Consider the following 1153433-nt stretch of genomic DNA (forward strand, 5'->3'; position numbering starts at 1 on the left):
AAAATATGTAGCAGCATGTTGCTTTCTAATTCATGTCTGGAATTCTCAGCGTTATTAACTACATGCTGGTAAATTGATTCAGGTTTGTGAAAAATCATTATATTTAATCAGACTTGCACATGAGATGCTTTAATTTCAGAACAGCACCAATCGCTAGGAGATCTGGGGTCTATGCCCAGATCTGTCACAGACATCCCATGGACTTTGGGCAAGCCACTTAGACTGGTATTTTTAAAGGATCATATTGGGAATCAGGCACCCAAATACCATTGAATGCTGATGATGGTTGGGTGCCTAACTCTCCTAGGTGCCTTTGAAAATCTCAGTATTAATCTTTGTACCTGAGTTCCCTATATGTAAAATAGGGATAACAATATTTTGCTCCCTCCCAAGGTTGCTGTGAGGATAAACTCATCAACATCTGTGAGGCATAGGTGCCGACTTGCCCTCTTTTCCACGAGTGCTCGACCTGCCTCCTCCCCGCCTCTTCCCTGCCTCCTCCCCTGAGCCTGCCACGTTCCTGTTCCTTCTCCCTCGCCCCTGAGCATGCGAACAGCTGTTTGGCAGTGGTCGGGCAGGAAACACTGCGAGGTAGGTGGAGGAGTGGGGACGTGGCATGCTCGGGGCGGGGGGGGAGGAGGAGGAGGAGCGGGGGCAGGAGGGGAAGGGAGCTTGGCTGCCGATGGGTGCAGAGCACCCACTAATTTTTCCCCGTGGGTGCTCCAGCCCCGGAGTCGGTGCATGCTGTGAAGTGCTGAGATACGATGATGATATGTGCGCCATCAAAAAGCCTATAAATAAAAATGTATTCCAATCTAAGTATTAACAATGCATTTTAGATGCCCTAGATACTTACAAATTTAAAAACACACATTATCACAGAACACAAAACACTCAATAAGTAGACTTGCCTACTCCATTGTCTGCCTTTTCCTTTAGAATAACTATCACCTACCAACTTATTTCTCATCCCAGTAATAACATCTATCAGTCAGAAATCATCAAGGCCCCAAAAGGAATTTGTATAAAATCAGTTTATTTACTCTGCTTCTAGTGTATACAATGTACCCCTCATGCTCTTGGCAATGTGAAGCATTGACAATGTTTCTGAGTACTGGTAAAGAGACGCTTCACAAGAGATGTGGATTTAAACAGTGATGACTGGGTACCACTGAATGTGGCATATTCAAGAGCCCACCAATAGGAAGGATATTTTGCTAAGCACAACCTACTTACTTATTTGCCTGAGAAACAGTTCTAGGAGAGGGCTAATCAGTCAGTGTGGTGATACATTGGGCCAGAGGGCATAGCTAAGGGAAGGCATGGTTGACATTTGCCCATTAGGCTACCCTGCCCTAATATGAACATAGGGTTGGGAGCATTGTTGAAGCCCTGCAGCCTTTTGCTCGTTCCCTGGCAGCCCAGTTTGGCTCCTCCGTTACTGCTTACTCTGGGCATCTTCTTTCTCCTTCCCTGTTATTGAGCCAGCTACTCTCCCTGCTCTGTCCAAACTCTTCTTCCTTCCTCCCTGACAGCAGGCTTGCACTGTGCATGGTCCAAAGTGGCCCACCAGTCCAAAGAAAAAATTCCCACCTCCCCTGTGTGTGTGGGTAGGGGAGAGAAAGAGAGAGCAGGGCAGAGAGTGTGTGTGTCAGTGAGGCGGGTGGGGTGGGGGAGTACTGGGATAGTGTGCATATATTTCTGTGTGTGGATGCTTGTGCATAACAACATGTGGGCAATATGTTTCCTGAAAATGCCTGGCTGTGTGTGTGTAGTGGTGGTGAAAGTGGTAGAATGAGTGTGCACTTGTGACAGAGTGGAATGGTGAGTGGCAAAGGCATTAGGCATAGAGAGATCTAAAGGTGAGAGAGTGGGAGAGTCAGTGCAGGAGGGAAGGAGAGAGAGAGAGAACTGATAGTAGAAGCCGCAAGGGAAGGGTGAAGGGAAGGAAGGAAGAGAGCAACTGAAAACACATGAAAGAGAGGACAGGCAACATAACACAGGGGACAGGATTGCAAGGTAAGAAAGTAAGTGGAGGGACAACTACAATATTAATTCTATAGGAAAATTAGACTGAAGAAAAACATTGAAAAGGGGGGCAAAGATTTGGCAAATTACAGAAGAAGGAAAGATATAAGGAAACTATCAAAAGAATGGAGGTCTAGTAAATTTATTATTTTGTATTCATTTCTACAAGGCCTAATGTCCAAATGCCCCATAGCTAACCTATTATAGTTATGCCCATAACTGTACACAAGAGTCTAGCAAACTAGAAGCAGTTGGATTTTGTGGTTGGCTCAAAGACTGCTAAATGTCCCCCTGTCCAGATGTGCTCTGTCTTCTCAACTCACAGCTTCCTTTCCAGCCTCTCTACCTTACTCCTCCTAATTTCTACCTCTCCACTACTTTGTTTTTCTACTCTGCAGGAGAGTACTTGGGCCTCCTAGTTCATATACTCCCACTGGTTTTGGTTCCTGAAGTCCACCTCTGATCTGGAGACTGTGGAGGCTGGCTAACGAGAAGGTAAAGAGATAGATCTAGCATGAAAAGAAACTAAAAAATTTTTTTAAAAATAAAAACAACTATTTCTTTTTTCCCCTTTCCTCTGGAGATCTCAGCTCATTCAGCTGAATGCTAGGTTTGTATAGTTATCTCTGTACATCTCTAATGCAAGGCAAAAAAACCCAACACCTCACAGTTATGGATCTCTTGTATCTACAGAGACTTCCATGCTGTTCCTCCTGTAACTGTTAAGATGGAGAATTTATGATGTTGTTAAGATGTCATCAGATATATATCCTTACATGGACTTTGGGATTTTCATGAGGATGACAAATATCTTAGCATTTGAACTTTGTATTTTAAAGTGTCAGCTGGATTTCATCTGCTTCTCTTTCAGACATGCTAATCCAGCAGCTCAGTTAGACACCCTGACAAACGTTGCTTTTCCAGAAATACACAAAAGATTGGTGTAAGGGGATGCATAAAAAACAACACCATTCAAAGGCTTTTTATCCATAATGTTCCTTGAATATGAGACAGTATAGGAATATAGTAAAAATCAGATATTCTTCTAGTGCCTGGCTGGGACTTGGACTACCTGCTTGTTGCAAAGGAATAAATGGGAGTAAGAAAACCTTGCAACTTTACATGGGCTACTTGGAAAACTCTACCTGGCTGCGCAGGGGTAAGTGGGACTTACTTCTTCCTGGAGAGCAGGTGGGCATGTAGTGAGGAGTGAACACAATCATGGCTCTTTCCCCAGTACATGCTGGCCAGCCTGGGAAGGGGAATGTAGTACTTTACAGCTAGTATACTCAAGTGGGGAATTTCCTTTCTGGGAATCCTACTCTGGGGTGTTCTGGAGCTGCACAGGTAGATGCTGTTCCTGGCTGTGGCCCCAGTCCAAAATCTAGCCAATAGTAACTGGTGTATTAGAAACTAACTATCTCATAATAGCCAGCTGCTGTTGGCATATTTTTAATAAAGCCCCAACTTTCCCATCCCCTCCCATTGCCCTTTGGCTTTGAGCTGTTTGCTCAATGACTGATTTTTCTTTAGTTATTTAGGTTTTAAATTTCTGCTCCTGTAATGAGTAATCCCTGCACAACCCTCCTCTTCATCCCTCCAGCTGTTTATTTTTGAATGTGTCAAATATTTCTTCTGCACATTTTTCTGAGACAGGCCAGGCTTTAAAACTGGAAAGGCAGACAGAGAGCTGTGAGCCAGCCTGACCATTGCACAAGCCATGTATTCTATATTTCAATGTTCATCAGGGCTATAGAGAAGGAATTGTTCCCAAGGTCCATGTGCTTTCATGAACATGAATAATAAATTGTTTAACCTTTTAGATGGGCCTTATATGCTGCCCTTGCTACCTGCAAGCCCCAAAGGCAGATCAGACAGCTTGCTTTGCTGCTCTAAGTCTGCTGGGCTTGCAATGGCTGGGACCTGAGGCCTTTGAAAATTCATTCTTATTCTCTTGCTTGGTACGCCCAAGTCTCTCTGGACCCTCCTCTTGGCTGATGTCTCAGTTACCTTCTGGTTCATTCCTAGCACTCAGGGCAGGGAACAGAGGGTGAGGCTGAGGACTATATGAATTGTGTAAGGGGGACTACTGGGCTACAGAACTGTGTAGATGAGCTGAATGCTTCTGGAACGAGAATGGCAAACCACAGCCAGTGGGAGCTGTGATCGGCCGAACCTGTGGACGCTGCAGGTAAACAAACTGTCCTGGCCCACCAGCGGATTTCCCTGACGGGCCGCGTGCCAAAGGGTGCCGATCCCTGCTTTACAACAATGCATTACAGCAATAATACATTCAATAACCAGCAGGAAAAAATGTGATCTAATAATTTCTAGTTTTACAAAATCAGGAAGCAAGTGTTAAAGACAGGAGAATGGCCATTATACAGGATAATGCTCAGGCTGCAAAGCCTGCTGCTAAATTTCTCCTACTCAGTAAAGTTTGTATCAACACTTTTAACAAGAGAGCAGTATGGTACTTTTTTTTTTTTTGTTTACTTCAGAATAATTCCTCAACATAGACAGGTGGTATTTAAGGAAGCTAACGAGAAGAACGACTTGGCCCAGAATGGCAGAATCATAGAATCATAGAATATCAGGGTTGGAAGGGACCCCAGAAGGTCATCTAGTCCAACCCCCTGCTCGAAGCAGGACCAATTCCCAGTTAAATCATCCCAGCCAGGGCTTTGTCAAGCCTGACCTTAAAAACCTCTAAGGAAGGAGATTCTACCACCTCCCTAGGTAACGCATTCCAGTGTTTCACCACCCTCTTAGTGAAAATTTTTTTCCTAATATCCAATCTAAACCTCCCCCACTGCAACTTGAGACCATTACTCCTCGTTCTGTCATCTGCTACCATTGAGAACAGTCTAGAGCCATCCTCTTTGGAACCCCCTTTCAGGTAGTTGAAAGCAGCTATCAAATCCCCCCTCATTCTTCTCTTCTGCAGGCTAAACAATCCCAGCTCCCTCAGCCACTCCTCATAAGTCATGTGTTCCAGACCCCTAATCATTTTTGTTGCCCTTCGCTGGACTCTCTCCAAATTATCCACATCCTTCTTGAAGTGTGGGGCCCAAAACTGGACACAGTACTCCAGATGAGGCCTCACCAATGTCGAATAGAGGGGAACGATCACGTCCCTCGATCTGCTCGCTATGCCCCTACTTATACATCCCAAAATGCCATTGGCCTTCTTGGCAACAAGGGCACACTGCTGACTCATATCCAGCTTCTCATCCACTGTCACCCCTAGGTCCTTTTCCGCAGAACTGCTGCCTAGCCATTCGGTCCCTAGTCTGTAGCTGTGCATTGGGTTCTTCCGTCCTAAGTGCAGGACCCTGCACTTATCCTTATTGAACCTCATCAGATTTCTTTTGGCCCAATCCTCCAATTTGTCTAGGTCCTTCTGTATCCTATCCCTCCCCTCCAGTGTATCTACCACTCCTCCCAGTTTAGTTTAGTAGAGTCAGAAGACACTTCACAGCTGGCCTGTCTCAAAGGGACAGAGAGTGAGACAGACATTTTCAATTACTGCCCAATGTTGAGACTCAAGTAATACCTTCTCACCAGCCACATGCCCTGAGCAATAATCATGTATACCCTTCATCTGTTCCAGTGGGTGCTTTAGCATGGAGAAGGCTAAGCTTTATCTTGTAAATACATCTTGTTTCAGTTGCTGGCGTTGGCACATTTTTTTGTTGTTGTTTCTGCTGAAACTCAGCTAATATGACAGGCTTTGATAAGAGTTCCTCAGTTTATTCTTGGTTTTTTTCTTCTTGATAATACCTATCGCATTTTGCACTTCTCTATAAAAATGAAGGCTGCTTGGTGATAGTAAGTGTAAGGTGTAAGAGAAACATGACAGAAACAGAAAATTTATATTGTGAATGCATTTGATAATGTTGGTTCAAATGTCCTGCACAAATAAGTCCCCCTTTTGATTTCTTTTGGTATCCATTCAGAATCAAAACCACTGTGAATGCTTTTGAAAAATCTGGCCTCAGGTCAGTGCTTAATTTGTAATGAAAGAGGTGCTGGGGCTCAAGCAAATTTTTTACATTCATAACTGATGCAGCAAGCCCGAAGGTGCAAGGGCTATGAACTGCCAAACCTAGAGGTTCCTGGGCTCAGCCATGGCAAACTCTGGCGCAAATTAAACACTGCCTCAGATAAATTATTAACATCATGGATTTAACCAAAACTTTTAAACTTGTAAAGAAAGTGCAAGAGATGTAATGCCTTGAGTTCCTCCAGAACAGGTTCAGTGGGGCCGAAAGAAATTGATGCCTCATTTTAAAGCAATATCATTGAACTCACAGCTTTATGCCTTATAATTTGGTACTTTTCTAAACTCAATTTTGTTGTTGTTCCCCACCTGGTCTGTTCTAGGAGAGAGGTTCTCAAACTTCATTGCACCGCGACCCCCTTCTGACAACAAAAATTATTACTTGACCCCAGGAGGGGGGACCGAAGCCTGGGCCCAGCTGCCCTGGGTGGCAGGGCCAAAGCCCGAGCCGCACTGTTCTGGGACTGGGGCGGGGGGGGGGGGGGGCAAAGCCAAAGCCCCAAGGGCTTAAGCCCCAGACAGGCAGTCTGTAACCTGAGCCCTGCCACCAGGGCTGAAGCCCTTGGGCTTTGGCTTTAGTCCCAGGTGGTGGGGCTCAGGCTTAGCCTTTGGCTCTGGCCCTGGCCCCAGGCGTCAACAAGTCTGAGCCAGCCTTAATGCCCCCTTTAGAATTGGGTTGCGACCCATGTTGGGGTCCCGACCCAGTTTGGGAACTGCTGTTCTAGGAGTATTAATGGTTTTTGTTGTCTGTACTAACTGGCTGAGGACCCCTGGCATAAGGTGCTATTAGCAACTTGCATCACCACAACCCTTCATTCGTTCTTACAACATCCCTGTGTTTAGTCAGTGAATATTACTGTTCTTACTCCATAGATGGGGAAATTAAGGCAGAGAAATGAAGGGATTTACCCAAGACCACACAATGAATCAGCACAGGACTCTCTGATTCCCAAGACTGTACTTGTTCCTCCAAACCTTGCTGCTTCCCATGCCTCAGTACAACATGTCCATAGAAACTGACATGTAGGGTGAAATTTACCCCAGTAGAGAGCCTGCAAGTGGCCTTATGCACTACCTAAGGTCAAAAAGTAATCCTGCTGCCAGTTATCATAAGAAATGCTTTTCTCAAAAAAATAACGGTGGTAGGTTGTGTAATAAGTGGTTTATGTCTGGAAGGCTCTTAATACTGCAAATCTTTTGTCTTTGCACAAATAATACATTTCATGACATTTTTCAGGTCTGTAGTGAGGGTCAACAAAAATGTGCTAGGTTAAGCTTTGATGCCCTGCCTACCTTCGGGACTTTACCCCTCAACACAACAGAGAATGTGAAGTCTATGTGTTTTGACAGATAAACCAGAAACTAGTATGAAAATAGCTCTGCCTATCATATGAGACAGCTATTCATGACATACTACTTTACTGATGAAGACAAAGAATGACCTGAGGCCCAACCCTGTAAATGCTTACTGCTGGGCATATGCTTACTGCCATGGCTTTGATGAGATTATTTACAGTAGTAAACACGATGCCCTGTAATAAGTGTTTGCCACATCTTGCTCCTGGTCTTTCTCTGTCTATGTCAGTAAAGTTGCATTTTTGCAGGAGCAGGTGGAATAGTTGCAGAAAATTGCACAACTAGCAAGCCAAACGGAAGAATACTTGGGGAATCCAGACATCATCATCTTATGTGGTGTTGGTTATTGGAGATTTCCCACCATGGGAGCCCACTCTATATGATCCTCTGCTAATCTCTTTGTGGATGAATAGTCACCAGGATACCAAATTGTCCATCCAAGATCTTTTTCTGCCCTGTGTTCTTATGCCATCTACTTTCCCTTCCAGTGCCCATAAACAGCATCGTCCACTGAACATCTTAAAATAAGCTCTGCAAATCAACTCTTTCTTTGTGTAATATCTCTGACTAGTGTTTGCTAAGTTCCAATCATCTCCAATACTTTTTCATTGGTTATGTGGGTGCCATGATTTTTTTTCAGAATTCTTCTATAACACTATAATTTAAAGGATTGTAGTTTCTTTATTATAATTTGTTTGAATATCCGTGTTTGACAACCATAATTTAACAGAGACCAAATGTAAGCTTTTAAGAATTGGAATTTAGTCTTCAGAGTTATGTCCCGTCTCATCAGATGGTTGTTCTTCAAGAATGCCTCTTTTGCTCTTAATATTCTGGTGCTGACTTTAGTATCCAATCTTTCATCTTCCATAATGATGCTTCCTAAGTAGCAATAATTTCTCACTTCCTGTATGACTGTGTCATTTGCTATAATCTTACATGTTTTCCAAGGATCCTTGCACATTAGCATCGTTTTTGTCTTGTCCACATTCAACTTTAGACCATGTTCTTTGCCATATTCATATATAATCTCCACTAAGTGAATCAGATCTCCTGAATCAGCCAATAACACTGTGATCCAGACTTAACTTTGAATAAAACACTAAATCTAGCTGTGAACTGAGAGAGAGGGTCAGGAATTGAGAGCTAGCAAACAGGAATCATGTGGGCAACATAAAATATCTGCAATGTAGGGGTGTCTGGCAACATGCAGAACATAAAGAGCTTGATCCGGCAAGGTGCTGAGCACCCTCAAGTCCTACTGCCTTCAATGGGAGAGTGAGGGCTCAGCACCTTGAAGAATCAATGGTCTGGAGGATGGCATGGATTGCACCCTCAGCAAGTTTGCAGATGACACTAAACTGGGAGAAGAGGTAGATACGCTGGAGGGTAGGGATAGGATACAGAGGGACCTAGACAAATTAGAGGATTGGGCCAAAAGAAATCTGATGAGGTTCAACAAAGACAAGTGCAGAGTCCTGCACTTAGGACGGAAGAATCACATGCACCGCTACAGACTAGGGACCAAATGGCTAGGCAGCAGTTCTGCAGAAAAGGACCTGGGGTTACAGTGGACGAGAAGCTGGATATGAGTCAACAGTGCGCCCTTGTTGCTAAGAAGGCCAATGGCATTTTGGGATGTATAAGTATGGGCATTGCCGGCAGATAGAGGGACGTGATCGTTCCCCTCTATTCGACATTGGTGAGGCCTCATCTGGAGTACTGTGTCCACTTTTGGGCCCCACACTACAAGAAGGATGTGGAAAAATTGGAAAATGTCCAGCGGAGGGAAACAAAAATGATTAAGGGACTGGAACACATGACTTATGAGGAGAGGCTGAGGGAACTGGGATTGTTTAGTCTGCAGAAGAGAAGAATAAGGGGGGATTTGATCGCTGCTTTCAATGACCTGAAAGGGGGTTCCAAAGAGGATGGATCTAGACTGTTCTCAGTGGTAGCAGATGACAGAATGAGGAGTAATGGTTTCAAGTTGCAATGGGGGAGGTTTAGGTTGGATATTAGGAAAAACTTTTTCACTAAGAGGGTGGTGAAACACTGGAATGCGTTACCTAGGGAGGTGTTGGAATCTCCTTCCTTGGAGGTTTTTAAGGTCAGGCTTGAGAAAGCCCTGGCTGGGATGATTTAGTTGGGGATTGGTCCTGCTTTGAGCAGGGGGTTGGACTAGATGACCTCCTGAGGTCCCTTCCAATCCTGATATTCTATGATTAAGCCTCTGGAAGAGTCAGTCTTCACTGGGGTACATTAAAGCTATCCAGGACTTTCCTCTTTATTATAACTAGAATTTCACTGTAACCAAATAATCCTGGGTACTTTTTTAAAGTATGTTTTAACAGTACTAAAATGTTATGTCTGTCTGATCATGTGATCTGACTGGTCTACCCAGAATTCACTCACACATGTGTTTTGTAATGCTGTCATTTGCATTACCTCAGTGAATCTTATGAGAGAGAGAATAACACATCTCTGAAATCCTGTTTTAAGCCCATATGGTAACACCAGGTCTGTAATGTATATCTCTGAAACTTGACATTATTAATATATTCAAGGATTTCAAACAGCCTGAACTCTTTTTCTGGGCCCACTGGTATAACATCTTTCTACAAAAATTATGGATCTTCCATTCCCTATGATCATTATTTTTATTGATTTACACAAAACACGACGGGAACCTACGCAAAGCCCTATGGACCCCAATGCAAGTGACAAGAACATAAATTATTAAATATCATCTTATCTCACAACAGCCAAGAAAACTCAACCCCCTTCAGAATTCCCACTGAATACACAACTCCAGTCCCCTACGTCATCCAACTTTGTGTTCTTCTTCATATGGCTGATGGAAATGTAGAGCAACAATTATAATTTTACATTTGGATGGTTAAGCCAGATAATTGAATCTGGAGTAGCAGGTGTATTGCTTTGATGCCTCCTTTGTATTTGTGAACTGGGCATTGAGTTGTTATATGTTCCATGGTCTGTTCTGGGTGACCACAGTCACACACTGGAGAGTCTTTAATTTTCCATTTGTGCAGCACGTATCTGCACTGGCCATGGTTTGTGTGGTTGTGGCTTGGGGTTGCCCAGGAGCTTCATGGAAAATCGAAGCCAGGGATCTTCTGCATTGGGTTTTTCGCAAGGTGTTTATTTGTGACTTTTTGTGAACTCCATTCAGTTTTCCAAGCTTCATCAGGGTTGAAGTTGCATTGTTGAAGGTTAAATGCATGGGTCCAAAAGGGCTTATTCAACTTCGAGTGGTGGTGAGGGGACATAGTTGAGGCCCTGGTGGGTGGGAAGATGTTCATTTTCCACAATCCTCTGGAATTTCTGAAGGGTTGTGGCATCACTGTGAATGGATGGGGGAACGATGTGCGACAGAACTGGCAGCCAAGGTGTTGGGGTCAACTTGAGGGTTCCAGTGATACACCACACTGAAGTGTTCAGCTGGACATCAACAAGTCGAGTATGGCTACTTCTGGTCCCTACCAGTGCACAGTACACTGATGCTGATGCTCCCCAGCCTATGCTTGCCAGTTTCTGGACCAGGTGGACCCTTGTCTTCGTCTTGGGAGCTACCTTCTTCAGGTGGTCGTGGAAGGTTAGTGTGTGATTCAGCTTCACTCTGAGATAGGTCGGAGTGGGATCATGTTGCACAGTGTTACTGCAGTTCATATTCAGGGTGTGCTTAGTATTCCTATTATCAAGATAGAATGCAGTGACTGTTTGTTTTGTGAGGATTTGGCTTGAGCCTCCATTTCTGGAAAGATTCCTCCGTGGTGTTTAGGTCCCTGTTCAAAGTGGAATCGATGTCGCTGAAGATGGCTGATGGATTGCCAGGGCAAGATCATCTACATATGCAAATTTGCGTGACTTCATTGGAGGCATGCTGCTCATGTAAACATTGAAAAGTGTTGCTGTGAGTACTGAGCCTTGTGGCAGTCCATTGTTGAGGAACTGGGGCAAACTGACTTTGTTGCCCAAGTGGACACATAGCTGCCTATTGCTCAGCATCGTCCACAGCAGGCGTAGCGTTTTGCAGTAGGGGATGATCCTTGCGAGCTTCAGCATCAGGCCTTTAATCCTGATGCTCTTGAAATTTGTGTTTTGAAGTTGGTGTTTTTGAAATCCCAGTAAACAGGTGGAATCCTAAAAATACAACTCTGAGTCATGGAATAACCTCTGAGAGTGGCAAGGCAGGGGAAACCTTATGAGCTTTAACTTACATTGTTCTTAGCTGGAATAACATGTGTTCCCCAGCATCTGCACATGTGTGGTCACTGTGGAATTGTGTTGCTACACGTGGCTTTTTTACATATCTGTCAGCTAAATCAGAGATCCATATGAAAAACAGCACCCAAGCACATCTGGGTAGATTTGTGGCACTATTATGTCATTGTAAAGCAATGAATGAATTGTGTGAAGACAAAAATGTCGTCTTTAGCAGATGTAACCTTGCTATAGTATTGTTTATTAGGTAAAAGCAAATTGTTCTAATTTCCTCTAGATCAGCACTTTGAAATTTCCAAAGTAAAAGAAGCATTTCTAAGGATGAATAGATGACAATTAATGTGGCATCATACTTTAAAACTTGAAACCTCATATTTGCTCCTCGTTTTATTTTGCAGTGCTGTTTATGATTGAATACACAATAATGAAAGTTGTTTACAGTGTTGGTCCCAGGATATTAGCAAGACAAGGTAGATGAGGTAACATCTTTTATTGGACCAACTATTGTTGGTGAGAGGGACAAGCTTTCAAGCTTATACAAAGCTGAAGCTATTGCATCACCCACTTTGTCTCTGTAATAATGAAAGTTCTTTATTCAAAAATGGGGTTGCAGGATTTATCAGACACCATGTCACACACACAATCTTTTTGAGTGTGCATACCAGGGTTGTGTCATGTCTTAGACTACTAGTGTTCTGACAGAGCCTAAGTAACCTATCACAACCAAATTCATGAGACAGATTCTCAGCTTGAAGTCAATGAAGCTATGACAATTGACACCAACTGAAAAACTGCCCCATGAGCATATGAAACCTACTGAAGTAAAAATCCTGTAACCTCTATATTGCATAAAGTTGTAGTGCATAACAATTATATACAGTGTTTTGTGAGGCTATATAACTCAGTGTTTGGAAGTAGTCTAATTATTACACTGCTGTTGTGGCAAAAGATCCTGCAATTCTTTTACAGATGTAGATACAAAACATTGTGATGACTCCAATATTATGCTACTTAGACTGCCTTCCCATTACTTATTATTACTTCTATATATGAGATGAGGCCTTTTTACTAAATGGAGATGATCCATTGTGAAATACTTTCAATTTATACATGAAGAAAAGGAAGACTTGTGGCACCTTAGAGACTAACCAATTTATTTGAGCATAAGCTTTCGTGAGCTACAGCTCACTTCATCGGATGAAGTGATGCATCCGATGAAGTGAGCTGTAGCTCACGAAAGCTCATGCTCAAATAAATTAGTTAGTCTCTAAGGTGCCACAAGTACTCCTTTTCTTTTTGCGAATACAGACTAACACGGCTGTTACTCTGAAATTTATACATGGAGACTCTGCTCTTTTAGCACAATCATAAGTATGTTTCAGATAATCATATTTCCTCTTAGGAAGATAAGCAGGCTTCCAGGTAACAGAATTACTAAGGAGCCTGCTGTGTGCTTTTAAGGTCAGACAACAAAGTATCTTGTATTTGCAAAATCTTAACTCAAAGGATAGGCTCCTGTATTAGCTATACACTGACTGTGTGTTTTTGAAGCATGGAGTTCCAAATCAGACTGTCAGCCAGCTCTTGACAGTGAAATCTATGTGTGTGGAAAGGGATAATCTGGGAGACTTTTGGCTACCTTCAAGCACAGATCTGCTGACACTTTTAGCTTAAACCCTTCACTTTTTAAAGGGTATAATATGACCCTTCTTTTACTTCCAGAACTTCATTTACTTCCACACTATACATGTGACAGGTTATGTCACTGCTGAGCTACTGTTTTAGCAGGTAAACTGGGTGATGAAAAGTAATTGAGTATTGATCATGAATTAGATCCTGTAGTATCCTGTTCTCCCTTGACAGCTGCACATGTACAGTTCTATTATTAACAACAGGTATATGCCAACGCACCAATGCACCTTTGTTAGTTGTAACTACCGGGTTGTTAGAATTGCCCTCTTGGTGACAGAAAAAGCTGCAATCAGCCCAATGTACACGGTACATCCAGAGTGAAAAACAATGGGAATAACTTGCACACATTGAAGGAAGAATAAACCTTTACATTACAAAACCAAACAAAACAAAGGTCTCTAAGCAAGTATCACCCACATATAGTTTAAACAAAACATCTATCCACACAGAGTGATTACATTTACTTTCATAAAAATATGTGCAGACAGGCACCCATATGATCTATCTCATTTCTCTTTCTCTCTCTCATCACTGTGATACCTGGACTCCTCGCACTGTGTTAAATGAATTACTCTCACTCTTTCATCTTTCTGCAACATTATTTTGCTGATTGGTGGTGGTATGTGGTTTTGATGGGATTCTGTGTGAAGGTGAGGTACAGAGGTTGAATAGAAAGCTGTGAGAATACCTGATTTCTCAATTTATGGACAATACTGAAAAATTGAAAAAAAATCATTTTGGGTCAAATGGAATATTTTACTCAATCAGAAACAAACCATTTAGTTTCATATTTGAACTGTTTTTAGAAACTCCTGGTGGAATTGTTTATTTTAAAAAGTAAAACTGAAGTAAAATTTGAAACAAAAAGTCATTTCAAATTGACAAGTTGAAATGTTGAATTTTGATAATGTCAAAACAAAATAGTTTGATTTTTTCTGAATTTTTCTTGAGGGGAAAGTGATTCATAACATGAATACGCAAAATGATTTGATTGACCCAAATCTCTATTTTACAGCTAAAAAAAAAAAGTTTTGTCTAAAATTTGTGCGCAGCTCTAACTGAAAGATCTTTTCCTTTGGAAGCCAGTTCCACAGGTTTGGGCCAGTTGCTAAGAAGGGATAAATGTTTCTAAATATCATCTGCTGTTTTTCTCTAGCTGGTGGCTATAGTAGCAATACAGTGTGTGGAGGAGGATAAAGGTGAGAAACCAGAGTGAAATGTGGCAAGCAGGGCTCTGGGAAGGGATGTTAAGTGAGAGCATAGAAAGGGGCGAGGAGACTGGGCATGGATCTGGATGGAGGGGGCTGAGATTATAGTTAAATAAAGAAGAAATATATGGTATGATTGAACTGGCTGTATCCCTTAACTTTTCATTTCCAACCTTCACATTGTGGAGGTAGAAGATTTATTCTCCTGTCCATTCGCAGTTGCTGGCTGTTAGGTAGACTCCACTGATATACACTTTGAACATTAACTAGTTCCTAATGATATTTTTTGTTTACTTATGTATGATTTCTTGCAAATGATTGTTTGAAAACAGTGTGGTAGGAATCATTTTGTCTTATTCATACTCAATGCAGAGATCATTATGGATTGTTGCTAGCACCTTCCTAACACCTTTAGTTACAAGCAAACAAACAAACAAAATCCCCTAACCTGCCACTGTTGAGAAGTTGCAAAGCATATCAGATATCAAAATGAGCCTGGTGAGCAATGTGATGGCCAGTTCAGTTTGCATTTCTTCTATTTTCTTACTACAGCTGGTGGAGCTGTTGGTTAACTCCTGTTCTCAATGTTGTTATCCCCTAAATGACGACTTATTTGCAGATAGTCATTCTACCTCACTTGGCTGACAGCTATTGGGGGCATCACCATAGTGAAGCCATATCCGAACCACTAGAGGTTATTAGAAGTACATAATGTAACCCAGAACTAAGAAGCAAACCCTGATGTTGTGTTGTGAGTGGTGCCTGCTATTTTCCTAAAGGATTTTGTGTGTGGTGTGGAAAGGAGGAAAACCGGCCTACATATTGAAACACTTTTGGTGTCATGAGAAATCATGTTGCTTAGTATCTCTCTTCTCCCAAGTGATGCATTGCCTTAGATTTGCAGTGTAATTTTTGTTTGTTTGTTTCAGATTATATCTATGATCAGCCCAGAGATTATGCACCTATCAGCCTCAGTAACTTTTTTAGGCTGATCACACACCCTGGTATCCCTGCCAGGCTCTCTCTGGCACCTCTTCCCCTGTATCTAGTTGTGGGCCACCTTTTCATCCTCTGTTTAGATCCTTTCAGCACAGCAGCAGACATGCTTCAGGTAGAAATTACCCCACTCAGATTCCACTGCATTCCATTATAGAGTAAGATTTCAATACTACACAGCCCATTGCACTAGGTTTTGAATAGAGGAGGTAGGGGCCGAACATTCAGGGCCAGCATTGACTCACTTGCTGGGGCAGCTGCAGGAGGGAGAAGGAAGGAAGAGGTTCATGCAGCACTAGCAGTTGTCCAGCAAGTTGTTAAAATAGAGGTGGGGGGACGGGAAGCTTGGGTGGGTAGCTATGGGGGTGGGGGGAAGGGTATGGCTAGCTTGGTGAGTGCTTAGGAAGTGGGAAGGGGCTTTGGTTTGCAGGCTAGGTTTTGAAAGAGTGGGTAAGTGTGGGTGCCTGTTGGCTGGAGGAGGAGGGAAGGTGGTGTGACTGGTAGGAAGAGGAGGATGTGTGGCTGGGTGGGTGCTGTAGGAGGGGGATGGAGGTCTATCTAGTTAGGCTAGTTGGGTGCTGGAAAAGGAGATGTTAGAGAGGTGGCTGGGTGCTAGGAGATAAGAAACTGGCAGCTTGGAAAAGAAGAGGAGTACACTGTTTGACTGTGAGTGACTGGAGAAGGAGAGAAGAGGAGTATGGCTGGCAGGGTGGGTAAGCAATGTGGGAGAGGGAGGATCGGCTGCCTAGTTGGATGATGGAGGAGCTGCAGGAGTGAGAGCTCGTAGCCCAGAGTGGAGGGGATAAATGAAATAGCTGCATTTGGCTTTGAACAGGGGTGAGGAGTGGGGGCACACCAGTACTTTTATTATCCTGTTTGAATACTGATGAAAGTTTGTTTTTTTGAAAGAAAAACAAGTTACTTTGGAGAGTAGACGCACAGAAGAGCCTAGTTTACTTATGCAGAAACTGGGTTTTACAAACATCTGTAAGATGAAGTTATGATGTACTATATATAGTCTCTTACACAAATATGAGCTGGTTTCTTGCTGCTAACTGAAACAGTACAAGGTTTAAAAGCAATGCTAATATTTCCATTCCAGCTGTGCTGAAATTTCACAAACTCCATGTGGTTCTATCATATTAGGATCTGAACAGAAAGGGACTGCATATAGTCTTCCTCTGGAAGGCTCAGCATTGACACAAATTTATATTCCAGTGAATGAGTATCTCACATGGCTAGTAATTCAGAAGCACAAAATCAGCCCAAAGTTGTGGTGACCACAGCATCATGATAAATCTCTAGTGAGAAACGGAAAAAGTTTAGTTTCAGCCCTAGGACTGTGTGCAGTGTTAGTAGAACCAGGTACATAAAAGGTAAATTAACATGTGCTCAGAATGATAAAGATTCTCATGAATTCTTTCCTAGTGATACTGTGAGGCCATTATACCATTGCAGTGTGCATGACCATCTTCCAAAAGGCACAGGGGCTAAATCCTTTTGAGGGAGGGGATTTGCTTTGGTCTTCTCGGACATTCTGAACAAAGGGTAAAAGAGCTGTTCCTCTGCAAAGCGGTATTATTGTATCATTAATACTTTCATCACTGGTCTGGAAATTAGAAATGGATGAACTTGCAAAGGTCTGGAGAGTGTAGAGAGGGGATGGCACAGGAACCGTACTGGGGTGAGCTTCCTGTACCAGTTATCATGGCTTTAAGGCCATAATCCACTGCTGTATGGTGTAGAACCACCACACTGGAACATCTGGGCCTTATAGTTTTTATCTTTTAGACATCTGCAAAACTGTGTCAGAAATATCACCAGAGTAGACTTACTTGTCAGGTTTCCCTGTGCTCTTTGTTCTGGACAAAGCCAGTATTTCTTCTAGAATTCCATTAGTTTTCAGTTGCTTCTGGCTCTGAGCTGGAAGTGCAGGAATATATAGGACAATGAAAAATATATATGTTTTTTAAAGTTAACGGATGTTTTTCAAATCTCACAGAAAGGTTCAGTTGAGTTTTAGGGAGAAAATTAGGGTCATTTATTTTACCCAAACTACTTAGTCCATCTTTACTATTTGCTAAATAGTGGACCTCTGCTGGCTAGATTGCTGGCTCTGCAACGGCAGAACAAAAAATAGTAGGGTCCTGTATTGCCGGTTTCTAATAAAACAAAGAAAAAGCATCTCTCTAGCATCCAGAATTATACAAAAATAGAATCTGGAGTACATGCACTGTCAGATTATGGGCAGGTCCATCTTTAGTAACACTACTTGACACTTTTATAGCTTCCAAGGTTCTCAAAACACTTCAAAGACATCAAGGAGTTAAGCATCACAATACCCATGTGAGGTATGCACCATCTTATCCTTATTGTGCAGACGGAAAAACTGAGGCACAAAACAGTTAACTTACCTAATATCTCATAGGAAATCTATGTGAGACTTGATGATAGGACCCAGATTTCCTGACTCCAGCATTGTGTTTTAGCTACAAGACTTCCCCTCTTAGGTCCCATTTAGGCTTAAACCATATGTCAATGGCCCTGTAATGTTTTGCAAATGATTCTTTGTGTGAGAGCTGGAATTAAGTTGGGAAGATGTTTCATGTTCTACTCTCTCATTCATAAAAGCTTAATTGACAAATAAAAATTCCCTTCTTCCATTTTATATTGCAGTTCTTAGATCTGAAAAAATGATTGCATTCTTTTCACATATAATATATTTCTATATATCTATATTTCCCACTTCCTTTGTGGTATTGGGGATCAGATAGTGTTATTATCAAAAGTTCCACTCTTTTTGATTCTTTCTTTGGTATTTTTGTCAGGATTCAATAACAATTTTATTGTGTCTGTCTTGACAATATTAAGGTAAAGGAATGAGGGAATTAATGTTTCTGTAAAGTCAGCAATAACTGCAATGCCCTTAATTAGTGGTACACTGAGTCGTTTAGTATTTGTGGCATGTACTAGTTTTTTAACCTGTTTAATGTTTCTATAAATTATAATGCCACCGCAGATCATATCTGTATTCAGGCCTAAAATATGATCAGTTAGTGTGTTGGTCTGACTCTGCCTTTCTACGTGGTACTAGATGCGTACCATATATCCATCTAGATAGTTCAGATTTGAGCTTTGCATTTTCTACACAGAAGATTCCTATATTAGTTATTTAATCATTTGCGAAATTGTCCAGTTTGGTCTTTTGAATTAATCTGCTTTAGGAGAAGAAACAGGATGGCCACTAAACATGTCAGAACATGAAATCAAAGAGTGGATGAGTTAAAATATGTTATGTGATTTCTCAATCAGGTTTATTATGGGCAGCGCCAGTAGCATCACCCGTAGTTAAGGTTGCCCCCACTTTCCATTATAACGTTTTTTTGTTTTCAATCACCTATTTGCCAACTTATCTGTTAGGACTGAAATTTTCCATGCTGGATGTCTGGCTCTGGGTTTTTCTGTTTGTTTGTTTGTTTTAAGACTTGGGAGGTTTGAAAGGTTTCAGTTAAAATTATTTAGCCATTTATGAGAACAGGGTGGAGTGAATGTTGTTTTATCTCTGTTTAAAAAAAACCCTCTTACAATCATTCCAGTGGGAAACTATAGTGCTTCTATACATTTGTAAAAGGACTTGAAATTTCACAGGAAGGTCACTGGTATCAGGAATGTGCCTTTTACCATCTCTCTGAAAATTTGCCCAAATTATAAACCTGGGGGAAAAATAAACCCAACAGTTTTCACATACTCAGTCCAGAGTTCATTAGTGTTTTGGAGCTAAATTATGTGAAGATTCTGTCTCAACTGAGCATGGTCCAACCCAGAGCTACAGGGACAGAGAAGGTCATTTCTCATTCTTACTGCCGGGGGCTGCTGTGGTGCCAAGCATTGGAACTGAAAGCAGGGATACTATTTCTCCTGAGCTCTCAGTAGTCCCCAGTTGGTACCCAGACAGCATGAAGGAGGCTAAAATTTAAAAGATTATTAAAGTTGTAAAATCAAGCACTCAAAAGTTATGAAATTCCAGAATTAAGGTTGCCTGTGCAACCTTACTTCAGTCGCCTTGTGTGAATTCATTCAATGCACCCTTTAGTTACCTGATTGTATACTGTTTTTTACACAGGACCCCTGCCTCATACAGTGCACAGGATGGGTTTCAGACCTACACGGGGCTCCAAGTGGGTCAGAGAGTGATGAAGGCAGCAGCAGCAGCCGGGCATCCTCAAGACCCAGGTCCCTTTTCAGCAGGGTGTCTTCGTGGCCTGGTTCCCTATTGATAGATTTGAAGCAGCGGGAGTTGGGGCTGAAAGTGAAGGAGCTTCAGCTAGAGCAACAGAGACTAGTGGACCAGGAGAAGCAGAGAAAGCATGAACTGGAGATGCAGAAGTGGAGGGACAAGAGGACCCCCAGAAAGCTAAGTGGGGAAAGACAGCGGTATGCCAATTCCTCAGGGAACCTACATACCAAATTGTTGCCCCAGTTTAAGGGAGGAAAGATATAGATGCCTGCCTCAGTGCCTTTGAGAAGGCTTGCGATTTGAACTAGGTTGACCCTGGGGACTGGCTTCATTGTATCACCCTCTTACTCAGTCCCAAAGTTATGGAGGTCTATGGCCAGATGGATGGAGGTGATACTGGGGACTGTGAACAGTTCAGAAAGACTCTACTGCTGAAGTTTGAGTTGACCCCTGAGGCTTATTGGAAAAGGTTTTGGGGTGTGTAGAAGATCCAGTGTGTGACCTACATGGAAGCCACCACCTTAATGGGAGAATATCTCTACAAATGGGGCAAGGGTGCCTGTATCACTAGGCTGGGGGATTTATAAAACCTGGTTGGGTTGGAACAACTCTGAGATCTGTCCCCACAAGTTTAAAATGTGTGTAGTGGACAGGAAGCCTAAAGATCTGTAGCGTGCAGGCCAGTTGGCAACTGAGTTTGTGGACACTAGGTCTGAGTATAAAGAGACCGAAAGTAGAGTGGCCTAAGCATGGGACCTGGAAAAGGGAACCAATGGAGGCACCCGAAAAGTGGGATTTGGGTAAACCCAAAGTGGGGGGAGCAGCCGATACAGGTTGACCTCCTGCAAGGGATCTCAGAGACATGAGAGGTAATATCTGCAGGCGGACAGGGTATATGGAGTCAAAATGCCCAAGGTTTGATGAAACAAGGTTTGCTCAGGACAGAGAGGTTATGTCATACTCTGTCCAACCAAGAAGGCAGCCTGTAGCTCAGGCTCAGAGAGTGACTCAACTTTCAGAGGAGAGCAGTCACACAGCCAGCTTCTCAGGAGCACATGGGGTGGTAACAGACAAGCTCCCACTCCAGGCACCAATATACATGTCCTATTGTACTCTCCTGGGCTCAAACTCATCTGATTCCCAGTGGGAGTGGAAGATGGTAGTAAATGAGAAGACATTCATTCTCTAGAGAGTTTCTGGGATGAGAACCTTTGTGAAACCATGTGTGGTACAACCCCATCAAATGCTGAAGGGCTGTGTAACCTGGTTAAGGTTCCAAATATGGAGTCATTTGCTCTACCTGTTGCTCAGATCCCTGTGCAGACATTGGAAGGATCAGAGTGGCTGGGAGCTGGAGTTCTCCAGGTTACCAACTTTGACCTCCTTTTGGGGAATCACTGTATCACCTTAAGACAAAAATAAGTCTCTGATTCTACACCAGCCAAGGATTTGAACTATGCGAGCCAGAAGGCTCAGACTGGAAAGTGCAAATAGGTTGGCTGGCAGGGTGAAGAAGGGGTTTTTCCTCCTTGTTTGCAACACAAAGGAAAGGCTGTAACAGACACCTGTCTCTGAATGGGGCAGAGGAATGAACCCCATCCATCCCTACAAGAGAGATGTGAACCACACTGGCTCAGATGCTGAGACTAAGGGAGCAAACTCATGACCTACCCTCACTGGGAAAGTAGAGGCAGGGCTGAGCCCTGCGGTAGCTGAAACCCCAGATGGACGTGGGAAGACACAGGCAGGGAAGGAGGACTGCCAAAAATGACTGACCTGTCCTGTTCCTGTTGAGAGAAGCCCCAGTGAAGGGTGAAGCAACTGGATGGCTAGTTCTGGTAACAGACACACCTGGTCAGAGTGTCCATGGCCATGGTGTGTTCTCTTAACTAAGAGACCCTGAATCACAGCCCACTGGGAGGGTGGGCCAAGAGAGGACTCTGTCTTGGGGGTGAGAGCAACAGATTAACCCCAAAAGGGGATATAGGATCCTTGCATATGCATAGTCCTGGGGTTGGGACACAACTCCAGAGAGGGCCTGCCAATGTGCAGGAGCACCTTGCTTCCCTGGGAGACCAGAGCCCCAGAGATATGGCTGGGCTAAGATCAAATGCTCAAGGGGTCACTTCCTACCCTCACTTACGGGTCAGGTGATCCAAGACGACTTGGAGGAATGTGAGTTCACGACCCTCCTCACTCCCTTGAAGATGCGGGGGACAGGGTAGTGGCAGGACCCCATCCCAGTTTCAAACCCAAAGGTTTTGGGGTGGCAAAAGGGTGCAGGGCCTCATGAAGACTCCTCATGTGCCCCCTGCTATTGTCATGTAACAGACCAGACCTAAGAGAGGATGCAAAACTGCTGTGAACTGTGCATTGGAAACTGTAAGTTTGCTTGATGAGCAACTGTGCTATAAGAATCTTGAGACTGCCTGGTAGGACAGCTACCAAGGTGATGGGAAAGATGCTGGGGCATCTATGAATAACATTTGTGGGTTCAAACTTCCCCAGGTCACTGGTTAAAGGTTCCTCTGCCCAGTTTGGTCTCAAAGGGGGAAGAGATGTAATGGAATGGGAATTTTTTGTAATATATCTAGTCCTGTTTGTGCCTCAGTTTCTCCTGTATGCTGCATTGTTACCTAGAGGGTGGAAAAGGGCTGTTTGCTCTCAGGGCAGGTGAAGAAACATAGATATGGGGGGTCGCCCAGCTGTTTGAGTTGTGGTCCCCATATCAATGGAGGCTCTCAGAAGACAATGACAAATCTAATTGACTGGACATTGATACATAGCAACTGATGACCCAGAGGGCTATAGATTCCCCACCTCTCGGCAGGGGGCAGAGCAACATTCCCTCAAGTTGAGATCAAAGGACTGGAGAAGTGTCAGGTGGGGGGGATAAGTGTTCTCTGCTGGAAGGCAGTCAGGGCTCTCACCTGGAGTTTGACAAAGGTCAGATGGATGGACTGACAGAGCTTGAACCAGGGGTTCACTACAGCTTGGCTGGGCTCTGGGCTAATCAGAATGGACTATGCTTTAGCCTTCAGTTTTCTATACTGTCCTAAGGGATTTCCTATGCTGTGTTCCAGTTAATGAATAAACTCTACTGTTTTGACAATGCCATGCAAGTGTTGCTGCAAATGCTGGGCGAGGTGCAATTAATCCATGAAGAGTGTACAAGTCTCCATCAGGGGTCTGTCTCAGTTGCACTTGCTGAATGGAGCTCATGGTGTGAAGCAGGAGTGCTGCAGGTCCAAAGGTCCATTCTAAGGAGGAGGTGAAGCCGTAAGTCTTACCCTGGAGAAAGAGCGAGAAAGACCCCTACAGGGTCTGGAACACTGCAGAGCAGTGGTGGTCAACCTGCGACCCACAGGCCGCATGCAGCCTGTCAGAGTAATCCACTGGTGGTCTGCAAGACAGTTTGTTGACATTGACCGTCCACAGGCACGGCCGCCCGCAGCTCCCAGTGGCTGCAGTTCATCATTCCTGGCCAATGGGAGCTGCACGAAGCGGTGGCCAGCATGTCCCTGCAGCGCTCGCTGCTTCTTGCAGCTCCCATTGGCCAGGAATGATGAACTGCGGCCACTGGGAGCTGCAGGCGGCCGTGCCTGCGGATTGTCTATGTAAACAAACTGTCTAGCGGCCCACCAGTGGATTATCCTGACGGGCCACGTGTAGCCCACAGGTTGCCCACCACTGCTGCAGAGGTTCCTCCTAGAGACCGTTCCGTGATGCTGGGCAGGTCACTTACAAAATGTTCACAGTTGATCATGAATTATGTGTTTCCAGCACGAGATACCTGGGGTCAGATCTGCAGATGTGTCGGGTGCTCACATCTGCAGCTGAAGTTTGTGAGAGCTATGCTTTGAACATATTCTGTGCTATTAAAATGCTAAATACTCTGAAAAACAGGCCCTAGGTTTCTCAAGTTGGGCCCCTGAAGTCACCGGTCATTTGACATTTTTGGCCTTAATCTCTTTGTGCCTCTGTTCCTCAGCTGTACAATGTGCATATTAGTCACCCCATCTCACAGGGGAGTTGTGAAGATAAATTCATTAGTGTTTGTGAAACACTCAGAAATGGTAGTGAATACCACAGAAATGGCCTGAGGGAAATCAGTTTTGAATTCAATGCAGGCTTTGGATGATGTGCATTTAAATAAGGCCTGGGGCAACACACTGAATGAAGAGGATAAAAAAGAAGTATTGAACTACTACTCACTCATTCACTGAATGAGGCAGTGGCCCTGTGAAAAAAGTAGTACACAATCATGTAATTAAAGACTGTCATAATGCATACACACAGAGGGCTGAATTAAGTTTGCATTGGCTACCTTAATTCTGGCATTTTCTAATTTGTGAGTGCTTGACTTTGCAACCTTAATATCCTTTTAACAAAGTTTTTTGAAATAAATAAGGGCTGTTAAAGAAGCTGCTCAGGGGTTTAAAGTGTCAGAATAAGTCTAGGGGAAGATGCATTAGGTGAGGCAGTGAAAGGGAGATTATAAATTAATTTATCCCGTGATTCCTCAGTTTCAGATCTATATAGAACCTCACATACCGTACACGTATACACACACCTACATCCCACACCATCTTTTATAACCTCTATGAATACAAAGGCTTTAATACATTAAAAAACAAAACAAACATCTGTCTTTATTTAAAGATTTGCATAATAACAACAAATAGAAACTGAAACTGACTAAACAGATCAGACTAGTTTCACTATCCAAAATATATATGAAGAATTAAAAGTAAATGAAGAAATGTTGACAGGCAAAACTAAAAACTGTAAGGCCCTTGTCCATTAGTGATACAGCACCACTTGTGGATTGTGGCCCAAAAGCAGCAGTAGTTGGCTGTGGGACACCCCACTAGTGGCATAGCTGGTAGTCTCCTAGTTAAAAATCAGGTTTGAAACTGGCATTGTAGAAAATGTTACTATATACTGTATAATAATAATAATAATTAATAATAAATAAAGTGTGGTATCTCCGCAGAGCTTGTGATTAGTTTTAATACAGTTTATGTGCTCCTTTTTCAGAGCTAAACACAAAGGTTTTTAACTATGAAACAGTCCTAATCTAATTCCTAACTGGGTTGGGGTGGCTGCTGTTAAACTGCACTTTATCCAATTAGCACACCAATGACTGTTTCACTTAGCATATTGTGTTATTTGCTCTACTTCACTTCCCAGCTTGACTTTCGTATAAAGAAATGTTGAGCAGTGTGTTACATCAATTACAATATGGCAGGCACTATAGTCTGGTGTATGGGATTTGTATATCTTTGTATTTTTTGATACTTCACCTTATGGCTCAAGAACCATTATGGTCCCAATTAACCTTGCTTTATGTGCTATGTGGGTTTTAAGACAGTTGAGCTATTTCACTCGAAAAATTACTTTCGCACAAAACTTGATCATTTCAGCCAATACAGACCAAACTGAGAACTAGTGGTTTATTACCTTATTATGCATTAAAAGAGAACACATATAGCTGCTGAATATAGGATTGAAAGGGGAGAGATGCGGTTACTAAATATAGTCATACTTTAGCTTCTTCCAGGACTGCTCTGTGATGGGTGGGATCACAGAAACCCCCCTGGGGCTGCCAACTGATGTGCCAAGACTACTCATGCCCCTGCCTTCCCTGGCAGCTTGGGACTCCAGAACCCTTCCTGGTTGTGCCAGACACGCTTGCCGGCTACAAACACAGACCCAGGTCTGAACCACATCCCACAAACTGCAGGCTTCACTGAAAACAGCTTAAGAAGTGTTCCTGTCTGTAACACTCAGATGCCCAACTTCCAATGGGCTCCAAACCACAAATAAATCCATTTTACCCTGTATAAAGCTGATACAGGGTAAACTCATAAATTGTTTGCCCTCTATAACACTGACAGAGAGATATGCACATCAATTCCCCCACCCCCAGGTATTAATATATACTATGGGTTAATTAATAAGTAAAAAGTGATTTTATTAAATACAAAAAGTAGGCTTTAAGTGGTTCCAAGTGATAACAGACAGAACAAAGTGAATTACCAAGTAAAATAAAACAAAACACACAAGTCTAAACCTAATCCAGTAAGAAGCTGAATACAGATAAAATCTCACCCTCAGAGATGTTTCAATAAGGTTCTATCACAGACTGGACACCTTCCTTTCCCCTGGTACAGCCCTTGTTCCAGCAGAGGTGGTAGCTCTGGAACAAGGTTTAAGATGGATTTCAGTACCAGGTGACCTGGTCACATGTCCTGTGAGACCCCAAGCCTTCATTCCTCCCAGCCTGACTCACAGGAAGGCCTGCAAACAAACAGAGCCATCCACAGTCAGTTGTCCTGGTTGATGGGAGCCATCAAGATTCCAAACCACCATTAATGGCCCACACTTTCCATAACTACAATAGGCCCTCAGAGTTATATTTCATATTTCTAGCTTCAGACACAAAAATGATACATACATACCAATCGGATGACCACACTCACTACATTATAAGCTTTGTAATGATACCTTACAAGAGACATTTTGCATGAAGCATATTCCAGTTACATTATATTCATACTCATTAGCATATTTTCATAAAATCATATAGAATGCAACATCACATGCTCCATACACTTGAATGCTATATGGGGACTTTTAAAAGATGAAGATTATCTATATTATTTTGGCATAGCAACCTGTAATAATTGAAACTATATTTTAAAGACCCTCAAGAAATTCATAAACTTGAATGCCACTAATTTCTTTTGGCAAAGAAACTGTTCAGAATACAGACTATGGAAAAGTGGCCAGCTGATAAACCTATCTGTTTTTTGTCTTCTTTGTTTTTTGAAAATGGCATTTCCTACAAAGTTGATGTGGCTTTTTAAGACAAACCCTCATAACATGATATGCTGATTTTTTTTAGGTTCTTGTATATGAAAACTATATCATCTAAGAATTATGATTTAAGCCAGGCAGTCAATATCTGGAAAACAAGTAAAATTCTTATACTTTAAGTGAAGTAAAACAGATATATATTTTTGATGGCTATACTGTCTGAATTTATTTATTTTGATTTATGGAAATGCTAAAAAGGGCTTTCATTCACCTAGACTGTAACATAAAAATACACCCGATATGCAGCAATGGAAGATAAACCCCCATAACACTTCTTACTCCTTACCCAGCCTTACGTTTCCAATCCCCCCTCCTCCCGTTTCAAATGCCTGGGAAAAAACTGAGCCATGGACTGTGTTGTGAGGGTCATCAGATTTCAGACTAAAGTGGGGGAGTGAATTCTAAAGCCATCGAGTTCTCACTAAAAATGTGCTGCTGGCAGCCCTGTCTCATTTACACCAATAGGGTTCCAACTTGAGGGCCTCTGTTGATTTCAGCTGTGGCAAATATGATACAGGGAGAGAGATGGTCTCTCAGGTACATGGATCCTAAACCATTTAGGGCCAGATTTTTTAAGGTATTTAGGTGCATAGTGGCATTTTCAAATGCATTTAGGTACCTAAAGCTCATTGGTTTCAAAGTAAGTTAGACATCTGGATGCTTCTGAAAATCCCACTAGGTGCCTAAATGCCTTTTAAAAATCTGGCCCTTAGGGCTTTCACAATCAAAATTGACACCTTAAATGATGTAATAGTTTGTCATGCTAAGAGAAATGTAGAAAATCAGAAAAGTGTCAGCCCCTATGCCCCACCTGATTTAACGCTGCTTCCAATAGGCCAGGGCTGGAGGAAGGGGAGTTCTTTGCAGTACAGCCCCAGTATGACCATGTTTACTGGGAGTCTGGAGAGAGCTGCAAGGGATACAAAGCCATAGGTGCTGACTTTTGTTTTTGCTGGTGGGTGCTTTTGAAGAGGTGTTTGTGTCTGGGGGGCAGGAGGGAGAGGGCTCTGAGTTTTGGGAGCGGGAGGCTATTTTCAGAATATTTACACACTTCTTTCATATTCTAGTTATTGAATGTGTCTGTCATTGGTATCTTTACTATTTTAATAATGATTACATTGTTGTGAATGACATAATTACATTATCATGAATTACAGTATATTAAAATCATTGCAATCACCTACAAGCTATTTTTAGTAATGTCCTAGTTTAAAGATATTATGTCTCACTGTAGCATTCTGGATGAAACTGTCCGCAATCTTATTTACATCTAGTTCCCTGGTATGGTCTAGATGTACGTTAAGGACAGTTACCTTATTCAGTTGCTTCTGTCCTATTGCTGACTGGAGATAATTTTTAAGTTGGAGAATGAGCATTCCACTGTTCAGGATGACACAGGCACATTGAAAAGGATTCTTATAAATCTGTAGTACTCTGGAAGCACTATACAAATGACTCCAAGATCTCTTTCTTGACAGGTAACAGCTAATTTAGGCCCTATCATTTTGTATGTATAGTTGGAGTTATGTTTTGCCATGCAGATTGCTTTGCGTTTAACGTTGAATTTCATCTGCCATTGTGTTGCCCATTCACCCAGTTTTGTGAGATCCCTTTGTAACTCTTTGTAACTCTATGGACTTTTCCTCATAGGTAAGGCCAATGTAGTCCTTGATGTGCTGCCTCCCTGGAAATGTGAAGACTCAGGCAGGAAAGCTGGCATTAAAGAAAAACTCAGTGATCTGAGTTGAATTTTGGAGATTGTTTGCAAATTGTTTCACATTTTAATTAAACACAGATATAGCTGTGAAGAAATTGTCTTATTCTAAACAAATATTCATTTTAGAACATGATGGATTAGCAAGTATTAAAAACCAATTAATAAATTGGTCTAAAATAAACAATTGTGAAGAAAGGAAAAGGAGGAGGTTTCATACTGTGATCAGCCTACAGAGCAAAGTTGGCTTATGGCTCCTCAAGGACTGATTAGTCATATAAAGACTTTCACGGTAGCAGAACACACATATATTAGATATAAATTTATTTGAAGCTCAGCTCTGTTCATGAAATGCATTTTCCCAGAATGACTTTTTTTTGTCTGCCAAAAATGTCTACAGGGTCTCCTTGCCCCAGCCCCAGCAGCTACTAAACAGAACTCTGGGCATGAAAGTGTCACGGCATTGGTCGTATAAATCAGAGACTCTTAGGTTCTCAACATCAAATTTCTGCCAAAGCTGAGGCAAAGGTACTCCCTTCTCATGCCCACATAAGAAGTTCAGTCCACTGTAATGACAGAAGAATTCAACTGGGCATGCTGAGATGAAGGCATTACCCATGATCGGAGTGAGGGAGGAGAGAAAAGAAAAGGGCTCTCTCAAGCTGCTGATCAGTAACTGTTTGGGCAGGTCCGCTTCAATGCAGCCTTAAAACTGCAGATGTTTAAAAACTAAAGTAAAAAATTCTAAACACTGATCATAGCCCTGCAGTGAGTCTATATTGTGGTAGCACCTAGAGGCCAGGCAGGTTCGGGGCCCCGTTGTGCTAGGAGCTGTACAAACATATAGAAAATGACTCAGAAAGAAGCTCTTCCCATACTGGAGGAACAAGACAGAAGGAAAAAAGGAATACTGAGAGATTTTAAGGCCAGACAAGACATTAGATCTTTTAGTCTGACCTTCTGCATAACACGGCCATAGAATATCATCCAGAAATTGCTACAAAACTGAATGTTTATCAAGCTCAGTAACTTTGGGTTGAACTACCACATATCTTTTAGGAAGTTATGGAGAAAGAAGGAGAAAGGCAGAATTTTCTGATAGCAAACCCATGGTTTTTTTTTAAGTGACTATCTTCATCTTCTAGTCAGCTGGCTCCTTTCTGCCCCTTTGGCTTGCTCTTTCTCTTTCACACTCTAGCTCTGAGCTGTAAGACGCCTTCTCTCCACTGTCTGGTCTGGTCATGTAGCTTGAGTGCTATTGTTACCCTTACTCTTCAGCCATGCTGAAAGGCATTGCTTCTTCCTGATTCCACACACAGCAGTGAATTGCGATTGCCTGGCTGTAGCACAACCTGTGATCCAGAGAACAGCTCAGACAGAGTTGGAAATTTGAAAAGTCTCCTTCTCTTAGAAACTTCCTAAAATAAAGTTATCTCATCCTTAAAGCTAGAGGGAATATTTTTTCAGCAATGTAATACAGATAATTAATCAAGTAGATAAAATAACAGCAATATAAAAGTGGGTGAAGAATATGTCGTAATGCAGGGAGGGCAGTGACATGGTGACATTATTCATAGAGACGGACACTAGAGCAGTGGTTCTCAAACTGTGGGTCGAGACCCCAAAGTGGGTTGCAACCCTGTTTTAATGTGGTCGCGAGGGCTGGCATTAGACTTGCTGGGGCCCGGGGCCAAAGCCAAAGACTGAACCCCAGCACCCGGGGCCAAAGCTGAAGCCTGAGGGCTTCAGCCCTGGGTGGTGGGGCTCAGGTTACAGGCTCTCCCACCTGGGGCTGAAGCCCTTGAGTTTTGGCTTTGGACCCCCTGCCACGGCGGTGGGGCTTGGGTGGGTGGACTCAGACTTCAGTCCCTGCTCCTGGGGTATGTCGTATTTTTGTTGTCAGAAGGGGGTCACAGTGCAATGAAGTTTGAGAACCCCTGCACTAGAGAGATAGAAGTTTTAAAACCTGTCTCTTGCCCTAGGCATGTTTTAGTTTGCTGTTCAGCACAGTTTTTCCAGTGGTTTTAGTTGTTGCTGAAAAACAACAACTATAATAATAATAATATAATATAATAAAATTATTAAAAATCCAGGGGAAAAAAAACAGTTTTTTTCCTGGAAGTCTCTGATACCTCAGATAAAAGAGAATCTTATGCTAGATGCCTGCTTGCCTGTCTAATCTGTCTTTCATCGTCACCATCATAGTGTTTTATTTGAGCAGCTACTGGTCAGCTTACTGTACAATTACCTGTTAGTGTGTGTGTGAAGGGACATAGTGGGTTAACATTTCTTTTATTCCTTCAGTTTCTTAAGTAATAATTGTGCTTTTGTTCTGGCAGAGCAGCTCTGCTGTCCTTGCCTCCTGTAGGAGTGACAGGTTTTCTAGCTCCTTTGTCCTCTCTGACAGTCAGGTTTCCATCAATGTTCAGTCTGCTACTTCCCCCCAAGGGGAGATTTTCCATTTGCTTCTGTAGTTTTCATTCTTGCTGTGTGACATATGTGATAAGATCAAGCAGGCCAAGGCTTGCAGGTCTGTTTCCTCTCCTTGGCTCAATCACCTACATTTATGTAGGTTTCAGAGTAGCAGCCATGTTAGTCTGTATTCGCAAAAAGAAAAGGAGTATTATTTGTTAGTCTCTAAGGTGCCACAAGTACTCCTTTTCTTTTTACATTTATGTAGTTGTAAATGCTCATGGCTGCTGGCCTGCCCTTCCCCCCACTCCTTTAGTTTTTCTTCCCTGTTGTTCTACTGGGTGAATAATGAGGCAGGGCCCCTGAACTCTCCTATTCCATCCCACTCAGAACCATGTTTTCACCCCAACTGCAAATTAGAACTGGGTTTATTTCCAAGTTTTTCAAAACTCCAGGTATAAATCTCCATGTTAACATTTCTACCATAATTCTTTAACCTTCTTTTAACTTTCCAGTTTCTCTGAGAAACCTGGAGGTTGTGCTCTAGTTTTAAATGCTTGTCCCCCAGACCTCTCCTTCCACTTTTGAGGATACTGAGTGGGTGGGAGGGAGGGGAGAACCAGAGAACAATACTTTTAAAGTTTTATGTGCCCTCCCGCTCCAAAAGGATCTGAGAGCCTGACAAGACAGCTGTATTATTTGTGTGGAGATTTGTTTTCCATTTGGGCACGGTGAACAAAAGGCGTTTGTAAGCTAAAACAAAAATGAAACCACATTTTTATGTGCACTTTTTTCCCTTATGGATTTATTTCCTTTTTCTTTATAAAGTACCTACAGTGCTGTTGGCTAAAAAGGATTTGGCTTGCTGCAGTGTGATGTGCCAGAGTTTAAGGGACTGGGCAAGGTATGATGAGATTTTTTTGTTTTTGACACATTTTAGCTTCATAAATTAATATAACTGACTTCCTACTCTAGGCCTGGGAGAGTCAGAGCTCCCACTGCACTCCTTCTCTGAGTGGAGTATCCAATCCTTCCTGTAGCCCATTCTTGTTTTCTGGCTGCTGATTTTAAGTTAAGTGATTCCCTCTAGAAGCAACATAGCCATAGTTGCTGCTTCTGTTGTGCAGCATACTGCAAAGCTGGAGGCAATTCCAACAACCAGTTATAATATTGAACACGCACACTGCATCCAATATAATCTTCTAAAGCCTGATCCTGCTTGGTGATGAGTGACTGAAGCAAGTTGCTGAGTGCCCTTAAATTCTATTAACTTCCATGGGATTTCAGGATCTTCATTACCTCTCTGGATGGGCCCTTATTTCCCACAGTGCATTTTCATACTTAGGATTTGTCTATGTAGAAATTTTTTTGATGTTATACTGATACAATTATACTGGTATAGATAAACCACTATACTTAAACTGGTATAACTCCTTGTGAGGACACTTTTATTCTTGAATAAGAGTGTCTGCGCAAGGAGTTATACCAGTTATTCTAGAATAAGAGTGGCATTTTTTTTATCTGAGATTAAACCACTTTCAGAGTGGCTTAAACTAAGCTGAATAAAGGCCATTTTATACTGGAATAAGAGTGTCCACACAGGGAGTTATACTGGTATAACTAAAGTGCTTTAAATTCACACCCTCCCTTATAGTTATATCAATTCCCTGTATAGACAAGATTTTCTAGTATAGCAATACAACACTTTTCTGTGTGCCCATAGAAAGAACCTGTCCTCTATTTTGAGACATCCTCTAATCCAGTGTTTCCCAAACTTGGGACGCCGCTTGTTCAGGGAAAGCCCCTGGTGGGCTGGGCCGGTTTGTTTACCTGCCGTGTCCACAGGTTTGGCCGATCGCAGCTCCCACTGGCCGCAGTTTGCCGCTCCAGGCCAATGGGGACTGCAGGAAGCGGCAGCCTGTACATTCCTCGGCCCACGCCGCTTCCTTCAACCCCCATTGGCCTGCAGCGGTGAACTGCAGCTAGTGGGAGCTGCGCTCGGCCGAACCTGCAGATGTGGCAGGTAAACAAACCGGCTCGGCCTGCCAGGGGCTTTCCCTGAACAAGCGGCGTTCCAAGTTTGGGAAACACTGCTCTAATCCTTTGTTCAGCTCCTAATGTCTCATGATGCATTTTCAGTGAGGAGCTACTAAGGCTACCCTATAGCTTATGTCGGCAGAACTTACGTCACTTGGGAGTGTGAATAAACGACCCCCCTGAGTGACATGAATTACACCAACGTAAGTGCTGGTGTTGGCACTCCGGCCATCATAGCTTCTCTCGCTTGTAGTGGTGGTTTTATTATGCCGACAAGAGAGCGCTCTTTTGTTGGTACAGAGTGTCTTCACTAAATGTACGTGTAGACGTGCCCGAAGAAACATCGGATTACATAACTCATATTGGGCCATATGAGTTAACTCTGGTGAGTGCACGAGTGAAGGGAGCTTTCAGGGAGACAGTTATGGATTCCTGATTCTCTGCCTAGCATAGGTTAGTGCAGCGAAATATAGAGGTAGATTGATAGATTTCAAGGCTGCAAGGGACCATTGTGATCATGTTGTCTGATGACTTGTTACTTTCCATTTCCCCATCGAACTTCCTCAAAATAATTCCAAGAGCATACCTTTTAGAAAAACTTCCAATCTTAATGTAAATATTGTCAGTGAGGGAGAATCCACCATGACCTTTGGTAAATTCTTCCAGTGGTTAATTAGCCTCAGAGTTAAAAATGTGTTCCTAATTTCCAGTCTGAATTTGTCTAGCGTCAACTTCAAGCCACTGGATTGTGTTAAATGTTCTCTGCTAAACAGAAGAGGGCATTATCAAATATTTGTTCTCCATGTAGGTACTAATAGATTGTAACTTTTTATTTCAACTTTTTTTTGTTAATCTAACTAGATTGAGCTCCTTCAGTTTATCACTATATGGCATGTTTTCTAATCCTTTAATCATTCTCTGAACCTCCTCTAATTTAGCACATCCTTCTAGACTTGTGGACACCAGAACTGAACCCAGCATTTTAGCAGCCGTCATACCAGTGCCAAAAATGGAGTGACAATAACTTCTCTACTCCTATTCATGATTTCCCTGTTTGCGCATCCAAAGACTGCATTAGCCCTTTTGGCCACAGCGCCTCTCTAGGAGCTCATGTTCAGCTGGTTATCTACCATAAAGAAAAGGAGGACTTGTGGCACCTTAGAGACCAACAAATTTATTTGAGCATAAGGTTTCGTGAGCTACAGCTCACTTCATCGGATGCATGAAGTGGAAAATACAGTAGGGAAATTTTATATACACAGAGAACATGAAACAATGGATGTTACCATACACACTTTAACAAGAGTGATCAGATAAGGTGAGCTATTACCAGCAGGACAGAAAAAAAAAACCTTTTGTAGTGATAATCAAGGTGGGCCATTTCCAGCAGTTGACAAGAACGTCTGAGGAACAGTATGGCGGGAAAATAAACATGGGGAAATAGTTTTACTTTGTGTAATGACACATCCACTCCCAGTCTTTATTCCAGTCTAAATTAATGGTGTCCAGTTTGCAAATTAATTCCAATTCAGCAGTCTCTCATTGGAGTCTGTTTTTGAAGTTCTTTTGTTGAAGAATTGCCACTTTTAGGTCTGTAATCGAGTGACCAAAGAGACTGAAGTGTTCTCCGACTGGTTTTTGAATGTTATAATTCTTGACGTCTGATTTGTGTCCATTTATTCTTTTACGTAGAGACTGTCCAGTTTGGCCAATGTACATGGCAGAGGGGCATTGCTGGCACATGATGGCATATATCACATTGGTAGATGTGCAGGTGAATGAGCCTCTGATAGTGTGGCTGATGTGATTAGGCCCTATGATGGTGTCCCTTGAATAAATATGTGGACAGAGTTGGCAACGGGCTTTGTTGCAAGGATAGGTTCCTGGGTTAGTGGTTCTGTTGTGTGGTGTGTGGTTGCTGGTGAGTATATGCTTCAGGTTGGGGGCTGTCTGTAAGCAAGGACTGGCCTCTCTCCCAAGATCTGTGAGAGTGATGGGTCGTCCTTCACTTTAGATCCTTGATGATGCGTTGGAGAGGTTTTAGTTGGGGGCTGAAGGTGACGGCTAGTGGCGTTCTGTTATTTTCTTTTTTGGGCCTGTCCTGTAGTAGGTACTACTTCTGGCTCTGTCAATCTGTTTTGTCACTTCAGCAGGTGGGTACTGTAGTTGTAAGAATGCTTGATAGAGATTTTGTAGGTGTTTGTCTCTGTCTGAGGGGTTGGAACAAATACACACTGTAATGAGAGTGATCAGGTAAGGTGAGCTGTTACGAGCAGGAGAGAAAAAAAAACACCTTGATAATCTTGATAAGCTTATCAAGGTGTTTTTTTTTCTCCCCTGCTGGTAATAGCTCACCTTACCTGATCACTCTCATTACAGTGTGTATGCTAACACCCATTGTTTCATGTTCTCTGTGTATATAAAATCTCCCCACTATATTTTCCACTGCATGCATCCAATGAAGTGAGCTGTAACTCACGAAAGCTTATGCTCAAATAAATTTATTGTCTCTAAGGTGCCACAAGTACTCCTTTTCTTTTTGCGGATACAAACTAACATGGCTGCTACTCTGAAACCTGGTTATCTACCATGACCCCCAAATCTTTTTCAGAGTAAGTGCTTCCCAGGGTAGCAGCCCTCATCCTGTAAGTGGAGCCCACTTCTTTGTACCTAGATGTATAGATTTACATTTAGCCATATTAAAATGCATATTGTTTGGTTGGCCCAGCTTTCTAAGTGACACAGAGTTCTTCATTATTTACCACTTCCCCAATTTTTGTGTCATGTGCAGACTTTATAAGTGATGATTCTGTGGTTTCTTCCAGGTTATTTATAAAAATGTCAAATAGTGAGGGGCCAAGAATTGATCCCTGCTAGACCCCATTAACGAAACAGTCCCTTGATGATGACCTTCCATTTACGATTACATTTTGAGACCTATCAGTTAGCCAGCTTTTAATCCACTTAATATATGCCATATTGATTTTATATCATTCTATCTTTTAAAACAAAAGTTCCCCAAGGGACCATTCCCCAGCTCGGTTTTTTTTTTTAACTGCATCAGTCTCTAATCTCTCCCCATTCTCGCCCTAACCTGTCCCCAGTATACCCCATTTGTGGGGAGGGAGGTGTAAGAACTGGTTCCATTGGCTCTACACCTGCTGAAGATTTTCCCACACTGCAGAATCCCCATCAAGGTGGTTACAGATTTCTGAACAAAGGGAGTAGGGTGAGACTCAGAATCTGACAACTTTGTCTGTGACAGTAATCATACAAAGGATCATATCCTGCAATACAAACATACTGTTTTGTACTGCACTGTTGGGAGGTGTGCCTTATAAACAACCTTTGTCTTGTGTGTTTCATGCATAGTCATTTATTTCTTTGAAATGCAAATGGTCTCCCGATATGGATCTACAAGGTTGCTGAATAACTTAATTTAATCTCACCAATATTTTTTTTAAAATCATGTCATAATAACATACAGATAATAACAATAACATAATAAGTCCTTGGTGCTTACGTAGCCATTTATAAATGTTCAGTAGTTGATGCCCAAAATTCCCCTGTGAGAGAAGGACACAAATATTACTATATTCATTGTACAGAGTGGAAACTGAGAATGACAGAAGTTCAATGAATCCCCAAGACCACCCAATGAATCAGTGACAGACTTGAGATTAGACTTCAGGCGCTCTAGTCTCCCAGCCCCATGCTCAATCTACTAGAGCAGGGGTCAGCAACCTATGGCACGCGTGCCAAAGGCAGCACATGAGATGATTTTGAGTGGCACTCACACTGCCTGGTCCCGGCCACCGGTCCTGGGGGCTGTGCTGCCGGCCTGGGGACCTACTGCCAGCCCCCTGCCACCTGGGGTCCCGTCTGCCAGCCCCCACTCAGCCCGCTGCTGGCCCCAGGTCCCAGCCACAAGTTCCGGGAGCTCTGCTGCCATCCTGGGGTCCCGGCCGCTGGCCTGGGGCTCTGAAGCCACCCCTAGCTGAGGCCCATTGGCCCCAGCCTGGGGCAGTGAAGGGTGCAGACAGGGGCAAGAGAGGGCACAGCTCAGCACCCCCACCTTAAAAATTGTTCCAATGCCACTGTACTGGGATATTTTTAAGTCTTGATTTGTTGCTTACATTACTATCATGTCACGTGGAACAGCACATTGCGTTTGACATTCTGCTTGCTGTCTGTCATGATTTTTCCCCCCACTGTCAGTTGAGGGGTACGTTTGACAAAATGTCAGCTCTTAAGAAAGCAAAGTTAGATGTCCATTCATCTCCCTTCACAGCAACATTTGGTGGCTAAGTCATGGCAAGGTTTTGGTGCACTTGGTAAACTGTTTTGATGCAATCAAGGCCTTTCTGTTGCAAAAAGGACAAAACTACCCTGAACTGGATGATGACAAATGGCTGTGTAATCTCATGTTTCATCACTGCTCACGTAAACGAACTCAACCTCCGTCTCCAGAGTGCAGGGCAAACAGTTCTAGATCTTTATGAAACCTGGACGGCATTTGTTGTAAAACCAGCAGTTTTTTCTCAGGATGTTTGAACTTCAACTTTCTGCTACTTCCAACACATAAAAGAGCTATCAACATGTTGCACTGTCAGTGTTGATGAGATTGTAATGTACATGCAACAACTGGAATCAGAATTTTCTGACAGATTTCAAGATTTCCAGTGATTTGGCCCAATGCTTTCTTTTCTAATTAAACCTGAAAAGTTCAATAAAAGCGAATTGGATTTGTCTGTATTTCAGTGGATGGGTGTTGAAGATTTCGAAATGCAGCTCATTCAGTTAAAAAGCTCAGAATTGTGGGCATCAAAGTTTGGAGATCCACGGAGTGCATTTAAAGCTACGAAGAGAGATCATGGGGACTCTATTCTGACCTGATGGACATCTCTGCCAGTGAAATTTAACTGTTTGAAGAAAATTGTGTTTGCAATGCTTTCAGCATTTGGATCCGCATACCTGTGTGAACAGGTATTTTCACACATGAAATCTGTCCTCTGTCCCTCTTAGAGCCAGTTAACAACTGATCACTTAGAAGCCTGTGTCCACCTTAAACTATCCAAATACGTGCCAGACATTGGACACCGGACATTGGAAAACTCAGCAAGGAAAAGCAAGGGCATTTTAATTTAATTTTAAATGAAGCTTCTTAAACATTTTAAAAACCTTATTTACTTTACATACAACAATAGTTTAGTTATATATTATACAGAGAGACCTTCTAAAAACATTAAAATGTGTTACTGCCACGCGTAACCTTAAATTAGAGTGAATAAATGAAGACTTGGCACACCACTTCTGAAAGGTTGCCTACCCATGTACTAGACCATTCTGCTTTTCCTGTACCCTTCATTGCAGTCCAGACAAGATTTTTTTATTTGCTTAATGTTTCACTCAATACATTGTAAGAACATGACTAATAATTTATTAATCTGTGAATACTATGCAAATATGTACAGCAAGAAATTAAATCACGTATGCCATTTGACATTTTGGTTTACTTGTTAATATCAATATAAACTTGACATTAACACTAGTTTACAGAATTGTACACATTAAGAAAGCACCGATTTACATTGGTGTGTGGATAAATCAAATCATATGGCCTGAACTGAGGTTTGGAAAACATTACATGCAATCCAGAATGTGTTTGGAAACTGGAGGACTCTGTTCCAAGCACTAATTTATACCTTAGGGTAGCTTCATTTATCATAGTGATATTTAAGACAGCAGATTATTCATAATTTACTTTTTATGTTTTGAAATGATTTGACCCAGAATCATTGGAGTTTGGCACCAAACTAAACTAGAGCCAGAATATTCAAAGGGTGGTAAGAATCAATTGCCATATAAAGCCCGCAAACTCTAGGGGAAAAAACCTTACTTATTTAAGATAAGATAGCTCCTCCATGCACAATCCTAATTGCTTGCCTTTCCAAAACCACAGTGAAAACTGACAAATGCCCAAACCATGCAGCCCCCTTATCCTGCAAGTTCTGCTTTGTCTTTAATGGGATTGAGGTTGCTTGTCACTTCTCAGGAGCTACTCAGGTACAGTAAGATCAAATCCTATTGCCTTGGTGAAGAAAGAGACTCTGGAATTCAGGGAGGGAAGGGAATGAAAGGTGGCTGCCCAAAGCCAGCAGGCAGATTTACTTAGGTAACTTACTGGCATGTGCAGTGAGGGAAAAAAACCAAAATCCTTTCCTTTGAGCTACAGTAAAAGGAAATTAGCCTTAGCAGAGTTGTAGTGAGAGGTGAGTGAACCCTGAACAGAGCTTTACTGATAAATGGAGGAAATTCACATGGTTCTACAAATCAAGGATGGCACAAAATAATAGGAATCCCTTTCCAGAAGGACAAGGTAGCCCTGGCACGCTACTAACAGTAGATTAAAAAATACTAAAGCATCCACAAGTGCATGCAGAGCTCATTAAGATGGGTGTGCCATGAGGAAAGTCTCTTCCGCATCTGGTCATCTGTGTGATTGCCATCCAAAGAAAAGAGCAATGGTAAGGTAAGTTAATGATGTCCTACCATTTCACCACATGCCTTTTTGTTGGTTGTTTAATTATTTAAAATTAATTTGTTTAAAATATTGTGGAGGCAAACTCACTGGGCTGGAGTCAAGTGAAGGAACTGGAATTAATAGTGTTTTCTGAATTGTTCTGGAACAGTGAAAAATGGATGTACCATATGGAAATTGGAAAATTGGTGAGGATAAATTGTGATCTGTTGACTTTGTGCTCAAACTGCCACACAAAACAAAAGCCAATTTAAAGAAAGTTTGGTTAATGTCCCCTGAGGAAAAGGGACCCATGTGTCCATGTGTTTTACATCCATGGGGCAATATCCCGCAGTCTCTACATGATCCTTACTCTGTCAAACTTCCACTGTGTTCAGCAAAAGTGTGCTAAGTAAGTGTGCTAAGTAAGGGTGGATGGACAAGTCATTCCTCTGGAGCCATGCATTAAGGGAACCCCCCTCATGGATTTATCCCCGGCTATGCAAGAATGGAGGTGCCTGTGTAGCACCAGCCCTCCTTTGTTAGTCTTTATGGGGGTTCCCCATGTGGAGAGGGTTGGGGAGGATGTGCATTATCCCTCCTCCCCACACATTCTCCAGGGAATCTGATCAAGAGTTAAATCAGCATGTCTCCAAAGGACCAGGAGGCACTATGGAGTAACAAGGCCTTGACAGATATTTCTGTGGTCTCTGGTGGATTCCCCCTAGGTTTGGGAACTCTTAAGCTTTGGCGGTGGCAGTAAATTATAGCTGCCAATGGAAGAATTTGTAGGAAATTCTGTGAAGGGATCCTTTCAGAATTTCCTTTCTTCTGCCCCAGGAAACTGTTCTCTCTCTTAAGATTCACTGACCCTGCTCATTACCATGGCATCTGAGTGCCTCATGATTTCTCAATGTAGGGTGGGATTATGGGATTAGTTTTCTGTGCCTGGGTGGGATCTTCACAATTTGATCAATAGTGATTATGCTATATATTTTGTTTATATGCATAAACAGATGTGTATGAAAATGGTCATTTAAATCTGAGTTTGTATTTAAGTCAACATATGATCATATTTATGTTCCATATGAGAAACCAAATGGTATTCTAGGCGTGTGATACAGAATGGTACTTCCCCTTTAATAAAGGTGTTTAGATATCACGGTGATGGAGACAGCATAAGGATGTGGGGAGATGGATAGTTACTTATACTGCATTTGTAATTAAGTTATATGTTATGTAATTAAGTTCTTAAACCTGTATTTTAAAAAAAAGTTTCCTTTTTTTACTGCCTCTGCACATTCTTATTCAAGCAAGATGCAGAAGTACTGAACAAGGGGCTGTGCTCTAGTTATTTCTAACACCAGTGAAAGCCAGAAGTGTCCCGGGAAAACCTGTTCCCATGAGATTTCCATCCCAGCTTTGTAGATTCCAACGGTTTGGATAAGCATCCAATGTGAACCTCTGCATGTTTTGAATTCCAGCCATCCCTAATGTTAGTGACCTCATTTTAACACAACTTGGTTGCCATACCTCAGTGGCTATGATTAATTTGAGATTCGATGCTTCCTGGAAGGAGTTCCAATTTTAAAATTCCTTCAAAAAAGTGATCAAACTGATGGATTTGCACTGACTTGTGGCAGAAATCTTGCATTGGCTTCCAGGAGCAAAGCACACCTAACATAATGCTTGATGTGCCTTCATGTGAAGCTCCAGGCTAAGAAGGAACTGCCCTTAATTTCTTAAATGTCAACAATACATCAAAGTAGTATAAGTGCTCCATGTACTTCTTACTATACTGGATAAGAGAAATTATTCAATATAAAATGTGACCATAGGTTTTTATTTAATTATGGATTGAAATAATGTTTCTGAATCTGTCTGATAACAAAGCTACATTGGTAAAGGAAATATCATGGTAATAAGTACCACTTGATTCTGCTGCCAATGGAGAAATGAGATGAAACTGACCAGAGTCTGGGAGAAGGGGATTCTGATTTGGAAATAAAAGTGAAACCAATTTGGAAACATAACATTTTTATGATACACTGATAATGCTATGAATAATATTTGTTTTAAATTTTGCCAATCTCTTGTTCCCTGAGATATTTGGAACCTATTGTATTTCAGGGCCATTTGATGTTACGTGAGTTACAGCACAATTTTCTTCCTGCTGGAAATGTTTTGTGTCAGCCAGAGAAAAGGAATAACAATCCACAGGTTTATATTGTCCTGATTTAACTACTTTGGAGAGCTAGAACGTGGGATGGAAACACACAAACAAGCACAAAGCACAGTTTGCTGATTGAAAGGTTTTCTAGAGGCTACAAGTCTTTAAAAAATGATTGAGAAAAAAACATGGTATATGCTCTCAAACAGACATACTATTCTGTCTGTTCCAAAAAAACTGGAGCTTAGATACATAATGTACCTTGCCTTTATTTCGTATTCAGTAACTCAGTGTTTGCACTGTTCCTTCATGAACAAACCCCCCAACACATGCTCTGTGTCCTTCCCTGTTTATATTCTCACAGCTCTCAATTAGCATTCATTAAGCTGCACACATGCGGTGGCTTTATCCTTGGCTACTTTCACGGAAGCTTTCAACCTCCTGCTAAACCTACTTTATGTCATCCCTCTCGTCCCCAAAATTAGCCTTTCAATTTGCCATGCTGTCAGTATTTACTTCTTAGCCTGCCAATAGCTTTAACACTTTTAATTGATTTACTACTGATTTTTCATTACCAGAGGAGTGATAAAAGAGCATGTGTGTGTATTGTACAAATGTGTTGTGCTACCCTTACAGTACAGCCTACAGGCACTGCAAAGTACCTCAGCGGTCTGCAGTGTGTCATGTTTGTACATTTAGTAATTAGGACAAGAATAATGGTGGTAATAAAACCTGGCGATATGACATGAAAGCATCAGTTTTTCCACCTTTCCTGGGGACTCCGCCTTGACATGGTGGGAAGCTGTGTGTTGCAATGACTCTGAGAGATATGCCAGTGAATGTTTTATCTCCTGGTAGGGTCACTCAAGCTGCAAGGTCAGAGAAAGAGAAAGAGAAAAAGAAATAGAGAAAGAGAAAAAGCAATTCACTGATCCTCCAGGTTGGAGATTGAGTGATCGGCTAACAACCTACCTTTGTCAAAAAGTTAAATTGTAGAAACACAACAAGGTGTAGCCATTTTAGCAAACAGCATGATTGACAGGCATGGCAGAGCCTTGTTCATGCCCTAAGTGACATGAGATGGCATAGGAAGGATTTAGATTCAGATTGATCAGTTTTCCAAGGTAGTTGTCAATTAGTTAGAATGTACTTATATCTTCAGTCTCAATTACACAAAATACATGGAGAAATAATTTACTGAAAAAAAAAATATTTTTTGAAAGACACATTTATCTTTCTAACTTTCCCCCACTGGTTTTCAGATTTCACCAGAATAGAGCATTCACAAAAATAACTGTATGGTTATTAATGAAAGAGCCTGTGTTTACTGCAAGAGAGGTGAGCACACAGTTCAAACCAATGCCCCTCAGAAGGGGCAGAGAGAGATGAGAGATATAGATGGTTTGATCCAGGGTTACTGTCATTATTCTATTATTATTACTTAATGAGCTTGTTCAGCACTGTTTCAAGGGCAGTTTTGTGTGTGATTTTGAACTTGACATGGAAATGTTATTAATTTTAATTTTGTGTGGAACTTAGAATTCAAAATAGGTACAGTAAAACTGAAACAAATAAAATGTGTTAACAAGACCCTTAGTCAGCTGTTGGGAAGAGATGGCCTATCACACTTTTCACTCTTTAGAATCTATGGCATATTCTGTGGCCTTGCTGTATTTGAATAATTTCACACCTCAGCTGCTAGAAGAGGGGCTCATCCTCCCTGATTGAACTAACCTCATTATCCCTAGCCTGATTCTTGCTTGCTATATTTATACCTGCCTCTGGAAATTTCTACTATATGCATCTGACAAAGTGGGTATTCACCCGCGAAAGCTTATGCTCCAATACGTCTGTTAGTCTATAAGGTGCCACAGGATTCTTTGGCCCTTGAATAACATAGTTACTTATTGAAAACTATTTCAGGGAGGGGCAAGCTAGTCTGTGAATTCTGTTTCTTACACCACAGGAACCAACCAGTCAATAACTCACCACTGAATCACCATAATAATTTAAGCATTGTATGTAATGACAGTCTCCCCCTGCTATCCACTGGTTCTTGATAGTATTGACAAACACATGCACTCACTCAAGACTGTGAAAAATATCCCACCAGAAACCACCTATTCCATGTGAACCTTAAGGGCATAGGAACAACCTCACCACAGGCCATAAACAGATGCAATCACATGGACTTCAAAGGTGCCATACTGGATAATTTTCAAGCAGTAAAAAAGGCACACACATGGGAACTCCATCGATTGTTAGCATAAGTAGTGTGAATTGGGACCAAAAATTGCTTCACACGTCACCAAGATCTGATAATTCAGAAAATTTCTTTTATAAACCAATAGTTTTTTATCGCTTGGTTAGTTGACATTTGTAAATAACAACAAAGCATACAAAATTACCCTTTCCCCCTGAATAATGCCTTTGGTATTAGAGCAGTTATTTCTTGATTTGTAACAGCACATGGAATATACATTAGTTTAACGTATCAGGTTCTGCAGCTTCCTCAGGCACCTGGTTGCAAACAAAATGTATTACTGTTCATATGATTAAAAAATTGCCAAAATGTGATGTTTTAGTGTAGAGAATCTTTTTGGTAGTTTGTTTTGTAGTTCTGTGTACCATGACTTAACCCCTTGTTGCTGCTGAAAGAAGCACATGTTCTAATAATAAGTGATTTGTTCCTTCAAATGAATAGAGCATTCAGATTTGTTAGGGACATTTGGCTTCACCATATGAACATGTTATATGGATATAGGTGGTAACTCATTCACAGGAAGCAGTTCAAGATGCTGTGAGATCTGCAGCATAGCCAATTACAATCTTTCTAAAAGAGGGGAATTTTGTTTACTTCTGATACCAATATTTAATCAAGATAAGATCAGAACTCTTCTGTCATTTAAGGAATCCCAGTTATCTAACTATTTACATCATCTTCTTTTCATCAGAATACACAGCTCTCAGAAGTGAAACTAGAGCTGCTCTCTTCTGTGAAACACATACTGCCATGCTATCCACAGGGAGAGTCAGTTTCCTCTGTGCCCTCCCATCTGAAGACTAGACGGGCAATTTGTTATCTATGTAACCAGTTGCCAGTAAAGGCAATACAACATTCTGCGGCATTGTTCATTAATAAGGTTGTTGGTAATGCTGTAGTGTGGAGGGGCCCTGAGAATGTGATTTAACTGGAAAAGGTGTATGTGTGCCTGGTTTACTGATATTCATTCAACTCCTGAAGAAAGTAACACAAATCTCTTTGTACAACACCTTGGCTTCTATGAAAAAGAAGCCCTAGATCAGCAAGGCCTCTACAATAAAACCTAGTAACTGTTATGTTCTAATTACCATTGGCTGTTTTACTTAGTGGTATTATAAAATGACATATCTAATTCTCTGGATAGTTATTGACTTCAAGTACTCAACTGTACACAGGGTATTTGGATTGTGAAATAATAAATTGTAACAAATCTTTTTGAACCTCGCAGCATGAGTCCACTGCATGAAGTAAGTATTGACGAATAGTTCTTACCAGAGTATTATCTTGCAAGTGTCTTAGGTTCCAGTTTTATTATATTTTCAAAGCTCTTAGGTTTTATTCTTAAAAACAAAATGGGGGCAGAGCTTTTGAGTTTAGTTTGAAATAAACTTTGTATAGCTCCTGGCCTGGATTTCCTCATGGATACAATATAAATATTTAATCACAGAGTGGCTTTTATTCTTCCTGGAAGAGAAACAAATGTTCTGCATCTTGGGACTGATTTAGTTCCTGCATTCTCATATCTTGATTCTTCATGCTAGGCAATACCAATGCCTGAGCAACAGAGACAGTGTGTGCAAAATTTTATCATTATCATCCCTCTTAAATCATAAAAGGTCAATTAATAATTATATGCCCAAATCCTGTTGTCCTTAGTGAATTTTTACTCCGTCTTTACTCAGGCAAACACCCATTGTCTTGATATTGGTCTCTTCTCCTGGGGAATTCTATGCTTTGGAAGATGTAGACACCTTTGTTCAAGCTGGCCTTTCGTGTGTGCGGGGTTTAGGACCTGTGTCCACATGCACACGCGCACAGTTTAGAGGGAACAGTGCTAATCACTCCATTGTTCTAGCCTCCTGATAGTAAAACTTTTTCTATTAAGAAGTTAATCTTTGCCAAGTTTCAACAAAATAGCATCTGCCTCCTTCTCATACCAGAGGATGAACACCTCTCAGTTGATTAGGAAATAATGTGTTGTCTCAACTACCATTGTGTGATAACTATTGGTAAACATAGTTATGGAGCTCACTGTAGAGTAATTGGCATATATTGCCTGTGTATTCAATGAAGTTTGTGGTGTTTTCTTCAGTTGCCAAGGAAATACCACAATGTGGTATTATAAGTGAGAAACGAAGCTATAGTACAAACAAAAATGTTAACAGTAATAGATACAAAGACCATATTAATGGAAAATATGTGTATCTCCAAACTGATGGTGAGAAAGTAGCCATCCTACATCCCATCCCCTGTGTACAATGGATGACTTCAGAGGGCCAGATTGTGCCATCCATATACTGATTTCAGTGGCACTGCTCACAGAGTAAGGTACTACTCAACATTAGTTAAGGGTGACAGACTTGACCATAAAATCATTTAGCTTATGAAACTATTAGTTAATTTCACATCTTTAAGGGAGCTATTCTCCATTCAAGAGAGGGTGATTTTTGAATTATCTTTGGGATTTATTTACGTTTAGTCTTCAAATAAAACAGCAGGTTTGCAATGAACTGTTTATTTTTTAAAAATACCGTGGGAGTATCAATGAACAATCTGGCAGACAGAACAACCAATTTAAAATAAGGAGAATACTGTGAATAAAGAGGAGGAGAAATTAATACAGCATTTTAGCAACTTCTAAAATGAAATTAAATGCAATTTTAAGGAGCTGGTTGCTAATTGTAATGGAATGCTAAACTATTGTCCTGTTCATCCACTAGGTGGAACTATATATAAAATACTTTATTTAAATGAACTTCAGCCCTAGTTTGCGTAATATTAAAGGATATTGTGATGAATATATTTAGTGTAGAAGCAACCACTGTAGCCAGTCCATATCTTGTACTTAAGAACATGACATGGTGTCAATGGTGGGATTAAGAACAGAAGCAGAAGGAAAACAGCAACAAAAGTTGCAAACAGAAGGAACACAGCAACAAAGGTTGCAGAATCTCCACATGCCACTCTTCAATGGCCCAGAGAACTTCAGCTTTGACAAATCTTCAGGATGGACAGACTGGAAACAATATTTTGCAATACTTTTTATTGCCACCAAGCTGTACAAAGAAATTATAGATATACTGGTAAAGTCTTTAATTTAAGATGTGGGGAAGAAAGCAGAGCATATATTTTAATCCTTTGACTTTACTGAAGACAGTCACAAAGATGACTAACCTAACCTAGTGAGGAGGACTTTAAACTAGGTTCACCGGAGGAAGGAGACCAAAGCCCTGAGGTAAGTGGGGAAGTGGGATACTGGGAGGAAGCACGAGCAGGAGTGTGTGAGAGGGGAGGGCTCCTGCCTCATACTGAGAACGAGGGGGCAATCAGTGGGTTATCTCAAGTGCCTATATACAAATGCACAAACCCTGGGAAACAAGGAGGGAGAACTGGAGGTCCTGGCAAAGTCAAGGAATTATGATGTGATTGGAATAACAGGGACTTGGTGGGATAACTCACATGACTGGAGTACTGTCATGGATGCGTATAAATTGTTCAGGAAGGACAGGGAGGCCAGAAAAGGTGGGGGAGTTGCACTGTATGTAAGGGAGCAGTATGACTGCTCAGAGCTCAAGTATGAAACTGCAGAAAAACCTGAGAGTCTCTGGATTAAGTTTAGAAGCATGAGCAACAAGGGTAATGTCGTGGTGGGAGTCTGCTATAGACCACTGGACCAGGGGAATGAGGTGGATGAGGCTTTTTTCCGGCAACTCGCAGAAGCTACTAGATCGCACGACCTGGTTCTCATGGGCGACTTCAATCATCCTGATATCTGCTGGGAGAGCAATACAGCGGTGCACAGACAAACCAGGAAGTTTTTGGAAACTGTAGGGGACAATTTCCTGGTGCAAGTGCTGGAGGAACCAACTAGGGGCGGAGCTCTTCTTGACCTGCTGCTCACAAACTGGGAAGAATTAGTAGAGGAAGCAAAAGTGGATGGGAACCTGGGAGGCAGTGACCATGAGATGGTCGAGTTCAGGATCCTGACACAAGGAAGAAAGGGAAGCAGCAGAATACAGACCCTGGACTTCAGAAAAGCAGACTCTGACTCCCTAAGGGAACTGATGGGCAGGATCCCCTGGGAGAATAACATGAGGGGGAAAGGAGTCCAGGAGAGCTGGCTGTATTTTAAAGAATCCTTATTGAAGTTACAGGGACAAACCATCCCGATGTGTCGAAAGAATAGTAAATATGGCAGGCAACCAGCTTGGCTTAACAGTGAAATCCTTGATGATCTTAAACACAAAAAAGAGGCTTACAAGAAGTGGAAGATTGGACAAATGACCAGGGATGAGTATATAAATATTGCTCGGGCATGTAGGAATGAAATCAGGAGGGCTAAATCACACCTGGAGTTGCAGCTAGCAAGGGATGTTAAGAGTAACAAGAAGGGTTTCTTCAGGTATGTTGGCAACAAGAAGAAAGTGAAGGAAAGTGTGGGCCCCTTCCTGAATGAGGGAGGCAACCTAGTGACAGAGGATGTGGAAAAAGCTAATGTACTCAATGCTTTTTTTGCCTCTGTCTTCACGAACAAGGTCAGCTCCCAGACTACTGCACTTGGCAGCACAGCACGGGGAGGAGGTGGCCAGCCCTCTGTGAAGGAAGAAGTGGTTCGGGACTATTTAGAAAAACTGGACGTGCACAAGTCCATGGGGCCGGATGCATTGCATCCGAGAGTGCTAAAGGAGTTGGTGGATGTGATTGCAGACCCATTGGCCGTTATCTTTGAAAACTCATGGCGATTGGGGGAAGTCCCGGATGGCTGGAAAAAGGCTAATGTAGTGCCAATCTTTAAAAAAGGGAAGAAGAAGGATCCTGGGAACTACAGACCAATCAGCCTCACCTCAGTCCCTGGAAAAATCATGGAGCATGTCCTCAAGGAATCAATTCTGGAAGCACTTAGAGGAGAGGAAAGTGATCAGCAACAGTCAGCATGGATTCACCAAGGGAAAATCATGCCTGACTAATCTAATTGCCTTCTATGATGAGATAACTGGTTCTGTGGATGAAGGGAAGGCAGTGGATGTGATATTGCTCGACTTTAGCAAAGCTTTTGACATGGTCTCCCACAGTATTCTTGTCAGCAAGTTAAAGAAGTATGGGCTGGATGGATGCACTACAAGGTGGATAGAAAGTTGGCTAGATTGTCGGGCTCAACGGGTAGTGATCAATGGCTCCATGTCTAGTTGGCAGCCGGTATCTAGTGGAGTGTCCCAAGGGTCAGTCCTGGGGCCAGTTTTGTTCAATATCTTCATTAATGATCTGGAGGATGGTGTGGATTGCACCCTCAGCAAGTTTGCGGATGACACTAAACTGGGAGGAGTGGTAGATACACTGGAGGGTAGGGATAGGATACAGAAAGACCTAGACAAATTGGAGGATTGGGCCAAAAGAAATCTGATGAGGTTCAACAAGGACAAGTGCAGAGTCCTGCACTTAGGACGGAAGAATCCAATGCACCGCTACAGACTAGGGACTGAATGGCTAGGCAGCAGTTCTGCAGAGAAGGACCTAGGGGTGACCGTGGATGAGAAGCTGGATATGAGTCAACAGTGTGCCCTTGTTTCCAGGAAGGCCAATGGCATTGTGGGATGTATAAGTAGGGGCATTGCCATCAGATTGAGGGATATGCTTCTACGGGCACAAAGCTCTAAAGATTTAGAGCAGGTTGCACAGCGGAGCCAAGAGGCCAGTGAAGAAGCTTGGCAACATGTGACCTCCAGAAGAAGAAGGGGGAATGTCCAGGTTCCAGCAACGCGGACACAGGTAACTAACTGCTTTCATGTTCTCTCCACAGGTACCGTTGCGGAGAGTGGACCAGATGATATGTCTGGGGGGAGAAAGCAGAAGGAGACTCCGCTGGTTGGAAGGCATGAGATGCACTGTCCTGAGATGGGGGATTCCACGACCACCACTCCCAAGAGAAGGAGGCGGGTGGTGGTGGTTGGGGACTCTCTACTCCGGGGGACTGAGTCATCTATCTGCCGCCCTGACCGGGAAAACCGAGAAGTCTGCTGCTTGCCGGGGGCTAAGATTCGCGATGTGACGGAGAGACTGCCGAGACTCATCAAGCCCTTGGATCGCTACCCCTTCCTGCTTCTCCACGTGGGCACCAATGATACTGCCAAGAATGACCTTGACCAGATCACTGCGGACTACGTGGCTCTGGGAAGAAGGACAAAGGAGTTTGAGGCGCAAGTGGTGTTCTCGTCCATCCTCCCCGTGGAAGGAAAAGGCCTGGGTAGGGACCGTTGAATCGTGGAAGTCAACGAATGGCTACGCAGGTGGTGTCGGAGAGAAGGCTTTGGATTCTTTGACCATGGGATGGTGTTCCATGAAGGAGGAGTGCTAGGCAGAGACAGGCTCCACCTTACAAAGAGAGGGAAGAGCATCTTCACAAGGAGGCTGGCTAACCTAGTGAGGAGGGCTTTAAACTAGGTTCACTGGGGGAAGGAGACCAAAGCCCTGAGGTAAGTGGGAAAGCAGGATACCGGGAGGAAGCACAGGCAGGAATGTCTGTGAGGGGAGGGCTCCTGCCTCATACTGAGAATGAGGGGCGATCAGCAGGTTATCTCAAGTGCTTATATACGAATGCACAAAGCCTTGAAAACAAGCAGGGAGAACTGGAGGTCCTGGTGATGTCAAGGAATTATGACGTGATTGGAATAACAGAGACTTGGTGGGATAACTCACATGACTGGAGTACTGTCATGGATGGTTATAAACTGTTCAGGAAGGACAGGCAGGGCAGAAAAGGTGGGGGAGTAGCACTGTATGTAAGGGAGCAGTATGACTGCTCAGAGCTCCGGTACGAAACTGCAGAAAAACCTGAGTGTCTCTGGATTAAGTTTAGAAGTGTGAGCAACAAGAGTGATGTAGTGGTGGGAGTCTGCTATAGACCACCGGACCAGGGGAATGAGGTGGATGAGGCTTTCTTCCGGCAGCTCGCAGAAGCTACAAGATCGCACGCCCTGGTTCTCATGGGTGACTTTAATTTTCCTGATATCTGCTGGGAGAGCAATACAGCGGTGCACAGACAATCCAGGAAGTTTTTGGAAAGCGTAGGGGACAATTTCCTGGTGCAAGTGCTAGAGGAGCCAACTAGGGGGGGAGCTTTTCTTGACCTGCTGCTCACAAACCGGGAAGAATTAGTAGGCGAAGCAAAAGTGGATGGGAATCTGGGAGGCAGTGACCATGAGTTGGTTGAGTTCAGGATCCTGACACAGGGAAGAAAGATAAGCAGCAGGATACGGACCCTGGACTTCAGGAAAGCAGACTTCGACTCCCTCAGGGAATGGAGGGGTAGGATCCCCTGGGGGACTAACATGAAGGGGAAAGGAGTCCAGGAGAGCTGGCTGTATTTCAAGGAATCCCTGTTGAGGTTACAAGAACATACCATCCCGATGTGTCGAAAGAATAGTAAATATGGCAGGCGACCAGCTTGGCTTAACGGTGAAATCCTAGCGGATCTTAAACATAAAAAAGAAGCTTACAAGAAGTGGAAGGTTGGACATATGACCAGGGAAGAGTATAAAAATATTGCTTGGGCATGTAGGAATGAAATCAGGAGGGCCAAATCGTACCTGGAGCTGCAGCTAGCGAGAGATGTTAAGAGTAACAAGAAAGGTTTCTTCAGGTATGTTGGCAACAAGAAGAAAGCGAAGGAAAGTGTGGGCCCCTTACTGAATGAGGGAGGCAACCTAGTGACAGAGGATGTGGAAAAAGCTAATGTACTCAATGCTTTTTTTGCCTCTGTCTTCACGAACAAGGTCAGCTCCCAGACTGCTGCGCTGGGCATCACAACATGGGGAATAGATGGCCAGCCCTCTGTGGAGAAAGAGGTGGTTAGGGACTATTTAGAAAAGCTGGACGTGCACAAGTCCATGGGGCCGGTAGAGTTGCATCCGAGAGTGCTAAAGGAACTGGCAGCTGTGATTGCAGAGCCATTGGCCATTATCTTTGAAAACTCGTGGCGAACGGGGGAAGTCCCGGATGACTGGAAAAAGGCTAATGTAGTGCCAATCTTTAAAAAAGAGAAGGAGGAGGATCCTGGGAACTACAGGCCAGTCAGCCTCACTTCAGTCCCCGGAAAAATCATGGAGCAGGTCCTCAAAGAATCAATCCTGAAGCACTTAGAGGAGAGGAAAGTGATCAGGAACAGTCAGCATGGATTCACCAAGGGAAGGTCATGCCTGACTAATCTAATCGCCTTCTATAATGAGATTACTGGTTCTGTGGATGAAGGGAAAGCAGTGGATGTATTGTTTCTTGACTTTAGCAAAGCTTTTGACACGGTCTCCCACAGTATTCTTGTCAGCAAGTTAAAGAAGTACGGGCTGGATGAATGCACTATAAGGTGGGTAGAAAGTTGGCTAGATTGTTGGGCTCAACGGGTAGTGATCTATGGCTCCATGTCTAGTTGGCAGCCGGTGTCAAGTGGAGTGCCCCAGGAATCGGTCCTGGGGCCGGTTTCGTTCAATATCTTCATAAATGATCTGGAGGATGGTGTGGATTGCACTCTCAGCAAATTTGCGAATGATACTAAACTGGGAGGAGTGGTAGATACGCTGGAGGGCAGGGATAGGATACAGAGGGACCTAGACAAATTGGAGGATTGGGCCAAAAGAAATCTGATGAGGTTCAATAAGGATAAGTGCAGGGTCCTGCACTTAGGACGGAAGAACCCAATTCATAGCTACAGACTAGGGACCGAATGGCTAGGCAGCAGTTCTGCAGAGAAGGACCTAGGGGTGACAGTGGACGAGAAGCTGGATATGAGTCAGCAGTGTGTCCTTGTTGCCAAGAAGGCCAATGGCATTTTGGGATGTATAAGTAGGGGCATAGCGAGCAGATCGAGGGACGTGATCGTCCCCCTCTATTCGACATTGGTGAGGCCTCATCTGGAGTACTGTGTCCAGTTTTGGGCCCCACACTACAAGAAGGATGTGGAGAAATTGGAGAGAGTCCAGCGAAGGTCAACAAAAATGATTAGGGGTCTGGAACACATGACTTATGAGGAGAGGCTGAGGGAAATGGGATTGTTTAGTCTATGGAAGGGAAGAATGAGGGGGGATTTGATAGCTGCTTTTAACTGTCTGAAAGGTGGATCCAAAGAGGATGGATCTAGACTATTCTCAGTGATTGCAGATGACAGGACAAGGAGTAATGGTCTCAAGTTGCAGTGGGGGAGATTTAGGTTGGATATTAGGAAAAACTTTTTCAGTAGGAGGGTGATGAAACACTGGAATGCGTTACCTAGGGAGGTGGTGGAATCCCCTTCCTTAGAAGTTTTTAAGGTCAGGCTTGACAAAGCCCTGGCTGGGATGATTTAGTTGGGATTGGTCCTGCTCTGGGCAGGGGGTTAGACTAGATGGCCTCCAGAGGTCCCTTCCAACTCTGTTATTCTATGATTCTATGACTATAAAAGGCTTCTGGCTATGTTTGATGCACACTTTATACCTCAGATAAATGTGTTTTATGAAAGAACGTGTTTTCACCAGAGAATTCAAGAACAGGTGCAAAATGTTGAATGTTTTATGACAGCTCTGCATACATTGGCTGAAAACTATGATTTTTTGTGGGGAATACAAAATATGAAAATATCAGAGACAGACTGGTTATTGGGCTAACAGATAAAAAACTTTCATAGAAGCTACAATTGAAGAGTTAACTCTAGCCCAAGGCACAGGCACCGGTTTCCTCTGGGCCCCAGGGGTGCTCAACCCGTTGCTCTGCTCATGGAGTCGGTGTCTATGGCCACAGGTATACATATAGTAAACCAGTCAGAATTAGTCAAAACAGAACAGAAGGCAGGAGCAACTTGAAAAACCAGAAATGAGCTTAGAAGCTATGAACAGACACTTGAGTGTTAAAAAGTCATTGCCATAAAATACCAGAGGCAAACAGAGAGAACTCCCAGGCTAAGAGGGACAAATTCCAGCTACATGCACAAGGTGTGGAAAATGTTATATCCCAAGAGATGATGCATGTCCAGCCAGAGGTGCACAGTATAATGGTTGCATGAAATGTGGGCATTTTGTTGCTGTTTGCCTTCCAAAGCAGTCAGGGAGTTGGCTCATATTACAGAAAATCAAGTGCCATTGTTTCTGGTATCTATCACTTGTGATAGCGTAGAGCCTATCTGGAGAGTGAAACTGAATATTCATGGTAAGACGATTGACTTTAGAATTGACTCAAGAGCGGATGTCATAATAAGAACATAAGAATGGCCATACTGGGTCAGACCAAAGGTCCATCCAGCCCGGTATCCTGTCTACCAACAGTGGCCAATGCCAGGTGCCCCAGAGGGAGTGAACCTAACGGGTAATGATCAAGTGATCTCTCTCCTGCCATCCTTCTCCACCCTCTGAAAAACAGAGGCTAGGGACATAGTAACCATAGTAATCTAGGAAGGGATTTACAGGAACCTTCAACCCCTCCCAGAGATGAAGTCACCTGATACAGTTCTGACAAGTCCTGGAGGTATTCTGAACTGCATGGGCCAGTTCATCATAGAAACAGATTACAAATACAAAAGCTATGGATTCAGAGTGCATGTGATCAAAGACGGACAATGTTGTCAGCATGATGGGCCTTGTGAGAAAAGTGGAAGAATTTGATGGAGGATTTGATGATATTGGATGTTTGAAGACATCTACTACAATTCAGCTTAAGAGACAATGCTAAACCATACAGTGTACAAACACCTCTACCAGAGAGAACTTGGAAGAGACTACCTACAGATTTATGCAGATTCAGAGGACATCATTACCTGTTCATCATGGACTATTTTTCCAGGTATATAGAAATAATGTACTTGAAAGACATAAATATTGCAGTGTTATCGAGAAACTGAAGTGCACTTTTGCTCACTTGGGCATTCCGAAACAACTAATGATGGACAACACACCACAATTCACTGCAGGAGAGTTTAAAGTAGTTTCAAATGAAATATGATGTTGATCATATTAATAGCAGTCCACATTACCCACAAGCAAATGGGGAGGCTGAGAGAGCTGAACAGACAGCCAAGAAAATCCTACAGCAGGAAGATCCATTCCTTGGTCTTCTGAATTACAGATCAACACCAATAGTAGGTACTGGATACAGTGCAGCATAACTCTTGATTGGAAAACAACTCAGAACTACTGTTCTAGCTTTGGGAAAAGAAACTAACTCCAAAGTGGCCAGGCATGAAGAGAACAGCGAAATTGGATAAAAGAATTATGAAAACTTTTACAACAGATGTCACTCAGAGAACTACAGGGTCTAGAACTTGGTGACTGTGTTCATGTCAAATTGGATGGAGAAAAAGGAAGGACAATTCCAGGTGTTGTAAAGAAAAAGAATTCAGCACCCGGAGCATATGTGATTGAGAGGGACATTGGAAAGTTCAACAGAAATCAACAACATTTACAGTTTGTTCCTCAGAAAGAAAAATCAACAGAGCAAACTCTACAGGTGGCAGATGCAGAACAAGAAAAAGAAGACTCATGGATTTCAAACTGACAGCCAGTCATTGCAACTAATGGAAAGCCAGACAGAGGCACTGACTTTCTGGTTTCCCCCAGGTGTACCCCCGCTCCACCCCAAGACACATCCCCACTCCACGCCTTCCTCTAGGGCCCCACCCTGCCCCTCCTCTTGTCACCCTTGCCCTGCCACCTCCTCACCTCTTCCCACCCCATTCCACCCTCCTTTCCCCAAACATGCCTCTCCCTCACTCTGCTTCTTCCTGCCCTCTCTCCTCCCCCTCCTATTCCCCCCAGCATCTCCTGCATGCCGCTGAACAGCTGATCACCAGTGGGTGGGAGGCACTGGAGGGAAGGGAAGGAGCTGATCAGTGGGGCTGCTGGTGGGGGCTAAGCACCCACTGTTTTTTTCTGGAGCACCCATGGAATCAGCACCTATGCAGCCAGAAGATCAAGTTGTTGGGCATTGAGATCATGTAATTAGAAAACCAGTATGATTCAGAGACACTCAACAGATGTACTGAACTTCAAAGACAATGTGATAGTGTAAATGTTATAAATGGTAGGAATGTAGAACTTAAAGAGGGAGATGTAATGGAATGTGAAACTGTAATTATACTGTTCAACCCATAGGTGGCAATGTGTGTAAAATACCTTAGGTCTGGTCTACACTGCGGGGGAGGGATCGATCTAAGATATGCAACTTCAGCTATGAGAATAGCATAGCTGAAGTCAACGTATCTTAGATCGACTTAGAGTCACTTACTTCGCATCCTTGCTGCACGGGATCGACGGCCGCTGCTCCCCCATCGAGTCCGCTTCCGCCTCTCACCCTGGTGGAGTTCTGGAGTCGACGGCAGAGCGATCGGGGATCAATTTTTCGTGTCTACACTAGACGCGATAAATCAATCCCCGATAGATCAATCACTACCCGCCAATCCGGTGGGTAGTGTAGACATGGCCTTATTTAAATGAACCCCAACCATACCTGGCAGTGTATTAAAACATCTTATGCTCTAATCAGAAGCAGGCTCTGTAGCCAGTCCATATCTAGTACAGAAGAACATGATACTAATAAAATTAAAATTACTCACATGAAATTAATATTCTGCAAAGGGAAATAAAGTAATTTAAGAGACCAGATCATTTCTGGTCACATTTATAGTGTCACATGGTCATGGACTGTTTCCTTATCTAATATAGTAATATTATTTTACCACAGAACACATTTGCCTCTTTAATTACTTAGCTGTTTAAAAAAATTACACTTTTATTCCCAGTGGATGGTTAACAATTTGTGATTTATGCTTTGCTTCATTAGAATTATGTAAACATGACCTTGACATAGTTCTTGCAGTCTCCTCAAATGCACTCATGGAAAAAGATAGGAGTTAAACACAACCGTGACCTGCTATGTGAATTCTCCAAAGTCTTCAGGAAGCTCATGAGAGGGAAATTAGTTTTTTTCCCTCAGCAGCTACTACTGTCAGTTTTTAATTCTCGCGCTTTTATTTCATGTGTAGCAATTTCAACACTTGTGAATGCTAAAGGAAAAGAAATCAGGAAAAGAAGCCAAGTACATTATCAAGACTCAAACCTCATTTCTCTTGTTAAAAGGCAAGATAAAATGGGAGCTTCTTTGAAAACTCCTACAATTATAAATTGTACCAACTGGCAAAATAAAACCCCAAATGGTTCAGGATTGTTTGGCATATGACTTTCACAGTCTATAAATCGATGCCCCTAGTAATTTGAAAGACAGTAGGAAAAACAGCAGTATTCCCATCGACAAGAGGAGTTTATGTACCTGGAAGGATCCAGTATATGTAATTAGGCATTTTAAAATGCTGTTAGGTGATGATGTGCTGCCCTCAATCTCAAAGGTGCTTTGAAATATTAGCTCAGAGTAAACCAAAACTAAGGTCAATTAGGTCGTCACTTCAAATGCTTCCACAGCAAATGATATGTGAAAGTGCACGTTATATACTTCATAACTAAAAGAGTATCATCACCGCAACATAAGGTTGATTTGAGACTGTAGCTGTTTAAAGATAAAAATAATATTTTCAGTGACGTACCCACTGAATTATCTTTAAATATGCCAGCTTGAGAGCTTTAAAATAGAAAACCCCATTCCTGGATCACTTATGATTTTTAGGTAATTCTTGCTGATGCAGGTTTATTCAAATCAGATAGAGCTATATTCTTTCTTTCCATCTTCCAGTAGTGACCCCAAAATTGGATAGGAATAAACAACATTAAATCTACTATTCTCCCTTGTACATTGCATTTGCTAGGATATACAGAAGGTGAAATATTGAAATGTCCTTGGTTGTTTTATGTGAAATGATACAAAGATATTTAATGCATCTTCTAAAATTATAGAACAGTTTACAATTTGTGGCAGTGTACTTCTTTAGAGATCTAATCTGGCAGCATTCTACCTTTTGAGTCACCGCTTTTGAGAATACAATCACCCATTCTGTAGATATGGCCTGCATTCCTTGTTCCTAGATGTATAACTTAGCATTTAGCTGAATGTAGTGCTCTATTTTGAAATTAGAGACCAACAGTTTATATGTGTAGTAGAGAACAATGAGGCAAACAGTTTTTTGAAGAGGAGTGATATAATACAGAGCTTGGCTTAAAAAGCTGGGCATTTCTATTACTTGGACTGGTTAGTAAAAGTAAAATGCTTATTCCGAGTACCAAAAATGAGCAGATGGAAGATGGCTGCTATTTCTAGATTTGAAGTTGTCACTTGTGTCTTATTATTGATAGTGTGGACTTAGCTGAAATGAAAGGGCAAGAAGTATAGACTGGTTTACACATTTGCATTTCTTTAATCCAAAAATAGAGCACAGAATAACATAAATTTTTAAACCTTAATACAGTAGAATCCTGGTTACATTAGTTGAATTTTATTTTACTTTGGCTGTTTTTTTGTGATGACCATCAAACCCTCATAGCAATGAAAAGTGCAGAGCAAAATGAAAATCTGAAATGAAAACATTAATTTGCCTGGAATACCTCAAAGGGAACACCCAGCTACTGAGGTTTGCAAAATATTATCCTCCAAATTATAATATCTGTGGAGTACGAAGTCCTATTTACCATCAAAAAAATTAAACAAACCTTGTTATTGGACATAGAGGTAAATATATCTAACATGGTGGTCACTGTCGTTCTCCTATATACTGTAATGTGTATTTATTGTTAAATGAACCTCGTCATATCTCATCTCTCTGGCTATGTCTGGAACTGCACAATCAATCATAAGCCTATACTTTAACTATGACATGGACTCGATCAAGAAATGTCCATGTTAACTTTCTGCAGGGGTGAAAGTAAGGGGGGTACAGGCTGGTAGGGCGTACCGGTAAAAGGTAGCTACCAGTACCGGCCCGTACCACTGACTTTAAAGTTCTGCCGTGGCAGCGCTTTAAGAACTCTGCCCCTTTTGTGCCCCTGATCGGTGGCTCTGCCGAGTGGGGGCGCAAAAGAAGTAGCTTCCCCGGGGCCGCGATTTAAAAGGGCCCGGGGCTCCGGCCCTTTAAATCACCGCTGGAGCCCCGGGTGGCACGGGCCAGGGAGTGTAGATGGACTGGCTGGGGGGCACTGACCCCCAGCCCCGGCCCTTCTGAGGTGGCCAGAAGTGATGAGAGCTGCATTTTACTTTCACCACTGACTTTCCGGCAACATGAAAAAGCCATAGGGTACGTCTACACTAGCCACTGGATCGGTGGGTAGTGATCGATCCCCGATTGCTCTGCCGTCGACTCCTGTACTCCACCGCAGCGAGAGGCGGAAGTGGAGTCGACGGGGGAGCGGTGGCAGTAGATCCCGCGCCGTGAGGACGCGAGGTAAGTTGACCTAAGATATGTAGACTTCAGCTAGACTATTCTCGTAGCTGAAGTTGCGTATCTTAGGTCGATCCTACCCCTACCCCCCCAGTGTAGACCAGGCCATATACTTAAATCTGGTAGTCTTTTTAATGGCCTTTTATGTTGTTTGCTCTGATTTGAAGTAGATGGGAAAGGAGAATGTTTTTTTTTGTGTCCAAATACATTAGAAACCTCGTTGTGTTAAGTAATGGCTCCTCAAGCACAGATGAATGAGGAAATCCAATTACTTTGAAACTCTAGGAATGTAGAAAAGCTGTTGTTTTTCCTTTTCTCACTAACAGATGCATCCATTCTACTCTGACATAGACCCAGTTCCTCTAGATCCTCCCCAGGCTCACACTACAGGATATGCACACAGATGGAAGAATTAAGATTATATTAAAATTATTACTAGGACATAAATATTGAGAGTGCCAAAAGAGGACTTGTGAGCACTTTGTTTTGTGGAAGCAATCTTTCATTGAGATATCACTACCAGCTTTTCCTTAAAGCTCATAAAGTCAGTGTCTTTTCCGGAAGAGGCAGACAGGGTTTTCAGGTTCCTAATCAGCAGATCGTTTATGTGGCTTTCTGGGTAGCATAAAGCCCCAGAAAGATGTATAAACTGAGTGTGCACCTGGCCAGCTGAGTCAGGGGATGTGTTCCCTCCCCTGATTAACAAGGAACCAAAACATATTGATGTTGTTGCAGAAATCCATAGAACTACATGGGTTGCAAGGAACTCATATAAATTAGATCCTCTAAGCAGAAGTATTCAAGATTCTTGGTTCATGTCTCCCGTTCCATCTGAGCAAATGTAAGTAATAGGAGTTACATGACTCCAACAAGAATGGAGGAGAAGGAGAATTATTTAAAATACATAAAGGAAGTTGGGATGGTGGTCAGCAAAAATGACCTGCTTAAAGCAGAACCAGTGCAGATTCTATTGAAAGAAGGGGCAGGAAACTTCAGGGTTCCAAGAAGTGCACCAGGTATTTGCAGCATCTTTTAATTTCAAGTTAGTGACAGACTAGAAGTCGCTTGTACCATTAGTAAACATTAAAGATCCAGCAAAAGAGTTCTTTGGATGCAAAACTTTCTCATGCATTTGAAGAGGCTTGCATTTATTGCACAATATGCACCAGGGAAGTGCCGAGTCATGATGCCATGTGGCCTAGTGGATAGAGCACTGGACTGGGACTCAGAGATTGGCCTGTGGGCTGACCTTACTCAAGTCACTTCACCTCTCTGTATCTCCATTACCCCATCTGTAAAATGGGGATAATGATGCTGACTCCTTTATGAAGTTCTTTGAGATCTGCTGATAAAAAGTCCTATTATAATAAAGGAGCCCAACTGAACATTCTGATTCTGCAGAATGTCAGTATAGTATTGAAGCATTCATGGGTGATGTTTTATTAGCCTGTCAGCCTTACTGCAGAATTATGAACTGATCACGATAGCCACCAGTACCAACAACCCTACTTGTAAAACTTCATCCTCAATGACCCCTATGACCTTGTTAAGGCTAATTCCCCACTTTGGCACTTTGAGTGCAGAAGGTGGGGCCCACAAGTTTTCTAAAAATTAATACTGGCCACTTCAGGCTTGTATTAAACTCCCAAGGTTATAGATTCTCTCTGACCTTGGATGGGTAGTTGCTGTCACCACCCAAGTGCAGAACCCCTTTGAGAACCAAGGAAGGTGCATTTGGGAATTCCTTCCTGTGGGGTACCCTCAAGTCCTTTCACCCGCCCCCTCCAGGGAAGAGCTGAGAAAGAAAAAAAAGAAATCAGCTGTTGCCGCCAGCTAATTAAACAACGTGCACAAGCCTCTTAAAACACAAAAATTCAATTCTGTTTTTTTAAAAAGATAAATGTTATTAATAACAAAAAAAAATAAGAAAGAAAATACATCTGGGAACTTAGGCATTTGCTAGATTTTAGAAAAAAACTACAAGGATTAAGCATCAAGAATAGCTTTCTTGAGGTCCAGTTTAAAGGTTGCAAGCAAAACAAAAAAGCACCTGGGGTTAGCACAGAGGGATCCACAAGCCATAAAGGAATAAAAGAGATAAACCTAATTGTGTCTTCCTAGACATTTCCCGATCTACTTACATATCTGGGGTTTTAAATGAGTTGTTTCTAGGTATGATACTGATGGGTTTTCATACCTGGCCCAAGCTCTTACAGCATAGCTGTTCTGTCTGCCTCTCCCCAGAGAACAACAACAGACAGACAAAAGGGGAGTCTTGTTTCAATTTTTAAAAGTTCTAGCCTTCCCATTGACTCTTTTGGCCAGGTGCCCACTCATTCCTTTTACCTATGCATAGCAGTGAGACTTTTTAATCCTTTACCATAGAGCAATTAGAGAACAGCTACTAAGAGAGATTTTATAGCTACTAGCTGGTTGGGTGTCCATAAAAGGGAGCCATCCCCTCCTTCATTTATCAGAGACCTAATGAAATGAGGTTACAAAATATCAAATCTAAGTGATTTTAGGGCATTCTTCTTGGAATGTACCTTGAAGCTTAAACTAGAAGATTCAGTCCTGATGAAACTGGACAAAGAAATATATCATACAGCACCAGCTGTTGTCACTGAATGTAATTGCATCCCCAAATCATCCATGTTTGAGACTTATGAAGGTACAGAAGAAACAGGTGGTATTTTCAAGGTGGTTCCAAACCTTGGTGAATTGTTATGTGCTGCTACTATTCACACTACAGCCTTAATGAAGGGAGGTTATTCTGTTCAGACAAGTCCTAAACCTATTGAATGAGAGTCCTGTCTCTTTGGGATTTCATAGTCCAAGTGAACCAACTGGGCAAAACTCTTCTAAACCAGATGACCAGATCCTTTCTCCCATAGATTTTCCATGGAAGATTTCACCTTAGTGCATTATTATTAGTTTTATTTAGTCTCCAGATGATGCTGTTAGTGAAACAAGCTCTGTTTAACTTTATGTAAAACAGTTAAGTGGAAAAATGCTTATTGTTGCACATATCTCTAGTAAAGGCTGTTCTCTCTGCCGAAGTTCTCCTACTAAAAATCGGTTGCTGCCTGATAAATCCATCTGAAAGAATAAAAACATTTCATGGTGTCCAAGTATTACAGTTAGTTATATCATGTGAATGTCCAGGCCTCACTGTTGTTACAACTGCATGGGCTGTACCTCAGTGCAAAATTTAGCTACAGGATTTCTGCAATGAAATGTATCCACAATCACAGGCTTATAAATACCACTACCTTAATAAAACATATACTAGAATGTGGGGTGGGGAGGTGAGGGGGTTCGGAGGATGTTGGGTGGGGGGAATAAATAAATTAGTTCAGCCATCTTCATTTAGCCTTTTCTTTTACTTTAGATGCTGTCTCTCCCAGGCTGTCTCTCATTTTATCCAGTGCCAGAGGAGTGACTTTTAGTTGGTACGGTGAGTAGACTTTTCACAAAGGCATTTCCACTGCATTGCCATACATCAGCCAGAAAAGGTGGCTGTGAAAGAAGCAAATCAGCATCCTGGGCTCTTCATTTCTCTCTCCTGCCTGAGGCTCCATCTGTTCCCAGCAACCATCCACATGAAAAGGTTTTTTAAATATGTTTTTTTTCCCCGCTTCTTAAAAATGTTAGGTAAATGTTGACACTGCCAGCACTTGGGTATTAAATACAGGAAAGCTGCAACAGGTAACAGATATTTGAAACAGTATTTCAAACACCACTGCAAATTGGGCAGAGGAGCATTTCTCATCCCAATTTTATACTAGATCTGAGGCCATCCAAACCTTTTACCCTTGACCTGAGGCTATGCCACACCCCATGTCAACACAGAATTTCACAGCAGCAGTGCGGTTAAAACTCTGATCTTCCTGCTTTAGCTTTGACACACAGCTGAGCAGTTTAATAGCTTTAAGAGTTACCTCCACTATACTTTTTGGTGAGCAATGGCTTATTTTAATGTACTTTCCTTAGCTTTTTTTCCCTTGGAAGTCTATCTTGTATAACTGTTCTTGTACTTGAAGAGATCTAAAGTGAAAGGGACAGTATAATGTATGCCGAGGATACATATAAGCTAGTTGTACATTTTAATTGCTCCAGCTTGCCCATTAAGATCAGGTTCAGGGACAAGCAGAGAATGATGTTTATCTTCCTCACACTTCATTCTTCCACACCTTGGTCCCCTGTCTCTTACTCCAGGAACTCCCTCCTTGTCCTTATACAGTACAGTGAGTATTCATCATATTGTTTGTTAATCCCTTCTCAAAATATGCTTCTTTTGCAGAACGATGCAGCCCAAGGAAGTGCTGAGCTTGATTTATAAAAGCAAACAAACACAACTGTGCACTGATCACAGAATCATAGAAGATTAGGGTTGGAAGAGGGGTAGGACCAACCCCAACTAAATCATCCCAGCCAGGGCTTTGTCAAGCTGGGCCTTAAAAGCCTCTAAGGATGGAGATTCCACCACCTCCGTAGGTAACCTCATTCCAGTGCTTCACCACCCTCCTAGTGAAGTAGTTTTTCCTAATATCCAACCTAGATCTCCCCCACTGCAACTTGAGACCATTGCTCCTTGTTCTGTCATCTGCCACCACTGAGAACAGCCTAGCTCCATCCTCTTTGGAACACCCCCCCCCCCCCCGCCATTCAGGTAGGAGGAATCAAACAGTTGGTTATCGAGGATGAAATTTACCCTGGTGCAGAAGGCCAGCATAAGGGTATCCAGCACTTACATCCTATTTTCATGGTTTAAGAGCACATAAGTGCTACAGCAGTGGATTTAAACTCTGGTGCTTTATGTATCTTAATAGTCAGCTGTCAACAAACAATAAGAGTACCTTAAAGTGTAAGTTGGTACTTACAATTACATAGCACCCTTTACAACTTCACACGGTGTGTCATAAATATAAAGGGAAGGGTAACCACCTTTCTGTATACAGTGCTATAAAATCCCTCCTCGCCAGAGGCAAAACCCTTTCACCTGTAAAGGGTTAAGAAGCTAAGATAACCTTGCTGGCACCTGACCCAAAATGACCAATGAGGGGACAAGATACTTTCAAAAGCTGGGAGGAGGGAGAAAAACAAAGGGTCTGTGTCTGTCTGTTGAGAATAGGCCACTTCCACCTTAAATGAATTGGCTTGTTAGCACTGACCCCCCCACTTGGTAAGGCAACTCTCATCTTTTCATGTGCTGTGTATTTATACCTGCCTGCTGTATTTTCCACTCCATGCATCTGATGAAGTGGGTATTAGCCCAAGCTTATGCCCAAATACATTTGTTAGTCACTAAGGTGCCACAAGGACTCCTCGTCATTCAAATCCATATGTAGGCCCACAAATAAGTGGTTTAATTTTCAGAGTACGTACAGACTCCCATCATATCTCATGACTTCTATTCACACCTTCACCAAAAATGCATCTTTCCTCCCCTTGAAGCCAGTGGGAATTTTACCTGTTTTAAGCCTGCAGGATCAAACTATACAAGTGGAGTCTTAGGACATAAAATTTCACTGAAGTCTTTGAAATACTGCAGAAAATCCTTGCATACATGGACCTTTCCAGATGTCAGATCTATGATGGCCTATTAAATTTCTAAATTGGAAATCTTTTGGTCCACTTATTTGCTTAAATGGTTCATGATTTCATTTTGGGAACATGGAAAGATGATAAAAAAAGGATAGATGACTGATAACACTTAGTCATCCAGCAACAATCCTTTTTTTATTTTTGGTTAATACTGAGTAAATATTATCTCTGCATTTAGCAGAGTCATCTGTTGCTGTTACAAAGGTTGCTTGCCTTAGCTGGAAGGTGTTTTCCCCCCTTTTGTTAATGAGCCAATACATTGCCAGCTTTTAATGGATTTAGAGTGAAATTAGGCTTTTGAGCACGAACACGGTGAAGCCAGCCAAAGGGAAGGTCAGGAAACGTGTTGATAAGGAAATAATCCTAAATCTCCTTCTTGCATTATTTCATTAGAAAAGGTTACTTTTGCAACAAGGTCAAATTTAAATTTGAATCACCATCTTCTCTCAGCATTAGGAAATTCAGTTCTGATGTAGAGCAGCAGCTTCATTGCTCTGCCTCCTTCCAGCTATTGATTTCTAGCAGAGCTCCAAATGAGCATTGTCTCTACCTGTACCTATCAGACATGAAGCTTGCCATGTTCATTCACACCTTTATTACCAGTAGGCATGATTATCACAACAAGCTTGCCCTGGACTAAATCTGAAATCCACTCTGAAATTCTGTCTCGGGCAGCATGGCCTGTCTTGTGAGAATGCATCATATCTATTCTTCTCTCTGTTCCACTGGATTAAATTCCTAGTGAAGTTCAAGTGTTAGTCACTGTCTACAAAGTCATGGTTCAAAGTCTCCACTGTGATGCAGCTGCTTAGCTCTACATCTAGGGTCCAAATAACCATGGGAAGATCATTCCAGTGATCCAGGGGATCCTCCAGTGGCATAGCACTGGCTTGCCACTGACCATGAACTATAACATTGTGGGGACTTTGCTGACTGGCAGTTTCCTCTCTTTAAAGCTATGGGCTAAGGAAAGGTGTGGGAACTTTTTCCTTTATCTGGGAAGGTTAACCTCATTGCTTTCAGACAGGTTTCTCAAGAGTAGGGATTCTGACTAATCCACACGTGCTCTCTGAACTGGGTAACCACATTTTTCCTACTGTATCTAACATTCCTCCTATATTTTAGTAGACTGTTATTCTTCACCTGTTATTATAAAATGTTGTACAGTATTGTGCACTGTTCAGCAGTACATAAGAACATAAGAATGGCCATACTGGGTTACACCAAAGGTCCATCTAGCCAAGTATCCTATCTTCCAACAGTGGCCAATGCCAGGTGCCCCAGAGGGAATGAACAGAACAGGTAACCATCACGTGATCCATCCCCTCTAGCCATTCCCAGCTTCTGGCAAACCAAGGCTAGGGACACCATCTCTTCCCATCCTGGATGATAGCCACTGACGGACCTATCTTCCATGAATTTAGTAGCTGCTTTTCTTGGTGGAGCTGGCTGCCTTTCTGTGGTGACTGAAATGATACTACTGTGTAAATGGCATTTAAATTTCATAGGTGCTTTAGGATTCTTTGGGATGAAATGTTTTATATAATGTAAGATATTATTTATGCACCAACACCATGGACAAAAAGACCACTTGATGGATTTAGAACATCATCTAGAATGGAACTATAAACAAGTGAGAAATATTTTCGAGATCAGGTTTTGTTAGGAAAATTAATTGCTTGCTACTCATGCAGGTTTGGATATATAACAGAAGAGGTTGATAATGGTGTGTGAACACAGTTGTGAACCTAACAAAAAAAAATGGCAACATGTAAGTGAAAGGAGAATGAAAGTGGTGTCATGGCAGATGTCTGCTATAGACTACCCACAAGTGGTATTAAATGCCTTTTTTGTTTCAGTTTTCACCAAAAATGTTGGCAGTGATTAGATAACTAATGTGAACATCAGTGTAAATGGGATAGGATCTGAGGCAATGTGGGAAGGATGAGTTAAGATATCTTCAGGTTGGCACAGCGTGACGAAATACAGCCTAGATGCTTAAGTAACTTATACAGACAAGATGAGGTAATATCTTTTATTGGACCAACTTCTGTTGGTAAGAGAGAGAAGCTTTCAAACTTACACAGAGCTCTTCTTCAGGTCCATGTAAGTTTGAAAGCTTCTCTCTCTTACCAACAGAAGTTGGTCCAATAAAAGATATTACCTCACCCACCTTGTCTTGCTAATATCCTGTGATCAACACAGCTACAGCAAACATTGCAGACTTAAGGAACTGGCAGAAGAGATCACTGAGCCATTAGTGATTATCTTGTGGAGGATGGGAGAGATCCCAAAGGACTAGGAAAGTGCAAATACAGTACCTAGCTATAAAAAAGGGGAATAAGGAAAACCCAGGGAATAATAGACCAGTCAGTCTAATTTCAGTACCCAGAAAGATAATGGAGCAAATAATTAAACAATTTGTAAACACTTAAAATATAATAAGGTGATAAGTACCAGTTAAGATTGATTTGTCAAGAACAAATTATGCAATCCAACCTAATAGCTTTCTTTGAAAGGGTAACAAATCTTGTTGATAGTGGAGGATGCAGTAGATGGGATATCTTGATTTTAGGAAGGCTTTTGATACTGTCTCACATGACCTTCTCATAAGCACACTGGGGAAATATAGTCTAGATGAACCTATTATATAGGTGGGCGCACAACTGGTTGGAAATCCATAGTCAGAGAGTAGTTATCAATGGTTCACAGTCAAGCTAGAAGAGCATATTGAGTGGGGTCCCGCTGGGATCTGTCCTGGGTCTGGTTCTATTCAGCATCTTCACAACTAATTTGAATAATGGCATAGAGAGTACACTTTTAAAGACTGTGGATGATTCCAAGCTGGGAGGGGTTTCAATTGCTTTGGAGGACAGGATTGGAATTCAAAATTATCTTGAAAAATTGGAGAAGTGGTCCAAATAGAATGAATAAATAGAATGAAATTCAATAAGGACAAATGCAAAGTACTACTCTTAGGAAGGAATAATCTATCCCTTTTCTAATGATTTCTAACATTGTTAGCTTTTTTGACTACTACTGCACATTGAGTAGATGTTTTAAGAGAATTATTTACAATGTCTGCAAGATCTCTTTCTTGAGTGATAACAGTTAATTTAGACCCCTTCATTGTGTTTGTATAGGGTTTTTAAAATTTTTTTTTCCAATGTGCATTACTTTTCACATATCAACATTGAATTTCATCTGCCGTTTTGTTGCCCAGTTTAACAATTTTAAGTAATTTTGTGCCAGCCACAAATTTTGTCACCTCATTATTCACCCCCTTCTTCCAGCTCATTGATGAACATGTGAAACAGTACAGGTCCCAGTATAGATCCTTGGAGGACCCTTATGTTTACCTCTTTACGTTATGAACATTTACCATTTATTCCTACCCTTTGTTTCCAATAATTTAACCGTTTACTTATTCATGAGAGGGAGTTACCTCTTATCCCATGACTACCTACTTTGCTTAAAAGCCTTTGTTGTGGGACCTTGTCAAAGACTTTCTGAAAGCCCAAGTGCACTATATCCACTGGATCACTTCTTTCCACAGGCTTGTCAACAACTTCAAAGAATTCTAACAGATTGGTGAGCCATAATTTCCCTTTACAAAAGCCATGTTGACTCTTCCCCAGTGTTGACTCTTTCTTGTGTTCATCTATGTCTCTGATACTTCTGTTCTTTGCTATAGTTTCAACCAGTTTACCTGGAACTGAAGTTGGGTTTACCTGGATTTAATTGCCAGGTCATTGCTAGAGCCTTAAAAAAAAATCTGCATTACATTAACTACCTTCCAGACATCTGTTACAGAGGCTGATGTTAGCAGTAGGTTATATACAACAGTTAGTTCTGCAGTTTCATATTTCAGTTCTATCAGAACTCTAATGTGAATACCATCTGCTCCTGGTGACATATTAGTGTTTAATTTATCAATTTGTTCCTTTGTTGACACCTGGGTCAAGGATAGTTTTCAGATTTGTCACCTAAAAACAATGGCTCAGGTGTGGGGATCTCCCTCACATCCTCTGCAATGAAGATTGATGCAAAGAATTCCTTTAGCTTCACCACAATGGCCTTGTCTTCCTTAAGTGTTCCTTTAATACCTCAACTTTCCAGTGGCTGCACTGGCTGTTTCATAAGCTTTCCGCATGTGATGTACTTAATTTTGTTTTTGTTGTTGTTTTCATGTGTTTAGCTAGTAGCTCTTCAAATTCTTTCTGGGTCTGCCTTATTATCTTTGCACACTTGACTTGCCAGAGTTTATGCTCCGGTCTATTTTCCTCACTAGGATTTGACTTCCAGTTTTGAAAGGACGCCTTTTTGCCTCTAATGGCTTCCATTATTCTGCTGTTAAGGCATGGCTGCATTTTTTTGTTCCTCTTACTATTTTTTTTTTTACTTTCTTTTTCAGTTCCCATACAAATCCACACACATGCAAATTATAGAGGAAAACTCTGTGCGGGAGATACTCTTGTCCATTCCACATCCTGGACAGTGGGAAAAAGGGCCTGAGTGGTGGAATGGGGCTCCAAAAGCCATGAGTTTGGCTGGGGGGGATAATTGGCTGGGTGCTGCCACTGAAGAAGTCAGTTGTAAGTCTGCCTTTTGCAAGCTTTGGCACAGGGGGCATGTTATTGCTGGTCTGCAGCACCCAGAATCTCTGCAGTGATTTCAGCCCATAACAGAGCTTGGAGATTGCATTGTAATTTAGATAAGCAACACAGGGGGCCTAAGTTATGCTGGAGGCCTCAGAGCGGACCAGGATCAGGCCACCTTAAAGAAGCACAGCACAGAATTTCACCCACTGATTCCACTTATAACTTTATAAAATCCCAGGAAATATAAAAGAACAGATGATTTATATCTTTTTGTAAATGTTAAGGGAATTTTCCACCAGATCTGGGTTGTTTCAAGGTCTTCTGTTGGGTTTGTGAATGCTGATGATGATGAAGGTTAGGCGTAAGTACTAATATAGTACCTTTCACTATCGCATGGGCGAGTGCTGCACAGAGCAGAATTTGAACTATTTGAACCTTTCACTATCAAAGACTGACCTTTCAGTTTCACTAATCAAAATTCAATTTTTACTGTATTGTGGGAGAATTTTCTTCTGTTTCTCTGTTTATGAAAGTTTTGAAACAGAACCAGGAAATTGATTTGTTTTGGATCCAGCAAAAGATTAACTTCTCTGGCATTTCTAAATTTATTTTTCATGCAGTGCTAGTTGAAAACAAGGTGCATGGATGGGGAGAGGGAAGAAACACAATCTTATTTTGTATTTTGGCAATTTGAAAACATATAGGTGTAGGCCTGAACCAGAATCCTAGACCCCAACACCTTTGAATTTTGTGTCAGCTGGGTTCCAGAGTCAGACATGAACACTTGCTCCTGTTTCTATAAATCTTTGAATCAGAACCACAGTTCTGAACACACTTGAGTTTTGAGAAAGTTCAGCTCTGGCTTCAAGGCTTGTCATCTGAGTCCATCTGACCATTTAGGAGGGAATAGATGACAATCCGAATACCAAACAGAGGCAAATTTTAAAAATTATTATTCTTGTACCAAGTGCATCCTGGGTGTCATTCATGATTTCAGTGGAGTTATACCAGGGATCATTTTGACCCAACATTTATTCCATTAAAAGGTTTCAGATATTGATTCATAAAATGTCATTAAAAGTGCTTCTTATTATTTAGCCTCTGCTTTTGTGCTAAAAGAAGTCAGATCACATGGGCACTATAATCAAAGCTGCGGCACATGGTGGAGAAAAATGAGTTTGGAAGAAACAGGCCCCTTTCCTTTTGTTTTCTTTTCTGCATAAAAAGATTTGCAGATACTTTGTAGATGAAACCTGAAATGTCAGACAGGAGCTGCTCCTTTGAGCTTCAACCTTGCTTTCAGCCAAAATCACTTAGCAGTTTTTGTTACATGCAAAGAAGAAAAAAGGTAACCACAGACAGTCATGGTAAATAGCACTAAATTTTGTTTCCCATTAAGGAATAGTAAATTCAATTAAACAGCACTGTGGAGAGACACTGTAAAGGGATAAGACTGGAGCTCTAACATGAAAACAAAGGCCTTGATTCGTTGCACAGTTCTCACTGGCTTAATTGGGTATTCCATCATATGTTGCTATCATTTTTTGTTATTTACAGTATTTCTTTTCTGTTGCAGTTTATGAGTCCTCACTGAAAATAAAGCATTGACTGTCCCATATATATCTTTAGACAAAATAAATTACTTGGATTTGGAGAATTTTATCAATTATCCTTATCCTCAGAAGTATTCAATACTTTAGAAAAAAAACAGTACATAATATTCTGTTTCCATTCTTCCCCAACAATCCTCCATTGTAGTGGACCCATTACAATTTTACTGTAGTATTTTATCACAAAATCACTCTCAGACACTAGCAGCATGAATTATTTTTGTTCATGCAAAGAGTCATACGCTCTACATTCTTATAGCTGCTAGCTATTAAATTAGCTCAACATAGTTTAACTACAGTTTTCATAGATTCAATTATTAATGAATATTTCATTCTATATACTGTGTTACTTTGCCTAATGGAACTGCTGGGAAGTTAATTAACTTTGCAGTTTTTTACATTGCAAATTAAAGAAATTGCTTTTACAGCAAAATTCTCTGGCAGAATCTGTGTGTCATTACACTATAATACCAACAGCTTAGTTTGAGAAACCAGCAAAGCAGGTCACAGTTGTTTCTTATTGTTAGGAGGGCTGATAAAACATTCATAAAGCTAAATTCTTGAAGAGTGTCAAACCTGCAGCTTTTTAAATTCAGGCTGCATTCAGTTACTTTCTTGGTAGACTTTCACATTCTTGGAAGAGATGAGAATTTTTTTATGTTTATATTTTGACCCACGAAGTTCCTAACATTTAGCTGACAATAAGTGCTTTCCAAAAATCGAGGTACTCCAGGCAGCACGGGTACACCACACACAAAGCTGAATGGGACTAGGTGCTCTGGTCCCTGGAGCACTTCAATAACTACAGTATGTGGTCAGCTGCTTTTTGTGAAACAATCAGTATGTGATATTATTTCAGATGTCTCTTTGTGGGATGGACTTTAAGTCTAGTCAAATATAAAACACATTTTGTGGCCATTAAAAATAACAAAGGTTTTGTTTTAGATTGTAAAGCAGAATGGTACATTAATAGTCCTCCAGTGTTATTACAGGGCCTTGTGCACTCTTCCCCTGCACAATAGTATGCTGGGTTATACAAACCCTATAGTGGGCAACACAGGGTTAATGAGCTAGTGTGGGTTCAGCTGGCCCCACCATGCAACACTTGTGAGAGATGTCAGACTTGGAGGGAAGAGCTTAAAAGGGGGAAAGCCAGCACAGTTGGTGGCAGACCAGAGAGGAGAGCAGGCCTTCAGACTTCAGCACCTGGTGAGAGGGCTGACTGAAAGCCAAGAGCTCCTTGGATGACCACTACCAGGCAACTCCTCCCTGAAGGGAGAGAGGGGGGGCTGATGCTGATCTACCTTTTGAGCTGACTATTTCTCCATATTTGCCTGTGAGCCTCATTGGAGGCCACAGCTTAATGGAGTACTCTGAAGACAGAACTGCAACACACTCCTGGGACAATTCGTTTGTGTTTGTCAACAACCCCACAAGGGGTGGACTGTCTGGGTCTTAGCCAGAGGGCTGAGTTCTTATGACTGGGCTGGAAGGTGTAACAACTGGACAGCAAAGAGCAAAGGCCCAGGCAAACGCAGAGGCCCAGCCCAGGGCCTGGGGGGTACCACAAAGAAGGAACTCAATGACAATGTGGTGGAGTATGTGGTCATGAACTTCCACATCTGGAGAAGGGGAAGGCTTGAGTGACCCAGACTGTCAAACACCCCAGGCTGAAGGACATGGGTTGGTAAGATGATGACAGTGTGGATCTGGAATGTCTTCTAAAATGGATGACCAAGAACCAGCTGCAGCTTCTGCAGCAGATGGCTGCTCAGCAGTAACAGCTGGTCCAGGACTTAGGGGGCACAGCTGGGACAACAGTGGCCTTGATGCAGCCTCAGGGACACCATGGGCATTTCACCCAGCGGTGGTTTCACCACAGCTGTGGTGACTGTGGCCATGGCAGTGAAAATGGGCTCTGTGGATGACTTGGAGGCTTTCTTTGTTATGTTTGAGAGAGTGGCAATGGCAGCCTCAAGTTCAGCTGAGCAGTGGGCCTTTTTGTTAGCACCTCACCTGACTTGGCCAGAATACCAGTGGCTAAAATGGAGAAGACTTTTTGCCAGTGGTTCCTTGAGGAGAAATACCCCCAGGGAGCCTGGCCCTACACAATGGCCCAGGAACTGAGGGACTTTTGTTGATGAAGGCTTAAGCCAGAGGCTCAGTCTGGAGTTCAGTTTGCTGAACTTGTCTTGGTGGAGCAGTTTGCCCCCTACTCCCAGAGGGGGGTAGGGACGGTGTGCTCAAATGTGGGGCAGAGACCCTAGATAATGTATTCTGACTTATGGAGAACTATCTGGCTCCTGAAATGGCTTTGATGACATTGCACGAGAGGATGCCTGTGGGAAAAGGGATCCCTCAAGTTGAAAGAGAACCTAGCTGGGAGAATCAGTGCCCTGATGGCCTGATTCAAGGACCACAGGGCCCCAGGCTGGTCCCTACTGGAAACCCCAGATGCCTTAGGTGCAGGACTGGACAAAGGACTCTGGGCCCTGCAGTCTCCTTACCAGGAAAATTAGGGAGTGGGCCATACAGGGAGAGGCTACTTTGAACATTAGACCCAGGGCCAGAGCCCACCCAACAAATAGGGGAGTTTGCTTTTCATGTGGCACCAAGGACATCTGTATCTGAAATGCCTCAATATGGAATGTAGTTATGGATAGGTGTAGACCGCAGAAAGTCAACACCATAAGATAACCGTGGCTAAACCAGCTGTCTGCACATAGATAAACGGGACAGAGGTGACAGGCCTGGTGGATTCTGGGTGTGAGGAAATTATTTTCTTACAATATACTTTCCCAGGGACATTAAACCCTACCCAAGCGTGCAGGTGCAATTGACTGTAGGGAAACACATGAGGCCCCTGGGTCTGACCTCAATGCTGGCCTACTTTATTATAATGGGACAGGATTTGGTATATTTTTAGGAGGTACTTGGTGGAGTTAAAATGGTCCAAGAGCCTCCAGAGGGGAGAACTTAGGAGTCCATGGGAGGTAGGGCTCAAACTCCTGGCCACTGGCAGGTGTGGATAAGGAGCTGGAATCTGGAAAGGGGGTGTCTGGCCAAGGCAAAGATCCCCCAGAAGTTCCACCTAATGATGAAATGTTGCTGGCACTCCTTCAGGAAGCGGACATCCTAACTAGAGGGACCAATTTTGCGGAGGTCAGAGGGAAGATGAAACCCTGAGCTGATCCTATGACCAACTGTCAGTGGTCAACAGAGTGGTGATACATGCACATCAAGCAAAAAGTATGCTTGATTTGAGCTAAGGGCAGAGCAACCATAGTGGCAGGCAAAAGATTGACAGACAGGTGAAATTTGATCACAGCTCCTCATTATTTGGTCTCACTGTGTAGCAAAGGGAGATTCCTTCCCTTGGAGATTGACAATAAGGGAGGGCCAGACGCCCACAATGGAGAGAACCAGGAAAGCCATGGCTGCCATGCCGGAAGCAGAGGGGTGGGACAGAAACAGGAAGTGTAAAAGGTGGGCCCTGTAGCTCAGTTGGACTGAAGCTGCTGAGGGAGGCAGATGTTTCTACCCTGCTGCTGGAGCCAGAGCCTGCTGAGGGCTTCTGCTGTTCCTAGGACTCATCCGAGTTACCAGACACACCCATCCTGAGGAGTGGTTGGGATTACTGCTTGCAGTGTACCAAGGGGAGACAGAAGACAAGCCCGAGACCCAGGTACACCCTGAGGGGAAGGGAGGAAGTGGCCCAGGAACAGCTGACTATAGTCCAGCTGGGTTGCTGCCTGAGTCCAGTTCAGCGTGTTGTGGCTGGATACCTGCTGACCCAGTGGCAGACCACTCTGTTAGGGCCCTGGGCTGGGACGTGGTGCAGTTGGATGGGCCCATGTCTCCCTATCCCTGGCACCCCATCCCTGGGGTGGCAGCTTCCCCACCTTCAGCCAAGAGGCCTGTGTGAGTGTACCATCCACTGAGCTAGGATGCTAGACTTTGGTGGGCGCTCACCCCTTGCTGGAATCCCCTAGACTGTGTTGGGTGCCCCCTACTGCCTGAGGGCTGGAGTCCCCAGATAATTCACTGCTCTACCCTGCCTGATGGGTGGGGCCCTAGATGGTGCTTGATACCCCATCCTTTCTGGGGCCTGGGTTCCCAGACTACGCTTGGGCCTACTCTGCCTGAGGGTAGACTTTCGACTGCTTGGTACCCTGTCCTGCTGGAGGGCTTGGGTCCCTGAACCACTCACAGCTTTACCCCACTGGAGGGATCGATCCACGAAACTGCTAACTTCCCCTTGTGTTACTGTTACTCCAGGGGCGTGACAGCAAAGAGGCATGGCCTCCCTCAGAGATTGACAGTGAGGGAGGGCCACTCACACCTGCACACTAGCACAAGGTCATGTGATTGGCTCATGCTGATCCCTCTGCAGGCCATCTTAGCCATGAGAAGACACTGGCTCAAATTCTGGACTGCTTCTACTAGCCTGGGATTTACTTCTGCAGCTCCTGTCATAAGTGCCAACTTGTTGGCCATAAAAGGGTTGCTAAAGCCCATCCATCCATTCCCCCTCCCTTGGTGGGCATTCTATTTGACAGAATCAGGATGCATCTGATTGCACCCTTAGAAAAGAGTGCAGCCACGTATAGATACATATTGTCTCTAAATTTGATGTTTAGCCTATGCTCTGAGTTGATGAACTATTTGACTGACTGGGTGAAACCTTACATTAGATCTTACAAATGGATACTGGCAGATCTCATTGATGCTAGAATCATGCAAGAAAACTGCCTTTGCCACTCTGTTCAGTTTATACTATTTTAGGACTATGCTCTTTGGTCTCCATGATGTACCATGGTGTATTAGTGGCTCATAGACCAAGACTTCTGACTGCATGGCTCATATGCTGCAGTCTATTTACATGATGTGGCCATCTACAATTGGGAGTGGGAAGCCCATCTGGAACAGGTCACCATAGCCCTTCGGTCCCTTCACGAGGCTGGCTTAACCGCAAACCTGGTGAAATGTCAAATAGGAAAGGAAGGGACCACTTAGCGGGGTAGACTTTGGGGAGGGGCCAGCTTCAGCCCCCGTACACAAAGTCCCAGGCCCTAAAAAAGGCTGCCCAACCCCAATAACAAAACACAGGCTTGGAGGTTCTTGGGGCTCAAGGTTATCAGTGTTTTGTGCCTGGATTTTCTATGATAGCATCCCCCCTCAGGGATCTGATTCAGCATAACAGTCCCAGGAAAGTTCGCTGGTCTCAAGCCTGTGAAAAGACATACCAGACATTGACAGACCACCCATGCAGTGAACCTGTCCTGTTCAGCCCCGACTTTTCAGTTTATGGCCCCTTTGTGCTGCCAGAGCGACGTGAGAAAGTGATAGCTCACTAGAGAATCAGGTCATTCCTGTTGATTTCTAATATGTTCTTTTTTAACTGTAGAAATTCACCAAAAAAATTCAATAACAAAAAAAATGTTGAGATCAGCTCATGACTAAACTGAGACCAGAAAATATATTTGTGGAATAAACTATTCATTGTAAATTATTTATTCATCTTCACCTGTCACTGTGTGAGAAGATTTTTCCAGAGTTGTCCTATTGTAGTTTTTCTAGGGAAAGTGAAAACAAAAACAGGCCTATCTGTACTTGCGTTTCTGGCCATGTCTACACTACAGACTTCTGCTGGCATAGCTATATTGGTCAGGGGTGTGATGAGATCTGATCCCTGACCGATACAGTTGTGCCAGCTGAAGCCCCTAGTATAGACATTGCTTGTCTTCTCTCAGGTAACTGGAAAGAGAGGGTTTAAAAATGTTTGTATTAATATGTGTGTGTGTAGACCCTGCTGGTCTGGGCAGTCCTTATTAGTTAATTTATCCTAGTGGGGTTGAAGGGATTGTACAGGGTCATCTGTACTCAGCTAATAGGTAGAGGCACTGGTTGTCAGGAGCCTATTGGTTCCCAAAGAATGGAGAGGTCAAATAGTACCTGAGGAGGAAGGAACCAGGGCTTCCATTATCTTTAGGGATCGGGTGCTCCAGAAGGGGGCTGTACTTGTTATTGAATGTGCACACACTGACTAGCCTATAGAACTGACTGTGAAGGTGAATACTATTAAAATCTTGCTTCGTCTTTCAGCTGAGGTAGAGAGCTATCAGTTAAATCAGCAGGGCTCTTTCTTCTATTTCACTGCCCCAACGCAAATCCGTAGCATCCTTCCTCCTTCTCCTGTCTTACTTGTAAGCAAGGGTGTCTTGCTGTTTCTCCACTGCCCTGTCCACACCAAGTTCTGACAACATTCCCTGCTCCTCCACTTCACCTGTTCTCCTTGAGAAGCAAAGGCCATTACTTCTCTAATTCTGCCTCTCCCATATTGTCCTTGAGGGCCTCTGTCCCCTTTTTATAGCCTTACTCTTTTTGCTGCTGTGGGATGGTGGTGGCCCTCTGCTTCATATAGTTGGGAGACTGGCAGAGGTTTGTCATGGTGGTAGAGAGGAGGGACAATTAGGCATGGACAGCAGCTCCTACACATGCTGTGACAGACATACCCCTATCTGCAATATATATGTTGGACGGCTGCAAGGCTGAGGTTAGGGGAAAGCTACATAGGCTGCTGCTATAGGCACCTAATGTCTTGGAATGGCTACTGTCCAGCTGACTTGCACCCTTACCATCTCCCTTGTCCTCCACTCCCCAGCATGCTGATGTGAGTTGTGTAGCAGCAGTGGTCAGGGCCAGAGATGCCATCCGAGTGCAGCTCCAGCCTGGCCATGCCATTCTGACAAGCAAGAACAACTTTGAGAGAGTCTGCCCTGCCAGGTAGCAGCTGCCCATTGTGCTTAAGTATCTAGTGCCAGTGCTGGATGACTGCTTCTTAGTGCATCCCCTCTTCCCACAAGCCACCTGGGTCACTAAGAAATTTTTTCTCAGCCTCACCTGAATGGGGCACCAACAGTTAGATGAAGTCAGGAGCTCCTTGTCTAGCATGACTGGCCAACAGATCTGAATGGCATGTTCTTTTGGGCTAGGAATGGAGATAATGGGAATAACGAAGTTACTCCCTCTTCTATATGCCAGCTCACAGAGAAACTGCTGCTGACTGGCTTTGGAGCAGATGGAGACAAAGTCAACTGGGAGAAGAAACTGAGAAGTGGGTTGTGGTGAGTAATTAGCTGCTTGGCCATTGCTCTGACAGTGTTACCTCCTGATAACCATTTCCCATGGAGGACTTCCAGCATTATCTGGTGAGGCGTCCCACATGAAGATCATTGTATTTGCAATCCGTTAGATGTGGGATTCTAGACATGTGCCCCTTCTCACCCCAACAGTAGATCCATAGATCTTTGGATCCTGCATTAATTCATCTCTGAGAGCTGGGTAGTAGCTGTCTTACATGATATGCCCTAAGGCAAAATGGCCCTGATTTTCTTAGTGAATTGCTGCATAGATTAATCTGTTTCTGTATTTGTTTTCAAAGCCTAGCAGAAGCGGCTGGAGTGCAAAAGTTTGGAGGGGGCAGCCAATGGCATGTAAAATAAGCAATATCATCATGATTCAATTTTACCATTTCCACCTATCCTCTTAGTATTGGACACACACAGTATAGCTGAACATTCCTTGCATGAGGGTAGCGTGTGGATAGGGTGGAGATTTATTAGCACTGTATCAACTTAAAAATCAAACTGATACGGACTCATGTTTCCTAGATGATCATTCAACTTGCCTGATTCTTTATATTACAAACTGGGCAGCCAGTGGCATTTAATAAAAGTCCTGAAATGGAATAGGTTTTGAAAAATACTCAGATAATCCCTGATGAGCTGCCCCTGTGCCTGCTCGTCTGAGGTGATGATCAGTACTGAGTATCTGCCATTTCCACTGAGTCAATTAATTCTGGTACCCAAGCAAAATTGATAGAATTTTTTCAGCGAAGAGATAAGTTTACACATGCAATTGGCAGCATCACAAATATGAAAGTCAAATATGTTCACTTCAACTTTCCTTCCATTTAAAAGATCTCTTCATCAATGACTTGGAGACCTGAATATGTGTTTTATTTTAATAGGTAGCTTGCAAAAAAGAAAATAAGCTTAATGTCTTGAATTGAAAGGTGCATCCCAGTAAAACAAAAAATACCAGAGGCCAGATTCTCTATTGTATTACAGCCCCTTTATACCAGCAAAAGATTCTGTAAACCAAGAGGCTATGTTCACCAGAGAAGTCTCTCAGTATACAGAACATCCTGAGGGGTGTAGAGATGGTATAAAGGCTGTTCACTACTCACACCTTGCAGCTCTTGGTGTAGGAAGTTGTGATGCAGAGGCCCATTGGTGGTTCACTTGTCAGCAACTTAGCAAGCCTGACGTTCATTACACCTCACACACTGGTGTCATTATATTTATTTAAAAGGTGAAATGCGATATATTGTTTGAAATCTAAGAACACACTGCTCATTAATGTCACTGAGAAATTTTTGTAACTATGCTGTAGGTGAAATTGGTTCTTGTGGGTGATTGTAAAGAGACAAAGATGAAATGAGGTTTCATCCGTATGAAGGGGAAAGAAAATATGGTGGCAGCTGCCTTGCCCAGGAAAGGGAGCTCTGAACTGCTGCCTCCAGGCCAGCTAATGGTTAATCTTCCTGCAGCTTTGTAAGCAGGAATGTAAGAGCATCCCAGTGCCAGACGGCAAGGGGCTTGCTGGTATCAGGTAAGGCGTTTCAGCTGGCCTGACCAATTCAGTGTACCCCGACTCACTATGGTTATAATCTGTACCTAAAAGATGTTTAGCTTAGTGGTTTGATCATTGACCTGCTAAACCTAGGGTTGTGAGTTCAATCCTTAAGAGGGCCATTTAGGGATCTCAGGCAAAAATTGGGGATTGGTCTTGCTTTGAGCAGGGGGTTGGACTAGATGACCTCTTGAGGTCCCTTCCAACCCTGATATTCTATGATGTTATGTTATATGTCATTGGAAAAAATAACTCATTTATCATTAATGTTCTTGTATGATGTACATACACATTTTTTATTAACCATATATGGTTCTGTGCTGAAATTATGATTAAAGTGTGTTTAAACCAGGCATGTCAGAGGGAGTTGGTAAACAGGTCTCTCCTAGGCAAAGGAATGTGTTTGCTTCTCTGACCAGCCTGGTCGTCTGGCAGAGACAATGAAGGGCCATTTACATATTAGGTAAACAAAGCCATCAAGCTAACATGTGGGGGAGGAGGCAGCTCGTCTACATCCCAGCAGGGAAGATAGACTTTATCTGGGCTATAAAGACGGGGGGGGGGTCTTACCCTCATGTGACAAGCAATTGAATGAACTGTTGTATACAGTATATCTGTATTTTAAAAGTATAAAAAGTGAGGTGTTTTACTAAAGCCTACGACACACTGTTGATTAATATTGTGAATTGTATGTATTAACACTACATAAAGAATTATGGATTTTCATTAATATTATGCCTCACCACATGTGACCAAAAAATGGAAACCCCATTTACATTCAAATGAGCAGGCAGATGGGAAGCCCACAGTAAGGGAAGAACACCATGAGGTCATCCTGTCTCTTGAAACCAGGTCATTGAATTTTGACAGATATAAACAGAGGCAGAAAGCCATTTTGGCATCTATCACTAGACTGATACAAGAGGCTGGATCTCATGCAAGCTGAGAAGGATGGGTCTTTCAACCAAGGAGGGGACCCACCTACACATAGATCTTTCATCTATAAGTTAAGGTAAGCCAGCACCTTGTACTTCTGTGGAAGATTCTGACTGAGAAAAAGTCAGCCATGGCTGGGAAGAGGGAAGAATGGCTAGAAAAAACATCTTGAACAAAGCCTGCAATTTGTTAGATTAAGGTTTAGACTTTTAGAGATGTGTTTTCATTTTTATTTGCTTGTAACCATCTTTATTTTTATTTCTTTTACGTGGCATCAATTAACCTATGTCCTGTTGTAATAAAGTTGTTTTATATTTACTATAAACCAACTCAGTGCTGTGGTTGAAGGGAAGGGTGTATTGACCACAGTTAAGTTAATAAGCTGTAATGTGCTTTTGTCTCTGTATAAGAGCAAAAAAAAACTATTATTTCTCAGAGGTCCAGGAGAGGGCTGGACATTTCAGGGGACAGGGCATTGAGGAAACTCAGGACTAGGGGTGTGTTAGGGTTACCCTGCAACTAGTAACTGAGGCTGGTGGAAGCCAGGGTGAGGCTGTTGTGCTGGAGTCAAGAGTTGCTGATCCAGGGATCCATAGACACTCAGGGTGAGACCTGCTTGTCTATTGGCTGCTGGTGTCCAGGTTGTGAGCTACAGCTGCAAGGCATTTCAGGCACGTAGGGTTACAGAATAGGTGGTGACAACCTCTCCCAATACAACCTCTGAATTGCACCCCAGAACCTGAGAGAAGTCTATAAGAGGGCATGGCTGAATCTTCTCTAAACTCTACTTTGGCTATTCCTGGCTGCCAATGGCCTCTTGTGGCTATAGGGATCAGGGAGCAAGTTGCTGTCTGCAGCTGCTCTAGTTTATTCTGGAGTGTGACACAAGAACAGGGTAAAAACAATCTCCCCTCTAATCCTGTTCCTATGTTGTGCATAGCTCACCTGGAAAAGAGAATCAAGCCAAAGGTATTCCAAAGGTAAGAATAATGACAGAGTATAATGACAGGATTTAAATGTACTTAGCCAACACTGCTCTTAATCATGAATCATGCGTCAATGTCAGTCCTAAATTAGAAATTATGTGCCTTCAGTCTAGACTATGAAGAGCTAATAGACCTTCTTCTAATGATCTCAGACAAATGCTTGGCTCAGACTGGGACAGAATCACAGATAAATGTCTTCAGTTGTGTACTCCATTATAACTTTTCAATTCATCTTTAACCTCTTGGTGCCAGCATTTACTGCTCACATTTGATTGCAGCATGGAGTTTTGTGCTGATAAATCCTGTTTCCTGCTGTAAAGATGTTAAATATAATTAGAAAGCAGTGGAGGCAGCCAACAACCCAAATCCATTTCAGATACTGGAACTTACACATCAATGCTGGTAAACTTTTTTTTATATAAAAGGTAGGAACAATTTCTTACATCTTTGAAAGTAGCTTATTATTAGCCTTTTACTAGTGAGCCTTAGTTCTGTCTCCGCAATCTTTGTCTAATTATATCAAACTTTTAAGTCTCCATTTTGAATTCTAAAAAGATGAACAATTATGAAAAAGAGATATGAAGAAAAATCAGTTGAGAACATTTGCTGATCACCCTTCACACCTCCTCCCTGTGTTCTGGCTGCATCACATGGAGACAGAGAAAGTACTGCTATATTAGAGCAATGCAAATAGGATTTTCAAATTATTAATAAATGCTTGCAATCTTTTCCAATGTTTTAAAATATAGATTCTATCAGTAATTGGTCCCCATATACAGATAGATCTGTAATGATCTATTTTAGTGATTACAGCAGTAAGTTCTGCACCAGACTGAGGCACGGGCAGCTTTAGTTATATGTAGTTACCATAACTTAAGTATCGCTCCCCCATATTTTTGGTCAATGCACCAAATAGATAAGGCAGGTCTCCAACTATCCTGAAACTTGCCAAATGGTCCCAGTTCTTGAAGTTTTGTCCTGCCTCCTGCAAGCTCAAGAATTGAAGATTCCCAAACTGTTTCTGGCATTGTGTTTTGGCTGCAGGTGATAGCTCTGTTTGGGTGCCATTTTGTATATTGGGTGGAGGCGGTAAATTATGTGCAACTCTTTTACTTTCTCTTTTTCAGCATCTCATCTTATCTCTTTTCTGAAACATAGACCAGAATTTGAGCTTTCCAGGACTTTTCAGAAAACATCACACAGAGTTAAATCCCAGGGCTAGTGTATGTAAAGCTTTGAATGTAAGTGTTAGGATATTCTATGTGGGAAAGTTGTTCTGGAATAAAGTAGGGCTTGTTCTGCAATAGCTAGTCTGGTCAATTACTCTTTGTAGATAATCCCTTAGTAACAGTTCCATGTCAGCCTCAAAATGAGAATACTACACCCCCCCCCAGTTCTTCATAAACAAACATTTAATACAAAACATTGTATAAACAGGATTTGGAGTACTTATGAGTAACTTTTAAACATAAACTATTACACATTAAACCTACCAGTGTTCTTTATGTAGACTTTTACCACTTTGCTGCTCTTAGATTACACTTACTCTTGAAGCTGGGGTGTAATTCCCAGATCACATAGATGGACCTGTACTAGCTATTACTGAGCTAGCATGCTAAAAATAGCAGTGTAACTGGGGTAGCATGGGTGATAGCTTGGGCTAGCCATCTGAGTACATACCCAGTGGGTCTGGGCAGGTACACGCTTGGGTGGTTAGGTAGAGCCACTGCTTATGCTACCCCGCTTTCACTGCCATTCTTACCATGCTAGCTCTGCTTGAGCTAGCACATGTACATCTACATGAGCTGGGAATCACATTTCCGAGCTCAAATGTAGATGTATCGTTATATATACATATATTTCAGTTTTCAGAGTGGTAGCCGTGTTAGTCTGTATCAGCAAAAACAACGTGGAGTCCTTGTGGCACCTTAGAGACTTAACACATTTATTTGGGCATAAGCTTTTGTGGGCTAGAACCCACTTCATCAGATGCATGGAGTGGAAAATACAGTATCAGGTATAGCTATACATAGTACATGAAAAGTGTAAGTATTTCAGTGTAAATTTTCAGTATAACATGGATACTTCTACACTTCAGTAGGCACATATAAACACATCCCCCTCTGATGATCTGTCAGAGATGATTTCTCAATCTCAGTAGTTTGTCCAGAGATATAGTATGTGTCACCTGAAATCTTCAGAGCTTGAGAAGAATGGCATCTTCTAAATTTCTTTCCAAACTTTTCAGAACCTTGTCAGCAGACAAAAGTCTGAGATTCCTGATAGCCAGCAGCATTCCTTGACTGATCTCATTTTCTGGTGAAAAAGGAAATCTGCAGACTGACACAAAGTGGTACAGACAGTAGTACAGCATATAAAAGATCCATTCCCTGGTTCTCTCTTGGGTTTTGTCTCTGCCCCTCCCCATCCCCTGCCTGCAAGCCCAGTCAAGTCAGTTAATGATTTACAAAATCTCACCTCATTGAGCTCTGCCCCTGTTCTCTCTCTAACTGAGACAGAATCCCAATTTAAAGCACTTTTTAGTAGTTAAATGTAATTTCTAAAGGCACTATACCCTTTAGGGGTGATAAACCCTCCCCTCCCAGCTCACCCTCTTGATTCATAAAACACATCATAGTGGACCATACATTAGTTTAACTGAGGGCTTCCATGGCGAGTACATTTGAGATATCACTCACCTGTATCCAAAATGTACAGATATTAGGATCTAGCTTTCACAGCAGGCACATCTTTTGGTCCTGTGTTGATCAGCTGCTAAGTCCACAGGGATATATTTAACTCCTATATTTATAACCTCTTCTTCACTGAGCTCTGATTGGCTCTTCTCTCAAATGGTAAATATGTATGGGGCTGCAAATCTGCTTGCCCTTAATGGAAATTTTCTATAGAACTCCAGAAACAGCTATTGAGCATGTCTAGTATCTGCCACACCCTACTTCTGGATGTTTCTGGGTCCTTCTAGCTGAACTGGTCTGCCCTGCATTCTGCATGTCTGCAAATATGCAGACAATTCAAAGAAAGAAACGTGTCTCATCCCCACCGTGTGTCTCCCTTTGTTTGGACTTAAAACATTCAAATTCTGCAGTATAAAGCACAGAGGTTATATCTTCACATTGTGATATTGCATCACAAATGGCTGGATCCTCAGCTCAACACCCAGCACATGTAGCTGGGCTAGGTAGTGGGCTGATCCACAGAGAGAAGGAACCTTTCTCCCACCAAGTCTGAGATAAACTTTTGAAGTCTTCTTGGATGTCTCTTCAACTCAATGGCTGAAATAGTGCTCAGTGGCTCCAGCATAGGGCTGTGTCTTTGTGCTACAGTTTAGACTAAAAGGAACATTGTACATATATCTTGAATACATACCTACAAGGGGGCTGAAAGCATGACTACATCCTCAGATCAGGAGATCACATCCTCTTTGGGCTGCAGAGCATTGTTACGATTGTTAACTGGACCCCTCTCCTAGCTCTCAAGTGCACAAGAGGATAAGTTTCTCTGTTGCTGTGGAAGTGCCTTGAAAGATGCTTCTGTACCAGCAAACCCATGCAATATGGAACAGGATATGTTGCATGTCCATATAGAAAATGAAGAAAAATTCAACATGCAAGTGAAATGGCTTAAGGCTCGGTGTGTTAACTGTTCATACAACTGAGTACCAGAAGAGTATAAGGACATTGTCACCCTAAACAATTGCAATATGAAATTGCTTCCTAAAGAAATCTTTGCCTTTTTGTTTTGTTTTTTAACTTCTGCAACACACTGAAACAACAGGAGAAAAAACATGACTTCAGAGTAAAATTGTAGCAATAAATCTATCGAAGTTACCTAAATTATTTTGAAGCTAATTATGACTGTGTGCAAAGCAAATGAAGTGAGAACTGAATTAATGAAGACTGGCTACCTCCCACAAGCTAATGAGGCATTCTTTATACCAATAGCTCTTCAAATTGAAAAAAATTTTTTTGTTGCAGAGTAGTTTAATAGTGCTGGAAGTTTGTTAAGAACAGCATAGAAGCTAGGAGAATCTGACACTGTAGGATTTGTACTACCTGGTATTTTAATGCTTCTGCATGGGATATCTGCTTTTTTCCAATATGCTTTCCTGAGAATTTGATTACCTTTTGTGAGCAGTGTCAGAATGAGCTCCACCCTGACATCTGGTGGTGAGGTGTGGCAAGTTGTGGAAAAGAACTTCAGGGGCCAATCTCATTTGCATAGGCACACCCACCACGCCTAGAATGAGACCATAGCTGCCCAAATGGTCACTTTGGCTGCTGTGGGATTCCCAGTGTCTCTGTTATTGGGGCAGGAAGAATAAATTGTTATTACCCTGATTATGGGAACTGTGCTTGGAACTGTACGTGGCCTTTTGTTATGATGGAGGGATTCACCATCAACTAAGTAGCACTCGCTAGGCAAGGGTCATGGGTTCCAAAACTGTGTGAATGGAGAGAGGCTGGGGGCAAGTATTAATACTTGGTGGTATGGGCCCCTTGGTGAGGGCCTTACATGCTAATTGCACTTCCTCCTCTCTCCACTGTGGAATATCAGAACTAATTTTGATTTCATTAGAAGTCTAGTTATAGGCTGCTGAGCTCATTTTGGGCTGACAGTGCACCAGCACTGGGGCTCCCCTACTACAAGCTGAATTCACCTAAGAGCTGAAATCACTGAGTGTTGTATTAAGTAGTGGGGGAGCCTGAAGATATATTGTGGAGCAGTTTGCAGGACGGCTGGAGTGCCTTGCGGACCGGCTGGTGAAGCAGTTCGATGCGGAGCAGTTTGTGGATGTCAGGAGCTGCTTGTGGGCTGTGGAGCTGAGCGAAGGAGTTCGTGGGGCGGCTGGCGGAGCGGAGCGCAGCTGAGCGAAGGAGTTTGTGGGGCGACTGGCGGAGCGGAGCGCAGCTGTGCGAAGGCGTTCATGGGGCAGCTGGCGGAGCGGAGCGCTGCTATGGAGCTATGGGGCGGTCATCTTCAGATCATGTAAGGTGTCTCTTACCCCCGTCCTATTTCCACCCAGGTTGGGAGGTAAAGCTCCGCAGATAAACTTTCGAACTCTGGGGCTGCCCTGACCAGGGACAGAGACTTTTGGGGCATTGGACTTTTGGGACTTTGGGTGATTTGGGGTTGCTGGACTCAAGAACCAAAGGGAAAAGGGCATGCCCCAATTTGCTTGGGGTGGGTTTTTTTTGCTCATGGGTTGTGTTATGAATCCTGTTGGTGGTGTTTCCCCAACATAATGCCACATTGTTTCTCTCTGTTATTAAAAGGCTTTTGCTACACTCAGGCTATGTGCTTGCGAGAGGGGAAGTATTGCCTCTTGGAGGCGCCCAGCGGGGGTGGTATATATTTGTCCCAGGTCACTGGGTGGGGGCTCGAGCCGGTTTGCATTGTGTTATTGGAATGGATCCCCTAGATACTGAACCCGGCCCTTGTTGCTGCCAACTCTGACGGGCAGAAGGGTTACACTTTCATTTTTTCTCCCTCCCTTGTTAGGTACTTTTAGTGCCACAAGGCTAAAGAAAACAACAAAACCCTGTGGCTGTTGGCTTGTTTTACTGAAGTCTTCCTTGGACATTTTCCCATTGAAGAGGGAGCCTAGTGTATGCTGCACATTTTCAGCTCTCAGTACTGTGTCTGATTTCATGCATTCAGACATTCAGCTGAGTTTGCAGCCGTTAATTCCATCCCTTCTAGTGTGATATGTAAGGGTTATTTTCAGCTGGCTCTCTGTTGTCCATTCCACATGCTCCCTTTCTCACTCCCCATTAACCTTTATTTCCCCCCTTTTGTAATCTTTTACTTTCATTTTCTCTGTCTGTTTCACTCTTTTACTTTCATAAATCAAAATCCCTCTCTTACAGTTATTGAGCCTAGTTGGTTTTCCCTATCACTGTACACTCACAGCCATGTTTTTCTCCTATATAAAAGCCCTCTTTGTGTCTTACTAAGGGGGTTACAAATTAAATATTGCTTGTTTCATGGAAATATCAAGTCTGTTTGTTAGGAATTTATAAATTAAGGGGATGTAATTTCATTGTCTGTTGTTTAGCTCAAAAAGCTATTTCTTCATAACATTGTATTAGCATTGCAAAATGTAATTTCAAAAGTGATACCAATATTACATAATATCACTTCGGCATTGCCACAGTTTAAACCTGGAAACATAATGTGTCAACAAGGAAGGGCACAATAATATTTTTGATCACATGGTGCCTAGAAAGATGCTGGAGCTGTCAAAATCCCTTCATTTTGTACATATTTAGTAGCTATTTGAGATTTGCTTAGTAAAGACTTTCTTAGCAACAGGAATTTTACTCCACCTCTGGTAATCAGTTACACAAATTATAACTCAAGGTGCTGTGATATTGGTTATTTTACCACTTTCACCCAATAGCTGCTGGAAATGAGGAAAAGCCAATGGGCAAAATACTCTTGTCAGCACCTTGTGTGGGCAAAGCCCCATTTGTGTGTCAATCTTTGCAGATGGATAGGACAGTAGATATCACTTTGAATCCCTATCTCTCAAGCAATTAGGGCTGTGGAGGTGTGGGGATGGGGAGGAGAGGGATTTGAAGTTCTTCTCATAAAGATAGGGTCAATGAAAAAACAATAATTAGTTCTATGTCTGAGCCTAGATTTAGTATATGGTCCTGATATAATGCGCTGTGTTTTGGCTGCTGATGCAAACAGATCTTTTTTCTTAGTTTCCTCAGTTTCCCTCCTCATGTGGGCATTCACATGATCACTTATAAGTAGAACAGACCTCCAGCAAGGGTGGTCGGAGACCCTCCTATAATTATCTCCCTCTCTCTCCTGCCATTATTTTATTTATTGGTGATATGAACAGCCACAGATATGATGGGTAGATCTGGCTATGGCTTGGTTGAGGAATTGTCCATTGCAGCAGAAAGCAAGGTAGGCAAAGATGGTAGTGCAGGCTGGAGTGGATTGCTGCTGCCGTTAGTAGCTATAAAGCATAGGCAACACTAGGTTTTGCGCCTGTGAGCAGTTGAATGGGGTTGCCTCTTCAGTTGCCTCTTCAACTGTAAATTGTTCTATGTTTCAGAGTAACAGCCGTGTTAGTCTGTATTCGCAAAAAGAAAAGGAGTACTTGTGGCACCTTAGAGACTAACCAATTTATTTGAGCATGAGCTTTCGTGAGCTACATCTGATGAAGTGAGCTGTAGCTCACGAAAGCTCATGCTCAAATAAATTGGTTAGTCTCTAAGGTGCCACAAGTACTCCTTTTCTTTTTGTTCTATGTTTGTTAACATGAATAGTAGCCAAGCATGCTAGTGTATCAGAAAGCAGTACTTACAGACAGGCTTCCTATGACACCTTGGGCATGTATCTGGGTATATGGTATACCTGTGTACTGTGAGCAGAATAAATGTGGACAATTTATAAATTTAATACAAATGTGATTTTGTACATTCCTTGTAATTCATTCCTCCAGATTTTGTTCAGTAGAGGTTCTGGGCAGTTGTTTGCCTTGGGCTCTTAATATTAGTATTTATGTGTATTAGGATACATATAACCATCCATCCCTCTGAGGGCTCTTTATCAATAGAAGTGGTTGCGTATCAGCTGCTCCATTTCTGGAATGAATATCTTTTGTGTTTGAACATGCATTCAGCAAAGAATCATAGAATCATAGAATATCAGGGTTGGAAGGGACCCCAGAAGGTCATCTAGTCCAACCCCCTGCTTAAAGCAGGACCAATTCCCAGTTAAATCATCCCAGCCAGGGCTTTGTCAAGCCTGACCTTAAAAACCTCTAAGGAAGGAGATTCTACCACCTCCCTAGGTAACGCATTCCAGTGTTTCACCACCCTCTTAGTGAAAAAGTTTTTCCTAATATCCAATCTAAACCTCCCCCACTGCAACTTGAAGGCTCCTGAAATAGAGGTGCATTGGTGTAAAACCTAAAGATATGTGTATTGGCTCAGAAAAAGTAAGAATTGCCCCCTCCTGCCTTAGCCTTCACTCAGAACTCTCGGCAAACCTGAATCAGATCTGAAATACCTCAGTTAATTTTTTTTATGTATTATTTTAATTGTTTCCATTCTCTTGCATGTCTGTGTCCACCATCAGCTATTCTTGTGATATTGGTGACCCAATCAAAACCACAAAGTGTTTACTTACATGGGAGAGCTTGGTCAGCATTTCACCTAGTTTTGCAGTCCCCAAAATTTTGGAAACTCTGAACAAGCATCTAAATTTGGAACAGCTGATCTGAAATAAACCAACTCTTTGGAAGTATTTCACTAACAAATAATGCCTATTTTGGGCCTGACCATGTTTCCTTTAGTGATCCGTAAATAAAAAACTACCTGGGTGAACGAGGACTTGAAGAAACATTTCTGCTTTGCAGGTGAGTTGAACCTTCATTTGTGTCACTTCTCCAGATACACAAGCTGGATTAAAGTGGAGGATTTTATTTATTTAACATTTCTTTTGATTTATATGGACAAACGTTTTGCCCCAAATGTTTGATTTTTTTAATCGTCACAATTTAGGCACTCCAGCCAAAAGAAAAACCAAACACTGAGTTGTGAGTTACTTGGAATACATTGGTGACAGTTATGGGAATAGTTTAAGGACAAAGTAGTTACCTATGCAGTTCTGGTCTGTTTCAGTTTTATCCTTTCAAAAACATTTTAGGGTCTTCTTGAGACATCAATGTAAAGATTTAATTTATCCATTAAAAGGTGTGCAAATGGCTGTACTGTTTGTGTTTCCAGATGTTTGTGAGAGATGAATGCTTGTAATTGAATCATGTCATTGCATGGTCCATGATTACATTACTTCTGCTGAATCCCTGCATAATGACATTACTTTCAATATAGTGCACAACTAACATTTATTTCACCCCCCCCCCCACATTTCATCTCCTTTGGAATATTTCATGCCATGCTACAATGACATCTATTGTGAAGAAAAGGCTATAGCCAGCTAATCTCTCTGGCCTTTCCGACAGCAGCTTTGCTGGTTTTGCCTCTGACTCCAAAATAGGTCTGTATTAGCCTGGCTGAAATAAAGTATGTTTCTTTCTTTTCATGTTCAAGTTGTTCAAGCTGTCAGCTTGAGCGATTTCTCTATTGGTAACCTTAGCTCAGCAGAAAGACTTTGACCTCATCTATTATCTTGAGTGCTGAGAAAATCAGTGTTGGATTAAGACAACCTGATTGAGAGAAAAAGGAATGGCTATACACAAATGACTTTGAAATTAATTAAAGGGAGGCTGTATGCCACTCCATAATAGGGATGGTTCTGGCTGTGCATTTTCTTACCAAATTCTTAAGACTCAAATCCTACAGTATAAATGCACATGCAGAACTTCAAGATGAATTTGAAAGTCAACATGACACTTTCAGATGCATAGCTTTACATAAGAAAGAGCAAAGCAATTATATTTAATAGTCAATACAGAATAGTCTTCAAATTATACCTGAATAATGCACATATTTACTTACTGTAAGAATGATCTTATTCTGCTTTCTCAGCACTGATTCCAAAGCTATTGTATATGGGTGTACTGTGTGTGTTTGTGTATATGTGTGTGCATTCATATATATATATATATATATATATATACATATATATATATATATATATATTTGCACAATACGATATTTCCTGAACTCTTCCCCCAGATGACAAATAGTCTGAAAATATTCTGTCACCGTGATGGATAAGTGTGATCCAATATATCCAGTCACTGGGATCTGCTTCATTTTCCCATCTGCTTTAAATGTCCTTTACAGTATTTCAAAACTAGGGTCTTGTAAACGCTGGAATTTCAGTTGCCAGTTTAACTCTGAGTGTAGACAGGATTTATACCTTTTAAAAACGATTGTTGATCATCTAACTGATTGACAGTTGTCCCTCCTCCCCTAAGGAGGAAGAGTTCCCTTATTTCTCTCCTCTTTGGGCATTTGATCCTAAGCTTCTTCTCCAGGGAAAGAAGTAATAATGGGCTCCAGGACCACTCTGAAGATATTTCAGGTGATTAGGGCTCTCCCTGCCCTCAGAAAGGCTGGGCTTGATGTCTCTCAGTGGACTTTGGGGTCTCTCAAAGAGTGGGCTGGGATTTGAAAATAGACATTCTAGAAGTAAGATGTCCTGGACTGGCTTACCCAGAACAGGATAGGCTAAAGCTCTATCCATTTCTCTCACACACAGTTCATATGGGCCAAACAGCTGGGAACCCCTGATAGGCCTACTCTGAAGCAGACTGCCAGAGGAGGGGAATGAGGGAAGGACTAGTACCTGGAGCCCCTAACTGCATTTGGCATCCACACAGTCTATGTTGTGTCTGAAGCCTAGATGTGTCCCACGAGCAGGAATAGAGGGAGGAGGAATTGGTTGAGCTCTGTAGTCTATTGTGAGCACTGAGGACTTAGGTGTGGCATTTCATTATTGCTGCCTTTCTGCCATCACTCCTGTCATGGAGAATGAGGGTGAGGAGCCAATTACCACTGGAACTGTTTTTTCCAATCTTGCCTTCCTCCACTTCTGCTCAGAGTACAGGGACCAAGGACCCCTGCCCAGACTTGGCTGCTGAGATGGTGACCTGTATCTTGCCCTTAAAGCTGGCCTGTCCAATCCTGTAGCACTGATCACCACAGCACCTCAGGGAGGGCAGTGGAGCTGAGGGAAAAACACTCCCAAAGAAGCAACTGTAACCCTTGGATACAGCTGATACTTGGATGGCCAAATTTTTGAGTCAAAGTGTTAGTCAGAAATTTGAAATAGGGTTTGTTGTGTTATTGTTGATGTAATAAGCAGGCCCAGAGAGTCAAAGGTATTAACATGACCCTGTTATTGCACACCATTAAACAGCTAAAGACAGTTCAGGGTTTTGTGTACAGAGACCTTGGCTTGCTTAGTTCCATGGCAAACATGTTAGAAAATTCATGCCAGAATTTGGACATTCATTGAGTAGGCCATACAGATGAAGAAGAATGCAAAACAAAACATTTTGAAATAGAAACTGAGTGGTTGTACAAAAAAAGTTCCTCTTTTGAGAGGAAGGATATTGGTTAGAGTCTCTTGTTTTATCATACAGTCCTTAGGGTGAAGAAAGGCTCAGTTCTTTTGTTGGATCTTTAACTCAGCTGTGAGCTTTGTGGTTACTTTTGCTTTTGACAAAAGCGACAGACACTAAAGGATGGGGGAGAGATGCACTAGTAAAAGGTGGAGGAAATGTGGCTTTTTGTTGAAGTTCTCAGGACTTGAGGTTACTGGTCAGTTGCAGACAGAAACTCTGGGCTGGTAGGTTGGCCTCAAGAACTGTTGCTCTGGATGCTGTTTCACTCATCTGGAATGTCATCTGGCTAATCTTGGTAGGCCCTACTGTTTCAGCTGGGTGGGTGGTCTCATTTCATTGTGCTGGTGCCATGTGATGCAGTTGTTCTCCGATCAGATCAAAAGATGAGAAAGATAGAAGGAAGATAGCAGGGCATGGAAAGGAACACACAAGGAAAGGGAAGACAAAGCAAGATCCCATATTTTATAAACCTGGGGTTCTTGCTGATTCAGGGATAATGGCCTTATATCCTCACTAGTGTTTTGAGGTCTGGGAATCTCAGTGATCCTCAAGTATCATTTTCCTTCAAAAGGCAGGAAGGCATCCACAGTACCTGTTTTAATATGATGTAAATGGAAAATTTCTGAGAACTTCTTACTCCTCTGTCAAATGTCAGAGCCCATTCCATAAGAATATTTCCAGTCTAATGGGTAGAGAAGTCATATGTCTTTGTAGGCGATTTACAAGGAGGTCACATGGCCATTAATAAATAAATTCACCAAATTCTACAAATTGGCCATCCAGTCACAATTTTTGGGAGAGGTCTTTTCCATATTATAGTGCCCCCGTAAAGAGAAGATGAAGTGGCTGTGTATATGATTTATCTCATCTTTGGATTTAATTGGGGATGGGTCCTGCTTTTGAGCAGGGGGTTGGACTAGATGACCTCCTGAGGTCCCTTCCAACCCTGATATTCTATGATTCTATGATTCTCATAGTTAAAAGGTTGCAGAGTAGCAGCCGTGTTAGTCTGTATTCGCAAAAAGAAAAGGAGCACTTGTGGCACCTTAGAGACTAACAAATGTATTTGAGCATAAGCTTTCGTGAGCTACAGCTCACTTCGAAAAGCTTATGCTCAAATAAATTTGTTAGTCTCTAAGGTGCCACAAGTACCCCTTTTCTCATAGTTAAAAGACATTCCTGGGAATTTGACGGCTGTGAAATGGCTTGTCATGAATCTGTGGACCTTTACACAATGGAAGATAAGAATATTTGTCTAAACTTACCTGAATATTTCCTTTCTTGAAGTGACAAGGGCCACAGATGCAGCCCACCCTGGAAACTAAAGGATCATCAAGATTGAGAAAGAGATGAAAACTGAACATCCAAAACTTTGCGTTGATTTCATTAGGGGAAATTACTTTCATGTTCAGCAGGAGGAAAGACTGTTTATGTTTTTCAAAATATAGTTAATACAATCTCTAAATTGTGAAAGTAGGATGGAATTATATTGGCTATGAAAGTTGTATCCTCTTTCAGGAACTTCAGGGAGTGGGGCATTCCCAGGCTGCCAACGATTAAAAGTTCTGGTTCTGCTCCCAAGCAGTAGTGCCCCAGTAACAGATCACTAGACCTCATTATTTGAACAAAAAAAATTACAGGTGAGCTCATAGTGTTTCCCATGTTGTTTCCTTTGGTTGAACAACCTTTAAAGTAATATTTATTCTTGCTTGTATTTTGACCTTAATATATTTGTGGTTCCCTAATTTTGGAAGGCCTGCTTCCTGAAGAAAGCTCAATATTGATAGCTATTGTAAAATTTATCTATGTTTTGTGTCTCAAAAAAGAACCAGTCCCCCAAAGTCCAGACTCACACTGGTGTAAATCTAGAGTTACCCCACTGAAACTGAGAGCAAAGTCTGAGTTCTATACTTTTTTTGTTATTTGTTGACATTTATTGCAGCATTTTTAGAGTTTTGGCAACTGAACTGTCTCATTCCAACGTCAATCAGTTTAAAACTGTCACTTTCAAACTAGTTTGGGGCAGTGGCTCCAGGGGCTTGAAACACCTAGGTTCCAGAGTGGCAGAGGCTTGGATTCCCACTCACTGCAGTCCTAGTAGCCAGGAGGGGGCGCTCACTGAGTCACAAGGATTCAGTAGTTGCATTGGTGGTTGGTGCCTTTTAGGTCAGCAATTACTTTATTTATAAAAAAGTATGGTAATACAAGTAGTATATATCTGATTATCTCTCTTCTCCAGCACTTTGTACATCACTTGTGTTCTTAGGTCCCAGTCCTCTAAGCTCTTACACATATAAGTAATTTCATACACATAAGGACCCCCCATGGAGCTCAGATGTCTGAGCCTAGCTCTGAAAGCCAGAACTTCCTGAGTGTCAGGAATCAGGGCCTGCAGCAGAACCAGTCTTCAGATAACCTCATGAGTACATCTGGCCAGTAGTAGGCTGCCTGATTGGCTATGCGCCTGATTGGTTGGAAGAAACAGCAGACTGGCTCTCAGCAGCAGCAGTTCATTCACTGCTCGAAGGTTTCACCACAGTTGTGATCACTTCTACTCCTGCCTTGTTCCCAGTCTTCCTCCTGCCTTGGACCCAGCCCTGTTCCTACCTTGGACCAGCCTCAACTCTGTCTTGTCTCACTCCAGGTAATCTGGTGCTGACCCTTGGCTCCAATTCATGACATCTGACTTCGGATCTGACCTGTGGTTCTGGCATCTGCCATCTGATTCCAGTTCTGACCCTGGATTCCAGCTCCTGACTCCTGTTCTGACCCTTGACTCTGGCATCTGGCCTCTGGTTCTCATCCTAGGCTCTGGCTCCTGATTCTGGCTGTAACCCTTGGCACTGGCACCTGGCATCTGACTTCCGCTCTGATCCTGGGATCCAATTCCTGGCTACCACCTCCTGCTCTGACCATTGGGCATGACTTTGCTCCAACCTAGGAACAACTGCCCATGTCCTAGTCATGTGACACCTTCAGCAGTCCCAACACAAACAAGAAGGGAACTAGAACTGATAGGATGAACATGGATTCTACAAAGGCCAATATCTCTCTGATAGAGATAATAGGAGCCCTACAGCTCGAGCAGCTGCAAGTTGCACACTTTCAGCTCTGAGCCCCACTCCCTGGCAGAAAACACTCCTCCTGCCTGACAAGTTAAATGACGATGATGACAAATTTTGTGGGTTCCTAAATCAGTGTTGGCTCCTATGTCTGCTACACCCATACTAGTGGCAGGCAGAACTGCACGGTCTCAATGTGTGGATGAGATGGTAGTGTAAGGAGGGGGGATTTAAACTGATTAGGAACTGGGGAAACTTTTGGTGGAGGAGTGGCCTTTACAGGGGTGATGAACTCCACCTAAACGAAAATGGAACCAGACAGCCAGCACCTGAATTTGAAAAGGCTGTAGAGAGGATGTTTTAAACTAAGGGCTGGGGTAAAGCCAACAGGTGCAGAAGAGCACACAGTATATGGGGAGATATCCCTTAGGGATGAATTTATTAAAGGGGGAACTTTATACCTTACTAAGGAGGATAGGGAAGAAGTTGGTAAAGTACAGGTGGGAGCGAATGAGGAGTAATCAAATGAAACAGAGTTCCATTTAAATATAACACATGAAGGCAAGCAACTGAATACTGACAAAGTGAACAAGTCCTTATATACAAATGTTAGAAGTCTAAATACTAAGATGGGTAAACATGGCATTAAATGAGGATATTGATAAAATGGGCATCATGGAAACTTGGTGGAATAAAGATAATCAATAGGACACTGTAATACTAGGGTATAAAATGTATAGGAATGACCGAGTTTATCACACCTGTGGAGATATGTTATATGATAAAGAAAGCATTGAGTCAAATAAAGTAAAAATATTGTATGAAACCAACCATACCATAGCATCTCTATGGATAGATATTCCATGCTTGAATAAAAATAATATAGCACAAGGAATTATACTACTGACCACCTGACCAGGATGGTGACCGTGATTGTGAAATGCTAAGGGAGATTACAGAGGCTACAAAAGCAGAAAGTGCAATAATAATGGATTATTTCAACTTCCTTGTATTGACTGGGTACCTGTCACCTCAGGATGGGATGCAGAGATACAATTCTAGACACCATAAATGACTGCTTTTCGGAGCAGCTAGTCCTGGAACCCACAAGGGGATTTAGTTCTAAATGGAGCATAGGATTTGGTCCAAGAGGTGAATATAGGTGCACCACTTGGTAATAGTGACCATCATGTAATTACATTTAACTCTTTGTAGGGAGGATTAAACAAAAACAAAAAAAAAACCAACAAAAAAACCCCACCACAGTAGCATTTAATTTTAAAAAGGGGAACTATACAAGAATGAGCATGCTTGTTAGAGGAAAATTAAAAGGAGCTGTCACAAGGGTTAAATGCCTGTAAGTAGCACGGGGACTACTTAAAAACACCATAAGAGAGACTCAGACTAAATGTGTACTCCAAATCAGAACAGACAATAACGGGACCCAAAGAATACCACCATGGCTAAATAGCAGAATAATGGAGGCAAAAAGCCATCCTTTAAAATTTGGACATCATATTCTAGTGAGGATAATAGGAAGGTGCACAAATTCTGGCAGGTTAACTATAAAAAGCATAACAAGGCATGCCAAGAAAGAATATGAGAAGCAACTTGCTGAAGACACAAAAACTAACAGTGAGAATTTTAAAAGAAGTACATCAGAAGCGGGAAGTCTGTCAAAGTGGCAGTTGGGTCACTAGGCGCCCACGGTGTTAAAGGAGCACTCAAGGAAGACAAGGCCATTGCACAGAAACTGAATGAATTATTTGTATTAGTCTTCATTGCAGAGGATGTGGGACAGATACTCACATCAGACTTATCCTTTTTGGGTGTCCCACATTGATGTGTCATTATAAGAGGTTTTAGAACAAATTGATAAATTAAATAGTAATAAGTGACCAGAATCAGATGGCATTCACACTAGAGTCCTGAAGGAACTTAAATATGAAATTGCAGAACTACTAACTGTAGTATGTAATCTAGCTCTGAAACATGCCTCTGTACCAGATGACTGGAAGGTACCTAATGCAATGATGATTTTTTAAAAAGGCTCCAGAGGCGATCATTGCAATTACAGGTTGGTGAGTCTAACTTCAGTACCAAGCAAATTGGTAGAAACTATAGTAGAGCACAGAATAATCAGACACATAGGTGAACTCGCTATGTTGGGGAAGAGTCAACACAGCTTTTGTAAGGGGAAGTTATGCCTCACCAATCTCTTAGAGTTCTTTGAGGCTGTCAGCAACCATGTCATCACATACACCCTGTTGTGGAGACACTTCTGCCAGAACCATCTTTACGCAAAGCTGGAGAAATGCAAGTTTGATAAGGACACAGTGGAATTCTCGGGACATATCATCTTGCCCTAAAGGTGATGGCAATCCAATTGGGTCACACTCAAGGATGTATTTGGGCTGAAGCATCTCTGGGCTCTGCCAATTTCTACAGGCAATTTATTAAAGGATTCTTTAGCGTGGTTGCACCCATAATGGCACTCCTGCAAAATGGAACCTAGTTTACCTGGTCCATGGAAGCTTAGTCAGCTTTTGACTGACTGAAGAGGACATTCACTTCAGGACCTGTCCTGATGCATCTAGATCTTACTAAACTATTTTCAGTTGAGGCCACCTCGAACTTTGCCATAGGTGCAGTATTATTTCAATATGCAGGCCCCTACAGCCAATTCTGCCCTGAGTCTTTTATTCTTGGAAGCTAACCAGCAGGAAAAATGGGTAATGGGTACTTAGGTGGCTTTTTAGGAGGGTCACCACTTGCTAGAAGGATCCTGGTTCCTATCCAAGTCCTGATGGACCACAAGAACCTGGAGTATGTATGGACTGCTAGACACCTTAACCAATGCCAGAGCCACTCATCTCTCTTCTTTGCTTACTTTGACTTTCTTGTAACTTCTCACCTGGGTCAAGAAATGGGAAGGCAGATGTCCTATCCCACAAAGATGAATATCTCAAAGCTGGAGAAGAGTCCTCTGCCATCATGCTCAACATGTTCAGCTTTGTCAACAGGATGATTGACAGAAGGCTGATGTCCTCCATCTGCTTCATGCTCCCTGATGATCTGTTCATAACCCAGATGCACCAGACCCTGAACAGTGCAGGTACCTGACCTCCAAGCTCCAAGTACAAAATGACCTCCTCTATCACAAGGATTGTATTTATATCCTGGAAAGACAAACTAGGCTTCAGATATTGAAACTATGCCATGATTTGCTGCTTGTGGACCATTTTGGCCAATTTTGGCTGGTCTCTGGGAGCTTCTGGTGGCCAGGCCTGTGAGTTTACATCAAGAATTATATCATCATAGAATAATAGAATATCAGGGTTGGAAGGGACCTCAGGAGGTCATCTGGTCCAACCCCCTGCTCAAAGCAGGACCAATCCCCAACTAAATCATCCCAGCCAGGGCTTTGTCAAGCCGGACCTTAAAAACTTCTAAGGAAGGAGATTCCACCACCTACCTAGGTAACACATTCTGGTGCTTCACCACCCTCCTAGTGAAAAAGTTTTCCTAATATCCAACCTAAAACTCCCCCACTGCAACCTGAGACCAATACTCTTGTTCTGTCATCTGCTACCACTGAGAATAGTCTAGATCTTTGGAACCCCCTTTTAGGTAGTTGAAAGCAGCTATCAAATCCCCCCTCATTCTTCTCTTCTGCAGACTAAACAATCCCAGTTCCCTCAGCCTCTCCTCATAAGTCATGTGTTCCAGTCCCCTAATCATTTTTCTTGCCCTCCGCTGGACGTTTTCCAATTTTTCCACATCCTTCTTGTAGTGTGGGGCCCAAAACTGGACACACTACCCCAGATGAGACCTCACCAATGTCGAATAGAGGGGAACGATCACGTCCCTCGATCTGCTGGCAATGCCCCTACTTATACAGCCCAAAATGCCGTTAGCCTTCTTGGCAACAAGGGCACACTGTTGACTCATATCCAGCTTCTCGTCCACTGTAACCCCTAGGTCCTTTACTGCAGAACTGCTGCCTAGCCATTCGGTCCCTAGTCTGTAGCGGTGCATGGGATTCTTCCATCCTAAGTGCAGGACTCCGCATTTGTCCTTGTTGAATCTCATCAGATTTCTTTTGGCCCAATCCTCTAATTTGTCTAGGTCCTTCTGTATCCTATCCCTACCCTCCAGCGTATCTACCACTCCTCCCAGTTTAGTGTCAAATTGTGTCAAATATAAAGTCCTGTGACCTCTGAACCCATATTAAGAACCCATAATCAAGACCCCAGGTCTCCTCTATCCTCTGCCCATGCCTCTGAAGCCTTGTTCTACTATATTAATGGACTTTATTGTAGAATTGCCATGCACCCAGGGACACTTGGTAATTTTGGTTATCGTCAACCTCCTAACAAATATGGCATACTTCATCCCAGGCAATACTGTTCCTACTGGAGAGGAGATGGCTTGGTTCTTCATGGAAAATGTCCTCTGCTACCACACGTTACCAAGGGGCACTCTATTGAACAAGGGTCTCCAGTTCATCTCCCAGATGAATTTCTCAGACTCCTTGGCATCAGGTCCTTCACCTTGTTTCCCTATCAGATGAAGATTAATAGGCAAACTGAGACGATCAATCAGACATTGAAGCAGTATCTTTGCTGCTTTTTGAATTATCACCAGGCATTATTGGCTTCACCTGCTGTGCTATTCCAAATTTGCATATAACAATGCAATCCATGCCTTGACCCAACATAGCCCATTCTTTGGAAACTATGATTTTCATCCCCACTTCCACCCAGACTTGCTCATGAATTCTCCAGTATTGGCCAGCATGGATCCAACCTAAACCAAGAACCCATACCCAAACTGTCATGGTCTTTTTAATGTTCTGATGAAGAAATCCAAAGCCAGTGTATGTGAAAGATGATTCTTTATTCAAGTAAAACACCCTGCCTGTTACAGCATGTCTAACTAGATGGGAGGGCTGCTAAAAACAAAACTGAAACCTCTGAATGTAAATGTATTAACTTCTTAGAGCTGCTAAGATGAGAGAGAGAGTTGAGTCACAGGCTAGCTCCTAAAGAGACATGATCCTAACATCTCTCCTTCTCAAGTAATGACAGTCAGTAATGACATGAACCACAATTAACAATCAGTAACAGTACAAAGAAGCTCCGTCAGCTAACAGTTTTCAATAAGCCCTCCAACATCTTGCAGATCTGTGAGACATCACATTAGTATCTGCATTGTTTTGTTTCTTCCGTATCCTCCTCCCATTCAGACATTGTAGAATTGAACACTGTCTCCTTGTCCTCCTTTGCTTCTGTGATGTACTGAAATGCTCCTATTCCATCTGTAAATCTGACCTTTATTAGTAACAACTTCATATGACTTAAGAGCTACCTCACAAGAGACCATTGCTATTTGCATCCATGTTTTACCATCACATAAACATATCCTTTCATGTGTAGCAAAGGCTCTAGTTTCCATGACCCCTTCTCATAATAATGTTTCTGTTTCTATTTGTCATTTAAATCAGTGGCCTTTAAATCAGTGCCTTTTTTTGCCTTTAAATCAGTGGCTCTCAACCTTTCCAGATTACTGTATCCCTTTCAGGAGTCCAATTTGTCTTTTGTACCCCCAAGTTACACCTCACTTAAAAACTACTTGCTTACAAAATCAGACATAAAAGTACAAAAACTCCATAGCACACTATTCCTGAAAAATTGCTTACTTTCTCATTTTTACCATAAAATTATAAAATAATCAATTGGAATATAAATATTGTACTTACATTTCAGTGTATAGTACAGTGTTGGGCAACCTGCAACCCGCGGGCCAGCATGTCCCTGTAGCCCACTGCTTCCTGCAATCAGATAGCACACCACTGGTATAGTGTATAGAGCAGTAGAAACAAGTCATTGTGTGAAATTTTAGTTTGTATTGACTTTGCCAGTGCTTTTTATGTAGCCTGTTGTAAAACTAGGCAAATATCTAGATGAGCTGATGTACTCACTGGGAGACCTCTGTGTACCCGCAGAGGTACACCTACCCCTGGTTGAGAACCACTACTTTAAGTATTCACATCTTTATTATATTTATCATCAGTTGCTACAAAATTAGATAATCTTGTTTTGAGCTTCCCGTTAAATAAAAGCTCCACTGGTGAAAATCCATGTTTCAAATGAGCTGTCCTATAATTTAGTTACTCCAGATAAGGGTCTCTGTTAGACTCCTATGCCTTATTCAGTAGTCTTTTTATTATCTTAACATCATTTTCCATAAGTCCACTAGATTGTGGATATCTTAGACTAGATGTAATATGCTTAAACTCGTATTCTCTTGCAAAACATTTGAACTCATAACCACCAAATTGTGGTCTGTTGTCTGATATGACCACATCTGGTATGCCACGCCTGGTGAAGACAGATCTGATACTCAGAATAACATGTTTTGCAGTAGTGTTCTGAAGTCTTGTTATTTCTGGAAAGTGAGGATAATAATTCAGAACCAATATATAATTCTTACCATCATAAATAAACAGATACATGCCTACTTTGGACCAGGATGACAAAATTTCTTCATTTGCCATCATAGGCCATTTTGTTTGGAGATCTCTGTATTTTTGGCATGTTTCACAGCCTTAATAGATTTTTTTATATCTGTATGAATTTGTGTCTAGTACAGAAAATTTCTAGCCCTTCTTTTGCATTTTTCAGTACCCATGTGCCCTATGTAACATATCCTGATGTACCATTTTGGGAACTACAAGTCTGGTGCCCCCAAACAAGATCCCCTCCATTACTAACAACTCTCCTTCAAATTGGTGACGAGGAATGGGCGTGTACTTTATAGGCCACCCTGCATTAATTACTTATATCACTTTTTGTAAAATTTCATCTTGTGCTGTAGTGTCAGCAATTACAGTCCACATTTTATCTGAAACTGGGGACACATTTTCTTTAACAGGTTCACATTCACAGTGTCTGACTCTGGGTTTGATTCTATTACTATTCTATCATAAGCTCTAGACAGACTAGCTGCCACCACTAAATTTTTCCTATTTTTTCAATTCTAATTTTACATCATACAGCTGCGACTGAAAGAATAATCTCTAATCGAAAAGGAGTGTCAGCTAATTCTTTTTTTTGTGTGTGCTATTGGCACCAGTAGCTTTTGATCTATTTCTGCTAACATTGGTCTCCCATATAGGAAAACTTGGAACTTCTTTCATCCATGCACCAGAACCAAAGCTTCTTTTTAAACTTGTGCATACTGACATTCAGTTTTAGTTAAAACTCTGGCAGCACATGCTACAGGCCTTCAGTGCTCATCATATTTTTGAAGACAGTTTGGTCTGATTTTTCCTGCTGTAGAATTAAGTGCTAAAGTCCCTTGTATTAATTATTTTAGTTTCTCAAACGCCTTCTTCTGATGTGCCACCTATGTCCATTGATTATTTTTCTGCAGTCATGTTCTTAGGTTGCTGGTTTTAGAAGCCAAATTTGGTACAAACTTCCCCACAGAGTTTATTATGCCCATGAATATTTGTATTCCTTTTTCTGTGGGAGATGGCTTATTGGTAACTGCCTGTACGCTGTTGTAATCTATCTGTACCCCTTGCACTATTAATTTTTCATCAAAATGTTATATCTCTGACTTTGAATTTACACTTGTGTTTATTTAATTTTAACCCCCTAAGCGAGCGTTTTCCAGAGCTCTCTTTAGTCTCTGGTCATTTTCCTCCCTTGTTTAAATATGGGGGATGTACGTCATCAATATATACTTTGATGCCTTCAATGCCATCAAATATTTGTTTTACAATTCTGTGAAACACTTCTTGTGGTGAACTCAATCCAAAAGATCATAAATAAAGATTCTCTGTGAAAGCAGAATCTCCCATATAGTGTGTTAAACATGCACAAATATGTGCTAGTTTTCTCTGGTGGAACCTGCAAACACCCAGCTGATGCATCTAACATAGAGAAATATTTAGCCTGTGCCATTTCTCAAAAAATGTCCTCCCTTGTGGGAAAATGTTCCTTGTTGATATATTTATTGAGTTCCTTTGGGTCTATGCATAGGAGAAAGGACCCATGCTGTGAGTTCCTCCACTCTCTCTATAATGCCTCTAGCAACCACATTATCTAATTCCTCTTTAAGTTTTTTTCTTAGAGCCAGAGAAACATTCCTAGGAGCATGTATCATGGGACTATTGGGCTCTGACAGCCCAATTTTATACTCTGTGATCAGTTTCCCAAGCCCCTCAAAGACATCCTAACATTTATCTTTAATTTTTATTTGCTCCTGTCTCTGTACAGCATATTCTCTCTGAACAAGACCTAATGCCTCACACATCTTTAACCCGAGGATAGATACACATATCCTTGGAACTATCACAAAATTTATCTTTTCACTGTATTTTTTTACCTTTACCTCCAGCTCACATTCACCAACAGTAGGAATTAGCTCCCCACTGTAAACTCTAAGATTAATCTGCTTGCTGTGTGTGGTTTTTTTCCCCCTTTTTTCTCAAGGCCTTGTCTACACTACACAGTTTTGTCGACAAAAGTCAGGTTTCGTTGACAAAATAACGGAGGTGTACACATAATCAATTTAACTCTCCTGCTATGCGACATAATAAAACCACGTCGACAAGTGGCATAAAGCTTTTTGTGACAAAGTTAGAGCAATGCAATGTCAGTGTAGACAGTGTGTTTGCTTACATTGCCCTAAGAGGCCTCCAGGAGGTGTCCCACAATGCACATCATAATTGCTCTGGTAAGCAGTTTCTACTTTACTGTCCTGCTGCTAGGTTCACAGTCATGCACCCCTCCCTCTTTAAAGCACCGGGAAATTTTGAAATTCCACTTCCTCTCTGCTCAGCCTGGACAGCTCATATCACATCTTCCCAGATGACCATGCTGGCCTTCTGAGCAAATGCGCTCCCGCCTGGAGTACACTGAAGTTGCTGGATCTGGTGAGTCTATGGAGAGAGAGCGAGCTGTGCAGTCGCAGCTCAAATCCAGCTGTAGGAACTTTTACACCTACGATTGCTCATGGCATGGATGAGAAGGGGCATGAAAGGGACACATAGTAGTGCCAAGCTAAGATCAAAGAGCTGAGGCAGGCATACCAGAAGGCAAGGGAGGCCAACCATCGCTCTAGTGCTGGGCCAAAAACATGCCACTTTTACTAGTACCTTCATGCCATCCTCAACAGTGACCCCACCTCCACCACCAAGAGACCCAGGGATACTTCAGGGGGACTGGAGGCAGCACTCAGTGATGTCAACACTGAGAATGAAGTGGTGGATGAGGTGATCAAGATGGACAGGGATGTGGGGCAGGCAACATCTTTTTGACTCCAGAGGGATCTAGCCAGTCCCAGCAGTCTGGCTCTGGTGTGCCTGAAACAGAAGAGGGCAGGTCTGGTATGTACTTCTTTTGCTTTGATACTGGACGGTTACATGAGATAGAGGTGTCCTTTATTTTGTTACATGGTGCACATGGGAGAAGGGATTGAAATTACCACCACCAGGTACTGTTAGCATCTGCTTCTCGTTCCCATGTGCTACCAGGCACTGGGGGCCCTGTGGAAAAGTTTGTTAATGCACACCAAGCTCTCCCAGGAATCGTCCATAGGGGAAACTTTCCTGCAGAAACTCTGCTATCCTCTGCCGAAGTTTCCTTGGCAGAGCTCCTTTGATTTTCCCCTCCCCTCTTCCCCCATTGTAGGAAACTTTGCTCTTCCAATCGGCACTTACTTCTGCAGCACCCAAAGTAGCACATAGTCAAACAGCAAAGGGACCTGGTCTGAGGCCACACGCATGCAGGAGATGCACCCTTGCATCTTCAGAAACCCTCAGTAGTGTGAGTTCAGCTTTGATTACCCCCACCTGTGCAAAACTGTGCCAACATTCTGAATAGTGTCCCTAGGCACTTGTACTGATCTCCTTCTTAAATCACCCAGACCCTTTATCCCATCTTGCATCTCTCCTGCCCTGCCACGGCCAAACTCACCATGTTTAGTGCTCTGGTCATGGTGTGTGCTTGCCAAGGGAAAGTGAGAAAGGGGTGTATATAACTTTTATGATTCAGGACTGTGAGCACACACACAGTGCTGACTTTGTGTATTGTTTCTTTTGTTTCTGCAGATTGGCCCTTGAGGGCCAGCCCCTACACACTGGCGGAGTGCCTCCATCAGATAAGGAGACAAACGAGGAGGAGTAAGGAGGACATGTTTCACAAAGTGCTGCAATCGTCAGATCAGGCTGTTAGTGAGCATAGAGAGATGCAATAAACAAAAAACTAGAAACGGATAGCCAGGAGAGGAGACAGAGGGTTAGGAGGGGATGACAAAGCTCATGGAGGACTAGTCAGAGTTACTCAGGTTCCTGATTGCACTGCAGTCAGAACACATGCGTGCTCGACTCCCCTGGTAGCCTATATAGAACTACCTTCCATGCCCTTCCCAAACTCTCCACACACATTCTTCTCATATTCCTGTCCTGTCACAGTATCCCTTGCACTTGACTCCAGGGATATTTTCCATAACGACAGCTAGACTTACACACAGCTGTGAGATCCTCATTTCACAAAGTGCTGCTCACTGTCATGTGCCTTGTAAGAAATGTTAATCTGTGTGGTTCTGTTTAATATACATTTAGTCTCACAAAGACAATGATTCTTTATTTGTGATCTACACTTGGTGGATGCATCAGAAATTAATACCCAATGGCAATCGGCACATTTGCAAACTATAATTAAATCTCAGCCAGGGATCACTACAGGGGTATTCAAGGTGGGAAGTAAACAATGCGTGGGTGAATGCATTACAGAAAGACATTACTGGGGCTCATTGTCAGAATGATGCTTCAAAGCCTCCCGGATTTGAATAGCTCCCTGTTGAGCTCCTCTAATAGCCCTGGTGTCTGGCTTCTCAAAATCAGCTGCCAGGCAATCCACCTCAGTGCTCCATCCCTGGGGAAACTTTTCCCCCTTAGCTTCACAGATGTTATGCAGAGCACAGCAGGGTGCTATGACCATGGGAATATTTTACTCATTGGGGTCTAACCTGCCAAAAAGGCAGTGCCAACAACCCTTTAATTTGCCACACACATATTCTACGGTCATTCTGCACCTGATGAGCCTATTGTTGAAGTGCTCCTTGCTGTTGTCAAGGTTTCTGGTGTAAGGCTTTATGAGCCATGGGAGTAAGGGGTAGGCTGGGTCTCCCTGGATCACTATGGGCATTTCCATATTCCCCATTGGAATCTTCTGGTCTGCAAAGAAAGTCCCTGCATGCAGCTTTCTATACAGGCCAGCATTCCTGAAGATGTATGTGTCATGCACCTTCCCTGAGCATCCTGCGCTGATGTCAGTGAAAAGAGCCTGGTAATCCACCAGTGCCTGCAATACCATAGAGAAGTAGCCTTTTCTATTTATATACTCCATCACAAGATAGTCTGGGGCCAAAATTGGGATATGCGTGCCATCTATTGCCCCATCACAGTTAGGGAATCCCATTGCCACAAAGCCATCCACTATTTCCTACACATTGCCCTGAGTCACAGTCCTTCATAGTAGGAAGTGATTAATAGCCCTGCACACTTGCCTCACCGCATCCCCCATGGTAGACTTCCCAACTCCAAACTGATTCACGACTGACTGGTAGCAGTCTGGAGTTACCAGCTTCCACACAACGATTGCCACGTGCTTTTCCACCATTAGGGCAGCTCTTGTTTTGGTGTCCTTATGCTGCAGGCAGGGGAAAGCTCCATACATAGGTCGAGGAAGGTGGCTTTGTGCATATGAAAGTTCTGCAGCCACTGCTTGTCATCCCATACTTACATCACAATCTGATCCTACTACTTGGTGGTTGTTTCCCAAGCCCAATAGCAATGGGATACTGTTTGCAGCTGCTCCGTGAATGCCATCATCAATCTTGAATTGTTTCTTTCCATGGCACACAGCAGGACAGGCAGCATGGATTCCTGTTCAGATTTTCAGCTCATGAAATACTTCAGGATCAGCCATGTTGTGTTCAAAATGCTAATCACAGGACTGGTAAGCAGTGCAGGATCCATGATTTCAGGCAGAGATGGTGGGCATAAAATTTACAGGGGCAGTTGAAAAACAGCACACAACATAGTCAGAAGCACTTGGAATTATAGTATGAAGAAAACTGCATCATGGGGTAGTGATCCTGACCCCCATGATGCACTGCAATCCATTCCCAGAACTTTTAGTGGGAGAAGGTGGTGATTTGCACAGTGGGATAGCTATCCACAGTGCATTGCTCTCTTTGTTGGTGGTAGAGCACTAGTAGTGGATGTGCTCTGCTGACACGAGGACTGTTGTGTGAACATGCACAGGTGATGTAATTACAACAGTTTCTGATTGTCAGCATAACTTAAGGTGACTCAACTCTATAGTGTAGACATGGCCCAAGTCTTTTATAATAAAGTCTGGTATAACATTGACTTATGCACCAGGGTCCAATTTAAAAGTCTAAAGGTGTTATATTTGTTTCCGGAGTAACAGTCCAGTAATTTGATGCTGTTACTCCTTGCAAAATTTTTATGAAAAGTTCTTCATTGTTGCTTCCACTGTTCTGATCCTTCTCTCTGTGCAGAAAATGTACTATACTTTTTTTCTTTCTGGGCCCATGCACCTGTTTGCAAACTCTTGCATACTGATGTAACTTCTTGCACCCTTTGGGAGATTAGCCAAAGGCAGGACACTGCTGTGGTCTAGGTCTTGTACCATAATGTGCACAGCAATTTTTGTATGGTCTTTCGCAGACTCTTTTGGATTGTATTTCTCAGACTTCTCCCAGGGTTTTCTATTCTGTCTCTGCTTTTTTCTCTGAGGACTTATTATCCTGTCCACAATTTCATCATCTTGCTTTCCCTCCATAAGCTTTAGCCTGGCCTGGGTAGTCTCTGTTGCTTGGCAGATGTGGATTGGTTTCTCTAGCTTGAGATCAGGATGCTCCAGCAATCTTTTTCTGAGCTGTGATTATCTGATCCCCATCACTACCTAGTCTCTAATTAGGGAGTATGTGAATCCTCTGAAATTACAGGATTGACTCAGTCTGATGATTCATCAAATGATTCTCCCTCTTTTTGTGACCTCATATGAAACGGATATCTGTGAAAAGTCTCATTTTTTATTGGTGTGCAGCACTCAGACTTTCAGATCACCGTCTCACAACCAGTATGCTCTGCTCTTTTATAGACTGCAGACTTTTATAGACGTCTAGAGTCTCGGCCTCTGCTATATTTAGAAAGATAGCTACCTTTTCCTCACTTGGCTTCGCAGTGGCACTCCCATGTATTCACTCCCATGTAAAATGCTGAACTGCTGCTTAAATCTCCTCCAGTTGTCCACAGCTTGACTGGAGAGTTTCAGCTCCACTGGAGCCCTTAGTTGCTCTACTTTCTTCCTCTCAGTTTTCACTCCACATGATCCAACCACTCCTGATACCATATTGTGTTGTGATGAAGAAGTCCACAGACAGTATATGAGAAAGCGGATTCTTTACTGAAGTAAACACCCAGCCTATTCCAGCATGTCTTACTAGGAGGGAGGGCGATATCATGGGGCAAGTACACCCCGTCACCCTGGGGGTGGGGCAAGGGTGTGGTAGCCTTGTGGTTAAAGTCTATATGGTTGCCCTCAGCCTCAGAGCTACATGGCCCAAGGACTGGCATCAATAGAACTCCCCTTGGCTGCAAGGAAGCATGGCCAGAGTCAGTAGGATTTCCCTGGACTGCAGGGAAACAAGGCCCAATGGCCAGAGTCAATAGGAGGGGGTTTGATGGGCTGCTCCCCAAAGGGGAAGGCTGGGATAGGGTGACCTGGGCCTCCACTGCTCCACCAGGTCCAAGCCCAGGGTCCTGGTAGTGGCGACTGGGTTCACCACTACGTTGGCAGGGAAACCGCCTGCAACATGCGGACTGCTGCAGGGACACTGGCTAGTCCCTCCGTGGGCTACTTCCTACCGTGACTCCTGCAGTTGAAGTTGGGGTGTCTTCAAAGTCTCTGGGCTCCTCAGGCAAGGACCTCAATCTCCCTTGGGGGTCCGCAGATACCTGGGTGCTTGCTTGGGTCTTGGCATCTCCTGCTCCCATGGTCTGGGATCCCAGCTGTTCCTCGGTTGGAGCTGGAAAGGTGCATCCTTCCTCATCAGCGGTCAGCCCAGATTGAGCTGGGCTGCTCAGTTTTATACTGCAGCAGCAGTTGGAGCACGCCCAGCAGGGTCGAAGGGCATTGCTTTCACTGCGAAGAGTGCTGCCTTAACCCCTTCTGCTCCAGTGCGGGGCAAGTACACTCCGTCAAAGGCAGCTAAAAACAAAACTGAAACCTCTCCTGGTACATGTATGAACTTCTTAGAGCTGAAAAGGAGAGAGAGCTGAGTCACAGACTAGTTCTTAAAGAGACATGATCCTCACACAAATTACTCCGGTAATCATCAAGTGATCCATCCCCTGTTGCTCATTCCCAGCTTCTGGCAAAAGAGTCTAGGGACACCATTCGTGCCCAACCTGGCTAAAGCCATTGATGGATCTATCCTGCATGAGTTTATCTAGTTCTTTTTTGAAACCGGTTATGGTCTTGGCCTTCACAACATCCTCTGGCAAGGAGTTCCACAGGTTGACTGTGCATTGTGTGAAGAAATACTTCCTTCTATTTGTTTTAAACCTGCTGCCTATTAATTTCATTTGGTGACCCCATTGTTCTTGCATCCGATGAAGTGAGCTGTAGCTCACGAAAGCTTATGCTCAAATAAATTGGTTAGTCTCTAAGGTGCCACAAGTACTCCTTTTCTTTTTGCGAATACAGACTAACACGGCTGTTACTCTGAAACCCGTTCTTGTGTTATGAGAAGTAGTAAACAACACTTCCTTATCTACTTTCTCTAAACCAGTCGTGATTTTATAAACCTCAATCATATCTCCCCTTAGCCATCTCTTTTCCAAGCTGAAAAGTCCCAGTCTTATTAGTCTTCCCTTATACAGAAGCCATTCCATACCTGTAATCATTTTTGTTGCACTTTTCTGTACCAATTCCAATATATCTTTTTTAGAGCTGGGCAACCACATCTGCACACAGTATTCAAGATGTGGGTGTACCATGGATTTATATAGCAGCAACATGATATTTTCTGTCCTATTATCTATCCCTTTCTTAATTATTCCCAGCATTCTGTTTGCTTTTTTGACTACTGCTGCACAGTGAGTGGATGTTTTCAGAGAACTATCCACAATGACTCCACGATCTTTCTTGAGTGGTAACAGCTAATATAGACCCTATCATTTTATATGTATAGTTGGGATTATGCTTTCCAATGTGCATTACTTTGTATTTATCAATATTAAATTTCATCTGTGATTTTGTTGCCCAGTTTTGCAAACTGGGTGCAGTTTTGAGAGATCCTTTTGTAGCTCTTCGCGGTCTGCCTGGGTCTTCACAATTTTTAGTAATTTTGTATCATCTGCAAAGTTTGCCATCTCACTGTTTACCCCTTTTTCCAGATCACTTATGAATATGTTGAATAGGACTGGTCCCAGAACAGACCCTGGGGGACACCACTATTTACCTCTCTCCATTCTGAAATCTGACCATTTATACCTATCCTTTGTTTCCTTTCTTTTAACCAGTTACCAATCCATGAGAGCACTTTCCCTCTTATCCCGTGGCAGCTTACTTTGCATAAGAGCCTTTGGTGAGGGACCTTGTCAAAAACTTTCTGAAAATCTAAGTACACTATATCCACTGGATCCCCTTGGTCCACATGCTTGTTGACCCACTCAAATAATTCTAGTATATTGGGGAGGCATGATTTCCCTTTACAAAAACCATGTTGATTCTTCCTCAACAAATTATGTTCATCTATATGTCTGACAATATTATTCTTTGTTATAGTTTCAACCAGTTTGCCCGGTACTGAAGTCAGGCTTACAGATCTGTAATTGGCGTGATCACCTCTGGAGCCCTTTTTAAAAATTGGTGTCACATCAGCTGTCCTCCAGTCATTTGATACAGAAGCTGATTTAAATGATAGGTTACAGACTACAGTTAGTAGTTCTGCAATTTCACATTCAGAACTGTAGGGTGAATACCATTTAGTCCTGGTGACTTATTGCTGTTTAATTTATCAAATTGTTCCAAAACCTCCTCTAATGATATGTCAATCTGGGTGTAGTGGGGTGACTACTCACCGGCATGGCATCTCCTGGTAGTCTTGGGAATTAGCTCTTTCCAGTCTTCGGAGCACCCTCTGCAGGCCAGTGTCTCACTTGTCACTGGCCCCGTGTCCCTCCCGGGACCCAGTGCCCTTTACCCTGGGGTTCTGCCCTAGCAGTAACCCACAATCTGGGTCTCCCCACCCAGGGGAACCCCCAATCCTCTATCCCCACCTTGCCTCAGTGGCTCTGCCAGTCACCATCTAGCCCCTGCTCACTGGGGCAGGCTGCAGTCTGTATACCTTGGCAAGTGGGGTTGGACCAGCTGCCTCTGCCTGTTCCCAGGCTATCCCTCTTTAGCCACAGTACCTTTCCTGGCCTTTATCAAGGCCTGCATCCTTGGAGTTTTCCAGGCTGGAGCTTCCCAGCTCCTCCAGCCTTCCCCCCAGCCCTGCTCCACTCCAGGTACCCTTTTCTCCCAGGCAGCCAGTCCTTCTCTCTCAGAAGCTAGAGAGAGAGTCTTTCTAAGCTCCTGGCTCACAGCCCTTTTAAAGGGCTAGCTGTGGCCTGATTGGGGCGTGGCCCCAGCTGTGGCTGCCTTCCCAATCAGCCTAGCCTTTTCTCTCAGCCCCAGCCCTCTGTTAACCCTTCCCGAGAAGGAGCGGGGTGACTGCCCCACTACACTGGGACAGTCCCTCAGATCTGTCACCTAAAAAGAATGGCTCAGGTTTGGGAATCTCCTACACATCCTCAGCCATGAAGACTGATGCAAAGAATTCATTTAGTTTCTCCACAATGGCCTTATTGTCCTTGAGTGCTCCTTTAGCACCTCGATTGTCCTGTGGCCCCACTGGTAGTTTAGCAGGCTTCCTGCTTCTGATGTACTTAAAAAAAATGCTATTACTTTTTGAGTCTTTGGCTAACTGTTCCTTGATTTTTTTTTTTTTTGGCCGTGCTAATTGTATTTTTATACTTCATTTGCCAGAGTTTATGCTCCTTTCTATTTTCCTCACTAGGATTTAACTACCACCTTTTAAAGTATGCCTTTTTGCCTCTCACTGCTGCTTTTACTTTGTTGTTTAGCCATGGTGGCTCTTTTTTGGTTCTCTTACTATGTTTTTTAATTTGGGGCATACATTTAAGTTCAGCCTCTATTATGGTGTCTTTGAAAAGTTTCCATGCAGCTTGCAGATATTTCACTTTTGGCATAGTACCCTTTAATTTCTGTTTAACTAACCTCCTCATTTTTGTGTAGTTCCCCTTTCTGAGTTTAAATGCTACAATGTTGGGCCACTGTGGTATTTTTCCTGCCACAGGGATATTAAATTTAGTTATATTATGGTCACTATTACCAAGCGGTCAAGTTATATTCACCTCTTGGACCAGATCCTGTGCTCTACTTAGGACTAGATCAAGAATTGCCTCTCCTCTGGTGGGTACCAGGACCAGCTGCTCCAAGAAACAGTCATTTAAGGTGTCAAGAAACTTTATCTCTGCATCCTGTCCTGAGGTGACATGTACCCAGTTAAAATGGGGATTATTGAAATCCCTTCTTATTTTCCTTACTCCCTCCTTATTTTCTGGGTGTGGCAAATTTGCTATAGCTTGTATTCTGCTAGGATCAAGACATACCCCATGTTCAGTTAACCTTTCTCCTAAATAGTTAATTTCTCCAAGTCTGAATGTACACTGTTGTTGATATAGCTTCAGGCCTATTTCTCTAGCCCAGTTCAATGCTCTCTTTAACTTGTAATTATGTTCCTCTGTTGTGCTGCCCCAGTTGAGAATGTAATCTATATATACTTCTGTGCCTTTGGTTCCCACAAATATTTGCTGCATTGGCCTACAAAAGACTTCTTGAGCAGATTTTAGACCAAACAGTAACCTGAGAAAGCAATATCTTCCATATGGTATAACAAAAGTACATAATTTGGAACTCCTCTCATCTAAGGGAATCTACCAGAATCAGACGATGCATCTAAAGTAGTAAAATACTTTGCACAAGTCATATCCCCCCAAAATGTCTTCTCTGAAAGTGTGTTCCCCTTGGAGATATTTATTAAGCTCCTTAGGATATAGACATAATCTTTGTGTTTCATCCTTTTTTACCTACTATTACTAATGAGTATACCCATTCTGTAGGATCTGCTATTCTTCTGATTTATATCTGTTACTAAACGATTAAGTTCTTTTTTGAGCTTTTTTTTGTAGTTAGAGGAATATTTCTAGGGGTATTTATGATAGTTCAATTTGGTTCTGTTAGTTCAATTTTACATCCAGTTGCTAGTTTTTCTAGGCCCTCAGAAACACCCTGATACTGTTCCTCTATGCCTGTGTCCATTATCACCTCTATAGTATGCACCCTTTGTATTAGCCCAAGGGCTTGGCTTGTTTTTAAACCCAATATAGGTGCTTTATTTCCTTTAACTAACACAAAATTTATCAGATCTATTTGATCTTTTACCTTCACTTGTAGTACACATGTACTTCTAGTAGGAATGAGTTTTCCCCTACAAGCTTTCAGTGTAACCTGTTTGCTCACCATGATCCCAGGTTTTTTCCCCCAATCTTTTAACACAGGCCATAGAACTTCCCCAAAATAATCATGGAATATTAGGGTTGGAAGAGACATCAGGAGGTCATCTAGTCCAATCCCCTGCTCAAAGCAGGACCAATGCCAACTAAATCATCCCAGCCAAGGCTTTGTCAAGCCAGACCTTAAAAACTTCTAAGGATGGAAATTCCACCACCTCCCTAGGTAACCCATTCCAGTGTTTCACCACCCTCCTAGTGAAAGAGTTTATCCTAATATTCAACCTAGACCTCCCCCACTGCAACTTGAGACCATTGCTCCTTGTTCTGTCATCTGCCACCGTTGAGAACAGCCGAGCTCCATCCTCTTTGGAACCCCACTTCAGGTAGTTGAAGGCTGCTATCAAATCCCCCCTTCTCTTCTGCAGACTAAATAACCCCAGTTCCCTCAGCCTCTCCTCATAAGTCATGTGCCCCAGTCCCCTAATCATTTTTGCCCTCTGTTGGACTCTCTCCAATTTGGCCAAATCCTTTCTGTAGTGGGGGGACCAAAACTGGATGCAATACTCCAGGTGTGGCCTCACCAGTTGCGAATAGAGGGGAATAATCACTTCCCTCAATCTTCTGGCAATGCTCCTACTAATACAGCCCAATATGCTGTTGGCCGTCTTGGCAATGAGTGCACACTGCTGACTCATATCCAGCTTCTCGTCCACTGTAATCCCCAGGTCCTTTTCTGAAGAACTACTGCCTAGGTGCTCGGTCCCCAACCTGTAATGGTGTATGGGATTCTTCCTTCCTAAGTGCAGGAGTCTGCACTTGTCCTTGTTGAACCTAATCAGATTTCTTTTGACCCAATCCTCCAATTTGTCTAGGTCACTCTGGACCCTATCCCTACCCTCCAGCATATTTACTTCTCTCCCCAGCTTAGTGTCATCTGCGAACTTGCTGAGGGTGCAATTAATCCCATCATCCAGATCATTGATAAAGATGTTGAACAAAACCAGTCCCAGGACTGACCCCTGGAGCACTCTGCTTGATACAGGCTGCCAACTAGACACTGAGCCACTGATCACCACCCGTGGAGCCCAACAATCTAGACAGCTTTCTATCCACCTTATAGTCCATTCATCCAATCCATATTTTTTTTACTTGCTGGCAAGAATACTGTGGGAGACCATGTTAGAGAGCTTATTCCTTCACTCTCCCACTTCCCTGGTCCTTCTTGCATGAACAGAGAGCAACAATACCCAAATTCCAAAGGTGCAAACAATTTGATGTTTATTGGGGTGAACTTCCAGCGAGCTTAAATCCAAGTTCCTTTTTCCTTATTTTCGAATCCCAACTTACTTCCTGTTTGCCCCTAATTTATATAGTAATATTCTTATTCTAAACCAATCATTCTACTGAAATTTACCTAACCAATCCTAACATATTGTAACATGATTAGCTAACCAATTATATCCCACCACCTTAATTAGTTTACACCCAGCAAAATTGTTATACAGCACACAGAAACAATCACAGAACCAGACAAAGACCATGCAAATAAACAATAGCAAAGTGGGAACTATAATGACAAAACAATACAGAAGTGAGGATTTCACAACTACATCTATAAAGACATAAGAGTTTCCCAGCTGTGTCTATTGATAAGTGAGTTCTTACCAGACAGAAAACTATCAACCTAAATTTCCTTTTACATCTTCTAGGCTTTTCCCTTTCTCTGGAGGTGATAAATTGGATCACCTTCCTAACAGCCCCATATTGACTAGTTTGGAATGTGAGGATGTGACCGTACGCTTCCCAGCTTATGGCTGCCTCTGCTGCTTAAACCAAAGGCATTGGCCTAAGAACAGGGCCTCAGACTGTCACAGTGAGAGAAGGCCCTTACACAGATTCTTTCTTGTATAACTCTATTACTAGCTAAATGATAAACATATACCTACATTCTTAAAGTATAGACCTTTACAGGCAGGCCTGAATATCTATATCCTAACAGACCATATCAAAAGCTTTGCTAAAGTCAAGATATATCACATCCACTGCTTTCCCCATATCCACAGAGTCAGTTATCTCATCATAGAAGGCAAACAGGTTGGTCAGGCATGACTTGCCCTTGATGAATCCATGTTGACTGCTCCTGATCACCTTCCTCTCCTCCAAGTGCTTCAAAATGGATTCCTTGAAGACCTGCTCCATGACTTTGCTGGGGACTGAAGTGAGGCTGACTGGTCTGTAGTTCCCTGGATTCTCTTTTTTCCGTTTTTAAAATATGGGCAGTATATTTGCCTTTTTCCAATCATCTGGGACCTCCCCCGATCACCACAAATTTTCAAAGATAATGGCCAATGGCTCTGCAATCACATCAGCCAACTCCCTCAACATCCGTGGATGCACTAGATCTGGATCCATGGACTTGTGCACGTCCAGCTTTTCTAAATAGTCCTTAACCTGTTCTTTCACCGCTGAGGGCTGCTCACCTCCTCCCCATACTGTGTTGCCCAGTGCAGCAGAGTGGGAGCTTACCTGGTCTGTGAAGACTGAGGCTAAAAAAGCATTGAGTATGCCTACAGCATATCTTTTAAAATACACATCCAGTTTTGATTTAAAAATTGTCAGTGGAGAATCCACCAAGACTCTTGGTAAGTTGTTCCAATTGTTAATTACTCTCAATGTTAAAAATATATGCTTTATTTACTGTCTGAATTGGTCTAGCTTCAAGTTCCTGCCATTGGATCTTGTTATGCCTTTCTCTGCTAGACTGAAGAGCCTATTATTAAATATTTTTTTCCTCCATGTAGGTTCTTATAAATTGTAATCAAGTCATCCCTTAACTTTCTCTTTGTGAAGCTAGCTAGATTGGGCTCCTTGAGTCTATCACCCTAAAACATGTTGTCTAATCATTTAATCATTCTCATGCCTCTTGTCTGAACTCTGTCCAATTTATCAACACCTTCTTGACTATGGATACCAGAATTGGACACAGTACATGGTCTCACCAGTTCCAAATAAGAGATAAAATAACATCTCTTCTCCTACTTGAGTAGAGTGTGCTGTTTGTGTTGTTGTGTGGGTGGTTTTGAAGAATTGTGGCAGTTGGGTCAAGTAATCCGTCATCTCTGCAGTCTCCCTCAGACAACCAATGACATTGTTGCATGCAAATTAGTGTAGATTAGGAGTGGTTAGTGGTTGAATTACCTCTGATATTATAATGGGCTAGGACTCTTGGCATGGCAAATATACATGTCACTTGGGTGTAATTCAAATTGGCTGAGAATTTACAAATTAGATAGTAACCGCCTAACAATTCCGCTCATGATTGAACCTGGTGATATTCTGAACAAAAGCTGGAAGTACTTCTATGGCTAGAAGTACAGTTCTATTTTTATCTAGTATAGATATGGTTTTATTGGGAACAATGGGCATTATATAGATAAACAAAAAGGGGGTAAAATGTTTTCACATTCTCTGAAGTTATAAAGCCTGCATCAGATTATCCAGCCACAAAGAATTGCTGTCATGTTTATGCTACGGCATATACTAATATTTGCCACAAAAGTCTCTTACCTTAGCAGCAAACATTGACATTGAAAGACAGTATAATTTTAGGGACTCAGAATGTAACAAAAATCATTAACAGTAATGATGGCACAGAAGTAAAACACAATTGTTAACACTAGAATAATTTATTTTGTATCATTCTGAAGATGCCTACCATAGTTTTCTGTACAGCAATGTCTCCATCTCAGCCCTGCATCATTTGAGAATGTACTTGACAGCTAGTGAACTGTTAATTTGCTATGAACAATGAAAAACCATGTAACAAAAAACTAGTTCAAGGATGATAGTCTCCAGTCTTGAATTATATCCAAAACTCAGGTTATTTTCTACCCTATTATTTTGAATGTGGCTGATGATTATTATTCAGTGAACTAAAACAACTATAAACTGCTGTTTTTAAACATCAGAGAGAAACCATGAATGTATTTTTATAAGAGTCTAAAGGTTAATTCAAACCTGTCATTTGAGAGATGCTGTCAGTTTGTATTTAACACAGGATTGTCTGGCAGCTTTCCCTATTTTCTGTGCTTGTTAAATAATTCACTCCACCTGCTAAACATTCCATCAAACGCACACACCCAAATGAATGAGGGAAAAAATCTTGTTTTATTAGTGAATCCTGGAGAGTTGTATCTTTTGTTATTTTTACCAGTAAAAGCCAAACCATAAAAGATTCCAAGTCTGGTGTCAGTTCAGATCCACAGTCTGGGATGGAACCCAGAAGCAGTGTGGCCCAGAGGACAGAGTAATACCTGGGTTCTGTTGACCTATTGAGTGACCTTAGGCAAATCGCTTCACCACTCTATGTCTCAGTTTCCCCATTTGTAAAATACTTTGAGATCTACTGATGAAAAGCAGTAAATAAGAGCTATGAAAATATTATTAAATGTAAAGATGTGGGGATAGGAGAGGGGAACTATCTGTTAGAATATTTTAGAGTTTTGGTCCTATTAGCCCTTGTGCAAACAGGCATTGATCCCACGGGGAAGTGCATGACATTATGCCAGTTTGGGATTTGGTTTTGGTTGAGTTTGCTTCTGTAAAAGGGTGAAGATTTCAGGATCTATTTTTTTTTCCAGATTGTTTAACCCACGCGCAATTTCCCTGCTGGAACATTGTAATTTTGCTGTAAATATCTGCGAGAGAATGGAGGTACACAGTAGCGGGTTCTCTCTGAGATTCAACTCCATAGACCCAGAAAAAGACCTATATACTACTCAAATCCTACTTGAGCCCTTCAAATAGGGTGTAAGTGGGACTTAGGCAATGTGCAGCGCTGTGTGGGCTTTCTGCACAGAAGTGAGTTTCACTTGAAGAGAATAAGATAATGCTGCAGGTTTTTGAATAATGGTATTTTTACTGATAGTTATGTATTTATACTGCTGTAGTGTCTAGAGGCCTTAGTAAGGGATTGTAGCCTCATTGTGCTAGACACTGTACACACACATATTGAAAAAAGGATCTTCCCCAAAGAGTTTGTGATCTATTTACAATAGTTCAATGAGAGGGAGGATTGTCCAGTGGTTAAGACCCTAACTTAGGAGATCTGGATTGCATTCCATGCTCCTCCACAGATGTCCTGTGTGCCCTTGGCCAAGTCACTTACAGCAGTGTTTCTCAATGACTAGCCTGTGGACCAGCACTGGTCCTTGAGGCAGTTTAGGAAGGCAGCAAGCCAGTCCCTGGTATCAAAAAGGTTGAGAAATAGTAACTTCGGGTATGTCTGGAGGGCAGTCACTGGTTGCAGCTAAAGCCACCATACCTGAGCTAGCTTTAATCTAGCTAGCTCAGGTCCTGGAACAGTAAAACCACGGAAGTGTGAATTTAAGTGTGGGCTAGCTCTACAAGCAATTACCCGGGGTTCCAAGTGGTTTGGTACAGCCTGTGCTGAAGCTCATGCTGCTGCAGCGTCACTGATCCAGGACCTGAGCTAGCAAGATTAAAACTGTCCCTGGCATGATGGTTCAAGCTGCAGTCACACCCAGTGACTGTAGTCTAGACATATCCTTAGTCTCTCTAGGTAGGTCTACACTGCAATGAAAGACGTCATATTAGACTGTTGGGACAGTTCTGGGACAATTCTGGTTTATAGCAGTGGGACTTTCTTTGGTAATAAATTAAGCCTGTAAACAGGGCTATGGGCTATTTATGAATTCTGAAGGCTGTACTGAGTTTATGTGAGGAATTGAGAGCAACTTGCAGGGTTGCCTTGAGGCTATCAGGGGTTGCCAAAGAGGAGGTCACGTGTTTACAAGTTTCTTGTACCTGACAGTCTTCTTAATAAAAGCTCTTCCATCAAGTTTCTGCCAAGAAAAACTCCCACATGAACAAATTCCCTTTATACTGAGGCAAATGGTTGCCATTTTCATGTATGGCCACTAATGTGGGGGAAGAGAGACTCTTATCTTTATATAATTGTTCTCATTTTCTTTTACCCCACACAATTCTCTCCTTGGGCCTCATTTTCAGATCAGTCTTCATTCCTGCATTGTAGTTATTTTCCAGTGCCATTATATCACCTTAATATTACCAGATATGCAGGTGAATATGGTATTTAAATGTCTAAATGACACAATTTGTTCCCCCACGTGTAATTATATGTCAGAGTTTCATCCAGGCTTTTGTTAATTAGAATGAATTCAGAACCCTTATCCCACGTCCCTTTTCCATGCTAACTTAAAGAGCATTAGAGAGGCAGTTCTCAATAAAAGTGCTTTTATTCAGCTCCTGCCAGTAATCTTGTGACTCTGAAGTTTCTTATTCTAATTTGGCTCTCCTTAGCTTCTAAATGCTAACTCTCTGCTTTATTTCCTTTAATCAGTTCTGCTGCCGCAGATGGGATAGTTAGGGGAAATGATGTATGACTGCTACCTGCCTCTTCTTGCAGCTCAGCCTACTGCTTTGCTGCAGCACTCCCCAGACCTCTAATGTCATTTCAAGACATTGCAAAAGAGTCCCACCCAGGGCTATAGCATTTAGATGCTGAACTTTAAATTTTATCACTAGCTCCCAGTCACCTTCAAAGAGAGTTTTGGTATATAAGTAAATACACAGAAAGACACAATTATCACAGCATTTTAAACATTCTTAGACACATTTTAACCAAATCTGTAGGTAGTTAAGCTGTCTGTAAGGACCCATGGAAACTCTTCTTGCTGCCTATATATTCAGATTTCTGGGATAAAAGTATAAATTATAACAAGAACACAACAGCTAAAGAGTCTTCAGCAAAATATTCATCCTTCTTGATTTCAGTATCACACAAAACACCTTATTCTTCCTCTGATCTTCTTCAGAGACGATCTGCAACCTAAGATGAAGCAGATATGTGTGTCATCTGAGTTCTTCCATAGTCTATGTAGAATTGGAATTAAAACTATGTTCAGCACCTCTTATTTCATTTTAAAATGCCTCTGCTTAAGTAGTAACAAATAAAAAGCCAGATCTGAACCTTGCTATGATTGCTCTGCATTGCCTTGTGGCATAAAACACCCATAATGCTATTTTAGATGTCTAGAGGAAGAGTCCCTTGCTGTGGAGGAATCCTCATATAAGATAGGTCTGTTGGAGATGGTGGCATACAAACCACTACTTGTCACCAGCACAGCGGTCACAAGGGGACAACCAAAAGGGGACATAGTTGGGAAGATCTACACTGTGGCAAATCCCAGCTGCTGGGACAACCTTTTAGGGTGAATGCAACTGTGCAAAAGTTCGAGCAAACCAGCTCTAACTTATTTTGGGAACCAGACCATTTCTTGACCAATATTAATATTGGGGGAGTGCATAAGTGGTTTAAAACCAACTTGTGGAGTCCTACAGGACTCAGTTCCCTCTAAGGTACTATTCAACCCATTCAGCCACTGGGTCGACTGGTCAGATGCCATGGGTTCAAGTGCCAGCAATACGTAAATAACACACAGCTCTGTCTGTCCTTCACCACGTGCTACTATCATCAAGGTGACCTGGTACGTGGATGAAATCAGCTCATGAATGAAGAACAGCTGGTGGAGCAAAATAGAAGTGATGCTGTGTAGCCCATAGGACTAGCTAAGCCTTTACTATATTCAGTTGTAATGCAAGGAACCTGAAGGCCTGTATCCTGTATGACATTAGCTTAAGCAAGTTAGCATAAGTTAGTATAAGTATAGTAGGTCTGCAACTTTGGCAGAGATAAATGGTCTGATGGTTACCCTCAGATTTTGGGGAACTCGGATGAGCTTGCTCAATGGTAGGAGTTGGAACTTAACAGTAAATGTAAACAGTAAAAACAGGAACACTGCAAGTACATGGAAGTTAACTATAAATAGGCTTTAGCAATATAATAATAGCTATGATAATAAGCTAAATAACATTGATATGTATTAATATGTTAACCTATAGAATAAATGCACCTCAATGTTACGTGAGTGAGGAAGTTAGATTTGGGCATGGAAGGTGGAGCATTAGCATGAATATTCATTATGGTGCAGTGCTCAGGCCTTATAATAGGGCAAACGACCATGTGGAGTTAGCCTAGCTAAGCTATCCTTTCTCAGTCATTTGACTCTTTAGCTCTACTATCAATCATGGGCATGCTGGGGGGAGGGATAGCTCAGTGGTTTGAGCATTGGCCTGCTAAACCCAGGGTTGTGAGTTCAATCCTTGAGGGGGCCATTTGGGATCAGGGCAAAAATTGGGGATTGGTCCTGCTCTGAGCAGGGGGTTGGACTAGATGACCTCCTGAGGTCCCTTCCAACCCTGGTATTCTATGATTCATTGAGGAATCTGGACTATCAGACCCAGAGGTGGGGCAGTCCTTTGTTTCTTACTAGCAGGTCCTCAAGGAAGGGTGTTAGTATGCAAATCTAAGAACTTGTGCAAAGAATGACACCACAGATATCCCCAATTCTGTATTATTCCTATCTGTTCATGAAGCTTGCAGCTTTTCTGGCTTTATTCATTATTTTAATGCAGATTTCTAAGGCTTTACTTTGTCCCCAGTGTGAGTGGCCTTGTCATACCCCGAGGCTCCCGACAAGATATTGAACTAATTGGTTTTAATTCTGTGCAGTTGTGATGCTGTAGGATTGAAATATGACCATTTATATCATTAATATTGCCACTGTTAGACAATTGCAACAAATCTTTTACAAAGTATGTCATGTAAGATATCAGTGGAAAAGTTACAATCTATCAAATATGATTATTCTGTTTGTATGCATGTATCATCTTTGTGTCTAAAGTAACGAATATTGTCTATGTATCAGTATTTCAAATGTGTTTCTGCTGGGGGTAACACTCATAAGGTAATTTACATTCAGACTAGCCAGTCCATGGTGAATGGACCATTCAAGTTGATGGTTCATTAAATTATACAATAGGCCATAGAAGAAGTTTGTCCCTGACTGGTGAGCCTTCCTGTTGATGCTTTAGCCAAAATATGGGTAATGGCCTCTCCTATGAGTCAGTAAAGCATGCAGCTGACTTGCTCTTGTGACCCTGGACTCCATCTTGTGCCTGTAATTTTCCACCAAGACTGAAAGCAGTCCCTCCACATGGGAGAATGTATAAAAGACCCTGGAAGCATCTCCATTTTGCCTCTTTCCTGCTCTGATCTCTGGACTTTGGATTTACTCTAAAAGGAGCATTCCAACCAATGAACTGAGGACTTTCCAATATTTTGGAAGTTACCAGAGACTTTACAAGCCAGCAGTTTATTCCATCAGAGCTACAAACCTGATACAAGAACTCTGCAATGAGTGAATGTGTATGATTTCACATTTCAACTCTCTCCTTATTCTTTTCTCTTATAAATAGATACTAGATATTAAAGGATTGGCAAAAGCATAATTATTGGGTAAGATCTGAGTTACATATTGACCTGGCTATGTGGCTGATCTCTTGGGATTAAAAGGACCCTTTGTTTGATTACACTGGTTTTAAATAACCATTCGTTGTAAAGTCTAGGATCTGGGTGGTGAATCAAGGGTTAGGATGCCTAAGGAGACTGCTGTTTGGACTTCTTGTTTACCAGTATGGTAAGACAGAAGTTGACTTTTGTTTCTTGCTTGGTATATTTAATAATAGAATAACCACCAGTTTGGGGTGAGCCTACCCTATTTCTCAGCAGTTTGTCCTGAATTTGCTATGCTCAGCTATGACCCACTGAGGTGACAGTACCCTGATTCTGGGACAAGAATCATATCACAGTAAGATCAATACAAATATTATTCACCTTTAAAAAGGCCAGGCAACAGCTGGTGGAAAGAATTTTGAAAAGTTTGCAGCCACAGTGCAGTCTTCTTTGTTGAAGGTACACAGCCACAGTTGGCCAATTCAATCCTTAGCTTAGGAGTGCTCCTGGATTCCTTATTAATGTTAAACTTACATATATAGCAGTATACAGCAACAAATCAGCCAGAGACCCCTTCTGAATGCAATCAACAGTGCTTTTTATTTTCAGTGTCAGCTCCCACCACCTTCTATTTACAGTCTGCTCCAAACCAGCAACCTGAGGGACAGCTAGCTTCTCCAGCCCCAGCCCCAGCCCCAGCCCCTCCTTCCTGCCTGGCTGGCTGCCTGCCTGCCTGCCTGCCAGCCCTATATAGCCCCCTGGCTAATGAGGCCTGCAGGTGCTTCCCTTCTAACAATTAGGGATGGCATACTCAGCCAGTCCCAATTAATGCTTCTTAATTGGAGCTGGGCTAACAGGGGCATGGCTCAGGACCTCCTGGCCACCACCCTGTTACAATCAGCTTCCATGAGTAACATCATTTATCATCTGTGGTTGGCTAGGAGAATCCATCCCATGTTGGCAGATGATGACTGGCCTCAGTTATTCATGCTTTCATCACCTCTCTGCTGGACTACAATAATAGGATGTATCTTGGCATGAAACCGTCAATTCTTAGGAAACTCCAGCTAGTTCAGAAGCTGCAGGCCATCTCTTCAGCAACAATGGCTATTCTGAGCACATCTGACACTGGTTTTATGTACAATATTGAATCAAGTTCAAGATCTCTGTCCTTGTCTTCAAGGCATTCAGTGGCATGGGACCAAGGCATTTAAAAGAATGACTAAAGTTCTGGACTGATAACTATCAGGACTGGGCCGTAGGCAGCATGTGTGCACCAGTCAGTTACCATGTTGCAGTCAGGAGATGAGTTGCAGTGTTGGGGCAGAGCCAGGTCAGGATACCAGGTAGTCAGGGACAGGTACTAGGTTACAGACAGCAGGCAAGTAGCAGAGTCAGGAATGAACAAGGTTCAGAAGTCAGAGCCTAGTGTCCACAGCAAGGCACAGTCTGGAGCGGAAGCAAGCAGGTGTCTATGTCATTGCTGAGACAGGTCCCCATGCTGGCCTCCCATTTTACGCAGCATCATGAGCCAATCAGTGGCCTGCCGGGGGCCACCATTCAGGTCCTGCTGGGTGGTACGTTCTACCGCGTCCAGTTTCACAGAGTCCTCCAGTCAGAAACCCAGCCTAAGCTTTCAATGGTGATGTGAATGGCAGCACAGAGCCCCCACAGTCCCAGGTTCTCGTCCTCTAGTCTCTTGCAGTGAGGGTTGTTGACAGCTTTGCTCCTCTGGCAAAATGTGGTCTTCTACAATAAGGGTAAAGTTTTTGAGTGAATGAGACAAAACTTTCTCAGGGGCTGGCCCAAGACTCTGGAATGAACTCCCTCAGGAACTCCGGACCATCACAAATGTCACCACCTTCCATTGCAAGTACAAGGTGCATTTCTTTTACCTTGTCTTCTCTAATATAAACATATAGCATTGTGTCACGTATCAGGGCGTAGCCATGTTAGTCTGTATCCACAAAAACAACAAGGAGTCTGGTGGCACCTTAAAGACTAATATTGTGTTTGTGTATGTGTGTGTGATGGTACTTTGCAATATGTTATGACTGGTAAGTATGTTCTCCATAACACACATCAGCATGACTGTGATTGGTTTTATTCCCCACTTCCAGTAGGACAGGAATTTGAAAGTTCTTGTTCAAGAAAAGGACAGGTTGAAGAATGTACTGCTGTCACAATTACCCTCACTTGTTCTTGTTCTTGTTGAAGGATCTATCCTAAAGCAAAACTACTGGGATTGCTTGGGATCCAGGCACTTGACAACCATCAACATTATTTCATGGAGTATGTTATGAAATCATTCAGTGAAACTTGTTCTTTATCATCTCTCTTATTTTCATAGTTAGATGTGCAAAAAGTGCTCACAATAAATATTAAAAAGCTTGTCATATGGTTCAAGAACAGGTAATCCTTGTCATAATATTTACTCTGCTAAAGTCAGTGTCTGGATGGAACAAACCTATTTCCTGTATCATATGAGTGTCCAGGCTGAGTGATGAGTAACTCACCTAGATGAATACTAATTTTGTTATACTACAGTCCTGGAGAGTCACATCATTTTTTTAAAAAGGGATCTTATGTGAAAATCACCCTGATAAAGAACATAAGAACTTTGTGAAGAGAGATCCGGAAGGGCTCTTCCAGTATGTGTGTAACACACACTAGAGTCTGTCATTCTTGTTACTGTACACTAACATTACAGTTTGAGCCTGCCAACAGGAAGCCTAAAACGGGTGTACTCCAGCACAAGCATGAGCTGAGGCTAGATGTAGGAGCAAGTATGATTAAGTGCTAGGAATTGTCCTCTATCCTGAAGGGTAGGTGGTAATTACCAGGGCTTTGGAGCTGTGCTCTGGCTCTGCTCCAGCTCCAGGCAAAAACCTGCAGCTCCACTGCTCCAGAGCTGCTCCGCATTCCAGCTCCGGGCTCCGCTCCAAAGCCCTGGTAATTCCTCTACCCTGCATTTGCCTGCTTCCTTACTCTCAAGAGCACAGACTATATTGTTACCAAATATGCCCGTTACTTTGGGGTATGCTCATTTATTAGGGTTACTCTTCTGGGGGGGGAGGAGGGGTTCTGTAATTCTATTAATGTACTGCTTATGTCACTTGTATGTTCATATGGAGCTCTACTCCTTCCTTCTGGAAGTCCCCTCCCAATGGAGCTATCCTGCAGTACCTAGGTTCCCCAGGACTGAGTTCCTCCAGCCCTGGAACTAGATGAAGATGCTCACACACACACTAAAAGAGCAAATCTGAGTGGAACAGGTCAATCAGGACTCTCAAGCTGAGACCCTCATATGTCCCTGTACTCAATGGGCTGGGTTAAGCAGCACCTTCAAGCTGTCACCCTTATGTGTCCGTGGTCTCAATAGGCTGGGCTGAGCAGCACTTTCAGCTGCCCCCTTCCCCCACATATGCCACAGGTTTAACATGTCCCTATCCCACTTTCATGTTACAATTGTACTGGTAGTAACCCACTTGATGAGCAAACCCCACGGTATTTTTGGGCACTACAGGGATCTTTAGCTTAGGTAAAAGTAGTGTTGCTGCAGAGTAAATGGGGGAAGCTAAAGACACAAAACAGTAAAGTTCAGACAGAGAGAGAAGCAACCAGCATAACCATAAAAGTTATTTATTGAATAATAGTGATAACTACACAAGAAGGGCTAAATCAACATAGCATACAGTATTAAAGGTTAATACCTAAGGTAGAAAGGAAAACAGAGAGAGAGAAAGAGAGGGGGATCTCACCCACTCCAGGAGGCTTGAACTGGCCAGGGTTCCCAGGTGATGGTGGTAGCTCAGGGTCCTGAGGGCTGGAGACAGGCAGAGCCCCCAGCACGAGCAGTCAGGAGAAGATGGATTCCCAGTGGAACCGCTGCATAGTTTGGATCTAAGCATAAGAACACTTCCTTGGCATAGGTAGGGGTTTTTGTAGAGAAAATACAATGGTTCAAGGGAGAACACTAGATTTGTTTATGGGTAAACGGATGACTTAAGGGTTTTTTTAGGCTAGACACTCTTGGCTATGGGTGGGGTTTTCTTCCAGGGAGCTCACAATGCAACTAGGCTGCTTCAGTATTTTGGGATATCAGTCAAGGATTTATTACTAAAATTGGTCTGATAATTGCTGAGCTGGGTGTGTGCAGATGTAGGTTCATTAACATCTGGAGCAGAGATTCCTATGATGCAATGCGTCCCTGCTTTTCTGATCCCAGAGTTCAGTGTAGTTCTCTGGTCTCCATTCTGTATGCAAATTGAGATGTCTCCCTGTCCCATCTTTCATGCAGATGAGGCTAGGGGAGTTGTCTCTGTTTTCCATTCTGTATGCTAATGGAGATGTCTTAATCTTGTCACCCTTGTCAGGAGGGGTCTAGGTGTGTCTCCCATCCACCCTTCATTGCTCTCTGCAAGCCTTTTCTCTGATCGATTTTGGTTCAAGAAGAGACTGGTGGTGTGTGTGTGTGGGGGTGTCTTTCAGAGTCAGACAGGCTAGATACTGCGCCCTGGTTCCCCCAAAACACAGAGCTGACTGGGATCAATATAGGGTCCATGCCAGAGAATAGGGGTGACCGAAGAGAAATGGGCTTAATGATACTCATCATGTGAGCAAGCTGCTTGCCTGTGCCCTCCTCTTTTAGGCTTTACTCCTGTTACTAGGCAAAGATAATTTAGGATCCATGCAACAGCAATCGTATTAATACAGGATCAGATAACTCTGCACTTCCTGTCCTCCTCACTTTTCACAGCACTCACATCTGTATTGAGACTGCACCGAATCAATGCACCAGTGTAGTTCCCAAATTATCTGTCTCATCAGTGCCACAGAACTGAGTCAATACCTAGTAAATTTCAGTTTGCATAGTATGTTAAACAGAGACCCTTATCATTTGTGATCATTAAATTTCCCAGGAAAATATTTTCAAGAAGTGTGATGTTTGACTTGTTTTGTGGTAGGATTCCAACTTGGGTAATTACATTCAGTCTGCTTAGGAATCCTTCTCTAGTTTCAAGTGGAGAAGTTTATTATTGTTTTCTGCCCTAAACTGTTTGTGCAATTGCTAGTGAAAATGGATGCCATGTTTCATCCCAGAAAGAAATGGATTTAGGTGATGGATCCTTGTATGGACTGAAAAGCTCTTTGACATCCTTCTGGATGAACATATCTGTATAAATATGAAGTTATCATTATTGATTTCCTGTTTATCTCAAGTTTGTCAACAAATGAAGCAGATATCTTGGAAGTATAATTTCTTACTCTTTAAATGTACCGGGCCAGTTTGTTTACCTGCCGCACCCCCAGGTTCGGCCAATCGCGGCTCCCTCTGGCTGCGGTTCTCTGCTCCAGGCCAACGGGGGCTGCAGAAAGGGCGGCCAGCACGTCCCTTGGCCCGCGCCGCTTCCCGCAGGCCCTGTTGGCCTGGAGTGGCGAACTGCGGCCAGTGGGAGCTGCGATGAGCCAAACCTGCGGATGCGGCAGGTAGACAAACCAGCCCGGCTCACCAGGGGCTTTCCCTGAACAAGCGGCGGACTGGCTTTGAGAACCACTGCTATAGTAGATCTTAGTTCAGAAAGGTTTAAACATGTAGATAGTCCCATTAACTTTAAAGTTACAAATGTAACTTGTATTCTAGTTTGTATTCTATATTGTGGGAAGTTATTTTATCTCCTTTCTCTGAAGCAGTGGTTTTTGAACTGGGATACACGTACATAGTGTGACCACCTGTGCCAAGTTGGGTGGGACAGTCCTGAAATGCACAGTTCAAGTCCCAGTCCTGGATTGACTGATTGCAGGACAGTATTTTGTCCTGGATTCCCTGCGGTGCCACTCTGTATCTGCCTGAAGCTCAGGGGCAGCACCAGCCTCTTCCCAGGAGGGATGGCTGAGGTGGGCCTTAGCTCCTTCTCGTCATGAAGCCCCACACTGGTTCTCCTTTTCCCTCCCAAGGCCCTGCCCTCTGGCCAGACCAGAAGCTGGAGCAGGGCTGTGGTAACAGCTACCTAGGGAGCCCTGGCCACTGTGAGGAGCCCTGAACCCTCTACCTGCCCTGGGCTGCAAGCCCCAGGGGTGAAGACATGAGCTGGGGGCTACTCTTGGGCACCCCACTCAGAGGAGGTGGAATCCCTCGGTGGCTCTTACCATGAGTGGCTTCCAGCCTGGCCCGGGGGTGGGGCCTTGGAGGAAGAAGAGAGGTGGGGCGAGGCCACAGAAAGCGTGGGGCTCCTGCATGTGTCCTGCTTGTGCCTTTGGAAAAGGTGGTCATCCTGCGTGTACCACTAGGAGTATATGAGCTATAGACAGAGGGAATGCAAGAAAAATCCTGTAATGGCGGGCAACACATTTTATTTGGTAAGACTTGGCAATGTAATCATAGAGTCATAATATACTTATCTCAGATGGGGATATGCGGTAGACTAGATTATTTGGAAAGGGATACACAGCTTAAAAAATTTGAAAACTACTGCTCTGTAGAATGGCCACAGCTAGAGATGGGACACTCAGGCCAGGGCTCTGAGGTGGTGCCAAGCATGCTTTCTCTCTCAGGTGCTCACTTCCCAGGATTATCTGGGTATTTCTTACTTAACTGTTTCTCTGCCATGTGGGGGCTTCAAGAACTGGTGCACTTTGGTCCTTCCTGTTCTCTGCTTGTGGCACATAATAGTGTAGTCTCCTCTGGGCTGTAATACTTTGGTCTCATTTCCATTGTTAGGTTTAGTGTGCAGGTGTAGGATGGTGTTGGTGCCTGTGATATACAGGAGGTCAGAGTAGATATTTTGTGGTTACTTGTAGCCATGTGCTCTATGATTCCATGTGCTTAAGTACGTTTCAGAATTGAGACCACAGTGGAATTTGGACAATCATGTTTCATGTATAAGAAGTGGTATCTTTAAATATTTACTTTATATAAAACTAATACAACTAGTTATTGTCATTGACTATTAAATATTAGGTTAAATAAAAGGAGCTGGCCAGAATCCTCACCCAAAACGTGAACCAAAAGGACAACAAATATCTGGAGTTCAAAAAGTTTCTGATAATTTTCCTCCCATTAATTTTTCATTTTGAAAATGCCTCTGAATTTCCTGGTTATTGTCAGGACTGGAAGCAGAAATGCCACAGTGCAGTGAGAATGGCTAATTTGAAGAAAAGATTTCAGATCCAGTTTATCAGACACAAGAGGTTCAGGTAGTTTGTATCCAGTTTTGGGTGCTGCAATTTATCGATTTCCCTACCTTTAATTGTTAAGCTTAACATTTTACTTCTGAAATACAAACAAGGCCCAGTTCCTGCAAATGGATCTGCAGAGATGTAAGGATTAGCTCACCAAGTCTAACTGAAGAATCAAGACATAATTCTAAACCTTGGGTGCACCGGCACTGATATAGAAACATACTTCTCTAAACATTCAAATGGCTTGGTCTGAACAGATTGCGCCTCTACAGTTAAGATGATTCCGTTAATATATTTTATTGATTACTAAATTTTTACATGAATTGTATGGATTGGGAAATATTGTTGAATTGGGAACGGTTACCAGAATTCAGAAATAATTAACCTTAGCCCTGGAATTTGCATTTCTGTGGCCGGGATCAGCCTATTCTTAGCATACCTTGTTTGAAAAGCCTTCTGGTGCTCTATGCTTCATTATATGTACTTTAATATATCAGCTGACCATTTTAAATATTGCTGTAGGTGAATTCACTACATCTTTGTAAGCTATCACAACTTTAAATTAGGCCTTAAAGACCTAATAGTGCTTATTACTTTAAATAAAGCTGATAGGATCAGGCTATTTCCAGTGTAATTTTATTTTAAGTGCATGTAGGCAGTTATCCACAGTTGACAAGGACAAATGAGCTCTGCTCATGGCACTCTTTCATCTGCATTGATTCATGCTAAACAGACCTAAAAGACTTCTGTTGTAGATCTGAAAAACAATGAAAAATTTAAAAAAAGTAGGTTAGCTGGGAACTGTAGCCATTGTTATTGTTTAAACTTTTTGCAAAACAAACAGCAACAAACAAACAAACAAATACTAAAATGACTAATGGCATAGCTGGTAGAATTACTATAATTTTCTCCACTAAGAGAGATTTTGTATCACAGAGTTTTGAAATGCCAGTAGCCAGTTTGGATGGAGAGATAACAAGCAAACAAACCAAATTAATTTAACTTCCTTAGGTCTAGCAGGAAAAGGGAGAAACATTAGGAATAATTGATAGTGACAGGATGAGAGAGATAAAGAGATGGACTGGGAAGTATTTAATGACTCTTTGTGGTATTACATCTGTCACACTTTTTGTGCTACATTAAAGTTTCATTATTTTCATATTTCTTGTTTTCATATTTTCCCATCCCCTTCTTTCTGCTAAATTTACCAAGTAATATAATGTAGATAATGGAGAGCTATTGCTGAAAATGTCATTGAATCTGTTACAGGAACTGAATAAAGCGTCTCAGCCATGCATTCCTTTTCATAATACATTTTCAATTAGTGGCTTAGGAATTGTATACAATATAGACTCACTTTCTTTTTTTTTAAAATCATCATGTAGAGAGCAGTGCATCCAAAGAAGAAATAGTGAATCTTTCATTATACAACTATTAATAACTTAGATCCGTTTAATTTCATCAAAGAAAATGATCGCAGAAGTCAGTTTACGGAAGATATCTATTCTTCTAAGGGCTTATGGTCTTCAGGCTGTTAAAACAATAGATTAATTTTGTTCTTCTGAGACAACTGTGGTAAGCTTCTCCCTAGACATACATTGTAGGATTTAATTTTTGTATGCCTGCTCCAGCCTTCTGGTCTCCAAGTCATCTATTCGTATATATTTGTATATTGGTGGTCTCTAGGGCCCCAACTGGTGGTCAGAAACCTGGTATGCTAGGTTCTGTATAAATCCATCACAAAAAGACTATCTCTCCCCCAAAGAACTTATGGTTTTCCATTTTATTACTGCAGCCTACCAGTACATGTTCCATAATTTTGAGGTGGTAACTCTTGGGTCACTGGGTCAGTGATGTAAATGTACTGCTCATGCTCTCCTGGCTCTCTCTGCTTTCAGGTAGAGTCAATTGAAAGATGTTCAAAGAAATCCCGCCTTGCATTGTATCAGATATTGCAGCCCCTATTTACTAAATGGAATGAAAAGACATGGGGACATTGGAGTTGTTAGGCCTTCTTCCCTTTCCCCCACCTTGTGAGGGGAAGAGAAATGGTCCTAATCACAGAAACACCGCAAGCAAGTTTCTCATACTTCCCACAATCTATATTGCTTTTTCCCTGTTGCCACCAATTTTGTAACTGGAAAAGACTAGGAAACAGTGAGCTCCTAGAGCTGGCAGGGTGAGAAAACACACATCAGGTCATTTCTGGTTCAGTTTCATCCAGTTTTGCTTTTTGAGTGAGCTGCAACTGGTGAGTCCGAGCTTCATGGATGTATACGATAGTTTTTTTTTTTTAATGAGCAAGGGTGTATTGAGCTCCTGTCTGGCAGATATGATCACCTCCTGATGCAAAGGCAAAGTGGCAATTTCCCTCAAATTAGATCTTAGATCCTTGCTCAAGAAACCCTCTCTTGATGTTGTCACACAGACTGTCACACAGTCTTGCCAACTGTTACAGTCTCCAAGCTAATTCAGAAAGGCAACTGAACAAAATTGGGACAAGGAGTCTTTGGTGGTCTCTGGAATCCTGTTTCTTTACTGTGTTCTATATGGATTTTGGTCTGGTGATAGCACAGAGACTGCATTTGTTTCATTATTTTATTACCACTTATGGGTGACAGAAATGGGCCAGGTGTCTAGGCTGATTCTTTTAGCCCTGTCAGCAGCCTTCAATCTGGTTGGCCATTAGAGATTGGTGACCCATCTATATACTGCAATAGGTGGGATTGTGCTTTCATCACTCTGTTGTTTCTATTGGAGAAGTCCCAGAAGATGGTAGACACACTAAACTGGGAGGAGAGGTAGATTCGCTGGAGGGTAGGGATAGGATACAGAGGGACCTAGACAAATTAGAGGATTGGGCCAAAAGAAATCTGATGAGGTTCAACAAGGACAAGTGCAGAGTCCTGCACTTAGGACAGAAGAATCCCATGCACTGCTACAGACTAGGGACCAAATGGCTAGGCAGCAGTTCTGCAGAAAAGGACCTGGGGTTACAGTGGATGAGAAGCTGGATATGAGTCAACAGTGTGCCCTTGTTGCCAAGAAGGCCAATGGCATTTTGGGATGTATAAGTAGGGGCATTGCTAGCAGATAGAGGGACGTGATCGTTCCCCTCTATTCGACATTGGTGAGGCCTCATCTGGAGTAGTGTGTCCACTTTTGGGCCCCACACTACAAGAAGGATGTGGAAAAATTGGAGAGAGTCCAGCGGAGGGCAACAAAAATGATTAGGGGACTGGAACACATGACTTATGAGAAGAGGGTGAGAGAATTGAGATTGTTTAGTCTGCGGAAGAGAAGAATAAGGGGGGATTTGATCGCTGTTTTCAACTACCTGAAAAGGGGTTCCAAAGAGGATGGATCTAGACTGTTCTCAGTGGTAGCAGATGACAGAACAAGGAGTAATGGTCTCAAGTTGCAGGGGGGAGGTTTAAGTTGGATATTAGGAAAAACTTTTTCACTAGGAGAGTGGTGAAACACTGGAATGCGTTACCTGGGGAGGTGGTGGAATCTCCTTCCTTAGAAGTTTTTAAGGTCAGGCCTGACAAAGCCCTGGCTGGGATGATTTAGTTGGGGATTGGTCCTGCTTTGAGCAGGGGGTTGGACTAGATGACCTCCTGAGGTCCCTTCCAACCCTGATATTCTAGGATTCTATTCTATGATGATTCTATGGTTTTAGGCATTTGCTCATTCGTTGAAAGAGCTCTCTAGTGAAGAGTATAGCAAAGCTTCAGTCTGCCATTCTCCTGTTTAATGTGTGACTACATATGAAGCCAGTAAATGAAACACTTTGGGCTGCAATGCCACCATTATACTGATTACACTTAGCTCTTGGTATAATCTGTCTGTGTTCCATTGCTTGGCTGGGCTTGAGCTGTGGATGAGAGTCAGTTAGAACATAACAATGGCCATACTGGGTCAGACCAATGGTCCATCTAGCTCAGTATCCTGTCTCCAACAGTGGCCAGTATCAGAGTTTCAGGGGGAGTGTACAGAACAGGGTTGACTGAAGCTATGTCCAGATGAGCCTTTGATGATGCTGGTGGGTAGAGGGAAGCACCTGGGGATGGCTTTGCCTTTGGTATTGAGGGATTTTCCCACCGGCAGGGTATGTCTACTTGGAGCTGGAGGTGTAGATTCCAGCTTGAGGGGATGTTCCTGCACTAACTCTGAGCAAGTCAGCATGCTAAAAATGGAGTGTAGCCAAGGTGACATGAGTGGCAGGAGGAGCTAGCTCCCCTGAGTATGTATATAATGTCTTGGAGGGTATTTACTCAGGACAGCAAGTACCTCCCACTGCTCATGCCACCATGACTATTCTCTATTTTTAGTGTGCTAGCTTCATCAGAGCTGGCATGGCTATATCTTCTGGAGCTGGAATGTACACTTCTAGCTTGAAGTGTAGACACACCCTTACACCGATGAGATTGGGGGCTTTTCCACCCACTGGCCTTAGAAAAGGAGAACGAATCAATCCCCAACTTTGCTTATTTGTTAGTCTTATCTATTTTATATGGGTTTTTATAGCACCCTCTTTGTCACAATATCTGAGTGCCTTCAGTGCTGGTGTTGATTTTAAGCAACTTTTTCCCTCCGCTTTTAACCTGTAATTTGGGGAAATTTTCTCTTAGATGCTTACGTTGCCACAGTTATCCATGTCTTTGCAATCATTTAAGTGCAGCAAATTGTTCTACATGGGACAATTCAAAGCAGCAGTTACTACAGAAAGTGGTTGTTCACTTCCTTGGCTGTGCTAGCATTGTGGTGCATATTAATGCAATTCTCAGAAGTCATAGGTAGGTATACTAGAATTCATCTCTACTCTCTTACAGAGATTCATAGATTTCTAAGGCTAGAAAATACCATTGTAATCATCTAGCATGATCTTCGGGCATAACACAGACAATTTAATTTCCCTGAATTCATTTCTGTTGGAACTAGAACATATCTTTCAGAAAAATATCTAATTGTGATTTTAAAATTGCCAGTGTTGGAGAATCCATCACAAACCTTGGTAAATTGATCCAATGGTTAATTACTTCACTGTTAAAATTTTGCACACTGAATTTGTCTAGCTTCAACTTCCAGCCATTGGATCTTATTATACCCTTTTCTGCTAGACTGAAGGGCCCTCTTTTATCAATTTTTTGTTTCCTGTGTAGGTACTTATAGACTGATCAAGTCACCCCTCAACTTTCCCCTTGACAAGCTAGAGATTGACCTCCTTGTGTTTCTCATTGTAAGGCAAGTTGTTTTAAAATCCCTTAATCATTCTTCTGTTCTTCTCTGAATTCTCTTCAATTTATCAACATCCTTCTTGAAGTTTGTGGAAAGGAACACAATATTCCAGTAGCAGGTGCACCAATGCCAAATACAAAGGTAATATAAACTTACTACTTGATATTCCCCTGTTTACACATCCAAAGATTTCATTAAGCCTTTTTAGCATTGCACTAGAAGTTCATGTTTAACTGGATATTCACCATGACCGCCAAGTCTTTTTCAGTCACTGCTTCCCAGTTCTTTTTACCTTATACAACACCTCTTTCCTTGTGTAGTCTCATGGCAATTGAGACCTTCTGATAACATTCCCTAAAACCGAACTTTGGAGGTTGTAGACAGGGTGTTATCAGTGAAGGGTCCTTGGCTCTGGATCTCACGTCTATTGGTTTGACAGGGCGTACATTTGTGGATCGTCAGGGCACAATGTAAGGCTGACTTATTCACTAAGGATTTTGCCTAAAGGGCGATTGCAAAGGATTTACTGAGGCTGTGGTATGGGGAAAATGTTCTGGCTAACATTTGTCAGTACCTCAAGTTTCATTATGTTTGTTATAGATGTGCCCAGGGATTTAATGATGGGCAATTTTTAAATAAAACATAAAATAAATAAAATTTAGCTTTTATCTGAGGCAGCAGTTGATGAGACTTGTGGATCCTTGTTACTGTTCATGATATTCTCCTCTTAGACTGTACACTTTTATGAGTAGAGTTAGCCAAAGTGCACTCTGGGACTTTCAGTGGGCTGTAGCAATGTTCACTGCTATAGCGATCTACAGGGGATGTCACTGCACAGCGAGCTAGTGTGCTGAGGATTCACACCCTGTCTTGCCATGCAGTAACATCCCTTGTAGATAAGCCCTTAGATTTTAAATTCCTTGGGCAGCAGGTTATGTCTTTCTTGTATTTTTGTGCCATGTCTATCACAACAGAATCCTGGTCTTGGCTGAGGCCTCTAGGCACTACAGTAATACTAATCATAGTAAGAATTAATTATTGTATGCTTTCAGATGGGAAAGCAACTATCTGATTTGTAAAATTAACAACTTTATGTGTGACTTATTGTTACAGCAACATTTGAAGTTGAGCTGGAATGTGTGTTAAATATGTGTTAGAAAAATTAATGAAACTTAATACCCCATCAACAGCTCCATCAAAAATAACCCAGCCTCGCAGGAACCTGTCCTGATGAAGAAATGTTGTCAACTTAGGTGCTTTACAAGCCTCAACCCCTTCCCACAATGTACAGCCAATGCAAGCATGCTGGACATCACCAAAAACAAATGATCCTTTCATATTTATAAATGGATTTGAACTAGGAATTGTCTGTGATTAATGCAGGGCTTCCTTCTAACAACTCTCTCCAGCTAAAGAGAAAGGGAGCAAGGGATGTTGTTAAAATGAAAGCTTCAGTACTTAATATTTTATATTGCAAATGCTTTAACTGTTTCCTTCTTTCTCTGTATCTTTAATAAAAGGTTAAAAGGTATGTAATGGTATTTGCTATGGTACTAAGCAGGCTGAAGTCTCTGCATTCCAAACTCTGAACCTCATTTAACACTGTTTAAATGTTGGACAGTGACTTGCTCAAGTTAACATTTTTGACTCTTTGGGTCCCTATAGTCCATCTAAGTACATCTAATAAACAGGCCCCAATGGGAGCCCCAGTGACTGAATAATAACTCTTAACAACTGGGAAGCCAAAGCAGACTGAATATGTGAACACAACACATGGTTACAGCAGGAGACAAACAGGTGTGTAAACAGACTTTTTTGAAGGCTGATGCTGAGAACACAGGAGGCTCTCTCTCTCTCACACACACACACACACACAGATTGGGAGCCAAAATGGATCTTGGAAGAGCGTGGCATCTTGGGGCCATGGCTCTTTCCAATATGGACTCTGACTTGAGCGAAGTTTACCATGCTAACCTAAGAACTTTCTCATGCTGTGACTAAGCAGTGCCTGGTTTTGAAAAGGCTGTCCAGTATTACTGAAAATACTTACTGGATGGTCAAGTCTCTCTCAGGAGTCTGAATTTAGTTGGAATTGCTGCACAGAGCCCTGGTGAGAAATAGGGGCACTGGAGCGCAAAGGCTCAGTCTCAGAGTTGTGGGCTTGTGTGACTCACCTCAGAAAAAATGTGGACCTTCGGGGCTTGACACACTAACAGGATTATTCCCAGGTAGGGGTGCCAACTATGAGGACATCTGGACAATTTCATGCAAAGTAAGAAACAATAAATGAGGTGAGGCAGCATCTGTTGCCCTGGGCATCATGCTGGGTCTGGAAGCTGCCACCTTCTCACTTTATCCTCCTCATCTCCATCAGGTTGTGGCCTCAGACATTGCCAGAAGGAGCTGCTCATCCCCATTATGTGGTGGTCTGGCTTCGTGCTACACAGGAAGAAGCTGCGTGGCAGCTGCAAGACTGTCAAGCCAGAAATAGGGGAGGAGTTTTGGACAGAAAAGGCCCCAAAGCAACAGTTCCCCTCTCTTGCCCTCCTGAGGCACCAGTGCTGCCCCACCCTGGCAGCCCTCTGCCCCTTTTTCTCCAATGGCTCTGCTTACCTGGCTCTGGCAGTGGACCTGTGAGCCTGGCCACTGTGCTACTGTTGCCATCCTGTTGCTTCTCGAAGTGGCCCCAGGTGCTGGAGATACCTTGGCAGAGCAGGGGCACAGAGGAGCCTGGCTGCTGCTGTGGCAGTTCAGCCCCCTCCTCTCCATCCAAGTTGTTAGAGGCCTGACAGGTCCCCAATGGGGGCAGCAGAGCATGGAGAGCCTCATATAGCAGCAGTGGTGGTGGAACCATGTGGGGGACCCAGACAGACACACACACAGCACAGCCGGTAAGGTGACCATGTGGGGAGGGGCTGGGCTCAGAGAGAAGGACATGGGAGTTCTGGGCTGGGGCCAGGGACAGTGAAAAAGAACCACGAGAGGTGCCCACCCTGGGTGAGCAGGAGCAACAAGCTGATTATGGAACTGACAAAAACTGGGAATTTTGGTGTCCCGGGGAGATGTACAGATTTCCTGGGACAGCTGCCTCAAAAATGGGATGATCCTGGGAAAACTGTGGAGACTGTCTAAAGGCCAAGGCATAGCACAGACCCTATAACTCTGTGACACTGTCCATCCTGTCATAGCTCCAATTAAGTACAGTCGTGCTGTGTTCAGTCATTAGAGATACTAATACAAGGTTCTGGTTTCTCTCTCGTGAGACTAGCTAGGGCAACAGGGTTGTTTTAGTGGACTAAAGTCTAGCCAATTAAAGAACAATGAAAAATGGATACCCGCATAACAATATTAACTCATAGTGCTTTGGGTTGGGTTTGCAATACTGATCTTGTAAGGCTGGAGAAGGCTCAGTGAGCTGTGCTCTATGTATCCTGTCCTACTTCCAGATTTAAGAAACTAGGCTCTGGATATGCAAAATGAGTCAAGAGAATGGGGTTAAACTATGCACCAGATTTGAAGGAGAAATACAGGGTTTATCATTAAACAAAATGCCTCTCTTTGTCATTACCTCAATGCCACCCTCCAAATAAAGCATTGGTGATATGCTACAGTCCTGAAGTTTCACCTTACACTCTTTACTTACATGAGTGGTCCAGCTTCTGAAGTCATGTTGAAAAGGTTGCAAGACTGAGTGCATTGTTAAAATTCTGTAGCTAAAATGTCCTACCTTGGGTGATGAAACCGCTGAAGCTGATATGGTCTTTGAATGTGTGTGTGTGTCAAGGTGGAAGTGTGAGTGTATGTGTGTGTGAGATCCCTTCAGCAAGAGAGGGGGAATTTTAAGGCTTCAGATTGCGGTCTGTATGACTGACACCTTTTGAAATAAAAACTGGGTTGTAATATGGATACATCAACATTTTTGTTTTTTACTTATCTTACATAAATATGACCGGTGTATTCATTTGATATTCCCAAATACTTGTGCCTGAGAATGCCAGCATACTTGTTTAGATGTTGTACTGGGGACTGTTTCTTTTGGAAATCCCAATTTCTAGATGGTGTGTTTCTGAGAATAAGGGAAAGAAACAAAGTGTGATGTTTGTGATTTAGTGAAGGCGTGAGTATCAAAAACACCAGTGGTCAGTGGGAATATCTGTGTTGAGCATCTCTGATTTATAACTTCAGGAATCCATATTTTCACTTTATGTGTGGCTTCTTTGATTTTACTCTTTTGTTGTGTATGTACAGTTGCGGGGGGGAGGGGAGTTTCGGTGAAACAGCTTGAGGCTTACAGGTGCAGAGAAATAAGTAAATTTGAAACACATTTTAATACAGTGGACAGTGGAGAAAAAAAGTATGTTTCCTTAAATTCACATAAATATGTAATGTATAAATAGTTTGCTCATCCTTATTTAATTTCTCATAAAAATTAACCTGACCTATTTCTATCTCTGTGATTCACCTGTGGTCAGGCTGAAGATTAAAATCTAGAAGCCTTTCAATACCCATGATTCTCAAAGTGATTATAATTTCATTTCTCATAGTAATCACTTTTTTAGCGACTCCAGCCTATTTATAACAACTATGGATGGAAATAAAATGGATCTGAAGAAGAGACATTCATTAGCAAGTATGGTTTCAGAGGAACAGCCGTGTTAGTCTGTATTCGCAAAAAGAAAAGGAGTACTTGTGGCACCTTAGAGACTAACCAATTTATTTGAGAAGTGAGCTGTAGCTCACGAAAGCTCATGCTCAAATAAATTGGTTAGTCTCTAAGGTGCCACAAGTACTCCTTTTCTATTAGCAAGTATGTATATGGGGAGTGGAAAAGTCTGACTCACAAAGCAGAAATGGCATTTAGTATCCAAATCCCCTTCCAGATAAAATTAACAAAGGCTGCAGTGAAGTTAAAGCCTGCTGGTTGCAAAATTGGAAATTGGTTTCCTGGGGCTCTCTGTAAACTCTTCATTACTTTACTCAATCATGGTTCATTAGTAAGTTAACAGACAGAAGACCAGTGCACGTTGGGGTATGTTCAGAGCCAGCCCTTTCATCTCCTTGAACATCACTTAAACCTGAATGTCACAGAAGATTAGACATGGTGTCAAACTGCATCTTTTTGTCAGGATGCAGCATGGACAGCTCACACATCATAGCCACTTAATCTCTTGAAATTGTGAGGTGCTTTTTATCATGCATTTCAGGGGGTAACACAGAGGTTTTAATTCAAAGTGACTCTGATGGAACAAACAAACGATCTCAAAAGGCATCTGAGAAAGAAACAAGTTAAAGAAACCCAGTTACTAGATTAATCTAAAATGGATTTAATGTCTCCCATTAACTTAAACCTAATTTACCGGAAGAAAACATCCACAGGTGATATTAAAGCTGTTAACCATTAAGCTAAAAATAGTTGTTAGTCTGTCAGAATTGTTCACATCTCAGCTACAATATAATTTTAAATTACAGCCAAATACAATTATCCAGGTCCCAGTCCAACTATGTGAATCTCCCTTTCTTACGACCTTCCAGTGTGCCTGGCTTGCTGATTCCTGATTTTACTGAAAACCATTTGCTGTCACCCAAGCAGTTCAAATATCTAAGATTTTATTGTACACAGAAATACTGAAGGAATAAGGTATTGTGTACAGTAGATATTCAGGCATGTTCTTCATTTTAGAATTTTTATGACTTCTGAAAGGAAATGGTAAGTTAAATATAACTAGAGACAAATTACTTGAAACTAGATATAGGCTACAGACTCCCCTTAATGCAAGAAACTTGTAACTTCCAGAACTAATTGGGATAACTGATGGCCAGATATTCTTACTTTAGTTCCACCACAAATGATTCATACAATCACTGTGTGCACTACACATTACTGCAGCTAGGATCTGAACCATATCTTTAGTGGTGTGTAGACAGGAACTCTATCAAGTGGACCTAAAGGTCGAAGCAGGAGTCAGAAGCTTCTCTTAACCGGAGGTTACTGTTTGTGTAGCTTCCATTTTCCTTTCCTTCTGGAACTGCACTTTAGAACTGGGCCCTCCCTTGTTATCTGTTAAGTTTGCTGACTATTTCTAGGAGCTAGATAATGCAGTTTGTGGAGTCTCAAACTGGTGGCTGGGCTTGCTGTGTCTGCTTTCTGCTCATTACCATAAGGGGGACTTTAAGTGAGCTTCTGGTAAAGTGAACTTTTCTGAGTAAAGTGAACCCCCATGTAGGTGTAGGAAGAGGCCTTGGATAATTAAGACCTGGACCAGAACCATATTTGAGCTCTGAAAAGGTCTGGTCATGGCCTCGTCCTATTGCCCTTACCAATCTCCAGAATGAAGCCATTATTTTTTTAAGTTTGCCTTTATAAATGTTGTGCACAGCCGTGCATTGCCTGATTAAATCTGGGTCCAGAAACAGAAATTAAATACCACAGCAGCTGAAATACTATGATTTACAGGTCAAAGACATGAAGATAAATGTAGGTGAGCATCCAAAACATTTGGGTATTAATCCAAATGGAACAGAACATCTGAATCATTAACTATGTAATGGTGGGACCAATCTTATTTCAGCTCAAAGTGATTCCTTGTGTATATTAGAGGATTAATATGTACATATATATATGCCTCTATAGCATCTCTCTAGAGGAGTCACAGACCACTTTGGTTTCCTATCCACTTTTAGTTTAGTTGTTTTATATGCATGTTATAAAACCTCAGTAATATTTACCCTTTCTTGACAGTAATTAGTGACAGAATTGTTGCCATCTTGGACAATTGCAAAAAAAAACAAAAAAAACCCAAAACCAAAAAAACAAAGACACAAATTTCTGACAGAAAAACAATTCTAATGACAATATAATATACACATTACCTATTTATTAATACTCAAATGCACACACATAGGCACAGCCTAGGATAACTAGAATTTTTTTAAAAATATCAAACAGACCTATGAACAACTCAACTTAAACCAAGTTAACTACATAAAATAATTTCCAAACAATAAGGAAATGGAGGGAAAGAGTCCCACTTGATAAAGATAAAATTCACTATTGATAGTATCATTTTCTCTTCAGGAGTTTTCATTACTATTCCGTTGGAGAAGTTTATTAGACTGCTGTTGAAGCTATCCTTCCAAACTGTATTGTAAGAATGTACTGTGATCAGTCCTTCGCATAATCCCAACTGTTTCTATTAATTCCCTCCCATAACCTTGATAGTCCCTGAGCTCATGTTCAATTCTTCAGATATAAGATGCAATTCAATCATCTTTTTCTATTTTCAAAAAAAACATATGACAGAATCTTGTCTGTATTTCACCTCTGGCCAAAACATCTCAATTCCTTATGTAATTTATTTTCTTTCTTTTTCTTAGGTAGATCGTGATCTTATTATTGCTAGTAAATGCACTGCACTTTTATGGCCAACAGTGTACCATTTCTGGATGACAGTTAGTTATTATCTCTCAAATTCAATAAAGTTTGGTGAAATGCAGTTACTGGTCTACTGTTCAGAAAAATCTGACCTTCCAGGTCTACCTGCTGCCTAAAGGAACCATATTCTCATACCATTGATCATATGATTTTGACATAATGAATTTGTCAAAGTACCTATATGCTTGTATATTTGCAGAGTTCTGACCCTGATTTGATGGATTCTGGCCTAATTTAGTCTAAAGACAACTAACCTGCTGAGGGTGGTTCTATTGTTATATAACTTAATAAAACCAATTAATCACTCTCTAAATCATTAGCAGAACACTCAGTTAACAAATTTGAAGTAAAGAAGGTTATAGTAATGCACCCCAGAAATTAGAAGAATGACTTGAGATAATTACTAAATCGTTTAGAGAGATGTTGTCATAGTGTTCTGTGGGAATCATCATATGGTTAAAGGCCCAGCAGAATGCTATGAAAATGCACTCCATAGTATTTCCAAGTACAATCGCTATTATTTATAAGGTTCATTTTCAGCATGTTAAGTGGAGAGTTAGATGTATGACTTCTATTATGATAAATGATTTTTATGTAGCTAAATCCCATGCAATGTACTGAAAATGTACTTCTATGCATATTTCAAATGTGAACACACAAATCAGATTTTCAATGTGCAATTCAGACTATCATAGATTTTTGTCTCTTTCTCTTGAAATTTGGTTCCTTCACTACCACTTATATTGATTCTGGTAGTACAATACTACACTATTACTGTAAAGAATATGGCATCTTCAGCTAATTGTGAATTTTCCTAAATTAGGACGAAAACTCATCCACCAGGGAATCCACATTTAGAAGACATTATTATATTGGATTAGATGTAGTCATTTCATTTAGTTTTTTCTCTTGAAACAGTATGTGAGCATTTATCAGTGCTTCTCCTGTCAACTTTAAAGGGAGTCAAACAATTATAATCCCATGTGCCATCTGAAAATATAATAGTTAAGCAGGAATCATGGAACCCATGGTACGCTGTAATGACTACAACAGCTTGGTCTTCAAGAAGGAAGACTAAATTACCACTAAGAATTTAAAACCATATTTCATTAGTAAATATTGTTGATATTATAATATGGCTGTCCCCATAAAATTTTACGCAGTGTAGTTGTAGCCATGTTGATCCTGGGATATTAGAGAGATGGGGGGGGGGTGAGGTAATATCTTTTATTCTGTTGGTGAAGAAGAGCTCTCTGTGGCTTAAAAATTTGTCTCTCTCGCCAACAGAAGTTGGTCCAATAAAACATATTACCTTCTCCAACTGGGGAGGCATAGGTAATAGGGTAAATTTCTGACAGTGTTATACAGTACTGTACCTTATGTGTCAGTTGCATTCTGTTTCATGAAGATATTGATGGGTCATGAAACCCTTTTGTGTGAGCCCAAGAATTTACTAGCGGATAACCAGGCAATGTGGGATTGGAATGTTGCTAGGGGAGGTGGCTCCCTGACAATGTATGTATTGTGTCTCCCTGAACGGGCTGATCTGCACAAAGGAGAACAGCATATGTTCTCCCTACCCAAACAAAGTTATTCCTACTGATGAAGTGGAAGCAGTCTGTGCTGTGAATTGAAAAGTTGTGAGTTCAATCTTTGCTAATTACTTTAGGGGTATGGAGGGGGAAAGATATAGGTGCAAAATTTAGTGCAATGACACCTCTGGTGGTGGAATCATTTTACAATGCAAAACATTGTCCTTAGAAGTGAGTGTAGATGATATGTTAATATGTGTTTTACTGTTGCATTTTTTAGTGTTTGTAATTATTTAATGACAGTAGAGTTTTAGGTTCAAAAAGTTAAAGCTTTATAAGTTACAACACAAATTGACAAAATATACAAAGTTATAGCCTTAAATCAATCTCCAATAAGTTCTCAAGAAGAATTTTTCTTACTTTGCCTAGATGGGAATTTTGATACTCTCTGGAAAAATTTTTTCATCAATTTGTGTGTGTGCAGTAAAATTGATGCTTATTGACATTTACCGATAAAAATCTAATCCTTCTGAACCTGATTACAAGTACAGTACCACATGGCTTGTCTGGTTGGGATTTTGATTAGTAGCCTACACAGATATTCTTACAAAAGGATTTGAATGTTTTTGGGGAGGAGTTAAGACACAGAGAAAAATGCAGTCTGGCAGTTAACTTGAGGATAGAGCTGTTTTGCCGAAGTTCTTAAAGTAGTACTACAGTTTTGAAAGCATTTGCTGCTGATTTTGTTGTTTTCATCTGTCTTTGTCCAAAGTAATAGCAAAAGTTATGTACATTCTGTAAGTAAAAACAGACTAGAAAATTATATCCTGAGTCAGTGGGTTGTCACAGAGGAATTAACCTACTCTTGGAGACTGTTCCTATCTGCCAAAAAGGCAGAAGGAATTGGGCAGAGCTATTGCAAATTGAGACGCTGTGCTTTTGAAATTGCAGAATGTTACTTTTTACTCCGGAGTTTTATAAAAACAAATAGAGTTATTTTAAGATCCTGATTTGCGGTTTCAATAATGAAACCATTTCTCAAAAATGTCCCTTTCCCAAATCTGTAGATGGGGCCACTGAACAATATATAGAAGACCTTGCTATACTTTAATACAGGAAATATCAACACTATTTTTCAGATTCCAAAGAGAGTTTCATTGCCTAGAATATCACATGTTAGAGAGGAATGTGATCAGAATGCTTGCAAAATTTTGGAAACAAGAGAAACCTGTATAATACCTCAAATATTGTGACACTGATGGTTAGTTAGGGATTTAAAAGCCATATAGTTATAGGAATGAATTTATATTAAAGCTACATAAAACATTTGCCAAAAATTCTCTCCAAAAAAGAAACCACGATTTATGTATACAACAGGCAAAGGTTGATTAGAAGAGTTTAACACAAATTTCTGAAGGCTCATATTATTTCCATAATAATTTCTCATTGCAAATGCTATTGTTTGTTCATTGTTCACACATAAAATACATGCTTGACTGCAGATAAACGGACATAGATGAGTGGAAAACATTCACTTTATTTTTGAATCACAATGCAAACTAAGTGCAGAAGCAATCCCTGCCTTGATCTAACAGGCAGTTAATCTCACTAATACACACCTTTATTCTGGAAGACATAAGGAGGGTGAAATGGTGGGAATGCAGACTTTATCTAACAGAGGTATCTCAAGGGCTTTGTGCAATAACTCTTTTGATGAGGAAGGAGTTGAAGATATCTTGGTTACAGGCCTGTTCAGCAGGGGGAGGATTTGTTCAATGGTAGCAGAGAATGGAAGGAATGAAAAGGGTTTTGGAGGAAAGACCAGGAATTTTAAGATCTAAATTATGTCTCTCTGCCTAGGTGTGCTATCGTGGAAAGGATTCAATGAACTCCTGAACTCTTCCTAGGCAGGCCCATGTCTTCACATCCCAGTGCATTGCCATAGCAGTGGTGGGGAGACTGGTTGTTACATCTATTCCTTCCAAAGGCATAATGCTTCCTTGCACTAGTGCTTTGGCAGTGTACCTCTTCAGCTGCAGGAAAGACATAAAGGAGTCCTCTAGTGTTTGAGTTTAATTTTCTTTCTGTGGCTACTGGGAAAATTGTAAGTGTGTGTGTGTTTGTGTGTGCACACGTGGGGGGGGGGGGGTTGGCAGGTTATGGGAGGTTTAAGAGCAAAAAAAGGAGGACAACCTCACTGCCCACAGTTCTGATGCTACTGTAGTTCCTAGATGGCTGAAAAGAGTTGCAGGAAAAAAACATGTTCAGCCCTGAATCGCTGCTGAATGCATGAGAGATTGTGTGTATATATATAGATATAGTGGCAAATTGCTGGTACGATTATGATGGATCCCATGCTTCCTCTTCTTGGGGGGGGGGGGGAAGGGGAGTTCAGGGCACAGTTTCCTGCCCCTGAACTAGGGTATCTACCGTCCCACTAGTAACCCAGAGAAGGGCAGTGGAGAGGGAGGGACCCGGGCCAGCCCTCTACTCCAGGTCCCAGCCCAGGGGCCCTAGGGATAGTGGTAAACCACTTGAACTAGTGCTTCCTGCCCCTGGGCTACTTCCCTCTCCTGCCCTTCAGCTTGTGGGGCTTCCTGCCCTCTCTCTCGCTACACAAGCCAGGTGTCTCTTTACCTAGGGTCTTGGTCTTCTAGCCAGCCACGGCACTTCTCCAAACTCTCCTCTACTCCAACTCCTTCAAACTGCTTCTGCTCCAACTCCTTCCCCTGGCTGATTGAAGCAGGTGGTTTTTATCAGGTGACTAGCTTCAGGTGCTCTAATTGGCTTCAGGTGCTTTTAATTAATCTATAGAAACCTTTCTTCCCTCTACAAGGAATAAGGCTTCTCCTCATCCTGAGACTTACATATCTCTCCTATATCACTCTCCTGCTGCCTTCTGGCCATGCTGTATCACAATATATATATTGTATAAATATAATCAATTTCAGGTCCCAACTAGACATTGCATAGGCCCCATAGTTGGAAAGAGCTTGGTTTGACGGATGCTACAAAATTTACCAGTTATCTGAGGTTTATTGGGAAAGAAGTATGCTCTTCACTCCATATATATTATTCCTACATGAATCTATGATTTGGTGACCCCCTACCAATAAATATAATGGTTTGTTGTAGCCACCACTCAGGGCAGTGATTGAACAGATACACTTACTTGTCACCATGAAAAAGAGCATGCGCTACCTCTACAATGATGAAAGACCTTGTCGGAAACTCGTTTGTGGATCTGTGTCATGAGAACTTCCAATACTACTATCAGACCCCTGGACTAATGCCTGACTATCCCATATGTTAAAGATAGCCTAGCATTCTATTTTCTAAAACGTGAACTTTCTTGAAAGAACTTTTTCTGTAATTTAATATGGAGTTCATTTTTATCAGCCCTGATTCTGAACAATTGGATATTTTTTGTTTTCCAGTTGACAATCTGCACTGAAGTACGTTATTAATGTATTTTGTCAGGAATTAAGTGTGCAGTTGTCAATGGAAATAATCCAAATGATTTGTCTAAATGCCTAACTGCAATGCTAAAATGCATCCCATTTGGTCTTGCACCTCAATCTAGGGATGACTCTCTCCCACTGAGTATTTTAACCTGTGTCCAATTTCTTTTCTTTTATGGAGAAGAAGTTGTAAATGCATCACATATGCACAAAAAAGGTATATGCTGAACCTGAGACACATGAAAAATGTTCTCAGTGTCCATTTTTCTATGAGTAAACAATGGGCATACATATTGGCAATAAATCCATTTCCCTCAGATAATTAGGGAAAACAAGCTCTCCTTGAATTTTACAGTTTAACTGATAAGTCTATATTTATAATAATTAATAGAAAGTTGACATGTGAAGGTTGAGTTCTTTGTTCAAGTATGTACTGAAAAGAATGTCTGGTTTTTACAAGGGTTAGAATGCTTACAATACAATAAGAAACCTCTCCTGACTCTTCCTTAAGTGGATTTTATATCCTGACTAAGGGCATGCACAAATTGATAGTGACATATGAAAATTTTAAAAACTGAATTACATAGGCAAGTAGCTCTAGCTTTCTGGAGGGAAGAGTTAATTAGAAAACAATGTTTTGGACTGTATTAGAGTTATAAAAGAATTGCTATTTATAAATTATAAAGCAATAACAAGTATTGTACTGAATCAGTATCCAAATGTTGATCAGTGTTCTAATGTTTGTCAGTAGCAAAGGAAGAGAAAGAATTAAGAAACCTTATTTCTAAAAAATACTGTATTCTGTATGTTAAGTGAAATCCTCTCCCTTGGTCTCAGCTGTCCAATAACACAAGAGACTATAAATATGAAGTGAGAAGCAAGAAGGTGCTGGACTCCTGAATATAACTTCAGACTCAATTATTATTTCTGCAGAACAGCTTCCTCCTGAGTATGAAATATCTATCCTCATGGTCACCATAATCAGTTGTTCTTCATGTCAATCATAATGCTAAGCGATCCCTGTCTGGCCTTTTTGCTTTTTCTATTCAGAGAAATAGATTATCTTTCTGTTTAGATACTGGGAGCTCAGATGAAAATCAAGCTGAAAGAACAAAGGCTTTAACAATCTTATTCTCAGAATTGGAATTGCTGTCTAAAGGAGTTGAAAGGATGGCATTACACCAATCAGATCCTGCTCTTGCCATTGTTAGCAATGGAAAGGCATTGAGGTGAAATCACCAGATAAAAGCATTCACAAAAATACTCAAGTTTCATCAGCTAACAATAAGAATGGGTGCACTAGGGACTATCATTAGGACTTGAAAGGAGATCAATTTATGACCAGATAAAAATAAATCTGAGTAGGAATCATTTTAAAGAGCAATGAATATGTAATTACTAGACCTATGGGATAGTGAATGCTCACTAACTAGTCAAACTAGTGGGAACTAAGTCTGAAATTCAGTGCCTGACTCAGTAGAGTCAGGAATATAACTGAATCCTGAATAATTTACAAGGAAGAAGTTGCATTAGATGAACTCAGACATGGATGGAACATTACTGCTGTCTGAAGATAAGGAGTGATGTATCCAGGCATAAGCCAACAATAAGTCGATTTCTACAACCCACCCATTCAGTCTGGAGGATAAAGCTGCAGGGTAGCCAAAACCTCCAATTATAATCATGTTTCAGTTACATCAAGCCAATCAACACCTTTGTCAGTAGCCAAGTTATGATGAGACAGGGCTTGTTGGCTACTAGACTGGCATACTGTAAGAGGCAATTAATAGTAGAATAATAGGTGGAGCTGGTAGACAAGACATATATTGATTAGACTTTTGCTATCCCTGTTCCAGTGCCACAGCTGGAGATTTATATGTTTAACCTAGTTTTTGGTCACTCTAATTCCACTGGAATGTTGTCTCTTCAGTGAAGACTATTGAAGTGGTTTCATTAGGAAGGCTTGAGCCTTGTTTTCAAACTAGCGATGTTCAACTGTGAGTCTAGATTGGAACTCTGCTTGCTCTGGCTAAGACCAGGCAGAGTTAGTGGAGAGCCAACAATAGGGTTGTTTCTCATGCTGGCTGTCACACACTTGAGGACTACAGAGCTGAGCCAATGGATTGGATATAGTGGGAATCCTCCTAACAGCCAGGGATGACAGAAGATGTGGGAGAGAGAACAGAAAATACCCTTCTTTACTGTCCTCCCTACAACCAGGAATAAGGGCAATGCATATTTTTAAAACTAGCCATAGCTGCTAATTTTTATTTCCTTCTCTCAGGAGTCTGTTTCTTCCCTTCTATATTTTTTCTGACTTTTAAAAATTGCTGCTAATTTATATGTAACTCTGTTTTCCAGACTCATCTGATTATTATTATAGTGTATAACATACAATATTATATGGTATTCTGCAATTCTCTTTTTACCTTTAATTGTTTCTTTCCCTCTTTCCTTCACTGTTTTTCCAATTCATTATTTTACTTTAGCTTTTTAAATTTTATTTATTGTTCTTTTTTTGTTTCTTTCCCTTCCATTCTTCTGTGTGCTCGTTTCTACTGTGCAATTCCCATCTATTATTTTCCCTAAATGCTTTCCTTTCCTCCCTCACAAACCCTTAATATTCCATCTGTAACCCCTACCCCGTCTTTCCTGCCACCCATCTCTTTTTTCTTTTCTCCTTCAAGCCCCAGTCTCTCCCTTCTCTTCTTTATCTGCCCCTTCTGCTTCCCCCCACCAATGTCAGATGACTCTTTACTCAGGCAGGCTTGGGTGGGGACATCCCAGTCCCTTCCCTCAGCCAGATTTTGTCTCCCTGGCTCCTTGCAGCCAGATTTCCCCTTCAGTGCACCAGAGCAGGAAATTCCTGAGATCTCGCAATCTCCCTCGCCGGGCTTCTTCCAACTTCCCCAAGATCATCTTCTCTGCTCTTCAGCCTAATAAGGGTTTTCCTCACAAAGTCCCACCGCTTGTGCCACTCCCCATATCCAAGCAAGCACTGCACAATGCGTTTCCCTGTACTTGCTTCACAAGGCAAAATTATGAGGGGCAAATATATTGGCATACATACATATGGGCACCTCCCCCAACTTTTAGCTTGGCAGTGAGAACATAATGCATTTCCTCCCTGAATTTTGACTAGCTAGGATAAAAGAGAGGAAAGCTGCAGAGTGGGTAGGGAACTTCTGCTCAGCAGACTCGACTCTGTGACAGGTACCCAACAGCTGTTTAGGTGCTGGGCTGAGCAGCAATCCCACTCACTGCAGTTTCCTGCCAGACAGACTATTGTATCTGCTGAGGTTTGCCTCTGCACGTCCTTTTCAGCTCCCCGCCTATTCCCATCCTGCCTCCTCCTGTTTCAGGGCCTGTCTACACGTACAACTTGCAATGGTAAAGGATTATCGGTAAAGTGTAATTGAAAAAAAATATTTCATTTGAAATCAGGGAGTGGGAGAGAGGCAGGTGTCTGGCTGAGCAGGAAGGGAGCTGAGGAAGAGTCACAGTGATGATCCTCCAAACCAGCACTAGCAGCAGTTGGCGCTTCTCCTCGCTAGAAGAGAAGTGTATCTGGGCGAGGAACCTTGGTGGGAGAACCTTGGTGGGAAAGGACCCTTGATGGAGTGAAGAGAGAAAAGGAGCTTTGGGGTTGACAGGGGAGATTAGAACCTTGTAAGTAGCAGGGAATAATCTTTTTGGAAAGGGGAACCTGGAGGAAGAATAGAGGCAACATGGTGTGGAGCTGCAGGAAAGAACAGGTGGAATTGGGTGGCAGGGGGGAAATCTGGGAGAGTACAAGGTGGGGTTTTGGGCAGGAATGGTGGACTTGTCTACAACAGTTGCCAGCTCTCACAATAGTGGTTTTTTTCCTTAAAGCCCCAGAGTCTGGATTTATGTGATTATCTGAAAAATCTCAATTTAACAAAATGTTTAGCTTTGTGGTTGTGCAGAAAAGCTGGAAAATGTGAACCGTGATAGATCAACCACCAGAGGCAAATAACTACCTCACCAACATATATGTTATTTTATAAAATCTCATTTGGATTTTTATTCCAGTGTCATGATTTATTATTGAACAATAGAGGTTGACTACTGTTATAAGTCCAGGATGAGTTTGGGAGGATGAAGGAGGAGAGCAAGTACCTTGGAGAGGGAAAAAACCTGGGTGGAGCACAGAGGGGAGAACCTTTCAGACAGAGAAGGTAGGAGCAGGGAAGAGATAAGGGTAGACCTATTGGGGAGAGGTGTAGGCGGATCTCGGAACCTTGGAGAGACAGAACAAGGAAGTGGGGGGTAGGGATGTAGGAGAGGAGGAGAGAGAAGAAGAGTGAAGATGGTGAAGCAGGAGGGATGGGAGGGGATATCTATGACAGGCAGAGGGGAAGAGGGAGGATGGAGGACCTTGAGTTGGAGAGAGCTTTGTAAGTGGTGTCATGAGACGTCAGAGTGAAGGGGGTTGTTATGGGTTTCAGTTTCTGAGACACCTTAGGTACAAAAAGCTATTAGAAGAGACAAAGATGAGCAGAGGCACCATGGAGGGGCAAATATCTCAGGAGCAATGATGTAATATGTTCAGGGAAAGGAGGAGAAACTGGGTTTCAGAGAGCAGGAAGAGAGAATTAGAGGTCTGGAGGAACAAGGGAAGAGAAAGAGCAAATCATACCCATACCAACTTAATGCTCTGAAAGGCATGGTGAAAATGTATGTGGATACTCACACCATAAAAAAGCAACTGGACTAAGACTATGAGTACATGTATGTTTGTGCAGTCATCCAAGTTGCTTTATGTAGGTCCCCAGCTACATGGAGGCAGTATCAGCTCAATGATGAGATTTTACAAACATGTCTTTATAGTCAAAATCCTTTTGAGTGGCGTTCCAAGCAGAGAATGTGCAAAGATGCAGGGTGAAAAAAGTATGGCCAGATACCATTGGGAATGTGTTCATTAATAATAAATAATAATAATAATATAATTAATAATTAATAAAAAACCCTGCACCAAAAAACATACAGTTGAAAGCTCTGTTTTGTTCTCTTGTAGCTGGATAGAAATTGCTCCAACAGGCAAAGTTTAATGCAAATGTATATTTTCTCTCTGCCTTTTGGCTAAGATCAAGTCATTAGTTCAGTATCAGATATCTCCTCTGTCAGAGGAATGTATCCTTCTTTTGAAGGGGGACAGACTTGGCAAAATAATAGGGTTTTCCACTTTCTAGCTAAAATAATCCTCTCTTGTGACTATTTCTATAAACTTTACTCCAGCAAATTCACATAATTAAAACATAATCAACTTAGATTTGATATTATCAGTGGCTTTACATTTTTAAGCCCAAACTCAATATGGTTCCTTGTCATTTACATACAGACCTGCATCAGTTTCACGTTCTCTGCCATTGTCAGATATATAGTTAACTAACCATTCTATTTTGGGCTTTAGAGCATGCCCATCACTGTGGTATTTGGAATGCCTGTTCAAAAGATTCAGTCTACTATAGTATAGAGCTGAAAACTGTGTGTGAATGTTTTAAATATTATTGTTTTCTGAAGTTGTGGTATCAATGTGCTGTGCATTCTGCATCTGTCTTGTGTGGAAAACCCTTGGAAATAAGATGTTTGATCTCAGTGGGAATTTCCCTGTAAAATATTGAAAGAGAGAAGAAAGGAAAGATAAAACACAAGAGAAATTCACCCACCTACCTAACTGGCTGTCCCAGGGTTGGTTAAATGACATCTAGCCTTTCATATGTATGTTGCTAGGTTGAATTCAGGTTGCTATTGACTAAAAGTTGTCACTGCTTGGTTATCTATGTGAAATGACTTAAGGCTGTATTCGTCTGAAGAAAGAAGTAAGTTGCTCCCATTTAGCATTGCACCAAACCTATCTCCTACACAGACAAGCATTACCCTTATTATAGAGACTTCCATTGTGCCAGAAGAGTGAAGTTGTTGACCACAATCTTCATCCTGGAGCTTTAGGTGATCTTTTAGATATTCTGGATCCAGTACATTGAGGGCCTTGAAGATAAGGACTGAGACCTTGAACTTTGATTCAATAATATATGGGAAACCGATACAGAAAGCAGAGGAAATAGTTGATGTGTTCGTGGCAGACTGTGTTGCTCCAACATTATTAGTACTAGTTTCCTAAACACTGAAGGCTTCATGCCCAAGTATATCACACTGATGTAGTCCAGCCAAGAGGTGACAAAGGTGTGAATAATTGAGGCCAAATCATCGTTCACCAGGATCGGATACTGTCTTTTAGCCAACCAGAAATGATAGAAAGTGTTACTAGTTCATTATATGAGAGCCTTGTATCAGTGACAAATCCAAGAGCACTCCTAAATGATGGACTGAACTGACCAATTATGGGTGTGTACCTTCAACCAACGGAGTCTGCACCATGGATGCAAACTCTTCAAAATGTTTTCCTTTGCCCACCAGCAACCTCTCTCTTTCTCCAGTTCAGCTTCAACCATTTGCTCTGCCATCCCTCAGATGATTTTGTCCAAGCACTTGGCCATGTCGGAGTTAATGGTATGGTCTTATGTGGTGAAGAACAGGGAGAGCTGGCAGGTGCTGCTGTGACTTCAGTCCATATTGTCTGACCAGTCCACCTAGCGGCTGCATGCACATGTTGAATAGGACCTCAGAGAGAATTGATCATTGTGAGACTTCACAAGTCAGGAATCTAGAAGTGGAGGTCCAATGTACAATCACTATTCATTGGATAGGAACGATTCAAACCATTTTAGCTCATTACCCTGAACTCCTCCTATCTCTCTCAGATGAGTCAACAGTATCTTATATATTGTGGTGTCGAATGCTACAGAGGGGTCCAGAAGAATAAGAATAGATGTCTTCTCTCTATATATTGACAGCAAGAGCCCACTCATCAGTGACTGAGACTGAATTCAGATTGTGCTGGGTCTAGGATATTAGCTTAGTTTGAAATTGGCTTTGGCTAGCTTCTCTATGAGATTGCTCAGTAATGGAAGGTTTGACATGTGGTGGTAGTTAGCAAGACTCCAACCCTAACATGTTCCTGTATTTACCTCCCATCCCTCTCAGATACCATTCCCTGACTTCTGACGTAGGACCTCTCCAGCAAACAGGATTCCCCACTTCTCCCCCAACACACTTTATTTCTCTTATTTCCAGACCAGAAAAATGTAGTGCGTTCCAGTATGCCAATGTGGGGCGGAGGGTGTAGAGGGAGAACTGGGATGTTTTTCTATGGAGGCCTAGTCCATAGAACTATTAGTTCATAGATTCATAGATTATTAGGCCAGAAGGGACTATTGGGATCATCTGGTTTGACCTCCTGTAATACACCAGCCATAGGACTTCCCTGAATTAATTCTGTTTGAACTGCAGCATATGTTTTAAAAAAACATCCAATCCTGATTAAAAGTTTTCAGTGGTGGAGAATCCACCACAGCCCTTGGTAGGTTGTTCCAATGGTTAATTATCCTCACTGTTAAAATTTTGCACCTTATTTCTAGTCTGAATTTGTCTAGCTTTAGCTTCCAGTGACTGGATCTTGTTATACTTTTTGTCTGCTAGAGAGAAGAACCCATTATCAAATTTATTTTCCCCATGTAGGAACTAAAGTCACCACTATAACCTTCTCCTTGTTAAGCTAAACAGATTGAACTCCTCAAGTCTATCCCTATAAGGCATGTTTTCCAATCCTTGAATCATTCTTGTGGTTCTTCTCTCAACCCTCTCCAATTTATTACTATCTTCCTTGAATTGTGGACACCAGAACTAGACACACTATTCTACACATGTTCACACCAGTGCCAAATGTGGCTGTAATATAACCTCCCTACTCCTGCTTCATATTCCCATGTTTTTACATCCAAGGGATGGCATTAGCCCTTTTGGCCACAGCTTTGCACCAGGAGCTCACATTCTGCTGATTATCCATTATTACCCCCAAATCTTTTCCACAGTTACTGCTTCCCAGGATAGAGTCCTCCATCCTATAAGCATCACCTATATTCTTTGTTTCCAGATAACTTCCATTTGGCTGTCTTAAAATGCAAATCACTTGCTTCAGCTTAGCTTACCAAGCGATTTAGTTTGCTCTGTATCAGTGACCTGTCGTCTTCATTATTTACCACTCCCTCCAACTTTGTGCCAGTAAAAATGTTATGTTTTCTTCCAGGTCATAGATAACAATGTTAAATAGTATATGACCAAGAATCAATCCCTCTGGGAATTCAACAGAAACACACCCACTCAGAAATGATTCCCTGTTTACAATTACATTTTGAGACTGGACAGTTACCCAGTTTTTAATCCCTTTAATGTGTGCCATATTAATGTTTTATTGTTCTATTTTTTTAATCAAAATATCATGTGGTACCAAGTCAAATACCTTTTAGAAGCTTAAGTGTAATGCATTAACACTATTACTTGTATTAACTAAACCTGTAATCCCATCAAAAAATGTCATGTTAGATTGACAGTATTTATTGTCCTTAAATTCATGTTGAATAAAATTAATTTTATTACCCTCTTTTAATTCTTTATTAATCAAATCCTGTATCAGCAGCTCCATATTTTGCTTGGGATCTATGTCAGGCCAATATTCCTATAATTACCCACATCATTCCAGTTACCCTTTTCAAATATTGGCACAACTTTACTTTTCTTTCACTCCTCTGAAACTTCCTTAGTGTTCCATGACATATTAAAATCATCCTTAATGGTCCAGTGATCTCCTCAGCCATTTCTTTGAAAACTCTTGGATGCAAATTATCCAGGTTTGCTGATTTTAAAATGTCTATCTTTAATTGCTGTGGTTTAACATCCTCCTGAGTAGCTATTAGAATGGAAAATGTTTCCTCGATCATCATCAAATGACTCCTGTACTTTCATCCAGAATGGAAAACTGGATCATTTCTTTATTTCTATTCTACTAGGGGAACAGTTCCGCTGTTGGGTGGTGGTGGTGAAAAAGGAATTGGATCCTCCCTCTACATAGACTTACTGGAGGAACTTGAGCCCTTTTTTGTACTCTGTGGCATAGCAGTTCTTTTTTACCCTGCTTATCTCAGCAGTATCAGTGGAGGGCTGTTCATTTGAAGTGACAGACTTGCCTCACCAGCTCTCTCTCTCCTCCCCAGAAGGAGTGTCAGCTGTTTCAGGTTGCTCTCAAAACTGGATACTCTTATAAAAAAACAACCTTCCACACAAACTTCCTCATGGATACATTTTACAAAAACTAGACAAGTCATTTACAACACAAACTTTGCTTCTCTACAAAGGAAAAAGGACACTAAACTATCTAAACTGCTATGTGCCACAAGGAGCCACAACAGTAGTTCCCTTAACCCACCCAACAATATTAATCTTTCCAGCTATACTCTTAGCCCGGCAGAAGAGTCTGTCCTATCTCACGGCCTCTCCTTTTCTCCCTCCAGGCCCACGAACATGGTACAGTTCTGCGGTGACCTAGAGTCCTACTTTTGACATCTCCGACTCAAAGAATATTTCCAACACGCCTCTGAACAACATACTAACCCACAGAATCCTTTCTACCAACACTACAAAAAGAAGGATTCTGCATGGACTCCTCCTGAAGGTCGAAACAACCGACTGGACTTCTACATAGATTGCTTCCATCAACCTGCACTGGCTGAAATTGTGGAAAAGCAGCATCACTTTCCCCATAACCTCAGTCATGCTGAACACAGTGCCATCAACAGCTTCAGAAACAACTCTGACATCATAATCAAAAAGGCTGACAAAGGAGGTGATGTCATCATCATGAATAAGTTGGAATATGAACAAGAGGCTGCTAGGCAGCTGTCTAACTCCACATTCTACAGGCCATTATCCTCTGATCCAACTGAGGATTACCAAAAGAAACTACACCATCTGCTCAAGAAACTCCCTGAAAAAGCACAAGAACAAATCTGCACAGACACATGCCTAGAACCCCAACCAGGGGTATTCTATTTGCTATCCAAGATCCATAAACCTGGAAATCCTGAATGCCCCATCATCTCAGGCATTGGCACCCTGACAGCAGGATTGTCTGGCTATGTGGACTCTCTCCTCAGGCCCTACACTCCCAGCACTCCCAGCTATCTTCGAGACACCACTGACTTCCTGAGGAAACTACAATCCATCGGTGATCTTCCAGAAAACACCCTCCTGGCCACTATGGATGCAGAAGCCCTCTATACCAACATTACACACAAATATGGACTACAAGCTATCAGGAACAGTATCCCCAATAATGTCATGGCAAACCTGGTGGCTGAACTTTGTGACTTTGTCCTCACCCACAACTATTTCACTTTTGGGGACAATATATACCTTCAAGTCAGCGGCACTGCTATGGGTACCCGCATGGCCCCACAGTATGCCAACATTTTTATAGCTGACTTAGAACAACGCTTCCTCAGCTCTCATCCCCTTACGCCCCTACTCTACTTGTGCTACATTGATGACATCTTCATTGTCTGGAACCGTGGAAAAGAAGCCCTCGAGGAATTCCACCATGATTTCAACAATTTCCATCCCACCATCAACCTCAGCCTAGACCAATCCACTCAAGCGGTCCATTTCCTGGACACTACTGTGCTAATAAGCAATGGTCACATAAACATCACCCTATTCCGGAAACCTACTGACTGCTATACTTACCTACATGCCTCCAGCTTCCATCCTGGACACACCATGTGATCCATTGTCTACGGCCAAGCTCTAAGATACAACTGCATTTGCTCTAATCCCTCAGACAAACACCTACAAGATCTCTATCAAGCATTCTTAAAACTACAGTACCCACCTGCTGAAGTGAAAAAATGAACTGACAGAGCCAGAAGAGTACCCAGAAGTCACCTACTACAAGACAGGCCAACAAAGAAAATAGCAGAATGCCACTAGCTGTCACCTTCAGCCCCCAACTAAAACCTCTCCAGCACATCATCAAAGATCTACAACCTATCCTGAAAAATGATCCCTCACACTCACAGATCTTGGGAGACAGATCAGTCCTTGCTTACAGACAGTCCCCCAACCTGAAGCAAATACTCTCCAGCAACCACACACCACACTACAAAAACACTAACCCAGGAACCTATCTTTGCAACAAAGCCCAATGCCAACTCTGTCCACATATTTATTCAAGTGACACCATCATAGGACCTAATCACATTAGCCACACCATCAGGGGCTCATTCACCTGCACATCTACCAATGTGATATATGCCATCATGTGCCAGCAATGCCCCTCTGCCATGTACATTGGCCAAACTGGACAGTCTCTACGCAAAAGAATAAATGGACACAAATCTGATATCAGGAATCATAACATTCAAAAACCAGTAGGAGAACACTTCAACCTCTCTGGCCACTCAGTAACAGATTTAAAAGTGGCAATTTTGCAACAGAAAGTCTTCAAAAACAGACTCCAGGGAGAAACTGCTGAGCTTGAATTAATATGCAAACTAGATACCATTAACTTGGGTTTTAATAGAGACTGGGAGTGGCTGGGTCATTACACATATTGAATCTATTTCCCCATGTTAAGTATCCTCACACCTTCTTGTCAACTGTCTAAATGGACCATCTTGATTATCACTACAAAAGTTTTTTTCTCCTGCTGATAACAGCTCATCTTAATTAATTAGCTTTTTACTCCACCTTTTCATGTTCTCTGTATGTATATGTGTATATACATATCTATCTTCTTACTATATGTTCCATTCTATACATCCGATGACGTGGGCTGTAGCCCACAAAAGCTTATGCACAAATAAATTTGTTAGTCTCTAAGGTGCCACAAGTATTCCTGTTCTTTCAGCTGTTTCAGAATGCCCACATGGTGGCATTAGTGTGCATGCAGACCTTTCAAAATTAGGGGGGCCCAATGCTGGGTCTCATTGAAGCTGACAAGTTACTTCTAAGTATCTGAGAGCTAAATTGGGCCCTAGGTGTGTTTCATTCCCATGGTGTGTTACATGTTGTGTGAAATGTGGGTGGCGGAAAGCCTCAACTCAGGCTTTAGCCAGTACCACCCTCCATAGACTGAAATAGCATGGAGACTACCAAATTACCATATGAGTGTTATCCTTTCAGGTCAAGGTTGAAGCAAATTTCAGAATAATGTGGGGGAAACTTCCATTCTCTCTGCTTGGCCTAGTGGCAGACCCTGATTTTGAAACCAGGAGTGGGCAATGGGTCATTTGTGGTGTCTCCCTATTCAATGGGTGCACTCTCCTCCACTGCTGTAGCCTCCTCCTTGCCCTGCTGAGGGGGCCCCCACTGCCCCCGCACTGCAACCCTAATCCCAGCTGGGTGGTCATGATGGAAGTGTGGCCGGGCCAAATTTGAGTGAGTGGCATTGTGACCTGGTGCAGAGAGTTCAGTGTCGTGTGATTCTGTGTGCTGTGTTGCAACACCCGGAGTGGAGAACCAGGCCCATCTCTGTGGGACAGAAGCCACCACTGCTGGGTAAGTGCAGGGCAGGCTTCCTTTCCAGCCCTGTGTGCAAAGGCACCACACATACACATGAAGGCCACAGGGGGGAAGGGAAGGGGGCAGTTGTCCCCTGTTTTCCCCCAATTGGCTCCACTACTGTGCTGTACCTCAGCCTGTACCTTTCCTGTAGGTAAATGGAGGACCGTAGGCTCCAATGCTGCCAGTTCAACATTTTTTCAAGAGCACTGAATTCACTAAAAATAAAATATTTCTTGCCTTTGTGATGCAAATATTGGCCATGTGATTTATTTTTATACAGTAGAAGCACCACTAGACCAGCTTCAGTGGCAGAGCTGAAAATCCCCAAACATTCTTATTACTGCAAAAAGTTTCATAGCACTTGCAGGGACTCTGGAATATCAATTTCCTCTCTCTCTCTCTCTGATCCCTGATAAAGCATTAAAACAGTTGCCTCTGTCACAGAATCTTATGTCACTGAAGTGCTGTGCATCACTGTACAGTGTGTGTGTGACAGAAAAACTGATGTGGAAGAAGTATCACAAATATAAAATCATCTTCCATGTAGCCATTGTTAAAGTACCAAGATCTGATGCTCTGCACAGGCGCCAGCAGTTCAGAGACTAATTAGGATTGAGAAGAATTGAATCGTCTTTTTGAGACCAGAAAGTCCTACGCTTCAGGTCCATAGCATGCCTAGTTATAGTTCCTGCTAGCAATAAATTGTGCCTCAGTATTTGGGCATATTTTCTATTGTGTGCACAGGTAGCTTACCACCTGGGCATTGTAATTGTGGTTTCCTACAAATACTGTGAAAATAGATTCACCTGAAATTTGAGTAGCTTCTCAACTAAAAAGGATAAGGATTAGTAATTAAGCCATAAACTTTCTTTGAGCAATATCCGAGTATACAGTGTATTTGGTGGTTTTACATTCCTTCAGTATCTTAGTTTATCCAGTTTTGGTCTATCCACAAATGGATTCTATTCCAGAAAAAATGGATTGCAATGGTATTATATATTTGGTAAAATGTTTTCTTTTTTTTCCACATCCTTTAGCTGAAAAGGGAAGTCTTGTTTAATTTATAATCAGTCAGATGATATCAGGTTAGTCACAAAGAGTAGAAATAATGCAGGCCCAGTGGGCTCATCCCAAGCCATTGTTCACAAGACATCTCTCAAGGGCCCTGCAGGTTCCTTTTCACAAGTGTTTTTTCCTTACATCCAATCAGTTCAAAAGGACCTGTACGATGCTATGACTGAGCAATGGAATACAAAATGCCAATGTTTGCTTCTCTATTGTTGGCATCCTTTCGTCTGTGAGAGACGTTGGGAATTGCAGCCTATGATGTCAATAGTTTGCAAAGTCTCATGTGACTGAATGTGAGATTTGCATGATCTTTGGCAGTTGTTGCAAATGTATGTATCTTGATTGGGAGCTGCTTGCTTCCTATGGGCTCTTTTCTCTTCAAGCTGTAGAAGCCAGCTTCTCTCATGGACTTTGATGCCCTGATGCAGACGATGGTGCCACTTGTTACGATCACTTGCCAAGATTTCCCATTGGTCAGGATCAATTCCAAATTCCTTCATATCTTGCTTGCATGTGTCTTTATAGTGAAGCTTGGGACATCTTGTTATTCTCATTCCCTCAGATAGCTCCCCATATAGCATGTCCTTGGGCATGCATACATCATCTTCCAACCTATTCAGATGGCCCAGCCAGTGAAGTTGTCTTTGCTTGAGCAGGGCTGTCGCACTTGGTAAATTTTCCCTTAGAAGAACTTCTGCATTGGTGACTTTACCCTGCCATTTGGTGTTGAGTATATTGTGTAACCAACATGGGTGGAAACTGTTTAACCTTTTCTCCTGATGAGCATAAGTTGTCCATGTTTCCGCACCAAACATGAGAGTGCTGAGGACGCAAGCTTGGTACATTACCATTTTGGTCTTGTATGGTAAGCTTTGAGTTGTTCCATGCTCTTTGAGTTAGTCTGCTACAGGTACACGCAGCATTTCCAATGCAAACATTTAGATTTTTATCCAGTGAGAGGTTGGTGGTCACTGTAGAACCTAAATAGGTGAACTTTTGGTCTACTTCTAGGTGGTTTGCATTAAAGGTAATTGAAGGATCTTGTGGAACCCTCTGTCCTAATACAGTGGTTTTCAAACTAGGGCCGCTGCTTGTTCAGGGAAAGCCCCTGGAGGGCTGGGCCAGTTTGTTTACCTGCCGCGTCTGCATGTTCAGCCGATCGCGGTTCCCACTGGCTGTGGTTCACCACTCCAGGCCAATGGGGGCTGCAAGAAGGGTGGCCAGCACATCCCTCGGCCCGTGCCACTTCCCGCAACCCCCATGTGAAAAGTGTTTGTCCATATATTTGTTTCCTTTCCTCCATCTTACTTCTCCTAGGTGATATAGCAGAAATCAATTTATCAATTTACTGCCCATTTGCCATAGAGGTGTGTGTTAGAAAAGTTCGAGAGGCTTTGTTGTTGCTGTTGCTCTGATGTGAGAACCTGATAAGAATCTACATGTAGAAACACAGCAAATAGCAGAAGCATAATTATTAATTGGTTAGTCTCTAAGGTGCCACAAGTACTCCTTTTTATTTTACCCTTGTTGTAACACCTGCCTGCCTTTCTACTGGTTCTGGCAACTGAGCACTCTCCCTACCAGCTAGACTAATTCACTCAGGACATGGTTACACAGACCACTGGGTCAAAAGGCACTTGGGAACAGCTGCAATGTTGTTTGCGTGTGTACCTGCAGGCTGGTACTACATTAGTGTCACTTAATTTTAACTGTAGTTTTCAACTGCAGCTGCAGCTGGGAACACAACCTGACAGTAGCACAGAAACATCGATCAATCAGTGTGACAGCCTAAGTTCTAACTAACTTTCTTGATCAGAGGCAAGAAGATACTCATGTACAGAACATTTTTACCTTGGCTGGAACTCGGAACACATTCTAAGGCATAGGTATGAAATGTATGTTTATTTGGCACTTGGAGTGTACATAGGTCTAATTTGTATTTGAGGTGTCAAGTATTTGTATTTTATTTGTGTTCATTTCCATTTGTTTTTTTAATGTATCAAAGAGACATCTGTGAGCTGAAATCTATTTAGGGTTTTATACTTCATTTATGACGGAAGTATTTGAGTGTGAAATAGCATAAGGTCTGATCTTCACATTGTTTTTGGATGATGAAAATACTGAGAGACCAAAGATTATATTGCATTGATTAAAAAAAAGACATGTGGGCAATGATGCTTTTAGTATGCTGAGGACACCTATGCATGTATATATGAGGCAGAGGGAGACATGTATTAAGTCATAGAATCATAGAATATCAGAGTTGGAAGGGACCTCAGGAGGTCATCTAGTCCAACCCCCTGCTCAAAGCAGGACCAATCCCCACCTAAATCATCCCAGCCAGGGCTTTGTCAAGCCTGACCGTAAAAACTTCTAAGGAAGGAGATTCCACCACCTCCCTAGGTAAGTCTGCTGAACACTTCCTATTATACAATCCTATTTTCAGTTGCTAATAACTTTGTCAAACTTTAACTGTTTGGGTTGAGATTTTCCACTCTTAATGTCTGCTTCAGGCTGATCTTTCTTTCTTTCTTTCTTTCTTTCTTTCTTTCTTTCTTTCTTTCTTTCTTTCTTTCCAGCCAAAAAAACTTGGTTAGCCCTGAGAACAAGAATAGGGAAAAATTCATTGTTTTGCACAGGTTAAAACATTCTGGTGACCTTTGCTTTGAAAGCCTGTGTTACCTGAGATGGACTTTCCTTGCAATTACAGCTCTAGTCTACTGCGGCTGTGCCCAGTTCAGATCTGGCACCTGAATTGAGAGCAGGGTGCCAGTCGCTTCTGTGCTTTCAGTGACCCCGCTGATGGGCCAAAAGAGCAGAGAAAGAAGCTACCTAATACATCTGGGGATTTTAGCAGGAATGTTGTAAGCAAGACATGAGAAGTAATTCTTCCTCTCAACTTTGCGCTGATTAGGCTTCAGCTTCAGTATTGGGTCCAGTTCTGGGTGCCACATTTCAGAAAGGGTGTGGACAAATTGGAGAGAGTCCACAGAAGAGCAACAAAAATGATTAAAGGTCTAGAAAATATGACCTATGAGAGAAGATGGAAAAAATTGGGTTTGTTTAGTCTGGAAAAGAGAAGACTGAGAGGGGACATGGTAGCAGTTTTCAAGTATGTAAAAGGTTGTTACAAGGAGGAGAAAGAAAAATTGTTTTTCTTAACCTCTGAGGATAGGACAAGGGAGGTTTAGGTTGGACATGAGGAAAACATCCTAACTGCCAGAGTGGTTAAGCACTGGAATAAATTGCCTAGGGAGGTTGTGGAATCTCCATTTTTGGAGACTTTAAAGAGCAAGTTAGACAAACACCTGTCAGGGTTGGTCTAGATAATACTTAGTCTTGCCTTGATGCAGGGGACAGGACTAGATGACCTCTCAAGGTCCCTTCCAGTTCTATGATTCAAATGTAGTGTATACAAGAGCTGGACCTGCAGGAAGTGGGTGGAGTAGAGTCATCAAGCTTGGGGTGTGGTGGCAGAAACTGGGTTTGGAGGCTGGGAGGTAAGGGAGAGAGAAACTGAGACTAGGTATTGAGATTGTTGGGAGCCTGGGCTAGGCAAGGAAACTGGGGGCCGGGACAGAGAATGGGATTGGGGGCTGGGGAAGACTGAAACTGCTGGGCAAGGGGACTGGGAGTTGGGGATGGGAATGAAAGGATTTGTACCCTATAGGTAGGGGCTAGACTGAGATCAGATAAGGTGCTGAGGGAGAAGACTGGGATTGGGTAGGCCAAAAGACAGGGACAAAGTTCTGGAGGTGGCGGTACATACTGAAATTGGACAAGGAACCCAGGGAGGAAGATTGGTACTGGAAGCTAGCAATAATGGGAAATGTGTTTGGGGTGTGTGTGTGAGACTGTAGACCAGGTAGGGAAGGGAGACAAATTGGATGATGAGCTGGACAGGGGGAAGTGGGACTGGCTGGGAAATGGACTGGTAGGGACATGAAGCTGGGGGAGTCGTGGGAGAGCTGGGAACAGCTGGGCAAACAGTCTGGGACTAGGATGACAAACCTGAGGAGTGGCCACTGCCACTGGGTTGAGATTCCTGAGGAGTGGATACTGGGACTGTTGGTGATAAGAATGGGACTAGGATGAGGAGCCAGTGGTGGGGAGAGATAGGACTGCCTGAGGGACATATTGGAGGTGATGGAGCAGAAGGGGTCAAGCTAGAGGGAAATGGGCAGAAGAGTCTGTGCCCTCCAGAGATTAAAATGGAACCCAAGATTCTTGAATCCCATCATTCCTTTGCTGTCCGCAGATATTTGTGAAACCCAAAAGCGAAGTGTCCAATCGCTCTTTAGTGATGGTCCATTTCTAGGATGACAATCTACTACTGCTATCAATTACCCTGATGATCCATGTGGATGTCAATATAATGCCACATGATGGAATTCCTGGGTTTTTTTCAGTTTGTTTTAAAAAAAAAACTAGGAAATTTCACACACACAAAAACTACATTAAAAGAACATTTGCACAGACAATCTTAATTCTGGCATTTCCTAACTTTGAGTGCTTGACTTTGCAACCTTAATAATATTCTTTTAACATAGTTTTGGGTATGTGAAATACAGAATTTTACAGCTGATCAGCTGTTGGAATGAAATGGATAAACCACTAACTGCAAGAGCTGGGGACTTAGTTGAGAGCTAGCTGGCTGAGACTTAGTCCAGATAAAATGGAGTTGTTTTGATTGGAGAAGGCAACCACACACATTCCTTTGCTGGTGGGAATGAAATCGCCATTGGGAACACATACTGAGAACGAAGTGTTTTATTAAAAAATGATTCTGTTGGAAGCTCATAGAGCAGACATGGCTCAAAAAACTTTGTTCCCTCTGTGACTGGTATGGTAATTGCACTTTTTATTTCATGTGTGCTCCTTGCTACATTTATCCATGTCTTTATCACCTCCAGACCTGATCACTGCAATACACTCCATTTGGGACTCCATCTCGAGACCATTCAAAAAATTAAGCGAGTGTAGAAGCAGCAGCTTATTTATTGGACTGATTTTCTCACTGAGAGTACAGAACACCAGTGCTCTGAGGGCTATACTGCCTGCCAGTGGGTTGTTTAGTGGACTTCACGATGCTGGTTTTAATTTTTAAAGCTCTGCCTTAGCTGTCATCAGCTTTTCTCCCAAGTATTTGGGGATAAGTTGTCCTGGGGGATTGCAGGTTATTATTTATTATTTTTATTATGTATGTGTTGTGAGGCAGTTATTTACTGAGGCAGAGGAGAAGTTTCGTTGTGGGTATGTTGCTGTATGATTTTTTTTGTGGGTTTGCCTTTTCTATACTACATTTATGTTTACTCCATCACTGGTCTATTGCTTCCTGCCTCTGTCTCCCTGTCTCCTGATGTACTGGAAAGAATGTTTACTTAACTGATTGTGGGATGCAGCTTCAGGAGGAACACTGGACTTTCTCTCTTGAGTAGCTCCATTAAATTCTGGCAGGATTTGGCCCTTAGAGAAAGTAAAGGGCAGTAATAACAGCCTGTATTACATGGGAAGTCTTTTCATTTTGACTTTTTGGGGGGAGAATTGTGAGGAATCAGGGCCTGCAGCAGACCCAGTGTCTGGGCATCCTAATGAGCACAGCTGGCCTATAGTAGCCTGCCTGTTTGGCTATGCTGCCTGATTGGTGGGATGAGTCAAAAGACTAGTTCTTAACACCACCAGCAGCAATAATGCATTACCTGGCAGACTGGACTGGACTGGACTGGGGTGGTGGTGGCTGGGCTGGAGGGAGTTGGAGGATATTCAGACCCCAGATGAAGTCACTCTGGAAACTGAAAAAGAGTCTATTAGAGAGGGAGAATGACTATAAAGTAGGGAAAAAAGACAAGAGCAGAAGCAGATGATAATGATATCAGCAAAAAAGCAAAGTTGAATAAGAAAATAAATCAAAATGTTATAACTGTAAGATCCCTAGCCAAAGATATAAGATTAGGTGACGATAACCTTGTGAAAGTAGCTTGCTTGATTAAAAAAAGCATAGGGGACATTGTAAGAGACAAGAGGCTGTGAGATCTTTTAGTGGAATGTAAAAACAAAGAGTGAGATGATAAACTGCTAAAAACTAAAATGCTAGGGAAAGTCATAGTAAATTGCCAGCTACCAAAGCATTTGGCTGAAATGAAGGGTATAATGTATGGAGTGTCATTACAGCTGACCAATGATGAGATAACCAAAAGCATAAGAGAAAATAAAGCATTCGTTAGTAAGTGACTAATTAGTAAATGAAGAGGAGAAAGCAAGAGATCAATAGTTGTACTGATTATATTTAAGGGAAAGTAACACAGGGTTTCAGATATTCAGAACTAAGCCATATATCCCCCCTCCCCTAAGGTGTTATAAGTGCCAGTGGCATGGAAATGTAGCAACCATTTGTAAATGTGGGGGAGAGCATTCCTATGAAAATTGAAATGAAAATGAAAATTGACAGAGGTCAAAAGTAGTAACTGCAGTGATAATCACAGTCTGGCATATATAGATGGTATATTTTGGCAAGACAAGCTAAAGAGATACAAAAGACAAAAATGGTTAATTAACATATCTTATGAGGAAGCTGTAAGGAGACTCTCAAAGCATCAGGAGGAGAAGGAAGAGACAAGCACACAGGAAAAGGGGAACTGCAGACATAGCCTCATTCTAGAAAGAATATGATAAACACTGTGGAAGGAATAGGTGATGATGTACTAGCAGTGAAAACCGGCTTATTGCGTTTATGATAGAAATGATAAATTGTACATCACAAACTGGGGAAAAATCAGAAAAAAATTAAAATTATACCAAGGACAGCAGAAAAATACTTGTATGTTAGCAATCTGTCAATGGACTCTATTGATGCAATTTTAAATGAGGTCAATGGTGAAATATGACTAGAATGGGGGTCTCAATCTTTTATTGGAATGTGCAGTCTGATAGTACATGGTCAAGAACTAAAACAAAATATCCTAGAAATGAAAGCTAAACCAGCTCTCATATGTATCCAGGAAATATCGTTGGTTGAAAAGCTTGCTTTTAAAATTCCAGGGTACATTGCCTTTAGGAAGAGGAGGAGGTGACTATACTTTCATAAGGGAAAGATTAAACTACATAGCAGTAGAGAACAAAGAAGTAAGCCTAGAATATAATGCTGTTGTGATCCCAGTGGAGAAGAGACATATTTCTCTAAGGCTTTATAATATCTATAACCCATCTGGGAAATGAAAAGTGCAGGATTATAAGAAATAATGAAGAATATTAAAATACCACATATTATGTGCTATGGCCTAAATAGTCATAATAAATTTTGGGGAAGTAAAACAACTGATAAAAATGGTGCATGCTTAGAAAAGTTCATTGATGAACAATCAAGTGGTTTTAAATGATAGCGCCCCACCTAGATTTAATGCAGAAGATGGTAGTTTTTCCTGCTTAGATGTTGGAATTATAATAGCAGATTTGCAAGTAAATGCAACTGTGGAAATATATAAGGAAGAAGGAATAGGGAGTGATCATTTCGCTATACTTATTACTTTTTGAGGACAAGGTAAGGCTGAAGGTAGTGGAAAATTACTCACCTGGCATTTTAAGAAAGTAAATTTGCAAATAATCACTGTGTGAGTGATGACAGAGAATTTCAATGTTAATGCAATAAAGGGATTAATAGCAGCAGCTACTGTAGCCATACATAGGAGATTGAAGTGACCCAAAACTAAAAACTCACTTCCATGGCAGAATGAGGCATGCAAAATGGCACAAAGAATTATAAATAAAAATCAAAGAAAAAGAGTTGGAGGAAGTAGTGTGGGCTGATAAATAGAGATTCCAAGGCATCAGAAATATACAGGCAAATTAGAAGAATGAATGGAATTCAGAGTAGGAGTAATCACATCCCAGGTATTATTGGGACTGACAACATAAAAATTCTGATAATGAGGCAACATAGGTATGAGCAGAAGGTTTCTGAGGGGTGAGTAATGATGAAACTGAAAGTGAAGTTTTCAACCAGATGAAAAGACAATTCATTGAAGAGAGTCATGTAGTTCAGGGAACACGTTAAGATACAATATTGAATAAATGATTTTGTATGTTGGAACTTGAGAAAGCTATTGAAATCAGCAAGAATACATCCCCATGTAAAGATAATATATGTAACATAATGTTTAAATATCACTCTGAAAGCAGTCTGAGGGTTCTCTTGGAGTTATATAATACTATATGCGGAAAAGGAGTGATACCGGTACAGTTGAAACATGCAGTAGCAATTCCAATCCAAAAACCAGGCAAAGTATCCTAAAAGTGCATGCCGATATGCCAATTGCCCTTACATCCTGTGTGGGTAAAATTATAGAGAGAATGGGGAAGGAAAGATTGGTTTCCTATTTGGAAAACAATGGCATTATAGAAAAGGTGCGGAATGGTTTTAGGAGAGGAAGATACACCATTGATCACATTGTTTAAGTAGAAACTGAAATACAAAAAAGAATGAGGCACAAGAGTTTGATGATAGCTTTCTTTCTAGACACCAAAAAGACATATGACATGGTATGAAGGGAAGGCTTGTTGTACAAAATAGATGCCATAAGGATAAAGGGAAGAATGTACAAGGTGGACTAGAGAATTTTTGAGTAAAAGGACCAGCCAAGTCAGAGTTGGGAAAGTTATGTTGAATATATAAAATATTAATACTTTCCTGTGCTGTATCACCTTATTTGATATTATGATAAATGACCTCCCAAACAAATAAGTGCCACTCTATTCACAGATGATTGTGCTTTATGGGATATTTGCAGGAATATTGAGGTGGCAGAAGAGAGAATCAACAAAGTATCATGAGAGACCTCTGACTGGGGAAGTGCATGGGCTTTCAAGTTCTCCATTGCTAAAACCACAGGAGTGATCTTTACAAAAATGAAAGTTACAAAGGAATGTAAATTGTATCTGTGTGGAGAACAAATAGATATAGTTAAAAGGTTCCAATTCTTTGGGGTAATATTTGATACTAAATTACTTTGGAAAGATCATATAAACTATGTTCAAGATAAATTTGCTGCTTAACAGTCTTGCTGTGATTAATTGGGGGGCAGATAAGATGGCATACAGAGTCTTAATCAGACCACTGATTGACTATGGCTGCCACGCTTTTGGTCAACATCAAAATCAGAACATAAACATCTAGCCTTAATGCAAGCCGAGGCACTACAAATTGCGTGTGGTGCATTACAAGACCTCTGTACACACTACAGATAGCTTCTAGTAAAAATGCCAGGTACACTAATGAAACTACGGGGCCTAACTTTCTGGGCCAAACAAATACAGGAGGATTGTTGCGAATTTGACAGGCGAACTATAGCACATAATGTTGGGACTCCACATACCATTTGAGTTAAAGTGTGGATGCAGGAGTTCAAACCAGAAGAGTAGGGATGGTATATTGCATACAAAAATTGGGAATTAATACATCTAAAAGAATATCCGATGATATAGCTGTCATGACAGCTGAACTAGTCGCAATAATGCTAACATTAAATAGGATCTGGGATGTATGCCTAGCAGCAGTGGTCATTTTTTAAATTCAATCTCAAGCTTTATAAAAAAGGATGTTTTGTGTAGAAGTGATTTAATCAATGAAATTATATTTCTAATCGCAAGGATAGTACAGATGGAAATACACACAGTATTAGTTTGGATCCCAGTGTGTACTGGGGTAATGGAATGAAATGGTGGACAAAAGAGCTAAAAATGCTGAAAGAAATGGAAGGATTGACATAGAAATACCCTTTAACAAACAGGAATTCAAAAGCCTAGTATAGAAAAATTTAAAAGGGGAATGGCAAAAAAACCTGGATTATTTAAAAAAAGACAAAGAAGAATTTTTTGAATTGTGCCCTAGAGCTGAGAATAATGACATACCTCAGGGCATGGACAGGACTAATGAAGGGTTTTTAAGAGTACTAACTGGCCATTGTGGCTTCAACAAAAATCTTTTTTGAATAAATAGATACCAAGATGGACTATGTGCGATCTGTAAGGTGGAAGAAATAATTGATCACCCTTTATGTGTATGTAAGGGCTGTGATAAAGAAAGGGAAAAGCTTTCTGAGGAATATAGATGTTCTGAGATTAAAAAAATACATTTTGTTATTTAGTAAAAGCATCGGGGAAATGGAGCATAATTAAAAAGACATTGTTACATTACCTGAAAGACACAGGGCAGAGCGAGAGAACATGAACCACTAAGTATTGAGGAAATATAGTTGATGTTGGCTATAATCTATTCAGTTAGGCTTGCTTGGCCATAAAAGGAGAGAGAGAGAGGAAGAAAAGAATTAAGTGGGTGCTTAAAGCTGTTGTCAACTCATAGAATCATAGAATATCAGGGTTGGAAGGGACCTCAGGAGGTCATCTAGTCCAACCCCCTGCTCAAAAGCAGGACCCATACCCAATTAAATCATCCCAGCCAGGGCTTTGTCAAGCCTGACCTTAAAAACGTCTAAGGAAGGAGATTCCACCACCTCCCTAGGCAACGCATTCCAGTGTTTCACCACCCTCCTAGTGAAAAAGTTTTTCCTAATATCTAACCTGAACCTCCCCCACTGCAACTTGAGACCATTACTCCTTGTCCTGTCCTCTTCCACCACTGAGAATAGTCTAGAACCATCCTCTCTGGAACTACCTCTCAGGTAGTTGAAAGCAGCTATCAAATCCCCCCTCATTCTTCTTTTCTGCAGACTAAACAATCCCAGTTCCCTCAGCCTCTCCTCATAACTCATGTGTTCCAGACCCCTAATCATTTTTGTTGCCCTTTGCTGGACTCTCTCCAGTTTATCCACATCCTTCTTGTAGTGTGGGGCCCAAAACTGGACACAGTACTCCAGATGAGGCCTCACCAATGTCGAATAGAGGGGGACGATCACGTCCCTCGATCTGCTCGCTATGCCCCTACTTATGCATCCCAAAACGCCATTGGCCTTCTTGGCAACAAGGGCACACTGCTGGCTCATATCCAGCTTCCCGTCCACTGTCACCCCCAGGTCCTTTTCCGCAGAACTGCTGCCTAGCCATTCGGTCCCTAGTCTGTAGCTGTGCATTGGGTTCTTCTGTCCTAAGTGCAGGACCCTGCACTTATCCTTATTGAACCTCATCAGATTTCTTTTGGCCCAATCCTCCAATTTGTCTAGGTCCCTCTGTATCCTATATCTGCCCTCCAGCGTATCTACCACTCCTCCCAGTTTAGTATCATCCGCAAATTTGCTGAGAGTGCAATCCACACCATCCTCCAGATCATTTATGAAGATATTGAACAAAACCGGCCCCAGGACCGACCCCTGGGGCACTCCACTTGACACCGGCTGCCAACTAGACATGGAGCCATTGATCACTACCCGTTGAGCCCGACAATCTAGCCAACTTTATACCCACCTTATGGTGCATTCATCCAGCCCATACTTCCTTAACTTGCTGACAAGAATACTGTGGGAGACCGTGTCAAAAGCTTTGCTAAAGTCAAGATACAATACATCCACTGCTTTCCCTTCATCCACAGAACCAGTAATCTCATCATAGAAGGCGATTAGATTAGTCAGGCATGACCTTCCCTTGGTGAATCCATGCTGACTGTTCCTGATCACTTTCCTCTCATGTAAGTGCTTCAGGATTGATTCTTTGAGGACCTGTTCCATGATTTTTCCAGGGACTGAAGTGAGGCTGACTGGCCTGTAGTTCCCAGGATCCTCCTTCTTCCCTTTTTTAAAGATTGGCACTACATTAGCCTTTTTCCAGTCATCCGGGACTTCCCCCGTTCGCCACGAGTTTTCAAAGATAATGGCCAATGGCTCTGCAATCAGAGCCGCCAGTTCCTTTAGCACTCTCGGATGCAACTCATCTGGCCCCATGGACTTGTGCACGTCCAGTTTTTCTAAGTAGTCCCTAACCACCTCTTTCTCCACAGAGGGCTGGCCATCTATTCCCCATGTTGTGATGCCCAGCACAGCAGTCTGGGAGCTGACCTTGTTCGTGAAGACAGAGGCAAAAAAATCATTGAGTACATTAGCTTTTTCCACATCCTCCGTCACTAGGTTGCCTCCCTCATTCAGTAAGGGGCCCACACTTTCCTTGGCTTTCTTCTTGTTGCCAACATACCTGAAGAAACCCTTCTTGTTACTCTTAACATCTCTCGCTAGCTGCAGCTCCAGGTGCGATTTGGCCCTCCTAATTTCATTCCTACATGCCCGAGCAATATTTTTATACTCTTCCCTAGTCATATGTCCAACCTTCCACTTCTTGTAAGCTTCTTTTTTATGCTTAAGATCTGCTAGGATTTCACCGTTAAAAATCTGCTGTGTTAAAAAACTGCTGTGTTAGTTCCTGTGCCTGTTTGTTCCTAGTCCTTCTCCTGCCCTGTCCCAGTCCTGCTCCTTCCCTGGACCTAGCCTTGCCCTGGCCTTGCCTCAGTCTAGCTAACCAGGCTCTGACCCTCGGCTCCAATTCCTGACTTCTGACTTTGGCTCTGACCCTTGGCTCTGGCCTCTCACCCTGGGCTCCTCTTCCTGGCTACTGACTCCTGCTCTAAACACTGTGCACGACCACCATGTCCCAGTCTGTAACAGGAATGGGACTGGAGGCAGAACCAAAGTGGAAATATTATTTCTTATTTGGATTTCAGCAGTGCCTAGGAACCTCAGTCATGAATCAGGACCCCATTTTTCTAGGTGCTGTACAAACACAAAACAAAGTTATGGTTCCTGTTCCAGATTTCTTATACTTGCATTGAAAGCTAAGAGACAACTGGGAAAAGAAAGATGGAGGAGCACATGGAAACAATTATGCAATATTGGTCTGTGCGATAGGATGTGGTCTCAGCACACCAGCTGCTTAACCATTGGCAAGTTTCTTGTAGGCATCACAGAAAAAAAAAGGCGTTTCAAGAAAGGATTTGAAGAGGAAAATAAGGAAGTTTTGTGGATGGGGAGCTCCTGCCATGTGTGAGGGTTAGTTTTGGAGAAAACACAAAGGTGCTTGTTAAAATATTTACATGTGGGTGAGTGAGGTTGATGTCAATGACAGAGTGGAGGTTGGAGTAGACATTTCAACAGGATATGAGAGATGATAGGTAAGGTGGGGCTAGGTTGTGAAAGGTCTTGAAAGCAAAGTGAAGTAGTCTGTATTTGATACAGTGAAGAAAAGGGAGTCAGTGGAAGGATGCAAAGAGAGGGGTGATATGGTTCAAGAAATGGGCTAGAAAAGTGATCCTGGCAGAACATTTTCAAATAAAAGCAAAAGAAATGGAAGCAAAGAAGAAGAATGGGAAAGATGGGGTAATTTAAAGGGGGAAAAGAAGAAAAAAATAGATAATAGGGAGGAAAAAAGGAAAATGAAGATGTCTAGAGAAGAGAACGTAGACTGATAAGAAGGGAAAGAATAGTAGAGAGAGAAAATAGGACATTTAGGGCATGTCTACACTAGAAATATAGGTCGACCTATGTTAGATCGACTTACAACCACCACAATAATTACTGAGGAGGTTCATGTCCACACTACCCTCCTTCTGTTGGTGGTGCACATCCCCATCAGGAGTGCTGCCACTGACGTAAGAGGGGCATTGTGGGAGGCTGAGAGCTTGGCTTTCAGCTCCACATGCAACTTCCCACTAGGAAACTGGCTGCCCCCTGGGCTCTTTGCTCCCTGCTCCTGGGATCCCGGCTGACCCCCAGCTCTCCACTCCCAGTCGCAGGAGTGGAGAGCGGGGAGCCAACAGCTCGGGGTGCAGCCTGGCTCCTGGCAGCAGGGAGGCAGGAGCCTCCGGACAGTACCAGTGGGGAGCTGGAAGCCTCCAGGCAACAGCCCGGCTGGCAGTGGGGAGCAGGGGTGGGGCAACTGGGCTCTAGCAGGAGCCCCCCACCTGCCCTGGTGATAGTTTGTCTTTGTTGTTAATTGGAGCCATGAAACTGACAAGAATGACAGCCAACAGCTAATGTATGTAATGCAGGGTTTACAGGGACACAGTATTTCCCTAACTTCACTGACATAAGCGCTACACTTCTCATGGGGGTGGAGTTATGTCGATATAGTAGGGCACTTACATTGGCAGGACAAGGGTGTAGTGTGTACACTGATATAATTAGGTCAACCTAAGCTGCCTTACATCGACCTAACTCTGAAGTGTAGACCTGCTTTAGTCTGAAGGGAATAATTTGACCCTATTACTTTTGAACTCATCTTTTTACTGCTTGACCCTGTATAGTATCATGGGGAGTGTTGTGCCCATAAACTCAAGGAAAGAGATTAGTAGAATTGGGAGTGTAGTGGAAACAGATCTTGCACTCACTGAATCTCTTCTACCTTATAATAATAGATGTATCCAGTAATTGAACATGAAGGGAAGAACCTATCCAGAATGATGAGCATCATGCTTATGTCCCTGTCTCGTCAGCAAACTCTCATTGGAAGGAAGGGATGATCTTACAAATCAGATGATCTTACAAATTGCATGCCTCAGTTACTCCATCTGTAAAGTGGAGATAATAATACTTCCCCCATGACAGGAATGTTGTATGAGTTAATTTGTTAGTTTTTGTGAGGGTCTAAAAACCCTACAAATAAACTGTCCACCCATACTTCCACACTTTTTACCTTACATATTTGTGAGACTGATAACAGGATTGAAATCTATTAGCACTCTGCTGGAAGAAGTATGTTTAGTCCTTTATTTTACTGATGCTCACACCTTGCCTTCACTCACATTTATGGTGGAGTCTTACAATCTTGTGTACCTGGCTGAGCCAGACACAAGGACTCACAGTATCAAGGTCATGCCAAGTGAAATATTTACCCGTCCTGCTTTTATGACTCAGCAACCTTGCCTGTGTGCAAACCCAGTAAATGGGCCTTAAACTGGGTGAGTGGGGCAGTCACTTCTGACATAATCAATTAACTGAACTATCCCCAGAAAACTTTGAGGGTAGTGGGTGAAATTCATCTCAGTCCTTTCTTCTACTTAGTTGTTGTTATCATCAATATAAGCCTTGCTGTGCAGGCAGTTTCACAAACATTAGTCTTGGACAATTTTAGCTGCAATAGAGGATTTCACTGAATGTCAAAATTGACCTGCACTAGATAAGTCAATTTTTTTACTTTAACAGAATAGATTTCCTACTAATAAGGAAAATAATATAGCTAAGGTGGGATTTTTTAAAGGTCTATTTAAGATAAAGCCTAGCAATGATCTTAAAGTCAATTGAAGTAAAGTTTGATATTTTTACTTCATCCTTAAGAAAAAAATAATTTGACAGCAACTCAATAAGGTGTTTAAACTCACTAAAATGTACATATAATGGGGCCTAAAAGTGAAGCAGATTTGTTCAGATTTGAGAAACAGAAGACATTGAGAAATAGTACAGAAATCTGCCAAGAAGGTGGCTCAGTGCTTTCCCTTAACCAATGCACTGACCCACCATATATAAATAGAAGCCAATTAAATTGACATCACTATTGCATAGGGTATGGATCTAATGATAGAGAAACTAGTGGTTCTGTCATGTTTTTCCTTAAAAGCAGTTTAATTTCTCAAATATTGAGTCAAGTGAGGGCAAAATGTGCAGAGTTACTTTGTGTAGACTTCCTAGTTTAATTATCATAATTTTAATTCTTTTCAGGGCTCTGAGAGCCCTTACTTTGCAGGTTAACGTTAGGTGCACCCTAATCCCTCAGCCTCCTTAACTAATTTCCCTAGTGTCCAGTCCTTAGCCACTGAACGCTCAAGGAAATTACCAGGCAAGCTGTCCCTACAGGATCAGTGCACACACCAGCTTGTTTGGTTCAAGTATCTAGCAGCTTCAAAACATCACAGAATTTTCACTGTAAATATATCACAATCATAGGTTTATTATCACAGGCCTAGATTTGAGAGACGACGAGTAAGGATAACAAATGGAAACAGAAGTGGTTACCTAGCAAGCAAAAGAATAACATACTTCCTAGAGTCTAAACTTAACTTTAACAGGGGAAAATCCTTGTCGATAGTAGTTCATCTCAATCTCCCAGCATCTCCAATCAGTATGGCAGGGATACCCCTTTCATGAATGCAAAAAGCACTGTCCCTTTTGCTCCTTCAATGAAAGATGAAGAGGTGACTTTCTGCATTCTTGTCTTCCCCAAAGTCATGGTATTTGTATACAGCCAGGCTAACCCTCATGGCTCCCCTCTTCCCCTGTTCTCCTTTCCTGTTGACTCCATTTATAAATGGGGCTTCCACTGGGTTGGCTTACATCTTGATTTACATGATGGACAGAGAGACCAGTGAATATACATCCCTTTGTCTGGCAACACCTGTTTGTCAACCCTGCTGGGAACATAGTCTCTCAAATATATTTTTAGTACATCCATGCAACTCCGTAAGTATCATCTTTACATATGTGTTGCAATGATTAAGAGTCCCGATGACATAAGCTTTTATTAGAGACCTTGCATGACATCATTTATGGATAAATACTATGAAAATGGGGTGCTAGGTGTAGTGAGTTTGTCAGGCCTGTCAGGAGTTGCTGGTACAGAGTAGTGAACTTTTTGCCCACTGGCACCAATGGACCTCTGTGTCACACCTTTCCCATGACCCTGACACAGTAGGATTAGCCACTGGCTACTCCGCAGGCATCGGTTTAAGGTCCCTCTATCTGGACAGGGCATCAGCTGTTATTCTGAAAGTCATATATTCTTTCAGTCAGTAAACAATTCCAATGATCATATCAAAATACAGTTTCATGAGAATGTCATAGGTTAGTTCCCTATACTCATCCCTCCACCCCTCAGGGGAGAGGTCAGATGTGTTTCCTTCCTCCATCCTCCTCAGGTTTAATTACTTCTCAGATGACCACCCTAAAACCATAGATTAAGGAGCACCTTTCCCCTTCCTTAATATTTATGCTTTCCCCAGCAGTAGCTTCAGACCCATCTGGGCTTTTCCCACCCTTTACCAGGGTCTCACAGTCCTGGGCACCCTGAGAAAGCATCACAGTGGTATAGTCATGGCAGGGTTTAAAGATAGTTTGCTGGTTAGCTAAAGATCACACTCTAAGCACAAGCAAATCTTCCTTTTGCTGGAGGCAGGGGGGTAACAAGGTGATGCACAATACTGGGCAACCTGAGAGAGCATCACAGTCACATTCTTGGTTGGCCTGTAAGCACTATCATAATAAACATGATTAATAGTTGTAACAACCCTTGGTTGTTGTTGCACATTCCTGGTATGCCTTAAAAATATGGTTTGTGAGCTGTCTAATACTCCAGCTATGCTGTAAAAATCCCATATGGAACAGGTTTCAAAGTAACAGCCGTGTTAGTTTGTATTCGCAAAAAGAAAAGGAGTACTTGTGGCACCTTAGAGACTAACCAATTTATTTGAGCATGAGCTTTCGTGAGCTACAGCATCCGATGAAGTGAGCTGTAGCTCACGAAAGCTTATGCTCAAATAAATTTGTTAGTCTCTAAGGTGCCACAAGTACTCCTTTTCTTTTTCCATATGGAACAGTAACAGAAGTATTATTATTTATATTAGAATAACACCTAGGGGCCACAACTGAGATCAAAGTTTCATTGTGTTAGGCACTATACATAGTATAAGAAAGGCGGTATGATTATTACTATTTCACAGAGTGGGATCTGGAGACACAGCAAGATTAAGTGACTTGCCCAAGGTCACATAGGAAGTCTATGGCTGAGTAAGGAAGTGAACCCAGTTTTCTTAAGTTCCAATCTAGTGCTTTAACCAAGATTTTCCATCTTCTCTGTATGTCTTGGAGACACATTGTGTACTGTTATGCTAAATGGATTTTTTCCCCCAGGAGTATGTCAGTTACATAATGGAAAAAGTTAGGAAAATTAATGATGGTAGCACAGCAGATAACCCAGAAAAAAAAAACGCTTTGAATAGGTTAACTATTGAAATAAACTACATCATTATGAAACAGAAAACATCACAAAGAACATAAGCACTTATAAAGAAATATTTACCTTTGTATCCAGTGATAATTTTTAGCAATACATTAATATATCTTGTGAGCATTTTGAGATGAACGATGTTATTGAAGTTCAGAGTATTATTTCTAACTTATTGATAACAATCATAAATAATTTCAGATGATCACCAAATAGAGTAGCTCAATGTGATGGGGGTGTACCAGGCCCAGAGATCCTGCTGATGGCCTCATGGTTGTACCAGGAAAGAGCAGGACAAGTGAATCCTCCAAGCTGCCTAGACAGGCTGTGGGGAAGCAATCAATTGAGAGAGGCTGCAGGGAGCAGCCAGTCAGAAACCAGCAGGTGCACATTAAAAGGAGCTGCTGAACAGAGCTGTTCAGTTGCTGGTTGGAGCCACGGTAGCAAGTACAGTGCTCCTGAGTGGCTGCAAGGATCTGCAAGGTTAGACAGATCAGTGCTGGGTGCAGCCAGACTGCAAGGAAGGCACAGGGGCTAAGAAGAGGAGTGGCCTAGGGAAATGCAGTAACAAATAGTTTTTTGTTTTTTTTTTGAAGCAGCTGACTGCTACTTATAGGGTTCCTGGGTTGGGAACCGGAGTATTGGGTGGGCCCAGGTTGTGTGTGTGTGTGTGTCGTTTCTCCCCCTCCCCGCCCCGCCATCATTGGAGTGGCTAAAATCCTGAGTAAGGGAGTAGCCTAGAGAAGGGAGGCTGAAGACCTGGAGGAGGGTCAGTAAATGTTGAACTTTGTTACTATAAACAGTGACTCAGCTGGAGAGCTGGGAGCATGAGGTGAAGAGTCCCCAGGGAGGAAGTCCTGGAGCAGACATGCCAAACCCATGGAAAAAAATGCAGAAATTGGGCTTGTTTTTGGCTTAATTGGCTTGTGAGTTGCTCGTTGCTTCTTTTTTTTTTATCATCTCCCGCAAGCAGGGGCAAAGGGGTCTAAGCAGGGCAAGTGGTGGGAGAAAGTCAGGGGTGCACAGTGGGCCCAGATTGCATGCCTGGGGGGATCTAGTAACAGAGTGTTGGGGTTCTTAGGGACTGGGTTGTTCTGGCCTTATTTTGAAATGGGATTAGCTTGACTTTTGGCTTATTGTGAAAGTTGGGGTGCTTATTTACTCTGAAAGTTGGCAACTGTGTCCTGGAGGTGCTGCTCCATATCAGAGCAAAGGACAATACCTGAGTGAGCCCAGGAGGGTCTAAGAGACACTGTGAAGGCTAGCTCAGGAGGGGCAATAACCAGGGCACTGTGATAGGCCCTGTTGGACTAGAACTGAGCTCAAGGAGGGCTGCAGGTAGAGAACAACAGAGGGTACTGAGATGGGTCCTGGTGGACTGTTTACCCTGATAGGGGTCTATTTTGTATCTGTTTCACATATGGCCCGTGTGTGACTTGGCTGGACGGCTGAGTCACTGGAAAACCTAGCTGAGAAGTTAACTGCCAATAGGGGTCACCACAAGCAGCAATGCAGAGGGAGTGCAGGTGCAGACACGCACCCGGCCGACAGGGGCACTCGCGAGAGGTGAGTCAGCCCCATCATGCTTAGTCTTAACACCTTTATTGCTCTCTGGCACTGTAAAGAGTCCTGGGAATACAGGAAGGTAATTGTACAGAAGTCTATTGTGGCTATGTAGTTTTTGAAGAAAAAAAATAGAAAAAAGCATTTACTGTTCTTAAACATGGATTATCACTTTGTGCAGAATTTTAAAATAATAAATCTATTCTGATGCATGATAGTAATTTTTAATATGCTCAAGCTCTTCCAATATTGAAGAAAATAAAATAGTGAAATGAATATGGACCCGATATGGGACTTGTCAGCAAAGGTAAACTAGACTTCAGCTAGTTGCACCTTCAAAAAAATTATGTATGTAGCTATACTCTATACTTAGGATTCAATTACTGAACACATTAATTTAGATTTTTGATAAATAGCAGCATTCTGACAATTACTTTCATGGGAAATCTGCAGAGGTTTGGAAAACATAGACCTGGTTGTGTAGATTTCATGACATTTAACATTTTGTGAGAAGTTTCTCTAACCTCGTGTTTGCATTTCCTCTACTTGTTAGATCCAAATTTGATTATTGGGTGTTTTACTTAAAACATCTGCATATTCATATTCAGCTCTTTAATCGTTAATTATTTTTAAAAATCAAAGGACAAGTATAGAGCTATTTAATAGACTTGAACACTGATTCCATGCATTAATTTCCTCTGTTTGAATGCACTGGCCATCTGCTGTCTGGTACTCAGTGTTCCCGTAGGGGATTCAAATATAGGACAAAACCACAGTGCATTTTCAGGTCTATAACACTGGCAGTGTCAGCCATGGTTATGAGTGATTGTGGGGACAACAGGTCATACGGAAGGAGAGAAGAAGTAGAACATGAATAATCCCTCTATGGTAGAGGAATCCTCATATGTCCAGTACAGTGGTCTAATGGAGTGTTCTGCTGAGGTTATTTTTTTATACAGTGCAAGTTACATTTCTGTGTTACTCTGTATTTGCTGAACAGGAGGTAGGTCAGTTTTCATGGCTTTGTGGGGGAAAGGATTGTCTTGTGGCTAATGTACAGGAATGAGGGTCAGGAAATCAGAGTTCTGTTCCTGGCTATGGACAGAGCTGCAGTAAGTTACCATAGTGCCTGAACAGAAGAGCTCTGCACCTCTGAGAAAGCATGAGTGGACAGAGATGCCACCAAGAATTGCTCTGTGTTTTAGGAACTCATCCTTGGAGGGTAGAAAGGAAGAGATAGACAATAGCTGCTCAGGAGATGTATTCCCAGAGGCATGGTGCTTGCCTATATCTCTTCCTTTCTACTGTAGAAACAAGATTCCGCATCAATACAAAAGGACTATTTAACACAATATGTACCATTGGGCCTCCTACCTAGAGGCACATGAGGGGGGGGGGGGGGGCCCTAAGGATTTTTCAGAGTCCTTCAAGTAGGAGTGCTTGTCAGCAGCCTGAGAACTGTGACACTAATATAAACATTCATCTCTACAAGGAGGAGGTCAGATATTTAGGTAAATTTCTCTGTGTATTTTTGTGTTTAGCTTGTTGTACAAATAATTGCTTTTAACTAATAGCTTTATTCTTTCTAGTGAAAATCTAGTTTGGTAGTTGAATATTTTGGAGCTTGGAGTCTCTGCTAACTTGTATTAGAGCATCTATTAACTGCAAGGCTTTCAAGTGTGATGTCTGAGTACTTTAATTGTCACTGTAATTGATTTTACCTTTGACTTGGCATGGTGATTGATTTGTAATTTGCTGATGATTAATGGCCGTCCTCTGGTTATCTCTGCTTGGCTAGGCCTGAGGCAGAGATCAAACACCTGTTTTTTTTCCTGACTCTCACTTTTCCTATAAGCCTTCAAAAACTATTTAGATCAAATTTATCAAAGGGGTGGGGGGAAGAAAGACACTGTACAGTCAACACACCCTTAACTCTTGAACTGGCAGAGGGACAGGGCTGCCCTAGGATCTGCAAGGCCTTTTGTGAAGTCATATGTGTGGGGCCTCGGGCAGATTTCTGGACCCTGCTCTTCTAAAGAAGAGTTTTACTGCTGGCTGGGTAAATAAGCATCACATTTACACTTTCTCGGTGAGGATTCACATTTCCCACATTACTTTTCTTGTTCCTTGACTGACCTCAGAACTGCTTGTGTGGTATCTCCCCATGAGTCCAGAAGGCCCTGGTGAACCGCCTAGCAGATTTAGGCTATGTCTACGCTACAGCTTACGTCAGCAGAACTTATGTTGCTCAGGTGTGTGAATAAACCACCCCCAGAATGACATAAGTTAGCGCTGTCTACACTAGTGCTTATGTCAGGGTATGGAGTACTGTGTCCAGTTTTGGGCCCCACACTACAAGAAGGATGTGGATAAATTGGAGAGAGTCCAGCGAAGGGCAACAAAAATGATTAGGGGTCTAGAACACGTGACTTATGAGGAGAGGCTGAGGGAGCTGGGATTGTTTAGCCTGCAGAAGAGAAGAATGAGGGGGGATTTGATAGCTGCTTTCAACTACCTGAAAGGGGGTTCCAAAGAGGATGGCTCTAGACTGTTCTCAATGGTAGCAGATGACAGAACGAGGAGTAATGGTCTCAAGTTGCAGTGGGGGAGGTTTAGATTGGATATTAGGAAAAACTTTTTCACTAAGAGGGTGGTGAAACACTGGAATGCGTTACCTAGGGAGGTGGTAGAATCTCCTTCCTTAGAGGTTTTTAAGGTCAGGCTTGACAAAGCCCTGGCTGGGATGATTTAACTGGGAATTGGTCCTGCTTCAAGCAGGGGGTTGGACTAGATGACCTTCTGGGGTCCCTTCCAACCCTGATATTCTATGTCTGCAGGAGAGCGTCTACTGCCGGCATAGCTTCTGCTGCTTGTGGAGTTAGATTTATTATGCCGATGGGAGAGCTCTCTCCCATCGGCATACAGTGACTTCATCAGCAGTGTAGCTGCCTCGATGCAGCTGTGCTGCTGCCGTGCTGTATGTGTAGACATGCCCCCCAGTCTGTGCTCTGCTTTGAGAGTTAGGAATCACTCCTCCCGTGATAAGTGGTTTGTCTCCAGGCAGAAGGAGTAGGGTGCCTTTCACAGGCAGAAACTTTCTGTAATACGCTCAGAATGGGGGAAGCACTTACAAACAGAGCTCTGCTACCTGTCCTGAGTGAGCCAAACTGGAATCATGCTAGGTGAGGGGGCTATCCACATCTGAGCACACAGCTGTGCCTGTCTATCTGGGGGAACAGGGACAGGAGGAAATCTGAACTTTTAAACCAGCCGGATGGCGAAGATTGGTTCCATCTCTATCTCTTATCTGACCCAAGAGATGATCTTCTAGAGTGCATGGCCTTCCCAGTGTGTGGCCCTTTTTAACTACACACTCCACACTTGCCTAAGTCCTGGGTCAAAGTTAAGGAACACTGACTAATTTCTTCTTGTGTATAGAAAGGTGCAATTATATTCTTAGAATATAAAGGCTTAGAATAAATTAAGGCTATGATCATGTTGAGGCACAGTGGTCTGATCAGTAATTTACTTTCAGAAATGGGAAGAGTTATGCAGTTGGCAAAAGATTTTGAGTGGGTGATTATTGTGACAGAGTGAACTTCCATCTCACTATTCGGTGAACTTTTCTTGTATCATATACTTATTAGAACTGGTGTTTCATGGTCTAAGATGACAGTCCAGTGAAGTCTTTGCCGGTCGTCTTCACCATCGTGAATATTTATTATTTTATAGTGTTATAATATAGATACACTTCAAAAGAGAAGACCTGGGTTACATATGGATAACAACTTAGACAAATGCATCTCTTGGAGATTCTGGTTCCCACACCCCAAGATTCCTAATGAGACAGTCTATTTCCAAGTGGCCCTGAAAGCAAGGGCTTCTTTGGGTGAGATGCAGAAGCCCCCATTTTTCCTGCTCCAGAGAACGATAAATACCCCAGGAGAGGAGTTAGCACTTCCTGTGTTTCTGCAAGAAACTCACATGTATCAGCAGATGCCACAATTTTAGATTTTTCTTCCTTCCTCACTAAAAACAATGAGGAGTCCCTGTGGCACCTTAGAGACTAACAAATTTATTTGGGCATAAGCTTTCATGGGCTAGAACCCACTTCATCAGATGCATGGAGTGGAAAATACAGGAGCAGGTATAAATACATGAAAAGATGGGAGTTGCCTTACCAAGTGTAAGGTCAGTCTAATGAGACAATTCACTTAACAGCAGGATACCAAGGGAATGCATCCGATGAAGTGAGCTGTAGCTCACGAAAGCTTATGCTCAAATACATTTGTTAGTCTCTAAGGTGCCACAAGTCCTCCTTTTCTTCTTAAGGGAGGAAAAATAACTTTTGTAGTGGTAATGAGAGTGGCCCATTTAAAACGGTTGACTCATTGGGGGGGGGGTAGGGGCAGAAGTGGTCTATGGCCTCTTACTCTTTGTCCTATTTCCTTTCTGCAAGTTCAAGTCAGTTAGAATGGGCAGTAGAGGTGCCTGTGGCTGCAGTTGTCAAAGAAGTGAATGACCAGTGTCAAGGTTCCTTCCTTACTCTGAACTCTAGGGTACAGATGTGGGGACCTGCATGAAAGACCCCCTAAGCTTATTCTTACCAGCTTAGGTTAAAAATTTTCCCAAGGCACAAACTTCACCTTGTCCTTGAACTCTATGCTGCCACCACCAAGTGTGTTAAACAAGAACAGGGAAAGAGCCCACTTGGAGACGCCTTCCCCCCAAAATATCCCCCCCAAGCCCTACACCCCGTTTCCTGGGGAAGGCTTGATAAAAATCCTCACCAATTTGCATAGGTGAACACAGACCCAAACCCTTAGATCTCAAGAACAATGAAAAAGCAATCAGGTTCTTAAAAGAAGAATTTTAATGAAAGAAAAGGTAAAAGAATCACCTCTGTAAAATCAGGATGGTAAATACCTTACAGGGTAATCAGATTCAAAACATAGAGAATCCCTCTAGGCAAAACCTTAAGTTACAAAAACAGGAATATACATTCCATTCAGCACAACCTATTTTACCAGCCATTTAACCAAAGGAAATCTCTCTCATTTCTAGCTAGATTACTTACTAACTTAACAGAAATTCCAAAGAGCATTCCTGATCTGTCCCTGGCAAAAGCATTACACAGACAGGCAGACCCTTTGTCCCCATCCATCCCCCTCCCCCGCAGATTTGAAAGTATCTTGTCTCCTCATTGATCATTTTGTTCAGGTGCCAGTGAGGTTATCTTAGCTTCTTAACCCTTTACAGGTGAAAGGGTTTTGCCTCTGGCCAGGAGGGATTTTATAGTTCTGTATAGGTGGTTACCCTTCCCTTTATATTTATGACAACCGGGGAGATAACTATTCCACTCTGTAGTGTGTAGGGTACCTAAAACTGAACTGTCTTAATCTAAATCAGAGCACTTGCCAGTTTTATTAAGATACTGTTGGAATGTTCATGCAATAGTATGTGCAGTAGATTTTCTTCCTGTCTTTCTTTTGGCAGAATGGACTGGATGCCTAAGTGTAACTTAAACAGTAGGTGTGAATGGCTTCCAGTGTTCCACCACATTTAATATGCAGTTGGATTTTCCACTTTGCAACTTGGCTTGTATGCTGCGTGCGCTCTCTCTCCCTTGCTCTTTCAAGCATAGAGAGGCATAGGCAAGCATTGTGCAGGTGCCTTTGGATTTATTTGGAAGCAATCCCAAATATTTTTTGTCAAGTTGGCATAGTGAGGCCTTGAAAATAAAATCCCATTAGAGAGTCAGACATTGTAAAAACAAGAAATCACCAGGAAAAATATTTTTTATTCAGTTAAAGCCTTTGATCTGATTTAGTCTAAATATGACCCCCACATTAGGTCGTAGGCACTGACTAAACACAAATAAGAACACATATGGGTTTTTAGTCCTAAACTATTTTGGGGGGGGGTTAGGGGGAGAGAAACAATTCTGTAGCACAAATATTTACCAAGTACAGCCATCATGTACAACCCCCTCCCCACCACAAAAAAAAAGGATAGCTGAACTTTCATAGAATATCAGGGTTGGAAGGGACCTCAGGAGGTCATCTAGTCCAACCCCCTGCTCAAAGCAGGACCGATCCCCAATTAAATCATCCCAGCCAGGGCTTTGTCAAGCCTGACCTTAAAAACTTCTAAGGAAGGAGATTCCACCACCTCCCTAGGTAATGCATTCCAGTGTTTCACCACCCTCCTAGTGAAAAAGTTTTTCCTAACATCCAACCTAAATCTCCCCCACTGCAACTTGAGACCATTACTCCTTGTTCTGTCATCTGCTACCACTGAGAACAGTCTAGAGCCATCCTCTTTGGAACCCCTTTTCAGGTAGTTGAAAGCAGCTATCAAATCCCCCCCTTATTCTTCTCTTCCGTAGACTAAACATCCCCAGTTCCCTCAGCCTCTCCTCATAACTCATGTGTTCCAGTCCCCTAATCATTTTTGTTGCCCTCCACTGGACTTTTGCCAATTTTTCCACATCCTTCTTGTAGTGTGGGGCCCAAAACTGGACACAGTACTCCAGATGAGGCCTCACCAATGTCAAATAGAGGGGAATGATCACATCCCTCGATCTGCTCGCTATGCCCCTACTTATACATCCCAAAATGCCATTGGCCTTCTTGGCAACAAGGGCACACTGACTCATATCAGCTTCTCATCCACTGTAACCCCTAGGTCCTTTTCTGCAGAACTGCTGCCGAGCCATTTGGTCCCTAGTCTGTAGCGGTGCATGGGATTCTTCCATCCTAAGTGCAGGACTCTGCACTTGTCCTTGTTGACCTCATCAGATTTCTTTTGGCCCAATCCTCCAATTTGTCTAGGTCCCTCTGTATCCTGTCCTTACCCTCCAGCGTATCTACCTCTCCTCCCAGTTTAGTGTCATCTGCAAACTTGCTGAGGGTGCAATCCACACCATCCTCCAGATCATTTTTGAAGATATTGAACAAAACCGGCCCCAGGACCGACCCTTGGGGCACTCCACTTGATACCGGCTGCCAACTAGACATGGAGCCATTGATCACTACCCGTTGAGCCTGACAATCTAGCCAGCTTTCTATCCACCTTATCGTCCATTCATCCAGCCCATACTTCTTTAACTTGCTGGCAAGAATACTGTGGGAGACAGTGTCAAAAGTTTTGCTAAAGTCAAGGAACAACACGTCCACTGCTTTCCCTTCATCCACAGAACCAGTTATCTCATCATAGAAGGCAATTAGATTAGTCAGGCATGACTTGCCCTTGGTGAATCCATGCTGACTGTTCCTGATCACTTTCCTTTCCTCTAAGTGCTTCAGAATTGATTCCTTGAGGACCTGCTCCATGATTTTTCCAGGGACTGAGGTGAGGCTGACTGGCCTGTAGTTCCCAGGATACTCCTTCTTCCCTTTTTTAAAGATGGGCACTACATTAGCCTTTTTCCAGTCGTCCGGGACTTCCGCCATCGCCATGCATTTTCAAAGATAATGGCCAATGGCTCTGCAATCACATCTGCCATCTCCTTTAGCACTCTAGAAAGCCACCATCTTGATCAACACAAGGCATTGAACTAAGGACCTCCAGAGGTAAAGGGATGAGCTGACTGAAACAGCCAAAACTCTCTAGGTAGGGCTGTTACAGATTAATACTCTGTGGATTGGGCTCAGTGGGAGGAGCTGGGACACACTCAACAGTGCATTACAAAGGCACTAAAACAGTTCCCTCACCCTCATGTAGGCATGGTTGTGAATGTGTTTGATTTGATCATCAACCTGAAGTGTAAGCTGAGGATGTTGACTGCAACTTCTTTTTAAGTAGGCATATTTGACTTGGTAGATCACCATGGGATTGATTCATTGGAGTCAATGGGATTACTCATAAAGTAAGACACCACTCTGTGTAGGGAAGATTGGCAGAACTGGGCCTTAAACCAGATTGAGAACTTCTCTTGGAATTGTTTGAGGTAGTCAACAAAATAGTAGACCGAGGAGAATCAATAGACCTCTATTCAATCCAATGTTCAGTTCCTTTGCACCCACTTTCATATCCAAAAGAACTTCAAAAAGTCTTTGAGGAAGTCTCTCACAGGTTATTAGAGTAACTAAACTGTAGGAGGAAAAGTTCTGTTGTGGATTAGAAATGGGATAAGAGAGCCAAGGTAAAGAAAAGGGAAGTAATTTACCTTATGGTAAATGGAGTCCTTCAATATGTATGGTCCCTATCTGGATTCCATTGTGGTCATGCATAAGCTTCATGTACCTGAGTCCAGTGCATTCTTGCAAGCAGTTTCTATTGGTACATGCTTATACCTCTGCTTTCCTTTTGCTCCGTACCGAGGTTATAAGGGGTGAAATGGATTGATTGCCTCTCCAGGTCCTTCTTTACCATGAATACAGTCGTGATCCAAAGTAGAGGGGAAGGAGCATGGATAGTGGAATACACATAGGGAGTGCACGTCTCAAAGAACTTCAGTTACAACAAGGTAAGTAACTTCCCTTTTCTTCTTCAAGTGCTGGTCCCTATATGTATTCCACAGTGAGTGCCTGACAAGTGGTACTGAGAGAGGAAGAGGAGGATATGAGGATTCAGGTATGATAACTGCTTATTAGAACCATTACCCCAAAGGACGTGCCAGTGGAGGAGTTCTCATGAACGGAACTCCATCTAGCTGCCCTGCAAATGTCAAACAAGGGTAACTTTTCAAGTGATGCCACTGTAGCCCCTTGTGCCCTCGTAGAGTGAGCCCTTGCCCTGTGCAGGGGAGGGACCTTTGCCAACTGGTAGGATAGGATACAGCAGAGATCCACTGAGAAGACACAGCAGGAAAAAATCTGAGGTAAATTATGGCAATGAACAGTCTAGGTGACTTTCTGATCTGTTTCATTCTCTGCAGGTAGAATGGTAATGCTTATTGCAGGTTGTCTGTCCATTGGGACATAAGCCCTTGTCTTGACTGAGCCTAAGGTTGCTCCTATAAATTCTGTAGTCTGCAGGATAGACTTTTTCAAATTCACAGACTCTTTGGGATGATAGAAGCTGAAGCAGCAAAGAGCTTGATGCAAGGGCTTCTAGGTGTGTCCTGCCAATGAGAAGCCAGTCATCTAAATACAGAAAGACAATGTAGCTGCTTCATCTGAACTATGCTGCTACTACTAGAAACTCTTGGGAGAAGATCTTGGGTGGGGTAGCTAGAACAAATGGAAGCACCCTTTGACAGTGCTCAAGATCCACCATAAACCTGAGGACTCTTTTGTGGGAGGGGTGAATGTCCACATGAAAGTATACATCTTTCATATCAAGAGCTGTGAACCATGTGTTCTTTCCCATGGATGGTATTGTCAAAACCAGTGTAACCATATGGGATTTGTGAATAAAAACAGAGTTGACACAGATCAAGAATGGGTCTCCACCCTCCCTTCTTTTTGGGAACTAGGAAATACTTAAAATTTAATCTGAGTGGTAGTCTTTGTACTCACAGTTCTCGGTCTTTTGACCTGGGTAGTATTGCTGGTGATGATGTTGGTATGGAGTCTGATACTAATGGAGCTCTGCTCTTGTTAACCTTTTTGTCATGGCCTTGGGACTTAGGACAATCTGTCTTTGGAAGCCGGACACAAAGGGTGGTCTGATTTGGTCAGGGTTGGATCTTTAGAGTGGACTTAGAGGGGGATCTCCTATTGTGTTTGTGAGAGCATTCCATGTCTGGGACCATGAACTTTTCTAATGAGAAATAAAATGTAGGTGCCTGACGCCTAACTCCATACATAGGGCCTGATTTTTGTAGACTCTGGGCATTCTAGCTCCCATCTCAGCGCTAATCAACTATAAACTGGAGCAATTCACATTAGTAACTTGTCAGCAAAGGGCTTGAAATGTGCTTTTATTGCCTGCTTGTGTTATCCTGGGTAGTTTTTGCTAACATTTGTAAGACTAGATATATTGGGCCTGATTCTCTTCTTGCTTACAATAGTGTAAATCAGAAATAGCTCTATTAAAGTCAATTGACTGGTGTAAAACCTCAGGTTTACACTGTTGTAAAACCTCAGAGTGGAGGTCTGTGGAGGTCAGGCGAGTGACTCAGTGAGTAAATTAGATTTTTAGAAAACTAATTCTACTAATAAAGTTTCCTCTTCTGAAATAAGAAAATTTAGCACATATTAAAACCCATACTTTTTTGCTTGTGTATTATCTACCCTGAGATCATTAATACCTCAGAACATCAATGTAATTGGTAAATTTCACGATCTATTGGAAACCTAGGGGACACTTACTTTTGAAATGACAGTCTTCAACTCTTAATAGATTAGCAGGAGTTCAAGGCTGACTGGATGCTAAATTCTGTATATGATGCTGGTTTGTACTTTTTTAAATAACGAAAACAAATTTTTGAAACTAAACCCAAATCCTTTTTAATACCATGATTTGGAGAGGTCAAAAGCCTTCACTGGTAGAGGCAAGAGAAATGTTTAATGAAAATATTTTATTTCTCTGCCCAGCACACCCAACTTCATTTGTTGTATCTTTAAGGGGAGAATTAAGTGAGGCTGCAATAAAGTCCAAGATTAAACTTTAATAAAATGACTTATTGGGGAAAAAAGAGCCCAGTAGGTGGATTAAATCTCCCAGTTAAATGACTCCACAGAACTGTGCAATCTTTTTTGAATGTGGACTTGTATAGCTAGGCTCCAAATACCAGGAGTCTGCTTTTTTAAAATAGCTTGAGACATTTATGGTTTCAGCAGAATCAGACTCCTTTAAAAGCTGTTACATTTCTTTGTACTTCATGTCTCCCATAGATAAGCTTATAAAATGAGCATGCAGCTATTCACTGTGATAAGAGCTTTTCTTGGTTTTATCATCTGAAAGCATCTTTAGGCCCAGAAATGTACTTGTTAAATTAGGATACCTACATTTTTAGATTGACCTTACCCTAAGGCTTAGGCTCCAGAAAATAGCTATTCAAGAATCAAAAGATCAAAAACCCTCAGCACTGGATCTCATGTGTATGTGAAATGAATACAACATAAATATTCTTTTGTACTTACTACTTTTTTTAGAAAACTTTCAAAGACAAGTGACCCCAAAATGGTGACTTCATCTTAACACGGATAATTATTGTATTAGTCAACCCAAATTCTGCTCAAGACCAAGCTCTAACTCTCCATATTTACCATCCTGAAATGATGAATTAATGCATCTCCATACTCTTGACTTTTCTTAAAGTTAAGAAGGTGTCAGGGTTCCTTCCCCACCCTGAACTCTAGGGTACAGATGTGGGGACCCACATGAAAGACCCCCCAAGCTTATTTTTACCAGCTTAGGTTAAAACATTTCCCAAGGCACAAACTTTGCCTTGTCTTTGAACAGTCTGATGCCACCACCAAGTGATTTAGACAAAGAACAGGGAAAGGACCACTTGAAGTTCCTATTTCCCCCAAGCCCTTATACCCCCTATCCGGGGGAGGTCTGAGAATAAACAAGATGAGCATAGACCAGCCTTGGATTTTTAATACTCAAAAAAACCCAATCAGATTCTTAAACAGAACTTTATTAGAACAAAAAAAGATAAGAGAACAACTCTGTAAAATCAGAATGGAAGATAATCTTACAGGCAGTCAGATTCAAAACAGAGAATCCCTCTAGGCAAAACCTTAAATTACAAAAAGACACAAACAGGACAGCGAATTTCACAAGCCAAAACAAAGAAAATTTAATACATTTTCTAGCTAGATTACTTACTAACTTTACAGGAGTTGGAGGGCTTGCATCCTTGATCTGTTCCCAGCAAAGGTATCACACACAGACAGAAACCTTTTCCCCTCCTCTAGATTTGAAAGTATCTTGTCCCCTCATTAGTCATTTTGGGTCAGGTGCCAGCCAGGTTACCTAAGCTTCTTAACCCTTTACAGGTAAAAAGACTTTTTGCCTCTGGCCAGGAGGGATTTTATAGCCCCTTATACAGAAAGGTGGTTACCCTTCCCTTTATATTTGACACGCCCCCCCAAATCACAGATAGTGTCAGACAGCTGGTTCCACACTGGCTGTGATTTTCTTTCTGGAGCTCTAGGAGAAAACAGTGTTAATAAGACACACATACCTTTAGATATACTACTGACTATATAAAAACTAACTATTTCCCACATTTCAAGGACGATTTTAACCAGTTGATTCTGGGAAACTTTCACAGGAGAGTGCATTAGCCACTTTGTTAGAAGCTCCTGAAATGTGTTGTATTCAAAATCAAAATCTTGGAGAGCTAAACTGCATCAAAGAAGTTTTTTGTTATTGTCCTTGATGGTGTGAAGCCACTTCAGCGCAGCATAGTCGTTTTATAGTTGGAAATACCCTCCCTGAACGTATGGGCGTAGCTTTTCCAGCGCGTACACAATGGCGTAGCATTCCTTTTTGCTGATCGACCAGTGGCTTTCCGTCTCAGACAGCTTCTTGCTGAGAAACACGACAGGATGGAACTCTTGATCCAGTCCTTCCTGCATTAAAACTGCTCCCATACCACGCTCGGACGCATCTGTGGTTACTAGGAATGGATTGTCAAAGTCTGGGGCCCTTAGCACAGGGTCAGACATGAGTGTCACTTTAAGCTGGTTAAAGGCCTTCTGACACTTTTCGGTCCACTGAACAGCATTTGGCTGTTTCGTTTTTGGTTAGGTCTGTCAGTGGGAAGGCAATTTGTCTGTATTGCAGTACAAATCGCCTGTAGTATCCGGCCAAGCCTAAGAAGGATTGGACCTGTTTCTTTCACTTTGGGACAGGCCACTTTTGGATAGCATCCACTTTGGCCTGTACAGGGTTGGTAGTTCCTTCATCTATCTGATGTCCAAGGTAAGTCACTCTGTTTAGGCCTATTTGACACTTCTTAGCCTTAACAGTCTTACCTCTTATGTGCTTAAAGACTTTTCATAAATGTTCCAGGTGTTCTGCCCAGGAATCTGAAAATATGGCTACATCGCCAAGGTAGGCGACTGCATATTCTCCTAATCTCACTAGGAGACTACGTACAAGTTTTTGGAAGGTGGCGGGTGCATTTCGCAGCCCGAAAGGGAGCATATTAAATTCATACAGCCTGACATGTGTGATGAAGGCTGACCTTTCCTTGGCAGATTCATCTAGCGGTACCTGCCAGTACCCCTTGGTTAAGTCCAAGGTAGAGATGAACTGGGCCCATCCCAGTTTCTCCAATAGTTCATCTGTGCATGGCATTGGATAGTTGTCTGGGCGAGTTACAGCATTTAGCTTACGGTAGTCCACGCAAAAACATATTTCCCCATCTGGTTTGGGAACTAGAACCACTGGAGATGCCCATGCACATTCAGAGGGGCGGATTACACCCATCTGTAGCATATCCTGGATCTCCTGTTCTATAGCAGTTTTAGCTTGGAGACACCCAATAAGCTTGGACTCTAATTGGGTGAGCATTACCTGTGTAAATGGAGTGGTATGCCCGTTCAGTCAGTCCTGGGGTGACTGAGAACATCGGCGCTTAGCTAGTGGACAGCTCCTTGATCTGCTGTCGCTGCATATGCCCAAGGGTCATGAAGAGGTTCACCTCTTCCACACCACCATCACTTTTCCCTTCGTAGTAGACACCTTCAGGCCACTCAATGTCATCTCCTCCCTGGGCTGTAAACTGGCAAACCTTTAATTCTCTGGAATTAGAGAATTAATATGGTACACCTTAAGTTTTCAGTTTGAGGTGGGGAATGCTATGAGATAATTAACAGCTCCCAGGCGCTCTTGGACCGTGAATGGCCCTTCCCACGATGCTTCCATTTTATGGGCCTGGAGCACCTTCAAGACCATGACCTGGTCTCCTACTTTGAAGGAACGCTCTCTGGCATGTTTATCATACCAGGCTTTTTGCTCTTTTTGAGCATCCTGTAGGTTTTCTTTAGCAAGGCCTAAGAGGTTTGGAGGGTGTTTTGTAGGTTGTTTACAAAGTCCAGAATGTTAGTTCCTGGAGAAGGTGTAAAAGCCTCCCATTGCTGCTTCACCAACTGTAATGGCCCCTTAACCTCATGGCCGTATACAAGTTCAAATGGTGAAAACCCTAAACTGGGATGTGGTACAGCTCTGTAGGCAAAGAGCAACTGCTGCAACACTAGGTCCCAATCATTGGAGTGCTCATTTACGAATTTTCGTATCATGGCCCCCAAAGTTCCATTAAACTTCTCCACCAGGCCATTTGTTTGATGGTGGTAAGGGATAGCAACCACGTGATTCACCCCATGAGCTTCCCAAAGACTTTCCATGGTTCCTGACATCTGAAATTAGTTCCTGAAATTAGTTCCTGCATCTGTAAGGATGTCAGAGGGCCAACCTACCCTGGCAAAAATGTCTGCTAGTGCCTGGCACACACTTTTAGCCCTGGTTGCTTAGAGCTACTGCTTCCGGCCATCGGGTGGCAAAATCCATGAAAGTCAGTATGTACTGCTTTCCTCTGGGTGTCTTTTCTGGAAAAGGACCCAGAATATCCACAGTCAGTCGCTGAAATGGAACCTCAATGATGGGGAGTGTCTGGAGAGGGGCTTTGACCTGGTCTTGGGGTTTTCCCACATTTTGGCACACCTCACAAGTCCAGACATAGGTAGAAACATCCTTGCCCATTCTCTCCCAGGGGAACGACTTTCCCAAATGGTCTTTGGTTCTGTTCACCCCCGCATAGCCACTAGGATGATCATGGGCTAAGCTTAAGAGCTTTACCTGGTACTTAGTTGGAACTACCAACTGTCTCTGAGGATGCCAGTTTTCCTGGTGTCCACCAGAGAGTTTCCTTGTATAAAAGTCTTCTTTCTACAACAAACCATTTTCAGTCTGGAACTGTTCCCTTGATGCTGGAGACATCAGTTCCTCATTGGATTGTGGACCTGGGCTTGGTCCCTCTGGAAGCGATGTAGGGGATGGGGCTGTTTCCGTTGACTGTGAACCGCTCTCCGCTGGTGCACTATGCTGGGGTTCAGGCTCCGGCTGAGCCTCTTGTGTAGGGTTATCGGCTGCTGCTGGTTCAGGTTCGGTGGGGCCCTCTGGCGTTGAGGTTGCAAGCACTGGATTCAGTGCTGGCAATGCTTCTGGTGCTGGTTGTTCCCCCGGTTCCAGTTCTGGGACTGTCTCTGTCTGGGTTTCTGTGACTGGATCCACTACTGCTGTTGCAGATGTTGGCATAGGGTCCGGTTCCATCACCTCTGACTGGGTCCTGGTAGAAGTCTCCCGAACAGAGCTAGGTGTGACAGCTTGCTTAGCCTGGCTGCAGGTGACCATTCCCACCCTCTTGGCTAGCTTCACATGACTGGCCAGGTCTTCCCCAGTAGCATGGGGATGGGATAATCATCATAGACTGCAAAAGTCCATGTTCCTGACCAGCCCTTGTACTGGACAGGCAACTTGGCTGTAGGTAAGTCAAAAGAGTTTGACTTGAAGGGTAGAATCATCACTTGGACCTCTGGGTTGATGAATTTGGGGTCCACTAAGGATTGGTGGATAGCCAATATTTGTGCTCCGGTGTCCCTCCACGTGATAACCTTCTTCCCGCCCACACTCAGTTTCCCTCCGCTCTGAGGTATCTAGGAGGCATCTGGGCCTGAGGACCTCTGGTGTCATTACACAATGAACTGTAATCTGTTGGGGTTCTTGCGGCAGTTGACCTTTACATACCCTGGCTTGTTACATTTAAAACATCACCCAGCTGACTGGTCACTAGGGTGAAGTGGGTTGCTGGAGAACAGTGTGGTGGGACAGTAAGGTGTCTGGATTGTCCCTTGGGGTGTAGTTGGGGGGGCCTTGGGCTGCCCCCGGTAGTAGGGTGTGGTCTCAGGGTGTCCCTTCTGGTATCGGCTCAAACTGCAACCAGGGTTGTTCCTGTCTCCTCCCTCCACCTGTTTTGTTCCAGTTTGCCCCACCTCTCTGGCAGACTGGGACTGATCATGTTGATCAGCATTAGAAGTAAGATTTTCTGCTGAGTCCGTTTTCTTCTCCCATAAACACTGTTTTATATCATCCTTGGACATATTCAGGAATTGCTCCTGTATCATCAAATTCCACCAAAGCTAGTTACATCCTGTTCTTTGAGCCATTTATGAAACAGATCCTTCATCTGATTTACATAAGCCACATTACTTAGTCCAGGCCCTCTCTTAAGGGTTTGAAATTTTACTCTGTAAGTTTCAGGTGTAACTTGAAATTGTTTTAAAATCAAATCCTTAAATTTATCATAGTTGGAAGTCTCCTCAATAGGCATCTTGTTGAATATGTCCAGAGCTCTTCCAGTCAATTTTGTGACCAATGCGCTCATCTTTTGAGCATCAGGAATTTTATGGCATGTGGACAGTCTCTCAAAGGTGAGAAAATATTCAGCAATATCACTGGATTCATCATTCTGTGGACAGAGTCACATCCATTTGTGGATTGTTAGGGTTATTTGGTATATTCTGCTGAGCCCTTGTCTTCTCTATCTCCAGTGCATGCTTCCTCCCTTTTTCCCTCACCTCAATTGCTTTTTCTTCTGGCTCCCTAGTTCTCCTGTGGGCAGCTTCTTCTGCCTCCACCCTGGCTTTTTCTTTGGCCGCTTGTGCATCAATCTCCATCTAAGTTCCACCCATCTTTCTTGTTCCTTCTTCTCTCCTCAGCTTCCAGTCTGGCAGATTCCAGTTTCTGTTGGACATTGCTTTCTGTCATCCTAGCCCCTCTGTTTTTAACCTAGCTATACCTGAGAGTGAGTTGGGGCGGGGGGGACGGGACTGCCTATGAATTCCCAATTTGCTGTGCTGTAACCTGATACTTTTGCCTCTGGTAGCTGTTCTCAGCCTACAGAAAAATCCTTTTGTTAAAAAACTAACACCTCTGCCTCCAGACAAAGAGACAGAAAACCCTCTCAAAAGAAAAGGAGTACTTGTGGCACCTTAGCACATAATAAATTTGTTAGTCTCTAAGGTGCCACAAATACTCCTTTTCTTTTTACAGATACAGACTAATACAGCTGCTACTCTAAAACCCTCTAGCTGCTCTCAGTGTAAAAAATAAAAACTCTTCAGGTCTGTGCTTTTGGTTCAAAATGATCTCTGGTTCAAAATGATCCCACCACACTGCCACCATGTTAAGGTTCCTTCCCCACTTTAAGCTCTAGGGTACAGATGTGGGGACCCGTATGAAAGACCCCCAAGCTTATTTTTACTAGCTTAGGTTAAAAATTTTCCCAAGGCACAAACTTCACCTTGTCTTTGAACAGTATGCTGCCACCACCAAGTGATTTAGACAAAGAACAGGGAAAGGACCACTTGGAGTTCCTATTTCCCCAAAATATCCCCCTAAGCCCTTACACCCCCTTTCCTGGGGAGGCTTGAGAATAAACAAGATGAGCACAGACCAGCCTTGGATTTTTAACACCCAAAAAACCCAATCAGATTCTTAAAAAAAGCCTCTTCTCTTCCCCCCCCCCCCGGGGTCATTTTGGGTCAGGTGTCAGCTAGGTTACCTGAGTTTCTCAACCCTTCACACGTAAAAGGACTTTGCCTCTGGCCAGGAGGGATTTTATAGCACTGTATAGAGAAAGGTGGTTACCCTTCCCTTTATATTTATGACAGAAGGTTTAGTCAAATAGTAAATGCAAGTGACTTTTACTGTTTTAAAATAGAAAATTTACCCTCTTTATTATTTTATATTGTGTTTTAATATTGTTTGGGTTTGACTTGGAGGATCACAAAGGCCCTAGTTCTATTGTTCCTCCCATGCACCCTCAAGGGGCTATTCTTATGGAGGAACTTGCTGAATTGGAGCCAAAAAAACCCCAACAATAAATGTTTTACTATTCTCCCTACATTATGAGTAGTACGGTCTTCCCCAACCACCCAAGAATTATTGCAAACTACAGTGTAAGTATACTAATAGTGTGATTCTGGATGCACTCTGAGAAGCAGGACATACCAATAAATGGAAGGGTTGGATAAGGTGGGTAGAAAGCACTATAAGGTGGGTAGAAAGCTGGCTAGATTGTCGGGCTCAACGGGTAGTGATCAATGGCTCCATGTCTAGTTGGCAGCCGGTATCAAGTGGAGTGCCCCAAGGGTCGGTCCTGGGGCTGGTTTTGTTCAATATCTTCATCAATGATCTGGAGGATGGTGTGGATTGCACTCTCAGCAAATTTGCGGATGATACTAAACTGGGAGGAGTGGTAGATACGCGGGAGGGGAGGGATAGGATACAGAAGGACCTAGACAAATGGAGGATTGGGCCAAAAGAAATCTGATGAGGTCAACAAGGACAAGTGCAGGGTCCTGCACTTAGGATGGAAGAATCCAATGCACCGCTACAGACTAGGGACCGAATGGCTAGGCAGCAGTTCTGCGGAAAAGGACCTAGGGGTGACAGTGGACGAGAAGCTGGATATGAGTCAGCAGTGTGCCCTTGTTGCCAAGGCCAATGGCATTTTGGGATGTATAAGTAGGGGCATAGCGAGCAGATCGAGGGACGTGATCGTTCCCCTCTATTCGACATTGGTGAGGCCTCATCTGGAGTACTGTGTCCAGTTTTGGGCCCCACACTACAAGAAGGATGTGGATAAATTGGAGAGAGTCCAGCGAAGGGCAACAAAAATGATTAGGGGTCTAGAACACATGACTTATGAGGAGAGGCTGAGGGAGCTGGGATTGTTTAGCCTGCAGAAGAGAAGAATGAGGGGGGATTTGATAGCTGCTTTCAACTACCTGAAAGGGGGTTCCAAAGAGGATGGCTCTAGACTGTTCTTAATGGTAGCAGATGACAGAACGAGGAGTAATGGTCTCAAGTTGCAGTGGGGGAGGTTTAGATTGGATATTAGGAAAAACTTTTTCACTAAGAGGGTGGTGAAACACTGGAATGTGTTACCTAGGGAGGTGGTAGAATCTCCTTCCTTTGAGGTTTTTAAGGTCAGGCTTGACAAAGCCCTGGCTGGGATGATTTAACTGGGAATTGGTCCTGCTTCAAGCAGGGGGTTGGACTAGATGACCTTCTGGGGTCCCTTCCAACCCTGATATTCTATGATTCTAAGTCTGAAGAAAATTGATTCAGTCATAGTATTTTTCAGTGTATCTGAGACACAATTTAACACCCAGCCAATCATAACTCATGATTATACTACATACACAGTGTCAGCTTACATGTTTTGGGGAGGGTTAGTAAGATGATTCTAACTAAAACTGCCGCCCAGCTAGAAAGGAGCCATTGTCCAAGTAAGCTGGAGACTCCATAAGCTTTTGTGCATGCTGGTGAATTGTAACAATTTGCAAATACTTTAACCTGAGAAAACTAAGATGGAAAGGTTAAATGATTTGAGTATAGTCCCTTTCCGGATGGTGGCTCAAGCCTCCTCCCAGGGGTTTGTGACTTGGAATGGCTTCTCTCCTATCTCACATGGGTTGGAGCCTGGGTTCTTTTTTGTGACACCTGGTGCCTCCACTCCTCACTGTGCTCAAGGTACAAAGAGTGCTGCCTCTTGGGGAAAATGAATCATGCTACCACTGCTGGCAGCAGGATAAAGCCCAGTACACAAGAAACCAAGTACATCAACACAAACCCCATCAAAGAAATGACACACCCCAATATAACAAAGTGGGACTTTATTGGGAGCAGGAAACTAGGATCTGGAGAAGGAAAAGGTGATTAACTAATAAGTACTAAAAATTAATAAATCAAATTTCCCACCTCCCCCTCTCCATTTCCCTCCCTGGCACCTTCCCAGGCCGATGGTATACAGAGGATGAGTCTGGATGTTACACTAATAAAAATGATGCCAACAGGATCTTGTAAGAGGGACAAGGCAAATTGCCATGTTTATTGTAAATACAACAAAATATTCCTATATGCAATTTCTATATAGATCTAGTCACATACACAGACGTTCACACACAGGTTCTACATAAAGGTTGTTATGGTTACCAGCCTTGTTTCCTCAAAGTTCTTATTACTTTCCAGCACAGACTTTGTCCTGTACCAGCCTGAAATAATTAGCACTTTGGCCTTGCATTTGTTACAGAGTGAAATTCAACAGCATGGAACTGATGTTCATATCTTTTTACAATACCTATATACTCTTTTGTCTATCTTTATTTCTACTACTACATAATTATAATTATATCATACTTATATAACTTTGAGGGCGACCCACCATGGAAATCCAGCACTGTGAATGCTGGCCAGCTTAAACAGCAACAAAAGGGTCCCCTGACAGCATCTTCCCTCTTGTGTGGGGGAGGGTTCTCTCCTATCTAGCTGGTTCAGAGTCCTGTGGAAGTCTTGGCTGGCTCTCAGTAGATGGTGCTATGTCTGATCTCTGTCACTGTGAGTGCTGATCGCTGCAGGTTTGAACTGCCTGGCCCATGCATTAGATTCCACAGCAATGCAAAGACTCCTTGTGTGGGGAGGAAGAGTTCATCAGAGACTCCCTGCACTGTTCTACTTCCTTCCCAGTGAGTCCCAGCTCAAAGCTCAAAACTGAAACTAGTCTTAGTCAGTCTGGCCCATCCCACTGAGGGCCTCAGGACCCCTAGCTCATTACCGGTTCAGCACACTGCCTGTCCATGTCGACTCCTGCAGAAGACTCCCTAATGGGCTCAGCAGGAGTTTCTAGTCCCTTCTGCCACCACCAATGGCTCCAAGCATGTGAGTAAAAATGTATCGGAGGGCTCTGGTAGCCATTACTGCTGTAGTCCAAAGGGAAGGACTTTCTGAAGTCCAGAGTTCCAGGAGCTGAACAGAGAGTTAATATCAAAGCTCCTATCACAGTGGAAGAGAAAAGGGGGGAGGGATAGCTCAGTGGTTTCAGCATTAGCCTGCTAAACCCAGCATTGTGAGTTCAATCATTGAGGGGGCCATTTAGGGATCTGGGGCAAAAATTGGGGATTGGTCCTGCTTTGAGCAGGGGGTTGGACTAGATGACCTCCTGAGGTCCCTTCCAACCCTGATATTCTATGAAAGATTACTTGGTATAGAGGACCAGATAATTCATTCCAGGCATAGCGGAGAAAAGCATGATGGTGGGAGAAAGATCCAGAGAAAGTGTAAAGGGGAGCAAACTTGAAAGCATGCAGGGCCCAACTGCAGTATTGGAAGGCAGTGACAGCCAAGATTTGTGTTTGTGTTATTTATATAGCACCAACAAAGTTCTTGGTGCTTTTGTAGGCTAGGGCAGAGCTGTGTAAAGCTTTGATAATGACAACAGGAATCTGACTTTGGTGCAGAAGGAGATATGAAGCCAGACCACATGAAATTTAAATGGAATAACTAGTTCAGAGCCAGGTGGAGAGATTTCCAGAGTTGGTGTTGGGATTATTAGAATAGACTGATTCTTGTGTAGCTTCTGTTTAAACCATTCAGCTCAGTTGCATACTTTGTGTTACTCTGACAGAGCAAAAGGGACTTTTTAACCCTAACCCTGTGTGGGCACCTGAAAATTCTTCCAGTGTTAGGGAACTGCTGAATTGTTTCTTGCCAGTGTAGCTAGATTGACCCCACCCTGTCCTGGACCTGCATGGTATGGGGTGGGGGGTTGGAGGGAGGGGAGAGAGGCCAGGGCATAAAAGAGTTTGTCTGGAGTGTGCTGCGCTCTGCCAATCCCCTCTGGTGTAAAGACTCCTAAGGGGTATTTACAAGATGAACCTCTGCTGCTCTAAATGTCAGGTGGGGATGTCAGTAATCTGCCCAGGCAGGTTGGTCCATAGGGAGCTGTGGAATGAGGCTGTGACACCGAGCCAGTGAGGGTTAACCAACCAGAAGGTAAGTGACCCAAAATCAACCTTTAAGGACATATTAGAAAAGTACTGAAATGGTAATCAGGGCCATTCCTTGTAGAGAGTTATCAAAGCCATGTTAAATGGATGAGAGTTCTGTACTGTTAGAGAATTAAAGGTAAATACTAATTGTATTTGTCTGTGTTTACTTATATCTTGTTAGATTAACAATGTGAGCTAATTAGTAGATGCTAAACTTCTTTCCTGCCTGCAATGTTTCATTACTACTTACTAGGTCTATCAATTAACTGCAGTTAACTCATGATTAACTCAAAAAAATATTTGTGATTAAAAAAATTAATCACAATTAATTGCACTTTTAATCGCACTGTTAAACAATAGGATACCAACTGCAATTTATTAAATATTTTGGAGATTTTTCTACATTTTCATATATATAAAATATTTATTTATTTACAGTGAAAGTGTTCTTAAAATGAACAACGTGCTGGGTGGGTCATCATCTGAGATTGCTATAACATTAAATATATGGCAGAATGTGGGTAAAACAGAGCAGGAGACATACAGTTCTTCCCCAAGGAGTTCAGTCGCTAAATAATTAATGCATTATTTTTTTAATGAGCAGCATCAGCATGGAAGCATGTCCTCTGGAATGGTGGCTGAAGCATGAAAGGGCATATGAATGTTTAGCATATCTGGTATGTAAATACCTAGTGATGCTGGCTACAAAACTGCCATGCAAATGCCTGTTCTCACTTTCTTGTGACATTGTAAATAAGAAGAGTGCGGTATTATCTCCTGTAAATGCAAACAAACTTGTTTGTCTTGGTGATTGGCTGAACAAGAAGTAGGACTGAGTGGACTTGTAGGTTCTAAAATTTTACATTGTTTTTGTTTTGAATGCAGTTTTTTTGCACATAATTCTACATTTGTAAGTTCAACTTTCATGATAAAGATTGCAGTACAGTACTTGAATGAGGTGAATTGAAAAATATTTCTTTTGTTTTTTACAGTGCAAATACTTGTAATGTGTGAAATGAGCACTGTACACTTTTTATTCTGTGTAGTAATTGAAATCAATAATTTGAAAATGTAGAAAACATCCAAAAAATGCTATTCTATTGCTTTAAAAAAATTAATCATGATTAATTGTGTGATTAATCGCTTGACAGCCCTAGTGATTACATTTGAGTAATTCATTATTTTAATTATTTATACTCCATTTTAGAAGTAGAAACATATGCAGTGCCTTCTTATTCTCTTTTTAGCTGAGAGCTGCCAAAATGATTCACCTAATCACAAAAAATGAAAGGAGAAAAAAATCATTATTTGTCATATGAAAACAAAATTGTTTACATAGTGTCATTAGAGGCTTTAAGGACAGGGTCACCCATCAACTAGAGATAAAGGAAGAAAGGTTTAACATGTGACTTTAAATAGGAGTGGGGAAAATGAAATAGATGGGACAGAATAAAGGAAAGCACAATCCCTTTTTGAATTGTGAGGAGTGGACAGAAACGAATCAGACTGAAGTAATTGGGAGATTAGATGGAGCTGAGGTGACTGGAGAGAAAACAGAAAATTTTGAAAGCCAGTAGGGCAGCTTTGAAGTGGACCTGGAGATAGATCAAAAGCTGCTAAAGAGTGGTGGAGAATGGAGACAAATGAAAAACATTTAGGCCTGGTCTACACTTGAAAGTTATACCAGTATAACTGTTAGTTAGAAGTGTGATTTTTTTTTTAAGTGATACTGTTAAACAATACAAACCATAGACTGCTGGATGCAGTTATACTAGTTTAAAGGTGACTTCCCCATGGGAATAATTACATCCGAATAAAGCACCTTCATACCATTAGAACTGCTTCCAGACTAGGGAGGATATATCACTTTCACTATAAGTACAACTTTCTAGTGTAGATAAAGCTTTAGACAAGGTAAATAATTATTTTTGAAAGAGGCTGTTGCATATATATGTATAGTTACCGGATTTTATCAGTAAGAATTGGCAAACTAACAACATTTTAACTTGAGAACTTCTTTAACTAAAATCTCTTTCTCTGAAGGGCATCCATCCTCATAATATATAAGCATTAATGTTTGAGAGAATTTTGCAAACTAGCAGTTTGCAAACCATTGGTCTAATACAAACACAGCTTCACCAGTTGTAGCAATGGAGGTAGTGTAGACTGGGCATCACATTTTTAACACTCTTTGGCCTGCTCAAGTTTCAGCAATCTTGCCCTGATCTCAGTTTGTTGACAAGTTAGTAAAAATGTCCATGCCCTGTACACAATAGTGCTATCACCAGTGATTCTGCAGCAGTGCTAGATCAATAGTGGGAGAAGGGCTGAGAAGTCCAGTGTAGAAAACTCTAGGAATATTTTTGTTAGGCTGTCAGCAGATTCTTTGGTGCTTCTTAACCTGTCAACTGGGAAAAAAGAAAAGGAGTACTTGTGGCACCTTAGACTAACAAATTTATTTGAGGATAAGCTTTCCTGAGCTACAGCTCACTTCACAAAAGCTCATGCTCAAATAAATTTGTTAGTCTCTAAGGTGCCACAAGTCCTCCTTTTCTTTTTGCAGATACAGACTAACACGGCTGTTACTCTGAAATCTGTCAACTGGGAGTAGAGCTCTTTTCCTGCAGCTTATAAATACCATATGTGACACATACACAAACAGATGAAAAAATTGTACTAATCCAGCTGCTTCCTAGCACTGATTAGGTCTCTTAAACAATGACAAACTCCTTCCTTCACAGACAGCTTCAGTTGATACATTTTGAAAACTGACTTTGCCATCAAATGTAGATTGTGTTTATAATCAGTTTTTGAACGCCATGCAAAATTGTTTCAGCAAATCAAAATTAACCAGGAAAAGCGACATGTGACCTTTCATGAACAATAGCTTTCACAGTTCAATACATCCACCCATCCAAGTTTCTCCTCCCCCATGTGTGGATTAAAGCATTCATATTCTCTTGGGAGATAGTATTTATCACCTCTGATGGGCATCTACAATCACTAGGAAAGCAGCAGAGAGCACTCACAACAGGAATGATAATGAGGAGCTTTTGTAGCCTAACAAAAGTCAGTACCATGCAATTTACTCCAGTCGTGTACTGCTCATGGCTTTTGATGTCTGTAAACCACAGTAGACCTGCCTTTAATCTCTACACATGTAGCTTTAGCTGCACTTCTTAGAGGAACATAAATTGAAAGGGCAGAAATGCAATACAGGAAAAGAAAATTCAATCCATGGTTTACAGGGTCTCAGGAGTCTCGGGGTACTAAACAGATTGTTTTTACGTGAAGAAACAGACCATGAAAGCGGAGATCCCATTAAGGGGGGTTTCAAAATAAGAATTACAACATGGGCATAAACTTGCTCTCTTAACATGGTAAAGTGATACTGTCAAGACATTACAGAATGAGAAACAATCGCTTTCAATTATTGCATATGCAATCTACTATGTCGAAAACTTGAGTGCACAATCCACCTAATGACTATTTAAAATCTAGTCAGAATCCTGACTGCATTTCTGTTCAATCTTGTGGCAGCAAGTAGATTGGGCTTTAGTTTGTATTTGCAGAGCAAAGGGTTCCTTTCAGTACCAATGAGATTCAGCATCTAGTATAGTATAATTCCTGTTATACTATCTATTATATACAGGAAAATCTAGTATAACAGGAAAATGGGAAGTTAGCATCTGCTAGAGCAAAGGAAAACCTGGAATTTCTGTACCATGGGAATCTGATTTTTCAACTTTTTTTTTTTTTGTCCTGAGTCAGGACAAAAGATTGAAATATACTATTTTTTTTGTGGCACAAAAAATGATGGATTTTTTCAATTAAAATGATTTCAGAGTTTGTTTGTTGGCCTCATTTAGGCCAACAAAAATGTTGAAAAATCAGATATTTCAGCACTATGGAAATTCTAGTTTTCCCTCATGTCTAACTGCATTTCCTTGTGGTGCTATATGGCCTTATGGGAGATGTAGTTTGGGTGCCTGATGTCTCCATTCTCCCCTAAAAACTGAGTTGTCTGGCCAGACTACATCTCCCATGATGCACTTGCAGACACACTGTACCAAGTGGCTGTGACATATCCAGGGTACAATTTGGACTGATGAACAGTTGTCAGCTCTCTAACCTGGGGTGCCTTTTACACTGCTTTGCTGTGAGAGCTACCACTCCTGGTCTGTTCTCAGACAGCCCCCAGTATGTAATAATATAACTCCCAGTTATGTTGTGTGAGTGCTGCAGCCAGCCACTCTTTAATTGCACTACAGAGCAACACCAGCAAACTCCCAGTCCCAGACTTTCCCCAGAAATTTATGTCCTGTACTGCCCAGCTCTCTCCTGGACAATACAAGCTCATATAAAGTCCGTCATTTTATTATCGGAAAATGATATACACAAATCCTATTATTCTAAACAGAGTTTCCCAAACATTTCAGTTCAAACACAATGGTTTAGATAAAACAATAAAACAAGTTTATGAACTACAAAAGGATAGGTTTTAAGTGAATATAAGTAATGGGGCATAAAAGTCAGAATTGGTTACAAGAAAAACAAAAGTAAAACACAACTAATGCCCAACTCTACAAAGTAGAATTGTAGGGTATAAATTCAAAGCAAGGTCTCTCTCACCACATGTTTCAGCAGTCCTACTGGCTGAACTTCTTTCAGTCAGGATCCAGCCATGTCCCAGTCACTGATGCTATGAATCAATGCAGCCTCCTAGGGAAATGCAGCCTAATATTGAACTGACTTGAACCAAAACATTTTGGATGAGTTTAACAAACTGAAATGTTATGATTTGGGTCAAAGTGACCCAAAATGAAATATTTCATTTTGGTTTTCCTGATGGAAAATTAAAAAAATTCTGGCGAAACTGAGTTTTCCAGTGGAAAACTTAGATTTTTGCCGAAACTGCATTTTCTGCTGAAAAAATCCTTCTGATGGAAAATGCCTGACCACCTCTCCCACCCCAGAACTTGCACTTTGGCTATTCTCAAGAAGGAGATGATATGAGGTCTAGGATCTATGCTGGTCACCTGCAGTATGTGTTGCTTTCTTTTTTATCAACAACCATAAAAATAAAGACAAGTATATTTTAATTTTGGACTGAAATGTTATCTGAATATTGGTAATTAACTCTGAAATGTTTAGAGGTCTGTGGTCCAGCTGAATATTTTCCCCATCCAGCCTACTCAGAAACAATGAATGTTAACTTTTTGATATAACTTTTGATACTTGTTGCAAGTATATCACAGCAGCAGGTTATGTTGATCAACTGATATTTTGATATCATTCATGGGAGTACAGGGAGAGATTCTTTTTTTCAGTAGTGGTATAAATCTGATGTAACTGAAATTAATGGAGTATAGTGATTTATACTGATGCAGCTGAGAGCAGAATTTAGCCCTGTGTCTTACAGAACCATACTTGCAGCAATGAGATAAATGTATGGTAGTCTGCAGTAGTGCAGAGTGCCTATTGAGAGGGTAAATACAGTGAAAACTATTCTAAATAAACCTGTCAGAACATTTTAATGAATATTTTTTTCTGAAAAATAAACACATTTTTTTGGAAAATGTTCATGACCTTCTTTTCTGTTCTCTGAGCAGCTCTATTCTATGCAATCACCCAAGAGACCAATAGTAAAATCATCTGTTAGTAATGGCCTTTAATAAATAATTGAACAAAATTATAAGGGAAACTGGGCTTGTATATTAGAGATTGTCAGTAGTTGGGGTTTCACTTTTATGAAGGGTAGCCAGGGGAACAGAGGACATTGATTTCAAACTGGTTATGCCAATTTACACCATCTGAGAATCTGACCTTGGGCTTTTCCAATTTAGTGGATCTCATCTAGCATGGTTTAGAACAAGATAAACAGCATTTGGACACACGGTGTTCTCATCTGTGTAAAATATCCGTTAATAGCTTTTCAGTTACCTGCATAACTCCAGATTGCGTGGATCACTCCAACTATTGGTTTAGGCTATATGGGTCGGATCCTTCTTTCACTCACACCACTGTAAATCAAGAGTAATTCCAGTGACGTACATGGAGTACAGATACGAGGGTAAAACTAGTGTAAATGAAGAGAGACTCAAGCCTACTATTCTTCCAGAAATTATAGGAGAAGGAAAAAAAAATTATTTTCATACCAAATTATAGTAGTAATCTTGATGTTTGTGACCACTGTATTATACATGGTTATTAACATATATTGTTTAGAAAGTTGTAGGATATATGTTTTCCCTACTAAAATATCAGTCACACTTCAAATAGAAAGCTTAGGAGACACATTGCTTTTATTCTATTTGCTTTGCTTGCATTCTGGATATTTCAGTGTGTCACTTTGGCAAATCAGCAGATTAAAAGAATGGTTAATTACATTGGTTGTTATGCAGGTAATTCGTTTTACTTCAGAATGAAATTGATTTTCAAAAAAGTTGTTGTTATTTGGAATCATATATTTTAATTTATTCAAATGACATTGGTAGAGCGTTTGCATTAGAAATTTCCCAGAGGTTATCTACCAATCAGATTTCAGAGTAGCTCACACTACAGTAAACAAATGTATAGAGTGGGTGTTTAGTTGCAAAGATGTAAGTGTTTCTGGGGATTATTTATTTCCCTGGAGGAGAGGTTTGACTACATTATGATGCTATCAGCAATATAGGCCTGAATGCTAAATTTTGATATTTCTGTATTTTCAAGTAGCTGCAAATATCCACATAAATTTTTCTTGCATCTGCAGACTCAGAGGTTTTTAGTTAAAATGCTTTGCTTTAATGCTTCATTCTGGTCATCTTAACCTGAAGGAGAAACTACACTAGCTTTATTGTTAAGAAAAATCCCCTTGAAAGAAATCTTCATGTTTATTGATACTACTAATGTTTCTTACTGGTATACAGGACACAAAAGAAAGTCAGCTAAAAGGATGAAAATAATATTGAAAACTATAGTCAGAAAACATGACAGTGCATGGTGCAAACTCAAAAAGCTGTGATGGCTACATTTAGGCTGACTTTTTTTGAAGGGCAATTATCAGATTGTTGAAGGGCCAAATCCTAAGAGGTGCCTAACACCTGAAAATTCAATGAGAGTTGCAACTGTTCAGTACTCCTCAGGAGGTCTTTAAACCAGAGCTCTCACCTGGTCTTTAAACCTGTTTTAAAACTCTTAGGCCAAACACTACCAGGAGTAGAACACCTGCTGGGAAGTTTGCATTAGGAGTTGCAGCTGCTCAGTATCTGACCATCTTTGATATAATGGAGAATATCATCTGTATTTTTAAATTATTTTAATCCACTATTCTCCTCAGTTTTACTAATCCACTCTCCATTAAGATAATCTTGGCATGAAAGAAAGGTGTGGGGTCGGGGGGGGGGGATAAATAACAAACATTATTCCCAGAGCTGGGCTCATTCCTATTGACTAACACAATCAGTGATGCTATTGGACCAACAAATAAGGAAACAAATGGAAACACTAAACTGCTGTTAGATGGACTTCTGTTTTCGTAGTTGCAAATCCATTGCCATTGCAGTTTTACACCCACATTCATTTGAGTTCACAAATGTTGAGATCCATATCTAAAAAGTCCCTTTCTCAGTGCAGCATGAGCAACACTGCAATATACAAAGTTTTTGTCAAATCGAAAAAGAAAAATCAACTTTGTGAACACATTCCATAGTCAAATTTCTAAGATGGAATTACAAGCAATGATCCTGAGATGCAGTAAGCATGCATGCTCACAATCATTTCAGTGGGAAATGCAGATGCACAGCACAAATAATGATTAAGTTCAGTGGAGAGTATGTGTTATATATGCAGACCCCAAAAAACTGTGGGTCTGATTCTGCAAGTTTGAGCCTTGAAGGCCTATCTGTTTATGTTACGTATTTCTATGACTTCCTAACTATCAGGGTGGTTAAGCACTGGAATAAACTGCCTATGGAGGTTGTGGAATCTCCATCACTGGGGATTTTTAAGAGCAGGTTGGACAAACACCGGTCAGGAATTGTCTAGATAATACTTAATCTTGCCTTGATGCAGGGGACTGGACTAGATGACCTCTCAACATGCCTTCCAGTTCTATGATTTAATGTATTTATTCTCACGATATTCCTGTTACATAGGAAAGTTCTATGTATCCTGATTTGATAGAGGGAACTGAGACACAGAGGGGTTAAGTGACTTGCTCAAGGTCATAAAGGAAGTCTATGGAGGAGCAGGGACTTCTGAGGTTAATGGATACTTAAAGTGCTCCATTTCTCACAAGAACTGGTCAGCATATTTCAGGACTGGACACTTTATTTTTTCTCTGTATTTGATTGTATGGCCTGATGATGTCATACCCATATAGCACACTAACACATGGATATGACATCACCAAAAAGACTTAACCAGCCAATCAAATAATTTTTTAGGAAGTCAGTGGCAAGCCCAATAAAGCCCCAAATTCCATTAATATAGTAAACACAGTGAACAAAGAGATGAGATATTGGTGATGTAGGCACTTATAAATAGGCTGCTGACTAGCATTCCTTTGACAATTGCCTAATTAGCACCAGTGTAATGCAGTGCAAATAACTGAGTTTTCAGTACACTGGCAGATCCAAGAAATAAATAAATAAAAACATTTTAATTTTGGGTCAACCCAAAAGGAAGGTTTAATTTTTTTTTTCAGTAAACTGAAAAGTAATAAAAAAAGTATTGGATCAAACACCCCACTTGATCCCAGCAAAAATAAAGATTTCATTTCAATTTTGAGCTTTTAAAAATACTTTAAAATGAAGGAAATTTTAGAAGTTATTTTTGAATTAAAATATCCAGCCAAACCGTTTTGTCAAAATATACACTAATTTGCAAAATGTTTCAGTGTTGCAAAATTTTTATTTGCCTACAAAAAGTTTCTCAAAAGTCTCTGAGATTTTCTATGCAGCATTAGCATTTCCTTTGTGTGCTTAGTGAAATTCCCAGTAGAGAAGTCCACAGCATGCTTTCTGCATCTCTGCAACTAGTTTCCAACTAACCAGTTACTTCGCTCCTTCCCATCTGCTTGATATGGAATTTTTCATTGCAGCACCAAAACCTGTGTGCTGAGATGCTCAGCCTGGTAGGTTTCAGAGTAGCAGCCGTGTTAGTCTGTACTTGCAAAAAGAAAAGGAGTACTTGTGGCACCTTAGAGACTAACAAATCTATTTGAACATAAGCTTTCGTGAGCTACAGCTCACTTCATTGGATGCATTCAGTGGAAAATACAGTGGGGAGATTTATATACATAGAGAACATGAAACAATGGGTGTTACCATACACACTGTAAGGAGAGCAATCACTTAAGGTGAGCTATTACCAGCAGGAGAGCAGGGGGAAGGGTGGGGGGAACCTTTTGTAATGATGATCAAGGTGGGCCATTTCCAGCAGTTGACAAGAACGTCTGAGGAACAGTGGGGGGGTGGTGGTGGGGGAATAAACATGGGGAAATAGTTTTACTTTGTGTAATGACCCATCCACTCCCAGTCTTTATTCAAGCCTAAGTTAATTGTATCCAGTTTGCAAATTAATTCCAATTCAGCAGTCTCTCATTGGAGTCTGTTTTTGAGTTGAAGAATTGCCACTTTTAGGTTTGTAATCGAGTGACCAAAGAGATTGAAGTGTTCTCCAACTGGTTTTTGAATGTTATAATTCCTGATGTCTGATTTGTGTCCATTTATTCTTTTACATAGAGACTGTCCAGTTTGGCCAATGTACATGGCAGAGGGGCACTGCTGGCACGTGATGGCATATATCACATTGGTAGATGTGCAGGTGAACAAGCCTCTGATAGTGTGGCTACAAACAGAAGGATTCTGGGTGGACTCCTCCTGAAGGTCGAAACAACAGACTGGACTTCTACATCGAGTGATTCTTCTGATGTGCACGGGCTGAAATTGTGGAAAAGCAGCATCACTTACCCCATAACCTCAGCCCTGCAGAACACAATGCCATCCACAGCCTCAGAAACAACTCTGACATCATAATCAAAAAGGCTGGCAAAGGAGGTGCTGTCGTCATCATGAATAGGTTGGAATATGAACAAGAGGCTGCTAGGCAGCTCTCCAACACCACTTTCTACAAGCCATTACCCTCTGATCCCACTGAGGGTTACCAAAAGAAACTACACCATTTGCTCAAGAAACTCCCTGAAAAAGCACAAGAACAAATCTGCACAGACACACCCCTGGAACCCCGACCAGGGGTATTCTATCTGCTACCCAAGATCCATAAACCTGGAAATCCTGGATGCCCCATCATCTCAGGCATTGGCACCCTGACAGCAGGATTGTCTGGCTATGTAGACTCCCTCCTCAGGGCCTATGCTACCAGCACTCCCAGCTATCTTCGAGACACCACTGACTTCCTGAGGAAACTACAATCCATCGGTGATCTTCCTGAAAACACCGTCCTGGCCACTATGGATGTAGAAGCCCTCTACACCAACATTCCACACAAAGAGGGAACACAAGCCGTCAGGAACAGTATCCCCGATAATGTCATGGCAAACCTAGTGACTTTATGACTTTGTCCTCACCCATAACTATTTCACATTTGGGGACAGTGTATACCTTCAAATCAGCAGCACTGCTATGGGTACCCGCATGGCCCCACAGCATGCCAACATTTTTATGGCTGATTTAGAACAACGCTTCCTCAGCTCTCGCCCCTAATGCCCCTACTATACTTGCTCTACATTGATGACATCTTCATCATCTGGACCCATGGAAAAGAAGCCCTTGAGGAATTCCACCATGATTTCAACAATTTCCATCCCACCATCAACTTCAGCCTGGACCAGTCCACGGAAGAGATCCACTTTCTGGACACTACAATGCTAATAAGTGATGGTTACATAAACACCACCCTATATCGGAAACCTACTGACCCTTATTCCTACCTACATGCCTCCAACTTTCATCCAGACCACACCACAGGATCCATTGTCTACAAGCAAGCTCCACGATACAACTACATTTGCTCCAACCTCTCAGACAAAGACAAACACTTACAAGATCTCTATCAAGCATTCTTACAACTACAATACCCACCTGCTGAAGTGAAGAAACAGATTGACAGAGCCAGAAGAGTACCGAGAAGTCACCTACTACAGGACAGGCCCAACAAAGAAAATAACAGAACGCCACTCGCCATCACCTTCAGCCCCCAACTAAAACCTCTCCAACGCATCATCAAGGATCTACAACCTATCCTGAAGGACGACCCATCACTCTCACAGATCTTGGGAGACAGGCCAGTCCTTGCTTACAGACAGCCCCACAACCTGAAGCAAATACTCACCAGCAACCACACAACAAAACCACTAACCCAGGAACCTATCCTTGCAACAAAGCCCATTGCCAACTGTATCCACATATCTATTCAGGGGACACCATCATAGGGCCTAATCACATCAGCCACACTATCAGAGGCTCATTCACCTGCACATCTACCAATGTGATATATGCCATCACGTGCCAGCAGTGCCCCTCTGCCATGTACATTGGCCAAACTGGACAGTCTCTATGTAAAAGAATAAATGGACACAAATCTGACATCAAGAATTATAACATTCAAAAACCAGTTGGAGAACACTTCAATCTCTCTGGTCACTCGATTACAGACCTAAAAGTGGCAATTCTTCAACAAAGTAAGTTCAAAAACAGACTCCAATGAGAGACTGCTGAATTGGAATTTGGATACAATTAACTTAGGCTTGAATAAAGACTGGGAGTGGATGGGTCATTACACAAAGTAAAACTATTTCCCCATGTTTATTCCCCCCCACCACACTCCACTGTTCCTCAGACGTTCTTGTCAACTGCTGGAAATGGCCCACCTTGATCATCACTATAAAAGGTTTCTCCCCCCCACCCCCCGCTCTCCTGCTGGTAATAGCTCATCTTAAGTGAGCTTTTACCTTACATCTCCTTGCAGTGTGCATGATAAACACCCATTTTTTTTATGTTCTGTGTGTATATAAATCTCCTCACTGTATTTTCCACTGAATGCATCCTATGAAGTGAGCTGTAGCTCATGAAAGCTTATGTTCAAATAAATGTGTTAGTCTCTAAGGTGCCACAAGTACTCCTTTTCTTTCAGCCTGGTAGATAACTGATAGATTGCTTTCTGACAATGTTGATTTGAATCTGTATGTGTTGATAGAATGGTTTAGAAGCTTTTACAATGCTTGGCTACCAAGTCTTATCTCTGTGCCACAGAAGCAGGCACAAAATCTGAAGTTTTGGCTCATGGCAGGGAAGTGACTTTTACGGATGAAACATTGATCAGTATGGCTAGATTCTTTTTAGCCAAAGGTTATGTCAATATTGTCGTATAAACTGGAATAATTTTACTTTTTTTACCCCAGGGCAGTTTTGTCAGAGTTCTACAATGAAAACAAGGACTAATACAAAGAGAAAGGATAAAAATCACAAAAGGGCAGGACTTTCACCTATGCTTATACAGGGGAGGAAGGGCTGCAGCATCAGTAGCCAGAGCAAGCTGTGCAGGGCTGTTGCTCCCCACTGCAAGCATCTGGGCATGGAGTGAATGGAGCCAAAGCTCCATTTCTGCTTCCTCTCTGTGCTGACAGGTATGCTGGCTAGAGCATTGATGTGGGTTAATCTGCTACTGATATAGAAAAATTCCACACTATTTGCCCCTAGAGCAAAGAGGGAAACCAAGGGAGGACTTTGTGCATCTGTATTACAATTCCTTCTTAGAACTACTCTCGGAGGGGTGAAGCTATGCCCTGCCCCCTTACTTAGGGGAGATTGAAAAAATACAATCTAGTCTGAAGTGAAGAATAATTTTGGCTTGCAAAAGTTTTCTTGGAACTGCATTTGTTTCTCCTGTGTTCCCAACTCTAAGCCTTCCAGGACATTTCTGTAACAGCAATTTAAAGGAAAGTTTAAGAAACTGATTTTGTCAGGAGAGGACAGCAATTGGCAGGTGCATTGCTTACTCTGCTCTGCGTACTGACCTCTGCCTTGTGGTGCTCTGAGTTCTAATTTCAGCAGGAGACTTGAATTCATTATGAAATAGATTTCTCTTTCCAGACCTTGCTGCCATATGTCCTCCTCGGTGACATTTACATCCAAGGAAAATACATAAATCAAACAGTTCTTCTGCTGATGCTCAAGGGAGGCATTTACAGCTGTCTTAAACTCAAACACTGACAGGTAGTATCCACGGGGATCATGAAGGTTTTCACACGTCTGCTCCCTCCAGAAGGTATAATTGTAAAGCAAACCCACTATGGAATTTTGTAGGGTATATCTGTCAAAGGGGCAAAGGAAACGGCAGGAGCTGCTTTATTTTTCCTTTTGTCCTAATTGTTCATAAAACTATCCAGTAGCCAGGACTCCATGTGTCACTTTTTGCATTGTTGCTGACTCACACGCAGTGAAATTTTATTGTAGAAATTGGTGTTTTGTTCTTGCTCTATTCTTAGCCCCAGAATTTGAATATCCACTTGAATCAATGGAAGGTTGGAGAGAAATCAAGCATGAATAGCCCAAGGTCTTCAGTGTTCGCTCAGTCCACTGATGCTACCTATTATAACAACATATTAGATTCCTGTAGAACCATCAGGAAAAAATAGGGAGAATGGGTCACAGTAGGTGCCTGGTAGTCTGTTAACTCAGATGCAATTGTTTAAACCCTCACAATAATTTCACTTATTGTGTGGTACTTAATAAATGGATTGTCATTAAAACACTAAGTACATATTTTGGATATTTTAGGGTCGCAGTACCTGCCCTCATTCTGTTTGGTGTTCACCAGTGCAATTAGTGCCTTACTTTCATAAATTCTAAATTGATCAACAAAATTATAGAGAAAAGAGTCATTACTGTGTCCATCATCCAACTGAAGTTTACACATCATACTCGTGGATTTCAGTGAGGGGAAACTTAAATGTCTAAGGAGGAGAATATATACTATAATTGAAAGTTGTACCAAACATTTGGAGACTTTCATCTTTTTATATTTATTAGGAAGTATGGCCAAATTCTGCACTTATATGTATCAGTGCAAGTCTTTGACTTCATTCAGGTTGCACTGGTGTAAATGAGAGATGATTTTACCCATGTTCTCTCTTCTTGTGTTCTCTGATTCAATGCTTCTTCCTTAGGCACTTCTGAAAATTGTACCCATTATCTAAGTCCCATTTTCAAGAATGACTTAGGCACTGAGGTCCAGATCCTCAAAGGTATTTAGGCACCTAACTCTCGTTGATTTCAATGGGAGTTAGCGGTCTAAATACCTTTGAGGGTTAGGGTCTAAATCTCATTGACAGTCAATAGGACTGAGGCTTCTAAGTAGTGTAGGTGCTTTTGAAATTTTACTCAATGCATTCATCAGATGCCTGTATATGTCTTGGTGCTTATGTAGATGCTACTTCTGTATAACTCATTGGTAGATAAATTGAAGAGGAGTTCATACTTTAGAGAGAGTGGACTAAAGAGCTGGATAAAGAAAACTGAAAGGCAGCCAAGAGACCATAAGGGAACCCAGAATCAGGCTACAGTATATGTTCTGTGATAACAAGAAGCCTTGGGGAAATAGTCCTCCAAGATTCTATCTCTTAGAGGGGATGGATGGGAAGCTTGCAGCTGCCTCTTGTTTCCTTGGTGAGCCACTCAGCAGAGTTCCTGGTCTGTATGGTGACTGTGGTGGGAGAGGAGCCACAAATCATGTTGGGTGGGTGGCCAGGAGAAGGTGAGGAGGAGTCCTAGCTGGCCCAGAAGCACCAAATGGCAATGCTATAACACAGCAAGAAAAACAGAAGACAGCCAGAGCATCAGAGGTACAGTCAAACTGCAGCTTGTGAGGCTCCAAAGCCTTTCTTATCTTCAGAAGAGGGATGAGCTTATAGGGCTGTCACACATGCCACAAACCTCAGATTTGTCCTTGCAGCCTTTTACTGCCCTTTACCTTAATGGCATTGAGTCTGGCTTCTACAGCAGTACCACTGGAAGCACCTGCAGGGCTTGCATTCAGGCTCCAGGGACACCTGGCACATTCACAGGTTTTCAAAAACCTGTGATGTACCATAATATTCATTTGGGTGCAAAATGGGTGGTGAGTAGCAATGACAATAAAATCAGTGCCATATTTTATTTATATAAGACCTCTGGCATAAGTCTATTTGCTTATTGCCAAGCATCCTATAGGTCAAGAGACTAGTTTTCAGACATGGGTGCTACATTGCCCCTTTTAAAGTTCCTAAATTTGGGCAGTCATTGCCACATTTAGGCAGTCAGAAGGCCATTAGACTTTGGGAGCCTAAATTGAATACAAGAGAACTCAAGTGATGATCTGAGCACTCAGATATGGAATTAGTGTTGGTACCCTGACATGAAATGAGACCAACAGTGTTCTTATTGTAAGGTGTGAATCCTATATAAAGCTAAAGTGGACTGACTGAAAAATGAAGTTTGAGTGAATGTTTCTGAATGTAACAGCTCCTTGTAAAAGAAAATAAGAACAGGCTGCATATTATGCAATAGGATGTGAATATATTTGTCAGAAGAAATGCTTCACAGTCTGTACTTATAATGCAGTAATAAATGGAAAAAAATGTCCCTTAAACATAGTCATTACTTTCCCTGTCAGAGAGAATGGAAAGTAACCTGTTTAACATTCTTTGTGTGAAATGCTTTCATGCAACAGCAGAACATGATTGCTGATAGGAGCTGGGGCCACAGGGAATTCCGTTATGTACAAGCTGCATTCAATGAGATAAACAAAGGCATTCAATCGAACAGATAAAACAATAGTCATTTGAAACAGCATTGCCCTGCTCTGATCAGGTTTGGAAATTTGCAGTACGAGCTTTACTCATTATCCAGCCAAGCTCCATAGTCACAAGAGACACTGTGAGAGCAGGGAGACCCCTTAGAAACATCCTCATCACTTTAGCTGTCTTGACTTCTTGCCAGTCCTCACTGTCTTCCTGTCTAGTTTTATAAAGGGTTTCTTGCTGTTCCTTGACATCTCATACTCCTCCCAGTTTACTGTAATCTCTCAGAGGGCAAATTTGTTCTACGGACAAGGAAATGTTGAAAACCAGCTGTGTCCACAATGTTTCCTTTCTCTCCCCCTTAAACCAAATTAATGACCTTAATGTTTATCTTCTATTTACAGAGTAACACTTCCCTTGGTTGCAGTGTTTCCACCTAACACACTTGAAGTATAATCAGCACTTCGGTACAGATATTACAGACTCTGTCCAATTAAGAATAGAGGCTATTAACATTGAGCCTACTACATTGTTGAACTACTTCCTTGATTGTGCACAAGTTATTTCCATGTTCAGTTGTAACAAAGGTGAAGGGAACATTTGATAAGCTTTGCACACTCTGTAGAGGAATCCCACCCTTCCAGTCTCTCACATTTTAGTGCGATGAAGGTGATATAAGGTCCCAAACCCACAAACTTCCATACAAAGGGTTCTATTAACACAGCACCAGTTTTATAGAGATTATAAAGAAGCTGGGAATGATCAGTAGAATTCGTTGAAGTTATTTGTTTAAAATAAAGCTCTGTTAAAACTTTATGAATGAAAAAGTATATCATTTATTTTTAAATATGGTTTTAGGAACAACTATGGACCAAAAGAACCAGAAATGACACTGACTAAAAGAGCGTTAGAACAACGAATCAATAATAGTTTGACAATCTGCTTCATCTTGTTTTTGGTTACTCTGTATATCTGTCTTGTTTGTATCTACATAAGCATAATAGGATGTAGTATCTCAAGAAATCCCTTTTCTAATACTACTTATGGAAATGACATTGTAGCTGACACCTTGTTAAAGTCTAAATTCAAATTGGATTATTATTCTTAAATACACGATAGGGCTGCAGATCAGGGTACCCATAGGAACTTACATTAGTATTTCACCCTAATCAGCTAATAATTCTACCCATTCCCCCGTGCCACAAAATTATATAAAATGCTATTTGCTTAGTAGCAAAGTCTCTTAATCGAAGCCATTTAGCTGAAAAGATGCAAATGACTTTTTAAAAATTTCATGTTATATGATTGGTAGCAATATTTTAAGAAAGTGATAATTCCAAAGTATTTCATATACTTCTGAATGGGATTTTTACTTTGATAAAAAACCAAACCTATGTGACTTAAAGAAAAAAGACTTTCTGCACAGTACATGTATTTGAATGCTTTTCAACTGTACAATAAATGAGTAAAATTTTGGAGTAAATATGAATGATTAGGAATGTTCACTATTAAATTAGATTCTAGAAACAAAACTTTACACAAATTTGATTAAATATGGACATATTCCTACTCAGATTTTTATTTAAGAAAGTCATGACAACACTATTTAGAAACAGCCCGTGTGCCTTTAGCTTTAGACTCTGATTTTTATATTCAAACAATTGTTTTCCTTGATCTGGAAACCCATTCAGCCCAAAGCATAATTTTAAGTATGCTAGGGACTGTTCTAAATTACACCAGCCAAAACAGCTACCATTTAGGGGCATCTCCACTAGCCAGAGATTACTAGTGTGCAGTGCACTCTGGCTGGGCCACTTCTGCTCCCTGCCTGTCCTGGAAACCATCCCCCACATACTGGAAAGAGGAGGAACAGGTGGTATAGAGATGTCTATACTACCTTTAATTCACTTGGGGATTCCTCTACATCAGGGGTTCCCAAACTTGGTTAATGGCTTGTTCAGGATAAGTCCCTGGCAGGCTGTGAGATGCTTTGTTTACCTGAGTGTCCGCAGGTGTGGCCGCTCGCAGCGCTCAATTCCTGGCCACTGGGAACTGCAAACAGCTGTATCTGTGGACGCTAAGGTAATCAAAGCGTCTTGCGGCCTGCCAGGGGCTTGCCCTGAACGAGCCATGAACCAAGTTTGGGGAACCTTTGATCTACATCAATGGAATCCTGCTGTCTGTATGTTTGAACTGCTTAAGTGATGTAAGAGGATGAAGCTGTGGGCTAGGATTTGGGTTAGTATTGTAATGCTTCATAACCACTGTAAGCATGTAGGTGGGTGTGGCTCTCCCTCACTGTCAGTCTCTGAGGGAGACCATGCCCCTTTGCTGCAATGCTCCTGAAACAACAGTCTAAGTAAAGGGGGAAATTAGCAGTCTCTGGCTCCAACTCTTAGGTAGGGTAGAGCCATGAATAACTCAGGGGCACAGGCCCTCAGCCACGGCAGGGCACCAAACAGTCTCTGGGGCATCAGCAGGGGTTAGGCACCCAGCAAACAGTTATCTTGGCTCTGGTAGGTGCCAGACAAATGCAGGCCTCTTGGCCTAAGAAGGGGGAGTACTGCCACCCCAGGGGTGAAGTGGCAGCAGTAGGGGAATGCAGGCCCACCCGACTCAACTGCGTCCCAATCCAGAGCCCTAACTGTGGCAGAGTGGGCTGCCACTGGGTAAGCGAGGAATCCAGCTGCAACACGCTGACTGTGTTTTGGGTGACACTGCAGCCAGACTACAGTCTGCTATCCCTGGGCTCCTTCCTTCCCTCCCCTCAGAGTGTCCTGACCCCCAGGGTCATCCTCCGTCTCCCCGGCATATATTGCCAGTGGCAATCCTAGCAGCTCCTCTGCATCAGGTGTATCTGGTAGTTCTGGCACCTGGGAGGTGTCCTCAGGACAGGAAAAGTCTTCCGCGAGTTCCAGCAGCAGGCTAGAAACATCTGCCTCCCTCAATGGCTCCTGCCTAACTGAGCTGCAGGGCCCGCCTCTTATACTTCCTGTTCCTGTCCCACCTTTCTGCTTCCAGCTTGGTGGCCTAGGCCTTCTGGGTTCTGCCCACCCCACTGGCTTTTCCTCGCATCTGGCTCTCCCTCGCTGTCAGTCTCTGGGGAGGCCACGCCCCATTGCTACACCCACCTTTATTTCCCCTTTGAAAATATCTTCTGACTCCAGCACCGGTCTAGTGTCTGATGTCACAGGTATTGCCTTTGTCACAGGTATAAAGCTACAGAGATGTGAACCTCCCATTTCTGTTATCCTCTGTTAAGAGAATGAAGCTTGCCAGGTATTATGCTTCAGCAGAATTGTATAATGTGTAGGAGCAGCTGCAAGTCATTTCTGCTGACTCCATGAGTTGATTTATACTAGGGACTTTTGAATAGCACGTTGTGGGCCAAATATTTACAGGGGTGTTGACCTGGCCTCTAAATTTGAGTCCCCAGATATTTTGTATGTGAGTGTTTTTGCACACTTGAAAGTGGGCATTTTCATATGCAAACAGCTTTGTATGTCAAAAGTGAGTAACTTAGTGCCCAACTACTGATTTGGTGCATGGAAATGTCAGATTTTACACATGGAAAAACTCCTGAGCACAGAGACTGCTTTTGAAATCTGGCCCTGTATGTCACCACAAGAGGCTTGTCTACATGGTGCATTAGTTCACAATAGAGGAATGTAAATTCTAGTGCACACTAGAGTGCTGTGCACTAATTGGCCTGTGTGAATTCTGTTGGCATGCACTGAATATTCCCTAGTGCCCATTAGTGTAATACTGTTTGAAATGGGAGTGCACTAACAGATACTGGGGAACTTTTAGTGTGTGTCAGCAGGATCTACATGGACCAGTTAGTGCACAGCATGCTAGTGTGCACTAGAATGTACACTTCTATTGTGTGGAATAACGTGTTGCATAGACAAGCCCAAAGTGTATGACTCTCCCGTCATTATGCACGTGCAGCGCCACTGACATTCACAGAAGTTATACTGATGGTATCTCTCATAAAAAAAATACAGTATTTTTCTGTAAATGTTCAAAACACTGAAATAAACCATTTTTAGGTAATTATTTTTTAATATTATATTTTTTAGGGGATGGATCCAAGAGTCTTCCCAGCATAATGGCATCTCCTTATATTTGGTTTATATTCTTAAAACGTAGCAAAAGACAAACAATATTACAAATCCTCTTTCAATATACCATGTCAAGGTTCCTTCCCCACTCTGAACGCTAGGGTACTGATGTGGGGACCTGCATGAAAACCTCCTAAACTTGCTTTTACTAGCTTAGATTAAAACTTCCCCAAGGTACAAACTATTTTACCTTTTGCCGTTGGACTTTTGCTGCCACCACCAAACATCTAACTGGTATATTATTAGGAAAGAGTCTGTTTGGAAACATCTTTCCCCCCAAAATCCTCCCAAAAGTTACCCCCCTTTCCTGGGGAAGGTCTAATAAAAAATCCTCACCAATTTGCATAGGTGACCACAGACCCAAACCCTTGGATCTTAAGGACAATGAAAAAGCATTCAGTTTCTTAAAAGAAGAATTTTAATAGAAGAAAAAATAAAAAGAATCACCTCTGTAAAATCAGGATGGTAAATACCTTACAGGGTAATTAGATTCAAAACATAGAGAATCCCTCTAGGCAAAACCTTAAGTTACAAAAAGACACAAAAACAGGAATATCCATTCCATTCAGCACAGCTTATTTTCTCAGCCATTTAAAGAAATCAGAATCTAACGCATATCTAGCTAGATTACTTAGTAAGTTCTAAGACTCCATTTCTGTTCTGTCCCCGGCAAAGGCATCACATAGACAGAGAGAGAGAGAGGCTTTGTTTCTCCCTCCCCCCAGCTTTTGAAAGTATCTTGTCTCCTCACTGGTCATTTTGGTCAGGTGCCAGTGAGGTTCTCCTAGCTTCTTAACCCTTTACAGGTGAAAGGGTTTTTCCTCTGGCCAGGAGGGATTTTAAAGGTGTTTACCCTTTCCTTTATATTTATGACATACCAATTTTAAGTTATTTTGTCCTTGTAAACAGATTGGTTCCATGTGATGTACAGTAGTTAACTGCTTTGTTTAAAACTTTCATAGCAAGCCTTAGAGACTTTCTCTTTCTTCTTTGGTGTCTTAGAACATATGATATAGATTCAAAAAATATGCACTCTGTAGTACTTTTAATGTGTGTTGTATTATGTCCCCTTTCAAAGAAATCCTAGCTAAGCCTTTTTAAAGTAAGCTGACACTTGGGATGTATGTGATGTGATAAAGCAAGACAGATTGAGCTAGTTAGTATGTGCATTTGATGCTTATAAAATTTATATTTATTAGGTGTGACTTAAATGTACTATGCTTCTGAGTGCTGTAATATCAGTGTTTGCTGTAACATGGGGCAGTATATATGCCACACATATTTTATGTGTAATATTTTAAAATGCAAAATGCCCATAGGTTAACAAAATACACTTGTGTAGGAAATGGACCATGCAGAGACCTATGTAAGTAAGTGCATATCAGTTTTAAATTTCAAGCAGAAGTTATGCTACTACTCAAACAGAAGTTGTGTTGATATAAGATGATAAGTAACAGTCAATATGGATTTGTCAAGAACATATCATGTCAAGACAATTTAATAGCTTTCTTTGGCAGGGTAACAAGCTTTGTGAATGGGGAGAAGTGGTAGCTGTGGTATATCTTGATTTTAGGAAGGCTTTTGATACTGTCCCGCATGACCTTCTCATAAACAAAATAGGGAAATGCAACCTAGATGGAGCTACTATAAGGTGGGTGAATAATTGGTTGGAAAATCATTCCAGGAGAGTAGTTGTCAGTTCAAAATCATGCTGGAAGGGCATAATGAGTAGGGTGCTGCAGGAACCAGCTCTGGGTCTGGTTCTGTTCAGTATCTTCATCAATGGTTTAGATAATGGCATAGAGAGTACACTTATAAAGTTTGCAGATGATACTGAGCTGGGAGGGGATACAAGTGCTTTGGGGGATAGGATTCAAATTCAAAATGATCTGGACAAACTGGAGAAATGGTCTGAAGTAAAGAGGATGAAATTCAATACGGACAAATGCAAAGTACACCATTTAGGAAGGAACAATCAGTTGCACACATACAAAATGGGAAATGACTGCCTCGGAAAGATGAGGAATGGGATCTAGGGATTATAAGATGAATACGAGTCAACAGTGTAACACTGTTGCAGCAGAAAAAACCAAACATCCCAGAATGTTGTTTGGTTTTTCTGCATCAGCAGGAGTATTGTAAGCAAGACATGAGAAGTAATTTTTTACGCTACTTTGTGCTGATAAGGTCTCAACTGAAGTACTGTGTCCAGATATGTGTGCCACATTTCAGGAAAGATGTGGACAGACTGGAGAAAGTCGAGAGAACAACAAAAATGATTAAAGATCTAGAAAGCATGACCTAAGAGGAAAGTTAGAAAAAACTGGGTTTGTTTAGTCTTGGGAAGAGAAGACTGAGGGAGGAAATGAAGATTGAGGAGGGTGAAAATTTTTCCTCATTAACCTCTGAGAATAGGACAAGAAACAATAGTCTTAAATTGCATCAAGAAAGGTTTAAGTTGGACATTAGGAAGGGCTTCCTATCAGGGTAGTTATGCACTGGAATCAATTGCCTAGGGAGGTTGTGGAATCTCTGTCATTGGAGGTTTTTAAGGTTAGAGAAACACCTGTCCGGAATGGTTTAGTTATTACTTAGTCCAGCCTTGAGTGTAGGGGACTGGACTGGATGACCTGCTGAGGTCCCTTCCAGTCCTACACTTTTAAAATTCTATGGGCTTGATGTAGAAATTACAAGGTGAGTTTCTATGGTCTATGTTATGCAATGGGTCAGGCTGGATGATCACGATGGTCTTTTCTGGCCTTAAACTTCATGGATTTATGAAAATCTATGAATCTGGTCATAGATGTTCCTCATAGAAAGACCTTCCTTTTTTAAAAAAAAAAATAAGTAAGATTGAGATAATACCAGGGTAGATGGAGTTTACTCACTTAATTATGCATATATGCATTTTTGATAAAATAATTTTGTAGCAATTTGTGGAAATTTGCTTAGATGAGTAGTTGTCCTAACAGAACTAGTTAAATGAGGTATGCTTATCAAATGTGTTAGCTAATGTGTTACTTAGCACGTTTTAAACACCACTTAATGTATAGTGTAGATAAAGACAGTGGTATTTAAAACCATGACTCTAGTAGGTTTGACTGGGACCAGGTAAAACATATTAACACCACTAGCTTTGTCTTTACTAGGTGATAAGTGGTGTTAAAAACATTCAATTAACTTGTGTCAACCAACACATTTACTAAACACACCTTAGTTTCTTAGTCTTAGGGCAGGTCTACACTTAAAATGCTGCATCTGTGCTGCTGTAGCGCTTAAGTGAAGACGCTCCCACACCAACGGGAAAACTTCTCCCATTGGTGTAGTTAATCCACCTTCACAAGAGGTGGTAGCTATGCAGGTGGCGTGTCAGGGTTCCCTCCCCACTCTGAACTCTGGGGTACAGATGTGGGGACCCGCATGAAAGACCCCCTAAGCTTATTTCTACCAGCTTAGGTTAAAAACTTCCCCAAGGCACAAATCCTTCCTTGTCCTTGGATGATACTGCTGCCACCACCAAGTGAGTTAGACAAAGATTCAGGAAAAGGACCACTTGGAGTTCCTGTTTCCCCAAAAGATCCCCCCAAACCCCTTCACCCCCTTTCCTGGGGAGGCTTGAGAATAATATACCAACCAAATAGGTAAACAAGGTGTCACAGACCAGACTCTTGGGATTTTAGGACACTAAAAACCAATCAGGTTCTTAAAAGCAGAACTTTATTATAAAGAAAAAGTAAAAGAAGCACCTCTGTAAAATCAGGATGGAATGTAATTTTACAGGGTAATAAGATTTAAAACACAGAGTATTCCCCTCTAAGCAAAATTTCAAAGTTACAAAAAACAGGAATAAACCTCCCTCTTAGCATAGGGAAAATTCGCAAGCTAAAACAAAAGATAATCTAACGTATTTCCGTGCTATTACTTACAATTTCTGTAATTTTAGATGTATCATTTCAGTAGAAGCTGGATTACTTGCTTGGTCTCTCTCTTTGTCTCAAGAGGGAACACATAGAGAGCAAAAACACCCACCCCATTTGAAAGTATCTTCTTTCCCCATTGGTCCTTCTGGTCAGGTGCCAACTAGGTTAATGGAACTGATTAACCCCTTACAGGAAAGTGATTCTGTACCTCCGGCCAGGAGGGATTTGATGTTACTACATATATAAATATTGTTACCCTTCCCTATATATGTATGACATGGAGAACTTCTCCCGCCAACATAGCACTGTGTACACCAGGGGTTAGGTCAGTATAACTAGATCACTGAGAGGTGTGGATTTTGCACACCTCTGAGAGATGTAGCCATACCAAAGTAAATTCCTATGTAGACCAGGCCTGAAAGAGGCCAATGTCTCTTTGCCTAGTCACCTTAGGAGTACTCTACACACAATCAATAGTTTTTGTACCACTGTAATTGTCTGTTAGTGATGTGATTTTTCTTTTTCTTTTTTTCTTTCCTGATATGTACCAGTACAAGTCCTAGTGTGGTCACAATTATACTACATAAAGTGACTTATACCAGTACAGCTCATTCTTCTTCTCATATGGAAATAGCTATCCCGGTATAAAACCCCTTTATACCAATGTAACTCTGGCAACAGAAGGGGGTGGTATGCTGCTTTAACTATAATGGTGTAGTTAAAGTGGTACAATTTCTAATGTAGGCTGCACCTTTTATAGATCTAATTTGAATTACTGTTCCACCTATTAGAGCACATGATAGAGACGTGTATGTTGTTAAGCTTCTTCTTAGCATATGTGCAATGTGCCTCGAGTGGCACGTGACCAGGATTCGTCACTGAATTTGGTCCACTGGTTGGATCATTAGCTTCCTGGGCCCGGGCTGGGTACTGATGGGGACTGTGACATGGACACTGAGCCATGTCCCCTGTTGTTAAGCTAGAAAGGCATTATCATAGGCACTTCAAGAGCATCAAATACAGAGGACTTTTGTAAGGACCAAACTAATCTCTGATTTTGTGCAAATGTGTGGTGAGTTTCCAGTATGGTGCAAAATCCTTGGTGTTTCAATACAAATGAATCCTAATTATCTTGGAAACTTGCTGAACAAAAGAGTTTTTCTACTCATGCCATTGCAGTTATGTGTATACGGACAGCAAGATACTTTGTGGAAAGTTCTCATTAGGGCAGTGGAGAAGACCGGTGCTCACAGAAGACCGTGTCTGTTAAATTCCTACAAAACAAAACAGTACGGCTCCTCTGTACGTTTTTTTCTACAGAGAACCTGACTCACTTCAGATGTCTGATGGAAAAGTCCAAACTAACTGAACAACTCTAGTAATAAAGCTCAAAAGAAACAAAACAGACCCTCCGAGGGTTCTCCTCCCAGGTGTTTCTGTTGGGGTCCCAGACATTCCTCAGAGGCCTGGTAGCTAAAGTAGACAGGCAGAGTTCTCCCAGCAACTCCGGCTCCCTCCACAGTCCTCTCTGTTATGAGGGAGGAGGCTGCTTATATCTTTCTTCCTTCCCAGTATGCCTTGTTGTGGAGAACAACCAATTCCAGCTACCCTGGACTACATTTTCCATGATGCCTTCTGGCTGAGAGAAGAGTGGACATTTAACCAGCCTATCCTTTAAGCCTCTAGTGCCAAGCTGTCATAAATATAAAGGGAAGGGTAAACCCCTTTGAAATCCCTCCTGGCCAGGGGAAAGCTCCTCTCACCTGTAAAGGGTTAAGAAGCTAAAGGTAACCTCGCTGGCACCTGACCAAAATGACCAATGAGGAGACAAGATACTTTCAAAAGCTGGGAGGAGGGAGAGAAACAAAGGGTCTGTGTGTCTGTCTATATGCTGGGTTTCTGCAGGGGATAGACCAGGAATGGAGTCTTAGAACTTTTAGTAAGTAATCTAGCTAGGTATGTGTTAGATTATGATTTCTTTAAATGGCTGAGAAAAGAATTGTGCTGAATAGAATAACTATTTCTGTCTGTGTATCTTTTTTGTAACTTAAGGTTTTGCCTAGAGGGATTCTCTATGTTTTTGAATCTAATTACCCTGTAAGATATCTACCATCCTGATTTTACAGGGGGGATTTCTTTATTTCTATTTACTTCTATTTTTATTAAAAGTCTTCTTGTAAGAAAACTGAATGCTTTTTCATTGTTCTCAGATCCAAGGGTTTGGGTCTGTGGTCACCTATGCAAATTGGTGAGGCTTTTTATCCAACATTTCCCAGGAAAGGGGGGGTGCAAGTGTTGGGAGGATTGTTCATTGTTCTTAAGATCCAAGGGTCTGGGTCTGTAGTCACCTAGGCAAATTGGTGAGCCTTTTTACCAAACCTTGTCCAGGAAATGGGGTGCAGGGTTTTGGGAAGTATTTTGGGGGGAAAGACGCGTCCAAACAGCTCTTCCCCAGTAACCAGTATTAGTTTGGTGGTGGTAGCGGCCAGTCCAAGGACAACGGGTGGAATATTTTGTACCTTGGGGAAGTTTTGACCTAAGCTGGTAAAGATAAGCTTAGGAGGTTTTTCATGCAGGTCCCCACATCTGTACCCTAGAGTTCAGAGTGGGGGAGGAACCTTGACATGGTGGCATAGTGGTGGGATTAACCTGAAATCATTTTGAGATCCAGTTTAGATTTTTTGAACTAGAAATACAGATTTTAAAAAGGAATTTTTTTTTCCTTTGGAAAGGAAGTCCAGAAAGCAGCTGAAACTGAAAGCAGCTTGTTTTTTCTCTGCTTTGTGGCCAAGCAGAGACAAAAGGGGATTATCTTTGTGAATTGCAGGTTTTCTTTGCCTGGAGGCAGGGTACTTAACTCCTGCAGGGAGATTCACAGTCTTCCAACCCAGAGTTTTTTTTTCTTTCTTTTCTTCCTAAAAGTAAATAGGGGGTGTGTGTTCTACCCATTTGCTTTTTCTTTGGGCTGGGTAAGCAGGTTTCCAAGTAGTTGGAGGTTTTTTGCTTTAATTTGGGCCCAGAGCAGAGACAAGGGAATTGTCTTTTTCTGTAGGCTGACAATCACTATCAGAGAATAGGTATTCTATTCCAGCACAGCAAAATTTTACAGCCAAGTTTTGTTTGTTTATTTCTAAACCTCGGGTGTAAAGTTAGTTAAAAACAGAGAGGTTAGAATGACAAAATCCGCAGCTCGACTACAGCTGGAATTAGCCAAATTTCAGGCTGAGGAAAAACAAAGGGAACATGAAAGACAGATAGAACTCATGCGGCTGGAGAAGGAGGTACAGGAGGCTGCCCACAAGAGGGAAATGGAGGCAAGGAAGCATGTGGAGGAGGAGAAGGAAAAAGAGAGGAAGCATGTGGAGGAGGTGGAGAGGATAAAGGCCCAGCAGAATATACCAACAAACCCTAGCAATCCTTCTCCAGGTACCACTTCCCATCCCAGAAAGTTCCCCACCTACAAGGCAGGTGATGATACTGAGGCCTTCTTAGAAAACTTCGAAAGGGCCTGCCTTGGGTACAACATCTCTACTGACCAATACATGGTAGAGCTGAGGCCGCAGCTCAGTGGACCCTTAGCTGAGGTGGCAGCTGAAATGCCTAAAGAACACATGAACAAGTATGAACTGTTTAAATCCAAGGTGAGAGTCAGAATGGGGATAACACCCGAGCAGTCTCGTCGGAGGTTCAGAGCCCTAAGGTGGAAACCAGACATGTCATTTACCCGACATGCCTACCACATTGTGAAACATTGGGATGCCTGGATATCAGGAGCAAGTGTTGAATCTCCAGAAAATTTGCCCTTCCTAATGCAAATGGAACAATTCTTAGAGGGTGTTCCTGAGGAAATAGAAAGATACGTCCTAGACGGGAAACCCAAAACTGTAATCGAGGCAGGAGAGATTGGAGCCAGATGGGTGGAGGTGGCAGAGAAGAAGAAAACTGGTCGCAGTTGGAGCGGAGACCAGAAGGGACCACCCCAGACCACACCCTATTACCGGGGGCCGCCCAAAGCCCCACCTACCTCCCAAAGAACCCTCCAGAGCCCTTATCGTCCCACCACTCCGTTCTCCAGCAACCCTCCTCGCCCCAGTGACCCATCAGCTGGACGATGTTTTAAATGTAACGAGCTGGGGCATGTAAAGGCCAACTGCCCCAAGAACCCCAGCAGATTACAGTTCATTGCACCGGAATCACACCAGAGGTCCAAAGGCCCAGATACCTCCCAGATACCCTTGGAGCGGAGGGAAACTGTGAGTGTGGGCGGGAAGAAGGTCACCGCATGGAGGGACACCGGAGCACAAGTGTCAGCTATCCATGCTTCCTTAGTGGACCCCAATTTAATCAACCCAGAGATCCAAGTGACGATTCAACCCTTCAAGTCCAACTCTTTCAATTTGCCTACAGCCAAGTTGCCTGTCCAGTACAAGGGCTGGTCAGGAATGTGGACTTTTGCAGTCTATGATGATTATCCCATCCCCATGCTGTTGGGGGAAGACTTGGCCAATCATGTGAAGCAGGCCAAGAGGGTGGGAACGGTCACCCACAGCCAGGCTAAACAAGCCGTGAGGCCTAGCTCTGTTCCGGAAACTTCTATCAGGACCCGGTCAGAGGTGATGGACCCGGACCCCAGGCCAATGTCTGCAACAGCAGTAGTGGATCCAGTCCCAGAGACCCAGACGGAACCAGTCCCAGAACCGGAACCAGCCGAACAGCCAACACCAGACCCAGTGTCAGCACTGAATCCAGTACTTGCAACCTCAACACCAGAGGGCCCCACCGAACCTGAACTGGCAGCAGCCGATAACCCGACACAAGAGGCTCAGCTGGAGCCTGAATCACAACATAGTGCACCAGCGGAGAGCGGTTCACAGTCAAGAGAAACAGCTCCATCCCCTATATCGCTTCCAGAGGGACCAAGCCTAGGTCCACAATCCAATGAGGGACTGATGTCTCCAGCATCAAGGGAACAGTTCCAGACCGAACAGGAAGCAGATGAAAGCCTCCAGAGAGCTTGGACGGCGGCACAGAGCAACCCACCGCCTCTCAGCTCTTCTAATCGATCCAGGTTTGTTGTAGAAAGAGGACTTTTATACAAGGAAACTCTTTCTGGTGGACACCAGGAAGACTGGCATCCTCAGAGACAGTTGGTAGTTCCAACTAAATACCGGGCCAAGCTCTTGAGCTTAGCCCACGATCACCCTAGTGGCCATGCTGGGGTGAACAGGACCAAAGACCGTTTGGGGGGGTCATTCCATTGGGAGGGAATGGGCAAGGATGTTTCTACCTATGTCCAGTCTTGTGAGGTGTGCCAAAGAGTGGGAAAACCCCAAGACCAGGTCAAAGCCCCTCTCCAGCCACTCCCCATCATTGAAGTTCCATTTCAGCGAGTAGCTGTGGATATTCTGGGTCCTTTTCCGAAAAAGACAGCCAGAGGAAAGCAGTACATACTGACTTTCATGGATTTTGCCACCCGATGGCCGGAAGCAGTAGCTCTAAGCAACACCAGGGCTAAAAGTGTGTGCCAGGCACTAGCAGACATTTTTGCCAGGGTAGGTTGGCCCTCCGACATCCTCACAGATGCGGGGACTAATTTCCTGGCAGGAACTATGAAAAATCTTTGGGAAGCTCATGGGGTAAATCACTTGGTTGCCACTCCTTACCACCATCAAACAAATGGCATGGTGGAGAAGTTTAATGGAACTTTGGGGGCCATGATACATAAATTCATAAATGAGCACTCCAATGATTGGGACCTAGTGTTGCAGCAGTTGCTCTTTGCCTACAGAGCTGTACCACATCCCAGTTTAGGGTTTTCCCCATTTGAACTTGTATATGGCCGTGAGGTTAAGGGGCCATTGCAGTTGGTCAAGCAGCAATGGGAGGGATTTACACCTTCTCCAGGAGCTAACATTCTGGACTTTGTAACCAACCTACAAAATACCCTCCGAACCTCTTTAGCCCTTGCTAGAGAAAACTTACAGGATGCTCAAAAAGAGCAAAAAGCCTGGTATGATAAACATGCCAGAGAGCGTTCCTTCAAAGTAGGAGACCAGGTCATGGTCTTAAAGGCGCTCCAGGCCCATAAAATGGAAGCATCGTGGGAAGGGCCATTCACGGTCCAGGAGCGCCTGGGAGCTGTTAATTATCTCATAGCATTCCCCACCTCCAACCGAAAGCCTAAGGTGTACCATATTAATTCTCTAAAGCCCTTTTATTCCAGAGAATTAAAGGTTTGTCAGTTTACAGCCCAGGGGGGAGACGACACTGAGTGGCCCGAAGGTGTCTACTACGAAGGGAAATGTGGTGGTGGTGTGGAAGAGGTGAACCTCTCCATGACCCTTGGGCGTATGCAGCGACAGCAGATCAAGGAGCTGTGCACTAGCTACATGCCAACGTTCTCCGCCACCCCAGGACTGACTGAACTTGCATACCACTTCATTGACACAGGTAATGCTCACCCAATTAGGGTCCAACCTTACCGGGTGTCTCCTCAAGCTAAAACTGCTATAGAACGGGAGATCCAGGATATGTTACAGATGGGTGTAATCCGCCCCTCTGAAAGTGCATGGGCATCTCCAGTGGTTCTAGTTCCCAAACCAGATGGGGAAATACGTTTTTGCGTGGACTACCGTAAGCTAAATGCTGTAACTCGCCCGGACAACTATCCAATGCCACGCACAGATGAACTATTAGAGAAACTGGGACGGACCCAGTTCATCTCTACCTTGGACTTAACCAAGGGGTACTGGCAGGTACCGCTAGATGAATCTGCCAAGGAAAGGTCAGCCTTCATCACACATCTCGGGCTGTATGAATTTAATGTACTCCCTTTCGGGCTGCGAAATGCACCCGCCACTTTCCAAAGACTTGTAGATGGTCTCCTAGCGGGATTAGGAGAATATGCAGTCGCCTACCTTGACGATGTGGCCATATTTTCGGATTCCTGGGCAGACCACCTGGAACATCTACAAAAAGTCCTTGAGCGCATAAGGGAGGCAGGACTAACTGTTAAGGCTAAGAAGTGTCAAATAGGCCTAAACAGAGTGACTTACCTTGGACACCAGGTGGGTCAAGGAACTATCAGCCCCCTACAGGCCAAAGTGGATGCTATCCAAAAGTGGCCTGTCCCAAAGTCAAAGAAACAGGTTCAATCCTTCTTAGGCTTGGCCGGTTATTACAGACGATTTGTACCGCACTACAGCCAAATCGCCGCCCCACTGACAGACCTAACCAAAAAGAAACAGCCAAATGCTGTTCAGTGGACCGAAAAGTGTCAGAAGGCCTTTAACAAGCTTAAAGCGACACTCATGTCTGACCCTGTACTAAGGGCCCCAGACTTTGACAAACCGTTCCTAGTAACCACAGATGCGTCCGAGCGTGGTGTGGGAGCAGTTTTAATGCAGAAAGGATCTGATCAAGAATTCCACCCTGTAGTGTTTCTCAGTAAAAAACTGTCTGAGAGGGAAAGCAACTGGTCAGTCACTGAAAAAGAATGTTATGCCATTGTCTACGCTCTGGAAAAGCTACGCCCATATGTTTGGGGACGGCGTTTCCACCTGCAAACCGACCATGCTGCACTGAAGTGGCTTCACACCGTCAAGGAAACTAACAAAAAACTTCTTTGGTGGAGTTTAGCTCTCCAAGATTTTGATTTCGACGTCCAACACATCTCAGGAGCTTCTAACAAAGTGGCTGATGCACTCTCCCGTGAAAGTTTCCCAGAATCAACTGGTTAAAATCGTCCTTGAGATGTGGAAAAAATTGTTAGTCTTTATGTACTTGGTAGTATATTTAGAGATGCATGTGTCTTATTAACTCTGTTTTTCCTCGAGCTCCAGGAAGAAATCCCAGCCAGTGTTTCACCCTAGCTGAGATTTGGGGGGCGTGCCATAAATATAAAGGGAAGGGTAAACCCCTTTGAAATCCCTCCTGGCCAGGGGAAAGCTCCTCTCACCTGTAAAGGGTTAAGAAGCTAAAGGTAACCTCGCTGGCACCTGACCAAAATGACCAATGAGGAGACAAGATACTTTCAAAAGCTGGGAGGAGGGAGAGAAACAAAGGGTCTGTGTCTGTCTGTTGCTGGGTCTTGGCCGGGGATAGACCAGGAATGGAGTCTTAGAACTTTTAGTAAGTAATCTAGCTAGGTATGTGTTAGATTATGATTTCTTTAAATGGCTGAGAAAAGAATTGTGCTGAATAGAATAACTATTTCTGTCTGTGTATCTTTTTTGTAACTTAAGGTTTTGCCTAGAGGGATTCTCTATGTTTTTGAATCTAATTACCCTGTAAGATATCTACCATCCTGATTTTACAGGGGGGATTTCTTTATTTCTATTTACTTCTATTTTTATTAAAAGTCTTCTTGTAAGAAAACTGAATGCTTTTTCATTGTTCTCAGATCCAAGGGTTTGGGTCTGTGGTCACCTATGCAAATTGGTGAGGCTTTTTATCCAACATTTCCCAGGAAAGGGGGGTGCAAGTGTTGGGAGGATTGTTCATTGTTCTTAAGATCCAAGGGTCTGGGTCTGTAGTCACCTAGGCAAATTGGTGAGCCTTTTTATCAAACCTTGTCCAGGAAGTGGGGTGCAAGGTTTTGGGAAGTATTTTGGGGGGAAAGACGCGTCCAAACAGCTCTTCCCCAGTAACCAGTATTAGTTTGGTGGTGGTAGCGGCCAGTCCAAGGACAACGGGTGGAATATTTTGTACCTTGGGGAAGTTTTGACCTAAGCTGGTAAAGATAAGCTTAGGAGGTTTTTCATGCAGGTCCCCACATCTGTACCCTAGAGTTCAGAGTAGGGGAGGAACCTTGACACAAGCCTTGGGGAGATTCATCCACCCAAGTTTCTCTCCCATAGCACAAACTGTCAGCCCGTTGCCACTTGCTCTCTCTGTGGTTTAATTGTTTGTTCCATGGGGCTCTGCTTGTTGTATAATCTCTGTAACAGAGTAGACTAGGACTAGAGACTTCCCACTTCTCTTTTACAGGACCATATTTACAGGAATAATGAGACAGTCTATAACTCCTAGATTTAACAGCCATTTTATCCAAGGTACACATTACTCACGGTTGATACTGAGAATGAAAGTTAGTACATTAACCATGTTTTTCTGCAAATACCCTCCAGAAACTGATCTCTTGAATGAACTAATATCCTTCTGTGATCTTAAGAAAATTCATGACCTTGAAATCTAAGGAAGCAATCATTTTAATCACAATGTATAATGGGCAGCATTTTTTATTGGTCTAATTCAGTGGTTCTTAACCTGGGGTGCACGCACCCCCTGGGGGTGCAAGATGTCCTTTCTGGGGGTGCGAGACATGCCAGATTTTTTTAGAAGGTAAATCATCGAAAACACAAATTAAGCACAGGCACATAAGTACAACTACTTTGTTTCATCAAACCTGTGTATTTATTAACATTGTACATTTTTTAACTATTACTGTAAAATACAAACAAAAAATATATCTAGGTTTAAAGAACTGGCCTACTTCAACGATTTTTGAAAAGGGGTGCGAGAACATATTTTGAGAACCAAAGGGGTGCAGGCTGCAGTAAAAGTTAACAACCACTGGTCTAATTCCTTCTTTAGCTGTATAAAAAATTCGAGATTTTCTGGATGAAAACATACTGGCACTGCTGCAATAAAGCAACACTTGAAAGTTCAATCATGCATGTATTACATATTTATCAGCTGCCCAACAATTATGAATGAGCTTAGGTGGAGACATTTCCATTTGGACAAACCATTTTAAGGGCATGTTGCTTTCCATGATATTCAGTTACTATTGAATCCTCTTTATAAAGGGACAAATGCATGAACAAATCTTGGTGAACATCTCCAATATGAAATTCTAGCTTTGTATTTGTGTTGTGCAGCAATATTTTCCACCCAAGTGTGAACAATTAGGTTAAAGGGTAAGCATATTATTAGAGTGATATTCAAATGGAGGGTGTGATTAATAAAGTGTTTCTGTACTCGTATAGCTATTATTCATAAGAACATAAAGATGGCCATACTGGGTAGACCAAAGGTCCAGCTAGCCTAGTATCCTTTCTTCCAACAATGGCCCATGCCAGGTGCCCCAGAGGGAATGAACAGAACAGGTAATCATCAAGTGATCCATCCCCTGTCACCCATTCCCAGCTTCTGGCAAAGAGAGGCTAGACACACCATCCCTGCCCATCCTGGCTAATAGCCCTTGATGGACCTATCCTCCATGAATTTATCTAGTTCTTTTTTTAACCCTGTTATAGTCTTGACCTTCACAACACCCTCTGGCAAGTTCTACAGGTTGACTGTATGTTGTGTGAAAAAATGCATCTTTTTGTTTGTTTTAAACCTGCTGCCTATTAATTTCATTTCAGTCACTATTCATCAGCAGTACACAGTATTATCATGTTATCTTTGCCTTGCAGAACAGAAATCTGTGTGTAAGTGTATTGTATGAACTGTATAATTTATTTTTCTCTTCTTTGTCAATCTAATTACAAATATGAAAACCTCAAAATAGAATTCTCTTGTAATACTTCCTTTCCAGAGGAATAAGAAAACACAGCTGGAATCTATGACTGGCACTATGTTTATACCTTTGTGACACCTGTAACCGGGATCTCCCTGTCACCAATAAGTCTTGTGCCAGAGTAATATAAATAGCTGTCATGGGAGACACTGTCTTTGTCCAAAGTACAAAGGCCTAGTTGAACTATGTTACTGAATGAATTCCAGAAATAGTTAATTCCCTGTGGACTGCTGCCGCAGCAAACTAACATGAGAGACAGAGGAGATGCACATCATCTGAAGAAAGAGAGCCATAAACACAGAGGTGAATTGAAACAGATTAATCTAGGATAAAAAATTACTACAGTTTATAACAGTGAAACGGAAAAAGGGCACAAGACTTTTCCAAAGAAATACATAAGTAATAGAACGTGGTCACAACGTGTTCCAGATCAATAGCTGACTAGTGTAACACAAATACATGACAAGAACTGGAGAGAAATGTACAAGGAGAATGAGAGATAGCTAACAATATCCACCTATTGCTATTCTTTTTCTAACCTTGTTTTACTTAGTCAGTTTAGCCGTTTGCAGGTTATGGTCAAATGCCTTGAGACCAGTAAAAGAAAAGGTCATTCTTTGTTTCTTATGATAATAGTTACCAAAGGCTTTAACCTTTTTGATTTCTGCTGATAGAAGAAGACAGCTGGAAACTGAATAGTTAGGAAACAATCACAATATTACACTCAAACAGACTGACACCCCATGATGTTGGGCCAGAGATCATGTGACCATGAGTTTTTTAAATCTTGTATGGGAGTGAGGGAGCTGTTGCACAACTCACATGCACATGTGCGAGTGTTCAGGGCAATTCCATACAAATTTGTTAGTCACACTCAAGCCCTGCTGTGTGCTCTAGGGGAATATGTGTAGCAAGTGGACAGTTCCAGCACACATTTAAGGAGCTGAATGCCAAGCCTCTCCATGAGATAATTTCATGGCGGATAGGTCAATCAATGGCTATTAGTCAAAATGGTCAGGGACGCAACCCCATGCTCTGGGTGCCAGATGCTGGGACTGGATGACAGGCAATGGATCCCTCGATAGTTGCCCTGTTCTGTTCTTTCCCTTTGAAGCATCTGGCATTGGCCACAGTTGGAAGACAGGATACTGGGCTAGATGGGCCATTGGTCTGAACCAGCATGGCCGTTCTTATGTTATGTTGACTGTCCACTTGCTGCAGTCCAAATGTGGGATGCAGTACACGATGCTGACCTCAGAAAGTAGGCAGGCAGGAAGCCTAAAGTTCTGTGCTGCAATTCAATTTCATGATTCTCTATTTGTAATTTAAATATTTTTTCAGCTATTAAAAGTGAGAGGATACCTCTTTTTGTGACTATAATGAGCGCGGGACATTTCAGATTGGGCTGGCTGCTCAACCGAGACTTTCAGAAGTGCTCATAGCCCTCCCCATGAGCCTTTGTGAAGTGCTGCTTGGTTTGTCACAAAAGACTGCCAAGGTAGTCCTTTGTCTGGAGTACATTCCTTTTCTGCAACAATTCTCCTGAGTCCTGCTTAAGGGATATTAAGCAAGGAGAAAGGATTTTTCCACACCAACCTGAGCACTTGATCTGGCTATTGCTTTCAACCAGTTTGGGTTCTTACTGAATGCTGTGAATCTGGAGCAGTGCACTGAGGTCAATTGAGCACATGTGACAGGTGCCTTCTGAAAGTCCCAGTGGCTAAACTTGCTGCTGAAACTAGAGCCCAAGGCAGCCTGACTACCCAGAAGGACAGCTGAGTATTCAAACTTCTGTTACTAGTCATAATCAGCTTTGAAAATTCCAAAAGTTTCAAGACCACCAAATAATGAGTGTTTGAGCATCCTACTGTGTATTCCAGAACCCACTTTGAAAATCTTTCTTCATGTATGCTGCTTTACATTGCGACTTTAAATAAAGCAATGGTAAAATAATTGCCAGCAAGTCACTATTTCTTTTGTAGTACAAGGTGCTTCCTAGCAACAGCTCAGGGTGACTATTATACATCTTTAGTTGTGGCCTTGAGGAGTTAACCTTCATGGTGATTGGACTGTCACAAGCAGTTTTACATACAGTTGTTGTGCTGAAGTAATCCATTGTAGGGAGTGCTCCTGCTTTTCCATGGTCTTGGTTACTTCTATGATAGAAGAAGATTTATAATTCTGGGGCAAATTGTGAGGTCTTTAGTCAGTCTTTACTCAGGCAAATCTACCAGTGATTTTGGATAGGGTTGCCAACTTTCTAATCACACAAAACCGAACACCCTAGCCCCGCCCCTTCCCCAAGGCTCTGCCCACCACTCTCTACATTCCCCCTCCTTCAGTGGGTCTCCCTCTTCCACCCACACTCACTTTCATTGGACTGGGGCAAGGGGCATGGATTTCCTGAGCACTTGTAGTTATACTGATGTAAGTTTGTAGTGTAGATCTGGCCTGAGGCTCTTCTCCTGTTTCTACTCAGGCATTTTCCCACTGTTTCATTTCTCACACAATCTCTGCTGAATTTGAGGCTCTGAACAATGTAATAATCCCTCAGTCAGTCAAGACAAAATATTTTCAGGACACCTTTCAAATAAAACACTATAACTCAGCTGAGAGGGTCAAGCTCTACACCACTACCTGCAAAAACAGACTGTAAAATAAACACAAAAAATAAGGAGCTCAGGGATAAAAAATACAAGATACTACACACCTAAATAAGAAGAAAGTCAGACACGTTCCAAAGAAATACAATAGGGAGCTTGGAGTCTGCAGATATTTTTTGGATTAGCCATCAGTCTTTTTAGCATGACTGTATCTGTGACATTTCTCTTCATCTGACCAACCACAGGGTGTGGGCTTTTAATCAAACTGCATTTTAAGAAGTTTGTTCATTCCATTTTCTTTATGGTGAGGATATAGAAGGACGCAAAGGTGATAAAAGAAGAGCAAAAATACCAATTTAGAAGCAGTGTGGGAAAGTAAGAAACAAGTTTAGGAGTGAATCTTGGATTGATGTGTCTCAGGTTTAGGAATATTGGGTATGTGGAATGTCAAGGGGGGCCTCTGGGTGACAGTTGTGCCACTGGCAGTAAAGCAAATGCTGACTATAGTTATCTTGTGAAAGCAGAGTTTGTGGATGTCTTTGTAGCCATGTCACACCTGCTCACATCTCTGTTCCTGTGTGCACTGGAGTACTTTGGCTTATGCAGGTGATTCCCTACATTCCTGTGGGCCTTCCATGATCACCTTGAGTCATAAACCTGAATTCTTTCCTGAACCTATTCTGAGCATGGTGTAGGAACCAAGGGGGAAACAATGTTCCTACCCTGTTTGGGGCTGCCAAGGGCCAATTTGCCCCCTGTTCTCCAACTCAGGCTAGGACAGCCCACTGGACAAGATAGATTTGCAGTCTTCATCATGCTTTGAAGTCTCTGACATTTCAGTGGGACTGATACCTTTCCCACTTGTGCCAAGATAAAGGAATATGTAGCACCTGTTCCAGCAGCAGCCAGCACAGGCCTGATTTCTGGTAACAATTCCATGTTAATGCAGATCCAGTGACCCACTCCCTATGCTGTCATCTCCTCAAAATCTTTGGATTCCTTCCTCATGTTATGCAGTGGGTGGAGCTATCACAAAGTTAATCCTTCTCTACCCCTTCTGGTATCATGGCTAGCTTAGTGGTGCATGACTACCATACATCACTTGCTTGGTTCACTGTCATTTCATCATTTTGCCCTTGTTCCTGGCCCCCATCTGTCTCCTATCTTTCTTGTGTCCTGACATCAGAGGATAACTCATGGTAACTCATTATATTTATTTAATTTTCTTTCTTGATATAGGCATTAGATACAGTGCTCCTGTCAGACATTTCTACGTTACCTGCAAAAACACTAGAGTTTCAGTTGCCTAAGTAGCCCCTGGAATCATGGTTAAAGTTGCACCCCCCTCAATCTGAAATGGCACCCCTGTGGGCAGGCACAGAATTTGTGTCCCCCACCATGTGCATCCCCATTGGCCTGACTGGAGCTGCCCCCCGCAAATATATAGAAGTCAAACTACACCTATGCAAACAAGTATCCTAGAATTCAGGGAATATTCTTTCTGTATATGGTACAGGACACCCCAAAGGGGGCAGGAAGAGGCAGGGAGAAGGTGGGGCCTGGCTAGATATGGAAATGTAAGAATGAGGTACTCCCTGAAGGGACTGTTCCTCCCACATACAAGAACTCAGGGAGGAATGGTTCTGTGAACTACTGGTGGAAAACAACTTTCCAAATACAATATAATTTTGATGGAATTAGCTTGTGAAACCTTCCATAAAACTTAAACAAGACTTGGAAATATATCTAAATCTGGAGAAGTCTGGTAAGAAATGGACTGAAGAGTGCAAGTATATTTTGAAGTATCAAAGAATGTTAAATGTAGGTTGCTACAGTAAAATACTCTCCACCATATGTATCTATTCCCCAGAGGGTTAACTTTGTTCAGTTAAGGTTATTCTTTTTTTGATTGTCCAAAATGTAAAAAACAAACAAAAAACCAAAAACCAAGATGACTCCATGCATGTTTTGAATCTTTCTTAAACTCTGAATGTATTTGTCTCAAGTGATTCATATCACAAGTAGAATAACTAATGTGAAAATTCCTTTATATCCCAGTTTTTGTTCACATAAATGAAAGTACCAGACTAGACAAATACAAAGGGATTTTTGTACAAATAACTTTATTGATTGCCAAAAAAGCAAATAAACTCGAGAATAGAACTCCCTGTACAAAAAGACAAAAGCATTAAAAGTTTCAAAGACATTTTTTCACTTGAAAAATGTAACTCCTGGAAATGATCAGAACTTTGTCCGGACATAGTTTCTTATCCAGTAATGTGTTTATTGAGCACTGACTAGATTCTGATCTGTAATGTATGTTAAAATAATCCATTTTGTGATAGTCTATAATTCTCCTTTCCTTCTGCTGTCTTTCCCTTTGGTTCTAGTTAAGCCTTCTTGGTGTCTCAGGAATAGTCACCCTCCTCTTTCTCCATGGAGTTCAATCTGCTTGTCCATAGTTCTCTTTGTGTTACAGGTTGTAAAATCTTCCTTGAAGAAGAGAAGTCAGTTGAAAGTAAAGTTGGTACAATAAATAAATAAAGGGAGGGAGATGAACTTTTAATGAAAAAATCCCTTCATTAAAGTCAAAATGTTGATAAAAAAAATTCATTGAAATTTCAAAACATTTCATGCTGTCTTATCTGACGTTTTTTTAAATATGAGTCCACCCATCAAATTGTGTTACTGGAGCAGCTAGTTTATTTAGCTACTTCACCTAAGAAGATCTTCCAAAAGTGAAGAAGGAGGGAAACAATGTTGTCAGTGCTCCTATTTTATTGCCATCATCACAGCTAGATTGAAGTTTTGAAGTTGTACATTTTTCACAGAAAATAAATGTCTTACTGTTTCAAAGAGCAGGCCTTAAAGGGGCCATCTAGTCTTTTTTTGTGGCCACTAATGTGCCTTGAGAAATGTACGTGCTGAACATGGAGAAGTCTTTTGTTGACTTTCTATTTTTATTTCCTCCGTTAGTTGTCTGATTACATGAAACTCAGCTGCTTGCATAGCTGTGTTTAGCATGCATACAAATGAAACTTTTTCCTATCTTGAACAGACACTGATTGGTACAGATGGCTCACAGAATCAGTTTAGAAATTCAAGCCTGAGGTGTTTGCTTCATGAGTTTCAAATACAGGTTTTCAGTTCCACATAGGGCATGCATTAAGAGTGTCTTCGTCAAAGCACCTTTTTCGGGAAAATAAACCCCTAGTGCTGCAACTGACTGTGCTCACAAACCCATTGAAGTCCATGCCGTACTGTGAAAATGTAGGGTTCTTTCTAGGTAGAACCAGTTGCAGTACAAGGACTTTAATCTATATATTAAGGACCTGATGCAGCATTCTCTGCACACCTAAAATTTCCAGTGAAGTAAATGGGAGCTATTAATTCTACATATACTGAGTTCTACTCATCCATATATTTATAGATGATAAAATTTCATTAACAGTGTAGGGGGACCAATTAAGGGATTGCAGCTGCGGTTCAGACTTGATAACTCACAAGTAAAGCAGAAGTCCGACCAATTGCCATGTGACAAAATAACTAAGTTATAAGTATGAGACTCTGAAATCCTTACTCATGCTGAGTAGTAGTTCACTCACTGAGTTGTCCCACTGATTTCAGAAGGACTGCTTGTGGAGTAAGACAGTTCTCAGAATGAATAAGGGTTTCAGAATCTGGTCCTATAAGTCTACTCCACCTTCCATTTGTTAACTAGGAACTATGGATTCTATTGTTTGATTATGAAACCTGCCCTTTGTTGTTATTGGAACTGGTTCTGGAAAAAAAATGGATGCTAGAAATTATTAATGATGAGCTATGTCTAAAACTATTTTCTGCTTTGCCAATTTTATTCAAAATGTGCCTGGAGTAAAGAGGAATTATTTTGAAAATGTTGAAAATCTGTAAGTAGATTACTACTGTCTCAAAAATGTATGTGGTCTATTATACTTACATGATATTGTGCAATCCAGAAAGTGCCATCAACTTCTATTTTCACATTTAAAGGGGCTCTTCCACCAATATTTTTCACCAGATCTGAAGTGTTAAAAATGTATGCTGATTAAAACAAACTCTAGTGGACTGTTGAAAAATTAAAAGCCAGATAGAGTTTCTCATGTAGGGTTTATGTGTTGCCACTGACTGTAACACTCCAAGAGCTTTATATGTAGTGAAAACATTGTCCGTATTCTCTGTAAGTCTGATACCAAATATCTGACCTTATTTAAGCTAGTCTCTGAGGAGTAACAAAATCCTGGGGAAATTCTAAATAAACCTTGTAATTTTTAGTATGATCCAAAATATTTCACATGGCCAAAAAAGCAGAGTTAAACAAATTATCAAAGTCATAACAATGTGAAAAATCTGCTGTTTGTATTCAAGACATAGGGCCAGATCAACTCCTCCTGAGGAAAAACTCATCTGAGGAAGCTAAAGAGGGGCAAGATCTCCACAGGGTTCTCCTCAGGCATATTTCTCCTCAAATCATTCCATGTGCCCCTCTGTGGAACAGGGTAGAGAACAAGCTTGCAACCCCCCAGTCCAGGAGATCAGCACAGGGTCTCCATGCTGGCTTTGGGTTCAGTGATGCCATAGTGACAGGGAACTATGAAGGAGCAATTTGTAAATATTTTATTGGTATTTCTTCTAGCATATCCTTGAAATATTTCTCTCTCTTTCCCCACTTTACCTTCTATTTCACTTTTTCAGACAGTGCATCATGTTTTCCTTGTTCAAGATCTTTTTTAAAATTCAGCCGCTCGCAGGAATGCCAGATCCCCAGCAATTTGCCATTCCTTTGGCGCAGTATCCTTTCTTGCTTCATTGCTGACCACTTTCCCCTTTGTCAGTGTTGTAGCTAGCTGTGACTCCATAACACTTCCTTGGCCTACTTCTTTCTATTATGTTGTGTAACCTACCCAATGCATTTCATTCTCTTCCTTTTTCTCACGCCTTAATCACACAAATCTCTTTGTCTCTGTGTGGAAATGTCCTGTCTTTCACTCCCTCCTTCTCTCCCTTTAGCACTGAACTACCTTTATATCTATCTCCATCATATTAATTACCTTCCTTTATACGTTATCCTTCAACTTCGTTCTTCTCTGTCTCAGTCTCTTACTTTTTTCTTCCCCCATTACACCTATCCCTTTCACTTAATCTCTTTGTTTTACCAATATCATGTCATCCAACCTTTATTTCTCCTTACTGCAGCCTAGGGTTTTTTTCCTTAGTACATTGTACTTTTTTTTTGCTATCCTTCCCCCTCTACATGCATTTTTGCACTGCCCTTTGTCTGCCTTTTTCTGTCACATTATCCTGCTTCTACTTTCCCTTACTCTCTGGAGTGTCATTTTGGTATAAAAGAAATTGTATCTCACATTATTTATTCCCTGCAATTTTTGGTAAATGGACCTTCTGTTATATATAGACACATTTACACACAGAATCCTTCAATTACCTTTAAATTATCACTATAATTTCAAGTGTACATGATGTTTATAGTAGTCAAATTCTCCTGTGGTTAATGCAATATAAATCACTCACTTTTATTTATTCATACTCTATCATAAAGAGGTATGCTTAGAATCTTCTATTTCTCATGTGTATTCCTTTAACATTACAGGGCCTGATTGTGTGTGGCTAAAGGCACACGCAGGTGTGTATGTTGGGGGACCAGCTCCTTGAGTGCTGGAACTGGGAGAGGGCTAGGTTAGGGATACTAGTACAGGGTGAGGTACAGTTGGGGTCACTGTCCTTCTGTACAGGCTGGCAGACTACATCTGGCACAGAGGAAGTGTGTGCTATACTTCCAAAAGGTGATGTAGGAGCTACCTCTGAGCACACTTGCCCAATATACCTGGAGACATTCTGCCTACCTTATGCTCTACAGACTAGGCACAATCACTGTCCCTAATTTTAGGGGAGTACAAGGGTTACACCTTCCTTGTGCCCCAGAGGGTACACATTTACTGAAAGGGAATGGGTAGGTGGTAAGGCTGTGGCCCTGCCCCTGACCCCCACTTCCATATCAGCTGCAAAGCAGCGCATGTGTAATGGAGTGGGAGAGCAGGCTACAAGAGAGTAGTCCATTCTGCCTCCTTCTCTTTGATTTAGACTACTTGGAGATGGATTGTGCATACAGGGTGATGCAGCTCCTAATCAATCCTAATCACAGGGCTTAAATAGCACAGTTTGGTCCCATGGAATTACATCAGAGTTGAGACCTGTGAGTTCAAGTTTCATCTTAGTTGACTTGATGTTTTGACAAAACAATCTGCATTGCAATGCACAAAAGCAACACTGTGTTTAGCACAATCCCTTTCCTTTTATATCTTAGGCATTTTTGGCTGTTCACTTTGAATTCTATAAAAATGTGTGAATGGAGTTTTAGGAAATGTTACACCATATGTACTAGATTTGTAAGCAGCCTAACAGCTTGGATGAAAGTGCATTATCCTGCAATGTGAGAAAGAGTGTGGAGCAATTTCAGACTCTATTGCTTATGCTTTGCAATTCCGTGAAGGTGATCCTCATAAGGTTTTATTCTCAGACACTTGCGTTATACAGTCATAGCTTCATTTTTACTTGATTTCTCCCTAAGAGAGGAGAGGTAAGTTAGCTTGTAGGTAAAATACAAGATCATTTGAAATAAACAAACTAGGGAAATGCAGCCTAGATGGAGCTACTATCAGGTGGGTGCAAAACTGGTTGGAAAACCATTCCCAGAGAGTAGTTATCAGTGGTTTACAGTCATGCTGGAAGGGCATAATGAGTCGGGTGCCCCAGAGACCGGTTCTGGGTCTGGTTCTGTTCAATATCTTCATCAGTGATTTAGATAATGGCATAGAGAGTACACTTATAAAGTTTGCAGATGATACCAAGCTGGGAGGGGTTGCAAGTGCTTTGTGGGATAGGATTCAAATCCAAAATGATCTGGACAAACTGGAGAAATGGTCTGAAGTAAACAGGATGAAATTCAATAAGGACAAATGCAAAGTACTCCATTTAGGAAGGAACAATCAGTTGTACACATACAAAATGAGAAATGACTGCCTAGGAAGGAGTACTGTGGAAAGGGATCTGGGGGTCATAGTGGACCACAAGCTAAATATAAGTCAACAGCGTAATACTTGCAAAAAAAAAAAGCAAACATAATTCTGGGATGTATTAGCAGGAGTCTTGTAAGCAAGACATGAGAAGTAATTCTTCCGCTCCAATCCCCTCTGATTAGGCCTCAACAGGAGTATTGTGTCCAGTTCTGGACACCACATTTCAGGAAAGATGTGGACAAATTAGAGAAAGTCAAGAGGAGAGCAACAAAAATGATTAAAGGTCTAGAAAACATGACCTATGAGGGAAGATTGAAAAAAATGGGTTTGTTTAGTCTTGAAAAGAGAAGACTGAGAGGGGACATAACTGTTTTCAAGTACATAAAAGGGTTGCTACAAGGAGGAGGGAGAAATATTGTTCTTCTTAACCTCTGAGGCTACGACAAGAAGCAATAGGCTTAAATTGCAGCAAGGGAGATTTAGGATGGACCTTAGGAAAAACTTCCTAACTGTCAGGGTCGTTAAGTACTGGAATAAATTGCCTAAGGAGGTTGTGAATTCTCCATCTCTGGAGATTTTTAAGATCAGGTTAGACAAGCTCCTGTCAGGAATGGTCTAGATAATACTTAGTTCTTCCATGAGTGCAGGGGACTGGACTAGATGACCTTACAATGTCCCTTCCAGTTCTATGATTCTATGTGACTTCTAAATTGAGGTTAATTGAATTAATTCTGTATTGAGGATTTGAAATATGGGGGAAAGAATTAAGAGATGTTCCTGATGCTATAAAGGAATGGTTAAATTCTGTATGGCATCTTCGGAGAGATGCACACCAGATAGTGTAGCCTAAGATGATGGGGGAGGGCAAAAGTGGCGTTATACCACCTTTGTGCCACTCAGATCCTTGGCTGTTGTGGGGGCCAAAATTGCTCTGAGTATAAGTTGGCATAGTCGCTTAGGCTGCTGTAATTTACTACAGACTTAGCTTGGTGGTTATAGGCTGCTCTACAGTCCAGTACCATCATAGCACTGACAACTGCAATCTCCTTTCAGCCACCACCTTTGGCATAATACCTATGACAGGATCTGTCAAGAGAGTGCAGTACAGAGTGCTTAAATCATTAGCCCTATGCTCCTGTGTCTTGGGAAAATGCTCTCCTGGCCTTTTGTGGTTGTTTCTGGCTTCTATATGCTACTTGAATGGGAGCCAGAGTCTGGATCAAAGTTCTTAATGCAACAGACTAAACACTATATGGGAAATTGTTGCATCCTGGACTTCCTCACATTTGTGGTTGGCTATAGATCTCTATCTGTAATTATGGAAGCTTTGCTTTTACCACTATTTTTCCTTCCACAGAGATACATCCAACCCCACCCCAGGTGTGGGGATCTGGCCTGGAGAATTGTTTCCTAAACCACTTCTCGGAAACACCCATTTATGGTTCAACCTAAATTTAAACTAAATTTAAACCTTCTATTAAGCCTTACTCTGGTTCCTTCCAGAGTTTGTCAGTTTAGATTGTATGCTCTTTGGGACAGGGATTTGCATGCTCTTTCTGTGTTAGGAGAGTGCCTGGTGTGTTTGTACTAAAAAACAGTACCATGGCACTGCTAGTTTGTGATATATGCCAGGCCTAAAACAGAGTTATAAAATGCTTTTCAGTTCAATGTCATGTGAGACACATAGCTCACGATGTTGCCTACAACTCCTCCTCCCAATTCACTTTTTGGATAAGCAATTATTTTCTTTTGTACTCTCATGTGTGGCTCTCACATATTGCTTAAAGAAAACTCTCATCGCTAAAATCTGATGCGTCAAAACTTGGTGAAAAAAGATATTTAATGTACAGTAGGAATTTATTCCAAGGGAGAACACAGATTCTATTGCCGTGTGTGCATATTTGTATTCAAGTTACTGGTAGCAATTACACCAGGTTTGGTTTGCAATTACACCAGGCTGGTGATATGATCTTGTGCTGAACTATTCATGTATTTCCGATTGGAGGTGGGGTAGTAGAATTCTAAACAGAGAAAAGCAGAGGTAGAAGAAAGTGGAAGGTGTAAATTAGCCAAATCTACTTTGTCTATATCCTCTTTGGAATCTGTTCGCTTGGAAGATATGAAAAAGAACCCCCTTGCAGATATGTTGCAGATGCTCAAATGTCTGGAACTTTCAAAGCAAAATGAGACCATATCGGGTACATTTTAAAGGACCATATAAAAGTGCTAAGTGCAATTGCATAAAAGTGTTAATGCACTCACATCCCTTTCTGTAATCCCAGGATTTTTCATGTACATGAGCTAGTGTATGTTTAGTTCTTTATTTTTATGTTTCATATTTTTTGAGACTTATAAAACCTTCTATTTTCTGATTTCTACCTCTGACAAAGTTTTTTTTTTCTTTTTCTTTTTTAAAGATATAATAAATAGAAACTCTGGACTACTTATATTAGCAATTTGTGACAGATTCAATATGTAGTGAGACTCAGAAATAGTCTTCAGTCTCTGAATTGGTGTAGAGTGATCTCAAAAGGCTTGATCATCTTATTTATAATACTACTACCTACCATACCACCACAAACAGGGACAAATCCCAAGACCCTTACACGGTGTTTACTCAAGTTTTATCCATTCCTTACTCAGACAAACTTGTACTGATTCACAAGCATGAGTGATATGTGATAATGGACTCAAACCCACCATCCAGTACCAGGCTCGCAGCATATTGTCTCCTGTTGCACAGGATCCAGGTCAGTATGCTATCGTATATGTTATTATGAAACCTCAGATTTTGTAACCTGAAATGTTCTTTGATTTAAAAGTCAGGAACACAGTTATGTAACATCTGAAATGGCTAACTCACAATATTGTGCTAACAGCGTCTATGAAGAGCTAAATACAAAGCAATCTACTGTATATTAAATTTATTTAACCAAAATACAACTTACATTAGACAGCTGCAAGTTTGAATTGTTTGCCCAAGTTGATCTGCAGAAAATGACAAAGCTCAGTAGTCTGAATATTTTCTTTTCTTTTCTTTTTTTTTAAAAAGGTGTGCAAAATTTGAACTACAGCCCTTTAAATTAAAACTTTCATGAGGCTGAGTTGCTTGTACATGTACAGCAGCTCCAAGGAGGATTGAAAGATCATAATCTATCTGGAGAAACAATGATTTTTGTGGAGTTTTTTGTTTGCTTGTTTTACCAATTCCTGATTTAATCATCATACAGGATACATCCTTGTTAGGGGGCTTATTCCTTACTTCCCTGGTCCTTCTCGCATGAACAGAGAGCAACAATACCCGAAGTCCAAAGGTGCAAACAATTTGATGTTTACTGGGGTGAACTTCCAGCAAGCCTGATTCCAGTTTCCTTCCTTAGTGTCCCCCTTCCCAGCTCTGACACCACAGAGCCTTACACCTGTGTCCCAGTTCCCATTCCTGCCCTTAGCCAAACATAATTCCAATTTTCCCACCCCCATTCCCTGTTCCCATATCCCCCCCACACTTCCTGATTGACTGCAGACTATATAGTAAAGCTTGAGTTCTGCTTAGCTATACCTTAACCAATCATTTTACTGAAATTTAACTAACCAATCCTAACATATTGTAACATGATTATTTAACCAATTATATCCCACCACCTTAATTAGTTTACACCCAGCAAAATTAATTATAGAGCAGACAGGAACAATCACAGAACCAGACAGAGATTATGCAGACAAACAATAGGGAAATGGGGACTACAGTGAGAGAACAACAAAGAAATGAGGATTTCATATCCCAGCTATTGATAAGTGAGTTCTTGCCAGACAGGATGCTATCGAACTAAGTTTCCTTTTACATCTTCTAGGCACTTCCCTTTCTCTGGAGGCGATAGGCATTATCAGGACAGGAATGTATTCCTAACAGCCCAATAGCACCTTATTTCAATGTGACTAGGTTGGAATGTGAGGAGGTGACCGGTTGCTTCCCAGCTTATGGCTTCCTCTGCTGCTTAGCCAAAGGCCTTAGCCTAAGAACAGGGCCTCAGACTGTCACAGTAAGAGAAGGCCCTTGCACCAGCAGACAGTGATTTTGATTCTTTCTTTTATACCTCTATAACTAGCTAAGTGATAAGAATACACCTAAATTCTTAGAGTATAGACCTTTACAGACAGGCCTGACTATCTATATCCTAACAATCCTGAGCCATTGTGTTGTCATAGCATGAAGCTATTTTTATGATACTGCATTAATTCATGTTACTTTCTGCTGTCATTTGCTGACTCTGTGCCTTTGTCACCATAAGGAGAGTGAGACTATTCAATGAGAATATATTATATATGAAAATGTGGTGATAATCTATTGTGATAAAGCTTACAGCAGGAACAGGAAAATGTCACTCAATCCAGACCCGTAAAGATCTCAGGACTTCAAAATGCGCAAATACATTGCATCTCTCTCTGCATCTACCCCAAGATCATTTATATCTTTTCTTGTCAGTGACTGTAAGGATAGTGGGAAATAGTAAAAAAATAGCTAATTCTTGTAACATTCTTAGGAGTGTAATTTCATGCCCCTTTTTGGAAGTCTTATTGCCCTATTCATACTCTAAAAATGACATTCACTTTCACCCTTTCAAACTTTCAGTCTAATTCCAACATTGTTTGGCCCTCACCAGTGAATTGGAAATTTTAAATATATCATGTATAGCTTCTTTCCCGCATGTTTTCATGCGAGAAGCAGAGTTTCCTGCTCCATTGCTCTGAGGATAGGGACTACAGGTGCCCACTTTCATTTTTCCAGGTGCGTACTCCATGCCACTCCGGCCCTTTCCCCAAGGCCTCACCCTCGCTCTGACTCTTCTTGCCCCTGCTCTGCCCCCTCCTCTGAGGTCCCACCCTCCTTCCACCTCTTCCCATCCCTGCTCTGCCCCTCTCTCCAGCGCCTCCTGCCCACTGCTGAACGGCTGATCGGCGGGTGACTGGTGGGTGCTGAGCACCCACTTTTTTTTTTCTGTGAATGCTCCAGCACTGGAGCAACCATGGAGTGGGTGCCTATCATTCAGTAATTGCTAGAATTCTGTAAGATTTTACAGGTTTTTTTCTAAACTTATTCTTGTTTGGCTTGTTTAAAAGTAGTTGCTCCTGGAGTGATAGCGGTACCTGTTGTCTTTGTTACTGTGTTTGCATTCTTCCCACCTTGGTTTTGATAAAACTGTTATATTTCAAAAACTCATCTGGGCTGTTCTAACATGAGGCAATCCTGAAAGAGATGTCAAGACTATGTTGCCTTTAGCTCCCAACATAGTTTTTGAGCTATTTTCTGTGTCTTCTCTATTAGCCTAGACTCGAGTTAAGTGGATATTTGCTGTAAGATGAAAAGTATAGACCAGTCTGTAGCAAAAGTCCCTTGCATAGTAAGTTGTACAATCAGGAGGAGGGTCCAGTGAAAACAAGCAATGCTCCCTGATAGTGCTCTATTGCATTAGGTGCTGCATAAACATAGAGTACTTGATGATCCAAAGCACTGGGAATCTAAGGCCCTAATTGAGGAAAGGTCTTAAGACAGTGAGTGTGCTTAAGTTCCCATTGCTTTCAGCTTAAGTAAGTGCTTCCAGAACAGGAATGTTTTTCCTGAACTGGGCTAGATAAATAGAGTGGCCACTGGATACAAAATACAAGAAAAATAGTCCATGTGTTCTCAATTCCTTTTTTTTGGTCCCAAGACAAGCAACATACAGAGAAATAGTCAAAATATAGACAACTTTGATATATCTTCGTAATATATAAATAATATATAGTAGTTTTGCCACTGACTTCAAGAGGGCCAGGATTTCACCCACTGTATATACAATAAATACCTTTTGTTTGGAGCTTGTAAAGTGATTGATGATCTAATGAACAACACTTAACCTGTGACTGATAAATAACTTGTTCCAAAAAGTCATAAACATTTCTAAAAACAGAAAACAGGTTTTTTAAAGTCAAACAGAGGTTTCAAATCCATCATATTTCTGTGTTATTTGCAGGCGGTTTCCTTACCAACAACTAGAAGCCATTTTCTAGTCAGAAAAAAAGTATATTTTTCTCAAATAATATTTAATTTCCTTATCTAATTGTTTTGGCATAAACAAAATGCAGAGGCTTTTGCTTTCTAAAAAACTCCTAACAATTTCAGTTTTACATCAATTATAGTAGCTTTGAAAGGAAATAATGCATCTGCAGATGGTGCTGAATTGCATGAAATTAATTACTACATGTGCAAGTTCTCAGTAATTAATTCCATTGAGGCCCGTAAAATCCATTGCAAGCTGAATTACATGGCTTTTAGTCTTTTCTCCATTAAAATTGCTTTATCATATTTTAAGCCAAGTTAAAGTGACAAGGAAAATATTCTAAGGTCATCCTGGAAAATGCATTAGGTTTCTTTGTCGTGCCCAGGGGATAAAGAAATCAAGCTGTTATTATGGTGAGTTACTGCAGTGACCACACACTTCTCAATTTTGTTCTGAAAAATCATTATCTGCTGTTGAGGTAGTGAGAGAGTTAAGGCTGGAAGAGGCAGCATTCTTTCCTTGCACAGGTTATAATATATTAACTGCAATGCTGTTATCTTTCAATTTAATCAGTCTTTTGTCTCATGAGTGTGCATTACCTTTGTTATGTTCTTCACATTTAGCCTTCTCACTATAATCACTGTTCTTGACTGATGAGTCCAAACGAAGCAGCTGGATTTTTCAAGCCCGTGTTGGGTGAATTATGGATATGGCATAAGAAATGGGGAAAAAATGAGAGTTGCATTGGAAACACACTGTTAGGCATATATACTGCTAAAAAAACACTTTCGACCAAATCCTGTTACTAAGGTCAGGGACCTTAAACCAGCTTCAAAGGGCTGATGAGGAATTGCCCAGCACAGGGGAATTTGGAGAGTTGGCTTTAAGCCAACTAACTCAGCATAGAAGGCATGTCGGGTCTGACAGGAAAGGAGATTTCTAGGAGTGGAATATAATGGAGATCAGAAGGGATGAGGCCAGAACATGATCCCTGACTGGTAAAATGGGCAGGTTTTAATAATTTGCATGCATCCGATGAAGTGAGCTGTAGCTCACGAAAGCTTATGCTCAAATAAATTTGTTAGTCTCTAAGGTGCCACAAGTACTCCTTTTCTTTTTGCGAATTCAGACTAACACGGCTGCTACTCTGAAAAGGGACTATAGGTGGCTTCAAGCTACATTTGCCTTCCCATTTCTGATCTATGATCTCCGTGCACCTGGAAATTATAGCCACTAAGTGAGTCATAGAATCATAGAATTTCAGGGTTGGAAGTGACCTCAGGAGGTCATCTAGTCCAACCCCCTGCTCAAAGCAGGACCGATCCCCAATTAAATCATCCCAGCCAGGGTTTTGTCAAGCCTGACCTTAAAAACTTCTAAGAAGGAGATTCCACCACCTCCCTAGGTAACGCATTCCAGTGTTTCACCACCCTCCTAGTGAAAAAGTTTTTCCTAATATCCAACCTAAATCTCCCCCACTGCAACTTGAGACCATTACTCGTTGTTCTGTCATCTGCTACCACTGAGAACAGTCTAGAGCCATCCTCTTTGGAACCCCTTTTCAGGTAGTTGAAAGCAGCTATCAAATCCCCCCCTTATTCTTCTCTTCCGTAGACTAAACATCCCCAGTTCCCTCAGCCTCTCCTCATAACTCATGTGTTCCAGTCCCCTAATCATTTTTGTTGCCCTCCACTGGACTTTTGCCAATTTTTCCACATCCTTCTTGTAGTGTGGGGCCCAAAACTGGACACAGTACTCCAGATGAGGCCTCACCAATGTCAAATAGAGGGGAATGATCACATCCCTCGATCTGCTCGCTATGCCCCTACTTATACATCCCACAATGCCATTGGCCTTTCTGGCAACAAGGGCACACTGTTGACTCATATCCAGCTTCTCGTCCACTGTAACCCCTAGGTCCTTTTCTGCAGAACTGCTGAGCCATTTGGTCCCTAGTCTGTAGCGGTGCATGGGATTCTTCCGTCCTAAGTGCAGGACTCTGCACTTGTCCTTGTTGAACCTCAACAGATTTCTTTTGGCCCAATCCTCCAATTTGTCTAGGTCCCTCTGTATCCTATCCCTACCTTCCAGCGTATCTACCTCTCCTCCCAGTTTAGTGTCATCTGCAAACTTGCTGAGGGTGCAATCCACACCATCCTCCAGATCATTTATGAAGATATTGAACAAAACCGGCCCCAGGACCGACCCTTGGGGCACTCCACTTGATACCAGCTGCCAACTAGACATGGAGCCATTGATCACTACCCGTTGAGCCCAACAATCCAGCCAGCTTTCTATCCACCTTATCGTCCATTCATCCAGCCCATACTTCTTTAACTTGCTGACAAGAATACTGTGGGAGACCGTGTCAAAAGCTTTGCTAAAGTCAAGGAACAACACGTCCACTGCTTTCCCTTCATCCACAGAACCAGTTATCTCATCATAGAAGGCAATTAGATTAGTGAGGCATGACTTTACCTTGGTGAATCCATGCTGACTGTTCCTGATCACTTTCCTTTCCTCTAAGTGCTTCAGAACTGATTCCTTGAGGAATTCCTCCATGATTTTTCCAGGGACTAAGGTGAGGCTGACTGGCCTGTAGTTCCCAGGATCCTCCTTCTTCCCTCAGGTGACCAATGACTTTACAACATCTAAGCTAAAGACAATTATAGACCAATACAAGTGTTATTGTGGTCACCATACCTTTTGGCTTCATGGCCTGAACCTAGTGAGCCACATTCTGCTCTGATTTACATCCCTTGCAACATGCAGGTTTCCACTGGGGCTGCAGAAGAAAGGGATAATTTGATTTATCTTGTTCATTGTATATTGAACCCATACGTTATTGCTTTCACATCTATTGAAAAATCACATATTTCTAATGTCTTTACAAATATCAAAATATTGGACTGATGCCAACTGTGTATAAAGTAGAACAATACTGAATGTAGGAATAGTGTGGCACTCTTATTCACAAGTATCTAATGTTAAGGGCAGTAAAACAAATGTTTTTCCCAGTAGTTGGATAAGTTTGGAGACTGTACAGCTTGTAGTTTTATAGCAAACTTGACCATCCTGGGCCACCTACTGAAGACTGGAGGTGTTTTGTCGCAACCCTTACTTTGGATAATCTCTCAGTAAGTGATGAGACTTACTGAAGATTATTCAAAGTAAGGGTTGTGAGAAAACACCAAACATTTCAGTGAGACTTCTGGCTGAGTAAAGAGAGACTAAGGATTGAGCATGGACCCTGTGGTGTGATGCGTGAAAAAATAATGCAGTAGGCCTGAACTGAAGACCTGGTTCATGGTTATGGCTTTGAGTTCCATTAAGACAATTGCCAGGTTCTTTTAACAGCTGCAACCTATTGTGATCTGAAAAAGTAAAACATCTGTCCATTTCAAAAGACTGTCAAAATGGTTAGTACCATTTAGATGTCAAGAACTGAAATAAGTTGTACATTTGTAACAGTGAAAGTAATTAACCATTAGGATAGTTCATGAAGGGGTGTGGTAAATTCTCTAGCACTTGGAGTCTTTCAGTGAAACCTGGGTGTTTTTCTAAAATATATGCTCTAGTTCAGTAGTTCTCAAAGCCGGTCTGCTGCTTGTTCAGGGAAAGCCCCTGGCGGGCTGGACTGGTTTGTTTACCTGCCGTGTCCGCAGGTTCAGCTGATCATGGCTCCCACTGGTCGTGGTTCGCCGCTCCAGGCCAATGGGGGCTGCGGGAAGTGGCGCGGGCCAAGGGACTTGCTGGCCGCCCTTCCCGCAGCCCCCATTGGCCTGAAGTGGTGAACCACGGCCAGTGGGAGCCACGATCGGCCGAACCTGCGGACGCAGGTAAACAAACCGGTCCGGCACGCCAGGGGTTTTCCCTGAACAAGCGGCGGACCGGCTTTGAGAACCACTGCGCTAGTTCCACCACAAGTTACTGAGGTAGGTGCAGGAACAAGTGGGTGACATTCTCTGGCCTGTGATATGCAGGAGATCAGATTAGATCAGTGGTAGGGTGATCAGATGTCCCGTTTTTAATGGAACAGTCCCATTTTTGGGGAGTTTTTCTTATATTGGCACCTATTACCCCCCACCCCCTGTCCCTTTTTTCACAGTTGCTATCTGGTCTCCCTAATCAGTGGTCCCCAAACTATGGAGGGTGCCCCCCTTGGGGGGGTCACAGAGGAACATTCGGGGGGGATGGCAGGGCCCAGGCCAGCCCCTACAGAGGGCGGGGAGGGAGCACCACCCAGATCTGCTCTGACTCCAGCTCCACTCTGGCCCTGCCCCCAGCCCAAACCACAGCCTCAACCTCACCCTGCTCCTGACCATGGTGCCTGTGGGGGGGGGGGGGGGCATGGACCAGGTAAAAGGAGTGGGGGGGGTACTGAAAAAAAAGTTTAGGGATCACTGGATTAGATGAACATAATGGTCCCTTTTAGTCTTAAAATGCAAGAATTTATGGAAATAAATGGCTGATACCTTTAATGTTATAAATCAGAGATTTGCAAAATGTACAAATGAAAGTGAGGCCTGCAGAATCTCTTCTTAAATGGTTTCTTATTGGGAGTAAGGAGAATTGTTGGACACATCATGGCCAATCATATTGAAACTAGAGAGGGGTGAATTGGTGTGGCTAAAATAAGAACCAACCCAAAACGTTACCCAAAGTTTTAGATTTGCAAAAGTTTTGAAACCTTTATTTTTAAAATGTATTTTTCATTTTTGTGACAATTCTCCTCTTCATGCGTCTAGATAGAACTGGGATTGCTGCAATTCTTTGGAAAAGGCTAGTTGTCGCTGAGCTTGAAATAAGATGCAACCAGGGAGCTCCCAAACATCATATAAAAAAAGGTTCCAAAATAAGGCCAATCAGTTTCCAGCATGAAGATTAGATTGTGCATTGAAGGCACAGGACATGACTGGGGATGGTGGAGAACCTCTGTAAATGAAAGGGGTTGCCCAATCCCTCCCAGAGCTTTATGGAGAGCAAATGACATGAGCTGGACCATCTCTTAGGATGGTGCGGCAGGCTATCCTCTCAGAGGACACTGCCAGCCAGCTCTGAAGAGTATGTGGGCTCATGTCCGTACCTCTTTCTTAGCCCCTTCTCTTTATTTAAGGTACAAAGCACCCCTGAGGGGGCTAGGAGGGAGGAGCCCCAAATTGGGAGAGGGGGAACAGATGGCATGCAGGAATATAGACTGTGATTGGGGCCACAAAGGGGAGAAAAAATCCACCTCCCAGCACCTCCACAAAGGCCAGTCACAATCTGTCCCTTATTCTGTAACCTCAGAGAGCTAGAATAGTTTGAGTTAAATGAGGATCTGGTCACAATATTCACCGCATCCTGCAGTCCTTATGCAAGACCTGTTGAAGTCAGTGGGAGCTTTGGTTGTATAAAGATGACTAAGCAGGCTCTAGGTTTGGATTAAGTTCTATACAAACTTTCTGGTGCTTATTTGGACAAAATCCATCCTTTGAGCCTTTTGAGATTCACCTTCCGCCTCCCAATTAAAATAGGAGATTTGTGTAGAGTGTGATTAAAAATAAAATAAGGACAGCAACAGAAACCTATTGCTAATCGAGCAATAATGTTTTCAGCACATTTGTTAGGTGCTTATTGTGCTGTTTAATGATGGAATTTCCTGTGAATCAGAACATTTGAGATCAATATTGGCAAAAGAATGGATGGCATTCTTGGAAAACCACTAGCCGAAACAATTGTCCTCTTTATCAGCTTTATTTGAATCCAAGGCCTCGTCTCAGCCCATGCTTCTTTTCATATTTATGCAAATGAGCTGGGACTGGGTCCTAGTCTTCCAGGTGGCACTTCTGGTGTACACAGTAGGTGAGAGGTAATAAAAAACGGATTCAGAGACATCTGTCTTCATATGCTGTCTGCAATACTGCACTTAAGCACCTGACAATGAATAAAACTGTCAGTCTTCCCCCTCACTAATACAAGTTGATACCTTAAGTCCAGCATTCCCACAGAACAGAATAGATGGAAAGTAACCAGAAGAAGAAGAGAACAGCATTTTTTGTGCCTCGGGCACTCAAGATATGTGATTCACTGGCCTTTCTACTTTTGCAGAGGTAGGGAATATGTGCTTTTTTTACCCTTTCATACCAGACAGCCACTGGATAAATGCCAAGGAAAGCATGATCTGGTTTCTAATCAGTGGACAGGGTAGTTCATGAACTCAGTCAGCCAAACACAGAAAGCAATTCTTACTTCTATAATCCCAAAGTTGTGCTTATGACAACAGACTGTATATTGATTCAAGTCTGAGAGATTTTCTCTGTACATCAAGTACAGATACTGCTTGATTCACATTTAGCCTTTCTTGATTGAATTAAAAAGTAAATAGTGATGTGGTTAATGTAAATTAGAATCCTATTATAAGCCTCTCCTAGTATTTTAATAATCTATCATGGTATACAGTTTAGATAGTTGGAATTCATAGGAACTTTCAGATCTGAAAGTTCCTATCTAGCTGATATAGGATGAGTTTTCTCATAAATACAGTAGCAAGTGCACTGGGGTTTCTTTACACTAAGCACAGATGCTTAGAGAATATTCTCTCTAAGCATCATGCAGCATTGTGAAAATGTTCTGTCATTTCCACGTGTACTATATGTACATTTTCAAGTGTTTAAAGGGTTAAATCAAGATTTCCCAGTTAATTATTAAAATATTCTTAATAGTAAAAATAAATTGTAAGGAACTTTTTTGTAAGCTTTTTGGCAAGCTTTCTGAGTCAGTCAATCAGATTAGTTTGGAAGAAAGAAGGGCCTAGTCATTAAAGTACAGGATGGGCCGTTAGGAGAGCTGAGGTTTATTTGTGGGTCTGCTGTTTCTTGCTGGATGACCTTGGGCCAGTCATTTAACCTTTCTGTGCTTCAGTTTTCCCATTTGTAAAATGTTGATAGTGGTATTTACCTTGCAGACTTATTTGGCTTAATTAGTTAATGTTTGAAAAGTGCTTTGAGATCCACAGATGAAAGCTGTGATAGTATTTTGCACTGCTATCTGCTGTTCTCTACCTAATCTGTTTTAGCAGAATCACAAAGATGCAAGAGAGAGATGGATGCAGGTACATGTCTGTGTAACAACTAGTCTGCTCTCTTGGGAGCAAGGTAACATTCTTTCCTGAGAGGACTGATCTGCTCATAGATTAGATAATCAAACACAGATACACATTATGCTGGCAAGGTGTTTTAAAGGAGAACCTTGACTAAAAATAAAGATACATCTTGGTCAGCCTGTAAACATTAGGCTTGCATGTGGAGGGACTGATAAAATTGAAGATTAAAAGTAAAGGCATTTTTAAAAATAGCAAAAGGGAAAATACAATGGGCCACATTCTGATCTTAGTTACACTGGTGTAACTGCATTGAGAACAAGATGGTTAGCACAGGAGGCCCTTTAGCTTTCACTCGAAAGCACTTTTCACAGATAGATTCTTTGGATTTACACCACTGGACCTGAGATCAGACTCCTGCCCTTATAGAGCAGCTACTTGGATTCTGTCCTTGAAAGACAGTTAATGCTTTCCATAATGGTGCAGTAATAAGGCCACAGCTATTCTTTTGCCTACAGTTAATAGTTTTCTGCGGGTGAAAGCTGGCAGTGTAGACAAACACCCAAACAAAACATTTTCAAATGTGATCATAAAACCACCATCATCCATTTCCTTACATCAACCTTTTTTGTAGTATTCATAATGTAGCTGTCATAGTGAGAGAGGCTGGAATTCTCCGATGTTTTGGTGTGTGTTCTAGTGTGCCAATCACTGTGATATCTGAGCCCCTCTAAAATAAAAATAACGAGATCCTTAGTCCCTGGTGTGGACAAACTGTTTTTTGTGTTTTCTTCGTATCATGCTGAGCTGAAGAGTTATTTCTTTCTAAAGAGACGTGTCAGTGGACTTGTGGCGATTCCTATTTGCTCCCAAGGTGTTTGGTCCTATATTCTTTTTGAGGAAAATCTCCCACTGAAGCCAGTGGATGTTTTGCCTGAGTAAACACTGCAGGAGCAGAGCCAAAGTTGTTAATGCAGGCCTGGAGCTGTCCTGACTTCAAGGTGCTGCAATAGCATGGTGATGGATTTGAGCTGTTCTGTCTTTGCTCTCTACACAACACTAAGAATGTGAAGAAACTACACATAGATACAGATGTGTTCCAAATAACCATGTTTACTAACTAGAAAAGGACATACAAGGCCTTGAATCGTATATACGTCACTGCTCTATTAGGGTCTGGTGGCTTCTGCAAAAGAAGACAGGAAGGAGCAATAGAAGGCTCCCAAACTATTTAAAAGGATATTACTCAATTCCTATACACTACAGGAACCAAAATAAGAACCTAAAAAAAAAAAAAATACAGGCCAGTTGTATCATGCCCTTATTGCACAGCAGTGAAATGTGCTTTAGTTTGGAAGCCAAGGGTTCTGTGTTAATCTTCTGGCTGCTTGAACATGTAGAGTATCACACACGTATCTGCATACAGTTATTTACTGTTTGTGTTATAGTATTGTTTAGAGGCCCGATCCCTAGTATGCTATACAGCCTAGGTCTACATAAATAGTTAGATGTTTAATGTGCCTGGTACTCTCCATTTCAGCTCCTGAAATAATCTGACAGGGCGCAGTCAAGACCTGAGCCCTGCTCAGAAGGGCAAGTTCTGTGTCACCATGCAGATGTAGGGGGGTAAGCAAGAAGTTTCCCTGCTGCCTCCCCACACTTGTAAGCTTGTGCAAGGATGCACCCAAAAGTAGTGTCAGCTCTCTCTATGCTCTGGGAAGTGCAAGGATTATGTGAGCCTCTCATAGAGTTGCTACTGCTGGGGCTGTTTTTAGGCAAGACTGTTTGTCCATGTCTCCACCCTCAACTTTCCCAGGCTCCATATGTCATGTAACATACCAAATATTGGATCTGTGCAAGTAAAAGATTCCTGAAGTCCTTGTGGCTGCCCAGCATTCTAATGGATGACATCTTTTTGGCTTTCAATTGGCAATAGTCTGTCTATTGGGGAATGGCTTTGAGATGACAGGAGGGGAGCTTTGAAAAGGGTTGTGTGGGAGAGGAAATCTGTTAGTTCTGCTTTCCCAGAGGTAGGTACAGTTGGGAGGGGGACAGATATCTCTTATTGGGAAGACTGGACCCAAAGGGTGAGAAGAAAGAGAGCACGGGGATAATGGGTGACACAGTGATCTGAGAAGGAACACAGTGCAAGGGGATGACAGAGCACATGGACAACAGAGGGCCAAAGAACAATGGGAGGGGACACATGGAATGCTACATACCCAAGTGCATGAACTGGCATTGCCATGCACGCACACACGTGGATGCATATCCATGTAGACACCAGTGTTGCCATAAGTACTGATAAAAAAAGATTTAAGTATAAGTGGTAAGTACACCATTACAGAACTGCTTATATAAACAAAACTATAACTATGTTTTAGAAATAGTACTTATGTATTTATAAGTAAAAGTACAAGTGGAAGTACAGTACTTTCAACTCCTTTTTCCCTGCACTTGTCTAGTCAATATATGGACAGCTAACTAAACAATATAAGCATATAGGGAAAGAGAAAGAAAAAGAGCAATAATGACATTTATATTCACATATAACCATATACACATGTATATATTCACATATAACCATATATACACATATAACCATAAAAACCTCTTATAAATATAAATAAATTTATACATTTCATTTCCATTATATATATCTATATATCTATAAAACAATATTATGTACAGACAGCATATCATTCCATGAGATGGGCATTTATTTTAATAACAGCATCATCTTCACCATATCGTCCTGAAGATTGTTCCTTCTTGGCAGAGGCAATGCCAGTTCATGCACTTGTGTATGTAGCATTCCATGTGTCCCCTCCCACTGGGGAGCGAGCTTCTCCAGGGCTGTTTTCAGTGACCAATCAGAAGTGAAGGCAATGGGGTCACCTTCCTCCCTTGATGGGGCAACAGCAGGGCCAAGAGAAAAAATCCTTGGCAACCAGAACTGAGGGTTTGAAGCTCCCAAGCTGGTAAAGTGGGTTCTGGGGCCAGCCAAAATCTGGGACAGATGGGAGGGATGTGGTTGTTTCAAAAAACTATTTTGAAAAAGGTACTTGCAGATAAAAAGCAATACATATACTTTAAGTATCTTTAAAATGTACTTAAATATAAGTACTAAGTACATAATATTTAAAGGATTTAAGTAACGGTATGTAGAGTGCTTTAAAATGCTTGTATACTAGTATAAATGTACTTAAGTGACGGGGAACGCTGGCCGATGATAGTGATATAATTAAGCTCCTTGTCCCCCACACCTTTTGGATTAAAAACAAAAGAAGAGAACCTACATTTTGTTCATCTATAGTCCCATCCCCACCTCTGCTCTCCATACCAGCTGTGGAGTGGTGCTGGTGTACCAAGGGGAGCAATCTGAATCCCATTTACTCCCTGTGTGCAAGAAGCAGCATCAGTGGTAAATGTACCTCTTCTCCAAGACACATTTCTCCTGCAGTCTGTCCAGTGCTAATACGGGGGCATGTGGCTCCACACCATCCCATATACTGCTTTATCTCTTAAAAGCCACAGTCTAGCTCTCCCTATAAGAAAATAAATGCACCCATTTAATGAGGAGAAATGACTACTTCTCCTCTTGTTCCAAACACTGAGAAGCAACTTAAAGTAAATCTGCCACTTCACAGGTGGTCAATGTAAAGAAGGCAGGGACAGTATACTAAGTGCATGTTTGCATTACAAAATCAGTTTCATTTTCTAATCATTGACACAAGCTTACCATAAAAACATATTATTCTAAGTATAGGGAAAGCTCTGGTAAATGCAGATATCACTGTGGTAGCTGTGGAAATTGTTGACTTTTCCATGGTAACTACTAGAGCTGAGCTGGAAATGGTTTTCCATCCATGAGAATTTTTGAGATTTTGAAAAAATTACCCATCCCGAATCAGAACAAAGAGTCAAAATCTTGAAAAAAATTGCACACTGAAAATCCCCCCTGAAAAAAGAAATCAAATTGGGTGAATGAAACATTTTGTTTTGATAATTTTTAAATGGTTTATTTTGATTTTGAACTTTTTAATTTTTAACCATTTTTTACTAAAAATTAACTTACATTTCTAAGCGAAAAGTCATTTTGACTTGAAAAATGAAAAATTTTCATTCAGAAAATGTCAAAACTCACTATACATCAATTTCAAAACTTTTTTGTTTTTTAATTTTTCTTTGGAAATTTGCTGGCGCCAATCCTTTCCTGGGAACAGTTGCAGTTTCAACAAATTGGCATTTTGTGATGGGAAAGAAAAATGTTTCCTGTAAAATTTTCCAATCAGCTCTAGTCACTACTGTAGCTGATAGTTTAATAATATTTAAATGGTTCCATTTTCAAATTTGCACTGATCATCCTCAATTATATTAGGTAATTACTTAAATCCTGTCTCAAGTACTGTAGTAGCCTTCTTTATACAATGTCTAACAAAGATTGTTCAAAACAAATTGTCCTCAATCTGTTTTAATCCCCTCCCATGAATTGATAAGAGACTTCCACCAAATTGTACCTTTGTACAAACATAGCTGTCATTCTGTGGATCTGGCTGTTGGAGGGAATAATAGATACAAACTTCAGGACCACACACTCAACCTGGCACACAGTTGGCACAAGGGTGACGACATTAGCCATGGCATTTTAGCTTTGGGTTCCCCAAGTGTGGGAAGGCATAGAGCCAGCTTCTACCTCACTGTCCCTTCACTCCTCAGCACAGGGCAGGCTTATCAAAGACGGGAGCTGTGTTTGTGGATGTGAAGGGCATTTTGAACATGTGGGGAGGAGGAAAGCATATATGTTCTGAGCCTGCTGTGCTCCTGTTATATTCAGTTGGCAGATGGAGCTGTTGGCACTGTTTCTGGCTGACACATCTCAGAGCAGCTGTGTGGCTGTTCTAATTTGCGACCAGGGCCAGGGTCAGGGCCATGCACAGAATCGGGGAAACTTAGCTAGTCCCTGACAGACTCCCATAAGAACATACAAATAGCCATACTGGGTCAGACCAATGGTCCACCCAGCCCAGTAGCCTATATTTTGACAGTGGCCAATGCCAAATGCTTCAAAGGGAATAAATCTCTGCTGTAACCTACAAAACTGGGAAGCGGGAGAGAATCTGGCCTAGAATGTTCAGCCAACGCTTTCCCTGTATTTGGGGCTACATTTAAAGGTTTTTTCCCATTCTGCATTTTAAAAAAAGTATCTTCAGTCATTTTCAAGGGACCTGCACAGATAATGCCACAAAACAGTCTTGGGTACTACACCTGGGAATCCAGGAGCAGGTGAAGATCAGAAAGGGGATTCCTCTGTGTGCAAACATTACTAACAAAAGATAGGCATGCCCCTCTCAAACAAGGGAACAGCTAATTGCTGTGATGTTCCCTGGATATTTCCTCCCCAATCTCCCATCATCACTTCCATCAGATCTAGATTGAGTGTCAGTCAGTTTGTTCCTCTCAAAGCCCTTTTCTGTGTCCGGAAAGTAAATACATGGCTCCACTGTGGTTTGAGGACAGGGTGACACAGGGATGAGTCTCTTCAGTATATTTTTGACACTGCAATTCAGTACATCTCATCTCTTTCCATCCCTACCCATCATCCTCGCATATACTGTGAACAGAAGGGATGTTAGGTGAGAACTTTCCAGAACCCTTTAGACAGAGGGCAACTGTTCAAAATCACAATCTATAAGTTCTCTGAGAGAAAATGACAATTTTACCATTTTAGAGTGACATTTTTGGCTATCCCAACAAGTTCTGCAGATGTAGTAATTCAGCAATACTCCAGTATTTCTCCAGCCGTAACTCCACCATACCATCATTACGCATGCAGTGATTTAGAAATCAGCCCCCGTGGCTGCATTTGATATTCAGTGACTGAACTATGGCATTCACTTTCATTACTCACAGCAGGTTGTTTTGGAAATATATCCTATCAAGCTATAAATTATGTAACCATTGTTTTAAATGTATGAAACAACAATGCAGGAAGTTTTCAATTAAAACAAGTTTATATTCTCTTTAGATAAATTAAAATATGAATGAGTTTCATTGCATCACAGTCTTTGGTTGACTGAAAGATTAAAATGGGAAAACAGTATTATATAGTATATGGAGCAACTGTATGATTCAGAGACCATATGCAACTGTCACTTTGACAGATGCATTTCCCCAGGCTATTTTAATGGTAATTTCATTGTGAAAGTAAAGATCCCAGATTTAGCCCCTTGTGAGTTATCCAATTTCTCCGATGTGACTTACGGGTTTTGTTTTTTGCAAGATGGAATTTTGAGCAATGTTCTCTGTGTGCATAGTTCTGGGATCCTAGTCTTAAAATGTGTGATGGAGCTTTTGGCCAACATTTTCTCAAGCCTCTTTTAGCAGCTTGCCAATTATGCTCAATGTCCCCTGACATTTCCATTTACCATAATGGTTATAAATATGCCTGCTGGATGTGTACGCAGAGCATTCTTTGCTCTCAAGCTTTATTGATAGAACCTTCCCAGAAACAAGAAGTGTATCTCATCAGGCTATCCCTGCAAGTTAAATTTAAAGTGAAATAAATGCATAAATAACTAAATAAAAGTAAACTGTCTGTGTTTCCAGAGCTATTGCTTTTCACAGGCTCCTGAGACTCTACTTCCTGTTATGCGTCTCATTTCCTTCCTTCCAGGAATAAGTGTTGGCACAATCAAATTCCTCAAAGATACAGCCAAAGGTCACCAGTCACTGATGCCAATCAATGGTGCCAGGCAGCTAAACAGATGATCTGAACACATGATGGTCACTGAGGACTTGTCTACACTGGCACTTTACAGCACTGCAACTTTCTCGCTCTACCTCCCTGAGTGCAGCAAGTTTCAGTGCTGTGAAGCACCCGTGTAGAGAGTGCACCAGCGCTGGGAGGTGGAGGGGGCTTTCTTCTTGTGCTCTGCTGCAACTACAAAAGCCACATTAAAGCGCTGTACTTGTAATTCACTGGTACTTCGTTCATTCATGTCTAGTGTCTCTTGCTCCACTATCAATCTCTAATTCAGTCTGCTGTTTGGAAATAGCATTACCCTATATAGCAGAATCTTTCTTCACAGGGCCCCCTATCACAGCTTGTTTCAAATGAGTAAATCTGGGGAAAACTAAGAAATCTAACTGTGTATGATGAACTGGAAGGACATCATAAAACCCATGGATTTGGAAGCAAGCTGTGGCATCTGATGTGTGGCAGCACATCAGAATTAGGGCACAAGTGTTAACATTCTTCTGCAAAAGAAGAGTCTAATGCACAATTGGTCAATGTGACATCAAAGGAACGCCTTGTGTATCTGGGAACCTGTGCTGGAAATAAGAGGTGGGGGGACCAACCAAGAAAGGGAGTCAGTTATGACTTTCAGGGAGAAGATGACATCAGCAGAAAATCAGATTGAGTTAATGGTAGTCAAAGGGGAAGGGGGAATGAGAAAGGGTTTTACACATTTAACAAGGGGCAAAGAAACACTAATATGCTCCTTAATACACCCAGGAGGGAGATGCAATCAGTGAATTATAAATTGTCTTTTTAATGCTGGTCTTTAACAAGAAAAATAAAAGAAAGGGGTATGGCTACAGCTGTAAAATACCTGTAGGGTTTAGGTTGTGTGGGTTACATGACCAGACACTTAGGGTTCTTTTAGAAAACAAAATCCATCTGCTTTGACATGAATTTGTCTGCTGGAGCATGTGAGTCTTCAAGTGGAATCCCACCACCCTTTGCCAATAGGATCCAACTAGCCACCTACTTTTGCTGCTTCATTTTGGTTGTCTCCTGGCAATCTAACTACATATGAGTCGGGATGCCCCATAGCCCCTGGTACTGGATATAGTTGCTACTAGCTACTGTGAAAAAGTTTATACACTTGCTTTCGATTAAGAGACTTTTCCAGTAATATTATGGGTATTTTGCCCACTCATGCAGTTCTAGGAGCTGGAAGCAAGTCAGGCAGCTTCCTCCTGTGAAAGGCTTGCACAGATTTGGGGAGCTATTGTCCATAAGGCATATAGATATGACAATGATGGGCACCAATATAAGAACCTGGAGAGACAGACAGAGAGACACAGAAGAAGACTCTCCGGAAGGTGAAAAGAGCTGCCACTTGATGAACTGTAAGTATGGGGAAACTCAGCTGCAGGAAGTAGCTGTAATGGCCCCAGTTTTCCTCAGAGACATGCAAGATAACATTGGGGATTGCTGCTAGGTTGGATTCCCTTCAGGACAACTTTTATTTCTTTCTATAGGGGAGTCAGACTTCATAAGATTTTATCAACAAGAGGGACCTGGGTCCATTTCATATGCAGTAGAATGGACCTTTCTTAGTGCCTTTTCATTTAGGAAAAGTGGTGTAACTTCTCCCTTTTGCTGTGTCTCTGCATTGGCAGGACCTGCGATACTATTACCATGTTGTCAGCCACTGTTGGAAAAGCCTGACCTGCAAGGTGCTGAGTGCCCTGAATTCTCATGGGGAAGTAAAGGTGCTCAACATCTCACTAAACCTTAAAGGCCTGATTTTTTAAAATAGTTACGTGCCCCATGGATTGGGATTTTCAAAAGTACCTAGGTTTCAATCTCCTATTGAAATCAATGGGAGCTAGATGCTAAATCCCTTTGAGGATCTGGGCCTAGGTGCCTATGGAAATCCCAGTAGGTACTTATCTGCATCTTTAGGCACCTAAATACATTTTAAAAGTCTGCCCTTAGCACCTTGCGCAATCTGGCATACAACGAGGCATTTCACTCATCTGCCATCATAAGGAGCGGTGTAGGTGGCTAAAACTATATCAAATGGAATTTAGTACATGGCTTTTCAAACAAAGTACCAGTGACAGATAAATTAAGAGGAAATGAAGTCCACAGAACTTACTTATCCTGCGTGGGGTGTGAAAAGAACAGTGATGGCATTAGAATATTTGAGGCTCCTTGTGAACTTATTTTTTAGGTCTTCAGTCACCTTCCATCAATCTCTTTTCCTAAATCTTTCGCATTCTTTCGCCATAGTAGGGAAGCTTGTGTATGGGGTGTGACTCCTCTCTTCCTTGGTCCCAGCTGTCTAGGAAACTGTCCACTGTTCTTCACCCTGCTAGCTCAGCAGATTCTACAGTAAATTCAGCTGTCAAGGGCTTTAAATATAAGTCAGCTCCATGTCAATACACTGTTACTTTCACAGGTTCCAAAAGAGCACATTGGTAAGGAATAATTTTGATGGGGAGTATTAAATTCAGGAAGGTGAATTGAACTGACTTAACTTTCGTTCAAGGATACCTGCTCCTGACTCTTTATTACAAATGTACTGACAGGTCGACATAATATTCTTTCTTGGTTGTTTTTGTTTGTTTTACACAGAATGCCTGCTGACCTAAAATTGTTGTCTTTTCCTTTGTAATAAAATAATGTACATTTTTTTCATTAGGATCTGCTTTTTTTATTTGTTTTACTGTTTTCTGGAGGATAGATTCCCAATAGTCTCTGAATGCAGAGGTAAATGCATCTTAACAAAGGCCACTCATTTTAATACCAACTTTCTGCAGCACTGCACAGTGTGTTTAATGATCCTTGAAAATTTCACTATTCTGTCTCATTAGTGTCTCTCCTAGGAGGAAGTGGTGGCAGTGGGGAAAAATTGTACATCTTGTAGATCTTGTACATCTTTGGTTGTACTATTGATTAAGCCAGTCATTGCAGTAACAGAAAACAGGACTGACATGAAAAAATATTTTTTTTCTTAAAGAATGTAAGGTCAATTGATATTAAATTTGTTTCCAGTAACCTCCTTCCCTCCCCCTCCCTTTACTAACATGTTGCAATATTGTTCTGACAATTAATATAAAGGATTCCTTTTTTTTTAACTGACTGAGGTTGGTTCTCCCCCAGAGTGATATTTTCCTTTAAAAAAAAAAAGCTCATCACCGTGTCCATGTATTTCATGACTCTCTGTAGTCACCATGAAAATCTCTGCAATTGTGCCTTTGAAAATAAATGTTACCATGCTATCTGCAATACAGCATTTACTGTACTTAGTAGGGGAAATTGCACAGATGCATCCTTGTTACTGTTACCAGGCTTATGTTGGGGCCAATTCTACGCTGTTGAAGTCAATGGTAGTTTTCTCATTGATTTTAATGTGAGTAGGCACAAGTCCTTTAGGAGTGAAGTAGTTGTACTGTTAACCACTTGAGGATCCAGTACTTTGCTGCTAGCATATAAGCAGTTATTGAAGTTGATTGAATCAGGATAGGGAGTTCTCTCTGAACAAGCCCAGGAGGAAGGAGGGGAGCTGCAGGGGAGGACTGCTTACCTAAACCAGGGAGAGGAGCTGCCCACCGTTTTTAGCAGAAGAGGAGGAGGAGCTGTGCTCCGCTCCCCATTCATCTAGCCCCTTCATTCAAGGGAATACATCATAACACTCTTTGTACTATTCCTTTCTAATCTCAAAGCCTAATTTCTAGATGCTGATAAACATTAGTCTTGCCTGCATTTCTGCAAAAATAATCATCTCATCTTTGCTTTTGGAAGGTGAGTGGACACCATCTGCCCGGAAGGAGCATCCTAGTCAAAGCAATGAGGTTCCATCTCTTCTGTTGCATGCTGTGAAATCATAGTGTGGAATTTCATCTTTCAAAAGACATTCAGATATCTGCAGGCAGGGGTGCTGGAACAATTAGTATAGTGGCAGTGCTGAGAGCCACTGAACCAAACTGTAAACCCTGTATATGATGGAAACCACTTCAAGCCAGGGGGTTCCAGCACCTATGTCTGCAGCAAATTTTTCTGTTTCCTAGAAATGCAAAATAATGAAGTGGAAGAGGCAATGGACCACATGGTTTGAAGAACATAATGTTTCTTACAAATTATAAGAATGCATTCTCATTTGTGCAACCTTTTAAGCCAATCCAATTATTCTTGCACTTGAAACTCCATTGGTTCCTTCCAAAATACCTGCAGCAGCTAGTAAAATTCTCTTTGTGTGTTCTGATTTCCATTTTGAAATATCTTTCTTAGGAGAAGACTGTTTATGAAGCTGGCTGAAGAAACTCAGTAGTACTATCATCTGGTTATCCAGCAGATGTGGCTGCAGCAGCATTATGAGGCCTGTTCCCATCCATTTCACTATTGCCACTAAACAAATGGTCTGTCTAGAATCAGAGTCACCAATGTCTCTTAGGGAAAGAGAATCAATTGATATCACTATATTACTCTTGGAACTCTATCAGAAATGGTCAATTTGCTTCTGATTGTGCAGAACACTGTAACTGTAGGCAATAAAATGCATAAGTTTCACCTAACTCATGGTAGACAGCAGATGGGACCAAGGAAATACTTCCTGATGAGATTTGTTTTTGAAAAAATGGAGAAAAAACTGACTGTTAATCTAGAGGTTCCTTTTCAAGACCAATTTAATATCCATTTAATAATAGTAAATCAGACTGGAAACAAGGTATAAATTTTTAACAGTGAGAATAATTAACCATTGGAATAACTTATGAAGACATGTGGTGGATTCTCCATCATTAACTATTTTTAAATCTTGGGATGATTTTCTAAAAGATATGATCTGGGAATTACTTTAGGGAAGTTCTCTGGCCTTTGTTACACAGGAGGTCAGACTAGATGATCATAATGTTCCCTTCTGGCCTTGGATCCTCTGAATCTATTGTTGCAATATCTTGATTAAATTTCAGGTTGTATCAATTATTCCTCAAACCAGTCTGAGCTAGTGAAATACTAATAATGCATAGGAAACAAAGACAGACAATGACCTCAAGCTAAAATTAGATAGTACTAGATCCGGAAAGACTTCAGTCTCATTTACATACTGAGTAAATAACACTGCATACTTAACACCATGTAACAGCTTTGCAGAAAATACTATATACCCTTGTGAATAAAAGCTGTACACCAACTACTTGGGGACCTGACAATCCACATTACACCATAATACACAGTATATCTGTGTATATACTTGTGTTTAACATTCCTGCACCACATACCACTAAAGAGACTTAAATGAAATTTCTTTTGTTGACGCACTTGCAGAAGACCCAATGAACTCCAGTGGAAATTCCAGTCCCCTCTGTTATGGCATCCACAGCATAGAGGCCCAGCTTCATGTTTATCTGTGTACGTTCTTAAGAAGAAGAATACTTCCGCATGTAGCTGTGTCCTTATCTGTCAATGCTGTCTGTTCCCTAGATTCAGCTAGTTGAGAAGTAGTTAACACAACTCAAGATTATATAATGGGATTCTTATTTTAAAAGTCATTATCACTGTAAATAGCAATGTCAGCATGGGTCACTGGGAATCAGTAAGCTCAATTTGGCTCGTTGGCAGCTGTAGAGTTACTGCTGGGAAACAGAAGAAACCAGCCATAGGAGACGTAGTTCTTTCCTTAGGTCTGAGGAGGAGAGTAGAGCATTTCCCAGTTCACTGCACCTATACACATTCCAGGACATGTCCCAAGGAAGAAAGATCAACTACTGCATATCTGTAGGCCTTTAGGGAGAGAACAAGATCCAAGGGAAAGAAATCATGGGGATGGGGGTGTTCCTCTCTTACTGTGGACCCCTGGAGGACAATAGAGGGGAAGAACCCACAAATATGTGGGTTCTCTCCACTATCCATTAGCCTTGGAGTCAAGAGGAAATAATCACCTCTGAATTTTACAAAGCTCATTGCGGCAAACCTTGAACTTTACCAGGCTTGCTAGCCCCGGTGATTTTGTGTTGATATATCCAATTCTGACTAGCCTATTTGGAATTGCAAGGATTGTGAAGAACCAATTATGGGTCATGGGTGGCCAAGGAGCCAGTGTGGTCCTTTCGGGATTCAGGATTTTATGTAGGATTGTTTGGGGCTGGAGACCCTACTTAGACCGAGGGCCATCATTAAGGCTGCATGGTTCCCAAATGAGCCTCCCTCCCTAAGGCTTGGGTTCAGTTGGGGCAGCTACATAGGAGAGTTTTCTGTGCTCAGGCTGATCAGGAACTGTAACTTTTGTAGCTCCCCAAAAAGCCGCTCAAACCTTTCAAGCAGATGTACTGGGGAGACAAAGGGGTAAGGATGGGAGCACTGAGGGGGCAGAGTTAAGGTAGTTTTGTTCTGGGTACATTAACTGCGAACTACCAGACTTGGAAATGTTCAGGTTTCTTGTAAGGCTCAAACTTCTGACTTTGTAAGGTGATTTTTTTATATCTAGATTTTTTGGGTAAGGACTTTTACCCTTCAGTTACTGGTATGTTTTTTCGGCATTAAATTCAGCTAGATGAAGCTTTTTGTCTGGGATATCAAACACTCTGCCTAAAACTCCATAACCACTTGTGTAATTTGCATATTTACTTACCTATAAAACACAAATAAACAGTACAGAAATAAAAGTTAAATACAAATTAGGATTTAAGCCCATAAGCAAAGCACATTTGGTTTACTTGCATGGACTTTAATGACGGTTTGCCTATTATAGCTGAGATAACTTGGCTACTTAAATATTTTCAGTAGTTTTAAAGTATAATATCTGCTTGTCCAAGAGAACAATACAAAGTCAAATGTGATAGTCTGAAACAGAGAAAATGCAGTCGTTAATCTACCTCAAACAGACCTAATGATACCTCTGCTGTTTCACGGGGAACACTTTTGTTACTGACAAAGGACACAGTTGAGAGACTTAGGAACTCATGTCTAACTGACAGCAGTTGTGAGACTTTTTCAATGAGATCACAGGAACACAGATTTAAATAGAATCTCCCAGCTCTTAAATTAAGAAAATTAACACTGGTTATTTCCTCTCTTGGATAGTGCTGTAATTCAATGACTCAAATGTTATTTCAGCCAGTTTTATTTTAAGCTATATCTTAAACATAGCAAGTTCTTGCTAATAACACTTCTGTTATACCTTGTATAAATAAAGTTAATTACTCTAAAAGCCTGATTCAGTTCTCATTGAAGTCAATAGGAGTTTTGTCACTAAAGAGGATTTGATCCTCAGGGTGAAATTCTGGCCCCAGTGAAATCAAAGGCAGAACTCCCATTGACTTGAAGAGGGCTAGGATTTCACCCTAACAGCATAGCCAGTTTTCTCTGATCCAGGAAGGATTTTTTTTCTTTTAAGGAATATTTTCAGTATAGAGTGAGCCCTATTAACTTGTAAACAATGCATAATTTCATTTTAGAAAGGGGTTACCAGGAGACCTAAAAGATCTAACTGGTTAAACCCAAATGCCTATTCACATTCAAATCCACATATGTTACATTTCAGGATTATCTTTGTTGTCTGCTGTAATGTGAGTCTCCATGCTGTCTTCTATGTTCCCTTTTTGAGTATGCAAACAACATTATCCTGCACGTCAGAAGAATGAAGTAAACTCGATTAGATTTGTTCTCCATCTGGGAGACGGAAATTAACTTTGAAAATGATTTAAATCTCTAGCCTGGGAAGGGACTTTTGCCACTCTGAGTTCAATAGTGCAATTTGACAGAGCCCTCTGTCAGATTTCTAATGCATAATGTTAGGTGAAAGGGATGAAAATGCAGTAGACACTTTAGATTAGATTAGTTGAATTCCTGTACTGAGCTCATTTCATGTCTTTTTACAGTTCTATCAGACAGAATGATGGGCTGGCTAAACTAGAAGAGCTGGAGTGGAACTGGGGCAAATGCATAGCCCACTTTCCTCCCACCACTCTACCCTGTATCGGGGTAGAGACACTTAAAGTCTCTGCACACCTGGAGTTCAAGAGCTTTTGTAAGATGGTACTGTAGGTGCCATTAGCCTCTTTTGGTGCTGGAAAGGCTGGAGGTCTCAGGAACTATGGGCCTGAATTCCCTCAGCTGAGCCTGAGGCTAGTTAATGAACCCAGCTGGGCTGCAGCAGAAACTGATTGGCTGACCCACCGGATTGACTGCATTTAAGTTTAGCAACAGCATCAGGTTGCTGGCTACTCAAAGCTTATGTCCCTAGCTGCAATCAGCCCTGTGCCTATTGCTGCTGTAGACCTGTTTCTGCCTTGGTCCTAGCAAGTTCTAGTGTGCTCCATCCCTGTGCCCTTGTTTGGTTCCTGACTCTGTCTCTGAACCTTGGCTCTGACTCCTGGTTCCTGATTCTGGCTCTGGCCCTTGGCTCTGATGCCTGGTTCCCATTCATGGCTTTACCCACTAAAACAAGCCCCAGTTCTAACGACTGGACCAGCCTCCAGCTCTAACCACTTGGTCCGATTGCTCACTCCCTGGCCCCTGACAGTAGGACATTATTCCATCCCACCCCTGGCCAGCAGATCTGAATCAGCATGAGAAAACAGGGGAGTGCATGTGTGATGCTAGCAGACCAGGTGCCAACTCTTGCCAAGGCTTTAGGCTTCAGTCAAGCACTGACAGATAATCGCTGGAAACTAGTCTGTTTCACCTGTGCGTTAGTATGGTTAAGATGGTTATTAGAATTGTAAGAATGTGTTTAGGGTTTAGACTTTATGAAATGCTTGTAAGTTGCTGCATGCACTAACTTATAGTATCACCACATGCTATAAGGTAATATTTAAATTTTTTACTTTGTAACTGTAACAAATGTTTGGTCTGAAACTGTGAACCTAGTCAAGAAGGATTGTCTCTTGCCCATCCAGAAGGCCAATTAAAACTAAATGGACCGTTCTGGGACATCACAGTACAAAGACTATTAATTGCTCCCCTCATACTGATAAAGCTACATACAAAAGGACTCATCCCATTAGTTTGAATTCCAAAAGAAGGAAATAAAAACAGCTGACAAGAAAATTTTTTATCTCTGTTTTGCTGTTTGGACTCTCACGGGGCTGGAGCTATGAAACAGGAGCAGAAATTCCCAGAGTCAACATGGGTTAGCACTAAAAGACATTCAGAACCGACAGATTATGACAAATCTGTCATCTTTTAAAATCATAGACTGTAACTCATATCTGTATATAAGTTTGCCTGCTTAAATCTTGTAATAACTCTCACATTTCTTTTCTTAGTTAATAAATCCTTAGCTGGTTTACTATAGGATTGAGTACAAGCATTGTCTTTGGTGTGAGATCTAAGGTACAGATTTGTCCTGGGAAAAGTGACTGGTCTCTTGGGATTGGGAGCAACTTGAATATCTTGTGATCTTTGGTGTATAGCAACCATCTATTACTAAGTCCATCTTGTCTGGATGGAATGCCCAAGGGGACTGTGACTCATGATAAGACTGTTAGTGCTTTAGGAGTTCATACTTGTTACTGGGTTGGTGCAATCTAATTCTAGAACACAACCAGTTTGGGTCTATGCTAGGGATGTCAACTGTCTAATCGCACAAACCCAAACACCATTGCCCCGCCCCTTCTCCAAGGCCCCACTGCCACTCACTCCAGCCCCCCACCCTCCCTCAGGCATTCACTCTCCCCCACCCTCACTCACTTTCTCCAGGCTGGGGCAGGGGATTGGAGTGTGGGAGGGGGTGAAGGCTCTGGGCTTGGAGGGTGGGGCTGAGGGGGTTTGGAGTGTGGGAAGGGGCTCTGGACTGAGCCTGGGGTAGGGGGTTGGGGTGCAGAAGGAGGTGTGGCTCTGGGAGGGAGTTTGGGTGCAGGAAGGGGCTCAGGGCTGGGGCAGGGGTTGTGGTGCACGAGAGGGTGGAGGGGTATATGCTTACCTCAGGCAGCTCCCAAAAGCACCAGCACATCCCTCTAGCAGGCAAGCTGGCAGGAAACATAAGAACGACCATAGTGGGTCAGACCAAAGGTCCATCTAGCCCAATAGCCTGTCTTCTGACAGTGGCCAATGCCAGGTGCCCCAGAGGGAGTGAACAGGTAATCAAGTGACCCATCCCCTGGCGCCCATTCCAAGCTTCTGGCAAACAGAGGCTAGGGACACCATCCCTGACCATCCTGGCTAATTTCTGTTGGAATTTTGTTGAAGTGGCCATGTTCCCACAGAACCTTTCAATTTTGACAAATCAGTGTTTTCCAATCTTTTGACCAGTTCTCGTTTGTGTATATGGAAATAGTTAGATGAGGTGCCAGTAGACACTGCTCAAGAATATGTAGCATAGTTTCTCGGATTTACAGGACGAGTAAAACTTGTAGTTGTGCATGGCAAATGGATTTCTTTGTGCAGTCCTTTACCACAGCTTTTAACATGGTGTCAGAAGTAAACCATTTTTACTACAGCAGTTTTTCATTGTGGCTGACCATATGTACTGAGTCACTTCAGTAATGGCCATAAAGTATGGTGGTATTCAGTATAGACACTCAGATTGCTATGCTTTCTTTGTCGGTCTTACAACTAGCTGATAGTTTATCCATGAAGTCCCGAAGAAGCTCAGTTTTCACACATATCCCCATGCATTTGCATTTCTTAGCATTTATAGCTAATAAAGGCAAGATGTAACTAAAATCTTAGATGCTTTATAAAACTACTTTATGCGTAAAAGAAACATAGTATATGACAGAGATTTTCAACGTCAGAGCAAACTAAAATAAACTATAGACTACTATGCAACCAGGCTGTACCAGTTCACATCATCATGCAATTTGGCATACTTACTGACTAACTTATTGGAGATCACATAGTTTTAGATACCAAAGATAATGAAGTCAGTTGTAGAGGGAAAGATACAGAACAAATTAAACATCAGTGACAGCAAGCCAAATACCACTGTGACAGAGATAATAAAAAGCTCCATAAACCCCAGATAGGAGAACCAGTAAGACTACAACCAACATCTAACAACAGAGACAAGACAGGGATTGCAGGGACATGTAGCCACAGAGAAGCACTAAACTCAGACATGATAGAAGTTTAAGGACAACTCTGCCATCAATTTCTAACAGCAGCAAAGAAGCAATTCATAGCATACCAGGGTTGGAAGGGACCTCAGGAGGTCATCTAGTCCAACCCCCTGCTTAAAGCAGGACCAATCCGCAATTTTTGCCCCAGATCCCAAATGGCCCCCTCAAGGATTGAACTCGCAACCCTGGGCACGCCAATGCTCAAACCACTGAGCTATCCCTCCCCACCAATTGTCCTCAAGGGATGATCTAGGTAAAGGCCTCCCATGTGGCGATAGATGTAGGGAGATGAGTGGTGACTGTGAGTGGGATTTCACCACGAGGCGACCCTCAGGAGTCTGCAAAATTAATGTCAGAAAATTGACTGGCACTGATATCTCCTGAGACCAAAAGACAGTAGGGGAAAGAGATTCAAAATGGAACCACATGAAGTAGAAGAGCTCTGAAGTTACCTGGTCATTTAAAGGTCTGTGTAGTTGTTTGAAATTATTCTATTTCCATGATGAGAGATTTTACAAGAGTGCTTTTCCTCTGCATAGATGTAAATGGTTATTAGATAAAGTGCCAGTAGATAGTGCTCAAGACTATGTAGTATAATTTCTGGGTTCTGTAGGAACACTAAAACAGGTAGTTGGACACAGAAAATGGTCTCTTATGTGCCACTCTGAACACTTTTCACCTCATAAAAGCCTCTTTCCTGGAAGACTCAGCCAGAATGCCTGTGGGTCTTGCATTGTTGTGCTGCTCACCACAGTCACAATGACAATGGATTTGTTCTGATTCTCACCAGGTGAGAATCTGTCCTTACATGGCTAATATGCTAATCAAATGATGCTGTAAATCAGGGATGGCTCACAAACACTTTAAAGGGTAGGATTGACATACAGTATGAACTTGGAGAAATGAAGCTGAAATAATTAAAATGAGCTTCAGTGAGTTGACTGAATACATAATGATGCCCCGGACCAGGTCATCTGAGGAGGGCTCACTGGATAGGCAGTAGTTTGAGAGAGAAGGATTTGGAATTATAGTGGATTCCAAATATGCAAAAAAGGCATGGAAAATAGACATGGTTGGACACACAGGAGCATTACAGATATAAAGACTCTCAGATGTAAGGTCCTGCTCTTGCAGAGAGAACCACATAGGCACTGGGATCCCCTGACACTCTTCTAATTGCATGATCAGAGCCTGAGTTGAGATACTTTTTCTCCTCCAATGGGTTAAGTCCCTATTTAGGTGCAGCAACATGGTAATAGATCATTCCACATCATTATGCCGCCAATGTGCAATCACTGTTTTGTAAAGTAGGATATAATGTAAAAGACTGAGGGTACATCTATACTGCAATAAGACCTCCCATGGTAGCGAGTCTCCGAGGCTGGGTCAACTGACTCAGGCTTTTGGGGTTCACACTAAATAGCAGTGTAGATGGTCCCACTTGGGCTGGAATTCTGGGCTCCGAGACCCTCCCCACCTCGTTGGGTCTCAGAGCCCGGGCTCCAGCCTGAGTAGGGATGTCTTTACACTGCTGTTTTTAACCACGTAGCATGAGTCCTGCAAGCCCAAGCCAGTTGATCAAGGCTCTGAGACATGCCACCATGCTTTGTTGTTTGTTTTAGCAAATTCAAAGCAGGAAATGGGATCATTTAAGGATAAGGAAATCCCTCTTGTCTCGATACACCATGATGGACCGGACGACTAGTTAGATGCTCCTTTCAATCCAAGTGATTCCTTGGTTCTGTGCTGAGAGAGATCTTCCTTTTTCCAACATTTTTCTTTAACTTCAGAAGTTCCATTTTGAAATGAAAACCTCTTTGTTCACATTAGCTCAAATCATGTATTCAATAATATCCCGCATTAATCCCTCGCATACTTTCAACCTTTTATTTTCATTCATAATCAGTTGAGGCACCTATTAAATATTTACTTTCCACGGTGAATTTTGAATAAAACAAAACTATTTCAGATAATATCATGTTAAATTAAGGACAGTTAATGTTTTCAAAAATTGTGGGCTGAACTTTAATAGCCACGTGATCCTGTAGATCTTCTTTCAGAGTAGCAGCCGTGTTAGTCTGTATTCGCAAAAAGAAAAGGAGTACTTGTGGCACCTTAGAGACTAACCGATTTATTTGAGCATAAGCTTTCGTGAGCTACAGCTCACTTCATCGGATGCATTCAGTGGAAAATACAGTGAGGAGATTTATATACACACAGAACATGAAAAAATGGGTGTTATCATACACATTGTAATGAGAGTAATCACTTAAGATGAGCTATTATCGGCGGGGGGGGGGGAGAAAACCCTTTGTAGTGATAATCAAGGTGGGCCATTGCCACCAGTTAACAGGAATGTCTGAGGAGCAGTGGGGGGTGGGTGTGGGGGGGAAATAAACATGGGGAAATAGTTTTACTTTGTGTAATGACACATTCCCCCCCGCCCCCCGCTCTCCTGCTGGTAATGTCTCATCTTAAGTGATTACTCTTCTTACAATGTGTATGATAACACCCATTTTTTCATGTTCTGTGTGTCTATAAATCTCCTCACTGTATTTTCCACTGAATGCATCCGATGAAGTGAGCTGTATCTCACGAAAGCTTATGCTCAAGTAGATTGGTTAGTCTCTAAGGTGCCACTAGTACTCCTTTTCTTTTTGTAGATCTTCTGAGACTGTCTGGTAATAGAGATGGGCCAGAACCAAAACCTTGATATGAAGATACCTGAACTTTGAGGAAATTTAGATCCACATCCAAAATTTCTTTTTGATTGTATTTAACACTAGATTGTATGCAGGATCAAAATGATGTTTATAGCATTAAGGACAATCTGTTATACTCAACTGTGGGATTTTTTTTTAACTGATTGACTTGATTTTGTTATCTTCTGCTAGATTTATTGATTGTTTGATTTAGAAATCTAAGTTTTCAAAATAAACCATTGTATGCACTAGAATCTTTTTGCTAAATTGAGAATGATTTACGAGTTTGCAACAATAAATTCTTTAAAGTGATCTGGGAGAATTGTACTGAAGGGCATTATAGAGTGATTGACGTCATCATTTTATGAATCAAAGGGTTGACCAGAAAGAAGGTTGTAGGAGAAAAGGATTTGAAGATGATATCATCAATATTACAACAGTTAAAAGATGCAATGGCAGTATCTTACTGACCTGCTGCATTCAAAACCCAGGGGACTGATTTGCTTGTTTCAACAGGATAAGGGAAAAGTTTGTGCGTATGTGCGTGTTCAGTGGTTAAGTGAATGTTCATATGCTCACACACACACACATGATTACGTGCACACAGAGAGAGAGCACAAATGACTTGGAGAATCAAGAAGATACTTTTATGGTGAAGAGGAAACTTAAGGCTTAACCACTCTGCCCTGAAGTTTGGACTGCAAGGGTGTGAACAGCAGTGCACATCAAACTGTTGTGCTGGAACTCCCCCATATGGATGCTGCTGGGGTGAAATAAAAAGGTTCCTGGTTTGCATTAATGTAGTCATCTTCAAGTACATTAATGAAAGCTAAGAACCTTTGTGTTTGGGCCTGATAACATCCACCGGGGTGTGGGGGGGAGGGGAAGGGAGGGGGCAGACACAGCACGGTGGTGCACGCTGCTATTCTTTTGTTGTCCAAACTGCAGAGCAATGTATACATGCTCTGAGTTTCAGAAATCAGGAATAAAAACACTTTTCGTCTACTCTCTGGGGCATCTCCTCTCAAGATTAGTCCCAATATTATTTTGCAAATAATATATTAAAGAAAATGTGAATTAAAATCTCTCTCAGGTATTTTGCTGGTCCCCTGCATTACAATAGTGTCTGAGCACTCCACAAGACCACTGTAGATAGAAAAGTACTAGTATCCCCATTTTACAGATGGGGGACTGAAGGCACTAAGTGACTTGCCCGCAGCCACAAAGGAAGTGTGGTAAAGAAGGAAATTGAACACATGTCTTTCAACTCCTAGGCTAGTGACCTACATACTGGACCATCCTTTCTCTCTTATTCATGTCTTCTGAAGAGGCATCCATAGCAACTCTGCAACCGTACCTTTGAGCTGTGTTGCACAGGGTGTTAAAATATGGTTGTGGTGATCAGTGTTCCTTCTAATTCTTGACAGGCCGTGTGCACAAAAAATTGCTTCTGTGCAAATTTTTGACAGGCCGTGTGCACAAAAAATTGCTTCTGTGCAAATTTTTGACAGGCCATGTGCGCAAAAAATTGCTTCTGTGCAAATTGTGCTTCTGTGCAAATTTTTGTGCTTGCGGTGTTTCGCCGTGTGCGCGGGGTTTAGGATCTGTGTGCATGCGCACAAGCGCACAGCTTAGAGGGAACAGTGGTGCTGATGCTGACTGTGTTCTGTCCCTTCATGCTGACTAATGCAATTGATAGCCTTCTCCACCTGGCCTGCATTTAATGTAGGTCTCACGTCAAGCAAGAAGTTACAGTGTATAGGAGTGGTGATCATTTGGAGGGACTATTGAGTAATAAACATGAGAATGCTTCAGCAATCAACCTCACCCTGAACTCTTTAACCCAGAAAAGTTCCCATAAATCCAAGGTGCCTGGTACTTTTCTTCAAATACCGAACACCAGAATCACTCGTCTCACAGGTTATTTCTTGCTTCATCTCATTAGCCCTTTCTCACTTTGCCTGCATATGGTTTCCATGGTCATTATTGCGCTGCATTTTTATTGCTTATTAAATGTTTAAAAACTTTATATTTTATTTTTCACATTTAAAAATAAAATACATTTTGCAATGGACAAATCGGATCATTTTAGATTTTCTAGCTCCGTGAATTGCTTCTGATGCAGGAAGGCACTTCACAGAATGCCTGGGTTATACAGAATCAGTGATACCACTAATAGGAATGTGACTGTAAGTTACACATTTTCAGGTTTGAAAATTTAATATCCAAGCAGAGAAGCAGAAGAGCAAAAGATTTGGAGGCACGAACCGTATAAATTGTGGTCTTTCTTTTCAGAAGAAACATGGAGGATAATCAAAATCTTCTGCTCTCATCAAGAAAAAGAGAAAATGGGTGATTTCCTCCCCCACCCTTTATGTGACTTGTATAGGGTACTGCTTATATTGCTACTGCACAGAAGGCAGATCTACATGCTTACGTGCACGTGCACACAAACCCACAGAGGGATGTCACTTTATATGTTGGCCTTTGCTTAAAAGAAGGAATTTTAACCAAATTTGCAGACTGGGCAGAGGGGAAAATATTAAAGACATGATAAAGGAATAATCACTTTATGGCTGATTTGAGTCTTGAATATTTACTATGCTGCTGGTAGCAGCTCCCTTTGGGTCACTTGTTTACCAAGCCTGTTGAATTTATATGCCCTGACAGGGCACGGCTGAAAGAGCTGTAAGCAGAACATCAAATATGGCTGGAATATTTGCAACGGGGATTGTCAAACTTCATCCCATTAAAGCTGTGTCTTCCTTAACAGAGATGACTTTGAGGTACCTTTTCTGCTGAAATTATGTAGCATAGATATTTCAAAAGAAAGACACAGAGGATAAAAAGGACTTCATATATTGATGGAAAGGTTGACCTTTGCTCTCCAGATCACGTAGGGGTTTATTTCAGAACCAATTTCACTAAGCAGGGCTGCCATGCTGACACCCTGTCAGACCTCTTGCCATATTCTGCCATTTTTCCTCTTAATTTAGGCACAAAGATAAAAAAGCAGCTGGTTGGCTTTGAGGAGTATTTCAAAAGTAGTTTTGTGTCAGTCATAATATAATTGACTACTAAGGGAAGGCAATATTTTACATGACATCTTATCCACTTAGATTTCCGAAACACTGAATACAAATTATTGCCATTGTTCTATTTCACGATTAATTGTGCATGCCATCATTTGTGGTTGCACTTGATTAGAGCTGAACTGGGACGTGTGTAATATCTTTGTTGTCTCAAAAGATGTACATAACCAGTTTCTCAAAACTACTCAGCACCCGTGGGACAATGGGAGCTGCTCATACTTAGCACTCTGGGTATCTGGCTTTGGGACCCAGTCTGCCTCCCATGAGGGTATAACATTTAATAGTGCCTAAATCTCAGATCCTTAAAGGTATGTAGTACATCTAAATACTGGTGAAGATCTGAGCCTAAGCGACTGAGGAGCCTAAATTTCATTGATTTTTAATGTGATCTAAGAGCCTCAGTCACTTGGTGCTTTTGAAAATTTTCTCTGAGTGCCCTCAATATGTTGGGAGTTGAGCACTTCTCTGGATTGAGTTCTTAAGTGCTACAGCAGCACAGTGAGGTGACCAAAGAAAGAGTGTTGTCAGCATCAATATCTATGATATTAACACGCTTCATATCACCAACAGATTGATTGTGCCTGGACTTCTCAGGTATACGAGGGCATAAGGGGAAGTAAGAACCTCCATGCAGAGTGTGGGTTATTTCAATCTCAGCAGGCACTGAGCAATTACTGCTTCCCTGCCCTGGAGGTCAGGGAGTGAATGGAATTGTGGCTCTGCCCACAACGTGCCAGCTGGCAGAACTGAGGGGAAGTTCACGGAAGCAAATTACTGCCCACTGGAAAATGTGTGTGTCTGTAGGGGAGGGAAATCAGGAAGGGAATTGGTTTCCTTAGCCACAGTTCTTTCCCTGGGATACTCCTGCTGCAACACAGCTACACATCATGCATTACTATTGCCTGTTTCCTTGTGGCAAAGTCTAGTCCCAGAATGAGTTGTTCCATTCAAGAGGATAACTGGTGTACAAATATATTATTTGCGGGGTAGACTTTGATTCTGGCTGGGGACCTGCACAGGGGCATAAGGGGCAGAAAGAACCCCTCTGTGGGGTACTCACACCTTTACTTCAGATGTACAAGGCTTAATAGGAGGTGTGCACCTGCTTGCTCTCCCCTGGAGAGGGTGGGTAGGGATGTCAGGGAATAGGGGTGAAGGATGTAATAGTTGGCAACTGGCTTAGATCGTCAATAGATTATTACTCTCCTAGAGCAAGGTGGGGAACAGGGAGGGAGTTGTGGCTACCTTGGGCACAATTCTTTCTCTGGCATGCTCCTGGAACAATACAGCAGTGTGTCTCCGTTTGCTATGAGCTGTGTCCTTGTGACAGAGAGAACAGCTACATGTTGAGCTATGTGTACTAGCTAACATAGTAAAAATAGAAGTGTAGCTGCAAGTGACCAGTCAGGCTAGTCATTCAAGTGTCTACCGAGGGTCATGGACAGGATCAAACTCAGCCGGGTAGGCACTCCTGCCACTTGCACAGTCACAGCTATACGTATACTTTTAGCACTCTAGCTCGAGCAGAGCTAGTGCGGGTATGTCTGCCAGACCTGGAAATCACATATCTAGCTCGAACTGCAGACCTACCCATAGTCTAGCCCAACATGGATATGGTGGCAGAATCAGGCCCTAAGTAAAGTACAGTACAGTATGTAATTTTACTAAAGAATAACAAATATTGATTGAAAAAACATTGATTTTCCTCCCTGTTTTCATATAGCCCTTCCAAGGCATGTATGAGTTTTTTTAATGCAGTCTTTAACTACAGTGCCCTGTCATTCAAGGTTTGTATGCTTTTGCTGTCAGTGTAACCAGCCCTTCAACTGAAACGAATGATAAATGCCCTATTATAACACTCAATTTTTCAAGGTTCTAAAAACTCTTGGTGAAATAATGAGATTTTAGAGACCCTTTATTTTTATGACCTTTTTTAAAAAACCAAATCTGACTCAAAAAGTAATGCCATCAGCATACTGGGGAGCAGCAGACACAGTCCTAGTCTTAGAGAAAGGTTCCCAGCTTGCAATCACAAATAGGAAATAATGCATTGCTTCACTGTGTGCTTGAAAGTCTGCACATTTCACTTCTGATTCACCAAGATAGCTCAGTATCCAACGATCTGATACACTAGGATTCAGGCTGGTCTAAACTTAGTATACTAGAAACACACATGCACAGGAGAAAAAAAGATGGATCATGAAAAGATTGCAGGCATTGTTAAAAATGATCCATAACAAAGAATAGTTACCCAGTGCTGATACGACATGAAAGTCTTATGGTATTAGCATTTTTCCTTTATGCTTTATTAATGTCACATCACATTTAAATTCTACTAAGCATAGTAAGTAAAGTAGTTTATATCTAATATGAATTCAGACTGACACATTTAAAGGATCAAGCTGGAAAAGAAAATCACCCTGAGATACAGTACGTTAGCTATATGGAGTGCTGTGCACTTCTCTGATTATCCTGACAATTGAATGTCACTATTGCTCTGCTCACATATGGCTGAGAATGCATCTCTGTGACAATAAAATCATAATGCTTCCAGAAGGCACTTTGGAAATAACTGGTTAGATCGTTCCGAGTTGTTGTAGCTGTGTTGGTCCCAGGATATGAGAGAGAAAAGGTAGGTGAGGTAATATCTTTTATTGGACTAACTTTGGTTGGTGAAAGAGTCAAGCTTTTCAGCTCCACAGAGTGACCGGAAGAAGAGTTCTATGGAGCTTGTCTCTTTCACCAACCAACGCTGGACCAATAAAAGGTATTACTTCACCCACATTGTCTCTCTAGATAGTTCAGTATATTTTTAACTTAAACTGCCTCACCCACACCCCTATATTATGTTTTTACAAGGGTACAAATACAAACAGAGGAGACAAAAAGAAGGAATAGAAGACAAAAGTGTATGGATCACTTCATGCACCAGTTGTAGAGAGGCAAACAGGAAATGATATGCTTCTTATCCTTAACACTCAGAACAAGGTTTCACAATTTCAGGGATAGAAGTATGAAAGGTATATGCTATTTCAGATTCTCCACATAGTAATGTACATTAATGGCAACAAAATGCCTGATCTTGGCTTCAATGAAAGCTCAAAGGGATCAGTGTTACTCAGGAACAGGAACAAAATCTTAGTTTTCAGAGGAACAGCCGTGTTAGTCTGTATCTTAGTGTTATCTTTTATTAAGTATTATTATTATTATATTTATTATTACTCTAGTGCATAGGGGCCCTAGTCAAGGCTCAGGACCCCATTGGTGTTGTACAAACAGAGAACAAAAAGACAATCCCTACATGATGGGGTGTATCAGGCCCTTTAAGGGCCCCTGCTGGAGGCCCAGGGAAAAGCGGGAGAGGTGGGTCCTCCAGGCTGTCTAGAGAGGCTGCAGAGAAGCAGCCAATCAGAGCCTAGCAGGCTCATATAAAATGAGCTGCTGGACAAAGTAGATCAGTTGCTGGCTGGAGGGTGAGGATGGCACTCCTGGCTAGGAGCAGTAGTCGTAATACGTGGCCAGAGCAGTTGCTGGCTGGAGCTAGAGGAGCAAGAAAGGTGCTCCTGGCAGATGACTGGGACTCAAGTGAGACTTCAGCTGTGAGGTGAGTGTGAAGCTAAAAGTGCTGGAGCTAATAAGGGAAGTGGCCCAGGGAAACACAGTAGCCAGTAGTTAAAGGGAAGCAGCTGCCACAGGTAGAAAGGCCTAAGCCCAGAGAAGGGAGCTTAACCAAGCCCAAAGAAGGGGGCAGAAGACCCTGAAGAGGTTTAATTGAACTGTGTTAACCGTAGAAGGGGGTTGAATTGAACTGAAGAGCTGGGGTCAGGAAGGTTCACTACAGACACAAAGAGTCACCAGGAAGGGGCCCTGTGGAACTGCACCATAACAGAGCAGGTACCATTGGAAGCTAGCCCTGGAGGGGCTGAGGCTAATCAGGGTACTGTGGTAGGCCCTGTGAGACCGACTGAGAATCAAGTCCGGAGACAGGGATACAAACTGAGAAGTTACAGAGGACATCATGAAAGGCCCTGTTGGACTTGTACCCTAGAAGGGGTCTACTTTGTTTGTACATCTGCAAACTGTGTGTGACTCAGCCTGAGGACCAAGTCACTGAAAACCCGCTCAAGAAGTTTATCTTTTAACAGGGGTCACCACAAGCAGAGTAAAGCTGAGAGTGCAGGTGCAGACACACTAGGCCAGCAGGGCGCTCATGTGAGGTCACACCCTACTCAAAGAGCTTGCAATCCAAGCACAAGACAAGAGACAACAGATGGATACAGACAGATCGACAGGGAAGTACAAAAAATGAGTACGGCTGGCTGGAAAAGAGCATTTCCATTTAATAAAAAATCCTGGGGTTTTGAAATGCGTTTTCATTCCGATGAAGAATGAAAATGAGACCTGTCAAAAAATTTTCACAAAAAATGAGAGGCCCACCCCACAATAGCCAAAAGCCTGGTGATTTGGGTACTCACTGGGGATGTGTTCAAGTCCCTGCTTTGAATCAGACAGAACTGGGACTTGAAGCTATGTCCAGCCCACATGGGTACCCTGACATATGGCTGCTGTAGGGAGTCTCCCTGAGGAACCTGTTGAAACTGATAAGCTCTAACAATGACACAGTATCAGCATGATAGACAGTGGTCTATGATACAATACTTTAGTTGTCATATATTATATTTACTTGAACAGAGTTAGATATTATACAATGTGGTCTAACTCCCCTAAAATATAAAGGGGGCCGGACTGGATGGTTTAGTGGATTTGGTAATGACCTATAGGATCTGAACTTTTTTGGTTTATAAACAGACAGTGTTGTAAATAGTCAATGTGTTGCTTAGTGACCTACATGAAATGAATAGGTGGTCCCAATGCAATTCATAATGGACAGATATCCACATTTCAAAAACCCCCATCAGAAGTGGCCCTCTGATGGATGGTCTTTGCTCAGATCCCCAGTATTAAATAGGCAAAGAACCTGAACTACCTTTTCACCCCCATGGTGATCCTTCAAGGTCAGGCTGAAGCATATTATCAGGACAGTGAGGGGAAGCTTGCATTATCTCTTGCCCTTACTGTAGCTGGTCGGGGAACTTCATTCTCTAACACTGTCCATCCAGCACCCCAGCACAAACACTAAACTCTCTTAATTACTCCACCACACACATGTGCCACCCCATCCATCTCTTTTTGTCTCTCACGGATACATACACCCCCCTCAAATAATATCACAGCTGCTACCATTACAACCAGAAGTGTTTCAGAGTAACAGCCATGTTAGTCTGTATTCGCAAAAAGAAAAGGAGTACTTGTGGCACCTTAGAGACTAACCAATTTATTTGAGCAATTCTGTTGAAGAATTTCAGATACTTTTAAAATTTAAACCACAGGACCAAATTTTCAAAATAGGTGCCTAAATTTAGGCATTCAAGTCCACTTAAGTGGTCAGATTTTTCAAAGCTGCTGAGCATGCAGTAGCCTCCAATAATTTATGTGGGAGTTGTGGTTGTTCAGGACTCATAATATGGGTGAGGAAACTAGGACACAATGGGTATAATGACTTTTTCATAAAACATTTGTTGCAGAGCCAGGAATAGAAACCAGATGTCCTGGCCCTCCCAGTCCTGCACTTTATCACTCGGGAAAGCAAGAAGGTATAAATAATTCCATGATATCAAGGGGTGGTTGTAAACATTCTAAAAAACCTATTTTTGATGAAAAATTAGCTTTTTTCAATTAAACAACATTTTTCATGAAAAGTGTTTGTTTTCTTGAGGAAACTTTCTTTCTTTTTTTTTTTTTTGGTTGAAAGAGTATCTTAAAAACAAAAATATTTTGATTTGGATATGCTGCCGTGATGTCTCATGGGAACTATAGTTCAGTTGCCTCATGTCACCATTCTCTTCTATGAGTGGGGCTCTCCAGGCAGAGAATCTCCCAGGATGCATTGTGGCCATGTGACTCCTATTATGTACCACCTCCCCTCCCCAAGAAGGGAGACTGTGGTGCATCATGGGAAATGTAATTGGCTCGGGGGGTGGCCTGTTGCAGAGAATTGGAACATGAGGCACCAGAGCAGCATGCTGGAATCAAAATATTTCCATTTTTGATTTTTCACTAAACATTTATTAAAATGTGTGTGTATATAAAATAAAGCAAAGCATGGCTGTTTTTAAGCACACACCATTCAAGTTCTGAATGGGAAGACACTTCATTTTTTTTTCCAATGGGAAAATAACTTCCAATGAACATGTGTGGCACAAGGTGGGAGTTAGACTGGATGGAGTCTCTAATGGCTGCATGCAATAAATAACCCTATTATCTATTGTGTATGATGCATTACCTACCCTAGACACAGTGTGATAAATTGATTGCTTTAACTGTGACAATCTTGTCTTTTGCATGTTTGTCAGACCCCTAAAATTACTGGAGTGTATTTTCTTTTAAAAATCAGGTCTAGGAACACAGTACAGAATTCCTGATGATTGTTTAACTGCATGCTATTCCAAATCAGGAAAAGTCACTGTTTTATGGAGAACCATTGGAAGGCAGTAGAAGACTTCAAAAAGCAGGTTCCCTTTCAATCAGTGAGGTATCTTCTAAAGGGAAATGCTTAAGCCATGATCACTCATATTTTAAATTAATCTGGCTTAAACTCCAAGATACTGTATGGAACAACCCTGTTCTTTCAGTAAGCAATAAGTAAATGAACTGTTTTTTTCCATTTTTAAATATTTGAATCTTTGATTTCTGTGTAACACCATCTTTTAACATCTGCACATTTCTAGCTGTTCCCACACTGACTAGAAATGTGAACACTCCTTGAGAAGGAGCAGAATTCAAAAAGAACCATAGAACTATGTATGTCTGAGTCTACATGCAGAGATATGAGAGCAATCGGCTGGGTAAGAATCCAGTCTGTGACAGACATTATGAAAAAAATACACTATAAAAACCCCAGAGTATTAGTAAGGAAAGTAGCAATAATCCTATATCACAAGGGTGCCGGAGCACATCAAGGCTTTCCATTCACTTTTGTGCTTGGTGCACATACAGAAAACATCTAGAGAGTGGCATTGTGATGCATGCTTTTTGCAGATGTATTGCCAATGGGGGAGAGCAAAGAGAAAGTGGAAGAAGATTTAAAGACCGAGGTGGACACCTGAAAGAAATGCACAAAAATCAGCAATGAAACTGTGCATAGGGTCTGTAGATTTGATACCTTGCAGGAAGACAAGACTGGAGATCTGGGAGGGAGGGTAACCACTACAAAAGGTGCAGAAGTTCAAGTACCTACGTAGGGTAGTACAGGATAGTTGCAAACTCAATGATGAACTTATAAGCAGAAGTGGAAAGACATCACTGGAGAATGCCTATCAAACTGAAAAGAAAGATCTGTAAGATGGTAATGAGGGCTATACTTTTGTATGGCTCTGAATGCTGGGCACTGATGAGTCAGGAGCTGATCTTGAATACAGTGGAAATGAAAATGTTAAGACTGATGCTTAGAATTACAAGGATGGACAATGTTCAAGATGAATTAATTAGAGGAAGTGTGAAGGTGATGCCTATTATTGAAAAGCTGAGGAAATCCAGGCTTAGATGGTTTAGGCATCTCAAAAAAAAAAAGGAAGAATATAAGGGAAACAGGGTGTTACCCCTCCCCCCACTTCTAAGATCAATAGAATGGTTGGAAGACTCAAAACTAGATGTTATACAAAGGATTTGATTGGTTGTGGTGTTTACAAGGAACTGATTCAAGTCCAACTGGAATAGAGTGGAATGGTCGACTTGAAGAGCCGACACCAAATAGATGGGACTAAAGCTAGAAGATGAAGACAGGGGTGTTGTGAAGATAAATGTTAAAGATTGCAAGCCACTTATATACTCCAGTAAGGGGGGCTGTGTAAGTATTAAATAGAACATCACAAGGAGATGATACAGTGGAATGAAGAGCAGTGAACTGTTAACGTGTCAGGGACTGCCAGCTAACAGAGAGAAACAAATTGGAGACGTGTGTAGAAACTAGTTATGTTTGCACTGCAATAGGGATGCTTGATTACATGAGGCTAAAGTCTTTGTTTTGCATTTAGGGGGAAATCCTGGTCCCTCACACAACCAGAACAAACCTACTGCATGAGGGACGAATATGTCTATGTGGTGGAGTCCTTCCCTTGAGCTAGAGCTAGGGGATGGTGAGCAGCACAGCAGGGTCACTGTTACTACAGCCTATGGCCTCCAGGGCTCTCCCTATCCAGGGCCACATGCAAGTCAAAAAATCTGCTCACCTCAATACCATTATTCATGGAGTGTGCTGCTGTGCTGTCTTGTCTGGTTTCTCAACATGCAGAGAGATGTGGTACCTCTTTGTATGGTTCCTTCAACATTCTTGGTGGTCGCAGTGAATTATGGATCTTCCATCTTCCAGAGGGGAACAAGCCACCCTCACATCACCCTGACACAGTGGTGCAGTGGGGAACATAGTTATACTGTGGAAGGGTATCTGGACCAATTTCTTGCTGCTTTTTACTAAGGTAGAATGCAGCAGCTATCGGAGTAATATTAGGCAGGTGAGACTCCATGTTTTTGAAACATAATTCCATTTCAAATAATACTTTACTGTTTGTTGCTTGACATTTCTAGCATCTTTCACTGAGATGCTTTAGTCAGAAGAGGGATTACATAAACCATGTGGTAAGCAGCTTGCTATTTAAAACATAAAAAAATTGTGTTTAATGTTGAAGATCACCAGATAGCCTTAGTGACTTTTCTTTTGTTAACATAATGAAAGTAAATTTAGCCATATCTTTTGGAGTGTTGGTAAAATTCTATTACAATCTATGAAAAATCAAACTTTGGAGAATATGGATTCTGTAGAACATAGCATTAGCCATTTATTTTACCTGAATTCACAGCTAAGATGAATCAAATTTATAATTCTATTTGATACCACAAGGTGTTTCGAATGCCACAGAGGAATGTGTGCAGAGGCCTGTTGAATTGTCTGGTGTGATGGTCTGGAGTTCACTCAGCCACCACCTCCAACCCGAACAGCAAAATTTTCCAATGTTTATGTTGAAAAAAATGAAAACACTTAAGTGGTAATGGAGACATGGTCTATGTAAGCAAAACTATGTCACTTGGGGAAAACCACACACCTCTGAGCGACTTACATTTCACTGGTATATGTGGTAGAGTGCACAGTGCTATGTTGGAGGGAACCTTCTTCCACTGACATAGCTACCATCGCTCGTTGGGTGCTGTTTAATTATGTCAATGGGAGAGCCGTCTCCTGTGGGAATAGAGCAGTTACACGAGAGATTGTACCGCAGCACAGCTACATCGGTATAGCTGTGCCACTGTAAGCTCTCTAGTGTAGCTATAGCCTTAGATAATGGTCTCAAGAAAATATCAACGGTGAATTCTTAAAACCAGAGTGACTAGCCCAGCCCACATGCGAAAATCTGAAGAAATGCCACAAAAAATGGGACTTGCAAATGTTTGGGATTAAGAGCAGAAGGAAACTGTAAAAGCTGAGAGCAGATAACGGACATTAATAAAGCCCCAGTGGCTTGGGACTTTTCTGCTTGAGAGATCGCCTCTCTCTGAGTGCCAGATTGAAAAGGGGCTGGAAGCAGAGCATGCCCTGTCAGGGACTCTCCATTCTGGAACAAACTCCACAAGCTATCCATAATAGCCCTGCTCTGTTGGCCTTCAGAGCATGCTGCAAGGCCCCTCTGTTTGCCCCAGCTGCTGTGGAGGTGAGGTTTAATAGAGGTTAGAGCTGCATGAGTGAGAGGCATTTGTATTTTATTGGAGGTGAGTTCTACAGGCTGTCAAGGGTAAGCTGCTATTTAATTTTATTTTCATTCTTGTAACTTGTGGTGGGAACACTTGGAACCATAGCTAGGTGCTCCTTTTATTGTGTTGTGTGTGTGTATATATATCCAAATAATAGAAATGGTTAAAAAAAGATTAGGAGGTTAAAAGCAATGGATACAGTAGACTAAAGAATGGGAGACCAGCAATCTCCACCCTCCATAATTATCTCAAGGACATTTGATTACCACATCTGATTGGCTAACAACCCTGCAAAGTTTTAAGTATAATTTCAGAGTATTGAGACTCTCTGTTGGAAACATGCTAGGAAATTGAATGTCACTGAAGTACCAACTCATAACAACTAAGGATGATTTCCTAATTGGTTGCTTTTTTTTGTCATGGTTTTATTGATTACAATTGTATTTTAACTGATGGCAGGTGTACATAAGGCTTTGCACAGACATGTTCCCTGTTTAACTGAAAAATATAATCACTTTCTAAGCATTAAAAATCAGTTGCTGGAAGTTGAAGTTTGTAAAAGTCAAGTTAGAAATAAGACACCTTTTTAACAATGAGGATAATTAACCACTTCAAGAGCTCAGCCAGGGAAGTAGTAAGTTCCTCATTGCTCTTTGGGGCAGATCCTCAGTTGATGGACAGTGTCATAGCTCCACTGGACAATTTCCAATAGCTGATTGGCCTCAAACTTTAAATAAATAGTTGTTGCCTTTTTTCAAAGGCATGTTTTAGTTCAACCACAGCTGGAGGGTTTTTTTAAATCAAATTTTCATAATTCTGAGGTTTGTTTTTCCTCGTTGTCCCCCTTTTCCCTTTTTTGTCCATAAAATCAATAGAATGATGACTTCCGTGATTTTCTCTTTTTCCTTTTGGGAAAAGAGTCGCAAAAGGAAACATGGAACTCAATTCTGCTGCTCAGTATTTTTTCAAAATGTACAGTGACAGAATTGCTGTTTCACTTTCCCTTTAGTCTCTGTAGTGTTGCTAGTGTTAGAAAAGATTTGAGAAGTCATAGTGGAAAAAGGAAAGTGAGCATCATTCATTCTATTGCATTCAGTGCCCTTCCCACCCCCCCCAAAAAAGAGCAAATCTGGTAGAAAAACTAAATCCATGGTTTTTTTTTTTTTACATTTCAGAATTATTTATGTAATTGAAATAAAAAATTCAATTCAATACAAAATGAAAACCTCCCTTTTGTTTCACTTAGAAATTTTCTACAGGAAAAAATGATTGAATGACATTTTCCAACATTCCCGCCCCTCCCCCCCCGAAAATTAATTAATTTTTAAAAATCCCTTTTAGGAGTCCCATTTTTTCAGCAGGAAAAGTTTTCTGTCAAATTTCAGCCATCTCTCGATACAGGAAATTTAAAAGCGGCACAGGGCTCTAAGCACCCTCATGGCAGTCAGGAACTCTCAAATTCTAATTTCTCTGCTTGATTCTCTTTGTGGGTAAGGGTAACTTCCTGGGGTAAGATGCTCAACTTCTGTGTGTCATTTTCCCTATCTGTAAAGTAGGGAAATTAATAATAATTAATTGCATAGAGAATGAATAACTGAGTGTGAGTAATATGCTATGAAGACACAAAGTTCTATCCATTTTAGGAGCCAACATTATTATTGACTCATACCAGCATCATGTTAATGTAGGCTTGATCCTGCACAATATTAACTGGGGGGTTGTTCTAAATTGTGTTGACTGTAACACCTTCCAAGAGCTGTTTCAACAGCCGGGAATCACTGGAATGCAAGAGCATCTAGCCACACTCCTTTTTCCTCAGTCCCCAGCCCCAGAGTAGTGCAAAGCAGACTTTGTGGGGCCAAAGTGTAGCAGGGAAAAGGAAAAATGGCCACAATACAAGGAGAGTATGTGGGATGCCTCTATACCACATCAATCCCTGACTGTATTTTCCACCCCTTTAAACCACTAGCAGCTGGTGTGAAATCAATCCCAAGTGCTAAGTTGGGGCACAGGGACCAGCCCTGCATACAGCCATAACAGGATCAGGGTGGGCATTGAGCTTTCAAGGCTTCTTATCATGCAGACTTCCCATTACTTTTGTGTGCAATTTGGGTTGGTTGAATACTGAGTCTGTCTGTTCATTGGTACCCATGGGGTTAGAATTAACGAGAGCTGAATTTCTTAACGGTGACATTTTTACAAGATGTTTGTAAGCAAATACTTCACACAGGTACATTCACAAGACAATTATATCTTCCAGAGTGGCTAACTTAGTGGTTAAATCAAAATGAGTTTAGTACCTAGTCCTCACAAACAGCTGAGGCAATGTGCCTATTTCAAAGCTTGTGGCATTAGAGTTTCTCTATACGAGAACCAAAATAAATGACTCATATATGAGCTGTTTTTTCAGCTTACAGTGGTCATGACAACTATTTAAAGAGACAAAATTTACCACACAGCATTAGCTGGGACTCCACACCAATTATTTCTTATTCAACAGAAAACTGCATTAGCCTGGAGACAAGGGGTGGGATCCAAAAATGGGACTAAATGCCACTTTGTCTTTGAGTCCACTCAGATTCCACTCTTGCACACAAGATCAGATTCTCTTGAATCTGCACCTACAGCCCTCACTCCCTCTTATTTACCATCAGGGATGATATAAGGGGTGGGGTTGATATCTGGTAAGATACAACCCACATTCTGTTCAGTTATGCTGTATGGAACTCATGGTGTCCACATTCCTTATTAGCAACTTGCTAATTTTGCTAGCTACCTTTTCACAATTTAAAAGTTTATTATAGCTAGTGTTTTGATAGGTTTTCTTTATTACTGTTAATTTAGTTAAGAATAATAAGGTTGCAACTCTCTTCAGGGTATTTCTTGTCTCCTACTGTACAAGGGGCATATAGTCCCTGCATGTCCATCCTTTGTATAAGCATGTATCCTTGTTCATGCCTAAAATGGAGTTCCTGGGCTTCAAAATCTGTCTACCATATGATGCTGCCATACCCATCAGTGATGGGCATACTCATTGCCCTGCTGTGCAGGTGATGGATATATTCTGGCTTGATGCTCAATCTGCTGTTCCTTTCCAAAGGACTTCAAGGACAATGAAGCACTGGGGGATACCACCTCCATGTTTTTTGTTGAAAAACAGCTGACTTGCGTTAGGCCTCTAACTCCAGAAGAGGGTTCACAGCTGTGACTCACAGAATGGGGGGGTGGAGGGGGAGGCTAGGGTAGGAAATGGGTGTCTCAGGCCCAGAGTTAGGTCCCTAACTCCCTTTGTTTGGTGGGGCATAGGCCATACCCATCTCTTCAGCATTTCCTGTTGCCTAGCTTAGATGGCTCCCAGCTCAGTGTGCTGGCTTCTGTCAATCTCTTCCCCCACCAACCTCCCCACCCCCATGCATTGTATAGAGAGCCTGGGCACCTAACCAGGGTTGTGAATTGCACTTGGTAGCAGGGTGAATAAAAGTAAATTGCTGCAATGATTAGCTGAAATCCCTCTTGTACATCCCATTCCAGCTTGGTAGCTGTTGTGGCATGATATCCCCAGTAAAAAGTTATTTTAGCCTCTTAAATTTAATAATGGTAATGAATATACAATAAGAAAAAAGTCAATTGTGACCAACCCTATCTTTAAGAAACAGTAACTCATATTTTTAAAGTGTTAAGTGGTGCTTTTACCATCGTATACCCATTATTAGTTTGCTTATTTATCTTTAGTAATAAATATCCAGGTAGAACTGCTGAATAACTAACCTAACAAATAAAACTTACAGTAACAATGATAACCAAGCAACAACATTAAATGGAGATATTTCACATCAGTCAGACAGGTGAAACTACAAAAGTCTCTCAGCTCCCTTTTTTTGCCCAAGAACATATCCTCATTCTCCCCCTTTCCCCCCTAAAAACACATCAACTAGACATTAATATTAGAAGCAGCTGTGTGGCTGAAACTTGATGCATCACTTCTATTTAGCTAGGTTCCTATGTTGCCCTCCGTTGCCACAGTATCTTTCATTCGTTAATTAATTTTTCTTCACAACCGTTCTGTAATGTAGGTAAGTATAATTATCCCCATTTTTACAGATGTAGAAGTTAATTAGAGAAAATTAATCAGTATGGACCAGCAAGGAAAATTTCACCAAAAATGTCATTTCCTACCTTGCAAGAGGTGTTTGCAAATATGCATCACAGAAGCAGAGCATAGATAACTGTCCAGGATGAACCCCAGCCTCTCATTTTATTATGAAGAGTAAGAAATGAAGATTCAGAATGAAAATTTCAAAAATGCCAAAGTCCCATTGACTGTCAATGGGCCGTAGGCTCCTAAGTCACTTAAGTACTTTAGAAAATATTGTCTTAATTGAAAGTACAATACATAATAATTAGGTAAATATGATTAGTGAAGTGTCATTGCACCTCATATTTGTTCATTTCCCAATTCTGTCATCCTTCACACAATATGGTGTAGTAAATCTTGATGTATTATTGAGTAATTGTGTCTGGCTCAAAAGTTGAAGGTGTTCGCAAAGCCATTATCTTACTGTTACAGTAATTAACAGTGATGTGTAGTCTATGGTTTCCATGAAGTTATGTTTGGTTTACTCCAATTGCAAACAGCCACACAACATACATTTTTATTGTTTAACACTCATAAAAATAGTTTTAAAGCATTTGAAACTTAAAAAGTAAAATTTCATGTTAGCCGTTCCCTTATTCCTTTTAGCTTACGACGTCTGTTTAAATTCTTTCCTGACAGCCTTTTAGATGGTATTTCCAGCGGTACTGAGAGAGCCATTTCAGGTGGTAGCACTTCAGTCTGATTCCGTTTCATAAGACGTGCACACAGGAAGAAAGAACAGCAAATGACAGAAAATGCATTTCTCTCGCTGAAGCTTTCTCACTTGCAGTATAGCTGCTGAAAAAAGTCACAGGTGCAGCACATGGGACATGCCCTTATTAGCCACTCTGGACCCAGGCAAACCTTTACTGGAACCAGACTAACTCATTGCTCTTAGCTTGCTTTTCCTAGCAATTACCGTGGCCAGTGGGAGCTGCAATCGGCCGAACCTGCAGACACTGCAGGTAAACAAACTGTCCTCGCCTGCCAGCTGATTTCCCTGATGGGCCGCGTGCCAAACATTGCCGATTCCTGCTCTAGAGACATCCAGTTTATTCTATTAATTTACTAAACATTGCTTTGGAAGCATGTGATTTCTCAGTCTGTTTTCTCAGCCACTCCACCCCTATGATCTATACCCCCAATGCTGCTGCAGTCAGTAGGGGTACTGTCACTCATTTCAGTGGCAGCAAAATTGATCCTTTATACTGTTATATCTCCCTGTCTCTTCCAGCTCTACTTAATGAGAATTCTTTTAGTTAAAGGCTAGAAGAAATTAGCTCAGTGTATATTTCTCTCACACGCGCGTGAGATCTCTCTCTATTAGACTAGAGAGAGAACATTTAACAATCTTCCTCCCTCCTTCCCATTAGGCTAACGATTACACATTTTTTCCAGGATGGCTTGGGGAACAGTCTTTCAGCTGGTGTTTTTTATTAACACTGAAGGTAGAAAAAGACTATAGGCTGATCTCAATTTCACATATATGGTGTAAATTAAAAAAAAATCTGTTCAAGTCATTGGTGTTACATTGGTATAAAACCAATGGAAGTGGATCAGAATCCAGCCCCATATATTTTTCAAGCCCTTGTAATTGTAAACTGGACACCACCAAATTAGGCCTGAATAAAGAGTGGGAGTGGATGGGTCATTACACACACTAAAAACTATTTCCCCATGCTAATTTTCCCCCCTACTGTTACTTACCTTCTTGTCAACTGTTTGAAATGGGCCATCCTGATTACCATTGTAAAAGTGATTTTTCCTCCTGCTGATAACAGCCCACTTTAATTGATTTGTCCCATTAGAGTTGGTAAGGCAGCCCCCATCTTTAGGGGTGTGGGGTGTGTGTGTGTATTCCTAATGTATTTTCCACTCCATGCCCATGCAAGCTTATGCCCAAATAAATGTGTTAGTCTCTAAGGTGTCACAAGTACTCCCCGTAATTGTACATGTAATCTCACAATCTCTAATAAGAGGTAAGCTTCAGATATAATGCTGGATGCACATAATCATCAGACTCATTACAATTTTTCAGCTCTTTATGATTTATAGTTGCCCTTTCAACACACTTTTCTGTCTATTTTTTAAACTTACGTTTCTCACTTTCTTGTATGCAAACATCATGTTCTTCAAGTTCAGAAGTTCTGGCCTTCAACACACAGAAGCAGAATGCCCCTGGTTTTCTCAAGTCTACATTTCATTACAGAATGTAGAAATAACAAGCCTCAGTAACTATTCTGTGCTCTAGCTGCTGAGGATAATTGCACTCAAATTTAACACCTATTTTAGTTCCTTTTATTCTTTTTTTAAATCCTAAAGTCAGACCTGGCTGATCTATGTTGTTTATCTGTTAGAATAGATATCTTTAAAAGTTAAATGATAAATAGAATAAGAGCAGTCTAGATTTCTGTATTCCAAAGGAAAATTAATTTTAAACACTGATTTGGACGATCTAAGGTTGTACAGAAATGGATAAAGCTAAATTAACTAAAATGGAGAGAGGTAAAACAGTTACTGCCTAAAATTCTATTAGTAGAAAGCACATGGCAGTGAGTTTAAGTTCACCTAACTAAGAAACTAGCAGTTTCATATATTGTAACAATACAGTCCTTTGAACTTTCATGTTGCATTCATCAAAGGATTTAAAGCAGTATGAAATCATTCATTAAGCCTCACAGTGACTCTGTGAGTTAGACAAATCATATGGCATTTTATGTTAGAGAAAGCACAGAATCAAATAAGGTAAAAAAATCTGACATGAAACAAACTGTACCATTGAATCTCTATGGCTAGAATTTCTATGCTTGATTAAAGAGTATAGCAGTAGGGATATCCTACTGACCTGACCAGGATGGTGACAGTGGTTGTGAAATGCTAAGGGAGGTTAGAGAGGCTACAGAAGTAGAAAATCAATGGGTGATTAAAACTACCCTACATTGACCAGGTAAATGTAATACCAGGTTGTGATACAGAGAGAGAATTTCTAGACACCATTAACAACTACTACTTGGAGCAGCTAGTCCTAGAATCCACAAGGGGAGAGACAATTCTTGATTTAGTCCTAAGTGGCACACAGGACCCGGTCCAAGAGGTAACTGTAGCTGAACCGTGGGGTAATAGTGACCATAATGTAATTAAATTTAACATCCTTGGGGGAGGGTTAAATGCCTGAAGCACAGGGATTATTCAAAAACATCAGACCAAATGTATATGGCAACTAAGAAAAGACCATAAGAGGCCCAAAAAATGCCACTATGGCTGAACAGCAGATTAATGGAGGCCATTAGAGGCAAAAAGGCATCCTTTAAAAATTGAAAGTCAAGTCCCAGTGAGAATAATACAAAGGTGCATAAACTCTAGCAGGTTAAGTGTAAAAAGGCAGGCCAAGAAAGAATTTGAGAAGCAACTTGCTAAACACAGAAGAACTAACAGTTAGAATTTTTTTAAGTACTCCAGAAGCAGGAATACTGCCAAACAGGCACTGGGCCCACTGGACAAGCAAGGTGTTAAGGAACATTCAAGAAAGACAAAGCCACTGCAGTAAAGCCAAGTGAATTATTTGCCTCCATCTTCACTGCAGAGGATGTGAGGGAGATGTCCACTTCACAGCTACCCTTGTGGGTGAGAAATCTGAAGAACTGTCCTATGATGATGTGTCTATAGAAGAGGTTTGGTTTTAGAACAAATCAATAAACAGAAATAAGTCACCAGGATCAGGTTGTATTCTCCCAAGAGGTTTGAAGGAACTTAAATATGAAACTGCAGAAATACTAGTTGTAGTATGCAATCTATCACTGACACACACTTCTGTACCAGACAGCGAATGTAACTAACTTCAGTAGTGGGCAAATTGGTAGAAACTATAGTAAACAATAGAATTATCATCTCCATAGATAAACATAGTTTGTTGGGGGGAAGAGTCAACTCAGCTTTTGTAAAGGGAAATCAGGTCTATGGACAAGGCTGATGCAGTGGCTATAGTGTATTTGGACTTTGAGCAAGCCTTTGACAAGGCCCTTCAGAAAAGGCTCTTAAGGAAACTAAGTAGTCATGGGGTTACAGGAAAGGTCCTCTCATGGATCAGTAACTGGTTAAAAGACAGGAAACAATGGGGTAGGAATAAATGGTCAGTTTTCACAATGGAGAGATACTGAAACAGCAGGGTCAACATAGTCATGAACGATCTGGAAAAGGGCATGAGCGGTGAAGTGGCAAAGTTTGCAGATAATACAAAAATTATTCAAGGTAGTTCAGTCCAAAGCTGACTGTAGAGTGTTACAGAGGACTCTCAAAAAAAAAAATGGGTGATGGGGCAACAAAATGGGAGATGAAGCTCAACATTGATAAGTGCAAAATAATGCACACTGGAAAAAAAATCCCAACTGCACATATAGAATGATGGGTTCTAAATTAGCTGTTAACCCCTCATGAAAAAGATCTTGGCATCAGTGGGGATAGTTCTCTGAAAATTTAAGCTCAATGTACACAGCAATCAAAAAGGCTAACAGAATTTTAGGAACTATTAGGAAAGGGATAGAAAACAATACAGAAAATATAATGCCACTACATAAAGCCATGGTTTGCCCACTCCATGAATACTGTGTGCAGTTCCGGTAATCTTTCTCAAAAAAGGATGTAGTGGAACTGGTAAAGATTCAGAGAGGGGCAACAAAAATCAAGGGTATGGCACAGCTTCCATACGAGGACAGACTATAAAGCATAGGGCTGGTCAGTTTAGAAAAGAGATAACTAGGGTGGATATGAGAGAGGGCTATAAAATCTTGAATGGGGTGGAAAAGGTAATGAGAAGTGTTATTTACCCTTTTCTACAATGCAAAAACCAGGGAGTCACCTGATTAAATGAATAGGCAGCAGGTTTAATATAGACAAGACACATGAATAGGCAGCAGGTTTGATACACACATTGCACAATTAAACCGTGGAACTCTTTGCTATGGGATATTATAGCGGCCAAGAGTAAAACTGGGTTTTAAAAAAGAACTAGATAAGTTCATGGAGGATAGGTCCATCAGTAGCTATTAGCCAAGATTGTCAGGGATGCAAGCCCATGCACAGGGCAACCCTAAAGCTCTGAGAAGCCAGGAGAAGAAGACTGGGTGGATCAGGCCACCTGCCCTGTGCCATAAACTCTCCCCTGTAGCTCTGGTACTGGCTACTATTGGTGGCAGGATTCTGGGCTAGATGAACCATTGGTCTGACCCAGTATGGCAGTTTGTAAACATTTGCTTGCTAAAAGCCACCCACACCAAGAGGCGAGTTGAGAAAAGAACTCAGGACTCTTGACTTTTCTTCTTTAACCACTAGAAAACATGTACTCTATTGACAAATAGGCCTTGTTTACACTTGCAATGGCATGTAGGGCATGTGTAGCTAGGTGCCGCAGGGAAAAGCAGGCTGTGTCCACACTCACTGTGGTGTATAGTGACATGTATCAGTGAAAGACTCCAGCAGCAGGACACTACAATACTCAAAATAGCAGTGTAGAAGTGAGAGACACTGCGTGGGGGTATAGCGAGCTGTGTAGGGTAGATTCTGGTATTGCTGTACTCTGCTCACGTTAGCAGTGCCTCACCATCTACGCTGCTAGGTAAACCCATGTTAGCTGGGCAGGCAGTGTCTGTACTCTACATGCCACCATAATTGCAGACATACCCACAGTTTGAAAGAAAAAATGAGCAACTCCTAGATAATAACCCTGTAGAGCATTGGTTTAAAATGGAATTTTTCCTTGCCTGCATAAAAAGTTGCTGTTTACCCCGATTACCACCTTATAAAAAATGTTGTTTAAAGAAATCCTCTCTTTTACTAGCTAAACCCGTCTGGTGCTCATGTTCTTTGGTACAAATGAATGACAGCAACTATTTAGCATTGTGGATTTTATTTATATCTTGTGCTTGCACAGCTTCAGTTGCTTTATGGTCTAACTCTACAAGGCAGGTCATCTAACCTGAATTTATTGGTGTGCAGAATAGTGATGTATAGGGGGGTGTCATAAATATAAAGGGAAGGGTAAACACCTTTAAAATCCCTTCTGGCCAGAGGCAAAACCCTTTCACCTGTAAAGGGTTAAGAAACTAAGATAACCTCGCTGGCACCTGACCAAAATGACCAATGGGGAGACAAGATACTTTCAAAAGCTGGAGGGAGGGAGAAACAAAGGGTCTGTCTGTGTGATGCTTTTGCCGGGGACAGAACAGGAATGGAGTCTTAGAACTTAATCTAGCTAGAGATGCGTTAGATTATGATTTCTTTAAATGGCTGAGAAAATAAGCTGTGCTGAATAGAATGGATATTCCTGTCTTTGTGTAACTTAAGGTTTTGCCTAGAGGGATTCTCTGTGTTTTGAATCTAATTACCCTGTAAGGTATTTACCATCCTGATTTTACAGAGGTGATTCTTTTTACTGTTTCTTCTATTAAAATTCTTCTTGTAAGAAACTGAATGTTTTTTTTCATTGTTCTTAAGATCCAAGGGTTTGGGTCTGTGGTCACCTATGCAAATTGGTGAGGATTTTTATCAAACCTTCCCCAGGAAGCGGGGTGCAAGGTTTTGGGGAGGATTTTGGGGGGAAAGACATTTCCAAACAATGCTTTCTCAAAAATAAACCTGGTTAGACGTTTGGTGGTGGCAGTGGAAGTCCAAGGGCAAAAGGTAAAATAGTTTGTACCTTGGGGAAGTTTTAACCTAAGCTGGTAAAAGTAAGCTTAGGAGGTTTTTCATGAAGGTCCCCACATCTGTACCCTAGAGTTCAGAGTGGGGAAGGAACCTTGACAGGGCGGTACCATGCAGCTCACTGAAAAGAGAAGCTATTGGGTTGACCTTTTTTTTTTTTGGCTAAATGATTTTCTGAATGAATTTAGTGCTCATGAAAGGTGATGGATTGTTAGGCCTGGAGACTGAAAGCTTCTATGCAGATATAACATGGACAATCACAGTGTGAACTGTCTTACATCAGACCTGTCAAATTCACAGGTTGGACTTTTCAGACACATCTGTGAAAGAAAACCCCTCTTATTGGCTGTCTTCCATAATATCCAGCCTCCTGGGGAAGGCAGCCAATCAGAGCTGCTGTAATGTAGTTAGGGCCATCTTAGTTCCTCAGCATGTGCACCAGCCCATTCTCATTTTCCCCCTCCCCCCTGCAAGTGTAGAGCTGGGAGTTGAGTCTGCAACTCCAGCTGTTGGTCTCCCCTTCCAGGCTTTGACTGGGGACATGGGAAGAAAACCTTCAGGCCAAAGCAACTTGAAAAGGGGTAAGATTATGAAGGGAGAGAGTACCCCTCCACCTCATCCAATGGCAGAGGAACTAACAACCCTGTCCTATTTTCACAGATCAGGATTAGGGTAATTGGTGACAGTGTTGGGCTTTTTCCAGGCATCCCAATGATGAGAGCAGTGGGAGAGGCTGCCATGCTCTCTGCACCTCATTGCTCACACCAAGGGAGAGGAGCTGGAAGCCCTGCACTGTCACCATGTGTTCTAATTCACCCATCATTCATTTATGCAAATTTAAATCTACTGGCTTTTTGTTGGCCAGTGTTGGCAGGTAAGTTATAGGGCCAAGAAGGTGCCTCAACTCTGATGTAATGTACAAGGCAAGTAAAAAGACAGTGGGCCCAATCCTATATCAATTGAAATATATTGCTGAACTGCCACTGATTTCAGTGAGATTCTCTCTCTTCAGTGGAGCTTGCAATTCAGTGTCCATGCTCATTCAGTCCCTGGCCTCTCTGCCAAGAATGTCAACAAATGTGCCAGTTAGTACTAGTTGGGGTGGTGATTTCTGTGATGTTGACACCTGTCCACTATGAACTGGACTGTGACCACCTTTGTATTTCCCATAGGATGCTGAACAGCTGGTAGTAATGGTGAAAGATACATTAACTGCTGTGTGCAAACTGGTAAATCAGACAGAATCTACTGTCGCTAAAAATGCCTTTCATGTCAAATTATTTTTACTTCTCTTTAATAATGCAACTGCTTTCCTTTCATGGATCGTTTGTGTATTTTCCAGTTTATAGTTTATTTATACATAAAATACTAAATAGCGGGTTGTGTGAGACAAAATTACAAAACAAATGCACGTACATCCAAAGCTAGATTTGTGCACACAAAAGAGTACATTTTCAGTGAGTCCCACTATGCAGCCTCTCCTTGTGTGGGTTTGCAAAACAGTCTATTGTAGATTGGTCCATTTATTTCAGAATCCATTAAAAAGAAACCCTCCTTGTTTTTAAAAAACTCAATGGTTTATCATTTTCTGCTCCCTTACCAAACACCCTCCACTCACACATCACCTTCCTCTTTCTTCTCCTCTACCTCAGTCTTGCTCCTATTTTAACAGGAGACTCCCCCCACCCATCTCTTGCCATCTATGTATAACTAAGGAGTTCTGCTCATAAGAAATCATGTGATCCTCTTCCTTGGGGACTGTGTCTATGGTGTACATGTGACTATTCTGAGTGTTTTCAAAATGTAAATGACCCTTTATAACTTCTCATATGCATGAGGTAACTACACAGTGATGCCTCTGGTAGTCACAGTATTTCCTAGGAATTTCCTATGCTAAGCATAGTGAACTTTGGGTAATGCTACATATGACAACAGTAATAATCTAATCACAAAGGCAAACATGAAAAGAGTATAACAACCACCAAAAGAGTTACCTGAGGTTCCATTCTGGTTTTGTTATAAATATTGCACTCCACTGTGTGACTATACAGCTAAATAATTTTTAAAATGCATAGTATGAAAAGTGTAAACACAGTGTCCTATCGACAGCTGAAATTCTCCATCTAATCATATGCTTTAATGTTGTTTTGTCCCTCTCAAGGAAAAAAGGTATACAATGAAAACTATGATGATTTCTTAGAAGCATGTTTAGATGCAGGCAGATATATTGGTACACATTTCAAATGCAAGGAGGATGTTAATGGATTTGTGTTATAAAGATTTAATAACTCCACAAACAAGATGTCATGCTATTTACTGTTTTGTATTGGCTGTATACCTGCATCCTCATATTAACAGTGGGCGCATAATAACAGAGGAGAGTTCAGTACAGCAATTTTAGTTTCATAACTAACAAGTTAGGTTAAGTTACAAAGAACCAGACATAATGCATTAAACTGCACTTTGCAGAATTGTTCTAGACACTAAGACAACAGTAATTTCTATAGGCACTAATGAAATGAAACAGCCATTAGGGATTTTTATGTGTAGTTTTGCAAAATCTTTGAAGTTTCAAAATACACTGCGGATTGTGAACACATTCAAAAACTATTCTACCTTATAGCTGAAAACAAAGGATGACAAATGCATTTGCAGTCTCTAATGGAAAAGGAAATCACCCAAAGAAAGGGGAAAAAATCACTTTTTCTACTCAAGGCCTGGAAATTGTTTTTGGATCAAGTCACCTGATCTCCCTGCTTTCTTATCACTGAACTATGGCAGGTCAATCAGAGAGGACAAAATAATGTGTATGACTAGGGTGAAGCTCAAGTACGAGTGCAGGGTTGTTCACTTAAAACCAAAACATGAGAAACCAAAAATCTCCTGGTGCTGTCATGTCCAAGCCACAAAACCTAACTGGCTTTCCTCAGCAAGATGTTGAACTTAAAAGTATCATGAAGATGGAACTTCTTCAGGCATATTTCCCTGAAAAATACATATACAAACATCACTTTGTCTTCTCTTAATTTCTACCTGACAGCTCTTGTGCAGGATCCACCCATACCAATAACACTAACAATATTTAAAAGCTAGTTATGGTTTGAAATAATTTAATGTTTTTGCATAACAGTTTTTAACATTGCTAACACCTCAACTGTAATTCTACACATTGTATCAAACTCCTCAAATATCGATCTGGATAAGCAAAGGGTTTTTTGGCTAGTCAGCAAGAGCGCTGCTTTTCAAATGCCCACCTTTAATTTTAATTACATCATTTGCTCAATAATTAGAAATAGTCTTGGCCAAAAGAACCTTAAAGTTGTATTTAGGTGTTGAAAAATGTAATATTTCAAATTCTTATAGTTTAGCTTTTGTTTCCTCAGACCTGTAGTCCTAGAAGAAGAGTCTTCATGTGTGTGATGACTAAACTTGACACATCAGATCATGAGAGTTTCATATGTTTAGCAGTTTGTTACTAAGCTACTGGATGCACTGTAAATTCCTTTGCCTTAAAATGTCCCCATATCTTGAGGAAGGAGCCAATGTAAAACAGATGCAATCTGTGAACTAAAATGGGCATTGTGTGATTTCAGAAGGAAAATGTTGAATTCTAAATGATATCTAGTGTACATAGCTATAGATACAGATAAAATGCATTATACGAGTATGAACTCTTTGGTATAGTTTAGGTCTTTGACATACAAGTAGGATCCACATTTGGAAAATTACAACAGGAAGAGCTTTATTTTACACCCTTGTTATAATCTTTGTCACAAAAAAGAAATAAAGTTGTTCCATTTTCAGCTCTTGATTAAAATCTTTTTTCACTGAAAAATAGTGCCATAGTATTACACTCATATATTCTTGGAATAATAAGGATGTAATGTCCCATTTTGACCTTTCAGAATGCTGCATTTTGATTTGCTTGTCATAACGTTTCTTCAATGTTACATTCTTATTAACCTGTGGAAAGAGAATGGAATGAGAGGCAGTTAAGATACAGAATACTGAGGAAGATCTAAGTAGTACAACACACTTGTGTAGTTCAAAGAACATAGCATACATTAATATTTTTGGTATTTCATCATTATTGCATCAGAGCCTAACAAGAATGCTGAAGTGGTACATATTTAAATCATCATGACAATTCAGAAACTGTAATCTTCATATCTTCAGAGCTTGTATCTGCCCGAAGTGGTAGCTACTACAATCCGAAAGACTACATATTTTCAGTGTCTTTAGAAATATTTTAGAAAAGGAGGAATTAAAGTATTTTATCACAATTCCAAAAATAGATATTTCAATAAAAGTTGATAGTGTATATGAGTGAGGGTCAGATTCTGCCAGCCTTACAAAACGTCATAAAGTCTTAGGCCGGGCTACACTAGAAAATTAGGTCTGTTTAACTTCATCAATCCAGGGTCTGAAAAATCCACACATTGTTAAGCTGAACTAAGTCCCCAGGTAGACAGACCTAGCTATCGCCTTTCGGGGAGGTAGATTACTTTTGCTGATGGTAGAATCCCTCCCATCTGTGTAGGTAGTGTCTACATGGAAGTGCTACAGCAACCAGCTGCAGTGGCCCAGCTGACCTGCTGTTGTATATTAAGTGTAGACAAACCCTTAGATTCATAGATTTTAAGACCAGAAGTGTCCATTAATTATCATCTAGTCTGACCTCCTGCATAACATAAACTAAAGGACTTCTTGATAATTTCTGGATTAAGCCCATAACTTGTATTTGAGCTATCGCATATCTTTTAGAAATCTTGACTTACAGCCTGCAAGTGATGGGGAGTTTGAATTGTTAATGGTTAATAACCCCTTTTGTGCTGTATTTCTAGTCTGAATTTGTCTAGCTTCAGCTTCTCACCATTGGTTCTCATTATGCCCTTTTTGGTTGGATTACAGAGCTGTCTGCTATCACAAATCTCTTCCACATCTAGGTACTTCCAGACTGTGATCAAGCTCTCAGCCTTCTCTTGGATAAACTAAATAGACTGAGCTTCTTTAGTCTCTCCATATAAGGCATGTTTTCCATGTAACTCTTTTCTGAAGCCTCTCCAATTATTCTACATCCTGTTTGAATTGTGGGCACCAGAACTGGAGATTGTATTCAGTAATGGTCTTACTAATGCCATACTTGGAATACCATCTCCCAATTCCTACTTGATATTCCCCCGCTTACACTTCCAAGAATTACATTTACCCTCTTTGCTAAAGCGTTGCACTCGGACCACATGTTCAATTTGTTATCTGCCATGATGCCTTATTCCTTTTCAGAGTCACTGGTTTCTAAGATACTATTGAAGAAGGTGGGGCTACTCACAAAATAAGATACTACTCAACATGAATAAAGTGGCAGAATCTGGCACTATTTATAATGCTTTCACCTCACCTGAGACTTTCTTAGTATAAATAAAAATGTCAGCATTCTTCCCAATGTCAGTGTGATACCAATTCAAGCTACACCATGATAAAAACTTTTATGAGGACAATATTATCTACCTTAGATAAATGGCTTGTAACTTTCAATATGTCTTGTTTGTTTGCCTTAGCTGCTTTGTCTTGCAATCTGTGAATACGTGGACGTTTTCTAACAGATGGGAAAACTAAACACTTTAAGCTGAAGTGCTCATCCTTTTTACTGGATTGCAAGCATAGTAGCAAAATATGGTTTCAAGTAATCTCTGACCTACAGAACCCACCATCTCTGGTTCTGACAATATACAATTAAATGTCCATTCAATAACACAATGCCCAGTTCAGCAATGGTCCTCTTGTGAGCAAAACCTACATCAATGTAATTTTAAGGATGATTGCTAAGAGCTTGTGGTGACTATTGGGCCAATTTGTTGCGGAGCTTTTAGCTTACAATTGTTTTGAAAGGTTACACTCACCAGTACAATGAAAAATTAACACTAAAAACAAAGAAGCATGACATATATCTAAGGTGTGAGTTATTAAAATTCATACATTATTTCAAGTTACAGAGTTGTGTGACTACTTCCTACCTTTGGAAAATGTAGTTTGAATGTCAAAATGTCCATTTAAAAATTCTCATGATTTTTACATATTGGTGGAAATACATTTTTACTGATTCTTCAGCAACAGAGATAATAGGCCAGCAGTCCACATTCCAAGATCTAGCATTAACACTTTCTCTCATATACGACTTACTACCGTTCACAGTTTTGTAGGTCAGTAAGGCTTAATTCATTATACGACTAAGGTGCCTAACTGTCACTTTTGGCATCTACATCAGGTCCCACTGGGGATTTACAAAACCCTTGTTGAGTTGCTGCTGAACACTGTAGGCACATACCACTGTAGCACCTACCTTTTGGGGGGGTAAAAGTTCCCATGGCGCCTGTGTTTCTGTCTCTGGGCATGCACACTGCAGCCCGGTGCCCAGATGCCTAAGCCCCAGATAGATGCATGAACAAGGGGAAATTGGAATTCTTCTGCCTAACTTGCCTATAGGGCCCACTCCAGTAACCATGCTCACACCTTGCCTTCCAGACTGGCCCCCCATAGATGAATTTACGCAAAACAGCCAGAGCAGAAGGATGATGTTGCTCAACATTTTTAGCCCACAGGTTAGGGTACTCACCTGGGATGTGGACAACACCCTCAGTCCACCAGAGGGGGAAGAAGGGATTTGATCTGGGATAAGCCACCACTCATGAGAATACTCTAACTATGGGATAAGAGATTTTCTGATACGGGGCCTCCTCAGTCTCGCCTGTTGAAGCAACAGGAGAGACTGAGAAGCCCCACTTCTGACTATCCCATAACCCAATGGTTAGAGCACTCACCTGAGAGGTGACAGATTCCTGTTAAAATCCTTTCTCCCCTTCAGCTGGAGGGGGTGCAGGTGACTTGAACTGGGGGGTCTCCCATGTTGCAAGTGAGTATCCTAATCACTGGGCTAAAAGTTCTGAGGGAGCCCCTGCCTGCCAAAATGGAATAGGCACCTGATTCCAAGAGTGGGTTTGCAGCTGAAACACCTGAACAGAGTGAGACTCCTATTTCCAAGAGAAGGGAGGGCTTAGCACACACCCTTCAGCTCAGCATCTCCAACTGGTTAGCTTAGCTGAGGTGCCACCTAGAATTCTGGGTTTCATTAATCCCATTCTGAGGCATCTCTCTCCCTCCATTCCATATAAGGAGTCCTGGTGTATACCAGTGATTTTCCAAGTGCATAAAAGTTAGGTGTGGCGATGCTGAGTGTCACAAGTTAACCTAAGTTACTTTGTGAATCTAGCCTGAAGTGTTTTAAAAGCATACAGTAAGAATCTTTTTTATTACCTCTTATCAAACCTAAACATACAACAGGAAACACTATATTGCTATAACACCATCTGCAAAACAATTGTGGACAATGAAAGAGGCAATTATGTAATTTCATTCATGTGATTTGCATCATATCCACAAGTAGCAAAGGATGAACACAGCAATAGAGTGACAGGCAAGGACTCTTGGATTCATCTTTAGACAAAGGATTAGGATCATCAAGAAAATCAATGAGTACAAGTTTTATGCAGAGTCCCTCTCAGATACATTCTCCTCTAGATGTACACATGTAGCTCCTGCTCCTACTGCAGCTTCAGCCCTAATGCTGTGTCTTGGGTGGTGGGAAGTCTAAGCACTCTACAGATATGATCTAAAGTAACCTAAGTCTTACCTCATTTTGTTCTTCAGACTGAATAGTGAAACTCTTCTGGTGTAACCCACACTGGCCATATAGATTCCTTGTATGAAAAAAACCCAGCTGATTTCTTTCCTCTCTTTTCACCTTGATCAATTGGAATCCTCCTTATGTGTCTCCTATGAGGAGATTAAGTGGAAAAGATTGACACTATGAAGCCATATGCATCTGCACTGCTACTTTTGCCCATCTACATAACTAATTTGCACAGACTTAAACATCAGAAATGTTTTGTTCTGAGCTACCATAAAAAACAGCCAATCACATAATGGGGCCATATGGCTTTTCTGATCGGAATGAGATTGCTGTCACTTAGTACAACTTCAAAGTGGTACACAGGGAGTTACGTGCACAAATTCTATTAACAACAGGGCTGGGCAAATCATTTTGTCTAATTTCAAACCCACTCAAACTTCAGAATTATTAGTTTTATGTTCTGTTTAGCAGGGACTGTGTGCAGGGAGAAAAAATATATATACATAGACTGATTCAAAAATGAAAGATGAGGCAGAGTAAAATCTAGTTGAAAATAATATGAACAGTATATGAACCCTATTTACCTGGCACTCATTAATGCCAGTTTACCTTTTTGGAAATGATAGTCTGCCCCTAAAACATAGTACAAGCTTCCTATGAACTAGAAAAATAATTTTCTTCTATGTCTCTTGAAAAAGAACATGGATTTAAATGACTAGAAAAAAAGTTTGTTAATTTTAATTAGTTTTGCGAACACCAAAATATTTTGAGCAATTCACAAAATCCCAAACTGCACTCAGGTTGGCCATTTCAATATATCAACAACAGTTGTGAAGCCAGTGATGCTGATTTAAATGTTGAAACAGGAAGGGTAGTATATATACAGTGATTGAGTTATTGGCATGTAAAACCTATTTTCTATTTAGATCCTTCACACACATATACACACACAAATCCCCTTCTCTTGAAATATTTAAAATGGGTCTGGGCAAAGTATTTGAAGATATGTACTATAGGGAATGATTCCACATTGCACGGGACTAAAATGTGTGACCCAACTGGTCTTTTCCATACCAGCTTTTTGTGATTGGATGATAAATGTCAAGCAGGTTTTTCCAGAAGTAATTGTTCTAAATACAGCTTACTGCTTGTCTTCAAATAAATTATTTTTCACTAGTCACTGAAGTCTAGTGGATAGTTTTATTCCATGCAAATTTCCTTTTTTTTTTCTTTTGGTAAGCAATAAAGTAGCACAATCCCAGTGCAATGCATTAAAAAATAGAAAGAGAGAAAGAGAGAGAGAGAGAGAGCCTTTCAATCCCTGCAGGTTATTATTTAACCTAGTTATGTCCGTCAAAGTTGTCTGTATGTATTTTCAAACAGATGAATTGTACAACAATGGCTTAGTAGACTTGGATGACTTTAAATATCTGAAGTAGATTAATGAATCTAATCAAACTCTCTACTCTGTGTCACTTTCCTTTCATAGATGCGGTCTTCATTTAATAATCACAATTTTCAATAAGTAAAAAGGAAAGCTGGCAATCCCTAAAAGACTCCCAAAGTTTATTTTAACAACAGTGGCTGGGATTCTCCATTGGCTGGATTTCAAAAGAATAGAAAGTTCTATGGAAAAAAGCAAACACTATTATTATACCATATACAACCAAACAGTCTTTGCTCTCACATCTATAGACATATGGCTATGAAGCCCAATCTGGTTGTTATTTTGTGACAACCTCTATCCCAGGGTTTATTTTCAGTTACCCCACTCACTGCTTATAATAACTGAGCTCTTGCCATTCAGACTGCAACACTCTTGGAACATGCTTAAGAAATCTCTATTCATTTTAATATGGGAATGGGGGCTTAAACAACTCATGGAATGTCAGTCAGCGAGGGTGATGGGTGAACATACTGAGGTATTTGTTCATGAGCTCGCCTTCTATGTCAGAGAAATATACAGAATAGTTGACTGGGTTGAATATTCACTTCTTATTAAAAAAAAAAGGGAGAACATCAGGGTCCAGATACCCCAAGTGGAGAAAAAGAAATCTAAACCCCACAGAATAAGCAATTGCATCGGTTGTATACAATGTTATTATGTATAAATCTATATCAAGTAAGGTCTTTAATGAAAACTTTTAATGGTCTGAACTTGAAGGTCATTAGGAGATATCGATCCATGTTATAGTTAGGAATGTATGTATATGTGCAGAGCATTGTAACTGTAACTAGGATGCAGCTGCATCATCACCTCACAATAGCGGGTGAAGTAATCAGGCAAGGAGGGACACCTCTCCAGCGAGTTGCTTACACAAAATTAATTGCAAGCACCTAGCATTCTAAAATCTAGTGAAAGACAATGGTGGACCATTAAAGTTAATGGAAAGACATTGAAACTGAAAAGAAAACCCCAGTCTTGGAAAACTAAGGAAGGAGGGAGTTTCCCCTGCTCTCTATAACCATGAATACCCATAGTCTGAGAGAGCAGGAAAAACCACCTCTAAAGTCTGTTAAAAGGGAAAAGGTGAAGTGAAGATGGTCCTGAAATTGAGGGCCAGCATTTAAGCAGGATGCTGTCTGTGAAATACTGGATCTCCTCCAGGACACAGGGCATGATGGGAAACTATACAGAGACAACAGGTAACTTGTATTAAATAAGGAAATTTAGTTAATATGGAAATGTAAAGCCTCAGATTGCATCTTTGTGTTTATTTTCTGTGTAACTTGTATGTGTTTGGTTTTCCTTACTATTTCATCTGTGAATCTATAATTTTCCTATTAAATAAACTTTGTTTATTTTTAGCCCAAGCAGGTCTCTGTTATGCAACTGTGTGAAGTGCATGTCACAAAGAAAACTGATAACTGGGGGCAGGTTTACTCCTTTAAGGATGACAAACCAGAGGGGAAAAGTCCAAGTGGCTGGTAGTTAAGAACTCAGGGAGATGGATTTGGGGGGACTTGGACCAGATGGGCTAATGGGGTGAACCTACAAGGAGTAACCTGGTGTACGGAAGCCAGGATTGAAACCTTTATGCTTGTAAACTGGCTACAGCTGTCAGAGCCATAGCAGCATAGCCATGGGCGGTGAGTGAACCATGGGCTCGGGGAGGCTAGCCCCCAGCCAGGCCCACCTCTTCCAACTGAGGCCGTGCCCCTTCTGCTCCCTTTACCCCCAAAGCCCAGAGGGGACCCCCCCCCAGCTGCCAGGCTCCCCAGCCCTGAGTCGCCCGAGCGCCTCCAGCCCCCTCTCCCCCAACTCTGGGCAATGCGGCCCCAGCGCCAGAACCCCCGCCCCAAAAACTAGGCGGCCTCAACTGCCCTAGCCCCAGCCTCAGCAGGATTCCCTTCTTGGAAGAGGAGCAGCCTGCCTGGGAAATGCCCAACTAGCTACAGGAGGGGGCCTGGAGTGGAGCGTGCCTGGGGCCACATGGGGCTGTTTGGGGAGGCACAGCCTTTCCCAGTCTATTATATGCGCCACCCATGAGCATAGCATTAAGGTACCCAAAGTTACAGTAACAGAACTCCTGACTGGTCTGGCTGATCCCAAAACATCACAGAGTGGCCTACTAGAACCTCCAGGAAGGGAAGAAACCTGTCTCTAGCACTCATCAGGGTTGGGGATGAAGGTGGAGAGTTAAAATCAGGAGCTTTTTTCTCCTGCCCATTCCTAGCTATGTTTATGTTCCTGGTTATGTAACTGGAGCCCACATTAATCATGCTCTGCACTTAAGGGCAAGTGATGAACTCCAGGGTAAGGGAGGGAGTAACTCCTGTGGCTGTGCAGCTAAGCTGCAGCGACTGGCTGGTCCACGGAAATGGGAGTACTAAACATGGGTTTTGATAAGCTCATTTACATTAAGAAAAAGAACAGAAGTACTTGTGGCATCTTAGAGACTAACACATTTATTAGAGCATAAGTCTCTAAGGTGCCACAAGTACTCCTGTTCTTTTTGCGGATACAGACTAACATGGCTGCTACTTTGAAATCTCTCATTTATATTGCTTTCCTTCTCACCTGAACAACACACCACCACCTTATGGCTATATTCTGTCAGATAAGATCATTAGTGACATTTTCTAAATTCTGAAATCACTTGACCGAGGACTTCGATAGTTTCTCTCTCTGTGTAATTATCTTATTTTGTTAACTCTTAATATGCCACATCCAATTAATAAGGAATGTAATAATCAGGCATGGACACACTAGACTTGTGTCTAGGACCACAGTGTCTGAAGTCAGGTAATTATGCCAAAATTTCTGCTTTCATTAAAAAACAAAAATTGTAAGCCTTCACTAAGGTGATAAAAAGCTTGAAAACTCATGCAGTGATGTCTGTCTGAGTCTGCAGACAGACTGAAACAGTCGCTCAGAGACAGACAAACTACCCATGAAGCTAAATGGGGTGTTAACTCCAAGATATGCTGCTAAGGGGAGCCCTGTCAATTCCACCCTAGGAAATGAACAAGGATTCTGTATGTGACAGGAGGAAAAAAGAGCAGCAGGCCTTGATTGCTCACATGCAGCTAAACCCTTTCTGTTAGGTCAATGATGGGGCCATCTCTGCTTCTCCAGAGTGGGGGAAGCAGGGATCCCTGCTCCACCACTGATGCTCTTCAGGGCATGGGGAGTCCTGCCACTATAATTCGAAATGCAGATGAGCCTTTGGCCCTAGGGCAGGACTATAGTGGCAGAGCCATAAGGGACCCTTGTTATGATGCATGTAGATCCCTGGCTTGCCTTAATTTGGCCCTGATAACTATGCAAAAATATAAAAGTCTTCATTTTCAGAAGTGCTAAAACATCTGCAGTCAAGGACAGTTGTGGAAGCTCATCAGCTCTGCAAATCAGGACTTAAATATATGGAAAAAATAATTTTAACTTATATCACAGTATTTAATGAATGAACTTTGCTAAGATAAAGACTTCATCTCTAAAATGCATTGAAAAGGAAAACTTTGTCATGGAAAAATGTATTCCGTTTCCCATTTGCCACAACACAATTCAATGTGCAGTGATGTGTATATATATACACACACATACACTGTCATATACTTTTACATCATTTCAGAGATACATTTTAAGAAGGTCAGCTTTTTTTATTTCTTCATGCAGTGGGAACAAAGTAACTTGCCATGACAAAAATCAGGCCACACATGAAATATTTGGAAGTGTAATCATACAATTGAGGGTCAAAATGTACCACGGTAGAAACTATAAATACAAAAGCAATGAACCAAGTCAGTTCTAGCCTCAAGGTTTGATTCATGATGAAATATGTTTTGTTATTATTTCCTAAGATCTTATAGGTTTGAATAAAAGTGCACAAAAACACTGGATTTCTCCTGAATGATAATAGTGTATGGATTACTTCAAATTATGAACATCAAAAATCATAACCACTGGAAACAGCTTTTTTCAGTGTTGAAAGCACCGCATACATGCCGAACAGATGAAATTTACACAGTTCATTATTTAACAATAGCAATAGCCATTTTACTTTATTGCTGGGTTAAACGGATGTCACATAAAATTGCACTGAATTTTGAAAATGGAAATTGGTGACTGTTAATGCTAGGACAGAAGGTATTTTTCACGCTGCCTAGGATTTCAGATTTCTTGGCCAGGAACAGAAAAGAAAAAAGCCAAAAATATATAGATTTTTGCATAGGTCAAATGTAATCATTGTTATAATTTGGGAACAACGTGGCTGTCCTACTAAACAGTTCTAGAGACTGAACATTCCCCCCCATCTTGGTATGTGTACTCGACTGAATAACAATGAATTACTTTTTGAACGACCCTTCCTTTCAACAGGACAGAAAGAATGGTTCCAGGACTCTATTTGTGCTTATGAATTGTCAGAACATGGAAATGAAAGTGTGAACAGGGTTTATGAACGTAATTAGCACATCAATGTTCATGTTTTCACTGCTTGATTTTTTTTTTTAATTTTAAATTTTTTTTTTCATTTTGAAACTTGATTTTTAGGGTTAATTTGATGCAAGTGGACAAATCCTCCCCTTGCTTATACCCGTGCAACCCAACAGAAACCTGGCCCTGGGCACATGCACTGTATTAGAATCGCATGTAAGAAGCTTATAGCACCAGAATGCAAGAACTGACTACATAACTAGTGTATGGTATCATGTCTAACAGCAGCTGTGAGTTTGGAGGACATAAATTCCAGGTCTGTGGGAAAAAAAGATATGGCAAAGTACTAAAGCCTGTTTATAACTTTATGTATATGAGTAGTCCTATTGACTTTACTGAGACTACTCACATACTCACAGTTATACATTGCTTAAGCACTTGGCTGGGTCAGTGCAATCTATGTATTTTAAAAAGAAAAACCCTTTTATTTATGGAAAATACTATGGTACTAGCCCTGGTAGTTTGCAGATTCAGGACCCTAGAGCCTGATGTTAAACCTTTGAAGTCCATAGCAATCTTTCTGTTGACTTCAATGAGTTCTGGATTAGGCTCTAGGGTCCTGAATCTGCAAACTATCAGGCATAATACTGACTCTTGTGAATAGCAGCATTGGCTTTCAGTACAGTGTAAAGAACATGAGCCCTGCAAATAATGTCAAAAACTGAGAAAATATGAATATAACAAGGCCATATGGGCTCAGATCAACCATCAATATTCTGTGTTTTTATGTTTAACACAACAGAATTTTAGACACAAATTTTATAATCCTTGCTGCTGTGAGCAGTCCCATTGAAGCAGTACTCAGGAGAGGAAAGGTCTGCCTAATTTTTTAAAAACACACTTTATTTTATTGTTCACATACATTAACCTCCAAAACAAGTATAAGCAAATCTTATCATAATCTATATTTGTTACCTTTAAGGATCCTGTGTGTTTCGTCAGCCTCTTATTATCTGTGATTTTTATGTTGTTCACGTTCCAAGAATGGTAACTATATATTATAATATGTACTTGATCCTGATACAAGGCTCCTTTTCATATTTTTTTCAAAGGATGTCTCGTATTTTATTTCTTCATGCCATTATTATGTTGGGGTCGGAAATCTGTCCTTTTCCAAAGACAAGCTTCCACTTTTCTGGGTTTGCATAACTGAGCTCTTATTGTACATTGTGTCACCCATAAACACTTTATTGGAAAGACTCATTGAGGTGGCAGAAATTGTAGAGGAGAAGATTCTTGTACCAGCTGTTGGGAGACTATAAAGGAATAGTTAGGGTTCACCCTAGGTGTTTGCCACCCAGGGCAGAAAACAGGTTTGGTGCTCACCCCCTCCACAATTTCCACAAATGGCTGACCAAAAATACACACCAAAACACAACTGAGTGGCTGAGAGATGTGTCCTACCTCCCCGATGATGATTTGGCATCCCCCAGAAATTGGTGGCCAGAGCGGGAACAGTAAGGCTGCCACTATTAGTTGAGGCAGTGGAGATGTTGATATACTATCTAGAAAATATTAGACCCTTGTAGTACATTGAACATTGACATTTCTTTCTGCGTTTTTAAAACATTTCTTCTTGTCACTTTTTCCAAACAGAGCAGGTGTGTTGTCTGCAGGCCTCTTGACCAATTCAATCTTCCTGGGAAGACTCAGCAAAAATAAGAGTCACCAAGATTTTTTAGTGGAGAAGTAGTGTAATTTTTTTGGTAGTGCTCCCAGAAGGAAAAGTACTCTTCATACAGGATGGTGCCATAATGATATTTGTAGTACAGCTGGTCAGACAAGTTGTAGGAGGACTAGAAAAATTAGTTGATAGGGGCATATTATATACATCACTGTGTGTTCACTTGTGGCATTCTGCATCACTGTCAGCAGGGTTTTCAAGGTCTCTGTCATAAATAAAAAGGGAAGGGTAAACACCTTTAAAATCCCTCCTGACCAGAGGGAAAATCCTTTCACCTGTAAAGGGTTAAGAAGCTAGGATAACCTCGCTGCACCTGACCAAAATGACCAATGAGGAGACAAGATACTTTCAAAAGCTGGGAGGAGGGAGAAAAACAAAGGGTCTGTGTCTGTCTGTGTGATGCTTTTGTCGGGGACAGAACAGGAATGGAGTCTTAGAACTTAGTAAGTAATCTAGCTAGAGATGCGTTAGATTATGATTTCTTTAAATGGCTGAGAAATTAAGCCGTGCTGAATAGAATGGATATTCCTGTCTGTGTGTCTTTTTGTAACTTAAGGTTTTGCTTAGAGGGATTCTCTATATTTTGAATCTAATTACCCTGTAAGGTATTTACCATCCTGATTTTACAGAGGTGATTCTTTTTTATTTTTTACTTCTATTAAAATCCTTCTTTTCAGAAACTGAGTGCTTTTTCATTGTTCTTAAGATCCAAGGGTTTGGGTCTGTGTTCACCTACGCAAATTGGTGAGGATTTTTACCAAACCTTCTCCAGGAAGTGGGGTACAAGGGTTGGGAGGATTTTGAGGGGAAAGACATTTCCAAATAACGCTTTCCTAATAAAAATAAACCCAGTTAGACGTTTGGTGGTGGCAGTGGAAGTCCAAGGGCACAGGGTAAAATAGTTTGTACCTTGGAGAAGTTTTAACCTAAGCTGGTAAAAGTAAGCTTAGGAGGTTTTCATGCAGGTCCCCACATCTGTACCCTAGAGTTCGGAGTGGGGAAGGAACCTTGACAGTCTCATTCTACAATGATCGTTCTTTCTCGATATTTGAATGGAGCAAGATTTGACCTCAAGTCGTCTCTGGTTCTGCCTATAAGACTTTCTGAAACTCATCAGAGGGAATTCTTCTACTCTACCTGGTAGTGTCTTGTGGCCATCATTAACAAATCAGCATGTACAAGCAAGTACTGACAGGGGCCTCCTAAGTCGTACAGATATTCCTCTCAGTATAGGGAACTATGGGGCATCTGAGAAACCATGTGAGATAACTGTCAGTAAATACTGACAATTCAATGACATCCACTGAGGATTATGGATAAATTGATCCTTTTTTGTTTCCATAAATTGTTTAAATCAGTTCCTTTTTTATTTGGATGGGTTCCCCATTTATTGCATGTATCATGTTTAATCTTCACTGACTTCAGTGAGGATCCTTGGAGACTTCAATGAGTATGTACAGAAGTATACTACTACTGCATTCTGAGCATGCAACCCTATTTTAGCATGTGTTCTCCTCTCTATGCACCTGCACCTCCTGAAATGGTGCCTGATCCTCAATAGAGTGCATCATTCACTCCAGCACTGTCACACTAGAGCTGGCTGACAAATGACTACACTAGAGCTGGCTGACAAATGACTACATTCTGCCCAACAGTTTCGTGTTCCATATCTATGGGAATGCTGCAAATGTGAGCTACGTTTTAAAACAAAAATCATTTCTGTGGCAGAGAGGGACAAAAACTGTGGAAAAAACCAAGAGCATAGGAACAAAGGATGTGACATACCATGTATCCAGCAAGTCCAGGATCTTGTCTCTCGAATAGTCGTTATCTGATGCGTTTAAGGAAGTTGAAAACTCCCATAATGCTTCTAGCCAATTGTGCAGTGCTGTGTGGGGAAGTGGGATAACCATGTGTAGGAGGAAGGATTCCTTCCTGATCTCTGTGGGTAATCAACATCTGACTTAAAAATTGAACTTTGCATGGTATCTTCCATTCAGCTAGTGGTCAAACAGCCAGTCACCTATGAAACAATTTGCTGTCCTCTGTCCTTACTGAAGTAGGCAACTGTGCAGTACAATGGTAGCTGAAACTCTGTTTTGACAAATAGTGAATAATGCACATTGATAGGATTAATACTCATGTACAATACTGGGTTCTAAATTCACTGTAACCTCCCATGGCAAGTACTTAGGGGGGACTGAGGGATCATTGTGAATAACCAATGGAAACATCTGCTCGATGCACAACAGAGGTTCAAGACACAAACAAAATATTAAGTAAATATAATGAGATAGTATTATAATCTTATTATTTTCTATTTTATTGATCAATGGTCTGCCCTCAGCTTGTTAGCAGAATCTGCACAAACTTCCACTGACCTCTAAGGAAGAAGTTATATCATTGCTGAGAGCTTTTGAAAGGCCTACACCTCATCTGAAAACAGACATAGCAAAAGTAGAAGGTAGTCTGTGACAGGCAACAAAAATCATAAAATATAATAGAATCCCACTGGCTGGGACACTCTATCGCGTATTCTGGGGAATTATAGAATTCATCACAGCCCACTACCCTGACAGTTCTTGTAGTCAGGGCATGAAGTTGTACTCCATTCAGGGAGTGTTAATCTTCCCACCATTACATTTGGATGGGCTTGTTATGTTAGTTTTGTCCATTAACCCTTCATGATTGCAGTACTGAGGTATGCTTTACATTTCTCATCTGCATAAGGCGTTGACCAATTTGGTTAACCAATTTGCTCTCTGTTGGTTTTCCGAAGAAAGATTTGGATATTCTACCACAGCCTTGGTTGTTTTTAACTTCTCCAACTAGGCTCTGTTCAGAGGCCCTAGCACCGGATTATCCATAGGCGTACATAATATAAAGTGGGAGCATATTTTAAATTGGGTCTGCAAGTAGTATTAATTAAAAATAGCCTTAACTGCCACTGTCATAAATATAAAGGGAAGGGTAACCACTTTTCTGTATACAGAACTATAAAATCCCTCCTAGCCAGAGGCAAAACCCTTTCACCTGTAAAGGGTTAAGAAGCTAAGATAACCTCGCTGGCATGTGACCAAAATGACCAATGAGGAGACAAGATACTTTAAAATCTGGGGTGGGGGAGGGGAGAAGGACAAAGGGTCTGTCTGTCTGTGTGATGCTTTTGCCGGGACCAGGTCAGGAATGCTCTTCAGAACTTCTGTTACATTAGTAAGTAATCTAGCTAGAAATGCGTTAGATTTTCTTTTGTTTAATGGCTGGTAAAATAGCTGTGCTGAATGGAATGTATATTCCTGTTTTTGTGTCTTTTTGTAACTTAAGGTTTTGCCTGGAGGGATTCTCTATGTTTTGAATCTGATCACCCTGTAAGGTACTTACCATCTTGATTTTACAGAGGTGATTCTTTTATTTTTTCTTTAATTAAAATTCTTCTTTTAAGATCCTGATTGCTTTTTCATTGTTCTTAAGATCCAAGGTTTGGGTCTGTGTTCACCTATGCAAATTGGTGAGGCTTTTTATCAAATCTTCCCCAGGAAAGGGGGTGTAGGGCTTGGGGGATATTTGGGGGGGAAGATGTTTCCAAGTGGGCTCTTTCCCTGTTCTTTGTTTAACATGCTTGGTGGTGGCAGCATCGGGTTCAAGGACAAGGTAAAGTTTGTACCTTGAGGAAGTTTTTGACCTAAGCTGGTAAGAATAAGCTTAGGGGGTCTTTCATGCAGGTCCCCACATCTGTACCCTCGAGTTCAGAGTGGGGAAGGAACCTTGACAGCCACTGTCTTTACTTTTTCTCCTAAAGTGCCTTCCAATCTTAGGGTTTGGAAAACTCTTTGACATATGCAGAGTCTTTAAGTAGGTATACAAGTTCTGCTATTTCAGGGTGATGCGTATTGTTTACTTGTCCATCCTTATTTCCTGATTAGGTCCTGATATTGGCATTCTCAGGAACAATAGGAAAATGTCACTATTTCACTGTCATGCTCTGGTCTGATCTAGCATCAGTAGAGGTTCCTGATTTGATAGCATTTTCTCCTGGGTGATTCCTATCTCAATACAATGTTAAGGCTGACCCACAGCTGCTAGTTTTTGCAAGAAGTTCATCTGGTCTTAAAGGCTATGAGTCTGCTCAGGTTTCAACTCATCAAATATTCCAAGGTCTTCACTGTGAGATAACTGTTAGTCCTGCAGCCTCCATCTGGGGAATTATGTGAGAGCGGCTGCCGCAGCAACTGGAAAAGTCAAAGCCAGCTTCCAAATACTGAGCTGAAGTTGCTGCCTCCTGTATTGCTTCCCTCTAGCTATCTAGAGGCACAACAGCTGCCCATTCCTCCTTGATCCCTTCCCCTGCTAGTCATTGCTCATTTGGAACTGGCAGTAAGATTTGCAGGATAGAACCCCTCGGGAATGTGGGTGGTGCAGATAAGCTGCCCACGGACTGTATAACTGAGAGTTCTGCATGGGGCCTGGGCAGACATTGTGTGGTAAAGGATGGGCATTCAGATGGGTGAAAGGAAAGATTCATGGAAAATGGAAAAGGCCCTTCTAAGATGGAGGAAAGTTGACAATTTTAATTGTGGGGGCCCATTCACATAAAGTTAAACCCTTCTGTGAGGAAACACCAAATGCAGTGCCCGTTTCTCCACTGGCCAGCTCCCACACTCTGGTCATCATTCCCAGAGAAACAGTATCATTTCACAAGCCTCACTTTATGAAATTTGGTATCTTGAGCTTTTTGAACATGACTGATGGAGCTCAGAGACTTTCAGAGGACACATAATATTTCAAGGAGTTTATGTAGGTAGATGGTTTCTAGGAGCAGTAATGGAGTCATCTTTATGCTCTGTTTTCAAATGGTCCCACTGGTTTATCAGCACTGCCCATGTTCCTCTCTGGTCTGTATGTGTACAATATTTTCACAGATGCAGTGTCAGTCCATAGTGCAGCTCAAAACAGATTCAGCACACAATGGAGAAGGGCCTGCTAAAGATGATGGACAATAGAGGGAAGGTAACCTCAGAAGGAAGGGGACAAAAGGGTGAAGGGGACTGCTGGAGGGCCAGGCACCCTCCTGAAAAGGAGATGGACTCAGCTGATCTGGGAAGTAGAAAAGAAGAGCTGATGAAGATGGACGCCTCTTGATAGTGAGGAACAAATTGAACAGTGGGGAAGGTATATGACACTTTTCTAATCGCTGGAGAGAGAGAGGCTGCAGGACTGTGAAGTTGCTTGCCAGGATAGATGGAGCAGCATCACCAGTGTGAAGCTGTTTGTCTGCATCATGGCACTAACAGAGGGCCTCTGTACATTGCTGCTCCTGTCACCACCAGCAAGGAGCCTGATATTCATGCAACCATTCCCTCCTGCCCCTCCCTCAGATGTTACTGAAAGAGTCCTCCAAGCATCCCCATCAGTGCTTCTCATGCTCCCATTATTTATCCACTTTGGTAACATCCTACAGCTCCTGAGCACACGCTTCTCCTGATTCACTCAAAGAAGCATCTCAAGGCCATTGAATTCCTCTCAGCCTATTAATTAATACTGACAAAGGTGCAGTTTTCACAGCTCATTGTAATACTCTCCTTATTCACAGCTTCAGTATAATTAACATTTTCTATCTGTAAGTGGGGGATTGGTCCGGCTGTTGTGGGGAACTTCCTGACTTCTATATTACCCCGGTGGAATCGGATAGCAAAAGGATCTGAGTCCTTGCTCCAACTCCCTTTACCCAGATGCCTGCCTGACTTCAAAGACTCCTCTTCCACTTTCCCATCCAGCAGAGTCATTGTAACCCTGATAAGGCTGGGCCCAGGATTCCTCTTAACTGCTCGTCTCGGCTGGGTTGCTCAGGACAGAGGCTAGGTTGTCCCCACTCTGGGATACACTTTCCTTACTGGTCATTTCCCTGACCCAGTGATCTCTACATTGAGTTTAAACCAAACTAAATTTATTAAACAGCAACTGTAATGACATAAGGGAAAAATGGAAGAGGTTAAAAGATCCAGGAACCCTGCCTTAAGGACCCAGGGACACCATACACAATAGTTTCTGGAACTTAAGAAACCATCACAGTCTATTCTTTACACCTCCCTGGCTTCCCTCCCAGGCCCTGGCTGTGCTGCATGGGTACTCACTGTACTCAGTTCCAGTATTACTTGCAGCATGGCAGGTTTCTGCTATGCCGGCTCCAGCCCCACGGCTCCCCACCGTAGCTCAGCCCTGGCTCACCATCAGCTTGGGTGGTATCCGCTGCTCTCTCTCTCCCTTATGCAGCCTTGGCAGCCCCAGCTCACATTGAGGATAGTCCCTGGGCTCTTGGCTCCCTCATTGGACTGCCTGCCATCTGTCTGACTTGGAGTGCTGGCCTCTCTCCACTGGTCCTGAAGACTGTCAGTCTCAGGAACCTGACTCCTATTTGGCCCTTCCTCTTTCTCCTGGTATTGGGAGGGGGCCAACCAAAAAATCCATTAAGTTCCATTAAACGGCCAACAGCCCCCTTACACATCATTCAGCCCTGTTATATGTTGGACTTTACCTAAACGGACCCTGGACTTCAGAAAAAGCAGACTTTGACTCCCTCAGGAAACTGATGGGCAGGATCCCCTGGGAGAATAACATGAGGGGGAAAGGGGTCCAGGAGAGCTGGCTGTATTTTAAAGAATTCTTACTGAGGTTACAGGAACAAACCATCCCGATGTGTAGAAAGAATAGTAAATATGGCAGGCGACCAGCTTGGCTTAACAGTGAAATCCTTGCTGATCTTAAACACAAAAAAGAAGCTTACAAGAAGTGGAAGATTGGACAAATGACCAGGGAAGAGTATAAAAAAATTGCTCAGGCATGCAGGAGTGAATTCAGGAAGGCCAAATCACACTTGGAGTTGCAGCTAGCAAGAGATGTTAAGAGTAACATGAAGGGTTTCTTCAGATATGTTAGCAACAAGAAGAAAGTCAAGGAAAGTGTGGGCCTCTTACTGAATGAGGGAGGCAACCTAGTGACAAAGGATGTGGAAAAAGCTAATGTACTCAATGCTTTTTTGCCTCTGTCTTCACGAACAAGGTCAGCTCTCGGACTACTGCACTGGGCAGCACAGCATGGGGAGGAGGTTACCAGCCCTCTGTGGAGAAAGAAGTAGTTCAGGACTATTTAGAAAAGCTGGATGAGCACAAGTCCATGGGGTTGGATGTGCTGCATCCGAGAGTGCTAAAGGAGTTGGCGGATGTGATTGCAGAGCCATTGACCATTATTTTTGAAAACTCATTGCGATGGGGAAAGGTCCCAGACAACTGGAAAAAGGCTAATGTAGGGTCCATCTTAAAAAAGGGAAGGAGGAGAATCGGGGGAACTACAGGCCAGTCAGCCATACCTCAGTCCCTGAATCATGGAGCAGGTCCTCAAGGAACCAATTCTGAAACACTTAGAGGAGAGGAAAGTGATCAGGAACAGTCAGCATGGATTCACCAAGGGCAAGTCATGCCTGACTAATCTAATTGCCTTCTATGATGAGAGAACTGGCTCTGTGGATGAGGGGAAAGCAGTGGACGTGTTGTTCCTTGACTTTAGCAAAGCTTTTGACATGGTCTCCCACAGTATTTGTGCCAGCAAGTTAAAGAACTATGGGCTGGATGAAAGGACGATAAGGTAGATAGAAAGCTGGCTAGATTGTTGGGCTCAACGGATAGTGATAAATGGCTCCATGTTTAGTTGGCAGCCGGTATCAAGTGGAGTGCCCCAAGGGTCAGTCCTAGGGCCGGTTTTGCTTCAATATCTTCCTTAATGATCTGGAGGATGGCGTGGATTGCACTCTCAGCAAGTTTGCAGATGACACGAAACTGGGAGGAGAGGTAGATATGCTGGAGGGTATGGAGAGGATACAGAGGGACCTAGACAAATTGGAGGATTGGGCCAAAAGAAATCTGATGAGGTTCAACAAGGACAAGTGCAGAGTCCTGCACTTAGGACGGAAGAATCCCACGCACTGCTACCGACTAGGGACCGAATGGCTCGGCAGCTGTTCTGCAGAAAAGGACCTAGGGGTTACAGTGAATGAGAAGCTGGATATGAGTCAACAGTGTGCCCTTGTTGCCAAGAAGACCAATGGCATTTTGGGCTGAATAAGCAGGGGCATTGCCAGCAGATCGAGGGACGTGATTGTTCCCCTCTATTCAACACTGATAAGGCTTCATCTGGAGTACTGTGTCCAGTTTTGGGCCCCACACTACAAGAAGGATGTGAAAAAATTGGAAAACGTTCAGCGGAGGGCAACAGAAATGATTTGGGGACTGGAACACATGAGTTATGAGGAGAGGCTGAGGGAACTGGGATTGTTTAGTCTGTGGAAGAGAAGAAGAGGGGGGATTTGATAGCTGCTTTCAACTACCTGAAAGGGAGTTCCAAAGAGGATGGATCTAGACTGTTCTCAGTGGTAGCAGATGACAGAACATAGAGCAATGGTCACAAGTTGCAGTGGGGGAGGTTTAGGTTGGATATTAGGAAAAACATTTTCACTAGGAGGTTGGTGAAGCACTGGAATGCATTACCTAGGGAGGTGGTGAAATCTCCTTCCTTAGAAGTTTTTAAGGTCCGGCTTGACAAAGCCCTGGCTAGGATGATTTAGTTGGGGATTGGTCCTACTTTGAGCAGGGCATTGGACTAGATGACCTCCTGACGTCCTTTCCAACCCTGATATTTTATGATTCTATGATTCTAAACATTAGACATATAGGGCTGTATCTCCCTGAAAGTACCAGCAGTCCTCCAGGCTGCACAGACAGCCTATGCAGGAGCCCAGCCTATCCAGGAGAGCAGCCAACCACCACTACAAGGTCAAAGAGGGAAAGCAAAAGCTCCACAGCAGGGATTTGCACAACATCCTGGAGAGAGAGGACAGCTCACATTTTAATGCCCCTTATACATCACAATGCTCTTCTCAGGGTCCTGTCCTCTGCTTCTATCTGGGGCAGTAGAGACTAAGGCCAAAGGTCATTTAGAGAGAGATATAACTCTCCTGTACAGTGAGGAGGATGTTGGCTCTCTAATTTCATAGTAATCAGGATTGGAGGGTATATGTGAAAGGGAAAGCTTTGCCTCGCCTTGGCATTCTAGTGCAGCTGTGTCTGCTGACATTGAGACTTCCTTAGTTGGTTTGAGATCTCTCTCATTGAAGAAAAGGAGTACTTGTGGCACCTTAGAGACTAACCAATTTATTTGAGCGTAAGCTTTCGTGAGCTACAGCTCACTTTGCTCAAATAAATTGGTTAGTCTTTAAGGTGCCACAAGTACTCCTTTTCTTTTTGCGAATACAGACTAACACGGCTGTTACTCTGAAACCTCTCATTGAAGGATTATGATAGGGAACCCCATGAAACAGAGTGTCCCCTCTTCCTAACCTGGTTACTAATATTTGAAGAGAGAGGGTGTGGATAGAAATCATGGCTGCATAGCCCTTCTGCATATCCTCGATGGATTCTGTTGTTTCTGAGCTGTAAGACAGAGATAAGTTCTTTGGCCTTTGAGGCCTTTTCAAATTACACAGATAACAATAGAGAAGAATCCACCCCCCATAGTATTCCCTGAGGCTGGTATACAACAGAACCTTCATGTGGCCATCAAGTGTATAATATATCTGTACTGTATTGCCTATTTCATATGAGATAGCATGGACAATGGAGGATAGGTCCATCAATGACTATTAGCCAGGATGGGAAATGATGGTGTCGCTAGCCTCTGTTTGCCAGAAGCTAGAAATGGGAGACAGGGAATGGCTCACTTGATGTTCATTTCCTCTGGTGCACCTAGCATTGACCACTGTTGGAAGACAGGATACCTTTGGCCTTACCCAGTATGGCTGTTCTTATGTTCTTATGATTTATATTCTATATGAAATGGTCAGTTCAACAGGAAATAATAATAAATAATATTATGTAAGAATGAGGGGATGCGGAGATCATGCTCAGCATGTCTCCTGATGTTAGTCTCAACTGGCAGCTGGGCTGGAGGAGTTAGTATTGGTGTCATGCTTTTGCAAGTAGTATCCATTAATAACATGATGTAGGCCCTTCAGCTGTGTAGCTGTGGAAACTACATGGAGTTTCTGCAGACCACGAGCCATGAAGGCTCTTTTAATCTAAGGAAAGCCCTTTTGGATGTAATGGTGATTTTTTTTTTTACTGTAAGATTCCCCTGCTGAAACACTTAAATTGCAGCTATATTTAGAAAAGGGGTTATATAAAAATTCACCATCTCACTCAAAAGTTCTATTCCCTCTGTGTATTCACCATCATATTTGATTCTTTAAATATTAGTGAGGTCTATAGTGGATTGTGGGGAGCCTTCTGCCCTTTGCTCTTCCTCAAGTGAATCAGAATTGAATCAAACTCACTCTCCCTTAGTTGTATTGCTTTGTGTTCCTCATAGCACTACTCAGCCATCACAGCCAAGAGACAGCGAGTTGGATTCTATTTTGGCTGACTTGGGGAAAAGCAAAGGGCAGAATATGCCTGGAAGACCATTGTAGACCTCACTATGCAGATGTATGCACTTAGAATCATAGAATCATAGAATCATAAAATATCAGGGTTGGAAGGGACCCCAGAAGGTCATCTAGTCCAACCCCCTGCTCAAAAGCAGGACCAATCCCCAATTAAATCATCCCAGCCAGGGCTTTGTCAAGCCTGACCTTAAAAACTTCTAAGGAAGGAGATTCCACCACCTCCTTAGGCAACACATTCCAGTGTTTCACCACCCTCCTAGTGAAAAAGTTTTTCCTAATATCCAACCTAAACCTCCCCCACTGCAACTTGAGACCATTACTCCTTGTCCTGTCATCTTCTACCACTGAGAATAGTCTAGAACCATCCTCTCTGGAACCACCTCTCAGGTCGTTGAAAGCAGCTATCAAATCCCCCCTCATTCTTCTCTTCTGCAGACTAAACAATCCCAGTTCCCTCAACCTCTCCTCATAAGTCATGTGTTCCAGACCCCTAATCATTTTTGTTGCCCTTTGCTGGACTCTTTCCAATTTATCCACATCCTTCTTGTAGTGTGGGGTCCAAAACTGGACACAGTACTCCAGATGGGGCCTCACCAATGTCAAATAGAGGGGAACGAACAGGTCCCTCAATCTGCTGGCAATGCCCCTACTTATACAGCCCACAATGCCATTGGCCTTCTTGGTGACAAGGGCACACTGCTGACTCATATCCAGCTTCTCGTCCACTGTAACCCCTAGGTCCTTTTCCGCAGAACTGCTGCCTAGCCATTCAGTCCCTAGTCTGTAGCTGTGCATTGGGTTCTTCCGTCCTAAGTGCAGGACCCTGCACTTATCCTTATACCTCATCAGATTTCTTTTGGCCCAATCCTCCAATTTGTCTAGGTCCCTCTGTATCCTATCACTGCTCTCCAGCGTATCTACCACTCCTCCCAGTTTAGTATCATCCGCAAATTTGCTGAGAGTGCAATCCACACCGTCCTCCAGATCATTAAGGAAGATATTGAACAAAACCGGCCCCAGGACCGACCCCTGGGGCACTCCACTTGACACCGGCTGCCAACTAGACATGGAGCCATTGATCACTACCCATTGAGCCCGACAATCTAGCCAACTTTCTACCCACCTTATAGTGCATTCATCTAGCCCATACTTCTTTAACTTGCTGACAAGAATACTGTGGGAGACCATGTCAAAAGCTTTGCTAAAGTCAAGAAACAATACATCCACTGCTTTCCCTTCATCCACAGAACCAGTAATCTCATCATAGAAGGCAATTAGATTAGTCAGGCATGACCTTCCCTTGGTGAATCCATGCTGACTGTTCCTGATCACTTTCCTCTCATGTAAGTGCTTCAGGATTGGATGCTATGGGCTAGGTTCCACCTCTTAGAATATGTCTACACTACAAGTGCTAGAGCAGCACAGCTGCCGCATTGCAGTTATGCTGCTGTACCACTGTAGTTTACACATTCTACAATCAGGGAAGGGGTTTTTCGTTGCTGTTGGTAATCCACCCCATCCTGAGGCAGTAGCTAGGTAAACATAAGAATTCATCTGTTGACCTAGTGGTGACTATACCAGAGCTTAGGTTAGTGTAGCTGTGTCTCTCAGGGGTGTGAACTTCTTACACCCTGAGTGACATAACTAGATTGACCTAAGTGTAGACCAGGTCAAAGACACAACTCATAGTAAGGGGTGGGGAGTAGCTGTCATCCCAGTAGCAGCCTAGGGAAAGAATCGTGATTCCTCCCTTGTTCCGTGGGTAGTATTTTGCTGCTGGCTTATAACAGCAGCAAATTACTATTCTCCACCATCCTACTATGGTTCAGTGCTTCTGGCCATTCTCTTACTTAATCTGTCCACTTGCTCCATAGGAGGAACAAGCAGGAGTGCAGCACCCAGTAACCCCTCCATGCTCATATACAACAAGGTCTAGCTAAACTGGTAGAGGTGCAAGAAGTTGGTTCTCTTTCTCCCTTTCAGGGTATATCTACGCTAGAAACACTACGGCACAGCTGCTCCTCAGCAGCTGTACTGCTGTCAAGCTCTAGACACTCACTACAGAAACAGAAAGGGTTCTTCTGTCACTCTAGTAAATCCACCTTTCCAAGAGGCAGTAGCTAGGTAGAGAGAAGAATTCTTTCATTGACCTATCGGTGTATACAGTGGGGCTTAAGTCAGCTTAATTACTTCACACAGGACATGAATTTTTTCAGAGCCCTGAGTGATGTAGGTAAACTGACCTAACTTTGTAGTTCAGACCAAGTACTAGACTACGTGCCTGTGCAGAGGAGTAAGCCATAATCCATTCCTTGGGGTACTGTGTAAAACCCTAATACACTGAGATACATAGATCATCAACAGAAGTGTCAACTCCATACTAGGTGACAGGTTTCAGAGTGGTAGCTGTGTTAGTCTGTATCAGCAAAAACAATGAGGAGTCCTTGAGACTAACAGATTTAGTTGGGCGTAAGCTTTCATGGGCTAGAACCCACTTCATCAGATGCATCAGATGAAGTAGGTTCTAGCCCACGAAAGCTTATGCCCAAATAAATATGTTAGTCTCTAAAGTGTCACAAGGACTCCTCGTTGTTTTAACTCCACACTAGTTGCACATCCAAATTCTGCCATCAGAGGACCAGTACAATTTACTGAAGAGGTGTAATCAAGGGCATAGGTGTAACTGAGGGCAAAATATGAAGGAGATGGGATTGCACAAGTGTAAGGGAAAGGATTTGCTGGCCTGCAGAAGCATCAGCAGTGGTGTTGAGACATAAGCCACAAAGAACACAGTTTAATATTCAGATTTCAGGTAGATGTTACAGAGCTGGCAATTAGAAAACCAGCTTTTCATTGCTAAATGGATTAAATCTGAATTGGAGACACTGAGAGATAATAAACCTGATGCCTTTTTTAGAGTCACTTTTCACAGTAGAATTGTACTTAAATAGAACATATTGCCGCTTTATAAACCACCACGTGGGAGAAATAATTGTATATCTTAGTAGTTTTGTATATTAGGAAGTCCTTGAATATACAAATACGGATTATTTATCCTTAATTATTATGATAGCAAGAGAAGGGTTTTCGTTTGTTTGTTTTATTGCTTTCAATATCCAGTGACCTACAAAGCTTGGATAAATGCTACTGTTCATTCACTAGAAGGCTTATAAACATCTGTGTTTGCTTCTGCAGGAGTGATAGCTGCCTGGAGATAACAAATCTGATGATTATTTCAGACATAGAGGACAAACAATACTCAAGATGATGCCTCTAAAGTGCCTGGCACACATTTACAAAAGATGTAGATGTTACCACTCTGTATCATATTCACTGTATAACCAGAACAGACTCCAGAATGTAAATTCCACTGGAATAATACAGTGAATGGGGAGCAATTGAGAAAAAATGGGGGAGTAATTTCCTTTGTGAATCAGATTAGGTCCACTGTATTGCGATGTGAGGCATAAAGCTTTGTTAAATGGCATGTGACTATTTTATAGTTTCCCCCTCCCACTTTCTCATGTGTATATTTAGAAATATTTACCTCTGTGGTTAACAGAGAAATCATCCAGCAGTGCACAATCTTATTCATTTATCTAATCAATTCATTAAAAAGTAAGATAATTATAGGGGCATAAATTTGTCTTGCATCATTACCATTAACATTTAGGGAAGGTATAGGGTGGTGTCCAGGGAGTGGAAAATACACTCGTGAAATATTGTATCCATTCACTGAAGATTAATAATAATAAAATCAGTTTACTCTCCATGTTTTAATTAATGCAGCATAATGTTAGGTTTTACTGCACAAGTTATTTTGAAATACTTGTACATGAAATATATTTTCGTACGTTTAGTCCTTCACCTGATATTCACTGATCTCTAACATCTGCATGTTCTGATACCACAAAGAAAAAAATTACTGTTATTTCCTCAGCTGAGTCACTTTCAGGATGTTTCGAGGATGTCTAATAGATAAAGACATTACTTCATTATATGAATATGAATCTCTGAGACTTATCTCCTACTTCGAGTGACAACAAAAACTGTTCAAGTGTTTCTTATACTAAAAAGATTTCAAATCAAATATTTTAAACAGAGTAAGATTAATACCAAACTGTACATAGAGCTACTATATAAGTATAGTATAATATTGATGAATAACAACAGTAACATACATAAAAGGAAGAAATTACATTTAATTACATTTACCGTGCTGTGTATTGTCTTAAAGACAGTGCCACTTTATCAAATCTTATCACAACTTATTCCCAATGTTACAAGATGACATTAATATATTCAAAAACTCACATTGGAACTATCTGCTTTTTTCGCTGATGACAAATCGCATACGACGTGTGGGAGAATACCTTGAGAAAGGTTTTCATGCTAAAATTCTCTGGAATTTAGCAACTTATTTAAAAATAAGTTGCCAATTGTTTACAAAACAACAACATAGATCGAGTCCATTTGTGCAATGCCAAATCATTGTCTATAGTCTGCATGAATATTTAGCAGAGGTGACATACATGTGCAGTCAGTCTAATAATATAGTGCCTGTTTCTGCTGCCCTAACTCAGTCTGGACTGAATTCTCTGCTCATTGAAATTGGTGCTGTTCCATTGACATTAATGCTATAGTGCCAATTTATATCAGTAGGGAATCTGGCTCACTGAGTAGTACTTTAGTCCACTGGAAGTCCCATCAAATGTAATGTACGAGTAAGAAGTTGGTAAGAATGGATCAACAGTAAAAACCATATGTTTAATGCCCATTATTTATATACCAAGGGTCAAACCATGATCTTTGCAGAAGAAACTCGGAGGGTGGAGTTTCCTGCAATCATCTTGTTGGACATTCAGGTGTTCCCTGTGTGGCAGGTAGTGCCTAGGGCTTTCCTAACCAATGGATGTTCTAAGATACATGGATAAATCTCCTCTAAGGATGGATGTGGTGGAATCTCCATCCTTAGAGGTTTTTAAGGCTTGGCTTGATAAAGCCTTGGCTGGGATGATTTAGTTGGTGCTGGTCCTGCTTTGAGCAGGGGGTTGGACGGACTAGATGACCTCCTGAGGTCTCTTCCAACCCCAATCTTCTATGATTTCGTAATTCTATGTGTATTCACCAATGCATTCATCATGACAGCAAGGCTGGCTCAGGAACTCTGTATGTCCTTCACTTATTCTGAGGATAGTGGCTTTCCTTTTGCACCCCCCTCAACCCTCCCACTCCCACAGCATAGAACCAAGTAGATCATACATAGGGATTCCCCTTTGCTCAAAGGACTGGGGATAGGGATGACACCACATTGTCTCAACACTCTTTTTACAAAAACTGGGCCATTTTTGTGGGTCTTCCACTGTTGTAATCCCCTCTGAAGAAAACGAAGGGGAAGGAATGATCTCACCCCATATAAACTGCAGACCTAAGGCATATTGTAAGCAGTCGTGTTATACAAGGAACAGCTCTTTTAAAACCAGTCAGTCACTAATATTCCTGGTGGACTACAGCATTTCTTAGGAGTGGCTTCCTCAATTATTAATGTATCTGCTGCTAATTTTATCATGCAGAGTGGGAATTTGTCCCATCACTAAATATAAGGCAAGTTTAGTAGAAATATAGAAGTTGTCAGCACATGAGAGTCAACACGTTATTGCTATACTGCAACCATTTATAACAAAACTAAAATGAGCACTCACTTGTTTGGCATTAATTTAATGTCCCACTTAGCTCCTATCAGATGCAAATAGCTGCTTCATCTGTTTAAGCATTTCTTTTCGTGCACATAATGAAGTACTCTGTACCTGTCAAGTAAGCAGAATTCATAACTGAAATAAGAAATGGATGAGGAAATTCAGTGTCCTTGTTAAAAAATATTAAGCCTCCAAAGGGACAGTGTCAGATTTATTCCAGCCATTGGTTTCCTTTTATGAAGTTTACCTACCTGCCACCTCCCCTCTCCCCCGCATAGAGCCTTTTGAAACACGGCATGCCAAAGACATTGCTGAAAAGGCTATTAATTCAATGTATGGCAAAGTTAACAACAGCTGTAGTTGTCAAACCTACTCAAAACAAAATAAATTAGCCAGCCAACCTCTTGTATTTAAGTGGTTTTTATATTCTGTGTTTTAGAAAAACAGTTTAATTTTAAACAGCATTCTAGTTATGATCAGCCTCTCTTGAGGAAGTTTTTTATGAGAATGAATGGAGATAATGACTACCATTAGTCTTTGCCATTAGCATAAAGCATGAGGAACTCTACAAAATTTATAACAGGCTATGACATGACTGTAAAAATATGACTTTCTAACACTTGCATATGCTTTTGACTACAGCTGGTTGCTATTTGGTGACGTTAAATCTAGTAATAGTATATTTGATAACATGTTCATCATCGGGTCTAATTGTTTCCACCACAGGATGTGAAGCTTTATGTCCTCTATCAACCAAAAACAAACAGTCATCCTGCTTAATGGCTGTTCAATTAATGTTTATGGTGCTACTTTTATACCCTGAGTTATCTGACAAATAAACTCCAAGAAGCAATTTAAGACCCTCTGAAGCTTAATGGGATCCCAACCAATATTAAAAATTACTACAAATTTCTATACAATCCCACACTTGCTGATGTGAAATGGGAGACATTTATCAGTTTTAGACATCTTTTCAAGGACAGCAGGATTAATTGTGAGAGGGAAAGGAAATCAGAATTGTAGAGACAGAAGGTCCGTGTAACTTCAATTTGGTTAGCTTGAAATTGCTGATCTGACCTGGGCTAAAATGGAGAAGACCTGGTCAGATAAAGGTCAGCCTCAGTTCATCCCATTGCAGAGGATAATCCTCTAAAGCTGATTTGCCCTCTATAATCTGGATGCTCTCCACCTATTCAGAACTCTGCCTCCTTTGTACAAGAAACTGGATTGATTAAAAAGAAAAGAACAGTTCAATAATGGGTTTCTCTCCTGCTGCTTTGGTGCATATTAATTCATCTCTCTCCCTTTTGTAAAAAGCCTGTAGAGAGCAGTGTAAAATTACCGTAAATATGTTTTCACTGGAGAGCTGCCATTGTTCTAAATTATGAAAGTAAATGATTTCTGGTTTGTGCTGTTAATTGTATAGAGCAGTAATATATTCATCCAGCGCTTCCCATTTTAATTCAGGCTCCCTGATCTCTGGCTTCTAATGATGTATTACAAGTGTTACTTCTCTGACACCTAGGTAATTAATCATTAATATTTCTCAGTCCCCCATAGTAGCTGGACACAATTAGACAAGAAAGAACAGACTTGAGGGGTGGTGAAAATTTATTTTCAGAAATCACACATATTTTCACACCATAAACTTTGCTCAACATCCACTGCTGCAAATATATTTTAATAGAACTGCTGTTATTGTGGCTCCCTTCCCAACCTCCCAGCAGTTTTAGTAGAGCAACATGAGGTTCATAAACAGGGAAAATGCAAGTTTAAAGGTTGTCAAGCCTTCTTGACAACTTCCCACCAGGAATGCAGCCGAGAAATGACAAACTTATCACCTGACTGGCTGATGTTTAAAGCTCACTGCTTTTGATTAAGCCGCAACGAGCCTTCCAGTTTGGAGTTCATTTTCCGTTTCATAAACACCACTTCACCAAAAATTATGCAGTTGATCTGATTTGAATCTGATTAGTTTAACACTACAGTTTTACTATTTGTAATAAATAAAGGTCACTTTCATGGTGTTACTGCACATTAAGAAACATTTTAGGAGGGTGGCAGACTTGTTTTTATTTCTCATGTATTATTGTTTGACACGTTTAAAAAACAATAGTGATATACTTTAACAATGTTGCTTGTATTTTACTTGCACAGTTGTTGTGTGTAACTATATATGTAGTCATATTCTGGTTCACCTCTGCTCTGGTGTGAGGACTAAGCAGTAAGCAATAGATCCATTTAAGGGTACAATGTTGTGACCTTGACAGGTGAGTTGACCTCATTGCTAGCAAGAAAGTCAGTGGTAAGCTTAGTAGCCAAGTTCTTAAAGGGAAAGCCCCTGTATTAAATTGTATCGTGTAGACTTTGTGACTGATTCTTTCAACAACTTGCCCTGTAAAAGTTCAGCCACCACAGTGGACTGCAAGAAACACTGCATTACTATTTCAATACCATCTTACTTCGCAAGAGCAAATTCAAATACTCTGGGAAGCCCGATGCACTTTTATCTTTTGACATCCTCTCAGTTTTGTGTCCTCTTATATAAAATTATAGCCTCCATTGATCTGCATTGCAGGCTTCAGTGGTAAAAAGCATTTCATGTCTTTGGGCCACAATTTTCTCTGATTGGTCAGTTTAGAGACAGTTGAGAGGAATTGCACTTAATCAGAAATAAATTTTGGGTGGTGTTAGCCTGCTTATAAAAGTGATGCACTCTCTCTATAAAGGCTAAAAATCACATAGGGCGAACATGCACATTCAGGACTCTGACCTGAATGAGAGTTGAGTGCACAGTCCAAAGGCCAAATATGATCCTTGCTACACTGACATTAATACTCTAAACCCCTTTTATAAGCAGGAGTGTCTGCCCATCCAAATCTACAGGATGTTACTGAGCTGCATACAGAACCCCACACTGAGATATATGGGTAGGGCCCTACCAAATTCACGGCTGTGAAAAACATGTCATGGACTGTGAAATCTGGTGCCCTGCCACAGGCTCCTACCCTGCACAGGGTTCCAGCTGCTAATCATGGATGGGGATGGGGAGGGATGAGACTCTGTCTTCCCCTGCAGGTGCTGCTCCTGGGTTGGATCAGACCCACCTCCGGGATCTCCCCCAGATGCAGGAAGCTCTGCGACTCCAGCTGTTTACTCCCCACAGGGGGAAGCTGCAGCTCCAGCTGTCAGCCCACCCACTCAGGCAGAAGACTACAGGGAAAACCAGACGTATGGTAACCCACTCCCCGTACCTTATAACCCTCACTTGTGCACTGCTGCTGATGGTGGCACTGGCTTTAGAGCCTGGTGCCCCATTAGAGGCCTTCCTCTCCAGCTTCCCAGCTCTGGAGGCAGCACCTCTGCCAGCAGCAGGGCAGAAGTAAGGGTGGCAATCCCACAACCTTCCCCCCCCCCCAACAATAGCCTCACAACCTCTCATTCTGACCCTTTTTTGTGTTGGGACCCCCATAGTTACAACACCATGAAATTTCAGATGTAAACAGCTGAAAACATGAAATTGACTAATTTAAAAAAAAATCCTGGCAGTGAAATTGACCAAAATGGAGGTGAATTTGGTAGGGCCCTATACATGGGGAATTCTGTGTAAAGACTGATGTGAAGATATTGCTCTCATTGTTTTACATCTATCTATCTGTCTGCTTCCATGGCCACCATCATCTTATACGTGACAGCAGAAGCAAATACCAGTAGATTCAGAGAAATCAAGAAAGTTCAGTGTTCAGCACCTGGGTCATTGCGCCCTTTGTGACTAAAATTTTCAGTTAATAGTGTTTCAAATTATGTTGCTGGAAACTAGTGACATTAAAAATAATCTACCTGATAAAATCTAAAGCATATACATATTTAGAGTTCTTTACTAGGTCAGAATTATAGGATTCTAGTTTGCAAAGAGACAAGTGCCTTACTTTTACTGGAGGGACTACTATGATTATTGCAAATACTGAGGTTAATTAACTGCAGATACTTATTTAGGGCCCAGGTCATTCTCCAGCGTATGCTGCTGTGCAGGAGGAGCAGGTGGGGGACTTAAGAACTGAAATGGAGGCTCTTGTGTTCACCCCAGACCTTGGGTCAAGGCATGTTGGAGTAATCAGGTGTTGTATGCCTTGCGCTCCACTCCTGGAGCCAGTTGTTAAAGATTGGACATAGAGGGGTGTGTAGTTGGCAGAACCTGGCTCCATGTCCCAGTATACTCACCATCAGTCACAGGCAATGTAGAGGACAAATTACCAGCCATTCAGGAGCAAAGTGGGCATAGGGATGAAATTGTGGCTTTTTGACAGATGCTGCACTCCACCCCATACAAAGGACAGATTATACATGCACATTCTAGTGCCTACTTACCTAAAACAGTTGGCAGTTTTTAAGGCTCACTGCCTGTCTCTACTTTGAAAACTATAGATAAACAAATGAAAAGGTAGAAATTACTATCAGGTAACTTGACCGTGACTGGGACCATTACATGTGTTAGGTGCTGTACAAATAAATAGGAAGATGCAGTCACTAGCCTGAAGAATTTATCATCTACGAGCTTCATGTATACCACTCAGAAATTATACTGGAACTATAAAAGTTTTCCATGCTCACATGTGTGTTTATATAACACAATGATATTGCTGTTTGTCTCCCCTTTCCTCTGATACAATTCTGAAATATATTTCATCAGGAAGAAATTGTGTAGAGTGTATCCAAAATATGGTGTCTGAAGTTAGATATATATATATAGGCATCCAAATAAGTGACTGTTGATTTTCAAAAGTGCTCAGCAATGAGCAGCTTCTACTGACTTCAGCTGGGACCCCAGCACTTTTGAAAATCTGACCACTTATTTAGGTGCCTTAATATGAACCTGAGAGCCTAACTTCAGGCACCTATTTTTGAAATTCCTCTCCCAGGTAATTATATTTCCCTACCTCACAGAGGTGTCGTGAGGATAAATCTATTAAAGATTGTGAGGCACTCAGATGCTATGATTGTGGGGGCCAGTTAAGTATCTAAGTATCTAAGATATATAAATTACCTAAAATATTTCATTAACATTTTTAATTACAGATGAAATGAACTTTCTTGATTTCTCTAAATCTACTGGTATGTGGCTTCTGCTGTCACATATAAGATGATGGTGGCCATGGAAGCAGGCAGATAGATAGATTTAAAACAATCAGAACAATATCTTCACATCAGTCTTTACATAGAATTCCCCACGTATAGGGCCCCAACAAATCCTGAATGTGCATGCTCGCCCTATTCAATTTTTAACCTTTATAGAGAGAGTGCATCTTTATAAGCAGTCTGACAGCCACTGAGGAATCTTTCCATAAATCCTGGGATCTTACCACATAACAGCTCCAATGTGGTGCACTGTACAAATGACCTTACCCTTACTGCCATGTAACAAAGGCAAAAATATTTTCTCTCAAATTTATTAAGAATTTCTTAAAATGTATTTTCTGTACTGGTCTTTTTGTCCATTAAATTGTAAAAACTATTTTGTTTTCCTATTTAAAAGCTTCCACAGGTCTATCATGCTAAAAGAAATCCAAATGCTCAATACCCAACAGGAGCGGGCTAATTCCCTTAAAGCTACAATAACTTTATTGTTAGATCGTTTAAGAAGCATAATAGATAGGACACTGGACTGGGAGTGAGCAGATCTGGATTCTATTCCCAGCTCCATCAATGACCTCTTGTATGATTTGGGGCAAATAACTTTACCTTTCTTTCTCAATTTCCCATCTGTAAAATGGGAATAATAATATTTAGCTTTCTTAGAAAAGCAAGTTGGTGTATATGTTGAAAATATAATATTGTAGAACTCCATATTATTAAGAGTTTGTTTGTAATAGTAACATAATTTGTTACAATATGGGTAAATTGCTCAAAAGACTTCCAGATTTTCTGCCTCTACTGGAAGAAGGAATTTTGCAAAACTCATTCTGAGTTTTCCCAGTTTTGGAGATGTGATAAGTCTGAATAGATGTGAGGGCTTCTCCATGCTATCTGGACCTCAGGCACCTCCAAAAAACAGTTGAGGAGATTTCTGGTATAATGGCTACCTTCAAACAGTCAACATTTGCAAGTGGTTATCAAAGGTATTTCACTTATCGTAAATATAGGGAACCACTCTATTTCCTTCTCCTGGTTTATGTGGGGATAATAAGAGAAGAGCATCTTGTTTTGTGCTTTGAGTCCTGGGTAAAGCCAGGAAATGCAGAGGTAAATGAATGTAAAAATAACTTTCTTCAGGATGTCATATTGGAGATGACTTCATAGGGCCAAAATCTGCCCTTGTATAGGCCACTTGACTCTGAATGTAGAATTTGGCCCAAATGTTGAGAAAACTAAAGGCCAGATCATTGTCCCCCAATTGCAGAGAACAAACCCAGAAACACAGTGGCAATGCAGGGTTTACACTGTACATGAGGGCTAACATACAGAAAGCCCATGGAGAGGGACTCTACACATTCCTATATCCCATGGAACTGAGCACCATGTCAATTTTCTATGCATGGACACAAGGGAAAGATTTGTGGTTAGACTAGGGGAGTGGAGAGGGTATGGGCAATAACTCCATGTACAAGGTATTTGTGCTACTTCCATCTTTGTCCAGCAACAGAAGCTGAAGGGTTGCTCCATGTTAGCTAGTTGAAGTTGAAAATGCTGTTCTTTGGCTCCATGCACAGTTCCCTGAGTGCACAGCCTGTTTCCTCAGAGGGTTTGGTCCTAAATGATTACAAATTCAAGTCTCAATGTCCCGTCTAGCCCTACATTTCAATGATTATATGAAAACCTTAGCACCTACATCTTTATACCACATATGATGTTAGATATGCATATTACATAGAAAAAATCTACAAGTTGAAAGGTCAAACACCGGGAAGTTAGGAAATACTGGATTTAAGGTTACCAGTACAACTTGGAGTGTGTTCCCTTTTGTGGATGCATTATGATACATTGTTTAGTTACAGGATCACTTATTTTTTCCACAAGATCCAACTCATCCAACTCCCTGAATGAGTTGGAGGTTCAGTATTGCTCTTTGTCCCCATCATTCAATGTGTGACTCCAACTCTTATTTAGTGTATTCCAAGCAAACCCTATACAGATTATGGCACAGGCGCCAGCTTCCAATTTTCCCAAGGGGTGCTCAACCCGTACTCAGCTTCAGGCCCTGCTCCCACCCCTGCCCTGCCTCTTCCTGCCCTTGCTCCGCCTCTTCTCCACCTCTTTCTGCCCCGTCCCCTGAATGCACCCCATCCCTGCTCCTCCTGCTCCCTCCCAGGGCCTCCTGCACACTGCAGAACAGCTGATTGCAGCAGGCAGGAGGCGCTTGGAGGGAGGAAGAAGAGTTGATTGGCGGGACAACTGGTGGGAGAGAGGTGCTGTGGGGTGGGAGGGAACTTGGCTGCTGGTGGGTGCTAGGAAACCTAATATTTTTCCTTGGGTGCTCCAGCTCAGAAGCACCCATGGAGTTAGCGCCTCTGGAATATGGAATTATTCACCTCCTCCTGTGTTTTTTTTATGGTACAGTGCTGTAGTAGGAGATCTCACAAATGTTAATAAATATATTTTCACAATACCCTGGTGAAGTAAGAAGTTTTGGTTTTTTTGTCTTTAATTCTTTATCCTCTTGCACCATCAGGTGGATAGGGCACAGTTTCTGTCATTTATTTTGGTCTTGTGATGGTCTGTTCAGGCTTCTAAGTGTCATATTAATGGATCCGGCTTCTTTCTCAATTGTTCTACATAATATTTATCTAGGGTGCCCTTTTTTACTCCTTGCAGATGGTATCCATGTTATCACTTGGCATGGCATGTTGGTAGCATCCTTAATGTGTGTCCTAAATATGTCATTTGTCATCTTCTTATCATATTTGATACTCTAGATTGGGTTGCTCTATTTAGAATTTCTCAGGCTGCAACAATCTCTTTCTAGTGACCTCTGAAGATCTTCTGCAGGCATTTACTTTGAAATAAACTGATCTTCTTATCAATTTCTGCTGTAGATTTTCATGACTCTGCTCCATAAAGGACAGAAGTGATGCTGTATTTTTATTTAGTATCGCGGGTGGCTGTGGTAGTCTGTTTGTCTGTATCTGTATTTGTATTTTTGTGGCAGTGACAATCATGTTAATTTTCTAAATCTTATCAATTTTAAATTTGTTTGCTGCTTTTGGTATTCGTTGCTTGACATCTAACATGGTGTCACTACCATTACACATCTCCCTCCCTAGATAAGTAAAACGAATTACTTCTTGTGTTTCTTCATCCACTCTAATGGTTACTTTTGGGACAGTGAAAGACATATTTTTTCTTCCCCTTGTGGATGAACAAACCAGCTTCTTTTTGTTGTATCTGCCAAAAGGCGGGTCTTTTCTTTTATTAGGTGATATATAGAACAGGACGATGTCATCAGCAAAAAATTAGGTCATCCAATTATACTTTATCATGTAACCATAAATTCCTCCATTGCCTTCTGTGATTACTTTCCTCATGACATACTCAATGGTCTGTGCAAACAACAGTGGGAACATAATACACCCTTGCCTTATTCCAATTGTCACTGCAAAACATTGGCTAATGTCATCATCTCTGACTGCACATTTGGTATTATGATACAGATCCTTGATGATTCTAATTATTTTTGCTGGTATTCCATAGTATGCCATAATTCTCCAAAGACTGTCTCTGTGTATGCTGTCAAAGGCCTTCTTACGAGATTACAGTCAACATTTGAAAAATTCTCCCCTAATTTTGGATATCTCAAAGTTATATAACTCAATGGGGGCCTGGTTTTTGAGTACCCAGCATTTTGAATAGCACCTTGTGTATTCAAAACACTACATAGATGCTATGTAATTAATTTTCACCACACTTCTATAAGCAGTGAGTAGTATTATCTCCATTGACTGCAGAAACTGAAAGATAAATAACTTGCCCAAGACCACACAGTGAGTCATTGGTACAGCCAGGATTAAAACTTTTCACGTCCCTACCCTGTGCTCATTCCTCCAGACCACACTGCCTTACTTCCAAAGGTGCTGATCATTCACAGCTCACACTTCAGTTGCAGAAGCGAGCACTCAAAAATTCTGAAAATCAGGCCACAAGTGTTTTGAGTTGGGTGCGCAGCAAATGACCACACAATTAGTGGACCCACGTGAACATTTTGGTTTAAATGACTCATCCAGCATCACTTCAAAGCTTATGATAGAGACAGGGCTAGAATTCAGTTCTTTTTTGGGGGGAATACAACTGTATAAATCATAAGACCATCCTTTTTCTTCCTGCAGTTCCTTGATTTATCCTCTACACACCTTCCAAATTCAGTAACAAATGAGGTAGGGAACCACAGACTACAACCTAATTTACTACACAACTCTGTTTCATTCCCTGTGCACTAGCCATCCTGTGCACTGAATGATACAGTGGTTCTGAGGCAAAATGGTAAGTGATCATGTAATTAAAGACTGTATCAAAATGAATGTGTATGAGAGGGCAAAATTAGGATTACACAAACAATTTTAATTTTCGTATTTACTGATTTCGGGTGTCTCACTTTACAACCTCAGTAATATTCTTTTAGCACAGTATTTTAATGCAATTTCTTAGGCTAAAAAAAACCAGTACAGTCTATTATGTGATACTTTAATACCTTCCCCTCCATCCACAATCAGGCAAGATTTTAGGCCTTTAACAGTGCACACAGAGCTCTACTGTTTGAGATAAAGGATTAAGTGTAATAGCTAGCAGGAGGAGTAGGCTATTATCTTCGGTGGAATGCCCAGTTGAGCAGGATGCATCACACTGAAACAGTGAGTTACGTAACCATGAGTATCCTCAGTTTATAGACAGGACAGCTTAGTACTTACATTTAGCAGATTTACTCTGAAGACAGTATGGTTAAGTGGTTGAGTTAAAGATTGGGTTGCAGTCGCAACTTGTGTAACCTCTCAGTATAATGTGATTCCTTTCATAATAGTAAGGTCTGTGAAGGGCTCACTCTTATTTATACCAATCAGTACAAGTAGTGAGACGCAAACTCATGGTCTTCTGGATCCTAACCTAGTGCTCCTTTCCATAGGTCAAAGGGAATTTGTATTGATGTGTGTGTGTGTGTGTGTGTGTGTGCGATTGGTGGTGTTCAGAGGTGGGGGAGGGTAGTGAAGAGGGAGGCAGAAGAGAATAAGATTTCTGGGCAGGGCATGCACAGTACTTATGACATATTCAGGCATTTTAGCAGTGAGCTACTAATGGTAATGGTGAGTTTTGACAGCTCATAATTTGCCCAAACCTGAACAGAGGTTCATGAAAAATGTGAAAGACACATCTGTGACACCAGGAAATCACCCTGAAAAACTGAAAGTTTCTGCTGCAAACCAGAGAGGTGTTACAGATTTGCTTAAAAAATGGTTGGAAAACTTTTATAATGGATTGTGTTAGGCAAACTAAATATAAATATCACACACACAAAACTAAGTTACAAGACCATTATGAAGATTGCAAAGTCAAGCGCTCGCAAGTTAGGAAATTCCACAATTAAGGTTGCGCATGTAACCTTAATTTTTTAACCTGTAATTTTTTTAATCCCAGGCTATTTTTTCCATAGGACCCTTGCCTCATTCAGTGCACATGATGGACAAGTCTCGGTTACCCAGTAGTTATTCAGTGTTTTGTTTTATCCTTATTGTTCAATGTGTGGTGGTAGGCTTTATTTACTGCATACTATTCAAATCCCACTCTGAAGACATAATTATTCATAGATTCATAGATTCATAGATATTTAGGCCAGAAGGGACCATTATGATCATCTAGTCTGACCTCCTGCACAATGCAGGCCACAGAATTTCACCCACCACTCCTAAAAAAGACCTCACATCTATATCTGTGCTATTGAAGTCCCCAAATTGTAGTTTGAAGACCTCAAGGAGCAGAGAATCCTCCAGCAAGTGACCCGTGCCCCATGCTACAGAGGAAGGCGAAAAACCTCCAGGGCCTTCCAATCTGCCCTGGAGGAAAATTCCTTCCCGACCCCAAATATGGCGATCAGCTAAACCCTGAGCATATGGGCAAGATTCATCAGCCAGATACTACAGAAAATTCCTTCCCGGGTAACTTGGATCTTACCCCATCTAAAAACCCATCACAGGCCATTGGGCCTATTTACCATGAATATTTAATTACCAAAACCATGTTATCCCATCATACCATCTCCTCCATAAACTTATCGAGTTTAATCTTAAAGCAAGATAGATCTTTTGTCCCCACTACTTCCCTCGGAAGGCTATTCCAAAACTTCACTCCTCTGATGGTTAGAAACCTTCGTCTAATTTCTAATCTAAATTTCCTAGTGGCCAGTTTATATCCATTTGTTCTTGTGTCCACATTGGTACTGAGTTTAAATAATTCCTCTCCCTCTCTGGTATTTATCCCTCTGATATATTTATAGAGAGCAATCATATCTCCCCTCAACCTTCTTTTAGTTAGGCTAAACAAGCCAAGCTCCCTGAGTCTCCTTTCATAAGACAAGTTTTCCATTCCTCGGATCATCCTAGTAGCCCTTCTCTGTACCTGTTCCAGTTTGAATTCATCCTTCTTAAACATGGGAGACCAGAACTGCACACAGTATTCCAGGTGAGGTCTCACCAGTGCCTTATATAATGGTACTAAAACCTCCTTATCCCTACTGGAAATACCTCTCCTGATGCATCCCAAGATGACATTAGCTTTTTTCACAGCCATATCACATTGGCAGCTCATAGTCATCCTATGATCAACCAATACTCCAAAGTCCTTTTCCTCCTCCGTTACTTCTAGTTGATGCGTCCCTAGCTTATAACTAAAATTCTTGTTATTAATCCCTAAATGCATGACCTTACACTTCTCACTATTAAATTTCATCCTATTCCTATTACTCCAGTTTACAAGGTCATCCAGATCCTCCTGTAGGGTATCCCTGTCCTTCTCTAAATTAGCAATACCTCCCAGCTTTGTATCATCTGCAAACTTTATTAGCACATTCCCACTTTTTGTGCCCAGGTCAGTAATAAAAAGATTAAATAAGATTGGTCCCAAAACCGATCCTTGAGGAACTCCACTGGTAACCTCCCTCCAACTTGACAGTTCACCTTTCAGTAGGACCCGTTGTAGTCTCCCCTTTAACCAATTCCCTATCCACCTTTCAATTTTCCTATTGATGCCCATCTTATCCAATTTAACTAATAATTCCCCATGTGGCACAGTATCAAACGCCTTACTAAAATCTAAGTAAATTAGATCCACTGCGTTTCCTTTATCTAAAAAATCTGTTACTCTCTCAAAGAAGGAGATCAGGTTGGTTTGGCACGATCTACCTTTTGTAAAACCATGTTGTAATTTGTCCCATTTACCATTGACTTCAATGTCCTTAACTACCTTCTCCTTCAAAATTTTTTCCAAGACCTTGCATACTACAGATGTCAAACTAACAGGCCTATAATTACTTGGATCACTTTTTTTCCCTTTCTTAAAAATAGGAACTATGTTAGCAATTCTCCAATCATACGGTACAACCCCTGAGTTTACAGATTCATTAAAAATTCTTGCTAATGGGCTTGCAATTTCTTGTGCCAATTCTTTTAATATTCTTGGATGAAGATTATCTGGGCCCCCCGATTTAGTCCCATTATTATTGGCCTCATGGTGTTTTCTATGGAGCTCACTCATGAGAGGATCTGAGTGCTTCACAAACATTCATTAATTTATTTTTATGAAACCTCCTCAGAAGTGAGGGGGCGGTGGTAGTCCATTTTGCAGATGGGGAGCTCAGGCACAGAGAGATTGAGGTCAAAATATCCACTAATTTTGGGTGCTCAATTTGTAACAACTGTTCTTCAGACGACTTAGCATTATATAGCACTTTGTATAATATGAACAGCACTTTATACAGCTCCTGCTCACTTCAGTTGCCATTGTGAATGCTCAGCACTTCTGCACCTCAGGATCTCAAGTTAGCATCCAGAAAATGAGGAACATACTATTAGTGACTGCCTGTGAAAAGTCTGATTTAAGTGACTTGGTTAACACCACACAGAAACTCGGTAGCAGAAGCAAGGATAGACTCCAATTTGGCAGGGTAGCAGTCAACTGCCTTAACTGGAGACAGTCCTTTCTCTTCCTGCAACCCTTTGCCTCCTTCACTACATCTTTTTCCATCCCCTGGAAAACTGCCCAAATTTGAGCAAGTTATAAGTCTTTGAAAAATTACAGTTCCCAGTCAGTGGATACTTTGATTTTAACATCTAACATTTCTGAAGATTCCAACTTTTGCAACTAACTTTTGAGTCTTTGACTTTGCAACCTTAATAATGTACTTTTAAACAGTTTTTATGTGTATAGTTTTCTAGGTTTTTAAAAAAGCCAACTGAAAAAAACAGAAAGTCTTTCACTTGGTATAACGTTGACACCTGTATGGGTCAGTAGCAGAGTTGGAACCTTTAGATCCATAACATGGACCTCTGCCACTTGAGTTATGGAGTAACTGATAACAGTAGTAGGTTGTCAGCTCTACGTGCACCAGTCATTATCAGTCTGGCTTCATAGATATTTGCTGACAGCAGAAGAATGGCGAATCTCAAGAATCTTGGGTTCCACTCCATGATCTAGAGGAGAGTGTTCTCTAGTGGGCACAGACTCTTCCACCTGTTTTCCTTGAGATTGACCCTTTCGGTCCCATCCCTTCCAAAGCATCTCAGGCCCAGTCTTATGTCTTCTCAACCCTGGGTCCTTTTTGCCAGGCGATTCTCCTTGCTGACCCAGTTCCAGTCTCCACTCTTCAGGCTTCTCATCCCAGCTCCATCCTCCTTGCCCAGCCAGTTTCAGTCCCCATTTTCCCCTAACTCTTTAACTCCAGTTTCTTTGTCCAGCCAGTCCCAGGTCACATGCACGGCTCCTCATGTGCTCTGCCCCTTCCTCCTGCTCACTGGCTCTTTGTCTCAGTCTCTTTATCCCAGACAGTCCCATTTCTTCCCCTGCACCCCAGCTCCTTGTCATGTCTGTCTCTTTTCCCCACCTTCCTCCCATTAATTCCTAGTCTCAGTCTCTCTGTTCAGGCAGCCCCCACCAGCTCCTTATCCGAGCTCAGTGTCCCTCTATGGCTCCCTGTCTCACTCTCCTTGCCAGACTAGTCCCAGTTTCTTCCTTCCAACTTCCAGTCGCAGTTTCACTCCCTTCACTCAAGTCCCGGTTGCACCAGATTCCTCGTCTCAGTCTGCTCCTTTCCCTCCCCCAGTCTGGTTTTGTCTCCTCTGCATTCAGATCAGATGACTTCCTCTTCCATGCTGCCTGGGTGAAAGTGCGGGTGGGGGTGGTCATTGACCTATGATTTATTTTCAGCAAGAGTGAGAGAAGAGAACATATGATAGTGCATGGCAGTATATACTTTGTCTGCAAGAGTTTTGGATGGGAGCTATATTCAAAATGGGAAAAGCCAGCAGTGGGTCGCCTCAGAAAAGTGCTAATGAAATTTTTATGCAGGCACTACACTACATAAAACTACTTTTACTCATTTGAAAGGTATTGGGACTATTTTTTGTAAACTATCTGTTGTAAAGCAAGGTGCCTCAGTTACCATAAATTCAACTTTACAGGTCTCTGAAGGAAGGAAAAAATAACTAATACATTTAAAAGTACCCCTAAAAATAACATTGCTAGATCTAAAATGGTCACATCTGTGAAGTCTCATATTTTGAAACTTTCCAGGGTCAGATCTCATTGGGAAATAAGCACTGGGTAGTGTTGGGAAAGCAGGAGTCTCCTGTCCTTTCCAAAGGTGTGGCACTCCCATTTCTTGCCTTCTAGGGTCATAAAGCATCAGACACATATCATGGGATTGGCAGTATAAAAGCCTAATTAAAATAGAATAGAAAAAAATATCAGTAAAAGCCTTTTGGTTATAATTATATATCCATGTGTAAGAGTTCAAGGTGCACATTTAAGCTCCAGTGTTACAAGCTGCTCTGCCTGGGTATATCCCTGTGCATACGCTTAGCTCCACTGAAATCCACGGGGTCTGTGTGGGTACAGCACACCTCCCTTTGTAGAACAGGCCTTAGCTGCCACAGTCAATTGCATTTCAAAGTTCATGCAGTGTTTCATTTTCTAAAACAGCTTCTCTGCCTGACCTCCACCTGCTGCGATGCAGTTAATTACATTCTATTCCATGCCATTGACCTGGTCAGTGGGCTTAGGTCAGTCATTTAATTTCTCTGCTCCTAAGATTACCCATTTCTAAGATGAGGATTCGAATACTTACCTCCTTTGAAAAAGACGTTGAGATCTATGGATGAAAAGAGCTTTGTAAGAAGGAAATGTTGCTGTATTGTTGTTTTTGTACCAGTCTTGCTCACATTCTAGCTGGTGACAAACTCCCTTACGTACACATCTTTTAGAAGCTTTCTTAATCTAACACTTCACCTCTTTCATGGTGGCAGGTGGGTTCAGAAATATCGCTCACTGTGTTGTGTACAATGATGGCATCCACATCTGGATTCAAATATTTGTCCCAATATAATTTGGACAATGACTTTATTAACTAAAGAGAAAGGTCTGAAGAAATGCTGTCTCATCTTATTAGCCCAAATTCTATACCAGTAAATTAAATCCTTATATAGTTTTAAATAATTCCACTGTTACTCTTATAAACAAGTAAAATTCACCTGTCCTTGGACAAAGGCTGAAAACGTAGGGTTTGGGAAGGGGACAGAATCCATTCCTCACTTCCATGGCCAAGCTGGGGATCATGGCTGTGGTACCTCCCCTCCATAGCTTCTGGTCCAGGTAGAATAGTGGTGTCTGCCTATCTACACCCCTAGGCTGGGTTTTGGGGCCATTACCACTCAGCTACGCCTTACACACTTGGGTAAATATCACCCATATTTAATATTTCTTGTGTATCTGAATGTGCTTTTTACAAGGTAAGAAGAAAAAGCATCACATAAGTGTCATTTCTCTTTTCTGGACAACAGCATAACTTCTCTGGGGTACAAATCTTGCAAAGCAATCTCTTGCAAAGCTGAGGCAAGTTGGGGACAGGGAACATAAGACATACTTACTATGGCGAACTTCTATGTCTTGTGCTATTCAGAAGGTCAGACTTGATGGTCACAATGATCCTTTCTGACCTTGGGAATCTAGGAATCTAAGTCAACTCATCTACTTGCATAGACTCTCAGAGACTACCCACAAGAGCAGTTTCTGACCGGGGAGCACAAGAATTGCTTCCCAGCCAGTGACTAAAAACATCGGAAAGACAACAGGGATGATCAGGGCAAGTTGTAGTCATAGTTGTTATCCCTCTCCACACACACACTGAACTGTGGAGTGGAGTTGGCACACTAGGGGATTTACCTGCCTCATCCTAACAGATGGCTCTGAGTGCACACTTCCCACGTGCAACTCTAGGCAACAGTGCAAGCTCTCCCAGTACCCCTCCTGGGGCAGTGCTGCTCCATACTGCCCATGACACAGGCCTGAGGTAAAAATGCCACCGTCTTGTCCAAAATAATATTTTGGGATAAATTCTGAACTCCTTACCCCTTTGTTACTCAGGCAAAACTTTCACTGAAGTCAGTGACCGAATAAAGATGTCAGCATTTGACCCTCCATCAACAAGGTAACTTTTACTAAATGGAAACCAAGCTGATAGAGCAGTGGTTCTGAAACTTTTTTTGATGGGCCCTCCTTTGAAAATATTTCAGGCTGTGATGATCGCCCCTGCCCTCCAAAAGTGATGATCCCTGCATACCAGGCCACCCTTACTTCCGGCTGCTGCTGGGGGCAGCGGCGGTGCTGCCTTCAGATTTGGGTGCCTGGCCAGCAGCTGCTGCTCTCCAGCTGCCCAGCTCTGAAGGCAGCGCAGAAGTAAGGGTGGCAATGCTGTGATCCCACTATTACAGCCTTGTGACCCCCTTTTGGGTCAGGACTCCCAGTTTGAGAAACACTCTGATAGAGCATTCTTCTCGCTTGTTTATAGCTTTACATCATGCAATCTAACACAGACATAAAAAAGATGTATAATATTCAAAATGTCGTACAGAATAAGCAATAAGCTGTCCATTTAAAACACTATTACCATACTCTGTCTAGGTCTATATTTTATCAGCACTTCATTTGAATGAGAATATCCTTGATTATCTTTTCTGGCTGCTGTAGGTATTCAAAGGAATATGTTCCTTTGGGAAGCACAATAGAGACAGGTCTGCATGTGACAGACCTTTCAACTAGATTTGATTGGTGGCAGCACAAAATTGTTATAAAGTCCAAGGAGAAATATAATGAATTAGTGGTTGGGCATCCAACACAGAATAGTAAGTGAATCCAGTGAACTCTGTTTTGTCTTTACAGTTTGGCCTGTTTACTCTACAGAAATAAAGGGAAAATCCCAGAATGCTAAGAAAACCAAAATGCACAGCTCAGCTGTTTTGCTTTCAGACTCTCTGATTGCTGTTGGGACACAATGTGTAATCCCCGAAATGTAAAGCAGAGTAATAAATGTAGCCACTGTTCTCCAGTAAATAAGCCATCTATCATCAGCTAACACATTCAGAACAGCATGCCAGCTATGATACAGTCAAGTAAGCTCATACTTGTAGGTTGTCTCCATTATTTGTCCTTAATGATAGCAATGTACTTTGATTAAGTTAGGAGTATTGTATAATGGTAATAGAATAATATATATAGCACTCATTTCAAAATAAAATTTGCTCTCATCGGGACGTTAAAACACTTTGAGGATTCTCTCTGCATCGTTGTAAATTTAAATATTTCTAAAGGAAATCAAAACATTCTGACAGTGCCTATACAGCATCTTGGCAAGCCCTTCATGAATAAACAAGACTTTGTTTGTTTAATCACCTTTTGCAGCCTCTTTACCTCCATTTTTTCCTCTTAACACATGAATGCCTGCCTCATCCAAAGATAGCTTGAGTCTGAAATTGACCTTTGTTCTATAAATGAGAGTTCTGATTTACAGATTGAAATATGAAAGCCTGAAATTTCTTTCATGCTTATTGAATTTTAAGAATGTTTGTTTTCTTTGATACAATGGAATTTATATTCAAAAGGTGATTCAGTTGTTCTAGAAAATGAAGCATTCATGATTTTTCATAAGTACCGAGTAACCCATTTACTAATATTTATATGATCAAAATGGTCCTTTAAATAGTGATATGTTCTAAGTGGGGTTCAAATAATTATTACTTCTCAATTTTAAATTCACATAGTCTCTTTATATTTCAGAAAGTGACTTTCGTCCCACCACATACATGTTTTTAATAGATTTAGGGTAATACAAGACACATATTTCATTGCTTTGGAAACTTTTAATAAAATTATAGTAAATCAGTTAGGCAGATAGGGATCATCTAGGGTTTAGAAAAAAATAATAAAATTGTAACTATGTCACTATGAATATCCTCAGTTCATCTATGCATTTCTGCCTTTAGAAACCAGTTACCCTATAGAGCAGGTCCTCATTACAAAATGTATATACATTCAAAACCAAACTATGTAAAGTACTTCTAATCATTATTCGCAAAAAGAAAAGGAGTACTTGTGGCACCTTAGAGACTAACCAATTTATTTGAGCATGAGCTTTCGTGAGCTACAGCTCACTTCATCAGATGTAGCTCACGAAAGCTCATGCTCAAATAAATTGGTTAGTCTCTAAGGTGCCACAAGTACTCCTTTTCTTTTTGCGAATACAGACTAACACGGCTGTTCCTCTGAAATCTAATCATTATTGTAATTTTTTCTGGACAGGAACCCTGACTTGTTTAATCTCTTTTGTGGTGCCAAGCCAAACATTACAGGGCCAGATCCAAAACCTATAGAAGAAGATGGAAAGCCTTCCATTGATTTCAAGAGGCTTTGGATCAGGTTCATAATTAATAACTACAATAGTGGTTCTACGAATGAAATAAGATAATAAACCAGTGAACAATAGTTTTGGTGATTATCTGTAAAGCCCTAACTGGTCTGAGATAGTTACCTGAGCAACTTTTCTAAATCCATGGCCCAAACTATGCAGATTGTCTGGGATGCTCTTGCTCACAGTACTTAGTTTCTAATTTCTTATGGCAAATTGCAGGGCATTCTCAGGTTTTCAATGAGCAGAGCAAACTTCAGAACACGTCAATCTCATCTTTCTATTTAGCATTCAAGTGATTGTCTTCTGGTTTTATTTTGGTTTGGCTTGTGAAAGGGGGCTGATATATACTTTGTCTAATATTGCTGGTGACAGTTTTGGTAATGTGGATCTTTGTTTTTTATGACAGCTTTTATAGCATATGTAATTTATATGTTTCTATTTTTTGTAATAAGTGTACCTAGTTGCTATGGCACGAGGCACTAAACAAATTAACAAACATATTGTGCCTCTCCCAAAAACAAATATTTTCACATCAAAAAAATTCAGATTTATGTTTTGATATAATGAAAAAGACACTACTAAAGATTACTGACCTGCATTTAAGATAAATTTACAAAACCCTATCTCAGAATTTGCCAAATCTTTCAACCTATTCCTATTTGGAACCCACAATTGTATCTCTACATCCTCTTTAAAGAAATCAGGTGACATGTATGAAAAAGTCCTAGAGACTTTACTATCCTTTTATAGAATTATTGAATAACCGAGAATTCTACTGTAGGCATATAATTCTCTGTTCCATTCCATGGAATGGTCTAAAAGTAGTATAGAAAGAATATAATTATCTATTAAACTCTGTAGGGTGGTTAAAGTAACTTCCATAGAACTCTGATGCCTTTATCCTTCTTACACTTTGTATGGGATTTTTCCAGAACAGTAGTGATGCTGGGAGGCAGTGCATTGCAAAAAAAGCCTAATCCTGGAATCCCTGTTTATATTTCACATAATCTTGACTTTACTGATGAACAATTTTTTTCCCTCTGCAGCAAAATCCAGACAGAAATACCCTCCAGAACGTCTGTGCCTTATTGATTTACATTCCCTTTTCAGATCTCAACAAAACATTTTCTCTCTCATGCTTTTACCTCTAAATTTCAGTCTCTCATCCTGCCATTAATTTTTTAACTTTGCAATTGTATTATTCAACTTATCCAAGCCTTTTGACTACTGTCTATTAGCAAGACAACATGCACAAGAAAATGATTCCATTATTGTACATGATTGATTGGTCCCTAGAAGCAAACTTCACTCACATGGCCCAAATTATTTTTTTCCACTGAATAAAACAAAACACTTCTTTCATTGTTCTTAACCTTATCGTTTATTTGGACTATAATTCTGAAAGTTAGTTAATGTGCTTTTGCTAAAATATCAAGTCATCTAATTGGATAGACCCATACAAACACAGTAGTCTTGATCTTCAATTATGGTAACTAAGTCGCTGTATTAAATCCCAGATCCTCAGCCCCATGCCCAGCCTAAATACTGGCTGGCTGGGCTTTGGGTTGCTGTATGGCTTTAAGAAGGGAAGGAATCTTTCGGCCCATGTTGCCAAGTCACTATTTAGTAGCTACTGCAGCTTTAAGGCTGCAACGGTCAACATGACTCTGACATGGCCCCTCTGCAGATAGGAAAATTTGCATAGTAGCAAATTCACAAGTCCAATCCTACTCCAGATGCTATGAAGCACAGTGCTTTGTCTCACATGGGGCATGAACCCGCTGTGTTGACCCTAGTCCTATCACTTTCAACTTAATGGATTCAAACATGTCCCATTGCAAGGACACACACTGTGTTAGTTTAGGAGGGGGTGGTATTTGATAAGGTGAAGTGGTTTGGGCAAGATCTGTGGGTGGACTTGGTATGAGGAGTTCATTTTATATGCAAGTCACTCATTTTTGCTCATTTCAACATTGCTGTATTAGCTTATATTCAAGTATATAGGGGTAATTGTCCCTGCATTATGGAATTAATTCGATCCAAACATTGAGAAATGTCTGATAGTGTAAGTGAAAGACCTGCTGATAGCATTATAGATATACTGTAATATTGTTTTCAGTGAAGCCTGGGAGCCCTCACAAACTAGCAGGAGGCCTGAGCTTCTTGAAGGTTCAGGCCCCATATACCATATTTCCCGAGTTACCGAATATATTAATATGAAGATCTAAAAGGTTCTCATTTTATTTCAGAATATAATGATGTAAGATGAGCTCTGATGGAACAGGTATCGTTACATGAACCTCGCGGATTTTCCATGTTAAAACTGTTGCTATTCTAGGGACATGACTCAATTTATCCCATCAGCTCCAACGGCACAAGTCTGCAGAACCCAGGCTCTTGAATGCCTGGCCACAGAAAGTCCACCAAAAAGGAGGGCACAGGAGTGCAACCTTCCTGCAACCTTTACTCTGCCAGAAATCTGTAGATGGTGGTGCAACTCTGAAAGTGGGTAGGTCCTGCCTTGGCAAGCCATAAGATACTCTGGTTCATCCCAGGAGCTTTTGCTGGCAGTGATCAGATAGCACCCTGAACTGATTTTTAAAGCTGCCTCCTACCTTTGAAATAATTCACCCCTCAAGGTCACCTGCTTCTGAATGCACAAGTAGCAGTGAATCTTCTCCCATTGTAGTCTTAAAATTCTGTGTGTAACACTTCCAGTAATCACAGTTTTGCACCAATCCCACTGAATCTGTTCAAAGCAATTAATACTTGGAATACATCTTGCTTATGTTTACATTACAATAGCCTACCCAAGGAATCCCTAATGGACGAAACAAAGGTTTTTAACCAGGTGAACATGTACTGGCTACTGCAAATCATGAAAGAAGAGCATTTTTACAAAGAAATCAACTGTATGTTAAAAGAGAAAGCTATAAAAACAATATTCAACTTTGTATCATTTTGGGAATATTTTTGTATAGTTTTGTAAAATAACAGTCTAGAGTGACCAGGCATTTTTCTTTTAACTAGTCAGAATAAAAATGCAGTAATGTCTTTTTAAGATGAAACAGTTTTGCACAATAAATCAATTTTAACAAATAGCTTTCTAATGATTTCAATGGAAATTCCAATTTTCAGCCCTTGCTTCTCTTCCTGTGTATTAAACACGCTTAGTTTAGATGAGCAAAACTAGCTTTTTTGACATTATGAAGAAAACTAATCAGGGTTTGAATCCTGCTAACTAAAACTTGCCTCTTTGCTAACTAGCATTTCACAATCGATAAAATTGAACAGCAAAGCATCTACATATTTTCTGGTGACGATGGTTGATTTCAGAGCTGTAGAATCATGGCTGACCATAACGTACACTGGATGTTTAATATGGAATGCAGAGTAGCTTGTCACATAAGCTTTCAAGATGGATGACAATTAGACTGAACATAGCCCCATGTAATGGTTTCATAAATTAGTTATAGGATGGATTCCTTATTACGAAGATAAAGTTTGCTGGCTGTAAAACACATTGGGAATGTGAGAAGAAACAGTCTGTGATAATGATGGGTAAGAATGGTATGTAAACCTGTGATCTCAAGGTATTTTTTCATATTTTCTTTTAAAGAAATAAACAACTATTTCACCTCCTTTGGGGGGAGGGATAGCTCAGGGGTTTGAGCATTGGCCTGCTAAACCTTGTTGGGGGAGGCATAGCTCAGTGATTTGAGCATTGGCCTGCTAAACCCAGGGTTGTGAGTTCAATCCTTGAGGGGGCCATTTAGGGATCTGGGGCAAAAATTGGGGATTGGTCCTGCTTTGAGCAGGGGGTTGGACTAGATGACTTCCTGAGGTCCCTTCCAACCCTGAAATTCTATGACCTATTTGCATAAATATTTACACACACTGAATTATGCTATATCCTTCCAAGTACTACACTGATTATTTTTGAACAAGTAGAATATTTTACAACAGAGCGTTGTCCTAAGGGCTCGATTCTGCAACCATTTTACTCAACACAAATAATGTTTGCAAAATTGGGCCCTGAGACAGTAATCTTAGGTGACACTATGCTTCTATCATACTGTATGTATTGGGCCACATACTCAAAGGAGCTACTCCAATTTGCCCCAAATAAAGATCTGACCTATTGGTGAGAAATTTAATTTACACTATTTGGGCCTGAATCTCAGTTACATTAAGGCCTGATCTATACACAGTTTTTGTATCAGTATAACTATTTTGGTGAGGAGTTTGATTTCTTTACCATAATAGTTATGTGGTACAACCCACAATATACACACAGTTGTACCAATATAAAGATGCTTTATACCAGTATAGCTTATTCCCTTTCTGGTAGGAGAATAAGCTAAACTGGTATAAAGCACCTTTTATACCAGTATATCTCCCTACACACCAAGGGGTTTGTATTGCTTTAACTATAACAGATAATTACAGCAATACAACTTTTGTGTGTAGACACGACCTAAGGTTGTGTTACACCACTCTGACACCAAAAAGAGGTCTTAAAATGGATGTACCTGTGTTTCATGCCAACTTCTAAAGGTAAATAAGTATACATAAGAATGAAGCACTTTATTTATTATAAGTATAGAAAACAACCCATGTGATGTACAATCTGGTAAAAAAGGCCAAATCTTGATTGATTTACTTTTATTTACATTAGGTTCAGGAAATGACTTTGCAGATATCCCATATGCTGCCACTCATTTTTTCAGCAATCAAACAATTCTCTCAACATACAGAAAAGTATCACACAAAACAACAGCAAATTCTTTGGTTGACATTATACCTTCACCAGCCTTTTATTTAAAATTGGAAAGAATTATTTATGTGAAGCCTCTACTTTAAAATGTTCATGAAAAGAAATACAGAAAAATATATACAATTATTGTCACAGAGGAAAAGAGACTCAATTAAAAACAATCAGGTATGGCATAGCTTACCTGAACACTTCTCAATACATCTGCTGCTTAGCTGTCCATTGCCTGTGCGTCCCTGAAATAGCGAGACAGAACAAACTCAATGTAATCAATAGGTAACCTACTGAATCCACTGTAACAACATTTCAGATTCAAATGGCAGGACATATGCTTCACAAACTATTCAAAAAAGTTAGCATGCAACTCCAGCTGCAAGAGATTTTGTTCACAAACCGAACAGCAATAAGCCTGTCTTTGTTCTCATCAAAAAAGTAAACCAATCACATTGACAAAAAGCCACCTTAAACAAAAAAACTGTATTTAAAGGATTAACAGTTTTGGCATCCCTACCATCAAGTCTTCAGGTTTTTTTCATCAAAATTTAGGTTATATATTTGTTGTTAGCAAGAGTTGCATTACTATTATTGTTAATTTTAGTTCTGTTTATTACCTTCAGGGTTATATCTTGTAAAATAATTTTGTTGCCACTAGTTAATGTTAATTAGTTGTTTTAATAGCCTATATACCTATTTGTTATGGTTTGGTAGGTTTACTTTTTTAACTATCAGTAACTTAATAACTGAGAATATTTAACATTACTGTTGCATACTCAAAATTACAGAGTTACTATTAGTGTTACCTGTTTAACGTTTAGTCATCCTTTGAGTCCTGCGACATATTTCCTTAATAATCATCAGCCATCAAGTCTGATAGTCTCAAAAGAAATATCAGCCCTCTAAACTGCCTTCAAGGGCGGTGATATTTAGCACTGAAAATTACAAATAAAGTTTTTGAAGTTGAATAGCAATAACTGGGCAGTGACACTGATGATTTGTTTGTCAAGACAGATTGTTATATACTATGCAAATGCAGTCAACGCACTCCTCTGAGTGAAAACAAGTATGTGAATCTATGCAATGCTTACATGTTGAATGGGATATTTAATGTGCGGGGAAACTCAAAGGTTGAAGAACTAGCATTTAGACAGTCTAACAGTGGTAAGTGGTAATCTTACCTCTTTAAACTCCATTACATTCTCACGAGAGACATGCTAATACAAACAAGTCAATCAGAGTTTGTGTTTAGCAAGATCAAGCTTAGAGGATAGTTTAAAATCCATTTATTGTTCTAAAGCAATTTTTTCCATTAACATGTTATACATTAGTGTTTACTAACCATGATTCATGTAACAGTTTAGTTTGTTAACTTTTAAATTATTTAACAACCATAAGTTATTAATACAACTTTTAAAGTCTTACACAAAATTCTTAAAACAAGCTTGGGTTCATTTTTGTAATTTTTATATATAAAACATTTTAGGCATCTCTTGAAAAAGAAATAAAACAGGCATTTAAAGCTAGAAAACAAGTAATTCCAAATTTAGTTTGTTACAAAAGGTTTCAGCTTTATTGACAAATTATGGCAAACATATTTGACAAAATTATGGTTTCCTATTTAGAGAAGCTTACACATGGAACTTTATGTGATTTTTTTAAACAAATACAGGTTAAAACACTGAACAAATTCAGTTAGCTACATACATACAGTAGCTGCTTGTTTTCAACCCCATTAAAACAGCATTTAAAATTAAATTTACAAACTTAATATCGAACATCTTAATCTAACTAACATATATTAAAAAAGACAGGTTAAAACATCTTATCTACATCTTGATTACTGTCTGGTTCAAAATAAAAAAACCCTCATATTACAGTCTTCTAGCAACCCTAAACAAAAACTCAGCCTTAGCTAGTATGTAGAGAGACTCAAGATCTGTAACAGCATCATGCTTTCTTTTTTTAAAGTTACACACAACAATGAATAACAACCAAGAGAACATCATCCTTCAAATGGTTTATAGACAATGCTTGCCAAAGATATTTTTTTAAGTCCGTGTTATAAAATAATACTAATGCCAATGCCACTCCAATGTTATAGGAAATACAAGTAGTACACGGGGTAATCATGAGCAGTAATCCCTAGGATAGAAAAGAAATGGACTATTACTTGTCTTGTTGCTGTTTATGTGGAGACCACAGGCTATTAATTGTCTTTGAGTTGAGGTCACAGATGAGGAGGACCTTCAATATCTACCATAGGGGTGTTCCCTGTAACCCCCTCGGGCTGACCTTGGAGGCGGTGCCTTTAGGCTGGAACGGGTTGTGGCCCATTCTTCTTGTGCTAAAAACAGAAGAAGAGAACATTTTTTGTAAAAGACTAAATCTGAAAGAGCAAAAAGATATCAGAGGCAGTGACTGTCAAAGATCCCAAGGATCCTGCTTGTGTGTTTAACAAACACAAACTGAGGGTGGCTTTATCATCCATTGCTTTGTCCTTCCTAGCATCTTAAGAAGGTTTGGTTGTCCGCTTACAGAATTTGTAGTAAAGATTAGCATATCTCATTCCTTCACTTTCAGCAGAGCGTGAATATCCAGTTTACTGGTAATGCAGTCAGCTCTGGAAAAAACACAGCATTAGCCTACCAGCTCAGAACATATTCTATACAGAGCTTCTGACATCTTACGATAAAGCACCAAAGGGAATAATATTTTATGCCGCTGATATGTTAACGAGATTAGGAGTTGAATCATAATTGAAATACATTTGATTTTCTACTTCCATTTTGGACCAAAAAGAGGGAAATGAAATAATGGAAGGAACAATACCCAGAAATGAGGCAAGTGCATTAAGCGAAGAAGCTCTACCTCCTAGCTGTTACTGTGGGTGGCAGCATTCCCATCAACTTCTGAATGAGTTTTGTTCTCATGACCGTGAAGTACACTCAGAAAGAACTAAGTTAATATGCTTAACCCTGGCAGACTGGAATGAGGATTGTGTTGGTCTATTATTATAAATCAGATGTGCACGAAAATTAGCTCTCCTATGGCAGCAGACATGAAAATGAGAGCCCAAGAGGATAAAAAAGAGGTATGTTCCAATGATTAAAGAACTAAGCTCAGACACAAGACGAGGAGCTCTAATCCCAAATCTCACACTCAGCAATTCAGCCAAGCTACATGCTAGTGCCTCTCTGTGGTGGATGTTCAGTGCAGGTACTCCATAGGGAATGGGTACAGTGGTTAAATAAAATGGATTGAAAAATGATTTAAAGGTGGCATTCTTTAAAGGAGTGGAAAAAGGGGGTTCAGGGCTCCCACGACTTGTCAACCCTTCTCTAGTATAGCCCCCCCCCCCTTAACCCTAAAATGGGGGGAAGTGTAGAGGTCTGAGCAACGGATTGGCTGGGACCTGAATGGGAAAGGGAGAGGGCTGACAGAGCCCTTGAGTATATGGAAATGGTGACAGAATTACCTGAACTGTAAAATTTTGTCTGCCAGGCATTCAAGGATGAAGTTGTGGCCTTCTTAAAACCACATCCAGTGCTCCTGTATTTCTTCTGATACAGCTGGAGAAAAGAGGGCTTTTTGCTGGCACAGCCCTAGGTATAAATACCCACCCTGCTCTTCCCATTACCTGTGGCAGAGGGGATAAGTCCTCCTGCCAACTGAGTTTGGCTGAACTGCTTCCTGCCTCTTCCATGAAGCAAATTCTCTCTCTAGGGAGGAAGGGGCCTTAAAGGGGGCAACAACCCCTTTTCTTCTAATCTGCTGGCCAAGCCACCCTTGCAACTCTCTTTTCCTGTCAATCTGGACAAAGGGTTCCACCAGCTCTAAAACCTTAACATTTACAACACTGTGCTATCTAAGATACTACATCTGTGACCTGTAAGGAAATATAGCAGTATCCTTGAAACCACAGGGTGGCTAATGTAGACTTTTTACTGATGATTATTGTGTTGATATTACATGTACATCGTGAAGATTAATATTTGTACTATTATAAGTGCTAGGAATTCTTGTGTCTGTTTTGGGGGAAAATTTGCATATTTGGACTTGCATAAGAAAATGGGCACCTGGAAAGAAAAGGCTGGAAAGAAGTTTGAAAGGAGAGTCTACGGTGGCTAAAAGGAAGCCAAAGGAAAAGACGGGTTGACATAATCAAGAAAAAGCCTTGAGAGCACAATAAAAAGCAGGGGAAAGGTAAATTGCAAAGAGTGGAGAAGTCTGGTATAGTTGTCTTAAAATAATTAATCGAGTGGTATCTCAAAATATATGCCCTTTACCCTAGCCTAAAGTGAGAGTATCTTTCTTCACTTACAAGACAGGCAATGTAATGATACAAATTGGACTATTCAATTCCATAAATTTTGACAGGGATCAGAAAATTATTTCATCTGCTCAGGTTTAAAATTTAACTACTTCCATCTTTACAAATGTACATGCTTTATTTTTCATATATTTAGTATTATGCAAAATGTGTCTCCCTAAGAAGGCAGCCACTTAAAATGGATTTCCCTGGTCAAGACTGACAAAGTAATAGGATGATTCCCTGATTCTTCTCTTTATCTGCCCTGTTATGTGGAATTGGAGACATGTAGAGCACTGCTGAGTTCTCCAGACTCAATGTGGCAGGTGATGCTCACTTTCCCAGGATATAAGTGAGGTGGGAATGGCTCCTTTAGGCACACAAATCTAGTGTGTGGTGCTGAGCAATACTAAGAGGGGGACCCTAGCACCAGCAAAGCCTGGAGGAAAGGCTTGGGCTTGTGTTTCCTTTTTCTGTGTTAACTTGTAAAAAAAAGCCAACCTCCCCCCCCCCCCCAAAAAAAACAAAACAAAACAACAAGAAGGGGGTGAGTTGTGAAGCAACATATAATTTGTTAGCTGTTTTGGGTCAGGATAGAAACCCTACTTGTTCATGGATGATATGTACATAATTTTACTCTGTCGTGTAATATTCTAATTTAATTCCTAACAAGCTCAGTGGGGCCATTCTTAAGCTTTGTGGGACCCAAGATGGAGCTTTGAGGGGAATCTAACCATTTCTTTTTTGCCCACTTTCCCCCACTTCTAGAAGGGGGAGATGGGGATATGAGATGTCTAGTCAGTGCCTGGCCACAGAACTCACCAAAGCATGAGTTGCCATGTTGAGCATGTATTCTTTGTGCCTTAGGTCCACCGTGAGCATTAAAAAATATGTAGTCATTTTGTTTCATTTTTTTAAAAATCACCAAAACATGAGACTAAAACTTTCTGTAGCAAGGAAGATATGTACAAACACTATAAAAGAAGATTAAAAAATCAAGAGGATATTAATAATAATTTTCCAGAAAGATAGCCATATTGTCTGAAATTTAGCGTGCTGTTTGATTTATAGAATGATACTCTTGAATTAAATATAAAGTAAAACTTTAAAATCTTCATTTCCATTTAGAAATGTCGCAATTTTTCTTTTTTTAAACCAGGATGATTATAGTGGAAGGGAAAGAACTTTCTAGAACAGTCGGAGTGTTGAGGTAATGGTCCTGTATTTCAACTGGCTTCAGTTACTGTAGAATACTTGCTGAAGCTGTCTCCTCCATTCTTTCCTTTGATAGTTTATTCATGCACTTTATTTATGAAGGCGATAAAGTGACAAACGATCGAGTGAAACTAACATGTACAGAGAGTTCCATTCTGCCCTATGTCTTAAAAAACCCTGCATCAATAAAAAAACAAATAACTGGGAAAAGTAGTTGTATCTTTGCCTGCTTCCCAGGCCAGCAACATTTACACTATAAAACGCCCTTTTTCTTTGAAAAATCTTTTTTGCACATCTGGTGAGTCCAAGACGATGGTCAGATATGGTCAGTGTTCCAACCATACATAAAACCCTATATAGGATTGGATCTAGTGTGATTATGTCTACTCTTCACAGTACAGTACCTCCTTCTGTCTGCTGAATCCATAATATGCTTCCTAGTCATTTCCTTACATTGCATAACATAGTAATCACAGTGAGGAAGGTGAGAGAAGTAATTTTGAACTGAAACTGTGTGGTCAACATACATATGATATGCGTATGTGTGTTGCTAAACTGTGACTTGGCCTCCACTCCTACACAGGCAAAAAAGGGCCCACTTTACATCTCTAGATGGGTAATACCTGGTCCTTAGGCATGGGTGTGCAGGACAAGAGGGATGGTACAAGCCCACTTTACTGCCTAGTCAATTAATAGTTAATTGGCTAGAGCTGTGGGTATTGTAATTTACTGCGGATTAGAGCTGTGCAGGAACCAGAAGGGCCATTTTGCAGGAAATTATGCAATTTTGAAATATGTTTTCATTTTGAACTGGAACAAAAACAAGGAATTTTGAAACTGCCTGAAAAATGAATCAAAATATTTTGTTCCAATAAAATTGAAACACTTTGTTCCAGTTTCAATTTTAATATAAAACACAATAAAATTCTAAAATGCCATTTAGAACCAAAAATTGAAACATTCCATTCTGATAAAGTCAAAACAAAACATTTTATGAAATGCTTCATTTCAATTTGCTTTTGAAAATGAAATTTTATTGAAATTGACAAGTTGATATGGAAAGTTTTGATTTTGATGAGAGCATTTTCTGACAGAATAACATTCAATCAACTCTACTGTTGGGCAGGCCAGCAGCAAATTACCACCCCTCGGGAATAAGGAGGAAGCAAAGGAGGAATTGTGCCTCAGAGGGGTGTGAATTAATCAAAATGCCTCCCGGGACTACTTCTTGGTTGGTGCTTGAAGTCTCAGTCTAGTTCTTATGATTTTAAAATGTGTCTGAAACCAGCAAAGCTACTTGCATGATTTGTCCGCACATTGTCCCACTTTGTATGTGGATGAGAGCAGAATCAAGACCTACAAGTTTATTCTACCTGAAAACTATATCAGCTATAGAAAATTAGGAAAGTGTGATAAGAAAAGTGTAATACAATGTTTCTTTTTTAACAAGCACACAAATGGAAGGAAATTATAAAAGGGAAGAATTATAATTATTTCTGTTAAGTGATATTTTCAGTATTAACAAGTCAACACATTAACTGCTTATTCATGTAACGTAAAATGCAATTCTCTAAAGAGGGCAACTCCATTGAAGTCAAATGGGTTGTCCTACTTTCACCAGGGATGATTCACCAGGGATAATAGAATGTAGATGTGGAAAAATCTAATAGATCTTCAACTTCATTCCTCTGCAAGGTCAGTTTACAGTCCTCTGGATGAGGAAATTTCTTCCTGTTTTAAAGATCACCTTGTATCAAAAAAAGATCAGCTTTAGGAAATGTACATGATCTAATTCTAATGTAAATGAACTACCACATATCTTATAGACTATAAATTGTTCTAACTTCTGTTTTAAAAAGAAAAACAATTCCTGAAGTTCAGAAAAGAATGCTTTGTAGTCATTTGTCTTTGAAGTTTGGCATGCAGAGCCTATTGTAGAGATCACTTGGTATCTTTTTAAAATTCCAAAAATATGAAAATGATATTTCATAAAATATTCCACTCAGAACACATATGACAACTATTATTACGCTTTTATTTTGCTAGGGACTACAAGCATTTCTGAAACATGAATCCAGTCTCTCATAAAAAGTCAGGTCACTCATCATTTTCACAGCTGATTAATCGGAACATCTAATCATAGCAGGATACTGCAATCACAAAGGTAAATTATATTTCAAAGGACCCAGAAGGAGCAATAATATGTAAAACTATTTAGCTTGACCTAACTAAGTGATCACATTTTTATTTTTAAAACATCACTGATGTTTGTGGTTAGTAAGTGAATAATTGGATAGCTCTAGAGTAAACACATAGGCAACAGAATTTGTAACGAAAATACATTTTCTGAATAAGGAAACACAAAAGGTATGGAAACAAAAGTGAAGATATAAATGATGCCTTCTTATGAAAAAGAAATATAACGTTAGCATGACTTTTGCTTTTGAAAAATACAGTACTAAAGTATATCACATAGTCTACTATTCTTTCAGAAGGAATGACTTAGGGTTCTGTTGCACTTCCCATCCCTTCCTCCCCCTGAGATGTTCAGAATGTTCTTTTGTGGATTATCAAGGTTTTTATGGTCACACAATACCAAAGTTTACTGTGGAAAGCTATTACCTGGAGGGCTGAAGAAGTGGCAGACAATATGATATAAACCTAAATCCTCAGGTCTCTTACACCCGAAGGGGAATAGTTTCCCATATACTGAATTTAAAAGTACAGACTCTGCATTTTGTTTCATTATACCCTTTGAAAATGGTATTTTGCTCTAAATGTGCTGCGGCTTCAATTACCCTTTGCTGAAGTGTGAGTGCATTTCCAGGGAAGCCTTGGGGAGATGTAAGTTTTAGATGAAAAAAAGGAGAAGCAATTTATTTATATAAATAAAAATGACTAAAATAACAACAGGCACACTAGGTGCACAATACAAAGACAAAATAATAACATTTGCCCACCTCAGGGTTCCTCCAATACAGTAGAGAAATCTGCAGTCCTTTAGCCAGAGTTCACATAGTATTAAAATGACATTGCATCACCCAGATGACTAGCTTATTTTTACTGGCAAACATTGTTCCTAAAGCAACTCTCTGCTGCTTTCTGTACCCACATCTGATTTTGGGAAAAGAGGAAAGTCCTAATTTGCAGCCCATGGCTCCCTGCTCCATCCCAGGTCACATCTTCTCATGGCAATTAAGAGTTATTCCCTAGCCTTCTACCTCCTTAAGGGAGTATAACTGATTTTTACCAGCCCACATAGAGGGAAAAGTCATCTTTACCCTAACATAGAGGAGGAACTCAGCTAGGGCCTATATATCATTAAAATGAATGACACCAATTTTTCTTGTTTGCTAGACCAAAATAATGAAATGTGCAGGCCGCATCTTAGTTGCACCCTATTGATAGCAATATCAAGTAGCAGGCTCAGAGTTGTAGGTGTTAAGAGAGCATGTCCTCGGGAAAAAGTAACTAGCAACTGCTCTTGGTATGCCACCAGAAGCTTCCCTGTTGTACCTAGAGGGTCAGATTGTAGCCATTCCTGATGCTATAGACAACATTTCTATGCAAATCACACAAGGGATCTGGAACTAGAAGCCTAAACCTTCAGCTTGGAAACCACTTGAGCTCCAGTAGCAGTTAGTAGTTTCTTTCTTGCGGAAAGAGCCAGACACTGGGGGGGACATTACACACACTCACTGATCAACATTATGCCCATACATTACAAAGTGACATTCTCAGCCACTAGTTGAGCTTTAGCAGCAATACTGGCAGTCATCTTGGAGACAAACAAATGAATGAACCTCTCAGTTTAATTCTGGACCTGAAAACCTAGAGGGGGAGAAGAGCAGGCAAACCATCTAATCAAAGGTCTTGCCAGCGCAGAGCTGTTCTCTGTTGTAGATTGTATGGTCTGTGCGGCAATGACTGTCATTTTCCATATAGTTGTGCAGCACGTGGCATAACAGAGCTCCTCTCTGGTTGGCCTCTGTGTGCTATTACAATAAAAATGAAATAAATTTTCCAGTGTTTTGTGCATTGGAGATTATTTTGCAGCTGCCTACATCTGAGGATCAGGAAGAGTTTCCCGATGTGCAGCCTAAATTTTACCTTTGTTAATTTCATCCCATAACTATAAGCTTTACCCTTTTTTACTTTCAACAGGACTTCTCACACTAGAAAGCACTATGTGTGGTAGTATCTCTAAGATGGAACCAAAACAGACTATTCCAGTACTTCCTTTAGGTAACAATCCCATCCCAACTTTGCTGTGTATCAGCCATTTATTTATTTATTTACTTATTTATTTTCACAATCAGGGAGAATCACCCTAAGTGTTTTGTTCCTCTATATCAGAGGTGGGCAACCTGCAGCCCACGGGCTGCACACAGCCCGTCGGGGTAATCTGCTCTTGGGCCACGAGACAGTTTGTTTACATTGACTGTCTACAGGCATGGCCACTCACAGCTCCCAGTGGCTGCGGTTTGCTATTCCTGGCCAATGGGAGCTGAGGGAAGTGGCGCGGGACGGGGGGACATGCTGGCCACCTCTTCCCCGCAGCTCCCATTGGACAGGAACGGTGAACCATGGCCACTGGGAGCTGTGAGTGGCCGTGCCGGTGGATGGTAAGCGTAAACAAACTGCTTCGCGGCCCGCCAGCGGATTACCCTGATGGGCTGCATGCGGCCCTTCGGCCACAGGTTGCCCACCAGTGCTCTATATGAATGTGTCCTTCCCCTCCGTATTTCATTCTAGGGTTTTTTTTCTCTCCCCCCTCCCTTTACTCCAGTCCAAATGCCTTTCTCTTTCTGCCCTTCAGAGACACAACAGGTAAATCCCACTGCAGGGAGAGCAGCACCTTTTCTCTCAATCAAGTTAATCCACCTAACACACCACAAGATATGCATTATCTCCAGTTTAAAGATGGGGAATAGGAAACAGAGAGGTGATATGCCTTGCTGTAAATCACACAGTGAGTTAAAGGAGATTTAGCATTAAAACTCACTCATTCCTGACTCCTGGTTCACTAGACAATATTTCCTCTTGCAATGTTGCCCAAGTGTTATACTAAATCCTGAACACATTTTAATATCACACCTACATGAGCACTAAATGTGTTTCAGCATCAGAGTTAATGCAATGAGGTTTCTTTATCATAGGTCACCGTGACTGTCTCATTTAATGGCTAGCAAGTCAATAGCTTTGTGTTTGCCATCTAGGAAGGCAATAGGCATAAGATCTGGTGTCAGTGAAATAGATTGTGATCAGCAATCTAAGGATGTGAAACACACACACAATTATGACAGAGCAATGGTACAAAGGTACTAGCTCAGTCTCAAATGAATCAAACCAGTGATCTAATTTCAGCGTCTGGTTCAAAAACTGGCAACCAGCCAAAGGTGGAAACACCAGTTAGTCAACAAGCAAGTATGCAGTGCTCTTTCATGTGGGTCAGTGGCAAAATAAACATGGTATGTTCAGTATGAAAAGCACAGCATACTGTGCAGGTCACATAGGAAGGTAAGAGCACACAAAATAAATCAGTTATCTTCTATCTACACTAAAGTTCTTACAGCATTTCAATTAGGCTGAGTCCATATTATTTCGCCAGTTGCATACTGTGAGTTTTGCCTTTCTTTCCTTTCTGGTTTACACTCACCCCTATACGCAATGTCCTACATTTCCATGACCTTCCTTCAGGCCCAGTAACCACTGCTCTCAAATTAGATGGGGCCTCTTCCTTTCACCTCGGGTCTCTGCAGTACTAACAGTTTTCATTTTATTTTTAAATGTAGTTTATCTTTTAAATCCATATAAAGGGAAGTTATTAACAGCCGAGGTTCACACTACTGTTATATCTACGTTTTGAGGAGTGTGGAGCTACCCTGCTTGAGGTACTATCGGGCAATTCTGTATAATGGAGCAATTCTCATCCACCCTTCTTTATGATAGTAAGTGATTTTAAAGCAACAAAATGTTTCTGGGTGTTAAGAAAAACAAGCTGACCACCATGTTGCCATTTCTCAAGGTCCCACAAGGAACCTCAAATTTAAATTATGGGTTTCACTATCAAAAATAAAAATAATGCCTGTGAAATGCCAGTAAAATCTGCATATTTCCATGTGCTAGTAGCTTGAAATATTTGAGCAATCTTGGTAAAATATTCTACTTTGATTACATTGATTCATCCAGACCCAGCCAGGGTCAAAGATTTTCTTCTGATGGGCTCCGTACCAACCATGTTGTTTTATGTACATGATACTACATCACCTACTGCACAGAACTGCACAGCTTCCTGAACCCCAACTGATAGATTCTGTAACTGACAACAGCCTGGTGTTGGGTAGCTCAGGTAGGGATTGTGCCTCAAAAGACAGTGTGCTGGGGGAGCATGCATAGTGTCTCTCTGGAGGGTGCAGCCAACCCTGTGCACCCAAGCTAGCTCTGCTGGCCATAGCATGGCCATGGTATCTCACCCACCTTGTCTCATTTAGGGTAGATCAGGCACTAAGGCATCAGTTCCTACATTCTCTGGGGCACAGGGATTGTAACTGTCCCTGATATTTGCATGGTTGGATGCATTTGGGGGAAATGCTTTTGCATTCTTGCCAACTCTGTGCATCTGCACAAGGGCCAGGGTGCATCTAGCCCCAGTGGGGAGTCTTCCTGAATGGATCATTCTGATTCATAAAGGTCAGTTTTTATTATTACAATTGCATGGTAGTACAACTGAAAATGAGATCCTTTTTGTGATTTCCTTACTGTAATAAAAAGACATTCCCTAACAATGTGGCCTTTTCTAGTTAATTTTATGTTCATATTTATTAAAAAAGAATACTAAAAAAATTACTTTATCTAACAGGGAGCTCAGAAGCAGAATACTGAAGTGACTTATTTCTCCCACAGCTTTCACATACACACCTACTTAGCTGCATCTCTGATATGTTCTCTTTCTAATATCTTCTTTTCCATGGGAGCCCACAAATGCGGCTACTTCTGGGAAGGAACAAGTTGCAGTTACCACTACAGGACATGAAATCTGGATTTGAAGCCAGATCTACTGGAATCTAGGGTTTTGATTCTGAGCCTTTCACATGTGTTCTGACACATAGTACATTCCAGAGTGAGGGGTAATTTGACTTGAAGGCCATATGGCACTCAGAAAAGAGGCTAGTATGATCTCCGTGACAGAATCACAAAGATAGGGGTCTGAAAAGGGAATGTGAGACAGTGGAGGTAGAAAACTTGTGGAAATGTTTTGACGATCACAAGGAGAGAGAGGCTATTAAAGGACAGTGTGGAAGTATATACTGGAGGGGGTGAATAGAAAACTTACAGAATCGAGATTATGGAACAGAAGAATAGAGCTTGTCAGAGACGTTGCGTCGGAAAGGAAGGGACAGGAGAAGAGAAGAGTGAGCCTGAAATCTTTCTACAGTACAGATAAACTATGGAGATGTATCCAAACTTCTGAGCACTCATGTGAACCTTAGACCTAGGTGCTCTAAAATTTTTGAGGTTTGCACATCAACAAACTGCCTAAAAACAGAGAGAGTTTGCCTGACAAGACATTATTACTTCCTAAATGTATCACTTGTCTCTTGTGATTAAGATAGAGGAGTCAGTTGTAACTCTACTGTTAAGGTTGCTTAGAGATTTGCAGCTAAAGCAGAATTTTCATTTGCTGCTCTGCAGTGAATTTTCCAACGTTAACACCCGTACAAAAGAGATTATAACTGAATTTGTGATATACGTTTCATGCAGTGCGGAGGAAGAATCTGCCCATTCAGAATATTGAAAATCCATCATTTTTTAAATCTCATGTTTCTTTCAATCTCTTGAACATAGCTTAAGTGTGACACTGTAAATGAACTGAGGCTGAGGCACACAAGATTACCAAACTGCTTAGACTGTCTGATGCTGCTCCCTCTGTATCTTATGCCCAGCCTAGCTTCCCTTCGGACAGACATAGTAATCCTCATGCTCTGTCTGCCTCCTTGGTTACCTAGCTACAGCCTGCGAGCCCCCATCCTTAACTATCTCTGTGCCTTGCCTTCTCCATGGCTCACCACTCCAGCCTTCCTGAGACAAGTTAAGCTACAGCAGTGTGAGTCCCAGTCTGATGGACCTGGTAAGAGTTGTTGGACCAGGCCTTCCTCGTGGTGGTTTGAAGGAGAATTGTCCTGCATAACAGAGTAACAAGATTCATTTTTCAGGTGACTTTGCCTGGAAGCCTTCCCTATTCCCTGCCCAGGTGAAGGGCTGGGAAAGGCTGAGAGAGTGGAGAAACAGAGGAAGACTTCTGGGCAATATTTCCTGACAAGGGAAGCTTGTCGCTAAGCTACAAAGGCAACTTCTCCATTTGAGGAACCTCAAGGTTCATCAGACGACCCAACAGATTGTAAAAGTTCAATCAAAGAGGAGCTTCAGCTGCTACAGGTTTAGATGTCCAAGGGAGGCTTGGGCAGAGGGAAGAGCATGGAGAAATGGAAACAGAAAAAGAATGAGGGGCTGCCAAGAGCTGTAGCCAGAGAACCAAAAAAGGAGGCAGGGGAGCATGGCTAGTGGTGTGGTACATGCACAGGCTGAAGAGCTGAACTGTGGGGCCAGACTATTAGCAGGGAGTCCTGGGCAGCCCTTGCTCCCCTTGGTTGTTGGCAACTCCTGTCCATCCTGACTCCATAACTTCCTGCAACATTGCCCAGCCTTTCTCCTCAGTCTCATCACTCTAGTCAATTCCTCCATCCTTGGCCCCTAATCCCCATCCTGTTCTAATTTTCAGCTGTGATATTATCAATGCTACCAAAAGTCAGTGTTTAAAAGTTGAATGGAGGAAAGGAGTCAGAGAGCATAAATGGAAGATATTGATAGGTCCAGGGGGAAAGGGCATGGAAGAGGGGTTGCAGAAGACAGAGGGAATGGAGACCACAAGGGCAACAAAAGAATGGGATGAGAGCTTGAGGAGGTTTGGAAAGGGTCAAAGGAGGAAGCATAGAGGGGAATGCAGGATTTAGGGGATAAGGCCATGGGCTACAGAAGAAGAGTAGGATTTCAGAATGTGGGGGGCATGCTGCAGGGCTAAGAGGGAAATAAATTTCATTTTATTGATTATGAAAAAAAATAAGGAAATTTCCCCACATACAACTTTGTTAACTGAGAATTGAGGTTGTTGAAGGAATTTCTTATTAACAAAATTATTAAAAATCACCAGACGAGATCATCTTAATAGCCACACCTCCCAACTCACATACATTACCAACCACGCATCCCAATATCCAGCAAGATTCCTCACCCCTACACAATCCCCTTTGCACTTCAGGTCTATAATAGGTCATTACTACCTAGAGGAAAATATGAGGTGAGACTTAAGGTTGTGTATCTGATTGTGTGTGGTTTTCAGAAACTGAATATGCATACTGTAGGTAGCATGATGGAAATGTAAGAGAATTTGTTACAGTGCTGAGGAGTCTGAGTGTATTTTGGTATAAGGCATGTGTATTGCATTGGGTGTGGTTATTAATATTGTCTTGACTAGTGATTTTCTTGATTTTTAGTGATTACATTGATGGGAAATGCATTTGATCAATTATATGAATGAGTTAATGATGTTTTCCTGTGGGAATATGTATGAATTCATGAGCAGAGCCCTTTTAATTAAACTGGATACTTCTTTTAGTTTGCTGTAAGTTTAGTGTGAGTCAATATTTGGAACCCACTATTAAATGGGAAACTCAAGTTAATTGTCATTATCACTAGCTGCCACCATCCTTGGTTTTTGATCAATTGACAATTAAGTACAATTTTAGTATTTCAGCACTGTTAGTGAAAATTCACATTGCCTCTTACCCATTATGTTAATTGGTTTTTGAATAAGCTTCCTGTATCTACTAGAGACATTGCTTCATTTATATATCGGCTCAGACACATGGTTAGGGATGATTTTGTGGTTAGTTGCTAGTATACTAAGCAGGAGAGGTATATTTTAGATCTATTGTTTCATTGCATGACTTATATTCAGAAATTTGATTTTAGTCTTGTTGGACAGTCTACCTGAAAAGAAACCTTAGTTTCTCTAAATGAACCCTTAGGATTTTATGACTCAAGCTCCCATTATTAGCTGCTAAGATGCAATCCTCCTATGTATCTACGTGCCTAAGTACCTCTGAGGAATTCAGGCTAAGTATGTACTCCCATAGCAAAGGGAAAATTATTTAAATAAAATTGTTGTTTTTATTTTGCTATTTAGTACCAAAGCAAGCTTAGGAGCATAGGATTTGCCATAGTAAATTAAATACGTGGTCCATCTAGTCCAGTATCCGGAAGATTCAGGGTCTTAGATATTTATTGTTGTGAGTCTCTGATACTGTACATATTGGAGACATTCTTTTCTATTTTTCACTCAGCATTTCAAATCTTTGTAATGGAATTTTCCAGGATCATGGCTAATCCTTCCGCAAATGCAAACAGTCAACAAATATAAGTGATTCAAAGGCAGATTTTTTTAAGACATAGAGTAAAACTGTGTTACAATAAAAGAAACATGTATTAACTGCATCTAATTTGCATATGAAGATGTTATTTTCTAATTCAAATTTCAATTCTATTCATTGCTAATTACCAGCAATAATGGAGACATGAGCTGGCAATTTATTTAACTTCTCAATATTGCTTGCACAGTTTTCTATTCTGTTTTATTCTTCCAGGGTCAATTTCTGCAGGACAGGTGGCTAGGAAGAGATAAAATTGAGCTCTGGTGTTTAGACAGTTAAAAAGTATATGATAGTAATTAAGATCATGGTTTAATTTGATTGCGTGCAGTATTATTGTAGCCATGTTGGTCCCAGGATATTAGAATGACATAGCAGGTGTGGTAATATCTTTTGTTGATGAGAGAGACAAACTTTTGAACTTACACAGAGCTCCATCCAAATATCCCAAGAGAACCTGCTTCAATAGAGAAATAAAACCTGTTCCGACTAAACACCCCTAGATGTTCCCTCCCACCCAACATTTGAACCCACAAGGGGCATCATGAAACAACTACAACCCAACAATGGGGATCCCATCCTGAAAGAAATGTTTCCTGAACCCCATCTTCTGGCCTTCCAACAACCCCCCAGTCTCTCCAAGCTCATCATCAGAAGCAAGATCCCCACAGACCAGGACACACCAACTCAAAGCGGCCCCAGACTCTGCCAGAACAACAGATGCAAACCTTGAAGACATATCTCCACTGCTAAATGATGAACACCCCCACAACACACCTTTCAAGATCCAAGGGTCCTACACATGTGGTGTACCTCATAGTAGCAAATATTATTCATCACCATTTTTGACAATCCTCGTCAAACATCTCAGAACAAGAAATATTTTTGTAAAAATCAAAGTTTGTCTGTGGATAACTTGCAAACAGAAAAAAGGGTGAAATACATCAAATAAATTATTCTCTACAAATACTTCACTCAGTTACAGTATGGAGCAGAGAAAATACTGAGAAAAGGCTGGATTTGGGTGATGTTATATGATTGAGGCTCCAGTTTTTATCTGTAAGTGACAGAACTTTCTTTGTTGTGTTAAAACTTCTATAGTAATTATACAGATTCTGTTACCTAAGTATGGTTTATTAAAACATAAAATTAGATTAGTTTGTCATATATAACTTGTAAAGGTTTCAGACCTTTATAAATAGCAGGAAATCTGTCATTAACAATGTGACACATCTGTTAAACTAAACTAAAATGTGTTGAGATGAGATTTAATTGTAGCATCTTGTTACCATAGTTTAATTACAATAATCATAATTTTCCTACAGTATGCTACAATGATGAGACATGCCATTAGCTGTGTTATTGTGAGATAAGTATGGACACAACAGCATGGGATTGATGTAGGAATGATATCAGGAGGGCCAAATCGCACCTGGAGCTGCAGCTAGCCAGAGATGTCAAGAGTAACAAGAAGGGTTTCTTCAGGTATGTTGGCAACAAGAAGAAAGCCAAGGAAAGTGTGGGCCCCTTACTGAATGAGGGAGGCAACCTAGTGACAGAGGATGTGGAAAAAGCTAATGTACTCAATGCTTTTTCTGCCTCTGTTTTCACTAACAAGGTCAGCTCCCAGACTGCTGCGCTGGGCATCACAAAATGGGGAAGAGATGGCCAGCCCTCTGTGGAGATAGAGGTGGTTAGGGACTATTTAGAAAAGCTGGACGTGCACAAGTCCATGGGACCGGACGAGTTGCATCCGAGAGTGCTGAAGGAATTGGCGGCTGTGATTGCAGAGCCATTGGCCATTATCTTTAAAAACTCGTGGCGAACGGGGGAAGTCCCGGATGACTGGAAAAAGGCTAATGTAGTGCCAATCTTTAAAAAAGGGAAGAAGGAGGATCCTGGGAACTACAGGCCAGTCAGCCTCACCTCAGTCCCTGGAAAAATCATGGAGCAGGTCCTCAAAGAATCAATCCTGAAGCACTTGCATGAGAGGAAAGTGATCAGGAACAGCCAGCATGGATTCACCAAGGGAAGGTCATGCCTGACTAATCTAATCGCCTTTTATGATGAGATTACTGGTTCTGTGGATGAAGGGAAAGCAGTGGATGTATTGTTTCTTGACTTTAGCAAAGCTTTTGACACGATCTCCCACAGTATTCTTGTCAGCAAGTTAAGGAAGTATGGGCTGGATGAATGCACTATAAGGTGGGTAGAAAGCTGGCTAGATTGTCGGGCTCAACGGGTAGTGATCAATGGCTCCATGTCTAGTTGGCAGCCGGTATCAAGTGGAGTGCCCCAAGGGTCGGTCCTGGGGCCGGTTTTGTTCAATATCTTCATAAATGATCTGGAGGATGGTGTGGATTGCACTCTCAGCAAATTTGCGGATGATACTAAACTGGGAGGAGTGGTAGATACGCTGGAGGGGAGGGATAGGATACAGAAGGACCTAGACAAATTGGAGGATTGGGCCAAAAGAAATCTGATGAGGTTCAATAAGGATAAGTGCAGGGTCCTGCACTTAGGACGGAAGAACCCAATGCACAGCTACAGACTAGGGACCGAATGGCTAGGCAGCAGTTCTGCGGAAAAGGACCTAGGGGTGACAGTGGACGAGAAGCTGGATATGAGTCAGCAGTGTGCCCTTGTTGCCAAGAAGGCCAATGGCATTTTGGGATGTATAAGTAGGGGCATAGCGAGCAGATCGAGGGACGTGATCCTTCCCCTCTATTCGACATTGGTGAGGAGTACTGTGTCCAGTTTTGGGCCCCACACTTCAAGAAGGATGTGGATAAATTGGAGAGAGTCCAGCGAAGGGCAACAAAAATGATTAGGGGTCTGGAACACATGAGTTATGAGGAGAGGCTGAGGGAGCTGGGATTGTTTAGCCTGCAGAAGAGAAGAATGAGGGGGGATTTGATAGCTGCTTTCAACTACCTGAAAGGGGGTTCCAAAGAGGATGGCTCTAGACTGTTCTCAATGGTAGCAGATGACAGAACGAGGAGTAATGGTCTCAAGTTGCAGTGGGGGAGGTTTAGATTGGATATTAGGAAAAACTTTTTCACTAAGAGGGTGGTGAAACACTGGAATGCGTTACCTAGGGAGGTGGTAGAATCTCCTTCCTTAGAGGTTTTTAAGGTCAGGCTTGACAAAGCCCTGGCTGGGATGATTTAACTGGGAATTGGTCCTGCTTCGAGCAGGGGGTTGGACTAGATGACCTTCTGGGGTCCCTTCCAACCCTGATATTCTATGATTCTATGATTTCCCCTTCACCTTATTTCCAGAAGAAATGAGCTTTCTATTAATGTGAGATTGTTCAATGTGATATGTTCAGTGACACTGTTGTCATGCCTGAAATAATGCAGATGTGTTATCACTATATACACCACCATATTACAGGAATATTTTTCTTAGTTTCTCAAAATGTACAATTCTTAGAGTGAAAGGCAGTAAAATACTTGGTGTGAAATACAACATATGATAAGAATGGTTGGCATGATTAACTTATTCTTATACTGTCATATAAAAGTGATGTATAATTCAGGAATAATAGGAGAAATGGAAAGAGCCTCTTTCAATAAAAATTATTCTCTTTTCTTGTTATACATATTTTTATGCTGTACTATCATAATATATGTAAGTGCAAGTGGTTTTGGATATACACTAAGTTCAAAGAATATGACAGGTTTAAACATAGAACTTTTCAAAGAATTATAACTTAATTAAAACAGGGATTTGACATTATGACATTAACTTTAATATCATCCCCACAGTAGCCATCATATCTGAATTTAAAATGCTCTCACATTTCTTACAGAGTTTAAAAATCATAACCTTACAATGTAACTGTGCAGACCACAATGCCATCCACAGCCTCAAAAACAACTCTGACATCATAATCAAAAAGGCTGACAAAGGAGGTGCTGTCGTCATCATGAATAGGTCGGAATATGAACAAGAGGCTGCTAGGCAGCTCTCCAACACCACTTTCTACAAGCCATTACCCTCTGATCCCACTGAGAGTTACCAAAAGAAACTACACCATTTGCTCAAGAAACTCCCTGAAAAAGCACAAGAACAAATCTGCACAGACACCCCCCTGGACCCCCGACCTGGGGTATTCTATCTGCTACCCAAGATCCATAAACCTGGAAATCCTGGACGCCCCATCATCTCAGGCATTGGCACCCTGACAGCAGGATTGTCTGGCTATGTAGACTCCCTCCTCAGGCCCTATGCTACCAGCACTCCCAGCTATCTTCGAGACACCACTGACTTCCTGAGGAAACTACAATCCATCGGTGATCTTCCTGAAAACACCATCCTGGCCACTATGGATGTAGAAACCCTCTACACCAACATTCCACACAAAGATGGACTACAAGCCGTCAGGAACAGTATCCCCGATAATGTCACAACAAACCTGGTGGCTGAACTTTGTGACTTTGTCCTCACCCATAACTATTTCACATTTGGGGACAATGTATACCTTCAAACCAGCGGCACTGCTATGGGTACCCACACTATGCCAACATTTTTATGGCTGACTTAGAACAACGCTTCCTCAGCTCTCGTCCCCTAATGCCCCTACTCTACTTGCACTATATTGATGACATCTTCATCATCTGGACCCATGGAAAAGAAGCCCTTGAGGAATTCCACCATGATTTCAACAATTTCCATCCCACCATCAACCTCAGCCTGGACCAGTCCACACAAGAGATCCACTTCCTGGACACTATGGTGCTAATAAGCGATGGTCACATAAACACCACCCTATATCGGAAACCTACTGACCGCTATTCCTACCTACATGCCTCCAGCTTTCACCCAGATCACACCACATGATCCATCGTCTACAGCCAAGCTCTACGATACAACCGCATTTGCTCCAACCCCTCAGACAGAGACAAACACCTACAAGGTCTCTATCAAGCATTCTTACAACTACATTACCCACCTGCTGAAGTGAAGAAACAGATTGACAGAGCCAGAAGAGTATCCAGAAGTCACCTACTACAGAAAATAACAGAACGCCACTAGCCATCACCTTCAGCCCCCAACTAAAACCTCTCCAATGCATCATCAAGGATCTACAACCTATCCTGAAGGACGACTCATCACTCTCACAGATCTTGGGAGACAGGCCAGTCCTTGCTTACAGACAGCCCCCCAAGCAAATACTCACCAGCAACCACACACCACACAACAGAACCACTAACCCAGGAACCTATCCTTGCAAAAAAGCCCGTTGCCAACTGTGTCCACATATCTATTCAGGGGACACCATCATAGGGCCTAATCACATCAGCCACACTATCAGAGGCTCGTTCACCTGCACATCTACCAATGTGATATATGCCATCATGTGCCAGCAATGCCCATCTGCCATGCACATTGGTCAAACTGGACAGTCTCTACGTAAAAGAATAAATGGACACAAATCAGATGTCAAGAATTATAACATTCCAAAACCAGTCGGAGAACACTTCAATCTCTCTGGTCACTCGATTACAGACCTAAAAGTCGCAATATTACAACAAAAAGACTTCAAAAACAGACTCCAATGAGAGACTGCTGAATTGGAATTAATTTGCAAACTGGACACAATTAACTTAGGCTTGAATTGAGACTGGGAGTGGATGGGTCATTACACAAAGTAAAACTATTTCCCCATGTTTATTTCCCCCTCCCCCACACTGTTCCTCAGGCGTTCTTGTCAGCTGCTGGAAATGGCCCACCTTGATTATCACTACAAAAGGTTTTCTTTCTCCCCCTCCTCGCCCCGCTCTCCTGCTGGTATTAGCTCATCTTAAGTGATCACTCTCCTTACAGTGTGTATGATAACACCCATTATTTCATATTCTCTATGTATATAAATCTCCCCACTGTATTTTCCACTGAATGCATCGGATGAAGTGAGCTGTAGCTCACGAAAGCTGATGCTCAAATAAATTTGTTAGTCTCTAAGGTGCCACTAGTACTCCTTTTCTTTTTGCGAATACAGACTAACACGGCTGCTGTTCTGAAACCTGTTAATAATAAATGTTTTCGAAGGGATATTAAACTGCATGTCTTAGGCTTAAATCAATCTTTAAATATTAGAGACCAGGACAAGACCTAATGTAGGAGTCAAGTTATCCAACGTTTCCCTACTTACACCTTCATCTGAGGCTTACGGTAATGGCCCCTGGCAGAGAGAGGATATCAGATTAGATGGACCTTGAGTCCACTCCACTATGGTTGTTTCTATGTCTCTCCCTCAAGTTCAGTATAGCATTTTTTCTAGATTTATGTTGTATATGTACAGTGGAGGTAGCAAACAAAAGTTACTTTCCTCCATTCTTTTCTACTCTGCTTCAGGTTTTTATACTCTACCAATCACCATAATATCTGACATCCTATGTTCTTATTTATTATTAATTATAATTCTGGATATTCTTGATTTCCATATCAATGTTCAATCACATTTCAAATCTTGCCAAGTTCTTGGCCTCAATGACTTCCTGTGACAATGAATCCTCCACACTCTACTTACGTGCTTTTGAAAAAATATTTCTTCTTGTTGTTTTTGAATTTTCTACCTTTAAATCCCATTCAATATCTCATGTTATGAGGCAGACAAAACAGAAGTTGCTAACCTGCCTTCTCTAAATCATTCATTATTTTGTATTCTTTTATCATGTTCCCTTTTAGTCATCTCCTTTCTAAGCACAGCTTAATGGTCTGCACAGGAGATTGGAAGCCAGGAACTCCTGCATTCTCATATTAACTCTAATACTGACACAGTCTGTCATCTTACACATGTCATTTAACCTCACTTCCTCAATTTCTAGCCAGCCATCAAGGGAGTCCAAGAAACAGGGCATCCAGGAGTCTTAAGGCTTGTGTATATGACAAATTAGTGCATGACAAGGTGGGGGCAGTGCTCCAGCATGCAGAACACTAAATGGCTGTGTGGACTCTGCTGCTGCGCACTAAAAGTTCACTAGTGCGCTTTCTGTATGCTCAAAAAGAAAAGGAGTACTTGTGGCACCTTAGAGACTAACCAATTTATTTGAGCATGAGCTTTCGTGAGCTACAGCTCACTTCATCAGATGCATACCGTAGCAGACTTTATATATACACAGAGAATATGAAACAATACGTCCTCCCACCCCACGGTCCTGCTGGTAATAGCTTATCTAAAGTGATCATCAGGTGGGCCATTTCCAGCACAAATCCAGGTTTTCTCACCCTCCACCCCCCCCACACAAATTCACTCTCCTGCTGGTGCTAGCCCATCCAAAGTGACAACTCTTTACATAATCAAGTCGGGCTATTTCCTGCACAAATCCAGGTTTTCTCACATCCCCCCCACCCCCATACACACACAAACTCACTCTCCTGCTGGTAATAGCTCATCCAAACTGACCACTCTCCAAGTTTAAATCCAAGTTAAACCAGAACATCTGGGGGGGGGAGGTTAGAAAAAAACAAGAGGAAACAGGCTACCTTGCATAATGACTTAGCCACTCCCAGTCTCTATTTAAGCCTAAATTAATAGTATCCAATTTGCAAATGAATTCCAATTCAGCAGTTTCTCGCTGGAGTCTGGATTTGAAGTTTTTTTGTTTTAAGATAGCGACCTTCAGGTCTGTAATTGCGTGACCAGAGAGATTGAAGTGTTCTCCGACTGGTTTATGAATGTTATAATTCTTGACATCTGATTTGTGTCCATTTATTCTTTTACGTAGAGACTGTCCAGTTTGACCAATGTACATGGCAGAGGGGCATTGCTGGCACATGATGGCATATATCACATTGGTGGATGTGCAGGTGAACAAGCCTCTGATAGTGTGGCTGATGTTATTAGGCCCTGTGATGGTGTCCCCTGAATAGATATGTGGGCACAATTGGCAACGGGCTTTGTTGTTTCAAAGATCAGTATGTAAAAGGGCATTAGAGAATCTTTAGCACACAGCAATAGGGTCCACATTGACAGCAAGTGCGCTGCACACTGAAGCTCTGTAGATTTATGCCCCAGCTTGCTTCACAGTAACTTATCCTATAGATATGCGCTGAGTGGAATTAGGTACTGAACACTAAATCTATCAGCAGAAGTGGCAGTTAATAAATATACTGTAGCATATTCAAAAATATTGACCTACAAGTATACAGGATATTGCAAACAGTGGAGTTCTTGTGATATCAGGGTTTCTTAACCATAGTATGCTCCAGATAAAGAAAACCCATAGAAAGAAGCAAGAACTGATACAAAGAATGTCTTTTCAACATGCAAATTTCCCCCCAGAGCAGAGGGCTTGCTCAATAGCCTATATATTTTCCTTGCGTAAGTAGGATGCATGGCCATGGCAGGACCCTCCCTACTGGGCTGAACATCGGTGTGTAAGAACAAGGCACTAGAAATTAAGATTTAATTGTGATCCTATACTGGCTTGTGTAAGCGTAGGCAGAGGCTGGCTGGTATACCTGTTTTAAGTATGCCCAGTTAACAATGAGTGTCCCAAGAACTCAAAATCAGATAAAAATGTTTTCTTTGATATACGGCTGTTTGCCATTCTAAAGATAATAAATTACTTAAGCAATGTTCGGTTTGTAAACTAGGCAATGTTCTAAATAATTAGGGCAAGATACTAGTGAAAATCAGCACAGCTCTATTGACTCCAAGAGAGCTACACTGAATTACATCAGATGAGTCTCTTGCTTTTAGTCACCATCTAAGTTACAGTAATGAAGGGAAAGATCCCTGTGTTCCAACTACTTGCATTATCATATCTGCAACTTTCTAAAAAGATTATCATATTAGTTTGTTTGATTTCCTGCATTTGAACGCTTAAATGGAGATAGATTGGTAAAACACAGTGGCAAAACCCTCAGCACCACAAGCTAATTGAATTTCAGGATCAATGAATGACAATATCTGCATTACTGATGGAACTAAGCAGTGAATTTGGACTTGACTACAGTTATTAGAACAAACTCATTATCTTTACAAAACAAATGCTAACAATTGATATTTTCTTTCAAAATTTACAAAATGTTTGCCTCTGTACCGTGAAACATGAGGTCAGCATGATTTCTATGTGGCTTCATTTTGCTTTGATAATGCGATAGATTAATCAATTGTGGGCTTTGGTTTCACACTGGGATAGTGTGAAAGCATCTTAATACATCTCAATGCAAATAGGAATGCTTATGTTCTCTAATGGAGTTGAAGGGAGATATCCAAATAGCATGATTTAAGGTACGGAATTCCTATTTTTCCTTATCCCACACACTTTCATTTCACCTTATATTTCAGATCTATATATTCATTTTTTACTCTTCCTTGTTCAGCACAAGCTGTCGCCTTTACTCCAAATAAAGAATAAACGTAATTAACTGTTTCTGTATCCTGCAAGTGCTGATTTGGTATATAAACAATGACTTTGCATGGGAATTGTCAAGGTTCCTCCCCCACTCTGAACTCTAGGGTACAGATGTGGGGACCTGCATGAAAACCTCCTAAGCTTACTTTTACCAGCTTAGGTTAAAACTTCCCCAAGGTACAAATTAATTTTATCCTTTATCCTTGGAATAACCACTGCCACCACCAAACTCTAACTGGGTTTACTGGGAAACGTAGTTTCGACACGTCTTTCCCCCCAAAATCCTCCCAACCCTTGCACCCCAGTTCCTGGGAAAGGTTTGGTAAAAATCCTCACCAATTTGCATAGGTGACCACGGACCCAAACCCTTGGATCTGAGAACAATGAAAAAGCATTCAGTTTTCTTACAAGAAGACTTTTAATATAAATAGAAGTAAATAGGAGTAAAGGAATCACCCCTGTAAAATCAGGATGGTAGGTACCTTACAGGGTAATTAGATTCAAAACATAGAGAATCCCTCTAGGCAAAACCTTAAGTTATAAAAAAGACACACAGACAGAAATAGTCATTCTATTCAGCACAATGCTTTTCTCAGCCATTTAAAGAAATCATAATCTAACGCATACCTAGCTAGATTATTTACTAAAAGTTCTAAGACTCCATTCCTGTTCTATCCCCAGCAAAGCAGCATACTGACAGACACAGACCCTTTGTTTCTCTCCCTCCTCCCAGCTTTTGAAAGTATCTTGTCTCCTCATTGGTCATTTTGGTAATGTGCCAGCGAGGTTACCTTTAGCTTCTTCACCCTTTACAGGTGAGAGGATTTTTCCTCTGGCCAGGAGGGATTTTAAAGGGGTTTACCCTTCCCTTTACATTTATGACAGGAATAGAATATTGCTGTCTATTTTAGCTGTCAGCCCTATAAACATTTGGTTACACAGTGTTGCCTCTACAGAACTTCGCTTAGCCAAACTAATCACACTTTAAAGCTCTCTTAATGAACTGTTGGCTGGGTAATCTTTACAAAAATAGACAATCAAATCATTTTGGCAGTATTTTGGAACCTTGATGTCTTCCATCCAAAAGAATTATATTAAATATTTACATTTGTATTGTTTAATTAAAGACGGAATTATCCTAAAATTAAACAACCAATTCTTTACATGTGAACACTTAAAGCTAAATTGCAGTGGAAACAAAGCAGAATTATATGGCAACATGAGCAAATATGCACACACAAAAATACAAAAACCCTGAATAATTTTATTGTAATGAATACCTAAGTAGTTTTCATTTACTCTGATGTGTTCCTATGCCAAGAAAGTGTCTTTGGTACTTGGTCCAAAATGAATGCGAGCCCAAGTGACAAAGATGTTAAGGGCTAGGTGGCGAGCAGCCCTGTGCAGATGTGTAGCAGGATGCATGGGGAGGCAATACACTTCTCCCTTACTCCCTAGTACTCCTACAAAGAGGGCAATCACCATTATAATGTCCTGGGGACTTTCCTTCTAGATTCCTATCCAGGACTGTCAAACAACTAAAGATGAAACTACCCCCAGAGAATGCACCCCAGGTTTTCTGATTAGTCCAGCTCGAGGGACAGGATTCTGGGCTATAAGTCAGTGCTTATGCAGTTTGGACATGATCAGTAAGCTTCACAGGTATAGGATGTACCTACATATCATGTCTCAGTGCCTTGATTGATTTAAGTGGCTACCTTTAGGGCAAAATAACAAGACTTGGAGAGAGAGGAGGAGCACAGGCTGCAGTAGGGGCTCTTCCCAGTGCATCATGACTGTCTCTGCTATAGTTATTCTGATTATGCTACTTCATTTTAAACCATACATTTTACTTTACTATGCTTATAATAAAACAAGTCATTAACTTCATGTTTTTGCCAGACACTTTGCTGAAGGGCAACAGCACTAGAGGAGAAAATGCAAAATTATGTAATTATGGAAAACAATGGGTACACATGGAAATAGCATGTATTAATAAATTAATCCATTTGCATGAAGTTCATTATAAAATATGAGCATCTGTATACAGTTAAAAAGACACCATCACCCTGGTTTATGCTCCCAAATTTAGATCCAATCCTGCAAGTGCTGAGCACCTCTAGCTGGGTAATGAGTGCCTTAAACACTTACGGGAATTAGTGGGAGGTGAAAGCACTCAGCATCTTGTGAAATGCATTCAGTAATTTGGGGGACTGAGCTCTTAGTTTTTTAAATGGTGTTTCTCCAAAAAGCTTTGCTTAGTCTTATGGCAAGGTCCAATATATTTAAGTGAAAGGATTTCATCTGCATCAACTCCACAGTCAATCCAAAGAAGAGGAAGGGTACCTAAACTAAGACTACCATCATCTATGTGCAGAAAGAATAGCAAATATGGCAGGCGACCAGCTTGGCTTAACAGAGAAATCTTCGGTGAGCTTAAACACAAAAAGGAAGCTTACAAGAAGTGGAAACTTGGACAGATGATTAGGGAGGAGTATAAAAATATTGCTTGAGAATGCAGGGGTGTAAACAGGAAGGCCAAAACACAACCGGAGTTGCAGCTAGCAAGGGATATGAAGGGTAACAAGAAGGGTTTCTACAGGTATGTTAGCAACGAGAAAAAAGGTCAGTGAAAGCGTGGGACCTTTAATGAATGGGGGAGGCAACCTAGTGACAGATGATGTGGAAAAAGCTGAAGTACTCAATGCCTTTTTTGCCGCGGTCTTCACAGACAAGGTCGCTCCCACACTGCTGTCCTGGACAACACAGTATGGGGAGGAGGTGAGCAGCCCCCAGTGGTGAAAGAACAGGTTAAAGACTATTTAGAAAAGTTGGACATGCACAAGTCCATGAGTCCAGATCTAATGAAGCTGAGGGAGCTGAGGGAATTGGCTGATGTGATTGCTGAGCCATTGGCCATTATCTTGGAAAACTCGTGGTGATCGGGGGAGGTCCCGGATGACTGGAAAAAGGCATATATAGTGCCCATCTTTAAAAAAGGGAACTACAGCCTCACCCCAGGCCCTGGAAAAATCATGGAGCAGGTCCTCAAAGCAACCATTCTGAAGCACTTGGAGGAGAGAAAGGTGATCAGGAATAGTCAACATGGATTCACCAAGGGCAAGTCATGCCTGTCCAACCTGATTGCTTTCTATGATGAGATAACTGGCTCTGTGGATATGGGGAAAACAGTGGATGTGATATATCTTGATTTTAGCAAAGCTTTTGGTATGGTCTCCCACAGTATTCTTGCCACCAAGATAAAAAAGTATGGATTGGATGAATGGACTATAAAGTGGATAGAAAGCTGGCTAGATTGTCAGGCTCAATGGATGGATTGCACCTGCAACAAGTTCACAGATGACACTAAGATGAGGGGAGAAGTAGATACACTGTAGGGTCGGGATAGGATCCAGAGTGACCTCGACAAATTGGAGGATTGGGCCAAAAGAAATCTGATGAGGTTCAACAAGGACAAGTTCAGAGTCCTGCACTTAGGATGAAAGAATCCCATGCACTGCTACAGGCTGGGGACTGACTGGCTAAGCAGCAGTTCTGCAGAAAAGGACCTGGGGGTTACAGTGGACAAGAAGCTGGATATGAGTCAACAGTGTGCCCATGTTGCCAAGAAGGCTAATGGTATATTGGGCTGCATTATTAGGAGCATTGCCAGCAAATTGAGGGAAGTGATTATTCCCCTATATTTGGCACTGGTGAGACCACATCTGGCGCACTGTGTCTAGTTTTGGGCCCCCCACTACAGAAGGGATGTGGACAAATTGGAGAGAGTCCAGCAGAGGGCAATGAAAATGATCAGGGGGCTGGGGCATATGATTTATGAGGAGAGGCTGAGGGAACTGGGCTTGTGCTGTCTGCAGAAGAGAAGAGTGAGGACGGATTTGATAGCGGCCTTCAACTACCTGAAAAGGGGTTCCAAAGAGGATGGAGCTCAGCTGTTCTCAGTGGTGGCAGATGACAGAACAAGGAGCAATGGTCTCAAGTTGCAGTGAGGGAGGTCGAGGTTGGATATTAGGAAACACTATTTCACTAGGAGGGTTGTGAAACACTGGAATGGGTTACCTAGGGAGATGGTGCAATCTCCTTCCTTAGTGGTTTTTAAGGTCAGGCTTGACAAAGCCCTGGCTGGGATGATTTAGTTGGTGTTGGTCCTGCTTTGAGCAGGGGGTTAGACTAGATGACTGTCAAGGTTCCTCCCCCACTCTGAACTCTAGGGTACAGATGTGGGGACCTGCATGAAAAAACCTCCTAAGCTTATCTTTACCAGCTTAGGTCAAAACTTCCCCAAGGTACAAAATATTCCCCCCGTTGTCCTTGGACTGGCCGCTACCACCACCAAACTAATACTGGTTACTGGGGAAGAGCTGTTTGGACGCGTCCTTCCCCCAAAATACTTCCCAAAACCCTGCACCCCACTTCCTGGACAAGGTTTGGTAAAAAGCCTCACCAATTTGCCTAGGTGACTACAGACCCAGACCCTTGGATCTTAAGAACAATGAACAATCCTCCCAACACTTGCACCCCCCCTTTCCTGGGAAATGTTGGATAAAAAGCCTCACCAATTTGCATAGGTGACCACAGACCCAAACCCTTGGATCTGAGAACAATGAAAAAGCATTCAGTTTTTTACAAGAAGACTTTTAATAAAAAATAGAAGTAAATAGAAATAAAGAAATCCCCCCTGTAAAATCAGGATGGTAGATATCTTACAGGGTAATTAGATTCAAAAACATAGAGAACCCCTCTAGGCAAAACCTTAAGTTACAAAAAAGATACACAGACAGAAATAGTTATTCTATTCAGCACAATTCTTTTCTCAGCCATTTAAAGAAATCATAATCTAACACATACCTAGCTAGATTACTTACTAAAAGTTCTAAGACTCCATTCCTGGTCTATCCCCGGCCAAGACAACTACAGACAGACACAGACCCTTTGTTTTTCTCCCTCCTCCCAGCTTTTGAAAGTATCTTGTCTCCTCATTGGTCATTTTAGTCAGGTGCCAGTGAGGTTACCTTTAGCTTCTTAACCCTTTACAGGTGAGAGGAGCTTTCCCCTGGCCAGGAGGGATTTCAAAGGGGTTTACCCTTCCCTTTATATTTATGACAATGACCTCCTGAGGTCTCTTCCAACCCTAATCTTCTATGATTCTATTCAAGTCTATAGTTTAAAGTGATTTCTGTAAAACCTGATTGGTTCTATTCCTGCTCAGTTTCATAGGACTTTTAGATAGAGGCACATACTCTTTTCTATTTCAGTATTTTGATTAAACATGCTCCCTTAATGCAAGGAACCCAAACAGGGAGTGCTGAATAAATTGAAAGAAGGAGCCACAGTCAGCCTCCACCACAGGTTCTTCTAGAGGGCATAGAAGAACCTATATTAGCCTACTCCAGGAGGAAGGAAAGGGTTCTGCTGTGCAGGAGCCCAGCTGGAAAGTTAAGAAGTCCATGCTAAGAGCTCTTATCTGGGGGACAAAGTGGTGCTGTAATGTTTTTACAGTACTTTGAAAATCTAGAGAGCCCTATAGTACATATAAGTGCTATATAGTAATATTGTTATTATTTGCTGGAGTTTACATAGTGAGACTGAAGAATGAGAGGATTCTCACATTTTGAGGCTCATCAGCCATCCCCTGGAAAATTGACTAGGAAATGAGATTGTAAAATGCTGTGTGGGAGCAAGTATAGAGTGGAGGAAATGGCTGATAGGGAAAACTTAAGAAATCAGGAATCTCATGGGAAGGGATGGGTAATCTAGGGGAAAAGACATATCTTGTGATGTTTACAAGGGATGACAAGGAAAGTGGGATGGGCTGTGAAGGGGCAAGGAAATGGAGATTTTCTAGGGGTTTTGAAGGGAGAAAAGGAATTAGGCATTATGGCTGGTGATCATGATTTGTCTATGTGGTGGTCTTAATCAGGGTGGGGGAATTTAGTGTTACAGAAGAGTGGGCTAGAGAGAATGGAATAGATATGTTTTTGGAGGCACAAGAAGACATGAAGCTATCACTAGTTCCTGAGCTGGGGTGAAAGAGAGAGAGAGAGAAAAAAAATAGTCTTGACTTGTGTGAGGTGCTACAAATATAGGGGAGGCTGAATTCACACAGTGTTGGGGATTAGGAAATTTCATGGAAGATTACACAAACAGGGGTAGAGAATTGAGATCTACTGGACTATGAAGGGTATATGTTATGTAAGGATAGAGAATGAGGTGGAGCCTGACTGCTTGTGGATGGGGTGGGAAGTGTTTGAAATAATTGGGAGAGGAGAAGAGATATAGGGTGTGCACAAGAGAACAGTAATAAAAAAGATAAATGCAGAATACACATACATTGAGATTAACACAATCCATTTAAATCCTTGTTTCTTTAGGAAGAAGAAGAAAAGAGCGCACACAGAGGCTAACAGAGTGGTGCATGAGCAACATTATGAATGTACTAGTGCATGTGAACCAGCAGGAACCAGGATATAGATTAAAATGCTCTCCATTTTTAGGGGAAAAAAGTTGAAAAATGATTTCTCTATTTTAAGTTTCTAGCATGTTGTTAATAAAACAGGCATAATAAGTAAAAGAGACTGGAGCAGGACTAGGAGCAGGGAAGCAGCAAGAGGAGGGCTGGAGCCCAGCTAGGAACAGGGCTGGAGCAGGAGCAGGAGCAGGGCTAGGAACAGGGCTGGAGCAGGCTAAGGCCTGGGGAGTCTATGGCCACCGCTGGGCAGGAGAGAGTTCCAAGTTCTGGAGTGACATTGAGCACACTGAGCAGCTGTTCCTCCTGTGGGGCTTATACACCTGATCTGGGAGTCACACGACCTGCTCCTGCCTTGTGGATTGGCTGGAGCCTAACACTGGAGTGACTCATAATCTTACAATAGTGATCTTATATGAGCAAGTTATGAACCTTAAGTAATTAGCCTTTTCAACAACCTGGATAGGAAAACAAGTACTATCATCCTCATTTTACAGACAAAGGAATGGCAGTAGAGTGGTGTCACTTGACCAAATCTACAGAGTCAGTGTCAGGAACAGGTTAAGAACTCAGGAGTAGCGGGCTCTCAATCCTGGGCTCACATCATTCTTCTCTGGGTTACTCAACCCTTTAGCACAGTGGTACCCAAACTTTTCCTGTTGTGCCCTCCCCTTACCAGTAAAGGTATCTGTCCACACACCCCTCCATTACTACACAGTTGGCTCAGCAGAGGAGCTTGGGCTGAATGCTGAGGTGGGGGCAAAACTGGGGAGGGGGGTGGAGCTGGGACCAGAGGCATAGTTGGCCTGGGGACAGAGAGGGAACGAGGGCAGAGCTGGGCTGGGAGCAAATCATGGAGTGGAGCGGAGCTGGGGCTGGGGCCAGAGCTGGACTGAGGGCAGTGCAGGAGGCAGAGCAAGGCTGGAGCTGGGGCTGGAGCTGGGCTGGGGGCAGAGTGGGGCTGGGTGGCGCTTCCTCCCTGCCCACCATGGGGGCTGGCCTGGCAACGCACCCTCCCGAACATTCCTCCATGCCCCCCATTGTTAGGGGACACTGCTTTTGCAGCATTTTTGGAAGAGAATGCTTATATTCTTTTTACTCAAGGTGAGAACAGCAAATAAATACAGAAAAGAAACAAAACCAAGGGTAACTGACGTGCACACATCCATATGAATACACTAATATTATTACTTGTTTAGCACTGAAAATGTGCTTGACTGCACATTGTATAAAGCACATGTATCACAAATACTGATCACATACAAAAATAAGTTATTTCCGATTATGCAATGCAATTATTTTGACAATGTCCCTTAAGAAACCATGATTTCAGTTCAAATACAAAGGAAACTGCAACTTTGCATTGCCCTAAAATTTGCTTCACAGCTGCATGAATAAAATTACCATGTGCTTGGAATTTTCATTTCCAGCATCATTCTCTTGTCTTGTTGTGTGTTTTGGAAAACACCATACACATTACTATAGTTAATAACTAATAATACATCAAATGTTATACTTTGAACATATTGGGCCACACCCTCATCTGGTGAGAATCAGCATGGCTCTGTTGACTTAATTCAGATTATGCTGATATACAACGGCTGAGATCAGGCTCATGTCTTCCAACTGAGTGTAAAAAACTACTGCAAAACATTCAAGAGAAATAGAAGGAATGGATTTCAATGCACCATCTAAAGTAATATTTTAATGCCTGATTCTGGACCAGGAACCCATTTACCCAAGTAAATGGACCATGCACTGTGGAGTTCATTGGGCAACGTGGGAATTAATCCTTCTTCTAGGTCACAATGCTACAGCGAAGCTGCTGTGGCACTGGTACTGTAGTCTGAGAGAGGCTGCAGCAAACCCTGTGGCTATGCCCTGTCCATCTCTCTGGGGAGCTTTTCTCATCATCTGTGCAGCCATGGAGCCAACAGAACTACCACTAACTTCCCAGGTGCACTGGGGAAGAGGGAACCCTTTTGGAGCAAAGGTGTCCTTTCTCCTCACATCCTCTTCCCCCCCGTTCCAGTATGTTCAGGCATTCTGTGACTGGGAAGTTTGGAGCAAGATTTGATCCATAGAAAGTTAAAAATTACATGGCATTTTGCAGTGAAGTATTTTAGAACTCTGGACTTGAATTGGAGTTGTTGGTACTATCATTCCAAGAATAAAAAAATCTTTTTGACTATGTTATACTTGTTGCTTGAGATAATGGATATGACAGCAGGAGAGACACAGTATTGTTGTCACATCAATAAGACTGACAACTGACACTGTGAAATATACTCAGGCGCTAATCAGAAAGCTCACTGTTGCTGTTAAAATTGATCTATGTGATTAATTCCGTTTGAAATTTTGATCAAAATTGATCTGTCCAATTTTCTGGTCCCAGTTCCATAAGTCAAATCTTACCACAGAATTACACAAATCAATTTAGTTTGGGCTTCTGTAAAAGCAGAGCAAAAAAGAAGGTAGAAGTAATTTTGGAGCTGTCAGTGACTGATTGGTTTTTTGATTTCACACTTTTACTTAAAATAGAACAGGCCTTACCGTAGCTGTCATAAGCATCTTCACTTGTTCCATGACCATAATCATAATATTCAGGCACACTGCAATAGATTCAGACAGCAAGAAATGTTACTATAATCAGAAGGAATCAACACAAAAGCTTAAATGGTAAACAAAAGTTAAAATATTATTACCTTTATATGCAAGCATAACACAGTCAAATGACACTGTGCAAATATAACCTAGAGGGGACATATTATATTTCTTATTTTCATTTATCTACTAATTTTAAAATAAAATCATTCCAAAAATATGTAAACGTAAGAATTATTTTTCAAAGATGTGGCAGAAGATTAGGGATATAAATTCAATTCACAAGAACAAGGTGCAGTCTTATAATATCCTGCCCTAGGGTTTCCTTTTGGTTTAAAAGTTCATCAGAGCTTCAGCTCAGAAGAAGCACACTGTCCTCTGGAACCTTAGTAGGCCTTCTCCTTTCAATCCTTCCCTAAAGATTGAGGCCCTCCATTGACCAGGAGCCCTGTTCGTTTGCTAGATCCAAAAGGAAGCTTTAGGTTAGACTAAACTCAGGATTTTTAATCAAAAAATCTTTTCTTTGTCCTCTGGAGAATCCAGTTTGAATTAGTATATGCATTTCTCTCCAAGGCTGATAACTGAGGAAGTTTATTAGCATCCTTCCTCCTTAATAGAGAAGTACATACAACACACATACACAACTGCATTTTTAGTACTGTGTACCTAAAAGGTGTTAACCTAATTCAGTAAGGTTTAACTTAACTCAATAAAGCTTATCTTAATTCTACAAGGTTTGTTCAGGATATTACAGGATATTGTCAGTCTGTCACAGCCTTTTGTACTGAACCTTAAGATGCTTGCTTTTACTGAGGACTTTGGCTGTTTTTTCCATTTTTCAATTACACTTCCTGCAAAGTTGGTCTGCCTACATTCCATACAAAGGGAAGGCCTGATTATCCACAGCCTTATGGGTTTCTATGACTTTCTGTGACCTCCGTGAATTTTGCAGCCCTGGTGTGGCTGACCCCAGGACTGCCCCGCAGCTGATCCCTGGTGCTGCCCTGGAGCAGTGGTCTGGGACCAGCGGCGGTGGCAATAGGGCCCCGGGCTGCTCCCACCCCCCGCCCAGACCTGTGGTGGTGGCAGCTGCGTGGCCCCGGGCCATCCCCTGCCTGGATCAGTGGTGGCAGCAACAGGACCCTGGGTTACCCCCCCGCCCGGACCAGTGACAGGGGGGCCCGGCTGCCCCCAGCCCGGACCAGCAGCAGTCTTCAGGAGTATCTTCCTCCCAGCAGCTAAGATTTAGTCACAGATATTTTTAGCATAAGTCATGGACAGGTCACGGGGCTGTGACTTTTTGTTTACTTCCCATGACCTGTCCATGACTTTTACTAAAAATACCCATGACTAAAATGTAGTCTTAACGTTGACAGTGATTTGCACCCACTGCAAAGTAAGTGTAATAAGTTAATAAATGAATAGTAGATTTGTTTTTAGACCTAGTTTGCACAGACCTAGTATACAAAGTGCAAGGATGTGGAAAATCAGAGCTAGTTTCAAAACTACTGCTTGCCAGTTATTTGTTTGTTGATCAACAATGATCACGTATGGTCATAACAGGTTATCAAAAAATGAAGAGGCCATTTTAGACCATTGTTGCATGCTGCTAATTAATGATCTGCAGCTATTGTCTGTAATGGGCACCAGCATATCTGTGAAGCAAAAATGGTAAACCATAGTAACATGGAGATTGAATTAGTCACATTTTAGCTTTACAATTATTATTATTATTTATAATTTGTTTTCCAGTAACACCTTATGTGCCCCCAAATCAGGATCAATTCCCAGTTTGCTAGGCACTGCTAATGAAAGCCTACAATCTATCTATATTACTGAATTGTATTTCCCCCACCCTCAGTGAACTAAATACAAATTATCACATTTGCTGGTAAGTTTTTGGTTTGTTTGTTTTATTTGACCTTTTTTTTATTAAAGGCTCCATCTGATAGGCTCTCACAAAGATACCAAAACCTCAATGGTCACCTCAACATTATGATGACATTGCACCCCATAATGCTTTATGGAAATATGCTTATGAATGTATATATGACATAACTGGAATATGTTATATGCTACATATGCTGTGTAACATATCTCTGCAAAGGTTACAATCTACTGAATATATTCATCCTATTTGTATGCATGAATCATTTTTGTATTCAAAGTTACGAATATTGGCTGTGTACTTGTTTGATTTTAAGCAGCCTTAGTAAAGCATTTGGTCAGCTTCTTTAGAAAGGAATTTGCAAGTCAAGTGCCCATTAACTGACAATGGATCTTGGAAGACTCTAATCCACATAAGAAGTCTTCCTAGAGATGTTCAAGTTAGCATGTGGGCAATGGCTGCTGCCTGTAAAAACTGAGTCATGTATGGACATGTGACTTGCCTATGTGACTCCAAAACTCCATCTTGGAGCTCAATTTTGCATAGGAGAGAGGAGGGGGTCTCCACCCACAAGAGAAAGTCCATTTAAGCCCCTGGGAGACCCCTCCCTTTTTCTTCAGCTGGCTCAAGAGATAGCCTCTCCACCCCCAAAGGATACCCGAAAGAAACTGGAACAAAGGCCAGCACTCACAAGGGTGTGAGTGATTGTTGGACCCAGACTAGAAGGAGACTAGTCTGTAAAATAAGCTTACTGGAACATCTCTGAGGGTGAGATTTCATCTGTAATCACTTTCTCACTGTATTGGGCATAGACTTGCATGTTTTATTTTATTTTGTTTGGTAATTTACTTTGTTCTGTCTGTTATTACTTGGAACCACTTAAATCCTACTTTTTTGTATTTAATAAAATCACTTTTTACTTATTAATTAACCCAGAGTATGTATTGATACTTGGGGGTAGGGGGAACAGCTGTGCATATACGCTTTATCCAGGGTAAAATGGATTTATTTAGAGTTTGGACCCCATTGGGAGCTGGGCATCTGAGTGTTGGAGACAGGAACACTTCTTAAGCTGTTTTCAGTTAAGCCTGCAGCTGTTGGGGGAAGTGGTTTAAACCTGGGTCTGGGTTTGTAGCAGGCTAGAGTGTCTGGCTCAAACTGGCAAAGTTCTGAAGTCCCAAGCTGGCAAGGAAAACAGGTTAGAAGTAGTCTCAGCACATCAGTTGGCAGTTCCCAAAGGGTTTTCTGTGATCCAACCTGTCACAATTGCATTATTACTTTGGCTATTTTCCAGGAGATTTAAAAAAAAAAATATTGGTTAACATTTGAATCAGACACATATTTAACACTGCAGAAAAAAAATCCTATAAAGATAATAGAGTTGGGCAAATAATTTTTAACAATTATTTGCTCAGACACAATTTGACCATTGCTGTAGACAAAATGCCCATAATCGGATTTTGAATTTGTTGAATGCAATTCTTATTTATAATTGTTCCTGGAATAATTCTTAAGAAAAATTCATGTACTATAGTTCTCTTGAGAACATTCATTGCAAGTATTTGATATTTGATATTGAAGCAGTTTCGAACAAACATGTTTGTTCCCTGACTGGCTAGGTAACATTTTTATAATCAGAATAGTGAATAGGGAATAGTGATGGAGTAGCAGAGTTAGGAAATAACAAAACAAACAAAAACAAAAAAATCACCTCTTGCAATCTCCAGCTAATTGAAATAAATCATTTCCCTCCAATTGACTGTATAAAACAAGTGACTCTAATCTATACACTTGGGGGACCTAATCCAAAAGCCATTGAAGTTAGTGGAAAGACACCCACTGATTTCAAAGCTCATTGGATCAGGCCCTTGAATAGAAAATAGACAAACAAATATGAAGCCCGGCAAAATGTAACACCTGCAAGAACAGTTAAAATATCTTGCTTCTATACAATTATTTTACTCTGATTAATGGACAATACCCACTTCATCATACACACTAATAAGAGAGTAAAGTCCTATTATAGTGAACATATGGAACTTCAATGGCTAATGAACAGAATTCAAAATGTTATTGTACAAACCAGTAATACAGGAAGCAAGCTGTATTATATTCTGTAGAGGAGGAGCAGTTTGTGATATAGTAAATATTTTATGTTTGTGAACACAATACTTGTTAACATAGCTCACTGAAAATGTCTAAATGGTATTTCAAATTCCATATTAACTCACATTTAGACGGTATTTTGAGCAGTAGCTAAGTGAAGTAAATTCATTTCTTGAAATGAACCCGACTTAAACTCTCATCTCCTGAGACAGGCTGCTGATTCATTAATCCACTCTATTGTAAACCGTGTTGAGTATACATTGCAGTCCATTAAATACATTGTTGACCATTGGCCCCTGACCTGATCTTGGAGGGTTTATAGTCTGGGGTAAAATATAATTTATTTGCTAAGCATGCTTATAGGAATAATAATGGAAGTTATTGAAGCTGTAACAGTAAGTATGAAATCATTAATAATAGGGTTGTTAGGATAATATTAGCAATGCAAGAATTATAGGAAGTTGCTTGTGGTTAGCATAACTGATGAAAAGCAGGAGTTAGTTGGTGACCCATAGTTGGGTCAACTATTTTTTGCCTTCCAGTGATAAGAGAACAGGCAACTGACCATGAACAGGTACACCACAAACTTTTAACATTTGCATAAAGAGTTTCAGGACTTTTTGCAGTTTTGTTACAAGGCAGACCACATTGATGCAAATTACTTAGGTATTGGAAGCATAAATATAGTTAGCTAGAAAGACCTGTATGTAATAAGATGGGCTGATATTGCTGATGCATATGGAAAAGGTGAGCTGATGTTGCCTGTGTCCCTGTGGACTGAATAACCTATGGTTATACATGATTTGGAACTTTCCTTGCTTTCTTGGGTATGTCCATTTCTAGAACAGCATGTTGCCTGACCTGGGACCAGTCTCCTGATGTGCTCCACTTACTTTTTCTTCTCCCCTTGTTTCTAATTGTCTCCGTAAAATTGTAAGTATGCACAATGTAAGACAGCCAGTATGAACAGTACAGGAAACCACTCTACTGTATTTATCTTATTCTTATACTTATGTATATTGATTTTTCTATTATTTTAATTATATTTCTTTGAATTAACAAAAGCTTATAAAGTTTGTGTGTGTGCTTCACCAATTTTATCATCTTGATTAACTCCAACTAGTCACCTGAGAAAGGACCTTGTATTTGTGACAAGTGCATGTTATCCCAATAAAAAAATTATAATTCTAATAATTGATCAGGCTACAACATATATTTGTAAAAAATCATTTTCTAGTAACAATATTGAGAAAACCTGGACCGTAAAAAAGTGGCTGTCAAGGTTCCTTCCCCACTCTGAACTCTAGGGTACAGATGTGGGGACCTGCATGAAAACCTCCTAAGCTTACTTTTACCAGCTTAGGTTAAAACTTCCACAAGGTACAAACTATTTTACCTTTTGCCCTTGGACTTTCGCTGCCACCACCAAATGTCTAACCGGTATATTACTAGGAAAGAGTCCGTTTGGAAATGTCTTTCCCCCCAAAATCCTCCCAAACATTACATCCCCTTTCCTGGGGAAGGTTTGATAAAAATCCTCACCAATTTGCATAGGTGACCAAAGAACCAACTTGGATCTTAAGAACAATGAAAAAACATTCAGTTTCTGAAAAGAAGGATTCACAAGAACTGAAATCTAAGGAGGAAGCTTTTAATTGGCTCTGAGGCTGTGGTTCAGACATTAAATAATATTTTGTTTCAGTAACAATACATTAAACTAGTTCTAAATTATAGTTTTGATTGACATGGGTGATCTTTAGTTGGGATTTATAACCAAACAGACAGTGACCTCTTTAGATCCCTTTTTAAGATTTATAAGGGTTGATTATTTGTTGTATTAATCAGATGTTTTAACTAAATTGGTAATTTAATTTCAATCCAGCACTTAGACTAACTTGTTGCTTTGACCCTGTTGCTCTTAATTTGATGGCTGCATTGTTTTAGTTCTCATGAATCCATTCTTTATTGATAATATGGGTCAGCCACTCCAAGACAGAATCCCCGCCATGCTCAATCAGCTAAGTAGCATGGCCATTGTTTAGCATACAGGCTGCACTTCGTACCTCCTCAACAGTGACATCCTCTACATTATATGGAGGTGTGGTCACTGGACTCTTTGCATCCTCCTGGTGCTGCAATTAAGAAGGTCCTGAAAGTGTTCTTTCCATCTTCTCTGACATCCTGCCTTGGTGTTCAGCATGCTTTCTAGTGCTTTGTGGGTTCACCCATCATTCCCATATCAAGTCCATGCCTGTATGTTCTTCCTTTGAAATCAGTGTCAGAAAAAGGAGTCTGGTTGCAGCACAAAGCTCGAGCAGTTGCTCACAATTCTTGTTTGTGGTTGCATCCATAAAAAATGGCCAACACTTTCCAGCCAAGCTGTTTGAGCATACCAGTGTGGCATTGGTCCGCATCAGTTAACTAACACTGAGACACACTTGTATTCTTCCTGCTTCCTGGTATGGCCAGGCAAGAACCTTTGGTATAACTGCATTGGAATCTCCTATGGCTGAGTGTATTGCCACCATTCCTGTACCATCAAAAGGCTTGGTATATCAGTGCTTCCAGCTACCCAGTAAAGGGGGTTAAATCCCAGTGGCTCTTGAGGCTTTAGCTTCTTATTGAGGCTCAGTGTAATGACACACTGAATATATCAGCAACTTAGCACCTGGGAGTCTTTCCTGGGAATCCCAAAGATTTGCACTTTGACACAAAGAAACAAAGCCTCAGCTTGACACATTAGTGCTGGTAGAACATTTGCTGTATGGAAATGCTCCCTGCACCCCTTCACACTCAGTGTAAAAATGCTCATCGAATTGTTCGGTGTCTGTACCCTCCCCTTTGCATCCTAAGACTTGAAACATCATCACTGACGGAATGATGTTAGTTATTACACTGTCTATTGGTACATCCCTTGAACTATTTATTGTCCATTAGCAAGATTTGAAGTTCCTTTAAAATTCTACTTTTATATAAATATCGTTATGTAGGACTTTCATCTCCACCCACCAACCGCAGCTCAGTGTTTTGTGATAAAAATGATTTTGGGATAAAAATGATGAGATGATAAATTCGGAATCTACCTTTTGGAGACTCATTTCTCTATTGTCCATTCTCTTTTCTGGAACAGCTGACCCTCTTTTACATTTAGTGGGGGGGGGGAAGAGAATTTTTGTATATCTATATAATAAGAGGTATGGGAGGTCATGCTTTCTGCTATTTTAAGAACTAGTTGGAAAATAGAGCTTGTTGAAAATGACAATGATTTTTTTGCAAAAACAAAAAAATGAAAAAAAAAGTGCTTTCCACAAGTTTTGAGAATGAGCAACTTTTCATGAAGATATATATTTTAAAATGTTTGCTTTAGAATTGCGGGGGGCGGGGGCTGTTGTTCCTTTCTCCTTTCCCTCCCTTTCTCTCTTTTTCATCTTTCCATTTTGCCACTAAAAAGAGTGCAAAAAGGTAAAACAAAGAAGTAAAGAGAGAAGGAAAAAAATGAAAGCCAAAAAACTAAATTAATATTCAATTTTTTTGCAAAATAATATTAAAAATATTTGTGAAAACTTCAATAAAAAGGTTTTCGTTCTGAAAATTTCAAGAGATCTGAGAGAATATGCTGGGGGCCACTGATGTACATTAAATTAGAGCATGCTTAGTGGGGCAGAGGCCTTGAGTCAGCTTACAGGTGCCTAAGAAGGTCAAAAAACTTACAATATAGTAGCGTTTCCAATAGGACTCAGGCTGGAGGCATGAGATGTGGGAGTGATTCTTGATTGAAAGTATCATCAGAGTAGGATTATTACTAGAGCAGAAGGAATAATTTATTTGACAAATCTAACCTCTTTTTCTGCTCCTGGAGTATCTCCCCATATATTATTTCTTTGAATATATTTGTTATTCAAATATATTTTATTATTAATCATTTGTTTTGCAGTTGGAACCAAAGGTTCCAATCAGGATCAGGGCCCCAAGGTGCTAGATCATGTACTATATTTTTACACTATAAATTGATTGCAAATGTTTCAGTCTGAGCAGTGAGTGCAGTACTCAATATTAATAATTTGGGGTGTGTTGCTTAATTGAGTGTTCTGATTAATCATTTAGCTCCAATCCTGCAAACTTGCTTAAAGCTAAACATGTGAGTAGTCTCAATAGAGCCAAAATGTCAATGAATTACTCACATTTTAAAGTTAAGCATGTGCATATGTGTTTGCAGGACATGGGCCCTCATATCATTCTGTTCACTGACTGGATGAATGTACATGAATCTAATGTTTGGTTTCTAATAAAACTTGGTTCCTGACTATTCCCAGAAAATGAACACAAAATGAACACAGCCTAAGAACATAAAAAAAAAAAAAATCAAGCAAATATCTATGGAAATTTTTTTGTCATTCATCTCGTTCTTACCCTATTTTATAGAAAGGAAAACAGAGGATCTGATTCTGAGAGCTCCAGTTTGATAGTGTTCACAAGTGTAACAGGGAGAAATAATTCTCTCCACTGTAGAAATCAGTGGGTTAAATTCTTTACCAGTAGTATACCTGAAGAGTACACAAGATAATCATCGTGGTCCATTCTGGCCCTCAAATCTATTAAATTCTGATCTTATGCTAACATAAATCAGGAGCAACTCAGTGGACTTAATGGAATTACACCAGTGTAAAAGTGGATGAGCTACAGAATTAGGTCCCAAGGTCACACAGTGAATCAGTGACATAGTCTGGAATAGAAACCTGTTTCCCATTTATATGCTATGACTACTGACACACTAATAACTGCTGCATCCCCCAAATATGCTCTCTCTCACATGCACACACACAAAACATGAGAGAAAATCACCATCAAGTTCTTTGGAGTTCTGTAGAAAATGATGGATTCTAACGATACAATTTGCCAGACAAATGGTCCATGATCGCTGTTCAATGATCCAGACAAGAGAGAGAGAGAGAGAGAGAATTTCTAGAACTGTACAATCTGCTCCAAAAATGTTATTAGTGGGACATCAGACGTAAGAGTGGAGATCTATGAGGAAAAAGTCTTCCAAGAATTTTAGAGGATGCAAGTGATTTAGAAGACAAACTTTTTTCTACTTCAAAGTAACTCAATTTGATTCCGTTTTGCTCATTGAATCAAATAAATGAGAAGTGGCATTTGAAAACAGTTTCTGATGATGAATGCTGTAAGTGGATTGCAGTGAAGATACATAAAATGTCATCTTTTAGGCTTGCTGCTATGATTGATTTCAATGGTTTGAAAATAAAATGCAGGGAAATCTTTATTTATGAACAGGTGAATATAAGCACAAAACCAACATAAAATACAGCATAGTATAAATACAATGCAGACTGGTTAAAATGGGGAGAGGGTTCAAGAGAGAAAAATTATAGAGAATATGGTATTTTACCAAGAACCATGCAACCACTCTCCCATCTGTTGCCTGGATTAGAGCTAGCTATATATTTTGTTATATTCTAATATTCAGAGATGGTGAGCCAAAAGTGATAGGCATATCTATGTGTCAGCAGGAGATATAAGAAAGAAGGACTCTGTTGCAGAAATTAGAGGTTATTCAAAGTACTATAGACCAGAATTGATACCTTTACTCCTGGATACCTTAATCTGCAACTAGTATGAAATAGAAAAGGAGTACTTGTGGCACCTTAGAGACTAACAAATTTATCTGAGCATAAGCTTTTGTGAGCTACAGCTCACTTCATCGGCATATCTATACAGTTTACTGCTGAATGCAGTCAGGACATATACATCTGAATGGAATTTACTGAGGCTCTACAGTATGCACGGGAGTAAGCACCTACAAATAATACTGAAAGTGTTTTGACAACAACTCTGTATCTTTTTCTTTTATGTCTTTTGAAAATATTTGCTCATCAATAATTTGGTAGGAAATTAAATCTGTTTGTGCTCTATTTCGTTTCTATACTTAGCATGTCTTCCACTTTAACAATAAAGAACTTGTGCAGAAACAAAACCAAGCCCAAGTTTTTCTTTTGTGGTCATTGTGTCCAGTACAGGTACACTGCTGGTTACTTGTATTAAATGAAGAGAGATTTCCCTCTGTAAGAGGGAGGGGGGCCCAGTGATGGAGTTTCTCAGTTCTGCTGTGTGGAGGTTGCCCTCAGAGTATTGCATCTGAGGATTGGAGAGGAAAAGGAAAAGGACAAGGACATCTGGTCACGGAGCGGAAAAGGACTTTTGGTCACAGAGCGGAAAAGGACATTTGGCCAAGGGAGTAAACATCTCATCACACCTGCAGAGGACTCTGCAACACCAGAACATGTAGCAGCCTTCCAGGCTTCCTCCACAAGACCACGTAAGTAGGTAGACAGGCAGCCAGGTGATGGTTTTCTGTTAAAATATCAGGGCAAGAGGAACTGATGGATTAGTGATGAGCTATGAGAAGATTTTCCCTCTATAGTGGACATCATTAAAAAGTCAAAATTTGCCAATAGCTACCTTCCAATGATACCTGTACTGTACTTTACATAGGGAAATACTGAGATATCTCCGCTACTACTGTGCCCTGTGATCTGCACTGGCTCCAAATCCATTTTTAGATATTTGGATTGTAAATTTTGGGGGGCAGGGATGGTCTTTTTGTTCTACGTGCACAGCACCTAGCACAGGGGGGTCCTGATCCGTGACTAGGGTTCCTAGCCATTATGGTAACATTGTTGTAATCATCTATATAGACATGGATGGCCTGTGACCTGGGTATTAATTACATAGATTTTCTCTACTATTGTGGCAGTTGTGATCAGCTGAATGGTCTTGGTGCTGCTCCAGGGGATTCAACTCCTGAGGAAGAAAAGCACTGGGACACTCTTGCTTCTGACATTCATTCCCTCTTGCAGTCTGCCAGAGCCTTGGCTTAGTGATGTGATGCAAGACACATTTTGTTCACTCTGTCCTTTCTGTCATTTTGGCCTGTGGTAGGGGAGTACCTACTTCATCCATGTATATGGATGCCAGAGGCAAGATTGACAATATAGTTTTTGGCAATAGTTTTCATTTAATTTTTGTAATATGCACCCAGATATTACAATGAGGGTCACAGGATATTGTTTAAGACTAAAAATAAAGCAATACTGACGGGCGTATTTCTTTAAGAAGGTGCTGTGTAGCTAGAACATAATCTAAGTCCCCTGTGATGTGGCGATTGCTGTTTCTTCCTGTTTTTTAATGATTAGTACAATAAGTAGACATGTGTAATTGTGTTTTTGCTCTCTTGACACTCTGTTAACTATTTTGTTTCTAATTTGGTTTGTATTTTTAGCTAATTCTGCCTCATTGCTACATACATGAGAAGAGAGCTATAAGAAAAAGTTAATTGTATGCAGTATTGTGTAGAATTATCGGATAGATTATAATCTGAAGGATATGCACACATTTCGGTGGCTGTATTAAAATATCTAAAAGAATAAGAGTTGATATCATCTCTATTATAAACTGTCCTGAAGGTAGAGACTTGGATCACTTAATATGATTTGATCACAATATGCAAAATATATGCAAACCAGCTGCTCAGCCCATTAATGATACATTCAAGAACATTCACTGTTCTAGGGCTGGAAATGTCAGATTCACTTGTAAATGTTCCTAATCAGGAGCAAGGAGAGCAGGGTGTGAAATAGTAGCCTGGTACGCTTGCTTTACACCCCCTGGGAAGATGTAGCTAGTGTCTAGCCCCTTCAACCTGTTTAATCCAACCCAGTATCTTTTTAATTTAATATTTCTTTAAAATTTCGTTGAAAACTACTCCAGCACAAAACAGATATTGGGCCAGATTCTTCTCCCACTTAAACCCGTGTTAACTGGGGTAATTCCTCAAAAGCCAATGGGGCTGAGTGATGCAAAAGAGTAGAAAGCAGTTGGATTTTCACAGCAGAGAACTCCTTGGTGTGTGGCAGCTCTCAACAGGTGCACAGGTAGTACGGCTGACTCGTGTGATGCACCCTCTGCTCAGCGGTGGTGCATGGTCATGGCCATAGCGACCCTTCAACCCTTCCTTACTAAAAATTAGCAAGTAACTGCAGGAGTATAGAATCATATTTGTATCTAGTGCCTCATTTTCCCATGGAAGGGTTATAGTTAATCTATATCTATGCTACTAGCATATGCAGCCACATTCTGCAGCTCTCATATGAATAGTCACACTGAAGTCACAGCTGGAGAACCGAGACTAGAATGTAAGGCAAAAGAACAGTGGAGATCCAATTCTACATCATTTAAATGAATGAGACTTTTGCCATGACTTCACTTCAGCAAGGTTGGGCCCTAAATGTATAGACTATTGAGTAAGAGACATATTTCTGTTCTAATGGATACATCTAAAAATGCTCTTTTGGTGTGACCACATACAGTACATATGATAGGTGGCATGAACATAATTACATGAAAAGAATAACCAGGAAAAAAATCCCTCCTCAAATTCAATAATGTTGTAAATTTAATCTCTGTGGCTGAATGCAGTCTTTAGATTTACAATAGGCCTGACTAATTAAGTGAACTTGAGTCAGTTCTGCAGAAACTATTGCTGCTTGAATGAATAGTGCAAGCTATTAATATAATATAGTTATTAATATAGTTATTAATATTGTATTATTATAACATTAGTGTGGAACTAGAAAACACTTGCATCTTCATGGCAGTATACTTAATGCCGCTGCAGGAGCATAGACATGGATATATAACTGCTGAAAAAACATCAGTTTTTGCGTTATATTTTTGTTATGAGTATTGATCAACAGAAGCCCAATGTGACTAGTCACATGAGACTACTGATAATTCAACTGCTGATATTAGGCAGAATTCTGTTAAATGAAAACTACAGCTGTCAATCTGAAGTTCTCTGATACTATACTTTTCATAGATACATTCATATTAGCAATAACCCTACTGGAATTTACGTAGGTTATCAGATCTCTCAAAAAGTTTACAAGTTCAGGCACTTTTACATCACCATCCTTCAAGTTATGGGTTAATTTTTGCAACCCTTACATTGTGTAGTGCTTCACACTGCTAGTGGTCCCACTGAAGTCAGTGGGACTATATGTGGTATACAGGGAACTTGGATTCCTGACACCTTTAGCTCTTCAGGGCAGCCTCTTGGCTTACAGTTTTTCAAATGGTGGCTGTGAGAAGTAAGGATGGCTACATGGCCATATATGACATACAAAACAGAAACAAACAAACAATGTATTTATTGCTTAGGAACATAATATGTATTTTGAATCCTTTGCTGCTAGTTCACTTTGTGAAAAATGTCTGCTAAACCTATGTTAATAAATATTAGTTTAGTTAACATAGTTATTTTGATTCCTTTTTAAGTCTTCTTTTTGATACAAGACATCTCTAGTGGTTGTAGCTTGAATATAATGCGTTTTTTCTCATTAGTTTAATGTCGGTGGGCCTGGGGGGTGTATTTGCCTATGAACATGCAGCAACTAATACACCACTACTTCTGAAGTGTGGTTAAAGTATACATGAAAGGGTAAGCATTCACATAGTACAAAACCCTTTTAACAGCTTCACTGGTTCTACAACAAATACTTACCAAAGGCATTGCCTTCTTATTCATCTCAAGTACCACTACAGCAGTTCTAGAGCTGAAGATGGTTCTAATGGGCATCTTCATCAGCGAAGTACTCAGCAGTGAACATGTTAATTTTAGGACCTGCAATCTCTGAAATGCATAACTCTCTTCAGGAAAATTTGTTTGTTTGTTTGCCTGCTGGGAACCCCACTAATTAAGTAAGATTTTTATCTTTCCCTTCTTACGCCTTTATTTGTAATTCTGTAATCTGACCTCTATCCTTCCCGCAGCTCCCATTGGCCAGGAACAGCGAACCGCGGCCATTGGAAGCTGTGGGTGGCCATACCTGCAGATGCTCAAGTAAACAAAATGTCTCGCGGCCCGACAGGGGCTTACCCTGAACAAGCTGCAAACTAAGTTTGGGAACCCCTGGGATAGAGGAAGGAAAGAGACCAGCTGGGTCACTGAGTCTAGTCCCCTGCTATCACAACCAACCTCATCATATAATCCTGTTAATAAGTTAATCAAACTGTCTTAAAAGTAGATGGGTTGTTTGCCCTCAAACCTAAGGTTACAGACATAAAGTATTGCAGTTGTCTTTGTTAGTGTATGTTGACTAATCACAAGTGTTTACCACCATCATTGTTATTTACTACTTGTTTCTGGTAGAGCTCATGATGTGCTATGAGCTGTACAAACAGGAAGGAAAGTATGATATCTGCCTTGAAGACTTTACACTCTAGAACAAAAACTCAGAGAAACACAAGGTAGAGGAAAGGTATAATCACTTGGATTTGTTTTTAAAATTAGGCTAAAATTTGAAATGATTCTAGAAATGTATTTTTTTCTGTATTCTTTCCTTAATTCTGGTAATCTTGTATGTTAACTCTGGTAGCCTTTTTTGATGATATTTGATTATAAGTATTTCAAAAAATTATGCAGATGTTTTGAGGAATTGTTTGCTGTCAGAAAGTAAGATTTGAAATGCACATTATACAAAACGCATAGGAGAACAAAGGCTCGGTCATTTGAAAACACAATTTATAATTATGATTGCTTACCTCTGTGTTTGGGTGGCATAACTGTTATCATATGCCTCGTAGCTTGGGTCATCATATTCACCCCCATATCCATCATCATATCCCTATGGGAAAAATAATATACCCTATTTAGAAGATTGATAAATAAGGAAGTATATTAGGCTGCAAAAATTATGTATTAATGTATAGATGCTATATTTGCATACAGGATTGTTTACATTATTATGCAGGCTATGAGACCAGAATTATACAACCAAACATGCTAACAATAAGCACATATGATGAAAGAGTAAAGAAATAAATTATTAATTTGAGAACTTAGTATATCCATTGATATAATGCAGTGCACTGTTGAAGGAACAGCTTTTCAACTGGGTTCATTTAGAACACTGACAGATGCTAATGAAGACAATTGTTTTCTCAGGAATTCGACATTACAAAAGTTTTTGTAATTATTTATAGGTGAATTATAACCATTGAAATGAACAAATGGTGAAAAAATATATTGATCTTAGAACACTGTTAAGAATGTTGTTATTGAGTATAAAACCATAACATTCAGTCCTTTTAAAAAAAAAAATATTTGTCTAGGTCTGGGCAAGAAGCCATGATAATGATCATTCTAAATAACCTTTATAACAAACACCTTTAGCTTTATTGAGCATTCCAGGCTTTGTCACAGTGTTGGCAATATGACTTTCTATTACAAGTTCAATTACCAAAGTGTGTTCAGTGAAGAAAGAAAGAAAGAAAGATTACTAGATTACTTAGCACTAAATGTGGACATTCACTCTTATGGGAATCACCCACAGGAGCTATTGAGCTTCAGAAACCTTCCAGAAAAACAGTGCACCTTGGGACTGCACAAGCTTCACCCCCACAAAGCACCAAATGTTCAGAACCAAGATTCTAATAGGCTGTGTGGTCCCCAAACATCTCAGTTCTTTCTGCTAAAGCCCAGAATCCTTTAAGAGTAGAACTCCAAAGGAGAGAGAGGAAGATGGACAAGAATTGTGAATATATGGAAGCAACACTCTCAAACAACTACATTTACTAGGAATTGACTGCATATTCTTTTTCTTATGTGGGATTCTAGCTATCAGTACAACACCTTGACTCCAGGAATGTGGGCTGATGAGTTGTAATTAATTTAGAAATGCGTTCTCAAATTGATTGTCAGATGTAGATATCACGTGAAGAGAGGAGCCCCGAGTGAAGGTGTATATAGAGCACTCGATAGCAACCATGCAGTTTTCTATAATGGAAACCTTACTGGGGTAAACCATCAAAGCCACCTTAGTTTTAGTAGAATGAGCCCTAAGACCTTCCAGTATGGGTAGACTAGCCAAAGTGCAATGTGTTTCAGTATGTATCATTCATTTTGAATGGCTCTGCATGGAACTAGTATTTCATTTACTCTGATCTCTAATAGATACAAAACATTTTGGTGACTTCCTAAATATCTTAGTATTATTCAAATAAAAAGAGAACTCTTCACTTTCCTAATATGCAGGTTATAGAACTAAATTTCCCAAGGTAAGAATGAAGTTTTGGAATGAAACCTGGGGTATTAATGGTCTGGTATAGGTGGAATACCAACTACATAAAATTACCCCAGAGAGCCTGAAAACTAAGCATTGGCTTCTAGTGAAGAATGTGAATCACCAAAGGCGCAGTTCCCTAGTCCTATGAACTGTCTAGGTAAATTTCTGAGCTGTCTTGGATGGTGCTGATGCTGAACCAGGCATCCTCAGAACACAAACTCTGAATCAGATGACTCAGATACATCTTCTAGACCAGAAGGAGACCTTCATTGGATCCCTCTGTTGAGCAATGGGTACTGTATAGAAGATGTTAGTTCATCACTGTTATGTTCATAGCCTACATGCAGACAAAATAGATAAAAGCATAAATTCCCTTGCTGGATGGCACACTACTTTATTTTTTAGAATTCAGAATGATAACACACAAGAATCCAAAACACACAGAGAGAAAACTGGCTGCTCCCTAAGTCAATGAAACTCAATTCACCCTACCTCACTTTAAGCTGGCTCTTTCATTACTGATTCTGATTGCACACTTTCCTACAGAGACCTCTTGCCTGCAAGCATAAGCAGGAAACCCGCTCCACAACCCTCAAAACACCACCGTCAACACCGAGGGACTTCCACAGTCACCAAAGCAGGGAGAACCTCATGGAATCAGAAGGACTGATATCACTAGAAGGGCCAAAAGCGCCTTAAGAACCAAGAAAGCCAGAATCAAGACCAACCTAGAATCATGGCAATGATTCTTATTTCTCCTTTGGGACAGCAGTGAGTCCCCTCTTACAGAGACCTTCTCTGAATTCTACTTCCTCTTACCCTTATGTTTGAGGGCAAAAGACCATAGAATGGAGGCTTCCACAAACATTGCTCCTGACCAAGCCCCCAGATATGAGGGAGGAAGCTCAGTACCAACAACAGTCTGCTAAACAAGAGGACTTCTTAGTGCTCTGACAGACTCCAGAACCAAAGAACCTGCAACTGCGGGACCAGCTGGTTCCTGCCTGGGAGGGACATCACTGGAGTCCCTGCAGTAAAGGTGTTCAAGCATTGGCAGACAAAAATGCAGAATGACTTGTGGCACTGAAGCAGCCCAGGAATCTGAATCAAAACGTTTCGCCAACTTGGAGGCAGATGAAAAGGCTGCTCCTGGCAATGAAGTCTTCTGTTTCCTCATTTGTAAGGGCTTTGAAACAAATGAAAGCCTAATCTGTCCTTGGACAGATATGGGGCTCTGACTAGGAGATGATTCTGAGGTGCTGACTTATAGGACCTCAGTCATGAAGAAGGCTAGAAACCAAGCATGGACAGTGATTCCTAGGTAATGGTGTTCCTCAAGGTAGCACACATGTTCATCCAAATCCAGCAATATGGAAAAGATATGAAACACGCTACTGAAGTGTGGCTGTTTGGAGTAGTTACGGTGGCCTGGAACTTAACTAGAGAAAATGTGGGAACCTAAATGGTGTAACAGCATAGAAATAATTTAAAATTCCTGGCACTACCTAAAAGCTCTCACTCTTTACCTAAAATGTCTAAACTATAACAAGATAACTGGAGATTTTTTGGTTAAAAAAACAAGAAACTTTTTCTAGGCATAGAGGAAAAGTTCCTACACCCACAGCTAGACATGAAAAGAAGGAACTGGATTAACTAGGGGAAACAGACAACAATGAGCAAAGCAAACTTGTCCTCTGCTCTCCATGCTGTCTTCCCATAGAATATTGAGTCAAGTTCAAGGTCTTGGTCGTCTCATCTTCAGATGCCCAGTGGTCTGGAAAAGCATATCTAAAAGATTACCTAAAACTCTGAGATTGAAGACTGTGGCTGACAACTCTACTCCTCAGGAGTTTCTACAGTAGGGGTAAAGCTTGTCTGTTCAGGAGACTGAATTTTCTCAGGGGAAAGTACAAGATTCTGGAATAAACTGACAGCAATTAAAGACTATAACAAACTTCACCACCTTGCACTTCAAGTGCAGACACACTTTTTTCGACCTGCCCTCTCTCATATAAACACAGAGCAACATGTACATTTAAATGCCCCCAGCAAAAATAAATTAAAAAATATGAAAAATGATCAAAACAAAACATTACATTGCACGCACAATTCTCCCTCTGAGAAGAGGATGAGAGAAAGAATGAACCACATGTGCTAGACATTAGTCACACTGCTTAATACATTACTGAAGACACTGAGATACTACAGTGATGACAGCAGTATAGGAACCTGTATAAAACAGAATAGATAAAGGAAAGCATCTCAGTGCACTTGCCCACTGTATTAGAGGAAAGGTAAGGGAACAAATTATCTTACTCTAATGCCTCAGGTGGATCAATGCTCAGCACAAGTAGAGCAAAGAACAGTTAATACTTGACACTTCTGCAAATTCAAGTTACAGATTTGAAGTCTCCCTAAAGGCTCAGAGTATATCAATATGGGGCTGGTGGTTCAAACAGAACAACTGGAAAATAGGGATAAAATGTGTAAAGCTCCAACAATTCAAAAATAATATTTCTGGTTCAAGATTCTCTCTCTACCTCATGCTATTTTTTTGGAAGTGAATTCTCACTTATTACCACACATGTAACACATTATTAGCACCATTTCAAATAATTAAGTATAATGTAATAATTTCTAGTTTCTAGAACTCGTAAGGAACAAACTATTAATATCAAAGATACATTATACTAAACAGGACAAAGCACCATGATATATATACACTGTAAAGCAGAAGCCTGCATTATTAGGGCAATAGAGTAAATGACTTAGGGGCTTTACAGAAAGATTCCCACTGATTTTGTAGTAACCTGTATATATCTTGGAGGCAGGAACACAGGTTGCAGGAGGGAACAGTCTGAATAAGGCACCAGAGAGCTAGTGTGGATGCACCTAGTTGGGATGTTAGCTGCACTTGCAATATCTCTGTAAATAGTTCTCTTAATAAAGAGCCAGTTTAGTTTTACAGGTATGGAATCCTTTCACGTGATTACCCAATGTGTGGTTACATGAAACAGATTTCAGTGGAATTTGGATCAGATATAATTATATTTATTTAACCAACTTTTCTTTCAGAAAATGCCTTTCACATTTCTGTTGCCTATATAAGTTCTCACAAACCATTTTAATTGATGTGTGTAATTGTCAGGTGGAATACTTCCCATACAAGGAGACACTGATGTCAAGGTTCCTCCCCCACTCTGAACTCTAGGGTACAGATGTGGGGACCTGCATGAAAAACCTCCTAAGCTTATCTTTACCAGCTTAGGTCAAAACTTCCCCAAGGTACAAAATATTCCACCCTTTGTCCTTGGATTGGCCGCTACCACCACCAAACTAATACTGGTTACTGGAGAAGAGCTGTTTGGACGCGTCTTTCCCCCCAAACTACTTCCCAAAACCTTGCACCCCACTTCCTGGACAAGGTTTGGTAAAAAGCCTCACCAATTTGCCTAGGTGACTACAGACCCAGACCCTTGGATCTTAAGAACAATGAACAATCCTCCCAACACTTGCACCCCCCCTTTCCTGGGAAATGTTGGATAAAAAGCCTCACCAATTTGCATAGGTGACCACAGACCCAAACCCTTGGATCTGAGAACAATAAAAAAGCATTCAGTTTTCTTACAAGAAGACTTTTAATAAAAAATAGAAATAAAGAAATCCCCCCTGTAAAATCAGGATGGTAGATATCTTACAGGGTAATTAGATTCAAAAACATAGAGAACCCCTCTAGGCAAAACCTTAAGTTACAAAAAAGATACACAGACAGAAATAGTTATTCTATTCAGCACAGTTCTTTTCTCAGCCATTTAAAGAAATCATAATCTAACACATACCTAGCTAGATTACTTACTAAAAGTTCTAAGACTCCATTCCTGGTCTATCCCCAGCAAAGACAGAATATAGACAGACACACAGACCCTTTGTTTCTCTCCCTCCTCCCAGCTTTTGAAAGTATCTTGTCTCCTCATTGGTCATTTTGGTCAGGTGCCAGCGAGGTTACCTTTAGCTTCTTAACCCTTTACAGGTGAGAGGAGCTTTCCCCTGGCCAGGAAGGATTTCAAAGGGGTTTACCCTTCCCTTTATATTTATGACAACTGAGCCAGATCAGGGGTAGGTCAATTTATACTAGCTGAACATTTATCCTCTGGTATAATCACAGAGTATTAAAACACCTGTACAATATCTATAAACTGATAGAGTCAAACTGCATGGCTTCTGTAAGGGAAAGAAGTCCTTCTCTGAACGATCAGAATTCTTTGAAAATGTTAATGAAATTGCAGGTAAGGAGGACCCAATAGACATAGTTCTTAGAATTCCAAAAGGCTTTAGATAAGGTTTGATTTTCAAGGCTCTCTATGGGACTAGTTCTGGTTGCCTGAGAAACCATCCCTCCCTCCCTCCATGATCAGGCTCTCTTATGACAGCTGCATTCCACTGGAAAGATGATGCTATCATCTGGTAGGGGTAGGCTTGTGACTGTGGGAAAAATAACTTTCACACAAAATGGACCACAACTAAGGAACTGATAGAACCAGCTGGAATAAGCATGACCACAAACTTCATCATATTCATAGCCAACTATAATAGTCACCTCTTCACCCTGGCTTTCCTACAACAGTACCCTCATTCTCACAGATTCACTCACTAAGTCTAAGCTTGCTTCTTGGGGACAGGGAAGAGAGAACATTTTCATTTATTAAAGTACTAGGATATGCTCTGACACTACAGTGATCAGGAATATATAGACAGATATGGATACATATGCAAAGAAGAGAACAGAAATACACTTCTGAGATGGTATTGGGACTAGCAATGTTATTTGTAGTTATTAATGACTTTGAAGAGGAAGTGGATCATAGTTAGGAGATTTAAATAAAAATCTGTTGCACTTAGTGAATTCTAAGGGGATGAGAAAATGCAGATGAATCTAAAGAAATTGAGTAATAATAACATTTTACTTACCAAACCTTCCCCCATCTCCAAACACGCACACAAATGTCTTTGAAGATTCTCAATACAACACATGAATTTAGTAACTGGGAATAATCAAACTTAACAACTAAGTATAGTGGAGCTATACCCATAAGTACTTTAAAAACAATAAAGATAATAAGCGTAAAATATGGATAAACATAAAAATGGGAAGACAATGTAAGAATTGCAAAATCAGAGTAATAAGTTGTGGCCTTCATATCACCTTTAAAGAATAATTCTAAGAGTTGGCGTCCAGGGCACTTAGATAACTAGGTGGTAGGTGAGTTAGAAATACATACCATAAGTAAGGGCTACCTCCCCCAAAGACATTTTGTCCTATTAACAGAATATTCCTTGTACTAGATTTTAGTTGATCCACCATGTACCATACCACTGAGAAGAATATGTCCAAATACTGGGAGAAAACAAAACCCCAGAAAGGGCTAAAATTGAAATTGCAAACTGGTGTACCAGAGTGTAGTTTTCTATAAAATACTTGTGTGTGTACTGAGCTAAAATATAAAAAGGGGAGATGATGGTGAGACATCTTTGGAAGAATGTAAGAACTCTCAATACATTTTGGAGTCAACAAGAAGAGGTTTGCATGCTGTTTTTAAAAGAACAGTATGTGAAGGGTATGGAAAGACAGTTTAGAAAACTTGAATTCTTAGTCAAACATGCTTCCAGATTTAAAAAGAATAATCTCTTTCTGCTGTATTTAATAGCATTTTAAGCACTTTTATACACACACACAGTATACATTTTAAACAAAGAATTTAATACTGTACACAGGAATGATGATTGTGAAGCTTGGTTGAGGTGGTGAAGTCAAAGGGTGGAAGAGCATGGGATATTTCCCAGGGAATGCCTTACTGCTAAATGATAAACTAGCACTTGGCTGAGCCCTCAAGGGTTAACACATTGTTGTTAATGTAGCCTCACACTCTATAAGGCAGCACGAATGGAGTGGGGGAGACAGCATGGCAGACAGAGACACACACTCTGTGTGTGAGAGAGAGTGAGATGTGCATTGTCCTTTTAAGTACGCTGACCGCACTCTAAATACATTGCCTTTTTAAGTAGATCAGCAAGTTGAGACAGCAGCTGCTGCCAGCAAGCTCCCTCCATCCTGAGCCCTGTCGTGTCCCCCCCCAGCTCTATGGAGATGGGGTAAGCGTGGGGCAGGACCAGGGGGGAGGGGGACACCCTGACATTAGCGCACCCCCTCCCCCCCGCCGGCAAAGCAAGCAGAAGGCTCCCGGGAGCAGCTCCAAGGCAGAGGGCAGGAGCAGCACATGGCAGTGGGAGGAGGGACAGCTGAACTGCCGGCAATTGATAGCCTGCTGGGTGGCTGCCCCGCAGGGAACTTAGGGGATCGGGAAGCTGATGGGGGGCTCCCAGTCCACCCTGGTTCCAAGCCCCCACCACCTAGCTGCAACGGGCTGCTCTTTCTACAAGCAGAAGACAAAGCAGGCGGCTGCCAAACATTATAAGGGAGCATTGCACAACTTTAAATGAGCATGTTCTCTAATTGATCAGTAATGTAACAACAAAACAAAGTTAACCGGGATGACTTTAAGTGAGGAGTTACTGTACCAACTTTTCTTTCAAATTTTCATCGAGTTTTTATGCTCTTTTTTAACCAAACAGAACAAAAAGTACGCAAAATGTGATTGATAGCATCATGCACATTTGTTTTGTATTTAACTGAAACTTTTCAATCAAGTTTTCAGAATCTTCATAGAATGGAGCCTACATTATTGAAAGTACATAAGTCTAACTCCAGTTATTGATATTCTTTATCATTGTTAGTGTTCTTGGACCACTCAATACTATATAACTCAATAACCATTGACATTCTTGAGCATCTTATGTTCTCTGCTTTGGGCAGAATCTTTACATCTGTAATTATATTGAAATATCAATGTTATTGCTGTTGATATGCAAATGATATCCAGCTATGAACTACTTGACTGTTGAGATACCAAGATGTTCCTTACTGTTCATATACCTGCTTATACAACATACCAACATTCCTTATTTAAAATCTAATTTCTTAAATCTTAAGGCTGATTTCTTTTTGGAAGAGGTTTCAAAGCACTTTTTAGAAGAAGATGTTGCAAAAAGAGAAGTTTCTTCCTTTACTACTGTTCCTGGATCAGCAGATATGTAGTATCTTTCATGTTATTTTCAAATACATGCAATAGGAGCAGTTTATTGAAACAATTATGTGTAACAGATGAAACCATATAAAAACTGTCTTTTATCCAAAACCACGTTATGAGAGGTTAGATTTGAAAATCTACCAAGAAAACACATGCACACGTAAGGGTTTCTTCTGTCAAAGCTGTGAATGAACTTAGTGTTCTTGAACATGAGGAACTAATGGCATGGGCTTGATCTAGGTACTGTGTGTGCTGGTGATGTGCAGTCTATCACACACAGGTCAGCCCGCTTCCTTACTTCAGCCCTTCGAGCTCCAGTTACAGTTGAGCAGAAATTATCAAGCATGCTGAATTATACCAAAATGTATGGCTGTTTTTGCAAAGTGAAAAATGGAGACTATCATGACTAAACATTTTCACTCAGAACATAAACTGGATTTTAGGCTCTGATTCAGCCAAATACTTAAGTAGGTGAATAACTTTAAATATGTAAGTTTTTCCATTGACGCCCACTGGACTACTCAGATGTTTAAAATTACTCATGGTGCCTAGGTCCCTGGCTGAACCATAAGGCAGATTTTCTGAAGATGAAAGATTTGTGCACTAACACAGTGTTATTGACATTATATCCTAGTTATTATTTTCCTAAGCTTTCATTTTTTTATCTTGAAATGTCTCTTTTCCAAAACATCTCTAAAGTAAGGCTCCAATCTTAACCCATGTGAGGTCCCATTGAAATGAGTTGGGCTGTGCATGGCTGCAGAACTCTACCCAAGTGGAGCCAATTGCAGGATTTGGGCCTAAGACATATTTTCAAACCCTGGGTAAGGATATCAGAGCTAATGAGGCCCAAGTGATTTTCTTAGCAAGCTCCAAAATAGTAAACAAATATTCCTATTATATATGGCTTATATATTCGTTGTTTATTAAGTTATTTGACATCAATCATATTTTATACTAACTACCAATGTAGTGCTTAAGCAGTAATTCAACTAGTGTTTTCTTCCAAGACACTGATTCAGTATATAGCACATTGTTGTTTGCTGCTAATAACAGCTGAGTAAAGAGGAACCACAAAATTCCAAATGGCGCTATCTACTGTACAGGAATAAAGAACAAAGCACCCATATATTATATTTCAATGGACACAGACAATAGAGTATTAGAAAAGATATTTCCAGTATGATACTCTCTTATTCTGTACTCAAGCATTAGATCCAGTATAAAATTTCTTCTTAGTTTTAAAAGCTATGCAAAAGGATTTAACTTACCAAAAATGATTTTCATTCTTTTAGAAGAATTACTGCTTAAAGGTCAAATCTAATTAAAAATAAACTATTTGTAATTATGATTGTAATGGAGTGACAAGCAAAATAGTGAAAATAATGGAATTTTATTGATTGAAAGTCATGACAGATAGCCTTGAAATTGATATTATTGCCTATAATTTTTGTATTTAGAGCATACAATCACAGATATTAGAGACAGAAGAGAATTATATTGCATATTCCAATCCTTTGCCAGGGTAAAATTGTTTCTTCCAGCTTATTTTCCAGGGCTTTGTCTAATCTAGTTTTAAATATTTCAAGCAGTAGGGATTCCACTATTTCACTATTCGACAGTCTAATAGATCTTGCTGTCAGGATACCTTTCCTAATTTCACCCCCTACTGCTAAATATGTCCCTTTGTGTCACCCTCAGGCCTTCACTTCCTTAGTGTTTACACCTTTCCAATACTTCTTATTTATTCATTTAGATGTATACAAATATTAAAATGAGGCACCTATCCAAAACCCTCTGCACCCTGGGCACAAACAAAAATATTAAGAAGCAGCTAAGCTCATAACAGACAAAAAAATTCAACCCTCTACAGAAGTCTCATAAAACTCCTCACTTCTACACAGACTGAACCCGGTCAAATCCCTCCCTTTTCATCAGGCTGAGTACACAGATGTATATGTCAGCAAGCCCAGAAGGTTATTAACCACAAGCTGTTTTGGACTGAGTTGGGGCAACATTCTATTCCCAGACCCTTAAATCAAGGGAGATCCAGCACAAGTGCTTCCACTGAGGTATGGCATGAGGAAGGAGGAAGATTTAAAGTGCCTTTTAGAGCTTTATTGGTCATAACCAACACATTAAACTCCACCTGGAAAGCACCAGGAAGCCTGTACAGATCACAGAGGTTTCACGTGATGTTGGCAAGATACTCTGCTTACAAAGTGAGCCACTGAAGTCTGCATGAGATTTAATTTTTGAATGTCTTTAAGGTGCTGCCTCAAGGTGTCAAAGTTATGGTTCACGGCAGCCAGTTTGGCATTCAGAGGAAACCATCATAATCTTGTAACTGGGTGTGGATGGTACTAAATTTTCATGATCATCTAGCAGCAGTGGAGGATCCTTCAAAACCCCCAGAGGTAGTCAATAGGCAGACCGCTGGCCAAATCCGGACGTCCAGACAGTTTTGAATGGACTCCAAAATCTTTTTATTTACTTATTATCAACATCACTGTGTTTTTTTATTATTATTTTCTTCTCTGGAGTCTGGACCTTGACTATACCTTGACCAAGACATTTGTACCTTGACAAAAAATAATTGACTACTCCTTTCCCAGATTGTGACAAGCCACAAATGGGAGATGCAAACATTCAATTAAAGGTGGAGAAATCATCATTGCTATTTCTTCCCCTTGCTTTCACAGCTGACCAACATCACCTCGGATTTATCTAGATTTAGCTTCAACTCCAGCTAGCTCTTATCTATTCCCCAAAATCTACCAGACACTGGACCAGGTGTTCAGTTGCATTAGCTGAGTTAAGTGCAATAGAAGTATGGAATTGTGTGAAAATTCTGCGGGCCATGCTTCCGAATTAACTCTCCTAATGTCCTCCAATGAGCAGGAAGGGGGAAAAATTAAACTTTTTAGACCACCACTGGAGAATACCCCTAAGAGAATATAAATAAGTGCCCCATCCCACACTCTTGGAATATTTAGCCAGGAGAGAATGGATCCACTCAACAGCAGTGCCGTCTTTTCCTTTCCACAGTCTGCAAGGAAGTTAACAACAGCTAATGATCAATGGTGAAGGATGCAAATTAGTCTAATAATATCAGCATGGAAGCCTGATCTTTATCCATCACCAGAAGGAGATCTTCTACCAATGCCACCTGTCCTGTAACCAGATTGACAAGGTTTAAGGATATATGGGGAAACTACGGACTCAGAGGGGTCTCTTGCCATATCCTCCTCTATAGTGTAGATCAAGTGTGGAAGAGGAGATAGATACTTGTCAGTAATTAACCACATTGTCCGGGTCAAGGGTTACTTACATAATTTGCCAATAATGCACAGCAGCTATCTGTAGATGTTTATTATGTCACATATTGTACAAGAACACAGAGGTGTTAAATATATAGAGCTGAGCAATTTTTTCAGACTAATAGTTTATTTGTTGACCCAAACTAGTTTTATTTGACCCAAAACTATTCATGAATTCAAGACAAATTCCCTGAATAGTTTCAAACAATATTTTTTTGGGGGGGGGATGGGGAACTTAGGTCCCATGCATAAGACAACTGGAGGATGAGCTGCCACCCTTAATAACCTTGATGAGGATACTCACAGGATGTGGGATACCTGGGTCATTTCCTCCTGCTAGCTGATGTGGTGAAGGGATTTGAACTTGCCTCTCTTACATTTCATGAAGCACTCAAATCACTGGGCTATGGGACATTCGAAGGCAGGGCTCCCTCAATCTCTACTATGGAAACTATTCCACTTTGTATAAAAAATTAGTCATTGGATTATTTGATTCACCAACATTTTTTGGAATTTTTATGTTTCAGTTTGATCCAATCTGTTTTTTTTTTCAGAACTCCGAGCAAACAAAAAAAAAATCAACCTTTTTCATCCAGCTCTAACTAAAAACTGTATTTCAAAATAAGAGGGTCAAACAGTTATGAGGATCTGCTTTGGACTGACTTCTCCCTAATTCCTTCTATTTATTTTGGCATATTTACCTGTTAGAAATTACCTAAATACTGTATATAAGAATATTTTGAGAGCCACCAATCCACTGATAATTATAGTCATACCAGCTTGCTCACTTTATCTTATACTCATTAATGCTATAGAACAAGTATCCTTTTAAATCAGCAGGATAGGGTTCTTTTCAGTGATATTAATATAGTAGAAAGAGAGCGAGAGAACTGTATTGGAATATAACAAATCGAAGCACAGCTGTGCCTATTACAGTAATCATACAGCCGATTTATTTGAAAGCATGGCATACACTGTTAAAATGAGTCAAGTTCTTATAGGAAACAGGTTTCTGACTTTCTTGCATCGTATGTAGTAGATTAATATATGTTTTTAACACCTTCAAAACTTACTCTTTTGTAATTGCAAAGCTTTTAGCCCTTTAGCTTACTCATATGAGTATGAGTGCAGAGGGTTTTGAGGCTGTTGTTAATGACAATGGATGCTACAAAGAGTGGAAGCCAGAAAGTGATGTTCATCATAATTCAAATCTCTGGATTTGAGCTCAATCTTTTGAGCTCTTCTTTTTAACAACCCTATTAGATAAACAGTGTCAAATGTGACAGCCTGACTGCCTTCTAAAAGAAAATGATGTTCAAAAATATTGTTCTTCAGCTATGTATGCTGAAGCGCAATTTAGACTGCAGAGATCATTCTTTTACTGACGCACTTGCAATGTCTTGTTTTTTTATATGAATGAGTTTTGCTGTCATTCCTCAGACCTTCTCACTAATCCCCAAACCCGTTTAGCTGTATACTTGACACTGAAAATGATTTTATGTGATTTCAGTCTTCAATAGTTTAATTTGTGAAGCACACATAGTAAGTCAATCCCCATTAATCGTTGAAGGAAAAAACATGCACACGCACACGAGCAGAAACTTGTAACATCATAAATTCCTAGACACAACACATTTCTGTTGTCTCTCTTAGCCAGTTGGGAAAAATATTCCTTCATAAGAAGCCTTCTACTATATCATCTGGTTGCACCCCCTGGTACTTTCGGTCATTATTTTTCTTTGTATACCGTGAAAGATTTTTAACTTTAGCCTTTGGTTATTTTCTGTTGATGCAATTTTCAGCCCTCCCTTTGTACAGAGGGCTATTTTTACACAAGGCAGCAATATGTTTCAGCTAAATCCACTTAAGAAAAGGAAACAAAGCTAATGGAGCTGAAAGAACAAAAGTGGTTTGCTAATGATTAATTTTTTTCTAAACCCTATTTCAACATTTTACATTTGTGTACTTTATATTACCATTGCTGGTTATTATTTGTTTAGCTCCAACAATGTGCTTATCACTGTACAAGACATAAAAATAAAAATAGTGCCTACCCTTCAGAACTGGCCTCCTTCAAAGCCCATTGAAGTCAATGGGAGTCTTTCCATTGACTTCAATGGGTTTTGGATCAGGCCCTCCAAGTCAAGCACAAAGAAGATACGATGTATGCTTTGGGGTGATGTTTATGTGAAGGGGGCTGGAGAGGAAGAAGTTGCAAAAATCAAGATGGGAGATATGGGTATGTACACACATTTTAGCCATCAACACAGAGAGGAAAGTTCAGTGAGCATTAGAACACTATCTGCAGAGCCGACCCGTGCCTGCCAATGGGGGAAGTGAGCATGCTCAGTACAAGCCAAGGAGCAAATCTGGGGGGGGGGGGTGAAATGACGTGCCCTGCATGCCCCCCGCCATGCATTACCTCTCACTGTCTGGATGTGAAGGGAGGAACTAAAGATGACCCCCTGGTTGCAAGCTTGAGTGGCAGAGGTTAAGGACATCACTAGCATTTTTAAAGCTTCCAAAGTGAACATTTTTAAAAGAAGTAGTTCTTCATTGCCAACTTCTTAGAAATAGCAACCAATGAATTTTACATGACACTCAGAGATACTGGCAGCTTATAGTAGAATCAAGCTCTTAGAGGGACTCAGTGGGAGTCTTTCTATTTATTTCAGCAGGCACCGGATCAGACCTAAAATCTACATACTGCATGGTTTTGTAAATTCAGTGCCAAAAAAGAAAAAGATAGGCAGAAGGAAGCTTGCCTATGAAAATGTATTGGCTGTCTCCAACAATCAGGCTACTTACTGGGATGTGAGCTGAAAGGCAATTGATGGTTTCATTCATTCCAACCAAAGCAGCCTTGAGGCTAGTGATTCTCTGTTATAAATTTTTACGTAAGTTTAAGAGAAACCAAATCCTACCAGGCTCATGATATCATTTGTCATCTTTCAGCTCCTATCAAGCTGAGTCTATTGTCCTACAAAGGGGCTGTTGTATCTTTATTTGGAAAATCTCGATCTGTTAATGCATCCAAGAAGGGAAAGGAAGAACGTTTAACTGTGATGATAATGGTCAACAGTACATTTATCATGTTTCCCTTTCCCATTAAAGATGGCAGGGTTGAGATTTCATCAAAAGTTCCCAGATTTCTAGATTCACTTCCTTACCCAGAAACTAATGATCAAGGTATATTTTTAACACGTTGCATGCATATTGAGCTGCATGTATACCATCAACATTAAATAGGTGCTATGCTCTGATCCTCAAAGGTATCTAGATGACTAATTCTCCTTGGTTTCAATGGGAGTTGGGTGTCTAAATACCTTTGGGAATTTGGGCTGAAGTGGTGAATGGGGATAACAATACTTACTTCCTTAGTAAAGTGCTTTGAGATCTCTGAATGAAAAGTGCTAGGTAAAAGGTAGGTATTATTATTAAACTCAGAATCAAACTGAACATTCTAAAAGACTAGAATCTTGCTAAGAATTATAACAAGTCATAAGCCCATCTGTAGCACTTTATATTGCAAAGAACTGTACAGACATCACCAAAATAATGCTAATGTGACTAATTAATTATTAGTGTTAGAATAAACATCATGAGTTGCATCAGTGGCCACAAAAGCTGAACAGTTGACTTTTAAAGTGTGGTCAGATTTGCCAATTGGATTATGCTTTTCCCCCACCGTGGTACCATTTCATTCTGAACTGAAAGTAGAAGTGATGTGTGCATTTATAAGCACAATTTAGTTAAAATTAGAGCAGACAGACAACGGAGACTGAAAAAATCACTGCAGCAATTAAAGGCATTATTGCCCCCTCTGCTTTGACCCTCACAGAGCCAGAGAGTCTTAGAACTGAGAGGATCAAAGGTCTCGCTACATACTGGGATGTGGAGGCCCAAAGCACACACTTTGGATATTAGGGTGGGCAACATAAAATTTACCTGCTGGATGGCAAGAAAGCTAATGGTTTAATCAAGAAGAGACCCACACATATGCCAAAATCATGTCAAATGGCACAAGAAACCCAATTTTCTTCTAGGAACAGGACTGAATTTAGTACCATATTCATTGCCTGGTACTTCAGTCTCTCCATGCTGTTGAAGCCATGTTACTGATCCAGGACTTTCTTTCTAGCAGGTGGTTCTAGAGTGGACTAGTTCAGGGACAAGGAAAACAGAAGATGAGAGGAGATGTTGTGCCAGATCCTCAGCTGGTATAAACTGTAGTCTGCGGAGCTACATTGATGTACATCAGCATAGGATGTATACCCTACTCTATGTCTGAGGAAAAAGCTGCTTTCTGTAGTGCTACTGATTCAAACTGGAATGGTGACCTGTTTATTTCCTTCCAAGAAGATTTGTTTCTCTATTGTAAGTAGTTACATGGCCCCCATCAGTGCAGTAACTGAGCACCTTACAGTTTTTAATGTATTCACCCTCACAACAGTCCTCATGTGAGGTAGGGAAGTTCTATTAACCCCATTTTACAGATAATAATATCTAGTTCTTACATAGCACTTTTAATCAATATGTCTCAAAGTGTTTTATAAATGAGATGAGTATAATTTTAAAGAGGGGAAACATGAAGCACAAAGAGGTGAAGTTCCTCGTGAGGAACTGAGGCACAGACACTGAATACATTTCCTGAGGTCACAGAGGAAGGCTGAGGCAGAGCAAGGAACTGAACTCACCTCTTTCAAGTCCCAGGCTAGCGCTCCAAGCTCTGAAACATTCTTTCCCTGCACCTCTTGCAAGATTAGGTCAGAAAACTCCTGCTCCCTTACATGGGTGTACAGAGGGGAGGAAATCCCAGGTCCTCCAATAAGCAGGCCAGGCACACTTGCTGCAGACTGTATAATCCCAAGCTAGTTTTGTGATGTTATGACTCCTACATGGCACAGTTTATCTCTATCTCTTTCCTTGGAAGCCATCTCCCAAACAGTGAAACCCTGCAACCCCTTGCTATCCGCCACTGGGTTTCACCGAAGACATCTGAGGTGATAACCAGGGCTGTCAATTAATCACAATTAACTCACGCGATTAACTCAAAAACATTAATTGCAATTAGTCACCCTTTTAATCACGCTGTTAAATAACAGAATACCAATTGAAATTTATTAAATATTTCTGGATGTTCTTCTATATTTTCAAATATATTGATTTCAATTACAACACAGAATACAAAGTGTACAGTGCTCATTTTATAATACTTTTATTACAAATATTTGCACTGTAAAAATGATAAATAAAAGAAATAGTATTTTTCAATACACAAGTGCTATAGTGCAATCTCTTTATCGTGAAAGTGCAACTTACAAATGTAGATTTTTTTTTGTTACATAACTGCACTCAAAACCAAAACAATGTAAAACTTTAGAGCCTACAAGTCCACTCAGCCCTACTTCTTGTTCAGCCACTCACTAAGACAAACAACAAGTTTGTTTACTTTTACAGGACATAATGCTGCCGGCTTCTTATTTACAATGTCACCGGAAAGTGAGAACAGGCATTTGCATGGCACTTTTGTAGCTGTCATTGCAAGGTATTTACGTGCCAGATATGCTGAACATTCGTATGCCCCTTCATGCTTCGGCCACCATTCTAGAGGACATGCTTCCATGCTGATGACGCTCATTTAAAAAATATGCGTTAATTAAATTTGTGATTGAACTCCTTGGGGGAGAATTGTATGTCTCCTGCTCTGTTTTACCCACATCTGCCATATATTTCATGTTATAGCAGTCTCGGATGATGTCCCAGCACATGTTGTTCATGTTAAGAATCTTTCACTGCAGATTTGAAAAAATCTGAGAGGGATGAGGTGTGAAGCATGCTTTCAGAAGTCTTAAAAGAGCAACACTCTGATGTGGAAACTACAGAACCCAAACCACCAAAAGAGAAAATCAACCTTCTGCTGGTTGCATCTGACTCAGATGATGAAAGTGAACGTGCATCGGTCTGCACTGCTTTGGATCATTATCAAGCAGAACTGCTCATTAGCATGGCTGCATGTCCTCTGGAATGGTGGTTGAAGCATGAAGGCATAAATTAATTTTAATGGATCTGACACATAAATATCTTGCGACGCCACCTACAACAGTGCCATGTGAACACCTGTTCTCACTTTCAGGTGACACTGTAAACAAGAAGCAGGCAGCATTATCTCCTGCAAATGTAAACAAACTTGTTTGTCTGAGTGACTGACGGAAGAAGAAGTAGGACTGAGTGGACATGCAGGTTCTGAAGTTTTACACTGTTTTATTTTTGAATGCAATTTTTGGGTACATAATTCTACATTGTAGGTTCAACGTTCATGATAAAGATATTGCACTACAGTACTTGTATTAGGTGAATTGAAAAATACTATTTATTTTGTTTTTATAGCACAAATATTTTTAATCAAAAATAAATAAAAAGTGAGCACTGTACACTTTCTGTTCTGTATTTTAATTGAAATCAATATATTTGAAAATGTAGAAAACATCCAAAAATATGTAAATAAATTGTATTCCATTATTGTTTAATGGTGCGATTAATCACGATTAATTTTTTTAATCGCTTGACAGCCCTAGTGAAAACTGGAAGTCCAAGCTCATTTGCTCAAGTTTATTAGAAGTTTGCAAACAATAAATAACACATTGTAACAAGAGCAAGTATCATGGGAAAGGACAAGAGTCTTGAGAAAAGACTTTAGAGGGAAACACTTTGGATGATCTCGAAAGAAATTGTTAGCTAAGATAACATTTGTTGGAACAGAAGAGGAAAAGATTTATTCTAAAAAGAGCATCTGGAAATAAAATAAAATTTAAAATGCATAATTTGGGAAGTCAAAGAGCTTTGACTTCCCAAAGGAGTTGGCGGATGTGATTGCAGAGCCATTGGCCATTATCTTTGAAAACTCATGGCGATCGGGGGAGATCCTGGATGACTGGAAAAAGGCTAATGTAGTGCCCATCTTTAAAAAAGGGAAGAAGGGGGATCCTGGGAACTACAGGCCAGTCAGCCTCACCTCTGTCCCTGGAAAAATCATGGAGCAGGTTCTCAAGGAATCAATTCTGAAGCACTTAGAGGAGAGGAAAGTGATCAGGAACAGTCAGCATGGATTCACCAAGGGCAAGTCATGCCTGACTAATCTAATTGCCTTCTATGATGAGATAACTGGCTCTGTGGATGAGGGGAAAGCTGTGGGCATGTTGTTCCTTGACTTTAGCAAAGCTTTTGACACAGTCTCCCACAGTATTCTTGCCAGCAAGAAGTATGGGCTGGATGAATGGACGATAAGGTGGATAGAAAGCTGGCTAGATTGTCAGGCTCAATGGGTAGTGATCAATGGCTCAATGTCTAGTTGGCAGCCGGTATCAAGTGGAGTGCCCCAAGGGTCGGTCTGGGGGCCGGTTTTGTTCAATATCTTCATTAATGATCTGGAGGATGGTGTGGATTGCACCCTCAGCAAGTTTGCAGATGACACTAAACTGGGAGGAGAGGTAGATACGCTGGAGGGTAGGAGTAGGATACAGAGGATTGGGCCAAAAGAAATCTGATGAGGTTCAACAAGGACAAATGCAGAGTCCTGCACTGAGGACGGAAGAATCCCATGCACCGCTACAGACTGGGGACCGAATGGCTAGGCAGCAGTTCTGCAGAAAAGGACCTAGGGGTTACAGTGGACGAGAAGCTGGATATGAGTCAACAGTGTGCCCTTGTTGCCAAGAAGGCCAATGGCATTTTGGGCTGAATAAGTAGGGACATTGCCAGTAGATCGAGGGACGTGATCGTTCCCCTCTATTCAACACTGATAAGGCCTCATCTGGAGTACTGTGTTCAGTTTTGGGCCCCACACTGCAAGAAGGATGTGGAAAAATTGGAAAACATCCAGTGGAGTACAACAAAAATGATTAGGGGACTGGAACACATGACTTATGAGGAGAGGCTGAGGGAACTAGGATTGTTTAGTCTGCGGATGAGAAGAATGAGGGGGGATTTGATAGCTGCTTTCAACTACCTGAAAGGGGGTTCCAAAGAGGATGGCTCTAGACTGTTCTCAGTGGTAGCAGATGACAGAACGAGGAGTAATGGTCTCAAGTTGCAGTGGGGGAGGTTTAGGTTGGATATTAGGAAAAACTTTTTCACTAGGAGGTTGGTGAAGCACTGGAATGAGTTACCTAGGGAGGTGGTGGAATCTCCTTCCTTTGAAGTTTTTAAGGTTAGGCTTGACAAAGCTCTGTCTGGGATGATTTAGTTGGGGATTGGTCCTGCTTTGAGCAGGGGGTTGGACGAGATGACCTCGTGAGGTCCCTTCCAACCCTGATATTCTATGATTCTATGATTCTTTTCATCCTCTGTTCATATTTTTATACATATATTGGGCCTTATACCTTACTCTAGATCCAGACTTAGTAATAAGTGCAGGACTGATCTGTTAATACTTTGTATTTTAGTTAACTATAATACTCTGATAAGACAGATTAGTGGTTTCTGTTATTTCCTGAAGCACATCCATACACCTGAATCAAAAAAGAAGTTGGAAACATTCTAGGCTCATACCATAACAAGAAAGTGGGAGTTCTTAAGCTTTCAGCCCTCTTGGTAGATTGTCGTTGTTATGCTGTCCGAGTTTTCTGATAAAACCTAAACCTAAACATCTTGCAATTGAAAGGATTAAAATCGCAATGCCTGAGACTAACAGCAAAAGTAGGAGAGGTAATTTTATATGTCCTGAATGGGGTTTCCCTCAGCATTTTAGAATTTTTTATTTTAATTTTTCATAAAATGTTCCCTCAGATGTTGCAATATGTTGTCGTCTCCCTTCAGCTGTTTCTTTCCAACATAAGATGCGCCTGAAGAATGCAGTTATATTAGTACAAGCTCTTACAGAGCTGCAAAATTTATCATATATAATAATTAGCAAGAAGTAGCCAGAGCTTTGCAATATGGTTTTAGAGGCATTAAAATTAAAGTATTTTATACTTGTTATAAATTATTGGAAATGGCTATTCTTTAACATTTCATAAAAGAGTTCCAGTCTGGAAAAAAGCTGTTCAAGCCAAAGAAAGGAAGTTAAGACTGTTTGCACACAATATTTGTATGAAGGGTTCATTCACCTTTCAAACTTTTCCTCTAATTGTTTTGCTAAATCTGAGTGTGGAATTGTTTAAATTAAAGAGACAACAGTCTTTCTCCACCATCCATTATTTTGCTTTCAAATTTTGTTTTTTCTCTTCTCTCTCTGGTACTGTCCTTTCCTCATGGACTGGGATTTATAGAGCAAACAATACCACAGTGGAAAGTAAGAAGAGATTTTTCTCTTTTAAAAATGTTGTTCCCGCCACCCCCAAACCAGTTACTATATATTCATTTCTTCCTGATGTGACAGGGTCAGGCCAGATGGCTACAGGAGAGTGGTGGAAGGTAGATACATTAGCCCCATATTAATCAGGTCCCTTTCTCTTGGGTAAGATAACAGAGACTATTCCAGAACAATCAGGAATCTGCTAGAACCAATTAAGGCAAGCAAGGTAATTAGGACACCTAGAGCCAATTAGGAAGCTACTAGAACCAATTAAGGCAGGTGGGCTAATCAGGGCACCTGGTTAAAAAGAAAGACCTCCTTTCAATTAGGGAGAGGAACGTAAGGAGCTGGGAGTGAGAGGATGTGCTGCTGGAGGACTGAGGAATACAAACCCAGCAGGCATGAGGAAGAAGGTCCTGTAGTGAGGACAAAGAAGGTGCTGGGGGGAAGTCATGGGGAAGTGGCCAAGGGAGTTGTAGCTGTCACTCAACTGTTACAGGAAACACTGTAGACAGCTGCGGTCCACAGGGCCCTGGGCTGGAACCTGGCATAGAGGGCGGGCCCGGATTCCCCCCATTTCCCCAACTCCCTATTTGACACAAGAGGAGTTACATCAGAGGGGAAGGTCTCTGGCCTGTCCCCGACCCACTAGGTGAGACAACAGATACTGCTCTCCTCCCTTTCCCTGAAGCTGGCCAGTGATGAGGTTAGCTGAATGAATGGCAAGTTTGAGCCAGTGGCAAAAGTGGCCAAATTGAGGGCTGCTGTGAACCTCTGATGCAAGCAAATCCACCAGAAAGCACAGGACCTGCCAAGGAGGAGGAGGAACTTTGTTACACTGAGTATATTTTCTCCATTTTCAGAAATTACCGCTGATTTTGTCCTTTTTGATCTCTTTGAGGGTTGTTCTATCCTTACTACTATGTCAGGGAGCTGGATGTATGAAAAGAGAAAGCAGTCTTATGCACGGCTCATATCTTTCTCTCCTGGATTATTCATACCATGAAATGAACATACCAGTGATGATAGAATCTCTGTATTTTTGTAATGTTAAAAGGAAACAACAAATAATGACATATTGGGTCTAATCCTGCTCCCACTGAAATCAATGGCAAACTAAGGAATCATAGAATCATTGGACTGGAAGGAACCTCAAGAAATCATTTAGTCCAGTCCCCTGCACTCATGGCAGGACTATTATCTAGACTAGTGGTGAGCAACCTGCAGCCCGTGGTCCACATGCAGCCCAACAGGTTAATCCACTGGCAGGCCATGAGACATTGACCGTCCACAGGCACGGCTGTCCACAGCTCCCAGTGGCTGAAGCTCGCCATTCCTGGCCAATGGGAGCTGCGGGAAGTAGCATGGGACACAGTGACATGCTGACCGCTGCTTCCTGCAGCTTCCATTGGCCAGGAACGCCGAACCGCAGCCACTGGGTGCTATGGGCAGCTGTGCCTGCAGATGGTCAATGTAAACAAACTGTCTCGTGACCCTCCAGGGGATTACCCTGATGGGCCGTGTGCGGCCCATGGGCCGCAGGTTGCCCACCACTGATCTAGACCATCCCTAACAGGAGTTTGTCTCTAACCCACTTGTAAATATCTCCAGTGATGGAAATTCCACAACCTCAGAGCATTTCTCTAGTTTGTCCAGATTGGCACTATATTTACCCTTTTCCAGCCCTCTGGAATTTCTCCTATCTTCCATGAGTTTTCGAATATACTCACTAATGACTCAGATATCTCCTCAGTCAGCTCCTTGAGTATTCTAGGATGTATTTCATCAGGCCCCACTGACTTGAAGACATCTATCTTTTCTAAGTAATGTTCCCTATTTTAGCCTCTGATCTAACCTCATTTTCATTAGCATTTACTAGACATCCAATTGCTACTAATCTTTTTAGTGAAAACTGAAACAAAAAAGTCATTTAACACTTCTGCCACTTCCACATTTTCTGTTACTGTTCCTCCCTGCCTCGTTGAGTAACAGGCCTATCCTGTCCTTGGTCTTCCTCTTGATTCCAATATATTTGAGGTGTTTTCTTGTTACCCTTTATGTCTCTAGCTAGTTTAATCTCTTTTTGTGCCTTGGCCTCTCTAATTTTGTCCCTACATACTTGTGTTATTTCATTTGTTTATATCCATCCTTTGTAATTTGGCCTAGTTTCCACTTTTTGTAGGACTATTTTTTGAGTTTCAGATAATTGAATATCTTCTGGTTAAGCTAGGGTGGTCTTTTGCCATACTTCCTATCTTTCCTACACATAGTGAAATGCTCTTGTGCCCTTAATAATGTCTCTTTGAAAAACTGCCAACTCTTCTGAACTGTTTTGCCACTTAGACTTGCATCCCATTGGGTTTTACCTCCCAGCTCCCTGAGTTTGCTAAAGTCTATCTTCTTGAAATCCTTTGTCTTTATTGTGCTGCTCTCCCTCCTAGCATTCCTTAGAATCATGAACTCTACCATTTCATGATCACTTTCACCAAGCTGCCTTCCATTTTCAAATTCTTAACCAATTCATCACTATTTGCAAAATCAAATCAAGAATAGCCTCTCCCATAGTAGATTTCTTCGCCTTCTGAAATAAAAAAATGTCTCCAATACATTCTAAGAATTTGTTGGATAACCTGTGCCCTGCTGTCTCATTTTCCCAACAGATGTCTGGGTAGCTGAACTCCCCCGTCACCACCAAGTTCTGTGCTTTGGATGATTTTGACTTCATTGACTTCAGTGGAAGCAGAATTTGGCTTATCAGATTAACAAGCAGAATAAGAAATACACAGAGGAAAAAAGATCTGGGAGACTGCAAATGTAGAAATACATTCTGAAAAAGAACAAGAAATGATTTCCCTCTGTTTAAAAATTACATTGATTTTAGCTATGATAATATAACAGCATCTTCCAATTGAGGATTTCAAAGGTGTTTTACAAACATTAATGAGTTAAGCTTTTTAACAAACCCATCAAATAGAAATATATCATTATCTCCAACATACAGATGGATAAAATGAAACAGAGGTTAAATAGTGTGCTTTAAATCATACAGGAAGTCTGTGTCAGAGCAGGGATTGAAACTCTGAGCTTCTTTGATCACAATACCAACATCTGCTCTAAATATTACTTCGGCTAGTTCTTGCTTTCATTAGCATCACTGGCAGTTTAGCTATTGATTTTAACAGGAGGAGTAGTCCTTTTGTGAATGTTTGACTAGGCATGCTATTCTATCATTAGGAAATCCTTCAACAATCCATGACTAGGAACTAGAGAATCATGATTTTTTTTAAAAAAAGTTTTAAAGTACCCTAGAACTTTACAAATAGTTCCAATATTTTGCAATGCAAGTTCTAAATTTGTTCAGAATACACTTTAACCATGTGGGGGAGGGGCTAAAAAGAGTGTGTTTTCAATCATGTTAGCTCGGTCAAGTTAACGTAATGTGACTGAAAAGCCCTGACAAGTTTCCCTCATAACCTACAACATGCCCAGCTATCACACCATCAAATGTGTTAGCCTGCACATTAACAGGGTTGCACATTCAACTGTGTTAAGCTACCTTGATTGAGCTGGGACAGCTGAAACACATCCCATTTTTGCCTGTTAGGACATACCCTTTTTGGATTCTATAAGTGTCTAACATTTCTTGTCTCCCCTTGAAACCCACACTTAATTTGCACTGACATTTATTGGCATTACACATTTATAATGAGAGAGGATAGAATTCTAAATACGATGACAAGAAGATGGAAAAAGTTAGTAGATACAACTAGTGATGCTTTTACTGTCTATCAATCTGTCTCCGAGACCTGAGTGAATATTTCACAACGAATAATTTATCAGAAACATTTAGTCTCTTTTTGCTTGTTGAAATTCGTGGGGAGACTGCAATGTTCACTATATGAAAATAGTTGCAACATTTAAAAAATTATTTCTGCCATATGGATTGATTATGAACAGTTCTCTGAGAGTCTTCAGTGTTCACTCTTTCATCTGTATTATTTAATTGTAATTAGTCAGACAAGTCACACGTTCTATACTGGATGAGTGAACATGTACTTCAGACAGGAATATTTGCATATATGTCTTTACAATTCATTTTCTTTGAATATATATGCCAGTTAGAGTTGTCTGGAAAATTCAGTTTTTTCTCCACAAATTTTTTATGTTAAAAAATAAATCCCCTTTCCAAAAAAATTCTATTTCCCAAATTTCAGGTTTCCAGCGCAAATATACAAAATGACAATCATCATTTCATTTCAAGAAAAGTATTTTAAAATTAAAACGATGGTTTCACTTCAATTTAAACTGTCATTTCATTTTGGTTTTTGGAAAAACATAGTTTTTTCACTTTTTCTGGATTAAGGGGCTGCTTTCCCCTCCACCTTTTTTAACATGGAAAATAGTATGGAAGAGTATAAAAGCAGGGTTTTCCCACTTTCAAAACACTTCCAAGCTTTTTCAGTGAAAAATCAGGTTCAAACTAATAAAGGGAAAGTGAGGACAAAACCACAAAAATCCCCAAGCCTAAAATGAAAAACTGAAACTTTTTGGTTTTGAAAAACTGAAACAAAATGGCATTTTAAGGTGAGACAGAACAAAAATTTTCATTTAGTTTAGATATGGTGATTCAAAATGAAATTTGTCTTTTAGCATTTTCCATTCAGAATATAGAGAAGTTTAATCAAAATCAGTTTTCTGTGGAAAATTATGACAGGAAAATTTTGGCCAGCTTTAATTAGTTTTAAGATAGCTCATGAAAAGTTAACTCAGGGGATGCAGATTACTTTGAAAATTGGAGCAAAGAAAAGCTTTTGAAGTATTCTCAGAACTTCACTTACTTACTAGTACCCATGGAATCTCTCATTTCTAAAATCAAAGGCAATATGAATGGAACATTCTAGTTTTAGAAGAGCTGTTGTGTCTCTCTCCATAATGAGAGACAATGAAATTACATTCAAAAGACTCTGGACTAGTTAGGTAACCTAAGTACATTCAGGATGCCACATGAATTCAGTTCAGTTCAGATCAACTATGTAAAACAGTGGATATGGTAGCCCAGAAAAGAAAGTAGAGATTATAAATGGGGAAGATATTTAACACATAGATTAGAAAAAAGAAGATCTAAAGAAATTTCTTAAAATGTCAGTTTGTTTTAAATTACACGGGATAAGAAACCCATGTTAGTTTACAACAAATATCACTTTTAAGCACTTGCCATCAAAATATTAGCTGCTTGGCTGCTTATAGCTCCCATTGGAAAAAAAAGAATACTAGTCCAACCACACAGGAATGTTTAAAAAAAAATAGGAGCCAATTACATACCCAGCAAAATAGATAGAGGACTTAGACATTTTGTTGCCTTTTTATTCAATACTCAAAGTACATTCACTTGCAAGAAAATCAGGACACATCCAATTTTTATTGAATATTAACATTTGATAAAAAGAAAAGGAGTACTTGTGGCACCTTAGAGACTAACCAATTTATTTGAGCATAAGCTTTTGTGAGCTACAGCTCAAGTGTAGCTCACGAAAGCTTATGCTCAAATAAATTGGTTAGTCTCTAAGGTGCCACAAGTACTCCTTTTCTTTTTGCGACTAACACAGGTGCTACTCTGAAATCTAACATTTGATAGACATGCCTGTCTATTAAATGTGTGCAATCAGAGATTTCATTCAATTTAATAAAATTGTTAAAACCAACATGTTAAAACCAACAAGAGGGGTTTTAAGATGGTCACTCTGTAATATAACAACCTGTTAAATAGAGAGATCTGATTATTCTGTTCTGGTATAATGTCTCTTTAATCAAACACTCACTATTGTAATGATTATTTTGTTTCTGACATTTACCTGGCAAGGATTTGTAAACTGTGTTCATACTTCCTAAATAAATCAATCAATCATAAACAAATAAAAAGTATCAGCACTTACACCTTCCACAATGTGGTACCTTAGATATGCCAGTGTTTCACTGTGAGATAGATATCTCAGAGACTGTGGTGTGGGGATTGTTATTGTTTTTAAAAGTTGAGTTTTTAGTGGGAATCCATGCGGGAGATTTCACATAACAATATGTATGGTAGTGGTAATAACTGTTAGTACTTACATCAGTCCTGATCCAAAGCCCACTGAAGTAACGGAGAAGTCTCCCACTGAGTTCAATGGGTTTTGGATCGGGCCCATAATGACTTCTGACTTCACCCGTTAATGTCTCTAAGCTATTTTGAATTCCCACAACATACATGGGAAGTAGGAATCTGACCCAAATATTTTAAAACTATATGTGATTTTTCAACACTAAGGAGTATAAGGTACGTAAACAACATCTGTAGTCAGTTGGAATTGATATATCAGAGACGGATTAGTTCAATTTATTTATTTCTCAGGATTTTAGGAAATGTATACATATTTTGTTGGGAACAATCCAATGTTCAATCTCTTTTGTCTTTGCCATTATGTACAATGAAAACATCTTTGACAGTACATAGTATGGAACCAACAAAAACTGTTAAATCCAATATAAACCTTGTCTCTTTGACATATATAGGGGACTAGAATCCTCTCGAAACTCAAGGATTATATGCATAATCCTTATCAGTGTTAATGTTATCCCAACTAAATCTCTGAAGATCAAGATTAAAATATATCTCTGAGTTCAGAAGTGCTTCATTTTTCAAAATCACCAAGGTTGGTAAGTGGGATTTCCTTCAGATCCAACACTGTTACAAATAATGCAGTCAGTTTGTGCAGTATCATGGATGCTAGACAGATCTGTTTCACTGAGTTGAATCTTTATAGTTTAGGAACTGACTGGGTCACAGAATCTATTAGGGGGAAGAGTTTTCCCTCTTTGAAAGACCCCAGAAAGTGGTGATGAGTAACTGCTCCTCTTCTTAAAGATACCTCAGCTATAGAGTTCCACAGGATTCAACTTTGTCACCTCTCTTGTGCAAATTTTGTGCAAGGTCACTATCAAATATTATCCATATGATACCATTACCCAGCTTTCTCCTTCTTGTCTAGGATTGATTATGTGATCTCCCTGCTATTCTTAGGAAATAGGCACTTCTGTGAAAAGCAGCTGGCTAAAGCTCAATCTCAGCAAGAGAGAGGATGATGACTAGTAGAAGGAAGCACTTTGAGGAACTGTCAGGAGCTGTGACTAGCCTCAAGGGCATCTACACTCACATTGTCAAGCTAGTCAAAAATCTCAGACTCATCTTTGCACCTGGGATTTCAGAAAGAAGTTTTAGCCAAAAATGCTCTCTCCCCTTTTTTGCTGGCTAAAAGTAAATCCTATCCTTTTGGATGAGGACTTACCTACAGTAAACAATGTGTTTCTCACATCCAAGTAAGATTACTGCAGCGTGTTTTTAAATGGGTTTGTACCTGCAACAAACAGTTCCTGCTTTTGTCTAGCCTGTTTTCTAACTGTGTATGATGGGGTGGACTAGGGCCAGAGACCCCCGGCTGGAGGCCTCAAGTCCTGCCACACCCGTCCCAGGTAAGGAGCATATCCTCCAAGCAGGTGAGAATGGCTGCAGGAGGGCCCTATAAAAAGGAGCTATAGAGCCAGAGACAGGGCAGTTGCTGCTTGGAGCTGGAGAAGAAAGGACTGCATGCCTGGCTGGCTGAGGGAACTTCAGCACAACGGACAGCTAAGTGTGGGCAGGGAGCTGGGGAGCGAGAGGCTCCTGGCTAGCTGCTAGAACTGAGCCAAAGACAGTTTGCTAGCAGGGACTGGGAGAGCAGTGAAGGAGCCCCTGCCTGGCTGCAGACCCTGAGTAGGGACTGAGCCTGGGGAGGGTTACAGGAAGATAGTGTCTTCAGGGAGGAAGTCCTGGGAAAACAGCCCCATACCACGGCTTGGACTGGTTTATAGACTGCAGACACATCTAACCCAAGGGGTGCTCCCGAGAGGTGGGTGCCAACCCTGTTACATTTGGTAACGGATGCAGGGATCCTTTGGACTGACCCCCTGATTAACACGGGGCACAATTCTGAAAGAGGTGATCCACCTGTTGGTGGCAGGCCAACAACAGCAAGAGCAGCAGCAGTGCACCCAGACCGTGCTGATGCAATTGATGGAAAACGTGCAGATGCAACAGGAGGCCCAGTTTGCAGCACAGCAATGGTGGCAGGAGATCCACTTCAACCAGCAGGAGTAGATACAGAGGTGGTTGGTCACACCACACCTGAGAACCCAGTTGGTGATGGAACTGGTGGCCATTTGGCTCTGCGTCTGGTGAAGCTCAGACCAGATGATGACCCTGAGGCCTTTCTCCAGACCTTTGAATGGGTAGCCAAGACAACAGGCTGAAAAGAGTTGACTTGGACAGCCCGCATAGCACCATTCCTGACGGGTGAGGCACAGGCGGCTTACCGAGTGATAAGCGATGAGCAGGCAAGTTCTGACCCTGTGGTGAAGGCAGCCATTTTGGATTGGCTAGGGCTGACTTCAGAGGTGTACGGGCACCAGTTCCAGATGGAATTGTTTGCATGAGGGGCACGACCTTGGGTATTGGCCCAGATGTTATGAGACCTGGTGACACTCTGGCTTCGCCCAGAGACCAGCTAGGTGGAGAAGCTCCTGTATCAGGTGGTCCTAGAGCAATTCCTGAAAGTCCTGGGAGGGGCACAGAGCTGGGTTAGGCGTTTCCAGCTGGCCTCAGTGGGAGAATCAGTCAAGTGAGCTGAAGCCTACTTTGAGGCTGGAGGAGAGGAACGGCCCAAGCTGTACAGTAAACTGAGAGGGATTCACCAGGGGGTGACCCCCAAGGCTTGCAAGGGGGAAAGACCCCAAAGGATTCTAGACTCAGGAAGTGCACTACAACAGCAAGGGGTTCAGAGAGCCTTGCAGCCTATGGGAAGTACTAGTGGGAAGGAGCTAGGAGACCTGGCAGTCTGCTACAGGTTTGGCCAGCCCAGGCATATTAAAAAGCACTGCCCAGTAATGGAATGTGACTACATGAACTGTTATTACAGTAGAACTAATCAGTGGGGGTCTACTTTGAAGGTCAGGGTGGTCCAACCATTGATAGTGACAATCAGACTGAGAGGAACTATGGTTAAGGGTGTGGTAGACTCAGGGTGTGGGTACACCTTGGTTTGGGAAGACCAGGTGAGGGCAACTGGCCTAGTCTGACCCCACCTAGTACATGTCTCCTGTGTACATAGGGAGACCTGAGTCTACCCTACAGCAGATGATGGGCTAGAGGTACAAGGTCAGGGAGCTTGACTCCGTGTTGTATGTTCAAGGATCTGCCTTGGCCTGTAATCTTGGGGAGAGACTGGGTCATCTAGTCAGACCTCATGTGGGAAGGACCTGGACAGTGACCCAGGACCGAGAGGGTCTAGGCCCAGATGGGAAAGAATGCAGAGGGGCTGGGAGCTATGGTAAGGAGACCTCAGAAAAGAGCCAGCAGTGAGACCAGAAAACCTCAAATGTGAGGGACCCACTCAGAAAGTGGCATCTCCAGAGAGAAAGTTATTAGCCAGATTGTCTGGGTAGAGAAGGAATTGGCCTGGGTACAGGTGGAAGCCAAGGGAGAGAGAGGAACAATGCTTAGCCTTAGAGGAAGCATTGGCCCTGGCCCAGAGGGAAAAGGATCAGAGGGCCCAGCAGGACACAATAGAGACCTAGGCCCAGCAGGGTACAGTAGGGACCCAGACAGAGTTCAGGGTCCAGCGGAATACTGTGGGAACTCAGGCTAAAATACCCAGTGTGCTAACAAAAGGCAAAAGAGAAGGGCTGTGATAGAGAACAGGACCCTAAAATAGGGAGGGGAATAGTGCAGGCCAGCTTTATAAGCTCCCTCCTAAGAGAGGATGACCTGCCGAAACACCTGGAAGCAGCAGAAAAGGAACTGGAGGATCTCAAGTTCAAGAATGAGCAGCTGACCAAAGAGCTCCAGTTCACCGTGGAGGAAAAAGAGTGCTTGCTCCACATGGTGTACAATTATGAGACACAATTAGAGGTTCGGTGTACAAAGACCCCAAAGCCCAGGAGGTGAAGGACCATGAACACACTCTCCAGGTAAGAAAGACCTGGGAGAGCAGACTCTGGACACCAGGGCAAATCCTGGTCAGAAGCTCTCCAGACAGTGAGGCCTGGGGGAGGGAACTCTGATTGAAAGGGACAAGGACTAATACAGACTCTCAAGGTGAAGAGGCCAGAGTGAAAAGGACCCTGCTAGATCAGAGCACCAGGAGACTATAACTAATAGCCCTCCAGACAGAGAATTCTGGGAGGAGGAAGACCTGCTAATGTGGGGCAAATCAGGGTAAAATGGGAGAGTACCCTCTATAGAACTACAACCACAATCTTGTTGGGGAGGGGAGGATTGTGATGTTGTGTACTAGATACAGAGGCCACTGGTTGGAGACCTCATGGTTCTGCCACACCCATCCCAGGTAAGGAGCAGTGTAGAGGTCCTCCATGCAAGCGAGAGTGGCTGCTGGGGAATCAGGCCCAGGAGAGCCCTATAAAAAGGAGCTACAGAGCCAGAGACAGGGCAGTTGCTGTTTGGAGCTGGAGAAGAAAGGACTGCATGCCTGGCTGGCTGAGAGAACTACAGCACAATGGGCAGCTAAGTGGGGGCAGAGACTGAGAGAGTGAGAGGCTCCTGGCTGGCTGCTAGGACTGAGCCAAAGACAGTTTGCTAGCAGAGACCAGGGGAGCAATGAAGGAGCTCCTGGCTGGCTGCGGACCCTGAATAGGGACTGATCCTGGGGAGGGCCACAGGAATATAGTGTCCCCAGGGAGGAGGCCCGGGATAAGGCCCCATACCAGGGCTGGAACGGGTTTAAAGACTGTGGACACACCCAACTGGAGGGGGCATTCACAAGAAGTGGGTGCCAACTGCATTACACTTGGGCAAACTTATGAGAAAACTTCTTACTAATGTTTTCTACCTTACATTGGCTATCAGTTAAATTAAAGACATAATTCAAGATCCTTATCCTTATCTTCAAACCCTAAAAAAAGGGATACCTGGCTATGACTAAGACCTCTTTTTCATATGGAGACCTTTTTTCATATGGAGACTTTCATATGGAGACATCTGAGGAAGCTATCCAGCTAGGAAGAACTACTGTCACACCAACGACGGAGGAGGATACGGCTCTGTGACAGGGAGGACACTGGTTGCTGTTTACTTCTGGCAGTTTTTCACCCCTACTGCCAACTGACCATAGTGATGAAGAACCATTATGCTGCCCTGGCAACAAGGGGTGAGGAATCACCCCCATAGGTGGAGAAGGAGAAGTTCTGTACTTCCAAGACTGGGAGACTTGAAGCCACCCCTCCTAGGAAAAAAACATAGGGTGGTGATGGTTGGTGACTCCCTTCTGAGGGGGACGGAGGCACCCATCTGTCAGCCTGACATTGAATCCCAGGAGGTGATGCTGCCTGCCAGGGGCCCATATCCGAGATGTTATGGAGGGATTGTCGAGGATCATGCAGCCCTCTGACTACTACCCTATGCTACTCATCCATGGGGGCACTAATAATACTTGAAGTATGACCCTTAGTAGATCAAAAGTGACTACAGGGCTCTGGGAGTAAGGTTGAAGGTCTTGGGAAACAGATGGTGTTCTCTTCAATCTTTCTGGCCAATGGTAGAGGCCCAGGCAAAGACAGATGCATCCTGGAGGTGGATGCCTGGCTGCCAGGAGGGTTTCGGCTTCATTGACCACACAATGCTGTTCTGGGAAGAAGGACTACTAAGCAGAGATGGAGTCCACCTATCAAGGAAGGGGAAGAGTATCTTTGGATACAATCTGGCTAATTAAGCAAGGAGGGCTTTCAACTAGGTTCAATGGGGAGAGGAGACAAAAACCCACAGGTAAGTGAAAAACATGGAAACTTGGGAGAAAGGTCAAAATTTGGGGGAGCATGGGCCATTATAGCAGGGACAAGAGAGAGAGATGAGGGGAAATAAAATCCATATCTTAGATGTCTGTATACTAGTGCGAGAAGTATGGGGAATAAACAGGAAAAATTAGAAGTGCTAATGAATAAACAAAATTATGACATAGTTGGTGTGATGGGTTTAGTCATAGAGACCCCCTTAGGACTGTCACCTGACGTGCTGAAGTTACCTCTGAGCCAGTTTTCCCTGCCAGCTTGGGACTCCAGAACCCTGCCTGGGTCCTGTTTTCTTTAATATCTTCATAAATAATTTAGATAATGGCAGAGAGTTTGAAGTTTGCAGATGATGCCACACAGGGACGGGCTGCAAGTGCTTTGGATGATAGGACTAATATTCAAAATGATCTGGACAAACTGGAGAAATGGTCTGAAGTAAACAGGATGAAATTCAATAAGGACAAATGCAAAGTGTTCCAACCTTAGTGGAGTAATCAGTTGCACATACACAAAATGGGAAATGACTAAGAAGGAGTACTGCAGAAAAGGATCTGGGGGGCTATAGTGGATCACAAGCTAAATATGAGTCAACAGTGCAACTCCATTGCAAAAAAAAAAGTGAACATCATTTTGAGATGTATTAGCAGGAGTGTTGTAAGCAAAACACGAGAAGTAATTTTTCTGCTCTACTCCACACTGATTAGGCCTCAGCTGGAGTATTGTGTCCAGTTCTGGGCTCCACATTTCAGGAAAGATGTGGACATATTGGAGGAAGTCCAAAGAAGAGCAACGAAAATGATTAAAGGTCTAGAAAACATGACCCCTGAAGAAAGATTGAAAAAGACGGGCTTTGTTTAGTCTGGAGGAGAGAAGACTGAGGGGCGACATGATTACAGTTTTCAAGTCCATAAAAGGTTATTAAAAGGAGGCGGGAGAAAAAATGTTCTTCTTAACCTCTGAGGATAGGACAAGAAGCAATGGGTATCAAGGTTGCTTTAGGTTGGACATTAGGAAAAACTTCCTAACTGTCAGGGTAGTTAATCATTGAAATAAATAGCCTAGAGAGGTTGTGGTATGTTCATCACTGGAAGATTTTAAGAGCAGGTTAGACAAACACCTGGAATGGTCTAGATATGACTTAGTCCTGAAATGAGTGCAGGGGACTGGACTTGAGAGGTCCAAAGACAATTCCAGCAGTCCATCTCCAGCATGGACGTCGTGGGAGCCAAGAGCAAAGCATCCATTGTAGATGGCCCTCAAGCTGTGGAATTTGCTTCTGCTGGATATCAGGCTGATCTCAGGTCTTGCCAACTTCAGGGAACATTACAAGACCTCACTTTGGTCATAAACACTTTAGAAATTCATGTAATATTACAATCAATAAATAATAAATGAATACTTTTACTACTCTATCTAGATTAATTGTAAAGAAACATTATGTTTATAGAATTTTCTTCAGAATAATTATTTTAAAATACATCTTTATAGTCAATACTAAATATATATATATTTATAGCAAGAAGGCATGGATATAGAAAACAGATGTTTGATTCTGTATAATAAAGGTTAGAAGAAATAGAAACATGGATTCAGATTGAACTGCCATTGCTATAATGAGAGTTTCAACAGAAACACCAAGCAATCAATTAGTCATGCAAGTGATACAGTGAAATGCATTGGGGGAGGGATACCAATATCACTGTTAGGAGAACCAAGATAATGGCCCTGCTACTATCTTCCTTATAGAAGTACAACTCCCATTCTAGTTACAAGGGCGGTCACAATCAGACTCAATGTGTTAATTGTGTAGGTTAGTAGGTCATTAAATCCAATTTCTTTTCTATATACTTTCTATAAATTTAGATGGCTTCCCCTTTTCAAATCTATGTATTTGGTGCCAAGCTGGTCCTTGAGGCATTTGTTGTTCTCAATTATTAATCTGGGAGATGTTATGCTCCTTAGTGACTGCAGAGTCTGTGAAAACAATCTGGTACTTTCCATTTTCAGTGCACGTTCAAATTGGGATTTTCCACATTGGGGATGGTGCTCAAAGGTGTCATAAATTAAGTCCAATTTCTTTCTGTAGAATTTAGGAAGGGAGTCTGAAATAACAGAGCCTGGAGGAAAGGAATTCTTTGGAATCCAGCAGTTCAGGTTTGCCACGTCAAAGTGTGGAAAATGTATCTGAGATGAAAATATTGGAATCTATAACTACAAGGAAAATAATAATGGAGTAAATTTTCTCTTGATACAAATGAAAAATGAAATAGAGAATGCCAAGAAAAATTGGGAAAACAACAAAAGACCAGTTCCTGATAATTATGCTCTCATTTGGAAAAGAACATAGTGATATTGTAAAGTTCTATGACAGTAAAAGCATCCAAGAGATTGGTGTGAAGCAGAAAAGGTAATGCAAGGTATCTATGTTTTCTGGTGATATAAATAAAAAAAAATGTTCTTAAATTTGGATAGAAGCATAGCAACCACATATGGCTGGTACTCTTTCAGAATCCCTATGCTATTATGTAAAGCCAAAGTGCTGATAATATCTTTGTAGCTGTCAAATGAACTGTATACATTTATATTTTGATGCCAACTGTCATTTTCTGTCACACCCACAGGCAGCATGCAGTAAAAATGTTTACTAGAACATGTCTTTGTAGCAGTGCAACTTGCTGATATGTAATAAAATACAAGGAAGAGCCTTTGGAACACCAAATTTGGAGACATCAATTAATTCATCAGTAGCATAGATGTGTGACAAATGACCACAAGCATTTCAATGATCAAGGAAGACTTGTTTAGGGTGGTACTAGGGATTATAAAGAATAGTTGGATAAAAATCAGTTAAGGTTAATTTAAGTTTAAATATTAAGAGAAACTTTTTAATAGTGAAATTTATTATACAGCAGAATGATTTTTCCAAAGGAAGTGTGGAGAAACCACAGTGTTGGGATATTTAGTGTCCTACTGAACAAAGAGGAAACAATTATGCACAAGAAGAAGGCTTGACATAATAAGCTTTTCTGTCTCTAACTACTGTGATACTAAGATTCATTTAATTAAGACATCCTAACAAAAACACTCTCAGATTTTTTTAAAGTCTAGCCAGACTTTTTTAAATTGCTCCATCATGATGCACTAGCCTAATGGTGCATTATACCTTGTTGTCATGCTAATTTATCTATATTAGTTTATGTTACAGAGAATATGCTGGCATTTAACTTTTTAAGGATTTTTTAACACGTTGGAAGGCATGAGTGTTTCAAAAGGGACCCTGGATAGAAGTATGTACTGTAGTATGTCGCATTATCCTTAATCTCTCCATGGTTTGTTTTTTCTTGTTATGAAAATATCTTTTTGCTGCTATACATAATTTAAATCAGCACTCCAGGAAGGCAACTGGACATGAGGCAGCTTGTGTAAGATATATTTTACTTATGTTACTCTGAATGCTTTTGTACAATTACCATCACATCTTTCACACAGATCATTCATTCTTGCTCTCTTCTCATATGCCTCACAGAAAGTGAAGAATGAAAATGGAAAATATTGCAAGAGAAGGTATTAACATTCTGCTGCTTGTGCATGTGCTCTCATAAAAGAAGATGTTGATGGGCAGGGCAGTGGCTTCACCCATACTCATGCTCTGTAATCTCAGGACATGTTTTATTGGGAATATAGTCACCTGATTTTAACAGATGATAAAGTTAATTTGATTCAGAGGACAGCAAAATAATAATAATAAAAAACCCTACATCCCAAAATTCTTGCTAATATACTCTGGGAGCAAATTCCTTCCTGATAACAAATTTGGCAGTCAATTTCACCCTGCACATGGAAACAAATATCAACATAATCTTCTAATCCTATTTATATACTTAAGTACCAGTGACTTGCCATTTTCTACTGAATGTGAGTTATGTGTATTCTAGCTACTGGAGAGAACCTTCACATATGGACCTCTCCTCTTCTGTGATGGCCAAACAAACATAAAACAATGAACAAAAAGTAAGGAAAGAAGGATGCTAAAATGAACCACAATTATTTGTTGCCAGAAAACAGGAAAAAAAGACCACATACCTTAATTACTGACAACAAATCTTCAATTGCAGAAAATAATAAATTACACCATAAAACCAGTACAAACATCTGCAAATGGCCTCTATTAAAATTGGCCTAAATTTTCAATCCATTCTAAGTTATCTTAAGTATTTTTATGCTGGAGGAGAATAAATCACTTGCTCCAGTGAAATCAGCAAAGACATATTTCCTGACTTCAAGTACAACATATAAGCTATGAGGTACACTTATGGGAAAAGCAGTTCCAATTTTAATCAGTTTCTCCGTAAAATGGCAAAATCTTTGTCTGCAGTCTTGTTTCTTTTACATTGTACAAAACTGAAGAATTCTAGAACTCAAAAAGAAGACCTCAAATTTAATAAGCTTTAAAGACAGAAGAATAATTTTTAATTTAAGAAAGGACAGTGATTCTTGGCAATCACAAATTGCATAGTGTGGTCTGATCACAAATCTATCTAATTTGTACTTCCTTTGATACTACCATTTCTTTAAAATTATGACCAATATTGGTTATGCTCTACTTAGAAGGTTAAAAAGGACAGCAACTTACAAATCTGATTCCTGAGTCAAAATGTTACCTACTAGTGGTAGAAGTAACATGTTAAGATTATTATAATTGAAGGAGATTACAGAACCCCCTTCCCCAGTTTATTTACTTGTACATCTGGCAGATGTTTGTGTAATGCCAGTCTTATGGTTTGCCTGTGTAGTCAGCTTACCCATTTGGGTGTGTAGATTTCTGACACTGCAAAACAGAAGAAAGCAATTTTTAAAAAAAATCAGGAAAAATGGTGACTGTAAAGGCACAAAAAATGGTAAGTGGACTGCAGGCCAAGTGTAGTTCCTGAAGTTGATTTTGAAATTATATTTTGAAAATGGCTAGATGTCAAGTTTATTGTGTCCCTTTAATAGAGATAGAGGAAGTCTAGTTTGCAACTTTTAGACAAAGTAATAAATTGTTAACATAGCACATGTCCCATTAACAACGTTTAATCACTTCACTGCAGTCCAAAAAAGTTGTTGCTTGGTTTCAAAAGAGTCAAGTGTTTAATACTTTTGAAATACAAAAAAAAAAAAAAGGCCCTTTACTGCTATTTCTTCTTCCCATCATCTAGGGTCAACTAATCATGCTAGCATCCACCATCTTTCTCTGTCTGAGTCAGCACTAAGCTCCACCTGTTTACCATCTTCTTTGATGCAATCCATTCATCATTTCCTTGCCTTCCTCTCTCTCTTACCACCCTCTCATGCCATGCTATCTTAATCAGGTCTTCTTGATTCATCCTCTATATGTGTCTGAACCAGCAAAGTCATATTTCCTGGAATTTGTCAGCCACATCATTGATTTTGAGTTCCATCCTAATGTATTTATTTTAAAATGTGACTCTTCTATAACTCTCTTTATAGTTTGAAGACATCTAATCTCAAACAACTGTAGGTGATGAACCCACCATCTCTTTATCATCCATACTTCAGCACCATACAGGATTGTGGCGTGGGCCATTATCCTACACAGCTGGACTTTCAGTCTCAGTGGCATACATTTATCATACATGACACCGGAGCTATTATTCCACACACTTTCACACACCCAAGTTGTGTTTGTATCTCACATTCAAAAGCTTGCTGTTTTCTACATCCTAGCTACCATGTTACCTGAACTTGTCAATGTGGTTTAATTAATTCCATTCATCTTGGTATCCAGTTCCCCATGGCACCTCTACTGACCCACAAGACCTCAGTCTTAGTTATATTCATTTTCATGCCATGCCTGATTAGCTGGTCATACTACTGGTTTACTGTTTCCTCTAGGCTTTCTTTTGAGGATGCCCTTATTGGTATGCGATACGCATATAGCAGCTTCTCACCTTTTCCCATTGAGATCTTCTTGCTAACATAATGCATCAATATGATAAGCAGCAAGCGGACTTAGGTTCAATGCCTGGTGCAATCACACTTTCACTTCACAGGGACTTGTTATTCTAAAACATGTTTCGATCATTATTTTAGGTGACCTACAAATTTCCTCAGCACTGGTGTGAGCATCATTCTGCCCACTTTATCATAGGTGTTTTCTAGGTTTATAAAAGCCAAGAAGCTATTCTTTTGGTAGTCTAGCCACTTCTCTATCACTTGTCAAATCACAAACATGGCATCTGTGGTTCCTGTCCTTTCCTAAAACCAAACGGGTCTTGTTCAAAGAGAACTTCCATCATTTGCCTAATCCTAGCATCCAAGATGTGTGCTAGTATCTTCATCCCATCTGATGGTAACTACACCTATCCATTGTTCCACCACTTAAGGGAAACCAGAAAGTGGTGTGAAAACAAATACAAAGAAGCAAAGCGAGCTGCTGAGTGGGCAGTGAAGAAGACCAAAGAATGTGCTACATGATCTGTACACTGAACTTACAAACTATCCACAGCTGGCTGGGAAAAAGATCTATAACACTACAAAAATGGGTTGCAAAGGGAAGAAGGATAATATTGCAACATTATTTGTAGATGGTGACCAGGGAAGACTGCTAGTAACACCCGAACAAACGAAGGAGAGGTGGAAACAATACTCTGAGCGTCTTTTAAATGGGGTAAACACCTTTTGGGTGCAGTTGCCCACATGTGAGCCAAATGTGGTGTCTGAGTCTGAAATAATGGAGGAACAGGTGAAAAATGCCATCCAGAAAATGAAGAACAGTAAGGCAGTGGGACCTGATGAAGTGACAGCAGACCTAGTGAAAGTTTTGGGTGAGAGAAGCATAAAATGGATGAGCAGAATGGTTAAAGTTGTATGGCGAGATAAGAGAATTCCCAAAGACTGGTGCAGGAACTTGTTTCCTGTTTTTTCCAGATCAGCTGACCATGTGCACTAGAATAACTCTATTCTAGATGGACAATTTTCTTTTGAGCTCTGAGTCCACCCAAGCAGATAAGTTAGATAAGAACTGAAACTAATTAATAATACTGACTCACATTATATCATGTATTACATATTTAAAAAAAAATTCAGTTCACTTCTGAATTTTACTTTGGAACTAAACAGACTAAACTAGAACACCACCACAGGTCAAAAACATTGCCCCTTGGCACACAGGAATGCTAGCATTTAACTTTCAGCCACATATTTGCATAAATCCAGCAGATGACAGACAACTGAAAAGGGAAAAAGAAAAAAAATCCTAGGGTCATGTACAGAAAATATTTTGTCTGTTTAAGCTCTTGCACTTCACCACCAGCAGCTTACTACACATTGCTTATGAAGTATGGATTTCTAAAGTGCTGTGTAATCCTGTCGAACTATGTAAGTAAGCATTGTAATGATATGTTGTGTTGCTTCAGTAACTTATTAACCATTGTACACTGAAGAAAACAATTCAACTTCTGTTTACAATGGTTAAGACGTTGCATTAGTTGGAGAGACAATTTTGCCCATGATCAGGGCTCAGCCAGGATGTGTTTAGGGAGCAGAACCACATTACTGTGCCTGTCCCAATGCTGACACCATCTCTGTCCCCATCCTGACCAGTAATTTGGGAAGGTGTGACCATGACCTTGTTAATCTACAGTGTCCAGAAAGGCTGGATGGGTGATAGTAGTTCATACTCCCATTCAAAGGGATCACAGTTGCCACTGTGGCATAACAAGTTACTTTGTACTTCCTTTTTTAAAGTTGTGTATCAGGTGGCTGGTGAAAGAAGAAATTTTTTTCCCAATTCAGGCACCTCTGGGTGGTCAAATGTGCCAAAGGATGCATTAAAGGAGTCCCCTGAGATGTTTCTCACAGATGATGGGAGAACCTGACCAAAACCAGTTACTTGAACTGGGTGGCTCCAGCACAGGCCATTCCTTACTTCATACGTGGGGACCCTGCCCCCGAGTGCCTTCTTAAGTCTCTCCCTGGGAGCTCACTGCAATACCTGTAGGGACAGGATGAAGATCTCTCCTGGGATGGCTCCAGGAGTCACTCCCGCAGTCTCCTGCTCTTCCCTCTCCACCCTCGCTGACTCCGGTTGTCTTCCTTTTAAAGGCCTCCTGTCTATCATACATGATGGACAAGGCTGGATGGGGGGGTCTAGCTCTGCCCCCAGGGCTTCTCTGGCACCTTCCTTATCAATGTGCAGTCTATACATCCCATCACAATACATTATTAAAAGTGAATATAAGATATCAATTTTGGGTCCTCTATGGATTAATGTATAATGTGCATTTGTAGCTGCCTAAATACGTACTAATCCAGACAGGTATGTTGAAAAAATGTTTGGACCAACAGCAAAAGAAGCAAATTTTGAACATTTTTTCAGTTTCAGTTTGGGTGCAATACTCTTTTTCATCTGCAACCCCCTTTTCTACCTCCCATGAAAAACAAAAACAAAAAAACTTGGTATGAATTGTGGGGATTATATGCCTCCTGGGACTGACCCCAAAAGAAATAATATAAATCTTCTCTGAGGGGCTAGAGATCCCATTGTGGGACAGATCCTCAGAAGGTGTAAGTTGGCAACAGTTCCATCGATTTCATAGAGATAGGATGATTTACACCAGATGAAGACCTGGCCCTGTGCCCTCTTTGTTTCCACCCTTGCGCCTCTCCATAGCGAGCCAGTGGGATGCTGCATGTTGCCCTCTCATCTGGTGGTCTGCCTGGAACAGAACTGCATCTGTTACAGACAGTCCTGACTGCTGTCAGTAGCTAGTGCTGTAGAATCTGGATTTGATGTCACAGACGAGCTGGTCGAAACTCAGAATCTTCATTCTATAGGAAATTCTGACATTTTGAGAATATTTTCATTCCATTTCAGAATGAAAACTAGAAATTTTGAAATTTCTGTAGAATGGAAATTTTGAAAACTTTCAGGTAGGAAAAATCAAACTGTTGCAGTTCAATTTTAACAAAATGAATCAAGCAGTTGGCTCCCTGACCCCCTAGGCAATACTTGGACTGCCCCAGACTATGGGGCATGGCCCTAGAATTGGGGGCAGCCTGGGGTGTCCCACAGAGTCAGCCCCCTACTCTCAGAGTCCAAGCTCTAGCTGGGAGCAAGGAGCTCAGGAGCATTGAAAGCTGTATCTCAAGCTGAGACTCTCAAGGCTTCCAGGGTGCCTGGCTCCCAGCTGGAAACCCTGAGAATCCTGGCTTCAGTCCCGGCCATGGCAGTCCACATGGTGAGGCTGTCGAGTCCGGATGCCCAGGCTTCCTAGCAGCCCACCAGGCGCACTGACAGGAAATCAGACAGGTGTCCAATGCAACCCTGCCTGACAGACTGGTTTCCAGTGGAATCTTGTATGAGTTTTGTAGGAAGTTGGTCGAACCTGGTACATTTCATGTAACATTTTGCGTTTGATGAATCAGCATTTTCTGATAACCCCTTGTTTTGTAGGAAACAAAGTGCTATTTTACACCTCTTTTTCAAACACAAGAAAGTCACTGAAGAACAGCATTTCAGACTTAACTCTGAATTTCCTGACTTATTTTCATTTAAAACTAGAACACTCTAAGTTTATTCTATGTTAATAGTATCTTTGTGCATATAAGTACCATTCAGCAAAGACCCCAATATTTCCTTAAAGCATAAGAAATCTAACTGTTCATATGCATGTTTGTTTGTATATAGCTGACGTCTAATTGTGAGATATTTATGTAGTATGTCAAAAATATCCCTATCTTGTTTCTGCAACTGCATATTTTATGCAAATTTAATGTCCTCTTGTTCTCAAAGATAGACAGCCTGAGATCTAATTATGTCAAATGTTCTTGTATAATAAAATCAGACAATTTTACAATCTGTCTACCAACACAAGTTTCTTCCTTACTCTAATATGCTCAAGTGCAGGGAATTTCCAACTACAACAAGCTTTCTGCAACCAAAGTCACTAGATTACTTTCTGGACAAATTTACCCAGAGGTTTCTGACCCTGCCATGAGTGCCAGGGAAGGGGAAGTTGAATGTGTGTACTCCCACAGAAGACTCCAAACATCAATATTTCAGACAAAAGCAGGGAAGTATTTAAAGAAAAGAAAATATTAGTCCTGGCATAAAAATGGCAACTGAGAAATTTACATTCTTGAGTTTGAAAATGGGCATTGTGATTAGTCAGAAAAAGGGCCTGATCTAGCAAAGTACTGACTTTTTCCCACGAGGAGTCGTGGTGAAGTCAATGGGAGCTGTTGGCATTCTGTACCTTGCAGGACTGAGCCTGAAAATGATCAGTGTCTCCTGGAGAGAAGTTTCGATTATATCTAATTGTTGTAAAACAGAGGACGCAGTTCCTGTCGCTCAGTGTTTTGTCCCATGTGTTTAAGATTAGGGAAACTGCCTGATGGGATTCGTTACAAGAAGATCTTAGAGGTTTGGATTCGAAAACTGTTACCTCTAAGGGGGTAGTGAAATCTTCCTGTTGTATCTGCATATAGTATGTATTGTAATCACCATTATATCAACCTAGCAAGGCCTGTAGTGCTACTGCCCACTAAACATTAAGTTCTGCTTAACTTTGCATCTAAAGGCCAAAAAAATATGCTAGTAGATTCCCAGGAAAAGTGGGAAGATGGTGGCGAACAGGGAGAGGACCCTTGTCTCTGCCCCTCTGGGCTCCCAACAACCCTGATGGTGGATCCTCTGGGAGGAGGGACAGAAAAAGAAAGCAAGGCCCCTGTCTGCCTCTCTGGGCTCCCAGCAGCCCAAGAGGTGGATTCTCCAGGATTAGGAAGGAAGAAGGAGGAGACAGGTCCTTGTCTCTACCTCTCTGGCCTCCCAGCAGACTGCTTCATATAGTGGCTTTTGATGTTTAAATTATATCAAAAGTTAATGAGAGAAAAACACCCTGTTAGTGTATTTCCCATTGATCGCAAGTCAGCTTTTGTGTCTCTGACAAATGTTTTTTGTTTCTTTTTTTAAAATAAAAAAAAACCCTACAGATTGTTGTCAAACAATCAATATTTTCTCCAATTCTGGGAATGAGTCAAAACAAAAATAGATGAACACTACAGGGAAATTAGTAATACAGAAATGGTTGAAACTTACAAAGCAGAAATTGGATAAAGGAAAAGCTGCTGCATCCTCTTTGTCTAAGAGCCTCAAGCCTTTCCTTATAGGGCACAAGAGCTAAGATTAAATACTTATTATCACTGTAAATGTGCCTAAACAAGGGAGCAAAACTAAATTTCTAGATGAGAGAAGTAGATGAAACATAATGCAGAGGAAATGTATGGAAATCACCTTCCAACAAATCTGCAATGAACACCCTCTCTTATCCTCTCTCTGCCCTCCACATATGGTAGGAAACTAGATATACTGTATAGAGAAATGTGTTATAAACTATTGTGTTGGCTCAAACAAAATCTCGCCTTTTCCTGAAATATCATGCTCATATATTCAAGCAAGCAGCATTAATCAGCTTTGTGAGAATACAGAAGAATTGCTCTTAAAACTCCTCAGCTAGTTCCAGTCATTAAACAGCAGAGTTTTTCTCAGTGTTTAAAGGTTATTTCAAATCTAACATGCTCACAGCTCTTCTAATTAGCCTGCTCAGTTATAGTACAGCTGTGAAAAAAACAAAACAAAACAAAAAACCCTTAAGTATCCCTGCTCAAATCCTTTTTGAGGGATTCATGAAAAGCAAAATATCAGGTATTTCCAAGCCAATTTTTTGTATCCATGTTTCCCATATTTCTTCCCAACTTGTTACTAATATTGGAGTTGTTCTTAACAAGCAAGCTTGATATCATTTGATAAGTCAGCTCTGTCCTTGCCAGTGATGCGAGATTGAACTGAAAGCTAAAGCCAGACCACCGGTGGCTACAACCTTCTCAGAAATAATAGACTAAAAATGGCCAGGGCAGATCAATACACATATCAATACATCAATATGTGTCCCTCTTAGGGAAAAAACCCATGCACTGCAGAAACGTATGTTGGCGATTCATTAGGTAGAGCTGAACTAAATGGAGTCAATGTCCAATATCATAGGGTTAGGAAACACTCTGATTTTGGGAGACTCTTGGTTTTTGATGAAATGGTCCTGACCACTACCTTTGTTTTGTCCCCACACTGACATCTTTACCACCATCTAGTCTCATGTCTTTCTTCAGAATGAAATTTATTATGATCTCTTACTACAGGACCTGAGATAATTCAGCTTTTCAAAAGGTTTGTAGTCTTCTTCTGTAAGTGGCCACCCAGCACTCCTATCTTCCCTGGCTTATGTACACATGAACAAAAACAAGTCAACATATTTAGGCAAGAGTGAAAAATACATTGCTTAATTGGAATGCAGCAATGACATCTGTGTGTAACATCCTGGAATCAGGGTACTTGTTAAGCTCTATTTTTATCCATAATAGCCAATCTGCTCCATGATTAACTGACTTTTTATTTTACTAGATGATGTTTTATAGATTTTCTGCAATTATTTTGATTATGTAAGGTAATGTTCCAAGGCATTAAAAATCAATACATACAACCATACAATTCCCCTATGAAAGCAAGCAATCCTAAACCTTATAAAATCACAAAAGGAAGATTACTAAAGTAGAAATACCCATGAAAGAAATACCCATACATTAGACAAATTTTTTCCATAAAAAAAGATGGCTAAAGGATTTTTTTCACTGACTGTTAATATATTTGGGACATCATGGGACTGTGGACACAAATGTAAAAGATTTAATTTCTTGTTAGTCTTGAATAAATTTCTATTATGCTTATGATTATTTAAGGCAGTTCAGCTGAGCTTTCTGCTTCTAGAAGGGAACATAAAAATTATGTGCATTTAAACCTACATCAGGTGGGCCTGATCCTACTGTATGACAAACAGAGCATATCAGCAGTAGTAACCTAGTTACATATCACTTCCATTGCATAGTCTGGCAATACAGTTATAATTTCACATGATACCTTGTGAAAAACAGGGCTTTGGATCTACCTTCACACACCCCCACCACTATGACCTGTGTTTATGTTGTTGCTACAAGAGCAGTAAAAGGAGGAAAGGGTGCATACGCAGAGAACCCTCGACACAGCACATACACGCAACTTCTCCCAACACAAATTTGAAGTCAGCATTTGGAATATTTATTTACAGCATCCTTGTACACTACCTCATCATATATTATTTATTTTTGAAGCCATGAACAGTCTCATCATTAGAATTGGTCAGAGAAACTTTTGATGGAACTATATTCCATTGGAATATGCAATTCTGTCAAAATCTAAATGCTCTGCAAAATCTGGTTGATCCCTGAAAATTCATTTCAGAAAAAAATGGGGGAAAGTATCCAAGAAATATCTTGTCATGACATTTTGGGAATACAACCTTTCAACTTTTTGTGTCAGAATGACTTTTTGTTTGGAAATGTTATTTATTTTGTATTGCCAGATATAGTATAATATAAAACAATATAAGAAAGTAAAAATTGAAACAAAATGAAATCAAGTTTGTCAAAACAGCATGTTTCAATCAACCTGAAACAATTATATATTGGAATTTTCCTTTGTGGAGAATCTTGAAATTTTTGGGGTTTTGTTCTGATTCAGAACAAAGCCACAATTTGAAATCTCAAAATACTTTGTGAAATGGAACTTCTGTCCTCTGTACAGCTCTATTCATTACCTTGCATCACATCTCTCAAATCACAGCAGCACCGGTACAAGCAAATCTGGGAATTAAGGCTAGTGAGGTCCATATAGACTTTTAAATAAGGGTGGTTCTAATGATTGGGGCCACACAGAAATCTGGATGTCTCCATCAGCATCCTCAATCCTCCCATACCCAGACTGCAAATATATATTTCAATTTTTAATATGAATGACTACTATGTTAGCTCCTTAGCATTCTTCAGGAGGAGAGTAATTCCCTACTGCTGTTAGTAAACCTTTAAAAGACTGTCTATAGTTGGAAGACTCCTAAAGCTCTAATTATAAGCAGGAGAATGCTCTAATTTTTAAAGAATGATTTATTTATCTCATTCTTATTCATTTTGTATTTGCTGAATAATTTCTGCGTTTAATGCTTGGGCTGTGGTAAGTTCAATGTAAGTATCTGATATTTAAATTTCAAGCTGTTTTGCCTAGAAACATGGTATGTTTCCATTCCATAACTCTGTGAGTAACTTTTAAAAATAAGTTCAGTTACAAATTTCAAATTCATTTTCAGTGACCACTCTCCAATATTGGCTTAAATTTTACTGTTTTTTATTTATTTGTTTGTTTTTTGACTATTCCTGCTAGCAAGCTCATTTGCTGGAGTCTTTGAAGGAAACAAGAACAAAATGGGGCTAAGCACTGTTGAAGGGAATTTGTTTAAAAAGTTTAAACATTCATGAATTTTTTCATAGTGTCCCCTCCGCTGTAGATGCAATTCTGTTGATTTACTACCAATAAAAGTTCCAAGCTGAAAGTTCTTTTGTCTGTTTCTCTTCTTTGCTGCATTGGCATACAACTTGTGTAACACAGCAGAGCATCAGGCCCAGAAAGTGGTTTGCAATATGATCAGAACCCTAAGACACAATACTCTTCTGTGCACTCTGTCAGAAAGCTGGAGTGCCAGTGGCAGAATACTTGCTGTGTGTTTGATGGATTGCATCCTACAGAATATTACCATTCCTATGTCGTGGCTGTGTGTCAAGGCCAAGAAATTCTACATCTGCTCAGTAATAGCATCTGCAAAACACAGACCAGTGGAATTGTTCTGAGCTCCGGGAATTCTAATTAATCTGTTCTGGCTCAGCATGATTCAGGTGTTCCTCAATGCATGAAAATATAAATTATTTCTAAGATAAAAACTTACAACTTCAGACAAAAACAATCCTATTACAACAGGTCTATGGAAATATTATTGAGGCAGAAAGGAGAAATAAATGATCACTATTGCTTGGTTTTCACCTAATTTTGCTTATTGGGTTTTGGGTGTACTTGGGGAGTTGTGATCAGTCACTTGTGGAAAGAACCTGTCTACTTCATAGCTGAGTCAAGTCAGCAGAGAGACCTTGCTTCAGTTATTGGGGAGGGCTGTCAATGCCTGTCTCTGGGAAGGCAAGCTAGAAGTCGTGCTTAAGGAAGTAGTAGTTAGGTCTTTGCTCTGAAAACTTACTTGTCTATTAACAACTGTATCAATCCCCACCCGGTCACAAACCTCCCATTTTTCCCAAAGGTGCTAAGGAGCCTGCTTCAGCCACAGTTAGATTCAACAGATTTATTTGATCCCTATGAATCTAGGTTCAAGTCTTAATATAGTAGAAGGAAAGGAGAATGGGCTGTCAGTTTCCAACAATCTCCTTCCAGTGACTGACAAGGGTAAAGGGCCTGTTTTGTTCCTATTCGACCAGTAGCTTTCAGTACCTCTGACTGATAAATTGCCTGTGGGATCATGGGTGGAATGGCTGGAATGATAGCTCTCTGGCTTTTCTCTTCCTCTCCAAAAGGTTGCACAGGACAGTGCTGTGTACTCGCTCTTACTTTCTGAAGTTCCTTGCATGTCTGGACTCCCCTTCTGTTCAATATGTATCTGAAGCCCCTAGAAAAGATTGCAAGACTTCAAGACAGCACTGATCAGAACAAGGGAGGCTGTGAGGATACTGCCATTTAAGAATGTTTTATCTTTAGCTTCTGTATGGCACTTAAATATCATAGTGATAGTCACTTTAAAAATACCACAGATAGATGATGTCATCAATGTGCTGATGATACTCAGCTCTGTCTTCTTTAAATTGGCTCCCAATTCTATAGTCTCAACATATCTCTACGTGTCTCACAAGGTCAGGGATCCAGCTGAGAATAAACTGGTTGATTAGACAGAAACGGTGTTTGATGGTAAGGGGAGGGAATTGGAGGAATGGTGGGTGTGGTGTCTGAACCATACACATGCCCCTACTGAATGGCAGCTTCAAACTTTCTTTCCTCATGGATTCTCAGATAACAACAGTGGTCAATAGTGCCTGTTATCATCTGTGGATCACCAAGAGAATTCTGTTGTTCCTATGTGGATCGATCAGTAGTCATTTGTGTCTCTGTCATCTCCATGCCTGATTACTACTCTGCCCATAAGGACCAGGCAGAAGCCCCCACTGAGTTTTTCAGGGCAACATGAAAACTTAATATCTGTTGTCAGGTTTCTGTATTAGCTTTCTGTTTACAGTTCACAATATTGGCCAGTGAGTCCTGAATGATCTGTGACCTATGTATTTAATAGGAATTCTGTATGAATTACATGCTAATGCCTTCTCTGCTGTCATGATGGGTAAGACTGTCTTGGAGACTCTTGCTGTAGCTTTCTACGTTTTAGCTGTTTAAGGCAACAAAGCAGAGCTTTCTCAGCTGACATCCCTCATCTTTCGAATTCACTCCACTTGGCAGCCCAAGTCTAGTGACCTTTAAGGACACTATATAAGACTCACTTATTTTGTTTACTATTTGAGTGACTGATAGATTTTGTTTTTACAATTTGTTCCTGCCATTTTGTGCTTTGACCTCTGCAACTGGAATGAGTAGCTGTCTTGGCAACTGGGACTGAAGAAATAAATAAAATAAATAAAGTGCACGTAATTATAATATACTGCATAGTGCTGTGACCTTAGTTTTTTCCCTTTAATTTTTTTTTAACTTCCATTTCTCTCCTCTTCCCTTCATCTTTCTGTTTGTTGCCACTCTTCTGGTACCTGCCTCTTCCTTTTACAAAGTTTTGGTACCAGGAAGTTAAGTTTAGATTCTAATGTTATCATACTGGGCTTTGGTACCAAATTCTTCAGGCACACATGGCCACTAATTGACTTTGATGGGAGCCACCTATTGGCACCTAAGGGCAGAATTTATTTCTTAGGAATAGGGGGAGAATCCATACTTTAATCTCAACTCACAAAAGTCAGATCTGGGTTCCACAGAAATTGTAGCCAGTCTACTTGACAGGATTAGTTGTTTTTCCTCTTATTACATCAGCTCTAGGATACTGCATGATTCTGAATCAATGCTAAATATCCCACAACAGGCATCTCATCAACTCAGCAGGTGTCCTATTCAAAGGAAATTTTGTCTCCCATAATGTAGTTTTTCACTGATTCTTTTTTTCTCCTACAAACCTGCAGCAAAAATGTTTTGTACAAATAATACTGTTAGATGGAGGGAAACAGCAAGTGGAAAGCTTAATTTAGAACTGAAAATATAAATGTGTATAGTGCTGCATCTGAATTTTGGGATGAAAACTTAACTGTTAGAATACAAGTCATCTATAATGTATAAGCAAAACAGCCCCCAGCATGCGATACTATACATTCTTTTCCATGCAGAGGGAAAATCTTTTCTCTCAGATCTGTACGATTGATCTCAGATCTGATAGTCTGCTTTCCCACTGATATCAGTGGAGTTCTGCACAGCTAGGGGGAGCAGAATATCAGAGATGAGATTCATCATGACCTAATTTAAGAATTTATCCAGTACCAATAAATGACTGGATGCAGGAGATGTAGGAAAGTGTGTGTGTCTACACATACGCACACAAGTCTAGGGGGGGGCATATGTTCGTTGGGTGCAGAGCTCTTAGAAGTTCTAGAAAATAGGGGTATATATAAAAAGAAAAGGAGTACTTGTGGCACCTTACAGACTAACCAATTTATTTGAGCATGAGCTTTCGTGAGCTACAGCTCACTTCATCGGATGCATACCGTGGAAACTGCAACAGACATTATATACACACAGAGATCATGAAACAATACCTCCTCCTACCCCACTGTCCTGCTGGTAATAGCTTATCTAAAGTGATCATCAAGTTGGGCCATTTCCAGCACAAATCCAGGTTTTCTCACCCTCCCCCCCCCACACACAAACTCACTCTCCTGCTGGTAATAGCCCATCCAAAGTGACAACTGTCTTCACAATGTGCATGATAATCAAGGTGGGCCATTTCCTGCACAAATCCAGGTTTTCTCACCCCCTCACCTCCCTCCAAAAACCACACACACAAACTCACTATCCTGCTGGTAATAGCTCATCCAAAGTGACCACTCTCCCTACAATGTGCATGGTAATCAAGGTGGGCCATGTCCAGCACAAATCCAGGCTTTCTCACCCCCCCCCCCTTTTTTTTTTCCCGGGGACACACACACACACACACACAAACTCACTCTCCTGCTGGCAATAGCTCATCCAAACTGACCACTCTCCAAGTTTAAATCCAAGTTTAACCAGTCTGGGGGGGGTGGGGTAGGAAAAAACAAGGGGAAATAGGCTACCTTGCATAATGACTTAGCCACTCCCAGTCTCTATTTAAGCCTAAATTAATAGTATCCAATTTGCGAATGAATTCCAATTCAGCAGTTTCTCGCTGGAGTCTGGATTTGAAGTTTTTTTTGTTTTAAGATAGCGACCTTCATGTCTGTGATTGCGTGACCAGAGAGATTGAAGTGTTCTCCGACTGGTTTATGAATGTTATAATTCTTGACATCTGATTTGTGTCCATTTATTCTTTTACGTAGAGACTGTCCAGTTTGACCAATGTAAATGGCAGAGGGGCACTGCTGGCACATGATGGCATATATCACATTGGTGGATGTGCAGGTGAACGAGCCTCTGATAGTGAGGCTGATGTTATTAGGCCCTGTGATGGTGTCCCCTGAATAGATATGTGGGCACAGTTGGCAACGGGCTTTGTTGCAAGGATTTGTTGCAAAGTTGTCACTTTGGATGGGCTATTACCAGCAGGAGAGTGAGTTTGTGTGTGGGGGGGTGGAGGGTGAGAAAACCTGGATTTGTGCTGGAAATGGCCCAACTTGATGATCACTTTAGATAAGCTATTACCAGCAGGACAGTGGGGTGGGAGGAGGTATTGTTTCATGATCTCTGTGTGTATATAATGTCTGCTGCAGTTTCCACGGTATGCATCCGATGAAGTGAGCTGTAGCTCACGAAAGCTCATGCTCAAATAAATTGGTTAGTCTGTAAGGTACCACAAGTACTCCTTTTCTTTTTGCGAATACAGACGAAAACGGCTGTTACTCTGAAACCTGTCATTATGCAAGGGGTATATATAGTCAGTGTAGACTTAATCAATTGCATTTGTTAATAATTAAATATATATTCAGCAGCTTTTCCCAAGAATTCAGTAATCTTAAATTCCAGAAAGTATTTTAAATTAGAAATTAACAAGACAAATTATTTAGGTCTAAATCCTGGCTCTAGAGTATGTGATAGTTAAGGATATGGTATCTCCTTACTACCACTTTATTCAGCTACACAATGATCTGATCAATCTGCATGGTGGAACTAGGGGTTGCAGGATTCTTTGAACTTGCAAAACCCTATCATAGCACACTGCCCATGGAAGCTGCAAATGGATTGTTATGTCTGACGCCAGCAGTTTCTATTCTATAGTTTTCTTGACAGCGTGGCGTGAATATATGAACAAATATATTCCATGTGCACACTATATGAGACGCATGTGAAAGTATAGATCAGGATTGAGTCTCAGATTGTATACTTCTGCCACAAAGCCTACAAGAAGTTAGCCAGCATATACTTGGCAGTTGAAGAAAGTTGATATTTATTCATTTATGTATTTGTAATATAAATTTGTATTTATGTATTTGTAATATAAAGGAAATGTATATAGATTTGACTATCTCCTTTTATCACATCCTGATTTGGACCACATAGTAATATTTATAACTTGTAGCTAAAAGCCCATGCTGTTGGATGAGTGCGGTAGTTGAGCCAAGTAATCTACCATCTTTGCAATCTCCCTCCGATAGCCATTGAAACTTTGCATACAAATAAGCTGTAAAGTAAGGGTAGTGATTGGTTGAGTCCCCTCTGATTTGTAAATTCAAAATGGCTGAGAATTAATTGGACAGTAACCTAGTGATGACTGAACCTGATACTCTGAACAGCTTGTAGCTGTTTTTATCTCTTCACACAGACTCAACAGACATTCTAGGCTTCAGAGTGACACACAGGGACAGCCCTGGAATCTTATTATATAGATAAATAACAATTTTAATGTACCACAATCCTTTAAATGAAAATATTATTATTACTAGATGATCCTTAAAGGACCCCAGGCATTCGCTCAACAACAAAAATAGTAGTTAACATCTATGAAATGGTATTAGCCGCAGGATCAATTTGGATTCAGTTTGAAAAATCAACTGACAATTTCAGTTATTGCAGCTAATAGATATCCCTTACCCAACTGAGAGAACGGCAGGCCCTTAGGCCTACACTAGGAAAATACTCACAGTTTAATTAATGCTCTCCCATTTACCACTCTGATGTACCACTTGTTTCTTTTCAGCACAGAAAGATCAAGTATTGTACCTGCAAGTTTGTGTATCAGTTGGCAGAGGGAGGCAGTGCAAAGCATGCTCTGATTTGCATTGTTGATTAATGCAGGAGCTAAGGGCTTATTCAGTTTCAGTTGGTGGTGATCCATTGTTTACAGGTTTAGGCAATTTGGGTACATTGTCTAATTCATTCATTATCTTCCTCAGCTAGAACTCATATAGTACTCATGGGAGTGGTTTCTGATCTAAACACCACTGCAGTATGCAAACAAATATTTGGTAAATCCACTTACATTCCTGGCACTGGTACAATCAGGGATTTGTCAGCAAATAGCATTGCTGTGTTGATTGGGAGCAGGACAGTGTGGTTATAGTTAGTAACTATTAGTGTCATTACTCCTAGTCCAACATATCACCTTAATCTACCCTTCTCTGATAGCCAGCAAAAGCACTGTGGGTTCTTAAATGACCTTTATCTGTGTATCATATACTACATGTCGGAGCCTTGACCCTTGAAGTATCAGATAGCTGTTGCTCCCTTGGTTGGCTGATGTAAATAGAGAGCTCGTGGGGGAGGTTATTAGATTTACTGGCCAGAAGAGATGGCAGAAAGTGAGCAACCACTCCATATGCAACCAGTGATGATTATGAGGTATTTACACACCACAACAAGCATCTGAGCATTGATGTGGCATGGAAGGTCAGGATAATGTCCCTCAATAGATCACCCACATTACAGAAAGATTCTGACTGAGGAACAAGAAGGTGCTCAGAATTAAGGGATTGAAGGACAAAGCCCTGCCTTTCTGACAGAGGCAGGTTTATATAAGACACACCATTTCACAGATTGCAGAGCTGTCTGAAAAAAGCCAGAGTCAATAGCTCACATTTCAGACTTGGGAATGCATGGAGCTGAAATTGGGCACTGTGGTATATGCTCACTACATGCTTCCAATGACATTGCTGACCAACTCTTTAGGTCAGGAACCCTCCCCCAAAGTCCAATGGCTGCTTCTTTTGTCTTCTCAGGTGCAAAGAATGAGATGAACCGGGAGAGGGAGGAGGGGTGTCTGCCCCTCCTTTTTATAGTTTCAGTCCCTCTTTGAAAAGCATTTCCAGCTGAGAACCCCAAGAGACAGGAAGTCAGGTGGAGGAAGGGGATGTTATAATGTTTCTTTGCTAAATGCAGATCTCCAATTATAAACAATATACACCCAACATACATTTAGATTAAAGTTAACACACCTTAATTTAACAACTTAAGGAAACATGGTATAACAGGCTGAGATTGAATGTCATTACTAATTTAAATCAGTGGGGAGCAGTTTTTGGTGGTTTTTGGTGCGTAGGGCACCAAAATGGCTAGGTACAGCCTTGGTTACATCCGCCTGCGAGGGAGGAGAAGGAGGAAGGAAGGCTGGTTATACTTTTTGAGACAGTACAGAGGTTTGGAACAAGAGTTTTCTGCTATAACTTTAAGAGGTAAGCACTTAAAGGAATAAGCAACATAAAAATAATTTTCTGTGGCAACACTGAGGTCCACTGTATCATTATAAATAATAATTAAACTGAAAGCTCCTGCTTTCCCAGTGACTGGCTACCATTCACCTCCTTAATCTCAAATTCCACTGCAAAGCCAGGCTTCCTAAGAACATCAGAGTCATGTCAGGTGCCTGGATACTGTTCCAAGACAACCAGGAACTGTTTTGCATCACAGATGACTGATGCATTGGTGGAAAGGACCCCTTCTATGCCCTGATGGCTGCCTCATTCCCTGATGGAACTCTGAGAAGAAACATGATAGTATCCAGGACTCTTCTATGTTAGAGAATTCTCATGATTTGCTGTTAATCCCAGAAAGTTCTTTAAGCAGGCAGAGATGGCTGACTGACTGACAGCTGTAGTCTTCCCAATGGTTTTCTGAAAAGATCTTGCTGCCAGGAGCCCAATGGTGCTGTCACATAAATCATCAAAGGTACAACATAACTGTACCATGTCTGACTCTCCAGGTGTCATGTAATTCCTCAGAGACTTAGTATCATTTGTGTATCATATCTGTGCATTTAAATGCTTGACTACTGACCTATACATCCTTTTCTGGAGCTATGGCTGGGCTCTGTCATCCAGATCTATGGGTCGCCTCCACCATGGTTCATCTTTTTCTCATCCTGAATTTGGCCTAAATGTGCACAGGAATTATACTGCTGATAAACGAACTGGTCAAAATCATGCTGTAAAGTGAAAGTCTGGTTTGAGGCTGCTCTTTGATAAACTGCTGGGGCAATGATATATATAGCAGCTGGTGCGGGCGGCTCCCCTTGGGCCTGATCCAAAGCCCAGAGAAGTCAATGGGAACTTTTCTGTTGATTTCAGTGGGCTTTGGGATCAGGGGCCTTGTGTGTACACATAAAGGACAATTTCTGGCACAAATTTTTGGTGCTCAGTTACCAATTGCACCTAAATTCCCTTGAAATTTAATTGCAGCTACATTGCCTTCACTGCCGCTCTTATCCCTTCCGCCAGATGCAATTTTGGGTGTTTTCATTTCACTCTAGCAACTTCTGAAGGCACCTCTTTTACAAATGAGCTGTTGCTACTAAAGGTACTTGAAACCTTTCATAGCATATGCCAGGCCCCAATTTGATGGCTCAATGCTTTCAAGATATAGCTGTGTATTTTACACCCCTTCTGGGCAAAAGTTATAAATATCTAGGGCCAAATTTTCAAAATGTTTCCTTCATTCCATTTGTACTGCATATACATCACATGCATAGTGCTGTGGAAATTATTATAAACATAGAAAAAATGTGTGCAATAACTTAACATCTTCTACAATATCATAACATATTGGTCAGGGTTATTATCTATAAAATGAAATTAGCCCCCTTTTACTACATTACTGACATATGTTTATGAAGAAACATTTTCTTAGATAATTCACAATGATTCTTTCAGTTAGCCTTTTGGGGGGGTGGGGAAAGAAAGACTGGGTAAAGAGCAAACACCAAGTCATGTTGTAAGTGAGCCTCTTATTGCTACCTTCACGGAGATAAGAAGTCAAAAAGCACTAATACCTGACAAATGTTTTGCAGTCCTTTCATGTAGGCAGCCGTAAAGCAGGCATAATAAATCAATAGAACAAATTGTCAGGCTAGTAATGTGGCTTGTGTTGTGCTGCTTCTCATTAAATGCAGTGGCAATTGAAGAAAAGCTATTACTGAATCCAGCATTCTTAATGAGATGTGCTACCACAATTAGTTTGCTGCCCAGGTGTATACTCTGACATTTAGTTAGCCAAAAGCTAGAACAATTTTTCATGTGACAGAATTTAACAAAACAAATCTCACAAGGTAAGGACACTACTAAGCCATGGCAATTTTCTTGAAATAATTACTGTGTTTTTAAGATAAAAATGACCTTCAAAATTTAGCTTTGTTTTGGACATGTCTAGGACTAATCAATAATAAAGTCCAAACCCAATGTTTTATTGATACTTAAACTAATGCATTTTGATAAATCCTTTCATTATCCCTTGCAAACCAACATCAAGTTCAAGTGGCATGCTGAGCAAATGTCAGTCTCTAAAAATTGGCTGACAAAATTTGATGAAGCTTATCTGACATACCACACTTAAGAATCTCTTATGACACACATCATCATCAAAGGTTGGGAGTAAATATAACAGGCTATCATCATCCCATAACTTGGCTTAGAATTACATGTAATAGAAAAAGGGTGATTGAGTCACACACTGCACATTTGAGGATTTTTCCTCTGTAATGCATGTGCCCAAGAACGTTTTTGTGAAACCATATGAACGAAAACATTTCATTGTTGTAATATTATTATTCATAGCCTGATGAAGATTTACTTTGGAAGTGTATAAAGCCTCTCATTCCTAGCTTATGTGAATTCTTCCCATCAGTCTGAACATTATGGGTGAATTGCTGGCCCCATTGAAGTCAGTGGTAATAGTCCCATTGATTTCAATGGGGTCAGGATTCTCCCCCATTTTTTAAAACAGCAGTAGACAGAAGGAAAGTCAATTCTCTACTTTACGAGAATTTTAAAAAATGTATGTAAAATAGCTTTAAAATATCCCTGTGGTTTGGAGTACAATTTTGGACAAAGTTTGACTTCTGAGTTAAAGATTCTCTGTACTAGACAGGCCCTGTCTCTTATTCTTTGCTTAGGGCTTATCTAGATGAATAGATGGCATACAGCAAGCTGGGCTGCAAATCTACATCACACTAGTCTGGGAGGACTCTGCCACTGCACACTAACAGTTCCATAATGCACTTTGACATTTTCCCATTTAAAGGTGGAATAGATCAAAGCACGTTAGAGAACTTTCAGTGCATAGTACCAGGATCCACACGAAGAGTTAGTGGATAATAAAGAGTTAGTGGATAATTAGTTAGCACGCTAATGAGCAATAGCTTTACACCCTAATTGGCCACACACTAACTGCTCATCTAGAGAGAAGCCCATAGAGAGCACATTGCAAACACTACCATGGCATAACAATAATTTAGTTTGCATGGTCCCTTGCTTGCACAAAAAGATTTCACTGTAAGTTTCACTTAAGAGTCTGTTCTCCCTGTAGGTTTATTTAAGTACTACTAAAGTCAATGGTAGTTACATACCTCTAGGAACAGAAGTAGCTTTAGGATTTTGTGTCATATAAGTCAATATATCTCCTTGGATTCTTATATCACCGAATACATAGTCCTTCTTATTGCCACCAACATGCCTCAATAGAGCCAAAATTGGTTAATTTGGTAGAATATATTATAGCAAAAGAGAAAAGCAACATAAGAGAGTAAGGAAAAATCACTTTCTATTTAGGGTTTAATCCTATGATGATGGAAGTTAATAGCAAAACTCCCATTGATTTCAACGGTGCGGCATTAGGCCTATAAAGAATTAGGAATATAGTTAATAAAAGGGAGAAGCACTGCAAATGTTTATTTTCCTTGACTCTGAATCACTCCAACTCCAAACCTCTACCACCATGTCTTGGATGAAGGGAAAATAAAAGTTAAATGGGTGAACAACTAAAAGGAAACATTTTTGCCCTGCATCCATTATTATCATGTTCAGGATGTCACAGAGAAAGGTAGAAAAGCTGGAGATGATGTTCAACACCAAAAGAAACCAGTACAGTTGGTACTGTGAGCCTCCGGCATAGTAAAAAACTGTGGTCACATTTACTGTAGCATAAAGGAGGATACTTCAGTTATGCTACTAAGAAGCAATTAACTTTACTACAGGCAAGCTTTGAATAATGGTATATCACTGTGCACACATTTTAGAAGCACCTTGAACCCTGCTGGTAAAATTATCTTTCTGTAGATATCACTAAAACCACAAAAATGATAAATATCCCTGCTTCCTGAAACAACAGAAGTGGAGACCTCCCTAAACTATTCGCTCTACTGTTATGTAATGATGAATCTCAAAATATATATTTAGAAACAATGAAAAATGGGGTTGCACATTGTGGTGGGTTTGGTGAACAACAACTGGGACATAGAATCATAGAATATCAGGGTTGGAAGGGAACTCAGGAGGTCATCTAGTCCAACCCCCTGCTCAAAGCAGGACCAATCCCCAACTAAATCATCCCAGCCAGGGCTTTGTCAAGCTGGACCTTAAAAACTTGAAAGGAAGGAGATTCCACCACCTCCCTAGGTAACGCATTCCAGTGCTTCACCACCCTCCTAGTGAAAAAGTTTTTCCTAACATCCAACCTAAACCTCCCCCACTGCAACTTGAGACCATTACCCCTTGTTCTGTCATCTGCTACCACTGAGAACAGACTACCTGCAGATACTACAGTGTAAGTGGGGAACTGCAAAATCTTAAAAATTCCCCTCAGTAGAGAGTGAGACAAAAGTCTCTGCCCAAGACAGATGAAGGCTGGGAACCAGAAGTCTAGAGTGGGTGTCTTTAAGAGACCATGAGGGGAGAATACAAGTGCAGTTGCCTTGAAACTGTGACAATCACAATGGGTAGAACTGGGATTACAAGAAAAAACAGTGTTATTTTTCCACTTTTTCAAAGCTGCATCCACAAACCAAGCTCCACTTGAGGTGCCATTCACTACTGATTGTACCTATGTTCAAATGCTTTAATGCATATTCTTGGTGAGCTTCACTGGGCTTGGCTTTCTATCTGTGTGGCTTAGATTAGGCTCTGTTGAACAGCTCTGGGTACAACCTTGATGCCCTATTGGGCTCTCTGGGATCACCTCCTATGATGGGAGTTGGATGCCTCACAGACCTGTTCCCTGTTCCCAAATCAAACACATTTGGTTTGATAACTTTTCAGGTCAGATTAGGGGGAAACTGAATGGTTGGATTCTTCCAAGGGACATCCGTTTGTGACACCACAATGAGATGCCACTATCAGTAAATTTATGAAGATCTCCACAGTAGAATTCTCCCTCTTCTTTCTCATGTACTTTGATCAGCAGTGAAATAGTTAACAATGCTGACATTTAAATTATCATTGAACACTTGAATCAACACCCCACTGAGAAAAATAAGAGTAGTTCATACTTCTGAGAATTACATTTCAGGCTATTTGCAAACTGAGGCAGGCATCACTACATCCATTTACACTCAGTTCACATTTTCAAGGTTTTCTTTGCAACCATAAGGAGCACAGACTTATTTTTAAAATGAAAGTTGAGATTCATAGAATCATAGAATCATAGAATATAAGGGTTGGAAGGGACCCCAGAAGGTCATCTAGTCCAACCCCCTGCTCGAAGCAGGACCAATTCCCAGTTAAATCATCCCAGCCAGGGCTTTGTCAAGCCTGACCTTAAAAACCTCTAAGGAAGGAGATTCTACCACCTCCCTAGGTAACGCATTCCAGTGTTTCACCACCCTCTTAGTGAAAAAGTTTTTCCTAATATCCAATCTAAACCTCCCCCACTGCAGCTTGAGACCATTACTCCTCGTTCTGTCATCTGCTACCATTGAGAACAGTCTAGAGCCATCCTCTTTGGAACCCCCTTTCAGGTAGTTGAAAACAGCTATCAAATCCCCCCTCATTCTTCTCTTCTGCAGGCTAAACAATCCCAGCTCCCTCAGCCTCTCCTCATAACTCATATGTTCCAGACCCCTAATCATTTTTGTTGCCCTTCGCTGGACTCTCTCCAATTTATCCACATCCTTCTTGAAGTGTGGGGCCCAAAACTGGACACAGTACTCCAGATGAGGCCTCACCAATGTCGAATAGAGGGGAACGATCACGTCCCTCGATCTGCTCGCTATGCCCCTACTTATACATCCCAAAATGCCATTGGCCTTCTTGGCAACAAGGGCACACTGCTGACTCATATCCAGCTTCTCGTCCACTGTCACCCCTAGGTCCTTTTCCGCAGAACTGCTGCCTAGCCATTCGGTCCCTAGTCTGTAGCTGTGCATTGGGTTCTTCCGTCCTAAGTGCAGGACCCTGCACTTATCCTTATTGAACCTCATCAGATTTCTTTTGGCCCAATCCTCCAATTTGTCTAGGTCCTTCTGTATCCTATCCCTCCCCTCCAGCGTATCTACCACTCCTCCCAGTTTAGTATCATCCGCAAATTTGCTGAGAGTGCAATCCACACCATCCTCCAGATCATTTATGAAGATATTGAACAAAACCGGCCCCAGGACCGACCCTTGGGGCACTCTGTAGCATTCTGTAGCACAGGAGTGAAACTTCAAAACTGTGCTCACTGTGGGCTGCTCTTCACTACGGGGAGATCAACGCTGCTGCAATCGATGCAGCAGGGGTCGTTTTAGCGGGTTTAGTGAAGTCATGCTAAATTGACAGCAGAATGCTCCCTGTTCAACCCCGCTACTCCAGCTCTCCAAGAAGAGTAAGGGAAGTCGACCAGAGAGCATCTCCCATTGAAGCAGCGCAGCGAAGACACCAGAGTAAGTCAACCTAAGCTACGTCAACTCCAGCTACATTATTCACATACTTGGAGTAGCATAACTTAGGTCGACTTACCCCCATAGTGAAGACAAGCCCTAAATTACCACAAGCTGGCCCACATTAAACCATGGTATCGACTATTTGGTAACATTTGGAAAATATCAACTTTTCAATGGCTTCTACAGTACACCACTGCTGCATAAATCAGCCTTATTCTGTTTTATGAAGTCTTTCTGAATAGAAATTAGCTGATTCATCCAAAAATGTTGAGTCTATTACTGCTGAACATTGGTTCAATGCAGTCATATTTGATTTTATGCATCTGTGCATCAGCTAAATATCTATACAAAAGAATTATTTCTGTGAACAGCTTATGAAGGTATTTCATAACAGTAATGAGACAATTTTCTGTGGCAGATAACAATTAGCTTGAGAATTTGACTTTTCCCAAAACATAGTGAGAACTGAAAACCAAATGAATCATTATTTTGCCATGAGAATTTAATGTTGGAGTCTTGGAAAGTAAGTGGAACTTGAAGTATTGCTTACTCTCACACAGTTTTCAAGAAGATTTACAAAATGTAAACTCCATGTTCAGATATCTTCTAAACCATGGGCCAAATTCATCTCTGATGTTACTCAATTTGCTTCAGTGAAATTACCAGAAGGATGATTTCCCACTGTATATACTTGCAAGTTTCATGTGGGTCTCGTCTTCTGTTTTATTTAAAAAAAACAGACAAACAAACAAAAATATTAAAAACTATAGAATATGATGCCTTTCAGGATTAAAAATAAAGAAAAAAACACTAGCTGTTCCAGAAAATTAGTAAGTAGCATGAAGTCATTCCTGACTATTCTTTGCTACCTGTGTAGAAATTCACAAACATCTCAATTCTTGTCAACTTTCTTTGTTTTCTGATTTGTAATTTACTGTATCAAACATCACATTAAGCAACAGAATGCTGATTATGGAAAAAATAAATATGATACACCACTAGCTTGCAAAGGTATTGCAGGAACCTGGACAGGATTTTTTAAGCTGAAGGAAAGCTCTAAATAAAACCTTTGCCCTACTTCATAAATAAAAGAAAATAAATTGGAATTGAACAGATAAATAGTAATTCTTTTAGAAGGGCTCAGATAATAGGTGATGAGCAGCACAGAAATGCTTACAACTAATTACAATATTAAATATATTTGCATTGGAGATATTTTTTCATCTCACACAACTTCCTCTTTCTCACAGAAAAAAAAGCAGCTGGGGGCAATTATCAGCTGTTAGCTATTATTTGTCAGCAAAAGAGACCAAGTCAAGGCTGTGGTTTTGTATGCAAAGCCCTGAAATCTCACCCCACTAACCTTTACATGGACTTACAACTCAGTGGTGCATAATAAGTACAGCCTCCACTTAATGAAGCTAGATCTTTATATTTTTTAACACTCCTTTGGAAAACCAATTAACTCTGGCTCTATTGAACAACCTGAACAGGAAATAAATCAAGTGTTAAATCATTGGTGAAGAGCCAGACTTCCTGTAATTAGAGTACTGATATGCCCAGGGCTGACTATGTGTTGCTCAGTATAATAGACTGACAACTTCTACTGTCCAAAGCAGTATTTGTTATGTTCCCCTTGTTATACAGGTTAAAATCCATCAAAAATCCCATACTGAATTTATCTTTTGATTTTTTTGTTCACTTCTTGGTGATTTAGAAGAAGTACAATATCAGTTTTTAATCTGAAAAACTGAAGTAGCTCCTTGGTTTTGAATTATATTCAATCTAAACATTTTACTGGCATACAGTCTGTTAGGTGGGAATCATCATACATTTCCTCAAGAAACATTAACAGGTTCATTAATCATCAATGCAGTATTTTCAAAGAAACTGGCATAATGTATTATGTCAGATGTTACAATGTGTTTGTTATGACGGATTGCTATTACATATTGCAATTATGCAAGTTTTTTCCACCTTGGGACTCAAATTCAGCTAGAATGTTCAACACTCTTTTCATTTTTTTCATATTTCAGATATTTTATATGTATTATTACCCAAAAGCCCAAAGCCCATTGCTACCCTCACTGACAAAGTTGAAATGGGAATACAGAATTGGATTTCTCTGCTTTGTTTCACTACAAAACCAGATTCAACTGTTTCAGTACACCCTTAAAAATAGATAGTCAATCAAGGCTGAGAGTGAGAGTTAGGTCGTAAGTTTTTCTGCTACTGCTTTGAGCAAAACTGTGAACTCTTTTGTGCTTCAATTTACCATCCTATAAAATGCACATACTGTAATAGTACCATAATACCTGCTGCATTGGGTCATTGTATGGCCTTGTGATTGTAACACACTTTGAGATACTCAAATAGAAGATCTCACCATCTAATATCTGAGTACTACCTTCTTGATCTTCTGACCTGTGTTCTCTATATGAAGGACAGCTCAGTCTTCTAGAGTTTGATTTTGAAAGATTAGCCATACTTTAGTCAATTATGATGAACATTTTTTACCCTATAAATCTTTCAGGGAGACACCACACTGCCCTGTCCCTTTTCCTTTCTCTCTCTCTGCCTCCCTGCTTTGCTTTCAGCATGTGGGGGTTGCTTCTTCTCTCTTCCCCTCCCCCTTCCTTCCTTCCTCATGGACATGCATGGGAAGGGGCACTCTCACAGGCTGAAACTGCGGCCTAGGTTCCAGGACTTTTCCCACCCATGCTGCCATGGGTGATGGGAGAGAGGTGCTGCAGTTGGTGTTTGGCTCCCATATGGTGATGGTGGGGGGCTTGATATAGTTTGCTGCCTAGGCAGGGTGACCAGTGTGGGCTCCCTATTTCAGGTCCACCCTGCCCACCTTTAATCTAATTGCTAGATCTCTGGTGATGCTAGGTGCTATGCTGATTGTCAGTTTTGGGTTCTGGAAGGGATTTTTCCCCATATGAAAAAATTGGCAAACTTCCAAGTCAATGTTTCTTGGCGGTCTTGAGGGTGCAGAGGAGGCTTCACACTTAATCTCAGATTTATGTAGAGCAGGGTGATTGGTGCACAGTTGAGATCTGCACTGAAGCAACCCTGCCAGATAGCTTGGGGAGGGTTACCCCAGTTAGGTAAGTTTTAAATAAAGCTGCAGCCTCTGAATTTAACCATACTATGGTGTCTGCCTCTCACTGCTTCTGTGTCCACATCAGTGTTTCTTGGTATACATATATTTCAACTTTAAAGCTAGCTGGAAACCTTAACTGGAGGGAATAAAGTTTTTTTGTGTTAATACATTCCCAGTCAGAGGCCACGGGACCCAGAAGCTGGGTTCTAGAGAACAGTACAAATTTAAATTCCTCTCGTAATGATGATATAGTACCTGCACTGAATATTTCAAGTATTAGAGCTAAAAGTTGGAGTGAATTAAATTTCATAAGAGCCAGCTGAACTATTCATTATGGATGATATTCATTACATATGCAGCATCCAATCTTGTAGACATGGCTGGGCATAAAGCTAAGTGTAAGAAATAGACTGCTGTCTATACACAGTAGTGGGAACTATGCTTGGTAGTAAGTGTTTATATATTATATATACCGTTACTCCCTGACCATTAATCCTACACTATGGGTTGGGGTTTAGGAACAGCTATGATGTGTTCACAACCTCTAGGGATTTCCTCACACTGGGTTCCAGCCCAGTTAAACTGGCGTTATGGCTGCTTTATATCGCTGAAGGAAGATTAAAGGAAACCAGGACCCAGGGCCCATCACGATATGGGGCATCTCACAGCTCTGTCCTTGTGTCTCACCCTCACTGGGAGAGGTGGTAGCAGCATGGTCTTCCTCTCTTCCCTGAGGCAGGAGGAGTAGCACGGGGAACCCTTCTCCTCTCATTCCACCCTAAGGAGTGGCAGCAGAGACTCTCTCAGGAATAGAAAGGGCTGAAGTAGGAGACCCCTTCCCTTTTCAGAGAGGCAGGGATAGCAGGAGAAAGGCCCTTTTAGTGCTCACCCCAGCAGAAAGTGGCATCTGCTTGGGTGTGCGGGTAAGGCTCTCTACACTCTTATTCTGGCACAAACACAGTTCTTGCTGGAGAGCAGTGGGTCTCAACATTAACATCTCAGTGAGAGTCCTGGAGCAGGTCACACTGCTTAGAGCCATTGTTTCAGGCTCTATGCAGACACAGGCAGATACCACTGCATCACTTAGGCTTGGGTTTCTGTTCTCAAGCTTTTCTTTGCAATCATGAGCAGTGGTGGATTAGGGGTTTGTGGGGCCCTGGGCCAGAGCAAGTGGTGACCCCACCCCACCCCTTCAGCCTGCAGCCCTCCCCAGCGCTCCTGCCATGGGCTTGCCCTGATCTGCCCACCCAGCATTCCTGCGAGGGAGCAGGGGTGGGGTGTAGGGGCTTCCCCTGGTGCCTGGCAGGAAAGCCGGGCAGTTGGAGTGGGGCAAGCCCCCACACCCCGACCCCACTCCCCAGCAGGAGCGCAGAGAAGGCGGAGCAGGACAGGGTATGGGGATGCCCATTTTTCCAGGGGCTCCCCAATTGGCCAGGCCCCTGGGTGTGGGGCACGTTGGCCCAGTGGCTAATCCAACACTGATCATGAGGGCTAGAAACTTAATTTTTCTTACTATTTTGGTATGATTCAGAGCAGCCATAGGATAGCTCTAACTTATGCCAGATGAAGATCGGTAAAGCAGAGCTTCTCCCTGCTCCCACTCTGTTGTTCTGAAGGTGGGATGTTGTAAAAAAGATTTTTTTTAAAACTATGATTAATACTTTTCCCCCTGTCCATTACATAAAAGCACCTTGTCTGAATAACCCCAAATCTGTTTTGAAAATAAAATATTTCTGGCTACAGACCACACATATAATGAGAATCTGAAAGTCTTTTCTTTTGTGTTTGCAAAGTAGAGGACCAAATCATGCTTTCAATGGAAAGCATGCCTTAAATGTCTGTAATTATTATTCCTTATACATATTTATATAGCACAGCGACTTAGCCTAGTACTTTAAAGGGATTAAAAAAAAAAAAAAACATGGTCCTTGCCCTAAAGAATTTACTATCTATACTTGGTCAAATATGGAAAAATGAGATAACACACAAAAGTAGTAGTACATAAGAACATAGGCATTGCCACACTGGATCAGCCCCAAGGTCAATCCAGTCCATCATGCTGTCTCTGACCATGGGTAGTACCAAATGCTTCAGAGTAAGGTGTAAAAACTCTGCAACAGGCAGCTGTGGGATGATTTGCCCCCACCAAATTAGGTCTTATCGTGCTCTCTAATAATTAGAGACTGACTTAAGTCCTGGAGCATGAGTTTCACTGTTACGGGGCTGCTTGCTACTCTGTCCCGTTCCATGTGTCCCCAGTGTATTCTTTCAGGTTTAGGCTTAATGCCCTTCTTTGTCCTGAGGTGGGATTTCACAATTCTTGGACTCTCAGCCTAGGATCTCGGTATAACACCCTATCTATGTCAATGGCTTATTGCTATGCAGGTCTGACTGAACACCTGGATTTTTGTCCTTTGGGAGCTTGTTACCAGTGCTGGATAGTGACAAAAAGCCTTCTTAAAACAAGTAGGTTTATTGACCAAGTGCAACAAAGCATTAGAGAAAATTATTTTAAGACAACAAAAGCCTGCACGTATGTTTAGACTTATCTAATATTATTCTTTACTAGAAGCAAATTTAGGACAAGTCTACAATAGTAGCACTGTACTCAGAAAAGTAGCAGAAGAAATTAGGACCCAGGCCCCACTACCCCTCATTTCACCCTGAGTGAAATAAGCTATGTCGGCAAAGTACAGTGTGGCTGATATAACCATGTCTACACTGGAAGCTTTTGTTGGTACTCTTATGTTGGCCAGGGATCCCACCTCACATCCCTGACCTACTTAGCTATACCAGCAAAAGTTTGTAGAGTAGATCTGGCCTGAGACAGCCTTCTCTCTTGAGTTACAGGAACTGAACAGACCCAATTTACTTTCTTTTACCAAGCCCTGGAGTTCCTGGGACTCAGCTTGGGGTCAGTTTATCTTCCAGAGACAGTTTCCTAGTCTGCTCCTCCTTTGCACGGAAACACCCCTTTCTATGTATACCTGAGACTAATTTCCATACTCCTTAAATGCCTGTACAGGTCCTTGGTGTAAAATCTTTTTACCACAGCCTGGTTATTCTCAGTTGACCAGCCAAGCCATCTAAGGTGATGCCCCCATGATGGTTGCTCCACTGGATAGCAATCAGATATTTTCATCAATCCCAAGCACAGAAGGGACCACTGTGACCAGTCTGATCTCTAGTATAACACATGCCACAGAACTTTTCCAAAATAATTCCAAGAGCCTATCTATTAGAAAACAAACTATCCAATCTTAATATAAAAATTGTCAGTGATATAAAAATTGTCAGGAGAATCCAGCGTGACTCTTGGTAAATTGTTCCAATGATCAGTCACTCTCACTCTGAATTTATCTAGCTTCAGTGTCCAGCCATTGGATCTTGTTATACCTTTCTCTTCAAGATTGAATAGGCCATTATTAAATATTTGTTCCTCATATAGATACTTACAGACTGTAGGATAAGTTCCACAGTCAACCTGTGGAACTCCTTGCCTGAGGAGGTTGTGAAGGCTAGGACTACAACAGAGTTTAAAAGAGAACTGGATATATTCATGGAGGTTAAGTCCATTAATGGATATTAGCCAGGATGCGTAAGGAATGGTGTCCCTAGCCTCTGTTTGTCAGAGGGTGGAGATGGATGGCAGGAGAGAGATCACTAGATAATTACCTGTTAGGTTCAGTCCCTCAGAGGCACCTGGCATTGGCCACTGTTGGTGGACAGGATACTGGGCTGGATGGACCTTTGGTCTGAACCAGTATGGCCTTTCTTATGTTCTTAATCAAGTCACCCCATAACTTTCTATTTGTTAAGATAAATAGATTGAGCTCCTTGAGTCTATCATTATAATGCATGGGGTACTTGTGGCACCTTAGAGACTAACAAATTTATTTCAGCATAAGCTTTTGTGAACTACAGCTCACTTCATCGGATGCATTCAGTGGAAAATACAGTGGGGAGATTTATATACACAGAGAACATGAAACAATGGGTGTTACCAAAAAACACTGTAACAAGAGTGATCAGGTAAGGTGAGCTATTACCAGCAGGAGAGCGGGGGGTGGGAGGGGGGACCTTTTGTAGTGATAATCAAGGTGTTGCAAGAACATGTGAGGAACAGTGTGTGTGTGTGTGGGGGGGGGGGAATAAACATGGGGAAATAGTTTTATTTTGTGTAATGACACATTCACTCCCAGTCTTTATTCAAGCCTAAGTTAATTGTATCCAGTTTGCAAATTAATTCCAATTCAGCAGTCTCTCGTTGGAGTCTGTTTTTGAAGTTTTTTTGTTGAAGAATTGCAACTTTTAGGTCTGTAATCGAGTGACCAAAGAGATTGAAGTGTTCTCCCACTGGTTTTTGAATGTTATAATTCTTGACGTCTGATTTGTGTCCATTTATTCTTTTACATAGAGACTGTCCAGTTTGGCCAATGTACATGGCAGAGGGGCATTGCTGGCATATGATGGCATATATCACATTGGTAGATGTGCAGGTGAACGAGCCTCTGATAGTGTGGCTGATGTGATTAGGCCCTATGATGGTGTCTCCTGAATAGATATGTGGACACAGTTGGCAACAGGCTTTGTTGCAAGGGTAGGTTCCTGGGTTAGTGGTTTTGTTGTGTGGTGTGTGGTTGCTGGTGAGTATTTGCTTCAGGTTCTCTGTGTATATAAATCTCCCCATTGTGTTTTCCACTGCATGCATCTGATGAAGTGGGCTTTACCCCATGAAAGCTTATGCTCAAATAAATTGGTTAGTCTCTAAGGTACCACAAGTCCTTCTTTTCTTTTTGCGGATACAGACTAACACGGCTGCTACTCTGAAACCTGTCATTATAATGCATGTTGTCTAATTCTTTAATCATTCTTGTGGCTCTTCTCTGAACCCTCTCCAATTTATCAATATTCTTCTTGAATTGTAGACACAAGAACTGGATGCAGCACTCCAGCAGCAGTTGTGCCAGTACCAAAACCAGAGGTAAAATAACCTCTCAACTCCTACTTGAGATTCTCCTTTTTCTGCATCCAAGGATCGCATTAGCCCTTTTTGCCACAGCATTGCACCGGGAGATCATGTTCAGCTGATTATCCATCATGACCCCCAAATCTTTTTCAGTCATTGTTTCCAAGGATACAGTCCCTGGTCATGGAAGTATGACCTACATTCTTCGTTCACATTCACATTTAGTCTTATTAAAATGCATATTGTTCGCTTGTGTCCAGCTTACCAAACAGCCCAGATAGTTCTGTACCAGTAACCTGTCCTCTTCGTTATTTACCATTCCCACAATTATTTTGTCATATGCAACCTTTATCGGTCATATTTTTTTCTTTTCTTCCAGATCATTAATAAAAATGTTAAATAGCATAGGACCACGGATGGGACCCCACTAGAAACACAACTGCTTGATGATAATTCCCTGTTCACAATTATATTTTGAGACCTATCAGTTAGCCATCTTTTAATCCATTGAATGTGTGCTATGTTAATATTATAGCTTTATATTTTTTAATCTTCGTGCCATGCAGTACCAATTCAAATGCCTTACAGAAGTCTAAACATATCACATCAACGCTATTACTGTTATCAACCAAATTTGTAATCTCATAAAACAAAAAGATATCAAGTGTGGTTGATAAGATCTATTTTCCATGAACCATGTTTACTTGCATTAATTATATTACCCTCTTTTAATTCTTTATCAATCAACTCTCATATTAGCTGCTCCATTATTTTGCCCAGGATCGATTCAGGCCTATCGTTACCTGGGTCATCCTGTAAATATGGGCATTAAATTAGCTTTGTTACAGTCTTCTGGAAGTTCCCTGGTGTTGCAAGATTTATTGTAAATCAACATTACTGGTCCAGAAAGCTTATCAGCATGCTCTTTTAAAACTCTTGGATGCAAGTTATGCATACCTGATCATTTCACAATGTCAAACTTTAGTAGCTGCTGTTTAACATTTTCCTGCGATACTAGTGGAGTGGAAAGGTATTACCATATGCTATGACTACATCATCGGTTTTTGCCCCAAATACAAAACAGAAATATTTATTGAACACTTTTGCCTTTTCTGCATTATTATTAATAATTCTACCTCTTTCATTTAGTAATGGACCAATCTGTTGTTAGGATTCTGTTTTGTTCCTAATATATTTTACTGCAAAGGATTTTTGGGGTCATCTTGTTAACAGCTGCCTGTTTGGAGCAGGATTTTTCTTTACATTAATACCTCAAGTGTTGAAGCCGATCATTCCTTATAATCCTCTACATGATGGTATGTCATTTATTTTCCTACATACAGCAACCTATTGCCTAATAGCCCTTGCTCATAGGAAATATTGTCTGTTGTTAAGCCTACACTTTGTATGCTTTAATGATTTTTTTTTACAAAATATTCTCATTACAATGCCATTCTCTTATGTCAGGAAGAAATTCATGCTCTAATTCAGGATGTGCTATATACTGCAAATTTCAGAAGAGATCAGACATTTCAAACATGGACCTGAACTTTTAGAATGATAAAAATAAGTATTAAATACATAAACTCTTCTTTTATAATCTTTTCTTCCATTTTTTCTCATCCCTTCACATTTTTCTTATCTCATGTTTCCATCCCTATCTCTTCATTTCCCTAAATTCATTAACATGACTCCAAGAAGATCTCTTCATCTCTTTCCCCCCCCCCCTTTTGTCATTCTGTAGGGATTGTGGTGTTTGTAAGTTTATTTTGTTGATAAGGTTGAGGGGGTTTTGTTATCTTTGTACCCCAGTCTCTTTGCTCTCTTGCAACATAAGAATAAAAAGTATAAGGTAACATAGGTAGGACCCAGTAATGGACACTAGAGCTGTGTCTGAACCATAAATGAAGATCCCAAATCCCTCAGGTTTGGGGGGACTTCAGCTCTAGATCCAAACTTTGTGGATCAGACTCCCTTTACTTAATAATGTTGGGAGGACCACTCTCCAGGTGTGTTAACAGATATACCTCCTGCAGTTGTATACAACCAAATGTTTTCACACATCTGGCCTCTTTCTACCACCTATGCTCCAATGATTTCTCAGAATGTGGATCCTTCATGAGCAGTCATTTCTTCTTGCACCTCTCTCACATTCCTAGGATGTACTTTCTGAAGGCAGGCTCCTCTAGGATGGTCTGGAGATGGCCTTTTATAGAATTCAGTGTTAGAACAAAATTTTCATTTTGAAAGAGAGGCCATTTTCTATTTAAAAAAAAAGTTTTGATGGGGATTTTCTGAGCCATCCCAAACAACTTGAATAAGGTGCCAAAATTGGGCCTAATGTAAATTTACAAGATGGAAACTAGAGGCTTTTTCATTGTTTATTAAAATTAACTTCCTCTGCTAGTATACTAAATATGGAATGGATTAATCATTTTCTGCATCACACATGGATAATATATTTTGATACATGGGTTTAATTAATTCATCTTAGCAATATACTCTACATATAAATTGGATTTAGTGAGTTAACCCTATTAATAAATATTCCATCAGTTTGAGCAGTATCCCAGTCCCTGAATCCCTTCACTATCTCCCTGCATATTTCCACATGGAGTCAAAATGCCTCATCGTCACTTTTTACTCTAGGCAGCTGTGCCTCTACCTTAATCCCTTCATAGCCCATTGCTATGAACCTCACAACTCTAGCCACCCTTGACAACTTGCTGCTTGCCTTGTCTCTTCCTCCACTCTTATACAGTATTTATTATTGTTCGTTACACCTGGAATTACATTCATTTTCTAGTGGCTCATTTCTAGGTCTTCTTTAAATCACTCCTGAAAAAACACTTCCACCTAGATTTTTACCCTTGACCTTTGCTTCTGTGTAGTCTACTCCTCACCTCTTACCCTACTTCATTCTCCATTAAGCACATGATCAGAATTTGTGAGATTCAATCATCACGATATTATATAACTGGTATTAGCATTATTTTTTAAATCCTCATACCTCCTTTCCCTGCCTTGGGGGAGTGTTTAAACTAAAAGCTGGGAGAAAGCCAATAGAAGCTGAGGACCACATAGCAAGAACAGATACAGCTATTAAAGATGTTGGTAATACAATAGTATCTGTGTATCTAACAACAGGTAGGATGGAAATTGCAACTTTCGAACTACAAGAGACGCAGGAGAAGAACACAGAGATATATTTTGTAAAATCAACAGGGTGTCAGATAAAGGAATTAAGTATAAAGAGGCATTTAGTAGAGAATAAAAAATATAAATGTCGATATGCAAATGCAAGAAATGTAAAAGCAAAAATAGGGAATTAGAAAGCTTTTCAGTGGACATGGATCTTAATATAATAGGAATTAAAGAAACACGATAGAATGACAAAAATAGGATAGTACCAAGTTAGAAAATATATATGAAAGAGAGAGTAGACCAAAAATATAAAAGCAGTAGCTCTATGTATTAGGAATTCCATACAATCTATCAAGAAAAAAAAATCTTAGTGGAGAGGTTCACAGATTGAATTTATAAGGATACAAATCCCAAACTGTAAGAATGTGAATGATAGTAGGACTATAATTCCTGTCTCCTGATCAAGAAACAGAAATTGAATTCACAACATTGAGAGATCAGACACAAAATCTAACAAAATGATAATAATGTGGGTCTTCAACTACCCACATATAAACTAATCTAATGACACAACGTAGCACAGGACAAAATTTAGAGAGAATTTCTTGACACTTCAAGTGATTACTTATTGGGACAGAAAGTTTCAGAGCACACAAGAACGGAATCGATTCTTGACTTAATTTTAAATTACACACACACACACTAATTCAAGATGTGACAATACCTGAACTCCTAAGTAATAATGGCCACAACATAATTAGGTTCAACATCCCAGGGGCAAATAGGGTTCCAAAAATTGTCAGAGTGACACTAAACTTTAGAAAGGCAGATTTCAATAAAATGAGAAATTTAATCAAAAATGTCCTAAAGTTAAAAGTTAAGGAAATAAAATCTTCAGAGGTGTCATGGATGCTACTTAAGAAAACCATGTACCATCAGTGGATGTGTACCACTGAACTAAAAGAGAACCAGGACAGCAAGGAGTAAACCAGTATGGTTCTCAGAAGCAAGAAGTCTGTAAAAGAATCCCTGGATCCAGGTATTAAAAGGAACAATTAAGGAAGAAAATAACATTTTTCAGAAGCTAAATGACTTCTTTATATCAGTATTTATCATCAAGAATGTTGGAGATACCAACCCCAGACCTGTTCATTTTTAGTAATAAAGATGAGGTACTTTCTTAGACTGAGGTATGAGAAGAAGAGGTGATGGAACACATTGATAATTTAAAAAGCAATAAAACACTGACTCCAAACAGTACATCCAAATGTTCTGAAAGATCTTAAGTATGAAGTTATTGAGCTATTTATAAAAAATATGCAGTCTCTCATTAAAATACATCTACTATTCCAGATGATTGGAGGATAGAAAATGTTATATGTACTGCTCTAAATGTAATCCAAGGAATTATAGGCAGTAAATCTTACATCTGGTAAACTGATTGAAATAACAATAAAAACAGAATAACAAAGCACCTGAAAGATCATGATATGAAAGATTCTAATCAGTATGTTGCATGCAAGGTAAAATCATGTCTCTCTAATCGCTTAAGAATTCCTTGAACATGTCAATAAAGTAGTGGATAAAGGACAACCAGCTGACCAATTTAGATTTCCAGAAGGCCTTTGACAAGGTCCCACACTAAAGGCTACAAAAGTAGCTAAGTAGTCATGGGGGAAGAGGCAAAATATTGTCATGGATCAAAAACTGGCTGAAGGAAGAAAGCAAAGAGTAGTATTAAATAATCATGGCAAAAGGTTAACAGCATGGTGCCACAAGAGTCCATACTAGGTCCTCTGTTGCTTAATATATTTATTAATGATCTGGAAAGGCAGGGGGTGGTGGTGAGTAGTGAAGTAGCAAAATCTGTTTATGACATGAGGTAATCTAGATTAGTGAAGACTAGAGTGGACTGTAAAGAAGTCAAGAGAGAACTAAACTAAGTAAGGCCTCATCTGCACCAAAAACATAGGTGAACTTAACTGCATTGCTCAGGGTTGTGAAAATTTTCACACCCTGTGTGGATATTGTTAGGTTGACCTAACCCCCATAGTAGACATAGCTAAGTCGATGGAAGAATTCTTCTGATGACCTAGCTACTACCTCTTCAGGGAGTAGGTTTACTACCGTGATAGAAAAAACTCTGTCAATGTAGTGTCTACTCTACACTACATTGCTACAGCAGTGTAGCTGTATCAGTAGCACCAGAGTGCTTGCAGTGTAGAAATACCTTAAGTGGATAGCCAACATGGCGGCAAATTAAATTCAGTGTTGACAAATGCAAAGAAGTGTACAGTGGAGAAAAAAAATTGAACTCATACACATTTCCAGTTTCTAAATAAACTGTAGCAACTCCAAAAAGTGACCTGGACATCACTGTAGACAGCTCGGTGAAGACCCCCTGTCTGATGTGCAGCTGCAGTCAAAAAAGCAAAGATGATGGTAGAATGAATAATATTATAATCCTTTATATAAATAAATAGTGCAGCCTCATCTGGAATACTTCATGCAGTACTGGTCACTCCATCTCAAAAAGAATATTGCACAACCAGAGGAGATTCATAGAATGGCAACAAAGAATAATCAAGGGCACGGAAAAATTCCAATATGAAGAGAGATTGAAAAGACTGGGCTTATTTACTTTAGAAAAGAGACAAATTTGAGGGCACTTGATGAAAGTATAAAGTTAAAGAATAGACTAGAGAAGAGAGATTGGGAACTTCTGATCTCCATCTCTCACAACATAAGAACCAGGTGACAATCAATGAAATTAAAATGTGGGAAAGTCAAAACCGATAAAAGGAAATACTTTTTTGCACAACATGTAATTAAACAATGGGATCTATTTCCACAGGAAGGAGTTGCGGCCAAGAACTTAACAAGGTTCACAAAGGGATTGGAAATGTATATGAATATCAGGATTACCACAAGTTCTCATAATTAATGGTAATAAAATGTTGTGGAAGGTCTATTAAACCTCATTGATACAGATGCAGGGGTGCCTGCTGGAGAATGTGGATCTGTACCCCAAACTATTTTATGTATTGGATTTCTGAGGTGGTGTATTGGAATGCCAGAGTGAGAAGGCAGTTTCATCACACCTCCCCTCATGCTCAGAGTCTGAGATTGCAAGCCATAAAAGCTGAATGATAACTTGGAATTGTTTGAGAACACTTTACTGAGAAAGAAGGTGGTATTGGTTAAAAAAAAACAAACAAACCTGATTTAGATGGGGAAGTAAATAAAAGAAATAAATACATAAATAAGTAATATATATATATATATATATAACAAATGGAAGAAAGAGGAACTGGATAGTAATGAACATATAACAGAAGGTAGGAACTATAGAAAATCAATAAGAAAAAAGGGACACAAGGAGAAATCTATGGCTTGCAGAGTTGAGGACAATGTGGAGTAATGTAATATTCAGATTGAGTAAAGGCATTAGGCCCAAATCCACAAGATGACGTACCTCATTGGACTACAGGATATTTTAGAGTGGCTCTCAATCTCCTCTGCTGAAGTTGTTCCACTGAAATTGGAATTCCAATATGTATTGGGCCAGAAGATGAATAGGAATAAATCTATAGTTCAGTGGTCTCGCCTGAGAGGTGGGAAACCCAGGTTTAAGCCTCTTCTCTTCATCAGACAAGGTGTGTTTGTGTGCATAGGAGGATTGAATCATGGACTCCCACATGTTTGGTGAGTTCTCTAATCACTGTGTTGAAGGTTATAATGAAGACCACTCCTGGGCTTTTTTGTATAGAGTTAGGTGAGCTTTATGAATTGTGAGATAGGCAGGGCAATGCCTATCTTCACCTGGTTTGAGGAGCACTCTTGGGTTTAGAGCACCTACATTGAGGCATTATGTGCAGACCCAGTGGCAGAAACTTAGGCAGCTAAGGGATTTTTACAGCAAAAATGTAGGTGCCAAGGGACTTTAGGCACTTCTAGAGTTAGATGGAGGCTGAGCAGGGGTTTTGAGACTCTCATTTTAGAATTAGGGGCTTAAGTCCTTTTGTGGTTCTGGGCCTTGGAACCTGGCTCTCAGTCTTAACTTGAAGTGTCATTTCCTTTATGGGTTTTAAGCCAATGATTTTTTTTAATGAAGTGTTTTTTTCCCTTTCTGCGCATTATTACAGTAATATACAAAATGTTTAAAATGTAATTACTGAATTTCCTACAGACCTTTTCTCAGCACAGACATCAGGATGTGCACCATTTGCTATTCAGCAGAGTCCTGACTTCTCCGTGTAAACACTATTGACACAACAGTCCATAAAAATGCTCTTGAAGAAATAATTGTTTATCATGTAATCATGTCATGTAATGATTGCCTATCATGGAGTTTTTAAATGAACATTTCATATTCAGTAGATCTTGTCAATTTTTTTCAAATACAAAACATTTCCACGAAAGTGTGGCCATTTTGAAAGAAACAAATGATTCACAAAAGCATGTTGATTTTTTTTAAAAAAAATTCTGCTTTTTAAAAAGCTGTGATAGAAATCTTAAAATGAAATAATTTGGCCTAGAACCTGCCAAAACTTCTAGAAAAGGCTTTTAATAACTTTCACTATGTACCTATAAATTATCCATCCAAAAATCTTTTGCATAGAAATTGCAAATGTGGAGACAGAATAAAGTAAATGGAATTTTCTAACAAAATAAGGAATGACTAGAGGTAATGTATTGATTGTATATTACAATTTCATAATTACTTCATTTACTACCTATGTTTTAAAATGTAATTGAAGCCATTGCAGAATTTCCAGTCTACTGCACCAGAACCTCACAGAAATGAGGCATCTTCACAGAATTTAGGTCCACCTTAAAAAAGTATCAGGGGCCAGGTAATCTCAATCATATACCCAAAAGTCTACAAATTGTAGAATGTATTAGCTTGAAAGCAGACTAGTGGGAATGCTGCAATTAGCAGCAACTGCTAGTCTGCGAAAAGTGTGCACTTTGCTGCTGCACTGGAGTTGAGACAGAGTGCATTGTAGGGATGGACAGTTTTTCCAAAGAAAATGAAAATCTGACTATATTTCGTTACAATGGGAGCTGCAGTGGTCCTGAGTACTTTTGAAAATCTCTCTTGGTGTCTCCCAACATTGCCATGATGAATCTTGCCTGAGCTGACTGATCCTTCCGTAGAGTATGTATATGCTAGAAGCTCTGCTCCTTCAGCCAGGGCAGCATTTACCTCTAATGAAAGAGAGGATTTATTTGCACAAACAGCCACATCCGTCCTCAGCTGCATGCATGGTGGGCTTACACCTCAGTGAGCTGATGAGCAAGATGAATATTGCATTATCATAGGCAGAAAAAAAAATTCCTCTCCAACTCAACTATTCTTTTAGAAAAAGTCTTAACAAGACAAATAACTTATGTGCACTGGGGGTAATAAAGAAAATTTTATACAATCATATTAATTCCTCCTTTCAATAAAGCAGATAATTTGAGTTTAGACTGTATCACTCTAGCTTTAAAGTCCTGAAAATCATTCATATGGCCATGCAGAGTTCAAGGAAATATAAGTGGAATCAGAGGCAGTTCACATGATAACACTTTCAGGGAAATGCTACCTCAGATTTTACATCAGAATGTAGGCTTCTTAAATGCTCCTAAAAAAATGTAGACATCATAGTTGAGCTACACAAGAAGACATTGTTAAAAAAGGTGTTTTTTTTAACCTTAAACATAGTTTGATTACAAGTAGATTCAGCAAGATTACAGTATTTATTTTTTGGGTAATGTCTTGCTAACAACATTATCATGGTAGTAATTTTATTAGTTAAATGGTTTTCAACATTGTCTCTGTGCAATGTACATTAACAGCAAACATGGAATGAAAATTAAAGTTAAGCGTCCTGATAAGCAGCCTGGAAAAGGAATACTATCTGCTTGTAAATAAACCCATTTTCCAATTCTACGTATCCTAAACTTCATAATTAACCTTTATCATGAGGCAGAAGTGTAACTCAAATGGGAATAAGCCCATTTTTATTAATCGGCAAAGTGACTTCACAAAGACATTTGTAAAAATGTAGCTAATAAGAATATATTTCACATAGAAATGAGCATATTAAAGATGATCATTCATGATTACAACTAATTTCTGTATTGTATTTTCATGTATTGTATTCAGTATTGAAAACTGTAGAATTTAGAAATGAATAGTTAGATAATTTCATTTATCATATGCAAGTATGGCACAACATGTGAAGTAATCTAATTTTATAACGTTTACCATAACATTTCAGAAGCACAACCCTGATCTTTCTAAACTGAGTGGCAGTATGGACCATACAATTAGGAATAACAAACAATTATACTAAGACAATTTATTAGCAGGCTACACCCCATAGATCATATTTGCATATCCAGGGAAATGTAGTAAAAAAGAGGACAATATTAAATATGCAAATCATTCAAAATACTTCTGGTAAAATATTACAAAAACGTATACTTTGTTCCCAATTTAAATGCTGATACACAGGAATGATTCCTACTGATTTTAGTGGTAGGTTTGCCTGCATGATAACTATAGTATAAGGCTCTTAAAGTGACAGTATAGGGATCTAAAGTCTAAACTACATGCAGCACACAGTTATGTTGAGTTTGTGTATTAGCATTAATCACAAGAGATCTTTTAGAATCTGTAGTGAAATTGGCTTTTGCATGACATATTTTAGGGTCAACAGGACCCTTGCTTAAAAAAGAAAATTAAATAAGATTAAATCCTATTACATAAACCGGCTTGCTTTATAATACTTTATTAAGATGGGGTAAATAGGATTTATGCTAATCCACAGTTTCATATCCGTAATCCCATTTCTACAGTGCTTTATTACATAGGCTTTACTATGAATTTGTGCAGTCTTTTCAACATTTTACTGAGTTTGTTAGACCTTTATGTAACAAAATAGCAAGGAAGATTGCTTGGATTAGGCATCTTTCAAGATCTGTAGAATTACAATTTGTATGGTCTTTACTTGACACCAGAATGAGTGATCACTATTTGACAAAGACATGACAATTTGTTAGCACTGCTTGCTGGCCTGAGTGACACTTTTCCATTACCCATATTCTTCATCTTGGAGTCTTTTGAAAGTTTTGGCTTCTGCTTAAATTCTAAAATGGGCAATTGCTGCAATCTCTATGTTTTAATATACAGGTATTAGAAATAGGTTTGAAGATGTTACTTCATCCTTGCATTTTGGAAGACTGTTTTTAATACTATATGTTCAACTTTTATCATATATCCCCTTATTCAGAAATCTGTCTAATGTCATGTGCATCAATCAATTACATGCTAATTTGCCTGACATTTGGTCAGAAGGCAACATACCATCCAAGTACAAATTCAACTAGACCCCAGCACATACTCTGCTTTCATTAATCATTCAAGGTTCTTGGACAAGACAGCTATTAAGAATACAAAAAGTCGCTACAAGGACAAACACAGCACCAGGCATCTTGGTATGAAAATTGCACTAAAGAAAATATCCTGTTTTGCTTTTGAAAACTCTGATAATCTCAGCAAACACCCTTCCTTATGCAACTGCATGCACCATCGACCTAATTTCCAGGAGAACTGTATACATTTTTTGAAGGGGGGAAGGAAGAATGATCCTACCTCAGGTATGCAAGAATTAATTCTCTTCCCTGTACCTAACCCAGATAAAGTGTACATATACACATACACTCACCCTCCCCCAAGGGCTTTTTTTACCTCAGTATTTCTTCTTTATCCACAGAGGTTTATGCACACGGTAAGCTACTGAACCTGCCACACAATGTAACATTACCCCACTTCTCTTGAAGACAGAAGGTCTGATTCTGATCACAATCAAAAACAACTTGCTTGAAGTCAATGAAGTTGCTTTGGTGTATGTATAACCAGTGTATGTGAAATTCCATTGACTTCCATGGAGTTACTCCTAATTCTCACTTGTGTAAGTCTGAAATTAGAATCAGGCACAGATTCTCATCTCTACAACTCTCCCAGTCTCTGCTATTCGAAAGGCATAAAAGTCCTAACGCTGCCTTCACACTAATGTCTTTGCACTTGCTTTCAGTGTAATCTCAAGATGTTTCTTCACCTGTCATCTTAAACTAGGCCTTGCTGTCTGTCATCCTGAAGCCTTGTCAACCTTTTGATGCAGAATACTGCCAATCTCAGAAACTGAACAGCACTGAGGCAGTACTTGTAGGGGTAAACTCCAAGGAAAATTGAGGTGTGATGAAGAAAATGATTATGGTGATTCAGGGAATGGGACATTTTAAGTAAAAAAGAAGCAATGTCTCAGAATAGTGGTAGGGAGCATTGTACTGCTACTGGTTCCTTCTGTTAGACAGACTTTGGGGTCCTGATTTGTAAAGGTATTTAGGTGCCTAAAGATGTAGATAGGCACCTAAGTCCCACTAGGCACCTATCTGCATCTTCAGACACCTACAATTATTTAAAAATCTGGTGTTTCATCATTAAAAAGCTCATGCATTTTCTGCAAATCTAGGGTTGTTAATCCTGGTGTCTGAACAAAATCGCAACTCTGTTATAAATTACCTAAATATCACCTAACTAAATTCCCCTTCAATTTCAGCTAGGTGTGGCAAGGGTTCTTAAACTTTTTCATAAAATGTGGACCATATTTTAACAGAGACCTTGTCTGATATAATGCTTCCCAATATCAGTGTGACAACTACAGCCAGAGCTGTCCCTAGGGTACGGCGAATCAGGGTGACCGCCCTGGGCCCCACGCTTTGGGGGCCCCTGTGCTTCGTGAGGAGGCGGGCGGGCGGGGGGGGGGAAGAAGGAGTCCCCCTACCAACATCCCCTTCCCCCCCCGTGTGTCTTGCCTGCCGGCAGGCCCCACCAATCAACACCTCTCCCTCCCTCACAGTGCCTACTGCCAATCAGCTGTTTCATGGCATCTGGAGGCGCTGAGGGGGGAGGGGAAAGGAGCGAGGGTGCAGCATGCTCAGGGGAGTGGGTGGAACTGGTTGGGGAAGAGGCAGGTTGGAGGTGGGAAGAGACTGGGGGGGGGCAGGGGGGGTAGGAACAGGTGGAGTGGGGTCGGGACCTGGGCGAAGCCAGGGGAAGCATCTCCCGGCAGATGGAAACTTAGTGCCTATGTCCCAGGCCCCAGACCCCCCTAGGGATGGCCCTGACTACAGCAATTGTTTACATGAGGAACTAATACTAGGAAAGTATATATTCTTAGCCTTTGACTTCCAGAAGCTGGGACTGGACAACAGGGGATGGATCACTCTGTAATTGCCATTTTCTATTCATTCTGAAGTATCTGGCACTGGCCACTATCAGAAGACAGGATACTGGGACAGATGAACCATTGGTCTCACCCAATATGGACATTCTTATGTTCTTTTAATTCAGTCTAGCAGCTAGAAATCAGAAGGAGGAATCATCACTATTTAACCAGTCATCTCTTCATGAACCATCAGAAAATGTTGCATGGGCCACTAAGAAACCCCGGAATATGGTATTTCTTTTGACATCCTACCCTAACCTAAAGTACTAATGCCGCTCTGTCAGGAAACAGGTACCTGTTCTAGAGAGCTAGTACAGAGGCCTTGCTCGCTGAGGATCCTGATGAACCTATAGGTTTTGGGAGCAGAACTGCATCCTGCTTAAATATTAATTCAACCCCCACATTCTCCATGGAATGATTTGGGAATAACTCCAGAACTGGGGCCTCATAGAGTTCTCCCTTCCCTGTCCCCACCCCTCTTAATTTTTACTTGGTCCTTACCTAAGAATATCCCTGGGATTTCACCTGAACAAGGGTCCAGTATTAGCTGCCTCCCTTTTATTTTTACATATTAAGATAGCAGCAGAATTTAAATTCTAGAACCACGAGTCACAAAGTTGGGAATAAACACAGGAACCTACAGTGATAATGTTATAGGGCCAGATTCTGACACCTTTACTCACAACGAGTAAGTAAATTCCAGCAGGGTAATCAGTTACCTATGTTCCTTACCCAATACCTAATACCGTACTAATATCTTACTCTCTGATTACATCATGAGTTCCGATGGGGTCATGCATGGAGTAAAATTTGATGCAAGGATGTCAGCATCTGGACCATAATCATGAAGTTACAAATAGTTAAAAATAAACAAACAAACCCTGTGATTTTACTGTCCTATCACTGCAAAATTTCTTTCTTTGTTTACTACACAAAATATATTTCCTGTATTAATTTTTCAGTTAATGATAAATGTAGTTAGAATGCTTTTCTTCCTGACTTTAAGAAAATAATTTTATACTTTGATTTCAATCCCAAATGTTATGATATTACTGTAAAGCATTACAGGAGATTAGCAATGAAGGAGAAAATCTTTTTCATAACAATTATTTACAGTGCTGATAAATGTACAATTATTAAATCAATCAAACAAATTCTGGTGGTCCAAATCAGGCACTTATGTTCCTAACCATAGATAAGATAGATACTGCAGAGGCACAAATTATATTCTTCCACTTATCCTCTATATTGGGATATGCAACTTTGCTTCATGCCACTTGCATTTATCTTTGACTAGCAATTCCAGACTACAGTTGGCTCCTTTTGTGTTTGTTTTGTTAAGAGAAATATACACGCTAAAAATAACTGCTTCAGCATTAGTTGTCTTCTATTTACAGTGGTGCTGTCTTCTTCTACAACCTTGTAGGTTCTCTTACTGAAAAGGCTATTACCATCATGACAGAATGCAACAAATGGCAACATCCAGGTATTACTACAAACTGTTCCACTATATTAGTGCTCCACCTAAAAACTAAAATCCATGAGATGGTGCAGATTTAAAATATATTACTTTATCACATACAGAGTGCTAAGAACGTAATTGATGTTTTACAGAATACATACAAAGGAGATCCTTACATCTGTGTCAGACAAATAGGATATACATGACAACAGTGAACATGCAAGGAATGGACACAGTGCTAGTGAGGAGTTTAATAAAGGAACGCATGTTTCACGAAAGAAATTTTAAAAAGAAAATTGAAATAAGGAAGGTTGGGCATTTGGTAAAAATCTTAAATTAATCCAGGGTAATTGTGGATAATAGACTTAGACAGTCCTTTCTACCAGAGATGCCCAACTACAACTAATCAAACTGTGAATGGGGCCCCTCTGTCCACAGAAGATAATGATGCAAATGCATTTTCCAGTTGTCTACAATACTTAAAATGGATATTCAGCACATCGCTACTTATTAGTAAACTGAACGATATTCCTTAGTACGTAAATGATATTAAAATTAATATGCACATGCAGCATGTACTCCGAACTCCTTTTAACCACTAACAAATACATCAGATGATGAGATGTTTACTTAAAAACACAGAGCCAACTTCTCATAAAATTTTAATTTTTTAATATCCACATGGAAGTTTATTTCCCCTCTACTGATTTTGTGTTTTTGATTTTGTAAGCATTTGGTTTATTATTCCAGTGTTTATAAACAAATTGAAATGAACAATTTTTTTCTTTTTAATACCACTAGCCCCAACAATACAGAATGAACACTCAAAATAAGAGGTCTGTGGAAAAACGCACCTGAAGATGGGAGGAATGTTTTCTATGCTTTTGGAGCCATGAAAAGCTCAAGACTCTAGAGGTTCATGGAGGATCACCTTCTCTCTGAGTGTAAGGGGCGCAATGTGTAACTACCTAATCACCCAGTACTCTATAGCTTATGGATAATTTGTATGTACCTGTACAAGACTTTGAAATTATTTTTTAATGAGCATTAATTGTTTTTACTACTGACCCATAGTTGTGAAAATGAAAAGCACAAAAATGTGAACATTTTCCTCATTTATATAGTTTACATATAAACATAGTCCCCTCCTGTCTTGCGGTATCTTACAGGGAATACAGTGCTATGCCATGTCTCCTTTACACCACTCCATCAGCACACAGGGGATTTAAAGCTACCATAAAGAGGCAGTTGGGGAATCTCACATAGGGAGATACCCATGTGTTGTGAAGCATGCATCTGGATGAGGAAAAAAAATCTTCAAATGGTCTCTGCTCTATTGTCTTACAGAGGTGTCTGGAGTAAAATTTAAGCAGAATTTAAGAAAGAATCAATCATGCCATGTCAGTAAACCAAAATTTTGTATCTGTTTGCAAAGTACACTCAATTCTTTAAAAAATCATTGTGATTTTTTTTTCTAATCAAAAGATCACTAAGGGATCCAAGAGGAACCCTAAGCAAAAACAGTGTATATTCACATGATGGAGGAAAAAATGTCAAATTTAGGTTTTAAACTGGAAAATATTTTAGGCCAGTGTCAGGGAGGGATTAGCTACCCGTAGATAAGAAGGTATGGCCCTCCCAACTCAAGGATGTTCTGACATCTATAAGGAAAATCCAGCAGATCTTGTAGGAGAAGGGAATCTGCAGATCTCATGGCATTGTAGATGCACCAGGAAATTTCAACTTCCTTCAACTGGGAAGGGCCTGAATTGCAACTTGGGTCTTTCCCAGTATGCCAGGCTAATTTCCTTCTTTGACAAGGTCACTCGCCTAGAGGATGGGGGAAGCAATAAATATGGTGCATCTTGATTTTAGTAAGTGCAATGTTGAATGTAAGACATGGGAGGTAATTATCACACTCTACTCGGCACTGGTGAAGCCTCAGTTGGACTACTCTGTCCAGTTCTGGGCACCCAACACTTTAGGAAAGATGTGGGCAAACTGGAGAGAGTCCAGATGAGAGCAATAAAAATGATAAAAAGTTTAGAAAACCTGACCTATGAAGAAAGGTTAAAAAAACTAGCCATGTTTAATCTTGAGAAAATAAGAGTGGAATGTGATAAGGGCTGTTATAAAGAGTACTGTGATCATGTGTTCTCCATGTCCACTGAAAGCAGGACAAGAGGTAATTGGCTTAATCCCCAGCAGTCAAGATTTAGGTTAGATATTAGTAAAAACTTTCTAACTACAAGGATAGTTATGCTCTGGAATAGGCTGCCAAGGCAGATTGTGGAATCTCCATCATTGGAGGTTTCTTAAAACTGGTTGGACAACACCTGCCAGGGATGGTCTAGATTTACTTGGTCCTGTCACGGTGCAGGGGGCTGGATTTGGTGACTTCCTGAGGTCCCTTTGAGCCCCACATTTCTATGATCTTATCCTTGGATTCTACATCCCTCAGGAATCATGCTGCCATGGCTTTCCTGCCTTTGCCCAGACCCCCTTGCCCCCGCACTCCCCACAAGGAATTTGAGGGCATGGCATAGGCAGCCACCTAAATTAATGCTTTCAGTGTCAGATTTCAGTTATGAAAGAAAATCTCAGTAGGTTTGGAAGGGATTAATGCTTGTTAGAGCATAACAAACTGGCCATGCCCTCTCCCCATCCAGTCATTATTTACACACTTCTGTCTGGGAACAGGGCTTTCAGAACAGCCTGAGGAAGGGAAAGGATGCCCGTGTGGCTGAACTCCCTTCCTCTGTCAAAACTTGGATCAAAGGAAAATGCTGATGCCTGATTCCTGTGTAGTCAAATCACTTTGTAGTCAAATCCTTTTCATGAATCTTGGGTTTCCCATTTGCTAAATTAGGATAATAACACCGATTTACCTTCCTCACTTACTTAAATCAATTACAGTTGTAACATGCTTGGAAAATATAAAACACTATAAAACTGCAGGTTTATTTCCAGCTCACAGGTGGGATGGAAGGACTAACCAGTTAATATCTGTAGAGTACTTTGAAAACGTTAATGTGCTCTCTGGGATTGACTACCTTTTTGTTTAAGGACGTTTTACAGTGCTAGAATGCCATTGATTTCAATGGAGTTATTCCTAATTTATACCTATGTAAGTAAGCCCAGAATCAGGCTTTATATGTAGTAATTTATAACTTTTTCTTTGTGTTTTACATCAGATTCAGTCAAAATGAATCATATTTGTCATACAACCGGTTGAATTCTCAACAGATTTGCACTACATTATATCCATGAACCAACACAACACACGGTTATAATTTATACACCATTAATGGGCAATGGGGCAAAAGGCAATGGAGTGAGAGGATACATATGACTGCAAACAGTGCCATAACTGTCCAAATCTCACTGGGATTTACAGATTTTGTTGTGAGTAGCTTCAAATTAAAGATAAAGAGAGTTTAGCAAAGATTGCAGTTGATATTAATATCTCAGAAGGGCATTAGCTGTGAATATATAAATATCAATACATTGATTGTTTGCCTGTGTCTATACTCTTGATTTGATTTATAACTGGTATTATTTGATCGGTGTCTTTTTGTATGGTTCCTTATTTTTTACATAGTTAAATACAGTGACTCTTGATCTTGTAAAACAAACTAATATAAAACAGTGATTTAGTTTCATTACTGACAGCATCTCAGAGCATATTTCCCAAGACACTACTATATCACACTGCACATTACCTCAGTTGACAGCTTTGGGGTTGTGTTTCATTAAAATGTTAAAATATCAGCAATTTATCTTTTAACCATAAAACATATTGTACATGTGGTCAAAAAGTGGTCTCTGTAGAAAATGTTTTCATTCTGGGGGAAAAACACAATTTAACAGTTCTTTGATAGCACTCTTCTCCCAGCTGTGGCCTTGTATTAAAAATCTAATAAAATCCAAAGTTTGAAGCTCTTTACTTCAAGGCTTAAGGACAATGTGGTCTGTCCAACCAAAAACAGATTTGTGGCTACTAGCCTGTAGAAGCTCAACAGTTTTCCTGGACTATGCAGTGGCTATTACTTTGTCTCAAGGGGCAGGCCACATGTCAATTTCTGTATTCCTACATTCTAAGGCCAGGAGAGACCACTGTTAAAATCTAGTTTGACCTCTTGTATAACACAAGCCATTGAACTTCCCCAAAATAATTCCTGTTTGAACTAGAGCATGTATTTTAGAAATACATCTAATACTGATTTTAAAATTGCCAGTGAAGAATTCACCACATGTCTTGGTAAGTTGTTTCAGTGGTTAATTATCCTCACTGTTAAAAAAATTGTAACTTATTTCCAGTTTGACTGTGTTTATCTTCAGCTTCCAGCCATAGGATCTTGTTGTACCTTTGTCTGCTGGACTGAAGAGCCACTGTCCAATATCTAAAAAAGAAAAGGAGTACTTGTGGCACCTTACAGACTAACCAATTTATTTGAGCATGAGCTTTCGTGAGCTACAGCTCACTTCATCGGATGCATACCGTGGAAACTGCAGAAGACATTATATACACACAGAGACCATGAAACAATACCTCCTCCCACCCCACTGTCCTGCTGGTAATAGCTTATCTAAAGTGATCATCAAGTTGGGCCATTTCCAGCACAAATCCAGGTTTTCTCACTCTCTGCCCCCCCCCCCACACACACACAAACTCACTCTCCTGCTGGTAATAGCCCATCCAAAGTGACCACTCTCTTCACAATGTGTATGATAATCAAGGTGGGCCATTTCCTGCACAAATACAGTTTCTCTAGTGATGCACCAATACACCTTGATTATCATACACATTGTGAAGAGAGTGGTCACTTTGGATGGGCTATTACCAGCAGGAGAGTGAGTTTGTGTGTGGGGGGGGGGCAGGGGGGGGCAGAGAGTGAGAAAACCTGGATTTGTGCTGGAAATGGCCCAACTTGATGATCACTTTAGATAAGCTGTTACCAGCAGGACAGTGGGGTGGGAGGAGGTATTGTTTCATGGTCTCTGTGTGTATATAATGTCTTCTGCAGTTTCCACGGTATGCATCCGATGAAGTGAGCTGTAGCTCACGAAAGCTTATGCTCAAATAAATTGGTTAGTCTCTAAGGTGCTACAAGTACTCCTTTTCTTTTTGCGAATACAGACTAACACAGCTGTTACTCTGAAACCTATCCAATATCTGTTCCCCATGTAATTACTTATAGACTGTGATCAAGAAACCCTTAAACCTTCTTTTTGTTAAACTACATAAATTGAGCTCCTTGAGTCTAGCACTATAAGGCATGTTTTCTAATCCTTTAATCATTTTTGTGGCTCTTCTCTGAATCCCTTCCAATTTATCCTTCTTCAGTTATGGATACCAGAACTAGACATGGTATTGCAGTAGTGGTTGCACCAATGCAAAATACAGAGGCAAAATAACCTCCGTATACCTGTGATGAACTGGGGCAATATTGGTTCAACTTTTGAATTCTGATGGATAATGTGAAGTTGTATAATGAAAAACTGCTGGATGATGAGTGCCTATTTGTATGTAGATACATCACTGCTGACAGGCCTGTAGCAGATATGCACCAGACAGGGACAATGGGAAACACTTAGAATTGAGGATGGTACTTAAACCTCACAACAGGTTATGCTAAAAAAAAACAAAAACAGAAAAAAAAAACCCAGCTGTGTCCTTAGGAAAAAACTGTTTAACTGATTCCTGTGAAGTGGGGGAGGGAAGGTAGGAGCCGTGGAAAGTTAGGACAAAGAAAACAAAAGAGGCTAGGTGATCAGGAGGGGTTTAAAATAAAGACACACATAGGAACAGGGGCCAGACAGGAAGAAGATGTGCAGAACAGGAAAGACCAAGGTCAAATAAGCTGGATAAGGAGCTCCATGAGGGAAAGAGACCAGCCCACATTCAAAAGTCTGCATGAGGAGGAGACACCATAGCTGCCTGCCTTCCTGGACAATGATGATCTCTAAAAGAAAAGATGCCAAAGGGAAAAGTGTGGTAGAAAGGGACATGCATGCAATGTTTATTGTTTTATATGATCTGTTCTCTTCTGTCAACCTTCTGCAATTGCCCAAGTAATTCCAACTTTAGGCTCAACTTTCTTTCATACCATTTCTACCATGATAAGCAGGTGACTTCAGTGGAGTTAACTCCAGATTTACCATGGTGATAGCAGAATCAGGCCCATGGCCTCCAGTCAACCCAGAAAACATTGATTTGATAGGGGGAAACTCCCAATCAAAACCACTAATCCACCATATCAGCCTTCTTAAAATTCCTTTTTTAGTCCCACCTCAGATGTTCAGGCTTCAGTACACTGCTCTCTGATAGTGACTCAGGTGGAAATAGGTAGTGAACTGAAACCACCAATACAGATTGGCTTAGTGCTCCTATGAACTGTTAACAAAACTAGTCTATACAAAATAAGCTAGTGTTAGCATTACCCTTTCCATCCTTTCCACAACCCCATTTATTTGTTTGGGTAGTCTTTAAATTTATAAACACTTTTGGGGCAGATTTTTTTAATGTGTATATGTATATCTATATGCAGCTTAATATTATAGATCTCCAGAGAGATTGGGGCCCTTAGATACTTCTCTAGTACAATTAAATTAATAATGAAACTTTATGACAGTTTGGCTCATGCTAATAATTGTGGTGAATGCCAGATTGATGTCAGCCATGAAAGAAAATGTAAAATGGCTGTGTGACGCAAAGCTGGAGACTCCCTGATTATTAATTTGATTACAAAGTTGTGAACCTTAGAGAAAGGGGTGCATCAGATTCCCTCCTACTTGCCACGCCCTATAACCAATTGTAATGGTGGAAATGGAGTTTCCTCACTTTGGTCATAGAGCCCTGAGTGGCTTCCCCTATAAACTGGTGCGGGCATGGGGTCCCACATCACATCTGGCAAATCCCCACCTATGTGAACTTCCCACTCCCTAGCATGCAGGTTTTTTTCTTTCTTTTCCAGGCTCTCTACAACAGATTTTTCTGTTGTGTGCGCTCTTAAGACCAAGGCCAAGTTTTAACAGTTTTTGGTACATGGTGTTAAATGTGGTTTGTCTTTGTCTACCCTTCTAGCTCATTCATGTTCAGCGGCACCAGTTGCTAACACTCATTGTTAGCAATGGGTCATTTCTCTAGTAAAGATCAGGCCATAGTGACAAGTAGACATCTAGAAATAACTAATTGTTACAATAATAGAGAAGTTACATGGTAAGTTCTTCAAGGTAGGGTCTGTTGTATGTTTATACAGGATAAAGTTTTCAGAAGGGCCTAAGTTATTTTGGCACCAAAATCCAATTCTCAAGGGCACCTAAATCATTTAGAATATGTAATCCCATCAGATTTCTTAGGTGACTTAGGGGCTTTTGAAAATGGAACTTAGGCTCTTACAGCTTCATAGGCATTCCCAGGAAATTTGGGACCAAAGTCACGTAGGCACTTTTGAAAATGTTACCACACTGCCTAGTGCAGTGATGGGCAACCTGCGGGCCGCACACGGCCTGTCAGAGTAATCCGCTGGCAGGCTGTGAGACAATGTTTACATTGACCATCCTGCAGATCCCACTGGCCAGGGTTCACCGTTCCCGGCCAATAGGAGCTGTGGGAAGCAGCATGGGCCACAGGGACATGCTGGCCGCCACTTCCCATAGCTTCCATTGGCCGGGAATGGTGAACCAGGGCCACTGGGAGCTGTGGGTATCCGTACTGTGGATGGTCAAAGTAAATATTGTCCTGTGGCCTGCCAGCGGATTACCTTGACGGGCTACATGTGGCCCGCAGGCTGCAGGGTGCCCACCACTGGCCTAGTGAAATCGAGCTGGGGCCTCTAGCCAGGACCCCAATAATAATAAATAACAGTGGTGATATCACAGTTTTAATATGCTTATATTGGGATTCAAGGTTTTAGTTATCAAGATATATAAATTAAGGTTTTACTTCTCATACTTCTCATAAACTGATTTTTGTCATAATCCTGACACTCGTTATTGCTTGATTGCATACCACAAATTGACACATATATTGGAATGTACATGTACATTTCTTGAAGTCAATATTTTTTTAAAATAGGAATTTGGTTACTTAGTAGTGTCTGCTTTTAGTTTTCAAGGTTGGGATTATTTCAAAATGACAAGTAAATGCAGTATTCAGTTCCCATTGCAGTTACATTTTCCCAGTTACATCATGAATCATTTACTACCATTGGCAATGAAATGCAGACTTAGTGTTGTGGTATTTATTCTAAAACATGCTCATTCGGAGCAGTAATTGTTCTGCTACCAGGGCACAACCCTGTATAACATCCCTTTAACAGTTTTTTTTTTATGAAGATGGAACTTTAATTTTTCCAGTAGCTACAAAGTGCAATGCATGAGTACCTTTCCTCATTTGTTTTTCCATCATGTATCACTACCCAGAGGCAATCATTAGCTAATTTGATGATTTATGGTTGCAGTTTATGAGTGTTAAACAATACTGAACCATTGCAGTTTCTTTCTTAGCTCTATGACTGAGGAAGAATGTCTGTCCTTTGTATTCTTAGTTATGTAAAGCAAATGTACCTCATCCTGTGTGTTCTTCATTTCTATGACATCTGAAATTGCTTTCTTATTACTTTCCTGTTTAATTTAACCTAAAGCATTGTTCACCTTGCTACCGTCTCCCAAAGCTGCTAGGACAAGCTATACTGTCACCTATCACTAAACAAGGTCAATATGTAATAGATATTACTTATGCAGTGTCCCAATAATACATGTGCTGAAAAGCAAATTGGTTACTGCCGGTTTTCTGATAGGACCCAGGATCCTAGCTGTTTGAGGCAGGTTTCAGTATACAATAAAGCACAAAAATCCATATTCAAAATCTGTTTAAAAAAATGAGAGTCTACATATTACCTTTGCTTATTTGCCCTGAATAGTAACTCTGGAAATCATGGATGATTCAGAGATGAACCTGTTAAATGTGTCATTTATTTACTTATACTTTTATATTATACAAATGTAAAACATCAAAAATTATCATTTCAGCTTAGGTTTCCAAACAAAGCCACATTAACCTTTTCAATTAAGATAGTTTTTTCTACTTTGGTTATTTTGGAGAAATTTCCAGGGCCTGGATTTAAAAATGTGGGACATTTCTGAATATGACCCTATGTATTCAACTACAGCAGAAGAGAAAAGCCCAAACTGAGTTTCTCTGTAATTTCACTAATTTTATTAGAAATGTGCTTCTTTATACTAAGCATAATTTAGTTTATTTATGGCTCTTTTAAAATCATTCTTAACCATTTTCACCCAGATCTTGATTATTCAGGGGTATTAGATACCTAACACCCACAAATTGATAACTGTTTGATTAAGCTAACTCAGGATCCAGTAATAATCTTGCAGAATTTCAGCATGTTTATTCATAGAATTTATAATTAGAATAGTTTATAATTAAAATTAATCATAGCACAGTGCAATGTAGTTCTCTGATTCAAATACTTTTCTTTACTTTCTTGAATCAGCTCCCTATTCAAATGTTCACTACAAAATTACTCCACAGAGAAAATCTTATTGTTTGAATCTAGAATGCTAGCAGAAGCATTAGTAATCTTTAGCACTAAGTTATTATCAAGCTATCACACTGTCGCAGAACATCTTCATTTTCAAAAATCTGGCAGTGGATGGATGTACTGCAGTTCTTATGAAAATCTAAAGGAAATAACTTTATATTGGTGACCAAGAGAAAAGCTACTGCTTTCAAGGTTTCTGATACAACTTCCAGCCCCATTACAGTGTTAGAAAAGGAGAATTGTTCAGTTTAGCCCTGCAATCAATAAGAAATTAAAACCCTAATTATTCTAATAGGGTATTTGAACATTTCTCTGGAATTCGTGCAAGCTAATACTCTGTAGTCTTCTCCTGGGAAAATTTCAGATTATAGGTGACCTGAATATGCCTTTTGTCATCCTGATTCTTTTTGGACCCAAGCCTGAACAGGAGTCTGTGCTGCCTGACTCTTATGTCGACACAGAGTCTTTTAAAGATTGAAACTCTGTCTGTGCGTGCACGCGAGAGAGGGGGCGGGGGGGGGAAGGAAAAGGGGAGAGAAGGGAAGAGGGGTTATGTTTGGCAGACTTCAATATAGTAATTTCGAAGTCAGCAGATATAGGGCTTTGTGTTACCACAGCTGGAATTTTAGCTGATTCTTTCTGGTGTCCATATACAAATAGCTACTAATCAAGAAATCAATCAGAGAGGACATGACTAAAAAGACTATAATTGTGTACAATATTTTTAATTTTAGAGTAAACAAAGTGAAAACTCATCTGGAGTTTTCATTTATTATTTAAAATATAAACATATTAGAAGATAGACACTGTAGCTTCTTCTGTTGCTTTCTTTGTATTCACAGCAAAAACTTGCATAACGGCAATCAGTGTTATAGATGACTAAATCATAAATCGAGGCTCTTCGAAGTACTTACTTGTATATAAAACAATATACTTTATATGCCTGCTGCCTACTTCACCTTTATCTCTCCAAAATTGCCGTTTTGGTATGAACTTTGTCTCTGATGTAGTAGGAAATACAAAGAACTGTGGAAAATGTGATGATGACTCAAGATGTTGTTGCATAGGGGCCTGTGTATACACTATAGATAATACAATTGTAACCTGTGAATAACATGAGGCATACTATTCATATCGTTAGTTTATTCATGTCTACCTCTCCAAACCTTAACCATTTCTAATGACGCATGTGGAACATGTGAGCATGAACATATATGGATTATAACTGTAAGTACCTAACGTTAATGCATTATTGTAGGAATTGTGGAATATATTGCACAAAATATGAATAGATCAAATACTCAGATGTGTTTACAAATATTTTAAAATCCTCCAAGCTAATCGTTAGCACAATATGTAATAGCTCAAGAGACACATGTTAAAGTATTATCTTAGGACTCTTGTACCCTCAAACGTTGAAGATGGGAGCAACATGACATTCTTAGTTTTTATAAAGGAAAAAAAACACAAAGATCAGCAGAATCACACTTATTTATATTAGAGTTGATTTTGGCCCAAAGCGTGCTTACTGTAAGTAATCACAACTGAAAAAACAAGAGAAGCAATGGAACTCATTTTCTCCAGTCATGATCCCCGCACTAGGAGCTGGAAGGGTCCGTAGAGTAGAACCACTAAGTCACCTCTACCCCAGCTGGGGATTCCTTCTATACTGGATAAATTCTCATAAAACCAATTAAACTGGCTTTCTGGCCCTTCTGCATTACCGAAATGATTCAAAGGTGCTGAAGGGGGACCAAGGATCTGGCCCACTTTCAGCATATTCATTAATATTGGATTTTAAATTCAAAAACAAATAACTACTATTCAAACATATGCCTCAGAGGATTGTCCAGAAAATTGGTGCCATTTTAAATAAAGGTGGCCTTCATCCTAGCAAAAGGGCACTATGCAGCAAGAATAACTTCCCAAACTTTCTGTGCTATAGTGCTGTATATTAAAATTATTGGGTCATGTTACCAAAGGTATGCACCAAAGCCACAGCTGTAAAACCGCAAATATGCATTTGCTATGCACACAAACAGCATGAAAAAAATAGTTAACTGTATAGACACAATTTGCATATCTAGAAACCTTTGCGTGATGTGTTCTGTATGCTCATACAGACATACAGTTTTAGTTACTGTAAAATGTTATGATAATTCATACAGAGCAATTGTATTGCTCATTAAACTGGGCTCATCTGAACATCATATGTTTTAATAGAGCCAAATGCTAGATAGCTTTCAGAGTAGCAGCCGTGTTAGTCCGTATTCGCAAAAAGAAAAGGAGTACTTGTGGCACCTTAGAGACTAACCAATTTATTTGAGCCTAAGCTTTTGTGAGCTACAGCTCACTTCATTGGATGCATTCAGTGGAATGCATCGGACAAAGTGAGCTGTAGCTCACGAAAGCTTAGGCTCCAATAAATTGGTTAGTCTCTAAGGTGCCACAAGTACTCCTTTTCTAAATGCTAGATAATACATCTAGGAGAAAAAGAATGTAGGATGGCTGACTGTATGCTGAGAAGCAGTGGCTCTGAAAAGGACTTAAGGGTCACTGTGGAAAACTGACTGAACATGAGCTCCGAGTGTGATGCTGTGGCTAGGGAAGATTATGTGATCCTTGAATGACTAAGCAGATAAGAATATTGTGTAGGAGAAGGGAAGTATGGTAGCAATTATGACTGTCAATGGCATTAGTGAGACCATTACCGCAATACCATGTCCAGTTCTGGTGCCCACTTCAAAAAGAATGTTGAAAAATAGTCTGTATTATACAGGAGGTCAGGCAAGACAATCACAATGATCTCTTTGTTCTGATGATTTTTTTAACTTCACCATAAAATAGATATTTAGATATCTGTGTGCCTCTGTACCATGTGATGGGGAATAGTGCCCATCTGGGTCCACGGAGGCCCTGGGGTGATTGTGCCTTGGAGATCAGTGCTCCCAACTCAAAACTCTGTTTCTCTGTATCATGTGATGGATTGTTATTGGGCTTAGCTGCATGTATCCCATACTCCAAATTTAAATTGAGAGTGCATATGTGGACCCACAGCCCAGCTACTTAGGGGTATTACAGATAGGGCATATTACACTAACCACTTTTGAAAAACAGAATAATGATCTGCAGGCTAAAAATGTGACAAGCTTCCAAAAGTTCTGACTTTCAAAGCCTTTAGGATCTGAAACACTGTAATATGCTTAGTATGTTGTCTTGAATGCTAATACATTCAAAATCCTCTATCAACTCACACCTGTTTCATAGCTTTGATGATGTCTAAGCAGTGTAAACTATGATGTTTTTAGTAAGGGCAGATTTCTCCATATTTTGCAAACACCTGGTATACAATTTAGGAACAGGAGTTGAAAAATTAAATGCTAAGATAAATTGATCACAAATGCACTTTAAACTTTGTCTGGAAATCCTATATTTAACTTACAGAATATAAGGAAAGAATACAAATGTTCTGTCTAAGACGGGGTAGGGGGGTAGGGGGAGACAGCCTGTAAATCTAGCCTATCATTAAGATAAGACACAGAGGTATAGTAAATAATTTGAGTCAATCTAACTTAGAAATTTTCACTTAAATTGACTTTAACTTAATATATGCTGGAAGCCTGAAATAAGAGTCATTTTTGCATATCCCTGAAAAATGACAGCTTTTTCTGACAAGAAAATGTATTTAATTTAATGATAACTCATGTGGGATGACATTGCATCGAGGAAGAAGAGATTTATTTTGAGGTTTTTAAATCTCACTGTAAAATTTGCATAAAAACTTTTTCTAAACAAATGCATTAGCTGTACTCATATAAAAAGAGAACAATCAACGTACTTAAAGAAAACACTATTTGATATCTTTCTGTAGAAGGAAATTTAATACAAATTACCACCTAAGTCCTGTTTCACTGAAGTCAGTGTTTTTTTCCCCACAATTTTCACACACACATGGTATTTTCAACAGTTCCTCCAAAATATAAACTATATAACATTGAAAACAAATGGAAAATTCACTAAGGGATACTCGGAAAAAAATGGGTATCTAACACAAATGCATCCTACTGTCCTTACAAGTAAATATTAAAGAAAATCACCAACAAGAATTCCATGAAATATGAATAACAAATCTTACCCAAAAGAAAGTTTAATAGCAAAATATTCCAATTCCTAGAATTTTAACCTTGTGTCAACCAACTTTTCATTCAATCCATAACTAAGTTTCATACTTAATATTAAACAAATATTTTTCATATATTAAAGTTATCCTAAAAACGACTTCATATACCCTTGCTTCGGATGACATACTTTGTCACTTAAAAGTAGGATGGCCACCCCAAACTCATGCTGATGAAACCTATATTCCATACTATTATGCATCAGGGATGGAGAAATTGCCCTGTTAGACAGATCAAAAGTCTGGTAGCTTCTTCTCTGAAAGTGGCAAGGACCAGATGCTTTAGAGGAAGATGCAAAGAACCCAACATGATTAATTATAGAAGTAAGGAGTGGTACAGAGAAGATAAATCAGGTGCTCAACCCTTGTAAGAAAAGAAAAAAGGGACATGCAATCAAATTGATTTTTAAAGAATATTTTTTCACATAACCGACAGCTTGCTAGCAAAAAAGAAAGAAAAAAAAAGGAATAGTTACTTATATGGATAACAAGAACATCCACAGTTACATTAGATAGAAAAGATTTATAAATGACATACACCCTTATTTGTTGGGGGCATGAACCAACTTAAGTAGTCTCCCTGTCCAGTCTAAATATTTTAATTCTCTCACTTTTGACTACAGTATCTTTTGGACTAGCTTCTTCATTAAAAACAAAAATATACTTTTCTAAAATTTACTGTAACAGTGCTAGTTTTTCAATGATTTTTCTCCTATAGAATACAGAACATGTTTCTATTGTGGGCACTATTAATAGTGGAGCTGAAATATTTTTTCATTAAAAAATTACTTTTTCTCAAAAAAATAGTGACATTGGGTCAGATATATAAAGCTATTCAGGTACGTAAAAATTAGATAGGTGCCTAGTGGAATTGACTCCCCCATCTCTACAGCCTAATCTGTCCTTCATGTATAGTTTCTTTTCAGAAAATGCAGTATCCCAGTGATTTTTGTTATACATCATGTTTCAGTAACAACTGGAAGTTCCTCTTCCATTGCTGCGCATGCTAGTTCACCTATTTTTGCTTTAAAGCTTTATCACATTGATCTTTTTTTTTATTATTATTATTGAGCATGTCCCTATTCCTACTTAACCCCTTTATGTTGCATCCCTGTTACTTTTCTGAAATCCACAATTCTGACCTTATCCTATCTCTATTCAGGTCCCATGCTTTCCCAGTCAATATTTTTGTATTACCGACCTCCCTATCAAATGTATCCCTCAAAATCTGTCACCTTTCCCTGAGATTTAAATAAAATTTAAACTTTAAATAATTGCCTTAAACATTGTCAATTGTTCACGCTAGTCATAGGTTGAACCCACCACTTCTCTATAGGCTCTCCCTTCTGCAGAAAGTTTCCCAATGCATAATAAAGGTTTTTTTCCCCTAATAAATCTAAATTTAGTTTCCAGAACCTCACTTCTATCTATTGCTATGCAACTGGTATCAATATGTCAATATGGCCTAGGAATATGGCAGCAGCAGCCTGCGCAGGGAATAATGCAGCTGTTGAGTTCCTTTTCTCTTCCTCTTCTCTGACTACACCTCCTGGTAGTGGGAGGAGATGAAGGCTGGCACTACAAGCAGAACAGCAGACATAAAATACAGTATTTTGGGGCTCCACACTGCTCTTATCTAAAAGCAGCCTACTCATCCTGTACTCCGGCAGGTGGGGTAGGGGGAGGAGAGGAATCAGCTTAGTGTAAATGTCCTATATAAGTCCCTGGGTACCATTAGCCCCTTGTTAAGAGTTTCAGTGGGACCAAATAGTGCTTAGGGTCATGTATAGACCCTTTGCACTGGTGTGGATTTTACCCCTTACATATCTGTGACTGCAAATTTTAGGGCTGTTCACATTTCACTTATTCTGAATGCTTTATGAGATTGTATATTAAGTTAAAATAATATAAGACAAATAGCATACCATAACGTACTGTAAATAATGTATAACTACATTCAGGACTCATATAGCTTTTTTTGGTGTGGTCAAATTTATTTAATTCACAGTCGGGCACTGAAATGTGTATCTTGTGATTTCGCATCATAATTGACCACAACAAACAGCAGGGGAGCTGCCCACTCCTGCCTCCAGAACTACAGCTAATCCCTCATATGTGTTGCTAGTTGCTGGTTTGCACTAATGACTGAAAACGAGTCGACATTAATAGGAGACAAATATTGTAGAAATAAATAATGCTACAGTGAAAAAATCAAAATGGCAACTACAGGAAACTGTTATGTAACTGAAAGATTAGAGAGTAAATATGATTCTCAACTGTCCAAAAATGTTTAGAGATTTTTTTGTGCTCATTACTGCTAAAATTAGTAACAGTTTCAGGACGAGAGAGAAATTTTTGCACCCTTTCCGAACATGTTCAGACACTTGCCAAATCAGGTTAGTTTCATCATGCAGATTCTCTGGTTGTGTTTTTTGTGTCAGCATTGCTCCCTAGCTGACACCGGAACTGCCTGAATAGTGCAGATGTGCCATTTCTTTAAAAACAAATAATTGTCTTGAAATCCAGTGAGTTTCTGGGAGTTGCTTTCCCTACCATAGAGCCAAAAGTTAATCTTATGCATTGGTATGAAGAACAAGTCAAAAATATTTTATTTCACAATGGCCAGAGTTGGAAGGGGAGAGGATGCCGTTCTTGATGAATGGAAAACCAAGCAGGCACAGAAGCTTTTTAAACTCCATGATAAACCAATAATAACCATCCATGATTATACAATATATATACTTAGAATTTCTTCAGGATTATAAGCCAAACAAATATGGTGAATTTGAATCACATGCTACAATAAGCAGATTTATTATTTGGTTCCTATAATATCCTTAAGAAAACTTTCTCGTTCCAACGTCTCATAAACTGGATCTTAAGTATTTGACTGAACTTTTTTATTGAACCTTTTAATCTAAGCAGTTTTAACATTTTCCTAGACAATGACAAATAGGCATTTTATTCAAGCTAATAACACAATGTTAGCATTTGTCAAAATACTGTATTGCATTACAAAGGCTATCAAAAGACTACAGGAAATGTTCCTGCATTTGTGAAATACTGTCCTATATATCTTCCTACTGTATTTTCCACTGCATGCATCCGATGAAGTGGATTTTAGCCCACGAAAGCTTGTGTCCAAATAAATTTGTTCGTCTCTAAGTGCCACAAGTACTCCTTATTTTTTTTTGTCCTAGAAATGTACTGGCGGACAAATCTATAACTATTTCATTTTCAAATAACCTGCTTTTATAGATTGCTGGTCAAATTCTGCCCTCAGTCATACCTGTGTAACCTGCCGAACTTGGGCCAGAGTTTGCCCATGTTTCTGGGCATTTAAAAAAATTAAATATCCTGGATAGTGTACTAAGATTTTTATCTTATCAAAGAACAATTTTCAGCTTTGTTCTATTTTTTTTTATGTTGTTAAAGCAAAGATGAAGGGGAAGGAAATTGGCAGCTGCATGGTGTACTTGTTCATATAAGACCTGACCCCGCAAAACACAGTGTGCCCAAACTGGCACTGAGTTTAAGTACACATCACCATATTGGGGCATATTCTTCATATACTTCAGAATGTAAAATGGAGATATACAGAATGAGGGATTGCACTAGAGGTCACCAGTTATGCTGATGACACCTAAAAACTTATTTATGCAAATAAAGTGACCAGTAGGTTCTGCTGGGAAAGGACAGAGGTGTCTTCAAAGATATAAAAACAGAACTGAAGGCACGTATCTTTTTAGTATAGTCAGAATGATGAATATGTCTCCCTTAGAGTCTAATGCTGTGCCATGCTGAGTGCTTTCAGCTCCCATTGAAATCACAAGGAGTTGACTATAGTCAATACTTTCTAGGATTAGGCCAATTCTTTCTGTTCACTGCTACCTTGCTTTTGTTGTTTCTCTCTATCCCCACCATTATCTTGTTTCTTCTCTCTTTGCACCATTATTCTTCCACACACTTTCTCTCATCTGGTGTCATGCACCTTCACCCTTGGTAGAGCTTGCCGTCTGACTGGACACTCCCCAGGCTATTGTGTTTGAAGCCCTTCAGTCCAACTGCCTGGTCCTTGGAACTACCCATGAGGCTTCCCCATAGCTTAAGTCCAGCCCTTCTTAGAACTCCAGAGGCACAGCACTCTGGGGTTACAGTTTAATTCTTCAGAATTAAATTGAATTCTTCCTGTGTGATTCTGTGAGTTCCATGAGTTTATATGTCCCTCTACCAACACCTGGTATCTTTGTTCTGCTGCTAGGGAATTTCCGCTCTACCTTCCTGTAGAGAAATTGGAGGGACTAACTTCTCTCAGCTTCAGCCAACCCATTTTATCCCAGGTATTCACTGATTAGGTGACGATCTAAGGTTTAATGACCAAATATTGTCCCTGGTCTGGCAAAGATGTGTTATAGCCCCTGTTAGCAAATGGTGTATTTCACATCCACATGTAGGCATTCCCTGATACAAAAATATCACAATAACCATTTTGTAACATCAACCAGAATGACAAGTTGGACACAGACAAATTCCCCATATCACACATGGGCTTTCAAATTATATCCCTGCCCTGCAATTTCATTTCTCCTTGAATTTCCCCACATCTGCGTGGCTCCCCTCTTTCTTTACTTTTGCCCATTTGCTTCCTCCTCTCTCGTAGCAATCCCTCTCAAAATGTGTCGGTCAACCTTCTCCTTCCCTTGCATACTTCCATCTTCTCCTACATTCTTTGTTCCCTTCATACTATTTCTCTCCCCCACCCCAAACAGTACCAAGTTATTACTATTTCTTAATCTGACTGAGCCCTTGAGAACAATTCTGTTCTGGGGAAAACGGTGTCCCAGTGCCTGCCCTGATATATATTCTTTGAATTGCCTTTAGGTGTCAGAAAACAGTACCATATGTAATTTTTGTACGGGTTTTTGGTACGTTTTCTTCCCAAAACATGCTAACTATCAATGAGTGCATAATTTCTAGGGATGCAAAAACTCTGGGTTCTGAATTTTTATTGTAAATGTTCACTCTGTATATTTGACATCTACAGCTTTCGTAATAACTAACCATTTACCTCAGAAAAATCAATATTGTCTCAAAAAGCTGAAACAGTATGATTTTCCAGCGTGTCATCACCTGTAAGACTCCAATACTGCCCTCCTGTAGATAATCCAATGCACAGCAGCTGTAGTTTTTCAGACTGATTACACTGCAGAAGTAGTTTAGGCGGTTGAACAAGATATACATTATAGGTCTGTATAGAATGCCAAAGTATATTTGGGAGCAAGGGTTGCTCATACAAATGACCTTTATTCTTTGTCTTCAGCACATAAAGACTTCAGAAGTCAGATAGGAGTTTATCCATCTTTTATCCTTTTGCTCCTTTTCTTTTATTATAGGTACTCATTTAGGGTCCGGTTTTTCTATTGACTGCAATATGAGCAGGATAAGGCATCTGGCAGTGATGCTGATGTCTGTGAATTGATCACCTTAACATACTAAATGTTTTCACACAAAATGGGAGTCAATGGAAGACAACCCAGAGACTAGAACCTAGCAGTTTTAAAATCCATTGCTTAATGTTTTGGGGATCATTTTAATCTTTTCCCCCACTTTCATTTGCTCTCCACATCAACATATATCTTCCAGAAATTGGCAGTTTAAAACCATCTAAAAATGAATCTGTTGTACAGATTAAAGATAAACTTACTTCTCTATTAGGATGCTACTGTTTAATTAGCTTAATTCTACATATGTTCCTCTATATGGTCTGGCGGTCAAGATGCCGGGGTCAGGCACAAGAATTCTGGGTTCAATTCTACAAACTTCGTGTGTCACCTGACATAAGACACTTATCCTCTCTAGCCTCGCTTCTACATCTGTAAAATGGGAATAATTAAACTGTTCAGGGCAGGAACTGTCTCTGACCATCAATGGCAGATTAGCCAATGGGCTTTGTGCCCAGGGGACCTGGCCAATTGAGGGGCCTTGGAAAAATTGGCAGCCCCCCCAGCAGAAATCTGCCGCAGGGCAGAGGAAGCCATCAAGCCCCAACCCCACTCCCCAACAGAAGCACCGGGTGGGGAAGGGCAAGCCCCTGTGCCCCAACCCTAGTCCCCGGCAGGAGCAGCATAGGAAGCCCTAGCGCCTGGATTGGCTGCAGCCCTGGGACTGGAGGAACTCTGGCTGCCTGCTGTGGCCTCCGGGTTGGGGGAGCTCTCACTCCCTGCTGTGGCCCCGGAGCCCCGGTGTGGGGGGACAGAGCTTCTCCGGTCCTTGGTCCACAGTGAAGGCGCAGAAAGGAGCAAATCAGTTCAGGGGACGCAGTATGGGGGTAGAATGGGGCGGAATTGTGGGTGGAACAGGGGCGAGACCACAGGCAGAAGGGGTGGGGAGGGGCCCCCCACTTGCTCTGGACCAGAGCCCCACGAAACCTTAATCCGCCTCTGCTGACCATGTATTTGCAAAGGACCTTGCTTCTCAGCTGGATCCTCAGGAAACTAACAAAATACAAATAATAACATCATCCTGCCCATCAGTGTGGTATTAGAATGCCTGACGAACACATGAAAGTGCAAAGAGAGGATAATAAGGTTAGGAATTTGTGCTTTTGTTGGAGAATTTATGTCTCCAGAACTTCCCTACATCTAAAATTTTACTTCAGTATAAATGACTTGCATAAATCTATAGGAATATTCTGATATTAAATCAGGGGTAACTCATTTCACTATAGATGTCTCTTTCTTATAAGAGAGCTTCACCATAACTGAGCTTCACAGAGCCTCCAAAAGATTCCGTTCAAGTTTGGATGTAAGAGCAAATGAAGGTTCAGGGAAAAAGGAACAGAACTGATCTGCCCATCCTTAGTGCAGACCAAAGATATGTCAAAAAATGTACATAAAATGCCTTTGGGCCTATTAAAGCCTATTGTTTCTTGAAGAAAAGCCATGTATTATTTGAATTTAATTAATGCCAGAAAACCTCATTTAAACTTCAAATAAAACTATGCGAACAAACTGGATTTATATACTGCCTTGATGAGGCTCATAGCCCCTTGGCTCCCTTTGTGTTGACTACACTGATAAAAACAAACCATATAGAAACAAGATACATATGAAATGGCATTGATCTTTCATTTGCTCTTTGTTGCATCCCATCCTCAATCACCAGCCTCTATGTTGTCCATTTAGAATATACTTTTTCAAGGCACAGATCTTGTCTTCAAATTTGTCTGTAAAACACATAGTACACACTAGGTGCTACATAAATAACATATTATAAAATTAATATAGCTCCTAGGGGGTTTCATAGGTGGGCAACAGAAAGTAAGATGAAAGTTCTGTTAGATTTTTTGGTGTTTTTTCTCTCTCAGTGTAAATTCCTTGCAAGCATTTTCAGTAGTCTCTCCTACATATTATGCTGAAAAGAGACTCTCTCCTAGGTGTTATGCTGAAAAGAGCAGAAGTATCTTTCTCATTCTACACTCATTCAGTGTCAAAGATGCCTGCAAACCACAACCTATGTACATTGCACTGAGATTCATAGGCGACTCCTGTATCTGAAAGGCTTCATCTCTCAAAGCTTTAGATACAATGCACCAAGACTAAATGAGCCGCAAAAGTCACTAACTCTAATTAGGATGACAGGTGAAAAATTCTAAGGGAGGATGGATGAGGTGAAGCAAAAGGTCAGTGAGATGGAGAATGTAGTATCCTGGCATGACAAAATTATTCTTACTAACAAAAATGGCTTTTCAGTATAGTCAACAAGATTGAAAATAAATCCAGGTCAAGTATCTCAAGATCATCAACATCCCAGAAAGGGCAGCAAGTTGGGTGAATCAGCAGCATTTATACAGTAAGTGACTTTTGGATTTAATGGAAAGTGAGAGAACCAACACTTACACTTTTATTTTTACTGCCAGAAAGTTCTAATGAATGAATAGTCCTGTGGCAGTAGTGACTCTTCTCTCTGTCTTAGTTGCATATTGGAAGCCTGAGTTTAAATATGCCAAACATGCTTCTTTGGTTTCTCTTGTGCATTTTCTCTATATGGATCATAAATACATGCTGATCATTATCCATATTTGGGATTATTTAACCAACAAGGTAAGTCTGTGCACTTAATGTAAATACACTATAAAACATAATCAACATGGTTTTCTTAGATAGCCTTCAGAAGAAGCACTGGTATGCAGAAGTACTTGAGGAACTGTAGAATTTGAAGATTTGAAGAAATTTGCAAGTAGAGAGAACTGGATATGCATTTATTGCACACACAACTGGTTATATATCTTATTACCTATTTGGCAATTAAAAAATAGACTAAAATATTCAGTGACAATGATCTATTAGATTATCTAGTCCAATGAGATATTTTTCCTATTGTAAATTTTTTTGTAATTTCGCTGAGCTGAATAATATATGTTACAACCTGCCCCCCACCCACACCCCCCGGATGAACTCTGACTCTGTTGGGAGTGGACTCAGTCAGTAGATCCCACATGCTTCTAGGCCCCCTGGATCTGTGTAGTGATTGTTCACTGTACCTAGCTCTAGGTCTCTCAGGCACATTGCCAGATACAGACATCATCTCTGACCACCTTCTTGGGCAGTTGGACCCCATAGTCAAGCTGCATTAGACTCCAAAACCCGTGTCTCAGTCCTCCCACATTCCTCATGTACGCCTCCTGGGAGTTCCACCTTGCTGTGGGCACTCTGAGCTTCTTAACGTGCCAGGCAAGCAAAGAATACAGGCTTAGCAAGTTTCAGAGTAGCAGCCGTGTTAGTCTGTATTCGCAAAAAGAAAAGGAGTACTTGTGGCACCTTAGAGACTAACACATTTATACGAGCATAAGCTTTCGTGAGCTACAGCTCACTTCATCGAATGTATTCATAGATTGGTTGGCCAGGGATTGAGAGACATTCTTCCACTGAATGCATCCGATGAAGTGAGCTGTAGCTCACGAAAGCTTATGCTCAAATAAATTTGTCAGGCTTAGCAAGGGAATTTTTAACCACAGGCCCTTTACACTTTAACAACACTAGAACAATACAGATCTTTGGAAAATAAAAGACAGTCCTGCATGCACTCCCCCCTGAGTCTGATCTTGCCCCTTCAGGGAATCCCAGGTCAGTGTTCTTAAATTGGACAGCCCTTCCAGACTCTTTAGCTGGGTCTTCTTGCATGTGGAGATGCTTGCCCTTCTTTTGCAGAGAGACACCCCCTCACTTTAAATACAGTCTCTGACCCTCTTTTCCCCTGTATCCAGACTGAAAAATTCCAGTCCCTACCCCCCAGTCCAGCTTCCATATATAGATGGGTTGGCCAGGGATTGAGAGACATTGGTTTAAGGCCATGGACTATTCTATACCAGCTTTTCAGACTCCGTCATTCAAATAAGTGTCAAGCCCCACTACAAAATGTATTGCAACCTCCACTGTGATGTAGAGCAGGAAGGTTACAATAGAAAGTGGAGCCCCTGAAAAGAAATGGAGTTCAGAAAACAAAATGGAGTTCACAGTCTGGCACTGACATACCCTCAATAGGTCACAGTATATAATACAAATAGATCGACAGCCTAATAAAAAAGTAGGTAATTCACAATATAATTTACTGAAAGACTAATGAAAAGTCTGCTCTTATTTCTAGATTAATAACCTCTACCAATTTTAACAGCACCCACCATTATTTTAAAAGACAAGAGTCACTCTACGCAGAGAATAAACTGGTTGAATATGGAACGTGCTAACGGACAGTGGCACTACACTCACAGGCTGAGTCGTCAAGAACCTGGTGACTTATTACTGTTGTACTATATGCCTCAATCATTGACACACTGGCCCACAAGCAGCCCCTCCCTTCCCATCTCCCATAAAGCTCTCATTGATTTTGTGACACCCTGCACCACATGAAACAGAAACACAAGTGCCATTACCAGAAAACAAAAGGTTGAAATAGACAGATTGAAACTCAATCTGTCTGTTTCCCCAAGGCTATGCTAAGGCCCTATTATAGGCAAAGAGAAGCTTCCTCTGAGCCTCCACAGAAGAAGCCAAATCCCACCCAAAGGAGTTGTCCCATGGTGGTAAACTGCTTCATTAACCATGATTGCCCAATTCATAGCAGATTGCTGCACCACAGTCTGTGAATAGCTGCCATCCTATTTAACTGTGAAGGCTTCTAAAACTTCATGGACCTGTTCCATTTATACTTGCCAACAAACTAACCAGCCTGCATCCCCGGAATTAAGTACATTTAATCCCCAAGAAATACTGGACAACATGAAGAATATTCAGCCCAAGACCTGCCTTTCCTGGCAGATGAAAGAGTTATGAATAACTAGTGCCACTCATTACTGAAATAACCAATGCCTTATTCATTGAAGGAATATTTCCTTCCTTCTTCAAACATATAATAATTCAAATAGCACTGAAGAAATCTACCTTGGATATATTAGTTCTAGCCAAATACCACCCAATATCAAACCTTCAGTACCTGAGCAAGCTTATAGATAACCTAGTCAGTGGCCAACTACAGTCACATCTAACCAAAGCAAATATGCTAGACTCAGTTCAACCTCTCTCACCTCTCAGCTGGACTACAACAAAGCAATATACCTGGGCACTAATTCATCAAATCTTAGAAAACTCCAACTAGTATGGAACATGCCTCTTCAGCAATATAGGCCATTGCGAGCACACCAAATCTGTCCTCCTCTCTTTAGACTGGCTTCAAGGTCTTTGTCCTTATCTTCAAGGTGCTCAATGGCCTAAAAGATCACCTGAAATTCTCAGATCAAAACCGTAGTAATAACCCCCATTTCTTAGGCACAGCGGAACTTTCTATCATAAGAGTAAAGCTTGTCTGTGCAGGAGACAACTGGGAGCCAGTCCCAGATTGTGGAATAAGCTGCTACAGGAAACCATCACAAACCTCACCACATGTGACCTAAATTGAAAGTGCACTTCTTCATCCTTTCTTTCTCTAATATGAACATATAGCGGTTTATAGGAATTAAGAATAAAACCTATGAAAACTAAACACCACACAGCCCATACAACTTTCCCTCTGAGGAAAGGATAACAGAAAGAATGAACCACATGTGACAGATGTTAGTCTAATTGTTTAAAGTATTACAGGAAGGAGCTCAGATACTGTGGGGATGATGGCATTATAAGAACCTCTATACAGCAGAATAGAGATAAGATAGGCTGTTACTTAGATTGTAAATTCTTTAGGATGGGGGAAACTTTTTGTTCTGTGTTTGTACAGCACCTAGCACAATAGGATCCTGGTCCATGACTAGGGTTCCTAGGTACTATGGTAATATAAATAAATAAATAAAATAATAAAATAATAATAATAGTTTACAGTGTAATCACTGAAGAGGAAGAAAGCTCTTTTGGTCTTCCCTGGGTAAATGATGATTTGGGCAGGATGTTGAGAAGTGTTTAAGTAATTTAGGCGCATAGTCCCATTTACTTTCAGTGTGGTCTACCTTCAACGAGCTCCTATATATTATACAGAAATAGGTTAATTCTTACAATATATTGTAGATGACTGATTATTGGGATTAGTGGGATTATTACTCATCCACACAAAGCATGACATGTGAAATCACATCATCTTATTATTGAGCGAAGAAATTATTGTCACATCCAGACACGATCATCATTGAAAGGCTGTCAGTTAGCTGTATAGGTTCACTTTATAACTTCTAGAATTGATAGAATATTATGTCATTAAATTCATGCAGTGCATGCTTCTTCAGCAGCAAAGCACAAGGGCAACTCATATGGTGACTGGCATGCTTTGAAATAATCTCTACATTCATGTTCTGTTCAACAAACTTCTTGCCTGAAAGATGTATGATGTGATTTCCCCTCCTTCCCGCCGTAATGAATATAACTCCTGAGTATTTGACCCCTTCAAGCTGCTTACACAAGTCTTGGTGTTGTACATTTATTTTCACTTGAACCTCTTCAAGGACTGTGAAGGATAAACAGCTGTAATCTTCTGAGTCAGTTTGTACTTTGGCTTGCTTTAGAGCAGCATTTCCCAAAGTTGGGATTCTGCTTGTTCAGGGAAAGCCCCTGGTGGGCCGAGCCCGTTTGTTTACCTGCCGCGTCCCCAGGTTCGGCTGATTGTGGCTCCCACTGGCTGCGGTTCGCCGCTGCAGGCCAATGGGGGCTGCGGGAAGCGGCGGCTGGTATGTCCCTCCGCCTGTGCTGCTTCCCGCAGCCCCCATTGGCCTGCAGCAGCGAACTGCGGCCAATGGGAGCTGCGATCGGCAGAACCTGCGGATGCAGCAGGTAAACAAACCGGCCGGGCCCTTTAGGGGCTTTCCCTGAACAAGCGGCATCCCAAGTTTGGGAAACACTGCTTTAGAGGTATTTCTCTTGCTAATTTAAACTCCCAGAAACATTATATCAACTATTATACATCAATTACAGCTGCATTGCATTAATATATAGGCAATAAAATATTTATCACTGGCAGATTTCAGTTGTCTAGTTTGTCTCACCAGAAGGGCACTTGCCCACACTAACAGGGTTCCTTAAGATAATAGAGCCACACTTGCAAGTTAAGGAAGCACCTGGATCCTGGGGGAACTCTCTCTAGGAGAGGTTGAAAAATTAGTGTGAAGGTTACATCTTATATTCCAGAGACATTCTGGGTACATTACACAGCAATTAAACACCTGCCGCTGGCCCAGGTCAGATGACTCAGGCTTGCAGGGCTTGGCCTGTGTAAAATTGCTGTGTAGATGGTTGGGCTCAGGGTTGGGCCTGAGATTTGGGGTTCTGGGGGTGGGGAGATCCCAGAGCCCAGGCTCCAGCCCGAGCTGGACAGCAATTTTTAGCCTCACAGCCCAAGCCCCACAAGCCTGAGTCAGTTGACCAAGGCGAGCTGCATCATAGACTCATAGAATATCAGGGTTGGAAGGGACCTCAGGAGGTCATCTAGTCCAACCCCCTGCTCAAAGCAGGGTCAATCCCCAACTATATCAATCCAGTCAGGGCTTTGTCAAAGGAAGGAGATTCCACCACCTCCCTAGGTAACGCATTCCAGTGTTTCACCACCCTTCTAGTGAAAAAGTTTTTCCTAATATCCAACCTAAACGTCCCCCACTGCAACTTGAGACCATTACTCCTTGTTCTGTCATCAGCTACCACTGAGAATAGTCTAGAACCATCCTCTCTGGAACCACCTCTCAGGTAGTTGAAAGCAGTTATCAAATCCCCCCTCATTCTTCTCTTCTGCAGACTAAACAATCCCAGTTCCCTCAGCCTCTCCTCATAAGTGATGTGTTCCAGACCCCTAATCATTTTTGTTGCCCTTCGATGGACTCTCTCCAATTTATCCACATCCTTCTTGTAGCGTGGGGCCCAAAACTGGACACAGTACTCCGGATGAGGCCTCACCAGTGTCGAATAGAGGGGAATGATCACGTCCCTCGATCTGCTGGCAATGCCCCTACTTATACATCCCAAAATGCCATTGGCCTTCTTGGCAACAACGGCACACTGTTGACTCATATCCAGCTTTTCGTCCACTGTAACCCCTAGGTCCTTTTCTGCAGAACTGCTGCCGAGCCATTCGGTCCCTAGTCTGTAGCGGTGCATGGGATTCTTCTGTCCTAAGTGCAGTACTCTGCACTTGTCCTTGTAGAACCTCATCAGATTTCTTTTGGCCCAATCCTCTACTTTGTCTAGGTCCCTCTGTATCCTATCCCTACCCTCCAGCATATCTACCTCTCCTCCCAGTTTAGTGTCATCTGCAAACTTGCTGAGGGTGCAATCCACACCATCCTCCAGATCATTAAGGAAGATATTGAACAAAACCGGCCCCAGGACCGACCCTGAGGGTCACTCCACTTGATACCAACTGCCAACTAGACATGGAGCCATTGATCAATACCCGTTGAGCCCGACAATCTAGCCAACTTTCTATCCACCTTATCGTCCATTCATCCAGCCCATACTTCTTTAACTTGCTGGCAAGAGTACTGTGGGAGACCGTGTCAAAAGCTTTGCTAAAGTCAAGGAACAACATGTCCACTGCTTTTCCTTCATCCACATAGCCAGTTATCTCGTCATAGAAGGCAATTAGATTAGTCAGGCATGACTTGCCCTTGGTGAATCCATGCTGACTGTTCCTGATCACTTTCCTCTCCTCTAAGTGCTTCAGAATTGATTCCTTGAGGACCTGCTCCATGATTTTTCCAGGGACTGAGGTGAGGCTGACTGGCCTGCAGTTCCCAGGATCCTCCTTCTTCCCTTTTTTAAAGATGGGCACTACATTAGCCTTTTTCCAGTCGTCCGGGACTTCCATGCTGCAGATCTTTTATTCCAGTGTAGATGTACACTCTGTGCACAGAACAAGCTGCTACGCATTGCCCCCCTAGGTCTCTATCATATATTTGGAAAGGGCACTGTGATGTGGTGCCTACCCCACACAGGAATAGAAGGGGTTAATCATGCCCTGCCCCAGAAGGGCAAGCAGGTCAGAGAGGCAGTGTGAAGCACAGCCAATCAGGGAGGAGTTGCAGGAAGCAACCAATTCAGGCCCAGCAGGCTCAGATAAAAGGGAGCTGAGGGTTGAGTAGGGGCAGTTGCTGCTGGGAGCCCAGTGGGTAAGGACTGCGCCCCTGGAGGGCTGAGAGAACTAAGCATCTTGGACAGAGCAGCTGCTAGCAGGGATCAGGGGAGTGAGAGGGAGCTCCTGGCTGGCTGCTTGGACTGAGCAGCTGAGTACCTTGAGGTAAGGGTGAAGAAGGTGCTAGGGCCATGGAAAAGTGGCCCAGGGAAATATAGCAGCATTGAAGGAGATTACAGAGGAGCAGCAGGAGGCTGCTATTTAAAGGGTCCCTGGGCTGAGCCCTGCAGTAGTGGGCGGGCCTGGGTCCCTCCCCAATCGCCAATGGGGAAGTGACTGGACTGTTGGACAGAGATTACCCCCCCACACACACATACCCCAGAAAGGGGAAACACAAATGATGACCTAGCCAGAGGGCTGAGTTGCAAAGAGGATACTGTGATTCTGGGAGCTGAAAGAGGAGCCGTAGGTGGGAGCAGAGATAGAGTGCCGGTTTGCAGACCGTGGACATGGGCATTGATCTCAAGCTAACTCCCAGCACGACCAGGAGGAGGCATCAGTCTAGCAATGAGGGCTGCAACCTGTGAGGGGCACATTGCCAATTCTCCCTTCCTCATAGCAATATCCAAGAGGAAATCTCTATCCATGGTTCTCCTGATTCTTTCATAAATATACACAATCTGTATATCATGAAAATCACGAAAGCTCATGCTCAAAAAAATTTGTTAGTCTCTAAGGTGCCACAAGTACTCCTTTTCTTTTTACAATCTGTACTATTCACTTTTTGTTTTTCACCGAGGGCTTGGAATCTGCCCCACCATTCCCAGCTACCAAAGGATTTTGAGACTATTGTAGGAAGGACTCAGAGATCACATTACGTTTTGGGCTGTGTGTGAGAGGCCCAACCAAAGGGTATCTCTGGAGCCAAGGTTTGACCCAGACCAGCAGAGTAATTTTCTTTGAAAAAGTAATTTGCTTACCTAGTCTCTAAGGTGCCACAAGTACTCCTTTTCTTTTTACCTAGAAGTGTAGCTGTTCACACTCACGTCTCCTCCTCATTTCTTAAAGTGCTGCTCTCGCTCTACAATGCTGTGTTCATGGATTTTCACCTCATTAAATTGCTTGTACCTCTAAATCCCTGCTCAGAAGATAGACTACAGACATGAGCAACATGCCAACTGTATACACACAATGTGTCGAATACCTAGGTTATACCTCTATAGTATTTGAGCATACAGCTCTACAGGGATAATGAGTACTGGGCAACTTATACATTGTCTGATCTTATGTGTCCTTTGAGATTTCAGCAGTTTTTTTAAAATATTTTTCTAAATTTTACTTGTCTCTTCTATGCTTTCTTTCCTTACCCAGTGTTTTTGATTACTGAAGCTACTGCCCTGTTATTTGCTAATGCATTTGATGTTATTGTGAAAATCCTTTTTGAGTAAGAAAATCATGAAGAAGTCATGTAATTCTGTGCTTGTATCAGGCATCCTAAAATATAGTAAGCACAATAGAAAAGACACTTGGAGTTTTAGAAATTTTGGTTAACAAAGGTATCCACAATTTTTTCATTCTCATTTTATAAGGACAAATAAGTCAGTATAATACAAGAAAAGTAAAATTCCTGTAGAAACACTTTCAATCTAACATTAAGTTTAACCAGAACTTTTAGTAAATCAAGACCATTCACAGAAAACCCCAACATTATTATATGTCAGAATGCATCATTTTGAAGAGAGGGAAAATACCTGTGCAAGAATTAAAGCTATGCTCCTGCCAAAGATAATTTTCTAGTTTCTAACTACACCCACTTAACATCTAATTAATTTAATATAAAGTATTCAAACACTCTCACAGTGGTAATAAGGATACATTGTGTGAAAGAACATCATGTCACCAAATACACACAACAAGATCTTCCCCCACTAGAGGAAGGAGTTAAGGAACATGTCAACAAAGTAGGGAAGTTATTACACACAATGACTCATTTTAGTCCTCGTTAGTTAGTTTTATTCGGCAGAATTTACTTTAAGCAGTTTCTTGGATAGTATCAAGTAATCTGTCTGCTTACCTCTGATGCCAGAATATATAATGAGTTATGATCAAAGAAGAATGAATTTTGATAATTAGAAAATGGAGGCTTCAGTTCCTTAGCACAATATTTTTTTTCAGAACACCACAGATTACTTGCAAAAAGAAAAGGAGTACTTGTGGCACCTTAGAGACTAACCAATTTATTTGAGCATGAGCTTTCGTGAGCCACAGCTCACTTCATCAGATGTGTACCGTGGAAACTGCAGCAGACTTTATATACACACAGAGAATATGAAACAATACCTCCTCCCACCCCACTGTCCTGCTGGTAATAGCTTATCTAAAGTGATCAACAGGTGGGCCATTTCCAGCACAAATCCAGGTTTTCTCACCCTCCACCCCCCCACACAAATTCACTCTCCTGCTGGTGCTAGCCCATCCAAAGTGACAACTCTTTACATAATCAAGTCGGGCTATTTCCTGCATAGATCCAGGTTTTATCACTTCCCCCCTGCTGGCAGGAGAGTGAGTTTGTGTGTGTATGGGGGTGGGGGGGAAGTGATAAAACCTGGATCTATGCAGGAAATAGCCCGACTTGATTATGTAAAGAGTTGTCACTTTGGATGGGCTAGCATCAGCAGGAGAGTGAATTTGTGTGGGGGGGTGGAGGGTGAGAAAACCTGGATTTGTGCTGGAAATGGCCCACCTGTTGATCACTTTAGATAAGCTATTACCAGCAGGACAGTGGGGTGGGAGGAGGTATTGTTTCATATTCTCTGTGTGTATATAAAGTCTGCTGCAGTTTCCACGGTACACATCTGATGAAGTGAGCTGTGGCTCACGAAAGCTCATGCTCAAATAAATTGGTTAGTCTCTAAGGTGCCACAAGTACTCCTTTTCTTTTTGCGAATACAGACTAACACGGCTGTTCCTCTGAAACAGATTACTTGCTCACCTCTGTGGCTGGGCTGAGATCTGGGAGAAACAACAGCTTGATCCCTTTAAAATCTATTTCTTTCCAAGCAGTATTTTGTCTCAAATCCCTCTGATCAGAAACAGTTATGATGGTACTTCCTACTTAGAAATTTTTATGAGCTTTCCTCCTAAGAACGTGGTAGGCTTTTCCAAGTAGATAGAATTTTCTTTTACATCTAGATTTAGAAATTTTGTCACAACATTTTCTATTAAAATAGGGGTAAAATTTGGAAAGAAAAGAACTCTACCTTTGGAGCACAAGGCTATGCCTACCTATATTGCCCAACAGTTTTGAGCATGGGGGTGTACATAGCAGTGAGCATCAAAGTGCTGAACTTTAACTCCCATGTGTGGATGCTGCAGGTGCGGACCAAAAGGTTCCAAGTTCACATTCATGTAGTCTTGTTTGAAGAGGAGTACATTAACATGAACTAGGAACCTTTTAATTTGTGCCCACAGCATCCACGCACAGGAGTTACAGTCCAGCACTTTGATGCACACTGCTGTTCACACTCACATAGCCTGAAATGCAGGGCAGTGTACATATGTCCTAAGTCCCATGTTCAATACTGACTTGGGCACTTAGGAGCCTAAATTCCATTGAGATTCAGTGAGACATGGGCTCCAAGTGCCCAAGTCACTTTTGTGCCCAATGTGGATTCTGAGGTTGCAAATTAAAAGGCTCCTAGTTTGCATTAATGTAAACCTATTCAAACAAGCCTACATTAATATGAACTAGGAACCTTTCAGTTTGCGCCTGCAGTGTCCACACAGGATTTACAGCACAGCACTTTAATGTGAACTGCTGTTCACACACCCCTAGTTTGAACTTCTGGGCAATGTAGACACAGCCTTAAGCTCCTAAATTACATGGGCTTTCCCCCCAAAATTTTACCTCTACTTTTATAGAAAGTTTTGAGACAAAAATTTTATATTTAGATGTAAAAAGATCCTAAGTCCCATGTCCAATACTGACTTGGGCACTTAGGAGCCTATGTCTCACTGCAAGTCAACAGAATTTGGCCTTCTAAGTCTCCAAGTCACTTTTAAAATGGGATTTAGGAGTTTAAATTACTTAGTTAGGTGCTTTTGAAAATTTTACTCTAGGTCTGGATCACATTTCCTCTGGAGATTAGAATACTTACATTTGTGGATTTCAGTTGACTTTCTATATATTTTAACTGATAGCCTAGAACTGTGCTGTCCTTTATTAGTAAAGATTTTGATGATGTATTTGTTTTACATCCACAATGTAAAATTGATTCCTGGATTAGCTCCTTCAACTCAGTCTGAAATTATCTGTCTGTTTCCTACAAGTGGCTCACAGTGACTGGATCCAGATCTTTAGGAATCATGTAGTGACTGATTATGTTGTTCTTAAAATGGAATTTGTGTTGCTTTTGTAATCCATTTTATCAATTACATGCATTGTATGAAATATATGAAAACTGAATATGTTTTATGTTTAAGATCTACATTAACAAGATTTTACATAAAATGCTGTTTCTGACAGATATTTTAGCCACACTCATAGCTTACAATTTGTAAACGTGCTTTAGATAGAAAGGAAATAATTAATTTGAACTTTATTCACAAGACACACACCAATTATTTGTAATGGCAATTTAAAATCCTTGACATTTGGCCAATTCATCCCTGGTATGACTCAATTGAAGTGAATTTGAAGTGAGATGAACATAGACCACCATGTTTCTTTGAACACATATACCTGTATTTTTCAAGCTATGTAAATGCATGTAGCCATGCATTTCTTATTAACTACAATAGAGAATCATGTGGGTAACATTTACTATCATTTATATTACAGTATCATCCAAAATAAGCCAGACACATAAAAAGTACAGACACATAAAAAGACAAAATTGTTTGTACCAAAGCTCTTAATTTTTTTTAGAAAACAGAGAAATATACAAAGGGTGTGTGTGTGTGGGGGGATATATACAAGAAAAAAGCAAAATATTGCATGCTGGCTGTTTGTTCTGTTTTGTATTAAATACAGATTTATGGTTTTATGACAAGTAAGAGGGATGGTTGGGAGGGTGTGCGTTGGACTGTGAGATTTGCATTGATTTGTGTGGGTGTGAATAAGACGTATGCTGTGGTGAGGGTTATTGTGTGTTTGGGATTACTGTGTGTGCTGGCTGTCTTGATTTGTGTGTGGGTTGTTCTTGTATTGAATTATACGGGTGTTGAATCGACCTTTGAAGAACTGTGGCAGCTGGGCCAAGTAATCTGCCATCTGTGCAGATGCCCTCATATCACTAGTCATTACGTCCAATGAAATCTTTGCACGCAAATAAGCTGTAGATTGAAGGTGGTGATTGGTGTCATTACCTCTGATATTACCATGGTCTAAGACAATTGGCATAGTTAGATACATATCTTACTGTTTTATTGTGTATGTATATATAAATATATTGTGTGCACACGCACGTGCGCGCACACACACACACACACACACACACACACACACACACTTGATCCCTTATTGACCCTCTAGCAAACCTTTTCCAGTTGGTTAATTTCTTATAGGCACCACAGTAGAAATGATTCTAGAGGAATCTGAATGGGGAACCGGTAGTGGTTTTACAGACCAACTCTGGGAAGGTGTTACTTGCACAGAAGGTGGCATCATTGCAGGGCTGGCCTTACCATGAGGCAAACTGAGGCGGCCACCTCAGGTGCCAGACTGTGCGGGGGTGCACCACTAGGACCCAGAGTGTAGAAAATTGTGTCTGCTGCTGGTGCATAGGTATTCTCTCTGCTCTAGATGCACAGAGATCGTGGAGTGCTGTGCTGGAAGAAGGAGGGCACAAGAGAAATAACAGGCAGGCAGGAGAAAAGGTGAGGGGGAATAACAGAAAGCAGCAGGAGCTGCAGGGAGAGAGAGGAGGAGGAGCCTCTTATGTACCTCTCTAGCACCCCCAGGAGCCTGGACTGATTAACACCAGCTTCTCAGGAGCTTCCCGTTTCCTGCTGCTTCCCTGAACCCACTTGAGGACAACAGGCAGTCAACTGAAGTAGTAGGAGCCAGTTAGGCCCTTAAGACACTGATATCTTCCCTCACTCAGGCCCTGCTACCAGCCTGCTCATTTGTCCCCTTCAATTGAGTATTGAGAGCCACTATAGCTGGCACAGAACAGCAGTCATGAGTGAAAAGAAAAAACGCCCCTCTGGGACAGCATTCAGAAAAAGAAAGAAAGCAAAGGAAGCTTTTCTATCTAAGCAGGAAGGAGTTCTCCTGAGATACATAGACACAAATGTTCACGGTGAGCCTTCTGGTCCTAGTGAGGATGTGATCAGGAGATGCCTGATCTTCCAGTTAGTCAGAGTGCAGGTGACCTGGCAGCTACTGCAGCAGCCATAGCTCCATCTCAAATGGATGTAACCATGCACATTCCTGAAGAAAAGTGTAGATCAGAGAAGAGTGTGGTGGAGGTGCAAGAAACAGCTGCTGCTGAGTTTAGTTCCTTAAGTCTCGATGATCCAGGACTGTGGACCCACTTGAGCAGTAGCCTGGGGGAATTCCTTGTACTGCATGGGCCACAGCAAGTGAAAAACTTCATGTTCCCCAAAGACAATGAAAATAGAAGTTTCCATCCAACACATTACTGGTGTGAAATCCCCAATGGTGACGAAGTGGAGAGACCATGGCTTATGTACTCAAAAACCCAGAATGTTGCATACTGGTTTTGTTGCAAACTCTTCCAGTCTAATGTTCCAGCCACATTGGGTTCTACAGGAACAAAGGACCGGAAAAATCTGGCATGCCATGAGAAGGCAGCAAATGACCAGAGAGCATTCCATAGGTGGAAAGAGCTTGAGATGAGACTAAGGTTAAAGGTCACCATAGATGATCAGCATCAAGACAAGATTGCATCAGAGTCTATTTACTGGCAAAATGTTCTGAAAAGGCTCATTGCCATTGTGAGAATACTTGCTACCCAAAACCTAGCACTGTGTGGCACTTCAGATCAGCTGTATGTGCCAAACAATGGAAATTTCCTTAAAATTGTGGCCCTGATGTCTGAGTTTGATGCTGTACTCCAGGAGCATGTAAGAAGAGTCACCACCAAAGGAATGTACACACACCACTACCTTGGAAAAACAATTCAAAATGAGATCATACACTTACTGGCAACAAAAGTCAAACAGAAGATTTTGGCAGATCTGAAGTCAGCAAGATATTACTCTGTTATTCTGGACTGCACACCTGACATCAGCCATACAGAACAAATTACTTTAATGGTGCGTTTTGTAACAACAACAGAACCTAGTGAAAATGTCCCTGCAATGGTGACTGTCAGAGAGCATTTTCTAGAATTTATTGACATTGATACTACAGGAGCTGGTATGACAAATGTGCTTCTTAAAAAGCTGGAAGATACAGGAATTGTGATAGCTGACATGAGAGGTCAGGGCTATAATAATGGTGCCAACATGAGAGGAAAGAACAGCGGAGTGCAGACACAGATCTGAGTTAAAACCTTGAGCTTTTTTGTCCCATGCAATTCTCATTCATTGAACTTGGTGGTCAGTGATGCAGCATCAGCTTCTAGTGAGGCTGCTGAATTTTTTAATGTAATTCAAAGCATCTATGTAATTTTCTCTGCATCAACTCATCAATGGTAAATTTTGAAGCAACATCTGGGAACATCCTCTCTGACACTGAAACCACTGAGTGCCACACAATGGGAAAGTCGAGTGGAGGCGATAAAGCCTATCAAAAACCAAATTGGGAAGATAGATGATGCCATAGTTGCCATTATGGAGGTTAATGTTATGAACTGTTCGTGGGAGAGGGAAATGGAATCACCAAAAACATACATAACTTCAAATTTCTGTGTGGCTTAGTGTTGTGGCATGACATACTGTTTGAAATAAATGTTGTAAGCAAGAGACTCCAAGGTGTTGACCTTGATATATCTGGAGCAATGGAACAATTGGACAAAGCAAAGTCATACCTATAGTCTTACTGGTCAGATGAGGGATTTCAAAACATTCTGAAGAGTTCACAGAAATTGGCAGAGAAACTTCGCACTGAAGCTATTTTCCCACCCATTCAAGAATACAAGAGTCACGGAAGAAGACGACATTTTGATTACGAGGCATGGGATAATTCCTAAGAGACCCCAAACAACATAAGATAAACCAAATTAAATCCACCTTAATTATGAATTACAGTATCTACACAGAGACTTGATGCAGTTTAATTAATCCACTTCAAATTCACACCTTTAGTTAATTCAGATTAATTTTACTGGATGTCCCTAAGAGACCCCAGCCCTGGCTGGGATGATTTAATTGGGGATTGGTCTTGCTTTGAGCAGGGGATTGGACTAGATGACCTCCTGAGGTCCCTTTCAACCCTGATATTCTATGATTCTCATTCAAAGTTGAATTCTTTAACCAGGTGCTAGATTGTGCAGTACGGTCAGTTGAATGTTTCATGCAACTCAAGGAACACACTAGTATATTTGGGATGTTGTATGATATTCCAAAAGTCCTCACTATAGCTGAAGAAGACCTACACCAGCAATACAGGGCACTAGAGACAGTGTTGACACATGATGATATTGATGCAAGTGATTTAGGTGATGAACTGAAAGCCCTTTCAAGGTACATTTCAGTGGGATCAATTCCACAGGCTGTTACGGAATATAAGTGCACGAATAAATCATAGAATCATAGAATCATAGAATATAAGGGTTGGAAGGGACCCCAGAAGGTCATCTAGTCCAACCCCCTGCTCAAAGCAGGACCAATTCCCAGTTAAATCATCCCAGCCAGGGCTTTGTCAAGCCTGACCTTAAAAACCTCTAAGGAAGGAGATTCTACCACCTCCCTAGGTAACGCATTCCAGTGTTTCACCACCCTCATAGTGAAAAAGTTTTTCCTAATATCCAATCTAAACCTCCCCCACTGTAACTTGAGACCATTACTCCTCGTTCTGTCTTCTGATGCCATTGAGAACAGTCTAGAGCCATCCTCTTTGGAACCCCCTTTCAGGTAGTTGAAAACAGCTATCAAATCCCCCCTCATTCTTCTCTTCTGCAGGCTAAACAATCCCAGCTCCCTCAGCCTCTCCTCATAACTCATATGTTCCAGACCCCTAATCATTTTTGTTGCCCTTCGCTGGACTCTCTCCAATTTATCCACATCCTTCTTGAAGTGTGGGGCCCAAAACTGGACACAGTACTCCAGATGAGGCCTCACCAATGTCGAATAGAGGGGAAGGATCACGTCCCTCGATCTGCTCGCTATGCCCCTACTTATACATCCCAAAATGCCATTGGCCTTCTTGGCAACAAGGGCACACTGCTGACTCATATCCAGCTTCTCGTCCACTGTCACCCCTAGGTCCTTTTCCGCAGAACTGCTGCCTAGCCATTCGGTCCCTAGTCTGTAGCTGTGCATTGGGTTCTTCCGTCCTAAGTGCAGGACCCTGCACTTATCCTTATTGAACCTCATCAGATTTCTTTTGGCCCAATCCTCCAATTTGTCTAGGTCCTTCTGTATCCTATCCCTCCCCTCCAGCGTATCTACCACTCCTCCCAGTTTAGTATCATCCGCAAATTTGCTGAGAGTGCAATCCACACCATCCTCCAGATCATTTATGAAGATATTGAACAAAACTGGCCCCAGGACCGACCCTTGGGGCACTCCACTTGATACCGGCTGCCAACTAGACATGGAGCCATTGATCACTACCCGTTGAGCCCGACAATCTAGCCAGCTTTCTACCCACCTTGTAGTGCATTCATCCAGCCCATACTTCCTTAACTTGCTGACAAGAATACTGTGGGAGACCGTGTCAAAAGCTTTGCTAAAGTCAAGAAACAATACATCCATTGCTTTCCCTTCATCCACAGAACCAGTAATCTCATCATAGAAGGCGATTAGATTAGTCAGGCATGACCTTCCCTTGGTGAATCCATGCTGGCTGTTCCTGATCACTTTCCTCTCATGCAAGTGCTTCAGGATTGATGACCATAATGATCATAATTGATGAGAATAAGATGACCACCCTCTTTCCAAATGCTGTTGTTGCTCTGCGCATACTTCTAACACTTGCTGTAACAGTTGCCAGTGGAGAACGCAGCTTCTCCAAGCTGAAGTTAATAAAAACACATCTACGCTCCACAATGACACAGGAGAGGCTGGTTAGCCTGGCAACCATCTCAATGGAGCATGAGCCTGCCTAGACTGTGGACCTTCAGCAGAAAGTAGTTCAAATCTTTGCAACAAGAAGGCGCAGAAAGCACCACTTTGATTATTCAAACAGATAAAAATGCCAGTGTTTACTATGCAGACGAGAAAAGTTACATATGCTGTTCAGGCATTTGAAAGTTAAATGTTCCTTAAAATTTTTGAGCAAGGCATTTTAAGTTGTTAGTTCTCCTTTATTGGGGTAGGTAGCAGAGCAGTACCGTGAGAGGAGTAGAACAGGAAGAAGGCAGAATTGAAACCTTTCAAAGTTTTGACCCAAGCGAGGGACATGAGGGCATCATTTGAGCTTCCTGCCTCAGGTGCCAAACTGTTGTGGGCCGGCCCTGAATGTCTACATACATGAACAAATGGATATATTTACCAAAAATAATGGTCCCATATTTGAACTCTAAGAAAAATGTCTTCAGTATAATGTTTGGAACTCTGAAGTGGAAAAGGATGTATGTGTGTGAACACCCTCATTCAGAATTAAAGTGACTTTAATTCAGTTTAGTTTAATTCACTTCGGAAGTAAATTAAGATAAACCAAATTAAATCCACCTTAATTATGAATTACAGTATCTACACAAAAAGAAAAGGAGTACTTGTGGCATCCGATGAAGTGAGCTGTAGCTCACGAAAGCTCATGCTCAAATAAATTGGTTAGTCTCTAAGGTGCCACAAGTACTCCTTTTCTTTTTGCGAATACAGACTAACACGGCTGTTACTCTGAAAAGTATCTACACAGAGACTTGATGCAGTTTAATTAATCCACTTCAAATTCACACCTTTAGTTAATTCAGATTAATTTTACTGGATGTCACTGTGTAGGCAAGTCCTAAAACACAAGGATCAGAGACTAGAGAGTTTAGAGGAGTGCTAATTTGATATGGAACCTTCTACTTCAAGGCACTGTGTTCTCAGTCAAATCATTAACATTTGACAGTCATTTGGTGAGAATTAGCTGATTTCCTAATGGATAAATGTTCTTATCACAGACCCTTATTGGACATTCTAGAAGAGTTCAAGGAGTGAATGAATGCAAAGATTAAAGATTGCCACTGAAGAACATTATTGGGAAAATAGGTCCAATTTTATGACCGATGAATATCCTTACCTCTTATTTATTTCAGTGCTCAGTACTTTGCAGGGTTGGGCCCAGACATTAGTAATAATGACATGAAATTATTTTTGCTATACCTCTTCTGGGAGATATAGAGAAAACTGTTTTCCATGGAGGTCAGTATGGCTCTATTCATCTGACAACATTCACTTACAAAATAAGAGAATTATCATCAAAATGCTATGTATTTTAAATGATATTAGCCATGTCTCAGCAATAGCAGCCATAGTGATGTTAGAATCTACTGAAATATTGGCCAACCATCTTCTCATCAGGTGAAAGAAATTCTGTGTGGAGGAAGAATGTTTTTCCTCTCCAATCTTCCACTTTATTGCCTCAGAACCATTACCCTGAATCTCCCTCTTTTACTGATTACTCATGTCACTAAGAGGCCTTAAGGTCAAATCTGAGGTGCTAAGGTTTATAACCAGATCAATTTTCAAAACATTTTTACTTCAATTCTAAAAGATACACTAAATCTGCAGCCCTTGTAAAATATAACAGCTCAGATTATTTTAGAAATGAACATACTTGAGAACCATATGAAACCAGCTATCTGACATTGGGTTTATAACATTTCCCGGAATGACACAAATACTTTAACACAAGCAATAAAGAGTGATGGAACTATGGAAGTTAAAGCTGAAAAAGACCCACCACATCATTCAGTCCTTCTCCTTGCAAATGCAGGATTGTTCTCTCCTGAACATTTTCTAGTGGTTTGCAGTCTAGTTTTAAAAGCCCCAGGTGATAGGACTTCTACCATTCTCTTTCAAAGTTATTATATTTATCCTAAATTCTCAGTCTTAATTCCATCCCATTGCTTCTATATAAAATATACAATACTAAGGCTACTCTATACGATTGAGTAAAATTAGATAGTACCAGCAAAAGTAGGTAGCTTTCTAAAGTGTTGGTAACATGAGATACACACTCAAATATTAGGAGCTGAGCTCATTAATCATTTAGCAAGATTCTCACCCTACATAGGGCCTCTGTCAACTACCATTGAACAGTTCCATTTGAAAAACAGACTTTTTTTGTTAGTATCCACCTGCAGCTATACTCAGTTTCACAGTGTGCTGAAGCACAGGCCTACCTTTCAATTAAAAAGGCAGGTGGGGTTTGAAATTAAAATAATCTGTTTCAACCCATCAAATTTAATCACAGGAGAATGGCAGAGCAGCTTAAACATTTAAGTTTAAAGAACAGCAAGAACTCTTAGTTCCTGCCATACTTGAGCATATGGGACATGCATAATCGAGATTATCTAACCTACTTTAATCAAACAGTTGTTCTTTCTCTCTATTTGTAAAGGACCAAGCACTTTCAGTAACCTCAGAAAATGACAACGTGCATCAATATCATTGGTACAAGGATGATACACAGAAAATATAAATAACTGCCAAAAAGCTGAAAAGGAGAGACAATAAAGTTGTCTTGCTGAAACCTTTTATTCCTTTAAAAACATTTTGTCTCCAACACTTTACATTTCTACTTTTTTCCAGACAGAGACAGACAGACACTATAGTCCTGAACCTGCAAGCATACCCCCGTGCCCATATAGTACCTCATTAACTTCAGTGGGGCTCCGGCGGGCATAAGGATCTTTCCAGATGGATTAGCTGGCAGGATCAGAGCATACATTTGACATAGATAAGACAGACAGGTGTGCATACATCTATGTCAACATATATGGATGTATTCTGAAATCTCGACCCACATAAACATTGTTACGTATGTGTGTGTTTGGGGGAGAGGTGGTGCATGTGTGTGTGAAAATTCAGACAATATTAGATTTTTCAGCTTGTTTTGTATGCCAGAAAATTTTTAGCATACTGTTAGTACAGAGAATGGGATTTCTGCAACCACAGTGGTAATACACTATACCCATCATTCTAAGTGCAAGGCTATCTTTTAAATGCAACTGAAACCCACAGCTGCAAATGCATTACATACACTCAGAGAGAAAATTGACTACAGAAAAAATGCTATACTTATCAGGCCTTTTATTGGACCAAATAGTCTTTCCTCTCTTTTGATTAGCCTGAATGACCATTATGTTCATTTCTAGAGGCAATTGGCTAAAAGGCCTGTCAGCACTTTCTTTCATCAAACAATGAAGTAAATGTGCATTCTATAACACCTTTGCCTTCCATATATACTGGTAATTGGTTAAAATGGGGTTTGTTTCATAAGAAGCTTTTCCAAAGTTGTTAGATGACAACAAATCATGAACAAAACCCAGTGCCGAAGATATATGATCCATAAATGATAAAGTCATTCCGTAAAAGGAAACAACCATCTATGTTTAAAACATCCACTTCTTCTTAGATTTCTATATACCTATAGTACTCTTTTGAACAGTCCATAAGTGCTCTAATTCAATAGGATTCCTGAACTATAATTTATTGTATTGGTGGTATTAGTTGTATTAGTGTAGTGTTTATGTTAATTTGCAGTAAATATTACTTATAAGTAAACATAAAACACAGAGCAGTAATACCCCATTAACTAGATGTGTAAGGAAGAACCGTGCATACTTATATAATCAGCAATGTGGTTGTATTATATACTAGAACCTCACTTAAACTGCAATTTAATGAACTGGAAACCTGCCCTGAACATGAACATTTGGTTTGCAGTTCACTGAAGCACACACCAGTAAGATTCTGTTGATGTCATGGTGTCAGGATTGGTGTGGGTGATGTCAAGCTTCAGTGATGGGCCTAGTCCCTTTTCTGGCTCTCTATAATGACCTGAAACAAGACTAAGGATCTCATAACTGTCTGGTGATGCTGGTACTCACTAGTCTGCAAGCATCAACAATCTACACAGGGTTTCCTTCATTATTGCAGATTAATGAGGTTCTACTGTGTGTGTCTATGTCCTTTTTGGTTTCATTAACTGGATAACCCTTAAGTCCAAAATTATGTTAACATTTTTAGTGACTCTGCATGATCTAGAACCAGACGAAACATTTCAAAATGTTGTAAGAAACACTATTTGTGTGATTTTTCATCCCTACTGAAATAATTTACAAAGGGATCTCTCTAAAGAAAGCCTGTTCACAATAGCCTTACAACTTTATTTCTTGAACGATGTTCAGATAAAGTTTGAAATGAACATCTTCATTTCTGGACCACCCAAGCTTTTGCAAGTAACCCTATCATAAAAAGCAGAAAACTGTCTGAGACAAAGTCGTGATAGTGTTTTGCCAATTAGTAGCCAAAAAATAGCTTTGTATACAGACTGTTTACTATCTGGGAAATTGCAAAGTGATCAGTTGTTTGACAACGAATGGATATTGGAAAACTATTTTTGTTCATAACATCCTTATTAGCTAGTTGGATTGTGTTTGGTCAACAAATGGTATATTATGTTACGTAGATGCATAGTATGTGTGTTTTTATACATGACTAAGTGAAGGCCAAATATTCTATTGAGATCTGCCCTTCATATAGATTTCTATACAAGATTATAAATATTTATTAGGCTGTTGCTGTATTAGCATTATTAGCCCTAAATTATGTCTGGCAGGGGGAAAAATGAAATCCTTGAGCTAGGAATTTGGCATCTAATGTCTCAGTGAGGAAGGGTATTCATTTTGAAAAATATGGGTGGAAATAGTTAGGATTTCACTTTTAAAAATATTTTGAGTTCTTGTGGCAGGGATGTAGACATAAGATTATTACCGTATATAATTTTGTGACTGAAGTTTTGCTTATGAACTACAAATAATCATTAGTCTCAGACGAAGAAATTCACTGAACAAGGTCTATTTTAAAAAGGATGTTAAGGCTGTGACAGTTTCATGAAGGTGAAGATTCAGGTATCTGTGCTCAAATTAATTGACACCTTATTCCATGAGCAGTCCCATTGGCTTGTATTGTTAGTATATAGGTCTGTTTGTTAGTCTGGATTAGAATTTTGGGGTTGACTTTTGATACTCTATTATCCTTACTAACATATGTGAACAAAGAAAAAAGACACAGTATATTACATCTGCCCACAAGCAGATGGGATGAAACGAGATAAGGAATAGAGCTAAAGTGTTACTGGCTATGGTGGGAGTATAATATATGAGCATACACTGGAAGGCTGCCTGACTCCTCTCTCAAATCCAGGTCAAGTAACCAGTTAGGAGGAGCAAGGGGGGATGGAGAGGAACGTATATGGAACACAAAAAGCCAAAGAAAACTCTGGCCTTGTCCAGAACACAACATCACTCCTTACCCTTCCCATGGGATACAAAAGAGGTGGTACCAAGCCCCCAAACTCATGACCCTCCAAAACCGAATATGACCAGAAGTTGTAAGGGCCCATGGACGTGCACTGTAGGTATATTTGGGCGCACTAAGAAAGAGGGGGTATAGAGAACGGGAACATTGGGAAAAGGCTCTGCGGTGTCAGAGCTATGGCTTGCTTGAAACTAACCCCAATAAACATTGCATTGCCTGCACTTTGGGCTTCGGGTCTTCTGTTTCTGTCTACATGAGAAGAACCACAGGAGGGGTGAAGGGAAAGCTCCTAACAGTCATTATTCTGTGTGATAAGGAAATTGGAATCTCAACCCAAACCAGGATATTACACAGTTCAGCATGAAACCTCTAATACTGCAGGTATTTAGACATCGATGGCTCACTGCTGAGCTGTAAAAAGAAAAGGAGTACTAGTGGCACCTTAGAGACGAACCAATTTATTACATTTTCTTTTTTTCTTAATTCTATTTTTATGTGTTTTTTTGTTTGTTTGTTTGAAGTGAATCTATCTGTTACATCTGTCGGCCAAATTCTCCTTTCGGTTACACTGGTGTGAGTACAACTAACAAAAGAATTTAGCTTGCTCTCTTTACATCCATGAAACTATCACTCATAATGTTCTTCTAAAGTCCAACATATAGTCTTCCCGATGATATCATCATCACACTGTTTATTGCTATTACAGTAAAAATACAATTTGATTTTTCAAGTCACAGAAGATATTAGTTGAACATAGCTTAGCTCTTTAAGTGCCTTGGACATAATAGCTAAACAACCATATTTAATCAATATGCTGGTCAGCCATGCAGATTCCCTTGTCTAAAATTTCAGCTTTATTCAGGTAATCTTTGGTCTCAGTAGATTTTTCATCATTTTTAACAGCCAGAATGGACACAGAAACAAATGGACTACAGAAAATGATAGTCTACAACTTGTAAAATAAATTCATATTTGTATATAACTGTGTTCAATCTTTTTCATTCTTTTAAATGTATTTGACTTGAAATATTTCTCCTTAACTGTCCTGACCCCACTTCCTATCAAAATCCATTGGGAATGTTGCAATTTACTTTAAAAATGGGCAAGATCAGGCATAAATATCTCCATTTAATGCATTGGTTAAGGCACTGAGTTGGATACAAATATTTAATGAAGTAAAGGTCTTTACACTCAGTTTCTATCCACATTCTAGGTTGTGGCAGATACATTGATTTCAATACCGTAAAGGTTTTAGCTTAAATGTTAAGCAAAAGCCTCCACAAGCACAGTTTGGGAATCATAGTCACATAAGAATATTAGCTGTTCTTTTCAAATAATGTTAAAAGGTGACAATGTGTCCCCTATTGTTAGGCTATTCATTGCTTGTGCTGCTAGTGAATAAACAGTAGTATATTTGTTCCAGTTTGTCTGAAAACTATTGAAATACATAATTAACCATTAAAGCCTAGAGTAAACAGTTGAATGTGACATTTGCTTTCTTTCATTTTAAATAGCATGAACTGTGCATCACAGCGGAAGAACAGCGTGACATTAAACGCATAATCTATCTCACTCCCTGTGGTTCTTTTTAGGGACTTTCTGAAAAGCATTGTTTTGCACTCACTCCAAAAGATAAACAAGCTATATCTTTTGTAGTTATAAAGAGATATGTTTACTTAGTTCTAAAGGTAAAAGGAAAGTAAGAATATTGACACCTAGGACATGTCTGCACCAGATTAAATTCAAGTAGGTGATCATGTTAAAGAATAAATTGCTTTCAGCCATTTGTTGGGTGTGCGGAAAGAACCTTACATGAGGCATATTTATTGTTTGGACAAGAGAACAGTTTATAGGGGAGTCGGATATTCCACCATCTGATCCTTAAGTAGAGTGGAAACTTGGTAGAGTAAATTAATTTTGTGCTTTCATTTCAGATGAAATGGTGCATTAAGGACGTGATCCAACATACACTAAAGGTAATGGAAAGATTTCCACTGACTTCAGTGGGCACTGGTTCTGGTCTGACATATTGCGGACTCCTCCCTGTTTAGTCTAAGAGTGGAAATTGAAATCAAACTTGGATATCTTAAGATAAATTTAAGCCATGGATTTATTTAGCTTTGAAACTGAAATTGGCCAGTGCTCCTAGCTTTTGGTGTGGGGGTGTGGGGGAAGTGATGAAGCAGGTCTAATCTCATTCTAGGTTTCAGTCAGAAATTGATTATAGCTCTTTACAAAACAAAAGGAAGAACTACCAGCATCTGCTGAGTGAAGGACAACTAATACCACAGCTCCTAAATGGCTTCTGAATCACGGGAGGTAAAAGGCAGATTCACAGTCAAATGCCTTTCACAACGTGACCTGAAGCCAACTATGAGTAGCCTCCAAAAGTCTCACCTTGTTTTTTAAATATTGTAAGATTGTTAATTTTACCACTATATTTCAGGCAGATGATAAAAACTGAAGGTTCAATCAAGCAATCTTAAGTGTCTTAATGAAAAAATGACAGGAATGCAATCCTGTCTCACAGGCTTCATCAGTAAAGGTGATGCAGAAAAACTGAAGTACTCTAAGAGCTCATTTTTATTTGCCATCTCCTACAGGGTCACACTAGGAGAAATGTTGTAAGAGGTTGAGACAGAGTGCTGGTCAACAGCAGCTGATCTGGCACTCTGATCACAGTAACTTCAGCTAATTGCCCCATGCATACCTAAATATGGGAACTATGACAAACTGATAGATTGAAGATGGGAGATGGACCTCTGCCAGGATAATGCTGTGTTCTGTGGCAAAGTACCATAGTTAGATAACCTCTTGACACAATAATAGCAATCTGTCCTCACCTCTAGCCTCCGCTCCCCTTGGCTGTTCAGGTAGAAGACTGACACCATATTATCTGATGTGGCCAGGATTGTCTGACTGCAAATATCCAGAAGAAAGGCCACACATGCCTTGTATACAGCCCTGAGCACTAGAACATTGGTTTTCAAAGCCCTCTGCATTATAGACCCTAAGACTTGCTCTGTGAGATTGCTTATATTGGCCCCCCACCTGAAGGTGGAGGTCTCTGTGATTATGGTCCTTGAAGGTGAATTGGGACTGTGTGGGTCTCTTTTTGCAGACATTGCTTTGGTACTTCCACCAATCCAGTGACTGGAAGACCACGAGAAGGAGATGCACCATCTTATCCAGGTGGCGTTTGCCTGGGCAGTAGACCAAGGACAGCCAGGCCTGAAGCCGGTGGAAGTGGAGCTTTGCCTGTTGGCTGATGAACCTGCTAGCTGCCATAAGACCCAGTGGCATGAGTCAGAATTGTGCTTGCATCAGAGGGTATGGCTATCTGTCATATCCAACAATGATATCATGGCATCTCCTGTGTTCTTGTGGCTGTATAGTCTGATCTGCGAAGAGAAAGGTCATGAACAGATGTCACATAGGCTACACTGTCACTTCACCATTTGCCCATTGTGTAGGACTTCCTATTGAATGATGCATGAATGCCTGTGTCTGAAGATTTTTAAATGCGAAGACCATTGCTCAGATGCAATCTCACACTCCCAGTTGCTGCAGTTGAAGACCAATGGCAAAAAAGGCCACAACAACTGGCAACTTCATTAGCTGCAGTGGATAGCCATTGATGTCTGCTGTGCCTTGCCATGCCTTACATATTTCACAATATGTTGTTGCAGTGCCTTTCCTGCCCTTCAACCTAGAGGTCTCTTTCATCTGGTTGGACAAAGTAGACTTAGTATGCTGGGGAAAGACATTTCCCCTCATAGTTACCTTCTAACTGGTTTAGCCCACCAGTAAAAGTGGTGTCCCAAGTTGTGGCTGCCGACAAAATAAGCAGCTACCTGGAGTCAGAGGTAAGAGCTGGATGGAAAGGGAAGACCAGTGAAAGTACTACTCAAAGAGTGCAATTGTTCTGACTTGGTACTACCTCTCTTTGTAGACCCCATACGCTGCCCTTTATATCCTCAGAATGCACGAGAAGAAGATGGGCTCATGCACTGCCCTATTAGATACTGCAGACTAAAATATTCTCCAATGTGTGCACTGGATGTTCTCTCACCAGCTGTGGAATATGTATATGTAGTAGCACACAAAGAACTGATCCTCATTTCTCACTTGCAATCAATAACATAGTCTTTCACCTTGACTGAAGGGGCTGTGGCTTATCTGGACTCTAAAAATGCATGAGATACTGGTAAACCGTTTTGACACTCTATTGATTTAGTGGGGGATTGGTCCTGCTTTGAGCAGGGGATTGGACTAGATGACCTTCTGAGGTCGCTTCCAACCCTGATATTCTGTAATTCTATGATTCTATGACACTGAATATCTTTTACCACATTTCCTTCCTCTGATTTCAGAGATTTTCTAATTTCTGAATTGTCTATAAACTATGTTCTTATTGATTTACCTACTGATAGTTCTATATCATGACTATTGGATGGGGAAGAAATGTTCATATTACATTTTTAATTACTGTAGTTTAAAAAATCAGACATTATATTTGATAATACTTTCCCTCTATTTGAGTGTTTGTTGTTATTGTGATAGTTTCAGGTGGGAACATTAACAAGGATTATTTGAAAGACCTTATGTTTACAACATAAATATTTTCAATACCTTATTAAATATGTATTATGGCCTCAGTTTTCCTGATGATGGTTTGAATTTGCATGTGTCCTCCTTGTACCCATGATACTCTTAATTTTGAATACAAATAGAGAAAACAATAAACTATAACATGAAAGAATAGTAATCCAAAGCATAAAAAGTATACACAAAAATTGCTATTTTTTCCACAAAGGTGCAGCCTTCTATTTTTTAAGAACTAACCTACAATAAATAATGTCTTTTATATGCTTTTTGGAATAAATATATTGCTCATTTGTTAGGCACCCACCTTTCTTGTGTTATTTCAAAAGCCCACTTTGAAAGTTTAGGATAACTTTTTTTAGAATTATAAAAACTAGGCCAGATATGTTTTCAACTGGATTTCTTTTTTATATTTCTGGAAATCAGCATACATATTTAGAGTGCTATATGCATGCTATATCACCACACATTTTAAAAACACCTTTTGTCAAGAATTCCTAAGTGTTTTATGTATGTAAAATCATATAAGGGGGTAGAAGCAGCTCAACAAGACAAGTGAATGCATCTTTTTCATAGCACAAATTAAATGATTAGACAACACTGAATATCAGTCTTCACAACACATGAGCCCAATCTTTTAAGAATATATTGATGAAATAACTTTGTGTGCTTTTCCCATCTCCATTCATTTATATTTAATTATTGCAAAGACATATGCCCATGAAAATATAAAGATAACTGGGATAACTCAGCCTATTCCTGTCCATAGCTAATACTTGTAAAATTAAAAGATACCATCAAATGATTTCCAGTCACTTAAATCACAGTTTTTCATGCACAGTGTATAACCACCAGTGAAGGGTATGTGATACAGAGTAGGCATTTATTGGACCTACCCAGTGTCCTCAAATACAGAGGTACCTGTAAGTTGCCAAAGCAGTTTGGCTCATATCAATTATCAAAATATACAGTTACTTACATATTCTTCATAGGCCTCATGTGCTGGAGGAGGGGGTGGTCTGTAGCCTGGGACCGTTGGAGTTCCCCTTGCTCGAGGGGTTGGAACGCCCCTAGCTACAGGAGGAACTGGGAGTGCTCCACGTGTCACTGGTGTCCCTCTAGGTGTTTGGGCACCTCGCCCAGGTGGGGGAGGAGGAATTGCACCCCCACGTCCTCTAAGAGAAACAAAGACGTGAAATTAATATATTGACATGTACTTGAGCTGAGAACATAATTGTTATCCAATCTTAAAGGCTCTTATTCTCTTATCACAGTTTAACACACCACATACCACAAGCTTTTAGCAGCACCTGAGAGTTACACTGCTAAGAGCTTTTAGGATACATCTGAAAATGCCTCAAAAAGGAATATGTCAGTAGGTTTCATGAAAAGGTAATAAGTTGCTAGGGCTGTGCAACCCTTGCACCTGATTCCCTTCTCGCTTGCCCTGGTGCAAATCAGAAGTAATTTCATTACATACAGTGGAGTTGCACTGATGTAAAAATAGTGTGAGGAAAGAATGAGGCCTTTCACTTGCAGATCTCAAAGCACTTTACAGTGGTGGGCCATAATTATGATGCTCATTTTACTGCTGGGAAACTTGGCAAACAGAGGTTTAAGCCACATTGGGTATGTCTACATTTCAATGTAAGCCTACAGTTAGAGGAACTCAAGACAGTGAGTCAACAGTGTGCCCCTGTTGCCAAGAAGGCTAACAGCATTTTGGGCTGTATAAGTAGCGACATTGCCAGCAGATCAAGGGACGTGATCATTCCTCTCTATTCGACATTGGTGAGGCCTCATCTGGAGTACTGTGTCCATCCACAAGAAGGATGTGGAAAAATTGGAAAGAGTCCAGCGGAGGGCAACAAAAATGATTAGAGCACTCGACTTATGAGGAGAGGCTGAGGGAACTGGGATTGTTTAGTCTGCAGAAGAGAAGAATGAGGGGGGATTTGATAGCTGCTTTCAACTACCTGAAAGAGTGTTCCAAAGAGGATGGATCTAGACTGCTCTCAGTCGTACCAGATGACAGAACAAGGAGTGATGGTTTCAAGTTGCAGTGGGGAGGTTTAGGTTGGATGTTAGGAAAAACTTTTTCACTAGGAGAGTGGTGAAGCACTGGAATGGGTTACCTAGGGAGGTGGTGGAATCTCCTTCCTTAGAGATTTTCAAGGTCAGGCTTGACAAAGCCCTGGCTGGGATGATTTAGTTGGGGATTTGCCCTGCTTTGAGCAGGGGGTTGGATTAGATGACCTCCTGAGGTCCCTTCCAACCCTGATATTCTATGATTCTGTGACCCTGGGTTAGAGAACCCAGGGCTTGAGCATCTGCACTGATTACCAACCCTAGGGTTAACAATTTTCTAACCTAGGCCCAGGGCTCCAGCGTCCACACTACAGTATGCATACCTGAGTCCAACCAACCATATCCCCGACTTCCTAGTGCCCTCCTGAAATGTGGCTGCTCCACCCTGTGCTTGTGGTGGAGTGTGGGAAATCTTGACTGTCCGCCAAACTTACCTTCTCAGTCTTCTCTTCTCCAGATTAAACAAACACAATTTTTTCAAACTTCTCTCATAGGTCATGACCTTCAATCATTTTTGTTACTCTTCTCTGGACTTTTTCCAGTTTGTCCACATGTTTCCTGAAATGTGGCACTCAGAACTGGACACAATAATTGAGTTGAGGCCTTGTCAGCATGGAGTAGAGTGGAAGATTTATGTCTCGTGTCTTGCTTACAACACTCCTAATGTAACCCAGAATGTGTTTGCTTTTTTTGCAATGATGTCACACTGTTGACTCATAGTTAACTGGTGATCCACCGGGACCCCCAGATCCCTTTCTGCAGTACTCCTTCCTAGGCAGTCATTTCTCATTTTGTATGTGTGTTACTGATTGCTCCATCCTAAGTGGAGCACTTTGCATTTGTCCCTATTGAATTTCATCCTTTTTACTTCAGACCATTTCTCTAGAAAGCTATTAGGTTGGTTTGCAAATGCTAAGTATCATTATTATAATACTTGGGTCTACACTTGAAAAATAATGGGGGGGTGGGTGCTCAGCACTTCTAAAAATTAGGCCATTACTATTTAGGTGTCTACAAGCCTGACCCAGCTCCAATGACGTCAACGGAGGCTTTTCCATTGACTTCACTGGGGGACTAGATTGAGCCCTAAATATGGATTTACATGTCTAACTCTAGGCATATACATTTGAAAATTTTGTCCTTAATCCCTGTGTAACTGTATATGAAGAATGTGTGATCCTAAAAAGTTACATCTCATGTGAGGCTCTATGTGTGATTCTAAATGTCTACATCTCATGTGAGCCTGTTTTTCTACAAGTTTCTGCTGCTGATACTGTAGATTCTGAGTAGGTGTGACCTTTCTGCAATGATTTTACATGTTCTAGTCTACTGTGCTTTGCCAAATGACTTGAAGTCCAGCTATTTCATTTGCTGAAATATTTTTTAGAGTTATTCATTGAAAAAACTACCTTACAAAATACAATAGGCATTTGTAGGATGTAAATTTGTTAAAGGAAGTCATGGGGCATTCATTGAAGTAAACAGAACTACACTAATTCATAGCAGTTGAGGATCTGGCCCCATATTTCAAATTTGCCATTTGTGTATTTTAATTTCTATTGCTGAAGGGATATTGCCCAAAATGTTATAATGTTTTTCATTTTTTAACTTGAATTCATTGTTTTCAATATTTTCTTCATAGTTTGAAAATGATTAAGCCATCCATGATGAATGGGTCGGAATTCTGGCCAAGGAGGAATAGAGAAGAACAATTACTTCACACCATTGAAATGAGATCGCTAAGGCAGAAGCTATGTAAGACAACTTATAGGCTATGCAGTAAAATGGTACAATATATCATCTAGGTAGCCCCCATCATGGAAAAGCTGTGGGAGTATCACCTGAGATGGTTGGGTCATGTGAGATGATGAGACATGGGATATGTTGGTCAGAGTACAAAATCTAGTAATCACGGGACGACGACTAGGAGGAAGACCAGAAAAAAGGTGGTTTGAGACACTGAAGGAGAATATGAACAAGGCCACTGATGGAAGACAGGATGCTGGGCTAGATGGATCATTGCCATTCTTATCTTCTTATATCTGTATGCTTGAAAGACAAAGAACATGAGTTGCCAACACCGACAAACAGGACATAGTGAAGGCAAAAAAGAAGAAGTTTGAAAATGTTCTTACCCTTTCTGTTAGAGTCCTTTTCAATTTATCAGACATTGACTTCCTCCCCGCCCCACTTCATATTTTATAAAGTAAAAGCCAATATGGGTCTGCTCTATTTACTTCCTTGTTTGTGAATCAACAGAATCAATTATGTCAGCACTGTCCTGGGAATGGGGTTTGGTAGTTAACTTTTGGTTTCCTTTGTGTGACTTTGCAGTAACAATGTAAAAAATATTGCATAGACAGTAACTATTGTATGTCCAAAAATTTATTGACAGGATGGTGGGCTTTTAAGCTGTATTTAAAGCCTGGAAAAATACCCCTCACCAGATTGCAGTAGTGGGGAAAGGTGAATTTTGCAAGTTAAACCATTTAACAATATCCTTTAAAATAACTGAAAATTCATGTCCTTTTTGCTGCCTCTTAGTCAAATCAAAGGAATACTATGAGAAGCAAGATCTTAATATGCTGATTTCACATTTTCAATGGCAGGGGCAAAAATCTGCAGAAAAAATGGTGGTGTTGTTTCCATATAATGCAGGACAGAGAAGAGATATTGGAACAGTATCTGGTCAGATGGGGCATTCACCCTCCTCAGCAGACACATTCGCCCTCCTTGTCAGACACACAGAAGAACATAAATTGTTGCACAAAAGTCAACATGGCTTCTGTAAAGGGAGATCATGTCTTACTAATCTATGAGAGTTAATAATCTATTAGGGGGTCAACAAACATGTGGACAAGGGGGATCCAGTGGACATAGTATACTTAGATTTCCAGAAAGCCTTTGTCCCTCATCAAAGGCTCTTCTGTAAATTAAGTTGTCATGGGATAAGAGGGAAGATCCTTTCATGGACTGAGAACTGGTTAAAAGACAGGGAACAAAGGGTAGGAATAAATGGTAAATTTTCAGAATGGAGAGTGGTAACTCGTGGTGTTCCCCAAGGGTCAGTCCTAGGGCAAATCCTATTGAACTTATTCATAAATGATCTGGAGAAAAGGGTAAACAGTGAGGTGGCAAAGTTTGCAGATGATACTAAACTGCTCAAGATAGTTAAGACCAAAGCAGACTGTGAAGAACTTCAAAAAGTTCTCACAAAACTAAGAGATTGGGCAAGAAAATGGCAAACAAAATTTAATGTGGATAAATGTGAAGTAATGCACATTGGAAAAAAATAACCCCAACTATACATACAATATGATGGGGGCTAATTTAGCTATAACTGATCAGGAGAAAGATCTTGCAGTCATCGTGGATAGTTCTCTAAAGACATCCACACAGTGCAGCTGCAGTCAAAAAAGAAAGCGGGATGTTAGGAATCATTAAAAAAGAGATATAGAATAAGAAGGAGAATATCTTATTGCCCTCATATAAATCCATGGTACACCCACATCTTGAATAGTGCATACAGATGTGGTCCCCTCATCTCTACAAAGATATACTGGCATTAGAAAAGGTTCAGAAAAGGGCAACTAAAATGATTAGGGGTTTGGAACGGGTCCCATATGAGGAGAGATTAAAGAGGCTAGGAATTTTCAGCTTGGAAAAGAGGAGACTAAGGGGGGATATGATAGAGGTATATAAAATCATGAGTGGTGTGGAGAAAGTGAATAAGGAAAAGTTATTTACTTGTTCCCATAATATAAGAACTAGGGGTCACCAAATGAAATTAATGTGTAGCAGGTTTAAAACAAATAAAAGGAAGTTCTTCTTCACTCAGGGCACAGTCAACCTGTGGAACTCCTTGCCAGAGGAGGTTGTGAAGGCTAGGACTATAACAAGGTTTAAAAGAGAACTGGATAAATTCATGGAGGTTAAGTCCATTAATGGCTCTTAGCCAGGATGGGTAAGGAATGGTGTCCCTAGCCTCTGTTTGTCAGAGAGTGGAGCTGGATGGCAGGAGAGAGATCACTAGATCATTACTTGTTAGGTTCACTCCCTCTGGGACACCTGGCATTGGCCACTGTTGGTAGACAGGATACTGGGCTGGATGGACCTTTGGTCTGACCAAGTATGGCCGTTCTTATGTTCTAAGAGGTCTGCTCTAATGGTACAGTATCCCAACTACAGTGATATGAGCTGGAGGAGGCAGACCTTAATAAATACAACACTTTGAGAAAAAAAATCAATATAATTTAGTATTTTATCATGTGTAAGAGTGTGCTAAGTGTCTCACAATATGGATATTTAAATGTGATACCTCCCCCTAATGAACTGAAGGGAGAGTAACAAACAGTATGGGGACCTTTGGGGAACAAAGGACATGGACAACATAAATCAAATAAATGGATTAATGAATATTAGTCAACAACATGATGGATGCAGGAGGTTGAAGTTTCTTTTCTTGCTTGCTTGTTTTTTAATTAAAAACAGACCTATATTAAGCTCCATCCAGAAATGAATTTATGTAGGTACAGGGGTCAACCTGGGTTAAAGTATTGCTTTAAATGGCTAATTTCCTGTGGGCTTAAGAGTGGAAGTGGGTCTTAAGGAGCAATACAAGTTAAAACATATAGTGGCCTTGTGAGCAAAGTCAGAGTGATATATAGTTACAGTGAAAACATGAAAATATCATAGAGAATCCGGTAATACTTGGAAGGATTGTGCAAGCCAGTGTAGGACACAAATTTTAGCTAATCCAATTAGAACTGATAATATATACTGTAAATAACATTATTTGTTTAATAATGTTATCCTTCATGGAATTAACAATGCCTAACAATGTAGCACAGAATGTATTCATTTAATCCATTAATGAATTTGCAGTGATAATGTCTCAGACCTTCCAATACAGATAAACAGCTCACACTCCAGTGTGTGTGTGTGTGTGTGTGTATGTGTGTGTCTCTGCACACGCGTGCAAAAAGAGTCCTTCATTTTGCTCAATCTGGAGCAGGCTGCATACTCTAGTAAGGCTGCTCTGAGTTATACCTGCTGTCAATACCCCAAGATGATTGTTAGTTGGGACTCAACAGGACTTAAGTTAGCTCCAGCCATGCTGCCTGTAATAGCGAAACTGACTCTGTCATTGGAGAAATCCCTTACCTTGGATGAAGAAAAGGAGTACTTGTGGCACCTTAGAGACTAACCAATTTATCTGAGCATAAGCTTTCATGAGCTACAGCTCACTTCATCCACAGTATGCATCCGATGAAGTGAGCTGTAGCTCACGAAAGCTTATACTCAAATAAATTGGTTAGTCTCTAAGGTGCCACAAGTACTCCTTTTCTTTTTGTGAACACAGACTAACACGGCTGTTACTCTGAAACTTACCTTGGATGATTCTTCCATAGCCAGATACACTGGCACAGCAAGGCTCTGGCAGCATTATGGCCCTAACATCTGTGAATTGTGGGTCATAGACTTGGGACTGAAACAACCACATACCAGTGTTGAGGAGAAATATATTTTGGCTTACTGACTATGTTAATAATCAGATTATAAAGAGCATGTGTGTTTCAACAGGCTGCATAAGAGAACAAAGTACCTTGATGGAGCTGCAGGTGGTACCCGGATTCCTCTTCCACGAATGCCCCGTCCACGTGCTGAATCTTCAGAACCATTCAAGTACGACAATTCTCTCAGCTGCTCCTGACGGATTTCATCATTGTAGTCCTGAAAGTTAGAAGACAGAACTGTCTGAGGTTTTGGTGTGTAGATTTGGCCTTCCTGTCAAACCATCCTAAACCTAAACTCTTTGTGGTCACATTCAACTTTGCACATGCAAATCACTTCTGTTGCAGTTTCCTGGCACTATCACATGTGCTGAAATGATAGAAATTATATGTGCAACAACTACCTGTCCCTGATTTGTGTATATATCTGGGGGCTGTGCATGTAGCTTCTAATACTTGGGAGCATTGATGTAAATGTGTTCACAAAGTTACTTACACATTACTTATCACGGATTGTAAATCTGTCTTTTGAGAGCTACCGCATATGAAGGACAAATGTAAAAGGGTGTTCACATACTATGGTGCTGATCTCAAATAGTGTAGTGGCATAAAAAATCTAGTAATATACATCATTTCTGGGGTATTTCTTAATTGCTTATTTTTAAAAATCCCTGTCTTCTACTATCTATTCCAAAACACAGACTCCATTTTGACATTATTCCCTGGCAAATTAAATTGGATCAACCTGACTGATAATTTAATCATGCCTACCAGTGAATGTAGGAGTATTAAGTTGAACCTCCACTTCCATACATCTTTACTTAATTTTTCTCCTGAGTAAAAACAGACTTTATGTTACTCCATATATCTTCTTAGCAGGAGAGCTAAATTGAGCTCTCTTTAGAGCACAGAAATGGCACTGCGAAGTAATAAACTCGTATCTCATGATACAAGAAAGACCCACTTAGCTGAAATCTTAGAGAACCAACTCCACAGCATTCCTAGCTTTTTCTGGATAGTAAGCAGATCAAATGAATTTCAGTTTTTACTGATACAATATTACATAACATGGCCATCACAGACATTTTTTATTTAGTCCACAGTATTTATTTTCTTAGTCTTAAGCAGAATTCCCTTTTTCTCTAACCTTGCTTTTGTAGCTAACTCTTGTGCTTGCTGCTAAGGGTATAAAATTCTAATGCAGTTGCTGGCTTTCTGACAATAGAGTGTGCAACAGTTAATTAGTATTTCAAAACAGAAAAGATTATTGAATTTCAACCCTCCAGTTTTTCCATCCTTGAGGAAGCAACTGATCTGACAAATAACAGCATTGACTGGCATATGAGGATCAGAAAACACAGCCTGGAGTATACCACAAGTGACACTTCTTTTTAGCAGAGGTTAAAAAAAAATCCTCTCAGTCATTTGTGTACATAATTAGTACTCCATTCACTGACTGAGATCCACAAGCCAGCCAATAGACACATGGAACCAGGACTCTGCTCCTTCCCTACCCTTCCCCACACTAGCCTTGCCTACCATCCAAGGAGGGAGTAAGTCATCCTGTAGCCCTCCTCTATTCCTGAGAGTTTGGAGCCAAGATCTAGGTAGTCTGCTTAGGGACATAAGGGGGATTCTTACTTCCTTGTAAGAGATTGTACCCCAGAACACAATCTAACACTAAATTTCCAGTGAGCAGCACTATAATAAAACATATTAATGGAATTTTAACTTTAAAGGAAAACATCCTTTTACTATTATTATTAAAATCAAGCCCAAATAATGGTTGGCAGGTGACACCATGCCCCAAATCTTATTGCACAGTGTTCCCTCATTATGTCATTAGTGATATTGCACCAAAGCATCCTGCTAGATCAACCTGCTGTGTAGTAGATGGTAGGAAAACTACACATAGCATCCAACAGGTAACATTTACAGATATAACCAGACATCTTCCACTGTCCATTGAGTAATGTTATGCTAACCACTTGTGATGATGACAGTTTATTTCAACATTAAGACATCAACATAGACTATTTGGTTTGCTCCTGAATTCCCAGAGAAATGCTGAGGGGTCTCAAGCACAAACATGAATTAACCTTATCCAAAATAAAAGGCAAGTTGGGATAGAAGGAATGGAAAAGACAGTGAGGCAGGGAAGCTGACACATTCTGGGATACTGCTTAAAAGTATCCCTACCAAGAGACATAGCTGTGCAAAAAGAAAGTTCCTCAACTCAACTGGTATCAAAACCTGTAGCTAATGTATTTGGAAGGATATCCTGAAAGAGAGTGATTTTAAAAGTTAGAAATTCTACAGAGATCATTTATCATGTGTGCCCTTTACAAAGCCTAATAAAAATGTAATCTTCTAAACCTGAAGTCTGAAATTTTAGACTGCGATGCTTACTTCAACTCCCTCATTAAATAGGAATTTAGCACTGAATTAATCTTTCATAACTACTACATGAGTCCAGCTAGCAATAGAGTATCTGCTGAATATTTAATTGTAGCTGAGTTCAGTGCCTAGCTTTTGAGGAAAAATTATGCTGCTGATGCATCAGATACACCTAATCCCAAGTGTATATACAAGAGTGAACACAAAATGTTGCACATAAGACATACCTGTACTGAGCAAAGAGTAATGAGGTATTTACATACTTTATATAGCATTTTAGAAAACCCTCACAACCACATGAAAATAGACTCCCGAGTGATAGGTATTTTGTCCGATACTAGTCTTTTTTTCACTAATTGTGAAATCTCTTCTCTGATAATCTAATTTAATCTATATCTTTTCCTGATAGATCCATGTTGTTTATATCCGTAAAATATTACGGATGTCCAGTCAGTCTGTCTCACTAAGAACGATAATAAGAGTACCATCTACTTTATGATAGAAATGATGGACATTTGCTTAAACACTAGAAACACTAGAAACCTGAATACTTAGGCTTCTACACGGGTACCTTGACTTTCAAAGGTGCTGAAAATTCCAGCACATTCAAAAGGACTCAGTATTTCTGTAAATCAGGCCACATAAATGTCTATATGTGGATTAATAGGAAAAATACATGAATGTTTGATCACTGACTTTAGCAATCACTCACTCATGAAGTGTATGAACACAGTTGTCTACAACTATCAAAATAATTTATTTGATAATCACATTACAGCTAAGAACATGTGAACCCATTTAAATTAAATAAGAACCAAACAAAGCACGTACCTAAAACTCAACCAAACCTCTTTGCAGATTTAAAAAAAAAATCTTAGTAGATCTTGAAACTTGCACACTGAGAGATTCCCCAAACCTCTCTTTTATTCAGTCTGCACCTAATAAGATACTATTACTCACATTCACTACACAGCTAAATTAGCCATGCATGCATGTGCAGTCTAGCCTACCTTTCACTATAAATATTGGTAAAACTAGACTAGCACGCAGAGCTCTTGATTCTGCAAACACCTATCTTCTAGTACTAGCAGCCAAGTCACTTGACCTCTCTTAGCCTTATACTATGTTGAAAAAAGTGTCTGAGAAATAATGCTTTGTACAGAGCTATTTCATCTTCAGATCTCAAAGACCTTTACAAAATTAAGCATCAGCAGCCTCATTTTACAGCTGGCCTAAATATGGAGATTTTAAACAATTTGTAAGAGAAGTATCGCAATCTAGTGTATTAGGTATAAGGGGAGCAAAATCATAAAGTCAGACTTAAATGTGAAGAGGCTGTCATTTCGCCACAATAAATTAAACACCTTTAGAGCCAGGAATAGAAATCTAGTCTTACATCTCCAAAAACACAGACCCCTATTGCACAAGCCAATAAAAAGCCCCTCTTAGCTACAGAATATTCTTTTGCAGCTTTATACAGCCAATAGAGAGCAACATGTTTACATACACATTTAGTGACCAATTCTGTGTTATTCCATTCTTGTGCTCAGCAGAGAAATAGGAGAAAAAGGGAAAGATGGATTTGCACTGCCTATATTCCTAGGCTATGATGGGGCCTGCCAGCTTCCAGAATAACTTATAACAGCTTCAGGGCTCCATTGCATATTCCATTCAGCTGTCTTAACCATTCCGTAGCTGAAGGAAGAGGGAACCAGCCCACCCTTGCCAATGGGTGCAGCCTGCATGTATGTGGCCTACATCTTCTAAATGGCCACAACAGCAAAGCAGGAAGTCACAAAGGCACCACATATAGTCATTAGCAGCACATCTGATCACTGCCCATCTGAAGTGATTGAGCTTTACATAAAGATGGTGTGGAAGGTAAAACCAGGAGGCTGTCACAAGATAGGCATTGGCTATGTTTGAAACTTATTCTTGACATCAAGTAGGCCACCAGGTAGAGATATTGAGATTCCTTAGTGCAGGGGTTCTCAATCAAGGGTGCGTGTACACAGAGGTCTGCCAGAGATACATCAATTCATCTAGATATTTGTCTAGTTTTACAACAGGCTGCATAAAAACCTCTAGCAAAGTCAGTACAAACTAAAATTTCATATAGACAATGACTTGTTTATGCTGCTCTATATACTATACACTGAAATGTAAGTACAATATTTATAATCCAATTGACTTATTTTATAATTATATGGTAAAAATGAGAAAGTAAGCATTATTTCAGTAATAGAGTGCTGTGACACTTCTGTATTTTTTTTGTCTGATTTTGTAAGCCAGTAGTTTTAAAGTGAGGTGAAACCTCGGGCACGCAAGACAAATCAGACTCCTGAAAGGGGTACAGTAGTCTGGAAAGGTTGAGAACCACTGGGGGAATTGTCCAAACAGGGTGTCTTGAGCAAAGATGGTGGCTCAGTGGATTAAACGCATCCTTAAACAGAGATAGATGTTGCATGTCTTGCTTTAAGTAACAAATTCTGCAGATAATAACTAACAAATTAGCTGACAGGAGCACTGTATCTAATTCCGACATAAAAGAAAGAAAATTTAATAAATATTAGATTTACTCAGCTCTAATACTAACATGTTCTGACATCTGTTGGCAGGTCACTTAACGGACACTGGTTAGGTTTAAAATTTTAATGTATATTCTTACTTTTTTTTTTTACTAACTCTGTGGAGAGAGAGACCCTGTTCTATCCCAGCTCTGGGAGGGGAGTGGGGTCTAGTGTGATATAGCGGGGGCAGATACATTTGGGTTATATATAAGATCAGAATGGCCATACTGGGCAAGGGTCCATCTAGCCCAGCATCCTGTCTTCCAACAGTGGCCAATGCCAGGGGCTTCAGAGGGAATGAACAGAACAGATAATCATCGAGTGATCCATCCCATCATCCACTCCCAGCTTCTGGCAATCAGAGGCTAGAGACACCCAGAACCTGGTGTTGCATCCCTGCCCGTCCAGGCTAATAGCCATTGATGGACCTATTTTCCATGAACGTATCTAGTTCTTTTTTGAACCCTGTTATAGTTTTGGTCTTCACAACATCCCCTGGCAAATAATTCCACAGGTTGACTGTGAAGAAAAACTTTCTTTTGTTTTAAATCTGCTGCCTATAAATTTCATTGGGTTACCCTAGTTCTTGTATTATGTGAAGGAGTAAATAACATTTCCTTTTTTCAATTTTTCCAGACCATTCATGATTTCATAGCCCTCCATCATATCCTCCCTTAGTCATCTGTTTTCTAAGCTGAAAAGTCCCAGTCTTTTTAATCTTTCCTCATACGGCAGCTGTTCCATACCCCTAATAATTTCTGTTGCCCTTCTCTGTATCTTTTCCAAATCCAATATAGATTTTTTCAGATGGGGTGACCAAATCTGCATGCAGTATTCAATATGTGGGCATACCATGGATTTATATAGAGACAATATGATATTTTCTGTCTTCTTATGTATCCCTTTCCTAATGATTCCCAATATTCTGTTACCCTTTTTGATTGCCACTTCACATTGAGTGGATGTTTTCAGAGAACTATCCACAACAACTCCAAGATCTCTTTCTTGACTGGTAACTGCTAATTTAGACCCCACCATTTTGTATGTATAGTTGGGATTATATTTTGCCATGTGCATTACTTTTGCATTTATCAACACTGAATTTCACCTGCCATTTTGTTGTTCAGTCACCGGTTTTGTTAGGTCCCTTTGTAACTCTTCGCAGTCTGCCTGGGACTTAACTATCTTGAGTAATTTTGAATCATCTGCAAATTTTGCCACCTCACTGTTTACCACTTTTTCTAGATCATTTATGAATATATTGAACAGCACTTGTTCTCGTACAGACCCCCGGAGGACACCACTATTTACCTCTCTCCATTGTGAAAACTGACCATTTTTTCCTCCCCTTTGTTTCCCATCTTTTAACTGGAGTGCCTGGCAATGCTTTCAGGATCATCTAAGGATCTTTAATTTAATGACAAGCCTTTTGTTATCTTAATCACCCTGCCCCTGTTTATAAAAAAAATCTCCCTGTCCCAAGGGGGAAGCTGGGAGCACAGAACTCATCACATATCACCCTCAAGCTGTGTTGCAGTTAAGAGCTCCATCTGAGGCTGAGGTGTGCACTGTAAGCAGACCTCTGGTATGAAATTCAGGGGGGCAAGAACCACACCCCCCATGGCAGTAAAGCAGGGGGAGTTGATGTTGGACAGAACCAGCAGTCAGGCCAGGTTGTTATGTCTTATGGTACCTGTTATACGCATGGTGTCAGTAGGCTGCATGTCTACTAGTCCCAGGTGAAGAGAGCTATGCCACACTGGAGGAGCACAATACCAAATAATTGCACAAGGTAAGCTCAGAATGTCTTAGACGCTGCACATTGGCTCCTCATGTGGAACTGGCTAGTTTGCTGATCAGGTTGTTCCTTGTCTTTATTTTCAGTGAGGTTTTAGTAGGTGTTCCTTGAAAGTTAGGGTACAGTCCAGTTTAACAAATAGATACACAGGTATTTGGTCATGGTCCAGCTGTGTCCATTCACAAAGATGTTAAGATGTTTGTAGGCCTTCATGTGGCATAGATGGAAGCAATGGGAAACTTTTTGGTATTAGGTTTAAGTCTCCATCTTTTACAATAATGGGCCATCTTCATGTCAGCATCAGGACTTCTTCTACATGACTGAAATCCTGCTCCTGTACTGTTGAACAGATGTCTGTGTAAATAAAACTCCTCACAGTGGTGCAGGGAAGGCCACTTGTAAAGAGGTTGACAAGTGTCAGTGCTAGAACTGAGCCCTGAGGCAGACCATTGGTCTTGGACTTCCAGGTGCTGTTTATTTGGAAGACAAAAACAAACAAACAAAATATGGAGCTGATGGCTTTTCAGCAATAGCTCCTACAAAGTGGATTGTCATGGCTGTGGACCAATGACAGTTTGTAGGCCAGATTGTGTCATATGCAGCAGTAAAATCTAGGATTTCTGCATCTATCTCTGCCTGGACGGGAAGCCATTCTTGATGTAGGTGGTGAGTGCCAGCAGTTATCACAGGTCTTATGGTTTTATCTAAAATCTGCTTGTTCTACTCTCAGAATATCATCAATTCAGTATATCAGTCCTACCTGTCCCACCATCTTTGGGTAAATCTCCTTCACTTCAGATGTGCAGTGATCAGACATCATGGGCAATTCTTTGAAGGATAAGCCTTTCAATTAATCTGTACATGCAGCTTAGCAAAGAATATTCCCTTTAACTCCCTCTGTGGCCTTGGGGCCTCCTGTAGATAAGAGCTACAAAATTTGGAGTGCTGGAGTAGCTGACACCTCATGTATCCTTTATGTGTCACATGAAAGCACTGTACTGTTCAATTAACTGCAGTGACAACTTAGAATTGGAGGAGAAGGTTAATTCATTTTACTTTGATTGCATTTACTTATTTTCTATAGTGCCCCAGCGGGGGACCCCACAACCACAGTCCAAAGTCCCAAATCTGGAAGGTACAGGTGTGTATTCTAACTTTACTAGACTTCTGAACCTTTGGAAGGTAATATATTACAAAAAAATTGTCGGCACTAGCTTTTTTATTACACGTTAAAGTTTTAAGCGTACACCATTGACAAACTAGCAATGTTAAATTCAACCCTGTCTTTACCTGAAGCATGAGATGAATGGACTTTTCATGTTGTAAAGAATCAATGTTTTGATAGAACGGGATTTCATTTTCACAGAGAAACAAAATGTAATAAAAGCTTTATAAGACTGAATCACCTTTATGCTTGATTTTTCCACATACAAATTTGCATCTGTTTCTTTTGCAATAGAGATCAATTACATCATTTGGAATCAGCATAGCTGCAATTGTTCAATACAACTTTACACTCCATGTCTTTAATAATAATTGAAGGCTCAAGATATAATATCCCATACCTCTGTGGTTGAGATATCTCATCCAGCCAAAAAATGAATACAAAGTTCAGCAGAACTGTGGGAGCTGGTTTTAGCCCAACTTGCATGGTATCCAAGTGGTAGCATATGACCTTAACAACACACAGAGAAGCTAAAAGTAGACAGCTGTTTTCATATCCCTAGAAAGACTCATGCTCTCTCAAGGCATATTTAATGTGTATGTCTGGTCTTTTGGTTACCTACACTCATGCCCATCTGTTAGGATGGCATTATGCCGATTCCCAGATTGGTCCAATTATTTTGCTAGAACATAGGTGCCAGGTAACGGTGGATTTAGATGGACAGCCTGCAGAGCACCACAAATGATGATCCTTCTGCCAAATGTCCTCTTCTCTGACTGTGGTATCACATTAGTGCCACATGCCTTTGTACAGTTGATCATATATGTCAGCACTTATGTAAAAGCAGTTGGAGTACATGCAGACAAGTACTCCAAAAAATAGTCAAAAACATGAATATAAGCTCCTGAGCTCAGGACAAAAACTGCATTTCAACTACTAGGTGAAAGGGGCCTGGTCCTACCAAAATCACAGTCCATTTTTTGTAAATTTCATGGTCATCGCATTTTAAAAATATTGAATTTCAAGCTTTCAGATATTTACATTTTAAATTTCGCAGTGTAGTAACAAACCATGAATATGTATCTAAAAACAACAAAATATAAACATGTAAACCCAATGATGACCCACTCCCCAAAAGTGACAATCTCCCATATCTCTGGCTATCCAGTTCTGAAGGCAGTGCAGAAGTAAGGGTGGCAATACCACAAGCACCATACAATAACCTTGTTACCCCCTTTTGAGTCACGAACCCCAGTTTGAGAAATGCTGCTCTAGGGTAAAAGTACACAAAACACCTGATTTCATGAGAGAGATCAGATTTCATGGTCAGTGACATGTTTTTCACGGCCATGAATTTGGTAGGGCCCTCGGCATAACCCACACTAATAAATATTGTGCCACTTCACACACAACACAAACAAAAAATAGTGAGTGTTTACCTGCTTACTGTCTGTCTGTGGGATAAAATTAAAGATCAAACCCACATAAAACAGACGATACACATCTCAGTCTCCATCAGAACGTGTTTTGATCAATGAGTTTGTGCCTATAAATGCCTATCGGCAGAATGCAAGCAGATATAAGCCAGAGTCATGTATGCTTCATTTTGACAGCTGGGGGATTTGTCAGCTTGCCACAGACTGCACTAACTCTAGTGTGGATGTCGTTTTTCTCTTTAAGCATGCACAATTAAATATGCCTGGCATCGTCAGCACAGGACACCATACTTTACAGGCATCAAGGAAGGGAGAGGTGACATCTTGCTTCTCAGCAGTGAGAGGGAAGTTGCCAATGTCTTGAATGCAAGTTCTGTGTGGGTATTTCCATGAAATTTGGTCCAGCAATATGAGATTAGTCATTGCTACAACAGAGCTAAAGGAGCCTCAAGTAGTACTGATATTCAAAATGATTAATTTTTAAACTAAATAATGCATTTAAATATCTGCTCAGAAGATTATTACAGTCAGGAAGTTTTTCCTAATGTCCAACCTAAACCTCCCTTGCTGTAATTAAAGCCCATTGCTTCTTGTGCTATCCTCAGAGGTTAAGGAGAACAATTTTTCACCCTCCTCCTTGTAAGAACCTTTTTATATACTTGAAAACTATGCCGCCCCCCCCACCCGCAGTCTTCTCTTCTCCAGACCAAACAAACCCAAGTTTTTCAATCTTTCCTCATAGGTCACATTTTCCAGATCTTTAATAATTTTTGTTGCTCTCCTCTGGACTTTCTCCAATTTGTCCACACCTTTCCTAAAATGTGGCACACAGAACTGGACACAATAATCCACTGACGTCTTATAAGTGTGAAGTACAGTGGAAGAATTACTTCTCGTGTCTTGCTTACAACTCTCCTGCTGACACTTCCCAGAATGATGTTCGCTTTTTTTGAAACAGTGTTTCACTGTAGACTCATATTTAGCTTGTGACTAGAACCCCCAGATCCCTTTACCATTTTGTATGTGTTCAATTGATTGTTCCTTCCTCAGTGGAATACTGTGCATTTGTCCTTATCATTTTTCATCTTATTTATTTCAGACCATTTCTCTAGTTTGTCCAGATCATTTTGAATTTTAATCCTATCCTCCAAAGCACTTGCAATCCCTCCCAACTCGGTATTGTCCACAAACTTTATGAGTGTTCTCTCTATATGGCATTATCTAAATCATAGATGAAGATATGGAACCAAACCGGACCCAGAACTGATCCCTGTGGGACTCCAATCAATATGCCCTTCCAGCTTGACTGTGAACTACTGATTACTTTCTGGGAACAGTTTTCCAACTAGTTATGCAACCACCTTATAGTAGCTCCATCTAGGCTATATTCCCCTAGTTTGTTTATGAGAAGGTCATGCAAAACAATATTAAAAGTCTTACTAAAGTCAAAATATACCACATCTACCACTTCACCACTATCCACAAAGTTTGTTACTCTGTCAAAGAAAGCTATTAGGTTGATCTGACATGACTGGTTCTTGACAAATGCATGTTGGCTCTTACTTTTCACCTTATCATCATCTAGGTAGTTGCAAATTGATTGCTATTCCCCTTTTTATAGACTGACACTGTATTTGCCCTCTTCCAGTCCTCTGGAATCTCTCCTGCCTTCCATGAGTTTTCAACGATCATTGCGAATGGCTCATTCATCTCCTCAGTGAGGTCCTTAAGTATTCTAAGATATATTTTAGCAGACCTGCCAACTTGAAGACATCTAACTTGTCTAAGTATTTTTTAACTTCTTTCCATTTTTAGCCTCAGATCCTACCTCATTTTCACTGCATTCACTATGTTAGATGTCTGATCACTACTAACCTTTTTGGTGAAAACTGAAACAAAAAAGTCATTTAGCACTTCCGCCATTTCCACATTTTCTGTTATTGTCTTTCCCCCTTATTGAGTAATGGGCCTTCTCTGGCCTTGGTCTTCCTCTTGCTTCTACTGTATTGGTAGACTATTTTCATGTTACCCTTTATGTCTCTCACTAGTTTAATCTCATATTACATTTGAAAACCTTTCTGCAATCAAAATCAAATTTCAGAGATTAACCTCAGCTTTGCTCCATTTTTCACCTTTGCCCTCTCCACTTACCCACAGGCCCAAAGACACACATTGCCTTAGAGCTGACTTCTGAAGCTGACTTCAGCTCCTCCTGCTGATGGTTATATTGTGCCATCTAAGTTAGCCAGCCTCCCCAGTCATATAGCGGTTCTGGATTAACCATTAGGAACAAGAGGCCCGTGCCTAGGTCTGCCAGCTGTGGGATCATGTAAGGGCATCAATGATATTAATACAGAGTATGCTTGAACGATGATGAGCCATCTACTCCTAAAGGGGTTTTCAAGGAGCCCCCCCTCACCCCAGGTGCTCAGATATCCACCTGGAGATAAGAGGCCCTATTATTCATCTTCCTGTGGCTATTGAGTGGGCCCAAGATGCTTCTGTTCCACAGATGGCTAGGGAGGGATGTGTGGCTACCACTGTTGCTCTTCAGATGGCTGATGAGAAGGGAGGTCCCAGATGCTGCAACTACTGTTAGATTAATATATCTTGAGGCCAGAAGTGGTCATCTAGTCTGACATCCTGCATAACAGAGGCCCCAGAACCTTAGTCATTAATTCCTGCATCAAGCCTCTTGTTGAACTACAGTGCATGTTTCAGAATGACATCCTGTCTCATTTTAAAGACTACAAGTGATGGAAAAAATATCATATCATTGGTAATCTATTCCAATGGTTAATTATCAAATGTGTACCTTATTTCTAGTCTGAATTTTCCTAACTTCAACTAACAGAGATACGAGACAAAAACGGCATTTGAGAGACAATGAAAATAGGAAGAGGAGGAGGGAGAAATTCATAAATGTTAGGCCAGGAGTGATCATTGTGATCTCCTAGTATGGCTTCCTGCATAATACACCACTGAATTTCACTCAGTAATTTCTGCCTTGATCTGAACAATTTGTGACTGAAACTATAGGATCTCTGAGAGTGGAGACCTTAAAGATTTAGCTGACGGAAGAGACAGGGGTAAGCAAGGAAACTGGGACACCAAACCAAGGGATGTAAATTGAGCAGAGCTGTGGCTAGAGGAGCAGTGAGGTGATGACAGCACCTTACAACTTAAAAATATGATGTATGCTAGTTTGTCTGTATGTAGTCAACTGACTGTACAAGTATTTGTGATTTGTTTTCAGAGCATGTTATTCCATTTTAAAAAAAAATATCAGTGCAGACCAGCTGGCTTCAACCAACTCTTTCTTCTTGTACTCCTACTCTCCATCTTTCATTTTTGACTCCTCACACAGAAGTCCCTTTCTTTATTCACATGCCTCCATTAGACACACTTCTGTGAAGTCTTTTCATGATAACCCAGTTATGACAGGAACTGAATTATTTTAAGTATGTAAAATATAAATCCCAAACCCAACAGCAGACATGGAACAAAAGCAACTGATATACAACACCTATGCACCTTTTGTTTATTGTGTATTATTCTCCTTTCTTTCTTTTAATGGGACTTAGGTGCCTAACTCACTTTGGCACTTTTGAAAATCCCACTAGGAATCTAATTGCATCTTTATGTGCTTAAATACCTTTTAAAATATGGTCCTAAGTCACTTGGGTGCTTTTGAAAATTTTACCCCTAGTATCTTATCTGCCAATTTTACTGCAGCATTTTTACTGTACTCTGAGCTGCTATTTCCAGAGCATTTCCCACAGTAATTCTATATCCCTTCTTTGTTCAGTACGTGCTTTTTCTCTCTCTCACACATACACACTTTAAATTAATTAAGTAGAGGTGCAGAGTTTACAGAAGAGAGGGAAATAACCAATCAGGAATTGAGGATGAGTAAGAAAAAGCAGTGTCAACAAACAGAAATATTGGTTCTGGCTGATGCAGCAAAGATTATTTGGACTGAAGTAAACAATTTAATAAGATAAAAGTGATTTTTGCATATTGAAATACACCACCCATACAGTATGAGAAGTCAGCCAAAGATTTCTTTTCCCTCTCCACAGATAATGCCTGTTAGAAAGGCCAATGAAACAATTCAGATTATTTCAGCTATCTACACACTAACTGAGAAAACTAAGGAAGGAAGTTGTGGTAGGCTGTATTAACACCATACTTATCTAGTGCAGGAAGGATTTAATAGTCTCTCCTTGAAAAGGACTGAGACCATCCCATCTCCACAAAACCTGTCAGTAATATCAAACCCAGGGAGAGGTTTCTCAAGGAGGGCACAGAAAAGGAGAAAGTGGTCTTCTGACATGGGCTGCCTTGATGGAGGCATTTATATTGAGGCAGAAAGGACCTGATGGTGGACTGAGACACTAAACCTGGGGAGAAAGCTTAGACTGGACTTTGTTTTGGTTGATTTATCGCATCTAGACTAGACCCCTGCTGGATCGATCACTGCCCGTTGATCCTGCGAGTAATGTGGACAAGCCCATAGAGTCTGGTGTATTCAAAGTGTAATTTGTTTTATTTACCCACACACCAGTTCTGAAACAAGATGGTCAAACAGCTTGCAGGACAATCCTTTCTTCCAAGAATCTCAGCCCAGCACCAGTGCCTGGTTCCCAGGGAGCAACTGTCTGAAGATTCACTCTAATCAGAGACCAAGCCAGAGGTCATAGCTCCTCAACACAGAACAGCAACCGAAACTAACAGCATCAGAGTCACATCTTCCCAAGAGCCAAAACATATTTGTATGCTAAGAAAAAGGACTTAGAAGACTATGTGTAACAATGGCAGCTGGTAACACCTGCCATAAGAATACACATGTAATCTACACCAGAAAAGTTAGAAGTATTTAAAAGCAGTTGGGTCAGATGCAGTCAGAATTAATTCCAGTAAAATTAAAAATGCAACAAACCAATGTAGTTCTATAGAAAAGTATGTGGAAGTATAAGCATGTCCCCTTATGTCCCAAGGTTCCATAGCCAAGGAATTTGCTGTGGAACCCAGCCCTTTGCAGAAAATTTTGCTCCATAGTATTTAAGCTTCCATTCATGGTGGTGAAGATAACTTTGAAAATGTGAACTACGATTACACTGATACAGTGATGACTCTGCAGATAGACAGAAACAACAGCTCTGAAAGGTGGAAAACGCTCCTATTCATTTCAATTGGGTGTTAATGCTGAAACCTAAAGAAACAAGGTAGGTGAGGTCATATTTTTATTGAACCATCTTCTGTTAGTGAAGAGACAAGCTTTCAGCTACCCCACAAGAACCTAAAGATGACAATTGAAGTGTCATCATGCTTAATTATTTCACTGCTGATCATTTTGTCATAAAAATTCGGCTAACATGCTTATCTAACAATCCTAAACTTTGTCTCAGGCACTCCCATGTGCAAAAAGCCCCAACTTCCATATCCTTCAGCTTTTCCCTGATAACTTTCATATGAATGGTTTATAAAAAAATCAGAAAGATGCAAAAACCCGAAAATCTAGGGACTAACTAAAATATGCTTTAAAATATTGTGCAGCTGTGAGGCTCACAGATTAATCATTTACCATCAGCTGTAAATTTGTTGCTATTTACTTTCAAGTACTCTTTATTCTGATACGATGTGAAAGCATTATAAATAAGAGGCCCAGCTAACCTTATCTATCATGTTTCCTCTTTCTTTTTTTCTCTTACATTCTAAGTGTCTATTTATTTGGTTTAAAATAAAGCAGCGTAAAATAATGTGTTGCGTAGGTTTTAGACACTCTTGCCATTAATTAAAAAAACAATTTTAAAAGTTATTATAAAACATAAACCCGGCACATTTCCTGCCTATCATCAACATACCAACTAACTATCAGAAAAACCTATTACAATTCAAAATATCTCAACCCCCTTATGGTACCACAAAACCCTATGCAGTTGCTTCAGTTTCTCTAAATACCTGCTCAGATTGACTTTACACAATGTCTTTGGGGTCAACAAATTAAAAGGATTTAACATCAAAAGGCAAAAGTGAAGTAAACTCCTAAATTGAGGAGCCCTTCTAGAGACCGTCTAATGGAGGACCAGTTCGAGCAACCCTGCTGATCCCTAGAGTGGTATTATAGCTTGGGGAGAGGGGTAGACTCTCAGCTGCCTGGCAATTAAGAGTTTTATGGGTCAACACCAAAATCTTAAATTTCAGAAACCAAAAAGCATCCTGTTCTGAGTCTGGAACACTTAAGTCACATGTTTGAATTCAGAAACTCCCTTAACAAGTGAACTACAGCATTCTGCACTAGATTGAGCTTCCAATTTAATTTATGGCAAGGTTGCCCAACCTAAAGCCTGCAGGCCATCCACAGCCCACCTGCCGGTTTAAACACAATATACTAACAGCTGATTCATAAGCATTTTGTCATGTTTAAATCATTTTAGTTTACACAAGTGTGTAAATAGGTTGTTTCTATGTACAGTATTGTCTATCTAAATGCATATGAAACAAGCTGCACTTAAAATATAAATCAATACAGTTGACTTTAAATCTTATAACAATATGTAGAATCTGTTTGACCCACACAAGGTTGTGCTTAGGTTTATGTGACCCTCCTGTGTAATAAGGTTGGGCCCCAGTGTCTTAAGGTATAACTCCACGTATAGTACATGGGACAATACTGCAGTCTACAGGCTGACAGAAGCATGGTTCACAGTAGCAAGGTTTGCTTCCTTGAGGAACAGCTCCAGCCCCTTGGAGAGATGCAGATTGAAATAAGTAGCCCTGGTCACCACTGACTCTCCAGTTTACTCAGGATGTGTCTGATTCAGCAGCATACATTTTCCTTTAAATTCATTCTTGTCTCCTCAGACCTCCAGTTTATTTTCTTATGAAGGGAGTTAATTATCCATTGCCTGGTATTTTTATATACACAGTAAGATAGAATATAAACAAAAGTGAAAAGAAATCATGATGATTTCAATATTGAATATTAAAGCTTCTATTTTGAAAGTAGATAAACAGGTTTCCCCTGAGTAAAAGGAATATAAATATTACTCAGTGTTTTGCAATAGCTTCTGAGCAACATGCTTTAGGAGTTATATACATACACTAGCAACTGCAAGGACCCAGCTCTTAGAAAAGAGAGGAAGGATGGTCCATTGGTTAGAGTGCTAGCCTGGGGCTTTATGGAAACCTGATCCTCCACAGATTTCCTGTATGATCTTTGGCAAGTCCCTTAGCATCTCTCTGTACCTTGATTCCCCATCTGTAAAATGAGAATAGCAGCTCTTCCCTACCTCACAGGGGGTTTGAGAGGATAAATACAGTATAGACTGTGGAGCACTCAGAAGCTATGGTAAGTGGGACCATATAAGTACTTAAGATAGAAAATCTGAAGGTCACAATTCTACTTACAAAATATATATTAAACAAGAACACACATTATTTGTGGAAGGTTTTACTACTATGCCTAGAGCACAGATCATGGTAATTTATAACTCAGCCTGGTTACTCAGCTATTGTAATATATACATTTCAACAGATTAATTTTTGAGACAGATGATTACTTGGTACATACAAAATATGAATTTTATTGTTCTTTTTTCTGGCAGCAAAGCAGACAAAGCTTATGTGACATCACAAAAAAGAAACAATAGCAGCTCTGTTTCTGGGACACAGATTTATTTCCTTTTCCCTTCTGCACTGATTGTAATTTGTTTCTAAATCACTTGACAGTTTGTATATTATAAAAGAAAAACCCCTCTCGCTTGTAAATTGTTCACTTTAATTAAAAACAAATATATCGGCTTAAAAGAAAGGTATACTTAGGTATTTTTAGAATACACAGTTCCCATCAAAACACAATTATGTAGATTATTATTTTGAACAGAACTTATGAACAAAATTAGTGCTACTCTAGCCACTGCTTCCCTTCTTCAAATCCATAATTAGAAAATAAAGAATGCTCAGAATGTAGTAAACAAATCAACAATGAGACTTAGAAAATAGACTGTTTATTTCTTTTCTAGTTAGAGTCACAAGGAATTTTAGCATGTGAGTACACAGGACTCCTCCTTGCATAAACTTGGGTACATGCTTAAGGACACAGCTGAACTGTGGCCCCAGTGACAATTTTGTACTAGAGTGCTCATCAACATTTGCAGCTAGCCCTTTAGTAACTTCTCAGAGAACACATCCATTGAGTTCAATAGTTTTCCCTGAATAAGGAATTCAGGACTGCATTGATGATTAGGTGCCAATGAATTATAGCTTGGTTGAGAAGCAATATTTGCACTGTGGCTGACTCCAAATACTACCTCTTCATATTTAAGTCAAAAATGGTAGTTAGTGCTACTTGGTTTCTGTTGTTCAGTCATATAAATATTCTCAAAAATTATCAGTGGCTCTAGATCTTCTTATGTGGTGACTCCATTGCTGGAAGTCTGAAGCCACGGTAGCTCATTCTATATGATCCTCTACTAATCTCTTTGTGGATGAACAGTCCTTTTGATCCATCCAGAATACCACATCATCCATCCAATATTGTCTTTTTTTCTGCCTTATGTTCTTCTGCCATCAACTTTCCCTTCCAGTACACATAAACATGCATCACCTGCTGAACCTCTTAAAATGTATCCTGTACATCATTTTTTTCTTTTAACAAAATCTCTAACTAGTGTTTGCTGAATTCCAATCATCTCCAATATTTTTTCATTGGTTACACAGTCTAGCCATGTTTTCAAAATTCTTCTATAACATGATAATTTGAAGGACTGAACATTCTTTATTATTTGAATTGTTTGAATGTCCATGTTTCACAGCTGTAATTTAACAGAGACCAAATGTAAGTTTCTAAGAGGTCCTCAGATTTGTGTCCCTTCTCATCAGATGTTTAACCTTCCAGAATATCTCTTTTGCTCTTGATATTCTGGTGCTGACTTCTGCATCTGATCTTCCATCTTGATGCTTCGTAAAGAACAATAATTTCCCACATGCTGTAAGGCTGTGTCATTCACTGGAATCTGGCATGTTTTCCTAGGATCCTTACATACCAACACAATTACTATCTTTTCCACAGGTTTCAGAGGAACAGCCGTGTTAGTCTGTATTCGCAAAAAGAAAAGGAGTACTTGTGGCACCTTAGAGACTAACCAATTTATTTGAGCATGAGCTTTCGTGAGCTACAGCTCACTTCATCAGATGCATACCGTGGAAACTGCAGCAGACTTTATATACACACAGAGAATATGAAACAATACCTCCTCCCACCCCACTGTCCTGCTGGTAATAGCTTATCTAAAGTGATCAACAGGTGGGCCATTTCCAGCACAAATCCAGGTTTTCTCACCCTCCACCCCCCCACACAAATTCACTCTCCTGCTGGTGCTAGCCCATCCAAAGTGACAACTCTTTACATAATCAAGTCGGGCTATTTCCTGCATAAATCCAGGTTTTCTCACATCCCCCCACCCCCATACACACACAAACTCACTCTCCTGCTGGTAATAGCTCATCTAAACTGACCACTCTCCAAGTTTAAATCCAAGTTAAACTCCCCCCCCCCCCAGATGTTCTGGTTTAACTTGGATTTAAACTTGGAGAGTGGTCAGTTTAGATGAGCTATTACCAGCAGGAGAGTGAGTTTGTTGCGGGGGGGTGAAGGGTGAGAAGTGGAGGGTGTTGGGTGGAGGGTGGAGGGTGTTGCTGGTAATGACTTTGTCCTCTAGATACTACAATTTTATTCTAACCTTCTATAAAGCCTGATCATGAAACTCCTAAATGTCAATGTGGAGTATATAGTAACTACTTTAAACTTTATGATTTCCAAGGATAATGTATTTCAGCCTTATAATATAAAATGTTTTAATACAAGAAACACAAATGTGACAAATCCTTAATTATTACAAGCTAGTAATTAACTCTAATTTATCCAATGTTTAGCCTGTTGATTTCTTGAATCAGGCGAGTCAGTATTGTTGGAGACTCTTCCCATTTCTCCAATAAATTCAAATAATTTACCCCTAAATTTAATTTTAAAAATAGATGCTGATTTCTCTAACTCTTCATCTCTAGCCTTTAAAGGCAAAGTTTGGTATTGCTCAGCTCTTCAAATCTTGACATTTATATTTCACAATCAGAAGAGAAAATTTAATTACACACTAAGAAGCAACAGTAATGTCATCTTCTTAGCTCTCCTACACAAATGAAAAGTTCTTTAAGTAGAATTTGACAGATTAAGTTGTTTGCCTTTTCCATAATTTAAATTCAATTATTTTAATGGCAATATAGTATGGTGCTGTCTATAGACCAGTTTATACACCAAAATCAGGATAGCTATATGTTATCAACATTACATTGTGCATTTAAATTCCATTTACTGAGCAAAGCTAAAAAGCATTTATTATTTACAATAAAGATTTTAGCAAAGATGAATAATAGCGAGAGATAAGATGAAAATGGTTAAAGGATTCATAGCACCTGTAAGGTACTGAGCGCTATCAATTTCTATTGGCGTCAACAAATCTTACCTATATTACCTATGAGCAAACATATATTTCACTGAGGTGCAACCCTCAGTGCCAGAACACTTACAGAGATAGAACATTCTGCTCCAATTCTTTTCCAGGGGAAAAGCCAGCTCTGGCCAGCCTAATTTATTGGAATTACAATGTTTCTTACCCAGAGTTCTACATACAGTGTTTTGTTGCTTGATTTGGAATTTGTTTATGGTTTTATTGTATGAATGGCAATAGATTGTTACTGTAACTATACTCATGAAAGGACATTCCAGGACATTCTATATCTTGTGTAGGGTAATCAGTGGGTCAACACAGAGTTTACAGGTAGTGGACTCTGTGGGATTCAAGTTGAACAAGAGATAGGGATTATGTCCCAGAGAAAAAAGACTCTGTCCAAGGATCCTGTTTTGCGCTAAATCCTTCAGATAGAGAATCTAAACCCTTTGTGAAGTGATTTTGTGGGGCTGGCTGAGCCAGGTGGGGGACTGGCAGTCACAGAGCTGACTTCACAGCAAGGACAGACCAGACCAGCAACTGCATAGCTGAAGTCACAGAATTGGATCAGGTAGTTGCATATAACAATGAGACTTGGAGGTTTAGACTTCTCTGGACTAGAGCGGACAAGTGTAAAAGACCACTCCTTGATTCTCCAAAATACCAGTGTAACTAGACCTAAGTTTTAGGTGAGTGGGGATTGTTGTGTGGCTAAGTTCTGAACCTTAACACACTGAATTAATACTTGGAATAGTACCGTTTAACATACTCCCAATATACTGTTTGGGTTTTGCTCATTTTCTTGTGTGCATGCACATCTATATTTACCTCTTTTGACCAATGAGGTTAGCCAATATTTGGCGTCTCGCAGGCTGTTTCCATTAGAAGCAGAAACTGATGATGAGTCAGATTTTTTTTTGATGCAATCTTGTTTTATTTACCCAGAATGTACATAAATTCCTGTTTCCCTGAACACAGTAGGGATCAAACAGTAGGACATAGTTAATTTGCTCATAGTTCCAAGCTTTTATAAAGCCAAAAACTCATTTTCTCTTTGCTCTTTTGAAGGGCAATGTTACAAGTGTTTCTGTGGCTGTCTCTGGGGCTTCCTTGCTGTGTTGTGTGCGCGCTTCTGTAGTGGTTCTGCTGCTTCTCTTTCACATGCAGCTCCATCAAACAATATCCAGCCCCCTACATTCTCATTCACACCCCAGAAAAAAAACCTTCAGAATGCAAGGTTCAGCTCCTACTTCAGCCTTTCACTTGGCCTGTCTTTTGGGCAGTAGTTCCAATTGTTCAGCTATCTATTCCATAAAGGATCTTAATTGTTCAACCTGGATGAAAAACAGAAGTTACGACCAACAGCTTCAACTAGGTTTCACCCTAACCCCAGCATAACAATACACGTATTGTGCTTCTTTTGTTTGGTTTCTTTCCCTTGAACCTCAAATAGAAAGATAATGTGGGGGCTCCATGCTCCCAAGGACTCCTCAGTGCTTGTGAGTGGAGAAGTATAACCTAGAAAGGTGACCAGGAAGGTTATATTTTAATTTTCCAGAAATAGGAATAAGGCTTTGGGTGGGAGTTTAAGTTATCTTCTTATTTATTTTATTAAAAGGACCGCTAGATAGACTGAATCCACACCTTGTTTTTGCTACTGGCACCTGATAGAAGGGTTACAGGGCAAATCCTAATTTTGCAGCTTGGATACAGCTCTACTTGTTACTGTGTTCTAGAAAAAGAGCAAATGTATGTAATGAAGCAGACAGACTACTTGACTCTAGGGGCAATGTTCTGGTGAGCCATTGCTGCCGCATGGATATTTATGGTACAATTACCAATGCAGTCATTTGTTAATGGATAGAAGTTGACTTGAAATCACATTAGAGTGCTCTTGTTTCAAAAAAGCACCCAGAATTTACGCTGAAATCTTATTTAAACTAATGAATGATATCACTACAATTGAAACCCATTTCCTCCAGTGTTAAAGGAAACCTTAAGTTTTAGAACATTAAAAACAAATTTTGGGCCATACGGATAATCACTATAAAAGCCTGAAATTGAAATGATTCATCCCTTGTGATGAATTAAGCACTGCCAAAATATGGGATGAAGTCAACTGATCCATACAACAGGATCTGTGCAACTATCATCACACTCTCCTGCATACATAAATTAATTCTTATCTACAACATCACATCCACCTCCTTAAACTTAAATTTAATCTTTATAGAATTCATGTTTCTTTCTGATTTAATATTTTCTTGCCATGAAAAGTTACATTTCAGAGTCAGATAGTAAAATACACTACACTAAGGATAGTTTGGTTTTTGACTCTGTCCTGCTTTTTAATAGAAAAGACAACACATATTTACAGCAATGTTTGCAAAGCAGAGTGCAGCAGATGTGCCTCCATAAGTGTGTGGCCACAAAAATCTGAAGACACACACATTTGCAGAGAAGTTTGCACTTATAAGACTGGTAATTTTATGTGCAATTGTGCAGCTCTGAATGAAATTATTCTTTTTATATCTGCAAATGCAGACTTTTCAGTATGCCTATTATTCCCCCCTTTGAAAATCTGTTACATTTCTAATCTTTTCTCTACATGCTATACCGTTTTCTTTGCAATAGTTTCTAATGCAAATAAATGAAAAGTATTTTTTTTTCAGTTACAAGTTTATACAAATACACACTTAAACAAAGTACAGAATTTTGATTTATTTTAATGTTCTTTCTAGTTACCTAAACTGCGTGAAAGGAGAGCCATGCAAAGCTATTTATGCAGTTCAAATGCAGGTACAAAATTGGTGGGTTCATATCAAAAAGCAAAGAAGTTGGTTAGTGTGTTGTTCTGAGCAAAACACTTTTTCTCTGAATATTGTGAAAAAAAATCACAAAACCGAATATGCTTAGGGCTGAGGAGAGAAAGGCAGATTGAAAGGTAGAGAGTCAGGGTCCTCAGTCTCAGAAGCCATCCTGGAAAGCTTCTGACAATTTCACGTGCAGAAAGTGAAACTGAAAAGAGCCTATCAGACAGCGGGAAAACTGTCACTTTGATTCTCCTCTTGGGGAAAAATCAAAATTTTCTGGCAAAATGGAAATTTTCCCACAGAAAACTTCAGTTTTGTGAAAAGGACTTTTTTGGTCAGAAAATTATTCTGACAAAATTTCAACCAGCTCTAATTGTAAATATTTTCAATACATAATATAGTCTGCCAGAAGTCGTCTATACAAAATTCAACAGGTAACTTGCTATCTAAGTATAAAGTTAACAAAGTAGATCCCATAGATTAGTACAATACCAGGAACATGAAGCATGTTTAGAAGTCTAATGATATAATCTGGTTTTCATAGTAACCTACAAAAATCATTAGGAAAAGGCTCTCTTTTTTTCATAAAGGAGGATAGTTGGCTTTGTTTTGCATTGCTGATAACTGATATGCTAGCTTAACTGCTCTATGTGCGAACCTGCTGCTTTGTCACATTATAATTCCCCCTCTCTGGATAGCTCCATGATTTGAATCGCTTGCTATTTAACAAGGAGTGCTGATGTGGAAAATTCAATATATTACTCTGGCGGAAACTATGGTAGAGTCATCACCACTGACATTGCAAGCTGCCTTCTAAAACAGATGTTGGATAATGAATTTCCTGGATTAGGATAAAGTACTGAAACACTTACTGAAAGTTAATATAACAGACTCAAAACTAGCAGAAAGACATTTCTCTATTTAAGACATGAATGTGACTAAAACAGCCTTTTAAAACCAAGGATGAAGATTTAAATCAGACAATACCAGTGCTTCATAATTTAATGCAAATAAAAGCCTGATATAGAAATATAACTAATACACTCCATGTTCATCTGCCACAGACCAGTAAAATATAACATTTTGCCAGTTTTAATTTACAAAACCTAATTGGTTTGGGGAGGTTCTGGACTAGTGGGTAGAGCCATGGATGCTGACTTCAGAGCCATGGGTTCTATTCTCAGCTCTGCCACTAGCCAGCTGGGTGACCTCGGGCAAATTACTTCATCCCTCAGTTTCCCCAGCTGTAAAATGGGGATAATAATGCTGTTCTCCTTTGTCAGGTGCTTTGCAATCTATTGATGAGAAGTGCTATATAAGAGCTAGGTACGATTACCTATGTCCTGTAGACTCATATGTGAAATGAGGGTCTTTAACATTGAGGAATAAACAAGTTCTGTATTTTCTCTTATTAAATCTTGATAGGTTTTCTTTAAAGTACTGTACTCCATTGTAACCTAGCAGGTTCAGATGCTTCAGTTCCTTACTATGGTGAACATGAACCACTACATTTAATTTGGTTGTCAAATAAAGGAAGCTTCAGGCAAATCTTGACAGGATCAAAGGTCCAGTCCAGATAACATTCAAAATAATGCACATGCTTACCTAAAGCACCTTAGCTTATTGGATAAGCAATACTGAGTAGGAAATCTTGCAAGAATGGATTCTCTCAAGTTTTGCTACTGTTCTTCCTACTTTTTGGTCTGGAAATACTGTGGCAACTACTTCTTGGGATTATCTTTGTAAAGTATGAACCATTATTACTATAACTCATTAGTGGTATTACTACTACACATCTACCACTTGCCTAAACTGAAACCAAAAGTACAGGAGCACTTGAAAAGTGAAAATTAGTGGTGATGAAAGAAGAGTTATTTACATACATTTGAACCTCAAATACAGTATGATTTAGGTTGCATTTGTGTTTTGGATAAAGGCAAAAGTCTTATTTATCCCATTTGGTTGGCTAATTGCTAGCTGAAGTATCTGTAGTTTCACTCATGCAGAATTCATTCTTTAAAAGACATGGATTGTGTAAGATGAAATGTCCTCTGGGGGTTCTAAGCTACATTTGCCTTTAATTTTATTATGTCAGGAGGGAAATTTGAATGCTAGATCATTTCTGAGATGTACCTGTGCTCTTATTTATTAAAGTACCACAGTTATAATTTATACATGCCTAGATATTGTCTTGTGTAGAATTAGAGTATTGTGTATTTACTTTTCTAAATACTTAGAACAAGAAAAGAAATAGCATTTTTACAGGTGTTCAGTACATCTCGGTCAAGATGGAAACAAAAAAGCTTGTTCTCCACAATATTACATTACAAAACAACATTAAAGGAACATGATTAAGGTTGCAAAGTCAAGCATTCAGAAGTTAGGAAATACCAGAATGAAGGTGCCTGGGTAACCTTAATTCAACCTCATTGTGTGTATGCATTATGACGCAATTTTTAATATTATTTTTTCCCACAGGGCCCCTACCTCATTCTGTGTAGAAAATGGACAATGCTCATTTAATGAGATGTTATTCAATGTTTTGTTTTCACCTCATTGTTCAATATGTGTCCCCAAGCCTTATTTACTGCCCACAATTTAATTTCCTCATGGGCTTTGCTATGGCACACATCACTAAAGTATCTGGATGCTTCACAAATATTAATGACTACCTTCCCAACACCACTGTGAGATCACTGGGTGGTCTGACCCCATTTTACAGATGGGGAACTAAAACAGAGAGAAATGAAAATCAAAAATATCCACTACTTTTGGCTACAGAATTTGAGATGCCCATGGCTTGTTTTTTTCTGAAAATTTTGCATTACATAGCACTTTCTATGTTCAAAGCGCAGCTCTGATTGACTTCAGTTACAGTCTTGAGGGTTCTAAACTTCTGGAAATCAGGTCCCAGAGTCTCAAGTCAGTCACGCAGAAAATGAGGAACACGCAATTAGTGACCACCTGTGAAAAATTTAAGTGGCTTAAATGAAAAGGTTTACGTGATTTGTTTAGCTTCACACAGGAACTCTGGCAGAAGCAATGACAGAATTCAGTTCTCTAAGGCAGCATTCAACTCCCTTAACCATGGGAATCCCCTGCTTCACTCACTACATTATTTCCAAATTTGGCCACAGATGAGACAGAGATCTGACAGACAAGTCTCTTTCATTACACAAACCAGATAAATCCTCAGACGAATCATCCTGTGCATTGAATGAGGCAGGTCGAAAAAGTTGTACGTGATCATGTAATTGAAGACTATCATAATGCACAAAGGAAGCCAAATTAAGGTTGCACAAGCAACCTTCATTCTGGTATTTCCTAACTTCTGAATGTTTGTACTTTGAAACATAATTAATGTTCTTTCAACATAGATTTGTGTGTGTAGTCTCTGAGGCCAGATTTTTTAGCGCAGTTCCTTGAATATTAATTTGACCCCGAATAAGTAATGTCTGATAATGTAGTATGTTAACATTTTATTGTAACTTTGCCTCAAAAATTTTTAAAAAATGAGTAAAATGATTAAAAAAATGGAAATTTCATTGTGTGACACCCACATGAGTCATCAGCAAGGTTCATGGCAATTGGACTTCTCTGAATTAATTCTTGCTTCATGTCCAATAACTGTAGTTGAACTAGAACATATAGTGTAGAAAAACATATGACTATTTAAAAATTTGCATTGATGAAGAAACCACTACAACCTTTCATAAATTGTTCCAATGGTTAATTATCCTCAATGTTAATTTGCACCTTATTTCTAACCTGATTTTGTCTAGCTTTAGCTTCTGACCACTGGATCTTGTTACACATGTGTCAGCTGGATTGAGGAGTCCTTTGTTATTAAATTTCTGTTCCCCATAGAGTTACAAATTAGTGGGCTCAGTAAAGGGGTAACCAGATGAAACTGAATGGCCTTGGGCATACAGAAGTAGTAGGTGATCATCCCTTAAGTAGACCAGCACTAGAGTGAGATGAGACACACACTTTGCCAGTGAGTTTCACGGTCATTTGCTGACAGCAGAGGAAAGGTGAGATTCAGGAGCCTTGAGTTCCATTCCTGGATCTGAAGCCATGCATGCACGAGTGAGCACAGATTCTTCTGTCCATTTCCTGCAAGTGTGACCCCTTCTGTCCCATCACTTTCAACCTGTCTTGTCTCTTCCCATCTCTGGCTTCTCATCCTAGTCCCATTCTCTTCCCTTAGCCAGTCCCAATATCTACTCCACAGGTTTCTCATCACAACCCCAGGCTCCTTGCCCATACGTCCTAGTCTCACTCTTCCAGAATATCCATCCCAGTCCCAGGCTCCATGCCCAGTTATTCCCAGTTCACCCTCCAACCCTCCAGTTCCTTGTACACAGTCTCCTTGCTCAGTCAGTCCCAGTTTTGCCCCTTTTCTATTTCTTTATCTAATCTGTCTCTCTTCTCCTTGGCCTCCAGCCATCTTGCCTTAACTAACATTTCCCATAACTAGTGGCTCCCAGTCCCAGACTCCTTCCTCAAGCTCCTCATTCAATTTCTGTGTCTTTGTATTCCCCCCTCAAGGATGTTTGTCCAGTATCCCCCTGCTCCAACTCCCACTTCCCGCTCCATCCTCTGCTAGCTTCCAATCCTAAGCCCAGCCACTCCTTTCCAAGATCCAGCTGTTGTCCCCTCTGTATTTGAATCAGGGCCAAGGGGAGGGTGGCAGAGTGTGTATGTGTGTGGGAAGGATGGCGTTGAGAGAACAAGAGAGACAATCTCCCTGCTCCCTATTCAGGTGCCCAAACTGGGACCCACATCTGGCATGGCCCACAGCAACCCAGAGCTGCAATTGGTTGGAAAGTCCTTTTCAGCCCCATTCTGGAGAAGGCCTAGTGTGAATGGCATCTCCAGGAATTTAGCTGTTAAAATCTAAAATATCTCTACTGAGCATGTGTGAACTCTGACTTTTGAAAATGGCTTTTAACTTGGCCAAGTTTGGGCAGTTTTTCAAAGGGATAGCAAAAGCATATTCCTGACACAAAGGCTTATCCCTGCCAAATTTCAAGTCCCTGCTACAAAGCATGACTTTTCAAAGAAAAGCTAGATGTTTCAAATAAAAGGTTGCCAGAATTTTTTAACATGGGATGTGCAAAAAAATGTATTTTCCCCTCGTCACTTTCTCAGAAACGGCCCAACTGTTTTGGCTGAAATGAAAACAAAAGAAAAGAAATAAAAGTCAGCATGAAGAAGACACCTGATATGGAAAATGTCAGCCTGAATGGTTAAGTTTTGGCAAAGTTATAAGCAACTTAAAAACAAGGTGTTATAATAGGAAGTGTTGGGGTGCTACCAGCTCTTACAAATTTTGAGTTTCCTAAGTAGTGGAATTACATTACGGGTCATGGAATCAGTAAATAAACTGGATTTCCAGTAATAACACCTTCATTCAGCTATAATGAGATCAAACCTAGAATACTATATTTAGTTCTGGGTACCTCAGTGCCAGTACATTAGACTAATTGGAAAGAATTAAAAGAAGAATAACAAAAAATACAAAACTGAAAAGAGAATGGAAGCAATAACGGACAAGAAAACATTAAAATAACCAATTATTTATTGGTTGGTTTGATGATTGGGACAACTGTTTATAGTATAGGAAGTTAGCATTTCTACCACACCAAGAGATCCCATATACCTACTATCTCAGATACAGCTTCCTGTATATCATGATATCACAGCTTTTGTTAAATGTTACCCTTGATGGAGTGACTAGTGTATATGAAGAATGCAATCAGAAATGAGGAACAAGAAATCATTTATAGTCGTACAAGGGGACATAATTAGAATTAAGAGTTTAAAACTGAGAAAACAATCACTTAGGTTGGTTAGTAAGAAAGCATTTCTAACCATGATATTATTTTATTTCTCAACCGTATTAGCACACAGAGAATGGAGTTCTGTTTTCCCAGTGGTTTCTTTTGCCTTTAACTACAAGAAAAAGGCAAGTTATGTAGACAGAAAAAAATATATCTGTGGTAAACAATCCAGCTTGAAGTATTCCAGCACATAGTAAGATGAATACTTTATTTTTATTTAGTTTTTTAAAATATCTTCACCTTTGAATTTGACATTTCCTAGCAGCTGGTTGCATTTAGGTCTTGAGGCAAAGATGTGGACTCGTAGCTCCTTCAGACAAACATTAACTTCCAGGAAAAGCCCTCCATGAGTTGGTATTGATTAATTATTATATACAATAGGAAAATAGTGTACATGATGGTTTATAATAGTAAAAGGTGCTAAACAAAGAACAAAATCTCTCCCTTAAACATTTTACCTCCAAAAGGCATGAGTGCACACAAAGTAATGCATTGCAATAAAATGTAGCACCAACCACTGGATGTTGTCTTGATCAGGCTTGAAGTGATATGAAATAGGTTTCTCTAGTTTTATTGGAATGATAGAACTATTAAATTGCAGTAGATTTTTAAAATAACTTGTATAGCACATGGTTTCCCAGGAACAGTGGACACAATTCTCCAAGCATATAGGAATGTTTTCAAAGGCAATGGGTTCTTCAAAGGAAAGCTGCAACTGGATGTAGACCCCACAGTGAAACCAGTGTGCTTACTATGAAGGAACTTTCCTGTGGCATTATGTGATCCACTATGCAAGTAGCTTGCAAGTCTGTGTTCTCATAGCACCTGTAGAGGCCAGTACAGTCTGGGTGAGCGGCATGACCAAAACAGTCCACTGCAGGTATTGATGAGATGAAGGACCAAAATCCAGCTACTAATGGGGAGAGACCTGATGCAGCCAGAAGATGGAGATCCTGCCAAAAGGAGATGGCCAACAATTGGAGAAAGCAAGCACTAGAGTACAACAAGTCAGTCAAGACCCTATTAGCCCTGGAGACAGACCTCCTGGGAGGAGCTAAGCATTAGAGAAACACCAGTAGTGGACTAAAGGAGTCATGAAGTTACAGTGGCACCCATGTCATATGAAGTGACTACCCAAGACGGTCAAATGATCTGAAGGAACAAGAGGCACTTACGAGGCAGCAGGCAACACCCAGAGATAGCCTACAGAGATACAGAGATCATCACAGAATGGAGAACCATCCAGAGGCCACTCCTACAAGGGGGAGTTTGCTAGATTCAGACACAGGTGACAGGAAGACAGAGAAAGGTCACTCCTGGTATGATTGTCTGTTGAAACTATCTCAAAGACTATGTAACCAACTGAGTCTGTGTGGTAAAGAAGAAACTCCAACTTGGCTATGTGCCAGCAACCTCTGGCTGAAGCTACAAAGGGTGGGGGTGGCAGAGTCTGGGTGTCAATTATTTGCTTTTAATATGTATATTGAAATGTTTGTAAAATAGGGGAAATGTATCATGATTTAGTGAAACTAGAATCAAAGGACTAATGTTCCCTGGAGGGACTGTAATTGACAAGACACCGGTGGAACAGGGAACACAGGGAGCTAGGCTGAAAGCAACTCAGACGCATGGACAGAGCAGTCCACAGGATTTAATAGTTTCACTTGTTCAACTTAAACCACATTCAGCTTCACTTTTTGTGAAAGAATCAGTCTACATACAGACATCCTGCAAAATTAGCTGTGAGACTGAAAACTGCATCATGTGATGTGCACCTCTGCTTAGGAGCCAGACTTGCTTCTGGCTGCTTCCGGGCCACAGTGTGGAGTCAGGACAGATAGGAAGCCTGCCTTAGCCCTCCCGCTGGGCCACTGACCGGGAGCCGCCTGAGGTTAGCCTGTACCCCAAACCTAAGCCTCAACCCTGCCCCAGCCCTGAGCCCCCCCAAACCCAGAGTCTCCTCTTGAACCCCAAACTCCTCATTCCCAGCCCCACCCCACCCCAGATCCTGCACTGCCAACCCAGATCCCATACCTCCTCCCACACTCCAGCCCCCTGCCTCAACCCAGATCCCCCTCCCACATTCAGAATCCCTTAGCCCACCCCTCAGCCTGGAGCCCCCTCCTGCACCCCAAACCCTTAATCCCTGGCCCCACCACAGAGCCTGCTCCCCCCAGATGGAGCACTCATCCCCCTGGACTCCAACCCCCCGCCCCAGGCTAGAGCCCCCTCCCACACCCTGAACTCCTCTGCCCCACTCCCTAGCCTGGAGCCCCCTCGTGTACCCCAAACCCCTCATCCCTGGCCCCACCCCAAAGCCCGCATCCCCAGCCAGAGCCCTCATCCCCTTGTGCATCCCAACCCCCTGCCCCAGCCTTGAACCCATCATTTCTAGCCCCACCCCAGGGCTCCCACTCCCAGTTACATCCCTCACCCACTCCCACATCCAAACCCCTACCCCAGCCCAGTGAGAGTGAGTGAGGGTGGGGGAAAGCGAGCCAACAAGGGAGGGGGGAATGTGGGGGGGGGCAGGGCCTCGGGAAAGGGGCAGGGCTAGGGTGTTCGGTTTTGTGCAATTTGAATGTTGGCAATCCTACTGGTGCATAATTAATACCCAGTCCTGGAATGATGCCATCATGACTACAAGAAGTGAGGGGGAGGAAGTATTTAAAGAGTAACAGGGGAGCCCAGATTATAGTGGCCTGAGTAACCATAGGAACTTATCACAGTCATTGTTGTATCCCCATTTTGTCCCCTTCATTTGTCTGTTTATGACACCCATTTGTGTCATGTCAGTTTTAGACAGTATGTTCTTCTGGTCAGGGATCTAACTGTAGGTGTTTCTTGGCGGCATTTAATAGATGCTCAGTTCATAATAATACATTAATAATAGATACTTAAATAATAAAGAATTCAATGATGATACCAAGACTGCAAGCGTGAGTGATAGAAAGCATATTGTTGTTATCAGGGATAGAAAATGGAGGGAGAGGAAAGGGTTCAGGAGCAAAGATAGTAAATTCAGATTTAGAAATATTGAACCAGATCCTCAACTGGTGTTACATCGGTTTTGTTCCTCTTAAGTCATGGCATTATATTGATTTACACCAACTGAGGATCCACTTGGTGGCAGCAGGAAACCCATGAAGAAATAGTGATAGGCAGAGATGTGAGAATGGAGAGTGTCAGATTAATTTTGGAATCATGGACAGGAAAGTGACAGTTGAACCCCCCAGGAATGAATCAAACATACAAGCATAGAATGTAGCGGGAGAAGGAGTGGAAGAACTGGGAAGAAGGCATGTGAGAGAAGTGGGAAAAACTGAACAGAGGAGCCAGCCAGAGACTCCAGCCATTAGGAACAGAAACAAATTCATTCAGATTCTAAAGCCAGAAGGTACAACTTTGATCATCTAATCTGAGCTGCTGGATTACATAGCCCATAGAACTTCCCTTAAAATAATTCTTAGGGCATATCTTTTATGAGAACATTATATCTTGTAAGTGATGGAGAATCCACCACGACACTTGGTGAGCTGTTCTAATAGTTAATGAGCCTCACTGTAAATATAAAAAGTCATTTCCTATATGAATTTGTCTAGCTTTGAATTCCAGCCACTGTATCTTGTTATACCCTTGTTTCTAGATTGAAGAGCCCATTATCAAGAATTAACACTTCAATCTCTCTGGTCACGCAATCACAGACATGAAGGTCGCTATCTTAAAACAAAAAAACTTCAAATCCAGACTCCAACGAGAAACTGCTGAATTGGAATTCATTTGCAAATTGGATACTATTAATTTAGGCTTAAATAGAGACTGGGAGTGGCTAAGTCATTATGCAAGGTAGCCTATTTCCCCTTGTTTTTTCCTACCCCCCCTCCCCGGATGTTCTGGTTTAACTTGGATTTGAACTTTGAGAGTGGTCAGTTTGGATGAGCTATTGCCAGCAGGAAAGTGAGTTTGTGTGTGTATGGAGGTGGGGGGGGGTGAGAAGGCCTGGATTTGTGCTGGGGGTGGCCCACCTTGATTATCATGCGCACTGTGGGGAGAGTGGTCACTTTGGATGAGCTATTGCCAGCGGGATAGTGAGTTTGTGTGTGTGGTTTTTGGGAGGGGGGTTGGGGGGTGAGAGAACCTGGATTTGTGCAGGAAATGGCCCAACTTGATTGTCATGCACATTGTGTGGAGAGTTGTCACTTTGGATGGGCTAGCACCAGCAGGAGAGTGAATTTGTGTGGGGGGGTGGAGGGCGAGAAAACCTGGATTTGTGCTGGAAATGACCCAACTTGATGATCACTTTAGATAAGCTATTACCAGCAGGACAGTGGGGTGGGAGGAGGTATTGTTTCATATTCTCTGTGTGTATATAAAGTCTGCTGCAGTTTCCACGGTATGCATCCGATGAAGTGAGCTGTAGCTCACGAAAGCTCATGCTCAAATAAATTGGTTAGTCTCTAAGGTGCCACAAGTACTCCTTTTCTTTTTGCGAATACAGACTAACACGGCTGTTACTCTGAAACCTGTTCTCCATTCAGTTATTTATAGGCTGTGATAACAGAACCCCTTAACCTTCTCTTTGTTAAGATATATAGATTAAGGTTTTTGAGTCTAACTATAAGGCATGTCTTTTTTTTCAATCCTTCAATCATTCTCATGGTTCTTCTTTGAACCCGCTCCAGTTTATCAACATCCTTTTTAACCGTGGACTTGAGAACTGGATGAAGTATTCCAGCAGTAGTCACACCAGTGCCAAATACAGAAGTAATATAACCTCTCTACTCCTACCTGAGCTTCCTCTTCTTATGCATTCAAGGACTGCCTGAGCCTTTTTGGCCAAAATGTTGCACTGAGAGCTCATGTTCAGCTGATTATCCATGGTGATTTCCAAGACTTTTTCAGAGTTACTGCTTGCCAGGATAGAGTTTCCCTTCCTGTAAGCATGGCTTGAATTCTTTGTTCCTAGATGTATTACTTTACATTTGGTCATATTAAAACACATATGGTTTGCTTGTGCTCAACTTACCAAGCAATCCAATCATCCTGTACCAGTGAACTTTCTTCTTCATTATTTACCACTCCAGAAATCTTTGTCTCATCTGCAGACTTTATCAGTGATGATTTTACAGTTTCTTCCAGATCATTGATAAAAATGTTAAATAATGTTGGGCAAAGAACTGATCCCTGTGGACCCCACTGGGAACACACACACACACACACACACACACACACACACACACACACACACACACAGAGTGATGATTCCCTATTTACAGTTACATTTTGAGACCTATCAGTAGACCAGTTTTTAATCCATTTAATGTGTGCCACGTAAATTGTATAGTGTGTGGTATCAAGTCAAAATATCTTATAGAAGACCAAGTATATTACAAAATGAAAAGGAGTACTTGTGGCACCTTAGAGACTAACAAATTTATTTTAGCATAAGTTTTCGTGAGCTACAGCTCACTTCAAGCAGCTATTGGAAGGAAAGGGTAAAATGGAGCCCTGCTGTGGCCACCCTTCCCCAGAACTCTTCTGGACCATACCAGCACAGGGGAGTTTCCCCCACATTCTGGGGGCACTAGGCTCCAGGTGATACCTCCCCTCTCACTGCCATCTGGCCTTAGGGGAAAACTGTAGAGAGGAACCAGTGAGAGACTCCTGCCAGTGAGAGCAGGGGCAGTAGCAATCAAACAGGGACTTTGGACTTTTAATTAGACTTTCTCTGCCTTGTTCTGATTGGCTGTTTGCTCCAACTCTGCCCCTTCCCCATCCTCACAGTTTCATCACAACAGGTTCACTCAACACCTGCCCTTGCATCATCTCCTTCCCTACATTGTCCTCCTACCCTCCCCTCTCTTTGGCTTTTCCCATCCATGAAAAACTAACATGACATTTGCTCACATCACATCGTTCACTGTGGTTGGGTGTTAGATCCCGTCTCCCATCCTGTGTCGGTCTTGCTTCGTTAAAATGTCAACTCTTCAGAGGAGGGGCCATTTACTATTCTGTCTGTATTCTGCCCAGCACAATGGGGCCCCATTCTTGGTTGGCTCTTACACACTACCATAATAAACATGATTAACAACACAGCTAGCACATTTTCCTAGGGAATGGGGAGATGGACAGGACAGAAGACAAAGAATTTAACATAAAATGTTAACTCTACTATCCTATAGAACTGAAGGAAGAATTATAACCCTGATGCTTCTATAGGCTAGTTCAAAACCATTTATATTGAAGATCAAACTATTCAATTCAATGGGCTCTCAAAAATAATCTGCACAGCATCCATATGTTTCATTACAATTAAATTTTAAGGAAATTTCTATAAGAGCGATTTAGACTGTGGAAAATCTTACTAGAATAATTTAGGCTGACCTGGAGGATATACTATAGGGAGTAACCCCACATTGTCAGAGAGATGGATTACATGACCTACTGTAAAAGGTCTTATTCACCTTTAGCTTCTAATAATTGTCTTGCTCCCTAGAATATTACAGTCCTATGTAAATCAGGTTAATATTTTTAGTATTTAGTAGTATGTTAGCAGTGCTTTTTTTTAAACATAGTAAAAGTGACTGGTTTACTCTGTGATATTATGGTCAGGGCTACTGTTGTACAAAATCCAGGCTCTCTAACATGACTTGATTGCTCATTCATCCAAATCTTTTAAATGTATTAGCCTGACAGGAAAGGTACTTTAAGGCTTTCAAAGGCAGAATTACTAAAATTCAGTACAGTGTAAATTACTGAACACTTTTATGTGATGTACATATCTACTGGGCACTGGTCATAAAGTGACCTTGGCAGAGATAGTTACAATCATTTAAAATGTACAATTTAACGTGAAGCAAACAAAAAGGTATTTATCACATCAGCTGCTGCACAAGTAATCACTCTCTTTTTGATTTTTTGGCACCTAGTCAGTAAAGTTCACAAAAGTATCACAAAGATTTTATAATTACAGTTATTATAGTCCAAATAGGTTAGCTACAGTGATGTAAAAACATTATCTCTACAACCACCCATGTACCATGTTCAATTGACAAAATAGTTTCCCATAAAGATTCCATATTATCCCATAGATGTCCCAGTGAGAATACTAGAGTGGGTGGCATCTTACAGGAAAAAAAATATTTTTATTGTAAGGATAGAGTTATACAGTATGTCCTATGATGCTAGAACATTGTCTGTTGCCCAGTTTATCTTTTAAAAAAGCCTCAGGAATTTAACACAATTTGGGAAGGGGGGTTATATGTTTTACTCCATGGGTCCCACTGGAATATTCAGAGTAATATAAAAGATGTTGAGATGATGTTTGCCTTGTATGTATTGTACAGTAAAGATCTAACTGCCATCTACATCAAAGATTCCACTGTTTCTACATGCAGAGCCTCCTCATACAGCGTAAACCTTGAGGAGGCCTATTGTATTGTCAAAATTAGTAGTGTATTTTGAACAAGAGGGCAACAAATACAGAAAAATTATGATTCATCCAGAAGTTAGAGTACATTGAGGTACAGTAGTGTAAATAGCAACTGAGCTAAATCCTTTTCTCATTTTTACCTGTGCAACCTTTGTGACCTCAATGCATTCACACAGTGTATAAGTATTTATACAGATTATTTTTGTCGTTGATGATTGAACTTGAAGTGAGTCTTGTGCTACTTGCTCTCTAGTCTCCTTTTTTCACATTTTATCTGGCAGGTCATTGGCAATCAAGGTGATCTCTGGGGCCAGAAAGTGTGTGTGTGTGTGTACATGCATTCATGTGTACATGCACAATATTTTGAGTCTAATCATGACTATAGCTGGTCAAAACAATTTGAATTTTGAAATTTTTGAGAAAAGGGACACACCTTTCACAATATTTTTTGTGAAAAAAATGTCCTTTTATTGACCTCCTACAAAAAAGTAGCAGATCAGAAGTAGCTGTGCTGCTTAATGAATTCTTCTATTGATTTGGTTGATGGGCATGTTTTGATGTCAAATATAAACAAAATCATATTGAACACATGTTTATTTGAATCCTCTCTGAATTTGTGTTGCTAAGGAATTTTATAACTTAAAACCTCACTGTTCTTCTGGTAGTTCATCGGAATGGTTGTTTTGAAATGTGTTGAAATAATCAAATGTGTGCATTACATTAAACAGCAAAATTCTTGTTATTTAACTTGTCACTAACCCTAGAGATGTTCAATTGTAATTGCTGTCATCTCTCTCTCTCCTTTTTACCAGTGTTTGGCAAAGAGAAATGTCAAAATGCAAAACCAAAAAACCAAAACCAATTTTAAAAAAAACCACCTAACACCTTAAAAGGCTACGATTCTGTGCCGATTTTAGTCTGGGGCAAAATATCCATGGACTTCAACATGAATAGAATCAAGCCCAAAATGACCAATTTATTTTCCAGAATTTCTCCAAATGCTTCCTTAGTCTAGAGCTGTGACAAAGCCAGATAATGTACCAACTGATTTCAAAAGACTATGCTGCTACAGTTGCTGATCCTCTGAAATAGTTTGTTTTTTTGTCCAGTGACACTGATGTCCTTCAGCATTTACGATATTTTAAAGAGCAAACTATTTATTAAACATTCATCTCAGCAAAATGCTTGTAAAGGTTCAATGTTCTTTCTTTTTCACAGAACTCATCATTTCTATTAACAAAGAGAAGAAAGCATATGACCCATGCATGGTGCAATAACAGAAACAACTTGCTGATGTTGCTTTTAAAGACACAGTTGTCATGACCTGTGACTATTTAGAGAACATAAGAACAGTCCAACATGTTGCACTCTTAAAAGCCATAACAAAATTAAGAGGTCCTGATCTTGAAGTTCTTTGTCAGTCAGAATACTGCTGTTCTCAAGCCTAGGTGGGTGGGTTTGCTTGAGAGCCTGAGCTCCAGCCCATGCCACAACGTCCACCCTGCTATTTTTAGTGTGCTAGCTCAACCCTTGCTAGTTCATGTCTGTCTACTCGGGCTGGGAGGCTCACTCCTAGTTGCAGTGTAGACATAGCCTAAGAGGATTTATGTGTTTTTGTGCGTACTGAGGTCAAAGAGAGTTCTGACCCTGTAGAGCAGTGGTTCTTAACCTGGGGTGCACGCACCCCCTGGGGGTGCAAGATGTCCTTTCTGGGGGTGCGAGACATGCCAGATTTTTTTAGAAGGTAAATCATCGAAAACACAAATTAAGCACAGGCACGTAAGTACAACTACTTTGTTTCATCAAACCTATGTATTTATTAACATTATACATTTTTTAAACGATTACTGTAATATACAAACAAAAAATATATCTAGGTTTAAAGAACTGACCTACTTCAATGATTTTTGAAAAGGGGTACGAGAACATATTTTGAGAACCAAAGGGGTGCAGGCTGCAGTAAAGGTTAAGAACCACTGCTGTAGAGCAATGCTGGATCCAGCCCTTAGAAACCATTGGCTAAATCAGTGGTCCTCAGACTGAGGTTCACAAGCTGCAAGTGGCTCTTTAATGTGTCTTCTGCAGCTCTTTGCAGCACATAATATTAAAATGCTGTCTGATTTAATTAACAACCAATCAGGATGCTTTTACTATCTTATTAACTAATTAAGTTATCAACTTGCACTGAGTTATTAATTTATTATATATCCTACTATAGTAAATAAAACAATGAATTCACACTACTGTGGCTCTTTTGCGTAATGTCGATTGCTAATCTGGCTCCTGAATCACAGGTCTCAGTATCACTGGGCTAAATTATACTGTCACTTACACTAATGCATATGCAGAAAAATTACATTAGTCAACAGAGTTACTTTGGATTTGCAATGGTGTAAGTCAGAGGGAAATTTGGTCCTTTGTCTGAAGGAGAGGGGAAGGGCAAAGCTTAAGCCTTAGCAATAATGAATCACGACTCAAGATCTAATTAAAATTTGGGGGGAAGAGAAAACCCTTTTAAGTTCAACAAGACTTAAGAAGAGTACTGTATATGAACAGAAGAAAAAGCAGAGAGAGAAGAAACCAATGGTGTTCAAAATATCACAAGTGAATAAGCAAGATAAGGAACAAAGTTGCCACAAAATCAAAATCTGTCAAATAAGTACCAAGAGTAACAAAGAGATACTCTGGCAGACTCAGACTTCACAGGCATCTCAGAGTGCCACCAGGCATATTACCGAGAAACACGCTTTGTTAGGGTGTCATTGTTTTATAATGACTCCAACAACACTTGCCAAGCTATCTGCACTCTCTCCAGTTGCTATTTCTTGTCATTACCATCATCTGTCTTTAGGTTTTGTGGGGTCCTGTATGAAATCAGATCTGCAAGCCCACAAACAGATGTCCATTCTGCACACATCTTGGAGTCAGGGAGGAGAGTATTTCATAGCCAGTGGCAGTAGTGGTATAACTGCTGAATTTTCATCTGATTGCAGATGAGAGCAGGGAATAGTGGAGGTCCAGAACCTCCATGCAGTCATTGCCACTGTACATCACAATTCAATAAAAATAGAATTTTAGCATCTAACACCTGATAAACTACTGGAAAAAAAAAACACTTGTCTACCTTGAGGTTTTTTGGTTACTTTTCTCCTTGCCCATTTCTTTATGCATGCTCTGCCTTTTTCTTTATATCTTGGCTTGTTTTTTTTGCAGAGTCCATGCTCTCCCATAGAGTAACTTTCCATGAAAACTAAGTGTTTATTTATGTATGTAAAGCTTTCCATTGCTCTGGCTATAGGACATCTTTTTTCTGGATTGATACCTCCTATCTTTTCCCCTACTTTTCTATTTTTTACCTATATAAAATGTGTGCTCCCTGCCTCTCATCCAGTATTACTTTTTACATTCTTTAACCCTTCATTCTTACTCTCTTCCTTTTCTTCAACCTCTCTCATTTGTTAAACCTCTTCCTCATCTTCCCTCCATTCCTTTGTCTCTGAGTCTCACACTATTCCCTTTTTCTTCACACATCTTCTCTTCATTCCCCTCCCCTCAGTCATTTTTCGCCAGTGTGTTATTCCCTGCTTATCTCTTCTCCATGTCATTCCTTTCCTTATGATGTATCTCCATTCCCTCATCCTTCCTTTCATTCTAATTCCACCTCCACCTTGGTCTAATACCTCCCTTCTACTCCATCCCTCGCTGACTTCAATCCCTCATTGAAGGGTTCATGCAGGGTTCATGCACCTTGAAACATTCAGGGCACACCCTGAGTGTTGTGTAGGAGCAGTGCACACACTGCTCCTTCCAAGGACATGGACCATGGGAAGTCGCCCAGAGGACATGAACCGTGGGAAGCTTCCTTGGACTGGGCTCAAGGCCTGAGAGCAAGGAATGTAGTAGATAGAAGCTGGTAAATAAGAATATTAATCAAAGTCATATTATTCCTTTTGTTGTTTCCTTTTGCAGTTGGAGTATGTAATGCGCATGAGTGGAGAAAGAATAAAAGAGAGGGTGGAAAGCCGACACGGCAGACCTTCCTGCTTGCTTGCTAAAAGCTTTGTTTGTCTTGCATTTGAACCACAACAACTGGCGCCCAAACGTGGGGCCCTCAGCACTCACCTCGCCCGTCAAGGGTTCCAGACACGTCACTCATCCGCTTCGCGGATCCCGGTGAGTACTTCTTCGTTGTGGTAAGTATGGGAAGTTCCCTCTCTGCTTTGCAAGTGCAACGCTGCAATGAGCTACAATATTTGCTGTGTAAGGCTCAGCATGATTGCCCCACTCGAGAACTCACTCTCCTGCTACAGGAGGTGAGTGCCCAATGCCTGTGGTACCCTGAGGCTGGAACCCTTAAGCTAGTGGACTGGGAGCGGTTGGGCCAGACATTGCACAAAGAGCCTCGGGTGCCCTTGCAGGCCTTACATGCCTGGCACCTCTGCCACGATGTGATACAGCGTGTCACCTCGGAAGGGCTCTCCCCCGCACCAATAGAGAGGCTGCTGATCGCGCCACTCCTGTCCGCTTCTGCAGCCATCCCTCCTCCTGCTTCGCCCCCAGTGCCTCAATTGCTACCGCCTCCCCTGTCTTCCCCTCTGGAGCCGGTGTGTGATCACCGTCCCCCCGCGGGGCCCCATGCTCCGGGGCCCCCCGGGGGGTCATCCGCGTCTGCTCAGGGGCTTTCGCTGGTGCAACAAATGGTTTACACAGCGAAGACTTGCTCAGATATTACAGCAGAGGAGCTAGCTGATCTGGTCTCAGTTTGTCCGGTGACCTGGCAGGATGATGGCCAGGGCAACCAGCTTGCAAACTGGGTCAGTTTGACTTACTCGGTGATCCGAGAGGTAAAGAAAGTGATTTGCGAGTTCGGCCTGACTAGCACGTATGTACGTGGTCTCACTGAAGGGCTAGGTACTGGGTACACCCTGGTCCCTGAAGACTGGAAAGCGCTGTTGCGCATGCTGCTGACGCCCAGTCAGTATGTTATTTGGCTTAGTGAGTATCGGCAGATGGCGGAACGCCAAGCCCAGGTATATAGAGAGCAAGGTGTCATCTATGAGCAGTTAGCAGGGGAGGGCCAGTTTGCTACCGTTCAGATGCAGTCTCAACTCCCTCAGGCTGTCTTCCCCGCCCAGCATGCCTTCCGGAAGGTCCCGGATTCAGGCAAGCCTACCAAAAGCTTTGCCAGTATCCATCAGGGTGCATCAGAGTCCTTTATGGATTTTACCAACAGATTGCAGGAGGCTATCCTCCGACAGGTGGATAACCCTGCGGCAGCTCAGGAGATCCTGTTAAAAATGGCAGTTGAAAATGCGAACGAGGATTGCCGCCGTGCTCTCCAGGCCGCACAAGCCTCTGGAATTCTAGAGCTGTCGGACATGCTGCGGGCGTGCCAAAACATCGGAACTCAAGCACATAAAGCTGGAGTTCTGGCTGCCGCCCTGCGGAAAAGCGGGAAGGAGGGGAAGCGTTGTTACCGTTGTGGTAAGGAGGGTCACTTTCAGCGGGAGTGCTGCTCATCGACGGCGCCCGCTCGCCCCTCAAAGAAGTGCCCCAAGTGTCGGAAGGGCTATCACTGGGCTAATCAGTGTCGTAGCGGATTGGGAAACCGCGCGGCGGGTCCCCCCCAAACCCAGGACCAAACGGGGGTGTTCCCCACTCAGATGACTGTCCCTCTGCCTTAAAATCCATAGGATCCATGAAGGCGGCGACTGCCGGAAGTGCTGGGCTTGATTTGATTATGCAGGAGGATGCTGATTTTCGGTTGTTGGGGGAGGCTTGCGCCATACCTACACAGGTGACGGGACCTCTCCCTGCTGAGTTTGTGGATCTGGTTCTCCCTTGCTCACATGCTGGGAAACAGGTTTTTTTTTGTCATCCCAAGGGTCATTGACGCCGATTACACCGGCGTTATTAAGGTTCAGGTATGGACCCATCTTCCGCAGTCGCTCCCGCGTGGACGATCAATTGCACAGTTGATTTTAGTCCCCTATCAGGTGCCAGCCGCAGAAGAACGGGCCCAGGGCGGGAACGGCTTTGGATCGACGCTGTCTCAGTTGCCGTCTCACAACATGTCCTCTCCACTTGTTGCTCTAACAATGTCGCTCCGCCCCTCGAAGCCTCAGTTAAAACTTCTCTTAAATAATGTTCCTTTCACAGAGCTGGTGGACACTGGAGCTGACGTTACGGTGATTCGTGATCAGGAGTGGCCGGTCAGTTGGCCAACAGTTCCTTCTAAAGGGTTGTGGGGGATCTGGGGTAGCAAACCCGGGTGCCAAAGCTTGTCTTGGATCACGGTCTCTAAAACAGGAGGCCGTGCCCTGGCTACAGTCCACCCTTTTGTGCTCCCTGTCCACCTCAATATTTGGGGCCGTGACTTACTTGTAAAGCTGGACACCACCCTCGATATTAATATATAATGGCCCAAAACAATCCCTCACCCACCTTGCTATCCGCATTGCCATTGGTATGGCAATCCTTAGAACCCGTGTGGATTGACCAGTGGCCTCTCCCCCTAGAAAAACTGAAAGCGCTTCATTCACTTGTGCAACAACATTTGCATGCACAGCGCTTGGAGAGCTCCACTAGTCCTTGGAACACCCCGGTGTTCGTTATTAAGAAAAAATCTGGTGCATGGAGGCTGTTACACGATTTAAGGGAAATAAATAAACGCATTCAACCCATGGGCCCCTTGCAATTTGGGTTGCCAAACCCGAATTTAATTCCTCAAACCGATCATCTTTGTGTGTTAGATTTAAAAGACTGTTTTTTCACAATCCCCCTGTGCCCACAAGATCGCGAAAAATTCGCGTTTACGATGCCACAATATAATAATCAGCGACCCTCTCAAAGGTATCAGTGGAAGGTCTTGCCCCAGGGAATGCAAAATAGTCCAACCTTGTGTCAACTTTTTGTGGATCGGGCCCTCGCCCCTTTTCATGCCCGATACCCCACACTAAAGGTCTACCATTATATGGATGATATTTTGCTTAGCGGTCCCCAGGTCACGGCACAACAGCTTGAATATTTGTCTCAGATTCTTGGCCAAAATGGCCTGTTAGTGGCACCAGAAAAAATCCAACGCTCTTATCCCTACCAATATCTCGGGCATAAGGTTTTACAAACCTATGCTGCCCCTGTTCGCCCGGAAGTGGTCCTACCCCAACCCCTAACCCTCGTTCAATTACAACAAATTTTGGGTAATTTAAATTGGATTCGACCCTACTTCCGTCTCCCCACATCGATGCTGCAGCTGTTGTTCGAGCTCCTACGTGGAGCTCGGGCACCGAGCGCAGTTATTGCCATCACTGAGGAGCACATTGCCTGCATTCGACAGATCAATGCAGTGTTGAGTCAGCAGTTTGTGGATAGACTCACTGAGGTTCGTCCCCTGCGGTTGGTTCTCCTTGCCAACCCTCATATGCCTACTGCAGCTCTGTCTGTACCTCGTACAGACATGGCTGTCTCTATCATAGAGTGGATATATTTGTCTTCCACTCCTCCTCGGAACATTTATCCTTATTTAGATGCCCTGTCCGACCTTGTTCGTAAAGCTCGCCACCGTGCAGTGCAACTCACGGGCACTGATTTAGTTGCCATTGTTTTCCCCTTATCACGTAGTGAATTTGATTCCCTGTATCACACCTCCTTGGCCTGGCAGGTTGCTCTTTGTGATTATGTGGGAGAGATCTCTTAGAATCCCCCAAAAGATCCTAGGTTGGTGATTACACAAAAGGTGCCACTAATCGTACATCGTCTTAGCCGCTCTCGACCTATTGTTTCAGCTATCACTCTTTTTACTGATGGCTCTCCACATCGCGGTGTTGTCACCTATCAATTAGGTGACCCCCCTTGTTGGCATTCTCGTTTTACGCTGCCTCAGCGTTCCGCGCAGCGCTCAGAACTGGCTGCTGTTATTTTGGCCTTTCAATTTTTTGCTGATTGTCCCTTTAATCTAATTGTGGACACACATTATGTTTATCAGGTAATCGATCATTTACCCCTTGCCCTCATTACCCCTCAGATCGATGCGGACCTCCTTCGCCTGTTTTTGTCCTTACAGTATCTCCTCACCACTCGTAATTTCCCTTATTTTGTTGTTCATATTCGCAGTCACACCCCTCTGCCTGGGCTGCTCACTGAAGGCAATGCACGCGCCGATCGCGCGTTATGTGGTCAGGTAAATTCCCTCTTTTCTGACCCCATTAAAAGCCATTCTTTTTTTCATCAGTCTGCCTCTGTTTTGGCCCGACAATTTCACATTCCTGCTGATCATGCACGTTCTATTGTTCGCTCCTGCCCCCACTGTGCCGCTGCTGCCCCTACCTTTTCTTATGCCGTTAACCCCAGAGGTATCGCAGCGAATCAGCTGTGGCAAATGGATGTCACTCACGTGCCACAATTCCGCCCCTATTCGTTTTTACATGTCTCCATTGATACCTATTCTGGATTTCTCTGGGCGACCCCACAGCTTGGGGAGGCCACTCCCCAAGTTATTCACCATTTGCTAGCCTGTTTTGCTGTTATGTCGCCCGAGCCAGATAAAAATGGATAATGCCCCAGCCTATTGCTCCACAGCCCTATCCACCTTTTGGGCCCAATGGGACGTCCGTCTAAAACACGGGATCCCTTATAATTCCACAGGCCAAGCTATTGTTGAACGTGTAAATCGCACGCTAAAAACCTTGCTCGACAAACAATTAAAACAAGGGGAGCTGCGTCTCCGAACCTTAGGAGACATTCAGCAACAATTGCATATCCTTTTGTTTACTTTAAATAATTTAACGCTGAATGCAGATCAGCAGACCCCCGCGGATCGGCATTTTCACAAATCCGAGGTACTGGAAAGACCGCGTGTCTATTACCGTCAGCTGCCCGATCCGCAATGGCTGGGCCCAGCGCCTTTAATCACTTGGGGTTGGGGATATGTCGCTGTGTCTCTCCCTGCAGGACCATTGTGGGTTCCGGCCTGGTGTGTGCAACCGGCACTGAAACAGCATGGCGTAGCACCAGGGGCTATCGAACCCCATACCGGAGTTTCAGCTGACCTTGGAGGAGAACGCGGTGCCTCCCGGGTCGACAATGGCGGGACGGAGACGGAGGAGGCGTAGCGTCCCAAACCAGCCTGTGACATGGGGAGCAGTAAAATCATTGGTTGCTGCGGCTCAACGAGGACTGGCAGCAAACCAACAGCCAGAGACTCCTGAGACTCTGTTTGTGGCAATTCTCGCCCAAATCACTGCTAATTCTGTATTGATTGTGTGCCTTTTGTGCCTGCTATTTCCTGTAGGGGTTGGTTCGGGAGCGCTTCCTCCGTTACGGGCCCGAATGACATATAACCTATGGGAAAGATTGGCTTCAATAGCAAATGTTACCCATTTTTGTTTATCTCAATGCTTTTTTTGCCTCTGTCTTCACTAACAAGGTCAGCTCCCAGACTGCTGCACTGGGCATCACAAAATGGGGAAGAGATGGCCAGCCCTCTGTGGAGATAGAGGTGGTTAGGGACTATTTAGAAAAGCTGGACGTGCACAAGTCCATGGGACCGGACGAGTTGCATCCGAGAGTGCTGAAGGAATTGGCGGCTGTGATTGCAGAGCCATTGGCCATTATTTGAAAAATCGTGGCGAACGGGGGAAGTCCCGGATGACTGGAAAAAGGCTAATGTAGTGCCAATCTTTAAAAAAGGGAAGAAGGAGGATCCAGAGAACTACAGGCCAGTCAGCCTCACCTCAGTCCCTGGAAAAATCATGGAGCAGGTCCTCAAAGAATCAATCCTGAAGCACTTGCATGAGAGGAAAGTGATCAGGAACAGCCAGCATGGATTCACCAAGGGAAGGTCATGCCTGACTAATCTAATTGCCTTTTATGATGAGATTACTGGTTCTGTGGATGAAGGGAAAGCAGTGGATGTATTGTATCTTGACTTTAGCAAAGCTTTTGACACGGTCTCCCACAGTATTCTTGTCAGCAAGTTAAGGAAGTATGGGCTGGATGAATGCACTACAAGGTGGGTAGAAAGCTGGCTAGATTGTCGGGCTCAACGGGTAGTGATCAATGGCTCCATGTCTAGTTGGCAGCCGGTATCAAGTGGAGTGCCCCAAGGGTCGGTCCTGGGGCCGGTTTTGTTCAATATCTTCATAAATGATCTGGAGGATGGTGTGGATTGCACTCTCAGCAAATTTGCGGATGATACTAAACTGGGAGGAGTGGTAGATACGCTGGAGGGGAGGGATAGGATACAGAAGGACCTAGACAAATTGGAGGATTGGGCCAAAAGAAATCTGATGAGGTTCAATAAGGATAAGTGCAGGGTCCTACACTTAGGATGGAAGAATCCAATGCACCGCTACAGACTAGGGACCGAATGGCTAGGCAGCAGTTCTGCGGAAAAGGACCTAGGGGTGACAGTGGACGAGAAGCTGGATATGAGTCAGCAGTGTGCCCTTGTTGCCAAGAAGGCCAATGGCATTTTGGGATGTATAAGTAGGGGCATAGCGAGCAGATCGAGGGACGTGATCGTTCCCCTCTATTCAACATTGGTGAGGCCTCATCTGGAGTACTGTGTCCAGTTTTGGGCCCCACACTACAAGAAGGATGTGGATAAATTGGAGAGAGTCCAGCGAAGGGCAACAAAAATGATTAGGGGTCTAGAACACATGACTTATGAGGAGAGGCTGAGGGAGCTGGGATTGTTTAGCCTGCAGAAGAGAAGAATGAGGGGGGATTTGATAGCTGCTTTCAACTACCTGAAAGGGGGTTCCAAAGAGGATGGCTCTAGACTGTTCTCAATGGTAGCAGATGACAGAACGAGGAGTAATGGTCTCAAGTTGCAGTGGGGGAGGTTTAGATTGGATATTAGGAAAAACTTTTTCACTAAGAGGGTGGTGAAACACTGGAATGCGTTACCTAGGGAGGTGGTAGAATCTCCTTCCTTAGAGGTTTTTAAGGTCAGGCTTGACAAAGCCCTGGCTGGGATGATTTAACTGGGAATTGGTCCTGCTTCGAACAGGGGGTTGGACTAGATGACCTTCAGGGGTCCCTTCCAACCCTGATATTCTATGATTCTATGATCTGATTCTGTAGCAGCCGGAGAACTGTTAGGTGCATGCCTTATTCCAGTATGTCATCACCCTGAGGAAATAGGGAATGAGACGATGCTCGCTGCTTACGCGAATCTCTCTTCCCAGTACTCTGGCATGGCTAATTGGGGCCTGGCCAACTATACTTTGCCTCAAGCGGCCATATCCCTCCACACACCGTATCCGGCCGGGGCCAACAATGTCACCTGTGCGCATGTGGTCAATTGCACTAGTGCAAAGGTGCCCTTAGGCTGTCGGCAAATTTCTCAACCTTTTTTAAACTGTTCCCATGCCGTGAATGTTTCGTACAATTATGGCCATATCATCCTACCATCAGGGTGGTTTTTTACCTGCGGCTCACGTTCCTTTAGTTATATTCCCGCAAATTTAAGCGATGGCACCCTTTGTTGCCTCAGATAATAGTCGTTCCATAGAAACTAGACTGGGCGAATTGGCCAATCTTACGGCACACATACGCCAAGATCTGGGATTTGAGGGCTTTTGGAATTGGCTTACAGGTTGGCTGCCCTCTCTAGGATGGCTGTGGCAGCTTTTCGGTTATGCTGTATTTGGGATTGTTGGGCTTATTTTTTGCTGCTGCTGTGTACAATGTATTCCCGCCTTGTTAAGGCTTTGTCGAGACCCGCCCTGGCAGGCTCCCCGAGTTATGTCCTTGTCTGTCTGGGAGTTAAATCGCTTGCAAAAGCAAATTGATGGCTACCATGAGATGGTCGAGCACAAATAAACAAAAAAAAAGGAGGGGATGAAGGGTTCATGCAGGGTTCATGCACCTTGAAACATTCAGGGCACACCCTGAGTGTTGTGTAGGAGCAGTGCACACACTGCTCCTTCCAAGGACATGGACCATGGGAAGTCGCCCAGAGGACATGAACCGTGGGAAGCTTCCTTGGACTGGGCTCAAGGCCTGAGAGCAAGGAATGTAGTAGATAGAAGCTGGTAAATAAGAATATTAATCAAAGTCATATTATTCCTCCTGTTGTTTCCTTTTGCGGTTGGAGTATGTAATGCGCATGAGTGGAGAAAGAATAAAAGAGAGGGTGGAAAGCAGACCTTCCCGCTTGCTTGCTAAAAGCTTTGTTTGTCTTGCATTTGAACCACAACACCTCATCACTGTTACCTCCTCTTTCCAAGCTCCATTGGCTCCTCTGCAGACCAGGGGAGGAGATTGGGAAAAGGAGCATTAAACTTCCTCTCCTGCTCACAGCACCTATGGCAGGGCAGGAAACTTTGAAGGAAAGTGTCCCAGGGTACGGATATTTTAAGGGTAGCCAGCGGAAACTGGTCCTAGGTCAGCCATGAGACCAAGTAAAGCAATACACATGACCAGGGCCAGCCTTAGCAGCCCTTCATTCAACAATTCATATTTAGAGTCATAGAGTTTAAGGCCAGAAGAGACCACCAGATTGTCTAGTCTGTTCTTCTGTATAACACAGGCCACACTCACCACCCAACACCTGCACACTAAACCCAGCAAGCAAAATTAGACCAAGATATTATAGCCCAGGGGGACTAGACAATTATGTGCTGCAGTCAGAGAATAAGAGGGATTGAGGTGCATCAGTGCTCAAGGCCCCTGCAACAGCATGGAAAATGATTACACGACATATACCCATTAATCCTGACAAGTGACCTGCACACACATGCTGCGAAGGAAGATGACAAAAATCAAAACAACCAGGTCATTGCCAATCTAATTTGGTGAAAAATTCCTTCCTGACCCCACATATAGCGATCAGGTAGACCCTGAGCATGTGATTAATATTATTTTAATCACCTGCTGCAGTATTGTGTCTAGTATTTTTAGAGAATCACTTATCCCCTCCTCCACTTTGCAAATACTACAGTCATTCCTTTTCTTTCAGTGTCTTCAGAACACTGTATTGTAATCAGATAATCTATTCAGTTTCTGCCCAGTGCTTTCTTCTGTACACTAAACAACAACTGTTTTCCCCATAATGACAGGTTTCAGAGTAACAGCCATGTTAGTCTGTATTCGCAAAAAGAAAAGGAGTACTTGTGGCACCTTAGAGACTAACCAATTTATTTGAGCATGAGCTTTCGTGAGCTACAGCTCACTTCATCGGATGCGTACTGTGGAAACTGCAGAAGACATTATATACACACAGAGAACATGAAACAATACCTCCTCCCACCCCACTGTCCTGCTGGTAATAGCTTATCTAAAGTGATCATCAAGTTGGGCCATTTGAAGCACAAATCCAGGTTTTCTCACCCTCCGCCCCCCCACCCACAAACTCACTCTCCTGCTGGTAATAGCCCATCCAAAGTGACCACTCTCTTCACAATGTGTATGATAATAAAGGTGGGCCATTTTCTCCACAGGATATTCTATCTACTACCCAAGATCCATAAACCTGGAAATCCTGGGCGCCCCATCATCTCAGGCATTGGCACCCTGATAGCAGGATTGTCTGGCTATGTAGACTCCCTCCTCAGGCCCTACGCTACCAGCACTCCCAGCTACATTCGAGACACCACTGACTTCCTGAGGAAACTTCAATCCATCGGTGATCTTCCTGATAACACCATCCTGGCCACTATGGATGTAGAAGCCCTCTACACCAACATTCCACACAAAGATGGACTACAAGCCGTCAAGAACACTATCCCCGATAATGTCATGGCTAACCTGGTGGCTGAACTTTGTGACTTTGTCCTTACCCATAACTATTTTACATTTGGGGACAATGTATACCTTCAGATCAGCGGCACTGCTATGGGTACCCGCATGGCCCCACAGTATGCCAACATTTTTATGGCTGATTTAGAACAACGCTTCCTCAGCTCTCGTCCCCTAAAGCCCCTACTCTACTTGCGCTATATTGATGACATCTTCATCATCTGGACCCATGGAAAAGAAGCCCTTGAGGAATTCCACCATGATTTCAACAGTTTCCATCCCACCATCAACCTCAGCCTGGTCCAGTCCACACAAGAGATCCACTTCCTGGACACTACAGTGCTAATAAACAATGGTCACATAAACACCACCCTATACCGGAAACCTACTGACCGGTATTCCTACCTGCATGCCTCCAGCTTTCACCCTGACCACACCACACGATCCATCGTCTACAGCCAAGCTCTGCGATACAACCGCATTTGCTCCAACCCCTCAGACAGAGACAAACACCTACAAGATCTCTGTCAAGCATTCTTACAACTACAATACCCACCTGCGGAAGTAAAGAAACAGATTGATAGAGCCAGAAGAGTTCCCAGAAGTTACCTACTACAGGACAGGCCTAACAAAGAAAATAACAGAACGCCACTAGCCGTCACCTTCAGCCCCCAACTAAAACCCCTCCAACGCATTATTAAGGAACTACAACCTATCCTGAAGGATGACCCAACACTCTCACAAATCTTGGGAGACAGGCCAGTCCTTGCCTACAGACAGCCCCCCAACCTGAAGCAAATACCAGCAACCACATACCACTCAACAGAACCACTAACCCAGGAACCTATCCTTGCAACAAAGCCCGTTGCCAACTGTGCCCACATATCTATTCAGGGGACACCATCACAGGGCCTAATAACATCAGCCACACTATCAGAGGCTCGTTCACCTGCACATCCACCAACGTGATATATGCCATCATGTGCCAGCAATGCCCCTCTGCCATTTACATTGGTCAAACTGGACAGTCTCTACGTAAAAGAATAAATGGACACAAATCAGATGTCAAGAATTATAACATTCATAAACCAGTTGGAGAACACTTCAATCTCTCTGGTCACGTGATTACAGACATGAAAGTTGCTATATTACAACCTGAAGTTGACAGAGCTGATTCTTTAAGACTAAACTAAGACATGTCTGGAGGTAGGAGAAAAACATTGGAAGTGGCAGGCATTCCCAACTTAGTAGGAAGTAAATCAGGCAGCAGAGACTATTACCCTCTCAGAATACAGGTCTAAGGGACAGGAGAGGACAATCACACTGACAGGAAATCATTCTCACCTTTTTGAAGACTGGACAACCATTATTTGAAGCAGCTTCTCCCTAATCAGACCGTGACAAGTGGAAACAAGTTGCTGAAAACAGTAATGTCCTCCAGGCACATGGGAAACTCCGTTCATGGAGTGAGTGCCCGAAGACAATGACCTTCATTCCATTCAAGCTGGTCAGATGAGAGAGTGCAGAGGTGGCCAGACACTTCTGTGGATCAGTGCTGTGGTTCTAGAAACCCAACACCAACCGTCAGCAGTGCATCAATACAGGTCTTGTAGGTACGCAAGTGTCTGATGGCATTGGTCTATTGATATTTACCTTTTAGGAGCCCCAGAACCACCCACTTCTGGTGAATCAGCACGTAGGCACACCAAGCACCCCAGCACTTATCACGCATCAATCAGTGCACTTATACTGAGTCTCCAAAGGTGACAGCACCAGCTGCCATTGGCCAATCACCAATGAGGCTTGTGAGCTCCCAAAGGAGCGGCAAACAATGCCTCAGCACTGAGCCTGTTTAATGTCAGCAGTAGTAAATAAATCGACACCAAGCTTCATTGTCACTAGCCATCTTTGATGCATTGTCAGAGACAGAGGCAAAGCTCATAAGTCTCTCTTGTGCTGAAGTATCAAATGGAACTGACATGATGCAATGCCATCTTAGTAATGCAGACAAATCTGTAGTAATTTTATATCTGTAAAGCTCTAATGATAATGCATGTTCAAAATTAGTGTTGAGAACAAGACACTGGGTTATTTTTATGATTGTTGTTCCTAATAAAAATTCTCATATTATCCATACTTTTTGTGCAATTAGAGGATATGTTGTAGGATAAAATGAGGTAGGCAAGAAGGTCCTGGACTTCATCCCTCTTTGGTGGTTACTACTGCTTAATCTCTGACAGAAGTAAATTTTATCCTTAGCTCAAAAATACATTGAAGAGAATACGCTGATGGCTTCAGAATGTACTAATTACATGAAATGGCATGGATTTACAGAAAATCTTTCTGAGGATACTTTGTTCTCAGGATCTTCCACAAGGGACTGCATCTATTTGCATATTAATTAATTCAAACATTGCATGAAATAAAACTACCTGTTAAGGTATTAAGCATATTTTATTTTGAGTGAGTGAATGCAGTGAACCCTGGACGGGTGAGAGCTCCATTCTGCTGGTGACTAGTGGCAAAAGAGACCTCAGAATGGGAATGTGCACTCTGGTGAAAGTAATTAAGCTAACTGCAATCAGTTAGGTACATTTAGAGGGAAATCTAAATTAATCCAATTGGTGTAATTTATACTTTCTTCCCGCCTCCTCAAAGTGCACTATATCCAGCATTGCCAACCCCAAACTTCAAAAATAAAAACCTAAGACCAAAAATAACCATGGCCTTGTTTTAAAAATCATGAGATTTAATTATATTATAATTGTGCCTTTATCCGTCTGTCTTCTGATGTTGTCCCCTTTTGGGGAAGCTCAATTTCCATGTGGTCATTTCAGTATGAGGCCCATCATCATCATCATAGTAATAGCAGAGAGTAGCAAGGCAGAAGATAGTAGCAAGGCAGTCTTTCTAATCAGGTTACTGAGTAGGTCATTGCTGTATGCCATCTGATTGGTTTTCTCATAAAATTCTGAACATACAGATTTATGTACAAGCCAACCACAGGTTAACCAGGTCTGATGTTAGTTAATAAAACCTGAAACTACTCTCTGTGCCAGATTTCTTTTGGCATGAACATGGAGAAAAAAAAATTACACTGCGTAATCTGTGCCAAGCTGCATAGCTTTGTAAACTAATTCTGAAAATGCAGTATGGCGTTTATGACAGCCATCTGTTGAGATCTCTTTCTTTCCTGCCCAAATGAAATTAAAATATTGGTAGACATTATTTCTACATGGAAATTGGAGACATTAATAGGATTGTTTAGGTTGCATAGGCTTTTATAATGTAATATATATACAGTTACTTTATAAAATTATAAAATAAGTGTTACACATAAGAAATCTGCCTTTATATTATCTAACATTCTTGAAAAATCAAGTAAAGAGCTCTGGTCAAAATTGTAAAAGTATATTGGGCTGCATTAGTAGAAGCATTGCCAGCAGATGGAGGGAAGTGATTATTCCCCTCTATTCGGCACTGGTGAGGCCACATCTGGGGTACTGCATCCAGTTTTGGGCCTCCTTTGGACTACAAAAAGGAGGTGGACAAATTGGAGAGAGTTCCAAAGAGGATGAAGCTCGGCTCTTCTCAGTGGTGGCTGATGACAGAACAAGGAGCAATGGTCTCAAGTTGCAGTGGGCGAGGACTAGGTTGGATATTAAGAAAAACTATTTCACTAGGAGGGTGGTGAAGCACTGCAATGCGTTACCTATGGAGGTGGTGGAATCTCCATCCTTAGAGGTTTTTAAGATCTGGTTTGACAAAGCCCTAGCTGGGATAATTTAGTTGGGCTTGGTCCTGCTTTGAGCAAGGGGTTGTACTAGATGACCTCCTGAGGTCTCTTCCAACCCTAATCTTATATGACTCTATTAAATGGTTAAAGACACATCATCCATCAAATTATTGGCAAACAAACTGTAGGAAAGAACCCTTCATTGACAGGGCAGACTAGGTACCCCTATAGCTCATTCCTATAAATAATTTCTATGATTCAAATTCTCACTGCAGTGTTCTGACAGCTACCAGCAACATTTTGAGAGGTACATAAATAGAAAATCATGGGGCAATTTCTGGGAACTTATAAGCCTTGCAGTCATTTTAAAGGGGACTCTCCAAAGTTTTCACAAATGTCTAAACGCGTACAAAAATGTGTACAGTTTAAGTAATGGTATATGTTCTTTTATTTTTTGCAAAATTCTTCAGTGGAACACCTTTTCAATAGTCTCAACATATGGCTTTAGAAGACTGTGATAGAAGGTCTTGGCATTCAAGACCTACCTAACCGAACTGTAACTGATGTGGTCTGAACAAACTCTTTGGGAAAATGGACCAAAGCACTCCAATTATCTTTAGAGGGCAATAACTTACTATAATGGGAAAACTTTAGCCCTCCAAAACTTGGAAATCATCCCAATGACAATACAGCTGACATTCTTTCTAAAAGTGCAAGATGTTAGTCTAGATACTGTTTCTGAATAGTATCAGAAAGTAGTGGATTAAATCTATTTCCCAACTACTTATCATTTAAAACAAACTGTTGAAGATATTCACAAAATATATTTCAAATATTTTTGCATCATTAAATATCTTTCTAGCATACACGGTAGAGGTAGCACTGCCATCCTAGACCCTCTCCAATATGGCTTCTGATTCTTGTGTTCAACTGGAAGTACTCTTGCAAAAGTCCAATGACTTCCTCTTATCCAAAATCTCAGCTAAAACTCCCACCTGGGCTCTCAACATCTCACATTTTGATCACTTCAACATCTTTTACACTGCCCTTGACAAATGTAATCTTGCCCTGCTGAGAACCATTCCGAATGCTGCTGAAAAGATCATTTTCCTAGTCAATTGCTTTGACCATGTAACCCCTCTTTGCACCAATCCACTGGCTTCCTCTCCTCTCTCATATCAAACATAAGCTACTTGTCTTCATCTTCAAGGCCGTTTCTAAGACAGCTCTATCATTTCATTCATACACTCATCCTTGTCAGAACCTCACATGGGAATTGCCATTACCTCCTACATAAATGGAAGATGAAGGACAGTCCAACATGCTAATGTGGAGAAGGCATCCAAACCATGGAACATCTAGTGAACTGCTGCTACTTATCATAGAATCATAGAATATTAGGGTTGGAAGAGACCTTAGGAGGTCATCTAGTTCAACCCCCTGCTCAAAGTAAGATTAACCCCAACTAAATCATACCAGTCAGGGTTTTGTCAAGCCGGGATTTAGAGAACTGGATTATATCCCTGCCTCTACCACTGAGTCCCCATGTGATGCTGTGCAAAATCACCTAAGCAAAACTTTTCAATAGTGGCCACTAACTGTATGCAACTCATTTTCTGGGTTCCCAACTTGAGACATCTAGGATTTGATTTGCAGAAGTGCCGAGTACTCACAATTGCACACTGAAGTCAATGGGAGCTGTGCTCTAAGTAAACAAAGTGCTATAAATGGTAAATTCTCTGAAGAATAAGGACATAGGTAAAATTGGGCCCCCAAAATTAATAGACACTTTTGACCTTAATCTCTGTGTCTCAGTCCCCACGCATTGCAGTCAAGAAAATACCATGTAAACTCAAAGGGAGTTCATAGAATATAAGGGTTGGAAGGGACCCCAGAAGGTCATCTAGTCCAACCCCCTGCTCGAAGCAGGACCAATTTCCAGTTAAATCATCCCAGCCAGGGCTTTGTCTGGGAGTTGTCTGAAGATTAATAAATTAATGTATATATATATATATATATATATATATATATATATATATGCTTCAGTGATGAAACCCTATAGGAAAGCCCATGAGTAAATTAATCATTCTGTACTCAGGAAGGGTTTGAATAATATGTAGTAAATAAGGGACAAGGCCACACCTGAACAATGAGGATAAAATATTCTTGGGGCCTGTAAATTTCAGCATCCTCCCAGCACTGCCCTATGAGCCACAGTACTGACAGGAATCTCTGCAGCATTACATATTTCAGCCTTGCCCCAACATGTCTCTATGCCAGAGTTTAAAGATAGGCTCTTGGAAGGAGCCTTACAGCTGTCTTCCACAGTACTTGTGCTGAGAAAAACCTCCACCAGCTGTAAATGGGGCTTTGATGGCTCCTCCACTCATGTTTCCATGTGGCGTACAGGGGCCAGAGCGGGAAGAAGGGAGTATCTCCACGTCCCCCAAGAGTGATTGTCATCATTTGGAATCATGGCAAATAAATCCTTGTTGAAATCTGAATGGTTTTACATCTTGACTATTTATGCTCATTCAAAAATAATAATGCTTAAAACTGAAATAAAATACGGCAACAATAATTTTTAATGCTGCTTAAAATGAATTATGACATCATAGACTACTGCCACGTCCCAGTACTCCACCTCTGCTCCTCCTACAAATGATTTCTCTAATTGCCTCTTTTAAAGGCACACAGATTTGTTTCACAGGAACAATCCAGCACTGACAGAGGGAGTGGAGATTACACCTCTACCCCGATATAACGCGGTCCTCGGGAGCCAAAAAATCTTACCGCGTTATATCAAACTTCCTTTGGCCTCAAGCATTTTCGTTATTAATAGTCACTTCCCACCCCCTGACTGACCCCTCAGAATCCCCGACCCATCCAACCCCCCCCCGCCACTCCCTGTCCCCTGACCACTATCCACACCCCCGTCCCCTAACAGGCCCCCTGGGACTCCCACGCCCTATCCAAAGCCCTGTTCCCTGTCCTCTGACCGCCCCGCCCTCAGAACCATCTGAACCATCCAAGCCCCCCTGCTCCCTATCCCCTGACCACCCCCCGAGACCCTCTGTGCTTATCCAACCCCTCGGTCCCGGCCCGGCACCCTTAACACGCCACTCAGAGCAGCGTGTCGGAGCCAGACACTCTGATGCGCTGATCCACTGGAGCGCACAGCCCCACCCCCCAGAGCACTGCTTTACCGTGTTATATACAAATTCGTGTTATGCTGGATTGCATTATGTCAGGGTAGAGGTGTACCACTATGGGTCTTTCCCATCTCTAATCCTATGAAGTTATAGTTTGTGTTCGTTTTCATGCTGATCAATTTTTTATCAGTCATATTGGTAAAAAACAACAATCTAATATCATACAAATCAGGAACAACTCTAGGTTTCTTCCAAGCTCTCCTTGGATGCTTGAACTCCTGTAACATGCTTTCATAACTTCCCATTTGGGCTATTATATTTTATTCTTCAAAGGGATTTTCTGCTATTTCCCTCAAGTGTTTGCAATTATCACAGAACTTGGCAGGTAGAACACTCACAGGAGCCAGACCTCTGAACACATCTTCCAGTAATGTTCTCTAGCTTCCAGGAAAGCAGTGAAGAAAGCCAATTTATATGAAATGTGTCTGAATAGGTAGCACCTCCTTACCAAATATATCTGATAACAATGGGACACATTTTCAATTGTTCTTGCTACAGCAAGTCACACACACATCAGTTTGAAAGGGTAACTTTTTTCATTTGTGTGCTAAGGTATTCACACACCTAATTGCAAAATTGAAATGCCTATTTACATGTACAAAAGCTAAAAATCTACACGTAAAGGGATGTATGTGCAATTTGTGTAAATTATTTTTGAAAATTTGGCTCCGGTTGTCTACTGTTTCATATCTTCTGGTATTTCCAACACCAGTTGTTACAATTATTAATGCTCCCGAACAAAGAAAGAAATGGGAGAATTAATTAAATTCTGTTTTGCCTCATGAATCACTAACAAAACTGTCAGCCAAGTTCTAAATGCAGAATCTATATTGCTGGGGATGGTGCAAGATGTACGAATACAGCTTGATTTTCTGTTTCCACTTAGATTTTGCAGTACTGGCAGTTTAAAAAAATGCTTTTGTCTTGTAAATTTAACAAGTTTGATATGTTGAGGGGGAATAAATAAGGAACTGATTTATTATTTACAGTGGAGCGTCAAATAACGTAATAAAAATAAGTATCAACCAGAGACCCTAGCCCAATCAGGCTTAAATTGTGCTAGGTTCTGTAGAAACAGATAGGGGCCTGAACCAGAGTCCACTAAAGTCAAGGGGAATCTTCCTGTTAATCTCAGGTGCCCTGGCACCAGTTCCTTAGTAAAAGGCATTCTTTGACCTGAAAAGCTTAAGACTGTTTTGCTCACCTAAGGGCCAGATTCCGCCACCCTTTCTAACATTGAGTATTATAGTATCTTACTCTGAGTAGTCCCACCGATATGAGTGGAACTATTTGTGGAGTGAGAGAGGTAATTCTTAGCATTAGTACAAGTAACATAATCTAGCCCTTATAGTGCATCTGTAAAACCTTGCTCCCTCTTTTTTGCTAGTGCTAATCAGAACATTTCAATGCAATTACATTTCAACGAAAAACAAATGTTCTAATTTTTACTTCCATTTACTGATTAGTTCTATTTGCAACATGAAAATGTAGCATGAAAAATGTAACATGAAAATGAAAAAAGTTAATTTTCATCATCAATGTAAAGTTTTAACAAATTTAGACAGGACACAAGTTGAAGCAAAATCTTTTATCCGATTATTATGATACTGCTTACACAAAGATTCTCACTTAAACTTTCTGTCTAAACCAACCAACACATAAGCTATAAAAACTCCTTAATAAGACTTTGCTGGTTCTTCATTAAGGTTTGTCCCTGTCATTCTGGGTTTGAATATGTATCAAGGTCAGTGGAACTGGAGCCAAAGGACCAATATTCCATAGAGGGTCTGCTATTGATGGACAAATGGAACAGGGAATTGCAGGGAGTTAGGCTGGAAGCAACTCAGCCACATGGACCGAGTAGGCCACAGGGTTTAATAATTTTGCTTGTTCAACGTAAATTGCATTCAGCTTTACGCTTTGTGAATGACACCAAATTAACTTGAAACTAAGTAAAACTTCAAAGGTGTGAAACCATATTAACCAAAAATCAATGAGTTTTATCAAAACCTGTACAAACTGAAACCAGCAAGGTTTATGCAGATCTAAAATTATCTTGCTGTGCTAAAGGATTCTCCATATACATTTTTTAAAACATTGTTTTGCCCAGTGTACTCCAAGTGAATCTGACATGGAAGTCACAGCATAAGAGACATAAAACCAAATTTCATTCTAAGCCCTGGTCTACACTAGGAGTTTAGGTCGAATTTAGCAGCGTTAAATCGATGTAAACCTGCACCCGTCCACACGATGAAGCCCTTTTTTTCGACTTAAAGGGCTCTTAAAATTGATTTCCTTAATCCACCTCTGACAAGTGGATTAGCGCTTAAATCGGCCTTGCCGGGTCGAATTTGGGGTACTGTGGACGCAATTCGACGGTATTGGCCTCCAGGAGCTATCCCAGAGTGCTCTATTGTGATTGCTCTGGACAGCACTCTCAACTTAGATGCACTGGCCAGGTAGACAGGAAAAGGCCCGCGAACTTTTGAATTTCAATTTCCTGTTTGCATGGTCACCTGCAGCTTGCCACGCTGGCCAGAGCTCATCAGCAGAGGTGACCATGCAGAGCTCATCAGCAGAGGTGACCATGATGGAGTCCCAGAATTGCAAAAGAGCTCCAGCATGGACCGAACGGGAGGTATGGGATCTGATCGCTGTATGGGGAGAGGAATCCGAGCTATCAGAACTCCGTTCCAGTTTTTGAAATGCCAAAACATTTGTCAAAATCTCCCAGGGCATGAAGGACAGAGGCCATAACAGGGACCCGAAGCAATGCCGCGTGAAACTTAAGGAGCTGAGGCAAGCCTACCAGAAAACCAGAGAGGCAAATGGCCGCTCCGGGTCAGAGCCCCAAACATGCCGTTTCTATGATGAGCTGCATGCCATTTTAGGGGGTTCAGCCACCACGACCCCAGCCGTGTTGTTTGACTAGTTTAATGGAGATGGAGGCAACACAGAAGCAGGTTTTGGGGACGAGGAAGATGATGATGATGAAGTTGTAGATAGCTCACAGCAAGCAAGCGGAGAAACCAGTTTTCCCGACAGCCAGGAACTGTTTCTCACCCTGGACCTGGAGGCAGTCCCCCCCGGACCCACCCAAGGCTGCCTTCCGGACCTGCCAGGTGGAGAAGGGACCTCTGGTGAGTGTACCTTTTAAAATACTATACATGGTTTAAAAGCAAGCATGTTTAATGATTAATTTGCCCTGGCATTTGCAGCTCTCCTGGATCTACTTCCAAAGCCCTTGCAAAAGGTTTCTGGGGAGGGCAGCCTTATTCCACCCACCATGGTAGGACACTTTACCACACCAGGCCAGTAGCACGTACTCGGGAATCATTGTAGAACAAAGCATTGCAGTGTATGTTTGCTGGGTTTCATCATAGAGAAACAAACAGAACTTTCACACCATAGCCTGTCCAGTCATGAAACTGGTTTTCAAAGCTTCTCTGATGCGCACCGCACCCTCCTGTGCTCTTCTAACCGCCTTGGTGTATGGCTGTGCGAAACCAGCAACCAGGCGATTTGCCTCAACCTCCCACCCCACCATAAACGTCTCCTTCTTACTCTCACAGATATTATGGAGCGCACAGCAAGCAGTACTAACAGTGGGAATATTGGTTTCGCTGAGGTCTAACCGAGTCAGTAAACTGCACCAGCACGCTTTTAAACATCCAAATGCACATTCTACCACCATTCTGCACTTGCTCAGCCTGTAGTTGAACAGCTCCTGACTACTGTCCAGGCTGCCTGTGTATGGCTTCATGAGCCATGGCATTAAGGGGTAGGCTGGGTCCCCAAGGATACATATAGGCATTTCAACGTCTCCAAAGGTTATTTTCTGGTCTGGGAATAAAGTCCCTTCTTGCAGCCTTTGAAACAGACCAGAGTTCCTGAAGATGTGAGCGTCATGTACCTTTCCCGGCCATCCCACATTGATGTTGGTGAAACGTCCCTTGTGATCCACCAGTGCTTGCAGCACTATTGAAAAGTACCCCTTGCGGTTTATGTACTCGGCGGCTTGGTGCTCCGGTGCCAAGATAGGGATATGGGTTCCGTCTATGGCCCCACCACAGTTAGGGAATCCCATTGCAGCAAAGCCATCCACTATGACCTGCACATTTCCCAGGGTCACTACCCTTGATATCAGCAGATCTTTGATTGCGCTGGCTACTTGCATCACAGCAGCCCCCACAGTAGATTTGCCCACTCCAAATTGATTCCCGACTGACCAGTAGCTGTCTGGCGTTGCAAGCTTCCACAGGGCTATCGCCACTTGCTTCTCAACTGTGAGGGCTGCTCTCATCTTGGTATTCTTGCGCCTCAGGGCAGGGGAAAGCAAGTCACAAAGTTCCATAAAAGTGCCCTTACGCATGCGAAAGTTTTGCAACCACTGGGAATCGTCCCAGACCTGCAACACTGTGCGGTCCCACCAGTCTGTGCTTGTTTCCCGAGCCCAGAATCGGCATTCCACCGCATGAACCTGGCCCATTAGCACCATTGCCAGGGCCCCTGCTTTGAGAGAAGTCTGTGTCCATGTCCTCATCACTCACGTTACCGTGCTGACGTCGCCTACTCACCCAGTATCACTTTGCCAGGTTCTGGTGCTGCATATACTGCTGGATAATGCGCGTGGTGTTTAATGTGCTCCTAATTGCCAAAGTGATCTGAGCAGGCTCCATGCTTGCCGTGGTATGGCGTCTTCACAGAAAAAAGGCGCGGAACGATTGTCTGCCGTTGCCCTGATGGAGGGAGGGGCAACTGACGACATGGCTTACAGGTTGGCTTACAGGGAATTAAAATCAACAAAGGGGGTGGCTTTGCGAGAAACTGAATGGCCCCCTCAAGGATAGAACTCAAAACCTCAAGGATGGAACTCAAAACTGGGTTTGGCAGGCCATTGATTTCAAAGAGGGAAGGAGGAGAAAATGAATACAAAACAAATCTGGTCTATTTCTTGTTTTGAGACACTTCATCTATCTTTATACATCTTGCTGGCAGCAGACTGTGCAGTACGACTGCTAGCCATCATCATCTCCTAGGTGCTCGGCAGAAGACGGTGCAGTATGACGACTAGCCATCATCTTCTGCTGGCTGGAGGTTAAAAGACAGTGCACTGCCAGTAGGACTGAATCACCACGAGATGAAACTTAAAAGGGAAATGACCTGGCTGAGTCACTCCCATGTTTGCCCAGGCGCCCGATTAAAAGAGCACCCAGGACTACGTCGATGACGGCTACCAGTCATACTGCACTGTCTGCTGCCAAAAGGCAATTAATTGCTGCTGTGCAGCAATGCAGTACCATGTCTGCCAGCACCCAGGAGACATACGGTGACGGTTTGCTGAGCGGGTTCCATGCTTGCCGTGGTATGGCGTCTGCACAGGTAACTCAAGAAAAAAGGCGCAAAACGATTGTCTGCCCCTGCTTTCACGGAGGGAGGGAGGGAACGGGGGCCTGACGATATGTACCCAGAACCACCCGCGACAATGTTTTAGCCCCATCAGGCATTGGGATTTCTACCCAGAATTCCAATGGGCAGCGGAGACTGCGGGAACTGTGGGATAGCTACTCACAGTGCAACACTCCAGAAGTTGACGCTTGCCTCGGTACTGTGGAAGAACTCCGCCGAGTTAATGCACTTAATGCACTTAGAGCATTTTCTGTGGGGACACACAAACACTCGAATATATAAAAACAATTTCTAAAAAAACGACTTCTATAAATTCGACCTAATTTCGTAGTGTAGACATACCCTGACAGAGGAATTTTTCAGTAAGGAAACACTTTCAACCTTTCATTTCCCAGCTGCTTGGAGATAATTATAATGTTATCAGAAGCTTTGTATGATAGAATCTATTGTTAATGTTTTAACATCTCCCACAGTAAAAATTATGAAAGCAATCATGCCAATGACATTCTCCTTCCTCTTCCACAACTTTTTTTATATCTGATTTAAAGCCTATATATAGATACATAAGCCACCCAGAAAAGACAGAATAAGCTATTATTCTTTCCTGCTTCTGTTTATTTTGTGACGGTTGAGAGTTGTTGGCTACCAGATTTACACAATAACCATCCCTTTGCTAAGTTTTAAAAGTGTAACATTTTAAGATGACAGGTCAAATCTTGATTCTGGGGGTAAAGGAATGTGTGGGCCTTTTTTTCTTGCAAATCAGGTCTATCCGGTTAGCCTGACTGATCTTGAATGTCCCCTAGAGCTTGGATATGTCAACAGTGCATGCTACAAGGCCCATTTTTCATAGTTTCACAGAGTTTAAGGACAGAAGGGACCATTAGTTCATCTAATTTGATCTCCTATATTTCACAGGCCATCCAGTTTCACCCAGAGCCCTCTGCATTCAGCCGAACGACTTTAGTTGGACTAAAGTATTTCAGTCCTCATGAGACTTAACTATTGTGTGCCATGGACAGAGACCAGGAAAGAGCAAGGTTCAACATTCAGGGCCCCTGCAATACCAGGAAACTGATTAGGTAAAATATGAACAGGTGGTCCAGGCACAGGAAGATACAGTCCCTTAGATCTGCCTTAGAGGAAAATTCCTGCCTGATTGCTGTTGGAAAATGTCAGAAGCATGGGTCACATATAGTGAATGAGTTTGGACGGGCCAGGATATGGCCTATGCTAAACGATCTGTCTGTGACCTAGTCTTTGCTTGACATGTTGCCTTGCTAATTTGTCCTTATGTGAACTTGCTTAATAATGCTTATAGCTGCTGTGTAAGACAAAGGTGATGTTTTGAACATAGCATGTATCCAAGTTGGAGGATACTACATAGATAAGAGGGAAGTTATCAGTACAATGGACATTCAAAATGTACTGCCAAAAGGAGATTAAGGAAAAACAGGAAATCCGCTAACAATGAGTAAGTGGTAGGTGGCCTGGTCAGCATGCATGATCAATGGTAATAAACCAATTAGAAAATAGATAACTACACTGAAATAGTGTGGACAGCAAAAGTTATATAAAAGAGAAGCTTGTGCATGCATATCGTTATGGTTATTATGCAAGTTATGGTTATATAATTGGATGGATATACATATGCCACAGTGGAAGAGGTTAGCTGGATCACCATAGGAGATATCCATCATGACCATTATCCTTTTGTATATCTGCCATTCATTGCTTTAATAGTAATTGTAATCACAAGGCATGCTTTTGGTTCAAATAAAGGTTTGAATTAATAAACCTGAATGTCTCATCACTGAGTGTGATAGTTTTCCCCCAACATCCCAAATCTGGGGATAAGTTTGGCCCTGAGCTTGTGAGCAAGATACACCATCCAAGCATCTAAGGAAGAAAATTATGTGTACCACCTCAGAGCACTGCTCCACTCGATCTGTTATCCCAGCTCCAGCTGTGGCCAATCTTTGGCCAAGCTTCAGAGGAAGGCGGAGATAAACTCAAAATATATCTAGACCAGTGTTTCCCAAACTTGGGACACCGCCTGTTCAGGGAAAGCCCCTGGTGGGCCGGGCTGGTTTGTTTATCTGCCGTGTCTGCAGGTTTGGCCGATCGTGGTTCCCACTGGCCGTGGTTCACCGCTGCGGGCCAATGGGGGCTGCGGGAAGTGGCACGGGCCGAGGGACGTACCGGCCACCACTTCCCACAGCCCCTATTGGCCTGGAACAGCGAAACGCAGCCAGTGGGAGCCGTAATCGGCCAAACCTGTGGACATGTCAGGTAAACAAACCGGCCTGGGCCGCCAGGGGCTTTCCCTGAACAAGAGGCATCCCAAGTTTGGGAAACACTGATCTAGACAATTGGGCATTAGGGGGAAGTCCTTCCTGACCCCTGATTACCCCAGATGTTATAGGGATAATAGAAACATGGTGGAATAGCGGTCATGACTGGAGCACAGCTCTTCTTCAGAGCTCTGTGTAAGCTCCAAAGCTTGTCTCTCTCACCAACAGAAGTTGGGCCAGTCAAAGATATTACCTCACCAACCTTGTCTCTCTAACATCCTGGAACCAACATGGCTACAGCAACACTGCATACTTGTGGAGTGTCATTTAGTGTTGTTTTGAATGTTGCCTTCACATCTGAAAGAGTGCCCAGAACATATGACAGTCAATCAATATGAGCTGAAATGAACTCCTCATCGCCGCCCCTCAGATTATTTCTCCTTGCAACCAGTACCTTAGTTTTCCCCTACAGAGGGACCACAGAAGCTGGGGAGGGCCTTTCCCCTCCACTCTCTGACGTCGTTTTGTGGTAGCACAAGACTGGCAGAGGCGTAGTCTCAGGCTTTGCAGTTACGTCTGAGGGATTTTCTCCTCAAGATTTTATTCAAGGGCCAATGGCTGACTATCAATATTGCTTGTGAAGCATTAGCCAGCTGTAGGCATGAAGCTCTTCATGCTCAAGATTTGGTTAGACATGATTCGTACTGTAAGCACTTTGAGATCATCTAATGAAAAGCACTATAAAAGGACAACTAGGGCAATCAGTAGTAACACACAGTGAATGCCAACTATACTGCTGTATCACACATGATAGATACAGATTTTTCATCTCTTCACCTCTGACTTTTTTCACCAAACAACAAATTTTATTTTCTTGTGTTATTTATGTGATGTGAACCATTAGGGTCAAACAGCACTAGACATCACAGCTGCATGTTCGTTCATAGGCTTCAGGTAGGGAAGCATCTCAGTAGTGCTTTGTCAATAAGCTAAATCATGCCTTCTTAAATCAGCACAATGATGGAGGGAAATCTGTACTGAATATGTTCCAATTGTATTTCACTTGACACTGTAGAACAGCAGCCAAATTTTCAAAGGTATTAGGTGCATGCAACTGCATAGCTCAACTGAAATCAAGACACTACAGTGATTTACATCAACTGCAGATCTAGCCTTGCCTTTGCATTACAATTGAAAAACCTTTAACTTTCCATCTGAAAAACAGGTAGAATGGAAACTCCTTTGATGAAAATAATCTACTAATGAGAACTCTTGGGCAAATCCTGCTTGAGTTACTTATGTGAATGATCCAACTGATTTCAGTGTAAGTACTCATTTAAAAAAACCAAGACAAAATGTGATCCATTTATTTGCTGAGAGCAGTAAACAGAAACAAAGTCTTTTGAAAGGTATTTAAACAAAAAACAAGTCTAATGAAAATAGTTTTCCATGTTAACGCAAATAGTACCAGTGCACATCACTTAATCAGGACACGGTAAATTAGGAAATTTGGTTAAATGGAATGTGTCCTAGGGAGCAGAATTAAACCAAATGAGATTTAACTGGCAAAGGACAAAGGTTAATTGGGATGATAATTCCACTTAATTGGTATGCCCACAAGCAGCTAAAGTGGTCAATGACGCTCTGACCTGAATATGTCCTTTTCTCTCCTCAAAAAAGTTGTGCCAGTGCGAGTTCAGTAAATAAAACTGCTTTAATTCCACATCTTGGCATTAAAACAATGTTTACAAGTTAACTCTCTTCAAATTGCCATCATCATACGGCACTTTTCAGAAACTAGGTGATGCTGGATTTTTCTAACCCAGTACATTTAATCTCAGAGTGAAAAAATATTACCATTAGTCTCCTATTAGTGGCAGAACTGTTTTACTTTTAATTCTTTACTAAGCCATCAGATTTGATGTTAACAAAGGAAAGAAATCTGATAAATTGTGAGAACCAGTTCTGGTACAAAATCCCCTTAATGTAAATCTTTACTTGGGATGATAAAACATCCCACAGGGAATCCTAATTCAGAGAAAGTATTATCATCAATTATTATTAGTCCTGTTTATTACTCCCTAATGGATACTTAAAACAAAAAATGTAGCCAACTGAGTATTGACAAGCCAATCAAGCTTTTGTAAGAGGTCTATACATTCCTGTCATGTGTGTTCTACCACTTCAAATGGAAAGGTATAAGGAGAAATAGCAAACCATTCACCAACTGTTTCCCAATTTAATAGGATGACATATGCATTTACTGAACTAAGGAAAAAGAACTGAATTGCATTCAACAACATGTAGTCCAAAATAATTCCTTTAAATTAGAAAGTAATTAATATTATGGCAGAAGGACCCAAGCAGGTGCTCAGCTAATCTGGACATGATTCAGAGACATTTGCCATTTGACACATGAAGTTACTTTTTAAAAAAGTGATGTTGGTATAGAACAGTCTGTGCCCTCAAATAACATAAGCCTCAGTGTTCTAGTAGAAATAAGATGTCTGACCATGGGAAGAGATGAGCTCCTTGGGATGACTGATTAGCCAAGTGAAAACAAAGATCTCTTTAAGCAAACTGTAACATATCCACAGTGATTGAGACACAGATGGAGATGGTTAAGCCAGGCTCTCATGTAGGTAGGCAACAGCATGACAGGGACTCATACAATTTAATAATGTGCATCATAGCAACACATTCAAAATACTGTATCAAAGCAGTCTGTCAAGCTTCCCATTGTACAAAACAAATTTCAGAGGCTTATACTGCCACTGTTTTAACTATACCTGGCTTCAATTGTAGCTCAGCACACAAGCTGTCACCTGGGATCCAGTTTTGTTTTATGGAATGGCATAAAGTTATTAACTGCCTTTCAAAACAAGGTATGAAGAGGAGTGTAAATGATCCAACACACTAGTGCTCTCTGTCTCTCATGTGTATACAGGGTGTAAACTTCAGTAATTTTAAAAAAATAGAACCAATTTCAGACATAGCACAAATCTCAATGAAAATCAGATTAAAAAAATATTGTAAATGTGGTTCCTTTCACTGATCTTAACAGATCATTTTGAGGATAATGTTTGGGCAAGACTATACCTGCCTTACCTCAAGAATTTATAGAGTTCTTAGGTCTGTCACCAAAATCTCAGGATTTTTGATGATGCCATGACAGCAGTGGTATGGATAGGATATCCACAAGTTTTGCAGCCATTAAAATGATGCTGAAATAGATTAAGGAACAAGAGAGATGGGTCTTGTCCAGGTATGCCCAAAGAAGACAGTCCACACTGTTGTCCGTACTATCATACGGAGAGGATGTATATGCTTTAAGACATCAAATTTTTAATATTTCAATTATTTTTCAAGTTGCAGAGAGAGAAAGAGAGAGAAACTGGGATGGAGTGGTGCAGGTGGTAATAGTGCTGAAGTCATTCAAAAGGGAAATCTGAAGCTTTTCACTTTCCCAGATGTGGCAGAAATTAGCAGAGAATGCAAGATCCAGCTGACACTTCCAATGACAGGTGCAGTCCCCACTTTTCTCCCACTGTATGAATTGTCTTCCATGTATCTTTTTCTTTTTTCTATCTACCTGTGACCTTAAAAGCCCCCTCACTTGAATCTGTGATTCTCTGTTCTTTGTTAATAAATTTATTCTCTTCTTACTTGAAATTCATCTCAGTGCTGTGATAGTAAGTAACATGCACCTTCTCAATTCAATCGAGTAAGCTGCTGTGCACATACTATCTCTTTGGAGGCATCACACGTGGTAATTAGTCTGAGTTTTCAGTGACAGGGGATGGACACTACAGGGGGATGCTTCTGGGAAGTTGCGGAATGGAGGTACACCAAGTGTTAATCTGCAAAGGCAAAGAAAGGGCTGGCAGAGTCCTGAGGTTTGTCTAGGGTGACTAACAGACTGGAGTGGGTGGGGGGAAGTGAACAGAGAGCTGCCACCCGGTTTAGCACCAGTATGTCTCTCTCCCCTACTAAAGGCAGGGGGATAACTCTGTCACCTCCTGTCCTGGAAGTTACCCTCTCACAATCAGTTTATTTCCTGGCCTATTGCTATATTTAGTCCTACTCTTTCTATAACGTATTTCCTTCCCAGTCATTTTTTTGTTCACTTCGGTTCCCCTCTCCTCTCAAATGTGGGCTGATTCCTCTGTGTGATTCCTACCATTCCTCTGTGCTGTCTTCCCATGCCTCTCTTTATCAACTTGTTCCCTTCTTCATTTATCACTATAATTCTATCCCCTCATTCCTCTCATTTCTATCTTCCCACACCAAGTTATATGGTTTTACTTCTCTTCCTTCCTTTGTCATAAGGGTCTCCAACCATGGCCAAATCATGAGTCAAAGATCATCATCAGCTTCCACCTCTCACCCCCAGCCAACAGTGCTAGCGACAAAGTGTTCTCTACAGTGTTTCGTGCTATTTCTCTAGAAGAAGGAAGCACTATACAGACCAAGAAACTTGTGCTATTCCAGCCACTAGAGAGTGAGTAAAGAGCTCCCTCTTGACACCTCTTGTCTCACTCAATTTTGTCACAGGACTTTATTTGTGAAATGAATGATGACTTCAGGTATACATGTGTGCTTGTTCAAATTCTCCACCATGAAAACAGTCAAATCTGAGTACTGTGCTTATTTATCTAAAACACCTGGGCAACTGTGTCATGGTGGTTTGAACTGTATCACAAATCTGAGAAATAGGCAGACAGTCTACATAGTGTCAGATTCATAGATTTTAAAACCAAAAGGGACCATTAGATCATCTAGTCTAACTTGTATGGAATCATAGAATATCAGAGTTGGAAAGGACCTCAGGAGGTCATCTAGTCCAACCCCCTGCTCAAACCAGGGCCAAATCCCATTTTTGCCTTAATCCCTAAACGGCCCCCTCAAGGATTGAACTCACAGCCCTGGGTTTAGCAGGTCAATGATCAAACCACTGAGCTACCCCTTGCTACCCCCCTAAGAGCTTCTAAATTTAGACAGCCACTAAATTTCATGTAGGCTATGAATATTACCTCCCTCCATTGTTAGAAACAAAGGCATTTCTTCTACTTCAGAAGCCTTCTAGACCTCTGCTGTTTACATACAAATTGTTGTACACTTCCCCTCATGAACATGAATCCTCCCCTCTGATAAGGGATATGAACAGATTCCAAATGTGTTCCCTCCCCTCCCCTTACACTACCCAGTTCAGTTGAAATAATTGGCTTACTTTTTCCCCACTGTGGAAATGTGTGGGTCCCAGCTGCTCCCTGCCCCCCTCATTGAAGCAGGTGTGCAGGGTTACTGCCCTGGGAACGGCAGGGCACCAGTGGATGTGGGGCCAGCTGCAGACAGGGGCACGGGACAGGGCTAGCTGGAGGCAGAGGGTGCAGGGCTGGCTGCGGGCAGGACAGGGGGTGCGGAGTTGGCTGTGGGCAGGACAGGGGAGTGCGGAGCTGGCTGGAGACAGGGGCTGGCTGCGGGCAGGGCAGGGGGTGCGGCAGAGGCTAGCTGCGGGCAGGGCATCCATAGCTATGGGAAAACCTCTCAAATCATGGTAGTGAGTGTCCACAATGAAGTGCTACAATGATGCAAGTGTATTCAGATGAACCTGGGATCATTCTCTCCTTGTATAACTAGATAAAAAAGTTATTTTTCAATATTGCCAACCCCCCACAATTTCGTCTTAGGTCTCAAACTGTTTGGTGTTTTTCTTAAAGCCACAACTCCTGGAGCCATGTGATAAATGAAAGTTAAAATTCTCTTGTAAAGAAAGTTTCCAGCTCTCATTATCTTGGAGAAAAAAATTGAAAATGTGACCCCTAACCTCCCCAGCAGCTCTTAAGTATTCCCCAGAACCCCTACAAAGGTGAGAGCCTGGTTTACAGTTTACTTCTTTAGGGACACATGATTGCAGAAGCCAATAGACACAGGCTGAGCAAAAGGTTTTTGACTCACATCCTCTATACTTAATAGACCATTTAGAAACACAACAAAACATCCTGAACACAATGCCCCAACCTTTATCGCACCCTTCCCTTGGGAGTCCTTAGGCAGGAGGGGTTCTGCTCTGCCCCATCAGGCTCCAGAAGCATCTCCCCTCAGCATAAGATGGTAAAAATGGCCAACAAAAAAACCCAGTGTAGAGCTGCTCCTGCCCTGTTATAACCTTCCAATCTCCTCTGTCATATGACCTCCTGGTCACCTGGCAGGTGAACTCTCCCCTGATAAATCAGTCCTCCTGGGTAGGAGCCAACTATTGTTTAATGCTGTTCCATTTTTATGAAGAACATTTAAATTAACAATCCATTATTGTTAGTCCTAGTTCACTCTGTATCCCAAGGGATTACAGTCCAATATGGAGGTAAAAGGACAGAGAAGGCAGAAAAACCCCACATTCAAAAATGGAGTTTGCAGTCTGACAGACACACATAAAGAGCCCCCAACATCAAAGAGTTAATAAGGTGTACATAGACAGATACTTCAAATTGTCACAGTTCCACAGCTGATCATGGCTCATCTGACCTCTCCCGTTTCCATTATATCTATATCTTATCACAGAGTGTACAAATCAAAACATAGTGGAACATATTCTCCCCTCAGTAATTGCACAGAGGACTTGTGCAGGCAGGTGGGAGTTCTGTGCAAAAACAGAGAGAACATAGTCCTGTGAGATCAATTGCAAAATAAGACTTATCTACCTGTTATTCAAGGTTTGGAGAAGGCCAGACCAGAACACCCAAATGAGGGTTTTCAGAGCCATATGCTGGCCTCAATTCATTGTAAAATAAATTTAATATACGGTCCTTGAATCAGGTCCACAGTTTTAAACCCTTGTCAATCAGTAAACTACTGAAGGTTGCAGACCTTTACGGTACAATGATTTGTTTAAAATTCCTGTTGGATGGAGACCCAAAACACCACCTGCTTGTTGGCTTCAACAGGAACTAGCTTTTGCAATATCCAGTACCAATACTCATTTTCTGTCTGCGAGTGTGGGGTGAAATCTTAGCTAGCAAAAGTTTTAATACTATAATTGGACAAGACTGAAGATGAAAATAAAGTGCCATTAAAGGAAAAACACACTTGTTTGTTAACTTTGAATCACGAAATATATAGATCATTTTAATGCTCTCTCTACTATCCCCACATCCAGTCTGTATTGTTTTGATTTCTCTATTTTTTTCTGCACTTATGTAAATATGAAGTCTCATTAAAAGCTTTTGACAAATTACCAAAACATCTTTTCATGTTACTGATGCAAACAGTCAATCATTCTGAGGACAATATTCCACTTAAATTTAAAGTAAAAAAATACCATAAGTGAGATGAAAGCTCATTTGTATTCTTTATCAGGTCACTGAATCACTATAAATAAATGGGGAAGGTTCTTCTTTAAATCTTGTAATGGAATAATAGCTATTTGGTGCCACAATTAATTATATTTTATAAACACAGTATCATAAAACAAATTAAACATATACAGTAAACAGGGAACAAAGAGGAAATTATCTAGTGCAAGCTTTTTGAGCACATACGTTGTAACCAACCAGTTAATAACTGCTTTGTTGGTTATTATAAATCTGAAATGAAGCAGAGACAGGATAAATCTAATAACCAAGTGATAAAGTGTAGTTGTTACTTGTTGGTGTGATTATTGCTACTGTAAACCAAGTTCTAAACCTTCTGACTAGTCTGTTTTTTATATCTCCCCCAATACAGCTTTTAGCAGTGCTCAAAAATGCATCACATTTCTTATAAACAAATAAGTGCAGCACACAATGTTAAGCTGTGCAGTATTTTAATATTTAAGACAGTATTTCACCAAAGTTTTATCTTATCATGACCACCCTCTACCACCCTACCTTGTTCTCCTAGGACAGAGATATTTTGCATGGAGGTAGAACATAGGATTGGTGATTGAAATATAGATATGTAAATCATCACAATAATTCAAGATTAAGATAGTAGTCACTTTTGTAAGTGGTATGTACAAGAAAAATAAGCAAGCTAAATAAGGCTCCTTTCAGGACTATTATTGCAGTAAATTCTCTGCTGCTTATTTGTATTGTTTCAATAGGACCACTCACAGAGTATGATACTACTCACCATGAACAGGGGCTGCAGAATCTGGCCCATAGTTAAGGAAGTATTACTATTTCCCTTCTTTACAGTAAATTTCTTTCTCTCACACCCCACCCCACACACCCTCATTATGTTAAACAAACATTAAGGTTGCAAAGTCAAGCACTGAAATTAGAAATGCCAGAATTAAGGTTGCTTGTGCATTATGATACTGTTTCTAATTACAAGATCACATACTAGTTTTTCCACAGTACTCCTGTCTCATCGGCTAGGTCTATACTATGAGCTAGTGGTGTGATTCCCAGCTCAGGCACATATTCTTGTGCTAGCTTGATGAGACCATGAGTTTGTATAATAGTGTGGCCACGGTAGCATGGGCAGCAGCAGGAGCACCACAATTTAGCCATGCCGAGTACATACTGCTGGAGTTCAGGCAGGTTTGTACTCAGCGCAGCTAAGCTGTGTGGCCACTGACTGTGCTAACAGCAGCTACGCTACTATTTATAGTCTCAGTAGCTGTAATGGAACTAGCATAAGTACATGTACGTGATCTGGAAATCACACCCCTTGCTCATCGTGTAGGCCTGTCCATTCGTTGCACAGAATAGACATGTTCGAGGGATGAATCAGTATTGTGTGGTAGAGGAAGCTATTGCCCATAGGACTCCTGCCTAATTGGTTGCAGAAGTTGGAAGGCGTGTAATGAATGAGGCAAGAGATTGTAGAATGAGAAAGCACGGTCTCATGGATAAAGGCATTTGAATGATGCCCTGGAGCCTTGTTCTCCGAAATGGCTTGCCTGTTTTGGTTAAAATTACAAACAAACAAACATACAAAATCAGCCTGAGACAGACACCCAGCATGGAAAAATTCAGTCCAAATGGTTATAGTTTTGCAAAGTTATAAGCAACTGAAAATAGAGTCTTGCAATAGAAAGTTTCAAGCAATCTTAATAGTAGGCAGTGCTATCAGCCACACCTACATTATAAACTCCTCCAAACCAGGGATTATTTTAACTATAAAAATTCACTCTCTGAAATTTGGCACATCTACATCATTTAGCTGCAGCTAAATTGTCATTCCAAGGTACATTGTCTATTTGTTGTTGCTGCATTGATATGCCCTGCAATATTTTATCATGACTGAATTGCCAACAGGCAAATCGGTTGAAACTATAGTAAAGACCAGAATGATCAGACACAGATGAACACGATCTCTTGGGGAAGAGTCAACATGGCTTTTCCAAAGGGAAATCATGCCTTGCCAATCTATTAAAATTCTTTGACAGTGTCAACAAGCGTGTGGACAAGGGTGAATTAGTATATATAGCGCTTAGAAAGACTGACAAGGTCCTACAACAAAAGCCCTTAAGCAAAGTAAGCAGTGATGGGTAAGATGGAGCGTCTTCTCATGGATTTGTGTCCTATCTTTTAACTAGTTACTAAGTGTAGCAATAAATGTTCAGTTTTCGGAATGGAGAGGTAAATAGCAAGGTTCCCCCATCAGTCTGTAATGTACCACTGTTCAACATATTAATAAAATTATCTGGAAACAGGGGGAAACAGTGAGCTGGCAAAATGTGCAGATTATACAAAGTTACTCAAGATAGTTAAGACCAAAGCTGACTGAAGAGTTACACAGTGATCTCACTAAACTGGATGACTGGGCAATAAAATGGCAGACAAAATTCAATGTTGATAACTGCAAAGTAATGCATATTGGCGAACACAATCCCAACTATACATACAAAATGATGGGGTCTAAATTAGCTGTTACCGCTAAAGAAAGATATAGGAGTCACTGTGCGTAGTTCTCTGAACATATGCGCTCAATGTGCAAAGGCAGTCAAAAAAGCCAACAGAATGTTAGGAACCATTAGGAAAGGGATAAGTAATAAGACAGAAAATATAATGGTACTATGTAAATCCATGGTACACCCACACCTTGAATATTGCATGCAGTTCTGGTCATCCCATCTCAAAAAAAGATGCATTAGAACTGGAAAAGACAGAGAAAGGCAACAAAAGTGATTAAGGGTATGGAACAGCTTCATATGAGATGAGATTAAAAAGACAGGAACTGTTCAGTTTAGAAAAGAGATAACAAGGGACAGATATGATAGAGGTCTATAAAACCACGAGTGATCTCAAGAAAGTGTTATTTACCCCTTCACATAAACACAAGAACTAAGGGTCACCCAATGAAGTTGATAGGCAACAGGTTTAAAACTAACACTTCTTCACACAACATACAGTCAGCCTGGGGAACTCATTGCCAGTGACTGTTGTAAAGGCCAAAAGTACAACTGGGTTAAAAAATAATTAGATATGTTTATGGAGGACAGGTCCATTTACGGCTATTAGCTAAGATGGTCAGGGGCACAACCCCATGCTTTGAGTCTCCCTTAACCGCTGTCTGCCAGAAAATGGGACTGGACAACAGGGGATAGATCACTCAATGATTGCTCTGTTCTGTTCATTCATCTGAAGCAACTAGCGCTAGCCACTGTCAGAAGACAGGATACTGAGCTAGATGGACCATTGGTCTGACCCATTATGACCGCACTTATATTCTTATTCAGTCCCCTTTATTGCATGATCAATCTGGAAACAAAATTTATGTTAATAAACTGTTTTCACTTCTCATTGAATTTGTACCAGTATAAGAGCATGTAAAAGGTCATTTGATTTCATCATTTATATTTCCAAACTGGAAATATAGTAGTGGGATGAAAAATGACAACTTAATGGCCTGTTTCAAACATGGTATATTTTGTTGTCACACTTAGTGTGAATTCTGATTATTTAAAGCAAAATGTCTCACAGTTTGCATGTAGCCATTTTCAAGTTACTCATTTAAAAAAACCCACCACGTTCAGTGGTTGTAAAATATAAGGTTTTAAATACTGTATCCAAAAAAAGAACAATTTAAAACAAAACAAAACAAAAAAAAAGGAAACAAGAAAATAAAGTCTCTAAATGATTAGCCTATGCTGTAATCAATTTGAGTATTTGAATGTTTTTTTTATTTGATTTGTATTATATGGGTTCAAAATATAGTAAATGCATTGTTGCATTCTTGTTGGAAGACAGAGCTTTTATTAGTATAATTTTGTATTCCTTTGCTGTTTATTGAAAAATTTGAATCAACTCTTACTCTGTATTCATTGGATTCAGAGTAGCAGCTGTGTTAGTCTGTATTCGCAAAAAGAAAAGGAGGACTTGTGGCACGTTAGAGACTAACAAATTTATTTGAGAATAAGCTTTCTTGAGCTACAGCTCACTTCATCGGATGCATTCAGTGGAAAATACAGTGTGGAGATTTATATACCTAGAGAACATGAAACAATGGGTGTTACCATACACACTGTAAGGAGAGTGATCACTTAAGATGAGCTGTTACCAGCAGGAGAGCGAGCGGGGGGGGAGGAGAGGGAGGAAACCTTTTGTAGTGGTAATCAAGGTGGGCCATTTCCAGCAGTTGACAAGAACATCTGAGGAATAGTGGGTGGTGGGTGGTGGGGAATAAACATGGGGAAATAGTTTTACTTTGTGTAATGACCCATCCACTCCCAGTCTCTATTCAAGCCAAAGTTAATTGTATCCAGTTTGCAAATTAATTCCAATTCAGCAGTCTCTCGTTGGCATCTGTTCTTGAATTTTTTTTTATGAAGAATTGCAACTTTTCGGTCTGTAATCGAGTGACCAAACTGGTCTGGTTTTTGAATGTTATAATTCTTGACGTCTGATTTGTGTCCATTTATTCTTTTACATAGAGACTGTCCAGTTTGGCCAAACTACATGGCAGAGGGGCATTGCTGGCACATGATGTCATATATCACATTGGTAGATGTGCAGGTGAACGAGCTTCTGATAGTGTGGTTGATGTATCAAAACTGGATACTCTCATAAAAAAACAACCTTCCACACAAACTTCCTCATGGCCGGACTTTACAAAAACTAGACAAGCCATTTACAACACACAGTTTGCTTCTCTACAAAAGAAAAAGGACACTAAACTATCTAAACTACTACATGCCACAAGGGGACACAACAGTGGTTCCCTTAACCCACCCAGCAATATTGTTAATCTATCCAACTATACTCTTAGCCCAGCAGAAGAATCTGTCCTATCTCGGGGCCTCTCCTTCTGCCCCTCCACCCCCATGAACATGATACAGTTCTGTGGTGACCTAGAATCCTATTTTCGACATCTCCGACTCAAGGAATATTTCCAACGCACCTCTGAACAACATACTAACCCACAGAGACCTTCCTACCAAGACTACAAAAAGGATTCTGGGTGGACTACTCCTGAAAGTCGAAACAACAGACTGGACTTCTACATAGAGTGCTTCCCCTTACGTGCACAGGCTGAAATTGTGGAAAATCAGCATCACTTGCCTCATAACCTCAGCCGTGCAGAACACAATGCCATCCACAGCCTCAGAAACAACTCTGACATCATAATCAAAAAGGCTGACAAAGGAGATGCTGTCGTCATCACGAATAGGTCGGAATATGAACAAGAGGCTGCTAGGCAGCTCTCCAACACCACTTTCTACAAGCCATTACCCTCTGATCCCACTGAGGGTTACCAAAAGAAACTACACCATTTGCTCAAGAAAATCCCTGAAAAAGCACAAGAACAAATCCGCACACACACACACCCCTGGAACCCCGACCTGGGGTATTCTATCTGCTACCCAAGATCCATAAACCTGGAAATCCTGGATGCCCCGTCATCACAGGTATTGGCACCCTGACAGCAGGATTGTCTGGCTATGTAGATTCCCTCCTCAGGCCTTACGCTACCAGCACTCTTAGCTATCTTCGAGACACCACTGACTTCCTGAGGAAACTACAATCCATCGGTGATCTTCCTGAAAACACCATCCTGGCCACTATGGAGAAGCCCTCTACACCAACGTTCCACACAAAGAGGGACTACAAGCCATCAAGAACACTATCCCCGATAATGTCATGGAAAACCTGGTGGCTGAACTTTGTGTCTGTGTCCTCACCCATAACTATTTCACATTTGGGGACAATGTATACCTTCAAATCAGCGGCACTACTGTGGGTACCCGCATGTCCCCACAGTATGCGAACATTTTTATGGCTGACTTAGAACAATGCTTCCTCAGCTCTCGTCCCCTAATGCCCCTACTCTACTTGCGCTACATTGATGACATCTTCATCATCTGGACCCACGGAAAAGAAGCCCTTGAGGAATTCCACCATGTTTTCAACAATTTCCATCAACCTCAGCCTGGTCTAGTCCACACACGAGATCCACTTCCTGGACACTACAGTGCTAATAAGCGATGGTCACATAAACACCACCCTATACCGGAAACCTACTGACCGCTATTCCTACGTATATGCCTCCAGCTTTCATCCAGACCACACCACACGATCCATTGTCTACAGCCAAGCTCTATGATACAACTGCATTTGCTCCAACCCCTCAGACAGAGACAAACACCTACAAGGTCTCTATCAAGCATTCTTACAACTACATTACCCTCCTGCTGAAGTGAAGAAACAGATTGACAGAGCCAGAAGAGTAACCAGAAGTCACCTACTACAGGACAGGCCCAACAAAGATAGTAACAGAACGCCACTAGCCATCACCTTCAGCCCCCAACTAAAACCTCTCCAACGCATCCGCAAGGATTTACAACCTATCCTGAAGAACGACCATCGCTCCCACAGATCTTTGGAGACAGACCAGTCCTTGCTTACAGACAGCCCCCCAACCTGAAGCAAATACTCACCAGCAACCACACACCACACACCAAAACCACGAACCAAGGAACCTATCCTTGCAACAAAGCCCGTTTCCAATTGTGTCCACATATCTATTCAGGGGACACCATCATAGGGCCCAGTCACATCAGCCACACTATCAGAGACTCGTTCACCTGCACATCTACCAATGTGATATATGCCATCATGTGCCAGCAATGCCCTTCTGCCATGTTGGTCAAACTGGACAGTCTCTATGTAAAAGAATAAATGGACACAAATCAGATGTCAAGAATTATAACATTCAAAAACCAGTCGGAGAACACTTCAATCTCTTTGGTCACTCGATTACAGACCGAAAAGTTGCAATTCTTCAGCAAAAAAACTTCAAAAACAGACTTCAATGAGAGACTGCTGAATTGAAATTCATTTGCAAACTGGATACAATTAACTTAGGCTTGAATAAAGACTGGGAGTGGATGGGTCATTACACAAAGTAAAACTATTTCCCCATGTTTATTCCCCCCACTGTTCCTCAGACATTCTGGTCAACTGCTGGAAATGGCCCACCTTGATTACCACTACAAAAGGTTTCCTTCCCCCTTCCCCCCCCCCCCCCGCTCTCCTGCTGGTAACAGCTCACCTTAAGTGATCACTCTCCTTACAGTGTGTATGGTAACACCCATTGTTTCATGTTCTCTATGTATATAAATGTCCACACTGTATTTTCCACTGAATGCATCCAATGAAGTAAGCTGTAGCTCAGAAAAGCTTATTCTCAAATACATTTGTTAGTCTCTAAACTGCCACAAGTACTCCTTTTCTTTCTTGTATTCATTGCATTCACAGTATCTATGCCCTCAGATCAGACTCGACAAAACCCAGCTTTTCTGGTATGTAGCTCATGCCACAACACTGTTGCAAAATCATCATTAATGCAGATTATATATAAAGTAAAACCTTGAATATCAAAATGTCATGCGGTACAGTGAATACATTTGGACAACTGAAATTTAAAATAGTTGCAAAGAAATTAATAGGCAAAAAGGGACATAATTCTGGTTCAGATTGCAAGGAGTTTGGGTTAGCTGAAGTAGTTCTGTATAATACAAATATAAAAGAAAAGTTAGTTTCCTCCATCCCTCATTTGTCCTGCTACATAGTATTCTAGAATTTTGGGCCCCCGTTTCAGAAAGCACTTAAGCACACACTGGAGTCCTTTTCTGAATAGCGATGGTTTCTGAAATTCAAGCCTGAGTTAGGATTAGTCTTCTGAACTGCAGTAATATTGGAGCTGATCAGAATTATTCATGTAAACACTGCCAAATAAAATGTTATTATTGTATTTTTAGTTTTGCATGTAAATTCAGAATCTTTTGTATAAAGACATTTATATAAAATGTAGCACATGCGAACAACGCCAGTACAAATATACAATACTCAAGGATCTTAGAGGCATATTTCTACACTGAGGTCCATGACCTATGATCATAAAAAAACACAACAACCACACACACAGAAGATACTTAAGGAACAATTAGTGGATTGTTGGGCATCTCATAGAATGAATCTTCAGGAGATCAAATTGTTTCCTGAACCAGGTAGGATTTAAAGAATGAATGATTTCAATGTAGCAGAACTAGAGATAATTAGAAAAAAAAATGTTATGAGCCACTTACTGGAACAAGGAATTTTTTAATCTCTTCCAAGGCATGACTCATACGTGAATAAGCTTCCCCAGGTGGAGCAAACACTTCAATTAGAACATGAAGCTCGTCGCTCAAGTGTGAATATTTGGCTTCCCCACTTTTCCTTAGTTCTTCTTCCTGTGAAAAAGGTTATTTTTAGAAATAAGAATCTATTCATTTTGCATTGATTTAGCATTTACAGCTAATGTGACAGAAGGGCATAATCTAAGCAGACTTTCAAACACTGAGAAATAAAAATCTGGAATGAGCCACTTGAAGGTTTAAAAATCACTTGAGTGTTTGAGTGATAAAAGCAGCATAATTATAATCTACAACGGATTGTAATCAGTACAGTGAAAAATGCTAAATACTTCAGAAATATTGAAATATCATTAACTCTAATGCAGAAACTGCATTAGGGAGACAGACAAGCTGTATGAACCTTCACTGTACAAAGGCTTTAAATCCACACATAGTTTTACTATGGCCAGAATATTTTAAGATATGGAGATCTGAGTAATTTACTGAGTTCTCATCAAAACAGTGCTATAACTTTTCTGAAAATTGCATGGTATCATTCTGGAGAAGGATGTTTCAGTTGTTAAAGCTCTAGATTTGAAGTCAGGAGATCTGGGTGCTGTTCCCAGTTCTCCCATAGACATCCTGTGCAATTCTGGGCAAGTCGCTTAACCTCTCTGTGCCTCATTTTCTCCATCTGTAACATGGGGATAATAATTCTTTCCTACATCAGAGCAGTGTTGTGCGTCATAATTCAGTAGTGTTTGCGAAGTGCTTTGAGGTCCTTAGCTAGAGAGTGCAATACAAGACCAAATATCGCTACAATGCGCTCCATATAATTCACTGAAAAGATGCAAATTAATGGGCAATTTGTGATAAGGTTACCGCTTATTATGACAACATGATGGATAAGTTTGTCACTACTATAAAAATGCACTGTAAACAAATATACTGATAAGCAATATTTCAGTTGGGAAAGCAGGGACTCAGAAGAAAGGAAATTAAGAGTTAAGGCTGAAAGCTCAACTTTTAAATATATTTTTAGACAAAATCCTACCTACTTCTGTGCTAGACAAGTATAACCCCTTTTATAGATGGAGAAACAATGATAGAAAGAGAAGTTAAGTAACGTCCCCAAAGTCACACATTAAGTCATGGTAGCACATGGGCTGAGGAAATTGTGCTTCACTTGAGTTAAAATGTTATATTGACATGTATGTTTTAGAAATCACATAGCAAAATTTTCTCTTTGAAGTCTGAGCACAGATCTACAAGCTCAATTCATGAAAATTAATATGAACTCAGCAGTATTTAGAAGAGTGAGTTTGTTCAATTGCTGCTGAAGAAATAAAAACAAAATCAAGTTATCAAGAGGTATATTGCTCTCATACTGGTGTTTTGGTAGGTGAAGATTATATGGCATGTTTTAATTTTTAAGGTGAGGCTCTTCTTTATTTGCATATTATTAAAAGTGAACAAAGTCTTACAGAAAGGTATGTGAGAGTCCATCATGTGATAGAATTTCTCTTACGCTAGATCAGAATTTTAGTGTCAGTGACATTAAAACTTTACCACTGAGATCCCATGTAAAAGTACATAGTCAATGAGAGTATATGAGACAGTCTGTTGTGAGATGTTACAATGAATTTCACCCATTAGAATAATTAGATATGAAGAATTTCAACAGAATTAGATTTTGCTATAACAAAACATTATGAAACCATGCAGTAATTGTTTCAAACTTCAGTCCTATTTCTCTTTGATTCACAACAAAACAAAACACAAAAATTAAGTTCTCAGACTCTTTTAGGGAAAGTTACCAACACTCTCTGGAGTTTTAAAAATGAACTGGATTCTTTTCTAATGAAGTAAAGGGAAAATGTGTCTGGATCACGAAGTTTATTATAGCTTTGCACAGGTAAAAAACAAAATGGACTAATGTATTAATAACGATTTACTGTTGCATACCTCACTCAGCAAGTTTGATATGTGTTGTAGCATGGTAACATTCAGTGCTGAGAAGGATGAAACAATGAGATAAACTCAGAAACGATCTGTTTGAACTCTTTATTTCAGACTCCTTCCCAGAAATTCAAAATTCACTGCCAGGCTGAGAGCCTTCTCCCAGCAGCAGCCTTTTCTCACTAGTGAATTCTCAGGAGCAGCAGGGAGAAGATAGTGCTGTGCATCTCCTCCAGTGGTATCATCATCAATATTTCTTGCAGGGGCATGCAGGCCAGGTTCCTGGGTTGGGGGAGAGGGAAAGTGGCTGAATTTTCAAACGCACATCCAATCCCACATCAGGGATGGACGGCAGAAGTTTATACTTCTTTGGCCGCAGGAGGAGAAATAAAAGGAGAGGAAGTCATACAGCTCAGGGAAAAACAAGGCAGATTAGGAAATCACAACTTCTGCGAGCACCACGGCAACCTTGCTTCCACATTCATTGCATGAGACTAAGTGATTCAGGATTGAGCATATCCATACATATAACCATGTAGGAGGGACACAAAAGATGCCAAGAACAGCAGCACCTCAAAGCCCAGCTGGGATAGAGGTCGTTGAATATTTTTTTGCTAGGTCTATCTCATCATGATCTAGAGCAGTGTTTCCCAAACTTGGGATGCCGCTTGTTCAGGGAAAGCCCCTGGCAGGCCGGGCTGGTTTGTTTATCTGCCGCATCCACAGATTCGGCCGATCATGGCTCCCACTGGCTGCGGTTTGCCGCTGCAGGCCAATGGGGGCTGTGGGACGTGGCAGCCGGTATGTCCCTCAGCCCGCGCCACTTCCCCCAGCCCCCATTGGCCTGCAGCGGCAAACTGCAGCCAGTGGGAGCTGCAACTGATTTAGTCCATTGTATTTCATCCAGGAATTGGTGTAGTGGAGGGAATTATTCTTCCCTATTTAAATGTATGCTGTTGAGCATAATAAACTCTAGTTCAGTCACAAGTTATCTTTTGAAAAGGTGTCCAATGTCAATTTAAAGACTTCAAGTGACAATGACTATCATTTCCCTTGATAAGCTGTTGCAATGATTAATTACTTTCACTGCTAGAAATTTGCCCCTTATTTCCAATTTAAATCTTTCTGGCTTCAATTTATGGTGCTGCAGAAGCAACTCCTAGTTAAGGTTAAAAACATTATCTAATTAATGAGTTGCAAAGTGCTTTGAAGATGAAAAGGACTATACAATTGCTACAGTAAGTAATAGTAACTAAGCCAAATACCAATCTTACTCTAAGGTTTTTTTTCTTTTCTTTGTTAAATGCCTCTTCCTGCCTGAAGTTTGTCATGTGGAGACAAATAAGATTCAGGGGGATTAATCTGAGGTTTATTGAGAAAGTCAGCTAACTTTTTTTTAAAGAGCTACATCAAAATGGTGTAGCTAGGAACTTCAGATATGGAAGAAACATAGAGCACAGGAGTAGTGTGATATGGTTGAGAATGTACCATGGGGCTTATATGCACCATGGAAATTTCAACATTTTGGAGTTTCATCAAGTCCCAAAGGAATTTATAAGTTTCTTCACCAGCTTTGTGGAGCTCATAAGTATTATGGAACTCACAGGTATCACCACCATTTTATACATGAGGAAACTCATACCAAAAGGTGGATTGACTTGTCAAAGCTATAAGAACCTACTGCACACACAAGACAGAGAAGAACATAATGAACTATGAAAATATGCTAAGGAATGCAACAAATTGAGAAGCTGATAGAATACTTAGAGACATATAATGGTGGAGGCCAAGTCAAGTTTTTTGTGGAATCTTAACTCTTTTTCTATGAAATATATGTAACAAAGTTCTCAAACATGTGTGCCAGAATTACAAGCCCAAATGCATACTTATGCATCTGCCTTTCAGAAGTCAGGGGAGCTCAGGGCACCTTATTTAAGTCACTACTGATTCATGTGGGGGTCCAACTTTGGCACCCAAGTCCAAGAATTTTGGCCTTGGATTTTTATTTTTTTAAGGTTTGATTTTGTTTATAAAATGTACTCAGTTACAAAAGTCTCAAGATTCCTGTGAACCATTTCCACAACAAATGACTTTAAAAACAAAGTTAAATTAAAAATCCTCACCGCAAACAATATTTTACACACACACCCCTCCACCCCCCAACCCAGGGGTGGTATAGAAGGGAAGTGAGCTTCCTGGACACAGATCACTGAGAACACCCAGCTATCAGCTCCTTGATATTTAAGTCTGGAGAACATAAGCTCAGGTACCCCAGATTACACCAATTGCCCTGTTAGTGTGCAGGAACTGAGAGCAAGGCAATCTCTCAGACATGCTTAGTTATTTAATTCACTTGGTTACCTTTCTCTTTAACTCCTGTTCACAAATAGAAAGGTCCATTTTCTGCATAGTATTCATCAAGGAATTATAAATAAATACATATTTCTTATTTATTTATTTATATACATATATCTATATATCTTTGTGGGGTTTGGATGAAAGCATAGTTGAGCCCACATTTCACATTGTGGCTGGCATCTATTAAAAAACAAAACAAAAAAACCCTCTTCCTGACTATATATCAGTGACGTCCAAGCTTTTCAGTCTGAAGCCTAAGCGTGTTATTTCCAAAAGGTCAAGGGGCCACAATCAATACTTTGGGGCAGATTCTGTGGCACCCTCCATTCCCTTCGTGTGAAGGCAGCACAGACAGCTCTTATACATCTATCTCTGTGGTCTGCAGCACAGGGGTCATGTCAGGGTAAAACTGGTTGAAAGTGTTCAAAATTGGAAATTTGTGTGATAAACATTTTCCCCTTTTAAAACCAGGTCCAGTCCAGGGCGGGAGGGAGAGTGGCTGGTGTGTGCTGCACTTGGCAGCTGACGTATGATCTCATGCAGGCCAGACAATTGGTGCAAGTTAACTCAACCTAGGCTAAATTAGGCTGAAGCAGGGAACTAGAGAGCCATAACTAGGGTGACCATATTTCCCTAAACTGAAAACGGGACATGCAGGGCTGGTGCGAGCCACCTCGTGTCACTGCTCGTCCACCATGAACATTTCTCCATGTCCCACAATTGAGCCAAGTAGCAGAGATGGGGGGTGTGGGCTGGGAAGAGGAATGGGTATCAGCTGGAATCTGGGCAGCAAAATACGGTGAGTACTTTGGAGCTCAGAGCCAGGTGGTGAAGCTATTGACTATGAGCCAGCTAGTGGGACATGCCAGAATAGCAAAGGGTCAGGAAGGAGATTCCAGGTAGCAGGAGGGACCAAGTTGACTGCAAAGAACAGCCCTGGAAGATGGGGGAAGGCCGCAATGCAGGGGCACCATTTCAGATTTTGGTATCGGGAGGGGGAAGAGGAGCGAGCAATAGGGGAGCATGGGTGGTCACTCTCGGCCAGTGGTACAAAACTCAGGGAGGGGGCAGGTGCCTCCCCACCACCCTCACCTAAATGGCACCCCTGCAGGGATTTGGCAGAAGCGGGTGACTAGAGCCAGACAGGTCTTGGTGGAGAGGGACTGGAAAGTGCTCCAGGGACTGGACCCAAAGGATGGTGGGTGGGGAGGACATGAGGCCAGGGTGGGGGCTCCGGGGCCTACTTGGAGTGGGAGGGAGCATGCTATGCTTGCTGCCCCAACACCAGCGGATTCTGTGGGACCCGGTCAGTCACTTACCAGCCGGGTGGCGCAGTAGGCTCCATGGCCCACGAGTCATGGCTCCATGGTCTGGCTGGAAAAGAGTTTGAATTAGGGCCTTGACTGCCCTGCCCTGTGATTGGGGTGTCACATGCTCACGCTGCAGCCCATCGCTCCCTGATTGGAGGGACATGGCATAGCAGAGACATCAGCCAGTCTCCTGTCCCGCCTCACCCCCCTCTCCCCAAATGTTGCTACTCACCCTCCCTGAATGTTCCTCTGTCCCGACCACCCCCCACTTTTTTAATCAGTTGGCAAGAGCTAATGGGACAAATGGCTAGTTTTGCCAAAAAAAGTTGGAACATCAGTGACAGGTCTTAAAAAGGGGACTGTCCCAGCCAAAACTGGATATTTGGTCAATGTAGCCATAACTGGTTGTTGGTTCTCCACATGTCCTCCTTTTACCAAGCTATCATAGGTGGCTATGTAGCAGAGGGGAGCTATTTTTCGTTAGGCGCTATCCCAGGCTCAGGCAGAGCCAATAAAGCTCCTATCCTGCTCTCCTTGGGGACCCTGTAGCTTAGCAAGTCAGTCTCCTCCTTCCTCCTCATACCAATGAGGCTGATTCAAGCACTTCAGTTTAAAAATGGCAGGGCAGGGAATAGCTCAAAGAACACATTTTCAATTCTTAAACAATTGCAAGTTCAATCACAATTTAGATCTTCAAGGACCACAAGTGGCCTGAGAGAGAAGATTGGACACCACTGCTACATTAGCTTTGCAAGATTCTTGTTTAAAAAATACAATTTACCCGACAAGTTCACCCAATATTATACTTCACATAGTAAACTAAAAGTTTCTGTTCCATTTTAGCTCCAGACAAACTTCTGTCTCAGTCACCACTGCAAAACATGTTCCATATAGATGAGGGCCCTCCAAGCATGGGAAGGTAAACGAAGTTTCAGTCCAACAGAATAAAGAACTGTGGAAGAGTATTGTTGCTGCACATTGCCAGTAGCTCTAAAACACTGGAACTTTTTAAAAAAAAGAGAGACCCTGAAAACAAAGAAACAGCTCTGTAACAAAGTCCTGCCCTCTGTCAATACATTGGAATTATATATGGAAAAGATTGAAGTATACGTACAAAAAAAGGAGAGTAGCATTTTCTTTGAATTTGGCAAATACACGTATTTAATTTCTATAGGAAAAATAAAATGTGGCAAGGGAAAAGACATCCCAGATATTAAAGATCATGCGTCTACTAATTTTGCATGTGAAATCATCTCACATTTTATTGGTGCTAATGAGGCCCATAAAACAGACAGACAAACAAAAAAAGACAAACTTCCCATAACCCCATTACTGAATGTATTGGGCTTCATTTGGTGTACAATAAAGGCAAAGTGATTTCTGGAAAATACAGGATGCAAGGTCCAGACTTAGTTGGTATCTCCACATTCAAATAATTCACCAGCTCATGCCAGATATTCAGTGACAAAACAGAAACAAACAAAAATCTATTAAAAGCTACGAAAGGACAAATTTAAGAAATTATTTTAAAAAACCAAAACAATACACTTAAGTGTCCTTTGGAAAGTTAAGGGTCCTAGACTAGAATGTTAAAAAGAACTAATTTATGCTTTCACTAGTGTAGTGCAGGACCCACAGATTCAGGTAACGTTAAATGTTAGGAATATGTTAACAACTTGTTCCACTTTTCTTAGACTCTGACCACTAAATTCACATTGACTTCAACTGACTTTGAATCAGGTCATACACTGTTTAACCTGATTTCAAACTTGTATTAAATGCACTCATCTCTCTCCAGCTATATTTACTTATATCAAGAATAGACAAGTTCTCTTGTCTTTAACAAACTTGTTAATACCTTTTTCAGATGTTTAAAAGCTAGTCTCCTGCTTGATTAGGACCACAAACAGTCCCACAGAAGGCTAGAACTTACTGCTAATAAGCTAGATAACAGTCCTAAAGCAATTAATGAAATTGCCAATTATTTATGATCAGAATTCATCTTGAAAATTAGTAGTAATAAACAGACATAATTTTACATTAGACATATTAGGAGACCCTGTAGATTAAAAAACAAAATAAAACAGAATCTTTCATTGTTGTCAAATGTAATTGTGATGGCTCTTGGGTACCCAAGGCTGAGTCATCTTGTTACCCCCTGCCTCCAGCATGAGGAAGACTTACATGTGCTTAACTGGGTGGCAGCTCCCTGACATCACCAGCCTGTTAGCCACCCAAGCACTCTCCTCTAGGCTATGCCAGCCCTTACTTTGCCTTTCAGGTTAACAGTAGGTATACCCCAGATCCCAAACCTTTTTGTACTGTTCCCCTATAGCAGTGTTTCCCAAACTTGGGATGCCACTTGTTCAGGGAAAGCCCCTGGCAGGCTGTGCCGGTTTGTTTACCTGCCGCAGCCGCTGGTTCGGCCGATCACGGCTCCCACTGGTTGCGGTTCGCTGCTGCAGGCCAATGGGGGCTGCGGGAAGCTGTGCGGGCGGAGGGAAATAATGCCCTATAGTGTTCAGAAGTTTGGGTCCACATATCTATTCAGGGGACACCATCATAGGGCTTAATCACATCAACCACACGATCAGAGGCTCGTTCACCTGCACATCTACCATCATGTGCCAGCAATGCCCCTCTGCCATGTACATTGGCCAAACTGGACAGTCTCTATGTAAAAGAATAAATGGACACAAATCAGACATCAGGAATTATAACATTCAAAAACCAGTCGAAGAACACTTCAATCTCTTTGGTCACTCAATTACACACCTAAAAGTGGCAATTCTTCAACAAACAAACTTCAAAAACAGACTCCAAAGAGAGACTGCTGAATTGGAATTAATTTGCAAACTGGATACAATTAACTTAGGCTTGAATAAAGACTGGGAGTGGATGTGTCATTACCCTCATTCACAAGTCTGAATGAATTCCCTTTGTTGCCAAAGGTGAGATATCTTCCAAGGTGGAATGTACAGCAGTCCCATATTTTAAAAAAGGCAGACCTTTGGCATTAAGCCACAGCCATGCATTGTAAACAGTGTGGAAGCTGCACCACTTCTGAGGGAATTGCAGAAGGAACAGTTCCTGTCCAGGCTTCTCTATGCACAATGGGACATGCATGAGCAGTATGATCCCTGCTCCAATTGTGTGGATTATGCTTCCAGGGCCCAATTCAGCAAGTTGATTAAGCTCATGCTTAACTATAGGCTTAACCAGTTTGAGGTTCTGATTCAGGAAAGCACCTATCCACATGCTTAAGTCCCATTATATGGAGAGAGATTTAAACATGATCTTTAAATTAAGTGAATGCTTAGCCACCCTTCCTTATTAAGGATGCTCTCCTGAATAAGGCCCAAATCAAAGGGATTTGGATGTTGCAACACTAAGCTTTGCAGCACCTAACTTACAGGTGCCTAGCCACTCAGTGGAATTTTTTTCAGAGTAGCAGCCGTGTTAGTCTGTATTCACAAAAAGAAAAGGAGTACTTGTGGCACCTTAGAGACTAACAAATTTATTTGAGCATAAGCTTTCATGAGATACAACTTACTTCATTGGATGCATTCAGTGGAAAATACAGTGGGGAGATTTATATACATAGAGAACATGAAACAATGGGTGTTACCATACACACTGTAACGAGAGTGATCACTTAAGGTGAGATATTACAAGCAGGAGAGCGGGGGGCAAAAAGCCTTTTGTAGTGATAATCAAGGTGGGCCATTTCCAGCAGTTGACCAGAATGTCTGAGGAACAGTGGGGGGAATAAACATGGGGAAATAGTTTTACTTTGTGTAATGACCCATCCACTCCCAGTCTTTATTCAAGCCTAAGTTAATTGTATCCAGTTTGCAAATTAATTCCAATTCAGCAGTCTCTCATTGAAGTCTGTTTTTGAAGTTTTTTTGTTGAAGAATTGCAACTTTTCGGTCTGTAATCAAGTGACCAAAGAGATTGAAGTGTTCTGCAACTGGTTTTTGAATGTTATAATTCTTGACGTCTGATTTGTGTCCATTAATGCAGCCCATCAAGCTCGCTTTGGCCAGAGTGGAACGCCCCTTCCTACCCCTCTGACTCCAGCCAAGAACCAAGCTGCTCAAGCCCTGCAGCTTCTTTTATCTGAGTCTGCTGTGCTGTGTTTGGGTGCTTCCCTGCAGCCTTTCCAGGCAGGCCTGCAGAACCCATGTTCACTGCTCCTTTCCTGCGGTGGGGTGCGGTAGAACTGCAAGTCCTCCAACAGGGGACCTCACCCCAAAGGGCCTCGATTGGTTAGGGACTATTTAGAAAAGCTGGACGTGCACAAGTCCATGGGGCCGGATGAGTTGCATCCGAGAGTGCTAAAGGAACTGGCGGCTGTGATTGCAGAGCCATTGGCCATTATCTTTGAAAACTCGTGGCGAACGGGGGAAGTCCCGGATGACTGGAAAAAGGCTAATGTAGTGCCAATCTTTAAAAAAGGGAAGAAGGAGGATCCTGGGAACTACAGGCCAGTCAGCCTCACTTCAGTCCCTGGAAAAATCATGGAGCAGGTCCTCAAAGAATCAATCCTGAAGCACTTGCATGAGAGGAAAGTGATCAGGAACAGCCAGCATGGATTCACCAAGGGAAGGTCATGCCTGACTAATCTAATCGCCTTCTATGATGAGATTACTGGTTCTGTGGATGAAGGGAAAGCAGTGGATGTATTGTTTCTTGACTTTAGCAAAGCTTTTGACACGGTCTCCCACAGTATTCTTGTCAGCAAGTTAAAGAAGTACGGGCTGGATGAATGCACTATAAGGTGGGTAGAAAGTTGGCTAGGTTGTCGGGCTCAACAGGTAGTGATCAATGGCTCCATGTCTAGTTGGCAGCCGGTGTCAAGTGGAGTGCCCCAGGGGTCGGTCCTGGGGCCGGTTTTGTTCAATATCTTCATAAATGATCTGGAGGATGGTGTGGATTGCACTCTCAGCAAATTTGCGGATGATACTAAACTGGGAGGAGTGGTAGATACGCTGGAGGGCAGGGATAGGATACAGAGGGACCTAGACAAATTGGAGGATTGGGCCAAAAGAAATCTGATGAGGTTCAATAAGGATAAGTGCAGGGTCCTACACTTAGGACGGAAGAACCCAATGCACAGCTACAGACTAGGGACCGAATGGCTAGGCAGCAATTCTGCGGAAAAGGACCTAGGGGTGACAGTGGATGAGAAGCTGGATATGAGTCAGCAGTGTGCCCTTGTTGCCAAGAAGGCCAATGGCATTTTGGGATGTATAAGTAGGGGCATAGCGAGCAGATCGAGGGACGTGATCGTCCCCCTCTATTCGACATTGGTGAGGCCTCATCTGGAGTACTGTGTCCAGTTTTGGGCCCCACACTACAAGAAGGATGTGGATAAATTGGAAAGAGTCCAGCGAAGGGCAACAAAAATGATTAGGAGTCTGGAAGACATGACTTATGAGGAGAGGCTGAGGGAACTGGGATTGTTTAGTCTGCAGAAGAGAAGAATGAGGGGGGATTTGATAGCTGCTTTCAACTACCTGAAAGGTGGTTCCAGAGAGGATGGTTCTAGACTATTCTCAGTGGTAGAAGAGGACAGGACAAGGAGTAATGGTCTCAAGTTGCAGTGGGGGAGGTTTAGGTTGGATATTAGGAAAATCTTTTTCACTAGGAGGGTGGTGAAACACTGGAATGCGTTGCATAGGAGGTGGTGGAATCTCCTTCCTTAGAAGTTTTTAAGGTCAGGCTTGACAAAGCCCTGGCTGGGATGATTTAATTGGGGATTGGTCCTGCTTTTGAGAAGGGGGTTGGACTAGATGACCTCCTGAGGTCCCTTCCAACCCTGATATTCTATGATTCTATGATTCTATGATTGCCCATCACATACACAAAGTGTAATAGACTTATGAAGGTTCAGGGCTCATGAAAATAGATGAGGAATCTTTAAACACCAAACTTGTTGTGCTCATTGACAAGAGGCTGAATTTTGATATTAGAAGCCTCTCTTTAAAGGAAGAGATTGTTGCTCTGAAGCAGCAACAAAGAAAGAGACATCTCTCCTAATTGTCTCACTTGCTGGTTAATTACAACTATTTAAGGATTAAAATAAAAAAATAGTGTGACCGTGGGAGACAGTCAGTATTTTCAACTCAGGAAACTGGAAAGTTTGAAACAATCCATTCTAAAAGCTGAATCCAGAGAACCACATTCCTCTACACAAAGTGCATCCTGCTTGCTGCAGACCCAGTGGTGTATACCTATAGGAACATCTAGCACTACAGAATGTTTTTTCCCTAAAGAAACTTTTAATATTGTTATAAGTTGAGTTAAATCTTGTTGAAGCTGGTGGGTGTAACTGCCACCCTTCATTTAAGATAACAGATACAGTTTAGCTGATTTATGAAATAATAATGGCTCCAAACCAAAGAAAAGGTCATACAGGGGCTTCTCTGGTATTGCATTGGGGAAGCGGGGGAGTAGGTATGAGGAGGCAAGCTGAGAGAAGCACACAAACAGAAGGAAGCTACACACACAGCCCTAGCCAAGCATGTGTAGCACTGGCTAAGAGAAGCTCAGAGGTTGTGAACAGAGAAACTGTCTCCTGTTGTTTCATTACTCTTGCGTTCAACAGGACTTTGTACATTCCTTGTAAATAAAAAAGATTGCACAAAGTCCCTGACTCCATAATCAATTTATCCTACTGACTGGAACAACATAAAAGACCTCAATTTTTGGCTAGCTGCTCAGATCAAAAGGGGTAACAGTATTTTCAGTTATCTGCTAATTCATTACTAGTACCTTTATTACAGAACAGCAGTCATAATATAACCACATAAAGTTAAGGCAGCTAGCTTTCAAATATAGAACTTATTTCTAATATTCTTGCCTGCTATGCTACACATTTGTTTAAAAAGGTACTTTTACTGATTAGTATTTAAATGAGCTGTATGTAGCATTTATAAGTGGCTCATCTAGCAAGAAGTGCAATACTTCAGCCACTTTGCTCATTATATTCCTGGATCAGTGTGGAGGCAATATATAAAACATTTCTCCAAAGGCTTATGTTTCCAATCATGAGCTCAGGAGTCACTTCGGCTGCAAAATATGGAGCTGCCCGACGGAGCAATATAGTCTATGCCTGTATTTGCAGCTTTATATCCTTCTGTGCCAGTGGTTCTTCTGTCCTTCATGCATGACTGAACAACAATATTGTTGCGTTTCTGATGAGCCATGTGAAAGTGGCAAGGCCTTCAATCAAGAATCCAGGACCAGAACAAGATGCAAAGCCTGGAACTGATCATCCTGTTTAACACAATTACTTTGCAACTGATCCATCCTTCTGTGATCAGATTCCCTCCATCCTGCCTTGTAGCCAAAGAGTGGGGAGGCTTTGTCTGGGTCAGCAGGAGAAAAAACACACTTGCCCCTTTAAGGATTGCCCACGCCTACCCTCTTGGGGGCACTCAGACTCCTCATGGGCTTGAGAAGGGGTGGTTTGTCTGTGGCTGTTTGGTTGTACAGAAGTGGGCAATGTAAGTCTGTCTGCTCCCACACACCCAAAGGGAGGGCATATAAATCCCTTCCTCTGCCCTAGGGCACCTTCTGCATTGGGAGAATACCTTCCCCCTTTCCCCACCTCGGTATTAGAATAGGACTAGGTCTTTTGGGCTTTGCTATGGACATCCTGAAAGTCCCCTTTTGGGACTAGGAAATATTTTTTTCTTCGTGGGCTGTTTTTTTCATTTTCCTCTCAGCACCCAGGGACACAGAGAGTAGGTTAGGTTGTAAACTTCATTGTCACAACTTTGCAGGTGCCTAGTACATTCAGAAAGGGGTCTGGTTCCATCAGAAACCTGAACTGGAAACAGATCAGGAGAAGGCATCCCCTAAAGAAGCTGGGAAATGGAATTGAGGCTCCTAATGAATGATACAGCAAGGATCCAGTGTCTTTTCCCCAGCCCATTAATCTTCAGATGACGGGACGGTAATGGGATCCCTACAACATATCTGAGACCATATTCATGAGGAAAGGGACTGACAGTAGTTCTCCACCAGGTGGAACAGATTACAAAGGAAGGATGACCTGCATTGGACATTGGCAGATAGCTCCCAAATGTACTACTTACAGTTGCAGCCTAGTTAAACCACATTCTGGATGTCTTATCTTCCTATGGTGTCAAAGCCAAGGCTTCCATGTCTTTGCAAATGCTGATTAATTTACATGTAACTGATCAAAATATCAGCTCTTAAACTTGGATTGACCCAAGCCTTAAGCAGCTGTCAGTACTCATTACCTCATTCTGTAAACAAATAGTGGTGGTACACTATCGCCTTGACTACCAGAATACAGGAAACAATGGCAAATTGAAATACTGCAAAGAAATCTCGTATTATCTCCTGAATATGTGAAGGAAAATGTTATTTTAAATAGTTAGAGATAAGTCAAATTCTTGAAATAGCTACTGATGGAGGGAACTCATCGTATAAAGAGTTCCTCCTTCTGGGATGTAGGGGAAGAGTTTTACTATCTTACAAACATTTTTTCCATTCAGCTAGGTTCTGCATACTATTTATGAAGAGTACAATATCACATACCAGTAGAAAGGTGTGAATTTTCTCTAAGTCCCTTCCCTACCTACCTACTTTTATGCTTATTTATGGAATAAATTCATAGAATATCAGGGCTGGAAGGGACCTCAGGAGGTCATCTAGTCCAACCCCCTGCTCAAAGCAGGACCAATCCCCAATTTTTGCCCCAGATCCCCTATATGGCCTCCTCAAGGATTGAACTCACAACCCTGGGTTTAGCAGGCCAATGCTCAAACCACTGAGCTATCCCTCCCCCCTCAGATTCAGATATCAGTGCCAGTACTGGATGTATCTTCATAAGTTGTCAGTATGCAGTATGGATTTATCAGACAAATATGTTGTAAAATGAGTTTAAGTTACTGTGTAATTTTATATCTGACTTCCACTTACCAAATGTGAATAGAATTGTTTGAAAAAACACATTTGTCAAAGATCTCAAATAAAAGTGGTAACTCACTTTTTTATGAGGGGAAAAATTGCAATTTGTTCATAGTTCACTATGATCTGTAAATGAGTCTAAATGCAAACTCTGTAGTATGCTTATGAAATTTCTAATGCGTGATGACTAGACCAATTATATCAATTCACTAGAAAGCTCATTCTCAGTGTGACATTCTATACCTTGGAGAAGCATCCTGTAATCCCCATATTCCTGATTTATATATAATGATGATATTGCATATAAAACAAGTCATGTGAAGTATAGGGGAAAGGTTATGATCTGCTGAAAGTCCCTGTTCTCTCTACATATGTATATCATTAATGCATATGAAGTTATGAGAATTGTGTTGTATGGTTGTCACTAAAATATGCTGTGGATTTGGGAAGTACCCAGATACTAGCTCTCCAGAGACAATGACAACGGAGGTAAACAATGCCTGGGTGGGTGCTGAACAGATTACTAGCCATTGTCCAGCAGAGGAGTTAAAATTCAATGACTCACTTAAGGGGACACAGGGGAAGTATTGCTTCACCTTGTGTCTCTGCAATGCCCACCAGACATGCCTGGACGTGTGGTCTCCAAGCACATGGGACTAAAGGTATAAAACAGAGTATAGGGGCCTGTCATAAATATAAAGGGAAGGGTAAACCCCCTTTACAATCTCTCCTGGCCAGGGAAAAGCTCCTCTCACCTGTAAAGGGTTAAGAAGCTAAAGGTAACCTCACTGGCACCTGACCAAAATGACCAATGAGGAAACAAGATACTTTCAAAAGCTGGGAGGAGAGAGAGAAACAAAGGGTCTGTGTGTCTGTCTATATACTGTCTTTGCCGGGGATAGACCAGGAATGGAGTCTTAGAACTTTTAGTAAGTAATCTAGCTAGGTACATGTTAGATTATGATTTCTTTATATGGCTGAGAAAAGAACTGTGCTGAATAGAATAACTATTTCTGTCTGTGTATCTTTTTGTAACTTAAGGTTTTGCCTAGAGGGGTTCTCTATGTTTTGAATTACCCTGTAAGGTATCTACCATCCTGATTTTACAGGGGGGATTTCTTTATTTCTATTTACTTCTATTTTTATTAAAAGTCTTCTTGTAAGAAAACTGAATGCTTTTTCATTGTTCTCAGATCCAAGGGTTTGGGTCTGTGGTCACCTATGCGAATTGGTGAGGCTTTTTATCCAACATTTCCCAGGAAAGGGGGGGGGTGCAAGTGTTGGGAGGATTGTTCATTGTTCTTAAGATCCAAGGGTCTGGGTCTGTAGTCACCTAGGCAAATTGGTGAGGCTTTTTACCAAACCTTGTCCAGGAAGTGGGATGCAAGGTTTTGGGAAGTATTTTGGGGGGAAAGACGCGTCCAAACAGCTCTTCCCCAGTAACCAGTATTAGTTTGGTGGTGGTAGCGGCCAATCCAAGGACAACGGGTGGAATATTTTGTACCTTGGGGAAGTTTTGACCTAAGCTGGTAAAGATAAGCTTAGGAGGTTTTTCATGCAGGTCCCCACATCTGTACCCTAGAGTTCAGAGTGGGGGAGGAACCTTGACAGGGCCCCATGCGGAGCCTTTCTCCCTCCCCCACCAATGCTGCAATTAGCAACAAGGACACTCAGAAGACTGAAAGCTCGAACAGAGGATACTGGCCTAGGTTTCAGGGGTGCAACCTGTGTACTATGAACAGCAATATCCTGTGGGGGGAGGAAAACTGCTTAATCTAGATGTTACTCAGTCTAATAGGGTTGAGAGTTTAGACTGAGTGCTCATATTTTATTTTATTTTATTTTGGTAACCACTCTGACTTTTGCCTACCACTTAAAATCTATCTTTTGTAGTCAATAAATTTGTTTAACTGTTTATCTTTGCCAGTGAGTTTGCCTCAAGTGTTTGGTAAGGGTGTTTGCTCAGGTTTACAAAGGCTGATGTACGTCCACTTCCCATTGATGAAGTGGTGAACAAATTAATAAATTTGCAATGCTGTATACTTCTGAGGTACAAGTCTGGGAGCTTGGGGGATTTGGCTGGTCCCTTTCTCTGAGATTCATGAGTGGCTCTGGGAGCATTCATGCACTCTAGCTGGGTGTGGGGCACCACATGTATCTGGAGGGGCTTGCTGCTTGTCACTAGTAAAGCATTATGAGAGACAGCCCAAGCTGTAGAGTTTAAGGGGGCACAGCAGTCCCACAGAACCAGACTGCACCCAGGGGATCCTATCACACTCGGGACCCATTGGAAAACTGTTCCCAGAGAGTAGTTATCAGCTGTTCACAGTCATGCTGGAAGGGCAGAATAAGTGGGGCCCTTCAGGGATCAGTTCTGTTCGATATCTTCATGAATGATTTAAATAATGGCATAAAGAGTACACTTATAACGTTTGTGAATGATACCAAGCTGGGAGGGGTTGCAAGCGCTTTGAGGACAGGATTATAATACAAAATGATCTGGACAAACTAGAGAAATGGTGTGAAGTAAATAGGATGAAATTCTATAAGGACAAATGCAAAGTACCGCACGTAGGAAGGAACAATCAATTGCACACATACAAAATGGGAAATGACTGCCTAGGAATGAGTACTGCGGAAAGGGATCTGGAAGTCAGAGTGGACCACAAGCTGAATATGCGTCAACAGTGTAACACTGTTGCAAAAAGAGCAAACATCATTCTGGGATGTATTAGAAGGAGCGTTGTAAGCAAGACACAAGAAGTAATTCTTCCGCTCTACTCCACACTGATTAGGCCTCAGCTGGAGTATTGTTTCCAGCTCTGGGCACCACATTTCAGGAAAGATGTGGACAAACTGGAGAAAGTCCAGAGAAGAGCAACAACAATGATTAAAGGTTTAGAAAACATGACCTATGAGGGCAGATTGAAAAAAATTGGGTTTGTTTAGTCTGGAAAAGAGAAGACTGAGAGGGGACATGATAAAAGGTTTCAAGTATGTAAAAGGTTGTTTCAAGGAGGAGGGAGAAAAGTTGTGTTTCTTAACCTCTGAGGGTAGGTCAAGAAGCAATAGGCTTAAACTGCAGCAAGGGAGGTTTAGGTTGGACATTAGGAAAAAATTCCTAACTGTCAGGGTAGTTAAGCACAGGAATAAATTGCCTAGGGAGGTTGTGAAATCTCCATCATTGTCTAACCTGCTCTTAAAAATCTCCAACCACCTGTCAGGGATGGCCTAGATAATACTTAGCCATGCCATGAATGCAGTGGACTGGACTAGATGACTTCTCGAGGTCCCTTCCAATCCTATGATTCTATGTCCAAGGACCAAAGATGTCATGGACAATTCAGGTAAATATGCATACTTCTGTTTTCTTATGTGAATGAAACCTGAGCTCTGAGCCATGCAAGGTATGTCTCTCAATATCTTCTAAAATAGCACTTTGCACAAAATGAGACTCAAATAAGATCCAGGTGTAATTATAGGGAAACACTGCCTCCCAACTTTTACCCTAGAAGCATGGGGGAGGGGAAGATAATTTCTTTTTCTCCTTAACTATTGACTGCTGTATACAGGAGGAGAAGGGAAGAAAAAGAAAGTTTGAGGCAGCTTGGGAAGCAGCGTTCAGCAGACTCTCTCTCTGCACTCTTTGTGTTGCTGGCTGAGTACCAGCTGTTTACCTGAGCTGCTCTTCAGGAAGCTGCCCTTTGAGAGCCTCCAGTTTTTAGGAGACGTTCTGTACTCCTGCAGCACTGTATGGAGGCTGTCACTGTGGCTGCTGAATAGTTCCCAAAAGGCATCTGGGTCATAGGAGCAGTTCTTTCCACATCCCCAGCTTAAAGGGGTGGGTGCTACAAAGGAGCGGGGCACCAGAGTGAGAACCGGTATGGAGGACAGATGCCAAGGGGGACTGGTATTGAGGGAAAGGCAGGAAGAGGCTAGATTAGTTCCGTACAGTCTATTTTATCTAAGAGAGGTGGGGGGAAAGTGTGTGGTATAGGACTGTGGGCAGGATTGGGTTGTCCGTGATGCTGAAGAGGAAAATCAAACACCCTCAACCCAAATTTTTAGGCAAAGTTATTCACTGATAAGGTCTAAGAAATATCAAGCAACTTTGCCCAAAGACAGATGATTGGGTTTTTGGCAAAATGCACAAAAACCCAACATGTATTGAGAACTACTCCATGTCAGGCTTCGTTGGACCCACCCGCCATATGGCCCAACAATGGAAGCAGGGAGAATTCACAGCAAAGAATGTACTGAGTACCAGTGTGCAAACAACTGATATAGGAAACATGAAAGCTAGGGATTTTCCTTGGAGAAAAAGCCATATCAGGCCTTTTTCCATGGCCTGCTATGTTCATGCCGCCAGTCAGTACATTCATACTGGTTGCAGGTCACTTTTCTTCTGAAGACTCCTTAATAAGAACGAATCAAAGTTAGATTGGAGGAAATGAAGAGGAGTCATGCCTGGAAAACCCCAAAATCCTTCATCTGATTGGTTATTTATGTTATCTCTCTGCTCCAGAGGAAAGGGAGAAACCTATTGGCTGGACTGTAGCAGACAGTCACAGAAAATTTTAAACTGTGACATTAAAATAATTTAATCAGTTCAAAACACAGAACATTATTCTCCATGAAAGGATAAGTATCAGCAATCTCCAAAAAAATCAGCTAATTTTACTGCACTAAGAATTAATATTCAATTTGTACTTGAGTTATCATCCAAATCATCCTTGGCAATTAAAAGCACTCTTCCAATTCCCTTTATGCTCCTAGATTTATGCAAAAAGACATAACCTTGTGCACAGACTCTGAGAATTGCAAAACTTTCATTATACAGTAGCCAAATCTTAGACAATCATAAAATATGCAGATTACATCAATTAAAGTGAAGGCCATGTAATGTTACCATCAGTCTGTCACAAATGTTTCTTCCATTGAAACGATTTCCCCAGTAAGCATTCTGACCTGCCTCCAGCTGAAAAGGAAATGATGTATTTGTTTTCTAAATGGTTAGTGCTTTAGTACCTCTGGTATCCCTTGTTGCTTATTTTCAGTACCAGTACAAATGAACATAAAACAAAACTGAATAGCAGCCCTTTCTATGTTAGACTTTCTATATTGCTTAGGGCCACAAGGCAAGATGATTTTTTTTTCTTTTGGTGTCCATAAATCCTGAAACATATTAATTGATATTAAGTACTGAGTCCCCCATTCCCCTCCCCCCCAAAAATACCCCTAAATCAGTCAGGCTCCTAAAATGATTCAGGAGACCTTTTGAAATTTTTACCCCAAATCTTCAAATCCTTCCCTGTAACAGCATGGCACCCACTTTTCACACGCATCCCTTCTGGTCGAGTACAACTGCAGTCTAAACAATCCTGGCCCTGGTATCAGGCCATAGCCCCTTGTTTTCCACTTGGAGGCAATGGTTTCACCCTCTCTGGGTCCTTCTGGCCCCAGCTCTCCAGCTGGGCCACTAAGTAGATCAAATCCCCTTCTGGGAGTTTATGGTTGTCCAATTGTAGGCCACTTCCCCAGTGGCCTATGGGAGGACCCAGACCCATCCACTGCTCCAGGTCCCAGCCCTGGGACTCTAAGAATAGCAGCCAAGCACCACAGTCTCCCTTTAACAAAACTGCAGCTCCCATTGACCAGGACCAGTGAACTGTGGCCACCGAGAGCTGTGGGGAGCTGTGCCTGCAGACAGTCAACGTAAAAAAAATGTCTCCTAGCCCTCCAGTTGATTACCCTGATGGGCCATGTGCTGAAGGTTGCCAACCCCTGGGCTAGCCCTGTGCAGCCTCCCTTCCTGATTAGCTGCTTCCAGTGCAGTCTCTCTAGGCAGTTCGATGGAATTAGCTCCACTGCTTCTCTTCTGGGACAGGTGTGGCAGGACCCTGAGGCCTCCAGCAGGGGGCATATGGGCCTAGTCCACCCAATCACACTCCCATTCTATGTATTCAAGGAATTAAGGGTTCAAGCCTTTAGCAGACACAATTGCACCAATAATGAATAAGACAAAAGGAACACACATTTGTAATACCAAAATTTAAAACTAAAAGGATAATTCTCATTGTCACATATATTGTGAGCCTGAGATGCACTCCATGGATGAATGAGCATTCACAGTGACTTTAAGGTATTAAGTGTTGGCATGATCATTCCCACTGAAATTATACAAACATGCTAAATTGCTAAAAAAAAATGCAGATTTTGCTATTCATCAAATCATGAAATAGATAATTCAATGTTTCATAATTCTTACTCATTTTGACCTCAGTCAGCTACCTCTATGTTTTGGCATGCACTTGATGTCGCTCATGCTGCAACCATTTGTGTCTGGCTGTTTTCAAATCCAAAACTGAACTGAGGTCTGCCTATTTGCTACACAGGACACAATAATTGCATGAAGTAAAAATGACCAAATGATTTTTTCAGGTGAGATAATGATTTTATATATCATTTAATAAACACATTACCTACAAGAACAAGAACTGGTTGTGTAATGCTTTTAAAACCTAATGCAACTGGAACATTTTTATTCAGAAATCCTAACACTGAGAAAAGATTGGAGCCATTGGAGCCATGCTTGGCAAATCAAAAGACTGCCTAAACACCATTTCTGAAATTGTATAAAGGATTATAGCTATTATTTTAACCATTATGAATAAAGGCAAAAGCAATGGCATGAATCCAATACATAGTATATATCAATTTTGTCCTTCAAATACTTATTTGTGTTAACTGCTTTTATCTCAGCAATCTTCATGAAAATTGAACCATTTTATGAGATGATACACTGCTGGTGCCACAGTCAGGAGACAATGAGAAGAAAAACTAAGCAATCAGACATACCGTTGAGATGGTGCTATCACCAGTTTCAGATATGCTTTTCTGCCATGCAAAGCAACCTCAACTTTTATTACACTCAGAAACAGTTAGTGATTTCAAAGCCAATGTTGGATGACAAGTTCTTATATGATTTAAGAGGGATGTGTCTAAACTATCAGCGACTCTACATCTGCTTACACTTGCTTTTTACATAAGTTACAGATGGTATAGCAAAGATCAGGCTTCCAAACAAAAAACAAAAATACACCACAGAGATGATTTGATGTTGCTACATAAGAATCAGTCCCCTTAATTAAAGTTCCCAGTGATCTGTGGTATCATCTACATCCTATTACTAGTAGGAGATAGAGGATATTGTTCTGTTTCATTTCGTTCTCTATTTTTTTTTCATAACATGTGCAGTATAAGCAACATATTTGGTGTAAAGTTATTTTCAATATTGGATTTTAGTTAGCTGTGCGTGCCATTATCATGTTGCCTTTCACAACAGCACCTTGAATATGATTCTGCCATAGGGCTTGTTACACTACAAAGACTTACTGGCAAAAGTCCTGCTATTATAGAGCGGCCAACAGCTATTTCAGCAGAGTACATTCACATTTGGCTGCCTTTGTTAATGCAATGCATCATAAGAACAGCTATATAGAATGACAGCAATGGACCACCGTACCCAGTATCCTGTCTTCTGACAGTGACCACTGCCAGATACTTCAGTGGGAATGAACAGAACAGGGCAATTATTATCTAGTCTCGACTTCTGGAAGTGAGAGGTTTCAGGATACCGAGAGTATGAAGTTGCATTTGCTAGAGACTGAGTCATAGGCAGTCTTGCCTAATGGTTGAGCAACAGTCTCGCCTACCAGTTAGAGCTGAATCCTGCCAGGATGGTGTCCTGGAGCAAAGGCAAAGGTCAGAGCCATACATCAGAAGCCAAAGTCATAGTCAGAAGGTGTAGCCAAGAGCTGGAACCAGGAGTCAGAAACCAAAGACAAAGGGCTAGCCAGAGTCACACTCAGGAGGCATAGCAAAGGGTCAGAGCTGAGAGTCATAAGACAGGACAGGTGGTGGGCAGGGGCAAGCTGGGGCTGGAGACAGACAGGAACAGGATCAAAAACGGCTGCAGGCAAGGAGCACATTGAACAGCGAGAAGACTGCTGCTGCTGTGACTGAGCTTACACATCAGCCTATTGACTCTGGCAGCCAATCAGGGTCAGCTTCCCTCATTGGGTTGCCAGAAAACTGGCTTTGCGGCAAGCTGGCCCCTGACAGGTTCCTGACATTCTTTTAGCTTTTTTGACTGCCTCTGCACATTGAGCAGATATTTTCAGAGACCGCATCCTTTGCATGGATAGTTGGGATTATTGTCTCCAATGTGCATTACTTTGCACTCATCAACATTGAATTTCATCTGTCATTTTGTTGCCCAGCCATCCAGTTTTGTGAGATCTTTTTTATAACTCTTTGCAGTCAGCTTTGGACTTAACAATCATTATTTTTATATTGTCTGCAAACTTTGTCACCTCACATTTTACTCTTTTTTTCCAGATCATTTATGAATATGTTGAACAACATCGGTATCAGTACAGATCCTTGGGGGACCCCACTACTTACCACTTTCCATTATGAAACCTGACCATTTATTCCTACACTTTGTTTCCTACCTTTTATGCAGCTACTGATCTATGAGAGGACCTTCCATCTTATCCACTGATTACTTAATTTTCTTAAGAGCCTTTGGTGAGGGACTTTCTCAAAGGCTTTCTGAAAGCCCATGTATGCTGCATCAACTGGTTACGCTTGTCCACCTGCTTAATGACACATTCAACAAATTCTAATAGCCTGATTAGGCATGATCTCCCTTTACAAAAGCCATGTTGACTCTTCCTTGACATATCGTATTCATGTCTGATAATTCTGTTTTTTACTACAGTTTCAACCAATTGAACTGGTACTGAAGTTAGGTTTACCAACCTGTAATTCTCAGGATTGCCTCTGGATCCATTTTTAAAAATTAGCATTACATTAGCAATCTTCCAGTCAATTGGTACAGAGGCTGCTTTAAGTAATAGGTGGCAGACCACAGTTAGTATTTCTGTAATTTCATATTTAAATTCCTTCAGAACCCTTGGTACTTATTACTGTTTAATTTATCAATTTGTTCCCAAATGTCCTCTGTTGACACCTCAATCTGGGACAGTTCTCAGATTTGTCACCTAAAAAGAATGGCTCAGGTTTGGAAATCTCCATTACATTCTCTGCAGTGAAGACTGATGCAGAGATTTAATTTAGCTTCTCTGCAATGGCCTTATCTTCTTTGAGTGCTCTTTTGGCACCTTGAATGCCCAGTGATCCCACTGACTGTCTGGTAGGCTTTCTATTTCTGATGTACTTAAAAAAAATCATTGTTAGTTTTTTGTGCCTTTTGCTAGTTGCTCTTCAAATTCTTGCTCCTTCTCCAACAGTGGCTCCAGCTGAAGCATGTTCTGCAGGGCAGGAGGGGCGGGGAAAGCTGGGTCCAGTACTGTACTTTAACCCCTTCGGGCCCAGTGTGGGGTTTGTATCACAGAGGATAGTTGAAAACCTGCATTATTATTAGTTTTTCTCTTTTTGTAGACTCTGTAATCTCACTGAGCATTTCAGTCACTGCCACCCTCCTGGTCAGTGGTTGGTAGTACATTCCTACTGCTATACTCTGATTATTCAAGCATGGAATTTCTATCCATAGACATTCTATGGTACAGATTAATTCATTTAAGATTTTTACTATATTTGACTCTATGTTTTCTTTCACATATAGTGCCCCTCCCCCAGCACAACCTATTCAGTCATTCCTATATATGTTGTACCCTGATATTACTGTGTCCTAATGATTACCATAATTCCACCAAGATTCTGTGATGCCTGTTATATTAATATCACCATTTAATACGAGGCACTCAAGTTTACCCATCTGAGTATTTAGACTTCTAGTATTTTTTATATATATCAGCAATTACAAAATGTATCAGTATTTAGTTGTGTGCCTTCCAGTGATGCAATTGAATGGGACTCTTCTTTGTTTGACTGTTTGTCTTCAGTTCCTACCTGTACTTTATCAACTTCTATTCTCTCCTCTTTACTAGGCTATTAAGGATCTCTATTAATTATTCCTCCTCTAAGGGATATGTCTGTCTGAACCATGTGCTCCTCCACACCTGTCAGCTTTCCCTCAGTCCTTAGTTTAAAAACTGTACAAACTTTTTAATTTTACATGCCAGCAATCTGGTTCTGTTTTGGTTTAGATGGAGCCCATCCTTCCTGGATAGGCTCCTCTTTTTCCAAAAGGTTCCTCAGTTCCTAATAAACCTAAACCCCTCCTCCCTATACCATTGTCTCATCAACACATTGAGACCCTGTAGTTTTGCCTGTCTAACTGGCCCTGCACATGGAACAGGAAGCATTTCAGAGAATATTACTATAGAGGTCCTGGACTTTAATCTGTGTTACCTAGCAGCCTATATTTGGCTGCAAGGTCCTCTCTCCTACCTATCCCTATGGTACTGGTATCTACATGTGCCATGATCAGTGGCTCCTCTCCAGCACTACACATAAGTCTATTTAGACATCTCGAGAGGTACACATCCTTTGCACCTGGCAGGCAATTCACCATCAGTTCTTCCCATGATCACAAATCCAACTTCCTATATTTCTAATAATTGAATCACCCATTAATGTTACCTGTCTCTTCCTAATAGCTGGGGACCCCTCCCCCAGAGGGGTATCCTCAGGGAGAGAGAATACACTGACATCATCTGGAAGGAGTGTTCCAACTATGGAACCACTTTCCTCTGCTCCAGTTTTATGTACTTCCCCATGATTTTCATCCTTTTCAACAGCATGGAGGATGTCAGACTGGGGGGTGGGTGGGAACACTCTATCATGTCCCTGAAAGTCACCTCTATGTACCTCTTGGTCTCCCTTAGCAACTCCAATTCAGCCATTCTGCTCTCAAGAACTTGTACTAGGTCTCTGAGGGCCAGGAGCTGCTTGCGCTGAATGTACACATATGCCACCTGCCCACATGGCAGGTAATTGTACATGATGCATTCAGTGCAATAAACTGGATAGTCCCCACAGTGTTGCTGAATTTCTGCCTGCATCATTTTCACTCTTGCAGAGGTTTTTGTTTGTTTGTTGTTTTGTTTGGTTACTGGCCAAAGTTTAGAACATGTTTGTTAGGTTGATCTGCTTCTCACACTTCCTTGCAAACCTCTCATTTGCTGCTCTTCGGTTGTTTAGGAGCTGGCTTCTTAAACTCCTGTTCTCTTTGAGCTAGCCCTGCCCCTTGTCAAGGGACCCTAAACAAACTAACTAACAGACAGCAAACTCATCTTTTTTTTTTTTAGATTTCTACTGTGCCAAAAAAAAAAAAGCCCAAAAATCTCTCAGCACCATGGGTGTCTGGTGGCATTTTATAGATAAATAGAAGATGTGGTGCCTGCCCTATAGAGCTTAAAAATCTAGGTTATTGTGTATTACATCCAGGAGGAGTATTACATGCAGCAGTTTCCTTTAAAACCTATTTAAATTGCTTTATTGTATTGTGCTAAAGGAAGAAGGGGGAGACCCCTTGATTTTGGAGGATTTCCAGCAACAACTTTTGAGAGCCCTGTTGTCTGCTGACTAGGAGGTCCTTAACTCACAGCACAGAGCCTTAAGAATGAGGTACAGAATGATTTGCTTTATTGATTATATCTGCACTGCGTGAGGATCTGTACAGTGCTCATTAATAGGATCATGTAGTCACTCATCCTTCACTTGGAAAACTCCCTTGCAAAACTCCCCTGTGCCGCTTCTGTTTGGTTACATCCCCACAGAGCGGGACTATGAGTAGGCATCCAAGTGTCTCCCATGCCACCATCCAGTGCACTACCTTATGGGAAAATTTTGCAGTGTTGTAGGACACCAGCACTCCTCTCAGGGAATTTTGTGAGTTTGGGGTCAAGTTCTAACAGTTACCCCTGTTCCATCCCATAATGTACTGTTTTTTGTGCTGCCTTTTAAAATTCCCACTGTTCCCTCTGGTCCCTAATATCAGCTATTTTTTTTTCTGAGTCTCTTGGCTCAGCTCATTGTCAGAAGCATGGATGCTGAACAGATCAGAGCAGCTCTCTTGTCTGTTTCCGAGACAGGGTGCCTGATTCTTTTGTATCTACAGAACCACGACACTACCACAGCAGCAGGGAAACTGAGAATACAACAGATGGGTGGATGATGCAGACTGTGCAAGAAACTGGCCAGCTGCTGCAGGTATTCTGTGACCAGCTGCACACTGTGGAGTAGCAGTACTGGGCCCACGAAATAAGCATCAAGTGGTAGGTTCACATTGTGGTGTAAACCTGGGATGACCCAGCAGTTGCTTCAGAATTTTGGGATGTGGAAAGCCACATTCCTGGACCTGTATGCTGAGCTCACCCCACCCCTCCAGCAGATGGATACCAAAATACATCGAACCAATTGTGCATTAGGGGAAAAATTCCCTCCTGACCCCAGCAGGTTACTGGCTAAAGTCATTGTCTTAATGCAGAACTGCAAGTGTTAGGAGCATATTAATGGCAATGCAGGCAATCCTGTCCTCCCCATGGAACAGAAAGGAAGGGATTCTTAGATTCACAGACTGCAAGGCAGGAGGAGCCACCATGCAGACCAATCCTCCTTCCCATCTCCCCAAGCAGTAGAATTTCTCCTGGATTAACGTATATGTTTTAGGAAGATATCTAACCTTGTTTTAAAGTCTCCAAGTGACGCTGAATCCACCACCTCCCAGGGAAGCTGTTACCCTCACTGCTGGGAAACGCCATCTTATTTCAAGGTTGAATTTGTTTCACTTCAACTACCAGCCACTGGATCTTGTTATGCCTTTGTCAGCACAGGTGAAAAACTCCTCGTCCCCTGCTCCCCTATCAAATCTCCTTTTCCAGGTGTGAGGCCCTATACACAGGGATCAAGTCACTTCCCAGCCTTCTCTTCCATAAGCTGATTGAATTGCTTACACCTTGTTTTCTAGCCTGTGGATCATTTGTGAACTCTCTCCAGTATTTTCACATCCTTTTTGGAGTGTGGACACCAGAACTGGACATAATATTCCAGTAATCATTTTACAAATCATAGTCATCGAGTCCAACCCCCTGCTCAAAGCAGGACCAATCCCCAATATAGGCTTAAGGTGTTGCATTGTTTCAATGAGAGGAAGTATTTCTTTTTTCCATTTTCAATGTGGTGAGTTACCTTTGATTTTTTAAAATTTTATTTTACTTTTTTCATGCAGAAAATATGTATTTTGAATGCATGAAAGGTATTTGCAACAATAGTGTTTGGGAATGCTTTTAGATTCTTTCCTGTTTCCTTCTGTTGGTTTTGCTTAGTACTTCCAGTGCATAATCTTAAAATAAACTACTTTAAAACAGAATTCCTTTGTTCCCTGCCTACATCTGTTTGGCTGCCACTTTGAGGGAGGAGATGAAGTTTCAGGAGTCATGGAGAAATCTTTTTAAAAAGGGGCATGCAGTAATGGAGATAACAAATTAGCCCTACTCAAGTCTCTTTCCCCTTCCTTGGTGAGTTTCCCCTCTGAGTTCAGCTGGGTCTCAAAGAGGTCTGGGCTGACCATTGGCCCTGAATCATCTATGTCCCCTTCCTCCATGAGCTCCTCATTAGTGTGCAGTAGTGGGGCACCGTCTTCCAGACATTGTGAGGTATCCACTGTCAGTGGCAGATGGTGGTGGGATCCATACTCCCTAGAATGTCATAGCTGCAGCTATTATGTGGAGCTCTCTGGTGGACAGCATCAGATATTTCTTGTTGACCATCTTTGCCTCTTGGTAAAACTTCTGTACTTCTCTCCTCTTTATTCAGCATTGGAACTCATCCCCATTATACCCCAGCATCTGCATCTCCTTTGAAATGTCCACAAAAACATCTTTATTCCTGTGGGAAATTCACAGCCTAACTGGAGCAGCAAACACTTTTTCTAATATCACTGTGATTTGATTTCCCCCAAAGGGCTAGTGGGTGGTATGAATACTGGTGGGGTAACCCTCAAGCACTGGAGACTGTGGTGCGATGATCTCCGCCCTGGTTTGATTTCTATATATCTCCAAAAATACATTGCCAGAATGTGCCAATTTTAAAAAAAAAAATCTGTTTTTTTCCCAAAGGGGCTGTATCTATGGGAACCCGTTGCTCAAACAGCCTCAAATTGGGGTCACTGACCAATCACTGCACTTCCATAAGGCACAAGGCCTTCCATTATCACAGCTTACATGGTGGGGGGAGTGTGGCTAAGTCCCCCCATTAAAGAATACTCCCCCAGAATCTGGCTCACACAGGGATTGTAGGGAATCATAGAATCATAGAATATAAGGGTTGGAAGGGACCCCTGAAGGTCATCTAATCCAACCCCCTGCTCGAAGCAGGACCAATTCCCAGTTAAATCATCCCAGCCAGGGCTTTGTCAAGCCTGACCTTAAAAACCTCTAAGGAAGGAGATTCTACCACCTCCCTAGGTAACACATTCCAGTGTTTCACCACCCTCTTAGTGAAAAAGTTTTTCCTAATATCCAATCTAAACCTCCCCCACTGCAACTTGAGACCATTACTCCTCGTTCTGTCATCTGCTACCATTGAGAACAGTCTAGAGCCATCCTCTTTGGAACCCCCTTTCAGGTAGTTGAAAGCAGCTATCAAATCCCCCCTCATTCTTCTCTTCTGCAGGCTAAACAATCCCAGCTCCCTCAGCCTCTTTTCATAAGTCATGTGTTCCAGACCCCTAATCATTTTTGTTGCCCTTCGCTGGACTCTCTCCAATTTATCCACATCCTTCGTGAAATGTGGGGCCCAAAACTGGACACAGTACTCCAGATGAGGCCTCACCAATGTCGAATAGAGGGGAACGATCACGTCCCTCGATCTGCTCGCTATGCCCCTACTTATACATCCCAAAATGCCATTGGCCTTCTTGGCAACAAGGGCACACTGCTGACTCATATCCAGCTTCTCGTCCACTGTCACCCCTAGGTCCTTTTCCGCAGAACTGCTGCCTAGCCATTCGGTCCCTAGTCTGTAGCTGTGCATTGGGTTCTTCCATCCTAAGTGCAGGACCCTGCACTTATCCTTATTGAACCTCATCAGATTTCTTTTGGCCCAATCCTCCAATTTGTCTAGGTCCTTCTGTATCCTATCCCTCCCCTCCAGCGTATCTACCACTCCTCCCAGTTTAGTATCATCCGCAAATTTGCTGAGAGTGCAATCCACACCATCCTCCAGATCATTTATGAAGATATTGAACAAAACTGGCCCCAGGACCGACCCTTGGGGCACTCCACTTGATACCGGCTGCCAACTAGACATGGAGCCATTGATCACTACCCGTTGAGCCTGACAATCTAGCCAGCTTTCTACCCACCTTATAGTGCATTCTTCCAGCCCATACTTCCTTAACTTGCTGACAAGAATACTGTGGGAGACCGTGTCAAAAGCTTTGCTAAAGTCAAGAAACAAGGGAAGGAGGGGTCAGACTTCCATAGATTGGTAGGGGCCCACCAGACTTTGGCACACACACAGGAGGGTAGGGTGCATAGTTTAGACACCCCGGGGGGGACAGAGATCCCTCTCATGGGGGGAGAGGCGCTCAACCTCTCCCCCATCCAGAAAGGCAAGCCTCCAAGAACCTGGTTGACAAGAGGGAGCACATGGTGGGTGTCAGACCTCATAGATTTTCAGGGATGCCCAGATCCTGGCAAACAGACACACGGGGAAGGGAGTGGGGCTTGGACATGCACAAAGAGGCAAGGCCCCATTACCCCAGATCACATGAGAGGTGGCAAGAAGGGGGGCTCAGATGACCCATAAAGGCAAACTCCCTCAGAACTGGCTCCCAAGGAAGGACCAGGTGGGGAGGTCAGACCTCCATAAATGGACAGGGGGCCTCAGATCCTGGCACACACACTGTGGGGCAGAAAGTGGGGCTTACATACCCCTGGGGCATTTTCAAATAACACTTTAAGTTGATTTCCCCAAAAGGGCTGGTGGGTGGTATTCACTCTGTTGGTGAAACCCTCAAGCACTGGAAATCCTGGGGCAATGACCTGAGCCCTGGTTTGATCTCTACCTGTGAGCAAAAAAAAAAAAAAAAAAGCCATCCCCCTGAGGACTGCATATGTTGGTAGCCCCTTGCTCAAATGGCTTCAAATTTGGATCACTGGCTGTACTCCATGCTTCCATGAGGCACACCAAATTTTAAGGCAATCCAATTAACTGTACAGATTTAAGAACACTTTGAAAAGTTGAGCTTCAAGCAGCAAGTGGGTCTGAAGTATAGCAGAGCTGTTGCTCTGCTATAATATTCTATCACGGTGCCAAAAGATATAACCAGCAGCTTTCCTTTGCTTTATTGAAAGTAGCTTCTATGTGCTCACAAGCTTCAGTTTTTTTTATGAAGCATATATAGATAAGATAGGAATTAACTCCCCCCCACCCCACTGTTTTCCACGTAATAGGCAAAATATCTCTGAAAAGGCACCTGTAAAAGAAGTCTGAAGCAGGAGCACTGGAGGTGTAAAATTGCAAGCACAATTTTAGAGCCTGCCTATGGAAGTTTGTTGGGTCTGACTTTTGATAATTTATAGTAAAGTCAGAGCCTCAGGATTGAAGTCTGGAAAAATGTATAATGCTTTATTAGTGATATCAAAATCATATTTTTTGACTTAGAACTAATGAGGCTCAGCAGAGAACAGTTATCTCTTTAAAATTAATCTTTTCATCTTTTATTCTGGATTTTTGGATACTGCTCCATACTGTGTTGAAGAGCAAATGTATACCTTATTATTAATGTTCATGATCCATGGCAGTTTTTATTGCCCCAAGCTCTAAAGGCTTGATTCATAAAGGCACTTTGGCATGGCAACGCTGAGGTACCTCTGACTGCTTGGTATTCTCAGCTGCAAACTCTCTCGAAATTAAGCACTGGCATCATTTTGTCAGGAAATGGGGGGGAGAGAAAGGTGGATGGCCAGGGGAGAAGAGAAGAGGGGAGGGGAGAGGAGGAGAGCGGCTATATATTGTTGGTAAGTAACTTTAATATTTTAAAAACAACAAGGAGTCCGGTGGCATCTTAAAGATGAACAGATTTATTCGGGAATAAGTTTTTGTGGATAAAAAAACCCACTTCTTCAGATGCATGGAGTGAAAATTACAGATGCAGCCATAAATATCGAGTTTTTTCATGAAGTTGATAGATTCCCACTTCATACGGCTAAATTCAGTGCCTTGCATGGTGCCAAGTATCAGAGGGGTAGCCGTGTTAGTCTTTTAGTTAGTTTTTGTGGATACAGACTAACACGGCTACCCCTCTGATACCTGGCACCATGCAAGGCACTGAATTTAGCCGTATGAAGTGGGAATTCATCAACTTCATGAAAAACTCTATATTTATGGCTGCATGTGTAATTTTCACTCCATGTATCTGAAGAAGAGGGTTTTTTTACCCACGAAAGCTTGTGCCCAAATAAATCTGTTCATCTTTAAGGTGCCACTGGACTCCTCATTGTTTTTGTGGATACAGACTAACACGGCTACCCCTCTGATATTTAATATTTTATTAACATGTACACTCCTTAAACTTTCACTGAAAGATAAATAGATGCCTGTGCTGTCAATTCATGTATTTTATTTGCCTTGTCCCCTCCAAAATTTAACAGAAATCAGGAATGTTCCTTTTAAATAAAAGTATTTACCATGTAACTTACTGTCCACTGAAAAAGAAAATATAGATGAATGATATAAAAAAGAAGCTTACAAGAAGTGGAAGGTTGGACATATGACCAGGGAAGAGTATAAAAATATTGCTCGGGCATGTAGGAATGATATCAGGAGGGCCAAATCGCACCTGGAGCTGCAGCTAGCGAGAGATGTTAAGAGTAACAAGAAGGGTTTCTTCAGGTATGTTGGCAACAAGAAGAAAGCCAAGGAAAGTGTGGGCCCCTTACTGAATGAGGGAGGCAACGTAGTGACAGAGAATGTGGAAAAAGCTAATGTACTCAATGCTTTTTTTGCCTCTGTTTTCACTAACAAGGTCAGCTCCCAGACTGCTGCGCTGGGCATCACAAAATGGGGAAGAGATGGCCAGCCCTCTGTGGAGATAGAGGTGGTTAGGGACTATTTAGAAAAGCTGGACGTGCACAAGTCCATGGGGCCGGACAAGTTGCATCCGAGAGTGCTGAAGGAACTGGCGGCTGTGACTGCAGAGCCATTGGCCATTATCTTTGAAAACTCGTGGCGAACGGGGGAAGTCCCGGATGACTGGAAAAAGGCTAATGTAGTGCCAATCTTTAAAAAAGGGAAGAAGGAGGATCCTGGGAACTACAGGCCAGTCAGCCTCACTTCAGTCCCTGGAAAAATCATGGAGCAGGTCCTCAAAGAATCAATCCTGAAGCATTTGCATGAGAGGAAAGTGATCAGGAACAGCCAGCATGGATTCACCAAGGGAAGGTCATGCCTGACTAATCTAATCGCCTTTTATGATGAGATTACTGGTTCTGTGGATGAAGGGAAAGCAGTGGATGTATTGTTTCTTGACTTTAGCAAAGCTTTTGACACGGTCTCCCACAGTATTCTTGTCAGCAAGTTAAGGAAGTATGGGCTGGATGAATGCACTATAAGGTGGGTAGAAAGCTGGCTAGATTGTCGGGCTCAACGGGTAGTGATCAATGGCTCCATGTCTAGTTGGCAGCCGGTATCAAGTGGAGTGCCCCAAGGGTCGGTCCTGGGGCCAGTTTTGTTCAATATCTTCATAAATGATCTGGAGGATGGTGTGGATTGCACTCTCAGCAAATTTGCGGATGATACTAAACTGGGAGGAGTGGTAGATACGCTGGAGGGGAGGGATAGGATACAGAAGGACCTAGACAAATTGGAGGATTGGGCCAAAAGAAATCTGATGAGGTTCAATAAGGATAAGTGCAGGGTCCTGCACTTAGGATGGAAGAATCCAATGCACCGCTACAGACTAGGGACCGAATGGCTAGGCAGCAGTTCTGCGGAAAAGGACCTAGGGGTGACAGTGGACGAGAAGCTGGATATGAGTCAGCAGTGTGCCCTTGTTGCCAAGAAGGCCAATGGCATTTTGGGATGTATAAGTAGGGGCATAGCGAGCAGATCGAGGGACGTGATCCTTCCCCTCTATTCAACATTGGTGAGGCCTCATCTGGAGTACTGTGTCCAGTTTTGGGCCCCACACTACAAGAAGGATGTGGATAAATTGGAGAGAGTCCAGCGAAGGGCAACAAAAATGATTAGGGGTCTGGAACACATGACTTATGAGGAGAGGCTGAGGGAGCTGGGATTGTTTAGCCTGCAGAAGAGAAGAATGAGGGGGGATTTGATAGCTGCTTTCAACTACCTGAAAGGGGGTTCCAAAGAAGATGGCTCTAGACTGTTCTCAATGGTAGCAGATGACAGAACGAGGAGTAATGGTCTCAAGTTGCAGTGGGGGAGGTTTAGATTGGATATTAGGAAAAACTTTTTCACTAAGAGGGTGGTGAAACACTGGAATGCGTTACCTAGGGAGGTGGTAGAATCTCCTTCCTTAGAGGTTTTTAAGGTCAGGCTTGACAAAGCCCTGACTGGGATGATTTAACTGGGAATTGGTCCTGCTTCAAGCAGGGGGTTGGACTAGATGACCTTCAGGGGTCCCTTCCAACCCTGATATTCTATGATTCTATGATTCTATGATATTACTATAATTTTATTAAAATGAACAAATGGAGAAAAAGCAGAGACCAAAGCTCTACCAGGTTCTATAATTCATGCCTACAGTATCTACAGTACAGTATATGTATTAAGCATTTTTTCTTGCCCTTAATTATGCATATTGCAGTTTCTTGTATGTACTTTTTGTACCCGAATTTCCTTCAATTAAGTATGTCAGATTTTTTTTAGTTTCACTACCTTGATGACTATTGTTTATTCAGATTGCTTAATGATCAGAAGCTAGACTTTCTGTCCCCAATTAGGCAAAATACTTTAAACATGTGCTTAATTGTAAGAAAATTTATAAGTTGCATTGTCTTCAGTGAGACTTGAGAACATGCTTAGGGGAACTTTGCTGAACTGTGCCAAGTATTTTGCTTTTTTTTTGGTTTTCAAATGTTTATCCTGAGTTGCCATATCTATCAGGGTAAAGTTGATGGTTTGCCTCAATTAAAGCAAAACAAACATTTTAATTAACACATTACAGATGACATATTAGTTTGAGTTTTATATGCTAGCTACATGAATATAAAATTCAATTATTCTGTATTACAAGGTATAGTGCATTGGTGTGTAATAGTATAGGTGAGTTTACCAATTATGGGTTATGTTAGTAGTCTTTTCTCATGTGTTCAGTCCCACAAAACTCACTCATGGGAGTTTATAGGATCCAGATTCTGTGAAACACAACCCAGTGCTTTCTCCCACCATACAGTCCTGTGACTGGGTTTATTATTGGCCTCATATAGGATATTCCATCAGACTATCCCAGGCCTCAATGTTTCGAACACTCTCCAAAGTGGTGCGGGACCCATGTTCAAATCCTTTCTCCCACTCAGTCAGAGGGAATAATTGAACCTTGGTCTCCCACATCCCTAATGAGTGCTCTAACCACTGGACTAAAAGTTACATGCTAATGATGGCAGATGCCACCACCTCCTTCTTCTCATGCCATTTGTGTGGCAAGAGGCACCTTACTCATTCTCCCAAGAAACATCTTAGGTGTCTGTCCTGGAAAGCTGTGGATTGCATGTAGAAATAGGTGCCTCCCTTCAGCCTGGACTTAGGCACCATCTGTAGTAGGAAGAGAGCCTGAAACATAAGCCCTTGTATCAGAGGCCTGATGCCTGGGCTAAAGAAGCGATCAGAATTTTGCTGATATAAAGCAAAATCAGGCTGTGAGCTAGAGGCAGGCCCTGCTCACAGAATCTGGCAAGAACAGGGTTGATATTGCAAAAACAATCCACATTCCTAAGAGGCGCTATGCACAGAGCAGTCACGCAAACACATTTCGGAAGGGTGGTACCAGAACACCTCAATACCAACACATTCCTTAAAGATAACAGGAACACGCTGACCTACCCTAAAGATAAGGTCAGGATGACAGTGTAATGGATAGAGATATATAAGGTGATGGGTGATAACCGGCTACGTCAGAGTGTGTCAACTAACTGTATCTGAGCGGAAGTATGTAACTTGTTTGTATTAATATATAAAATGGAGCCTCAAAGGAAATGTTTCTGTTTAGCCTAAGGAGAAAGGGAAAGTCCTGCTGTTCACTGAGCTTGTCCATTGTTACAGACATACATATATTAGGGTCTGATAGAGTCTGTGGGACACTAGTACTGTGCTTTGTCAACAATAAACCTGGCCTGGTACTTCTGTACCTTAATGGGTCTTGTGGTCATTGAGCGATTCACTCGAGGTCTACAGTGCCAACTATCTGTGCAGAGCTGGGACAGCACACCAGGAGACTACACACATGCAGCCAAATATCTGACCACACCATCTATGTGAGGGGGAGGGACTGAGAACACCCCTCTCTCACTGGCATCTCTCAGTGGCTAGTTTAGGTGGCTCCCTGCCGCGTATCCTGACTGTTGTGGATTACAGTCTTAGGTGCTTATTTCTCTCCATTAATAGTATGGAGAGCCGAGGCATCTAACTCAGGCTTTGTGGGTTGCATTGTTGTTCCTATGATTTTCTAGGTGCCTAACAGAGGTTAGGTGTTGCAGAACTGAGCATCATAATGCCTAATTCCCTTGGTGGATCCAGGCCTCAGCAATGGATCGTGGCTTTAGGCACAGCCCTGAACAATGAGTAGTTTATAAGCTGCTCCACTGCTGGAGTAGCCCTAAGAAGTACTGTAGCTCTGAGGCACCTTTTGAGGCACAGTCCCCTCCCCTACCTTCCCTTCCTTCACTTTGCTCCAGGGAGAAAGTAATTTAATGCTGTCCTATTCCAGCAGCTGTGACAGTCCCTGTCTGACTTAGCTGTGCTAGCCAGCATGTTGGAGAAGTAGAACCTCCCCATTCAAGGTGGAAGGAAGCAGGTGCACAGCACCCATTGTTTCCTGGTAGACCCTGCAGGGGTATCAGGACAGTTCTTACTCCCCTGCATAAGCACTGTAGTCCAAATCACAATATAATTTTAACCCTTCTCCCTTAGTTATCCCTTATCAATCTCATCACAGCATGAGGATAATGTTTTACAGTGGGGGTATGAGGAAAAAATGTTAATATCTATGTACACTTGAAAGAAGAACAGTATTTAAGTATTATGTGAGAAAACAAAGTTTCCTTTACACTCACCATTTCAAGGCTTCTCACTTAGTTTAGGGAATGCTTGTACTTGTACTGTTACTGATTTTGTAACAGCATCAGGAATTTATAAACAAAGGAATGTTCTATGGATCACTTAAATTGGATCAAATGTTTTTTTCCCAAGCCTGCACTACCACAGGCAGATCTAATTGGCCTGTTTACTTCCAAAAGTATACACCAAAGTTTATAACAAGGGGTTGCTTCAACTTGGAATTGAAGAACAATGACTGTCTGACTCTGCAGAACAATAGCAACCTGGAAACTGCCCAGAGAAAATATTACATTTTAGTTGAGAGTGGCACTTTCAACATCCATCTCCACTCTCCCTTGTGAATATGGTTAATGAATTGAATTTCAACATATGAAAACCAAGATCCAAAAGCTGGTAGTCTAATATTTCTGAATTCTCAGTGGAGTTAGCCTAGCTAAACCCACATACCTAATGAGAAGAAGCAGCAAGAAATCTGGAATGGTGGCTAGAAGACTTTGAACTGGAATAACTGATGCAACTGTTAATAACTTTTATATGCCACAGACTGGTGGGAAATGAAAACATGAATATTTTCTTTTTTAATTTTTAAAGTTAAATATTTGTTAAAATTAGTGGAAATATTAGCACAAGAATTAACAAGTCTTGATCCACCTAAACATTAATTAGAGTAGATTGTGAATGTACATGTCATTGTACAAAATGTTAATGTACTGAACAATTAACAGTTTCATTGAATCAAGGCATAAATTGGTACAATACACAATAAAATGGATACACTGATATACAATGTTGCAAAACTTTTTAATGCACCTGTAATGCTGTCTAGACAACACCCACCAATGCTATTCTTATATGAAAGAATTTTAATCCTAATAATAGAGATTGTGGGTTTTTTTCCATTTATTTTTATAACATGAAAGAAAAAGGCCACATAAATGGAAGTATTAATTATTTATTATTTTATTTGTATTATGGTAATATCTTAATTTGTTATCAGGATCCATTGTGCTGTGTAAACACAAGTCCTGATCCTGCAAAAGCTTATTCTAATGATTAATTTTTATCATTTGAGAAGTACTTTTGAAGTCAGGGAGGCTATTCATGTGCAAAGTAAAATCTGCCTGTAAACCTTTGCAGGATCAGAACCATACATTAAAAAAGAGCTTAAGCAAAAACAAACAAATAAAGAAACCCTTACACACATTTTATACTTCTTCACTACTTTGTTACCAGAAAACTCAGAAAAAGTACCAAATCACAGAAGAAAGAGAATCAAGGCAGACAATAGAGCATGCACCACACCCTTAACTCTGCCCTCTTTTCACCCTTTTGCCCATAGCTCATTCCCATATGTTTTTTCCCCATCATTAGCGATTGTGGATGTTTGGGGTAATGTTATTATTGGGACAGGATAGGTACGTAAAGGATTGTGTGCAGAAGGATAGTTAAAGGAGCTGATGGAAGGCTGGCATCCCGAGCAGAGGGCAGAGGTTGCATTATGTGATCTTTGACTTATGCTTGCTGTGGTAATGGCATGGTTTGTGCTTGTGGGGGTGAGGGGAGAAGCAGAGGATATGCGCTGATTTTATTTCCTTGCCTTTGTGTTAGGTGTGTTGTATGTGTGTGTAGCCACCCTAACTGCTCCACAACAAAATTTCTTTTTAACACATTGTTGGGGGTTGCATTAGTGGGCTGCAAGTGGATCTGTTTGGAAGGAGCACAGCTGCTGGCAGAGAACATTTTATTCAACACACAGAGGAAACCCTCATGTGACAGCAGGTGCACATTAGCCCTTCTGTATTGCAGAATAAAATCTGGCAGAAGAATATAGGTCCGGAGGTAGAATATTTTATGTTCAACTGGCTCCCTTCAATGAATGATGCTTCCATGTGACCAGGCCCCATATGCTTTGCACATAAACTTTCACTTACAATGTTAAAAATGGTGCCTAAATCCAACCTTAAAAAAAAACCTGTTGCATGAGATCTATTTAGAATCTACCTCTCTACCAAGTTTTACAATGTTTTTAAAGAGATATTCATTAACAATGAAAGTAGGAATGCCAAGGAAAAATTTCACCCAGAGCCTAAATCCAAATCCAATGACTTCCTATTATATATGTATGAAGAGAAACCAAATAAAAACTACAGTGAAAATTCAAAAAGCACCCAGAACAAACTGCGTGAAACCTAATCAAATTGGCTATCTAGTTTTAGAGGAAAAACCCCCATGAATGGATGCTTCAATTTAAACCTTTTTAAGATCAAAAGCCTAACTATAGATGAAATTGCCACCTGGTATCTCCATAATCAGTATTCTATAATTACCCATCAAAAGAACAAATCCCCAAATAAAAACCAAGCAGTATTTATATAGTAGAGTTCTTCCTTGTTATATAGTGTAGCCTTTTATTTTATTTAAAGTGAATTTTGTAATGTGGGTTCGACTCTGGCAGCTACAGTTTTCAGCTTAACTGAGTGAAAATCGCCTCTGCAGCTTGCTACGGATTTAGAGTCACTAGGAACACATAAAGACCAATGATAGTGACCACACATATATTTAAAAATACAAGTTCTAGTCTGTTTTACAAGTTTTATTAAAATTACAATTAAAGTTATGATTACCCAAGCACATAGAAAGTCTATACAGACCTATGCACAAGTTACAAGTATAGTTATACTTACATCCTTAACAACAATATTAGGGTCTGATGGGTTCCTTAGGGATGGTTTCTGTTGGAGTTTTCCATAGGGAGATTAATTTTCCTGCTTTGGGCACCCTTTTATATACAGTGATTTTGTCTAGACCTATATTCTGCGCATGTACATGAAAGTATTAACCCTTTCTTTCTTATTAGTTTGTGTTTCCTAGAAACATAAGAGACCCCAAATTCTATAGGCTGTGTAGGTTCTTATTAACATAGATGTACCACCTTTATCCGGTGGTTAAGACACATGTTGGAGATAATATTTGCTGTTACAGCATTTTATAATTTAAAATTTTATCTTTCTGTTAGACTTTTGCAATATTACCAGTTGATACCTCTTTTTCCATAATTTTAGGGCATTGGGTTATTTTTTGGTCATTGACTTATGTTATTATTTCTTGTCTTAAAGGCCTAAAATAGCTAAGCTAAAATTTTGCATGCCTTAGCCTACAGGTTCTTGTAAATTAGCTTGTCTTACGTATGTCTAATACTTGATTATTCTTTCTACCTACTGATCAGCCTTATACTTTGATAATCCTACAACTTAACTTTATTTAACATACAATGTTTATATATAACATAACATGTTAGTTAATTGTAATATCACACAATAAATGAGCAATAAACTAAAATCATTGGTTCAGTTTTCTGACCTGGAAGATCCAGATCAAATAACTTGGTTAGTCTCTAAGGTGCCACAAGTATTCCTTTTCTTTTTGCAAATACAGACTAACACGGCTGCTATTCTGAAACATGGTATTCTCAGACACTGAGACATTCTCTACAATGAGCCTTGTAGCAACGAGTATCCTTGTGACTCAGTAAGTGTCAGTTTTCAGGCCAACAAGAAATTGGGGAACAATTTGAAATGAATGATCTACTTTTCTCTGTTATGAACAGTCAGCAAACATTGAGGTTTTTACAAATATGTTTGCTTTTTGCAGTTGCTTGATGAATATTTTCTTACCAAGAAGAAAGAAAAGATAGATAAAGAGAAGGAGAAAAGAAGTATTATTTGTCCTCATTTTGCACATTTCAGTCTACGAATTAACTGCAAACATTTCATCTGAAGTATTCACTTTTCATAATTTGGAATTTGAGCTATGTGACTGGTACCCATGTCACATGATTTTGTATCAGGATGACACAAGCTTTATATCTTTATGCACTGAATAAGTAAGTCACTGGGGCTTTGGTTCTTTCAATAAGCAGGGATAGGGCATTTTCCTTTCTTACTTTTACAAGGCAAGCCATTAATATTGCCACTGCCACATTATTTTTGGAGAATGTTGTTGATGCACATACACTAGAAAACAGCTTCTCATTCCTCAGACTTTACACTGGCATCATTATAAGCTATGGGGCCCCAGCATTGCACTAGGTGATGGAAAAATTAAGAAGCATTCAAAAATGGTGTTATTTCTTTCCATTCCTCTGTGAACAGATGGGTATGAAGTTAAGAGTTTGTTAATATTGTCACATAATACTAGAGCAGTGGTTCCCAAACTGGGGTTTGTGAACCCCAGGGGGTTTGCAGAACATTACAGGGGGTTCGCCAGAAAAATTTCGCTAACGGCAGCCAGAGGACCCCAGGCATTGGAGGCAGCAGGTGGGACCCAGTTGCAGGGCGGACAGTCCAGGGCAGTGTAGTTTGGGCTGTCAGCCCGAACCCTGCCTCCGTCAGCGGGGTAGCTGGCAGCCCGAATCCCAGCGCTCCACACAGAGCTGGCAGCCCGAGCCCCAGGGGGAGTGGGGCCGGGCAGTTGAGGCCAGCAGCCTGAGCCCTGCCTCCATCAGCGGGGGAGCTGGCAGCCCGAACGTCAGCACTCTGTGCGGGGCTGGCAGCCTGAGCCACTGGGGGAGTGGGGCCAGGCAGTTTGGGCTGGCAGCCCGAGCCCTGCCCCCATCAGCAGGGGAGCCGGCAGCCCGAACTTCTGTGCTCCACGTGGGGCTGGCAGCCTGAGCCCCAGGGAGAGCGGGGTCGGGCAGTTGGGGCCAGCAGCCCGAGCCCCGGTGGTCAGAGGGACCTGCAGCCCAAGCTCAGTGGAGCTCAGTTGACCGGGGCGGTCAATGGGGTCCAGCAGCAGGAGCCCCATGGAGTGCAGAACCGTCAGCCCAGTCCCCGGCATGGGGCCAGTCGCCTGAGCCCTGTGGTGGGCAGGGCAGCAGCTGAGACCCCAGCTGCGCAGGTGGCAGTTCGGACTCCTGTCCCTGTCAGACAGGGGAAGTGGGCATCGAGGGCAGAGTGAGCAGGGGCCGCGCTGAACATGGGGGTGGTCCAAGCTAATTTGTCCCTTGCAGGGTACCCTCGTAGGGACAGACCTCGTGGCAGAAGAAAAGCTGTTTGCGAGCGAAACCAGCCAGAAGCACATTGTAGCCAGTGTAGCAGTGTTAAGGTGGTTCAGTAATTGTCATTCTCTCTGGAGTGTTGTTTTGCTTCAGTGAGACTTGAGTGAATCGTCTCATTTTCTAGTTTGTTGCTTGTTAGCAGTCTCTCTGTGTTATTTTTATTAGAAATTTTGTACACAAGTTCAATGGATAAGTGGCTGAAAAAGGAAAGTGTAAAGACACAAGAATCAGCTAGTGTTTCCTCAAGTCCACACTGTGGAAAATCTAAGTCTAATGATCATGACAGTCCTGGAAAGTCACTTACAAAGAAAAGAAAATATGACAATGATTTTATAAAATATGGCTTTACATGCATTGGTGATCGAGAACGTCCAAAACCACTTTGTGTGATTTGTGGTGATGTTCTAGCAAACAGCAGCCTCAAACCTTCTCTCCTTCAGTGCCATTTAGAAACTAGGCATCCTGCACAACTCAACAAGCCTGTTGATTTTTTCAAGTGAAAATTAGCTGAGAGGAAAGTGACATTACCAGATTTATATCCAAAGCAAGTACTGATAATGAAAATGCACTTGAAGTGTCATACCATGTGAGCTACCAAGAAGCAAAAGCATCAGAAGCCCATACCATAGCAGAGAGCTTGATTGGTCCATGTATAAAAGACGTAGTTCATTGCATGCTCGGAGAAAAGGCTGCAAAAAGGATTGACATGGTACCTTTGCACAATAATACGTTGTCACGAATAATTAATGACATGTCAAATAATGTAGAGACCACAACTGTACATAGAGTGAAAAATAGTCCATATTATGCTATACAGTTGGATGAATCAACTGATGTAGCTAATCTAGCTTTTTGCTACTGTTTGTCCATTATGTGAATGAAGGTATGGTTGAAGAAGTCTTGTTGTTTTGTCGATCATTGGAAGAATGTACAACTGGAGAAGATATCGTCAATCTGACTGTTAGGATATAGATATTCAGGCCTGTCTGTAAAGGCCTATACTCTAAGAATTTAGGTGTATTCTTATCACTTGGCTAGTGATAGAGGTATAAAAGAAAGAGAGAATCAAAACCACTGTCTGCCAGTGTAAGGGCCTTCTCTTACTGTGACAGTTTGTGGCCCTGTGCTTAGGCTCAGGCCTTTGGCTAAGCAGCAGAGGCAGCCATAAGCTGGGAAGCGAACGGTCACATCCTCACATTCCAAACTAGTCACATTGAAATAAGGTGCTATTGGGCTGTTAGGCACTATCAGGACAGGATTGTATTCCTATCACCTCCAGAGAAAGGGAAGTGCCTAGAAAATGTAAAAGGAAACTTAGTTTGATAGCATCCTGTCTGGCAAGAACTCACTTATCAATAGCTGGGATGTGAAATCCTCACTTCTGTATTGTTTTGTCATTATAGTTCCCACTTTGCTGTTGTTTGTCTGTATAATCTCTGTCTGGTTCTGTGATTGTTCCTGTCTGCTGTATAATTAATTTTGCTGGGTGTAAACTAATTGAGGTGGTGGGATATAATTGGTTACATAATCATGTTACAATATGTTAGGATTGGTTAGTTAAATTTCAGGAAAATGATTGGTTAAGGTATAGCTAAGCAGAACTCAAGTTTTACTATATAATCTGTAGTCAATGAGGAAGGGAATGGGGGTGTGGGTGGGGGTGGGCATGTGGGTGTGTGAGATGGGAACAGGGAATGGGGGTAAGAAAATTGGAATCATGTTTTGCTAAAGGGGGAAATGGGAACAGGGAATGGGAGTAAGGAAGTTGGAATCATGTTTTGCTAAAGGGGGAAATGGGAACAGGGAATGGGAGTAAGGAAGTTGGAATCATGTTTTGCTAAAGGGGGAAATGGGAACAGGGAATGGGAGTAAGGAAGTTGGAATCATGTTTGGCTAAGGGCAGGAATGGGAACAGGGACACAGGTGTAAGGCTCTGTGGTGTCAGAGCTGGGAAGGAGGATACTAAGGAAGGAAACTGGAATCATGCTTGCTGGAAGTTCACCCCAATAAACATCGAATTGTTTGCACCTTTGGACTTCGGGTATTGTTGCTCTCTGTTCATGCGAGAAGGACCAGGGAAGTAAGTGGGTGAAGGAATAAGCCCCCTAACACTGACTAAAGCATATTTTCAAGAAAAGGAAATAGATTGGTCTCATTGCCTAGGCATTGTCCACTGCATTTGTCCAGCACTTCCTTCAGTCCTCGTTGCCTAGGTATTGTCCATTGCATTGTCCAGCACTTCCTTCAGTCCCTCAGGCATGAATTTTGTTGCGAGGGCTTGCCTATGGATGCTGCAATGAGTTCAAGAGACTTTTGATGCAACCTTTTTTGTTGGAGCTACAAATCCAGCATACTTCCCCGTTATTGATGGCGGGGAAGTATACTGGATTTGTAGCTCCAACAAAAACGGTTGCATCAAAAGTCTCTTGAACTCATTGCAGCATCCATAGGCAAGCCCTCACAACAAAACTCATGCCTGAGGGACTGAAGGAAGTGCTGGGCAATGCAGTGAAAATGGTGAATTTCATAAAATCATGGCCAACAAATTCCAGAATATTTCACTTACTTTGTGAAGAAATGGGTAGTATACACAATTGTCTGTTGACCCCTACTGAAGTTAGATGGCTCTCATGGGGCAACATCCTTGTGTGCTTGTTTGAGCTTAGAACAGAAATCCTGGTTTTTTTCAACAGCCACCCTTTCCACCTTGCCAGCTGTATGGAAAATAATGTCTGGCTCCAGAGCCTAGCTTATTTAGCCGATATTTTCTCAAGAACTAATGACCTAAATTTATCTCTTCAAGGCCTCAATATAAGAGTTTGCAATGTGCAAGAGTCAGTTGAATCCATGATAAAAAATTTCTGGGAGTTCTGGGAAAGTTGTCTGGAAAACAATCAAACTGAGTGTTTTAGTAATCTTCATGACTTCCTGGCAGAACATAAACTTCAGTTGGATCAGTGCACTGAAACCAATATAACTGCACACCTAAAAGGACTTAGCACAACTTTCAGGGAATACTTTCCAGCTATGTCAGGCGATAATGACTGGATTCGCAACCCTTTTGATGATACCACTTTCACAACACAAATATTGAACAATGAGGAAAAAGAGAAATTGATTGAGATCTCCTCTGACTACGAACTGAAAAGGAGTTTCAGAAATCTGTCATTGATCAACTTTTGGCTGAGTTTAAGAAACGAGTACCCCCTTCTAGCAGAAAAAGCTGCTGCAGTTTTGTTACCCTTTTCAACAACATACTTATGTGAGAAAGCATTTCCTCGTACGCACATCTGAAAACCAAATACAGAAACAGACTTGATGCCAAACCAGACCTGAGACTCTATCTTTCTCCAGTGGTTCTGGACTTCCAAGAGCTATGCAGAGCAAAACAAGCGGATCCATCACACTGAGGAAATTTAAACTTAAATCCCTTGAAATATTCGTTTTTAGGAGGGGGTTCACGAGATTTCACAATTTAGTGAAAGGGGTTTGCGGGCTTGTCAAGGTTCCTCCCCCACTCTGAACTCTAGGGTACAGATGTGGGGACCTGCATGAAAAACCTCCTAAGCTTATCTTTACCAGCTTAGGTCAAAACTTCCCCAAGGTACAAAATATTCCCCCCGTTGTCCTTGGACTGGCCGCTACCACCACCAAACTAATACTGGTTACTGGGGAAGAGCTGTTTGGACGCGTCCTTCCCCCCAAAATACTTCCCGAAACCTTGCACCCCACTTCCTGGACAAGGTTTGGTAAAAAGCCTCACCAATTTGCCTAGGTGACTACAGACCCAGATCCTTGGATCTTCAGAACAATGAACAATCCTCCCAACACTTGCACCCCCCCTTTCCTGGGAAATGTTGGATAAAAAGCCTCACCAATTTGCATAAGTGACCACAGACCCAAACCCTTGGATCTGAGAACAATGAAAAAGCATTCAGTTTTCTTACAAGAAGACTTTTAATGAAAATAGAAGTAAATAGAAATAAAGAAATTCCCCCTGTAAAATCAGGATGGTAGATATCTTACAGGGTAATTAGATTCAAAAACATAGAGAACCCCTCTAGGCAAAACCTTAAGTTACAAAAAGGATACACAGACAGAAATAGTTATTCTATTCAGCACAATTCTTTTCTCAACCATTTAAAGAAATCATAATCTAACACATACCTAGCTAGATTACTTACTAAAAGTTCTAAGACTCCATTCCTGGTCTATCCCCGACAAAGACCAGCATATAGACAGACACACAGACCCTTTGGTTCTCTCCCTCCTCCCAGCTTTTGAAAGTATCTTGTCTCCTCATTGGTCATTTTGGTCAGGTGCCAGCGAGGTTACCTTTAGCTTCTTAACCCTTTACAGGTGAGAGGAGCTTTCCCCTGGCCAGGAGGGATTTCAAAGCGGTTTACCCTTCCCTTTATATTTATGACACGCCCCCCAAATCTCAGTTAGGGTGAAACACTGGCTGGGATTTCTTCCTGGAGCTCTAAGAAAAACAGAGTTAATAAGACACATGCATCTCTAAATATACTACCAAGTACATAAAGACTAACAATATTTTCCACATCTCAAGGACGATTTTAACCAGTTGATTCTGGGAAACTTTCACGGGAGAGTGCATCAGCCACTTCGTTAGAAGCTCCTGAGACGTGTTGGATGTCGAAATCAAAATCTTGGAGAGCTAAACTCCACCAAAGAAGTTTTTTGTTAGTTTCCTTGACGGTGTGAAGCCACTTCAGTGCAGCATGATCGGTTTGCAGGTGGAAACGCCGTCCCCAAACATATGGGCGTAGCTTTTCCAGAGCGTAGACAATGGCGTAACATTCTTTTTCAGTGACTGACCAGTTGCTTTCCCTCTCAGACAGTTTTTTGCTGAGAAACACTACAGGGTGGAATTCTTGATCAGGTCCTTTCTGCATTAAAACTGCTCCCACACCACGCTCACATCTGTGGTTACTAGGAACGGTTTGTCAAAGTCTGGGGCCCTTAGTACAGGGTCAGACATGAGTGTCGCTTTTAGCTTGTTAAAGGCCTTCTGACACTTTTCGGTCCACTGAACAGCATTTGGCTGTTTCTTTTTGGTTAGGTCTGTCAGTGGGGCGGCGATTTGGCTGTAGTGCGGTACAAATCGTCTGTAATAACCGGCCAAGCCTAAGAAGGATTGAACCTGTTTCTTTGACTTTGAGACAGGCCACTTTTGGATAGCATCCACTTTGGCCTGTAGGGGGCTGATAGTTCCTTGACCCACCTGGTGTCCAAGGTAAGTCACTCTGTTTAGGCCTATTTGACACTTCTTAGCCTTAACAGTTAGTCCTGCCTCCCTTATGCGCTCAAGGACTTTTTGTAGATGTTCCAGGTGGTCTGCCCAGGAATCCGAAAATATGGCCACATCGTCAAGGTAGGCGACTGCATATTCTCCTAATCCCGCTAGGAGACCATCTACAAGTCTTTGGAAAGTGGCGGGTGCATTTCGCAGCCCGAAAGGGAGTACATTAAATTCATACAGCCCGAGATGTGTGATGAAGGCTGACCTTTCCTTGGCAGATTCATCTAGCGGTACCTGCCAGTACCCCTTGGTTAAGTCCAAGGTAGAGATGAACTGGGCCCGTCCCAGTTTCTCTAATAGTTCATCTGTGCGTGGCATTGGATAGTTGTCTGGGCGAGTTACAGCATTTAGCTTACGGTAGTCCACGCAAAAACGTATTTCCCCATCTGGTTTGGGAACTAGAACCACTGGAGATGCCCATGCACTTTCAGAGGGGCGGATTACACCCATCTGTAACATATCCTGGATCTCCCGTTCTATAGCAGTTTTAGCTTGAGGAGACACCCGGTAAGGTTGGACCCTAACTGGGTGAGCATTACCTGTGTCAATGGAGTGGTATGCCCGTTCAGTCAGGCCTGGGGTGGCTGAGAACGTTGGCGCATAGCTAGTGCACAGCTCCTGGATCTGCTGTCGCTGCATACGCCCAAGGGTCATGGAGAGGTTCACCTCTTCCACACCACCAGCACATTTCCCTTCGTAGTAGACACCTTCAGGCCACTCAGCGTCGTCTCCTCCCTGGGCTGTAAACTGACAAACCTTTAATTCTCTGGAATAAAAGGGCTTTAGAGAATTAATATGGTACACCTTAGGCTTTCGGTTGGAGGTGGGGAATGCTATGAGATAATTAACAGCTCCCAGGCGCTCCTGGACCGTGAATGGCCCTTCCCACGATGCTTCCATTTTATGGGCCTGGAGCGCCCTTAAGACCATGACCTGGTCTCCTACTTTGAAGGAACGCTCTCTGGCATGTTTATCATACCAGGCTTTTTGCTCTTTTTGAGCATCCTATAAGTTTTCTCTAGCAAGGGCTAAAGAGGTTCGGAGGGTGTTTTGTAGGTTGGTTACAAAGTCCAGAATGTTAGTTCCTGGAGAAGGTGTAAATCCCTCCCATTGCTGCTTCACCAACTGCAATGGCCCCTTAACCTCATGGCCATATACAAGTTCAAATGGGGAAAACCCTAAACTGGGATGTGGTACAGCTCTGTAGGCAAAGAGCAACTGCTGCAACACTAGGTCCCAATCATTGGAGTGCTAATTTACGAATTTACGTATCATGGCCCCCAAAGTTCCATTAAACTTCTCCACCATGCCATTTGTTTGATGGTGGTAAGGACTGGCAACCAAGTGATTTACCCCATGAGCTTCCCAAAGGATTTTCATAGTTCCGGCCAGGAAATTAGTCCCTGCATCTGTGAGGAAGTCGGAGGGCCAACCTACCCTGGCAAAAAAGTCTGCTAGTGCCTGGCACACACTTTTAGCCCTGGTGTTGCTTAGAGCTACTGCTTCCGGCCATCGGGTGGCAAAATCCATGAAAATCAGTATGTACTGCTTTCCTCTGGCTGTCTTTTTCGGAAAAGGACCCAGAATATCCACAGCTACTCGCTGAAATGGAACTTCAATGATGGGGAGTGGCTGGAGAGGGGCTTTGACCTGGTCTTGGGGTTTTCCCACTCTTTGGCACACCTCACAAGACTGGACATAGGTAGAAACATCCTTGCCCATTCCCTCCCAGTGGAATGACCCCCCCAAACGGTCTTTGGTCCTGTTCACCCCAGCATGGCCACTAGGGTGATCATGGGCTAAGCTCAAGAGCTTGGCCCGGTATTTAGTTGGAACTACCAACTGTCTCTGAGGATGCCAGTCTTCCTGGTGTCCCCCAGAAAGAGTTTCCTTGTGTAAAAGTCCTCTTTCTACAACAAACCTGGATCGATTAGAAGAGCTGAGAGGCGGTGGGTGGCTCCGTGCCGCCGTCCAAGCTCTCTGGAGGCTTTCATCTGCTTCCTGTTCGGTCTGGAACTGTTCCCTTGATGCTGGAGACATCAGTTCCTCATTGGATTGGGGACCTAGGCTTGGTCCCTCGGGAAGCGATATAGGGGATGGAGCTGTTTCTGTTGACTGTGAACCGCTCTCCGCTGGTGCACTATGTTGGGATTCAGGCTCCGGCTGAGCCTCTTGTATAGGGTTATCGGCTGCTGCCAGTTCAGGTTCAGTGGGGCCCTCTGGTGTTGAGGTTGCAAGTACTGGATTCAGTGCTGACATGGGGTCTGGTGTTGGTTGTTCGGCTGGTTCCGGTTCTGGGACTGGTTCCGTCTGGGTCTCTGGGACTGGATCCACTACTGCTGTTGCAGACATTGGCCTGGGGTCCGGGTCCATCACCTCTGACTGGGTCCTGATAGAAGTTTCCGGAACAGAGCTAGGCCTCACGGCTTGTTTAGCCTGGCTGCGGGTGACCGTTCCCACCCTCTTGGCCCGCTTCACATGATTGGCCAAGTCTTCCCCCAACAGCATGGGGATGGGATAATCATCATAGACTGCAAAAGTCCACATTCCTGACCAGCCCTTGTACTGGACAGGCAACTTGGCTGTAGGCAAATTGAAAGAGTTGGACTTGAAGGGTTGAATCGTCACTTGGATCTCTGGGTTGATTAAATTGGGGTCCACTAAGGAAGCATGGATAGCTGACACTTGTGCTCCGGTGTCCCTCCACGCGGTGACCTTCTTCCCTCCCACACTCACAGTTTCCCTCCGCTCCAAGGGTATCTGGGAGGTATCTGGGCCTGTGGACCTCTGGTGTGATTCCGGTGCAATTAACTGTAATCTGTTGGGGTTCTTGGGGCAGTTGGCCTTTACATGCCCCAGCTCGTTACATTTAAAACATCGTCCAGCTGACGGGTCACTGGGGCGAGGAGGGTTGCTGGAGAACGGGGTGGCGGGATGATAAGGGGTCTGGAGGGTTCTTTGGGAGGTAGGTGGGGCCTTGGGCGGCCCCCGGTAATAGGGGGTGGTCTGGGGTGGTCCCTTCTGGTCTCCGCTCCAACTGCGACCAGTTTTCTTCTTCTCTGCCACCTCCACCCATCTGGCTCCAATCTCTCCTGCCTCGATTACAGTTTTGGGTTTCCCATCTAGGATGTATCTTTCTATTTCCTCAGGAACACCCTCTAAGAATTGTTCCATTTGCATTAGGAAGGGCAAATTTTCTGGAGATTCAACACTTGCTCCTGATATCCAGGCATCCCAATGTTTCACAATGTGGTAGGCATGTCAGGTAAATGACATGTCTGGTTTCCACCTTAGGGCTCTGAACCTCCGACGAGACTGCTCGGGTGTTATCCCCATTCTGACTCTCGCCTTGGATTTAAACAGTTCATACTTGTTCATGTATTCTTTAGGCATTTCAGCTGCCACCTCAGCTAAGGGTCCACTGAGCTGCGGCCTCAGCTCTACCATGTATTGGTCAGTAGAGATGTTGTACCCAAGGCAGGCCCTTTTGAAGTTTTCTAAGAAGGCCTCAGTATCATCGCCTGCCTTGTAGGTGGGGAACTTTCTGGGATGGGAAGTGGTACCTGGAGAAGGATTGCTAGGGTTTGTTGGTATAGTCTGCCGGTCCTTTATCCTCTCCACCTCCTCCACATGCTTCCTCTCTTTTTCCTTCTCCTCCTCCACATGCTTCCTCTCTTCTTCCTTCTCCTCCTTCTTCAGCCGCATGAGTTCTATCTGTCTTTCATGTTCCCTTTGTCTTTCCTCAGCCTGAAATTTGGCTAATTCCAGCTGTAGTCGAGCTGCGGATTTGGTCATTCTAACCTCTCTGTTTTTAACTAACTGTACACCCGAGGTTTAGAAATAAACAAACAAAACTTGGCTGTAAAATTTTGCTGTGCTGGAATAGAATACCTATTCTCTGATAGTGATTGTCAGCCTACAGAAAAAGACAATTCCCTTGTCTCTGCTCTGGGCCCAAATTAAAGCAAAAAACCTCCAACTACTTGGAAACCTGCTTACCCAGCCCAAAGAAAAAGCAAATGGGTAGAACATACACCCCCTATTTACTTTTAGGAAGAAAAGAAAAAAAACCTCTGGGTTGGAAGACTGTGAATTTCCCTGCAGGAGTTAAGTACCCTGCCTCCAGGCAAAGAAAACCTGCAATTCACAAAGATAATCCCCTTTTGTCTCTGCTTGGCCACAAAGCAGAGAAAAAACAAGCTGCTTTCAGTTTCAGCTGCCTTCTGGACTTCCTTTCCAAAGGAAAAAAAAATTCCTTTTTAAAATCTGTATTTCTAGTTCAAAAAATCTAAACTGGATCTCAAAATGATTTCAGGTTAATCCCACCACTATGCCACCATGTCAAGTTTCCTCCCCCACTCTGAACTCTAGGGTACAGATGTGGGGACCTGCATGAAAAACCTCCTAAGCTTATCTTTACCAGCTTAGGTCAAAACTTCCCCAAGGTACAAAATATTCCCCCTGTTGTCCTTGGACTGGCCGCTACCACCACCAAACTAATACTGGTTACTGGGGAAGTGCTGTTTGGATGCGTCCTTCCCCCCAAAATACTTCCCAAAACCTTGCACCCCACTTCCTGGACAAGGTTTGGTAAAAAGCCTCACCAATTTGCCTAGGTGACTACAGACCCAGATCCTTGGATCTTCAGAACAATGAACAATCCTCCCAACACTTGCACCCCCCCTTTCCTGGGAAATGTTGGATAAAAAGCCTCACCAATTTGCATAAGTGACCACAGACCCAAACCCTTGGATCTGAGAACAATGAAAAAGCATTCAGTTTTCTTACAAGAAGACTTTTAATGAAAATAGAAGTAAATAGAAATAAAGAAATCCCCCCTGTAAAATCAGGATGGTAGATATCTTACAGGGTAATTAGATTCAAAAACATAGAGAACCCCTCTAGGCAAAACCTTAAGTTACAAAAAGGATACACAGACAGAAATAGTTATTCTATTCAGCACAATTCTTTTCTCAGCCATTTAAAGAAATCATAATCTAACACATACCTAGCTAGATTACTTACTAAAAGTTCTAAGACTCCATTCCTGGTCTATCCCCGACAAAGACCAGCATATAGACAGACACACAGACCCTTTGTTTCTCTCCCTCCTCCCAGCTTTTGAAAGTATCTTGTCTCCTCATTGGTCATTTTGGTCAGGTGCCAGCGAGGTTACCTTTAGCTTCTTAACCCTTTACAGGTGAGAGGAGCTTTCCCCTGGCCAGGAGGGATTTCAAAGGGGTTTACCCTTCCCTTTATATTTATGACAGGGCTGTTAAAGTTTGGGAACCACTGCACTAGAGCAATCTTTAGGAGTCCATTGTAAGATTCAAAGGAAGTGATGTTAGGAAGGAATTTTTCCAGGTTTAACAAAGGCATTATGATATTAAATTTTTCCCAAAACTGAACCTGTTCAAAAATAAACTTTCACGGAAGATAAGATCAATAGAAAAAGTTACCATGAGTATTAAAAATATCCATTGAAACTTTTTTGAAAAAATAATAAAACTTCCCCATACTTTTTCCAACCTAATTATTGCAACATTGTGCTAATTCACGAAAGACTGAAAGTAAAACTCCCTGAAGACTAACCGCAACCAAAGTGAAACTGACTTGTCTAATCTCGCTACAATTTGAGAGCAAATAAGGAATACATTAGATTCTATCATGTTTAATGTATATTCAACCTGACAGTGAACCTTTAAGTACAAATTCCAGTTGATGAAAAGAGTCCAAATAAGAACACAAATAGAAAAAAGTCCAACCCAAAACAAACAAAACTAAAACAAAACAAAACCAAATCTTTTTAGCAACCCAAAGCATTGTTTCATTCTACAGGTTCCTCAAGAGTGATAGGACCAGCATCACTATAAATACAATATATTACTAACTAAATTTTCCTCAAAAAATGAAGGAGCCTATAGACACAATATTCTTTGATTGAACCTTGTTTACTGTCTCTTCCAATCAAATTTCTATTCCCATGCTTCTCATAGAGTGATCAGCACTGAAGTTGATACATCAATACAGCGCATAAAAAGGTCTTGCATGACATCACATGCTTAAACATATTTCATCTTTAAAAATAAAATAAAAATTAAGTAACTAGTAATTTGCTCATTCCATTATTCTGGATTAGAAAATTAGCAAAAAATAAATTGCAATTCTCAATGTCACCAATAGGGTCATACTAGCGATTTTTACAACAATGTATGTTACCTGTGTTGTAAAAAACAGTTTATCTCTTACAAAAAATCTTGACACTGAAAATATATAAACATTCTTTAATAACTGCAAATTTAGTCCTTTTCCTAATTAGCTATAAAAAGCTACAAAATGAAAGCATACAACCTACACAATAATAATGAAATGCATGTATGTGGCTTGGCTAGATAAGTCATTTCTATTTCAGCAATAATTAAAAAAAAACAGGTTCAAACCAAAAGACATGATTAATCTTGTTGGAAAGATAAAATCTGGATCCTCAAATTAACATAGAAAAACATATCTCTGCACTGAAAATTAATAAAAAGGCACAATTCTGAATACTTTTATTATTAATCCTAATAAAAAATTCATTATAAATTCCATTGTGCAATTACTTTCTCAGATCTAACTAATAAATGCATATATGCAAGTGAAGTTCCCATCCGGCTTAGAATCAAGTATATATTCTATGTAACGATACACTGTATAAATACGTAACACATTTCAGCCCAAAGTTTCTCCCCAGGAATGACAGACAGTTCCCTTTGCCCCTGAGTGAGTTTCCAAACATTTTTATAATTGAGTTAGAAATAACTGAATCCACCTTCTCATAGGATTAAGCAATAATTACACTGCACCTTCATTTAGAATTCAAAAACATGATGATAAAATAACAACAGAGCATCCCTGCATCCTCTGGAGTGATCGTATCTGACACTTTGACTCAGATTCTGGAAGTCATATATGTCTTTACTGGGATAAAAAATCTGTGGCATGGCCACAGCTTGCACACATCAGCTGACTTGAGCTTGTGGGGTTTGTGCTGCGGGGCTATAAAATTGCAGTGAAGATGTTCAGGCTTGGGATGGAGCCTGGACTCTGAGACCTCATGAAGGGGAGAGTTTCAGAACCTGGGCTCCAGCCCAAGCCTGAATGTCTAGGTTGAGTTTTTTAGTTTTGCAGCCTGAGCCCTATGAGCCTGAGTCAGCTGACCCAGGCTCTGAGACTCAGTACTATGGGGTTTTTTATTGCAGAGTAAACATACCTGGACTGACATATCATACTCTCTGTAGGACAGTTCCTGTAGTAAAGCAGATCTGCTAGGAGGAGGAACCAACCATAGTTGCAGAAGCCAGAATCTACAGTTGACAAATCCACAGATCATTAACCATCCCTATACAGGACTCGAACACTGTATCTTCCTAGCTCCAAACCTTATACTCTGACATAAAAACAACAGCCAGACCTTGGGTGTGAAGGCCACCTCCTGAGTGCAAATATGGACAGGGGGTTAGACATGGGTAGCAGCAGCAACTAGAAGTTAGCAGACACAACTTAAGACATTTACAGCACTGATCTCAATGGACTTCATGGAACACCTGTTAGTCTGTGTGCAACTGAGTTCTAATGCAGTAGCAACAGCAGAAAAGTTGCTGTGTGGAAAGAAGGCAAACATACCACATAACTAGTGGTTCTGATTCTCAGTTTTAACCAATAAACATCCATAACACACCCCAATACAAAAAAAGGATATTGGTGTTTATCCAATAAACACTGGAAAAATACCACAAATTGTTACTTGCATCTGAGGGCTTGTCCTTGAGCAGTAATGCAAACTACTGGGTATGATTTCTGAAGCACCCTAATGTGTTGCTCATTAATTGGTTTAGTCACCTCTGGTGTGCGCTATAGGTTTCCTAGTGCACTTTATTGTAGTGCTGTTTGAAACAGTACTCCATTAAAGCACACAGAGATACATTACAAAGAGATTATTCATTACAGTATATACTACTATAAAGAGTAATATATATAAACATACAATACTCATTATAATATATGCGGAAAAACCCCCTCAAAAACTGCAGATATTTGGACATCTCCATAAAACTCAAAAATTACAAAAAATAAAACCTGAAAAATGAAATTAACACAACCCCCAAACCAGAAGCCCCCCCACATAACCATTTTTCTCCCCAACACCTGCCCCAAACTGCCAACTCTCCTACCCAGTGTCTAGGTGGAGGGAAGCATACAGGTTTAAGCCATTTATAAACTGGTTATTTTCTGGCTTCTCCATGTATGTATGAAGTTTCAAAGTCTCATGGCTAAAATATTCCTCTGGCTTTCTAAAAAAGTGACTACACCAGTATTTGAGAGAGAGCAATTTGAAAATATTATATTTAAAATATTAGGACCAGGGCCGACTCCAGGCACCAGCTTTCCAAGCAGGTGCTTGGAGCAGCAATGAGAATGGGGTGGCAGTCTGTGACCTGCGGTGGCAATTCGGTGACAACTCCACCACTCGTTCCCCGCCATAGCTTTTGTGCGGCAGCCCTGCCGCTCTTCTGTGGGTGGCGGCAATTCAGCAGCAGCCCTGCCGCTGTTGCTGCGGTGGCAATTTGGTGGCGGCTGCTTGGGGCGGCAAAATTGGTAGAGCCGCCCCTCATTAGGACTGTCAAGTGATTAAAAAATTAATCATGATTAACCACCCGATTAAAAAAAATAATCGTGATTAATCGCGCTGTTAAACAATAATAGAATACCATTTATTTAAATATTTTTAGATGTTTTCTACATTTTCAAATATATTGATTTCTATTACAACACAGAATACAATGTGTACAGTGCTCACTTCATATTTATTTTTTATTACAAATATTTGCACAGTAAAAACAAAAGAAATAGTATTTTTCAATTCACCTAATACAAGTACTGTAATGCAATCTCTTTATCATGAATGTTGAACTTACAAATGTAGAATTATGTACAAAAATACCCTGCATTCAAAAATAAAACAATGTAAAACTTAAGAGCCTACAAGTCCACTCAGTCCTACTTCTTGGTCAGTTGATCACTCAGACAAACAAGTTTGGTTACAATTTGCAGGAGATAATGCTGCCCAATTATTTTTTACAATGTCACCTGAAAATGAGAACAGGCATTTGCATGGCACCGTTGTAGCCGGCATCACATAATATTTACGTGCCGGATGCACTAAAGATTCACATGTCCCTTCATGCTTCAACCACCATTCCAGAGGACATGAATCCATGCTGATGATGGGTTCTGCTCGATAATGATCCAAAGCAGAGCAGACCAATGCATGTTCACTTTCATCATCTGAGTCAGATGCCACCAGCAGATGGCTGATTTTCTTTTTTGGTGGTTTGGGTTCTGTAGTTTCCACATCAGAGTGTTGCTCTTTTAAAACTTCTGAAAGCATGCTCCACATCTCATCCCTCTCAGATTTTGGAAGGCACTTCAGATTCTTAAACCTTGGGTCAAGTGAGCTGTAGCTCACGAAAGCTTATGCTCAAATAAATTGGTTAGTCTCTAAGGTGCCACAAGTACTCCTTTTCTTTTTGCGAATACAGACTAACACAGCTGTTACTCTGAAACCAACTATTTTTAGAAATCTCATATTGGTACCTTCTTTGCGTTTTGTCAAATCTGCTGTGAAAGTATTCTTAAAATGAATGTGTGCTGGGTCATCATCCAAGACTGCTACATCATGAAATATATGGCAGGGTGCGGGTAAAATGGAGCAGGAGACATACAATTCTCCGCCAAGGAATTCAGTCACAAATTTAATTAACACATTATTTTTTTAACGAGCATCATCAGCACGGAAGCATGTCCTCTGGAATGGTGGCCGAAGCATGAAGGGGCATATGAATATTTAGCATATCTGGCACGTAAATACCTTGCAACACCAGCTATAAAAGTTCCATATGAACGCCTGGTCTCACTTCAAGGTGACATCGTAAATAAGAAACAGACAGAAGTATCTTTTAGGTAAATGTAAACAAATGTGTTTGACTTAGCGATTGGCTGAACAAGAAGCAGGACTGAGTGGACTTCTAGGCTCTAAAGTTTTAGTTTTTTTTGTTTTTGAATGCAGTTATGTAACCAAAAAAATTCTACATTTGTAAGTTACATTTCCACAATAAAGAGATTGCACTACAGTACTTGTATGAGGTGAATCGTAAAATACTATTTCTTTTATCATGTTTACAGTGCAAATATTTGTAATCCAAAATAATAATATAGAGTGAGCACTGCACACTTTGTATTATGTGTTGTAATATAAATCGATATGTTTGAAAATGTAGAAAAAATCCAAAAATACCCATTGAAATTTATTAAATATTCTATTGTTTAACAGTGTGATTAATTGTGATTAATTTTTTTTTAATCACGATTAATTTTTTGAGTTAATCGTGTGAGTTAACTGCGATTAATCAACAGCCCTATAAAATGTGTATATTTAAAAATATAAGTACTTTTTAAGCACTTGGAAAAGACCAGCACATTCACCAATGAGAAGCTCTTAGTAACATAAATGGTTTCTTAAATTGCCTAAAAAGGATTTGATCAGTCAATGTGGAAGAAAAAAGGAAACAACAAATTAAGCTGCATAAAAAATAATTAAGCAACACAATACCACAATACTCCTTTTCGCAGGTTATTATATGCCTGGGTTCATTGTGAGCACCTAAGACAAAAGAAAAACTGTCTTCAGTACTCTCAAGGGGGAGAGAGTAGTATTTTTTTAAAGTAAAATAAAAGTAAATGTATCTTATCCCTAGCTTGACATTACTGATATCCATGTGACAGAAAAGCACCAATAATCTACTACAAATACCATTTGACCCCAGACTTTTGGCCTAAAGATATTCCGTTACCTATTACATTTAAGTAGAACTGTGGGAATAATTTGTAATGAGTAATTAATTCACTGAGGTTAGGCTTTTTTTTTTCTTCTGCTCCCAGGTTAGCTTGGATTGTGATTTATTTGTTATTATTCATATTTGTTAGATTAATACAACAGCCTAAACCTGTAGGGAAGGCACAAGTCCCTCTCTCAGAGAAGTTGGTGTGAGCTGAGGTTAGGAATGAGCTGAAACCATAAAAGGGGTGGTGGTCCTGGGGATTAAGCAGTGGTATGTGAAGACCCCAGGACATTGTTACTTTAAGGACCTGGGATCAGGAGCTCTGTAGTATGAGCAGGGGGGCAGGGCTCCCTTATCTCTTAGCCAATCAGGCTGAGCTCTCAGATGAAGAGGAATATATACGCTGCCTTCCCTAGCAAAACAGGGTGTGTACTGACAGAAGAAGGAAGCCAGAACTGGTAGGGTCGGCATCTGCTGGGCAGAATAAAGGGTCTGTGGTCAGAAGGAGCATTGGAGATAGGTACAAACTATGGGGTTGCTATGATGGGCCTTGTGTTTGGAAGACTGAGGACTATCTTGAATTACTTTGGGCTACTGACCCAGTTTCAGGGAAGGGCTGATGATTATTCTGAGAAAAAAACTACATATACAGCACTCCTAAGAGGCCCAGAAGAGAGTGGGCAGATGGAGGGTGCTGAAGAAACACCTCTGGCCACAAGAGAGAGTCAGGCAAATGGCATACCTGCTATAATTAAAATCATTGCATATTTTATTTTGTGGGTTGATGGTGAATAGGTGAAATTTGAGCAGTATTGCTCAAAATCATAATGCATATTCTAGAGCTTACACCTAATTAACAAGATACTCTCATGTCTTTGTAGAATATTGCTCACTCAAAATCCTTGCAGCATTTTACAGCCAAGCTAGATGTGACCCTCCTTTCATAAACAAGCATGATGCCAGTTTGTCTTCTAGGTGAAGGATTCAGTGTGCTTCTTTGTTCCCTAAGATCTACCAGTCCCACCAGTCTTTATTCATAAGCAGGACAGCCCTTGCTGTTTGTTTCATCCTGTAGACTTCCTCTTTTGTCCATTTTGCAATCTCTTATTTAGTCTGTGGCTCAGTAGGTAAATAATGTGTGATCATGAGGAACTTCAGTTTGAGTAACATATACTGGACGTCTCATGCTACCAGTACTAAAACATCCTTGGAATTTCTACACCTTATAGATGACCATTTCCTAACTCAAAAAGTTGCAGCCAACATGGGGGAATTCCATCTTAGAATTTGCCCTAACAGATAAAGAGGAAGTTATCAGAGAACTAAAAACTAATGATAGCTTAGGTAAACATGAACATAACATGATCACATTTATAATAGGAAAGCAGAATAAAGTCCAGACCAGAAATACATACTTGGTGCTTTACTAGGGCCAATTTCACAGAGCTAAAAACAAATGAGCCAAATCAGTAGGGAGGAAGAATTGAATCAGAAAAATGCAAATGATCATTGGGAACCATTTAAGAAAACCTTACTAGATGCCCCAAAAGCCACAATCCCACAACTGAGGAAGAAAGCTGTGCTGGATAAAACAACCTTGTTTAGAGGGGAAGTGATGGCAGGTGTAAAATATATACATACATAATAATGGGGAAAAGGGGAAGTTGATAGGAATGAATATAAATCAGAAGTTAGGAACTGTAGAAAATTGATAAGAAAAGCCAAGGGACACAAGGAGAAAATTATGGCTGGCAGAGTTAAGGATAATAAGAAGGAGGTTTTAAACTATATTAGGAACAAAAAGAATGTGGGCAATGGTATTAATCCATTACTAGGTGGAAATGGTAGAATTATCAATAATAATGTAGAAAACACAGAAATTTTCAATGAATATTTCTGTTCTATATTTTGGGAAAAAACACATGATACAGTCTCATCATATGGTGATGATAACACTCTTCCCATCCCACAAGTATCACTGGAGGATGTTAAACATATGTTACTAAAGTCAGACATTTTTAAAATCAGGAGGTCCAGAAAACTTGCTGAGAAAGTCCTGGAGGACTGGGGAAGTTCCAGAAGATTGGAAAATGGCTAATATTGTGCCTATTTTTAAAAAGGGGAAATGGGATGACCAGGTTAATTATAGGCATATCAGCCCAATAAAGACCCCAACCAAGATAACGGAGTGGCTGATACGGTACTCAATTAATAAAGAACTGAGATGGTAATTTAATTAATACAAATTAATATGGGTTTATGTAACATAGATCCTGTCAAACTAACTTGATATATTCTTTGATGAGATTACAAGTTTGGCTGATAAAGGTAATGGTGTTGACGTAATGTACTTAGATTTCTGTAAGGCATTTGACTTGGTGCCGCACAACATTTTGATTAAAACTTGAAGGATATAACGTTAACCTGGCACACATTAAATGGATTGAAAACTGGCTAACTGATAGTTCTCAAAATGTAACTGTAAACAGGGAATCATCATCAAGTTGGCCTGTTTCCAGTGGGGTCCTGCAGTGATTGGTTCTTGGTCCTATGATATTTAAAATCTTTATCAGCGATCCGAAAGAAAACATAAAATAATCACTGATGAAGTTTGCCGATGACACAAAAACTGGGGTTGTGATAAATAATGAAGAGGACGGGTCACTGATTCAGAGAGATCTAATCGTTTCGTAAACTGGGTGCAAGCAAACAATATGCATTTTAATATGGCTAAATGTAAATATATCCATCTAAGAACAAAGAGCATAGGCCATGCTTACGGGATGGAGGATTCCATTCTGGGAAACAGTGACTGAAAAAGATTTGGGGATTGTGGTGGATAATCAGCTGAACATAAGCTCCTCCCAATGTGATGCTGTGGCCAAAGACCTAATCAATCCTGGGATGCATTAACAGGTAGATCTTGGTTATGAATAGATTCTACCTCTCTATTTGGCACTGTTGCAACTTCTGCTGCAATACTGTGCCCAGTTCCAGTGCCCACAATTCAAAAAGGATGTTGATAAAATGGAGAGCCAAGAGAATGGTGAAGGGATTAGAAAATATGCCTTATAGTGATAGTCTCCAGGAGCTCAATCTATTTTGCTTAACAAAGAGAAGGTTAAGGGGTGACTTAATTGCAGTCTATAAGTACCTGCACAGAGAACAAATATTTAATAATGGGCTCTTCAGTCTAGCAGAGAAAGATATAACAAGATCCAACGACTGGAAGTAGAAGGTAGACAAATTCAGACTAGAAACAAGGTATACATTTTTAATGCTGAGAGTAATTAAGTACTCCTGAGGACATTCTGTGCCAAAAAATTAAAAATCCTGCAAACAATATTAAATTTCTGCAAATTTTTTCAAATGAATGTGGAGGCTCCAGCATAGCACTGGGGAGCCGAGGCCACTGGCTGCACAGAGGTGGGAGATCACTGTGCAGTTTCCCCACCCCTGGCAACGAACTCAGCAGTGAGCCTGCACCCAAGCATGACATAGTGCAGGGTCCGGGCCTGCCCCAGAAACACCCCAGGGCCCTGCCCCTCCATGCCAGGTGCATCAGGCAGGCTCAGCAAGGCAAGATCCAAGTGTGGAGGGGCTTATTGTAGGGGGATCCAGGTGTGGGTTGAGAGGGTTCTGTGCAGGGCAATCTGTGGGCGGGTGGCTCAGTGGAGGATCTGGGTGCTGTGGGGGGATCTAGATGCACAGGAGCTTGTTGGGGGATTCTGGGTGCAATGGTAATGGGACTCTGCAGTATGGCCCAGGTGAAGGTGGTTGGGACTCAGCAGGGTGTGTGTGTCTGGGTGCGGGGGGAATAGAACTAGGCAAGTGGGGTCTGGGTGTGTTGGGGTTAGTGGGGGGTAAATATCCTGGGGGAGTGGGGCTCAGTGGGGCTCAGGTGCAGCTGGTTGGGGCTCGATGGGGTGGGGATCCGTGTGTGTGTGGCTCATTGGGATGGTTCAGTGTAGGTGTAGGGCAAGTGGGGCTCTTTGGGATGGGGGGGTGTGAGTGCAGGGGAGTGAGGTTTGGAGGAAGGGTCTGAGTATGAGGGGGTCTGGATGTATAGGGGTTGGGCAGATGGGGGAACAGCTCTATGTACAGCTGAGGAGTGATGGGTGCAGCAAGCGGGTGAGGGGAGTTCACAGAGTTTCCTGTAGCTGGGGGAGAAATCTGGGGGTGGGGCCGACTCATCCCTGGATGCCATGCAGGGGAAGAGGAAATCCCATCCTCCCCAGCTGAGCCGGGACTAGCAGCTGAGCCTGGTGCAGGGTAGGAGCCACCGGCCAGGTCTTCCCTAGTCCTGCCCCCTGCCCCACAGTGATTTACCTCTCTGCTGGCTGCCCTGGGCACCCAAAACATAGTGCTGGGGAGGGTCACATAACCGTTTTTGTGGTTTTCTTTTGCATCCTTGTCAGAAAGTCATTTTTTGTGGGGAAGCAAAGAAATCTGCAGGGGACATAAATTCTGCAGATGTGCAGAGACGCAGAAATCCACAAGGAATAATTAACTACTGGAACAATTTATTCTCCATCACTCACAATTATTTTTGGGGGAGTTCATTGGCCTATGCTATATGGAAGGTCAGACAAGATGATCAGAATGGTCTCTTTTGGCCTTAGCATCTATTGATCTAGTTGTGATTGGCCACATGGTATTGCTTCTGTTTCCTAGCTGGATGAACACACAAGCATTTTTGGCACATGCATGGGGAAACTTAAAAGTGGGTGTCTGTGAACATTGCTGGATGTGACTTAAATTTGTATTCTGTAAATCTTTTTTGCTAGTAAAAGTTGATTGCTCAAATATTACTGGCAAGCTAACACAGAAGAGGCATGATACAGCATGACAATTCATTCATTGTTTGCCTCTTCCCCATTAATTTTTGAGATATCCAATGCTATCCTCACCCTCTGCCCCTATGCAGCTCCCTGAAGCCTTACCCTCTTCGAAGGGAGGCATGAGTCAGAAACTCCTTACCCCTCTGTCCTTCTGCTACTAATCTTACTATAGCAAGGTGGGGTGTGCTCCCAAATGATTATTTTTTACAAAAGAGAAGATATGAGATGCATGCATGTACCATTTTAAAAGAAGTGCAACATTTAAAAGATTATAATGTGCATTTTTATTTTTATAATATTTAAATAGGTTTTGTATGTTAATTAATGGACCTGTGAATGCACCAATCCTCAGATTCTATGCTTCTCTTCTGTTCCTTTGCAATGGCCAGGTGATTTGAAATCATGACTCCCAAAGTGGGGGGAAAAACATGAATATGAGAAAATCTAAATGGTAAAATATGTGGAGTATTTATGTAAATAGTGAAATGACCTTATGTAGTGGGACTACACTCTAGCTGATAGGTGTGCATAAGCACAGTCAAGAAAATGCATGGACAGAGAGGAAAGCATGGAGTGGATATCTTCTGCCCCAAATTTGTCTCTGCCTAAAATCTGCAGGGAGGTTGTCAGCAAGTTCTCCATGAGAGCAATCTTAGAGAAGCACAGAAGAGTAGGGCCAAGAGTGCATGGCCAGAATATGTGTGCATCCTCATAATCAGTAACTATAATACCCAACAGATTATTCATGTGTACAACATTTTTGGGGACTTTAATGTGATAAGCCAGAATTTGGTTCAGACTCTTAATGTACATCTTATTTAAGAGAGAACACCAGAGACTGGAATCTTCAATAGCTAATCTAATTATAGTTTTCATTTAAACCAGGGAGATTCAAAGCACATTCACTGGAACATTAAAACTGTGTTCCCTCTGTTCATTTCAGGGGGAAAGGATGCAGTCAAATCTTTATTTAATTTAAAAAAATATTTGTATAGTTTTGGTTATAGTTATAATCTTCACCAGTGACTTACCCTGACAATTCCCCCATGCTACTGTGATTCTGTGTTTGATTCTTTTTAGGGCATGAATGCCATTGTGGAATTGTAGAATCATGTAAATGTGTGAAGGGTCTTTGTAGCAGATCTGCTAAATCCTATCATCATGACTTATTGTGGCAGCCTCTTGCTGCATTATAATAGTGTTATATAATCTTGATGCCTCAAGGAGGATTTCTTAAGGTGTTGACACCTTGGTTAATTAAGAGTGACTATGATATGGACTGTAACATAATTACAGGATATCTTGGCATGATGCTTTTTCACAAACAACAAAGAAGTTGAATATTTATGTATGCAAATTAACTTCTCTCTCCATCTCTTTTGAGAGGGAGGGAGAGACCTGGGTGTTAATGGGTACACAGGTAAAGGATCTGGTATAATAGTATACAGAATATATCTATTCCTATTCTGTTTCCTCAGCTGGATTGCATGTATGAATGTGTGTACTTTTCTACCCAGATTTAAAGAGGAGAACTGTTCAGAAGTAAAGCAGGTCAGTTTTTTTCTTTTGAATATTTGGATTTTTTTAAATTATTTTGAGGTTTCAAGAAAATTGGATGTTCTGTACTCAGAACTGAGTAGATGGTGCTGTGCCTGAATGCTTCTATGATTGCTGGCTATTGTTTTTTCCATGCTTAAAGCTGGGCAAAATATTCATATAATGAAATAGTTTGTTTAAAACAAAAATGTTAAATCTGCCAAAGGAGGCTGATAGTTTGGTGTCCAAATGACAGGGCTGGGAGCAGGAGGTCATGAATTCTCTTCTTATCTCTGTCACAGATTGGCCATAATATATGTAGCATTTTTACAGCACTTTACCAATATTATTTTGTAATGAATGTGCTCCAAAGAGACATTAGCTGTCCCAAATCACTAAGCAAATTAGTATTAGGATTTGAACTTAGGGCTGCTGGTTCCCATGCCTAGGCCCACTGCTTTGTGCCACCATTGCCCCACAAGCAACTTGCTTAATGTTTCTGAACCTCAGTTTTCTATTCCATGAAATGATGCTAATACATATGGCCGAGGACATCTCAAATCCTGTATATATTCAGATTGTACGTATAGTAAAAATCACTGTCTCCCATCCTACCTATAGGAAAATTGAGGCTTCAAGTACTTAAGTGCCTTTCCTGGGGTCAATGTTGCCCAACAGAATAGGCACAGGTGGAATCAGAAGATATGACTTCTCACACTGCTTCTGGAGCTACCTTGCCGTATTGCTTTGGTAGTCACTTAAATTCTCTGTGCTTAATCCAGCAGACCACATGCCTTCTGATCATCATCAGCACCACCCTCTTCTTCTCCAGCGTTTTCAACATTTACCAGTGTGAGGGTTTTTATGGAATGTTATAATCTTTCCTTAAAAGCCCTGATTGTTCATGAGTCTTTTTACATATAATAGTGAATTACAGCAATTGAGAAGTGATGCCCTCTTGACCAAACCAGATAACGCAACTTTGTATCTCTATATTTTAACGCATGAAATGCTTGAAGGAACCATTATGTGCCAATATGCAACATAGTTTTAAATGGCGATATTTCAAGTTCTTCAATGAAACTACAAGCTCTGTGAATTAAATTGGGCTTGCACAACCTTTGGCAGACAGCTTATTATGTGATTCTGACAGAGGAGTTCACAGAAGGATGACTCAGTGACTGCTATGAATCCTGAATAACTGCTGTGTCAGCTTTAATTGGAATGGCACTTAATTTTATGGGGTCTTGCTAACAAGACTACCATGGGCATGCAAAAAGTGTTTCTGAACACCGGCTGTGTGATCTACATTGCCCACTTTATCAGTCTTATTCTGGAAATGAACACTGACAGCTTATAAGAACTTGGCAAAATGCTTTCTCTTTTAAAGAACTAGGCTGCTAGAGCCAAGTAATCAGAGAACAGCAAAGGGGTTTCAATCTCAACCAGGAAGACATCCTACCAATTCATATCCACCATGTATCCTGTAGACACACAAGAGCTCATAACTGAATACCACTGAATATTTGGCAAAATATTTACCCACGCTCAAAAAGCTGGTAAACAACATTTTATGAAAATCAAAACAAAATAAAAAAAAACAACAGACTGAAAAGACTGGGAACACTACAGAATGGGATATTTAAGTCACACTGATGAAAGGACATGCAACACAGTCCATATGAATTCTAAACTCTGCAAGGAACTACAGTGGTCATTAATACTAAAAGGTCATAGCATAAGTTAAGGCTGTATCAGCTCCAGGTTACTTTGATTTTGGAGCCTCTTCTGAAGCAGGAAATAACAGGCTTGCAGAAGTTGATATATGTCCAGCAAGTCTACTGAGATAAAGAAATACATGTTTCTCTATTACAAAACATGCTGGTGAGCAATGAGAAATAGGAGAAATTGTATAGCAGGCTAAGCATCCTCACCGCTGACTGACTGCTTTATCCACACCAAAACCACAGGCATGTGCAATCATGACAGTTGAAAAGCACCCAGATTAGAGAACCCCATTTATCCGTATCAGTCTATACCAGTGAATTTCTGCATTTTCACAAACACGTACAGCAAAACCAAGTTGCCAGATTTAGCTAAGGTGACCAAAAAATTAGTTTGCTCACTAGATACCACAAACACTGGTTTACAGGTAGGAAAGAAGAGTGTGAACCAAAACCTTTAATCAGAACTCACCTGGACTTTGGGAAGTTTGGATTCAGTTCCAAACATCATGGCTCTAATCAGTCTAATCAGTAATCAGAGCACATATTTCTACTACCCATGTTATGAAACACAGCCAGAAACAGGAGCTGGCATTACATTAGAAGAAGAAATTCAAATTTTCATTCTTTTCTAACATAGGTTATATACTGCAATCATGTCAGTGATAGTGTTGGACCTTTTGTTAATCAGGCAGATTTGCTCATTGTTTATTTTATTATTGCTAGATCTGCTGTCAGTAACAATGCTACTTTATAAAGTTGTCTTTATGTCACCATTATTTTATTAAGAGGCTGATTATATGATATTTGCTAAAGAACAATTTCTGTTTAATAATTTATATGAAAATCCACAAGAAAGTAAACTATCCTTCATACACTTATCCCATACTATCCTGAATATCTTACACTAGCCTACAATCTCTATATTCTGCAGAAAGTTGTCTGTCTCAATTTGTTTTTTAGTGTTGCCCCACATTGTTCAAAATTCCTTGGCACTGTCATTGTTCAGAAAGACATATCAAACATCTCTGGTTATCTGTGTCAAGCCTAAGCTATTGAGAGCACAGTATTTAAATTATGTATGCCTGAATTGATATTCTGCCAGCAACATTCAGGTGAAGTAGCCTAAAAATAACACGCCTCTATATTATTCTTTAAATATGATATTCAAGTTCATGCTGCTTTGGAGGAACAGAGAACTAATAAAAAGGGACCTAGAACAATTAGGAATATGGGCAGAAAATAATAATGAGTTTCACTAGGTGCTGTAGTTCTCGTTTGTACATGAACTTAAATATTAAGTACAGTTAAGCAATTTACTTACTAGATTTTAAGATGAACTGTCTGAAAATTATAATTAAGAATCAATTTTTACAACCTATCATTTTTTTTCATTCATTTTGGTGACTCATTTCCTTATAAAATACTTTCTCATATCTAGCTACCATAAGTTGCAAATGAATGTTTTTTCCTCCTATTTAATTCTCCCCCTTTTTTCCTCATGAAAAAAGCTCACTCCTTTGAATAAGTAGTGACTCTGACTTGAGCTGTCAAAATACAGCCAAAGGCAAACACCTGGATGGCATGCGAGTACATTCATGAATAAATTGGGCAAGATATTAAGAGAATAAAAAGTAATACTGGAAATCTTGATAACAACCTCAAAACTTAAGCAAAATTGGAAATTGTTCCCAGTCTGAGTGAACGGAAGCACCTCATATCACTTGCTCTTCACTTTCAGCACTGTCTTGTGGCAAGGGCTCAGGACAATGATAATGGAGTTTGGAGTAAGAGGTATTCAGTTCTACTACCACAGACCCTGATCCTTAGCCACTGGAGAATGGGCCCATATTATAGGTCATATAAGGGTTGTGGTATGGAAAGAGGAAGCTTTCAAAAATGTGAGAAACTGCACTGACTTCCTTTTATAATATAAAAGAGCTTACCAGGGGGATGAGAATAAAGAATAGAAGCAAAAACCTTACAGTGAAATGCAAATTCAAACAATATAAATAATCCAAGAACCAAATTAATGACAGCAACAGTCCAGATATACCTTAATAAAGTAAACGCTAGCTTTAAGGAGAAGTGTTGGGGGAATTTCTGTCTGAAAGAGGGAGATACAGAGTGCTCTAAGGCAAGAGACAAAGGGACAGTTCAAAATCCACCCCAGCTGCTCCCAGAGAGCCTGGAAGCAGTTTCAAGGAAGCGCCTGAGTAACTGGCTAAGAAGAAGCCATGAGGAAGAACAAATTCAAGGTGGCTGTGATGGAATGTTCACCCTACACCAGCCTCAGAAGGGTAAATGAGATGGAGAGGGGGGGCAATTAACTTGATAAGCCATACCATACTGGAACTGGGCTGGATATGCAACCCCTGATTGGAGCCCAGGTAAGAAGGAAATGGTGGGGCTATGATAAAGCAAGGAAGTTGGCAGTGGAAGGAGGGACTGTGGTGTGGAGGTCCTACACTCACTTTCTAGCTATAGAGCAGTAAAGGAGGAAACCAGGGGAAGAACAGAAGCTTTGGTGTCCTGGCCTGGCATAAAGGGCATACCCAGAAAAGGGTGGAGAAAGAGCCATACAGATGTGAAGTAGGAGAAGCCTAGGGCAACAGTATCTAGTTTTGGGACACTGCAGACCTTGTCTGCTGATTCTAGGGTTGCCGCAGTCAGAACCTGGGGTAATGGGTGGGCCTGGGTTCCCTTGCCAACCACTGGGGAAGAGGCACAGACCAGATAGTGGAGAAGACTGCCTAAGATGATCATCCAGTAGGACTTTGATACCCAGGAAGGGAAGAATTATAGTGACCTGGCCAGAGGGCCAAGTCACAGTGAGAGAGAGAGAGGTGGCAAGGCAGATGAATGAGTGGCTGAAGCGGGTGTCAGACATGAGTGGAGTTATTCCCCAGAGCAGCCAGGAGGAGGTGCCCCTAACTGGTGACCGTACCCCATGACAGTGGGGGTGCAGGAGTCTGCAGGCTGGTGAAGACACTGACAAGCAGGGCAAAGATAGAAGCAGGCCAGGGAATCTGCAAAGAGATTGAGGCTGGGACAGCAGAACCAGGGGGACACAGGGGGCTGAGGCATGCACAATGGAAATATTGTGGGGGGTGATCTATGTCTGCCCCCCACCCTCCTCAACCCCTGCTGATGCTCGAGCTCCCCCTGTGCCACTGGCGCCTTGGCACACACACCTGTCTTCAAACCTCAGGCCCACGTTCAGGGCAATCCTTGCAGAAACCAGCAAGGGAACAGGGGAGCTGTGGTGTATTCTCCATCACTAGTAATTTTAAAATCCAGATTGGATGTTTTCTAAATGATATGCTCTAGGAGTTATTTTGGGGAAGTTCTGTGGCCTGTGTTATGCAGGATGTCAGACTAGATGATAACTATGGTCTCTTCTGGCCTTGAGAATCTATCAAGGTGAGCTTCTCCCACCTCTGGATTGAAGGAAAATCCTCAGCTGCTTAAAACAGGGCCCCAGAGCTGGAACCCGGAGGAGAGGATAGGCCTCGGTTTCCCTACCTCTTCCCAGATCAAGATGGGAAGCACAAGTGTCTAGAGTGAAAGAGGCCAAGAGCTATGTGTTCCAGACAGTGGCCTAGGGCCAGCTTGGTGGCCACTATACTTTGTGTTCTTTTATTTTGGACGTTTCTGTTAACTCTGCAAAAAGGGAAAGGAATGGACTGAGACGTGATCTGTCTGGAGGCCACAGAAGCAGCAAACCATTGTGGAATCAGGATGAACAAGGGGGCAACAGAGTGCTAGAACCCCACATCCCAACATAAGGGGCACTCTGATGGCAGTTGCACATCATAACAAGCATAGTAACTTCCCATTAAGGCCAAAATTCAGTGAGGCATGTGTTTAAAGTTAAGAACATGCTTAAGTTTCATTTAGGTGCTTTGTGAGATCAAGGTCTAGGTGTTGGGGGAAAATTAAGAGTCTTAATCCCAAACAATCTCAGCTAGTTAAATAGGATTCTTTCTAGTAGTGTTTTTTTTGGTGGGTGGGGGAGGGGTGGTGGGAAGAGGAGGGGAATGAGTAGATTGGCACCAGAGCAGGAAAAAAATAACTTAAAGGCAATACCAACTATGCCCCCAGGAACTGGGATTATATGGACATCAGCTGCACAAATACGGCACTGTGGCCATCAGGGGCTTTTCTTGCAGCCACAGCCTCCTGGCCTGTGACTTGGGGGGGCAGCACTCCCTCCCTGGTGCTCCTGGATGCACCATCTTGATGCTGGTTTCTGGGGCTGCCAGGAGGGGACATCTGGGGCACAACACTGGAGGAGCAGGCAACCGGTGAGTTCCCCATCTTCCCAGGGGTAGCAGGGCTCAGGCTTTTGGGCTTCAGTCCTGGGGTGGCTGGGCGACAGGTTCTGGCCGAGGGGCTTTGGGTGCCAGATCCTGGCTCTGGCTACGCGGCGGCAGGCCGCAGGCTTCAGCCATGCGGCTTCGGGCTCCATCCGCCAGCTGCAGGGCTTCAGGTTCCAGCCTCCTGCTGCTTCCCCCGGACTCTCACCCTCCACCCCCCACCCCCATCCATGGCTAAATTTGTCCCCAGGCTTGCCAGGGCTGAGTAAGTCAATTGTGAAAAGTTGTATGTTGATACTTGTATGTTTGTTAACATCACATTTCACAACAGACTTACTAGCCAGCAATAAATAAATTACAATGATTTGAATGTGTATATATGCATATTTATTTGCTTTTGCTAAAGTTAATTAAGTATTTTAGGGAAAAGTGTTAGGGCAGCAAACAGCGAGAGTTGGTAGCTGCACTTTGAGATCACCGAATAATTTGTCCTGAGAGCCCCTGCTTTAGGAAGACAGAATGCTCTAAGACAGAGGTATTAAATAGACAATGCACTGCCCCATGGTAGGATGTCTTTGGCATGCAGCTTTGACCTTCTTGCTCACATGCATTTCCAAATTGTAAATAAAGGCAGTGGATTTACACCAGCTGAGGAACTAGCCTTATGTGTGGATAAAATATTATGCCAATAAAAAAAGAAGGTTTGGAAAAAAAAAACTGATAAAAGTAGGATGAAAAATAAACATGGGCCCAAGTCTCAACACTGGGAACTAGATGTACATTTTGTTAAAGGCAGGGTGTCCTGCCCTGGGGTGATCAGCAATTTATGAAGAACAGGGCCAGCCACAACATTCCACTTGACCTGAGCTTCACAATTTTTTTGATTTAATAGTAGTACTAATATGTAGCTTTTGTAAAGCAGTTTGTAGGTATTAACTAATTAATGCTCACAACACCCTCAAAGGTATCAGGTAAGTATTCTTATAATCATTTTAACAATGGGAAATCCAAGGCCCAGGGAAATGAAGCCATTTTTCCAAAGCCATGAGGCAGGTCACCAACTGGATCAGGACTATAACTTGGGTTCCTACTGACTCCTATTTCTGAGTTCATACCAGACCTAAGGATTCAATTCAAGCCTATCTCCAGTAAAAATAATTGAAAAGAAAAAAACATATTTTCAAATATTGTCTGATTAGTGAAAAATATATTGCTTTTTTTGCTAAAGTCATATTCAAAAGAATGACTATCCAAAGCTGCACTTTTCTAACTACTTTCTAGAAAATAAAATTAAAGCTCATGCTCCTATTTCCTTGAAAAGATTCTCATGTCACAATGTATGTAAAAGTAATACTTCTCTTCTTCAGGGAAGATGCAAGGAAGTTATTTTTTTTTTCTAGTAATGTATGGCTACAAGCAGAAGTAAGAGACTGTGCACATTTTCTTTAAAACTGTTATTGAGAAACCACAAATTACTGCAGATTGCACCGTAACTGTGCCAAGATGAAGTTATAGCTATAAGTTATATTGATTCTGGTTGGATATATGAAGAAGGGACACTACAGTACAACAGTAATCAATCAGAAAAATAATCTAGAGGCTAATCAATGTCCCTGAATAAGAGAACATTAATCCCCGATGGAGATATTACGAACACAATAATATCTACCTTAGCTATCTAAATTCTACTCACCAGCTTCTCCTATTATGTTTATCAAGGAATCGAATTTCAGAGGGCTCCAAAGAGCTGTTGTTTCAAGTCTGATTTTTTTCATTATTCTATTTAATTGTGTGCACTGTAATTTAATTTAATGCTATCTCTATTGTGGCAGTGCAAAATTTCTTGTAACAGTAACCCATTAAAGAATATTAAAAGTATTTATCATGGTCCTCAGGAGTACAGATAACATTATGCATGGAAAACTGGGATTTAACATAATTGCTGCAAATAATTCAAAACAGTCCTTTCTGTGTTTATCTATATGTAAAACAGCAAGAACAATAATCGTAAAACAAAATGCAGCAAGTTCAAAACTAGTCTTTATGGAGCCCCGTGCAGATAAATAAAATATTTTGGAATATAAATCACTAGTCTGCAGAAGTACAGATGGGAAAAGCCATCAGCAAGAAAGATCTACAGTCCCAAAACTGCTCTAAGTCATCAAGTTCAGATACCTATGCTTTCTCTGTCTCTTGGGTTTTTTTTCCTCTCTCTCTCCCTCTGATACTGTTTCAGGCTTTTTAAAAAAAATAAAATAGAACTTATGACCTGCTCTAAAAACTCACATTGATTAGGCCTTTAGGGCTTGATCCTGCTCCTGTTCAAGTCAGTGGGAACAGTCACCACTGGATTGAATAGAGGTAAGAATTTAATGCTGGTAGGAGGAAACAGATTGACCATGGTAGACTTTAAAGCCAATGGTACGATGCTAGTTTACACCAGCTGAGAATCTGGCCCATCAGTTCCAAGTGGTCTGAAATTTGGAACAGCTTAGCACAGATCTGGATTTCAAAGCTCAAAATTCAGGAGAGTCTGAATCTGGCATTTTAATTCGCCCCACTGTGGGGCAAACTAGAGGAAAGTTGGATCTGGTTTATGCAGGGGCTCATCTTAGAATTATTTAGATTTAGAACTTATATGTCACTGTATATCAGATACATGTTGCTTTATTTATATATCTTGTGCTGTCAAACAAGGTTGACAACAAACAACAGAAGACCAGTGAAAATGCATGACTGTAAACATAGCCATGTGTTTCATGAAGCTCTTTTCAGGCCAACGTCTTACTGAGATGGAATTGTTACAGATAGGCAAAGCAAAAAATAAAGAGCATTTTACTCTCTAGAAAGCAACTATCACTTTCTCTCTCAAAAGAGCATCCTGACACTTCTTTGAGAACCTCCTTCTGCCCCACAAAATGCCTTCTTTGATGCTCCTTTAGAAACACTGTCTTGATAAGCACACACCATTCATTGAACCTAGCAGGACATTGCGTTAGTAAAGTCATGTTAGTAAAGAGTTGCATCACACTTATGCCTGCTGTTGGTTGACCCAATATGTTTTCCCTTCATTTCCTCTTTTTAAGAAGTCTAGACTCTCATGGAATAGACTTCTAGTGAAGCATGAATTCCTAACTCTTGCTCACTGGGCCAGGGATATCTAACATTATTATATCTTATTATCTGAATGTGACTGACCTGAGCTTTATCAAATATTGCCTCATCTGCACTGAGTACCACTATAATAACAAGAAAGGGAATGGTGGAGGAGACACAAAGGGTTTTAATAACAGAGAAAGAAATATGTGCACTAAGGGGGAAGAAAAAAAATAAGAAAATAAGATAGAACACTAAAGTACTCATGCCTTACTGTGATAGATGCAAGGAGTTCAACCTATTTAGCTGAACAAAGAGAAAGTTAAGGGGTGACTTGATTATGGGCTAGAAGTAGAATCATAGAATATAAGGGTTGGAAGGGACCCCAGAAGGTCATCTAGTCCAACCCCCTGCTCAAAGCAGGACCAATTCCCAGCCAGGGCTTTGTCAAGCCTGACCTTAAAAACCTCTAAGGAAGGAGATTCTACCACCTCCCTAGGTAACGCATTCCAGTGTTTCACCACCCTCATAGTGAAAAAGTTTTTCCTAATATCCAATCTAAACCTCCCCCACTGTAACTTGAGACCATTACTCCTCGTTCTGTCATCTGATATCATTGAGAACAGTCTAGAGCCATCCTCTTTGGAACCCCCTTTCAGGTAGTTGAAAGCAGCTATCAAATCCCCCCTCATTCTTCTCTTCTGCAGGCTAAACAATCCCAGCTCCCTCAGCCTCTCCTCATAACTCATATGTTCCAGACCCCTAATCATTTTTGTTGCCCTTCGCTGGACTCTCTCCAATTTATCCACATCCTTCTTGAAGTGTGGGGCCCAAAACTGGACACAGTACTCCAGATGAGGCCTCACCAATGTCGAATAGAGGGGAACGATCACGTCCCTCGATCTGCTCGCTATGCCCCTACTTATACATCCCAAAATGCCATTGGCCTTCTTGGCAACAAGGGCACACTGCTGACTCATATCCAGCTTCTCGTCCACTGTCACCCCTAGGTCCTTTTCCGCAGAACTGCTGCCTAGCCATTCGGTCCCTAGTCTGTAGCTGTGCATTGGGTTCTTCCGTCCTAAGTGCAGGACCCTGCACTTATCCTTATTGAACCTCATCAGATTTCTTTTGGCCCAATCCTCCAATTTGTCTAGGTCCTTCTGTATCCTATCCCTCCCCTCCAGCGTATCTACCACTCCTCCCAGTTTAGTATCATCCGCAAATTTGCTGAGAGTGCAATCCACACCATCCTCCAGATCATTTATGAAGATATTGAACAAAACCGGCCCCAGGACCGACCCTTGGGGCACTCCACTTGATACCGGCTGCCAACTAGACATGGAGCCATTGATCACTACCCGTTGAGCCCGACAATCTAGCCAGCTTTCTACCCACCTTGTAGTGCATTCATCCAGCCCATACTTCCTTAACTTGCTGACAAGAATACTGTGGGAGACCGTGTCAAAAGCTTTGCTAAAGTCAAGAAACAATACATCCACTGCTTTCCCTTCATCCACAGAACCAGTAATCTCATCATAGAAGGCGATTAGATTAGTCAGGCATGACTAATGGGGTAGCTACATGGGGAACAAATATTTGATGATGGGGTCTTCAGTCTAACAGAAAAAGGCATACAATGAGCCAATGGCTGGATACTAAAGCTAGACAAATTCAGACTGGAAATAAGAAGTCAATTTTTAATAGTGAGAGTAATTATCCACTGGAACAATTTACCAAGAGTCATAGTGAATTCTCCAGCACTCACAATTTTTAAATCAAGATTGGATTTTTTCCCTAAAAGCTACATTCTAGGAATCATTTTGTGGAAGTTCTGTGGCCTGTGTTATACAGGAGGTCAGACTAGATGATCACAATGGTTCCTTCTGGCCTTAGAATCTATGCATTCTATTTCTCACACTGGAAACTCCTTAGAGTTCCAGGAAAACCATAAAAGGCCATTCTTGAGGTATTTCATCAGTTTTTACTTAAAACAGAAAAAAACCCTGAAGAATCACCTCAGGACTTGGCCCCATGGAAGTAGTTTAATTTATCAGTATTAAAAAAGAAACCCAACAAGTAACCAGCCTTTTTTTGGAAACAGCAATATGAGTCTCACATCTATACTGACAGAGCTGTGAAATATGAGAGTCTGTTCTAACATCAGATGCGAGGGAGGAGATGAAGACTTTTAATATCACCACTGTGTTGCACCAGTAATAAAATAGGGATCTTTCAGTGTCTGTTCAACGTCTGATGTAATTCTTTGAAGAGTGTCCCCTTAGAACAATGTAATTTTCTAAAGTACCAGCCCTCGAGTGTGTAATTCTTCAGAGAAGGTTCAGTTGCCCTCTTTGTTATTCAGTTTTGAAAATGCCATCATTAATAACATGGAAATATTATACTACTTCATGAATCAATTTAGCAGAAAATGTTTATAAAGTGGTGCAGAGGGCTTAATCCCTATGACACATATAGTGTCTAGCACTGCTCTCTCTCTCCCTCTCTCTCCCTCTGTGATATCTCTGTTGTTGAGTTCCCCCTCTCTGACTGTCACCTTGGCTCTTCCAGCACCACCCATCAGTCCACCTCCACCCTCTATCACTCAGACTTTTTGTGACTTCCAGTCCATCAGTGCTTGAACTTCTGCACCTAAACCAGACTGGTCTCCTTGTGTCGAAGATAAATTGTCTCAACCTGTCTTTCTGACATCTCCTTATGGATGTTTAGTTGTTAGCTGAAGCTCAACATAGCTAAAACAGAGTTCCTAATCTCTTCTCCTCTCTCCCCCAAGTACTCCTTGCTACCTCCTTTCTTGATCATTGTGGACAACATCACCATCCTTGCCTGTCACTCAGGCCCTAAACCTGGGCATCATCTTAGACTCAGGTCTCTCTCTAGAATGTCATAGCCAGTCTGTTTATATCTTGTTGTTTTTTTATGCATGGCATCTCTAAGATATGGCCTTTCTATCTATTCTCTGGCCTTGACATTGAAAACCTAGCCCTGATCACATCCATTCAGAATGCTTCTGCAATGATCATTTTCCTAGCTGTTGCTTTGATCACGTCATCCCTCTCTTTGCATCTCTCCACTGCCCCCCTTCCCTAACACGTAGATAAACTGCTTATCTTCATTTTCTAGGCCCTTCATTAACTATTCCCACCCTATCATCTGTCATTTGCTTATAGAGATGTTGACTCTCACCTCTGATTGGGCCTATGATGTCAGCCTCAATAACTTATTAAATTTTCTCCCATGCTGTCCCTCCAGATACGGAAGAGCTCCCCGTAAACATCTACAGAATGAACTCAGCATCCTCCTTCAAAACCCTCCTCAAAACTTGTTTCCCATGATGCTTACAAAACACTTCATAATGGTTAGTCTTCTGGTGTGCTCACACCACTGCCTATCATGCCGGCCAATAAAGTCTCTTTGTTTCCTTGTAGTCCTCTTTCTGTTAGTATCCACCTGGTAGATCTTGTCTAGTACTTAGACTGTAAACTCTTTAGGGAAGGAACTGTCTTTTTGTTCTGTGTTTTTACAGTACCTAGCATAATATAGCCCTGGTCCATGACTAGGGCTCCTAGACACTGTGGTAATACAGATAATAAATAATAATGATAATACCTTACTATCTCAGAGTTAATAGGCAAAAATCTACATTTTTCTTCTGAACTTCATCCTCCCACACAGTAAAATATATGGGTGGAATTTTGTGTCCACTGAAGCAAATGGTAATCATAAGCAACCATAAGAACAGCTATACTGGGTCAGACCAATGGTCCATCTAGCACAGCATTCTGTCTTCCGACAGTGACCAATTCCAGGTGCTTCAAAGGCAGTAAACAGAACAGGGCAATTATCAGGTGATCCATCACCTGTTGGTCAATCCTTGCATTTGGCAGTCAGAGGCTTAGGGACACCCAGAGCATGGTGTTGCATCCCTGACCATCTTGGCTAATATTCACTGATGGACCTATCCTTCATGAACTTATCTAAATCTTTTTTGAACCAGTTATAATTTTGGCCTTCATAACATCCCCAGCAAAAAGTTCCATGGGTTTTCCACCAGTCCTTTCTGCTTGACAGGGAAAGATTAAAAAAAGTGAACATGGTTAGCCTTGAGAGAGGGGACCCGATAATATTCTACAAGTCTGATAAGGGCTGTTTATAAAGAGGACGGTGATCAATTGTTCTCCATGTCCACTGAAGGTAGAACAAGAAGTAATGGACTTAATCTGCAGCAAAAGAGATTTAGGTTAGATAGTAGGAAAAATCTTTCTAACTATAAGGGTAGATAAGCTTTAGCATAGGCATCCAAGCCAGGCTGTAGAATCCCCATATATGGAGGTTTTAAAGAACAGGTTGTACAAACACCTGTCAGGGGTGGTCTAGGTTTAGTTGGTCCTCCCTGAAGATGGGGGCCTGGCCTAGATGAACTCTCAAGGTCCCTGCCAGCTCTACATTTATGTGATTCTATGTTCAATCTGATAGCTTGGTGCCTAGCAACTGCACTGCCACGCTACTGCTCTGCTAGTGGTTCTTCTGTGTGTAGGGTCATCTCTATCCTTGGTGGAGTGGGAAGTATTTGATTCATTAGGTAAAATGAAATATTTTTACTCAGTTTGTCTCTTCTCTAATGAAAAGCCCCCATTTGTAATAAATTATTCAAACAGTACCTGAAACTGGAATAGGAAAGCAATTAAAAGTTAATTCAGTAACTGACAAAGACTTCACTCATGGACATGGAGCTTCCATAGTGAAATTCTATATTGCACTGCATGCTTATTCTCCAGTTTAAGAAAATAGTACTGGAGGGGGGGGAGGGGTTGGGGGAGCAGCTTCCAAACAACTTGAAGAAAAAAAATACATGAATATTTTTGAACACTGGGTGAAATGAATTAAAAAAAAAAATAAAGCGGACAAAATACAAATTAGAGCCAACAGAGTTTGTCTAATTAAAAGTAATTTATATTGAGGGGGCAATTAACCCAATGATATCCAGAGGATTTAACTCAAGTACTATAATTACCATTTAAACTAAAACGTATGAATGAGAGCTCACTGGCCTGCGTGACAAGTTCAATCTAAGTAATTACAGATTTACTTCCAAATCCTGTCCTTCTGAAGTAAAACTCATGGATCAAGTGAAAGATTTTGGAATATCTGTGAATACTACTAAGATGCTGGGAGCTGTTTTGTAATTTAACTTTTTGCCCTCTGTATTTTGGCTATTTATTTATTTAGATTTAAAATTCTTCACAAAAGAATGCCTACCCAGAGTTCTGAACACCCTTGACATATATTTAAACACACAGTAAAAGAGATTATGGTTGTAAAATAACTTTGTCCTTCTGCTCTGCCGCTCATGAAAACCTACCATAAATTGCATGTGGGTGCTGGGTGGTGTTGGTTGTTACCTGGGGTTCTTTCAACCCAAAGCTCTTGGTAACTTTTACTCTGTGCGAGGCGGTGTCAGGAAATAAATCAGGGGAGACACAGCTGTCTGACCGACAGATAGCTGGCACAAACAGGACAACATAAGAGTGCTTTCACTTAAAGCTAAACTTTACTTAGTCTCAAGCACTTATACACATGTCCGCAACAGATTAGCTAAGCCTGCTGACTTGGCTAATTTACAGCCTGCTGACTTGGCAGCTTTTAGCAATAAGCCATAGTGGTTTCAGGCACTTCACTGGTTTGCCAAAGTCTCTCCATACAGTTTCTCCTCCTTAAAGGTCACCTTTCACACAAGGGGGCCTTTACATGATCGCTGTCACACCTTTTCTGGATGCGCCGGAGTTGAGATCCAATGAAAGCTCAAGGCTCTCAGCCGAGACCGAGCAAATTATCTTCTTGTTGGCATCCCATACTTAGCATACCAGCATAGCAATTGACAAGCGATCACCTTAGCCTCCTTTCCCAGTTGAGGGAGGGGCAACAAGTTCAATATGTTCCTTACCCGGGGGTACAAGTGCCGGTGGCAGTAACCACTGACTCATCTGTCGGGGGACTTGCAATTGCCAGATTTTGCACCATATCCAGCATGTCATTAGGCTGGTAACAAAAACCACTACTATTTGGCACCCCAAGATTACTATGATGGGGTGTAGGGCCAAATTCAGGATACCTGTGCCAGTGGGGAACCATCCCAATAACACTTCCCACCAGTGGTGTGACAGGTTCTGGTCAATTCTTGCAAATACCAATTTAATTTCATTGGCATTATGATGCATGGTAACCATGACTCTGTACCCTTCCTGTTTTGCAGTATGTAATTGGTTCTGTAAATCAGGGTGTATAAGCAATGTTTGTAAAGCAGATAAATCCATTCCAAGGGGCACATGTTTTACAATAGAATACAAAGTATAAGATACTTTTAACTGACTATATTTAAATTTGGGTACATGAAATTCGAAATCACATCCCCTAATTGCTATGATATGACAGAAACATTTATAGCATAACTTCATTTGTCTGCCAATACCTCTATGTTAGTAGCATCCAGCACTCCAACTTCTAATCCACTTCCACCCAAAGCAGTTCAATACATTTCTTGGGAGCCTTTTCTTTAGGTTACCCACCCCTCCTGGCTGCCAGGCAAAATCCAATAGCTTTCAGTAGTTTACACTGAGACAGTATTAGGGCTGCTATACCGTCACTGGGCCTTTCTTTCCTTATATCCAATCTCATATAACACCCAGGTGCATTCAGCTGGGCTCGCATGCTGGAAGTTAACTAAGAAGTAAAAATTGGCAAGTCTTATTCTTTTAGTAACCCATATTTTTACATACCCTTTTTTCCCCTTGGTAATTTCACTTTGTGCTTTAAAAACTTTTTGTGTCCATCCTTTTATTCCCACCAACAGATACACCTTGTGTCTCATGCATATTTTGCTTTTAAATGTGCCTTTACCACCTAAGGATGTTTCCCTGTTAACAGACTGGCATTTCTGAAATACAGTTAAAATGCTTGTTAATTCTTTTCTGCCTAATGTAGTATTTCCTTTCACAAATATCCTTGCTGACTGAATCATAGAATTATAGACTTTAAGGTCAGAAGGGTCCATTATGATCGTGTAGTCTGACCTCTTGCACAACACAGGCCACAGAATCACACCCACCCACTCCTGTAACAAACCCCAACCTATGTCTGAGCTACTGAAGTTCTCAAATCATGGTTTAAAGACTTCAAGGTGCAGAGAATCCTCCAGCAAGTGACGCATGCCCCACACTGCAAAGGAAGGCGAAAAAACCCCCAGGGCCTCTGTCAATCTGCCCTGGAGGAAAATTCCTTCCCGACCCCATCATCCCATCACAGGCCATTGGGCATATTTACCGCTAATAGTCAAAGATCAATTAATTGCCAAAATTAGGCTATCCCATCATACCATCCCCTCCATAAAATGATCAAACTTAGTCTTGAAGCCAGATATGTCTTTTGCCTCCACTGCTCCCCTTGGAAGGCGGTTCCAGAATTTCATTCCTCTGATGGTTAGAAACCTTTGTCTAATTTCAAGTCTAAACTTCCTGATGGCCAGTTTATATCCATTTGTTCTTGTGTCCACATTGGTACTGAGCTTAAATAATTCGTCTCCCACCCTGGTATTTATCCCTCTGATATATTTATAGAGAGCAATCATATCTCCCCTCATCTTTCTTTTGGTTAGGCTAACCAAGCCAAGCTCTTTGAGTCTCCTTTCATAAGACAGGTTTTTCATTCCTTGGATCATCCTAGTAGCTCTTCTCTGTACCTGTTCTAGTTTGAATTCATCCTTCTTAAACATGGGAAACCAGAACTGCACACAATATTCCAGATGAGGTCTCACCAGTGCTTTGTATAACAGTACTAACACCTCCTTATCTCTACTGGCTTTCCTTTCTATAGGCAGGCCAGGTTTCAATGGCTCTTACCCTTTAAGGGTTTAGGGGAAATTATTCCACTATTCAGTTATTAAATTCATGAGGTGGTGTACCTCAGTTTTTCTTCTTATACAGCAGACCAAGTTTGTAATATTCTTTCTGCTGTGCTAAGCTTTAAGTGTATTCACAGGTAATAGCTGAGAAGTATCATTACCATATGACCTTAAAGGTTTGTTTTTTAAAAAAAATCATACACACTATCCATTGTTACAGGGGTACTTATTAACATTAAATGTATCCCAATATTTAATATTAACATCAAATCTATTAAAAACTTCAGATTTCAGCACTGCATACACACACAAAAAGAATATTTTTCCTACTTAGGGTTAACCTGTCCTTCTCTTATTTTTAGGTTTGACTTCTTTTTCCACCTTCCTCTATCAGTAAGGTAATTTGCATTTTCACAAACACTTTCTGGATTGCTTTTGGATCCAAAGCCATCAGCAGGTCAGAGACCCTTTCTTAAAAGGGGACACAATCAACTTCTACCTGAGTTTTGATTTCTTTTCACTTTCAACTTCTGCTTCCAAAACACACAGTGATCTGAAAAAGAAAACACAACCTACTCTGGCTCCCTTTAGAGCCCAAATAGGATTTTAGTTAAGTAGCATGTTTTGTTTGCCCCTTCTACAATATACACTGCACATGTCCTGGGAAAAATGCACATTCCTTTCATAGTTTAACTTCGATAACATTATATTAGCCATATCAGTTTTTACATAAGGTGTAACAGTTTCTTTTGTGCTCACACAGTTTTCATGTACCTTTATCAAAGTGACAGTCTGATTACTCAGAGACACCTTAACGCTCAGTGTTTCTAACATTGCTTCTTTTTTTTTGTGCACCTCACCCCTGCTGTTGCTCCAGAGGGGCAGTGTCTTTTTTAACTTCTTATACTACAGCTCTTATCTGCTATTTTGTTATCCCAAAAAAAAGATCCAGAATTTCTCCCCATTCTCCTGGGTTTGACAGCCCTGCTGCAGCCAGGACTTTGGTCTTTTAAAAATATATATTGAACTGTATAAAGCATTGAGGTACCTTAAGGGTTAAATGCTAAATACCAAAGCCAAACAACACTAGTCACCTTTGTCTGGCAAAAAAGTGTTTCTCAGTTTTGCAACTTTGAATGAAAGTTTCAGATGGCTTTTTAGTGGTGTTATTTAAAACCAAACCAAACCAAAAATTTATCTTAAACCCACAAAATAGAGTTTCACAAGCCAGGAGTGCCAGCCTTGGTCCCAAACACTCCACACATTTACACAATATATCTATACACACAGATACAAGCATACTCTTCTGCTTCACGTCCCTTACACTGCTTTAATTTTTACACAGCTGTACATAGATTACATTGGTATATATCTGGGGTCAGGTAAGTTCCAGTAGAAACCCCTTTATGTTCTTTTGGCAAATTTGACTAAATTGTTCAGTCAAATGATTCAAAGCAGATTGTCTTTTTGCCTGGCTTATTTACAAACATTCCTTTGGAAAAGGGCCCATTTTTCCTTCAGAATGGCTGCAAAGAAACCAAGAATTCTTTTTCTATAACACTTTTTCTGTTAACATTTGTACAAGGTTCAACTGCTTAATTCCCTCCAGCCTCTGCAGAGTTAACTTCTCACTCTCTTTATCTGTTGCCTGCCTGCTTGTCTGGGCCTGATCCTGCTTTCTTCCCTGAACTGCCCCTTCCCATGGGCACAGGCTTTGTCCCACTAACCATTTCACAAGGAGGGTGGGCTCCTCAACTAACCCCCACCCCTCCTGGTCCCTTTTCTTTGTTCCCTTTCTCTCTTGTTGCTCTGGGGTGGTCATTCTGCCAGATAGGCAGCGACCCTTTCAGACAGAAGGCACAGGTACTTTGCTATTGTTTAATGTGTTAGGCTTTATCAGTTCAGTCCAAAAGCCCTTAGGCTGCCTGCAGTGTCTCCACTGAATTCATTACCAGCACAAAATTCTCTGTTACTCACACATTCAAGGGCACCCACCTTTATCCAGTTCCTAGGACTCCAGGTAAAAAGCACCTAACTTTACCCCTCTGTGGGCTCTGGGCTCTACTCCTCCATGGGCTCCAGGCAAGTACCCATTCCCTGTGGACTCAGAGCAAACTCTCTTTCCCTGTGGAATCTTTTGTGGGTTTACAGGGTCTTTTACCAGTGAAAGAGCCTTACACAGTAATATACTACATAACCTCTATTTCTTAACAATCACCAAAACAGAATGCACACACATACAGTGCTCACCACTCCCAATAAGACAGATGGACTTTTCCAGATGGCCAGTCAGAATCAGGTCCATCTGGGGGACTCCAGTTTCTGCACGGTATCATTGCAGAGTGTTAAGGTCTGGCAGCTCTGATTTTTGGGGCTGTGTCCTGGAGTTGGTTCCCTGTCTCTGGACATAATTTCTCCACTCGAGCAGGCAATCAGCCTGAGTTCTGAGTCCCACTAATGGAATGTATCCGTAAATTAACTCGTGAACCGCAACATGGGAACTTGTAGGGAGCGACCCCACCCTGCCGTCTTTTACCTCCTATTGCAATGGACAAACTACAAACTTTGTACCATCCGTCTCCTTCCTCTCTACCAATCCTCGCTGGGGCCTCCAAATTCTGTTCGAATTCCCCGTACACTGGTGGCCTGTGATATACAGGAGGTCAGACCAGATAATCTGGTGATTCCTTCTCTCTTTAAACTCTATGGCCACATTAATACTCATTCTTTCTCCCCTGCCCCTACACATTTTCTATTTTCATTTTGCCTTGTTCATCAAGTTTATTGTTAACCTGGATGACAACCTATCCCCTCTCACCAATCGTGTCCATCAGTATAAATAGCATTATCCAAAGTACAGTCATATTTCTGGGTAAAGACCATGATCCCCAAGGATATTCTCACATGTTCCTGTGAAAGCTCATCCCAAACAACATTTATCAAAAATAAAAGATATTTTGATTTGGCTAAATATCACATAACTTGGGTGCTGACTGTGCTTATTATTGTGAGCTTATTTGTACTCCTCTTATTATCATTATTTATTTGTTAAGCACCAATGATGTGCTCTAGACTACAAGACCAAATAAATGCAGTCCTTACTCCATGGAGCTTATGATTTCAAGTATACTCATCATTTACAAAATTAAAGGTTATGTAATAAAGCACTCAGTGAACATTCTAATGTTAGCATGGACATTTTAGTGTTCTCTCTGGCCCTAAAGAACTAGTGCTGTCTCCTTACCATATCAGACAGGAAACCTGACTGGGGAAATGTTAGATTTTGGTGCAGTTGGCTCCTAACCACCTTTTTCAATCATCTTACCCAAGAAGGGAGAGATGGAAGATGGGATGGTCATCAAGTAATTTTTACCAAATGATTGTCTCTTAAATACTGGCCAGACTATCACGTGTTTAAGCATTGTTTGCTACTCGTCCTCCCTGAGGGTAATGTAGACAACTTGGTGAGTTCTGGACCAAGGAAGACCCTATAGCTTCCTATGCCATCCATTCACATCTGGAATCATTCATATCCATTCTGTTCTCTCACATATGCTGTTCTGAAACAGTTAAACAATATGAAGTATACTTATCATTTATACAAGATAATTATTATTAAAGGCTGTTACTCTATACATGAAAATGAAACCCGGGAAACATGGAAAGATCAGTCCAACCCAAAGATTGCGCTCCGTTTCTCTTTCCCTTCCCTTCTGCAACACCCTGTGATGGGGGAAAGGATTTCTTCACTAGACTAACCCAAAAAGTAAAAGACCTGGCAGTTGTACGGGAGATTTTGACAAACCAGTAAAGTGCCTGAAACCACTATGGCTTATTGCTAAAAGCAGGCAAGTCAGCAGGCCATAAAGTGGCCATGCAGCAAACTCAGTTTGATCAAGGCAGGAGGGGAGGGGGTTTTGAGTGCCACAGAAAGGGCAGCTTGACCCCCGCATCCTTCCTGATAAGAATTGTGTCGAAGTTGCTGATACTTGCATTTTAGAAGAGCAGACTGTGCCCCAGGAATGTCTATTGGGGCCTAAAGGCTGCAAACTCTGGAAAAACCCACACCTGGTTAATCAATAATCAGAAGGAGCCTCTTGCTTGCCCATTGGAACTGCTTGCTTAACAAGTTTTCTTTAAGCGACATGTCATTCGATTACTAATGTATAAATAAGGGGGAAAAGTTTGAGGTAGTGGGACTCTTCATGACTGGACTCTCTCTCTGGATACATCTTGTGTTCCCCACTGGCAGACGGGCTGCCGTTGTCCCACTCGAGAGCCACACAGCTTAGGTAATTATCGAGGGTTGGGGGTGTTTTACTAACCTGTTGCAGATGTGGGTAAGTGCTTGAGACTAAGTAAAGTTTAGCTTTAAGTGAAAACATTCTTGTGTTGTCCTGTTTGTGCCAGCCATCAAACCGTGTCTCCCCTGATTTATTTCCTGACACCACCTTGCATAGAGTAAAAGTTACAAAGAACTGTGGGTTGAAAGAACCCTGGGGTAACAGCGGTGGCCAAAGGTCTCCCTGAATCCTCTAGAGGGAACCAGTCCTCTCTTCACACAGAATAGTTATTCCAACCCACAGAGGACACATCTGCAATTTGATAGAAAGGACTGGACTCAGCACAGGGGGTTGCAGTGTGTAGAAAATAGGGTCCTCACTTATTGAACACATGAAAATAACTTTATTTCCATGTAGAAGTGTATGCTTAATAGCACATAATTGCTTGCTTTACATGCATTCTTTGCAGATTTAGCTCCTGAAAATAAAGTTTCAAGCAATTATTAACTTGGATATCATTGTAAATCATGTACAAACTTTATGTGGATTGATGTCCCTCAATTGATTCTATTCATAATCAAATTCCTCTTATCTACTGAGTTTTGTTTTCTTTCACAACCGTCTTCAATGAATTAGAAGAATGGGGGGAAGAACAAAAAGATGGGCAATTTAATATGACTTTGTTTAATCTCATCACTATCAGTTCTGATGAATGAATTTGCATGTGTATAATACTATACTACTATAGGAGTGACAAGCTATAATGCTATCATGTGAGTCAGCAAAATAATGAGAGTTCTCAGGATGGAGAGCCTGTTATTTCAATCTGTCATAAGATCTCATTGGAAACTGGCTGTTCTCTTATGATGAACACAATTCATACTGATCAGTGCTGCATCAGTTGTGTTAGGTAACACCTTCTGTAGTCAATTTAAAAATATATGCTGTTATTTAAATACTAAACATTTTGAAATTCAATGATTTAGAGTAGAGTCAACATTAAAATCATAGTTCTGGGTAACCAGTCTCAGAGAAAAGTGTTTCTAAAAGACAAACTTACCTCCTGTGTTTCCAGTGGTAATTGCAACTTCTTGTGTTAACTGGAGCTATTTTAGTCCAGAACTATGCTACTCTATCACCGTCAGGGCCGGCTCTAGGTTTTTTGCCGCCCCAAGCTCTGAAAGCACAACTGCTGCCCAAGCAAAAAAAAAAAAAGAAAGAAAGAAAAAAAAGGCTGGCCGGAACGCCACTCCTGGAAATGTGCTGCCCCAAGCACATGCTTGCTTTGCTGGTTCCTAGAGCCAGTCCTGCTTAGGCTGCATCTATCACAGAAAATTGAACTGTTGCTAATTAAGCTGGTGGTATCAGTTTAATCACAAAAGTGCAGGATATCCACTTTTGCCATGCTGATCTGGGTAAAGGACTGTTGCCCATTAATGTTCTGCTATACTGTTCCCGTAGCATTGCCCTCTGGGTGCTTATCCCACAGTTCCCAGCACAACTTCTGAGGTACACAGGGTACATTTGAAGCTGCTCACATTCTTCATTTTGAGTTTGTCTTATTGCCTACTTTAAATGGATTTGTCCTGCATGAGGAGTCACACATATATTGTGTGGGGTAGGGGCTACCCTTCGAGGCAGTCTACCTGGTTGAGGTACAATGTTTTCTGATGCACTGGGGTTTTGCATGCCCACAGCAATACTCTACTACAGAGTGCAGTGTTTGTGCACAAACACCTCTAAGGACAGGGCAACACCCACAGGCTGATGAAGGAGCAGGATTTCTCCCTACCCACGCTTTCCAGTCCTTGCTACATGGTTGGTGATCATGTGGATGCAAAAAGCTTCTGTGGCATGATAAGACCACAGACACAGACGGAACATCCAGCCAAAGCTTCTTAAGGACCTAACTAGAGATTGATCTAGGTGGTGCTCAATCTGCAAGGAAGCTACATCCCTCTGGGATTTGCAACAGTGATGATGATGGCCCCTCCCCATCTCATTTACTTTGGATAGTACCACTCTGGGCACTAGCCTTGTTATAGTCCTTGTGCCCTCTGAGTTCATGGGCTGTAACTGTGTAAAAGAGCTGGGGTGGAAAGGAAGAGCCTTCTTACTCAGGGCTAGGCACATTATGGTCCTTTGTTTGTAGCCTATGTTCATAATCAATTTCCAAATGTTATTCCCATCCTTCTCGGTATGTTTTCCTGCTTCTTATTCATTACTTCATTTGCATAAATCTCCCCACTGTCAAATCCTCCAATTTCTCATTCCTCCTCCATGCAAAATCCATAAAATTCTCTGACAACTCCATCATTTCAATATTTGTTTGTCATAGATGCTCATCCATTTGGAAAGAGCAAATCAGCAGATAATTCCACTTGAAAATATGTGTCTAAGGACTTCAGAGCGGATACATTTTTCATCTTTTCCAACAGTCATATCACAAAAATTGTGTTCCCCGTTCTCTGATTCAGCCCAGCTGCAGCCAGCACAGGACTGGAGAAGACGAGGGCAAAGGCGGCTTTAATCTGGCCAGCCGCTTTACCTGATGCACAGCTGCACAAACACCCAATGGATTATTGTAACAGCCAGGGATCAGGCAGCAGCAGTGGCACCCAGGCTGTGCCATCTATTGCTAGGGACTGAGAGAAAGAGGTAGCATGCTTGGAGATTACCCTTGCCTGGGGAACCCTTGGGGAGTTTGTTAAGCCTTGTTCTCGGCAGCTATACCCAGAATCATGCAAAAAGTCAGAGACAAATCTAATGATAAATATTTAAGCTCAGTAAAAGTATGTTTTACTGCATAAAGGAAGCCAGTGGATGTTTTCCTCCAAGAAAGCTTGTTTGAAAATGGCAATTCCCCTCCCCTCCTTTTCTGTGTAGCAAGGCTTAGGCTATTGTTTCTGATCACAATAAAGTCCTTCCCCCCCTCAGTTTTCCAGGATCTATCTCTGGCACATCCTGTCTGAGAGAACTACTTTGGCTATACAGTCACCATTAGTTGTCCCCAATTTCCTCTCATTGGATCCTGGTTAGGGTGACCAGAAAGCAAACATAAAAAATCAGGACAAGAGGTGGGGGTAATAGGTGCCTATATAAGGAAAAGCCCCCCAAATCGGGACTGTCCCTATAAAATTGGGATATCTGGTCACCCTAATCCTGGTAACAATGATTCATGTGTTTCAGGTAATTTTTTTATCTTTATTCTAATTACTTGTGGATTTTGTTTTCAGTCATTATGAAAAGGTTAAATGGACAGTCACTTACAATGGCCTGTTTTATTAGAATTTTTTTTACCACTACCATACTTTGAAACATCGTTTCTTACTTCAGTCTCATGGAACTGAGTTTCCATGATGTCCATTCTCAATTCCAGAACATCTAAGGATTCTGTCTTGTTTTCCAAGGAGGAAGAGTACCTTGAATTCTGATTTTTCTGCAGTGCTCATAGAATCCAGCCCTCTGTGCTGTCTACTGCAGTTAGTAATGTCTAATATATCTTATATTGTCAGATCAGATTCATGAGACAGGATAGGTGAGGAGGCTGCCTGTTTATGTCCAAACACTTCCTGATCTAACAGGCCTTTCACACACCCCTTTTCAGGTCATTCCTGCTCTTGGCAATAATAATCTGAATGGGTAGCTGGGAAAGGAGCTGGCAGACACAATACAAATGTACATTATTGCCACTTCAGCAGCATATGCATTTACTGATCTGGAGAGCAATTTTTTTACAGTACCAGAAGTAGGTTCAAGGATTATAAAATATTCTACTTGTGAATAACTGAAAATAAACTCTTTGATGTAATCAAACCATAAAAAAAAAGCCATAAAAACAAGATTGTCAAATAGATAAAGTCCTTCAGTGACCAATATCTTAAAGAAATCTGTGGCAAATTGATATTCATTTCATGTGGGAAATTTGGCTTTAAATTCTAGGGATAATATGATTCATAACAATAACATCATATTGGATGGTTCATCTCCTTGTTTACTCATTTGTTTAATTTTGCCAATGGTCTGATAATACCAATGTGACTGGTGATGTGGAAAAAAATGAGTCACCAAAACCAAATAATGTCACTCATAAAAACAGTAGAATGCTGGTTCATTTTTATTTTATCCTGGCCCTGTCATTTTAACTGCTGAAACAAATAGCACTGGTGACAGAGAGAGCCACTAAAATATATGTCAATGTAAAATATAGATCAGTGGAATGAACAGTTATTATTTGCTTGTCAAAGCAAGATCAGATGGTATGATGATAAGTTACGCTACAGTATACAGTCAGAGTTAAATAAATACATTCAGAGTTAAATAAATACATTCAGAGTTAAATAAAGTTGCTTTAGTTTTATAGGTTTCAGAGTCATCTTACAGAGGAGTGGCATGATAAAGTGGACATTCCAAACAGCAAGGATAAAACATGTGCTATATGGTGTGTTCCTTTCAGTGCTATTTAAAATTTTTCTTCCAGGATGTTGAAACTCTTTGTTTCAAATATGTCTTATCTAATGAATATTTAAAGAAGAAAAGGGCAACATTCCTAGACAAATATTAAACAGCATGGAGGACAAGAATAAAACTACACAAAGCACATTTACACATGTCCAAATTATAGCAGTAAGGTTCTCAAACAAACCATTGCCAGAAGAAGATAGATGTAAGAATAGTTTTTAATTAGTAAATTTTTAATGTAAATTAGCCTTTTAAGAGGAGTCCACTATATATAACTTTATGTACACTTAACATTATTTAAGATCAGAATTCATGTACAATACCTTAGCTTTATCCCTCATGGAACCTTTTCCCAGGATAGACATTTTTGCACCTGTCTCCTCCTGTAACCTCTTCAAGGAGTTTCCTCTTGGTCCAAGCAATTTCCCAACAAAATTGAACTAGAAAGTGAATAAAATATCTGTTTTTAGATAAAGATGAACTAAAGAAATGGTGTTCAGAATGTGCAATAAATATTGGTAAGCAAGTTACTGGAGAAGGAAAGGATAACATATTGGCTTCAGTAAACATATGTTTCTAAAAGGATAATTTTCCTTTCTTTTAAAAAATATGATTTAGTTCTAGGGATTAAGTCCTGAGTATAAACAGGCTGTGTACCAAGGAGATTCATGGGGTTTGTGGGAGAACTTAGGCATCCTCCTCTCTAGGCCTAAAGACAGCAGAAGTATTCATGATTCCTGTGTTCTTCCTGTGTGTATGTTTGTAGGGGAGAACAACCAAATGCTCATTGTAATCATAGATATACTGGAATCACTTCTATTACTCCCCTTCCCCATCTCCCAAACTCCATGGCTGTTTGGGCACAGGGAAACCTGTGGATCTCTTCTCTCCTGCAAGTTGGTGATGTGGACTTGAGCCTGCCATTTCCATACAGTAGAACTGCACTTGCTGAGCCTGCTTTTCTCTGTTTTTGCCATGTTTGGGGTGCTCACTAAGGGGACAAAATTGCCCCCAAAACACAGTAATGTATGTGTGGGAAACTTCTTGAAGTTAGTGTACTGTACCCTGTGTATAACTTTTCACATAAAGAATCTGACACATCAGAAAAGGGCAGACAAATAAACAGTGACAAGTTTTTAAAGTGCTTGTACACAAATGCTAGAAGTTTGAATAATAAGATGGGTGAACACAGTGCCTTGTGTTAAAGGAGGATATTGATATGATAGGCATCACAGAAACCTGGTGGAGTGAGGATAATCAATGGGACACAATCATTCCAGAGTACAAAATATATCGGAAGGACAGAACACGTGGTGCGGGAGGTGGTGGTGAGCGGCACTGTATGTAAAAGAAAATGTAGAATCAAATGAAATAAAAATCTTAAATGAATCCACATGTTCCATAGAATCTCTATGGATAGTAATTCCATGCTCTAATAAGAATATAACAGTAGGGATCTATTATCGACCACCTGACCAGGATAGTGATAGTGATGATGAAATGCTAAGGGAGATTACAGAGGCTATCAAAATAAAGAACTCAATAATAGTGGGGGATTTCAATTATCCCCATATTGACTGGTACATGTCACCTCAAGATGAAATGCAAAGACAAAATTTCTCGATACTTTAAATGACTGCTTCTTGGAGCAGCTGGTACAGAACCCACAAGAGGTGAGGCAACTCTCGATCTAGTCCTGAGTGGAGCGCAGGATCTGGTCCAAGAGGTAACTATAACAGGACCGCTTGGAAATAGTGACCATAATATAATAACATTTAACATTCTTGTGGTGGGAAGAACTCCTCAACAGCCCAACACTGTGGCATTTAATTTCAGAAAGGGGAACTATGCAAAAATGAGGAGGTTAGTTAAACAGACATTAAAAGGTACAGTAACTAGAGCAAAATCCCTGCAAGCTGCATGGACACTTTTCAAAGACACCATAATAGAGGCTCAACTTAAATGTATACCCCCAAATTAAAAAACACAGTAAAAAAACTAAAAAAGAGCCACTGTGGCTTAACAACTATGTAAAAGAAGCAGTGAGAGATAAAAAGGCATCTTTTAAAAAGTGGAAGTCAAATCCTAGTGAGGTAAATAGAAAGGAGCATAAATACTGCCAAATTAAATGTAAAAATGTAATAAGAAAAGCCAAAAAGGAGTTTGAAGAATAGCTAGCCAAAAACTCAAAAGGTAATAACAAAATGTTTTTTAAGTACATCAGAAGCAGGAAGCAGAAGCAGTGGTGCTCCTGGACGATCGAGATACAAAAGGAGCACTTAAAGACGATAAAGTCATCACAGAGAAACTAAATGAATTCTTTGCTTCAGTCTTCATGGCTGAGGATGTTAGGGAGATTCCCAAACCGGAGGGAATCTTTTGTAGGTGACAAATCTGAGGAATTCTCACAGATTGAAGTGTCACTAGAGGAGGTTTTGGAATTAATTTAGAAACTTAACAGTAACAAGTCACCAGGACCAGATGGCATTCACCCAAGAGTTCTGAAAGAACTCAAATGTGAAATTGCGGAACTATTAACTATGGTTTGTAACCTGTCCTTTAAATCAGCTACTGTACCCAATGACTGGAAGATAGCTAATGTAACGCCAATATTTAAGAAGGGCTCTAGAGGTGATCCTGGCAATTACAGACCAGTAAGTCTAACATCAGTACCAGGCAAATTAGTTGAAACAATAGTAAAGTATAAAATTGTCAGACACATAGAAGAACATAAATTGTTTCGCAAAAGTCAACATGGCTTCCGTAAAGGGAGATCATGTCTTACTAATCTATTAGAGTTCTTTGAGGGGGTCAACAAACATGTGGACAAGGGGGATCCTGTGGACATAGTGTACTTAGATTTCCAGAAAGCCTTTGACAAGGTCCCTTACCAAAGGCTCTTACGTAAATTAAGTTATCATGGGATAAGAGGGAAAATCCTTTCATGGATTGAGAACTGGTTAAAACACAGGGAACAAAGGGTAGGAATAAATGGTAAATTTTCAGAATGGAGAGGGGTAACTTGTGGTGTTCCCCAAGGGTCAGTCCTAGGACAAATCCTATTGAACATATTCATAAATGATCTGGAGAAAGGGGTAAACAGTGAAGTGGCAACGTTTGCAGATGATACTAAACTGCTCAAGATAGTTAAGACCAAAGCAGACTGTGAAGAACTTCAAAAAGATCTCACGAAACTAAGTGATTGGGCAACAAAATGGCAAACAAAATTTAATGTGGATAAATGTAAAGTAATGCACATTGGAAAAAATAACCCCAACTATACATACAATATGATGGGGGCTAATTTAGCTACAACTGATCAGGAGAAAGATCTTGCAGTCATCGTGGATAGTTCTCTGAAGACATCCACACAGTGTACAGTGGCAGTCAAAAAAGCAAACGGGATGTTAGGAATCATTAAAAAAGGGATAGAGAATAATACAGAGAATATCTTATTGCCCTTATATAAATCCATGGTATGCCCACATTTTGAATACTGCATACAGATGTGGTCCCCTCATCTCTACAAAGATATACTGGCATCAGAAAAGGGCAACTAAAATGATTAGGGGTTTGGAACGGGTCCCATATGAGGAGAGATTAAAGAGGCTAAGACTTTTCAGCTTGGAAAAAGGAGACTAAGGGGGGATATGATAGAGGTATATAAGATCTTGAGTGGTGTGGAGAAAGTGAATAAGGAAAAGTTATTTACTTGTTCCCATAATATAAGAACTAGGGGTCACCAAATGAAATTAATGTGTAGCAGGTTTAAAACAAATAAAAGGAAGTTCTTCTTCACTCAGTGCACAGTCAACCTGTGGAACTCCTTGCCTGAGGAGGTTGTGAAGGCTAGGAGTATAACAGGGTTTAAAAGAGAACTGGATAAATTCATGGAGGTTAAGTCCATTAATGGCTATTAGCCAGGATGGGTAAGGAATGGTGTCCCTAGCCTCTGTTTGTCAGAGGGTGGAGATGGATAGCAGGAGAGACATCACTTGATCATTACCTGTTAGGTTCACTCCCTCTGGGGCACCTGGCATTGGCCACTGTTGGTAGACAGGATACTGTGCTGGATGGACCTTTGGCCTGACCCAGTATGGCCATTCTTATGTTCTTTTCCTTAACGTGTTTTGTGTTAAATTCAGCGGACAAATGGCAGAATGCCTCAGCCAGTGGCATGTTAATAGCTGGTTGTAATTTGGTGAGACAAAAATATGCAAATGACAGGGCAGCCTGACTTGTATCACTCTGGTATTCTTCCATAGAACAAAAGGAATGTATCGTAATCTCACTTAAAGAATCAAGTGGTAGAACGGGCAGGGTTGGAAGGAATATGGGAAATACAGCATGACAAAAGGAAAGAGAAACTTAGTATATGCTGAGGTGGTCCAAATGACCCTCAGATGACTAATAAGATGATGTAAACATCTCACCATATGATGTATACTCAAATCTCAGAGCACAACAGAATTTAGCTTCACAAAATACCTAGGAGATAGGGGGTATTCTTGTCTCTATTTTACACAAGAGAAAAATGAGGCACAGATTAAGTGGTTTGCTCTACATCACAAGCTGTCTGTAGCCAACCCAAGTATAGAACCCAGGTAGCCTGAATCTCAGTCTTTTACTTTAACTATAGATCATGGATAGTTACACATAAGAGCATAAGAGGTACTTGTGTAAATCACACACTATGGATGAATTTCTTTATCAAAAATATAAAAGGGAGGTGTTTTCTCTTAATATATAATCACCAGCATCACAGCCAAATTAAACACTTATGGAAAAACTCTGCTGTCAGCTAAATCTGTGTAGCTGATTTCAGCAGGGTTCACAGGTTTTACTGGAAGTAGAATTTGACCCCTAACATTAGTCACAGGAAACACATATATTGAACTTCCCCACAAAGATAGCTCAGAGGACTGACAGAAAAGCTACACCCTTCATTTGTTTTGAAAGTCCATTCACTAGTCTAAGACCCTCTGATTGTAATGTAGTATTGGACACAGAGGTACAATCCCGAAGGTTCAAACAAACCAGAGTGTATTACATATTACTCAGGAATCATAGTGCCTGGACTACACCCTGATCCAGATGGGTACACTTCTGGCCTGGAATGTGCCAATACCAGGTTTCTTAAAGGAACATTCCACTACACTGCTAGCAAACCACATCACTTAGCAAACCTGACAGACTGTCTCTCTTCTCAAGAGTTTGTTCAACAGTTGAGAGGTGCTCAAGCTGGCACTCCCGTGGGATATGGAAGAGAGGACTGGTACTCTTAACGAGGGACCTCAACTTTGGAATTCACTCTGCTGATTGGCCTGAAACAACCCTAATTGGTTGTTGACCTGTAGAGTATACTGCAAAGTCCAACTATTTGGGCAGGTGCCTGGGGAGGTCTGAGGCTCTGGTGGGAGTGTGGAAATAAGGAAATTTCAGTTTATGGACTGGCTTTCTTTGTGAAGATTGTTGGCTTGCTGCCATTTGTGCCTTTGAGTTCCTTTTATATTTCTTTATTAAGGGGCCCTAGAGCCTGGGTTAGGTGTTCTTTTATTATGTTTCATGTTGAAATAAAAATAAAAATAAAACAAACATTGGTGACATAAGGAAGAAGGAATAGTAAGGACCCGGTTTCAAACCTAACACTGAAGTTTCTAGATATTGTTAAACAATATTTATCCATCAGACTATATCAGCTCCATTTCTGTGTAAATATGCATTCAGGAAACATACAGGTTTGTATTATGGTTTTCCAAGACACAGCCCTGCTTATGCTGTGTGTGAAGTCAAAGCACACAAGCTCAAGTCCCTGTAGCTATCCTATCTGCTGAGCACAATGGCAGGCAAGATGGCTGTGATGGTGTAACAGTGGGCACACAGAAGAGGTCCTTATACGGCCTTTGTGAGCACAGCATAAATGTCTCCTGTGCTAGCTGCATCTCACAAGGCAGTACAGAAAGATAAGGTGTGACTATGCACTATTTGTCCCCTTTCAGGATATCTACTGGTGCTCAGGGAATTCAGTATGTGGTATAATGGCTGTCCTTGAACTGGTGCACAAGTAGGGGGAGGGCACCCATGCAGGTCAGCCAAAATTTGGCCTTCTTTGTTGTCCGAATAGAAAGGAACTTCTGAGAAAAAGCATATAGATGATGACCATTTATATTTATGCACGTTATAAACTGTCTAATAATTACCTGGAAATGTTATAGCCTAAGGGACTGATCCTGCAGAGATGAGTTGTAGGCTCATAAAATATGTACATAGTGGATTTTACAGACTGGCATTACACTGCAAATAAGTATTAGGGCATGTTTAATTCCATCGACTATATGGTACCATGCAGGCAGATTTAATCCATGTCTTAGACACTCTCTTGAATCACGCATTATACAGTAAGCAATGTTTACAGTTAAATAACTTAATTGTTTTTAATGTGTGTTCCTTTGCCCCAAATTCCCAAATAGTCAAAGTACCATACCAGAAATTCTACTATACTGTTTTCAGTTTTTTGCAGCAGTCAAAAAAGCTAACAGAATGTTAGGTACCATTAGAAAAGTAATAGATAACAAGAAAATATCATAATGCCTCTATATAAACCCATCGTCTGCCCACATCTTGAATATTGTGTGCAGTTTTGGTTACCCCATCTCAAAAAAGATATATTAGAATTGGAAAAGGTACAGAGAAGGGCAACAAAAATGATTAGGAGTATGGAACAACCTCCATATGAGGAAAGATTAAAAAGAACTGGGACTGTACAGAGAGGATTAAAGGGAGATATGATAGAAGCCTAAAAAATCATGAATGGTGAGGAGCAATATAATAAGGAAGTGTTATTTACCCCTTCACATGGTACAAGAACCAGGGGTCACCCAATGAAATTAATAGGCAGCAGGTTTAAAACAAACAAAAGGAAGTACTTCTTCACACAACACACAGTCAAGCTGTGGAACTCGTTGCCAGGGGATGTTGTGAAGGTCAAAAAGTATAATTGGGTTCAAAAAGGAGGTCAAGAGATGCCAAGATGGTCAGGGATGCAACCGCATGTTCTGGATATTGCTAAGCTGCTGACTGCCAGATGATGGGAGTGGATGACAGGGGATGGATCATGCAATAATAACCCTGTTCTGTTCATTACCTCTGAAGCACCTGGCATTGGCCACTGTCGGAAGACAGGATACTGGGCTAGATGGACCATTGGTCTGACCCAGTAGGGCTATTCTTATGTTCTTATTTTGTTATGAGAATACCATGCTGCTACATATAGCAGCTTTTCTGGCCCAACTCTGGCAATTGTGATGGGATAATCACAGTAGGTAATTAAGAAGTGTATCACCTCTTGATATGCATGCATGTCTCCTGTTGGTATAAAAGGCAATTTTGCAAATATATAAGGTCAAATCCTATTCATCCCCCAATACTCTGTAGCCATGTACAGTCCACTATATTGTGCAACCAGTGGAAGCCTGCACAGGAGGGGGGAATACCTCCACCACACACACACACACACACACACACTTCATACTAGAGCTGAACTCTGCAGGTTTCTGTTTTAGGCAGGGAGATGGGGAAAGGGAGGGGCAGTAAATAGTGAATCCATGCTGACAGGAAGTTCTGGAGATCTTGTATACCAGCAGAGGTATGAGGCTGCTGCCAGAGGCTACTGCACTCCTGAGACTACATCAACTTACAAGTCCTCTGATAAGAAGAATGCAATCTCCCATAGCACTCCCCTGCATGAGATCTCTTCTTCTGGCTTTGAACAGTGACCAGGCTCTAGCCCATGAAAAGAAAAACAGACTCTAACTGAAACACTGCAAGGAGACCTAGGGCCAAATTTATACCTGGTGTAATTCTATTAAATCAACTGAATTACAGCAGAGACAAATTAGGTCCGAGCAACCAAAACAAGAGTCATTAAAGCTGCAGTATCTCTAAAAGATTTACTTATGGCAAACATTTTATTATGCATTTTTTATCCTCAGAAATGCTGGGAAGCTCATATTTACAGTGTACTTGAAGAGGATGGTGCAATAATTGCTTGGTTATTTATTAGCTCGCATCAAGCACCTAAATCTACAGTGAAAATACATTTTTGGCATAACTCCATGAAACAGATGGTCAGTGACTCTAGATAAACATCTTCCAGAGTACAAGTCCATACGGATAACATACTATTCCCTCAGTTTTCATTTTAGCTATTTTCTGTCAGAATTTGGTAATAAGTTGTGCCATTTAAATAAATGAATATAAATGAGTCTTAGCATTAAAATAAATGTTCAGGTTACAAATAATTGAGTTTAGTCTCTGATGTATCTTTATTTAGGTAAATTGAATCAAGTCTTTCCCGAGGTACATTCCAATAGCTTTTTCTCTTACTTCAGCGGTTCTCAAACTTCATTGCACCACAACCCCCTTCTGACAACTAAAATTACCACACAACCTGAGGAGTGAGGGCGCACCTGAGGAGGGGCAAAAGCCAAAGCTTGAGCCCCACCACCCTGAGCAGAGGAGCCAAAGCCCAAGGGCTTCAGCCCCAGAAGGGGGCCTGTAAGCTGAGCCCCACTGCCCAGGGCTGAAGCCTGAGCCCCACCACCCAGGGCTTTAACCCTTGGGCTTCAGCTTTGACCCTGGGCAGTGGGGCTTGGGCTTGGGCTTTGGCCCCAGGTCCCATCAAGTCTAACACCAGCCCTGGAGACCCCATTAAAACCCAGTCCTGACCCACCTTGGGGTCCCAACCCACAGTTTGAGAACCCCTGCTCTAACCTATATATTAGCAGCTATGATTCTGCATTTGGGGGGCCAGATTCTGCCATTCTAATTCACATTGTATGACTACTTGTTGAATACTGTGATTAAAACCAACAGGGCTGTGTACAGCATCTTTTTTTTAAAATGAGAAATTGGCTTATCTGCCTGTGATAGGAGGGAGGGATGGGGATTCTGATTTTTCTATCAAGGATATTTTATACATGCTTTTTCTTGAAATGTTTCTGTATATTATTAAACTGTTGCCGTGTTTGACCACAGAGATGGCTTTATTCCAGTGGTGGGTGAAAGGACATAATGCTTCCTGGAGCTGTCCAACATGCAGTGCATTGTGGCTTTTAGCCCCCACCATGGTTGGCCAGCTCAGCCTGCCAGTGCAGGAGGTCAGGAGGCAGGGATGAATGGCTCAGCTTCCTTTTTACGCATTTCAGTACAGAGTCTCCTGTTGTCACTGGCCCCCTATACATGGACACAGAAGGGCAGAAGTCTCCTGTACAACCTTGCACATCCATGCAAATAACAGCTATATCTGGGATTTATCATCACAATCCCATTTTTCACTTTCAGAAACTTTTTTGGGATGAAATTTGCCAGGCTTGGTCTCTGTCTCTAGGTGTCTTTTTATTAGTATTGGAGTAAAAGATAGCTGAGCTTTGACATTTGATCCAATATGCTTGATTTCATAATCACATTTTATCTTAAATACATATACGGACAGTATTATATCTAACTTTGCTGGAAACCCTGTATTATTTGAGAAATAGTATGTGATAATTTAATTAAAGACTATTACAGTGCACTTTTTTTTTTGCATTTCATTATTATTACTAATTATACTTGCAGTAGAACTTATGCAGAAATCTGAATGTTCAGAGCACTCTACAAATATTTTTTTTTATTATTCAGGTTGTGTACATAAAGCAAAGCATTATTTTAATTTGACTGACATACGCAAACTCATTAATATAGCTCTAAAGAGATGCTACCAGTGTGGAAAAAGCTTTCAAAAACATTTTATTTAGAACCAATTCTACTTACACTTTATATAATGCATTTTCTATATACTTCCTGCCAATTTTGTATTACTGAGGACATGCATGAAACTTTGATCTTGTTCCTTTAGATCTTAGTTTCCGGTACTACTTCAACAATTGCAATAACAAAATCTATAGTTTTAACAATTTTTCATGAGGCACTGACTGCTCTTTAATGACAAACTGTTCAGTAAGGCCTTAGTGTTTCTTATGAGGCTCTGTGCATCTTGAACTCATGCACTTTCCCTAGCATCTCCCTAGCCCTGAAAGTCATAGAATCATAGAATATCAGGGTTGGAAGGGACCCTAGGAGGTCATCTAGTCCAACCCCCTGCTCAAAGCAGAACCAATCCCCAGCTAAATCATCCTCAATCATAAGTCAAAACACATAACCATACAGTGAAATCCTACTGGGTTACAAATTCTGGCTGGTGCTGAGCACTTGCAACTCCAATTGAATTCAAATAGGACATTTGCCTGAGTAAGGGCACAAGATTTGACCAGCAAAGTCAAGATTGCTTTAACAGAATTTTTAAAAAATAATATTTCATATATGTGTGAAGCCTATAAAGTAAATATATAAATAAGAAAAACGGAACATTAAACTTTAGCAAATTACATACAATAGAGTGCAGTACAAAATAAGAGAAAGTGGGAAAATCTCATGGTGGATCTATTGCTATTGTCTATGAGGTGAAATGTGCCTTTGCTATATTGCCATAAACAGGAATGACCCTAGATATTTTTCCAGCAAGGATAGAAAATGTTTTTGCCCTCCCTGCGTTGCCCTGAAGCAGCCGAGTGAAATAGGAGCATGGTGCCCCCTGGAAGCTGGTACCCAGGGTGAATCCATCTGCTTGCTCGTCCCTAGAACCAGCCCTGGCCATAGGCCCCAGCTAAGGGACAGCTCATAGTTGCATTGCCCCAGGAGCAGATGCAGAACTAGACTGTGTTGCAGTCTGGTCCCTAGTTCCCCTACTTGCTTTGGGGAAAGAGCACCAACCTTACACCTTGAAAAGATTGTTTCCACCAGTGTGCTGGCTCAGCTATGCTGGACAGCATATGGCATGGGTGAATACTGCCACTCCCCTCCCTTCCTGACTACTCACTGCCCACTTGTGTATGATGGGAAGTGGTGGACCCAGGCAGGCTGCTTTCCCCACACCCTACATTTGCAATACCAGTGCAGGAGACAAAGGGGATTCCTTACATCCAGTTATTTACTTCAGTAGGGGAGTTAACATCTCACTTGAAATTATTTTAACTGAATATCTATCTATATTCTGAATACATTGTGTCACTTGATGTGGAAATATATGATTTCTGTGAAGAATCAATCATTATTTGAAAATGCACATACAAGGACCATAATTTTTCCTTTGTCGTGACAGGGCATACCTGCCCTGCACTGGGCCAGAAGGGGTTAATGCCATACTATGGAGTGAGGAAGCCATGCCTCCTTTACCCTGCTCGGCATGCTCCAACTGGAACGACAGTATAAAAGGGAGCAGCTCAGCTCAGTCTGTCCTGACCAGGAAGTAGAGTGGACATGAATTGCAGTCTCCTGCCTGGGAGCTGTCGGAGCCCCAGACCATGGAGGCCAGGCCTGCTGATACCCAGGTGAATACCCCACTGTCTGTGGAAGCCCACAACGGGAAGGAGTTGTGAACTTCACCTGCCAACTTCCTCAGGGAACAGAGGAACTGTGGGCTACGGAGCAGGAAGACAGACATTGATCCAGTTGCAGTACTGGGAACAGAGGTAGCATGTTTCAGAAGTATCCCTGCTGACCCAGTGGCAGATACACTTGCCGCTGATAGGGCCCTGGGTTAGGACCCAGTGGAGTAGGGAGTGCCCTGGTCATTCTATCTCAGACGCCACTCGTAGTGGTGGCCCCACCCCCTTTGGCCACTACGCCATACTGCCATACGCTCAAGGGTGGTCCTAGTAACTCTGGCTGCTAGGCCATACTGCCCTGCACAGAAGGGTGATCCTCCTGACTTAGCCATTGTGTTACACTGAGCTACAGGGCCTCAGGACAAAGGTAGGCTACTAGGCTATACTTCATTGCACGGAAGGGTGATCCTACTGGCTCTGGACGCTAGGCCTTACTGACCTGCATGGTAGGGCTGTCCTATTGACACTGGCCATTTGGCCATGATGTCCTGAATCTAAGGACAGCCTCTCTGACCATTAGGTCATACCACCCTGGGTGAGAAGAGTGGTTATTTGGCCTTGGCTATAGGATGATAACACCCCCAATGGGTAATGGGGTATACCTGCTCTGTAACAATTTTTTAATTTGGCAGATTGATTGCTTAAAATTATGCACTAATTGCCATTTGGATTAACTGCCAAATTGGATTACCAAAGCAGAAATTTTTTTTTACCTCATTTGAGTGCAAAAGGATTTGAAAAACAGGGTGGGTTGCAGTTTGGTGGTTGGTGGCATGCCTTCTATACATGACATAGCTGTGCTTTAGTTAAGCCTGAGATGAGGCAGATACAACAATGATTCCAGGTCAATCCTGGAAGAATTCCAGGAAGAACGAAGGAAGATTCCAGGAAGAACGAAGCATATTGTACATGACAAATGAGTGGGAGAACATGAGATGGAGCCAAAATGGCTAGGCACCCTATAGATGGAGATGAAAACATTGTGCCGGAAAGAAGACTTGCCACATAAACATCAATAATAGCCATAAAATGAAGTAAAAAGGCTGCTGCTCTAATACTGTGCAATGATGCCATAGCATTTTTCACTCGCAACTCTTTCTTTCAGAGAACAGGATTTGGCTCTCTTTGTAGAATAGGATTATAGAGTTTATCTCTAAAATGACATTACTAAATGCCTCAATTACATTTACTAACAAACCTATTTTTAACTTAATATTTACTTCATTTTGAGAATACTGCATTCAGCAGTTTTATGTACAGAAAGCAATCCAGTAACAGAGTGTGAAGGGGTCTGTAGACCCTGCCTACACTGGAAGGACAATACATTAAAGGTGTGATTTTTTTAGAGCTGGTTTCAACAGAAATTGCACATGTTCAGCATCTCTAAAAAAATTATAATTTAGAATTGTTTCCCTAAACAAGAGACCAATCACGAGGTATAGTCTCTCACTGTAGGGATGCTGTGAGGGATGACACATGTTCCATCCAGGGATGACTGGTTTTGTCCTTAGGATAAAACTAATTAAATTGGGAGAGGCCAGTCACTCAGCGTGGGAGGAAAGACTCTCCCAGAAAACAAGAAAGATTTTTTCACACTCCTAACCAAAATGGCTATGCGGGGAAAACTTTTAAGTGTGGCCCAGCCTTGAGTGGCTCCATAATCAGGATAATGATTAATAGCTTGTAGCTCAAAATGTTCCTCTCCAGTTTTCCTCATACATTGCAGGGGGGGAAATAACCTATGAAGGTAATAGTCTACAATGAATCCATTGATATAAACAAGCACACACATAAACATTCTGAGCATTTACAGTAAACTATTTCTCCTGAATACATTGCAATGTGCTCTACCTTCTAAATCTATACCCCAGTTGTGTAAGTGTATGTTTAGACGTGTGCTAGCGAGGCTAAAGCTAGCATGCTAAAAACAGCAGTGTGCATGCTATGGCTATGGCTGGAGCTCAGGCTCTCAAGCCTATGGCTCTCAAGCCTTGCATTTGTCAGTCTACAGATTTTGTGGGCATTGGAACACATGTTAAAAGAAACTTCCTTTTAAAAAAAATGTTCAAAGCGATTGGCAAAATGTATCTCTTTTTAACGAAATTGGGCGCAAAGTGAGAATTCACTCTGAAGCAGCCAATATGCCTTGCAAGCTCACCAGAATGTTTCCGATAGTTTACTTTCAATAAAACATGTCTTACTTTTTAACCAGGTAGATTAAATTGCAGCAGAGTGACCAAAACAAGACAGAATATTCTGTTACTTATCTCCAAGATGAAAAACAAGGTATTTTTGACACGTATATGTATTTAGCAATGTTAGCACTTTAAAAATATATGGGTATATAATAAATGACCTTGCATTGAGGTGAGAATATACAATGCTATAACCTGCAACAAAATTGCATTCAGTAAATAACACTGATTTACACTGTCATAGCTGTGGCTTCCCCATTCAAAATTCCCCACAATAACTATTCCATGTGAAATGTATTTCTATATTCTTCTAATTAATCTCCTTCCAAAAAATCACCATCAGAACCATCATGTGTTTTCATCATTAGAGTCAGATGAAAAACTGCCCTGTTAAAGTGGATTATTTTACTTAAATGTCACACAACATCAATCTCTTTAATCTTCATTTTAAGCATCTGGATTCACAGATATTTGCCTCAGATAACAATCTTTAATCTTTTAATCCTTCATGTCTTTTCTTATAAAACATAATGACATCCCATATTTTGCCAATATTTGTGCTTATGTCAGGGAACTGGTATATGCAAGTATAGTTTCCACTGAGACTTGTTAAATGGTTGTAGATGCGGAGTTTGAATCCTGCCCATTCCTATTCTTACATTTATGCCTATTTCAAGTTTAGAAAAGTGTTCAGATTAAAGGAAGCATAACCTGCTTTTTAGTCTGATTGTATCCCTTTGGCAAATCTAAGACAGATAAATTCCACTGACTCAAGTGAACCATGTGCCAGGTTATGCAAACTCCTATATTAGTCCTTACTCACTGTGACAGATCTCGGGATAGTCATGGCTGTGAGTTACCTTGTTACCCCCTACATCTAGCAAGAGGGAGTCTAGCTCATGGTGGCTGGACATAAGCTCCCTAACACCACCAGCCTTTCAGCCAATCAAGCACTCAGCTCTGGGCTATGCCAGCCCTTTCTTTGCTTTGCAGGTTAATAATAGGTGTGCTCCAGCCCCCAAGTCCACTTGAAGCATTCACCTGTGATGTGAAGACCATGGCTACTCACAGGAATCCCAGATCCTCTGCTCCCAAAGGAGCAATGCACCACAGTATACCAGTTTTACCTTAAATCACCACTCTTCTATAACACACAGGACTTGTGAGCACTTATAATGAAACAAAAGAAGGTTTGTTACAAGAAAGAATCAAGATTCCCCTAGAAACAAGAGAAACAGATGTTTATAATACAAAACAAGCTCATAAAATGAGAACTAGGAACTACACTTATTAATAGTTACCTTTTCTATCTAATAAAGTAGATTCCCCCCACTCAAAGTTCAGTCTTTTGCAGAGCTGGCTGGCTTCTCAGGAGCTAATCTTTTATGAAACACCCCTGCTCAACAAGATGTCTCCTCAGTTAATGGACACAGAGGGTCTTTCTCTACCCTGTGATATGATGAATCAGTTTTTTGTCTTCATTCCCAGACAGGGCAATCCTCTGTCTCTTATAATGTAACATTATGTAACCTCCAAGTTGTTTTGATGTTTATAGGTTATCTTTGATATTATCCCATCATAGATTCTCAAGACAAAATAAACCAAATATATCATACATATTAATATGTAACTTTAAATATTATATAACTTTTATGCAGATCATCTGTAAATTAGAGATAAGCAAATTCCAAGAGATACAGGCTTGCTATTTATCTGCAAAGTCTAACGAATCTAGAACATTAATATAATCTGAAAACATTGTAACATTGCAGTGTAAATACCATCATATTATGACTCCAGCTCAGTAAAGCCTGTATTCCATGAATGAAAATAAAATAGCAGAAGATCTTCCTATTGGCAAAAATAGTGCCAAATAATGAAGAGTCCTCTGCTCTAGGATGCCAAGCTGATGAGCAAGCAATGTCACCACAGAATTACCCAAGGAGCCCGTCACTGGAGTGGAGAGAAGAGTACCAGCTACATAAAAATGTAAGAATGGTCATACTGGGTCAAACTAATGGTCCACCTAGCCCAGTATCCTGTTTTTCTACAGTGGCAGTGGCAGATGTTTCAGAGAGAATGAACAGAAAAACATCCACTGGCAATGAGTTCCACAGGTTGACTTTGTTGTGTAAAGAGGTACTTGCTTGTTTTGTTTTACACTAACTGATCGTTAATTTCATTGGGTGACCCCTGGTTCTTCTGCTATGTGAAGGAGTAAAAAACACTTCCTTATTCACTTTCCCCACACCATTCATGATTTTATAGACTTCAATCATATCCCACCTACCCTTAGTCCTCTCTTTTCCAAGCTGAACAGTCCCTGTCTTTTTAATTATCTTCATATGGAAGCTGTTCCACATCCCATATGGTTTTTGTTGCCCTTCTTTTTACTTTTTCTAATATATATTTTTGGAAATGGGACTGTCATAAATATAAAGGGAAGGATAACCACCTTTCTATATACAGAACTGTAAAATCCCTCCTGGCCAGAGGCAAAACCCTTTCACCTCTAAAGGGTTAAGAAGCTAAGATAACCTCGCTGGCACCTGACCAAAATGACCAATGAGGAGACAAGATACTTTCAAAGCTGGTGGGGTGGGGTGGGTGGCAAAGGGTCTTTCTGTCTGTGTGATGCTTTTGCCGGGACCAGGTCAGGAATGCTCTTCAGAACTTCTGTTAAGTTAATAAGTAATCTAGCTAGAAATGTGTTATATTTCCTTTTGTTAAATGGCTGGTAAAATAGTTTGTGCTGAATGGAATGTATATTCCTGTTTTTGTGTCTTTTTGTAACTTAAGGTTTTGCCTAGAGGGATTCTCTATGTTTTTAAATCTGATTACCCTGTAAGGTATTTACCATCCTGATTTTACTGAGGTGATTCTTTTACTTTTTCTTTCATTAAAATTCTTCTTTTAAGATCCTGATTGCTTTTTCATTGTTCTTAAGATCCAAGGGTTTGCGTCTCTGTTCACCTATGCAAATTGGTGAGGATTTTTATCAAGCCTTCCCAAGAAAGGGGGTGTAGGGCTTGGGGGGATATTTTAGGGGGAAGACGTCTCAAGTGGGCTCTTTCCCTGTTCTTTGTTTAACATGCTTGTTGGTGACAGCATAAGGTGCAAGGACAAGGCAAAGTTCAGAGTGGGGAAGGAACCTTGACAGGGACAAACAGAACGGCATGCTGTATTCAAGGTGTGGGGGTACCACAGATTCATATACTGGCATTATGATATTTACTGCCTCATTATCTATCCCTTTCCTAATGGTTCCTATCATTCTCTTCGCTTTTTTGACTGCCACTGCAGATTGAGCAAATGTTTTCAGAGAATTATCCACAATGATTCCAAGATCTCTTTCTTGAGTAGTAACAGCTGATTTAGACCCCATCATTTTGTATGTGCAGTTGGGATTATGTTTTCTAATGTGCATTACTTTGCGTTTATCAACACTGAATTTCATCAGCTATTTTGATGTCCAGTTACCCAGTTCGTGAGATCCCTTCATAACTCTTGGCAGTCAGCATTTGTTCTTAACTATCTTGAGTAACTTTGAATTGACTGGACACTTTGCCACCTCACTGTTTACCCTCTGTACCAGACCTCTTCAGAATATGTTAAATAGTGCTGTCTCAGTACTGATGCTTGGGGGATCCTGCTATTTACCTCTCCCCACTGTTAAAATTAACCATTTATTCCCACCCTTTGTTTCCTATTTTTTAGCCAGTTACTGATCCATGAGAGGACCTTCATTCTTATCTGATGACTGCTTAATTTGCTTCAGAGACTTTAGTGAGGGACCTTGTGAAAAGCTTTCTGAAAACCCAAGTGTCATATTTTGTTGACACCCTCAAAGAAGTTGTAATAGATTGGTGAGCCATGATTTCCCTTTACAAAAGCCATGTTGACTCTTCTCCAATGTAATGTGTTCGTCTATGTGTTTGATAAGTCTGATCTTAATTTGGCTAGTACTGAAGTTAGGCTTACCAGCCTATAATTGCCAGGATTGCTTCTGGAGCCTTTTTTAAAATATGGTGCCACGTTATCTATCCTCTAGTCATCTGGTGGAGAGGCTGATTTAAACGATAGGTTAAATACCACAGTTAGTCATTCTGCAATTTCATATTTGAGTTCCTTCAGAGCTCTTAGATGAATAGTATCTGGTTCTGGTGACCTATTACTATTTATTTTATCAATTTGTTCCAAAACCTCCTCTATCAACATCTCAATCTGGAGCAGTTCCCCAGAGTTGTCACATAAAAAGAATGATTCAGATGTGGGAATCTCCCTCACATCCTCCGCAGTAAAGACCAATGCAAAGAATTAATTTAGCTTCTCTACAACAGCCTTGTCTTCCTTGGATTTTTTTTTAGCACCTTGATCATCCACTGGCCTCACTAATTGTTGGGTAGGCTTTCACCTTGTGATGGACTTAAAATATTTTTTGCTATTAGTTTTTGTGTCCTTAAGTAATTGGTCTTCAAATTCTGTTTTGCCCTGCCTAATTACACTTTTACTCTTGACTTGCCAGAGTTTATGCTCCTTTCTAGTTTCCTCCGTAGGGTTTGACTTCTCGTTTTTAAAAATGTCTTTTTGTCTCCTACTGCCTCTTTTACTCTGCTGTTTCACAATGGTGGGATTTTTCAGTCCTCTTACTTTTTTTTTTTTAATTTGCTGTGTACATTTAGTTTGAGCCTCTATTATGTTTCTTTTTTAAAAATCCATGCAGTTTGCAGGCATTTCCTGACTGTTCCTTTTAATTTCCCTTTATCTTAATTCCTCATTTTTGTGTAGTTTTCCTTTTTGACATTAAATGCTACTGTGGTGGTTTTCTTTAGTAATTTTGCCCTTACAAGGATATTAAATTTAATTACATTATGGTTGACATAACTGAGTGGTTCAGCTATAGTCACCGCTTGAACCAGATCCTGTGCACACTTAGGAATAAATCAAGTTCTCTGCCCTTGTGGATTCCAGGACTAGCTGCTTCAGGGAGCAGTCATTAATGGTGTCTAGAAATTTTATCTCTGCATCCCATGCTGAGGTGACATGTACCCAGTCAACATGGGGATAGTTGAAATCCCCCATTATTATTGGGTTTTCTCTTTTTGTATCCTCTTTAATCTCCCTGAGCATTTCACAATCACTGTCACCACCCTGGTCAGGCAGTCGGTAGTATATTCCTACTGCTATACTCTTAATATTCTGGCCTGGAATTCCATGGTACAGTTTGGTTCATTTAAGATTTTTACTATATTTAACTTTCTTTCACATATAGTGCCACTCTCCCAGCAGCACAGGCTACTCTGTCATTCCTATATGTTTTGTGCCATGGTATTACCATGTCCCATTCATTATCATTTTTTGCCCAAGTGGGAAGCAGCCTGGTAGCTTATGTTCTAAGGACAGTGCAGCGTCTTTTTGTTTGGCATTGTGACATCATGATGATGTGTCACAAACTTCATCATGTTGTGATATAAAATTCTCATAGTGTGATACAGCTTCATGATATTGAGATGTTATAGTCTGATGAACATATTTGCAATAGTTTTATTTAGATTGGCAGTTCAAACAGAGCTGGTTTGACAAAGTACTTCCCTCTACTCACCTAAAACCCAACCCTCTGGTCACCATGCTTACTGAAATCAAGAATGTCTGAAAAAGCATTTAATTTTACAACATCCAGTGGTGTGTAGCATGATTATCAATGAGATGTAACTCATGTTACAGCCAGTAATTACGTGTCATAGTCAAACAGACAACATGTCACACTTCACTTTGAGTTATGACATAAAATGCTGCATCCTTTTCATGTTAGCCATAAACAATTTCCATTCTGGTGCTTTCTCTCAGACATAGTGGTCTGAAACAGATAAAATGAAAAAATATTTCAGGAATGTGCTTAGATTATATTCAGAGATTCAAATGTGAGGACCTGATATTGTTTGGTTTTGGGGGATGACTCTATAAAAGATTAGACTTTCCATATGTGCACCTTTTCCCATCTCTGACAGTAATTGCATGAGATATTTTTCATTTAAATCCAGATTACCATATCTGAAAGATGGATGTAATCACATTTACTGTGTATAGGCAGTGGAGGAAGTTAATGGGCACTGCTTATTTCACCATGCATATAGAATACAATGAACAAACATTTCCCTCACATGCTTCGTTTAGCTAGTAGGAGAAATGAATTGCTTGGAGAGCTAATACTATCCCACTTTTGGTCAAGCCATGACTCATTTTGCAGATCATTATGCAAAGACATGCCGAGGTAGTTGTTCTAACACATTTTTGGGGTGTAATGCTCTTCCAGACCTATCGCTCTGCATTCAGGCACTATTCAACTTACAAACTACATTATTCTATTTTGGTGGTACAAACAAGAGTATCTGAGTTCAAAATTGGGTCATTCCTGTTTCTTCTTGGTTTGCTCATTAGAAATCCAAAGGTAAAAATATTTTATGAGTATCTGACAAAAATTATCTAAAAAGTTACTATTTTTCTTTTTCTTTCTAAATATGATTTCCAAGAATAGTAATGCAGGTAAACTCAGCAGCCTCCAAGTTCCTTACATTCCTGCCCAGCGTATACAATACATAATTGAATTGAAATAAATGATTCATTACCAAAATGGCTTTTTTTAAAGCTAGTAATACTATTTCCCATGTTTCATTATTACTTTCCCATTAAGAAGCATTATGTGTATTCAGCACAAAACCCATTCAACATAACTGGGTGGAGGGGTTGGGGAAGTGGATGTAAGTTTTTTTCATTTTTATCTATTTAATATACATCTTGTTATTTACCTTATCATTATAAGCTTCTGAGACATAATCATAAGCCTTCAGCTTCAGCTAGCTGGAAAATTCCTTAGTGATAATTTTTCTGGAAGGTTGCTACACTGTGATGAATAACTGATTATTACCAATACAAAAGCAGACTAATTTGTTCTTATATAACAGGAGAGAGGAAAATGAACAGTTTCAACAAAAAGATAATAACTGGTTTAAAATTGTTTATAGCAGGGGATTTACAACAGGTATGCAAGAAAAATGACAAGAAATGTGTTAAATGACATAATTACTCTTACTTTGTATAATCTTAGCCCACTGTATACCCTAATGTTCTGGAAGAATATGTGCCATTAAAGAAGAAAAATGCATTTAATGTACTCTGCATTTCTACTTCTGTTCATGAAAAAGGTTTTTAAGTGCTTTGATGCAAAATGCCAAATGACATACTTCAGAGACAATCAATATTTTTTTCATTTGCTACTAAATGTGAACATGCTTGTGTGTCATTGCTGCTAGATTTGCACATAGATAAATAAGTCTCTTTTATTTTAAAATGATCTCCATCTCAGAAACCTTTACTGTAATGTCTTATTTCTCTATAAGCAGAACACAGCCCCAGTTGACCTGCAAACTAAAGGTAATCAATGTGCCGGTGTCTCCTAGCAAAATTTAGTACAGCATATCTGAAAACAAATACTGTAAATCAGGGTCTAAGCAGCAGCGACAGTTTATTATTAACCATAAATATCTGTCCACTGTACATAAAATGGTTCCCTACAACTCAAATTTCTCTGTGGTGCTGGAAATTATAAACCAGAAAAGGAAAGCCTTATAGAATTTCACTAAGGAAAATATGTTGAGTTATTTTCTCTTAAAAGCAGGGTCCACTTTATCAGCTTTTTCATCTTATGCTGTATCATTAGCAATTTTAACACAATGAGCCAATTACTCTGAGCACCCACTTGTTTTTAAAATGAGCATGCTCAGCTAATCAGCTCAGTTTCCTTTTAGTTATAACTGAAAATCTAATCCCATTATATACGAAAAAAATCGCTCCTGGACCACCTGTTAGGTAGAAGATCCAAGTTCCAATCACAGATGACATTTTTTTCACTTACCAGGACTGTAAGTGTCTCCAAGTTTCTGTAAATAAGTAACATTTGTGGCTTTGTTTTTCAGAACTGAAAATCCTTATCTACATTAATGGGAGCATCCTGCACCAATTTCTATACCAGATTTAACCAACATATGGCGTGCAAAATACAGGCCAATGGTGGAGACCCAGTAAACCAAGGAGAACTCCCAAAGAATTTGAAGTCTTCCTGGTAACCCTAATCCAGATCCAAGCAGTGTCATGTGGGTCTCTGGGAACAGAACTGAAGAGATAATTGGCAGGTATCCCCTTTTTACATGCTTGTCTAAAGATGAACAAAGGGAGCTACCGCTCATCAATAAGTCAAGAAACTGAACCTTTTCAGAATAGGTTATAGAGGTTGGATACTCAGCTGCAGCTGAACAGAGCCTGAAGATGAGGCGGTTGAGGAGGGATGTGCATTAGGGAGCCACAGCCAGTTCTCTGATCCTGTGTCACCTGGTCTTGGCATGAGGAGGAGCTTTGTATTATGCTAGTGTAAAGTTTTCAAATTATAAATTACCCAAGTAGAGTATGAGCTGCACTCTGCCACACTATCCTAGCACACCAGGTAGTCTGGAATAGGATGTAGGATTGAGGCAGAAATCTCCATGAAGTTTTTTGGCAGAGATTTCTCTATAATTGATCTGCCAAGGAATGGGGTTTGATACATGTAAAATGGTTCAGGGACCAGCCGCAAACTCTGCAGATACCCTGTGTATCTGCCAAATCACCTGGCGCTGAATAGCTAATTTTAATTTTACAAATACATATGGAGCCAAATAAAACTCTTAGTTATGCTAGCATAAATTCAAAGTAACTCTGTCAATTTCAGTGCAATTATTCAAGAGTCACAACAGTATAGGTGAGATCTGAATTTACCTCACATTTTTAAAATACCAGGATTTAAAACACATTTCACCCTATAATTAATCATTTTAATGGTGAGAAAGGATTATTATCTTTGATTCTTCCAGGTTTCTGGGCTGAGCTCAATAGGGACAGTTTTCTTTTAAAGGAAACATAAAATGAATTGGGGGGAGGGGAAGGAAGGAAGAAGCAAATAAAGGACAATAATTTAAGCAATATTCTAGTATAGGGAATGGTAACCATTTCTAAAATCAAATGTAATGTTAATTACAGTGGACTGTTCCCCTCTCCAAATGCTGATTGTCAAAATCAGTGCTCTCCTTTTGTCCACAAATTATATCAGGCTTAGGAGAGACAGGCAAAGCTTTTAATTGCAGCTTCCAACTGTAAAGGCTTGAAAGAAGTAGCAAAGCTACAGCAAGATGCAAGGACATCCCTGAAGAGCTCTCACCTTTCCAGGATCCCCGAACTCCAAGAACTCCCTGGCGTCCTGATACAAGTTTTCCATTGAACTACAAACAGATGGTAGCCAAGCAGATGTGCCTAGCACTTGAACTAAAATGAACAAAATGATGTTTTGAGAAACAAACAAAACAATCAAGTAAATAGAGCAAAGGGGAAGAGGAGGTACAAATAAAGTAAGGCAGAAAGTAAGCAAAGATAAAGAACCAAAATAGAAAAAATATAATTTAATTAATAAAAATATTAAAATAGCACATTGCATAAGGATAGCATGGGGAATACAGACCGTTTCATAACTCCAGAATGTTTTTGGTGGGTAAAATTACCAATTTTTGCTTAAATATATGCAAACACAAGTCAAATCAACCTCTATAGCTATATTACTAGGAAGCTGCAAAGTACAAGAGTAGCTAAAATTTCTTAAGAGTTAGGTCTATTAAATTGGGAAGACCCATAATTGGGACCATTCAATATTAGACTGGACAAAATACTAGTAAATGCATTGTGGGAAACATCTTGCAATGGCAGGGGGTAAGCCAGAAAACCTAATAGGTCTTTTACACCTGCAAAGAGTTTCAAAATGTGTAACTCAACTCCCCACCTTGAAGCAAGTGGGTGCAGCATTGCCTTCACCCTCACAATGAACTATACACAATATCTGAGCTGACACAAAGGATATTAATTTTTTTGCTAGTGTAAGCCAGCAGCAAATTAATATCCTCCTCTTCTGTGCCACACAGAGCCTGTAGAAATCTGTATGCTACCCATACATAGGTCTTGTGACTTTTGGTTCCTTAACGGAGCTAGTCGGAAAATGGAAAAAATGTTGGCAAATTTTAGTAATATATGGCAACTTTCAAAAATTTCTGATCAGCTCTATTCCTAAGGGGTCACCTTGATCTCTGTTGGATTCCTGAAATTATCTTCGTTCTAGAAGTCAGCTGCTGAAGCCTATAAAGATGCTCACTTGTGGAACTCCTTAGTTTTTACAGACCAGATATCCACCCACTCTTTGGTTGCTTTCGAAACCCAAGAACAAGATGTGTTTATGGTCTGTGATTTTAATTAGGTTTCATTTTGATGAGATTAATTGTGATCGTCTGAAAGCTGTATGAGGAATCTGCATTAATAGGCAAAACATAATTTTAAAATATATTTGATAGGTAAAGAAGAGATTTTCCTTTTTTCTTTTCTCCCATAATTCCTACACAGGATCAGTTAATCATGCTATGCACTTTATAAAAGAGAGAAAGAGGATTTTTGCCAATCTTCAAGCACTTTCATAAAACTGTAAAATGGGTGGGAAATCATTTTAAATAAAGATATTTGAAATAATTTGGATGGAGAAGGAAATAATTTAGACTTCCTCTCCCTGCCCCACCGGTCCTTCCTCCCAGATCAATGCCTCCTACATTATATCAAAACAAATACAAACAGCAGGTGCCAGAGCTAGGAGCAACCCGAGAAATTAAATTGCAATACATCACTAAACCCAGGGGGTATTTCATCCAAGTTCATTCCTTCTGAACTGATGAATGAATGCTAACAAAGATATATAATTTGTTTTTAAAAAACAGTTACTACACTAGAAGAATGCAAAATAGCCAGTGTTATATCTGTTTAAAAAACACACACAAGCTAAGGTAAATCCCAGAAATTACATGGACCAGTAAATGTTAACTCTTTAAAGTTTGAGAAAATTGTTGAATAGCATTATACAGTAACTAGATGATATATGATAGGAACAAACGGACATGATTTTGTGAAGGAAAAACATGCCTTTTAAAATCTGTTGGATTAAATGAAAGATTCAAGGAAACGGGATAATTAACTTAATCTTTTTCAATGTGCTTGGTAAATTCTCTCTCAAGAGGCTATTAAGGAAACTTGGTAACCACAGAATGTGAGGTAGAATTCCCCATCATTGACTGAAAAGAGGTCAAGAGCTAGGAAGAGATGAATAGCGACAATTCAGTGTGCAGAAAAGTCAATACCAAGGTGTTCCATAGCTAGACAAGGAACATTCTCCCTTCTGTTAGTCTTTGCATTCTTACACATAAAATCTTTGCACTCCCTTATTAAGAAGGGAGGGAAGAAATGTGCAATGGTAGTGCACGCTGCATCCTTCCAAAAGATGACACCTCTTTCACTGTGGCCTTGAATTCTAAGGGACCACAGAGGTATTTTGGCCGAGTAGGTCAGGATGCCTCTGGGGACTCCCATAGCTATGAGGACCTTCTGCTAATGCGGGCTCAGCCTTAGAAACACAATATAATGCTTAACTGGGAAGATGAAGTAAACAGTAAGAATGCAAAAATATGCAGTTTCCACACAATTATTTAGTTAATCAAGATGAAGGACAATTTTGACGAGCTACAGACCTAACACAAATGAGCAATACAATGGCAAATGGAATCCAGCATAGACAACTGCAAGATACCCCACAGCAGAAGGAATTACCGGTATATAAATGACTTATATACAATGATGAATCTAAACGCTTGATTCTGAAATGGGCTGAGCCTTCTGAGATGTACTTACACCCCTTAGCTCCTACTCAACACTAAAGCTAAAGCCACTTCTAGCACCTCTCAGGGAGTGTTCATTATTTTGCATATTGAGCTCTAACATAGCTGTAGCATGTCAGAGAGAAAACATTATCTTTTGACATAAACAAAGCGTGGAAAATTTCAGACCTAACTGTGAATGTTCTGCAAAGTTTTGCAACCTAACTATAGCAGGCACTACTTTTCCAACCATAATATTAGCCCGGATTTGTAATTGTTATTATACCTTCACCATATCATCTTAGTCTAAAAAAATCTGCAATATCACATATTTTATTGAAAAATAGGCATTTCTGCTATTAGCAATTGCAGTTTTAACTGCACTGTTCATTTTAGTATTTTAAATTAATATCATCACAGGGATGGAGACAGTACAATGAAAGCATATATATTGTGAGGCTTTCTTACAATGTTAGTGTAGTTTTTAAGAAGGAAATTTTATTTTAGTAAGAAATCTTAATGGAGCAGTGTGTGTATTTACAACTATGATATCTTAAATTTATCAGAATATGTCTTATCTATTTCAAATAGAGCATATTGTATTAAATACCTTATTAAATTTAATCTATTATAGAAACATAACTTTCATGACAAATCAAATTACTATAAATGTTTGCCTTTCCTTTCTAATAAAAGTAGGTGGTTCACTGTATTTGAAAAAAAAACTTCCACTCCACATATATTAATAATGGTAAGGAAAGAAAACCCACAACTAACTAAATAGCAAGCAATGCCAGCACCCAAACAAACAGCTAATGGTTAGGAAATCAGGTAATCTATTAAGAAGTAGTACATCCCTGTTGCTTATTAATTGTGCTCTTTACTGCTGTACTGGAGACTAGGGTTAAATTCCCATTCCCAATCCCTAATCCAAAAAGAATTGGTAGTGCTAAAAAGCCAGCATGCTCAGTGATTTCTCAGCCAATTAAGGAGAAGCATTAACAGCTTCTGAAGGATATTTTCATCTTGATTTTCACAGATAAATGAATAGAGAGTTCAAAGGACAGCCTCGGTAGTAGTAGGTATAAAATGGGGGAAGAAAAGAGTTTCTCCTGGTATCTCAGACGAAGACAAAGGAATCTCACAGGGAAAGAAGTCAGTTAATAAATTACAGTGCAGGCTTGTCAGCTGCTAAACAAGTGGCATTATGGGGGGAAAAAACTGCTAGCATGATCCTCCTTCAAGGTGCTGAGTGCCCTCAAGTCCAACTTAAGATAATGTATGTTGCAGGAACACAATATTTTTAACAGCATTGAGCTCTTAGTCTGCAACTGCCCTTGGTCCCTGCCCCAAATAGCTTACAATCTAAGTTTAAGACAAGAGACAAGAGATAACAGGTGGATACAGACACACAGACTGGAGAGTACAAGGAAACAATCAGATCATATTGGTAATATGAGAGACAATGGTCTCAACACACTAGCAGCCTAACCTTTGTCAAATGTTTTGTAAGCATCATGGGAAAGGAGAGTTTTAAGGAGGGATTTGAAAGAAGACAATGAGTTAGTTTATGGGGAGTTACTCCCAAGCATGAGAGGCAGCATGAGAGACAGCCCAAAGGTCTTTGTTTGAAAATGTAACTACTGGGTGATGGAGGCTGACATCCTGGGACCATCAGAGGTGGGAGTCAACCTTTCTGTACTGAATGAATGATAAGTAGGATGGGATAGGTCATGAAGGGTCTTAAAAGTGAAGATAAGTGTTTTATGTTAATATGGCTGTCAGAGGGTTAGATTGTTAGTAGCTCTGCACAACTGCTCAAGGAGATGAAAGGGTAGAACTGTCCATTGTGCACTGTCGATTGTGCCCATATACAAAGGCTGGCACAAGGAAGGTTAGCATCTATATTACTGCTTGTCCTCTTGGAGATTGTGGTGAGGGTAGGAGTTAGGACAGGTGAGGAGTGGATTAAAAAGGTAGCAGCACCATTCTCTCTAGTGGTTCCAGAGGTATGGTGCCTACCTCAGGTTTAATTGTGAGTAAATCACGTTCCCTTGTGTGCAGTTTCTTAATCCCACCATTTAGCCCAGTATCTGTATCTAACACTATATAAATTTTCCGTTCAATTTTTCTACCTGCATTTTGTCTTTTTCTAGCTGCTCTCAAGAACAACTCTAACATCAGCAAAATAGAAGTCAGAGATGACCTGAATACAAAATGGCTATTGAACTGAATTGAAAGCACACATTTCATACAGTGTTTTCTTAGCATAGTTATCACTATTATGAAAGGTACAACATGGAAATAAAATGCCTTGTATCCGTGTAATGTAGTAAAACTATTCATTACTTGGAGGTAAATAGCTGTTGGGATGAACCTTTGTTTTAAGTCTTGCTGTTTAAGACATTAAAAAAATAAGTTAAGGGAAAATTAAAATGTTGTTACATGAGAATGACAATGCTGTATGCCCACATAACTATGAGTTCTTGAAAATAACTTTACAAACCCTTTGGTGAAACAATTTTGGGGGAGGTTTGAGAGGTAGCTGTATTACTCTGTATCAGCAGAAAGAACGAGGAGTACTCGTGGCACCTTAGAGACTAACAAATTTATTTGAGCATAAGCTTTCGTGGGCTAAAGCCCACTTCATCAGATGCATGCAGTGGAAAATACAGTAGATAGATAGAACATGAAAAAAATGGGGGTTGCCATACCAACTCTTAACAAGACCAATCGATTCAGGTGGGCTATTATCAGCAGGAAGAAAAAAAAACTTTTGTAGTGATAATCAGGATGGCCCATTTCAAACAGTTGACAAGAAGGTGTGAGTAACAGTAATTTTTTTGTAGTGAATAATGGGCTTTGTTATTTAGATAAATTGAGACTAGATGATAAGTCTTATTTATTTTAATACTGGTAAAAGCTAGTCAGTCTTTGCATGTGTAACCCACACACCTGCTGGTTCATATCTGATGGATGACTTACATTTCAGGTGAACATTGTTCTGACTTATTTATACCTACTATATGAATTCTCCTATTTGACATGTCTTAAAGTGAATGGTCCTAAAATAAAAAGTTGTAGTTTATTCTCTGCATCTCAGATCATAAATTAATGCTTTTGATTGTTAAATAATGATGGTTCCTACAAGATTTGACACAAGACAATCAAAAATATATAAAATAAATAAATAAAATAATAAAAAAATAAACTTTTGAAGAACATTTGTAACATCCCTCTCACAAACGTGTACATTAATTTAATTTTTTGGAGAAACTGGTAATTTTTGAAAACAGACTAAAAACCCAATATCTCTAACAGAAATGAGCTGAGCTATTATTTATTATTTCTATAGGAGCATAGGTATACATATCTCTTTAAATACATAAAAATATTGCATCCCTTCACTCAAAAAGCCTAGAGTCTAAGTGAAAGGAAGTTCTATCCCTAAGATACAAAGACAGGCTTCCTTTTATTTAGAAAAAAACTTGCTGGACCTCATACTGAGCTGCATTTCAATCCCTTTGCACAGTATTGCTCTCGTGGCATAAAGGGGTTACAAAGCTGTTGGATATTTCAAGTTGGGATACAGTCACTTTGGGGGAGCCCCCATTTTGCTTCTGAGTGACCTCTTTGCAACTCCCAAAAAAGGAGACATGTGGGCAGTGTTCCCTCTAATTTTTCCCACACGTGCAGAATGAATGTTGTTATGTGCACCAATATGGAGGTGACGTGTGACATATCACCTCCATATTGGTGCACATAACAAAATTCATGTGGTGGGGGTGGGGCTGAGGAGTTCAGAGTGTGGGAGGGGGCTCCGGGCTGGGGCAGAGGTTTGGATTTGGGGGTCAGGGCTCCAGCCGGGGTGGGGGCTCTGGGGTGGGACCGGGAATGAGGGGTTTGGGATGCAGGCTGCCCCAGTGCTAAGGTGGGGAGAGAGGACGCCCCACAACTGTGTCTCCCCACAGCAGCATCTGGGCTGGGGGAGACAAGTGCCTCTCCCCACTGAGGCAGCTCCGGAGCTGAGGCCGCAGGATACATGCCCCTCCCCCAAGCCACAGCAGGGCTGGGCCGGGGAGAGGGCCAGGACAGGGGTGCCTCTCTCCCGTCCATGGCAGGTCCAGCCCTGGGTTGGGGGTGGAGTGCCCTGCAACCATCCACGGCAAGTCCTGGCCGGGTGGGTTCCCTGAGCATCTGCACAGCTTAAAAGGCGCTAACAGGGAACTTAGCATGTGGGTGTGAGGAGGAGGGGAAACTGGGCATAGTTGAAGCACATTATAATCTGGAAATCCTTAGGTGTCACATGGGCTCTGTGAGGCTGTTACCAGGTATTTTAGATTAGCCTTTGGGATGTTCCGAAGCTCACCGTGGCCAGGGCTGATGCAGAAAAAAAGTCCAGGAACAGGGAACTGCAACTGAATGATTTGAACCTTCTCATCCCCCACCTGTGGCCAGCAGAGTTGGCACAGCTGAGAATCTGTCCCACTGTTTCTAGTTTAAAAAAAATAGTTAAAAAAAAATAAAATAAAAGGATTCAGTTACAGGGGAAAATTGTGAGCCTGAACAAGTTTTGTGAACCCCTCCCCCAACCCACCCAAAATTAGAGAGATTTGCTAAACCATCTCCTCCAGGAGATTGAGTCATCTCTAGGTTAGATCATTTAAAATTCTATACTCCACCACCACCTATACACATAATATATTACAAAAAGTCTGAATGATCACTTTTCTTTGTTTGTTCCATGGTATTGATTCATTTTGAGAACCATGGAAAGGGGATCAGAGAAGAATTTAAAGTACTTCAAACTCCCTCTTTATTATATTTCTTCCTTTATTGTAACAATCGTTTTCTCTTAATGCTAAGAGTTGTTTCATTCAGTAATGAAGTTCCAGTGTGTTTTATTACATTTTAAAATCAGCTAAAGAGCTACATGTGCTTTAAACTGGTGATATAAAAATGGAAGGGATACCAGATAACTATAAGAAAGTGTTTGATGGCTTTAGATGCCATTACTGTTCCAGGCAATCTGCTAGATCCTGAACTTTCAAATTTCCTAGCACCCTCAGCTCAGTAATAGTTGCCAGCTCCTAATGAAAGTTGAAGGTAGTCAGTAACTTGTGAGAGGTGTTCAGCATCTTACCAAGCATTTATTTAAGAATGCTCAAGACACATATACTAGAGCTTTCTATAACAGATTTATTAAAGGGACATCCAGGAAAAAAAACAACTGCCACCACCACTGGTATGTGATGTTCCTGATATGTCCACTAAGGGACAAGTCAGGGAGTAAAGTACTACACAACGCAAGGCTGGATTATTAGGCCCTTAAGCCATTCTGCAGACTTCATGACCAATTCAGAGTCATGGCATTGGTGCATGATCCTCTATTTGTAAGACTAAGGACAAGCTATCACAATCATAGAAGAGGCAGGAGATTCTGTTTCTGAGTTTGGTGCAGACACAAAGTGGGAGGGTAAAGGTGTCTCTGAGGCAACCTTGTGCCTCCATATTCTGCCCCTTGTTGGTACATGCCTTGCCCTCAGCAAAATTCAGAACTGCCTTACAGCTGGGTCTAAATTGTGTAACTTGTACCAGTTCACCCTAGGGGTCATTACATTAGCTAAGAATAGCTCAAGCATCTGCTTTGGCTATGCCTCCACCTTTTCTTGAGGCACTCGTTATGTACATATTAGTTGATATCATAGTCTTGTGAGGCAATGCTTAGTTCAGAAATAAGGTATTTCATCCACAAAACTCTGTAATTTAGTGAATTTAGTGAATTAAGGTCCACTCAAATCTTGAAGACAGCTATTTCAAAAAGTATATATTTTGTTTCTGCTGAGATGGTAGATTACATTTTTTCGTAATTAATCCAATCCCAGTGTTCACACTTTGCTTTTAATTAAGGCTGCCTAATTGCTAGCTTGTTGGTTCATTGAAGGAAGCTCGCAATAATAAGGCATATATAATAAAATAATAAATAATAAAAAATAAATAATAAAAAAGGGTAGTTTACAATCCACCAGATTTTTTCCCTAATAAACAGCAGACACAAATGTTCTTTCATGGTTAGTTGAAGTATCTCTCTATTTTTAAAATTTGATGTCTGGTTATTCATACTTATTAGATGTGAATATTGGTATTGCAACTCAGGTAGGAAAGGAGGCAAACCAAATCAAAATGAGCTCGTAAAAAGACCACAAAGTAAATAAAATATTCACTAGATTCTGCATATTTATTCTATCAAAGAATCCAGCACTTTGGTTCCTCTGGGAAATTTTCATTGAAATAATGAGTATCTTACAACACTTGCTAATATCGCCTGAGTTTTTAACTATGTGCATTTTTGATGGTCAATCCAATAAACTGCCTGTCTTCTACTATTTAATAATCAACTTAAATAATTTTACAAAATGTATTTGTTCTTTTTGTTTAGGCTCCAGTCTGCTAGTACACACACCTACGTTAGTATTGAGTTCTCAGTGGGGTCTGTGATGATGTATCCTGATGCAGAATTTTGGCCTTAAGCGGGGAAAAACAATTTGTGTAATTAAATAAACGTTGTATTTTCAGCAGCGTTCAAACAATACAAATATTTCATGAGTGGGATCTTGCATGCTGTATTGTTATTTGAAAATAGGGTGACCAGATAGCAACTGTGAAAAAACGGGACATGGGGCAAGGGGTAATAGGCGCCTATATAAGAAAAAGTCCTAAAAAACAGGACTATCCCTTTTAAAATGGGATATCGGTCACCCTATTTGAAAAGTAAGCAAAAATTAACAGGGCACTTCTGTCATTTCTGTTTTGTGTTAAAGAATCACAATTTTAAACTGTATTTAGCTTCACTCATCAGTGAAGCACTTCACTAAGGTTCATAGCCTCATCTATGGAAATATTATTTACATTAGGCTGTCAGTTACTTCAGCCATTGCTCTCACCTTCTCCCCCTACAATCAAATGTTATTCTATTTATAGCCTTACTCCCAGAAACACAGTCCGGACTGCTCTACTCCTTTTTACAAAGTATTTTTCACTGGGAAGCATAGTTTGTTAGCTATCAAAATGTCTGTTTCTTCCTTGATGCAATTGGTATTAGTAGGGTCTTCTAATAAGCCTACATCTTCAAACCCTGCTCAGCAATGTCAACAGAGAATGATTACTTGTGCTGCCATCTCAGAAGAACTAAAAAGATTTAGTGTACCATTAGATGAAACTAGCTTTAAATATCCAAGGTCATGTAAAAGATTTTGGATTTGTAGAGTCATAAAATATTTTGATTTTTTGTTACTGTAACACATTGAGACATAACCATATGAAAATACATTCAGTGGTATAATTAACCTATATTTACAGCTATATGATTAATTCTTTAAAAATAAAGTTAAGTAGGCTATACTGTACAGTGGACTGCTACAGCAGCTTTTTAACTGCTTTTTGCTGACCTAAAGAGTAGTCTAGACATTTACTGAATGATTACCATGGTGTCCATATTAAAATAATCATATATCCCATTGTTGTTATAAAATCGTGAAACAAAGCTTGTTGTTCTTAGCACCTCTTCAGATAATACCGTGTTTCAGGTTTTATGGGAGAATTTTTTTATAGTTCCCTATAAAATCAATTTCTTTTTAAAAAAAATAATTTGTTTATTCCTTCATAGAAATCAAGTAAAGGAGAGAACTATTTCCATGCAGTGGGAGCAGGTTTTCAGTTTAATTATAGTGGCACTATAGAACTGTTGAGGCAGTTTTGACATTTCCATTATAAACTCTTATTTCTGGTTATAGTAGAATGGAATTGTCTCTGCCAATAAGGTCACAGAGACACTTAAAAGTTACTGATGTATAACTAATTTTTTTCATGTATGCAAAAATCCTTGCACTAATTGGCTGAGAAGATCTGATCTGCATAATCTCTTACACATCTTTATCGATAACTATTGTGTGCAAATCCCTTAACTATGATTGGTTGACAGCCATTATTAGCCAATCACAGCATAATAATTTGCACAACCACTGTATGGTTATTTCTCAAGAAGTGCGGAGCGAATATGTAAATCATTTTGCAGAGGCTGCTCTACTCTGTTCAGATCGGTTCACAGTTACACAGAGTGCCTGCTTTGTGCACACTACAGACGAAACATTCCAAATTTCACATGAGAGAATAAAATACACAGAAAGCAAACAAACTGGGCTGTAAAATTGTTAAAGGACAATTTGCTGTTAATCAGAAACCAAATGAATGAGAGCTGCTGCTTTCCTCCTGCCTATACAACCTGTTGGCCACGGTCACTCCTCCCCTCTCCCCAGCACTTTCCCATACTTTTATAATTGAGGAAGGCACTTGGGCCAAAAGGAGGATTCCATATTATGCTTGTGTCATAAATATAAAGGGGAGGGTAACCACCTTTCTTTATACAGTACTATAAAATCCGTCCTGGCCAGAGGTAAAATCCTTTAACCTGTAAAGGGTTCAGAAGCTAAGGAACCTTGCTGGCACCTGATCCAAAATGGTCAATGAGGGGACAAGATACTTTCAAATCTGGAGAGGGGGAAACAGGCTTTTGTCTGTTGGTCTGTGTGATACCTTTGCTGGGAACAAATCAAGGATGCAAGCTCTCCAACTCCTGTAAAGTTAGAAAGTAATCTAGATAGAAAATGCATTAGGTTTTCTTTGGTTTTTGCCTTGTAAATTCGCTGTGCTGGAGGAAATGTGTATTTCTGTTTTTGTGTCTTTTTGTAACTTAAGGTTTTGCCTAGAGGGATTCTCTATGTTTTGAATCTGACTGCCTGTAAGATTATCTTCCATTTTGATCTTACAGAGTTGTTCTCTTATCTTTTTTTGTTGTTGTTGTTGTTCTTATAATAAAGTTCTCATTTTTAAGAATCTGATTGAATTTTTTGGGTCTTACAAATCCAAGGGGTTTGTGCTCATTTTGTTTATTCTCAATCCTCCCCAGGAAAGGGGATGTAAGGGTTTGGGGGGATATTTTGGGGAAATAGGAACTCCAAGTGGTCCTTTTCCCTGGTTCTTTGTTAAAGCACTTGGTGGTGGCAGCGTTTTACTTAATCCAAGGGCAAAAACTTTGTGCCTTGGGGAAATTTTAACCTAAACTGGTAGAAATAAGCTTAGGGGATCTTTCATGTGGGTCCCCATATCTGTACCCTAGAGTTCAGAGTGGGTGAGCACTCTTCATCCTGTGCACTGAATGAGAGTGAGATCCTGTAGAAAATGTGTGTGATCACATAATTACAGACTGTAATTAAGGTTGCACAGGCAACTTTAAATCTAGCTTTTATGCTAGAGTCACAAAGGGACTTAGGTGCTAACTGCCTTTTTAGGAGTCTTTATCCAATATTTAGGCACCACTGACATTCACAAAACTACCAGCTGTTTCTAACCCAGTAGTTGCCCTAAATTTCTATAGGCACTTAAGTTTCTGCCAATGGGCATCCATAAAACTGGCTAAGTCTTTATACCACCTCACAGCTGATGAGCTATTTGGAGCCATAGCTCATTCCTAAGCCTCAGCTGGAGTCTCAAACTAGACATTTGCTGACTTCTTGCCTGATCCAGTAGGCATGCTCTGAGCACATGTACCCTGCACAAAGGATGGCTGTGGACAAGCAGATTGGAAATTTTAGAGGCTGGCTGGTGTGTCCTGGAATGACCAAGCCCAGTGACTAGGGCACTCATTCAGAATGTGGGAGACCCAGATCTGAATCCCCGCTCTGCTTGATTTTGAGCAGAGACTTGTACCCAGGTCTCTCCTATACCAGATTAGTGCACTGAACACCAGACTATCAGGTGTTCTAGGGCAGTGGTTCTCAAAGCCAGTCCATCGCTTGTTCAGGGAAAGCCCCTGGTGGGCCGGGCCGGTTTGTTTACCTGCTGCATCCGCAGGTTCGGCCGATCGCAGCTCCCAGTGGCCACGGTTCACCGCTCCAGGCCAATGGGAGCTGCGGGAAGTGGTGCGGGCCGAGAGATGTGCTGGCCGCCCTTCCCGCAACCCCCATTGGCCTGGAGCGATGAACCGCGGCCAGTGGGAGCCGCAATTGGCCGAACCTGTGGACGCGGCAGGTAAATAAACCGGCCCGGCCTGCCAGGGGCTTTCCCTCAACAAGCGGCGGACCGGCTTTGAGAACCACTGTTCTAGGGTGGGTCTCTCTCAAATCTCTACAGACTAGGGACCGAATGGCTAGGCAGCAGTTCTGCAGAAAAGGACCTAGGGGTGACAGTGGATGAGAAGCTCGATATGAGTCAGCAGTGTGCCCTTGTTGCCAAGAAGGCCAATGGCATTTTGGGATGTATAAGTAGGGGCATAGCGAGCAGATCGAGGGACGTGATCGTCCCCCTCTATTCAACATTGGTGAGGCCTCATCTGGAGTACTGTGTCCAGTTTTGGGCCCCACACTACAAGAAGGATGTGGATAAATTGGAAAGAGTCCAGCGAAGGGCAACAAAAATGCTTAGGGGTCTGGAACACATGACTTATGAGGAGAGGCTGAGGGAGCTGGGATTGTTTAGTCTGCAGAAGAGAAGAATGAGGGGGGATTTGATAGCTGCTTTCAACTACCTGAGAGGTGGTTCCAGAGAGGATGGTTCTAGACTATTCTCAGTGGTAGAAGAGGACAGAACAAGGAGTAATGGTCTCAAGTTGCAGGGGGGGAGGTTTAGGTTGGATATTAGGAAAAACTTTTTCACTAGGAGGGTGGTGAAACACTGGAATGCGTTACCTAGGGAGGTGGTGGAATCTCCTTCCTTAGAAGTTTTTAAGGTCAGGCTTGACAAAGCCCTGGCTGGGATGATTTAATTGGGGATTGGTCATGCTTTGAGCAGGGGGTTGGACTAGATGACCTCCTGAGGTCCCTTCCAACCCTGATACTCTATGATTCTATGATTCTCCTGTTCAAGCTCTTCCACTTTGTGTAAATAACAATAAATATATTGAATGGAGCAGGAGTTTGAACCTGACTCACCCACATCTCAGTGAGTACCTGGACTGTAGAGCCGCTCTCTCTTTCTGGTCTAATGAATCCAAATCAGGTAGAGGGATATGAAAACAGGTCTGACTCAGGCTGACACCAGTAGTTTCACACCAGTGCCAAATACAGAGGTAATATAACTTTCTCCCTCCTATCTAAGATTCCCATTTATACATCCAGTGATCACATTAGTCCTTTTGGCCACAGTGTTGCAGTGGGAGCTCATATGCAGCTGATTATGTACAATGACCCTCAAGCCTTTTTCTGATCCGCTCCACAGACCTCCACCATTAGAGCTTATAGTGTAACAGCAGTAGCAAACTTATACTATATTTGTACCAGCCACCTGAGGGGCATTGAGATATATATATTGCCAGTGGGTTTGACAGCTATTTGCTAGACAGACAAGAAATATCTGGGTTATGGAAAGCAGAGTTCTGTAGTGGTTTGGTTATAAACCCTTCTGCCCCAGCCCCCACAGTTTGTTTCTGTCTCCTGGGCCTATCTAATCTTTCCTGCACTGTGCCTCTCTCCACTGTGTTCCTAACCTAGCCCCAGTAACCTTCTGCATTCAAGTTAAACTGACTCTTACATGTTGCCTGGATGCCAGAGATGGGGTCATTGAGACTACAGGAGAGACAGACTTCTATCTTGCCATTCCAGTACCTCACAACACAGCAGCCCCCGGTTATAAGAAAATGCAAATGCAGGGAATGTCCTGCTCAACCCCAGCATCACTGGGATGGAGCATGCTCATTTGGCTAACACGTAACAGCTGTGAGGAGATGCTCATTGTAGATGGAATCTGCAGAGAATAATGCTGCCAACCTTTAAGAAGCCTCTATTAGCATGTGCAAACTGAAATTTTCAGAGGCTTATAATTTGGCAAAATTTCGGTGGATTTTCATGGTGTGGGCAAAAAGTCCCTCCTGCCTAATTTCAATTTTAATTTTCTCCAAAATGAATGATGGTATTAGGGCTTCCCAATTAAACATTTGTGAGAATTTTTTAACATGAACAAACCAATGTATTTTTCCTTAGTTTCATGCTTGGAAATGTCTGAATGCTTTTGGCTGAAACATTCAAAACAATTCAGCCTAAGGAAGACAGGGAAATCGAAAAATTCAGCCTCAGAGGTTAAACTTTGGCAAAATTATGCACAACTGAAAACAGGTTCTCTTATTGTAAAGTGTTAGGCAACCCAAGCTATGGATATATCAACCAGGTCTGACTATAATTCCTGTTGTTATAATTCATGACATTTCCCTATTTTTTTTCCTCTCTTTCTTGTTGGGTGTGTGAGGGTGTGGGTGGATCGGAGGGAGTATGGGGAGGTATGCAGCAGATGACCATTTTCTGTATGTTTTATTGTTTGATTGTTAACTCTGTCCCTGACATAAAACCACTATTGCTTTTTAAAGGTTAGAATGAACAATGTATTATGTTTCTGAATTGTATTTCATGTATCTGATTTAGCTCCTGATCCTGCAATCTGATATACACAGGGCTAGACCCTTAACCCTATATGAAGTCACATTAGAGTCAGTGGAGTTCTGTATATGTGCAGACATGGGTTAGACTGCAGGATCAAGGCCTTAGAGTGTAAGTGCTTTGGGGAGGGATTATGCTTTCCTCTACATGGTAAAGAATATACTGACTGACTGCAATAAATGAATCATTCAGTGAAATAACATGACATGATATAATGGTATCTTTAAGGAAAACAAAAGGAAATTAAACACTTAAGATATTTTTAAATTAGTATTCAAGTTGAGGAAAAACCCCACAGAACACATTTGTGATTAAAATTACCCTTTATATATTCTCATCATGCCTGTGCTTATTATTTTGCAAAGGATCTCCTTGTATTGAACAATATTAAATGCTCCTAGGAAGACACTTATCAACACGACTTATATACTGTATTTTGCAGCATTTATGTAGTATTAAAACTATAATCTCTTTCTAAAAAGACTTCCAAGGTACATATGATTATTCATTTATTTTAACAACCTGAGAAATCTGCAACAAATAAAGGGCAACTGAATTTATAGCACTCAGGGACAAAAAGACTACCTACATCAGCATATTACACAGAAAATGAAGGGTGTTATAATGACAGGTGAAGTACCTCGACACAATCACATTATGCTGATTCTCAAAAAGCTGTTGATTGCCCAGCCTCTGATGCTGGTAATACTGTACATTTGTGCATATGGGGATCATTTTGGATGAGAGGAAAACCAATTTTCACACTCCCAGAAAACAAATTACTCGTATAGCAGGTCACTACAGTTACAATGGCAATAGCTTTATGCAACTAGAGTACAGAAAGAGAATCTAACATAAAGAGATTAGATAGGAAGACTATCCTATAATTTTAATTAATATTTTCAAAAGAAATAATCTTTAAACAAAATATATGGAATAATTATAATTTATCATTTGTTTGTGCCTTAACACATGACAGTAAAAAATGTGCATTTCTAACTTTCAACATTGTTTGGCTTATTCTAGTTTCATAACTGACAGTTAAGTATTTTGATACAGATTCTTAGTGATAAACAACAGAGACGGGAAACGGTTAGAATTTGCATTTGACCTCTTTGTACACAGTGAGTTATTTAGCTCGGTATCTTCATTTGAAAATCTTCAGTGTAATCATAAACAAACTGCAAAACCCGTAAGATCCCCCAAACGAACAGCCTTAAGTGCCTATCTGGACTTCATTTCTAGACATGAAAAAAATTCAGAGAAACCAGATGAATAAGTCAAATTAATAAGCAAGAAATTCACCCTTATCATTCTCATATCCTGATTGCAGTAGTAGAATATTTTGTTTTGGATTTACTTAGCCATAAAAGAATACACACTTTTGATAGGAGCGAATGTAGGCATTTGGAGATTAAAGAAACAGAAAACATAACTTCCTGGGCTGAGGATTTCATTTTGAAGTGTGGACTCACAGGGTACACTTCAGATCAAAACATTTTTTTTTTGGTAACCACACATTAAATGGCCTATGAACCCAGCATCCCCTTCCATCAAGTTAAGGGAGAATAGTGTGGGTGTAGAGGGCTAGCACGAGGCCTATGTTGGGCTGAAATAGGATTTATGTGGGTCATAAGCAACTGTGTCAGCACTCAACTGAGGGGTCTGAGTGCTTAATTTACCCTGAACTGCTTCTCTTGGAGGGAAGCAGTGAAAGCAATGTAAGAACTCTGGAAGCCTATTCTTTTCTGCAAAATAGTTTAGGAAGTCCCTCTGATTTAGAGTGCAATGAGACAATTTCAGTGTAAACCGGATTTAATGAAGGTGTCCTTTCTGGGATGGCATAACACTTAGGAACATATTTCCAGGTATCCACAGTTGGTGATTTGAGCCTAATTATGAAATATAGAGTTTAAAATGTAAATTGGGCCAGCATTCAGATTTTCAATGGGAGAATATTATGACCTAGAGGTTCCTGAAAAGTTGAAAGAGTCTTTCAAATCTCTGTGGGCAGCCAGAGGCTAGAGTAATACTTCAGAAAAGGCATGTCTACACTTACCAGTAGATCAGAACTGCGGCAATCGATGCAGCGAGTGTCGATTTAGCGGGTCTGGTGAAGACATGCTAAATCGATCGGAGAGCACTCTCCCATCGATTTGTGTACTCCACCTCTCTGAGAAATATAAGAGACGCTCTCCCATCGACACAGCACAGTGTAGCCACCACAATAAGTGGATCTAACTACTTCGACTTTAGTTATGTTATTCATGTAACTGAAGTTGCATAACTTAGATCAATTTACCGTGGTAGTGTAGACCAGCCCTAAGTCTCAGCTTGGGACCTTACTAGAGGTGTCTACTATTGTCAGGAATCTCAGACTGTACTCATGGGTTCAGAGTGCCCAACAGATGCCAAAACCAAGGATACAGCATTGCTGTTCAGACTAACAAAGCAAGAGTTGAAAAGTGAACTAAGATACAATATATAATACGATGTTTCCCAACCAGTCGGGTGCTACACTAGCTTAACAAATTGAATTCCCTGGGCATGCCAGCAGTGTCCAATTTCTGGTGTATGATTTAACCTGAAATGGATCCTGGGTTGCTTCAAAGGCTATTCTTGGGGAAAATGAGCTTCTGCGGAGCATCATGGTCCTACCCAGAGGTTCATTATTAAACACCTGCTCCATTACTAAAGACTGTATTAAGTTGAAAAACTCCCAATGATCACAAAGACAGAAAGATTGAGCCCTGAGATAAAGAAAAGTAGCCTCATGTACCACTCCCAAAATTCTGACATACCCAGTACTCATAAACATATTAGTGTTTGGGAACAATTGATCAAGTACTTAGCACTTGTTAGCTAATGATTAGATAACACCTGGGAGGGAAACTAGCTTTCTTATTCTCATAAAGAACCTGTAGCATTCATAGAATCCCAGTTCAAATGGTAATCTATTTCCACATATGGGAGTCAACGCCAACTGAGACATCAGAATACGGAGGGTTGCAAACTCAACTTTTTTGGGAAATGTCATTGCTGAACATTCAGAGGGTTTTGTCTCAGTCTGCTAGCAGACAGACTATCCCAACTGTCTGAACTGCTGTAGGAAAACAATAAGATAATAAAACCTGTTTTTGATGGTAATAATCCTAAAATCATTGCCATAACTGTGAGATTTTTCATTTACTTTAATCTAGTAACACACACAATCTATTTGCTTCTTCAAAGCTGGTTTCATAACTGCAGGAGGAACTCTGGAGCAGATGTGATAGTGGTAAGTTTTCAATGAGTTCTTATAGTATTGAATTTAATTCTGGTGCAAGGAGGTTAATTCAATACACATATTACATGTGTCTTTTGTGTATAAGATGTTTGGTTTTATTATTGATATTGGACAGTCCACTGTGCTTAGTTTTCGCTGGCTTAGAACTGCAGCGTTCTGCCTGCAGCAGAAAATAAGCTGTTTCCAAAACTCTGTGAGGTCTTCCTGGTGGAGAGCTCCAGGAGCAGGAAACACATACTGCTGCTAAACTGAGGCCTGCTTGTGACTGAGGATGAGAGGGACTGGGAATGAATTGAAACCTCAGGGCCTGATGTACTGAAAGTTGCAGTGTTATTGGTTGAGCTACGAGGACTTTTCCTTCCTGGTAGACTGCCCTGAATCTGAGTCCAGTGTCCACACAGATTGGGAATGTGCATGCTAACCTAAAAGACATCATTGAAAGAGGCAATTTTTAGTGAGCTGAGATACACGGTGTCAAGGTTCCTCCCCTACTCTGAACTCTAGGGTACAGATGTGGGGACCTGCATGAAAAACCTCCTAAGCTTATCTTTACCAGCTTAGGTCAAAACTTCCCCAAGGTACAAAATATTACACCCGTTATCCTTGGACTGGCCGCTACCACCACCAAACTAATACTGGTTACTGGGGAAGAGCTGTTTGGACGCGTCTTTCCCCCCAAAATACTTCCCAAAACCCTGCACCCCACTTCCTGGACAAGGTTTGGTAAAAAGCCTCACCAATTTGCCTAGGTGACTACAGACCCAGACCCTTGGATCTTAAGAACAATGAACAATCCTCCCAACACTTGCACCCCCCCTTTCCTGGGAAATGTTGGATAAAAAGCCTCACCGATTTGCATAGGTGACCACAGACCCAAACCCTTGGATCTGAGAACAATGAAAAAGCATTCAGTTTTTTACAAGAAGACTTTTAATAAAAAATAGAAGTAAATAGAAATAAAGAAATCCCCCCTGTAAAATCAGGATGGTAGATATCTTACAGGGTAATTAGATTCAAAACCATAGAGAACCCCTCTAGGCAAAACCTTAAGTTACAAAAAAGATACACAGACAGAAATAGTTATTCTATTCAGCACAATGCTTTTCTCAGCCATTTAAAGAAATCATAATCTAACACATACCTAGCTAGATTACTTACTAAAAGTTCTAAGACTCCATTCCTGGTCTATCCCCGGCCAAGACGACTACAGACAGACACAGACCCTTTGTTTCTCTCCCTCCTCCCAGCTTTTGAAAGTATCTTGTCTCCTCATTGGTCATTTTGGTCAGGTGCCAGCGAGGTTACCTTTAGCTTCTTAACCCTTTACAGGTGAGAGGAGCTTTCCCCTGGCCAGGAGGGATTTCAAAGGGGTTTACCCTTCCCTTTATATTTATGACACACGGTATAACCAAAGGGACTTAACTCTTACCAAGCAGAGTTAGAAGGCTGCAGTAAGGGTATTTCATAGTTTAAAACAATATTGCAAAAATGCTACAATGTCAGTTACTCTCTCCCTTATATAAACAATGAACACGTTCATGTGCAAGATAATAGGCACGTTAAATAAGTCAATGTAGAAAAAGTGATTTGGACTGCACCATCACACAACTAATCACTGACCACTGGCTGAGCTAATTGCTGATAAATGTAAATATAATAGGCTCTTCTGATAAGACTCATTGCATCAAGGTTAGAGGTTCAGTGTGGTCAGACATTTTTACACTTTACCAACCTTTGCTGCTGTGCTGAGTTTTAGGGTAGCGTATCATTTCCTGGAATATTGACAGAAAGTCCTTGGGGAACTGAAAGTAAATGTAAATGAAGAATACTGTTGTCCTGCATTTACCACAGTAAATATGTTTGTTCAAAGAAAAAGACAGCTTGTAGTAGAAGTAATGCCAGTTTGCTTGTACCAGTTACACTGGATTTATTGTTCAAGATAGTTCAAATATATGTGAAAGTCATCCCTCTAATATTGTGCAGGCCAGTGTGACCTTGGATTAGGGACCACTTGCAGTGAATACCAGCTGCACAAACAAAAGCAGTACAGAAGAAGTTGTATTACTTGGAAACCTAACTATTCACCTGTTAAGGAATTGGTGTACCTTGATCAGTGTGTGGGTACCTCTGCTTTTGACTCCTTTACCCATTGAACATTCCAGGATAGTGAATATCTGTTTTATGTCCATTTGATAGTTACATTCTATCATTTTTCTTCCCACATAATGTGAAAAATCAGTTTTACATCAGGTCTTATAAAGAAGCCTAATTGTAAATGTTTAAGGCTCACCTGTAGTCCTCCTTTATAAGCAGTCTGTCTTATATATTTTCTCTTCATCAGCTGCAGTGTTAACAGCAGGTAGCAGAAAATTGACAGGATGAAGAATGTACTCACTAACAGGGAATTTACATATCCCTAGCTCATGCATCATCACAGCTTACACAAGTTTTAATGACTCTTCTGAACTGACAAGATGATGATTCTCCCACTCTATGGGACTAATCAGAACCAGTAAAATGCTTCAGTGACCAAAATTGGAGTGAAACTTGCATAAGTGGTTATCTTGCCTTAAAGACAAATGGGGATACTGGAGGTTCATTTAGTTTCTCTCAATTACAATATCCATTGAAATAGAAATCCCTCTCACAGAAGGCAAGGCAGACATGCGGAATTCAAATGGAATAGGAAAGAAAAGTGGAAATAATCTAAGTGAAAAAGACACCTGAAATGTATACACTCTAAGTAGTGCATAGAATGTCCTTCTGCTGCTGTTATCCTTTATTAACAAATAATATACATGATGAAATTTCCCAAGGAACAATAGCCTGTCTACACACTGTCTACAAATGAATAATCTGTGAATAAATCAAAATGATCTTGTGCCAGGTTCAAAATTAAACAAAGAGAGTCTGAATCTGTTACTGCTACAATAAATATTTCTAAACCAAAGCATCAGATTAGCATTGAAGATTAAAGATGGAAGATGTCATCTTTTTTTTCTTTCAAAATAAAATACTATTTATATTTTCTGTGATTTCACCAAGAAAGGAACACAAAATAGGTTAAATTGACAGATGTCTCTAGAAAGACAACACCTCATATGGTTTTGAAGGTCAGTGGCTGGCCAGTGGCCGCCCAGTAGACTAATCTATCCAGAATAATAACCCAAAAAAACCAACCAAACAAACAACCAAACAAAAAAGCCTTTCTTCCTTCATCAGGCCTAATATAAATAAATAAAAGATCCATGCTCGGGAGTTGTGGATCTGTTCAGAGGATGGGAAATTCATGTAAATGAGCTCCTCCCTACTCAGATAATATATCTCCATAGCCAAATCTTCCCTTTCCTCTGGAACAGCTCATCTTAGAAAAGGCAAAGCTCCAAAGCTCTGGTGCCTCCATGGGCCAGCAAACTGGGCTGGTGATGTTTGGCTGACGACCATATATACTCAATCCATTCAGGCACACCCTGTGCAGACATTGGTGTGAGCTGCAGGTGTGGCTCAAGTGCGGCATATAGTCCTTACTGTGTCCACTAAAATTATAGTAACAAATCTCGTAGTTATAAGTTTTGAAAATCTGTCACTTACCTTTTGAAAGTGTGAATATATATAGCTTGTATATAAATCCATAAGATTTGATAGAATTAAAATGTACATATAATTGTCCTAATATCTCCCCACAAATTACCTCCTGCTCAAGTAGCATAACATTTTCCCTTTCCACGAACATAGGAACAAATAAACTACCTACAAATCTTATAAATTAGCTCCAAGGCTTTTTTTCTCTGCATAATCCCTTATATACAAGCAAACAGAAGTTGACACTTTGTCCTTAGAGAGTGTAGTATTTCTGACAAACAACACAGGTTTTTTTTTAATCGTCATGGAGTTCTGTAGGAAAAAAAAAACAGTAAATCACACTGATTAAAAGTGGTGGGGAAGTAAATTAGCTTGAGCAACTCCATAGCAATCCTTTCTTCAGGAGCATGTTTTTTGTTTCCCAGTTTCTGCTCTCCCCTGTTTCTTTTGTTACAAATCCTACGAGCACTGTCTAATTTTTTAAAACAAATCTTTTTTTTTTTTTTTTTTTTTTTACAGATCTCCCTAGGCAAATTATTTTAATGGAATTTACTCAGATTTCAAAATAACAATTCGTGTTCAGCAACCAGACTGTAAGGGGTACTGTATTATAACAGCACAGAGGTCTAGCTCTCTCCTCCTCTGTGTGCCTAACTTGTATAGACACTGATAGAAATTATGTACCATATGGAGAGCAGAATAAACCTCACAATACACAACATAAGAAGAAACAGCAACAATATATTATTCTACAATGTGACATTTTTAATTATTTTTGGAGACTATAAAAATATTAGAGAGAGATATAGATGCACACAAACACAGACACAATGTGTGTGCATAGCTACCTATGTGACTGCAACATTAAAGATAACAAAAAGTAGGGAAATGCAAAAGATAAATGACCACCACAGTATTAATGCATTCATCCTGTATATCATCTTGGGGGACAAGAGAGTAGAGGGGTTGTTTTTTGGGCAGTGTCTTTTTGTGTGTGTCTGGAATATATATGTAACAACACAAATAATGACCATTATGCAACATATTTAAAAAGACATTACATATAAAATAGGAAGAAAACAGTTAATATCTTCTTGTAGGCTTGTATGCTTGACTCACATGTGCATGAGGCACTGATCTTTTGCATTTCAATACTTTTGTGATATTAACTGTGCAACTAGAACATTACATTAATATGGTCTTTGATCCCAGGAAGTTTTATGTAATGAGATTACTCACGTTCATAAAGTTAAGCACAGGCATAAGTCTTTGCAGGATAGGAGCCATGTTAGTTAATTTCCAAGGTTTTGTGTGAATGAATGAATGAATGAATGGTCACTTTGGAAAGCACAGGTATGTTTTCTTGTACCTCCTGTCTAGTGTCTCTATGAAGTATGCATTATTTTAACTGTATCATTAGTATATATACCACTGATGGGCAACATGAGGCCCGTCAGAGTAATCCGCTGGCAGGCCGCCAGACAATTTGTTTACAGTTGCCTGGCCACCCACAGCTCCCAGTGGTCACGGTTTGTGATTCCCGGCCAATGAGAGCTGCAGGCAGCTGTGCAAATGTAAACAAATTGTCTGGTGGCCCGTCAGCAGATTACCCTGATGGGCCGTGTGCGGCTCCCGAGCCCATGTTGTCCACCACTGATATATACACACTTTATATAATACACATTTAACAGGGGCACTGGATCATTGTTTACAAGAAATGTATCAATGCCTGAGGAGGTCAGCCTGGGATGACTTCTCCACTTAGGTAAAAGCATCATGAGGCTTTTGTGCCCTTTTCCAATGCACTTTGGAGAGAGGCCAAAGAGATAGCTGGAAATCTGGAGAAGAAAATAAAAGTTTCCAAGCACAGAAAGTGATTGGGTGAAAACCAGGCTACAATACAGATAAAATGGCAACCTTAACAACAGCACTCATTACTAGCTAGAGCTGCCATCTAATTATATCCACCTAATCATTCATTTGGCTGGAAGATTGCAAAATGCCAGCTTTCCAAGGGTTAAATTTACTAAATTATGTTAATTATTTTTAAAAATTAAATGGAATCTCTCAAACAAAATGACATTTTGACAGTGAATACTTAACTTTCATTCCACATTTACACAATTTACTTTGTAACTGAGTGAAAGGTAAGGTTTGGAATAATTCAGTGGTGACAGGTATTTATGTGAAGAAATGGGCAAGAGTTTTGAGAAATTAGAGATGAAAAAAGCTATAACAACACAGGCCTTGATCTTGCCAAGTTCATGAGCGTAGACAGACCACTCTACTAGCACAGAACCCCACTGATATGGGTGGTATGGGCTCTGGGAAGGAATATATGAGTTTGAAGGACCAGGGCCAAAGAGACCGGCCCACTGGAAATGCAGGATATAGTTCCCCAACAGAGAATGTCTCAAATATTAATGTAATAAAAAACACCTGAACTTAGCTGAATAAGAAAAAAGAGATTTATGTTGTATGAGCACTAGTGTGTGTACCTACACAGATATGTTATATAAATGAATGCCTTGAGCCTTCAACATGTTACATGAGAACAGATCTGTGAACCCACATGCAAAAAGCTGCAAGATTGGTCCTAACTATCATAACTGACTTAGTTACATGCAAAATATCCAAATCCCCCTCCCTTTAAAATATATTCTTGAAAAATAAAAATGAGGACCCAGATTCTTCCACATTTGTTGAGGAAAACATGTGCAAGTGAGAAAAGTGGAACTAGAAAGGCTGAAAGCAGATGCATACCATGTGGCAAGAATCCATACCATTCACAGTTAAAGGAATAAGCATAATGGCAAAGTAGGGCATATAAGCAAATGCAAACTGGTTTAGCTGAAAACCATCACATCTGACACTAGAGAGGGGAATAAGAGTGTGCTATGGGCAGCCAACGAACAGAGAGAATGTATACATGACACAGTGAAGGCTATTTAGTGTATACAAAAAGGACAAAGACAACATCAGTTACGCAGGTTTGCTTCTATAAAGCTTTATAACTAGCAATGGGGTAAGAAGGTGAAATGTGATGGTGTGCAAAAGAAAAGACACCTCTGACTTTAGTAGAGCTATGCCAATTAATACCACCTGAGGATCTGGCCCCTCATATATAAGGTGCAGGTTTAAAACTTTAGGGCCAATTTCCAAAGTTATTTAGGTGCCTAACGATACAGATAAGTGCCTAGTGGCAGAATGCCAAGTTACACATCTAACTTGATTTTCAGATCTGCCTAAGTGAGTTAGGCGCCTATTCTGCTTAGGTGGTTTTAGAAATCCCACTAGGCACCTCTCTCAATCTTTAGGTGCCTTAATACCTTTAAAAATCTGGCCCAAAAATGATATTGACACCTAATGAGGACAACAATAACATTACAAAGGACAGAATAAACTAGTGTGTGAAGACCTAGGCAACAGGACGGACATGCGAGAAATTGCTACACCAGCTCCTGTTAATGCTCATTTACTCTGTACAAAAGTTAAGTATAAAGCAGTACACCTCTGTGTGTGTTTTGAAGGCCTGACTATGTTGCAAACCAGCTCAGCTTACAATCGGTGCCCAAAAGAAAACTCCTATGTGTCTCTCAATATGAATAATAAATTCTAGCTTCAGAGGAACAGCCGTGTTAGTCTGTATTCGCAAAAAGAAAAGGAGTACTTGTGGCACCTTAGAGACTAATTATTGGTTAGTCTCTAAGGTGCCACAAGAAATTCTAGTTTATGACCCTCATTTTTATTGTAATTCATTATTTTGTTTTTAAAGAGTACAGTGGCCCTGTTTAACAATGGCCATCTGAAGATGGTCAGGTGCCACTATTTCCATGGAGATACAGAGGTGTCATGACATGATATGTAATATGTTGAGGCCACTTCCTCTTTGTGAAAAGAGATGAGAGTTTATGCCAGCCTCCATCTCAGTTGTTCATCTGGCTGTGGTAGGGGTGGAGAGATGGCAGGCAGTGATTTTTCCAGATTCTAATTCCAAACCCTGTGTCGAGCAAGAGGTAATAAGAAAAAAAAGAGATTGTGAAAAATCATGATACAAATCTTAGCAAGATTTAGGAAGAGTATAGATAGGGACTATGATGAAGAAAATGGTACAATCACCCTTGTACTATGGGCAGTGGCTCAAGAGTCACAGTTTAGCTATCCATTAGTCACAATTCAGCTATCCATTTCTTTCTAAATCTTTTGACTATATTTCAAGGTTTAACTGTTTTCAGTTCTGCATGTTAAAAATTGCCATACTGCCATGCATATTGATTGCTGCAGCTTGTAGTGTACAGTGGTGTACAGCTGGGGACAGGAAGGGCTGCTTCCATAATCCATGGCTTAGTAAGTCTTCCTTATAGATAGCTTAAAATAATGACCATGGAAACAGCAAAAGCGTTTGATATTTGCATATCTTGTCATCCAGAAAGTTTAAAGCACTGTTTTTATAGGCTGCAGCTTTAAAGAAAACCTGAGAAAAAAGGAAAAGACACCGACATGCTTGGAGGCTTTAAGGACCCAGAAAAAGAACATGGAGTGGAATTAAAGTATAACCACTGTTCTTCTTCAGAGCACAATAACATGGGCATTAATTTTACAGGGGACACCTTGAGGGCAGATGGAGAGCTTCAGTCCATCAACTGTATCAATTTGACTGCAGTAGCAAATTCCCCACCTTGTTACCCTAAACAGATGGAAGTTTAGACCTTCTAAACTTTTTTTTTAACCTGTAATTTTAATCCAGTCAATACTAGTCTATGTTTCTTCTTTCATCTTGTCCTGGATATAGGATTCCCTATCACTTATTGAGAGGAAGTGTTTTCCAGAAGACCTAACCCAGCACAACATGAGGTTGCTAGATTCACAGTGTCAGGTGGCTTTTAAAAATACAAGTTAATCATTGATCAACTGTAGCATTAGAAAAAAGAATGGTTCACTTTTAAATTGTCCTTTTTGGCAAATACTTTGTATACTGCCAAAACACCAACCAACCAGCCACCAGAAAAACTTACAGAAGAACAGGATAACCCAGTAAATGGAACAGCATTCTTCTAAGGCTATGTATATACTATGAGCTAGGGGTCTAATTCACAGCTCTCACAGACGTACTCAAACCTGTTGTCTTCGAGCTAGCACACTAAAAATAGAAGTACCGCCACAGTGACATGGGCAGCTGCAGCAGCAGCACAAGCTAGACATCTTCAGTACATACTCGCAAGATTCAGGCAAGTTTGTACTCAGGACAACTATCCCATCCTACCACTGCTGCCCCCCTTTCTACCACTGCAGCACTATTTTTAGCATGCTAGCTTGATGAGAGCTAGCAGGAATACAACTAAACAAGATTCACCACCCTGGGAATCACCACCCTGCAGCTTCTAGTGTAGGTGCAACCTAAGAGAGAGTGGCCTTAGGCCCTGATTTAACAGTCTATCCCTATTCAGTAAAACACTTATACAAGTGTCTAATTTTAATGTGCTTAAGTACATAGTTAAATGCTTTGCTGATGGGCTTAAGCATGGGATGGACTAAAGCATGTGCTTAAATACTTTTGCTGAACTAGATTCTTAGGGCCTGATCTAAAGCCTATTGAAATCACTGAGAGTGTTTTTTAAACCAAGCACAGTACAGTTCATGAGGTTGCATGTGCTTAATTAAGTCACTTTTCCGAACCCTTTATCCTAGGGAGGCTGTGCAATCAATTAGTCAACATAGGTAAATTAGAGAAGCTTGAGGTTTCCTCTAACTTGCTCCAGTGGCCGATGGAACTCAGAGGCTTATATTGAGTTAAGGATAAGCACAGCACAGGGATAGCCTGGCCCTGCCTTCTATGCCCCACTGTGCGTAGCTCTGGTAGCATTAAAGGCACTTTGAGCTGGAAACATAGTGCAAAGGGGCCATAGCATGGCACAGGATCTGTGACCATAATTTTAAAATACATTTTATAATTAGTTCCAAACTTCCCAGAATTTATTCCCCCCAGAGCTGAGATGCGCCTTGTGAAATTTCAGGGGCTCATTGTTTTCTAGGGAAAATGATAGGGAGTGGGGAAGGAGGGAAATTGGGTTTAACTATAGAGCTGCTGCATAATTAACTGTCAGGATATGAAATAATCCTGTCTGCCTGGAATAAAGGGAAAGAAGATATGAAGAGTTAGGTTAACTGTCCAGAGATTCCAGATTATATACATATATGTACATATTCCCACAAAGATATTACTTGTGTGGAGTACGGAGTCTAGTTATGAGATAACAAACCAAAGCACAGTTAATACAACTAACACTGGAAGAGAAGGAGGATGAGGAAAAGAAGAACAACCACTACTTGATTGAATTTTTGAGACCAACACCATTTTATAATAATAATAGTAAGGCAGGTATCCTATAGTAAGACACACATGGGACTTAGCTTTTAAAACCTAAGCCCACTGAACACTTAGAGCTTCAAAAAGTGACCATTCATTTTCTCTGATGTTCATTTGCAAAATCTTTACCTAATATATTCTCATTCACAATATTTAATTGACTTCCCAAGGATTTTATTATGCTTGCTGTTTCTAATGCATTGTTTTTTGTGATAAAGTCATTTTCCCATTAGGAAATGGACTAAAACTATCAAATCATTTCACATAGGCCACTGAACAGCTGCCAGGAAGTAATGACTTTCAGTTGCCTTTTTTGCTAGGTTTGTTTTCAAACCTGTGACCTGGAAGTGAAAAGCTCTGTAGTCCCCTTTAAAACATCCAGTCTCTGCCATACTTGAACATTTCAATAATCAAATACCCTGAATAGTGTACTATCAACTAAGTGAAAATAAACTCCTTCACATGAAATGCAGGCAGCTAATTACTATTAACTGTTTCTTCTGGCATAAATAATACAATATTGTAACTGAATTGTTGATGACTAGTTTACAGTATTAAAGTATAATGAAAAAAAAATTCTGTTTCTATGTTCTTGCCACAGAAACCTTGCATTCTTTGTGTTTTGTAAATCATATGAAGGATTATGCACAGTGCTTGCCAGCAAGTATTAAAGATCTGTTTAGTTTGGTTTGTTTATATACTACACAGTGAATTGTATTTGCATATACACTAACAACCTGACCTTTACCACCTATGCACCACCCAATATAAAAAGATTAACATAAAAGTAGAAACAATTTTTGAAGTTTGTACATTAGGTGACTATATACAACACAGTGCATTATTGCTTTGACTTATTTGTACTGTGTAATTACTATGCTGTACCTCAAAACATTAACAGGAGACAACTCATTCTCTTACAAGAATGATAAACACAATGTATTTGACTCTATCACTTATGATTAATAGGGTCTTTTTTATTCATGAAGTTAGATGTCAGACTCAACTGAAAAATGTGTATCATCTTAAATGTATTTATTCCAAAGCTTGGTAAAATTGCTCTACATTGCAACAGATGGATATAATAACAACCACATTTCACTGTTTTATGGATTAAAACAGAATGTATGTCAAATGATGACCTTAAACTTCCCATGTTGAAAATTTCATTTAAAAATTGCCAAACAAAGTGGATCCCAGAATAATCCATTATAAATGATTCATGTGAAATCTTCTACAGTTTCCAAACCATAATCCTGAAAAAATACATCCTTGAAGCTTCAAAATTATAAATGTTGGCATTCCTGTGCTCCAGGCTAACATCTTTGGTCCTGCCCATAGGAAGTGACTCCTGGGACTGCGTACTGCTGCTGCTGTATGATGCTTTTCTGCTTTCTGGGTATACTTTCTCTCCTATTTTCTCCTCCTAGTTACATTTGGTTTATGTTAAGGCCTGTAAATGCTTCTTTTTAAGACATATGTATTTCTGTGTGATAACTGTTAGGAAATTTATATTAATGCTGACTTAATGTGGCTTTTAGAGACAACATGCTCCTCTTCTGAAATTTCTAAAATATTTTTCTGGGTCAGTGAGTGATTCTTTAAATTGATTTTGACCTAAGGAAGCACTTAGGTCATTTTTGTTTAAAAAATATCTCCCAAAAGTAGTGACCACTTTTGAAAGCTTTGTCCTTAATGTCTTCATAAGAGAGGCAAAAAAATAAGAATAAGAAGGGAGCACTGTTAGAAAAATGCTCAACTGAAAAACTTCTCACAAAACCAAAGGGACAGTTAACAAGTGCAAAGAGATTATGAATTGATTCACAATTTCTGACTCCGTCCCTGATTGCATTCAAAGCCAATAGACTGACGGATGAATCCATACCTTTATCTAAATCTACTTCTGCTGTGACACCAAAAGTATTGTTTGAACCAGGGGCCATGAAATCAATGGATATCAATGAGCATAACACCAGAGTAATGCAGCAGTGAATCAAGTCCCATGTATTTCTGACATACAGGGCCTGCATGGAAGGTTTGATATTTCTGAATCAAAACTAGACCCAATGTCTGCTAAAATGTCACAATGAGTCAGCAGTGATTTTATTTTGAAAGAGATGGGGCGGAGAGTCATTTGAGAAACTGATAAACAATGCATCAAAGTACTTCTGGCTGTTCGAATCAAAGATAATTACATTTTTGCATAGAAAACTAGAAATTTTAGAAACTCATGCCAAAAGTTCTAATGTCTGGATACTGAACATACTTTCAACACCTGAAGGGGGAGACCTTTCAATTGAATTCTTCTTTGTTAGACTCACTGAATTATTTTGCTCTCTTTTCAAATATCAAAGATTTTAGAATTCCCAGAAATGGATCTACAATTTGTTTATTATTAAACTAAATCTTTGTCCTGGCACAAAGTATTTGCTTCTTCTTGTAGTCAAGAAAGAATCATGCAATGTGTGGTAGAATAAAGGGACACACAGTTCACACGTACTTGAGAACATATATTCCAACATACTTCAAAAGTTATGCCAGACATGCTCTTGCTGCTTAGATCTGCTGCAGTTCTCTGTGCAAAATTGAAGTTATCTATAGATCAAAAGCTGCACAAATACTACGACTGGGGTGACTGGAAAATATTTTAATGTTCTCTGACTTACCAAAAGTAAGCCTCTTCTGATGATAGTTCTGAAACTGGAATATCAGGCTTAGAACCAGATTTTGGAAAACAGAGCTTGTTAACAATTAAGGTCCCTATTCAGTATGTCACTTTAGCGCCCTCGTGGCCAAGATGGAGTCTGCTCTGCAAGCAGCTCTGGCAAAGAAAAGGCATGTGCAGGAACGCAGCAGGAAAACCCCCTTCCACCCTGGGGACACCTGTTCCAAACCCCTGGAGTGAACACACGCACACCAGAATAATACAATGAATATAGGAAAGGGAAATACTTATTCACAGAGGGATGAATGGAGAAAAACCACAGAGCAGAAGATAGGGGGAGCAGTAAAACAAGGTTACATTCAACACGAGGTCCCACAGGCTCAGTCAATGGTTCAGTAACTCCCCACTTAACGTCCTCTCTCTTAATGTTGTTTCCGTCTTACGTCTCTGCCCAATTACAGAACAAGCTCCATTTACAGTTGTACAATGCTTCGCTATAACATCGTTTGGCTGCCTGCTTTGTCCACAGCTGGCAGCCCCCTATCAGCTCCCTGGAGCCGCCCCCCCAGCACCTCCCACCCGTCGGCGGACCCCGCAGATCAGCGCCTTCCCCCTCCACCACCCGCCTCCTGCCCGTGGCAATCAGCTGGCTTGTGGTGTTCAGGAGGCAGGGGAAGGAGGGGGAGACTGCATGCCGTGTCCTCGCTCCTCCCTCCTGAACGCCGCAAGCCAGCTGATTGCCGTGGGCAGGAGGCAGGGAGGGAGGGGGGAGGAGTGAGGATGTGGCATGCAGAGTAAAGGGGGGGAAGAAGAGGCGGGTTAAGGGTGGGGGCTTGGGGGAAGGGGTGGAGTGGGCGGGCCGAAGGTTGAGCCCCCCACCCCTGGTGCTTGCAGATTAGGGGAAGCTGCCGCTGCTGCTGCGCAACGTGCTTCTCCTAGCCTACAGCACCTTCAGCCTCCGTGCCTGCCTGATTGTCCCCAGTGCCAGGGGGCTGTGCCTGTGTGGGGTAAGGCGGGGGCACCTCCTAACTATAGTACTGTACTGTACTGTATGGCAAAAAAAAATTCCCTGGAACCTAACCCCCCCATTTACATACATTCTTATGGGGAAATTGGATTAGCTTAACATTGTTTCACTCAAAGTCGCATTTTTCAGGAACATAACTACAACGTTAAGTGAAAAGTTACTGTACACAGTCTGAAAGGGCAGACATTGAGCAACACATCTGCACTCAGAGTTCAGGAGTCATGGGTAAAGTTCCAGTCTGGGAGTGAGTCGTGGGTGCTTCTGCTTATCTTTGGCGCCAGTAAACTTTCCCCAACAAACCACTCTGGTGCCGTCTTCTGCCATGCTCTCTGCAAAGCCACACAGAGTGACAACCTCCCCACTTAACTAGCTAACAACTTTCCCTCCTTATTCCCAACGCAAAGTCGCAATCCCCAGTACTCACAGCCCCATGCAGCTCTGGGCAACAGAGCTTTGTCCTTCTCGGCACAGTGCTCCTCCTGGTTCCTGTCCTGGGGTGTTCCCAATCCCAAGCTTTGGGCAGGTTCTCCACTGCTTCGTTCACTCTGTGGGGGCCTGCTTGCTGTAGACCTTCTCTTCTGGAGCTCTCCCTCTCTCCACACTCCCAGCCCACAAACAGCACTTCCTCTTCATGGAAGAATCAGCACTTCCTTGCCAGCCCTCAGGAAAAAAGTTTTAAAGGGGCCATGCTCTCTGCTCTCTGGTTACATGAAAAGACTTATGCACATGATAAACTTTATGCAATGTGTATAGTGCCACTGGCTTCAGTGACACTACCCACAGTATGTAAACTTAAGATGTGTGCATGTCTTTTGTAGGGTCTAACTCTTCAGTATAGCTTTTAGGCCATGTTTATATGTGAACTATTAATTTTAAATGATCATCTGTAGTCCTGTTCTTTTCTCTTTTCCTAAGAGATTTAGAGATTTATTCTGGCGAAAACTCAGACTTTACTATGATAAATTATTTTCTCAGTGATTTGATTTTTGTCACAAAGATCTTTTTCATCTGAAAATAATATATTTTAAAAATGTATATTGTCACGATTTCTCTATATAATCTAAATGTAATATTTGATAACTGAAAATAATGTCATTTTTCTGTAGGTTAATTATACTGAGTAAATATCAATACAAATACAAACAAATAGTGCCATATCTATTATTTTGCCATAAAATCAGTAGGTGTCATTTTGGCCCTAACCCATCTATGCAGTACCTTACTACTCTCCATAGCAACAGAATCCTAAAACAGATTCTTCAGGAAAAGCTGTCCCTTCTCCCACTACCCCCAGAACATTCACAGAGCTGCTAAGTAGCACCCAAACTCTGTTCCTTTGCAGAAATGATACTTCATGGCTCTGTTTTTAGGACTTTGAAGATAACGTGAGAGAGGAACAGCACATGTGTTATGATGAGATGGATTTGAGAGAACTCCCAAAAGTAGCTGGCAGCCAGGAGCAGGACACTACCTTTCAGGGTAAAAATTCTCTGCCTGGGAAGTTTAGATGTGAGAGAAGCAAAATGGCCCAAGAGTGACAAACGTGTGTTACTTTTGTGAAGTTGCATGCATCATTTGGAATTTTTAAATATCTCTTCTTGCAACTGCTTATTTGTGAACAAAATCTTGTTACCACTTTGCATTCAAAATTCCAGTTGATTACACAAGACATTCCAGATATGGAATAGCATACAATACGCAATAAAGTTATTAACTTGACACTAGGGAGAAACAATGGGCTCTACGGGAATATCTGATCTAGAATTCTATTATACCTGATTTTTCAGTTGTATGAGAGTTTTGCTTTTATGAGAACCTTTGGGGTATTAAACAATTTCAGACCAACTCCAATGACAGTTTAATTATGATAAAAATGATGAAAGTCTACAGACATATGTACGCAGGAAGTAGAGCTGTTTTGGCTCTGTTCTCTTTAACATTTTGCATGAAAATTTTTTTGAGATATGTTAAACTATTTGGCCTCAGTTAAGCAAATCCCTTACCTAGATACTTAAGGACTTTACTGATTAGAGATGAGATTATTCATGTGCTTAATTTAAATACACATTTAAGAGCTTTGCTCTTTTGAGGCCTTATTGTATCATGGGTTTGATCCTGCTCCCAGTGAAATCAATGGGAAAAAAATGTCACTGACTCCAATAAGAGCAGGATTGGGCCTGAGGATTTTTCTTATTCCCATCATAGAATTGTGTTGTTCTGCACTGAAACTGAGAAACAGCAAGTTCATAGAACTGTTTTGTTGTTTTTTCCTAGTTATTTCTTTTAAGCAGTTCTTGTAAATTCTTCTCTCTCTGTGTTTTATGTTTTAGTGAACAGGAGCAGCAAACAGGGGAGTTTTGGTAGAGAGTTCTCCAGGTGAAGGAGGAGAGACTATGTGATCCTTGGGATAAGTCTGTCTTTTAGTTTGTTTGTTCTGTGTTTGCTGTGTGCTAAACCAAGTGGCCTGATAGGCTAGTGAGAGCTTACTACCGAGGCTCTAGACTGTGTTCTGAGAACAGGGGTTTAAAAAGCCCGCTCCTAAGCTCACAGAGGGCAGCAAACAAGGGAGTTTTGTGAGGGAGTTTACAGAGGAAGTGTGAGAGGCAGATGTACCTAACAAACGGCTCTATCTAAACTTTGGCCAATAACCCCCACAAAAAAACAAATCAAACCAAACCAAACAAACAAACAAACCTTCAGAAGTAAAAACAATACAGGAAGGAGTCCAGCAGCAGAGAGGAGGTTATACAGTTTATTGCATTGAATGCAGCATGTAAGATTACCTGCCTGTGGGCAGGTGGCATATGCGTACATGTGGGTACAAACAGCTTGTGGGCCACAGAGATACAGTACGAGCTTTTGAGGCCAGAGTGGCTGAACTGGAGGAGAAAAGGGAGACACAGAGGTACACAAAGGATAATTTCAGGGTCATAGTAGTTAGCAGAGCAATCCTATCCCCATTCTGATAGCCTATGTGCTATTAAGGAGAATGAAAGTCAAGGGGAAGGAGAGCATCAAGCTGAAATGAAGGGAAACAATCCCAGAATTGGAACACTGCTTCCAGAAGATGTCATGGTATCCCCTCATACTGAGGATACCTCTCCTGGGGACAGAACCCCAGTTATTAGGAATAGACAAGTAATAGTAATGGGAGATTTGATTATTAGACATATGATTAGTTGTGTTTGTGATGACTGGGAGAACCTCATCTGACTGGTAAATTGCCTGATAGGTGCAAAGGTTGTGGATTTCACGAGACATCTAGACAGACTTATGTGCAGTGCTGGGAAAGAGCCAGTGGCTGTGGTACATGCAGGTACCACTTTCATAGGGAAATATATGAGAGAGGTCCTGGTGGCCAAGATTAGCTGCTACGTAAGAGACTAAAACCTCTATGGTAGCATTATCTAAAATGCTTCCATTTCAATGTGTGAGGCCAGAAAGACAGGCAGTACTGCAGTGTCTCAATGTATGGATGAGACAATGGTGTAGGAAGGTGGTTTTAGATTTATTAGTAATTGGGGAACCTTTGGGAAAGGAAGAGCCTATACAGTAAGGATGGGCTCTGCCTAAACCAAAATGGAACCAGATTACTGCCATGTAAGATTAAAAAGGTTGTAGATGATTTTTTAAACTAAGGGCTGAGGGAAAGCCAACAGGTGTGGAGGAGCACATGATTTGGGCAGAGACATCCCTTAGGGATGAATTTATTAAAGGGGGATTTCTATATCTTACTAAAGAGGAGAGGATAGAAGTTGGTGAAGTATAAGTAGTATAACTAGGGGGTCACCAAATGAAATTAAAAGACAGCAAGTTTAAAAGAAACAAAATGAATTATTTTTTCACACAACGCACAGTCAACCTGTGGAACACCTTGTCAGAGGATGTTGTGAAAGCCAAGACTACAACAGGATTCAAAAAAGAACTAGATAAGTTCATGAAGGATAAGTCAAGTTCATCAATGGCTATTAGCCAGGATGGGCAGGGATGATGTCCCAAACCTTTGTTTGCCAGGGGCTGGGAAAGGGAAACATCAACAGCTGTTGTATCACTTGATGATTACCTGTTCTGTTAATTCCCTTTGGGGCACCTATCAGAAGATAGGATACTGGGCTAGATGGTTTGACCCAGTATGGCCATCTTAATTTCTTATGCTAGTGAGGAACAGTCAAATATAAATCAGCCCCACTGAAATATAACACATGAAGGTAAGGAACTGATTATTGACAAAATGTAAAAGTGCGTATATACAAAAGCTAGAAGTTTAAATACTAAGATGGGTGAACTAATATCCCTGGTATTGACTGAGGATATGGATGTAATATGCATTGCGGAAACTTGGTGGAATAAGGATAATCAATGGGATATGATAATATCAGGGTACAAAATAAGTCAAATGACAGAGCTGATCATGCTGGTGTGGGTATGTCACTATATGTGAAAAAATCAGAGTCAAATATAGTAAAAGTCTTAAATGTATCAAACTCAACCACGGAATCCCTATGAATAGAAATTCCATGCTTGAACAAAAAGAGTATAGCAGCAGGAATATACGACCTGACAAGGTTGGTGACAGTGATTGTGGAATGCTCAGGCTGAAACGAGAGGCTACAGAAACAGAAAACCCAGTAATAATGGAGATTTTCAGCTATCCTCATTTTGACTGGATACACATCTCCTCGGGACAGGATGCATAGATAAAATTTCTAGACACCTTACATGTCTGCTTCTTGGAGCAGCTTGTTCTGGAATCCACAAGGGGGAGGCAATTCTTGATTTAGTCCTACGTGGAGCACAGGTTCTAGTCCAAGCGGTGAATATAGCTGAAATACTCCATCATAGCAACCATAATGTAACTAAATTTAGCATCCTTGTAGGGCCAAAAATGCCAGAGAAACTCAGCACAGTGGCATTTAACCTCAAAAGGGGGAACTACACAAAAATGAAGATGCTACTTAAACAGAAATTACAAGGAACAATCACAATGGTGAAACATCTGCAAAATGAATGGAGATTATTTAAAAACACCATAATAAAGGCTCAAACAAATATGTATCCCAAATAATTATTAATAGTAATCATCATAATCACCATCATCATCATAAAAACAGTAACTGTTTATAAGATAAGAAACAAAGGGTAGGAATAAATGGTCAGGTTTCTGAATAGTTAAATCCACAGCTGACTGCAAAGAGTTACAAAGGGTCCTCACTACACTGGGTGACTGGACACCAAAATGGCAGATAAAATTCAATCATAATAGGTGCAAAGTAATGCACATTGGAAAAAATAGCCCCAACTATACATTCAATATTTCAATATGTATAGTTCCATATGAACAGAGAGTCAAAAGATTGAGAGTGTTCAGCTTAGAAAAAAGATGACTAAGGGGGGGATATGGCAGAGATCTCTAAAATCATGAATGGTGTGCAGAAAGTGAATAGGGAAGTGTTATTTACCTCTTCACACAACACAAAAACTAGAAATCAAATACAAATAATAGGCAGCAGGCTTAAAACAAATAAAAGGAAGTACTTCTTCACATAATACATAGCCAACCTGTGGAATTAGTTGGCAGGGGATATTGTAAAGGATAAAAGTATAACTGGATTCAAAAAATAATTAGATGAGTTCATAGAGGATAGGTCCATAAATGGCTATGAGCCAAGATGGTGAGGGACACAACCCCATGCACTGGGTGTCCCTACACCTCCAGCTACCAGAAATTGGGACTGGATGATGGTCTGAATCACTCAACATTGACTTGTTCTGTTCATTCCCTCTGAAGCATCTGGCACTGGACACTATGTGGGACAAGATACTGATTTAGATGGAGAATTGATCTGACCCAGTATGGCCATTCTAGAATTTATACTGCACAGCGGGGTTCTGTCTTTCCGGCACAGAATTAAAACAAGTGTTTCATGTAGCAGAGCACACACCACATTAGAGGCAACCACTGGGGGGAAAAAGTGCACCTAAATAAAAGAATATTTAGGAGTAAAGAACCTCTTGGCATAGGCCACCTGCATCACTGAAATCAATGTGGTTGGGACAGCAGCTGTCGATGAGCTGTCACTCCTCTGGGCAAAGGCTTGACTCCAATCCCCAACGCACGAGTGTTGCCACAGAGGGGGAAGTAACTTGTGTCAGCAAAAGAGCTAGTACAGATTACTTTACCTCTGCAGCAAGAGGGAATCAGGAAGAAGATTGTAACTTTCAGAGTTTCAATCTGGTGCTGGCACAACCCCTTTGTCTGGATGGATTGGACAGTTACAATCAAGCCCTTTTTGTTTAAAAATGATTTTATAATGAACAATGCTTCATGTAAAATACATGTCCATCTGGAATAAAATCTTTACTACAGAAGAGCCTAACATGATATAGTTTCTAATTTGAATTCTTGATGGATACAAGGCAGTAATAGATGTCATTAAAGAGCTTCTGCTTTTCTCCTGCTAAATTCTATGTGTGCAACCTGTGGAGCCCTGAATAATGCTGTGTATTTAATATGGTGTTGGGGCTCATTTAGTGATCTGCAGATCTTTCTCCTATGGGTCTTTGGAGAACAGGGCCTGATCCTATATGTATCCTGTAAATTGCTGAGTACTCTCAATTGCCAATAATTTAAACTCAAGAGAGTTGGCACCTTGCAGGAATTGGGCCTTGGGAGTTCAACTATCACCACTGTAGACAGCCTTATAGTGAGATTTAAAGAGCTCAATTTATTTAGTTTATCAAGATGAAATTTCAACTGTGCCTTGATTAGGGTGGGTGAGTACCTTCATGAGGAGAAAATACTGGATACTAAAGGGCTTTAATCTAGTGGAGAAAAGCGTAACAAGAACAAGTGGCTGGAAGTTAAAACCAGACTCATTCAAGTTAGAAATAAAGGGGAAAAGTAACAATGAGGATGAATAACTATTGAAACAGACTTGTGTCAGCAAAGACTGCCAAAATAAGTGGTGGACTCTCCAATTCTTCTTGTCTTGAAATCAAGACTGGATGCCTTTTTGGAAGATATTCTTTAGTCAAACACAAATTGTTAGGCTCAATACATGGATAACTGGGTGAAATTCTTTGACCTTTGTTATCCAGGAGGTCAGAGTAGATGATCCAATGCTCCCTTCTTGCCTTAGAATCTATGAATCCAACCCTGCATATGTTGAAGTTTTCATAGTATGAGGAGAAGGTAGGAGGGAGTGAAGAAGAGGAATCATGCATAAAGCTAAGATTTTGTCATGTATATTTTTAGTGAAAGTAATGGGCAATAAAGAAAAATTCACTGAAGCCTATGACCTGTCCCTGATTTTACTAAAAATATCCATGATAAAATGGGAAGGGACTGGGCAGCTGCGGGGTGGCTGGGAGCTCTGGGTCCCCCACCACCCATGGGGGCTCAAATCTCCAGGGGTCCCCCTGCCACCAGCTGCAGAGTCCCACTGCCCCCTCACCAGTGGCGGGGAGCTGCGGGGGTCCTCCTGTCCCCCGCAGCATCTGGGAGTTGTGGGGTACCCCCCTGCCTGCAGCAGCTGGGAGCTGCAGGGTACCTCCACTGCCCATGGTGGCTGAGAGCTTGGGGGCCCACTGCCTCAGGCAGCAGGGGTACCTTACAGCTCCCTGCCACTGTGGGAGGAGGCAGAACCTGCAGCTCCCAGCCTCCAGAGCTGAAGTCATGGAGGTCTTTGGAAGTCACAGATTCCATGACTTCTGCAACCTCCGTGACAAAACTGTAGCCTTAGTCACGTATACTCTAACTTCAGAGTCTCTATATCTAGACCACCATCTCAAAACTCTACTGTTTCAGTGTAAGGTAACTGAGAAGAAGCCAGATGCTCTTACTAGGTCTCGTGTTGTTTTCAGTATAGAAAAAACAAAACAAACAAACAAACAAACAAAACCTGTTGTTTCAAGTGCCGAGTATTAAAGATGCATATTAGTCTGGCAAAAATAAGAATAAACTCAAAAAACTGAAATGAACATTGACATTTTATATATTTTTTTCAACTCTTTGACAAATTCTCTCATTTTTACAACTCTCTGCCTTCCAGCCAGAAGTGAAAGAGCCAAAACACAGCAGGAGAGACTATTCTCAGAGTACCTTCAGCGTAAAGTATGGGAAATCTCTTTAGGTCATGTCTTCTTAAATGTTTTCCAGCCTAATTTTGCAGACCAAAAGGCTGCATACTTGAGGTAAGATTCTAGTATGCATTTTGATGTTATACTAACAATATGTATTTGTTATTATTACTACTACATTTTTTTTTACCAGTTGTGTTTTGCATGAACCAGAAAGGAAACAAGAGGAACAGAAAAGAGAGGAACAGAGCATCATGAAAATAAAGTGTAAGGTAATCAAAATGGTTTCAGAATGATCAGGTTTTTTTTAAATGCATCTTTTGTTTTGAAAGCAAAGTGTAATTTTGTATACTGTAGCTTACAAATTACCCTAATACATTTTGAAAATTAGGGTTCAAAGGAATACCAGAGTTTCATTACAAATGTTTTATTATTGTTAGAATGACTTTTGCCATTAAAATATTTGTTAATACTATTTTATTGCGTTATCTCTTCATTGGTGTTATATTTTTAATCTGACCATTCAGATGTCAGTTGCCTTTGATAAATAGATACGGTTACCTCATTGTTTGCAGTAATCCCTAAGAATGCCCTACAATAGGAATATGCCAAATATTGTGGCTATCTGATCCATTTGTCTAAAGCAAAATTGGCAAGTTTTAAGAACAAACACTGTAATAAGGATGTAAATCAATTATTGTAGTGACATGCTGATTGAGACTGTGTACAGTCTGGGAGTGTGGGAGTCTATTGTTTAAGACCTGACAGACTGCTCAGCTGCGTCATGAAAAAGCAGAGCATTTCTATAGTGCTAATCAGTTGAGGGCCCTAAACTGAAGCTCATGAGAATTGTTGATTTCATCAGGGAAGATGATTATAAGACAAGTCATCTGAAAGAAATCCATCTGAAGCTGGGGATAGTGTATAAACTGCTCTTTTTTAGAAAGAGATTTCTCACTTATATAGGTACATAATGTTGTTTGAGATATGTATTTCATTTACATATTTCACAGTGGGTGAGTGCACATCCAGTGAACATGCATTGGAAAATTTTCTAGTCAGCAGCACCTACTGGAGCGGTGCACATGCCCTTCCTTTCCTTGTGCACTTCACCAGGGCATAAAAGCTCCACCACAGCTTTACCTCCATGACAGCCCATGACATCAGGACTCCAAAGCAGCAGGGAAGGTGGGTAGGTTGTAGACTATGTATATGAACTACACATCTCGAAGATCATCCATTACCGTACAGAGAAGTAACCTAAGTAACCTCTTTTTTCTTCTTTTGAGTAGTAGTCTGTGTACATATTCCACAGCTCGTGACACCCAAGCAGTAGCCCCCACTGGGGGCAGTTACAAAGAATCTGTGTAAATATGATTTTTAACCCACATCATCCAAATCTTGTATCTGCCTATGCCATTTGCCCTAGCTTTGTGAATGTGTACGTGCACAGACAACCAGGTTGCTGCTCTGCAAATATCCTGGATTGGCAGGTTCACTACAGAAGCCAACGAGGTGGACTGTGCCTTGGTGGAGGGAGCATGTACTCTGCTTGGCAGTTGCAGATGTCCAGTAGCCTGTAACATGATCTGATGAATTGGGAAATCCAGTTTGGTATTCTTTGCATAGACATGGCTTGTCCTTTGATTCGCTGTGTAATCCAGAAACAGCCTGGGACATTTCCGAAAGAGTCTTATCCTGTCGAGGTAGAACAATATGATTTTGCTGATGTCCAGAGGTAAGGCAAAGAGCCATAGTTGCAAAGGAGGCATCTATCAGTTTTGAAAGGACAAGATTAAGGTCTTATGCTGAGGCCAGATCTTTGATCAACAGGTGAAATCTGAAGACGTCTGCCAGGAACCTCTTTGTCATGGAGTGGGAGAAGATCAAGGATTGACCAATTGGTGGGTGAATCATAAAATGACTGCTAGGTAAACCCAAAGTAAGCTCAGTAAGACAGCAGAGTGCTTCTGGTGCAGTAGGTACTCCAGGACCTCCTGAATTCCTAAATGCATGGAGGAAATCCAGTGTTGTTCTGCCCATTTTGGAAACTTAGAGATATAGTGGAATTTTTCCTGCTACTAATAAGAATGTGCTGAACATTTCATAAGCAGACCAACTCTACTTGTGTCAACCAGCAAGCATCCACACCAGCAGGTGGGGGGAATTCAAGCTTAGGTGTAGCACCAATCCCCCATTACAGACTAGAATGTCAAAGATCCAGGGTAGAGAGATTGGCAGTACTAGAGAGAGGTCATGGAGATTTCTGAACCGTGTTTGCCTTGGCCATACCAGGCTTTCTGGCTTTCTCCCACTTGATCTTTCACAGCATCTTGGGCAGCAAGAGGGATGGATGAAATGCACAGAACAGCCCAACCATCCCTTGGAGGATAAGGCATCAAAGAGAGTCAAGACTGTGGCCTCCCCATGAACAGAAGTTCAGTATGTTGGACATATGTTGTTCATTGCTGTCATGAAAGTTTTGTGTGGGGATCTTCCCATTGATGGAAGATGCCCTGAAGGATTTTCATGTGAAGCAACTACTCATGATTGTCACAGAAGTGCCTGCTCAGGCCATCTGTCTTCATACGGTTCACCCCAGGGAGATGGACCACTGACAAGGTAGTGCAAAATCGCAGAGGTGGATGGCTTCCAGGCACAACACCTGCAACCTCCCCCTCCATACCTGTGTTTAGGAAGAAAACTGCTGATATAGTGTCTGATATCACCAAGACTGCCTGGCTGTGCATATCCAGAAGGAAGGTTACATATGCCCAATATATGGCCCTGAGTTCTAGAATACTGATGTGTAAAGCCCTATCTGTAATGGATCACATGCCCTGAGCTGTGAGATCACCCATATGAGGCCATTATCCAAACATGGAGGTGCCAGTGATCATGGTTCTTGAGAGCAAACTGGGACTGTATGGGACCCCCTTGCAAACATTGCCCAGGTCAGGTGCCATCTATTTTCCCATTTGGACATCGGTGTCAGTGATGCTGAAGTCAGCCACAGGGGTTTTGCGATCTCCAATAGCCCCTTGTTGATTGGGATCGCTACGCATCTAGAATATCAAGGAGTTTGTGTGGCATGTCCCACACATCCTCAGTAGGTATCTCTAAGGCTGCTGCTGCTCATCTCATGAGGTCTTGAAATATTTTCTAGTCCTTAGGAGTGGCAGATGACTGATCTGAGCCATAGCATCATCTGGAAGTGATGAGGTTGTGGCCAGTGCTATCTGTAGCTCACCCTGGATCAGCTGCATCAGAGCAGCCCACTCCTGGCACAGACAGATCCAAACACTGGCACGGGGGTGACTGTCTGCACCACAAGTACTGTGGAGAGGCTAATCCTATTTGGTATTGGCTCCAGTGCTCAGGGATCTTTCCCTAAGTTTTGAGACAATATCTGACAGTCAGGTAGTCTTATGTGGCCTCAAAGTTTGATCTGGAGAGGGTGATTTTTGCCTCTTCTCCTTCGTAGACTTGCACTCTAACTCTGATCTGTCTCTGTGTTTCCCAGATGACAAAGCTGCAGGCCTGAAGGACCCTTCAAACATGATCAGTGCTGAAGCTGGGGACAGATTTTAACAGCCTCTGGTCTTCCAACAATCCAGAGACTGGCCTCATCACCTGCTCCATAAGTAAGGCCCTCAGGAGTGCCTATCTTGAGGGCTGGGTCCTCTGTGAGAAGGACCTGCAGATTTTGCAGCACTCTGGGACATATCCTTCACTGAGACAGAATGGACTGTAATGTGAGGGCATAAACACAATAAGCCACACTGTAAGCAGCTACTAGAGAACTGCCTAACAAGGAAGTTCCACCATTTATTAAGATCCCTGCTGCAACACATCCTGGTTATCTCTGGTAAGTGTGGAGGTCCAGAAACTCATTATTTCACATCTCCCATTATTTATACATTTTATAAAGGATTAAACCTTAAATTATAAACCAATGTATGTACAGACAACAGTTCAAAATATACTTCAAATTCCATAAAACTATTTACAGTACTAGGTCTCCTTAACAATTGCATTTAAATAATCCTGTGCAGTATTCTAAAGATCAGGTCTTTGAGGGTCTCTGATCAGTCTCCATACCATGTTCTCACTTCTGCTGAGTTTGTGTGTGGAGTTAGAGTTCCTTTCTTCACTTTACTGGAAAATATTGAAGATGAACCCAATTCCTCTAGCGAAGTCCTTTCAGAGTCTGCATTAGATAAGATCTGGGAGTTTCTGCCAAGTTTCAAACAGTGCCAAATGTCTTGGAGTATTTGAGCCAAACTTTCCTTTCTAGTCTCAGATCAGGTAGTGCTTTTGTTCTGTGCTGAACTTTGAAGTTTTGTTGTTGCCAAATTTTATTTCAGTATCCTGTTTGTGAAATTCCTTCCAGTCAGACATCTTAAATTTAAGCGGTATCAGTGCCACAGGTAAAGGCATCCTTAGTCATCTTCCCATCAGAAGTTCTCCTGGAGATAGTCCAGATGAAAGTGGTGTTGACCAATATACCAGGAGTGCTTTATATGGGTCCACTGATTTTTGCATAAGTCTTTTTAAAATTTGCATTGCTCTTTCCACCTTCCCATTACTCTGGTGCTAACATGGACTATTAGCATGATGTTCAAAATCAAAGTCCTGTGCCAATGCTAGGAAGTTTTCAGAGTTAAACTGAGGCCCATTATCAGTTCTTAGTACTTATGAAACTTCATGTCTTGCAAGTATTGACTTTAGTTTCTGCATGAGTTGTGACAATGAAGTCTGTGTAGATATAGCTAATTCAATATATCTGGAGAAGTAACTGACTACAATAATGTATGTGTGTCCTTTCCAGAAAAAAACAAATCTGTGACTACCTGCTGCCAAGGTCTATCAGGTAGCTTTGTACAGAGTAATGGTTCTGGAAATTATTTTTCCCCCTTTTTTACATATCTTGCAGCCCTCTTCTAAGGTCTGAATTTGACTACTCAGACCTGGCAACCATACGGACTGTTATGCTCATGCCCTGCACGTGTTTATACCATGGTGTTCTTCATTGAGTTTGGAGACACTCTCTTTCTGAAGTAGCACAGGAATGAGAATGCACTGTCCTTTCAGAAGCAGGCCATCAGTGATATAAAGATCACTTTGGGCCTGACAATGTGGTAGTAGGACTATTGGACACTGACTCCTTTGACCCAATCTTTTTGGCAGAGTTGAATCAGTTTCTGCCAGTCTGATCCTTTAGCTGTTCATCTCTACTTTGCTGAATTTGGCTGGCACATGCTGGAGTTGCTGCCCGAACAAGATCTCTGTAGACTTTGACATACCTCATGTGTCCATCGTTCAGAGGCATGACTGCCGTTCAGTATTAGCAATTCTTAAAGCTCAGGGATCTGTGGTGGTCAGCCATGGCTGCCAGTACTGCAAGTGACTGAGTGGGGAGAACCCTTTTTCCCCAGAGTGCCCCATAGACCTAATTAACTAGTGTAACTGAACTGCTAATTAATAATTGCTGAATTGGAGATAAATTCTGAAGACAGTTGCCCCAACAACTAGAGAAAAAAACAGGTGCGTCTCCATGCTTTATACCCTTGCAAAGTGCATGAGGAAAGGGAGGGCGCATTGTGCTACCCCACTAGATATTGCTGACTAGAAAATTCTCTGACGTGTGTACACTGGATGTGCATCCCCCAACTGTGGAATATGAATACTGACTAGCATTCAAAAAATATACTCTGGTCTCTGTCAGCATCCATTTTCTGGGATGCACAATAAATCCATAGTGAAAATGCAAAAATCCAGTGATACAATATTATGTATGGTTTCAGAGTAACAGCCGTGTTAGTCTGTATTCGCAAAAAGAAAAGGAGTACTTGTGGCACCTTAGAGACTAACCAATTTATTTGAGCATGAGCTTTCGTGAGCTACAGCTCACTTCATCAGATGTATACCGTGGAAACTGCAGCAGACTTTATATACACACAGAGAATATGAAACAATACCTCCTCCCACCCCACTGTCCTGCTGGTAATAGCTTATCTAAAGTGATCATCAGGTGGGCCATTTCCAGCACAAATCCAGGTTTTCTCACCCTCCGCCCCGCCCCACAAATTCACTCTCCTGCTGGTGCTAGCCCATCCAAAGTGACAACTCTTTACATAATCAAGTCGGGCTATTTCCTGCATAAATCCAGGTTTTCTCACATCCCCCACCCCCATACACACGCAAACTCACTCTCCTGCTGGTAATAGCTCATCTAAACTGACCACTCTCCAAGTTTAAATCCAAGTTAAACCAGAACATCTGGGGGAGGGGGGGGGTAGGAAAAAACAAGAGGAAACAGGCTACCTTGCATAATGACTTAGCCACTCCCAGTCTCTATTTAAGCCTAAATTAATAGTATCCAATTTGCAAATGAATTCCAATTCAGCAGTTTCTCGCTGGAGTCTGGATTTGAAGTTTTTTTGTTTTAAGATAGCGACCTTCATGTCTGTGATTGCGTGACCAGAGAGATTGAAGTGTTCTCCGACTGGTTTATGAATGTTATAATTCTTGACACCTGATTTGTGTCCATTTATTCTTTTACGTAGAGACTGTCCAGTTTGACCAATGTACATGGCAGAGGGGCATTGCTGGCACATGATGGCATATATCACATTGGTGGATGTGCAGGTGAACGAGCCTCTGATAGTGTGGCTGATGTTATTAGGCCCTGTGATGGTGTCCCCTGAATAGATATGTGGGCACAATTGGCAACAGGCTTTGTTGCAAGGATAAGTTCCTGGGTTAGTGGTTCTGTTGTGTGGTATGTGGTTGTTGGTGAGTATTTGCTTCAGGTTGCGGGGCTGTCTGTAGGCAAGGACTGGCCTGTCTCCCAAGACTTCTGAGAGTGTTGGGTCATCCTTTAGGATAGGTTGTAGATCCTTAATAATGCGTTGGAGGGGTTTTAGTTGGGGGCTGAAGGTGACCGCTAGTGGCGTTCTGTTATTTTCTTTGTTAGGCCTGTCCTGTAGTAGGTAACTTCTGGGAACTCTTCTGGCTCTATCAATCTGTTTCTTTACTTCTGCAGGTGGGTATTGTAGTTGTAAGAAAGCTTGACAGAGATCTTGTAGGTGTTTGTCTCTGTCTGAGGGGTTGGAGCAAATGCGGTTGTATCGCAGAGCTTGGCTGTAGACGATGGATCGTGTGGTGTGGTCAGGGTGAAAGCTGGAGGCATGCAGGTAGGAATAGCGGTCAGTAGGTTTCTGGTATAGGGTGGTGTTTATGTGGCCATTGTTTATTAGCACTGTAGTGTCCAGGAAGTGGATCTCTTGTGTGGACTGGACCAGGCTGAGGTTGGTGGTGGGATGGAAATTGTTGAAATCATGGTGGAATTCCTCAAGGGCTTCTTTTCCATGGGTCCAGATGATGAAGATGTCATCAATATAGCGCAAGTAGAGTAGGGGCTTTAGGGGACGAGAGCTGAGGAAGCGTTGTTCTAAATCAGCCATAAAAATGTTGGCATACTGTGGGGCCATGCGGGTACCCATAGCAGTGCCGCTGATCTGAAGGTATACATTGTCCCCAAATGTAAAATAGTTATGGGTAAGGACAAAGTCACAAAGTTCAGCCACCAGGTTAGCCGTGACATTATCGGGGATAGTGTTCTTGACGGCTTGTAGTCCATCTTTGTGTGGAATGTTGGTGTAGAGGGCTTCTACATCCATAGTAGCCAGGATGGTGTTATCAGGAAGATCACCGATGGATTGAAGTTTCCTCAGGAAGTTTTTTTCCTACCCCCCCCCCCCAGATGTTCTGGTTTAACTTGGATTTAAACTTGGAGAGTGGTCAGTTTAGATGAGCTATTACCAGCAGGAGAGTGAGTTTGTGTGTGTATGGGGGTGGGGGGGGATGTGAGAAAACCTGGATTTATGCAGGAAATAGCCCGACTTGATTATGTAAAGAGTTGTCACTTTGGATGGGCTAGCACCAGCAGGAGAGTGAATTTGTGTGGGGGGGGTGGAGGGTGAGAAAACCTGGATTTGTGCTGGAAATGGCCCACCTGATGATCATTTAGATAAGCTATTACCAGCAGGACAGTGGGATGGGAGGAGGTATTGTTTCATATTCTCTGTGTGTATATAAAGTCTGCTGCAGTTTCCACGGTATACATCTGATGAAGTGAGCTGTAGCTCACGAAAGCTCATGCTCAAATAAATTGGTTAGTCTCTAAGGTGCCACAAGTACTCCTTTTCTTTTTGTGAATATTATGTATGTAGCTTCCTTAAATCCTATAGAAATCTGGAAAGAAAGCTGCACTTTTAGGACCATCCCTTGAGAAGGTGCACAAGGGTAGTGGCAGGGGAGTCCTTCTGCTCCCCTAAAGGCTACAGCTAGAACCAGAGCTAGTGATATGATTCGCAGCTCAAAGAGAAAGATTTGCACTAGCTCTCATTGAGCTAGCATCCTAAAAATAGCAGTGTAGCCATAGTAGCACAGGCAGCAGCGAGTGGTGACATGCATTAGCTGCTCTGCATAGAAACCCACCTAGAATCCATGGGTACTTACTCAGGGCAGCTAGCCCAAGCGGCTATTCACCCCTGCCCATGCTAACATGGCTGCATTTTATTTTTAACATACTAGCTTGACAAGAACTAGCGCAAGTTATCTCCTCAAGCTGGGAATCACACCACTAGCTCCGGTGGTGAGCTCCAAGTGTAGACATAGCCTAAAAGGGAGAGGGTAGGGCTATGACCAATAGGGCCAGTACCTTCAGGAACTCCAGCAGAGCCACAGAAGTTTCTCCATTCGTTGTATTGTGGTTTCGATCGAGTCCTATCTAAAGTATTTATATGGCTTCCATTGTAGTATTTGAGCACCTCCCAGTCTTTAATGTATTTATCCTCAGAACACCCCAATAAAGTAAGGAAGTGCTATGAAGTGCTTTTACAGATGGTGTACTAAGGAATGAAGAAACTAAGGTCCAGATCCTTAAAGGTATTTAAGCACTTATCTCAAACTGATATGGGGAGTTTGACATCTAAATACCTTTGAGGTTCGGGGCCTAAGTGTCTTCCCCAAAGTCACCAAAAAAGGGGCGGGGTCTGGGGAACAGGGAACTGATCCCAGGTCTCCTAACTCCTTGACTATAACCATATTTACCCTCTAGCTAGTGAGAGGAATATACTATTTAGGAATATGTACTGCCCTTACATACCAGGAAACTCCAGAAGGCACAATCCCTTCTACAGCATCATGACTCCGCCCTCACCCTTAGTCAGAGCTGTGCCTTTATGGCATAAATGAGTCTTTAGTCTCTAAAATAACTATAATTAACTATCTGGCATATACTGTTTTTATCAGGTGTCACATTAGACTTGTGATTTAAGTTCTTCATCCCTTCTTGCTTTGTGTTCACTGCTGTTTTAATGATAATAGATTATTTATAATTGTCTTGGTATACATACATAAATACAGTCCTATTTTAGGACTCACACTACATTTTATATAGTCTCTGTCGGTAGTGAAGGAACGTGTGCAGTGGGGAATCTGTTATTCTCTCATTACTCTTAGCTAAACTTGACAAGTGTTAATAGCCAGTAGGTTTTCAGAATCTTTTATAGTTTTCAGAGTGCTATAATGATTGATCACTTTGTTCAGTGATAAATTCAAAGTCAAACTGATATCACTGAAATAACTTTAGAATCTCCTCCTTCTCCTCAACAGAGCTCCAATTAATGCATCCCAATAATCCTATTTATGATAGTAAGCCTCACATACACACTTCATGTTATTAGTATTCATTTTCTCATTTGACTAAATAGGTATTTTGAGGTTGCAGTAGTCATAATACAAACAGTAACATAAAAAAGTCATATATTATTTAAACATATTCTTGTTACCTCTTTGCAGTGAATATGTGCTATGAAAGGTGATTTATTTGGAGTTTCTCTCTTGCCAGCTGTAGTGTGAAAGTAACCAAGCCTCTGTCAATGAAATATTTTCCAAAAGTTAGGTTCACGTTATTTACAGACTAATTCTGCTGTAGGAGGGTGTTACTTTAATTTTACAATAATTAAAGGCCTGATGCAAAGCCCATTGAAATCAGTGGGAAATTTTTTTTCCAGTGGGGCTTTGGATCAGTCCCTAAAAAATGAGTATTGAAAAGAGGTAGGGGAATAACAAAAAGTTTGGTTATTTGAAATGGTCAAAATGGTACAAAAATAGCTTTATCATTATTACTGTTGAGTCTGTGTTTCTTTGATATGTTTAGTTATGTTTTATTTTTATCAGTCACTCCTACTGGAGTATAAATTAAATTTGCTTTGGTTGGCATAGATTTGGTTGTGCTTGTAATTTGTCCATACTCTTATTGTTTACAAAAATCAATAATGATATTTTTCTAAAAGGTGCTCATGTTCTTGAAATAGTGTAGGTCCATTTGGAAGACTTTCAAAGGTTACTGATGTGGGAATTTCTGCTGAAATAAAGAATTTTGAAGTTGGTGTCCATCAAGGAATAAATTGTTACATATATTTGAAATATTTTATAAAATATTATAAAATGAAATATAGCAACTTGACAACACTTTCCAATCATAATTTATTTTTCTTACTTGTTTATGAATATTGTAAAGAAGCCAGAGACACAGTGTGTAATGAACTGTAAAAATGATATTACAAACTCAATAAACTCTGGGTTTATTGATTATTATAATATACCACATCACACTTATGTTTCTAATAATTTATATTGTCATTGTTCAAAAGAAAATATATCCTTCAGAGATCTATAAGTTTATGGACTCATCCTCAAAAAGGAAGTAATGAAGAAGACCCACTAGCTATCTCATTTAAAACTGGACCATTAAAAGCTCTGAATATATACTATTACTATACTCTGAATATATATATATACACTAGTATAATATATACTAGGTCAGTGGTCTCCAAACTTTTTGGATCACGCACCCCCAGGGCCAGCTCTAGGGAAGCAAAAAAAAGAAAAGAAATGAGCTGCCACCAGCACGCCGCCAAAGACGGAGCAGGGAGAGCCGAGCTATCGCCGGCGTGCCGCCGAAGAATCAAAGGTCCTGGAGTGCTGCTGCCGTCATTCTGGCGGTGCTCCTTTGGCGGCGCTCCTCCTGCCGTGCACCCCCAGGGATGGTCTTGCGCTTCCCTGGGATGTGCGCACCCCACTTTGGAGACCACTGCTATAGGTAGTAATTGTGAATAGGCAGGGGATGGAAAAGTTAATAGGCCTTTCTATGCCAAATTCCACAGTCCTTTACAAAGCAAAATATATTCTGTGACGGGGCAAGGACAGATGGCTATACAAAAGTACTGGGAGACAGATATATTAACCCCAGGCTAAATAAATCCCTGTTATTAGGATAAGTAAATGGCAGCTGCTCCAGATCAATTAAGACACCTGGGGCCAATTAAAATCTTTCCAGAAGGCAGGGAAGATAGCTAGGTTGATTGGGATGCCTGAAGCCAATTAGGGGCTGGCTGAAACTAGTTAAAAGCCTCCCAGTTAGTCAGCTGGGTGCGTGTGTCAGGAGCTGTAGGAGGAAGCCACGCTGTTGTAGGAACTGAGCAGTACAAACCATTTCAGGCGCAAGAAAGGAGGCCCTGAGATAACAGTGAAGTAGATATTGAGGAAGTGGGGGCTGCTGTGGGGAAGTGGCCCAGGGAATTGTATGCATCCTATTTCCAAAAAGTCGGCTACCACAGTTGCTACTATTAGGGTTCCTGAGCTGGAGCCCGGAGTAGAGGATGGGCCCGGGCTCCCCCTCTCCCCTCCCCGATTAATCACTGAGACTGGGAGACAACAGAGACTGTGTGAGGGAGGGTTGCTTCTCCTTACCTCCCTTGCTGGCTTATGATGAAAATGGCTCAGTAGGCTGTGACCCTTGCTTCTAGAGAAAGAAGGGCTACATAGAAGATCACAGTGAGCCTCTGAGGCTAGCAAAATCTGCCAGGAAGCACGGGACCCATGGAGACAATGACAGAGCTTTGTCAAAGTACTGAAGTCAGTGGGAGTTTATTTTGCTTCCAAAATGATTGCAGCAGTTTGTCACTCATCTCTAAGTCTCAATGAGGAAGAGCAATCTACCAACATATTCATATGTGGGAGAGCCTCCACCTAAGAACCTTCTCCTTACTGTACAATGAGACAGTGGAGTGATCACCCATCTCTTCAGCAGAATTCCTTCCCTAATTCCTACACCCTGGATCCTGCAAACAAGGGGAGAGCTGGATACATCCTCCTCCTTGGCAGACCGCAGATGTGTGAAAAAGTGAATGCAACATGCAACACTAGGTCACATTAAGTTTTGCATGGAGCCCCAATGAACCGTAGAATGACCCCTTAAGGGGAATTCCAGGTAGGTACATGGAGGAAAGCCAAGGCAGATGGTTCTAGTGATGACAGAATGGTGAAAGTGCAGCAGGGAGCCCATGAGTCAGTACACTGGCACAGAAGCAGCATGCAGATGGTCCTGTTTGGAGAAAATCTGTAGATTCTGTGAGCCAAACTCTCTATTCCACATTGGGGCAAGTCCCTTCTTCTTTGAGGGAATACTCTCAGAGAAATGCCTTGAGGGAAACCTCACAGAGCTTTCCTACTCTTCATGTCCCATCCTGCAGGCATTTTCATTGGAGGAGGAAGAGATCTCCCCCTATGATTCTTTGAGCTCCTGCAAAAAATAATTATCTTTAGAAGGAAGGCCAGAAAAAAAATATTTCAAAAGTAAAAGCAGTTTTCCACTTTCCCTCCATCTTCGGTAATCTCTTCTCTCTAATGATATTGTGAAAAACATGATGTTAAGTGCTCTGGAAGTCATCTTGCCTTTTTATGCTAATATGATTCTTACATTCTCAAATCGTGACACATGTAATTATGCCTGAAAGAAATAAACCATCTCCTCTTGCAGAAGCTAAGAGAATCCTAAAATATTACTAAAACACGATCTGTACTAATTCTAACTTAATTATAGTGACACCCTCCATGCCTCTAGAATTCCGTTTCTGTCAGCTTTTACATGATGAACCCCTAATTTCAGGGCTTTATAACTCTATTCTACATAGTTTGGCTATTTTTATGGGAGTGCACAACACAGCAGTTAATGGTTTCATTTGCTATTTTTTTCTAAAAATGGCTTGACTTTTAGTTTGAAATTTTGTAGCTCATTCTGTTATGCGCTCTAGTCTTTTGTGGATCTTAGGAACAAAGTCAAAAGTTAACATCACAGGTTATGTCTATGCAGGATGAAAGACCCATGTCACGACTGTGGCTGGCCTGAGTCAGCTGACTTGGGCTTGCAAGGCTTGGGCTACAGGGCTAAAAATTGCTGTCTAGACTTCAGACTTGGTCTGGAGCCCAAGCCTGAAGGTCTACACAGCAATTTTTCAGCCCCAAGCCTTGATAGCCCAAGTCAGCTTTTATCTCTGTGTAGACATACTTATAGGAATCTATGATGAAATAGAACCATAAAGGTATGTCTACACTTCACACTAAGACCAGGCTCTTATTGAGGTCTGAGCACAAGCTGCCCCCTCCTTCCATTAGACACAAATTGATCTGACTCAAAATAGCAAGCACTGAGACAGGTTGCCCCCCATTCTGGGGTGCCACCTGATGTACTGGGGTCCCACTGAGCCCACCTGTTCCACGAACCAGGGCTTCCTCGCCCTATCCTGTTGTGCCAGGCCCTCAAGCCTCTTCAAGCACACACATAAATAGGGTCACATCCAGCTGCAAAGGCACATAGACATTGAGATCAGTTCTGTGTGGGAAGATTCAGCTCGGGATTGCCCAGCACTCAAGTGCACACCTCCTTTGGGGTGCAAACCCAAAATTATATTGTCTTGTGCTGGATAGAGATCTATACAGCATAAGATAATGAAATTTGCTCCCTCCCTCAATGTGGAGGAAGAGATGCACAGCTTTTTACCCTCTCCTCCCAGTTATGAATTACACAGACTGGTTTTGGAATAAACAAAAAACAAGTTTATTAACTACAAAAGGTAGATTTTATGTGATTATAAGGGATAGCAAACAGATTAAAGCAGATTACTGAGCAAATAAAACAAACACACAAATGAAGCTCAATGCACTAAAAAAATACAAATGGCTACAAATAGTAATTTCTCACCCTAAATGTTGTTTTAAGCAAATTGCAGGATTTCTTTGTGAACAGACAGCTCTTGCTTGCAGTTTAAAACTCCAAGTATATCCTTCACAGGCTAAACCCAGCCCAGGTTCAGTACTTCCCCTCCACCCTTCCCTTTGTCTTTGTTTCTTAGATGTCTCCAGCAGTCATCTTGGGTGGAGATTCAGTGAAGAATCATAGAATCATAGAATATAAAGGTTGGAAGGGACCCCAGAAGGTCATCTAGTCCAACCCCCTGCTCGAAGCAGGACCAATTCCCAGTTAAATCATCCCAGCCAGGGCTTTGTCAAGCCTGACCTTAAAAACCTCTAAGGAAGGAGATTCTACCACCTCCCTAGGTAACGCATTCCAGTGTTTCACCACCCTCTTAGTGAAAAAGTTTTTCCTAATATCCAATCTAAACCTCCCCCACTGCAACTTGAGACCATTACTCCTCGTTCTGTCATCTGCTACCATTGCTACTTATACATCCCAAAATGCCATTGGCCTTCTTGGCAACAAGGGCACACTGCTGACTCATATCCAGCTTCTCATCCACTGTCACCCCTAGGTCCTTTTCCGCAGAACTGCTGCCTAGCCATTCGGTCCCTAGTCTGTAGCTGTGCATTGGGTTCTTCCGTCCTAAGAATGAACCAAGATTAACTCATTCCTCAGCCTTAAATAGGATTTTCATATGGCGGGAATCCTTTGTTTCCCAATTTGACTCCCACCCGCTCTTAATGGAAAAACACTAGAAGTCCAAGATGATGTCCAGTACCAGATGACATGATCACCTGCCCCTGCTTTGTTCCTTGCATCCAAGGAAACTTCTCAGGAAGGCAGGAGATTAGTATCTTCAGAGACATATTATTCCCCCTAAAGGCCCATCCAGGCTGTTTGCATACTGTCTGGTGGGTGTTCCCCAGGTGAAAACACAGTTGCAATTGTTCCGTAGTCAATATTCCTAACTTCATATACAGAAATGATACATGCATACACATTGGATAATCATATTCAGTCAATCATAACCTTTCCAATGATATCTCACATGACCCAGCTTGCATAAAATACATCTTAGTTATGACATATTCATATCATAAGCATATTTCAATTAAGAATATGGGGTGTAATGTCACACTGAGGACCTGGATGGGTCAGAGCCGCTGACCTGCTGTGACTTGGTTACAACTCCTCTGTGGACACAGCTCAAGCTGCAGACCTGAGTCAGATGATCTGTATAATGCAGTAGCATACCTGTGAGACTTGGGTTCAGCAATTGTAAGACATGGCCACTAAAGTGAGGGCTTGGAAACAGCAAGTTCACAAACCTGGGTCCAACTGACCTAGATTTACAATGCAGTGTAGACATACCCAACCCCCCTGGGTTTCAGAGCCTGATAAAGAATGTTTACAAGGCTATATCTACTGCTGTAATATAAGCCCCATGAACCCAAGTCTGTATACCTGGGCTCTGAGACTCACAGCCGTGGATGTTTTTTTTGCAGTGTAGACAAGTGTCCAAAATGTGGTTTATGTGCTTGAATTCTAAGACTATATGTTAGATGAATAAAAGGGGATGTGAGGAGTCTCACATACTCAGGACCCTCACCCACTAGAGCAGAGTCAGCCATTAGGCCAGAAGTGGAACTGCTATTTAATAGTCTGTAGTATCCCAAGAAGCCTATATGTGACCTGAGTAGCAAGGAAAAATTGTTGCATATTGGGGTTATAGGATTTGCTTGTGTGAATGCATTGATCTAGCAAGAGAGATCTGAGGAAAGCAACAATATGGCTTTCCAGAGAACAAAATCTAGGTAGACACTTGAAAGGCAATGGGTAAGCTGCTGGTTTCAAAGATCCCATGTCCAGCCTGTTTTAAAGCCTGTTTTCCCAGAGCTGGGAGTTATTAGATCAAAGGGCTATCAACAGTTAAAAAAGTGTCTTGGTTCTTATGAACGGGGGTGATTTGTCAGGGACGTCCCAGGAAACATCAGTGCTCTCTGACAAGGAGTCAAGGTGACATTTTGAGAAAGTGTCTCTAGGGATCTATTCCTTCTGGGGGCCCCATGTGGAAGATGGCTACACACCTGGTAAGCAGGCATGAGTACAGCCTGCTTTATTGTTTTCAAGATATGCTTTCTCTTAAAAAATTCTGTTCTAAATAAATGATATGTTGTTTTAAGGAGGCTGTTTGGTCACTGACCACCACCGTCATTGCCCGAATGGGAGCACAACTGCAGGATCTGAGCCTAAATCACACATGCTGAGGTGATGACTATTAGTACCAGGTGTAGCTAATTAGCTCATTTTATCATCCATTTATCATTGTGCTATTTGGTGTTATGGTCAATTCATATGCCATTTAAATTGTAGGATTACAGACGTATAAGATTGACAAGTATTTAGGAGTAATGACTGTGTATTAGGTATATAAGTAAAACATGGCTGGAGTGCAAGGCCTACAGGCTGAGGTCTGTAAGATTTTAGCTTAGCCGTAATAGGCCTGTAATGGGATCAGCACCCATCTCTTGTGAGCACCCATTTCTGGTCGGATATGAGCTTGCTGTTTCTTAGTTTTTTGAATGGGGTGGCAACCACCTCTCATGAGCATCTCCTTCTTGGTTGGTGATTTCTTCTATGGGTTCTCAGCCCTCCACTTGAGTCACACATACTGTCTGTAGGTGGAACAGTAAAAACAAACACCTTCCAGGGTATACAGTCTTTACCTTCCATAAAGGCTTCCTCTCTGGAAACACTAGCCTCTATGCCAGGCCAACAGGGCCCGTTGTGGTATCCTCTGTTGGTGTGTCCTTTTCATCAGCCCCGCTCCTGGGCTCAGTCTTTAAACACACCAACAGTACTCTCACTTGGTCTGGCTGGGCTCGGCTATTGCTCAGTCCCCTCAGCCAGCCAGGAGCTCATTCTTAGGACCTTTGGCAGCCCACCCTGGGCTCAGACGTGCCCACACTGAGCTGTCCGTGGTCCTGCTACTCTTCCAGCCAGCCAGGAACCTCTTCCAGCTCCAGGCAGCAACTGACTGCTCTGTCTCTGCTGCTTCTTTTTATATGCTTGCCCTGCAGCTACTCTAGGCTACCTAGAGGACTTCTCTCTCTTTTCTGGGGCAGGGTGAGGCAGGGCCACAAGGGGGGCCAGCAGGGGGCCTCCGTATCTAGTCCACCCTGTCACAAGGCCATACGTTTAAGATCACTTGACATGAATGGGTGATCTAGGAATAACTCCATGCCAGTGAGGTCATAAGATTACTGTAAAAGATGTACCAATAAGTGATGATACGGAAAACTAGATTGCAATAGAACTCAGCATATTGTGCAATGTCAGGAGACACCTGGTTGTAACAGCATGAAATGCCCTGGCCTGACCACAGGTAACATCTTGTGAATAGATGCCAATGAGAATAAAAGGAATTTGAAACTACTTGAAAAATGGGGCACCAAAATATTCATAGGGTGTGGAAGTACAGATAAGGAAAAAAAGTTTAAAACACGCATGCAAATTCATAAGGTGTTCTGTATAGGACAACAATATGAAAGAGGTTCCTTGGTTTGGTAAAAGTGGAAGACGCCAAGAGACAACGCCATGGGGAACTCCAACATGAACCATCCCTCTATCGATCGTCTGTTGAGAGATCCATCAGACTATAGAATATCTTTAAGGATGTGAGGATGACCACAGTCTTAGTCATTGCATGGGTTCTTGTAGGATTTACATATACATTGGTAACTGTAACTTTACTTATTGCTTTAATAAAACTTGTAGTACAGATAAGATTTTGTACTTGTGATTGTGACTGTGATCACAATCCTTGGACCTCATGCATTCCTGGAGTTTCCAAATTTGAGAAAAGAACTAGTGGTGATTTTCACTCTACTGAGCTTGAAACTGTAGCAACAGGAGCTGAACCCATGGAAGTTAAATACAAAATTACTAAATTCAATTTAAATTTGTAAAAAAGGCTACACTGGCATCTGCACTCAAGGCCTGGTCAGAATGGGAGAATTGCATTATTTCACCTGGAGCCCAGTGATAGCTTGAGGCCTAAGACCTGGAAGGACATGTATTCATTGAGACCAGCAGGAGTCATGGGTGCAGTTCACTCAATAACTGTTACAATACATTAAAATAGCTAGCTCATAACTTTGACAGGGTCAGAGATTTATTAGGGATTAAGATGAAACCTTAACGGGGAAGTGCAGATTTGGCATAATCTGTAGGGTTTCTTGCCCCTTTTTTCTGAAGCATCTGGTACTGGCCAGTGTAGGAGACAGGATACTGGACTATATGGTTCATGTGTATGATCAGGCTTAGCAATTCCTTTTCCTATTACTCTACTTTTCTCCACACCATCTATCTGTTATTATCCAGTGACGTCTCGCATTGTACTTGTTGCATGTGGATCAGAGACCACACACCGCCCATCCTCCAAATCATGATGGGCCAGAGAGCTAGTTTGCTTTGACCATCCAACCTTTAAGTGCTACAACCTCATACCCCCAACCCGCTAAGATCTACTCTTCCACTTGCCAAAGAAAACAAACGGCATCAATCTAAAAACTACGGAGATATGAACAAAAGAAGCTCTGTATTAGTCACTTCCCTGATACCATTCCAGTTTGGGTCAATTTTGGGATAGCACCATCAGAAATGAGTACAAATCCTTTACCTCTTCACATTCTCTTCAGCAGGCTTCATCGTGCTGATATTAAGGGGCATATTGGGCTTGTCTCTAATACAGCTGTGCAGGAAGGCAGAGGTAAGTCTGACCTCACCCCCTGCATGACCATATTTGGGATACTCTGGATACATAGGGAGAGCAGGCGCTGCATCCCCATTATTCCTCATGAGCAGGTGGGTGACGAAGGGATGAAGAGAGGCAGGGAATGGCCCAAGCCTTGGTTCTGCCCCCTCAGCAAGGGGTGAGTCCTCTCTGGGGCTCCTTCTGGTGCACCACAGCTATGCTCTGCCCTCTCAACAAGACATTGAACAAAGTCTCAGTCTTGTCCTGAACCAAATTTGTATAATTTCCAGGATGTAGAAGTCTGTCTCAACTCTCCTTTTTCTTTGAACATTGTAACAAGGGTCTACAAAAAATATATCTAATAGCATAAATGTATGGGTACAGCTGAAGATCCAGAGAAGCTGGCATGGTCATATAAATCCGACAGTTGCTCCATTTAAAAAAAATTCCTCTGTTTAAAATAATAGCTAGAGAAAGGTTTAATTCTCTCTTTTTGAGTTCACGTAATTGAAAATGTAATATATTTCAATGCACTGTACATGGAAGCCCATGATTAGTAAGCAAATGGTGTGCGGTCATGCCATTTATGCCATTCTGTACATACCATTTCCTACCTTAGAGTAATTCTTATTAAATAATATTATTTGTCTTGATGCCATTTCATAAGGACCTAGATAATAGGGCCACCACCTAACTAAAATGGATAGCCCGGAATCTATTTCTTGTCATGTATTTAATCAGTTTTTAAGTCTGTTTTGTTGGAACACCTCTGAGACCTCATGTCCAGTAACAGAGATAGCAAGAAAACAGTTTCATATTTTTTTCTATAGGGGATTGGTAACCTTAATAATCCATAGATATATTTGATCTAATTAAATAGCTAGCATTGAATTGGAAAAAATTAGTTCAAATTCTGCAATTAATTTATAGCATATCTTCTTCTTCTTCTTCTTGCATCCTAATTCCAGACTCTGGAGTTAGTCAATCTTGAATGGACCCAATTTCCTATTTCTCTGCTCCCAAGTGATCAAATTGTTTGTTTTATCTTGCTCCTATTTTAACCTCCACTTTGTCTGCCCCCTGGATTATCAAACCCCCCACCTATTGCTGACATCCATATTCTCTGCTCTCTGATCAAATCCTCCTACTACTTTGCTCTTCCACAACATGCTCAATAGAAATTCTATTGTAGACCAAGGGCAGTATATGACCCTTTGTTTCTGTTCTATTAACAAGAAAGTATTTGGTTACCTATTTTCTCCTTTTTCAGCACTAGGAAGCCTATTTACAATAGGCATGATGATGGCTTAAAGCTGAATTAGATTATAAAACTTTAAAGACTGGAATTGAAAAGACCTTATGGAAGGAAACATCAGATTTTTCTCTCTCGCACACTGTTATTCAAAATGAAAGCATTTATGTGTATGCAGCCTGGGCCAGATTCTTGTCACATTCACACCAGTATTATGTCACTGAACACACTAATTTACTCCAGTGTAACAAAGGATACCTTCTCAGACTAAACAGACAGCTGGTTTCCACATTGTACAAAATGGTAATATAATCTATTCACACTATTTCTCTTCAAAGGGGTTTAGGAAGATACTAAAGGCCTGAATCTTTGAAGATCCACTCCTTAGAAGCACTGAACATCCTCAGCTCCTGTCAGCATCTACCTCCTCCAATCACGCCCTTAAAGAGAAGGGACACTGATCAAAGCTGATTTTGTAGTTTTCAATTATTACCCTTATGTTAATGAATAATAAACAACATTTTAACTAAATTTATTTTGGTCTTTATGGTTTCAGGGTTACATAGAATGTATCTGTTAATTTCAAATGCAATACTGTGCAGTTAAAGGAGGAGCCCTTCCTCATCTTATCTGGACACATCCATATGTGCAAATACTTCATGTCAGGTGTTATGTAACTAGGGAAGATTTGGGGGCCCTGCTCTTTCTTATAGGGTATATTTCTGACTAGAGGAATGGAAACTTTGTTTTTCAGTCCACGGCACTCCTCCACATGCTTCTGCCAGGGGACAAGCTTTCTCCCTACCCACACACCCCTACAGAGGAAGACAGACGTTCTACCTATTAAATTTTTTGATCTCAGAGGATCTACCAGAGGCAAGGGCTTCCCCACTGCTGCTTACCCCAACCCTTCCTCAGTTCTTCTAGGAAATGTGCTGCCAGGATAATCTCCCAACTCTGGGAACCTCTGGAACCCCCTCTTTGATGTGGTGAGGGAACCAATTCCAGCCATCTTTGAATCACCTCTCAAACCTCAAGTTACTGCAGACTTTGGCCCCTCTTACACCCATATCTGCATCTAGCAGAGTATGGCTACCCCTCAAATCTGCTGCTTGCCACCTGAGTTGTTGGGGAGTATGCCGCAGAGCTCTCCTCCCTATTGTTCTCATCTCCTCCACTCAAATGCACAAGGATCAGTGATTTGGATCCTATTTTTGTTAGGGACCCTTGTTAAAATTAATATGCCTATATCAATGAAACTCTAGCAATTATGTTGACAAAATACAGCATATTACGTTGGAAATAAGCTTTAGTGACTATTGCTGTCCAGTAGCTAAAGGAAATGAAATCACATATATCAATGGAAAGTTACATCAATGCTTTTAGGGAATATTTACGTCATCTAATGTAATATGGACACAGAATCATAGAAATGTAGGGGTGAAAGGGATCACAAGAAATCATCTAGTCCATCTCCACACACTAAGGCCGGATTAAGTATACCTAGACCTCTCCTGACATGTGTATATCTAACCTGTTCTTAAAAATGTCCAACAGTGTGGGTTCCACAACCTCCCTAGCTAACCTGATCCAATGCTTAACTATTTTGATAGACATTTATTTTTCCTAATATCTAATGTAAATTTTCCTTGCTACAAATGTCACTGGTTATCTATTGTCCTGACCTCATTGGACACGGAGAAAAATTGATCATTGCCCATTTTATCACATCCTTTTATATTCCCTTTTAAACTAAAGAGTATGGATAATTGATCCTTGGGAGTGCTGATAAAATGGTAGATGGGAAAGGGGAAACAATGGAATAGCGATGCTATATCTTAGCTATGCAAGTTTGTCAAAAGCAAGATAACAGCAAATGATTTTTCAATACATTTTAATAAAATCATAAAAACAATCTGTATTAAGAAGCCCTGAAATGTATATTTACAGAACATAATCAGTACTGCAAAATCCATCCAAAGCTCAAACCTAGGAAAGAATCTCTTGTTTGTTTGGTATTAGAATCTTGTTTTTGTTTAACTTTAGAAAAACAAATTAGCATAGAAAAAAAATTGCTGAGGTTTGACAGACACCGAACTTGATGCTCCCCTAGCATGCACCAGCAGAGACAATTGCAGAAAGAGAAGCTTGACATACAGTGGAAGGAAGATACCACAGCATAAAAAGTGCTCCTTCATTGTTCCCAAGCCTGCAAAGCCCTCTGCACTACAAGCACGTGGGTGAGGCTGTAATGAGATTGTGTGGAGATAAACGGTGAAGGAAGCCTGAGGAGCAGATGCTCTACACAGCATGTTCCCCTGGAATAAGAGATTAAAATTTATGGCAAATTGCAATGCATATTTAATGCTGTTCAGACCAATTCCAGCGATCTTTGACTCACCCCTCAAACCTTCTCCTCCTCCTGCCTCCACTTCTCTCTCTGTACAAGATCTTGCTTATTTCTTTCAAGAGAAAATTGACAAAATACAAAATGCAACATGACCTCCTGCCTGCCCTTAGTTCCCCTGCCCTGTTTAAGCTCTTTCCATCTTTTCCTTGGTCACAGATACCGAAGTTTCTCATCTGCTCTCCTTCTCTAGACTCTCCATTTGCCCCAGTGACCCCATCCCCTCGCATCTGCTGATCTCCCTTGTACCCACAGTGATCCCCTCCTCTTACTCATCTCCTTAACCTCTCACTCACCTCTGCCAAACATGGATTAGTCTCTCCCATTTTAAAAAAAACAACCAAACCTTGACCCCACTTGCCTGTCTATCGGTCTCCCCATCCTCCTTCTTACTTTCCTCTCTAAGGTTATTGAATGCACTATTTACAATTGTGTATGGTTCCTCTCCTCCAATTCCATCCTAGATCTTCTCCATTCTGGCTGCCCTTTCCACTCTACTGGAACTGTTCTTGCCAAAGTCTCTAATGACTTCTTCTAATGACTAGCCAAATCTCAGAACCGTACTGTATCCTCATCCTACTTGACCCATTAGCTGCCTTCAACACAGTCAACCATGTTCCTCTTAAAATCTTGTCCTCCCTCTGCCCTCTCCTGATTCTCCTCCTACCTCTCTAATTGTTCCTTCAGCATGTCCTTTGGAGGATGCTCCTTCTCTTCCCTCCAGCTTTCTGTGGGGCTTCCACAAGTATCTGAACTTGCTTCCCTTTTCTTCTCCCTCTACATCTTATCACTGGGTAATCTAATCCACAAACACAAATTCAACTACCATCTCTTTGTGGCTGATTCAGAGATCTACCTCTCTACTTCAGACCTGTCTCCTGCCTAAACAAAAATCTCATTCTGTTTCTCTGACATCTCCTCGTAGATGTTTAGCTGCCAGCTCAGGATCTACATGGCTGAAACAGAACTCTTAATCTTCTCCCCAAACCCTCTGAGGTAACTTCTTTCTTGATCATTGTGGACTACACCACCATCCTGCCCATGACTCAGACCTGTAACCTGGGTATCATCCTCGATATGGACTTCTCTCTAGATCTTCATGTCCAGAGTATGCCTAAGTATCACAGATTCTTTCTGCATGACATCTCTAAGATATGGCCATTTCTATTCACCCACACAGCTAAAACTCTCATGCAGTCTCTCATCATCTCACATTTTGATTATCACAAACACTTTTTCTCTTTCCTCGATAAATGCAGTCTTGTGATATCCATTCAAAATGCTGCTGCAAAGATAATTTTCCTAGCCTGTCACTTTTCCTAGCCTTTCACATCAAATTTCTCTCTGCACCTTTTTACTGGCTTCCCCTTTATTGTATCAAACATAAGCTACTTTGTTTTCACTTGCAAGGTCCTGCCCAACCTATTCCTACCCTATACCAATCATCTTTCATTCAGTATTCAAAAGCTGACTCTTGCCTCAGATCAATCCATGATGCCAGCCTCTGTTATTCACTTGTTAAATTTTCATACAAGCAATTTTGTGCTTTCTCCCATGCAGCCCTTAATGCTTGGGAGAAGCTCCATGTAAACCTCTGCAAAACTAACTCATCCTCCTCCTTCAAACCCCTCTTTAAAAATCTAATTTGCTCTGAGGCCTACAAAAAACTTGAGTTTGCTTAGACTGCTGGTGCACTGAAAGAGACCACTGCTTATCATCTCATTCTTTCCTTGAACTCCTGCATCTGTTGGTATCTGTCTGTGGTCTCTTGTCTTATACTTGGATTGGGGCTGGGACTTTATTCTGTGTACCGCACCTACCACAATGGAGTCTGGTCCATTATTGGGACTCCTAAGCACTATGATAATACAAATGAAAAAGAACAACAACAACAGTACGACATGAACTCAGAGTTGGTAGCAATGCTCAGTGGTGGTAGCTGACTCTCACTAGGTTTCTCTCACAAGAGAAAGAAGGTCTCTAGGAGCAATATAGGGATTTCTCAGTGCTACCAATATGATTTTCTTCACAGATCCTTTCTTTCTGGGATATGGCATCTGTGTCATTGCCCCATGTACAAAGCCTCAAAACCTTCCCCCGTATGAAGCATGAGTTCAGAATTGTGCAAGATGACATTTTCAGAGTGACCTGACACATATGCACGCTTCTTACAAATTATACAATGAAAGGAGTACATTTAGGCCCATGTCCTTAATTTGTCCTTTTTACTTAGGTACTCTTGAAGTCTCACATTAAGGTGTGATGTGTTGTGTTATGTCATGTGTTGCAATAATTAGGACTAAGAGAATGAGATCAATACAGAGCCTCAGCAAGTGTGTTAATGTTTTACTTGACGACTGACTTCAGAATTTATAATAACCCTCTGCCAAAGCTGGCTAAAAAATTAACATAGATGACTATTTTGTAGTCAGTTTCAGACTTACATACAACAGAATAACAGATTTTGTTCTGAGATGTCAAAGGAGGAAAAAAGACCTTTTACTTTGACAAAATTTTAATATGGTTTTATGGCAAGTACAATATCCAGATTGCAGTCAGGAACTGATTAGCTCTTGCAGATTCTGAATTAGTAGTACATTTGACCAGTCTAGACTAGAACAGCATAGGAATAAGAAAAAATCTGACCAATTATAGGTTGCAGTAACAGTTTAAAGTGCGTATTTTGATTTTGCTTACAATGAGCCTAGGATTAAAAGACACTGGAACAAATTTTCTGCTGAATTACACTCTAAGCAATCCAGTTGACTTCTACCGGCTGTGAGCTAAGTACACAAATATTCATTGCCTCATGAAATCAGTCACAGTGCACACTATAACCCACAATGTTGGAACATTTCCCCCTTTACCCCCCACCATTGAATTTGATAGTTTTTCTGAACATTTAATTCTTAAATCCTACTTCCAAACACATATGATCCTGCACCACATCCTTAATTTAACATGTTTTATATGGATTACAAATAAACCTTAATGATTTACCTACCTTGTTTTCCAATTACTAAGATCTGGGCATTAAATACAAATTATAAAATGGCTTCTAAAAACTCTAGATCCCCATAAGCTGATGGAATATCTGTTCCATATAGTTTCTCATAATGAGGCATAGAATATAACCACATAACTTCATGGGAAGATCAGTATAATGTTCTTTAGTATTCTGAACCCCCCAAATATGAGCGTTAGATGTTGTAGAGGAAAATTTATTCCATTATGAAATAACTGGAATAAAACTTTTATATTATTGTCTGAAGATTCTGTGCTATTTCAAACTTCCCAATTAGAATACATTTTTATTAATGGAAGTTATACATGCAACTCACCCCCACTTAAAAGAAAGAACAGATCTCTTATTCTATATGTTGGCACTATTTCAAATGGAAAAGCCTAGTTCAACAGTATTACACCTCCTTCAATAAATATTTTGCTTTATGTCTTTATGCAAAACATACTCATATTTCATCAAAAAGCAAGGGAAAAGGTGAAATATGCTTGTCAAGGTTTTTCTATATTTGGAGGCCTGTTCTCCCTTTTCCAAACAAAATGCAGGTCCTGTATTCTGAGTTTGTGTGAGTGTACATTGGAATTTATAATGATCATTATTATGATAAACACAACAAAACCCACATTCATGTTATTTGACTGAGATAAAATTAAGGGTTACATTTATAAAGCATTGCAGAAACTTTAACTGTGGATCTCTAATTAAATCATATCTATAAAACCAAGTACACTATTTTAAAATGTACCCAAGAAATGTTTTGCTTATGAAGAACAGAAATGCAGGCTCTTTTGCAACAAAAGTAGCTGAATTAACACAGACGTATCAAAAAGATCCACTACTTCCCTGATAATTTCATTTTCATTAGGGAAATAGCAATTTTTTGATACTGCTGTTTTAATTTCCATTAAGCTGAAAAAGCCATCACCTTCAAGCCCTTCCTCAAAATGTAACTTGGCTGTAATTCACACATGAAACCTGATAATAGCTAGAATTACGCATATCCTATTATATTTGCTATCCAGTCTCCTCCACGCAGCCCTCTTATTTGTTTCATTCACCAATTATGGTTTTTTTCAGTGCAGAGGCTGTTATTTATTATATCTTTGTATAGCGTCTAGTGCCACAGGGCCCTTACTTAGTTTGGGCCTTTGGGTGCTGATGCAACATAAATGTTAAATGACAGTAATTGTTCTTAAAGTGTGTCTTGAAATGTTGTGGACAATACTGAATTCATAAAAGGAGAAAGTCAATGTAAATCAAAGGACTGTAATTTAGCTCCCCAGCTTGTAATTGTAAGGAGGATGAGTTCAAGGGATATAATATAAAAGTTGAAGGTGGAGGGAGATATAAGAAGAAAAGAAATCTATACTATTGTAAAAAGAATTTTTACATGATTTTGTTGTCAAGGTAAAACATCTCCAATTATGGGCCGGCTTTTGTGCTACTGTCTTTTAATTAGTGTCTGTCTTTTTAATTATGCTGTTGAAGATTTATATAGCCCTGGATAGTAAAATGAAACAAAGGGAATCAAGGATCTAAAAGTTCATCTGGAAGACATTGTCATTCTTTGCAATAAGGAACAATTTGATGAAAGTGTGTCTCTAACAGCAACCTGCAAAGAATAAAATACTTTAGTACCCCATAGAAGCTGGCTAGTACAATGGGAGTTGATTCTAATAGAAATGCTGTTAAAAATGTTAAAACCAACACGGCCAAATTAAATTCTCCAAGCATTGAGCAAAATTCCCTCAACCTGCAGCTGATCATGGAAAGGAAGGAGCTAAGGTGGTTGTTCCATGCCAGCCATTTGATAATCTCGGGTCTTAACATTTGGACTCCTGATGGTGGACTACCACTTTTAGAGCTACCATTAATGCAATGGTCAAAGATGAGGTCCTAGGAGAGCTGGTAATAAAATAAAATAATAATAATTAATAATATAGTTACTTTAATTGTGAAATTTCATTTCTATTTTTATTGAAATACCACATTCATCTGCATTTTCTGACCAGCTTAGATTTTTTTTTTAAATCGACAGACTTCTGGATTCTCTGTTTGTGTTTTCTCTGCATCATGGACTCTTTTCCTATTGGTTATTTCAGTAACCATATACCTCCTTTAAAAATATTTCCCCACAAATTAGGGTGTCCAAGGAACTTTGAAGAGCAAAATCAAGTGTCTGAGGACACTGAAGAGAGGGAAAAGTGGTAAGGCAACACCCTCCCTGTTATTTAACTCAACTGTCTCCCCCTCTTCCCTTCCCCTCAAAATTCTTCCTAAGAGCTAGTGTATTAAACATTACATCCTCCTGGGATAGAGTTCCAATGCTTTTTGGTACCGCCAACCTCAAGCATTCAACAGTCATGAGTCCAGCCCCTCCGCCCCTCCAATCATGAGCTTTTAAAATAATACTGTATGCATCTTCTCAATTGTCCCATGATATAATAGCCTTTAGGGGTCATATTATCAGCCTTTTCTTTGCAATCATTGGGGGCATTTTTTTAAAATAAAAGCTGAACTTTTCATGTAATCACAAGAATTCAGGATTTGGGGCTTTAAGAAAAGCATCAGCTATCATAAAACTTATGATAAAACTGCAAGAGTTGGCAACACTGTTTTTTTCTAATATTTATGCTGAAACTTGTGCCAACGGTTCTGGGTAAATATTAAACTTGGGGGAGGGGCTATTTCCTGACTGATAAAAAACTTGGTAACACTGTCATCAGTTTGTGAATCTAAACTAAAACAAAACTAAAAATGAGACCTGTGTGAAAAAGTTGCCAGTTTAGTGACTCCTGCTACCTATCAATAGCTGGTGGAGTACAAACCTTTTTGGGTGTATGATAAAGAACCTTTTACTTAAATAATTTAGTCAGCACCCCCTTTATAATGTAGCACAATGGAACCAAATACATCATAAAATATCAGGGTTGGAAGGGACCTCAGGAGGTCATCTAGTCCAGCCCCCTGCTCAAAGCAGGACCAATCCCCAATTTTTGCCCCAGATTCCTAAATAGCCCCTCAAGGATTGAACTCACAACCCTGGGTTTAGGAGGCCAATGCTCAAACCATTGTCCCCTCTTTCATTTTGAGCTACTCTTCTAAAAAATACCATCAGCTTAACTAGACAAGAGTTATTCTTCCGATCTACGTTATTGATTACTTAGTTTCCAGTATTTTTCCAAGTATGTAATCTTTTCAATTCTTAAATGTAAAAGTTGAAGTCCCCAATCTATAATTAGCCTTTTAGCTTTCCTTTTATAACAAATATCGACCTTCATCCAATCCCTGGGAACTTTTCCTTGCTTGAGTGACATATCAAACTCTCCTGCTTGCATACATGTCAACAAGGGCCTCTCTTCATTTCTGGTTACAGCAATACTGCCAGTTCATACTCTGTTTCCTCTGCAATTCTAATATCCTTTCACACCCACAAATCACTGCCTACTGCTCCCTCCACTCACTTGCTTAAAAAGGGTTCCAAACACACAAATCACCTGGAGATGCTTAACATAGCAAGAGTTGCTGTGACAACTGGACAGATAGCTGTCAGGCTCCCAGGAGAGTAACATATAAAAGGAAGAGGACGCTAAGAAAAAAAAATCACCATCTTCTCGAGTGGCGTTGTGCTTCTGTGACAGAACAAGGGCAGGAAACCCCAGCCTTCAGAATAAATTCTGTGGCTCTGGTGAGTGACCACGAAAGTTATTTACATGAAGGTATGAGTTTATGAAATCTGAGAAGATACAAACATTATTCAATACAAAATGACAACATTTTATAGAATAAATGTAATATTAAAGACAATAAATTATTTATACGTAGTACATATTTTCCCCTAGCTTGTTCACACATTTTATAAATTACTGCTTACACAAAGCGGAAAAAATGAACAAATCCAGTTTTCACACAATGGTGAAATCCTGGCTTTATTGAAATCAAAGCAAAAACTCCCACTCACTTGAATGGGGCTAGGACTTCCCCCAAATTGAACAATCTTGCAGTTGATATTGTGCACTATACACTTGGCCAAATTTTTCAAACCTTTTATGGTACAAAGGAGCACATGTACAAAGCAAGGCTTAAATGCTGTACTTTTTATATGAATGCTACAGCAAAATGAGAATAGGAATTGACATAACAAAAATTAAATGCTACTAAATGGAAAAACATCTGCACTATGTACACAGCAGATTTATGAGACGTGCTTCATTTAATGAAGTGGATGCAGTAATATACTAATTAGAAAAATTGCACACTAGGATAAACTTAATGTTATTTCAAAAGGGAAGTTTTTGTCTTTCTTCAAAATAAAGCATAAAAAGTAAGGAGTGATTATGGATGGGCAAATGGATTTTTGATGTATTTGAAGAAAATGCATACATATGGAAGTTAGGGGAAAACATTCTTAGAACTATATGGTCCATCTCTGCTCTAATCGCTTGTTCTCCTTACACATATGCACATATTGCCATAGGGATAATGTCTGTAATAAAATGTGGTCTACACTACAAAATAGTTTGAGAACTCTTGGTCAATTGTATGAAATATGCCTGGTCTTTTCAGTGTATATATATATTGGTGATGCTTATTTGTGCAATAAAAAAAGAATTGATGTTGTGACAAAGTCAGGCCAGACAGCTGCAAGAGGGTCCTGGAAGGTAGATATATTAACCTTAGAATGTTAAAGGCCTTTTTTTCTGCAAGCTGATAAACCATTATTTCAGGCCAATTAGGGATACGTGAATCTAATTAAGGGCTGCATGAGGCTTTTAAAAACCCTCCTCTGGGGAGAGCAAGGGAGGAGACAGGCAGGCAGGCAAGCAAGCAAGCTAGCTAGCTAGCGGAAGTAGGGAAATAGGCTGTTGCAGGCTGAGAGCCTGTTCTCCTTGCAATAGGGGAAACAGCCAAACCTGAGTGCCTACTAGGGGAAGGACTGACACCCCAGGGCAACCAACCGGGCAACACCTTGCCCCAGCGAGGGGGGCAGCAAAAGGTACCCCCCAGGTTTTTGTTTATGAGACTGTTTCCTTTTTGTTTGGTGGCTGACAAACCAAAACTTAGGCTGACAGTCAGGCATACCCTGAAAATATGACCAAGGGAGCAGAGAAGAGGGAAGGCAAACCCTGCCTGAGTGGGGTTGATTATCCCAGGCCCACCATTGCCAGAGGGGGAAACACTAAGTCTAGTAAGAGGAAAAGGGGTGCCTTGCCACAGTGTATTCTATACAAAAAGACTTGTGTACTTTGCTGATCTTCTGCTGCTGTTTTAACAATAAAATGTGGAAGGTACTGAACTACCAAACTTTATAAAAACGTAGACAGCTACAACAAAGGGTTCCAACGGCATCTTCCCCTTAGCTTGTGAGAACACCCCTTCGATAAGAAGAGAGTGAGCTGTGTGTGTGTCTGCAGATGGGAAGAGTAACGGACTGAGGAATCTACAGTATTACTCGCTATTTCAATTGAACTAAACACACTCAAGAAGGGAAACTATTACTTGGCAAGAAAAACGATAGTCTGTGCACTTTATTTGAAATGGTTAAAAAAGTGTTCCGTATAAGTCAACTGGGTATATCAATAGTATAGGACTGAAAGATTTCTGTGATTTGAAGAAGGGTATGAAGATCTTGTTATGGGACTTTGGGATAATCTCCCCTTAGCCATTAAAAAATAAATTCTTGCCATTTTGTGCAATGTACTGCCTTCCATAAGAGGTAAAATGTGCCATTCAGAAATATTTTTATGAGCCCCAGAAATAAGACATCGCTGGAAAGGAATGACTGAAGTACACATAGATTGAAAGTGAATGAGCCAGAGACAACAGTTGCTCCATTACAGGGATTGCCTGGAATGTCATCAGGGGCATTGCCAACATTCTTGCCTCATTTTGGGCACTCTTGTAGTATATAGTATTTTAAACTAAGAACCTGTCCCCCATATGCGGTATATCTGATTTGCAGAACAAGGCTGGACTTCAGAAAGTGAGCACATCATCTATAGTTCTTCCTATACATAGTGGTGCCACCAGAAGCAAAGCCATATTTAAACATGGCACTTGCTTGCAGGACGCTAACAAGGTTTCTTTGGCCAAAAAATCCTTGGATGAACCAAATTATATGCTGGCTTCACAAAAAAAAACAAAAACAAAAAAAACCCCTCTCTATTTATCTATAGCATACTGTTTATAAAAGTGTAACGTTAGCGCCCTCGTGGCCAATATGGAGTCTGCTCTGCAGGCAGCTCTGGCCAAGAGAAGGTGTGCACAGAAATGCAGCAGGGAAAGTCCCTCCCACCCCAGGGGCACCTGTTCCAAACCCCCCAGAGTGAACACACACACACACACACACACACACACACACACACACACAGAAAGTACAATGGATATAACAAAGGGAGATATTTATTTACAGAAGGATGAGATGAGAAAAACAACAAGGGAAAATATAGGGGGAGCAGTAGAACAGGGTTGCATCCAAACCAAGGCCCCACAGGCCCAGTGGTAGCACAGTCTGAAAGGGCAGACACCGAGCAATGTGTCCGCACACAGAGTTCAGGAGGCCTGAGCAAATTTCCAGTTCAGTGCTGAGTCTTGGGAGCTCCTGGTTGTCTTCAGGGCCAGTAAACTTTCCCCAACAAACTCCTCCAGTGCCTCTTCTGCCACTCTCTGCAAAGCCACACAGAGCGATAACCTCCCCACTTAACTAGCTACAGCCCCCCTCCTTATTCCCAATGCAGAGTCACAAGCCCCAGTACTCACGGCACCATGCAGCTATGGGCAGCTGTGATACTGGGTCCAGCTCCGGCCTGTCCTTCTCAGGCAATTCCCCCCAGCACAGTGCTCCTCCTGGCTCCTGTCCTGGGGTGTCCCTTATCGGCTCCCTGTCTCTCCTCAGCTTCAGGCAGGTTCTCTGCTGCTTCACTTTGCAAGGGCCTGCAGGCTGCAGCCCTTCTCTCTCTCTCCCTGGCTCCATAGCCCCACCTGGAGTTTCCCTCCTTTCTTTCACTGCTCCCCCTCCCCCCTTAGGAAAAAGATTTAAAGGGGCCATGCTCTCTAAACCCCAATGGGGTTTCACAAGGTTCAGACTAAGTTAACTCCTGTACTAGTCTATACCTAGGACCTCAGTAAGTGAAGGCATATCTTGAAGGGCAAAGTGAGTGATGATACAAGAGACAGCTGCACACACAAGTTAGGTAACAATCAATATTTAACTGTAAAATCCAGAGAAAAGTAACAAGCAAACAAATGAACAACACGTTATTCACCTACAGTAGATAGGTAGCTAGCAACACTCATAGAACATACATGCTTAAAATAGCCATCCCATGTCTAACCCAAAAACTTTCTGAGGTACAAGGAAGCTCCCAATAAAATATAAGGACTTAAGTAAGACAATCACAAGTTTAAAAGTTGTCTGTTTTCCCTTCCATTTTCCCATGACTCCTGGCTGTCCCTCTATTATTTCCATGCCACTTTTTTTCTTTTCTCGTTCTTATCTAGTGTTTTAAATTATTATTTTATGTCTTTTTCTTGCCTCTCTTTTCTTTTTCTTTGCAAAGAAACGTGTTTTCCTCTTATTCTTCATTGTCTCTTGCAATTACATTCCTTTCGGTTGCCCAACATCCCTCTTTGCTCTTTCCTATATTAACATACTCTAAGGGTATGTCTACACAGCAATTAAACACACACAGCTGACTCAGGCTCATGGAGCTCAGGCTACAGGCTTTAAAATTGAGGTGTAGATGTTTGGGATCAGGCTGGAATTATCCTAATATAGACTACAGCTGGATTTAGGCTCTTTACAACTCAAACTCACATAATCTGTAATTTACATTCCTCCCTTACACATCAGCTCCAAGTTTGTCCCACTGAGTCAAACTAAGGCTTGGCCTACACTCGCAATTTATGTTGGTATAACTACATTGCTCAGGAGTGTGGATTTTCTGTATCCCTGAGCAATTCAGTAAACCAACCTTAATCCCAGTGTAGTCAATGCTGTGTCAAAGGGAGGGCTTCTCCCATTGACATAGCTACCATCTCTTGGGGAGGTGGAGCATCTACACTGACTGGAGAAGCCCTCCCGTCGGCATGGGTAGCATCTTCACTAAAGTTCTACAGTGGCACAGTTTAATCAGTGCAACTGCACTACTGCAGCCTTTTAAGTAAAGACAAGCCCTAAAAGACTAAGGGAGTTGTGAGTTATACTAACTTCCATGCCTATGGACTAGAAGAAAGGAGTGGTGCAGAAAAAGCAGCTAACAGGAGGACATAAGAACGTGTAAATTAAAGACTTCTGTTTAAATTTAGCTAGGAAACAGTTGTGAGAAGGTGTAAATTAGGCCTTGTCTACACAGGGATTGAAATAATCAAACTGGGTGTAATTCACACCTTCAATTATTTTGGTGAAAGTCTGTGTGTTGATACTTTAATTTCAGAATAAAAGTATTCTATTTCAGTGTGCTGTGAGTTACACATAAATAGAATACTTCTGTTCTGAAATGAGAGCATCAACGATCACAGACTTGCAACAAAATAACTAATGTTCTGAATTACAACCAATTTAGTTATTTTGGTTTCAAGTCCTTACAGTAAATTAGATTCCCTTACATATCAGATCTATGAGTAGGTGAGTGCAAGATGCTACCCAACACATCACCTCTGATTTTGGCCATCACTCTTTATCAGCAGAGGCAGTTTGACATCTTCTCCTTAGAAAGAGTTAAAGAGTTAAATCTTTCCAGAATGTAATGTTACTTGAAATATAATATAAAATCTTTGTAAACACACCTCTTTGCATTTTGACACATTTAAGTTGCAGAGCTAAACAAAGTTGCAAGTTCAAAACCCAGTATTATCACTTTAGTATTTTCAGCTGGCTTGTCTAAATTGAAAACTTTAGGCTCAAGGATCCTTCCTTGCTTAAACGAAAATAGGTTTGTGCCCTTACCTGACATAATAATATTAGTTATCACTAATCATGATCTCTGATGTTTTTTCTGCTGTCTCCAAGCAGCAACTTCAGGAATCAAATGATAGACACATGAGTGCAGATAAATTTATAACACTCATTCTGCATCTTGAAGAGTTGTTTAGATACTAGAAGCCTGTTGTGTGTTCAGTTTAATTTTAATCACCTCTAGCCATCTGCTTCTGAAACTGACTTTAGCTGGTCTATTCCTGTTATACTCTGGATAGTGATGCTCAACCTATTTATCTAGAGCTGTGTTGTAGCACTTTATGATCCCATACGCAGTATAAAATAGGGCTTCAGTAGTGCAGAGGCCTTGACAGGGGCAAATTGCATCCAAAAACCTGATTTGTTGATTGGTAGCCGTAATTAAATATCTGGGGCATATTTAGGTACCATTCAATGTATTTTCTTCCCCACAATCTGGTCAGGTGTTTTGATCCAAAGTTTTGTGCCCCCCATGCACACCCAGCAGACATGTATAGCTTTCCCCCTTCTTTTCAGATCTCCTCCAACAGTGCTCATTAGGAATTTTAAGTTTGTAATAGTTTATCAGTGATTGCTGATCACTAAAATAATTTTCTCGTAGAATACAGCACATAGAAGAAGCAGATCTATCTGGCCAAATAATATTACCATTTGATTTACATTTTTGTATGGCATAGCCTTTTCCCATCTTCCCAGAAATGTAGGTTTCACTCTAATGAAGGGCTCTGATAAATGAACGAAATTATGCCCTTGTTGCCCAATTTACACATTGTACGTTTTCGAGAATAACATAGAGTTGGAATCTCTGATGAGTTAACATACTATTTAAGCAGTACAGACATTTATAAAAGGTAATCCTGGGCTGCCAAACTTAGCTCTGGTTTGATGATAACTCATTAATACTTTATTTTTACATATTTGACCTATTTAATGAATCCTTGAATCTTCCTAATCTTGAAACTTCCTGGCTTCTGCTGTGGATTGCATTCCAAATTCTTGCTAAGCAATCAATTCTAATGTTTCAGTTTGTAGACTGAGCTCTAGTTTGGGTGTCAGGAAGAAATATCCGCTAATCTCTATGCACAGCACTACAGAACTGGCTAGCAACGATTTGGAAAATTTTCACTTCCCCAAATGTAACTGATGATGGTTACTACCAAAGAAAGGGCACTGGATCAAACTGACCAATAGTCTGATCCAAACTGGCAAATTCTATGTTTCTAGAAAGAAGATAACAGATAGACGCAAAATACATGAAGATTTAAGAACTATACATTCTGAAGACAATGTTGGCAGGAAATCAATAACAGAAATTTCAGAGTCTATTTTATATTAATGAAAAAAATTCCTTACCTACAGTACAGATAATTTGTTTGACTGCTCAAAACCTCCAGAAATATTTTATAATTTACATTTCTCATTAACATAACAAGTTAATTAAAGCAAATGAAGGTTAATTTAATCAGACACCGGTACTATATTTGAATAGATTATTGCATTTATCTATTAAATAGTTTGTCTTTTATTCTTCTATCCTCATTAAACAGTATTCTGAATAATTATAATATCAGAAAAAGCTTTTATAAAGATACAGCATTACAGTATTCTTATTAAGAATTTCAGGTCACCTACAGCATTTATACAAAATGTTACAAATCTAGGCAAACTATCTCAGGCTATGAAGCAAGAAAGTAATTCTTTATATCACTGTGTGAGTTTCTAAGGTCTTTACCATTTGGATGATTACATTATCTCAGTTTTATATTCACTATTCGGGAGGTAAATGTCATCTTGAATCATTGAATCTCAATTTTTTACACTTTTCCTTTTGGTTGATAGGCTTTTTACCCATTGTAATTTATTACTATTACTGATGAAAGTATAAAACTAAAAAACTGAGAGTGTAATCAAGGCTAATGGTGAACCAAATACCATGTGATAATAAATTAACAAGAAAAAATGCTTTAGAGACAAATTGAGAGGTTTACCATTTCAGGTTGAATACTGTTACAACAACTGTTTATGTAAAATACAAGTCTGTACAAAGAAAATCACATTCTCTTCTTTTATGTAAAAATACAACATGTCTTGGCTCTTTATTATACAGAGCTATGGAGAGGCATTTTCATCTTAAGAACCTACACTTCTGGTGAACGTAAGGTAATTGTGGGCTCTTTCATGACATAAATTTTCATTTATCATGACATATAATGGGGAAGAGACCAAACTACTAAATTAGAATAAGCTGTGACCAAAGCTGAATGAATTTTACAGGAAGGCATGTATATTGTTAAAGTCACTGCCAGTATTTATCCCATGACTGTTCCATTAAATTAGTATAACAAATGAAGAAGCTGAAGTGCATTTGAGCTGACTTTTCACAATTATTGGCCATGCCTTTATATTCTTGCTGTGAAATTATATTCTGTTCTCAATTTGGTCATTAAGTTTATACAACAACTAGGACAAATACTGCAGATTTTACTAAGAAGAAACTCCTTTGGCAAATCAATGAAACTTTTCCCTGATTAAGAACCTGATCCAAATGTAAAGACTTCCTTTGATTTCAATGGCTTTTGAATAAGGCCACAAGTTACAGTTTGGACCAAACTGCCTAATTACAGCAAAATCCAAGAATGAAACTGTCATCTGACTTTAAATATCCTGAAACCCTGCACAGTGTTTCTAAAGTCAAGAAACAAAATAATTAAGCATATGGTTTGTCCACTTCTCTGCGGTGAAACACTAACACTATATTAAATTAGTTACAGTACCTTGGGATACTGTTTGACAGGGATCAGTACTCTTTCTGACAGCTTTATGTTTTTGTTGCTGATGACATCAAGGTATTTCTTTTCTTCATCTTCCTTTTTCCCATCAGAACCCTGAAATTTTTCAATTTCTGAAAAATTTAAAAAAAAGAAAGCAATCAGTGAGGTGATATTTGTCATCCTCAGAAATTCTACTACACATAATATGACTTTTTCTTATATTTATAAAAATATGATGTAATTCGACAAAAATCCAAAGAGTTGTAAATTTTGAGTTGTGTCTGGTCTTACTTAAGTCAATTTACAACTTGTTGGTTTTTTGTCCAATTACATCATATTTTTATAATCCTGCACCATTAACTAGGATTTGATACAAACTAGGATTTGATACAAAGAGTGGCATTTAGGGAGGGAGGTTTAAAAGCACTCAGCATTGTTTAATTCTGCTCCCACTGATGTGGACGGTGGAACCCTACTGATTTCAATGGGGGGAAGAAATAGGCCAATGCTGAACATTTTTGAAAACCTCACCCTTAAACCTTTACCAAAGATTCCATTTAGTCAGCCCAATCTGAGAAGAGAAGCACTTTGGCTATGCTTGATGGACCTCTGTAAATGAGACCTGCCACAGTCAGTAAGATTCAGTTTGCAATGTTTAGCTTACAGTGAAAGCATTCAAGAATGAAAGAGTCATCTTGTCATTACTCTACTGATATTTTCCATGCAAGCGTAATTTTCATGGAGGTCATAAATGAAATTCAGGTCACTTTTCCAAATGAGATCACTTTCTTGTGTGTGTGTGCATGCAGACATCTGTGTTTATTTTTTACAGTGGTTACTGTTAAAACAAACAGTTTTAATCTGCTGATCATGCCAATAATAAAATATCCTGTTGGCTTTTTAATTTAGATCTCATGAAAAATTGGGATTAATAAGCTATTTATTGGACTGTAGTTAGTAGTTAGCAGTTAGCAGTTCAGGACCAACACTTTTTTTTTCACTAAAAAGCTTCTTATTCTACTTTTAAGCAGATATTAACTAATTTGCCCCTTTTATTTACTTGATACGTACAATTAAATCAAGTGACAGGATCAACTGTTACACTACATAATATCTTCTCTGAACTAAGATCAGGGCTGTTAGGTGACATAGTTCAGTACACAAGGGAATAATGATATTTAAAAAAACACTTAACAGTTTCACAAAATCATCCTCAAAATTTATTCAAATTCACTTAGTTATGAACAATGTCACATACATTGACAACTGGTAGTAACACTGTCAGCAAAGGCTAATGATAAACAGCAACACATCACTTTGAGGAGATGAGTCTAGTGATAGAGCTTAGTGATATCAGAGGGCATGATTACAAATTCAATATTTCTAGCAATATCATTATTACTAGTTATTAAGTGTAGCGCCCAGGATATTATAGGTGCTTTCAAAACAAAGATTCCAGAAGGGGCAGTCCCTGATCCTGAGGAGCTTTCAATCACAAAGCAGAGGCAGATAACCAGAGATGAGTGGAAGGGGAACAATAATTAGCAACATATATGCAATTTCTCTGTAAGCACCAGGACAGAGGAGTGTTTAAGATACCACCATCTTCAGTATCTGTGGATAAATGTTGATCTTTTAACATTGACTACTCTAGGTCCAGCCTTACTTAAAACCTTCATTATTGATCAGCACTTAAATGTCACACTGATAGGCACCTTAGAAAAACAGACATAGAATGGATCTCAAATAGGAAGGAAACGGTGAGTAATTTAATTTTTCAGATGATACTAAATTTGAAAGGGAGACACAAATATTATTCAAGACAAGGAAATTGACTCATCAATACTCAAAGAAATAAAATGAGTTCCAAAAATGAGTTCCAATTTGGAAAAAAGCAGCCTAATATACTTGAAAACAAATGTGATACACAATATTCAATGGGAGGGAGAACTCAGGAAAGAAACATGGCTGAAATAGTATGAGTGATAGTGGACAGTTAATTAGGCATGAGTTTACACATATATGGCAGCAAAAATAGCCAGTGCATTCTACAGTAAATAGGTATTCTCATACATAGTTCTAATGCAGCCATACAGGGAATGTTCAATTTGTGGATTTTCATTACCAGAAAAATGGACACACTCCCTAGGGGGTTAAGAAAACATATAGCTTGTTTGGAAGTTGATTAAGATGACTAAACAGCAGGAAGGGAGAGGCATTATTTAGAGTGGTGCACAGAGTCATAAATAGGAGTAATGGGATCAAATTAAGAAAGGGACTATTTAGACTGCGAACTGGAGATGTTTCCTGGCAGGGAGAATGATTAGACTGTGAAATATTATCTAAGGAAAGTGGGGAAAGGCCTGTCACTATGGATATACAAATGAGACTGGGCAAAGCAAATGTAAATGTGCAACATGGGTAATTTGAACCAGCAGGGAAGATGGACTGACATGTCTAACCCATCTCTAAAAAAACAATGAATCTATAAAAAGAAAAGGAGTACTTGTGATACCTTAGAGACTAACAAATTTATTTGAGCATGAGCTTTCGTGAGCTACAGCTCACTTCATCGGATGCATTCAGTAGAAAATACAGTGGGGAGATTTATATACATAGAGAACATGAAACAATGGGTGTTACCACACACACTGTAACCAGAGTGATCACTTAAGGTGAGCTATTACCAGCAGGGGAGGGGGGGGGGAAGAAAACCTTTTGTAGTGATAATCAAGGAGGGCCATTTCCAGCAGTTGACAAGAACGTCTGAGGAACAGTTCGGGGGGGGGGGGGAATAAACATGGGGAAATAGTTTTACTTTGTATAATGACCCATCCACTCCCAGTCTCTATTCAAGCCTAAGTTAATGGTATCCAGTTTGCAAATTAATTCCAAATTAGCAGTCTCTCGTTGGAATCTGTTTTTGAAATTTTTTTGTTGACGAATTGCCACTTTTAGGTCTGTAATCAAGTGACCGGAGAGATTGAAGTGTTCTCCAACTGGTTTTTGAATGTTATAATTCTTGACGTCTGATTTGTGTCCATTTATTCTTTTACGTAGAGAATGTCCAGTTTGACCAATGTACATGGCAGAGGGGTATTGCTGGCACATGATGGCATATATCACATTGGTAGATGTGCAGGTGAACAAGCCTCTGATAGTGTGGCTGATGTGATTAGGCCCTATGATGGTGTCCCCTGAATAGATATGTGGACACAGTTGGCAACGGGCTTTGTTGCAAGGATAGGTTCCTGGGTTAGTGGTTCTGTTGTGTGTTGTGTGGTTGCTGGTGAGTATTTGCTTCAGCTTGGGGGGCTGTCTGTAAGCAAGGACTGGCCTGTCTCCCAAGATCTGTTAGAGTGATGGGTCGTCCTTCAGGATAGGTTGTAGATCCTTGATGATGCGTTGGAGAGGTTTTAGATGGGGGCTGAAGGTGATGGCTAGTGGCGTTCTGTTATTTTATTTGTTGGGCTTGTCCTGTAGTAGGTGACTTCTGGGTACTCTTCTGGCTCTGTCAATCTGTTTCTTCACTTCAGCAGGTGGGTATTGTAGTTGTAAGAATGCTTGATAAAGATCTTGTAGGTGTTTGTCTCTGTCTGAGGGGTTGGAGCAAATGCGGTTGTATTGTAGAGCTTGGCTGTAGACAATGGATCGTGTGGTGTGGTCTGGATGAAAGCTGGAGGCATGCAAGTAGGAATAGCGGTCAGTAGGTTTCCGGTATAGGGTGGTGTTTATGTGATCATCGCTTATTAGCACCATAGTGTCCAGGAAGTGAATCTCTTGTGTGGACTGGTTCAGGCTGAGGTTGATGGTGGTTTACAGTGGCACTTTTAGTCTTCAAAGTAGTTTTTTCAACCCCAATTTAGGAAGGCACTTAAGCATATACTTAACTTTAATTTTGACTTTAATGGGACTTAAGGTCAAGCTAAGGGCTGTCTTGAATAGGGATGATTTCCTGAACTGAGGCTTTAACATTAACTAAGTTATTCTCACAATATCCCTGTGTGGTAATTAAAGGAAAATTATTATTTCATAAACAGTAAAACGTAGCCTTTGGCAAGTGACATGGGGCAATATTTTTAAATCTGACTGTTTAAATTTAGGCACTCAAATAAGCTACATGATTTTCAGAGGAGATGAACATCAACAAGTCCCATTAACCCCCTGTTTCCTCTGAAAACTCCTCACTATAATCATAGCAATTAGTCTCTCTTTTAGAATATGTTTTTAAAAAATTGCTCCACCCATTTTCTTTAGTGCATGAGTATGAACATGCACATACTGAGAAGCATTCCTCACCCTCTATGAACTGCAAAATGTTTTTGAAAATAATCAGTTTCACTAAACAAGTTTATTTTGTCCCCTACTGCTGGCAGTGGACATTTTACTCAGAGGTGGTACAGTTAAACCAATTGCAATCTTGCTGAAATATAGGTCAACCAGTTAGATTTATTTCATTGGACCAACATTAAACATTCTTAAAGTGCAGATACTAACTATTAAACCAGTGCCAGAGTAGATACCATTTACTGAACTGTATTGCCTACCACTGGTGCCAAAAATAATATCATTTTACATCAAAATTGCTGCTACCAACAATAGGATCAATAATGCCAATTTTCAGCAAAAGACTTCCCCAAAATCTGATCTCTGTGACAGTACACTAGTGAAAATCATAAGTGACTCTAGCAATTTAAATGGAGTCATCAATCCAGATTTACAGAGATAAAAGTGAGTGAAAAATTTGACCTTGTTTTTCTGATACACTTCCTGCCACGGGGACATGGCTCAAAAATTCTTGTCATCATTAGGACCTTCAAAACACACTGCAATTAGCAAAAATTAGCTATTTCCTTAATCACTGATAATGTGTCTTTGCTTTATTGCAGTGATCAGCACCAGGGTAAAATCCTGGTCCCTCTGAAGGTAATGGCAAAACTCCCATTCACTTCAGTGGTACCTGGATTTCAACCCTAGGTCTGTAAAAAGTAAAAAATGTAAAATATAAGAAGTGTTTTTTTTTAACTTAACAGTTATAGATATGGCTTTCCTTTTTCCATTGAGCAGGTATTAAGTGAATCCTGACATATTTTGGTTTACAGTATATGGCTCTTCCACAGAAAACCATACACACCATTTGGTATAGAAAGGAGTTTTTCTGTTCACTGTATTTCAGTAGTGTGCGAATTTGAACAATTGCTTAAAAAAGAACATTTCTCCCCATACCCACATCCTTATCTTAGCAGTTTATCAGAACATCTTGTGAAATTCCACAGTTCTCTTTAATCCACCACACCTTCAAAGGACCCACTTCATGACCCACCAACTGACAGGCGTGAGATCGCACTGCTGCTTATTATGCTTTCCCTTGGTCCAGCCACAGAGCTCAAAGGGATGCACTTACACTCTGCCCCATCACTACAGGGCTGATTATGCTGTTGTTCCAGTGATTAGGTTTGGGTCCTCAATTCTTCATGGCAGGCAAGTCTCTGATACTAGACCTTAGGGCTGGCGGTGAAACCTCCTTCCCTTATAGTGAAATTTAGCTACAAATAGATGGCCAGCATAAAGCCTATGTACCACTTATGGTTTAAGTAGGATTTAGATGATGCATAGGCCCTTAGGTCAAGATCCAAAAACTGCTGAAGTCAATGGAGAGACTCCCATTGATTTCAACTGGCTTTGGATCAGACCTTTTCTGAGCAACTGCTTGACACTAGAGGGCTACTAAAACATCCAAAGAGTTCTGGAATTAGAATAAGGAAGGGGAAGATGTGCCAGTTCTCAGAGTAGATACAATACATTCATGATGAAACTAAGATATAATGTAAACATGGGGGAAGTGAGCAGCACAATCTTATATGCTCATTCACTTTAAAAAAACAACAACAAAGCCTCCCTCCATAATGCACATTCCCTATCTAACCCCATCAACAACAGAAAACCCACCCTCAGTGCAACATACATTATGAAAATACACTCAACAACTTTAGTTTTTAAAACAGTATTTCTTTTTTTTTTTCAATACAACCATTAGATGTTTTGTTTTTGCTAAAGGCCAGAGATACTATGGGATTTGAGAATAGTTAAGAGGGCAGGTCAATGAGCATCAGCATTGATTCAACAAGAAGAAAAACAAGAAATCCAGTGGAACATTTTCACCAACACTGATCCTACAAGAAAGGGGAAAACAGGAAAGAAAGCAGCTCTTGAGGAAAACTTCACACATTTTCCACCCACTTTTCCTCCAAGTTAACTGAATTAAAGCAAGAAGGCAGATTGCCATTCAATTACCTCCTATAGTACCTCTCAATCCTCAAGAACACTTCATTCTTGCCTTTCATCAGCAACACATATAGTTCTCTTGCACTTTCCTTCTGTACAATACACATTCATCTTATCTCTCTTAATTGGAAGAGAGCACACACATCACAATCACACCAGGGGTCAGGTCAAAACCAAAGAAGAGTTGTTGGGTTAGAGAAATCTCTTACATTTTGGAAGACATATTTTTTTCAAAAGAGAAATTATATATATATATAATTTCTCTTTGGTCAAAAATATTTCTAAAATGTAAGGGATTTCTCTAACTGAACAACTCTTCTTTGGTTTTGACCTGACCCCTGTTGTGACTGTGATGTGTATGCTCTCTTCCAATTAAGAGAGATAAGATGAATGTGTATTGTATTGTACAGAAGAAAAGTGTAAGAGAATTATATAATGTTCTATATATATATATATATATATATATATATATATATATATATATATATATATATAAAAATGTATGTATAATGTATAATGTATATTATATCTTCTTGCTTTCTCATATATTCTACAGTGCCCCAGTGTCTCCTATGAATTTCACAGGGGAGGAAAATTACCTTCATCCTTTGTCTGCCTGATCTATTGCAGGGTGGGAAAAAGCACACCAGAAAGAGAGAGTGGCTCTTGTTCTTTATAAACTATCTGCTTTACTTTTACAATGCCAATAAAATTATGTTAATTATAGTTCACTTCACTGTACTTGACATGTATTACAAAACTTGTGTCATGAATATAGGTTTTTCTATTAAAATTCGGCACCCCACAGTAAAAACATCCCCTTGCTATACGTAGAATCATGTCAAAACTCATCAAAAAATAATGTTCTTCTTGTCAGCCTGTCCAACCTACCATAACATGGAATCTACAAACACCTCCTTAATCTGTCACCATTTGCTTCCCATTTACAGGAATTATGCCAGCACTTACCTAGCTTCTTCTTGGGGAGCTAGCTTTTCAGTTTATTATATGACATTGCAAGTGGTGGCATTAAAAAAACACAATTTGCTCAATTTAACTATTTTCAAGAATGTTCTATTTCCAATTGGGAGAAATTTTCATTTCATCTGTGAATTATATCCACTATCTCTTGCATGTACCTAGCAATGTGTATCTAGTGTTAGGAGACATATGTTTGGTGCCCTACATACATAACTTCTAGGTGAGTGGAAGTGTTTGGGTGAAAGTATTTGAATGAGAAGAGAGTGAGTGTGATACTGTTTATAAGTACTTTTGTGTAATGACTTTGCCATATCACTGAAGATTCTCTTTTATTAATGACATTGTTATTACTATTATATATAGCACCATCAGTGTGCACGTAGATAAAGGTGGATTTCCTGCCCCCAAAGTCTTTACAGCTTAAATTGTAAATGTAGCTCCCAATAATTCTGTGGGTTGAAAGCAAACACTAAACAGCTCCAATATCAACAACTGGGCAAATGAAAGTAAACTGATTGCCTGGAATCCCTGAACAGGGAACCTATCAAGAGAGAAAAAAGAACCAATAGGACCCAAATGATGGATTAACCCAAAAAATCAAATCTGGACAGCCAGTCGGAGCTAGAAGGAGTTACTGGGCCAGTACAACCAGCCACAATCCCTGGCAAATCTGTCAATGGCTGAATCCACCAACCCAACAGTGACATGCATCTGCTACCCCACACACCCTACCACAAGCTGGAATCATATGAGAGAGAGAGCAAGAGAGAGTGTCTGATTGTGAGTCCGAGCAATGAGAACAAAGAGCGAGGCGGGAAAGGAGATGAAACTCGGTGACCAGAGGGATACAACTGAATTAGAAGTGTGACTACTAGTCTTACCGGCTTTTAGAGTAACAGCCGTGTTAGTCTGTATTCGCAAAAAGAAAAGGAGTACTTGTGGCACCTTAGAGACTAACCAATTTATTTGAGCATAAGCTTTCGTGAGCTACAGCTCCGATGAAGTGAGCTGTAGCTCACGAAAGCTTATGCTCAAATAAATTGGTTAGTCTCTAAGGTGCCACAAGTACTCCTTTTCTTTTAGTCTTACCTGCTAAGCGTTATACAAGAAGTCAGGGTAGAGGACCAGGGCTTGAGCAACTCCAGGATCTTCTTCACTCCAAAGGGGAAGATGACACCAAGACAGCTAATGCTATTTGTGCTACACTCTTCATGCATAAGGGGGTTCCAAGGTGAGAAAAGACCTGGTCCGTGGGATTCAGAATTAAACAGTATTCCCAGACAGGTAAAATCTCACACACATTTGAAGGAGGTATGTCAATGCCATAATCAACTTAAATGACACTTTGGAGCAAGGGTACAGTATTGTGGGAAAAGAGGGGTGATACATAAATGTATTTGTATGAAGAGCTGTAAAGTGCTTGAATCAATATATATTCTTAGCGCATGTACAGTAATTGAAACCAATAGTTTACTCAAAGTCTACAGAAGAATCCAACTCTGTCCTCTTAAACAGAAACAAAAAAAGAACAATCCAACAATAACCAAGCACCTGCCACTAATCCCTCAGGAAGAAAGCCTTAATACTAGGGCTGTCGATTAATCGCAGTTAACTTAAAAAATTAATAGCAATTAAAAAATTAATCACAATTAATCACACTTTTAATCACACTGTTAAACAATAAAATACCAACTGCAATTTATTAAATATTTGTGGATATTTTTCTACATTTTCAAATATACTGATTTCAATTACAACACAGAATACAAAAGGTACAGTGCTCACTTTATATTACTATTTTTATTACAAATATTTGCACTGTAAAATGATAAACAAAGAAATAGCATTTTTCAATTTACCTCTCACAAGTACTGAAGTACAATCACTTTATAGTGAAAGTGCAACTTACACAAGTAATTTTTTTTTGTTATTTAATTGCACTCAAAACCAAAAAATATGTAAAACTTTAGAGCCTACAAATCCACTCAGTCCTACTTCTTGTTCAGCCAGTCACTAAGACAAAGAAATTTGTTTACATTTACAGGACGTAATGCTGCCCGCTTCTTATTTACAATGTCACCTGAAAGTGAGAACACATGTTTGCATGGCACTTTTGTAGCCGGCATTGCAAGATATTTACCTGCCAGATATACTAAACATTTGAATGCCCCTTCAGGTTTCGGCCACGATTCCAGAGGACATGCTTCCATGCTGATGACACTCATTAAAAAAATAATGTGTTAATTACATTTGTGACTGAACTCCTTGGGGGAGAATTGTATCTCTTCTGCTTTGTTTTATACAAATTCTGCCATATATTTCATATTATAGCAATCTCGGATGATGATCCAGCACATGTTGTTCATTTTAAGAACACTTTCACTTCAGATCTGACAAAAGAAGGTACCAATGTGAGATTTCTAAAGATAACTACAGCACTCAACCCACGGTTTAAGAATCTGAAGTACCTTCCAAAATCTGAGAGGGACGAAGTGTGGAGCATGCTTTCAGAAGTCTTAAAAGAGCAGCACTCCAATGAGGAAACTTTAGAACTGAACCCCCCAAAAAGAAAATCAACCTTTTGCTGGTGGCATCAGATGATGAAAATAAATATACGTTGGTCCACACTGCTTTAGATGGTTATCGAGCAGAACCCATTATCAGCATAGACACATGTCCTCTAGGAGTCTAGAACAGTGGTTGAAGCATGAAGGGACATATGAATCTTTAGAGCATCTGGCACATAATTAGCTTGCAACACCAGCTACAACAGTGCCATGTGAACGCCTGTTCTCACTTTCAGGTGATATTGTAAACAAGAAGCAGGCAGCGTTATCCCCTGCAAATGTAAACAAACTTGTTTGTCTGAGTGATTGGCTGAACAAGAAGTAGGATGGAGTGGACTTATAGGCTCTAAAGTTTTACATTGTTTTATTTTTGAATGCAGTTATTTTTTGCACATAATTCTACGTTTGTAAGTTCAACTTTCCTGATAAAGAGATTGCAGTACATTATTTGTATTAGGTAAATTGAAAAAAATACTATTTATTTTGTTTTTTACTGTGCAAAAATTTGTAATAAAAAATAATATAAGGTGAGCACTGTACACTTCGTATTCTGTGTAGTAACTGAAATCAATATATCTGAAAATGAAGAAAACATCCAAAATATTTAAATAAATGGTATTCTGTTTTTCATTAACAGTGCAATTAATCATGCAATTAATCACAATTATTTTTTAATTGCTTGATAGCCCTATTTAATGCATACGTAGGCCTTTCAGGATATTCAGGAAGTTGATATATCTGGGATCTTATCTGTGGGGAAGTAAGATCCAGAGTAAGGGCCCATGACTGAAAAAAACATTGCCCACAACCTCCTCCACTTTAAATCATTGGACTACGAGCTTGTGCAAGTCCACAGGTTTCAACTGTCACAGTATAACCAGAAGATAGATGTAATTTCTCATGCAGCAAAGTCCCAAGCCATATTGAAGCTTTATAGGTGAAAAGCTACACCTTGAGTTACACCCAGAAATGAGCTGGACACTGGTGCAAACTGTGAAGCTGAGGTTTTGTGTGCTTTCTGCAAATGGACTCCTGCGTGCAGGTGTTCCACTGCATTCTACACTAGATGCAGTTTCTCAGTAGTAATCTTCAAGTGTAACTCCACAGAGAGTACATCACAATAATCCAATCTGGAGTTGTCAAGGTTCCTTCCCCACTCTGAACTTTAGGGTACAGATGTGGGGACCTGCATGAAAGGCCCCCTAAGCTTATTCTTACCAGCTTAGGTTAAAAACTTCCACAAGGTACAAACTTTGCCTTGTCCTTGAATCCTATGCTGCAACCACCAAGCATGTTAAACAAAGAACAGGGAAAGAGCCCACTTGGAGACGTCTTCCTACCAAAATATCCCCTCAAACCCTACACCCGCTTTCCTGGGGAAGGCTTGATAAAAATCCTCACCAATTTGCATAGGTGAACACAGACCCAAACCCTTGGATCTTAACAACAATGAAAAAGCAATTAGGTTCTTAAAAGAAGAATTTTAAATAAAGAAAAAGTAAAAGAATCACCTCTGTAAAATCAGGATGGTAAATACCGTACAGGGTAATCAGATTCAAAAACATAGAGAATCCCTCTGGGCAAAACCTTAAGTTACAAAAAGACACAAAAACAGGAATATACATTCCATTCAGCACAACCTATTTTACCAGCCATTTAACAAAAGGAAATCTAATGCATTTCTAGCTAGATTGCTTACTAACTTTTTACAGGAGTTCTGAAGAGCATTCCTGATCTGTTACCGGCAAAAGCATCACACAGACAGAGAGAACCCTTTGTCCCCCCCCCCCCCCCCATCTTTGAAAGTATCTTGTCTCCTCATTGGTCACTTTGGTCAGGTGCCAACAAGGTTATCTTAGCTTCTTAACCCTTTACAGGTGAAAGGGTTTTGCCTCTAGCCAGGAGGGATTTTATAGTTCAGTATACAGAAAGGTGGTTACCCTTCCCTTTATATTTATGACAGGAGTAGACAAAATGTATGCATAATTCTGGTTCAATGCCATCAGAACTGAAAGATCACAGCATCCAAGAAAACACAGATTAAATTTGCCACATGTTAAAGAGATGATACACAACAAGACTTCAGTAAAGACTGAAATTGAAGGCTCTGATTAAAAAAAATAGTAAGGACCTATGGCAACTATTTGTGATGAAACTATATCTCATTTGTGCAAAAACAGAGAATTCATAATGATTATAATCCATTAAAATATGTAAAAACATCCAAGTTATTCTCTCGTATCTTTTTGGAGATAGATTTTAAAAAGAACTCAGCATCCAAAAGCTCCGACGTGGAATACATGATTGCTGAATTCTGGTGGGATTTTCTGTTTGTTTGTTTTTAGAAGTCTGGTGCATCCTGTCCATCTTTTACACTGTAATCTCTTAACACCAGAGACTGATTTTATCTTTTGATCTTGCACAGTGCTGAGTGCATTGGCCCAAATTCTGCAATTGACTCTATGCAAGTAGTCCCATGTGCCAATGAACTTTCTCACTGACCAGTAGAGCTCTGTGGAGGCTGCCCATGCAGATTCAGCATCTGCCCATGCAGATTCAACTGCAAAATTGCGGGCACGGTCAGCAATAACTAATATAATAATGATAAATAAATATTAAAAATAATGATTAATACTGCATAAGGACATTTCCACGTATCCATAGTGATGATTATTAAAACATGCAAACTATTCCAAATAATTCCAGGATCCTTCATTTCATACAAAATAAGGTTTTTTAAAATTAATTGATATTATAATAAGTTAATTATAAATAAGTCATTCATCACTGCATGTTGCTTTCTCAAGCGTACCAGGATACACAGTGTACAATAAAAAGTAACATGATGTAACATAATTTTTGTATCTGTAGAGAAATTTAGAATACACACTTATTTACATAGATGTAGAAAAGTTGTAAACAGTTCCAACATTCCAGTTCCAAGACAAGAACTAAAATTTGCTTGATATTATAAGACTAGAATGTATAAAATCTATTATAAAATACACAATAATAAACCTGAAAAAACAAACCAAATAGCTTTGTATTTGACGCAGAATTAGAAAATAATTAGAAAAGCCAAATGACTCAGTGTAAGAAAAGTGTTCCTTAGGGTGACTGTTATAATTTAACAGCACATTGTTATGTATTTGACATTAACTTCAGAAGAAAAAGACTAATGGATGGACTTCGCCAGACTCACACTGAGTAGTGACTTACACTACAAGTGGCTCTACTGATTAAACATGACTAAGGGTGGTGTAATCTGGCCCTTAGTTTGTCAGTAAAAAACATACGACCTTTCAAGTTCAAAACAGAGCCTGCCGCCCAAGTGTCACATTTGTGTAATCTATCCTCATCCTAGACCATAAACCTGTAAAACCTGTGGAAAATCCTGGATTTCACTCCAGCTGCACAAAAAGGAAAGAAATAGGGAAAAACACAGGTTGTGTTTCATTGCTTAGTTACTGGATATACTTATTGTGGTAAGAACTATATATTAGCTGATCCTTTCACACAGAAAAAAAAATGATGCTGAGTTATATGATAGAAGCAAATGGCCCTGACAAGACTGTCCTTAAAACCAATTAGCCTTCTAATGGAAATAAGCCTGTTCTCTAGGAAACAGCAAAAAGGAAAGGCTGGCTAGAATCTCTGAATAAATAGTGTATAGCTCACTTGAGGAATTTCAAACGTCATTCAATTACTACCCATAGCAATATTGCATAACCATAAGGACAATGTTTTTGCCATTGTTTGGAAATCAAACAAAATCCAATACATTATTTAAAGAGCTCCAAATCCAAGCTAATTAAAATAAAATTAAATTAAAATAAAATTAAAAGAAAAAGAAAGCACCAACAAAAAATAATGACATCAAATAGGGAAGATACAAACACCCTGAAGGATATTTGAATTCCAAATTCAGTAAATGCTGGACAGGCTTGTTAAGGAAGCAAAGTATCTCTATTAGAGGTAGAAAATAAGAGAAAGCAGGGGATAAATACTTCATTCCTCAGCCTCACGAATCAGAATTTTTCTGTGCGTCTCCATAAACACAAAACTAGACATGTGTCATAAATATAAAGGGAAGGGTAAACCCCTTTGAAATCCCTCCTGGCCAGGGGAAAGCTCCTCTCACCTGTAAAGGGTTAAGAAGCTAAAGGTAACCTCGCTGGCACCTGACCAAAATGACCAATGAGGAGACAAGATACTTTCAAAAGCTGGGAGGAGGGAGAGAAACAAAGGGTCTGTGTGTCTGTCTATATGCTGGTTTCTGCCGGGGATAGACCAGGAATGGAGTCTTAGAACTTTTAGTAAGTAATCTAGCTAGGTATGCATTAGATTATGATTTCTTTAAAAGGCTGAGAAAAGAATTGTGCTGAATAGAATAACTATTTCTGTCTGTGTATCTTTTTTGTAACTTAAGGTTTTGCCTAGAGGGGTTCTCTATGTTTTTTTAATCTAATTACCCTGTAAGATATCTATCATCCTGATTTTACAGGTGGGATTTCTTTATTTCTATTTACTTCTATTTTTATTAAAAGTCTTGTAAGAAAACTGAATGCTTTTTCATTGTTCTCAGATCCAAGGGTTTGGGTCTGTGGTCACCTATGCAAATTGGTGAGGCTTTTTATCCAACATTTCCCAGGAAAGGGGGGGTGCAAGTGTTGGGAGGATTGTTCATTGTTCTTAAGATCCAAGGGTCCGGGTCTGTAGTCACCTAGGCAAATTGGTGAGGCTTTTTACCAAACCTTGTCCAGGAAGTGGGGTGCAAGGTTTTGGGAAGTATTTTGGGGGGAAAGACACGTCCAAACAGCTCTTCCCCAGTAACCAGTATTAGTTTGGTGGTGGTAGTGGCCAATCCAAGGACAACAGGTGGAATATTTTGTACCTTGGGGAAGTTTTGACCTAAGCTGGTAAAGATAAGCTTAGGAGGTTTTTCATGCAGGTCCCCACATCTGTACCCTAGAGTTCAGAGTGGGGGAGGAACCTTGACAACATGCATCTACATGTTAATATTTTAATTTTTACCAAAAAAATCATTCTAATAAGAAATTGAATGTCACGGTGTTAACATCAATACATTCCCTTGGTGTTGGGACCAAGAAGCTATATTACCTTCAAATTATAATATAACCGGAGCTGTGAGTCTGTAATGTCAATTCATAGTTAGATCAGTGGTAGATTAAACAGGATCTATGGATAATAATAATAATAATAGTTTTAAATAGCTATTGAGGGTTGCAAGTAGAAAGATCTATTCTTCCTACATTTAAAAATATTAGCACCAGTTCAGAGACTATGCTTCCTGGGGATAAATTTGCCAATAAGTTTCACAATAAAATACTCCATGCAATAATAGGTCTACACTAAATATGACCACATGAAATATGGGCACTTTATGATTAAGCTAGCCAGCCAATGGATAAGTGAAAGACATTGATGGGACCTTTGTCTCCTAGTTAAGAATGACAACAGTTATTTGATGCCAGCACAAGAGTGTGGAACATATAGAAAAGATTTGGAATTGATGGCAAGTGGTAGTGGTGACCCAGTAAAATACAAACCTTGATTTAGTCAAGGATTTAAAGTAATGCTAGCGAAAATATATTAATAATCTTCATTGCTTTTGGGAGAATATTGATATTAAAAAGTCAGAGAAATTATATCATACATTAAATATGCCTTTTATGATTTTTTTCCAAAGGGAGAAAGAAAGCCACAGGTAAAATTTTAGAGACTGACATTCTTATAAAGTGTCTTTGAAGTCATACATATCCCTTACTGGGGAGACAGTCTGTATGGACCACAATGGAGACTCGATATCACAACTGTTGTATTGGCAGAACTGGTAGTGTGCTGTTTGCTAGCCAGTTGGACTTTAATGAACAAATCCCCTACAGCATCTTAGAAAGCCTTATGAATATGCTGCCAGTTAGGTGAAAGGCAAATTTGAAAGCTGCTAATATTTATTATATTTGATTCAATATTTCTTTTATCTGACAAGGATATCAGTCAGGAAAAGTGAGTTGTAGGATATAGAGATTTACTGATTGAGTCCAGAACAAAAAGAAAGGAAAAACACACAAATACAATAAGCCATTTTAAAGTGCATTTCTTTTGTGGAAATGTCTCCCCAGTTTTCTCTAGCCTTGGACAACTTTGATTCTGATGATTGAGAGAAAGGAGTTAATTATCAACTGGGATTTCTCTAGCATCCACCACCTTAAGGTCCATCCAGCAAGGCACTTAATCACAAGCTTAAGTGACTGGCTGGATTAGGCTGTAGTGAAAATACTAATGTTGCATATCTTATACATTATGATTTATAAGATCTACTTTACAGGACATAATACTTTCAGTTCTGTTTAGTTCTATCTGGATTTTGGTATGTTTTGTATGCTTCTAGCACAAAGGGAAACTTTTTTGCAGAAAAAAGTTCTGGAAGATGTTTTGCATCTGCACATATAAAGAAATAGAAATACAGGGCTTGCAAAATTTACTAGACCTCTCCTTGCCAGAGGCATACACCTACTAGCCATTACATTGGTAGGTATGAAAGATCAGGGATTGAGAGGGTGACACCAATAAAGCCCATAGGCAGTGCCCTGGTGAGATACCCAGTACTCTTTCCCAGATGCTGGAAAGTGGAGGAGAGTGCTGAGATTCTTAACAGGGTGCTCTCTCTAGATTCTGATAGGGGGCTGCCTCTTTTGGCAACTAGCTCGTATGTGCCACAGTTCAAAGCAAATCTCCCCTCTATGTCCAGCAAGGGCACCCACTGTCAGGCTTCTGGCTCCCCAGACATTGCCTTTCTTGGGTGGACACCTGTGTCTCTCTCCCTCTTGATAGGCTGACCAGTTCCCTGCCTTCATTGCATCATTCCCAGCAAAAAAGGCAGTCTGTCTAAGCAGACCTGCTTCACTTCTCTCCTCAGAGATGGTACGCCATGTAATTGCTACAGTTATAAATTACCACATAGCTCCTTCTAAGAAAGCCTATTTTATTCTCAAGGTAAAAGCAATACAGAGAAAACATTAAACAAGAATCTGCATAAATGTTCATTATCAGCTTATCAGAGATCACCGTAACAACAACATGGGTTCTGGTAGGTGATTAATCCTTAAAACCCCATAAAGGGGTCTCTTCTGTGGTCACAAGTCCATAACAGCCTCAGCTCAGAATAAGCCTACATGAAAATTTAATGGAGCAGCCTTGATATAGTTCAGAGGTCTTTGAACTGGAGTTTCCAGGAGCAAGTAATCATATTCTGTGCCCACGACATAGCTTTAAAAGGCTGGCTTCATAGATGAGAATTTGCATTTTCTTACTCCTGAATACTTTTAGGAACTCACTTTCCATGCATTGTCCTACACAGTTTCTGAAGTTTATAGAGATTCCAGTCTTCGTCCTAAAGAAGTTCCATTCAATCCCACATTAGCACATAAACATTTACATTTTTAATTCATTGAGCTCCTAAAATACTTAAACTTAATTCAATAAAGTTTGTCCAGGATACAGCAGAAAATTGCCATCTGCATGGATTGGCAGACTTGGCATGGTGATTTACCTGCCAGGTGCAATAGCTGTGAATCTCTCAAGACATCTAGACAGACTTATGTGTAGTGCTGGGCAGAAACCGGTGGTTGTGGTACGTGTAAGTGTCCATAACATAGGGAAGTATAGGAAGGAAGTCCTGGAGGTCAAATTTAGGCTGTTATGTAAGAGATTGAAGTCCAGGACTTCCATGGTAGCATTCTCTGAAATGCTTCCAGTTCCACCGGCAGTGCCAGATAGACGGGCAGAACTGCAGGGTCTCACTGCATGGATGAGATGATGGTGTAAGGAGGAGGGGTTTAGATTTATTAGGGTCTTGGGAACCTTTTGGGAAAGGGAGAGTCTATACAGGAAGAATAGGCTCTTCCTAAACCAAAATGGAACTGGGTTGCTGACACATAAAATTTAAAAGATCATAGAGCAGTTTTTAAACTAAGGGCTGGGGGAAAGCCAGCAGGTATGGAGGAGCACGTCGTTCAGACAGAGACATCTGTTACGGGAGGATCTATTAATGGAGATTCTCTATATCATAGTAAGGAGGAGAGGATGGAAGATGATAAAATACAAGAAGGATATGATGAGAAAAAGTCAAATGAAAAAGAGTCCCATTCAGTTCATTCTTGACACCTGAAATGACTGTTTTGTGGAGCAACTAGTCCTGGAACCCACAAGGCAATTCTTGATTTAATCCTAAGAGGAGCACTGGATCTGGTCCAAGAGGTGAATATAGATGAACCCTTGGTAATAGTGACCATAACATAATAAAATTTAACATCCCTGTGGGGGCGGGAGAGAAAGACCAAAGCAGCCCACCACAGTAGAATTGGATTTGTGCTGGAAATGGCCCAACTTGATGATCACTTTAGATAAGCTATTACCAGCAGGACAGTGGGGTGGGAGGAGGTATTGTTTCATGATCTCTGTGTGTATATAAATGTCTGCTGCAGTTTCCACAGTATGCATCCAATGAAGTGAGCTGTAGCTCATGAAAGCTCATGCTCAAATAAATTGGTTAGTCTCTAAGGTGCCACAAGTACTCCTTTTCTTTTTGCGAATACAGACTAACATGGCTGTTACTCTGAAACCTACATAAAAATGAGTGAGTTAGTTAAACAGAAATTAAAAGGCACAGTGCCAAAAGTGAAATCCCTGCAAGCTGAATGGAAATTTTTTTAAAGACACCATACATAATAGAGGCTCAACTTAAATGTATATACCTAATTAAAAAAAAAACAAAAAACATGGTAAGAGGACCAAAAAAGTGCCACCGTGGCTAAGCAGCAAAGTAAAGGAAGCAGTTTGAGGCAAAAAGGCATCCTTTAAAAAGTGGCAGTCAAAGAAGCTAACAGAATGTTGAAAATCATTAGGAAAGGGATAGATAATACGACAAAAAATATCATATTGGCTCTATATAAATCCATGGTGCACCCATATCTTGAATACCGCATGCAGATCTCGTCGTCCCATCTCAAAAAAAGATATATCGGAATTTGAAAAGATACAGAAAAGGGCAACAAAAATTATTAGGGGACGGAACAGCTTCCTTATCAGGAGAAATTAATAATACTGGAACTTTTCAGCTTGGAAAAGAGACGACTAAGGGGGATATGATAGAGGTCTATAAAATCATGACTGGTGTGGAGACAATAGATAAGGAAGTGTTATTTACTCCTCATAACACAAGAACTAGGAGTCACCAAATGAAATTAATAGTCAGCAGGTTTAAAACAAACAAAAGGAAGTATTTCCTCACACAACACAGAGTCAAACTGTGGAACTCTTTGACAGAGGATGTTGTGAAGGCCAAGACTACAACAGGGTTAAAAAAAGAACTAGATAAGTTCATGGAGGATAGGTCCATCAATGGCTATTAGCGAGGATGGGCAGAGATACAAAACTATGCTCAGAAGTTCCCTAGTCTCTGTTTGCCAGATGCTGTGAATGGATGACAGGAGATGGATCACTTGATGATTACCTGTTTTGTTCATTGCCTCTGAAGCCCCTGGCATTGGCGACTGTTGGAAGACAGGATATTGGGCTACACAGACCATTGGTCTGACCCGGTATGACTGTTCTTATATACTAAAGCCAAGAGAGATTATGCTTGCTTATGTTTATATAGAAATGTGTTGAAATGTAAGAAGGTCCAAAAATCTATTTCCTAAAAATAGGCTTGACAAATCTTATTGAATTAAGTTTAAGTATTTTAGGAATCTGATGTATTAAAAATACAAATGTTTATGTATTATTGTAGTACTGTAAAGTAAAGTGAAACCATTCTGAAGCAAGTTGGAGATAAATTAGGGCATAAACACAGATCATGTTGTAAACATATTTTGGTCCTAACTGACTTTTACAAGTGTTTTAGATATAATGTTAATAGTTGATAGTTATTGGTATGTTATTTACAAGGATGCTAATTAATGTATAATGTTAAATAGCCAATGAGAACATAGAAAATATTTAATAATGGTAAAAAGGATGGATTTAATGTTAATTAATTAAGGGTATTATTATAAATTATTATAAAGAGTAGCATGCTAAATTTAGATTAGGTGCTCCCATCCTCCATCAAGACACTAAAAAGAAAAGGAGTACTTGTGGCACCTTAGAGACTAACCAATTTATTTGAGCATAAGCTTTTGTGAGCTACAGCTCACTTCATCGGATGCATACTGTGGAAAGTACAGAAGATCTTTTTATACACACAAAGCATGAAAAAATGGGTGTTTTCCACTACAAAGGGTTTTCTCTCCCCCCACCCCACCTTTTGTAGTGGTAAACACCCATTTTTTCATGCTTTGTGTGTATAAAAAGATCTTCTGTACTTTCCACAGTATGCATCCAATGAAGTGAGCTGTAGCTCATGAAAGCTTATGCTCAAATAAATTGGTTAGTTTCTAAGGTGCCACAAGTACTCCTTTTCTTTTTGCGAATACAGACTAACATGGCTGTTACTCCGAAACCCATCAAGACACTGTTGGAGATTTAGGGACTGATCATCCCTAAATGCATCATTTTACTTGGAGTGTCAGTATAAATGCAGGTTTCAGAGTAACAGCCGAGTTAGTCTGTACTCGCAAAAAGAAAAGGAGTACTTGTGGCACCTTAGAGACTAACCAATTTATTTGAGCATAAGCTTTCGTGAGCAGCTGTAGCTCACGAAAGCTTATGCTCAAATAAATTGGTTAGTCGCTAAGGTGCCACAAGTACTCCTTTTCTTTTTAGTATAAATGCAGTCTACGGTTATCCTGTAATGCCTGTTTGCTTAGCTAACTATTTTATATTAAGTAAAGTTTTTATTTTTTTTCATTTATTGTGTCATTCACAGCCCTCCATTAAATTAAATGATCTATGACTGCCCTGGAGGATCAAATTCATCTTGGTTTTATTCCTTTTTTTTTAAATGACTAATTGGGAACACAAATTTAGGGTTAAGGTACCTAAAAAATATGAATCCTTGTGGCTGCTCACTCTCTCCCGTGCCTAGAACCATTTGGCTGATTCAAAGATGTCTGCTATTCTACTCCTTAGGGATCAACAGAGCGGGGGGGGGATGGAGTTTTATGCTGTTATCCAGCCTTTTTTTATGGTCCTTCTTCATTATGAATACTTCATTGTCTCCCTCTGCTGCTCACAACTTTGCTTAGAAGTTAGGGAATGAAGATGACATCAGAAATTGAAGCTATACACATTACTGAAGCCGAAGATGAGATGCTGAGGTTCAGAATGATTGTGAATTCTTGCTTGGATTGCAGGTTCTTTGATTTTCTAGTTAGCTAGCATATAAGAAAGTTACAGGTTTCTGATCAAAAATCCATCCTCAAAGTCTATGAATGGAGTCTACAAATACTTAAAATGTGGTCTCTCAAGTTCTTTTCAGTTCCTGGGCTCAAAACATATGTCATATGTGAAAAAGTGATTGCAAAGTGCAGCTCAGTAGCAAAGACCTGACAGATCACATCCCATCCATACCAGCAAACAACTGTGGGCAATCACTGAGAGTTGAGGACAACCAGAACTTCTCAGGATTAGGACCTTTGCTTCTAACATGTGTTTGCTAACACTTATGTAATTTCAGTGCTGAGCAACATAGGGACAGGAATTTACTATGTAGTTTGTAAACTGTTTAGCATGACTGGGGAGCAATCTTCAAAAGAGGAAGAAATGCAAAAGGTATAGTATCAGTATGTAACTCAGCTTTTATGAAATCATTCTGTTATAGATTATCTTCCATTACAGTGTGGTTTAATCCGACTATAGCCTTTTCTCCAGTATCCCATTCCATTCCCCATACTGCACTGAGCCCCTCCAAGCTGCCAAGTAAAAACAGTTTTTGTAAATTTTTAATGGTGGATGGTTCAAGAGTTCTCAGAGAAAGTTTCTGATTAAGTGGTAATTCAAGCAGCTAACACTAACATAAATTTGTCTCACATTAAAGTAAATTTCTACCAGTCCACAGGTAAGTGGAAGAATAAGACTGACATAATACTCCAATAAATTGCATGCACAAATTATGTTTTAGTTAAACAAAGTGCCATAAACAATAATTTAGTTTGAATAACCAACATAATGATAGGCAGAGTGCTACAATATCACTTTGTATAATTCCATGAGAATATTTCCTTAGAAGTAACCTGATAAACAGGCACTGTTTATTCACACTAAAGAGCTATCCTTACGGAAATGCTGCTTCCTGATGCATTTGAAGTTATTTTAATTTATTTCCAAGAATCTCAGAAATCTAATCACATTTTGCATGCTTTATAGTTAAGAATCAATTCTACTGAACTGAAAAAGATGAAATATAATTAATTCAAGCACAATTGTGAGAATATCTCTCAAAGAATTTACATTGTTTATTGCATTCACTATGTCCCATCTCCTCTCATTGTTTCATTGAATCAGTTCTTCCAAACTAGGAAGACAGTGATGTATTGTTTAGTAAGCATTCTAAGCAGCCTTGATTCCTCAGCATTAATCACTCCGCTCGTTATTAATACATATATCATCAACATGCACATTAGGCTTTATTATGGTAAAATTCACGTCTCACAGTTTGAAGAGGGTCACTGGAAAAGTACACATTTCTAGGAAGTCATTATTCACCCAAAAGATTACACAATATTTCATTATAAAGAAAGACTATTTTACATGTTTATAGTAGGATTTATAGTTTTTATTTGTTTTAATTTACCCAGTTTTAAAAACATTTAAATACTACTTAGAATGTGAGGACACAGATAATTCCCTCTGGGTAAATTAAACTTTTAATTTAAGGAGTAAATAAACATTTTACATTAGAAAGACCTTAAGGTCTTAATCTATAAACTCTACTGAGCACCACACATAAGCCCCAGTCCTAATGAGCTCCATGCAGGAGGACTCTTGCAGGATCGGATCCATGGTGCACACTCAGAGGTCACATAACTTCCTGTACTGCTTGCCAATTGGCATGAAAACTCAATAAAACAAGATATTTTGTTTAACTGGTACATAAGTCCAGGTTTGTTTTGGGTTTTCTGGGCTGTTTTTTTATTTTTTTGAATGTGTGATGAATACTGAACATTTTTGCAGGATTTTCATGGAAAATGATGGAACTCATATTTTTTCCTGACACGCATGAATCCTTTCTTTTCTTGTTACGAGCAACTTCATTATAAGCACCCATGTTGACACATGACACTAGATCACCAAAATATAAAAAGATTTTGTTTTTGTTTGTTTGTTTAAAAGATAATTCAACCATCATTTAGCTTGCTTGCTTGTTCATTAAGGATATTCAGTAATTAATAAAATCTAATAAAATGGATGACTATGGATCTTATACACAATCTGTTAAACACAATAGCACTAAAGCACTTTGGCACCCAAGTCTCACTGAAAGTCAGTGTGACATAGGATCCCAAAGCCCAGAGCAAAGGTATTTAGGTGCCTAACTCTGATTAATTTCAACGGGAGTTAGGGACATACATTTAAAAATCTAGTCTTAAGCACCTAAGTAAATTTTAAGGATGGGACTTAACCTCCTAAGTGAAAAGAAAAGGAGTACTTGTGGTATCTTAGAGACTAACCAATTTATTTGAGCATAAGCTTTCGTGAGCTACAGCTCACTTCATCGGATGCATACTGTGGAAAGTGTAGAAGATCTTTTTATACACACAAAGCATGAAAAAATACCTTCCCCCACCCCACTCTCCTGCTGGTAATAGCTTATCTAAAGTGATCACTCTCCTAACAATGTGTATGATAATCAAGGTGGGCCATTTCCAGCACAAATCCAGGGTTTAACAAGAATGTCGGGGGGGGGGGGGGGGAGTAGGAAAAAACAAGGGGAAATAGGTTACCTTGCATAATGACTTAGCCACTCCCAGTCTCTATTCAAGCCTAAGTTAATTGTATCCAATTTGCAAATGAATTCCAATTCAACAGTCTCTCGCTGGAGTCTGGATTTGAAGTTTTTTTGTTGTAATATCGCAACTTTCATGTCTGTAATCGCGTGACCAGAGAGATTGAAGTGTTCTCCGACTGGTTTACGAATGTTATAATTCTTGACATCCGATTTGTGTCCATTTATTCTTTTACGTAGAGACTGTCCAGTTTGACCAATGTACATGGCAGAGGGGCATTGCTGGCACATGATGGCATATATCACATTGGTGGATGTGCAGGTGAACGAGCCTCTGATAGTGTGGCTGATGTTATTAGGCCCTGTGATGGTGTCCCCTGAATAGATATGTGGGCACAGTTGACAACGAGCTTTGTTGCAAGGATAGGTTCCTGGGTTAGTGGTTCTGTTGTGTGGTATGTGGTTGCTGGTGAGTAAAATTTTACTAAAAATTTATTTTACTCAAGCTATTTTACATTTGGGGACAATGTATACCTTCAAATCAGCCCTTTTCTTTTTGCGAATACAGACTAACACGGCTGTTACTCTGAAACCTCCTAAGTAGTACTTTACATTTTTTTATCCTATATCTGTCTAAGGCAGGGGTGGGCAAACTTTTTGGCCTGAGCGCCACATCGGGGAATAGAAATTGTATGGTGGGCTGTCAAGATTCCTTCCCCACTCTGAACTTTAGGGTACTGATGTGGGGACCTGCATGAAAGACCTCGTAAGCTTATTCTTACCAGCTTAGGTTAAAAACTTCCTCAAGGTACAAACTTTGCCCTGCCCTTGAACCCTATGCTGCCACCACCAAGCGTGTTAAACAAAGAACAGGAAAAGAGCTCACTTGGAGATGTCTTCCCACCAAAATATCCCCCCAAGCCCTACCCCCGCTTTCCTGGGGACAGCTTGATAAAAATCCTCACCAATTTGCATAGGTGAACACAGACCCAAACCCTTGGATCTTAACAACAATGAAAAAGAATCAGGTTCTTAAAAGAAGAATTTTAATGAAAGAAAAAGTAAAAGAATCACCTCTGCAAAATCAGGATGGTAAATACCTTACAGGGTAATCAGATTCAAAACATAGACAATCCCTCTAGGCAAAACCTTAAGTTACAAAAAGACACAAAAACAGGAATATACATTCCATTCAGCACAGCTTATTTACCAGACATTTCAACAAAAGGAAATCTAATGCATTTCTAGCTAGATTGCTTACTAACTTTTTACAGGAGTTCTGAAGAGCATTCCTCATCTGTTACCGGCAAAAGCATCACACAGACAGACAGACCCTTTGTTCCCCCCGCTCCAGCTTTGAAAGTAACTTATCTCCTCATTGGTTATTTTGGTCTGGTGCCAGCCAGGTTATCTTAGTTTCTTAACCCTTTACAGGTGAAAGGGTTTTGCCTCTGGCCAGGAGGGATTTTATAGTTCTGTATACAGAAAGGTGGTTACCCTTCCCTTCATATTTATGACACGGGCCATGAATGCTCACAAAATTGGGGTTGGGGTGTGGAAGAGGGTGAGGGCTCTGGGGTGGGGCTGGGGATGAGGAATTTGGGGTGCAGGAGGGTGCTCTGAGACCAAGGGGTTCGGAGGGCGGAGGGGGATCAGGGCTAGGGCAGGGAGTTGGGGCAGGGGAGAGGCTCAGGGGTGCAGGCTCTAAGTGGTGCTTACCTCAAGCGGCTTCCGGAAGCAGTGCCATGTCCCATCTCAGGCTCCTACTCAAAGGCATGGCCAGGCGGCTCTGCACGCTGCCCCGCTGGCAGGCACCGCCCCTGCAGCTCCCATTGGAGCACTTCGGAGCTGGAGCAGGGCCATGCCGCGGCTTCCAGGAGCCGCATGCTGCAGCCCCCGACCCTGCACCCTGGCTGGAGTGCCAGAGCATGGCCAAGCCATGTGGTGCGGCCGGTGACCCAGCTTCCTGGCTTGAACTACCCAGCACCCCTGCTGGAGCAACCCCCGACTCAGCACCCAGGCCAGAGCGCCGGAGCGGAGCTGAACCACGTGGTGCAGCCCTTGAACCAGCGCCCCACCCAGAGTGCCAGACCAGGGTTGCTCTGTGTGATGTGCCCCCCCCCGACCCAGCGCTCTGGCTGGAGCACTGGAGTGGGGCCGAGCCACACGGTGCAGCCCCCAACACAGGCTGGAGCGCTAGAGTGGGGCCAAGCCGCGTGGTGTGGCCCCTAACCCAGCACCCGGGCTGGAGCAGAGCCGTGGTGTGGCCTGTGACCCAGTGCCCCCCCCGCGCGCCGGAGTGGGACAAGCCCCAGACCCCGCTTCCCAGCAGGAGCTCGTGGGCCAACTTAAAACAACTTGTGGTGCGCATCTGGCCCACAGGCCGTAGTTTGCCCACCCCTGGTCTAAGGGTATGTCTATACTAGAGTAAAAGACCTGTGGGCACTACCACCTGTGGCACTACCAAGGCTGGCCCAGGTCAGCTGACCTGTGCTACATCACTATCAAATTGCAGTGTAGATGTTCAGGCTGGGGTTGGCATCCAGCCTGAGCCCCAACATCTACACTACAATTGTATAGCACCAGAGCCTGAGCTCCAGAGCCCAAGTCAGCTGATTCGGGTTCTGAGACTCAGTGCCGCGGGTTTTTTATCACAGGGTAGACACACCCTTTGTAGTGGAAAGAGTGATAGGGCTAAACAATAATTGTGAAAACTTGACTTGCAAATACTCTTAAATTACTTTGGGACTGAACAAAACTGATTAGAGATGTTTGATTTTCACTACGGTGATGACATAGTAATTTGAAACTCTTCCTTCATGCAATGATTAGTTATGTGAATTCTCTACAATAACATTAAAAGTTAAAAACAATACACTAACATGGAAACAACTGGAAAAAATGCAATGGCCACACATGAAAGATTCGCAAAAAGAAAAGGAGTACTTGTGGCACGTCAGAGACGAACAAATTTATTTGAGCATAAGCTTTTGTGAGCTACAGCTCACTTCATCAGATGCATTCAGTGGAAAATACAGTGGGGAGATTTATATACATAGAGACATGAAACAATGGGTGTTACCGTACACACTGTAACGAGAGTGATCACTTAAGGTGAGCTATTACCAGCAGGAGAGTGGGGCGGGGGGAAACCTTTTGTAGTGATAATCAAGGTGGGCCATTTCCAGCAGTTGACAAGAACATCTGAGGAACAGTGGGAGGTGCGGGGTGGGGAATAAACATGGGGAAATAGTTTTACTTTGTGTAATGACCCATCCACTGCCAGTCTCTGTTCAAGCCTAAGTTAATGGTATCCAGTTTGCAAATTAATTCCAATTCAGCAGTTTCTCGTTGGAGTCTGTTTTTGAAGTTTTTTTGTTGACGAATTGCAACTTTTAGGTCTGTAATCAAGTGACCAAAGAGATTAAAGTGTTCTCCAACTGGTCTTTGAATGTTATAATTCTTGACGTCTGATTTGTGTCCATTTATTCTTTTACGTAGAGACTGTCCAGTTTGACCAATGTACATGGCAGAGGGGCATTGCTGGCACATGATGGCATATATCACATTGGTAGATGTGCAGGTGAACGAGCCTTTGATAGTGTGGCTGATGTGATTAGGCCCTATGATGGTGTCCCCTGAATAGATATGTGGACACAGTTGGCAATGGGCTTTGTTGCAAGGATAGGTTCTTGGGTTAGTGGTTCTGTTGTGTGGTGTGTGGTTGCTGGTGAGTATTTGCTTCATGTTGTGGGGCTGTCTGTAAGCAAGGACTGGCCTGTCTCCCAAGATCTGTGAGAATGATGGGTCATCCTTCAGGATAGGTTGTAGATCCTTGATGATGCCCTTCCTTTACTCCTTAATTCTGTCATAAGCCACCTCCACTCCTTCATGCCTTGCCACTTTTGAGAGCACCATCCTCCCTTTCATTCAAGCTCATAACTTGAGTTATTTTTTATTCCTTCCTCTCCCTCACTTCTCACATCTAGGCTGTGTCCACATTTTGCCATTTGTTTCTCCATAACATTTTTAAGATCTGACCATTCATTAATTTCATTTTTGAAAAGTATTGAAAAGTGACTCTATAGATATGGCATTGTGGAGCTACATTTATTTTCGCTGTTTCTTTAAAAAATAGGCTCAGGTTATGAGAAAACATTTTCTTAACTTCCATCCGTAGAAACTTCTAACATTCCAGTCCCCTCTCAACCCTCTCACACCACTTTTTTCAGGCATATCACCAGAAATAAGAGTTGTGCAGGGTAAACTACACCCTTATTGACATCTGTGCAGTCTCATTGCCCTCAAACAGCTTGTACAAATGTTTACTAAGTGCCAATCAGTTACAATTCTTTTGATGATGTACAAGTAGTAGTAGTACCCAGCTCATTTTTTCCTCTCACTCTGCAATGGTAACAAGAGCAAAAGGAATAGAAACATATTTTTGTCACTACAGTAAACAGATATGACTGAATACACATTGGGCTACATGAAAAGGCCTCAGGCCAAGACTCCCTATACAATGAATGGAGAGAGAAAGATGCCAATAGAAATGAGTGCATCCTGAGCCTCGTCCCTCTCACAGAGTTCAGCACCTAAGTCCATGCTGCACGGAGGCGCTTATCTGTGCTACCAATCCATTGCTGGGGACCCCTTTGCTGGGGTCTCCTAAACTGACACTTAAACTGTTTCTTGTGATAATGAATTAGGCTCCTGGCTAACTCCATACAAACAACAGGTGGTGGAGGGCTTAGCCTAGTGGTTAGATCAGTTATCTACACTGTAGAAGATCCTAGTTCAATTCCCACCTCTACCTGATGAGTATCCTAGTGGCTTGGGCACTCACCTGATGAGATGGGATTTGAATAGGGGTTGCCCATCTCTCAGGTGAGTGCCCTAGCCATTAGACTATAAGATATGCTGATAGGGGTCACTCTGTCTCACATGTTGAAAAATTAAATATTAATTGGGCCAGAGAAATACTGAGATTCACTCTATGATCCAGTGGTTAAGGTCCTCATTTGAGCCCTGCCAGCAAGATAGGGGAAGGAGATCTGATCTTCTCCTATTTTGAGGACTGTGCAGGGGCTTAGACAGGAGTTAGGGATCTGGACAGCTACAGTGACGCAGCAGTGCACTTACCTAGAGGCAGAAACATAAACACCAAGGGAACTTTTATTGTGAAAATGTAGGCGGAGTGAATTTAGGCAGCTACAGAGTTAGGCGGCAGCCAAGCAAGGGTTTTGTGGAGCCCAGGGAGACAGGTGCTAAACACTGGGACACAGGTACTAAAAGCTTGTGTTTAGATACCTTAGTCCCTTTGTGGATGTGGGGCTAAGTGAATTTAAAGAATATAAGTAACTCAAGCTTCCTTTTGATCAGTTATCATGTAAATTAAACCATTTGAGACCTTTAGAGCCAAATTCTGCTCTTAGTTACATGGCTATGAATTCAGAGTAATTTCAAAAATTAATAACATATACTATTTGCAGGTAGTTCCACCAGCACAATATGTTGTTTTTTATTCCTCGTATATATGTTGAGTATACTGTACTCAGTGTCTTCAGCTCCTATTCAATTATGTGGAAAAAGGACAATCCGTATACCACATGAGATGCTCAGCACCTGGCCAGATCAGGGCCTTCGGTATTATCTGCCACGTTCATACAGAAATAATTCCAAAAACTCTATCTAAACTAGACTTCTACAAAAAAAAAAAAATGCAGTGGAAGTTCAAAAGAGGATCCATGAGTTTTGATTGTAAACAAAGCATTCTCAGGATAAAAATTTTCTGACCAGAGTAAAGATGGAAGATGACACTGAAACGCTGAACAAGTCAATTATAAATGGGAGAACTTGTATTCACGAGGAGAAATAGTGTTATCTCCCAGTGCTAGCACAAGAGTAATGTGATTTGATGTTAGATGTTTTTAAGGTCAGGCTTGACAAGGCCCTGGCTGGGATGATTTAATTGGGGATTGGTTCTGCTTTGAGCAGGGGGTTGGACTAGATGACCTCCTGAGGTCCCTTCCAACCCTGATAGTCTATGATTCTATGATTTCAGTACTCCAGTCTAATGATGAGCAGAAGTAAATCTCTAAAGCAGTGGTACACCAGCTTATAGTGGAGACCTATATGTATATTCGTTCATAGGCCTCTGTTATCTTGCAGCACCTTACATTAGGAGTACTTGTTTTTATTACAGAGGTCAGGCCACTTAATGAAAATGTATTGAAGACAAGGAGACTTTCCCATTTAGCTAAATACCCTGATTCAATTCCTTCTACTGATGGGTTACAGGAATCCATTTAAAACAGTGCACATAATTTAAAATACAGAAAATTATTTTATTCAATTTATTTATTTATTATTTATTTCATATATATATGAAATTTAGTTTTTTGTATATATAAATGTATATATGTAGTAAGGAGAAAGATCACAAGAGTACTTTCTCATCAGCTTTATTATTTACTTCATTACCAATAAACTGGCCTCACAGAACTGGAACACACCATACTCAGCCTTAAAAACATTTTTTGATTTTTTTCACCCCACCAGGATTCAACAGTTAAATGGGGAGTTGAATTGCTGATTTTAAATGTAAGAAGGAACTATCACCTTATGTAGAATTTTCAAACTAAGGAAAATATCATTATTTTATGCAGGTCCATTAACATTCAGGACTTCACCTGTACCTTTTGCACCAGCCTACTTACCCACTTTCACACCTCGTCATTGTAAGTAACCTGACCATTACTGCTAAATAATGGGACTGAAAATAAAGCTCCCTTGTTTCCGGCATCCCAGCTGAAGCAGCAGTATGATATATAAGGTTGCCCAGATTTGAGAAATGCCCTCTTTGAAAGCAAACATCCCAATTAACCATGCCCTGATGAATTGGCTTACACTGTAATAACTTCTATGTCATGAAATATTTAATATACAAGAAAATGTATAATCCACAATGAAAATGTTGAAACAAATTGTTCAGCTGCATGCATTTTATTTCTTAAACTAACTGCCTTTCATCTGCTTACACATCTGTCTCTGCAAATCTTAGCAGCTGGTCAAAAGGAACATCTGTCAATCTGTTTCTATGAATGTTCAGAGCAGAAAGGGAACTTGGGCAAACCTATATTGATTCAAGCATACTGAAGAATTTGTCAGATGCGTAGATTAGCACAGGAAATAGCCTCTTGGGATTAGAGAATGCCAAGGGCTCATTCTTAAAGAAGAAAAGGAGTACTTGTGGCACCTTAGAGACTAAACAATTTATTTGAGCGTCAGCTACAGCTCACTTCATCGGATGCATACTGTGGAAACTGCAGAAGACATTATATACAGAGAGACCATGAAACAATACCTCCTCCCACCCCACTCTCCTGCTGGTAATAGCTTATCTAAAGTGATCATCAAGTTGGGCCATTTCCAGCAGAAATCCAGGTTTTCTCACCCTCCGCCTCCCCCCCCCCCCATACAAACTCACTCTCCTGCTGGTAATAGCCCATCCAAAGTGACCACTCTCTTTAAAATGCCTATGATAATCAAGGTGGGCCATTTCCAGCACAAATAGCTTTGGATAAGCTATTACCAGCAGGAGAGTGAGTTTTTGTGTGTGTGTTTTTTTGAAAAAAGGGGGTTTTGGGGGGTGAGAAAACCTGTATTTGTGCTGGAAATGGCCCACCTTGATTTTCATACACATTGTGAGGAGAGTGGTCACTTTGGATAAGCTATTACCAGCAGGAGAGTGAGTTTGCATGTGTGGTTTTTGGAGGGGGTGGGGGGGTGAGAAAACCTGGATTTGTGCTGGAAATGGCCCACCTTGATTATCATACGCATTTTAAAGAGAGTGGTCAGTTTGGATGGGCTATTACCAGCAGGAGAGTGAGTTTGTGGGGGGGGGAGGGTGAGAAAACCTGGATTTCTGCTGGAAATGGCCCAACTTGATGATCACTTTAGATAAGCTATTACCAGCAGGAGAGTGGGGTGGGAGGAGGTATTGTTTCATGGTCTCTGTGTATATAATGTCTTCTGCAGTTTCCACGGTATGCATCCGATGAAGTGAGCTGTAGCTCATGAAAGCTCATGCTCAAATAAATTGGTTAGTCTCTAAGGTGCCTCAAGTACTCCTTTTCTTTTTGCAAATACAGACTAACACGGCTGTTACTCTGAAACCATTCTTAAAGAAGAAGAAGAAAATTTCCAGGAGAGTTCTGTGTTGCAAGTCAATCAGTTCTAGTTCTGTTTATGCTCCAGTCAACACAAGAACTTTAATCTGATGCTAGACTAAGGAAAAAGTCCTTGTTATTTTAGGAATATTTCTCTTTCAACTAGCTATATGCTTTTTCCCTAAAATACCCTAGTAAAATTTGATAAATAAACTGACATTTTAGAAATGCAAATAAAAATTACATTACTTTTCGCAAGTCTTTTGGTGTGGGCTGGATGTACTCATATCACCAACAACAGTTGGCAGAATGTGCAGATTCATCTTTTTATTTCTATAGGGTTAAAAAAATAGAAGTCCAAACTGTTCTTTTGCTGGGAAATAGCCCCAGCAATCTCAGTCCTGGAGAAGTCGAATTTTTGATCACCCCTGTGAGAGTTAGTCCCTACAGACTGCCCATCTGGATGATTGAGGCCAATATTAATGTCTATTCTAGTTTCAGTTACTTAAAAGGAGGCTTCTGATAGGAGTAAAGCTTTGTTAATGCAGCACCACAAGTGGAAAGAGAGTAGGGCTGTACGTGAAAAATAGCTAAATAATTAAAAGAACAATGCATTAGTGAAAAGAAAGGACATGTACTTTGCAAGAGGAATGCAATCTTCTGTGTATTTTTATTTTCTTCTGACTTGTCACAGTCCTCCAATAGTTTAAGTGTTACTTCTTCCTTGGCAGTGAAGGCTGTTTTTTGTTTGTTTCTTTGCTTGCTTTTTTTAATGTTAGCATAGAAAGGAAAGTGAAGCACCTTGACAGCTAGCAAGCTATCTATGGGTGATGTGAATTTGGGCTATCACACACACACACACACACACTCATATTTCATTCTACGAAGTTGGAAGGTAAGGGCAGGGAGGGTTGGAAGTTTGGGGTAGATGGAGTTAAGGGATGGGTTGGGGAATTCGAAGCAGAGAGCAGGGAAAGAGACATAAGGATCAATGACTGGGGGGAGAGAGAGAGAGAGAGAGAGAGGAGGTGATGGGAAAAGGGCCATGTCAGATTATGGCAGATTTCTCTTTGAAGGAGTCAGCAAGATTCTGGATAAAAAGTGGGTAATGAAGGGTGTAGACTTCAGAAGTGAGTCAAAGGTGGAGAATAGATGTCTGGGTTATAGGCACTGGCATCAAAGAGAGAAGAGAAGCAGAGATGTTTGGGAGGAAGGTTGAAAGGGAGAGGACAAACTTAGAACCGACCACATGTTTATGAGGAATTTAATTGTTTGTTAAGATGCACATTACTTTGCACCAGTGTGCAGTGAATTTCACCTGCCACTGTGTTGTCCAGTCAGTTTTCTTAGGGTTATACTGAGCCTTTGCACATAGATGAGCTATCCTGCGAGGAGGCCTGTGGAGGAATGAGACTCAGAGTGTCACAGTTCCTCCCCTGCTCTTGACAGGGGTAGAGCAATTTACTATAGTACTTTACCAGGTGTAACATGCTCCCCTTGCCCTGGCTGAGATCCACTGATCAGCGAATTAGAGTATTGAAAACTCCTCCCAGTATCCTCCCACTTCCTTCCCCCTCCTCTTGAGCCCAAGATACTGGGAAGCTGAACAAAGGGGAAACAGAGGGGGCCCCTACATGTTCAGGTTGAAGCCAGCCACTATCTAACCCATAAGTTCCTCTCAGTCTTCTCAAGTCAACTGATCTAAGCATTTATGTCTCATCTCCAAATTTTGCCACCTCTCTTGTCCCCCAACAGTAATGAACACATCAGAGACCACCAGACCTGTTGCCACACCCCAATGCTGCTCCCCACCCCCGCTCCCTCAGGGAGTCTCCAGGGAAGGCATATCAGCATTGTATGTGGCTAACACTGTTGCAAGCATCGCAAAGCATTTTGAGGAGGACTACAAATGTGTGAGTGGAGAGTGGAAGTTTCCTTTGCAGGTATGAGAGGCCAAGGGGGGGGGGGTCCGAAAAAAGAAGAGCAGAGAACGGGTTAACTCAACGCTTCAGCGAGCTCCATGTAAAGATAAGACATTGGCCCTGGCCCAAGGATGTTGCTCACAGCCGAGACTCTCAGCTGCCTGCCAAGAAAGAGGGGGCCCCGAAAGCCACCGGCAAGCTGTAAAAAAGAAAGATCAACTAAACAGACCTGCAGAGCCAGCCCATAACAAGCAAGGCAAGCGAAGGCCAACACGAAGGAAAACAAAGAGAACAACAGAGTCTGGCTGGTGTGTTTTGGGAAAGTTGAGGAGGCCACAGCAAGCCGGTTTAGACTGACACAGAGAGCACCAGGAACAGAGGTCACAGAATGAAACACCCTCAAAGGAGGCCAGGACTTAAAACCCTCCTGGGTGGTGGAGCAATTCGGAGAACACCGCAGATCCTTGGACAACCTGTGTGCACAGGACAGACCTCCTATCCACCCATCCACCCTTCCCCCCTTTTCTTCTGTCGTTACCCCCAGACTTGGCCAGTCTGAGGCGTGCAGCTGTGGGTATGAAAGTGGGTCAGGGTTTGAGCACTAATGCTTCTTCCTTCCTTTGAGTGACATGGAAGCAGTTCCCAACACTCACTGCTGTTATTTTATTATTTTTTCAATAAAGCTTTTGTCAAGGTTCCTCCCCCACTCTGAACTCTAGGGTACAGATGTGGGGACCTGCATGAAAAACCTCCTAAGCTTATCTTTACCAGCTTAGGTCAAAACTTCCCCAAGGTACAAAATATTACACCCGTTATCCTTGGAATGGCCGCTACCACCACCAAACAATTACTGGTTACTGGGGAAGAGCTGTTTGGACGCGTCTTTCCCCCCAAAATACTTCCCAAAACCTTGCACCCCACTTCCTGGACAAGGTTTGGTAAAAAGCCTCACCAATTTGCCTAGGTGACTACAGACCCAGACCCTTGGATCTTAAGAACAATGAACAATCCTCCCAACACTTGCACCCCCCCCTTTCCTGGGAAATGTTGGATAAAAAGCCTCACCAATTTGCATAGGTGACCACAGACCCAAACCCTTGGATCTGAGAACAATGAAAAAGCATTCAGTTTTTACAAGAAGACTTTTAATAAAAAATAGAAGTAAATAGAAATAAAGAAATCCCCCCTGTAAAATCAGGATGGTAGATATCTTACAGGGTAATTAGATTCAAAACCATAGAGAACCCCTCTAGGCAAAACCTTAAGTTACAAAAAAGATGCACAGACAGAAATAGTTATTCTATTCAGCACAATGCTTTTCTCAGCCATTTAAAGGAATCATAATCTAATACATACCTAGCTAGATTACTTACTAAAAGTTCTAAGACTCCATTCCTGTTCTGTCTCTGGCAAGAGCAGCATACAGACAGACCCTTTGTTCCTCTCCCTCCTCCCAGCTTTTGAAAGTATCTTGTCTCCTCATTGGTCATTTTGGTCAGGTGCCAGCGAGGTTACCTTTAGCTTCTTAACCCTTTACAGGTGAGAGGAGCTTTCCCCTGGCCAGGAGGGATTTCAAAGGGGTTTACCCTTCCCTTTATATTTATGACAGCTTTAAAATGTAGACACTTGGTGTGTGCCTTGTCATCTCCTCCCCAAAAGATCCTGTGGTGTCAGCCTGATCACCTGACGTGGCAGCAGATTGGTAACAGAAATCTGTCACACTGGCACACAACCTTAGGGATGCATTAACCACCTCTCATGAGAATTGATGTTTTATTCCCTTTCTCTTTCTCAGCCAGTTTCTAATTGACAGATCTTTGCCTTTCAATTCATGACTATGTAATTTTCTTACTAGCCTCTTGTGAAGGACTTTATTATAGGCACTATAGGTGAAAGCCCAAATACAGAAGAAAAATCTGATAGCCTATCATCTGTCTTCTTTAACATTTTTTATGGATTCTGACAAATAATCCTAATATATTGGAGAAAAAGTGGAAGTGAAGCTGAGGAGAAAAATTTCTACAGGACACAACTTGGTCTGGCATATATACTGCAAAGAAGAAATGCATGTTGAATGAGCCATCTGTAGCAGTTCAAAAAATTGGGAGACATAAAGATCAGGCTTTTCTAAGAGACACCCTTCAAGGTAGCTGCCAAGTGGAAAACAAAACAAAGAGGACCCATCACACTTTGCACTGGTGATGGATGAGTGGGAAGGTTCTAAAAATAATGCCATGTACCTACAGGCCATATTTTGAGAATCACTGCTGTGATATCACACAGGTGTTCCAAGAGGTATAAGGAATTAAAGTCAGGCCCAGTCAGAAAAAGTTTAGGGCTATATCACCAGTTCAAATGTTATCTACATCTCAATTCAAAACACATTTTAAAACAAGCAAACAATAAAAACACTTTTCCATAGTGCTGATTCATTTTAGTGTTTGAAAAAAATACTATATTCTCTTTGCGATAAAGTGTCTAGCTGCTAGTGCAATAGAAAGATCATCTGTGATCCAAGCTAAAGAACACTGTTTCATAGAAAGGGTCCTTTGAAGGCAGTGTAGCAGGGGTGCTAGAATGCCTCGATCACTGTTATTTGGGGCACCATTCTCTAGTATAAGTAAAATAGATAAACAACTGAACAGAAAGATATCAGACTTATTATTCTTTTTGTATTGTGTTCTCTATCTTTTTTCCTTAGAAAATGATGTGGCTAATATGAACACTACAATGACTGAGCACTCAATTGCTACATGCCTCAAAAGACATGATATGCACACTAAGGGCCAGCACCCTTATTTCAGCCATCACACTATAGCACATGAAGAAAAGAGGATAGGTTGACTGCTGCAATAAGAATATGATGTCCAGTGTGTCCATTATGTGGAGTCCAAAAATGCCCCAATTATTTATTCATTTAATTGAATTTCTTGGCATAACACAATGTGTCAAAACAGGCTGTATGTGAAATGTGTGCAGGCTGGTTATCAGCCAAGTAACAGAAATTTCACTGATATTTCTTCATGATACACACTGTACTTTGGGAATTGTCTTCCATGAATTCTTTGTCTCTTGAACTGCATAGAAAATATTTAATCAAGGCAATTTCTAAGCATCTGAAAAGAAATGCTGCAGCACAGACTATTGCTTTTATTAATAGATCAACAGTCTGAGGAGGCTGCAATGAGGAGTTGCTAAAGATGCTTAAATGATACAGTCAAACATCAGCAATGCAGAACGAGTTAAACAAATGAAAATGTAATGGAGGAGGAAGCATTCAATGGGAGAAGTATATAGTGATATGACAAAAGTTCTTATAGCAAATACATACCATGTGGACTTGTATGATAACACCCTTTGCGAAAGTCCTAAATTAGAGAGTAATATCAAATGGTTTACTGCTGGCTGAGCATTAGTTAGATATATTCTAAAACTATCTTGTTTATGGAAAAATGAATTTAGTCTTTATGAATGGTGCTTGATGGACAACACTTGAACCTGAATTTTTTTGTCTATTGAACAAATATAGTACTATACAAACATCAGCAATGCAAACTTCCCCATGCTGTCCTTACCAATGTGCCAATTCAACATGGACCTAATAAGCTCATTTCCATGCTAAATGGTTAGGTCATTCTCCATGCTTACTTACGGCCAGATTCTACCAAACTTATTAAGGATGAGAAGTACCTTAATCCGCTAGTGTGAAATCAATGGGACTACTCAAAGAGTAATGTATTACTCAATTTGAATAAAGATGGAAAAATCTGACTCTTGTTTCTTGATTTCTCTTCAAAGAAAGATTCCAACGGTAGCAATGATATTCGGACTACGCATATGTATCCACTAAGATCTGTTACTACTCTTACCAATTACAAGAAAGCAAAATATTTCTTTCAAGTTAATTCTTAATTTTGCTTATTATAATAAAATAGATTGATGTGACAAAAGCTCCATTTCTTTTGTGATATATATGGGTCTTTCAATTACCTGTGGATCTTACACACATAGGGCAACTGAGGTCATTTGGAATCCTCCTTTGTTTGCCACCCAAGTTTGTTTGTTGTGGATCTGACAAGTGGAGTTTATCCAGGAATAAGGGTATATGAGCATACTATATAAGATCTGGATCTAAAACTCTTCACCACTGGGAAAATTCTATTGTGTATCATCTCAGTGGGAAATGTTAGATACACATTGTCAGTATATATATATATACATACACACACACACACACATTATTTTAATTTCAGCTTTTTTCAGTGCTGTTTCTGAATTGTAAATGTAGTTGACACTTAAACATTATCGAATTTAATTTCATTTTCTGTTCCAGTGTTTGTTTTTAAATGTTAGCAAAGATGAAACATAAAGGTGATTATTGTGTATTTAAACAATTCTTTTGTTATCAGAATTGCTTATGTGCAGATGCACTGGAAACTAGTGAAATAGCTCCAGAGAATACAATCACTGTCAGCAAGGTCTTTTCCTTAAGGAATAAAGTTTATAAAAGGTTAAACTTATTTTGCTATCTTAAGTAAAAAGAGTAAACAGAACACTCTCTAACCTGGTTTTCAGTGCAGTCCTATGGCCCTGGATATGGAGCTCTACTCTCTCAAAGATATTCTTCCTTCTGTCCCTGCTTTCTGCAGTTGCTCTTATTATTATTTTTATTACTATAGCACCCAGAAGCCCTAGTTGTGGACCAGGAGCCCAAGTAGCTATGCTCTGTACAAACAGAACAAAAAGATGCTCCCTTCCCCAAAAGAATACCCTCTTATGATAAGATAATAGACAATTGGAACAGACGGTTAGATGGGGAAATATAAGGAAACCACCAGCAGCACACCAGCAGCCTAATCATTATCAATGTTTTTTTGCAGACATTGGAGCAAAGGAGAGTTTTAAGAAGGGATTTGAAGGAGAATAATGAGTTAGTTTTGCAGATGTTAATAGGGACCTTCCCCAAGTGTGAGGGGCAGCCTGGGAGAAAGCATGATGGTAATTGTTTGAAAATTTAACAAGTCGACAAAAGAACTGGCATCATATGCTTATCGGAGGCAGGAGCTGACGTTTCAATAGTGACTGAGAAATGATAGGTAGGTGGAGAATTTAGGGATAGGTCATGAAGGGCTTTAAAAGTGAAGACAAGCCTCTTAGGTTTGATCCTATAGAGAGGGGCAGACAGTGGAGGGATCCAAAGAGAAGGGTGGCACTGTCAAACTGATGGGCTAGTAAAATGATATTTGCAGCAGCATTCTGAGCAGATATGAATAGGGCAAGATTGTATTTGTCAAGGAAAGGAGAGAAGGATGTTGCTGTAATCAAGACTTGAGATGATGAGAATTTGAATGGGAGTTTTTGCTGTGTGGTGGATGGAAAAGACCTGTCTTAAAGCTCTCCCCTGAGCACCTCTACTAGGGGAGGGGGAAGTTGGGCCAGCGTTCACTCCTGATTCACTAGGAATCAAGGTAATGACCCTATACATGCATCTAGGCCTGATACAAAATCCATTAAAATTAATGGGAGTTTCTCCATTTAATTCAATGCACACTGGATCAGGCCCCAGTACCATTACTAACTGATAGACATTAAACTTGCACTGCAATACTCATTACCAGTCAATATCACACATTCCATTCAGAATGATGCTGCAAACCATTTTTCTCCCATCTTTGAATTGAAGTCTGAAATATGGATGGCTCCAAAACACACCTTCTGACAGCAATATTTTAAATAACCAAGCTGAATCAGGTAATGCAGTTGTTCAGTTTTGTTTTTGTTTCACACATATTTTATTTCAAATTTTGTTTCCCTTCTTTTAGCAGATTTGTATATCCTCTGTACCTTAACATAATGCAATATGAACTCACACAGGAAAATGATAACAGACAAAAACACCCTATCACCTGTGGGTGAACACTTTTCCCAAAATGATCACTCTCTATCTGACTTATCAGACCTTGTCCTCAAGGGAAACCTGCACAACACTTTCAAAGATGGGCCTGGGAGCTTAAATTCATAATTCTGCTAGACACTAAAAATCATGCACTGAACAGAGGCACTGGATTTATAGTTTATTACAACAAACTGTAACTCACTAACCACTTCCCTTTGTCCTATGAAGGCAGAGGTGTTAATGAGCTACTCTACCTTGAATGGTCCCTTAGAATATGTGCTATCTACTTACCCTAAACAATCTGTTCCACCTTTCATTTAGTTGTGATCCTGGAAGTACCTTTTCCAGATCTGAAGAAGAGATATGTGTAGCTCGAAAGCTTGTCTCTCTCACCAACAGAAGTTGGTAAATAAAAGATATTACCTCACTGACCTTGTTTCTCTAATATGGTTATGACAGACAAAGGGAGGAAGTAAGATCTAGGTCCAGGATGTTTTGTTGTTGTTTTTTTAAAAAAGCCACCCCTGATTTCTTCAATCTGACAAAATACTGGGCTAAAGGTAACTCTGAACCATGATTAACAATGATGTTCAGAACCCTCACTTTGAAAGCATGATATATTGAAAACTATGTTGTATATCATGGATGTGTATAAGACAATGTGAATACAGAACAACTGGGAACAAGTAGAGAAAGAGTCAGACCAAAACCAGGTATGTCATCAGCATACACTACCTGCTGTGAATGTTTTGTGGGATTTTAAACACAAAAAGGTCACCAAGGCTCAGTAGAATGTCTGACTTTGTGAATAATAGCAAATGTTCTTGAACCGATCATGAATGCTCTGATACGTTTTTACCATTTCATCAGAAAAGTCCATGCCCTGGGGTCACTGTCAAATATTTGCATTTTTGCTCCAAGACTGTTGATGAATGCAAATTAGTCTTTTTTCTCACTGGGTACAAATGGCTATGAATTCATACTGAACTATAACAGAAAAAATGAATGATAAGTGTTCATATTAAACTTGAATGGAAACTAAAGGATGGAGCAGATTCAAATGGAAAATAAGCTCTTGGGCTAGTGGCAGCAGAGATATCTTTGCCTGTTAATAAGTTATCTATTTACATTAGCAGTGCTTTATTTGTAAATGTAAATGAGCCACTTGAAACAAGCATTAGTGTACATTTTAATAGTTATTTTAATCATTAGCATTGAGAGATAAATAAATAATCTACAAAGACAATAACGTGAAGGCTATAGATGTCAAAAAAGATGCCAGTCCCATCACTAAATTACACTTCTAGAAGGCATTCAGATACCACAGTGATGGGAGACAAATAATAATTGGTATAGAATAAGATGGTAGTCATTTCACAACCAAGTAATGAAAATTCAACAAAAGTAATATCTGGGTTTTTTTTCTTAATAACCTACCAAACTTCTGAATATATTTTAGTTTTAGCTTAGCTTCACACTTTACCCAATGCTTTACCTAGGTGTATGTCTACATTTAAGCTGAGGAAGTGTCTCCCAGCTCGAGGAGACATACACACACTAGCTCTAATCAAGGTAACACACTAAAAGCAGAATGTAGCTGAAGCAGTTTGAGTGGCAGTATGGGCTATCTGCTCCAAAAAAGTGCCTAGGGTCTCTGATGGGCACAAACTCTGGGCAGCTTGCTCATCCTGCTGCTCGCGCTGCCGTGGCTAAATTCTAATTTTAGCCTGCTAGCTCAATGAGAGCTAGTGCGAGTATGTCTCCTCCAGCTAAGACTCACACATCCAGCTCCAAGTTTAGACATAGCTTTTGTTCTGTGGTTTCTTATTTTGCTTCCAAAACTTTATAAAAATGGGTACTGGTCTGTACAAATGGCATTATCTTACTCCCAGATCTTCTCCTTGTTTTTCTCCTCTTAGCACTGCACAGACAGCAGTTATGCAACAGTGAGATGGATTCTCAGAGCACGACTCTTCCACATTGTTGTTCATTGATTTCAAATTGCATGGCCGAATTCTGGATCAGATTCTGGCAAGCCCCTATATGGGTGCAGAAATGAATAGATGTACAAGGAGAGTTCCTCCTGCTTGCACTCCTGCACAGGAGCTGATTAGAATCTTGATAGGGATAGCCTCTGTTTTTTTCTACATCTTCAGGCACTAGATACCTAAAGAAAAGGGACCTTTACCTTCTGCCCTAGCCTGACAATGAGTGAAAAGTATAATGTAACCTTTTCAAGAGTGATGCAGCAAGCATCTATGTGCAGTGTCTGAGACTCTCTAGGAGAAATTTTGGTTGAGTCAGCGAGAATTGTTCCAGAGAACTCCAGGTGCTTCGTGACCTTGTGCATCCCTTCCAGCACTGCTAACAGTACACAGCGCATGACCTAGCCCTTACATGTGTGGAGCCCAACTGAAGATTGTGAATAGGACTGCATGGGTGTAGTAACTCAAGGCAGATAGGGCTGCATGGAGATAAGCTAGGGCAAAGTTTGTCACTGCAATTGGAACTTAGGGTAACAGAACTGTTAACTGGTTGAACGTTTTTTAGGGAAATGTGGTATTTTTTATTTTTCACTACTAAGTGCACTAATTTAACTTTATGCTTTATCAGTTAAGTTGGTGCTAGCTTTTAGTGATGCCCGTTGAAGTCAGCACAATTGCTATCCTATACATCCCATCAATGAATATAGCACTTTTTCATACTGGATCTGTTTCTTTATGGGAAACAATACCATCAGCTAATTTTTACCATTTTAATTAAGTTAATTTTCTACAACTAATACTTAGCCTGTTAATTTGAAGTGAGGCCAAGTTCACAATAGGTTATGAAAATGTCTTTGTTATGTACCTTCAGCTGAATTCAACAAATGTATACTGATATGCAAAAGAGGCAATTAAGAAGAGTAACCATTTTTTGAGCTACCAATTTGCAAATCTCATCACTCACTGATCTTCAATCTAACCAGCTCTTCTTAAGGTACTACTATAATAGCGTAAAATTCTATCCTCTGGTGCACATGTGCTGATCCCTGTTCAAATCAACTGGAACTGAAAACACCGGTTTCAAGGTAGCATTTGGCACAGGATGTCTAGTCCTTATTACAACCATGTTACAAGAAAAAGCATTGTGATCACTAGTCAGTAATATTTACATGAAAAACTAATTTTTGGATCATATTCTCCCACTACAGGCTACAAGTAATTCCCATATAAATCAATGAAAGCCAGTCACATCCTTCCATAGAAGAATTGGGCCCTTTATTAGGACAAGCCTGCAGACATTCATAACCAACTAGTTATATCAGTTGTACCAGCTGCAACTGCTATAGTGAAGGTTGTAGAAGGTTTCATTCTAATACCCTATTTTCACATGCTGACAACTGTATACAAAGTCATCTTTTAGGGCTGAACTCTTCCATGTTTTGAAGACAAAATATTCAGCAAAGATTAACAAAATCTCCTCACCTATTAGAAGAGTTAGAAGAACAATGCTTTTTCTCCATTAGGAAAAACAAATGCCTTACTACATTTTCTATAGTGATAACTCAAAAAGAGCTGAACTTTGTACCTTCATGTTTAGATTATAAATGTAGACAGGCCATAATGCATTGTGGAGAATGGAAAATATGGCTTTATATTTAAGTCATTTTGCGTTTGAAAATGCAGGATGGAACATGGGCAATAGAAATATTTAACTGCTCACTTAAAGACTGATGTACTGCACAGGTGGTTAACTGTACAGCTGTTTGGTTACAGGAATTTACAAGCTCATATGCTACAGCAAGTGTAATTTCTGGATGCATAACAACTTCAGAGCAAGAGACAGATCTTGCAAGGTCAGCAAGTCATTTATCTCTGGACTAAGGGGCTTTACAGGAACATTTTGGCTCATTAGCGCCATAGCATGTGACTTTAAAAAGCTCTGTAGGTGAGGCCAGCAGAATTGTAAACTGAAAGAGCTAAATTACTTGATCTTTCCTTTCTTCCCCTTAAAAATAGAGGAAATAAAATGCAAAAACATTAGCCACACCATACATGTCTAATATTTTTAATTCCTCTTTTCTTGTTAAAGTTTAACTTTGACTTACTGGGCAAAATCCTCAGCTAAAGAAAATCAGCATAACCCCATTGATTTAAATGGGCCTACATTGATTTACACCAACTAAGGATGTGGACTATGATTTGTTATTTTATTAATATATATAATAAAATATCTGGCCTTTAGAGAGAGTTTCCCTGACTTTGAGTGTTTGACATCAAAACCCTAATGCTCTGTTGATGATTGTTCACAGCAAAATAAAAGCAGCTTTCTTTTGAATAAACACATAATGAAATTTCAAAAGTGGATGAATTGTTCATGAACATTATGCTTAAATTTCATTTGAGATTAAAGATATTCCTGCTATTTTTATGAACTTTTAAGTCCTATTCTTTTACATGGACATTTTAGGATAATTACAATACAATATCCATTCAAATCAATGAAATGTGAGGATGCAGCCAGATAAAAGTATTTCCTGTGAGTACATTCAGGAAATGCATTTATACCATGCAATCAGCTTCATTTATGCATTTGGTTGAGCTAAACAAATATTATACCGAATCCAGTTTTTCCCACTGTGAATATGTTAAATAAACTTTGATGGATGTATATGGACATACAAGTGCTCTTACAGTTAACCACATTTTCTTAAGTCAAATTCATCTTTAAAGCAGTTAAGTCAATTATTGCCCTTGTAGTATCCTTGTTACATACTAAGGCAGTTGACATAAACAGGACCCTTCCATTGAATAAGCCTCAATTTCCAGAATTACCAGCTGGCAACATAACCAGTCCTAAGGGCAGTACTGTCATGATGTTACTGGTACTGACACATCCATTCAATACATGTGCCATATCACTTGAATTTATCTACAATGACTGCAAAATCTGGATGCTGCTATTTTTTCAGTATTGATTCTATCACCACACAGGCAATTTTTAAAGTCTTGGCAGTCTTTCTCTTTCAAAAAAAAATAATTTGAATCTGTGTTTTTTATGATACCTTTAAGCAATGGACAAAATATTAAATTGATCAACAACTACTTTCACCATATTTATCTGTAGTTTGCTTTCAGGCAAAAACAGATGAAGAAAACAAAAAACAGAAATGGCTGAGCTCCTAAAATATCTGCTGCCAGAATACTGGAGCCAGATCCTGGCACATGTCAGAGTCCATTTGCAGCAGGTGTAAATTGTCTGAGGATTTCGTCTTCATGAAGGGATCTCAGCTGCCATACTGTTATACCATCCCCTCTGACCCCCTCTAGGCATGTGGGGAGGAGGACATTGGACCAAAGAGGGGTGTTTAGTGGCAAAGCTGGAATATACTGTGCTCAGGTGATTCTTAGAAGTGTAACAGACCCCAAAGGTTGGTTCTAGTTGGAACCTGCCCTCAGGCTGCTCTAACTTATACAGGAGGCTGCTTTAGCTCCTGGCCATTTTTAGGTTCATGGGGGTACCTAAGTGGTTTAGGTACCATGTGATCTTACTGTTGGGTCTTCCTGTAAATCTAGACACTAATAAAATGAAATAAAATTTTAAAGACCTTGTGTTTAATACAAATCCATTTGGTTCATATGAAAAAGTTTCTGTAAGAAAAAAATCTAGTATCAAAGTATTAGCAAGAAATGTCAAATCAGTGACTTAAAGCCCACTTCATCTTAGTTTATAAATTATGTATATCTTGCAAGCATCTCAACTGTACCGTCTGCAAAATAATAAGAAACAGAAATCATTAATGAAGTGTCTGTGCAAGCTTTATAACTTAGAATCTTCAACTTTGATCACTTCTTAATTTTCTTCTCAGTTCTGACTATCAGATCAAGCAACTTCAATGAACGTAATTTAGCTTCTGTATGTTTTTCTCTTTCTAAATGGCAGTAGGTCTATGTTTTATTAAAAATGCATTTACTCATGTTTATTAGTGATAAGGCTGAAATAAATTACATTGATATTTTAATGTACCTCTGAGCCACTAATCTGTCTTGATTGCCTTCTGATGAATTCTTTACAGTGCAATGTTATAAATATTTCTTATACACATTAATATGCCATTTTTTCATAATGAATAAATGAATTGTTGAATAGATTAATATGTTTTGAAATCTTTTCCCTCTCAAATGTGACCAATTGCTAAAGCATAGACCAAAGGTACTAAATCTTGGGTATGTTATATATCTGAGGTCATCCTATCCTTATTTTTCCAGACACAGAACGATACCATTAAGAAATAGAAAGAAATATTTGCTTTTAAATTATTTCAAATTATTTTGTAAGCTCATGTAAATATACATACAAATTAAATATGCATATGGACAAAATTCTCTTTTTATTTATTCAAGTGCAGGTCCCACTGACATGAAGAAAATTGAGGACACAATGTAGCCTCCACAATACAGGTTTTTAAAACATTCTTAAATGTCAAAGTAACATGATGGGAACCAACAACTATAGTATCATTAATAATGCAAATAATGAAGCAATTTAAAGAAGTATGGGCTGGATGAATGGACAATAAGGTAAATAGAAAGCTGGCTAGATCATTTGGCTCAACAGGTAGTGATCAATGGCTTGATGTCTAGCTGGCAGCCAGTATCAAGCGGAGTGCCCCAAGGGTCGGTCCTGGGGCTGGTTTTGTTCAATATCTTCTTTAATGATCTGTAGGATGGCTTGGTGACCCTCACCAAGTTTGCAGATGACACTAAACTGGGAGGAGTGGTAGATATGCTGGAGGGTAGGGATAGGATACAGAGGGACCTAGAGAAATTAGAGGATGGGGCCAAAAGAAATCTGATGAGGTTCAACAAGGACAAGTGTAGAGTCCTGCACTTAGGATGGAAGAATCCCATGCACTGCTACAGACTACAGACCGAGTGGCTAGGCAGCAGTTCTGCAGAAAAAGACCGAGGGGTTACAGTGGATGAGAAGCTGGATATGAGTCAACAGCCCTTGTTGCCAAGGAAGGCTAATGGCATTTTGGGCTGTATAAGTCGGAGCATTGCCAGCAGATCGAGGGACATGATCATTTATCTTTATTCAGCATTGGTGAGACCTCATCTGGAGTACTGTGTCCAGGATGTCGAAAAATTGGAAAGAGTCCAGTGGTTGGCAACAAAAATTATTAGGGGGCTGGAGCACATGACTTATGAGGAGAGGCTGAGGGAACTGGGATTATTTAGTCTGCAGAAGAGAAGAATGAGGGGGGATTTGATAGCTGCTTTCAACTACCTGAAAGGGGGTTCCAGAGAGGATGGATCTAGACTGTTCTCAGTGGTAGCAGATGACAGAACAAGGAGTAATGGTCTCAAGTTACAGTGGGGGAGGTTTAGGTTGGATATTAGGAAAAACTTTTTCACTAGGAGGGTGGTGAAGCACCTCAATGGGTTACCCAGGGAGGTGGTGGTATCTCCTTCCTTTGAGGTTTTTAAGGTCAGTCTTGACAAAGCCCTGGCTGGGATGATTTAGTTGGGGATTGCTCCTGCTTTGAGCAGGGGGGTTGGACTAGATGACCTCCCGAGGTTCCTGCCAACCCTGATATTCTATGATCATCAAGAAAAAAGGGAGGAGCAAACAATAAATAAATCAAACTAAATGCAGATACATCCCACAATCAAAACAATAATTTATCTACAACAATGGTAAATACACTAAAACATAATGAAAATTAGTAGAAGTTAGTCCCACACATGTTTCTCTCAGTTTCCAGTAATTTAATGGTAACACAAGTGGCAGGAATTTTATAATTATCCCAAAAACATGCATAAAAAAATCTAGAATTTCAGAATGAAGGCTAATCTAAGATATAGAAATGCAGTGTTAGGGCACTCATACAACCTTGTCTGTGATAAAAATATCATGCAATAGCTATTATGATTTAATGATTAAGGCATTTTAGGATTTGTCATCCAGGATTACATTTATTCTTGAAGACATTTGTTTTCATACTTCTTCTCACAGTGTCACTACAAGATAAATGTAACTACCTAAGAAACCGTGAAGGCAGACTGGACAGCGCAGGGGGTGGGTTGGTGGTTTGAAGAGTGAGAGCAGCACTGTTTGAGTGGTATAGACTTGAGATGCCTGGGAAAGGAGTTACATCAGAGGGTCAGGATGAGTGAATACAAATGGATAAAGGGGAGAGGAAAGAGGGTTATATGCTGGGGGTTCCTGTGCTGGAGAGACTGGGTCTGTTCAACAGGCATGGGTCTGAGTTGGACAGCCCAATTTCTCTGGGCAAAGCATCAGTGCTTGAAAGCTCACCATGCCACTGAAAGAGCAAAGCTGGCGAGCTGGGGCAGGAGCACGGGGGAAAGTCCTTAAAAAGCACAGAGACATCAATGTTCTGGGACTGGTCTTCTACCCTCAAGCCCCTCTGCACAGCACTAATCTTCCTAACCTGGTCCCTTCCATGGACATAGATTTCCTCTGCTTTTCCCACATCTATAGTCTTTTCTCCTTGACTCCTATCACATCACCACTTTCTCTTCTGCCCCTCTCTCCTCTCCTTACATTCCACCCCAGCTTTCTTGACACCAGAAAGCAGCAAAGTGGGGAACCAAGGGAAATGGCTATGTGTGAGGAGGGCATAGGAGTGAGTGGGGATGTGAGAATGTCAAAAGAGACTAATATTCTATGATTCTATTATTTTAGTAATTGGCTGAGTTACATTTGATGTTACAATGGTTCTAGTGAAGAATGACTTGGGATGTTAACCTGGGCCTGCCTTATATTCTGTTTCATGACAACAGTCATACACAACAATTGTTAACAATTTAGGTTAATTATTTCTTCATTGGTTGCCAATGCATGAGATTTCAATGAGTTTTAAACATAGAGTGTTTGAAGATTCTGTTTTATTCCATTATTAAGATATTTTTGTGGGGAGGAGGATGGCTCCAACTCCAGTGCTAAATTTCCACGTGTCCATTTAAAAATAATTTTAGATTGCAAACCAATCAGCTGCTTTGCTTTATATTCTCACACAATGCATTCAGTGTTCAAAGAGTAAGTGCTGCTGCTGGAGAGGATACAGTGTATTCATCAGACATCACAAAGAGGTTGATTCAAAATTCAACTTAACCTTAATCATAAAGTTGTGACTGGCAACTCCATAATATTACATAACTCTATTATTTAAACAAAAATGGGGGAGGTTTCTTACACTTCTAATGCAGTATATGATTCTTTAGCTAGCAGTGAACTGAAAAAGAGCTGTAATGTCTCTGGCATTCTGATACATGGGCTAAGGCACTGGTTCGCAAACTTATTTGATAGGGCCCTTCTTCTTTGTGTTTTAGTTCCCTCCCCACATACACAAGTACATATACTGATTCAAAAAAATCAACATGCAGCTCTCAAAAATATTAAAAACAGTAAGGCCGAACAGAGCCAATGATCCATTGTAATAAGAGCAAAAGCAAAACTGTGATTGTCTTTGATGCTTACAATTAAATGTGCACGCCTCATTGTAGCAAATGGATTAACACACAGATGATAATTTTGTCTAATGCTGCGTAAGCTTAACAGAAATCTGTCAAAATGCACAGTGCCATCTGAGGACCAGATATGTCCAGAGGAATCAGCTTTGCTAGTTATTTATCGCTTTGGGTAAAATGTGCTTAGTAAGTCTCCCCCTGCAAAGCTTCTCACACACACCCAGAATACATTCTGTGCCCCCCCACCAGGGGGACCTCTCCTCAGTTTGAGAATTTTTGGGCTAAGACACTCTGAAGACGTGATCCATTAGCAGATCTCCCAAATGTCTATGTATTTTTCTTTAGAGTCAATCTGGGTAGTGGAAATCTTGCAATCAGTGTGAATCCAAGCTGTGCCAATCTGGCTCTTGTATGGTTTTCTATATGCTCACTGGTCATATACATGCATGTGTTGGTGCAGTGCTCTTTGTTCCAGCTGCCAATTTCAGAATTTTGTCAATTAATCTCCAGTCTGATTTTACACTGAATAATGGCCTAGCTATGACTAATTTTATCAGAAGCACATTTATGTTTGTATTGGAAGATCAGAGTCATAACAAGATGATGCTTCACTGTGGATGAGTTATTTCCCCTCCTCCCTCCCAAAAAATTCATTTATTGTCATTTGAATTATAGTAGTGCCTAGAGGCCCATCAGATATTGAGAGACCATTGTGGTAGGCCAGTGGTGGGCTGCCAGACAGGTTGTTTATATTTGCACGGCCGCCCGCAGCTCCCAGTGGCCGGGAACAGCGAACCACAGCCACTGGGAGTTGGGGGCGGCCATGCAAATGTAACCAAATTGTCTGGCGGCCCGCCAGCGGATTACCCTGAGCCGGTTGCCCACCATTGCACTTGGCATATTACATCCTATATAAGCAACAGTTCCTTCCTCAATGGACTTACAATCTAATTGAGCAATACAGAAAAATGGGGAACTCAGAGAGAGAGAGAGATTAAATGGCTTTCCTTAGGTCACAGAGGAAGTTTGTGGCAGAGACAGAAAAAAAATCCAGCTCACTAGAGTTTCAATACAGTGCCTTAACCACAAAAATACAAAAAGATAAAGAATCATGTGCTTGATTTGCTGTCAAGATACATTTACTGTCACCAGGAGGTCCAGGCATGGAAAAGCATGTGTTCAACGGGATGGAGTATTTTGTGGAATGTCCCAAGGCATGAAATGGAAAGGAATGTCATATAACTGTTTTTCAGTGGTCATTGGATATGCCACCTTGACTGCTATCACAAGCAGTGGAGTGGCATAGATGAAATTAAGGGCAGAAACATTGATATTATGTGTGTGTGTGTGTTTGTGCATGCGCACACGTGTGTGTAAATTCTTATACATTTCCTTGGTGCTTTAAAATGGCGAAGTTCACAAAGCTGAAAACAATAATAAGCCAAATCAGCTGGGAAGAAGAATTTAATTTAAGTCTGCCAGTGATAGATAGAATGATAGATGAGAATTGTTTAAGAGCATTTTACCATGTATCTAAATAGACACCATCTCACAACAGAGGAAGAAGGTTATATTGATGAAAAACCTGAACTGGTTTAGTGGGAAAGTGAAAGCAGCAAATATTTATATATATAGCAAATGGAAGAAAGGGGAGGTTGATAGGAATTAATATAAATCAGAAGCTAGGACTTGTTGAAAATTGATAAGGAAAGCAAAGGGTCATAAGGAGAAATCTATAACCGGCAGAGTTAAGGACAATAAGGAGCTTTTAAAGTATATTAGGGAGAAAAATAATTTTAACAGTGGTATTGTTCCTTTACTAGATAGAAATGGTAGAATTATCAATAATACTACAGAAAAGGCAGAAGTGTTCAATAAATATTGCTGTTCTGTATTTGGGAAAAACAGATGAAGTAGTCATTCCACTAGTATCTCAGGAGGATGGTAAACAGCAGCTACTAAAGTTAGATATTTTTAAAATTAGCAGGTCTGGATTTAGGAGTTTGCATTTAGGAGTTTTCAAAGAGCTGGCAAAGGAGCTTGCTAGACCATTACTGTTGATTTCCAATAAATCCTGGGATGTTGGGGAAGTTCCAGAAGACTGAAAAAAATCTAACACTATGCCAATATTTACAAAGGGTAAATGTGAGGATTCGTGTAATTATAAGCCTCCCAGTCTGATATCGATCCTGGCAAGATAATGGAGCAGTTGATACTGGATTTGTTTAATTTTATGAAAGGAGAGAAATATAATTAATGCAAATCATTAGACATGAGTCTCTGGAAAATATATCTAGCCAACCTAACCTGATTTTTTTGATAAGATTACAGTTTGGCTGATAAAGATAATAGTGTTGATGTAGTATACTTTGACCTGTATTGAATGACTTTTTGATTAAAAAACTAAAATGATATAAAATTAATAAGACACATAGTAAAGAGATTAAAAGCTGCGTACCTGAGAGGTTTCAGATTGCAATTGTAAATGGGGAATCATCTAACGGATATGTTTCTAGTGGGCTTCTGCTGTGATCGGTTCTTGGCTTCATGTTATTTAACATTTTTATCAGAGAGTAGAAACAACCATAGAATCATAACTGATAAAATTTGCAGATGACACAAAAATTGGGTAGTGGAGAGGACAGGTCACTGATACAGAGATAATAATGGAGCAAATCTACAGCCCATTTTCCAGGCCTTCCTTTTATGACAGAGTAGGCCCATTTTCATGAGAAGAGTTTGTGGCTCAAACAGAGCCTCGGGCAATCCTCCCTCTTTATTTCCTAAGATAAGACAGCACCCAGTTCCGCATCTGAAGCATCCGTCTGTAAAATAAATTATTAGGAGAAGTCTGGACTGAATAGGACTGGTTCTTTACATAGGAGTTCTTTCAAATTTTGAAAGAATTTTTCACAGGCCTCGGACCAGTGTACCTTTTTGGGGCAGTTGTTCATGACTAGATCTGTGAGAGGTGCTGTGATCATCCAAAACCTCAGTATAAACTGGCAGTAGTAGCCAGCGAGTCCCAAAAACCCCTGACCTGTTTCTTGGTGGGAGTGTGTTGCCTACAGGGCCTGAACTTTATCTATAAGGGGCCAGATCTGGCCTTTCCCCAAAATGTATCCCAGCTAGGTGGTTTCTTTTTTCCCTATTTTACATTTTGCAGGGTTCACTGTTAGTCCAGCCTGCCATAGGGACTGGAGCAGGGCTGCAACTTGTGCCAGATGTTCTTCCAAGTTTGGGCTGTAGATGACTATATCATCTAAATAGGCTCTGGCATGTGAGTTATGTGGCTGTAAAACCTGATCTAAAAGGTGATGGAATGTCATGAGTGCCCCATAGAGTCCAAAGGACATAATTCAAGACTGGTAGAAGCCGAATGGAGTGGCAAAGGCATTTTTTTCTTATGAGTCTGCTGTGGGTGGGATTTGCCAATACCCCTTCGTTAAGTCTAATGTGGTGATATACTGAGTTTCGCCCAGCCGGTCTAGCAATTCATCTACGCAGGGGTAGGCATCACAATTTGGAGATTGCATTGACTTCCTCAAGTTGATGTAAAATCACACAGTGCCATGTGGCTTTGGGACTAATATGACAGGGCTTTACCACTCGCTGGTAATATGGTAATATTTGGGGTTAGTGGGCCTTTAACCCCTCCTGCTGCCAGCTGGGAGAGGTGCTCCCCCTTCTAGCCATAGGAAAGTAGTTGGGCAGCACTGAGTATAGGATGGGAGAAGGGGATGGTAAACACTGACTCAAACAGTGGGTGTGTGAGGCAATAGATGGGATAAGAAAGGAACCACTCATTCAGGGGAGCAAGGACAGAATGGATTGGAAAACATCAGTGGAAGGGAGCGAGGAGGTTCCAGGTACTTAGAAGGGGAGCAGATAGGAAGAAGCAGGAAGAACTGCATAGTCAGCAGATGAGAATGCAGAAACTGGTGGATGGGAAGGTGCCAGACAGTCAGTATTGGGAAGCCTTGCAGCTCCACTTACACAAAATAGACATAATTCATGGAAACGGTTTGTTTACTTATGAGAGAGAAATATTTAGCCAATAATTTCTTAATATACATATGATTTCATAAAATAAACACCAGAAAACTGCAAAGAAGAAAATTTTAATTGGTTTAAAATGTGTAATAACAGTATCGTTTTAATCAAATATTTCAGAAACCAATCAAGAAATTCAACACCCCTACCATCCTCCTTCAAACAAGTCTGATCTCAGCAACAGGAAAACAATGTAATTAAAGGTGGATTTAAAAACACACAGCTACTTCGTTTAGCTCCAAATGTGATTTGTTTTAAAGTTATGGTAAATTATGTTATATGTAGATATCTCTGAATCCTAAATATGTCTGTGATTCAGCAATGATCTTGAATAATGTGCCAAGCTTTAAGCATAGGAGTAATCCCATCAAGGGAGTTCCATTATATAATTTGATGCTATTAGATATTTTTAAATAGCCAAAGATTATGTAAGACCCACTCAAATATAATATGTTGTTCTTTTTTCTTGCACACATTCTACTGGTTTTGCAGCAGCAACAGATAACTAACAAGTACTGTTCCCAGAGATATGCCAACATCATGGATTAATAATAATTATGTACACATAAGAAATGACATTTATAAAAAAAATAATTTCAAACTCCATTAGGGTATGCATGGAAAAGGCTTGTGCTTTCAAATTGGAAAAATGTAAATGGTGGTAAATATTTCAAGCTTCCCAAAGTGTATTAATAAAGTATAAACACATATTTATAACTGTAAAATACATACTACAATATGTACAAGGTGGGTGAGGTAACATCTACTGGACCAACTTGTCTTGGTGAGAGGGACAAGCTTTCTAGCTACCCAGAGCACTTCTTCAGGTCAACCCAGCTCTGTGTAGCTTGAAAGTTTGTCTCTCTTACCAAGAGAAGTTGGTCCAGTAAAAGATATTACATCACCCACCTTGCCTCTCTAATATCCTGGAACTGACATGGCTACAACAACACTGCACAATATAGTGTGTCCATTTAAAGTGAAGGAATGATTTTGAGATCCAGATAGTATCAAGCAAGCCCAAAATGTGTGTTTTTGTGTGTTTTTTCCCAAAATGGAAAGGGAGGAAACAAAGTTAACCACCCAATTTCATATCTAATGGCGGACATGGCCCCAGTATTACCAAAATTGTGTTCTAAAGCTTAGAAAACTGCCAAAGCAAATGTGATTCTTGGAAAAGAGCAATGGAGTTGTACAAAGAGCAATGGAGTTGTATCATTTTTTACTAACTTATGCTGTTTATGTTTTCAGCCACCTTAAATTTTATGACGATCCAGAGACTCTCTTAAATTTCTTCAGAAATATTTCAGTGAGTTCTAGAGTCTGAACAAATAATAAGTGGGGAAAAGGTCAGCCCTGTTTGGTACTTCATATCAAAGAGAGAAGGAAAGCAAGGACTGGCATTTACTATAACTCTGGATAAGAGGCACTGAAATATCAGATAGATTAGAAAACTAATTCTCAGACCAAAATAGAATTAAAACCTTTAAAAAATGATCATGCCTTCTTCCAGTTTCAAAGTCTTCTCAATTTTTGACTGTTACTACAGCATATAAATTAAAGATCTGTTATTAAGCTCATTATGTCTTTTATGAAATTACATAGGGAGGCTATGTTAACCAATTTTCAAAGAAGTTTTCTTGAAAATTTAAGTATTTGAGTTTTTGCCTGTGTGTGTTATGAGTTCCCACTTCATATCCCCCAAAGTGAGCATTTAATATTGTAATCAGTGTAATTACCTTTGACACTTGCATTAAAACTATATGTATAAAAGCAGCTTGGAAACCTCCTAACAATCTGGTTCCTGAAATCACATTCCAACATCACACAGTTCTTCATCAAAGAAATTATTAAGATGTGACAAGTTTAGCATTATGTCATCACTACAACATCAAATAGCAAGAAAAGATGAACTATGAAGAAACATATTATTTCTTCACAAAAATATTTTATTTAGCCAAAACTAATTAACATAATAGCAAGCATGAAAAATACATTAAAGTCCAATGTGACTGACAGCTTTAAATAGCATAAGAGTCTAGTGAATTTTAGAATCTAGTTAACCTACTTGTTTTCCCTAGAATACAAAAATGTTCTAAAAATGACATTTGTTTTCCCTTATATGTGGAAAAACTGAAAACATCACTCCACATTACTCCATTTGGTTGTACTGGATAAATTCAGAGGTAGCCCAGATAAGTGCTTCAGGCTTTGATAATGTTGTGACTAAAACCTAGGACGCAGGTTTGCCACTGGCTTTGTAAGCATTAGCAGCTTTTCTGATTACTACTTTATTATAAGTGCAAAAGTAAAACTAGCACAAAGTGATGCCCAGAAGTCACTATTTCTGAAGCTGTACACCCTGGAGAATATGTGCTGTCAGAAGAGAATAAGCCACCCATTAAGTGCCAATTACTAAAAGACAGAGTGAGCTACACACTTACACTTTGCAGTTAAGCACTGAGATTTCAAGAACGGGTGTTGATAAATTCATGACAGTTACTAAGCCAAGGATATGGCAAAACATATTAATTTCCATGTGTCACTGGGTAAAAATTGGCCTATATGTGTATTTTCTGTTATGTATTATAATAATATTTCTACAGTCATTGTTTTCAAAACAATTAGAGATTCATATAGAATATGCTATGAAATGTATTGTTAGGAAAAAAGCCAAAACAGTAAGTCCTTTCTGAGACTGCTGAATGCTAACCAGGCAGGAACTTTTTCTCTAGGCATTTTTCTTTAAAATAAACTAGGTGAAACACAGAACAAGGAGTAAAAAATCTTGCTCAGGTACAGCCAAAAAAAAAAAAATCCATAAAATTGCAGGAACACTTAACTTCTCACTGTCTCTCAAAACTATCAGACAAAACACCAGAGCAGATTTATTCTGTTAGAAACAAAACATCTTAAACTTATTCCATGTAATGACAATACAAAACTCTATGATACTTCTGTCCCTGTAACAATTAAACCCCTACATGGTATCCCCAGAGATGTGTGTCATGAGTAATTTTGAAATTTTGACAAATATATCCAACACAACACAATACACACACAAAACTGGTATAAAACTATAATAGACAACTTGAAATAATCCACACAAGCAATAGAAAGCTAGTGCTAGCTATTCTTGCCATCAGATCCTGATTTGGGAACGTTCAAATTAGCAAGAACTGTATTGAGTTTCACTTTTTCACCCACAGACACAGCATTTCTATACTAAATTACACCATTTCTAGCAACAAACTCAGGAACAAATTCTGCCATTTGAAGATTTGTCTGCTTCACTTGCAAATTGCACTGGTTCACTGTTCATCACCAGAATAAACAAATTACACCTCTGATTTTGGCAGATGTATGTTTTGTATTTCAACCATACATGATCCACGTTTAGCCCATACATGCCCATCTGTCCATTCCAGTGTGGGCTTCCCGGGATTTCTTTCATGAAGGAGGCCACTGGCAAAACTGATCAGTGTGATCTGAGAAATAAACAACAATAGCGGCCAAACAGTTTATTTAATATATGTTTAAATCTGCGTCATTACATTCACAATATCTATCTCTACATATAGTATATCTATATCTTAGCAATAATACAACAATTTGCTCTGAGGTTGCAATACTTCATAGCATGTCTCTCAGTACAATAAATGTCATGATGAATGTTGGACTTGACCACAGCCAAAACCCCAGCCATACACCACATTTGATCCTTCTGACATTTAACAAAATCCTCCAATTTCTTCTCACATTTAGCAAGAGCATATGTCATTCTCTTCCATTCCCTCATGCATAATATTCAGCAACAATGGAGTAAAATTATTATTTTCACTATCAATATAAATACTCAATTTCCTCATAGGTGCTAAAAATATAGTACATATATCACACTCTATTCATTGATTTCTGGACCCCCAAATCTCCAGGGATTGCCAAACATCTGCATAATAATCCCAAGTATTAGATCTATTATTTAGTTAAGATGTGTAAAACCTAGACAGCTTCCCACTGGACTCAGATCTGAGGAGACTCAAGAGTGTAAAGTTATTCTATACAAAAAAGCCTCTAGTCAATCAAAAAAAAAGAAAAAAAAAGAAAAAAAACCCATGGCTTTCAGTGCCAGCCAAGTCCCCCAAGTTTGCAGATGACTGCACAGAAAACTGATCTATCCGACAGAATGGGGAAAAAAAATTATAGCAGCTCCACAGTCACTCAGGAAGAGGGGATCTTTGTGTTAATCAGTTCCCCACCACCTTTACACTACTCTACAGCTTACGTGGACCTCACACAGTCAGAATGTGATGAGCCCATGCAAATCTTTTGTATTGAAAAATATAATCTTTCACTGGAGAATGGAGGAGTGAATGAAATGGGGCAACTGTCTTCTGACATCAGTGGAATGAGGAGGAAGGCAAGAGAGGGATAACTTCTCCAACATAAAGTGCGAGTTCCTCCCATTGTAGGGTGAACCAACGTGTACTGATCATTACTGATCATAAATAATCTGCAGCCTGATATGGCTCTCCTTAATTGAATTCTATAACAGAGCGATTAACCAGTGAAACTTTCTGTTAGGGCCAAGTGGCATTTTTAGATTTTCTTTCCTGGCTGCCCAATTGTCCATCAGTCAAGGATTAACTGTTCTCTTTTGTTAGGATACACCCAACAATTCATTTCCTATAAATCAGACTAATATCTGTCTCATGTGTCAACTGTGATGCCAAGAGCCTGTAACTCCTTTCCTGGTAAGAGTTCAGGCTTGGGCAAACATGTAATACAAGTTTTGACATTTGACATTCACTGTTGCCTGGGAAATATCACCTCAGAATCATGTGCAGCCTTCATGGATGTATTGCCTAATGATCTAAAAAGCTAAGTCTGAGCTGGGTAGAGCAATCCATCAAAGCATGTAAGTATATGCCCCAATAGTTCCAATTGAATAAAACATTTAGTAAGTGAAATTAACAGAATTACTCCCATGCAGAAAGTTAAGCATGTGCCTAAATCTTTGCAGATTGGAGCCTAAATTACCTCCATAGTCAACTTGATGAGCAAACAAAATAAGAAAAAATTGTTTGCTAAAAGAGCCTTTAAAAAAACAAAAACATATACCCTTACTAAGATCTGCCTTCCAAATATGGCTCACATACAGATCTGAGCACCCACAAGTTTTGAAGGCCGAAGAATACCAGTAGTTCAAAGGTTTGGTGTAGAGACTGCTGTAAACCTCCTGAATGCATGACATTTTATAAATTTCAGAGATGCAGTGTAGATATGACAGACAAATCTGACTTTATAATATAATTAAAAGTACTAACAAATATCTTCTAAAAACTACATTTCTCAAGGAAAAACATGAACAACAAAGTAAATAAAGTGGTCTAATTTAACCGCGTAGACAATTCTTTTAAAGCTGCAAGTCTATGAAAAGGGGAGGAAAAGGCCATATACAAATATCAAGTGTTTGCGACTGCAGGTTTTTACTGTAGCTGCCCTCCTAAAATGGAAGCCTCAAGATTGTGCAGCACTAAATTTAGATGCCATAGTCCTGTGTGAATTATAGCAACAGTGTACTGTGACGTTCCTCCAGAATGCTAGTTCTTTCAATGCCTAAATTCAAGTGCATTAGAAAAAGGAAATGAAAATGTCGGAGTGAAAAATTCAGCATTTATGTTTCTGTTCATATTACACTACTTCTAGGTTCTGTAATGGACAAAGTTTATGTTTTGTAAAATGAATGTGCAATAAATATGAAGTTAAATATATAGATGATAATATTTATAGTCTCTCTATAAAACAAGGCACAACAGAGCAGGGAGTAGAGTTTACTTTGTACATGTTTCTTGTGTAGTATAAAAATCTAATCTTCCTTCCACTGAAACCTATGACAACTAGTTATTTCTAAAAACTCCTATTAACTTTTCTGATGAAGGATCAGCCCTTAATATTTCTCCCAAAGAAGTGGCTCTTTAAAAAAAAAGTAGATGGAGGATAAAAGGTTAATCTTATGCTATAGCTTGGAAGATTACCCTCTTCCCTTCTCCTCATAAAACTCTGAAAAATGACATCCTTCCCACGATCAATCTTTGCAATGATCAGCCTTCACAGGGTAATTTGTTCTGGACTAGGATGCTTGCATTTTGTTTGCATTAAAAAAATCCCTGATTGCTCTGAGGCATTTCCTCCTGGCACTAATAGGATTTAGAAGAGATTTAATTGAAGCATGTAACATTGCCTTGAGTGACAGTTCATAGATAAAGTAAATCTGAGCTACTATTTCAGTTTATCAGTGGTATGACAAGGAAGCCAAAACGAAAACTAAAGAAAAATCACTGCATATTTAAAGATGTATTTGGAAATGCTACATTACACAGAGATTAATATACCTGTTGACTACTCAACAGCAAAAGATGTTGCTTACAGGTACAAACTAGGGAGTGTTGTTTAGTGGTTAGAGCAGAGGACTTGGAATCAGGAGATCTGGATTCTTCTCTCAGCATTATCAATAACTGGCTGTATGGGCAATTCATTCAAGTGTTCATTTTCCTTTTGACTAAAATGGGGAAAAATGACTTACCACAGATCGTTGTTATTTGATGTATGATTGTAAAGAATTTTGCAATCCTTAGGGCCATGAGTTATGTACAGAGCGGTAAAAATACAGTGATGGCCATTAGATATCGACCCTGGGTTGCATAAGAGAAACTGAAGATTTCCTGGATGGATGTCAGGATAGGCTTCTACGGGCACAAGGTTCTGAAGATTCAGAGCAGGCTGCACATCGGGGACAGAAAGATGGTGAAGAAATTGGGCATCATGTGACCTCCAGAAGCAAAAAGGGGAACGTCCATGTACCAGCAGGGCAAACACAGGTAAGTAACCGTTTTCATGTTCTCTACACAGGTCCTAATGTGGAGAGTGGACCAGATGATACATCTGAGGGAAGGGAGAAGAAGGAGACTCTGCCAATTGGAAGGCATGGGATCCACTGTCCTAGGGTTGAAAGAAGAAAAGGAGTACTTGTGGCACCTTAGAGACTAACCAATTTATTTGAGCATGAGCTTTCGTGAGCTACAGCTCACGAAAGCTCATGCTCAAATAAATTGGTTAGTCTCTAAGGTGCCACAAGTACTCCTTTTCTTTTTGCGAATACAGACTAACACGGCTGTTACTCTGAAACCTGTCCTAGGGTTGGGGGTTCCACGACCACCGCTCCCAAAAGAAGGAGGCGGGTGGTGGTGGTCAGGGACTCTCTCCTCAGGGGGGGGTTGAGTCATCTATGTGCCACTCCGACTGGGAAAACCGAGAAGTCTGCTGCTTGCCAGGAGCTAAGATTCGCGATGTGATGGAGAGACTGCCGAGACTCATCAAGCCCTCAGATCGCTATCCCTTCCTGCTTCTTCATATGGTGATACTGCCAAGAATGACCTTGAGCGGATCACTGCGAACTACGTGACTCTGGGAAGAAGGATAAAGGAGTTTGAGGTGCAAGTGGTGTTCTCGTCCATCCTCCCCATGGAAGGAAAAGGCCCGGGTAGAGACCGTCGAATCGTGGAAGTCAACGAATGGCTACGCAGGTGGTGTCGGAGAGAAGGCTTTGGATTCTTTGACCATGGGATGGTGTTCCAAGAAGGAGGAGTGCTAGGCAGAGACGGGCTCCACCTAACAAAGAGAGGGAAGAGCATCTTCGCAAGCAGGCTGGCTAACCTCGTGAGGAGGGCTTTAAACTAGGTTCACCGGGGGAAGGAGACCAAAGCCCTGAGGTAAGTGGGGAAGTGGGATACCGGGAGGAGGCATGAGCAGGAACACGTGAGAGGGGAGGGCTCCTGCCTCATACTGAGAAAGAGGGGAGATCAGCAGGTTACCTCAAGTGCTTATATACAAATGCACGAAGCCTGGGAAACAAGCAGGGAGAACTGGAAGTCCTGGCACAGTCATGGAATTGTGATGTGATTGGAATAACAGAGACTTGGTAGGATAACTCACATGATTGGAGTACTGTCATGGATGGATATAAGCTGTTCAGGAAGGGCAGAAAAGGTGGGGGAGTTGCACTGTACGTAAGAGAGCAGTATGACTGCTCAGAGCTCAAGTATGAAACTGCAGAAAAACCTGAGAGTCGCTGGATTAAGTTTAGGAGTGTGAGCAACAAGGGTGATGTCGTGGTGGGAGTCTACTATAGACCACCAGACCAGGGGGATGAGGTGGACGAGGCTTTCTTCCCGGCAACTAACGGAAGTTACTAGATCGCAGGCCCTGGTTCTCATGGGAGACTTCAATCACCCTGATATCTGCTGGGAGAGCAATACAGCGGTGCACAGACAATCCAGGAAGTTTTTGGAAAATGTAGAGGACAATTTCCTGGTGCAAGTGCTGGAGGAACCAACTAGGGGCAGAGCTCTTTTTGACCTGCTGCTCACAAACCAGGAAGAATTAATAGGGGAAGCAAAAGTGGATCGGGAACCTGGGAGACAGTGACCATGAAATGGTCGAGTTCAGGATCCTAACACAAACAAGAAAGGAGAGAAGCAGAATACAGAACCTGGACTTCAGAAAAGCAGACTTTGACTCCCTCAGGGAACTGATGGGCAGGATCCCCTGGGAGAATAACATGAGGGGGAAAGGAGTCCAGGAGAGCTGGCTGTATTTTAAAGAATCCTTATTGAGGTTACAGGGACAAACCATCCCAATGTGTAGAAGGAATAGTAAATGTGGCAGACGACCAGCTTGGCTTAACAGTGAAATTCTTGCTGCTCTTAAATACAAAAAAAAGGCTTACAAGAAGTGGAATATTGGACAAATGACCAGGGAAGAGTATAAAAATATTGCTCAGGCTTGCAGGAGTGAAATCAGGAAGGCCAAATCACACCCGGAGTTGCAGCTAGCAAGAGATGTTAAGAGTAACAAGAAGGGTTTCTTCAGGTATGTTAGCAACAAGAAGAAAGTCAAGGAAAGTGTGGGCCCCTTACTGAATGAGGGAGGCAACCTAGTGACAGAGGATGTGGAAAAAGCTGAACTACTCAATGCCTTTTTTGCCTCTGTCTTCACGAACAAGGTCAGCTCCCAGACTACTGCATTCGGCAACACAGCATGGGGAGAAGGTGACCAGCCCTCTGTGGAGAAAGAAGTGGTTCGGGACTATTTAGAAAAGCTGGACGAGCACAAGTCCATGTGGCCAGATGCGTTGCATCCGAGAGTGCTAAAGGAGTTGGCGGATGTGATTGCAGAGCCATTGGCCATTATCTTTGAAAACTCATGGCGATTGGGGGAGGTCTTGGACGACTGGAAAAAGGCTAATGTAGTGCCTATCTTTAAAAGAGGGAAGAAGGAGGATCCTGGGAACTACAGGCCAGTCAGCCTCACCTCAGTCCCTGGAAAAATCATGGAGCAGGTCCTCAAGGAATCAATTCTGAATCACTTAAAGGAGAGGAAAGGGATCAGGAACAGTCAGCATGGATTCATCAAGGGCAAGTCATGCCTGACTAATCTAATTGCCTTCTATGATGAGAGAACTGGCTCTGTGGATGAGGGGAAAGCAGTGGACATGTTGTTCCTTGACTTTAGCAAAGCTTTTGACACCGTCTCCCACAGTATTCTTGCCAGCAAGTTGAAGAAGTACAGGCTGGATGAATGCACTATAAGGTGGGTAGAAAGTTGGCTAGATTGTCGGGCTCAACGGGTAGTGATCAATGGCTCCATGTCTAGTTGGCAGCCGGTGTCAAGTGGAGTGCCCCAGGGGTCGGTCCTGGGGCCTGTATTGTTCAATATCTTCATAAATGATCTAGAGGATGGTGTGGATTGCACCCTCAGCAAGTTTGCACATGACACTAAATTGGGAGGAGTGGTAGATACGCTGGAGGGTAGGGATAGGATACAGAGGGACCTAGAGAAATTGGAGGATTGGGCCAAAAGAAATCTGATGAGGTTCAACAAGGACAAGTGCAGAGTCCTGAACTTAGGAAGAAGAATCCAATGCACCGCTACAGAGTAGGGACCGAATAGCTCGGCAGCAGTTCTGCAGAAAAGGATGTAGGGGTTACAGTGGACGAGAAGCTGGATATGAGTCAACAGTGTGTCTTTGTTGCCAAGAAGGCCAATGGCATTTTGGGATGTATAAGTAGGGGCATTGCCAGCAGCTCAAGGGACGGGATTGTTCCCCTCTATTCGACATTGGTGAGGCCTCATCTGGAGTACTGTGTCCAGTTTTGGGCCCCACACTACAAGAAGGATGTGGAAAAATTGGAAAGAGTCCAGCGGAGGGCAACAAAAATGATTAGGGGACTCGAACACATGACTTATGAGGAGAGGCTGAGGGAACTGGGGATGTTTAGTCTTCAGAGGAGAAGAATGAGGGGGGATTTGAAAGCTGCTTTTAACTACCTGAAAGGGGGTTCCAAAGAGATTGGCTCTAGACTGTTCTCAGTGGTAGCAGATGACAGAACAAGGAGTAATGGTCTCAAGTTGCAGTGGGGGAGATTTAGGTTGGATATTAGGAAAAACTTTTTCACTAGGAGGGTGGTGAAACACTGGAATGTGTTACCTAGGGAGGTGGTGGAATCTCCTTCCTTAGAAGTTTTTAAGGTCAGGCTTGACAAAGCCCTGGCTGGGATGATTTAGTCAGGGATCAGTCCTGCTTTGAGCAGGGGGTTGGACTAGATGACCTCCTGAGGTTCCTTCCAACCCTGATATTCTATGATTCTATGATTAAAAAGTTTACATTTATGAACTGTTGTTCATAAATTTTAGATATTGGGAAGTTTTTCCTTTTGTACCTGCAGGGAGAAGCCTAAAATATCTCACACTCCACAGTGTGGTAAGTGCTAGTCAGTCTTGATTTTGTAATGGCAACCATTGTATTAATATTGCTACTACTGCATGTTGGTGCCAGTGAGTACAATGTTGTCAAGGTTCCTTCCCCACTCTGAACTCTAGGGTACAGATGTGGGGACCTGCATGAAAGACCTCGTAAGCTTATTCTTACCTACTTAGGTTAAAAACTTCCTCAAGGTACAAACTTTGCCTTGTCCTTGAACCCTATGCTGCCACCACCAAGCATGTTAAACAAAGAACAGGGAAAGAGCCCACTTGGAGACGTCTTCCCCCAAAAAATATTCCCGCAAGCCCTACACCCGCTTTCCTGGGGAAGGCTTGATAAAAATCCTCACCAATTTGCATAGGTGAACACAGACCCAAACCCTTGGATCTTAAGAACAATGAAAAAGCAATCAGGATCTTAAAAGAAGAATTTTAATAAAAGAAAAACTAAAAGAATCACCTCTGTAAAATCAGGATGGTAAATACCATACAGGGTAATCAGATTCAAAACATAGAGAATGCCTCTAGGCAAAACCTTAAGTTACAAAAAGACACAAAAACAGGAATATACATTCCATTCAGCACAGCTATTTTACCAGCCATTTAAACAAAAGGAAATCTAATGCATTTCTAGCTAGATTGCTTACTAACTTTTTACAGGAGTTCTGAAGAGCATTCCTGATCCGTTCCCGGCAAAAGCATCACACAGCCAGACAGATCCTTTCTTCCCCCCGCTCCGGCTTTGAAAATAACTTGTCTCCTCATTGGTCATTTTGGTTTGGTGCCATCGAGGTTATCTTAGCTTCTTAACCCTTTACAGGTGAAATGGTTTTGCCTCTGGCCAGGAAGGATTTTATAGTTCTGTTTACAGAAAGGTGGTTACCCTTCCCTTTATATTTATGACAAATGTCCTGAATGATAATAGATTATGAAGCTAGACTGAGAGGCAGCAAAATTCCCCACATTCTGAGATAGTTATAGAAGCCCTGCCCTCACCTTTTTGAGCAGTTGTTAACACCAAGCACAAAGGGGAGAGAAACAGCCTTATGTAATCTAATTTGCATGGTAACAATAGCCTTGCAAGTCTGCAGATTTTCAGCATCAACATAAGCATCAGAGTGGGGGGATATCTTAGGCCACTTCTCATAGATGTTTTTGTTGTGATATTTCTGTGGTTCAAAGAATATGTGAATGCAAAATCCATTGTGGATGAGAAATAGATGTAATCCTACCAATATTGGCTGTCCCAAACAAACAGTGTAAAATCTAACCCAACTGCACTACTGTTCTCTTAGTACCTTTTCTAGACCTGAAGAAGAGCTTGAAAGCTTATCTCTTTCACCAACAAAAGTTGGACAATAAAAGATATTACCTTACACACCTTGTCTCTCTAATGTATGTAGAATGTTGAAATTTGACTTTAATCTCAATACACATTTTTAATTAAAAAATAATTAGGTCTGGCTATGAATTTCAATAAGGCTTATCCAAAGCTACTTATAATTTTATTAAAAATTTTATATGAATATATTAAAATACTGTAAGAGCTCCTTGTTAAGCTTTTAAAATAAAAAAGTAAAATGTTCAGTAAGTCTGTGTGCTACAGTTTCTTGAGGGGACAGAATTAATCAAAACAAGTTTTTAAAAATTTTAGCTAGTAAACATTGAAAACAGCAGTACCCAAGAGCTACTGGAGAGCTACTTAGTCACTACAAGGAGCTGCAGTCAAACACAAAATATACACAGGCCTGATGCCCTAACACTGCATCCAAATGCATCACATCCACGCAACACAGTATCACATTTTAGTTCAATGATACAAATTCCAGACCATGGCACTATGACGATTCTATGCCTCTCTATAACTCCATTTGACACATCTACTTTCTACCCTCCTGGCTACTAAAAAGAAGGGGACGAGGTGGTGTTCTCATCTCTGAAAGTTTCCCTTCCTTGCTGGCTTTCCAGATGGACACAGATCTTTGCTGATCCAGTGCATTAACTATTATATTATTTTATGGTGGGTGCTTCTCAGAAAACAATGAAAAACACTGATTAAATTCTAAATTTCAGACGTAACACAATATGGGATGGTGAAACACAGTATTGAGAAGATGGGATTGGAGGGATAAGGGTTACAGCAACACAATAACCGCACATCTATGCACAATATATGCATATCTTGCTAGCTGAGTTAATGTGTTGGTTTTGTTTATTTTATTAAAGAAAGGGAAATAAAATGGTGAATATTAACTACTCACTTCTTGTGGGCATTGTGAAAGAATGCGGTTTTCAAGACATGTCAAAGGCACCACTCAGCAAGTGACTTAAAGCGTGCCTACAACTTTAAGCATGCAAGCAGTTCCCTTGACTTCAGTGGAACTACTCCCATGTTTTAAGTCAGACACATGCTTAAGTAACTTGCTGAATTGGGGCCTAAGTGGTATGGAAAAGGGGTATCAGTGGAAAAAATCAAAGGTGGAGAGGATGGGATCAGATCAACAGCCTAGGAAGATCACGGGGCAGATTTTTGCCATGCTCCACTCCCTCTCAGCTGCTCCTTCTCTCACTCCTACTATATTTGATCCATGGTTAACCTCTCACTTCATGTCCATCTGTAGTCAGCTAACCTTTAGCTTGGGCTCGAGCCATAGTATTTTTGAGTCTTGCCCCTCCCTAGAGGAGAACCCACTCCTGAGCAATCTTATTGTTCCCAGTGGGAGTTCAGGTAATGCCTAGGGTCTTTTCAAAGCCCAGTTTACAGTCTCCTTGTTTCTAACCCTGTCGACGTTCCCCAGGACCCACTGCAGGTCACTGGCTAGAAGCAGCCCTCCGGGACCTTCGCTAATACTGAAAGAAGTAGTGTCTGTCTGCCTCAACCAGGAGCTGGGGGTTTGGTGGGGGGGTGGTGAAGAAAAAGGTCAGTAAGTCCCTCAGGCTGAGCTCTCCTTGTTACTGGAGCTCACTAGCAGTTCTTGGCAGATTACCTGTTCCCAGCAAAAGTCACTCCCTTCTCTGTGACCAGTCTCACACTTTTAAGCTCCAATTCTCCAGGTGTAGCATGTTCTGCAGGCATGTTTAATTGGCACAGCTTGAGTGGAGGAACGCTTGTTAGCATTTCCACAAGAAGGACGGGGCATGTCCCATCGTATCATCTCTCCATTCCCTCTGGTCAGATCCTTTCACCAAACACATTTCTTCCACAAAATCTGCCTAGCCTGGTTTTAGCAACAGTATCTCCAAAACTTTCTCCATACCATGTCCCATATTGGTTTTGATCTCTTTAAATTGTAAATCACTTCAGGAGAAGGACAGTGCCTCACAAAACTTTAAATAAGACACAATGTGCTATGGAAATAATTAATTAATTACACAAATCATAGTGCTCCTCTCCAAGACAGTTCTGTTGTATAACTGTCCACTTTATATTGTCTGATCAGGTGGATATTTAAAGTGCAAACAGTGACATTACTGACTAGGCAGTCTTAAGATTCAAGCCAACACAACAGCTGAATTATTGGGTCCAAGGCATTAATGCTATTGGAACCAAGAACCATGGATAGAATTTTTCATTTGGACTGTGAAGGTATAATTTTGGAAAATGGTACAGAAAATCCAGTAGCTGAAGGCAGGTCATTACTGTGACTTGTTTTCATATAGCTACAAAATCTTTTAAACAGCCACCTAGCAGGTGGTAAGGCAGGGCAATTTTAGAAAGAACCTGAAGTTTTGCAGAACCTGCAGTTATAATGGCTTGAGCTAAGGATAACATTTTCACATGTTTATTTTTAAACACACTGATATCATTCAATATGTTCATATACCTAGGGAGTAGCATGGGGTTCATGCTAAAATTGTATGCCAGAACTCTCTGTGGACTTCTGACACCTCTTTTCATGGTCATGGAAATTTTGCTAATGTGTTACATCAACAAACCAACCACTATTTTATTACTTATTTACGTGCAAGAAATTTCTGAGTATGTTACAAAAGGACTAATTCTCTGTGCTGAGGGTCTGTCTGAGTACCATTGATGACTGAAAACAAGAGTTTAAGAGTCACTGCTCTGTTGATGATCAGGATTGACTGGTGAAGTTGTATTTATGAATGGAGCTGAGTGGATGTCATATTCTCACAATAGCACACCCTGAACCAAACCACAGGCATACATTTTCATTTTTCCATGTGCCATTATAAAATATGTGATAACTCTAAAGTTTCAACCAATGTTGAGGTAGGGTACAATGAGAATTGTTTCAACTTCTTCTTAAACAGGACAATTTAATAGCTCCTATCTTCACAGATCACTAGTATATTGTCACTTAGTGAAATTATAACTGTTTTTAAAAGAACAGTTGATAGCATAGAATCATAGAATATCAGGGTTGGAAGAGACCTCAGGAGGTCATCTAGTCCAACCCCCTGCTCAAAGCAGGACCAATCCCCAACTAAATCATCCCAGCCCAGGGGTTTATCAAGCCTGACCTTAAAAACTTCTGAGGAAGGAGATTCCACCATGTCAAGGTTCCTTCCCCACTCTGAACTCTAGGGTACAGATCTGGGGACCTGCATGAAAAACCCCCTAAGCTTATTTTTACCAGCTTTGGTTAAAACTTCCCCAAGGTACAAACTATTTTACCTATTGTCCCTGGACTTTATTTCTGCCACCACCAAGCATCTAACAAATATAACAGGGAAAGAGCCCACTTGGAAACGTCTTTCCCCCCAAAATCCCCCCAAGCCTTACACCTCCTTTCCTGGGGAAGGCTTGATAAAAATCCTCACCAATTTGCCTAGGTGAACACAGACCCAAACCCTTGGATCTTAAGAACAATGAAAAAACAATCAGGTTCTTAAAAGGAGAATTTTAATTAAAGAAAAAGTCAAAAAATCACCTCTGTACAATCAGGATGGTAAATACCTTACAGAGTAATCAGATTCAAAACAGCGAATTCCTCTAGGCTAAACCTTAAATTACGAAAAGACAAAAAAACAGGAATATACATTCCATTCAGCACAACTCATTTTATCAGCCATTTAAACAATACAGAATCTAACGCATATCTAACTAGATTGCTTACTGACTTTTTACAGGCGTTCTGACCTGCATTCCTCCTCTGGTCCCGGCAAAAGCAACACAGAGACAGAGAGAACCCTTTGTTTCCCCCCCCCGCCACCTCCAGGTTTGGAAGAATCTTGTCTCCTCATTGGTCATTTTGGTCAGGTGCCAGTGAGGTTATCTTAGCTTCTTAACCCTTTACAGGTGAAAGGGTTTTTCCTCTGGCCAGGAGGGATTTAAAAGTGTTTACCCTTCCCTTTATATTTATGACACACCACCTCCCTAGGTAACTCATTCCAGTGTTTCATCACCCTCCTAGTGAAAAAGTTTTTCCTAATATCCAACCTAAATCTCCCCCACTGCAACTTGAGACCATTACTCCTCGTTCTGTCATCTGCTACCACTGAGAACAGTCTAGATCCATCCTCTTTGGAACCCCCTTTCAGGTAGTTGAAAGCAGCTATCAAATCCCCCCTCATTCTTCTCTTCCACAAACGAAACAATCCCAGTTCCCTCAGCCTCTCCTCATAAGTCATGTGTTCCAGTCCCCTAATCATTTTTGTTGCCCTCCCCTGTATGCTTTCCAATTTTTCCAGATCCTTACTGTAGTGTGGGGCCCAAAACTGGACACAGTACTCCAGATGAGGCCTCACCAATGTCGAATAGAGGGGAACGATCCCGTCCCTTGAGCTGCTGGCAATGCCCCTACTTATACATCCCAAAATGCCATTGGCCTTCTTGGTAACAAAGACACACTGTTGACTCATATCCAGCTTCTCGTCCACTGTAACCCCTACATCCTTTTCTGCAGAACTGCTGCCTAGCCATTCAGTACCTAGTCTGAAGCGGTGCATGGGATTCTTACGTCCTAAGTTCAGGATTCTGCACTTGTCCTTGTAGAACCTCATCAGATTTCTTTTGGCCCAATACTCCAATTTTTCTAGGGCCCTCTCTATCTTATCCCTACCCTCCAGCGTATCTACCACTCCTCCCAGTTTAGTGTCATGTGGAAACTTACTGAGGGTGTAATCCACACCATCCTCCTGATCATTAAGGAAGATATTGAACAAAACCGGCCCCAGGAGCTATCCTTGGGGCACTCCACTTAATATCAGCTGCCAACTAGACATGAAGCCATTGATCATTACCCTTTGAGCCCGACAATCTAGCCAGCTTTCTATCCACCTTATAGTGCATTCATCCAGCCCATACTTCTTCAACTTGCTGGCAAGAATACTGTGGGAGACGGTGTCAAAAGCTTTGCTAAAGTCAAGGAACAACATGTCCACTGCTTTCCCCTCATCCACAGAGCCAGTTATCTTGCTATAGAAGGCAATTAGATTAGTCAGGCATGACTTGCCCTTGATGAATCCATGCTGACTGTTCCTGATCCCTTTCCTCTCCTTGAGGACCTGCTCCATGATTTTTCCAGGGACTGAGGTGAGGCTGACTGGCCTGTAGTTCCCAGGATCCTCCTTCTTCCCTCTTTTAAAGATAGGCACTACATTAGCCTTTTTCCAGTCGTCCAAGACCTCCCCCAATCGCCATGAGTTTTCAAAGATAATGGCCAATGGCTCTGCAATCACATCCGCCAACTCCTTTAGCACTCTCGGATGCAGCACATCTGGCCACATGGACTTGTGCTCGTCCAGCTTTTCTAAATAGTCCCGAACCACTTCTTTCTCCACAGAGGGCTGGTCACCTTCTCCCCATGCTGTGTTGCCGAATGCAGTAGTCTGGGAGCTGACCTTGTTCGTGAAGACAGAGGCAAAAAAGGCATTGAGTAGTTCAGCTTTTTCCACATCCTCTGTCACTAGGTTGCCTCCCTCATTCAGTAAGGGGCCCACACTTTCCTTGACTTTCTTCTTGTTGCTAACATACCTGAAGAAACCCTTCTTGTTACTCTTAACATCTCTTGCTAGCTGCAACTCCAGGTGTGATTTGGTGTTCCTAATTTCACTCCTGCATGCCCGAGCAATATTTTTATACTCTTCCTTGGTAATTTGTCCAATCTTCCACTTCTTGTAAGCTTCTTTTTTGTGTTCTAGATCAGCAAGGATTTCACTGTTAAGCCAAGCTGGTTGCCTGCCATATTTACTATTCTTTCTACACATTGGGATGGTTTGTCCCTGTAACCTCAATAAGGATTCTTTAAAATACAGCCAGCTCTCCTGGACTCCTTTCCCCCTTATGTTATTCTCCCAGGGTATCTTGCCCATCAATTCCCTAAGGTTGTCAAAGTCTGCTTTTCTGAAGTCCAGGGTCCATATTCTGCTGCTCTCCTTTCTTCCCTGTGTCAGGATCCTGAACTCGACCATCTCATGGTCACTGCCTCCCAGGTTCCCATCCCCTTTTTCTTCCTGGTTTGTGAGCAGCAGGTCAAGAAGAGCTCCGCCCCTAGTTGGTTCCTCCAGCACTTGCACCAGGAAATTGTCCTCTACATTTTCCAAAAACTTCCTGGATTGTCTGTGCACAGCTGTATTGCTCTCCCAGTAGATATCAGGGTGATTGAAGTCTCCCATGAGAACCAGGGCCTGCGATCTAGTAACTTCCGTTAGTTGCCGGGAAGAAAGCCTCGTCCACCTCATCCCCCTGATCTGGTGATCTATTAGAGACTCCCACCACATCACCCTTGTTGCTCACGCTTCTAAACTTAATCCAGAGACACCCAGATTTTTCTCCAGTTTTATACCGGAGCTCTGAGCAGTCATACTGCTCTCTTACATACAATGCAGCTCCCCAACCTTTTCTGCCCTTCCTGTCCTTCCTGAACAGCTTATATCCATCCATGACAGTACTCCAATCATGTGAGTTATCCCACCAAGTCTCTGTTATTCCAATCACATCACAATTCCTTGACGGTGCCAGGACTTCCTGTTCTCCCTGCTTGTTTCCCAGGCTTCTTCCATTTGTGTATAGGCACTTGAGATAACTTGCTGTTTGTCCTGCTTTCTTAGTATGAGGCAGGAGCCCTCCCCTTTTGCGTTCTCCTGCTCGTGCTTCCTACGGTATCCCACGTCCCCACTTTCCTCAGGGCTTTGGTCTCCTTCTCCCGGTGAACCTAGTTTAAAGCCCTCTCACTAGGTTAGCCAGCCTGCTTGCGAAGATGCTCTTCCCTCTCTTTGTTAGGTGGAGCCCGTCTCTGGCTAGCACTCCTCCTTCTTGGAACACCATCCCAGGATCAAAGAATCCAAAGCCTTCTCTCCGACACCACCTGCGTAGCCATTCGTTGACTTCCACGACTCAGCGGTCTCTACCCGGGCCTTTTCCTTCCATGGGGAGGATGGACGAGAACACCACTTGCTCCTCAAACTCCTTTATCCTTCTTCCCAGAGCCACGTAGACCACAGTGATCCGCTCAAGGTCATTCTTGGCAGTATTATTGGTGCCCATGTGGAGAAGCGGGTAGGGGTAGCGATCTGAGGGCTTGATGAGTCTCAGCAGTCTCTCTGTCACATCGTGAATCCTAGCTCCTGGCAAGCAGCAGACTTCTCACTTTTCCCGGTTGGGGCAGCAGATAGACGACTCAGTCCCGCTGAGGAAAGAGTCCCCGACCACCTAGCATGCACTAGCTGAATACAGACAGATTATTTCACGTCTATGGAACAGTGTTGAAGAAAGCAAAATTAATCTTCAGGTTCAGAAATTTTAATCTCAATTATTCAAATTGCAGAACCAGGCATCATGGTGTATCATTTCGGTCTTTATGATGAGAAAGATGCTTCTTGTTCTTTAGCGTTAAAAAAGCTTGTGGGTCTCCTAAACTAAACTATTTCATAGTAATTCTGCTTATCTGTGAACCACATATATATTTTAAATAGAGATTTTAGTTATAAAACTTGAAATTTTGAAGCCACTCCCAATTTAAAAAAAACCTGAAAAACAGACATAAATAGTACTTTATTATAAAACATATTATATAAATGTATATGGGACAGCTCCTCAGCTGGTCAATGGAGCTATGCCAATTTATACCATAAGAATATCTGGCCATATTTAATGTTTTATATTAGTGGCAGGTAAGTATTATATTTTGAATAAAATAGACACTCTGTAAAATTCTTAAATATGAAAATGGCATTACATTTTCAAATATTTTATTTTGTGAAACATGCATTATTTCTTCAAGTAGATTTTAAGTGAAATAAGGTTTTAAAAACCTGGTAACCAAATTTATTAATCCAGTCTCAGATGCAAAATAAGATTCAGAACTAAATTGTTTGTATAAACAGCAGAGGATATAAAAACACTAGGTGAAAGAAAATGAACAGCTGAGAGCAGATTGAATACACTGCTGGAATACTGAACAGCACCAGCACACCCCTAATGTTAACAATTTCAGTCTAGCCAGTTGCAAAGAGTTTTACAATATGAACCTTCACTGGCAGGGAGATGACCAAATATTATTTATCTTACTTCAATTATGCTACCAATATATATGATATTTATTTATTATGTATATTAAAGTAGCTCCTAGTAGGCCCCATTGTAATATATGCCCTACAGACACATAGTAAAATAATTACTATCCTGAAGAGCTTACACTCTAAATAGACAAGACAGAAAGAGTGTATTTTCATCCCCACTTTGCAGATGGGGAATTGAGACATTAAGGCGCTGATGCACAAAAGGTGCTTAAGTCCCAGTTTTAGGTTCCAGGGGGATGCACAAATCTCCTGCTGAAACCCTGTAGGCATCTAAACTCTCTCAGCACCTCAGTTTTTGCACTAGAAGTTCTGTAGGCACCTATGTTTCTGCCTTTGAGTATGCATTCTGCCGCCTCCTTGCACATAGTAGTTAGTGGCTACTCACAGATTAGTGTCTCCATTTAGCTCTTTACGGAGTTGTCAACAACTGAGAGGGAGTTCACAGTCATTTTTATCAGTGGATGTTTGCACGTTGATGTGAGGATCACTGGTATTTTAATTTCAAGTGAAATATATTGGAGTGAGTATGTCTCTTTCACAAGATACCAATTTGATTTCCATGTAAATATTTGAGGATATCTCCTCCAGGGAATATCCATAATTCAGAAGATTCTCTTGATCACTAAAGTTTATTTTCAGACTTTAACACTGTAGGCCTGTGTGTGCGTGCAGATATGCTCACTCAGCAACCGAGAATTTCCACATCTGGAGAGACTATGAAGCAGCAGTTACCAGATCTCACAGTAGTATTAACTTTTTCTTAAGACATGGCCTTCATTTTCACAAACTTCAGTGATAATTATTAGTGAGACATATATTACTCTTTAAGTCAATCCATACCTATCTTTTGAGTAAATGTTGTATCAGTGTGAATGTGCTGGAGAGGCTGTGAAAAATCTATCTGGAGCCTTCAAGTATGTGGGAAAACCACAATTCTGCATTGCAACCAAGTCACATCTGTGCAGTGCTTCTTATCACATATCCAAGTTTGTCGTTGCTGACTCCTGCTACCCCCAAAGCCAACCATAAACAAGGGAATTTAATGTATTGCTTTTAGATAGAAATTTTAATGAATTACACTGCCACCAAATAATCCCTATTGACAGGAATATAGTTCTCAGTGTTATCATCCATGTCTCTCTATATTATGGTAGCAAGAATCAAGGGTAATCACATTAGAGAGCCTTCTCCTCTCAATTAATCTTCCTCATAGACATGAGCAACAGACACAAGGTGTCAAATTCCTTTCTGGCATAATACCATTGACTTTAATGATCAATTACCTGGCACTGGCCTCAATGTCGATGTGCTAAAAATTAATTTAGACAAGGTGCAGCAGAGTCACAAAAATAGTTTGTTCTTAAGTCTAGCAACATACTAAATCTAAATATATACAAAAAATCCAGGGAGGTTATTAAAACAAGAGTGACCTTTACACACACTATAAGCAATGGAAAACACGTTATTTATACAGGTAAAACAGATCAAAACAACTTTCATTAACCAAACAATTACTAGACCTTATCTAAATGCACTTCTATATCGCTCCTTATCAACAGTCTCTCACAGCAATATAGGTCATTCTGGAGAGTTCTTTCAGGTGCCTGTTCAGATTCTTTGGGGAATTTTTAGTACTCTTTTTTTTTTTTTTTTTAGTCTTGCAGGTACTCTCCAGGAGGAAAAGATTTTATTTATGGTTTCATTTTCTTAGGCTCTTCAAGATATCCTAGGTTTTTTCTATCTATTCCCTTTGCAACAAAGAATCAAAAATCTGTTTGTATAGCAACCTGCATGAAACTTGGAAGGAGGATCAGAAAGAAAGAATTTGGAGGTGGTAGCAGGAACTTAGTCTATATACACATAGCTAGCATGTTATCTGCAGTTGCAAGATCTCTTTAACTAGTACTCTTATTAGAGAGCCAGTTTATTTTTACAAGCATGGAGTCCCCTCAAGTTACTACTCAGAATGAAGTACATGAAACGTGGTGGTTCTGGTCAGGATAGTGAAACCCATAGCAAAAAAGTGTGTGTGGTTGACAGGCAAACAAAATAGCACCAAGAAACAGAGCAAACAGACAGCATGAAGGGATTTGGACCAAAAGGACCAATGCTGGATTTCTATACAGATAAGTAGACCAATTTACAGATATACATATATATAAAACCACCTTGAATAAGCATGGAAGCAAGAACTGAGTCTGTATTCCCCCCATGGCCAGCTGTGTAAAGATGAGAAAATGATGGTAACAATTTTCATTATTTCACTGGGAAAAAAAGGGTGAGAAATTTGACAGACACGACAGACACGGTTGCCATGAATAATGCCTAAAATATTGGAACAGCAGATCCAGGTGTTTGATGAGTACTGTGACCCCAGACAAAATGAGACTGTAGAGAGATATTGGGTTTTGTCCCCTAAAACCAAGAAACAGAAGGGGGAATAGACACTTACTTTACAGAGCTGAGAACTCTGGTAACTACATGTAATTCTGGAGACATTAAAGATTCCTGTATTAAAGACAGGATTCCAGTTTATAGGAAATGTTGTTGAAAGAAACAGATCTAACTCTAGAGAAAGGCCTCCAAACAGCAAGGACAGATGACCTGTCCAGGAAACAGATCAAAACAATGACAACTGTTACTGCAGAATAAGTGCACAGGATCAAGCCAAAGGAACCCAGGATCAGACAGTAACAGACTGGCTAAGAATGCAGGCATCGTGTTTCAGTGTATATACAGCAGAAAGCAACACAAAAGGCAGAAAGAAAAATGCCCAGCCTTTGGGCAGCAGTGTAATAGTTGTGGGAAACAGAACCACTGTATGTCCCAATGCTGCAGCTACCCCAGGGAATTAAAAAAATCAGCAGTGTATGCAGTGATTGAGGACGTGGAGACTTCCAAATGAGGAGAAAAAAATTTGCAGTATGACTTTAGCAATTCCAAAAGGGTACATATCCAGCAGAAGAGTGCCAGCCATTCTACTGTCAAATTTGCAACTACGGTATTAGATCAAAAAACAATTCAATTCCAGATGGATTGTGGACCCAGCTGTAATATAATCCCAGCAACACTGCTAAGCAGCCATATTAGATTGGAGAAATGTGTCCATGTGCTGATGCTGTACAATACGACCAGGCCAGTAGAGAAATGAAGGCTCTCAATAAGAAACACATTAAATAAGAGATGTTTATTATTTTGAGATTATAGTTGTCAAGGTTCCTTCCCCACTCTGAACTCTAGGGTACAGATGTGGGGACCTGCATGAAAAACCTCCTAAGCTTATCTTTACCAGCTTAGGTCAAAACTTCCCCAAGGTACAAAATATTCCACCCTTTGTCCTTGGATTGGCCGCTACCACCACCAAACAAATACTGGTTACTGGGGAAGAGCTGTTTAGACACATCTTTCCCCCCAAAATAATTCCCAAAACCTTGCACCCCACTTCCTGGACAAGGTTTGGTAAAAAGCCTCACCAATTTGCCTAGGTGACTACAGACCCAGACCCTTGGATCTTAAAAACAATGAACAATCCTCCCAACACTTGCACCCCCCCTTTCCTGGGAAATGTTGGATAAAAAGCCTCACCAATTTGCATAGGTGACCACAGACCCAAACCCTTGGATCTGAGAACAATGAAAAAGCATTCAGTTTTCTTACAAGAAGACTTTTAATAGAAATAGAAGTAAATAGGAGTAAAGAAATCACCTCTGTAAAATCAGGATGGTAGATACCTTACAGGGTAATTAGATTCAAAACATAGAGAATCCCTCTAGGCAAACCCTTAAGTTACAAAAAAGATACACAGACAGAAATAGTTATTCTATTCAGCACAATTCTTTTCTCAGCCATTTAAAGAAATCATAATCTAATGCATACCTAGCTAGATTACTTACTAAAAGTGCTAAAACTCCTATCCCCGGCAGAAACCAGCATATAGACAGACACACAGACCCTTTGTTTCTCTCCCTCCTCCCAGCTTTTGAAAGTATCTTGTCTCCTCATTGGTCATTTTGGTCAGGTGCCAGCGAGGTTACCTTTAGCTTCTTAACCCTTTACAGGTGAGAGGAGCTTTCCCCTGGCCAGGAGGAATTTCAAAGTGGTTTACCCTTCCCTCTATATTTATGACAATAGTATTTTATGCAAAGGTGAACCACTCACTGCTGGGGAGCAGGGCAGTGCAAGCCATGGATTTGATTACAGTGGAAGCACAGAATATCCTCAACATGAGAGATGAAGAAGAACAGTCACGGTTGTCCCTGCCCAGCATTGTAACAGAATATAAGGATATGTTTCAAGGAAATGGACACAGAGAGAGAAAACTGAAGTTGGAAATAGAACACCAACAGTGGCCCATGAGACAGAGTTCCATCAGCTCTGGTGGGGACACTGAAGAAGGAACTGGCAATCCTACAAAGAGGCATCGTTACACCCATTGAAAATAGCACAGAATGACTCAACAGCCAAGTTCTGGTGAAAAACCTTCAGGTAAACTGAGGATCTCCTAAAAGCATTGAACAGAGCACTCCATGATGCAGTGTGGGAATGGACAGAGAGCTAAAATCAAGCATTTGAAAGAGAAAGAAAAGGCACCAGTCCTAAAGTACTACAACCGGGCAGAACAGCTAGTGCTACAGTGTGAGGAGGTCTACAAGTGACACTGATGCAAAGCCAGCAGCCCATAGTGTTTACTAAAACTTGTCACCCTCCTATATGAATCTTTCTGTTGTTTCCCTCTGGACCTCTATATAATGAGATAGGAAGATGCTGAGGCAATATTATATGTAACTGTAATTCTCCCCGCCCCCCCCTTTCTTCTTGCACCTTATCTTAACTCTTTGCCAAATCACAGAGTTCTGTCTTTTCAGGACATTTCACAAAGCATTCTTCAGAGCTACACCTCAGGGCTATTGTATGTAAAATCATGATAAATGGATGTTAATAATTTCCCAGTTAATTTCATAGAGAGAATTCCATACACCTTTTTAGCAGAACAAAGATTTAAGGCACACAGAAAACAGTGTAAATAACAGAAAACACTAAAAACAGTATTTGGAATACTACAAATATCTATTAAACAAAAGTTATTAAACAGTAAATGTAGTGGTGTTCCTTATACCCCACTTTGTTGCTATTACATTTATTCAAATACAAGGTTTCAACATAACATCTACAACTCTATATTTTAGAGCACACAAATTAAAACTTATTGCCCTCTGATCCTCTCTCAGATATGAGTTCTCAGTATTTATGGTGCGATTATAATATGCAGTGTGTGCCACCTGGACTTTTCAGAGTATGGGGAAATTGGCAGCATCTCTGTCTTTCAAACACTTCAGAACCCTGTCAGCAAACAAACAGTCTGAGGATCTCCACAGCAGCTTAATAGATGACTGTCTCTTAGTTACTGGTGAAACAGAAATCTGTAGTCTGTATCCAAAGTGGTAGGTGTGTTGGGATCAGCATTTGAATATCTGCTCCCTGGATCTCTACAAGGCTTTTATTCCAAAAGGCACTATCCTCATCCTGTAAATTCAGCTAAATCAGTTAAGAATGAACAAACCCTCATCTCCCTCAGCTTTGCTCCATTCTCTCTTTAACTGAGGCAGAATTCCAGTTTAAATAAGTTAGCTGATAGCTAAAGGTAAATTCCATAAGCTCTGTAGTCCCTGCAGGTAACAATTGCTCTCCCCCCTCTCAATCCAGCTCTCCCTCTTTAGGTCCACCAAACACACTGGGGTGGGCCAAACATCATCCTAATGAAGGGCTTTCTGAGTAAGTAAAGCTAGAATGGCACTGACCTGTATTCAGAGTGGTAAAGAGATTGGGACCCAGCCATCATAACAAAAACATTTCCTGGTCCTGCATAATTCAGCCCCTGAGTTGAAAAGGCTGTCTCTAATTCCTATATTTATAATCTTTCCATGTGCTCTGATTGGCTCAGCTCTCAGAGGGTGACTAGGGATAACTCGTAGGGGGGTTGCCCACAATGAACACTTCCTATACAGCTTCAGAAACAGCTATTGAACATGTCTAGTAACTGCCACATCCCATTTCTGGATGTTTCTGGGCCGTTCTAGCTGAGCTGCCCTGCTCTGCACTCTGCATGTGTGCAAAGACACAGAGTATCCAGCTAAAATCCATCTCTCCTCCCCACTGGTTCTCTTCCTTTCTTTGGGAGAAACAAAGTCAAATCCTGCCATATAATGCATATAGGTTACATCTACGTGAACTTTAAAACTTTGTGTTCTTTCTCTAAACTCCCTCCACAGGTCCACTTGTTATACTTCATCTCTCATCACAGTCCCTTCACTCTCCACTCCCCTAATGATAACCTTTTGCCCCATTCATCTCTTTCTCCTGTTTCAGTCTCTGCACTTTTTTGAGGTTGCCTCTTACATGGAATGCTCTCTCCAAACTGCCACACCCTTACTTAAATCCTTATTACAATCTCATTTCTTCTCTGTTGCTCATAAGAAGGGGCAATTAAAATTTTAAAAACCTTTTTTAAAAATAGTAAACCACACAACACCTCTCCCTCCCACCCCCACCCCCAACCTATTGATTCTCCTTTGGGTTTTCTAGTTCATCTGGTCTTCTCTGTGTCTATGCATTAGCTTGCAAGATCCTCAAGGCAGGGACGGTCTTCACTCTGTGTCTTGGACTTATACAACAATAATAGGGACTGGTGATGGCTACATTACTCTTCAGCAGCTTCTGCAGACCTACCTACAGAACAGCACTGTCAGTGGCCTCAGAGGCTGTGGTGATGAATTTCCATCAGTGCTATGTGCAAAAAACAAACACAAGCACTTGTCCTTTCAACTTTCCCCCCAAGATATTTAAAATCTAAATTCCATTTCAAGATATAAAAATAAATCTTTGTGCCTATATCTTTCAAATTTTGGTAGTACCTAGTAGCAAGGGAAACACAGACTCAGAACTTTACTTCCTATCTTTCAAAAAGCTAGATACCTCAATATGGATTCAGGTACCTTAATTAGATGTCCAGAGTTTGGCATCCACAAATTCAGGCTTTAGAGTTCAATTTTGAAAATTTGCAAAGGTACAAGGAATACCCATGAGAGTAGGCCTTTTACTGGTTTTACTCTTTGTTCTACATGCTATGTACCTTTGAGGAATGAATAAAAAATGTTTTGCTTCAAGATGTTGTTTCTGGCTTTAGGCCCCCTAGCTTGAAAACTTTTGTTTTAAGTGACATGACCAACGTCACTCAGCAGGCCCATGATAAAGCCAGGATTACAGTTCAGGAGTTTCTGGCTCCCAGTCCTGAGCTGACTTTAGTAGAAATCATCTATTCATTGGAATAGATGTTCTATTGAAAACCACTCCTGGAATTCATACTATGTAAGTGCAAAGAATATTTTTTTTTATTAAAACATACCAGAACTTACTAGGCATGAATGGATATCTACAGATATTGGGCTAGAGACTCATTCCATTGGTTCCACTAGTTTAGAACCTAGTCTGTGACCTCCAGCTGTCACAAGATGGGGGGCACAGCAGTACAAGCTGCCCACAGCCCCCTCTCTGCTACAGGTCCTGAAGCATCTCAATGTAGCACACACAGTGACTGGGGAAAGACAGTGAAATGTCAAGGCCAGGATGGCCATGAGGTGCATTTAAGTAATTTGACCAAAGCCACTGATCAGCAGCAGAGATGGAAATAAAAATCAAGGTGTCCCATTCCCTTCTTTTGACTAGTACAGGGATTGGCAACCTTTGGCATGCGGCCCACCAGGTAACCCTGCCGCGTCCGCAGGTTCAGCCAATTGCAGCTCCCACTGACCACGGTTCACCACTCCAGGCCAATTGGGGCTGCAGAAAGCAGCATGGGCCCAGGGATGTGCTGGCTGCTGCTTCCCGCAGCCCCCATTGGCCTGGAGCAGCAAACCGCGGGCAGTGGGAGCCGCGATTGGCCAAACCTGCAGACATGGCAGGTAAACAAACCGGCCTGGCCTACTGTGGGCTTGCCTTGGTGGGCCACGTGCCAAAGGATGCCGATCCCTGGACTAGTATATAGAAATCCAAGGCCTGATTTTCCATTGCCCTACACTGTGTATTGAAATTTATACTTGTGAAAAAATAGTATAAAGTGCTACTTTTCTGATTTGGTATCATTTTATGCCCACTTTACAAGGTTAAAAAGAATACACAAGGTGCAGGTCAATGGTGAATCAAGTGTCCTCCCTCTAATCTCTTAATATTTATTTATTGCTATGTATTCAGCCTATTAAAATAACCAAGCCTCAGTATTTGATTCAATGCCCTGTAGAGGCAATTAGTGCCCTGTGTTGACTATAGACTTCATAAAGCAGTATTTCATATTATAGGTTTTAAATACACTCTGCTTTGATTTCACAAATATCCCCTTGGTTTTGTATTAGGGAGAAGGTAAAGAGGTGGACTAATTAATATTCCTGAGTACCTCATGTAGAGAATTAAAAAGTTATGTATAGTATTTTTAAAGTATCATATGCCTCTCAGATTGTCTGATATTAACCTGCTTAAATGGGAAGAGACTATCAAGGACAAATTCAACAAGAATGAAATAATGGCAAAGATAAGACATCCTCAGATACACACCTCCAAAGCAGGTTTGATAACAATGGCTGAGCCATCAATGGAAAAAAAAAAAACCTACGCGTTTGGATCCAGCCAGGTTAGAATGGTCCATTTTTCCCAAGTCTAACCCTGGGATCCAAGGGGATCTAAAACCTCAAAGACACTAGAGAAGGAAAAGGGTTCGGGTGAGGTAAGAAGGGCTATCCAGTGCTGGGAGTGCAAAGCTAACAGGCTGGCAAACACATTGGAAAGAGATAGAAACTGCAGCAGGATCAGTCTGCTTTCTCCCTGCCAGATATGGAGTTAGCTGGGCTGAAGGAATTTACAAAGGTATCAGGAATATCTATGTGTGTAAGCCTTTTGCTGGTTTTACTCTTTGCTCTACACACTTTGCACCTTTGAGGAATGAATAAATAATGTGTGCTTCAAGGTGCTGTTTCTGGCTCACTACAAACACAGGCTCCTGATGGGAAATTTTTGCAGGTGTCCAATCTGAGTTGGGCCTTTGTCATTAACATGGTTGGGAACCAGGGGAGCTGCAGCTAGAGATCCAGTCTGAGGGTGGCTGGCCCACATGGTTGCACTCAAAGTGCAGTGCAGAAAGCTAGGCTGACCACCTAAAGGGTGCATGTGAGAGGGACTAAAAAAAGAGGTTCAAGGGGCAGTTCATCCTGCAGCCGTTAACATCTCAATTGAGCACATCCAAAATCTTCTCCTCTCCAAGATAAATAATCCTTGTTTTTGCATATTACCATAATGTGTCAGCCCTGCCATAGTTATCTATGAAAATCTTCAAACACCATTAAAGTGACTAACCGTGTACATAGTAGTTCCAGTAAAGTTATCCAATTTTTTGTTATGTAATATTTAGCATATAATTTTTTGACTATTTTGGTCAATAAGCATTATTAATTAATTATTCTTATACTTATTTGTTTTGTGGTAACACTTAGAAGCCTAGATTAGATTAAGTCCTCTTTGTGGTAGATATTGTATCATAGATAGGCATGGTAAGTGGCAGTCCCTGCTCAAAGGAATTTAACCATTAATATATATTTATTTGTCCAAATTAAATATAAGCTGTTATTGTGCAGCCCCTTTCCCCACAATGTGTTTCAGTCTGCCTGGAGTTTCTCACAATCTGCACAGCTTTTAATTTATAGCATTAGAAAGTTTTGCCAAAGCATTGCCAACTTCCTCCTCAGAATTATTATTGTGAAATAACTCTGGCCCGAGTGCCGCCTCTTTCCACGCTGAGAAGCAGACATGCACTATGACTGTTTCCTATCAATGTAACCCATGACTATACTTTGCCCCTTACTCTGTGGTTATTCATTTTCTTTGTAGTCTAGTATAAGAAAGCCTATCAAAAGCTTTATGAAAATCCAAGTACATTATCTCCAGCTGGTCATCTTTATCTACTTTTATTAGCTTTTTAAAAAGAACTCTGGCAGGCTGAAGAGGCACAATTTTACCTTACAGAAGCTGTGCTGCTTTGACCCTATTAGATTATATTTACCCAAGTGTTCTACTATTCTGCCCTTAATTAAAGTTTCAATCAATTTCCTGGAAATGGTAGTGAAGCACCATGGTCTGTAATTCCCCAGGATTTCCTTTGGCTTCTTTTGTTAGAAAGGCACCACATTAGTGACTTTGCAGTCTTTTGGAACAATTGCTTCTTTTAAAAATATAGTATACTTTGCACTAGTGTTTCTGCCATTTCCTACATTATTTTGTTCAGATTGATTTATATTTTGTCACAGAGCATAGATCCTTTCCTGCCTTCTCCTCACAGAAACAGCATGGAGTCCTGTCATTGTACCTCTGCTGTATCCTTTTAAGTTCCCTCCACTACTTCTGCAACAATCTAGGTACAGCACCAACAGTGCTTTTTGTCCCTCTCCCTAAGACCTGAGGGGAACAGAGGTCTCCCTTCCTTGAGGCCTCCAGTAACTAAGTTCAACTAGCCATGGTCCCCTCTCTCCCCTGGCCCTTCCTTCCTGCCTCTTTATCAGCCTTGGGCCAATTGGCTCCTTATCCCAGCCAACTAGCCAGCCTGGTTGTCTAATTACACTTGTCAGCCTTCTCAAGGGGAACTAATTAACATCTTAGTGATCAGAGTGTAGCCTCACCTGTTCGCACCCGCCATTCTTTCACATATTTCCATAATACTCTAAAGGTACATGCCAGGGAGGGGGGGAGGGGGATTCACAAGAGGGAATCAGGTTCCATAATGCCCAGCCCTGCAGCACCTAACGTTTAGGTGCTCTACTGCCTAGTGGATTTCACAACCCTGAGTTAGATACCTAAGAATGGGGTTCATAGCAGCCAGCCCACTGTGCAGGCAACCACCTAAGATATCCAATAAGAAATGTTAAGGGGTTGTGCCCTAACCCCCATCCCTCAAAGGGATTTAGGCACCTAAGTCCCAGCCACAGAGAGGCACCTATCTTGATTTAGGATTCACAGGTTCACATCCTGGAATTAGGCACCTACACCAGTCAGTTTCATCCCCTTCCTGATCACAGGATCACAGAGCCTCATCTCTAGCCTGAGCGCAAATGTCTACACTGCAATTAAGATGTCCCATAGCCTGAGCCCCATAAGCCCAAGTCAACTGACATGGGCCAGCCATGCATGTTTAATTGCAGTGTACACAAAACCTTAGGCATTTTAGGTGCCTACAGGTTTAGGCTGCAGCTGAGCAGGGATTTTGTGAATGTCAGGAGTCTATAAATTCTATGCAGTGAAGAGAAATATGGTCTAGAAGAGGATCTTGATAAATGGACAGATGTGTTGGAGAGGCATGGGCTCAAAATAAACTGAGGAGAAACAGAGGATATGCTATGTAATTTCAATGATGTAAATACTGAAGACTTATCATTGAAATTAAGTAGGCAAACAATATCAAAAATTCAGTTTCAAGTATCTGAGTTCCAGAATCCAGGAAAATGGAGAACAAAATTAGAGCTACAATAAAAAATGTTTAGCTCAAATGGAGAGAGATAAGTAGTGTAGTATGTCACAGGAAGATACCACTAAGATTAAAAGGCAAAGTTTGTAAAATAATTGTCTGTCCATTTTTAATATATGATACGGAGTATTGGACAGCAAAAAGAAGAAACCTGAGCAAATGATCCACAGAAATGCAAATGTTGAGATGGATGAGTGGTATAAGAAAGGAAGACCATATACTCAAAGTAACAGACAAACAAAATGAATCAGAGAGTGTGGGCTCAGATAGTTGGTCATGTAAATGCAGTCCAGAAAACTATATGGATAAGAGTCCAGCAGATCAAGACTGAAGGAAAAAGACAGAGAGGCTGTCCCTAGAAGAAATGGTCAGATGTCATAAAGGAAAATATGTTCATGCCAAAACAGACTGATTTTCTTCTTCGATAGGATAATTGATTTGGTGGATAGTGGGAATGTGGTGGACATAATATACCTGGACTTCAGCAAGGCATTTGACACAGTCCCACATGACATTCTGATAAGTAAGCTGGAGAAATGCAGGCTTGACAGAACTACCATTAGGAGGATACATAATTGGTTAAACAACCACAAGCAAAGAATAACTATTAATTGAATGATGTCAGATTGGAGGCAGGTCTCAAGTGAGGTTCCACAGGGATTTGTTCTGGGTCCAGTGTTGTTTAATATCTGTATAAAAGACCTGGATGTGAGCATAGAGAGCATACTTATCAAGTTTGCATATGACATAAAGCTAGAGAGTGATGCCAATACTTTGGAAGACAGAGGTAAAATTCAGAGGGATCTTGATAAATTGGAGAAATGGGCTATAGAGAACAAAATGAAATTAAACAAAGACAAATGTAAGGTGCTACAATTTGGGAAGAAAAACCAAATGCACAAATACAAAATGGGGGAAAACTGGCTTGGAAGCAGCACTGCTGAGAAAGATCTGGGAGTTGTGGTGGACCACCGCCTCAATATGAGTCAGCAATGGATGTTGTTACAAAAAAAGCAAATGTAATTTTAGGTTGCAGCAATAGAGGCATAGCATGCAAGTCATGAGAGGTGACAGTACCACTCTACTCAGTGCTGGTTAGGCCTCAGCTGGAGTACTGTGTCTGATTTTGGTCACCAATGTATAGAAAGGATGAAAAGAACCTGGAAAGGATCCAGTGGTGACTGACAAAGATGATCAAAGGGATGGAATGCAAGCCATATGAGTAAAGGCTGAACAAACTGGGTATATTTAGTTTGGAAAAGAGGAGATTAAGGGGGGATATAATAGTAATCTTCAGATATTTAAAAGACTGCCACAAAAAAAAGATGGAGAAAAGTTGTTGTCTTTTGCCACAGAGGGCAGGACAAGAGGCAATGGGTTCAAACTACAGAATAGCAGATTTACACTAAATCTCAGGAAAAGCTTCCTAACTGTAAAAACAGCAGGACAATGGAAGAGAAACCTAGGGAGGTTGTGGAAGCTTTTTCACTGGAGGTTTTCAAAAGGAGGCTGGATAGCCATCTGTCTTGGATGGTTTAGACACAAGAACTCCTGCATCTTGGCAGAGGGATAGAGTAAATGACCCTTGCGGTCCCTTCTAACCCTCTGATTCCATGATTCTGTGTTAGCATGTGGTATGATAGAGTACTTGGCACTGAAAAGAACATTTTAGAGGGAGAGGATTTATAAAGCACTCCCCATTTGATGGGATCAGTGCAAGGAAGAAGAAGAATAGCACCTAAATATTGGACTTAGATGTCTAAAGTGTCAGGGAGGTACCTATATTCCCCTTGTGAATCCCACCCACAGTTCTTTACAAATACAGAATAGACAAAGTCCCTGGCTTGTGAAATGTATTATCTAATTCATATACACAATTAGAGGAATACTATCCAGTTCTAATTTGGTTTATATTTTATTTAATCTGATGTTTGTAGGAGTATAGGATATGGACATCCATCAAACATCAAAGGAATACATTTTTGAAATGGTATACTGCTTTGGGGATGACACTTCTACTTTGGCATCATGAAAGAATGGATGTAAAACAGGCTAAAATAGGCAGTATTAAAAACCCAACTACTCATCCATGTAAATATACCACCAAAATCTTTTTCCAAAATAGGAAATAACTGTCATTTTAAAGATTTGTGAAGTATTTGAAACATAATAAAAACACTTAAAATGTGCCTTTGTTATAATTTGTGAACATGCAATGTTACATGTCAAACTTTTCATGTCAGTAAAATGTGTAGTCAAAGCAAGGTGAAAAATTTTTTACACTAAAATTTTAAGGCAGGTTTTAGTGGTACAGTTCAATATTAATATCTATGGGATTGAATACATGTTGGAAAACATATGGCTGATGTCACAAACTATTTCTTCTGGCTCTTTGGCTAAGCACAAATATTTTGTTTTGTTTTATCACAAGGAGTCTCTGATGCTCTCTGACAAGTGGTGGTGTTTGGAGGTGAGGGGGAAGAGACAGAGAATGTCTTGGAGGTAGGTCTACTGACTCCACTGACAATCATGGAGGTGTGGCTTGGTCTAGTAACCATATCTGAAAACACCAGGCTGGAAAAGAGCTGCAATCCACCCAAGGCACTTAAGGAAGTAACAAGCCAACAGTCAAACCTTTAAGAAAACAACACAGATAGCGTGAGAGTTGGGGATGGATTGTGTGGGGATAGAAAACTACAACACCTTTATAGTTATATAAGATTTTGGGTGCTTATCAGAACTCAAGTCCACAGTTTTGGGGGTCCCCTGTGACTATCTTTATGCATACTTGGCAGAAGCTATGCCAATTTACACCATCTGCTCCACTGTATTTAGGAGGGCTAGTATAATTTACACACTTATGGATTGTTTGACTATGATACTATTTGCCTGGCTTTTTTGTTTGTTTGTTTTGCTTTGCTTTGTTTTTTGTTTCCTTCTTTTAGTTCCCACGTAGTCCCAGAACTAGGACACAAATTATTTAAACTGGAAAAGGAAACTGAGTATTAAACTGAAGTTTAAAGAAGTAGGACTATCCAAAATTCAGCGTAGCAGAAGCTAAGGGCTTGAAGCTCATGGAAATTTATCCACTGATGTCCCTGGGCTTTGAAACAGGCCCAAAGTAACTTAAATATCCAATTAATTAATTTAGTAGGGTTTGTTTCTTTTTGTTTTAACATCATACTAGGGTGTTATTCTGTTATACCAAGGGAAAGTATTCTATACATCAGAATATACTTTTTAGATATTACATCTAATGCCCTGATTCTACACTCAAATCCAAGCACACAGACCCCTGTATCCATGTTGAAACCCATCAGCAGGGATCTACCCACTGATCTGATCACAGGAGTTTTGAAAATTTGCATGAATTTTATGAACACTTGTCTTACTATGTGAAATTATATTTTGGATTTCTTTTAATGTTATGTGAGAAAGAGGAGATGTTATGTCTATTATGACCAGAACAAGAGAAAAATGCTGTTAAATGCTTAACGTCTGGTCCTGCAACCATAACTCATGCTGGCTTCATGCTAGTAGAACTGTTGAACCTTCTTGCAGTATCAGCCTTCTCTTACCCATTAAGCACTAGAATACCATGGGCACACATAGATTGTATCTGGACTCTTCAGACAACTCAATCTATCTTTATTGATTTTTATGGTCAATAATACAGACACAAACAGTTAAAGCCAGAATTAAAGAATTTCACACAGTACCAAAATTAAACTTCTCAGCCTATTTACATTTAAATTACATGGTTTACCTTCACTTGGATCAAATATTCAAGCTAAGCTGAATATTTATAAAATACAGTACACATTTAAAATGTAACTTACATTTTCAAATCTCCAAACATCATGGAACAATATTCAACTTTTGTAATAATATATACATTTAAGATTAATAATGTACACCTCTACTGAGTATATGATACACAAGTTATTGAAACTGGCTTGGTTCTAATGTGAACTATCAATGCAACGGACTCTTTGACTAGATGTTACCAGGCATGTTTGTTCTATTGAACCTATTAGAATAGGCTATTTTTTAACTATTGATAAAATTAATGGATCCGTTTAGCTAAAAGTGGAGTAATAGGATTGAACTGAGTACAAGACACTAAGGAAACAGAAATTATACAATGCATGTATAGACCCAGTGATCCACTTAGTTTGCCTAAAATAAGAACTCTGTCAAGAATATACACAGGGCTAAAGATTAAATTAAGTGTACATACAGCATTTGGGTAAAAGCTATCAAAACTTCTTAGAAGAATAACAGGTTTTTTTAAGTTATGTTTTATTTAAATTGAACCCAAGAAGTTAAAAAAAAAGTGCAGTTTTTAATTAAGTTTTTTTTAAGTGCCATACTTTTAAAACCATATTTCCATATTGTTTCCTTGCAATTTCATCTTCTAATTATAATTTTCCATTACCTGGAAGACTTAATGCTGATTTTTTTCGATGGCAGCTTTAGCCATTTAAAGACCACAGATCAAACAAATCTTTAGCACTGCAGGTTGTAATATAGTAGAACAGACATTTTGACTGTTGTTCAAATGCAATTATCTTCTCAACTGCTATGAATTTGGGCTTATGGTTGGTATGCTTTGAAAGCTCGGGTTCATGAGCCCATATTTATTGGTGTCACAGAGATAATTGCATTTGATTTTCTTTCCTTTGCCAACTGCAAGCAGTTCCAGTAGCAATTTTATGATCTGACCTAAATGTATAAATGATTAGCAAAATGTGACTTGGCGAGTGGCAGTTTAATCACTGCCTGTAGCCCATCATGCCTTAAAAGATATAATACATTTTAAAAATGAAACGCTGGAGATGAAATGCTGGCCTCTTTCCTGCAAGGAAAGAACTCTAACATACAGAAGCAGAGATATTGTTGGGGGGAAAAATTCATACTGAATATGAAGGACACTTATGCCAAGCAGGAACAGACACCCAGCTGGCAAATGTGATCATTGCTAGAGATTAGTACAGCTCCAAGCTGTATTAATTTTAATGTGAAGCTATTTTTAAGCATTCGCATTGGGTTAATATTTAGCCTTGCTATATCTTGAGAAAGAGCTAGTGGTGCAGAGATACACTTAAACAACATGGCTCTTGTCAGCAGGCAGCTACAGTATTAGCTCTTCCCATCCCACTCTATTTCCAGGAGGATAGATAGATAGGTAGATAGATAGATAGATAGATAGATAGATAGATAGATAGATAGAGTCACAGCATTGGAGGATTGTGTGCTTTGACTAAAATTGTGTTAACTCTCTCAGGGTGGTATATACTTCAACTACATTCGAGGCTGAATAAGCTGGCTCTATGTAAGCAAAGTGCAGGAAAGCTGAGGAAGCAAAATCCACACCACAGGGCAAGAGAATGAAGGCTGCTGTGCATACCTCCAGTGCCATAGCTGCTGTTCCAGTCTATAGACAGGAATAACAACCAGAGCCCTTTGGTGTTGGGACCCCTAGATCTGTGTAAGTGTGGACATTTCAAACTTTTCCTTTCTGTGCAGGGTCAAAGATCCTGTCAGTGGCATGTATGGAGTCCTCTAGTAGCCTATATAATCCCTGTAACAGGGTTTAAACAATTCCAAAGGCTTAGAACTGGCCTCATCTACTCCACAGGTGATTGTCACCCTCGGTGAGGTTCAGAAGGAGGCCTGAAATTCTACTAGTACTGGTTCTACAAGACATTGGCTTAGAATGGCTTATAGCATTTCTTCCCTCCAAGTGTGCCCTCTTGATTTACATCTTGAGTAATTCATTAAGGAGTTCTAAACCTGGAAAAAAAAAACCCACTGAAGCCAAAACTATATTTAACAAAGCGAATTTGTTTAACAATGACTGAAAGAATGTAGTACCATGTTTAAGCTCTGATTTAGTAAAAAATAAAAGCACAGGGAAGACAGCATGAACAGGTTGTTCAGGTGTAAGATATTTAAACTGATTTTATAGTACAGATTTCTAAAACAATTATGTCCAATTTGGGAAATCAAAAACATACATTAATAGAGTTTAACAACAGCTTCACAATTTCTAATGACTAATCGATTGCTGCCAATCTTACACTTCTGGGAAGTAAAAATTAAAGCTAACTGTTAAGGTTCAAAAAAGTTATGAGACATACACTAGTTATTAAGGACAAATTCCTACTTTGAGCTCTTTGAAGAGAAGTATGAAGACTATTCCAATGCAGCTGAGCTCCAGGCTAATAGATATGGCTGAACAAGTTTCAGTAATAATAATTCCAAATGCCAGTATATAGGTTGGTTCTCAGCCATCCAACATTTCTGCAACACTACTATCTACTATTTCCTACAGCTGAAAGAAAGAAAGAAAGAAAGAAAGAAAGAAAGAAAATGGTTTCAAAAAGACTATAATAATGGTGTATTATGACCACTGTGTCCCATTGTGTTCTGCATATCCATTGGTGGCCCTTTTGCAAATAAACGTGCCCTAAACCTGTACTTTCCTTCAGTTACAAAAGGCTGATGTCTTACTTATCTTTCTCTTCCTGTTTATTCTTCTTCCCCCATCACAGTTTCAGTTCTTTGAAACTGGCACTGCAGTGCCCACCAGGAATCATGAAGCAACAGAACACTGAAGCCCTGTTTTCAATCACAAATCAAATAGTCCACATACTGCATGGTAGCCAGCAGCTACACTGCTGATATAAACAAAGAATCTGAAAACTAGTTTTACAAATGGAAAACAAATACTGCAAGTTTAATATTCCAGAATAAAACTGATTGAATTATGGAAAATAACTTGTTACACCTGTTATTTTTTTCTGCAAACTAGAATTATGATAGGGTGGCAAAGGAAAACTTTTATATTTATCTTAATTAGAAAATAAAAGATTTAGATAAAGTAAGTGGCAGTTGAGGGGCACTCAGCACTTTACAAAATCAAGAGTGGAATTCTGGCATTGTTGAAGTCAATAGCAAAACTTTTCAGTCTTTAGAGGAAAATATAATTTTATGTGAAATAAAATGTAATTTTATGTGAAATGAAAAAGAATAAGATCCAAAAACAAGAGGGCACTAACTGAAATTAAGAACAGACTAGCTGTTAAAGGAATTCAGGAGAAACTTTATAGCACATGGAGGAATTAGCATGTAGAACACACCAGAGTCACCAGTGGAAATTGCAACTGAACATATTAAAAAAGAGTTACTGTAGAAGAAAACAAATTACAGTCTATACACATAGGTGCAAGGACTAAACTGTGGGTTACAGAATTATAGAAATTATACCAACACACACACACACGCACTCTATCCTGCTTGCCATATTCATGCATATAGCTCCATTAACTCCCAGGGGACCTCTCACAAATACAGAGAGCAAGATTTTGGTTCTAGTCTTTTACCATACACAACATTATTCGCTATAGTTGTATCTATTCTTGATGTAAACGCCTCAAGTGCTGGAGCTTCCCCTACATCCCATGGGAGGCTATTCCATAATCTGATAACTTTTGCTGACAGGATTTTTTTCATGATATGCACCTGCATTTCTACCATTCTTAATGTTATCCCATTATTTCTAGTTACACCCATATGTCATCCCCAAAATTAACCTTCTTTTAACACACTTCGATTACTATATGTTCCACTCTTTGTCATGTAGTGGAAAAGCAGCAAATTATCATCTATCTACAATACTCAAAGTTTTGAAAATGTAAACACTTTCAAACAGGTCAACTAACTACCCTCAACAGGGGTTGACTGGACTCATCACTATCCTAGGCCCCTTAATTGGACTAGGCCCCTTAAATGTTCTTTATTATATGATGATCTCATCCAGTCCCCTAATTATTCCTTGCTGTTATATCATATTGCATATTTTTATCTAATTTGTTGGTCTCTATTGGCTCTCCATTGCAACATTTGTGCTTCCCAGACTTTTCCTCTTAATACATGATCCACAGCCTATGGAAGTCTTTTTGCTGATCTGAGTGGATTTTGAATCTATCCATTTTTGAATATCTAGATGATTATTATTTTCACCATGATGTATTGTCTGAGACACAATGGGCCAAATTCTCCTCAGCTCTAATAGTGTCTATCAAAAGTAATTCTTTTGAAATCCACCTGTAATAAGGAAATGTGTGTCTCAATTTGTTGTTTCCTGTTCATATTTCTAATATCCCCGGACCCTTAAAGATGCTGGTTATTTTACCTAGTGTCAAAACATCTTCCAAGCTAGCGTCATCAGCAAATGTTACTAATATACTCTTTCTAGATCATTCATAATAATTTTATACAAGACAGAATCAAACATGGATCCTTGCAAATCATATGACCTTCTTCTGTCCTGAGACGTTAATCTTTAAAGTGATTTAATATTTTAACTATTTTATATAAATTACTCAGGAGAAAATAATGTATCATGTAAATCTTTTACAACTCACTGCCTTGAAATAATCTTTTACAAGATTTTTAAAATGTGCCTTTTGTTCCATCCCTCTCTAAATATTCTACTGCCTCAGATGCTACTATAGATACATAAATAACAGTCAGATTGGTTTTCCCATTCTGGCATTTCATCTATGCATATGAAAAACTGTCTCTTCAAATCAAGTACAGTACCATATATAAAGAACACTAGGGATTTATTTATTTAGATAACTATATATTTGATGAATCTGTACAAATTTTATAGAACACATTTTTAAACTTTAGTCATGTCTTACAACCAATACTAGAAAGTGCTCATTGGTTTATCAGAAGGACATCTGTATAACTTACAGCCCTCTACATGAAATGTAAAAAAGGACCTGGTAACTATCCCATAATAACCTAAAAGACTGTGAACAGGAACTCTTTATATCTTCTTTGAAACACAAACAGAAAATTCAGAGGAACTGCATTTATTTTATGAAAAGAAATGGTTTTAATATGATCCTACCATCAAGGCTATGCAGAACACTACCATAAAGAAATCATGGCATTGTTTCAAATTACTAAAATGATCAATCATTTAGTCAGGGTCTCGCAGAAGGGCCATTGAGGAAACCATTTTTCCCTGTGGTAGTTCTTAATTATTTTTTATTAACTGTGGCATACTGTTCTGGCACTTGAGGCATGGAATTGAATGGGAAGAAAACACACTCTTATCATTTATAATAATAAATGTAAGCCAGCCTACAGGTGCTATTGTGTCATCTAGTAGAGCTTCTTAGAAAAATTCTGTGAAAGACAAAGTAATTTTATGTCATGTTAGGAACAGATGTAATCACATATGGATTATAAAGTTGAAATAAATTATTAATTGTATACAATCTTCATCAGAAACATAGATTTTAAGATTTTGAACTGATATGTAATTATTTAATTTTGGTCGGTCTGATCATTACTATTCATTTGAACTTTTCTCTTTAAATAATAAAATTTAAAATTTAAAAATAAACCTTAACATAAATTCTTTCAGGTGCACACTGACTAATTTATCATTTCTTTTTCCTTACACTTTTGTAAATCAAACTAATTATTCCCTAACCACCCTGTATAATACTATCCCTAGGATGTTGCTTTTTAGGTTTTATTTGTACGAACACACAGGGATGATGGGTGTCATTTAGAAGTCTGATTCAATTCCCATTGAAGTCAGTGGGATCTGAATCAGGCTTTTAGTTTCCTGCTCAGGTTTCTGGCAGTTCTTTTCTCTCAATGGGATCTTCTGTGATTAGAACAACATTCTTAGCTTCTACTCTGCCCACCAGTTGACCTCTAAGCACAGAGCTACTTATTGGCTCCATAGCTGTTCTGCTTTGTTTGCAGCAAGTGGCCCATCTTTCAGATATCCAGTCCCTATAGTTTCATTGAGTGAAGCAGGGACTGCTGATAGTGGGAGGTTAGATAGAGAAAGAAAGAGGGTCTGGAGGAGAAGGAAGATTCTGCTCTAGGCGAGGATTTGCATAGGATAGGATAGCCGAGCTTTATTCCTCCCCACCAACCATAGACACAACCCCACACTGAAGACTTCCTCAGATCCCTGAAACTGGCTATTCTTGAAGTCTCTGAAATAAGGATGTTCATAGCTCAGCAAACAACATTGCATTTGTACTCTTTGGTGAAGGATTTTATTTTACTGCATCACAAATCACCAACATGGCTCAGCCTTTCCTATTCTTATCACAAAATGTGTGGGTGCTCTCAATATATCTCATGAAAGACTCCTCTCCTCATTTCACTATTGTACAGTAGAAGCCTAGGAGAAAGCTCAATGTCAAACATAATAACAAAGGAAGATCCCAAGAGAAAAGTTAATGTTCCTACACACTAATATGGACCCTATTCCCACAGCTTTCTGCATGCTCTGTAAAACCATCCAAAGTTCCAGTTAGAGGAGCAGTATTGTTGCTACTATCTTGCTCCTAACTTCAGTGTCAACAGGGAATTTTCTAAGAAAACAACACCATCTCTTAGAGAACAACCTTAGAAAAATCAGCAATACTATTGAATGTCACAGGGAAAATTACCCCCCCCCCACTTCATCTTTTGCCACTGAAAGAGCAAGGAGAAATAACAAGATATGAGAACCTCGAAAGGGTGTTACACACAGAATCTAACATAAGATTATAAAATATGCATCTAACATAAGAACATAAGAATGGGCACACTTGGTCAGACCAATGGTCCATCTCACCCAGTGTCCTGTCTTCTGACATGGACAATGTCAGATTCTATAGCGGGAGTGAACAGAACAGGGCAGTTTATTAAGTGATACACCCCCTGTCATCCAGTCCTCGCTTCTGGCAGTCAGAGGTTTAGGACACCCAGAACATGAGGTTGCATCCCTGATTATCTTGGCTAATAGCCACTGATGTGCCTATCCTCCATGAACGTATCCAATTCTTTTTTTAATCCAGTTTTGGCCTTCACAACATCCCCTGGCAATGAATTCCACAGGTTGACTGTGGGTTGTGTGAATTACTTCCTTATGTTTATTGTAAACCTGCTATTAATTTCATTGGGTGACCCCTAGTTATTGTGTTATGTAAAGGGATATATAACACTTCCTTATTCACTTTCTCCACAACATTAATGATATTTTAGACCTGTATCATATCTCCCATCAATCATCTCTTTTCTATGATGAACAGCCTCAGTCTTTTTGATCTCTCCTTGTGTGGAAGCTGTCCCATACCCGTATTTTTTCTGTGTCTGTTCTCTGTACTTTTTCCATTCTAATACATCTTTTTGAGATGGGGTGACCAGAACTGCACACACTATTTGAGGTGTGGGAGTACCATGGATTTATATAGTAGCATTGTGATATTTTCTGTCTTATTATCTATCCGTTTCCTAATGGTTCCTAACATTCTGTTCGCTTTTGTGACTACTGCTGAACATCAAGCAAATGTTTTCAGAGAACTATCCAAAATGATTATAAGATCTCCTTCTAGAGTGGTAACAGCTTATTTACATCCCATCATTTTTTATGTATAGCTGGAATTATGTTTTCCAATGTGCATTGCTCTGCATTTATCAACACTGAATTTCATCTGCCATTTTCAAAAAGAAAAGGAGTACTTGTGGCACCTGAGAGACTAACTACTCTGAAACCTGAAATCTGCCATTTTGTTGCCCAGTCACCCACTTTTGTAAGATCCCTCTGTAACTCTTCACAATCAGCTTTGGACTTAACTATCTTGAGTAATTTTGTATCTTCTGCAAATTTTGCCACCTCTTTGTTTACAACTATTTCCAGATCATATATTAGTATGTTGAACAGCACAGGCCCAGTACAGATCCTTAGGGGACCCTACAATTTACCTCTCTCCACTCTGGAAACTGACTATTTGTCCCTGTCCTTTGTTTCCTATCTTTTAATTAATTAAATACCTTCCCTCACATCCCATCACTGCCTACTTTGCTTAAGAGCCTTTGGTGAGAAACCTTGTCTAAGGCTTTCTGAAAGTCCAGTACACTGTATCTACTGGATCACATTTGTCCACATGTTTGCTGACACCCTCAAAGATTTCTAATAGATTGGTGAGCCATAATTTCCCTTTACTAAAGCCATGTTTACCCTTCCCCAACACATCATGTTCATCTATGGAGGTCAGACTAGATGATCATGATGGTCCCTTCTGACCTAAATATCTATGAATCTATGTGTCTGAGAATTCTGTTCTTTACTACTTGTTGGCTCCATAGTTGTAGTTAAAAACAATTTGCCTGGTACTGAAGTTAAGCTTCTCTGCAACGGCCTTGTCTTCTTTGAGTGCTCCCTTAGCACCATGATCATCTAGTGGCCCCACTGACTGGCAGGCTTGCTTTTTCTGATTTACTTAAAAAATACCTGCTGATAGTTTTATGTCTTTTGCTACTTGCTCTTCGAGTTCTTTTTTGACCTGACTAATTATACTTTTATACTTGATGTGCCAGAGTTTTATGTTTTTTTCTGTTTTCCTCAGTAGGGTTTGACTTACAGTTTTTAAAGGATGTCTTTGTGTTTCTAACTGCTTCTTTTACTCATGTTCACTGTTCCCTCTAAGCTGTGCACGTGTGCGTGTGCACACAGATCCTAAACCTCTGCGCACATGGCGAAATACTGCGCACACAAACATTTGCACAGAAGCACAACAATTTGCACAGAAGAAATTTTTTGCACACACAGCCTATGAAAAGTTAGAGTGAACATTGCTCTTGTTTAGCCATGGTTGCATTTGATTTTGAATCTCTGTCACGATGTTTTTAAAAAAGCTTTCATGCAGCTTGAAGACATTTCACTTTTGTGACTGTTCCTTTTCATTTCCATTTAACTAGCTTCCTCATTTTTGTGTAGTTCCCCTTTTTAAAGTTAAATGCTACTATGGTGGATTTCTTTGGTATTTCTATGCCCCCCCGCAGGGATGTGAAATTTAATTGCATTATGGTTGCTATTACATAGTGGTTCAGCTATATAGACCTCTTGGACCAGATCCTGTGCACCATTTAGGATTAAATCAAGATTTGCCTCTCCCCTTGTGTGTTGCAGGACTAGCAGCTCCAAGAAGCATTCATTAATGATGTCTAGAAATTGTATCTCTGCATCCCATCCTGAGGTTACATGTTCCCTGAAAACATGGGGATAGTTGAAATCCCATTCCACATTATTATTGGGTTTTCTGGTTTTTTTAGCCTCTCTTCTCTCCCCGAGCATTTCATAATCACCGTCACCATCCTCGTCAGGTAGTCAGTAGTGTACTCCTACTGCTATACTCTTATTATACAAGCATGGAATTTCTATCCATAGAGGTTCCATGGTACAGTTTGATTCATTTAAGATTTTTACTATATTTGACTCTATGCCTTTTTCACATATAGTGCCACTCCCCTACCAGTGCAATCTTCTGTCATTCCTATATATTTTGTGCCCTGGTATTACCGTCCCATTGATTATCATCATTTCACCAAGTTTCTGTGATGCCTGTCATATCAATATCCTCATTTAATACCAGGCAGTCAAGTTCACTCATCTTAGTATTTACACTTCTTGCATTTGTATAAAAGCACTTGTAAAATTTGTCAGTATTTAGTTGTCTGCCTTCATGTGATGTAATTGAATGGGACTCTTTTGTTTGACTGTTTCTCTTCAGTTCCTACCTGTAGTTTATCAACTTCTATCCCTTCCTCTTTACTGGGTTAAAGAGAATCCCCATTAATAGATCCTCCCCTATAGGACGTTTCTGTTCAAACCATATGCTCCTCTGCACCTGTTGGCTTTCTCCCAGCCCTTAGTTTAAAGACTCCTCTACAACCTTTTTTAATTTTACATGCCAACAATCTGGTTCCATTTGGTTTAGATGGACCCATCTTTCCTGGATAGACTCCTTCTTTCTCAAAAGGTTCCCCAGTTTCTAATAAGCCTAAATCCCTCCTTCCAACATCACCATCTCATCCATGTATTTTATCCCTGCAGTTCTGCTCCTCTAACTGGCTCAGTGGGTGGAACAGGAAGCATTTCAGAGAATGCTACCTTGGAGGTCCTGGATTTTAATCATTACCTAAATTTGGCCTCCAGGACCTCTTTGCTACCTTTCCCTTTGTCCTTAGTACCTACATATACCATGTCCACCAGCTCCTCCTCAGCAGTGTACATAAATCTGTCTAGCTGTCTCAAGAGGTCTGCAAACGCCTCATCCAGCAAGCAATTCATCATGCAGTTCTCCTACTCATCAAAACCCCAACTATTTACATTTCTCCTAATAGATTCCCCCATTATTACTACCTGTCTCTTCCTAATAACTAGGTTCCCTCCCCTGGAAATGGAGAGGTATTCTCAGTGTGAGAGGCTACTACGACATTATCTGGAAGGAGGATCACAACTATCAGATTGTTTCTCTCTGCTCTAGCTTAATGTTTACCTTCTCCAAGACCTTCATTCTCGTCAACAGCATGTCATTGACGTCATTCTGGTCAACAGCTGTCAGACTGGGGATAGGGTGACTCTACTGTGTCCCAGAAAGTCTCATCTATGTACCTCTTTGTCTCCCTTAGCTCCTCCATCTCAGCTACTCTGGTCTCAAGAACCTGTAACTGGTCTCTGAGGCCATGAACTGCTTGCACCGAATGAACTCACATGCCACCTGCCCACCAGCAGGTAATCACACTGCTGCATTCAGCCTAATGCAGTCAAATCACACTCTCCTGTTATGAATAGGATTTATTGTGCAGAAGGGTTAATGGCAAAGAAATGTCACTTTTCAAGAAAATTGTGGACCTGGCTTCTGTCATATCAGACAGCATAGTCCTGTGTACCAGATTTATACAATACAACCTGTTTCCTTTCTGTTCATAAACTGGAAAGCAGTGACCATAAAGTGCATCCTCCAAAGAAATCAAGTGATAAGGGGAGCAGTGGGAGCGAGGATGTCCCTGATGTCTAACCTCTGAAGATGCTAAAGGGTCATCAGGATTACCAGACTCACTACCAGGTGATTGGGCAGGAGATGGATCTCTCTTTGTACCTGTTGGGGACAAGTCAGTTACAGGATTTTTGGGGCTCTCTGTAGGTTTGAACAATTTGGATAGAACCTCCATATTTCTGGATGCATTTCCAAAACAGACTCCTTGTCACTAAAACGTATATGAACTTTTGCTATGTGGTGGCAGGTGTCCTGCATTATTATTATGAAACATTTACATCCAGTACCCCTGTAAATTTATACAGTACTTTACAAACACAGATAAGACACGATTCCTTCCCCCAGATCTTATCATCTAAATAAAACAAGAGAAACATACAACATAGGACAACAATTCAGGAAAAGGGAGAGTGCAAATATTACTGATGAGGAGAACAAGGAAGGAAAAACTACTTGAAGAGAGACTTTTTAAAATGAATACTTGAAGGAGGAAAGAGAGTTTGTTTATAAAATGAAGGCAGGGGAAAGCCAGCTTTAGAGTGCAGTATAATACAATACAAGACAAAAAGCTAAGAGTGGGAAAAGGGAGCAGTAAGGCACCAGGACTTGGAGGATCATAAGGAAAGGCAGGAGGGGGGATAAGGGTAGAAAAGAAGAGGGCAGGATTACAGGACTTCGAAAGACAAAACTCAGAACTTAATTTCTTATAACAAAATTGGACATAAGAGCAGGAAGTAAACCAACCCCCCAGAATTAGCACACACACAAAAATCCTACGCTGGGGACTGTTTTTTCACATGCTCCTATATGTATTTTGGTAATGCCAATGGATGGTTTGCTTCATGTCTCCTAACCGCTGTAATACTTTGGCTTAATTCTGGTAGTTGGGCTTGATGTCGAGGTGGCTGGGTTGTGTTTAGTGGCCTATGATATACAGGTGGTCAGAATAGACAATCTGGCCTTAAACTCTATGACATATGCTGTCATGTACATTTAGGAAAAAGTGGAGAGAGTTTCCTCTTTGCTGCTATGCATATTTTGGCTGTAGCGGGTGGTTCTGGTTAATGACATACTCTTATACAGTATATTGGTTTGCAATGTTGGGATGAGTTTAGAATTAAAATATGTTATCTATAGATATTCTCCTCGCAGTCTTTGGAGCAAGTCAAGGATGATTTAAGAGGGAAAGGAGCTGATTTTATCTTGATAACATCGTAAGTCAGCTGGGGTAAACTGGAAAGCCAGAAATCCTTCATATCCTATAAAATTTGAATACAAACCCAGAACACCAAATAAAAAGGTCCTAGGAAATCCATGGAGCATTGCAGTTTTTGCCAAAGTAAAAGCCCATCTCTATGTTCTGTTCATAAGGGTTGTTCCCTAATGTATGTTTACTAGTATTTCGCCAAGTCTAGTTTTAAATGCCCCAAGTCATAGTGTTGCCACCACTTCCCTGAGAGACTATTCCAAAGAGATAGAGTTTAACATACCAGTTCTCTTGCTCAAGATAACCTGTACCACTGAATTGCAAAATGATCTTAGAATTTTGATCTTAAAGGGATTCAGTGCCAGAATGAACCCAGGCAATTAAAAACCCTATGGTAGGTTTGATTATAGCAAAGTTGTTTTTAAATTCAGCTGTTCCAGATGATTTAATTTAAAATGTATTTCTCTCAATTGTATACATAACATTCAGAAAGGCAGGCATTTTCTTAAGCATATTTTGTTTGATTCCGTTTTAACTAGTTTTTTTAACTTCAGATTGCACACAATGATTTCCTGATAGCATGGTTTTAAAAATATCATAACGTACTGTCTAAATGGGAATGATTTAATAGCAACTTAAGTCACTAGACTTTCAACTTTTACTTTCCTTTTTCACTGACCTAAGAATTGGCAAATGTAATTAAAGTAGCCTACATCATCTTTACACTTCTTCATCCCCTGAGGAACCTATTTCTGTTATAGAAGTTTGTAGTTCAGCACACTCTAGGGAGGAATTTGAATCCTCCAATTTCAAAGACTTTCATAGGGCAAGGGTATATTTTTGAATAGTTTCTTTTTTTTATGAATTCTGCAAATTGTGTGCTTAGGAAAGAAAGCTAGGTTTAGTAGTAGTAGAGGTATGGTAGGTTTCTCCCTTTCATCATAGCAGTGGCTTATATAGTAGTTGAATTTCTGTTCTGTGAATGATTGAAAACAAAAAGCACAGAAGAAGCTTCAAGAAGAGCTCTATCCTATATCTACAGTGCATACAGGCAAGTTGTATCATACACACATTTAACTTACATGAATTCAACTATACGTGCTCAGCAAAAAAAAGAAAAATAAAGAAAAAAAAAAAAAACAGTTCCGCCCACCATTCCACTCAATGAGCGTATGCCGCGGAGTGAGCGTGAGATGGGAGATGTGAATCTCCTGTTCCCTCAGTCGGTCTGAGTTCCTGCATACCTCTCGTGGCGGTGGAGTACAGGAGTTGACTGGAGAGTGTTCAAGGGTTGATTTATCGCGTCTACACTAGATGCGATAAATCGATCCCCGCTGGATCAATCGCTGCCCACCAATAGTGTGAGCATCTTGCCACACTGAGTGGATTCTAGTACACGGGTCGGCAACCTTTGAGAAGTGGCATGCCAAGTCTTTATTAATTTAAGGTTTGGCGTGCCAATAATACATTTTACATGTACGGGGTTGGCAGCCAGAACCCCAGACTGGCAGCAGAGTGCCGCCAAAAATCAGCTTGCATGCTGCAGGTTGCCGACCCCTGCTGTACAGTATACACAAAACCATGTACAGTATACTGTACTCTACTTTATGGACGATTTAAGGGATTTTCAAGGGTAATTTTTACTATACGTGATTTTCGCCTTACACGCTGACTTTAGAACCTAACCCACACATACGATTTGACTCGCCTGTATATTCTTGCAGCCTCACAGAACCATTCTTTTTATAGGACTCCTGTAGTAGGTCAGTCTAACAGCCAGCTGGCCTACTGATCAGGCAGTGGGTCCACAGTTCTCCCCATCCTGGAGGGGGCCCTGCCAGGTCACATACAACAGGCCTCAGTCCCTCTCATGTGTCCCTCTTTCTCCCTTTGGGATTCTCTCATGACAGAGGGGAGTTGGACCTGTGCCCTCTCACTCCAAGAGGTCCCAACCAGGGCCCCAAAGGGTTGTTGCAGTGTCCAGACCGCTCATCAGTTCATCCCAAGTTACACTCCGCACCCAAGTTACACTCCCCACCCCAGCCATGCTGTGGCTTCTTTGTTTGGGGTATGGTCACAGTGTTAGCAGTATCAATATAGTCTGCCAAGGGCACAACTTCCCCTCCTTCAGGGCTCTCTTGAGGAACAGGAAGAATATGGATCACTGCTTCCAGAGTGGCCTTTCTAATACTCTAGTAATTCTTCCCACACCTCCATCAGCCTCACTTTCATGTAATGCCTTCCACCATGTCCCTGGCCTACCAGCGACCCTCTGAACTGTCCCTCCACCTGGAGCATGCTCTGAAGCTGCTGAGGGGCAGGGCCTCCAGGGCACAGTACTGCCCCATGCCCTGCTCTGGTTTAGTGTGGGGTATGTAAACCAAAGATAACTGCTCTACACCTTGTGCAAGCTTTTGAAGTGCATGTAGATGCAAGTCATGGCAAAATGTGTCCCATTATCCTTTGAAAGGTTTCTGAACAATAACGGAATACATGAGTGAAAAGCAACTATTTTCCCCTCATTCCTTTCCCCTCTCCCCACTCCAACATGTTAACAGCTCTGTCAATCAGTGAAGTATATTCCTCAGTGAAGGGTCAAATTTCAGAGTAAACCAGAAAATACAGAATCCCTTACCAAACCTGGTAAAGATTAAAGGAGTTGGTACATATCAAATAGGAGCTTTTAGATACAAGATTCTCACTACATGGAGTGCGAGACTTAGATTCAGACTTACACAGGTGCAAAGGGTTGGGGAGAACATACAAGTGGCCCTTTAAAAACCCCACCCTTTCTGGAGCCCATATAAGGATGAGCCATAAACACAGGTCCTTGTGCACAGAAGAGGGTACAGACTGTGTCCTCCTCCCCTTCTAGTGGTGTCTTCTATTCATCCTGGAGCATCTTTGCAGACACAGGGAATAGCACAGTATCACCATTCATTCCTTTCCATGACTTGTTCCTCTAGTAAGTCCGGCCTGATCATGTCCTGAATACAGTGTCCATCCATCTAGTTGGTGGTCAGCCTCTAGGTAGGACTGACTTTGGTTGCGTTTGGATTATTTTCTTTAGCATCCTATTATTTGTCTTCTGCAGTGTCCCTGCCATCATAACCTTTTTGATTTTAGCCAATAGCATACCCTGATTTCACATCATGCTCTCTTTCAAACATCTTAATTTGTCCTAAGATCTTTCCACTTTACTCATGCCATCTTTTAAAGAACTTTCATCATTATTGCCTCCAGCCTTCTGATGTCTGCTTAATTTAATGCAGTTGCTTCCAGAGAACAGCTACTAAAGGGGAACAGTTACTTCAATGAACAACTGGAAACCAGTGGTGTGTGATCAGATTGTCACAGCAAGGATTCCTACTTCCAACAGTAAACTATGTATAACTGTGATCTGGTGTTACATGGCAACAGAAGCAGCAGAAGAGAAAGAGAACAGCTGGATAGCATTGTATATGAGATTCCTAATCATGATATAATTCTGATAACAGGAGATATGGATTCAAAGGTTGGTAGTGGAGATAGTAAGAAAATGATCAGTGTTGGACAATATGGCATTGGGACAGCAAATGATAATGAGGAAAGGTTAAGAACTTGTTCTGAGATGCACAATTTGATTACTGGCGATACTTGGTTTTCTCACAAAGACCTGTACAGGTGATGTGAACTCACCAATGGCCAAACCAAAAATCAGACTTACTATCAGCAAAAGGCATAAATCATCACTGCTGGACGTACAGAAGTGCTGACTGTGGTGATCATGAACTATTAATAGGAAGGATTAAGTTAAGGTCCAGGAAAAAGATGTGTGCAACTGGAGCCAAATTTGATCTTCGTATGTCTAGTGGTGTAATAATTTCCAAATGGAAAAAAGGGTAAATAGAGGGCAGGGATATGTTCCCCAAACCTCTCATAGAATAGAACAGCCCTAAATGATTAACTATGCTCTTTCTCCAGACACATACAGCTATCAACGTGAACCTAAAGTATAAAACTGCTTGGGCACAGGATAAGAATCATCCTTAAAAATTAACTTTGAATTCTTTGTTTCTCAACCACAAGCATCCATCTATTCCACCTACTAGTGAATATCTAGGATGCTAGTAAAGTTCCACAAAACGACTGAAAGATATTCCTTTATCAGTGTACCCAGCCAGATACAAAAAGTCCTGCTTCTTCTCCCGTTTTCCGATTTCTCTCCCTAAAACATAATATTATGATTAACACCTATGCAATTAGGAATCTAGCATTCAAGTTTACCAAACAAGACACTCAGAGCTACAGCCACAGAAGAATTTAAGTACCTAAGCCCAACATGTAGGTGCAACTGAGATTCTCAAAACCCTTGCTCAGCTGCTGCATAGCCCTGGAGGCCCCTAAAATTCATACATGCCGAAGTTTGTGCCAGCAAGCATGCACACAGCTGCCTCAGTCTAGGTGCCCAGCTCACGTCTAAGCCCCAGCAGGATCTTCAAACTAGGCACTGCCCTGCCTATCTTGCCTTCAGGGTCTGATCCAATAGATTTTCTCAGAGTGCACCTAAAGTCACATAAAAGAGCTGCGATGGGAAAAGAGAGGCAGCACCTCCCCCCCTCCCCCTTATAATGTGTATCTCCGTTGTAAGCGTACTCACCTGTGATGTGGGAGACCTGGGTTCACTTTTTCCCTAAGTGGGACAAGAGATTTGAACTTGGGCTGCCCACCTCTCAAGTGAATGTGCTAACTTCTGGGCTATGGGATATTTTGATGGCAACGGGGTAGAGGGGGTTCTCTCTCAATCTCTTCTATTGAAGGGCTCTCCTGGGTATAAATATTTAAATATGCATTGGGCCAAAGAAAAAATGAGAATGACACTACAGTCCAAGGTGGGAAATGCAGGGGCAAATCCCTGCTTCACATCAGCCAATGTAGGAAAATAAACCGGTGTCTCCTACATCCTGGATGAGTGCTCTAACCAGTGGAATAAGGATTAACAAGGAGGCCTCCCCTGTGAATTTCTTGGGGAGGCAGTGGAACAAGCACTTAGGTGCATAACTCTAGGAGAGGATTCATGGCTAAGAATCCCAAGCAGAGAGAGGCACCTCCCTCCACCCCAGACCTTTGGTGTGTAACTCCCTGAGAAGGATGGATCTACACCCCTCTCCTCAGCATTTTCTACTGGTTAGCTTAGGCAGATGCCCTCTCAGTGTGCTGGCTTTTGTGGATGCCATTATTTGGTGCCTAACTCTCCTGTTGCATTGTATAGGGAGCCCTCCCGACAACATTCCCTGCATCCAGAACTGTGAAGGAGAGACACACTCACGCCCTGGGGGCACTAGGTTCAGGTGGTGCTTTCCCTCCTCCTGCCACATGGCCTTGGGGGAGAACTTCAGAGAGCCACCAGACAAAGACTCCAGAGATAGGATCAGTAGCAGCAGGGACCTTTGGACATTCCAGTCAAAGCTGCTGCATGTTCTCTGATTTTCTCTACCCTGTGCTGATTGCCTATTTGCTCCAATCTCCCCTTCCCTCATGATCTCTTCAGCTCAGCTTCACTCCACACCTACCGCCTCTCTTCCTCTGCCCTGCCCCCCTCACCTCTTTCCCTTCCATTTAGCTAGAATAATTAAATAGTGGTGTATGCCACCATCACATTGTTCACTCTGCTTGTGTGTTTTACCCATTTTCCTCACTCTATGTCTGTCTTGTCTTATTAAGTAGTATTGTCTCATCACTTCCTTGTGTTCCTCCATCTGTCTGTAACCATCTGTTGTCTCTTGTCATATGCTTAGATTGCAAGCTGTTTGGGGCAGGCGCTGCCTTTTTTTGTTCTGTGGTTGTACAGAACCTAGTACCATGGGGTCCTGGGCCATGACTGGAGCTCCTAGGTACAAAGGTAATACAAATTATAAGTAATAATTAATAAATAACTCAGAGCTGTGGATTCCACTGGGTGGCAACGTGCCTAAAAGTTAGGCATTGCAACACCTAAATTCCTTTTTGGATCTACCCCTCAGATTACTTCAGTAATTTGCATTTCTAGCCTCCAACCACACCTAATATTCGTTATTTATCACCAGTGCATTGGCATGGTCTCACAGAAATCCTCATGGGAGAAATTTGGGTACCAACTTCGAGGATAAATACCTGTATCAAGATAAGGCCACTACCTGGACAATACCATGATGAGCCCCTGAACTGGCAAATGTTTTTTCTATCGATGCGCCTTAGGTTACAAAACTTCAGCAATTCAATATAAGGGAGGTTTTTAGTATTCAGCGCTCAGGGACTTGTTACAACATTCACACTGTTCAGTGTTCAGATGAAGGATTAACTGACAGAATGTTTTTTATCAGGAAGATTGAGGGGTGCATGAGGGAAATATGTAAGCAAAGAAAGTGCCCTGTATGTGTTTAGATAATTTTCTCTCTATAAATGAACTTGTTCCAAGGAAAGAAGGAGATGGGAGTTACATGAAGAAATTTGGTAACTTTTTGTTTAGGATGTTAGCCAAGTAATTCTATTCATTTTTGACTAATAAATAAAATGTGATACAAAACATTTGTGCTGCTGGGCAAACCATAAAACTAGTGGATAATTTCATCTATCTACGGAGCAAGTTGTCATCAAATGGGCTCAGCCAGCAAGACATCCTAAGGAAAATCAGTTTAGCAACCTCAGCCAGGAAGGACCTGGATGGGATCTGGAGTGAAAAGAAGGTGAAATAATACACAAAAGTATGGATTTATCAAACCTGTGTACTTCCAATCCTCTTATACAGACCTGAAACATGTGTAATGCTTAATCAAGACAGAAGGAGGATGAAGGCATTTCACATGGGTTGCCAGAAGCAATTATTGGGCATGTGATGGTTTGATTTTATCAGTAATAACGATGTTTTATTGAGAACTGGCCACAAGAGGATTTACATCTTCATTGTTCACCACCAGCTGGCACTTTTTGGTCATATAGCCAACCTCAGAGACAAAGTCCCTGCACACTGAGCCCTGAAGATCAGACTTGAGATCAAAAGAGGATTGGCAGCGGCCATCTGGTCTTCTTCACTAAACTGAAGAAGTGGTAGATACGCTGGAGGGTGGGGATAGGATACAGAGGGACCTAGAAAAATTAGAGGATTGGGCCAAAAGAAATCTAATGAGGTTCAGCAAAGACAAGTGCAGAGTCCTACAGTTAGGATGGAAGAATCTCATGTGCTGCTACAGACAAGGGACCGAATGGCTAGGCAGCAGTTCTGCAGAAAAGGAACTACGGGTTACAGTGGACGAGAAGCTGGATATGAGTCAACAGCGTGCCCTTGTTGCCAAGAAGACTAACGGCATTTTGGGCTGTATAAGTAGGGGCATTGCCAGCAGATCGAGCGATGTGATCTTTCCCCTCTATTCAGCATTGGTGAGTACTGTGTCCAGTTTTGGGCCCCACACTACAAGAAAGATGTGAAAAAATTGGAACGCATCCAGCAGAGGGCAACAAAAATGATTAGGGGACTGGAACACATGACTTATGAGGAGAGGCTGAGGGAACTGGGATTGTTTAGTCTGCAGAAGAGAAGAATGAGGGGAGATTTGATAGCCACTTTCAACTACGTGAAAGGGGTTCCAAAGACGATGGATCTAGACTGTTCTCAGTGGTAGCAGTTGACAGAACAAGGAGTAATGGTCTCAAGTTGCAGAGGGGGAGGTTTAGGTTGGATATTAGGAAAAACTTTTCCACTAGGAGGGTGATGAAGCACTGGAATGCGTCACTGAGGGAGGTGGTGGAATCTCCTTCCTTTGAAGTTTTTAAGGTCAGGCTTGACAAAGCCCCGGCTGGGATGATTTAGTTGGGGATTGGTCCTACTTTGAGCAGGGGGTTGGACTAGATGACCTCCTGAGGTCCCTTCCAACCCTGATATTCTATGATTCAATTAACCTGGCTGCACCAAATCAGTAATAACCCTGAGGAGCTTTTAGACACCTGGAATAAAGCCATACAACATGGCCATGGACATTCAGCACTACAGAGACTTGTTGTTTAAGAGTATTGTTGTTGTTGGTAACCTTCACTCACAGGGAGGATACAGAGAGATCTGGATTGCTTGGTAAGCAATATGTGTTTTAATACAGCTAAATGAAAATGTATACATCTAGGAACAAAGAATGTAAGTCATTTTTACAGGATGGGAGACTCTGTCCTAGGAAGCAGTGATTCTGAAAAACATTGGGGAGTCATGATAATTAATTAGCTGCAAAACTAATGCGATTCTTGGAAGCATAAACAGGGGAATCTTGCACTATGATCTCATCAGTTCTAAGTAGGATCAGGGCTAGTTATCCAGAGAAAATCTAGGATAATACAGGAAGTTGTGTTGGTGACTCAGAGGGTGAGTTCCCATGAATCACTACTGAACTAATGGAGAAAATGCTGCTGGAAATTTCACCATTTGGATGAGCTGTAAGACTCTGCATATCCCCCCTGGTAGCCATTCAAATTCTCAAGGGTCTTCAAATCAGCTCCAGCATGCTGGCCAGAGTTGCTGGTAATAGTCTGCTGGTAATAGTCTGATCACTTAAATTCCCCTCACCATTTCAATTGTATGTTTAGTATTCTTCATTTCCTGTCCTGAGATGCTGTGTAGCATGGTGTGCTGCTAAACACAAGCTCTATGATGTACAATATGTGTGTATAAGCATTTAGGAATCTTTCTAGATTAGAACTTTGATATAAATATTAAAACTTATTTGGAAGTTAAACATTCTGAAGAGAGAATGTTGACTGTGGGCTCTGGGAAGTATTTTTAAATATGAAAGATTGGAGTTAAAGTTTGCCTCCCCCTGCTGACAGAGCCTAAGAATCTAGGCTAGCATAAAGCACTTCACAGAAATTAAATCATCAAGTTAGGAACGTATCTTTGGTGAACACTGAAGAAAGCATGTCGCTTTCCCACAAATAGCAAACAGGAAAACCTTGGGAAAAATGCAACAGTCATTTGCTCTCTTCATTCACAAAGTGTGTTTTCTTTTTGAATTCCCTTCCTTAGAATCTAAACATCTGGAGACAACCCAGGCTCTAATGCAGTTCAAACAAAACATTGGAGTAATACATTTAACCTTCAAAAATAAAAATTAGACAGATATTGCAAAGTTAAATTTAATAATGTGTGGTGCATCTTCAGTGCAATCAGTATTATTCAAATGGCTGTATATAGTATCCTTATGTTCACCCTTGTGATTATCTTTGGGTCCATAGCAGTACTGTTAATTTTTTCTTTCTGTTGCTTTCACTGTGGAATTACAATAGTTTAACCATAAGCCTCGCTTTCTTTCTGCAATTCCCAGATTCAATATTTGACTATCAACCAAAGAAACATCAAAACCTAGAAAATATTCCATACTCCATTTCCTTCATTCTTTTCTCCTGCTTTCTAGTGCTATTTGTTAGCAGAAGATTTCCTCCTTTTGCATAAAAATCACTATATGAATGCAATAAATAAATAAATAAATAAAGCAATGACAGCAGTGGGATGGACAGTAGAGTTGAGGTATAAGTAAGCAGTCTTCTTTGCAGTTCTGAACTCAGTACCAAATCCTGCCCATATATATGTGCTGATGGAGAGCTTGACCCAACAGAACTGATGCTAATAGAAGGAAGCAGGGTTTGTGTGATCTTATGTAGAGGAATGATGGTTCCTCTTCTACTAATGTCTAGGTACATAACAGCACAGAAGATTTTTGGTGAGATGAAGAAAAAGGGAAAAATCCTTCACTATGTTAATTCATTGGCTACCCTCCACCATGGAGAGGAAGGATGGTCATGTAGTTAACGTACTAGACTGGGACTCAAGAGATCTAGATTCGGTTCTCAGCTCTGCCATAAACTCCCTCTGTGACTGTGGGAAAATCAGTTAAATTCTCTGTGCTTCAGTTCTCCATCCCTCTTATGGGGATACTATTACTATTACTTATCAGGGACTATTACATATCCTCATATGGGGTACTATTACTTTTTTCAGGGACTGTCTTACTTTGCATGTGTACTGTATGCGTGTGTGTCAAACATGGGACTGCTTTTTTTTGGGCGGGTGTAAATTATACAAGCAAAATTTCTGTAAATTTCCATCTGTACAACAGCTACAGAGTGTTCTTAGCTCAAAACAATGAGTAAATTCAAGCAGAAAATCTGTAGGCTAATTCTGTTTTTCAGCAAAACAAACTAAAATAGTGGTATTAAATATGAATATGGAACCAGACTTCACCTTTTATCTACAGTTCTTAGTTTTAAAAATAATGTAGAGCTAAATTCTGCTCTTGCTTCTACAAGAGTAAGTAAGCTCAGAATCAGGTCCATCATCTTTTCAAGAATTAGAAAGGGATCTATATGGAGACTTGTTGGCACAGTGATTTAGGGTACAACAGCTATTGAGCTGTGGAGAATGTTCTTCCCCCCTCATCTACAGTCACTTGGCTTGTGCCAATATTAGGAATTATACATAAACTACTGCAGAACTGCAGTTGAGTGAACTCAGACAGTTAATGTAAGAATGTGGATACAGGGTAACTTGTTCCATTTTCTCTGCAAGCTATTTGCCATTATTTGTCAGAAAATCTTCAAGTCTTTCTCAACTCAGTCATAAAGTTACAGATATACAGTAATTTGGTAATTAGGGGGAAAGCATAACACTAAGCCTGCATTCCCCATATAGCCAAAATTTCAATGAAGTCAGTGGAAGCTGTGTCCACAAGGAATACAGGATTGACTCCTATATGTCCGGCTTTTACACTAGGCCACAAACTTTGAAAAGTCAGCTTATATGGTATGATGTTTGGACAAATATTGTGCCAAGTTAGATCCAAAGAAAATGGTCTTCTTTCCCTGCTTAGTTCTAGCACTTCAATAATTCATCCTCTCTTTTTAGTCAATAACAGTCCAATCTAACTCATTAAAGTCAATAAGTGTCCTTCCAGGGTCTGTAATGGGAGCTAGATCAGACTTTAAGATTCAAGACCTCAACCTTATTCTCTTATTTTGATAAATATATTGTAAATGGCTGAACTAGCTGAAGCAATCTAGGAACCATTAGCAATTATCTTTGAGAACTTATGGAGGACAGACAGGTGGTAGAGGACTGGAGAAGGGCAATAGTGGATCATAGAGGATCCAGAAAATAATAGACCAGCCAGCCTAACTTCAATACCTGGAACAAGTTACTAAACAATGAGTGTGTTAGAACTAGAGGCTAATACGGTTACAAGGAATAGCCAGCATGGATTTGTCAAGAATAAATCATGCCAAATTAACCTAATTTCCTTCTTATAAAGGGTTATTGACATAGTGGATGGAGGCTGTGGAAACCAGTAGACACGATACATCATGGTTTTAGTAAGGCTTTTGACACAGTCCCACATGACATTCTCATAAACAAACTAGGTAAATGTGGTCTAGATGAAATTACTATAAGGTGGATGCAACTGGCACAACGATCATACTCAAAGAGTAGTTATCAATGGATCGCTATCCAAATAGGAGGGTGTATTTGGTAGAATCCTGCAGGAGTGAGTCCTCAGTCCAGTACTATTCAATATTTTCATTAATGACTTGGATAATGGAGCGGAGAGTATGCTTATAAAATTTGCATATGACAAGCTGGTAGGGGATGCAAGCACTTTGGAGGACAGGATTAGAATTCAAAACACCATGGACAAATTGGAGAACTGGTCTGGAATCAACAAAATGAAATTCAGTAAAGATAATTGAAAAGTACTTCACTTAGGAAGGAAAAATCAAATGCACAATTATAAAATTGTATAAACTATACCACTGGCTAGGTGGTAGTATGGCTGGAAAGGATCTGGGGTTATAGTGGATCACAGATTCAATGAGGCAATCATTCAATTCATGTGAACAAGGTTAATATCATTCTGAGATTTATTATCAGGAGAATTGTACATAAGACACAGGAGGTAATTGTCCCACTGTACTCAGCACTGGTGAGGATTCAGCTGGACTACTCTGTCCAGTTCTGGGCACCACACGTTAAGAAAGATGTGGACAAATTGGAGAGAGTCCAGAGGAGAGCAACAAAAATGATACAAAATTCAGAAACCCTGATCTCTGAGGAAACACTAATAAAACTGGGCATGTTAAGTCCTGAGAAAAGAAGACTAAGAAGGACCTGATAGTCTTCAAATATATAAAGGGCTGTTATAAAGAGAACTGTGACAAATTGTTCTCAATGTCCACTAAATATAGGAAAAGAAGTAATGGACTTAATCTGCAGCAAGGGAGAGTTAGCTTAGATATTAGGAAATACTTTCTAATGATAAGGGTAGTTAAGATCTAGAATAGACTTCTAAGGGAGGTTGTGGAATCATCATCACTGGAGATTTTTAAGAATAGGTTTGACAAACACCTGCCAGGGTGGTCCTGCCTCAGTGCAGGGAACTAGATTTGATGATTGCTCAAGGTCCCTTCCAGACGTACATTTCTGTGATTCTGTGATCAATATATACCTTTACCTACAATATTCAGGTTGATTCTCCTGTCCTGCCTTTTACAGGACACTAGTGTAAATGGTAAAATATCTTCAAACCAGCCAAAAAACCCTGAAATAAATAAATGGTGACCTTGCTTTAAAATGTTTTACAATATTTAATTTTTTTAATCACTGTATTTATTGTATAAAATAAATGAGAAAATTAATCTTTATTCTAATTTTAAATGCCCCATTTAGCAGTCTCATTTCAATTATATCAATATTTTACTATTCATATCACTAATGAGATTCAAGTTCTGATAGTGAATCAAACCAGTCTGACACCCTCAGAATTCTCAAATGAGAGTCATTTTGTTACCTCTTTTCAGTTCATTTCCTTTTACAGTTTGAAATGGATTTTTGGCAAATGTGCAGCTTAGAAACTAATATAATTTGTGGATAATATATAAGTCATTTTTAAAAATATATAAGTAAGTTAGCTATATATGAAAATGTACCATCTTGAACACTGGAGACTGTAATTCACTGTTTAGCCATAGAACATACAACAACTGGACATGCTTTCCAAGGTGTTTTCAACATGTCTGATTCCTTTTCTGGAATGACCCTTACACCATAGATGAGATAGAATAGTTGAATTTTCAACCTCAATCACCCCTTGAGCTCTCTGCGGAGGCTGCCAGAAAGGTAGTGCCTATTGTGATGGTAGTTTGAGCATTTTAGTTAGAATAATAGCAACTCTCTAATTCATAGGACAGATCAAAATGTTTATAAGTTTTATCTTTAACCAAGAGGCACAATGTTCAAAGACCTGGTAAGATCCACTCTTATGGACATAGGAAGTGCCAAGTTCACGGAGTTCTTATGAGGGATCAGATTTGATGGCGCTCATACTCAACACCATACTGTACAACCAAGGCACTGAATCAGGCCTTTGGAATGGATCCATTTATATTCTATTTTAATATGGTATCAGCTCTGTCATCTAAAATCATCCAGTCCCACATTAGGAATATGAATATGGACAAAAAGTATAGCCTGCAGAGATGACTAACTTTTACATAGTCTACACCATGCCTTACTAGAGAGATGGTCTTGAGGATCTCCAACCTTCCCATTTGCCATTTAACAGACCTCCTGTAAATATACAACAAATGTAGCAAATACAACAACTGTTTATATGGAAAACGTAATAATTGGAGAGAATTTAGGATTGTGTGCTGTCTTTAATACAATAAGTGTTATGCTGTTTTTGGAAAAAGGAAATCACAACATCATTTTAATTTTAATTTTTCTCCCTCTAACAAAGGTTCTGTTCCTACCTCCCACACTACTCCTCTGTGCATTCTTTCCAGTCACCTGGTTCCCTTGTCCCCTTGGAATACACTACCCAGTCACCTGATCTTCTTCTATGACTGACTTGTTCCAGTCTCTGCAGCTCTCCATGACGTTTTTTGATATAAATAAATGAAAAAAGGTCCTTTCCAGGTCACTTTGTTCATAATACTGATATAGTCTCATGCAAAATTGAAAGGGTTCATTAAGAGAAAAAAAGAACTAATCTCAAACTGTGTAACTAAAAGCTACAATGAAGATTCAGGAATTCAAATTTACACATTAAAGGAATTTAAATAAAAAACAAATCAGTGCTTCGGTAACAGCTTTTAAACTATAATACCCAAATATAGTGACGGTCACCTGTTTAACCATAATATTTCAAAAGGTTTATAACTTCTGTTGCAAGGGAGAGATTTCTGTGGCTGATTTGTACAGATTTGGCAGCATCTTTATGGTGGGAAGTGTGTGTTTGTGTGTGTGTGTGTGTAAGTAATTATTGTTCAATTATAAGTATATATATGCACAGCACAGATACCTATAACATGTCCACTAACTCACAGACAAATACACTAACTTCAAATTCATAATTGTTCATGGAATGTTTGCAGAAGGTTAAAATAGAATTTTGAACCTTCTTTCCTTATTTTATATTAAAATAAATACAGTTGATTTTAAATGCTTAGCAGCTGCTTTTATCTATTCATTTTAATTAATCAAAACTTAATTGTAAGATTTCAGAACTCCCTATTAAACTTTCAAAATAAAATAATGGAAAGGTTGAAAATGTCTGGCTTTCATCAGTTTCCTAAGGTGAGTGAGTGGGGGTGAGTGAATCTATTACACCTCTTAAATTGCGATTTGTCTAATTCCCTGCACTTCGTATTCAATTCTCCCTTAGCTTTCTCTCCACCTCCTTCTTTGAGTCATTATCTCCATCCTCTTTTTTTTTATATTAATTCCTCCTCTCTCACCCTTGCATTCTCCTTCATTTTTTATCTCCCGTCTCCTTCCTTTTTCTGTTCCTTTCCCCACACACACCCCCTTTAAATATATTTGTTACTGGTACCTAGTAAAATATCTTCCAAATAACTAAAGGTTCTGAGAAATAGGGAGAGGAGTAGATCAAGAAGAAGGAAGAAACCAGGGAGCATTGCTGCTGGTTTGCAATTCATTTCCATCTCCAGCTCTAGATTTTGTTGGGTTTGATATAGCTGCAGAATCACATTAAACTCATTGTCCTGGGTGTATTTCAAACTCATTCCTCTCTGCTTTTTCTCTAATTAGATTTCTCTTTCCTCTCTTACTGCAGGAACTTTCTACTTGAGTTAACAGTACAAATGGTTAACTGTAGAAATGTGCTTTCTTTTAACTTGGGTAAGAATGAAAAAACAGCCAGAATCTCACTCTTCTGCTGTCTACTCCAGGCACATTATTTCAGATGACTTGTACTCTTTAAGCAATAACAGTGTTTTTAACTGTGCAATAGATGTTTTGTAGTGCCACAGATTGGTATTGGGTGTACACACTACCATACCATGGTCTACTTGGCAATTTAATTCTTCTGGAAGGGGAACTAGGGACACAAAGTATAGCATCCGATGAAGAGAGCTGTAGCTCATGAAAGCTTATGCTCAAATAAATTTGTTAGTCTCTAAGGTGCCACAAGTACTCCTTTTCTTTTTGCGAATACAGACTAGATGGACTAGATGACCTTCTGGGGTCCCTTCCAACCCTGATATTCTATATTCTATGACTAACACGGCTGCTACTCTGAAAAGTATAGCCTGCATGTCTCTTTGTTCACTTTCCTTGTTGACATTTTTCATTGTAACCTTCAGAGCTCCTTGTTCTTTTCCCATAGATCACTAATTTATTCCTCACAGGCAGTTTCTGCAAATTGCTCCAAAATCTGGATTTATACAAGCTGAAGGAAGTAGGCAAAAAACTCCAAACACTAATATTAACAATAATTCAGAAGAAGTACCACAAAACAAAACTGAATCAAAAAATGCAAAACACAGGGTCACTTTGCAGTAGTAATAGCCTATCTGAATACCAATCAAAACCTTGCAGTGAAAATCAGAGTGGGGAAGAGAAGGGAAAAAAAATCTGATCACGGAAGGACAAGAATAATTGCCAAGAGCCTTTGAACACAAAAAGGTACATGAGCATCTGCACACACATTGCACATATATGCCTAAATCCAGACACAAACCATCAGGAGGATATGCCTTTCCATTTTAAAAATGTGTTTTAATAACCCCTAATAAGTTAAATACCAACACTGGGGAGACAATTGCATAAAATTTGGGGACCCTAGATTGCTTGGTAGTTCTTTTGTGCTGTACATATGTCAGAAAAATAGATATTATGTATCCAACATTATTCCTCTCTTTCATGCTGAAAAGTTGCAGAGAGATTGAGATGGAGGAACACCTGTTAAAATTATCCTTAGCTTTATCATAATTTATTTAGCACCCAAAATGTCAAAAGGGAATGCAGAAAGGCAAGTCGTCATTTAAAACAGTTTGGTACTGCTATTTGGTACTGGTATTTCACCATAGGAATGTAAGAACAGCCATACTGGGTGAGACCAGTGGTCCTTCTAGCCCAGGATCCTGTCTTCCAACAGTGGCCAATGCCAAATGCTTCAGAGTTAATGAATAGAACAGGGCAATTATCACGTGACCCATTCCCTGTGGTCCAGTCCCAGCATCTGGAAATCAGAGGGGTAGGGACACCAAGAGCATGGGGTTGCACACCTGATCATCCTGGTTAATAGCCATTGATGGCTATGGAGAAAGTCCAGAGAAGAGCAACAAAAATGATTAAAGGTCTAGAAAACATGACCTATGAGGAAGATTGAAAAAATTGGGTTCGTTTAGTCTGGACAAGAGAAAACTGAGGGGAGACATAATAGTTTCAAGTACATAAAAAGGGTTTTACAAGGAGGAGGGATAAAAATTGTTCTCTTTAACCTCCGAGGATAGGACAAGAAGCAGTGGGCTTAAGCTGCAGCAAGGACAGTTTAGGCTGGCCATTAGGAAAAACTTCCTCACTGTCAGGGTGGTTAAGTACTGGAATAAATTGCCTAGAGATTTTTAGGAGCAGGTTAGACAAACACTTCTCAGGGATGTTCTAGAAAATACTTAGTACTGCATTGAGAGCAGGAGACTGGACTTGAAGACCTCTCAAGGTCCCTTTTAGTCCTATGATTCTCTGATTTAAAGGACATGGTAATATCTAGGATTATTTTGTCTGGAATTTATGGTAAAGAGTTAAAGGGGATTTGACCAAGGTGTTTAGTATTATGAAGGATCCAGTCTAGGCCCCTCCCTGTACTATGCAATTCAAACTTGATTTGAAACTCCCAGTTTGTCTGCCCAGACCACAAAGCCCCATGATATATGCAGCCTCCTGAGGAATGCATTCTAGAATCAGTTCTGCTCCCTGGTGGCTACACTATATTCCACACCCTTAGGCCTTAAAGCTAACTACCTCCTCACCAACTCTTATATGGTCTCCATGGGATATGCCCAATCCAAGGGATGAAAAGAGGTCAGGGATAAGGAAGAAGGATGAATGTATACACTGAAATGTGTCTCCTTGTGCTCCTTTTTCTTCTTTCAATTCCAATGTTGTTTAGGTATGATTAGTCCTTACAATACACTAATAGTTTACATTATACACACTTTAGTAAGTCCCCTCCCATTCCTTTCTCTTCTTTCAAAAAAGTTTTTACTTTTCATATCTCTACAAAATGAATGAGTAGATGAAGAGTGTTAAGGGAAAGCACTAAACTCTTCCCCCTATTAGTGCCATTAACTGAGGGAGAGGGAATGAGCTTTGAAAATGAATACAATTAAAAATCACTCACTTTGTGCAGAAGACTTAGCCTTCCTCTGGACTGCGGTTGGGATAATTTCATTTCATTTCAATATAATGGCTGTTATATTTTTTAAAAATAGTATTTTACCCAGTCAGTATGCTCAACCTAGGGTACCGCTGCTGGGAGCACAAATCTCACATACTGTGTTTGCATTTTAATAAAGATTAGTCATGAAATTATCCAACAATTCCATGTTTATGCATTGTAACATAAAAATCAACACATCCTTTGCCTCAAGCCCTAAATTTATGCCCTCAGGTGTAAGGAAGGAATTGTTGTATTCCATTTACAGCACTACAGGTGTGGCTGAATGCATTAACTTATATGTGTGAGTTCCAGCTTTCTTCAGGAGCAAGTGTTGGTCACTGCTGGAGGTGAAATACTAGACTATATGGACCAATGAATGGCCTGATTTGGTACAGCAAATTCTGTGATCCCATATATGTAGGCTATGTATTGCCCAAAGGGAGAATGCATTCACAACTCAAGAATTTCTGATACCTTTACTCAAGCTCAGTTGCACCCTATTCTTCGAGTAGTCTAACTAATTTCAAATAGAACAACTCACAAAATCAAGCACTACTCAGTGTAAGAGTATCAGAATCTAGCCTTTAGGTATTACACCTATATTTTCCTCTCTTTGTAAAGACAATTTACTCTGTTTCAAAGTACATATTTTCTAAGAACAGAGATCAAATTGTTCTAAACTGCTTCTGACCTCAAAGGAAGCGGTTATTTTTGGTCAATTTTTTTCTCACTCTTTTTTTTTAAAGATAGACATAAAAATTGGCCTAACAACTTTTTCAGAGTCCATATAAACCCTTTCAGAGGCAGCTTCACCTGTGTCATTCTTTAACGGTTTTAGTCTGTTTAGTACTCCCTAAAGTGACTTATGTTCAGGGCACTCCTTGCATCGTATAGTAAAAGACAAAGATAATTTCTGAAACTGTTAAACTTTTGAGTATGCAATGTTTGGTAATGTTCATCCTGTTTTGAATAGCTAAGTAGTCCGACTGATATATCCCATTAAAAAAACCATGCTACAGTATAAAAGTACTTCCCTTTTCCTTGTTTATTATTCTAACCATTATATTTAATTTTCTCAGCCAATAGCACAGGATATGTATATAGTAATTGATTCATAAACCATTAAAGGCTATGAAGGAAAAACTCCCACTGACTTTAATGGGCTTTGGATCAGGCCCATAATGCCTAGCACATTACTACACTTTAGAAATAATATATAATAATATTATTTAACTTGCACTACCTCCACTTGTTTCTTTTCATTTAATAAAAACAAAAATGTAGATCAATCATGAACTTAGGCAAAATGTTAAAGACTGACCTAAAATCATTGTTTGCAATGAACACAAAACTTTTAAAATGCTAAGGATAATTTGCATGGTTTCTTAAGTTAATTTTTTAATTATTTACTTTATTTCCAGGGGCAACAAAGTAAATGATGATTAATACAAACTTCCTTCTTTGTCAACTCAGATATCCTCTCACCTGATGTAAACATCAGCAAAAAAAACATAAAAATAAAAAAATCACACACACAAAACACAAAAAACAAGGAGCACAACAGCAGAAAAAGTGACTGTAGATTATATTAATGTATGAGTTTGCTTTAACATTTATATTGATTTCATTTTAATTTAAAACTATATTTAGACAATGTGAACTAATAAACTCTCACTGCTGCTGTCATAAATATAAAGGGAAAGGTAACCACCTTTCAGTATACAGTGCTATAAAATCCTTCCTGGCCAGAGGCAACATCCTGTTACCTGTGAAGGGTTAAGAAGCTCAGCTAACCTGGCTGGCACCTGACCCAAAGGAACAATAAGGGGGACAAGATACTTTGAAATCTTGGGGGAAGGAAGGCTTTTGTTTTGTGCTCTTTGTTTACATTGTTGTTCTCTCTTGGGACTGAGAGAGGCCAGACAGAAATCCACCTTCTCCAACACATCCTAATCCAAGTCTGCAATATTGCAACCAGTATAGGTAAGCCAGGCAAGGCTGATTAGTTTATCATTTGTTTTATGTGAATTTTCCCTGTGTTGAGAGGGAGATTTAGTCCTGTTTTCTGTAACTTTAAGGTTTTGCCCAGAGGGGAATCCTCTGTGTTTTGAATCTGAATACCCTGTAAAGTATTTTCCATCCTGATTTTACAGAGATGATTTTTACCTCTCTTCTTCTTACTTTTTTTTTTTTTTTAATAAAACCCTTCTTTTAAGAACCTGATTGATTTTTCCATTGTTCCAAGGTCCAGGCGTTTGGGTCTTTGATGATTTTGTAACAAATTGGTAAGGATATTATTTTCAAGCCTCCCCAGAAAAGGGGGAGTGTAGGGCTTGGGGGGGGGGATATTTTGGGGGAAGATGTCTCCAAGTGGTCTCTTTCCCTGTTCTTTGTTTAAAAGGCTTGGTGGTGGCAGCATACGGTTCAAGGACAAGGTAAAGTTTGTACCTTGGGGAAGTTTTTAACCTAAGCTGGAAAGAATAAGCTTAGGGGGTATTTTATGGGGGTCCCCACATCTGTACCCTAGAGTTCAGAGTGGGGAAGGAATCCTGACAGCTGCTAAGACTGCAGATATCATTTGGCTAAAAGCTTATTATACACTACTAAATAAAAATTACAGAAGTGTCTGAGGCCTAACTAAAGTAAATCACAGAATTAACCAATAATATTTCACATCTTCGATAAAGATATGATCTTCATGTCATTAGACATTACAAGGGAAAGTAATTTGCATGCAGTGACCTTATTATTGCTCCAAGATTCATATTAGAAATATATATTAATGATCCAAACCACCTTGTTATATAAAAAGCAAATTAATTTCCAGGGGTCTCAAAATAAAATACTGTTAGTTGTACAGTAGACCCAATACATTAATCTAGTAGGAGGCAAAATGCAAATATACTGAGCCAATAATTGTGATGCTGGCTACAGCAATTACTGCAGGCTTGTGTCAATGATAGTAGTAAGGCTCAAGGGATGTGGAGGCTGTATGACTTCATAACTGTTGAATGGATGGCCCTGGTCATCCAAACAGCTCAATGAGAGTGAGCCTATATGGAGCCCAATTTATTTGAATCGGGCTCTGGGCAAGCTCAGGGTCTGCTCCATTGGAACAATTTGCAGGCATGGGCCTACACTGAGACTTATATGAAGGTCAGTGTAACTCAGGAACCACTTAGTGCCAACTGGCATAGAATTTTACAGGTAACCCTTGGATCACCTACGTGCACAATAATTCGCCCCAGGGTGGCATGTAAGATCTCTACCAAGAGCCAAGAGCCCACTGGTCATCATAATCTTATCTATATTATGTATGAATAGATAATATTTAAGAAGTTATGCCTCTATACTGGAAATGATGTTCTTAAATCCTTGAAGTTAAAGACAGATCACCAGGAAGTGACATGCCTCTGACAAGTTCCATTCAGCCAGGGTGGGAGGAGGGTAACAGATGTTTATATCACTTACTGGTCATTGTGTGTCTCACAATCTAAGTCTATTTTCATATGGAGTTACAACTAAGCAAGATGGCAAAATCAATAAGAGATCATGAAATCTACGGGAAGAAACACACAGCAGGAGGATGTATGGTTTATGAATAAATATCAAAGGATTGTGTTGATATCTCTGGGGTTGCAAAGAGACTCATAGGATTGTAAACCTAGGGGACAAGCTGGCAGCATCTTTGTCTCATGAAAAATAGGAATAGAGCTAGACTTGGCTGAAAAATGCTGGAAGGACTTTTAGGTGAGCTCTGGTTCATAAGACATGTAAGTACATAGTTAAATAAGTCTACGTTCTAGAACATAGGTTATGATTTTTTTTCTCTATGTAACCATTTTTTCCAATATTTCTACTTGCTATCATTTGAATCACTCTGCTTTATTAAATAAATTGTTGCTTGTTTTCACTATAAACATATCTAAGTGCTGTGTGTTTAGCTGAGCAAAGATCTGAGATGGAACTGGTAATCTGGAGTGCATGGTTTCTTTGGGAGCAGCGAAACTGTGAGTGTCCAGTGGAACAGGGGCTGGACACTTCAGAGAGATGTGCGGAAGGCTGGAACATGCCTATCACTAACCTGTGGAGAGGTGGGGCTTGGGCAGGCTGAGAGGGCAGTGCTTCTGATACTCATGGCTGATGGAGTCGTGGAACTGACCAACAGCAGACATAGACAAGAACACTCAGACAAAGGGCAGGTTGCAGTGAAGTGCCTCACAGCTTTGCGTAGCCCTGAGAAGCATCACAGCCAGATCTTCATGTAGTGTAAATTGTTTTATCCCCACTGGCTTCAGGGCATCATTTGAAAATCCGAGGCTAACTGTATTGTCATGAAATATAGAACTATCATTCTAGATATAGAGAGAAATTTCCAATGGGGGCAGGTATTTTTGTTTTGACTGGATTTTCTTCCCTTGGGTCTTTGTACTCTTTGTGCTACAGGTGAGCATGCAAGTGTCTTTTACATCACATCTTGCAAGACATTTACACAATCACACATGCATAGCCCATGCAATATTTGAGTTATCTCCAGGCAATTTTTATTTGTCTCTACACTGATGGTCTGACTGAGTGTCCAGTTGCTGACAATCTCTTACTAAAAATAATGATAATACTGTTGTAAGACAGAAGTTTTTTAAAAAGCAAAAGATGATTTAGTAGCTTGTATGTTGCTATAGGTCACCTACATTTACACATCATGAATCACACAAGCATGTTTTCATACATATTCATAGATATTTTAATCATCTTCATGTTTGTTTATATTCATGCAAAAAGTTTTTTAAAAAAAAACACATACATCACATCATGTGCTGCTCACTTAGAGTCTGTGCAGCACCTGTCACAATGGGGCCCTGGTGCTACTGGCATACAAACAAATATTATATATGGAAGGTGCAGGGTACAGCTCAAAAAGTTTTCTTACTGTTTTATTGGTAGGTAAGATATTACTTGTTTAAAACAAGTATTAACTATTCATATATACTAATGGGGAATATCACATTACTAGAAGCAGTAGTATCTTATTTATCTGTAAAAAAAAGTTAAACTACAACCAAATTACAGTACAATCTATCAATACGAGCCATCAAAGAGCCTGTTATTATTCTGACTTTTATAATAGGTGGCTGCATAATCAAGTATAATAAATAGAGAGAAACTCTATCTCAGGGACTTGGATTTTACTGGCTGATAGACCAGGGTACGCAGCCACAATTAGCATAGGTTTCACTGTATTTAAAGCGGATTAGGTGATATTATTTTAATAAATGATTTGAATTTTGGGGAACTATATTGAATAAATTATTACAGAACTGAATATTCATGTTTCACAAGTTTTTCTAATAAAACATTTGTGAATATTTTCCCCATCTCCAACAGTCTGATCATGATTCATAGATTCCAAGGCCAGAATGGACCTTCTGTATCACACGGAGCATAGAACTGCCCCTAAATAATGCTTAGAGCATACATTTTATAGACATCCAATCTTGATTTAAAAGTTGACAGTAATGGCAAGTTCATTGTGACCCTTGCAAAATTGTTTTGATGGTTAATTATTCTCACTGTTGAAAATTTACACCTGGTTTTCAATCTGTATTTGTCTAGCTTCAATTTCCAGCCACTGGATTGTGTTATACCTTTCTCTGCTAGAGTCAAAGCCCACTGTTAAATATTTGTTCTCCTTGTACGTATGGCTAATTATTCTCACTTAAAAATGTATGCCATATTTCCAGTCTGATATAGGTGTCATCTCTACAGGAGCAGGATAATGATCCTGAGGAAGGACTGTGTTGTGGTGAATGCACTGGACTGGGAGTTAGGACACCTCAGTTCTATTCTAGACAGTGCTACATATTTCCTGTGTGATTTTGAGTAAGTCATTTAATTGCTCTGTGCCACAGCTCCAAAATTGAGATAATACTTCATCCGTCTGTTAAGAATGTAAGTTCTTTAATGTAGGGATTGTCTCTTACTATTTTTATCGCAGTGCCTACCACAATAGTTGGGGTTCCAGCAGCATAATAATAGTACTCTCTAATTCTGTTGGATGCTGATTGCCATCAATCTTTGCTAAGTTAAATGGAGTTTGTGTGTGCTTAGCACTGACACTATCTTGTCCCCAGACTTTAACTACATATGCATGAACCCCTTCTCTATTTATGGAAAAAGACATTAAGGGGAGAATATATAATCACATTTTAAATAAGTTATACACAATCAAAAAGATGTATAATGTTCTTTAGAAAAGTTGATGAAGAAACAAAATGATTTTATAATGCAATAAGTTGCTTTACATGGAAATTGTATTTATGGAGTGTTTATCTCTTGTATGCCTCTCTAAGGATTCCACAGAAGCTTGTCTACTCTCACATCCAGGTGTTAGCAAGTGACATCAAAAAATCACAGCACTTTCAAGTCAGAGTGAATGCTACAGGCTCTTAACTTTGAAGGAAAAAAAAGAGAGAACATTACAGTACTGTGCATTTAATTGAAATCAATTGCCAATCAAGAAGCATGATAAACAGTAATTAAAAAGAGTAGCTGGCTGCTATGAAGATTTTCATATATTATTTTCACACAATCAAAATCCAGAATCTGAGGCCATGGCTCCAAAACAGACATCCCATAGAAACTCAGTAGTATAGGAAACCTTTTACAGTGATCCAGTGTTGTTCTACCTGTGAGGCATCCAGATGAATTTATGTCTGTTATACATTCTTCCCTTCTAAAGGAAAATCTATGGCACTTTTATAGTCAGTAGTAACAAGTACATTTGTTCCTGCTGCTTTATCTGTTGCTCTCATACTTTAATTAAACTGTTTTAATAGTAATTTTATGTAAAAATCTAAAATGGATCTCTAGAAAACTTGACAGATAGTGTTTTGAAGGTTAATATCAGGTATCTGCTGTGAATCCTACATTAGCAGTCTCTACAGCTTCCAGAGACAACTTACCTTTGTCTTTTTAAATATTCAGGTACACTTAACCCCAGCTATACTCAAAAGAAACCAGTAAAGTATTAATTTACTCAATCTCAAAAGTTGTCTGAAATGCAACTTTTGCATGAACTGCAAGCTCAGAAATGACACTTTTTTATTTGACTGTGCTTTGCACTTTCAATTATACATTTCATGTGTTCTCTCTCAAATGCACTCTTTCAGTAGATACTTCCCCCTGCTGGAAAAAGATCAAATTGCATGGTGCAAGAAATATGCCCCTTTGAGCAATAAGGAATTTAGATTCATCATCTGCAAATTAGTATACCAGCTGTAAAAACTATTGTGATTGTTTCTGCAGCAGCAAGATAGGTATTATAAGTATATTAAATGTGTGTCATTATACACACTGGACTTCCCATTATCAGACAGAAGTACTCTATGAAAATCTAGATTCAGTAACTTTATTCTCAATCAGTAAACCATGTATTTAAAAAGACAATATGAAGGCTGCTGACCTAAGAATTGTTTTAAGTGCTAGCATAAAAAGTTCTAAATGCTTATGAATTTGCTTAAAGACATATGGAACTTTGGAAAATTATTCACTTTCCTAGATTTTAGGGTAGTTTACATTTGTGATGTAATATTTTAATAAGCTCATTACAGGTTTCTTTGTCTTAGTTTCATTTCAGATTTGGATACAGAATCTTGATTTATGCTTCATTGTCACTACTTCTCTTTTACATTTGTATCCAATTTAGACCATCTTTTAAAGAATCAACAATATATACAAGAAAAAGAAATAGAGAGCACAAGGAGAGTTTAACTGATTGTACTACTTCTGTTCTTGAAGTCCTCTTCAATAAGGCCTGTAGTCAATAACTAACTACATAGTGTAGTAAGAATGATAAAGTTTTAAAGTCTTCCTAATTAAGTAATTTAGCTGTCTTGAAATGCAGAAAATGTAGTTATATCACAAGCACTGATGATATAATGAAGACCAATTTGTGTCAAGGCAATACTTTAGATCACAGTACAAACCTAAGAGAAATGCATCAAGTCCTTAGTGAAATGATGTCATGAAATTGATATGCCATACAAAACAGAAAAGTCAACTGACAAAATGCTGCATTATAGATATAGTAGTGGATTTAGCTGTTATCATATAAACTGAAACATGATACTTAAACATGGAAAACAAGATGTAAGGAGTTTAATGAGAACCTAGCATCTGTCTTTGTGTAAATAAAATAAGGAACCATATAAAAGTCCTACCTAAAGAACCTACCCAATTGCAATACCTCATTTGCTCATTTTAATTACAAATCATTAAAAGACAGGCATTTCCAGTACTGAAAAATAAAATATACACCTTCATATATATAAATACAATTCTCAAAGCTGAAATTTGCCAAAATTAATGTTATAAGTTACTCCATACAATAGCTAGCAGGAGCTATTCCTGAACAAGCTTGAAAAAACTATTGCTAATAAAGCCGGGGGACAACATGAATCTCCCTATATAATAAATGTTCTCTGCCTTACTACAACAAACATATAAAACACAATCCATACTTTGCAAAGCAACTGGTCGTTGGTTATTTCCATGTACAGTAGACACAAGAGAGGGAATAACATCTTCCACAGTGTTTCATGGTCAGCGATGAAATTCTGATTTCCTTTCTAGTGTTCAATATTTCTACAGAAACCTGTGAGTGACGAGCTTAAAGAGCAACTCTGCACTTGAGAAAAGCTGCAGAAATACAGACTATAGTTCCTATACACACACTCTCTCACTAGCAATGTGCTGATCACAATTTACTTTAAATGCCCCCCACCCCCCATCTTTCCCACTTCAGAAGTGGGCATTTCTGTGAACGCTGCACTCTCTTGCTCATGTCACTGCCTGCGATGGCTAAGCCGATTAGTCATTCCTCATCCCGATAGCAAGTCTCAAGAATCTTTGCTGGTATCTCTCCCATCTGAAAGGTTTGGTCCCTCAAAAAAAAAAAAAAAAGGTGGGGGGGGGGCAGGTGGGTTGCCATCTGCATGCCTGCTCCAGGGCGCGGAATGCCTTGGCTGAGTCCAAGGCGAGGCGCAGGATTCCGGTTGCTTGTACATGGCAGCACACGTCCCCTGGCTAAGAACACAGCAAGGCAGCGTGAAAGAGGCGAGACACACGCCAGGAGGAGCGAAGTCTTACCTTCAGCCAGGAGGCGCATTGCATGAACAAAGGACGGGTCCAGGCTGTCCTTCTCTGCCATCAGCTCGGGCAAATATTTCTCCTGCTCCATACTACCGCTGCTGCTGCTGCTCTGCACTTGGGACCGTCTGCCTGCCCTAGGTGCTGCTCGGATGCAGTGGCGTGGTGGCTTGGCCGACTGCTTATTGTTGCCTAATTCCCTCCCCCCGCTCTGTGCACCTGGGCTCTCTCCGCTCCGCCGGCACGGACCTGGCCTGAACTCCACCGGGGTGCCCTGCCCTGCGCTGCCCCTCACAGCCACCGCGCGCTCCGTGCGTGCCTCTGCTCCTTCCACTGAGGTACAGCCTGGTCCCAGCGGCCTTAACTAGAGAGGCGGGAAGAAGCCCCCCCCGCCCCGCACCCGCGCCTACCTCCCCACCCCGCTCATTGGTGGCTGCGCGCTGGAGGGCGGAGACCCGCAAGGCGGCTGTGAGCGGCTGCTGGCTCCGGCCCCCGCTGCCGGGGCGGCGGGCGAGGTGCGGGGGCTGCGCTCGCTGGCCAAGGTGCTGAAGCAGCGGGCAGGACGGAGCCGCCTGGGCCAGGAGCTGGGGCCGCAGCACCCAGAAGGCGGCGGCGGGGGGGGGAGGAAGGGGGAGCGAGCGAGGCTTCCCAAGGCTCCCTCACACCCGCAGCGCGACATAGGACGATTCCCAGGGTCGCTCTGAAGCCCTGGGTAGCCCCTGCCCTCCGCGGGCTAGGCTCTGGGGGAGCCCGGGTGGTAGGTGTCCAAGCGGGGGCGGGGAAAGGATTTACAGCAGCAAAAGCGCTCCCCGCCCTTTCGTCCCACACTCGCGCATCTCCCCGCGCCGAGTCACAGGAGGGTCGGGGAAGTTTGACTGAGCCCAGCCGCCCTCTTCTCCCAGGAACTTTTTGCGGGTGCCAAGGGGATGCGGCACCTGGCCCAGCTGGGCTTAGCCCAGAGCCCAGGAAGGGGGAAGAGACGGCGGCTTGGGGAGCTGTTACCTGGGCGAGAGCAACTCCCTTGAGACTGCGAGCGGCGTGTCAGGAGCAGGGCGCGCGCGGCTGCTTAAACAGGGCACAACCCGCGGCGTCCCGGGGCTCGTGAGCACAGCGGGAGGGACAACGCCCCGGAGATACCCCGCGGCGCACAGGGCAAGAAGGGGAAGGCGACGCTTCCCTGACAGCGGCCCCTAAAGCTCCCGCCTTCGAGAATGAAAGCGGCTCTGCGGTTAAAGTGGCTGCAGCAAGAGTAAATAAAACGGAATGTATTGTCACTAGAGATGAACATTAAGTAAACTAGAGTTTATAGTAATTCACCCCCTCCAAAAAAATTATTCGTAAACAAAACATGTTAATACATGGACAAAGATCCCCGGGGCAATTTGAACCCGAGTTAAATTGCAAAAAATGACATTTTCTCAACACTCCTGTGTCTGCTTTTGCTCAGCGTCTAGGTGTAGCTCCCTTTACTTTTGACTTAAAATATTCTAATTGTATCAGTCAAATGACCAAACACCCTGGGTGTACTAATCCTGTTGTGGAGTGAGAGAAAGAGGAAGCAAATGTAAAAGTATGGACTGTAAATCTGTCAGCATATCCCAAGGGGTTCTGGAGTCATTATAACCACCATGACCGAGAAATTTGAGCTACCATGGCATCTATACTGCAAGACAAATGCAAATAGTGTTTCCACACCTTCCCTGCTATGTGTTCATAGTTGAGGGATTACACTTATTTACAAGAATATATTCAAAATGTCTCTCTGGCTCATGTGTTATTGTTTCGAGATTCTTCTTGAAAATTTTGAATTCATAGAGTTTGATTCAAAACACTTATGAAACAGGTCATTCACTGATAATAGGACTGTGTCAACCAGGGTGAGTGATCCAATCAGACTATTTCAGATTGAAAAAAGAAGGAGGGGGGAAGAGAAGATGAGTTCTTCTCTTTTTAATAAATAAATAAATTAATACATAATAACAACAACAGCTTAGAACTAGATTGTGAGCCCCTTGCTTCTGTTGGTCACTATATACCCCAAAAAGTAGTCTTTGATTAGTTTATAGACTTATGGAAGATGGCATTACAGGGTTAATGCTTTATCTAAGAATGTCACACAGTATGTATAGCTATAAGGACTTAAATGGCTTAGAACAGGGCTAGTCAATAAATAGGTGGGCCACAGGTCAAATCCATACCACCAGGTGCTTTTGAATTCATCCTGCATTTATTATCGTTGTTATTTTTTGTTCTTTTTTGGTGTCTGAACGTTGACTATACCGTCCTAAAGAATAATTGACGACCCCTGGCTTAGACCTACCCTACTAAGAGACCATCTTTCTCCTCATGACACATTGCCACCTTTACATTCATTGGAAAAGTTCAAGCTGGATTCTCCTGATTCAAGAAAGAGAAAGAGGGGTGGTATCAGGGGGCCTTCAGTGCTAACCTATGTCCTCCCCACTCTGAAATAGCCCTGGTCTTTTAGCCTTTAGGACACACTGCAGGAGTGACATAGCCAGTGGGCTGCTGCAGAGGGTAAGTTTTGTTGGGAGTTTGATCTGTAATGTAGAGGAGTTGTGTTCTGCTGGCTGTTCAATTTTACTTGTTCCATGTAATTTATGGAAGGGCACCTAAAGCCTTGATGAGATTAGTCTTTGAACTTTTATACCACTCTAAAGTGACCTCAGCCAGTAAGAGCTTAAATCACATTAACTTTCAATGATACTTAAACTGCTAAGTCACTAAGAGGCTTCTGAAAATTTTACTTTAAATCTCATTTTAAAAAAAATATTTCATGAAAGTCTGTCAGACATGACATACAGATTTCAGATGACATTTTAATCATGAGGTGACTGCTTTGCTAGTTAGGAGCTTGGATGTTTGCTATATCCACTAAAAATCAAAAAATGTATTTTACATTTGTTTGGTTTGTTGTTTCAGATTAAGCAAAGTGTTTCTGTGTTTTAATAAGTCTAATAAAGGAGAGATCACAGCAGACCTCTGAAAGAAGCAGAGGCTCTAAAAGATCAGCAACAATAGTTTAATACTTTGAACACCAGTGCATGGATTTACTATCCCCTTACACTCTTGTATTGATAAGAGAGTATGTTAAACCACCATCCTTACTGGTGAAAGCTTTATGATTACCTATAAGTGGCAAAAATGTAAAAAAAAAATCTAATTAAATCATAAAAAGTGTCCACCTGCCCTCATGTTTTTTTGGGGGAGGAGGGGATGGGGGGGCTGTAAGGAGGGGGAGTCAGTATTAAAATTATAAATTCTTCTTAGATATGTAAAAAAGAGTTTTCTACTTGCAGTTTAATGTCAAAAAACTGTATAAAAGGGGAATCATTTGAACGATTACAGCTAGAGATAAACATTCCCCACTTACTCTTAACAAGAAGCATTACTCCAAAGTAAAACTGTGATGACACTGATTGATCCTTGGCACACCTACCCTGTTTTAATTTCCTGCCCCCGGGCTTCAATTCTTGAACTCAAAGGACAGCATAGGTGTGTATATGTCTGCATGTCTCCAAAGCTTCTGGTTACGTATTTTAAAAATTAGAATTAAAGTTCCAGAAGTCCACTAATAATATATAGCAGCATTAGCTACCTAATTAGATTGTCATTAGAAATAAAAGAGTTTTTAATTGATGGCCTCCATTTCTGGGTGTCAAATTTTAGGGCCAAAATGTACACTCACATGTATCTGAGAAAATATACAGTCCTAGTTGTGCAGACAAGTTGTTTGCCTGAGTAGTCACATTAAGGCTTGTCTCTCTCACCAACAGAAGTTGGTCCAATAAAAGATATTACCTCACTCACTTTGTCCCTCTAGTCACGTTAAAGTCAGTCAGTTTGACAATTTAGCTCACTAGATTTACTCATGAGCATGTTCACAGGATCAGGGCCAGCTCCAGGGTTTCTGCTGCCCCAAGTTGCAAAAAATCCCAAAAACTTGCCGCTGAATGGGGAGGCGGAATCCTGCCCACCGACCATGGAGGTGGAGTGATGGTGCGGCCACTGAATTGCTGCCAGCGACCAAAGAAGAGTCGCGTCCCTGCTGCCGAATTGCCACCAAGCATGAAACGCGCTGTGACAGAGCGGCTGCCAAATTCTTGCTGCTGCCGAGGGCACATTGCTGCCCCAGAGCCTGACATCCTGCCGCCCCTTTACATTTGCCACCCCAGGCATCTGCTTGGTTCGCTGGTGCCTGGAGCTGGCCCTGCACAGGAACAGTCCCTTTGATACTTAAGGACAGATATGTTAAAGGTATTCTGCAACTGCAACTCCTATGACCCTAGTCTTTTTTCTGGGCTCCTGAATGGACTATGGCTTGGGGGAGGAATCAGATTTAGGTGTGTCTCATCAGCTGTGTGAGTCTTCACCCTTTTACCCAATCTTTTTCAAGATTCCAAGGCCAGAAAGCACCATTGTGATCATATAGTCTGATCTCATCATGACTAGGACCCTACCAAATTCATGGTTCATTTTGGTCAATTTCACAGTCACAGGATTTTAAAAATCATAATTTTCATGATTTCAGCAATTTAAATCTGAAATTTCATGATGTTGTAATTATAGGGGTCCTGACCCAAAAAGGAGTTGTGGGGGGAATCACAAGATTATTTTAGGGGGGTTGCGGTACTGCTACCGTTACTTCTGCACTGCTGCTGGCAGGGGGGCTGCCTTCAGAGCTGGGCAGCTGGAGAGCGGTGGCTGCTGGCCAGGAGCCCAGCTCTGAAAGCAGAGCCACCCTCAGTAGCAGTGCAGAAGTAAGGGTGGCATGGTATGGTATTGCCACCTTACTTCTGTGTTGCTGCTGCTGGCAGAATGCTGCCTTCGGAGCTGGGTGTCCAGCCTCCCAGCTCTGAAGGCAGTGCAGAAGTAAGGGTGGCAATACCATGAGCCCCTGCAACTTTTGGGTCAGGATCCCCAATTTGAGAATTGCTGGTCTCCCCTGTGAAATCTGTATAGTATAGGGTAAAAGCACACAAAAGACCAGATTTCCTGGGGGAGACCAGATTTCACAGTCCCTGACATGTTCTTCATAGCCATACATTTGGTAATCATGACCCCTAGATTTTTTTCAGAATCAATGCCTCCGAAGGTAGAATCTCCCATCCTGTAAGCTTGGACTCCATTTTTTGTCCCTACATTTGGGATCAAGGTGGAGTGGGGCAGCACGACAGATGGGAGCAAGGTGCCTTGCCGAGCCCCCGCCATGATTCTTCACTAGTGCCTCGTATAATCCCTTCAGTTTGGGAGCTACGATCTTTGTTTATGTAGGGCCCAATTCAAAGCCCATCGAACTCAATGGAAAGACACCTATTGATTTCAATGGATTTTGGATCTGCTGTTTACTATCTTAAACAGTGAAAAAATCAGAGATATAGAACAGCCTCATTAAAAAGTGTATCATTATTTGGTACTTTTCTCACCATATCAGCTAATACCATATTCCTTGCTGTCACCTTGGTCACTACCCAGACAGCTTCCACATTGCCTTCATTCCTCAGCCTAGGCTCACCCTCTGAGTCTGCCCCCTCTTTGCTGTTACTCCCTTTTATATCCTCCCAATCACAGAGCCAATTGCCCCATTAGCCCAGCTATCTCTGCCCAATTAGCCCAGTAATCCCCAAGAGAAGTTGATTAATTATCTTCACTTAAACCTGAACTCTTCACAGTGCCCCAAGCTCAGTGACTGGAGTGATACTAGTAGTGCTATGCCACACTTGCAATATTCCTTATATGCCCACAGCTCCAGTGGGATTTGATGGGAGTTCCAGGTGTGTACAGGAATGCAGGATCATGGTGTTAATTTATGTGATCTGTGTCACAAGTTCCCAGTATACCAAAAACATGCATCAAATGAAATTATCTACAGTACAAGTCTATTTAACATTTATAGTGCTTAATATGCTGAAATGAAGAAATAACTGAATGGATGACCCATCATAGGCACAATTAATGGAAATACAATTTCCCTGCAAGGCACATAAAAGCAACAATCCATAACATAAATGAAGCCAAACGAGTTTTGATTTTTTAAATCCCAAAAGCCAAATGGTAAGTCACCAATAAAAGGTAGAAAATCCTTAAATAAAATTAATTAGACCACAAGCTAGAAAGGCTAAACACACACAGAAAAAAAAATAGTCCAGAATGCCTGGTCACTCTCCTCCATCACACTGATGATTCCACCATTGTCAGCCTGTAGAGAAGACAATCTAATTTTTGACACAATTCTCTCCATTTTCCACCACAATCAGCTGGTCACCAAATCCTACCCCTTGCTTGTTCATTCTCAAAGTTTCATTTTCCTTTCTATCTCTGCCATCTCTCCGCTAAACTATTACAACCTTGTTCTTGCTGACCACCTTTATTCCCACCTGATCCCCTGAAAACTGCCAAACTGCTGCGATGGGAATCTTCATTGTATACCTTTTGATCATATCACATTCTCCACCTTTACCTCCACTGGCTTCTTCTAGATTCCTACATCAATTTCATTCTTCTCATCCTTACCTCCAAAGTTCTGTACTATTCTTTTCCAGCCCACATTTCTGCTCTTATCTCTTTCCACTTTTCCTCTCACTCATTTCACACATCATGTCCAATGATTGCTTTTATATCCTTTTTCTACTCTCTTACAGGTGCTCCTTACATTTGCAACACCCATTCCATCCAAGTATGAAAACTACCCACTCTGTTTAAATTCCTCTTCAATACCAAAATCTTTCATAAAGAATGACAGTCATAATCCCAATTAAGTCCTATTATCTAACAACTTGAACATACATAAGCCTGTACTCCTCTGTTATGAGCACAGTGGCATGGTGACATTTTTTTGGATACCTGATGCTTTATGTGCCAATCTACTCTTTATTTTTAAACTATAAACTCCTCAGGGCATGTATATAAAATGACATTTTAGTATGCAGATTTGTTTCCTATGTTTATTCATATCTGTTTACTGACAAAAAGTTGTGGGAGGTTTTTTTGGTGTGTGCAGGTTTGTTTGATTTTTGGCTATTTAATTCCTGCTATTAACAGAGAAATATCATAGCTCTGGAAATAGAGCTTGATTCTTTTCTGGGACGTATGTTTGTGTGGTGTAGGCCACTTAGCCCTGGTCTACACTAGGACTTTAGGTCGAATTTAGCAGCGTTAAATCGATGTAAACCTGCACCCGTCCACACAATGAAGCCCTTTATTTCGACTTAAAGGGCTCTTAAAATCGATTTCCTTACTCCACCCCTGACAAGTGGATTAGCGCTTAAATCGACGTTGCCGGCTCGAATTTGGGGTACTGTGGACACAATTCGATGGTATTGGCCTCCAGGAGCTATCCCAGAGTGCTCCATTATGACCGCTCTGGACAGCACTCTCAACTCAGATGCACTGGCCAGGTAGACAGGAAAAGAACCGCGAACTTTTGAATCTCATTTCCTGTTTGGCCAGCATGGCAAGCTGCAGGTGACCATGCAGAGCTCATCAGCACAGGTGACCATGATGGAGTCCCAGAATCGCAAACGAGCTCCAGCATGGACCGAACGGGAGGTACGGGATCTGATTGCTGTTTGGGGAGAGGAATCCGTGCTATCAGAACTCCGTTCCAGTTTTCGAAATGCCAAAACCTTTGTCAAAATCTCCCAGGGCATGAAGGACAGAGGCCATAACAGGGACCCGAAGCAGTGCCGCGTGAAACTGAAGGAGCTGAGGCAAGCCTACCAGAAAACCAGAGAGGCGAACAGCCGCTCTGGGTCAGAGCCCCAAACATGCCACTTCTATGATGAGCTGCATGCCATTTTAGGGGGTTCAGCCACCACTACCCCAGCCGTGTTGTTTGACTCCTTCAATGGAGATGGAGGCAATACGGAAGCAGGTTTTGGGGACGAAGAAGATGATGATGAGGAGGAGGTTGTAGATAGTTCACAGCAAGCAAGCGGAGAAACCGGTTTTCCCGACAGCCAGGAACTGTTTCTCACCCTAGACCTGGAGCCAGTACCCCCCGAACCCACCCAAGGCTGCCTCCTGGACCCAGCAGGCGGAGAAGGGACCTCTGGTGAGTGTACCTTTTAAAATACTGTACATGGTTTAAAAGCAAGCATGTGAAAGGATTACTTTGCCCTGGCATTTGCGGTTTTCCTAGATATAGTCCTAAAGCCTTTGCAAAAGGTTTCTGGGGAGGGCAGCCTTATTGCGTCCTTCATGGTAGGACACTTTACCACTCCAGGCCAGTAACACGTACTCGGGAATCATTGTAGAACAAAGCATTGCAGTGTATGTTTACTGGCATTCAAACAACATCCGTTCTTTATCTCTCTGTGTTATCCTCAGGAGAGTGAGATATAATTCATGGTCACCTGGTTGAAATAGAGTGCTTTTCTTCAGGGGACACTCAGAGGAGCCCATTCCTGCTGGGCTGTTTGCCTGTGGCTAAACAGAAATGTTCCCCGCTGTTAGCCACAGGGAGGGGGGAAGGTTGAGGGGGTAGTCACGCGGTGGGAGGAGGCAAAATGCGACCTTGTAACAAAAGCACATGTGCTATGTATGTAATGTTAACAGCAAGGTTTACCCTGAAAGAGTGTAGCCACTGTTTTATAAAATGTGTCTTTTTAAATACCGCTGTCCCTTTTTTTTTCTCCACCAGCTGCATGTGTTTCAATGATCACAGGATCTTCTCCTTCCCAGAGGCTAGTGAAGCTTACAAAGAAAAAAAAACGCACTCACGATGAAATGTTCTCCAAGCTCATGCTGTCCTCCCACACTGACAGAGCACAGACGAATGCGTGGAGGCAAATAATGTCAGAGTGCAGGAAAGCACAAAATGACCGGGAGGAGAGGTGGCAGGCTGAAGAGAGTAAGTGGCGGGCTGAAGAGAGTAAGTGGCGGGCTGAAGACAGGGCTGAAGCTCAAATGTGGCGGCAGCGTGATGAGAGGAGGCAGGATTCAGTGCTGAGGCTGCTGCAGGACCAAACCAGTATGCTCCAGTGTATGGTTGAGCTGCAGCAAAGGCAGCTGGAGCACAGACTGCCACTGCAGCCCCTCTGTAACCAACCGCCCTCCTCCCCAAGTTCCATAGCCTCCACACCCAGACGCCCAAGAACGCGGTGGGGGGGCCTCCGGCCAACCAGCCACTCCACCACAGAGGATTGCTCAAAAAAAAGAAGGCTGTCATTCAATAAATTTTAAAGTTGTAAACTTTTAAAGTGCTGTGCTTAAAGTGCTGTGTGGCATTTTCCTTCCCTCCTCCACCACCCCTCCTGGGCTACCTTGGTAGTCATCCCCCTATTTGTGTGATGAATGAATAAAGAATGCATGAATGTGAAGCAACAATGACTTTATTGCCTCTGCAAGCGGTGATTGAAGGGAGGAGGGGCGGGTGGTTAGCTTACAGGGAAGTAGAGTGAACCAAGGGGCGGGGGGTTTCATCAAGGAGAAACAAACAGAACTTTCACACCATAGCCTGGCCAGTCATGAAACTGGTTTTCAAAGCTTCTCTGATGCGTACCGCGCCCTACTGTGCTCTTCTAACCGCCCTGGTGTCTGGCTGCGCGTAACCAGCAGCCAGGCGATTTGTCTCAACCTCCCACCCTGCCATAAACGTCTCCCCCTTACTCTCACAGATATTGTGGAGCACACAGCAAGCAGTAATAACAGTGGGAATATTGGTTTCACTGAGGTCTAAGCGAGTCAGTAAACTGCGCCAGCGCGCCTTTAAACATCCAAATGCACATTCTACCACCATTCTGCACTTGCTCAGCCTGTAGTTGAACAGCTCCTGACTACTGTCCAGGCTGCCTGTGTACGGCTTCATGAGCAATGGCATTAAGGGGTAGGCTGGGTCCCCAAGGATACATATAGGCATTTCAACATCCCCAACAGTTATTTTCTGGTCTGGGAATAAAGTCCCTTCCTGCAGCTTTTGAAACAGACCAGAGTTCCTGAAGATGCGAGCATCCTGCACCTTTCCCGGCCATCCCACGTTGATGTTGGTGAAACGTCCCTTGTGATCCACCAGAGCTTGCAGCACTATCGAAAAGTACCCCTTGCGGTTTATGTACTCGGCGGCTTGGTGCTCCGGTGCCAAGATAGGGATATGGGTTCCGTCTATAGCCCCACCACAGTTAGGGAATCCCATTGCAGCAAAGCCATCCACTATGACCTGCACATTTCCCAGGGTCACTACCCTTGATATCAGCAGATCTTTGATTGCGCTGGCTACTTGCATCACAGCAGCCCCCACAGTAGATTTGCCCACTCCAAATTGATTCCCAACTGACCGGTAGCTGTCTGGCGTTGCAAGCTTCCACAGGGCTATCGCCACTCGCTTCTCAACTGTAAGGGCTGCTCTTATCTTGGTATTCATGCGCCTCAGGGCAGAGGAAAGCAAGTCACAAAGTTCCATGAAAGTGCCCTTACGCATGCGAAAGTTTTGCAGCCGCTGGGAATAGTCCCAGAACTGCAACACTATGCGGTCCCACCAGTCTGTGCTTGTTTCCCGAGCCCAGAATTGGCGTTCCACAGCATGAACCTGCCCCATTAGCACCATGATGCATGCATTGGCAGGGCCCATGCTTTCAGAGAAATCTGTGTCCATGTCCTGATCACTCACGTTACCGTGCTGACGTCGCCTACTCACCCAGTATCACTTTGCCAGGTTCTGGTGCTGCATATACTGCTGGATAATGTGAGTGGTGTTTAATGTGCTCCTAATTGCCAAAGTGAGCTGAGCGGCCTCCATGCTTGCCTTGGTATGGCGTCCGCACAGAAAAAAGGCGTGGAACGATTGTCTGCCGTTGCTCTGACGGAAGGAGGGGCGACTGACGACACGGCTTACAGGGTTGGCTTCAGGGAGCTAAAATCAACAAAGGGGGTGTCTTTACATCAAGGAGTATTTCAGGCAGGACTTCACGGAGGGTTCCAATAAGAAATGGTGCACCTAAGTTATCGTTCTTATTGGAACAAGGAGGTTAGCCTGGCCTCTGATTGATACATGGCTAGATTTACCTCGCTGCACCTTCTCTGTGAGTGACTGCAGTGTGACCTAGAGGAATGAGTCCCTTAGACAGGGGAGGAGGCAAATGAGTACAAAACAAATCTGGTCTATTTCTTGTTTTGACCCACTCCATCTATCTTTTACATCTTTGGCTGGCAGCAGACGGTGCAGAAGGACTGCATGCCATCCACATCTCATGGCTGCTCGGCAGAAGATGGTACAGTACGACTGCTAGCCATCCTCATCTCTTGCCTGCCTGGCAGAAGATGGTACAATACGACTACTAGCAATCCTCATCTCTTGCCTGCCTGGCAGAAGATGGTACAGTACGACTGCTAGCAGTCCGTATCGCCTGCCCGCTCACCATAAGACGGTTCAATAGGACTGACTGCAGGACTAAAGAGAATGACCTGGTCAAGTCACTCCAAATTTAGTCCCTGCGCCCATGTCTGCCCAGGCGCTCCCAGCCGACGTGGCCAGGAGCACCTCGGACATGACGATGACGGCTACCAGTCGTACTGTACCGTCTGCTACCACAAGGCAAGGGGTTGCTGCTACTGTGTAGCAATGCCGTACCGCGTCTGCCAGCACTCAGGAGACATAGGGTGACGGTTACCTGAGCGGGCTCCATGCTTGCCGTGGTATGGCGTCTGCACAGGTAACTCAGGAAAAAAGGTGCAAAACGATTGTCTGCCCTTGCTTTCATGGAGGGAGGGAGGGAACGGGGGCCTGACGATATGTACCCAGAACCACCCGCGACAATGTTTTAGCCCCATCAGGCATTGGGATCTCAACCCAGAATTCCAATGGGCAGCGGAGACTGCGGGAACTGTGGGATAGCTACCCACAGTGCAACGCTCCGGAAGTCGACTCTAGCCTCGGTACTGTGGAAGCGCTCCGCCGAGTTAATGCACTTAATGCACTTCGAGCATTTTCTGTGGGAACACACACACTCGAATATATAAAACCGATTTCTAAAAAAACGACTTCTATAAATTTGACCTTATTCCGTAGTGTAGACATACCCTTAGTGAGCACTTCCTCGTGGGAAGGGGTTGCTTTGCAGGCACCATGCCCCGTTAGACTCCTCTTAAGGCCCCTTAAGAACTCCGCACCATCTTTCTTGCAGCTGACAACATGCCTGCTCCTGATTTAACAAAAGAAAAGGTTCAAACAATCCTCAGAGACCGCAAAATAAAGTCCGTTACACAACAGTCAACTCAAATTCTTCTGCCACACACAAAGCTCTTCCTCTGTCCCAATCTGCTCCACACAAAGCCACCAGTTACAGCCCTTTCTGGCTGACCTTCTGGCCCTAATTTTCTTCTCCTGTTAACCGCACCCTGCAGCTTCCTGGTGCTCTTTATAAAGGAATCCTCTGATCCACCCCAGGTTTGCCTCTTAAGTAAATCAGGGTTGGCTAGCCTTAGCCCTCCAGCCCATAAGGGGCAAGCCATCCTGGTAGAGTCTGAAATGTGTGTCTTAAGTACACCTCTAAAGTTAATAGCATAGAGTATTAGAGTTATGGGCAGGAAATAGTGATAGTAATCAAGTTGGTTAGAGTGAGGATAATGGAACTGGGGCAGGGGTTGGGAAAGCATTCGATGCAAGGAAGAAGTCTGGAAAGAGTAATATTTCCTAATTATTTTCTTTTACCAATGAATCTACTGGCACTATTCCAAGGTAAATAAGCCTCATCCCTAAATGAAGGATGCAAAAAGCATCCAAACAGCAAGACAGAAGTCGAGTCACAATAGTAGAATTCCATTTATTTGAGTCCCAACCCTCTGCCCCAACCACTCTCTTCTTGTCTTTGATTCCCATCTGTCAGCTCATCAGCGACTAAGGGGCCAAATGAAGTCTTTCCAACACTTTCCTTCTATCTTGTACCAGCTTCATGGCTTTGTTTATCTTCAATACTTTTTGTTCTGCCATTCTTTGGTCTTCCTTTATTTCTAGTTCCTTGCACTCTGATATGTAGCACCATAGATGGTATCCTTTGCAGATCTATTCTTGACAGATATCCAAACTATTACAATAATCTTTCTTGTTATTTCTTGCCTAAGCTGTTTTCTCTCTTCATTTTTTTTATTTTCTGCAGTGTTGAAACTCTCAGTATTCCCCTCTGCGAGTTCATTTCTGAAGTCAAAATCTTTTGTTCATCATCTTTGCTCATATTCCAGCATTCTGACCCATAGAGCAGTAGTGTCATGGCAGTTGTCTCATATACGCTGACTTTTCTTTTTATCAAAATGTCTTTAGCTTTCCAGATCTTGCAGAGTTTTCTGGATCCAGTAGCGGCTAGTCTGATTCTTCTTTGTCTGTCATCTTAACAATTCCCATTCTTCTATACTAGTACTCCAAGTTACACCATGATTTTCCACTGATCTTTACCTCTCTTTCCTGTCTTCTCCTTGCCATATTTTTGTCTTCTCCATGCTGATCTTCAATTTGATTTTTTTGCTGTCCTGGTCTACCTTGTCACATACTCTTTGTCAATCCTCCTTGGTCAATATCATCTGTGAATCTAAGGTTATGCATTATCTTACTACATAACTTGACTCCTCCCATTTCATCTTTCAGTACTACAGCACTTATTGCTTCAAGTACCACGCTGAACAAATCTGGGGGTAGCGTGCAACTTTACCTCACAGCTACAGTCATCCTGAACCGTTCCATCAGCTTCTTGTTTATTCTCGACACTCTCAACTTGTTGTAGATATTTTTCAGGCATGCCATACATTTGCATAACTTGCCATAACCCTTTCTGCCAAATGCTATCAAAAGTCTGTTTGAAGTCTATAAAGGTGTTGTAACAGGTTCACTTGTGTTCTATGCACTTCTCTTATATCTGTCTTATCACAAAATAACTGATCTATTGTACTTCTCCCTGGTCAAAATTCAGCCTGTTCCTCTGCAAGCATCACTTCCACATACCTCTTCATTCTCCTCTGCAACAACATCTTAGTGAATGCTTTTCCTGGCACACTCAATAAGCTTATTCTTCTCTAGTTCTTGGACTCACTCTTATTTCCCTTTTTATAGGTTGGTACTTTTATCACTTTCCTCCATTTGCTTGGCACTTGTTCTTGTTTGTGAATCTTATTAAATAGCTTATGCATTACCTTTAATGTGTGTTGCTCTCCCGCTTGCAGCAACTCTGTTATTACGGTGTCACTTCCCAGTGACTTTCTTTTTCAAGCTTTCTATTGAGATCTTTACTACTCCTTCTAAAAATTCTGGCATCTGCTGTCCTTCATTTTCCAGGACTGTTTCATCTACTGTGTACAGCTCTTCCGAATCTACTGTATTGTATTGCACATTATTGGGAAAAAAAGTGTGACTTCTCCTCCTATGGAGTTCTACTATAGTAACATATGTACTGTCCTTACAATGGAAAGCCTTCACAGTAAGTATGTACATCAGAGAAGTGCCAAAAAGAGGATAGGTAGTTAGAAATTTGTTCACCCTTTTTAGCATACTCAAATGGAGGAAGGCTTGCCAACCAGCAAGCCAGAACTTTTAGCCAGGTTCTTTGAATACTAATCTGATCCTGAATAAGTAATAAGTAATGTATGATGCAATATGTTAATTTTAGTGTAACTTTGCTTTAATAAAGTTTTTAAAAAAAATTATTTCAATTGCTTGTTCATCCTCAATTATTTGTCCATATTTGCCTTTCATCACTACCATCTTCAACTCATATGTCCCACTCAGTTCTCATATCTTGAGATACAACCTTTGTGTCACACTTCTCTTCACATATTCTTTTGCTTCTTTACATTATTTGCTTATTCAGTTGTTTCTGTCTTTCTTAACTTTTTGTTTTTAGCTCTCTGTACTAAGCTCTTAGACGTATGTCCTCCTTTTTATTTTCCTTCAGTTTCCTATACTTGTCACTCAAGTGCAGCATTTCATCCATTATCCACCTCTGTTTCTTCATTTTGGCCTTGTAGCCCTACACTTGTTAGCTGCTCTTGTAATCCCATTTACACTGTTCCATGCCTCTTCAATGTTAATTTCTTCTTTCACCAGAGACCTGATATTTGTCTGCATGGCTTTTTTGTATTTTTTTACTGATATCCAGATCTTTCAATATGCCCATCTCATAGATCTTACTCCTTGGCACTTTTTCGATTGCTCTCAATCTCAATCTCATTGATACCCGCACTAACTTGTGATCCAATATCAGCCACAAATGATCTTTATGACAACACACTTGATTTCCATCTGCGGTTCACAAGTACAAAGTCTGTCATGTTTTCATTTGCCCATCAGGTGATATCCATCTCCACTTCCTCTGTGGTTTTCTTTGCTGAATTAGCATGGACATTATCACCAGGTTGTTGCTTAGTCTATTAAATTTCCGCTTTTCTGCTCTTTCATTTTCTTCATGCAGTCCAAATTGCATGCAGCTGCATATTGCTCCAGCCCAGGAATTCTAGTCTCATCCTATTTTTGCATTAAAATCTCTCATCACCAGTAACACATCTTCTCTTGAAACTTCCTATACATTTTTTTGTAGATTATAAATGTTATCAATTTCTTCTTTGGTCACTGCTTATTGTAACTAGTCTGGATTTGATTCTGAATCTTGCCTTCAGCATATGGGGAGATTCTGAGTTAAATGCCATAAAATCATGGATTGCCTTTGGCTTTAGAACCAATGCAACTCTGTCCTGCTACCCACCATCTTCTCTTCCCGGTGTCAATATCCTAAGTTTATTGTGGTAGAATTCTCCTTTGCCTTCCCATTGACTGATGATTTCCCATTCAGACCTTTTCAACTCATGCATCGTTATTGCAAGTACTCCAGCCTGTTCAAATAAAGGTCTTATCCTTCGAGTTTGTCACATAACTGTCCTGTGTGTGTTTGTTCTGATCATGTATGTTTTTCACCCACCTCAGTTTGAGCAGCAAATATGGCCCTTTTTGTCCAGCTTACTTTTCTTTCTCTTTCCAGTCTTCCTTTGGTCTTTATAGTCCAATATTTGCCAAGTGTTGGACCATGACTCCTTGGATTTGTGGGTGACCAGTGTATCATAACCTGTCTGCAGCACTGCTCTAAGCTATTCACTAGCCTGCTCCAGCACTATTTTGGCCAATGTTATATTTTGAAAGTTATTTTGCCAGTTTCACCATAGGACACTCCGTGCATTTGGAGAGCCAGATGTGCCATTACGCTAACAGCTATTGCTGCTAGCTACCCTCACTAGGTTTAGCATGCCAGGCAAAGCAGGATCCGTGCAGATACTTGGAACCACTGCCCAGACCACTGCACCACACTATTTGGCTAATGTTGAAAGAGAGCTACCAGTTATTATGGATTGCAAGTTAGACATGCGGTTTGCAATCTAATCTGACAGGAAAGGGGCCAATAGAATTTGTAGCTATATAAGATCTATTACATGGAGCAGAAGAAATAGTTCCTCCTCCTGAAGTATGGTATAATTGCAAATGGAAAGCTCCATTCCATTTCAGGCACTAAAAATACAGGGAAAAACAGATGTTCAAAAACAGACACTGACATTTTTTATGGGAAAAAACAGAGTTGAGTATCTGGTTTCAGAGGGGTAGCCGTGTTAGTCTGTATCAGTAAAAACAATGCGGAGTCCTTGTGGCACCTTAGAGACTAGCACATTTATTTGGGCATAAGTTTTTGTGGACTATAACCCACTTCATCAGATGCATGGAGTGGAAAATACAGTAAGCAGGTATAAATATACAGCACATGAAAAGATGGGAGTTGAGTATATACAGTTTGAAAAAGCAGTACAAAAGTGGGATACAAGTCTACAACTGTATGAAGAGTGTAACACATCAGGAAAGGAGAAAAATTATTAAACTGGTATGAGGGATAGAACTAGACGTAGTAAGATGATGGGAAAATGTTGACTAAATATCAGGAAATATCCTTACTATTACATTATTTATTAATAAATAATAATAGGGCACTGGCCCGGGACTTGAGAGAGCGAGGTTCAGTTTCCTGTTCTGCAACATACTTCTTGTGTGACATTAAGTAAGTCACTTAGCATACATCTACACATAAGATAAAAGCAATGTCTATACAGCAGCTGGGAAGTGTAATTCAGTAGAATACATGCGCTAGCTCTGCTTGGGATAGCACCCCTAAATTGGCAATGTAGCCACAGCTGCATGAGCAGTAACTTCAGCAATTGAGCCATGTACAGGCCCACTTGACTCTCTGGTTGTATACTCAGGCAGCTAACCTATGGCAGTGTGGCCATACTGCTATTTTTACCTGCTAGCTCAAGCAGAGCTATTGCATGTACATCTGCCCAATCCGGGAATTACACTTCTCAGCTGCTGTATAGACATTGCTTTTATCTCCCTGTGCCTCAGTTCCCTGCCTGTAAAATGGGGATAAGAGTGCTAAAGGAATTGGAGGCTGTGATTGCAGAGCCATTGGCCATTATCTTTGAAAACTCGTGGCAAACGGGGGAAGTCCCAGATGACTGGAAAAAGGCTAATGTAGTGCCAATCTTTAAAAAAGGGAAGAAGGAGGATCCTGGGAACTACAGGCCAGTCAGCCTCACCTCAGTCCCCGGAAAAATCATGGAGCAGGTCCTCAAGGAATCAATGCTGAAGCACTTAGAGGAGAGGAAAGTGATCAGGAACAGTCAGCATGGATTCACCAAGGGAAGGTCATGCCTGACTAATCTAATCGCCTTCTATGATGAGATTACTGGTTCTGTGGATGAAGGGAAAGCAGTGGATGTATTGTTTCTTGACTTTAGCAAAGCTTTTGACACGGTCACCCACAGTATTCTTGTCAGCAAGTTAAAGAAGTACGGGCTGGATGAATGCACTATAAGGTGGGTAGAAAGTTGGCTAGATTGTCAGGCTCAACGGGTAGTGATCAATGGCTCCATGTCTAGTTGGCAGCCGGTGTCAAGTGGAGTTCCCCAGGGGTCGGTCCTGGGGCCGGGGTTTTGTTCAATATCTTCATAAATGATCTGGAGGATGGTGTGGATTGCACTCTCAGCAAATTTGCGGATGATACTAAACTGGGAGGAGTGGTTGATACGCTGGAGGGCAGGGATAGGATACAAAGGGACCTAGACAAATTGGAGGATTGGGCCAAAAGAAATCTGATGAGGTTCAATAAGGATAAGTGCAGGGTCCTGCACTTAGGACGGAAGAACCCAATGCACAGCTACAGACTAGGGACCGAATGACTAGGCAGCAGTTCTGTGGAAAAGGACCTAGGGGTGACAGTGGACGAGAAGCTGGATATGAGTCAGCAGTGTGCCCTTGTTGCCAAGAAGGCCAATGGCATTTTGGGATGTATAAGTAGGGGCATAGCGAGCAGATCGAGGGACGTGATCATTCCCCTCTATGCGACATTGGTGAGGCCTCATCTGGAGTACTGTGTCCAGTTTTGGGCCCCGCACTACAAGAAGGATGTGGATAAATTGGAGAGAGTCCAGCAAAGGGCAACAAAAATGATTAGGGGTCTGAAACACATGACTTATGAGGAGAGGCTGAGGGAACTGGGATTGTTTAGTCTGCAGAAGAGAAGAATGAGAGGGGATTTGATAGCTGCTTTCAACTACCTGAGAGGTGGTTCCAGAGAGGATGGTTCTAGACTATTCTCAGTGGTAGAAGAGGACAGGACAAGGAGTAATGGTCTCAAGTTGCAGTGGGGGAGGTTTAGGTTGGATATTAGGAAAAACTTCTTCACTAGGAGGGTGGTGAAACACTGGAATGCATTACCTAGGGAGGTGATAGAATCTCCTTCCTTAGAAGTTTTTTAAGGTCAGGCTTGACAAAGCCCTGGCTGGGATGATTTAATTGGGGATTGGTCCTGCTTTGAGCAGGGGGTTGGACTAGATGACCTCCTGAGGTCCCTTCCAACCCTGATATTCTATGATTCTATGATTCTCTACTTCACAGGTGTGTTGTGAGGCTAACTATATGACGTGAGGTGCTCAGATACCATGGTAATAGGGGCCATAGAAATACCTAAGACTAACCATGTTTAATACAGTAATGCATTAGCCCAACCAAGAATGGGGTCCCATAGTGCTAGGCATTGTACAAACTTTGAGAATAAAAGAAAACAGTCCCTGTCCTGAAGAGATTACCATTTAGATCAGAGGTCCCCAAAGTGTGGGGGATTTCCCCTAGGAAGGGGTGGAGGAATGTCTGGGGGGGAGAGGCTTGGCGGTCCCAGGCCAGCCCACAGGGGGTGGGGAAGGAGCACCACCCAGCCCTTCCCCACCTGCACCTAAATCCCTGGCTTCCAAGCATGTGCCTAGCCCCATTCCTCCCCAGTCTCAGCGCAGGTCTGCTCCCAGCCCTATGCCAGCTATCAGCCTTGGCTGCTGGCTGGGGGTCCATTCCTGGCCTGAGGCCAAGGCTGGGGCCAGGTGCAGGGCCAGAAGCACCTGTCCATGGGCCCAGCCGGCAGCCCCCACCTCAGCCTGACTGCGGCTGTGTTCCCACCCCCAGCCTCAGCAGTGGAGAATAAATAATTGACAGTTCCCTTTTGAAACTTAGTTGGCATTTGTGTTATAAACTGTGACAGTGTTTAATATCTTGGCTCATTCTATTTTTAAACATATGTTGCTGAAATTTAGTATACCTGCATGCAATTGTTTAAAAGACGAAAATGTTTGCATCTTAATTTGATTTTTAAAAAAGAAAAGAAAAAGCTACGCTACATTTCAGTTCCTTTTTTGGTGAACCTATCAGTAAAATCATATTGATTGAAGAAGAATATGAATTACAGACCATTAACCTTTAATCTGTTTTAAAATAACATTTTTAAAAACATAAAACATGCTTTAATTATTAAAACGGACAGTCTTGAAATTCATTGCTCTATTTTTGCACTTTATTCAGTTAACGATGAAAAAACAGGTCAGTTTTACTTTTGTTTACAGTCAGGTACTTGTTTTTATGCCCTAGTGTAACCCACACACCTCCTGGGTGTGGTGTTCTGTCCCATCTAGTGGCAGAAGCAGAGGGAGAGGAGAGAGAGAGAGAGGTTTGCTCCACAGCCTGAGCTAAGAGCCACATGACTTTTAGCTCATGCTGTACAGGTTCATGCACTAAGTTCCAGAGGTGCCAGGTTCAATGATGACCAGGGTCTGTCGGTGTTACACAAGCGTAATGCGATGTTAAGGAAAAGTTAGTATATGTGACTCCATTTTGGTTTGGGGCACACCATTGTCTAAAAGCAAGCACATCATGCACCAGGAGGAGTGTTCCTTAGATACTGCATTCCTGTGAAAACCCTCCCCATTGTTTCCAGCCTGTCTCAACTCCCGGTTTCTGTTCTTTGGCTGTTCCTAACTCCCTGCCTCCTGGCCTTGGGATGTGGGCCTCCCATCCTGATAAGAAAGGTTACTGATGCATTGCTTTAGGACCATGTTGTGTAGTTGAAGTAATAGTTTAGCACGGGGAATGTACCTAGCAGGGATAGGTGGTAGATAAGGAAAGGGTTTGTCTATTGGCTAAGGTTTCTGATGCACAAGGGCAACATGCTTTGCTAAAAGGTATATAATCTTTGTATAACCTGCATTCGGGGTCCCCTTCTGACTAGCAGGGGGGCACCACGCTCGAGCGTAATAAACTTAATATCTTTGGGAACTCTGCAGTTGTGGACTTTGTTCGTGTGCCTCAGCCTAGACTCGAACTGCACATGACCTATCAGGTATAATTCGCAACAGTTCTTGGTGATCACAAAGGGACTCTAGGCTCGCCCCGACGAGCGAGACAGCACTCCTCCTCTCGGACAGCTCCAGACAGCACAGGGTGAGTTCATCTTTGAGAACTCTGAGGAGTGGAGGTGTGAGCCGTCGCTTAGGCGATAAGGTGGCACATTTGGTGTCCTTTTTGGTAGCCCATTATGGGTTCTGGGCAGAGTGTAAGTAAGGGGACCCCTTTGGCTGAAATTCTCGAGAATAGGAGGAATATTTCTGGTACCCATGAGTTAGGTAAAAAGAAAGCTGTAATCTTGTGCAAGGTTGAGTGGCCAGCACTAACAACTCAAACACCTCTCGAATGGCCACCAGATGGGTCCTTTGCTGGGGAAAAATTAACAGCACTTAGGAAAAGGCTGGAGGTCAAAGCTCCAGCCCAGATGGATTATTGGTATGTATGGGACAACTGAGCTTATGCGCTTGCGAAAGGACGTCCTCTTTCCTCCTCCTTTTCTTATTTATCTCAGGGGTCTCCAGCCCCACTCTGTGCTATGCCTGCTTCTGCCCCTCCTTCAGCTTACCCTCGGCTTTCTGACTTATGCCCGTCACCTCCTTGCTTGCCACCCCCCCAACCCGTACAGGCCCACTATTGACCCACCGGATGCTCTGCAAGCTCCCCTCGTTCAACAACCCCTTGTTAGCCATGGTACGGACGGTGGTGAACAGATAGTTTTCCCCCATGTTCACCGCCCCTTTGGTCCAGGCGATTTAGTAATATGGCAACAGCAGATGCCCCGCCTGTGTGACGATCCAGAGAAGGTTCTGCAAACCATTCGGTCTGTATTTACTGCGTTCAATCCTATGTGGGGAGATGTTCAGGTAAACCTGGACACACTTTTCACCGCTGACGAGAAATATTCCATTCTGGATGCCAATCGGCGCTGGGCAGGGGAGGATAATACCCGGACTCCTTGGCCCCTGACTGATCCTGACTGGAATCCCAATATGACTGACCAAATGGGCCTTTTAAAGGCTGGTAAAAATGGCCTTTTGGAGGCTATATGCAAAGCTGGTAGTAAAACGGCTAATTGGTCTAAAATTTGCGAATGCCAGCAGGAGCTTAATGAGCACCCCTCCGCCTTTTTGGCTCGGTTGTCCAAACAGGTTTGCATATATGGGGGCAGTATAAACCCTGAGGCGGAGGAAAACCGTCCTATGATGGTTTCCTTTTCTGTCGATCAAGCAACATCAGATATAAAAAAGTATTTCTCTAAACATGTTCTCAATTGGCCGGGAAAGCCCTTACTCTAAGTAGTGCACCTGGCCACTTTTGTGTTCAATAGTAGAGATGAGGAAAAGGCAAAAGAAAAGCGTAGACAGAAGAAGGAAGAGATTAGTATGCTGGCAGTAGCATTGCAGGTACCCTTTGGCAACCGACCCTGGCAGGGTCGAGACAGTTCAGGAGGGAGGGGTCATGGGAGAGGAACGGGTCGGGGAGGAGCATGGAACGGGGGAAGGAACGGGAACTGCAACTACTGCAAGCAACCGGGACATTGGAAAAGAGAGTGCCCCCTGCTTTCCCGAGGGGCTCCTTGGAAAAGTCAGGTAGAGACTAATTCTTCCTTCCCCCCTAACACTCCCCAGGACCTTGTTGACCCCCAGTGACTAGAGATGGAGATTTTGGGAACCTTGGGAAAGTTGGAATGGGATTTGGGGTTACAGCCGCAAATTTATTTAAAAATTGGGGAACAGCTTGTGACTTTTTTAGTAGATACCGGTGCCACCCTCTCCACTTTAACTTTTGTTCCGGGCTCTCTTTCCGATACCAAAGTTTAGGTACAGGGTATAGAGGGCAATCCGTGCCCGGCTCCCCTATCCTACCCTGTCCCTGTTGAGCTTGGTTCTTTAAAGTTGTCACATAGATTTGTTGTAATGCCAGAGGGCCCTGTGAACCTTCTCAGGCGAGATGTGCTGAGCAAACTGGGGGCACACATATATTGTGCCCCCGAGGGGCTCTGCATGTCCATCCCGGACTCGGCTGTTGCTTCTCTTATGGCATCGGTTACCCCTGTTCCTGATGTCCCCTCTGAATTGTCCAGTGTTCCACACAGTTTGTGGAGCACGACTTCTACCGATGTAGGCCTTCTTAAATCAGTCATTCCAGTTAGTCTGGAAACAAGGGACGGACCGCCTCCCTCCGTAAAACAATACCCCTTGCCGAGAGAGGCGGAAGAGGGCATTTCACTTCTTATTGACAGCTATTTGACTCAGGGGGTTCTAGTCTCCTGCATTTCGCCCTGTAAGACTCCCATTCTTCCTGTAAGGAAGCCTAAACTGGGACCAGACAGGCGTCCAGTCTATCGGTTTGTTCAGGATTTAAGGACTATAAATGGTTATGTTATAGCCTCCCATCCAGTTGTCCCTGATCTGAGCACCATTCTAACACTGATTCCTCAGTCGGCCACTTGTTTTACTGTCGTAGATTTGTGTGCGGCATTTTTCAGTATCCCTTTGCACCCCAATTCTCAATATTTGTTCGTGTTCACCTGGAAGGGCCAGCAGCTAACATGGACGCGTCTTCCCCAAGGGTTTTCAGGATCCCCCACTATTTTTTTCCTGGATTCTCACCGAGGATTTAAAAGATATTGTCTTGCCTAGTTAGTCTGTCCTAGTTCAATATGTGGATGATTTGTTAATTGCTGCCTCTAATGATAATGCATGTTTAATTGACTCTGTTGTTTTGCTTACTGCCCTAGCCAATAAGGGTCATTGTGCATCTCCATCCAAATTGCAGCTGTGCAACGATCAGGTAATTTATTTAGGTTTTGTGATTCGGCCCGGAGAGTGTTTGCTCTCTCCTGACAGGGTGCAGGCAATTTGGGATTGCCCACTCCCGGTTACAAAAACGTAGTTACGGGCTTTCCTGGAGGCTGCGGGATTTTGTCGACCCTGGATAGTGGCTTCTGGGGAACTGGTCAAACCCCTAGTCCAGGCCACCACAACATCGACCCCTGATCCTGTCTCCTGGACCCCGGAAATGGAAGCCGCTTTTGAATCCACCAAGAAGGCTCTGATCTCTGTGCCTGCCTTGGGATTCCCAGATTACGTAAACCATTTTCTCTTTTCACTCAGGAACACCAGGGGGTGGCCAGCGGCATCCTTTTGCAATACCTGGGGGATCGCCCAAGCCCCATAGCCTATTACTCAGTGCAGCTGGACCCTGTCATTTGGGGGTCTGTCTCCTGTGTACGATCCATTGCCGCTGCCATTGTCATGGTTGAACGATCACGACCTATTGTTTTGGGGCACCCTCTGACTGTCTGGGTCCCTCACGAGGTTGAGGTTCTCTTAAAACAACATTCTACACAGGCATTGTCTCCACAGTGGGCTCATAAATATGAACTAATCCTGTTGGCTGCTGACAACGTTACTTTACGCCGCTGCAACATCCTCAATCCAGCCATGATGCTACCCCTCCTGGAGGACGGTACCCCTCACCATGTATGTATGGATGTCATCGCGCAGGATGGTAAGCCTCACCTGGATTTAGCTGACACCCCTTTAACCAAGCCCAATTTACTCCTTTTCACCGAAGGGTCCTTGTACTATTTAGATGGCCACCAGGTCTCGGGCTATTCAGTTACCTCTCAGGCAGACGTTATTGAGGCTGCCCCCCTACCACCTTCCTTCAGCGCCCAGGGTGCAGAGTTATACGTGCTTACCAGGGCTTGTTTGTTGTCTTCGGGAAGGACTTATTTACACAGACTCTAAGTACGCTTTTGGTGTTTGTCATGCTATGGGCCAGCTCTGGAAACAACGAGGATTTTTAACTTCCTCAGGCACAAAAATCGCTAATGGCCCTCTAATTTCTGCCCTTTTGGATGCCATTCAGGCCCCTCGCCAGGTGGTGGTTGTTCACTGTTATGCACATAGGCAGCCTAACACTTTTGTATCTCAGGGCAATGCATTAGCTGACTCAGCTGCGAAGGCTGCAGCTCTACAGCCCCTCCTAGTTTCGGCTTCCCTCCCCCTGGATATGCCCTTCCCACCTGCTGACTGGACGCTGTTGTATGCTGATGTATTCTCAGAGGAGCTTCGAGACTGGAAACACTGGGAGGGATCTGAGGGCTCCAATAAGGTTTGGCGAATCGGGAACAAACCTATTCTCCCCTGTCGTTATCTACTCCCAGCTGCTTATTATTTTCATTCCTTGGGTCACGCTGGTATCCAGGGCATGGCGGCTGCTATACTAAAAGCTCAGGGTTTCACCACCTCCTTGTCATAGTGGATCAACTTTCCGGATGGCCTGAAGCAACACCAACCAGAAAGGCAGATGCAAGATCTGTGGTAAAGTTTTTAATGAAAGACATTGTACCCAGGTTTGATGTCCCTGAAGTCATCGATTCAGATCGGGGCTCATACTTTACTGCAAAGATTTTGGAGGAATTGTACCGGTGCTTGGGGATTATCCGACAATTACATACTCCGTACCACCCCCAGTCTGCAGGGTCAGGTGGAACGCATGAACCAAACAATAAAGACAATGGTAGCGAAGTTCTGTAAGGAGACCGGACTTAAGTGGCCAGATGCCTTGCCTATAGTCTTATGGCACGTAAGATGAACCCCACGCATGCCCCTAGGCCTGTCCCCTTTTGAGGTGTTGTTTGGGAGACCAGCTTTAGTCCAGGGAACTTATATTCCTGCACATGCTAGCCTCTTGGATGGAGATGAAACTTTGGCCAGATATGTTGCCAGACTGCAAAAGGAGCTGAATGACAACCAGTCTGAATCTCAATTGTTTCAATCCGCACCCTTAGGGTTACAGGTTCATTCTTTTAACCCAGAGGACTGGGTAATGGTAAAAAAGATCCCCCGCACCACACCCTGGAGCTCCAGTGGGAGGGGCCGTACTAGGTTCTGTTATGTACTTATTCTGCTTTAAAAGTTGCAGGTAAAGTTCCTGGATCCATCATAGCTATGTTAAGTTGGCGCTGGGACCCCCACCTGACCCTGACAAGCCATCGGACGAGCCACTTCACGAATGAATGCCACTACCAACCCATGGACTGAGCTTTCCAGGTATTGGGACCTTTACAGCCCACCAGGACTTCTTGTGTTCCTGTTTATTGGACTTACATTGGTGGTGTTGTTTTTTGTATGGTACAGAGGAGGATGCCGACATTGGTATGGTTTGCCTGGGGGGTCCTCTCCCTATTCCCAAGTCCAGTACAAGGATGGGAGGGCAATAGCATCTTGAATTTAACCCGCTCTATAAAACAGGGTGTGAATTGAACACAGTGTTGGATTTGTATTCATACCCCCACATATTTGGGTCGGGGGTCCCGTTGGTAGGGGTACCTATCCCTCTTAATCGAACACTCCAAGCTAAGCTATGGGTAAACACTACATTTAACTGGGATGTTACGATCCAAAGATGGTCTATTGATATGGTGGCCCAGGGTAATTATGCTTTATGTGTGTCATGGCGTAAGGGCATGGAAAATACAGTTTTTGTGGGGAATTTTGTGGGGTGCAAGGACATTACCCAGATCAGCTCTGGTTTGGCAGGCCCCTCCACCTACTCCGGGGCCCCGTGGCCAGTCCCTGAGGGGTCTGGCTGGTATTGGTTATGCAATCACACAGCCTATAAGGTTCTCCTGGCAGGATGGTGCGGTACATGTACCTTAAGGGCTATAGTACCCGCCGTGACAGTACACCAGACCCTGACCCAGGGAGAGATCTGCAATCTAGTATGGAGAAACTGACAAAATATTCCTTTAAACCCTCTTTCACAACGGCCCACAGGCTTTCACTCCTTTGTGCGTTAGTTTCTGCCATGGTTAGGAGTAAGTGAGCTAGAAAAAGCTATAGTTAACATTTCATCTGCTTTGGAATTAATGGCAAATGCTACTGCAGACGCCTTATCTGCCCTTCAAATTGAAGTAACTCAGTTATCCCAAACTAAATTGCAAAACCGCCTAGCACTGGATTATCTCCTTGCAAACCAGGGCAGGGTTTGTGCTCTGGTTAACTCAAGCTGTCGTGTATTTGTAAATCAGCACCACACGGTGGAAACTGACATCCACATCCTCATGCAGCAGGCATCCCTATTCCACCACGTCAGCCTCGACAATACCAACGCTGGATTCCAGGAAGTCTGGAACTGGCTCACCTCATGGCTACCAGATGTGGATGCTTGGGGACGGCGTATATTGTATTTAATTCTTTTGGCTGTTATTGCTTTTGTGTTATTTTTTGTATGCCTACAATGTTGTAGTATGTGCTGTCGGCAACTGCTAACCCTGCATCGCGGTTACTCAGCCCTGATATAGCCTACTGACATAGAAAAGAAAAGGGGGGACTGTTAAGGAAAAGTTAGTATATGTGACTCCATTTTGGTTTGGGGCAAACCATTGTGCAAGCACATCATGCACCAGAAGGAGTGTTCCCTAGATACTGCATTCCTGTGAAAACCCTCCCTCTTGTTTCCAGCTTGTCTCAACTTCCGGTTTCTGTTCTTTGGCTGTTCCTAACTCCCTGCCTCCTGGCCTTGGGATGTGGGCCTCCCATCCTGATAAGAAAGGTTACTGATGCATTGCTTTAGGACCATGTTGTGTAGTTGAAGTAATAGTTTAGCACGGGGAATGTACCTAGCAGGGATAGGTGGTAGATAAGGAAAGGGTTTGTCTATTGGCTAAGGTTTCTGATGCACAAGGGCAACATGCTTTGCTAAAAGGTATATAATCTTTGTATAACCTGCATTCGGGATCCCCTTCTGACTAGCACGGGGGCACCACGCTCGAGCATAATAAACTTAATATCTTTGGGAACTCTGCAGTTGTGGACTTTGTTTGTGTGCCTCAGCCTAGACTCGAACTGCGCGTGACCTATCAGGTATAATTCGCAACAGCTGTAATGCTTGCCTTGTCAACATTGCAAAGGAATTTTGAAATGCAAACAAAAACTGAAAGTAAAGAAAACATACAAAATGGATGCTTGTTCACCATGGCTAATGTAAGCCAGTCAGAGAATACCTAGGGCAGCAACTGATAGATATCAGATGGTTCCCTCAGAGAATGTGAACACCACACAATCCTGAATTACTCTATGGTTTGAAACCATGGTTAAGAAAACATTTTACTCACAATCTGTCACCATCAGACTTCTTCCAATATGGCTTCTTACCTGGATTTGACATAGTAGGAGTGCTAGTTTCACAGATGGCACTCCTCAGACCTATGGACAGATTCCTATTAGTGCTATTAGCCTGAGTGGCAACCTTGTCTTCCATTGCTCAGGAAACGCTGCTGAACCTGCTGTGGGAACTAGAACACAGGAATGAAGTTTCATCAAGGTAAATTTGTTCCTTTATAAATCTCAGATTGCAGAGGATTGTGATGAGCACTTGCTCCCCATTCAAAAGGATCCATATTTGCAAAACAATGTTAGGGATGGAATAGTTGGTAGAACTAGCAAGAAACGTGACTTCACCCTGTACTGTATTGCCTTCTGATTGCCATGTGGTCCAAGGTCCTAATGGAATCTTCCTTTGGTACCCAGTTAGCAGCAGTGGCCACAAAGCCATCTCTTCACTTTTGACTGGCCAGTTTACTCAAGTAGTTCCTCTCAGATATAAACCTAGCCATAGTGATCCATACTTTTGTCACTCTAGAACTGAACTACTATTGTGCAATAATTGGTTTGACCTAGACAACTACCCACAAACTTCACATGATTTAACATGCAACAGTCTACTTAGTAAGTGGAGTAGACTGACAGCAGCACACCATGCCAATACTCTGTGTTTATAATTGCTACTACTCACAATCCTGGCTTCAGTTCAAGGTCTTGATCCTTATCTTCAAAGCCCCAAATGGGTAGGGCCTACCTATCTGACAAACTGATTTATCTGCCCTTCTCTTTGACAATAATATTCAGCAGAAACAGTATAGCTGATGAAGACCAAGTTCAAACTTTCAGAGGTCAACTGGCTCAGTATTTTCTGGAAAGGACCTTAATTTGCTGCCACCAGAAGTTAGGGTGAACCCAATCTTTCATCCTTCAGATTAAAAGTAGCATCAAATCTTTCAGTAAGCATTCACCTCCCTCTCTGTTAAATGTTCTCAGCAATTTGTTTCTGGAGAACTCTAATATTCAGTGGTGCCTAGATACTGTATTATGGTGACAGGCCTCTTAAACATGCGCATAACAAACCAAGATGGTTGAGAAATTTCAAAGAAGATCATGTTTCAAAGAAAGACAAACAAAAGTCTTAGAAAGTTTATGAAAAAATATTTTTTCCATTTTCTGACCAACTTCAATAGTAAATGAAGCAATAAAGACATTTTAAAACTCAGCAAATGTTGTTAAATCTGCTCATAATGCTGAAGTTTATTTGCTGGAGAAAAAGGGATTGTGTTAGCATTTTTAAAGTCCCAGACTATTGATTGCAGCAGTGTGTTACATTCAAGATATTCACTTTCACCTAGTGAGAATGAGATTTTTAGCACCTGTCTCTCAGGTCTCTCAGAAATATAACTTTCCATGATTATCAAGTTTTAGTCACCTATTTTATCCAAGAACAACCATCTAAAAGTAAAGCCAGAGGTTCTATTTTAAGATTAGATCAATTCCAGTTGCAATATCTATTTCAGGGGGTTTTATCACATAACATACAACCAATTTTGAAAAGTGAATTGTGAAGCTGTACTGGATTCCTGTGTGGGCTATGCAGAATTTTTTGCTGAATGGCCTGACATAAAAAGTCTACAGTTGTTTTTTAGTTATTGCTAAGCATACCTGTCCCGCATGAGTCTGTAATTTCTGTCTGATGTCACATTCCCATATAACTCTCCCAACAATATTTGCAATACTTTTCACTAAGGAGCTGGGATGATAGAGATAGCATTTTCCTTTTTGGCTAGATGTAGGAGGATATCCCAACAGAGATATAGTGGGGGTCGGATCAATTCAGTTGCCTCTTCAATGCAGTTCATTAATTATGTTTTCATCTTTGGTCTGGCAGCAACGAAAACAAGATTTTTTTTAATAAGCTGACAGCACTGTGAATTTAAGTCATCTAGTGGCTTTTCATTTGTATCACAGCAAATAGATTTGCTTTATTCTGAGAGGTGTGTTGAATTACAGCTTCAACAATCACATGGAGTTAGTGGATGTTGAGCCGTTCTTTTTCTGGTTAGGGACTTAAGTGCAATATCTTACTGTTGTTTATAGGAAATAATTCTACAGTGCTATGAACTCCATGATTACAGATTTTGAGTGGGGGGCATGGTGGAAATTTAGGGATAGATTTGGACACCATTGCTCATGTTGAAAAGTATTTTACACAATGAGTTGTCCCACTAAGGTCAACTGCTTGTAGAGTAGTGATATCACAATATCAGAATTACAAGTTACAAAATATTTCTAATTAGTATTTATATAATTTTAGCACGTTTATCATAGAATCATAGATATGTAGGGCTAGAAGGGACCTTGAGAGATCATCTAGTCCAGTGCCCTGTGCTGAGGTGGGACCAAGTAAACCTAGACCATACCTGACAGGTGTTTGTCCAACCTGTTCTTAAAAACCTCCAATGATGGGGATTCCACAGTGTCCCTTGGAAACATATTTTAGCGCTTAACTATCCTTATAGTCAGAAAGGGTTTTTTTTCTAATATTTAAAACCAGTAGTTCTCAACCAGGGGTACACTTAAGCCTGGGAGTACACAGAGGTCTTCCAAGGGGTACAACAACTCATCTAGATATTTACCTAGTTTTACAACAGGCTACATAAAGAGCATTAGTGATGTCAGTACAAACTAAAATTTCATACAGACAATTACTTGTTTGTACCGCTCTATATACTATACACTGAAATGTAAGTACAATATTTATATTCCAATTGATTTATTTTATAATTATGTGGTAAAAATGAGAAAGAAAGAAATGTTTCAACTAGTTTTGTACCTACTGTATAGTAATTTTATATAGACCACATTTGCCTAGTTTGCTTACAAGAATGTATTTGAGTTCTTTCAGCACTCTTGGATGAATGCTATCTGGCCCCGGTGACTTATTATTGTTTAATTTATCAATTTGTTTCAAAACCTCCTCTATTGACACCTGAATCTGGGACAGTTCCTCAAATTTGTTACCTAAAAAGAATGGCTCAGATGTGTGAATCTCCCTCATGTCCTCTGCAGTAAAGACTGATGCAAAGAAATTCATTTAACTTCGCTGCAATGGCCTTGTCATCCTTAAGTGCTCCTTCAGCACCTTGATCATTCAGTGGCCCCACTTATTGTTTGGCAACCTTCCTGCTTCTGATGTACTTGAAATATTTTTGCTCTGCATATATGCATCTTTTGCTAGTTCCTCTTCAAATTCTTTTTTGGCCTTCCAAATTGTACCTTTACATGTGACTTGTCAGAGTTTATGCTCCTTTCTATTTTCTTCAATAGGATTTGACTTTCAGTTTTTAAAACAAGTCTTTTTGCTTCTAACTGCCTCTTTTACTCTGTTGGTTAGCCCTGCTGGTGGGGTTTTTTGGACCTCTTACTGTGTTTTGTTTTTTTATTTTGGGGTATACATTAAAATTTGAGTGTCTAGTATGATGTTTTATGTTTCCATGCAGCTTGCAGGCATTTGACTCTTATGACTGTTCCTTTTAATTTCCATTTAACTAGCCTCCTCATTTTTGTGCAGTTCCCCTTCTTGAAGTTAAATATTACTGTGGTGGTTTTTTTTGGTATTTTTGCCCCCAGATGGATGTTAAATTTAATTACATTATGGTTGCTATTACCGAGTGGTTCAGCTATATTTACCTCTTGGACCAGCTCCTGTGCTCCACTTAGAACTAAATCAAGAATTGCCTCTCCCTTTGTGGGTTCTAGGACTAGCTGTCCCAAGAAGCAGTCATTAATGGTGTCTAGAAATTGTATCTGCTCCCATTCTGAGGTGACATGTACCCAGTCAATATGGGAATAGTTGAAATCCCCCATTATATTATTGAGTTTTCTATTTTTCTGTCCTTTCTTATCTCCTGGAGCATTTCATGATGGTCAGGTGGTTGGTAATATATTCCTACTGCTGTTGCCGGCACCCAGTGCCGAGAGGCTGAACAACAGCTTGAGTGGTTCGTTACCCGGTGTGCTACACCCAATAATCACAACGGGGTGGAGAAGCAGAAAAGTTTATTTGAAGCTTCAAATAGGTACAGGGAGATTTGAATCTCAAATCCTGTACCCAGAGCAGGAAGTTACACAGGCTTTTATACATCCTTTTTCCCAGCATACTTATCCAATAGCAAGCTGCCCCAAGTATCCATATAGCCAGCCAATCCAGTTCCCAGCTAGTTCCCTGATTCTCTGTATCATTTGTTAAACTATACATAAAGCTGCTTTATTCAGCATTGTTCTTCCATATCTGCCCTGTTTGGCTTTGCTTAGTTTCAGGCAGTCTGACTCTGCAGCATATTGTTGCAGATCCTCAGCATAACTGCTGTGTGTGCCTCCAGGCGGGGGGGCCAAGGACACTTGGGCCTAGTACGCAGAGCTGCTGCGAGTGCCTCCAGGCGGGAGGGGGGGCCAAGGACACCTGGGCCTAGTGCGAGGGGGCTTCATCGACACTCGTGGTCTTCCATCCCCTCGAGTTACCTAGTGGCCATGCCCCAGTGTCCCCAACAACTCCCCCCTTTGAGAACACTCAACAACCTTGGCTCTGAGTTTTCTCACTTGGGCTACTTATTTCTTTACAATAGGACTTTGCATAAGCACTTTTTGATAGCCCTGAAAAGAATGACTTATTAACTTTTGCAAAAGGGCCCTAATACATGATACCGCACAGCATAATACCAGTAATACAAGCAATACAGGAAAGAGAAATTTCAATAGCAGGCTAAATAAACCACCAAGCCAAGACGACAAACCCCAGCCTGAAAACAAGGTTTGCAACCAATCGTTCTCTGGGGCAGTATAGGCAACCTGTGCTCCGGCTCGGGCATGGGCCTCAGCCTGTACCACCTTTTCATAGATCTCATAACTGCTATCATTTACATATACACACCATCGGGGCGCGACGAGGGCACAAACCCCTCCTTGGGATGCCAAGATAGTCCAAAGCCAGCCTGTTTTGGAGGGAAAACGTCCTGAGCTGCTGTACCTCTTTATTTAATGTTTTTACTGCTGACCCTAAATCACTAACTGAGTCCTCTAACTCTAAGGCCACCTTCTCAAGTACCATCTGCAGCCTTATAGTATAGCGGCCTATGCATGCCATGGCTGGCCTGGTAAACAGTGGCGCTATTCCCAGTACAGAGCACCCTACAAGCTTCTCGGTTGTGAGGGGATTCTTCATATTGCTCTCTAATGCCGTAGTCAGTCGCCGCAGGGTCTTTTCTCGTGACTCAACAGAGGTGTCTCGGGCATTTCTAATCTTTCCTTTGGGCAGTGTGGCAGTTATGGAAAGATGAGGAACTCCATGAGCTATATAACAGCTACCTGTCCAGTTGTCTGGCAGCACCTTGTAAGCCTTTCGGCCACATACAAAATAGTGACCCTGTAGAGCCCAGTAAGGACTGTTTCTTAAGGGGATTCCTGGGATATTTAAGGCTGCTTTGGCTGCTTTTTTAAACAATTTATATGCCCCTAAGGGGGCATCTTATTTTTTTGATTGGGTACAAGTGGGGGCGTTTCTAATTGTGCCGTTCAAATTACACTCGCCATAGGGACCACTACAAACCCACCATTGGCTTGCTACATTGGAGATATTAACTGGACGGCAAGTTATATTTCCAAACCTTTCTTTTGTGGTAAGATTATTTGTAAGAGTTTCCCTAAAAGGGGAGGAACCATTACATCCACACTGTTGGCCTCCCCTTTTGGTCTTTATCCAGTACCCATCAGCCCACTGTGTAATAAAACAGGAGCTTTTTCCCACAGGACGCCCATAGTGATCAGATTGGTTTCGGGTAAAACATAACACTCCCTCAGTGAGTACTGCAACTGAATACTCCTGGTCCTGATAGGTGGCTTGCTGTAAAGAGGTCTTATTCCAGAATGGTGAGTCCATTCTTTTCTGCTCTTTGGTGGTGGCTAATTCTGCTAGGGTCAAGGGCAGCATGTCAAGAGGCATTCCCGTTTTGTGGGGACAGTGGAATTGGAGCACATACCCAGCAATCAGTCTGGTTTGTTAAATTAGCAACATGGTGCGCAAGCGAAACAAAGGAGTTATGCTCCCAATATGCACAATTTGGAAATACCAATACAGAGAATAACAATGTTACCCAATTAATTATCACCAGAGTCTTTCCAACCCAGGGTCTCCAGTACCTGGGTGGGCCCATTTTAGCATTAAGGTGCCCACTATTTGTGTCTTTTAAACAGTAACTTTAGCCCGAGATCATCACTAGATGAGGAGTCAGCAGGTTGGACGGTCCACTGTTCTGCTGACGAGGGGGCGGGTACTGCCTTCAGACGAGAGTGATGGATTCAGTTCTTGTGTCCCTCGATCTTTGCCACTGTATGGGAGATCAGCAGGACGGTATAGGGTCCTTTCCACTTTTCCTGGAGAGGCTCGTCTTTCCAGGTGCGAACAAGCACAGAGTCACCAGGCTGTAAGGAGTGGACGGGAGAGTCCAAGGGGAGAGGCTGGGAATCCTTGGTATACCTGTGAAGAGACAAGAGAACAGCAGACAGGGAACACATATACTGTGACAATAAAACATTACCCAACTCCCATTCCCCTGACAGAACCAGGGTGCCATTCATGGGCCATGCCCTTCCAAACATAATTTCAAAGGGACTGAGCCCTAATCTACCCTTTGGGAGAACGCAGATACGGAGTAGGACGAGGGGCAAAGCATCAGGCCATCGCAGTGAGGCTTCTTGGCACACTTTTGAAAGATGCCGTTTAAGGGTCTGATTGGTACGCTCCACTACACCACTGGCTTGCGGTCTCCAGGGCGTATGGAGTTTCCAGGGGATCTGTAAGGCATGTGAGATGCTTTGAATGATTTTTGACGTGAAGTGTGTCCCGTTGTCAGATTCCATCCACAGGGGGAGTCCAAAGCGAGGAATGATCTCCTTAACAAACTTGAGGGTCACTGTCCTGGCAGTGCAGTTACGGCATGGGAAGGCTTCTGGCCATCCGCTGAACCGATCCACTATAACAAGGAGATATTTGAACCCTTGGGTCCGGGGAAACTCAGTAAAGTCTATTTGCCACACTTGTCCGGGGCCCGGAGTGGGTTCTAGGGCAGCTGGTGGCACAGGATGTCCCGGTCGGGGGTTATTCTTTTGGCAGACTAAGCAGTCCACTTGTACCTGGGCAGTCAGGGGTCGGAGTCCGGAAGTGATAAAGTATTTTCCCATTAGTTGGATAAGTGCTTCCCTGCCAGCATGAGTGGTTTGATGTAGTTTCTGCAGCACTGGCCGGATTAGGCCCTTTGGTAAGAGGACCTTCCCTTCTGGGGAATGGAGCCATCCCTCCTTTTCCCGGAGACCGAGTTTGTCAGTTAGCTGTCTCTCCTCCCCGGAGTACTGAGGGGTTGGAAGCTCCCCTACTGATGGGATAAGGGCATGCATATGGGCGTTCTCAGTCTGAGGGGATGGCAGGGTGGCAGCATGCTTAGCCTCTCTATCTGCCCGGGCGTTACCTCTGGCCACATCTTGATCCTCCCTTTGATGGGCTTTACAGTGTACCACCGCCACTTCCGAGGGGAGTTGTATGGCTTCTAGGAGCTGGAGGATTTGGGGCCCATACTTGACTGGGGAGCCTTGGGCTGTCAGCATTCCCCTTTGCTTCCATAGGCCAGCATGAGCATGCAGCACATCAAAAGCATACTTTGAATCAGTAAAAATGTTGACCCGCTTTCCTTTTGACAGTTCAAGTGCAAGGGTCAGGGCTATTAGTTCGGCAAGCTGGGCAGAGGTCCCAGCAGGCAAACCTTCAGCTTCCACAGTGTCATGGAGCGTCACAACAGCATAACCCGCCCTCCTTTGCCCATTTATTACAGTACTGCTACCATCAGTGTACCACTCATAATCTGCATTTGGGAGGGGTACATCCTTTAAATCCGGACGGCTGGAGTACTGGACATCTATGATCTCTAAACAGTCATGTTTCTGTTCCTCCGTTTCTGGCAAGAGGGTAGCTGGGTTAAGGGAGGGGCAAGGCTGTAAGGTGACTTCAGAGTTCTCTAACAGCTTAGCCTGGTACCGAGCAAACCGAGCCTGGGTGAGCCAAAGCCCTCCCTTTGCATCCAGTAAGGCTCGGACCATATAGGGAGTATAGATTTGCATAACCCCTCCCAATGTTAGCTTCTCAGCTTCCTCAAGCACTAGGGCTGTAGTTGCGACCGCCCGTAAACATGCCGGCCAACCCTTTGCAACCTGATCCAGTTGCTTAGAAAAATAAGCCACGGGACGTCTCCATGCTCCTAACGGCTGTGTAAGCACTCCTAGGGCCACCCCCCTTCGTTCATGTGCATACAACTGAAACGGCTTAGAGAGATCCGGCAGGTCCAGAGCTGGGGCTTCCATCAATTTTCTTTTCAGGATTTTAAATGCCCTGTCAGCCTCTGGGCTCCAATAGAAGGGGTCATGATCCGCTCCTTTTACACAGTCGTACAGGTGTTTAGCCCACAGTCCAAACTCTGGGATCCATATCCTGCAAAAGCTTGCCATACCCAGAAATGCCCTGAGCCGCTTACAATTATTTGGAGAGGAACTTGACAGATAGATTCCTTTCTTTTTTTTTCGCTTGAACGCTGATGCTCCCCTTGCCTTAGCGGTAACCTGATCCCTCTCCACCTCAGACAACAGGGTTCTCAGGAGGATATTACAGTCGTCTCAATCGGCTTGTGACTACTGAGGCACCCCTCAAAGACTGAAATAAACCTGTTTGGGTTCGTTGAGAATTCCCCAGCCTGTGTTTTAAAAGCTGCTAAGTCTATTGGATTGAATGGCACATGGGTGTAAACTTGCATAGTGGTAGCCTGACGTCTGTCTGCCCCTGGGCAAGCCACAACCGTCTCGGTAAGCAAAGGATAGAGTCCCACTGAGGGGACAATCTCTGTAACCCGAGGCATCCTACCCTTATAAGGTGGGGATGTGGGCGCCGAAGGGGACACCGGCTCTGCCATTACAGTGGGAGTGGGGGTCTGGGGACTAACATTAGCTGCTACCGAACCAGTCGGAGTCAGATTACAGTGCTGTAAAATATCTCGTTGAGTACATAAAGTCAGAAACAAATGCGCATACATATGTTCATTTCATTTCCTTGTTCTCTGACAGAACAGGAGTAACTGAAGGATCATGTTGTAATTAATTGACCCTCCTGGTGGCCACCACTCCTGGTCCTCTAGTTGATATTGAGGCCAGTCAACTGTACAGAATCGTTTTAATTGGCTCTTAGTCATCGGATCCGCACCAAATACCTTCCAGTTTGCTAGAATGCACTCTAGGGGCGTACACTGTGCCCTAACCTCTGAGCTCTGTCCCTGTCCCATACCTACAGGGTAACTCTGGGCGTCCCCAGGTTCCAACAGAGCATACAATCCGGATTTTAAAAGGTTCCTACCTTATCCAAGGGACCGGTTCTTCACCGTGGCCTGCAGCTGCTCCTCCCCCATGTCTAAGGGACCGGTTCTTCACCGCCGTCCACAACAGCTTCTCCACTATATGAGTGCGTTGCACCGTTGTGCCCTCTGGGGTCGATCAAATCGCGTCTCCTCCGAGGCCCCCGATGAACTCACCGGTGCGCGCTGGGCGTCGGTTCTCGCCGCAATCCTTGACCTCTAGGAGGGGTCCGGGCAAGGCTAAATTGCAGCCTCATCGCCCACCCAGGGACGCCAAAAGCTGTTGCCGGCACCCAGTGCCGAGAGGCTGAACAACAGCTTGAGTGGTTCGTTACCCGGTGTGCTACACCCAATAATCACAACGGGGTGGAGAAGCAGAAAAGTTTATTTGAAGCTTCAAATAGGTACAGGGAGATTTGAATCTCAAATCCTGTACCCAGAGCAGGAAGTTACACAGGCTTTTATACATCCTTTTTCCCAGCATACTTATCCAATAGCAAGCTGCCCCAAGTATCCATATAGCCAGCCAATCCAGTTCCCAGCTAGTTCCCTGATTCTCTGTATCATTTGTTAAACTATACATAAAGCTGCTTTATTCAGCATTGTTCTTCCATATCTGCCCTGTTTGGCTTTGCTTAGTTTCAGGCAGTCTGACTCTGCAGCATATTGTTGCAGATCCTCAGCATAACTGCTGTGTGTGCCTCCAGGCGGGGGGGCCAAGGACACTTGGGCCTAGTACGCAGAGCTGCTGCGAGTGCCTCCAGGCAGGAGGGGGGGCCAAGGACACCTGGGCCTAGTGCGAGGGGGCTTCATCGACACTCGTGGTCTTCCATCCCCTCGAGTTACCTAGTGGCCATGCCCCAGTGTCCCCAACACTGCTATACTCTTATTATTCAAGCATTTCTACCCATAGAGATTCTATGGTACAGTTTGATTTTTTTAAGACTTTTTTTACTATATTTGACTCTATGCTTTCTTTCACATATAGTGACACTTCCTGTCCCTCCCCCCCAGCTCCCAGCACGACCTACTCTGTCATTCCAATATATTTTGTACCCTGGTATTACCATGTCCCACTAATTATCATAGTTCCACCAAATTTCTGTGATGGCTATTATATCAATATCTTCATTTAATATCAGGCACTCAAGTTTACCCATCCTATTATTTAGACTTCTAGTATTTGTATACAAACACTTATAAAATTTGTCACTATTTAGTTGCCTGCCTTCAAGTGATGTAATTGAATGGAATTTTCTTTATTTGTCTGTTTCTCTTCAGTTCCCCCTGTACTTTATCAACTTCTATCCTCTCTTCTTTTCTAGGATATAGAAAATCCCTATTAAGTAATCCTCCCCATCTTAAGGATCCACAGACATTGCTTTTGCTTCTTTGTGCCATTCTTTGCTTCTTAAGATTCAGAGAGACATGTGAGAATCAACTAATAAACATTGAACCTTACTGAGTACTATATAATCATTCTTTGGTGGAAGTTGCAGGTGATTTGCCGTTCTTAGAATGTGATTGAAATTCAACCATTCACAAAGCCCAAGAGCTTTTCTTTCTGAGGCTGGAGAAAGAAGTCAGGGAAGTTGTTTCAAATTACATTTTTAATAGTAATTGTTGCTTACCTGGCTAGTCCTAGCATAGTTTGCTGATATCCCATTGGTCTTTGTATGTATTTATTTATTCAAAAGACATCTATGGATGAAGCACAAGTAGCTGTGAAAGGCCACAAGAACATTTCCTATATATTTAAGTAATCTTACCACTTTTTCTTGTATAGGCCTTCATCAAGCTGGCTTTAATAAGGCCAAACCCAGTACTGATTGACAGAAGCTGGACAGGCAAAAAATGAAAAATCTGGTTCAGAGGGGAAACAGAGTAGAGGCCTCCCTTGACTACTATTGAACTAGTCCCATTGAGGTCAACATTTGGGCACTTTCAAATATTCAAGCAATTTGCATGTATTACATTTGCTCCAAATATGTTGTGACCTGAAATAAATTCCACATTTTAAGCTTGTATGTCTTATAGTCTTTAATAGTAAGATGCATAAGGTTACGTCACCTTGACCCCTTGTAAACTGAAATCCACCTGTGGAGCATATGTGGCAAATTAGTAGTGCTTAGCACTATGGCTTGTCACTTATTTGTATTTTTGAAGGGTGTCCACTAATGCAATGTATCTGTGTTTCCATTATTCACCTCCTCTTTTTTAACAGTTACTATAAACAGTTTAAAAATAATTTGCTTCTGAAAACAGGAATATCATACATTTCTTTCTTTTAAAAAGATAGTTACAGAATGAGCAGTTTTGCTAGACTAATTTTCATAAAGTCACCTTTTTTTAAGGCCATAAGGGATCATTATATCACCTACTCTGACTTCCTGTGTAACACAGGCCAAAGAATTTCACCCTATACTGAGCCCAGTAACTAGTGCTTGACTGAGGCATACCTACCAGAAAGGCATCCAGTCTTGATCTGTAGATATCAAGAGGTTGTGAATCCACTACTTCCCTTCACAGCACAATGTACCAGTTTTCACTCTTTTCATGGTGGACAGAGGTCAACATTACTAAAACACCACACAAATTATTGATACAATCAGCTTCTGCAGGAATGGAGGCCAGATCCTCAACTGTTGTAAATAAGCACAGCCCCATGGATTTAACATCACCTGAGAATCTGGCCTAGAATATCATTAGTCACAAAGAATATCACTAGTCACGAATAAGTTGTGTAGGGAAGATTTTACCATGCTGGCTTACATAATACTTGATTTATATTTATATTTAATTTAGAAGATAAGATGTGCTGTCCTGAAAGGGTGTCATTTTAAAAAATACAATTTTGCAGATGTGTAGACAATGTGTAACATAATTGCATATTGTATATTATAAAATGTTACTAATCAAAATCTTATAAGCCTTATGAAGTCTTCTCTCCCCCTTTGAAATACTTGGAATACTAAACAAAATAATAAAACCCACCCTCTTAAAACAGAAATTTAACAAGCTGAGGGGGTCTCATTGGGCAAAACATGCTGGTGGGAAGGATGGATGAGGTACAGACATCAAAAAAACAGTCCTGTTAAAAATGAAAGTGACCTTTTGGGAGAAAAAGAAACCTTTCTCCCTGGCCTCTTTTTTGAAAGGAGCAGGGAGATAAGATAAGGACCAAAAGAAAGTGTCCTAAATGTCAATACACCAGAGACTGGATCCCATTCTAATCAAAGATGTAAACATTGGGACCCTACAAAGGTGTCTAGTGAAGTTTGGTTCCATCTACTGAGTGCTTGTCTGGAAATATAGAAGTGAAGAAATCTTCTACTTATTCTCAAAAGGTTTTATCACAATTTCTGTGGGCTTGAAGACTCATACTGCCTGAGACAAATTTGAGCATTTCCAGTCAGTCTTCCCTCTTTGTATAATTTAAGCCTGGATACTGCACATGCTAAATTTTGTTCACATGAGTAGTTTAACTGGAAGTGATGACCCATTGATGCTATTTATGCTAACAAAGTTAAGCTGTGCTCAAGTCCTTGTAGGATTGCAGCCTTGCTTTGTTTCCACATATATTTGAAGCATTATGTTCACCTGTGCAACCGTTACTCATGCTGGTGGGTGCTTCGTAGGGCTGAAAGTGCTGGTGGGAAGGATGGATGAGATACATACATGCTGGTGAGTTCTTCCTTATGTGAGTGGTCATGTAACACTGACAGACCCTGGTTGTCATCGGGTGGGATCGAACACGGACCTCTGGAGCTTAGTGTATGAACCTCTGCTGCATAAGCTAAAAGCTAACTGGTGTTAGCTAAGGCTGTAGAGCAGACTCATTTAATTCTCTCTCTCTCTAAGTGGTCTCGGTGCCACTGGATGGAACAGAACATCACACCAAGAAGATGTGTGGGTTACAGTTACATTGACTTCAATGGGACTAATCAGCTAAGTAAGGGTCACATGGCCATTCCCTTAATATTTAGACTCAAATGCCACACTCTAGTCTTAGCATACCTAATAACCATGTATTCACAGCCTCCATAGAGTGAGAATATGAAGAGGAGTTTCCACTGCAGAGAAAGCAAAAATTAAGTTTTTAGTTGGTCATCACCAGATCCACAATCTTCCTTCAACCTTACCTGATACCTTTGGATCTTACTAACATCCAAAATAACTTGCAATGGTAGATAGTCACAATACAGGGACATGGTCAAGTGATTTGATTCATGTACTTTCCCTGCTTGAAATTTAGAGTTTCATTGGGTTCAGATGCACCAAGAAAAGACCATAGATTGTGGATGTCTGAAAACAATTATTTAACAGGAAAACTACAAGTAACCATTTTTCCTTCTTTTTTTACTTTACTTGAAAATAATTTAATATACTTCTGTTAATTCTGATTTTTTTGTCCCATGAGACAACTCAACTTTATCTACGTCTCTATTTCACTTTCTTTTCTTTCACCCACAAAAAGGCTACAGTTAACACATATTCACTTGCTTAGACTGTTAATAATCAGATTGTTTAAAAGAACCCCTTGATAGATGTTCGTGTAATTAAAAATGTATCCCTTGGTGATGTTGTGCTCTAGTTCAGTAATTAACTTATTCCTAAAAAGATTGTCACCTATATTGTTCTAAGTTAAAGTATAAGTTGTGGTTAGTTATAAATGTAATTGAAGTGGTGATTTTTTTTTACTTAATGATTGTTAATCACAGTCCTGATCTCTAATGTGGAAATCATGTTCCTGGGACTACTCACATGAGTAAGAATGGAGGGAGTAATCAGGTGGAAGTTATACTCCAATAGAACTAGTGGAACTTTGAGACAGTTGGACTATTCTGCAATCTGGTTCTTGTAATATTAAATAAAAATAACTCATCCATATATTTAATAAGAATGTCAATAAACTTTATGTATTTAAACCCTTCCCCATAACATATAGAGTGAAATCCTAGCCCTACTGAAATCAACGGGAGTCAAGATTTTACCCATAATATTATGTGTCTAAGATACTGTGGAGAAAGTGGGAGTCTATTATTTTTATATCAGGTGAACCTCAATTTGCTTATTTGCTATAATCCTGCCTGACTCGAAGGAGTTAAATCAAAGGAGGCTGTTACAGGAAAAGCAAACAGGAAATACAACAGTGACAGAGATAAGGTACAGTTCAGGAGATAGCAAGGGTCCTTGAGGACATCGTAGGGAAGCTATTAATTGGGAAATAACCCCTGCCTGGCTACAGCTATGTTGGCAAGGTTTAATTCTTCCCAGACTTGAACCTAGGATCAAAGCAGATACTAAAACCTTAATGATGATGGCCCAAGGAAGAAGGGAGGTTGAGTGTGAGCAGTAGTCCAGAGCGAAGATGTTGACAGGACATATAATAGGAGGAAGAGAATACAGCAGGACTGTCTGCTTCTCAGAGACTAGAGATGTAAGTGGGCTGAATGGAATTTACCAAAGCTTGCAAGAAAATATACAAACAGGCCTTTACTGTTTTTCTCCTTGACTTCGATTGTGATGTACCCTTTGGGAGAATGAATTAATAAACAATGCTTTGTTTTGGGTCACATGAATTAGCTGCTGTCACCTGTGCAAAACACAACTGGGGCCCTATCATGTTGCCATGATTGGGAAATAGAGGCGCAGACACCCAGAGCTGCAATTCCAGAGTGGTTGAAAATGTGGTTTCTCCCTTGAGATTGATGGAGGAAGCTAGGATTGTCATATAAGGAAGGGCGGGGGGACTCAAAAGAGACACAAAGGGGTCTAAACCACAGCTCGCCCTATGACCAAGACATCCATTCAAACAAATAGAATATTAACGCTGGCAATACTTGGCAAATTGGGAAACACACACTTGCAGGACAGAAATGGCCAGATTTTCAATTGTGCCAAAGTTCATGCACCCTTGAATTCTGATACATGTACACATCCTCTGAATTGAAAAAGCTTATTTGTATGTGTGTATGATAATTAGGCCATGTGCTCATTGGAATTTGCATGCCATAAGACATTTGAAAAATCAGACCTAATGTACTGTCTATAGTGTTTTCACGAAAGTATGACTTATATTGTCTTTCTATGGGTTGTTAATGACCCACCCCATTTATCTCATGATTCTTCCCCTTCTCATTTCATTCTACTTGAAGGGCAGTCACTCTGTTCTTATGGAACGTTTCAAGCAAGCTCCAACACTTTCTTTTGTAGTGGCCCATTTATGCAAGGTGCTGAGTGATTCCTGAAAGGTAATGAGCACTCTCAACTCCTATTGATTTCAGTCCTCCTCAATCCGAGCTGAAGGTGCTGAGCAACTCATAGGAATAGAACCTTACAGAAAGGGACTGTGTGACAGGGGACTGCCTCACTCCCATCTCTTCTCTCGCCACAAACTGCATGGAGACCTTTTTTTTTTTTTTTTTGCCAAACACCTTGTGCAATTTATTTACTGTGTCTCCGCCCCACGCACAACCTTTACAAATGTGTGCAGCTCTCTACAGCATACACTCCTTAGCTCACTCAGCCAAGATATCTTCCCTCTGAGAGAGCTCTCCAGGCTCTGACTCTCAATAGCTTACAAATCTCTCTCCTTCCCCTGAGCACTTCCTTCCTTTGCCTTTCTACTTTCTGGGCTAATGGGTTAATTAGCCTTGTAGCTGTCTTCCACCCATCCCCAATCTACCAATTAGGCACAGCTCTGCCCCTCAAATTTACTCTGGGTGATTTAATTGGTAATCCAGTGATCAGAGTGCTGGTACAACTACTGTTTTCAAGCACTCTGTCACAGATTGCATGGCTTGCTCCTTCCTCCCCTTTGGCAAATCTCATTACTAGCTTCAACCTGAGACATCACTTCTATGAAATTGACAGTGTTATCACACAGTAGAAGTATGACTGACATACTAATAAACCTAGATTTTCACTACTCTGACATCTTATTGGTCAAAGGAAGCACAACAGATATAATCATTGGTGAAGTATGCCACTGTTAAATGTTCTGTCTCTTTAAAAAGTAAACCCATTAACCCCATACAAATAATGTTTATTGTAATAAATAACAAACTCTACTTTGTTTAGTATAAATATTTCATATATGAAGAGCTTGTCACCTCAATTTAATTATTAGTTAACCCCCCCCCAATGCCTATGTGCTTTTAATTCTTTTCATATTAGCAGTATTTTTCTGCAGTTAGGAAGCCAACAGATTCCAAAGTGATAAAGAGGTTCTAAAGACAAAACCTTGCATTTTCAAGGGCGGGAAGAGACTATTTTAGAAGCAAATCTAAACATTTGGGATATTTAGAAGCACCATCAAAAGAAGCACAGAAGAATATGCCTAGTGGGCTTTGAATGTGTTGTCATAGAAGAAAAAGTTCAGAGCTATTGGTCCTGAACATTCTTATTGTTTGTTTCTTATTTAGGATTTTGTATGCCTCATAGATCAATTATGTTGCCTGGGATCAAAGCCAACAGTTTCCAGAAGAGGATATATATATATATTGATATGGATGAGTAATGAGAACCCTCATTTGTTTGCCTTTGAGGAGCCCTGTTACACCGATCAGAAGTAATTGTCCTAACTCACTGCTTATATAGATGGAATATTGTCTCCAGACTCCTAAATGACTTTTAGTACTGTAGGTGGGTTATTATAGCTATGAGTGGGTTTTTCATTTTGAAACCCATACAGTACATGCAACACATTAGTCTTCCTCTCAGTGCAATGAAAAACCTTAATTATGACCTCCTTCACAAACACATAGTATGCCACACACACAACCTTTTTTGCATACTTCAATATTTACTAGTGTTCCTGAGGTTAAGCAACCATAAGGTTGAAGTTTGGGTTATACAGTGAGGGAGATTAGGGTATTGTATGTAGTGTTTCTCCCTATGAGTAAGAGGCAGAAGGGAGTTTCTTATAGAAGTGTGTCACTGTGTGTAGAAACATGCTGTGTAGGTGTTTGATATGGCTAAAAAGTGTCCCAAAACTGGGCTTTTCCTTGATTTTAAGGCTTTGCATTGGGTAGATGGTACAGCAAAAGCTTAACTAGGGAAATACCTAATCTAGCTACTCTGTTTTCCAAGTTCTTTAAACCTGTGGTTTAGTAAAAACTAAATTGGTTTTATTTAAGTAAAATATAGTGTAAAAAACCCCTCAATCGTTCTAATAAATTAGCACTGACATATAATGGTGTTAGAAGTCTCTCCATGCATGTTGCTTTCAAATGAAGTACTGTGAACACTAATTACTAAGAATGTAATAATCACATTAAGGAATCACTATACCATAGCATGGACCTTTTTTATTTGAATGCCTGGTTAACTGCAGATACAATAAAATATTCTGCATCTGACTGTTAAATATTCTTACTTTTCACAGTAATCATTCAAAAGCATACATCAGAACTATCTATTAGTGCTGGAATCTAGTCACTATTTGTAGCAGAATGAATACAAATCAATAGTTTTGTTGTATGCTTTGACTAACCAAGATTGATTAGAACATGGTGACAATCTGTCTAGGCAACACAAACGGAAAGCTTGTCTTTAATTGGTGACAGGATATATTTCAGAGTCTTTTCCTTTGCAGGGTCAATCAAGTACATTCCCTGATTGAGTTTAGTTATGTCATGCATGCTTCTGATGTATCATTTTAACCTGACATTGTTTTCCTAGTTATTTATATTTTTGCACCACAAGTAGTATTCACAAAACCCATGAATACATTTTACCATACTCATGTAATGTATTAATTATGTACTAAATGTGTATGTAGGTATATATTTCTAAAGAATATGCACACACATACTCTTTTGAAATAAAAATATGTACTCTCCTCAACTTTAGCCAACTGATAATACCAAAACTGAATTGGTCCATGGGGCATGCACAAATTCAGAGACTATCTCCAGAAACCTTGGAATTAAAACTGTGTGACGTTAAGTTAGCTACAGTAAAATCAGCACCAATGTAAGTTCTTTTAACACAGTGTATCCAATGACCCATGCAAATACTTTCAAGAACCTTTCTTTAGATGAGAGAGACTACATTATTCAGATTAGCTCCATAGTCCTCAGTTCTCCTCCCCTTTTTGAGTTGTGTAATTGCATTTAGGTATCACCAAGTCAGGACTAAATTGACACTTGTGGACCTTGTTAGACTTGCACTGTTATTCCAAAAATAAAGAAAAAAAAACTCTTTCTAGGAATCTTCTGAGTCAGCAAAACATTAGTTTCTCTGCATGGAATACACTATAAATCACTTTAGAAAAAAATGGCTAAGATTAACTGCAGCAATTCTGAAGTGTGTAGTGAATGTAAAATTGAAATAGATGACTTTGGGGACATAGCACAGAAATATTTAAAAAAACAGAAATTCTGGGTTCATGTATCATCTGATTTGCAGGAACAATTAGAAGTCTCTGACCCCATGCAACCAAGAGGTTTACCAGTTTTTCAGCAAGTGATCATGCAGGCTGTCATTTTATGCCTCCTTAGAGGCTCTAATTCAGCAATGTACTTAAGCACTTGCTTAACCTACATGAGTAATCTCAGTTACTTCAAAACCCAAGGTCTTCTGAGAAAATGTGATCTTCTAATGTATGAACAAAAACCTGAACTTTCATTCCCTAAACAGATGTCCACTTTCTTCACTCCTAACTGGAGTCAGTGGAGTTTGTGTTTCTTTAACAGACAAAAAGTCGGACAAGGATCAAATGAAGTAAAATGTTATTGGATTTTGTAGCTCTGTGAATAATTAAAAACAGGAAAGTTATTTTAGCTGTTTATATTTTTATTCTCAAAATTACTATAACATTTCAAATATTGGTATTGTTTGTTGTACATTTCTGTAAATAACTGTTCATAATAGTTAAACTTGGGCAAATTCTTCTCTCAATCTCACTCATCCAGAGTGACTCCACTGAAAAAATAACCAAATCTGAGAGTTGACTTTGTCCCATTATAATTATTTTAGTAATGTAAGTGTATCTGGGGCTGAACAGTGGGGAATCTGTACTAAAAATTAACAGGTTCCTCCCATAAGGAACACACAACAGACCCAATTCTGTAATGAGCTTCATGTGAACAGAGCCCTTAATCATTGAAAGAATGTGGCCTAAGTACTATAAGTGAAACCAGTACTGTAAAACAGAACATACATAACGCTCCACACCGTGCAAATCTCACACAGGCTCCCACTGACTTCAGCAGGAATTTGGACTGAGTATAGATGGAAAGAATTGACCCAGAGCGGGGTGTGTATGATGAGATGTGGAGGTTGATCTAAAAAGTGCACACCATATTGACAAATTAAGATCTCAAGAAGGAAGTGACAAAAGGATAAGAAGGGCATTCACTGTATTCCCTAAATTCAACAATGCATGGAAATAAAAGATTCACAGTAGCAGAACAAAACTGAAATTTTCAATTCAAACAATCTCAGTGCTAAAATATGGCTGCAAGAGCTGGAGATCTAACAAAAAGTTAGACAGAAAACTAGACACTTTCTAAAATAAAGTGCCTATGAAAGATCCATTGGTTGGAAATATTTCCTCACCAACAAAGAGATTCAAGAAATCACCAACTAGCAACTTATCTCCACTAGACTCGGAAGAATGTGCTGAACATATGTGGGGCACATACTCTATATGCCAATACACAGACTCCCACATGAAGCTTTCAAGTGGAAGTCAGCTAGTGTGAGGAAACGAGAGTGTCTAGGAGAAACCATCAGTAGGGAGGGCAGAACAGACAATATCAACACAGCAGATGGAAGCAGCCACATATGACAGAGGAATGGAAGAGACTAATTTCTATGCTATGTGCCAACACTGGCATGGGAGGGATGTAAAAAAAATTGGATTCATGTTCATGCTGGGCAAGTCTTGTTTATTATATTACATAATTTTCTATTAATGTAATTTGTTAAGGTTACAAAATCAAGTTATAACATTTCAGAATTAAGGTTGTCTGTGCAACTTTATAAATGGTTTAATACCCTAGTCACACATGGTATTGTACTCCTACTTCATAGGAGTAGCTCTTAATGTCAGGGCTAACCCTGTCAAATTCCAGGTCCATGCGCCAAAGTGTGAAGGTGCTAGATCTTTAAGAGAAATGATGGTAAGAATTTATTAGCATTGGCAAGACAATGACTGAACTGCTTTTCCTGATATTTAAAAAAAAAAAATCAGCTTGAAGCAGACACCCAGCATGAATAATTTCAGCCCAAACTGTTTATTTGGCAAAGTTACAAGCAACTGAAAACAGAGTTTTATAATGGAACATACTAAGCAACCTTAAGTATTGGCATTGATGCCATCTCTATCTATAATTTCACAAGAGGAGTCTGATTTAAGAAGGTATTTCTGACTATTTTGACATTTAGCCATTCCATTATAGTGGGACAGTGTCACTATTATAGTTACATTTGAGACTAGCTTCCTGTTCAACAGCCAATTGTATAAAGTAAGCTAAAATCCAGTTGCTTATTAAGATTATCTTGAAACTTGCTTTAATTCATGGGGATCTGCAATAGGGCTAGTGGTGTAAATTTCAAGTTGTTTGAGTTAGGGGTACCTGAGATATGGCAACCCTAAAAAATAAGAGCAGTAAAATGTTACTGTTCTTACATTTTTTTGCACACACCTGGGACTCACACTATGGGTCTGAACTTTGCCAAGTTGATATCTCCTGTCAGGATTGATTTCAGCTAGTATCCAGCATCCAGGGCCCCTTTAGGCAAGCAATATCACAAAAGTTACTCTGGGTAAAAGTCCTTGACAGCTGTCTGTGAATGTATATTAGCTGCTCTTCTGCAAGGGGTCCTTTTGGAAATTTTTCCCTGAAAGCAAAGATTCTGGTTTAAGAACCAATACTTCTAAAATCTAAAATCCTCATGTTAACTCCAATTTTACTTAAGAAATATTGTCAAGGAAAATGATGTTAATTAAGTAGAGGGAAGGTGAAAGATTCTAGTAAGCAGCAGCATTAGGGTAATGTAATCATTTTGCATGCCCCTCACTCATTTCCTGAACATTGGGAATGAGTATAATCAAGGAAAAGCAAATAGTTGCATTTCTCATCATTGTTACCATGCTCCAGTAGGGTGCTGAGCATCCATCAGAGAGAACACTTTTCTAAGGACTGGCTTATGGTCGACATTAACTAACATAGAGCCAGGATAGTGTTGTCAGTCAAAACAGTAACACGTTTATTATGAAAAATTAATACAAACCATATTTCAACTTTCTACAATATCCAGTCTACATTACTCAAGTGTTCACATCTATCACAAGAATGGCCATACCAGTTCAGACCAACAGTCCATCTAGCCCAGTATCCCGTCTTTGATAGTGGGCAATGCCAGATGTTTCAGAGGGAATGAACAAAGCACTCCCATTATCGAGTAACCCATCCCCTGCCATCTAGTCCCAACTTCTGGAAGTCTGAGGTTTAGCCAAGTTCGGGGTCATTTACTGAAGGACTTTCTGATCTTTGTCTCCTGCCCCCATTATGAGCTACTTTTAATTTTTAAAATGTATGTGTATAGTGAGATCCTCTTGAATACTGGTATGCCATAACAGGTGCACGGGGATGTTTCTTGATGGTAATTTGGAGACATATAGCCAAGGGATTCCTCAGATACAGCCCCCAAACAAGGAACTGATTTTAATATTCAATTTGCTCTAAAAACTCACCTGGATAGTGAGATTGTCTTGAAAATTAGTATTCCACAATGGGCTGAGGTAAACTTTGTAAAATGGGGACAAAAATACCCACTGAGAGGAATGGATAAATTCACTTTCCTCACATCTCATGTCAGGCTATATTCATCATCTTTATGGGGTATTTGAGTATTCGGAAACCCTACCTTTGAGATGAATGGGCCACTTCAAACCTCTACTTCAAACCTTTCTTTACTGCAAAGCCTCGTTCCTCTCCCCTAGCTGCCAAAGTAGAGTACAGAGTCTGGGGCTTCCATTCATTTCCTGGATTTCAGAGTTTAATTAGAGGTCCACCCAATGTTCTGGAAAGGTGCCAGTCAACCTTAACTTTGAAGTGTTTTGGGCAGGGAATAGTTAATGGAGCAGCAATTACCTCTGAAGATTTAGGATCTGTTAATTAAAAAGAACACAGACATCTTCTGTATGTAAATACTTTCTGTATCAAGAGAGGAGTGCTATATTTTTATAAAATATTGTAAGTATTTATTTGCCTTGGGACATTGCTGTGGTTTTAACTTACCAGAAACATTTCACTACACAATGGAGTGAAACAACAATAATCTCTATCAATCCCTGTTGATATGTAATTTGGAGAAAATGCATGATTATAAGGAAATGAAGAATGGAAAAAAACAGGTATAACTCACACAATCAAGCTAAGAGTGATAATTCAGGAATGAAAAATTTTATAGCAGTCAAGCATGTTATTCTAGCCTCTGAGCAGGAACTGTGACCTGTACCCATAAGATTTAAATTGATTTTACTCCTCTCAGCAAAAATTACCCAACATCCTCTCTGAACGATCACAAATGTCTGAGTGAAATTTTGGGGTGGAAGTATCAGAGGGTGACCAAAGTTCTTGAGGGAAAATTCTCCTGTCATACACTGAAAACAACTGCCTCTACATTATGTACATAATATAAAGGAATAATTCTGTAAGGGCTAGCTAACTGTGATAGTGTTTACTATACCCCTGCTCTAGGTGTATTGAAACCCTTGTGGTTCATTAAAAACCTAAGACGGTATTGGCATGCCTTTGATTCTTTTTGATTATTTTAAATTTGAACATAAGTGAGATCCTCAGCTGATGCAAGTCCATTAATGTCAGTACTGTGTTCTGCTGAATTGGAGCCCGGATGAGAAAATAATCCAGCCCTGGAATACAGTCTCTGACTGTTCAGAAGAATAGACAATACCATTTCAATCTATGGTCTCTCTGCTGAGATTAACAACCAAAGATGTCAGTGTTGGTGGTTAATGATATGTGTCCATTTAGAAGATGCAGACTGTAGCAGGGCCTTACCTGATTCAGGCTCTCTCTTTCCTCTTCACCACCAGTGAATCTCTGTATCCCACCCCTTTAAGGAGTCTGGTTCATTAACATCTTCCATGCTCCTCTCCTAGCTGACTCACAGCTTTGGTGCAGGGTTCTTAGTCCTGTCCCCACTGAGACACAGCTCTTTCCCCAGAGCCTTACCCATCTGATAGCAGGTTCTTTCTCATTCCAAGCACCTGTGGAGACCATTTCAACCTGTCACAGATGAAAGTGAGCCCCAACCCCATTAAAAGGCCAGTGCATGCTGTGATAGAGATCATCAGCTCATGTAACTTCCATAAGATCTTAACAGCTCTGGAAAATAATACTGATAACACAGATATTTAATATACAGAAAATATTACAAATACTTAACCTAATTTATGAAAAAAATCAGTAGACCAAAAACTATCAGCAGTGTTTGTGCAAATCTTGCAGATCATATGTATAAAACAAGTATGTGAAACTGCAAATTTGATATACATGATATAGTGCTACAGAAAGGGGAAAATACTAGATTCTATTTCATAGTTTTTTTAAGAGTCTCCTATTTTCTTGTTTAATAAATTCTGATCTAGTATAAAAGAGAACCATTGTCCATTAATAAGATGAGAATACCCTACTGTATTTCTTCCAATTACTTTGATTTAACTATTTATAGAACTGGATTCTATATTTACCTTCATAAACAAGATGTAAATTATCAGCCATCATTTAGCCAGAAAAATCTATCTTTAAGATTTTTATAAAGCACGAGGACCTTGAAATCAAACTTTCAGATTTTTTTCTTAAAGAGTACTATTTTATTTTGAGGTACTTATAATGTCATTTATCATTAAACAGAAATAAATGAGGATTTTGGAGGGAGCCCAAAATGATTAATATCACAACATTAGCTTAAAAAGATTGGAAAAAAGAGGGAAAATATATATATATTTTTTCAAACAAGAACCATCGTGGTCACAAACAGGTCCCAGGGAGTTGTAACCACATAACCCATCCCATGCTGCTATGCTGAATGGGAACTGGCTCTCATATAGCTGGACGGGAAGTTGAAGGGGCCCTGGGATTGACAAGGGAGGAGTATAGAGAAGGCTGAAAACCACTGTCCTAAAGAATAAAAGTTCAGACCAACACTGTAGCTATATCACTACGCCACTTGAGGACTACAAATTGATTAACACATTAAGTCAGAAGGGACCATTATGGTCATCTAGTCTGATCTCTTGCATAAAATTTCATCCAGTAGTTGGAACCCCTTAAACTCAACTTGTATAGCAATGAGTGCTGCCAACAGAAGCACAATCCTGTCTATGTGACCCTGGTTCCATCATTAAGGATGAGACATGATGGTGGTTGAAGAGTTACAGGAAAGTGATGGCTTTGCACTTCTTTTTGATAAAATTCTAAGTGAACTTACACAAGAGGTAATGTACATTTTTCCTTTTTTTAATAACTATCAGAAAATGAAAGCACAGGACACTGGATGATTGGCAGGGCAATATTTTGCCTCTTGCTCACTAGTTAGCAATTTGGGCCAGATTCAATCTTAGATGTTTTTCAGCCTATGTGAAATGAATTTGCTGTTAATCAGTTCACTTTCAAACATACAGATATCAACACTAGAGAACAATACAATTGGCATTAATTGGATGCCTTTCATAGCAGAGCAGTATAGGATTTAGGAACAGATTTTTAAAGGTGTTTAGGCACCTAAGGATGCAGCTAAGTGACTAGTGGATTTCAAAACAGCTTTTGAAAATGTCACTAGGTGCACATCTGGATCCTTAGTTGCCTAGATATCTTTTAAAAAAATCTGTTCCTAAATGATCAAGGAAATTGACCACTACTGCTTATCCTTGCAGCTAGTTGCACCATTTCATGGCTGGCGCACACTGATGGCACAGTGGAAGACACCTATACAGCTTTCCATGGTTTATGACTAGAGACTTTAGATGCCAGGGCTGTTAAAGCTAACTCTTTCACATGCATTTAATTTACATGAAAAATATATAAGGATAAAATCCATGAAAGGTTCTGTTGATAGATGTTTGGCTGCATGTGTATGTGTTTGCTCTGTATGCTGCCCCAGCTCTGCACAGATAGTGGAGACAGCAGTCTTTGTTTGAACTGCCCAATAAATCCAGACTTGGTTTTCAGCGATGGAACTTGGTCAGGTTTATTGCCAACGAACCACAGTGCTAATGCCCTGGCTCAATGCTTAGAGGTACACTAACACATGCATCTTTGTGACAATGAACTGGCTCAGTGAATGGCAGGATTTTCCCTTCTCCCCTCAGCCATACAAAGACACTCCCTCTGAGATACATCTTTATACACACATACAAACAAGTTGCATGTTGCCCACTTGACTTGGCTAGTTACTGCCCTCTGATGTACCTAAATACCCACCGTCTGATGTACTAGGGTTGCCAATCCTCTAGGTTTGGTCTGGAGTCTCCTGGAATCAGCATCAATATCCCAGTGATTATTGAAAGCAGTCTAGGATATTTTAAGAAAATGACATTGTCATGTTGGGGGGGGGGGGCGGAAATCTCCCAGAATAGCTTCAGAGTTGGCAACTCTGGTAACCCTATGATGTAGCTAACCACCACCCATTACCTTGTACCTGTTGGTTCAATCAAAACATCTCTATCCATAATGTTGTTACCCTTGCCTTATCTTTAAGATGAGTCAGAATGTTCCTGTTACCTTTTGGGGAATGTGTTGGTATCAAGGTGTTCTGGTACCACCTCTCTGGAATGTGTTTGTAGAAATGTGTGTTTTTGTACTGTCAGCCCTGTTCTTACCAGATTTTGTGAGCAGGCCCTGCCTAGCTCACAGCCTGACTTTGCTTTATATCAGCAAAGCTTTGACCACTACTTTAGCCCAGGCCTCATGCCTCGTGCTAGGCCTCTGATACAAGGGCTTATGTTTCAGGCCCTCTTCCTACAAGCTGTATAACTAGAGCATTAGGTCAGCTTAAGTATTAATTTTTTTTTTAATTCGCCTGTTTGTACTTGAAGGACATCAATATCTACCTACATATATATTGATGTTCCTCAAGTACATACAAGCAAATTTAAAAAATATCTAGTAAAGATTTTAAGCTGAACTAATGGTATTGAGGCAGCAGTGCAGACACAGATATGAATAGATAAGTAACCTTGGCCTTTTTTTGCCTCCCAACAATGAAGTTCAAGTGCCATGAAAAACTTGGAAGACCAGAAGCAAACAGTCACTACATGACTGCCACCTACTGACAAACCCATGGAGTAGCATTAGCCACAAGTAACCGATCCATTATGAGAACTATAAAATGACTGAGCACAGCTTTCTAGAAGGAGGAGAATTTTCAACTCCCAACCCATATACTACTGCAAGGCAAGGCACTCCAATATAGTAATTGGAATGCAACCATAAAAGTTATATGAAAAATCAAATCTTTGCAATTTTGAAATTCAGTTATGGTATTTATAAAGACTTAAAAGCGGCTTATTAAAGTTCACATTCTTTGCTAAGTGATTTATGTTCATTTCTTAGGAGAAAAGCTTTGAAAATTGCTGTAGCTTTGGGAGTGTAAATCAAATCTTCCTGTGATCTGAGTGCTTGTTTCTTAAAGATAACAATATAACTTGTTCTATGCTGAATTGTGTACAATAATACAGTAAATGTACAGGAAATGGCTTCTTAAGTGTTTGTGAACTTAGTGGGTATTTCCTGATATGCCATTCATTTAATCAGTCATTCAGTGTGGAGGTGGGGCTGAATGTCAACCCTGCAGCATTAAAGCACTGTAAAGATTTATGTGTTCAGACAGATCACAGATTATATGAAATGCTGTGTATGAAATATAAGATGATGTAACACAATATTTTCTAGGTCATAAATGAAACCTATAATGATGGGGGGGGGCTTTGTCAGCAGTGATAGAAACATTTTTTTGACAACAAGTATTCTACATTTTTTGTGGTTTGAGAGCACAAATAAAACAATAAGAAAGGAGACTGTTAGATTTCTCATCAGAGGACCTACTTGTGACAATGAAGATTCCAATGGTTAATTAACGTATAGTGGAACAGTTTCAACAGGAGATAAATCCCATGTCCTAGTGGTTAGGATACTCACCGGAGAGGCAGGAGACCCCCTATTCAGTCCTTTCTCTCACTCAGCAGAGGGCATGGGGAGGGCTTGAACCAGGAAGGTGTCTCTCATCCCAGGTGAGTAGCCTCACCACTGGACTAAAAGTTAAGAGGGAGCTCCTCCCCTTCCTTCCCCCCCCCACACCTCCATGTGGGCACCTAACTCCTAGAGAGGGTTTGCAGCTGAAACTTCAAGCAGATTCTGGGTTGCAGTGATGTATCAAACTCCTTAAGAGGGGCAGGGCTTAGGACAAATCATCTCCCAGGTATAGCCCATTGGCTAGCTTAGGTGAGGCACCCCCTAGTGTGCTGGCTTTTGTGTATTCCATTTTGAGGTACCTATGTCCCTCCATTCAGTGAATGGGGAGCTTAGACACCTAATTCAGGCTTTGTGAATCCCAGTGTTTTCTGGGTGCGTGAAAGTTAGGCATGGCAATGCTCAGCATCACCACACTTCAGTTCCTTTGTGGCTCTAGCTCTTTTTTTCATTAGCACAGCACATTACACTCAGATGAATTCAACTGAATGCCTTCCAGTTTTCCCAAAAGATTATTTCTAAATGTAATTGTTTTATACAAAAGGGTGAACACAGATATGTTACCATGGTTTTGACTGTTGCAAATCAATATGAATATACTCTTACAATTCAAGCAGAAATATAGATAGCAGTCATACTATACTCCCAGGTGAGTCACAAAAACCAGGATTAATCTGTACCTTGGAAGATTAACTTCATAGCAAGCTGCCTGCTTTGAATTAGTATATGAATCAAATAATCTTCTCCCAAACTCAGTATAATATATATGAAACTTTTGGAGTTAGTTGTTAACAGAATGGAAAAGGAAATGAGAAACATTATATTCTTTTAATACCAAACAGAAACATATATCTGGTTTTAGTATTGAACCAAATACATGTAAAAACATTTGATTTCCTGAAAGCTTCTTTAGGAATGAGAAACTCTACTTGATCTGCCTAATGCTTCTTAAAAAAAAAAAAAGCCACCCCAGGGGTTTCACATATACAGAGCTTTTTTACAGGCCTGCTCAAATAGACTGACACTGAGACTTTGTCTACACTATCCACCTCTTAGCGAAAAAGCTGTACCGCGACAGCTGTGCCATTAAAAGGCATGCAGTGTAGCTGTTTGTCAGCAGAAGAGAGCGCTCCTGCCAACAAAGCACTGTTCACACTGGCATTTTTTGTTGGTAAAACTCTTGTCATTTGGGGAGGTGTTTTTTTAACATCCCTGAACGACAAAAATTTGCCAAAGAAGTTCCATGTAGACAAAGCCTAACACTTTGTCTATACTTTAAATGCTAGAGCAGAACACCTACAGCTGTGCCACTGTAGTGCTTCAGCGTAGAAACTACTTATGGTGATGAGAAGGGTTCTCTCATTGGTGTAGATGCTCCACGTCCCCAGGAGGTGTACGCAAGGTTGATAGAAGAATTATTCTGTTGACCTAGCACTGGCTAGGCTGGGGTAAGGTCAGCTTAACCAGGTTGCTCAGGGATGTGAATTTTTCACACCACTGAGCAACATAGCTGGGTTGACCTAACTTTTTAATGAAGGCCAGGCTTTTGATTCCATTTGGTACGCTAATAGGGAAGCTTTGTTACTTGCAATAATGTTTATCTTTTGTGGACCAATCACCAGAACGTGGCATTCCATCTATCAGAGACCAACAGCATATGTAAGGCTGGTCTACATTACAAAGATTGGTCAAATAAATGACATCGCTCAGGGGCGTGAACAATTCACTCTTCTGAGAGAGACATAGTTAAGCTGGCCTAAGTCTCAATGTACACACTGCTAGGCAGGCAGAAGAATTCTTCTCTTGATTTATGTACTGCCTCTGAGAGAAGTGGATTTACTTCAGCAATGGAAGAACCCCTGAAGCTGTGCCACTGTAGCATTTCTGGTGTAAACAGACTCTTAGACATTAGACAGCAAATAACAGTAATGTGCGGATTATCAAAGCTGCCTCTCAAACACAGAGGAAAATCTCTGTTAACAACCCTTAGAGGCTCTGAGACCTGATTGATGCTTAAGCCAGTTCTATGAAACAGACACTGCAGGTGAAATCCTGACACCATTAAAGCTAATGGCAACACTCCCATTGACTCCAATGGAGCCAGGATGTCAAATTTCATACATGACAGGTTTCAGAGTAACAGCCGTGTTTGTCTGTATTTGCAAAAAGAAAAGGAGTACTTGTGGTACCTTAGAGACTAACCAATTTATTTGAGCATAAGCTTTCGTGAGCTACAGCTCACTTCCACAGATGCATACTGTGGAAAGTACAGAAGACTTTTTATACACACAAACCATGAAAAAGTGGGTGATTATCACTACAAAAGGTTCTCTCTCCCCCCACCCCACTCTCCTGCTGGTAATAGCTTATTACCAACAGGAGAGTGTTGGGCGGGGGGGGGGGAGGAAACCTGGATTTGTGCTGGAAATGGCCCACCTTGATTATCATACACATTGTAAGGAGAGTGATCACTTTACATAAGCTATTACCAGCAGGAGAGTGGGGTGGGGGGAGAGAGAACCTTTTGTAGTGATAATCACCCATTTTTTTCATGGTTTGTGTGTATAAAAACGTCTTCTGTACTTTCCACAGAATGCATCCGATGAAGTGAGCTGTAGCTCACGAAAGCTTATGCTCAGATAAATTGGTTAGTCTCTAAGGTGCCACAAGTATTCCTTTTCTTTTTTCATACATGAGTGACCCAGGCTGCTGTTAGGACATAAGATGGTGCAGGAGGGAAAGTGGAAAGATCATTTCATTAAGACCCATCCCTTACTGACCATGGATTTTGTGTAAGGGAAATACTACAAATAATGAAACTTTTTCAAATGCACTTAATTCTTGAGAGCTTCTAGAAGAAAGTTAGGTAGGACCTACAATTTTAAGCTGAGACCATTTAAATTTCCAAAAACTTCTGCTTTGTTTAACTCCTTGTATGATTTATTCATGTGAGGATTTGTAATAGAATGAATAAACTTTTAGATTTACTGCATTTGAAGTATTTTTTAGTTAGTTGCTACTTTTGAAGTGTTCTCATTAGAGAGCACTCATTTTAAGCATCATGTTATATCAAGCAATTGTAAGATGTCTCTATTTTATATTATAGAACAAACCCTTTTTATCTTCAAGAGATTTTGATACATTAATACAATATTCTAACAGTATTCTATTTGTTGGAGCTATTATAGATCCTAATTTGCACCTTTCATGTTCCTTTTCATGTTTTATGTATGCTGAAATGTCAACCATATAACTAAAAAATGGTCCAGGAGGAATATTAGACAGTTTCTTTACTTTGGAATAGGAACCAAAATATATCCGGATACTCATCTACACAATGATATTTTTGAAAGTGAAAAAATAAAACATTCTTTACTGAAGTCTCCACATAAATACTTCTGAGCTCGTTTAAAATGTTTCAAGCAATAAGTGACTGGTTTTTTACTTGAAAGAATCAGAAATGGGAAAATTAGTAGTCAATGATTTTGGATTGTAGAAAAATTGCATGAGAACATGAAACCTAAGAGGGAGATTTTCACAGGCACAAATGACATTTAGGCATTAACTTTAAATTGCATTTGGGTAGCTAACTGCCAGTTGTGCCTTTGAATGTCTCCCCATATAGAGTTATTTATGTTGCATTAGAAGTGTGCTAGATAATTACCAGAAAATTTATTGTATTTCTAAGACTACCTTCATGGCAAAACTGACTCCCATGATTGTGTTTCTATGATGGATTTAGCTCAAGATTTTTATAGTGCTAGTGCTCTTAATTATTTGTAGCACATTGCTGCTTTGAGATCAGAGCCCATTGTGCTATGCACCATACAAGAGACTGTCCCTTCCCTAAGATTACATTCTAACTAGACAAGACAAAGAGTGGAGAGGAAAAGGGATAGAAAATACAAGCACAGCAGTCACTGCAGTGGGTGGCAAATATCATGCCAGTCTTACAATATTTGTTATGCTGTGTTTTGTTTTGTTAATTTAAATTGAGTGCTTTGTTGGACCGGATTAGCTAAATAGAAGTGAAGGAGAGCTGAAGGTTGGGAAACAAGGGGGATAAGCAAGGAGGGAAAAGGAGGAAGGAGTGGAGTATGGAGGGCAGGTGGAATGAGGGTGAAATAATTCACTGTTATGAAGTGATAGGTGTGGGTTGAAGTAAATCGCCAGTCAGGATGAGGGAGAATATGTCCAGAGTAACAACTGAGAGAAGAGTCTGACATTTTAAATCCCTAGTCTACATGGACTATACAGGTTTCAGAGGAACAGCCATGTTAGTCTGTATTCGCAAAAAGAAAAGGAGTACTTGTGGCACCTTAGAGACTAACCAATTTATTTGAGCATGAGCTTTCGTGAGCTACAGCTCACTTCATCAGATGTATACCGTGGAAACTGCAGCAGACTTTATATATACACAGAGAATATGAAACAATACCTCCTCCCACCCCACTGTCCTGCTGGTAATAGCTTATCTAAAGTGATCATCAGGTGGGCCATTTCCAGCACAAATCCAGGTTTTCTCACCCTCCACCCCCCCACACAAATTCACTCTCCTGCTGGTGCTAGCCCATCCAAAGTGACAACTCTTTACATAATCAAGTCGGGCTATTTCCTGCACCAATCCAGGTTTTCTCACATCCCCCCCACCCCCATACACACACAAACTCACTCTCCTGCTGGTAATAGCTCATCTAAACAGATCAAATCTGCACAGACACACCCCTGGAACCCCGACCTGGGATATTCTATCTACTACCCAAGATCCATAAACCTGGAAATCCTGGGCGCCCCATCATCTCAGGCATTGGCACCCTGACAGCAGGATTGTCTGGCTATGTAGACTCCCTCCTCAGGCCCTACGCTACCAGCACTCCCAGCTACCTTCGAGACACCACTGACTTCCTGAGGAAACTTCAATCCATCGGTGATCTTCCTGATAACACCATCCTGGCTACTATGGATGTAGAAGCCCTCTACACCAACATTCCACACAAAGATGTACTACAAGCCGTCAAGAACACTATCCCCGATAATGTCACGGCTAACCTGGTGGCTGAACTTTGTGACTTTGTCCTTACCCATAACTATTTCACATTTGGGGACAATGTATACCTTCAGATCAGCAGCACTGCTATGGGTACCCGCAAGGCCCCACAGTATGCCAACATTTTTATGGCTGATTTAGAACAACGCTTCCTCAGCTCTCGTCCCCTAAAGCCCCTACTCTACTTGCGCTATATTGATGACATCTTCATCATCTGGACCCATGGAAAAGAAGCCCTTGAGGAATTCCACCATGATTTCAACAATTTCCATCCCACCACCAACCTCAGCCTGGTCCAGTCCACACAAGAGATCCACTTCCTGGACACTACAGTGCTAATAAACAATGGCCACATAAACACCACCCTATACCGGAAACCTACTGACCGCTATTCCTACCTGCATGCCTCCAGCTTTCACCCTGACCACACCACACGATCCATCGTCTACAGCCAAGCTCTGCGATACAACCGCATTTGCTCCAACCCCTCAGACAGAGACAAACACCTACAAGATCTCTGTCAAGCTTTCTTACAACTACAATACCCACCTGCAGAAGTAAAGAAACAGATTGATAGAGCCAGAAGAGTTCCCAGAAGTTACCTACTACAGGACAGGCCTAACAAAGAAAATAACAGAACGCCACTAGCGGTCACCTTCAGCCCCCAACTAAAACCCCTCCAATGCATTATTAAGGATCTACAACCTATCCTAAAGGTTGACCCAACACTCTCACAAGTCTTGGGAGACAGGCCAGTCCTTGCCTACAGACAGCCCTGCAACCTGAAGCAAATACTCACCAACAACCACATACCACACAACAGAACCACTAACCCAGGAACTTATCCTTGCAACAAAGCCCGTTGCCAATTGTGCCCACATATCTATTCAGGGGACACCATCACAGGGCCTAATAACATCAGCCACACTATCAGAGGCTCGTTCACCTGCACATCCACCAATGTGATATATGCCATCATGTGCCAGCAATGCCCCTCTGCCATGTACATTGGTCAAACTGGACAGTCTCTACGTAAAAGAATAAATGGACACAAATCAGATGTCAAGAATTATAACATTCATAAACCAGTCGGAGAACACTTCAATCTCTCTGGTCACGCAATCACAGACATGAAGGTCGCTATCTTAAAACAAAAAAACTTCAAATCCAGACTCCAGCGAGAAACTGCTGAATTGGAATTCATTTGCAAATTGGATACTATTAATTTAGGCTTAAATAGAGACTGGGAGTGGCTAAGTCATTATGCAAGGTAGCCTGTTTCCTCTTGTTTTTTCCTACCCTCCCCCCCCCCCCAGATGTTCTGGTTTAACTTGGATTTAAACTTGGAGAGTGGTCAGTTTAGATGAGCTATTACCAGCAGGAGAGTGAGTTTGTGTGTGTATGGGGGTGGGGGGGATGTGAGAAAACCTGGATTGGTGCAGGAAATAGCCCGACTTGATTATGTAAAGAGTTGTCACTTTGGATGGGCTAGCACCAGCAGGAGAGTGAATTTGTGTGGGGGGGTGGAGGGTGAGAAAACCTGGATTTGTGCTGGAAATGGCCCACCTGATGATCACTTTAGATAAGCTATTACCAGCAGGACAGTGGGGTGGGAGGAGGTATTGTTTCATATTCTCTGTGTATATATAAAGTCTGCTGCAGTTTCCACGGTATACATCTGATGAAGTGAGCTGTAGCTCACGAAAGCTCATGCTCAAATAAATTGGTTAGTCTCTAAGGTGCCACAAGTACTCCTTTTCTTTATGGACTATACAGAGTTTTGTGAATACATAGCATTCAGCCCAGGGCTTTTTAAATGTAATTCAGAGCACTGTCAAAGTTAGCCAGATAACAGATTAAGACTCTGATCCTGTACATGGCTGGACTTCAATGGGACTTCACACAAGGGCAGGGGTCCACTACATGGAGTATCTTACAGGACTAGAGCTTTATAAATTATCTTGTCCATTTGCCGTCAGCTCAGAATTGTTCTTTACAATATGTTCTCACGTGTTTACCAATCTAGTATTGGAAAAGATGAGCAAAAAACTAAAGACAGGTGAAAAACATGGCAAGCCATGAAAAGGAATAGCAATCATTCCCTTGAATATTATTAAAGGCATATTTCACAACTGGAATGTTAATTTCTGACATTCCAACTAAATTTGCCTTTTCTTAGTTTAACTAGGAGTAATAGGATTATGGTCCAGTTTAATTAACAGTTCCTTTCTGACACAGTATTTACCACCTTCAAACACTAAAGGCTGAAGGCCTGTTTTTCAGAGTTCCTGGAAACTGCACTTCTCACAAACTTCTGCTAGATTTGGGGGTGTTCAACACCTTTGGAAAAATATCAAGCTCTTGTTTTTCTCATTTGTGACCAGTAATCTGGCACAGTTGCTACTAAAAATCCATGACAATTTGAGTAAACAAGGGCTTTAAGCATTAGCCATCATTTATCCAAGCTATTGATGCACTTATTTAGTGTCTGGAGTTTTAATGTTCTCTGTATATCATTTTTTGTTGGTCTTTGAATTTCCATCACTTGGTGTACATTTTTCTGGTATTTCAATGCCCAGCATTGAATGCAACATTCCACATGATGTTCCACCATAAAAGTAAAGAAAATATTACTTTCTTGTTCTAGGGTGAGGTGCCATTGAATATACCCCACAAAACAGAGTTGATGGCCATTCATTTTTTTCTCATCAAAGTTTCAATTTAATTGTTAGAAGCAAAAAACCAGTTTCAAGACTGTAAGTTAAATTTAATTTTTTGGTCCTGTAATTTCTTAGACTGGTATCAGACTTACCTAAAAAAGAAAAACATGGAACTTAACAAGATTTCATATTGTGATATTATACTACTTTGCTTGGGCTATGTCTGCAAATACAGGTCTAATTTCTATAAGCACCTGATTCAAAAGAATGCATAATTAACCTTTGCTCTTTTAATATCATGCTAAATTTTGACAACCAACAGTAAAACAACTGTTCAGCGTGAACAACTTCTGTTTCCACTGAAATCAGCAGATAGAAAGTGTAAATAATTGTTACATGCCCTACTGATGGTACCAATTAGCTAGCATCATAGAAACTGCAGTAAATAAGTACAGAGTGTTTTAGCAGGAATTCAGAGGTCTGAATTACAAGCAAGACATGCAAGCCTGAATGTGCTAGCAAGAAAAGTTTTTTTTTCCTCTTACTGCTTTTCCACTGCCCGCAGAATATGTAATACTTAGAGGCCAAGTCATTAGACTACCATATATTTGTAGCCTTCTGAGCACCACAAACCTTAGGGGGGCAGATATTGCCAGTCCTACCCACTAATAGGAAAAAGATCTTTGCAATATAGAAGGTAAAACAGAAAACTCCATGAAACTAAGATATATACAGCCAGGCTACAAGAGAGAGGGTCAGTGCTCAGAGATATGAAATTCACCCCTTGGCAAAGGGCAGGTACAAGGTCAAATAGACTATGTAAGCCTCACTTAAAACTACTAAACAGGACTTAAGTGAGAAGTAGGTGGTACCTCAGCCTTATGCTGAAAGTCTGCCCAGGGGTGAAATTCACCCATAAATGAGCTCTCCAAATCTTGTGTTCCACAGTGCAAGAGAGGAGGACAGACTGGTGGTTAGGGAACTAGCCTAGGACTGGCAGACATTGGTTCAACTTTCTGCTCTACCATAAACTTCCTGCATGATCTTGGAGGTCACTTAGGGATCCACTAAAGGACTTAGGCATTGCAATGCTGAATGTCATGGCACCTACCTTTTAAATGCCTAAAAAAAAAATTAAAAACAACACAGCAATCCACAAAGTCAAGTTAGGCACCTAGGCTCTCCATACAATGAATGGGGAGAAAGAGATCCCATAGAATGCAATCCACATAAGCCAGCATGCTAGGCAGGGAGCCACATAAGCTGGCCAACAGGAGATGCCAATGAAACAGGTGTGTGCAAAGACACACACACCCCACGGCCCAATGACTATGTAAGTATTTATCCAGTCATTGGGCCATAAAGAATGTAGTCCAGTGGTTAGGGCACCCACCTCTCAGGTGATCCAGACCTCTGCTCCAACCGCTCTTCTGTTGAAGCTGTTCCACTGGATAAATGAGAGACTGAGACAGCCCTGTAAAATATCCCATAGCTCCATGGTCAGTGCTCTCCTGAGAGGCAGGATTTGAGAGGAGTCTTCATTCTCCTCATTCAGGCAGGGAAGGAAAAGAAAATTGAACCCAGATCTCTCACAGCCCAGGTGAGTGCTCCAGACACTGGGAGTTGTAAGATAAAAAGACAGCGCCACTTTCTCCTCCTGCCAGGTTTTTAATATGACACAGTTCAGTAGGTAGCCTCTGAGAATGCCTACCAGATCAGGCCTCACATGCTACTTAGGCAGCTGAACATCCAGCTTTGCCTCGTTTGTGAAATGCATTGGGGCATAGCTGGGAGATAGTTGTCCGGACACCTAGAGGAAGGCAGCAGGGTATGAGCACAGAGGCAGAAACATAGGTGCAGAGGGAACTTTTACCCAAAAAAATAGGTACTGAGTGAGTTCAGGCATCTAGCTTCAGCTTCCAGCCATTGGATCTTGTTATGCCTTTGCTTGCCAGATTGACAAGCCAATCACATATTTATTCCCTGTGCAGGTGCTAATAAACTCTGATCAAGTTCTCCATTAACCTTCCCTTTGTTAAGATAACTAGACTGAGCTCTTGGAATGGACATAATAGTATTTCCCCTACTTCACAAGGCTGTTGTGGGGATAAATACATTGAAGATGGTGAGGTGGTCAGACATATGGTCCCCCTCATCATAGTAAGTACCTAAAATAAAAAGCTTCTAATTCTTCACAATCCTCTTTCCTCATATGCATTCCTTTCTGCCTAAGACAGGGATCAGCACATGGCCCACCAGAGTAAACCCCCTAGTGGGCTGGGCCAGTTTGTTTACCTGCCGCATCCACAGGTTCGGCCGATCGCGACTCCCACTGGCTGTGGTGTGCCACTCCAGGCCAACTGGGGCTGCAGGAAGCAGCACAAGCCAAGGGATGTGCTGGCCGCCGCTTCCTGCAGCCTCCATTGGCCTGGAGCAGCAAACTGTGGCCAATGGGAGCTGCGATCAGCCAAACCTGAGGACATGGCAGGTAAACAAACCAGCCCGGCATGCCAGGGGGCTTACCCTGGTGGGCCGCGTGCCAAAGGTTGATGATCCCCAGCCTAGTGCCATCAGCCACAGGAATGGAGTAGCTCCCTCTGCAGCCTAAGGAAGGGAAAAGCATAGCACTAGCTCAGTTTAGCATGAGCAACACCCCATATTTAATATTTTTCCTTGACAGTAATGAATGCTGAAGGTGATGCCCTCCCATGGTCATTGTGGTGTTTGAAAGGAGTGGCCATTCTTTCCCAAAATGCCATTATGTAGGGAGCCCTTTTCCACTGTTGGAGTCAGGGGACCAAAGGGCGGACTCTCTTTACTTCAATAATGATTATGTATTACGGAGGTAGGATTGCATGAGCTCTGTTTGCTGCTTGTTTACTGGGAACCCAATACTAGTGGAACTAAAGCCCTATTACAGGTCACTGTTTCTAGTGCTCTCCCTCCCCGCACCTAACAGCATGGGATGGCTCTGCAGCAGTCCTGCCTCAGTTTCCCCTTCTTAGGTCTCCTTAAGACCTCCACAGTCCAAGGTAATAAAAATGAGATTCACCCCTTCTGGGGTAATCTTTCACACAGTTCTGTGTCCATTTAGGCCCCAAATCCTCTTTCTTGAAAGCCCTGTTTCCAGGGCTTACTTTCCAGGCTTTTCTCCTTGGTGAGTCCAAGTACAACATAAGGCAAAATGGTCTTCCACCCCTCCTGGGCTTCATTCTATTTATACAAAGATTTTCTCATTCTTTACCAGAGAACTAACCATTCCCTAACCATCAGGGCTTTTCCTGGACTCTAGTCTCTCCTCTACCTTGGAAGGACACTCCCAGCCCTACTTAGTGGGAGTCCTTTTCTCTCCTGCTTTCTCCAAGTCTTCTACAGGACTCTGCTTTCACTCTGCAGCCTTTTCCCCCAGGCCTCTAAGCTAATTAAGGTAGAGGCCTGATTGATGGTCATGTGACTCACTCTCCCCACCTGAGAAGGCAAGCTAATTGTGTCATAGGTGCAGATGGGCCCATTGCCCCTTGAAAATTCTTCTTCAGTTCTGTCAGACAAGGAGCCCACACGTGCACTATGACATGGAAGAACTAAAACAAGCACTTAAGCAAACTCCATAAACCTCTTACACCCTTGCATCACAAAGCTTTATTTGTTTTTCTATCATTTACATATTTAATGGAAACAAACTTCCCTCCTTTAGTGACTGCAAACTTTTGTGGCCAATACAAAGACCCCCATAAAAAGGTTTCTATAAGTGAAATCCAGGCAAACATAATGCTAATTTATTGCTATTCAAGGGGGACCATAATAATATGGAAGTATATTAGCCTCACTAGTACTCTTTGCATTTCTATTAATAAATGCAAAGTGAATTATTATTAAATGACCTTATAAATTATTTAACATTTATCAACTATTTATTAATATAAATTTATTTATCCATTATTTTATTTAATATTTATTTATGGCTACTATTAATCACTTTATTAAGAGAAATACAAAGTACTCCACTTAGGAAGGAACAATCAGTGGCCCACATACAAAATGGGAAATGACTGCCTAGGAAGGAGTAGTGCGGAAAGGGATCACTAGCTAAATGAGTCAGTGTAACGCTGTTGCAAAAAAAGCAAACATCATTCTGGGATGCATTAGCAGGAGTGTTGTAAAGAAGACACAAGAAGTAATTCTTCCACTCTACTCTGCGCTGATTAGGCCTCAGCTGGAGTATTGTGTCCAGTTCTGGGCACCACATTTCAGGAAAGATGTGGACCAATTGGAGAAAGTGCAGAGAAGAGCAACAAAGATGATTAAAGGTCTAGAAAATATGACCTATGAGGGAAGATTGAAAAAATTGGGTTTATTTAGTCTGGAGAAGAGAAGACTGAGGGGGAACAAGATAATAGTTTTCAAGTACATAAAAGGCTGTTAAAAGGAGGAGGGAGAAAAAGTGTTGTTCTTAACCTCTGAGGATAGGACAAGTAGCAATGGGCTTAAATTGCAGCAAGGGCAGTTTAGGTTGGACATTAGGAAAAACTTCTTAACTATCAGAGTGGTTAAGCACTGGAATAAATTGCCTAGGGAGGTTGTAGAATCTCCATCGTTGGGGATTTTTAAGAGCAGGCTGGACAAACACCTGTCAGGGATGGTCTAGATCAGTGGTTCCCAAACTTGTTCTGCCACTTGTGCGGGGAAAGCCCCTGGCGGGCCTGGACAGTTTGTTTACCTGCTGCATCCGCAGGTTCGGCCGATCGCAGCTCCCAGTGGCCACAGTTCACTGCTCCAGGCCAATGGGCGCTCCTGGAAGTGGCAGCCAGTACATCCCTTGGCCCATACCGCTTCCAGCAACTCCCATTGGTCTGGAGCAGCGAACCGTGGCCAGTGGGAGCCACGATCGGCAACAGGTAAACAAACTGTCCAGGCCCGCCAGCAGCTTTCCCTGCACAAGTGGCAGAACAAGTTTAGGAACCACTGGTCTAGATAATACTTTGTCCTGCCTTGAGTGCAGGGGATTGGACTAGATAACCTCTCAAGGTCCCTTCCAGTCCTGATTCTATGAAATCTATGCAAAATGACTACAGAAAGACAAAGTAGGGTGATCACCATTAAAAAGTCAACACTTAGCAGCTGTTGGTATGATATATCACAGTTATTTCCTAATTTTGTAGTTAATTTTCCATGTTGGAAATACATAGAGATCTACATATAGACCTACTGCTCAACATATCTGATCAGACCAATATTTTCAAACTTGGCTGCCTGAGTTAATGGCCTGATTTTCACCCATAACCACAGCAACCATTGACATCAACAGGAGTTGTGGCTGTTTAAGCATTGCAGGGGAAGGGTGGAAAGACCATCAAGCTACTGATTTTTGGAGCCAAAATATAGATTTAATTCTGAATATTAAGGACCTAAGTATTAGGTGTTAAGCAAAAAACAATATGCAATGGTCCCCATTCTGAATTTTTCCCCACAGAATTGGAAAGGAGGGAGCAGAAGCAGTTTGAAGCCATCTTTGCAGACCCTATATTCTCAGAATAGCAATGTTGTCTCCCGTCCTCACAATAGTTGAGGGAGAAGGGTTGCCAAGAGTGTCATGTCCCTGTCCCATCCCTCCTGCTGGCTCCTGTCAAACTTCACTCTCTGAAATCTTTTATATTTAAAAATATTTCATCCTAAACTTGCAACAGTATCCTGTCAGATTGGTCCTAGTTTCAGATAAACAGGCATCACTTGTAGAACCAGTGAATGCTTTTACAAGTGCACTAACTGATTCTACAAAACTCTCCAAAGATGTTTCCTCCAGCTGGCCCCAGGAAGAGATTGAATAAAAGGAGGCTGCAAAGTTTGTGGTTCAGTGAAATGCATTTTATGTCAGACACATCTGCAAAGAAACATATTGTTCTCTATCCCTCTTTTTATTCAGCAGATGAGCATTTTATCACCATCAAAACACTGCCAGCATAAGGTACTCTGTTATCCTAGGTTAGTGATATAAAACTTGCTTTTTTATTACTGTTGAGTTCTTCGTGCCAGTCTTCATGCACATATTCGTAGTTACATAAGCAAATGCAGGACAAATCAATTACCTGCTTGTGATTAACTCAGTTGATTCCCTTTTTCTTCACTGAAATCTCTAAAGACCCACTTTACCATAACACCTATTAGAAAGCAGCTAACGAGGGCAATGTTTAGAGGTAATAAGTGGTACAGCCTGGCTCTGCAGTCACTCACCCACATTTCTCTCAGGGTTCAGAAAACTCCCCTTTAGGTTCAAGGACCCTGCCAGGCCTTATGACTAAGAGGATGTCCTGACAAGTTTCTTCTTCCTCAGGACAGCAAGCCCACAGCTCCTCTTGTTGACCATTAATTCATTTCAGCTGTTCACCAGTTACCCCAGTTGGCCCATTTTTACCTTAGTCCTTTCTCCCTGGGTTGGGAGAGTACAGCAGGCAGAAACATTCACCAGCTGGGGACTCAGAGAATCTCTCTCCTTACAGGTCCAGGCCTCTTTCAAGACGTTTGCTTGTTTTATTCTCCTTTGACTCTCTGGGGTTTCTCTTTTATCTCCAAGCCTGGATTGTTATGTGGCTACACCTAGGGAGTAGGGAAATAAGTCACCATTGCAGCTGGACTCATTACCTCTTAAGAGGCCAGTCACCCCATGACAACAGTATGTAGTACTGTTGCCCATTTTTTTTACCTGAGCGGCTGCCCAAAATTCAGGGTCCTACAGATCGTTTCAGTTAGAAAGAGAAATTGATGTGTCAGGAGTTTCTCTGATGCAGTGCTGTTTATTTACAAAGAATGCACACAAAGTCCAGGGGCTTTTAAGTGCTGAACTACACCAAAGCCTTACGGTGTGGGTAGGGTGTCAGGTGTCCATGACTTGGAAGGTGTTTCAGTAGTTAGACCTTCTAGATACTCAGACACATGGCTATGTGAAAGGGTATTTTAGTGGGCTGACAGGCAAGGGAAAACTTTGCAGATAATTCAGGTACAGAGACTTAAACACTTCAAGTTCAAAACAAACAGTAGCAGTTCCTGTTTGGGCCCCAGGGGCAATCCAATCAAGAGTCAGGGCATCTTCTCCAGTCCAGACTCTATTCAAGCAAATAGGAATCTGCAGGCTTCCAAGCCAGCCTCAGTTACTGTCTCTCATTGGGACCCAATTGTACTGGCTCCCTGCCGGGCCACTGCTGTTCCCACAAAAGTCGCACACAGATGTGCAACCCCACTCTCGTAACATCTATTCCACACATGGTTCTGTGTACAATTCCTGGAGGGGTGTCTTTGGATGCCATGTGGCTGCTGCTTCCCCAAAGAGCCCATCCACTTGTTGTTTTGGGATCTTTCCCCTTACCTGGCCGGGGGAAAGGAAGTATAGTGGAGAAAGAAAAGGAGTACTTGTGGCACCTTAGACTAACCAATTTATTTGAGCATAAGCATTCGTGAGCTACAGCTCACTTCATCGGATGCATACTGTGGAAACTGCAGAAGACATGCTCAAATAAATTGGTTAGTCTCTAAGGTGCCACAAGTACTCCTTTTCTTTTTGCGAATACAGACTAACACGGCTGTTACTCTGAAACCTATAGCGGAGAAGAGGCTGATGGGAATTGTAGTGACCAGCTAAGCAGATCCATCATCTTTGTTCCCCAAAAGAAAAGGAGGACTTGAGGCACCTTAGAGACTAACCAATTGATTTGAACATAAGCTTTCTTGAGCTACAGCTCACTTCATCAGATGCATTCACACAACGGGAAACAGCATTTTTGTTCATAGTTCCAAGTCTCTTTCAGCCAGCATTCAGCCACAAGAGATCTCTGTAGGCTTTTTCACATGGTCATGCTATCAGGTCTTGTTAGGGCTGTGTCCTTGGCTTTCTGCTGCTTCTCTATATCTGTGGTATTTTTTTGTTTCTTCTTTCAAACACTCACATGACCGAAAAAGCTATATCTAGTAACTGCCATCTCTCACATATGCCATGCATGTCCCTGTGTTTTAGATGGAGGCTTCTATTGTTTCAGCATTCTGGTTCTGCAAAGGAACTTAATAGTTGGGGTTTTTTTGCGCAAACAAAGGGTGGCTGTTATGCCCACCAGCTTCAGTGAGACTTAACACAACACATAACAATACATTGTAAGTGTTGCCCATTGTATTTGTTGTCACTCTTTCATGGCTTTTTAATGGCTTTGGACTGGAATTAAACACCCTGGCTCTGCCATTGACTTCCTGCTTGACCTTGGGCAAGTCACTTAATATCAGTGCTTCAGTTATTCATCTATTAAATGAGAATAATACTTCCTTTCTCCCACCTCTTTTGTCTCCTCTGTTTAAACTGTAAACACTTTAGGGCAAGAATTGTCTCTTACTATATTTTTGTAAAGCATCTATCACAATGGGAACCAGAATTTGGTTTAAATCTCTGAAATGCACTAATGTAATTTAAGTTAGTAAATAAACACTATTATCCCTCTACTTCACTTTTATACTGATTCACAGTTGATTAATTTCTTTTGAAGTTGTTCCTGCTTACTTAAAGAAGAGTCTTGGCATAGACCTATACCACCCTCAGACCTCGTCACCTTCTCTCTCATAGTTTGTCAAATTCTCCAGCTCTATGCTGTTCTTTCTTTTTGTACTCTCTCCCTTTGTTCCTCTGGTAACTTTATATGCTAAGTGCCAAATTTTTAAAGGTACTTAGGCATTTAGAGAGGCAGACAAGGTACCTTACTAACATTGATTTAAATGAAACTGAGTTGCTTAGTCTCTTTTGAAAATTCTGCTAGGTGTGTATCTGCACTTGCAGACACCTAAATGCCTTTACAAATCTTCCCTTTAGGTGCTATTCCTGTAAAGATTTAGGCCTATGTTTAACTTACACAGGTGAGTAAAGTCTCAGGGACTACTCATATGCATATAGTTAAGCACGTGTATGACCCATTGCTGGATCAGGGCCCTAATACATCCTTGGGGGGAAATGTAATTTAATTTAATTACAGTTTGGGTACAATAGAAGCCTACCCTTGCATGCAAGCAAACTGCTAATTTCTCTTTTAATATTATATATAATTTAAGGTATGCAAACTTTGAATTAAGGTACATACAAAGTTTTAATTGCATAAAGAAATAAGTATTTTTTATATTTTAAAGTCTATAAAACATTTATTTTGATAAAAATTCAGGCAGGCAACACCATGAAATGTAGTACATTAATTATTCCCAAGCCAGTTAGAGCCTTTCAAGTTTCTAAATATTTTCCAGGGAACAATTTCTCTGGAGTTGGCAGCTAATTCAGACTTGATTTTCTTTCTTTTCTGGTGTTTACCCTGAGCATATTTGGCGATCCCAAGCTGCAGCTACACACTGACATGTTTGCTAATAGAATAAAAAAACTAAAGGTAGGTCTACACTTATGGTGGTGTGTGGAGTACAGACACCGCATGCCCAGCCAGCACAAGTATAAATAGTGGTGTAGATGGCAAGGCATTGCTTAAGCAAGTAGAACAGAGCACCCTACATGCATATATACATGCCAAAGCAGTCACTCCCATGTCTACATTGCTAGATTTAACAGTGTGGTGTTGCTCTCCAATCTGACAATGAGGAGCTCCTGAAGCCATTCTCTACTGCTGCCTCACTGCTGGAGCTTTTCACTGCCATATGTAGCTACACACAGCAGCGTGTGGAGATGTAGCATGTAGCTACATCTTCCCTACACATGGCTCTGATTTAAGGCAAGTATAGACATGCTCTGAGTCACATTCATTCCTGCTCTGGCACCAGGTAGAAAGAGGGAAAGCAGTGTACACATCCCTTGTTCAAGGTCTGTGGGGCTAGTGAGGCCCATGGTGTACCCATTTCAGAGGCTCCTGTGAGATCTGAATGGCTCCAACAGACTTCTAGTCCAACCCCACCTTGCCTAATCCCCAGAACATTTCATTTGCTCAGACCTGCTGTGCAGGCAGCAGTGGCTCTGTGCCAGTAAGAGTTCTCTCTCTTTACCAGGAGTATTTCTGAGGAGAAGAGGATTCCATCTGCCCTGTGGCCCCTTTGCACCAAATAGGCTGGCGTAAAGGGGCCCTACGACAACACTGAATTGGGCTCAAGCTCTCTAGAATGGCAGAAGGAAAGTCAGGAAAAGAGTTCATTGTGAACAGTAAGATCTTCTGACCTTTTGAGTAGAGATGAGGCATACCAACCACCAGCCTGGAGAGGTGACCGTACGATCCACTGTTATCAGACAGATTACGAGAATGCAGTTTCCTCTGCAGGTAGTAGCTGAACCTCTTATTTCAATTCACTCGGTCAGCAGAGCTTTTCAAAGCCATTCTCCTTTGAAGCAAAGATCTTCTTGGCATGCCTCAGAATGGAAAAAGACCACATCCAACAACAGGACAGAAAATATTTCAGTTATTTTACTTGCAATATATTTTTCCTTTAGGTCCCAGAATCACAAAGATCTTAAGCACATGCTTAAAACTAAGCATTAAGAAGGTGATTAAATGCTTTGCTGACTTGATGCCTGGATTACTGATTGCCTTTCATAGGCAGGAAGCTGAAAAGGCAATTTAGGAATATGTTGGCATCGTGCCTATTCCAATTTTCATCACTGTTGTCAAAAAAATTCAGATTCCAAGGCCAGAAGGGACCACTGTGCTCATCTAGTGTGACCTTCTGTATAACACAGGCCATAGAACTTCCCTAAAGTAATTCCTAGAGCATAGCTTGTACAAAAACATCAAAGTTCAATTTGAAATGGCCAGTAAAGGAGAATCCACCATGACCCTTGGTAAATTGTTCCAATGGCTAATTACTCCCACCGTTAAAATATATGCCTTATTTCCAGGCTGAATTTGTCTAGCTTCAACTTTCAGCCACTGGCTCTTGTTACACCTTTCTCTGATAAATTGAAGAGACCCTTATTAAATATTTGTTCCCTGTGTAGGTACTTATAGACTGTCATCAAGACACCCTTTGACCTTTTCTTTGTTAAGCTACATAAACTCAAGGAGTTCTATCACAGTAAGGCGTGTTTTTAATCTTTCAATCATTCTTGTGGCTCCAGTTTATCAACATCCTTCTTGAATTGGGGACACCAGATTTGGACACAGAATTCCAGCAGCAGTCATACCAGTGCCAAATACAGAGGTGATATAACCTCTCTGCTCTTACTTGAGATTCCCCTGTTAATGTAACCCAGGACCCCATATACTCTTTTGGCCACAGAATCACACTGGGAACTCAGTGTTCCGCTGATTATCCAACACAACCACCCAAATCTCTTTCAGAGTCACTGCTTCCCAGGATAGCGTGCCCCATCCCCAATTGCCTACATTCATTATTCCTAGGAGTATACAATTACTTTTATCTATATTAAAATGCATATTGTTTGCCTGAGCCCAGTATACCAAACAATCCAGATTGCTCTGTTAGTGATCTGTCCTGTTAATAATTTACCAGTCTCCCAATTTTTGTGTCATCTGCAACTTTATCAGTGATTTTAAGTTTTCATCTAGGTCATTGATAGAAGCATTAAGTCGCATAGGGCCAAGAACTGATCCCTGCGAGACCCCACTGGAAACACACACACTCAATGATGATTCTCCATTTACAGTTACATTTTGAGGCCTGTCAGTTAGCCAGTTTTTAATCCATTTAATGTTTGCCATGTTAATTTTATATCATTCTAGTTTTTTAATCCAAACATCCTATGGAACCAAGTCATAAAGCTTACAGAAGTCTAAGTATATTTATACTTTTTTGATATGATTATAAGTCTGGTTGATAGGATCCATTTTCCATAAATCCATGTTTATTTGCATTATTACCCTCCTTTAATTCTTTATTAATAGAGTCCTGCATCCTCCACTCAATTATCTTGCCTGGGATCAATGCCAGGATTACCTGGGTCATCCAGATTAGCCTTTTTTAAAAAAAAACTTGGCATAACATTAACTTTCTCCCAGCCTTGTGGAACTCCTGCAGTGCTCAATATTTATTGAAAATCAACATAAATGGTCCAGTGACCTTCTAAGACAGATTTCTTAAAACTCTTGGATACAAGTTATCTGGACATGCTGCTATAAGTATTTGCATATTTACTCCAGTATTTGAAATGGAATTTTGATTTCACTCTGATGTCGGAACCCAGGTCTTCAATCTGCCCTCACTTAGGCTGGTATACATATGTCTGGAGTAACTCAGCTGAAGCCAATGGAACTAAACAGACGCAAAACTGGTTTATGTGAAAAGATAATTAGGCTTTCAGGATCTACAATGAGTGTGAGGATCACTGGAGGCATAGGTGCTCAAATATTATGGAGATAGGAACAACCAAAAAGATTACAATTAGTTCAGGAATGAAATCATGGGAAATCAGCAGAGGGTACTGAACCAGTTAAGAATTAGAACAGGCCTGTTGGTATAGAAGAAAGCACTAATAGGAGCAGGCAGATAGAAAATGAGACAGGGACTGGATGGCAGCCAGAAAAGGTTAGGATTGGATCAGAGTTTGGTTCAGGAAACCTTGATTCAATCTTATTCCTTTCCAAACTGGAAACTCACATTTAAGACAGCACAACAATGAACACTTTGTTGGCCAGTTTACAATCATGTTTTCATTGCAAACTTTTTAAAAAACAAAATGTTAAGATTGAAGGAAGCTCATCTGAGCTCAACTAAACTCAGAAAATCTCTACCCTAAACTCTTGGCCTAGGCCTGCAAAATAAATCTCATTAAAGACAATAGGAAAAGAAAAGTAAAGAAATGTGAATGCTTAGATTCAGTTATCTCCCTCTTAGTTCTCTTCATTCAGCATTTTATTTATATATTTAAAAAAATATAAAAACTATTTTCCTCATCATTTGGGGCATCTGTGTATAATGTAACAAAAATGCATACAAATCTGCCTCTTTCAGAATGCATAAATAAAACAGCTCACTGTCAACCACCCAAATCAGTCAAATACCTGTGAATAAGAGTCTGAATCCTTCCCAAGCTGAGCTGGTTTCAATGGGAGCAAATACAAGACCAAATCAATTATTTTTGTAGAAGATGTTAACAGGTTAGATGCTGGTCAATGCTCCAACAGGACTTCTCTGTAATTACTGTATCACAGCTATAGATGTTTGACAGAATCCTGGCTCTTGATCCTTCCACAGTTTAGAACAAAATATGAACCTGCCATTGTAGAAGCTAATCATCACACGTACATCTTCAGGACCACTCAAGGCTGAACCATATTTTTTTAAAAACACACTACTTTTAGGCCCAATAAATTTCCCTGATACAAATTACTCAACACGTTTGGCATCCCAAGATGACTGTGTTGCATGTATCTCACCAGCACAAGAGGTGAAGCATAAACTCTGCCAAACCGAAGGCATTGCTGGTGTCATAAATATAAAGGGAAGGGTAAACCCCTTTGAAATCCCTCCTGGCCAGGGGAAAGCTCCTCTCACCTGTAAAGGGTTAAGAAGCTAAAGGTAACCTCGCTGGCACCTGACCAAAATGACCAATGAGGAGACAAGATACTTTCAAAAGCTGGGAGGAGGGAGACAAACAAAGGTTTAGGGTCTGTCTGTGTGCTGCTCTTGCCAGAGACAGAACAGGAATGGAGTCTTAGAACTTTTAGTAAGTAATCTAGCTAGGTATGTGTTAGATTATGATTTCTTTAAATGGCTGAGAAAAGAATTGTGCTGAATAGAATAACTATTTCTGTCTGTATATCTTTTTTGTAACTTAAGGTTTTGCCTAGAGGGGTTCTCTATGTTTTTGAATCTAATTACCCTGTAAGATATCTACCATCCTGATTTTACAGGGGGGATTTCTTTATTTCTATTTACTTCTATTTTTTATTAAAAGTCTTCTTGTAAAAACTGAATGCTTTTTCATTGTTCTCAGATCCAAGGGTTTGGGTCTGTGGTCACCTATGCAAATTGGTGAGGCTTTTTATCCAACATTTCCCAGGAAAGGGGGGGTGCAAGTGTTGGGAGGATTGTTCATTGTTCTTAAGATCCAAGGGTCTGGGTCTGTAGTCACCTAGGCAAATTGGTGAGGCTTTTTACTAAACCTTGTCCAGGAAGTGGGGTGCAAGGTTTTGGGAAGTATTTTGGGGGGACAGACGCGTCCAAACAGCTCTTCCCCAGTAACCAGTAATTGTTTGGTGGTGGTAGCGGCCATTCCAAGGATAACGGGTGTAATATTTTGTACCTTGGGGAAGTTTTGACCTAAGCTGGTAAAGATAAGCTTAGGAGGTTTTTCATGCAGGTCCCCACATCTGTACCCTAGAGTTCAGAGTGGGGGAGGAACCTTGACATGGTGGCACAGTGGTGGGATTAACCTGAAATCATCTGAGATCCAGTTGAGATTTTTTGAACTAGAAATACAGATTTTAAAAAGGAAATTTTTTTTTCTTTGGAAAGAAAGTCCAGAAAGCAGCTTTGAAACTTTGGCCAAGCAGAGACAAAAGGGGATTATCTTGTGAATTGCAGGTTTTTTTGCCTGGAGGCAGGGTACTTAACTCCTGCAGGGAAATTCACAGTCTTCCAACCCATTGTTTTTTTTTTTCTTTTCTTCCTAAAAGTAAATAGGGGGTGTGTGTTCTACCCATTTGCTTTTTCTTTGGGCTGGGTAAGCAGGTTTCCAAGCAGTTGGAGGTTTTTTGCTTTAATTTGGGCCCAGAGCAGAGACAAGGGAATTGTCTTTTTCTGTAGGCTGACAATCACTATCAGAAAATAGGTATTCTATTGCAGCACAGCAAAATTTTACAGCCAAGTTTTGTTTGTTTATTTCTAAACCTCGGGTGTAAAGTTAGTTAAAAACAGAGAGGTTAGAATGACCAAATCCTCAGCTCGACTACAGCTGGAATTAGCCAAATTTCAGGCTGAGGAAAGACAAAGGGAACATGAAAGACAGATAGAACTCATGCAGCTGAAGAAGGAACAAGAAAGGGAGGCAGCGAGAGAAGCAGAACAACACCAAGCAGCTGCTCACAGGAGAGCTATGGAAGCGAGGGACAAAGAACTGGAGGAGAAGGAAAAAGAGAGGAAGTATGTGGAGGAGATGGAGAAGATAAAGGCCCAGCAGAATATCCCAACAAACCCTAGTAATCCTTCTCCAAGTACCACTTCCCATCCCAGAAAGTTCCCCACCTACAAGGCAGGCGATGATACTGAGGCCTTCCTAGAAAACTTCGAAAGGGCCTGCCTTGGGTACAACATCTCTGCTGACCAATACATGGTAGAGCTGAGGCCGCAGCTCAGTGGACCCTTAGCTGAGGTGGCAGCTGAAATGCCTAAAGAACACATGAACAAGTATGAACTGTTTAAATCCAAGGCGAGAGTCAGAATGGGGATAACACCCGAGCAGTCTCGTCGGAGGTTCAGAGCCCTAAGGTGGAAACCAGACATGTCATTTACCCGACATGCCTACCACATTGTGAAACATTGGGATGCCTGGATATCAGGAGCAAGTGTTGAATCTCCAGTAAATTTCCCCTTCCTAATGCAAATGGAACAATTCTTAGAGGGTGTTCCTGAGGAAATACAAAGATACATCCTAGATGGGAAACCCAAAACTGTAATTGAGGCAGGAGAGATTGGAGCCAGATGGGTGGAGGTGGCAGAGAAGAAGAAAACTGGTCGCAGTTGGAGCGGAGACCAGAAGGGACCACCCCAGACCACACCTTATTACCGGGGGCCGCCCAAAGCCCCACCTACCTCCCAAAGAACCCTCCAGACCCCTTATCGTCCCACCACCCCGTTCTCCAGCAGCCCTCCTCGCCCCAGTGACCCGTCAGCTGGACGATGTTTTAAATGTAACGAGCTGGGGCATGTAAAGGCCAACTGCCCCAAGAACCCCAACAGATTACAGTTCATTGCACCGGAATCACACCAGAGGTCCACAGGCCCAGATACCTCCCAGATACCCTTGGAGCGGAGGGAAACTGTGAGTGTGGGCGGGAAGAAGGTCACCGCGTGGAGGGACACCGGAGCACAAGTGTCAGCTATCCATGCTTCCTTAGTGGACCCCAATTTAATCAACCCAGAGATCCAAGTGACGATTCAACCCTTCAAGTCCAACTCTTTCAATTTGCCTACAGCCAAGTTGCCTGTCCAGTACAAGGGCTGGTCAGGAATGTGGACTTTTGCAGTCTATGATGATTATCCCATCCCCATGCTGTTGGGGGAAGACTTGGCCAATCATGTGAAGCAGGCCAAGAGGGTGGGAATGGTCACCCGCAGCCAGGCTAAACAAGCCGTGAGGCCTAGCTCTGTTCCGGAAACTTCTATCAGGACCCAGTCAGAGGTGATGGACCCGGACCCCAGGCCAATGTCTGCAACAGCAGTAGTGGATCCAGTCCCAGAGACCCAGACGGAACCAGTCCTAGAACCGGAACCAGCCGAACAACCAACACCAGACCCCGTGTCAGCACTGAATCCAGTACTTGCAACCTCAACAACAGAGGGCCCCACCGAACCTGAACTGGCAGCAGCCAATAACCCGACCCAAGAGGCTCAGCCGGAGCCTGAATCCCAACATAGTGCACCAGCGGAGAGCGGTTCACAATCAACAGAAACAGCTCCATCCCCTATATCGCTTCCAGAGGGACCAAGCCTAGGTCCACAATCCCATGAGGAACTGATGTCTCCAGCATCAAGGGAACAGTTCCAGACCGAACAGGAAGCAGATGAAAGCCTCCAGAGAGCTTGGACGGCGGCACGGAGCAACCCACCGCCTCTCAGCTCTTCTAATCGATCCAGGTTTGTTATAGAAAGAGGACTTTTATACAAGGAAACTCTTTCTGGTGGACACCAGGAAGACTGGCATCCTCAGAGACAGTTGGTAGTTCCAACTAAATACCGGGCCAAGCTCTTGAGCTTAGCCCATGATCACCCTAGTGGCCATGCTGGGGTGAACAGGACCAAAGACCGTTTGGGGGGGTCATTCCACTGGGAGGGAATGGGCAAGGATGTTTCTACCTATGTCCAGTCTTGTGAGGTGTGCCAAAGAGTGGGAAAACCCCAAGACCAGGTCAAAGCCCCTCTACAACCCCTCCCCATCATTGAAGTTCCATCTCAGCGAGTAGCTGTGGATATTCTGGGTCCTTTTCCGAAAAAGACACCCAGAGGAAAGCAGTACATACTGACTTTCATGGATTTTGCCACCCGATGGCCAGAAGCAGTAGCTCTAAGCAACACCAGGGCTAAAAGTGTGTGCCAGGCACTAGCAGACATTTTTGCCAGGGTAGGTTGGCCCTCCGACATCCTCACAGATGCAGGGACTAATTTCCTGGCAGGAACTATGAAAAACCTTTGGGAAGCTCATGGGGTAAATCACTTGGTTGCCACTCCTTACCACCATCAAACAAATGGCATGGTGGAGAAGTTTAATGGAACTTTGGAGGCCATGATACGTAAATTTGTAAATGAGCACTCCAATGATTGGGACCTAGTGTTGCAGCAGTTGCTCTTTGCCTACAGAGCTGTACCACATCCCAGTTTAGGGTTTTCCCCATTTGAACTTGTATATGGCCGTGAGGTTAAGGGGCCATTGCAGTTGGTGAAGCAGCAATGGGAGGGATTTACACCTTCTCCAGGAACTAACATTCTGGACTTTGTAACCAACCTACAAAACACCCTCCGAACCTCTTTAGCCCTTGCTAGAGAAAACTTACAGGATGCTCAAAAAGAGCAAAAAGCCTGGTATGATAAGCATGCCAGAGAGCGTTCCTTCAAAGTAGGAGACCAGGTCATGGTCTTAAAGGCGCTCCAGGCCCATAAAATGGAAGCATCGTGGGAAGGGCCATTCACGGTCCAGGAGCGCCTGGGAGCTGTTAATTATCTCATAGCATTCCCCACCTCCAACCGAAAGCCTAAGGTGTACCATATTAATTCTCTAAAGCCCTTTTATTCCAGAGAATTAAAGGTTTGTCAGTTTACAGCCCAGGGAGGAGACGACGCTGAGTGGCCCAAAGGTGTCTACTACGAAGGGAAATGTGGTGGTGGTGGGGAAGAGGTGAACCTCTCCATGACCCTTGGGCGTATGCAGCGACAGCAGATCCAGGAGCTGTGCACTAGCTACGCGCCAACGTTCTCAGCCACCCCAGGACTGACTGAACGGGCATACCACTCCATTGACACAGGTAATGCTCACCCAATTAGGGTTCAACCTTACCGGGTGTCTCCTCAAGCTAAAACTGCTATAGAACGGGAGATCCAGGATATGTTACAGATGGGTGTAATCCGCCCCTCTGAAAGTGCATGGGCATCTCCAGTGGTTCTAGTTCCCAAACCAGATGGGGAAATACGTTTTTGCGTGGACTACCGTAAGCTAAATGCTGTAACTCGCCCAGACAACTATCCCATGCCACGCACAGATGAACTATTAGAGAAACTGGGACGGGCCCAGTTCATCTCTACCTTGGACTTAACCAAGGGGTACTGGCAGGTACCGCTAGATGAATCTGCCAAGGAAAGGTCAGCCTTCATCACACATCTCGGGCTGTATGAATTTAATGTACTCCCTTTCGGGCTGCGAAATGCACCCGCCACTTTCCAAAGACTTGTAGATGGTCTCCTAGCGGGATTAGGAGAATATGCAGTCGCCTACCTTGACGATGTGGCCATATTTTCGGATTCCTGGGCAGACCACCTGGAACATCTACAAAAAGTCCTTGAGCGCATAAGGGAGGCAGGACTAACTGTTAAGGCTAAGAAGTGTCAAATAGGCCTAAACAGAGTGACTTACCTTGGACACCAGGTGGGTCAAGGAACTATCAGCCCCCTACAGGCCAAAGTGGATGCTATCCAAAAGTGGCCTGTCCCAAAGTCAAAGAAACAGGTTCAATCCTTCTTAGGCTTGGCCGGTTATTACAGACGCTTTGTACCGCACTACAGCCAAATCGCTGCCCCACTGACAGACCTAACCAAAAAGAAACAGCCAAATGCTGTTCAGTGGACCGGAAAGTGTCAGAAGGCCTTTAACAAGCTTAAAGCGACACTCATGTCTGACCCTGTACTAAGGGCCCCAGACTTTGACAAACCGTTCCTAGTAACCACAGATGCATCCGAGCGTGGTGTGGGAGCAGTTTTAATGCAGAAAGGACCTGATCAAGAATTCCACCCTGTAGTGTTTCTCAGCAAAAAACTGTCTGAGAGGGAAAGCAACTGGTCAGTCACTGAAAAAGAATGTTATGCCATTGTCTACGCTCTGGAAAAGCTACGCCCATATGTTTGGGGACGGCGTTTCCACCTGCAAACCGACCATGCTGCACTAAAGTGGCTTCACACCGTCAAAGAAACTAACAAAAAACTTCTTCGGTGGAGTTTAGCTCTCCAAGATTTTGATTTCGACATCCAACACATCTCAGGAGCTTCTAACAAAGTGGCTGATGCACTCTCCCGTGAAAGTTTCCCAGAGTCAACTGGTTAAAATCGTCCTTGAGATGTGGAAAATATTGTTAGTCTTTATGTACTTGGTAGTATATTTAGAGATGCATGTGTCTTATTATCTCTGTTTTTCCTAGAGCTCCAGGAAGAAATCCCAGCCAGTGTTTCACCCTAGCTGAGATTTGGGGGGCGTGTCATAAATATAAAGGGAAGGGTAAACCCCTTTGAAATCCCTCCTGGCCAGGGGAAAGCTCCTCTCACCTGTAAAGGGTTAAGAAGCTAAAGGTAACCTCGCTGGCACCTGACCAAAATGACCAATGAGGAGACAAGATACTTTCAAAAGCTGGGAGGAGGGAGACAAACAAAGGTTTAGGGTCTGTCTGTGTGCTGCTCTTGCCAGAGACAGAACAGGAATGGAGTCTTAGAACTTTTAGTAAGTAATCTAGCTAGGTATGTGTTAGATTATGATTTCTTTAAATGGCTGAGAAAAGAATTGTGCTGAATAGAATAACTATTTCTGTCTGTATATCTTTTTTGTAACTTAAGGTTTTGCCTAGAGGGGTTCTCTATGTTTTTGAATCTAATTACCCTGTAAGATATCTACCATCCTGATTTTACAGGGGGGATTTCTTTATTTCTATTTACTTCTATTTTTTATTAAAAGTCTTCTTGTAAAAACTGAATGCTTTTTCATTGTTCTCAGATCCAAGGGTTTGGGTCTGTGGTCACCTATGCAAATTGGTGAGGCTTTTTATCCAACATTTCCCAGGAAAGGGGGGGTGCAAGTGTTGGGAGGATTGTTCATTGTTCTTAAGATCCAAGGGTCTGGGTCTGTAGTCACCTAGGCAAATTGGTGAGGCTTTTTACTAAACCTTGTCCAGGAAGTGGGGTGCAAGGTTTTGGGAAGTATTTTGGGGGGACAGACGCGTCCAAACAGCTCTTCCCCAGTAACCAGTAATTGTTTGGTGGTGGTAGCGGCCATTCCAAGGATAACGGGTGTAATATTTTGTACCTTGGGGAAGTTTTGACCTAAGCTGGTAAAGATAAGCTTAGGAGGTTTTTCATGCAGGTCCCCACATCTGTACCCTAGAGTTCAGAGTGGGGGAGGAACCTTGACAGCTGGTATTATTCAACTTGATGAATGATGCACATTTTTCAAAGCAAGTATAATTTTGTATTCACCACACATGCTTAGTTGTGCACTTTGGGTCTTAGGAACTGACCATTTCTTTGCTCAGAGAATATAGGAGTATCTGCACATACAGTGTCATAAATGTAAAGGGAAGGGTAAACCCCTTTAAAATCCCTCCTGGCCAGAGGAAAAATCCTCTGACCTGTAAAGGGTTAAGAAGCTAAAGGTAACCTCACTGGCACCTGACCAAAATGACCAATGAGGAGACAAGATACTTTCAAAAGCTGGGAGGAGGGAGAGAAACAAAGGGTCTGTGTCTGTTGGTATGCTGCTTTGCTGGGGATAAAACAGGAATGGAGTCTTAGAACTTTTAGTAAGTAATCTAGCTAGCTATGTGTTAGATTATGATTTCTTTAAATGGCTGAGAAAATAATTGTGCTGAAAGACTATTTCTGTCTGTCTTTTTTGTAACTTAAGGTTTTGCCTAGAGGGATTCTCTACGTTTTGAATCTAATTACCCTGTAAGGTACCTACCATCCTGATTTTACAGGGGTGATTCCTTTACTCCTATTTACTTCTATTTCTATTAAAAGTCTTCTTGTAAGAAAACTGAATGCTTTTTCATTGTTCTAAGATCCAAGGGTTTGGGTCTGTGGTCACCTTTGCAAATTGGTGAGGATCTTTACCAAACCTTTCCCAGGAAGTGGGGTGCAAGGGTTGGGAGGATTTTGGGGGGAAAGATGTGTCCAAACTACATTTCCCAGTAAACCCAGTTAGAGTTTGGTGGTGGCAGTGGTTATTCCAAAGACAAAGGATAAAATTAATTTGTACCTTGGGGAAGTTTTAACCTAAGCTGGTAGAAGTAAGCTTAGGAGTTTTTCATGCAGGTCCCCACATCTGTACCCTAGAGTTCAGAGTGGGGGAGGAACCTTGACATACAGATATTATGCTTATTTATTATTTGTACAAGGAAACAATGAGACATTATTGGTCAGCATGACAGGCAGTGGTCTCAGCACACCAGTAGTATAACTATTTTGTTTTTGTAGGCATCACGGCAAAGGAAAGTTTTAAGGAGCGACTTGGAGATGTATAATGTGGTAGCTTTGTGAATATTTACAGGGAGCTCCTTCCCAAGCCTGAGGGGCAGCTTGGGAGAAAGCATGAAGGTGTTTGTTTGAAACTTAACAAAGAATGAAGGAGGCTGGCATCACAATTGTAGGCAGGAGATGACATCTTAACAGTGAATGAGAGGTAGGACAGTGGGGATAGGTCATGAAGTGCCCTGAAAATGAAGACAAGCAGCTTATGTTTGATGCATTGGGGAAGAGGAATCCAGTGGAGATATGCAAAAAGAGTGGAGACATGGTCAAAGCAGTGGCCTACAAAAATTATCTTCGCAGCAGCATTCTGAATGACTATGAGCAGGGCATGAGTGTATTTGTCCAGGACAGAGAAGGATATTGCAGTAATTGAGACGCAACCTGGACAAGAATGTTAGCTGTATAGATGTATAGGAATGGCCATGCCTTAGAAATCTTATGTAGAAAGAATCTTGCAACGTCTGATACAGCCTGGATGTGAAACAGAGAAATGTCCATGCTGAAAATGATACCCAGGTTGCAGGCCTGAGTGACAGGCAGAATGGTGGTGTTGTCCATCATGACCGAGAAAGGAGAAGTGGGGAGGGCTTGTGGGAAAGATAAAGAGTTCTCTTTTGGGCAGGTTGAGCTTGAGCTAATGGCTAGACATCCATGAGATGTCAGAGACTGGCTGAGATTTTACTTTGGACAGAAATCTAAGACAGTTCTGGAATAGAGAGGCTGATCTGTGAGTCATCAGCACCGAGGTGGTGGTTGAATTTGAACATGATTTTCAGTTCTCTTTCCCCCTTCCCCAGGAAAAAAACAAAACAAATAGAATCGTGGCCCCACAAGGTCTCATTTTAATTTTGAATCTTTCTAACATCTGCCAATTTTCATTTGGATGTCTTCTTACAACTCCAGTAAATCTCAAAAATCAAAACTGGCTCTTGGTATTTCTTTTTTCCCCAAGGCACCTTCTCAGTTCATCCAACAGTTTTCCCCCTTGTCCTTCCTTCTGCAACTAGCCTGCTACTATGATTAGAGCAAAATTCTCCCCTCTGTAGAGAGCCACTACAAGGTCAGTGCACCACTTCAGTCCTATTTTGAGAGCTTAAGGAGGGCATGGGCCTCAAATTGGCCCTCTGCACAGGGGAGAATTTCACCCTTGCTGAGGAAGTTGTTTTCTCCTATATGTGTAAGGTAACATATGTGTTACACTTCAGGGCTAGCTTTAGTTTGCCAAATGCATATAATCAGAAGCTTGCTCACACATACAGCATTTAGAAGTAACAAACCTAGGCTAGCTTCTGTTTTTTTCTGGGGACTGAGAATTTCAAATTCCAAAAGCTTCCAAATGCAGAGGAAAATAAAGTTTTGAATAAAGACATTTTAAAGGCATCTGATTCCAAACATGCATCAAACTACAATCTCAATTGCTGATGGAGGAGGCCTTTCTATGCCCATGACCTAACCTTTTCAGCCCTCCCTCACTTTATACACCAATCTTCTTTAAGTATAAAAAGGTACAATACAGATCAAAGAAAATACCAATTCTAGCAACAGATACAGCCCAAAAGGTAAGCTTGCCCCACTCCACTGACACAGGCATAGTACATACACTTAAAATGTTTAACTGATGATAAATAGATTTCTCTGAATGCTGCTCCATCCTGCAGGACAGTAGATTGGCCAGGCACTTAAAGTTATAGCCAGGCAAAGTCATATATTTTCATAATATGACATTTCACAAAAGTAAATATTGTGCATGAATGATTGAACTCACAGTCCCTTATCCACCTATCAGAAGAGAAATTCAGTGAGGCCAGGTTGTGGCTGACATTTTTAAAAAGACCTGAGATTCTACTGTGAACATTCTTGCTACTTCTATCCATGCCCCTCCACCCCCTTCTAGCTTAGTAGTCATGTAGCTCTGATTCTCAGGTTGCCTAATAGTGGGGTTTGCCAGTGAGGTTTGCTTAGGGTGTCTAGGATGGAGGTGTTCAGCAATATGCAATACAATTTCCATCAGCCACAATACCCAAAACTCTATTCAATACAGCAGTAGGTGAGCTGGTCCTCATTTAAACCCTGCAAAGAAATCCACAGACCTGGACCTTTATACCTACATGATATCCCACTGATTTCAGAGTGAGTGTGTGTGCATGTGACATCCACCTGTCCACATTCCATGACAAGAGCAGGGCCTTTGATTATTCCCTGGTGAAAATCTAAAACTCACCAGTGGCCAAATTCTAACAAATATTTGAGTCACTTGTTACTATGACATTTAAGTAGACAATGGGTTTGTATACACCTACATGAGGGCAGAATTTAGAATTCTGGTTTACTTTGTGTGCCAGCATTTTCTCTCAGGTCTCCATGGATTAATTCCAGGTGGGTGATTAGGTAAATCCTGTATTAATCCATGTGTTTGAGATAGATCTATGGAATTTCTGAAACTTTCCAAGAGTGGTCTTTGATTTTGGCATACAGACTCAGCTTCATAAAAGTGGCAAGGGTTAAAAAAAGAGACTTATCAATTTGATTAGAAATTCCTGGCACATAAAAGTCTTTAGAAGATATGTTAAAGCTCAAACACTTTAAAAACACATTCTTCATTAACTTTACAACAGTTTGACACTGCTGATGTGGGATACAGGAATGTGAAATAGAAGGGAATTTAATAGCAGGCCAAGGAGAAAGGCAAGAGAATTACAGCCTTTCCCTGCTTACACTGAAATTGCTATTTCTCCCCTTTTAACTCTCCATTTTTCCTGGCTGCACAGAAAGCATGTGCATGTGAGAGATTACAGACGCTCCCTGACTTACGCAATCATTCCGTTCTGGAACACTTTGCATAACTCGAATTTTTGCATACGTTGGAAACGTATACCTGACCATTACGCAAAAAACCCAACCAACCAAAAAAACCCCACCCCTTCTATTTCTAGCTTACGGAACTTTTTTCCGTATACACGGATTTGCATAAGTCACATCTTGCATAACCCAGAGAGCGTCTGTATTCTTGTTTCAGTTTTCTTTTGCTATTCCTCTTTTCTGTCCATCTTGCTGGTAGTCATAGCTACAGTGACCTCAGCCCTCCTCCTCTTCCAGGGGTTTACAAGGATTTCTTAGCTTACTCTTGCAATGGTACTTTACAGTGCCAGCTCTTCTCACTGAGTTACATTAAGAAATGCAATGATAGTGAAGGGACTGTTTGTCTCAACTGCCTTTCCTTTTGCAGTGCTGTAACTGACAGAATCCCCAGAGCAAGCTTGGAGCAGTTACCTTTTCCTCTTCACCATGGTAATGGTCCTGTCTGACAAGGCTTCCTTCAGTCTCCTTTCTACTCCTCTCAGTATCATTCTGGCCTTGGCTTAAGTTAGCTTGGGAATGATTTTTTAAAATGACTTTTACAGTCACTCAAACCAGACAGATTGTGGACAGGAACATCTTTGCTACACTTGCTTACAACCCATCTCTGAGTCAGCCTGCCCCTACCCAAGAGGTTTGCACTGTAGTGAGTAATGGGACAATGCCAGCCCAGAAGATGTACTCCCTTTAGGAGAATGAGGAAGCATAGTATCATGCCCTGGCTTCTCTGCAGCATTTCTTGGGTCTTGACACAAGATCACTAATCAGTTCTGCTCCTCCCTACTACTAATGAGATGGGGAGCCAGAGTCAGGTTCACTGCTCTTAGATGCATCCGATGAAGTGAGCTGTAGCTCACGAAAGCTCATGCTCAAATAAATTGGTTAGTCTCTAAGGTGCCACAAGTACTCCTTTTCTTTTTGCTCTCAGAATGACACCCCTAAAGCTGCCTTGAAGGTGGAAGGAACTCTGTGTCCAGTTCCAGCTGAGAACCAGGTATGTCCTTTAAAAAGGGAAGAGGAACAAACATTGGGAAGGAAGACACATCATAAGTCATCCTGTCTCAGGGATTAGCCACTGTTGCATACGGGGCCATAGGGTGACTTGACTACCTCTGGGAACTTGGACATCACCTCCTCTGGGTCAGCACATTGCATATCAAATTATGGATCTATTCCTCCTAAACTACAGACCTGGAAATCTGCCTTTTGAGATAAATCCTGCCCCACAGAAGTCATTGGAACCTTTATCACTGCCTTCAGGGGGAGCAAGATTGGGCCCTTAATGCAGATTTTCATGTGTGCAGACTGAATTGGTCAGGTTCTACTCTGTAATTTTACTTTTATTCATTCAGAAATGGATGCTGGGCTTACAGCCATGGCATCTAAGTACCTTACATTTCATTTCAAAACGAGGAACATATTACCTGAGTCATCTCTGACTGGCGACTCAGTATTGCTGCCCTATTTGCACAGTCTCCCATGACTCGATGGTAGCTAACTAATAAAACACTCACCATAAATTATTGATAGCTTTACCAATAGAGTTACAGATAGAGCACGCAGAGATTAAAAAATGCTTACTTCATAATCTTTTTCAGCACACTGGGATGATGATGTATTTGTCCTTCCTCTAATTCACTGTGCAGTTTCCAGGCATCCCAGTAAATGAAGTGACCAGATTTTTTTTTCCTGCACTCACACTGATTTCAGGTATTAGCTGGCTTAATAGATATACAGCTGCCATAAACTATTTACATACATATAGTTTGCAGGAAATCAACTCCCTATGTATGGCTGCTTATCTACAGCTGATAAAATACTCCCAAGGTACAGAAGCTCAACTTGAGTGGATACCTGCAGCACTCTAGTGGCCATTCTTCATAAATGCAGTGCCAGAAGTTAGAGATGATAGTGGACAGTAAAGAAATTTAAAAAAAATTGAATGGCCACAATGATGGGTGAAGGATCTGAAAATGAATAATATAAGACTGTGTGCACACATTTATTCAGGCAAATATTTTAATTTAGCAGAATTCATGTTCTATATTACAAATATAAATAAAGTAGTTTTGGAGAAGAATGCATTTTATTTTGTGGTTATTTTATCTCTTGATGCACTAGTTCACCAGTTCAGGACAACTTAATTACTGTGAGCTTTACATAACTCTCATTTCCTTTAGCCAAATGACTGTATGAGGTGAACCATAGGCAATAAAATTGGAAAAGACCTAATAGGTAATCTAGTCCATTCTTTTACCCAGGTAAGTTGTTCTTTTCTACAATATATTTTCTAGCATTTTGTAATGTCTACTTTTAAGTGTCTAAAGTAATGGAGCTTCCATCCCTCCCTTTGGGAGACTATTACAAAAATCTAATAGCTCCAAAAACATTTTGGATTTTTGTATTACTATTCAGCCTATTTTTTTCTTTGTTTAATTTCATTCAATTTATACTGACAAAGTCCCCAAACATAAAAGCACTAAAGTACTTTTATACAAGGAAATGTGTCTGCAAAGGTGACATTGTAGCATCTCACATTACATTCTTTCCCTATCTACATTGACTTAACACACCCCTCAACAGGAATATCGAAGCTCCAAATTCAAGGAGTATAAATATAACTGTTAGATTATTAGCTGATCCTCCATCATTTGGGTCATATTTCCATGTGTTTATTACAGGTGGAAGATATATAAAGGAAGGAAAGAGACCCCTTTCCACAGCTAGATGCATGCGTTGATTTTGAACTGGAAAAGACATTCAGATACCAAAGGAATGGATGTGGTACAAGAACCTGGATAGAATCAAATGAGAAGACAAGACACAAATTCATCCTGATCTTCCACGGTAGGAAAATGCTCAAACCATGGGCCATCCGCCCAAAATTGCTTCCAGAACCGAAGACCTTCACCCTGTCCTCTAAAGATCCTGTTAATTATAGGATTTATGGTATGGTTTGGAAAGAGCAGCTGGTCTCTGAAGATGAGGTTCAGTACCAGAGGGACAATCTGCAGTTGAGTGGGGAGCCAGCCTGGCTCGTGGAACACTGTTGTGATATGAGCTCATCTGTTACAGGAGGAAAGTTGCTGCATGTTGGCCCAGCTGACAGGTCCACGGTGACCTTCACAATTCCTCAGTTTGACTAAATGCAGCAGTCCTGTCTGGAGGAGACAGACACACACTGTTATGGGAAGGTTTGTGCCCTGGAAGAGAAGGGACAGCCTCCTTGCTGTGAAAATTTTTGGCAGGGGGCATGAAAATCACTTATTTATACTCACACTAGCTCAGTAAGAGCTAGCACGCATATGCATACTGGAGCAGGGGTGGGGAGGGGGGAAAATCACACTCCTAGCTCTGTGTGTAGACATGGCCTTGGTTATCAGACCCTGATGGGGAAGAGCTAGGGGATTTTCATAAAGAGCTGAGTGTACCAATTGGCGAGGGAGACAGAAAGGGCCCTTGTTTTCTCTCTGGGAAGCAGACAGGCTACTCTCAGGTTGAGCTGGAAGCCTGACTGGAGGCAGGAAACTTGACGAGCTGTAGCCTGAACCCCTGAATGAGGGGAGGTGTGTGCCAGCCCCTGGACAGTGGGGTTGTTGAGGGCACAGGAACCTTGGATGATGTGCAGAAAAGACTACAGCAGTCAAGGTGTGCCTGTGAGGAGGAGCTGGCCTGCAGAGCCTGGCTAGGCTGAAGGTTTGTTTTCTGTATATGTTACTGGAGGACTTTGGCAAAGGACTCTGTGGCTCTGGAAGAGGCTGGATTCTATAGAGTGGTCTGGCTGAAGGATCAGGGCACTCCAATAGCTGGAGGAGGCTGAAGGATAGTGGGGGGGGGGGGATGAGACAAAACGGAGCTGCAGTGCCACATCTAGCCACGAGGGGGGTCGTGTTAAGGTGGCACCCTTTGCTACATGGTGTCAGAGAGAAGCAAATCCTCTGGGATTTGTCTAAAGCAAGTATGAAGATAAACTAATGCAGCTCCATTGACCCCTGCCAAGCCACATAGATGGGCCGGCAGTTCAGTCATTTTGGGTGACTCTGTTGAAGGCAGCTCGTAGTATTAGCATGGATGTTTGTCCTTTGCCTGGGACTATAAGGAAATCTCACAGTAGAGCACTAAGGGTCACTGTTCTGCCACATTCATGTCTGAAGCCTAGGAGGGAGTGAGGCACAGGCCCTCAAGCATATTTAGGTGCCTAACTCCCGCTGAAATCAACTACTAGGAAACTGGTGGAGGTCAGGTATTGCTGGAGAGGGTTGGCTACTACCCTGTCCATACCTTTACTCAAGAATGGTAACTAATGTCTTTCATTGATACTACCACCCCATCCCCAACAATGACCAACAATCTCAGATACTGATGTAACTAGGGCCAACAGCAATGAAGATCAATTCCCATTGGGGGATATTAAAAATGTGACTTTTAGTTATTTAGAGCAGCCCCACTCTAAAGCAAACTTAATGGTATCTTCTTTACATTGCTACTTCTGTGCAGCCATATAAGTATCACAGGGCCCAGCAGCAGCAGAGAGGTGTGAGCACCAGAGTTTGAGGCCAGGACACAGGCAGCTTGCCAAAGATACAGATGGGGAAGGGAACCAGAACTGAGGAGCAGGAGAAAAAGCAAGATGACAAGCATGAGCTGGGGCCAGTCTAGGTTGAAAGCAGGACACTCTTAGTGAGATCAGCAAAAGATTCTTCCCAGCCCCTACCAGTGTTACATGAAGTGGCATGTGGCATCATTATTACAATAGCTCTGTGGGGGGAAGGAGGAGCAGAGGAATAATAAAAAATAAACCAGAAACAGGTAGATAAAATTGTGTATTTAAGAACTAAATCTATAGAGGTTAAATATTAGAGGATCAGAACCTGATCTAGTGTAAAGAGAAAAGGAGTTCTTGTGGCACCTTAGAGACTAACAAATTTAATTGAGCACAAGCTTTCGTGAGCTACAGCTCACTTCATCGGATGCACCTAGTATAGATCACCATAGCCCCACTGGCTTCAATGGATGTACACCACTTCACAGCTGCTGAGGATCTAGCTCAGACAGTTTTATATAGGGACTATTTTTCATAACCACTATATACCTGTGTGAACTTTGCTGTCTAATGAACCATTTGATTAAAAACTAAACCTTTCAGAAAGTGGAACAGCATAGTCCCGGGTGCATCTTCAATCAATATACTGAGGTGAGCATGCCATAGAATGCCAGGCCAAAAAGGACCACCAGATCATCTAGTTTGACCTCCTGCATGTCACAGGCCACCACCACAAGCCAGCACCTGCACATTAAAACCAGTGTAATGACTGATCAGTTGACATGGTTATGGTACAGTACATACACTTATACTATAGGTATATAAAATATGCCGATCTAGGTGAGGTTATATGCCCCATACTGGTGTGCTGTCAGATAAAAAGACTCAACAAATAGGTCTTTATACCAAAGCATTCCCTCCCTCTCCCCCCCTCCAAAAAAAAACCCCTCACTTTCCTCCTCACCCCTGCGATCCGTGGATAACACTAAAAAGACTGTTATAATCAGGGTCTGGAAAATCCATACACCTAGGCCCATTACTACCACTTTAGGAGCAGCTGAGGTGGGAAGGAAGAACAGAGGCAGTTTTCATCTTTTTTAGTGTTTCAACTTTTCAGCAGTCAGAAGGAGCGTGTTTGTGGGCACTTCACAGCCAGATGCCTAGTAGCTGTGAAAGCTAGAGTTGTGAGACTAGGTAGCAATAACATTCCCCTTACAATACCACAGAGAGGTCCATGGTGGCAGAAACCCTCCCCAAAAGACAGTAGCTTGGGAAAAGAGGAGCAGAGATGCCCAGGCATTTTGTTACCATATGACAGACTTTTGTCATAAACAAACCCTTAAATGACAACAGTACACAAGTGTCCTCCTCCCAGGCACCCTCTCATGGCCTCAGGGTGGGCCTGCAAGTGGGCCCTCACTTCAGTTTCCCTCTTGATAACTTGAGCAGGAGCAGGACCTCAGGGCAGAGCTATGGTCCAGGCACCGGTGCCCCCCATCCTGTAGGGAGCTTCATTCTGTGCTCCAAAGGTGGTGTGCCATTCATCTTTCCAAAATTCCTGTGGTATAAACTTTATACATTTGTCCCCTCCATGGCCAGCCTTTTTTGGGGAGGCTTAACCTCCCCCAGGCTCTTGTGTGCCATCCATACTTCTGGGGTCCAGCCCCACTCTTCCCAGCAGGAGCTCCCAGAGTCTTTCTGGTGGGAGCATCCCTCAACGGTCCAACTCTCCAATAAGGAGACATCAGCACATAAGCCCCTCTGCTTCTCCCCCTTCCTTCAGCTGTCTCTGGACCTCAGCTCTGGCTCTTCAGTTTAGCACCAGCAGGTACCTCCCACTGCCACCTTCAACCTCCGGCTTGGGGCTGCCAGCCAGCAAACCCCTCTTTCTTCTCTGATTTCAACCTTCTGCCAGGAACCACCCTCTATCTCTGATAACTCATCTCCTGCCTGCCTGACCCTTTATAGGCCCCAGGTGCTGCCCCACCCTCTTTATTGGTGGAACTGGGAACACCTGGATTGGAACAGGAGAGCTGAGCCCAGCTCCATTTAATGGGCCAGCTACCCTGTTACAATAACTTCTGGCAAAGAAATATAAGTACTCCTCTCCTTAAAATGATAAGCCACAAATAAAAGAACAAACAAATAAAAAGCCAGAAGAAATAAACTCAATATCTGACAGTCTGTCAGTTACATAAAACCAAGCTGCTGAAGCAACAGACAGCTGTTGCTGAGGCAAACTGAGGACAAATGTAAATAAGTTACATTTTCTTCAGACATTCTTGTCATTCATCTTTCCAAAATCCCTGTGGTATAAACTTTATACATAAAGGCAGGTAGTAGAATACTAGCTATATCTATACCCATATTTCATCCCACTCTAATAGCAACTCACTAGTTCTGAAATGTGTTTTGTCTCTCGGGTTACATCTTATCTCATGTATTTTTGCTCTGTACACTCAGAAGGTGTTAATCTTTTGTACCATAATACCTACAACAAAGCAATGAACCTTTATTATTAATGTTTGCTGAATTTGTTTATACGCTTCCATACAACCCCACCTGCCAATTCAACAGATTCTAGGCCTGTGGCAGGAATTAAGGGTCATAGCACAACTATGCCCCAAACAATAATCCTTCTTACCAGAAAGATTTTCTTGCATGCTATAAAGCCTCTTTTGTGGATTATCCACCTGCTGCCTGGAGAGAGCAAGTCTCCATCTCTGTTGGGCTGTCTCATGCATTGCACATGATAGATTGCCAGTCACATTGGTTAATGAATTGTTCAGTCTCAGTTCTCTGGACAGATCCACAATTTCTCAATATTTTCCCCCAGTGCTGCAGAAGATTCTAATGAAAGTAATGGATGACACACGAAGCAGTCGTTGGCAAATATTTCCCCTCAGACCTTCATACCATAGAATTATAGAAATGTAGGGCTGGAAGGGACCTCAGGAAGCCAAAAAGTCCAGCTCCCTGCACTGAGCCAGAACCAAATAAACCTTGACCATCTCTGATTGGTGTTTGTCCAAACTGTTCTTAACAACCTCTAATGATAGGAATTCCACAACTTCCTTTGGAAGCCTATTCCAGAGTTTAACTACCATTACCATTAGAAAGATTTTTCTAATATCTAATAGCAATCTCCATCTCTGCAGACTAAGCCCATTACTCACTGTCCTTCCTTCAGTGGACATGGAGAACAATTGATCACTGTTATCTTTATAACAGTCATTACCATATTTGAAATCTGTTATCAGGTTCCCCTCCCCGTATTCTTTTCTCAAGACTATACATGGCCAGTTTTTTAACCTTTCCTTAAGTCAGGTTTTCTAAACCTTTTATCATTTTTGTTGCTCTCCTCTGGACTGTCTCCAAATTATCCACATTTTTCCAAAATTGTGGTGCCCAGAACTGGACTTGATACTCCATCTGAGGCCTTATCAGTGCTGAGTACAGTGGGACAACTACCTCCCATGTCTTTCTTACAACACTATTGTTAACCTACCACAAAATATTAGCCTTTTTTGTAACCGCATCACATTGTTGACTCATTCAATTAGTGATCCACTATGACCCCCAGATCCTTTTTAAAAATACCAGCACCTAACCAGTAAGTCCCCATTTTGTGGTTGTGTATTTGATGTCTCCTTCCTAAATGAAGTACTTATCTTTATTGAGTTTCATCTTGTTGAACTCAGACCAATTTGTCAAGGTTGTTTTGAATCGTAATCCCATCCACTAAAGTGCTTGCAACCCCTCCCATCTTGTTGTCATCTGAAAATTTTATAAGCATACTCTCCACTCCATTATACAAGTCATAAATGAAAATATTGACTAGTACTGGACCAGGAACTCACTCTTGCAGATCCCTGCTAGATATACCCTCCCACTTACACAGTGAACCATTTATAAATACTCTGAGTACAATCTTTGAACCAATTGTGCATCCACATTATAGTAATTTCATCTAGACCACATTCCCTTAGTGTGCTTATCACAATGTCATGTGGGACGATGTGCAAAGCCTTACTAAAATCCAGACATATAACATTTACTGCTTCACCCCATCCACTAGGACAGTAATCCCTTAATTACCCTAGGATGAATTTCACCAGGCCCAGCTGACTTGAATAGATCTAACTTATCTAAATATTTCTTAACCTGTTCTTTCCCTATTTTGGCTTGCATTCCTTCCCTGTTGTTAATAGTAATTATGTTGAATATCAGGTCACCATTATCCTTTTTAGTGAAGACTGACCCATAATAGTCATTAAACACCTCGGCTTTCTTGATGCCATCAATTATTAGCTCTCCTTTCCCTGCTTAGTAAAAGACCTATGCTTTTCTTCATCTTTCTTTTGCTGCTAATGTATATAAGGAACCTATGTGCTTGTGGTATTCTTTTGCACTCCTCCTTAGCAATTTGTCATGTTTCCACATTTTGTAGGTCATTAAAGAGCACCAGATTGGCCTCTGAATATTCTTCCTATCTTTCCTTTGCATCAGGATAGTTTTCAGTTGTGCCTTTAATATTGTCTCCTTGAGAAACTACCATCTCTCCTAAACCCCTTTTTTCCCCTTGGATTTTCTTCCCATGGGACCTTACATACCGTTCTTTTAGTTTATTGAAGTCTGATTTTTTGACATCCATTGTCCTTATTCTGCTGTTCTTAATTCTTCCTTTCTTTAAAGTAATTAAATATATGATTTCACAGTCACTTTTGCACAAATTGCCTTCCCCCTTCAGATTCTCTACCAATTCCTCCCTGTTGGTTAGAATCAAGTCTAAAGTGGCTGAACCCCTAAAATGGCAGTTCTTCCACTTTCTGAAACAAAGTGTCCTCAACACAACCCTAGAAAACATTGGAAAAATTGTGTTTTACCATATTACTCTTAGAACAGATGTCTGAGCAAGTCCCCCTTTGCTACCAGGTCTTGTGCATTGGATATTTCTGTTATTTCTTCTAATGCCTCATCAGGTAGTAGCAGGAGTGTTGTAAGCAAGACATGAGAAGTAATTCTTCTGCTCTACTCCACACTCATTAGGCCTCAACTGGAGTATTGTGTCCAGTTCTCGGTGCCAAATTTCAGGAAAGATGTGGGCAAATTGGAGAAAGTGCAGAGAAGAGCAACAATAGTGATTAAAGCTCTAGAAAACATGACCTATGAGGGAAGATTGAAAAAATTGGGTTTCTTTAGTCTGGAGAAGAGAAGACTGAGGGAGGACATGATAAGTTTTCAAGTAAATAAAAGGTTATTACAAGGAGAAGAGAAATTGTTCTCTTTAACCTGAGGATAGGACAAGAAGCAATGGGCTTAAACTGCAGCAAAGACAGTTTAGGTTGGACACTAGGAAAAACTAAGCACTGGAATAATCTGGGGAGGTTGTGGAATCTCCATCATTGGAGATTTTTTTAAGAGCAGGTTAGACAAACACCTGTCAGGGATGATCTAGATAATACTTAGTCTTGCCATGAGTGCAGGGGATTGGACTAGATGATCTTTCAGAGTCCCTTCCAGTCCTACAATTCTATGATTCTTTGATGTACTTTCTTTTCCTGACTTGGTGGTCTGTAGTAGACTCCGATCAGGTTGTCACCACTATTTTTACTCCTTTTATCTTTACCCAAAGACTTTCAATTAGTTTGCCATTTCCATGGTTCTAGCATGTTCTCCAACATCTAAAAGCCTACAGGACAGTCTAAGGCAGTGGTGGGCAAACTGCGACCCTCAGGCTGCACGCAGCCCATCAGGGTAATCTGCTGGCAGGCCACAAGACTGTTTGTTTACATTGACCATCTGCAGGCACGGCCACCTGCAGCTCCCAGTGGCCACTGTTCGCCATTCCCATCCAACGGGAGCTGCAGGAAGCTGCACGGTCCACAGTGACTTGCTGGCCGCCGCTTCCCACAGCACTCATTGGCCAGGAACAGTGAACCACGGCCACTGGGAGCTGCAGGTGGCTGGGCCTGTGGATGGTCAATGTAAACAAACTATTTCATGTCCTGCCAGCAGATTACCCTGATGGGCCACATGCAATGTGACCTGAATGTAGGAGGAGCAGAGAGACAACTGCAGTGCAATATTCTCTGATAATAGCATGTCTGCTGTCAGGAATCTTTCTGAAAGGCTGCTTTCAAAAAAACAAACAAAACCAGACTATTGAATTACTGCTTTCAGGCTGAAAGAAAAGCAGTAAAAATAGCTATATGACAAAGTTGTATATAAGGGCTTTGATTTGTGAGACAGATCTGAATCTAGAGAGAAAAAATCTCTTCCAGGAGTCCCTAATCATTGACTATCTTGCAAATATAGTAGATGACAGTAAATCTGTTGCAACCATTTAGTGACATGCCCCAGCATTATTCTTAGTTTTCCTTATTGTCTCTAAAGTCAGAGACTATGGCATGCTAGCCAGTCTACCTCCTTAACAAAACTGGTAAATGACATAAGACTCATTTTGAAGTATTTTAAGTTATTTAGGGTCAGCCTCTCAGCTGGTTTTAATTTTCACTTCAATAGAGTTATGGTGATTTATACAAGCTGAAGATTTGGCCCAGAATCTCTATTAATGATTCCTCTTGTAGCTTCAGGTATCTAGCTACAAAGCTGAAAAATTTACTAGGTTGGTCAGGTCCTGGCCAAAGTTCCTGAAAACCACTAATGCTTGGATTTTGGAAGAATGAACAGATTATGGATTTCTCTTGTCAGAGAAGACAAATGACTCAATAATGGGTGCAATATGTGTATGTATATCTGTCTGTATAGATTCAGTATATATTCCAGGTTATATATAATCATATTTTGTTTTATCTACAGGTGACCAAAAGCTTGAAGTTTGAATCCCATCCTTTCTTAGTTTGCACTGAAGAGAAGTGTGGTTTAATAACCTTTTGTGACAGCTGTAGCCATCTACATGCCAGTCAGGCCAACTATATTATAGGCAGAGCAATGCCTATAGTCAAGGTTGCCTGTGTTCCATCATAAGGGTCTCTCTCTAGAGAAATGGAGTACTTGTGGCACCTTAGAGACTAACAAATTTGAGCATAAGCTTTCGTGAGCTACAGCTCACTTCATCAGATGTATTCAGTGGAAAATACAGGGGGGGAGATTTGTATACATAGAGAACATGAAACAATGGGTGTTACCATACACACTAACGAGTGATCACTTAAGGTGAGATATTACCAGCAGGAGAGCTGGGGGGGGAACCTTTTGTAGTGATAACCAAGGTGGGCCATTCCCAGCAGTTGACAAGAATGTCTGAGGAACCGGGGGGGGGGGTAAACATGGGGAAATAGTTTTACTTTGTTTAATGACCCATCCACTCCCAGTCTCTATTCAAGCCTAAGTTAAATTGTATCTCACAGATCTTGGGAGACAGGCCAGTCCTTGCTTACAGACAGCCCCCCAACCTGAAGCAAATACTCACCAGCAACCACACACCACACAACAGAACCACTAACCCAGGAACCTATCCTTGCAACAAAGCCTGTTGCCAACTGTGTCCACATATCTATTCAGGGGACACCATCATAGGGCTTAATCACATCAACCACATCATCAGGGGCTCGTTCACCTGCACATCTACCAATGTGATATATGCCATCATGTGCCAGCAATGCCCCTCTGCCATGTACATTGGTCAAACTGGACAGTCTTTGTAAAAGAATAAATGTACACAAATCAGAGGTCAAGAATTATAACATTCAAAAACCAGTCGGAGAACACTTCAATCTCTTTGGTCACTTGATTACAGACCTAAAAGTTGCAATTCTTCAACAAAAAAATCTTCAAAAACAGACTCCAACAAGAGACTGCTAATTTGGATTTACAAAAAGAAAAGGAGTACTTGTGGCACCTTAGAGACTAACCAATTTATTTGAGCATGAGCTTTCGTGAGCTACAGCTCACTGAGCTGTAGCTCACGAAAGCTCATGCTCAAATAAATTGGTTAGTCTCTAAGGTGCCACAAGTACTCCTTTTCTTTTTGCGAATACAGACTAACACGGCTGTTCCTCTGAAACCAATTTGGATTTAATTTGCAAACTGGATACAATTAACTTAGGCTTGAACAGAAACTGGGAGTGGATGGATCATTACACAAAATAAAACTATTTCCCCATGTTTATTCTCCCCCCACTGTTCCTCAGACATTTTTGTCAACTGCTGGAAATGGCCCACCTTGATTATCACTACAAAAGATTCCCCTCCCTGCCGGCTCTCCTGCTGGTAATAGCTCACCTTAAGTGATCACTCTCGTTACAGTGTGTATGGTAACACCCATTGTTTCGTGTTCTCTATGTATATAAATCTCCCCACTGTATTTTCCACTGAATATATCCGATGAAGTGAGCTGTAGCTCACGAAAGCTTATGCTCAAATAAATTTGTTAGTCTCTAAGGTGCCCCAAGTCCTCCTTTTCTTTTTGTGAATACAGAGTAACACGGCTGCTACTCTGAAACCTGTCTCTATAGAAATGTAATTTTGTGAATCATTCTATTCTATCCCATTTCAGCTTTTATAATGCTTTCATTTCTATGATATCAGAATGCCTTCAAGAGTTAAGAACAAACAGGCTAGATTCCTGAAGCCACAAGAGGAATCATTAATAGAGATTCTGGGTCAGAGCTCTTACAGCTTGCAGACCATCCTGATGATACATCAAGGAACACCTCCAATTGCAGCAATATCATAACAAGCTCTCCCTCTGCCTATCAGCATAATTACTGCCTTACTCTGGTTTAAGACCAGTTTTTCCTCTTCTGTTTGCTGATCTCAACCAGATGCTGGGCTACATGGGTTACAGTGATGTTATCCCAGTGTGATGGGTTGGATCACAGAAACTCCCTAGGAGCTGCCACTTGATGTGCCAAGACTACTTCTGCTCCTGCTTTCCCTGCCAGCTTAGGACTCCAGCACCCTGTCTTGCTGACCCAGACACACCAGTCTGCTCCAACTAAGACCCAGGGTCTGATCCACATGCCCCAAAGCTGCAGGTTTGATTGAAAGCAACTTAAGAAGTGTTCCTGCGTTTAACACTCAGATGCCTAACTCCCAATGGGGTCCAAACCCTAAATAAATCCATTTTACCCTGTATAAAGCTTATACAGGGTAAACTCATAAATTGGCCACTCTCTATAACACAGATATACACAGCTGTTTACCCTCCCCTCCCCCCAAGTATTAATACATACTCTGGGTTAATTAATAAGTAAAAAGTGATTTTATTAAATAGAGAAAGTAGGATTTAAGTGGTTCCAATTAGTAACAGACAGAACCAAGTGAATTACCAAGCAAAATAAAATAAAACATGCAAATCTATGTCTAGTACAGTAATAAAACTGAATAAGATAAAAACCTCACCAGTTCCAGTAAACTTTCTTTTACAGACTATTCTCCTTCTAGTCTGGGTCCAGCAACCACTCACACCTCCTGTAGTTACTGTCCTTTGTTCCAGTTTCTTTCAGGTATCTTTGGGAGTGGAGAGGCTCTTTCTTTAGCTAGCTGAAGACAAAATGGAGGGGTCTCCCAGGGGTTTAAATAGACTCTCTCTTGTGGGTGGAGACCCCCCTCCTCTCTCCTATGCAAAGTCCAGCTACATAATGGAGTTCTGGAGTCACCTGGGCAAGTCACATGTCCATGCATGACTGAGTGCCTTACCAGCTAAGCCACATTCCTGGGAGAGCCCAGGTGTAAATTAGCATCTCCAAGCTCACTGTTGGCTTAAGGGCTTCTTGACTGGGCACTTACTTTTCTGAGGAAGCTGACCAACTGCTTCACTAAAACCTACTCAGAATCAAACAAGTATGCAGCCAATATTCATAACTTTGAATACAAAAATGATACATGCATACAAATAGGATTAATAGATTCAGTAGATCATAACCTTTACAGAGATATGTTACATGGCATATGTAGCATAAAACACATTCTAGTTATGTCATATATACATTTATAAATATATTTCCATAAAGCATCATGGGGGGCACTGTCACACCAGGGCTGTGAACACAGAGTCAGATTAAGTCCCATATGGGGAATTCAGGCATAGATACAGCAACACATAGACCCCACACTGTCTTGGAGGCATCTGTCTCTACTGCAGTTAACAAGTTGTGTGACATTGGTACAGTTACCTTTGCAGCCCATCAATCGAGATCCAGACCCTTCTCTAACTGTTCTGGAAACCATCAGAAGCAAGCTAGTAGAATTTGGCAGCTGTGATTATCAGTTGCTGAGAGGTCTGAAATCCCATATATGAAAGGTAGCACTTTATCCATTTTCTAAAAGCTGGTTTTCAGTTTTTTTAATAGGTAAATCCATTTGGAGGAATACAGATAGTTTGTCTCCAGTTATTAAAGGTCTATAGATTTCTTCACACCTTGACCAGTTCTGTACACAAGTGAGATAAATTCTTTGACTCTTAAGCACCTATATCTAATTCTCCTGTTAGTCTGGAGAAAAGTATGTTTCTATTCCCTCCTTCTCCATTTGTCTATTTCAGGAGAAGGAATGACTGACAAATCCAAATCCTGGGCTAAAAGGACATAGAGAAGTGGAATTAGTCCATTGTAGACTTCAGCTGATTTTTAATCTATGTTCTAGCACCTAGAAATTATAGCAAAAGATAAATTCAAAATATGTAGCTTAACAGAAGATATAGATTCCTTTTGTTCTATTAATAGCCAAGATGTCTCAGAAGATTCTTTCCATTTACTGGGACTTTGGGAGTTAATAAACTCTTAATACTTGCCACTCGTTCAAGGAAATTTCATAGTGATCATTTCTTTTTCCATTGTATTAACTTTGTGATTCAAAGAAATTTTGATTTACAAGGCTTGTAAGTCTCAATATCTGTATTAAGTTCTCAACTATTTTTGTTCATTATATGTTTACTTGTTCATACAGCTAAATGAATTAAAGGCATGTATGTTTTATATTAAGTCGTTACATATGTATAGAACATGTATATATGTTTTTATTAACCCTGTGGGGAATAGTAGAAGGTTATGCTACTCCAGGTGTCCTAAGCTTTTGCAGCAGTTGGTTGAAACTCAGTAAACAGGGGGAAATAAACTATCTTAAAGTAAGTCTGATTAATTTATTTTAGGCATTGGCAGAGCAAATTTTTTAAGTGATATTTAAATGACAAGGTGTTAAAAATGCTGTTTTTATTCCCCAGAAAAAAAAAATCCAAATATCTGTTCCTAAACTTAAACATTTTTCCTTTACTATACGTTGCCCAATGTCTTATATTCAATCTTGAAAACTGAAGGTTTTGTAGAATATATATGCTACAGGAGCCATGATACAAAATAAATATGTATTGCATTATTAGTATTTTTTAAGTTATACAGTGCAATACTACATGATCACCAGTGCAATCTACATCAGAAGGATTCAATTAAAGTTTCAAGGAATATTTAATTTTAATGATTTAAAAGAGAAAAAGTTAATTCTTCTTCTAGAGCATTATGGGCTGTTGTATTAATTTAGATGGAATATATGGGTCTAAAGAGTCAAAGGTGTTAACATGATCACGAAACTGCCAAAAATTAAACAGTTTGAAACAAAGTTTGCGGTTTAGTGTACAGAGACCTCAACTTACTTAGTATAGGTCTTGCTGGAGCTCTAGGCTAACAGTATAAACCAAAGGCAGTGAACCAAAGGAGGTCCTGTCATAATAGTAATATCTAGGTATTAGCTAATAAAGTAAGCACATTCTTGACCTGAGAGTATATTACAGGAACACACAGCATTCTCAAGTAACTATGTAAACACATTTTGAAGCGATGGTACAGGGGGACACAGACTTCTAAGATATGAATGAGACGACAGGATAATGGAGGAGAACATTTTGTCTGAATTAGCAGATACATGGTACAGGGGTGGTAACAAAAAGCATATGGAATGTAATATAGAACTTGTTTGTATTAATGTATAAAAAAAAGAGTGAAAGGAGGGGCATCTTTGTACTGGCCTGGGGACATCATCATGTTATGTTGATTGAGCTGGTAACTTGTGAGCATACATGTGTTAGTGTACCTGTAGCTACTATGGGGCATTAGGACTGTGCTTTATTGACAATAAACCTGGCCGAGCACCTTCACCACTGAACTGAGCCTGTGGTATGCATAACCCCAAGGTCTTCTGAATCAACGCACTGTGCTCTCTGCTGGTGCAGAATATATGGCAGCTCCACAAACAGCAGAATAGCAGCATTTAGCAACATGAACACCACCATTGTTCTGCTGTTTCTGGAGCGCCTGTGTATTGGTTCTTACTGTTAGTCATGCCTAGGGCCCCTGCAAGGCCTACATTTAGTACCATGACAAACACCATCAAATAGCCTTCTAACTTTTTATTAAAGATACAGAAAAAGAAGGAAAAGCAGTTAAAGCATTTGAAATGTAAAGTACTATGTAAGGCTTTCATTTTAACAATGTCCCTTGTTCTCTTTCCCTTTAGCTGGAGGGAGATTTTAGAAGGAGAAACCCATTTGACTGACAGTCTTTTTGATGGCATTAAAGATGGCAATAAATGTTGTAATCTTTCTGCAAGTCAGAGGTGGCAGCAACATGGGCCGGGTTCAGTATACAGTATAGGGATTCCCTTTCAACAACACAAAACCAGCTCAAGCCTCCACCCAGTGATCTGGGACAATTATACACCACCCCTTGGGCACCTCTAAGAGGCAATACTTCCTTTCTTGCAAGCACAGAGTCTGAGTGTCGCAAAAAACTTTTAATAGAAGGGGGGAAATAATGCAGCATTAATTTGGGGAAACACCACAAACAGGGATTATAAACATAAACCATGATCAAAAGACCCACCACCCAGTAAGTTGGGCAGTGTCCTTTTCCCCTCTGGTTCTTAAGTCCAGCAACCCAAAAGTCCCTTTAACATGCCCGTCCATTCTCTGCATCCCACTCACAGTTGCTGTCCTTGGACAGTGCCTTCCCAGAGTTCAGATGTACACCTGCAGAGTTCACCTCCCATGCTGGCTGGAGGAGGGGGTGTTAAGGACGCACCTTGCTTGCTGTACTGCTCAGGCATTCACCTGCTGCCCCTCTCTGTGGGGCTCTGCTCTGGCAATCTCCACCAGCTGCCCTGCTGACTGCACCTCTCCACCAGCTACACTGCTAGCCTCTCACCCCGCCTCCCTGCCCGCTGCTCTGGCAGCCCCTCTGCTGGCCACACCAAGATGTCTTTAGCCCCCCCCCCCCTTTAACACAGCTCTCAGTGATTTCAGCTCTCATTTACTTCATTTGTTAATGGGGGAGCCTCACTGCTGATGCTGGGAAGTCTGTTGCATCAGAGACATTGTCCCAAAGCAGGTCTAGTACTTAGACCTAGGTATCAGTGATTTCAGCTATGCAGCATGTAACAAGACTCTCAACTGAGTCTAAATTAGCTCTGTTATTACACAGTGGAGAGAGGAAGGGTCAAATGGTGTCTGTGGCCCTTAGGCAAAGCCCACACCACCAGACACAAGTACCTGTCCCCACCATCTTTCAACTCACTGGACTTCGGAACCCATGTCCCCTGCCTAGCAAATGCCATTTAGTTCAGGGGGTATCCTTCAATCGGGAAATGGCAAGTACAGTTCTGCTGCCCTTGATACACAGAACAAGGATAACAGCCCTTTATAACTCCTGTCCCAATAACAAGGAGACTGGGGAATCCCACACCAGCCAAAAGTGACCATTTGGGCAAGCAATCTCATCATGCTGAGCACCTAGGCAGGGTGGGTGTGTCCATGCAAACAAGATCAGCTCCTGAAGTCCTTTTCCACAGCTCATCACTAGATATCAAGGGAGAGCTCATTCAGACTCTGCTTATGCTGTCTTTTTGGTGACAAGAGAATAACTTAGCCAACAAGGGCTGGAGTTGTTGTTATTGCTGTCGTTGTGAAAGTCCATCACATTTCCCAAGAAAACAAACACTCAAAAGGGGAGAGAAAAAGAAAAGCAAAGATAGAAAATGTAGCTTACGTTGACTTTCATTTGCAACCTCACTGCTAGAAAAAACACAAGCCTAGCTTATCAGCAACTCTGAGATCTGGCCAGCTTGTACCAGCATCCAGGATCTTTAGGGCACTGATTTTAGTTTTCTCTCTGGTAACAGACTCGCTGCAGTGTTGCAAAATATAAAGTGTTTGCTAACTAAGAGTAACTTTTATTAAACAGAAGGCAAAAGGAGAGGGGGTGGAAATAAGTTAGGGAAAGAAAAGAGGTGAAGGGGGAGGAGACAAAGTCTCACATCCCAGGTGGATTCTGGGATTTAGCTAGAGCTGCTGGCATCATCTGGGTTCCTCGGTCTGGCCTGATTTGGTGAAAACATCTCTCCAGCTTAGGACAAATAAGGTTGAGGATACTAGGAGATGGACACCTTCTGCTTCTGGTGATTTTTCCCAAAAGTTTTCTTTTCAAGAACCCCAAAAGGGAATGTTGAGAAGAAGAGTCCATCTTCTCATTATTATATCTACCAATAGGCCTAATTTCTGAAACACCAAGTGTGGTTTATCAATTTTTGGTCCTGTACTTCTCTTGCTTACCAGTCATAATCTTAACACAGTCCTTGAGTAATATCCGTAAAACCCTTTTTGTTCATGTTAATTCAGTCTTTGTCTCCTCCTTTTTGCAACTTTCCCCATCAACATTTGTAATGTAGGATTTTGAGACATTTTATGAACTTTCACACACTTTTCATGGTTGTCTTCACAATTAGGATAAATTTGCAGGACCAATTATCATAACAGAGCCAGATTTTTAAAGGTAGACACCCAGTCAGATTTTCAAAAGTGTCAATGTGCCTAACTCCCATTGATTTCAGATGGGTTTTTGAAGACTTCACTGGGCACATATCTGCATCTTTAGGTGCCTAAATACATGTAAAAATCTGGCACTACACCTTTACTTACTCATTTATCACAAATGGAAGTGATAATATTGATGTGTTCTTAAGAATAAATTTCTAATTAAAGTGTCAAAATTAGATACATCCATGTTACCACAGATTCTAATAGGAAATGAAGGGCCCTTTAGCCAAAGCCTTCTTTAGTCAAGTGACCTTTGTGTGACAAGCAGACACTTTTGTTTCTGTGTATAAAAATGAACATATTAAACCATCTACAATAATCTTGCTGTCAGTAATATGTAGGTTTCAGAGCGGCTCATGGGAATCTCATTTTTTCCCCTGTATTTCTGACAGAGACCATGATTGCTACTTTTTTCTCCAAACAAACATTTGAGGCCATTAAAAAAGACCCCCTTGATGTAACTTACTATAACAAAGTATATGTTGCCTGACCTTGACTAATGGAACTGTAGAAATGTATCATATCCATGGAGTAGGAACACAATGTATAACAGAAATACTTAAATCATCACTATTTCTTTTTCTCACTCTATATCAATTTTCCAGATAGCCATCCGCTTTATAGCATAGTAGAGATGAGCAAATGACTAAGTGATATAAATCTGAACTAAGAAGGAGAATGATTTGTTATTTCAGATTACTTTTAAAATGATGAAATGTAATAATATCCCCTTTTAAAATTATTAGGATTTTATGTAAAGGAGGAAAGTATTTTATTTTGGATACTCTCTCTCGCTCTCTCTCTCTGTTAATGGCAATCAGAGAGAGAGAGAGAAAGCTTATCTCGGTTGTTTTTCTAGCAATTCTTCAGTATACAGCAATGAGAATTCTATACCGCAGTAATATGAGCAATGATAAATTATGTTAATTTATTACATATTAGTGTTAGGCAAATTCTACTGTGCAGTAAAACTAAAACATTCTTTGCTTTCTTTGATTTCACATCTCAGATTATTCTGTCACTTTTGTGCATACAGATATGAATGTTATTTACATTACATTTTGTTCTGTGTCTATGTACTTCTAACTTTAAATGTCAGTTACATATATGGGGCCTGTCAAGGTTCCTCCCCCACTCTGAACTCTAGGGTACAGATGTGGGGACCTGCATGAAAAAACCTCCTAAGCTTATCTTTACCAGCTTAGGTCAAAACTTCCCCAAGGTACAAAATATTCCCCCTGTTGTCCTTGGACTGGCCGCTACCACCACCAAACTAATACTGGTTACTGGGGAAGAGCTGTTTGGACGCGTCTTTCCCCCCAAAATACTTCCCAAAGCCCTGCACCCCACTTCCTGGACAAGGTTTGGTAAAAAGCCTCACCAATTTGCCTAGGTGACTACAGACCCAGACCCTTGGATCTTAAGAACAATGAACAATCCTCCCAACACTTGCACCCCCCCCCTTTCCTGGGAAATGTTGGATAAAAAGCCTCACCAATTTGCATAGGTGACCACAGACCCAAACCCTTGGATCTGAGAACAATGAAAAAGCATTCAGTTTTTTACAAGAAGACTTTTAATAAAAAATAGAAGTAAATAGAAATAAAGAAATCCCCCCTGTAAAATCAGGATGGTAGATATCTTACAGGGTAATTAGATTCAAAAACATAGAGAACCCCTCTAGGCAAAACCTTAAGTTACAAAAAAGATACACAGACAGAAATAGTTATTCTATTCAGCACAATGCTTTTCTCAGCCATTTAAAGAAATCATAATCTAACACATACCTAGCTAGATTACTTACTAAAAGTTCTAAGACTCCATTCCTGGTCTATCCCCGGCCAAGACGACTACAGACAGACACAGACCCTTTGTTTCTCTCCCTCCTCCCAGCTTTTGAAAGTATCTTGTCTCCTCATTGGTCATTTTGGTCAGGTGCCAGCGAGGTTACCTTTAGCTTCTTAACCCTTTACAGGTGAGAGGAGCTTTCCCCTGGCCAGGAGAGATTTCAAAGGGGTTTACCCTTCCCTTTATATTTATGACACGCCCCCCAAATCTCAGCTAGGGTGAAACACTGGCTGGGATTTCTTCCTGGAGCTCTAGGAAAAACAGAGTTAATAAGACATATGCATCTCTAAATATACTACCAAGTACATAAAGACTAACAATATTTTCCACATCTCAAGGATGATTTTAACCAGTTGACTCTGGGAAACTTTCACGGGAGAGTGCATCAGCCACTTTGTTAGAAGCTCCTGAGATGTGTTGGATGTCGAAATCAAAATCTTGGAGAGCTAAACTCCACCGAAGAAGTTTTTTGTTAGTTTCCTTGACGGTGTGAAGCCACTTCAGTGCAGCATGGTAGGTTTGCAGGTTGAAACGCCGTCCCCAAACATATGGGCGTAGCTTTTCCAGAGCGTAGACAATGGCGTAACATTCTTTTTCAGTGACTGACCAGTTGCTTTCCCTCTCAGACAGTTTTTTGCTGAGAAACACTACAGGGTGGAATTCTTGATCAGGTCCTTTCTGCATTAAAACTGCTCCCACACCACGCTCGGACGCATCTGTGGTTACTAGGAACGGTTTGTCAAAGTCTGGGGCCCTTAGTACAGGGTCAGACATGAGTGTCGCTTTAAGCTTGTTAAAGGCCTTCTGACACTTTTCGGTCCACTGAACAGCATTTGGCTGTTTCTTTTTGGTTAGGTCTGTCAGTGGGGCGGCGATTTGGCTGTAGTGCGGTACAAATCGTCTGTAATAACCGGCCAAGCCTAAGAAGGATTGAACCTGTTTCTTTGACTTTGGGACAGGCCACTTTTGGATAGCATCCACTTTGGCCTGTAGGGGGCTGATAGTTCCTTGACCCACCTGGTGTCCAAGGTAAGTCACTCTGTTTAGGCCTATTTGACACTTCTTAGCCTTAACAGTTAGTCCTGCCTCCCTTATGCGCTCAAGGACTTTTTGTAGATGTTCCAGGTGGTCTGCCCAGGAATCCGAAAATATGGCCACGTCATCAAGGTAGGCGACTGCATATTCTCCTAATCCCGCTAGGAGACCATCTACAAGTCTTTGGAAAGTGGCGGGTGCATTTCGCAGCCCGAAAGGGAGTACATTAAATTCATACAGCCCGAGATGTGTGATGAAGGCTGACCTTTCCTTGGCAGATTCATCTAGCGGTACCTGCCAGTACCCCTTGGTTAAGTCCAAGGTAGAGATGAACTGGGCCCGTCCCAGTTTCTCTAATAGTTCATCTGTGCGTGGCATTGGATAGTTGTCTGGGCGAGTTACAGCATTTAGCTTACGGTAGTCCACGCAAAAACGTATTTCCCCATCTGGTTTGGGAACTAGAACCACTGGAGATGCCCATGCACTTTCAGAGGGGCGGATTACACCCATCTGTAACATATCCTGGATCTCCCGTTCTATAGCAGTTTTAGCTTGAGGAGACACCCGGTAAGGTTGGACCCTAATTGGGTGAGCATTACCTGTGTCAATGGAGTGGTATGCCCGTTCAGTCAGGCCTGGGGTGGCTGAGAACATTGGCGCGTAGCTAGTGCACAGCTCCTGGATCTGCTGTCGCTGCATACGCCCAAGGGTCATGGAGAGGTTCACCTCTTCCACACCACCAGCACTTTTCCCTTCGTAGTAGACACCTTCAGGCCACTCAGCGTCGTCTCCTCCCTGGGCTGTAAACTGACAAACCTTTAATTCTCTGGAATAAAAGGGCTTTAGAGAATTAATATGGTACACCTTAGGCTTCCGGTTGGAGGTGGGGAATGCTATGAGATAATTAACAGCTCCCAGGCGCTCCTTGACCGTGAATGGCCCTTCCCACGATGCTTCCATTTTATGGGCCTGGAGCGCCTTTAAGACCATGACCTGGTCTCCTACTTTGAAGGAACGCTCTCTGGCATGTTTATCATACCAGGCTTTTTGCTCTTTTTGAGCATCCTGTAAGTTTTCTCTAGCAAGGGCTAAAGAGGTTCGGAGGGTGTTTTGTAGGTTGGTTACAAAGTCCAGAATGTTAGTTCCTGGAGAAGGTGTAAATCCCTCCCATTGCTGCTTCACCAACTGCAATGGCCCCTTAACCTCACGGCCATATACAAGTTCAAATGGGGAAAACCCTAAACTGGGATGTGGTACAGCTCTGTAGGCAAAGAGCAACTGCTGCAACACTAGGTCCCAATCATTGGAGTGCTCATTTACAAATTTACGTATCATGGCCCCCAAAGTTCCATTAAACTTCTCCACCATGCCATTTGTTTGATGGTGGTAAGGAGTGGCAACCAAGTGATTTACCCCATGAGCTTCCCAAAGGTTTTTCATAGTTCCTGCCAGGAAATTAGTCCCTGCATCTGTGAGGATGTCGGAGGGCCAACCTACCCTGGCAAAAATGTCTGCTAGTGCCTGGCACACACTTTTAGCCCTGGTGTTGCTTAGAGCTACTGCTTCTGGCCATCGGGTGGCAAAATCCATGAAAGTCAGTATGTATTGCTTTCCTCTGGGTGTCTTTTTCGGAAAAGGACCCAGAATATCCACAGCTACTCGCTGAAATGGAACTTCAATGATGGGGAGTGGCTGGAGAGGGGCTGTGACCTGGTCTTGGGGTTTTCCCACTCTTTGGCACACCTCACAAGACTGGACATAGTTATAAACATCCTTGCCCATTCCCTCCCAGTGGAATGATCCCCCCAAACGGTCTTTGGTCCTGTTCACCCCAGCATGGCCACTAGGGTGATCATGGGCTAAGCTCAAGAGCTTGGCCCGGTATTTAGTTGGAACTACCAACTGTCTCTGAGGATGCCAGTCTTCCTGGTGTCCACCAGAAAGAGTTTCCTTGTATAAAAGTCCTCCTTCTATAACAAACCTGGATCGATTAGAAGAGCTGAGAGGTGGTGGGTTGCTCCGTGCCGCCGTCCAAGCTCTCTGGAGGCTTTCATCTGCTTCCTGTTCGGTCTGGAACTGTTCCCTTGATGCTGGGGACATCAGTTCCTCATTGGATTGTGGACCTAGGCTTGGTCCCTCTGGAAGCGATATAGGGGATGGAGCTGTTTCTGTTACTGTGAACCGCTCTCCGCTGGTGCACTATGTTGGGATTCAGGCTCCGGCTGAGCCTCTCGTGTAGGGTTATCGGCTGCTGCCAGTTCAGGTTCAGTGGGGCCCTCTGGTGTTGAGGTTGCAAGTACTGGATTCAGTGCTGACACGGGGTCTGGTGTTGGTTGTTCGGCTGGTTCCGGTTCTGGGACTGGTTCCGTCTGGGTCTCTGGGACTGGATCCACTACTGCTGTTGCAGACATTGGCCTGGGGTCCGGGTCCATCACCTCTGACTGGGTCCTGATAGAAGTTTCCGGAACAGAGCTAGGCCTCACGGCTTGTTTAGCCTGGCTGCGGGTGACCATTCCCACCCTCTTGGCCTGCTTCACATGATTGGCCAAGTCTTCCCCCAACAGCATGGGGATGGGATAATCATCATAGACTGCAAAAGTCCACATTCCTGACCAGCCCTTGTACTGGACAGGCAACTTGGCTGTAGGCAAATTGAAAGAGTTGGACTTGAAGGGTTGAATCGTCACTTGGATCTCTGGGTTGATTAAATTGGGGTCCACTAAGGAAGAATGGATAGCTGACACTTGTGCTCCGGTGTCCCTCCACGCGGTGACCTTCTTCCCGCCCACACTCACAGTTTCCCTCCGCTCCAAGGGTATCTGGGAGGTATCTGGGCCTGTGGACCTCTGGTGTGATTCCGGTGCAATGAACTGTAATCTGTTGGGGTTCTTGGGGCAGTTGGCCTTTACATGCCCCAGCTCGTTACACTTAAAACATCGTCCAGCTGACGGGTCACTGGGGCGAGGAGGGTTGCTGGAGAATGGGCTGGTGGGACGATAAGGGGTCTGGAGGGTTCTTTGGGAGGTAGGTGGGGCTTTGGGCGGCCCCCGGTAATAGGGTGTGGTCTGGGGTGGTCCCTTCTGGTCTCCGCTCCAACTGCGACCAGTTTTCTTCTTCTCTGCCACCTCCACCCATCTGGCTCCAATCTCTCCTGCCTCAATTACAGTTTTGGGTTTCCCATCTAGGATGTATCTTTGTATTTCCTCAGGAACACCCTCTAAGAATTGTTCCATTTGCATTAGGAAGGGGAAATTTACTGGAGATTCAACACTTGCTCCTGATATCCAGGCATCCCAATGTTTCACAATGTGGTAGGCATGTCGGGTAAATGACATGTCTGGTTTCCACCTTAGGGCTCTGAACCTCCGACGAGACTGCTCGGGTGTTATCCCCATTCTGACTCTCGCCTTGGATTTAAACAGTTCATACTTGTTCATGTGTTCTTTAGGCATTTCAGCTGCCACCTCAGCTAAGGGTCCACTGAGCTGCGGCCTCAGCTCTACCATGTATTGGTCAGTAGAGATGTTGTACCCAAGGCAGGTCCTTTCGAAGTTTTCTAGGAAGGCCTCAGTATCATCGCCTGCCTTGTAGGTGGGGAACTTTCTGGGATGGGAAGTGGTACTTGGAGAAGGATTACTAGGGTTTGTTGGGATATTCTGCTGAGCTGATATTCTTCTCCATCTCCTCCACATACTTCCTCTCTTTTTCCTTCTCCTCCAGTTCTTTGTCCCTCGCTTCCATAGCTCTCCTGTGAGCAGCCGCTTGGTGTTGTTCTGCCTCCCTTTCTTGTTCCTTCTTCAGCCGCATGAGTTCTATCTGTCTTTCATGTTCCCTTTGTCTTTCCTCAGCCTGAAATTTGGCTAATTCAAGCTGTAGTCGAGCCGCGGATTTTGCCATTCTAACCTCTCTGTTTTTAACTAACTTTACACCCGAGGTTTAGAAATAAACAAACAAAACTTGGCTGTAAAATTTTGCTGTGCTGGAATAGAATACCTATTCTCTGATAGTGATTGTCAGCCTACAGAAAAAGACAATTCCCTTGTCTCTGCTCTGGGCCCAAATTAAAGCAAAAAACCTCCAACTACTTGGAAACCTGCTTACCCAGCCCAAAGAAAAAAAATTCCTTTTCAAACCTGTGCTCCTTGTAAAACAAAAAAATCAAAATCCTAAAAAAAAAAACCCCTGCCACTTTTGTCTCCAGGCAAATGGGTAGAGCAGACCCCCCCATTTACTTTTAGGAAGAAAAGAAAAAAAAAACTCTGGGTTGGAAGTCTGAATTTCCCTGCAGGAGTTAAGTACCCTGCCTCCAGGCAAAGAAAAACCTGCAATTCACAAAGATAATCCCCTTTTGTCTCTGCTTGGCCACAAAGCAGAGAAAAACCAAGCTGCTTTCAGTTTCAAAGCTGCTTTCTGGACTTCCTTTCCACAGGAAAAAAAAAATTCCTTTTTAAAATCTGTATTTCTAGTTCAAAAAATCTCAACTGGATCTCAAAATGATTTCAGGTTAATCCCACCACTATGCCACCATGTCAAGGTTCCTCCCCCACTCTGAACTCTAGGGTACAGATGTGGGGACCTGCATGAAAAAACCTCCTAAGCTTATCTTTACCAGCTTAGGTCAAAACTTCCCCAAGGTACAAAATATTCCCCCCGTTGTCCTTGGACTGGCCGCTACCACCACCAAACTAATACTGGTTACTGGGGAAGAGCTGTTTGGACGCGTCTTTCCCCCCAAAATACTTCCCAAAGCCCTGCACCCCACTTCCTGGACAAGGTTTGGTAAAAAGCCTCACCAATTTGCCTAGGTGACTACAGACCCAGACCCTTGGATCTTAAGAACAATGAACAATCCTCCCAACACTTGCACCCCCCCCCCTTTCCTGGGAAATGTTGGATAAAAAGCCTCACCAATTTGCATAGGTGACCACAGACCCAAACCCTTGGATCTGAGAACAATGAAAAAGCATTCAGTTTTTTACAAGAAGACTTTTAATAAAAAATAGAAGTAAATAGAAATAAAGAAATCCCCCCTGTAAAATCAGGATGGTAGATATCTTACAGGGTAATTAGATTCAAAAACATAGAGAACCCCTCTAGGCAAAACCTTAAGTTACAAAAAAGATACACAGACAGAAATAGTTATTCTATTCAGCACAATGCTTTTCTCAGCCATTTAAAGAAATCATAATCTAACACATACCTAGCTAGATTACTTACTAAAAGTTCTAAGACTCCATTCCTGGTCTATCCCCGGCCAAGACGACTACAGACAGACACAGACCCTTTGTTTCTCTCCCTCCTCCCAGCTTTTGAAAGTATCTTGTCTCCTCATTGGTCATTTTGGTCAGGTGCCAGCGAGGTTACCTTTAGCTTCTTAACCCTTTACAGGTGAGAGGAGCTTTCCCCTGGCCAGGAGGGATTTCAAAGGGGTTTACCCTTCCCTTTATATTTATGACAGGGCCATAGCTTGCAGTCTTTCTGGGACCTACCTTGCAGAAGTTCCAATGACTATGCAGAGAGATTGAAGGATCTGGACCATAGTTTGCAGTTTTTTCAAATGTTACTCATATCATGACTCATGTCATATTGCAAAAGATAGGTTTGTCTAAAAATAAAAGCTTGGAATCTAGTGGGAAAAATGGTGGGATATTACCAAACATTTGGAAAATATTTTTAAAAAAATGAGAGATCAGATGAGCACCAAAAGTTGGTATATGTCCTTGTATTTTCAGAAATTACCTTGTTGATATTTAGCTACATGCACACAAACCGAACAGAAGTGATATCTATAAACTACTTAGCTAATCATAGGGTGGTATTCATACTGAGTATCTCAAAAAACAGGGAAAACTATAGTAAAGGTGTCCCTAGCCTCTGTTTGTCAGAGGGTGGAGACGGATGGCAGGAGAGACATCACTAGATCATCATCTGGGGCACCTGATGTCTCTCCTGTCATCCCTCTGGGGCACCTGGCATTGGCCACTGTCGGTAGACAGGATACTGGGCTGGTTGGACCTTTGGTCTGGCCCAGTATGGCCACTCTTATGTTCTTAAAGACATCTGCCATTTAAGAGACCAGAGATATTTTAATGTCAAATACCTACATCATCAATATTACTTACCTATCAGAGAAAATTCAAGTATGTAACCTTTCAGAGAAAGTATATATTCCTGCTTAAAAAAAAAAAAAAGAAGATTTTAATATGTTTAAATTAGGAATAGGAATTACCAATCGGGACCAAACCAGTGGATTCTCTTAGGGATGAAAAGGATTCTCTGTCACTTTAAAATCAAGACTAGATATCTGTCTCAAAGATATTCAGTAGCTCAGCCAGAAGCTATGGATTTGATGCACTTGGTAAAATTATATGGCCTGTACTATACAGGAGGTTAGACTAGATCATAATAATCACTTGTGGATGTATACTTGATGAATCCCCAACAATTACCAAACTATACCACTGAATGCAGCTGGCGATCTGTTTCTGATGTTTGGTAGTATTTATAATTTGCCCTAGTTAGTCTGACTGTAGTTGCTATTTATACAAATGTCTAATTTGTTTGGCATCTTAAGATTTTTGCCTCAAAAACTTCCTGTGCCAGTGAGTTCCACATGTCTCATTTATGTTCCATGGAGAATTTCCTTTTATCTGTTTTACATTTGATTCTTTTGGGTTATGTGCAGAACTCTTTCTCACATGAGAACATAAAAATGACTTCTCCCCTCAAGCCATCTACACAATGACATCAGTGGGACTACTTGTGTAAGGGCTCACCAATATGAGTAGGGATTCTGTAGTTAAAAGGCCTACTTGCTCCTGTTTTATGAAGACTAGATTAATACATTCCAAGGCCAGAAGGGACCACTGAGCTCATCTAGTCTGACCTCCACAGCCAGAGAACTTCCACAAAATAATTCCTTTGAAACGAGAACTTAAAAACAAAACAAAACAAAAACCCAGTCTTGATTTAAAGCTTGCCAGTGGTGGAGAATCCAGCACAATACTTGTAAATGGTCCCAGTAGTTAATTACCTTCACTGGCGCACCTTATTTTCAGTCTGAATTTGTCTAGCTTCAACTTCCAGCCATTGGATCTTATTATACTTTTTTGTCTGCTAGACTGAAGAACCCATTATCAAATATTTGTTTCCCATGTAGGTACTTATAGACTGATCAAGTCATTCCCTTATTCTTCTCTAAATAGATCGAGTTCCTTGCACCTATGACTATAAGACATGTTTTCCAATCCTTTAATCAATCTTCCGGCTCTTCTCTCAACCCTTTCCAGTTTATCAACATCCTTCTTGAAGTGTTGACACCAGAAAATAGGAAGGTTAAACAGAAATGCCTGACAGCTCTCTGCATTAGTTTACATGCTGTACAACTAAAACATCTCCCTTATACTTGCATTAAATCATTATGATACGTCAACATCCGGCTTATAAAGATTCAGTATTTCAATATGATTCAGTATTTTCCATAGGCCATCAATCATGATGGTTTATATTCTGTTGTAACTGGGCCATATGACTGCCCCATGCAAAAGATGAAAGTGAAGGTTCAGAGCAGACAGATCCTATAGCACTAAGCATGTGCTTAATGTTATGCATGCAAGTAATCCCATTTTCCTTCAGGGGAGACTACTCATGTGCTTAAAGTTAAGCTTGTGCTTAAGCACTTTGCTGGATCAGTAACTAATATAATATAGTTAATATAAAAGGGACAATATTTTTTCTTCTTAACTAGTTTATGCTTCTAGTCTTGTCTTTGCTGTTTTGCAAATATCCTTCCATAATGCAGAATGATATTTTTGCATATGTGCATGTTTGTCTCTTGTGGTAATATAAAACTGTATTTTGCAAATTTTATTAGGGTAGAACTGCTACATCAAACTTTATTATGTTTTAATTACTCCAGTTTCCTTTAGATATTGATATCTCTATAAACATTTATTGTTGAGATAAAAACAAAATGGTGTGTCTTACTCCCTATGTCCCATTATAAAAACAAAGGAAATATGACAACTAAAATTTTATGCCATTTTTAGGAGGAATGCCGAAGATTTAAATGATGGCAAAAATTTCAAATACAGAACCCTATTTAAGTATCTTCAGGAGCTTTTGATCATTTATTTCATATTAGTTGAGAGAAAAAGAGTACTATTGGATGTCTTCTGAATATGTAAATCACCCAGTATTAATTAGCTCCAGCAGCTCTATATTCTAAGTTTAAGTATTAGAACTGAGCTAAGGCAATAAGAGCAAATCAGATCTCAGTAATTTACATTTTTATAGTTCTTCCTAAAGAAATCTAGGATTGACTTTTACTGCCCAGAGAGAGCATAAGCTAATTTATAAAAAAAAAAGTACTTATTATTCTTGCTTTAGACTTTGCTTTTAAACATGAACTATTTAAAAATCTACAGAATATTCTACAGCCCTGAATGGTAACATTTTGCACTGACATGTTATGAGGTTCACATTCTGTTCGGGAGAAAGAAAGAAAATGGGCAATGGGAGGCAGGGGAGAAAGTGAATCAGACAGCTGTCAGCAAAGGAAAAAAAAAGTATAATTTTTCAAGGAGCAGAAGGCTGCAACTTCTAATTAAAAATGAATGTAATATATTTACTGTATATAGAGCATCCCGCTTGTGCCAGAATAGCTAACTTCTATACCTAACAGATAGCATAGGTTTCCCTTTAGCTAGAAAGACTTTTAAAAAAATGATTCCCCCTCAGGAGGGAAGCGGGTATAGGTTAAATTACAAGGGCCTGATCATCCTGTCAATTGCACACATGCAACTTCCATTAACTTCAATGGGCCCCAAGAGAAAAAGCTTCACAAACTCAGACTAGTATTGCAAACCGTATAGATAGAGAGATTTCCAAAACTCAGGCTCCATGCATTTTATTCAACACTAGAGTGCTGAGATTAGCACACATGTATCTCAGGGTAGATTTTAGCTCAGGGATAGCATCATTTTTAATTGTAGAATTAGGTCTCCATTCTGCGTATTTGGTGCACCATCTCCTCCTTCTCTCCCCCCATTCCCAATGAAACGAGCAGATGTTCTGGATTCTCAGCAATTGCATTAGTCCATTAATGGACTGAGGCTATGAGGTAAACTCTGTCCTTGGAAGCTCTTGTGTAATTCCCATTGGAATCCATGGAAAGTGCATGCCTGTACCGGAGGTTAGAATAGGCCCCAAGATATATATTTTTTGGTCTTCAAACTCTTGCAAAACAAAACAAGTCCTAGTCTACTATTATTTACCCAATATGTATCTCAGACTTTTCCATAATGCAGATGATTCACAGAGGCTTTTGTGTGATTTTGATGGAGTTTAATTGAAAATATGAAATACTTTCCAAAAGTATTGCATGTCAGAGAATTAATTAGATATGAGTGATATACACAGCTCAGAAAATACAAGTAAGGAAAACATCTGTGAAGAAAGATAGCAAGCTCCTCAAGTTCTCCTCTTCCAAAAACCCCCCCAAATCTTCCCCTCCCCTCAGTACACCAGTTTCCACGCAAATAGGTATGAAATTTAGACCTGCTTCTGACCAGCTCTAACTTAATAAACATAAAGCTACTGGGACAAATTCTACTTCAGATAAGCACATGAAATTTGCACTGAAGTCAGTGCATAAATCTGATAGCAAAATGTTTAATTTTATTTTTATTTTAATGATTTCACACAGGAAATCTTCAATAACAGAACAAACTAATTTGTTTTCCTACATGATCCATAGCAGCAGAGTGCATAGAGAAACATAGGGTATTAACAACCATATGTACAGAGTTTGAGGACACCAGAACATCTAGTCTGTCCTCCTGTATACCACAGGCCACCAAAACCACACAGCACCTGCACACTAAACCCAACAGCTGAAATTAAACCACAATATTGCAGTCCACAGGAGACAAAATTATTATGTGCCACAGGTAGGGGAACAAGGTGCACCAATGCCCAAAGTCCCTGCAGTGGCAGGGAATTAATTAAGTGAGCTATACTCATATGATCCTGCTAAGTGAGCCACACTCCATGCTGCAGAGGAAGGGTAAAAAACAAAAACATCTTAAGCTCACTGCCAATCTAACAAGGGTAATTCCTTCTCAACCCATATATGGTAATTGCTTAGACCCTGAGCATGTCAGCAAGAATCAGCTGGCCAAGCACCTAAGAGAGAGAATCCATCCAATGCCCCATCTCCATCCTTCAGAGGAAGGAGCCAACAACAAAACAAAACAAAAAAACAAAACCCAGTATGCATATCGGAGAAGAGGGGAAAGGAATCCCTTCCCAACCATTCACTGCAGACATACATACTGATGTTATATTTCTAAGTCTACAGAGGACTTTCACTAATATTCTTATTAAACTAATAGTCTGAGATCAGAGAATCCAGGTTTACACTTTTAGAATGCAACTCCCATTGAATCTGTACATATGTGATTCTCAAGCTCTGTGAACGTATAGCCTCATGATTTTGCAATTACCCTAATGTCCAATAGTCATCTTGTTCTGTATCTGATGTACCCTTTATACCTGTAACCATTCTATCATGGTTACTATCCACTTACATCAGTAATCGAGTAATATTAACCACATTTTCAATCACAGTGCAATATTTTTAAATTACAGTAGTCAAATAATATACTCCATTTTCTCATCATTGCTTCTCACATGCAAAAATATTTCCACACAGACACATAGATCACACATTGGTAGCATGGAATAAAATGCAGTATTTACACACTTATACATGAACAATACAGCATTAATTACACTCTGTCAAATATACCCTTACACTGCCACCTGCTAGAAAGAGTCAGGGGCTCAAAGACTATGAAGATGGTACAAATCCCCCATTCATTTCAGTGGGAGATTCATGAATTATTGCTCCTGCTCCATTGTGCTAGACTGCTTTTTAATATATTTGGCACGGTGGTTTGTCACAGTAAATGTCATGGAAAGCATTGTCTGGTCAGAGGGAGGTGGTAGTGAGTAGGGAGGCAAAGTCTGAGTTAATAATACAAAATGCCAGAAATCAAAAGATCACATGATTAAATCTAAAAATATTCTTTAGTTCCGCAACAAAAGTGTTATTAAATGTTTTAAACCAGCTGAACAAGTAGCTAGAATTCATTTATTTCTGCTAACCAAGGGCCAGATCCAAAGCCCACTGAAGTATTTCTATTGACTTCAGTGGACTTTGGATCAGGCCTCTGATGTCTGATCATTTAGCACTGAAGCAATGGTAGCCCAGAAAGAAGGGCACCAGGTAACAGTGGTTGCCTCTTCTTTAGAGCTGCTTCCTTGCTTCAGAATCTGCAAACGTTGCGGCAGCTGCAGTAATGAAAAGATGCTTCATAAATCAGCTATGTAAACTCTGTGACTTTCCTCCCAAAATACCAAGCAATGCCAGAATACGCGATTCCTGCCCTATCACACATCACTATCCAAACCAATTATTAGAGTTCCTGCTTTCAGCATCTCAGCTTTAACTTGACGTGTCGGAAGGTTTGCACTGAAACTAGTGAAACTGTTAGCAATTTCACTGGGAAACTGGAGAGCTTCAAGACTTCAAAAAGTGGGAAAAATCTTTGTCCTATGACTGCAGAGGTGTTCAGTGCCCACTTCATTATAAGTGGTCTCCTACAACATGCGTGAGCCCCTTATACGTAACAAGCTGTCCCACTTTGTATTTAGCTGTGACGCTCTGGTTACCTTCTCTGGACTTAAAGAGCTCTGTGAAGTTTGGAAGCTATCCCTTCCACTAGTAGAAGTTATGTCCAGTAAAAGACATTACCTCACCTATCTTGTCTCACTCATATCCTGGGACCAACATGGCTACAACAACACTGGAAACAACTAAACTAGATAAGGCATTCTCAATTTATCACAGAGAGAATAACCTTACATCTTGCAGAAGCAATGTCCTCTCTGGCCACACAGACTAGCAAGGGAAGCGGATTGGTCAATTAGATACTAACCCCTTGCCATGTCAAGATTTCTCTGTTAAGAAACACCTTCAGCAGGGTTAGCTTGCATACCCAGACATGCCTTCCTTAATCCAGAGCCTCTACCTTACATTCCAAACCAGTTTTCTCCAGACACCTTACATTTGGACTTGCTGCTTTCTCTAAGAGATGGTCCATTAAGGACACAAATACTCTTAATGATGATTAATAGACAGCTTTCAGATGCTTAACTACCATGCTCAGAGGCTGCATTTCACAGGCCAGACTTCACATATCTACCCCAGCCAGTTTCTGTATCGTCCTTTCAAATAGGCAGATCACCCATAACCTATCCTGCTTCCTAATATAGGAACACAGGACTGAAAGGAAATTCATGGGTGACTGAATTCAGTTGCCTGACATCATAGGCAACCCCAATCTATAAACCCATCCTTAAACTTATCAGGCTCCATTTTAAAACTAGTTAGGTTTTTTTTGCCTCCCACTACTCCTAACTGGAAGGCTGTTCCATAACCTCACTCTATTAACAGTTAGAAACCTTTTTCTAATTTCCAGGCTAACTTTATTCATGATCAGGTGATACCTATTTGTTCTTGTACCAATATTGTCTTTAACTTAATTAGCTCTTCTTCCTCCCAGGTGTAGAGCACCTGATGTTTTTATAGAAAGCAATCATATCTCCCTCTTAGGTTTCATTTTACTAGGATAAGCAAGCCAAGCTCTTTTAGTCCCCTCTGGTAAGATAGGATTTCCAGTCCCCTGATCATCTTACTAGCCCTTCTCTGTACTTGTTCAGTTAACTTCTCTCTATTTCCCCAACCAAGTAGTTTTAACTTTCCCATGTTATGGTTTTAGCTTTTCTGCTTGGACTGAAATAGCCAGATTGTGATAGGTTTTCCCTTTTGTTTAATTCTGGCCCAAACAAAAGTACCAGACATCTTAGCAGAGCCTACTCTTGGGACGTTTACAGGCTCTAGAGATTTGGATTAGCTTTGAATAAGCCTACACACTTTGGGGGTGCAGCCCTCAAACATTGTAAGAGATGCCCATTATAAACCGTAACACATACTTTGAAGCAGGGAAGATATACCATATACAGAACATAACTATGATCCACTTATTCTTCTATTAATCACTTAATTCACAATAATTATACACTTTCATGATCAGGCACACAACTCATTTATATATAAACAGTACAACCTAATTACTTTGATACAGCTTCTTGTCCAACAGACCAAATCTGAAAGGTATTAAATCCAAAACTAATGCAATGTCAAGGTTGTACAGTTAAGCAATGAAAAGTCACAGAATGTGAATGTCAGAGTTGAACATTCAGTCTTAACTCTGTCCTTTTGCACATATTACATTGTGATAGTCTTTAATTGTATGATCACAGGTTATCACATAATGCATTTGAAAAAGGCTATGTACTCAACCTTAATTTTGGGGTTTCCAGACTATTGGGTGCTTATCTGTATAAGCTTAATGTAGTGTTGCATTTTAATTTATTTTCTCCTTTAGAAAATAAAAGGAAAAGATCAGAAAAAGAAAAGTAACCAATTTAGCAAAGAGCTACTTTTGCTATAACTTAGTGGTACCATGTGGATAAAGAGAAACAAAAATATATTACTCTTGCAGGCAATGAGAAGGCAGAGAAGGGACTGGGATAACAAGGAGTTGAAAGAGCAAGAACTGGGAAGATAAGGAAGGAAAGAAGGGACACTTTGTGGTGCACCTCCCTGCATCCAGGAGAACTAGCTCTCCATGTAGGAAAAAATCTCTGCACCTGGTCTTCTTCAGGAACACTCCTTCTGCCAATGACCCTCCATTGGCTCAACATATGCCAAAAGCAGTAATCAAGGGTGTTAAGCACCTCCCACAATTTCTGGATGTCATCAGTATGACAGTAATAAAACCAACCGAAAGATGCCTTCTGGTAAAACTGGTTCCTTTGATTATACATATTGCTCCCAAACGTCAGCTTCAGGCAATATACAAACGTCTCAGAAATATTTTTCCCTTCAGGTAATATCTTACTGTTATTGCCCTCTGAACCAATCAATGTATATAATATATACGTGGTATTCCTTCAGCATATACTGAATGTATACTATCTACTTGACATCTAATCAATTAAAAAGTTTATTGGTTTCAGGGACTTTACCAGCTCTGAGTCTCTCTGACAATATCTGTGGTTTTACAATCACATTGTCCTGTTTTTTTAAAAATGGTTCTCTTTCTACGATTGCTGTTTGCTGTCATTCTTCCACAAAGAGGTAATTGAACAAAGTCCTAACCTTGCAAACTCTTATGCACATTTTTCACTTTATCCACTGAGTTCAGTGAGACTATTCGCTTGTATAAAGTTCAGCACATAGGCCACTGCTTCCAGAATAGGAATCTATGGCCTGCACACTGCTGCCTGCAGATGGACCTTTGTATTCAGTCAGAATCCCAGTTAAATCAATACAACCCCACACAGGAAAAAGGGTCTTGCTACAGGCATCACTCTGCAGAACTGGGGCAGATGATTTCACAGGAGAAACACTACAGCAAAACTGACTATATACAATTTGCCCTTGAATGCATATAGTAAGGCTAGGTCTACACTTGGAGCTGGGTGTGTGATTCCCAGCTGAAGCAGATATCTTTGTGCTAGCTCTCATCAAGCTAGTGTGCTAAAAACAGTAATGTAGCCACAGTAGCATAGGCGGTGGTGAGCAGCCGCTGTGCTGAGTACATACGCACGGGGTCCAGGTGTGTGTGTACTCAGGGCAGCTAGCCTGAACTGGTGCTCACACTGCCTGTGCTACTGTGGCTACATGGCTATTTTTAGGGCACGCGCTTGATGAGAGCTAGTGCAGGTATAGCTACTTGAGCTGGGAATCACATCTCCAGCACCAAGTGTAGACATAAGCTCATTCGCCTCAGGTTATTTAAGCTATCAGGCTGATCAATATTGTCTCTTTGTTTCCTTGTACTCCCTCCGTCTCTTGTCTTATACTTAAGACTGTAAATTCCCTGGAGCAGGGACTTTTTGTTCTGTGTTTGTACAGTGCCGTGGGGTCCTGGTCCTTATGATAATGCAACAAGATGTTGTTTGCCTCTAATTTTTCAGTATTGCTAACTCCCATGATTTATCTTGAGTATGGTGATATTTGGTGTTTTTCCTAAAGCATTGTCTTCTGGAGGCATGTAGATTAGGTGAGCTTTTATTTAAAACAAAAGTAAGTTTCTAGGAAAAAAGCTTGAAAACACAACTCACTTGAACACTGAGGTTCAAAAACCAGAAGGAAAATAAAAACCACTCCTTTATTATTATTATTCTTTTAAATCTGCTGATTTTTAAAGCTAATTTCATGATGGGGGAGGGGCTGACATACTCATGGGGTTGGCAATACTGTTTATTTCATGTACAATAATCTTCGGTATTTCTTGTTGGTTTAAAAAAAAATCCTTTCAAATAGAATGGTGATTTTGTAAATTCAGTGCATCCCTTTTAAATATATCATAGCTGTACTTATAGCTGCACAATTAAGATTTTTAAAAATCAGACAGGGGAAAGTTAAGATTCCTTCATCAGTATCATATCACTCCCATTTCATGTCATATAAACATGATGCAGTATATTTTAGAAAGAAAAGAGTATAGGCCCATTCTGGAAAATATTTGAACACGTGAGTAGTTTGTTGCAAATAGTGTCACTGAAGTCAATGAGCTAGACGATTTCAGACTGGAAATAAGGCATACATTTTTAACACTGAGGGTAATTAACCATTGGAACAATTTACCAAAGGTCATGGTGAATTCACATAACTGGCAATTTTTAAATGAAGAATGGATGTTTTTCTAAAAGATATGCTTTAGGAGTGATTCTGGGGAAGTTTAATGGCCTGTGTTATACACAAGGTCAGACTTGATCACAGTGGACCCTTCTGGCCTTGGAATCTATGAATATACTTGTGTGTAAAGTAACTCATGCTTGCATGCTTGTCAGAGCCGCTCCTAATATATTTAACAATAAAAACAGGAATAGGAGTTGTTATATTTGGGAATGTAGCCAAGTTGCATTTCCTACCTTCTCTAGTTTTCACTGTGCATACTTCATACGTTGCATGACAGGGCTGTGAACAATCTATTTTTTGAAATTAAAAAATCATGACTAGATTGCATAGGTGTCAATTTTCTGGGGCACAGATATTTGTTTGATTGTGCATTTTTAAGTCTTGCACCATTGCCTCTGTGAAGTGTGCATGCTTTTTGCTGTTGTATTGATAGATGGGTACTTAGAGCTCGGATCAGAAAGGAACATAGGTGCCTAGGGCAAAAGCACTTGGATTCACAAAGCCTGAATTAGGTGCTCAGGCTTTCAATACAATGAATGGAGGAAAATAGGTGCCTAAGGCTATTTCTACACTTACAGCAGCATATAAAGCATACACATTGTATGCCCAGCTAGCTTGAGTATAAATAGCAGAGTGTGAGGCATTGCTTAGGCAAGTAGTATACAGACATACCAGAATCTTAGGTCATGTACCATACTTGGCTCTTTACATACCCATGTAATGCCTCCCATATGTACACAGCTATTTTTAGCAGTATAGTGTCCTGATGCCAGATCCTTTCCACGCTGCTACCCCCATTCCAGAGCTTTCCACGGAGGCCTGTAGCTACACACCACAGTGAGTGTGGATGCAGCCTGCTTTTCACTGCTGTGTGTGACTACATGTCCCCTACATGCTGCCACAATTGTAGACAAGGCCTAAGAGTGGGATTTATAAAACCCAGCTTGCTAGGCAGCTCTCTGTCTAACATAGACAATGGAAGATGCCAAGGCAAGGGGTGTGTTCTATGTTCCCCCCACTCAGTGAGTTCAGTTTACCAAGGCCAGGCTGGAGGGAGATACCCCTCGCTGCTTGAGATTCTTAGGCATGATTTACACTACAGAGTTAGGTCGATGGAAGGCAGCTTACATTGACCTAACTATGGGAATATCTACATTTAAATTTCACTCCCCGGATGTAGCTGCCCCGTTACGCCAACTTAATAACTCTACCTCTGTGAGCAGCAAAGCCTCTCTCTCTGAGTTAGGTACCTACACTCTTTTGGAGGAAGCACCTCCTCCTGCCCAACGTTTAACTCAGTGGTTAGGCTACTCATCTGGGACATGGTAGATCCCCAGTTTGAGTTTCCCTTTCACCTGGGGCAGGGGGGAGAGGGAATCTGAACAAGGATCAGCCTCCTATCACCTGTGTGCTCAAACCACTGAGTTAGGGAATATTCTGAGCTGGGGCTTGCTCAATCTCTCCTGTTAAAACTGTTCTACTCTGGATAAATAAGGAAAGAGTGATTGAGCAGGGAGACTGAACTCAGGGTCTCCCACCTCATTGCGCTATCCATCAGGCTGCTGAATCAGTCTCATGCCTGTATGCTCACTCTCTCTCTGGCCCAGGGACTGTTTCATTCTCCTCCATCCCAGGTGAGTACCCTAAACACCAGGCTAAAACTTATGAGGGAGCTGCTGCTCCTAGTGAGCTTACATACCAAGCCCAATCTGATAAGCAGGCTCAGAGGTGCTTAGTGGCTATGCCCCTCTGAGTTAGGTGGATAATTACCTGTCTTCCTCCCATTTGTGCATTGCACTGGGGATTAGGTATCTGGAGGACAGCAGTGTGGCATGCTCTGAAGCAGAAACATGGGTGTCTAGGGAGCTTTTTCTACAAAACCTTAGGAACTGAGTGAGTTTAGGTGCCTACAGGGTTCAGCAGCAGCTGAGTGGGGTTTTTATGAATACTAGTGGAGCCTGATTCTGGGATTTAGGTGTCTAAATGGCAGTTAGGCACTTAAATCCCTTTGTGAATCTAGCCCTGCAACTGTCTATGTAATGCATAAGGACAGTTAGGTGCTCAAAAAGGGTTCACAGAAAACAGCCTGCCTAGCTAGCCAGTAGCCTAACTCTGGGCTGAGGGAGGCACCTCCCACCACTCAATATTAACAGCTGCGAACCATCTTCTGGACTTAGGCACCTGCCTAAGGCAGGTCAGCCCTTTCTCATTAGCAAGAAGTGGTAGTAGTAATAGTAGTACAACACACACCACACTCTTTTATACCCAAATAGTTACCTGAAGTGTAGCAGACAGGTTCAAATCTCTCCCTGTCTGATCTGGAGTAGGGATTTAAAGATTTCTGACTGCACATGTGAGTGCCCTGATCACTGGGCTAGACTGTCATTAACTCTCTCTTACTAAATGAATATTTAATCATTTACACAAAGTAAAACAACCTCAATAGGAGACACTCACATCAGAATATCCAATGACCTGATATAATTTGGGTACCAAGGAGGTGGAAGACATGGGTTCAAGTCCCTGATCTGAATCAGGCAGAGTGAGAATTTGAACCTGGATATCATAGAAATGTAGGGCTGGAAGAGACGTTGAGATGTCATCTAGTTCATCCCCTCCACCCAGCAGATGCAATACCAAGTATACTTAGACCAGCCCTGACACCTGTTTGTCCAAACGGTTCTTAAAAACCTCCAATGATGGGAATTCCACAGTGTCCCTTGGTAACTTAATTTAGTACTAAACTATCCCTACAGTTAGCAAGTTTTTCTTAATTTCTAACCTAAATCTCCCTTCCAGCAGATTAAGCCCATTACTTCTTGCCATGCTTTCAGGTGGACATGGAGAACAATTGACCACAGTCCTCTTTATAACAGCCCTTGACAAATTTGAAGACTGTTATCAGGTCCCCCCTCAGTTGTCATTTCTCGAGACTGAACATGCCCAGTCTTTTAACCTTTCCTCATAGTATCATGTTTTCTAAAACTTTTATCATTTTTGTTGCTCTCTGCTGGACTCTCTCTAATTTGAGCACATCTCTCCTAAACTGGGGTGCCCAAAACTAGACACAATACTGGGGCCTCACCAGTGCCAAGTAGAGCAGAACAATGACCTCCTGTGCCTTACATACAACACTCCTGTTGATACATTCCAGAATATGAACCTTTCTAGCAACTGCTTCACATTGGGTACTATTCAATTTGTGATCCACTATCACCCCTCGATACTTTTCAGCAGTGCTACTGCCTAATTAATTAGTCTCCATTTTCTAGATATACATTAGATTTTTCCTTCCTAAGTGGAGTACTTTGTACTTATCTTTATTGACTTTTCATCTTGATTGAAATAATCTCAGACCAATTCTTCAGTTTGAATTCCCATCCTATCCTCCGAAGTGCTTAAACACCTCCCAGTTTGGTGTCATCTGAAAATTTTATGAACATATTCTCCATTCCATTATCCAAATAACTAGATATGCCCTTGTAGTTTGACAGTGAACCATTCACAATGACTCTTTGAGTAAGGTCTTTCAACCAGTAGAGTAACTTCATCTAGACCACATTTCTCTGCTTTGCTTATGAGACTCTCATGTGGCACTATGCAAAAGCCTTATTAAAATCAAGTTATCACAGCTACTGTTTGCTCTTATCCATTAACCAGTAACCCCTGCCCAAGAAAGAAATTAGGTTGGTTTACCATGATTTTGTTCATGACAAACCCATGCTGGCTGCTCCTGATAACCCTATTATCCTTATGCTTACAAACGGATTGTTCAAAAGTGTGTTTAATTTTCTCTCCAGGTATTGAAGTTAGGTTCCCTGCCCTATAAAAATGTGTTTAAATAATTACCAGGGGCCTCTTGGTCCCCTATTTCAAAGACAGGTACTATATTTGCCCTTCTCCAGTCCTCTAGGACCTCACCTGTCCTCCATGAGTTCTCAAAGATAATTGCTAACTGTTCAGAGTTTGTGACAACTAGTTCCTTAAGTATCCTAAGATGAATTTCATTAGGCCCAGCTGATCTGAACAGATTTAACTTACCTAAATATTCTTTAACCTGTTCTTTTCCTGTTTTGGCTTTTGTTCCTTCCTCATTAATTGTTTTGAATATCTGATCATTATTATTCTTTTAAGTGAAGCAAAATAAGCATTAAGAATCTCACCTTTCTTAATGGCATCAGCTCTCCTGCCCCAGTAAGTAGATGACCTATGCTTTCCTTTGTCTTTCTCTTACTCCTAACGTGTTTAAAGAACCTCCACTTATTTGCCTTTTATACCCCTTCCTCAACGTAACTCATCTTGTGCCTTAACTTTTCTGATTTTGTCTCCACATGCTTGTGTTATTCTTTTGTATTCCTCCTTAGCATTTTGTCCAAGTTTCCACTTTTTTAGGATTTCTTTTTTATTTTCAGGTCTTTAAAGTATTCCTGTTGGAACCATATTGGCCTCTTACTATTCTTACTGTCTTTCCTTTGCATTGAGATAGTTTTCAGTTGTGTCTTTAATATTGTCTTCTTTAGAAACTGCGAGGCCTCCTGAACTCCTTTTTCCCTTAGGTTTTCTTCCTTACCTACCAGTAAATTCACAACCAATACCTCCTTGGACCCATACCATTTTCCAGAATATATTTGTGGAAATCTTCCTTGCTGAAATCCAATAAAAAGCAACTGATAACTTTGTCAAGCTTCTCTTCTAAAAATTGGAAGCCTCATAACTACTGACAAACCACTTTTGAGATGAAGACTGATACGCTCCTCTGGCACTATGGAACTCTTTACAATACAGGTAAAACTCATCTGAGTGGAAGACAAAGTTTTCTCAGGAGGTGATTCAAGGCTGCAAAATGAAATCCCACAGGAACCAAATACTAGTATAAACCTCACCACCTTCAACTTTAAGTACAAGGCATATTTCCTTGACCATGTTGTCTCTAACATAAATATATAACTGTGCGCACGTGTGTGCGTGTGCATGAATACTTGTATCTATCTCTAAATTCACAAATAAAACACTCTGCTACATACATTTCTCCTCCTAGGGAGATGATGAAATAAGAAGCTTGTGGGAGATGTTGGTTATGTTGCTTAGTGTGCTACAGCAAGGTATTTGGTACTACAGTGATGAACATGGTATAAGAACCTATATAGAACAGAAAATTAATTATTTTTACATCGTTACCCCTAATGTCCATTAATTGGCACTTGAATAGTTGAAACCATTTTTTTAAATTACTGATAACCTTTTGATGACCTTTGATGGCTCACTCAAATTAGAGAAATGTTTCCTTTTTAGAAGCTCGTAATAATCACATGATGTTGTCAAGGTTCCTCCCCCACTCTGAACGCTAGGGTACAGATGTGGGGACCTGCATGAAAAACCTCCTAAGCTTCTCTTTACCAGTTTAGGACAAAACTTCCCCAAGGTACAAAATATTCCACCCGTTGTCCTTGGATTGGCCGCTACCACCACCAAACAAATACTGGTTACTGGGGAAGAGCTGTTTGGATACATCTTTCCCCCCAAAATACTTCCCAAAACCTTGCACCCCACTTTCTGGACAAGGTTTGGTAAAAAGCCTCACCAATTTGCCTAGGTGACTACAGACCCAGACCCTTGGATCTTAAGAACAATGAACAATCCTCCCAACACTTGCACCCCCCCTTTCCTAGGAAATGTTGGATAAAAAACCTCACCAATTTGCATAGGTGACCACAGACCCAAAGCCTTGGATCTGAGAACAATGAAAAAGCATTCAGTTTTCTTACAAGAAGACTTTTAATGAAAATAGAAGTAAATAGAAATAAAGAAATCCCCCCTGTAAAATCAGGATGGTAGATATCTTACAGGGTAATTAGATTCAAAACATAGAGAACCCCTCTAGGCAAAACCTTAAGTTACAAAAAAGATACACAGACAGAAATAGTTATTCTATTCAGCACAGTTCTTTTCTCAGCCATTTAAAGAAATCATAATCTAACACATACCTAGCTAGATTACTTACTAAAAGTTCTAAGACTCCATTCCTGGTCTATCCCCAGCAGAAACCAGCATATAGACAGACACACAGACCCTTTGTTTCTCTCCCTCCTCCCAGCTTTTGAAAGTATCTTGTCTCCTCATTGGTCATTTTGGTCAGGTGCCAGTGAGGTTACCTTTAGCTTCTTAACTCTTTACATGTGAGAGGATTTTTTTCTCTGGCCAGGAGGGATTTTAAAGGGGTTTACCCTTCCCTTTATATTTATGACAGATGTCATTTATGAGATAATATAGTAATGAATGAGTGTACCAGATTTCAAGACTGTAGCTTAATAAAGACATGACAACTAATTGTGTTGGTGAATGATCTTTTTACAAGCATCTACATTTTGGAAACTGTATTTAATGTGAGCTCACTTGTATCTTTTAGGGACAGCTCTGTGTTGAGGGGCTGTGTTTAGTCGCATTGCATCATGAGCAGATCTGGGAATTCTGCCTGAATCTGCTGCTCTCCATACCCTTTCTTGGAGTCTCTTGCACTTCAGGGGGTACAAGGAGAGAGAGGTCCCCCTGCTTTGGGTACAGAGTCTCTAATTATGCCCCACTAATGGGCAGCAGCCCACAGATAATGTTGGTTGGTTCTTTTTGCACCCTTGAAGTAGGTGACAACAACCTGGCCCTTGGTAAAGCAACTCCATCAAGCTAACTGAAGTTCTCTACCTTTTTTTTCCCACAGCTGCAGATAAATATCTCTGAAACTTACCAAAAATGTAAATAAAGAGTAATATGCTACCTCCAATGTTAATAAACTTAAAGGTGCTCTAAGCTTAGTCCAGTACAGTGTAGGCCATTATCACAGAAGCATTGATTGTGATCTTCCTGTTATGATTTTTGTTTTTTTTCTTAAAAATAAATCCGTGATCTTTAATTTTCTTTGAAAAAATGTGTTTAAACACAAAATAGGAGCTGAACATTTTACTGGACATGACTAAATGAGTCCTCTGTAGTGTTACAATAATTGATGCCTTGGTATTTAAAATCTAGTGAGTTTCTTAAAAATGAAGTTTGAAGGTAGGAGAGAAATGTGTGGACTTTAACAGTTATTAGGGTCTGTTTTTAGTGAGTAGTATCTCAGTGGAATTGTGGTGAATTGCAGACTTCTGATAAGGTTTATTTATTGATTCAAATATCTTCTGCACATTTAAAGGAACACATGTAGAAGTCAAATAGATACAAGTTTTGTTTTCTTATTAATGTATTGCCATAGGTCAGTGGTTCTCAAACTGTGGGGCATGCCCCCTAACGGGGTGCAGAATAATGTTTAGGGGGAGTGCGTGGCAGGGCTGGGGCCAGCCCCCCGGGGTGCAGGGTGGGAGCGCCACACTTCATCTTACGCTGTATAGATCTCTATAGAATGCAAGACAATATAATTTTGGGTTTACACTCCAGAGGGTGTGTGCAGCAGAGTGCTGGGCAATTCCCTGAGCTGAGTCTTCCCACACAGAGCTGATTGCAGATTGTGTGATTCTACAGCTGGGTGCATCCCTACCTGTGTGTGCAGCAGGACTGGGTGAGGGAGCCCAGGCTGGTGGAACAGACAAGCTCAGTGGCACCCCAGCACATCAGGTGGCACCCCGGAACGGGAGTCCAACCCGTCACAACCCCCATCCCCAGTTCCACTCGCAGCTCCTTCTTCATCCCAAGCTGCGCTGCTGAGGAAGCCTTGGCTGTGAAGTAATGGGGGGAGGGGCGGTGCAGACAGATTCATTTACTGGGAAGGGCATGGGGCACAACTGAAAAAGTTTGAGCACTACTGCCATAGGTAATAAACCCGCATTTCTAATTTGCAGCACAGGAAAGATTTCTCAACATGTTAAAATGATTGTACCGTTACAATTGCTTGACATGTTGTTTTCAGCTTTCTTTCTTTAAAGGGAAGCTTTAAAGCACATTATTTAACTACAACATGTTTCATATCACTGCATTTGTCAATCACAATTTAATTCGTATGCATGAAGTAATTATACCTCTTGTCACAGTGGGTATTGTGCTGCTCCCTTATGATTTTTTTTAAAACCACTGCAATTAAACTTGGTGGATTTTAAAAAGAAGTTTTCAAGTGTACATCTTGTTTAAATGGCACGGCTTTCAGTTCAGTTGTAGTTTTGAAATGAATACGAGCAGAGAATGCCCACAATGTCCTTGCAATAGTGAACATGCAATACTAGCTGTCTGGGGAAGGGTATTCTTAATATAAAAAATCTTCATATAATGTATAACTCCGAGTTTGTTCTCTGCTGCTGCACTATACCAGTTGTGCAGGTCAGGATAAGAAAGGATCACAGTACTTATTCTTTTACTGTTTTTCTTTCACCTTCCTAAAATTGTGCAAGCATTGTTACTTTTCAAATAATAAGTAAAATTGAAACCCTTACTGCACATTGGACTAAACTGATAGTGGGCTATTCGTCATGTTCTGGTAGTTTCCATTTGTTCCACTGACACCATAGTTCAGAAGCAAGCTGCACGCTTCCTTTAAAATACTTTGTTTCAATAAAACAGCTCTGCTAACAGATGAATGTGAAAGTCAGGGATACCTCTCATAATTTATTCTGTTGTGAAGCTTTGCCTCCTTTATATAGTACATGGGAGAACAAATTGAGCTGTTAATTGCAATAGTAAGATTAGTGTATGGTGTACCTAGTGTACAAGGTAACTATCAGATCTCACAGATTTCTCTCTAACTAGCTATGCTCACGAAATAATGGGGTGATTGTCTCAACTCTTTAGATCAGTGGTGGGCAACCTGCGGCTCATCAGGGCAATCCACTGGTGGGCCACAAGACAGTGTTTACATTGACCATCCACAGGCACGGCCGCCCACAGCTCCCAGTGGCTGCGGTTCACCATTCCTGGCCAATGGGAGCTGTGGGAAGCAGCGTGGGCCACAGGGATGTGCTGGCTGCCACTTCCCACCACTCCCATTAGCTGGGAACTATGAACCGCGGCCAATGGAAGCTGCAGGTGACTGTGCCTGCGGACGGTCAGTGTAAATACCGTCTCGCGGCCCGTCAGTGGATTACCCTGGTGGGCTGCATGCAGCCCACGCCCACAGGTTGCCCACCACTGTCCTAGAAGATAATAGGGTTATAAGGAATAGCCAGCCTGGATTTGTCAAGAACAAATAATGACAAACCAACCTAACTTCCTGCTTTGACAGGGTTATTTGACTAGTGGATAGCAGGGAAAGCTGTAGATGCAATATATCTTAATTTTATTAACACTTTTGACATAGTCCTACATTTTACTTTTTCATAAACAAACTAAGGAAATGTGTTCTAGAAATAATTACTATTAAGCAGGTGCACAACTGGTTGAAAAAAATATACTCAGAGTAGTTATTCCGTAGTTCACTGTCAAACTGGGAGGGCATATTTTGTGGGGTCTTGCAGGGGTGTGGTCTGTATCTGGTACTATTCAGTAATTTAATTAATGATTTGGATAATGGTGTGGGGAATATATTTATACAATTTTCAGATGACACCAAGCTGAGAGGGGTGCAAAGTATCTAATTTAGGCTAGATAGTAGGAAAAACGTTCTAACCATGAGGGTAGTTAACTTCTGGAATAGGTTTCCAAGGGAGGTTGTGAAATCTCCATCACTGGAGGGTTTTACGAATCGGTTGAACAAAACTTGTCTGGAATGGTCTAGCCTCAGTGGAAGGAGCCAGACCTCATGACTCCTTGATATCTTTTCCAATCGTATGTTTCTGTGATTGGGATAGTGCACTAAAATTAATTTCAACATCACATGTTGCTAATGCATTTGCTCATGGACAACTGTGTGTTAGTGAAGCCATTGGTATAAAGGGAAGTGACCTCATCTCCCACACTGCCAATTTTTAAAGAAATGTTAACAAAACGTTGTCCTGATATCAGTGAACCTCTTTACCAGTTTCACAGTGTTTTAAACTTTAGTGCAATTACTTCATTCCATTTTAGCTATACATTAGTTATATTATCACCAGGAGGTGGGATAAGCTGCATATTCGTGAATCGGGATTGATGATTAAGGTCCATTTTCATGTAACACAGGCCCCATGTTCCAGTTGAAACAATTAAACTAAATTATTCCGCTGCATCTAATAGTCATAGGCACAGCAAGTGCACCGCAGATGCTAAGGCTGATAGCCATGTCAACCCAGAGTGCAGACTGCTATCAACTAATATAGTATATGCTTGATTTGTAGAATTCAGAGCAGTAGTATGAAATCACATTTCCCGCTTTGGTGACCAGTTTCTCTAAATATCCTAAAGGGAAAATATAAATTAAGATCCAATACAGCCTGCTCTGACAAACAACTGATGTTGATAAGATAGATTTCTCTTAAAAATACCTTGCAAGTCAATTTGAACAGCTAGTGTTACTACAAAATTCTTAAGACTACAGTTGCTATGGTGATTTGCTGTTACCTGGAAGCAGGAACTTTCAGCATTGGTTATATTCCTACATCATACCTGCCCAGGGGTTGCCAGGCCAGCACGTTCGGTGCGATACTCTGTTATTTTTTACCGTAAACCACAATTTTCAGGTAATGCAGTTCTGGCAGTACTCTCATCGTTTACTGTATTATGCTTTCTCTCTCTCTCTCACTGACTCCTATAATCCCACTAAAAATATGTATTTAAGAATAAAGTTTACAGCCATCCAAATCTTTGTGGGTTTTTTGTTGGCATCTGGCGAATCTTTTTTTCTGGTCAGCATTCAAGTTCCTCTTTAAAAGGTATTCTTCGGAAATCTCTGGTTGTGTTTGCTACTGTGTGACGCTGAACATGTACACAGTAACATATATAACTAATACTACATCAAAAAAGAGACAACTCCCACCACTGTTGATTGAAATTGTGCCTCTACTCCACACAAACACTGAAAAAACTGCCCTAGATACAATACACAAAATATAGACACTGTCCTGTAAACACAATGCTGAACACAGCTTATTTTTGTGATTATTCCCATTCATTTAGGTGGAACTGCTCATAAAAATTAGTTTCTATACTTAGTAATAACTGCCTGCAGGACTAGCCTTTAGTATTGTACATAGAAAAAGTGAGAACCACACTGCTGTAGGCCAGTGTTAAATGAACTAAAGATAGAAAGTGGATGAGCAAGTCACAAGTGAAGAGACAATGAAACTGGAAGAATTAAAAGCTCCAACTATGCACCTATTGAAGTCAATGGAGGTTTTGCCATTAACTTGTATGGGTGCAAGATCAGGCCCAAAATGGGGGCTGAGAGAGGGGGAATCTGCAGACTCTGATGTCTCTTACATTTGAACTTTACATCAAATATAGTTGTCCAATTGTGTCTTATTTTTATCCCTTCCAAAGTACATTACCAGTAAAAAAACATAGTAAATATCTGGGAGACTTAACAGTGTTTTGAGCAAAAACAGCGATCCAACTCTTTGTGAGAATTATAGAATCACTTCTGTTATGAATAGTCATATCTTAAAGTCAAAGGGCAGTTTGTGGGAGTAAGGATTTCTAGACTTGTCAAAGATGATAAATTTGATACTATCATATCAAACATCTTAGCAATGAGTCATGAGCAAGTAACTCCAGATTTGACACCCCACCATCAAGTAAGGTTTTTAAAAGCCATATTAGGGACAGGTAATTTCAGGATTCTGTGCAAAAATCATCCAATTTGATACCATTTCCATCTCATCTACAGGTGCTTTGTCTCCTGATGCCTAGAAGACATTCTGTGGAGATGAGTGGGAGTGCATGTTTAACACACCAAAATGATTTTACTTCAGGAAAAACTACTACATTTCTCTTGTTACTGTACATTAAACACTTTGGAACCTTGAGGCCTAACTCTCATTGTTCTGACTGACTGACTAGATGCTGATAGATATGGCTGCTAGTATAACCAAGACACCAACATGAATATTTCTGTTAGATTAAGGAGTAGTAGAGATGAATGAGATGTTGCTCATCGTGGTCTATTCAAAATGGTCTCCCTTTATTTTTTAAAAATTCATTTTATAATGGTGCTCTTTTATCATTTCAATAAAGATGTGCCCAATGGGCTACTGATTTCTTATAGCCCACTAGGCCGTATAGTTCAATAATAAGTAAAATGGAACAGCTTTTCCATTGATTTACTGAGTAGACTAACTACTAAAAACAAGCCTATAAACAAAACACAGTATACAAGACAATGATGTAGCTCAAGTTTCACTCTATTTTATATTGTCACACATCAAATATATATGATAATTTTGGGTCAGAGGTCAGGCACATTATGGAATTTTTACTGGACTGAAGTGGGGACCTATACTATAGCCAAGAAATACCTGGCCCACAAGTCATTAGCACCTAACTAATCTTATGCAAACATATATGTATATAGTGAAAGTGCCTCAAATTTCTATACACAATTTCTATACTCACACAGATACAGACATCATCTTCCTCTCTAGATGGACATCATACAAAATAGACTGAAGGTAAAAAATCCATTGCAATCGACATACTACACTGACTATGGTGAGAGATTGTGCTACCCACTTTCACAGAAACTGAGGAACTACCTGATCAGCATCCTGTACAGCAAACAGGAGAAGATCAAGAATGAGCTCTCAAAACTGGAGACTCTCATACAAAACCAACCTTCCACACAAACTTCCATGTGGCTGGACTTTATAAAAACAAGCCAAGCCATTTACAACGCACACTTTACATCTCTACAGAGGAAAAAGGACAGTAAACTATCTAAACTCCTACATGGCACAGAGGGCTACAACAGTGGTACCCTTAATCACCCAACAATATTGTTAATCTATCCAACCACACACTTAGCCCAGAATAAGAGTCTGTCCTATCTCAGGGACTCTCTTTCTGCCCCACCACCCTCATGCACATGATACAGTTCTGTGGTGGTCTGGAAACCTACTTTCACCATCTCTGACTCAAGGAATATTTTCAACACACCACTGAACAGTGCACTGACCCACAGGAATCCTCCTACCAGAAAAAAATTCTGCGTGGACTCCTCCTGATGGTCAAAATGGCCTACACAGAGTGCTTCCACAGACTGGCACAGGCTGAAATAGTGAACAAACAGCATCACTTGCCCCATAGAATCATAGAATCATAGAATATCAGGGTTGGAAGGGACCTCAGGAGCCCGACCCCTGGGGGCACTCCACTTGACACTGGCTTCCAACTAGACATAACCTCAGCTGTACAGAACACAATGCCATCCACAGCCTCAGAAACAACTCTGACATTATAATCAAAGGGGCTGACAAAGGAGGTGCTGTAGGCATCATGAGCAGGTAGGATTATGAACAGGAGGCTGCCAGACAACTCTCGAACACCACATTCCACAGGCCACTATCCTCTGATCCCACTGAGGAGTACCAAAAGAAACTACACCATCTGCTCAAGAAACTCCCTGCTACAGGACGGGAACAAATCTACACAGACACAGCCCTAGAGCCCCGACTAGGGGTCTTCAATCTGCTACCCAAGATCCATAAACCTGGAAATTCTGGACACCCCATCATCTCAGGCATTGGCAGTCTTTTACAGCAGGATTATCTGGCTATTTGGACTCCTTTCTCAGTCCTGACACTACCAGTATTCCTAGCTATCTTCAAGACACCACTGACTTCCTGAGGAAACTACAATTATTGGTGATCTTCCTGAAAACACCATCCTGGCCACTGTGGATGTAGAAGCTCTTTACACCAATATTCCACATGAGGATGAACTACAAGCTATCATGAACACTATCCCTGATGTAGTCACAGCACACCCGGTGGCTGAGCTTTGGGACTTTGTCCTCACCCACACCAAACTATTTCAGATTTGGGGACAATCTATACCTTCAAGTCAGTGGCACTGCTACTGGTACGCACATGGCTCCACAGTATGCGAACATTTTTATGGCTGACGTAGAACAACGCTTCCTTAGCTCTTGTCCCCTAGTGTCCCTCCTCTACTTACACTACATTGATGACATCTTCATCATATGGACTCACGGGAAGGAGGCCCTTGAAGAATTCCACCAGAATTTCAACAATTTCCACCCCACCATCAAACTCAGCCTGGACCAGTCCACAGAAGAGATCCACTTCCTGGACACTACAAATAAGTGATGGCCACATAAACACCACCCTATACCGAAAACCTACTGACTGCTATACTTACCTACATGCCTTCATCTTCCATCCAAGACAGATCACACGATCCATTGTCTACAGCCAAGCCTTAAGATAAACCACATTTGCTTCAATCCCTCACACAGAGACAAACACCTACAAGATCTCTATCAAGCATTCTTAAAACTACAATACCCACCTGGGGAAGTGAGGAAACAGATTGACAGAGTGAGACAGGTACGCAGAAATCACCTACTACAGGAAAGGCCCAACAAGGAAAATAACAGAACACCACTTGCCATCACATACAGCCCCCAGTTAAAACCTCTCCAGCGCATCATCAGTGATCTACAACCTATCCTGGAAAATCATCCCCCACTCTCACAAGCCCTGGGAGGCAGGCCAACGCTTACAGACAGCCCCCCAACCTGAAACAAATACTCACCAGCAACTACACACCACAGAAACATTACAGGAACAAACAGGAACCAATCCCTGTAACAAACCCTGTTGCCTTCTCTGTCCCCATATCTACTCTAGAGACACCATCATAGGACCCAACCACACCAGCCACACCATCAGAGGCTTATTTACTTGCACATCTACTAATGTGACATATGCCATCATGTGCCAGCAATGCCTCTCTGCCATGTACATTGGCCAAACTGGACAGTCTCTACGTAAAAGGATAAATGGACACAATCAGACATCAGGAATGGTAATATACAAAAGCCAGTAGGAGAACACTTCAATCTCCCTGAACACTCAATAGCAGATTTAAAAGTAGCCATACTTCAACCAAAAAACTTCAGAAACAGACTTCAAAGAGGAACTGCTGAGCTACAATTCATTTACAAACTTAACACCATCAATTTGGGCTTCAATAGGGACTGGGAGTGGCTGGCTCACTTCAAAAGCAATTTTCCCTCTCTTGGTATTGACACCACATTGGGATTTTACACATAATCAATTGCAAGTATGTAGTTGTTTATCTTCATTTATTAAAGACAGAATCATTAATACAGGTCAAGATGACCTTATTGCCTCTTGCATAAAAAATATCATAGTCCATAACATATTTTCAAAGACCTATTTGTAGCAGACAACACAGAGCATGCAGGAGTCATGTAATCTTAGGACCTAATCTAAACATCACTATCCCTGTTAGGATAAAGATATTCAAGCCTGTCTGCAAAGGCCTGTACTTTAAGAATTTAGGTGTATTCGTATCACTTGGCTAGTTCTAGAGGTATAAAAGAAAGAATCAAAATCACTGTCTGCTGGTGTAAGGGCCTTCTCTTACTGTGACAGTCTGAGGCCCTGTTCTTAGGCTAAGGCCTTTGGCTAAGCAGCAGAGGCAGCCATAAGCTAGGAAGCGAACAGTCACATCCTCACATTCCAAACTAGTCACATTGAAATAAGGTGCTATTGGGCTGTTAGGCACTATCAGGACAGAATTGTATTCCTATCACCTCCAGAGAAAGGGAAGTGCCTAGAAAATGTAAAAGGAAACTTAGTTTGATAGCATCCTGTCTGGCAAGAACTCACTTATCAATAGCTGGGATGTGAAATCCTCACTTCCGTATTGTTTTGTCATTATAGTTCCCACTTTGCTATTGTTTGTCTGTATAATCTCTCTGGTTCTGTGATTGTTCCTGTCTGCTGTATAATTAATTTTGCTGGGTGTAAACTAATTAAGGTGGTGGGATATAATTGGTTACATAATCATGTTACAATATGTTAGGATTGGTTAGTTAAATTTCAGGAAAATGATTGGTTAAGGTATAGCTAAGCAGAACTCAAGTTTTACTATATAATCTGTAGTCAATGAGGAAGTGAGTGGATGTGGGTGAGTGGGTGTGGGAGGGAGATGGGAACAGGGAATGTGAGTAAGAAAATTGGAATCATGTTTTGCTAAAGGGGGAAATGGGAACAGGAAATGGGAGTAAGGAAGTTGGAATCATGTTTGGCTAAGGGTAGGAAAGGGAACAGGGACACAGGTGTAAGGCTCTGTGGTGTCAGACCTGAGAAGGAGGATACTAAGGAAGGAAACTGGAATCATGCTTGCTGGAAGTTCACCCCAATAATCATCGAATTGTTTGCACCTTTGGACTTTGGGTATTGTTGCTCTCTGTTCATGCGAGAAGGACCAGGGAAGTAAATGGGTGAAGGAATAAGCCCCCTAACAATCCCTAAGCAAGAGTTTGCTAATATCTGGATCTTTAAAGGCACAATCATTTTCCACAACCCATGCTTTTTTATTTCATTATTTAAAAGAGCATTTAAATCTTTATGATTATCTAGAGCTAAACTGAAGAACTCCACCACAGTATTTAGGCAGGTCATATCTTTGAATGTAGTTTTATTCATAAACAATTTTGGTCTCAAGAAAACAGTGAAAATTGATGTGAATTAAGCTATATTTTTATAATGATGTTTGTAGCCTTCCCAAGTGGCAATGGGAACTATTTAAGAATTATTGGATATTCTTATTGCAATTATGGTTAGATCAATAAGGGGATGCTGAGAAGACTTCTCTCTACTAAATGAAAGGTTTCAGAGTAGCAGCCGTGTAAGTCTGTATTCACAAAAAGAAAAGGAGTACTTGTGGCACCTTAGAGACTAACCAATTTATTTGAGCATAAGCTTTCGCATCCGATGAAGTGAGCTGTAGCTCACGAAAGCTTATGCTCAAATAAATTGGTTAGTCTCTAAGGTGCCACAAGTACTCTTTTTCTTTCTACTAAATGAGTGTCTGACCTAATGCCCTGAGCTACGTCTCATGTTTGAAAAGGACACTGAAAAAAGGAGTACTAGGAAAAAAAAAATCAGTCGATGGTTCTAACGAACGCTTAGTTTAGGAATGAATTCAGTCTTCAGCCATCCCCTCACAATTGCTGTCATATGCTCACGCTCATTTATTTATCCAAGCTTACTATGACACCACAGTATTTTGGAGAAGACGGATGAGAATTCAGATCCTTGTTCCTCTACAACTTATAGCTGCTAACTTTATATCGTATATTTCTTGGCAAAGCTCATCAAATGTATACTGAATTATTATAATCCAAGTGGGGGTTTATAAAAGAAGAAAAAAAGGAAGAAAAATAAGGTAAAAAATATTAGGAAAGAGGGATTTAAAAAACAAAACAAAAAAAATGAATTTCCACAAGTGAACCATAATTTCTGAGGTACTCTCATTTCAATGGATTAATTAGCCAAATTGAACTGAATGACAAACTCAGTCTAATAGAAGCATGCTGAGGACAATAGTTTTTAATTTCTGTCTGCATTTTGGTCTCTTATAGTCCTTAGTACCAAAATAAACCTACTTTGTTTTTCTTATGTCTATGAAGAGATATGTGCATGCTTCGAGCTATACAAATAAAGAATAAACAACAGTAATAGATGTTGCTACATGGGGATATTATCAGCCTTCTTACTAATAATCTCCGATGCAGCTGGAAACCTTATCTGAAAGAATGTCTGTCCGTTGCATATGAATATGGATGCACCCATGGGGAGTAAAGTAAGCATGGTGACCTTGAATTTAGAATTTAAAAACAAACAGCAAAGTACTGCTATGATTCTTCAGAGGTATAGCACCGTCACCTTAATTTGTTCTCCAGTGTGTTGGACCCATATGGTAACCCTGCTTTTGATCTGAAGGCCCCAAGCTCTTCCACTCATGGTAGTTAGGTGCTTAAAAATAGTATGTACAAACAACTGCCATATTATATATTTGTATGGGTACACACACTAAATACCAAAATATTTTCCACAGTTAAGAGCACTGCAAAAGATAAGCAGTCCACAAGGATACTGATTTACACCTATCATATACAATCACCAAATGCACTTCAACATCATGATGACTCACTTCAAAATGCTCTTTCAATCACTACATTTCCCCCTGAGAGAACATATCACTTCCCAGTACAACTTAGGTGGTTTTTTCTACTTAAAATCTAAACAAGTTCCTGAAATGACCCTGTTCCAATAATGTAAGCAAGTGACTGAACTAACCTTTAAAAACAGGCCAGAAAATCAGAGGCACAATCTAGCTAAGGCCAGTGTCCTCTCACCTCTTACTTCTGTTCTGTGCCTTCCTTGAAAGGCCTCACAAGTCTGTACTGAACACATCTTGGATACAGCACTGCTGTAAAAGCAACAGATGAGGGAAGCAACAAAAGATTGAAGATTTTGGAGAATTACAAGGCGTGTTTCAATGAGATATGAGCAAATACAACTTGTCTTATCTGCAATTGAGACATTGGACAAAAGAATAGCAGAAATGCAATAGGGTTCAAAATGGATTTTGCAATCACTTACACTTTCTGATTTATAATTCCCTTAATACCCCCAAAGCTAGCAAAGATTTCTTCAGTAAGATTTGGAAAGTTATTGGAGAGGCTTGGCCATTTTTGTTATTGGATAGCAGAAAAAAAAATGTCATTGTGTTGAAAAAGTGTTTTCAAACAGCTGATAGAACTGTCCTCAAATTGTAAAGAAATAAGAAAAAGAAAACTGAAAAAACCCCAAACCAAAACAAAAAAGTTCTGGGTGGAGATCATGTTTCAGTCCCATATAAGATTTTTTTCAGAAAGGTATGATCATATGAAAATGGTGTTATAATGAAAGCACCAACATAACCTTAACTATAATGAATAATGTCAAGTGACATATATTTAAAATATGAAACTTCTGCAAAATACACAGTGCATTGCTGAGTGGGATATTTTTTAAAAATTGCAGAACTAATTATTCATTCCCAATAATACCACTTAGCATTTCTATAGCACCTTCTAACCAGGAATCTGAGAATCCTTCACAAATATTAATACACTATAATCAATAGGCAAGGAATGATTGCCTTTCCTGAGCTGAATAGAAACAAGAAAATGTACAGTAAAGTACATGCATTCATCCATCCATATATAAGAGGTAAGATGCATCTGTTTCATTCTATAAGTGGTCGTGACCAAGGGTTTTAAAACAATGTAACTCCCTTGGTAGAAAAGACAGTGTGCTGAGCATTTTTTATGAGTTCCAGGAAACCCTCACACTCAAGAAATGGGCACAAGCTATAAAAGAAATGTTTCTTCCTGTTTTTGCTGCTCTTTTAAATATTTCTACAACAGTTGCATGTAAGTTCACGAGGGAACTCTGCCTATACTCCACCCTGCCTACCGCAACACTGCTGATCATGGTAAAGGAACATTGGATGTTATGGTACCTTATTTATGACTTACTATCAGTATTGCTTGAATAGTCCCTCATTCTTCCTTCCTCATAGTACACTGCTTAAGGTCTGTTAGCTGTGCAGATATTTCTCCCAAGCAAGTGCAAGGTTATTTTGTCAAGTGACTTCTAAGAACCGATGTTCTTTGTGTACTCTCCTTTCATCTACTGACACTCAGAAACAGCAGATTAGTTTTCTTCTGTCCTGTTGCTGGAGAGAGAAAAAAAATCCCTACCATGTTGTGGGCATTATTTCCAGGTTCCTCAGCAATGGTACAGTTAGTCCTGCTTCTTCCTCTCCTCTACTCCAGTCCAATCCACAAAGTCTTTTGCATTGCTAATCACCAAGGTATCATTCCAAACAGCATCAAATAATACAACAAGCTGAATATGACCTCTAACTCCCTTCCTAGTTCCCCATTGTGGTAAGCTATTTGAACTTGTTGGGGGCACAAAACAATTTTCATTGTCAGTAAGATACATTGTCAAGGCTGATTCCCCACTGGTACCCTGAAGCCCTTTCACATCCCAGTCCCTTCTGGGGAAGAGGTGAGAAAGAAAACAAAGGAAATCAGCTGTTGCCAACAACTAATTTAACAACATGTGCACAAACCTCTTAAGACACAAACATCCAATTCTGTTCTTTAAAAAGGTAAATTTTATTTTTAAAAAAGAAAGAAAATACATCTGGGAACTCAGGCTATTGCTAGATTTTAAAAGAGCAACTACAAGGATTAAGCACCAAGAATAGCTTTCTTGAGGTCCAGCTAAAAGATTACAAGCAAAACAAAAGCAGTTGGGGTTAGCACAGGGGAATCCACAAGCCATAAAGAAATAAAAGGGAAAAACCTAATTATGTCTTCCTAGACATTTCCTGATCTACTTGCATATCTGGGGTTTTAAATGAGTAGTTTCTAGCTATGATACTGATGATTTTTCATACCTGTCCCAAGCTTCTTACAGCAGAGCTGCTGCCCTGTCTGCCTCTCCCTGGGAGAACAACCCCAGACAGACAAATCTTTTCTCCATTTTAAAAAGTTCTAGCCTTCCCATTAGCTCTTTTGGCCAGGTGCCCACTCACTTCCTTTTACTATGCATAGCAGTGAGCCTTTTTAACCCTTTACAGGTAGAGCAATTAGAGAACAGCTACTAAGAGGGATTTTATAGCTACTGAATGGCTGGGTGTCCATAAAGGGGAGCAACCCCTTCCCCCTTCATTTATCACATACATAAAACCAATTCTAGATGATTCTCTGAATTTTCTTCCTCTTGTGCTTTTTATTCTTTTAAAATTAAATTTAAATACATTGAATATATGTTTTGTGATTTACTATGCTAACTGTTCTCTTGACAATGTGCATCAATTTCGTTTTATATGTAACCCTTCTGTTTCATTATCCTTACTCTATTTCTTGAATCTTGATCTTTGTTAGTAAATGTATGATTGTCTTCACTATAAATATATCTTAGTGCTGTGGTATTGTACAAGGAGCTGATCCTAAACTGAATCATTCAAGCTGGTGTGGACACTGTTCTTTTGGGGACAGCATACCTGGCATTACTGTGAGTGTTCAGTGGATAAGGAGATGGGCATTACAGGGGGAACACTTCAAAGCCTCAAGGACTGGGGTGCAACTATTGTGAGCCCTTACTTTGACTTGCAGGTTAACATCATCCAGAGTAGATTTGTTGGGTGGCTAACTGAGTGGAGGTATCAGGGAACAGATACACAGTTAAGCAGTAGCAAGTCTGTCTCTTTCTGGAGTCAGGGGGGTAACAATGTCACTCTCAGTCCAGGGTACCCCAAAAATTGTTACATGTACACCTGGCACCGAGGAACTTGCCATGTAAAAAAAGTGGCAGGGATGTTATATTAATCTGCAGTTTTGGAATCTGACAGGCAGCTTGGTTGCCGCTCTTGTCCCTTGAGTCCCATGGGATGTGTCTTTTAACTTCGCTAGATACTGTTACAAATCAGGTAAAGTACACGGCATCTATGCATTGTGCTGGAGCAAATCCAACCCCTTTTTGATGATCAAAGGCACACAGCTGCAAAAACCCTGGCAACAGACATAGCTCTCAAGCTGTCTGCAAAGCCTACAATAAGTGAAATGTTTGACAAAGAAGAATATGTGCTGGCAAAATTGCTCGGTCTGCATTTTAAGGGGAAAATTGAAATCATACCTCTATAAACTTCTGATATTAATCACTGCAAGGGTGCTACTGTATACAAAGTCTTTGAGAAACCATTCTCTCCCCCCAGGAGTCTTCTGGCTCAGAATCTGAGCAGGTTCTTGAACTGACCCAGTTTGAAAATGACCTGAAGGCAAAAGCAAAAAAAACTGTTGTTGTTTTTTTAAAAATCGGTTGGTCCTTCATGTATAAAACCAGAAGTAAAACATGTATGCATATTTGCAGTATCTATTCAGAATGATCAGTTGACAACTACAGTATCAGTACTAAAGTCATCTACATTTATAATATACCTCAAACATAGGACAACAATATATAGATACACCAGGGAGTCTTTATTCTATAAGGAAAGTACAGAATGACTATGGCTATCTTTAGGAGGAGGGAGTGTGACCCAAGAGTGCGAAAGGGGTTGGCGAATGTGATTGCAGAGCCATTGGCCATTATCTTTGAAAACTCATGGCGATCCGGGGAAGTCCCGGACGAGTGGAAAAAGGCTAATGTAGTGCCCATCTTTAAAAAAGGGAAGAAGGAGGATCCTGGGAACTACAGGCCAGCCAGCCTCACCTCAGTCCCTAGAAAAATCATGGAGCACGTCCTCAAGGAATCAATGCTGAAGCACTTAGAGGAGAGGAAAGTGATCAGGAACAGTCAGCATGGATTCACCAAGGGAAAGTCATGCCTGACTAATCTAATTGCCTTCTATGATGAGATAACTGTCTCTGTGGATGAGGGGAAAGCAGTGGACATGTTGTTCCTTGACTTTAGCAAAGCTTTTCACACGGTCTCGCACAGTATTCTTGCCAGCTAGTTAAAGAAGTATGGGCTGGATGAATGGACTATAAGGTGAACAGAAAGTTGGCTAGATTGTCTGGCTCAACGGGTAGTGATCAATGGCTCCATATCTAGTTGGCAGCCGGTATCAAGTGGAGTGCCCCCAGGGTCAGTCCTGGAGCCGGTTTTGTTCAATATCTTCATAAATGATCTGGAGGATGGTGTGGATTGCACCCTCAGCAAGTTTGCAGATGACACTAAACTGGGAGGAGAGGTAGATACGCTGGAAGGTAGGGATATGATACAGAGGGCCCTAGGCAAATTAGAGGATTGGGCCAAAAGAAATCTGATGAGATTCAACAAGGACAAGTGCAGAGTCCTGCACTTAGGATGGGAGAATCCCATACACCGCTACAGACTAGGGACCGAATGGCTCGGCAGCAGTTTTGCAGAAAAGGACCTAGGGGTTACAGTGGACGAGAAGATGGATATGAGTCAACAGTGTGCCCTTGTTGCCAAGAAGGCCAATGGCATTTTGGGATGTATATGTAGGGGCATTGCCAGCAGATCGAGGGACATGATCGTTCCCCTCTATTCGACATTGGTGAGGCCTCATCTGGAGTACTGTGTCCAGTTTTGGGCCCCACACTACAAGAAGGATCTGGAAAAATTGGAAAGAGTCCAGCGGAGGGCAAGAAAAATGATTAGGGGACTGGAACAGATGACTTATGAGGAGAGGCTGAGGGAACTGGGATTGTTTAGTCTGCGGAAGAGAAGAATGAGGGGGGATTTGATAGCTGCTTTCAACTACCTGAAAGGGGGTTCCAAAGAGGATGGCTCCAGACTATTCTCAGTGGGAGCTGATGACAGAACAAGGAGTAATGTTGCATTGGGGGAGGTTTAGGTTGGATATTAGGAAAAACTTTTTCACTAGGAGGGTGGTGAAACACTGGAACGGGTTACCTAGGGAGGTGGTGGAATCTCCTTCCTTAGACATTTTTAAGGTCAGGCTTGACAAAGGCCTGGCTGGGATGATTTAGTTGGGGATTGGTCCTGCTTTGAGCAGGGGTTTGAACTAGATGACCTCCTGAGGTCCCTTCCAACCCTGATATTCTATGATTCTATGATACTAGTTAAAATACTGGACTAGGAATCAGGATACTTATATGATTTGTTCCTCTGCAGCTAACTTAGACAAGTTATGCATCTCAGTTTCCTCATCTCAAGTTTCCTCATCTGTAAAATGTGGATAATGAAGTGTTGTGAGGCTTAATGTTTGTTTAAAACTTTGAGATCCTTGGATGACGGGCTATTTAAGAGCAAAACAATATTTCATACGTGCCATGTTTCTGTATCAGAGTGACTCATAATTGGGATTTCATGCCAAATTTATTTGCAATGCTGCCAGGAGCATTCTATGGACAATTTTTTTTTTCAGTATGCAGACAGGTCAATGAAAATCTTTTCTTAGATTGTAGCTTTTATCTCCGTTACTATGGATTCATCCTGCAGGGCACAGAACACTCTGGCCCTGATCCAGCCAGGAACTTAAGTAGGTATTTAACCTTGACTTCAGTGGGAATATATATGTGTTTAAAGTTGAGTATCTGCCTATGTGCTTTGAGGGATCAGGGCCAGAGGGCTCAGTGTCTTGCAGGATTGAGCCATACATATCACTCATCTCTCCTCAAAAACAATCTCTCTAGCGATATTAGTTTGTTCCTTATTCCTAGCCCATCCTTAACTTCTTTCAGATTGTCATGAAGAATGATGAATATGATGAGCATGGTTTTACACTGGTCTATCCAGAACTGGGCTCAAAACAACAACTCACTTCAAATGGCTTGCCAAATGGCCATCAGAATTACCAAATGTCAGCTACTAGTGACCTGGGTAGGAGGTGAATCAAGCACCAGTAACTGAAAAGTTGTTGGCTTATTACTATTTTCATGAGACATCCACACAAAATTATATATGGATTTTTTTTAAGTACGGACACTTAATAATGAATAGAAGTAACAAATAAGAGTCAGTTCTCTCATGTGGAATTCATATAAACAGGAAGACCATTGCTCATTATACGGCTTTTAAACTACTATAAACATATTTAAATCAAAATCATTTTTTTAAACCAAGCAAGGACATTAACTTTCAATGAAGGCTGCCAATGCCACTTTTTAAACTAGAGATACCTTTACTGTAGCCTTGACTTTAAATAAAATATTTTAAATTTGAATATTATTTTTGCAAACAAAAACAAAACAAACACTTATTCATCTCAAATGGCCAAATCACAGTAAAAGAAAAAAATTTTTTTTACTAAGAAATGGAATAAAAAGTGTCCTCAAATAGAACATCTTTATTATATACTATGGTGGGAGAAGTAAAAAAAATATCCTTAAAAGGTCAGGGAAGAAAGGATCCAAGTGACTGAAAGCAAAATAGTATTTAATTTTTCTTAAAGCGCAACTGCCAATAAGACCATGTGTCTAGATCAATTGCATGGTATGATTTACAGAGTTGCACACTTTTCCATTGAAAGTCATGAAGAAGGTGGCATTCCCACCGTGCTCCAAATAAAGCACACACATTTAGTTAGACCGACCTATAAGGCCCTGTGGAAAGGATGATACGCAGCAGATCCACAATTCCTTCCCTGATCCCCACTTGCTTGGGTGTGAAGTAAGTTACTGAAGCACTGAAAATGGTGACATTTGCTTCCATCTGGTGCAAGCTGAGCTCACTGGCCAGCGTGTTGGGCACATCCAAGACAAAGCTCTACCCATTCTTTGTTCTTTTCACCCCATTCCCCATCTGCAACATGAAGCAGGGAGGCGGGGGGTGGGGAGAGTGTTTGACAATCTGTATCCCTATGTCCACCCCTTTTCCAAGACTACAATAAATTTTGTACAAACTTTGCCTTGTAAGGTATCGTCTGAAAACTCTTACTGAAAACTTCACTGATCTTTATTGTCCTGGTAAAATATGTATGGCAACATCTCCTGTATGATATTACTAAAACATATTCCATATCTGCAGAACCAGCCACAAACTAATTCCTCAGGAACAAAAGGCAAACTGATGCCTCAGCTGGGTGTCAACGAAATCAAATGGACCAACACCTCTTTGGCCATTCTTAGGCAGGAAAAGGGGTCTGAGCGAGAAATTTACATCTTGATAAAGAAACAGCTGAAGGTTCCCATCCCCACAGACTTTCTGTCTCCTGAAACCCAGCTGGAGATGATTCTCAGGCCTTGTCTACACTGGCAAGTTACTGTCCAATAAAACAGCTTTCTGCAGTGTAACTCCAGAGGTGTACACACTGCCAAGCCACTTTCTGCACAGAAACTCCTCAGATGCAGTGTTGCAAAAAACCCACCTCAACGTGAATGATAAGCCTTAGAGCGCAGAGGGTCCAGCACTGTACTGGCAGTGTAAACACATTATAGAGTAAAAATCAACAAATTGGCCTCCAGAAGTGTCCCATAATCCCTCAAGTGGCTGCTCTGCTCATTGTTTTGAACTCAGCTGCCCTGGGGACATGCGCCCCTCCCCTTTCAAAGCTCCATTTCTGACAGCCCTTGCGTGCTGTGCTGATCTGCTCCAGGACACGAAGCAAACCATTAATGTGGAATGCTCATGCTGTTGAACACAGAGGCAGGTGTGTGTGTGTGTATGTGTGTGTGTGTGTGTGTGTGTGAGAGAGAGAGAGAGAGAGAGAGAGAGAGATTGCTGTGCAGAGAGATGGGGAGGGAGGCGGGGGCTGATGTTGGGGTTTCCCCCTACCCCTGCCTCAGGACTGATTGCATCCTGCCGCTGTATGAACTTACAAGACTCTCTGTCCTCCAAAACACTGTCTCTCCACCCCCCTCTATATGCACACACACACTCCCTGTCACACACTCTGCCCTCCCCCCCACCACACACACTTCAGTTGAAAAGCAGCTGGCAATGTAGTAGGATGCCCATGGAACAATGGTATTGGGAAACCTGCATCATGTGATGCTGAGCCTGTGCCATGAGGCATTGCAAACCCTTCCCAAAGCACCATGCTGCCAGTTGCACAGTGGGATAACTACCACAATGCACTGCTCTCTTTGCCGTTGCAAGAGCTGCTAATGTGGATGCGCTCCACCGTCTAAAGGAGCACAGTGTGGACACGCAACAGCAGTTTAATTCCAGTGCTTTAATAAAAATCGTATAAGTTGTTGCACAGAAACTTGCCAGTGTGGATATACCCTAATGAAGAAAAGGTATAAGAATGGGGAACAGACGTCTCAAGATATCTCTCCTTCATCTCTATTCATGGCATTGACAACACTTGAAGGACAAAGGATGCATCACTGGACTGGGGAGGGATCTTGGCAGAAATAATTCAGCCAATATAATTCAGACTGCTAGAATATGTGGTGAGAGAGACTTTTGCTTTGAATTCACTAAGCTTGTTAAGTTAGGTGTTAGTTGTGTTATACCTTATATTTCTTTGTAACCAATTCTGACTTTTATGCTCCATTACTTGTAATCACTTGAAATCTATCTTTCTGTAGTTAATAAACTGGTTTTATTCTTTCATCTAGACCAGTGTGCTTGGATTGAAGTGTTTAGGAAACCCCATCTGAGATAACAGGATTTGTGCATATCATTTTCTATTACTTTACATGTTGAAGGCTGTGTGTGGGCAGACCAGCAGTGGTTGCTCTCACAGCAAAACAGTGTAAAAGGCACCCCAGGTTAGAGAATTGAGGGGACACAGCTGTTCAACCATCCAGATCGTACCCTGGGTAAAGTCACAGAGTGTCAAGCATGTAATGCCTGCTCTCCCTCCCACACCAGGATCTGGGATGCAGGGAGCTGTAAATACTATTATAGCAACGTACTTAAGTAGGTGTTCCTTTTTAGGTATGTATAGCTATATGTGGGTCTTGCCTCAGCACAGGAGGATGAACTAGATGATTCCTCAAGGCCCCTTCCGGTCCTACAGTTCTGTGATTCTATGTAAATTATCCATTGACTCCAATGGGACTACTGATGGAGCACTAAGCCTTTGTTTCAGTGCTTTGCTGTAACAGATCCCTAATGTATCCAGACAGAGGCCTGGGGTGGGGTCTTACTCCCTCTTACACAACTCCATTAGGGCCAATGGTAATCTGGCCAATCAGAAAAGGTCATACTTATCCCTTCCTGGGCTTTGGCTGTATCAGTAACTCAAATCAGTAACCTCGTTATCCCTAGCCTGATTCTTGCTTGCATATTTATACCTGCCTCTGAAAATTTCCACTGCATGCATCTGAAAAAGTGGGTATTCACCCACAAAAGCTTATGCTCCAACATGTCTATTAGTCTATAAGGTGCCACAGGACTCTTTGCCGCTTTTACAGATCCAGACTAATACAGCTACCCCTCTGATACTCAAATAGAAGATAATCTTTAGTTTAAGCTTCCTCCCCAAACGAGGCTGTTTCTAGAGGTCTGACTCCCTTTGGCTACCCAAAGTTCTCTCTGAGCAGAGGATCAAACCCACCATTTATATAGTGATGTTAACAGGCCACATTTGCCATAATGACAGGTTTCAGAGTAGCAGCCGTGTTTGTCTGTATTCGCAAAAAGAAAAGGAGTACTTGTGGCACCTTAGAGACTAACCAATTTATCTGAGCATAAGCTAGCTCACAAAAGCTTATGCTCAAATAAATTGGTTAGTCTCTAAGGTGCCACAAGTACTCCTTTTCTATTTGCCATAATGAGAATGCAGAACTTACTCAACAGCCTTATGCAGGGCACTAATTCCTGCTAAAAGGATGGGTGAACAAAAGAGCTCTGCATAGGGCCATATATCCTAGTCCCCTATAACAATCAGTTGCTATAAAACTGTACAGGGATTCAGGGCGCTGCACAGGGTTGCTTCTTAGCTGATAATGTTTGAAATGCAAACTGATAAGAAACATTAAAAGAGTTACTTGAGTAGTCAAACATATCACTGCAGATCATCATCCAGATACATTTGTTCATTAAAGACAAGCCCCTGGATAGTGAGCATGACTCTACTATTCAGATAAATCTGTATTTAGGCAGGCCATTAAAAAATGCATTAACAATTGTAAATGCATCATTAGGCATTATTTTATTGCTTTTAACTATGCATGAGAAAACTCAATAAGTAGCAAAGAAAAATGTAAGAACTATGATTATACATTTTTATATTTACAATTTATGTATATTGATCTAGTTATTTTAAACCAACAAATTAATTATATAATAATGTTAGCATCAGCAGTAGGTAACAGATTTTGTTGTTCATGTAAATAAAGAAATGGTTGGCTATATTTTTTTAATATTGGGATAGTTTTTAAGCTCAGCCTAGTTTTAAATCTCCCAAATGATGGGGCTCCCATCATTTCTTGTGGGAGACTATTTTACAGCCTAATACATCTCACTTCTAGGATATTAGGCCTAAATTGTTCATTTCTTAATTTCATTTTAATATTATTATTTGTATTCCTTGGTACTATCCTAAATTATTCTCTCCCTCATTGGTGTTAATACCTTGGCAATAACATATGAACTGGTAAGGTACTATCCCAGCTCCCTGCACATAACCATCTGTTACCCAAATGGAGATGTTCAGCTCTCTTCAGCCCTGATCCAGCCAAGACAGTCACATGCTTAACTTTACATACTGACTTCACCAGGACTGACCCCACGCAGTGTACAGAGCTAAGCATGCATAAGTCTTGGCAGGGTAGGGGCAATATTCTTTCCTCTTAAGTCTCAGAAATATGAAGGATGCATAGCTAACATGGCAACAGGAAACATATAGATGCCTATAATAAATAAATGCAGCCTTTCTGCCAACTATTTTAGTTGCTTTCCTCTGACCTCCTTCCAGTTTGTCGCCATTTATGGTAATGTGGTTTCCAGAACTGAATTCACTATTCCAGATATGGTTGCACCATACCTATCCTATATAAAGGAAGAGTCTTAACTCCATGCATCATGTTGGTAGGCAGACAAATTATAAGCTAATTTATTTGAGAAGTTTTTAGATACTACAATGATAGATGCTGTAGAAAGCCCCAAATTAGTCACTTTGTGCCTGCAGGGCAAAATGTTATTAGATATTTTTTCTGCTCTATCTTATTTGCTACACCCCTAAATGTCTTCTGCATTATTTTCAGATTTCTCCATTGCATTGACTATCATTGTTTCTTCTTAATTTTCCTTAAAGGTGCTATTTAGCTGGTATGTTTCCAAAATGAATCTTATTTTATTACAGTCTGCCAAATTCCTAATCTCTCAAGAACCTGGGTATGAATTCTGCCTTGTCCCGTGTGTGCAAATCCTCCTGGTCTTGGACCTGCTCTTGGTTGTTTTTGCAACCATATCTCATTAGAAAATAGGAGTATATTTGCTATCCAATGTGACCCACTGCTGTTCATTACTCTTCTATGATCATTTCCCAGGTTTTTTCCTCCTATTAATGTATGCATTGTGTATTTTTTCTTCTGAGATTTAGGAGGTTGTATTTTCAATGTGGAGCCCATATTTATTATTGTTTATATGGACCAAATTCTCTGCTAGAGTAACTACACTGGCTTTGATAGAATTACATCAGAAGAGAATGTGATCCTTTGTTTCTAATTTCACTAGGTTTCTTTGTCTTAAGTAAAATTTACTTTTATAATTCATATAGGATATGAGGTGGAAAATGAGTGGTATGAACAGAAGTAAGTTTCATAAAACCATTCTAGTAAAGAAATGCAAGAAATAATAGTTTTATAATTTCCATGGGAATTTTTTTAAAACTACTGAAAATTATGCTCTTATAATAAGAAGAATGGATTTTTGCACGGTCTTTTGGAAGCACTAGACAAAATTTAATAGTTTGGACACAACTTCAAAATATCAAAGTATTCCAGCAGTAGCCAAATGAAATCTTGAATTCCCTTATCTTCATAAGCACAAGAAACTCCCAAGGAGTGCAAGGCTATTTTTGACCGTTTTCTGGCAATAAACCAATGATATCTATAATGTGAACACAATCAATATTCTACAAATACCAAACCCAAAAGAACAGTGATTCAGAATATTAACATGCCAGGGAGTAGAGCTTTATATACTCACACCCATTTATCACCTTGTATTATAAGATTTATTTTGCCCTTTACAAAATCATGACTTTAGAGTAAGTTATGTTCTTGAAAAATCACAGTTATGGGCTGCTGCTTAACTTGTCAAAACAACTCAAGCCAAATGAAGCCTAAACATGGTGAAATATAGGCCTGTTCCATCACATTATAAGCCTGTACATAACAGGCCGATGAAACTACAAGACAATAACTGAGTGCAGAGTGTTGAGCTACTATGCAAAGATCTGAGACCCTATCCTCAATTCAGTCTTGAGCCAACTTGGCTGGCCATGACCTATGTCCTCCACTGATGCAGAAGCAACATACTTAGCACCAGGCCTCACATCACTTGAGCAACCGCAGCCCTGACTTCTTTGACAGACTTTGAAAGGAAGTGTTGTCCCTTTGGCCAAACAGAAAGCCAAAGTTCAAGGTCTTGTGGGCTGGTACCTGTTTGGATAAGGAGTCATTGACACTGAATTGGTGGTATATTCTTGATGTAATCTTGTTTTTTGTCCACAAAAATGCACACAAAGTCCTGTTTCCTTGAGCAGCAGTAGGCATGAAAAGCACACAGGCAGTTTCCTTGCTCAAAAACCCCAACCGAGCCCTTTCAGCCAAGAACGGAATGCCTCTGTTTCCTTCCAGGGTCAACAAAAGGACTTTTTGTGGCTTCCTCCCACAAAGTGTCACAGCGTGGAACCAACCCTTAGCCTCTGCATTTGAAACCTCTAGGGAAACCCATTAACTCCACACTGCCTTCTGGGCCATATGTTCTACTGAACAGCGTGGGCCATTAGCATCCCTCCACAATACCCCTTTAACAATCCTCTGATTACCTCCAAGGCCAAGAACCTTTAATAAGCGGTCATCAGCCCCTTTGACAATAATAAAAAGGCTGCACGACCTGTTCAGAACCACTTTCTCTGTTATAGATATGCTGTGCTACCAGACCCTAGCTCAAATAGTATTCACACAGAGCTAGATTGCGGTCCCTTATTTACACTGGTAAGCACTTATGCACATAGTCCTGTGGAAAATCAATGGGATTGTTTGCATGAGTAATGTCCCTGCAATCTACCTCCAAATCTTATAACCATGGTATATGTAACTGCTTGTACTTAGTACATTGTAGCAAACTATTCATTTTATCATTCAGTTGTGTTATTGTTGCAGTTAACTCACATGTTATTTCATATGTAATCAATGCATGATGAATAGATAAGTAGGATGGGAATATAGGAGTGTTAAGGGTATAAATAACGTAAGGCAGTACATCTTAACAAAAAAGGCATTTGTGAATCAGAATAGTCACATTAAACAGAATGGTTTCAGAGTAACAGCCGTGTTAGTCTGTATTCGCAAAAAGAAAAGGAGTACTTGTGGCACCTTAGAGACTAATCAATTTATTTGAGCATGAGCTTTCGTGAGCTACAGCTCACTTCATCGGATGCATACCGAGGCAGTTTCCACGGTATGCATCCGATGAAGTGAGCTGTAGCTCACGAAAGCTCATGCTCAAATAAATTGGTTAGTCTCTAAGGTGCCACAAGTACTCCTTTTCTTTTTATTAAAGAGAATAAACACTACTAGGAATGTCCTTTCAATAAAGTCTGGAACAAGATTTTCAATTGTGTCCCTATAAGCTAATTTCATATACAAAAACATCCTTCTATGCATCTAAAATGAAGATATAAACATAGGCCTCACACAGTTTATTTATTTCCTTTAAAATATACAAATGAAAGTACAAGCATAGCTTATCCTCACCACTGCCTTAGAGCACCCTTCTTTTCCCAGTCAGATTCCACTGAAGAGTGCATATAAATATTTAAAAAGCATAGTTACACAGCAAGGATGCAAAATTGCTGAAAAACAGGAGTGCTGCAGAAGATTTCCAAAGTAACTGTCTTCCCAATATGGAGTGGAATTTTAGAAAAACAAAGTTTTAATGTATTTTTTTCAGCATTTTCAAACAATTGTGCCTTGAATGGTAGCACTGCACATAAAGTAAAACTCACTGCTGCAGTGAGATAAAATATAAAAAAATACAAAAATAGGTACAGTTTCTACTGTGCCTCACAGATCACTTTTATAACTAAGAAGAGTTAAAATGAAGAAGGTACGCTGATGGCAGAAAATTCAGCCACAGTTTAGAGAGGCTGCTATCACAAAGACTAAATAGATGGCTGTTGCGTAGTACAAACAGCTAAAGGCCCCAGTGGGACTGCTGGTGGAATATAGTACTTTTCCATGCTGGTAAGATTGGCAGAATGAAGCCTTAAATAATTTGGGCCCAGATCCTACCATCCATATGCAAGGAAAATTCACATTAAATACTGACAGAATAAAAACTGCAGGATTGGATCCCTATAATCTGTAGAAATGTAAACAAAGTGTATTTCTTTGATCTATCCTAAGACTAGAATATGCTATTTGCATGTATGCTACAGGGGTGGTACCTAAACTGTGGCTGCATTTTCTGCCATCAGAGTACCTTCCTCATTTTAACTCTTCTTAGCCCTGGTCTACACTAGGAGTTGAGGTCAAATTTAGCAGCGTTAAATCAATTTAACCCTGCACCCGTGTTGTACCAATAAAATAAAAACCAGCAGGATCTTATTAAAGGGAAAAAGGCAAAATACCACATTTACTGTGAATACAGAAAGAATCATAGTAAGCAGTTAGTTATAGTTATAACATTCCATTCAATCTCAAATTTATTCTCACATTCATTCATACAAACATACACACACACACACACACACACACACACACAGGTTCTGCAAGGTTGTTATCATAGTTACCAGCCTTAGAGTTGCTCATGCCAAGCCACTGGCCAGGTGGCCTGGACATGAGGAGGGAGCAGGGCCTTGTCAGATGCTCATCTGATGCTCCTGGAAGTTGGTTTGCAGAATCAGACCCCAAAGTTCTCACTTTTTAGAGTCTATTTTTATAGGAATTTTCTTCCTATGCCAGTCTATGGGAATTGCTTCATCATGCTGTTGCTGAATCAATCAGCAGATAGCACATTCCTGACGGCTCCAAGATGTTATCTTGTTCTTTGGTTCTCCCATCCTTGAGGCTGTTGGGTGGATTCCAGTCTGCCCTCCGGGTGGGGTCCTCTGGTTATTTCCACTTGACGCCTTCTTCAGCCAATGGACACTGGATTCTTAGGCTGGCACCTCCCTGATCATTCAGTTATTATCCATACCAAGCATCCATCCACATACATCCTCTATCTCTATTTTAATCACAATTGTTAATACAACAAAAGGGTGGGGAGTCTCTGGGTGCTGTTTCTGTTGTTAGAGTATTGCTTTGAGTCTCTCTCTCTGTGAATTGCTTTGAGAACAGACTCTGTCTTAGAATGTACTAACACAATTAGCAGCTTGCAAGTTTCACACATAGAGGGAGAGAAACAGTACCAAAAACCAAGAGACCTCTTAATTAGTAATACCCTGGAATTTAAACTCTGGGGAATCAAACTCATTTGTGATTTTAATACAGAACTTCTTTAATATGATCCAACATAATCCCCCTTTTGACATTAAGATTTATAATCGTCAGTGTCACTTTCTATGTAGCCTCTTCAAGAGAAAGTACTGTGAGGCAATTTGAGTTTGTGATTCCAATTCATGCCACATACATGATCCTAGTGATGTATCTTTACTACAAGGTTCTGGGGCAACAGGCAAGATGAGGCACACCCACTTTTGAGGAGTCCATTCGGTACAACCTCTAGTGTCCAATAGCTTCCTTCCCTCCCCAGCCCACTGGCTCAAGGTCCAGGGTAGCCAGAAGGATCCCATGTGTAATATGGGGAGTGGGTTAACCTTCAATACCTTTGCCTCCAGGGACTGTTAGTGTGCAATTTTGACAACAATTTCTCCCATTAACAAGTCTGGTTTACAATACTGGAAACATATTGCATCCATTCATATTGATAAGTGTCAAACAATGATCTCTTTCTTTTTTAACAAATGCATCAAACCCTTAATATTTCCCAATATGACCCAGAACATTTTGTGTTCAAAAGTAGCTAGTGCAAGTATCTGCATTTCAGTGCATCCCATAGCTATGGCTGTGTAGTTTCCTATTTCTAATATTTTTTTTTCTTATGGATAAGCCATGTGGTAGTATTAAGCCATTACTAAAGATTCCATCGGCCTTTTAGGTTACCCAGACCAATTTGGACCAAGTCTACATTGGCATGTACTTGTTTTTGTATCAGGCTGTCCTGTAGCTGGGACAGAAAGCTTAATTTATTTTTAAGTTCCTGCAGGTCTTCAGTATTTTTTTTAAACACACAACAGTGCTAGCAACAAGACAAAACACAAGACAAAACATAGAACACAGAACACAATTTCTATTGTGACAGTAGATTCATGGTATTGGGTTGCTTTTCAGCTGGCATCAGCTTTTCCTGATTTTCTGAAAGACAAAAAGAACATGTTTCTACCCCTTTTGGGGTGGCAGATTATTGCTTAAAATATTTCTTTTACAAATACCCTTGCTGATTGCAGGTAAACAGAGAAATTGCCCCCACATTTTCCTGTTTTTGTTCTATAGGCAGGCCAGGTTTCAATGGCTTTTATCTTTTAAGGGTTATGGGGAAATTATCCCACTGTTTAGTCATTAAATCCCTGAGTTTTCCTTCTTATACAGCAGACCAAGTTTATAATGTTTTTCCTGCTGTGTTTAGCTTTAAGTTTTATTTACAGGTAATAACCGAGAAGCATCATTACCATACGACCTTAAAGGATTTTTCCAAAAATCATACACACTATACGTTGTTACAGGGATACTTATTATCATTAAATTTATTAAAATTATCTTGTTATCCCATGCCTTTTATTTAGACAATTTGTTTGCTGACCAGGTATGTCCTTTATCTGCAGCTCCTTTGTGCTGCTAGTTCTTTCCTTCATCATTTAGGTAATTTGCATTTTCACAGAAACTTCCTGCTTTTGGATTTAAAGCCATCAGCAGCTCAGAGAGTCTATCTTAAAAGGGACACAATCAACTTTCACCAGAGTTTTGATTACTTTTAACTTCTGCTTCCAAAACACACAGCAATCTGAAAAAGAAAACCCAACCTATTGTGGCTCCCTTTGGAGCCCTAATAGCATTTTAATGAAGTAGCATGGTATGTTTGCATTTCTTTTGCCCCTTCTACAATATACCCTGCACATGTTCTGGGGCAAATGCACATTCCTTCCATAGTTTAACTTCTATAACATTATCCAGATCCATTTTTACATAAGGTGTCACTATTTCTTTTTTTGCTTACAGAGTTTTCATGTACCTTTATCAAAGTGACAGTCTGATTACTCAGAGCCATTTTAAGACTCAGTGTTTCTAACATTGCTTCTTTTTGTTTTGTGCACCTCACCTCTGCTGTTGCTTCAGAGGGGCACTGTCTTTTTTTAATTTTTTTTTTTTACTACAACTCTTATCTGCTATTTTGTTACAAAAACAAACAAACAAAAATCAAACAAACAAACAAAAAGAATCCAGAATTTTTTTTTTATATATTCTCCTGATTTTGACTGCCCTGCTGCAGCCACAACTTAAAAACATTTTAAATTTTTTAAAGCATTGAGTTACCTTTTAAGGGTTAAATGCCAAATCCCAAAGCCAAACAACACTAATTACCTGTATCTAGCAAACAGGTCTGTCAGTTTTGCAACTTTGAATAAAGAGTCAAATGGATTTTTAGTGGCATTATTTAAAACAAAAACAAAACCAGTTGGTCCTTAGAACTTTACATATTTACACACACTCAGACAGATACATACACATTTTCTTTTCCTTAACATCCCTTCCACACTGCTCTGTTTTTTACATCTTACATTCCCTTTATACATTTGAGGCAGTTAAGTTCCAATAGAACCCTCTTATGTTCTTTTAGCAAATTTGACTAAATTGTCCAGTCAAATGATTTTAATCAGATAGTTTATTTTTGCCTGGCTAATTTACAGACATTCCTTTGGAAAAGGGCCCATTTTTCTTTCAGAATGGCTGCAAAGAAACCAAGAATGCTCTTTCTCTAACACTTTTCCTTTTTAACATTTTCGGTTAAAAGTTGTTTGGGTGAAATACAAAGTTTAACTGCTTAATTCCCTCCAGCCTCTGCAGAGTTAACTTTTTTTTTTTTTACTCTCTTTTCTCTTTGTAATTATGCCTGGGGGTGCCGTACATTGGACCTTCTCCCCCTTTACCTGCCTCCCTCCAGCCTCTGCAGAGTTAACTTTTTCACTCTTTTTGTATTCCTGGAGTGCCTCTTTCACTATTTTCAGCTGGCTTTGGGTATTTGTAGCCAGCACCTTCCAATTGTCTGCTCCCTTTTCCATTTGTGCCTTTTCCTCTTTACATGAAGACAAGCGGAGGGAAGAATCCTTACATGCCTCCCACAACAACCAAATTGCTGCTGCATCTCTTTTGGCAGCACTAGAAGGTTTGTATATGAGGATATACTGAGCCAATCTATCCTCTAGGTCCGAAATAGTGCAGACATCAGCTAGGGCTTGTTTAGTCCAAGGACTGTGCCCAAATTTTTGAAGGATTTGTTTAAAAGGTGTAATTTCTTTAACAAAAGGTGAGGTTGGAGTTCCTTCTGACTCCATTCCTCCCTCTGGTACTGGCTTACCCTGTTTTCTTTTAAACATCTTAACATGGATATTTCAATCTTTGTCACTGCTGGTATTACTTAGCAAGTGACACAGCCTAGATTCTGAAATCATAGCTTAATCTATGCGTTTTTCCCCTGCTACCTTCCCGGAGGCCAGCAGGTCCCCTGCTACCTTCCCAGAGGCCAGCAGGTCCAGTTAACCTATTTCTCCCTGCTACCTTCTCGGAGGCCAGCAGGTCCAGTTAACCTATTTCTCCCTGCTACCTTCTCGGAGGCCAGCAGGTCTGGTTAACCTATTTCTCCCTGCTACCTTCTCGGAGGCCAGCAGGTCGGTTAACCTGTTCTTCCCTGCTACCTTCTCGGAGGCCAGCAGGTCCCCTGCTACCTTCTCAGAGGCCAGCAGGTCCAGTTAACCTATTTCTCCCTGCTACCTTCTCGGAGGCCAGCAGGTCTGGTTTAACCTAATAGAAATGCCTAGCTCACTAGAGCTGGCGGTGTGCACAACCAATATTTACAATAACTGAGGTTTTTTACCAATATTCCCCCTTTCGCAATTTTCCACCAAAATGTTGTACCAATAAAATAAAAACCAGCAGGATCTTATTAAAGGGAAAAAGGCAAAATACCACATTTACTGTGAATACAGAAAGAATCATAGTAAGCAGTTAGTTATAGTTATAACATTCCATTCAATCTCAAATTTATTCTCACATTCATTCATACAAACATACACACACACACACACACAGAGGTTCTGCAAGGTTGTTATCATAGTTACCAGCCTTAGAGTTGCTCATGCCAAGCCACTGGCCAGGTGGCCTGGACATGAGGAGGGAGCAGGGCCTTGTCAGATGCTCATCTGATGCTCCTGGAAGTTGGTTTGCAGAATCAGACCCCAAAGTTCTCACTTTTTAGAGTCTATTTTTATAGGAATTTCTTCCTATGCCAGTCTATGGGAATTGCTTCATCATGCTGTTGCTGAATCAATCAGCAGATAGCACATTCCTGACGGCTCCAAGATGTTATCTTGTTCTTTGGTTCTCCCATCCTTGAGGCTGTTGGGTGGATTCCAGTCTGCCCTCCGGGTGGGGTCCTCTGGTTATTTCCACTTGACGCCTTCTTCAGCCAATGGACACTGGATTCTTAGGCTGGCACCTCCCTGATCATTCAGTTATTATCCACACCAAGCATCCATCCACATACATCCTCTATCTCTATTTTAATCACAGTTGTTAATACAACAAAAGGGTGGGGAGTCTCTGGGTGCTGTTTCTGTTGTTAGAGTATTGCTTTGAGTCTCTCTCTCTGTGAATTGCTTTGAGAATAGACTCTGTCTTAGAATGTATTAACACAATTAGCAGCTTGCAAGTTTCACACATAGAGGGAGAGAAACAGTACCAAAAACCAAGAGACCTCTTAATTAGTAATACCCTGGAATTTAAACTCGGGGAATCAAACTCATTTGTGATTTTAATACAGAACTTCTTTAATATGATCCAACACCCGTCCACACGACGAAGCCCTTTTTTTTTACTTAAAGGGCTCTTAAAATAGATTTCCTTACTCCACCCCTGACAAGGGGATTAGCGCTGAAATCCGCCTAGCCGGGTCGAATTTGGGGTACTGTGGACACAATTATATGGTATTGGCCTCCGGGAGCTATCCCAGAGTGCTCTGTTGTGACCGCTCTGGACAGCACTCTCAACTCAGATGCACTGGCCAGGTAGACAGGAAAAGGCCCGCGAACTTTTGAATTTCAATTTCCTGTTTGGCCAGCGTGGCAAGCTGCAGGTGAGTGCGGAGCTCATCATCAGAGGTGACCATGATGGAGTCCCAGAATCGCAAAAGAGCTCCAGCATGGACCGAACGGGAGGTACGGGATCTGATCGCTGTATGGGGAAAGGAATCCGTGCTATCAGAACTACCTTCCAGTTTTCGAAATGCCAAAACATTTGTCAAAATCTCCAAGGGCATGAAGGACAGAGGCCATAACAGGGCCTGTCCAGATGCAAGGAAAATTCACATTGAATTCTGACAGAATAAAAACTGCAGGATTGGATCCCTATCTGCAGAAATGTAAACAAAGTGTATTTCTTTGATCTATCCTAAGACTAGATCATGCTATTTGCATGCATGCTACAGGGGTGGTGCCTAGATATGTTTCCCAGAGGCATAAAGGAAGGACCAGGAGGCATTGAGCTTCAGAATGGGGTGGACGGATTGGGGGTTGTGACACCCCTTTATGTGGTACAGCATACTTCCCTGTACAGCTTCATGAACATGCAACTCAGCTCAGTTGCCTAGCATGGGATACTTACCTATCCCCATCCAATAGTTATCAGAGGGAAACATCCAGAGTGCAGGTTGTACATTTGCTTGGGGAATAAGGGCTGCAACTGTGGCCGGCCCCTATGCCCCACATAACCGGGGGTATCTTTACTTTCTTCTGTGGTCATGCAAGGGCTTGGCATCATCAAGCTCCTAATAAGGAGTCAGTGGTAAACACCACAGATTTTGATATCTAAGAATTTTCTACAATGAATCCAAAACATTTATAAATGTGAATGATAAAGTTAGAAGACTGCTGTTTACCTCTTCTATGTCTAATGCTGGAGGAAAGGGCCTTAATCATGTCCCAAAATGACAGTACTATAGTCTTGCTTGCAAAGAGCATATATAGCTGAAAGAAGCACTATAATTGTAGTGCATTGCATTTGGTGGCAGAATGCTCCCATTACAGACACCAGAAGTGATATCCATTGACTTCAGTGGAGCTGAGAATTCACCCCAGGATTTCTGATTGGGGAGGGATGCATATTCACATAAAACATACATTTACTCTTCTCTCAAAAGATGTACTTATAACAACAAAATCCCTAAATCAATAAATTAGTCATAGGACAAAGAATAGGATACTAAAGATACAGTCTTTATGTAATGTTTCCTCACTCGCTCTCAGACTGATTACTTTTCTACTTACGACAAAGTAAAGTTAGATCAAAAATATCTTGGCCAAGTCTGGAGCAAGTCCAAACCAGAGACAACTGTTTGGAAAACTTGGGGGCGGGATGTTTATTTGTTTCCAGTTATGCTACTATAAAGACATCTTAGACTATACAAAAAGACATCCTGCAATTAGGCAGATTTGAAAGTTGTAAACCAGTTTCACTGTATACAGCCCATTTCATGTGTATCCCAGACTACAAGACAGGTCAACAGCAGGTCTGTACACAGATATCCTGAACAGAGTAATCCTTATCCTGAACAGAGTAATTTTAGTGCTGTGACTGTGTTAAAATCTTGACTCTAATGCATGGTGAAACTCAGTTTAGCTTGCAACTGCTTTGCACAAGTAAGCTAAAAATGTGTTAGTACTTAAGTGAAAAACTCTTTCAGAGGCAAACAAGGCATTCCCAGCTTTGTTTAACAGACAGTTTTAAAACTGAGAAATAAATATCCACATTTAGGATTTATTTTGGGCTCTAACTTTCATGATTTGGAGAAAGCAATTTTTTTTTTTTTTTTGGTGATGATCTGTAGCTACTCCCGATGTACCACATCCACATGCACAGTATCCACATAAACTAAAGTGTATAATATTACACACATAGAAATGGACAGAGCATTTTGGACAGTTTTTGAAAGTCTTATCGGTTGGCTTTTGTTTTTGTTTTTTAAAAAAGGAAAAACTGAAGCTGGCCCACTGTTACTGCTGATATTCTATCCTACATCTGTTAAAGATGTTATCTGAAGGCGGAAACAAAATGAATCAGCCCCAAGTAAGCATGTTTAGAATGTTTATTTAGGTTCACTAAAATTGGAGGATAGACAGACAATCACCAATGCATGTTTTATTGGTCCATTGATACACATCTCTGCTGTTTGAAGACACAAACACTACTCACTATGCCTCCAAGATGTTCATTTGGAGAATGTACTATTAAGTCTTACTATAAAATGGAATTAGGAAGTAGGTAATCTGATTTGCTGAAATCACAGCTGTGTGATTGCAGTACTGCCATCCCACAGGTATGACCTTATCATGACCCTAGCTGTCAGAATACTGACTTTGAAATTTTAAGATTCTTTGTCAGTGTATTTTCTACTTGCTGTAAAACAATACAGAATCATTCTATCATAGCAAAAATGTATTCCAGTGTATGCAGTACTGTTCTATAATTTGCACTTCCTGCATGGATGAAAACACTTGGCCTTTGGCCTTTTGCTTCACATTATACATGAGGTATATGAACAGTGGACAGCAATTCAGGCCCTGAGTGTCTTATTTCTGTAATACATGATTAGGTAGAAATAATGTAACGTCTGCCAATCTATTTTTTTTATCATTCTTTTGACAGAATGGGGAAACATTTTAACACTATGGGTAAAATGCTATCTTAGCTGTGGAACCTTCAGAATAATATGATCCCTCCTGAGTCACTGTCCTGTCTTCCAGTAACTCATGACAAAACCACAATAAAATTTCAAGGACTTCAGCATAAGAAATGTATATTAATAACAGAATGGTAAATAACACTATGGTATGACTTGATGGCTTCAACACACTTGCAAGAGTCAATGAAAGCAGAGCAAGATTCAGTGTTGACTGCATCAAAAGCACCACTTGCAAAGCACAGAAATTACTGTCAAAGTTCAAACATGGCCCGGAGCTATTCCATAACTCTGGAAAAAAGAAGTTGTGTGACAGTTCTAAGGTGGTATGAAGGTTTTAGGGGAGGTTTAAACTCATTGATTAAGACAGTTCTTTTTGAATTGCACCTGATGACAAATTACAGGCACAGTATGTCAAAGTAAAAGTTGGTTTATGAGGCGTTGGTTTATGAGCTTGTTACATAGTCAAATTCAACCCATGACAGCAATAATCTTACATCCAAGGACTTGAAAATTCCTTCACCTTTAAGCCCTATAAACAAACATTACTACTTTTTATTAAGGATAGTCAAATGACAGTTTGGATAAAAGAGAGCTAGTACATGTTAAAACTCCAACAGAAACACGGCTTAATCTTTGAAGTTCAAAAACATGGGATAGGGTATTTTTTTTTTAATTCTGCACTCCTGGTTTTGGAATTTAAATACTATTAAATACAAAAACTAGTTTTAATAAAATAAATAACATTCTCCCCATATCTTAAAGTTATCCTCCACTGTTGGTGATATCTACAGTACAAATGCATAGATAGCTTACGCATACTTGTAACTACACAGTTCTGCTCCAGATATATTGCTTGTGGTGCTTGTACCTGAAGGTTCACCTTGAACTTAGTCAAATTTAAATGTTCTTCAAGAAAACTATAAACTTGCTTTAGAAGTATTTTATTCTAGGGAGGGAAAAATAAACTAGAAAACTCTAGGGCTCTGTCTGCAATGAGCTCCACTCAAGTGGATGCCTGCGTCTGTGTGCATCCACATTGTCCTCAATGGGATTTCACTGGGATATAAGGGGCTGTGTGCACAGGGCTCAATGCAAGATCAGGGCCTAAGACAAATTATAAAAGAGCCAAGGGTACAAGTCACCCCACTGATAACTGACTGATTTAGAAAGGGCAAAGCAGATCTAAAATCTTTCCCAATATCCTAGTCATAAATGACACTCTTTTCTAAGATAAGAATCTTTATAGCTCTATATTGTACACCTCCACTCTAACACTCTCACACTCTTTACGCACACAGAACTCCAACTGCTGGGAGCGAGGATAATAATACCAGGGCTGAGATACACTCTAGATCTGAGAAGAATATTTTGCTCTTCTTAAAGTCTAAAATAACTTTCCTTTAATTAATAAAATTCTCAACTTCAGGAGGTTAAGGGCAGGTGGTGAAGATATTTTTGGTAGTGAAGGAATAAAAAAAGAAAAAAATGTTTTTATATAAAAGTAAACAATATACAATTTTTAAAAATCAATTTCTGTTTGTCCAGTAAAGATGTTGTGTTTAGGTGTTATACAGTAGTGCTTCTATTGAGATTAAACACACTTATTTTCCACCTTGCATAGGACAATTTGCAACCACATAGCAATCTGCCACTCAGTGATGTATTTGCCACAGAAATCACTACTAGGTAGTAGAATACAAAGTGGTGCCATGCAGTTCTCTCTAGGGGCAGTCACAATTCTTACAATGATAGTGATAAATAACACAGCACTGCATTCACTTAAGTACATTTTCCCCATTTATGCATTGCTACTGGAACAGCAGCACAAGACAAACATATTTTCTTTCTGCTTTTTAAACTGTATTAACAAGATGATTTTATAGAAAAGAAAAAGAAAAATGCCTAGGACGGAAAGTACTAGTGTTTTGATTTTATTTTTTATTCTGTAATAAACCAGCAGGCTGCTAAACATTAATACATTGGGTTTAATTAAGCAAAAGCCAGAGTTTTACATTTGATTTGTGGTGCATGACTGAGTTTCCTTGGTTTTGACTACTGCTGAGTGATTTAGGAGCCAAATTTCTAACATATCCTCTTTCTACTAACACTTTGAATGGGCAAACCCAACAAACTAGATGCAATATAATTTTCTCCAGTGTCCATTTGACACATTTCAAGACAATAGTGGCAATGACACAGAAATGAAAACAGATTGGTTACCATGAGGCTTGTTAAAACATTATGCAAAGTATCTGTATAATCCAGTAACTAAGGGATTAGTTACCTCAGTATTTATCCATGTATTAGGATGGCATCCATGTAAGTTGCTGTGATCCTATTGGCTAGAAATGTCTGGAACAACTTAAATTGGCACATTGTTGCTACTAATAGTCTATCCTACATCTGTTTGATCAGCCTGAAGAGAGAGTTGTGTAGAAGCCCAGCTTGAGAGAGCTGCAGGAAATTCATTCTGCCTGCCAAGCACTGGACTGCTGCATGGCTCTCTCTGGATTTTTCCCCCTTGTATTTTAAATACAAATTAAATATTCACTATGAACAATGATGCTTCATGATTCTGAAATACATAAGTTAACCGATCAAACATAGAGAGGAAATGCATCTGTTCTTTGCTTAGGCATTCTCATGATCATTTGCAATCAGAATTAATAATGTGCTTCTATCCATGATCTGTTGGTGGGTGAGACAGATGATCTGTCTTTTGCATTCTTACCACTTTCACCTACTTCTCACTCAGTGAAGCTTCTCAGGAGGATTAATTGTATTAGATTTTTTGCTTGCCATTTCTCTATGATACAGATACATTACAGCATAGTTGCAGCGCCATTCTATTTTTTTTATCTGTGTAATTACCTTTAATCAAATAACTAGAAGCTTAATGCAATGCCTGAATTAGTAATTATTCCTTTAGTCTCATGCTTAACACATGTTTAAATTTAGAATTCTGGTACATGAAATACATGGTAGCTATATTGTGATTGCTCTGAAGTTACACTATTTGCTACAAGAAAAGGAGTACTTGTGGCACCTTAGAGACTAACCAATTTATTTGAGCATGAGCTTTCGTGAGCTACAGCTCACTTCATCGGATGCATATCGTGGAAACTGCAGCAGACTTTATATATACACAGAGAATATGAAACAATACCTCCTCCCACCCCACTGTCCTGCTGGTAATAGCTTATCTAAAGTGATCATCAGGTTGGGCCATTTCCAGCACAAATCCAGGTTTTCGCACCCTCCACCCCCCCCCCCCACAAATTCACTCTCCTGCTGGTGATAGCCCATCCAAAGTGACAACTCTTTACACAATGTGCATGATAATCAAGTTGGGCCATTTCCTGCACAAATCCAGGTTTTCTCACATCCCCCCCGCCCCCATACACACACAAACTCACTATCCTGCTGGTAATAGCTCATCCAAACTGACCACTCTCCAAGTTTAAATCCAAGTTAAACCAGAACATCTGGGGGGGGGGGTAGGAAAAAACAAGAGGAAATAGGCTACCTTGCATAATGACTTAGCCACTCCCAGTCTCTATTTAAGCCTAAATTAATAGTATCCAATTTGCAAATGAATTCCAATTCAGCAGTTTCTCGCTGGAGTCTGGATTTGAAGTTTTTTTGTTTTAAGATAGCGACCTTCATGTCTGTGATTGCGTGACCAGAGAGATTGAAGTGTTCTCCGACTGGATTATGAATGTTATAACTCTTGACATCTGATTTGTGTCCATTTATTCTTTTACGTAGAGACTGTCCAGTTTGACCAATGTACATGGCAGAGGGGCATTGCTGGCACATGATGGCATATATCACATTGGTGGATGTGCAGGTGAACGAGCCTCTGATAGTGTGGCTGATGTTATTAGGCCCTGTGATGGTGTCCCCTGAATAGATATGTGGGCACAATTGGCAACGGGCTTTGTTGCAAGGATAAGTTCCTGGGTTAGTGGTTCTGTTGTGTGGTATGTGGTTGTTGGTGAGTATTTGCTTCAGGTTGTGGGGCTGTCTGTAGGCAAGGACTGGCCTGTCTCCCAAGATTTGTGAGAGTGTTGGGTCATCCTTTAGGATAGGTTGTAGATCCTTAATAATGCGTTGGAGGGGTTTTAGTTGGGGGCTGAAGGTGACGGCTAGTGGCGTTCTATGTAGAAGCCCTCTACACCAACATTCCACACAAAGATGGACTACAAGCCGTCAAGAACACTATCCCCGATAATGTCACGGCTAACCTGGTGGCTGAACTTTGTGACTTTGTCCTTACCCATAACTATTTCACATTTGGGGACAATGTATACCTTCAGATCAGCGGCACTGCTATGGGTATCCACATGGCCCCACAGTATGCCAACATTTTTATGGCTGATTTAGAACAACGCTTCCTCAGCTCTCGTCCCCTAAAGCCCCTACTCTACTTGCGCTATATTGATGACATCTTCATCATCTGGACCCATGGAAAAGAAGCCCTTGAGGAATTCCACCATGATTTCAACAATTTCCATCCCACCACCAACCTCAGCCTGGTCCAGTCCACACAAGAGATCCACTTCCTGGACACTACAGTGCTAATAAACAGTGGTCACATAAACACCACCCTATACCGGAAACCTACTGACCGCTATTCCTACCTGCATGCCTCCAGCTTTCACCCTGACCACACCACACGATCCATCGTCTACAGCCAAGCTCTGCGATACAACCGCATTTGCTCCAACCCCTCAGACAGAGACAAACACCTACAAGATCTCTGTCAAGCTTTCTTACAACTACAATACCCACCTGCAGAAGTAAAGAAACAGATTGATAGAGCCAGAAGAGTTCCCAGAAGTTACCTACTACAGGACAGGCCTAACAAAGAAAATAACAGAACGCCACTAGCGGTCACCTTCAGCCCCCAACTAAAACCCCTCCAACGCATTATTAAGGATCTACAACCTATCCTAAAGGATGACCCAACCCTCTCACAAATCTTGGGAGACAGGCCAGTCCTTGCCTACAGACAGCCCCACAACCTGAAGCAAATACTCACCAACAACCACATACCACACAACAGAACCACTAACCCAGGAACTTATCCTTGCAACAAAGCCCGTTGCCAATTGTGCCCACATATCTATTCAGGGGACACCATCACAGGGCCTAATAACATCAGCCACACTATCAGAGGCTCGTTCACCTGCACATCCACCAATGTGATATATGCCATCATGTGCCAGCAATGCCCCTCTGCCATGTACATTGGTCAAACTGGACAGTCTCTACGTAAAAGAATAAATGGACACAAATCAGATGTCAAGAGTTATAACATTCATAATCCAGTCGGAGAACACTTCAATCTCTCTGGTCACGCAATCACAGACATGAAGGTCGCTATCTTAAAACAAAAAAACTTCAAATCCAGACTCCAGCGAGAAACTGCTGAATTGGAATTCATTTGCAAATTGGATACTATTAATTTAGGCTTAAATAGAGACTGGGAGTGGCTAAGTCATTATGCAAGGTAGCCTATTTCCTCTTGTTTTTTCCTACCCCCCCCCCCCCAGATGTTCTGGTTTAACTTGGATTTAAACTTGGAGAGTGGTCAGTTTGGATGAGCTATTACCAGCAGGAGAGTGAGTTTGTGTGTGTATGGGGGCGGGGGGGGATGTGAGAAAACCTGGATTTGTGCAGGAAATGGCCCAACTTGATTATCATGCACATTGTGTAAAGAGTTGTCACTTTGGATGGGCTATCACCAGCAGGAGAGTGAATTTGTGGGGGGGGGGGGTGGAGGGTGCGAAAACCTGGATTTGTGCTGGAAATGGCCCAACCTGATGATCACTTTAGATAAGCTATTACCAGCAGGACAGTGGGGTGGGAGGAGGTATTGTTTCATATTCTCTGTGTATATATAAAGTCTGCTGCAGTTTCCACGATATGCATCCGATGAAGTGAGCTGTAGCTCACGAAAGCTCATGCTCAAATAAATTGGTTAGTCTCTAAGGTGCCACAAGTACTCCTTTTCTTTTTGCGAATACAGACTAACACGGGTGTTACTCTGAAACCTGTCACTATTTGCTACATGAATTATCACAGAATCTTAATTCATATCTTTATCTGCATGGCCAAATTATCATGTTTAAAGTGAACCTTTATTCCTGTATAATTTACTAACTGATCTATGTACTTACATCTACATTTACTACGGACACTGTTACTCCGTGTTTGTGTGAGGGGAATGGAGTACCTTTAACTGTCTTCTCACTGTTGTAATGTAGTTACTTGGAATTTTCAGATGAAAAATTCATTTTTCTCTGTATTTACATGGATCTGGGCATACTCATATATATCCCTTGGAAGGTACAAGAAGGGTTCACTTCTGGGGATTGCAATTACAGTCTGTGTTTACAGGAAAAACAATACAGCTCTGGCAGAATTAGATATGTTTCTGTGTTAAGTAGAGGGGGAAAATATAACTTCCAGCAATCTCCATTTCTTGTTGTCTAGACAATATAGTGAGTGCACAGGAAAACAAGTCCATGTGCCCAGGAGTCAATATGGCTTAGAAATTAGCATCTTTTTGAAACTTCTTTGTGATGAAGAAACTTAAGTAAATGATTTCCAGATCAACGATTCCAATTATTTTCTGCAAAAAGAAAAGGAGTACTTGTGGCACCTTAGAGACTAACCAATTTATTTGAGTATGAGCTTTCGTGAGCTACAGCTCACTTCATCGGATGCATACCGTGGAAACTGCAGAAGACATTACATACACAGAGACCATGAAACAATACCTCCTCCCACCCCACTCTCCTGCTGGTAATAGCTTATCTAAAGTGATCATCAAGTTGGGCCATTTCCAGCACAAATCCAGGTTTTCTCACCCCCCCCCCCCCAAACTCACTCTCCTGCTGGTAATAGCCCATCCAAAGTGACCACTCTCTTTAAAATGTGTATGATAATCAAGGTGGCCCATTTCCAGCACAAATCCAGGTTTTCTCACCCCCCTCCAAAATCCACACACACAAACTCACTCTCCTGCTGGTAATAGCTTATCCAAAGTGACCACTCTCCTCACAATGTGTATGAAAATCAAGGTGGGCCATTTCCAGCACAAATACAGGTTTTCTCACCCCCCCCACCCCCTTTTTTTTTCAAAAAAACCACACACACAAAAACTCACTCTCCTGCTGGTAATAGCTTATCCAAAGCGACCACTCTCCCTACAATGTGCATGATAATCAAGGTGGGCCATTTCCAGCACAAATACAGGTTTTCTCACCCCCCCCCCTAACACACACACACAAACTCACTCTCCTGCTGGTAATAGCTCATCCAAAGTGACCACTCTCCCTACAATGTGCATGATAATCAAGGTGGGCCATTTCCAGCACAAATTCAGGTTTTCTCACCCCCCTCCCCCAAACTCACTCTCCTGCTGGCAATAGCTCATCCAAACTGACCACTCTCCTTACAAATGGCCCACCTTGATTATCATGCACATTGTAAGGAGAGTGGTCAGTTTGGATGAGCTATTGCCAGCAGGAGAGTGAGTTTGTGTGTGTGTATGTGTGTGTGGGGGGGTGTGTGTGTGTGAGAAAACCTGGATTTGTGCTGGAAATGGTATTGTTTCATGGTCTCTGTGTATATAATGTCTTCTGCAGTTTCCACGGTATGCATCCGATGAAGTGAGCTGTAGCTCACGAAAGCTCATGCTCAAATAAATTGGTTAGTCTCTAAGGTGCCACAAGTACTCCTTTTCTTTTTGCGAATACAGACTAACATGGCTGTTACTCTGAAACCTGTAATTATTTTGTGCCTCTCTCTTAAAGGGGTGGGAAAGTCTTCATGCTTCAATTTTCCTATAAAGTAACTCAGAGGTATTTAAACTCCATTTAGGCATGTAGAATCCATTACTGCTTTGACTGGCCTGTCACAGTCACCCATATTATAAACTAAAAATATTTATCAAATTAGTTTCTGTTAGGAAGACATGAAAACCATTCTTTTAACAACAAGTAATGGGCCTACGGGCCCTGTTCTCTGTCTTTACAATACTAAATCCTTGTCTAGCTCTTACAACTGATGCTGCTTTTAAAGGATAGGAATATGCCCCAGAAATCCTGAAATCTTTTAAAACTTAACTGTGGAAAGTGGTACTTTGTGCTGCTATTCAGCTCTGAAAACTTTCCTATCAGTATTCTACTCCTCCCTACTTCCTATTCTATCCTTTAGCATGTACGACAATGGGAAAACCTAACCTAGCATTGTTAGAGCAGACCCACTCAGAAGAGTAAGAGGCACTTTCATCATCTGAGGCATGTTCAATACCAAAAGAGGGCAAATATTCAAGGCTTAGATTTCTCTCTCTAAATAAAAATAATAAAAAAAAAACTGTTTTTTGAGGAAGAAGAGAGACCGTGGTGAGTAGAGGCACAGGCAGGCAGGGACAATGTCTGAATGGGAAAAAAATGTAAAGTGAGACAGCACCCAATATGTGGATTATACTACAAATATACCATGTTGCCATTACAAATATTACTTGTCATAAAAGTCATTTCTTAAACATGAAAGTTAAATAAGCAAAATAGAACACACATGTTCTGAACATGAACTCTTAAAATTGGCTAAATTTAGTATGTCATAGGGGGTATTTATGGGAATTGTGTTTTAAATATGTTCTCTTAGTACAAAGTCTGGTTGTTACCTGTGATATGTTATCTGTTGCCAATTTAAAAGTTTTGTTGGGCTTTTGGCATTTTTTTAATGTCAAAAACCTCCAGAACGAGGTCAACTACCATCTTTGTCTTAGTCCCTGAAGACTCAGAAAACAGTGTTAGCATTTTTACTTCTAGTTTTTCAAAAACTACCACTATGGCAGATTTATCAAAGGGGACACTTTCATCAAACATGAACAGCAGAAATTGATTGCATTTTCATTTCAGATGCAATATGCATCATGGTGTAGCAGCAGCTGTAGTCAGAACAGTGGATATCCCTCCAATCTGTTCCTTTTTAAGCTTCCTGTTACTGTAGAATGTTGTATTAAATGAGAAATAAAAATCCCTTCCTCTATTTAGTCTCTGTAAACAATGTTTACTTTGTATTGGTTACTCATTGTGGTAACTTCGCAGAGGGAAACATTTTGAGGAGCTTGACAGGTAGCTGAAATAACCACTGGTTAAGGTCACAGAGCCTCACAGTGTCAAGGTGCAAGCAGCTTTAAGATTATGCTAAACACTTCACAACGTGTGAAGCTTTTGTATAGAATGTCACTTTGGCAAGCACTGAATTCTACCACAATGGCTGGCCACAGTAGCGGATTAATGATTTTGCCACCCCTAGGCCCAGAAATAATTGCTGTCCCCCCCAGCAGCTCACCTCTGCTCCACCTCCGCCTCCACCTCCACCCCTGAGCACGCCGCCGGGTCCTGCTTCTCCCCACTCCCTGCCAGTGCTTGTACACAAAGCAGCTTTGGAAAGGGGGGGAATGTGGCACGCTCAGGAGAGGAGGCGGGGCTGGGGAGGAGATTTGGGGAAGGGGACTAATAGGGACAGGGAGGGAGCATGGAATGAGGGCGGGGAAGGGGTGGAGTTGGGGTGGGGGCGGGAGCCGGGGCAGGGGGCACGAACCGGCACCGGGGGAAGCAGCCTCTGGCTGCTATTATAAATTTGCCGCCCCTGCAAATTTGCCGCCCTAGGCCTAGGCCTCAAGGCCTTGAGTTGAGGCCTAGGCCTTTTGAGGCCTCGAGGCCTCAAGGCCTAGGCCTCGTCGGCCTCGGCCTAGGTGTTAATACGCCCTTCCCTCTTTGATTAGGATCTTGACACAAATTCTCATCCATACCTTCATTTATGCTAGGTTAGGCTACTGCAGCTCTATACAGGGGTGAATTGGAGTGCTATGTAGAAACTGTAACTCATTCTGCACATAGTGGTCATTCTCTTAAGCAGCAAAGATGGCTCTCTCCACTTGCTCCTGTTTCACTTCTGCACTGATTTAAAATTCCTGCTCCTAAACTAGAGGACATTGTCTATGAGATGGCTGGGTCCTAATATTCAGATTCAGTGTCATGATCTGCAGCCCTCAACATAGTTGATCTTCTCAAAGTCTGTTCAGCTAGAAGAGATCCAGGTTCAGACTCTCAGGCCCTGGAGACAAGTCTTCCTCCAATAACACCACCACCCTCACTAACATCTGACAAGGATGGCAAGAGAATTAAAATGAAAAGAGGAAAAAGAAAAAGGGAAAGGGAAAGAAAATCAAAGACAGCTGGAATGGGGAGAAGATGGACAGATAAGATCAAATTATGTACTTAATGTTAATAAACTGACATGTTTGGTGCCTAGACATTACAGTTATGGATGCCTTTCAAACACATTTAATAGATTGAAAGGAGAAGCTAAATTCATCAGGTGCTCGTTGACTCCAGAAAAATAGACTCCTGGCTCCAATAAGGGGTGTTGTACTCTAGAGTAATATGTAAGAGATTATCAATGAAGTACTCTGTATTTCGGATAACAAAGCTTAGGCAGTACAGTTTGACCCAATAAGTACTTGTTCACAGCACAACATCTTTCCTCTTATCTAGGTGCTTATATAACCCAAATCACTGTACTATTTCAGTGCTTATGCCCAGTTGTGTGTATGTTAAACAGGAAACAATTTCAATAAGATTTGGCATTATTTACTTCCCAGATGTTAATGGATACTTAGTGGGCATTACTCTCCTTTCAATAGATAATGTTGGGTAGCATTCATTCACTCATTTTATTCATTTACTTTCTATTTATAAGATGTTCCTATTTCTAGCCTGCAGGCACATTTTGAATAAAAACCTCATATGTTTTAATTTTATGTTACTGAGACTGAGACAAGATTACTTGCATCAGAGCAAACTAGTCATCCTTCTGCCAAGTCTGATATTTGACAATGTAGATGACACATTTAAACATATCTGCTCCAACAAAGGAAGTCACTTAAGATCAAAGCATTTAAATAATCCATTTGCAATGTGTTGTGGGAAATTTGAAGATAACAGCAGTTGCTAGTATCCTTTTGCTAAACAATGTCAAAACTAGTGATAAACAACACCAAGATTCTTCCTAGTATATTTTCACCCACATGCATCCAAATTTGAAATGAGAGAAAGTCACGATATAAACTACTAATAATTGCAACTTCAAAACAATTAAAAGCAGTCCCTAAGGTCCAGCCTACACTAGAAAATAACTATGTCGGTCAGGGGAGTGAAAAATCCACATCCCTGAGTGGTATAGTTAAGCTGACCTAAGCGCCCACATAGACGGAGCTACATCAATGAAAGAATTCTTGCATTGACCTAGCTACCAGCTCTCAGGGAGATGGAGAGGGAGAACCCCTCCCGTCATTGTAGGTAGTCTACAGTGAAGCATTACAGCAGCACAGCTGCAACCGTGCAGCTGTCTGCTGTAGCATTTTAAGTGTACACAAGCCCTAAAGCTCTAGTATTTTATTAACAAGTTGTTGGTTACTGCTGTGTAAAGACAGGCTGTCATCATTGCTGACTGTCACTACTGCAATCCAAGGCATACACTACCTGTGGTCTGTTAACAAACTAATATACCCATTGAATGTCTGGATTTTGTATTTATCCTATGAAGATTTGGGGGATCTATGGATATGGGATTCACCTCTTAGGCAAGGGGTAACTTCAGTTTCCTTGTCATCTTCATAAATGCCTGGGTATTATGTCAAGGGCTATGCAAGTATTATGAATGGACCTAGAGATATATGAATACTCGATGTGATACTCTATATCTTGTTCACATAAATCTTTATTTGGTTGTACTATTGAAGCAATCGACAGAGCTCTGAAAATATTTTCCTGGAACCCTGAATGCTTCTGAAATGGGGATGGGTTCAAGTTTTGATACAAAATATAAATACAAGCCCAGGTCCATGAATGTTTACAGATGTGAACCAATGCTTATCTTACAATCTGCCCTCAGACTCTTGTTCGTACTAACCTCAGATGTCTTATTAGAGAGCAGAGGCCTAATTCCTCCCTCCACTTTTGTCCAGGGACTTCAATAGATGCTGGCTGTCAGCTCCACCCAGCAGTGGCAACGGGTGGGAACAAATCATCCAGGTAAGAGACACTGTCCCTCCCAATCCATAGAAAAATATTCCAAGGGAGGGTTGAGAAGAAGCAGAAATAACTTTGTCTCAATGAGATAGTGTGAGGAGGAAACACTCCATCTACAGAGTTTTACTAGAGATATTATCCTACAATTCCTGCTGTTTTCCAAATGCAAAAAGCAACCACAGACTTTCAGTCTCGATGATAATTTACATGTAAGGTAAAAAACAAAATAAAGATTAAAAAAACTTTCCATTAAAGAGCACTGAGATTGTAAGCTCTCTAGGGCCCGGGCTGCCTTATATACAATTTCCCTTCCGAGAATTCCTTGTTGAGACCTCTAGTTCCAATCATTCCTGGAAACCAAAACTTCCAGAAATCCACTGAGACTAGGCCAAATCCAGGAACAGGGTGTGCTACACCTGCAGTCTTCCATAAAGGATCAGCGCACCCTATTACACAATATGAACCACGTTCTTTGTGCAAGTATATTATCTTGTACTACTATACAGAATGTTAAATTTACTCATTTGATGTATGCAAGATGAACAAGTTACAGCTCCTTAGGAACCATTGCTCTGAGTTTCTTAATACCTATGCATTTAAGATCATAATCATATTACTGCTTTCCCCTCTCCCCTTTTCCTCCCATTTCATTTCTTGGGTTAAAATAAGAAGATAATTTAGGAATTATGATGGATCAAACATTCAGAAGAAAGTTGCATTTATGTGAATGTTCTCACATGTATACTACAAATCACACGTCATTAATATTTATTATTTGTATAACAACTGAAATGAATGCACATGCATTGACTTCACTGTGTATAGCTACAGACATAAGTATGTGTAAATCTGGATATCTGTGCCCTGGAATATCATTAGTTTTAGTTAAATTGGGTGAGCTGTGTATGCATGGGACAGGTTTACAAATACTAACTGTAGTTCTAAACCAAATGACAGCCAAACTTTGGTTTTTAAATTCATTTTGAATGATCCAAACATCATAATATAAATGTGAAAAAAATACTTTCTTATGAAGGATATCACTGTTTCCCCTCACATTCTTACAGCTCAGAAAAGAATCTTACTAAATGTTAAAAAAAAGGTCCATTTTTGGCCTGGGAATAAACAAGAACCCAGAGATGAGTCTTTGAAAAAAGTTACAAGTACCTGAAACTAGTGGCTTTTAAGGAATGTGCTTGCTCAACCACAAATCCATAATTATGGCATCATTATAGTATGCAACTATACCCTTCTACAGTGTTCATTATTTACTAGCAAGCATAAAAACAAGTTTCTCTTTATTGTAGGGGAAACAAGGTTTTACAGCAGGAACACATTACATTTATTGAAAGAGAGAGGGGAAAGCTCAGGTTTCAATCCTGCAAACAGTAATGCATCTGCTTAACTATGAATGGGAGCCCCATTACAAGATTGATCGTGTGTAAAATTAAACATGGCTATAATTGTTTTGCAAGCCCAGAGCCTATGAACATTTGAGGCTTAGAAGCCACTGAAGTCAGTGGAGCTATGAGAATTTACAGCAGCTGAGGAGCTGCCCTTGTGTGTGCTCTGCACTGAGGAAATGTATCCATAGCTCACGAAAGCTCATGCTCAAATAAATTGGTTAGTCTCTAAGGTGCCACAAGTACTCCTTTTCTTTTTGCGAATACAGACTAACACGGCTGTTCCTCTGAAACCACCAATTCTAGTACTTCCAGTTCAGATGAACCTGTGTAAAAAGTGGTGGGTGCCCCAGCATAGACAAGGCTCCAGTAACTGGAACCATTTTCAACAGAGTTTTAGTCAAAGCTGCTATAAGGTAAGTTTCTGGTAAAAATGAGTCTAGAAGTGGAAACGGTAGGGCTTGTCTAAACTCAAAAGTGAATTCACATTAAGGTAGGATGTGGATTTAAAGTGCAATAGATATTCCTGAATAACTCCAGGTGTGGTCACTCTTATTCCAGAATAAGAGTGTCCTCCCATGTAGTTATTCAGGAATAGCTATGTCCGATTAGTTATTCCTAACTAATTCCATGTGTAGACATGCTATTAGCTATGTTGAACAAGTGTTAAAACTTTGGGGGATTTTTCTGTTATCTATAGAAGGCCTGATTCTTTACTCCTTGTCTCTTGATTAGTCATCTATATCTGTGCAAACTAGATTAACAATGCCACCATTCTGATTTGCTAGTGTTTCACACCCATTTTGCACCTGGGGAAATTACTACAAAAGTCAGCAGCAAATCTGGCTCTGAGTTACTCACAGTCCAGATACATAGCTTCACTACAATGAATAATCTGTTTTTATATATTGCCAAAAAACTGTTCAAGGAAACCTGACAACATTTCTACATCCATCTAAAACCTACTGATGGAAAAGGTCATGCTATGTCCTATAAATATGCCTCATTTAGTCTTTAGCTACCTCATGTTTTCTACTTTTGTCATTTTCCATAAGATTACATATGGAGACAGGAAAAACGGTGTAACCATCACAAAATCTTGCAGAAAATATCAAGGTCATCTCCATTCTCCACAGAAATAAATCCCCTTTAAAGCAAGGTTTTGAGCTATAGTGATATCATTGTTTCATGACACCATAAAAATTTATGAAAGCGGAGTTATATTTCAGAATCTCATTCTACAACTTTAACAACTGTTTAGAGTTTATAGATAATGCCACCAGTTTATTGGTGCCTGCAGCATGCTAATGTGGTCATCTTAGTTTGCTTGCCCTCGTTGTCTCCTCTTAGTTTAATTCTTATCCCATTTTCAATATGCTATTGACTTAAAACTTATTAATAATTGATTTAGCTTTCTCTTTTTGGTTTATTTCTTATTAATAATCAGTTGTATACTAACAGAAGTTATCTGCTGAATTTCTGACAAAAATAAGAATTTTAGTACTTGCAGGATTCTCTCCCTTAATTATTCACATTAAATTTTATCATCAGATTATTTTTATTTTAAATTTGTTTAGATAAAGGAACATAGATACATAAATTATGAAGACGTGCTGTTTTACTAATTGACCTTATGTCTTATATCATTTCCTACTGGATAGTGTTAATCAGTATTTTTAAATCACCATATTCTATTCTAAAATCTATTCTACTATTAAAATAATTGATATAATATCTGAGTATTTTAAGTAACAATTTGCTGGGGTAACATACCAAGTTACCTTTCTATTTCCTGAAAAGAATGGTTCTATGTTTACCTACTGCTAGTTAAAAATATATCAGTCACTTATTACATATATCACATAGATCTACACACACACACACACACACACACACACACAAGTAAGCTACCATTTCATTTAAGCAATATGATACAATAAAAATAATCACTGCAGTCTGAAGCGCTAAATATCAATGTGATTACTGAGCTATGTGGTGTTTCCATTTCTTTTTATCTTGCGGATGATTTTTTGTATCATTAATTATTTTACTGCTGACAGATTGTTTCAATATCCTAAAACGTGATTCCTTTCCTACTGAAAGTAATTCTTACAAAGCTCATGTCCACTGTTATCACAATACTATTGATTTTACTGATCACAGATGTCCACAATCAAATCTGAAAAATAGTCTACAGGAGCTTTATTTAATTATTGTTGTGATAGCATACTGATGATTAGATGGACTTGACAAAAACATTTAAAGGTTACAGATAAACAAAAATTGCAGCTCCTGACTTATGCCCCAATTCTTCAGGCTGCTCTGCACTGGTGTAAGGGTCTGCCTATATGTAGCAGTTTACAGGACTGGGGCTTTCAATATTTTTAGATTAAGTAATAGTAATACTTTGCACTTACAGAGTGCCTTTTACATGAGGAGCCAAATATTACGTGGCCTCAACTATCCTATAAACTAGTACCACACTTCTTTGATAATATATGATACTGATCAAAAATTTTAAGGCCAACATTTTCAAAAGGGGCCACTAATTTTGAGTGCCCTAATGTCTGAATGGCCAATATGAGATTCCTGGGGCCTGATTTTCAAAGGTGCTGAGTGCTCTCTGTGCCAATTAAAAAAACCAGATCATGAAAACACTCATCAGGCTAATTGTTTGTGCTAAATCACAGCACAGAAAATTAAAATAGTAACAAGAACATAACTGAGAAGCAGGTTTTCTGCACTACAAATTTTCACTTGCCTCCCCGAGGACTTTAACTTAGAATCATCTTTCGCAGGATCTTTCCTGAAGCTCAGCATACCTGCAATGCTCTATTTCCTATGCTTCCAGAGAACAGTAGGTGGAAAGCATGGAATGCACTGTTTCGTTACATCTTTTTTAGCAGTGATATGATCATCTGCTAAAAAAACAAAACAAAACAAAAACACACAAGATAATTATTTCCATAAATAACAAAGAAACTAGATTATCAGAATAGTTACTAAGACTTAAGAACATTACCAATGGAGCTGGAACAAGAATAGCAGACACCTTGGATTTTAGAAATATGATTTATTTGTCCTCTGCTGTTCAAGTAACTTAATAATTGTTCAGTCCAACTACATACATAAAGGTCCAAATCCCTTCTCACTTATATCAGTGCAACTGCGGTGACTTCACCCAGAGGCCCTGCTCCTGCAAACAATTATTAATCCTTCTGACATTCAGCTTTTCATCCTCTCTAAAAGAGAAATAAAATACTATCACCAGTGCTATGACACCTTCTCATGACATATTTCCATGTTCTTTTTTTTTAAAAAAAAACTGTTTAAATGCTAGTAGTTCAATCGGACTTCTCATACTCATAAAATACCTCATAGTATAGACAGTGCCAAAGATTCTCTGAAAAACCTCTGCAGCCACTTTATTACTGAATTCACATTACCAACATTTGTCCTCCCCCAGCTTGTCAGCACTGGATCAAGTCCTACACAGTGAAAATGCCCAGATTTGGCTTCTCCAAGATGAGTGTTTGCCCACTAATCAATATGAAATATTCGGAGTATAAAAATGATTATTACACAAGCAACTGATAATTACCCCTCCCTCAGTTCTGAAAAGTGACTGTGTAAATGTAACATTGTGAAGTTCCAGGTTTATTATTTTCCAGAGAATCTGTATTAAATGTGCACAGTTTACAAATAATAAGGTTTTTATTGTTGCCAGCCCTGCAAACTCAACCTGGAATCTCAGTCAAGCTGGGTTCTTTGTTTCACCATTAGTAACAATGGTTCTGCAGTCAAATTATGCTCTCAGTGACATCTCTATAACTCTATAGAAATCAGAGAAAGGGCAACTGACAATTTAGGTCTAGACAGTAGAGTTATAATCGACGTTAATATAAGGGGCAGCAGAGTAGATGCACTTCCTCAGGAGAAGACCAGAGAACAAATTTGACTCATCAGATCACATTTCACCTGTTCACCCTGTGCTCTGGGGCTGAGGCAATAAGCTACTTCACTTCTTTCCATAGAGCAGCTTACTCCCAGTCAGCTACTCTAGTCATCAAACAAAGCGGAAGGGAGCCAGGACTCCATTATCCCCAGTCACCCGGCTTTACCCTCTCACTGGCCACTGCTTCACAACTGGGAGAATCCAGCAAGGAACCCCCGCTCTCCTCTCCATGGTCAGAGTCACAACCTATGCAGCACCAGGCAGAGGGCTAAGGAGTTTTACTCCTCCACATTCTCCTGCATGGCCAAATAAGGGCTGTGACAATCTATCCCTTAGTAAACAATTGCATTGATTCACAAGGGGAAATTGAACACAGCTCATTCTCTGTTAGTTGTGTTAGCTCCACAGTGTTAAATGGAGTAAAAAGCAGCACAAAGCTTTGTCACTAAAAATAAGCAGATATGATGCTAAATGCACACAGAAAATAAATCTATTGTGAAAGCTCTCTTCAAGCACAATATTTTAGAGAAAAATGTCTAACCTCCTAAAATACTTTTGATTCCTGACAAAGGTTGATTTTTTAAAAAAATATGAAATCTTTTGCTACCTGACCCCTTTATAGGTGCATGTTCTCCTTTCCTCCTCTGCTTGATTTAGCAGGACTGAAAATAATTAATTTCATGTATCTGGCAGTAACTAAAACATACATTCCAGAATTACAAGCATTTCCAGGAGTTATATAGTCCTTTGGCTTTTTAGCATTGTTGAATACACAGCTTTTTTCCTCCATCACAAAAGATGGAGTTAAATATTTGGCTTTGACTAAACAAGATTAAATAATGACAGGATTATCTGACTTTAGGCAAACTGTAAATTATTTACAGATTTGGTTACAAAGCAAAAAAAAGCATTAAATTTAGAGCTAAAGAAATTCAGAAGAGAAAAGACTATTCCAAGAGCATTAATATTTGTTATTTGGGCCATATACTGCCCTTAATCTGCAAACACCACTGTCAAAGGAAATGGCATGTGTACAACAAGGGCACTATATGGCTGTTAAACAACTGTATATAGGTTGAGCTTGTGCAGTACTGTACATTGTAAGGCACTAAATGGATTAAAATAATCATATTTTTGGACAGTTAGACTGGGAGGTTTGTTTTTTCTTAAGGACTTCCTAGTTTTGGGTTATGGTCAATTTTTGTATCCCTTTCAGGTATAATATATCTGAAATTAAGGTTACAAGGAGCTTATTCAGGTTGGGGGAGAGGGCAGATCAAAGTTGATTTACACCATTTTAATACATAGCCCTTTTTATTAATTTTAAATAATCATTCAAGTGCTAATATTACCAAAGTGAATCTGAGCTGAACTCTGGAACATTGATTAATGATTTCAATAAACAGAGTGTAAAAACTCTCACTCCAATCCTTCAAACGCATAAGCACATGAGTAGCCTTATACATGTATGTAATCCCATTGAGTATACATACATAAAAGTACTCATGAATTGGGTCCATATATGATTTTGTAGACAAATCTGCTATGACAAAAGGACACATTTCACATTTAAAAAGTCTTTTTAGTCCTGTTAAATAAAGCAAATACTTATAAAATACTACAAAATTATTTGTAAATGCATTGTTACTCTTGGCTTTATTGGTACCTAAATATCATAGCTAAAATTTATACCTAGAGACATACAATCCCACTGATTTCAATGGGGATACATGGGTATCACTGAAGGCAGAGTTTGGCCCCATACTTTCCACTTCTTTACTTCTTTTTAGGAATGGTGAGTAAAATTTTCAAAAGCACCCAAGTGATATAGGAGCCTAAGTATCATTTTCAAAAGATAATAAGGCACTAGGAGCCTAAGTAATGAAACTTAAGAGCTAAATGCTTGTCACTATTGAAAATGTGACCTAGGCCTTCAGTAGCCAAATCAATTGTAAAGTTATCAAAATGGCATATCTATCACAACACCAACCCTCATGCACTATATCCCTGCAATTTTAGAAATGGAAATGTCACCCAGAGTGGAAAATACTGAACTTTACAATGGTGAACTGAAAAAAATATATCCTTTTTGATCAGGGTGAATATACTATGTTAATGGATCATTAATTATGGGAGGTGAAAGGGATTAGAGCTTTACACTGCCAGAAGGATTACACTCAATTGTAAAATTGCTTCACTCTAGTTAAATTGGGGTATTATCTGTGATGTGCTAAGGGCACATGGAGCGTACGACTAAGTGTGTTTTTGGTATTTTTATAAATCCCAAACAAATAAATATAAAACTAATGTATTATAAAATGGGATAGAAACAGGATAAGTTATGAGATTTGATACTCCAAATGTCCCTCTGTTTTGATATTTTTATTTAGTACTGATTTTGGATTTCAACCCCTCCATCATCTATCTATTATTTACATGATTTTTATGGAAATTGAAAGGAATATTTATTTAGAGAGGTGCAGGGTAGAAAGTTATTGATCACAGCAGGCTCCTGGAGCAATTGTACTAGACACAGTTTTCAGAGTAGCAGCCGTGTTAGTCTGTATTCACAAAAAGAAAAGGAGGACTTGTGTCACCTTAGAGACTAACCAATTTATTTGAGCTTAAGCTTTCGTGAGATACAGCTCACTTCATCGGACATCCGATGAAGTGAGCTGTATCTCACGAAAGCTTATGCTCAAATAAATTGGTTAGTCTCTAAGGTGCCACAAGTCCTCCTTTTCTTTGTACTAGACACAGATTGTAATTACTGAATACTGTACATTGGTTCATGAATTAAGGGAACAACCAACCCAAGTACAGAACAAAAAGCTTGCAATAACTGAATTGTTGCAATTCAGCTTCAGCATCACAACAGGGGTAAACTGCATTTCAGTACAGACTCTGTCCTCGTTTCCACTCCTTAATAAATAGTATTTCAGGCAGAGATCTTGCCAACTGCTGATTCTTTTTTTCAAACAGGTTTTATGTGTTTTCAAAGTATGAAACAAACAGTGCCATTAAATTACACTCTATTTAAGGAAAGCATACAATTAAGTATACTTCTGGAACCCAAATGCCTATGCCGCATAATTAAGTTTTCTTTGTGCATGAAAACAAACATTTGTGCTTCACACTTTGCTACTAGGGAGAAAGAATCATATGACATTGTAGTTTGTCAAAGTTCTTTTATGTCCTGAAATGTTGGCTGAAACACTGAGTAGTGGGTCGCTAGTGTGATACAGTATCATGAACTGGTAGTAGCCACTCCATATTTAAAGTTGATGCTATTTTCCCTTCATTTCACTACTAGATAAGCAACATATTTCATAACCCTACACAGATTAAGTATTCCAATTCTATTCATGAAAATATATTCTATTTCAGCAACATTTCACACTGTGAGGTTTCCTAGTACACAGGTATATTGACTTAATGTATCATTGGACTTCATCCCTCTTGAAGTCTTCACTACATATCTTAACAAAGAATATATAAATATGACAGTATTCATCTAACCTTATGTTTCCACTGTAGAATTAAACAAGGCAGCAACATTTAGAATGGATGGGCAGAGTATATTGTGCAAGGGGAGAGCACATGATGAATGAGATTACATCACTGAAGAATTGGGTGGATCACTTCCCTTTTTCATTCAAATAATTTCGTATTTGAAAAGACAAAAATTTTGTTAGAAGATCACTATGTCAAGGTGTGACCTAGACTCCACTGAAACATATCACTTTCAGCCTTGAAGTTCAATAGTTGTGAATTTTTAAAACATTCCTAACTTAAATTATCTTGCCTGTGAAAGAGATCTAATGATTCATAATTTTGCTTTAAACAGAATCAAAACAAATATAAGATGGTCTAATATAAGCTAGCAAGATTAGACTCCATTATATCCATATAAAAACAATGACCCTGCTTTCACTAAAGTTAAGATCAAAATTTCTGCTGCATTGAGTGGGAGCAGAATCAAGCCTCAGTTTTGTTTTTCATTTTTTAATTTGCTTTTCCATCTTTGCGGGGGAGGGATAGCTCAGTGGTTTGAGCATTGGCCTGCTAAACCCAGGGTTGTGAGCTCAATCCTTGAGGGGGCCATTTGGGATCTGGGGCAAAAATTGGGGATTCGTCCTGCTTTGAGCAGAGGGTTGGACTAGATGACCTGCTGAGGTCCCTTCCAACCCTGGGATTCTATGATGATTCTATCACTTTGCTTTTCTTTAAATTCGCTGCTAACCATCATTCTTATGTCACTTGCTTTATACACTCAGAATTTGTTTTGTGGGACAGGTCAACATTTTGACATTTGTTTTTATTCTGAATCAGAACAAAAAGAAATATTTTCAAAATTTCCCACAAAATGAAATTTCAGAACAATTCACTTTTGTTTCAAAAACAATTTTTGTTTTAAAAATTTTATTTTGTGTATTGTCATTTTACATTATTTGATGACATGTCAGTAGTAGTCATATCACCGTCAATTCATATATTATAATAGGATATCCTATTATAATACATCTACACTGAGGGCTAGATTCACAAAGAAACTTGGTTGTGGTGACACTGTAGAAAAGACACTAGGATTCACTGTGGATAAATAATGTTAAAAAACAATTGCACAGGATCCTGGGACTCCCAACTCCCAGGTGAGTGCACTAACCACCAGGCTACAGAGTCACTGTCATACCTGTGTGCATGCTCTCTCCCTCTCCCCCTCTCTCTCCCTCTCCTCCCCAGTGACTCTTTCATTATTAATGGCGCAGTTTCAACCAGAGAGAGTGAGGAAGGCCCACATCAGAATATCCTATACCCCAGTAGTTACATCATTCATTTGAGAGGTGGCAGATCTCTGTTCAAATCACTTCTCCCCCTTGGGTGGATGGGGGACTTGAAACTGGGGTGTCTCCCAGAATCTTAAGCACTGTGCTAAAAATTATGAAAGAGGTTCATTCCCACCCCCACCCCACTACATCTGAAGCACAGGTACCTAACTCCAAGAGAGGGTTTGCAGCTAAGAATCCCAGTCACTGGAAGTCAATCCAGTCTAAATCAATCCAGACTGCATGGAGGCACTGGTCAATCCAGTCTAAGTCAATCCAGACTGCATGGAGGCACTGAACTCCCTGAGAGGGGCAGAATTTAAGACACACTCTGACATCTCCCATTGGCTAAGTTGGGCAGGGAGCTAGTTAGCATGATGGCTTTTGTGAATCCCCTTCTGCAATGCTTAATCTCTATCCTTTCATTGTATAGAGAGCCTAGGCCAGTGGTGGGCAACCTGTGGTCCGTGAGCTGCCCGCAGCCCCACAGGGTAATCTCTGTGGCCTGTGCTGCTTTCTGCAGCTCACATTGGCTAGGCACGGCAAACCACAGCCACTGGAAGCTGCAGGCGGCCATACAAATGTAAACAAGCTCTCTGGTGGCCCGCCAGCAGATTACTCTGACGGGCTCCATGTGGCCCACGTGCCATAGGTTGCCCACTACTAGCCTAGGCACTGAATTCAAGCTTTGTGAATCCCACTGATTTCTAGGCTCCTAAAAATTAAGCATGGTGACACTCAGGGCTTTTCTACACTACAAAATTAAGTTGACTTTATCTAATTCGACCTCGAACCTCCAAATTAATGAAGTCAATTGTGCGTGGCCACACAATGCTCATTGCCTAGATGGAGTGCATCCTCACTAGCAGCACCTGCATCGATGCACAAAGCAGTGCATTGTGGGTAGCTATCCCAAACTGCAACTTGCCACAGTGTGTTTTGGGAAGTTTGTGCAATGCTTCACTGGACCAAAACATTGTTGCAGGGGAGAATGGGAACATTGCATTGGCATCCCATGATGCACTCTGCTCCCTCCCGCATATCAACGGCAAACTACCCAGACATTTTCACGCCATAAAACCGCCGCACTTATGCCATAACGCCAGAAGCATGGAGCCTGCTCAGTTGTGCACCGTTGCTGTGAGCATCTCAAACAGCTTGCGCCTTCTCCTGCAGCATTTCCAGAGCCAAAGTAGGGCACGCTGTGCAGAACATAGTGATGTCCTGCAAGCAGCCCTGCTGCAAGCCATTGGAAAAAACAATTCACAGTTGCTGCTGGCAGTCACAGAGGAGCTGCACTCTGTAGAGAACCATTTCCGGTCCCATGAAACAACACTGACTGGTGGGACTGCATCATTTTTGCAGGTATGGGATGACGAGCAGTGGCTACAGAACTTCGAATGTGGAAGGTCACCTTCTAGGACCTTTGTGCAGAGCTTTCCCCTGCCCTGCAATTCAGCAACACAAAAAATGAGAGTTGCTCTGACAGTGGAGAAGTGAGTGGCGATTGCTATTTGGAAGCTTGCAATGCCAGATGGTTGCCGGTCAGTGAGGAATCAATTTGGAGTAGATAAATCAACCACGGGAGCTGCTGTGCTCCAAGTTTGCAGGGCCATTAATTGACTTCTGTTATGAAAGGTAGTGAGTCTGGGAAATATGCAGGACATACTGGATGGTTTTGCGGCGATGGGGTTCCCTAATTGCAGTGGGGCAATAGATGGCACATATATTCCCATCTTGGCACCTGACCACCTTGCCAAAGAGTACATAAACTGAAAGGGATACTTTTCAATGGTGTTGCAAGCGCTGGTGGATCACAGGGGGCGTTTCACCGACAGCAGTGTAGGATAGTCAGGAAAGGTTCATGATGCACTCATCTTTAGGAACTTGGGTCTGTTCAAAAAGCTGCAATCTGGGACTTTCTTTCCAGACCACAAAATTAACATTGACAACACTGTTATACAATATAGTTATCCTGGGGGACCCAGACTACCCCTTGCTCCCATGGCTCATGAAGCCATACACCGCCCATCTGGAAGCAGTAAGGAATGGTTCAACTGTAGGCTCAGCAAGTATAGAATGGTGGTTGAATGTGCCTTTGGTCATTTGAAAGGTCTCTGGAGAAGTCTACTAACAAGGTTGGACCTTCGTGAAGAGAACATCCCCATGGTTATAGCTGCCTGCTGTGTGCTCCATAATATCTGTGAAAAAAAGGGGGAAATTTTCCATGGGGGTGGGCAGTTGAGCCAGATCCCATGGCAGCCATTTTTGAGCAGGCAGACACCGGGGCAATAAGAGCACAGCCAGGGGCACTCCGTATCCATGAGGCTTTGAAAAGCCGTTTCAATAATGAGTCACAATAATGTGAGCTGCTTGTCGCACTGTGCTTTCCCAAACCTTCACCTGGCTTGTATCACTGTCCCTGTAAAGCTAATCCTCTGCCCAAGCCCACTGCTTCTACTCAATAAAGAACATTTTTTCTTGAATCCATTTACTTTATTTAACAAACATAAGTAAAAAGGGAGAACAGAAAAAAAAAGGTAACTTTTGGGAAAAGGGGTTGTAAAGTTGGAGTGGAAGAAACATTTTCAGCTGTGTAACATAGCACCACATTACAGACCATCAAAGGTCTGTGAATGGGTACCTTCTGTTCTTTGTCCCCCCACCCCCGAGTTAAGTGAAAGGGATAATGGACTTTTCACCCATGCCACATGGAACGCTTGGGGGAGGGTGATTCTGCGCTAGACAATGATGGCTGGCTGTCCGCCAGGGTCTGCAGAGGGACTCTACCCTCCTGCTTATGTTCCTGCAGTTCAACCAGATGCCTCAACATGTCTGCTTGGTCCCTCATAATCCAAAGCATCTCAGCCTGTGCCGCACGCTTTTGCTCATTGGAAACTTTCCTGCTCTCCATGTCCATGTCTAACTTCTAGGACGGTGAAATCATCCACGCTCTCAGCTCTGTGTCAGCTGTCCCAGAGGCATTCATTATCTCGGAGAATATGTCCTACTGCATTCTCTTTCTCCTCCTTCTAATCACTGAAAGTCTGCTTTCCGGTCTTGATGACATGCCAAAGGACACATTTCCAGCTGTCAGTCAGGCAAAAAATAAAGGAGCCATTGTACATGAAGAAAATGTTTCCATAGCAAGGCCATTTTCGTAAACAAAAACCTTTATTACACTAGGTGAAAATCATAACAGAACCAGAATCCATAACCATTCACTGTGCCATTTTGCTGCTCCAGCCATGGTGAGTAGCCCCCCCCCCCCCCCCCGGTCATGGGTGACCTCACTTTTCATGAAGTTTATGAAAAACTTGTTGGGAGCAGAGGTAGCTAGGCGAATAATGGCACTTCCCCATAAACAGCTTCCCATGGTGCTATGAATGGGGTGTGTGAGGGGGAATGTTTTCACTCCAAAATTGAGGAATCTCTCATGTGGGGCCCCAGTCCCCTGTCAGCCACTTTAAACTACTTGCCAACCCACGCTGAGCACAGTAAAGGCACATTACAAAGCCGCATGGTTTGGCATTCTGGAATATGGGGGCGGGGTAGGGTGGGTCTACGTGCCCTTTTTTCTCATGTAAATGCACTTCTAATGAGAACTTCCCCCGTTTTCCCTAGGCCACCCTATGTGATATCTGTCTCATGAGGGTAACAGAGGCGGAAAGAAAGGACATGCTGCAAGCATCTGAGTATAGACCCGGTCTTTATGCTGCTATGCCGTGTACCACAATGATGCCAGCAGCATTAATTCAGGAGTTACATGGGAAAGTGTCCTACCATGGTGGAAGAAATAAGACTGCCCTGCCCAGAAACCTTTTGCAAAGGATTGCAGAGTACCTGCATGAAAGTTTCCTAGAGATATCCATGGAGGATTCCTGGGCTATCCCAGTCCATATAAGGTGTCTTTTCCAGGGGCTACCCTCTGTGTAGCTGGAGCGGCCTCTTGTAAGCAGAGAACCACAGAACCTCACTTTTTCTTCACAGTAAACATGCAATACCACCAAATGTGTGTGCCTGCTAAAGTTTAACTAGACTTTCATTGTAATTGTATACTCACCAGAGATGCCTTCCCCGGCATCGTTGTCAGCCACCGTGTTGTCCTGTAACCAACAGGACTCCAGGGTTAAAAATATTTCCTGGCTCTTGGGGAGAACGGATCCACCGCTCGCCTGTCTCCCATTCTCGTCCTCCTCTTCCTCATCCTCCTTGTTGTCCCTAGACTCACACATCTATGAGGTGACCACATTGCTTGTGGGGGTGCTGGTAGTGTCACCCCTGAGAATCGCATGCAGCTCGTTGTAGAACTGGCATGTGTAGGGGTTCAGCACCAGAATGACTGTTTGCCTCCCTTTGTCTTCTGGTATGCTTGACTAAGTTCTTTTATTTTCACACGGCACTGCTGTGTGCCCCTCGTGTAGCCCTTCTCCCCCATTCCACAAGCGATCTTTGCACCAATGTCAGCGTTTCTCCTGCTGGATCGGAGCTCTGCCTGCACAGTCTCTTCTCCCCAAAGAGTGATGAGATCCACCACTTCCTGTGCAGACCAGTAATGAGCAAGTGTTGAGAGAATGCAGAATTGGTCAATGGTATGCTTGGCTGATGCAGCAACTCATGCTGTTGGATACCATCAGGTGGTCGAGGGTACACTTACATAGAACACATTACTGGACATCGGCAATACCAGGAGGGATGAGCTGGAGTGCCAATGAGAAGCACAGTGGGGAGAGTAACTGAAATACTTTCCTCATGGTTTGTATTTTCTAAATGGACAACTGTCATAAAAATAAAGGGAAGGGTAACCACCTTTCTGTATACAGTGCTATAAAATCCCTCCTCACCAGAGGCACAACCCTTTCACCTGTAAAGGGTTAAGAAGGTAAGATAACCTCGCGGGCACCTGACCGAAAGGACCAATGAGGAGACAAGATACTTTCAAAGCTGGAAGGGGGAAAACAAAGGGTCTGTCTGTCTGTGTGATGCTTTTGCCGGGAACAGATCAGGAATGCACTCTCAGAAACTCTGTTAAGTTAGTATGTAATCTAGCTAGAAATGCATTAGATTTCCTTTTGTTTAATGGCTGGTAAAATAAGCTGTGCTGAATGGAATGTATATTCCTGTTTTTATGTCTTTTTGTAACTTAAGGTTTTGCCTAGAGGGATTCTCTATGTTTTGAATCTGATTACCCTGTAAGGTATTTACCATCCTGATTTTACAGAGGTGATTCTTTTACCTTTTCTTGAATTAAAATTCTTCTTTTAAGAACCCGATTGATTTTTCATTGTTCTTAAGATCCAAGGGTTTGGGTCTGTGTTCACCCAATTGGTGAGGATTTTTGTCAAGCCCTCCCCAGGAAAGGGAGTGTAGGGCTTGGGGGACCCATTTTTTCACGTTCTGTGTGTATATAAATCTCCTCACTGTATTTTCCACTGAATGCATCTGATGAAGTGAGCTGTAGCTCACAAAAGCTTATGCTCAAATAAATTGGTTAGTCTCTAAGGTGCCACAAGTATTCCTTTTCATTTTGGGGGAAGACGTCTCCAAGTGGGCTCTTTCCCTGTTCTTTGTTTAACATACTTGGTGGTGGCAGCATAGGGTTCAAGGACAAGGCAAAGTTTGTACCTTGGGGAAGTTTTTAACCTAAGCTGGTAAGAATAAGCTTAGGGGGTCTTTCAAGCAGGTCCCCACATCTGTACCCTAGAGTTCAGAGTGGGGAAGGAACTTTAACAACAACTTACCCTAAATTCTCAATTACTGAGGGACAATCTTCACTCACTGATATATTTTGCTTTCCACAACTAACTCTCTGTACAACTGTTCATGAGTGATGTACCTGAGTATGTGGATTCTAATATTAAAACTGTATTATTAACTTTATTCACCTAACTTTGGGTTATTGCTGATTATGCACTATAAGTATCTTATTACTTTTAAAACAAACTTTTGTATTTGTGGATACTCTAAGCATTATACCCAGATTGTGATGAGATAACTGGCTCTGTGGATGAAGGGAAAGCAGTGGGCATGTTGTTCCTTGACTTTAGCAAAGCTTTTGACACGGTCTCCCACAGTATTCTTGCCAGCAAGTTAAAGAAGTATGGGCTGGATGAATGGACTATAAGGTGGATAGAAAGCTGGCTAGATTGTCGGGCTCAACCGGTAGTGATCAATGGCTCCATGTCTAGTTGGCAGCCGGTATCAAGTGGAGTGCCCCAAGGGTCGGTCCTGGGGCCGGTTTTGTTCAATAATTTCATAAATGTTCTGGAGGATGGTGTGGATTGCACCCTCAGCAAGTTTGCAGATGACACTAAACTGGGAGGAGAGGTAAATACGCTGGAGGGTAGGGATAGGATACAGAGGGACCTAGACAAATTGGAGGATTGGGTCAAAAAAATCTGATGTGGTTCAACAAGGACAAGTGCAGAGTCCTGCACTTAGGAAGGAAGAATCCCATGCACCACTACAGGCTGGGGACCTACTGGCTAAGCAGCAGTTCTGCATAAAAGGACCTGGGGATTACAGTGGAGGAGAAGCTGGATTTGAGTCAGCAGTGTGCCCTTGTTGCCAAGAAGGCCAGTGGCATTTTGGGATGTATAGTAGGGGCATTGCCAGCAGATCAAGGGACGTGATCGTTCCCCTCTATTCGACACTGGTGAGGCCTCATCTGGAGTACTGTGTCCAGTTTTGGGCCCCACATTACAAGAAGGATGTGGAAAAATTGGAAAGAGTCCAGCGGAGGGCAAGAAAAATGATTAGGGGACTGGAACACATGAGCTATGGGGAGATGCTGTCCATTCCAGGGATGGTGGAGTTGATGGTGATATTCCTGCAGGAACGGCGGGATGGCTTTCACCAGCCGGTTCTGGATGGCATTGTGGTGGTGCCTCCAGGCTCCGGAGTGGTGCTTACAAACACACAGGACATGGGGCAGAGTCTTGTTGGAATAGCCACGCTTCCTGCAGCGCTTGTCCTGGTTTCCATGGCAAACGGCTCCGTTGAGGGGAATGCAGTTGAGCAGGGCAAAGTGGATGAACTGCCAGTCGGCAAAACTGGTGAAGCTGCCTACTCCCATTGTAAGCTCTTGGTGTGAGTTGCTCCAGACTGCAGTAAGTGGAACTAAGGGATAGCTCAGGGCAGTAGTAGCCCTGGTTGCTGGTGTCCCACTTGCTGGTCATCTCGAACACCTTGCCCTGGTCCGGTTTCCACTTGAGGTTTTCAGCGCAGTGGCAGTGGATGGCATCTTTCAGGGTCCTTTCCAGCATCGTTCTGGTGGTTGCGGTGACGAAGGTGTGGTCTGAAGTCTTTATGCATGGCATCAGTACTCCCAGCTCCCAGTGCTCCTCGTATCACTTCTAGTGACAACCAATCCTCCTTCCTAGGCATCTTGAGGTGTTGTGGGTGCAGGACCAGAGAGAGGACAAGTCTCCCCCCTTTCTCTACCTATGGGAGAGTGCTGTCTCGTCTCACATCCGTGTTGTGCCTGATGGTCTCGAGGAGGTCGCTGAGGCGTCTGGTGAGGTTGCTGACTTGAGACATGGTGGTAATCCCCCTCATGGCAGGGTCCAGTGTGGGGATTCTGGAGACAGGGCTGGCTTTTTTGGTGGCGTCATCCTGTCAGTCGGTCCTCGAAGTGAAGGTTGTGCTTCCCTTGGCTGGCAGCTGGTCCCCTTAGACGTTGTGGCTCTGGGGATGCTGGCTGGGTGCATGAAGCCAGAGCTTTGGTGGGGGGGGGTTTGGACCGACAGGGCGTCAGCAGAATTGGCCGTTGCTGTTGTGAGGGGTCCCTTGCATGTGGTTTGGTGATACTTAAATTTCTTTTGAATCTCAAAAGGTAGGTCGCAGCGGCTACATCAGAAGGTGATCCGCTTGTTGTGGGCTTTCCGAATGAGCTTGCTGAGGGCTCCGAGGGTCTGGACTCCACAGAAGGGAAAGCAGAAAGGGCAAAGGAGGAGGCCTGTAGGGATCAGGTACTGGAGGTACCTGTTGTTGTGACGTGTTAGATCACAGAAACCCCCTGGGAGCTGCCACCTGATGTGCCAAGACTACTTCTGCTCCTGCTTTCCTGCCCAGTCACCTTAGGACTTCAGTGCCCTGCCTGGTTTGAGCCAGACGTGTTAGCCTGCTGCAAACCCAGACCCAGGTCTGAACCACGTCCCTTAACAGCTGTAGGCTTAACTGAAAGCAGCTTACAGAAGTGTGCCTGTCTTTAACACTCAGATGCTCAACCCCAAAGATTATACAGGGTAAACTCATAAATTGTTCCCTGTCTATAACACTGATAGAGAGATATGCACAGCTGTTTGCCCCCACAAGTATTAATACATACTCTGGGTTAATTAATAAGTAAAAAGTGATTTTATTACATACAGAAAGTAGTATTTAAGTGGTTCTAAGTAGTAACAGACAGAACAAAGTGAATTACCAAGCAAAATAAAATAAAACCCGCACCTCTATGTCTAATCAAACTGAATACAGATAAAAACCTCACCAGTTCCAGTAAATTCTCTTTTACAGACTAGCCTCCTTCTAGTCTGGGTCCAGCAAGCACTCACACCCCCTGTAGTTACTGTCCTTTGTTCCAGTTTCTTTCAGGTATCCTTGGGGCTGGAAAGGCTATCTCCTTAGCCAGATAAAGACAAAATCGAGGGGTCTCCCAGGGGCTTAAATAGACTTTCTCTTGTGGGTGGAGACCCCTCCCCCTCTCTCCTATGCAAAGTCCAGCTCCAAGAGGGAGTTCTGGAGTCACCTGGGCAAGTCACATGTCCATGCATGATTCACAGTTTTTACAGGCAGTAGCCACTGCCCACATGGTATCTTGAATGTCTCCAGGAAGACTTATGTGGATTGGAGCATTCCAAGATGCATTGTTCCTTAAGTGCTTCTTGATTGGGCACTTAACTTTGCAAATTCCTTTCTCCAGGAACAGGCCAAATCCTCTACTAAGGTTATTTAGAAATCAAGCCAGTACACGGCCAATATTCATAACTTCGAATACGAAAATGATACATGCATACACATAGGATTAATAGATTCAGTAGATCATAATCTTTACATAGATATGTTACATGGCATATGTAGCATTGAACATATTCCAGTTATGCCATATATATTCAAAAGCATATTTCCATAAAGCCTTATGGGGGGCACCGCACAGTCATAGATTCATAGATAGATTCGTAGATATTTAGGTCAGAAGGGACCATTATGATCATCTAGTCTGACCTCCTGCACAACGCAGGCCACAGAATTTCACCCACCACTCCTGCGAAAAACTTCTCACCTATGTCTGAGCTATTGAAGTCTTCAAATCGTGGTTTAAAGACTTCAAGGAGCAGAGAGTCCTCCAGCAAGTGACCCATGCCCCATGCTACAGAGGAAGGCATATTCCCCTACCTCATCCTCTGTGGGGAGGACCTCTATTGTGCCTGCAGATTCACAGGGTGGTTTCTCTCAGTCTGGCAGAGTAGCTTGAAAAGGTGAGGTCACTTCTGGAGGGGCTAGGCATGCTGGCTGTGATATCTCTTTGCCTGGTAGGACAATGTGTAGCATAGAGATCCTGGGGCATGGAGTGCGTTCCCCTTGGAGCAGCCTTCCTCCGAGCAGTAGGGCAATAAATAGCATCAGGGTCCTGGGTCGAGGAAGTGGTTCCTTTGGGAGCATCCCTCTCCGGAGCAGCAGGGCAGTGATCTGTATCCTGGTCCTGGGTTGTCGGGGGGGAGGGGTCCTCTGGTAGCAGCCTTCTCTGGCGTAGCAAGGTGATGAGTAACTTCTGGGTCCTGGGCAGTGAGAGAGGTTCTCTGTGGGTCTTCCTCCTCCTGAAGAGCTGGCAAGATGTTGTTGCTCCTGGCTGTGAGGGCCGAAAGAGCCGTCCTCGTGGCACAAGGTCTCCCTACAGAGGTATCCCCAGAGGTTTTCTTCAGCCAGTACACCATCATAGGACCTAACCACATCTGCCACACCATCAGGGGCTCGTTCACCTGCACATCTACTAATGTGATATATGCCAGCATGTGCCTGCAATGCCCCTCTGCCATGTACATTGGCTAAACCAGACACTCTCTACGCAAAAGCATAAATGGACACAAAGCAGACATCAAGAATTGTAACATTCAAAAACAAGTAGGAGAGCACTTTAGTCTCCCTGGACACTCAATAACAGACTTAAAAGTGACAGGTTTCAGAGTAACAGCCGTGTTACTCTGTATTCGCAAAAAGAAAAGGAGTACTTGTGGCACCTTAGAGACTAACCAATTTATTTGAGCATAAGTTTTCGTGAGCTACAGCTCACTTCATCCAATGAAGTGAGCTGTAGCTCACGAAAGCTTATGCTCAAATAAATTGGTTAGACTTAAAAGTGGCAATTCTTCAACAATAAAAACTTAAGAAACAGACTTCAATGAGAAACTGCAGAACTGAAATTAATTTGCAAACTGGACACCATCAAATTAGGCCTGAATAAAGACTAGGAGTGGATGGTCACTTCAAAAAGGAATTTTCCCTCTGCTGATACTCACACCTTCTTGTCAACTGTTGGAAATGGCTGACGTCCACCTTAATTGAATTGGCCTCGTTAGCATTGACACCCCACTTGGTAAGGCAACTCCTATCTTTTCATGTACTGTATATATATAACACAAAATACAAATATGCTAGGTGCAAAGCTAATTGAGGCAAAGCATAAATCATATTTTCCTGGGGAAAAGGAAGAAGTAGAAGAATATGAGCTGGACAAAGGGAGAAGGAGGGATACAAAGCAAAATCGGAGTTATGAGATATATTAATGTGAAGGTAGAACTACTAAGGCTGTCAAGCAATTCAAATATTGATTGTGTGATTAATTGCACTCTTAAATAATAACAGAATACCATTAATTGAAATAATTTTGGATGTTTTCTACATTTTAAAATATATTGATTTAAATTGCAACACAGAATACAAAGTGTACAGTGCTCACTTTATTTTTGATTACAAGTATTTGCACTGTAAAAAAAGTATTTTTCAATGCACCTCATACAAGTACTGTAGTACAATCTCTTTATCATGAAAGTTGAACTTAAAAATGTAGAATTATGTACAAAAAAACCTGCATTCAAAAATAAAACAATGTAAAATTTTGGAGCCTGCAAGTCAACTCAGTCCTACTTCTTGTTCAGCCAATCACTCTGACAAACAAGTTTGTTTACATTTGCAGGAGATAATGCTGCCCACTTCTTGTTTACAATGTCTTCTGAAAGTGAAAACAGGCATTCTCATGGCACTGTTGTAGCCGGTGTTGCAAGATATTTATGTGCCAGGTGTGCTAAAGATTCATATGTCCCTTCAACTACCATTCCAGAGGATATGCATTCAGGCAGATGACGGGTACTGCTCGATAATAATCCAAAGCAGTGTGGACTGATGCATGTTCATTTTCATTATCTGAATCAAATGCCACCAGCAGAAGTTGATTTTCTTTTTTGGTAGTTTGGTTCTGTACTTGCTGCATTGGAGTGTTGCTCTTTTAAGACTTCTGAAAGCATGCTCCACACCTAGTTCCTCTCAGATTTTGGACGGCACTTCAGATTCTTAAATCTTGGGTCAAGTGCTGTAGCTATTTTTAGAAATCTCGCATTCGTACCTTCTTTGCATTTTGTCAAATCTGCAGTGAAAGTGTTCTTAAAATGAACATATGCTGGGTCATCATCCGAGACTGCTATAACATGAAACAAATGGCAGAATGCAGGTAAAACAGAGCAGGGGATATACAGTTCTTCCCCAAAGAGTTCAGTCACAAATTTAATTAACACATTATTTTTTTTAATGAGCATCATCAGCATGGGAGCATGTCCTCTGGAATGGTGACTGAAGCATGAAGGGGCATACGAATGTTTAGCATATCTGGCACGTAAATACCTTCCAATGACATTGTAAACAAGAAGCGGCCAACATTATCTCCTGTAAATGTAAACAAACTTGTTTGTCTTAGTGATTGGTTGAACAAGAAGTAGGACTGAGTGGACTTTGTAGGCTCTAAAGTTCTACACTGTTTTGTTTTTGAGTGCACTTGTGTAACAAAAAAAATCTACATTTGTAAATTGCACTTTCATGACAAAGATTGCACTACAGTACTTGTAGGAGGTGAATTGAAAAATACTATTTCTTTTCTTTAACATTTTTACAGTACAAATATTTGTAATAAAAATAATGTACTCTGATTTAAATTACAACACAGAATACAATATATATGAAAATGTAGAAAAACATCCAAATATTTAATAAATTTCAATTGGTATTCTATTGTTTAACAGTGTGATTAAAACTACGATTCATCTCAATTAATTTTTTGAGTGAATTGTGTGAGTTAACTGCAATTAATTGACAGCCCTAACCACTACTATGTTTAAGATTGCATCACAACTTCTGTTTAAAGGTCAACCTTTCTAAGTCCTCTAAAATTAGCCATACTTTTTTGGATTTCTTTGGAATTTGGTGTGCCCCAGGTGTGTGTGTATGGGGGCGGGGGCAGTAACCGAAATTTAGGGTAGTTTGAGCTTGAGGCTGCAGAGGTATAGGGCCCCCCAAATAGCTATTTTTAAAAGAGTTTCCAGATGGGTTTTCTGAGGGGTGTGCGGTGCTTTGTTTCCTTCCCCCCCCCCCTCAGAACAAGATGTAAAACTATTGACATGATGCAATGTCAATGGCAATGTCAAAATGGTCTCAATCTGCTATGTTTTTTACTCAAGGATGGCACCCACTAAGCCTTTGGGCCACTCATATTGTGAATGGTATTTAAGAACACACACACTTCTTTGTTTTGCATAGATATGCAGTCTGGAAGGATTACAGTGCACACGCACCAATTTTTTTTTTTTTAAAAAGAGGGTTTCTCGGCAGCCACATTATGCTTGTCTGGGCAGCTCAAGGACGTGTGCCGATGCCATTGGCCTGCATGACAACCCCAGTCCGAACCTTTGCATGCCAGTTCAAGAAAGAAAGATTTAATAACTCATGTTGCTTGTTACAAGTTGTCTCTGTTATAACAGAATATGTTTTTATTTCATGACAGGCTTACTTTGCACACAGTGGAATAGTCAGCAGCTGATCTAATCAACATTTTTATTATACCACGTGTGGAGGAGCTGGAGACAGAACTTTTGTGTGTGCATCAGAGGTGGGGGAAGACAGGGACAGAGGGAGGGGTTGTCACTTCACAGGGGTTGGGCAATGAGGACAGGTGGTAGGCATGCCTTGGGTTGATTGGTTGAGAAAATCTGTATATTATTAGCCCTGGGGAGGGGAGGGGTAAGTGGTTACTTACTGAGCTCAGGGAAACATGAATATTTCCAAAGGCACACAGTGCAGAGCTTTGGAGCACAGATACCTTGACCACTGAGGGGAAAGAAATATGTGCATTGCCATCATGTGGGTTCTGGGAGTTTTCTGGATCACAAGATTGCAGAAGTTTGCGAGAGAATATGGTGTACACCAAGACATGGAGATTACTTTCTCAGTATACAGGCAGGACCTGCTATTTACTACTGCTTAAATGACTATTAACTTTTAACAACAACATAACTTTTCCTGTTTTTAAAAATACAGGGAAATTCAATGGCAACAAATGATAGTAATGCAGAAATAAGGTTGCTTGGTGGCATGTTGTCCCCTTGCAGAATGCTGAGCAAAACTAAAACTTCTGAAAACCAAGAAATGCACAGCTAAGGTTTCACACGCCAACTTTGAGTAATACACATGCCCTCTTTGAGTAATACACTAACACAAATACCTTTACTTTGCCCAACCCACAGTTGCTGAAACATACAAACTCTTCACCTCTTTTTACAACCCATTCATTCTCTCCCACACCATCCCATCTAATACTATTAAAGGTCAAAAAGGAGGAAAAAATTGCAGATGCAGTCAATGTATTAATGGTAAATGGTGGAGGCCCTACTTGGGCCTGCTTGATAAAGGCGTGTGTCATATGAGGACATGTGGATGACTTTGAGGTGTGTGACAGAACTGCAACTGCGATATAAGGAGATCTATGTTTTCCACTCACTTGTGTAAGGAAAGGGAAGAGGTGCATGGGTACCTTCAGGTTGTAGCATGCATCATTTCAACTGTGTAGGTTATGTGCAGGGCATAGGACTTTTATTAGGATGGTGTCAGCAGTGAGGTGACAAAGGAGAAGATTTTAGTGACTACGTGCATGTGTAGGTTAAGATGGTATCCTGTGAATAAGCGTAAGGGAGGAGTGAAAGGCTAAGTGTTTCTTAAATTGTACACATGTTGTATTCTTTCGGGGGGCTTGGCTAAGTGTGTGAATGATGCCAGGGAGCTGGAACCTCTTGAAGCTTGCCACTGAGAGTATGCTCATACTGAGGCATTGCTTGAAGAAGGTACAAGGAAGGTGGTTTGGCAACTTTTTCCCCTTCCCCTTTTTTGTTCTGCATTGTATTGAAGAGGTCACTGCAAGGAGGGAGGTTGCAATGCAGCATCCCCTTTCTGCTGAATTGCCAAACTGAGCAAATATCCCCCCTTACCCACTGCAGGGAATGTGGATGACCGAAGGCTCCCCTCCTGTGCCTAGGAAACCATCTTAATCATGGTCTCCAAGGACAAGAGTGTGGGTAATGTGCCCAGCTGCTACGGTCCAGGGCCAGCAGTAATGCAGACCTGGTAAGTGACTCTGCACCATGCATGGAAGAGAGGGGGATAGAACTCTGGTCCCTGCTGCTAGAAAACATGGAACCCCCATTGTGCCAGCAAAAGTGGAGTGCTAGCACCATTGGAGGTCTGAGGCTGCATGGTTGCCCATTGTCTCCTCCATGGGCTCAGGGCTCAGATGGAGGGAGATGGCTCAAATCCCCTTTATGCTGCCCTTATTTCTGGCCCTAGTGACATCAAGAGCAGCCTTGAGACTGCTCTATCTTGTGCCCTGCCCCAGGAAGACAAGCTCTGGCCACACTCCCTGATCCACCCCCTATACCGCTGCCACACCAGCTGGGGATGCCCCTGCCCATGGGGGATTCTCCGGGAGAGGCGGTGTGTGTTCCCACCCTCTTTGTGCTCCGAGAGGATATTAAGGGGCTTGGGAATCAATGAAAATGGGGTCCATGTATGTCTCCAAGGGATGCAGGCTGAGCCAGCCCCTTGTCCCTCTCCCCATGGGCAGACTTCATCATTCAGATCTCTAGTGAATCATTCCATCCACACACATCCTTCCCCCACACACACACACAAGTTCCCAGGGTCTAACAGAGAGGCAGCACTGTGGGTAGAGGCTGACATCCCTCTCTGATTCCTTCCCTGCAGAGTCAGCTGGAGAGAGAAGCCTTTAAGTCAAATGGTGAGAGATCATCCCATTTCTGTGATGGGGGGGAACTTGGCTGATCCTTTATGAGGTGTGGGGTCATGGGTTGGGGGGCAGCAAATGGGCATGGCTAGCTAAGACATGCTCCCTCGTGAGTAGTATAAGGGCCCTACCATCAATCAAACCCCAACCCCGCCCCTTGACCACTTGACCCCGCCCCTTGACCGGAACTCTGCCCCCATCTGGGGTATTACTTCCGGGGTCAAGGCTGCCACATGACCGGAAGCAATGTATGTCATGTGATCCTCTCAACCCTGCCCCTTAGCCCCACCCCTTGACCTTGACCCCGCCCCCTTGACTGGAAGTCCCACCCCCATCTGGGGTATTACTTCCAGGGTAAAGGCTGCCACATGACCAGAAGCAAGGTGTGTCAGGTGACCCCCCCTCACCCCCCACCCTGCTCCTTGACCCCTGCCCCCTTTCACCGGAAGTCCCGTCCCATGGGGGTATTACTTCCGGGGTCAAGGGCGGCACACGAGCGGAAGAAAGGTGTGTCATGTGACCCCTCTAATAACTCCTCCCACCAACCTCTACCAATCGAGAGAGGTTTCGCCCCTGTAGGACCTCCCCAAGAGGAGATTTAACCAATCAGGATTTGTTCCGGGGGTGGGGTGACCCTACCGGAAACGATTCTCGTGTGACCCCTCTAACAACTCCTCCCACTGACCTCTACCAATCAGGCCGTTACATCAGCGACAGTTCCGAGGAGGAGGAGGGGGAGATTGAGGGGAGCCCTTTGGCCCAGCCATTGATGGATACCCCGGACCCTGAAACTTGTGGGGCCCCGCGATGAGTGTTATGGCCTCTTGTTGTCCACCCCCCTGGAGAAGGAAGGTGATCGCAGCTTGGGGAAGTCACTAGTGGACAAGATGAACGGAAGAGACAACACTCAGGTAAATGAATGCTTAAGAGGTGACAGTCGAGGTTGGGAGTGTAACAGGGCTAGGAACCAGCCATTGTGTAAATCAAAAACCAAGCAGTGGGGTGCTGACGCTGTTTCTTTTTTGAAAAAATCTCTCAACAGCTCGATGATGACTTTCTGGAGGCCTTTGAGAACTTACACATCGGTAGCCCTGTGGGAGTAAATGTATCATGCATCAGCTGTTTTTGCTCAAGTATGAGACGCAGATCTCAAGAGGAAATGGACAAAATGGAAGAATGAACCAGCACAGACAGCCTCATGTTAGGAGTCATGGCATCCATTTTTACAGGCAGTTGTAAAAGGTTGTGTTATTAAACCAGGTGATTAATAAAACTTATTTAAATGTGTTCATATGAATGTTGTCCCCCACCCACACTTGTGTTAGTAAAAGATGGTACCAGTAACAGTCATGTCTCCACGGGCGTCTCTGTTAAAGAAAATATATTACACCCCCGGGGAAGTTGGGAGCTTTGGCGGGGTGAACCCTCTTTT

At 41.0% G+C, this 1153433-nt stretch overlaps 2 protein-coding genes and 3 long non-coding RNA genes across 8 annotated transcripts; 2 read left to right on the forward strand and 3 right to left on the reverse strand.

The window, feature by feature from the left end:
• Positions 1-408: 408 nt before the first annotated feature.
• Positions 409-38278, forward strand: LOC125634456 (uncharacterized). Its single transcript, XR_007355930.2, has 3 exons — positions 409-591; positions 2427-2523; positions 37632-38278. It is a non-coding gene; the product is annotated as an uncharacterized LOC125634456 (long non-coding RNA).
• Positions 38279-306118: 267840 nt separating this feature from the next.
• Positions 306119-947440, reverse strand: KHDRBS2 (KH RNA binding domain containing, signal transduction associated 2). Of its 4 annotated transcripts, XR_007355926.2 has the most exons (13): positions 947073-947438; positions 818987-819114; positions 719096-719212; positions 628494-628640; positions 548710-548837; positions 541996-542191; positions 409075-409157; positions 394413-394471; positions 362164-362337; positions 360181-360232; positions 336298-336402; positions 312485-312627; positions 306121-308760 (listed from the first exon to the last, which is right to left on the reverse strand). XR_007355926.2 is itself a non-coding variant. In XM_048845206.2 (9 exons), exons 1-9 carry the CDS (start codon positions 947161-947163, stop codon positions 362240-362242), a joined length of 1047 nt encoding a protein of 348 aa, XP_048701163.1. In that variant the 5' UTR covers positions 947164-947438; the 3' UTR covers positions 361536-362239. The 4 variants fall into 4 exon arrangements, 1 of the variants encoding a protein (XP_048701163.1); XR_007355927.2 differs by lacking the exon at positions 719096-719212 and having other exon boundaries at positions 306119-308760; positions 947073-947440; XR_007355928.2 differs by lacking the exon at positions 628494-628640 and having other exon boundaries at positions 306119-308760; positions 947073-947439.
• On the forward strand, positions 714238-747067 carry LOC142071516 (uncharacterized). Its single transcript, XR_012667580.1, has 3 exons — positions 714238-714320; positions 740427-740642; positions 746375-747067. It is a non-coding gene; the product is annotated as an uncharacterized LOC142071516 (long non-coding RNA).
• A 31496-nt stretch (positions 947441-978936) lies between the features above and the next one.
• Positions 978937-985201, reverse strand: LOC142071517 (uncharacterized). Its single transcript, XR_012667581.1, has 2 exons — positions 984340-985201; positions 978937-981426 (listed from the first exon to the last, which is right to left on the reverse strand). It is a non-coding gene; the product is annotated as an uncharacterized LOC142071517 (long non-coding RNA).
• Positions 981432-983821, reverse strand: LOC142071358 (uncharacterized; the record flags this gene model as incomplete). Its single annotated transcript, XM_075126166.1, has 1 exon — positions 981432-983821. A coding segment is annotated over exon 1 (2013 nt), but the record flags the coding sequence as incomplete, so codon positions are not given.
• Positions 985202-1153433: the final 168232 nt, after the last annotated feature.

Source organism: Caretta caretta, chromosome 3 (assembly GCF_965140235.1).
Source record: "Caretta caretta isolate rCarCar2 chromosome 3, rCarCar1.hap1, whole genome shotgun sequence".
NCBI classification, from domain to species: Eukaryota; Metazoa; Chordata; order Testudines; family Cheloniidae; genus Caretta; species Caretta caretta.

Bases quoted from the DNA above. Each gene is read 5' to 3' on its own strand.
- KHDRBS2 (XM_048845206.2), bottom strand. From the start codon at position 947,163: ATGGAGCAGGAGAAATATTTGCCCGAGCTGATGGCAGAGAAGGACAGC. The intron at 719,213-818,986 runs GTACTGTAACTA...TTCACTTTCTAG, and splicing joins CTGTCAAACAGTATCCCAAG to TTCAATTTTGTTGGGAAATT. The intron at 409,158-541,995 runs GTAAGTAACTGT...TTTTTCCCATAG, and splicing joins ATGAGGCCTATGAAGAATAT to GGATATGATGATGGATATGG.